A 1,153,433-nucleotide genomic window follows, 5' to 3' on the forward strand; every position below is an offset into this window, starting at 1 on the left:
TACACTAAGATCATTCTAACCCTTCCCATTTTTCTTTCATCCATTTGTCTATCTCAGAGTTTCTTAAATGCACCTAATGTACCTTCCTCTACCGGCAACACTGGCAGGGCCGTTCCACACACCCACTGCTCTCTATGTAAAAACATCTGACATTCACCCTATAGTTTCCTACAATCACCTTAAAATTATGTCCCCTCATGTTAGCCATTTCTGCCCTGGGAAAAAAGTCTCTCGTTGTCCAATTTATCTATGCCTCTCCTTATCTTATACAACTCTATCAAATCACGAGCGATTATATACGGCATATGAGATTGATAATCAACTCATATTCATACACATATGAATACCCATGCTCAGATGCAAGTGCACAATTCATCTGACACACAATCACATAACTACATTCAAAACCATATGAAATCATACAGAGATGTTGGTCTAAGGGCGGGTACTGTGTTGTGCTATTATTTCCATTGTCATAACAATATACACATGTTCATATACTGTAGCTACATAATCTCGTGGACTTGTACTTATGCACTCAATAATTCACGCATTCATATACTTATAAACATATGGTCACATAGATCTGACGCATCATTCAGATTTGGTTGGGATGCCTAAAGCCCTTAGCCAGAAAACATTTGTACTGTCTGTACACATCAGAATAGCCCTGAGTTTTTAATGAGCTTGCTGGGGCACAGCACATTCTCACAACATACTGGAGTTAGGAAGGGGTTAGTCCTCCTTGTTATCCAGGACGCAAGGACATAGATACTGGGTAGCAAGAAATAATTGCAATAACTGCCTGTGCAACAGCAAATCAGCTAGGAAGAATGTATCCATGGAATTTTATGAAGTGTTGGAGACAAATGTAGATATTAAAGAAAATTATCCCTATTTGTGGTACCTGTAATGGACAAACCATGGAATTAACCATCAAGTTGCTGTGGGAAAGAACACATCATTTACACATTCTATGGGCAAGATTTGGAGAAGGGTGAAATTAGGACCAAAATTCCTTGATGCAAATCACTTGCCACTATTGTAATTAGGAAAGAAATGTATATTCCTTTCAGGACTATGGCATGACTCTGCCTCGCTAGAAAACCGCTCAGAATAAAAAAAAACAAAATGCATGTTCAATTTTAATTAACCACTGGGAATTCAAGTTGAAACGACCCTTCTCTGGTTACAAATTGAGTCCAGATGGAACAAAATTCACCATCCACTGGGTTAATTATGCAATGTCTGGTTTGGCTTGTTAAATATTGCATTGCCATTTTCCTGACAACTGGACTCGAATTTATAAATATCTCTACATTTAGGATGTCCAACAGATTAGATAGGCTCAACTTCCACAGTATAAGGACTACAAATTTTAGGACTATAGTGTCACTTGCCAAAGCAAGGAATTTCAATATCGAAGTTCAAAGTTCAAAATTAGTTTATTATCAAAGTACATACTGCATATGTCACCATATACAATCCTGAGATTCATTTTCTGGCAGGTGTACGCAATCCACAATAGAATAATTACTGTAATAGAATCAATGAAAGACCACACCGACGTGTGAGTTGAACCAACGTGAAGAAAGGCAACAAATTTGCAAATACAAAGAGAAAGATATAATAAAAGTAAATAAATAAACAATAAATATTGAGAATATGAGATGAACATTTCAATGACAGGGCAAGTGAAGCTGGAGTGAAGTTAATCCCTTTGGTTCAAGAGCCTGATGTTTGAGGGATAATAACTGTTCCTGAACCTGGCGGTGTGAGTCCTGATGTCTCTGTACTTCTTCCTGATGGTGGAATTAAATGGTTATCAGAAGCCCTACAATCTAGTGTCCACAGTGTCCTTTCATCCTGTGCAAATCAGCTGGCAGGGGCACTTGCCAGACACTTTTATCCCCCTCTTCAGTTTGTGACACTCACCCCTTTAAGAAGACCATTATCATCCCAGTTCCTAAGAAAAACATATAATACACCTTACGACTACTGCCCAGTGGCTCTGATACCTACTATCAAGAAGTGCATTGAGAAGCAACCCCAGACAACCCCAACATACTGCAATTACAAGTTTCTTACGGCTGAAACAAGTCCTCAGTGGACAGGCAGCAATATCTCTGTTCTAAACACTGGTGCTCCACAAGGTTGCATCTTCAATCCCTTACTCCAGTCACTGTAGACTCGCGTGTGGCAGTTTCTCTTCTAGCTCCATCAACAAGTTGGCAAATGATACCAGTTTATATATCTCAAATAACAAGGAGTACAGGAAAGAGATAGAAAACCTGGTAACATGATGTCATGACAACAACTGTTCCCTCAATGTCAGCAAAAGAAAAGAGCTGGCCATTGCTTTCAGAAAGGCAAGTAGTGACATGCCCCTAACTACATCAATGACGTTAAGGTTGAGAGGGTTGAGAGCTTCAAATTTCTAGGTGTGAGCATCACCAATAGTCTGTCCTGGTCCAAGTACATTGATGCCACAGCCAAGAAAGCTCATCAATGTCTCTACCTTCTCAGTAGGCTTAAGAAATATGGTATATCCACATCGATCCTTATCACCTTTTATTGATGCAGCAGAAGAAGCATCTGCAGAGGATGTGTAATGACTTAGTATGGCAACTGTTCTGCACATGACTGCAAGACACTGCAGAGAGCTGTGGATGTAGTTCAGCACATCGTGGAAACCAGCCTCATCTCTATGGACTCTGTCTATACTTCTTGCTGCCTCACCGAAGTAGCCATCATTATCAAAGACCTGACCCACCATGGACATATTCTCCTCTACCCTCTTGAAACAGGCAAAAAATAAAAAAGCCTGAAAGTACATATCATCAGGATCTAGGTTATATTCTACCTTACTTTTATAAGGCTACTAAATGTTTCTCTATAGTACAATAAAATGGGCTTGTGACCTCACAATCTACCTTGTAATGATCCTGCACCATATTGGTTACCTGCACTGCACTTTCTCTGTAACTGTTACACTTTATTCTGTGTTCTGTGTCTGTTTCATCTTGTTTTATCTCAATGCACTGTAATGATTTGATCTGTATGAATAATATGCAAGGCAAGCCTTTCATTGTATCTTGGTGCACCGTTACAATAATTAACCAATTCCAATCAATTATGATGACCATGTGAGGCTGGTGTAATCATGTCACTGCTTTCCCCCCAAAAAGTGTTTACTGTATTGAGATGAACATGGGGAAAAAACAATTTAATATTTAAGCTTTTAACTGAAGGCTAAGTAAATTTAGATTTACATGTAACAGCCTACCTGGCCCAATGAACGTGTGATTAATTAGCTCACTACCCTGTACATCTTCGGAACATGGGAGGAAGCTGGAGCACCAGGAGGAAAGCCATGCAGTCATGGGGAGAACGTACAGACTCCTTACAGACAGCAGTGGAACTGATCTTCGGTTATTGGTGCTGTAGTAGAGTTCTGGTAACCATTATGCTGTCATATCTCCCTGGAAAATAAATTGATCATGTACGCTAACACTTATAAGTACATTATATTGCATAGATATGTTTATCTTTCATACTCTCAACCAAAAGTTAAGCCCACACAGGACTCCACGTTATGGTTTTAATCTGATTTCTTCTATCCTCAAACATGGGTCCCTTTCCACCATAGTTGAATAAGTCTCAATCTTTCCAATCCATTTCTGCTTTTCTGTTCTTAACCGACTCATCCCACCTGAACAAGGATTCTACTTGTCTTCATGTTTCACTTCACTACCCTCCACACACACTTTTGGCAATTTCTGACACTTCCAATGTGATCCCACATCTTCCCCTCACCTCTCCTTTCAGATTTCCAAAATGGTTGATCTCTCCAGGACACTCAGATTCCACCTCTACTAGAAGCCTGTGGCTTCTTCACAGCACCTTTCTAAGCAACAGTGGGAGATGATGGATGTGACTGTTTAACTCCTCTCGGCCCAGTGTCTAGGGATCCAAGCACCCTAATTTTGTGTTTAGTCAGTACTTATGATGTGATCCTGCAAAAAATCTTTACTTCTTCGTTATGTTTGCTTCATGAGTTGATGCTTGCAAGAATGCTAGAAAAAGATATGAAGGGGGACTCAAAATGCTGGGATGTTGAGAAAAATATTCAAGGAGAAGGACATTATGCTCACCAACATTCTTGTTTGTGCAACAGATGGAGCACCATCAATAACAGGACATCACTATGGGGTTATGACTTTCTTGAAGAAAGCTGTACCTAAAATATGTACCATTCACTGGGTAATTCACAGACAACATCTTGTCACAAAAAACATTAGTGATTGGCTGCAGAATTCATTAAGTACCGTTCTCACAGCGATAAATAAAATTAAGTCACATGCTCTTAATTTTCAATTATTTCAAGAGCTTTGTATTGAGAATAATGAACAGTCTGAATGCTTGCTGTTGCACATAGAAGTCAGATGGCTCTCAAAAGGAAACTATGCTTATATGCACATTTTGAAAGTGTGATAAACTTCTTTGAAGACTTGAATGCTTCATTCTCAGTAATTGACTCAAGAACATTAGGCACGACTTTGCTTATTTGTCAGAATTACCTACAAAGTTTAATTCAATTAATTTTCATTTGCAGGGAAATTATGTGAATCTTATCAAACTCAAATAAGTTTTCTCCATATTTCTGTCCTATTTAAGGGGGGAACACTTGAACATTATTTACATGGATTTCCAGAAGGTGTTTGACAAGGTGCTGTGTAAAATGACTTATCCATAAGATAAAGATGCATAGAGTTGGGGGTGATGTATTAGCATAGCTGGAGGTTTAACTAACTAATAGAAAGCAAGAGTTGGGATACATGGGTGATATTCAAATTGGTGATCAGCGGTGAGCGGTGTGCCACAGGTGTCGATGCTGGGTCCACATCTGTTCACTAAACACATTAACGATCTGGAAGAGGGGAACAAGTATAGTGCATCCAAGTTTGCTGATGATACTAAATTCAGTAGAAAAACGAATTGTGCAGAAGATATGGAGAATCTGCAGAGAGATATAGATAGGTTAAGTGAATGAGCAAGTGTCTGGCAGATGGAGTACAATGTTGGTAAATGCGAGTTCATCCACTTTGGAAGGAAAAATGAAACAGTGGATCATTACTTAAAACGTAAAAAAACTACAGCAAGCTGCTGTGCAGAGAGACTTGGGAGTGCTTGTGCATGAATTGCAAAAGGTTGGTTTGCAGGCGCAACAGGCTATCCAGAATTCAAATGGAATGTTATCCTTCATTGCAAGAGGGATTGAGCTTAAGATCAGGAAGGTTATGCTGCAACTGTACAGGGTACTGACGAGGCCTCACCTGGAATACTGTGTGCAGTATTCCTGTGCTGTATACTGCACAGTATACTGTGTGTCTCCTTACTTCAGAATACTGTCTTTGGAAGCAGTGCAGAGGAAGTTCACTGGGTTGATTCCAGAGATGAAGGGGCTAGACCATGAGGAGAGATTGAGTCGCCTGGAATTCAGAAGAATGAGAGGAGATCTTATAGAAACATATAAAATTATGAAAGGGATAGATAAGATAGAGGCAAGAAAGTTGTTTCTACTGGTAGGTGAAGCTAGAACTAGGGGACATAGCCTCAAGATTCGTGGGAGTAGACAGGATGGAGATGAGGAGGAACTGCTTTTCCCAGAGAATGGTGAATCTGTGGAATTCTCTGCCCAATGAAGCAGTGGAAGCTACCTCAGTAACAATAGCTAAGACAAGTTTGGATAGATTTTTGGATAGTAGGTTATGGGGAAAAGGCAGGATGGTGGAGATGAGTCCATGACCAGGTCAGCCATGATCTGACTGAATGGCGGAGCAGGCTCAATGGGCCAGATGGCCAACTCCTGCTCCTATTTCTTGTTTGGCTGTAATGAGCTTTTCCAATTTCTGAGATTCTCTAAGTTGGAAGAGAAAGAAAGAATACCAGATGATTATTTTCAGGTCCATGTGTACTGTGCTCACCTGGATGGGCTGCATATATAGACATGTCAGAGAAATATCAGGATCTTTTCTCAATCCAAATTCCAGATTCCACATTCCTGAACACTTGCAATGGAGAATTAACAGGAAGAATGGAGGAAAAACTTGCAGACAGAAGTCAGTATATCCTTTCTAAAATAAAGAGCCCAAAACTGCACACAACACTCCAAGTGTTGTCTCACAAGTGCCTTATAGAGCCTCAACATCACATCCCTGCTGTTATATTCTACACCTCTAAATGAATGCCAACATTGCATTCGCCTTCTTCACAACTGACTCACCCTGGAGGTTAACCTTTAGGGTATCCTGCACAAGGACTCCCAACTCTCTTTGTATCTCTGCATTTTGAATTGTCTCTCCATCTAAGTAATAGTCTGCCCATTTATTTCTTCTACTGAAGTGCATGACCATACAATTTCCAACATTGTATTTCACTTGCTATTTCTTTGCCCATTCCACTGAACTGTCTAAGTCTCTCTGCAGGTTCTCTGTTTCCTCAACACTACACACTCCTCCACCTATCTTTGTATCATTGGCAAATTTAGCCACTAACCCAATAATACCATAGTGCAAAGTAAAAAGCAGCAGTCCCAACTCCGACCCTTGTGGAACTCCACTGGTAACTGGCAGCCAGCCAGAATAGGATCCCTTTATTCCCACTCTCTGTTTTTGCCAATCAGCCAATGCTCCACCCATGCTAGTAATTTCCCTGTAATTCCATGGGCTCTTACCTTGCAAAGCAGCCTCTTGTGCAGAATTTTCTCAAAGGCCTTCTGAAAACCCAAGTACACCAAGTCTACTGCATCTCCTTTCTCTATCCTGCTTGTAATTTCCTCAAAGGATTACAGTAGGTTTGTCAGGCAGATTTTCCTTTTAGGAAACGATGTTGGCTTTGGCCTATCTGGTCATGTGCTTCCAGGTACTCCATAATCTCATTCTTAATGATTAATTCCAACAAATTCCCAACCACTGATGTCAAGCTAACAGGTCTATAGTTTCTTTTCTGCTGCCTCTCACCCTTCTGGGGATCTGAGACTCTGAGTGACTCCTTCGAGTGACATTCTGCATGATGTTAAGAAGCTGATATCACAGCACCATGCCCATCCTTCTCATTGAAAAGCAATTAAGGAGTGAATCGTTGGACTACAAACTGTTAATGAAAGTTGTTTTTACTGTAAATAAATAAATAAATAAATCAATCAGTAGCTTAAAATATACTTGAATATTTTTGTAATTATTTGTCACGGCTTTGAATTTGCAGTTTCCATTTTCTTTCAATGTACGTCATAAATCAAATTATCAATAGTTTTTATAAAATGGCCAGAAAGTGAGAGGGTTTGCTGGGGATATGGTTTGGGAGCCAAGGGGCCAGTAACACAAAAAAGTTTGGGAACCACTGGTGCATATGTTTTGAAATTTATAATGTAACCTGAATTAACATGAGTGCTGTGTCTGATGAATATTAATACAGAGCCTAGCATCGTACATTTTGAATGTTCATGTGAACCCTTAAAACAGCTCTCATAACCACGTAAATGATTCTGAAGATGTACGAAACAGATGGTGCACAGTTAAACAATGAAACATAAATTTGTCTTGCTCTCAGTTTTTATTGATGTTCTCGTAAGGGTTAAGTAACTGCAGAAATCTATACTTAGACATGTCATTCACTGTTCACCAAAAATGTCACACGTTGTCTTTAACTTATGCTAACTATATAATTTTCACAAATCGAACCTCCCCCATCTCAAAAATGCTCATTTAACATATTCCTTTTGTGCTTTCACCTGTGGCGAAATGCAAAAAATGGATGAGGGCATGTACAAGCATGTTTTTTGTGGTGGGAATGCTGAACGCAAACTGGATCGATTACATTTACTTGGTGTTTGAAGGCCCTGTATCTCTGTTGTCCTTCTTCCTGCAAACCCACCTAAACCAAGCAGAAGCAGGCATTCTTATGTGTCCTCCCCTTCCACCTTCCACTTCAATGTTAACAGTTTGCACTGTGGAGCTGCTCAAGAGCAAGCAATGAAATCAAAATTTATGCTGTTAATTTTAACCTAACCCGCCTACTGGGGAACAGGTAAATTGGATTACCAGCCAGTCTTGCATTTTATATTAGAGACAATATCTCATGCTATGGATCTCTCCAGTTGAGCAGATAGATCAAACTAACCCCAAATGAGTCCTAGGACTTGAAGGTATTTTTAAGGGAAGAGAACATTTTTGCTATATGATCCATTTCCACATACTTCCCAGCTCTCACTCCCCAAGTCTGTGCACATTTGTATTCCAAATGTCCCCTGCACCCTCCCTCTAACTGATTAGCCCTCACAGTCCAACAGCCCAGCAACCACTCTCTGCTGGTGAATCTCATTGCCAGCCCTGTGAATTTGTAACAGCTACTTTATAGAATTAAACACTTACGGAATTATTCAACAATTATAGAATTATACATAATTAGATACAATTAACATTCAATTCTTTTAAGATTTTAAATGAATGTTAGTCTTCTGTCAAGCAACAAGATACTCTACCATAACTAATTGTTTAAAGCACAAGCTCAACTTGCTACCTTCTCTCTTTTCAGCATGGAGCCTACTGTAGATTATTCTAAATTAATTGATAGGGTTAGAAAATAAGATATTCATTCCCTTGCTGATTTCCTCTGAATATTCAAGGGAAGAAGGTTTAAACAACATAAAACATTTCTAACCATTAGGTAGCTATTGAATTGCAGACTGTAACATGATCATCTGATACAAGAAAAACATAGGTTTGAGGATATTGAATAGGCATTTCTAAAGTACTATCTTAAATCAGAGCATTGTTACAGTAAAGGTGACAAGCTTTGACCCTGCAAACCCTTCCTAAAGAAATGACAATGAAATTACTTCCATCCCCAGTATCTGCTGTTCTGATTTCCTGTACTCCAATATGATCAAATCTAAATCTTGACTTAACCACCCTCAAGGGTGTAACTTAAAACCGGTGTTGAACGCCAGTATTTCTTGTAGCCATTTACTATCTCTGTTTCTCTCTTATGTGGTATGTTCCAAGTGTTTTAGGGCTTATTCCTGGGCTGCACCCGTGTAGCTCTACATCACTGGGAGCAGCATAAATTAGCTAACTCTAGTGTACATTATAATTCAGTCTGATTCGACTTTCATCGTGAAAAAGGTTCTTTAAGGATATGGTCACTGTAAAGCGATTTAGCAGGCGAATCCCAGATATACTCTCCCTCAGTAGCCCCAAGGCGAGGTGCAGCACATTTACTGTCATGATCAGATCAGGTTATTAAATCCAGAGAGTGATAGGCTTCCGGTGGTTTATACTGTATATTCTCTGCGCTCTTTTTGCCAGTTTGTTTCAAGAAGGCACCTCCTTGGAAATTCTCTCATTTTCTGGTGAGTTATTTAAAAAGTAATTTACTGGATATTGATTTGCTCCTAAGTTCAAATGTTTTACTGTTTATCATCTAAATGGACTTAACCATTATGTTAATTCATAGGTCCAGCGATTAAATTCTGACAGGAATTTAACTTCAGCTGAAATGAACTCCCACAAAGATGCCATACCTGTAGACCAGATTAACTCACCCACCAGTCATGTTCTCATGATCTTACAGAATTCTACATTCAATACAGAAACATAGCAAGGGTTGAAGTGCAGCTTTTCAATTATATATATGGTGCAAAAATAAATAATTTTTTAAAAGTCTTCCATTCCTCAGGTAAATTTGGACTCAGATTGAAGATGGTATACATTTCACTGAATTAAGCGCATGATACCAAACCACAGTTTTCTCTCAGAGGGGTCTTGCAAAATTAATAAACCAATAACAAAGACATCAAACAAGAAAAAATCTGCAGGTGCTGGAAATCCAAGCACCACACACAAAATGCTGGAAGAGCTCAGCAGGCCAGGCAGCATCTAGGAAAAGAGTGCAGTTGACACTTCAGGCCAAAACAATTCGGCAGGACTGACTAAGGTTTTCAGCCCAAAATATCAACTGTACTCTTTTCCTAGATGCTGCCTGGCCTGCTGAGTTCCTCCAGCATTTTGTGTGTGTAACAAAGACATCATTACCACCTTTGTAATGAATCTTAGACAATTTTAAAAGAGTGTCCACTTTGTGTAAATACTTCACTCTCCAGAGCTTCTACTAGAGTTTGCTAGATCCATATTCTATTATTTAGCTGACCAAAGTTTCTTTGGTTAGTTTATACAGACGGTGAATGTAAATTAGAGCATGATCGTCATTCCAGTGGAAGTCCTTCACATGTGCTTGTTTCTTTTGTTACAGGCTGTACAGAACAGCTTGGTCTGCTCCAGTTCATAGGACTTTCCAAGCAGTGGCTGATCACACTCCAAGCAGCAGAAGTGCTTCTTGTGCCACGTCAGTCCCTTGCATTCTACGAAGTCTTCTGAGAAAATTAGCTGCAACCAAAAAGAGATCACAATGAAACACAAGATATTATTACTACACGGTGATTGCTATCTCTTTCACCTTTGCTGCCACTCCTTGACAACAAAACCTTGGTGGCCATTTCAATCCAGTACTTACAGCAATAACACACATACTACAGAATTATGGTGAAGTTCTGCATTACGTGAAGCTGGGATAGGCAACTTATTTACTCTGAAGAAGGTGAATATTTAGCTCATCTTTTCTGTAGCCAGCTCCCAACAGGGCATTCTTATTGAACCTATTTCCTCCTCTTTGTTTCCCTATTGCTCTGCAAGTGTGTGGTCTTTTCCCACATGTCCAAGAACTCCCCTTTGACACTAAGGTGTGATTAGAGTAGCCAATTAATCTACATTGGCCATCTATCAAGGATTTATTTTTGGTGACGAAAGAACAGCTCAACACTGCTTTGAGATATGAAAGAGATCTTATTGAACTAGACAGTAGGCAGAGGGACTGAATAGCCCCCCTTTAAAAGAAAACTTTCAAACTAAAAACTCCTCCCACTTTTATTCACACAGGCCCAGCTCACTGAATTGTCAAACGTCTTTAATCTGCGTCACATCTTTGTTTTGTCATTCATAGCTACACCTTGTCCCTTAACTTCCTATCTTCATATGCTAAACTTCCACCCCGATTAACTGTACTCCAGCACTGAAATTCCAATATGGCTTTCTTGGGGCTGGAAATGTGAAAGCTATAAGTACTTCTTCCTTCAGTTGTAAACACCACTGATCTTCTCCACCAACTAAAAAGCTTGATTTTATAATTGCTGATTGAAAACCGCTATAATATTTATCATTCTCTCCAATAACCTCGATTGAGGCTACTTGATCTACAGTTTATAGCAGCTCTCAGAGCAATGGCAGTAATCTCATTCCTCGCTATTTTCTCCAATCAATCCCTCTCCTGCCCACCTATTCTCCTGCCATTAACCCATACATGGGGCATTTTTCAGCCACCAGTTAACCCATGATATGTTTTTGCAGCAGCACATCTTAAGCTTTATTGCTAACTAGTTTACAGAAAACACTTATAAAAGAAATTAACACAACGTAAACTATGAAATTTGCACTTTGTGCCCACTTTATTAGGTACCTCCTGCACCTAATAAAATGGCCAATGAGCACATGTTTGTGGTATTCTGCTGCTGTAGCCCATCTACTTCAAGGTTTGACATGTAGATTCAAAGATGCTCTTCTGCACACCATGGTTATAACATCTGGTTATTTGAGTTACTGTCGCCTTCCAATTTAGCTATTCTCCCCCGACCTTTCTCATTAACAAGGCATTTTCGACCACAGAGCTGCTGATCATTAGATGTTTTTTGTTTCTCGCACCATTCTCTGTAAACTCTAGGGACTGGTGTGCATGAATATCCCAGGAGAGCAAGAGTTTCTGGGATACTCAAACAGCCCCGCTTTGTAGCAACAGCCATTCTATGGTCAAAGCCACTTAAATCACAATTCTTCCCAATTCTGATGCTTGGTGGAGCAGCAACTGAGCCTCTTGACCATGTCTGCCTGCTTTTATGCATTGAGTTGCTGTGGTGTCCCTGTCTATGTTGGGTCTCACTAATGTGGAGGTTGCCACACTGGGAGTACCAGATATGATGTAGAAGATGACCCTAATAGATTCACAGGTGAAATATTGCCTTGGCTGGAAGGACTATTTGGGGCCTTGAGTGAGAAACGCTGCTTCTCATTTCTATGCTGTGAGACATTGATATAGAAATGATTATGGCACTTATGTAGGGTATAATGCACAGTTTGGAAGAGTTGTGATTTTATGTGGTAAAGTATCTCATTTGTAGCAAATAGATGTTGTCATATCCAAGACTTACTTGTTTTTATTTTATTAAATTGATTGTAACCAGCAGCTGACAGATTTTAAAACTTCTTCAATTTTATAACAGTAGTCAGATATCAAATGGTTGTTGATGATAATTGTCTCTGGAGCTTAAAAGAATCCCATGGAGGCAGTGCAATACAGTGTGCAAAGTGACTTATCATGTGCTCTTGGACTGTCACTGCCATAAATGGCAAAGGAGAGTTTAAAATCAGAAAGCATGCTTTGGTTTTGAATTTATATAAAGCATCATATATGAATCATAAAATCAAAACCAAATTATTTTCTTTAAGTTTTTATTGGTTGTGGAGGCTCAGACTGGATTATCAAGTGGAAGAGCAAAAGGAAGTTCTTTGTCAGTGTTTGCTGTAAGAGTGAATGACAGATCAAAATACTTGACAAGAAAAAAATGGAAAAAAGAACAAAACCGTTGTCATTAGTTTAAAACTAAGACTACAAATGAATTTGCACATGCCTCTAAATTTTCCTTTTACAACTCTCTGTAAATTACTGAATGCACTGCAAAGGCATTCCCGTTAACTTCAATGTCATGTCATTGCATTTCTAAACACAGTAAGCATTATTTTCAGATCATCTGCATGTATGTACGGGGTATTGAGATGATTTTTCACATCAAACTTTCAATAACAACTGAAAGCCAACTTTAATTTTCACAGCCATTGCCACTATTGTTCCACATTGAACCTTATGTTTTCATCACATTGGATGTGAACCAGCTTCCACTTAAGGCTCAGTGTATCTGACAACACCCCACTGTGAATGTCATATTCAGAATGTACTCAGATAAGACATAGGATATTGTTCCTGAACTATAGCCAGCAATTGTGTTTAAATCCAGGCATAAAACTAACAGAGAAGAACTCTGTATTTTACTATATTTTTCTCCTGGTTGTTCAGATTGACTATCTGAAGGGTTGGTTGTTTCTATAACTTTTTTATGATTTTGGAGCAAGTGGCTGAAATAAAGTCATTGAAGTAAAGTGAGTTTGGCACAAATGTGATTGTTACATGAACTTCCAGGATAGACAACGTTAACTTTGCTAAGATGACTTTACCACAGCAAGGGTAACCTAGATACCCAGTTGAATTATCATGCCTTGTCTTCGGTTGCAAGGGAATATATGATGCTGTGTGCTTAGATTGGTAATGCACTGAACACCATCCTCCCAACAACCCACCTCATCGCAGGCAATGCAGCGAGGTTTCTCACTCTCACAGTAATGGCGCCCACACATCAACCGGCCACTCTTCCAGAAGTAGATGAGATCCACCAGGGGTTCATTGCACCAGGTGCATAAAAAGCATGCTGGGTGCCAAAGGCGGGCATATCCAGCACGCTCACAATACACCACAGGGCTCTCATTGCTGACAGTCTGCTTGCAAAGTTCACAATGCTGCAAAACAAAATGCAAAAAAGAGTCAGGCCAACATAATAACATCAGATAAATGCTTCTACCAGGAAAACAGATCCAAAACTTGAGGTGTGCCTCACCCTCGAAACAATAGCCATTGACTTTCAAATGTGGCCAACCCATTTCCAGCACTTCCATTTTACATGCGCTGTGTCCGGAAGAATATTCAAGGAATACCTTTCTGTTAAATAGGGCTGCGGTCAGTTTGCACTTTTGGGCTAAGCTCCAAGGACTGTGCTACAACTAACCTCACAGTTTACTTGATTTGCCATCAGTTCAGTCCAAAGATAAAGAAAAAGAATCCATTACGATCACAGGGTAATTCCAACAATCCAAATGAAGCTGATCGACAGTTCAGAAATATAGTTTCTTCAGGCAGGGCATTCTGAATGATTTAAAAATGATCTTTAATGAAACTGATGGATTCCAACAGATCTAGGAATACTAGAGCAGCATCACAAACCTGCTGATATATGGAGATGTAACAAAGGCCTTTTCAAATTTACGTTTTCAGGTGGAATTTACCATCCAGTTTAAGTAGTTTTATCTTGCATTGCAGAGCATGTAATTCTTAATATTTCCTGCAAAAGCTCTGTACATGTCATCATTTAAAATATGACAACAGCTCATTGTTTGGGTAAATTGGCACCAGACACAACCCCATCTAAATGCTTATTTGTGTTTGTCTGGAGCATTAGATTTTGCACTTCAAGGATGAATACACCAGCTTCAGGACTGAATTTTTATTCCTTTTATTTTCCCCAAGGTGAAAATAGTATAAGTTTTCACTATCCAAGCGAATAAAATCTGAAAGCATTTCATTCAAAGTTTGTGTTGGTTCTGATTTTAATACTTCTAGTCAGTGATAGAAGATGTTAACCTCATAGTCAGGTTGATAATCAAGCTTTCTTGTTGACATTTTCTATCTAATCCTCACATACCACAATTAAAATCACTGCTGTACCTAATTATATAGACATTCAAGCTTTCACACAACCAACAATCAAAATGCCCACTTGTTCATGTAAAACAGAAACAAGGAAAACAAAAGGGAAAAAAAGCAATGGATTAGTAAATTTGTTTCCAAATGAAATTGGTAGAGAAAGAATATTGGCGAGGATTTTAAGAGCACTTCCCCTCTCAGTAAACAATAGCATAAGATTACACACTGAGCCAAACAGGTTTCAAGACTCATTGGAAAACAACAAAAACCCAAACAAGATTTCAGAAAATATAGAAGTAACTGGGCTCTGAAATCAGCTATGTGTGCACTTTGTGCTCATATTAGGTTTTGGGATCCAGTTCCTGTGTAATGAGGCAAACCGTGGGACTGCTTGAATGTGATAGTGGGGTAAGAACAATGTCTTGGAATGGGATGAGAGTATAAGTCATGGATTCTATTTAGTACTAACCAAATAAACCCCGATCCAACTGTTTATAATTGTCTGCCAACAAATACAACTAGATTCTGAGATAATTATTCTTAGCTCTATGCAAATAACACTAAATACTAATATATTCAGCTAAAATCTTTATTATTTACCAACATTTCCATGAATGTCCTTCAGGTGTAATCAGTCAGCTGATGTGTTCAATGCCTTAATGTCTAATGTGGTAATTCTTTAAACTGATAATAAAGCTTGCATGAAATACCAAAATTCTTTGACTCAAGTCTCTTGCCTCACCTTCACTCAGATGCCTTGTCTGCAGAGAAACTCATTAATCAAGTCAATGCATTTCATTTCCAAAGTTCAAAGTAAATTTAAAGTAATTCTCTAGCCCATCTTCCCTCTGTCTGGTTTGGCATTTACAGTTTTCTTTAAAAAAGGCATTCGCTTTTGAAATTGGCAAAACTTGGCATCAATTTAACAAGATCAAAGTGACAGAAATATCAAAGACTTCAGCATATCACAGAAAATCAACCCACAATGCAACTTATGAAGCTAAATAACTTTATGTAAGTGAATGGAGGTGAAATAAAAGGCTGTGTTTTCATTACCTGTGGTTAATCCATACTTTAGTCAATGAGCAGGACACATTTTCAGTACAGAATGTGTTTTGCACAACATCAGTGATCCTATGGATTCTGCCAAACATCATTAACCAGTTATCCGCCTTTCTCATATGCTTCATGAATTCTAGGGCGTTAGAGAGCATGCATAATGTTAATGTATGAGGGGCGTATGATGGCTCTGCTCTTATACTCAATGGAGTTTAGAAGAATAAGCGGAGATTTCATTGCAATCTACAGAATATTGAAAGGATAGATAGTCGGGATGTAGAAGGAATGTTTCCAATAGTGGGGAGTCCTGAACCAGAGGGCACAGCCTCAGAATAGAAGGACATCCCTTTAAAGCAGAGATGAGGAGGAATTCCTTTAACCAGAGGGTGGTGAATCTGTGGAATTCAATGGCACTGATAGATATGAAGGACAAGTCATTGGGTATATTTAAAGTGGAGGTTGATAGCTTTTTATTAGTAAGGGGATTAAAAGTTTCAGGGAGAAGAATGATGGAAGGATTTGAGAGAGAAAATAATCTAGCAATGATTGAATAGTGGGGCAGACTTGATGGGTCAAATTTCCTAATTTTTAAATTGTGTCTTATTGTCTAATGTCTCAATCAACTGGACATTGCTGCATTACTTGTCCCATATGGAAGTGTTTTCCCAAGTGAACACCTTTGACCACAAGTCCAGCAGTCAGTGGTCAGCATGCAACATCCTGCAGATACTGTGACACAGGGACTCTATCTGTACTGCAGGCTTATTCTCTGAGTAAACTGCCCAAGTCATTTCGCAGAAAGCCTCTTCACTGGAATTCACCAACAGGCACCAAGATCTTGCTTGGCTAGTGGCTTCTTGTACAGAGAAATATCTTCCCCAATGCCCATTTCCTCAAGGACGGCTGCAGTGGGGTGAGATGCTCGCCCACCTCTTTGAAAATTGTGTATTCGTTGAGAAGATGTGGAGAAAGATGCGAAGAGCTACATCACAGTTCATCCCAAGCAACTACATAATGGAGGATACTTTGTTCCTCAAGGCACACCCAGAAACAGACATTATGTTGCTGGAAGATCATCAGCTTCGTGAAGGGCAAGTATCAGATTTACCTGTCCAATGCAGTGCTGGGGAAGGCACCATCAAGAAGTAGTCTGTAAAATGAGCCTCCACATAAATTCTTCGGTGGAGTAAAATACTCCGCAAGTTTTGTTTATTTGATTCCTAGTATCCTGGTCAATTTAAAAAATAGATTATCTGGTCAATATTATTACAATGTTTGTGGGTTTCATTTGTTCTCCTTTTTTAAACGTAGATTAAGCTGATGTAGAGGAATTTAAAAAAAAATAATTATGGAGATGTGCAATACATGATATTAGGAGAATTCCAGAAGGAATCTCACTGATCTTCCCTCTTGTCTTGCATCTCCTCTTGATTCTGATGTTTACGTATAGTAATGAAAGTCAGAGATAAGAACCCAGGATCAAAGCAAAACAAGGTCCTTTTTAATACATCAGAACGCTGACTGAGAGCTCGTGAGATGTTGCTGGTCATTCACGTTAGCTTTACTCTAATCAGTTTGTATTTATTTTTATCATGCACAGGTAGGTTGAGCCTTTACTCACACATGCCAGGAAGTGTTGATGAGCATGTGTGCTTCTATGTGTACGTGACATCAGTGCTCTCAAACCAACTCCAAGGAAAAATCTAAAACTCACCAGGAAGACCAAACCTTAAATACATTTACAATTATTCTCATTCATCTGAAGAGATTTAGGAAAGAAAAATGATGGATATATCAATTTCATGCACTGTGCCCAATTAAATCCAGAAAAGTTAAGCACCCAGAAGCAAAAATGGATTGAATTTTATTTGGTCTGGACTGGGTTAGTGGCAAGAAGTATAACTACTCCTATCATTGTGATGTTTAATTGAAAACATCACTAAAGGATAATATGGAATTAAATATGATTATTTCTTAAATTTTGGGCTCAAATTGCCTAAAGAGACATAGCACATCACAGCAGCAACACTGAATGAGAAATAAATCAACTAAGTTTCAAAAATCTGGAATCTGAGAGTAGGGGAATGACAGACACGAGGAGTCGTATGGTTTTGAAGAAAGGAAATTATTGTTACAATATTTCTTGATTTTAGTGTACATTGGGTGAATGCACAGAATAATACATTTGGGTTTCAGTGAACATAACTGGAGAGGCCATAGCAGTACAGCTAAAATAAAGCTAGAGCCTTTGCGTGGAGATACGTGCATATTTAGAAATATTCAAGACAGATATTGTTGCTTTCACAATAAAGTCAACATAAACACAGTCAAAAAATAGTTTCATGTGTTTATCCAAATATTAAAATTGCTTTGCAGTTTAACTAATGCTGTATGCTTAAGTGTCAAAATGATTAAAAAGCCAACAGAAACTTTACAGAAGCCTCGTTAGGTTTCCCAATACATTGGACATGAGAATGCTGTTATTAGCACCAACATACTTATTGATACAATGCAATTGAACAGGTACAGTCCTTGTAAGGTGCTTTGAAGGGCTAAGCTACAGGGAATCATCAATTAGATGTTACAATGTGTTGTGCTGAGGAACCTGGATAGCCAGGTGAAGAACAAAGCTCTCATATCTCATGTACTTTGTACCTGGCCACTGCTAGATGTTCTGGCAAAAAGGTACATGGAAGGTCTCTGTGTGGTTACGCCACTGTTTCTAAATGCCTGTGCTTTGGAGAAGCCTGCACTGCAAGCAGATGTTTGTTCCTATTCTGCATGCTTCTGAATGTGGAGGAAATTGTTAATGAAGGCTCCTCTTTGGATATAGACCTCAATAAAATAACAGCAAGCAAGAAACAGTGAGATATGGCATCAGGAGCAACACCCTGGAATAACCTTGAGCTCGGAATCTGAGAGTGACAATGTCTCTGCACTACTGTGCAAAGCAGTCCAGACATTCATAAGACAGGAGAAAATCTGCAGACACTGGAACTCCAAGCACACACACAAAACGCTGGAGGAACTCAGCAGAACAGGTAGCATCTATGGAAAAAAGTGCAGTTGACATTTCAGCCCGAAACTTCCACTATACTTTTTTTCATAGATGCTGCCTGGTTTGCTGAGTTCCTCTGGCATTTCATGTGAATGCTCAGACATACGGATTATAATTGAGGTTTGGGAGAGCTCTTTTTCGAAATGGGGAGCAAATTCAGAAGTCAGAGTTATAAAGGGACTTGGGAGTTCTAGTGTAGGAATCCCTAAAGACTGATTTAGTACCAGGAAAGGTAAATGCAATTTTAGCATTTATTTTGAGAGGACTGGAATATAAGAGCAAGGATAAAATGAAGAATCTTTATAATTTGTTGTTCAGACTACATTGAGAATATTACAGGCAGTTTTGGGCCTCATATCTAAGGAAAGATGTGCTGGCATTGAAGAGGAGTCCAGAAGAGGTTTACTAAAATGATCCTGGTAGTGAAAAGGTTCATGTACGAGTGTTTGAGGGCTCTGGGACTATATTCTTTGAAATTTAGAACAACGAGGAGGGAATCTCAGTGAAACCTGTAAAATATTGAGAAATTTGGACAGAGTGGAAGTTGAGAGGATATTTCCAATAGAGTGGGAGTCTAAGACTGAAGCGAACAGCCTCAGAATAAAAGGATTTTTATTTATTTATTGAGATACAGCATGCAATAGATACTTCCGGTCGTCTGAGCAGTGCCGTCCAGCAAACCCCGTTTTAACCCTAGCCTAATCACAGGACAATTTATAATGACCAATTAACCCACCAACTGGAATGCCTTTGGACTGTGAAAGGAAACCAGAGTACCTGTGGTCACAGGGAGAATGTACAAACTCCTTACAAGCAACAGCAGAAAATTGAACTCCAGTCACCTGTACTGTAAAGCGTTGTGCAAACTACTATGCTACCATTCCATCTCATGGACGTCCTTTTAGAACAGAGATGAAGAGGAGTTCCTTTAGCCAGGTGGTGCTGATTCTGTGGAATTCATTGTCGCAGACAGCTGAGGCTGCCAAGCCATTTGGTATACTTAAAGCAGAGGTTGATAGGCTCTTGATTAGTAAGGGCATCAAAGGATATGGGGAAAAGCCATGATTAAATGGCAGAGCAGACTCATAGATCTGATGGACTAATTCGGCTCCACTGTCTTATGGGCTAAACTTCTAAAACCTTACTGAAAAGAATCCAGTTGCCCATCAGACATAAGCAGTCTGCTCTTTATCAGCACCGACAGAAGTAGGCAACAGGCCAATGGTATGGAGTGGAGCATCAAGCAAGTCAACAGGCAATTTGCACACTATCCTTTCATCCGCTCTATTGCAAATAACCTGTATGTTTGATTATTTCTATTGTTTATGGGAGACCACCAATTATGATGAATATTCACGTTCTCCTTTTTCTTGGTGCTCCTGTGATATGAGCTACAAAACACCCATTGCTTGTTGACGTGTATCAAATGTAAATAAATTCACACTCCAGGGGCCAAGTTCTGGGATATATCAACCCAGCCTGTAATTTGAACCAGTCCGTGTAGCTGATTTTAATCAGAATTTGGGCAACGGTGAACCCTGCTTATCACGGCTAGCTGTTTCACACATGGTAACAATTTTCAACACAGTAAGACCACTAATCAGATTAGAATCAGAACAGAAACTTGATGGGGAGCAGCAAAACCTGCAAAGGCTGAATTACTACAAATAGTCAGTACCTCTGAAAATGAAAGTTTTCACAAATATTAACTTTAGTTTATGCAACTGTATGGCTTTCCTAAGAGGTCAGGTTGGTGGCATTACTGTTTCCTTTTGCAGGCTTTACCCAAATGTTTGAGAAGAGTTGCCACTGAAAAAAAATGCACATGTTCACATCATTGACAAGTGATAGCAAAGGAGATTAATGGCTCCATTCCATCCGCAAGAAAAATCATTTCATAATTACTTCTAACTAAAGAGCAATACATTTAAATTCATGAGCTGAAGTTGGCAAGTCTATAAAATGTAATTTTATGTGAGCAGAGAGTTGCATTTTTCCTGTTTGAAGTAGAAATGCTTGCATATTTCAAAGGAAGACTTGGTGTTCTGGTAATTAATCTGGGTACTATGTAAAAACACAGATATCTGAGCTCAATTATTTTTGGCCCTGGCTGCTCCACTTTCGTAATTTGTGGTATAGAACAGGTGAGGGTCAGAGTTCACTGCTGTTTCAGCATTTAGTCAGGCTCCAAACTGCAGCTGGGCATTCTCATTTTTAATGCATTCCATTTATCATTTTAAGTGTTTCAAAGTAGCTGTTCCAAGTTACTACTATCCTTCCTCTGTGAAACTGTTAAGGTCAACTTCCATTGAGTGGAGCTACTATGCGGATCTGACATATGTTTGCTCTCCTAGGCGAGAAAATGTAATGAACTTACTAGCCTGGAGAGTTTATGAAACAAAAGCAAAGGCATTCTTAATGATACTCTCAGACCAAAACAAGCCTGATGAAGGGTGTTGGGGTATTAGGCTGTGGTAAATTCCCTTTTAGCTCTCTCATTTCATAAGATTACCAGAGAATGAATTTCATGAAAGACCCCCACCTCTGCGCAAAATACTGAAAGGCACATGTGACAACTGGTAATTTCATCATGGCAGTACCACTATAATTTCCTCACACACCTCTTTGCATTTCCCAAGGATCAACTCCAAAGTTTATAATGATAAACCTCACCAGTACTTTGGCAATTTTCTATAATAAAGAATCTGGGTGTGTTTCCTATCCTCATGAAATCCATCTGGAGAATTACAAGCAAGCTCTCCCTTTGTATTGGGTCACTGCATGAAGTGAACTCAATACATGTCTATAATTCCAGTTTGATCGTAGGTTTAGGTGTGCAAAGCTGGGTAAGAGAAAAGATCTGGAATTAAGCCTAGAAGGTATTGGAAGATCTGGAATAAGAAATAAGGCTGGAGGGTTTTGACAAGGTCCAAACCAAGCACAATCTTAATTGACTGAAACTTAACTGTGGTGTGTTGCAGGGTCCATTGTTATTTGTCATCTATATCAGCGGTCTGGATGAAAATGTAGCAAATTTACTGATGATGCCATGATTGGGGGTATAGCAGACAATGAGGAGGGCTATCAAAGCATACAGCAGGATTTGAACCAGCTGGAAAAATGGGATGAAACATGGCAGATGGAATTTACAGACATGTTGCACTTTGGCAGAATAAATCAGGGCAGGACTTTACACTGTAAGCAGTAGGCAGCGAGGAGTGCAGCAGAATGGAAGAATCTGGGAATACAGACCCCTGAGGCTAGGAGAGACTAGAACAAGAGTTCATGGGTTAAGGATGAAAGATGAAATAGTTAAGTGGGACATGAGAGGAAACTTCTTCACTCAGAGAGGGGTGAGAATGTGGAAAAAGCTGTCAGTGGAATTGGTGGATGCAGGATTGAAATCACCATTTAAGAGAAATTTGGATAGGTAGATGGCTGGAGAAGGGGAATGGAGGGCAATGGTCCCGGTGCAGGTTGATGGTACAGGCTGAATAATAGTTTGGCATGGACTAGATAGGCTGAAGGGGTTGTCTCTGTGCTGTTTATGACTATGACTTTAACTAGTAGAAGTGGCTCGAACAAAAGATAGATCAACCATGTCCTATATTCTTGATGCTGGGGGCATATAGGATAGGCACAAAGGTGTAAATTGAATGCTCCAGAACACATAAACATCAGACTTTTTATATCAAGGTATCTATTTCAAATCTTTCATTAAAGCAAATGGACACCATGGCTCTCCCAGCCCTTGATTCATCTGTATAATTGACCACTGAGAACCTCCCATGGAGATTGTCAAAGAAGCAGCACACAAATACGGTTGTAAACTTATAACATTAGGTTAGTAGTGGAAGATAAACTTTCGTTTCCTTGAAAAGGTTGTATTTTACAAATTAGAGGGAAAACTTACAATCAGAATGCTTTCAGAAAGTGAAAATAAAATCCCATTTGTCGACCCACAATTAGAGCCGGATTATTGAGAGAAAACCTTGAAGATCTCCACAGAGAAAGAAGTCTGCCAAACCTGAAAGGATATAGTATAAGGATTCCCAAGGTTGAAAAGAGAGATGTCTTGAGATTGGCAGATAATGGCCCATTTCTTTTCCTTCCTTAACCTGAAGAGGCTTTCTTCTAGCTAACATGCAATATTTTGAATGCTCATCCCAAGTTGTATATGGTCATTTGGTGGCAATTTAGATAGTGAGCATAGCAGCCTGGTTGACAATTTAGGACAACTGTTTGGGAACTGCCTGTTTTGGTTCTAAGGAGATAATTCCTGCAGGCAATCAGGCACAGAACAATTAAAAATACACTCATTGAGAGGGGTCCTCATTCACTTTATTAGGTGCAGGAGGTACTCCTAATAAAGTGGCCTCTGAGTGTATATATTGCTTTAGATGTTAATGTAATTCATCATGTTGCAGGTACAGAACATAAGGGTCAGCTTTCAACTCTCCCTATGCTAAAGTTGGCATTCAGTTAATTGGCTATGAAAAAGACATGAACTGGCCCGGGAGGCTTAGGCACTAGAAGGCTGTAGTGCTGATTGATGGATTTACAGTCCATTACCTTTGAGAGAATAGGGTGAAAGAATGAAGAGAAAATCTGTACAAGATACAATGCGAATACACAGCTTCTACAGTAAGCTTTCAAATACCTTGAGAATTCCTCAATCCACACCTAAGAGTGAACCTCTGCCTGGACAAATCCAAAGGGAAATCTTAGTCCATTGACTTCCCTGTTCTTTCTGATGCTTCCTTGATGTGCTATCAATAACTCAAGGAGACTGGAAGTAGAGTACAAAATGACAGGTTTTCATTAACAGCGAAAACGGGCACGACCATGTTGAAGACTGAGGGAGGAGCAGTGCCCCAATCGCCTTTATACAGGGGTCTGTGGGAGGAGCCACAGGAGCAGTCAGCAGGGGGGCGTGTCCAGACAGGTATACATAGTTTACCACTTTCCTTGAAAGAAATTATGTTTTCATGTTATGTCTGTAAAATAATTGGATGTGCGTGGCTGGGTTCCGGTCAACAGTCTTCGAAATGACTGAAGGAAAATAAATAAAATCACAAGTCAGTGACCCATGGCAGTACAAGATCCTTTGATCTTGAACATGATAGTTTATCATTAAAGAGCTAAGCCATGTTCCCCCTGTCATTACACTGCTCATTCTATTGAAAGATCAATTGAATGTAGGCCAGTTAAGTTATCGAGCTTGTCAGTCTCACAGCCCAATAGCCAAGGTGGTATCAGAAAATAAAGAAATAAAGAAGATAGTCCCTATTTATTTTTATTTATTGGCACAGAATAGGTCCTCCCGGCCGTGCCACCCAGCAATTTAATCCTAGCCTAATAACAGGACAATTCACAATGACCAATTAGCCTACCCACCAGTACAGATTTAGACTGTGGGAGAAAACCAGAGCAATGGAGGAAAGCCACGCAATCACAGGAAGAATGTACAAACTCCTTACAGGGACGGGAATTGAACCTGGTTTGCTGGTACTGTAAACCGCTGTGCTAATAACCACTACACTACCATGCCACCCTTCTAGCTTGGATGACTTTGATGACTTTGGCTTATGTCTCTTGTAAGCAAGTTGAATTCTCAATTATGTTGTTTATTGTATGCAGTGGCAAAGAGAGGAAAGAATGAAAAGGAAAAGGAAGAAGAGCTTATACACATGATAGGCAGAAAACTTGAAAGACATAGAAAAGATAAAAAAGACATTTTATATCTGTGGTTGCATTTTGTCTATGCGCAAAACTGAGATCTAAGTGATGAACTGTGTAATCATTCTTATAGCACAGCTATTGTCCCTTGCTTATACCTATGCCAAGATAAGTGCTTGTTTTAAGTTAGAGAATTTGAGATAGATTCACATGAGGGTGAACAGGATTCACAAATATTTTCTTTCAATTTTGCTGAGTAAGTTGTTAACAAAATAAAAACAACTAATAATGGTCACTCACATATTTGTCTTTCTGATGGAATTCAACCAGTGTCCGATTGGATGCAGCTGGGGTGGCCTGTGGTATCTCCTTTGCTATTTTGCCATTGGCAAATTGTTCCTTAGCTTCTGTCTTCTGCTGCTGGTTGGCATCTTCTTTGGCACTAGCTGCCTGGCCAGGCAGTGCCACTTCTCCAACTCCCAGCACGTCACTCTTGTACTTTCTGACAAACTCCTGCATGCTCTTCACTTCACTCTCTGACAAGGCGTGACACTGAAAGGGGTCCTGGTCATAGGCAGGCAGCTGCCTCATTAGTTGCTTACGGCGATAATAGGCCCCTTCGGTTCCAGCAATTGGCTGCATTTCCTTTGGAATGAAATCCATATAATGAATAGCCTGATGAAGGGAGAGACAGAAAAAATGACCTCTGATTTATAACAGCAAACATATGGAGTTAATTGCTCAAAATTTAACTGCATTGTACATAAGTATAAAACAGCTATTTCATTCACCCGTCTTCAAGTTTTAGAATTATTTTTGTTAAATTGTGATATTTTACTATAAATGGTCATAAATTATTGCCAGTGGTAGTGCTTGCTTATTACTCATTCTGATGTATTCGTGGAATTCTACAAATATTGTGTTGTTTGGAACAGTTTGTGCCGATTACACTGTACATTTATATTAAATGAGAAATCACTTTCTCTTAATACATTCTTAGTCCCTGAGCCATATTTTCTAAGTAAATCCGTGCTGATTATTCTTGTGTGTCCTACTGAAGATAATGTTATGTTACAACAGATCAATTACAAATAAATGATTTTATATGGTAATTCTTATCATTATAGCCAGACAGTTTTTTGGCTCTAAGATAATCATTAGAGACTGAAAATGAACTGCCCAAGGTTTCACAGATTTGGAGTGGAGTTAGTGGATGTGATTTTGCAAATATATTATCAGGAAATATCCTTATTGGCTGCTGTCCAGGCATTTTAAAAAGAATAAGTAACTCTGTACCATAATTCCCAATCCCATGTTGACACATGGGTTTTGCTGGAAAAGGGGATATTGAACTAGCAGCTTTCTCTTCTTCATGCAGTCTCTCTGCTTCCTGTCTTTTCTAAGTGCCACCTGACCTCTTTCAGAATTCCTGACTGCATCTTGGACTAGAGTTTGCCAGGATTGGGATGGTAACTCCTCCATGATGAGAGGGTGCAAACTGAGAGTTGCCTCCAGGGCAATCCTACGTTCTCCTTATTGCTGGTTACTCAACAGGTAGGGAACAAATGGAAATTTTTTAAAAAAACAGCAGTTTTCTTTATATCTGTCTAATGCTGGGCAACAGTCAAGTCATTTGGGAAGCTTGTGGATTGCACTTAGATTGGGAGGAGGAAAGCAAGTACCTCAGTGACCATCTCTGAACCTGGTCCGCGAGAGAGCCCTCTATGAAGTACAGTCTGCTGCTGGTCGCCCTTTGGGAGTTATTGGATAGCAGCTACACACCGAAATCAGGTTGTGATTTCCCCATCACTACCACAGAACTGGAGAATTTCAAGTTCTGCTTAAAATGTCATTTCAGGCTCCAAGGGAACTCTGAACATCTGCATGGCAATGAGTCTTAAATAACCATTCTTTTACTTGGGCAGATTTCCCATCTGGAGGTCAATATGATTGGATGGCTTCCCCTCCCCATAACGTCTTTGTAGATAATGCTTGATATATTAGATATATCCTTACATTGAACCACGGCATAATAGAGTGGGATATTTAAAGCAAACTTTGACATAGAAGGAGGTCATTCATCCTATCAGGTCTCTGCGTGCTCTCAGAATAATCCAAATGTCCTACTTACCACCTTGTTCTGCATCACAGGCCTATCAACTTCCAATTCTCCTAACATCCTACCACTCTGGAGGTTGATCACAGTAGCCAATGAACCTACTAACCAGAATGTCTAGGGTGTGAGAAGAAACCACAGCACTCAGTGGGAAGCCTATTTAGCCACAGTGAGGACATCCAACCTCCACACTGAAAGTACCAGAGGTCGGGACCGTACATGGGTGGCTGGAGTTGAGACACTGAACTTACTGTACACATTACTACGCAACATTCTGATGTAGCAGTGACATGCTAAAGATCTTACACTGACAATAACAGGAACTATTTACCTGGATTTCTCCACAGCCGGCCATAATTCCTCACACTAAAGTGCTGTGGTTTCGTGCAGAGGCTGGATTGACTTCAACTTGCTATGGTTGCCCAGCTACGTCACAATACACTTAATGCTAGTGAGAACTAAAAACGCAGAATGTATGGCAATGCCAGCAAGCTCTGCCCTTGAGGGAGTGTTTTCACAGCACATTCTCTGCCCAAACCCATGCAGCCTTCTCAGATTATCCTACCAAGACACTTCAAGTATTCTGCACTCTTCCCAAGTCACCATGGAGCTAAACAAAAAGAAGCAGCAGGCCCAATGGTGACATACACTGTCCAGATCAGCCACCATCTACTTGGACATTTAAACTTTCTTATAGCCCAAGGAATGAAAATAAATTATGCTAAAATACTGAAGGAAGATCAGTGCTGTACATCTGCTCTTCCAGCACATACACATGTGGTACAGACAAGTAGCAAACAGATCTTATGTGAAATGTTGCAGAATATAGTTCTGAGGGCCAAGAAAACATGATTTACAACCCCTGGTGACCTAAAGAAACAATTAAACCATGTGCAAATAATCTGCAAAGGCAAAAGGCAGGAATGAATATCTCTTCATGCTGGCTTATCACAGTATTTATTTTAATTTGTATAGCTGAAGGAAACTCAAATTTACTGTGAAAAATCAAAAGAATGAAGGATCCGTGACCTGGAATGTTGGCTATGTTTTACTTCCCACAGAGGCGGTGTAACCTGCTGAGAACTTCCAGCATTTTCTGTTTTTATTTCAAATTTACTGTGAATCTTTTAAACATGCACTTTTTTTTGCATCTGTTCTCTTGAAAAAAATGGATACCATTACTTGGAGTTTGGTAATTTATTAGACTCAATCACACTGATGGTTCCACAGAGAACCTGCAGCCAGCTGCAACGTGAATAGCAGCCTGCTCCGAACTTCTGCGCCCATGCACCAGAGCAAGCAAGTACAGAATGCGCTGGAGGCCAGATGTGAGCACCTCTGACCTTTTGCTTTTCACAGGGCTTCCACTGAGCGTAGGATCATCTGTAACTTAATGAGCCAAAGGGATGGAACTAAAACAGAAAACGCTAGTTAATCAGCAAGTCAGGCAGCTTGTTTGGAGAGAGAAAGAGTTAACATTTCAGTTGGCCAACCATACCTCAGAACCTTATTCCTGCCCTTTTTTTCTTATACCAGCCACCGATGACACAATGATCCTTACATTAAGAATAATTAGCCAAGTTCATTTTGGTCTCTGCTCTGAATCAGGTCTCAATATTGATGGTGTCCACAAAAGATTATGTTTCTTATAAATTGTAGAAGGTTTAGGCCCCAGCACTAGTCTCTGCGGCACCGCACTTATTGATGTCTTTTTAATCAGAAAAACTCATTAATACCTACACTCTGGCTGGCTAACCAGAAACAATCTTTGATCCACACCAATATATTACCTGCTATAACATGAACTTCCACTAGTTCCCTTATTTCTTAAAAGCACTTCAATGCTTATCAAACATGAGTTCTCCCGCAAAAAAAAATTGACATTGCTGGATTACCTTGATTTTTTTCTATCTGCCCAGCTATAATATCTTTAATAGCTTCTAACAGTTTTCTTGTAACTCTAAGGTAACAGGACAATTGCTTTATGCTTTGTTTTCATTTTGAATAATGGAACTGAATTCAATACTTTCCAATGTAATGGAATTTCCTTGAACGGAGAAAATTTTGGACAATTAAAACCAAGATTCCAGCCATTTCTTTCAAGAGACAGATGAAGTCCACCGTGACCCTAGAGCTGTCAGCCTGTGTCTACAATAATTTGTTCAGTCGACGCCCCTGGTGAGTGCATTTTTCCTGAGCTCCTCCCTCCCTACCAGTTCCTGATTACAGCTATTTTTGGAATGTCACTTTATCTTCAAGAGGGAAGAATGCTGCGAAGTACTTGTTCAGTTCAACTGCTATCTGTTTGTTTTCTATTATTAATTCCTCTAACTCTTCCATTCAGTCAACTTTTATAACTCTTAAAAGTACCTGCCATAACTATCACTATTTGCAATTTACTATTCTAGTTAGCTTTTTGTACTCTGTTTCCTTCCATTGTTATGAATGTACCACAGCTCTGAGGGGCCGAAGGGTGCGGGGTAGCCCCCTCCTTTGTGAGAATCGCAAGATCACTATTGAGTCCCTTCAGGAGACCCAGGAAATGAGAGAAAGATATGCAGAATTCACAAAGAGTGGAATGTGTCCTGGCCTCGGAGAGGAGGACCCATTGATACCGGCTATTGTCTCTTGGAGCTGGCCTTGTGTATTGCATCCTGTGCGATGCATCGAAGCCCCAGGCAATGAACCAAGGGGGAGGTTGGTGAAGAGATTGCATCATCCCAACCTGATTGACATCTGAGACACCGTGAGGAAGTATAAAAGAGGGTCGGGAACAACCCCATCAGACGCACCAGAAGAAACGTTAAGCGACCACGTAGCAGCAGGAAGTCATCTGAAGGCAGCCACGTGCGTTCGATTCCGTGGCTGGAACCACGGAAAACAGCTTTTAGCTAACAACGGGGAAGCCCGCACCCTGACTCAACGGATTGGCATCTTAAAAGACCTGGGGCAAGTTTAAACAGCATCACTTTTAAACCCAACAACGCTGCAGCTTGAACGAACTGATAGTGACTTATCTTTCCATCGGACAATACAGTAACCCCTAGACAACGATAGAGTTATTTCTTATCGGTTATTATCATACCCGCGCTTAGATTTAGTATTGACGACGTATATTATCTGTATGCATTAATCTTCTTTTTGTGCCCTTTATCAATAAATACTTTTAAAAATAGTACCATCAGACTTCAACGGACCTCTCTATCTTTGCTGGTAAGTGATGCAGTTACGGGAATTCGTAACACCATATTAATTCATCAGACAATCAATGCTGTTTATATTCTTCCCAATCTTCTAACCTACACCCTGTTTTTACATAACTATAGGCAAACACACCAAATGCCAGAGGAACTCAGCAGGTCAGGCATCACTTATGGAAAAGAGTAAACAGTTGACATTTCGGCCCAAGAGCCTTCATCAAGACTGGGGAAAAAAGAGAAATCAGAATGGTAGGGGCAGATTAGTTACAAATCTATTTCTCTCTGCCTCAGACTGATAGCAAATATTAATCATATTATGATTTGCAGGTTCCAAGAGGGAGCTTTTACTTTGAGATCAATAATTATTTTGATCTTTAACAGAATACCTAATATAGCATTCCTAATATGCTATCGCCTGGAGCATCAGAAATCAAACCTAGATAGAGACTCAACAAGTCAGGCAGCATCTGTGGAGCCAGAAGGATGGCTGATGCTTTGGGTCATGATCCTCCATCAAGAATGTAGAACTGTTGCATTGATGAATCTCAGGGTTGTATATGGTGACATATGATATTAAGTTTACTTTCAACTTTGGTTTGGCCTCTGGGTCTGGTTAGCTCCAGGATGGGTTGTTCCAATAAATTATATAATAAATGCTGTATGAATTCTTAATTCAGGCTTCTTGTGCTTATCTGATTATTTCCAGGCTATTTTTTTAGGCTAAGGCTATTGATGCATCTTTCTAACAAGCTCATTTATTTCCTTGTTTATACTCTGGCCTACCTTGAGATTATTGCTCAACAGCCTGAACACTTCCTGCATTTATTAATTCTCATCTCCACCCAACTTCCTTTTCCTGAACTTAGGCCATTGCTCTGTTTTGTGCCCCACCTCCACTTCATTCTTTCCTTTGCAAATGTCACATATCATCAATGTTCAGATCCCAATCTGTCAAACTGCAGGCATGGCTCTGTAACAACAATGAAATCACACTCATTACTGTGTTTCCCCCAGACATTGTGGCTACACCACTCCGGCCAGACATAGTCCTGTGGTCCACAACAGCCAAGCTGGCATATGTTGTGGAATTGACAGTACCATGGGAAGATGGCGTTGAAGAAGCTTATGAGAGGAAAAAGACCAAGTACTCTGAACTGACAACTGAAGTTGCTCAGAACGGCTGGAAGACCAAGATTTTCCCTGTACAAGTAGGATGCAGGGGATTCATTGCTACATCTACGACCAGTCTATTGAAGAAGGTGGGGGTGAGGGGTGTCTCCTTCCAAAAAGCAATCAAGTCCTTGTCAAATGCAGCAGAGGAGAGCAGCAATTGGATTTGGATTAAAAGGAAAAACAACTGGGCTGCAAGATGAAGACAGGAAGGTACGGAACTGAGGGGGGTGTATCTGGGACGCCAGGTAGCACCGTTGAGCCCTCTGGAGTTTTGGGCTTATCAACAAAACGTCAAAGAAGGAGGGTGCCAACCTGATGATCCCGATGACGTAGCTACCCTCCTCATCACCACTTCAAGCACACTGCCAACATCGAGAGTGCCAACGTTATCATTGGGATTGAAACATCAAGCTCTAGTAGCTCTACTACTATTTGTACTCTCAATTCATTTATCCATTTTTTATCAAACATTATGTGCACTTCAAAACTGAGGCTTTCATTTTTTTTTCTATTACTTTTATTAGTATTCTGTCCTGTCATTATTTCCTACATTTCTCTCCATCTTTGTCTCCACTCTTGGACTTACCATATCTTCCTAACTTTGATCTCACTACTTAGTCTAAATCAACTGTTTCCCCAACAGCCCCACACCATTATAGAGTTAGAGACCCCATTCAAATCCCATTGTTCCATTGGGTAAACTGAAATGCACCTGGACCACTTCAGTGCTCTACCAATTGACCCAATGGTGAGTCACATAATTGAGAAAAATGTACATAATTTACAACCACCAAAATTGAGTCAGGGTTTCACTTTGAGAGGCTGGTATGACAAGGAATTTTGCCGTGCTTTTGTGTTTAGGTTCTGGAGTTCAATAAAATGTGTTGCCGGTTTTGTTAAACAGAAGGCGTCTCTCTTTGTTTTATTTTTGAAAAGCAACACTGGTGGCCCCATGATCTGGGACAATTCCTGAATTATTGAATATGCTAGCCAAGGCAGTTGCTTTGAAACTGATGGAGTTTTGGGAGCGAAATGCTGTCCCTTGGCTCACACAAGCTGAGACCCGGTTCACTGTGAGTAATCACCGCTGATGCCAAATTCTACCATATGGTAGTGGCGCTCAGTAACTCCACGGCTGTGAGATGGGTAAGTCTGCTTGAACACCTGCCAGAGCATGATAAATATCAATCGCTGAAAACCCATCTTTTATGGACTTTTGAACTGTCGGAGTCTGAGCGTACATAACAGTTGCTCTCCTTGCCAGGTCTCAGCAATGCCTGAAACATTGCTGCTGTCTCTCCTGGGAAATCACCATCCTTGTTTTATTTTTAAAGAACTCTTCATGTAGCAGATGCCTGATCGAGTTTGCATTGCCCTCACTAATGTACCCATGGAGGACTATAGGGAACTTGCTAAAATGGCTGATAGTCTACACTTAGCCAGGCAGCAGTGCATCGTTCCTTCTCCTTTCTTTACTTCAATAAGCCCAGTCATCAAGGTCTTCAACATAACGATGTGCTCAGCTGCAATACAGATGATGCTGTGCTTGTGTTCCTAGCACATTTGCTTTGGTACAAACGCTAGGAAGTGCCAACCAGCTTGCAGCTTCGACAGTGCCAGCACTTCAGGACATCAGAGAACACTGTGAGTTCCAGCTGCCAGGGTTGTCTACTGTTCATTACAGACACCCTTTCAGGGCAACACTTCCTGTGTGACATTGCTGCTCAAGAGAGTGTGCTGCCAGCATTGTCTATTGACGAGAGGGCAAAGAGCACCAAACCCTCGCTGGAGGCCACCAACGGTAGCAGGATCCAGACTCATGGGACACAAAGGGTGAAACTTTGCTTCAGTGGGCGATGTTATACACGGGACTTCACCCTGGCTAAAGTAGCTAGACCTCTGCTCAGTGCTGATTCCCTGTGTGCCCAAGGACTATTAGTCAACCTGAAGAACCGTTGGCTTGTGGATATGAAGGACTTTGGGTCGTTACCCTGCTTCTCCAGCAAGTTCCCCACAATGACTCTGTCAAGCGCACGCACCACTGCATGTGAATTTACTCAACTGCTGGGAGAATTCCCAAACCTTACCAAGCTCACATTCTCTACTGTAGTCGCAAAGCATGGAATTAGGCACCACATTCTCACAACTGGCCCACCAGCCCATGCCCGCGCACATAGACTGGACCGAGATAAACTGGCAACCAAGGCTGAGTTTACCAATGTGGAAAGACTTGGCATTGTGCGCAGGTCAAATAGCACCTGGGCTTCACCTCTCCATATGGTCCCCAAGTCCGACGGTAGTTGCTGCCTTGTGTGTTGATTACCAACAATAGGGGGGCACCAACCCCAATCATTATCCAGTTCCACAAATCCACAAATTTGGCACATGTAGCTGAGAAGTTAACTTTCTCCAAAGTCGATCTAGTTAGGGGTTACAATCAGCTACCTATGTGCTCTGAGAGCATCCCTGATTGAGGAAGTATTGGCATGATCTTCTCCCATTGGTCCTGCTGGGGCTCAGAACATCTCCAAAAGAGAAGCTGCAGTTGTCCATGGCAGAGTAAGTATAGGGCAACCATTATGAGTGCCAGGTAATTTCATTCCTGACACCACAATCATCTGGTCGGCCTCTCAACTGATTTCTACCCTCCTCAGTAAATTCAATTTCTTTTCACCTATTCCTACCTCCCCTCATGGTGTACAGCACTCCTAGGTTCCTGTTGACCTACATTCTGCCTCATTTATTTTTACCTGCTATAATGCACAGCAGCATCCCCTTAGGCCCCCTTATGATGGCCTGTTCCACATTTTGGAACATGCAGACAAGTCTTTTATCATAAGTAAGAGGGATAAACCTGAATGTATTTCGGTAGATCAACTTAAACTGGCCCACCAAGATTTGGAGTATTCTGCTCCATGCTCCTAGCTAGCATCACAACATGACCATGAGCACATCAGCACACCTCTGGATGTGCCAGAGGCACCTACTGTTCTTCCACACGTGGAACACAGGACCAGAGCCAGGTGGCCTGTCAGACAGCCTGTCCAGACAGGCTCACAATGCCGGTCTCAGTGAATTCTGGGAGGCCTGTGCAGGGCAATGTAATTGGGAGAAATCTACATAATTCACAACCATGTTCTTGCTTAAAGATTCTTAGTGCGCTTTTGTGTTTAGGTTTTCTAGCTCAATAAAATGTGTTGTTTCATTAAACCTAAAATGCCTTAGGTTTTATTTGTGAAAACCTACAAGTCCTGCAATGGAGTTTACAGTTGGTATCTTAGCCTACAACCTTTCAACTGTGCATACATAGAAGTTTTTATCACACTGAAGCATAAAAATCTGATGGACAACATTTCCAGAGAAAAGTACTGGGTATTTGTAATTATGGATTCTAGCCTTGTTATTCCTAACAATGTGGGCAGTCTCCACTCATGTGTTGCCAGTTGGGAGTCATCTGGGACTAGGAGTGCAACCCTGATTTGCACCTAAGTGTCCGTGGGAAATTGCAACAACACCATAGCAATCTCTGCCAAGATCAAATAACTAGGAACAAATGACACTATTTATTTTTAATGTTTACTGAAGGGATCTCCAGCAGTATTATAGGATAGATGTATAATTTATCCTAGCTGCAGAAATATAAGAATATGTAATGTACACCATTGAACTCTGCTGTTAAACCAACAGAGGTGTTTATAAAGATAGCCACAAGGCTACCAGCTTAATTTCTGTAAATTTCAAAGGTCTCCTCGGGGTTAATTGGTTTGCAGACAGAAACATTTGAATATCCAGCTCCCCAAATGACTGGCTTTCTCTTTGTATTTTTTGATGAAGGGAGGTGACAGATTAGTGTATTTACATATGAATAGGTTGAGTATCTTTCTCCATTGCTAGCAGTTTTAAAAAATAGCTGCATTAATATTCAAAAAAATCACTAAATGAGCAAGACTGTTCAATTTATAGAATGAACTGCCAAAACAGAGAGAAAGGAAGGTTGAAGAGGAAATGTAGAAGTTCCTGCCAAACAAGAGATGCTGTTATATTTTATTAATGACATTTCTTTCAGGAAAAGACCAGATAAATTAGTTCGCTGGCTACTAACTTTTGTTGTGCCTGAAATTAGCTATACAGAACTGTGATAACTGCAGGTTTTATCTAGACGGAGAGAAAAGGAGGGTGGGAGACAGTGAGAGTGTGTCGGTGAGAGAATGTGTGGGTCAGAGTGCGACAGTGGAAGAAAGTGTGAATGACAGAGTGTGGGAGACAGAGTGAGAAAGACTGTGGGCGACAGAGAGACAAACGAGAGGGTTAGAGGGCAGGAGGGCACAAGGGAATATGACAATCTGATGGTCATATTCAATCAATTTTTCAATTTCCCAGTGATTGGCATTAATCTGCTAAACATACATAATATATATAACGTGGTGATCAGAGCATATGGGCCTCTTGGCACTTCGAACCAGATCAGGCGACTATACTCCAAGCTGTAAAAACACAAATTTATTCAAGAGAATCACTAACTAAAGTGCATTTAAAACTTCTGCAGCATTCCTTAGCTGGAATTTCATTTGAGAATGATTCATCTAATCTGAAATTTGGCAAAATGCCAGATCAGTCACAAAATATTCATACTGATAATGGCACAAGATCCATCACTTACAGCGATCATTTGATTCAATGACATCACTGATCCCTTTTAGAAATTCAAGGTAGCATTAGATGGCTATTAATCAAGGCGGATTTGATACGAGCACTGCTGCAGTGATCCTGATAATCTCCCAATAAGCAGAATGACCACCACAGAGACTCATAAAAACCAAAGGCAGATGGCAGCTGTTCAATTTATACTGCTTTGAACAAATCTAAAGAAGCTGCAGGCAGCGTTCCATCACACAGACTTCAAATGCAGCTCTCACACAGGACAAACTTCACACCCAGACACCGCTCCATAATCCAAACTTTCAAAAACTGAGTTCAAAGGTGCCTTCTCACTGAAGGACAATGTTAGTAATGATATTTTTTAAAGATTCTGCAATCATTGACATCAATGAGCCTCAACGGACACCTTGCTTGCCCTGGGACTTGGCATTGAATTCAACAATTTCCGACAACCAGCCTTTTCTGTTTGTGTCAGGGCTTGCCATCTCTCGTGCAAAGTCATCCATTTTGCGTTTTCCTTTATGTTGGGTATGTCCTTCTTTCAGATTCCCAGCAATGGCTGTATGTGCATTCAATGTGCCCCAGAATATTATTTTGTCTTCTTTGTTCTTGGCTCAGAGAGTCTGGACAACCTTGCCCTTTGCCTGTACACAAATATTTTCTTTGTTCTCCATCTTTGCACTCTCTACAAATTGTTGTCTCACTTCTCCATTTCTAATGAAGGGTCATTGACTCAAAGTGTTTATTCTATTTCTGTCTCCACAGATCCAATCTGAGCTGTTTAAGTATTTACATTAGTTTTTGGTTTTATTTCTGTTCCCTTTAAGTAAGCATTTCAAGCCTTAAGCTCAGCTGTACCTCACAGAGTTAAACTTCCAAAGCCAAGAGAAAAATGGATGAGAAGCCCTTAGGCATGGTTATGTATTTGACTTGTGGTGAACTGATTTGTTTAGTCTAGAGCACTAGAGATCAGAAGGCCCATATTTATCCCACTGTATGTACTGAGTTAACAGGTCACATCTTGGAAAAATCGTTGAGGTATTTCAGACCACCTTAAAATACCTAACTTAGGTAAACAAAATAAAGCCTGTGTCCCACTCCTCGCTGTTACTCATTAACACCATATTTGGCTGTGGGAATTTTTGCCTCCAGTTGAGAATAGGACCCATAATCACCACCCCATCTACACTTCTGTCCTCTGGCTGGAGAAGGTTAGGGGTGTGGCTTGAAGCCATGCTCTACCGGATGAAGCTCCTGTCGGGCATCTAGTGTAAAGTTAGGAAGGTGAATTGAGTGAGATATGTGTGAGATCTTCAGTTAAATGTAGTTTAAGTTTCCAAACCAAATCAGGGGAGAAACAATTTCTGAAGGACACTGGGCGATAATCAGGTTGAAGGCACAGAACCTCTCCCTCTCCTGCCTTACAGTCAGAACTTACAGTTTCTCTTTAAATCACTTTCCTTTGCAATATCAGGTTAGGTCACTTTTCTGTCTTTCTAAAACTGTTGTATTTTTCACATTGAGAGTGATTGTCAATGGCTGAGTGAATGGAACTAAGTAAAGCAAAGGAAATACCACACTGAGGACAAACATGAGCTTTGACTACACAATTAAATCAGATTATGCAGTGCCATGATCTGATTCATTTCAAAGTCCTGCACTGTTAATGTGCTTAGTGAGTAAGACAAATGAAGCAGTCAATTTATCACTGACATCCCGGGGAAAGGATTTCCTGCTAGATTCCAAATTTCTACCTCTATTCCAATCTGATGAGAGGATTAACAGACAAGTACATAATCACTTTTAATTGATATGCATGCTGCTTAACAGGAAGCAAGCAGAAGTCCAATGTTTGGTCACATGAATGCACGTTACTCATAGTCTAATTGCCAAGTGGAATTTGGTTTCTGGACTTTGAGCCATTAACCATTGAAATCAGTACAAGGTTCATCAACTGTTATCTTTACCTAAACCTTTATTATTCCAGTTTGCAGTTTTTTTTCCCCCCAGTGAATTATTATCTTAGTCTACTTAGCCTGTCATTTGTGTCAGTTTAAAAAAAGTAATCCAGTTTGAGGATGAGGCTTTGGAGTACTTGGAGGTTAATGATAAAATAAGTCAAAGTCAGCATGGTTTCTGTAAAGGGAAATCTTGCCTGACTAATCTGTTAGAGTTCTTCAAGGAAGTCACAAGCAGGGTGGACAAAGAAGAGGCAGTGGATGTAATTTATTTAAATTTTCAGAGGCATTTGATAAGGTGCTGCTTAACGAGATAAAATCACACAGCATTACAGGAAAGATACTGGTTTAGATAGCTGACAGACAGAAGGCAGCGAGTGGGAATAAAGGGGGTATTTTCTGGTTGGCTGCCAGTGACTAGTGGTGTTCCTCAGGGGTCAGTATTGGGACTGTTATTTTTCACATTGTTTGTCAATGATTTAGATAATGGAATTGATGGCTTTGTGGCAAAGTTCACAAATAATACAAAGATAGGTGGAGGGGTAGGTAGTACTGAGGTAGCAATGGGATTGCAGAAGGACTTCGACAAATGGAAGAATGGGCAAAAAAGTGGCAGATGGAATGCAGTACTGGGAAATGTATGATAATAGGTCTTGGTAAAAGGAACAAGAGTGCACACTATTATCTAAATGCGGAGAGAATTCAAACATCAGAGGTGCAAAGGGACTTAGGAGTCCTCATGCAAGATACCCAGAAGGTTAATTAGCAGGTCGAATCTCTGGTGAAGAAGGCAAATGCAATGTTGGCATTAACTTCAAGGGGAATAGAATGTAAAAACAAGGAGATAATGCTGAGGCTTTGTAAGACACTAGTCAGACCACACTTGGAGTATTGTCAACAGTGATGGGCCTCTTATTTCAAAATTGATGTGTAATCATTGGAGATAGTCCAGAGGAGGTTCATAAAGGTGATTTAGGAAATGAAGGGGTTAACATGATGAGAGTGTTTGACAGCTTTGAACCTGTACACACTAGAATTTAGAGAAAAGCAGTGGGATGTCATTGAAACCTACCAAACGTTGAAAGGACCAGATAAACTGGATGGGGAGGGATGTTTCATGTGATGGGAGTGTCCAGAACTAGAGAGCACAGCCTCAAAACAGAGGGATTACACTTTAGAACAGAGGTAAGGAGGATTTTTTTTAGCCAGGGAGTAGTGAATCTGTGGAATGCTCTGCCACAGACCGTGGTGGAGGCCAAGACAGTGGGTATATTTAAAGTGAAAATTGATAGTTTCTTAAATGGTCAAGGCATCAAAGGTTATGGAGAGCAGGCAGGTGTATGGGACTGAGTGGGATCCCAGATCAGCCATGATGGAATGTAGGAGCAGAATAAATGGGCTGAGTGGCCAAATTCTACTCCTACGTCTTGTGGTATTGACCTGATGTTTTCTCCAACACTTTTAGCCATTATCAAGCCTGCATCCACTGGCTCATTCATCATGAACTTGAAATCTTAATTATTCATTGTTCAGAAGAAAATCACCTCTGATTCTTTTTCAAATGCCATTAAATGTATGTTCTGTATTTATCAGCTCGTCAGCTCTTGGATATTGGCTTTTATTTAAATGCTTTATGCTTTAAATAATCATTTTAACCTCCATATATTCCTAATTGCGTGTTACACTTGCACCTTAACTTTTCAGAGATTCATGCAAATTTCTCCCAAGAGCCTCTCAAGACTAACATAATTTTCAATTTCACACCTGTTAAAATATACTCGGCCTTTATTTTTGCTGCAACATTTCAACTGTCACATCCTTAGCCATTGTCTTAACCTGCCAATCTAGTTCCATTCTCCTTCCCACACTCCATCTAGCACTGAATCACTAGCACATTTGATCAGCCCATTCATTATAAATGAGGTTGACCTGCTGGAGTCCCAGACCAAGTCCTGTAACAGTCCACTGCCTCTTAACCTAAAAGTACTTTATAGACAATAAGGAAGGCTGTATGAGTGTGTTCCCAGAAAATCCAGTTGAATGTGGCAGAAATTTCAAAAGGTAATCTGCTGAATGCAGAGACTGATGGGGTGGAACGTGAAAACCAGGGTGACTTTATCCTTGCTCCGTTTGGAAGAAGAGTCCGGAGATTGGAAAAGTGTGGGAAACAGATGAGATACTGTCAACAGGAACTCTTATTAAAGTCACTGCTCTAGCTCCAACCTTCACAGTTAAACTTCAAACATTTCAAAATCATATTTCAAATACATAACCTCACACCACTTCATTCAGGAATTCAAAAAAAATCTGCTGGTAATATTTTGGTCGCAATTGGGAAGTAACTCATCTCAAGAATGAAGCAGAAAATAATTTCTACTAGTTTTCCGAACGTGCCATGATTCATTTTGCACTGAGTTAAACTTGTTGTTTTAACTAAGCTATTTCTCAGCCACTGATTCTTCTGGGATGTGATATGCAGGGGTGGAGTTCCTACTTCATTTTCAATCCTCTGACTCATAGAGATGAAGATCAACTGTGGCTCTCTTCCCACCATTCCAATGAGATCAGCAGATTTTCCAACTATTGTACAAACATGGACTTCAATGCCCATTCTACGCTGGTAGGTCAGGACGGTCAATTGCAGGCTGTTCATCCATGCCAACCAACAATGTAAAACCATTTCTGAAGGTTGACCTTTCAGCAACCACTATTAATTGAGTCCGAGTCAAACCTCATAGTAAAAAACCCTCAGCCCACTGTATCTGTGCCAACCAGCAAGCACCCATTTACACTAATCCCATTTTATTCTCTTCATATTCCCATTGATTACCTCTAGATTATACCACACACTTACATATACAATCAACAGTGGACAGGTATCCATCCAACCTGCATTTCTTTGGGTTGTAGGAAAATACAGCAGCAGCCATTGGAAATCCACACAGTAGTGAGGAGAACAAGCAAACTCCAACAGAGAAGTCGGGTTTGATCCTGAGTAGGTGAAGGTGTGAAGCTGCAATATTCTGAACTGGCTCCTCCACCCAGAGCTAGCAACCATACAATCCCACTCTACCACCTCCCACTTTCACCACTGCATTTACGTTTACCAGACACTGAGAGATGACCAAGCACTTCAAGATGGTGCTGAGCTGCGGTCACTATTGAGATTGTAGCTCAGACATAGTAGTTTTTTTCATGTTTGTAGGGATGGTTTTGGGGATAGTGCGGGGGGGGGGAGTTAGGGGTCAGGTTAGGGTTTAAAGACAGGGATGTGTGGAGTTAGAGATCATATTTGGGTTTGGGATAGGGAGGTGAAGCTAGGAATGTGCTAAGTAACTAGACTCTGAATCAGCTGACCCTTAGCTCCTAATGTTCAGAAGGGATGAGTGACAAGTAGGGCTCAGGCAGCATTTCCTGAAAGCCCATAACCAGAACACCCGGACAGCTTTTGATATTTCATTGTTAATTATGCTGCAAAGACTTTCTAATTTCAGATTTAAACTGTCTTTGAAAGTCATATAACTTAAAAGATTAATCTAAAGTTTTAAATACAAGACATTAAATCATATAGCTGGTGATTCCAACCATTTGGTGTGGATCACTGTTTCTATGCCAGACCTTCTGATATAAGGCTGATGGAAGGATGCAAAGTGCATTTGGAGCTTTTTGCAGATTGTCACTGATGTACCACTGGACTCAGTGTGCCCAGAAATGGAACAAGTGTATACATATTAACCTCAAGACATCATAGATTTCTAAATTTTATCCATACAGTTATGAAAATTGAAGTTCTCCTGAGACAACAGTAGCTGGTAGCAATTTGTTAGGAACCACCATCTATCAGTTTGAATAATTGAGCCAAATAGCAATAATAAGTAGGAGCCAGGATACACTTCTCTCTCACTAGACCACTAAAACATTCGGCTGGGATCAATAAACAGCTGAGTCTAGGAATAAAGTCTAGTACTGATTGGACTGGACATTTCTGATGCTTGTATCTATTTGGAAGGCTTATTCCAGGGATATTGTAAAACGTTTAAAAATATGAAATATTGGACCCTTAAAATCCACAAGATGTTGCAAACTTAGTATGTAAACTACATATTTCCTGTTTTATATGCATATTTGGTTAAGCCATAGCCAACAGATTATAGTGAGCACAGAATGTCTTGAGTCAGATGTGAAAAAGAGAATCCAGTTGGCTGCCTAAAATTACATTACTTTAATAAAATAATCCTCAGTTACCATGTTGTAATTTCTGAATGTCTCCATGTGGCCAAAAGACTGCTGAAACTTCTAGTAAAACAAGTTTACAGAACAGCCTCTGTTCTGCTGAGCAGATCAGCTTACCAGCTTCTGGGTCAGACCTGGTGGGGCCCATTCATACGTGACTGTGTCAAAAGTTGGATCTTTTCTGGACACGATAGGGTTGGTTATAATCATCCTGTTCCTTTTATAAATGCGAACTCCGTCTCCTCCCTTCACCCGAGCTGTCAGATTGGAATATTTGGAGTCAGCCAAGAGCCGGCCAATTTTCCGATCATCCTCAGCATCAGAGTGCAGGCTGTGATCCTCTTGACTGCATCTGCATGACTTGCATATCTTTCTGTGTTAAAAGTAAGAGTGTAACATTAGATAGCTTGAATCTCTCTGTGAAGGAATGACCATCAGCTGGCAGATCAATAGAATTAGTCATGCCACAGGATTAGATCAAAGGATTTGAAGAGCTTGGACAACATCTGTTGGGAAAACTGCACTTAGAACAATAAAGTCTGCACTTAAGAATACAGACTATTCAGCCTCTCTACAGCAAGCCATTGCACTATTGGTCCTATTAGACAATGTCCAAAAACATTGCCTTAATAACATCTGGGATCATAGCTGGGATTCAGGCCAGACTGAAATAAGCAGCTTGGTTTCTGCTTCCTTCTTAGTGTCAAGAGTCACGAGAAATTGGCCAGTTCCACTTTGCAGGTGGAAGAGCCCATGAGCACAGAGTGTTTTTCTAAACCTGGCACAAAACAACATTTCTGATCTGTTCACACCTCTGAGCTCTCCAGGGTAAATAATTGAAGAACTGCAATGTCATAAAGGGAACTCTTCTGAAGTTGGAGTGAACTGCTGAAATATACTGAAATAGCTGAGCAACAATGCACATCCAACTGATTGCAAAATCCTTTTTGGAGACAAAGCTTAAAGTGACAGACCTTTCTATTGCTCAGCATTAGCTGTGCCCACACATGAGAAAGCTGCCAAGCTACAGTCCTGTGCAAATGTCCTAGGCAAATGTATATAGCTTGGGTATATATTGTTGCAAATACAGCCTGTATTTGTTCACTTAGAGGGAGAGCAAGTTTGTAAGAATGGCAAGAGTAAAGGAAGTTGTGAATGGCAAGGGTGGAGTGGTGTAGGAGGGGCGTGGGACAAGTGGCAGAGAAGGAGTGCCAGGGTGTGGGTACAGACACACCGAGCCCCGAAACATCAGGCAAGATCATTGGATTCCAACCAATCGGTTTATTGACTATTATAGAATGAGTCTCTATTGCTTCCTGCTCCCACCCCTGTCCCTTCACCTTTTCCCAACCATGATTCACCTTTCCCTGTCCCATTCGCACTCTCAGTCCATAATGGAGACCCAGATCAGAATCAGGTTTACCATCACTCACATATGCCATGATGTTACTTTTTGCGACATACTAAAAATAAAACCTCAGGTGGATCCCCAAAGTTCACATTCTTGCGGAATAACACACACAAAACACTGGAGGAGCCCAGCAAGTCAGGCAGCATTAATGGAAAGGAATAAAGTGTCAACATTTCGGACCGAGACCCTTCTTCAGGACTGGCATTTTGGATGAAGAAGCCAGAATAAGGAGTTGGGGAGAGGGGAAAGAGTACAAGCTGGAAGGTGATAGTGAAGTCTGGTGAGGGGGGAGATTTCATCCCTTGCCCCACATCCTTTCCTTTCCAATCCACTCTTCCCACTAATGAGATCTCGCCGGCACTTCTCTCTCCACTGCCTTCTCAGTCCCAGTTGGACAAAAAAATTAGCAGCATTACCAGCAATACTGTCTGTTTTATTTTCTCTGTCTCAAATCAAGGGGCAATAAGCTGTCCCTTCTCTTTCTGTCACTTTTCCCACCAGCCATAACACACACACCCCACCACTAAAACTTTCCAAGTTTTTTTCCATACTCAGCTTTCTTTTGTTGCAAATTTTGAATAAGAAATAACAAATTTCTAAGAAATTTCCCTACAGCACATCAGCTTCAGGAACACCTTAAACCAAGACCTGGAAAAACAGGAATCCACCATGTAAAAGGACCCGAGCTGGATTGTGCAAATGCATGTGAAAGTGAAAACTGCTTAATTCTAACCCCTGCAACAAATTAAGACTCCTTATCCTCATGGATCTTCCATGCCAAAAAATAGTGAACCATGTTTCCCGAATTAATATTAACACTGTAATCTGGACATTTTCCAGCCTGTATTTCATTGGCAAGACACAATCCCTAATAAAGCAAGTTTTAAGACAAATTTTGGCAGGAAAAGAAGAAAAGCAAGCCTCAATTCAGACCTAATTGAATTCTAGAAACAGACCATTGGGTAATGACAGATACAAGATCAAGCCTAAAGGTTTGGAGAATAATAGGACACTCCTATTAATCTCTTTCCCTATGACAACTTCCACACCCTGCAGTCTTCCGATGACCTACATGTTGATTCAAACAGGTTGGGAATAAAATGAATTACAAGTCAGCTACTAATTTCCATGCATTTCACACACAGTGAATTTTACCAGATGTGTAACATACTTTGGAAAATAAAATAGGGAAAGAAGTTTAAAGGGGATCTGAGGGGCAAGATTATTTTATACACAAGTGGTTGAGATCTGGCATTCATTGTCAGAGGAGATAGTGTAATGAAATATAACTATGATGCTTAAGGGCATTTAAATAGACACTTAAATAACCATAGAAGGATGTAGCCCAACAGGAGGAGCTAATGATGGCACCAGAGTGAGACATCTTTTGAGTTTATCTGCGCAACAATTTAAATTCTTCTCTTTACTGTCTCTTCTTTCCTTTTCAAGGTGGCTGGGGTCCTGTTGGAGTCCGTGATCTACAACTGCTGTTCCTCACGGCGGCGGGTTCCCGCTCTTGGGCCTCACCAAACGGCCTAGCGTTTTCAGTATCACCAGGAGCAGCCTGGAAGACGTGTACTTTCAGGGTGCGGCCCTGTGGATGACTCGGTTCCTCGCCAACTGAAGCATCGCAAGAGGTCAAACCATTGAGGCAGCAGGTGCTGCTGTCAGAGGCCTCTGCACTCGAGTGACCGCTCTCTCTCTCTCTTAACGGTGAGAGAGAATTTGCTGCTGATTCTTGAGACAAAGAAACTGGAAATAAAGCAATGCAGCAGACTGTAACACTGGAACAGCAAGCTGTTGGCCTGCCGTCCCACTGCGGCAGGAGTAAGTGCAAAGGAGAGAGCCGGTGGGATGTTGGGATGATCAGTGGTTTTTGATGGACTCTAGGTTATGGCTTTGCTTTTGCTTGCATGGTGGGTGGTGGGGCCTGATACTTCTGCTGAGGCAGGTCGGGGGTGGACTGACACTTTGCTGCTGCTTGTGAGTGGGAGAGGGGAGGGGGGTTTGGGGGTTCAAATGTTTTCCTACCATTCATTCTTTGGGGTTTTTCCTTCTGTTTCGTGGATACCTACAAAGACTGAGAATTTCAGGTTGTATCCATTCTCTGATATTAAATGGAGCCATTGAGCTATTGAAATTTACTAAGTACTCTAATAAATGTCTACCAATACACAATGGAAAGTATCCCAACTAGTCTCAAGTTTCAGGGTGAATTCGATCCCGTTATGATCTCTTTCCCCAAAGGGTTATTTTACCTTCAGCTCTCTAATCATTTCTGGTCCATTGCACAACACCTAATCCAGAATAGCTGATCCTCTAGTGGGCTGAATTACAAGCTGCTCTAGAAAGCCATCTTGTAGGCACTCTAGGAATTCATCTAGCACCAGCTTGATTTTGGGTCGTGCCCTCTTCTGACTGTTACCCATCAGGGAGGAGGAGCAGAAGTTTGAGAAATCACATCGCACCAAGTTCAGGTAGGCTACTTGGCTACAACCATCAGTTTCTTGAACCCACCTGTACAACCCTAATCATACTACAGCAGAGAAATACTGTAGACCTGCTCTTGCATTACCATGGATTTGATTTTAATTGTGTAAAAATAGTCTTTTTCACCATTGTCTTGTCTAATTTATGCACAGTTTAAGTACAAATTCAGTTCTGTGTGCTGTCTGAATCCTGTGATGCTGCTGCAAGCAAGGTTTTCATTGTACCTGTACCCTCAGTGTACCTTATACACTTAACAGTAAACTCAATTTAAGACTTCATGGGATTGGTAGTTAGGGGTTCCAAACCTTTTTATGCCATGAACCAATACCATTATGCAAGGTTGGGAACCTTGGTCTAGATGGACAGAAAGGGTCAGGTTGAACCTGGTTGGCCAAAAGGCCCACTTCTATGCTACATGACTCTATCTGAGCAAGGAACTCTCGCCTGATTGTAACATCCCTGCATTCAATCAATCTATAGAAGGATGGGCTAGGGTTTTGATTTTCTGCACATTCCTAACCACACAGATGTCAGCACTCATGGGATTGGGTGGAAATATTGCTGGACCGTTGCATTGGCCAGCCAGTGTTTACACTCTGCCAGCTCCACGGTCCCTTAAAATTTAAGAAAACACTTATGAAAGCTGCCTTATTTCCCATCTGGAAAAACTCAACCAAAAAAAAACACAGAAACTACCTTGAGAATCAAATTTAAGTAATGAATTTCAAATGAAGATTCATACTCAATCTGTCAGGGTCTCCCTCCTCATCAGCATCCACCACCCTCTGTCCCCAAGAGGAAAGACAACTTGAGCTGCAGAAAACTTAACTTGATCTTTAAGCATTTCAGATTGCTAGTTTAGAAAAAAATGTGGACAGATGTTGTTTACAGATATTGTAAAAGCCCCAGAGTAATTAAACCAATATTTTCGAGAAGCAACTCCTGTCTCTCCAGGCAATTAACCTTCAGCCTTTACTAAATAGCTGGTTTCCCCAAGAATAGGAGAGGCATGGTTTCCAAGTTCCAATGTCAATAAAATCTTGCAATTGCTATGGTGTGTGTGTGTGTGTGTGTGTGTGTGTGTGTGTGTGTGTGTGTGTGTGTGTGTGTGTGTGTGTGTGTGTGTGTGTGTGTGTGTGGGGTGTGTGTGTGTGTGTGTGTGTGTGTGTGGGGTGTGTGTGTGTGGGGTGTGTGTGTGTGTGTGTTATATTCACCATGTGTTTGTATTAGTTTGTGTTTGTTGGTGCTTTGCAGTTGAATCTAAGATTAGCCAACCATATGAAATTAAAATAAAGACAAAAAATTGATAATAATTTTGGAACAGGGCTCATCTCTTCAGTCCCTTGAGGTAGCTTTGCCTTTTAATTAAATTATAATTGATCAGCTTCTCCACATCTTTTAACCACCTTTGCTCCAAATTAATTAATGGTTTTAATAAGAACCTGAAAATTAGCAGGCCATTCAGTTCTTTTGTGTTTACTTCTATTCAATAAGATTATGGCTGATCAACCTTACCAGCAGTATCCTGATTTAGCTCATTATTCTTGTCTCCACCTCCCTCCCCCCCCCCACCATTCCCTCAATTTCAAAAAATGCATTGATTTTGCTATAATCCAGAGGAATTCTATGGACCACAAAGCTGTAATCTTTTAGGTGAAGAATTCCAAGTTCTCACATCCTTTGCTTACGGACATCACTCCTGAATGACCCAACTTCCAAGAGCAAGACTCAGTTTCATTACTCAGGATTCTCATAGGGCAAACGGACCCCAACCTGGGGTCCATGGACCCCTTGCTTAAATGGTATTGGTCCATGGTATAAAAAAGGTTGTGAGCCCCAGCCTTTGAGGAAATAGTTTTTCACTGTTGGTCAAATGTGAGGTGTGGCACTTACAGAAAGCAAATGCAAAGGGAAAGTACACATTTATTGGCAGGACCTTAACAGTATTGATGGACACAGAGATCCTGGGATCCAAGTCCACAGCTCCTTGAAAGTGGCTGCACAAGTTGTTAGGATAGTAAAGAACGAGAAAGGCATGCTTGAAGACTGAGCTAAGGAGTTGGGAAGCTTTGGTGCAACTTTATAAAACTCTAGTTTGGCCACATCTGGGATATTGAATTCAATTCTGATTGCTCCATTATAGGAAGGATGTGGAGGATTTAGAGAGAGTGCAGAAGAGGTTTATAAGAGTGGTGCTGCCTGGATTAGAGGACATGTGCCATGAGAAGAGATTGGACAAATTAGGGTTGTTTTCTTTGGAGTGGCAGAGGCTGAGGGAAACCTGACAGAAGTTTATAAACTTATGAGAGGCGTAGATAGAGTACACAGCTGATTTCTTTTGCCCTAGGGCAGGGGTTCCCAAACCGGGGTCCACCGACCCTTTGGTTAATGGTGGAGTCCATGGCAATAATAAGAGTTGGGAAACCCTGCCCTAGGGTTTAAGTGTCTAAATCTAGGGGGCCTGTGTTTAAGGTAAAAGGAGGGAAATTCATCTTTAAACACACAGAGAGGTGGGTGTGGGTGTGGAGTGGTGGCAGAGGCAGATACGATAGTGGGATTTAAGAGGATCTTAGATAAGCAATGAATATGCAGAAAATTTTGGGAAATGGATCATAGGTAGCCAGATGGAACTAGATCTCATTAGCTTAATTAGTTCAGGGGAAAATTGTGGTCTGAATGCCTATTCCTAGGCTGTGTTCAATGTTCTATGTACTATGTACAAATTTTCAAAACATACTGCAAGCCCTTTGATACACTTACACTTCTGCAACAGCCCTGTCATTAGATTACCATCATTTTTGGTGCATATTTATTTATTTCATGAACTGAATTTAGCACCTCCTGCTGCCTTGGTGTGATTGTAATTCACGTTGTTGCATTTGTCCAGTAATGTAACTGCCACATCACCAAACCCACAATACAGCTCTCTGCTTCAAAGACTAATGTGGGAAATTTTCTTTTGATCGTAACAAATCAGAAGCATTGAGATTGAAAGGTTTCACCGAAGTCCAATATCTTATTAAATTTATTTTTATTGTGTTTTAAACCAACCATTGTATTTTGTAGAAAAAAGAAAATTAAATTGCTTATTCAAACAATTTAAAAAGCAAGAGTAAAACAAGTTCACCCCCCCGAAAAAAACTTTTGACAGCTGAGCTAGTTTAACTGATGATTAATGTCCTGGGAAAATCTGCTATTAATCTCAAATCAAAACAGAAAATGCTGAAAATAGGCAGCAGATAGGCTTCTGTGGAAAGAGAAACAGATCTAATGTTTGAATGTTGGAGACCCTTTGTCAGAGTGAGGATTTATGATAAGTTAACCAGCTTTCAGTTACTTCTGTGAAGAAAGTCAAGTTCAAATGTGCAAACAACAGGATAAAATTGGTTTCTTTATCAATAAGTTTAGTTGCATGAGGTAGGTGAAGACAAGGTTTTTGCCTACTACCCAATGATTCCTACTTATACTCCACAGCAGGGAAAGTTTAGGAGGAAGACAATGCAAATCTTACCCATATCTCAATTAGTTTGACTCTTTTTGTTTGTGTTTGGACCGAGGTTGTGATAAGGTGATCCTGGTGAAACCTATACTGGACATCAATACACATAATTTAATAACACTACCACTGATGACTTCCTCACTTTGCTGATGATTGGGGATAGACTAATTGGGTAGTAATTTAGCTGGATAGGATTTCTGCTTTTGGTCAACAGGAAATAACTGGACAATTTTCCACATTGTCATCCTGGTACCAGTGTTGTACTTATAATGGTTTGACCATGGGCACTACTGGCTCTTTTATAATGTATCTTCAGTACTACTGTTGTGACGTTGCCTGGTCCCATAGCCTTTGTTCCTGGCTCTTTCTTGAGATCATATGAAATAAATTGAATTGGTTGGAATCGGGCTTCTGTTAAGGAAAGTGGAGGCACGGATTGCAGAATTGCAGGAGAAGTTGAGATGGATCATTTATTTAGCATTTTGTTAAGCAATTTTGCAAATACTTCAGCTTTTTCATTAGCGTCTTGGAATTATAGAGTATAGAAACAGACTCTTTAGCCCAACTCATCCATACTAACAGAGCAACACAGACAAAATGCTGGAGGAACTCAGCAGGTCAGGCAACATCTACGGAAATGAATAAACAGTTGATGTTTTGGGCTGAGACCCTTCACCAGGACACCCATACTGCAGAGATGCTTTCATGAGTAAGTCCTATCTGCTTGAATTTGGCCTATATCTCTTTAAATCATTTCTATCCAGGTCCATCAGTCGTGGGATTGAGTTTAAGAGCTGAGATGTAACGTTACAACTATATGGGACCCTGGCCAGACCCCACTTGGAGTATTGTGCACAATTCTGGTCGCCTCACAATAGGAAGGATGGGGAAACCATAGAAAGGGTACAGAGGAGATTTACAAGGATGTTGCCTGGATTGGGGAGCATGCCTTATGAAAACAGGTTGAGTAAACTCGGCCTTTTCTCTTTGGAGCGATGGAGGATGAGAGGTGACCTGATAGAGGGGTACAAAATAATGAGGGGCATTGATCATGCGGATAGTCAGAGGCTTTTCCCCAGTGCTGAATGGCTAGCATGAAGGGGCATAGTATTAAGGTGCTTGGAAGTAGGTACAGAGGAGATGTCAGGGGTATGTTTTTTACCAGAAAGTGGTGAGTGCATGGAATGGGCTGCCGGTGGCGGTGGTGCTGGCAGAAACGATAGGGTCTTTTAAGAGACTCCTGGATGGATACATGGAGCTTAGAAAAATAGAGAGCTATGGGTAAAGCCTAGGTAGTACTAAGGTAGGCACATGTTCGGCACAGCTTTGTGGTCAGAAGGGCCTGTATTGTGCTGTATGTTTTCTATGTTTCTACCTGTCCAAATTTATTCTAAGCATTGTAATTGTTCTTGCTTCTGTGACTTTTTCTTGCAGATCATTTTATATACCACCACCCCGTGTGATAAAATTGCCCCTCATATCCCCTTAAAATCTGTCGCCTCTCACTTTAAACCTTTTCAACAAACCTACATGTCACACTTCAGCCTCCTTCCCTCGAGGGAAACCAGCCCCAGCCTAACCAGTCTCTCCTTATAACTCAAGCCTTCCATTCCCAGCAACATGTTTGTGAATCTTTTCTTCACCCTCTCCAGCTTAATCGTACCCTTCCTATAGTATGGCAGGTAGAACTGCCCAGAATATACCAGGTGTAGTCTCACCAACAACTTGAACAATTGTTACACGCAGGCCCAACTCTCGTGTTTAGTGCCCCATGTAACAAAAGCCAGCAGGTGCCACACACCTTTTTTACCACCTCTTTTCTAGGGCTCTCTGTTCTACAACGTTCCCCGAGGGCCTGGCACTGACTGGTTTAACTTCCCAAACTGCATCATTTCCCATGTGTTGGAGTTGAATCATAGGCACAATCCTCCCCACCATGAAGGGCATCTTCAAAAGGGTGCTTCAAGAAGGCAGCATCCTGTACTAAGGAACTTCACACCATCTGGGACTTGCTCTCTTTTTGTTGCTACCATCGGGGGCAGGTACATGAGGCTGAACACCCATACTCAGTGATTTAGGGACAGCTTCTTCCTCCCTGCCATCTGATTTCCAAACAATATCCATGAACAGTAAGTCATTAATTTTTTTGCGCTTTTAATTGATCTGTTAATTTATAGCAATTTTATTTTTTTGCACTGCATTGCTGCTGCAAAGCAACAAATTTCATGGTATATAAGACAGTGGCAAAATACCTGCTTCTGATTTGGAATTCCATCTGCCATTCCCTTGCCCACTTTTCCAGTTGATCTAGATCCTGTTGTAACCTCAAACAACTTCTTCACTGCCCACCACGTCACCAATTTGGGGGTCATCTGCTAACTTACTAATTATAGCACCTGAATGATCATCCAAATTGAAGGTACAGAAGTCAGTTTAAAAAAAGTAAAAATGAGAACACAAGAACACTTCAGTCACTTGTAATTCAAATTAAAATTATTCAAGTCATCTGTACTTGCTTATCCTTCAAGTCAGGGTCTGGCACCCAGGCGGTGCTCTGAATTGCTTCTTTACAATCAAAAGGAAAGGCTTAAGTGTCCAAACCTTACCTCGTTAATAGGTTAGAAAACAGAACATGTTCAATTATACAGAGCAGCACACACAAAATGCTGGAGGAACTCAGCAGGTCAGGCAACATCTGTAGAAATGAAGTTAATGTTCCAGCCTGCGACTTTTCTTCAGGACTAGAGATGAGGGGGCAGATACAAGAATAGAAAGTTGGGGGGTGGGGGTAGGGGAAGGAGGATAGTGGGTAGGAAAAGTAAAGAAGTAAAGGGCTGGAGCGAAAGGAATCTGATTGGAGAGGAGAGTGGACCACACGAGAAAAAGAAGGAAGAGGCCCAGGAGGGGTGGGGGGAGAGATAGGCAGGTGAGAAGAGGTAGGAGGCGACAGTGGGGAATAGAAGAAGAGGATTTTTTTAAAACTGGAGAATGAAGAATCAATATTCCTGTCATCAAGTTGAAGGCTTCAGACGGAAAATAAGGTGTTGCTTCTCTTGTATATTATACTGTACATTATCAAGTAAAAGGCTTCTCATTTTAGGACACTGAAGTCAATAGAAGTTGCATTAACTTGCATTTATCCAGCAGCTACTAAATATGACAAATATTCATTTATTAGTAATGGACAGCTTCCTTTAAAAAATGTTTAAAAAGCATCCATGCATCCTCCTTGCAACTCACTGGCTGGATAGGTAAAGGAGGCAGATTCAATAGTAACTTTTGAAAGGAAACTGAATAAACAATAGAAAAGAGTAGCAAAATCCATCTAGAAAAAGAGTAGTAAGTAGGTTTTGCAAAAAGAAGAGGCACAGCACCATGAGTCAAATAGGCTCCGAATGGATCCAGATAGTTAATTTACCTCCAAGGATGAGGCTCAAACGATTTACACATCCCTCTGCACCCAAGACAGGGGGTTCCTTTTCCAGCCTGATGGAGAATGGACATCTGAAAAAAAAATTAAAAGAATTAATAAAAAAACAGTCAACCAAACGAGCACAGTTAACTAACCAACTATTCAGAATCTGTTCTGTCACAAGTCTGCCAAACCCATGCGATACCACATAAGGAGATGGTTCTTCGGCCCATTGTGTTTCTGAAAATGCTTTCCTATTAACTCGATTCTTCTGCTCCCACACTTAACCTCGACATAATATTCAGTCATCAGTGACTGATACTTACATCTGACCTCTCTGTTGAACAGAAATGTAGACAGTATAGTTTGTTAAGAGTTTGCTTGAAAAGCCTGGGATATATGTCTGGGTCCGACCAAATGCCGAATATTATCCTTTGCCTCTCTTCTGGCTAGACGCTTGATCCTCCTCAGATGGAGAGATGTTGCCCCGCCCACTCATGCTCACTGGCTTAACGACATCATGGCCTGTTTGGACCTCGAAAAAATTCATTATTCAGTTCTCAATTCGAATCTAAAGTTCCATAAGGTTTGGGGACCTTTTATCGAGTACTTTCATAACCTTCCTCTTGACTAGGGTTTTTTTTTCTTTTCGGTCCCTTGCTTTCAGCTCCTTTTTTTTTCTGGTAGAAGGCATTATTACCCTCTGTTGCTGAGTGTATTCACAGTCTGGGAGTTTGGCTGTCCTGACTTATACTCTCTATATTGTGTTGTGGTTGGTCTGGAGTTGCTGTTGTTTTTTCTTGTGTTCTGGGGCTTGGGGAGGACACTAAGCTTATTTGTCTTTAATTCAGGTGCTTTTTTTTTGCTAAATTCTCTTCCTTTGTAGCATATTGTTATTGTATGCTTAATTTTGCACTGTTTTAATGTTCCTCATTGGGATTTGGGGTTTTTAATTTGTAAAATGTTTTGAAAAACTAATAAAAAAAATTTAAAAAAAAGAAAAGAAAAGAAAAGCCTGGGATATTAAAGTGAAATAGTGTTGGTGCAAAACATATTAAATTAATAATATGGCTAGAAATGTTACTGCATTCAAAAGTGATTTCTACAAATTCTTAGATGAAAACGATGAAGAGATCCAATTCCTCAAAGTTTAACAAAGTATACCTGTAATCAACTATTAATATGAAAAAGCTAATGTCAACACCTAATATGTAAATACTTTGCTCTAACTTGAGTATACTTCCTTTAATATGCTATCATTGCCCATATATTTAATTACTCAACATATTGTTCACTGAAATATTGCTGCATTCTGGAAGTTGTGATGCAGACAGTTTTTACAAAAGGTAAAACCAAATGCAAGCAAGATTGGCAAGTTAAAAGAGATATTGTCAAGGACGAAGTTTCATGATCCATACATGTTAAAAATTTCCAGCTATATTCAAGCCCCAGCTATAAACCTGTGAAGGTTTATATCCAACAAATCTTAAACTTCTGATATCTAAATAATAGGAGGTTGAAAAATTCTACCACATAAAGGCTGTGGTAGAATGGCATGGATATGGTGTGTAGTGTGATATGATATTCAATCCACTGCCATAAAATTCAGCTATGACCAACTAAGTGATGCATATTTTCATATTTGAATACATATCTCTTAGTCATCCTCCCAAGGCTCAGGAGGAGAATGTAGATGGAACAGAGATTGAGGCCCGACTGTCCCTACATATATGGAGTTGGAAAGAAAATCACACCAGCAATGCTGTGCGAGGTTGAGGATGGTGAATAGATGGCGGGCAATACTCAAGGTAATGTGGTCCTCCAAATGGAGCACTGAATATTGCATAACAATTCACCATGCCATACCACACAAAGAAAAAACAGATCACTTTTCTGAGTGTTGCTAAGCGATCCAGAAAGGACTGTAACAATGCTTACGGAATGAAATATAAATGTTATGCAATTATAGTTGACAATATGATTGAGCTGGCTCCAATCGCCTCTCACTTTATCTAGATAGACTTGAAGATTATCTGAGCTGAGAACACAATGGTTGCACTTCAATGCCTAGACTGCAGCCTTTCTGGAAAATGACTTACCATCAAATTCCCTAGTACAGGAATAGTAGCCTTGTCAGCAATGTTCACATCACAAAAATAAAGGGAGTAGAATTTAATAACAGGCCAGATACTTATTCTTACAAATATTAGGTTCAGAGAACTAAACACGAGAAAGCTTGCTATGAACTGCAAATATATTTGATAATAAGTGATGAATAATAAATTTGATAACAGCCAACAACCCACACTGGAATGCTCAATCTTGGCTTAACTCCCTCAACTTTAGGCAAGCTTCCAAGGAACTGGCAGAATGAAGCAGGAGTCATAGAATCATAAAGCAGTACAGCCCAGGAACAGGCCCTTGGGCCCATTATACCTATGCTGACCATCATGCATGTCTATCCCATACTATTCTCTCTTTCCTGCATTAACTAGATGTCCCTCTATGCCCTGTTTATTCAAGTATCTGTCAAGATGCCTCTTAAATGTTGTTACTGCTCCTGTCTCCACCATTACATCTGGTAGCTCATTCCAGATACCAACTATTTTTCATGTGAAAGGTTTACCCCACAGAACCTTTCTAAAACTCTTCCCTCTTATCTTAAACCTACGCCCTCTAGATTTAGATACCTCTACCCTGAGAGACAGGTACTAGCTTTCTACACTAAGTCTCTCATGAATCTCCATCTTGTCACCAGTAAGCCTCTTTCACTTAAGAGAAAACAGACACAATCTTTTCTATCCCTCCTGATGACTTAAGCCCTTCAATCCTTGCAGGATCCTTGTTACATTTACATTTCTGTGTTCTTTCTAGCTTAATCACATCCTTGCCTTTTTTATGGTGACCAGAACTGCACACAATACTCCAAATGCTACTGAACCAATGTTCTGGCAATAGTAAAATGGCATCTCTACACTTACACTCAATATTTTGACTAAAGAAGGCAATCATGCCAGTTTCTTTCTTCATCAACTTGCTTACTTGTTTTCTGAGGGAGCCATGTATTTGTGTCACTAGTTCGTCTCAGTCCAGCAACACTTCTAAGAGCCATGGTCATGTATGGCCTGTCCTGGTTCAAATTCCCAGAATACACCACCCTATACATGTGGGGGTTAAATCCCATCAGCCATTGTCTTGCCCATTTTCCCAGTTTATCTAGATCTGATTGTAAGCTTTGACATCTTTTTCCATTATTCTATCAATTTTGGTGTCATCTGCAAGTCTGTTAACCTCACTAGCTATATTTGCATCCAAATTAATATACATGACAGATAGCAGGAGTCCTATTGCACCCTACTGGTCACAGGTCTCCAATCTAAAAAGCAACTCTCGGCCAACACTCCCTGACTCCTGCCACTAAACTAATTTTATATCCACTTGGCTAGCACACCCTGGATTCCATGTGATCTTAAATTCTTAACCAGCTTGTAACATTTGACCTTGTCAAAGGCCTTGCTAGAGGCTTCTGTCTCTAAACTTCCACACTGCTTGTCAGACATCCAGCAATGAATGAACTAAAATCTTACCAAACAAAATACTGAAGAACAAGTCCAAAGGAAACTTTCCTCATCAGTTTCTAGTCCACTAATTCCATCATTCTCTCTTACAACTAGATATGAAATGCTCAGTTAGGATTCAACCCCTCCTTCACCATTCCCCGTTCCCATTCCCCTCTCTCACCTTATCTCTTTACCTGCCCAACACCTCCCTCCGGTGCTCCTCACCATTCATTTACTTCCATGGCCTTCTGTCCTCTCCTATCAGATTCCCCTTCTTCAATCCTTTACCTCGTTCACCAATCAACATCTCAGCTCTTTACTTCACCCCTCCCCTTCACCCAGTTTCATCTATCAACTCCCCTTCTCCCCCAACCTCCTTACTCTGACTTCTCACCTCTTTTTTTCCAGTCCTGATGAAGGGTCACGGCCCAAAACGTTCACTATTTCCTCTTTTCCATAGATGCTGTCTGGTGTGCTGAATTCCTCCAGCATTTTGTGTGTATTACTTTGATAGCCAACATCTGCAGTTTTTCCTCTTGTTTGCCTTCCCATAGTTGAGGTAAACATCCTTTTGACTGATACTTGACAGAGTCAGCCTCCAATGTTAGGGTTATAAGGCAAATCCAGCATAGGTACTTAAGTCAAACTATTTCTGTTTCAAATGTATTTCTGTTTGTTTAGCAGAGCATGTTAGTGAAAGTTAAAAGGTTGGTACAACGTCCTGTAGGCCTGTAGTGTGCTGCAGTGTTCTATGAAATTGAACCAGCCTATCTGTTTCATAATTGCTGGTAATGAGTTTCAGGTCACAACCCCATCCCTACAGTATCATTAAGCTCAGCTACTAATTCTAAATCTTTGACCATGCTTCAGCTCATGTGCTGCTGAAATTTTCATCCTCATCATTGTTTTGTCCTGTCTTGAGTATTGCAATGGTATCCTGACTGGTCTCTCACTATGAAAACTGATAAACAACCTGCTCTGATTTATGAGTGTCTGGGCCATTCTTCCATCTCCAATAATCATTCCCCTCTTTGTGGTAGTTTCTCATACAACCACTATCAATCACTGTTCTTTTACCCCTTTCTTTCCCACCATCCAGTGACCAAAAGGGTCCTTGGTCAGAAGCAATTTAGTTGCACTTCCAATGCAATGCTCTGCTTTTGGAGAACCTAAACACTAACAACTTCACAGAATACCTGCCTTTACTTTGCAGGAACAACCACAAGCTTTTGGTTGCATTTTAATTCTCTATCCCACTTGGGTCTGAGCAAATTTACATAGAGCATCAAATTAGTCTAGCTACATACTTCTATTGTCTCTAATTAACATTGCTGGAATTCCTGAAAGCAATGTTGTACAAAAATTCAACTGTAAAATGTAATAAGCTGAACAGCATTCATAATTGCAGTAATATTAGTTTTGGCTTCAGAAAATCCTGAAAGTTTGTAACATTACACAATATTTTGTTTGAGATTACGTGAAGCATGCTCTGCTAAACAAACAGAAACACATTTGAAACATTGAAAGGATAGCGACATCTCAGGAGGCTGGATTTGCCTTATGACCGTAACATTGGGGCCTGACTCTCTCAAGTATCAGCCAAAAGGATGTTTACCTCAACTACGGGAAGGCAAACAAGAGGAAAACTGCAGGCGGTAGGAGTCAAAGTAATACACACAAAATGCTGGAGAAATTCAGAAGGTCAGACAGCATCTGTGGAGAAGAGGAAATAGTCAATGTTTTGGGTTGAGGCCCTTCTTCAGGACTGGAAAAAAGAGATGAGAAGTCAGAGTAAGGTGGTCGGAGAAGGTGAACATGTAGTACAAGGTAGTAGTTGATAGGTGAACTGGGAAAGGAGGAGGGTTGAAGTAAAGAGCTGATATGCTGAAAGAGATAAAGGATTGGAGAAGGGGAAGCTGATAGGAAAGGATAGCCTATGGAAGAAAAGTAATGGGGAGGAGCACCAGAGGTACGTGTTGGGACAGGTAAGGAGATAAGCTGAGAGAGGGAAATGGGGATGGTGAATGGTGAAGGAGGGGGGTTCAGTTACAGGAAGTTTGAGAATTCAATGTTCTTGCCATCAGGTTGGAGGCTAACCAGACAGAATATAAGGTGTTGCTCCTGCTCATCGCAGCAGTAGAGGAGGCCATGGCTGACATGTCAGAATGGCAATGGCTAGTAGAATTGAGATCCTGAATTTTCTGGCAGATGGAGATGTAAGTGCTCAGTGAAGCAGCCTCACAATCTATGTCAGGTCTCACTGATGCACAGGAAACCTCATCGGGAGCACTAGATACAGCAGGTAACCACAACAGACTCACAGGTTGTTGTTGTTGCCTCACCCGAAAGGACTATTTGGGGCCCTGAGTGGTCATGAGCAAATTGGTGTAGGGGCAGGTGTGGTACTTGTTCCACTTGCAAGGATAAGTACCAGGAGGAAGATCAGTGGGGGGGCGGGGGGGGAATGGACAAAGAGGTCATGTAGGGAGCAATCCCTGTAGAAATTGGGAGGGAGGGAAAGTTATATTTGGTGGTGGGATCCCGCTTGAGATGGTGCAAGGTATGAAGAATTATGTGCTGGACATAGAGACTGGTGGGGTGGTAGGTGAGGACAAGAGGACCCCTATCCCTAATGGGATGGCAGGTAGATGGAGTGAGGGCAGATGTGTGCAAGATGGAAGAGATGCGGGTGAGGGCAACGTCGATAGCAGTGGAAAGAAAGCCCCTTGCTTTGAAGAAGGAGGACATCTCATTAGTTCTGGAAAGTTCTATAGGAAGGCAAAGAGGTTACTGTTATGAATGTGCTTTCTTTTTTTGAAATTAGAAGAGAAAGGTTGAGATAAATGCATTCAATAATAAAAGGAGGCAATTAATAAATAACTACTTTTCCACTAGCATTTTTTTCATATTTTCAGATTGAGTTATTATGTTCTTCAATTTGGAAACATTGGGATCCAAAGCTTAGTTCTTCGCTTTCTGCCTTTCCAACAAGCACAGTTACTCTGTTTTTGAAATTTCTATTCAGCCTTGTATTTGCTTATGTTAGAGAAAACAATTATTTTAAACTATACTTAAAAAAAAATCGCTTGGCATCTATCCTGCAAATCCCAGAATCTTGGATGTTTCAAAGAGGCCACCCATCAGATGAATAGTGTGTCTATTGGCTATGAAACGGTAACCCTTTGGTTCAGTGGTTATAGTGAGACATGATTATCTAGGTGCAGGTGCAGGAGACTTAGGTCCCATACCACCAGGTTCAGGAGCAGCTGGTGCCTGCAACCATTAGACTTCTGGATGGGCTCGCCTCAGGCGGAATATGCTCCACAGTTGTGCACTCACTCTGAGGACTCTGCGGTTCATGTTCCCAGTGTTTTTTGTTTACTTCCTTTTTCACCACGTGTGAGATTTGATTGGTGCATGTCTGGGCTGGACTATCTCTGCACCGTGGTCTGCGGCCATCAGAGTAGTGCTGAGGATGACCATCAGAACAGCTCTGAGGACTCATTTTTGAGGATTCGGTGATTAATGTTATTGGTTTACTTCTCATTGTTTGCACGATTTGTCCTTTCTTCCCCACACATCTGGTGTTTGATGGTCTTATATGGGGGCTTTTCTTTGAACAGGTTTATTGTGTTTCTAAGTTTTGTGGCTCCCTGCAAGAAGAAAAATATCAACGTTGTACATTGTATGTATACTTTAATAATAAATTAATTTCGATCTTAAAGTATAATCAGTGGTTAATGATCAGCATGGGTGTGATGGGCTGAATAGCCTTTCTATGTAGACAACTAATTCTCATTGGCACCAAATCAGGCAGCAGGATGCTGTGATTTGAACCTAATTTTGAAACAATTATTAATGCATTTGTGCTATTAAGGTAGGTTCCAGCATATCATCAAAAGGCATTTCAAAGTCAATAGACAAAAACAGAAAATACTGGAATAACTCTGTGTGTCAGGCAACATTGGTGGAAAAGGAAACTGCTAACATTTCATGTCACATTATTTGGTTTTTACATTTCTGTGGTGAAATCTGCATTTTTTTCTTTTGAAAAAGAAGATGAATAGATTAAACTGAATATTTTTCTGAAAAAACAAGTATATCATAAAATTTGATTTTTATGACTATAATGGCTGTTCAAGCAATAATAATGATTTAGTCTGTCATTAAAAGCTCATTCCTGCTTACCCAGTAAAATATAATATTCTTAGGAATTTGACAGGAATATTTAGTAAGCACCTGATTTCTGACTGATTCCCTGGAATTGCCCACATTGGGGTGTTGCTGAGGCCAAGGTGACAATTAGGAAAGGAAACATCCCCAATGATTATCTAAAAGATATATGCTTCTGTAAATCAATTCACTGCCATTTATATTTAGTATTGGTAGCTTCCAGGAAGCTCCAGACCCAATCATAGGGGCAATTGTTTATCTTGGAAGTCTTTTTTGAGAATCACAAGTCAGTGATGGACACTATGAACATCAAGTACTGCAGGACTATACCATCAGTGAGTTGCTCAATAGAAACTGAGCTGGACATATTGTGTATCATTGTGTTGTCACCTGGGCTTGTTGTGTACCACTGTGTCAAGACAGTGCATGATCCAACAAGTGGAGCGAGTGATTGTCTTAGACTTTTTATTGGGATTGCAAGACCCTGTTGGACATTGGTAATGCAGACTGCTGCAAGTTCAGTTCATTGGTTTATTGCCGAGATCGATGGCAGGGGAGTTCTATTAATTCAGTTGTGGTGAGGGCTATGCCTCATCCATGGAGCCACCTTGGGTGCAGCAGCCTGTTGCAGCCACCCATGGGAGAGAGCAGGCGACTCTGCTGGGCGCACTGGAATCCATGCTGGGTTGCTGGTGGGGGGGGGGGGAGTTGCTAAGCCCCTCTCAAAGGCACTGCCTCTGATGTTTGCTCAGTGGAAAAACAAGTTGCACCATGAAAATCTACAGTCCTGCCACTCAGGGACTTGAGCTTTATTTGTTTTTCTTTGTGACAGTATACATTTTTGAAATCAGAAACCTATGTGCTATCTGCCGTTGATAACGTGTCCACCCTGGCTCTGGAGGAATGCTGCTTCATTTGTTTATATTCATGTATGAATTTGAACTTAATTCGAATTTGATCTAGAAACTGTAGAAAACATATTTTATCAAACTTAGTTATAAATATGTAGGTATTTTAGTGCCTAGTGTAAACAATTATATTCGTGTCCCTTTCCAATTGCAGACTCAATAGTTGGTCAAATTAATAGTAGATCAAAATGCAGTTTGCATTTTGGAAAATCACAGCACTGCGTAGTTAAGCTGATTTCAGAACTCGTGTATTTAATCTTATAAATTATCAATTCAATTAATCTAGTTATGTCCCATTTGTACTTCATTAAATATTTATATTGTATTAAAAATCCGGTGGCAGACTTTTGAAAAGCAAAAATCAAAATAATGTAAAAATGCATAATTGCTTTGGAATTCCATTGAGGTTGGGAGGAGACACATGTTTTCATCTTTCTCTGATCAGGCAGCGGAATTTGCCTGTGGTCATTGGACTAGTCCCATGGACGTTTGGATTGTTTTAGTCTGGTATTTTCAAAGGAATGTTGAAAGCATAGCTCCCATTTTGTTTCATAAGAAGTTTTTTGATCAGTGGTTGCTGGTGATGCGTTGCCAATGGAAGAAGTCCAGTTCACTATAGGTGTTGAAACTTGTGACTGATATACATCATGTTAGTGGATCAAAATTAGTAATCACAGCCTATGAAATGTCAGACTTTCATGATAAGTCTCCTTAAGGCACTGTAAATATGTTAATATTGGCTTTCAGCACTGGAGTCAGCACTGTCCTTTAACAATCTGCTTTGAGAGGTCATTTCACTAAGTACACAGGTTCATTATCTAATCAGCCAATCATGTGGCAGCAACCAAATGCGTAAAGGCATGCAGACATAGTCAAGAAGTTCAGTTGTTGTTTAGACCAAATATCAGAATTGGGAAGAAATGTGACTCCGACGATGGAATGATTGCTGGTACCAATCAGGGTGGATGGAGCACCTCAGAAATTGCTAATCTCCTGGGATTTTCATGTGCACCAGTCTCCAGAGTTTACAGAGTTGTGAAAAATAAATAAAGCATCGTCCAGTAAGCAGCAGCTGTGGGCAGAAATGCCTTGTTAGTGAGAGAAGTCAGAATGGTTCAAGCTGACAGGAAGGTGACAGTAACTCAAATAACTTCACATTGCAACAGTGATGTTCAGAAAACCCCCTCTGAGCGCCCAGCACGTTGAACCTTACAGTAGATGGGCTTCAGCAGCAGAAGACCACAAACACAGACTCAGTGGCAACTTTATTAGATACAGGAAGTTCCTAATAAAGTGGCCACTAAGTGTATAATCATGGATTATATGTAGTTCTGCTGGGGGAAAAAGAAGGCATTTTTCATCCTTTCTAGAGAATGCAGATTAAACTGAAACTCAGTTGTGCTTTTGCCAAAGTGCTGTCATGTGTGAAATGTTAGATACTCTCATCTCTAAGCTTGCTAATTTTCAATATTTTTCACTCAGGCTATTCTCTCTTCATAAACACATTTGGCGATGTTTCCCAGTCAATTGCATATTAAGAATGAACATTACCAAGAGCAATGTGCTGAGCAAAAAAAAAAGAGATGACTGCATTGAAATAGCCAGGTGATCCCTGGAACGTGCGCAGCTGTATTTGGTTACAGGCTTAGAAATGATGGGTGCCTGTTCTCCTAGCTGTGGGGCAGGTTATTCCCATTAGCTGTCAGCTTGTGCTGGCCTGGTAGAGTGTGGAATTTTTTCTGCTCCCCTTAGTACACTGACAGCTGCACCATTTACTCCACTCCAACTATGGCAAATCTAGAAAATTCTGTGGATTCAATTATTCTTTTGGCTTCATAATACATGTATTCATGTTGAAATGGTGAACATATGGCTGCTTATTTCAAGCTGATGTTTTGACATGGCTAAATGTGTACAATATGATCAATGAGTCCTGTCAAAAATGGTCAGTTTGACATTCCTGTACATGCTCTTGAGATTTCAGAAGATTAAACTCTCGAAGGCTGTGGAGGGGAAAGGAATTATTAACAGCAAACTCTGGATTGACCAGGTTAACATGTAATGATAGCCAATGCTGAGTTTTCCTGTGATTATAACCACCAGCTGCAGGCCAATATATCAGCAAGAGTATTCGACATTGATTACGCAGAAATAGATATCCTGATCACAACTGGAGTAAATGGGCAGTATGAGGAAAAAGCAGAACACTTGAGAAATTAGTGTAGCCCTTCCAGATTTATGTGATATTGGTGAAGTCTAGGCTAAAATATCTCAGTAACACACACAAATGCTGGAGGAACTCAGCAGGCCAGGCAGCATCTGAGGAAAAAAGCACAGTTGATGTTTGGGCTGGCCCAAACGTTGACTGTACTCTTTTCCACAGATGCTTCCTGGCCTGCTGAGTTCCTCCTGCATTTTGTGAGTTACTTGGATTTCCAGCATCCGCAGATTTTCTCTTGTTTCTAACATATCTCAGCTGCCTTTACATATTGATATGTGCCAGTCAAACATGAGAAACATTCGTTCTAACAAGCTCTTTCCTTTTTGATGGATCCTCAGCACTCATTCCAATTTACCATAATCCTCATTCCCTCTTTCTTTGAGGAAACATTTAATACCTCTAGAACACATTCATACCTTGACTTCCCATCATAATTTACGGTACAGGGCTATTGAATTGGTGTAAACGTTTTGGCAGGTTTCCCACTTGGCTACTACTTTTCAACATGTTTGTCTTCTGCCATTAGATATTTCAGTCCTTCTCCAGAATGACATCATGTCAAAATCATCCTTCGCAATCCAAGGAAAATAAGCTTGCAAAAATGACAGAGTCAGGGGGAGGAAGTCCTCCACACCTAGGGCAGCCAAGGGCAGGATCGAACATGGGTTTGTGGAAGTGGGAGGCAGGGCACTAAGTGTCATAGCACTGGGCCACTCAATGTAGTTGTATCAATATCATTGTTGGAACAAAACAGCATTTCAGAGCATGCTTAATGCTAATATTTCAAACAGCAATTATTAACAACAAAGCATTATTAATGCAAATATATTAATATGAGAGAGAGAGAGAGAGAGAGAGAGAGAGAGAGAGAAAGAAAGAAACTGGGGAAAATGGACTTACAGTCTATAGGACGCAGGAGGGGAACATGGGACCACACACTGCACTCACTTGGGAGTGATTCTCTAGGGTTTCAATAAAACAGATTGTGAGTACTGTTCGGTTCAGTATTACTTCATTGTACATAATTTAAATTACCTAATAGATATACACCATTACAGCCAATATTCCCCTTTGTCTAGTGTTGTTTTATGGTCATGAATGTCTTGGATTAGTTTAAGCATATCTTGAAAGTAAAAGAGGCTTAACTCACTTTAATGCTGTTTTATTTTTATTTTAATTTTTATTTTAATGCTGTTGATTTTTTAGTGTTACACAACGAAAAAATATTAATTATTTTAGATTATTTAAATATACTTGGTGCTTTTCAAAGTGTCTCCGTCAGGCATGTGCAAAAATTTAACAAAGCTTTTTACAGCCAATGAGTTCAGAATCAGAATGAAGGTTATTATCGCTGACATATGCAATGAAATTTGTTGTTTTGTGGCAGCAGCATAGTGCAAAACATTTTAAAAAATCATTAAAAGACTCCCCAGTGAGGCCTAGCTTGCGTTCTTCCTGTCATTGTAATTGTACATTGGAGCAGTAACAGCTTTCAGTGTGGTCCAGAGAGTGGAGTCTCAGGATGTGGTGTCCAAGGTCCTCTTGTTTCTTGGAACCTTTTCCACTTCAACAAGTGTTTTCTGAGTGCTGTAGGTCAGCTTGTCCAGCCGTTCACATCTGGGAAAAAATATTAGTGGGGTTTGCAGCGGCCAGAGCAACCAAGTCCAACAGTAGGTGGGTCCAGGGTAATTCAGCAGATTGGTTGTTCATCCTGACTGTCAATAAAGTACGCACATGCCTCCTTCTAACTATCCAGTTTAACTACAAGTTCAATTCCCCTGATGCAGCCTGAGTAGTTAAATCTTGCTAAGTAACCACTGGAAACACTGCAGCAGGACTCCCTCTTAATTTTCCCCCTTCCATTTTTAATCAGGAGCATTATGATTGCAGTCAATTAGCTCAGTCTGGCATCCCAGTACTAAATGAAAAACAATGTTTTGCACATGTATGGAGTTAACTAGACTCCCATCAGGCATTGATCCAATAATTAGCGTAAACTCTTTGATATTAACTTTATAGGCATAATATAATTGTCACAAGTGCCATAAAAATAACTCATTTAACTACTTCAGGTAAACAACATTGATTTTCTCTTTCTGTTTTTAATGTTGATGCCAGCGAAATTTGTGAAGGTGTGTAAAGCAAATCAAAAACATTCAGATTAATTTCAGAGTCACTAAATGTGTTGTTGTGATTAGTGACCAGTCCACCCAACAAATACTTCAAAATCACCAAAAGGATCCTTTGTTAGTAAAGTAAGAATCATATAATCAATTCTTGACTACGAAACAAGTATTTCTTCTGGTTCCTAAAACGCTGAATTGCAAAGCAATAATGGTAAATAAGGGCAGGGTTACAAGAGACAGCTGCCAAGACAAAGAAGGTGCTGGTATGGTTCAGAAAGAGCCTGGAATCACCTGGTGAGCCAAGACTCTTGAAATGCATGTGTGCTCCATCATACATCACCATTACACATTTCTGCTGCTAACATTTTCACAGCCAGGAAGTGGTTAGAAACAGATGGTGTGAGAGAGACACATCACACTGTGATCTCTCTATCTCTTTAATGCACAGCTTTAATATTGCTAGCATTTCTATGGCAGCCTTTCCATTCATTCTGTCTCTCATATTCCTATACAGACAGCCAGAAAAGAAATTGTCTTCATCTAATAACCTTCTTTTGCCATTCATCCCCAATACATTTTACAATCCATTTCCACCGCCTTCACTGTCCTTCAGTTATTAATGGCTAGTGTGTGTCCAAAATCTCCCGCTCGCCTATCTTAAATGCATCAACTTCTCCTTCTCATTAGTTTGGAAGTGAAGAAATATTACATAGTTTTTTTTTGCTCAGATTGCTACCATCTTTTAGGGCTTTACTATCTAAAATTGTTCTATAAGGTCTTAACCTTTCTTTCCATAATCAATTTGACCTTTGAGATTGATGTATCTATGATTTAAGAAAAGTAAACTTCTGTCACGAGTACAAATAGGGAATGGTAACTAATAACAACAGCTGAAGTCAAAAGGTGCTGAAAAGGACAGGATAAGTCAAAAGCCCTTTCTCATACCAGACCGAAGTATCCCAAAATACCTACACATCAACACCATGGTAAAGAACTGCTGCATGATTGAAGCTTAGCATTACAGTTACACCACATCTCTGATTTAAAACGTTACTTTCCATCTCCTTTCTTAAGGAAGAATACCGGAGAAAACACTAAGGTGGCACTGTGGGACAACTGCTAAAGACCACCAAACAACGTGTTCTCTCCATGTGCCCTGGTTTCCTTCTCAAAAATGTGCACATTGCTAGGTTAGCCGACCACTATAAACTGCATCTGCATGTTGGCAAGTGATAAAATTGTGGACACAGTTAAAAGGAATGAAAGAGAGTAAAGTGAGCTCGGAAAGTATCAGCATTAATTAAGTGTTTAAGTGCAGACTCAGTGGGCTGAAGGGTTTGGTTCCATTCCATATCTCCCTAGAACTGCACAGAGTGTGTAATAACAGCAAATAATGAGGGATCTGGTTACTGTCTTGCCTACTGCAACTTTCAGCCATATTGTCCAGGCTGACAGCAGACACGTGTACATTTTCCATTCAGAAAATTACAGCTGCATTTCTCTCAATCATTCATTTCTTTGACCCAGCACCATATATCAAATGGTCACACGGTAAGGGGTGCCTTTAACCAATCAAAATGGGAGATGGAATAGATTGGCAGGAGGATGATGGTTTGAAGCTCTTCAACCATTTGCAGTGAATAAAAAGTTTGTGAAAGCACAAATGTAAATGTCTCCACAGCATTCCGCATAAGCTGTTGAACAATTGCAAAAGATTTGTAGAAATCAAATCTTCCAGAAAATTATTTGCTCCTGTGCTTACAGGCAGTATCTATATGGAAGCCATTCTTCCTTTCAAATATTCTGTTCTGTCGATCTTCTGATTGAAAAGGATGGGAAATTGTGCTGGTATCATCACTCTTGCCCTTGCCTCCTTTTCATGCTGTAATGTGTAAAATTTCCCTTCCGCCAGAAGTCACTTCTGCTGGCTGTCATTTCCTGACAACTTCCTTATGTCAACAACAAAACTATTTCTGCTTCAAGCCAAAAATGCAAATTAGTCAAATGCTTGAAGGTCCAACAGTGAGGAAAAGATGTGACTTTACCAGTGCTACTGAAGATAGTGGAGATAGCCAGGTCTGCTGACTAGTACTCTAAGTCGTAAAAGGAAATAGGACTAGCACAGTTTGACAGCTAGTCAGCATGTACATGGTGAACTCTATGTCTCTCTAAGTGGGTAATGTTTGATTCCTGCCATGAGGCTGGGGCCACTTACTGCCTTCTTATTATTAGAATGCACACCCGATTTTCATTGAAATTGATTTAATTTAAACAAAGTTCTAGTATCCACAATAATAAATATATTTTGATTAATTTCATATATTGTTTCAAAAAATATCATTGTCTGGTTCCCCTTTTACCCCCCACTCTTCTCCTCAGCAGCCTATCAGCTTCTCCCATGGTCCACTCTCATCTCCCAACAGATTACTTGTACTTCATTCCTTTATCTCTTCTATCTATCGCCTCCTGGCTTGTCACTTCAACCCCACCTACCTTCCCCCTTACCTGGCTTCACCTATCCCCTGCCCCCATCTTTTTTGACCCCCCCCCCCCCCCCCGTCCAAGTCCTAATGAAAGAACTGGGAGGGCCAAACCGTGGACTCCACTCCTTCCCATAGATGTTGTCTGGCCCGCTGAGCTCCTCCAGTATTTTGTGTATTTTACTCTGGATTTCCAGCAGTATCTCTTACGATTAAGTATTTTTAAGGCCATGGATTCGATCAATTGTTCCTTTACTTTCAGAGATTTTTTTTTAAATCTTGAAACTTCCAGTATCACAGATGGCCGGCACCTCTGTAGCAAGGGAAGGTCTTCATCTTGTGCTTCCGGTACAGTCAGCTGCATCAGTGCACAGAGGTTTGGCGTGGTTAAGGACAGTGGTTGCAGTGCAGCCCAGGATACTGAGAGAATGGACTGTTGTACTTCAACCACTAGCATGTTAGTCCCAAAAGCAGACAAGGATTCAATCCATTTCCTTAAGGAGACTAGCGTGTTCACCTGGTGATCTAAATCAGTTAAGTGTACATTGTGTTTTAGAGGATACGATTAAACATTTAAAGATTAGGTTTATTCGTCACGTGTAGTATTTGTCCGTGTTGACAGGAGATCTGTGCGGGAGTTTGTTTAAGTGGCAAAGCTCTGGGCAGTTCCACGCTCTCAGCCGGGTCCAGTGGTACGAACGGGTGTCACAGACTGGGGTCTTCCTTGGTGCAGTGGATGGCCATGTCGTCTTATGTGCCTTGTCATGCCCTTCGCTCTCCACGGAGCGTGGCACTACCGCCGTCCACTGTATCACTGTAGATCTCATCCGCCAATCCACCAGAGCCGGCTTCGCATGCTCAGTCAGGCATGCCCTATACCGTCGCCGGCTACCCTCGCTTGGAAGCGGTGGACAGGATGTGGCAACTGACGCATGCCAGCAGCTACTCGGAGCCGCTGGGGACCAATAGCGGGTGAACTGCCTTCACCAGAGGTGGTGCCCCTCCCTGGACACCCCACAGCACCCTTCTCACATGTATACCAAAACAAAAACATACAATGAAATACGTTGTTAGCGTCAATCAAATCAGCGATGATCGTGCTGGGCAGCCCGCAAGTATGGCATAGCATGCCTGTAACTCACTAAGCATCGCCCGTCCGCTTTGGACTATGGAAGGAAAACGGAGCACCCGCGGGAAACCCACGTGGTCACGGGGCGACCCCATACAGAGGGCGGCGGGAATGGAACCCCAGTCTTACAGCCGGCACTGTAATGCTGGTGTGTTAACCGATCCACTACCGTACCCCCCGTTCGCTTTTACATTTATGTTTATTGCGTTCTTGTTTCTTATCGTGTTTTTTAATGCTGTATCGGATCTGGAGTAGCAATCATTTCGATCTCCTTTACACTCGTGTGCTGAGGAATGAGAAATTGAATTGAATTGAATTAAAAACGTCTGCGGATGGGAAACAAAACTACAATCCCTGTATGAATCAGAAGCAAATCAGACATTCAGTGGTCTTCTACGAACGGTATTTTCTAAAGCGAACGAGTAGGAAAACTTTCCATGTCAGAGTAGAACTTTAGAAAGTGTACCTGCTAAACAAAAATCTGGATTTAGGATCTCCGGCTGTCTGTAAATGCCACTTGGTCACTTTCATGGACTCGTTCCGTCCCGCCAACGATAATACATATAACCTGAGGACCTTGCAACTCAGTATAAACACCCCATTCATTCCCCAGCCCATGGGCAGCAAACATAGCCTGGGGTTGACTAAATGAAACAAAATAGACATCGTGTGCGTGTACAGAAGAAGTGACCCTTAACTCCTAGTCGGCAGGTTTACTCATGGTATAACGATCTAAAGCAAACTTTTTTATCTGACCGATTCCGGGGGTTGGGGGGGCGGGGGGTTCTTGAGAGTAGTCCCTCTTTTTGGCAGCCTGCGAATCAGATCCCGAAGTTCCATTTACTCACTCCCCGCATAATATCATTTACACTGAGATTCCTCTGTTGCCCCGCCACACCGAGGGGTCTGGCTCCCCGTCCTCCCAATATCCCGCGCAAGTTGGGTAACGGTACATCAGGAAAGCTCCCAATGCCACCGACTCAAAGAGCAACACATAAAGATTGCTGGCGAGCGTGCTACTCCAAATTTCCAGCCTTGGCTCTCCCTCTAGTTGTCACCATCGACGCAAAGAACAGGTTAATGACGACCAAATAATTCACCTCTGTCAGTGCCCAGAGGGAGTTGATCGAGGAAAGAGTTAGGATGGGCATCAGTTTCAGTACCAAATCCACTTTCGCAGCTAGCGTTAAACAAAAGTGGAGAAGCCGAACAACCGGCCCGCTATCTAAAGTGATCAGACAACACTGGCAGTACATTTAGTGCAAATACCTTTCAGAGGTGGATCACATTGCGATTGTAACTCGACAGTTAAGTTAGGTGAACTCTCACCGCAAACGAATGCTGGAAAAATCCCCTTTAACCTAAGCAGTTTGTTTCAGATCGCCTCAGAGAGCGAGCTGAACAACTCCAGCTGCTGACTTCAAACCATTCCGGCTTACCTTCTGCACCCCCGTGCTCAGATCCATGTGGAACTTGTTACACAGCACCCTTGAATTTATCGTCGGGATCAGAATCTGTGCCTCCTTCCCCTCCTCTTGCTCTGTTCTAAGTACTCGGATGTTCCGATTGAGTTTATCAGTCTTCAGGAGCACGCTGGTTCCACAGGTCAGTTCAATTTTGCACCAGGAGTCCAGAGGTAGTTTTAATTTGAGTGGGAGGGCAGGGCTTGGATAGCTGCGGGAGCGAATCACAAGGTGCAGGGGAACGGGATTCCCCGCCTTCCACGAGAGAGATTGGAGGTCCAGCCCTGGGGAACGCCCGTTCCTCGCAGACCTGACGTCAACACGGGCTGTCAGCTCCCCATTGACCCACTGCAGAAAAAATGTTTGATTCATCTTTTTCAGCCCGGCGATGAGGGGTTGTTTCCCGCTTCTTATCATCGGCTTTTTTCCCATTCAAGGAAGCGGCTTCCGGTCATGCCGTCGAGACATAAACATCAACCCACAAAGTATTTGTTGAATCAATGGACAGGATTGAAAGGAAAACTATTAGTCAGATTTAAATGCCTCTTTTTTTCGTAGAATAACCCAATTGACTATTCATTTTTGCGCAGCTCTCGTGAGACAGCAGAGAGCTATGAATCTGCGCGTAAGTTGCGATCTTTCACCATTGATGGAATGATGATTTTTATCCCCCGTCGTTAACTCACTGTGCCGAAATGTTTGAGTGCCTTCCACAGTTTTCTCGCCCGTCACGGTTTGAAACTTGTGGCATTTCATCCCTGGCCCGGTATTTGCTCATGACTAGCGTTACCAACATTCACTCCCACAACACAACCTTTACTTAGCTACGTACCGCCCGTTACGCCGCTGGTGTTCAGGGCAGCAGTGAAGGTCCTCCAACTCCTGTGGTGTTCACTGCTTCTTTCATCATGCCAGGAGCTTCTTGGTTTTCACTACTGTCAGTCTTCAAAGTCCCGGGTGGAGACTTAAGAATACCGTCGCACTTAGGTGTGGAGGAATTCTTACTGCTGCTTCTGTGATAATTTTGTTTTATCAGTCAGGGTTGTTAGCCCTGAACTGAACTGAACCCCCAAACCTGGAGGACGGTGGACTACTGGCCTCTATCCTTTAAACTGTTTTGCATGGGTGACCCTACCAAGAGGCAAAGCCCTAATTCCAGCCAGCATAGCTCTCAGAATCAATGAGGCACCCGAGCCTCCAAAGCACATGGTCGTGGCCCTCTTGGAGGAACCTTAACCTTTGACACAACGTTTTTCACTCCAATTTCTCCTGGTTCCTTACATCCACCTGGATATTTTCCTCTCATTTTTATAGCCTTTGGTCTTATCTGTGAAGAGAATCAATACCACTCATTCTAGAGATACCTTCAGTTATATTTTACCATAGTTTAGTGTTTTGCCACTGTTGAGTATGTGATGGAGGCTTATTGCTAACCTCAGCTTTCCACCACAGCAGCATGACATTCCCAAAGGGTCATAGTTGTTTATGACAAAGTTAAACATCTAACCAATTAATGTTGCTCAGCTTCTTTGTAATTTATTTTTTATTGAAATTCATTATCAAACAAACATTTCCATAAGATGTATTTCAGACATTATGCATATATATCATATAATCATATATATCACAAATCTCCACAGAGTATTTATCTGAGGTATACACTTACAGAAAAGAGTGAAAAGAAAAAACAAGCAAAAGGAAAGAACTATGTACAAGTAGGGAGTGATCTTTTTTTTTACAAAAGATTCATTGATTTGTGAGAATAAAATCAGGCCTATGAGGCATTATGTAGTTAAACCATTTTTCCCAGTATGAATCAAATTGTTCCAGCTTATGGTTAACAGATGCTTTTATCTTCTCCATTTTGTAAATGTCCATTGTAATTTCCATCCATGTATTTAAATTTGGGCTCTCCTGTGATAACCATTTCCTAGTAAGAGTCTTTTTACCAGCCACCAACAGTATATTCATTAAATATTTATCTCTTTACAACCATTCTTGAAGTATATATCCAAAATATATGATCTTACTCTCTAAGGTTGGCGCGTGGCCTAATGGGCAAGGCATCAGACTAGTAACCTGAAGGTCACTGGTTCGAGCCTCAGCTGAGACAACGTGTTTGAGCAAGGCACCTAACAACACATTGCTCTGTCACTGGTGCCAAGCTGTGTGGGTCCTAGTGCCCTTCCCTTGGTCAACATCGGTGGTGTGGAGAGGGGAAGGCCTGCAGTGCAGCTTGGGCAACTGCCGGTCTCCCATACAACCCTGCCCAGGCCTGTGCCCTGGAAACTCCAGGTGCAGATCCATGGTCTCTTGAGACTGACAGATGCCACCACCATTCTCTAATGGTATTTCACATTTAAAGATGTCTAGCATTGTGTATCCCCCTCAATAGTTTTTGTTAACAGGGCAGTCCCAAAAAATATGATAATTTGCATTTTGATTTCCACAATTTCTCCAGCAAACAGAGAGGTTACTATCATAATGGGATTTCTGAGAGGGTGTAATAAAATATCTTACCAAGTTTTTCCATCCAAACTCCCTCCATTTCTGTGAACTGGTACACTTACATTGATATCTCCATATTGTTGTCTATTCTTCCTCAGACATTATCCCCCCCGCCTTCTCCCATTTTGTTTTAATGTATGAAGTCGAATGTGTTTTAAGATTTGACAACCCCTTATACATGCTTGAAATGATTCTACTACCATTATCTGAATTATATGCTTTTCTAAAGAGCTCTATCAAGTATGTATTTGCCTTGGTTACATTTTTAAGTGTCTTATTAACATATTGTCGCATCTGTAAATACTGACAAAAATCTTGTTTTTCTAATAAGTATTTCTCTTTAAACATTTCAAATCTGAACAGTGTTCCTTCTTTCATTATGTTGCAAAGAACTGTTATTCCTTTAGCTGTTCAGTCCTTCATTCTAGCATCCAATTTATTTGGTGTAAAATCCAAGTTATATGCACACCATTTAAGAATTGCAATATTTCCCTCTAGATTATATTCTTTTATAGTAGTTTTCCATATTTTAAGAGTCAATTTCACCCATGGGTTATCAATAGTATTTATGTACCTTGGCAGGTTGTTATCAGCTAAAATTGCTTGTATGGGGATGGGAAGTACCCACTCCTCAATGTTTTTCCATTGAGCGTCATATGATGGGCTACACCAACATATCACAGCTCTCAACTGTGCTGCAAAATAATAATCTCTAAGAGAAGGTAGGCCCCATTCCCCTTTTTCCTTTGCTAATTGCAAAGTTTTGAGATGAACTCTAGGCCTTTTACCCTGCCAAATATACCTTGATAACATCTTGTTCCATTCATTGAATTGATTTTGATTAATCTCTATTGGTAGGGTCTGAAAGAGATATAACAGTCTGGGCAGTATATTCATATTAATAGTCTCAATCCTTGAACTGAGACTGAAAAAAGGAATCAGGTTCCATCTTGCCGTATCTTCCTTAATTTTTTTTATATAAAGGCTGATAATTACATTCTGATAATTTTGCCAAATCTTTTGGCATAATGTTGCCCAAATATTTGAAAGACTCTGTGTGCCATGCCCGGGGTATCGACTTTCAATTTCTCTTGCTGGGCTATAGTAATATGAAAGTAATTGGGTTTTATCTATGTTGATTTTGTATCCTGATAATTGACCATATTGTTCAAAGGATTGCATCAACTTAGGTAAAGAGTATGTTGGTTGTCCTAGATAGATCAAAATGTCATCCGCATAACAAGCCAATTTATGCTCTGTCCCTTTAACTCCCCTGATATCTTCATTTTGTCTGATGTATTTAGCTAATGGTTTCAGATATAACGCGAAGAGTAGTGGTGACCATGCATAACCCTGTCTCGTGCCCCTTTCTAGGGTAAGGCTATTTGATATGTATCCATTGATTTTAATCCTAGCAGTAGGACTGTCATATAGTGTCCGTATTGTTTTAATAATTGTGTCTTGGAAACCAAATCTATGTAAAACTCTGTAAAGAAAATTCCAATTAACCAAATCAAATGCTTTTTCAGCATCCACGCTTATCACTATTGCTTCGATTTTATTTTTTTGTATATGATCCATAGTGTGAAGTGTCCTTCATATATTGTTGCTCAGCTTCTTGTTGTAAACAAGTAAATAGTGAGATCTTTTAGTCCCATGTTTAATGTTAATTGGCCTGCATCAAACCAGACAATACTGGCTAATTTATTTGCACCATTGCGACTGAATTAAAAGAAGATTTCAGACCGGGCTGATTTTATCATTTAGTACTTCAAATATAGTCGTAGGTATTGATAATCAATCAATAGTTAGAATATTTTTGTACTCAGAGAGTCAGCCAGCACAGCATTAATTTTGGGTATCTTGGATCTCTGTCCCAGAAGCTTTTAGACCATCTGTGTGAATTATGTTGTCCCTGCAAATATATCTGGAAAAGCATCATATGCAGATAATGTCAACTAGTAGCTAAACCATATAAATGTTAGAAAGCACTGGGGATTGTTAGGGATAAGAAGGAGAATGGCACAAAGACAGAGAGATAGAAAGAAAAACAAGAATTCATTGCTCAGTGTTTGATTTCTGTGAAAGACAACTTGTTCATCTGCAACTTGTTGACATTATTTCAGTTCATTAGGATTGTATCTACTGCATGGAAATCCATCGTAATTTATAATATTTTTAAATTTGGAAATCTTTTGTAAATCAGAAATCTGCTGTGAGTTTTAAATATGTGTTAAGGACTGTTTATCCAAAGTTAAATGCATATCATTAAAAATAAAATAAACTGTGTTTAACTGGATGTACCTCCTCCTTGGTAGGGAACAGGAACCCACCATTCAAGTAGTTGGTAATGCTCACTGCAGAGTCTAGACAGGGATGCAACACAATGTAGAACAAGTATTTGTCTGAATGGTATCATCAGTTTCAGAGCTTCCAGTGTCCATATTGATCTGTGAGCAAAATAAAAGGCCTGGGAGCTGAGTAAGCACAAAACTGAAATGTGATTCCATAACACAAGAGATTCTGTACATATTGGAAATTTAGATTAACTCAAAATGCTGGAAGAACACAATAGGTCAGGCAGCATCTATGGAAAGGAATGAACAGTCGATCATTCTGGCCAAGACAATTCATCAGGACTGGAATGGAAGGATGAAAAAGCCAGAATGAGAAGCTGGGGGCAGGGAAAGGTGTACAGGCTGTCTGGTAATAGGGGAATGTGGGTGGGAATGAAGTGAGAAGCTGGGAGGTGATAGGTGGAAAAGGCAAAGAGCCAAAGAAGGAATTTGATAGAGTGGACCATGGGAGAACGAGAAGGAGAAGGGACACCAAAGGGTTTTGATAGGCAAATGAGGGGAAAAGAAGCGGTAAGAGGGGAGTCAGAATAGGGAATTGAAAATAGAAGAAGGGGAGGGGGAGAACAAATACCCGTAGTTTGAAAAATTAATGTTCATGCCATGAAGGTGGAAGCTACCCAGATGGAATATGAGGTGTTGCTCTTCCAACCTTGTTACAGGGTCTTTTTTTTCTAGTTTCAAGGGTTGCAGAGTTCGTGTGGAGTATCACTAACACAAATTAATTTGCTGGTCAGTTATCTTTGAAACAGAGTGAAAAGTTCCTCATCAGCGTTTATGGACAGCATAGTGTATTACAGAGCCAAGCTGGTTAATGCTGATAGGAAGCAATATAGGATAAAGCACAGTGAAATAATTTCAGACAAATATTGGCATTTCAGATCTTTCGTTGTTTAGTGATGTGGGCAAAGTTTAGTTTATTATGAGGGTTCCTAGAACCAGAGTTTACATTAGAAATCTCTGGGCAAATCAATGAAAAAAAAAATAAAATTTTGAGAGCGATAGATAGAGTTGACGTGAACAGGCTGTTTCCATTGAGAGTAGGGGAGATTCAAACTAGAGGACATGATTTGAGAGTTAGGGGGCAGAAGTTTAAGGGAAACACGAGGGGGTATTTCTTTACTCAAAGAGTGATAGCTGTGTGGAATGAGCTTCCTGTAGAAGTAGTAGAGGCCAGTTCAGTTGTGTCATTTAAGGTAAAATTGGATAGGTATATGGACAGGAAAGGTGTGGAGGGTTATGGGCTGAGTGCGGGTAGGTGGGACTAGGTGAGATTAACGGTTCGGCATGGACTAGGAGGGCCAAGATGGCCTGTTTCCGTGCTGTGATTGTTATATGGTTATATGGTTATAGTATATTCTGTCCTCTGTAATAAGTTTGTGCAGTCACAAAGGAGTTCCCATTGAGTCCACAGCACAATGGGTAAGTTGATTCAGTCACCACAGGATGCAGTGGTGGGAAAGTATGGCAGGACCATCTACTTTTCTGGGATAGAGAAAAGGCAACAGTAATTTGTCTTTATGTTGGACCCTGGATTAAATGTTTTGTATCTGGCTGAGTGTTGATACTGGCTGATCAAAATGGAAGCAATCCTGGAATCAATTACTCCTCTAGAAGAAAAATAAGTAATGCAGACTTTAAAACAAAACTATAAATGAAAGCACAGTGAGACTAGCGATGTATCTCTGGGATAGGCAAGGCAAGAAATATCAGACTAGTGTAATAACATATTTATTGCTTATTTATTTACTATTATATATTTTTGTATTTACTTAATTTGTTTTCTTTTTCCCACTAGTTGAAAATCTAAGTTGGTCCTGTTTTTCATTCATCATATAATGGTTATTATCCTATTTTATTATGGATTTATTGAGTATGCCTGCAAGAAAATGTATTTCAGGGTTTTATATGGTGAGGTATATGTATTTTCCATAATAAATTTACTTAGAATTTTGGACTTTGAACATTTAACCTGGAATGTGTTGATGAAACACAACATATCCTATGAATGGGATATCCTATGAATTCTAATTTTGGTTAATTTGGCAATTTTTGCACCTTGTGATTTCACTCTGTTTACTTTTAAGATTTAGGTGAAACAGCTGAGAGACTTGGACAAAGAGAACCTTCATATGGAGAAAACCACATCCCCTACTTGTAGTCTGTGCCTTTTGCACAATATCCACATGTTAACATATTGCCACGGTAATGGACAGCAATTTGGCTGAGGTGCTTGACTGTGTCATGAGAGTTAAAGTCAAGACTTGCATTGTTTCTTTTCTTTCCGCCCTGTTCTTTTATCCTAATGGTTTAGGCAGATCTGCACTGGAATTCTCTTTGGGAGGATTTCTTGCATCATGCTGTCAGCTGCAGAGCTTCCTAACAAAGTGAGCTATTGAAAGATGGGTGTTCTCATTGAATTCAATCCATAGATTTGGATCCTATCATCTTTCCAGAAAAATTATAAAATTGTGCTTTTTGTTTTAACTGCTGCTGCCTAGACTGTAAGGGAATGTTGCCCTGAGAAACTAATAGATATTATATTTTACTTCGAATGGATTCAGCAACCCTATTTAGAAAACATCTTTCATATTCCACATAAATCTTTTCCTGTGGTCATCCTTCTGATAAGAAACTGTAGTAGAGGGTAGAAAGTATTTCTGCTTTCCTGACTCCAGTCTCTTAACTCAGGGAATTATTACAATGGGTATGTGACCCATATCAAATTCCTAACTCTCCTAATTTGGTAAGGAAATGTTCTTAACATTGTGCTGACATCATTCACCTCTTTGAATTTTAAATGATGATCCATGAAGGTATAGTTTCTATTATGTCAGCTCCAGAGAGGTTGCTATCTAAGGCTGTCTCCTAGCTTTAGGAAAGAACTCTTTATATTCACATACCTTGGACTTGATTTTCAAATTCTTCTTTGCAAATGTGCCCTATTTGACTGATTTGGTTTCTTTCATGATTGAATTCCATTCCTATTAAATGAACCAGAGGTGCAAACCAAAGATTTGCTGCTTTGTTTCCTTTAATACTGGGACACATAGGTCAATTTTAGTTGAAGATGAGCCCAAGTGCTTATGTCTTATTCTTTTCATTCGAAACCAAAACCAAAACCAAAATCAGAGCATTGGGCAAACATGTGGTTGAGAATATGCCTATTCTTCATACTTCTTGCTGACTTTTTTTAAAGGGAACGTATTAGTAATAAATTAGCAGTCTATGAAGGCATCGGGTGCCAAATTCTGGAGCATTAAAACTTAAACTGAACATCTTTGTTCCTCATGCCATAGATTGAAGAAATGTTTTGTTTTTAGAGATACAGCACATGAGTCCATGATGCCTAATTCCATCCTTGTGAACAAATAACCTACTAAATGAGGGAGGAAACCGGATCACCTATAGGAAATCATGCAGTCAGAGGAGAATATTACAAACTCCTTATAGATAGTGGTAGCATTAAACTTGGGTTTCAGTGGTTGTTCCTTTAACCCTTATGCTACCGTGCTGTCCTAACTTGGTGTCCAAGATTTATTTTTAGAATGACGGAACAGCTTGATGTTTCCAACTGAACATGTGCAATTTGGAGGAAAAGCTGTAAGTTATGGTGTTCATTTTCTCTTGCTACCCTTAACTATTTTGGTGATAGAGGTTGTGGATTTCAGAAGTGCTGTTGGAGTAAGTTTGATGAATCACTGCAGTGTATTCACATAGATTTTACATAGTGCAAGCTCTATGCACTTGTGGCAGGGAGGATGAATATTTTCGATGGATTGTTACCTACTGGATGGTGGAGAGCCTTCCTGAAGGTGATCCAAACTGCATTCACCTAGGCAAATAGATTAGATTCCATTACACCTGACTTGTACTTCATAAATGATAGAAAAGCCTCAGGGTATCAGGAGAAGAGTACCCAGCCCCTGACCTTCTCTTGTTGCCCTAGGTTTTATGTAGTTGGTCCTGTTGGATGTATGTATTCTGATTGATATTCACTCTTTGGTTGTTTGCTGATCTTGACTTTCTAAACAGCAGCTGCTGATTGTAAGATCGAACAGTTGTAAGTAATCTTAGAACTAACTTCTGGTCCTACATGTGAGTCAGTCTTCAGTTCTTAAAATGTAAATGTAAATCAGTAATCAGATTGAAGTTAAGAAAAAGCTTTGCAAACAAGCTCTATTTATAGCACAGATGCTCTGTTTGTGAGAAGTAAAATGCAACTCACTACACCTGCTTTACTGCTGCTCAAGATGCTGTATAAGTCAATGGATTGTTTAATGTAGGTTGTTTCAAAACAGACAACCTGACTCTTAAGTTATTATTTCAAAGAAGCTTGCAGACCAGATGGAAACAACTACTTAGCATTTCAAATAACTGATGTGTTAAAGTTAAGTTTTTTATGTACTCAGAGAATTTAGTTTTGCAGCATTAATTATGAACTGAATATTAAGCTGAAATCTGTGTCTCCAAGCTGCGTTTGTGTTGAAAGGACAGCCAAAGAAATATCATATGAATTCACTCAAGTGGTAGCCAGTAAAAGAATATGGGGATTGATTGTTGTACAGGGAGCCACTTCAGCTTCCCCAATACAAACTTTTCATCAAGTTTTTGTACTTTATTCAGAGTTTTCAGGCAGTATGCACCATGCCTCCAGCTGATGCCAAAGGAATTCTGAAGTGGCTACTGCAGAATGGCAGGCGGTCACAGGCTTTCTAGGCCAGTCATACTCCCCAACATATTGAGCAATTCTTATTAATGCGCTTTCCTATAGCTTTGGTACCACCTCCACATGAGTGTGGAAACCCATATCAGAGATATGCGTGGGTTTATGTACAAATAAATGGTGCTGGTGTTCTGGTGGACTTAGTACTGTATTGACTAAAATAATCAAAAGCCAGGGCTTAATAACAGCTTATAAGATCAGGGAACAAATGGCCAGGGCAGTTTGTGGCCCAATTCATTCTATAATGTTACCCCTTTATCCTAGTGAAAACCCCAGTACCATATGCAGAACTGCCCTTAATCAACACCTGATACTTGACCAATTTCAGGCTGTTGAAGAGATCCCGTGTAGCAGGATTACCACCCATTCCTGCACAAGGCTAACGATGTAACAGCGCAGAGTCTTCTGCTTTTCCTTTTCCCTCTAAAGGGAATGTAGGGTCGGTAAATAAAATCATCAAGCCAACCTTATTCCTCGGGCTGATCACACGTACAGCATTCTCCTACACCCGCCCCTCAGCAGGGAAGACGTAATCAACAAACCAAGCAAGTTCCCTGCCTTAGGAAAAGGTGTTCATCTGCAACCTCCGTGGCTAGTCATGAGACCTTTAGCTCCACTCCCTTTGTATGCAGAAGAAAGTCTTAGACCAAAACACTCCTTCCAGGACTGAGGGCATATTCAGAGGTCCTATCGATATTATGGAGAGGAGTATGAAAGTGAGCATACACCATGAGACCTGTCTCGTCCTTCACCCTCTACGTATATAATGGGACAAGGCCCATCCCAAATGTCCACTCCCTCCTCTGCAGCTCAGGGAAAATAAAGTATAAAGGGGAGGGCTAATATTGATATAATAAAAACTGCACAGGAGATTTTCAGCAACAACTCTACTCAAAATTTTCCATCTGGCCAACAGGTATACCTAGACTCGCCTTTCCATGTGCTAAGGCTTGTATTTTTGGTAAAAATTCAACCTCACCATTTTGAAACAACAGACATTACAACAAATGCCGCAAAGATTGACATGGACAAGTATAAACCTTGGCCAATGACCTCAGGTCAGACCCACTTCTTGAGAGTGACAGGAAGAGGCAATGTAATTAACATTAAAGAATCTCAACTCTCTTGTACAAAAGTAAATTTGCTAGGTGTGACAGTTACCCTGAAGTTAGACAAAAAAAATCACTCGAGTAAGATATCCAAATACCCTGAAAGCCATTCACTCATCTTTAGACCTATTGAATTATGCTATAGCTTTCATATCTGAATATGCTCAGTTTTTAAAAACATATTATGTCAGAGGTAAACCAAAAAGATTAAAAGCCTTTTGTTTTACCTCAGAAGATTATGAGATACTAGATAAATTGATGAATTGTAGCGGTGTGCTACATGCAGCGCTAAAATTACGACACGGAGTCGGTAACTGCAGTCGAAGGAAAAAACTTTATTCAAAATCCTCAGCCTCACTTTTAAGCCTCCCTCAACCTGCCCCCCGTGGCGCAGAGGCTCCAAAGCTCTGTGCTCGCAAACCCCCGTAGGCTATCTAATTGTGAGCCGGTTCGGATGTGCCAGGAAATGGGTCACCACAGAATACAGTTCAATAAGCAATAGAGATCCAGACAAGTGACTGAACAAAATCTCTTGTTCTGCAAATTCATGTTTCTCCAAAAACCACTGTAGCCATATTCTATAATGTGAGAGGAGAAATGCAATTCTCCATACCCTCTGCCTCACATAATTTCATCCCAATGGAGCAGAAACTTATTGACTTAAAGTAATATCTTACAATGCTTTTGTAGGCACTCATTTCATTTAGACCACTGCAAGGGGACAAATCAATTATTATACCAGCAGAGTTTGCAATTTTGAAAAATGAAAGCAAATTTCCAACAAATTAATAGAGAGCTACCATAACTGGATATGGGAAAAGGCAAATACTTTTACACGATGACACCTTAAAGTGGGAATACATTCCTGAGAGCTATGACTTATAAACCCTAACTTTCATGAAAGATACAGAACCATCTTCTCTATGGCATCCTTCAGAGCACAAATCTCAAATACGGATGGATCAGCGGATAAAATTCAGGAAGATGGATCCACTCAATTATAATCCCTGTTCCTGATGATATGAGGAAAGTTTTTTCTTGGAAACTGAATTGGAACTAGGAGTTGCAAGTGCATCTTTTAGGGAAACATATTTGCAGTCATCATACTCAATTTGCATAGGCCAAAGTCCTAGAATTACATCTAAAACAAGTAAATACAACAGAACAGTCCTGATATGTGCCGACTCTGATTATGTTAGGAATGCGGCAGGAAGAGATCTTCTCATCTGCTCAAATACTGGATAGAGAACATGCAGAGGTAAACTGCTCCTACATTTGCCCAAGTGGAAGTACATTTGTGAATTATTATTGAACGGACTATTAGTACAGGTGTTACACATCCCAGGACATACTGCAGGTCTCTTACAAAGCTATGTGTAATAGTTAGCCAATTAAAAAGTGAAACAAGCTGTTGGGATAGACCTTACTATGGTAAGGAAGGCAGGGTTTTCGTGGTAACTAAGCAACAAATAAGAAGTAACCTGGATGATGTTTTAAGCATTCTATTAGATACTACTAAACCCAATTCCATAGGATTTCCAACATGGTACAAATATGAAGCTGATGGTGAAAGTAAGGTTTGGGTATGACATCCTAAGAAAAGAAACACATACCTCCTGCCTGGAAGTAGGAAGCACTGATTCAAGAAGCCTGCCAAGGATTCAGACATAATCATGGTGATAGACAAACCACTCCAGGAGAATTCACCATGTGGCCTTACATATTTAGTGAATATAAGCAATTAATTTTCAAATTGCAAAGAATGTCTGGTCTATAATAAAGGAGAAGTCACAAGACTAACTCTGATAAGACAAACAAAACCAACAGCACTAAAGCAGGTGAGGCAAGTTGATATGTAGGCCTATTTCTGGCATCCCAAGGCAGCCCACCTTATCGGAAACCTCATAAATATATTCTTGTGATAATTGATCTTTGCACAGGATATACGTTGTTAGTCTCCATATATATAGTGTATAGTATATAGTGTATAGTATATAGTCTCCATATATATAGTGTACTGAGAACACAACTGTCACAGCACTCCAAAACTATATATTCCCATATTCTGGCACCCCTGCATACATGCCAACTGATGGTCTTCCTTCAGTGAGAAAGGCTTTCAAGCAATGAGTGAACATAGAGGCATACAAGTGGAGGACAGCTGCAACCAAGTGGCATGGCAGTGCAAAGAAATCAAGAGATTAAGGAGGCAAAGAAGAATTGTCCCTGAAGTGCAAATGTCTATAAACAAGGTGCTTATTGTGAAGATAGAAGTACATAAGAATTATGATTATAAGTTATATTATTAATATTCATATTGTATTGATGATTTATAATTTGATTTATATTAATAATTATTAATATAATTATATTGTTATCATAAGAACCTTATTTTTTAATATACAATGTCTACCTAAATACACTCCTGATCGCTAACTCAGGCTAACCATCGCCTACACCCAATATAACTCTTTGTATTATGGGAATTTAAGAAAAAAGTCAAAAGAACCTGACAGGAAAAGAACCTGATTTTGGAGACAGGAAAAGTGGACTGGGTCCAAAAAAAGAACTTACATAAAAATAATTCCAATCCTAGTTTCCATCCTAACTGGAAAACTCCTTGTCTCATTAACCAGGTTCTCAATGACAGAACTGTGCCAATGGAGACCAGGAGGGGGAAAAGACTATAGGTAAAACTGTCATCATAAGTAGCATCAAACCAGCCCCAGAAAGAGTGGAATCCTTATATTAGGTGCATGAGTCCACCACAAAACTCCAACATGCCAACGGGAATTGGGGGAGGTGTTCAGAAGTATTGAAAAGATAAAGCACACATTTAGACCTGAAAAGCATTGAAAAAATTCCTATTAATTTACGGAAGATCTTAAAGACATATTGCTCATAACACATGCAGATTGTGTTGTTGTTTTCAGAGTTAGAAAGAGTCAAACTCCAGGAATAAATATTGCACTTGTTACATTTTAATTTTAATGTATGTTCTAAAGTAATATTGTTCTGTGCTGAAATAATTACCATTTGCTTTTTTCGCAGATGAAGTCGCATTTTTTAAGGGAATTGTCTCATCTGCCCCAGACATCCCTAAAACTTAATGAATCAGATAATATTAGATTAAGGGGATCCAATCTACAGAACTGCTTTGAATTGGTGGACTGTATTCAGGGATTCATCTTTTGAGTCTGAATGAGTACACTACAGCTGACACTAACCATTAAAACCTGTGTGGATGATTGCCTGCCTATAAGAACTGACTGCACATAGGCAAATCAAAAGCTGTGGATGAAACAGGAGTTTCATAGTCGTCTGAGGGCCAGGTCTGAGGCATTCAAGTCTGGAGACCCAGGACTATACAAGAAAACCAGGTATGACTTACGAAGGGCTACCTCAAGAGCAAAGGAACAATTTTGTATGAATTTGGAGGCAGAATCGCATGCAGGGTTTGTCAAACATTACCTCCTATAAAGCAAAACTTAACATCATGAATGGCAGTGATGCCTCAGTCCCAGATCAGCACAACACCTTTTATGCATGCTTTGAAAGGGGGGAATAAAACTACGGCTATGAGGATCCCTGTAGCACCAGTGACCCTGTGTTCTCCGTCTCTGAGGATGAATCAGAATGTCTTTCAAGAGGGTGAACATTCGCAAGGTGTCAGGCTCCAACGAAGTACCTGGTAGAGCTCTGAAAACCTGTGCCAACCAACTGGCGGGTGCATTCAACAACATTTTCGATCTCTTATTACTATAGTCGTAATTTCCCAGCTGCTTCAAATGGGCAACCATAATACCAGTGTCCAAGAAGAGCAGAGTGAGCTGCTTTGATGACTATCATCCAGTAGCACTCATATCTACGGTGATAAAGTGCTTTGAGAGGTTGGTATTGGCTAAAGTTAACTCCTGTCTCAGTAAGGACCTGGACCCACTGCAATTTTCCCATTACCACAATAGGTCTATGGCAGGATGCGATCTCATTGACTCTTCATGCGTCCTTGGATCACCTGGACAGCACAAATACCTGCGTTAGGATGCTGCTTATTGACCACAACTCAGCTTTTAACACCATCATTCCTACAATTCTGATCAAAAAACTCTAGAAACTGGGCCTCTGTACCTCCTTCTGCAACTGGATTCTCGACTTCCTAACTAGAAGACCACAATCTATGTGGATTGGAAATAACATCTCCACCTCACTGACAATCAACACTGGCACATCTCAGGAATGTGTGTTTAACCTGCTGCCCTACTCTCTCTAAACATATGACTGTGTGACTAGGCACAGTGCAAATACCATCTATAAATTTGCTGATGATACAACTATTGTTGGCAGAATTTCAGACAGTGATGAGAGGGTGTACTGGAGCGAGGTATATCAGCTTGTTGAGTGTTATCACAGCAACAACTCAATGTCAGTAATACCAAAGAACTGATTGTGAACTTCAGAAAGAGTAAGTGAAGGGAACACACACCAGACCTCATAGAAGGATCAGAAGTGGAAAGTGTGAGCAATTTCAAGTTGTTGGGTGACAATATCGTTGAGGACTTATCCTAGGCCCAACATATCAGCACAGCTACAAAGAAGGCACAACAGCAGTTGTATTCCATTAGGGATTTAAGGAGAGTAGACATGTCACTCAAAAACATCTACAGATGTATCATGGAGTGCATTCTAACTGGCTGCATCACCATGAGGTATGGGGAGTGCCACTGCACAAGACTAGAATAAGTTGCAGAGGCTTTTAAACGCAGTCATCTCCATCATGGGCACTAGCTTCCAGGACATCTTCAAGGAGCAATGCCTCAAAAAGGCAGCACCTAGCATTAAGGACCCCAATCACCAAGAAGGAGGTACAGCAGCCTGAAGGCACACACTCAGCAACTCAGGAGCAGCTTCCTTCCCTCTGCCTTCTGATTTCTGAATGGACATTGAACCCATGGACACTACTTCACTACTTTTTAAAAATGTTTAACTTTTGCATTACCTATTTAATTTAACTAATTAACATATCTATATACTGTATATGCTTAATGTAATGCAGTTTTTCTCCTCTAATGTTATGTATTGCATTTTACTGCTGTCATGCACAAAGATAGCAAATTTCATGACAGTTGCCAGTGATATTAAACCTGATTATAATTCTGATTCTGAGAACAATGATGATTCTAATTTAAATATCACTAAACGGCCCTTACCTCTTGGCCATGTAAATAAACTAATACACTGGAACCCTTAATTGTTCCGGTACACTTAAACATTTACTCTTACCACATTACAGATGAAATGAGCGTAGATAGATGGGGAGGCAAAGAATCACTTGCAGAGATGATTAATAATGACACCCTAACAAAACTAAAAGAATCCACCCCAGATATTGAAGGTAAACTAATAGAGGAATTCCTTGACAGGTAAACTAATAGAGGAAGTCCCTCTACACTTAAAAAAAAGTATACGCACTGTTCTGTTATTGACTGGTCCCTCTCATGGGACAATGACATTGGAATTGTTAAACTAGAGCATTGTGAAAACTCCCATTTTTGTAATGAAGATTTCTCCATTAGACAGATATCTCATTGCACTTTCTCTTTATTGCCAATGAATATATGAACACACATAATACAAAGATTTTAGACATTTCCATTTCTCCAACTATGGACACTATTCCACTTCATCGTTAAATTTTGCGACATGACAAATTTCTGAATTTCTGGGTTATGTTCTAAATGGTTCACTGAAGCCCTTGATCTGTGGGAGGATAAGATGGAAAAATGAAAAAAAAAATGTTTACTTCCCTGGTCAATTGAAACTGATAAGTCCAATAAGTTTTTCAGTGATTTTAGTCCCATAGACGATTGTATCTACCCAGATTTCCTGTTAGCCCTTAACCAAACAGTCATGACTAATTCATGCTGTGGTGCGAAAAAATAACTTACCATGAAAATTAGTTCAGAACTATTGGTGTTCTTATGAATTCAATTATATCTCAGGTGGGCTTTGACTACAAGATGGAAAATGGTGAAACAAGCCTATAACAGATGTTACTGTTGGAGACCAATTGCTGAATTTTTGGGTTACCAGGAAAGCATTACTTCCCAAACAGACAATGTTACATACACAGACAAGCTTTCAATTACAAGGGTGTATGCTGCTGCATTGTGTTACCATCAACAGGCAGAGAGAAATAATGATTTGGTCCTAGACAATGTTCATGATTTAAATAAATATTTTAGTAAAGTTGTCTGCACAGCCATCCCCGGACAGTTATGCCTTTCATAATAGCACTGATGTGATCCTTCGGTTCACTTGGACGGTGAAAAATCTGATGATAGTTGTTCAGACATACTGAGGACCAGACAATTTTTAACATTTATAAAGGCAATAACCCTTGGAGCAATTTGATTATTTAATCTGTGTTGATACCTCACAATAGAAACACAACAAATCCAGTTGTAAGGAATGAGTTATGAGAGATACAACAATGAATATTCTATAAGAACTTGACATTCATCAACAATGGCTGGAAAAACTCAGATAAATTAAAAGAATATGTCTTGATACATGATGAGAGTAACTGAACTGACACAGTCAGATGGCTGAGGCACACAAGTTTGACAAGTTTCCTTTGCAGACTCATACTAAGCCTCATATCTGCTTTGCTATACACTGTCTTGTACTCGCCTCCTTATCTATTGCTCTGATTCATCCTCAACCCCAAAAGAGTGAAGAGCAGGGACTGACCTGATCATGTTATCATTGCTCCTCTCTTTTTCCTAGTCTGGATCACTAACGAGGTGTATGGGTAAGCATGTAGCATGTTTCTCGCCTCATCTTGGGGGGGTGGTGGGGGGTGTTAGGACATGTGTCATGAATAGTTGGTTTAATAGCACAATCCCACAGAAAGATGAGTCGACAAGCATAACTTTTTTCTTACCTATTTGAATATTATATTTTAACTTTCTAAACTGGGTAACTTCATATATATATGGTTTTTAAGTTTTTATATAATGTACTTTGCATCGGCTAGTGAACATAGAATAATGTTCATTGCTAATGAACAGTGCTCTGAATTATGGTTTACACCTTTGACTATAAAGCCATTTATTTTACTGTATTTTGTGTGTGTTATTCAACGGTAAAGAACTTACAAGGAGGAGAAAGGTAGCTATCCCTGAGGAATGCCATACTCTTGACAACATTTTACTTATTTTCCTGTTATTTCCTTGGAAAAAGCAATGCAATCCTCGAGCATCTGAGGTCTGCAAAGCATTATATTGGCACAAGGTCGAGCTGATTCAATGTCTTTTATTTACTATTTGGGTATAAGCATATAATGTGTACGTGTTACTACTACAATATAATTAGGATCACTGAGCCTACCAATATTGCTACTCGTGTTATACTTAATGTTATTAGAATTATTTGTATATTTGTTTGATAAAGTCACATGGTTTGACAGAACAGACTGAACTGTCTTGTTCAGTTAGTTTTCTGGGAAAACACAAAAATTGGGAAGATGTGTCAATTCTTCTCAGTCAGGGCAAATCCTTAACAAAGTAAAAGGGAGAAGACCTGAACAATTATATCCAGAGTTCAGAATCACAAAAATGTGAAGAAACTTATGCATATCATATGGTTGGTGTCAGAATGTTGAATTACAGCACACCAATCGGTGTTCACTCCCATAACAGGAACATAACCAACCCTTATGTTTATTTCTGGGAGCTTAGAATTAAAGGTAAATACTGAATCCTCAACATGAGAACTGTTTTCTTTCTTACTTTTGTAAATGTTTCATTTTATCTGTATATTATTATATTGTGAATTTATGTAGCTGATGGAAATAATTTTCTATATTTAAAATTTGAGATCACAGGCTAAAGAAGACAGCAAGGTCAGTAATTTGCTTACAAGACTCGTTTTCAGTAAAGTCGTGCACTGCATCACAAGCAACGTGAAAGAAACAAACTATCTTCAGCTTATTGAGGGATATTGCCAGCTGACCAGATGAATCAATAGTGACAGGGACGGTGATTCAAATTTGCATCAAGGAAGTGGCAAGAACTGCTAGTGGGGAAGAAAATTTTAAAGAGGTACCAATATGGACTTATTATATGGAAATTGATTCATTGTTGTCTTGTGTTTATGGACAATTACAATGGTGACATTCCTTTGAGGTTTGGGAAATATGTGCAGCTGAGATTGATGAGGTGAATACTCCAATGAGAGAATCACCCAAAGACATCAACATTGGGATGTATTCAATCAGTTATTTGAGCATCAGATTGAAGAGAGCCTTTCTAGCACTGGTAACCTGGAAAGGATAGACAAAGATTAGAAAGATCAAAGGGTTAAAAGTAAACTTCCAACTAGATGGTTCTAAATGGTAGTCACTCTTCAGTTCTAAAAATGTAAACGGAAAGCAGTAATCAGCTTTAAGTCAACACTGTGGCTGGACTTCAAATGTGACACTGTCATGCTAAAACTGATGTTGTAAGTTCTCTCACACAGTCCAAAGATGTACTGGTTGCCAGCTTAATTGGTTGTTCTAAATTGTCCTGTGATTAGGTTAGGATTAAATTGTGGTGTGGCTGGAAGGGCCAAGTCCATGCTGCACCTGAATAAATAAATAAGAGATTGCATAAATGTAAGTTTTCTATATATTATTCTTTGTCTCTCTCTCTCTTCTCCAGTGTTAAATTGTTGGAATGAGTCAGTGAATGTATGATCCAGTCACTTATGAGGAAGTGTTTTTTCTTGGTCTTGGAGCTTCTCAGCTGACATTAAATTAAGAGCCTTCCATTTGTCATGTGACTACTCATTATTGCTCCCTTGAGCCATGTATAGGTGGGCCATTTGTTGACTTACTCGCATTTATGGATAATTGGACAGACGATTAACTCCATCAGGGTACAGCTTCACAGCTAGAACACAACCTTATCCGTTGAGGTTCTCTCCAAGAGTCTGGCAGAAATGAAGGTAAGGGTAAGTTAAGAAAATTAAAACGGCAGGCTTATAGAAAAATACATGCATGTAGAAAACAGGATGGCAAAAGTGCACAACTATCGAGTGGGAGACAACAGAAAGTCATATAAGGTTACTGAAGTGAGAGAGAGGAATGGAGGGATATAGGATGATGTGGATCACTCGTAGTGGGAGATGGAGAGAAGACTCTGGGAGCTATAAGACCACAAAGGATATACAAGAATGACAAAATAGTCAGGGGCAATCAAAACAGCAGGCAGTTCAACACTTTGTCAGAGCTTCTTGGTAGTGATTTCAGCAATCACTACTGGCATACTTTGCCAGTATTGAGAGGAGGGTAAAAGAAAACTGGGCTTTATTGTGGTGTGTGTGTGTGTGTGTGTGTGTGTGTGAGAGACAAAGAGACAGATAAGAAAAAGAAGGAGAGAAAGTATGTTTCAAGAATATGCTTGATATGCTTGTTACACTGCAAGCTGTCTTTTTGGATTTTCTCCGCTGGCGTTCAATATGTGGCAGAAATTTTGTGAATGACAGCCTGTGTTCTGCCTGGTCCATAGCCACAAATTCCCAGTTCTCCAACTTTCTGATAATAATCAGTTTTCTTTTGAGAGAAAACAAACTCAAGTAATTTCCAATAGTCTATCAAGAATACCAAGTGTTGTAGTTACTTGTAAGGTTGAAGCACTACAGAAAACAATGCCAAAGCTGTTCCCTGGTGGAAATACAACAGCAATATTTATGACAATTGATTAATCCTGATCATTCAGGAAAACCAATGATTCTGACAAGGCATTTTGTTTTTATCCTGGGAGATTATTGTAAACCAGAAGAGTCATTACACAAATTAGATTTACTAAACCAAATTGATATATGATCTATTTAATGTTATATCAAATACAAAATCATTAACACATAGCTGAAGATGGTTCAAAAATGAAGCACGCTCTTAATTAAGTTGCCAGACAAGGGTATAAATTGACCTTGTGAAAAGTTGCACCACTCTGTGGCAGCCTGGCTATCTTATGGAGCTCGCTGCCTGTATGTGGTGCTGAAACCAGTGGATGTAACCAGAAACGAAGTCTACTTTGTTTTATGAGTCACCACTAAAGTATGCTCCTACATTTTACAAAACCTGGGACCTGGTACAGAACATTTCATTAAATCCTTAGCAGTTATATTCAGCACCCCAGAGGGATATTATAAATATATTGTCTGATAAGATCACCAAACTATGTTATTTTTGTCTTGCTACATAACATCTACAATAGGTCAGTGGCTCCATCCTCAGAACGATTGCATATTAGTTTACAAAGGAAGAACGAATACCAAAGCAGTTCATCAACATTGGCTGTTCTCACAATAAGTCATTATCAAGGTGTATCAAGAATTTGAGCTTGGATGCCAGATATTCTTAAATCATGAAAACAGTAGGTTTGTAACAGCCAAAAAAGGATAGTAAGTGAAACAGGATTCTGCCCCACATTTGCAGTATTTCACAGAACATTGTGTGTTCATAAAAATTGTATGTATCATAAAAAGTCTTAATAAAGATCATGAACAAATATATATTTTACAGAGTCAATAAAGTATGTAGAAAAACTTGGATGTTATTGTAAGCAGACAAAAATGCACAGAAATGATATTTTATTTCATCAGGAGTTTGATTCCAGTTGCTGTCTGTAAGGAGTTTGTATTTTCTCCTTGTGACGCATGGGTTTCCTCAGGCTAACTTTGAAAGTGGAATACTTTCAAGGAGATTTTTCACAGTGCTCAACAAAAGTATATTCCAGTCAAAAGTAAGGATAGTAAGTGTGGGGAGAGCCAGCCTTGGATAACTAAGGAAATAAAAGATAGTATCAAATTAAGAGCTCATGTGTACAAAGTCGCAAAGAGTAGTGGGAGACTGGAGGATTAGGAAAAAATTAAAAACCAATAAAGAACAACTAACAAGAAATAAGGAAAGGGAAGATAGAGCATGAAAGTAAGTTAGCACAAAATATAAAAAACAGATAGCAAAAGTGTTTATAAATATATAAAGCAGAAGAGCATGGTTACAGTCAACGTAGGTCCCTTGGAAGATGAGAAGGGGAAATTGATATTGAGTGATAAGGAAATGGCTGAGGCATTGAACAACTATTTTGTATCAGTATTCATGGTGTAGGACACGTCTAATATGCCAAAGGATGATGTTATGGATGAAATGGGAGGTGAGGACCTCAATAAAATCACTGTCACTCAAGAGATAGTGATGACCAAACTAGAGGGCCTTAAGGTAGATAAGTCCCCTGGTCCTGATGGGATGCATTCCAGGGTGCTGAGGGAATTGGCAGAGGTTATAGTAGATATGTTGGTAATCATTTACCAAAATTCTTTAGACTCTGATCAGGTCTACCACAATGTCACACCACTTTTTAAAAAAGGATTTAGGCAAAAGGTGAGCAACTATAGGCCAGTTAGCTTAATATCTGTCTTCTGGAAAATGCTTGAAGCTGTCATTAAGGAAGAAAAAGCGAAACATTTAGAAAGGAGTGGTTCCATTAGATAAATACTGCATAGATTCAGAAAGGGCAGGTCCTGTTTGACAAACACTGGAGTTCTTTGAGGACATAATGAGTGCAGTGGATAGAGGGGAACAGGTGGATGTCGTATACTTGGATTTCCAGAAGGCGTTCAATAAGGTGCTGCACAGGAGACTTTTAAATAAGATATGGATGCATGGATTCAGAAGAAGTGTTTTGGTGTGGATAGTGGATTGGTTAACCAATAGAAGGCAGAGAGTTGATATAAATGGGCATTCCTCCAGTTGGCAGTCAGTGGTGAGTGGAGTGCCATAGGGTTCAGTGCTGGGCCTGCAACTGTTTACCATTTACATTGATGATTTGTAAGAGGGGACTGAGTGCAGTGTAACAAAATTTGCTGATGATACTAAACTGAGTGGAAAAGCAAATTGCACAGAGGATGTGAAGAGTCTGCAGAGGGAAATAGATAGGTTAAGTGAGTGGGCCAAGGTCTGGCAGATGAAATACAATGTTGCTAAATGTGAGATCATCCACTTTGGCAGGAATAATAGAAGAGCAGATTATTATTTAAATGGTGAAAGATTGCAGCATGCTGTTGTGCAGAGGGACTTGGGAGTGCTTGTGCATAAATCGCAAAAAGTTGCCTTGCAGGTACAACAGGTTATTAAGAAGGCAAAAGGAATGTTGGCCTTCATTGCTAGAGGGATTGAATTCAAGAGCAGGGAGGTCATGCTGCAACTATACAGGGTACTGGTGAGGCCGCACCTGGAGTACTGTGTGCAGTTCTGGTCTCCATACTTGAGGAGGTTCACCAGGTTGATTCCAGAGATAAAGGGGTTAACCTATGAGGAGAGATTGAGTCGCCTGGGAATATACTGTCTGGAATTCAGAAGAATGAGAGGGAATCTTATAGAAACATACAAAATTTTGAAAGGGATAGATAAGATAGAAATAGGAAAGTTGTTTCCATTGGCAGGTGAGACTAGAACTAGGGGACATGCCTCAGGACTCAGGGGAGAAGTTTAGGATGGAGATGAGGATAAACTGTTTTTCCCAGAGAGTGGTGAATCTGTGGAACTCTCTGCCCAGGGAAGCAGTTGAGGCTTCCTCACTAAATATATTTAAGATACAATTAGATAGAATTTTTACATAGTAGGGGAATTAAGGGTTATGGGGAAAAGGCAGGTAGATGGAGCTGAGTTTACGGACAGATCAGCCACGATCTTATTGAATGGCAGGGCAGGCTCAATGGGCCGGATGGCCTACTCCTGCTCCTATTTCCTATGTTCTTATTTCAAAGACATACGGTTAGGGTTAATGAGTTGTGAGCATGTTATGCTGTGCCAGAAGTGTGGCAACTCTCGTGGGCTGCTCTGTACAATCCTTAGTGATTTGATTTGATGCAAATGACACATTTCACTGTATGTTCGATGTAGATATGACAAAAAAATCTCATCTTTAATCTTTTTTAATCTTTAATTACATATCTAATGAAGTCACTTCTCTCCCCTGTCATTTCCACAGCATGAACAGAATGGAATGCGTTGTGAAACTATGAAATGCAGTATTGAGATTATCTCTTTAGTAGGTTTTTGCTGCAGCCCCAGATGTGCCAATCCAGACTTTAAGAAAATTACCTAAATTATCAACTCTTTGCATTGATGCTGCTTGTCCACCAGTGTGCTCTTCACATTCTCTGTTTTGTTGTAGTGAAGATGACAGCAGGTTGCCTAAGTTGATGGTGGACACTCACATGAGGAGAATTTAAGGGTGAAAGAGGCACTGTGAAGCCCTTGAATATGTTTGGTACCAAGCCTGAGAACTGGGCCACAGTAGGCATGAAAGAGAGCAATATTAAAATATTAAAATAATGAATTAGACATTGAATAATGGAAGAAGCCAGAGAGTGGTAGTGGAGGATTGCTACTCTGAGTGGAAGCCTGTGACTAGTGGTGTGCCACCGGGATCAGTGCTGGGTCCATTGTTATTTGTCATCTATATCAATGATCTGGATGATAATGTAGCAAATTGGATCAGCAAATTTGCTGATGATACAAAGATTGGAGGTGTAGTGGACAGTGAGGAAGGTTTTCAAAGCTTGTAGATGGATTTGGACCAGTAGGAGGAATGGGCTGAAAAATAGCAGATGGAGTTTAATGCGGACAAGTGTGAGGTATTGAACGTTGGAAGGTCAAACCAAGGTAGAACATACAAGGTAAATGGTAGGACGCTGAGGAGTGCAATAGAACAGAGGGATCTGGGAATACAGAAACATAATTCCCTAAAAGTGGCTTCACAAGTAGACAGGGTTGTAAAGAAAGGTTTTGGTACATTGGCCTTTATAAATGAAAGTATTGAGTATAAGAGTTGAAATGTAATGGTGAGGTTGTATAAGACATTGGTGAGACCGAATTTAGAGTATTGTGTGCAGTTTTGGTCACCTAATTACAGGAAGGATGTTAATAAGGTTGGAAGAGTGCAGAGAAGGTTTACAAGGATGTTGCCGGGACTTGAGAAACTGAGTTACAGCGTAAGGTTGAATAGGTTAGGACTTCATTCCCTGGAGTGTAGGAGAATGAGGGGTGATTTGATAGAGGTGTATAAAATAATGATGGGTATAGATAGAGTGAATGCAAGCAGGCTTTTTCCACTGAGGCCAGGAGAGAAAAAAAACAGAGGTCATGGGTTAAGGGTGAAGGGGGAAAAGTTTAAAGGGAACATTAGGGGTGGCTTCTTTCACGCAGAGAGTGTTGGGAGTGTGGAATGAGCTGCCAGATGAAGTGGTGAATGTGGGCTCACTTTTGACATTTAAGAAAAACCTGGTATATGGATGAGAGGGGTTTGGAAGGATATGGCCCAGGTGCAGGTCAGTGGGACTAGGCAGAAAAATGGTACAGCACAGCCAAGAAGGGCCAAAAGGCCTGTTTCTGTGCTGTAATGTTCTATGGTTCTATGGAAAGAGAACCACTCACAATCATAAAATGTCCTAAATGTGTTTGCAGCTAATATAGCACTTCCTTTTACATCAGAAAATTTTATTCTTTAGATGCAGCCCTGCAATGGGGGAAGGGAAAATCTGTGGGATTTCATAGAGGGGAGAATAGAACTGGGATTACTGTAGGATTAGTGTGATGCACCATCAATAACTCTCGGAGATGGGAGGCGAACGATAGGCTTTTATTAGCAGCAAAACGGAGCACAGCATCTTGGAGACTGAGGGGGGAGCAGTGCCTCCAATTGCCTTTATACAGCGGTCTGTGGGAGGAGCCACAGGAGCAGTCAGCAGAGGGGTGTGTCCGGACAGGTATACATAGTTTACCACATTCACCCCCCCTTTGTTTTAAAAGAGAGTCCCCATGGGGCGAAGTTTCTTACAAGTATATTTACAGGTCAAGTCTATCAGGCAGTTGAGTCTGTCACTGCGACCTACATAGCATCGGTGGTGATTGCACCAGTGACAGTGGTTGTGCTGGCTCCCGCCTGACTTGAGGTGCCAGCCCGTTAGGCATCAGTAATCCCTCATGCGTGTACTAGGCACCCAGTATGGGAGTGTCGTGAGGAGTCTGTGTAGGGCTTGGTGTGCGCGGTGTCTTGTGGGTATATATATAAGTGGGTACGGGGTTCATAGTCACCGTGGAGTGTTTGGGGTAAGGGTCTGGTGCTCCTGCGGGTGCCAGATCGCGGACAGAGACCATGTCCTCCCGCCCATCAGGTAAGACCACATAGGCATACTGGGGGTTCGTATGAAGTAGGTGAACCCTCTCCTCATCAGGGAGTATTTATTGCTCCTCGCATGTTTCCGGAGCAGCACTGGCCCTGGGGACATCAGCCAAGCTGGTAGGGTGGTCCCAGTGGCAGACTTCCTGGGAAAAGAAAAGAGTCGCTCATGAGGGGTGGCATTGGTGGACGTACATAACAGGGAGCGGATGGAGTGGAGTGCCTCGGGGAGGACCTCCTGCCAGCAAGAGACCAGCAATCCCTTTGACCTGAGGGCTAAGAGTGTGGCCTTCCACACAGTGGCATTCTCCCTCTCCACCTGTCCATTCACCCAGGGATTATAACTCGTGGTCCTACTAGTAGCAATACCCCTAGCCAGCAGGTACTGGCGCAGCTCGTCACTCATAAACGAGGACCCTCTATCACTGTGGATATAGCAGGGATATCCAAACAGAGTGAAGAGCTGGCGCAGGGCTTTTATGAGGGACGTGGCAGTGGTATCAGGGCAGAGGATGGCAAAGGGGAACCGCGAGTATTCGTCGATTATGTTGAGAAAGTAGTTATTGCGGTCGGTGGAGGGAAGGGGGCCCTTAAAGTTGACACTCAGTCGCTCAAAGGGGCGGGTGGCCTTGATAAGTTGTGCCTTTTCAGGACGGTAGAAGTGCAGTTTGCACTCAGCGCAGACTTGACAGACCCTGGTCATTGTCATGATTTCCTCAAGGGAGTAAGGCAGGTTCCGGGCTTTCACGAAATGGTAAAGTCGGGTGACCCTAGGGTGGCAAAGATTTGCATGGAGGATGTATAGCCGGTCAAGCTGTGTGCTGGCACACGCTCCCCGGGATAGGGCATCAGGAGGTTCATTGAGCCTTCCAGGCCGGTACAGGATGTTGTAGTTGTAGGTGGAGAGTTCTATTCTCCACCTCAAAATTTTATCGTTTTTGATTTTGCCCCGCTGTTGGTTGCCAAACATGAATGTAACTGAGCGCTGGTCGGTCAGCAAGGTGAACCTTTTGCCGGTGAGATAGTGCCTCCAGTGCCTATTAGCTTCCTCTATGGCCTGGGCTTCTTTCTCCACCGTGGAGTGCCAAATTTCAGGGCCTTGAGGGGTACGAGGGAAGAATGCTACTGGCCTTCCTGCCTGATTGAGGGTAGCAGCCAGCATGAAGTCAGAGGTGTCACTCTCTACCTGGAAGGGAATGGTCTCATCCACCACATGCATTGTGGCTTTGGCAATGTCCCCTTTAATGCGGCTGAAGGCCAAGCGGGCCTCGGCTGAGAGGGGAAATGCAGTGGACTTGACCAGGAGGCGGGCCTTGTCTGCTTAGTCAGGGACCCATTGGGCGTAATAGGAAAAGAAGCCCAGGCACCATTTGAGGGCTCTGAGGGTGGTGGGAAGAGGGAGTTCCAACAGGGGGTGCATATGGTCAGGGTCTGGGCCAATGACCCCATTCTCCATGACATACCCAAGGATAGCAAGTCGGGTGGTTCCGAACACACACTTGTCCCTGTTATAGGTAAGGTTAAGAGCTTTGGCCGCTTGGAAAAATCTTTGGACGTTGGTGTCGTCATCCTGCCAGTCGTGACCACAAATGCTGATGTTATCCAGATATGGGAACGTGGCCTTCAGTTGGTACTGGTCCACCATCTGGTCCATTTCCCTCTGGAAGACAGAGACACCATTCGTGACACTGAAGGGGACGCGCAGGAAGTGATAGAGCCTGACGCCCGCCTCGAAGGCGGTGTAGGGGCAGTCCTCCGGGCGGATGGGGACCTGGTGAGAAGCGGATTGACCATATCCACGATGCGGGGTAGGGGGTACGCGTCAAGCTGTGAGAACCTATTGATGGTCTGGCTATAGTCCACGACCATCCTATTTTACTGCCTGGTCCAAACAACGACCACCTGGGCCCTCCTAGGACTTGTGCTTGGCTCGATGATCCCCTCCCTGAGCAGCCGCTGCACCTCTGACTTAATGAAGGTCCTATCCCCCGCGCTGTACCTCCTGCTTTTAGTTGCAGCCGCTGGCGCACGTACACTGACCTGATCCCCGTAACGAAGGCGTCTCTTACTAGCAGCTCCACATGCTGTTCTGCCGTCGGTCCCCTGCAGTCGCAGGCCCGCACGAGTGTCTGTAGGGCCCGGACAAACTCAGCGCTCGACTCTCCGGCCCGCTGCCGCCGTGTCGCTAAGCGATGTCTCGCATAGACGGTGTTCACCGGCCGCAGGTATTGTCTTTTGAGGGCATCCAGTGCCCCTTGGTAGGTCAGCAGGTCCCTGATCAGGGAGTAGACCCGCGGACTGACCTGGAGAGGAGTATTTTGAGCATCGTGGCAGGCTCGGTCACACAAATCTCTTCCAGGTACGATTGGAAGCATGCAGGCCAGAGTTCAAAAGTGAAGTCAGCTTCCGGAGATTGAGGGTCAATATCCAATCAAAATGCCTTCCATGGTTTAAAATTGCTGCTAATAAAATTGATGCACCATCAATAACTCTCGGAGATGGGAGGCGAACGATAGGCTTTTATTAGCAGCAAAACGGAGCGCAGCATCTTGGAGACTGAGTGGGGAGCAGTGCCTCCAATCGCCTTTATACAGGGGTCTGTGGGAGGAGCCACAGGAGCAGTCAGCAGAGCGGCGTGTCCAGACAGGTATACATAGTTTACCACATAGTGTAAATGGTTGGCATGAACATAGTGAAGTGAAAGATCTGTGTTCTTGCTCTCTGATTCAATGACATCTAATAGGATTAAATATTAAGGAAGAACATATTCCTTTCATTGATCTTCAGTTACAGATTCTAGGAATCTCACATCATGGAATCGCGCCCACTAAGACCATGATGACCATCCAACACCCATTCATTTTAATCCTTCATTACTCCCATTTTATTCTCCCACAATTCCATCAACTAACCCTCAGATCTGACCACTCACACATTAGGGGCAAGGTACAGTACAGTGGCCAATAAAACTACACAGCATGGGGATGTGGGAGGACATGGGAGTACTTGATGAAAGCCCATGCGGTCCCAGGAAGATGAAGTAAACTCCACACAGGTTAAACCAAGGCTGGAGCTGAAGTTTTGCAACCCCACTAGCTGTGCCAATGGGCCTCTGAATTGTTGAAGACCAGCATTAAACTCGTTATCCATCCTAAAGGATCAACCGTGATGCAGATGAAATTGAAACGTGCACCCTCTGTCTGAAAAGATCCAGAAGAACATTTTAATTAAATTTGAGGCTTCTTGCTCTCTTTGTCCCTATAAGCTTTCATTAAAATTTTGCATTATTTTCATTCCTTTTCATTTCCCTCAGAAACCCAACAGTTAGAAGAGAGGAAAGACATTGTCAATATTTCAGGTTGCAACCCTATATAAGTACAGTCATTAACTTGATTATTTGTTTCTATATTTTACATTAATTCTGTTGAGCCTTAAAAATAGCATTGGAGTGTAAAGTATTGTTATTTAAAAGAGTAAGGAGAAGGCTACAGTTTGGCAAGTCATTTAAAGATTTATACATTGAATACTGGTGTTTGGATTTGCAATGATGTTTTTTGAACAAGTTTTATGCAGCAGACACCTTTCCAATCCCCATGTCTTTTCATACCTATTTCGTATAAGAAAATAAATTTCATTGTCTGGGCTTATATACATAAAAAAAATTCTCGCTGGTTCCATGAGAGTTCTGGATGTACAAATAGATGAGCGTACACAGTAGTTGGACTATACCCTCCCTGCTCTGATATTTTGTGTCCCAATTATTGAAAGCCAGGGACTTGCATGCCTCATTAACTAAATTATTTTCCTGTCTTGCTGCCTTCAGTAATTTTGTGCATGTACACAATGCTCCTCAGCGATCCTACCTTTCACCTTTCATTATGTATAGTCTACCCTTATATGATCATCCCAAAATGCTTTGAGAAGAATGACTACAAGGCCTTTCAAACAAAAAGAAGTGTGTAAAACAAACTTTGTAATTACCAAGGCACTGAGACACATTGACTGTTAATTGTTACACTGCCTTGGCTGTCAAGGTCTACAGAAAAGAAACTGAGACTGTGAAAAATGTTACCTTGCTCCAGGACAAAAGAGTTAATTGGGCATTTTATTGAAAAACTGCTGTAGGCCAAAGTGCCTATTTCTGTGCTGTACTCTATGACTCTATAATTACAAACTGGCATTATAGTAAAGAAGTGTTGAATCTTATTAAGCCTCCTGTCTGATTTATTTCTCATGAATAAGAGGAAACTAGTCATCCCTTTGAGTTAATACCAAATCACAAAATCACCTCATTAATCCCATTCCCATTCATTCCCTGTAACCATTTCTTTCTCAATTCATTGCCAATTCTCATGTTTAACTGAAGTTGGGTAAGAGGAATTACCTTCAGATTATTTAAGGAAGAGTCATTCATCCAGTTGTCTCTACACTGGATCTGAGCATACTAGTTAATCATACTTCCCCACTTTTCTTCTCTGCGATCTAGTCAAGTTTGAGTTTATTGTCATCTGACTGTACATACTTACAAACAAATGAAGCAACATTCCTCCAGCCCATGGCGTACCCACAAAATGTATCTCACACACAGCACATAAAACAAACACTTCGATAAATAAGTTCATTAAAATATGATCAAAATGCATTAGTACACAGCATGGGTAAACAGTAAGCAGTACAGTAAACAACTTGATGTCCTCGTGAGAAGACCTTGGTGGTGGCAAGGTGCTCATTAGCCCCACAGTCTGGCAGTAGTCCTGATGGGTCAAAGAGATTATAGGACGGGTGGTAGGGATCCTCAAAAGTGCTTGGGGCCCTTTGTCTACAACACTTCTGGAAAATGTCACAAATAGTGCGGAGGGAGATGCCAGTGATACTCTGGGTGGTTTTAGGACACTGTCAACTGTGTTCCTATAGAAAGTTGTTAGAGTGAGGATGGGGAGCCTTGCATGCATGAATCTCCTTAGAATATGTAGACACTGTTGTAACACACACAAGATGCTGGAGGAACTTAGCAGGCCAGGCAGCATCTATGGAAAAAAGTAGACAGTTGATGTCTTGGGCCGAGAACCTTCGTGCATCTGCAGATTTTCTCACGTTAGACGTTGCTATACTTTCTTGACTAATGAGGTAGTGTTATGGGTCCAGGTCAAGTCATCTGTTAGGTGCATCCAAGGAACATCGTGTCTTCACTCTCTCCATGGCAGAGCCATTGTCATGCAGTGGAGAGTGGTTGATCTGTGTTTACCTGAAGTCCACAATCATTCCTTTTGACTTGTCCACTTTGAGACTTGGGTTGTTGCTCTCAGACCATTTGACAATCCTGTTTACTTCCCCTCTGTATGACAAATCATCAATGCTGCTGATAAGGCCAACCACGCTAGTATCAGCAGTGAACTTGATGATGCAGTTTGGGCAGGACCTGTCAGTGTAGTCATTGGTCAGCAGCATGGACAGCAGTGGACTGAGCACACAGCCCTGGGGGGCACCGGTACTCAGCTCAGTGAGATGGAGTTCGAGATGTTGCTGTCCACTCGGACTGACTGTGGTCTACCCATCAAGAAGTCCAAGATCCGGTCATAGATAGGAGTGTTGAGTCCCAACTAGCACAGTTTTTACCAGCCTCTAAGAGATGATTGAGTTAAATGTCAAGCTGAAGTTGATGAACAACATCCTGATGTATGAGGCATCATTTTCCATGGGGGGGGGGGAGAATGAAAGAGTGGAGGGCCGAGTTTATGGCACCTTCAGTGGACCAATTTGAACTGTAGACGAAATGGAAAGGGTCGAATGTAGCTTGAAGGTGGAATTTTCTACAATCCATTATCAGCCTCCCAAAATAGTTCATGATTGTTGAAGTCAGTGCCACAGGGCGGTAATCATTTGGGTCAGTTACCATCGCTTCCTTGGGCACCAGAATGATGGTGGCTGCCCTGAAGCCTGCAGAAACAGTGGGCTGTTTCAGAGGGGTATTAAAGATGTCAGTTATGACCTCTGTTAGCTGGGCCTCATAGTTCCTCAGCACCTGACCAGGTATATTGTCCAGCCCCACAGCTTTATGTGGGTTTACCCTGGTTAGAACTCTTCACTCCAGCTGTGGCCAGATGGGATGCCTGCTTCTCAGGGGGGAGAGGGGGCTTTCCTCAATGTCTCATCATTCCTTGTATCAAATTGTGCATAGAAGGCACTCAGCCAATCTGGAAGGGAGATGTTGTTGACGTGCAGAATAAACTTTTAATCTGTTATGGTTTGTATACCTTGCCACATATGCGTCCCTGCTGTCACAAAGTGCCTCTGGATTTTCTATGTGTACTCATGCTTGGCCTTCCTGATGGCATGAGAGAGCATGGCTCTTGCTGACCTTAGAGTCTTCCTATCCTCCAATCTGATGGCAGCATCCCAACCCCAAAGCAGTGCACGGACTTCTGCAGTCAGCCACGGTTTTTGCTTTCCCTGGCATCGTAATGTTTAATCACAGTAATCTAACTAATCACCTCCCCTACATATTCATTGATGTTGATGTGATGAACATAGGTAACCACCCCTTGAATGTGCTCAGTGTTTTCAAAACAGTCCTGAAGTGCTGAGGTGGCACCTTCTGGCCAGGTCGTGATTTCCCTGTGAAATGGTTTGACTTATTTAACCTGTAGCCCGTAAACAGAGATTGACAAAATGGCCATGCAGTCTGAGTATCTGAGGTGAGGGTGGGGAGAGGCCACAGTGCAGACAGCCTTGAAGCCTCCACAAACATTAGTATAAACCAGGTATAGTTTTTCTCCTCTGGTTGCAGTGTCGACTTGTTGGTAAAATGGTAGCAAGACTTTTTAAGTTGGCACGATTGAAGACACCAGCAACAATGAACTCACCACTGGAGTGAGTGGCTGTGGGGTTGCAGATCACGTCGCAGAGCTCCTGCAGCACTTCCCCAGCACGCTAACATTGGGGGGGGGGGGGGTTGTAAACAACAACAATCACAATGGCAGTGTACTCCCTTGGGAAGTAGAATGGTCTGCAGTTCACAGTTAAAAACTCCATCTGAGGTGAACAGTGGACCATTACTACCAAAATGTTCACACACCAATTCTTATTGACATCATCATAATCATAGTCACTCTCAATTCCACCAGGTCTCTTGCCACTGATGCACACTAGAGGACCTAGTTAAACTTCCAACTGGCAAATTTCTGGGATGTGGGAGGACATCAGGAGGGAAATGCAGTCACAAACTTTGCATGCAGGGAGAACATGCAAACTCCACAGAGGCAGCACTGGGCGGGGGGGGGGGGGGGTAGAATCAGGATTGAACCTTGATTACTAGAGCTATAGTACAAGGCAGCAGTGCTATCTGCTGTGTCAGAGTGCTTTCCAATGCAGGAATTTCAGTTTCAGAACCTCTGAGTTATTGGATGTTGGCGGACAGTGCTTATAAGCGATTAAAACAAGTCTGGGCTTGTAAAATTGATACCTGACTAGATTGTGACTCTCAGTAGCAAAAGGAGTCAAACACATGGTGAAACTAACACTATGGATTAAAGAGAATGAATTGATGTAATATATGCAGATTTTCAGAAGGAATTTGATAAGGTGCCACACAAACAGATGTTACACCGATTCAAGCTAATCTGGTGGGAAAATATTTTTGAAAGAAAGATGCACATACAGGGCATCTCATATGTTCCTTTCAAATGAGTCAAAAAGTGTTTTTGCTAACAAAATTCTTTACAAATATAGCTACTTGTGTATTAGAGAACAGAAGGCAATCAATTCACACACATCAAAACCTTTCTTATGTTCTTAAACTTTACAATAACCCTCATCATAACTGCATTAGATCAACAATTTGAGAAGTATTCTGTAGAGATCTAATATACTTTGGAACATTATTGTGAAGGATACCAAGCACATACAAGCTTTTCTCTTTTGTTTTAACCCAAGATCATATCTTTGTCAGTGAATTTAAATGAAAAATGTTCCTTATTGAAAAGTTATCTAAATTAATTTAATCAATTATCTTTCAAGTCATTTGCCATATTTAAGTATAACTCAAACCTCAAAATAGTTTGTATTTGAGCTGTCAAGATCATTTGTAGCTAAACTTTCATACACGCAAAGAGTTAACCAACATGTGCAAGTGAGTGTGTTGATGTAGAGGTGGGGATGATGAGGAGATTTGCAGAAAATGGAGCATTACTAAAGTCTGGATCATGTTACCATATAATGTTCCATAAATCCTTGCACTCCCAAATGGGATAAGCTGCTAAGCCCTCTTATTAAACAATGCCACTGTATTCTTTTGTTCTTTAAATTTCTGAGCCATACAGTCGATATTTATCTGTAAATAAACACGATGACCTTGAAATTAAGCTTTACAATGCTGGGATACAGTTGCTTATTTGTGGTCCATTTTTTTAGTCTGTTGTTTTAATGAAGATGCTTACTTACATAAAATAAATAACTTAAAGCATTGTCAAAATTACTTTATACAAGATTACAGACCTATGATATACAATATCATTTATGCCTAATAACTTTTTATAATTGCAGTAATATAACTATCTATCTATGAGAGCCAGACATTAAGTATGTATTTCAAAGTTTAAAGTTCAAAGGAAGTTTATTATCCAAGTATTTATATGTCATCATATACTACCCTAAGATTCATTATCTTGCAGGCATTCTCTGCAGTTAATATTCTATGTGTTATTCATTTACTTTTTTATTGTTTGTATGATTTGTTCTTTTTTTTGCACATTTGGTGTTTGATGGCTTTTATTGTGTGGGTTTTTTAATTGGGTTCTATTGTGTTTCTTTGTTCTGAGGCAGCCTACAAAAAGACCAATCTCAAGGGTATATACAGTATACATACTTTGATAATGAATGTACTTTCAACTTTAAATACAAAAATACACACGAGGATCAATTAAGAACTGCACAGATCAAAGATGGACAAAGATTTGCATAGGATGGTTCTGTGCAGAACTTGGTATTAGTTTGCCAAAATATCAAAGCTAAAAAACAGACACAGCTTTTTATGTGAAAATACCTGAAGCAGATTGTTTTTGATGGATGAATTGTTTAAAAAGATGTGTCTGTTTAAAATCTTAGACTCCAATTATATAACTGTGCTGAGATGTTTCAGACTGAGAATTGCACAGACTAGCACAAGATTAACTGCTTAGACATTTATATTTTAGTACCTCATCATTACACACTGACATTTCTATGTTTTATTTTGTTATTTATCTACAGGCAAGTTATTGTAGAATCGCCACATGCCCCTCTTAATATCTTCCCTTCTTACCTATACAGGTGTCAGTTACACTAGTTATCCCTTCTCCCCAGGCTATGAAAAAATTTTCAACAGTTAGTATCTGACAGACTCAAGTTAAAAACCACTTTAGTGACAACAAATGCCAATATACATTAAAATCCTCAAATGGTATATTGACCCAGATTTGTAAATGAAACAACGCTGAAACTGTTTCTAATTGTCATCCCAGGGCAGCTAATATCATACACATATACAGTTAAATATGGCGGCCCATAAGGTGGAAATGACTTTCAGTCTCTCTATATGCTCAATTATTTTGTGATTCTTTCCAGCATAACTTTCAGAAATCAATAATCTACCAAGAAAATCAGTTTCATTAAAAAGGAATGAAAATCTAGATCTTTTTGCTTGAGACAAATGAGAGCTTTCAATAGTATACTGAACATTTTATTGTTAACCAAATCCTCTGACAATATATAAGATTTATCTGAAGAAAATGTAAAATATATATTCTAATACAGGTGTCCCCCGTTCTTTGAACGTTCGCTTTACGACAGACCTACATTAGTTACCTGTTTTCACTAACGGAAGGTGTTTTCACTGTTACAAAAAAGGTCAGCACGCGCCACGAGCAGCCAAGCTCCTCCCCCGGAACTGCATCCTAGCCGCCATTACTTAAACATGTGTCTGTGAACATCCCTGCCTTATGTTGACTTATTTTGTGCATCCGTTAGCAAGTTGAGTTCTAAGGTATGGGAAAAGCCTAAAAGAGCACGCAACGGTGTTACACTTAGCGTAAAACTAGACGTAATAAAGCGTTTCGATCGTGGTGAACGAAGTAAGGATGTAGTGAGTGTGGCTAAGGGTTTGTGGAAGTTGACAAAGATGATGTTGAAGTGGTTTTGGCATCCCATGACCAAGAAGTGACAGATGAAGAGCTGATGAAGAGGAAAGGATAACAATTCGCAGTAGCGAACGGCCCGAAAGCGAAATCATCCAGGAACTGTACGTGAAGCAATTGCTTGAGATTTTTGCTGCGATTGACAATGCTGCAATGATTGCAGAAGCGTTTGACTTTCATTTTGAAAGGGTACGTAGGTTTAGGGCATATTTGCAGGATGGTTTGTGTGCTTACAAAGCACTGTATGATAGAAAAATGCGTGAGGCTAAGCAGTCAAGCATACTGACTTTTTTCAAGCCTTTCACATCAGCCACAGCAGACGATGAACCTCGACCTTCGACATCGAAGCAGGCAGACATAGAAGAAGGTGACCTGCCTGCCCTGATGAAAACAGATGACAATGAGATGATACCCCAGTGTCCCACCACCCCAACCTCCGACGACTCAGCCTAACACACCATCACCAGTGTCCTCACTATCTTCCCGATTCCAGTAAGTGAAACTACACTGGGTGTACATTATTTCTACTTTATAAATGTTGTGTATTTTTATGTGTTATTTGGTATGATTTGGCAGCTTCATAGCTTAAAGGTTACTGGAAAGAGTGCTGCTGCCAAAAGCACTTGCGCTGTGTGTTTCTGCCAAGAGCGCTTGCGTGAGATTTTCGCTACGGTGGACAGCGCTGCAATAATTGCAGAAAAGTATTCCTACTTTATATAGTCTGTGTATTTATCAGTTCATTCCTGCTTTTACTATATGTTACTGTTATTTTAGGTTTTATGTGTTATTTCACATGAATTAGTAGGTTATTTTTTGGGTCTGCGAACGCTCACAAATTTTTCCCATATAAATAAATGGTAATTGCTTCTTCACTTTACGACATTCAGGCTTACGAACAGTTTCATGCGAACTCTCTATCTTTGAATAGCGGGGGGAAACCTGTATGTAATTGGTTTTAAAATTTTTAAGGAAGTATTACTCTAGCTTAGTTACTTTGTTTCTGCATCTACCACAATCAGGATTAGTTTCTTGTGTTCTTTCTTCCTAATTTATTGCCTGCAAGAATTCCTCAGTTTGGATAGCTGTTTGGGCATCTTGCTGATGTCACACTTCAGAGATTAAACTGGTGTGTTGCCTGATAACAATCGATGTCAGAAAGGAAGTCCGTTTTACAATTTCCATGTGGCAAATTCTTGTGAGCAACCTTTAATAAGGAGAATATTTAGCCCCATCTTCGCTGATGAATGCCATTAAGCCATGGACCAGATCAAATAAACCGCATCTCAATAAAAACACAAAATTCTGGAAACATTTAAAAGGACAGGGAGTATCTGCAGAAAGATAAAGTCAATACTTCTGGCCAGGAATTCAGCAGCAGCTCTACAATATCTGGTACGTTATCCTCTCCACTTTTGTCTTTCTGATGCATTACAAATCAAGGGTCAAATTCCTTTTAAATTAAAATATATTGTGGTGCTCCTGGGGCGTGCTCGACAGCTTGTCCCAGCATTCCTAGTGGTCAGAGCTACGCAGCCAGCTATTGCGTTCTGTCTGTTATTGTGCTTGTCAGAATAAAGACATCAGTTGAGATGAACAAGCTTTTCGCGTCTGTCATCGTGGAACGACTGCTCGCCACATTGGTGTCAGTAATTGAGGGTGAGATTGAATAGTTACGACTTTGGATGGAGTGCCTTAAGACCCAGGGAAAATGTCGAGGGACCAACCAGTATGCCTCCCCGGCGCTCATGAAGACGGGCCCCCACTCCGGAGGGAGAACCTGGGAACCAAGCATCGTGACCTCCCCAGGGATGGGGCGAGTATACCCGGGGTACATGGCGGATAACGTCACCCGCTTCCCAAGCGGTCCGTGCCGGAGAACCCAAGACGCCGCAGCCATGGGAGGACGGAAGCATGGCAGGCACGACCAATGCTGCCGGAGAAAGACGAGGACGAATGGGCCCTAAGCGATTCACACCACAAGGTCCTCCCTGAAGCTTCCCAGATACAATGGGTGGTGCCTCACCGAGACAGTGGTGCACCTTGCCCTCTTCGACCCAGTGCCGGCTGAGGAGTGCAACCACGTGGCACCAGAGTAGCCTTTTGAGCCTTGGAGGAAGTAATGAGGGAGGAACTGGGCAGCAGGTGGCGCTGTGTGGGAGGAAGCCTGGAGGCATTCGCAACAGATCTCCACCACTGTGCCCAGCGTAGTTACCGCCCCCCTCCCCATTTCCCTCCCGCGGCCCAAGAAGAGTTTGCCCTCCACTCCTTTGTAAATGTGCTGGCACTGCAGTGCCTTCGGCAGCATTCTTGCCTGACATCACCAGCACCGCTGGCTGAGGCGGAGAGGGCAGAAGAAACTTCAGCCCCCCCCCGAGGCATTCCAATGTCACCGCGAGCCTGTCGCTGAGGCGGAGGAGTAAATTGACAGAGTGTGGCCCTTGAGACAGGTTCGACCAGCCCTGCTCCGGCCCCACTGGGTGCCATGGAGTTACCTCGGCTATCGGTGTGGCACAGAAAAGCCCAGTGTAGCCATCAGGAAACACCGAGTAGGCATCGCCATGAGGGAAACACAGCCCGAGACCACCAACCATTGTCACCTCCCCAGATGGGGCGTTTTGGTGAAGAGCAAGGGGTATACGTGCACTGCATGGTGGAGGACATCAGATGCTGTGTATTGGTGGCCATGGGGTCAACCATCACCATCATCCATCCCCGCTTGGGTGGACAATGATGGCGGTCCAGTTGGCTAAGGTCACCGGCGATTGCGAGGGAGAAGGCGGCTGCACGTTTCAGTGGGGAGAAAACACAGAGGCGCACGATGAGTGGTTAACTGACATCCGGGGCTCCTGCATCATTGGCCTGGACCCAGTGTCCCGCAGCAGGCCCATGTGGATGTACCAGAGGCAGCACTCTACCTTGGTGCTGAAACCGTGTCTCTCGGGCTGGGCATCTCCTGGGAGCAGACCAGGCGGACGCGGCAGTAATCACCACTGGTCACCCCAGCACAGCCCACCCTGCCCCTGTCATCAGCAGCAGCACTCCAGTGAGACCGTCCGGGCAGTGCAGGGCTATGGCAGCACAAATGGCGGTAAGGGCTTGGATCAGAACCGGAGGCAGTGGCTGAAAGACCTCCTGGACCAGCACCCTGACATCTTCGCAGCCAGGGACGAGGGCAACAGATGCACGGGGCTGGTCCAACTCCAGGGACGCACAGACCATCCACCTGTGGTCCCATGGCATAGCCCTCCCCAAACACCAGGCAGCAGAGCAGTAGGCCAAAGAGAAGGCAGTGACTGGGCAGCCCCAGTGGCACTGGTCAGGAAGGAAGACTGGTTAAAGTGGTTCTGTGTAGATTAATTCAATGCCGTGACCCAAAAGGACTCCTACCCGCTGCCCCAAATTGATGATAGCCTGGACTGTATTGTAGGTTCGACCTGGCTCAGCTCTCTCAGTCTCTGCAGTGGCTACAGGCTGGTCGAACTGGTCCCAGAGGCCCGGCCCAAGCCTGCCTTCACCATCAGTCAAGGCTGTGGCACTCCTGGGTAATGCCATTTGGCCTGTGGAACACCCTGGCCATAGTCGTGAGACTGAAGGAGAGGGTGCTGGCTCACAGTCCGCGGAGTCTGTCTCATCTATTTGGACATTCTCCTGGAGCACGCCTGTCGTTTTTGTTTATGCCCTGCGGAACTTGGAGAAAGTCTTCACCACCAGGCACTAGGCAACCCTGTGCCTCAACCCCATAAAATTCTGCCAGTTATGCCTCAAGATGAAGTTCCTGCGGCACATGGTGAGCACAGACGGAGTGGCAATGGAGCCTGAGAAGGTGGCGGCGGTCAGGGAATGGCACACCCATCGCGATGTCTCCGAGCTTCACAGCTTCCTGGGTCAGGCGTCATACTACCACTGGTTTATAAGGACTTCAACACCATTGCCAGTTCCCTGCACCAGCTCACCAAGAAAGGGAAGCCCTTCACCTGGACTGACAACTGCACTGCTGCCTTCGAGCGGTTCCAAGCTGCTGGCATACCCCAGTCCAGCACCCCCTTTGTACTGACACAGATGCAGCCACAGGGTCCTCGGTGCAGTGCTGTCACAGCAAGAGAATCATGGTGGTGTACTTCAGCCACACCCTGAGCTGCACAGCACGGAACCAGGAGCTCATGGCCTGGTCCAGGCCCTCCGCTACTTCCGCCACAACCTTTTCAGCCGATGGTTCCTGCTTTGCACGGACCATGTGTCACTGGCCTGGCTGTTGAGCGTCCGTGTTTCTGAGGGGTAGTTGGCAGGGTGGTTGGAGGCTCTCCAGGGCTACGATTTCAGGTACAGACCATGCCGGAGGACACCACGGCAATGCTGACGCACTCTCGCACCGTCCCTGTGAGGCCACCGAGTGTCACTACTGTCACTGCCTCGAGGAACAAACCCAGGGGCAAACGGCAGTGAGGGAGACCTCCCCTCCACTGACCTCCAGCAGTGAGCAGGAGGGTGATCCCACGCTGGCCCGGGTGAGGGGATGGCGGCTGGCGTCAGGGGAGGTCTAAGCCCTGGATCTAGAGATCGCAGTCCCGCACTCTCAGTGGGGCATGCTGGAGGCAATACTGCTCCAGCAGTGGTAGTTTTCTAACAGTGGCACCGTCTCCTGCAGCTGCTGGTCGCCTGGGAACTCCACTACAGGGTGCTGTGATCGACGCAAAGGCTGGTGGGAGCCGGCCGTATCTGGGTTGAAAAGACTTCGGGCAGGCTGTACGAATGTTTCTATTGCCTGGGTGCAGACAGGATGCGGAGCTGTTTGTGCACTTCTGCAATATTTGCACAGCCCAGAGTTGGTTGGGCTTCCAGTCTAGGGTGTCAGTGCAGCAGTACCCAGTGGAGGCCCGAGTGGAGCAGGTGGGCGTTGATGTCCTGGGCCCCTTACCCTGCTCTGATGCAGGAAACCACTACATCCTCATGGCCATAGATTACTTCACAAAATGGCTGGAGGAGTAGACTGGCCCGGACCAGAGCACCACCACCACTGCTGAGAGACTAGTGCAGGGGGTCTGCTGTGTCTTGGTGCCCCTGAGGAACTCCACGGTGACAGGGGGCACAACTTTGAGGTGCAGCTGGGAATCTCCAACATGTGGACCGCCCCCCCCCCCTCACCCGCAAAGTGATGGGCTGGTGGAACGATTTAACCACGCGCTGGCCACGCAGCTTACCATCCTTGACAGCCTGCACCAGTGCTACTGGGACCACCTGGTATTGTGGGCATACCGGGCAGCAGGTCAGGAGAGCCCCGGGTGTACGCCGGCTGTGCCCGTGTTCAGGAGGGAGCTGTGCACACGGGTGGATCCCCCTCCCCCCAAGTCAGAGATCCCCTAGGAGTCTAGGTTGGAGTATCTGCAGCCCCTCAGGGGGCAAGTGCGGTCTGTTCACAATGCAGTTTGGCAGAACCAAAGCAGAGCCAGAGGCCACCAAAAAACGGGCTTATGATGCCCGCAGCCGGGGACAGGACTTTACTGTGGGGAACAAATATGGGTCTTCTGCCCCTCCCGGAAGAAGGGACCACTCCCCAAGCTGGGAAGCCAGTGGAAGGGGCCAGGAGAGGTGTTCGACTGCACCTCTGCTGGGGTATATCGGGTGTGTTTGCCTCAACAGGAAAAGGCAGCCGTGCTGCGCTGGGACTGAGTGGCATCATATCGGCCTTTGGCCACCACCGACGCAGCGAGGCTGAGGGAAAGAGGTGACATACTGGGTGTCCTGCCATTTGCCTCACCATACGGTGCCTCCTGTGGGGGAGGCTCTAGACACCTCCAGTCACCCCAGGAAGCAGTGTCGACCACCACCAGGACTCTTGGACTTTGTTGTGGCCTCTGAGGTTGCTGGGGACAGCTGACCCCTCAGTTGGGACGGAGCGGGTAGTGTTGCCGACAGTTCGCTCCAACGTTCATTGCACCCTGTTCAAAAAGTGTGTTCTTTGGTGAGCATGTTCAAGTTCATTTATTGTTACATTTTAGCTCAGATTATACAGCTGCTTGCTTGTGTGTTTGTGTGCCTGAATGTAACCGAGGTGTGTAATAATCACCTCCCCTGTCTGTACGTCCAGAGGACGAAAAGAAGCTGCCAAAGGTGGTAAATTTAGTCAGCTCCACCCTGGGTACAAAGCACCCAGGACATCTTCGAGGAGAGATGTCTCAGAAAGGCAGGGTCCATTGTTAAGGACCCCAGCACCCAGGGCATGCACTTTCCTCACTTTTACCCTCAGGTAGGAGGTGCAGAAGCCTGAAGGCACACGCTCAGCGATTCAGGAACAGCCTCTTTCCCTCTACCATCTGCTTCCTAAATGGACATTGAACCCGTGAACACTACCTCACTTTTTAAATATATATTATTTCTGTTTTCGCACAATTTTTAATCTATTCCATTTTTAATCTAATTTATATTATATACTGCATTGAACTGCTGCTGCTAAGTTAACAAATTTCACTATACATGCCATTGATAATTAACCTGATTCTGTGTGTGACTGAGTTCGTTCTCACTATTGCCTCAGTCTGTTATTGTGCTTCTCACAATAATATTGTTAGTTGAGATACATGAGCTTTTCTTGTCTATCGTCATTGACCAAATGCTTGCCACAATATGAATCATTTCTTATTCACTTGCTGTTTTGGGCAGGAGAACAAGTTCAAAAATCTCCCAAAATCTGTTATTGCTATTGATGCTGTTATTGTTTGAGATACCAAAGCACTTGTTTTCTACTCATGCCAGCTCATCAGCAGCAGTGAAGATGAACTATGTAGTTTCAAACTGACTTCATTCAAATTGGTTGTTGTCAGGATGCCAAAGGGCATGCACCACCCCAAGGAAAATGGAGCCAGGATCAAGATCTGATCAGGTCACTCAGCGAATGGTGGAGCAGTCTCAAGGGGCCACAGGCGGTCCTAATTATTACATTTGTCTGCTCTCTTGCTGAAAGCAATACCTTTACTCAGTTATTGATAAAGCAATGAAGTAAAGTACCAGGTACGATGTATGGAGTGGAGAATTTAAAATGAAATTGGACGGCAGGTTGTCAAGAATATTAAGAACACCAGAGGGAGGACTTTAAAGGGGTTAATAGCTCCACAGAATCTTGCAAATTTGGCGAACAATTTTTGGATAAGACTGCACCTTTGCCTTGTTTTTTCTTTCCACTCTTTTCTATTGGTGTATAATGTGGAGATTTGTGACATATTTGATTATATGATATATATGTACAATGTCTGAAATACATCTCATGGACATGTTTGTATGATGATGAACTTAGATATAAAAAATAAAAAAGACTGCTAATTTTTCAATTTTTCACGAGTTCTAGTGCCACCTAGTGGCGGAATACGTACCACTATTTCTCTGTTGGAAAACAGACTGGAAAGTTCTGTTAAAATGAAAATCATTTAAACTGAAAACAAGCATGCTGATTTTCAGAAGATGGCACTGTACTAGAGGATTTATTTTAAGGTGTAATCTTGGCTAGAGGGAATGCTGTGCCCACTGGTGATGTAAAATATTAACCTTCTATGACTTTTATACCTTACTATTTTTATCGAAATCTTATCTCCAGGATGCCCTTGATAACCAGGAGATTGATGTCTTTGGCAGGATTATTGCACATAAACATTAATGCAGTATGTCTATAATTAAATTGAGAGGCAATTTGCTCTCCACTTGCACATCACAAAAACGTCCTCAAGGTATAGTTGCCAGTTTAGGGGATTATGAGCCCATAATTTTAGATATTCATGTTTTCACCCACAGACCTAATTCGTACTCGTTTGTAAGAAGCTTAATTTCTGAAGGTGAGCCAGAGCATGCACTGTTAATAATGACAAGTATCATATTTGGAACATGCAATAAATCTCCCATGGCAACACCTCAAGCCAAAGATGCTACATCTTTCTTCAGGTAACCGCTTGTCTCTTACCACTCAGTTATTGAATAGTCTCTCTAGCACATGTTGCCTTGCTTGCTTTTCTCAAAATAGTGGTGTGCATTGCTACAACTGATGGAATAATTGGCTTTGGAATACTGAGAAAGGAAAATAAATAAGTTAAAACTAAATTTACATTCAGTTCTTTCAAAAAACACTTTCAAAATAACAGTTCTTTCAAAAAAATCTTAAGAAGACCAAAACCCTCTCCTTGTCCTGTCCTGCCTACCTATTTTGTTTCATCCCACTTCCCGATGACTCCCTGAAATCGGTTTCAAATCTTAGTCTATTTTGATGCTGAGGTGAGGCCGGATCAAGCATGCACAAGATCAATAATACAGCTAATTTCCACCTTTACAACAGATGGAAACTTTACCCTTAACTATAAACACGAGGGATTCTGCAGATGCTGCAAATCCAGAGTAACGCACACAAAATGATGGAGGAACTCAGCAGTTAGCACCCCACCCCTGCTTCACTCTGCTGAAACTCTAATCTAGGTCATTGCTATCATTGGACTTGAATCCGCCAATACACCTGTACACAGGGCTTTGATCCGAAATGTCGACAGCTCCTTTCCTCCTATGGATGTTGCTTGGTCCTCTGAGTCCCTCCAGGAGATAGTTATTCCAATATCATTGGAATATTGTGCTTTAATCTGAACAGAGTTCTTCTCATCACTTCTGTGCATGTTCAACTTCTGAAGATTTGCCAGATCCTGGGTTCTTAATTAAAATAACATCTCAATCTTAAAACTCTCAAATTCATTTCCATTCCTTTCAAGATCCTTACATCTGCTGCCATGATAATATTCTCTAGGTCTAAGGCCCTCTGAATTCTCTGCACTGCTGTAAATTTGGATGTCTTAATCACTAGCTCTGGAATTTCTTGACTAAACCTCGCCACTTCTCTTTCATCTCAAGTCTTTAAATCCACTTCCTTTGATGAAGCTTTTGATCATTTGCCTTAATATCTATTTATGGGCCTTGGTATTGTTTTACATAGAAACATAGAAAACCTACAGCACAACACAGGCCCTTCGGCCCACAAGGTTGTGCCGAACAAGACCCTACCTTAAAAATCACTAGCCTTACCTATAGCCCTCTATTTTACTGAGCTCCATGTACCTATCCAAAAGTCTCTTAAAAGACCCTCCACCACTGTTGCTGGCAGTCCATTCCATGTACTCACCATTCTCTGAGTAAAAAAACTTACCCCTGACATCTCCTCTGTACCTACTCCCCAGCACCTTAAACCTGTGTCCTCTTGTGGCAACCATTTTAGCCCTGGGGGAAAGCCTCTGACTATCCACACAATCAATGCCTCTCATCATCTTATACACCTCTATCAGTTTTCTTTAATAATAGTCACGAAGAGACTTTGGATGATTTAAATCTTTAAAATAGACTATTTAAATCAAGTTTTTTTGTCATTGGACCATTGTGGGTGTAAATCTGAGGATTTGTGGGCAGTTGGGAGAAATATGGGAATGGAATCATTGGTAGGATTTAAAATAATTACTATTGGGGGGGCAGAACAGGAAGAGATAAACTTGAAAGGCAAATATGAGGAAACCTGCAGATGCTGGAAGTTCAAGCAACACACGCAAAATGCTGGTGGAATGCAGCAGGCCAGGCAGCATCTTTTGGGAGAAGCGCTGTCAACGTTTCAGGCCGAGACCCTTCGTCAGGCCTGAAACATCGACAGCGCTTCTACCTATAGATGCTGCCTGGCCTGCTGCGGTCCACCAGCATTTTGTGTGTATTGCAGGGATAATAAACTTCTAGCAGAAGTTGAAAGCAATAATGTTCCAACAAGATCAGGGAAAAATCATTGGAACTTTAATTTCGTGGCGCTGATTGAGCTGTTCTGCCAATGCATTTACTGAAAAATTCAACTAACGCCTTCTGTGACAACACTGACTGAGTTGAATTGATAAAGGCCAAATAACTGGCAGTTCCAATAAATTGCATAAGCTCGAATGTTCCTAAAATCATTGCACACATGCTTTGAAATGTGATGCCCACTCCTTGCTTAGATCACATGCACACACACTGGGGAATTGAGCCAAGCATTTCCAGGCAAGTGGGGTATTTTCCCCATTATGCGTGTACAATGATATCATCAACATGAAGAAACTGTCGCAGAATTTATGACCCAGAACTTATTTTCATTCAACGTACACAAGGAGCAAATCATTCAAAGACTTCAAGTGAATTTAAAGAAACTCCCCAAGATGTAGCTTTTAATAAGCATTGACTTCCCTACGTACATCTTTACCTGCTGATTTTTTCTTATAGGAATCATTAGCTCAGATTGCAGCATCTCTGCACACATGCTCTGATCTCCAGCCTTCCTTGCAGTGCCTTGGGGACACATGCTACACGGGATGTGGTCTAATTGCTGTGGAGAGTACACTGACTGAACTGTCTTGTTTCCGAGACCATTGTGCACTTTGCCATCAATAGCCACATGTTAACATTCAGGTTATACTTACTGCTTCGAACTGGGACAGTATGCCCCTTTTTCCAGATCTCTCCAAGGGTGTAAGATCCATTTTCTTGGTTTAGGAGTTCACTCAATGATCCAGCCCATATTCTCACTTCAAAACATGCCACCAAAAATAAATTGTGATCATATTAGTTTATTAATGTTGATAGTACGTTTACACTATGGATACTGGGTTTGTTACTTAACAATGACAGCGATTGAAAAGCCCTTAATTGCGGCTTTAAGATGTCTCCAAGACATAACGTTAAATAAGTGAAAATACGCACTTTGGCAGCAAGTCCATCCCTAATAGGGAAGATAGGTTGATTCAACATTTTTTTAAATGAGATTTTTTTGATGAATACCTTGGTTTGCCAAGTATTAAGTAGCTGATTCACTGTTGAAAAATATCAGATTCGTTATCATAGTGATTTGTGAATGGCTGTTTTTGTTTGCATTAATGGGAACATGAAAACATTTGCTCTGGACACACATGAATTCAGTGATACCAGTCACTCATGGAATTGAATCCCAAGGTCTACTGAGGTGAATAATAACTTTGCTGGCTGCTGGCTCAGTGTATGCTCAGGAATACAGTGGCTGGCAAGATTCATACGTACTAGATCCCTAATTAGAACTCAGTTGTTACTTGAAGCTATCGAAATATGTATTGCAGAGTCACACTTAATGGCCATTCACACAAAATGACAGAATCTGGCTTGGAACCAAGAACTGGAGAGGACAAGCAAATGTCCAAGGCATAGTGAAGTATAAATGTCAGCATTCTTTCTCTTCTTACATGGACTCCAATAAAAAAGCATTAAGTTGTGATAGATTCCTCAGACTGGGAAGATGAAAGCTTGATCTCTGCCATTCTGCAGAACTTAAAACCACAAAAGCACAGATCTTTTTTATGGTATGGGAAATACCAATCATAAGGAGGGATCATTTAGAAGTGATGGGAGCTCAGCGACATTCAGCTTTCTAGCTCTGATGATGGCCTCAGTTCTTTTCCCTCACTGGCTGTAGCTAGACAGGATAGGCACACACTACTACCAAAACTCTTTCATTTGCATGGAGGTGCATTTACTATTTGTCATCTTAATATTCTGTAGAGGAAGTCTCTGTAACACTTCAGTCTCCCTTTGAGACCATCAGGATCTGAATCCTCGCCCACTTGCATAGCCATACTGGACTCTGATACATGTTATTCACAATTAACTGGAATATCTTTTGTGATGCTATTACCTCCTCCAGTGTCTTGATAAAGTATAACACCCCTTGTGAGGGTTAACTTTCAAACAATGTTAATTTTCTTCACTTACATTTAGTTGAGAATAGGCATAAGTCAGTAGTAATTTAGTACAACACTTGATGCAGAGAGGATTTTATCTCTTTGTTATTGACTGATGGTTCTATCTACACTGGGTGTAGCTCTACTACTCCATGACTGACCAATACCCTTTCTCACCTGTTTAACTCCTCTTCCAATTGACCTTTCAGTATGTGTACTACTGATCTGGATTTACAATAGATCAATTTGGGATTCTTTTGGATATGTGTGGTAACTTAGGCTATGTCCGCACTACACCGGATAAATCTGTAACCGAAGCTTTTTCTCTTCGTTTTTACCCTCCGTCCACACTAAAACAATGTTTTCGTCCCCTGAAACTGGAGCTTTTCAGAAACGCTCTCCAAAGTGTGTATTTTTGAAAGTGCCAGATTGGCCAGATCAGTGCGGATGGGGTAACCGGAGAAATCTGAAAACGCTGTCAGACGGCAGCGCGCCATTTCATTGTTTTCTTGAACGCAACCTACAACAAAACTGACACCAGAAGAGTTAGAAATGTACTCACCAAATACTTTGACCCATAACTTACTGAATAAATAAGTATACTCACTTTGCCCTGTTTTCTGTCCTTGCTTGTATGAAGGTGGTTTACCTATTTATGCAAGTACTTCTCTGACAATAGATGTTTAACAGCCTAATGTAACATTGTATAGAAATACAAGATAACACTGATGCAGACATGTTTTATACATTTAATAAGGTGCTTTAATGCAACAGAGTTAGTCAGTATTTCAATGATCATCATCAGCCGGGTCAATCTGTCCGTGAACTCCGTCGGTTGCCTCCGTACACTCAAGTATTTGTTTTTTTTTTACTTTTAAGTTCTCCTGCACGAGAGCCAACAGCTGCCCCTCATTTAAGTTTTTCTAATCTGTGACTGTACGAACATGCACTTTCACGGCGAGATTCAACACCAAACATGTCGCTTGTTTTCAGTAGATGTGTCCTGCGCATACGCAATAGGAGGAGATTCCCCAAAATCTCTGTTTCAATGTGGACGGAGATATTTTTAAAAACGCATAGTGTGTACGCCTATTGTTTTTACGTGAAACTGGCGTTTTCAAAATTATCCGGTCCAGTGTGGTTGTAGCCTTAATGCTCTTTAACATGTGTATCAATCCTTAGACATGCACATCTTCATATCGGTCCAAAATCTGCAGCCCAAATTCATACCCTTCTGTTCACATTTCTCCATTTGGTTCTGCCACAATTAACAAGTATCCTTCATCCTTTTACTGATGACACCAACAACATTTGTATCACCTAAACAATTGTGGTTTCCACCCTGTCAAAGATATTCCATTTGTTCTACTTGCAACTAAAATAAATATTCATATGATAAAAAAAAGTAACATACTGCTGAAGGATCACAGAGGGTCAGGCAGTATCTGAAATCAATGATTTGGTCTAAATTTACAGCACCTGCAGTCTCCAGTGCCAAACGGAGTTGAGTGAAGTTATTTGTCATACGCTCAAGTATGTGTCATCACAGATGCAATGGAAAACTTACTTGCAGCAGCATTACAAGCATATAACATTAGATGCACAACATTCAGAAGTAAAACAAACACATTAGACAATCTATAATTTCAACAAAAGTTAACTGCCAGAAATTTTCCTCTTCACAGCTTTGGGATGTGCACCAGCAGGTTCAGGAACAGTTATTACCCCTCAGTCATCAGGCTATTGAACAAAAGCAGATAACTCCACTCACTTGTCCATCCATTGAGATGATCCCACAACCAATGATATCACTTTAAGAGCTCTTAATCCTGTAATTTAATGTTCTTGTTATTTACTTATATTTGGTTTTGCACAGTTCATTGGCTTCTGTTTGATCTTTCATTGATCCTGTTGTAGTTACAATTCTATATATTAGTTGAGTATGTCATCAGAAAAAATGAACCTCAGGGTTGTATGTGCTGACATATGTGTCCTCTGATTTGAACTTTGATGAATATTGCCAGTATTTTCTGTTTTTATGATCATTAGTAGTCTTGTTTTAGCATATTTTATCTTGAAAATTTCAGAGCTTGTCTTTGTGTACAGGAGTTGAGCTGAGATGTCATGTCACAACTGTTGTGAAAGGCATTGGTGAGACACCGAGTAATTACTGGAGTTCTGGTCGCCTAGCTGCAGGAAGGATATCATTAAGCAGGGATGGGTGTGGTGAAAATTCACAAGGAATGAAACCAGGACTGGAGAACTTGGGTTAGAAAGACATATTGGATAGGCTGGAGTTGCTTTCCCTGGAAAACAGGACGCAGACAGAGCGGTTATATAAAAGCACTTAAGATCATGAGCTGAATCAATAAGGTGAATAATTATGCTCTTTTTCCTGGTGTAGGAGGATCTGAAACTAGATGACATTTACTTAAGGTGAGAGGGGCAAGATTTAAAGGGGACCTGAAAGAGCAAGTTTCTCCACACAGAGAGTGATGAGTGTGTGCAATGATCTGGCTGGACAAGCTGTAAAGTCAGACACAATTACTATGTTTCAGAGCCATGTAGACAGGTACAAGGGGAGGAAAGTTTAGGTGACATGGGTCAAATGGGACTAACTCAGATAGGCATCGTGGGCGGCATTGATGAGTTAGGGCCAAAGGGCCTGTTTACATACTGTGCAACTTTATGACTTAATAAACACACATTATTGTAACTCCCCACCCTGCTCAAGTTTACCAACATTAATGGTCTGGGACTAGCCTGCCCGATTATTTTGGTTACCACTTCAACAAGTACGAGGTTTGATATTTTAAGGCAGCCACTCAACTTGGCATGTAAAACCTTAATGGTTTCTAGTTTGAGTTTACATCTCAGACAGACAATAGTTAATTGTGAAGTTCTGAGACATCCTACCAGTGTACTCATGAAGTCCCTTGAAGTCCTTTGTCACCTTTAATGGCTGCGATTCGTCACTATCCTCGTAATAATAACATTCTCACTAGGTTACCCTCTAACGAAGTCTACTATGTTATATATGTGGCATGAGAACCTCAAACAAAATCAATTTATTGAGGAGCTCCATGCATGCTGTCTCTAGAATTGTTCAAAACAATGTTAAATGAGTGAAAGCTTTGAAAAATAATAAACATTATTCAATCAGTACATTAATATTTTACTAGTTTTCTCCCAACCTACCTAATTTCATCCGCTTATCCCCTTGTGTACTTCCTATCTGTGTATTTAGTTTTCTTTCAGCAGTGGCTCAGTTGTTAGCACTTTTGTATCAGTCCCTGAATGTCGTGAGTTTGTTCCTCCCTGTAGGCTTGAGCATAAATCTAAGTTGACTGTTCAGTGCTATACTGAGCTGGTAATGCACTGTCATAGGTGACAGAAAAAATGTGTAGCCTTGTCTGCTCTTTTAACATGGCACCATTCAAAGACGATTGGGGGATCTAACCACAATATCCTGTCTCATTTAAACACTCATTATTTCTCAAATTAATCTCATGATTATTATATTATTGTTTGTGGAAATTTGCTGTGTTAATGCCCTATAGTTAATTCAGAATTTACCACTGTTGCAAAATAATTTGGGGAAATATAGAAGATGCAGTATTAACCCGAGCATCTTTGGTCGCCAGTAAATATGTCTACAACTTGTCTAGACCACTTAAGTTGATAATAAATTCCATATTCCATCTATTGTCTAGGTTTCCACTACATTCCTTATTGAATTGAACTATGAACAATGATATAATTTCTATCAGAATCAATACAAGATTTATTTTATGTGAATATGTGATGTTCATTATGTACATTATGACCAGGACTCAAATTTGTAATGTTTGAAATATTTTGCCTTGGAACTAACGTTAACTCTGGAGAGTTGTAATCAAATACCATGACACTGTAGAACACTATCCCCCTGGCCTCAGGCTCTGCTGCAGAGATCTATTGGGTGAGAGGGCTATTGACCCTCCAATGCCAAAATGATTCCTGTTTCAGTGCAATCAGATATGAAAGCCACCGTTCATTCAATTGGTAAGAGATGAACATTCTGAGAGTAATTCTCAGGCATTCCCATATGTTTATCTTTGCCCATTTAAAATGGCGCCATGAACCACAGTGATATTCTGTTATGTGCAGACAGTTCTTCTAAATATACTTTTAAATCTACCTCTTTTCAATTACTCTCACTGCAATCTGCATCAATTAATTTCCCTCTAAGCAATGTACTTTTAAACCATCTTAATGATCTACAGATTTCATGAGCATCTGACAGTCTCAGTGGACCAGACATGTACATCACGTTTAAGCGGATGGAAGATCATTGCTATGGCTGGAAGTGAGATGGTGGGGGGGGGGGGGAAATATGACTCCACACCAGGCTGAAACACAGAGGGATGAGGCCCCCTCTACCCAGCATCTTGTTGGCAAATGCATAATCATTGGAGAACAAGACTGAGGACCTGAGGGAAATGAAAGACTGTTGTATTCTATGTCTGAGCGAAAGTTGGATGTCTCCCTGCATGCCCAATAAGGCAGTCAAACCAGAAGCTTATAAAAACACAAAATGCTGACGGAACTCAGCAGGTCAGACAGCATCTATGTGAGGAGGTAGTGACGACGTTTCGGGCTGAATCCCTTCATCAGGAGTGAAGTAACATGGGATGGTCGGGGGGGGGGGGGAGATAAGAAGTGGGGGGAGGGATAAAGTGGAGAGCTAGGAAGTGATAGGTTGGAGGGAAATGGGCTGGGGGAAGGTGGAGAATTATGGGCAATAAAAGAGAAAGAAAGGTAGGCTGGGGGGAGAGATTATAGTGAGGGGGGAGAAAAGAGAGAGAAAGAGAACCAGACTGAAATAATAGATAGGGATGGGGGTAAGGGGGGCAGGGGTATCAATGGAGGTCTGTGAGTTGGAGGTTCATGCCGGCAGGTAGGAGGCTACCCAGGTGGGAGATAAGGTATTGCTCCATCAACCTGTGTGTGGCCTCATCTAGATGGTAGAGACATGTTGGAGTGGGAATGGTCTGTGGAATTGAAGTGTGTGGCCACAGGGAAATCCCGCCATTGCTGGAGGACTGAGCGCTGGTGTTCGGTGAAACGGTCTCCCAGTCTACACCAGGTCTCCCCAATGTAAAAAATGGCCACATCGGGAGCACCGGATACAGTATATCACTCCAGTTGACTCGCAGGTGAAGTGGTGCCTCACCTGAAAGGACTGTCGGGGGCCTGGGATGGCGGGATGGTAAATCAAGAAACCAGAAGCTTTCTTGATTTACCAAGTGGGCTGAACTGCTGATTCAGAAAACGCAAAAGATGACCTAGGGTGTCTGTTTCATGATTATCTCTTGGTGGTGCACCAATGTGGTGGTTTTATCAAACTCATGTTCCCCAGTCTTGAGCACCTCACGGTCAAATGCATTCATTCTATTTACCTATGGAGTTCTCCTCCATAATTCTGACCTCAGTTTACATTCCACCAGTGGCCGACTGTAATCAAGCGCTAGAGATACTGCATGATACTGTTTCCAGACAAGAAATAGTCTATCCCCAATCATTTCAAATCATAGTTTGGGATTCAACAATGCTTATGATGCACCATCAATAACTCACACTGAGACATAAGGTGAGATATCGGCTTTTATTGACTGGAAGAAGGAACCAGGAGTGAGTGTCTATCATACAATGTCTTGGAGACTGAGGCCGAGCATCAGGCCGCAGATCTCCTTTATACAGAGGCCTGTGGGAGGAGCCACAGGAGCAGTCAGCAGGGGGTGTGTCCCGACAGGCACATAGTTCACCACATTCACCCTCCCTTCGTTTGAAAAAGTCCTCATGTGGCGAAGTTTCTTACAAGTCAAGTCTATCAGGTGGTCGAATCTGTCGCTGCGATCTACGTAGCACCGGCTGTGATCGCATAGATGCCGGCAACATCGGTGATTGCACAGGGGACGGGGGTTGCGCGTGTTCTTGCCCACTAGGCGCCGGTGATCCCTCATGCATGTGTGAGGCGCCTGGTATAAATGCGTACGAAACGCCCGGTATACAAGTATCGTGAGGAGTCTGTGTAGGGCCTGGTGTGCGCGGTGTCACCTCTGGTGCAGGGTTCATAGTTACCGGAGAGCCTTCAGGGTAGTGGTCTGCTGCACCTGCGGGTGCCAGGTCGCGGATGGAGACCGTGTCCTCCCGCCCATCAGGTAAGACTACGTAAGCATACTGGGGGTTCGCATGTAGAAGGTGAACCCTCTCCACCAGCGGGGAGTATTTATTGCTCCTCACATGTTTCCGGAGCAGCACTGGCCCCGGGGACGTCAGCCAAACTGGTAGGGTGGTCCCAGTGACAGACTTCCTGGAAAAAGAGAATAGGCGTTCGTGAGGGGTGGCATTGGTGGACGTACATAACAGAGAGCGGATAGAGTGCAGTGCCTCAGGGAGGACCTCCTGCCATCGAGAGACCGGCAACCCTTTTGACTTGAGGGCTAAAAGTGTGGCCTTCCACACTGTGGCATTCTCCCGCTCCACCTGGCCATTACCCCGGGGATTATAACTCGTGGTCCGACTGGTAGCAATGCCCCTAGCTAGCAAGTACTGACGCAGCTCCTCACTCATAAAGGAGGACCCTCTATCACTGTGGATATAGCAGGGATACCCGAACAGAGTGAAGAGCTGGCGCAGGGCTTTTATGATGGACGTGGCAGTGGTGTCAGGGCAGGGGATGGCAAAGGGGAACCGTGAGAACTCGTCGATAACACTGAGAAAATAGACATTGCGGTCAGTGGAGGGAAGGGGGCCCTTAAAGTCAACACTCAGGCGTTCAAAAGGGCGGGTGACCTTGACAAGTTGTGCCGTGTCAGGACGGTAGAAGTGCGGTTTGCACTCGGCGCAAATTTGGCAGTCCCTGGTCATCGTCCTGATATCCTCCAGGGAGTATGGCAGGTTCCGAGCTTTCACAAAATGGTAAAATCGGGTGACCCCCGGATGGCAAAGTTGTGCATGAAGGGCGTACAGCTGGTCGAGCTGTGTGTTAGCACATGTTCCCCGGGATAGGGCATCAGGGGGCTCATTGAGTCTGCCAGGCCGGTACAGGATATCAAAATCTTATCATTTTTGATCTTGCCCCGCTGTTGGTTGCTGAACATGAACGCAACTGAGCGCTGGTCGGTCAGCAAGGTGAACCTTTTGCCAGCAAGATAGTGCCTCCAGTGCCTAACAGCCTCCACTATGGCCTGGGCTTCTTTCTCCACCGCGGAGTGCCGAATTTCGGAGCCTTGGAGGGTGCGAGAAAAGAATGCTACTGGTCTGCCTTCCTGATTGAGGGTAGCAGCCAGAGCGAAATCGGAGGCATCACACTCCACTTGGAAGGGAGCGGTCTCGTCCACTGCATGCATCGTAGCTTTGGCAATGTCCGCTTTAATGCAGTTGAAGGCCGCGCAGGCCTCAGCAGAGAGGGGAAACGAGGTAGACTTGACCAGGGGGCGAGCCTTGTCTGCGTAATGGGGGGCCCATTGGGCGTAATAGGAAAAAAAACCCAGGCACCGTCTGAGGGCCTTGAGAGTGGTGGGAAGAGGGAGCTCTAACAGGGGGCGCATACGTTCGGGATCAGGGCCAATAACCCCGTTTTCCACGACATACCCAAGTATAGCAAGGCGGGTGGTACCAAACACACACTTGTCCCTGTTATAAGTAAGGTTCAGAGCTGCGGCCACTTGGAGAAATCATTGGAGTTTGGCGTCGTGATCTGGCCTGTCGTGACCACAGATGGTGATGTTATCCAGATAGGGAAATGTGGCCTGCAGTTGGTACTGGTCCACCATCCGGTCCATTTCCCTCTGGAAGACAGAGACACCATTCGTGACACCGAAAGGGACGCGCAGGAAGTGATAGAGCCTGCCGCCTGCCTCGAAGGCGGTGTAGGGGCAGTCCTCTGGGCAGATGGGGAGCTGGTGATAAGCGGATTTCAGATCTATTGTCGAGTACACCTTATACTGAGCAATCTGGTTGACCATATCTGCGATGTGAGGTAGGGGGTACGCGTCAAGCTGCGTAAACCTATTGATGGTTTGACTATAGTCCACCACCATCCTATTTTTCTGCCCAGTCCGAACAACAACTACCTGGGCCCTCCAAGGGCTTGAGCTTGGCTCAATGATCCCCTCCCTGAGCAGCCGCTGCACCTCCGACTGAATGAAGGCCCTGTCCCCCGCGCCGTACCTCCTGCTTTTGGTTGCCACAGGTTTACAGTCGGGGGTCAGGTTGGCGAACAGCGGTGGGGGAGGGACCTTGAGAGTGGAGAGGCTGCAAGTGTCGGTAGCGCAGCTGTCGGCCTGGTGCTGGATGGGATGTCTGTGTGCGTGTGTGTGTGTGGTCAGTAGCGGGGTATGTGAAGAAGTCCCACAAAACTGAGGATTCCGGACAGTGAGTGGTGGGAGGGGCCCGTCATATACCATAGTCACACTTTCGAGATGGCTCTGGAAGTCCAGCCCCAATAGCACAGGTGCGCACAGATTAGGCATGACCAGCAGCTCAAAGTCCCGATATTCTGTGCCTTGCACCACCAATGTCGCTACACAACCCGCCCGGATGTCTGTGGACTGCGACCCAGAGGCCAAATGGAACCTCCGACTGACCGGCCGCGTTGCGAGTCCGCAGCGTTGCACTGTGTCCGGGTGAATAAAACTCCCAGTGCTGCCCGTGTCAAACAGGCATCCAGTCCAGTGCCCCTCCACCTGGATGTCCATCATGGACCTTGCAAGCTGGTGTGGGGCACTTTGATCGAGGGTTACGGTGGCCAGAGTTGAATCGCCGTCGGGGTACCCGGTAAGCATTGGAGGGTCGGGGGCGGGGCATGCTGACGCCGACAAAGATGGCCGCCCACATCCGGGCATGCAAGATGGCGGCCCCCACGTTTCACCCGCAGCGCTGCACCCCGCTCGAGGTTGAGACTTACAGACCTTGGCGAAGTGGCCCCGCTTTCCGCAGCTGGAGCAGGTCGCTTCTCGCGCTGGACAGCGTTGTCGAGGATGTTTCTTTTGGCCACAGAAATAACACACAGGCTTCTGATGGGCCACCGCCGTGGTCAGGGTCTGGGAGCTCGTGGAATCGCGACTGGCGGCAGCGTTGGCGAATTCGCTCCCGGGAGCCGGCGGTGGCGGGGTCTGAGGAGTCCACGGAACCGGCGGGGAATCGCGCAACTGGACAGTGTCGGCGTTATGCAGCGCAGCTTCTAGAGCATTGGCCGTCTCGATCGCCGAGCTTAAGGTAAGGTTTGAGTTTTCCAGCAGCCGCTGGTGCATGTACACTGACCTCAGTCCCGTCACAAAGGTGTCTCGCACCAGCAGCTCCGCATGCTGTTCTGCCGTGAGCGTCTTGCAGTCGCAAGGTCGGACGAGTGTCTGTAGTGCTCGGAGAAACTCAGCGCACGATTCGCCAGGCCGCTGTTGCCGGGTAGCTAAACGATGTCTTGCGTAGACGGTGTTCACCGGCCGCAGGTACTGTCTTTTGAGGGCGTCCAGTGCCCCATCGTAGGTCGGTAGGTCCCGGATAATGGAGTAAACTTTGGAGGAGACCCTCGAGAGTAGGATTCTGTGCATAACGGCGGGTTCAGTCGCACGAAGCTCCGCCAAGTACGATTGGAAGCATGCAAGCCAGTGTTCAAAAGCGAGAGCTGCGTCAGGGTCTTGAGGGTCCAAATCCAACCGGTCCGGACGCAAAACGGGTTCCATGTTTTAAAACTTCCAGTCAATAAAATTGATGCACCATCAATAACCCACTCTGAGACGTAAGCCGAGATATCGGCTTTTATTGACTGGAAGAAGGAACCAGGAGTGAGTGTCTATCATACAATGTCTTGGAGACTGAGGCCGAGCGTCAGGCCGCAGATCTCCTTTATACAGGGGCCTGTGGGAGGAGCCACAGGAGCAGTCAGCAGGGGCGTGTCCCGACAGGCACATAGTTCACCACAGCTTACTTGAGGGAAATCCTGCCAAATTACCAACAGCATATAACCTGTAGCTCCAGAGGTCCCAACCTACTAGATCACTGTTATATAAGATAAGGAATGCCTACCGTTCCAAGCCCAAAATGCATTTCAGTTAATCAGACCACTTGGCTGTCCTCCTACTGTTCCTGTATACAGGCAGAAGCCAAAGAGAAAAGCTCCATAGATTAGCACAACAAAGAGGTAGTCACGGGAGGCAGAGAAATGGCTATGAAATTGCTTTGAGTCAATGGACTGGGCCATGTTCATAGACTCATCTGGAGATCTAAATAAATACATCATGGTTGTAATGCATGTTATTAAAATAATTGTAGATGACTGTGTCCCCACAAAATCATTCCCAATTAGAAACCCTGGATGAACCATGATATCCGCAAACTGCTGAGGGCCAGATCAGAGGTATTCAAGTCTGGTGATGAAGAAAGTTACAAGAGGTTCAGGTACAATCTCACGTACCTGAAAGTCATCTCACAGGCAAAGTGGAAATTCCATATCAGACTCGAATCGATACATAACAGTTGTGGTGGGGCTTGAATGCTATCATCTCTTACAAAATTAATGCGAGCGGCTTCACTTCCAGATGAGCTCAATACCTCCTTTGCTCGCTTCGACTGTCAAAACATGGAGGAACCACCATGACGCTATGATGTCAGACTCTGAGGCCGACATGCGAGCAGATTTCAGGAGCGTGAACCCACAAAAAACAGCTGGCCCAGATGGGGTACCTGGCCAAATACTAAAAACCTGCGCTGATCAAGTGTTTACTGAGATCTTTAACCTCTCACTTTGGCAGTCTGAGATATCCACCTACTTCAAGCAGGCTTCAATTGTTCTGGTGCCCAAGAAGAGCACGGTGACCTACCTCAATGACTATCGACCAGCAGCACTTAAATCCACAGTGATGAAGTGTTTTGAGATGTTGGTGATGAAACATACCAATTCCTGCCTGAGAAGGAACTTAGATCTGCTCTAATTTGCCTACTGGGGCAACAGATTCACAGCAGATGCCATCTGTTTTGGAACTGTAGGCAGACATAACAACATGCTTCCGGAGGTCCTCACCACTTTCCGACTCTGGTAGGCTGGATCCAAGTTTATCTGGAGCAGCTGCCAGTTCTGGGCATGTTCAAGCTGGAGGCTCCGTCAATATTTTGCTGCACCTACGAGCTCCTGAGCGGTATGACGGTAACACCGAAATTATGCTAAGGATCTGTGATACAATGCTCCTTGGCCTTCAAGTTACAGCCATCCAATTTCCCGTTGGAACACAGTAAGGTCGCCTGTATCATCTCGGTCCTTACTGGAAGAGCCCTTGCCTGGGTCAACGCACGCCAGGAGAATGACTCACCCATCTGTGCCAGTGCAGACCTCTTTTCAGAAACTTTGAGGAGGGTGTTCTATCATCCCACTGGAGGATATGGGTCTGTGATATACCTCCTCAACTTGCACCAGGTGAATTGGTCTGTGGCTGATTATTGCAGAGAATTTCATACCATGGCAGCAGACAGTGATTGGAATCTGGCAGCACTAACTGCTCGATTCCATAAGGGATTGCATGACCAGTTAAAGGATGCCCTTGTGGCCTGAAACCCAGTGGAAGATCTTATGTACCTGTGGAAGATCTTATGTACCTGCCGATACAACTTGATAACTGATTAATGGAAAGGAGAAGGGACAGATGAAGGGGATTATTCCGAAGAGACTCTCCCCCTAACTATGCACCATCCCAGGACTCCTCCTCGACAGCGCCGATTCCAGCCTCCAAGGAGCCTATACACGTAGGCTGGATCAGGATCTCTTGAGCTGAAAGAGACAGAAAAGGAGGGGGAGGTGCAGCATTTACTGTGGAGAGGCCATCAATATCGGACCTCATTGCAAGCTGCTGGGGAACTCCTGGGACCATCCAGTGTAGGGAGGAGTGTGATAGTTGTAGGCCTCACTCATGGTTCAATTCCCTCCATAGTGGTGCTCCCATGTGGCTTTCAAGGGGAGACCAAAAACATTCCCTAGATGCTTTTATTGATTCCGGTGCAGTGGGGAATGTTTTTGGAGCTCGGACTAGCCAAAATTCCTCTCTCCGTGTCTCTCAACCAGCAGCTTGTTGCCATGGCTCTGAACGGGAGACCTTTGGGGTTGAGTTAGATCAACCGCCAAGCATCACTGCTCAAGCTCAGGGTTGGCAGGCAAGTGGAATCAATCCAGCTTCATCTAATTCACTCCCCGGAAATACCACTCAATCTGGGTCTTCCCTCACTCTCATCCCACAACCCGACAGTTAATTGGACTACTGGTGTTGTTCTGGGCTGCTTAAGCCAGTGTAAAAAGAAATGCCTCCACAAAGGACGTGAGACACCTCCTGAGACTACTTCTGACATGCCTCCCAAATCACTTGCTGAACCTTCCACCTCTAACCCCAGTACATCTGATTTGTCTAGAGTACCTCCAGAATATTCAGACTTGCTGGAGGTCCTCAGCAAGAAAAGGCCTGCTACTTTGCACCCCAAACTACCTTCAGCTTCAGAGAGTGCCAAGCTCATGTTACAGCATGTCTTCAGGATTCACGGTTTCCCCGAGGATATCATCTCCGATCGCGGCCCTGCAGTTTGCCTCTAGACTTTGGAAGCTCTTTTGTGAGCTCATTGGGGTTCCTGCCAGTCAGTCATCAGAAAGGATCAACCAGGACCTAGCGGGAACACTCAGATGTCTATTCTTGGGGAACCCTTCCACCTGGAGTGACAACCTGATTTAGTTGGTGATTGGGTACAACAGCTTCAGCATTCATTTATCTGGATGCCCAAGTCAAATGGCAATTTGGGAACCGTCATTCGCTGTTCCTAGTGTAGGGCAATGTGATACGTGGAAACATACACAATTCACAGTAACCACATTGAGTTGGTTTGCACTTTAAAAGCCTGGTCTTAAGCGATGACATATTAGGTGAGGTTCAGTGACCGTGCTCAGTGTTCAGGTTTTGAAGTACAATAGATGATTTGTTACAGCTTTTCCTAAGCACAAAATGCCTCACTTTGTTTTATTGGCAAAAACATACATTAGCGACCCCGAGACTCTGGGATAATTCCAGTGTTATTGGCCAACACAGTTGCTTCGAAACTGTCAGAGATTTGGGAGCAAAATGCCGTTGCCAGGCCGAGCCCCGATTCGCACCTCAAGTAATCTCTGACAACACCAAATATTTCAACGTGGTAGTGTCACTCAGCAACTCTACGGCTGTGAGAGTGGTGAGTCTAATTGAACACCTGCCTGAACACAATAAACACTAGTCGCTGAGTGCTCAACTTTAACAGACTTTTGGACTTGCCTAGCCTTGGCAATGCAAGGCCATTGGAGCTAATGGACCATATGCTATCTCTCCTGGGAAATCACCATCCTTGTTTTATTTTTAAGGAATGCTTCATGCAGCAAATGCCTGATCATGTTTGTATAGCCCTCAATAATACACCCATGAAGAACTATAGGGACCTTGCTAAAATGGCTGATAGTCCTCACTCTGCCAGGCAGCAGTGCATAATTCATCCTCTATTACTTGCCTCAATAATCCCGGTCAGCAAGGCTTCCAACATAAGGAAAGGAAACAGACAACTAACCAATACTGTGAAACAGACGACGCTGGGTCTGTGTTTTACCACGCTGGCTTTGGTATGAATGCTAGGAAGTGCTGGCCACCTTGCAGCTTAGACAGTGTCAATGCATTGGAACATCAGAGGTCTGTGAACGCCATGGGTTCCAGATGCGAGGGGTGTCTACTGTTAATTACAGATGCCCTTTCAGGGCAATGTTTCCTGTGTGGCATGGGTGCTCAAGTGAGTGTGCTGCCAACATTGCATACGGATGAGAAGGCAAAGAGCAACAAAACCTCACTGAATCCAAGATTCAGTGCTCCATTTCCCCGGATTATGGACAACTGCCACTATCCCCTTAAGACTTAAACTGCCATATTCCTTTGTGGAAAGTCTGTACTTAGTGACCTCATTTTGAACACTCAGTGCTCAATCGTAGGAGAACAATTTCTAGCACTATGGTTTGTGAGTTCACTTTTAGATTTTGTTTGTGCTGTGTTGTTTATTTCTAGTCTGAGTCTGAGTTTATTCTAGACCTTATTCTGCACTTGTGTTCGCTGCTATCCATAGCTCCCTCATTACACAGTCAGTAGTTTCAAGATATGCTGAAGACGCACAAAGAAATGGGCAAAGTTGAGGGCAAGAAGTGCAGTGGTTGGACTTGGAAAATGAGTGCAGCATACGAGAGAGACATCAAATAGGCATCCCTTCTAAATTGGATGAAATCCAGCATTGTTATCAGCTCTGAACTCACAGAAAACACTTCAAGTACATACCTCTACAGCTAGAGAAGTCTTGTATGAAGTGGCCTTCATGGGAGAGTTGTGCCAAAAAGTCTTCTGAAGTGGAAACAAAGTTAAGAGACTCACCTACAGCAAAAACATAGGGACTGGACTGCTGAACAATGGCAGAAAGTTTTCTGGACTGAGTCAAAATTTAAAATTTTTGGCTCAAACAGGAGGCAACTTGTCTGTAGAAGAGCTGGAGAGTACTAGATAAATGAATGTCTGCACCCAATAGTGAAGCACTGCGGAGGTTTGCGGCTGCATTTCTGCAAATGCTGTTGGTGATCTAGTCAGAATTAACGGAATCCTCAAATGCTGTGAAGTACAAGCAGATCTTCATCCATCAGGGAAGTATCTGATCAATCCCAACTACATTCTGCAGCAGGTCAATGACCCCAAACAGATCGCCAAGGTCATGAAGAATAATCTTCAGCAAAATGAACATCAAGGAGTTCTGGAACAAATGGTACAGCCTCCACAGAGCCCTGATCTCAACATCACCAAGTCTGTATGGGATTACCTAGAGAGACAAAAGCAAGGAAGACAGCCAAAGTCTGCAGAAGAACTGTGGCAGGTTCCTTCAAGATGCTTGGAGCAACCCACTTCATATAAAACTGCAGGACAGAATTGATGCAGTTTTAAAGGCAAAGAGTGGTCACATCAAATATTTGTCCTGACAAAGTGTCTCAGCCCAAAACGTCAACAGTGCTTCTTCCTATAGATGCTGCCTGTCCTGCTGCGTTCCACCAGCATTTTGTGTGTGTTACATCAGATATTTGATTTAGTATTTTACTGTATACTCTTCATAGTAATTTTTTGATATTTAGAAACTTTTCATTTCATTATTTTTGAAAGTATCTTCACTTTATGTATTTTTTTACATGTGCCTAAGACTTGTACAGTTCTGTACGTCATGACAATGGCTCATGACTCCCAACAGAAATTACCGATGTACTTAAGAAATTTAGCCAGGTGGACTTAAAAGAAAATAGATGATTGTGAATTACTGCTTAGCAACCCCCAGCAGAAAGGAAGTAAAATTCCATTGCACCATATACATTGGAATCAGCACATCAATTCAAGTAAAGGCTTTTGCATCAATTCTAACAGAACATATAATATTCACTAAACTGTAGAAATTAATGTGCTGTTATTCTACTACATTATTGTTACTGTCATGGATATGTATAATTCTAAAATCAACCACAGACAAGAAGTAAAATACTTAATTCACCAGACTTAAGCCTGGTCAGTGACATTCACAGAAAATAACCAATATTTTGCCCTTAAAAGATAAATTGAAGGTTAGTTTATTTTCCCCTGCATGAGTTTTCTCAATCTTCTCCTCTTTGGTATCAATCATCTCCTTAGTCTTAGGTCAAGAGTCCTCTTTTTCATATTCTAACCTCTGTGGATATGGGTTATTGGTTTTTCTAAAAGACAATGTGTCAAAAGTGCATCTCATGGATTCTCCAGATTGTCCTATGTCTCCAGCTTCCCAGAAGTGCGATCCACATTTTGTGTTTTCTGGTAGTCCAGCGTTCTAAAGAGTGACCAGACATCTAGAAAGGCAAGATCTTTTGAAAGTTTTATAAACTGGACATGAGCGATTTAACCTAGAAAACATTTCACAGAGTACAGTGTTAGATGGGTCAATCATAAAATATATGCCTGGACAGAAGAAAAGCAATGTGCTTCATTACAGAGGCAATTTCATTAGGAAATTTGCTAATGGATACTTACAACAAAATAACTTGCATAAGAGATTGAAGCATGATATTTACACTGAATGGACTGTTGCAGACAGATGAACATTTAGCATTTAGCAAAAGGAAGAGCAGGAGAGGCAGTGAAGAAAATATACCCTTCAACAACAGCTCTCATTTTTATGGTGTACCTATTAGAAGCAGGCTTCCACTGCAGTGAACACAAGAACACACTGGCTTATGACAAACTCTTCCACTAACAGCTGTACACATTGAATTGATGGTACAGTGGAGACGATTTTATCATGGTATCTTGCATTTATTTAATTCTGCTTCAAGTAAACAGTCCCTCAGAGAATACTCCATGGCTTTTCAAAGGTTATTATTGAAAAACACATTTGTTTTGAACACCTGCTTCTTCATAGTTGTTCTATTGCTAGATAGGGCCTATGTTCAGGTTTTAATATGTCGACATATTGATTATCATTGAGTCATAGAACATTCACAGCTTAGCACCAGGGAATTTGCCCTGTACTATATCTATGTCAACAGTGAATGATTTCCCCAATCATTTCACAAATGCAAAAGATACCGCAGATTCAGGAAATCCAGAGCAACACGTACAAAATGCTGGAGGAATTCAGAAGGTCAGAAAACGTCTATGGAGAGGAATAAATACTCAATATTTTGAGCCAAGACCCTTCATCAGAACTGGGAAGAAAGGGGTAGAAGCCAGAATAAGAAGGTGGGGGAGGAGAATAAGTACAAGATGGCAGTTGATAGGTGAAACTGGGTGAGGGAAAAGGTGGGTGGGTGATGAAGTGAGAAGCTGGGAGGTGATAGGCAGAAGAGGTAAGTGGCTGAAGAAGAAAGAATCTGATAGGAAAGGAAGGTGGACCGTGGGAGAAAGGGAAAGAGGAGGGGAACCAGAGGAGGTAATGGGCTGTTGTGGAGAAGAGAATGGGGAAATTCATGTTCATGCTATTAGGTCGAGGCTACAGAAATAAGGTATTGCTCCTCCAACCCAAGAGTGGTTTCATCGTGGCAGTAGAGGAGGCCATGGACTGATATGTCAGAATGGGAATGGGAAGTCAAAGGTAAGTGGTGGTCACTAGGAAATCCATCCTGTTGCAGTAGAGAAAACAAAGGTGTTCGATGAAACAATATCCTAATCAATGAGGGCTTTCACTAATGTAGAGGAGGTTGCACCAGGAGCACCAGATACATTAGATAACACCAACAACTTTGCAGGTGAAGTGTCACCCCAGCTGGAAGGTCTGTTTGGGGCACTGAATCCTTTGTTTTTAGTCAGTGGCACTGTAATTCTTTTTAATTCGGGTCCATCCCTTTTGAAATGCATGACTTTTTAATCCTTAGCCTTTGTGAATGTTCTTAAATCTGCATTTTGTATTACCAATATTCTAATAGTGGAAACAGTGTCATTAACCAATAATATGAAATTAAATTTTGTGTTAAATCTTCTCTTAATATTTTAATGAGAAATTAATCCAGGTCCCCAGCGTTTGCACATAACAGAAGACAATAATTTCATGGTTACTTGTGGAGGCACCCATGGGGTGGGTAATACTAAAGGGCTCTACTCTACAATGCTTCCATTTTGGCCTTTGACAGCTCACTGTTATGTAATGGCTCTAAGGATCAAGGACATTTAGAAGCAGTCAATTTATAAACATTAAAAGCAAAATTTCTTAAAGACTCATTATTCTATTATTAATTAAAGCCATACAATGAAATAAAGAAAAAGTTAAGCACTTAGCTGAATATGCCTATTCAATTCAGATCTGCAACCCCATTCCGAGAAATTTGTACACTCAGTCACGGCTGGCATACAGCAGGATAGCCAGATGCCTAGCACATCTAGACTGTCAGTTTGTTGCATTCCAGAGTTGTTGCTGGACTTAGCGATGAGTCTTTCAGCACTGCAGATTCAATGTCTTTATACATCTGAACTGCAGCGCCCAAACTCGGAGGTCAAAGACATGGTGAACAGAAACAAACAGATGATTCTCTTGGGAAATGTAACGGCTCAATATTCTAGCTGAGGCTAACTCATTGATTAATAAGGGGTGGTTTTGTACTCCATGGCTTTAATTGTAAAACTAAGGGCCCCAGCATACAGGGTAAACAATATCTAGTACAGTATTTTTTTATTTTATTTTAAAAGAAATTGAATTATTCCTTTCCTCCTTTGAAAGAGATGTTTTTTTTTTCTTGTTTTGGTGAATTGCTTCATGAACTACGTTTATTCAGTCTTTTATTTAATTTTACTGAACTTCAGTTAAGTTTACAGAATGTTATGTTTGCTTATGTGACTGTTGTGTGTGACTTCTTCCCATCAAGCACAAAAAAATTCTCTCCACATAATAGTCCACAGTTATTGTCATCCTTAGATATACAAGGCTTGTAGAAATTACTTTGAGATATATCAGGTTGTACTTAATGTTTCAATCTTACTGTTAAAAGAAATACACTTCTATGCAAAGATCAATGAAAGTTTGCATTACAGCTCCAAGATAGTAAATTTATCCATTAGGCATTGAGCATAGAGCATAGACATCAACAGTTGTGAATTGTTAAGACAGAAGGATTAGGTTGCTGCCTGCTTTGCCCGGTACTTTCACTCTCAATTAGATTCGAGCTTTCCTACAGTGAATAACCTTCAAACAGAAGGGAATATTTGGTTTCTGATAATTTCTATCAATTATTTTCAATAGCCCATTCTAAACCCCTTTAGGGAACCCGGTTTATTTTGCCATCTTCAATTAAGTTAGCCTTATTCATTAATTTTACTTGCACCCCAGTGGCAAAGACAGTAAAGGAAAATGGGCAGCTTGTCAGACCTGCTGGCTGCTTGGTGGGTTGAGGCAGTTCTCAAATTTAAGGCTGCTTTTACAAGGTTTGGTCTCCTTGTGTGGAAAACAAACAAGTCAAAGCTAAGCTGACAGTACATTATATATTTCAATAAATTCAATACCATCTACTTCTGTAGTTGCAAACCTATTATGCATGCAAGTCACAGCTGAGAGATCTGTTCACCTGTGTTAAATCCAGTACCCCATTTCTCTTCGCTTTCTTTTGATCTTAGTTGTAGAGCACATTAGCAGGTCTTTTGGCTCACTGAGTTTCTATTGACCATCAACTACACACTTACGGTAACCCTTTCTTTTCCGTTTCCTCCCCTCCCCATTCCCATCAGCTCCCTTCAGTTTCTGCCACTCACCTACAGACTAGAGAGAAAATTTACAGTGACAATCAACTTACAAAGTAAATTTACTATCAAGGTACTTTTATGTCACCATTACAACCTAGAGATTCATTTTCTTGCAGAGATAATCAATAAATCCATAATACAATAATAATAAAAAAAATCAATGAATGACCATACCAACTTGGGCGTTCAACTAGTGTGCAAAAAAACACACTGTTCAAGTATAAAAAGAAAGAAATAATAATAATAATTAAGCAATAAACATTGAGAATATGAAAAGAAGAGTCCTTGAAAGTAAGTCCATAGGTTATGGGAACATTTCAATGATGAGGCGAATGAAGTTGAGTGACGTTATCTCTTTTGGTTCAAGAGCATGATGGTTGAGGGGTAATGATTGTTCCTGAACCCGGTGGTGTGAGTCCTGAGGCTCCTGTACCTTCTTCCTGAGGGCAGCAGTGAGAATCGAGCTTAGCCTGGATGGTGGAGATCCTTGATGATGGATTCTGCTTTTCTGCGACAGCATTCTGTGTAAATGTGCTCAATAGCAGGAAGAGCTATACCCATGATGGACTGGGCTGTATCCACTACTTTTTGTAGAATTTTCTGCTCAAGGTCATTGGTGTTTCCATAACAGGCTGTGATGTAGCCAGTCAATATACTCTCCACCACACTTCTATAGAAGTCTGTCAAAGTTTTAGATGTCATGTTGAATCTTTACAAACTCCTAAGTAAGTAGAGTCACTGCTGTGTAATTGCACTTATATGCTGGGCACAGGAGAGGTCCTTCGAAATAACAACACAGAGGAACTTAACACGTACAAACAAGCTGGGTGAACTCAGCAGGTTGGGCAGCATCCGTTGAAAGGAGCAGTCAACGTTTCGGGCCGAGACACTTCATCAGGGCTAAAGAAGGAGGGGGTAGAGTCCCTATAAAAAGGTGGGGGGAGCGTGGAAGGTGCCAGGTGAGAAACCAATCAGAAGAAAGATCAAGGGGTGGGGGAGGGGATAGGCCAGAGAGGTGAAGAAGGAATGACAGGGGAAAGCACTATGGGTAGTAGAAGAAGGCAGAATCATGAGAGAGGTGATAGGCAGCTGGAAGAGGAGACAGAGTGAAAGTGGGATGGGGGAAGGGAGAGGAAGTTGGAGAATTCGATGTTGATGCCAAGGGGCTGGAGGCTACCCAGATGGTATTATGAGGTTTTGCTCCTCCAACCTGAGTTTGGCCTCATCATGGCAGTATAGGAGGCCATGTATGGACATATCCGAATGGGAACGTGAAGGAGAGTTGAAGTGGGTGGCAACCAGGAGATCCTGTCAGTTGTGACGGACTGAGTGGAGGTGCTCGACGAAGTGGTCCCCCAATCTGCGTTGGGTCTCGCCGATGTAGAGGAGGCCGCACCAGGAGCACCGGATGCAATAGATTACCCCAACAGACTCACAAGTGAAGTGTTACCTCACCTGGAAGGACTGTTTGGGGCCCTGAATGGTGGTAAGAGAGGAGGTGTAGGGACAGGTGTAGCACTTACGCTTGCAAGGTCATTAGTGTTTCCATAACAGGCTGTGATGTAGCCAGTCAATATACTCTCCAGTACACTTCTATAGAAGTCTGTCTTAGTTTTAGATGTCATGTTGAATCTTTACAAACTCCTAAGTAAGTAGAGTCACTGTAATTCTTTGTAATTGAATCTTTACAAACTCCTAAGTAAGTAGAGTCACTGTAATTCTTTGTAATTGCACTTACATACTTACACCTGTCCCTTAAATGTTGTTCCTTTGGAGCAGATCAAAGTTAATTTTCAGGCAAGAGATGGTATGTTTCATCACCAAACTCTCAAAACACTTCATCATTAAGGATGTAAGTTTTACTGAGGATGTAAGACATTGAGGTAGGTCGCCACGTTCTTCTTGGGTACCAGTATAAATGAAGTTTGCTTGAAGCAGATGGGTGCCTCAGACTGCTGAAGTGAGAGGTTAAAGATCTCAGTGAACACTCCAGCCTGTTGATCAGCACAGGCCTTTAGTACTTGGCCTGGTACCCTCTCTGGGCTGAATGCTTTTCATCCATTCATCCTCCTGAAGGATGCTCGCATATCAGCCTTAGTGACTGAAATCACAGGATCATCAGGGACTGTCGGAGTTCGTGATGGTTCCTCCATGTTCTGACAGTCAGAGTGAGCAGGGAAGGCATTGAGTGCATTTGAAAGTGAGGCCATGTCACTTGATTTAACTTTATAAGTTGAACAGTTGTGGCAGGGATTGAATGCTATCACTTCTTATAAATAGTACTTTGTAAGAGGTGATAGGTGATCCTTTGTCGATTCAAGTTTAGTCTGGAATTACCACTTGGCCCATGAGATGGCATACCTGGACCTCTTGTGACTTTCTTGGTCACTATGCTTGAATGCCTCTAATCTGGCCTCAGCGGATTGTGGATCTCACGGTTCATGGTTGGGGAAGAGTCTGAATGATTTTATGGGTTCACACTCCCCTACAACTGTTTTAATAAAGACCATGGTTACAACCATTCAGATCCACAGATGAGACCTTAAACACGGCCCATTCCACCAACTTGAAGCAATCCTGTAGCCACTCCTCTGCCTCTCCAAACACCTCTTTGTTGCTCTAATCTCTGAAGCTTTGCACTTTAGCCTCTGCTTCTTTGCAGATAGGAGAAGGACAGCCAAGTGAACAGTCTGAGAGTGGAAGGCTAGGCATTCCTTAACCTAGTAACACAGTGGTCTGTGTGCTGGGACCTCTGGTGCTACAAGTTAGATGCTGATAGTAATTGGGGAGGGTTTTCTTCAAACAGCCTGGTTGAAGTCCCTTGATTTGAAATTCTTTGGGATGGACTGTTTCTTGTTTGGAAACAGCGTCATGTAGTATCTCAAGCACTTGATTATAGTTGGTCGCTGGTGGTATGTAAACTATAGTCAGGATAATGGAGGAGAGCTCCCTAGGTAAATAGAATGGATGGCATTTGACCATTAGTTGTTCAAGGTCAGGGGAACACAAGCTCAACAAAACTACTTTATTGGAGCACTGACGGGAGTTTATCATTCATGGGGTACAAAGCCTTTCTTTGGGATGTACATGGAAATGAGAGCACCCAGAGGAAAGCCATGCATTCACAGGGAGTAAATGCAAATGCCACCTAGACAGCACTAGAGGTTAGGACTGCACATGGGTCACTGGAGTAGCTGCAGCAGTACTAGCTGCACTATTTCCCCATTCCTACACACGCAGAGTGGTCACTTAACCTCTGTCACGAATTTCCCTTATTTTAACCACGTGATCCGCTTGACCGACTGCAGTAACTCCACTTGTTCACTTAGTTTCATCGCCAACAACTGGCACAGAGCCGAATGACCCAGTTATCCAGAGCAGCTGGTTTGACAACCAAGATTCAAGGTAATGAACAGTAAACTGTTGTGGAGTTTGAAGTTACTGCTGAGCTTCTGGACTGATTCCAAAGTTGTTTTGGTCACAATTATTTGCAAAGGTTCAAAGTTCACAGTAAAATGTATTATCAGAGTACATACATGTCCCAACATACAAGCCTGAGGTTGTCATTGCACTCAAATTGTGATGGTGGATCTGTCACTTTGGCCACAGTACGGCAGGAGTGTTTGTAGTGATGCGGGCTGAGGTGAGATGGGAAAGGGGAGCAAGTTATGAATGCCCAGAGTTGCTTTGAGTCATTGGATATGGGGGAGAAAGTGGAATTGATTGTAGGTTGGAAACATGGTTGAATTCACAAATCAGATGAGGGGTGGTCAGGTCTGAGACTAGTAAAGCTGTGGAAGGGATGGCAGTTAGTTAGGGGTTGGAATTAAATGAGGGAGCCAAGTTGTAACCAGGGGTAAGCTTTCAACCCACCTATCACCAATTCCCAGCACAGGACTCTGGGGTAGGCAGCTTCTCTGTTTACAAAAATCCTCACTTTTATAGTGAAGCCTAGCTTCTGAAAAAAATGGCTGAAAAATTGATGGAACTCGCATCCAGATGTGCATGACACATCACTGAATGCATTATGTATGCCCTGCCACCTCTGGCTGGTAACATGTCACACCACAAAGCACACTCTCTTTTTTCAGATTGGGGAGAAGCTGTTTCTCGGTAGATTTTCTATCGTGAAGTGCATGGTGCTACAGAGGAGAACTTTCAGGCCCAGGAAAAGCACTGCTGGTGTAGTTTGCTTTCAATCAGATTTCATCTCTTTGGTGCCTGTATAAAACAACTGCACCACCGCTATGACTGATAAACCCCATCTACACACTGTGCTGACAATCAAGCACCAACTTTATCAGCAATATATATTTCCATGTATTATGAATCTGCTGTGATGTGCAAATCAGGATGTGACATGCAACAAAAAAACAGCAACCTTCAACAATTATAAGGAACAAAGAATCATATCAAATTGCAATTACATATAAATAAAAAGCTGATGAACAGAATTTTAAAGAATGGATGTGGAATAAAATGTGCTTAATAAATAAACACCAGCATGTATTTACAATGTAAACAGCATTATAAAAAGTGATTTAAAGTGTCTACACTGCAATGCAGAGATGGGAGTAATAGATAAAGAGGGTGGGGGTGGGGGGTAATCTAGAATTGCTGATCCAGCTAACTGCCTGGGTGAAGAAACATCTAAGGTGGCATGTTTTAATAACCCTAATGCACCTTCCAGAAGAGAGCTGCTGGAAAAGGCAGCTTGCAGGGTGGTTCGTGCCCACAATGATTTTTCTGCCCACTTCTTTGATCTGGACACATACATGTCCTGCAGTCATTATAGACCACAGCCAATCTGGGACTAGAGTATTAATGTAATTCCTTCTCTTCACAGTACTGTGGAACGTTATAGCATAGCTCTAATTCCAGACTCTGGCATCAGCAAGTCTGTATCAAAAACAAGATTGTTCATGTCACCTATTTGATTTCTAAATCATCTACAAGAGGTAAATTATTTATTTCATAGATCAGAGAATGTCTTGAGAATTGGTTTTGTTCATATCATTGCTAACCTCTCATTGCCTCTTTGGAATAATGAAGGAACATTGGAATTGTAAACAAACCACAATGAATTGTAAGTATTAAGATAGAATAATTAATCAAATTGGTGTTTCTCTTTTTCCATTAATGTTCACACAAAGGCAATTTTCATGTCAGTATAGAGCTCCAGTAGCTCAAATTACCCTCTCACTTGTAGGATCCGTGTGTCTGTAGACAAACTAAAAGTGCTGAGCACTTGACCCACAATCATTTCCTGATGGGGTGTTGTAAGTGTGCATGGTAGAGTGGGTTGGAGTGGGGAGTAACTTCTTGCAGGCTTCACTTTGTACTACACCGAAACCAGTTACACTGGGCTGCAACATAGATGACCTGAACCACCGTGCACACAATGCATTCACAGGTTGCACTGACCATGAAATGAGCCATGCTGGTGGCCTTCACATCCCAGCCATTCTGTAAGGAAGGAGTCCATGTTATGTAGGGCAGTGAAACCAGGGGTCCACCTTCAACAGCATCCTGATGTTTTTTGACAACTCACTACTCCTTTTATGAACAGCTTCACTGTTTTATATGTCTCAGGTAGCAAGATTTAAAAAGAAGAAGCAATGGATTTCAAATTCTACAAAAATAATCACATTTTAATAAAGTACCATTAAAAGTCCAAATGTACAGTGAAATGAGGAAAAATAAAAACAAAGGTTGACTAAATATATCCTTTTAATAAAAGTCTGTGCTCCCATTCTAATGAATGGGCCTGTTATTTGGTCCATCAGCTGTAGTTAGCTCTAAGCCAAAAGCCTGAATACTTTAGCATCTGCCCACTAGAGGGAACTGCCCATTTGCGTTAAGGTAGCAAGACTTTGAAGTTGAAGACAATGGGTGGTGGATGGGCAGAGGTTCTCAATAGAGCCTCTACTTAAAACAAATGTGGTAGGGCAAATGTCCCTGGAATTCTGCAGATTATATCTTTGTCGCAAATATGAGGAACAGTGTCAGAATTGAGGGAGGACATTCGCATCATTGGAGATGGTCAAGTGATTTAAAAGACAGTTCATGGCAATAACTGCTTTGGCATAAAGAAATGAACCCAGATGCACTCCAGAAACTGGGGATGGAGTAAGTATAGGATTAGCTTTATTTGTCACGTGCACATTGAAACGGTGTCAGAATCAGGATTAATATCACCGGTGCATGTCGTGAACTTTGTTAACTTTGAGGCGGCAGCAAAATGCAACATATAATAAAAGATAGAGAAAAATAACTAAATTACAATAAATATATAAAATAGTTAAATTTAGTAAGTAATTGAAAACAATAAAAATAAGTGGTGAGGTAGTGTTCATGGGTTCAATGTCCAGTCAGAAATCGGATGGCAGAGGGAAAGAAGCTGTTCCTGAGTCATTGAGTGTGTACCTTTAGGCCACTGCACCTCCTTCCTGATGGTAACAATCATCATAAGCCGGGTGATAGTCCTGGTTGATGGATGCTGCATTTTCGAGGCATCTCTCCTTGAAGATGTCCTAGATACTACAGAGGCTAATGCCCATTATAGAGCTGACTAAGTTTACAACTCTCTGCAGCTTCTTTCAATCCTGTGCAGTAGCCACCCCGCGCCGGCCATACCAGATGGTGATGCAGCCAGTCAGAATGCTCTCCATGGTACGTCTGTAGACAATTGGAAGAGTCTTTGGTGACATACCAAATCTCCTCAAACATGTAATGAAATATAGCCGCTGACTTGCCTTCTTTGTAGCTGCATCAATATGTTGTGCCCAGTATAGATCCTCAAATATACTGACACCTAAGATCTTGAAATTGCTCAACCTTTCCATTTCTGATCCCTCTATGAGGTTTGGTGTGGTTCCCTTGTCTTACCCTTCTGAAGTCCACCATCATTTTGTTGGTCTTACTGACATTGAGTGCAAGGTTGTTTCTGCAACACTACTCAACTAGCTGGTATATCTCACTCCTGTATGCCCTCATCCCACCATCTGAGATTCTACCAACAAAGGATGCATTATCAGCAAATTTATAGATGGCATTTGAGTTATGTCTAGCCAGACAGTCATGGGAGGGTAGAGAGGGTAGAGCTAAGCACACAACCCTGAGGTGCAGGTGTTATTTCTAACACACACAGATTGTGGTCTTCCAGTTAGGAAGTTGAGGATCCAGTTGCAGAGGGAGGTACAGAGGCCCAGGTACTGGAAACTTTTGATCAGAATTGTGTTAAATGCTGAACTGTAGACAATAAACAGCACCCTGACATGGGTATTTATATTGTCCAGGCAATCCAAGGCCTTGTGAAGAGCCAATGAAATTGAGGCTGCAGTTGAACTACTGTGGCAATTGACAAATTGCAGTGGATTCAGGTTCTTGCTGAGGCAGGAGATGATTCCAGCGATGGCCAACCTCTCAAAGCAGTTCATACTGTGGATGTGAGTGCTACTGGATGATAGTCGTTAAGGCAGCTCACCCAGCTCTTCTTGGGCACTGGTATATTTGTTGCTCCTTTGAAGCAGGTGGGAACTTTTGACTGTAGTAAGGAGGGATTGAAAATGTCTTTGAACACACCCTCCAGATGACTGGCACATTTTCAGAGCCCTACCAGGTACTCCAGCTGGGCTTATCTTTCACCCTCCTGAAAGACAGCCTGACATTGGCCTCTGAGACAGAGATCCCAGGGATCCTCATAGCTATAGTTTTATTCTCCATTTTGAAGTGAGCATAAAGGCACTGAGCTTGTCTGGGAGTGAAGCACTGCTGCCATTGGGTTTTGCTTTGTTGGAAGTGATGTCCTGCAGATCCTGCCATGGTTGACGTACATCTGATGTCACCTCCAACTTTGCTCAGAATTGTTTCTTTACTCTTGAAATAGCCGTCCGAAAGTCATAGCTGATTTTTTTGTGCAGACCTGGGTCGCCAAACCTGAATGCCACTGATCTAGCCCACAACTGACTGCAAACGTCCTGGATTTGAGCATGTACAGTAAGTTCTCGTATGCACACACTCATCCGCACAGGTTTTAATGAAGTCAGTGACAGATGTGGCATGCTCAGAATCAAAGATGAATCCCTGAATACAGTCCAATAAAGCAACTCAAAGCAGTCCTGTAAGCGCTCCTGTGAATTCTTTGTCCATACCTTCTCGGCCCTCACTATTGGTGCTGCGTCTTCAGACTCTGTCTAAACTCAAGGAGTAGAAGTACAGCCAGGCGATCAGACTTTCCGAAGTGTGGGCATGGGATAGCAGGGTAAGCTTACTTGATGGTATTGTAACAGCGGTCCAGTGTGTTGCTTCCTCTGGTACCACAAGTGATTTGTTGGAAACAATTATTGAGGAATTTTTTCAAGCTGGCCTGGTTAAAATCCCCCAGAGTGATGGGAAAGGCATCAGGATGTGCTGTTTCATGCCTGTTCCTTACATCGCTCAGTTCGTCTAGATCCTGTTTTACACTAGCCTTATGTTGAATGTACACCTCTGCCACTGAAATCTCCCACGGCAGGTAAAATGGATGACACTTCATTGCGAGGCATTCCAGGTCTAGTGAACAGGACTGGGACAGCACCACCGCATTTGTGCACCACAAGGAGCTGATCATGAAGCACACTCACATGCCTTTGAAATTCCTATCTTGATGATGCTTTGTGAAGGCATCAATCTGTATTGCTGTGTCTGGAATGTTTAACCGAGGTTGCATTAACAAAAGTCCTAATGTCCCTCTGGCAGAGCACCATAGCTTTGAGATCTTCAATTTTATTTACCAGCAATGTACGTTTGCCAGCAAGATGGTTGGTATTTGGAGTTGAAAGCCACCATTCTTTAAAAGCCTTTTATGTTAAATCAAATATGCAAGGATTGTGCTGGGCAGTCTGCAAATGTCTCCACATGTCTGGCACCATCATAGCATGCCCATAATTCACTAATCCTTACCATACGTCTTTGGAATGTGGGAGGAATCTGGATCACCCAGAGGAAACACATAGGGAGAATGCACAAACTCCTTACAGACAGTGGTAGCAGCACTAGTGAGCACCAGGAATGGAAAATACAGCTCAAATTAACCTGAGGCTCTAAAAATGCCCTTGATTTTCTACTAGTCATTAACATCGAAACCCTTTCATTAGGTTGCACTACCTTAGGTTGCTCTGTGTCTATTACTCCCTGTTTAACATGTGGCAATTAGTTCCTAACACCTGCTATCTCACTTTAAAAGAAACCTCTTTCTTAATTATTTGAACAATATTGTTATATTTTGTTCAGGAGGCAAAATAGCCATTTTTTCTTATCTGCACTCTCTGCCTCTATTACATCGGGAGCATTTCAAAGTCTCTCTCTGTAGATGCTAGAATAATTGGATCACCATAACCAGGTTAGGGAGGAGTATTGAGGACTTCCCTCCAAGAGGACCACAACTTTGTCGTAGGGTTTGGAAGCTGGTGTGCCTCAATGACCCAGAGAGCTATGTTGGCTGGAGTCCGGGCCTTGGGCTTTGGCACTTGGGTAGAGTCATCTATGCCACACAGGACAAAGGGTAGAGGCCATTTAAGAGTGGTTTGCCAGTCATCCAGGTTTGGGAATTCGTCTCGGGGCTAACAACCCTGACCGCTCAAAAAAAAAATTGTAATGGAAACAGCAGTGAAGAATCCTTCTATAACTGTGTTTAACTGAGGACCCTGAACCATATCTGGGGCACAATAGAGAAGATGGCCAAGGATAGACAGAGATAGGGGCATAATAGGCAGTAAGTATTGAAGACTTTCAAGCCAAGATGGATGAATGAGATTGAAATACAAATCAACCTTATTATAAAATATTGTGTTGGTTGTCCATCGTTTCTGATGATGTACCTGTACAGAAGGAGTTTTTAGTGAAAACCTGTTGCGCTGGGGCATTTTCTCTATACTGGCCTCAAAAATTTTGGTCCCATGGTAGGAAAAATCATCACGACTAGGGACTTCATTGGCTGCAGTGGATAGCCTTGACATGTCCTTCACTCTCCACGAGGTGTTGCAGCACCGTCTTCTTCGCCATTGGATCTTGTAGTTGATCTCATCCACCCGATCAGAACTGGCTTCGCAAGCATACTCCTATTTCACTGGGGTTGCAGGTTCCCGGCTACCTTCACCTGGTGGTGTACCAGGGTGTGGTCATAGATGCATGCAAACAGTTCCTTGGAGCCACAGGTGAGAGCTGTGTGGAGGGTGTGGACCAAAGATGCTCTTGGGCAGAGCACAACAAGCCTATCCTCAGAGGTACTACCCCTCCCTAGACACCCCATACACACCTATAAAATATTAATGAGGTGCCAAGAAGCTGAATGACTTAGACTTTAATATTTTCCAAGTAGCAACGAAACTTTTCTTGGCAGAAATCAGCAGCATTTCAATATTTGGATTTAAACTCCAATCCTGTGCAAACAGGATTATACCAAGTTTTCTCCAATGATGTTGAAATAGGATGAGTTGGCTTCAGTCCAAACCAAAGTTGGGACTCTTTCCTCTCTCCTTCATTAAAATAAACACAAGAGTGAAGTACAAGCAGAAAGCGCTGTGAATACTCAGCAGTCAAGCAGCAGCTGTAGAAGCTGAGGGGTTAACTCTTCAGTTCGATGATCTTCCACTGAATTGAAAGTCATCAACCTCAGATATTACAGTTTCCACCTGCACAGCTGCTGGTCGACTTACTGAGTGCTTCCAGCATTTTCAGCTTCAATTACCAGCATCCGCATGATTTTGCCCAAAAAAAAGGGTGTGGAGATTGCTTTTAAATATCACCTTTCACTTCCCTCACAGAATGTTCCCAAGAACTTTACAAAAGTTCTGCAAAAGTTCCTTAGTGGCTGTAGTGTGGACCATTGCAGACAAAATTTTCAGAGACAGCTCCCACAAGCTGCAGTATAATAATGATCTGAATCTCCTTTTATAGATATTGGATCATTAAAATATATTTGACATGATGCCTGGAAAAACTCCACTGCTCTTCTTTAAAATAAAATAAAATCACTCCACTACTTTAAAGGGTCAGATGAAGGCACATTTTTCTCACCATCTGAGAAGCTTCACCTCTGCCCGTACAACACCAGCCCAGCATCAGTATTACACTTTGTGTCTCAGCCTGGTCTCAGGAGTGGGACTTGAACTTAAAACCCACTGATTCAGAATCAAGAGTGCTGCCATCTGGAGCCATAGGTGACATTTCAGAGGTCAACCAGAATATTATATTGTATTTTAACAAAATAAAGCACTCATACGTATGCATTAACATGATGTTGAGAATTAAAAAGATATTTTGGTAACTTAACATTCAAATTTAGCACATTTAAATGCAAGGCTGTCTGTCTTCCTTTATGAAGAGGAATGTCACGGTATGCAATATGACCCAAATCAATTGGTTTATAGAATACTGTTACCATCTAACACTTCATGCAAAAACAAGAAAATTCTCAAGTAAATGAGGCACAGTGCATCCAGCAGGGAAAAATCCAGATATTACCATGTGAACAGCTGGCACATTGTGTTCTTACATTTGTTTTGGAAGTTGTTGATAATGATGAAACAGAAGTTAATTACCACAGATACTGGAACTAAAAGCTGAAATATTCAACATATCAAGCATAATCTGAGCAGGGGGCAGATTTATCATTTTCGACTGATAGGTTGGTATTATAAAAGGATACAGTATGCAGTGAGGGTGGAGGGAGGAAGGTAGAAACAGAACAAATGGGAGAGTCCTGTCATAGGCTGAAGGACTAAAGACATAAAGCATAACATGTAAGAGAAGACAACAATGTGACAGGGACAAGAAAATACAGTCACATGCAGGACTCTTCAAATAGATGTTCAACCTTAGTCTGTTCTTGCATCTTAGAACTCATTTCACCTCATTAAAACTGTATCTCAACTTCTTTTGTCCACTCTTCCAACCAATATAAGTCATTCTTCTACTCCCGTTTTCAAGCCCCTGTCATCTTTGCACGATTGATGACTAAATGATATGGACCTCTAACTTCCACCAGAAAAGGCTAACAGCATTCTGCTTTATTGGATGAAGGATTCAACTACACCTCCAGTCTGGTCCCAACACTCCCTTCAGCCCACACAAATAATTACCATCTGCTTCCTACCACACCCCCAAGTATTCTTCATTTGTAAGTCACCTTCATTCACTTCCACTGCATAAGAGTTGTACCATCAAAAAGACAAAAGGAACCTAGCTACACTATCTGTTTAGTGCAATTAATAAATCATGCTCTAGTTCAGTCCTACTCTCAACTCTTCCCGAATATTCTTTCTCTTTTCTGAGGCCTTTTCTTGCACTTGTTCTAAATCGGAAAGCTCAGCTCTCCATCCTTCACATAATCCACTTCCAGCTTGTTCCCTGAGTAACACATACAAAATGCTAGAGGAACTCAGCAGGTCAGGCAGAATCTATGGAAAGGAAGAAGCAGTTGACATTTCAGGCAGGCACCTTTCATCAGGGCTAGAAAGAAAGGGGGAAGAAGCCCGAATAAGAAGGTGGGGGTGGGGCGGGAAGGAGTACAAGTTTGAGGTGATAGGCGATGCCAGGAGGTTGGGGGTGTGGAACGAAGTGAGATGCTGGAAAGTGATAGGTGGGAAATGAAAAGGATTGAAGAAGAAGGAATCCGATAGGAGAGAAGAGTGGACCATGGGAGAAAGGAAAGGAGGAGGGGCACCAGGGGTGTCAATAGGCAGGTGAGGAGAAGACTAAGTGGTAAGAGGGGAGCCAGAGTGAGGAATGAAAGAGGGAAGGGGGAAATTACCAAAAGTTAGAGAAATTAATGTGCATACAATTAGGATGTAAGTTACTCTGGTAAAATAAGAGTTTTTTTCCTTCTCCAATCTGAGAGTGGCCTCATTGTTGCAATAGAGGAGGCCATGGATTGACACGTCGGAATGGGTGGAACGAAGGTACTCAAAAAAATGGTTCTCCAATCTATGTCAAGTTTCCCCAGTGCAGAGGAAGCCACAGGAGGAGCACTGGATACACTTCCTTTCCTCAAACATTGATGTTGCCCCCAGCCACATCTCTACTTCCAGGATAAACACCCCATTTTCCTGCCACCATAACAGAAATAGAGTTCCTCTTGTCCTTACCATGAGCATCCACATCAAGCTCATTATTCTGTGCTAATTCTCCCACCTTCAATAGGATCCAACAACGAAACACATCATTACATCTACCTCCACCCCTTGACTCTCTGCTTTCCACAGGGATCATTCACTCCGTGATTCAATTACCCATTAATCCCTCCCCACTAATCTCCCTCCTTACACTCACTGCTGTAATCAGAAGAAATGCTACACCTGCCAATTTACCTCCTCCCTCAACACCAATCAGGGCCCTAAACAGTCCCTCCATGTAAGGCAACAATTCGCCTGCCAACCTATTGGGGTTGTCTACCGTAGCTGGTGGTCCCAGTGCATTTGCACTTTTTTTGTGTTACACTAAATTTCAAACATCTGCAGAATCTCCTGTGTTTATGAACTGGTTTGTTCCTTCTGTACTCAACTTTTTTGTCTTGATTTGTCAACATCACCCAGAATACACAATAACTAACAAACTCCCAGAACAATCTGCCTAAATTTGCTCCATCTTTTTCCTGTCCCGTTCTCAGAAGATGAAGTTTAGTTCATCATTATGCATTGAAACAGCTGATATTGTTTCCTTCCTTCTCAACCAGATGGTTTTCCAAAGTAGTTAACCAGAATATTTTCTGAAGTTCTGTTTTTACTTGAACCTCAGCAAAGTCTGCTTGCTCTTACCTTCCAATCCACTAACTTCCATCCACAGCTAAGCTCCTCTGATTTAAAAACTGAGATTTGCTTGCCCACACTGATCTGTCCTTCTGTTCTCATTTGTTAGGTAGGATTCTGTAATCCTGCAGCAATGAAACACAAGGCTGTCTGGTGTGTATGGGACACAGAAACTCAACACTTATTCTTAAATATAAGCCCCTAACACACCAGATTTGATAAGGATCCATCATACCAACTGAGCTTTGATTACAGGAAGAGAAACCAATGGAACACAAAGCTGGCTGATGTTCACTGGACCCAACGCTTTTAAAGGACTATCCTATTAGTCATATTCACTAGGCCTTTGGACAAAACTCTGCAAGATATTCCACAATTTTCATTTGAAATGTTATTGAGTCTGCTTCCAACACCTTTCTTAGTCAGTCCACTCAAAGACATTAACACCATACATAGGAATTTTCCTTCTCATCGCTGGCTCTTTGGCCAACAAGCTTTATCATCTGCAGCATGCTATCAGTACTTAATTCATTGCCACTTTGATCCACTTTCCATCATTTTCAGATCATTCCCAACAGAAGGTCCCAGTTCATTCCTTAATTATGCCCAGCACTGAAAATGCCATACTTGTCATTTTATTTCTTACCCTTCCTGCTGCTCAAAATCCCAGTCATTCCTTCCAGAAGAATAACAACCTGCTTCTATTTTATTAATCTGCTATGATTCTTTTCTTTCTTTATTTGTTCCTTTTTTGTGTCAGATGCTACCTGGTCTGCCAAGCATTTCTAGATTGATTTCTTATTGGTATAGGCACACAATGAAACTCTTCTTAACTCTTTGTAAAGAAAACAAAAACTTTATTTCAACTTAAAATAGATTGTGATTTTGCACTTTATTTATGGGTCATAAGAAAATTTAAAGTTACCACTGGCCTTGTCACAAATATTGTTTTAACCTACTGAAGCACGTTACTTGTTTGCAAGTAACTATTTTCCCAAATGTAATTAAAATTCATTTGAATATGATGGAATAGGTTTCATCTAAGGTTTAAGAACACAAGATATAAGAGCAGAATTAGGCTATTTGGTCCATCAAGTCTGTTCTGGCATTTCATCATGGCTGATCCAATTTTCCTCTCGGCCCCACTCTCGCTCCTTCTCCCCGTATCCCTTCATGCCCTGACCAATCAAGACTCTATCAACCTCTGCCTTAAAGATACATGAAGACTTGGCCTCCACAGCTACCAGAGGCAAAGAATTCCATAGATTCAACACTCGCTGGCTAAAGAAATTCCTCCTCATCTCCGTTCTAAAAGGACACCCCTCTAGTGTGAGGCTGTGACCTCTGATCTTAGACTCTCCCATCACAGAGAATATCCACTCCACATCTACTCTATCAAGGACTTTCCCCATTCAATTAGTTTCAATGAGGTCACCCCTCATTCATCTGAATCTTAGTGAATACAGGCCCAGAGCTATCGAATGCTCTTCATATGACAAGCCATTCAGTCCTGGAATCATTTTTCATGAACCTCCTTCGAACCCTCTCCCATTTCAGCACATTTTTTCTAAGAAAAAGGGCTCACAATGCTTTAAATGAGGCCTCACCAGTCCTTTATAACATTACATCCTTGCTTTTATATTATGATCCCCTTAAAGTGAATGCTAACATTACACTTGCCTTCCTCAGTACAGACTCAACCTGTAAATTACCTTCTAGGGAATCTTGCACAAAGACTCCTAAGCCCCTTTGCACCTCAGTTATTTTGTGTTTTCTCTCCATCTAGAAAATAGTCTACCCTTTCATTTCTTCTACCAAAATGCATCAGTCTCTATATTTTTAAATAATTAAACAAAGGACTCCAGCTACCATGAAAGATTGACAACTGAACAAGCAAAAAACAAGATGTTGCTGCTTAAGGACACTTGTAATTTGTAGGAAGGCTTCAAATCCTACACACTTCGTGTCTAGACAACAATCAGCATATTACTCAAACTTGTATCTCCCCTGCCTTTAGAAACTGAGATTTGTTTACCCACATTGATCTGTCCTTCTATTCATTTTTGTTTTTAATGGAGGATTCTGTTATCCTATAGTGATGAAGCAGAGAGCTGCCCAATATATATGGGACACAGAAACTCAACACTTGTTCGTAAATACAAGTCCCCATCACAACAGATTTGATAGGGATTCACCATGCCAAATTGAACTTTGAGTTCTGAAATAGAGACTGATGGAGCACAATGTTGACAGATGTTCACTGTACCCAACCCTTTGAAAGAACTACCCTATTAGTCCTATTAACTAGCCCTTTGGACATAACTCTGCAAAGTATTCTTGACTTTCATTTGAAATAAGTTATTGAATCTGCTTCCAACACACTTTTTAGACAGTCCCTTCCAAGTCATAAACACCATTCAAGTAGAAATTTTCCAACTCACTGCCAGTTCTTTTGCCAACAAACTTAAATGTCTTTCCACTGGGTGCTGATCCTTCCATCACAGGACAGAGCATTTTAAAAACTCATCATAATTTTGAACATGACTATTTCATCTCCCTTTAGACATCTATCTTCCAAGGACAACTCTGCTTTATTATTCAACTGAAGTTTCACTTTAATTGTTTCATTCACTAAAACTTCAAGCTAAATCTTTTGGCATCCTGCCATGAATTATATTACTCCCACTCTACCTCTTTCTGCAATAGCTTCTGAACTAGTATGAACCAGATCTTAAACTCTGGGTAAACAACACATCAAAAATGCTGGAGGTCAGATTGCTGAATGTTCCTGAATGCGAATTGACCTCCACTATCACTGCTCCTCAGAAACCCTGTTGTCAGATCCAGAAGGGTGACCTCACTGATCCAGATCATCCTAAAGGGAAGTGGCACCAGGGTCTTGAATGGCACAATAGAATGACAATGCCCTCCAAATCTCCTACCTCTCACATTCAACACATGATTAGCAGCTTTACTGTGAACTTTCTTGAACTTATGTGTGCATACTGAAAAATCCTGTTCCTTGCCAAAATGCATTCAAAGACACTCATTTCTTGGTTATTGTTATTTTTTTGGTGTTTACAGCAGAGTAGACACAAATAATATCCTGTCATGAATTATTATACCCCCATAGTACAACAGGATTGTACACCCATAAAACTTCCCATGTCATAATGTTCCATAATGAGAACCCTTTTATCCCCTCATTGAATCCCATTCATTCCTATGGGAAATTTTACAGTCAATTATAATTCCCTTGTGAGTGTACAGTCTATATGCAAGGGAATTCTGATTGTATTGTTGCAGCAGATAAAGGACTGTATTTTTAATTAACTGGAAATACACGTTACATTGTTTGATAAAAATATTGTTGTATAAGTATCAATAGAGAGAAAAACAGCCACTTCAGTTTCCAAAGTAAATCACTTAAGTGCCCTTCCATTGTGAATTAAGCCCTGCATTTTTTTTCTTCGTAAACTAGTCAAGTTCTCTGCATACATTTTGTATTCATTTTTCCACTTAAATTCAGCAAGAGTGATTTTTTTATTCAACATCTCAAATTTCTTCATAGTGAATTTTTGAATTCTGTAAAGGCAAACAATCAGTACCTGAAACTATATAACACGTGGAGGGGGGAGGTACATCACTAATTGAAAATTCAGGGTTGAGAATAACATGCCTGGCTACTGGGCTGATTTTGTAATCATATTTCCAAAGTTGAGAGGCAAACAAAATTGAAGCTAGATAGATCCATTGCATTAAGAACATTGATGTAAGTGAAACAATGCATTCTCAGTAATGACAGGGACCTCAGTAAATGATCAAACATAAATGCTAAAATAATTATGCTTAGGATCTAAATCAGACTCTTACTCATGAAAGATGGAATTACCCAAGGTTCAAAGTTGATAGTTTTGCTTGTAAGATATTATGAAGGATCTTTGCTTTTATTGGGAAGAAACTGCAAAAAAGGTATCCATGGTTGTTGAATTTTTAAATGAAATGTTTAAAATGCTTAAATATTCCATGTGTTCTAAATAAAATATAGAATTTCACTGGAAGTGTATTGCGTGAACCATAGATATAAGGTCTGACCCAATGGGCTGAATATTTGATTTTTGAGCAGGAGATTTATTTCTAACCATTGAGCTATTATTAGTTTGACTTTGCCAAAGTTGATTCAGAGTTTCTAAACTCCTATCATTCAAATTGGTTATCGTCAGAGACAGCAGTTTTTCAGCTAGTCGTTCTGCTGGAATTATGTCTGGACCTCAGAAAGTGACTGAACCACCATAACTATGAATCAGTTCAGCCACAGGACTGGCCAAGCACTAAGTAATTAATTACATAGACATTCGTTTTCTCTGCCTGTGGGTGTACTTCACTAAAAAACTATTAACTTTTATGTGTATCATATGAAATGCATATCTTCAAGAGACCACTATTTATAAAATAGCTTTTTAAATAGATTTCAAATGGAGTGCAGATCCTAACTAATTCTGTGCTCAGAAATGAGTGAGCATGGGCAAACCCAGACAAAAGCTGATTAACACTTCCAGAAGTGCTAATCACTCACTGACAGTGTTGTATATTGGTTTCAAGGAGTTGAACTGAAAGTCCAGTGGGATAGTGAGCTTGTTGTAACCCCAGGTGATGAGAATATAATGAACTCTTAAAAATGTAATTATATTGCTTTTTCTGATTTCAAATAAAAGAGTTGAAGCCTTGCCTCTTCACTTTGTATCTAGCAGTCACTACAATTGCTCTTCAATCACCGTGACTGGTTGAGGGTTGAGAGGGCTGCTAGTTCTGCTGCTCAACAAATTTGATTTGTGTAATGGACTCCGATCCTGCTTTTTAACTTGGTTCACTGGGTTCATATTATTTCTTTAGGATTAATTGTGATGAAGACTAGTTTTCCTTTCAAGCACTAACAAAATGACACAAGATAGCTTGAAACTACTAAAAAACTGGCAGTTCATCGATTGGCAGGGAGATTGAAAATCTGTATGAGTGGTGCATTTTACTCAATGTGAGCAAGGCCAAGGAGCTGATTATTGACTTCAGAAGGAAACCAGAGGTCCACGAGCCAGTTCTCTTTGGAGGATCAGAGGTGGAGAGGGTCAGCAACTTTAAATTCCTCAGTGTTATTATTTCGAAGGACCTGTCCTGGGCCAAGCATGCAAGTACATTTGCGAAGAAAGCATGGCAGTGCCTCTACTTACTTAGGCATTTACAGAGATTCAGCAAGACATCTAAAACCTCTATAGATGTGTAGTGGAAATAATATGGACTGGTTGCATCGCAGCCTGGTATTAAAACGCCAATGCCTTTGAATGGAAAATCCTTCAAGAAAAATAGTCCATCACATGTAGAGCCCTCACTATCACTGAGCACATCTACATGAAACAATGTTGCAGGAAAGCAGCATACATCATCAGGGACCCCACCACCCAGGACTTGATCTCTTCTCATTGCTGCTGCTGTTGTGTGAATGAAGTCACCTGAGCAAAGTACTGGTAGATATGAAGCAACTTCTTTATTTGACAAAACAAGGTACAGCAGGCATCATATGGAGATGCTTTCAGTCTAAAGGTCTGGCTGGCCCAATGTAAGGCTTGATATTTTATCTGCTAAATATCAAAAGACAACTCCAGATTTGCAATGTATCTACAATACTTCCTTTGCAACTACACACAAACTTCTCACCTCCCGATTCGTACCAACGCTGATTAATTTTAAAATTTGATGAATTTTAATCAGCATTGTTTGTTAAGGGATTTATGGCTTTTAGGAACCCATTGTTCAGAGCAGCACTCTAAATTTAATCTAAAAGTTATACTCAGACCCAAAGACTGGTGGCCAAAATAATTTGCTAAATGTAAATGTGCTAAACCCCAAAATCACTCTAACACTTACCATCAGGAAGGTGGTACAGGAGTTTCAGGACTCACAGCACCAGGTTCCAGACAAGTTACTACCTCTCAACTATTAAGCCCTTGAACCAAGGTGATTAGCTTCACTCAACTTCACTAGCCCCATCACTGAAATGTTTCCCCCAACCAATGGACTCACTTTCAAGGACTCTTCAGCTTGTGCTCTTGATAGTTTTCGCTTACTTATTTATTATTATTCTTTCTTTCTTTTTGTACTTGCTCAGTTTGTTGTCTTCTGCATTCTGGTTGAACACCCAGGTTAGGCTGTCTTTCATTGATTATGCAATGGTTATTATTCTATAGATTTACTGAGTATGCCCTCAAGAAAGTGAGTCTCAGAGTTCACGAAAATGATCCCAGGATTGAATGGCGTGTCATATGAAAGTTGTTTGATGGCTTTGGGCCTGCATTCACTAGAATTCAGAAGAATGAAGGAGACCTCATTGAAACTTATCAAATGGTGAAAGGCCATGATAGAGTGGATATAGAAGAGATGTTTCCTATGGGAGAGTCCAGAGGACACAGCCTCAAAATTGAGGGACGTTGTTTTAGAAGGTAGATTAGGAGGAATTTCTTTAGCCAGAGAGTGGTGAATCTGTGGAGTTCTTTGTCACAGATAGCTGTGGAGGCCAAGTCTTTATGTATATTTAAGGAAGAAGTTGATAGATTCTTGATTGGTCAAGGCATGAAGAGATATGGTGAGAAGGCAGGAGAGCGAGGCTGAGAGAACAATTCAATCAGCCATGATGAAATGGCAGAGCAGATTCAATGGGCCAAATAGCCTAATTCTGCTCCTACTTTGATAATAAATTTACTTTGAACATTGCATTATGTAGCTCCAGATATTCCTGAAAGATGCAGAGATAATAATGGTATAAGTCACTGCCTCCACTTTAAATGTTAACATTAACTATTAGTTCTTATATCAAAATTTATGGAGCCAAGGAAGAAAAATTAGGTCCACGTACAGATGATCATGATCTCATTGGATGGTGGAATAGATCCCGAGGTCGAATAATCCTCTTCATTCTATAAGTAATATGACACAGAATATTGCTCTTGTAGAAAAATCAATGGGTTAAGTTCCTCGTGTTTTTCTTGTTTTTGGAAGAGTTCTGTTGCAAATTCAAACAAGCACTAGTGGCAATAGAAACTTGCCAAATATTGGAAGATTATGGGGGTTTTAGAACAGTAATAGGTCACTTGCAGAATTGCAACTTTGTACACTGTACAGAAGGAATCTCATAAAGGCATGTCATAGCCTAGCAAATCAACCATAAATACCACTCAACTCTGTTGGCTGTGGGTGCTTAATTGCCTTGAGACTCAATTTTTTTTATTTAACTGAAACTTGTAACATACCACATGCAGCATTAGTGCTGACATCATCCTCCCACTAGGTTTTATTTCAAACAGGGACTGTGAGTTCATAGAAAATAAACGTCTTCCTGCACTTATTGAAAAGCTTGTTGATTTATTTGTATACCAGACCATTCACAGATAAAGTGAGTTCATGTTCTTTCTCAGCTGAAGCACTGGGGAGCATTTTCATAGTTCTCATGGAAACAGCAAACAAAGAAAAGAATACACAACTGCACAGAGCATCTTATACAGACATCCTTAAGGCTTCACAGGCATTGCTGTGAGGAGGGTGAAAAATGGCCAGAGTCATATAGAAATCAAAAATCCTTGAAAATCAATCCAAACACAACAAATGGGACCATCATCTCACTGTACTCTATGCAAATACTAAAGAATAATTCAAGATATTTCTTGTCCCAAAGGACTTTATAGCTAATGAAGTTTGTTGAACTGGAGTCATGATCATGATGCAAGTATGTAACCTCAAACCATTTCACTGCATACATTTTAGGCTGCAACAGAATTCCCACAGTTCAGCAGAGATGGACAAACTTATTGAAAAAGGTCACAGCTTTAGTAAGATTAGATTATCCATTTCCCTAACTATTTACTATCTCCACTGTCAGGACACTATGCCTACAGGGCTACGCCCAAGACACCTCGTCAGCCTAAAAGGACCAAGGCAGAAGCCACCCTCCATATCACACACCAACTTAGAAGTATAACACATTGTCACTGGGAAAACCGCGGGTACTCCCCTCAACAATTCTTCTACCGTTCAAAGTGGCTCACTATCATCTTTCCACAGGCAATTTGTAATAAACACCAGCCTTGCTCGTGATACCCATATCCTGAAAGAAAGGAGGGAAATGGAAGTATTGTCCTGATACAAAGAGGAAAGTTTAATGCAAGGGACTGCTGTTGTTAACTGAATTCTGAAAGAGATCTGAAAGAATGTAAAATCTATACTTGATCTCAGTCTGCATTGAACAAAGTCAAAAGTAAAATTTCAATGTGGAGCAAATGAGTATTGGAATCGAAATGATTAGCAGTGCTTAGATGATGCACACAAATCCATAAGGCCAACACCACAAAAGTAAATTAAACCTTAGTTTGAAGTATTTTCTATAATGGAGTTATCCTTGATGTCCTGGCTCAGACTATGCCTCAGTCAACATCAGTAAGTATCAAAATTAATTATCTATCATGTCCAGAAAGCCTTTTGAGGGACGTTATGAGCAATTAGGCTACATTTCCAACATTGCAACAGATGGTAATTTCTAAAGTTGATTGGCAAAAGGGAAAGGGGCTTTCCTTCCTCCACTATCAACTCTGCCCTCAAACACCTCTCCCATTTCATGCACATCTGCTCTAACCCCATTCTCCCGCCACCCCTCTAGGGATAGGGTTCCTCTCCTAGCCTTGTGTCCCTTTTGCCAATCAACTTCCCAGTTCTTAGCTTCATCCCTCCCCTTCCTGTCTTCTCCTATCATTTCAGGTCTCCCCCTCCCCCTCCCCCTTTCAAATTTCTTACTATCTTTTTTTTCCCCGTTAGTCCTGTTGAAGGGTCTCGACCCGAAACGTCGACTGTACTTCTTCCTATAGATGTTGCCTGGCCTGCTGCATTCCACCAGCATTTTGTGGTGTTGCTTGAATTTCCAGCATCTGCAGATTTCCTCGTGTTTCCATTTTTAATTCCTTTAATGTCAGCTGCTTGTCAATGTTCTTGGTCTACTTGCTTTTTATCCCAAATATTTCCCTTTTGAATGGGAATATGTAGTAAACTTATTAGTTCATTAGGGTTTCATTAGGCATCATCAATATCACACAAGCAAATCTGAGGCAATGCCTTTGTCATAAAAATAAATACTGGGACTGGGGGAGGGAGTTTCTTTTTATTATTAGAGATTAATGTCCAAATATTCAGGCAAGCTGACATATTGCTGGAGCTTGTTGAGGAAATTAGTGTTATAACTATATTAACATTGTTAACAACATGAACTGTATCATCTCCCTAATGCAAATATATAATGTGCCAGATGTAGTTAGTTTGCTTTGTCATTATAATCATTTCATTGATTTCTGTATACAGCCTGGAAAATCCTTATAGTCCTGATGTACTAATGTACCATTATTAAACAATTCGATTAATTAGTATAATTAAATACACCATTTTTTGTTTATAATATGTTCAATTATGATACTATTACACAGTATGATGTAGCCTATCCAAAGCTCATGGAGGCACAAAGTTCATCTCAATGGAGTAACATGTTACAACATAGGCAAGCTATTCTCCATGGCTTGTTGATTAACTAAATAACCAATGAGATGCAAGCACACCAAGATTTCCACATATCCAGGCAGTCTGAGTCATATTATATCTCCAGTATAATCAATGACCTTTAGTTTCAAAAAACATTAAATCATAGAATGGCTGCACAGTGCAGTAGGAAACCATTTAGCCCATCAGATTTGCACCAGCTCACAAATATAGACAATTTCCTTAACATTTTTAAGCTTGCTTCGTGTTTTCTTAGTAATCCAAGATTACTCTTTTTGTTCTATAATGATGATATCCCCAGGTAAATTAAAGAGTGTTTCAGACTGCTGGGGACTACAGATGGATGTGAAAGACTTTGAGAATGTACACAAGGAGACAATCAGTCATAGGAGCAGTTTCAGGCCATTCCGCCCACAAGTCTGCTTAATGATTCAATCATGGCTGATTGAATTACCCACTCAACCACATTCTCCTGCCTCTTGCCCATAAATTTCAGTAGCTGGGTGCCTAGTCACTGGAGGGCACAGACTTTAGATACTTGGCAAAAGAACCTGATGCAGAAAAGGGGAGTTTTTTGTTCAAACAATATGATCTCAATGTGTATTGCCTAGATGTATAGTGAAAGCAGATTTATTAATTGTTTGCCAGAATGCTGAGTAAATACTTGAAGGGAATACATTTGGAGCCATGCAGGGCAAGATAAGATAACTGGACAGATACTTCAAGGAGCTGCAGAGACACAATGAATCTCTTGACCTGGTTTAAGAGCAAAAGAAGAAATAGGAAAAGAGGCAGGCAATTTTACCACTTGTTCTTGTTCCATGATTCAACAAGATTATGGGTCACCTTTTACCTCAATGCCACCTTCTTCTGCCAACTCCCAGTCAGTTTGGAATATGTTCAGTGACTGAACATCCAGAGTCCTGAGTGATAGAGAATTCCATTGGTGTGCTATTCCCTCAGTAAAGAAATTTCTCATTGTTTCAGTCTTAAACAGACTTACTCTTTAGAGTCATAGCACAGCTCAGCGAGTCTATTATTCTGACTATTATTCTGCCAGTCCCATCAACCTGCACCTGGGCAATAGTCCTCCTTACCCCTCCCAAGAATGTACTTATCTAAACTTCTCTTAAGTGTTCAATTTGAACCTGCATCCACCACCAGTGAAGAAATTCACCCTCAGGTTTCCACCTTTAACCTATGATCTTTAGTTCTAGTCTCAGTGGAAAAAGCCTGCTTGCATTTACTCTATCTGAACTACTCATAATTCATATACTTCTATCAAATCTCCCCTCATTCTCCTACACTCCAGGGAATAAAATCATAAACTATTCAACATCTATCTGTAACTCAAGTCCTGGCACATCCTTATAAATTGTCTTTGTAGTCTTTCAATTTTTACTTAAGACTGTACTCTTAGACTTCTTCAGGGAGGGAAACACTCTCCCTACATCTACCCACCTGAACCCTTTTAGAAGATTAAATTATTTGGTACTGCATTGAAACACACAGTAGTTCTCTACTGCACGCAAAATTGCAATTGTTTTTCATTTACTCCACTCAAACAAAAAGCAAAGACAATTGGAGGGCCAGCACTCTGAGAAAGAGTAAATAATACTTCAGGAAAGCTGACCATTAAGAGGAAGAACCTGAGGAACTTTGCTCATGAAAGTATGCATACACATCAGGATGCCACTGCAGAAATCTATTCTGGAAACACTCCATATAGGTAGAATAAAGAAATGCCATTTACCTCTGAGAAGTTATATAAATGAAAGCTCATTAGGATGCTAGTCACTATTTTTTTCATGGCTAATAATACTCTATTTCTATGCAAATGGTCCCACTGCCTTGATCTTTTATTACAGCCCTACAATTCCACACTAATACCATCAGTTTGCTTTTAAATATCACTGTCTAATCTGCTTTCTCCAGACATCCAAGCATCACATAATATGGGAGTTTTTCACAAATAAAATGGTAGAGGCATTTTATGTTTCAGAAAAGCCATAGTAACTCATTTATTGAACACCAAAAAACCGATCTCAAAGCACGCTAAAAGCACTTTCTGAAACAACGTCATCAGGTTAGACCAGCCTCTTAAAGAAAAATGTCGGTGATTGTGAATTATGTACATTTCTTCAAGTTTTGTTGCCCTACATATTCCTGTCCAGAGTTCACTAAAAGCTGCATTGTGAGCCTGCCTGGAGCTCTGAAGAGATGCGTGGCTTCCATCCTGTGTTCCATTCGTGAAGGAAACATGTGCATCTGGCTTATCCAGAGATGCATTGACACAAGTATGGTCACGTTGTCACATCAGAGGCATGGTAGCAGAATACTCCAAACCTTTGTGGGCTGGTTCAAGGTGATTTACCAAAATACATTCAGGTTTGCCTCTCCCATCTATGATAAAAGTCTTTCTCCCATTCCAAAATGAAGAACAAAATAAGAAAGCCTTAGGGGAAGGTGGTGTGTGACAAGGCAGACAAAATCATATGAGGTGGAATTTAGGTGCACAGGAAGCCAAGAGTGCTGTACAACATGATGGCAGGTAGGAATAGGTAAAAGGAATTGAATTTACTGAGGAGAGTGGAATGCTGTTGAGAGGCCTTGTGGCATCAAGAATGAAATCACCTGACAGTCATCATGGCCGCCTGTATCCCAACTCTGCCACAGGTGACTGCAGATTCTCTTTTGGAGCTCCTCTGAGGTCAAGTAAGCCCTCAGAGCAGCCCTTAAAACTGCTCATGTAGACTATTGGACTGTGGGTTATACGCCATGATGTGATGTAAACTAAAGCTGAGGTTCTGGGCCATCACAGCCCAGAGGTCTGAAATTAATTGGGGATCACCATCTCCAGTTTACAAACACAATGGGGTGAGGGCAAATAGTTGAGACATCGCACAGGAAAGAAACACCAGTTTTCCTGAACTTAATGTTAGCCAGTTGCAGGCCCATAACTGCTGTTCAGTAAGCCTGAACCTCTGGGTCAGTAACCTGGTCATAGTCAACCACTAAGTGTATGGCCTCAACAGCTGGCCATGAGAGGCAATCAGCCATGGCATTGTTTTCCTCTTGCTATATTGTAAATCAGTTGTGAACTCAGATATGTAGGCCAGATGGTGTTGCTGCCAGGCAGACCAAATGTCTGATATTTTGGCCATTGCATGCACTCAGATTTATACTCAATGAATGCTGTGAAATGGCAACTCTCCGGAAGAAAACAAAATGGCCGACAACCAGATCGAGACCAAGAAGCTCATGGTCAAACGTGCTGTACTTCCTTTCAGGGGCGGGAGGGTTTGTTGGAGCTGCTGGATGAAGGAAGTGAGCAGCTACCACATACCTCTGACCAGCCATTCATGAATAGTACCAGGAGCATAGTCTGAGGTGTCAGCAGTGTGACTATAGGTGCATTGAGGAAACGGGTGCACCAGCAGGGTCATGTTAGAAACTGCTCGTTTGGTAACATCAAATGCCCTAGTCATGTCAAGTCAAGTCAAGTTGCTTTTATTGTCATTTCAACCATAACTGCTGGTATAGTACACAGTAAAAATAAAGCAATGTTTCTCCAGGACCATGGTGCAACATGAAACAACACAAAACTACACTAAACTACGCAAAACTCCGTTTGACTTCAGACCTACACAGGACTACATAAAGTGCACAAAACAGTGTAAGACAGTACAATAGTGAATAAACAAGACAACAGGCACAGTAAAGGGCAAATTACAATATAATAATAAATGATGTAAAAGTAAACAATGTCTTAGCAGGAATTGAGAAAGAAATGAGCACAAATTGCAAAGAGAGTGGAGTGGTGTTCGGGAGAGAGGGAGAGAGAGGGGGGGGGGGAGAGAGAGAGAGAGAGAGAGAGAGAGAGAGAGAGAGAGAGAGAGAGAGAGAGAGAGAGACACACACACTTGGGCTAATGGCTTGGGAGAAGAAACTGTTACACAGTCTGATCATGAGAGCCCAATTGCTTCGGTACCTTTTGCCAGATAGCAGGAGGGAGAAGAGTTTGTGTGAGGGGTGTGTGGGGTCCTTCACAATGCTGTTAGCTTCGCGGATGCAGCATGTGGTGTAAGTGTCTGTAATGGCGGGAAGAGAGACCCCGATGATCTCAGCTGACCTCACTATCCACTGCAGGGTTTTGTGATCCGAGCCAGTGCAAGTTCTGAACCAGGCAGTAATGCAGCTGCTCAGGATACTCCTGACACATCCTCTATAGAATGCAGTGAGGATGGGGGGTGGGAAATGGACAGTCAAGCAGTTTATTAGGTGTATTGCCTTTAAGCTCATTGTACAGGATGAGCAGAAGATCAGCAGCTCAGGGAATAAAGTGGTAATAGAAATTCACCATAGATAAAAAGTCCTGTAGATTTTTAATAGTGTGAGGTGGTGAGAAATCCACAATAGCAGCTACATTTGATGGAGGGGTTCACATCTTCTGCAGGAATGTGATAGCTGGGAAAGTCAGTGGTTGACAACACAAACTGGCATTTAGCAGGGTTAGTAATCAATCCGTATTGGCTGAAATGTGGAGAAGAGATATGTGTCTGGATTTGGATGCACTAGTAACAAGTACATCATCTAGGTAAACAAGAAGAAAATCTGAGTCTTTTAATACTGAGTCCATCAGCTGTTGGAAAGTCTGTGCTGCATTTTTTGTTAGTACAAATGGCATACCCAGAAATGCAAAAAAGACCTAACAGTTTTGGAAATGCCTTCTGGGCACGGGGTCACCTGATGGTAGTCCCTAACTAGATCAACTTTGGAAGAAATTAACTTGGATGTGTGGAACTGGATAATAATTAGGGGTGGTAGCTTTGTTAAGGTATGGGTATTCAGTATATGGGCGGCAACCACCATCGGACTGAGGGACCATACAGTGTGGAGGGGTAAGCCAAAGAGCTAATCAACCTGCATACAGTGCCTAGTTTTTCCATGTTGGCAAACTCAGCCTTCAGTTTTTCAGGGTCCAGTTTTGGGAATTTGGTGCTCAACCCCATGATTTGTGATGGCAGTGGAAAATGTGGGCTTGGTGAGGTTTGGAAACTTAGCCAGCCATCGAATAAACTCACATGTGGTAGTGCATGCACTTGACAGAGTTGCTGTGTGCAAGCTGGCATTTCTTAATGTTGACTAACAGTCCTTGGGCACACAGGAATCTGCGCTAAGCAGAGGTCTAGCTTCCTTAGCCAGGGCAAAATCCCATGTGTAGCATTGTCCTCTGAAGCAGAACACTACCCATCATGTCCTGTGGGTCTGGGTCCTGCAGCCGTTGGTGGACACCAGTGAGGTTTCATCAATCTTTGCCTTCTCAGCCATTGGTGATGCTGGCACCACACTCACTTGAGCACCCGTGTCACCGAGGAAGCATCGCCCTGAATGGGTGTCTGTAATGAACAGTAGACGACCCTGGCAGCTGGAACCCACAGTGTTTACAGACCTCTGATGTCCTGAAGTGCTGGCACTGTTGAGGCTGCAAGGCTGTTATCACTTCCTAGCCTTCGTACCAAAGCGTTTGTGGTAAAAGCACAGACCCGGTGTTATCTTTTTCACAGCTACCAGCGTGCATGCATTGGATTCCCTGCTGACTTGGTTTATTGAGGCAGGGAAAAGAGGATGAAAGATGCATCGTTGTCTGATTGAGTGTAGACTATCAGCCATTTTATCTCCCTATAGTCCATCCCGAGTGCATTAGCGTGGGCTATACAAACTTAATCAGGCTTCGCTGCATGAAGAGTTTTTTAAAAATAAAACAAGGATGGTGTTTTCTCTGGAGAGACAGCATGTGGTCCATTAGTTTTGAAGGCTTACCATTGCTGAAGCCAGGCAAGACGAGCAACTTTTTGGCATGCTCAGACTCTGATAGTTCAAATGTCTTGAAAAGGTGAGTTTTTAACAATCAGTACATATTGTTTTCAGGTGGGTGTATGAACCAAACTACAGAATTTTGCTCCCAAAACACAAGCAGTTTCAAAGTGTCTACATTGGTCAACATATTCAACAACCCTGGAATCGTCCCGGTACATCAGAGGCACCAATTTCACAAATAAAATGGCAGAGGCATTTTGCGTTTCAGAAAAGCACTAGCAACTCATTTATTGAACACCAAAAAACTGAACTCAAAGCACACTACAAAACCTTTACGTAACGTCACCACATCAGACAGACCAGCCCCTTAATGCAAAACCCCAACTCAATGTTGGTGATTGTGAATTATGTACAGTTCTCCCAATTCTTTTACCCAAAAATCCTTCTAGGTGAGCCAACACTTTACTTATGAGTCTGTCATTTATTGCATCTGGTTTTTTCTGGTGTGGCCTCCTCTGTGTTGCTAAGACCTGGTGTGGATTGGCAGACAATTGTGTTGAACACCTTCTCTCTGTCCACCACGAGAGTCAGGATCTCGTTTGACCACACATTTCAATTGCACCCCACCATTGCCACACTGACATGACTATCCATAGCTCTTCAAGTGCAATGTTGAGGCCAGACACAGGTTGAGGAAACAAGTCATGTTCCAATTTAGTCATCTCCAAACTGATGACATCAATTTTAATTTCTCGAACTTCTGGTAACTACTCCCGTTTCCCTTTCCTCCCCTTCCATAATTTGTTTTCTCTCATTCATGTGCCCCTCACACCTTCTCTTCTCCTCCTGACCATCATGGCCTGACCATCATGTCCTTCTGGTTCGCCACCTACTTCCCATTATTCCTCTCCTCTCAGATTGCTTCTACTTCAGTTCTTTGCCTTGCTTATCTATCGTCTCATAACTTCTGAAAGCATTTCCTTTCATGCCCCCTTACCCACATAGATCCCACATAATACCTTCCTCCTGTCACCAAGACTTAACTATCACACACCAGGTTGTGCTATAGCCCTTTCCCGTACTCTTCTCTCATCCTTTCCAGTCTTATTGAAGGTTCTTAGCCCAAATGTCCCTCCATTCCATAGAGGTTTCCTGACCTGCTGAGTTCCTCCAGCATTGTGTGTGTATGTGCATGTGTTCAAGATTTCCCGCATCTGCAATATCTTGTATCTACATTATTCTTGCAATATTGCTTTTCCTTCAAAAAGTCCACATTTCCACCTAAGATTATTTAAAATGTGTACCCTTTGCTTACTGTTTCGCCTTCTAGGAGATTCAGTTTCTTCTCTATCTGTATAAGCAATAAAGAGAGAATATGCTGAATGTAAGCTAGCCAATAATATAAAAGAAGATACCAAAAGTTTGGTATCATGCAAAGTTCTCAGTCAGTTAGTCTGTCATTTCTTTGTTGCCTAATACTACTTTTGGACCGGTGGAAAATTACACTGGAAAAGTAGTATTAGGCAACAAAGAAATGACAGACTAACTGACTGAGAACTTTGCATCACTCTTCACTGTGCAACGCCTGCAACATGCCAGAAATTTGAGAGAGCCAGACCACATAAATTCCATTATTACATTAGAGAATGTGCTTGGGAAGCTGAGAGATCTGAAAGTAGATTGGTCACCTGGTTGAGATGGACTACATCTGGTAGCTGAAGAAATTGTGGAGACATTAGTAGTAATTTTTTCAAGAATCACTAGATTCTGGAATGGTTCTGATGGACTGGAAAATTCTGAATGTCACTCCACTGTTTAAGAAGGGAGGGTGGAAACAGGCAGGAAATGATAGGCCAGTTGACCCAAATTCAGGATAAGGTTTCGGGGTACTCGGAGGTACATGATATATTAAACTGATGTCAGTACAGTTTTGTTAAGGGGAACTCTTGCCTAACAGATCTGTTGGAACTCTTTGAAAAAATAACCAGTGGGATAAACAATGTGGAGTCAGTAATGTGGTTTTCTTGGATTTTCAGAAGTCCTTTAACAAGTTGACATACATGAGGCTGTTAAACAAGCTATTACAGGAATGATACTATCATGGGCAGAAGATTAGTTGACTGGTAGAATGCCAAAAGGGATAAAGCGGTTCTTTTTCTGGTTGGTTGCTAGTGTCCAGTGATTTTCTGCAGGGATGGGGTTTGGTCCCACTACTTTTATATTACCTGTTAATGATCTCGATGGCAGAATTGATGGTTTTGTGCCCTATTTTGTAAATGATACAAAGATAGGTGAAGAGGCAGGTAGTGTTGAGGGAGCAGGGAGACTACGGAGGGACTTGGACAGAGTAGGAGAATGGGCAAAGAAGCAGCATATGGAATACAGCATTGGGGAGTGTATGGTCATGCATGTTGGTAGAAGGAATAAAGGCATAGGCTATCTTGTAAATGGGGAGCGAATTCAAAAATGGAAAGTGCAAAGTAACTTGGGAATCTTAGTGCAGGAGTTGCTAAACATTAACTTGCAGGTTGAAATAGTTGGAAGGAAGCCAAATGCAATGTTAGCATTTATTTTTGGAGGATCAGATTATAAAAACAAGGACATAATCCGGAGGCTTTATAAGGCATTGATCAGATCACATTTGGAGTACTGTGAGCAGTTTTAGTCCCTATATCTAAGCAAGGATGTGCTAGCATTGGTCAGAGGTAGTTTACAAGAATGATCCTAAAAATGAAAGTGTTAATGTATGAGGAACCTTTTTTGGCCCTGGGCCTATACTCCCTGGAGGTTAGATGAATAAGGAGGGATCTTACTGAAACCTATAGGATATTGAAAGTTCTGGATAGAAAGTAATAGAGAAGGTGTTTCCATTAGTGGGGGAGTCCAGGGCCAAAGAACACAGCTTCAGGACAGAATAGACGGACAGTTCTTTAGAACAGAGATGAGAAGGAATTTCTTTATCCAGAGTATAATATATCTTCTGAATTCATTGCCACAGATGGCCAAGTCATTGGGTATGTTTAAAGCAGAGGTTAACATGGTCTTGATTAGAAAGGGCAAAGGTTAGAAGGGAAATAAATTGGGCAAAAGCAAATAGTGTTTCAAACTTGATGGGCTAAATGGCCTAATATGTTCCTATATATTGTTGCCTTATTTCAGACTCATCAATTATCTATAATTTTTTTATGTGTAATGATAAAATATCATTAGCCCAATATGTTAACTCTGCTTCTCTCTCACAGATACCACTTGACCTCCTGAGTGACTTCAACATCTCCTTTCAAAAGGCAGACCTCTGTAAATTCTGTGCTAACCTTCTCTGTTCCTCTTCTGAGACAGATATATTGTTATTTGAAGAGAATTGAATGTCCTTCAGTGCTGCACTATACTATGATTCTACTGAAAGGCAGCCAAGGTGGACACAGTTTGAGTTTCCCATTATTGTGCCTGTGTGTCTGAATATGTGTCTACATTGGGAGATTTGTGATAAACTTGAAGGCCACTGAGTTTGGAAAGTGTCACTTTCCTTGCCCAATGGGCATGATTTATTTATGTCATTGTACTAATAACATTGAGGAATGTGTTTGGGCTAACCATTATTTAATACATATTTACTCAAAATTTAGTCACACTTGTCAAGATATTTTGACTGGAAACTGTCTGTTAGAATCCACTTGAGATTATGTCAGCACAATTAAAGTTTTCTGGTAAAATCTCCAAAAAACTACTGGAAATAGTCAAGATGATTGCATACAAATGTCCATCATCTCCCCTGCATTGAAAATTTTGAGTTATGTTTTTAGTATTCAATGTTTGAAGAAACATTTCATGTTTCTGGAATTAGCCCATAAATCAAAGTAATTACAATCATTCATTAACAGACAGCACATGGTTCATGAATTGTGCACTAAAACAATTCCATCAGTCTGATGTTGACTGATCATAAAAATAATCAGACCAAGATTCCTGAATCTTCTCAGACAGAACTGGTCTCAAATCATTATTTTCCCTATTCCCCTGAGCTAAAATCCACAGCTAAAATCAAAAATAGACTGGTCATTATATCACCTTGGTGGTATTTTGGTATGTTTCTATTATTATGTACTCCTAGAGTTCATTTTTTCTGTGGACTGTCACTTTAAATTGCCGGGGACTGACTTTGGAACACTGTTTGAGCTGCTCCACAGAGAGAGGGAGAGAGAGAGGTGGAGTTATTTGATGGGCAATCGATGTTATGGTTTCTCTGCAGCTTGTTTACTTTTTACAAGGACAGTCACAGTCACACAGCTCAGAGTCTAGATGGATTTGGTCAATGGAAGACACTAGTGAGTCGGTCGTTGGTTTAAACTTTCAGTAGCCTAAAAGGGGTGAGTTAAGATCGATTCTGAGTATTGATAAATGACTCTCTTTAAGTAGCCCGTGAGAGCGAGTCTGTTTCCATTTGAACACGGAAGTGTGATTGTCACTTAGTTAATCCACAGGAGTGGGTTCTCTGGTGAGGAGAAAACCTTTGTGAATACCATGTGGGTGTTTACCCTTTGTCTGGGTGTGCTAAAGAAGGCACCCCTGTGGCAAATTACTGTTGAAGTTATTTTGTATGTCATGGAACTGGATAAGTGGCTATCACGTTGTGTGTGATTGGGGTAACCTTGTGAAATCTATTGGTGTGTTGGCCCTTGCCTGGGTGGTTGTTCCCTTTAAGATGGTCCCCTTTGTGATAAGCTACTGTTGGTGATAATCCATACATGGATTCTGTTTGAGTATCCTGCCTGCCACTTTGGGATGTCCCGTAGCTGAATTTGGGTGTGGTACCACTTGTGTTGAAAGGATATTCATTGAAGATCACTGATGGTGATATTTTGTGTGTGGAGTGGAGCAACTTCGTAGATAAAACCTACTGCTTTTGTTATTTTGTATTGCTGTTGTGGGATCTGTGGAATATCGATGTAATTGCCTTCTCACAACATTTGCCTTTGGATTACAAATATCTCGTGTTAATTACCTGTGCATTTGAACTGAACTTTTCTTACATACCATTGTAAGACTGTATCACTTACCACCTAATCTTGAAGTACATATTTACATCTATATATTCATAGCACTGCTAACCCTTGGATTATCTGGTTTTAAGTTTACTATAATAGTAGTTCCTAATAAAATAGTGTTTGTTAACTGCAGAACCAGACTCCAGGTGTATTCAATTGTTGCTGATACTTTTACAGGATTGTGCGTACGTGACACTATGTTTACTACATTATAAAAGTGACTACACTCATTTTCATCTTCATGAGCTGTGAAAACAACTTCTGGACATTCTAAAGTTATGAAATTAGTAATAGAAATGCAGATCTGTTCTTTTATTGATTCGTATTCCAGGGAAGAGCCATGCATTATCTATGGTTTAATATGGTGTAGTCATCTATTTTTCCATGTCGTTACAAAAGTGTAACTAACTTGGTAGGTACTCTTGTTGATTTATTTCCCCTTTTTGAATTTTGTTGATATTAGAAGTTTGGACACAAAGTGTTTTTGCCTCACTGATTGTCAAACATTGCACTTGCTGGTCAGATTAATCAAAATCAGTATTCTGTAATTCACACAAATTAATGGGAATATATAAACAAACATGTAGACCTCAAGTTCTGCAGGACAGCTAAAGGAGATCCCGAGTATTGAGAACAATAGATTTGAGATCTCGCGTATCAACCCGCTCTCATTTTCCTACTGGATTTCAAGCAAACATTATAATAATCAGAAAAAAAAATCAGGATGCATCAATATCAATTAATTTAAAGCCTTGAAACAAGGTAAACAAATTCCTAGCTTTTCCATTCAATGTGGTGCCTCTGTATACTCCCACACATCAATTTAAGACTCTCCAAACAATTTCAAATGCATCCTTTTCACTTTGAGCAATGTGGGCCTGAAGTTAACAACAGTCATGGAGGATGTGTGATCACAGGACCATCGCAGCAGGAGGAGGAGCGAGGGGCTTGGAGAGCGCTGAGTGCTGGGAAGCAGCTGAGGAGCTGAGGTGAGTGTGCTTTAAAAGGAGCATGGAGGGCAACTGAAGGGTTAAACAGAGTGTTGATTAGTTGATTAGAGGGTGTGAGTGCTTGAAATAATTGGCAGGGACAAATTAAAGGCGGAGTAACTGAAGAGGAGGGGCCAGTGTGTGAGTGGCTCAGGATAGGAGTGGAGCTTTGAGGCTTTGGTGAACAGACGCTGAGGATGAGCTTGCTCCTAGTGAGGTAAGGTTGGGTAAGTTCCTTTAATTAATTTAATTAATGTAGGAGTGGGTAAAGGAGGCAGCAGATAGGGCAGTTGAGTGCTCTGTATGCAGTATATGGGAAGTCAAGGACAGCACAATTGTCCCCAATGACTACACCTGTAAAAGATGCATTCAGCTGCAGCTCCTGACAAACTGAGTTACAGAACTGGAGCTGGAGCTGGAGATGGAGCTGGATGAACTTTGGATAATTTGTGAAGCAGAGTCAGAAATAGACAGGAGTTTTAGGGAGACAGGCACCCCTAACAGTCAGGAGACAGGTAGCTGGGTGACTGACAGGAGAGAGAAGGGGAATAGACAGAAAGAGCAGAGCACCCCTGTGGCTGTTCACATCAACAATAAGTATACTGTTTTGGATACTGTTGGTGGGGATGACCTACTAGGGACAAGTTGTAGTGGTTGCATCTCTGGCACTGAGACTGGACCCTCAGCTCAGATAGGAAGGAGGGAAAAGAGGAGAGCAGTAGTGATAGGGGATTCAATAGTTAGGGGGCCAGATAAGAGGTTCTATAGAGAGATCAAGAATCCCAGATGGTCTGTTGCCTCCCTGGTGCTAGGGTCTGCGATATCTTGGATCGAGTTCTTGGTATTCTCAGGAGGGAGGGTGAGCAGCCAGATGTCGTGGTCCATGTGAGGACTGATGATGTGGATAGGAAGGAGGAGGAGGTCCTCCAAAGAGTTTAGGGAGTTAGGTGCAAAGCTGAAGGACAGGGTTGCAATCTCAGGATTGCTGTGTGCCACATGCTAGTGAGGCTAGAAATAGGAAGATAATGCAGCTAAATATGTGGCTAAGGAGATGGTGCAGGAGGGAGGGCTTCATGTTTCTGGACAATTGAGTTTTGTTCCAGGGAAGGTGAGGCCTGTTCTGACGGGATGGTTTGCATCTGAACTGGAGGGGGACTAACATCCTTGTGGGTAGATTTGCTAGTGCTGCTCTGGGGGTGGGGGGGGGGTTTAAACTAAATCAGTATATAGAGGTAATTACGAGACCGGGTGCAATACTTGATCTCCTAATAAGGAACCATACAGGTCAGGTGACAGAAGTATGTGGAGGTGAGCATTTTGGGCCCAGTGACCATAATGTCATTAGTTTCAAGTTAATTATGGATAAGGATAGGTCTGGTCCTTGAGTTGAGGTTCTAAGTTGGAGAAGGGCCAATTTTGTGGAAACAAGAAAGGATCTAGGAGGAATGGATTGGGATAAGTTGTTTTCTGGTAAGGATGTGTTCAGTAAGTGGAAGGGCTTCAAAGTTGAAATTTTGAGAGTGCAGAGTTTGTATGATCCTGCCAGGATTAAAGGCAAATTTACCAGGCATAGGGTACCTTGGTTTTCAAGGGATATTGGCAATCTGGTTAAGAAAGAGGTGTATAGCAGGTCTTGGCAACAAGGAACAAATGAAGTACTTAAAGAGTACAGAAAATGTAAGAAGATACTAAAGAAGGAAATCAGGAAGGCAAAAAGAAGACAAGGTCGCTTTGGCAGATAATGTGAAGTTAAACCCGAAGAATTGGTCCTAGTGGATCAGAGTGATCATCTATGTGTGGAACCTCAGGAGATGGGGGAGATCTTAAACAGTTTTTTTTTGCATCAGTATTTACTCAGGAAACTGGCATAGCATATATGGAAGGAAGGAAAACGAGCAGTAGTGTCATGGATCATGTAGAGATTGAAGAGGAGGAGGTGCTTGTTGCCTTGCAGCAAATATAGGTAAATAAATCCCCTGGGCCTGACATGATATTTCCTTGGACATTGAGAGAGACAAGTGTAGAAATTGCAGGGGCCCTGGCAGAAATATTTAAAATGTCCTTAGCCATGGGTGTGGTGCCAGAGGATTGGAGGGTAGCTCATGTTGCTCCATTGTTTAAAAAAAGCTCCAAAAGTAAACCAGTGAACCAGGCTGGTGAGCCTGACATCAGTAGTAGGTAAATTATTGGAAGGTGTTCTGAGAGATTGGATATACAAGTACTTGGACAGCCAAGGACTGATTAAGGATAGTCAGCATAGCTTTGTGTGTGGTAGATCATGTTTAACAAATCTTGTAGAGTTTTTTTTAGGAGGTTACCAAGAAAGTAGATGAAGGAAAGGCTGTGGATGTTGTAAACATGGACTTTAGTAAGGCTTTTGACAAGGTCCCACATTAGATGTTAGTTCAGAAGGTTCAGCCACTAGGTATCCATGGAGAGGTTTCTAAACTGGATTTGAAATTGGCTGTGTGGGAAAAGACAGTGGTAGTGGATGATTGCTTCTCAGACTGGAGGCCTGTGACTAGTGGGTGTGCCTCAGGGATCTGTGCTGGGACCATTGTTTGTTGTCCATATCAAAGATCTAGATGATGATGTGGTAAATTGGATCCACAAGTTTGCTGATTATACTAAGACTGGAGGCGTTATGGACTGCAAGGAAGGCTTTCAAAGCTTGCAGAGGTATCTGGACCAACTGGAAAAATGGGCCAGAAAATGGCAGATGGAATTTAATGCAGACAAGTGTGAGGTGTTGCATTTTGGAAGGACAAATCAAGGTAGGACAGATACAGTAAATGGTAGGGCACTGAGGAGTGTGGAGGAACAAAAGGATCTGGGAGTTCAGATACATAATTCCCTGAAAGTGGCATCACCAGCAGATGGGGTTGTAAAGAAGGCTTTTCGCATCCTGGCATTCATAAATCAAAGTACTGAGCAGAGGAGTTGGGATGTTATGGTGAGGTTGTATAAGACATTGGTGAGGCCAAATTTGCAGTATTGTGTGCAGTTCTGGTCACCTAACTATAGGAAGGATATCAGTAAGATTGAAAGAGTACAGAGAAGATTTACTAGGATGTTGCCGGGTCTTCAGGAGTTGAGTTACAGGGAAAGATTTAACAGGTTAGGACTTTATTCCTTAGAGCGTAGAAGAATGAGGGGGGATTTGATAGAGGTTTACAAAATTGAGGGATATAGACAGTAAATGCCAGTGGGCTCTTTCCACTTAGATTAGGAGAGATAAATACAGGAGGATGTGGCTTTAGGGTGAAAGGGGAAAGGTTTAGGGGGAACGTTAGGGGAAACTTCTTCACTCAGAGTTGTGGGAGTGTGGAATGAGCTGCCATCTGATGTGGTAAATGTGGGCTCACTCTTAAGAATAAATTGGATAGATACACAGATAGGAGAGGCCTGGAGGGTTATGGACTGGGTGCAGGTCAATGAGACTAGCAGAATAAAGTTTCAACACAGACTAGAAGGGCTGAATGGCCTGTTTTGTGTTGTAGTGTTCTATAGTTCTATGCTGCTTCAAACACATTTTTTCACTGTCTGTTTGATAATCTCTTCAAATGACAGAAATCAGCATGGAGTACCTTATCATCTCTTTAGTATCAGAATCAGGTTTATTATCATCGGCATGTGTCATGGAATTTGTTAACTTTGCAGTACAATGCAATACATGAAATAGAAGAATAAATAATTAATATAGTATACATGCAAAAATCATGCAAAAACAGAATATTAAAAAAGTGAGGTAGTGTTCACGGGTTCAATGTCCATTTAGGAATCAGATGGCAGAGGGGAAGAAGCTGTTCTTGAATCACTGAGTGTCTGCCTTCAGGCTTCTGTACCTCCTACCTGATAACAGTGGAAAAAAGGGCATGCACTGGGTGCTGGAGGCCCTTAATAATGGAAACTGCCTTTTTGAGACACCAAGGAGCGGTGTCCTGGGTACTTTATAGGCTAGTATCCAAGATGGAGCCCACTAAACTTACAACCTTCTGCAGCTTCTATAAGTCCTGTGCAGTAGCCACCCCCCACCCTCATATGACACAGTAATGCAGCCTGTCAGAACGCTGTCCATGGTAATCTATAGAAGCTTGAGTGTTTTTGTTGACATACCAAATCTCTTCAAACCCTAATGAAGTATGTTGCTGCCTTGCCTTCTTTATAGCTGTATTGTAAGTTTGGACCAGGTTAGGTCCTCAGATTTTGACACCCAGGATCTTGAAACTGCTCACTCGCTCCACTTCTGATCCCTCTATGAGAATTGGTATGTGTTCCTTCATCTTGCCCTTCCTGAAGTCCACAATCAGCTCTTTTGTCTTACTGACATTGAGTGCAAGGTTGTTGCTGAAACACCGCTCCACTAGTTGGCATATCTTGCTCCTCTACGCCCTCTCGTCTCCATTGAGGATTCTACCAACAATGGTTGTATCAGCATCAGATTTATAGATGGAATTTGAGCTACGCCTAGCCACACAGACATAGGTATGGAGAATGTAGAGCAGCGGGCGAAGCACCCACCCCTGAGGTGCAACAGTGTTGATTGTCAGCAAGGAGATCTTGTCACCAATCTGCACAGATTGTGGTCTTCCTGTTAGTAAGTCATGGATCCAATTGCAGAGGGAGGTACAGAGTCTCAGCTTCTACAACTTCTCAATCAGGATTGTGGAAATGATGGTATTAAATTTGGAGCTATAGTCGATGAACAGCATCCTGACATAGGTGTTTGTGTTGTCCAGGTAGTCAAAGGCAGTGTGAGGATCCATTGAGATTGTATCTGCCATTGACCTATTGAGGCGATAGGCAAATTGTAGTGGGTCCAGGTACTTGCTAAGGCAGGAGTTCAGTCTAGTCATGACCAACCTCTTAAAGCATTTCATCACTGTAGATATGAGTACTATTGGGTGATAGTCATTAAGTCAGCCCACATTATTCTTAGGCACTGGTATAAATATCAAATCTATTGACAATACCCATATTTATGATGTTAAAGGTAATATTAATAAAACCTACTCTTGGGTTTGTTGGTAATCATTGTACAATTTTATCAATAACATACTGTACAGAAGTTCCAGACCTAAATCTTCATGATGACTAAGTATATAATTAAAGCTCAATACCTTATTAAAATCAACTCACTTCTAGCTTATATCTGAGTAGCAATACTGAAGTGATTTTTACTAAGATACTGACTTTGAGCTTGTTAGCAATGATGTCATTCAACAAAAACTACCACGTGATGCCCCAATTTATTTTAATAGATGACAGAGATAAGCAGTCTCACATCTGTAGAATACAAGATAATCATTGCTACTGTGCAAAACTATAATCTCATTTTGGGATTTATACTGTCAGTTTGAAACCACCGCAGTTTCAGAACATGATCTAAACCCTCAATTAGATCAAAGCCTTGTAATCACATCCCCATATTTAAAACACTTACAATACACACCTACAGTAAGAATTCTAAAACAAAGGAAGGCCGTTCAGTTCATTTGACCTGTTCACACAATTACAAAATGGCCAATTTGCAACTCCCTTGAAAGTCACATCTAATAAAAACTAAAAGGTCCAGCATAAGCAGTTCAAAAGTTTGCAGCAATGACTTTTTAGTAACAGAATTCCAGAGTTAAAATATTTTCTAGTAAAAACTCCTGAGTAAGCTAACTGTTCTCAAATAGTCCCATTAGGGGAAAAAAAACTGAAATCTTACAACACTTCATTTTGATCATTCACCAAAGAGCTTTTTAACCCTTTTAGCCCCCATTTAATCTGGTGATATGTGATGTACTTGCCTCAAGATTAATACATCCCAATAAAAATACAACTTTCGGAATGCTTTCTGGGGTCTGCCCAAAACTTTCTACCATATCAGAGATGAAGGCTTTTGGTAAATTATTTATTATTTTGGCAAAATTGCAGCCCAGTTTTCACAGCTATTCCTTTGTTGGACAACAGAACAATCTATGCAAAATCTAAACATATGGGATCCATTGCCAATATTCACCACCCATAGTTTCCTCCATACACTCACAAGCATGCTTTCTTCAGATATTTATCTAAGGAAGCTTTGCACCCTGACAAAGTTTTTCAATTAAACCTTTTAAAATGAAGTAAAATGTTAATTTAACATTTAGTACTGTTTACAAAAAATAAACTAAACTACAAACTTAAAACAAAAATCAAGGATACACGATTAACATACGACGTATTCTATTCTTCCCTTTCTACTCCACAGCCTGACAATCCGATTCAAATAAATGGACCCCCGGATTCCGCACCAGAATTAAGACAATAGAACCCCTAAACGCAGGAGAATAAAAGCAAGCTCCTGTTCCGTTTTCGTAATCCATGGTCACTGGCAGCACTTGGAGAGCAACTTTATGACATCTGTTATCTCGAAATTTACTTAGGCCTAGTGTTTCAATGCAAAAAAAAATAGGGCGGCACAGTAGCGCTTTACAGCGCGAGCTGTAAAAATGAGGCGCAATTCCTGCCCTTGTCTATAAGGAGTTTCCTTCAGGTGCCCCACATTTCCTCCCACACTGTAAAGGCGTTAGCAAATGATGGCGCTGGAAACATGGCGACAATCGCGGGCAGCCCCCAAGCACATCCCCGGCCGGGCAGTATTAGTTCCGACGCAAATGACGCACTTCACTGTGTTTCGATGTACACGACAGATAAAGCCGATCTATCTTGTACCAAAATCAAGAGTTTCACTATGTTGGGTTTCAGACTGTCGGTGTGGTTGAGTTGAGCTGGTTGTTTTATGCCACATGATGGCATCCTGGTATCATTATTGAGCTGCTGAATAAAATATGCCCGCTTTTACTTCATGAATTCGCTGGCTTTTGTGTTATTTTCTCCGGTCAGATAAGTATAAAAAGACATCAAAAAGACTGGCCAAAAAAAAGGATCATTTCCTTAGTTTATTAAGAAACCACGGAGTATTGTTTTAAAGTCATATTTTGTATCATAGAGAAAAAAAGAAATTATTTCTACCGAAGGGTTAGCCGTCGATAATTTAAGATGAGTTATAAATGATTTGACTTACACTAACTTTTGTCCGCCTAGGAGTAGTCGCCACACTCTTTCTCTGAAACTAATGAAAATATGTTACATGTTAAGTTTGTGGTGTTTACAGTGAAAACACTAGAGGAAATTGGCGGGCGGAAAGCACTCTCGCCTCATCAGATAGCACAACGTTGTTTATGGTTACTGAAGTAAAGTGCTTTCAAATCCCGCTGATTGAACATTAAAAAGAGTCAGGAGAGAAAATGAAATCAGATCCATTGAAAATCGATGTTAAGTGGCCCTTAGATAAATTGATAAAACGACCTGCTCTGATGGGTAATTAAAACCGCCTCCCGGGTTGGCGATGCCTCTGAGAAGGCATGGCTTGTTTCTGTTTAATTATTGTTTGATCGGACGAGACAGCAGTTCAGCATCTGAACACTTAGAAATTTGATTTCTGATTTTATTTTCAATTCAGAGCAAATCAGTTCAGCTGTGAGCTGCATCCCAGATTAGACCCGGGAATCTTCAGATGCTGCGCAAAATCTGAAACCCTTCAATCTCCCCCGATCCCAGCTCCTTGTTGGTGGTAAATTAGGGAAGGACATTTAAAATCTCTTTTGGAAAGATAAAACATGTAAAACCGGCTGTCTCCAATCTGGAATTCATTTCCACTGGCAGCATATTAAATATTATGATCAATGCAATCTGTTAAATAGCCAGTAGACAGTTTTGTGGGAGTCTTGGATTGGTGATGCGTCAGAAATCGTGGTATTATTCAATACCTTTTACTGTGAAATGCCATTTTGCGCAAATTTATATTTGCAGGTGGTGTGTACCTTCCTACAATTTAGGGGGCAGCTTTAATTTTAATTCCTCCCCAGTCCAATCTTATAATCCAAGCACCAATAAGATTAGAATAAGGTTTTAAGTTGCGTTGATGGTCGCAGCGTTTCCAAATCAGCTTTCTCTGCTCAGATACGATGCATTAACACCATTAGATCTGTCTGCTGCCATCGCTTAGCTAGCGGACGCGGCTCCAATTACATTTGCCATCTTTAGCCACGTGTCGGGGTCAGGTAATACCGGTGGTAGAGAGCGGTAAATGCAAATCTAAGCAGCTCTCCTTTCCTAATCGCGGTAAGTAACGGCGGGATTGAAAGGTTATTACCTTAATTACAGTCATGAAAATTGCTTCACTACTTTCAGGCTCGCTCACTGGGCAATGTATAAAGGGAATTAAAATAAAGCTTTATTTCACGTCACCACTCGTTTTAAACCGGTGGTATTTCACTCCCAGATTCCGAGTTTAATTAACCCCTTTAACAGCAATTCATTCCCCAATAACCTATCCGGCCCACTGGTAGGGTTGACTCTGCCATGTCCTAGGTGTCGTCGGTGAGCCCGAGGATACAGGGTTCCTTGCACAGTCTCACTTGTATATAAATCTGGATTCCCTGCTTCAACTCTTCCGATACACAGCAGTCGAGAGCAGTAGCAGCCCATGCGAATTGTTACATAAATCCCGTATTTCAAATTCTCCTCAGCACTTCAAAGCAAGGGGATACCTACCAGGCATACTACAACCTAAAGGCGGGAAATGCAAGTGCGCTAAGGGTAGAGTGGCTGCTGGTGATTGGGAAGGGCTAATGACTCTCGTTAGATTTGGGCACTGGTAGAGAAGAATAACGCCAAAAGAGCGGAGCGACAGAGAATTCAGAGGAAAATGCAGTTTGTAAAGCGTCGCGTTGTTTTTTGCAATTTGGGAGTTATTGCGAGTTCCCCCTTTTTAAAAAGGAGCCACAGAGTTCAACTATTCCTCATCGATGAATAGATCATCTGAATCGATTATTGGATGAGGGTGAGATCGGATAGTGGTGATCAATTGAGAAGACTGGTAAGACAGGTGCTGAACAGTTGGGGGGTGGGGAGTGTTATCCAATGACGTTGCACGGCTGAGAGATTACCAGTATCCAGCGGCACAAATTAGTGGCGACAGTCGGTTTAAACGGGTTCCACTTTTTATTTTGAATTCGCTCGGCCGCCGATTTAGGATGGCACCTGTTGCTTCTTGTTTACCGATTCCGTTTTAATAAAGTGTTTTTACAGTGAAGGCAGATGGTGCCAACCGAAGACAACCGCTTCCTACTTCCAAAATGATTAGATAACGATAGCTCGATGGATAGAGGACACATGCCGCAAGTTTAGAAAGAGAAAGTTAGCTTTTTTTTTATAGCCATTACTGTTCACGCTGAAGCAAGCGGCGGAAAAAAAAAAGATTTTTAGTAATAGACACAGTGTGTATAATGGAAATGAATCAATTGAAACCAATGCAATATTTCCACAGAGCCTAAACAAATTTCAGGCTAGCGATGAAGAATCGGGTGTCACTCTGGTATTTTGATGGGATTTTCTTACAGGACCAAATTTGTTCTGATGTACAAAATCCAGTTCATCGCATCAGATTTCCGAAAAGAAATAAAATGGGAATTCGCAGGCATTCCGCATGACATGCTCCCCTCAGCTGTAAGAAGCTGTTAAAGAATTCAGCAGTATGGCAATAAAGCCCTCCTCTACCGCCCACCCTATCTCCGACATTAACCCGAGGGACTCGAATCCAAGCGATCACCATCAGTTGCTACATGTCGGAGAGACTCTCACTTACCCTACCACGGATTGCAACGTAATGCACAGCCACAAGGTAGGAGCGTGAGCAACTAATGCATTTTATAATCATGCAGTATTTTAAATTAAACTTAACGATGCGCGTTCAACAATTCGGCGCGGGGCGGGCTATGTTTTGATGTCTTGAGAGTTTACTTGAGTATTATTTTTAGCTCCGTATGTGCATGGATATTAGTTTACCATGTCTGTTTTCCCCAGGAACAGGATTGCTAACCCTCAGCACCGAATCGATGGTTTGCTAACTGCAGTGATCCAGGGTGGAGTTGGGACATAGCGTCATTGCTCTCAGCTGAAGCCACTAAATCTTTTCCTTCCCCATCTCTTCCATCTATACACCCCCCCCCCCCCCCCACCAACAACTCCTTCCTCTGCTGTGCGAGTGCCTTTTCACTGGTCGAATCGAAGCGATCGGGGACTGGATGAAGGTCTGCTGCAGAGAACGGCTCATGCTCAGAATCATGTCGACACCACACGCTCCTTAAGCGGGAGAGAGATTTCCTATGGTCCCGCTGGGCGACGGGTGCCTTCACTGAAGGCGTTTTTTTAAAAATAATTATTTCCTCACTTCCCAATCTACGCATGGATTCCGCTTCGTGCAACTAGTCCAACTTCCCTTAGCTTCATTTTTTATTGGAGACAATAACGGAGATCGCGAGATTATTGAAAATTTTCGTGTACATATTTAAACATAGACGCGAAGGCGGGATAAGCTGTTCACCAAGATGTTGCCTTGTGTAGTATGACTGCCACCAGACTCCAAACAGAGGTGCCTTTTAACTTAGTTTGATTGCAACTCGAGAACAGCTGGGAGGTTTAACGATGTTCTGTACAGGGAGAGCGCTGCACACCTTGTGGAGGTTGCTTTGGTGGGCAGCAGTGGTGTGCGGAGTGAGTTTAGCCCAGGAACCGTTCGCGATTCATTCCATCAGGACAGACGGAGATCTCACCTTGGGTGGCCTTTTCCCAGTGCACGCCAGAGGACCGAAGGGGACACCCTGCGGGGACCTCAAGAAGGAAAAGGGGATCCATCGTTTGGAGGCGATGCTTTACGCCTTGGATCAGATTAACAGCGACCCCGATCTTTTGACCAATATCACTCTGGGAGCTCGCATCCTGGACACCTGTTCCAAGGACATCTACGCATTGGAGCAATCTCTTACTTTCGTTCAGACTCACATTCAGAAGGACTCTTCGGATGTGAGATGCACGAACGGGGAGCCCCCGATCTTTGTCAAACCTGAGAGAATAGTTGGAGTGATTGGGGCATCGTCTAGCTCTGTGTCCATCATGGTGGCCAAAATATTGAGACTCTTCAAGGTAGGGAGAAACTGCTTTTCTTTCCCCCCACAATGTTTTGAATGTATGACTGATCGTCCTGTCTCACCGCGCGACCCTGTCTGTATCTGGGCTGCAGACAACTGTGTGCTCCAGAACAAGTCAGCATCATGGAAGAAAAGTAATCAAGGGTAATATTGTGCCTTTTTGCGGGAGTGGACATTAGTCCCACGATTTGATTATAATATTTTTTCTCTCTCTGTGCGCGCTCCAACTGTTGTTACTCTGAGCGGATTTGTGATTTCCGCAAGCGGTATATGTGTTTGCGTGTGTTTGTGATTCCAGTATACAGTTCACATGATTGCCATTGTAGAACATGTCACTGAGCAGTTCAGTTACGTTCTCTTAATTTTGAACACAGGATGTATTTTACTTTGAAAGAATATGGTCCTCCACTTGTACTAATCCGCGGCAGCACTTCCTGCTTGTCAAATCCCCTCGGGGGAGCAACAAAGTAGATTTCTAATTTGTTGCAGGTCGCGCCGAAGTGTTTCGCCTCTCCCGCCACATTTACAGCAGGCTGGGTATTCGTGACGGTTCAGCTAGAATAGGCCAGCAATTAAATGGTCGGGGAGAGAGAAAGACCGATCGCGCGCTGCTAGCAGCAACTCAGACAGGAGCGAGCTTCAGCTAACTTTGAGTGGAATAATTATCAAGTGAGACTTGTGGACCATCGGTGTATAGAAGGGGGAGAGGTGACGATGGCCCGGAGTTGATGGAGATGAAAGCAATAAAAGGTACATTCTGTCAGATGTGGACCCGTAAAACGTGAAACATCACCTGATTTATCACAGCCCAGTGGTACAAGATGTGTTCAATCTAGTAACGATACACCTGGCTGCTGGTGTGGCTGCAACACAGGGAGAGGATTAGTGGCGCTCTGAGTCAACATCAGCTCGCTAAAGCAATTTCTACCGAAACTGAGCACCATCTTCCCCCATAACATCCTTGTTCGGCGATTTTCTTTTTTTTGCAAAGTGTTATAAGCAGCGACTTTAAGGAATGGAAGAAGTGTATGTTACGTTTTGCTGGCAACGTGCAGTAGATGATTATCTTTTATTAATTTATTACTGCTCTGAGGAACATCACAAACCCAAATCCGCTGAGTTACGGGGGGTGGGGGGCGGGGGTGGAGTCGAGAGGGGAGACACCTGTTCCGCCCATGACCACCAAGCCAGGATACAGTGAATGCAGGGGATCCTTTGAGAACCGCGAGGGTAAATTCTGAACCCGGAGCCCCTTTCCCACGTTAGTTGTGACTAAACCTCTCGCCACAACGGGAATTGGGTATGAGGTACCTTTCAGCACGGGGCTGTCTGGGGAGATGTGTGGTCGGGAATTACAGAGGCATAACAGATATCGCAACCCCGTTTAATCATACGGGGGCGGGATTTTAAGACTGCCTGCGTCAAAATAAATGACAATTCGGAATCCAATGAGTCATTTTTGCTCCCAGTTATGGCGGAGAGCTTTCATTAATGTTCCCCCCCCCCCTCCCGATTTGTTACATTCTAATGCCGAGAGCACCAGTGGGTCAATTCTTCGTCCTTGCTTTCAAATCAGTTTGCGTCAAATCCAATCAATTTCCATACAGATGACCTATTCACGACATCCCCACGGGTTTAGTGCATGCATATCACATCGTGGTTTGCCCGGTTAATGCAGTGATTAGCAAGAATCTCGATCATCTGAGCATCCAGATATGCACTGCTCTAAAGCCAATGCATATTCAGTATTGTGACGTTACACGGTGACAAGGATATCGATATCCAAGGGGTTAACCTTCCGCTGGATCGAAATTAAACGCTTGCTCTAACGGTAGCACTCATACTGCCGATTGAATTGGCGTAATGACGCCGATGGTGAGATTTGTATTAACTTTCAATCTGTCTAAACAAAGTATTCTAATTTAATTCGCCGTGAAACTTCTCAATGAAAAGGTTATTAATGAGTGGCCATGAATGATTTTATTTAAACAGTATATATTTGTATTTAATATGCTTTAAGCACACCGTTTCGCCATCTCTTCGACATACCCTACAAACCATCTGTCACCCAGCCCTCCTACGGGAGATACAATCTTTTGGAATTAACAACAATGCTTTCATAATTGACCTATTGATTTCTATTGTCATTTTATGTTGCTGGGATCCAAGTTGGTTTTGATACGGTTTTATTTGATATGCGAAGGAAGTAAAATATGGTATCTGGGAGAGAAGGTAATCTTGTGTATCTCTCAAGCCTGTCACAAGCGGTTACGGTGTATATTGTAACCGGAGCTTTCTCTGAATGTAACCGCCCATTCTTTCTGATTGGTCTATGACCGAGAGGTTTACAATAAATCAATCCCATTCATTTTTTAAGTTGAGCCTTCTTTAGTTCAGACTTTCATGTGTTGTAAAGGGTCTGATAGGTACATATAAGTTTAGTTTATGTGATTCCACCCCTTCCTATTTTAGTCGATATATTTGAATGTGGCAATTTGCCGTTAATCAGTCTCTTACACTTTTTGCGAGCGGCCTTTTTCTGAATTTAATGCGATAGCTACAAGTGTTTCGACTCTACTGGTAGCTTGTGGGTTAAGTGAACTGTCATCAACACAGCACTAATTAAGTTGAACAGTTCACTTCCTATCGCGGTAATGGAGTAGGATGGAGATAGATATTTTTAGCAGTCCGATTACATTTCGACAGAGATCGTATTTAAAGTATTTTTTTTACATTCAATAATCCATAAAGGACATCGGATGAATGCTTCATTTAGTTTTGCAGCTTTGAGATTTCCCCCCCCCCCCCAGCCCCAAAATGTGTAAGAATATTTAACTAGCGACTCCTACCTACCGAAGAAAGGATTGGTTGACTTTGAGGTGCATACTAATGAATATAGAGATGTGGAGATCAGTTTAGGACCTCCTTGTGAAATAAAACACACAAAATGTGTGAAATTTCGAAGCTGGATAACCCTGTCTGCCATTGTAGTCTGCAGTCCCAAGAAGATGCAATTGAATTTATTGCTCTGTTGATTTTCTGCTTACTAACTTTCCCAGGTCCTAAGGGCCAACAAATTCACTTTTCCTAAGGTCTAACTGCATTTTGACAAGAGTGCCAGAGTTGTCTTGGATACAACGTGTTTGTGGATATGATTCAAGATAAAACTGCAACCCCTGGATGAAAATATGTTTTGTTATATCCATTATTTTCTTTTTAGACAGGTTATTAAATAATGGAATTAACATGTGGATTGATTGTTGAAACAGGTTTGGGAGGCTGAATGTCCACCATTACTTCCTTTGTTTATTTGCATCATTGAACACAGAGAATAGAACATGGCATAGAAAATTTGGCCCACGATGTTGTGCTGACATTTTAACCTACTCTAAGATCAATCTAACCCTTCCTACTTACATAGCCCTTATCATCAATATGCCTAAGAGTTTCTTAAATTATCTTAATGTGTCTGCTTCTAACACTACCCCTTGGCAGGATATTCCACAGACCCTCGAATCTCTGTGTGAAGACCTTGCCTCTGACACCCCCACCTATTTTTTTTCTTCTATCAGCTTAAAACAATCCTTGTATTAGTCATTTCTAATCTGGGAAAAAATCCCTGGCTGTTCACTCAATCTATACCTCTTACCATCTTGTACACCTCTATCAAGTCACCTCTCCTCCCCCTTCACTTCTGGATATTGAATTGTGCATTATAACTAGGTTGTAGGAAAGGCATAATACGTGCATCATGTATCCCTTTCATTCTATCCCAGGTTACTGTGAATGTGCTTTCTTGTCAATGAACATTCACTGTTGAAACATCAAAGACTCTGCAGCCATTCTCTGCTTTAAGCAATAAATATTGGTCAGATTCAAAGGTAGAATTGCAAGAGGACACCTTTAACACTGTCAAATCACCCTGCATTTTGCCCTGGGATGGTAACCTGTGTTCAAGGCAGTGGAATAGACATGTAGTTCAAACAACATTGCTGTTCTAGAGGCATTGGAATCTATAAAATGGAAGTAACTGGTAGAACCAGTAACCAGCTGTTAGCTTTGTCAGATCCAATGTTTTCACAATTTGATTGTAGTATCAAGGATATGAGCACTTGTCCTGACTAAAATGCAACTTCCACATTGCCTGTTTGTGCAGAACATCTGTGAGCAAAGGCCTGCAGTAGTGGTCCTGTTACTTGATGATGTAAAAGCCAATCTGCACCACTGCAAGTTTCTCCCGAGGCTGTGTTGAGAATGAGAATGTTCTCCTGTCTGTTTGTACGGTGGTGTGGAGAGAGAATCCTGTTCTTATTCAACTCCATAACACAGAGCACTACTGTTCCCAGCAGGGTATCAGTTGCTTCTGGACATCCTGTGGTCCATATGAACTCCACTGCTGTTTTTAGAAGGAGAATCTATCCATGACTGATGAATGTTAAACAGTATCTGGCAATGAATCTGGGCTGCAGGGATGTCTATAGTGAAATGCAAGCTTCTGAGAGCCTGTAGGAGAATGTTATTGGGCCACATTCTACCTGTTAATGAACCATCCATAGGTATAAAGCAGATGATAGATACATATATAGTGTATTTTTATAAGACTATCTTTTATACTCTTAGATATATGTATACATACAGAAGAGTTAACTTCAGGGTAAGTATGATAGTTTGGTTTAGTTCACCTGCTGTTGAAAAACAGTAAATTTGTGGAATGAGAAATGGGTTTGTGAATGGAGCCAGAGTCTAGAAACAAACCTTTCACTCCAGTAAACCCATGCTGACCATCAAGCACATACTTACACTAATTCTGCACCAATTCCATTTTATTCTCCTCACACTCCTGTCAGCTTCTTCAGATTCCACCACTCAGCTATGCACTTGGGGTCATTTAGTGGTTGAACAACTTACCAACCTACAGTAGTTTGGGATGCGGGAAGTAGCAGCACCCAGAAGAAAGCCATGCAGAAAGGTGAATCACACAGACGGCACTGGGGGTTAGGACTAAACTTGGCTCACTAGAGCTGTGAACCAGCAGCTCTTCCTGCTGCTCCCCTGGGCTGCCCCAAAATGAATACTACACTTTGATCAAACTTGTGCCTGCAATGTGAAACTTGGGCAAGCTTCACAAATTTCGAGAAGTCACGACATGTCCAAGTTCTTTGTCTCCACTCACTTCTAAATGCCTAATGGGTTCCACAGTGGATATGCTGAGAGTACATGAACAAACAGGTATCCATGCTTCATATTACTTCTGGAACCTTATCCATACACAATGGAATCATGCTAGTCTGAGAGTATACATCAGTGCATCCTCTTACACAAGGTTGCCTGACAAGCATCCAACATGTGTTTTATTCAGAAGTTACCCTTGGTTGTGAAAGCCCTTCTTGGTACTGTCTGAGTATTAATCACTTGTGTCTGAACAGGGTGGGTGTACCTGCCCTGTTGAGGGACTGCCAGTATTCGTCTACCACCAGCCTCCAAGTTCCTACCTTGCTCCTTGGAACTGCACCAACCTAGTCAAATAACATGAGGGGGATGTGTGAGGAGAGGAAGTAGCAAAACTAGGTGATGCAAGGTGAAGCTGGAAGAATACTTGGCCAGGCAACCATTTGGAATCAGAGTGGGTGTGTGGGGGAAAGTGGGATGGTACTGTGGATGAGCCTTTATGTTCCAGCCTGCCAGAAGATGGAAGCACAAGGTAGAGTAAAGAACTTGAAAATCAATGGAAGCATTATGGTTGGATCTCCGACTAAGTCTTGCATCAAGCTATGCTGCTGTAGAGTTTTGAGGAAGTGATATTAAAATAAAATTAATTTTATTGTATTATTACAAGTATGAATGGGGCAATAAAAGACCTTGCAGCAACATCACAGGCACACAGCATCATACAAGTAGCATCCACTAAATAAACACACTTTTTATAAGGAAGAAGCAATTGGAACAAAATAAAGTTCATTTTACTGCAAAGTGATCAAAATGGTCATGACATTGTTAAACTGTAGTGATGATTAAGGACTTGTGAGGTAGCTCATGGTTGAAAGGAAGTAGCTGTTCTTGAATCTGATGTTATGGGACTTTACTTCTGTACTTCTTGCCTGGTGGTAGCTGCAAAATGATGGCATGACCTGGAAGGGGGAATGAAGATGGAGGTTGCCTTTTTGAGGCTGTGCCTCGGGCAGATACTACCAAAGACGGGGAAGGATGTGCTCTTGAAGTACTGGGCAGAGCCCACAATTCTCTGCAGATGATGTTCCCACACATTTCAATTTTCATACCAGGCTATGATGCAACTAGTTAGGATACTTTCAACAGTACATCCACAGGGGAAACAGATGTCATTGCTGCATTGTGTAAGCCCTGTGCCTCCATGTGCTTACGCTTCTGTGCACAGAATTATAAGCAACAATTTTAGCTCATCAGACGTCCTGATCTCTTTCATGGTAGATGGGATTAGCCTCCCATGATGTATGAGCTTTGTAGTGATTTGAACAGGAGACATTTTAATACCTTACAACTTTGAAATATTTCTTTAAAAAAAACATCTTTGCAGTAGTGGCTTTGAAATTAAGTTCGAATATTCTTAAAGCTATATCTGTTGGTTTAAAGACAGTTGAAACATTAGCCAGTGTATCAAGATGCATAGAAGATATAATGACTGATTATGTTCCTCAGTGGGTTGAATCACTTATCCTCAGGGCAGCAGCTGAGGAAGCTGTACTTGAGGCTTAGGTAGCTGGGGGTGAATGAAGTCAGCTGCTACCAAGTATGTGTAAGATTAAAACTGGTGCCTGTGCCTTTAAGTCGTCAAGCATTCTGTCAAATCTGACCTCTCAGAGTTGACTGCAGATTTTTCTGGTGATATTCAAAAGATTGTTTGTATCCAGCCAGTCAGAAATAGAGGAAATGTGGGGTCAGAGGAGAATGGCAAAGAATGACTTGTCAAATTTCTTAATTAAGCAGCTGCTACAATAAGCTATTGATCTGTTAAAAATTTAATTCTTGCTGTTAGGTGGGGTAGTGTAAGCCTTGTGTCTGAAAGAGTGATGCCTTATGGTGATCCCAATCCATTCATGTACAAAGCTAATCATTGCTTAGTCCCCAGGATATTTACTTGATTGCCAAAAGATGGGAAACATTTTCTAATACAGGCCTTCCCTGAGAAATGAACAGTGGACTTCCAAATACTCTGCATATGAACAAGTATTTGGGAGACTGCCAGGATGGAGGAGGAGGAGTTGCACACTGCTGTGGGGTTGCACACATCTTTTTGGTTTGTGGGAATGTGCCTTCTCTCTCAACCCGAGAGCTGCAACAACTGGCTAGGTTGAGCCAAGCAGAGCTGTGAGTGCAGATGAGACTCACTTGTTCACTTAGTGAGGCTGGTTGGTGCACCTGCACGCTCTCTCATCACAGTTGTTTCCGCAATCCTCTCCTACTCACAGTTCTACTTATTTCTGACTTATCAAAAATTCAGGTTACAAACAATTCTCATAAACAGAACCCTATCACAAGTTAGATGGAAAATTCATGTGGAAATTGGAATGGAAAGATATCCGTGGTATTTAAAAGCAGCATGGACCAATTCGGGAGAATGGGCCATTTTTTTGTGTGTCTGCTTTATGCAATAGTTTTTAATGTAATAGGCTTAAATTCTATTTTTGCCTTTCAGGTTTATAAGGGTAGATATCTGATATCCATCCAGCATTAGTTATGGTCAAGGATGAATAGAATCATGACCATGCCAATTCCATATTTCTTTTGAAACAGTTGTTAGCATGTAGATCAGTAGAGCTCCCTTAAAAATACAGGATTCTGAGTGAAATGAAACTGAAGACAAAGTTGAGCTTCATCCATTCAGTACTTTGTACTATTCCCCAAATTTTTTGGCAGTTCAAACAGTATCATAATTTGGTATAGTTTAAGCAAGTCCTGGCATTTACTCATGGTAATATAAATTATTTCCTCTGTATCTAGTGAAAGAGCCTAGATTGACTATTCAAGCTGAAATTGTTAATGCAATTTGTGTAAAAGTTGGCAGTTTAAATATTTAGAAGGAAAAAAATCTAAAAGATATACAGTAATGTGATTTCACACTGAAATATATCTGCTTTAACCCATTTCTACCAGAGGAATGGAATACTCAAAAGTATCCTTGATTTGTTTGAATGTAATAAACCATCTGTCTAACTGATTTGATGGTTGAAGTGAAATATGATTCCCAATATAACTGGTTCTGAATGGCAATAGCTCTCCAAAAAATGTGGAATGTTTTCAAACAACCATTTTAAGGGATCACTCACTTCTGTCAGAATGGTGCAAAAGCCACAACAGAACTCCAAGCTTCAGTCACTTGCTTGTATTGAGTTAGATGATGTTGGCCATGTCATTTAGTCTGTTGCTTCTGCTGACATCTATTTCCCAAGACTTTCTAGTTCTTTGAGGTTGTTAGAGCTGGGGATGGTAATGGGGACAAGCTCCCACTACCTATTAAATGCTCCCAATGGTGTGCACCTCAAATAGCCTGACAACCAAGTCCAGTTCTTGGTCTTCACATGTAGCTTAGCTACTATGCCCTGCAGGTCTGTTTCTACTGATAGCAGAAGGGGTAAAGGCAGATTAAAACCAGTCGCTTCAGATAGATGCAGATCACCAGCTATGGTTGGCAGCTTAACTAGGAGATGGAAAACTCTGATCTCAAACCTCTGCTGCCTTATGGCTATACCCACTCATGGGGAAGACTTCAGCAATAAACCCCAAGGGAAAAATCCAGAGCTGGATTCCCCAGGGCAGTCCTATATTGAATTCAATGCTGACTGGCAAACCTTGCAACACTGCTGTTACCAAACTGTTGCAGTCCCTGCCGTTCCTTTGGGTTTATCAGATGCGTGGAGAGGGGGAGGTTGCTACGTGGACAACAGCTTGCTCTCCATATCATACAACGCAGGTTTGCATATCTAGACAGCTAAGACACAATATCCATTGTCAACTCTGATTGAGAGAGGCTCTCACCTCACCTGGAATAAGAACTAAATTTGCCTGTTTCTATATACCTTATCTCTTTCCAGCATTTGGCTGCTCAAAAGTGTGTGCATGCTTGCAAGTTTATGCTCGTCTCTTCCTAGAATTTAGAACTGGCTGATGCACATCATTCAGAATGAACACCACAAAAGGATGGACTCATTGCTCTGGTTTGGACAAGACAAATCAACCAGGAAGGGAGAACTATTGACTCTCTGTATATTTGAAGGGAAGAGATGAAAATTGTACACCAACACAACAGGTGTGCTCTCTTTTAAAGTCTTATGTAAATTGAAATAAGATATTGTAGTTCCAAAGTTCAGGGTGCATTTTTTATCAAAGTATGTGTGCAGAATGCAACTCTGAATTTGTCTTCTTCAGACAACCATGAAATACAGAAAACTATGGAAGCTGTTCAATGAAAAAACATCAAGCCCCCCTCCACACAAAAAAGTAACAATCAGCCAGATGGCAAGAGGAACATCAACACCCCCCATGCACAAAAGAAACAAATCATGCATATGGCAACAAGTACATCAACCTGACCCCCAGAAGCAAAAGCAAACAAATTGTGCAACTGGTAACAAGAAAGAAGGGTGAAAACACAGAATATAAAAACATAAAACTGCAGGAGTCCAATTGAACTGTAGTTCAATCCATAAATTGCAAACCCAGATCTCCCTATCAACCTCTGACAGACTAAGGGAGGGAGAGATCATTCAAATGAAATAAAAACAAATGTATCACTTGAATTCCTAAACCATTCCAACACATATAACTCACCTTTCAATGACTTTTTTTTTTTTTTTTTTTGAACAAATGTAGCACGGTACCTTTGAAATTAACAGCATCTACTCTCACCGATTTTGTACATAAAACGTTTTGTTTTTTACACCAAAGTAGGTGACCTTGCATTTTTCGAAGTGTGCTCTATCTGCTGCAGTCATAGAATCATATCAGTGCTAGAATCATATCAGTGCATGCAAGGAAATGCATCCTTTGACCCACCTCATCCATGCCAATGGCCCCAATCTGTTTTAATTATACTTAACTGCAAACTTTTCCTATCTGGGTATCTAATCAAATGTCTTTTAAGCAAGAGATTCTGCAGAAGCTGATAATACAGAGTAAAACACACAAAATGCTGGAGAAACTCAGCACGTCAGGCAGCATCTATAGAGAGCAGAAAAAAGAATCAATATTTCAAACTAATTTTTGGGATGAAGCTTCGTGGCCAAAAATGTCGACTTCTTATTTCTCTCCACAGACGCTATCCAATCTGCATAATTCAACTATCATCTTGTGTCATTAAAACATTGTAATTGTGTCTTCCCTTATTACTATCTCTGGTAGTTTGTTCCAGGTAATCATCACCCTTCTGTATGTAAAAATTTAATCCTTGGGCCTCCTATAAATTCTCCCCTCAAATACAGCTTTGTGACCTCTAATGCCAAAGTCTGCTGCCCTGGAAAAATACTTTATGCCCCTTCAAGTTTATTGTGATTTACACTCAGTCTTAGCCAAAAGGCCGAGAAGCTTTTGTGTGCGTGTGATTTGCTAAATGTTCTCAACTACTTGATATCCTCCTTGTATCCTCCCTGCTTACAATCCCACCTATTTTAGTATCAAAGCCATCTTAGAAACAGACAATTCCTCCCCTCAGGCAAATTAGTGATGTAGTTGATGAATGCCTGGGGCCCCAGCAACAGTTCCTGCTGCTCCCAGCTCATCATAATCTTCCCTTACTCTGAGAGAGCTCTATTTATTCATATTTTCTGCTTTCTTCTGATAACTCTCAGTTCTATTTGCTGCATTTTTGTCCACATCAACAGTGGCATCATAATTTCTGTTCTTTAATGACACAGGAAGAGATTATTTGTACCATCAAGTTTCTGCTCGGTCTCTCCGCAACCCCATTCACCATCCTCTAAGAATCTAAGTACACCACATCTCTGTTTCACCCTTATTTATTCCACGCACATCTTTCATCTGCAGCAGATTAATCAAACATGATTTTTCCTTTCATTAATCCATATATGCTCGGTTTATTGCTATATTTTGTCTCAAAATGTTCAGTTATTTCATCCTTCAGTGTTATTGGAAATGTATGAAGTGCCCTCTTTTTCTCTTTGAAGGGTTTGGTTGATGAAGAAAATGAATGGGATTTTCTTTCCACTTCGGAAATGTACTTGAGCAATGTGTCCAAATCTCCGTTACTACACCATTTATAAACAAGCTGTAGAGGTGATAGGGCATCGCGAAAAGATGGCATATCAGATCAAAAGCAGTTTTAAATGGAGGAATGCACTGAAAAGCCTTCACTGACTTTTGACTTTTGATTCTATGTCCCTCATAGAGGACAGATTTGGAGAGGATAAGAGATTTACTAATTATCCAAAGATACTTGTATATTGTAATCTGTCAGTGAAAGATTAATATACCTGCTCTGAAATAGTGGTTTTGATAAAGATGATTTGCTACAGGACATGGGGAAATGAGAAGTTAATGCAAGGAATGATCTAGAAGGATGTGCAACAGCTTGAGGAGCAAAGTTCATAAAGGATTTAGGAATACACATGCACAGGAAGATTTTTCAGGATATTGTGAATGGGGCAATGGGACAAACTGAGTGCTGGTTTCAAAGGGCTAACATGAATGCCCTGTATGGTTGATTGAAAAGGAAAACAATCACTGACACAAAACCAAAGGGGTTATTTACCATTCTTTTTCTTGACGGATAAGAGGCTTATTTTATCAGAAATGAAGGTGTCAGCAACCAATTACCACAATGGATTCTGAGCTAGGATTTTTAGGTATGAACAGGGACACTGGCATCAGGAGGATGTGCTCCTTTATTCCATGACCTGATGTTTTGCCGCCTTCCAGACGATATCCTAAGCAGTGAAAAAGTGACTCCTCAGATATTCTCTTCCAACATTGACCCATGTCTCTTGTCACTTTTCACAAGTTGAAAACCAGCCTCCTTGCCACTGAGAACATCTTCAAAAGGCAGTGCTTCGAAAAGGTGACATCCATCATTAATGAAACATGATTTTCCCTTTCATAAATCCATGTATACTGTTTAGTGCTATATTTCCTCTCAAAATGTTCAGTTATTTCATCCTTCAATGTTACTGGAAATGTCTGAAATGCTCTTTTTTTTCCTTTTGAAGAGTTTGGTCGAAGAAAATAGACAGGATTTTCTTTACACTTTGGACACTTGAGCTTGTTTCCAAATCCCTGTCACTATGTCATTTATAAACAAAGTAACTGTCATTACTGATAATAAAATAACTAAATAACTGGGTCCAGAACACATGTACTCTGATGACTCGAGCATTCTTTTTATTTATTTGTGCCCAGAGAGAACAGCATGGCCACTGTCACCCACACTGTTCTGAAATCTGAACAGAAAATTCCTACTTTATACAGAATTAGCCTATCAGTTATGGATATTGATCATTGTTTGAATTCCTTACTTGCAAGATCAATTACCATTCACAGTAGAGGTGTTAAAGTCAATCAAAGCTTCAAGTGGACTGCTAATGATATATTGAAGTTAGTAAAGGAAATAGAGTCTTAGTTGTTGGGTATGTTTCACATTCATTTGTTATCTTGTCTATCTCTGGAACCCCCTAATGTATAAACGATTGCTATGTTGCAAGAAGACCTTTCTGGAAAAGTCTCACTGTAGAGGCCTCACTCATTTGGCTTGAGTACACACTTTTGTGTCCACCTTGACTATAATTAGCAGAGCTTTCTCTAATGATCTCACTTCAACGGTCTCATTTGACTACAACTGCTGCAGGTTATCCCTGCTTTATCATGACTTCCAAATCCCCACCACTCAGGACATGGCATTTTCCTTATTGCCATCATCAGAGAGGAGGTGCAGGAACAAGAACAGCTGTTTTATGAACAGCTTCTTCCCCTTCAGCATCAGACAATTAATCCATAAACGCTACCTCACTATTTTTTGCTCTTGTATTGCAATTCATATTTAATTATTAATATATATTTCTTATTTATAGTCTATTTTATGTATTACATTGTACTGCTGCCACGAAACAACAAATTTCACAACAGATGTCAGTGATAATAATTCTGATTCTAGTCTTCAGTATTGGCAAAGAGTAACTTGTATATTAGCCCAATTTGGATCAGAAGGTATGCACATTTGATGTTAGTGACTGCAGAATACAGCATGCAGGAGGAATAAAAGCAAAGATTTCTCAAGTGGTTCAGGAATCTCAGGGATTGTTTTAGTGTAGTGTAGACTTAATGGCAAGTGGCATTACCTTGAGAGATATCCTCTTTGCCACTTACTAATGGTGACATCCTGCTCAAAGCCTGAAGATTGAATGAACATTTCTTCAGCATTTTGATTACGAGTGCATAAAACTAGCCTGGTTCAGTTTAAGGGACTGGATCTGTGAAACAGTACTTTCCTTGTGAGTTTCTTAGTGGTTGTTACATTTTGTAATATACACTGTGAGAGTACCTTCACCAAAGTACAGAAAGTTTTGTGGCAAAGAGTTCTGTATTTCCTGTATACATGAGCATCGGTATTTGGAAATGCTGATGCGTGTCTTCTGAGCTACCGAGGAACATATTAACTTCTGCAGATCATCAGCATGTCGTGAAGGACAAACTGCAGTTTGTAATGGACAACATGAGGGTAGGGGAAGTGAGAAAGGCTCCAGAAAAAAGTTCTTAGTACAATTATAACAAAGAAGTTGAGAGGTTTTTAAATCGATTCAATCCCCTCTAATTTGCTGACTTTAGTGAGTTTTCATGGACCCAGAATGGCATATTTTGACTTTAAATATGCTATTAGTCTTTATTTGTCACTAATAATGTCATTGGAATAGTTTTGTTTCCATTAACTTTATTGTGAACTTACTTTGTTTTGAATTGTTTGTTTGACTCCAGCAGTGATTAAGCCCCAGGCAGACACCACCCTAATTTCCTGGATGATATTGTCATGATGCATGCTTCAGGTGATTGGAATGAACATCACGTTTAAAATGTTACGGTGAATTTTGTTCTGTACTTGGAATTCAAGGGATTTGAGGGATGCAATTGAACTGATCCCTCAACCAAATATTTTGGATAATTTGCTTCTTTGGGAAGTGGAACCCTGTAACTATCTTTTTAAAGTGGTGTTGGGAATAGTGAGGAGGGTGCCACAGGAGGGGTGAGGGGCAGGTGGCAGAACAGGAGTAGCAGGGTTTTGGGGGTGGTGCAGACATGCCCAGGCATGAGACACCGAGCAACACACATAGAATCCTGGAAGAACGTGGCAAGTCAGGCAGCATCTATGGATGTGTATGCAAGTCAGGCAGACATTTTTGGCTGAAACCCTTCGGCAGGACTGGAGATAAAAAAGCTGAGTAGATTTGAAAAGGGGGGAGGGGAGAGAGAAACACAAGGTGATGGGTGAAACCTGAAGGGGGAGGGATGAAGCAAAGAGCTGGAAAGTCTAGGTGAAAGAGATAGAAGGCCATAGAAGAAAGAAAAGGAGGGAGGAGCACCAGAGGGAGTTGATGGGAGGGCAAGGAGATGAAGTGAGAAAGGAAAAAGGGATGGGAAATGGTGAAGGAAAGGGGGGTGTGGGGGCATTACTGGAAATTCGAGAAATCAATATTCATGAAATCAGATTGGAGGCTCCCCAAAGGGAATTTAAGGAAAATGTGGCCTCATCCCGATAGTGGAGGAGGCCATGGATAGTCATATCAGAATGGGAAGTGGAATTAAAATGCGTGGCCCTGGGTAGATCACACTTCTTCTGGCAGACAGAGCGTAGATGCTCACCAAAGCAGTTTCCCAATCTACATCGGGTCTCACCGATATACAGGCCACACCGGCAGCACTGGACACAGTATTAGACCCCAACAAACTCACAGGTGAAACGTTGCTTCATCTGGAAGGACTGTTTAGGACCCTGAATGGTAGTGAGGGAGGAGGTCTAGGGGCAGGTGTAGCACTTGTCCTGCTTGCAAGGATACATGCCTGGGGGGGCGGGGGAGTTCAATGGGGAGGGAGCGATCCCTGTAGAAAGCAGAAAGTGGAGGGTGGGGTGAAAATGTGGGGATTCTGTTGGGGATGGTGGAAGTTTCAGAGAATTATATGCTGGATGCGGAGGTTGGTGGGGTGGTAGGTGAGGACAAAAGGAAACCAATCCCTGGTAGGGTGGAGGGAGGGAGGATGGGCTAAGAGCAGACATGCATGAAATGGAAGAGAGGTGGTTGAGGGCAGCGTTGATGGTGGAGGAAGGGAAGCCACTTTTTTGAAAAGGAGGACATCTCCCTCGTTCGAGAATGAAAAGCCTCATGCTGAGAGCATATGCGGCAGAGACGGGGGAATTGAGAGAAAGGGATGGCATTTTTACAAGTAACAGGGTGGGAAGAGGTATGGTCTAGGTAGCTGTGGGAGTCAGTGGGTTTATTATAGACATTGGTGGATAAGCTGTCTGCAGAGATAGTGGCAGTAAGATCAAGAAAGTGGAGCAAGGTTTCAGAAATGGCCCAGGTAAATTTGAGGGCAGGGTGGAAGCTGGAGACAAAGTGGATGAAATCAACAAGTTCAGCATGGGTGCAGGAAGCAGCGCCAATGCAGTCGTTGATGCAGCACAGGAAAAATGTGGGATGGTCACCAGTTTAGGCTTGGAACATAGATTGTTGTACGTAGCCGACAAATAGGCAGTCATAGTTGGGACCCATGCAAATGTCCATGGCTACTCTTCACAGACGTCTGCTCTTTCCCCATCCACTTGCCATTCTAGCAGGGATAGGGTTCCATCTGTCCTCACCTACCACCCACCAGCTATCCTCCTTCCCTTCCCCCCTACCTTTTCATTCTCTTGTCTACCCTCTTCCTTTCCTGACCTAAGAAAGGTCTCAGTCTGAAATGTCGACTGTTTATTCATTTCCATAGATGCTGCCTGACCTGCTGAATTCCTCCAACATTTTCTGTTTGAGCAACTTGTACTGTGGTCCTTAAGTGCAGTTTTACTGAATTTTAACTGTAACTTGGCCATTGTTACAGAATAATTTTTTCATTATATGTAGCTACATTGCATAAACATTGAAAGAATTGACTTTAAGTTCCTTTTCTTTCTCAGAAGCTTTTAGGTGTAAGTGTGAGCAGCAGACTCTCAGGAATTCAGGAGCCATTGAATATCTACTCTCACAGCACTTAGTTCTAAGAGATGTGCTTTGTGATTCCAAGCAGGCCTGATGAAAACAGCTTTGGCTTCACTCGATTAACTGCTCCAGACTCCTTTGCTGAAATTTTGGCTCCAGGTTTTGGCCTAACTTTCTTCATTTTTATCAAAGGAATATTGTTTTGAGAGCTCCCTGCCAAATTTTGCATGTTTTTGAGTGAAGACCTATTTCTGGTTATCTGATTCTATGTTTATCCAAGCCACTGAGTGCCTGCAAACAATGGATGCAGAGATGACCCTAGAGGAGCTCAGCAAGGCCATCAGCAGCTTGACCTCAGAGAAGGCATCAGGCAATGATGGGATTCCCTCAGACCTGATCAAGCACTGCATGACTATCCTATTGCACCCATTACATGAAGTCCTCTGTCAGTGCTGGCAGGAAGGAACTGTACCACAGGATATGATAGACGCCAAGATCATTTCCCTCTCCAAAAATCAATGGTGAGAGAATCAACCGTAACAACTACATGGCATTTCTCCATTGAATGTTGTTGGCAAAGTCTTAGCCTAAGTCTTCTTGATCTACCTACAGAAGTTGGCTGATTGTGTCTATCTGGAAACATAGAGTTGCTTCCGTGCTTTAAGGTTAACTGTAGGCATGATTTTTCTCTCTCTGCTAACTCCAGGAGAAGTGTAGAGAACAAAAAAGCCCCTTCATCTTGCATTTATTAATCTCACCAAGGCATTTTCAGATCCTTGATAAAGTGGGCTGCCCACCAAGACTACAGGGCATGATCAAACCCCTCCACAACAACATGAAGGGGACTGTACAGTGCATTGGCAGCTCTTTGGAGCCCTTTGACATATCAGCAGCATTTAACGTGACTGTGTTCTTGCCCTAACACTTGTCAGCATTCTCCTTGCCCTCCTCCTGAAGCACATATTTGGCATTGCAACAAAGAGGACTTACCCCCGCACTAGATCACATGGCAGGCTTTTTAACCTCATCTGCCTGAGAGCCAAAAGCAAAGTGCACAAGGCTTTGATCAGAGGCCTGCTGTTACTGATGATGCAGCAATCACAACCCACACTGTGCAGCATATACAGAGCTTGCTGGATTGCTTCCCACAGGCCTGCATCTCCTGGAGATACAGAATACCCAAAGCTGAGTTTCTCTCTCATGCAGGCCTCCCTAGCATATACTCCCTGCTAGAGCAGCACATGCTGAGCTGGCTGGGCCATGTTTACTGTCTGTAGGATGGCTGTATCCCAAAAGACATCCTTTGTAGTGAGCTGGCTTCAGGCAAATCAGCCACTGGCTGCCTGCAACAAAGTCTGCAAGTGGGAGGTGAAGGCGCTGGACATCAACGTTGAGTCCTGGGAAGAACTTGTAGCTGACTGCACCACATGGAGATGCACTCTGAAACAACACCATAAGTCAGCCGAGGAAAATTTGTTGAAAGTGGCAAAAGACAAACGGGCCCTTAGAAAGGAACGCTGCATCTTACAAGGATGTTGCCTGGATAGGAAGGCATACCTTATGAGAATAGGTTGAGTGAACTCGGCCTTTCTCCTCGGAACGACAGAGGATGAGAGGTGACCTGATAGAGGTGTATAAGATGATGAGGGGCATTGATCGTGTGGATAGCCAGAGGCTTTTTCCCAGGGCTGAAATGGCGAACATGAGAGGGCATAGTTTTACGGTGCTTAGAAATAGGTACTGAGGGGATGTCAGTGGTAAGTTTTTCACACAGAGACTGACGGGTGCGTGGAATGCACTACTGCTGGTGGTGGAGGAGGCGGATACAATATGGTCTCTTAAGAGCTTCTTAGATAGGTACGTGGAGCTTAGAAAAATAGAGGGCTATGCACTAGGAAAATTCTAGGAAGTTTCTAGAGTAGATTACATGTTCGGCACAACGTTGTGGGCTGAAGAGCCTGTAATGTGCTGTAGATTTCTATGTTCTGTCTCTGGCAGAGCTTAGACCATTTATAGATGCAACCTTTGCACCAGAGACTGCCCCTCTTGTATTGGTCCAGTCAGGCACAGATGGTGTTGCACCAAAACATGGATAGCTAGAATACAAAATCCATGGTCGAACATGACCAACAGAGGGTCACAATATGTCTGTCCAAGTAAAATTTTATCAAAATGAGGCTCTCCAGGCAAGCAGGTTGAAGAGTCCTCAGAGTCTCTCAGGCATTGTAGCAACATTATATAGGAGTTTGGTCTGAGGCTGTGGAGTGTTGATGCTTGGCATCTGTAATCCTGCACATAATTTGGATGCCTAGATGGATAGGAATGGTTTAGCGGCATATGGGGCAAATACAGGCAAATAGGGCTAGCTTAGATGGGCATCTTGGTTGACAGGGAGAAGCTGGGCCAAAGGGCTATATAAAGCCACGTCAAGATAGACAGTATGCCTCCAAATTGCACTCACAATGATGTGGGAGAGCAATGTGGTGGAAGAGGTCAGAGGGAGCTGAAATGTGAGAGAACTGAAACTGAATCTTTTATCGCTACGCTTGCTGACTGAATCCCTGTAAAGGAGAAGCAACAAACCCCTGGTTAGGACAAGCCTCTGCATTGAAGGCCTGTCATTCATGAGATCAATCAGGGTGTTTACATCATTTTGTTATCACTGGATTTGCCTTGTAGTCTCTATATGTCTGCAGCTCACAGTGCAACACATGATCATTGAGTGCTACTGTGCTCACAGTACTAAATTTGGTAATCAGATTGCCAATTAAAATTATAGTTATCCTACACAAAATTACTCAGCCACATGAAGAATAAAGGAGGAATTTAAAAACAAATTCAAATAGGTACTAAAATCTGAACAGAGTGGTAGAATTAATGTTTTTTTACTGTACATTCTCTGACAAGGAACGTGTAATAATACCAAAAAAAAACACATTTTATGATTTTCAGTACTAATTACATTCTGAAACAACGGGATAACAAATCTGAAAAACTAAGACTTTCAGCTTGAGATTGTTAGAACAATAATTTTGGAAAACTACGTCATTTAAGAACTCATGAGTACAAAATCACCTGCTCTATTTATTTTATTACCATGTGCGTCTAGTTGGCAAGTACATAAACTTCAGCCCTATCTGTCTGTTCTGTTGACCCTCACCCACCTTTTAGACTGATCTCAATACTGAACTTATAAGCTATTTTTATTGTATTGTTTGAAGAGGAACATAATAATTCAGATTTTTGAATTAGATTTACATTTGCAGTGTGTGCATGTGTGTGTGTATGTATGTATATACATATATCATACATAAAATCTGTAAATATTTGCCTTCTTACAATAATTTGTATAGTCTGTGCTTTACTGTTTCTCCAATGCAAGGTCTTTCTGTGTGTAGGTGATGTACAATAACGTAAATCCAGTGATATTTTAAGTTGAATCACTGTTCTCTTAATTGCCACTATACTAAAATCTGATGAGTTGTCTTAGTGCTTTATATATTAACAGGGCATTGTAAATGCGCTTTGTGATGGGAAGGTAGGTAGGGAGAGGGTGAGATAGTTGCTGACCTTGAATTTGGAGAGTGGCTACCCAGTAATTAGGAGAAATGAAAATTGGACAGTAATTCAGTACACTTACCTATTGTGCAATGAGAAAACCAGTCACGTCCTGCTAGCAGTTCCTGTGAAAAATGCTCCTCCTGCCAAAGACCAGACTGAGATTTTAAAAATAATATTCAATACCACTGGTGTTGATTTTTGGCTGTGTGGATTGGTGGGCTGGCAGTTAATGACTGGAATGAGCAATCCAGAAGCATGGGCTAATGGATCAGACAATAAGGGTTTGAATGCCATCATACACAACGTAGAAAAAGCCGCATTGGACCACTCTTCTGCCTTTGGCTAAAAATTAATTTAAAACTGTATATTACTAAATGTTTTTTAAACATTGTAATTGGACCCTTCTCTACCAGTTTCTCTTGTAGCTCATTTCATTTGTCTACCAGCTTACATCTGGAAAATTCAGCCTATTGGGTCACAATTATTTCGTTTCCCTTTCCTCTTAAACCTGCACCCTCTAGTTTTGGACTCCCCGACCCTTGGAAAAAGATTGTGACTGTTTTCTTAAATATTAGCTTTATTTGTCAAACATTACATTGAAACATGTTTTCAGTGTCCACTTCATTAGGTATCTTATCGACATAATAAAGTAACCACTAAATGTATGCTTGTGGTCTTCTGCTGCTGTAGCCCATCCACTTCAGGGATCTTCATGTGCATTCAGAGATGCCCTTCTGCACACTACTGTGGTAACACATAGTTACTTGAGTTACTGTTGCCTTCCTATCAGCTTGAACCAGTTTGGCCATTTTCTTCTGGGTGCTCTCATTAACAAGGCATTTTTGCCCTCAGAACTACTGCTCACTGGGTGTTTTTCCACTATTCTCTGTAAACTCGAGACTATTCCATGGTCAAATTCACAAAGATTATGTTTATTCTTCATTCTAATATTTGGTCTGAATAACAACTGAATCTTTTGACCATGTCCCTATGCTTTCATGGATTGAGTTGTTGCCACATGATTGGCTGATTAGATATTTAATTTAATGAGCATGTCAGGTGTACCTAATAAAGTGGCCACTGAGTGTATTAATACTTTGGAAATAACTTAACTTTGAACTTATTTAGAATCCAAGGAGATCAGCAGTTTCTCAGATACTCAAACCACCCTGCCTGGCACCAATTTTTATTTTTTATTTTGTTTTTTCTTATTTCAAAGAAATAGTGTGGACCAGGCTCTTCCAGGCCAGCCAACAACCCATTGATTTTACCCTAGTCTATTCATAGGACAGTTTATAATAAACAATTAATCTACTAACTGGTAGGTCTGTGGGAGGAAATCAGAGCACCCAAAGGAAACCCATGCATACACGTGACGGACATACAAACTTTCTTACAGAGGATACTGGGATTTAACTCCGAACTCCGCTGCGCTAAGCTGTAACGGTGTTGCACTAACCGCTGTACTACTGTGGTGCCCTAGGTGAAGTCATTTAGATCCCATTTTTCTTTCCCATTTTGATGTTTGGTCTGAACAACAACAGAACCATGTCTGCACAATTTAATGTATTGAGTTGCTGCCACGTCATTGGATGATTAGATATTTGCATTAATGAGCCAGTGTACCTAATAAAGTGGCCACTGAGTATACAGAGAAATGCATCACATTGTGCAAAGGATTGCTTGGAAATGTGGCAGAAAGCCAGAGCACCTATAGTTATCTCATATGGTCATGAGGAGAATGTACAGACTCTTCACAGACACTGGTGGGAATTGAACCCTGATCAGTGATTGTTGGTACAATAAAACAATTGCACTAACTGCTAAATTACCATGTTATCCTTATCTTTCTTTTTCAATCTTTTTATTGAATTTCATATATAAAAAAACATAACATAATAATGAATAGGTTATAAGTGCACTAGACTTGAAATTGAATTAATAATAAGATAACAATATCTTATTAAAATATCAACAAAAAATAGTACAGTAATCAATCAAGCCTATAATAATTATACATGAAAAAAAGTAAGAATAATCATCAAAAGAAAAAAAAATTAAAAATACAAGAAAAAAAATATATATTGATAAAAAACATTAAACTAAACTAACATGGGCAATAATAACAGTTTATATGTATATGATAGTGTCAAAAACTCCGGAACTCCATACCAGAACAAGAATAAACAGAGAGAAAGTCTAGAAGAGGCCAAATCAATTCATATGAAAGTGATGTTATCCTTATCCAGATCATATCTATGTACTTCATATTTCATCTACGTCTATAAGCATCCCTCAGCCTCTTCTGCTCCATGGAAAAATCCCCAGCTTGTTCAGTCTCTCCTTGTAATCAACAAGAGATTCAGATTCCAGCACATGTAGTTTCTTAATTCTCTATATTGCAAAGAGTGATTAGATTCCCCAGTGTCAAGAAAGGAAATAGACCTGCTGCTCTTGTGCAAAACCAGAGAAGTATGGTTTTTAACTGCCTCCTAAAATGTATTGGCGAGCCATTTGATGACAAAATGCCCACTTATGAACAAAATATAAATAAAAATGTCAAGATCACTTTTCTGGATCTCCCCAGTCATCAATGCTGAGTAGCTATACCTATTTGAAAGACAGCAGCAGTTCAAAAAAACAGTACGCTACTTTCACTTTGCAGCATAGATCCTGACTTTGAAAAATGCTGGTCATGTTCTGTAAATGGATAAATAAAAATACCTCTTGTGCTTGAGTTCAGGAGCTGCATCTTTGATGCTGTATTTTTTTAAACCATATCTCAATCTATGTTTCCTGTGGTGTGAAGATCAGAGGTGAAAAGGGAGGTAGGCAGTTGAATGTTTCTTGTCCTCCACAACTATATAGTGGGAATGAGCCGAGGACAACTTTATTTGGAATGAGTTGACTCCTTAAGGCCACTGAACTTCATTCCAAAATCTTATGATGAATGTCTGTGAGGCATTTTCCTGCACATCTCACGCTATGCTGTCATGTATCAGTACAAACAGTCCACTTTCATAAAGTCATGTGCTTAGCAAATGAGAGACTACGGAGAATAGACAAACAAAGCCACTTTTCCAAAGATGGAAACTAACTTGACCAAGCTCAATGGCAATGAGACAGGGAACATTCAAATAAATTTTGTGGTAATTAGAGCAATGAAAATTTAAGTGAGTTTTTTTTTAAAGAAAGGTTTGATCTTAAGCAAGATTTATCAATTGGTTATTAAACATAGTTGGCTTTTTCTAAAATATGTATAATGTTTATATTTTGTGGTAGTTTAACCAGCCCTGATGGAACACTGTACGATCAGTAGAGCCGGATAAAGAGGATCAGGATACTCTGCTTGAGATAACTTCATTAAGCAACAATAAACGTGCCTGTTAATACCGGGGAGTGTTGGCCCCTAGTAGATCAGGGCACATTCTCTTTGATCTATTGGAGAAGAAGGTAAAATGCTAGAGTGGGTGGGGTGGGGGACAGTTGTGTTATTAATCAGAAAATATCACAGTTGCATTCAAAGGGAACATAATGGAGGGCTCATTCACTGATGTATTCAGTCTGACGGCATTATACTACAGACCCTCCCCCTACCCCTCCCAGAATAACCTCCAGACCACTAAGGAACAGGTATGCAGGCAGATTATAGAAAGCTGAAAAAAACAACAAGGATGTCATAGTGGGTGATTTCATCTTCCCTAAGATAGACTGGGGCTTCCTTATTGCATGAAGTTTAGATGGGGCAGAATTTGTTAGGTGCATCCATGAATCTGCATGTGGTTAGTCTAGCAAGTGGAGGAACCATACTAGACCTTGTGATGGGTCATGAGCCTGAGCAGGTGACTGATCTGTCAGTAGGAGAACAGTTAGGCAAAAGTAACCACAACTTCTTAAGTTTTAAGATGACTATTGATGAGGGTAAATACGGATCCTGTGGTGGAGTATTAATTTGGAGGAGGGCGAATTACAAAATTATTAGGGAGGAACTTGAGTGAATTAATTGGGAACAGTTGTTTTTGGGTAAGTTCACATCTGACATGTAGAGGGTGTTTATGTTTCAGTAAGAAGGAAAGACAAGGATGGCAATGTAAGGGAGCCTTGAATGTTAATAGGCATGATGAATTTAGTCAGAAGAATATGAGAGATGGATGTAAGGTTTGGGTAGGTAAAATAAAACAGAGCCCTTGAGGATGATAAAGAGGCCAGCAAAGAAATTAAGAAGGGGACTGGGAAAGCCAGTAGGGGCCATGAAATCCTTGATAAGTAGGAATAAAGAGAATTCCAGTGCATCTATACATACATCAAGACCCAGAGAATACTTAAGTAGTGGTAAGACCAATCAAGCATAAAGGAGAGAACATTTGCTTAGAGGCAGAGGATATGAAAGAAGTTCTAATATGAACTTTGAATCTATATTGACAAAGGAGAAGGATGTGGTGAAAAGGGAGATCAGTCTGGAATGATCTTATGTGCAAAGGTATTTTGAGATGGGAGGTAGTTCTGGGTCTCTTAAAGGTGGGTAGGTTCCCTAAACCTAATAGGAAAAGCAGGTTATTAAGAGAGGCCAGAGATGAGCTTGCTGGGGCTTGACCAATGTCTTCCAGCTACTGATGAGGTCCCTGAAAATTGGTGTGTAGTTAATGTTCTATTATTTGAGAAGGGAAATAGGGATAATTCTGGAAATGATAGACTAGTGAATCTCACCTAAGTGGTAGGGAAGTTACTGGACTGGATTCTTATGGATGGGATTTATGAGCAATTGAAAAATCACTCTTTAATTAGGGACCATCAGCATAGCTTTGTGCAGGGTAAGTTGTGCCATAGTAACTTGACTGATGTTTTCGAGGTGGTAATGAAGGTTATTGACTAAAGTAGAGCTGTGATGTCAAGGGCAAATTGTTCCCAGCACTGGTAAAAATAGGGGATCTAGAATTTTGGATGTACATTGCAGCCATTTTGGGTTGTCATGTCGACCTGAGATAGCGTGGGGTCTTTTCTGATCTCCCTTTGATTCATCTTCTCTCTAATAGGGAGACTTTGGATTTATATTAGGGAGAATACATCAGGAGGACTGTCCTCATTTGTAAATTTTTCAGCTATTTCCTTTCCCAAGGGTAAACGGGAAATCCATAAGCACTTCCATGATTAGCTGTTCATTTGAATTTGATCTTTTAATTGTGTCTTCCAAGAAATGGAGCCCATCTCTGCTCTTATGTCTATGCTGTTAGTGGAACACCCTTCTTTGGATGAAAATGGACACCAGTGGTTGATGATCAGTAATGAGGGTAAACTCTCTCCCATGCAAATAGTGGTTGAAATATTTTACACCCCAAACCAGACTCAAGACCTCTCTGCCAATCTGTCCATAACTTTTCCCTGCAGTGTTAAGGAAACGTGATGCAAAGGCTGTGGAGCATTCACTTCCATCACTCATAACACGTGACATGACTGCATAAGGTGAGGTGTCACAGGCAAGCTTCACTGCATGGTGTGATTCATAATGTGTGAGTACAGTGTCTGTGTCACCATTTCCTTTACATTTTGATAAGTCTCTTAACACTCCTTTATCCATAGCTATTTCTTCCCAATTTGTAGTAATGAATTTAAGTGGTGGAGCACAGTAGCCAGGTTTGAAATGTTCCTGTTGTATTAATTGATAAATCCTAAAAAGGACCACGGCTGTTTCTCATCCTTTGGCATTGCAATATCCACCACTGCTAGAATTTTCTCTGCACACATGTGTAATCCTTATGTGTTGACAGTGTGACCACTGTAGGTGATGCTTGGTTTAAAGAATTCACACTTTTTGCATCAGCCCCAGAGCCCATAATCTTCTAATCTTTTTAAACACTGTCTTAAGATACTTAAGATGTTTCTTGTCATCCTTACCAGTAACAATGATGCCATCCAGATAATACTGAGTGCCTGGGTAGCCTTGTAGCATCTAATCCAAAGTTTTCTGCCAGAAAGCAGGTGCATGGGTGCAGATGTAACTCCAAAAATAAGCCTATTATAGCTACAAAGCTCTTTGTGAGTGTTGATAGTGAGACTCTTCTTTCATCTCCATCTGTAGGTAGGCTTCAGCTAAGTCCATTTTACTGAAGTGTTACCCTCCAGAAAGGTTTGCAAAAATATCCTCTATCCTGGACAGAGGATATTGATCTACTTTCAGTACTGGATTGATAGTGACCTCAAAATCTTCACAGATCCTGGGAGACCTATTCTTCTTAGTTACTGCGACTACTAGTGTTCCACATGTGCTCAATTCAACCGTGAGACTCCATGAGATCTAGTTCATTGGCTACTTTATCACAGATGCTATAAGGAACAAGATGGACTTTGTAAAACTTGGTTGTGGCACTTTCATGTAACATTATTTTACCCTTGATATGTTTGAGTTTTTCAGTGCCATTCTTTCACACTGCTGTGGCATTATCCAATACTGTTCTCAATTTTCTTTCAGTTGACTCTATGCAGGTGATGTGGCATGTAAATGGTGGATGGATCTCAAATCAAGTTGTAGTTGTCTCAGCCACTCATGTCCTCACAATGCTGGCCTTCCTGTTTTTACCAAATACGAGCCCAATGTCGCTTGTCAGTTGTTGGATTTCACTGTAATGAATGCCATTCCCACAGGAGTTATCTTTTTTCCAGTACAAGTTTTTAGTTGGATATCTTCAGGCTTCAGTTCAATATCTTTGAAATGCTATTCAAACTTTTTTTGTGGCATGACCGAAACAGCTGAGGTTGTGTCCAATTCTATTTTAATTAGTTTGCCACTCCCTTCTGGGGTAAACCATATTGTTTGTCTCCTGTCAGTTTCACATTGTAAATCTCAAGACACAGTACTGTGTCAGTCTCATCAGTATCAATCTTTTCACCAACAGCATGCAGATCAGAGCCCTTTCTGAAACTGCAATTCAACGTTTTATCTTTTTCTATACCCTATACAGTCTATTTATTTTTGTCTGCCTGACATGCTTTTGTATGTGTCTTACTTAGTTGCATTTTCTGCAAGTTTTGCTTTTAAATCTGCGTTGGTCTGATGTATGTGAGCTCCTGCCTCAAAGGTGGTGCAATTTGTTCAACCAGGCAGATTTCTGTACAGACGTTACAATTTTGTTCGCACTTACTTTCATTCCTGTCTGCAAATCAAATGCATCTTTATCTGCTTTTTCCATTGATACAGCAATTTCAACTGCTTCTTTAACCATGAGCTGTGCTTCAGTTAAGAACCATTTCCGAATGCTTTCTTGTAAGATTCCACAAACGAAACAACCTCTCAGTGCATCCTTAAGCGCGTCACTGAACTGACAATGCTCAGACAATCTATTCTGTTCAGTCACGTATGCTGAAATGGGGTCACCTTCATTTTGATTCTGCTTTTGAAACAACGGTTTCAATTCTAAAAGTTCCTGCATTACTTTCATGATATCAGCAAAGCTGATTTTGGATGGTTTGGTTAGACCATTCAAACTTCTAAACAAACTGAATGTTTTTCCACTCAATGCACTCAGCACAACTGGCACTTGCTTTTCATTGGCTATTTCATTGACATTGTTACGCCTGTAGCCCCCTCCTTTGTGAAAATCGCAAGATCACTGTTGATTTGGGTCAGGAGACCCAGGAAATGAGAGAGAGAGACGTGCGGAATGTCTCGTTCCCCGGCAATATAAAGCTACGGGACACGGCCATTGTCTCTTGAAGACAAACTTGTGTATTGCAATACTGTGCTACGTGGAAGCCCTCAGGCAAAGTGGGCTGGTTGAGGGAGGGATTGCATCACCCCCAACCTGACTGACATCTGAGACCCTGTGAGTCAGGATAAAAGAGGGTCTGTGGGAACAGTCCCTCAGACGCACCAGAAGAAATGCTAGCGATCCCGTAATAGGGGAAGCCGGTAGGGAGGAGGCCACGTGCATTCGATTCCATTTGCCCCGGAACCGGTGGCTTTTACCACGGGAGACTGGCTTTTAGCTAACAACGGGGAAACCAACTCCTAAAAGACTTGAAGGATTGGCATCATAAAAGAACTGGGCAAGTTGAACCCGTCTCTCTCTCTCTCTCTCAAAACCCAAAAATGCTGCAGCTTGAACGAAATAACAGTGACTTTTATATTTCCATTTTGCAGTACATTATCCCCTAGACAGAGCTATTTCTTATGGATTATTATTATACCCGCGCTTTTAGATTTAGTATTGACGACACATATTATCTGTATGTTTGCATTGATCTCATTTTTGTGCCCCTTTATCAATAGATACTGTTAAAAATAGTACCATCAGATTTCAACGGACCTCTCTATCTTTGCTGGTAAGTGACCCAGTTACGGGGTTCGTAACAACTTCAAAATAGTGCTCAGTTCACTCTGTACGATATCTAGATATCTTCTGTCAATTGAAGGTGTCTACCTTTCTGATGTAGTCAGCCATTTCTGCTCATTTATGAAGTTTATTTATGATTATTACCTCCCAGTTCTCACTGTTTATGAACCCATGGATTTGTCAATTTTCTGCCTTTTTTTTTGAACTCTTAACTTCTTGCTGAATTTCAATAGGTAGGTAGTCATCTCAGGTTCAGTTAAAACTTCCTTGTTGCCACTGTTATGTTTTGTAACTCCAAGGCATAACACTAATTGCAGGAAAACAATTAGAGCTGGGAGATGTGTGCTTAGTTTTGTTTAGTGGTTGTGTGATAATGTATGCCATTCACGCACTTTTAAAGAGAACCCATAACATTAAGCAAAGAATGTTCAATCAAACAATATATTTACAATATTACTCATATTTCACTGAAATATTGAATACACAATGTAACATGTCTTTTAAAACTCTTCCCTCAATTAAAATTAAATGGTTTGAGTGGTGTAGATGGCTGATGGAAGAGTCCTGGGCAATGAAAACAACAGGCATGTGGTGAACAGCCTATACAATAAATTAAATGCAATGCTTTAAGTAATTTACTGTTTCAGCTGGAACATGCAGTTGTGGCTTTTATGGTGTGAAGTTAGAAGGGCAAATATTGAGTGGATAGAAAAAGAAATGAAGGTGATACACAGGAGAATTAGAATGAAAACATAATTGCTTTAAGCTACCTTATTTCAGTTATGCACAACTGCAGGTCACAATATCATTCAGGTGCCAATTCAGAATAATTGCATACAAACATATTGATCTCTGACAAAGAGATTGGAGATGTTAGAGAATGTTAGATCCTTGCATTTAGAAGTACATTTCTGCAAGCACCACTGATGATCGGCAATTGAAGAAATCCATTCTTGTAGTGTTTGTACATATGATTTGAAAATCCTTGATGTGAATGATGGCAGGCCAAAGGAGAGTTTTTTTTTCAAATCTTCCATTTACAAATGTATAGTTGTCAACTTCAGTGATGTTCACTCCATAAATAAATTGTTGTCTTATTAGTCATCAGAGAATGTATTGGATGTTCATTAATGTGGTTCGAGTTGAGTTCTATGCATATTCCATCTTCCACTTTCTATTCCTCTCCCCTTGTCTCCCTCATTTGTGTTTCCCCCTTATTCCTTTGGTCTCTATGGCTACTACCCCGTAATAGTGTGAATTAGTGGAATCAATTGGAAACATGGTGCATTCCGTCTAGAAGTAGGGTCAGTAGCTGTATCTTCAAAGTTCCAGTCTATTTGATGAATCCTTTTATTAACAGAGCTACAAAGCTTTCTTGTCATTGAAGAATAAATATACTGAGAGGTTGTTTTCTTTTAACTTTCATCTTGGCTTAGCCACAAGAACACAATTGTAATCTCTTCATGCCTGTGTGATTTCTTTTCTTCAAAAAAAAATCCTTCTGATATCCTTGAATTTGATTAAGAACATGGTGATGTGCTTTTTGAAATGATTAAGACAGACACATGAGTCAGAACCATGCAACTCAATATGAGTGCAATGGAATTCCATTATATGTAAGGTTTGAGTTGGGTATGATAATATATATATAAAATATTTTATGTTATGGCTGAACAGATCTCAAACATATGTTGACTTTATTGCTTGCTTCACTTGAACTTTCTGGAGCTAGTACAGCTGTGAAATTTCCAAAGGACTTTGGGATGTTTTGAAGCTATCATTCCCTCGTTCTTATTGTGACCCCACCCTTGTTAATTTTTCCCTTCCCCATATCCTTTCATCTATGTTCCCCCTTTTCCCCTCATTCACCTTTGCCTGTATTCCTTCACATGTCCTTCACAAATATTTCTTCTCCATATTCCCCTCATCCGTGTCTCCTCTCTACCCACCCCCCATGCTTATTTTCGGTGCCTGTCTTGTCTATCTCTCATGTCCATTTCCTCTCTCTCTCTGTGCCCTTTGTCTGTGCCCACTTTCATTTGTACCCCTCATGTCTTTGGGAAATGGTGACTGTGATTCCCTTTTTTATAAGGAGAGGGAGACAGAAGGTGGGAATCTATAGGCCTGGTAGTTTAGCATCTTGCCATCAATAGAGTCAGAGTCATTCAAAGAAAAAATGACTAATCATTTAAGAAAGCTGAATATAATCAAACTTATCAACATGATCTTATAAAAGTAAATGTTTAAAAAAAGCTTGTTTTGAATTCTCTGAGGATGTGACATGGAGATTTGGCAGAGCGGAATCTATAAATGTGATGTATTTAGAATTACAAAAGACATTTGATAAGGCATCACATGGGAGGCTGATGCATAAATTAGGAGCCTAAGGTGTTGAAGGAAATGTGTTAGCATGTATGAAAACTGGCTGTCATATAGAAATTGAAGAATTGAATTAAATAGATGTTTTTCAAGCTGGAGGATGTAACCAGTGGCATGTCCTTGGGATCTTGGCCATCCATTATTTGTTATTTATATTAAATGACGGCAAGGAGGAACAAATTGTAAGGCTTCCAATTTTGCTGTTAATATAAAAGAATGTGAAAGGGGATATTGTGATGAGGATATTGATCGCTCTCTCTGAAATAACAGCAAAACTTTCCCATCAAATCCTATTTAAAACATCTTCCTCCCACATAAACCGTATCCCAGCCTGATCTCCCTTTTGATACCCTAACGTGATAAAAAAAAAACAAATTCTCATTGCCTACCCAATCATGCCCCTTCTCATTTCATGCAGTTCTGGGTATCAGGGCCAGAGATAAGGAACGGCCATTGTTTAGCTTGCTGTTTAGTGTGTTTTATTCATCTCTGCGCTGAACTGAGACTATGGCCTACAACTAGTGGGCTATTGGACTAGCTACAGTGCTGACTAGCTTCATGGCTATGAACTCACTTTCGCGAACTTTAGTTCTGAATGTTATTTCTTCTTTTTTGGTGTTTTTTGTTTCGTGGTCCCCTGTAAGATAAATCTTAAGGCTGTATATAGTATACACACTTTGATAATAAATATACTTTGAACATCTTAGCTTCTGTCTTTCCAGGGAAAATAACCCCAGCATATACATTCATTTCTTTTCACTGAAGTCCTCAAATCCATGCAAGAACCTAGTAAATCTCCTCTGCACTCTCTCCATCAGAAGCATATCCTCCCTCGTGTATTGTGACCAAAGCTGCACAATACTCCAAGTGTGGTGCAACCAGTGGTTTGTAAAGTTGCAACATAATGTCCCATTTCTTACATTCTATATCCTGAACTATGCAGGCAAGTATATTGCAAGTAAAGTAAATTCTTTGTCTGTTGTCACTTTAAATAAACTATGGACTTGAAACCCAAAGTCTTTTGGTTCACCAACGTTCCTTACTGCCCTACGGTTTGGACTTTCCAAAACACATCACGTTGCACTTGTCAGGATGAAATTTCATCTGTCAATGCTCTAACCAAACTTACATCCTGCTTTGGCCTTAGGCACTGTCCACAATACCAGAAATTCTGAGCCATCTGCAGACTTCCATCAAAATTTTTGATATATATCATAAACTACAGTGATACACTACTGGACATAAATGACCAATCTAAAAAAAACCCATCTTTTCACTCTTAATCTTAGCTTCTACCTCCAATCACCAACACAACTGTAGATCCAATTATCCAACTCAAATTGGATCAGCTCTATGAAGGATTGTGTAAAATGACTTGAAGTGTATATAGACAAGAGTTCCCACTCTTGTTATCATTTTTTTTAGCTATCTCCTGGAGTACACTGTGAAAATAGTGAGGTGGGATTTGCCCTTTACAAAACCATGCCGGTCCTATCTGATCAGCCCCTGCCTTCCCAAATGCACACAAATACTGTCTCTTGTGATGTTCTCCAATAACCCCCTTACCATTGGCCTATAATTACCTGACAAATCCTTAAGACTATAAAGAGCATAAAATATAGGAACAAATTAGGCCATTCAGCCCATCGAGTCCTTTCCGCCATTTCATCATGATCCATTCTCCCTTTCAACTCATTCTGCTGCTTTCTCCCCATAACCTTTCACATCCTGACTAATCAAGAATTTATCAAACCCTGACATAAATACACTCAATGAGTTGGCCTCCACAGCCGCCTGTGGTAATTAATTCTTCAGATTCACCACCCTTTGGCTAAAGATATTCCTCCTCAAATCCGTTCTAAATGGATGTTCCTCTGAGACTGTGCCCTGTGGCCATAAATTCCCCCAGTATAGGAAATATCCTCTCCACTTCCACTCTATCTGTGCCTTTCAACATTCTATCAGTTTCAATGAGATCCCACCCCCATTATTTTAAACTTCAGCGAGTACAGGCCCAGAGCTATCAAACATGCCTCACAGATAACCCTTTCACTGCTGGAATCATTCTTGTGAACCTGCTCTGAACCCTCTCCAATGTGAGCTCATCCTTAGGGTCCTAAATCTGCTCACAATAATCCAGGTGAGACCTCACTAGTGCCTTATAAAGCATCAATATTATATTCTTGCTTTTTTTATTCTAGTCCTCTCAAAATGATTGCTAATATTGCATTTGCCTTCCTCACTACTGACTCAACCTGCAAGTTATCCTTTAGGGAATCCTGTAGAAGGAGTCCCAGTCCTTTTGCACCTCAGAATATTGAATTTTTTGCCCTTTTAGAATATAGTCTATGCTTTTGTTCCTTCTATCAAAGCACGTGACCATATACTTCCCAATCTTCATAGTCCATCTGCCACGTCCTTGCTTAGTCTTTTTAAATGTTTCTGCAGACTCACTGCTTCCTCAACATTACCTGCCCCTCCACCTATCTTCATATCATCCACAAACTTGACCACAAAATCATCAATCCTATCATCCAAATCATTGATACATAACGTAAAAAGAAGTGGTCCGAACACGAGCTCTGTGGAACACCACTAGTTGCCAGCAGTCAACCAGAAAATTCTCCCTTTCATTCCCACTCTTTGCCTCCCACCAATCAGCCAATACTCTATTCATACTAGTATATTTCCTGAGATACCAGGAGCTCTTATTTTGTTGAGCAGCCTTATGTGTGGCATCTTGTCAAAGGTCTTCTGAAAATACAAATACACAATATTCACCGATTCTCCTTTGTCCATCCTGCTTGCTATTTTCTCAAAATAATTCTTACAGATTTGTCAGGCAAGATTTTCCCGTGAGGAAACCATGCTGATTTTGGCCTATTTTATCATTTGCCTCCAAGTACCCTGAGACCTCATCCTTGACAATTGACTCCAACATCTTCCCAACCACTGAGGTCAGGCTAACATAACTATAATTTTATTTCTTCTGCCTTGCTCTCTTTTTGAAGAGTGAAGTGACAATTGCAATTTTCCAGCCCTCTGGAATCATGCCAGAACCTAGTGATTCTTGAAAAATGCCTCCATAATCCACCCCAGCCACCATTCTTATCTCTGTGGTGTAGCCCATCTGGTCCAGGTGACTTATCTCCCTTCAGACCTTTCAGCTTTCCAAACACTTTCTTGCTAGTAATAGCATTTGCACTCTCTTCTGCCTCCCACATCCCTTGTACCTCTGTATTGCTAGTGTCTTCCACAGTGAAGATGGATGCAAAATACTTATTAAATTCATCCGCCATTTCCTTGTTCCCAATTACTAACCCTCTAGTGCCATTTTCTAGTGATCTGATATTTACTCTCATCTCTCTTTTTCTCTTTATATACTGTATCTCAAAACTTCTGGTGTCCTCTTTGACACTATTGGGTAGATTACCTCAATATTAGCTATGAAGAAGGCATGATAGCAGCTATATTTCATTAGCAGTTTGAGGAGATTTGGTATGTCACCAAACACACTCACAAATTTCTACAGATGTACCATGGATAGCTTTTCAGCTGGTTGTATCACCATCTGGTATGTTGGGGAGTTACTGCACTGGATAGACATAAGCTGCTGAGAGTTGTAAACTCAGTCAGCTCCATAAAGAGCACTGGCCTCCAGGACATTTTCAAGGAGCAATCCCTCAAAAGAGCGGCATCCATTATTAAGGACCCCCATCATCTGGGTCATGCCTTTTTCTCATTGCTGCTATCAGGAAGGAGGCACAGAAGCTTGAAGGCACACACTCAACAATTCACAAATAGCTTTTTCTCCTCTGCCATCCTATTTCTGAATCAACATAGAACCCATGGAAGCTACCTGATTCTTGCTACTTTTTTATTTCTATTTTAGCACTACTTATTCAATTTAACTATTTATGAAAATGTGAATACAGAAAATATATATACTTACTGTATTCACATTTTTGCTATTATTATGTATTGCATTGCAATACTGCTGCAAAGACAACAGATTTCATGACATATGCCAATGATATTAAATCTGATTCTTATTTTGATTCCCTTTTAGATTTTCTCCACAAGTTATACTTCAACTCATCTGACTTACAGCAGCTTGGCCCTATCATCCGCATATTCTTCCTGACAGTCTCACAGCACAATGCATCTAGTTGTATACCACAGCCCTATTATTCTGGTTCCTATCCCCCTCCCCCTCCCCAACAACTCTAAGACACCTGCCAGCAAGGATATTCATCCCCCTTGAGTTCAGGTGTAACCTGTCCCTTCTGTAAAGGTCATACACTCCCCAAAAGAAATCCCAATAATCCAGAAATATGAAGCCCTGCCCCCTACCCCAGTACCTCAGCCATTCATTCATCTGCCAATTCATCCTATTCTTGCCCTCATGGTGAAACAGGCAGCAATCCACTGATAACTACCCAATGGGTCCCACTTTCCAGCTTTCTATTTAACTCACTTCAGGACTTCCTCCCTTTTCCTATCTATGTAATTTGTGCCAATATGTAAAAACACTTCCAGCTGCCCATCGTCTCCCTATAGAATGCCACAGACTTGAACCGAGATGTCTCTAACACTGGCATCTGGGTGGCGACATACCATCTGCATGTCTCTTTCACGTCTACAGAATGTCATTTCTACTGCTCCAAATTTGGATCCCCTACTACTACTGCAGTCATTTCTCCCCACTTCCCTTCTGAGCCACACCACCAGACTCACTGCCAGTTAACCAGACTCTGCGATAGATCATCCCTCTCAATAGTACCCAAAGCAGTATGCATAGTATTGAGAGGAGCAGCCTTGATGCAACTTCTTTAATATTAGTGATCATTTAGTCTCTTGCTTGGCATTTCACCTGCAGCTTGCAAAGATGCAAAAAAAATTAGGAACCTGGCAGTGTCCTCCTTTTCTCATCCTCTATTTTGGATATTCCTTTGCTTTGAGTTTCGATATGACTAAAATATCACAAAAGATCAAGCACCTCTACCATGCAGGCTATGCTATCTTCTCACTGCTGCCATTGGAAAGGAGGTGCAGGAACCAGGTTCGGTAATAGTTACTTCCCTTCAACCATCAGGCTCGCAAGCCAGTGTGAAAACCTCAGATCTGAACTGCTTCCACCACCTATGGAATCCCTTTCAGGGACTTTGCAACTCATGTCCTTGGTTCTATCAATTTATATAATTTTTATTTTTTGTGTTTGCACCCTTTTTGTCGTCTTTTGCACACTAGTTGTTTATCAGTCTTTGTGTGTAGCCTTTTTTTGAATTTATTGTATTTCTTTGTTCTACTGTGAATGCCTGTGAGAAAATGAATCATCAGGTAGCATATGGTAACATATACCTACTTTGATAATAAATTTACTTTGAAGTGAACTGAAACATTTAAGGTAGCACCTTGGTGCAGCTAGTACTGTTGTTCATAAACTGCAGATGGTGGAAATCCAAAATGCTGGAGGAACTCAGCAGGTCATGCAGGTTCTATGGAAATGAATAAACAGTTATCGTTTCAGGCTGTAATCCTTCCTCAGTGCAGTTGTTGCCACACAGATTCAGTGACCTGCTTTTGATCCTTACCTCCAGTGCTTTCTGTGTGAAGTTTGCATGTTCTTCTGTAACTGCTTGATTTTCTTAAGGGTGCCCTGGTTTTCTCCACATCCTGGGCTGTGGGAGTAAACTTTCTACTGTAAATAGACTCTCGTGTATAGGTGAGTGATAGATTCTGGAGGGTTTGGTGGGAATCTGGAGAGAACAAAACAGGATTGTTGTAATTGCTGATTGGTAAATCTTGATGGGTTGAAGGTTGAATTTCCCATCTGAGTGACTTTGTATTTGGATACTGCAAATGTCTAAACGTACTGTGCCTGGTGCATAAGAAAGCTGGTTAAATGAGCTAATGAGTTGAAAATTATGTTTCAGATGTAAATAAGAAATTAAAGTGTGGTTTAGTGATTTGTGTTGATTGGTACAAATTTGGGATGTCTAATGAGCATCAGATGTTTCATGATCTGTTTCTAAATTTTACCCTGTGTTCAAATCTGAATATTCCAAGCCTGTGATTTTGACTTGCATGCAGTCGATTTGAGTGTGGTCCAAAATGTGATTCAATGCTAAATGCTCTTGGGGAAAATGGTCCATGTGCTATGTAGATTTGTCCTTGCATGGAACTTATTTTACATTTCCTTATGACTAGAGGCTCACAGAACAATCTCATTTCTCACCACTAATTTTTACCTCCAATTTCTTGACACAATTTACCCAGATTATGACACTTGAGTTAATTTATAGTACCCAGTTATTCTCCAACGCACATCTTTGAGATTTTGAAGGAAACTGGACCACCTAGTGGAAGCCCATGTGGACATGAAGTGAAGGAGCAAACTCCAGATAGTCTACACCAGAAGTCAGGGTTGAACTTGAATCACTGGAAATGTGATACAGAAGTTTAAGTGTTCGTATATTTGGAATTAAATTGTGTACAATTATATTATATTTAATTCACCCAACAAAAGAAGTAATTTGAGTTAAGATCTCCCAATACACATTTTTGTGAAGCCTGATTAAATTTTTGGAAGCTCTAATAGCTATATTACATCAATTGTATCTTGAAAACTATCAAAATTCTGGAATGAATATTCATTTACAGGACTAATGTTTGTATTTTTTAAAAATACATACTTAAAATTGGGTAAATATCTTTATTTTTGAGATTTTGTCTCAAGTATAAAGATAATATTATAATGCTTTAATATAATTCATGTTAATATAAGTTATTAAAACCACGTATTTTGTGTTAGTTGAAAGTGTAACATCATTGATAGTATATGGAAATTAAACCACCTGCCCTGGGCTTAATTTGGCCAATTGCAATATTGAGACATGATAAATCCATTCAATACAAGAATGAAAGATCACCATCTGTGCTCAGCTGAGGTGCAAGCACAGCATCGTAGAATCACGCTGAAAATGTAATTTGACTACATGTGTTGTCTATCTCAAATTTTCTTGATACGTCAAGCAATTGGAACAAAAACAACATGCTGAATCCAAAAGAGATACAGAAAATGTAGCAAATGTTCAGTAGGTCAGACAATATCTGTGGGACGAAACAGAAAGGCAAAGTTTTGAGTCGGGACCCTTCATCAGATTTAGTCACTGTTATTCTAGGGAAATCAAATGCAGATCTCCATCCTCCTCCTAGTCTGATTGCTCTATCTTAGGCCTCCTATTGTATTCCAGGGATAGCCATTATCATTTCAAGGAACAGCAACTCATATTCCATCTTTCCATGAAACTCCCTTCTCTACCTTTATTTCAATCTATTAGGTTTCAATTAATTTCTGTCTCACTATGTTCCATCTTTAAAGTTATTAGTTTGACAACTTTGCACATCAAATCACAGGCAGTCCCTTTGTTCTCCTCAGCCCATACTTACCTTCTCACTTGTCCAGTTTTGGTAATGGTCCAGGAACTGTGAGGTCAACTCTATTTCAGTCCCTTCTAAATTGCACGGCCTGTTAAACACTAACAAATTACAAACAGTCTGATGGAAGAACGCAGTGGGTTGAGCAGCACTTGTGGGAGGAAAGGAATTGTCAAAGGTTTGGTCAAAAGCCTGCATCAGGACTGGGATAATCTACACACATTTTTGCTAGTCACTGATCAATTTGCACTGCCAAAAAAAACTGAACCTGTGGACACAGTAATTCAATGTTATTAAATTATAGTAGTGTATTGGTTAGCACATTGCTTTATAGAATAGGTGACACAGGTTCAGTTCTGGCCGGTGCCTGTAAGGAGATTGTGTCTTCACCCTGTGACTGCATGGCTTTCCTCCAGGTGCTCCGGTTTACTCCCACAATCCAAAGACATATTGGTTGGTAGATTAGTTGGTCAATGTAGGATCATTGTAGATTAGTTGGTCTTGATTAGGCTAGGGTTAATTTGGGGGATTGCTGGGGAGCATGACTCAATGGGCTTGAAAGGCCTACTCAGCACTCTATCTTAATAAATAAATAAATAAATTGAATTTGGAAGAAGGAATTTCACCTACTTTCACACCTTAAGTAAACTTTGGTTTATAAAGAAAAATCTGAAAATGAGGCAAACTTGCAAATTAGGTATATCTGCAATCTGATGAACAGAAGTTCTTCACACCTCTATTTGGCAAATTGCACGATGAAAAATTTTCAGTCTTAAGAGTATGAGTAAAATTGAACAACTCAACTCATCTTTCTGTAACCTAGAATAAGCCCATTGTAACTTGATTATCCTGTCACCTGTCTTTTAAATCATCTTGAGAAGGGATGGTACTAAAAGTCTCATCCAATTATAATTGAAAGGAGTAACTCCCAACTAAGGGACAAGTGCAAGGAGTGGGACTAGTTGGAAGGTTCAGTCAAGAACTTACACGAACACTGAACTGAACGGCAGACTCCTCAACTGTTGAATTGTATCTTAGTGAAAAAACAAGCTCTCTGGCTGAAACTAAATATAGATTCAACTCATTGAGGCAGATGTGTGAAGCCATTTGCTCATTCCCACTACCAAACTTGCACTTGCAATAACAGATCATGGTGACAGATGGTATAGGATGAGAGGTGTGGAAGTTACATGGTTCTTTCACTAGTGCATTTGATACTGGGATACATCTGGAGCTACTTAGTGGTGTTACCCATTTTTGGATCTAGCTGTTGCAAATCACAGCGAGACTGGTGAATGCAAGCTAAGTTTTCAATCCTCTTACCTGCATAGTGTTGATTGGATAGGTATTAGCATGCTCTTTAAAAAATCAATATCAGCTTTAAAAATTACAGCAGTTTGGAAATGACTGCAGATGGATACAATTAAGTGTAATTGATTAGATTCTTTGGTGCAGTAAAGGAGTTTGTTCTATTTTATCATTATGCAGTCTTGCTTGGAAATTGTCTCTTGGACAGCTGTTCTAATATACTTTTCTACATTGTTTCTACTTTTTTTTTTAGATTGTCACTTGGCCAAAAATGTTTGTCCCTCGCACAGAAGGACCATCAGGGCTCCTCTGTTCACCTTTCCATTGCACCATGTTTTCTGAAGAGCTGCTCAGTTGCAATGTCCCACCCTTGTCTGTGCAAATAGTAAGGACATAAATACAAAACATCCACTTCTTTAGGGATAGTTCCATGTTTTTAAACTAGCTTTCTGTTTGGTATTTTGTTGGAATTGACAAGATGATAAATATTAAATGAAAATCAAAATGTTGAAAGGAAACAAATATTGAAAACAGAGCAGATTGTGCAGCATTTCTGGAAAGCAAATGCTAACACTGTTTGCCTTTGCACAGATTTTGCCAGACATGCTGAGCGTTTCCAATATTTTCTGTTAAATGTCAATACTCAGCATATGATCAATCCATAGAAACCCATGCACTCAGCTCCCAGTTGCACAGGTTTCTGTTCAGTCCCTTCATGTCCCCCAACATTCTTGGTGAAGTCCAAATTCAAATCTCCTGAGATGCAGAAATAACTAAGGGCAGAAGACTCGCTGTGATAAACCAGTTCCAAATTGGTTTAAAGTTTTCACTTGAATTAGCACTTTAAAATCCATTTAAAATGTTCCAAATGTTCGAAGTTCAACATATGTTCAAAGTAAATTTATTATCAAAGTATGTATACACTTAGTGGCCACTTTATAAGGTACACTCATAAAACTGCTTGTTAAAACAAGTATCTAGTCAGCCAATCATGTGGCAGCAATTCAATATATAAAACATACAGACATAGTCAAAAAGTTCAGTTGTTGTTCAGACCCAAAATCAGAATGAGGAAGAAATGTGGTCCAAGGGACTTTGATTGTGCAATGATTGTTGGTGTCAGACAGGGTGGTCTGAGTACCTCAGAAATTGCTGATCTCCTGGGATTTTCATGCACAACAATCTCTAGAGTTTACAGAGAACGGTGCAGAAACAAAACAAAATGAAAACAAAACACATCCAGTGCACAGCAATACTGTGGGCAAAAATACCTTGTTAATGAGAGCTGTCAGAGGAAAATGGCCAGAGTGGTTCAAGCTGTCCGGAAGGCAACATTCATGACATCAACGGTGTGCAGAAGAACATCGCTGAATGCACAACATGTGGAACCTTGCAGAGGATGAGCTAGAGCAGTAGAACGCACACTCAGTGGTCACGTTATTAGGTAAAGAAGGTACCTAACTAAGGGCCACTGAGTTGATGTCATTATATTCTACCTTGAGATTCTTTTTTTTGCAGGCATTCATAGGTCAACAAAGAAATACAATAGAGTTAATGAAAAACTGCACACAATGACTGACAAACTGCCAATGTGCAAAAGAAGACCCACTGCAAAGAAACCAATCATAATGAATACATAAGTAAATAAATAACTCAAGAGCATGAGTTGTAGAGTCCTTAAAAGTGAGTGCGCAAGTTATGGAATCAATTCATAATTGAGGTGAGTGAAGCTATTCATGCTGGTTGCCCATTCAGGAGCCTGATGGTGGACAGATAATAGCTGTTCCTGAACCTGATGATGTGGGACTGAAGGCTTCTGTACCTCCTTCCTGATGATGAGCAGCGAGGAGAGTGGGAGTGGGCAACCATCATGAAAGATGCTGCTTTCTTGTGGCACTTCCCCATGTAGATGTGCTCAGTGGTCAGGAGGGCTTTGCCTGTGAGGTATTGACGATGTAAGGTGTCTTAAATTGATCAGTCCTTTGGTTTTCAAATGCACCTTTGTGCATTGGGAATGGGAAAGAAGTTGGAAGCTAAGGGCCCAAAATCTACACTCCAGACAGCCAATTGTCTTGCCTAGAAATAACGGAAGTAATGCAAAGCATGGTTTTAAACAATAATGAGAAGTAAGCTTGGTGGCAAAGGTATATTTGTTATAGATAGTTTGTCCGGTGTGATGACTCACAAATGATCTAAGTACCTTGAAGTGGCAAATGGTTCAACTTTGCCAATCAACCAGGTGTCAAGGAAAGGTTATGTTAGCAGTTGTGACATGATTAACTCTCTTCAAATGTTTTTTTTTTCAGGTGGCAACAACTTAGTATTCACTATCAGCATCAATACATTATCTAGTTTGCCCACCTGTGCAATGACAGAGACTCTAATTCTTGTTAAATGAAAAATATCCTGACCCTGTAATGAATCCGGCAGTTTATACAATTTCATTCTGTCTTGACAGATTTGTATCAAAAGTTTCGAATGTAAAATATTTTCCTACATGATCAATTTATTGCTAGACAAGATCCAGCTTCAGCTCCTTAACTCAAGTGCTCCACTGACAATGTTTTAAAATAAATTCTGTTGCCGTTAGTTTGTGAGGCACCTTGCATTTCATCTCATGGTTAAGTTGAAATTTGCATTTTTGTCAATATTGTGCTTTATTATTAGGGTTGATTCAGATTACAAGAAGACCATTGAAAATTCTTTTCTCAAAATGAGTGTTCCATGCAATCAGGGGCATTTGATCAGATTGACAGCAGTTTCATGCATTCTTCCCTTGGGTTTAGGCCATATTGGGTCAGTATTTGTTGAATTTTTCTGTAAGTGTCTTTGGCTTAGTTGCATGTGCATGTTATCTATGAACTTAGAATAACGTTGCTATGGTAATTACAGATGATCAAGAATGAGTAATTATCATTTTTAGCTCACCTTCTTGCCCTCTGTCATCATGTTTCTGAATGATCAATGAACAAACCCATGAACACTACCTCACAATTTTTGCTCTCTGTTTACACTACTTATATATAAATATACCTGCATGTGTACATATATATGTTTACTGCATTTGTCAATGTGGAGTAGAGAGCAAGTTTGTAAATCTGGCAGGAGCAAAGGATGTTGGGAATGGTAAGGGTGGTGCACCGCAGGAGGGGTGTGGGGCAGATGGCAGAGAAAGAGTGCCAGGGATGGGGTGGTGGCCCGATGCAGTCATACAGGTCCTGAGACCACCAGGCTAGATAATTTGATTCCAAACAATTGGCTTATGGATCATTACAGAAAGTTGTCCCCTGATTCTTCCTGCTCCCACTCTCAGTCCACAAAAGAGACCCATGTCAGAATCGAGTTTATCATCACTCACATGTCATGAATTTTTTTTGCAGCAGCAATGTACTGCAAAACATAAAGTTACTGCATTACTGTGCAAAAATCTTAGGCACCCTAGCTATATGTAAGTGCCCAAGACTTTTGCACAGGACCATATAATTTAGGGATCCTAACTAATATTATTCTTTTGTAGTTTTGCTAATCTGGCCTTGTGTTAAAAAAGTGTTCTGCTGAACTGCAGGCTCTGTTTTTCCTCACTGATGTTTTAACGTTTAATGCTTGTAGTCTTTTCCATCCTCTCCAAATACATCTCCGTATTAAATTTCAATTGACACCTAATTGCCCAAATGTGACACCATCTTTAAGTATTTTAATGTACCCTTCATTTTATCTGCATTATTTTTGCGTTCTCTACAAATGTTGCTGTTTAACCCCGTATTTAGACAGATCAATAAATCTAATCCTGACCCATAAGACATCGTTATTAACCTCATTCCAACCTGAGAATCTTCCATAATGTACGTTCTCCAGTCCTTTTTCTCAAGCAATTTCTTATCAGTAGACCTCCTAAAACTAAATCTTTCGTTAAAGAGCTTTGTGAAAACTAGATGCATGGTATTCACCTCATTTCCTTTCTTAAGCGCCTCCATTTCCTCAAATATTCTTTCTACATCCATATAGATTTTGCAATATCCTCATGAGGACCTAGACCTCATGTTCCCAGTCAATGTTCTAGTTTTTCCAGTGCAGTCAGTAATGGTGGAAACAAACATTGCATCCAAAGCACACCATGCCATGTCCCACAGATAAGTGGCAATATCATTTATTTTTGAACAGCATTGTGGCAAGGATAATTATGTTGGAAATCAGTGGGAGACTTTTACCCATTGACAAATTGAATTACAGGATATTTTATGCCCATTTGCAATTCAACAGAATTCTGGCCCCTCCAATTATGCTGTTCTTCCCTTTAAGCATCAGCTGAGATTAATAAACTCAAGTCCTGGAGTGAGACTTGAACCTATTATCCATAAGTGATTAGATGCAAAGACGTTAAGTGTATGTATTAATATTTGCACAGTGTAATTTTACAGCCAATGGCTCTTAACCACTGACCTCTTATAATTGAAGCCTGAAATCATTTTCTAAATTAGGGAATTGATATTGTAATCCAGTAATAGAAAAAATATTTATATGCCAAAACATCACTTTGAAGCAATGCTGCTTTTAAATTAAGATGGAAAAAAAAGTTGAGAAGATTTCAGAACATATTATTCAGCAATGCAGAGTTCCAGTGTTGTACATCACTTGCACACGAATTCATCATTTTGGATTTTGCCATTGTCAAGGTTGATTATTTAAGTACTTCATATTGTTCTGGTTTGCTTTTAAGCGTGCAACTTAAAAATACCTTCATTTAGTAATATGTTTTTGCAGCAAGTTTCAATTTACTTTTTTAATATAAATTTCAGAAGTAGACTTGATTTATAATAAAAGATGTACACTAAGGAAGCAACAATGTAAAGCAAACTTCTGCATTGACGGCCAACACATTCAGTAATGGAAATTTCTAAAAAGAAATCCACAAACAGCACGATACCCATTTTCCCTTTTCATTGTTTAAGTAGCTTCCTCCCCCAAATCTGCCCTTCTGTGTGTGATAGTGGAATGACCCTGGACTGTGGTCCATGTTCACAGAGTCTTAGCATTGACTGTACTGAACTGCAGTGCATCCCTCACCATGTACTCCTGCAGACTGGACTTCCAGATGGAAGATCAGCACATTTTAGGCAGCCAAAATGTCCTTCTAATAGCATCTGATGTCTGTCTCACCGAGAACAGCTCATAGATCTGAGAGGATCAGGACATAAACACTTTCATCTTTCTGTACACCATCTAGGCAAATCCACAATCGTGGGTGACCATCTCTTCATCATCACAATTGTCCCAAAGGTAGGGTACTTTGTGGGTGATGTGTCATTTGCAGAGGAAAATGTACAGGGAGGACACCTCTCAATAGCAGCCAAGTGAGATCTTAGTGCTTGTTGGTCAGATCTGGTGTGGAGGCATTCTGCCAATAGTTTGGACTGTTTGTTCAGAAGGCACACCCAGAATCCATCATCTCCCTGTCCCGCAATATGTATTGAGCTGACCACTTTGTAGAAGAATGTTTCCAACTAAGCACTGCCCGTTTCATTGGAAGTATTCTTGCACAAAAGACAAGTAGCATGACAATATCCAGCTGACTGCCAGCCCTATCTTCTGCAACAGAAGGGAACAGGTGAAATCTTAATATGTGGAGCCCACATATGTTTGGTTCACACTTGCCTGATAAAGCTACACACAAAGATGGTCATCAGGATGAATGCAACATTGAGTGCACTTTTGCCCCCATACTCTGTGGACTTGTACAATGGGAACCAATCGATTTGCTCCATCTTGGACCCCAGTTAAACAGGAAGAAATTCCAGGAGATTACTGAGACAAAGGAATGGGGAACAGGCCACAGCCGCACTAGGTACAGCAGTCATTCACATCAGACTCAGTTTCATGCTCAAATGTCAAGATCAGTTAACATAAATGCCTGTTTTAAAAAGGTGATCCAAAGTTATAACATAATTGTAAATCCATCTCAATCCATTTCAGTGAATATTTGGTCTTCTTCCAAAAACTATTAAGTATCATTCTTCATGAAAGTTGTTGCAGAGTTTTATTCCTTCATGACCTCTATGCAACCTTTATCATGTAAATCACATGGTCCTCTTCTAATTCCTTTCCTATCTATTTCACCGTTGTTGATTTCACCACAACTAATGAAAAATATCACAATTACATCCAGTATAGATCCAGATCTCTACCACGAAATTATTTGATAATTTTTTGTGCCCATTGCTCCATAGCTATTTCTGTTTATTGCACACTCCTCACTTGCAGACTGTACACCATCACATCCCAAATGACACTGAACCCATTGTCTTCTCTATCTCAAAAACCTCAATCTTCCTCCCAGTTCTTCATTGCCATCCCTATGTAAACTAATTTGTTAATTAAGACCTCACCCATATCTTTGTCTCATCTTCAAACTCAACCCAAGGCCAAACTCCCATCTTCGATCTGCCAAAAAAATTTCAGCTCATATAAATCTCTTTTCTCTGTATTCTTTCTATCATCAATCTACCTCCAAATACACTCTGGTCTTTATTTGTATTGTCTCAGTCTCTGCAATCAAAACATTATGAGCCCTACTTTAATCTACTTTCATTTATGCTCTTCTCTTTTATTGTAGGATTTTCCGTCTAAACTCACCAATACTATCTTCTACACCAAAAGATCTTCTTATCTAATCCTCTTCTATCAATCCACCCCACTGTCCTTTCATAACAGTTACCAGAAATCTTTTTTTTGTATGCTATCTGCTAGCCACGATACTGATCACCCTTTACAACATTGATTTCTTTGGCTCCATGTTCACTTTTTTAATGTATTAAAGTCACTTCATTACAAATGAACTACTATAATTATTATCAGTAGCCACACCATTACACAAAGATTAAATCAGGAATCATTAGAAATCCATTATTTTGTAAGGGAAATTAGCAGAAAGTTTTAAAACTGATTCATTCTCATAGATTCATTAAAGAAGAGAATTCTGCTGTTGAATTTGTTAAGTCTATATAATCAGAATCTATATATCACTGACATATGTCATGAAATTTGTTTTGCAGCAACAGTACAATGCAATACATGTAAGTATATATGTGTATGTGTGCAAAAGTCTTACGCACATATAAAAATTCTATTAAGTGAAGATGCTTTTGAAACTAATGAAATTAAAAGTTTCTAAATATAAAAAAATAAAAAAGCAATATACAGTTTAAAAGCTAAATCATATCAATATTGGGTGTGACCTCCCTTTGCCTTTAAAACAGCATAAATTCTCTAGGTACACAATCATGCAGTTTTATAAGAAAATCAACTGGTAGGTTCATCCAACAATCTTGGGAACTTGCCTCAGTTCTTTTGCAGACGTTGGCTGCCTTACTTGCTTCAGGTAATCCCAGATAGCCTCGATGATGTTGAGTCCAAGCTCGGTGAAGGCCATGCCATCTGTTGATACATTGAGGATAGTTCTTTATGGTCTTGGCTGTGGTTTGGGGGTCATTGTCCTGCTGCAGAATGAAGTTGGAACTCTGATGGTATTGCATCATAGATGAGAATATATTTGTACTTCTCAGCACAGAGGAATCCATTAATTGTAACCAGATCACCAACTCCGTTTGCAGAAAGGCAGCCGCCTGCAGGGAGCCTATGTCATGCTTCACTGATATGGGTCTTTATTGTGGACTGAGAGTGAGAAGTTGCTCAGTATTCTAAGTGGCGAGAGAAGGACGAAGGAGTAATACTTTATCTACTTATGCCATTGAGGAAATCTGCTGATAAAACCTGCGTATTTTTGAGAGCATTAGTTTCATAAGCTATCCAGAGCAACAGAAACAGAACTGAAGAGATACAGTAACATGAAGCCAAGGGGGAAGACACACGAGACTGTCAATGCTGGAAATTGAAGCAAAAACAAGCAAAATGTTGGAGAACTCAATGGGTGAAGGGTTGATAGGAGAGATGAAATCATTGAGATTCAAGTTGTGAGAAGTAGAGAAACTGGAAACCTTTAGGACTGAAGGCTGCAAAGAACTTTGATGGAGATGTTCAGAACGGAAGAATTGTATTATAAATTTGGAAGGACAATTTTCACAAGTTGGTAGCAAAGAGATAAAATACCAGGATCATTAAAGCAATGGAAAAAGTGAATGGGATGTGTCAAAGACTGTATTCTCCAGTCTCATCGTTCCATAGATGTGCTACTGTTCTCTTTGTGCTGATAGTGCTCCCATTGTGGTATTCCAAGGTATTTTGTATGATCATAACCTAATGAGTACTGGGTGTCCTCAAGGGGGGCAGGGAATTGTCTATCAGATGAGCAATCAAAGTGAGGGGCCTTTCCGTTCTCAGATACCACTTTAAAGCAGAATTAAGGCTTGCCATTTATCTTTCAAACAAGATGATTTTACAACATAAAGTTATTATCACAACACTGTCTGTGGGCCTTGCTGTGTGAAATTTGGATGTTGCATTTCCTTCATTTCAGAAGTGACCAGACTTTAATAAAATGCCGCTGGATGCACAGCACCTGGTGGGCACGAAAAGGCTTGTTTCAAATGCACGTCTGCCTCCTGTTCAGTTGTTTCTCTAGACAATTGCGCATGTTGATGTTGGTTTTAGAGCTGGCTACGGATGATTTTTATAGCCAAATGACTGGAAGAGGTGTTGCCTCAAAGCTTGTGCAGTTAAAGCTCAACGCTGAGTACTGTTTGAATGGAGGTTGTACGTTCTTCTTCCCGTGACTGCTCCAATTACTCCCCAAGTCCAAAGATGTTTGGGTTGGTCATTTAATTGGCCGCTAAATTACTCCCAGTGTTCTTGGTACAGGAATAGGACAGGTGATGGGATAATTGAATGTAATTGGTACATAATTATTACAAATGAGTGCTTATTGGTTAATGTGGTACTGGTGGGCTAAAGGACCTGCATGTAAAGGTGATTGTATGATGATTTATACTGTAGCTAAAGCATAGAGTCATAGAGCACTACAACATAGAAACATTTCTTTGACACACTTATTTCATGTCAAACGGTTACACTGCCGAGTCCAATAGCTTTCTATACCTGCATCCACGACTTTAGCTGGCAACTTGATCCATGTTCACGTTAACCTCTGAAGGAAGAAATACCCCTCAGGATCCCCTAAAGTATTTCACCCTGACCCCTCACCATTAATGTATGACCTCTAGTTCCAGTTTCACTCAACCTCAGTGAAGAAGGCCCTGCTTGCATTAACCCTAGCTATACCCCTTATAGTTTTGTATACCTTTGTCAAATTTCCCCTCATTCTCCTATGCTTCAGAGAATGAGGTCCTAATCTATTCAACCTTTCCCTGTAACTCAGGTCCTCAAGTCCCAGCAACATCCTGTAAATTCCCTTTGTACAATTTCAATCTTATTGATATCTTTTCTATAGCTAGAGTGGGGTAGAAACATAGAAACATTTTTTTAAGATTTCTATAGGAAACATTAATTGATGGAAACTCTACAGTCAAAAATGCGCTTGCAAAATATTTAGTTCTTCAAAGGAACAGCACAAATGAGAAGCTCAATATTTGTGACATCCTCATTGTTTGAATGTTTTCTTTTGTGTCATAGTTACAGCATGGAATTGGTAAAAAAAAATGACTTCAAAACCAATCCACTGCTAATCCTCACAGCTGATCGATAATACTCCAATAACTTTTGAATTTGTTGATAATGAATCTTGAATCATAACTTTAAAGTTCTTGCTTAATATCCCATTTTTGAATACCAAAATGACCTACAAAACCAATTACATAATAATCAGCATCAAAACCTAAAAAAGAAAATCGATACAATATTTGATTGCTCCTAGTTATGGAGACACTTGCAAGTCTCAAAATAGGTAGCATTTGACAACCATTCACTGGAAACAAATGGTGTTTCAAAGAAAAGCTGTCATGGATAAATACAATCACATTGTGGCCTAGAAATCTATTCTCATTCAAAGTGCCAAACTCCCTCTAATGTAGCCATAGGACATTGCATTCTACCTTTAAATTAATTAGGAACTGGAGTGTAATGCATTGTTGTTGTACATACTGAGAGCTACTGACTGAATTTCTAGGGGAACTCAATTATTATAAAACACCCTGGGACGTTTTACAGGACCTTGTTCACTGAAACACATTAAGAGACAAGTAACAAATGGCTTGTGTTGAAGAACAGGAATTAAACTATAGTGGAAAGGGCTGTAGATGCTGGAGTCTGAATAAACAAAAAGTTGTAGGAACCTTGTGGGTCAGGGAGAGCATCAGAGAAGGAACATGGAGAGTCAAAATTTGGGTTGAGACCCTTCATCAGGACCACCCTTTATCCTCTAGTAAAATGCAAATTTCAAAATGAAAACGCATCATTAAACCACCTTCCACATGGATGAAGATCTCAGATAATCTGCAGAGACATAAATAAATAAAAATAAAGGAAGAGATGTTTGGAGATGTGAACAAAATATGTAAATTTTCAGTAGGGTTTTCAGCCCATCGAGTCTGCTCCATCATTCCATCCTGGCTGATTTATTATCTTATTAACCCTCTCAACCCCATTCTCCTACCTTCTCTCCATAATTTTTGACACCCTTACAAACCAAGCACTTTCTAACCTCTGCTTTAAACGTACCCAATATCTGTTGTAATGAATTGCACCGATTCACTACCGTCTAGTTAAAGAAATTCTTTGTTATCACTGTTCTAAAGACATGTCCTTCTATTCTAAGGTTGTGGCTTCTTCCCCCAGATGCACCCACAATAGGAACTGTCCTCTCCCACTCTTTCTAGGACTTTCAATATGATACAAGAGACACAATGACCCTCATCAAGGAGTCTAAAATGAGTAAAATTCAGTCATTAATTTTTGTGATTTATTAATTCCAGTACCTCATCAGTTTGAAATGACCTATGTCCTACACGTAATAAGATACAATAGTTACAAGTTATTATGCTTGAACATATGCCTATTGTTTAGGCAATGCTGGTGTGGTCAGGATCACTGAATGTGATTGAAGTTGCTCACTTTAGACAACAGAAGCAAAATGCCATTTTGGCCTGGGTCACACTACTTATTGTAAAATCATTAAAAAATTACAGAACAGGATTTGGCTTATTGTACCCATGGAAGGCAAAAAGCTGTTTTCGACTATTCCATTTCAGCTCTGTAGCCACGCCGTTCAAGTGTTCATCCAGGTACATTTTAAATGTCACAAGTGTCCAGCATACTTACAGGGAAATATGTAGATTTATAGGTTTTTCCTTAACTCCATCTTTTCTATTTTTGGCCAGGTAATTTGTATGTGGTATCTTCCAGCTTCACTTTCCCCACTTTCCTTCACTTTGGGTAGATGGAGCTCATCTGCCTGGGAAGGCAGTCCAGCTAAGAGAGGGAAAGCTCATATTTCAAACCTCTGCTGCCATACGCACTCATGGGAGAGGCTTTGGGAGTAAACCCTGAGGACAAATCCAAAGCTGGAGTCCCTCAGGCAGTCCGAAGTTGTCTTCAACCTCATTCTGGCAACGACACTGGTGCCAAGCTGTATCAACCCTTGCCCTTCCCTTGGACAACATCGATGTCATGGAGAGTGGAGACTTGCAGCATGGGCATTTGCTGGTCTTCCATACAACCTTGCCCAGGCCTGTGCCCTGGAGAGGACACTCCAGTAGGCTTTCCAGGCACAGATCCAATGGATGCCACCAACTTTCCCCAGCTCCCACCTTCACTTACTAATTCACTTTGCCAACAGAATTTTGTTTTCTTGTTCACCGTTTTATACTCTTTGATGAAATCTTGCTCCATATAAAACCTGCCCAAACATTACCGTCTCTCAGTGCATTAGACTTGTGGATACAATGTTGGCTTACACTTCAGTGAAAGCCACACTCTTGGGTATCTTTCAGAGTATGATGTATACAGAGTGTGAGTAGTTGCTTGGACTGATTTCAGAACCACAGGGACTCAGTGGTGTTTGTTGGCTGAGATTGTATTCATTAATTGGCTGTTTGTGGGACCCTGCTACATGTAAATTATCTGTCATGCTTTCTTCTGCAACCACAGATATTACACTTTAAATGTGAATCCTTGATTCTGATTGATTATTTTTGGATATGTAAGGTTGTGATGAAATACTTGAGTGCGTGGTTACAGTGGGGTGGGGGGGTGTATCTTGATATCCACTTAGTTAAGCAATTTAAGTGTTCAGCAACTGTTTTCTATTTTGGCACATCTAGAGAGTACAATGCTTGTACTTGACTCTTAAGTTGAATTTACTTCATAATTGATCATTGCAAGCCAACAGACAGCGAAAAAGGTTAATGAATTAGTTGTTTTTCTTCATTTTCACTTGCTATGATTTTGCATCCTTCCACCATTTTTCAGCCTACCCTCACACACAGCTGAGGCAACTACAAAATGTGACCTCTAATTATACTTGTGTTATGAGTTTCTGCATTACTTGAAACTCCATCTCCATTACAGAGATTTAATTGTACTTGTTCCTGTGGAGATCTTCAAAGCAATTTGCTTCAGTAGACATTTCAACAATGCTATTTACATTTTAAAGAATAGATTTAGCATCAATCAATTAATTTTAATATTTTCACAAAAATCATTCACAACTGAGTTGTTCATTTACTGATCTTAAGCTTTGATGTGAAGGGCATCTTTAGGCACAATCCCATGATCTATCTAAATGTGCCTTTGTGTAAATCAGCAGCATGTACTGGGCTAGTCCATACCAGGAAATCACTCAATATGTGTAAGTGCCTCATTGATTTTTCACTGTTCTGGAACAACTTATTTTCTTGTTTGTGTGTTGGGGTGAGGGTGGGAGTAAAACAAGCAGCTCCTCCTGTTTGAACAAGAGCGTTTCTACTGAAGTTGGAATGCCAAAGATTAATACAGTTAAAGTTATTCATTCTATTTCGTCTATGATGCTCTTGTAATATGACCCTTGAGATTTGCTTTGCAAAAATTGTTTTTAAATTTTGACTTGTCACTCACTTCCCAACTAATATAACTTAAAAAAAGCCTTGCATGTTTTAAAATCTTCTGAAAATCCTTTATCATCCACTTAAATGACAAGTTTTTCAGCATCTCATAACTCATTTTCCATCCATGACATCATCCCTGTGGAATTGTGCTGCACTTTCTTTGAATTTCCTTTCCCTATTGTGATTCTCAAGACTGCTTATACTCTGAATTATCTCTTATTGAAAGGTCTAACTTCCGATTTATCTGACTTGGACAGTTATTTCATCCGTAAAATGCACGTTAGTAGATACAAGCTTTTTGTTCTTGTTTTTAAAAAGTGCATTTTTCAAATTTACACTTTATACTGATAAGAAGGATACATTTCTGGTAGGATAGTTAGGGGGAGATACCATATCCTAAATATTACTTTTTAAAAAGGGGGTCCAGAAGCATCTGGACCTTAGTATAAATACAAAGGTACCTCCACATTACAACCTATTGGCTAAAGGAGATTCACCTCTACAAAAGTCCCATAAATCGCAAAGTAAAATTTTGAGAAACAGTATAAAATTTACTCTTGGGGATCTTATGCGGAGAAACTAAAGTAAATAAGCACAGTTTATCTTCTACTCTCATAATCTGAAGTGTGCTCAGATGATGCAGCTTCACGTTATGGGAAATTGTGATACAGACCATTTTCTTGAATGTAAACCCACTGGTCACCTCAAAACAAATCATTGAAAATAGTTAGTGAAGTTAGTTAACTCTTCAATAATCACATATAAGAAATTGTTATTCTCATGTCAAAAATTAACTTCGTTCATTAAGAATTCATGCACAGAATAATGGCTTACTTTACATTTACAGTTTTGTTAAGTCATTAATATTAATTAATATATTGATTAATTAATTAATAACCAAATTAATATATTTAATGTATGAAGTACCCATGTCATAAAATGTTCTCCAAATATTTTGGGAAGAGATGGAGTGCTGCAGAGGACACTGCTTCTCACTAATAGTAGGATCTTAGATTGCAATCCTTCCCTATAGACTTTGCATTGACTGCATCAAGTGTCTGTATATCCTGCAGACTGGAATATGCCAAGCTACAGCATTCACTAATGGGCATGTCAATGTAGTGGGAGATCAAAGCATGCCTATCATCAAGCTGATGATCCTCCAGCAGTAAGTGATGTCTGTCTTGGTATGCATCACTGTGAGAAAGCCCATATACACAGTGGCACGGGAAGGCTATGCTAAAATTTTAGGCAAGTCCAAATTCTGGATTTAATTTAGGACACCATATTTAAGGAAGGACGGCAACTCCCTGGGATCGGCTGTGTTACTCAATGAAGCTGTGATGATTCTGAGATGGGAAATCTGTGCATAATAGCAGGGCTGGTTGAATGCTGCATTTGGTTTTCTTTTATATCCTCATCAACTTCTTTCTTTTCTGGCAAGCTGAATTTGAGAGGATCTTAAGGGAGTGATTACGTATGTACTATATGTCCAGCTTAGTGAAGAAATGAGTAGGAGTAAATAGATTGTTGGAATGGTGTGCATGAAAGTGTATCTTCCTGGTGTCTATATACAGAATATGATATAAAAATATACTGCTCCTTTTTTACTTGTGCCCTCTTTTGATTATACCCAATGTCTGAAGAGGCACATTTGTGGCTTCAACATTGAGAATTTTAACAGCCAGTTGTATCAACGTGGGAAAAACGGATGTAAGTTGGGATGTGTTAGGTGATGAAGGATGGACAACATCACAATGAACAAATCATTCTGAATAACTTAAAGACTTTAGCATGTCTCAACTTGCACTTTCCTGCAGGTGGATTTTGTGAACAAATTGACATCTCGATTTCCAATATTTCTTTCCTCACAGGCACCATTAGCATTACAATGGATAATTACGTTAATAAGTTATCAGAGAGATCTGAAGTAATGCTCAATGTCTTTCTCATTTAGTCTTCAATAGAATATCTGAATGTTATAAATCAGTGAATGTTTCAGAGGTTTCATAATGATTTAAGGAGAAACTGTCAGCTGTAAGAGGTCATTTAGAAGAAAAATACTTTATTTGAGGTTGGTATATCATCAATAGTTTTTGGCACTCCCTTTGTGTTTAATGTACAGTGATTTTTTTCCCAATAACTGTCTCATCAATGTCAGGTCAATTTCACTTCAGATTCAATTCATTAGATAGATGTAAATGTTGCCTGGCAGAATTGTCTTACAAGCAAGAACAAAAATAAAATGATTAGGTCACAATCTTTGGTGGTATTGTTGTTATGGAACTGTTCATCCATTCTATAAAATGGATCTTTGTTTCAAAATTTAGAACCCAACGGCACAAAGCTGGAAGGTCAGTTTAAGAATGCGAGTGAGACTTCCTGATATGCTCAAGTTGGAAGTATATCTAACAATCTATATCAGGTAGTGGTAATCCCTTTGCTTTTGGTTAGGAAGATACCAAAAGGTTGATAAAAAAAACCATTACAAATTCCAGCTAATTTAGTGTGCATGACTAATAAAGAAGGAATCCCCAGGAATTTATTGTACAATTGCGTGGCTTTAATGAATTCGTTTATCTTGAACTTTCTTGATACAGTGCAAAAGGAAGCAGTAAAACATTTGATTGTTTTCACATTTTGAAAACTTGCAAATTCCTTTTATTATGTACATGTCAAGTTGATAATTAGCATATTGCAAGTGAATTGGATCATAAGACATATGAACAGAAGTAGGCCATTTGGCCCATTGCGTCTTCCTCACCATTAAATCATGGCTGATTTATTTTTCCCTCTCCAATACCATTCTCCTGCCTTCTGCCCATAACATTTGTCATTGTTACCAATCAAGAGCCTATCAACCTCTGCTTTAAGAATATGCAATGATTTGGCCTCAGCTGACTATAGCGGTGAATTCCACAGATTCACCACCCTCTGCCTAAATAAGGGTCTCGGCCCGAAACGTCGACAGCGCTTCTCCCTATAGATGCTGCCTGGCCTGCTGCGTTCCACCAGCATTTTGTGTGTGTTGCTTAAATTTCCAGCATCTGCAGATTTCCTCGTGTTTTTCTTTTCGTCTCTGTTCTAAAGGGATATCCTTTTATTCCAGAGGTCCCCAACCTTTTTTTATGCCACGGACCTGTGGACCCCAGGTTGGGTACCCCTGTTCTATTCCATTGCTGTGCACTCTGCTACTACACTTTCCCACCATTTGAAACATCCTCTCTACATACACTCTATGTGGACATTTTACTAATCAGTAGGCTTCAATAAGATTCCTCTAAACTTTATTCTTCTAAACTCCAACAAGTACAGGCCCGGAGCCATCAAACCCTCCTGATACATTAACTCTTTCATTGCTAGGGTCATGTCGTAAACTTCCTCTGGCCCTTCTCCAATGACCACAGATTCTCACTAAGATGTGAGGCCTGGTATAGCTGCCTCTAGTAGCAGACTGCCCTATTGACATCCAGATAGCTTTGTCCACAAATACCTGTTTATAACCTCCTGTCTCTTGCTGTTGTTTAGATGTTGAGGTAAGAGAGAATGCTAAGTACAGTCTGCTAAGTTCAAAGGATAAAGGAGCACTAGAGAAGGACGAAAATGATCCATACAAAAAATATTAGGCTGGAAATACTTCAATGGAAAAAAATAACCAAATGGTCCTGATTGAAGTCTTAATTGTGAAGAACAGGTTTGATTAGGTAAATCTGAAAGTATCCATTTACAAAGAGGGTTAAAACTGGGGAAACTGCTGAATATATAAAGAACTCAGAAGGATTTTTCTTTAGTATAATTAGAAAATAGAATTTGCATGAACTGGCATAGAGGAAAGAATCTGGTCACAGGCATGGGCAATAAAAATCAGTACAGGTCAGTTGAACCCAATGACTTGACTATCTGTTGCAAAATTCCACGCAATCCATAATGCCTGCTATTCTTTGGGTCAGTGCTTGAAAGTTGCTGCTTTGATGTGAAGCTCAGAACTGTTCTTTTGTGTTTTCAAATTTTATTGACAGATTTCTAGCATTCGCGTTATTTAGTTATATTTAAAGCCATATCTTTTTCCAAGAATGCTCCACCTGAAGAAGCTCTATTCCTATCTTTGATAAGGTTTCTCTTTCTGGTCTCTTTCTCTCTGTTACATGCTATGTGAACTAAATTAGTCAACAGAATCATTTCTCCTTTTACAAGAAATGATTCTGTTGACTAATTTAGTTCACATAGATCCGCATTAAATTATTCCCATTTGTAACAGCCATGTAGCACCAGTCTTATTGTGTGTGACTGTTTGCCAAACTCTTTGAGAAAATCAACTAATAGGCTATCAGAAAGTTCTAGGTATTCGATGGAGGCAGTGAGTAGAAGCCACACATTTCTAGAAATGAGGTTGGTTTATAAGGAAAAAGACAACATTCTGTTTAGGTTCCAAATCTTAGATATCAACAAAGCCAAATTCCTGTTTAGTTAGAATCAGTAATATTCATTAGAATAGCTTTTGTTACTCCAATTTCTCTAATTAACTAGATCTAGTGTTATTCCCTATTTAAAGGTTTACAGAATAAACTTTCCTTTTTACTTATCCCTGGTTAGAAAACCAAATATAATTACTGTTCTCAAGTATTATAGTTAACTTCAATTTCAGTTCAAGGCAGTATATCTACAAATTTAAATTCAAATTCAAAAATTATATATACACAGTTTAACTCTTTCATAACAATTCTCCAACATCACAATTCTTTTAAAAAAAACTAAATCTCATTCAGTAACTTACCAAAGTATTTGCAAAAGTAATCAGTTCTTGCAGAAAATCAAATTTGGATTCCTCGAATGAAAATAACTTGTACAGTACATCCAACCATATTAAATATTCTGCGTCATTATACATTTTGTTCCCACGCTGGTTCTTCAACGGGGCGGTTCACCATCTTACTTCTTGGTTGGTTGGATGAAGTAGTTGATCATCCATGGCAAGTCAATACACAAACTTGTACCAAAACATGACAAAATCCCTTGGTATAATTTTATAGAACTAATTCCCGACTACACGGTAAGGATTTCAAACTCTCACCTCTGCCGATGCTGACTCATTAAAGCTGCCACTTGTTATAGCCGTAGCTTCATTAAATCTTTTACCGCTGTTGTCTATCCACCAGGGGTTTCACCCTGAGGTTTTCAAGTTAGCCTGAGGTTTTCAAGTTAGCAGGGTAAAGATACTCACTATTAATTCCACTCTTAACAGTTCATGCCTTCAACTTCTTATCGTTGCTGCATTTCTCTCCTTGTCTGTACCTGTGTCTGTCACGCCTCTTATCGCATAGTGCTTTTTTTTTTCCAAATTCTCCTTTTTTTTTAAATTGATAGACCTCATTTTTATCCCTCCATAGGTGGAAACTTCTAGCATTACATCTTTGGTTTTAATTAACCTGGATTACACTTTCTTGCTTACATCTTTCCATCTGTGGCCATTTAGAAGACCAGCTTTTCTGCTTGGCATGTGCCACTATGCGCCTTTGAACTCCTCTTATAAATAGTGTCACCCTAGAGGTGTTCGAGAGCTCTTCATGCTCTGCTGTACTTCATTCTTTAGGACAATGTGGTCAGAGGGTTCTTAAGAGCAAACACGAGGAAATCTGCAGATGCTGGAAATTCAAACAACACGCACAAAATGCTGGTGGAACACAGCAGGCCAGGCAGCATCGACAGTGTCGACAGTGCTTCTCCCTATAGATGCTGACTGGCCTGCTGTGTTCCATCAGCATTTTGTGTGTGTTGTTGGAGGATTCCTAACCTCATTGGAAGTTCATCGCAAAAGCCATAAGGCATTGAATAGCTCAAACCAATTGTTCAGCGTTTTTCATTGATTGTCTTTCCAAAATATGCTACAAGAATTGTGACAATCTAGAAGAGCAGCAAGTCATGTTATATTCAACAACATTGTTGCTCTAAAATAGCAACCATTCTTTACAACCTGTATTGTATACAATGGTGGTTGTCTGTCATGTCTGATGATGACAGGAAATCTGTGTGGGAGTCTTTTTAAAAGTGGAAAAGCCATTGCACAGGGGCAGTTCCACTCTCTCAATCTCAAAGGTCTGGGTCCAGTGTACAAATAAATGTCACAAACTGGGGTGTTCCATGGTTCCAGTGGATGACCATGGCTACTACTGTTATGCCCTTCACCCTCCATAGAGCACTGCAGTACCACCTATCACTGTAGATCTCATCTGCCCAATCCACCAGAGCTGACTTCACATGCTAGGATAGGCATGTCCCTATCTCACCGTGGTAAGAAGCCAGCGGCTACCCTCACTTGGTTTCGGCTGTCTGTCAAAGCAACTGTACGGGGTGTGGCTGCTGCCACATGCGAACAGCTGCTTGGACCCACTGGTGAGAGCTGAGTGTCTAGTACAGACCAAAAGTGAGCGAGCTGGCCCAGAATGGAATGTCAAGCCCCTTCAACAGAAGTGCTACCCTTCCCTGGACACCCCATTATATATAATTGTGCTGGTATTAATCACTTTTGGATGGTGTTGGAGACCCATAAAATAGAAACATCCAATAAAATCCTGAACTAATTGGGCTGTAGTAAATTTGTGCACTGCAGAAATTTTGTTCTGCATGTTAAAAATAAAATTAATAGCAGACACTGTCATTTGATATGTGAGCTTTCATTACAGTAATTATCTACTTAATAGTATTAATTATAATTGAAGATACAAAACACCAAACCGGTGAATGTTGCAATTTGGAGCATTTTCTCAGGGAGAGATCTGCCATGTGCAGCACACCCTGAATTTTATTGAACCTACTGGCTGTTAGATACAACTTTCCAATCTTCAATTGAATGGGGACATTATTTTTCTGGAAGAAGAAAAGCCTGGATCTAAATATGTATCAATTCTTTCCTCAGTATTGGACTGGCATCCTTTGTGGAAACAAGCAGCTCAGTAATTACCTTGAATGCTCAGAACTGTATTGTTCCTAAAGTTTCATGTCATTTAGACTTGCTTCAGTTGTATCCTAAGCTCATTGTGGAAGATCAAGGACTTGCTGCTCATGACATAAAGAAATGTAGCTCTTATTAGTAAACTCAGAAACTGTCTTCATACTTGCAACTAAGTGACTTGCAGAATTGTCCATGTCATTATACTTTTCTTCGAGCTATAGTGAATTAACTCTTTTAATGAAGGCACTAGAAGTTAATATGACCATGCCTCCTTGAGCTACAACTGAATCTCTTCCTCCAAGGCCTCTGTATTATCTTTCAATAGATATGGAGCAAGGCATTTATTATGACAACATATGTGATCAAGACATCACTTTCAACTTCCAAGCTGCCCCAACCACTGCTTAAGCTGCTCCCATATCTCATCAGTATTTAAGCCTGTTATTTTTTTAAACAGAGTCATTTTTGGAACCTTTCTCCAATCTCTATTATATTATTTAGATATGTTTCCTTCTCTTGGAGTTTGTAAATTTTGTTTGTATTCCCAAGTTCTCTACCCTCACAAAACCCCCCTTTCTCCTAGTTATGCTCCTTTATAACAGAGGGTCCCAGACTTTTTTATGCCATGGATTCCTACCATTAGCTGAGGTGTCTGTGCACCCCAGGTTTGGAAACCCTGCTTTAGAATAATTCCTGGTTACTCCAAGCATTTGTTATGGATTTCCACAAATGTTGTCTGACAGATTTGAAATTTATTCTTGGGACGTGAACATTGCTGGCAGAACCAGTGTTTATCATTCATGTCCAGTGTTAGTGGTCATCTCCTCTAGTCATCTGATGGGAGCAATTCCTGTCTGATCTTGCAAGGTTCAAACAATGGCATAGATCAGTGGCAGTACAATGTGAGAAAGGGGATAAAAGTCCACACAGGATCTTGTATTTTATAAATAAAGACATAAAGAGAGAACTAGGGTGTCATAGTGAAACTTAAAAAAATTCTGGCACAGCCATATTTGGAGTGTTCTGAATGCCAGCATTTAGGATGAGTGTAAAGGCTTTAGCAGATTTGGGGTGGGTGCAGCTGATTTACTGAACTTATTTCAGGGATAAGGGGCTGCGGTTACGTGGACAGTCTGGAGAAGCTGGGGTTTGCATTTTCTTTCATAATATAAAGTTAATTTGTCTCATTGGGTTTATATTGATGATTAAATGGAGCCCATTCCCTGTTATGTATTCTCATATCCCTCAAAAACAGTTCCCTACATTTCTCCCAGTACCCACCCATGCCCGAAGAAATTAACCAAATAGCCACAACACGAGTGAATCTGCAGATGCTGGAAATAAATAAAAATACAAAATGCTTGCAGAACTCAGCAGGCCAGACAGCATCTATGGGAGGAGGTAAGAGTTTCGGCCTGAAATGTCGTCACTACCTCCTCCCATAGATGCTGTCTGGCCTGCTGAGTTCTGCCAGCATTTTGTGTTTTTATTTAACCAAATAGCCGCCATGTCTTTGGAACATGATAAAAAGTCAGAGCATCAGGGTGGAAACCTAGGTGATCCAAAGAGAACACATAAACTACACTGTATCAGATTACTCTACTGGCACCTCCTTGTAAGGTTGTGAGCAGGTTGGATAGAACAGACCGCATGGCTCAGTGCATGGGGAATTGTGTATCACAAATTTGGAGAAGCGTTGAGGAAGGTTGACTAGGGCAGGATAGTACATACTGTCTACATGAAACTTTTGATAAGAAATTTGACAAGGTCTTACATGGCAAACTGGACAGAAAATCAGATTCCATGGGTTCCAAGATGAGCTGGCCAATTGGATGCCAAAATTAGTTTGGTTTAAGGAGTTAGGTTATGGTAGTGAAGAGTGTTTTTCAGGGTGAAGGCCTGTGAACAGTAGTATGGTGGAAGGAGTGGTGTGGGCTCCACTGTTGTTTGTCATACTTTGATGAGAATATAGGCAGCATGAGTAGTAGGTCAGTGTACAACACCAAAATTAGCCGTGTGTGACAGAGAAGAAAGTTCATAGGTACCCATCACTTCTTGAGGCACTATCTGACACTGCATTTTCCTATCCATGGATAATGCTCTACTCAGCATATGCATGCTCTTGACCTCTTTGCAGCACACTATCTTAATCTATCTGAAAGCAACAATGCTGCATTGTTCACCATGATTGACACTGCATCAGAGCTCTTTCCTCATCTTTCTTATCTGGGCCCAGGAATGCAGGATGCAAATGTTTAGGGCTTGGAAATATGTAAAAGATCTGAAAAGAAACTGAAGCAAAAATGAAGATCAAAAACCTGCACTTGTTGGAAATCATTAAAAAATGGTGAGAAAATGCTGCAAACATTCACTGTCGGGCAGCTTCCGCTGAAAAAGAAATGCCTTTCTTTCCCAGTTCTAAAGAAAGATCTTTAATTTGAACTGTTTGTAGTTTCATAAACGAGATGCTGCCTAGAATTTCCTGTATTTTCCAATTTTACTATAGTAACAGTTTTTTCCACCAAAGTTACATTCACTAATTATCAGGGCAGGATGCTTTCTTGTAGTTTTAAATGTCTGCTGCCGATCTTTAAATTTGAAGGCAGTATTTTTTCTGTGTCCATGCATATCCATGTTGTGATTCTGATTTGATCGGAATTGTCGTGTGCCAATTTTGCTTTGCAGAAATGTAATACCGTCACCACCTTTTAGATGGTCATCTTAAAATCTCAACATACAAGTAGTTTAGATGTCCTGTCTTTCAAATTGGTAAACTTGCTGGATGCAGTGACTGTACAGAGATGACAGATCGAGAATATTGAAATACATTGACCTCTGGTTGGCAAGTTCATAGCATTTGGTTGCTCAAATCCAGCTGAGTTTATTGTTCTGTGGACAGATGTGAAGAAAATCTACCTGGAGGAATATCACAGGCATTTTGTGGTGTTCCTTTGCATCCAGTTGTATGCAACATCATTGCTCCATGCCCTCTGTGTGTATCAATGGACATGTGTAGCACAAAAGCCACAGTGGTATTGGGGCTGTCACCCAAATTTAGTGGTATTGCTACCTCATTTCCCTCTCTTAGGAACACCAGCACGATTGACATGATTGACATTTCAGCTCTGCTGTAAAACAAAACGATGTGCTCCTTAAAGTGTGCAATCTACTGGCCGTTGAAGAAAGTGATATTGTGATGGCTTAAAACACTGTGATATGTGAGCATGATTCAAAAAAATTGGGGAAAAAGTACACAAAGCACTGGCAAATCTCCTCATGCCATGCAGGCTGAAAGATGTCTTCTTTAAAGATACTGTATAGGAATTAGAAGATAAATCTGGAGCTATCAGAAGAAACTGAAAGTTGCTACACTTTTGGAATGAGGCACCCAGGAGGACAGAAACATTTACTCAGAATGTTGCTACTTAGCTGCACATGCACTTCTGGTGATTTTTAGATTGTGCCTTAACTGGTAATTGAACAAATTCAATCAAACCTGCTGAATACAGAATGCTGATATATGACAATATGATAGTTGCATATTTCTCAAAGCATTTGTAAAGTGTTACAAAGTTTTTCCTTATCTCCTACCCTATTCCTTCTATGGATGTGTTCCATTTTGGAAATTATTATTGTTGACACAGCATTCAAAACATAGTTTGAACCATTCACTGCATATCGATAGATTTTAAGGTGTTGAATTTACTGATGGGAAAAACTAGAGAGTCAGGTCAAGTCAAGTCACTTTTATTGTCATTTCAACCATAACTGCTATGTACAGTACATAGTAAAAATGAGACAACGTTTTCAGGACCATGGTGTTACACGACACAGTACAAAGACTAGACTGAACTACATAAAAAAAACAACACAGAGAGAGAAAAAAAACAACTACACTAGACTACAGACCTATCTAGGACTGCATAAAGTGCACAAAACAGTGCAGGCATTACAATAACTAATAAACAGGACAATAGGGCAATAGGGTCCAGGCTCTGGGTATTGAGGAGTCTGATGGCTTGGGGAAGAAACTGTTACACAGTCTGGTTGTGAGAGCCTGAATGCTTTGGTGCCTTTTCCCAGACGGCAGGAGGGAGAAGAGTTTGTTTGAGGGATGCTTCATAGTGCTGTTTGCTTTGCAGATGCAGCGTGTAGCGTAAATGTCCGTGATGGCGGGAAGAGAGACCCCAATGATATTCTCAGCTGACCTCACTATCTGCTGCAGAGCCTTACGATCCGAGATGGTGCAATTTCTGAACCAGGCAGTGATGCAGCTGCTCAGGATGCTCTCAATACAACCCCTGTAGAATGTGATGAGGATGGTGGGGGGTGGGAGATGGACTTTCCTCAGCCTTCACAGAAAGTAGAGACGCTGCTGGGCTTTCTTTGCTATGGAGCTGGTGCTGAGGGACCAGGTGAGATTCTCCGTCAGGTGAACACCAAGAAATTTGATGCTCTTAACGATCTCTACCGAGGAGCCATCAATGTTCAGCGGGGACTGGTCGCTCCGTGCCCTCCTGAAGTCAACAACCATCTCTTTTGTTTTGTGCACATTCAGAGACGGGTTGGTGGCTCTGCACCAGTCCATTAGCCGCTGCACCTCCTCTCTGTAAGCTGACTCGTCATTCTTGTTGATGAGACCCACCACAGTCATGTCATCGGCGAACTTGCTGATGTGGTTCGAGCTGTGTGTTGCAGCACAGTTGTGAGTCAGCAGAGTGAACAGCAGTGGACTGAGCCCACAGCCCTGGGGGCCCTCATGCTCAGTGTGATGGTGTTGGAGATGCTACTCCCAATCTGGACTGACTGAGGCCTCCCAGTCAGGAAGTCCAGAGAGGTTAGGCTATGAACAAAATAATATATTGTATTATAAAGATAGGGTTGAAGCTTGTATTAATTGTAAGATTTGAACATATTTGTACCTAAATTAATGGGTATCATGTGAGAAATATGGTGGTTTGAGTCACTCCTCAATCAAAGGGAGATTAATGTCATAGTTGGAAGTCAGTTATTAGGAGACATTACTGTAGGAATTTGAAGATCAAAGCCCAACGTTGATCAGATGAAGATTGAATTCTAAAGGTCGATCAGAAATCTGGAGGGTGTAATCCGATGGCCACACCCTGGAAACCCAAAGGAGTGTGTGGGTGGGTGGAAGGGTGGGAGAGAGGGAGGGGGCGTGTTTTGTTGTTGCTGTTTGTTGTGTTTCATTTTGTTGTCTTCTGTGTTGATCTTCTGAGCATTGCGGGCATTCTATGTTAGCACCATGCGATAAATAAATCTGAGATCATCTCATCCAGGGCAGGATCCTAGACCCAGCTGTATTCAGCTGCTTCATCATTGGCTATCCTTTTTTTCTGAGGTCAGACTTGGAGGAGTTTCTTGAAGGTTGTCCAATGTTAATTTTTATTCACACCAACAACCATCGGGACACTGAGGATTAAGGAAAGTTGTAAAAACAATGGGGTTGTTGTCACGGGGGCCTTCAACTTCCCTAATATAAACTGGAACATTCTTGGTGTATGAGGTTTAGATGGGACAGATTTTAAATATGCCCATCCAAGAGGGTTTTTTAAAATTAATATGTAGATACCCCAACAAGAAGAGGGGCTGTACTGATCTGCTGTTGGGGAATGAACCTGGCCAGGTGGTCGACCTTTCAGTGGATAAGCAGTTAGAGAACAGTGACCACGACTCGTACACAACAGGGACAGGATAGATGCATCCCAAAGAAGAAGTAGTATTCTAAAGGCAGGATGTAGCAAATGTGGATGACAATAGAAGTCAAAAACAGCATAAAAGTAGAGGAAAGAGCGTATAATAGAATAAACATTATTGGGAAGTTAGAAGATTGGGAAGCTTTTAAAATTCGAGGTGGTGTTGAGACTACCTCCTTTTACATTATATGTCAATGATTTGATGATAGAATTGATTGCTTTGTGGCCACGTTTGCAGATGATGCAAATATACTTGGAGGGACAGGTAGTGTTGTGGAAGTAGAGAGGTTGCAGAAGGACGTAGATAGATTAGGAAAATGTGCAAGATGGAATAGAGTGTCAGGAAGTATATGGTGATGCACTTTGGTGGAAGGAACAAGAGCATAGACTATTTTCTAAATGGGCAGAAAATTCAAAACACAAGGTGCAAAGAGATCTGGAAGCCCTCATGCAGAAATCTCTAAAGATTAACTTGCAGGTTGAGTCGATGGTGAGGAATGCAAATGCTATGTTAGCACTCTTTTCGAGAGGACTAGAATATAAAAGCAAGGATGTAATGCTTTATAAGGCACTAGTGAGGCTTCACTTGGCGTATTGTGAGCAGTTTGGGGCTCTTTATCTAAAAAGAGATGTGATTACATTGGAGAGGGTTCAGAGGAAGTTCACGAGAATGATTCTGGGAATGAAACTGTTTTCATACGAGGAGCATTTGATGGCTTTGTGCCTGCATTTGCTGAAATTTAGAGGGGTGCATCTCATTGAAACCTATCGAATGTTGAAAGGCCTAGATAGAGTGGATTTGTAGAGGATGTTTCCAGAAGTGGGGAAGTTTAAGACCAGATGCACAGCCTCTAAATAGAGGTATGTCCATTTAGAAAAGAGATGAGGAGAAATTACTTTAGCCAGAGCGTAGAGAATCTATGGGATTTGTTTGGAGGCCAGGTCATTAGGTATATTTAAGGTTGAATTTGATAGGAACTTGATTTGTCAGGGCATGAAAAGTTTTGGTGTGAAGGCAGGAACATGGCTTAGCCGTGATGAAGTGGCAGAGCAGAATTGATGGGCTGAATGGCCTAATTCTGTTCCTGTTACTAATGGTCGTATGTCAATGGTAGGCAAGTTACTGCAGAGAATTCTTAGGGATAGGATTTATCAGCATTTGAAAACCCACAGCCTAATTAGGGAGATCCAGCATGGCTTTGTGCAGGGCAAGTCATGTCTCACTAACTCAACTGAATATTTTGACAAGGTGATGTGGTTGATTGATGAAGGTAGTGCTGTGGATATTGTCTCGATAGATTTTGAGAAGGCATTTGACAAGCTTCCTCAGGAACGCTAATCCAAAAGCTTAAGATGCATGGATTAGTGTTGAATTGTCAGATTGGATTCAGAACTGTCTTGCCCTTAGAAGACAGAGGTTAGTGGTCGAAGGATTTATTCTAGCTGAAGGTCTATGATTAGTGGTGTTCTACAGGGTCTGTAATGGGCACCTTTTCTGTTTGTGTGTGTAAAAATGACCTGGCTGAGAATGCAGAGGTGTAGATGCAGATGTTTTGAAGATAGGCGGTGTTGTGGATAGCGTAAAAGACTAGCAAATAATACAATAGGATATCGATCAGTTTTGGATACGGTTTGAGAAATGGCAGATGGACTTTAACCCAGGCAAATGTGAGGTGTTTCACTTTGGTAGGAGAAATGTAAAGAGACAGATCCTTAACAGAGCAGAGGGATCTTGGTGTCGGAGTTCATAGCTTCCTGAAAGTGACTACACAGGTTGGTATGGAGGTAAAGAAGGCACATGGCATGCTTGCCTTTATTAGGTGAGGCACTGAGTTCAAAAGTCACAAAGTAATGTTGCAGCTTATAAACCTCTAGTCAGACTGCATCTGGAGTATTGCATATAATTCTGGCTGCCACATTTCAGGAAGGATGTCAAGGTTTGAAGAGGGTGTAGAGGAGGTTTACAAGCTTGCTACCTGGAATACAGGGCAGGTGCTATAATGAGAGATTGGGAAACTTGGGCTGTTTCCTCTGGAGTAGCAGAGGTTGAAGGGAGATCTCATAGAGGTTTATAAGATTATGAGAAGCATGGAAGGAGCAGACAGATCATATTTTCCCCCCATGGCTGAAATGTCTAATACCAGAGGGCATGCATTTAAGGTGAGAAGGGATAATTTCAAAGGAGAAGTTTTTTACTCTGAGAGTGGTGGATGCTTGGCCTGCACTGCCTGAGGTGGTGGTAGTGGCAGATATAATAGGGATGTTTAAGAGACATTTAGGTTGGCCCATGGATATGAGGAAAATGGAAGGATATTAACATTATGTAGGCAGAAGTACTGTAGCATTAGTTCAAGAGCTGCTAGGGTGGGAATCAACGTCTTCCCCCAGGCTGTAAGACTACTGACCTCCCTGCCACCACCCAGGTCTCATCACCAGTAGCATTATACTCTTTACTTTCTTTTAAACTTGCATTGTATATACAATGCCACTTTCTATTTGTGGTAATATCTATGGTGTTATGTGTATGAGTTATAAGTACTGTGCAGTACTTATAACCTTTGTCTGGAGGATGATTGTTTCATTTGTCGGCATACATGTGTGCAGTTGAATGACAATAAACTGAACTTGAATTTGGTATGAGATTAGTTTAGTTGGCCATCTGTTTGCTAATTTATTTGGTCCAGTACAACATTATGAGTCAAAGAGCCTCAAAGAGTCGAAGTGTGCAGCTTGAAGAACAATTGAAGCATGACACAATCCAGAATGTGGCAACATAAATGAATAGGAGTCAATATATCACCATTCTTTTTTTGCTGGGTCCTTATCTGGAACTCCCACTCAATTCTGTGTGTAACTGGATCTTCGATTTTCACATTTGCAGACCCTGGTTAATGGGGTTTACCAACAACATCTCCTCCACAATCACCATCAGCACAGGTAAACCACAGGCCTGCGTGCTTAACTCCCTGCTCTATTCACTTTAGACTTATGATTGAGTGGCTAAGTGCAGCTCCAATGTAATAGTTAAGTTTGCTAATGATACCATTGTTGTTGGTTAAATCAAAAGTGATGATTAATCAGCATATAGGAGAGAGATTGAAAACCTAGTTGAGTGTGCTTCAACACAATCTCTCACTCAACATCAGTAAACCAAAGAGCTGATTACAGGAGGAAGAAGCCAGAGGTCTATGAGCCAGTCCTTATTAGGGGAACAGAGGTGCAGGGAAAGTAGCTTTAAATTTCTTGCTGTTAATGTATCAGACAATCTGTCCTAGTTCTAGAATGTAAGTTCCATCACAAAGAAGGCATGGCAGTGCCTCTACATTTTTAGAAGTTTGTGTGGATTCACCATGTCACTAAAAACTTTGACAAGCTTCCATAGATGCGCTGTGGAGAGTAATCTAATTGGTTGCATCATGGCCTACTATGGAAATATGAGTATACAGGAATGGAACAGACTACAGAACATGGCTGAAACAGTCCAGTCTATCACTGGAAAAGCCCTCCCCACCAATGCATACACTTACCTGGAGCCCACCACAAGAAAGCATCCTCTATCATCAAAGACCTCCATCATCCAGCCATGCACTTCTCTCATTACTGCCATCAAGCAAGAGGTACAGGAACCTTAGGATCCACACCATGAGGTTCAGGAAGAGTTATTCTACAATCAGCAAACTCCTGAAGTAGCATGAATAGCTTTGTTCAGTGCTGCTGTGAACTGATAATGTGACCTATTGACTCATTTCCAAGGAACATTATAACTTGTGTAATCAGAATTAATTTTACTTGCATAGTGTGTCTTCTTCTGCACATTAGTTGTCAGTCTTTGCAATGTTTTCATAAAAGTGTATTGTATTTCTTTATTTTCCTGTAAATACCTGCAAGAAAGTGAATCTCAAGATTGTGCATGGTAACATATTTGTACTTAGATAATAAAATTATTTTGAACTTTGAGCAATTTGGTGGGAGTGCAATCACTGGAAAGACTGCAGAGGTTCAAGACAGTGGACCAACCAATAAACATTGGCCTCACCGGTGATTTTGATATCCAAGAAATGAGTAACTAACAAAAAAAAAACATTGTGGTAACATTGTTGATTAATGATTGAAAGCTTTTGGTGTGATCATCTGCTTAACCTGGCTATATATAGCCCAGGCTTGAGTAGGAAGTGTAAAATACTTGAGAACTTTGATTAGTACAATTGGTTCTAAATGTTTGATTTTGGAGGGTGGAGGATGTCATAGTGCTCCTTTGACTCTTGCAAGGAGTATAGCTGAATGGAAGATTTACTCTGTCATAATAAATCTTGTTTTGATACCAATTGTGCATGGGAGAGAGAGGGTTACAATCAATGGCGGTGGGTGGCTGATGAGGGATCTTTGCCCAAAATGTTAACTCTTTATTCCTTTCCATAGCTGATGCCTGACCTAGTGAGTTACTCCAGCACTGTTAATGGGCTCTATTGGGATGTCTAATGGTAGGATCAAATATTCTGAAATGGCTTCAATTAAATCCCATCGACCTCTCCCTTCACCTCACATATGTATTATTTTAATTTCTCCACACTCTCCAGTAAACACTGAAGTTCTGTGAACTGATGATGCAACGGAAGCAAATTGTGGTGAAATACCTATTGAGAAAATGATTTAATGCACCAATGCTTGAAAGGCTCTGCAAAACTGTTCAATAAAAGGAATAACATAAAAATAGTCTTTTGTGATTAAATTGCTAAAGTGGGCAATTTATTAAGACAGGCATTTTCCTTTAATAACATATCTAATTCAATTGAGCAGTATAGTTATTGTGAAATATTTTTCCCCATATAAATTCAGTGCATAGGATAATCTTTTGATTACAGGTCTCTTGTTGATAAGTAGTGGATTAGATCAACTAAAGTACACTTGCTGTGGGCTATTTTTACATCTTGCTGGAGTTATTGCGTATCTTCTTGCCAAGCATCTAGATTGATTTGGGATTTGTGAAATGTTGCTCTTTGGCTACACCTGCACTCTTACTCTGGGGTCAACTGATTTTGACTGTTTGCAGACTATGCAAATTCGATCATTCTTTATTTGACTTCAGAACAGATTGTGGAGTTTGACATTAATGTAAATAAATTCCTCCGTCTTGCAAAGGAGCAAGTCACAAATCCCTGTTAACCCTTAGGTGTCCTGTTAAACCTACCACGGATTATTTTACATTTTGATACTATTAGAAGCACATACCAATATGTTTTTAAGTTTCGCAAAGCAAATGCTTTAGGAACTCAGCAAGCCAGGCAGCTTCTCTGGAAAAGAGTAAACATTCAACATTTCAGGCCGAGACCATTCATCAGCATTCATGTTGCAATGTGACATGAAGCAGCCCGAAACATCGACTGTTTACTCTTTTTCATAGAAGCTGCCTGGCCTGCTGAGTTCCTCTAGCAGTTTGTGTGTGTTGCGTGGATTTCCAGGATCTGCAGATTTTCTTGTGTTTATATTCTTAAGCTTGGTCTTTATTTGAGGTCCAGGTATAATTTTTTACAGGGCAAGATTAAGCTTATCAGCCTCTTCCTTCATTCAATTAGTTCACTGCTGCTTTCAATGCCAACTCTATTTCCCTGTTCTGATTGCTATCTTGAAGATTTTTACTGATCCCGTAACTCAGCAGTGTTTTTTCTCTGGATGTCATTTTCAGTTGTTTCCTACTCTTTATGAGAAGATTAGCTATCTGACTTTGTTCCAAAGTAACTTAGCTCTCATGCTGTGCTCTATTTTCTATTGGGAACAAATAATTTTTATTCGTTTTATCTGGTTCCTCAATTATTTTAAATAGCTCGGTTATATCAGCTCCTGAATCTTTTGAAATCCTAGTGAAGTATATGCAACCTTTCTTAGTTATTTACCATTTCATTTTCAATAACTTTTGATTTGGGCAGGTGACTGCTCTTCATATGTTGACATGGAACTAATATATAGAAAAGGAATCAAATGAAATACAAACCAAAGCAATTGCCTGGCCTTACAATCTATGGGAGGAACCCAGTGGGTCAAGCAGTATCAGTGGAGAGAAGGAAATTGTAAATGTTTTGTGTTGAAATCCTGCATCAGGACCATCCTTGAGTGTCCATTGTTTCTGCCTGCTGAACTTATCTCCTTTATCTTGACTCTATCCTATCTCTCCCTGTCCAGTCCCTTCCCATTTACATCTGAGGGACCATGGATGCTCTCCAACATTTTGACAACTTTCGATAGTCCTGATGCAGGGTTTTGACCTGGTTTCTTTTTCCCTAAACATATACTGCTTGACTTACTGAGATTGTTTGTCACTCGAAATTCTTGTGTTTGTGTCTTCAATCACATGGCTTTGTTTGAGTTGTTCCTTGCTCTTCCCTCCACAGCTGAATAACTGGTTCTCAAATGCCCCCAAGTGATGCCACATCAATGATGTTCAATGCTCTAATTCAACGTAGGATAGCTCTGTGCTGTGCTTGACTTTGAATTGGAACTTCCCATTACTGTGAACCTAAACCTATCCTCCTTGCTCACTGACCCCACCCCAATCAATAGCTCATTAGATTAAAATAACTTATCTGGTCATAAGAACCATTGTGAAATCTACAGGAAGAAAATGTTTATGCAGTTAAACTGGAAACTCACTGCCAATCCTTGCAAATTCAGGATGCTGCTGTTTAATATATGTGTGCACATATAGACATATTTTCATGCAGATTAGAATTGCCATGTGTTAATAGTCACCATAGAAACAACATTTTTGCAGCAGCACATGCTGGTACTGATTATGCATGTATGTTTGATGAGATTTAGAGATTTTGTTTTCATCATGGATTAGTATGGTTTACAATTTCTTTTAGTCTTTCAGCAACAAATTAGATAAAGTACTATTCTATTAATTAACAGCAATTGCTTATGGGAGGTGGGGGACTTGCTAAGAAACATATTGCTTGAAGTCCACTTTTAAAAGGTTGGTAAACTAACAACAGTCCAATCCCCCAACAACCAGGGCAGTGTGGAACCACAGTTGGGGATTGTTATGACACCATGAGGGCCGAATCAAAATGAGTGCTGGTGCTACAGAATTTGTTAATAGATACAATAGAGGAATTTGATCAAGAGTGTCCGATCCTGGTGTTTGAGCTGTGTTGAAAGCTGTTATTTGGCTTAACCTGGGTAAATGGAAGTACGATCACAAGTTATCAATCTTTTCTACTCTGAAAAATATCACAGTAAAAGGTTTTTTTTGTCTTGTTAGTCTCCCCTTTTGCTGAGTGACACCTCTTTGCCCTTTTTTTTGGGGGGGGGGGAGAGAGAGACCGTGGTATGTTGAATAGTTGGGTGATTGATTATTTTTTGTTGTATTGCAGATCATGGTCTTTCTTGGGAACTTTCCTATTGCTTGCTTGGTGGGTGGTGGGTGCTGATGCTTTTGGCTGAAGAGATGAAGGGGGGGGTTGATGCTTTACTACCACTTGTATGTGTGAGGGGGGAGTAGGGGGAGCTTTGGGTTCTGATGTTTTACTGTTACTCATTCTTTGGGGTACCCTTCTATTTTCATAGATGTCTGCGCTGAGTAAGAACTTCAGGTTGTATACTGTCCATATTCTCTGATATTAAATGGAACTATTGAACTATTCCCTGTCTTACAGTAATTGCCTGGTTTACTGAGAATTTGTGTCTTTTTGGCATTTATCTTCCATTTCTGGCATCGATTGTGTTTTGGTTTATCTCCTTTAATAATCTCCAGTTAATACAGTGAAGTCTTGCTTTTTTATGACCATCCACCAGACATTTTGAAGCTTCTGGTGTCAGAAGCATTGTACTTCAAATGAATAAACAGCACTCTATCAAAGCTCTAGATAAAACTCCTGAGACTGGGAATTGATCAAATGCTATAGCCTGGATAGTGTTCAGCTGCTGTTGGAAACCTGACAGGATTTTACCCTTCATAAACAAGAGAAAAACTGCAGATGCTGGAAATCCAAGCAACGCATACAAAATGCTGGAGGAACTCAGCAGGCCAGGCAGCATCTATGGAAAACAGTATGGTCAACATTTCAGGCCGAGACCCTTTATCAGGACCCTTATGGTCGAAGAACTCTGTGTATCTCAGTTTTGTAATTTTTTTTGTAATCCTTTGCCTCCTCTCTATTCATCTGTCATGAGTTCAAGGAGCTTGGTGATTGAAGCACCTGAGAAATTTCTTTACCAGTGATTATTATGTTGCTCATTAATCTTGATGCATGTTGTTTTCTTTAGATGATTTTAATCAAGTTGCTTTTTGCCAACAGATGGACAATAAACACTAGTATTCCTTGCAACATCTGCTTTTTAGAGGAGAGAGGAAAGTGGCAAAGCCATTACTTGTTCTCAGTGATTTTAAGGGACCTGACAGGAACATGCTTGCCTTGTGCCCAGACCAAGGGTTAACATACTAACATCTGACCAGATGAAACAGGATGAGAAAAAGTGTTGGGAACTCTGTCAGTCTGCATTTAATTTGGTCACACATGGAAGGCTGGAAGTGTAGACTGTTACACCTTAGAGAGAACGGGACCTTGGTGATAAGAGGTGTACTGTTGAGCCTGTGCTCCCCAAGTTATTCCGACAGTCACTGATGGGACATACGTCCAGCTCAGAGCCTCTTGTTGGCTCATTGGGTCCTAATAACTCGAAAGATTTTGGAAAAAAAAACTGAGGTTGATTTAAATAATTGAATGTTTTTAGGGAAAGATTAAAAACACCGATGCACAAATATATAATGAAACATTGATTATGATGCTCATTTTCTCACCTCATCTCCAGTCAAATGAATAGGATCTCCAGTCCTTTTTGATGGTATTAGACTTGTTGACCATGAAGTTCAAAACTCAACCAAATTCCCCAGTCTTCAAAGGCTAGTTCGCTTCCAAGTTTATTCTCCACAGCAAATTTAGCTGCTAATACCCACTGTTTGAGTAGTGGGTCCCATCTCCCTACCAAGGAGAAGATACTCACAGCTAACAAAGTTGTTTAAAACACAGTTCATTTATTTACAGTGATACACATTTAAATCCAAACAATATTCTCAAAACACATTTAAAACTTACAGAGAATTTCTATTTAAAACATTTCCAAATTACTAACCATTTCTAAAACACAAAGTACAAAGGATTTCCAAAAACACAGGTACAATTCTTATACACTAAGAAGACATAATGATAATGCAGATAAACAGATCAACTGTTGCAGAAACTGAAGCCAGTAAAATGGATTCTACTTCACTCCATGTTTCTTTCATAGCCTCTTGTAGTTCTTTAGCTGAACCAGTACAGAGCCTCAACTGCTCTGTACAATTATACCCTTTTTTCTTTCTCTTTGTTGATGTGACACACATGATATTTCCTCAAATATCCTTTTCATCCAAAAAGTCTAAAACAAATTATCTTGGAGACATTGATCTTAGCTTAATGTTCATAGTTCATAATTAATGCTGCAAAGCTATCTTATTTAAGTACATAAAACTCCTAGCTATAAACACATTAATTATTTGATATGTAAATGATATAATCCATCTGGTCTACAAGCTTCCTTACACTAAGCAACCTAGTTTGCTTTACCTGTTTGAAACAAGCCAAATGAAAAATCCATTGTCTTATACTATACTGCTCGAGCAGCAAGACAGGCTGCTATAAACAGAGCTTGTTTGCAAAGATGTTCTATGGAGAGTACTTTTTAATTTCAAACTGATTACTGGTTTTCATTTACATCTTAAATACAGAAGATTGACTCACATAAATCCCCGGGGCCTTACAGAATATTCCCCAGGCTGCTCCATGAGGCATGGGAAGAGATTGCTGAACCTCTGGCTAGGATCTTTATGTCCTTGTTGTCCACGGGAATGGTACCGGAGGATTGGAGGGAGGCAAATATTGTCCCCTTGTTCAAAAAAGGTAGTAGGGATAGTCCAGGTAATTATAGACCAGTGAGCCTTACATCTGTGGTGGGAAAGCTGTTGGAAAAGATTCTTAGAGATAGGATCTATGGGCATTTAGAGAATCGTGGTCTGATCGGGGACAGTCAGCATGGCTTTGTGAAGGGCAGATCGTGCCTAACGAGCCTGATAGAGTTCTTTGAGGAGGTGACCAGGCATATAGATGAGGGTAGTGCAGTGGATGTGATCTACATGGATTTTAGTAAGGCATTTGACAAGGTTCCACATGGTAGGCTTATTCAGAAAGTCAGAAGGCATAGGATGCAGGGAAGTTTGGCCAGGTGGATTCAGAATTGGCTTGCCTGCAGAAGGCAGAGGGTCGTGATGGAGGGAGTACATTCAGATTGGAGGGTTGTGGCTAGTGGTGTCCCACAAGGATCTGTTCTGGGACCTCTACTTTTTGTGATTTTTATTAACGACCTGGATGTGGGGGTAGAAGGGTGGGTTGGCAAGTTTGCAGATGGCACAAAGGTTGGTGGTGTTTTAGATAATGTAGAGGTTTGTTGAAGATTGCAGAGAGACATTGATAGGATGCAGAAGTGGGCTGAGAAGTGGCAGATGGGGTTCAACCCGGAGAAGTGTGAGGTGGTACACTTTGGAAGGACAAACTCCAAGGCAGAGTACAAAGTAAATGGCAGGATTCTTGGTAGTGTGGAGGAGCAGAGAGATCTGGGGGTACATGTCCACAGATCGCTGAAAGTTGCCTCACAGGTAGATAGGGCAGTTAAGAAAGCTTATGGGGTGTTAGCTTTCATAAGTCGAGGGATAGAGTTTAAGAGACGCGATGTAATGATGCAGCTCTACAAAGCTCTAGTTAGGCCACACTTGGAGTACTGTGTCCAGTTCTGGTCTCCTCACTATAGGAAGGATGTGGAAGCATTGGAAAGGGTACAGAGGAGATTTACTGGGATAGAAAGATCCCAGTACCAAGCACATTTTTCCCTCCCCCCCCCCTTCTGCTTTTCACAGGGATTGCTCCCTATGCGACTCCCTTGTCCACTCGTCCCCACCATCCCTTCCTACCGATCTCCCTCCTGGCACTTATTCTTGTAAACGGAACAAGTACTGCACCTGCCCTTACACTTCCTCCCTCACCACCATTCAGGGCCCCAGACAGTCCTTCCAGGTGAGGCGACACTTCACCTGTGAGTCGGCTGGTGTGGTATACTGCGTCCGGTGCTCCCGGTGTGTTATATATTGGTGAGACCCAACGCAGACTGGGAGACCGTTTCGCTGAACACCTACGCTCGGTCCACTAGAGAAAGCAGGATCTCCCAGTGGCCACACATTTTAATGCCACGTTCCATTCCCATTCTGATATGTCTATCCATGGTCTCCTCTATTGTCAAAATTAATCCAAACTCAGGTTGGAGGAACAAAACCTTATATACCGGCTGGGTAGCCTCCAACCTGATGGCATGAACATTGCCTTCTCTAACTTATGTTAATGCCCTTCCTCCCCTTCTTACCCCATCCCTGACATATTTAGTTGTTTGCCTGTTCTCCATCTCCCTCTGTTCTGCCCCCCACCCCTTTCTTTCTCCCAAGGCCTCCCGTCCCATGATCCTTTTCATTCTCCAGCTCTGTATCACTTTTGCCAATCACCTTTCCAGTTCTTAGTTTCAGCCCACCCCTCCCCCCACTACTTTCAAATCTCTTACTATCTTTCCTTTCAGTTAGTCCTGACGAAGGGTCTCGGCCGGAAACGTCAACAGTGCTTCTCCCTATAGATGCTGCCTGGCCTGCTGTGTTCCACCAGCATTTTGTATGTGTCGTTGTTTGAATTTCCAGCATCTGCAGATTTCCTCGTGTTTGCCTTGGAGCGATGGTGGTCAGCTTGACGCTTGATCTTAGCAGAGACACAGAGAAGGGCAGAGCGAGTGTGCCTCTACGTCTGCTGACAATGGTGGATGAATGCCTCAGCAGATGGAACACCAACCTTTTCCTCCTGGGCAGTAAACAGTGGTGGCTGGTAACCAAGGCAGCACTCTAAGTGGGACAGACTGATGGATGAAAATTCATGGCGTACTCGGCCCAGGGTAGCTGTTGACTGGCCTGCTCAGTCTGGCCATTGGTCTGTGGGTGGAATTCTGAAGACAGACTCACAGAGGCACCCAGAATATTACAGAGTGCCCTCCAGCAGTTTGATGTGAATTGTGAGCCCCTGTCTGACACAACATCTACCGGTAAACCATGTAATTTCAAGTCAAGTCACTTTCATTTAGGTTTAATATTGTCATTTAAAGTAAAATTGGATAGGTATATGAACAGGAAAGAAATGGAGGGTTATGGGCTGAGTGCAGGTCAGTGGGACTAGGTGAGTAAGCGTTCGGCATGGACTAGAAGGGCCAAGATGGCCTGTTTCCATGCTGTAATTGTTATATGGTTATATTTATGACTAAACAAGCAATATTAGTTGTAAGTTTGCTCACATCTGTTTGTGGTCTTACAAATTGCAGATTCTGGGAAAGGTGAGAATTGCAAAAACCAATATCAAGGGAAGTGAATATGCATCACACCTTCACCAGCTGCATTTGATGTTGAATTGAAGAAGTTAATAGCCTAAAGTAATGCGAGAGAATCCCAAAACAATCCAACCCTCCTTTTGGGCCCCAGTTGGAATGTGCTGATGGAAAAGAATGGCAGATTCCTGAGCATCTGTCAGCCAGAATGTGCCACATTAACTTTCTAGGAGTAGCTAAACAATTGTGGTTCACAATCAATCACAGGCAAAGCTGAGCCAAATAATAAATTTGAACCAATAAGTTTTGTTAGAGGTAGAAAACATACAGAGGAGCCTGCTTCTCCTGCAGTAGATGTTGGTTGTTTTCACATGGAAACAACAAGTTATCCCTTACCACACACTAGGTATGACTGCTATCCCCACAACAATTTATTCCAATCCACTGCTTCTAACTAAAGCAGATGATCTTAAACTCTTCATGTATTTAGTTATCATGTAGACTTATTGAACTGGGTGGTCTCCCATGAGCAATCCCACCAGTGCCATTACTACACTTTGTAATCTTCTTCACTTGCCTGTTAATACTACACCCCTCTTGAACCTGCCCCATTTGTCCTGCCACCACCTATAGCGAGGGATAATTTACAGCAGGAAAGAAGCTTCCTCGTCAGCATCTTCAGGAAGTATGTGGAAACTGAAGGAAAGCCAGGCAGATATAGGAGAGCATGCTAACTCCACAGAGATGGTACCTGGTGTTAAGATCAAATCCTCATCACTGGTCACAACAGTGTCAACAGCATCTCAATTTTCATCTGTGGTCAAGTAAGTTGCACTTCAGTGTCACAGTCTTGAGCATTTGAATGAGACCCAATAATTGAAGTTTTGTTAGGTCCCTTGGTATATCTGTAGTTTGAGTTTTTAAAAAAGTTGACAGGGAAAACAGTGAATGATGAGCACCACAGTAACATAAAGGTTAGCAAAATTGCTTTATAGCACCACCAATCACTGAGCAGGGTTTGATTTCTGTCTCTGTCTATAAGGAGTTTGTATGTTCTCACTGTAACAGTGTGGGTTTCTTCTGGATGCTCTGGTTTCCTCCCATATCCCAAAGGCGTACAGGTGAGCGTTAGTAAATTGTGGGTATGCTACGTTGATGCCAGAAACACGGCAACACTTGCAGGCTGCCCCCAGCACAATCCTCGCTGACTTGATTTGACTGAAATGATTCATTTCACCGTATGCTTTGATGTTTCAGTGTGCATGTGATAAACAAAGCTCTTCTTTATCCTTGAACTGGCAAACTTTGAATATTCTGTACTAGTAACAACCAGAAGGACGGGATTGATCTCTGCTCATTATTATTGGCTAGGGACAATCAATGCTCTTAGCAATTGGTAGCTTTTGAAGTGAAAAGGTGGGAATATGTGAATATAATCAGCCAGAACCTCTGCTACCCACTAATGCTGAAATCCCTGCAAAGTCTTGGGAATGGGGCTTGACAGAAATGCCTCCCTGGAACAATAAACTAGAAGGTCTGTTTGTTGAGTATTTCATAGTGCAAGCTCTGCTTTCTCTTAGCTTTCCTTATTTGGTTTGCTCACTTGGATCAATAATCCTGAGGATTACATCTTTGCTTTTATCCACCTATTTCCACACGAAAAGATCGGGAACAGTACCTGCCAAACCCACAATAATAAAGAATCCATTCTGACTCAATCCCCCATCTCCATCCCAAATTCAACAGTGCACTATATCTCATTGAGTGTGTGTTCAATTGAGTGTAATTCCAATTGGAATCATAAGTTATTGATAGCTGCATTCTACTGAGTTACTTCAACACTTTCTTGCACACAACTCTTAATTGTTAGTTTCTCTGAGATATGTAGAATCAGAATTAGGTTTAACATCATGGGATATGTTATGAAAATTATGAGGGGAATGAGAGCGTTTGCCTCAGTACAATGACCTCATCTCATCCAAAGTATGATTTCTCACAATGCAATGTTGGCTTCGAGCCAAATATCTTACAAGCAAAGAAGGAATCTTAACCAGTTAATCTCTGGAGGTGAATGAGTGAGGAATTTGTTGGGGCACTACATAATTTGTTCATCCAATACGTCATCATGTTGCTTGTTCTTGGGTTAGAATCTCATTTGGAAGGCATTACTTCTCTATGCGCAGTGTTGTGTCAATACTACACTATAGTGGCAACCTGGGTAACAACACCAATTTTAGTGAGAGGGGCTCATCACATTGCTCAGGTTTCTTCATTACCCCACACATGCTTTGGGGGCAATGGAAAAATAAGAGCCCGGAAGTTGATTTGTTAGCCTGGAAACTGCTGCTCAAAAAACTCCAGGGTTCTCGCCATTAGGTGTATGGTGGGTGGCAAATGAAGCCCACCCACAACACTACTGAGGAAACTTCTGACAGGTGTCAAAGCCAGTTGCCCAGGTATGACATAAATTCAAGGTTACCAACTGTTTGAATGGCATTTGACAATATTGAGGAGATATGAAATTAAAGTTTAAAATAATTGAAATACAGAATTTGAAGATATTTAATTATTTAGAAGCTTCTACTAATGGATTCATTTACGTGGAATCATTTGGATTACAGTATATACATTTTTGGATGCGTATGTCTTGACTTTATTCTGTAGTCTGTTCCAGGATGAAAAAAAATGCACTCCATTGTGGAAGAGACTGCAATTGCCAACAGGACTTGGTCTAGTATTCTCAAGTATTTGAGTAGTACACAATTCATGACCATCTAACTTACGGGCGAGATGTCGCTCATTTGAGTCCAGCTTGATATTATAAGTTCCCTGTACTGTTCTAGTTGAGTTCTGGAGACTTATGTGTATGTTAGGCTTTTTCACATTCAGTATCAGATATTAATACAGAAGTCATCTTTTAAGAGAAGAAGTCAGCTTTTGCAAAATGCAATTCTTTTCACGTTATTTGAAGTTGAGCTCTGCACAAAATTGTGATAGTTTTCAGTTTAGCTCTGAAATAGAAAGAAAAACCACCAAGAAGATTATTGTAGAAACAGAGATGGGACAAAAAAAATAAAAAAAGCAAAACAGAAGGAAGTCATGAACTTCCATTGTGATAATTTAATCTTCACTTAAATTTCAGAGGAAGATGACTCAATAGATCAGGTTATTAACATTGCATTTGGAGGGGAATCAATCATAGTCATACTACAGAAGCATCTGTTAACTTAATAGGCCATAATTAATTCATTACAATTCAGTAAAATGATTAACATGGTCCCTTTTACAAATTATGACTCCACCCTATTTCTCTGCAATTATTTTATTTGAGAACTTCTTTGTTGGATTTACAGTGTGTAGTCTCTTTGTTTCTGCTTACTAAAGAAAAATAATAGAGGTGGAGTTTTCAATTAAACATTCTTTATTGAAGGCAGTCAGTTCTTAAAAGTGGTGTCTAGTTCACCAACATTTAAACTTAATACATTGCATCCTATTTTTACTTTCATGACAAGTAGTTAGCAGTTACAATACCAGCATTTAAAGTTGATACATATTTTTCCCTGGTCTATGGAGGCAGTGAGGAGTGAGATGGCATAGTATCTTGTAATTCATTCCAGAATTTGTCATGTTGCTCAGACCATTGCATCCTGCAGTGGAAAGTGTTGAGACAAAGTATGGAGGGAGAAGTAACAAAGTGCATATGAGGAAGGCAAGCAAAGATCAACAAGGGAAACTCCCATCCATATGTGTAAGGTGAAGTTGCCACAAGTTCAGTTATTATGTTAGTGACTTAAGGGCATAAGACATGGGAGCAGAATTAGGCCATTCAGCCCACAGTGTCCGCTCAATCAATCTATCATGGGTGATTTATTTTCCCTCTCAACCCCATACTCCTGCCTTCGCTCCATAATTTTTGATGCCCTTACTCACTGCTTTAAACCTCCGCTTTAAATACACCTAATGACTTGGCCTCCACAGTCTTCTGTGGCAATTTCCCTTCACCTGATGGGCAAGTGAAACTAATTGATTTTGCTTTATGGACTGTTGCGGGTGAGCACCAATATGAATGAAAAGGAAATGTTTGGAATTATACTTCCAAAGTTTTCAATCAGATGCTTCATCCTACTTAACAGATCACAACAGAGTACCAGTAGGTGTCAGATACAGAACAATGATATCATCAAGATGCAGAGATGGATAATCCTGTTGAGCACAAAATTACAAAGCAGAATGCCCTGCCATTTATTCTGTTGAGGGTACAGCACACAAGCTCTAACATTGGGTGAAAATGTTAATGTTGGCTGAAATGCTGGCATTGAGGGCTTGTCTGTAATTTCAGCTATAGCTATTGAGAAGACTCAGAAGGATTCATTGGAAAGTATCTATGAGCAGACATTGAATGTACTGGGGCACCTACACAGGTTCCAGCTATGCCTGCAATTTTGTTGGCTACATAGAACAGTCCATGTTCTAAAACTTTCCTGGTAATGCTCCTCAACTCTTCCTCTGCTACATTGATGACTGCATTGGTATTGTTTCATGCACACTTGCTAAGCTCATCAACTTCATCAACTTTGCCTCCAACTTCTACCCTGCCCTTAAGTTCTCTTGGTCCATTTCTGACACCTCCCTCCCCTTACTTGATTTCTCTGTCTCCATCTCTGTAGACAAACTCTCTACCAAAATCTTTTATATATATATATCAACTTCCTCAGTTATCTTTACTCTTCCCACCCTGTCTCCTGTAATAACACTATTCCATTTTCTCAGTTCCTTCAACTCCACCGAATCTGTTCCCAGGATGCAGCTTTTCTTTCCAGGACATCAGAAGTGTCCTCCTTCTTCAAAGCACAGGGTTTTCCTTCCTCCACCATTGATCCTGCCCTCACCCCCATCTCCTCATTTCCTGGATGTCTGTGCTCACTCCACCTTCCTGCCACTTTAACAGGGATACAGTTCCTCTTGTCCTTACCTACAACCCATTGAGCTTCCGTATCCAATGCATCATTGTCCGCAACGTCCACCACCTCCAAAGGAATCCTTGCACCAAGCATATCTTTACCTTCCCCCTCTCTTCGCTTTCCACAGGGATCACTCCCTTTGTGATTCCTTTGTCCATTTGTCCCTCCCAACTAATCTCCCTCCCAGAATTTATCCCCGAAAGTTGACAAGGTGTGACACCTTCCCATTTACCTCCTCCCTCACCTCCATTCAGGGCCCCAGACAGTCCTTCCAGGGGAGGTGACATTTCACCTGCAAATCTGCTGGAGTCATCTATTGTGTCCTGTGCTCCTGATGCGACTAATTCTACATTGGTGAAACATGTCATAAATTGGGGGCTGACCTCGTAGAGTATCCCTGTTCCATCCATCGAAAGCAAACTTCCCATTGGCCAGACAATTTAATTCCCATTCCCATTCCGACATGTCAGTCCATCATCTCCTCTTGTGCCATGGTGAAACCATCCATGGGGTAGCGAGGCAACACCTTTAATTTCCATCTGGGTAGCCTTCAACCTGATGGCATGAATACTGATTTCTCCTTCTGGAAAAATAAATTACACCCCCTCCATCCCTGCTTCTTCTATTCCCCACACTGGCCTCTTATCTCTTCTTACCTGCCTATCACTTCTTCCTGGGTCCCTTCCTCCTTCCCTTTCTCCAATGGCTACTCATCTCCTATCAGATTTATTTCTTTCCATTCATTAACTTTTCACCTGGTTTTACCTACTAGCTTCTAGCTATCCTTCTTCTCTTACCCTTTCTTTTCTGGCATTTTCCCCTTCCTTTCCAGTCCTGAAGAAGGGTCTTGGCCCGAAATAGCGACTGTTTATTCATTTCCGTAGAAACTGCCTGACCTGGCAAATTCCTCCAGCTTTTTGTGTGTGTTGCTTTGAAAGTATATAATTTGACCAGGGTACTGCCGATAAAATGAAGCCATTCCACCATTATGCCAGCCAGTTGTCATAGAGTAGGGAAGCAGCAATGGGGTCCGAGTAGTGATATGTAATAAATGGAGAGTTCAGTTTTGGCTAAAATTCACATTGAGCATGGAGAAGTACAGGTATTTGGTATGAGAACAAGTGCAAAAATGCTTTGTTTACCGGTCTTCTTTGTTCTCAGCAAATCGGGTCTCATCAACGAGCAAGTAGCAGTCAACACTTCATCAGAGCTGGGAAAGTGACTGTTAGAGATGGTGGGGGAATCATGTACTTAAACAATGAGACTGTTGTGATGGATATTCACTTTGCAGAGCTTGACAGTCTTGTTGGTAAACACTAGCACAGTGGCATGAACTTTCCAAAGGACCAGAGTTATTGGTGATAAAGTTAAACTTTTAACAAATATTTTTTACTCAGTTTTTTTTTAAAGAAGCAATTCTCAGTTCTTGATGCAAATTAAAGCTGCAATCAGTTTAAAGTTGGATCCATAGCTTTGCAAACAATGTTACAGAATACAGGGTGTTATCTACCTTTGGTAGGCCTGCCTGCTAAGTGTTCGAATTTTAAAGTGAATAGACCAAAAGACTTCTTGTCTGCATTAGTAAAACACAAAACGAAGGGGTCATGTCACTTAGTACATCAAGCATGGTTAACAGTTGGGATGTTGGTGCACTCAAAGGGTCAGCCCTCACAGCATTAATTGTGGATGTGTGGCGACCCATTTCCTGGCGCATCCGAACCGACTCACAATTAGATAGCCTACGGGGGTTTGCGAGCACAGAGCTTTGGAGCCTCTGCGCCATGGGGGGCGGCAGGTTGAGGGAGGCTTAAAAGTGAGGCTGAAGATTTCGAATAAAGTTTTTTCCTTCGACTGCAGTTACCGACTCCGTGTCGTAATTTTAGCGCTGCGTGTAGCGCACCGCTACAATTGGTGTCCCCGACGGTCCAAACGATTTTTGGACCAGAAATGACCGACGCCGCTTCTGTTCATGCGGTTTCGTTGAAACTGCCGGGTTTCTGGACACAGCGCCCGAACCTATGGTTCCAGCAAGCCGAAGCCCAATTCCACGTTCGCCAGATCACCTCAGAAGACACCCGCTACTACTACGTGGTGAGCTCCCTCGACCAGGACACAGCGGCCCAGGTCACGGAGTTCATACAGTCGCCCCCGGCAGACGGCAAGTACACAGAATTCAAAGCCCTGCTCCTCAGGACTTTCGGACTCTCACGGCGCGAGCGGGCTGCCCGTTTACTGCACCTGGATGGCTTGGGCGACAGACCTCCTTCGGCTTTAATGAATGAGATGTTGTCTCTCGCCGATGGACACACACCCTGCCTCATGTTTGAGCAGGCATTCCTGGAGCAGCTGCCCGAGGACATACGCCTGCTGCTGTCCGATGTGGATTTCAGTGACCCCCGGAAGGTGGCAGCCCGGGCGGACTTGCTGGAACGCCAAAAAGGTGAGCGGGGCGTCCATCGCACAGATCTCCCAGCCACGCTCCCAGCAGCAAACCAGTCCAGGCCCGGCCGCAGAGCCCGCCAACCCCCGGCCCAATGAACACTGGTGCTTCTACCACCAGCGGTGGGGCGCAGAAGCCCGCCGTTGTCGCCCGCCCTGCAAGTTCCCGGGAAACGCCAGGGCCAGCCGCTGCTGATGGCTACGGCGGCTGGCCATCGGGATAGCCTCCTGTATGTGTGGGATAGAAGGTCGCGACGCCGGTTTTTGGTCGATACTGGGGCTGAGATCAGCGTTTTACCTCCGACGAGTTACGACACCCGCAGCAGGGCACCGGGTCCCCCCCTGAGGGCCGTGAATGGCAGCACAGTAAGGACCTATGGCACCCGTCAGGTGCAGCTACAGTTCGGCTCCAGCCAGTTCACGTGGGACTTCACACTGGCCGCCGTAGCCCAACCGATTCTGGGTGCGGATTTTCTGCGGGCTCACAGCCTACTGGTCGACCTGCCCAGGAAGAGACTGGTACACGCCGAGACCTTTCAGACATTCTCTCTGGCTGCAGCCCAGTTGCCAGCCCCTCACCTCGGCTCCATCACGCTGTCCGACAACGACTTCACCAGGGTCCTGGCAGAGTTCCCATCAGTTCTGGCACCGCAGTTCACAGCGGCCATGCCCAGGCACGGCGTACAGCACCACATCCCGACCCAGGGACCACCCCTCCACGCCCGCGCTCGGCGGCTTCCCCCGGACAAGCTCCGACTGGCGAAGGAGGAGTTCCAGAGGATAGAGGAATTGGGGATCATCCGGCGGTCCGACAGCCCATGGGCCTCCCCCCTGCACATGGTGCCCAAAGCGACAGGGGGCTGGAGACCGTGCGGCGACTACCGCAGGCTGAACGAGGCTACCACACCGGACTGCTACCCTGTGCCGCACATTCTCCAAGGTAGACCTCGTCCGAGGGTACCATCAAATCCCGATGCATCCTGACGACGTCCCCAATACGGCTCTCATCACCCCGTTTGGCCTTTTCGAGTTCCTCCGCATGCCGTTCGGCCTGAAGAATGCCGCACAGACGTTCCAGCGGTTAATGGACGCGGTGGGACGGGACCTGGACTTCGCGTTCATCTATTTGGATGACATCCTCATAGCCAGCAGCAGTCATCAAGAGCATCTGTCCCACCTCCGTCAACTCTGCGCCCGACTGAGTGAGTACGGTCTTACAATCAACCCCGCCAAATGCCAGTTCGGACTCGATACCATTGACTTCTTGGGCCACAGGATTACTAAAGACGGGGCAACCCCTCTGCCCGCTAAGGTAGATGCGGTCCGCCTCTTTCCCCGACCCACCACGATCAAAGGCCTTCAGGAATTCGTAGGTATGGTCAATTTCTATCGCCGCTTCCTCCCTTCAGCTGCCCGGATCATGCGCCCCCTGTTCGCCCTGATGTCGGGTCCGAGCAAGGACATTACCTGGGACGAGGAGTCCGCCGCCGCTTTCGTTCAAACGAAGGAAGCTTTGGCGGATGCCGCAATGCTAGTACATCCCAGAATGGACGCCCCTACCGCCCTCACAGTGGACGCATCAAACACAGCAGTCAGTGGGGTGCTGGAGCAACTCATCGCAGGTCGCTGGCATCCCCTGGCGTTTTTCAGCAAACACCTGCGACCACCCGAGCTCAAATACAGTGCTTTCGACCGGGAACTGTTGGCGCTCTACCTGGCAATCCGGCATTTCAGGTACTTCCTAGAAGGTCGGCCCTTCACTGCGTTCACGGACCACAAACCGCTTACCTTTGCGTTTACGAAAGCGTCCGACCCCTGGTCGTCCCGCCAGCAACGCCACCTGTCCTACATCTCTGAATACACGACGGATGTCCGGCACGTCTCGTGTAAGGACAATGTCGTGGCGGATGCGCTCTCTCGCCCTACCGTTCATGCCCTTTTCCAAGGGGTAGACTTTGAGGCACTGACAGAGGCGCAGCAGGCAGATGAGGAGATTCCGAGTTACAGAACCGCAGTCTCCGGTTTACAGCTCCAGGACCTCCCCGTGGGCCCGGGTGAGCGGACCCTACTCTGTGACGTCGCCACCGGCCAGCCCCGTCCCGTCGTCCCGACAGCCTGGCGGCGCAGCGTTTTCGACTCCATTCATAACTTGGCGCATCCCTCCATCCGGACAACTGTCCGGATGGTTTCCAGCAGGTTCGTTTGGCACGGACTCCGCAAACAGGTCAGTGAATGGGCCAAAACGTGCATTCACTGCCAGACGGCCAAGGTGCAGCGGCACACCAAAGTCCCACCGCAGCAGTTCCATCCCGCCCACTGGCATTTCGACCACATTCATGTGGATATCGTGGGCCCCCTGCCAGTGTCGCGCGGAGCACGGCACCTCCTGACTATCGTGGACCGGTTCACAAGATGGCCAGAGGCGGTCCCGCTCACCGACACCACCTCCGAGTCTTGTGCCTGAGCCCTGATCGCCACCTGGATATCTCGCTTTGGTGTACCAGCCCACATTACCTCCGACAGAGGCGCCCAGTTCACCTCCAGCCTGTGGTCAGCTATGGCCAGCCTTTTGGGGACTCAGCTGCACCACACCACTGCCTACCACCCACAGTCGAACGGGCGTTTCCACCGTCACCTGAAGTCGGCCCTCATGGCCCACCTGCGAGGAGCCAACTGGGCGGACGAGCTTCCCTGGGTCCTACTCGGCATCCGCACAGTGCCCAAGGACGACCTGCACGCCTCATCGGCCGAGTTGGTATACGTCCCCGGGGAGTTCCTACCAGCCCCAAGGGGGCAAGAGGAAGATCCCGCAGCAGTCCTGGGCAGACTACGCAAGAAGCTCGGTAACCTGGCCCCCATACCCACTTCACAGCACGGGCGGCGCCCGACCTGCGTACCCAAAGACCTACAGAACTGTAAGTTTGTGTTTGTACAAAGGGGCGGGCATCGGCCACTGCTGCAGCGGCCATACGAGGGGCCGTTTATGGTGCTCTGGAACAACGGGTCCACGTTTGTGCTGGACGTTGGGGGGAAAGAGGAGGTTTTCACGGTGGGCCGCCTCAAACTGGCCCATGTGGACCTGGCGCAACCAGCCGAGTTTCCGGCGCCTCGGCGCAGAGGCCGACCTCCCAAGCAGGTTCTGGCACAGACTGTTGACATTGGGGGTGTATCGCCGGTTCTGGGGGGGGGTTATGTGGCGACCCATTTCCTGGCGCATCCGAACCGACTCACAATTAGATAGCCTACGGGGATTTGCGAGCACAGAGCTTTGGAGCCTCTGCGCCATGGGGGGCAGGTTGAGGGAGGCTTAAAAGTGAGGCTGAAGATTTCGAATAAAGTTTTTTCCTTCGACTGCAGTTACCGACTCCGTGTCGTAATTTTAGCGCTGCGTGTAGCACACCGCTACAGATGTTTTAGATTTCTGTCACCAGAAGCTTTTAAGGCCATCTGCCTGAGTTACTTAGTCCCAGCGGAAGAATCTGGAGGACAATACAAGCAGATGATGTCATCTTGTGGATTGTAGAATAATTATCTGAAGCATTGGGGATTGTTAGAAATGGCAAGGAAAATAACAGAAAGATGGGGTGATGGAAAGAAGAAATAGAATTCATTCCTCAACCTTCAGTTTCTACAATGGATGACTTGATCATCTGCAACTTGTTGGTATGTTCTTCTATTTCATAGGAGTTGTACCGGTGCTTGGAAATCCTTTGTAGTTTGTAAATACGAGGGGTAGTTAATAAGTTTGTGGCCTAAGGTAGAAGGAGTCAATTTCAGAAAACCTAGCACATTTATTTTTCAAAATAGTTCCCTCCTACATTTACACACTCAGTCCAGCGGTCATGGAGCATACGGATCTTGGAAACTGTCCACAGCTGCGTGATTGATAAATTCGTGGCCTAGGGTGGAAGGAGATGAGTTATACAGCTCTCGTTACATGCACATGCAGGTCAACTCTTTGAGTGATTATGCAGAACATTTGAAGTTAATAGCATCTCCTTCCACCTTAGGCCATGAACTTATCAATCACCCATGCTGTGGACACTTTCTGGAGGTCCAAGATCCATACGCTCTGTGACAGCTGGATTGAGTGTGTCAATGTAGGAGGGGACTGTGTTGAAAAATAAATGTCTTAGGTTTTCTAAAATTGATTCTTTCTACCTTCGGCCACAAACTTATCAATCACCCCTCGTATTTTGTCGAAAATCTTTTATAAATTAGAAATCCTCTGTGAGCATTAAATGTGTGTTAAGAAGTAATTGTCTAAATTTATGGCACAGCACATAATGATAATTATGTCTAAATTTAAATGTGTGTCGTTAAAAATAAAATAACTTTACTTAAACTACTTTGTTAGCTGGAAGTATCTCCTTCTTGGTAGGGACAGGAGACCCATCACTCAAGCAGTAGGTATTGGCAGCTAAACCTTGCCACAATGACTAAACAGGGCTGTAAGTTAGTCCCTGAAGAGTTGGTAGATTTAGTATAACCTCCCTATAGTAAGGGTCCCTATATGTTGGATTGAGAGTAAAATCTTTAGAGTTCAGGGTTTTGTTGTTAGTGAACCCAATGTTGTCACACTGTCAGTGTGGGATAATTGGAAATGTCACAGTAAGGAATACCATTAAGCATTCCTTACGGTATGGTGATGGAACCAGCCAATAGGCTTGACTGAACCAATAGGAGCTTGATCGAGATTGCTCGAGCAATTCATTGTGGAATTTAAGCACCAGATTTAAAAAGTAGGCAGGTCTTATCGGGACTTCATGTGGAGCTTGAGACCTTGCATGTAATTAGGCACCTAGCAAGTGCCAATAAAAAGGAGTAAGATTTAAGTGGAGTGGCCATTGTTGGAGAATGCCAAGATTAAAGTGGGGAGTTGAGGCTTTGGCTCAAGAAGCTTTGGTGACGAGAGACAGAGGCTAAGAGAAGTTTCTGATAAGTTTCTTTCTTATTGCATAGTTATAATGCAATAATGTGGCGGGGTGAAGATACATCTCTACCAAAGTAGGTGTAAGGTGTTTCTTCCATCAGCTAGCCAGCAGGTCATCCTTGCGCAAGGTGTAGCTCCTGCTCAGCCAACTGAACAAGGTCACCTGAAGCCATGAGAGCAGGTGGTGGTTGGTCGGAGAAGCAGCTGGTACAGAACACAAGTCCTGGTTATGCTACCGCTGATGCCAGGCAGACAATCTCTGAAGAGTATTGATAGTGGATGGGGTCACCCACCTTTTAAAGACACTGCCCAGAAGAAGTCAATGGCAAACCACTCCTGTAGAAAACTTTGCCAAATTTAATCATGGACGCCCACATCCCATGGCATATAATGATGATGAGTTATAACAGCGGGAATGATATTCAGAACAGTGTAGTGCTCCTCCTGCAGAATGTGGGAAGTTAGGGAGACCTCCAGACCACATTTGGGAACTGGAACTGGACGACCTTCCAATCAAATAGAGCCAGATTGACTTCTGCCAGAGGCAGGGAGGTAGTTAGGTTAAGGGTGAAACATGAAATATTTATGGAGAACCTGAGGGAAGCATCACTCAGCGGATGGTGTGGGAATGGGATGAGTGGAAGTTTAGTATATGGGTGGGACTGCAACACTTAAGATGAGTTTAGATAAGAAAGTGGATGGGGTGGGGTGGGGAATGGAGGTCCATGGCCCAGGTGCAATGGGACTAGGAAGAATAACAGATCAATATGCACTCAGCTGTTCATAAGGCCTGCTTCTCTGCTCTAGTGTCTATGACTCTTTGATAAGAAAAACTGATCCAATGTAATTATTAAAAAAAGGAAACAAGCAACAATGGGAGCCGTTAACACTAGTCATGTTGTTGCTCAAAATAGGGATGTGTGAATGAGGGCAGCATGTAGGTGGGGAAGTGCCACATGCAGTTTCCTAGCAATAGGAGGTATGTGAAAGGACTGGATATTCTTGGGTTGTTATTTTCCTCAAGATATTTAGAGGATTGAATTTGCATATAATCTGTGATATATGTGGTGGTAATGTGAGGACACAGTTACAGAACCCTATTGCGGAATGATTATGTATTTGAGCACCAAATCTCAAAGCAGAATGACATACCAGATATTCTATTGAGGATACTACACACAACCTTTGAGGTTGGGTGAAAATGTGAAATATGTCTTCAACGTGGGAAAACGTGGGAAAATTATTTGTCTTCACTTCAGTGTCCTGACTGAGTGGCATCTGTCATAGATGCTGCTGGATGTCTGAGCAGTGATTCATTTTGCCTCCGGATATCTGAGGGACAGTGCTGCACGTTGAGCAACTTGCTGGTTAAATTGGCTGATGGCTGTTAATGAGCCAGCACCATGGGGAAGTCCAGACAGCCTGCTTTTTTTTTCTTGGTGTGCGGTGGGGGTCAGTTCAATGTGTAATAGTCTCAATTAATGATACCTGTCTATTTAAAGCCCAGAGGATGCTTGAGCATGGAGCTGCAATAGATCAAAGTACAATTGAGTTCAAGCAATCTGAGCACTGAGCACCTCTGTCAATTACTCGATCAGCAAGAATATAGCTTTGTTCTCCATGTAAGATCTTGCTGTTAAAGTGATGCCCCTGATGACAGCATATTGTAACCAAAGTTCTTAGAATCTCAATTTACTGTGGCAGTGGGGAGGAATATTCTGTTCTAAACTTATAATCTCTTTCCTGCTCTATACAGCATAACAGACGTACAATCCATATATATTAGATTTGTAATTTCTAAAGATAATTAAAACTTTATTGATCTTTTAAGTATCAATTAGCCCTTGCTATGTTGAAAGGAGACTGTGCATGCTCCATGCTCTGCTGGTGTATTCTTCTGTAAGGTGAAAGGTAGGCTAGACACAGTCCTTACCAACATAAAGAGATTCTGCAGGTGCTGGGATTCCAGCAGGGGATCTCAGCAGGTCTATCAGCGTCTATGGTAAGGAATAAAAAGTTGATATTTTGGGCCAATACCCTTTATTGGGACTGGAAAGAAAGGGGAAAAGAAGCTAGAATAAGAAAATGGTGGGAGGATTTCAAGCTAGCAGGTACAATCATTACAAAGCACAGTCACAAAATGAAAGCACAATTTCATACTGCCCTAAATGACACCAAAGTCTAGACTGCCTTACATTGATGTAATTCTGAATTACACTTATTTCTATACAATAAAACAATGCAATATTCTTTAGTTGGGAATAAACAATGCATCATTTTTAAATAATATTAAATAGGTTCTTCAGCAGATTTCCTCTTCTGCCAGAAAATGTATGATATTCCTGACTTTAATATGAGGTAAGGAGAGAAGCCCAAAGATTTGGAGCACAAGGAACAGAAGTAAGCACGTCATTTCCTCTGTGACAAACAGACAATGTCCTATTTTGGTGCTTTTTCAGAAAGGTTGCCATGCATGGAGAATGCTGTAAGGTTAAATCCTTCAAAAGTGGTTGTTCAAATCAGGAGGCTTTGGAGTCCCATTCTTTAAAATGTCCTGACAACATATATAATGCATCAGTGGACTTCATTATGTATTGCTGGGTTTTTGCATATAATGCCATGGATTATTTGTCAGCCAATGTATGTGACTTGATAATATTAACATGCCTAGAATTTGGATCCCTTAGCATACATTTTTCATGAAGAAATTGTGCATAAAACAATTTAACTAGGGTTGAATCATAACAGTCATTTCCAAGTGAAAATGGTGCCCATTTGGGAAATTAGACCAGGTACTTTAGTGTGATCTGCATCTTCTAGTCATCTAGCGGATTTGAGGTGTTTCTCTTATCAGGCATGAGTTTGACTGTGACTTAAAATACATAGCAAACATCTTTTGATTTGCAACATACACTGGAGCTTTTAGATGCAACCTATGACCTTTGACACATGACCTATGACCTTTGAGCAGGCACAAAAATATGAGTACTTTTTAAAAATACCATGAAGATCCGAACTCATTGAACATCCTGCACCTGCAGAAGCATGGGACAATGCACAGCATGGGGATTCCTTCGCTCCCATTTATTTTCATTTACACTTGCCTCCATGGCAATACAGCTGTTGAGTTGCTTTTTCAAAAATATGACAACTGAAAATTTCTCTCAAATTTTTGTGAGGGATGAGAACTATCTGCAGCATATGTTTGCTTACACAGTAGAAAGGATGGCATCCATTATCCAGGCAACACTTTAGTTCCTGACTTCATCCATGGAAGCTAAATCTGGATGTCGCTGAATTTCTCAGTTCCACACGGTGGACAAAATTCTGGACCAGTTGTAGTTATAGGCTAGCAAAGACAACAAATTGGTGATGAGATGCTGTATTATATTTCAGCAGAAGGCTTATGCTCAATCCTACAACAGCAACAAGCTCAATGTGAAGTGGTGAAGTTGTGAAGTCAATTTTGAAGTTCTGATGCAAATGAAAGTGTTTGTTCCTTGTGTTTGAGAAATTGAAACCCCTTCAAAACTTTTCACGTGCTACAAATTTTGAATGAAATTTGACACAATAATTTTTATTGTGCTGAAATTTAGCATGGTTTCCCCAGTACTTTGAACTGCTTATAATGGAGAATTAATTTGCTAAAGCAGAATTTGAATTAACACGGTTGGTTATCATAGTATTTTCCATTGTAGAAAACAAGTATGGTGTCTAGAATATTGTCTCAAATTATTGAATGTGAGCTAATATTATAAACCATTTCTAAAATTGTTAGTTGATAGGATCCTCAGCCCATTAAACTGAAACTATCTGTGAGCTCTTGGGGAGGCTAGATCATGCATTGGGTGGCATGGTAGCATAGTAGTTAACACAACGCTTTACAGTACAAGTGACCCGGGTTCAATTCCTGATGCTGCCTGTAAGGAGTCTGTATGTTTAAATTGTCCCATGATCAGGCTGGCATTACATCCGTGGGCCGAAGGGTATACAATGTTAATCCTGATACGCTTATTCTTCATAAACATTCACAAAAACAGAGAAGTGCCCCAAAGAATGAACAACAGTTATACGTGAGAACCCCAAAGTCTTCCCCCCTGCTCCCCCTTCCCATGCATAAGTGGCAGCGAGCAACAATCTCCCCCCTCCACGGGCATAAAATAACAAACATCAGCACTGCCACCGAGCACTGCAATGTGAGCAAAGCAATTGCAAAGACACAAGCTTGCAGCTACCCCAAAGACTTCACGTTTCATCCGGTATTTGACATACCACAGGTTCTCTCTCTTCCCCTAAATAAATTGTGGAAAAAGTTAAATCAGTTCTGGACTCAAAATTCACCTACTTGATTACTACAAACATATTTGGCTTGAGAGGTAGGAATCAGAATCTGGAGAAGATACACAGAGGTCAGATAGTACTTCAGTTTTGTTTATTGTGTCAGGGAGCACAAATGAAGGGAAAGAAATTGTGCCGATTTCTCGTGAATGTACATGATGCCACTTTAAGATGCTGTTTTCAACCATTAGCTTCTGCTGTGTTTTAAAAGCTGGGTGGCATGGTGTGTAATGTTAACACTATCACAGTCCCAACTGGACGATCAGGGTTTAATTCTCACACTGTGTGCACGGAGTTTTTATGTTTTCCTCACGACCACTTGGGTTTCCTCCAGCTGCTCCAATTTCCTCCCACATTCCAAAGGCATAGAGTTTTGTGAGTTGTGGCCATGCTACACTGGCACTAGCAGTGTGGCAACACTCGGCTGCCCAGCACAATCCTCACTGATTTGATTTGACGGAAATGATGCATTTCACTGGATGTTTCATTTTATATATATATATGTATATAACAAATAAAGCTAATCTCAATCTATCCCAGCAACATTTCTTGTTATGTGAGTAGTACAGAGGCTGGTCTAGATTGTGCATTTCAGCTGCTGTTTGTTCTGAAGAGATCTGGGTGTTCTGTTCTTGAGGTTTCAGTTATGTGTGCTCATGGTCACAGCTCCAAGGCATTTTAGGGTGCAGTACTGGCTCAGCTGATTCATCGCTCCGCTGGTGATAGCAATGGAGTAGCAGCTTTCTGGAGGAAATAGGTGGATAGAATGCATCTGATTCCTGCCAGGGTTGGCATAGGAATACGATTACATTCCTACCCTGCACCCATTTTAACAGAGCTGCTGACTCTCTTTAAAAATGTTGATGTGTCATTATACTTGAAGATTTTAATTATTTCTTAAGGCTTCAAAGTTTTCACTGTATTTTATTTAAAATTTTTTAAATCTATGTAAACAGTTTTTAAGCAGAACTTGATTATGAGACATTAGAAGCAGTGACCATGGTGGGATTCTGGGCAATGCGGTAAGTTTAGGACAGTCCTAGCTTTAACTTCACAAGTGGAAAATGATTGTGATAGTTTGTCCTTTTCCTTTTTAGAAAATGAAATCAGATTTTGCGTAAAAAGACCTTGAATATTTCTAGACAAAATTAAATTCTTTTGTTATGTTTTGTATCTTCAAAGCAGTAAGCTATTTGAAAGGAAGACATAGGAGTCCAAAACATGTGTCTAACTTTGTTCTTGTTTTAAGAAAGATGGGCACATAGCATTATGATGTATGCAATTCATGTACTTTTACATATAAACTGGAGTGAATTACTTAACCAAACAAGAATGCTTAATGAACATATATATATGTATATATTAAATACACAATACTTTTTCCCTCAACACAATTTTAGATTTTTGTTTTCAAGAGCCATCTATTGCTACTTGAGATACAAATGTTATTTGATATAATCTGCTTCTTCCAAGCTTTAAAGCAATTTGGAATTGGATAGCTGCAGACAAGGACAGTTCTGCTGTGGCCTAGCGCATTGACTAGAAACAGGATTGCCTTGGTAGATTCATTGTTTCTGCCTGCTCTTGCCCCACCAAATTCATCCCTCATGCTTTGACCTCATCATGCCTCCCCTTCCAACCTCTATCCTCATCCATTAAATCTCTCATGCCCTCCCATCTTCACCATGGACATCCCCCAGTCTCTATGTCTTCCCAACACCAATCAAAAACTCTTAGGGCCTTTGCTTCTTTCTAGAACAAAAGCCTAAGCTTCTCCCCTCCAACAATATTTCCAACCACCGAGCAGAACTTGTTATTGCCCTCAACAACTTCTCTTCAATTCCTCCCTATTTTCAATGAATTAAAAGTCTAGACTCAGGCACTTGCCTGGACACTGATTATGTCTCTCCTTTTATTGGCCATGTGGGACATTCTTTGTTTCAAAATTCTTCAGCACCCCTTCCCAATTCAGTCGTTGACAACTACATTAGTGTTATTTTCAACACTCAGTCAGAACTTGTGAATTTTAGCACATTCACCACAAATTTCTACTTTGCCCTCAAGTTTGCTTAGAATATTTCTACACTTCATTTCCTTTTCTGGATTTTTCTGTCTTTATCTTACCAACTTCCACCAATATCAGCTATAATCCTGGGTAAACTCAACTGTACCTCCTCCTGCCCTGTCTCCTGTAAGTATCCATCCCCTCTTCTTAGTTTCTCCCTCTCCTCCATGTGTCTTAAAATGAGGACTTCTGAAATGTCCTTGTCCATTGGGAAGTGGGCTTTCTTTCTGCTAATGTTAATAGAACCATTTTTATTATTTCCTTCATTTCCCACTTATCTGATCTCAGTCCTTTCATTCAGATATCCTCACCTTTTGCCCAACTAGCTCATGTATTGAGCACATCATCCATAACGTTTTCTGCTGGCTCCAGTGGGTTTCCATCACCTTCCTCTCACTCCTCTTTCTTTTTTTCTGCAGGCACTACTCTCTCAGTGACTCTGTATCACGTATCACTTCCAACTTTCCCTTGCCTCTCCCCAGTACTTTCCCTAGCAACTGTAGGTGAGAAAAAATTTGTTCCTTCACCTTTCTTGTCAACATCCAGAGGGACTGAAACAGATCTCGTAGGTGAGGCAGAGATTCATGTGCACGCCCGTTAGGCTGCATATTGCATTCTGTGCTTGTGATGTGGCTTCCACCATGACAGTAAGACCACATGCAGAAGAGTGACCATCTTGTACAGCTTCTGTACTCCATCTGCATTAGCTGTCTTGAGATTTAGGTCGCATGTTACTTAGAATCCCCTTTCCTTTCCACACCTAAGGCTACCTTTCCTTAGCCTTATCCATTGGCATGGTGACGTGAAATGCAAACTAAAAGAACAACACCTTATATTCCATTGAGATAGCCTACAATTCAATTATAATTCATTTTCAAGTGCTGCATTCTTTTCTTATTCCTAGCTGTCCACCATAGTTCTCTTTCTGTTTGTTCACCTTTTCTGTTCCACCTCTATGTTACTGTTGTGTCTTTGCAGATATATAGTAATTAAATAAATGCACACACGTGAGAGATGGCTTCACATTGCAGCAAGAGAGGGAGATGCATAGACAACATATCAATACGTAATGCCCAGGGGAGTCATTCCTCCAAAGAAATAGATCCATACTTTACAAATCCAGCCCCTTTAGATTAATGCAACATAAAACTGTATGTGTGCAAAACACTTAATTTCCCTTTCACAAGCAACATTCAAATAAGCCATAGCTAACTTTACTTTTCTAAAGATTCATTGCTTTGTGTGGTGCCTCTGGATCTGTGGAGTGGCATCAGGTTTGGCAGATGTCTTTTCAGCGATAACATCCACATAGTGCTTCTAGACCTGTGGAGTGGCATCAGGTTTGGTAGGTGTCTTGTCTAAGACAACGTTCTCAGTTGCCGGTTACATTGATGTCAATAACATGATCATCACTCAGAGTTAGTTCAGGTGGCTTTAATGTGTCCGTCTTGATGGATGCAATCGACTCAGGTGTGTTCTTCTGTTGAGCATTCAGTATCTGGTCCACATGACATCTCCATGTCTGATCTCCAACATCCACTTCGTGCATCAGTGGTCTGGTTCTTGCAGCAATCTGCCTGTCTTTTTGGTAAGCATGTGCTAGGACCTCCTATTCAACCTCGAAGCTCCTTGTTGCTTCACTTTGCAACTGGTTGAACTGTTTATTCTGCACTTCCCTCCGGAGGTCTGTTTTCAGGAGGTCTATGCGAGTTCTCAGATTCCTGCACGTGAACAGCTTTGCAGGTGTTCAATTTGTTGTTGCATGAACAGAGCTCTGATATACAAAAAATAAATTGTCCTCCTTGTCAATCACTTTAAAGGACTTCCTGAATGTTTGGAATAACCTTGCAGCTAACCCACCCATTGCTGGGTAGTGAGGAGCTGATTTAAAATGTTTGATGTTCTTCATGAACAGTTATAATTCTTCTGGCATGTATTGTTGTCCATTGTCACACACAATTTGTTCTGATAAGCTATTTCTGGTGAAGATGGTGCTCAGGATAGAGACAGTTTCTGCTGAGGTGGTTGACATTATTGGTATAACCTCTGGCCACTTTGAATGACCATCCACAGCAATCAGAAACATGGAGTCCATGAATGGCCCAGCAAAGTCAATACGTACTCTTAGCAATGGTGACGACGACCACTCCCATGGGTATAACGATGATTGTGGGAGTGCATTTTGAACTTTTAGGCATCCCAAACAGCTTTTGGCTAAGTCTGCAATCTGTTTATCTATTCGCTTCTCAAACACCTTTTCATTAGCATTAAGCAGTTGTGATAGTCTCTGGTTAGTGCTACCATTTGGGCTGCAGATGCCTGTTGACACAGCATTGAGAGCTTTGATTGAGTGCCAGTCTAGGTGGATCTTTCTCACCCATTCACATCAAAAAACACTGACCCTCAACTTTTCAATACATAAAGCTCTAACTGCTGTTTCTGGCCTCCATTCACTTTCAGTTTTCCTTTAGGAGACACCTTTTTCTCCTGTGTATGTCCTTGGCATCACTGAGGTTGTCTCTGAAGGTATCTTAGAAAACAGTCTGTTGTAGTCAGCCTCTGAAATTATAGACAGAGCTGACCCTGTATCCAGCTCCATTTTCAGTTTTACACCAGACACATCTATTGTGATCCACATGATTTTGTGATCTGCTTCAGTAATACTATGCAATTCTAGGCATGACAGTCAGACTCTGTGTTGTCTGATTCTGTTTCACATTCAGTCACTTTATGCATTTGCATAGCTTTGTGTTTGAGACTTTTCACTTGGTTGTGCATTTTGTTTGCCTTTCACACTCTCTATGTGGCCTTGTCTGTGACTCTTTCTGCAGACTTTTTCTTTGAAGCAACAGTCAGTTGCATCATGGGAGGATTTGCTACATCATTAACAATTTTGGCATTTTGCATCATTTAGGGCCATCTTATGAAGTTTGCATTCTAACCTCCTTTTCTCTAGTTTGGTTGCATCCTTTGATTCAGTCTCTAATGATATTGCAATGGTCAATACCCATTCTAAAGTTAAGACTCTTTCTGACAGTAGCCCCTTCTGAGTGCTTTCACTTTTCATGCCACATACAAGCCTGCCCCATAATGCATCAGCAAATCCATCTCTAAAGTCACAGTACTGGGAAAGTTTGCACAGATTGGCAATGTTTTCAGAAATGCTTTCACCCTTTGGTTCCTTTAGTATAATCTAAATCTCTCAGCTATTACCAGTGGTTTAGGGCTCAAATGATTTTGTAGAATTATAACAATTTCATCAAACACCTTGCTTGCTGGCCTTTTAGGAGTTACTAAGTTATCAATAGATTAATGCACATGCACAGATAACAGATCAATACGTTGTGCCGAGGGGAGTCATTGCTCCAAAATAGATAGATCCATACATTACATTTACCAAGAGGCATTACTCTCCCCAGTCTGGTTCCATCAGCCTTTCACACACATCCCTATCCCTATCCATCTGGGTTTCTAGCTCCTTTGTTCACCTTTCCTATTCTCCCACTTACCTGGCTTCATCTATCATGATCTCTCCCTTATCTGATTCCATCTATTAACTGTCAGCCTTTGCCTCTCCTCTCTTTCACTTCCCTCACCAACTGTGTTTCATCTGCCCACTCTCCCCTCCCCCCCAACACCTCACTCCTTACCTATTCCACCTACCACTTACCAGCATGGGAATTACTCCTCCCTTTCTCTTCTATATACTGGTAATCTTCCTTTAGCACTCTCAGACCTGATACAGGATCTCAACCATCCAAAATTCCAGCCACCTGTTAATTTCAGAGAGCTGCCTGACCCATTGAGTTCTTCTAGCAGTGTTTTTTTTGCTCAGATTCCAGCATCTGCTGTCTCTTGAATCATTGAAATCTTCTATTAAGTCAAGTTTATTGCAGAAACTGAAGGTGGACGTGCACCATAAATGAAAACCATTATTTAACCAGGGTACAAATAGACTTTCTATAGTAGAGATTGCCATCTGTGTTAATATTTCTTATTTAATATGATGTGTTTGTGCTGAAACTAGGGAAGTGCAATATCCATAACAAGATTTAATGCTGCGGTATCAATCAGGAAAAAAAGTATAATGCGAGGCTGCCTTCTCTTTAGATGTCCAAGCATCACTGCTCTTTTGCTATTATAGGTCACAATTGATGGTTTTTGACATTTCTCGTATCAATTTCACAGTACTTATCATCTTCCTTAGCTGACAATCTTAGTTAACCCCTTTCTGCCTTGATCTTAATTACGTTCTTGAGCACCGGTGAAAAAGCTCAGATTTTTTTCCCCTCTTTGGAAGTTTCTGAATGAGTGTGACACCAATTCTCAGGGAATGTCTGTTTAAAATAAGTATACACATCTTATCTCCAGTTCCTGATGATGTTTAGCTGCAGCTCAGTTTCATTAACAAGCAGGTAAAGAAATGGACTACTTGTTGATACATTTTGTCTGTTCTGGTCAATTGCCTTGCCCTGCCCAACAGACATATCAAGGTAAATTTTATAGCTGTTATGTGGAAAGAGCCTCAGACGTGTGGTCAAGTACTTGCATGAACCATGCACAGAGGGATAAGGAATTAATGCAGCCAGGTGGGGTTATTATAGATAGGCACAATGATCAGCACAGATATGGTGGATCGAAGAACCAGTTTCTCTGCTGAACGTGGAACAGTATAGCACTGGACTGGCCATTTGGCCCACCATGTGCAGATCTTACTATCAATATACATTAAGTAATCTGCTCATCTTTATCATTCATATACTCCAATTCCCTTAAACTTCACCTGCCTGCCTGATTCCACCACTACCTCAGTAATAATATTCCAGGTGTGTACTATTCTCTGAATTTAAAAAAGAAACGATCCCCTCACATCACATTTAAACTGTGACACCCCCCACCCCACCCCAACATCTCTACCCTGGGTAAAGGATTCTGAATGGCTTCCCTAATGTATGCCTCTCCTAATTATAAAAAAAAACTTCCCTCAGTTCTTCCCTTAGACATTGAAGATCTATGGAGAACAACCCAAGTTTGTCCTTATTACTCATACTTCTAATCCAGGCTTCACCCTGGTAAACCTCTCCACAATCTCCACATCCTCTTTCTGGGGAAAACAGAACTATGGTCTAACTAAAGTGTTATATAGCTGCAACAAGACTTTTTTACTCTAGTACTCCTCACTCTGACAATGAAGGCCATTTGCCTTCTTCACCAGCATTATTCACTTGCGTAGCCACTTTCAGTGGACTATGGACTTCCGTATTTCTGTGCTCTTGAGGGGTCTACTGTCAGCTGTATGCTTTTTCCTTTCATTTAATCTTCCAATTTACAATACCTCACAGTTGCCAGCATTAAACACTAAATGATTTTTTTCTGCCCATGTCTATAACTGATCTATATCCTTCAGTATTTTTTCATAGCCCTATACACTGTCCATAACTCCATCCTTCTGGTGTCATCTGTAAACTTGGTAATCCACTCATTTACATTTTATTCAAATTCATTGATATATATCACAAACAACAAAAGTGCCTGCACCAATCCTTGTGGAATTCAACTAGTCACGTATGTCCAGTGAGAAAAACAGCCTTCCACCCCCAACCTATCTTTTGTGTGCAAGCCAGCATTGAATCCAAACTTGCAATATACCTGGATCCCTTGCACCTTTATCATGTGAATGAACCTACTATGATGGGCCTCATCAAATGCTTTAATCAAAAAGTCCATGTAGATAACATCCACTGCTTCATCAAAGTCCTTTGTCACTTCCTCAGAAAACTAGATCAAGTTTGAAATGCATGACCTGCCCTGAACAAAGTCATGCTGATTTTCCCAAGGCAAGCCATGATTTGAGTCACGATTCCATGCGCTATGAGTCTCAGTTCATCTCTTATTGAGTCTGTAGATGAGAGTTTTTCTAGTTGCTCACTAGGTTAAAGTTCAACCTAGTTGCAAAAGGAAAATATCACTGAGATTTGCCTGGAATTATTGAATAGCAAATGGAGTAGGAACCTTGATTGATATTCTCCTCATGTACTATGCTTATATACATGAAGATAAATTGTGTTACTTCATGTAGCTGTTGCTTCAAATTCTATTTAAGCTAGCTTAGGATAGGATTTAAATGTGATTTCTCTCTGGTTATTATGGCTTACTAATGCTAACCAAATGGAAAGTTCAGGGGACATCCTTGAACCAACTTGGTGTTGTTCAAATAACATAAAGTCTGTAAAATATATACTGCAAATGGACATACACACTTTCAGCAACTGATTTATCTTGTCCAATCACTGGTGTTGAGGAAATCAAACATATCTTAAACTGATGTACTTCTGTTTGTTAAGCAATTTGGCAGAGTCTTACCAAATTGTTCAAAGTCATTTGGGAGTGAATTTGGCTCACCAGGAGGTGTTCCTATTTTACTATTATGTTAAAATTGATGTGTGTGTTACATTTATCTAAATAATATGTTGCAGGATGGTTTTGTATTATTAGTTGCTCCATAGATTAATCTATATGCAAAATGGGCACTGTGTTTAAAAATAATATAAGAAAGCTATTTGGGGTTTGCATTCTGTGGAAGAAAAACCTATGTTATGTAAGGATCAAAAATGAAAATTTTGCCTGACCTTCTGTATTTTCTCAGCATTTTCTGTAATGTCTGATTTCCAGGGTCTGAAGTATTTTTAGAAAATTTGATTTATTTCAGGAATTATGAATAGAGCTTGGATAAATAATTCTGGTTTAAATCTTGTAGTGACAAAGCAACTGAAGAAGCTTTGCCCTTGCACTCTGATCTGAGGAACTCCTTGGCCACATCCTGCCGTTGAGAGATTGGCCTCAAATTATAAGAGCCACTGTATCATCCAGGGTCTGCTGTTTCGATTTTTATTCAGTGTTCCAGGTCTGCCTGCTGAATTTTCCTTCTGATCCCCAGCAGCTCCGATGGGTAGGTGTACTCTCCTCACCATGTGTTTGATTTTGGCAGATACAGAACTAAGTGTCAATGAGCAGCTTCCTGGCATATCTGGGACTATCAGACCATCAAGGTGGCTCTCCTCCATCAAGATGCGATTTCTGTCAAGATTGTAGCTCAAATGCAGTTTAATATTAAGTTCGTAGTGGACAGAGAGAGGAGTTACAGGGTCAAGTTATAGTCGGGTCAGGGATATGGAGGAGTTAGAGGTCAGGCTTGTGCTCCACATTTGAAGTCCAGTGGATGGGTGACAAAAGAAATATGGAGTCCAGGCCTCGAAGGCTAGTCAAGTGGACATGTAAAGAAAGGCATCAGGAGTCAAGGCCTCTGCTCTGTGCCCAAAGGCTAGCGAAGTGTCTGGGTGACAAAGATCATCCTTTGATGTTCCAGGTTGGTTTGTCCTAGGATCAGGTATCCATCCAAACAAGCCTGTCATTCAGACTTGGAGACTGGGGTCCCGTCATCAGTTTGTATGGGTGTCATTATTTAAGATCAAGACCTAAAGGTTGATTGGAATCCTGGGTCGATGCCCGATGGTTACAGCCTGGAAGCCTGTCCTGGAGTTGGATGACTGTTGATTATCCATGTGTGTGGATATCTGAGAGGAAGAGAGGGGCTTATTCTCTTATGGTTGTTTTGTTTCTCTTTGTGTTCTGTGTTGTTCAGCTGAGCATCGTGGGCATGCTATGCACCACTAGAATGTGTGGCCACACTTATGGGCTGCCCCCAGTATATCCTTAGCTGTGACGGTTGTTAGCACAAACAACACATTTCTCTGTATGTTTCCAAGTATATGTGAAAAATAAATCTGAATCTGTAAACTCTGAGTCATTGGGGAAGTGATAGAAAGGAAGCTGGTTTGGTGAGTTAGGATGAATGCTATGGAAAATGGTATGATTGCTCCACAATGGATCTTACAGATGGAGATTTCAGGTAGACTGCCACTTTGTTAGGTAAATGTTGGATATTGCTGCTGTGGCAGTCTGAGGTCAGCTTAGCTTTAGGAACAGCTAGTTCCAGAGCAGGTGTTCAGCACAGCAGCCAGGACATTGTCAGGACTCATCAATTTCTTAATGCTGTTGGAGTGAAACACATTTATTGCAGACCGCCTTCTGTAACTGGCAAGAATCTGGAAGGTGGAGGAGTTTGCAAATACATCAGCTTTCTTTTTCGCAATCACTGCCATCACTGAGGAAGGTTTCAGAGCAGTTTCACCTGTTAGTAGTTCACTTCTCCACCAGTCATGAATAAGTGTGTCAGGACTGCAGAACTCAATTTAATCTTTTGTTTATGGGATTATTTAGCTTTGTCTAGAATCAGGCTGCCTCAGCTGTTTAGTTCCTGTGTACACTTAAAATGCACTCGCCAAACCACATCACAGACTGATTCAATATATCCATTTCATTGAAAATGTATTCTGAATGCATGTGTATGCCTCTGCGAAATGTCTTAAAAAATCTTTCTAATTCAACATATTGTCAAGGGAATGGCAAAGTACTTAATCAGACCCGAGTCCATTTTTGCTTCCGAATGATTGAACGTACTTCAGGAAATCTACCAGCCTATCGTGGGAGTAATATCTCAAAGTACTGGATGTTTTTTTTCGATAACCATTCAACAAAGCTATCTGTAGCAATGAGAATAGCAATAAAGTTGTTGCAGATGGATATATGGGATAGTGTGCAAATTGTACATGTATGTCTTTGAAATGGCTTAAGGCAGAATTCAGTGGGAAAAATTAATCAAAGTTTTCTAGCTTGGTAACATGAGCTTAAATGGTTGGAGACTGAGGGAGTGCACTGTTCATCTTTCAGATGTATTCCTCCAATGTTCAAAATAGTTATTACATTCATATTTTTGAAGTGAACTGAGAACATAAATATACTCAGGAGAAGACAGTGGTCCCCAATTAATTGTCTATTTATGGTGATCTTCACCCTGAGTTATAATGGCCTGGCCTGAAACTACAAAGTGAGGATCCATGAATCTCACTGTCTTCCTCATTGTGTGTTTCTCTCCTTGCATTTATGGTGGGATCTTTGACTTTGAAATCTGAATGTAATGCATGTTAGATCATCACTGTTATAGTCGTAGAGTACTATAGCACAGCAGCAGGCTGTTCAGCCCATCTAGTCCATGCCAAACTATTATTCTGCCTAGTTCCACGGACCTGCACCCGGACCATAGTCCTCCATTACTCGCCCATCCGGTACTTACCTAAACTTCTCTCAAATGCTGAAATTGATCCTGCATCCACCACTTCTGCTGGGAGCTTGTCCCACACTCTCATCACCCTCTGAATGAAGATGTTTCCCCTCATGTTTTCCTTAAATATTTCACCTTTCAATCTTAGTGCATGACTCTAGTTTAAATCTCATCCAACCTCGATGAAAATAGCCTGTTTGAATTTATCCTGTCTATAATCCTCACAATTTAGTATACCTGTCTCAAATCTCCCCTTATTCTCCTATACTTCAGGGAATAAAGACCTAACCTATTCAAGCTTGCCCTATAACTTAGGTCCTCAACTCCCAGCAACATTCTTGAAAGTTGTCTCTATACTCTTTCAATGTTATTGATGTCTTTCCTGAAGGGAAGTAATCAGAACTGCACACAATACTCCAAATTAGGCCTCACCAACATCTTATACAACTTCAACATAACATCCCAACTCCCGTACTCAACACTTGATTTATGAAGATAAAAGTGAATCTGTATTAGTATTGGGGGAAGTCTTCAGAAAACCCAGTGTGGTTTCGGTTGTTCAATGGTTCAAAGGTTGACTAATGTTGCGATGTTAGTTGAGTTGTTCAATAAAAAGACAAGAAACTTGCCTGGAGATAAGTTTAAAAGGGTATTCAATAAGGATTTTAAAATAGCAAATGAATTTGACAGGGTAGATAGATAGACAGTAGTTATATAAATACATATGAGACACCATTAATTTCTTAACAGTTTTTAACAAAAACTAGAATCATAACTCCCATCGCTTAATAGTGATTTCTATTGAATAAAAACTATTTGTTTTCTTTTTCCTGTTTTTTTAGATGGCCACCACGGACTTGAAACATTGTTCCTGTTTCTCTTTCCACAAATGCTGTCCACCCTGCAGTCTTTTCAGCATCTTCTGTTTTTATTTCCAACTTCTATTAATTGCACTTTTTGATTTGATTTTCAATTCTGAATCTACAAAGTAGCATTGTTCACTCAAATGCTAATATCTGCCCGAGAATTTGCTGCAATATCGCACACGTGCAGTTTGCTACCATTTACCCATCATTCCTAGGTTGACTTTCAATGTCTCAATTTCATCCTTCCTTGGTCTTGCCCTTCATGAACTCTGTACCATCTTCTAGCCCCAGATAACAAGCAGAAATGCTGGGAGAGCACAGACGGTCAAAGTTCAAAGCAAATTTATTATCAAAATAGGTATATGTTACCATATATTATGCTGAGATTAATTTTCTTGTGGGTATTTACAGGAAAAAGAAATGCAATAGAATTCTCCAAAAAAATGGTACAGAAAAACAGAGACTGACAACAATCAATGTGCAGGATAAGACAAACTGTACAAGTAAATATTTAGAACATGAGCTGAAAAGAGATCTTGAAAATGAGTCTGTAGATCATAGAATCAGTTCAGAGTTGTGGTGGATGAAATTATCCATTCTGGTTCAGGAGCCTGATGGTTATGGGGTAGTAACTGTTCCTGAAACTTGTGGTGTGGGACCTAAGGTATCTGTACTTCCTGCCAAATAGTAATAATGAGAAGAGAGCATGGCATGGATGGTGTGGCCTTTGATGATGAATTTACCTATACAGAATAAGATTTACTTATTTATTTACTCTTATTACTATTGTTGTTTTCTTCTAGATTGTGCATTGAACTGCTGCTACTAAGTGAACAAATTTCATGTCACATGCCAATGATAATAAACCTGATTCTGAATCTGATTTTGAGCACAACTTTGAATTTTTCCCCCCTTTCACTGGCAGTCTGTTCCAATGATAGCTTGAAATAGAAAGTCTCCTTTAGGAGTCTGACATCGGGCATGCAATTTCCATTTCCTGTCTTGTGTAGCCAACAAAATGTAACTGAATTTTCAATACAAGGAACGTTGGCCTAGGAGAAGGCGTTGACAGTAGTTTGACTATCCTTCTGATGAATTTTTGGAGGATTTGACAAAAAAAAAACATTTTTTGGATTTTCCAGTGCATTGGGATCTTTTCTGGCATTCCTGTGATGTGTTGGAGTCAGTTGTAACATTAACATTTTTAACTTAATGTAAGTTGTTGCAGATCAGGATTTCTTTTGGCTTTGCAGGGTAACCTTGAGCGGATTTGATGACTTCAGCCTGTGGTTAGATCTGAAGTAACTAAGTTTATTGCTCCGGCTTGCTTATGTTGTTTATATTGCCAGTGGAATCATGAATTGGGAGAGATGTTTGCAGGCTAAAGCATGTGCAAACTAGAGACTTGGTACTGTCGTTGTTCTGTTCCTGGGAAATTGCTTCTAGTTATTTACACATGGTAGAAGAGATGTTGGAGTGCAATTGTTTCCCGTTGTTCCAATTTATTGTTTTCTAATTCAGAAGGAGTTTGATTATTTTTTTCCTCGGGTTGCCATTGGAAATGGTATGCCGGCAAGGCAGAAGTGATCTTTGAAGTTGAAATCATAACCCACCTTGATCTGTGTTCAGGATCACTGAGGTCATGCACAGAAGTAAAATATATTTCTGCTCATATTCTTCACTGAGCACTATTGCTGAATGGCAAATTAAGTAAAGGCTAAGAATAATGTGTAGACGATAAAGAGAGTTTGATCGTGGTATGACTACTGAAGAGAGACCAAGTCTTTGAAGATAGTTATTGTTTACTGAGCAGAAGAAGCATAAGCCTGTTGAGAAATAATCCAAGATTATTTTGGCTTTGAGAATTAAGCTACTCACATTAAGTAGAGTACATAACTCATTGATATATTGACATAATTTGCAAGCAGCAGGGAAATAACAAATCACACATGAAGGATCAATAAAGCTATGTCGTCGTCATCATGGCTGTCCCTCAAGGGCAAGGATGATGGTCTTTGTTCAGTTTCCACAGAGCGAAGACGCCTGTGGGTGCACTCCAAGAAGCACACAAAACTTCACAAATCAACCAACTGATTCCAATGGCAAGGAAACCACGATGATTGGAGCTGATGGATTTGTTGCAGCCTTCATCTGCCTTCGCAGCCATTGAGTTCGAAGTAACTTCGTCCACCTGTTCCACTGTTGAGGTCTTGGTTGGATTGTTCTTTGTTAGGGACCTCACCCTCGACCTTACCGCCATGGGTGACCCTACCAGGAGCATCGCTCCAGACGGCATCGCTCTCAGGATCTCAGGACCACACAAACTTCTCCATCATGACAAGGTGACAATCCACGGAGAAGAAATCTCTGTATGGCATATACTCAGTGCCCACTTTATTAGGTACAGGACTTGAACTCAGTGTAGTCTTCCACTGCTGGAGCCCATCCACTTCAAGGTGTGATGCTCTGTGCATTCAGAGATGCTCTTCTGCACACCACTACTGTAACATTGGTTATTTGAATTTCTGTTGCCTTTTTGTCAGCTTGAAACAATCTGGCCATTCCCCTCTAACCTCTGTCATTAACAAGGCATTTTCAACCACTCATTGGAAGTTTTTTTTTGACCTTCCACCATTCTCTGTAAACTCTAGTTACTGTTGTGCATGAAAATCCAAGGAGATCTGTAGTCTCTGAGATACTCAACCTTTCTGTCTGACATTAACGATCATTCCACAGTCAAAGTCAATTTTCTTCCCCATTCTGATGTTTGATCTAAACAACAACTGAACTTCTTGACCATGTGTCTGTGTGCTTTTGTGCATTGAGTTGCAAGTTTGCATCAGATATTTGCATTAGCAAGCAGATGTATCTAATAAAGTGAATTCTGAGTATAGATGCTGTGTGTGTACAATACAAAATCAATTTTTGTTGATATGTATGCCTGGAAAGTCATAATTTGGCTTGTAAGAATGTCAGAGAAATGTTAATCTAATAAAATTAAGAACACTGAAAGTGTACCAGTGGACCCATGTTTCATAGTTCAGACTGTTCACACATAGTTCACACATAGTGAGTGCTGGATTAATGAAAAGTATTCCATTTGCCAAGTCTCATATTCTTCCTTTGCAAAATATCATTACAAATGACACACAATGTAAAGTTGTAAATACCAAAAAGGAAAGGTGATATCTTGCCTTAAGAAGTTTGTGGACAGAATCAAGTAAGAATTAAATTCCTTTAGAGAAAAGGAAAGAAAAGATCATGATTAAGTTCTCACAGTTGCAGGCAAACAGAGAGAATGCTGTGGGCAAATAAGACTCACTATTTCTTGATTATATTTAGAAGAAATTATCAAATTTCCAAACTTCAAATTGCACAAGGATAATTTGAAATGGATATCAGTATTGCTATCACAAAAGAAATGAAGCCAACAGCAGCAACAAGAAGGATTAATGTATTTTTTTCAGTGTACATAAACAAGGTACATGGCAACCATCCTTCTATGGAGAAGCTGAGTGGGTGTGTTATGAGTAGCTAGGAAATGGCTTGTACGTTCAATCAAGTCTTTGAGAATTTTCATCAATGATTGTGGACAAAGTGACCCAGGATTTATAACCTACTTAGAAATCGAGCAAGTATGTTCAAAAGCAGTGATTTTTTGGCACATGTTCTATGAGGACAGGTGGTGAGGTGGTTTCCCAGGAGAGGGGATGTGAAGAGAAAGCCATCTCATTTGATGAGGATGTAGTGGCAAATTTACTATCACCGCCAAAAATAAAATAACTGGGCCCAGATCACACGTACTCTTGCGACTCAAGCATTCTTTTTATTTTGTGCACCAAGAGAACAGTGTGGGCCCCCATCACCCATGTTATTCTGAAGTCTGAACAGAAAACTGCTATTTTTATACACAATTGCTTATCATTTATGGATATTGATCATTGTAAATTTTATATGTTTGAATTCCTTATGCGCAAAATAAATCCCCATTCCCAACAGAGGTGTTAAAGTCAATTGTAACTTCAAGCAGTCAGCTGATGATATTTTGAAGTTAGTAAAGCCTTAGTTGTTAGGTGTTTTTAAAAATTTCTCTTATCTCGTTTCTGGAACCCCCTATTGAGTAAAGGGTTGCTATGTTTTAGAAAGCTTTCTGGAGAAATCTCACTACGGAGGACTCTCTCTTTTGGCTTGAGTACACACTGTTACAGTTTATCTCATCAAAAGTAAGCAGAAGTCTTACTTCAAAGGTCTCTCTTATATACAACAGCCCCAGACTATCTTTGCCTTTCTACAACTTCCACACTTCCTCCTCTTTGACCTGTAAAAGACAACATACGTTCATCTTACTGAATTTCAATAGCACAGAGTCTCTGAAACTCTGTGACAGTTCCATCAGAGGTGATTGGCTGTTGCATCATGATGGAGGTGGCTGTTCTGTGGGTTAACATTCCACAGTCTCATCTCAGGCAAACACTAAAATGAGCATGACAACTAACAAGAATATGGCACTCATTGCCCACAGTGGAGTTGCCCCAGCCCCCGAATAAAGAGTGAAGTCTGCTAAAGTGCTCTCAATGTGAAGATGGAGGCTTGTGGAGCTCTTTCTCAATCGTTCCAGCCTTGATGCAGTCATGTCACATATTATGAGTAATGGAACTGAACACCCTATAGTCTTTGCATCATCTTCCTTTACTGCTGCAGAGAAATATTACTCATAGACTGACAGAGAGTCCTTGAGTCTGGTTTGGGGTGTAAAACATTCAAAGTAATATCTGTATAGGAGAGAGTTTGATAATTAACCACTAGTGTCTATTTTCAATCATAGAAGGTGTTCCACTAACAGCAACAGCATGAGTGCAAAGATGGGCTCTGTTTCTTGGAGGACACAATCATAAGATCGAATACAGGAGGACAATTAATAATGAAAATGCTGATGGATTGTCCTGTTTACCCTTGGAGAAGGAAATATCCGAAAAATTTACAGAAGAGGACATATCCCTTGACACATTCACCCTAATGCAAATCAAAAGTCTACCAATTAGGTCAGAGGGGATCAAAAGGGAAATCAAAATAGACCCTACACTGTCTCATATCTGCATGGCAACCCAAAATGCCTGGAATGTGGAGCAAAAATTATAATTCCCCCATTTTTACTTACGCCAGGACGAACTTGCCCTCAACAGGAGTTGCCCTACATGGATTGAGAGTTGCTGTACAATCCAAGTGGAGAGCTAAAGTGTTGGAGGAGCTGCATGCTGGTCATCCAGGCATGGTCAAGATGACAGCGTAGGCTTGACACTTTGGTGGCCTTGGATAGGTCAGCAGATCGAGCAGATTGCCATGCAGTGTTCAGGATTCCAACATGTCCAGAAGATGCCAAGATCAGTGCCTCTCTATCCCTGGGAATGGCCGGCATTTCCCTGGCAGAAGATACATGTGGATTTTGCTGGATCATTCATGGGCACAAAGTTCTTTGTGGATGCATCTACAAAGTGACCAAAGGTGTTCCCAATAGCCTCCACTGCAGCCTCGCGTACTGCTGATGTATTGAGAAGCCTCTTCTCAAGGACTGATGTCCAGAACACTTTGTCAGTGACAATGGTCCACAGTTTGTTGTGGAATGGTTTCAGTCACTCCTAAATAAGAATAGAATAAGACGTATTATATCTGCACTGTAGCACCCAGCTACGAATGGCTTCTTGGAAAGGTTTGACCAGAGTCTAAATAACAGATTGCAAGCAGCATCAGCAGAACATGCTACATGGAATCAGAAGCTTGCTAATTTCTTTACCATATGGCGTTGTATATCATAATGCAGCACGCATCACAACCAATTACTCAGCAAGCATGGGTCATCCATTGTGCTCATGCTTGGATCTCCTCAAACCAATCTCAGATGGAATATGCAGAATGAACAGATGAGACAAACTGAAGGCTCCCCAAAAAAGGAGGTTCGATGTTTCACACTTCTTGTCCTGACGAGGGACTACAGAGGTGATCATATGTGAGTACTTGGCAAGATTAAGGACAGAACTGGACCACTCTCCTTCACAGCTGAGAGTGTGTCTGATGCCATCTGGAGATGACGCATCAATAAGTGGAGGACAGCAGAGTCAATTGTTAGAGAAAAAAGGTGTCCAGTGCTGTCAAAACGTCTTCCTGTAGTCTCAGGGCCAACTCCTACAATCGCCACAGAGGAGACCCCAACCCTGAGATCTCTTCATAGCTGCAAGTCTCACCTGATAAACAGAGTGATACCCCCCCCCCCCACCCACATCAGAAAAGACGTTATCCCAGGAGAATAAGAAATGTTCCACCATGATTGAATCTTCAGGCCTAAATATGACAATTGAAAATTTACTGTGCTGCGGATGTTTGTATAGTTGTTGTTTTATATCATATAATCTGTGTGTATTATATATTGGATATATATATATATATATATATATGTATACCAGAGAGCAGTACGTTACATACGTTACATACTTGTGTTGGGATACATTCCATAGTGCAACGAATACATGTGATATTGGATTATTTTTCTTAATAAATAAATGAACAAGTATAAAGTTTTTTCTGTTATTTATTTACTTGGGGTCTCTTTATCTAGTTTAGGCCATATTTTTGCAGAAATAAAGAAAATTCTACAGGGTTCACAAACTTACTAGTGCCACTGTATATTGAGTTGGAGATTATTGCTAAACAGGGAGGAGCATAGTATGGGTTATATGTAAGAAATAATGGGAATGACACGTCATTATGCTATCATGCTATATTTATATACCTGACTAACATAAAACTAAGTAGGCAAATATCCTGGCTTCTGTGTTTTTCTTTTGATTAGCTTCTGGAGTTACAAAACTTAACACCAATCTAAGTGCTTGGGAAACATTTTCTTAGAAGTCTTACTAGATCAGTTCAAGGTACATTTAAGTCAATGTTTTACTTATAGCCTCTGCAACCCTCCACTTCCCACCTTGTTGTTGAGAATTCCCGCCTGTGTCAAGGCACCAACTGATGCTGGCCACACCGAGTACTCAGGAGGCATCACTTGGCGTAGGCCTTTTTGAAACCGTGCCTGGAGAACGCAGTGGTACAGTTCATCTAGTTCATCCTCAGACTCCAGTGCTGATTGATTCTTCTCAAACACTAACGTAGACCCTATTAGGCAGAAGGCAAGTAGGAATTGTCATGCCTTTTGATCTTTGTGGCTCAATGTGGCAGGCGGGTAGGCCTCTCTGCCTCGTGTGGTGTTCCTTTCTTTTGATGAATGTTGATGGTATCGTAGGACGGTACTGAGATTCTGTGTTTATGGATTGGACTATTGCACTTACGGTTTTTATACTCTGTGTTTGTATTGCCTGTTCCTTTTCTGTTTGTTGTGCAAGGGGAGGGTTTTTGGTGGAGTTGATGGTCTGTTGGTGTTCTGTTAAAAGAACTTGAGGGTTGTATTTGGTGACATGTATGTACTTGGATGGTAAATTGTACTTTCAACTTTTGAACTTCTGAGTACACACTGCCACAGTCTATCTCATTTGTTGTAGGCAGGGATTTCTCTGGTGGTCTCTCTTAACTATAAGTGCCCCAGGCTATCTTTGTCTTACTGCAACTTCCCCACTAACTCAGAAATTTAAATTTGACTGGTTCCTATAATTTTGAATGAGTGGTAAGAAAGCCAAGGCCAGTGGACACCTAATGTACTGCATGCAAGGCTTCCCAATGGATAATGATTTTTATTATCAGTTTGATGGAATGGAATGCCAGAAATACTAGGGTAATAGGTACTTAGTTGATAAAATGTAGCCAACAAATATTCCTCAGATAAATACTCTGTGGAGATTTGTGATATGTATGATTATATGATATGTATGTACAATGTCTGAAATCCATCTTATGGAAATGTTTGTTTGATGATGAACTTCAATAAAAATAAATTACAAAAAAAAGGAATTAAGAAAGTAATTATGAATAATGGTGAAGTTCACAATTTATAAGTTGTTTTGCACTGAATACGACTGTTCCAGGTCTTCTGATCATTGTACTAAGACTGTCATGTTAACTTCCTGGTGGTGGAAGAGCAGCTTCTTGATCCTGATTGACTTTTGCTTTCCATTCTCCTGCTCTGCTACTCTTTCAGGTGCCTCACCCAAATCACTACCTTTCACACATAAGCACTGATACTGTATGTGGACAGGCTATTCAATTGAGCATTTCAGAATGGTTAGACCCAATCCAATAATCAAACATGTGTATGCATTATTGCTGATGTGAGCGCCATACTGTCTAGATGAGACAGGTAAAGCCATATAAATTGAGAGCCTGCGGCCATTGCAAGGCTTGGCTGAAAGATGAGCTGCTTTAAGGATCTGTGGTAAAATAATTCATATTATTTGTCAATTATCATGTCAAGTTGCAAAAGCTGGTATTCTATCAATAAAATCATTTATTTATTGACATTTGGTGTGGAATAGACCCTTCTGTCCCTTTGAGATGTGCTTCCCCGCAATCTCCCAGTTTAATCCAAGTCTAATCATGGGACAATTTACAATGACCAATTAACCTTCCAATTGATATGCCTTGTGTCTTTGGACTGTAGTATGAAACCAGAACACCCAGAGGAAACCCACGGAGTCACAGGCAGAATCTATAATCTCTTTACGAGCAGTGGAGGGAATTGAACGTGGGGCACCTGTGGTGTAAAACTTTGTGCAAGCCACAATGCTACCATATACTGATTCCTAAGGGTTCCTTTATTTTAAGCTCCTTTATCAAATCTAGTTCATTACACAGCACCCAATCCAGAATTGCCTTTCCCCTACTGGGCTCAACCACAAGCTTCTTTAAAAAGGAACACACTAGATAGAATGAGCAATGACTAAATTACAAAAATAGTTTCAAACTGAAAAAAAAAACTTTTTACTACTCCTTAACTTCTCTTTAAGTTTGACAGAAACTTTCAGATTCATTCACATAAATGAAGAAAATCAGCAGCGAAATAGTGCTTTCTGCTCATTGCAGCATCAAATGTGGCTTTTATCTCTTTTTGCCTATTGCTGGTGATAAAGTAGAGAACTTTTTAAAATTATTTATAGTGTGAAGAGGAAGTTATTTCTCAAACTGGTAAAATCTCAGTAAAAATAAAGTGCTGCAGTGCTCAGCAGATCATGTAGCATGTGATCACCAAGTCTCTGTTTAGTTGCCTGACATTCTCATTTCGATGTGTTGGTCCTTGGCTGTCTTTGCTGCCATGATTAGGCTTTCTCTCAGGTTGCAGACCAACATTTTTATATTCTGTCTAGATGGCCTCCAACCTGACAGCATGAACGTCAATTTTTCTAACTCTGCTAACTTATCCCTCCCTCCCCTTATCTCTTCTTCCATTCCCCATTCTGGCTCCCCTCTTACCCCTCTCTTCCCCTCACCCATCTATCGCCTCCCTCTGGTACCCCTCTTGTTACCCTCTCTCTCATGGTCCACTCTCCTCTCCTATCAAATTCTTCTTCAGCCCTGCACCTCTTCCACCTATTACCACCAAGCTTCTCTCTTCATCCTCTCCCCCACCTACCTACCTACCTTCCATATCACCTGGCTTCAGCTTTCATTGCCAGCTTATATTCCTTCCCCTCCCCCCACCTTCTTATTCTAGCTTCTTCCCCCTTCCTCTCCAGTTCTGATGAAGGGTCTCAGCCTGAAATGTTGACTGTTTATTCCTCTGCATAAATGCTGCCTGATCTGCTGAATCCCTTCAGCATTTTGTAAGTGCGATTTTGGATTTCTAGCATCCGCAGGCACTCTTGTGTTTTTGGTTTCTCTGATGTACATGAACCTTGATCATGAACATTGAATATAATGTGCTGCACTGGAAAAAATGCAAGTGAGTTGCTGCTTCACCCATCCAGGTCCTTGAACTATGGGGAAAGCTCTTTTTCCACAGATGCTGCCTGACCTATGAGTGTTTGCCAATGCTCAAGATCATCATTACATGCCGTGTCATATGACGTAGGCAATCATGGTGACCATGATAACTCTTGGCAATTTTTTCATTGTTTACCATTGTCTTCTTCTGAGCAGTGTCTTTACAGGAAAGGTGATCCCAGCCATTATCAATGCTCTTCAGAGATTGTCTGCTTAGTGTCAATGGTCACATAACCAGGACTGTGATGTGTACCGGCTGCTCATATGACCATCCACCTCCTGCTCCCATGGCTTCACATGACCCTGATCAGGGGGCTGAGCAGATGCTACGTCTTGCTCAAGGGTGACCTGCAGGTTAGTGGAGGGAAGAAGCGCCTTACATGTCATTTGGTAGAGCCATCTCTCCACCCTGCCAACCAAATAACAAAGCTACTATTTTTATTTCAGATTTCCAGCTTTTTCAGTTTTCTTGAATTTTGTCTCGTCGTAATTTTACTGTTCCCCATAGTGCAAGGATGACAATTCATTGCTTGTTTTTGAGGAATGGGCTAACTCCCATTGTAAACAGAATTCAGACTGAATGACTTTGTTTTGATTGAGCCTCCACTAACTTAAACTAGAAGGGGTGGTAGTGAGGCACTTAACAGTAATTAGCTTCACCGAGAGGTCTTCAGAATGTGTTTCACTTCACTGGTCGTTCATGAGTTCAGATCATGAATCCAAATGGAGCATTAAACCCAGGTGAGGTTGCACTCCCCAGTCAGTTCCCTCATCCACATGGTGGGACCCAAACCTGTGACCTGCCTTGTGCTTGGAACCATGGTCAGATAGTTTGCACGGTGTGAAGGGCTTTCAGCTTTCCCTTTGTTTTGACCCAAGATGAAAGAATTTTCTACACTGACGTCTCCAATGTCTTACGCATTTTCATGAAAAATCCCAGAGACAGCTGGCACATATCTAGCTCTTTTTAACTGTGCATAGGCTGTCTCTCCGTCAGATGATCTTGGAAATGAGATAAATCTGATCTTGTAATTAGATGTCTGATTTAGAAGCTCTTACTTGAGAATCAGTGGCTATTCAAGTGAAGATCTGAAATTGCATTTCAATTTACGCTTATGTTAATAGCTATCAACATTACTCTTAGAGAATGATGGAATCACTGCATTATGTTTATGTGTAAACATAGTAATGTAGAAATTAGGCCTATATATCAGAAGTGATTTTCTGTTACTTGGATTTAATCGTTGCCAGGTTATTCAGTACACTTTATGAAATTGGAATGGGTACTGTATTTGTAATTTGCCTTGGGGCGGCTGCCATTTGCACAATGTCAGCTGTGAAGCTGATGACTTCATGAGTGAAGTTGGAGTTGCTGGGCTAGCAGAAATAAACTGGTGCACTGAGGTCCAATCTATCACTTGTGTTTATGGGACAAAAATGAGGAGGAAACCCTGAAACAGATCAATAGGAACGCGAATGGAAGGATTGTGTATACAACATTATTGTTTAATCTGCAGGGTTTTTTTTTCAATTCACATGCTGAAGTATTGCTGGGTTTCAAGCATAGATTGTAACAGGACACATTCAGATCCTTTAGCCTAGAATGTCGGTGCCAAGCATGACATCAAATTAAGCTACACCTCTTCTGCCTGTATATGAACCATATCTCTCCATTCCCTGCATATTGATGTCTATCTAAAGGCTCTTAAATGCCACTATTGTATTTATATGTACCAGCACCCAGACAGCCCATTTCCAAGCACCTCCCATTTTCTAAGTGGAAAAGAAAACAACTTGTATGGCACATCTCCTTTAAACTTTCCCTTCCCATCTTAAATGCACTTTTTTAATGATCCCCGCATTCCCATGTTTTGGACCTTAGTGTGCTGGCTGACAAAGTGAGAAGTCCTTTCCTCTCATTGGCACTGGGAGTCTTTCAAGCACTGGATCACATTGTTGTAGGTGATGCCACATGGAGCAAGCTATTGCTTTCGTCATGACCGTAATCCTCCAAATCTTCACTCCCCTCCAACTGTTTGTATTTGCTCTTTGGCTACCACAGAGAAAGATTCTTTCAGGTCTGACTACCATTTATTTAAAGGGGAGTTGAAGGTGTTACTCGGAACTAAAAGGAGGATTGTTTTGATCAGATAGTTGATGGGCTGAACGGCCTCCCCGTGGTAATAAGTTCTGTCAGTACAGCAGCTGCGAGCTTTGGACATGGCTGCTATTGGAGGATGGCACAGTCCTACTGTAGCAGATGAATCACTTTGCAAGTCATCATTGTGTATGTTAGCATTTTGTGATAGAATCTGAGAATTATGCAGCATGAAATAGTCTATTCAGCTTACCAAGTCTAAATCGATTATCTTAAACAGATTAACCCTAATCCCATTTACATTAGTACCAAAGTATTTTAAATGATCCATGTGAATATTGATGCTCCAAAAGAAGATGATTTCCAGCGGACAATTTCTGAGTAAGCCTGATTTACAGAATGCTATCATTTGGCTCTGCAGTGATTCTCTGTCAGTTCTGGCACAGACTAGTCCACACTCGTTGTGAAGCAGACAGCGCACTATGGAAGAAACAGCACTGCCCAGTGATGTCAGTGCACAATCAGAGGCTTTTGTTTCAAGTTAACCACTTTATTGCTCTTATTGTTGTTATTTCTCAGCATAGCACTCTCACATCCCATAGATCGAGATAGTGGGCCCTCTTGCAAAAATATTCTGCAAAGCATTTGGAAATACTGTGATGGTATTGGGCTCCCCACCTGCAAAGCTCTAAACTCAAAAGAAGAATTTTAGCCCCATCTGATATAGATATCTACGAGTGCCCTCACTATAGGGAGATTATACTGTAGCCACCTTTGCTTCAAGGACTAGCTTACTTCGTCTCTGCAGTGAGGTCTAGCTGTCAATACCCACTCCTTGAGTGGTAGGTACCCTTTCCCTACCAAGGAAAAGACTCTTTCAGCTAATGAAGAAGTGAAGAGCATGTCAGTCAGAGAATACAGTACATGCTTCATCTTCTGAGAGCAGTATTAGCTGGGATTCTAACTATTGTCATCTGGTGTACTCAGTCACTTCAAATTTGATGATATACCACAGGAAATTATTTGTATAAACAGGAGTGCATTTATATATCATTTTTAAACTTTTTTTTAATCATCTAAAGGAAGAATACAGTTAATGGAGTATGTTTTTTATTATTGTATATTACTGATCGTATAGGATAACTTCAGATTGTGAACAGCAGTAACCCAAGAAATAACAATGGTTTGACATCACTTTGAACAGTTTGGTTGCTTGTATGAGGGATGATTATCGGCTAGGCACCATTGAACAGAAATCTTCTCAGAAAACAAATCACAAATTGCATTTGTAGTGTTTAATAGGAGAACCAAACATCTACTGTTTTTATGTTAAAATATGACTATGTTCCTTCATCTTGATAATTTGACATCTGGACAAATATGCTCCCATTATAAAATAATCAATTTGAAAAACATCTGGTCAAACTAAAATAATTCCTCATCAGTTACATCTTCCAACTCCAAAACATTAAAGCTTAATTCCGGACGTGCATCATGAAGGCATAAAAAGAATGGGAGTTTGACAATTCTTTACAATCTAGATTCACAATGAGCTGTATCGATATGTTAATTTTATATGTTACTGTGAAACACTAGATTTCATCTTGTATCAGACATGGAAATACAATGAAAAGATAGAAGTTTAAAACAAATGCACATTTGTTGCTACTGAGGTATGGAGGATGTGCAGAGTCTACATAATTTCATTTTCCAATACCTTAAGCTGGTGATAATTAAAACTCGAAATAAAAGCTTCAGATGTTCCACGAGACTTGCCTTTAATGACTTGGTATTGATAATTTCAGAATTACTACAAGCTACAGCTTCTGCCTCATCAAATACAGTTTTCTTTTGCTTTGAATGGGTTTGTGCTTTTCCTGAGTTGTCAGTTTTACCTAAGTTCCTCATTACTTAGTCATCGATGTTTTTCATGGGATTGGAGACTTCCATTCAGTATGTCTTTGACCTTTTCTACCAATTCCTCTAATAATATGAGAATCCTAATCTTTGAACGGGAGACGAAAGCTTATGATATTTGAGTGAAAGAGAAATGTATCTGTCACAAATTTTATCTTTTTTTTTCTGAGACTTATTTTATAGAATACACGTTGATCACTGCATAGACCATGGGCATCCTGTTTATAAACTTGGGCTATTCTTGAGTAAGGTTGCAAAAAAGGATCTCTGATTTCTATCCATGAGGCATGCCACTTAATTGATGATCACCAGATGCTTTTAACTAAAACCTAGAACAGAAATCTGGTTTTAGGATCCGGAGGAAGAACCTGGCATGGAGCCAATTTCTTCTTCTCTGGTTGACTACTGAATTTCATCTTAGAGCTCTCTGCCAAAAAGCACTGTGCACATGCCTTTACCAAAAGGACTACAATGCTTTAAGGTGGCAACTCAACAGTATTTTTTCAAGGGCAGTTAAGTGTGGGCAATATGATGTTACCCTTGCAGGTAACGCACGGATCCCAAATACGAATAACTAAAAAAAATCTCAACTATAGTAGATCTGGAACTACCACTTGCAGGTCGGTAGGAAATCCTTCCTATTCCTTTGTACATTTAGTAAGAGGACACGTCTTCAATTTGACCGGATTGCCTGGCCCTAACCAGGATGAATGATGTGAAGATTCGATATTTTTCTCCCAGAGAGCATGTGCCCTCTAGGACTTCTAGGTTTGAAGTTCATGTCCAATTCTCAGTCATGGAATAATCTTGAAGGCAGCTTTTGTGCTGAGCAGATGAACACATTAAAACAATGAGTGAGATAGAAAGCACAATGAGAGCTCCAATATATTAAACTGCATTCAGAGTTCACAGAGCATTGGAGAAATAAAACACTAATTAGTGATTGCTTTGTGAAGCACCAGCATTCAGTTTGCAAGACTGATGTGAGTTTCCAATTGCCTGTCACTTTAGTTTTTCAGCCCACTCTCTGTCTGACCTATCTGTTGCCTCCTGCAATACTGCAAAAGAAGGCCAAATACAAGCTCAAAAAACAATCTCATCTTTTATCTGGGTGCATTGCAAGATGAAGAACTCAATATTTAATTACTCAATTTCAAATTTCCATCATTTTTTTTTGTTTTCACAATGAAAAGATTTCTTCTCTAGGAAAGTCTGTTCCCCCTTCTCATTATGCTTGCAACTCTACATTGACTTCAAGTTCTCAAATCCACAGATTTAAAATGAACTTTCTGTTCTTTAAAGCCTTCAATAACTTCACTTCTTCCCTCCTATATAACCTTTTCTGGCAAACTAGATCCAATATAAACTCTGGCCCCTTGCAAGTCTGTTTTCTAATCTAGTGGTACCATCATCCAGATCTGACACATGTTCTACAGAATTTGCAATTCTACAGGAGTATCAAAAGTTGAGAGTCTGTTTATTGAACAGTTTTTTGATGACAGTCCCTGCCTTTATTCCTGAAACATGAGGAGGATGCAATAAAAATGCATCAGATGGATTGTACAGCAAAAAAAGCTGGCAACAATGAGATTTTATTCATGGAATGCTAGTAGCAGCAGATAACACGACAAAGGTGTATTAATTGATGGAATCAAAATCAAATGTGTTATCACTGACTAGTAGAATGCAAACTTTATTGTTTAGCAATAGTTGTAAAGTGCAAAGATAAAATTGCTGTAAAATACAAAGTATGACGGGTGATCGATAAGTTCATGGCCTAAGGTAGAAGGAGTCAATTTTAGAAAACCTGTCACATTTATTTTTCAACATAGTCTCCTCCTACGTTTACACACTTAGTCCAGCGGTCATGGAGCATATGGATCCCTTCTTTGTAGAAATCGTAATCTTGGACCTCCAGATAGTGGTCCACAGCAGGGGTGATTGATAAGTTTGTGGCCTAAGGTGGAAGAAGATGAGTTATACAGCTCTCGTTACATGCATGTGCAGTTCAACTCCTTGAGTGATTATGCAGAAAGTTTGAAGTTAATAACTCATCTCCTTCTACCTTAGGCCACAAACTTATCAATCTCCCCTGCTGTAGACCACTTTCTGCAGGTCCAAGACGCCAACTTCTACAAAGATGCTCCCAGACCACTGGACTAAGTGTGTAAATGTAGGAGGGGACTATGTTGAAAAATGAATGTGCTAGGTTTCCTAGAACTTCTACGTTAGGCCATGAACTTACCAATCACTCTGCGAAAATCATGCAAAAAGAACACAAGGTAGCTTTAATGGACCATTCAGAAATCTGATGATAGAGTGTAAGAACTTGTTGCTGAATCATTGAGCATGAGTCTTTAAACTCCTGTATCTTCTTCCCATTGGTAGTAATCAGAAGAAGGCTTACCCTAGATGGTGAAGGTCATTTGTGATGGATGCTGCTTTTTTGAGGCATCACTTCATGAAGGTGCCCTCAAAAGTGGGGGAGGTTGTGTCCATGATGGAGCCAGTTGAGTCTACACCCTCTTGTAATCCTTTGCACTTGTGTTTCATTACAAACCAAACGTAGACCATGAAACCAGAAAACATAGGAGCAGATATAGGCCATTTGGCCCATCAAGTATGCTTTGTCATTCAATCATGACTGATCCTTTTTGTCCATCCTCAGCCTTCTCCCTGTAACCTTTGACATGGTGGCCAATTAAGAACGGTTCAAAAGCACCCAAATGACCTGGCCCTTTCTTCGTATTTATATAAACAATTTCACAAAGAGAACAGTTTCTAAATTTGTGGGTTGTGCTGAATGAGTGGTGTGTATGGAAGGATTAGTAATCTTGAGGAGGGCTGTGTCAGATTATAAAATGGTATTTATTAAACTTTAGGAATAACCAAATAATTGGCAAATGAATTTTTCCTGGGTGTGAAATTTTATATTTTGGTACAAAAAATAAGGTCATTCACCACTTGGAAAGCAAAATCAAAATCTAGGAACAGAGCAAAGAGACCTGGAAGTACAAATATACAAATCACTAACAGAACAGTAGTAACATCAGTCTTATTTTATCTTATAGCTTGTAAACCATGTAAATCAAAAACAAATGGATAGAAATGAATAATAAGAAGTTGGGCTCAACTTGAAGCAAGATCTGGTTGGCCCCACCTGGTTTGTGTAGTTTTACTGGGAGTATTTTTAGTGCAATAATAAGGCACTGGAGAAAGCAAGTGGGATGGCAGAATAATGAAATTATACCTGGAAGGAATGAATCTATCTTTGGAAAACGTGGCCTATTTGTGTTGAAAATTGAGAGAAGCAGAGTGTGTTTTCATTTATTCCATGAGTTAACCCTCACAGAGAGTGAGTTGCATGAACACAAACTCATGTAAACTAAACTCTTCAAGCATAAGTAGGAGAAGTGAATAGATTGATAGAGTTGAAGTAAGTATGGGAAAGGTTTGAGAAGTGTATGGATTGGCTGCGCTAAATGATCCATTTCCCTGTCACAATTATACATATCTTTGCTCTTGAAGATGTTTCTATTCATATCTACTGATCCTTTTCCTCTTCCACACCTACAATATGCTGAACTGTAGTCAATAAAGAGAATCCTGATGAATGCATATTTGCACTCCAGATGATCCAGGTTTGAGTGCATGACAAATGAAATGGCATCTACAGTGGACCTGTTGTGCCAGTGGGCAAAATGGAGCAGATCCAAGTCACTTCTCAGTCAAGAGTTAATGTGTTTCATCACCTACCTCTCAGGGTGGCATGGTGGCGCAGTGGTTAGCTTTACAGCAACAGTGACCCTGGTTCAATTCCCACAGCTATCTGTAAGAGGTTTGTAAGTTCTCTCTGTGACTGTGTGAGTTTCTTCTGTGTGCTCCCACTGTCCGAAGATGGGGACAAAATTGGTAGGTTAATTGGTCTTGCAAATCGGCGCATGATTAGGATAGGGTTTAATCAGGGTTTGCTGGGTGGCATGGCTCGAAAGGGCCGTATCTCAATAGATTAAACATAAATACATTAGCACTTCATCACAGTGGATGGACATACTACTGGATAATAAACCTTTCTATAAAGTGATACTCTTCACCAAACCAGCATTCCATAATTTAAATAAGTGTGAACAATTAATTTAAACATTGGTCAGTGATGTTCTTTGAAGTCTTTCTGCACCTACTTAGAGCAAAAAAAATCAATGAAGTCTTTAGTCACTGATTAAAATTAGTCTTGGGAGAAAGAACACCGATTGTCTGCATTCTTTCCAAAGCACATCTGCTATTTTGCCAGTTAATGGAGCTGTCAAGTTTTTTGAAATGTTAGGAGCCAGAACATAGATTCATTTAAACAGATGGTGCTATGTTTATTTTTAGGAGTGTAATATATCAAAATACTCCATGCTTTTAAACATGGACAAATGAGTCTCTGAAAGAAAAGTACTTTGCAGGTTTGGCTGTCAGGTATGCAAGTTCTTTGAAGTATCAGGGATGAACGGATGACTGCATAGATAAGGGCAGGCAATTGGGTTATGAGTGTAGTCAGAAGAGACGGAGAAAAGGAGACACATGGAGTGATTGCTGGTAAAGCATTAAATTTAAAGCCTTCTCCATTACCTTCCCTATTACAAAATGCACTGTGTCAAAGCAGCAGAGTGGAATTTTTTCCCCCAGTTCTGATTAATATACTAGCAGATTATCTGCTCATAATCCCTCTGTTATGTTTTAAGGACTTCGCTAAATCCTAATTGGCCATATCAATTTTATTATAATAGTGCTGTACTTAAAACATATAAAGCATTACAGATTTGAGGAAAAAATGCTGCAGAAATGTAATTATATTGAGATGGAGAAACACTGAGCTGCTTTTTGCCCGTCTCTCTTGATCTCAATTGGGCGCATGCACACTAACTCCCATGTAGATTGCCCCTCTGCTCTGTACTTGCGTTTCTATAGGTTGGTTTGCATTTCATCTCTCCTACTTTCCATATTGGAAGACTTGGGCTGCTGAAGAAGCACAAATTAACGGAGAGAGTTAAATGGCTAAATAGGAGTGAGAGCCCTTAAATAGCTTTGTCTGTTTCCATCTCTCTATTCCATGTGACACACAGGGGAAAATAACTCATTTCAGAGTTCACTACAGTAAGGTAGAATCTCATTCTACACATTTTAGAAGCCACATCATTGAATGGCTTATCAGTCCAATGCTAAAGTGATAGAAAATTTATTTTGGTTAAAATGTGTTAATTGCCTTTATCAATATTCTGAGCAACACTTCACTGAGCAATTTTAACCAGTTTATTTCAAAATGTGATTAGTTATGTTGTGATTGTAATATTGATATTTGTAGGAAGCAAAATTACATTGAAAATATTGAGATGCATGTTTGTAAAGTGCAAGTATTTGTCAGCATGAAGATGATGCAATTTGCATTAAATAATAACATCTGGTTAGATTGTACCAGCTGTGCACGGCTTAACCATTGAGGATCACTCCAGTGCTCAGCAGCAAGATGACAAAGATCGATTTGCAAAAGTGTATACTTAAGTTGGCAAAAAGTTTGGATAGTTAACTGCTAAATGCAAGTTTGGGCTCATCTACCAACATATATTACATTTCATTTTAGAGTTTTATAACCTATTCCTCAAAGACAAAGTACTTGAACAATAAAAAAATAGTTTAACAGTTTAAAGCAATACATGTTTAATTTCTGCTCTCCCTCTGGGCAGATGGGGCTCATCAGCTTTGGCAGGCACTCATCTTGGAGAAGGAAAATTCTGATCTCAAACCTTCGCTGCCTTGTGGCTATACCCAGTCATGGGGACGGCTTCAGGAGTAAAATCTGGAGCAGTCTGGTCCCTAGGGCAGTCCTACGTTGAGCTTGACACTAACTGCAGCCTCTGTGATGCTGCTAGTACCCAACTATTTGTGTTTCTGCCATTCCTTTGGATTCATCAGCTGTGTGGAGAGGGGAAGCCTGCCTCACAGACAATTGCGTGCTCTCTCTATTACAGTACCCTGGCTTGGGTATTGACTATGTAGACAGCTAGGATGCAATATCCATGGCTGATCTCAACCAATGGAGGGCCTAACTATGCTCTTATCAGCCAGACATTTCCATGCATTGAAAAACAGTAACTCTAGCATATGTAGAGTCGTGCCATAACTTTGTACATATATTATAAGTTGTAGATAACATCCTCTGTCAACATTAGTTTGTTGGAAGTGAGACAAGATATTGTGATGATAAAGAGTGCAAAAAGAGTTGGTGTAGTGATGTAGCTTTGCTTGGCAATGGTCCTTCCTGAAATTGATTCTGTTGTAGCCCTGGTTAGACTCAGTTGGCGACACTGACCAGAGTATATTATTTACATTCCTGACACTAGTCTCCGAAAAGCAGATGCACTGTTCTGAGTTCCACCATCAGAAGGAATTAGCAGCTGACAGAGCAGAAGATTTAATGCTTACTTGAGGAAATGTAGTATCCTCACCAACTCCTGGAAACCTTTGGACCATCACTATCAAAATGAAGCAGAAGCTCATTGGAATGGTATTGAGGACCTTGAGTCCATGTGTGAGCAGCAGGCTACTTACAAACTACCCATTCGCCCAACCTGCCAGCCACTACCTCCTCCAGCTATGGAAGAGTCTGTATTGATCTCACCAGCTGCTGCAGAACCTAGGAAACCAAACTGGAAGCAAGTTATCCTTAATCCTAAGGATCAGAAGAAGTGAAAGGTACTCACTCTCGCTTGGAATCCATGACGGACTGGCATCAGAGCAATCAGCAAAATGATGGAAGGCTGCTGAAACACTCCTTTGCAACTTAAGTGCTCATGTTGAAACCCTGAAGTTGTTCTGAATTTTACAGACTATTGTCAGTCACCATTTGTCCATGAAAATAGGACAATAAAGCTGGAGTTTCTTTGTAAGAGTGGAATAAGCTCCAAGGACAGTTTTTACAAATGAAACGTTGTATGGTAATAACTCAGATTGTATGGAGCACTTAAAAATCTACATATGATCTTTTACAATGTTACGGCAAATATTGGGGAAAATGTTACCAGGAGAAAGTAATGCAAGACAAGTGTTTGGAAGCTCTTCATGTAGTCCTTTATTCATTCTCAGCTTCCCACCTCATTACACCCCTTCCCAGGCCTTTAGAAGATTTTTTTAAAAATGAGATCGGTAATTGTTTTAAGATGAGATTTGTCACTATTGTACAAATCATTCTATTAAATATGAAATAAATCATAATTCATTTCCTAACCTTACTTCATTAAATTAAATGAAAGGGCACTCAGACTTAATTGTGCATTACGTTTGATGCTTATTGAAAATTATTTATTCTTACTAAGCATCATTTGAAACTTTCTGTAATTACTTATTGTCAAGTAAATAGGGAAATGGAATCATGTAGAAGCGCTCATTTGGAATTGAATTTAAGGTATATCCTTGAGGTTCTCTGCCCAAGGATGACTTAAGCTTCTTGTCAGTGTAAAATCAAAATTCAATATTCTAGGTGTAGAGTAATGCATATACATAATTCACAGCCACCAATGTTGAATTGGGGTTCATTTTACGAGGCCGGTCTGACGTGAAGATGTAACGATGTGAAGTTTTTTTGTAATCACGCTTTATGTTCTGCATTTGTTTGACAATAAAGTGAGCTGTTATGGTTTCCCTTACACTTGACACGCCTCTGCCATTTTATTTGCGACTGACCCCGATGCTCTAGAATGTTTCCAGAGTTATTTGACATATCTGCCAATACAGACACTCTGAAACTGCTGGAGCTTTGGAAGCTAAATGGTGGCTTGGTTTGTACAAGCTGAGGCCCCATTCGTGCCGCGAGACATCTGCGGCAACAGCAGATTTTATTACATAGTAGCGTCACTCAGTAGTTCCTTGGTGGTGGGAGTGCTGAGTTTGCTTCGGTAGCCACCTAAACTTGATAAGTACGGTATGCTGAAGACTCGCCTATTGCAGACTTTTGGACTATCAGTGATTGAGTGTGCCAAACAGTTGCTCTCCTTGTCCAGCCTGGGAGATGCTAGGCCTTCAGAGCTAATGGACCTCATGCCATCTTTAATGAGAAATCACCATCCTTGTTTTATTTTAAAAGAACTCTTTATGTAGCAAATGCTTGAGCAAGTTCACATACCCCTCACTAATGCACTCGTGAAGGACTTGTTAAAGTGGCTGATAGTCTATACTCATTCAGGCAGAAGTGCATAATTCCTTCTCAGTTCGCTGCCTCAATAAACCCAGTCAGCTGATCCTCCAACTGCGGCTGAGAAGCAGACAATACTGGGTCTGTGCTTTAGTCGCGCCTGCTTTGGTGTAAATGCAAGGAAAATCTGACTGCCTTGTAGCTTCAACTGCGCCAGCACGTCAGGACATCAGAGGTCTGTGAACACGTTGGGTTCCAGCTGCCAGGGTGGTGTACTGCTTATTACGGGCACACTATCAGGGCGACGTTTCTTGTGTGGCACGGGTGCTCAACTGAGTGTGCTGCCAGCCTCAGAAGGTAAAGAGGGACAAAACCTCGCTGGAGGCTGCCAACAGCAGCAGGGTCCAGATCTACAGACTCGACAGGTGACGCTCTGCTTCAGTGCACAACGTTGCACTTAAGACTTTGTCCTGGCTAAAGCAACTAGACCTCTGTCACTGCAGTGCCCAAGGACTGCTGGTCAATCTTAAGAACTGCCGGCTTGTGGATTTCAAAGACTTTATATCATTACCCTGCTCCCCCAGTAAGTTCCTCAAAACGACCCTGTCAAGCGCATGTGAGTTTACTTGGCTGCTAAGCAAATTCCCAAGCCTTGTCAAACCCACATTCTCCACTAGTTTCAAAACATGGGTTTGAGCACCACATTTCCACAACTGGCCAGCTGGTTCGTGCCTTCATGCGTAGACTGGACCCAGAAAAGCTGGCAAACATGAAGGCTGAGTTTGCCAGCATGGGAAGGCTTGGCATTGTACGCCGGTTCAATAGCTCCTGGGCTTTACCCCTCCATATGGTCACTAAAACCAGTGGTGGTTGCTGCCCATGTGGTGATTATCAACACCTTAACTAGGTCACCACCCCTGATCATTACCCAGTCTCACACAAACAAGATTTTTAGGCATGGTTAGCCAGAAAGTTAATTTTTTTTAGTGTCCTCAACTTCAATAATTTCTCCTTTGGCTCCTCCCACTTCTTTTAAACAAAAGGGGTAGCCATGGGCACTTGCATGAGACCCAGCTATGACTGCCTGTTTGTTGGCTACATAGAATAGTCTATGTTTGAAGCCTACACTAGCGACCATCCAACACTTTTCCTATGCTACTTTGATGATTGTATTGGTGCTGTTTTCTCCACCCATGCTGATCTTGTTGACTTCATCCACTTTGCCTCCAACTTACACCCTGCCCTCAAATTTACTTGGTCCATTTCTGACATCTCCCTTCCCTTTCTCAATCTCACTGTCTCTATCTCTGGAAACAGCTTATCCACCGATGTCCATTCCAAACCCACAGACTCTCACAGCTACCCAGACTACACCTTGTCCCACTCTACTACTTGTAAAAATGTCATCTCCTTTTCTCAATTCCTCTGTCTCTGCCACCTCTGCTCTCAGGATGAGGCTTTTCATTCTAGAATGGAGATGTCACCCTTTTTCAAAGAAAGGGGCTTCCCTTCTTCCACAATCAATACTGTCCTCAACTGCATCTCTTCCATTTCATGCACGTCTGCTCTTATCCCATTCTCCTGCCTGCCTACCAGAGATAGGGTTCCTCTTGTCCTCACCTATCACCCCACCAGCCTCCGCGTCTAGAACATGATTCTCCGAAACTTCTACCACCTCCAACGGGATTCCCACCACCAAACACATCTTACCCTCCTCCCCACTTTCTGTTTTCCACAGAGATTGTTCCCTGCATGACTCCCTTGTCCATTCATCCCTCCCCACTGATCTCCCTCCTGGCACTTACCTTTGCAAGCGAAACAAGTGCTACACATGCCCCTACACTTCCTCCCTCACCACCAGCCAGGGCCCTAAACAGTCCTTCCAGGTGAGGCGACACTTTGCCTGTGAGCCTGTTGGGATCATGTATGTGTTTTGTGCTCCAGGTTTGGCCACCTGTATGTCAGTGAGACCCAGCATAGATTGAGAGAACGATTTGCCAGGCATCCACCCTCTGTCCACCAGAACAAGCGGATTCTCCCAGTGGCCACCCATTTTAATTTCACTTTCCATTCCCATTCCGATATGTCCATCCATGGCCTCTTCTACTGTTGTGATGAGGCCACACTTCGGTTGGAGGAACAACACCTTACATTCCATATTGGTAGTCTCCAATCTGATGACATGGACATTGATATCTCCAACTTCCGGTAATGCCTCCCCACCACCCCTTCCCTTCTCCATTTCCGATCCCCTTTTCCCTCTCATTGCCTGCCCATCACCACCCTCTGGTACTCCTCCCCCCTTTTTCTTTCTTCTGTGGTCTTCTGTCTCTTTCACCAATAAACTTCCAAGCTCTTTAGTTCATCCCTCTCCCTCCAGATTTCACCTACCACTTGGTGATTCTCTCTCCCCTCCCCCTCTGCATTTAAAATCTATTCTTCGGCTTTTTGTCTCCAATCCTGCTGAAGGATTTCAGCCCGACTTGTTGACTGTACATTTTCCATAGATGCTGCCTGGCCTGCTGAATTCCTCCCGCATTTTGTGTTTGTTTTTCTAAGGTTGACTTAGGAACTACCATCAGGTGCCTATCTGCCCAGGGGGCATTCCCAAAACAGCTGTGATAAGCCCATTTGGCTTCTTTAAGTTTCTGCACATGCTGTTTGAACCAAAAAATGCAGCAGAGGCTTTCCAACGGCTGATGGACTCTGTATTAAAAGAATTTGATTTTTTTTGTTTACCTGGATGACATACAGTACTTGTCACCAGTGCATGCAGGCCTGAATAAGTATCCCATCTCCGCATATTTTTCAAGCACTTAGGCCAATGGGGATTGATAATTAATCCTGCTGAATGCCAGTTTGTGTCATGAACCATTAACTCTCTTGGTCAATGCTTCTCACCAGAAGGTGCAAAAGCCCTCCTATCAAAAGTCACCAATACTATGGATTTCCCAGCACCCCACCCTACTATAAAAGCAACAGGAGTTTCTAGGTATGGTGAATTTCTATCACCGATTCATTCTGTGATTCACCGAGCGTATGCTGCCCTTGTATTGTATCATGCCCTTAAAGGCAATGGCCCTGACCCTGATCACATGCTTGACTGGTCAGTGGACATGGCCAGAGAATTTGATGGCACCAAATGAGCTCTTTCCAAATCAATCCTAGAGGTGCACCAGCTTCTCAACGCACCCATAGCCATTACTACTGTTGCATCAGACTATGCTATAGCTCCATGACCAGATGGTTAGAGGCCTGAGGCAGCCACTCACCACCTTCAACCAGCAGCTCCGTCCCCCCGACAGGAAGTACAGCACGTATGACCGCGAGCTTCTCAGTCTCTATCTGGCTGTCTGCCATTTTTGTTTTCTACTAGATGTTCGCCGCTTCACAGCATTCATTGACGACAAACTCCTCATTGCAGGTGATGGCCAAAATATCAGATGTTTGGTCTGCATGGCAGTAGCTCCAACTGGCCTACATAACAGTGTTCCCAACTGACATCAAAGGAAAAATCCTGCCTTGGCTGATTGCCTGTCACGGCCAGCTGTTGAGGCCATACACATTGATCCAGGGGCGCCGGCTTGCAGAACTGCAGTCAGGGCCTGCGGTTGGCAGCTTCAGTGAGACCTTCTGCCTCAGCTGTGAGAGGATTCATAAACAGTCTGTCTCCAGTTTGCGGACATGACGTGGTGACGGCGAAGTTGAGACATCACAGAGGAAAGAAAGCCCAGCTTTCCTAAACTTAACACCAAGCTTGTTTGCACTGCTTTAGAAAGGACGTGCATGATTGGACTTCAGTCGTTGTGGAGTGCCATCACGTCATCATGCCATCATTAACCATCACGTCCAGGCACCATTGGCTCCTTTTGAAGTCCCTGAGCAATGCTTTGGCCTGGTCAATGTGGACCTTGTTGGTCCTCTTCCCCCCCCCCCCCCCCCCCCCGTGGTTTCATGCACCTGGAATATTAACTCATTACTTCTTTTCTGCTCAATGGTTGTGGTGTGTATCTTTATCAAAATACATCCCTATTCTTCACCAAGGTCACTTTAACAATACTCTACCACCCAGAAGGAGAAGGACACAAATGCCATCTGTACATTTATAAAAGACCATCTATCAATTTGTTGATGGCATAGCTGGTGTTGGCAGAATCTCAAATGGTGAGGAGGAGGCATGCAGGAGTGAGATAAATCAACTGGTTGAGTGTTGTCACCACAATAACCTTACACTCAACATCAGTAAGACCAAGGAATTGATTTTGGAGTTCAGGAAGGGCAAATTGAGGGAATATACACTGGTCCTAATCAAGGGATCAGCAGTGGAAAGGGTGAGCAGTTTCAAGTTCCTGGGTGTCTACATCTTTGAAGATCTATCCTTGGCCCCGCATATTGATGCAATTACAAAGAAGGTACGTCAGTGGTTACATTTCATTTGGAGTTTGAGGACATTTCTACCGATGTACCATGCAGAGACTTCTAACTGGCTGCATCACCATCTGGTATGGACTGGCCACTACAAAGAATCAGAAAAACTCCAGTTGTTGTACATATGTACAGTCAGATAACTTGAGCTTGAACTTGGGTGCGGACTTAGCCAGCTCCATCACAATCACTTTGAAAAGGTGGCATCCATCATTAAGGACCTCCATCATACAGGACATGCTTTCTTCTCATTGCTACCGTGAGCAAGGAGGTATCGGAGCCTGAGCACACACACACAATGCACTCAGTGTTGTAGGAACAACTCCTTCCTTCCTGCCATCAGATTTCTGAATGGACAATGAACCAGCCCATGAACACTCCCTCACTATTGTAAATTATAGTTTTTTAATGTATCTCTCTGTACTGCTGCTGTAAAACAGATATTTCAACATCTCAGTGATATTATATTTGATTCTGATTCTGACTGCAAATGATAGCTTCCCCCAATGTTGTGCCTCCCAAATTTCACAGCATCCTTACTTGGACATAAATTGATGTTCCTTTCAGCATCACTGTTTCTCGTTGTTGGAGCATCTCATCCGGCAGCGTGGTGGAATGCCCTCAATAGAAAGACTGCAGCCACCATTTGAAGGTGGATTTGGAGAGGTGGTAAATAAATATATCAAGCTGAACAAGTCAATGGCTGTTCCACTTGGAAGTGATGTTTAGAAGCATGTGAAGGTGAGATCTCAGGGCAATGGGAAGGTGAGATCTCAGGGCCATGTGAAGGTGAGATCTCAGGGCCATGTGAAGGTGAGATCTCAGGGCCATGGGAAGGTGAGATCTCAGGGCCATGTGAAGGTGAGATCTCAGGGCCATGTGAAGGTGAGATCTCAGGGCCATGGGAAGGTGAGATCTCAGGGCCATGTGAAGGTGAGATCTCAGGGCCATGTGAAGGTGAGATCTCAGGGCCATGTGAAGGTGAGATCTCAGGGCCATGTGAAGGTGAGATCTCAGGGCCATGGGAAGGTGAGATCTCAGGGCCATGTGAAGGTGAGATCTCAGGGCCATGTGAAGGTGAGATCTCAGGGCCATGGGAAGGTGAGATCTCAGGGCCATGGGAAGGTGAGATCTCAGGGCCATGTGAAGGTGAGATCTCAGGGCCATGGGAAGGTGAGATCTCAGGGCCATGGGAAGGTGAGATCTCAGGGCCATGGGAAGGTGAGATCTCAGGGCCATGTGAAGGTGAGATCTCAGGGCCATGGGAAGGTGAGATCTCAGGGCCATGTGAAGGTGAGATCTCAGGGCCATGGGAAGGTGAGATCTCAGGGCCATGGGAAGGTGAGATCTCAGGGCCATGTGAAGGTGAGATCTCAGGGCCATGTGAAGGTGAGATCTCAGGGCCATGTGAAGGTGAGATCTCAGGGCCATGGGAAGGTGAGATCTCAGGGCCATGTGAAGGTGAGATCTCAGGGCCATGGGAAGGTGAGATCTCAGGGCCATGTGAAGGTGAGATCTCAGGGCCATGGGAAGGTGAGATCTCAGGGCCATGTGAAGGTGAGATCTCAGGGCCATGGGAAGGTGAGATCTCAGGGCCATGGGAAGGTGAGATCTCAGGGCCATGTGAAGGTGAGATCTCAGGGCCATGTGAAGGTGAGATCTCAGGGCCATGGGAAGGTGAGATCTCAGGGCCATGTGAAGGTGAGATCTCAGGGCCATGGGAAGGTGAGATCTCAGGGCCATGTGAAGGTGAGATCTCAGGGCCATGTGAAGGTGAGATCTCAGGGCCATGTGAAGGTGAGATCTCAGGGCCATGGGAAGGTGAGATCTCAGGGCCATGTGAAGGTGAGATCTCAGGGCCATGTGAAGGTGAGATCTCAGGGCCATGGGAAGGTGAGATCTCAGGGCCATGGGAAGGTGAGATCTTAGAGAAATGGATCGAGGTATTGTAGAGGTGCTGAATGTTATTCTTCAGTTTAATATAATATATTGTAAGGCGGAACTATTCCTCTAAACGTAGTCTTTTATTATGATTTTATTTCAATAAACTGTTTAGTAATTTTTTCACATATGCTGAAAGATAATCCTAATTGGAAGCATTGGCTCCTTCTGTGTATTTGAAGAACCTACTGGTGTTTAGAGTGCAATCAACACATCACATCCCATTGCCTCTTTTAGACTTCAGGAAGGGGACCAGTTATGCACGTACTCCCATGAGGTTGAAAAGATTAAGTGCTTTAAATTTTTGGGGGTGAACATCATGAACAGTCTATCCTGGTCCAATCTCAAAGACACTATGGCCACGAAAGTTCACCAATACCTCTACTTCTTCAGGGATCTAAAGAAATTTGGCATGTTGGCATTGATCTTTAATCATTTTTATTGGTATACCATGGAAAACATAATATCTGAATGCATCATGGCTTGTTAGAGCAACAGCTCTGCCCATGACCACAGGAAACTGTGAGAATTGTGCATGTACCTCAGCACATCACGGATACCAGCCTCCCCTCTGTCTTCACTACTTACTGCCTTAGTAAAGCAGCCAGCATAATCAAAGACTCAGCCACCCCAGATGTTCTCTCTCCTCCTCTCTCCCATTAGGCAGAAGATACAAAAGTCTGAAAGCACATGACAGCAGGTTCAAGGACAGCTTCTGCCAACTAATGTAAGAATATTGAATGGTTCTGTAGTGCAATATATGTACTCTTGACCTCACAATTTATCAGCTTATTGACTACCTGCACTGCATTTTTTCTATAGCTGTTACTCTTTATTCTGTGCTGTTATTGTTTTATCTTGCAGAACCTCAATGCACTGTGTATTGGATTGATCGTTGTGAATAGTTTGGAAGACAAGCTGTTCACTGTACCTCTGTACTTGTGACAATAATAAATCAATTCCAATTCAAAATTCAGTGGCTACAGTACTGGCATGAGTGAAATTGAATTTTGTTTTGCCCAGTTGCTCACTTGGACCCAGAAGTGTATAAGAGCATTCACCTCACTTTTGGTTTTGATTTGCTCATGGATTTCCAACCATGTACATGTAGTAATCTTTAGTTTTGCTCATGTCAGATGACCCAGTGCTCTTGCACATATCCAATCAACTAAACCTAATGCAGCTTATAAAAGAAGAAACTCATCTGTATCCTTGCAGATGGCATTGCATTTTCAGCCTTGCATTTTTGCAAGGCACTTTGACAATGCACCATCAAAAACAAAAATGTGATATTCCTGAGCAATTAGCACAAAGCACAAAGTGTTGGAGGAACTCAGCAGGTCAGGCAGCATCTAAAGAAAGGAATGAACAGTCAATGTTTCGGGTTGAGACCCTTCATCAAGATTGGAAAGGAAGGGGGAAGAAATCCAAAATAAGGTGGGGGAAGAGTACAAGTTGGCAACTGAAAGGTGAAACCACGTGGGGGGGGGGGTTAGTTGGGTGGGGGAGTGTGTATGAAGTTAGAAGCTGGGAGGTGAAAGGTGGAAGAGGTAAAGATCTAAAGAAGGAGTAGACAAGGGAGACGCATAGAGCATATCATTTGAATTTTCACTACATTCTGTCTATTTGGCATGGAAAGTACTGGAAAAGAGCATGTTTTTCAAATGATACAGAGTAGTATTTGTTTTGATGTAAAGTTTGCTTTAAATAATAATTTTGTTTTAAAAATTAATTCAAAATGTAACTACCAGTTCGTCCTCAAGCTGTTTCTTTTCCAGGGGTGTTTGCTCAATTTTCCATAGTACCTTTGCTTAGCACTAATCTGACCATCTCTGAGTTAGAACTGATAGTTGACCTGGCATCAACTGGTATTTTAAAGAATCACTCTGGCTTGAACTGTCAGGGTTGTGTTTCACAACTTTGCTGTCTGACAAATGTTAATAGTCCCTCTTTCTTCCTAAATCAAATCTCATATTCTGCACTGAATTAGGAAATGTCAGCCTACAGATTGAATTATGGAGTCTGTTTTAGCAGCATTATTGATCCATTTATTTTTCCACGAATACAGCAGGTTAAGCATTGATTCCAGGTTAAATTATTTCAATCATAAAGTTTGACTGGACACTACAAATGTTAGAGCTATACACAGAGAAATGTGCCTTTCAGAACATTCCTTGACAATGTCGACCCTCTTGCCCATCTACACTAGTCCCACTTGACTGAATTTAGATTGTATCTTTTTATGTTTTGTCTAAAGTCCATGTAAACACAGATTGTATCTGATTCTACCACATTCTTTGGCTACCCATTTGCCATATTGACCCTGCTTTGTGTTTAAAAAATAATTTACCCCCAAACCTCTTTTAAAATTCATAAATCTCACTGAAAACCTGTATCCTTCTGTATTGGATACCCCAACCATTCTGAAGTGCTTCACATTCTTATGGTGAGGATATACCTTATACCAGTTGATGGTAGGGGTCCATGGCATAAAAACGTTTGGGATCCCCTGCCTTGTGATATTGCTAGTCATACAATGCCCATTACAGATAACAGCAGCTGTAGAACAGACTCAGAACTAGAGCTCAATACATTAGTTAGTTATTAATCTTGCTAGACATGCTGATGACTTTGGAGATCTAATGGTCAATTTCATAACTGAGGGCATTCTTCCCAAACATCTTCCAGTATTAACAACGTGTGCTTCAATAGACACAGAACTTTATCAAGCATTTAATGTAAGCCTCAGTGGTGATGCTGTTGGCCACACTCCTTATCAACAGGCATCATGGCTGTGCTGCTGTAGGTAGGAGGGGCCTTGGGATAGGGAGCCCAGACATGCCTATTGGTATAAAGCCTACTGATATAAAGTTTCAAAGACAAAGTAACCTACTGTCAACTCTCCACTGAAAAATGTATTCACAGGCTCAGGTTTTCTGCAGCTTAATTATTAAAACATACGTTGTTCTGGAGAAAACTTTTGGCCATGCTTTCGTGCCTGGACTGCTCCCTCTGCCAAAGTCAAGGTCACTCTGACTCTGAGCAATCCTTAACAGCAAGTCCCTGATAATCAGCCTGGTGAATTGGAATGATGCATGAAATCCTCTCACATCTTGCTGCACAGGTCCATCCGCAATGACTATAATACTTCAATCAATGATACCCACTGCTGGAATGTAAATACTTCACGGCAAAATCTACGGCACTGTGGTTAAACAATGGACCTCTACAGAAAAAACACCTTCCCTCAGATCAACATACACAAAATGCTGGAGGAACTCAGCAGGTCAGACGGCATCTATGGAAATGATTAAACAGTTGACATTTTGGGTCGAGACCCTTCTTTAGGTTTAGAGAGGAAGGGGGAGGATGCCAGAATAAAATGTTGGGGGAGGGGAAGGAGGACAGCTAGAAGGTGATAGGTGAAGCCAGGTGGGTAGGGAAGGTAGAGGGCTGGAAGGAATCTGTTAGGACTGTGGCGAACTACATTACCTATCTGGTCACGCCCCCTGCTGACTGCTCCTGTGGCTCCTCCCACAGACCCTGGTATAAAGGCGATTGAGGTCTGAGCCCGGCCTCTGTCTCCAGGATGTAGCATGATGGTCAACCACTGCTTGTTCATTCTTCCAGTCAATAAAAGCTGATATCTTGCCTTTACGTCTCAGAGAGTTATTGATGGTGCATCAAGGACAAGGGAGTGGACCATAGGAGAAAGAGAAGAAGGAGGCAACCCAGGGGGAAGTGATAGGCAAGTGAGAGGAGGTAAGAGACCAGAGAGTGGAAAAGAAGAAGAAGGAAGGAGGAGAGAATTTTTTCGCCAGAAGGAGAAATCAATGTTCATGTCACCTGGTTGGAGGCTACCCAGTTGGAATATAAGGCATTGCTCCTCCACTCTGAGAGTGGTTTCATCATTGCATAAGAGGAGACCAGGGACAGACATGTGAAAACAAGAATGGGTATCATAATTACAATGTTTGGCTACTGGGAAATTCTGCTTTTGGCAGGTGGAGCGGAGGTGCTCGACAAAGTGATCCCCCAATTTACAATAAATCTCACCAATGTAGAGAAGACTACACTGGGAGCATTGAACTCAATAGCCAACCCAAACAGATTCACCTCACCTAGAAGGACTGTTTGGAGCCCCTGTTGGAACAGATGGAAGAGGTGAATGGGCAGTTGTAGCACTTCGGCTTCTTGCAGATTTAAGTGCCAGGAAGAAGGTTAGTGGGGAGGGATGAATGGACAAGGAAATCATGAAAGGAGCAATCCCTGCAGAAAACGGAAAGTGGGTGTCGGGTGTCGAGGGGGAGGTAAAGATGTTTGGTGGTAGGATCCCTTTGGAGGTGACAGAAGTTCTGGAGAATGATGTGTTGGATGTTGAGGCTCATGGGATTGCAGGACAACAGGAACCCTTTCACTGTTAAGCAGTAAGAGAATGGGGTGAGCATGGATGTCTAGAAATGGAGGAGATGCGGATGAAGGCACCATTAATGGTGGAGGAAGGGAAACCCATTCTCTGAAATAGAAGGACATCTCTGATGTCCTGGAAAGGAAATACTCTTCCTGGGAACAGATGTGGTAGAGATGCAGGAACTAAGAAAAGGGAACAGCATTTTTACAGGAGAAAGGGTGGGAAGAGGTATGTGAAGATAGCTGTGGGGATTGGTAGGTTCAGAGAAGATAAAGGCAAGGTGGAAGTTGGAGGCAAAGTTGATGAGCTCAGCATTTGTGCTTGAAGCAGCACCAATGCAGTTGCCAATGTAGTGAAGGATGAGTTACCAGGAAAAGCTTGGAACATGAACTGTTCTATATAGCCAAATAAAAGGCAGGCATAGCTGGGGCCCATGTAGCTGCCTTTGAGTCTAGAGAAAGCAGGAAGAGGTGAAGGAGAAATTGTTGAGGGTGAGGGTCAGTTCTGCAAGATGGAGGACGGTGGTACTCACCTGCCTATCACTTCCCCCTGGTGACCATCCAACTTCCCTTTCTCCTATGGGCCACTCTTCTCTTCTTTTAAATACCTTCATCTCTAGCCCTTTACCTTTCCCACACACCTGGTTTCACCTATCACATTCTGGCTATCCTCCTTTCCCTCCATCCACTTTTTAGTCTAACATTTCCCCCCTTCCTTTCCAGTCCTGAACAAGGGTCTCCACCCGTAATGTGAACTGTTTATTAAGTTCTGTAGATGCTGCCTGACCTGCAGAGTTCCTCCAGCATTGTGTGCGTGTGTTGATTTGTATTTTCAGCAGCTGTAGAATTTCTTGTGTTTCCTCAGAGTGGTTTTCATCTGCCTGTTTAAACATTAGTCAAGGTCTTGAACTTGCTGGATTGCTGCTCAGCATAGTCGATGGCTGCTCTGTGCTGCAAGAGCTGAGCGTGATGCATATATTGGCATACTGAACAGATTATCATTTGATGCATTGACAGATAACATTTCAGTAAAAAGATGCACAGTGATATGGTCTCCGATAAAGATTCGTCTTATGGCTAATTGGCAATTTGAAGGAACATGTTGGGGCTTAACTGGTGAAATATCCAGGCTAGAAAAACCTTTCCTGGCTTCTCCCCTTCCCTTCCAATGAAGGGTCTCAGCCCGAAACCTGACCTGCTGAGTTCCTCCAGAATTTTGTTTGTTTGTCGATATTTGGATCTGATCAATGCTCACAGACAAGGGATTACTTTTTAATTAATGCTCTCTTTCTTAATACTTCCAATATCTTATTTAAAGTGTGTGTGTGTTGGAGGGTGGAGATCTCTAAGGTGGTGGACAGTACAAAGCAAAGCTTCTTACCATGCTTCCCTTTCTTACTTTATTTTCTGCCTCTCAGGAATATTTCATAATCAGCTTGCCTGTTACATTAAAGCTATACATTTTTGAAGTTCAAAGTAAGTTTATTATGAAAGTACATAGATGCCACCATTTACAACCCTGAGATTCATTTTGTTGCAGGCATACTCAATAAATCCATAAAAAAATAATAGCCATAATAGAATCAATGAAAGACCACACCAACTTGGGCATTCAACCTGTGTGCAAAGGACAACAAATTGTGCAAATGCAAAAGGAAAGCAATAACAATAATAATAATAAGAAATAAATAAACAATAAATATCAAGAAAATGAGATGAAGAGTCCTTGAAATTGAGTTCATAGGTTGTGGGAACATTTTGACGATAGGCAAGTGATGTTGAGAGGTTATCCCCATTGGTTCAATAGAGTGATGGATGAGGGGTAATTGCTGTTCCTGAACTTAGAGGTATGAGTCCTGAGGCTCTCATACCTTCCTTCTGCTCGTAGAAGCGAGAAGAGAGCATGACCTGGATGGCGGGTGTCCCTGATAATGGATGCTGCTTTCCTGTGATGACACTTCAAGGAGATGTGCTCAATGGTGGGTAGCATTTTACTATTGATGGACTGGGCTGTATTCACTACTTCTTGTAGGATTTCCATTCAAGGGCATTGGTGTTTCTGTACTAGTCTGTGATGCAGCCAGTTAATATACTCTTAAGGACAATGCTTCAGACAACATCTACCTATGTTCATGGTTTATCTAAAGCCAGGAGACATTGCATATGCCATTTATGGACAGGGCATGTCAGGTATCACCTCTTCCTCCTTGGTAAAGAATCCTTTTGGTAAAGAATCAGTTGCATGCTTCAATATCATAGTTTCTGAGGTAACTGAACAGTCCTATGCAGGATCCTTTGCTCTGCCCTAGGTTTGATAGGTTAGTTATGTGGTTGTTTAATGTATCATGTGTTGCTTTTGCCATGCGTGGTTGACATACACATGCTCTTATTAGAGAGCCCTGGGGTGTTACTGCCCATTTTGGATCTGCCTTCCCCATTTTGATTGGTCATAGGCTAGGGTTTCCTACCCAAATACATTTTTCAAAAAGCCATTGAATGATTTTCTCTATCCTTCTGGAAGTATCTTTCAATTGTGGCATTCAGTGTTGAAAGCTTGTTGCTAGAGTCTGGGGCCATTTCAAAATAACAGATTGGGCAGGGTCAAAGGGAAATCACTTTTGACAAATCTATTTAGTGAAGTTGTAATTGGTTATTGATAGAGGCAGCCCAGTTGATGCTATGTATGGGGACTTTTATATAACCTTTTATAAGGCGTTCAACATGTTTACTGAATGAAAATGCACACACTTTTGAGCTGAATAATGTTACACCCTGGATTACCAATGGCCTTTGACTATTATGGATGATCAAAGTCACTTGTTCATTGTAAATTTGGGATTTTTTAAAATTAAGCCACACCACATGTATTGTAAATAACTGTTAATTGCATGGACTAGAGTAGCACTACAATCTTATCGCCTTGAGTAATGAAAATGTATTTCTACTCTATTCTACAGTATAGACTGTTATCAAGTTTTCCACAGATCTAAGGAAAGTCTTTCTCCTCTATAATTTGTGAAGCTGGTAACCGGGCTTGTTTAACAGAGCTGAGAAGCTAGTTTTGGAAATAGTAACAACAGAAGCCATTGAAGTCAGAGTAGCCCATTAGACACCTCAGTCTTGCTCCGACAATCAATAAGATCATGAATGATATTGTTAATGCTGAGAGTTATCCATTGGAAGGCGAAAACTTGATACACCATGTGCTGTACAAATTATGTTGCAAGAAGGAACAAGTGTGCTGTACTGATTGAATCAGACTGCCAACAATTTCAATATAAATTGACACTGCAGGAAAGAAGTCTATGAATAAATCTGCTCGTTAATAATTCTGGGTCAGAGTTGGCAGAAAAATAATAGCTACTTCTGCTAATGACAGGATGTAATTTCATTTATTACTTTTTATAAAACAATATATTAAATAACTAAGTTCAAACTGGATTTACTGATGCAAATTAGCCTTGAAATTCAACTCAAGCTGTTATGAAAATGTCTTCTTAGCTGCTTAGCAAGTGAGCTTAAGTATTTGCAACTTGCACTGTTAAATTTTGTTGGCGGAATTATGCAAGACAGCTTTTCCATCAATTAACAGCTCTGTACTTGATATAAGTGTCAGTAAGTTGCAAAAGTAATTGCAGATTCATAAGGATCTGTCAACAGAAGCATGGGTGAGATTTATAATTGACCTCTTCCTTGAAGTATAATTGAAGAACATATGACTAGATCCATGGGCTATTATAAGCCTTTGAGGCAAAATTGAAACATGTTGCATTTTCTGTCTGTTTTACAAACACTTAATAAGAAATGTTTTTAAAAAATAGTGGCAGGAGATGGGTTATTTAGCTCCTCATGCTTTTAGCACCATTTCCCTGCACTTTGCCTGTATCCATAGATTTTCTAAATACCCAAAGATCTATTGTTCTCTGTCATGATTATATTTAATGACTTATCAACCCATGCCCCTTTTGAATAGAGATTTCCAGAGATCAGGTTCACAGAGTTGGCCATTCAGGCCCAAGATAATCATTTTGCATTGGGGAATCTCAAGGCAAACTCTCCTTTCAAAATTTCTTAAGAGATAAGTTATAAATAGTACAAGAATGATTGTTATTGTTTGGGCATTCCTACAACAAATTTGGAAACTGAGTTTCATCAAAATGTCCAATGCATAAAGCACCTAAGAATGGAGGGCAATGTAGGAGAGAAGGATTAGATTAAGTGTGTTAAAAGGTGGGTACAACATGATGGGCCAAAAGGCCTGTACTGTGCTGTAGTATTCTATGTTCTAAATTACAAGTATTTAAATTTAATATAAACAATAACTGCATGGTTTTACTCTGGAAAACCAAACATTAATTGCCTTCTCTGATGATTATAATAAGCTATTCACCAGCTGATTTTGGTAATAAATAATCAAACTGCATTCATTGGGTTGCAAATTGTTTCAGACAATCATTACTTCATGGGCTGTCTTTTCTAATTTTGAAGTTGAGAGTCAGAAATTCTTGCAGTCAGGATCAAAAAAGACTGTGAAATTATTCAGCATTTAAGCAAAGTTGCTGAGAAAAGCTGTGATCGCACTTGGGCTTGAAAGACAGTTGGTGGTTATTTTGACTGAACAAAATAAAATGGCTTGCTAGATTGTTCAAAGGTGAAATGTATTCTTTGACTTGAGTCCTGTCATAACTCTTCCTCTGTGACTCAGTGTGTAATTAACATAGCTTAATTTGTATCGGCTATTTCTCACTCGATGTACCTGATACTCAGTGGCCACTTTATTAGGTACATTGTTAATGCAAATATCTAATCAGCCAATCATTGTGGCAGCAACTCAATGCATAAAGACATGCAAACATGCTCAGGAAGTTCAGTTGTTGTTCTGGCTTAACATCGGAATGGAGAAGTTTTATGAAGCTTTGACAGTGGAATGATTACTGGTGCCAGACGGGCTGCTTTGAGTATCTCAGAAACTATTAATGACATGGGATTTTCACATGCAACAGTCTCTAGAGTTTACAGAGAATGGTGTGAAAAACAAATTCAAAAATTCAGTGAGTGATAGTTCAATGGGCAAAATTGTCTTGATAGTGAGAGCAGTCAGAGGAGAATGGCCAGACTGGTTCAAGCAGACAAGAAGGCAACAGTAACTCAAATAACCAAGCATTTACAACAGTGCTGCTCAGAATGCATAACATGCTGAACATTAGCTGCTGCAGCAGAAGACCACACCAGTTCCTACCCCTGTACCAGGGGTACCTAATAGAGTGAGTATAGATTCAGAATCTGTGCACTTACTCTGACACTTGATGTATAGAGTGTCCACTTCAGCAAAGACGTGGGAGCTGTAAGCCACCAAAGGTGTCAAAGAAAGATCCTTGACGTGCAGCAATGATCCTTTAATCCTGAGTGAAAGGTATCAAGTGAAGAAGCTGTTACTATTTCAAAAGCCATGTATCTTGTTCAAATGGGAGTTGACTAAGAGTTAATTTTCTAAATTTTCAGCACCAGTGAATATTGCGATCTAATAAGCTCAAATGGCCAAGGAAAACCTACAATAAATGAGACAAAAGTGAAGTGGTATCACTGAAAAACCATTACTGACCATAATAAAGAAATGTAGCTTTGCCTTCTAGGTATTTGTGATGATGAGTAGATGAAATAGTAGAATACTTGCAGCCTATCTTTGTAGACACAGATTTGAAAAAGTAACATGAGTAAATGAGTTTTAACTTCAATCCATCAGTTAAAGCAGATTACAGAGTTTAATGCATCTGCAGATAATGGTCCTACTTGTCAGAAGAAGGCTTTTATAACACCCATTACAGAGGAAAATGTTCTAGTGCCATTTGACTGAATGGTAAATTCTTTTTAGGGTTGTTCACACTAAGCAGGGACCTTTTTAAGTGTCAGTAATTCAACAACATATTATGAAAGTGTCCTTGCTGGAGCACTAAAAGCCCAAATTGTTTCACTTCTGTCTGCCTGCTTTGGGGGTTTGAAATGTGACAGTTGCTGAAAGTGGGAATGCTACAAGCAGATTAGACACTGAGAAGCCAGAGAATTTATTTATCCCATAAAATTAAAGGCCTGATCTGCAGTAGAAGTACTTTATGATCTTGCTTATTCAAAATAGTACCTGATTCTGTCTCTGCCCTTGTTTCTCTGCTGTCAACACACAATGCCGCGTATCTTCTAATACCCCATTAACTTCATCTGAAAGCCAAATTCTAATCATGCTGGGACCAGAAACTACCTTGGCCCCTAGTTAAGCAACTTATTAAATTTTAAATTCTCATAATCATATAAAATCTTGTGAATTTCCTGCCCAAGAATGCTCTGGGTTTATCTGCTGCTCCAGTCACAATTTTTTTGCATGTCCCTTATTGTCTTTGCTCAGCAATAACACAAAGTTCAGCTGGCTCTTTCCAACCCACTCAGTCTTGTCAGGTCTCATGCAACCCCTTTGATATTCCTTGTGACCTGCCGCTTTGACACAGGCTTTGGGCATTTGCTGTTTTATTTTCTCAAGCGGCGTTGTGTCCACTTGTTCAGTGTCACGGTGCAATTGAGATAAATGTTGATGTTTGCTGTGTAAATGTGAGTTTCCATCAATGTAGTATTGAACTTAACTTATTGTGGAACATCAGGAACTCTGAGTTGGGAGGGTGATTTAAAAGATTGATTGAAGATTCTGTCCTTGGCTTTTAGTTACTGTTTATTTTGAGCTACAGCACGGTGATAGGCCCTCCTAGCCCAACAAGCCTGTACTGCCCAATTGGGCCTATGTGAATAATTAACATACTGACCTGTATGTCTTTGGAATGTAGGAGGAAACTGCACCATGAGGCCACCCATACAGTCATGGGGAGTATGAAGAAAGTCCTTAAAGATAGAGAGGGAACTGATCCTGGGTCGTAATAGTATTACAGCAAACACTATGCTACTGTGGCACCCCTGCAGAATGAACAAGGCTATTCTCCAACAGCTCATCAGTGGATAATACACACCAGTGCCAAAGTGATATCTTTGGGATGTGAGGCATATTGTCAAGGTGGGTCTCCTAGATTTCTGATGGCATTCTTATTAATTGACTTGCTTTTCAGCATGGGGGTTGGGTTTGATGTGCGATTTGAGAAGTTACAGCTGAAGCATTAGTGTGAAATTGAGTAAGTGAGAGGAAAGTACTGGCAAGAAGAGATGTGACAGCAGGGCAGCCTACAGTTTCTCTGCACCAATCTGTGGAGTGTCATTGGCAGAGATAAGGAGTGGCACTTTGGAATGGAAAGCTATACAGGAGCAGACTGTGACAGGGGAACGTGGCACAGGTAGTTGATGCATCTTCTCCAGGTTCAGAGTGGCTTAACCATCTTATTATTGTTAATATGAGCCAAATATCTGACATGTGCAGATGTATCCCATTTCCATTCCATTGAAATACATGTCAACCATGCTAGTAGAACTGTGCCTCTCTATTTGTTAGAACATAGAAGAGTGCAGCACAAAACAGGCTCTTTGGCTTTTGATGTTGTGCCAATCTTTTAACTGATTCTAATATCAATCTAACCTTTCCCTCCAGCATAGCTATCCAGTTTTCTTTCATCTATTTGACTACCTAAGAGCCTTTTAAATACCCTTAATGTATCAGCGTCTGTTACCATACATAACAGTACATTTCATGCTATTAACACTCTCTGTGTAAAAAAACCTCTCATGTTCCCCCTATACATTCCTCCAATCACCTTAAAAATATGTCCTATTAAGTCATATTAACCCTGGGGAAAAAGGCATCGATTATCTTCTCGATCTTCTCAGCATAGTTCTGCACTCTGTTATTGTCCTATTGTAACCAACAACAACCTTCTACAATATCCACAACATCAGCAAACTTCATGTCATCTGCAGCCTTACTCATCCATCCTTTCACTTTCTCATCTAAGTCATTTAAAAAAATCACACAGAGCAGGGGTCCCTGAACCGATCCTTGCAGAACACAACTAGTCATGGAACTCCAGGCAGAATACACTTCATCTGCTACCACCCTTTGCCTTCTGTAGTGGGCAATCTGATTCCCAATCCATGCAGCCACGTTTCTTGGGATCCCATGCCTCACATGGGCCTACCATGGGCAGCCTTGTCTAACATCTTACAAAAATCCATATACACCACGTCCAACACTCTTGCTTCATCAATTTGTTTTGTCTCTTCCTCATAAATGTCTATAAGGTTCATGAGGCATGAACTGTCCCCACAAAGCCATGCTGACTATCCCGAATCAGACAGTGCTTCTCTAAATGCTTGTAAATTCTGTCTCTAAGAATATTCTCCAATAGTTTGCTCACCACTTATCTAATACTCACAGGTTTATAGTTCCCGGGGTTATCCTTGTGGCCAATGAGGATGTGAAGATCATTGCCAAAAATGCATCAATCTCTTTGTAAAGAAGTGTCTTGGCCCAAAGCTTCGACTGTTTACTCTTTTCCATAGATGCTGCCTGGCCTGTTGAGTTCCTTCAGCATTTTGTTTTTTTGCATGGATTTCCAGCATTGCAGATTTTCTGTTTCAATCTCATTCCTTACCTTTTTTAGTAACCCGGGCTATATCTCATCTAGCCTCAGGCACTTATCTTTCAAAAGTTCCAGCACTGCCTCTTTCGTAACTTTGACAACTTCTAGCACATTAACCTGCTCTATGCTAAACTCATATTCATCAAGTTCCTCCCTTGTGAATACTGAAGAAAAATATTCTTTAAAGATCTCCCCTACCTCCTCCAACTACAGGCTCATGTATCCCTCACTCTTGTCATCCACCTGTTCTTCACTTACATGGAGAGACCCTTATGGCTTTCCCTAATCCTATATGAGGGAGTCGTGATCACTGTCTTTGAAATGCTAGCCCACTTGACCAGCCTCATTGCCTAGTACTAGTTCATAAATGGCCTGTCTCTAGTTGGCTTCTGTTCACATATTGCGTCAGAAATCCTTTCTGGACACACCTTACAAATTCTGTCCCATCAAAACTTTTACTCCAAGGAGCTGTCAATCATTATTAGTGAAATTGAAGTAATCCATGACACAAACACCGTTATTTTTACACTTCTTCAAAATTTGCTACCTATCTGCTCCTCAGTTTCCTTGTTGATATTGGAGTGTCTGTAGAATACTCCCAATAGAATGATTGCTCACTCCCCAATTCTGACTTCTGCCAACAGTAACTCAGGAGATGATCCTTCCATGATACCCTCCTTTTCTGCAGGTGTTGTGTCTGCATATTGAGTTTTGGTGATGCCTGTGTAAAAGGTTAGGTTTAGAATACCAAGGTTTCCCAGTCTCTCCAATTCCCGATTCTCTGTACAGTAGGAAGCTAAGAATGCAGTTGAAAATTTTCTTCTACCTTGAGCAGCTCCCTCATTCTTAGTGCAGTTTACTATGCATGCAAGTTACTGTTTCTGGAGTGACTTGATAGTAAAAATCTTAAATGTGATATTGATTTTAATGTACTGAGCATGCTGGTCATCTTGAAGTAGATTGGAACTGCAGCTAATTGATTTCCTGAATTAAATTACCGGAGGTATTTTTATAGACAGGCCATTACTGGTAAAGTTTACACATCACGTAGAAGCTAGTATTATAGATGTACTGTAGCTGCACCAGAGGCATAACTAGTTTATTGGTGCAGGCTTTGAATATTAGAGCTGAGATTTTTCCCATTGATGAGCCCATGAAGGTAATAAAATGGAATTACTGTAAAGGGTGTTTGATGTTGAACATGGGGTTTGCTGGGCCAACAAACCAGTTCCTGATTTTGCTGTGTTTAATGCTGTCAGCCATTTCTTGAGAGGGTGTGGAATGAATTGAATTGACTTGTGACTGGCTGCTGTAATGACTGGAACCTCAGGAAGAATCTGAGATCAATCATCTACTCGGCATTTCTGAGGTAGGTCATCTATGCAGCAATTTCGGCTGAGCAGAGTTGCAAATGCTTCTTCAGCTCTCTTCTCTTTATCTGTCATTGGGGATGGGGTTGCACTTCAAGCTGCCTTGTCCAATTATCTGCTTAATTGTTCACCCACCGTTCTTTGGAGTTTTGAACTGGATGTGAGATTGCTTGGTTGTCTATTGCACATGTTAAGCACTGTTTAGTTTGTATGTTGACGTTTTACTGCATTGACACTTAGTGCATGGCATTCTGCACTTCCCACTAAACCTAGTAATGGTGGAGTGAGAGAAAGTGCTGGACTATGAGGTTACATATTCTAGTGGTGCAGGTTGCTGCTGCTGATGATGGTCCAGGTCAGCTCATGGACACCCACTTTTGAACTGTTAGGTATGTTCTCTTGGTGCTTTAGTAGTCCCATACAAATGCATGAAGCTAATTCTTGGTATGAGGGTGAGACTTTCTCTCCACAGCTGCCGCAGGAATATTGGAAATAACAGACTCAAGTAGCTTTATCCCTTGTGTTGTTTCCTTCCTTGCAATGCTGCCTAATTTAGATGTACAACAAAGGGTGGCTGAGTTGTCAACTTAAAAAGTCTAGATTTTCCAGTTTTTGGAAGAAAACTCAGTGACCAAACGGAATTTCTCAAGTGAACTCCTTGTCCAATAAATACTGTAACTGTAATTAAGAATAATTAAGAATTGCTTTTCTATTTAGAACTGTTTCAATCTTTCATGCTCCATTATCTAATATTTACAGCACATACAATTACTGTTTACATCATCAGCAACCAACAGATGCTGCGTTAATTGCACTTTGTGCACTAATTTGTAGACAAAATGCTTACATGGAGCTTGTACACATTTTTCACTAGATTGTTGTATTTTTAAATTCCTCATATGCTTCTTAATGTTACAGATAAAATTCAACAGAAACCACTGCTTTTAATTGGTCTTTGGTAACATCATTGATGTTCTTCCATGTGTTGAGCTTCATTTCTAGTATTGATGACTTCAGCACTGAAGTTATGTTGTCCATATTTGTCTTTGGTGGCAGATGAGCAGCCAATGCATATCACAAGTTCTGGTTGTTTGACCACTGATGCCAGGCAGATAATGGTTGGGGTCACCCTTCTTGTAAAGACACTGCCCAGAAGAAGTCAATGACAAACAATTTGTGTAGAAAAAATTGCCAAGAACAATCAGGGTCAAAAAACCAAGTCTGCTCACATCATACATCATGGCACATAATGATGATAATGATAGTCTTTAACTTATGTCTGTATATTTTTTTTATATTTGTCTTCCTATACTGTACTAATGTTATATGTAGGCTGGATGGGTAGGGTGGTAGATTCCTTTCTTCAGACATAATGAGTTGTGTTTAAGAGTTTTAATCTAATAGTTCTTGTGCATAACAGCAAACTACCAAATTAATTGATTACTACATTATAAAAAATAATGAACTAAATATTGCTATTCAGTACCAGAACCAATAGGGCATGGAATGGCACAGTAGGCATTCTTGATAGTGGTGTAACAGTGCATTGTTTTGACTGGTGCTACAAGTGATTTGTTGATGGTATTTATTCAGTGACTTTTTCAAGCTGATCTGGTTAAAATCCCCCAAAATGATGATGAAGGCATCAGGGTGTGCTGTTTTATACATGTTGAACCCATTGTTTCATATCATCCAGAACCTGATTGACATTATCCTGAGGTGGAACATATATTGCTACCAAAATGATTGCAGAAATCTCCCTTGGCTGGTAAAATGGATGGCACTTAATTGTGAGATATTCCAGGCCTGGAAGGCAGAATTGGGATAATGCTGACACATTTGTGCACTGAGGAATTGAGGAATTGATCATGAGGCATTACATTGATCATCAGGTTTTACAGGCACAGATCAATGTGAAATTCATTCCCAATTATTTCCATGTGTTTTTATTGTTTCAGAAGACAGAAGGAGAAATACAGGAAAACAGATTGAACCTTATTGTAGTCATCCATCAATAAAACAGTGAACAGTTTTAGTCAAAAGAACTATAGAAGAACATTATTGGGGTACCAATACAGCCTGGATGTTGAAATTCAGAAGTTCAGGTCCAACACCATCTGTAAGGAGTTCGTACCTCTTTTCCGTGTCGGTGTGGGTTTCCTCTGGGTACTCCCAGTCAATAGACATACTGGTTAGTGGGTTAATTCTCTAGGGTTAAACAGTGGCTTTCGGGGTGGCACAGCTTGGATCAGAATGGTCTCTTTCATGCTGTTTCCCTAAATAAATAAATATTTCCTTCTGGCAGGTTTAGAGGAAGCGAATGTGGGCAATATAAGTTACTATAAAGGACTCATACAAGAAAACAGGATTTCTATATATTGATTCCCGGACGCCAGGCATGGGTATGGTAGGATTTTATGCTGTATGAAAGGCTGTGAGGGAAGGTTAAGTAAATGTAATCTTATTGCCTTAAAAAGATATTTCAAATGACCTGATGAATGTTTTCAATATCTTGAAAGGTATTGCTGCAGTTAATTCTGTCCATTTGTTCAGTTCAGTGAAGGGTTCAAGTACTTGGAGAGACATGTTTTTCAATGTTTTTCTTCCTTCACAGGTAAAGTGCTCCCATTGGCAAAGGACTTAAATATTAATTTGTCAATACAATTTTTTGAATTCAGGATTAGTACCTAGCTGCTCCAATACATACGAAACATATAGGTTTATTGAATATGGCTTTATAGCACTTGAACTCTCAACACCTTGGGGAGATTGTCCAATATTATGTCTTCAGTTTCATGGCATCAGGATATTTCAGAGGGGCAGTAATCCAATTAACTTCTGAAGTTTGAGATTGTGTACTTCCAGTATTATGTACCAATTGAAGTAAACCTGCCATACGTCTAATTATTGGTGAACATGGTTGCAGTTGTTTGGGATGGATGAGGGATTTTATCCCACAGTTTCACATCTTCAGTCGTGTGTGACTGAATGTTAGGGCTTACCCTAGAGCGCACAACAGAGATTCTGGAAAAGTTCCATTAATACCAAAGATTTTTATTTTTAAAATTCCAGTGAAAACTTGAGTAAAAATGTCATTCACAGTTGTTTTTTTCTTTAGTTGATTAGTTATTAATAGAATCATGAAGGTATCACAAAATGGAATCGAACCATAATAGGGAATTATCATTCTAGCTGAACCATATCAGTGCTTCAGTATTGCTCTATAGATTTCAACTGCCGGTCTTCCACAAAAAAAAAACCCTGCCCAGGCTTGCGGCCTGGAAACTTTCCAAGGTGCAAATCCATGGTTTATCGAGAATAACGGAAGCCTACTACTACTACAATAGATTATTGTATGTAAAGTTATGGAAGCCAAAATCAAACAGAGCCTTTGAGGTTTATAAAGAAGCCAGGAAAGAATGCAATAAGGAAATTAAGAAGGCTAGAAAGGACATTGAAAAGGTCCTTAGCAAGTGGGATTAAAGAGAATCGCAAGGTAAATGGTAGGGCACTGAGGAGTGCAGTAGATCAGAGGGATCTAGGAATATAGATACAAAATTCCCTATAAGTGGCATCACAGGTAGATAGGGTAGTAAAGGGAACTTTAGGTACATTGGCCTTTATAAATCAAAGTATTGAGTATAAGAGTTGGAATGTTATGGTGAGATTGTATAAGGCATTGGCGAGGCCAAATTTGGAGTATTGTGTGCAGTTTTGGTCACCGAATTACAGGAAGGATATTAATAAGATTGAAAGAGTGCAGAGAAGGGTAACAAGGATGTTGCTGGGGCTTGAGAAACTGAGTTACAGAGAAAGGTTGAATAGGTCAGGACTTTATTCCCTGGAGCATAGAAGAATGAGGGGAGATTTGATAGAGGTATATAAATTTATGATGGGTATAGATAGAGTGAATTCAAGCAGGCTTTTTCCAGTGAAGCTAGGGGAGAAAAAAAAACAGAGGACATGGGTTAAGGGTGAACGGGGAAAAGTTTAAAGAAAACGTAAGGGGGTCTTCTTCACATAGAGAGTTGTGGGAGTGTGGAATGAGCTGCCAAATGAAGTTGTAAATGCAGGCTCACTTTTAACATTTAAGAAAAACTTGGACAGGTGCATGGATGAGAGGTGTATGGAGGGATATGGGCCAGGTGCAGGTCAGTGGGACTAGGCAAAAAAATGGTTTGACACAGCCAAGAAGGGACAAAAGGCCTGTTTCTGTGCTGTAATGTTTTATGGTTCTGTGGTTCTAAGGCTTTCTGCACGTGCATCACAAGCAAGGGGATAAGTAGGGGTGAAGTAGGACGACTCAAGGATAAAGGAGGAAACCTGCTTGGAGGTGGAGGATGGAGGTGAGGCCCTAAATGCATCAGTATTTATGAAGGAGGAGGTGGAAGATGGGGAGATTAGTGTGGGCATACTAATTAGTCAGATATTTCAAGATAAATGAAGAGGTAGTGTCAAGTCTCTTCAAGAATATTAAGATAGATAAGTTTCCAGGGCTTAATGGGCTATACCAGAAGGTTATTGAGACATGAAATTGCTGGGCCCTTGACCAATACTTTTGTGTCCTCTCTAGCCTCAGGAAAGGACCCAAAAGACTGAGCTGCTGATGTAGTTACATTATTCAAGAAGGGAAACGTATAATCCTGGGAACTGTAGACCAGTGAGTCTCACATCATTGGTAGGGAAGTTACTGGAAAGGATTCTAAGTGACATGAATTAAGAGCAATTGGAAAACAATGCTCTAATTAAGGACTGTCAATATAGCTTTGTACAGGGTAAGTCACATTTTACTAATTTGAGTTTTTCAGGGTAATTGATGAAGCTAGTGCTGTGGATGTTGTCTACATGGATTTTAGTAAAGCATTTGACGATGTCCTTCATGGGAGGTTCATCCAGGAAACTAAGATGCCTGAGATGCACTGTGAATTGCTTCTTTGGTTTCAGAGTTGGCTTGCCCATAGAAGGCAAAGAGTGGTTGTCAATGGGGCTTATTTTGGCTGGAAGTCTGGACTAATGGTGCGCCACAAGGACTTATTTTAGCACCTCCGCTGTTGCTGATTATATATAAATGAGCTGGATAAAAATATAGCTGGGTAGGTTAGGGTAGGTTAGTATGTTTGCAGATAATACAAAAATTGGTGGTGTTGTGGATAGTGTAGAAGACTGAAAAAAAGATATGAATTAGGTACAGATATGGGTGGAGAAATGGCAGATAGAGTTTAACCCAACCAAAGGTGAAGTAATGCACTTTGGGAAATCAAACATAGGGAGAGCATACACTGTAATGAAGACCCTTGTCAGTATTGATGGGCAGAGCAATCATATGGTTCAAGCTCGTATTTCCCTGAAATTGTGAAAACACGTTGATAGAGTGGCTAAGAAGGCATATGGAATGCTTGAGTTCAAGAGTCAGGAAGTTACTTGCAGCTTTCAAATGCATCTGGCATATTATATTCAATTCTGGTCATAGGAATGATGTGGAGGATTTGGGGAGTTGGCAGAAGAGGTTTACCAAGATGCTGCCTGGATTAGAAGTCAGAAGCTATAAGAAGATGTTAGGCAAACTCAGATTGTTTACTTTGGAGTGGCGTGGGCTGAGGGAAGATTTGATAGAAATTTGTAAGATTGAGAGGCAGTATCTTTCCCCCAGGGTTGAAATGTATAATACCATATTGTAGTTGGTCCTCTTTATCTGCAGATTCCGCATGTGCAGATTCAACCAACCATGGAGCAGGAAAACCCAAAAGTTCTCTCTCCAGCACTCATTGTTTGAGCATGTACAGACTTTTTTCTTGTCCTTATTCCCTAAACAATACAGTATAACAACTATTTACACAGCATTTACATTGTATTAGGTATTATAAGTAATCTAGAAATGACTTAAAAGTACAGGCAGTCCCCGGGTCATGAATGAGTTCCATTCCTGAGTCCGTCTTTTAGTTGGATTTGAAGTCGGAACAGGTACATCCGGTATTATTTAGTGTCAGTTAGTCAGACGTTTTTCTTAGTATATAGTATATATTTTACCTTTCTATGCATATAATACACTTAAGAAACATACGTATTTCAATAATTAAACCATTGTGTTACTTAGTAATAATTGTAGCTTTCATTGGGACAGGGCTTTTCACATGCTCCATTAAAATTGTTCTGTTCATTGACCGACTGTAGTCTAACACTTTTCCAATGACCGATGGCATTTCACCTCTTTCCAATTATTTTATTACTTTCACCTTATTTTCAATCACAATTGTGATTATGTTCAAAAACAGAAACACCGCGGGTTCAGAGCTACACCACCAAGTCCTAATGCCCACCGCACTGAACATGTTAAATAAAGTCCGGGATTCTGCTGGGTCCTAAAGACCACTGTATTGATTCAGGTTAAATAAGGGAGTTGAGCATCTGCATTTTTTAGGTATCTGTGGGGGGGGTCTTGGAACCAATCCCCCGCGGATAAGGAGGGCCAACTGTACATGCATCTACAGTAAGAGGGTATAATTTCAATAAAGATTGCAATGAAGACCACTTAGAGTGGTGAGTGCCTGGAATGCACTGCCTGGGATAGTGGTGGAGGCAGATGTGATGGGAACATTCAAGAGTGTCTTAGATAGGTATATGAAAGTACAGGAAATGCAAGGATAGGCATTTTGTGTAGGCTCAAATAATTATTTTGGTATGAGATTACTGATTTGTTTGGCATAACCTTCTGGGCTTTAGGGCTTGTTCCTGTGCTATTCTGTTTTATGTTCTATGAATGGGTCCAAGACAAAAAAATAGTCAAGATATTTTAGTACATGATCATACTGATCGTTGAGCCATTATACTGTTGGCACATAATTAATATTTTATATCCTAATGGTGCTTATTATTCTAAATGAGAGAAGGAAGAGAACAGGTGGAAGATAATACATGAACTCATTTAAATTTTATGTTTAATAATCAGCTAACAAAGGTTCAGGAAGGAAGGATTCTTCATGGTGTAAAAAGGTAAAGTAGTATCTCATTCCATTATGCACCAAATGGCCTTAAAATCAATCTGATTTCCTGTCTCATTTAGCTGAATCAATAGATGTTGACTTGCAGCCAGAATGGTCAAAGTTAAGTAATGTTATTAAATACTTTTTCATTCATTTTCTCGCTTGGTTCAATGCCATTGTAATTGGTTCCAGTACAAATTGCTGTACTATTGCCTGTCCCAATGTATTACATAGTAGCATGAGATACCTGCTCACTCCAGAGGTCCCTGATTCCTCTCTCTCATTTTTCAGGGTGAATAGAAAAAAAATCCATCCTTTTTAATCAACAATGGGCAATGGGTGCCAGTGTACTGCAGGAATTCATACTTCAGTAAAAGTAGAGAATGGGACAATTTATGTAGATTGGAGGACATCAAATGTTTCTCCATTGTTTAAAACAAAACAAGTACATTAAATCCTAAAGTCTATTATAAAAGATGAGAAAAAAAACTTGAAAATGAGATTAGACAAAGTGTGAATGAAAAAACAGAATGTACCAGATATTCTGTTTTCCGTTAGCAAATTAAAGAGAAAGGACTGAAATATCAAAGGGCCATTGATTAAAGGGAAATTGTGTTTGGCTGGTGAGTTACATAGTGATGGAATGTTTGTGTCCAACCTATTTGTAATGATTTGGCTAAGGGAACCAAATGTAATTTTAAGTTTAATGGGGTTGTGAGGGGGATGGAAAAAGAATCTAATGTGATTTAGGGAGAATGAGTGAGTTGGCAAATGGATGGCAGGTGCAGTATAACATGAATAAATGTGAAGCTATCCACTTCAGTAGGAAAGCTAGAAAGGCAGATAATTATTTCAGTAACACAGAATAGGGAAATGATGTTGGGATTTGGATGTCATGTACACTGCTGAGTCATAAAGCACAATAGCACAAAACAGGCCCTTCAACCCATCTAACCCATGCCAAACTCCTGTTCTGCCTCATCCCATCATCCTGAACCTAGATCATAACCCTCCATACCCCTCCTATCCATGTACTTATCAAAAATTCCTCTTAAAATGCAAACAAACTGGATCTACCACTTTGGTGGCAGCTTGTTCCATGCTCATACTGGCTACTGAATGAAAATGTTTCACCTAAATTATTTTAGCTTTCCCACTGAAACTATGACCTCTACTTCAGATCTCAGTCAACTTTAGTGCATAACGTTTGCTTGCATTAGCCCTATCCATAATCCCTCAAAATTCTATATACCTTTACCAAATCTCCCTTCATTCTCCCACCAGTAAATGAAAGAAAATATGCAGTTACAACAGACAGTTAAAAAGGCTTTTATTGCCTTTGGCTACCAGAGCAAAAATATGTAACAACAATTAGTATATAGGGTCTTAATGGGATTATATCTGGAACTTTATACATAGTTTTCATCTCTCGCATCATAAGGAGAGAGATATGTTTGTCAGAGAGTGTAGCTAAATTTCACCAATCCAGTTCCTATTGAATGTGCAGATATTGAGTCAAATGGTCTTGTATTCATTTTGATTTAAATGAATGTGCAAAGATTTATTTGAGAAATACAAAATTTTGATAGGGCATAAAAGAATTGGTACTGGGCAACATTTCTCCCCCCCCCCCCCCCCCCACCCTGACGAAGGTATCTAAAACGAGGAATCACAATCACTGGATAGGGGGTAAGACATGTAGGACTGAGATGCCGATGATGAACTTGTGCAGTTCTTTATCACAGAAAGCTGTGGAGCCCAACTACTGATTACAGGCTATCCACTTGTGGTTAGTGGGTGGGATGGAGGTGTGATGGTGGCTCATTCCAAGAAACCAGCATATCATTTTGTGTAAAATTAATCCATGTTATCTGCACATGCACCATGAAATATGACTTGGAAACAAAGTAGATTATGTGTATATCTAGTTACTTCACATACCTTCTGCAAAGGTGAATTTTATTCTGTATCTCAGTTTTGGGTAGTGGTTTAGGAAGTTTGAAAGGATGCATTTCCATTTCCGAAATGGCAATGGCATGTGGTTCACCTGTATATTTAAGGAGTAGATCAGGAGATACCAAATACACGCAGGCACACACGTGTTGAGTATTAGAGGGCTAAGTGCCTGATAGCTTCTCCTTTTCTTTGTTTTTGAAGCTTCCATGCCTCTTTTGGAATCCTGGATATAAACTTTCAATTTCACAGATTTATCAGGTTTAAGTTTTCTGTAATTAAGAACACATGAAATAGCAGGAGTAGGCCCTCAGGCCCATTGAGCCTGCTCCACCATTCAATAAGATCATGGCTGATCTGTCCATAAACTCAGCTCCAGATACCTGCCTTTTCCTCATAACCCTTAATTCCCTTACTATGTAAAAACCTATCTGTGGTGAACTATGTGCCTGTCGGGACACGCCCCTGCTGACTGCTCCTGTGGCTCCTCTCACAGGCCCCTGTATAAAGGAGATCTGCGGCCTGACGCTCGGCCTCAGTCTCCAAGACATTGTATGATAGACACTCACTCCTGGTTCCTTCTTCCAGTCAATAAAAGCCGATATCTCGCCTTACGTCTCAGTGTGAGTTATTGATGGTGCATCACTATCCAACTGTATCTTAAAGATATTTAGTGAAGAAGCCTTAACTGCCTCCCTGGGCAGCAAATTCCACAGATTCACCACTCTCTAGGAAAACCAGTTTCTCCTCATCTCTGTCCTAAATCTTCTCCCCTGAATCTTGAGGCAATGTCCCCTAGTTCTAGTCTCACCTACCAACTGAACCAACTTTGCTACTTCTATCTTATCTATCCCTTTCAAAATTTTGCGTTTCTATAAGATCTCCTCTCATTCTTCTGAATTCCAGAGAGTATAGTCCCAGGCGATTCAATCTCTCCTCACAGGTTAACCCCTCCATTCCTGGAATCAAGCTGGTGAACCTCCTCTGCACTGCCTCCAAAGCCAGTATATCTTTCCTCAATTACAGAGACCAGAACTGCACACAGTACTCCAGGTGCGGCCTCACTGGTACCCTGTATAGTTGCAGCATGATCTCCCTGCTCTTGAATTCAATCCCTCTAGCAATAAAGGCCAACATTCTGTTTGTCTTCTTAATTACCTGTTGTACCTGCAAGGCAACTTTTTGCGATTCATGAACAAGCACTCCCAAGTCCCTCTGCACAACAGCATGCTGCAATCTTTCACCATTTAAATAATAATCTGCTCTTTTATTATTCCTTCCAAAGTGGATGATCTCACATTTACCAACATTGTATTTCATCTGCCAGACCTTGGCCCACTCACTTAACCTATCTATTTCCCTCTGCAGACTCTCCACATCCTCTGTACATTTTGCTTTTCCACTCAGTTTAGTATCACCAGCAAATTTTGCTATGCTACACTCAGTCCCCTCTTCCAAATCATCAATGTAAATGGTAAACAGCTGCAAGCCCAGCACCGACCCCTGCGGGACCCTAATCACCACCGACTGCCAACCGGAGAAACACCCATTTATAACAACTCTCTACCTTCTATTGGTTAACTAATCCACTATCCATGTCAATACACTTCCTCTGACTCCATGCATCCGTATCTTATTTATAAGTCTCTTATGCAGCACCTTACCGAATGCCTTCTGGAAATCCAAGTATACGACATCCACCTGTTCCCCTCTATCCACTGCATTCATTATGTCCTCACAGAACTCCAGTAAGTTTGTCAAACAGGACCTGCCCTTTCATAATCCATGCTACGTCTGTCTAATAGAACCACTCCTTTCTAAATGTTTTGCTATTTCTTCCTTAATGATAGCTTCAAGCATTACCCCAACTACAGATGTTAAGCTAACTGGCCTATAGTTGCCTATTATTTGCCGACATCCTTTTAAAAAAAGTGGCGTGAGATTTGCTGTCTTCCAATCCGCCAGGACTTGCCCATAGCCTAGAGAATTTTGATAAATGATTACCAACGCACCTCCTATAACCTCTGCCAATTCCTTCAGCACCCTGGGATGCATCCCATCAGGACCAGGGGACTTATCTACCTTCAGGTCCTCTAGTTTTCTCATCACTATCTTTTTAGTGACAGTGATTTTATCAAGGTTCTCACCTTCCATTTCGTCCATAACATCCTTCTTTGGCATATTAGACGTGTCCTCCACTGTGAAGACCAACACAAAATAGTCGTTCAATGCTTCAGCCATTTCCTTATCACCCAATATCAATTTCCCCTTCTCGTCTTCCAAGGGACCTACATTGAGTTTAGTCACCCTCTTCCGCTTTATATATTTATAACAACTTTTGCTATCTGTTTTTATATTTTGTGCTAATTTACTTTCATACTCTATCTCCCCTTTCCTTATTTCTTGTTTCGTTATTATTTGTTGCTTTTTAAAGTTTTCCCCATCCTCTAGTCTCCCACTACTCTTTGTGACTTTGTACACGTAAGTTTTTAATATGAACTATCTTTTATATCCTTAGTTATCTAAGACTGGCTCTCCCCACAATTACTGTCCATACTTTTGACTGGAATACACTTTTGTTGAGCACTGTGAAAAATCTCTTTGAAAGTATTCCACTGTTCCTCAACTGTCCTACCAAATAGCCTGTGCTCCCAATCCATATTAGCCAACTCCTCCCTCATCCCGTTGTAGTCACCCTTGTTCAAGCATAATACACTAGTTTTAGATCTAACTATTTCATCCTCCATCTGAATGCGAAATTCAATTATACTATGATCCCTCTTTCCAAGAGGATCCCTGACTACAAGGTCGTTACCTGTCTCATTGCACAGGACTAGATCGAAGATAGTATTTTCTTTTGTATGTTCACTACCATGCTGCTCAAGAAAGCCACCACAGATGCATTCTATGAAGTCCTCCTCAAGATTTCCTTGACCAACCTGATTTACCCAAACTATGTGCAATTTAAATTCCCCATGACAACTGCCATTCGGTTCTTACTAGCCTCAGTTATTTCTTGATTAATTGCCTCTGCCACTGCAATATTTTTATTAGATGGCCTATAGACAACACCCACCAGTGATATTTTTTCCCCTTTTACTATTCTTAATCTCTACATAGATAGACTCAACATTCTGCTCCATAGATCTTATATAGTTTCTCACAATCGCCCTGATCTCATCCCTATTCAAGAGCGCCTCCCCACCTCCTCTGTCTTCCTACCTATCTTTGCGTATTACCTGATAGCCTTGGAAATTTAATTCCCCGTCATCTCCACCTTGCAACCAGGTTTCTGTAATGACCACTAAATCATATGCCTTGGTACTAATCTGTGCCACAAGTTCACTAACCTTGTTTCTAATACTACGGGCATTTAAATAAAGTGCACTTATACTCATTGTCCTTTTAGAATCTAGTGACCTATGTGATTTTTGCTTTTTACTTTTATGCACTCTACTTACTTTTCTCTTCACTAACTCTAGCAATGGTCTCTACATTACTTCTCTCTTCTTTTCTGTGTGGGTTCCCATGCCTCTGCCATATTAGTTTAAAGCCTCCCCAATTCTGTATTTTCTTAAGTGATAATTACCTTAAAGTTCCACACTATCTTAAGACAGTTATTTCCCCAGCATTGCTGTTGGTTTTATTTCATGTCATATTGTGAGGAAAGGAGTGTTCTTACTGAAACGTCTGCATGATACTAAGTTAGGGCACATCATCAGTGATGTTACCTGGGGTCTTCAGGTGTTTCAGGTCTTTCAACATCATACATCCTTGCCCAAGCAACCTGACTGGGGTTGATCAGACCCCGGCCTGTGCCCTAGCAGCAACCCACGGATCTGCCCTCTTTATCCAGAGCCAACTTGACGCTTTCTCTGCTGCATCTGTGGTGATAGAAATGGCTCTCCTTCTTCTCACTCCTGTGATTCCAAGTGCAGTGTATACTTTGAAGAGTGACTGGCCTGCAAAGCCATGACACCTGACCTCCACGGGCTAACACTTTGCTCTCCAGCCTCTTCTTTGGCAGTTGCTCTTTAGATCTTCATACTTGGCTCTTATCCACTCGTAGGCCTCCTCCATGCGTTCTTCCCAAGGCACAGTATGCTCAAGCATAAGAAAGTGCTTCAATGAGTCAGATCACAAAACAGTGTTGGGCTGTAATGTAGTCTCTGTGATTGGGGTCACGCACATTAAACAGTGGTTTCCGACCTTGCCCTTTACGCACTGAGATGTCTCTGCATTCTCTGAATCTTTTTACAATATTATGTACTGTAGATGTTGAAAGACCTAAATTCTTTGCAATTTTGCGGTGGGAAATGTTCCTTTTGAACTGACTAACAATTCTCTCACGAATTTTGGCACAAAGGGGTGAGCCATGACCCATCCTTGCTTGCAAAGACTGAGCCTTTGATGGACGCTACTTTTATACCCAGTCATGATACCTCACCTGCTACCAATTAGCCTGCTTAATATGGAGTCTTACAAACCAGTGTTACTTGAATATTCTGTGCACTTTTCAATCTTATTTTAACTCTGTCCCAACTTTTGTTGAGTGTGTTGCAGCCATCAAATTCTAAATTTGTGTATGTTTACAAAATACAATTAAGTTGGTCAGTAAAACTATTGAAAATCTTTTCTTTGTACTTTTGTCAGTTAAATAAAGGTTCACGTGAATTAACATATCACAGGCTTTTGTTTTTTTTTCCATTTTGGAAAATACCCCAACTTTTTTGGAAATGGCGTTTGTATATCCAAATGGAAAAAAAAACAAGCCATTTCAAACAATAGGCATTTCATGGTGACTCTTAGAAGAATTCTAAAATATTAGATTTCCTTGGAATTGGACATAATCAGCTACTATAACTTTTGCTGGAAGATTAAGGAAAATCTGTCAAGATGTTTTAATTGGGCATTAGACAATAAGACCTATAAGTAGAAATAGGCCATTTGGCCCATCGTCTGCACTGCTTTTCTTCTCTTTTTAATTTTTTTTCTAATTAATTAGGAAACTAGATCATAGATAGTTTTCTGGTTATTGTATTCTTGGACAAACATTTTTCCTTGTGTTCTGCTAATTACCCCCTACTTAGACAAAGGGTCATCAACCTTAAATGTTTTTGTTTCCACAGATGCTGCCTGTCCTGACTAATATCTACATTTTCCATTTTATTCAGACCTTGGATAAGTCTGTATTGCATATTCCATTCTGTATTGAGAATGAATTGTTTGCTTTACAGTCTGTGACATGTTACATTTTCTAATTTTTTACACCTATATACTATTATAGATTGGAAATTGTTAAAATAATTCTTCACATATTATTGTATACCAAAGTTCTTCTTTTTACAAGAGCTGAATACACTTCAGTTTGTTTATTGTAATCTATTGTTGCCAAAAATTATAGACCAAACATCTGTAATGAACCAGTCCAGCTGTTAGTAATGATGCTGGTTGAGCATGAGTTTTGGTCAGAAAGTCAAGATAAACAAATAGCCTAAAGGATTGATATTTAAAATTGACCTGCTTTACCAAAATAAGCAATTGGTGACTATGCTTAACAATGAAATCAAAATTAATGAAAGCACAGGACTCTGTGGTATCTCTAGAGCATTACATAGACTGTTCACATTGAAACATTCTTTGAATCCATGATTTTCTGTTTCCTTTGAATGCTATCAACTGAAGCCAGTGGAGAAAAAAATGTCTTTTAGAAAGGTTCCAGAGAATGTGGAGATCCATAAGTATGGGAAAATATGCATAGTAACTTGAATTATACTGCTATGATGTACAGTAATATAGATGCAGATTATTTTAACTTCTAATGCTGCTGGCAGAGCTTTGCTCAAACTTCAGTCCACAGCACTTGCATTCTGCCACTTTATATTAATTGTTGCATACATCTTATAAATTTTATTGGGTATGAAAATTAAAAAAAAAATTATCCTTGTTAGATATTCGGCACTGCATCACTGAAGTAAGTTGTTTCTTAAGTGGTGAGATGTTCTTTTTTGCATTAATTATGCTATTAATGAATTAGCTACAGCCAATGAGCCTCAGTACTTTCTCCACTGAGAGTGCCCAAATTCAGTTTTACCCACTGAGATATTGGGACAATTTTTCTTGCACTGAGTTTCCCCCCTTAAGCGATCCAATGGGAAAGATGCAATTGGATTGCATTTAACAGCAGAAGTCATTAAAGCCAATGTATCAGAACCCATATCTCAGAAGCTTGACTGACCTGGATAGGTAAGTATTGAGTGCTGCTACTACAGAGATAAGTGTTGTGAAGTATTCATTGCAATTTAGATGGAAAATGGGAGACAAAGTAAAGAGGTGTTTTGGTTATATTGGAAGCATAGATCTATTTGTCATTCAGTGGCAAGATTTCTGCAACTACTGATATAACATGATAACAAATCAATACATGTAACGTGAACATCTGCACTTAAGTAAATTCAGCAATGATAGACACAATGGTTCATTAAAGTTCAGACAAGTTATTTTTTAAAAATCTCTCTCAACATACTGTACAGACTGACACTCGATAGAAAGATAGAATAGAGCAACAATGAAGCCCATTTAGTCTATTGTACCTACACTGGCTGTTTGGTCGAGTGATTCACTAGTCTGTTATACCATATAGCTCTTGTTTCCCCATTGAAGTAAATATCCAATTCCTTTTTGTAAGTCACTATGTTAAAAAAAAATGGTGTCATCATAGTTTCAGGCTATGTTTCTCAATCACAACTCTCCTTAAAAGCCTATCCTTAACGTCCAGTCTAGTTGCTAAGTGAATTGTCTTAAATTTGTATCATTCAAGAACCACCATTTGCTACTAGAAGATTCCTCTCTATTTTTCCAACAAAACTGCTCTTCATTTTGTAGACAGATTTTTTTTTTAAAGAACATAGCTTTTCCAGCCCAGCAGTTACTTTTATATGTTGCACTGGAGTTCTCAGGACTTTTCAGATTTGGTTTCATGAAGGGATTTACGGGAAAAAACAGAAAAGTGTTAGAATGTTTTGAAAAGCTCTACATAAACAAACATTGATAAAGAGCCAATATGCAAAAGAAGACAAACCATGCAAATGAAGATAATGCTGAGCACATGATGTGGGGAAAAATGTACCTGAAAATGAGTCTGTAGGTCATAGAATCATTTAAGAGTAGTGGTGAATGAAGTTATCTGGTTCAATAGCCTGATGGTTGTAGGGTAATAAATATTCCTGAACCTGGTGGTGTGAGTCTTAAGGCTTCTGTACCTCTTGCCCAATGGTAGTAATGAGAAGGGACCTTGGCCTGGGTGAGAGGGGTCTTCTGTTGCTTCTGGATAATTGGATAGTTAAATAGAGGATGTGGCTAGAAAGGAAGAATTTCTTACTTTTGTTTGTATGTCTCTATCCAAGAAGCCAAGAATCCCATATGGTTTTTCTAGCAGTCTTCGCAGTTTGTCCTGCCACCTTCAAATATTTATATACATACAACCCAGGCTCTTCTCTTCCTGTGTCTTTTACCAATTTTTCCATTTATTTGTTTTATATACACAGATATATCCCCATTGTTATTTTTGTTTTGAATTTAATCACTTCACACTTAGTTATACATTTCATGATGACCTGTACTTGCTGAATTCATTTAGCATAGCATCTTGTCTTTCCTGTCTTTCTCACGGGTGGATGGATACAGCCCAGTTCATCCTGGGTAAAGCCATGCTGTCTTCTTCCTGCTACCAGTAGCCAGAAGTTACAAGATCCTCAGGACTCACACCACCAGTTTATTACCCCTCAACCATCAGGCTATTGAACCAAAAGGGATAACTCCACTTAACTTCACTTATCTCATTATTGAAATGTTCCTGCAACCAATAGACTCACATTCATAGACTCTTCATCTCATGTTATTGATATTTATTACTTATTAATTATTATTATTTCTTTCATTTTTGTATTTCTGAGGCCTTTCTGAACTCTGGTTGAATGCAAAAGTTTGGTGGTCTTTCATCGATTCTGTTTATGGTTAATCTATTTATTCTACAGATTTATTGAGTATGTCCAGAACAAAATTAATTTCAAGATTGTATATGGTGGCATATGTACTTTGATAATTACATTGAACTTCTGTTTACTCCTTCAAAAATTCCTCTTCTTGGTATTAAACCACAGAAAACAAGGATAACTTAGTTACCTCAGTAGTTGATAATATGTCGCGTGCTATGCCATGTGGATGCTCATGTACCCCTGCAGCTTTTTGATCAGTGCTTTCTGTAGGTAAAAAGCTAACAATGAGGCATTGCCCCCGCTGGCAGTTTTCAACTCAGTACCGAGAAACCCACCATTCTCCAGCCTCGTATGTCCAGAGTATACACACTCTGATTCCTCCTTATCTGTAAGATTGGGATGTCTCTCCCAGCCAAGACCCCATTTGTATGAATGCTGTGTGATTTGCTGCCCTGTTACAGCTCTTCGGCAGGAAATAGCAGATCACACAATGCATACAATTAAAGGAAGTATTTTTATGAATATTAACTAACTAAAGAGTTAGTAAAAAAAAAAGAACAAAAAACAAAAAGGGTCCATTATAATTAAACAGTCAAATGTGCACAAGTTGGAGCTCAAATCTTCCAAGCATCATATTCACTGTTCTTTAGTCAACTCCCACACCTTGCTTCATTGAATCACAGTCCTCACCAGATCACATCCTATAACTGGTACTCTCCAGCATTATCTCCTACTGAACAAAAACGAAACTCACACTGGAATCAGACATAAAAAAACCCCACTTCCCCATCCTTCTCTCCTGGCTCATGTTCCTAAGCACCCATTATCTCTAACAATAACCCAAACACTACTTCTACAGAAGGACCATTACATGAAATACCCTACAACGTTAGCAGTGAAACCTTTACCAGAGTGTCACATTGATGCACCATCAATAACTCTCGGAGACGGGAGGCGAACGATAGGCTTTTATTAGCAGCAAAAGAGACCACAACATCCTGGAGATTGAGGGAGGAGCAGTGCCTCCAATCGCCTTTATACAGGGGTCTGTGCGAGGAGCCACAGGAGCAGTCAGCAGAGGGGCATATCCAGACAGGTATGCATAGTTCACCACGCACATAAACTAAAATAGAGGATAGCAAACATGAGCATCCATTTCTTGTTAGGATGAGAAATTCAGATTGTTTCATACATGGGTCCATTTCTATACTTGTATTCTCTCTGCCTTATTTTCTTTCTCTAAGAATTTGATCAATTGAAAATGTTTGTCCCACTTGAGGAGTTGCCCAGTGTTGAATGAATTTGGGAGAGATGACAATGATGCAGTGAGTAGATCTGCTAGCTCGAAGTTCCTGTGACATGGGTTTGAACCAGACTTCTGGCATTGCATGCTCTTCATATGTCTCAACATATGTGTTAATGTTAGTTGTTCAGCTGTAAATTTCCCCTGGCGTAGATAAGTGGCAAAAAGATCAAAAAGGGATAATTGATAGATGTGATTGAGACTGAGCTGCAGCATTACAGTGATACAAGGTGAATGGACTAATGGAATTGCTTTGTTGGCATCTAATGAGCTGAGAAGCCTACATTTATGCTGTAATGACTAAAGAATTCCCTGGCCCACAGATTGTTGCAGACTACTCTTTTGTTGATACAGCAGCCTCATGGGTCACTCTAATACTGTTTTTGAAAGTCACATAGGAATGAAAACTTGATTCTTGCAATCAACAGAAGAGTGGTGTTGGGTTTCCTTGTGCAACACTGTACTGAAACTAAAATAATCAGTGCCACTGAGATATTCCTGCTGCATACTAAGTTCTCACAGCAGTTATACCGTGACTCAGCAGCTGTGACTTTGCAGTCAATTTAGAATGAGGTTTATTATCACAATTTCAGGAAAGTTGTAGTTTTGCTGCATCAATACAGTGCAATACATTTAAAAAAAGCTACAATAAGTACTGTAAAAATGGTATTTCAAACAGAGAAGAAAAATAATGAGGTAGTATTCATGGACCCTTCAGAAACCTGAAGGCAAAGGGAAAGACGCTGTTCCTAAAACAATGTGTGTCTTCAGGCTTTTGTACCTCCTCCCTGTTGATAGTAATGAGAAGAGGGCTTGTCTGAGTGATAAGGGTCCTTATTGATGGATGCTGCCACCTTAAGAGATCACCTTTTGAAGATGTCCTTGACAGGGGTTTGGGGGGGGGGGGTAGGGCTAGTGCCCATGATGGAGATGATTGAGTTTGCATCCCTCTACACCTTTTTCTGATTTTGTACTTTAACTCCATACCAGGAGGTGATGCAACCAGTCAGAATGCTCTCCACTGTGTATTTGTACAAATTTGCTTAGGTCTTTGGTGACGTATCAAATCTCTCCAACTGCTTATGAAATATAGCTGCTGGCATATTTTCTTCAAAAATCCATCAATGTGCTAGGCCCAGGATACATCTTCATGAGATGTTGACTCCCAGGGAAATGAAACTGTTCACTCTTTCCACTGCTGACTCCTTGATAGACTGGTGAGTGTTCGACTGAATTCCCCTTCATGAAGTCTACAACCACTTCATTGGTATTACTGATGTTGAATGCAAGGATGTTGAAACACCACTCAACCAGCTCTTCTGTCTTGCCTTGTCACCATCTGAGAGTCTGTCAATAACAGTTGTGTCTTCACTGAATTTATATGTGGTGTTTGAGCTGTGTGTAGGCACAGAGTCATGAGTGTAGCCAGCAGAGCAATGGGCCAAGCATACATCCTTGAAGGTGCCTGTGTTGATTGTCGATGAGGTGGTGACTACAGCACAATATAGATCAGTTACCAATATGGGCAGAGAAATGGCAGATGGAGTTTAACCCTGATAACTGTGAGGTGTTGCACTTTGGTAGGGAAAAAGCAAGGAGACAGTACATTGTTAAGGACAAGACCCTTAACAGAGTTGCCGAGCAGAGAGACCTTGAAGTCTAAGTTCATAGCTCTTTAAAAGTGGATAAACAGGTCATTGGGGTGATTAAAAAGGCCTATGGAATGTTTGCTTTTATTAGTTAAGACATTCAGTTCAATAATCAGGAGGTTCTGTTGTAACAGTAGAAAAGCCTAGTTACGGCGCATCTGGATTATTGTGTATAATTCTGGTCCTGACACTAAAGGAAAGATGGTGAGGCTGTGGAGAGGGTGCAGAAGAGGTTTACCAGGATGCTGCCTGGTTTAGAGGGCATGTGCTATCATGAGAAACGGGAAAAACTTGGGTTGTTTTCTCAGGAGCAGCGGAGGTCAAGGGGAGATCTGATGGATGTTTATAAGATTGTGAGACGCATAGATAGAGAAGGCAGGGACTACTTTTCCCTCTGGTTAAAAATGTCTAGTACCAGAGGGCATGCTTTGAAGATGACAGCGGATGTGAGGGGTAAGTTTTTTATGAGGAGTGGTGGATGCCCAGAATGTGGTACAAGGGAATAGTTTTTGGGTTTTTTGATTTTTTTTAAACTAGTTCAGGACAGCATTGTGGGCTGAATGGCCTGTTCCTATGCTGTACTGTTCTATGTTTTGCTTGATATTATTTCTGATCCACATTGATTGTAGCCTCCCAATGAGGAAATCAAAGATTCAGATGCAAAGGGAGGTACAGAGGCCCAGATTTTGAAGTTTGCTGATTAGTACTGAAGGTATGATGGTGTTGAATGCAGATCTGTATTCAATGTACAGTAGCCTGTCATTCAGATGATCTAAGGCTGAGTGGAGAGCCAGTGAGACTGCATCCACTTTAGACATGTTGTGGTAGTAGGCAAATTGGAGTGGATCCATGTCCTCGCTCAGGCAGGAGTTAATTCTAACCATAATCTCTCAAAGCACTTCATCACTGTATATGCGAGTGCTACCAGATGGTAGTCATTGAGGCAGCTCTCCCTGCCCTCTTGGGCACTGGTATGCTTGACATCCTTTCAAGCAGGTGAGAATCTCCAACTGCAGCAGTGAGAGGTTAAAGACAGTCTTGAACACTTCAGCGAATTGGTTGGCACAGGTGTTCATTGCCCTGCTAGTATACCATCAGCGGCTTGATGCCTTATGAAGGTTCATCCTCCTGATACGTACTGAGATGTCATAGGGTTGCCAGATGCTATGGGAATTTTCACAGGTATAGTTTTAAAGATACGTTCACCATACAACAAACTCTTCCAGCTGTTACTAAAAAGAGGGGGATGTCTTCTAGTTTGAGTGACTTCCTTTATGCAGCTGATTAAGATCTGGCAGACATCAATAGCTGACTAAGGTGAGGGGTAGAAATATTCAGCAGGTGAAGCAGCATCAGTGGAGAAGAGGGACAATTTTTCCTTTAATATTCCCTCATTAGACAAAGTGAAAAAATGTGCATTTAAGTTGCAGAGAAGGGACAGAAGGATGAATTAGACAATATTAGTTTTTGTGATAAGCTGAGGCTATTGTTGCTAAGAGAATGGGATGCAGGAGATCTTCTGGTCAAATAGGACAGTTAAAGGGGGATAATACAAAAAACGTGTAAAGCAGAGCAGAGAACGAGCCAAGTGGGTCAGGCTACATACAGGGTAAAAGTAAAAAAAAACATATGGGTGATTAGTAGCAGAATAGGCCAGTTCCGATACAGAGCCGAATAACCATGAGTCCTTTCTCCACAGGCAAAGCAGCTAAATCATGTGAGTCTTGTAGGAGACAACAGGTCTCAGAGATGACAAGGAATGTAGTCTGAGTATTGGTCCTTCTAAATAGCAAAATGCAACTGGAGCTAAAATAACTGGGTTTCTTAGAGTAAGTGAAACCTCAGGGAGTAAATATGGGGGCTCACTCTAGATGAGTTTTGTGTCTTGCACTACTGTTGATATCATTTGAGCGAGTTTTTAGGCAGGAAACAGAAGTGCTAGGTGGAATGAAATCTCTTCCCAAAAGGTGGATCCTTTTCCAAGCTGGCTTTCCACACATAATTCATTGCAGTGGCTAGTTATCACTGGGGTTGCCTGCGCCCGTGTAATGTGATAAATACAACAGCTGGGTTTCAGAGTACAAACTTAACCTTGTTAGGTTGCTTTGACATAGAACGAGAGAGGGATTTGGCCTCTCAGAGTGCTGGCAGCATCCTAATTATGAGACCTTGCCAAACTGAGAAACTCCTTTCCAAGTTAACTTTGTGCTTTCATTTTAGTATTATGATCTTGTCCTCAGCCCGACTCTTGGGAAATCATAACTAATGGAGAATTACTTGCTGTAGCTAGATATCAGTTCATGGATTGGAATGCTTCTGAATGAAAGCCCTAATTAAAAAGTTATTTGAGATGTGTTTGATCCCAAATACCTTGTTGAGATGGACATGAACTTTGATGGGTGGTACAACTAGCAGAGCTGCTGCCTTGCTGCATCAGTGATGCAGATTAAATCCTGACGTTGGTTGTTGTCAGTGACAAATTTACATGTTTGCTCTTACTTTATTTTATTGTCACCAAACAATAGATACTAGAGCGTACAATCATCACATCATTCACTATTTCTGTGACTAGTTACAGGAGTTTTCTTCATGTATCAAAGATGTGCCGATTAGTATGTCAATTTATCACTGTCCTGACGAAGGGTCTCAGCCCAACACATCAACTGTACTTCTTCCTATAGATGCTGCCCGGCCTGCTGTGTTCCACCAGCATTTTGTGTGTGTTGCTTGAATTTCCAGCATCTGCAGATTTCCTCGTGTTTGTAGCAAGGAAAGATGTTTATGAGGTAGCACAGATTCAATGGGCCAAATGGTTTGATTTTGATGGTGTGGCAGTTCATTTTAATATAACCTTCCACTAGACTGTTTAAATGGAGTTCTCATGGGGACATCACCAGTCTGGCTAACCTGAATGCCACCTTGAGCAGGAGTTTATAAAGCTTCATTCTGTTACCAGCATCTGAATATGATGAAAGCAGACTGTTATAAGCATGGAAAATTGCTCGAGGTGCAATGTAATTTAAAAGAAATGTACATTTTTAATCTTAGATTTGGCCTGGGGTATTCACTTCATTTAACTTTGTGATTTTGCCAAAGATTTTTGAAGTACCACACAGCCTAGATATGTTTGCTGTAATAATTAGCTGGCTGTTCTGAGATGGATGTTGAACCAAGAGGGTAGATCAATCAATTCAAATATAAACATAGCCTGTTCTCTGTTCACGTACACTTGACTCTGAAACTTTTACTATCTGAGCAGCTCTTGATATTTCTTCAGTTCCAGTTGCTTTGTGAAGGCGTTTTGTATTTTCTGTCCTCTGCCTTCAAGTAATGAGCAGGGTGTTGACCAATAGGCACAAAAGAGAAATGGTGCCAAAGATATAATTTATATTACAGACAGCTGCAGCGATGAAAAGCTCATATATTACTTTCTGCAGTACAGGTTGGAAACTAAGTTTAATTACAATAAATAGAAACTTATTTTCAATTTGTTCTTTAGTTTGCTGCTTCTACTAGAATAACCAGCAACCTACTTCCTTCTGCCTTTGCACCTTCCTGTCACCACTACTTAAAGTTCAAGTTCAAACTTACTGTTATTCAACTCTACACATGTAAATAAACATCAATCCTCTGGGGCCAAGGTAGTACATGTAATCATACACAGCACATTGTAGTTACAATCCTGCACATATAATTCACACAAGTACCTGAGTGGTATGGCCTGAAGATTGACAGGTTGACAGAAAGTGTGAGGAGCAAGTTTATGTAGGATAGTGTAATGTTACTGGCGTATTTTAATAAAACAAGCAGTCATATGAATGTAAAACAGAAGCAATAAAAGATGAAGTGACCAATGCAGGACGAGATTGCCTGGGCTGGAGGGCTGTGGCCGCAGTGCTTTCGGACAGGTTAAAGTATGAATTCTCCCTTTATAAACTTCCAGCGCAAGTCCATGGTAGCTCATTCATGGTATCTCTTTTCATTAATGCCCAATCCTGAAGGACACTGGAAAATAGATTAACCATTTCTTCCCCTTGGAAGTTCCTACAGAAAACCCAGAAATCAGAGACACAATGTGGATTTATTCCTCGAAATTGGAACCTTATTTCCACCAAACCATGCAGAAACCAATTGTTTTTAAATGAGCATAAAAAGAAATTTGAAAAAAAAAGCAGCTGTTCATATGAAGCTTATTTCTGTGCCATGACATTTAAATGCATTCAGACATAGCATGGATAGGACAGGAAGATGGACAAAACACAGGTATATGGGACTAACTTTGGAAGAGTTGGGCCAAGAGTTGCCCTATGCAGCTGTTTGACTTTAACACCATGGTGTCTCTGTGACTCACATACCAACTTACTTTGATGCCAAACTAGTCTGCCAGAGAGCAAACGCAATGACTCGATGATAATCTCTTGTATAAATAATTGATCTAATCTGTGATGCTGTTTAAGGCACACTGAAGGAACTCCACTCTTTAAATGGTTTCATAGAATCACTCATCTCCAAGAGAAAATATTGATTTGAGACTTTGTATGTATCAAGGAGTTCAAACTCTTGAGATTATTGCAAAATATATTAGCAACCCTTATAGTAAAAAGTTGGAAGTTACTGTGGAATATTTTAAACTATTGCACTATTTTAGCAATAAGGTTGTGGAGATCAGCAATATTTTACTAGACAGTAAGTGATTTGATTTCTCTCAGTGATTCAGTTGATGTTCCTGTTGTAACTGAATATGGATATTGATTTATTGTTCTATCTATCCAGTATTTTGTGGAGTAATTCACATTTATAAATTTGTAGAGAAATATTCTATTTAAAGTAGTTTCAAACAACTTTGCAGGAAACAATCAAATTTTAGTGCCCAGCAACATTAGGTTTCATTTAAAATAAACATCTTTGGAAGCCATAGAAAAGTACCAGCAAAATGCAACCAACGAAGGTGAAAAAGGCATTTAGCATACTTGGCTTCATTGATCAGGCATTAGCTACAAGAAGGTGATGTTACAATTGGACAAGATGTTTGTGAGAGTTCTCTTGGCATATTATGTGCAACTCTGGATGCCTAGCTATGGGAAGGATGATGTCATTAGGCTCGAAAAGATGCAGAGTAGAATTATAAGGAAGTTGCCAGGACTGGATGGCACGAGTAATCAGGAGAGACTGGACTGGCTGTGGCTTTCTCCCCCTGGGGTGGAGGAAGCCCCAGGGGAGAAGATTTATAGGGAACCTGAGGAGAAGTTTTTCAATACAGAACATGGTGGGTATAGTTATTGACTTATTTGTTGTGATAAGTTGTGGAGAGGTTCTTCTGGTGTTTGGAGCCACACGACCCAGCAAACCCCAATTTAACCGTAGCCTAATCATAGGCAATTTACACTGACCAATCAACCTACTAACTGAAATGTCTTTGGACTGTGGGAGGAAACCCAAACCCCTGAGAAAGTCCACAGGAAGAATGTACAGAGTCCTTACAGGTGATGTTGGAATTGAACTCTGATCCAAACTGTAATAGTGTCACACTAGCTAATTTGTTACCTTGACGCCAATGAGCTGCCTGAGAAAGTGATGGCGGTAGATGCAATTACAATATTTAAAATATATTTGAATGGGTGCATTAACAAAGTTTAATGGAGATATGGCCAAATGCAAGTAGATAACTCTAGCTCAGGTAGAATTTGGTTGGCATAGACATGTTGAGCTGAAGGACCTCTTTTCATGCTCTATCTTTAAATAGTTGGGCATGTGTAAACTAAGACCCTAGAATAAACTGTCATCTTTAAAGATGTTTTCTCAGTTTATTGGTCTCATTTCAATGGCAACACCTGTGATGTTGCTTTCAGTGCTACACAATGGTGCTTATCTCTGGAGAAAGATGTAAATTTGTAAGGAAGATTGATGTCAGGGAAATGAGACCTTTATTTCTGTGGAGAATCCAGATCATCTGTGGAAAGTGGTATGGGAAGATTTATAAGAGAAGTTGAAGATTATAAAATAGAATATTTACAGATATGCAACACAAAATGCTGGAGATATTCTGTAGGTCAAACAATACCTATGGAGGGAATTAAACTGTCAATGTTTCCTGCCATAGATGCTGCCTACACCGGCTGAGTTCCTTCAGCATTTTGTGTGTTGCTCCAGATTTCCAGCATCTCCAGTCTCCCTTGTCTCCAATTAACATCAAGTTAAATAATTAAGAAAATTGTGAAAACAGTTAAATGCATTCTTTCAAAAAAAAATTAAAATACATAGGCCCTGTATGGTCCCCTCCTCTGACTGACTGTGAATGATACAAACATAACCCTTCAGTTGAAGAGTTCTTTACTGCAGACTGGTGGAGTCCTTGGGGTAAATAGCACCATCTGCTATTTTTAGCAGTTTGTATTAGAACCTGGGATTCTTCCTGTGAGCTGGCAGACTTGTGATGGAAGATTAGCAGAGCTACCGTGTAATTATGGAGTGGTATATTTCTGATAACTTATCATCAAGATTGCAAAAAGTGAATTGTGAAGCCTAACAGGAGTGACATCGAAAAGAACTTTCTCCTGTTTTTGGAATTTTCTTGTAGTAAAGTCTAGTGATGTTAAGCTAGAAAATAAGAATCATGTGCAGACTAATATTTGATACTGTGACCTGAATTGAAGGTTGTATTGTTGGCAAACCTGTCGGTGTTTACCATCAGGACACCAAACCACAATTTAAGGACTGCACACAAGTATACTTACAGTGCTGTGCAAAAGTCTCAGGTGTGTGTGTACATGTATGACAGGCATTGATCGTGTGGATAGTCAGAGGCTTTTTCCCAGGGCTGAAATGGTTGCCACAAGAGGACACATTGTTTCAGGTGCTGGGGAGTAGGTACAGAGGAGATGTCAGGGTTAAGTTTTTTACTCAGAGTGGTGAGAGCGAGGAATGGGCTGACAGCAACGGTGGTGGAGACGGATACAATAGGGTCTTCTAAGAGACTTTTGGATAGGTACATTGAGGGGTATGGGTAGCCCTAGTAATTTCCAAGGGGGAGACATGTTCGACACAACTTAGTGGGCCGAAAGGCCTGTATTGTGCTGTAGGTTTTCTATGTTTCTGTGTATATCTGTGCCAACCGCACACCTCAGGCTCTCCTTCTCTGCCACTTGCCCTACCTACATTCCTCCCGTGGCACTCCACCTTTGCTCTCTGCTCCACATTGACAAATACAGTACGTGCATAAGTCTTAGGCACCCTAGCTATATAAATATATATTTTTAAAGACTTATGCACAATACTGTATATTCAGAATGTGCTTTGAGTGATTCCCTGACCCTAAACATTATGCACAATTAATGTCACATTTTCCAGTGTAATTGTGAGATAGAGATGAAATAGAAAACTTTCAAGTTTGAATGAAATAAACACAGTGTAAAATATCCTGGATGTATATCAACTATAGCTTAGTTTTTAACTAAGCATAAGAATAGTTGCAGATTGTAGGATCTTCATTAATGTTTCATGATGTTGTGGCGACCCATTTCCTGGCACGTCGTAACCGACTCACAATTAGATAGCCTACGGGGGTTTGCGAGCACAGAGCTTTGGAGCCTCTGCGCCATGGGGGGTAGGTTGAGGGAGGCTTAAAAGTGAGGCTGAAGATTTCGAATAAAGTTTTTTCCTTCGACTGCAGTTACCGACTCCGTGTCGTAATTTTAGTGTTGCGTGTAGCACACCGCTACAATTGGTGACCCCGACGGTCCAAACAATTTTTGGACCAAGCGCTACAATTACGACACGGAGTCGGTAACTGCAGTCGAAGGAAAAAACTTTATTCGAAATCTTCAGCCTCACTTTTAAGCCTCCCTCAACCTGCCCCCCATGGCGCAGAGGCTCCAAAGCTCTATGCTCACAAACCCTCGTAGGCTATCTAATTGTGAGTCGGTTCGGAGGTGCCAGGAAATGGGTCGCCACAATGTAATGGATTCTAAGATAATTTGGTGCTCCCGATACAGCCTCCTCTACATTGATGAGACATGTTGTAAATTGGGGTCCACTTTGTCAAGCACCTCTGCTCCATCCACCAAAAGCCGAACTCCCAGTGGCCAAACATTTTGATTCTAGTATCTATTCCTGTTCTGACATGTTGGTCCGTGACCACCATGTGTGTCAAGATGAAACCTCCGCCAGGCTGGAGGGGCCTCACCTTGTATCCTGTCTGGGTCGCTTCCTAGCTGTTTACATGAATATCACTTTCTCCTTCCAGTTTTTTAAAAAAGAGTGCCTCCCCCTCCCCTCTTCTTCTTCTTTTCCCCTATCTGGTCTGCCTATCACCTCCTCCCAGGTCCAATTTCTTCCCTTTCTGCTATGGTCCAGCCACCTTTCCTATCAAGTTTTCTTCTTTTCCTACCTACCTGGCTACTCTATTATGTCCTACCTATCCTCATCTCCCTCCCCCTACCTTTTTATTCTAGTGTCTTCTCCCCCCCCCTCCCCCCCCGAAGTCCTGAAGAAGCGTCTCAGCCCAAAAACCCCTGTTTACTCATTTCTATAAATGCTGCCTGACCTGTTGAGTTCCTCCAGGATTTTGTGTTATTTTTATATTATTTATAAGCTCTGACCTCAACTTTAAGTTTAGTTTTTATCTTGTGACATGTGAAATGTTTACATGTTGTGTAATAATGGTGCTTTTTCATTCTTGATTGTTTACCCAAGAGCCACTTTGATGGTCATTAGGCTGCTTTGCCAGCCCGACAAGGTCACAGCTATTGGATGCTGGGGATTGCTTTGAATTTGGCTGATGGAGAAGAAATCCATGCCAGTGGCAAAAATCCTTCCAATGGCAAGTCATTGTGGACATTGTTTTTTTTTAAGGTCACTAGGAAGTGATGTTGCTTTGCAATTGACAGCAAAACTGAGATCGATGCACCTCAATATAAAAGCAGTAAAAATAAAGAAACTTTCCATAAATAGGATATACTGAATTTCAGATCTTTGGCAGCTCACATTGATCTGGGGCTTCCTCTTCGGAATATTTATGGTTAGATTGAATTATACTGCCTCTTTTGACATTTTTAAGATTGTTGCAATGACTGAAACAGTACTTACAATTTAGCATGAATTTCTTATAGAATCAACATTTTTTTTGTCTCCGTGGACTTCCCATTTTGGTTGTTCACTGAAAGATTTTCTACCTTTGTTAAACAGAAGCTCGCAATTATATTGCACATTTTAATATGGTAAAATATTCCTTGACTTTTGATAGCATTTTAAAATTAAAATATTTAACCAGTTTTTGATTGTATTCAATAAATATTTATTTATGACTTGAATTAGAAATAGCTATTTGCTATTTGATAGTGAATAATATAGAGAAAATTTCCTTGTAAACTTGTGAGATTTTTTAGGTTTCAGAAGATCCTACCTTTCCCCTTTTTCATAGGTCAACTCCTGTATATCTAAAAGTTGTACTTCAGGTAAAGGTAAAAGGAATATGTTCTGATTTCCTGCAGGATCCAAGAGCTCTTAGTAGTTACAGTGATTAGTCACCCCAATGCACTCTAGTCATACTTAATGCATTGCCATGTGTCATGTGATTATGTAGAAATTTTATAGAGGAACTTTACAAGGATATCGTGGGAATTCAGGACCCAAGTTGACTAGATCAGTACTTTATTCCTTGAAACATAGAAAAATAAAGTAAGATTTGACTGAGGTATACAAAATTGAGGGATACACTGTAAGCAGTAAGTAAATGCAAGCAGGCTTTTCCTCTTGAGGTTGGGTGAGATTAGAGATCATAGGTTAAGTGAGAAAGTTCAAAAATTTAAGGGGAACTACTTCACTCAGGATGGTGTGAATGTGGAACAAGCTTCCAGTGGAAGTGGTGAATGCGGACTCAATTGCGACATTTAAGAGAAATTTGGATAGGTACGTGGATGGGAGCAGTCTGGAAGGCAATGGCCTAGGTACAAGTTAATGGCACTAGGCAGAATAATAGTTTGACATAGATTAGGTGGACTGAATGGACTGTTTTTCATTGCAATGATTTATGACTCTAGAGCAAAACTGAATAACTGGAAATCTGAAATACTGAGCAGTTATAGACAATGGGCATTTTCAATTAATTTTATTGTTGTAGTAGTGTGCTCACTTAATATGATCTATTGCTGAGACACAATGGATAGCATTGATGCATTGTGTGCCTGTCTTTCATAGTTAGATTGTAGTATTTTATAACTACTACACCCACAGTTATACAACAGAATGCATTTCTAAAGTTATATTGAACCAAACTGTCATCCAATACATTTTGGAACTTACATTTCAGTTAGCTAAACATTGCATTCTTCTAAATCTAGCACTAAAAATATAATGGCCCAATTGGCTTTAGATAGATAAAGGTTGAAAGTATGATTGAGACAAATTAATAAAACAACAATCACTCTGAATTTTTTTGATAAATAAAAGATCAACCATCAAAATGCCACCTTTTACATCTATTACTGATACGTTCAGTGCCTCTTTACTCAAATTGGTTTGCAGTAATCATTTTTTTTTAACATTGTCATCAGCTTTTCCTAGCAAGTAATTATCACGACATCTGTGTCAGCACTGAGGTCACAATTACCATGAGAAAATCACAGCTCATAAAATATTTTCAATTTTCATCCTTCTACTATTCATTACATTGTTGCATAATTTATTGCTATTACATTGAAAGCAGTAGATGCAAGAAATTTAACATCTTCGATTATATCTTTGCAACATTCAAAAGCCCTCAATAAAACATATTGATCTATTAATTGGTATTTCTAAAACAATCAGAAGGTAATTTGAATTTATTTGCATCTATTATACCCTTAGGATCTGTCTAGGGAGTTACTGTTCTTAAGTGTAGATATTGTAGTTTAGTTGGTAAACATGACTCCCCACAGGCAGCTAATAAGATGAATGAAAGTTGTTCTGTTCCTTGTGCAGATGCTGGACTAGCTTCATGATCAGTGCAGTATTGAACACCCTCACCTTTTCTCTAGGTCTAGACTCGTACCACAATGCCTCCTCCTTCACCACATCAAGGTGTGTTTAAATTAAACTTCCTGTCACTTGTTTACATCACTTTACATCAATGAGCAATTTGCCAATGGAGCTGCATTCTACTCCTCAAATGTAGGCTTGTATTTAGCAAATCACTATTTCTCTTTTTATTATATTACTTCCCTCTTAAAGCCTCGGTAGGATGCAGCACTCTAGATCATTGCTTTCCAATAATCAACACAGCATGCTCATCATTAATGAGTGAAATCTGCAATCCATATGGTGATTTTGTATCCATTCAAATATTAGTTCATACAACCATATTGTATGGTAAAATAATTGGGAGTAAGATCGTTTGAGATTCCAAATAGATATGTTGTAGATACAGTGTTTGTCCATGATAGCTCCTTTGAGTCCAGAATTGAAAACTAATTAAAAATAAATGACATGAGTATGAAACACTACTTTAACCATCAGCTCCTGTGTATGAGCACCATTAAATAAGAATATATTTTTTTGTGACTTCCAAGAATGCTGGGACTTGGGATGAATTGGGAGGGATGAAGGAGGAATTGGAGAGAAGTAAGCAATTTAGAGAGAGGCTGTGGACACAGGAACAAATTGGGGGGGGAGGTGAGACTAGAAGAACTGAGGTGTAGAGGAAGCTAAGGTAGTGTGATGGGTATTAATTTATTGAGATGGTGTTGTCTGAATGAGAGGAATTGTAGTGCTTCATGAGATTCAAGGAAAGTGAAGGTCACAAATGATTAGATTCTGAGCAAGAATGTTTTTAGTTTGAGACCATGGAGGAAATGAAAGTATACGATGAGAAGATGAGTGATGAGGATTTTCTGCAGGAGTCCATGAATGATGCGCAGCTTGGATTGAAGTTTACAAAGAATGGAGATCAAAATGAAGAAGAGCAAAAGCTGTAAGAAATCAGGTCAGGCAGCATGTGTGGAGTGTGAAACATTTGACATTTCTAATTCCGTCAGAATTAGAAAAGGACCAAGTTAAAGAAGTTGGAGGGTTGAAAAGTACAAAATGGAGTATCTCAGATAGGATAATAACTCAATCTGTGAAAGGTAGCAGTGGTACTGGCAGGCAAGAGTAATAAGGATGTTGTTAAATGGCAGTAGAATGCTGTGTGTTTCTGAGTGAGGGAAGCAGAAAGATTGAGATGATCATCCTGTCCAGTGACAGTGAACAATCAATAAATCATGGGGGTGGGGGCTTGTGGTAAGAGTCAGGAGAGGGGTCCAGGAGAATTCTGAGAAGCTTGCAGGAAAGAACCCAGAGGTTGATATGCTGTCTCATAGGGCCTTACAAGCAATGAGACAGCGAGAATGAGAGATGATTTACTTGAAACATTTAAGATCCTGAGGAGCTTGACAGGATGGATGTGGAGAAGATAGTTTCTATAACATCTGGAATTAGGATTCACCAATTAATTCAGATATGAAGTCAAAGGACAGTACTACACTGTCCTGGAATATTGATAGGCAAAGAGGTGAAAAGTTACAGGGGGAAGAAGAGTTGTGGTTCCAATACTGGAACATGATCAAGGGTTGAGGGATCTACACCTGCTCCTAATTATCAAATCAAGTTCAAGTTTAATTATCATTAAAACATACATGGATACAGCTGAATGAAACTGTGTTCCACAGCACATTCAAATTATTGAGAAAAAAATCAGCCACACAAAACACACATAGCCCAAGACCCTGAGTGATGTGTCCCACAAATTGATAGCACAGTTCCTGGCAGTGCGCAGATACATTCAATCCAGTCAGTCATTCCACTCCTTGAACACTGGAGGGCAGCACTGATGGGAGAGGCCAGCTCCTAACTGAGCACAGACCACCTCTGGTGTCTCCTCTCCTGGACAGCAGCAGCAGATAAGCCCACGGCTTGAGGCCAAGTTCTTGTTACAACCAAGTTCTCGCAACTGGCAGCACAACCCCTGCTGCCAGTTGTGCCATCCAACAAAGGAAATAAAGCTGTGGCATCTCACATTATCAATGTCTAGCAGGGTCATGTAATTGTGAGAGAGAAGGCCAAGACAATCTCCCACAGTTACATTGCATGCTGCCTTCGTGCACCAACTCCGATCCCTTTGACTGGCAGGCAGCAACATAGTCTGCACCCAGGCTATCTCTTCCAACATGCTGCCAGTATCTAGGTATGCATATTCCTAAGTGACAAATACATGGATGACTTTCTGCAGCAAGTAGGTTGAAGGCAAAGTAAGGGGGTGACAAATGGGAGAGTGTCTTTTTGCTGTGGGAGACATGGCATTTGAATGTAAAAACTTCAGTGAAGGAGGTGACATTTCCATAGATAGACAATTGGTTGACTGACAATTGGTGTTAAGTGTGTGCTAAGATGGTGAGTGACATGGATTGGTGCCACTGCCTCAACATTTTATTGTTTATAAACCTGAAGTGGATGAAGGCACCAAAGAGATGATTAATGATAACATGAAAATTGGTAAGAAAGAAAATTATGAGGAAGACATAAGGGGATTCTAAAGGGCTTTTATCAAAGATCTGGCAAATAAATAGTAATATGCTATGATATGAAGTTGTCCATTTGGCAGAAAGAATTAGAACAAAGCAGATGATATAGATTGCCAGAGACTGTGATATTGAGGGATCTGAGTGTCTTAGCGCATGAAGAACTAAAGGTGTTGAGTAGGTACATCAAAAGTTAGGAAATCAAATACTATTTATCGTGGAGAGTATTGGATGTAACAAAAGAGCTGTACTCTGGCATGGGTGAGTTGCCTGATAGTGTGTAGAGGTAGGATATGCTGGAGCTGAGAAGGGTTAAAAGTAATAGGTAACTTGATTGAAACGCATGAAATCTTGAGCGGTCTTGACAAAGGAACATGGAGGGGATGTTTCTCTTTGTGGTAGAGCTGAGAACTCAGCGTCATTGTTTAAAAAAAATTAGGGGGTGCTTATTTAAATTAATGAAGTAAATTTCTTTCATAGAGTGTCATGAGTCCTTGGAAGTCTCCAATGAGGGGTAGATGTAGAATTTAGTTAAGACAGAAGTGGAAATGTCTGATTAGCAGAAGTGTGAAAGATTACCATAGATAAAACAAAATTGAGTTTATAGACAGATGCAATATTACCTTGAAGCATGAAGGGCCGAATAGCTCACCACTCCTAATTTGTATTCTTGAGAGTGCAAATAAAGACAGACATAGTTTCACACATAGGCAATTTTTAGTGAGAGGAATGGCATGGAATTTGATGCAGGTACTGTAGAGGATTGCAATGGTCTAACATACACTGCAGCTAAATGTATAAACTTCTAATGTTTGAAGAAACATCTTGATGGCATAGACACTTCGAAATGACAGAAAGCAGATTACATGATTTATTGATTTTTTAAAACTCTTATAGATGTCAATCAAAGTTATAGTAAATTATGATATAGACAATCCTGTAAAAAAAGATGTAAAAGTTATTGTCTCCAAAATAATAAATGAGGCAAATTGTCAGTGTTGTCTATAGTTACAAATTTGACAAATTGCTTGTTTTAACAATTGTAAGAATTTACTTCCCATATTCCCTGTTCAATTATGAAAATTATTTTCTAAATTGGTAAACGTTCTATGAAACCTGAATTTATGAATTAGGATTTCTAGCTGTAATTAAAGTTTGCTTCAATTTTTTTCATGCGTCTTGGTGTTTTTGAATTAAAATATTTTTGATCCAGACAAATTTTGAGACAAACAAGGATTCTTGATATCCGACAATATCTATTTAGACCTTGAGCCATTTTGTATTCTTTTCTGGAAAACATTTCTCTGTTTAGTGGGAGTGAATCAATAATTTATTCAATGGGAATCCCTAATCAAAGATTGCAAAACAAACATTTTATTCATTGTGCGTATCATCAAATTTACAATGATTTGGGCAAATATTATCATGAGCTGATGAAATTTAGTTTACAAAGAGAATACTTTTGCAATTAGCTGAACTTTAGGTTTTACAAAACTATTTCTCTACAACCTGACAATCAATTACAGACCTAGGTTAAGTGGCTTCTCAAGGTTAAATTTGAAAAAGACAGTTTTGTGGTCTCTAAGTAATTGAATTGTGTTAACAGAAAATCTCTTAAAGCCAAGGATAACAACAAAGCATTTATTTTGTACTGTAATGTGATAGACAGGCTCACAAATGTAAGGTTACTTATGACACCATGGTTGTTGGCAAAATTAAAGGTGGTGATGAGTCAGCATATAGGAGGGAGATTGAAAATCTGACTGAGTGAAGTCACAGCAACAACTCTCACTCAGTGCCAGCAGGACCAAGGAGCTGAGTACTAACTTCAGGAGGAGAAAACCAGAAGTTCAAAAGCCAGTCCTCATCAGGGGATCAGATGTAGAAAGGGTATGAAACTTTAAATCCCTTGGTGTTATTATTTCAGAAGATACGTCCAGGGCTCAGGACATCAGTGCAGTTATGAAGAAAGCATGGCAGTGCTTTGACTTCCTCAAAAAGGTGCAAATATTTGGCATGACATCCAATACTTTGCCAATAGCTGTGTAGTGGAGAGTATATTGACTGGCTGCTTCACAATGTGGAATGGGATCACCAATAACATTGAACAAAAAAAATCCTATAAAATATATTGGATAAAGCCCAGTCCATCATGGGGAAAGCACTCCTCACCATCGATCACATCCACACAGTGTTGTCGCAGGAAAGCAGCATCCATCATCATGGACCCCCACCACCAGGTCATGCTCTCTTCTCTCTGTTGCCATCAGGAAGAAAGTACAGGACCCCTAGGACTCACACCATCAGGATCAGGAACAGTTACTAACCGTCAACCATCAGGCTATTGAACTAGTGGGGATAACATCACTCAACTTTACTCATCCCATCACAGAACTTCCCAAAATCTATGGACTCGTTTTCAAGGACTCTATGTCATGTTCTCAATATTTATTAGAACCATAGAATCATAGAACATTACAGCACAGAAACAGGCCTTTTGGCCCTTCTTGGCTGTGCCAAAACATTTTTCTGCCTAGACCCACTGACCTGCACCTGGGCCATATCCCTCCATACACCTCTCATCCATGTACCTGTCCAAGTTTTTCTTAAATGCTAAAAGTGAGCCTGCATTTACCACTTCATCTGGCAGCTCATTCCACACTCCCACTACTCTCTGTGTGAAAAAGCCCCCCCAATGTTCCCTTTAAACTTTTCCCCCTTCACCCTTAACCCATGTCCTCCAGTTTTCTTCTCCCCTAACCTCAGTGGAAAAAGCCTGCTTGCATTCACTCTATCTATACCCTTCATAATTTTATATACCTCTATCAAATCTCCCCTCATTCTTCTACACTGCAGGGAATAAAGTCTTAACCTATTCAACCTTACTCTGTAACTCAGTTTCTTAAGTCCTGGAAACATCCGTGTTACCCTTCTCTGCACTCTTTCAATCTTATTAATATCCTTTCCTGTAATTTGGTGACCAAAACTGCACACAATACTCCAAATTTGGCCTCACCAATGCCTTTTACAACCTCACCATAACATTCCAACTCTTATACTAGATACTTTGATTTATAAAGGCAATATTTATAAATATTGCTTATTTATTTTTGTTATTTTCTATTTACACGATCTGTCTTTTGCACATTAGTTGTTTAACTGCCCTTTTGGGTGCAATTTCTCATTCTGATTCTATGATGTTTCTTGGATTTGTTGAGTATGCCTGCAAGAAAATTAATCTCAGTGTTGTATATGGTGACATATACAGTATGTACTTTGATAATAGATTTACTTTGAACATGGCTGCTGCTCTGAGGAATGCTTTTTGCTTACTGTTAGCATTGTCCTGTTGGAAGGCTGCATTGTGAAAGGTAACATGAGGTGTTAAATTGAAGTTTTGTTTGCTGCAGATTCCGAGCGTGATAGGAAGTTCACTGAGAAATGGAAACATTTTCTTAGTAATAATATTGACTGACCATTCATCTCATTGTGTTTTATTATGTTAGCATATTTCCCATGCAATAATAAGGCATTTCCTGTATGAAGTGCTCTAAAATTATAAACTGAAAAAGCATTATATGAATTCACCCATTAATATATGTTGAGGTTATATAGATTGCTGGAAATAATTTTCAATAAGCTTTTATACTCCACTCTGTGTATATGTTCCATTGATTAAAAACGTATCTATTCATTGCTTGCCAGTATTTTCGTATGTAGTGCTGCTGACTTTCCCTCTGTTTTGCTAATCATACTTTGTTACAATGAAACCATTTGGCCTATTGTATCAATGCCAGGTCTTAAAACATTTCCATCAGTCCCATTCCTTTTTTAAATTCGGTACAGCCTATCCTTTCTGTCACGCTTATCAACACCCATCCTTTGGATCCCCCCTCCCCCAACAACCACACCAGATTTTCCTGTTACCCACCTACACTAAGAGCAATTTACCAAAGCCAATTCAATTATCAACCAGCATGTCCAATTGTAGCACTCCTTTTGCTTGTGCAGTTGTGAGAAGTGAGGCAGCAATTTGCTTTGTTCCAGGGGATCTAATCTCCGTTTGTCTCAATATATCTTTTTTAGAGTCATACAGCACAGGAATGGATCCTTCACCCATTGGTTCAAGCCCATAAAGATTCACATCAAATCTAGTCCCATCTGACTGTATTTGGCCCATATAATCTCTAAGCCTTAACTATCCATGTACTTGTCCATTTTTAAAAGATTTTCCACATTATAAAGCTCAAACCTGACATTTCTTAGTCATCAATTTATGACTGTAATGCAAGCATAAAGATACAAGGCACAGAAGCTGGAGTAAGCCAATTTTCTTGGAATGGATAACTTTGCTAAAGGGAATGGTTTGGAGGTGCTGTGCTTGCTTTCCCTGGCTTGACAGAGGCTAAATGGTGACCTCTTTGAATTGTCTAAAAATGATGATCAGGATTATCTTCGCTGAGTAAGGATATCAAAGATAAGAGGACAATTGTTTCAGGAGAAAGGAAGGTGATTGAAAGGGGATCTGACGGGTAAGATTTTGCACAGAGGGTGGTTAGTGTAAGGTGCTCACTGTAAGGGGAAGTGGTAGAATCAAAATCAGTTATAATTCAAGATATATGGGCAGGCACATATAAAGAAAAGGGATAGAATGATATGATACTAATACAGAGAAATGGAATTAATGTTGTCAGCCATTTAAAATAAAAGATTGGCATAGTTGTTGAGGGCCAAAATGTAGTTTCTGTGCAGATCAATTTAGTAGCTAACACTAGGACCAAATTCATATCTTTGGCCTAATGGCAGAATGCTTGTTACTGATGTGGTGAGTTAAAAGGCTTGTTCCCATGTTATAACACAATGAAGCTTAGCAGAGCCAAAATGCAACCCAGTATCTCAGATTTCATCGTATCAGGTTACATTATGTAATTATTCATGGGAGGTCAGAGATTTTAATTTGTCTTGAGGCAATGTTTACTTTTAAAAGGAGATGAATCCAACATAAACAATTATGTACAACAATGGATAATTTTGATAAAATTTACATGTAACACAGGCCAATAATTTAATTGAGAAATTATCAAGAAAATTATTACCAGAAGTAATGTTGTTATCAATGTAGTGGTTTTGTATGTGTTGTATAGTCAATACTCTCCTAGGTTTCCTCTGGCCCTACTCAGAGAATAAAGATAAACATGCCTAGTACTAGTTAAGCAGAGAATTTAGGCTTGAGATCTCCCTTGGAATCCAAATGTCACACTTCACAGTGCCAAAAGAGTTAGTCGTCTGGTTTTTAATTCCTGAAGCTGACAGTTCATAAGTGAATTGCTACACGTAAACAAGCCTTACCAAACAGCAGACATTACTGATTAACCTTAGGCTGTGTTTACTTACATGAATTTTATTCTCTGGCTTGCAAAAGAGATTGGAAATATTTCCAACTTTAGCTTCAGTATCACAGTTGATGTGCTACACAGAAAAAGACGATCCTTTTGAACAATGCAGCATTCAAACTACCACCATTCTTTTCCATGAGAGGTTCAATAATAACTATTCTACCTGTAAAACATTACTGCACTTTATATAGTTCTACAAATGGGCCTTTATACTGTGAAGAATCTTTCTTTCTATACACTCTTGCCAGTGGTAAAACATTTGAATAAAAATTTTGGTGGTATAACACTTAAATATTCTCTAACTTTTGATGTTAACAACAAAATCTTAAAAGTGTTGGATGAACTTGATAAATCAGCCATTTACAAAAAAAGGGAAGAAATCTTCTTGACACCTTTTGATTCTTTTGCAGAAAGATTATAGTTGAGATTTTGAATAAATGAACTATGATAAAATAATCAGGATAAAGATATGATATTAATATGATTATGATAAAGATATTAATTAACAAAATAGGTAAAATGAGAACATTTCCTATTTTCTTTAAAACTGTTTGGATTTCTTTGCAAAAAAAAAAATGAGATAAAGGCCATTTTTCCCTATGGAATGTAATTGGTGCGGTCATACTTGATTGTTTCCATGGCAACCATCTCAGACTTCATTTGAATTACATAATTTGATATACCTCAAATGAGCATGCTTTCAAATTTTAGCACATTTTTGGGGTTGGATGGGGAGCAGGAAGGGAAAATGATCAAAGATATCAATGCCCCAGAATATCTCAGGTCCAAGATAAAGAAAATTCCTTCCTACTGCAAATCTGAGACTGGAATTACACCACATATTTCTGTCCAATAAGTTCAGCGACACAACATCTGCTTCGAAAGCATTGGAAAATCTTCATTATTAAATTTTGTAGTCAGCTTGTTTCATTTTTACTGTTTCTGCGCTTTACAACATCCCATTCAATAGCCATTGAAATATTCAGACGTCATATTTTAGGCTGGCAAATGCGTAACTATCAAAATATGGGCAGTATGTTGATCTATTTATGTTTTTAGACTCTTCACTGCTTCTTCAGTCTCTTGGGATGGAGACCGACTTGCATCTTCTCTAGCTTTTGTGGGTTCTGAGATGATGGCTTAGGTGAGAATCAGGTTTAATATCACTGACATTGTGGAAACAGCAGACCTCCAGAAATGGGTTGGGAGACGTTTTACAGGGAAGGCAAGTCCAAGGTCTGTGAGATGATTTGCTCCTTCCACTATTTACCCAGCACCCAAGAGTGCTCCTGATGCATGGGCTTGAGGTGCTCTGGAACTTTGAGCACATCCTTGTATCTTTTCCTCTGTTGCTTGGTTAATTTCTTCCTGTAACAGAGGTAACTAAATTCTATTGTTTCAAAGGTTTGCTTCTGCACGTGGTGTACTGCCCACTGGGGCTGAGTGACGATGGCTTCAATGCTGCTGTTAATGGAGCGGGAGGGAACACTGACACTGTTCTTCCTGTAAATTTGACAGATGGGTGTAGTTTCAGAGGCATTCTTTGGACCTAACTGCTGCAGCTTATCCATGTGTTAGAATCTCCATGTGTCAGATATTCGACTAGAGAACATGATTCGGCAGAAAGGGATTTAAATTCTACAAAGATAATCAGTAGTTGTACATTGAAACTTTTAGCTTCATTTTGATAATTATATGGAAGTCAAACCTTGAAACAAGACATAACGGCAGAATTGGGCCATTCAGCCTATCGAGTCTGCTCCATAGTTAAAAGCACTGGCTTTCATTCTTGAAACTAAATCAGTGAATTTATATTAATTTTCAATGAATCTTAGCCTGTTCATGTTCATCCACTGGCTTCCCTTTCTTGAAAATGCATTTTCTTTAAAGAAACTATTTCCCCGTTCAGTAACAATATTAACTTTGCCTGATTACATTGAATTTTTTCCAAGTATCTTCATTTAATAGCAGTTTCCAACATTTTCTCATTAAATTACCTAGCAACAATTTCTCCTTTTTTTTACAATAAAAGAGTGATATTTGCTTGTTTCCAGTTTAATAGAGCCTGGGTTCACAGGATATCATTCCAGTCATTGGGGATGTAATGTAACTCATATATACGATGAATAATTAAGATGATAATACTGGACTTGAGGATTCAAATAAGTAAATGAATGGCAGATCAAATTTAAAAGTGGGCTGTGGTCTGTTTGGAGGGTTAAAATTATATGTTCAAGGTGCAATTGAGTTTGGGAAGAAGAATGATAAGAGGTTATAAATATCTTATGATCCATGATTAAAGGGCCTTATAGCTTTATAAATCGTGGCGTGCATTTCTGAAGAATTTAGATAGATTATTCATGTAAATTTCAAATAAGGTATTGGACTAGCCCATATTTTAGAAGTTCAAACCTTAGACAGAGGAAAATTAATCTCCTTGAATTTCCCCCATGATATAAAATTGTGTGGCAATGTCACAGAAACTAGGGTGGCTCTCTGCCTCAGAAGATTAAAGGGAGATTTAAAGTGTTCTTCAAAATTGTCAAAGGTTTTGCTCAGAAAATCAGAAGAAATTGATTCCAGTGAAAGAAGGGAGTGTAAACAGAGGTCACAGACATAATGCAATTGGAAAAAAAAAATGAGGAAAACACATTTTGCATATGGAGATGTTATGTGCTGGAATGAACTGCCTTGAAGCTTGGTGAATGCATCTTTAATAACAACATTCAGAAAGGATATGAATGTGCATTTCAAAGGAAATGAAATAAAAAGACAGGAGTAAAACTAATTGGAGAACTCTTTCAAAGTATCAGCATGGTATCAACTGAATGGCCTCCTGGGTAGTATCATTATATGAACCTCTGATTCTGCACAGCAGGCAAGGTCACTGATGCAGAATGAGTCAGATCCTGGAGAACTGGCAATATCCTTCATCTTTGCTGGAGTGAATGACTTCCAGAAAGGGAGTAACATGACAAGTTTCCAGCCCACAAATCATTTCATATATAACAGCAACTGCCCTTGAATATGGCAAAACTTATCAAAGGGTTTTCGCAGAAACAAAATTGAATTGCATGTGACACTGTGCAAAATATGATGTTTTTAGGATAAATGATCAAATGCTTGACAACTTGGAAAGGACTAACATTCACGGTGAGGTTAAAACTGAGGCTGGTTGATGAGAACCCAAAAGTAAATTCACCCTGTGGGAGTGCTTAATGCTGACTATCATTTACCAGGCTATCCTTTATTGGAGCAATATTTAAATTCTCCTGTGAACCCCGTTCTCGAGGCGACATATTTCAAATATCAAAATAAATTTATTATCAACTTACAAATGTTATGTTATGACATGTTACCTTAGGATTTATTTTCTTGCAGACATTCACAGGAAAAAAAGAAATACAATTAAAAAAAATTATGAAAAACCATACATAAACAGACCTAGACCAAATACAAACAAAAATATTGAAAACATGATTTGTAAAGAGTCCTGTAAGGTGTGTCTATAGATTGTAGGATCAGTTCAAAGTTGTGGTGAGTGGAATTATCCACACTGGTTAGGTTCAGGAGCCTGATGTTTGCATGGTAGTATCTGTTCCTGATTCTGGTGGTGTGGGAGCTAAGATGTCTTTACCTCCTTCCTGATGGTAGTAACAAGAAGAGGGACTGGCCTGGATAGACCTGGTATTTAATGATGGATGCTGCTTTCAGGTAGCAACACTCCATGTTAATATACACATTGGTGGGGAGGGCTTTGCCTGTGAAGAACTGGGCTCTATCCTCTACTTTCTGTGCCTGGGCATTGGTGTTTCCACACAAGGCCATGATGTAATCATTCAGGAGACTCTCAATCCTACTGTGCATCTATGGAATTAAGTCAAAGCTTTAGGTGACATGCTGAATCCACACAAACTGTTAAGAAAGTTGAGGTGCTACTGTGCAGCCACTTGTATGCTGATCCAGGGACTGTTCATTGTATATGTTAATGCCAAAGAGTTTAAAGGCACTGACCCTCTCCAACTATGTTCCTTTAATGAGTACTGACTCATGGACCTCCAGCATTTTCCTCCTTCAGTGAATAATCAGCTCTTCGGTTTTGCTGGCGTTGGATTGAGAGGCTTTAGTTTTGGCACCTGTTATGTACCCCGTAACTGGGTCACTTATCAGCAAAGATAGAGAGGTCCGTTGAAGTCTGATGATACTATTTTTAACAGTACATATTGATAAAAATACACAAAAATAATATCAATGCAAACATACAGATAATATATGTCGCGGGTATAATAATAATCAATAAGGAATAGGTCTATCGTTGTCTAGGAGATAATGTATTGTCCAATGGAAATATAAAAGTCACCTTAGGTCATTCAAGCTGCAGCCTTTTGGTTTGAGAGAAAGACGGGTTAAAACTTGCCCATTCCTTTTAAGATGTCAATCCTTCGAGAGTCATTGGGAGTTGATTTCCCCGTTCTTAGCTAAAAACCGTTCTTCTGTGGTAAAGGACCACCGATTCCGGGGCAAATGGAAACAGACGCACGTGGCCTTCCCACTGGCTTTCGCTATTATGGGATTACTAGCGTTTCTTCTGGTGCATCTGAGGGGCTGTTCCCACAGACCCTCTTTTATCCTGACTCACAGGGTCTCAGATGTCAATCAGGTTGGGATGATGCAATCCCTCCACCAACCTTCCCCTCGGTTCATTGCCTGGGGCTTTGATGCATCATACCGGATTCAATACACAAGTCCGTCTCCAAGAGACAATAGCCGGTATCCATGGCTCCGCCGTTCGGAGGCCAGGACACATTCCAAACTCTTTGTGGATTCTGCATGTCTTTCTCTCATTTCCTGGGTCTCCTGAACAGACTCAATAGTGATCTTGCGATTCTCAAAAAGGAGGGGGCTACCCCGCACCCTTTGGCCCCTCAGAGCTGTGGCACATTCGTAACACACCAAACAAATAGATTTTCAATCTCACACCTATACTTTGATTTAAAAATTCAAAATACATCTATTATCACAGGATGTATGCAACATACAACCCTGAGATTTGTCTTCCCACAGACAGCCATGAAACAAAGAAAATTCTGGAACCCGTTCAAAGAAAAACATCAAACACTCAACGCACAGGGAAAAAAAGAACAAATTGTGCAAACGGTAAAAAAAAATGAGTGAAAAATGCAGAATGTTAAACATCACTCCACAAGTCATTTGAAACAGTCATGGAATGTACAATTTAGTTCAGTTTACTTTGATTGAGTGCTGTTTCATTCATTGGCTGCAGGCCGCAGAGCCAGTCCACTTGAATCAAAATTGCACAAAATAGTAATAAAAATGGAGTAACTAGAAACATCATAACTTGAACAACAGAGTCCAAAGCATAAACTGCAGCAATGAGCGAATGGGAACGAGGGTCCGGCTGCACCCAGGCACCTTCGTGCGTGTGATCATCATTGGTCAAATGTTAAGTGTGATACTTATCACAGGAAAAACAATAAGTAGATGACTAAAACATATAATAAAATCACAAGGCATAGGACTGGAATAAGCCCATTTGGCCCTTTGAATCTGCTTGCCAATTATCAAAATGGAATATGACTCACTGTGTTCAGGAGTGTTGGTGGAAATTCCCTGTCTATTAAGATTGTTTATTAAAATATAAATATATATATACATAAAACTTTAGTACTTGAGTGCTTTCTGTATATAAAACCAATACCTAGTATTGTTGTGCTGATCATCCTTAACGCATAAAACTGAAAATCTTTTTTATTATGCATTTGCTCAGTGAACGAATTTGCCCTTTCTAATTAAGTTTTGGATTGTTTCTGTTGGAGCCACATATTGTAGACCTGTATATTTCTCCAGTGAATTCCTGGTTATGCTTGATCAGTTCAAGAAATGGAAGAAGGCAGCTTTTGCATTATAAATACCTTGCACCAGGAATGCAGTCATGCATTGAATTTCTGGATCTAATTCCATCCTCTGAAACTGCTAACAATAGCAACAAATATGTCTGCTTCTATGTGTTCATTCACACCAACACAATGAAAATCACAACCACATATAGCCTGGTTTAAGGGAGATTTTATATCTTGGGTCTTAAGCTAATTAATCTCATACCATTGAGCTAACTTGAGCATTTCCTGATTTTAATCCATTTTGGATCCACTTGTTAATGTAGTATAAGCTTATTGTAACATATTTCTGACTCCCAGAAAAACATTAATCCCCACTTTTAAAAGTTTTCAGGGTTGTTTTAGTGGTAGGGCCTGATTACAGTGCTATCACCAATCTGTCACCTATCAGATCATGGTGTTGGGCTTGTAGATACAGGTCAAACAAGGCTGGCCCTCCACATGCAGTCCAAAGCACGTGAGGGTATGGGTAGATTACAATTCCTGGTGATGGATCTTAACCAGCATTATTCAGCTGTAAGTCTATTAATCACAGGACAAAAGGAAAATGGGCCATTCAGCTCTTTGAATCAATTCCAGTGTTCAGTAAGACCAAGACCTGAGCATACTTCTACTCCAAACAACATTGCCTAATAAAAGGCTACTGACCATTTTCATAATAAGTTCTTCAAACAAAATAGTTTCTCCATTACCAGTCCACTGGATCTTTGTTTTAATCATACACTTAGATTCTTAATCAATCTTCTAAAATCATAATTCAATAATTTTAAATCCTGAAATCACTTTTGTGACTTTGTGTTATAATGCATCTAAGGACAGTAACTTCTTCCTGTACTAACTAGAAAAAAATACTTTCAGATGAAGGCTCCACACTGCCAAAGCATTGCCTTCTACTGTTGCAGTTACCCGGAGGTAAATTAATGCATCAGCCGTCATTGCATGTGTGTACCAGATCTTAATTATTTACATAGTCTTGCAAAAGTATTCAGAACTCACAACTATTTTCCACATTTTGATGTCTTATTTTTTAACATTTAAAATATATTGAAGTAGGAATTTTTGAGCATAATCTACAAAACATTACACTTCATGTTAAATCAAAAGAAAAATTCTGAAACCTGTCAATAAATTACTAAAAATTAAAAACCCAGATTGTGAGGTTGAGAGAGTATTTCTTCCCTTTTAAATTACAATGCTAACTTTCTCAGGTGCAATATACTGTAATACCTTACCAATTCACCCAATTTGTTGATGTAGAAAATTGGAGGATCACTTGTTTTCTATGAATTCATAAGAAATTGAATGGTCTGTTCTCCCATGTCTTTTTGCTGTTCCCTTCTCTCTGTGACACCCAGCAGTGTGGTAGATTTTCAACAGACGATGCCAAAATGAAGAGAAAAGAACATACAACGTGGTAAATCAGGGAACTGATAATAGAAAAGCACCAATCTGGGGAAGAATACAAGACCATCTCAAAGGCACCGAACATTCCTTAGAGCTCAGTGCAGTCCATTGTGGAAAAAGTGAAAAAAATATGATAACACAGCCATAATGCCCAGGTCAGGATGCTCCTCTTAAACTTGTTCACTGGTGAAGAATGATACTTGTAAGAGAGGCTACTGTTATACCAACAGTCACTGTGAGTGAGCTGCTGAATTCAGTGGCTGCTACTGGAGATGAAGTTCATGGCTCCACACTCTCAAAGGCCTTGCCAAAAAAGGGTATTTGTGGAACAGTGGCAAGAAAGAAGTACTGACTTAAAAAAAAAGCATATCCTTGCCCATACAGAATTGGCAAAGAATCACTTAGATACTGTAAAGATGTGGAAGAAGGTCTTGTGATCGGATGAGATTAAAGTGGAATACTTCGGCCTCAACACCAAGTGGTACATGTGGCATAAATCTAATACTGTGCATCACATCAGCCTGTAACACCATCCCCACTGTAAATATAGTGGAGGACTAAGGGGATGTTTTTCAGCAGCAAGGACTAGAAATCTGGTCAAGATAGATGGGAAGATGAATGCTGCTAAATGCAGAGAGATCCTGGATGAAAGCCTGATAGCCTCTGTTAAAAAGCTTAAACTGGGGAAGAAGCTTGTCTTTCAGCAAGACAACAATGCAAGGCACTCTGCCAGAGCAACCATGGAGTGGCTTCAAATGAAGAAAATTGATGTCCTTTAGTAGCTGAGAATCCTGATATTAATCAGATTGAACATATTTGGCAAGACCTCAAGATTACTGTCCACTGCTGTTCCCCAAATAACCTAGCCCAACTTGAGCAATCTTGCAAGAAGGAATTGGCAAATCTTGCTCCATCACATTGTTCAAAGCTAATAGAAACTTATCCAAAAAGTCTGCTGGCTATAATAGCTATGAGACGTGGTTCAACTAAGTATTGAACAAAGGGGGATGAATACTTTAAAACTGCTGACATTTCAGCTTTTGAATTTTTAATTTTTCATGCTTTATAATCTTCTCTGTTTTCATTGGGCTCTACACTGAAAAAAGGAAGCATGTGATTCACTAATGAAAATTCTCAGTTAAATTGAGCAAAATCTCTGGTTGTAATACTCATTTATGTGAACAAAGGGTTGGGAGCTAAATACTTTTACACAGCACTGAATGGTCTGTTCTCCCATGTTTTTTTGCTGTTCCAGAATTCAAAATCCAAAGGTTTCAAAAGTACGGTTAATGTCAGAGGAGTTTATACAATATACAGCCTGAAATTCTTTTTCTTCGTAAACATCCATGAAAACAGAGGAGTGCCCCAAAGGATGAATGGCAATTAAAGGCTAGAACCACAAAGCCTTCCCCCAGATCCCCCTCCCACACACAAGCAGCAGCAAAATGACAATCCCCTCCTCCCCCGACAGCAAAAAAAAGCATCAGCTCCTTCCATCGAGCACTCAAGTGTGTAGCACTGCATCAATAAAGGCACAGACTTGCATTATCCATGTGCTGTCTTTACGACAGTTATTTAGTTTATAATATTTTCGCTTAGTAATTCATTCAATAGTATTTTCTAGTTAGAATTAGAAGTGTTTAAAGTATATTCATTGCATGTAAAATATATCGGCATGCGATGACGTCACATCCGGTTTCGCCGCGTCTTGTGGGAAAATACCGGTTTGAAATTAGCGTGAGGGTGGGTGCTTACCACGAGGCTCACCTGAGCAGAAGTAGTTTTGCAGGCATGAGAAATCACAGTGAGAGCAACGCTGTAAGTTAATAGATAATCGATATATTGAACTAAGATGTTAATGCCGATCCTGTTAGAAGTAACGACGGTAGATAATGTTTATGCTTTCGTTAGTTAAAGAGTCGCGGATAGTTTGCATGGAAGTGTATTTAAAGTAGTCAATGGAGCAGGTAAACTCTCCCTGTATACTGCACCTTAGTGTAATGTAGTTATAGTCACCTTTGCAAGTATTTACACTTGAAATGTGATATTAAGGAAGGAACAAATACTGTATCAATCTTGTATTGTTTTATCAACAGTCTTTACCATATGTTAATGTGAAGAGTGAACAGTAAATGGTTAATCTTACTGCGATCTGGTTTGCATTGGCTGTGGTTTATCCGGACGTTAAATTCGGCGTTCGTTACACCCGAAGGAGAACGTTACAATCCCAAAGACTATTCATTCACCTGGTAATTCGACATACCACAATCTTTCTCTCTCTCTCTCTCTCTAATAAGGGGAAAAAGGGATGACCTCATTTCACAGAAAGGGGGAAGACATAACAGCACTGATTTACATGTTAAAAGTCTGTGGCGTTGCTTTTTCCAAGTCCTGTGCCCAAAGAACTTGGGTCTCTGAGACGCAGACAGCAGCCAGCTCACTGCTTTCGATCTTCCTTCTCCCACGACAAACCAATTTCCTGCAGAGACACCGACCTTGCATCCACCCCCCTCCAGAGCCATGGAACCCTGGAACCCTGAAGGCGCACCAGTCTTCTAGGCCACGTCCTAGCTATATCGAAAAGTGGCCAATGGTGAGACCCTGAGAGTGGGTTCCATTCCAGCAAAGAACCAAAGTCAGCATGCAACTCCAAGTTGGGGTCTTCAAAAGAATCCTGAAAGGGGAAAGTAGAGATATTAAAGATAGAAATAGAGCTGTTTCTGAAGATGCAAGCAAAGTAGTCACCGATAGGTGCTGTTAACCCTCCTAAGCTCCACCCTTTCAAAGTAAATTTTTTATCCAAGTACATATGTCACCATATACTAGTCTGAAATTAATTTTCTTGCAGGTATTCACAGTAGAAAAAAATAAATAAGTTTGAATCAAACACACAAAGATTAACAAACACCAAGTGTGGAAAAGAAGACAAACTGTGCAAATACAAAAAACACATATTCCTCTTATTTATCATTTTTTGGATCCACAATGAATACTTAAGGGGAGTAACAAAAAGAGGTTAGCTGGGACTTCGCAAAACTAGACTTCCACAAAATAACTGCACTGCTTTACAATTTAATTCTTATTGGTGATTGTAAAAGAACAATTAAAAATTTATTTATCAGAATGTTAAAATTGTTTTGTGTTATTGTTATATCAGAAAACACCAAAATCTCTGTTAACTTAGTTTGCCTTCATAGACTAGTCTTGTGTTCCTTATTGCAATTGCTGCACCTGGTTGTCAGTATGATATAAAAGGGGGAGAGTTTGGGGTTTGTTTTGCCATTATGTGTATTTTCAGCTCTATTAGCCAAAATTCACAATCTGGTAAAGTAAAAGATGAGGGTGGAAGTTTCCTGCCTCTGAGGGTTGGTGCAAATGTACAGTTCAAAAGCCCAGAATCAGGCTCATAGTGTAATATTCACACAATGTAAATCTTCCCATCAGTTACCACTGTCACTAGTCTGATAACCTCTCCTTCCCAGCAGAGTAGATCTGGTGGGAAGCTGTAAAGTACTCTGGAATAGCAAAGGCTGTGAAAAGGTGGGAAGTTGTTGATGTCACATCCATTAGGTCTGTGCTATAAAATATCCTCTTGCTGTCAACACCTACGCAATATACGGTATTCTGTTATCTTTAATTGCGTAAAAATATCAGAAGAGCTAATGATTGCTTTTGTCTTCTGTCTCTTTTTTTTTTAGCTTTTTATGCCCTCAGATGTTTGGTGTTTTGTCCAAGCTTTTATGCTCCAAATTTGGGTGGCTGATATCATTGTCGTTATCTCACAGTTCTAAAATAATGGCAATTCACCAGAAAATAGCTGCACAGTTCTCATTAAAGAACTGCATTCCCAAGTGTTAACAAGCCTGTTCTCCTATAGTGACATACCAAATGCTGGAGACACTCAGCAGGTTAAGCAGCATCTATGGAGGGGAATAAACAATCAATGTTTCAGACTGACACCATTCATCAGGACTGGAAAGGAAAGGGGAAGAAGTCAGAATGAGGTGGTGGAGGTAGGGGAAGAAGTATAACTTAGCAGGCAACGTGAGGGATAAGGTGGGTGGGTAGGTGAAGTAAGAAGCCAAGAGGTGACAGGTGGAGGAGGTTAAAAAGTCTGAAAATAGAATCAGATAGGGGAGGAGAGTGGAACATGGAAGAAGGGGAAGGTGGAGGGAAACCAGAGGGAGGACAGATGAAAAAAAGAGTGAGAGGGGACCTAAAATGGGAAATGGAAAAAAAAGAGGAGGAGGGATAAATTACTGAAAGTTAATGAAATTGCTTCACCTAGTAGGATTGTTTAGAGCTCTGAGTGGCGCTGCAGTTGTAAGTGACGGGGCAAGAGTAGCACTTGTCATAACTGCAGGGATGTGCAGGGAGGAACGTGTGAACAAGGGAGTCACATAGAGAGTGATCTCAACAGAAAGCAGAGGGTTGTGGGACAGAAAGCTGTGTTTAGTGGTAGGAGATGGCAGTTTTTACAGTGAATGATCTGCTGGATCTGAAGGCTCATCGGGTGGTAGGCAAGTACAAGGGAAACCTAACTCTGTTATGATTGCGAGAGGGTGATGTGAGGGCAGCTGTCTGGGGAAATGGGGGAGATGCCAGTGAGGCAACATCGATGGTGGTGTCAGGTAAACCCCATTCATTGAAACAAGGACACATCAGATGTTCCAGAAAGAAAATCCTCATCTGAGAACAGATGAGATAGAGGAAATGAGAGAATGAAATAGCATATTTACAAATGATAGGGTGAGAAGAAATATAATGAAGTCTCCTATGGTGTCAACCCTGCAGAAACTGTTGCTGTAAATATTACCTAAATTAATTAGGAAAATAATGAATAATTAAAAACATACTTGATGCATAACAGGAAATATTTTCATTACTAACAGACATAGCAACTGACTCATGATAACTAAATGTTATTTCATGAACTGAATAGTTAGTAAATTCCTGATGTTGTTAGTTGACCTGGTGATTATGCTTTGGCTACAGTTACTGAACTTGATTTAAAAAAAAAACATTGGAATGTTGCCTTAATTTTGAGCTTTTTCAGTTTTCATGAAATCTTTGGTTATTGCAAGATGTAATCGGGGACCATATTACAATTACATTACTTTTGCTCTCAAAAATTTATTGAAAAGTATTTTAGCACATTTTTAAATAATGCTGAAACTAGGTAGACACCAATGTTTCCTTTTTAACAGTACTCTGATTTTGGGTAATTGAAAATATGTTTAGAAACAACAGCTATACAAATACGTTTTTTGTTTATATTGTAGAGTAGTCAAGTTTCAAAAGAGAATTAAAATCTGCTAAAAGTTGTCCGTTGAATTCCTGGTATCTAGTAAGGATGAAGCTCAAGATCCTAGACATGAGTGCAGTTGATGTAAGTTCATCATGATTATTTGATCCAGGAGCATGGTCACAGATCTTAAAATAACATGTACTTTTGGAACATGTAATTTGCTTTGTGCATGAAATACCATCTTCATTTATGTGGAGTTGTCCGATTGCAAGTCAATTATGCTGGCAATGCTAGAGTAAGACCCAAGGCTGTGTGTTTTTGTTGATTGAATTAAACCATATTGATCTAGCTGTATTGGAGCTAAATTCACCTGTTAGATCCCTGATCTCAACAGGTTAAACAGTTCAATAACATTATAATACTCTCTGATTTGAATCCAAACTTTCATCTTGATACTGTCTTCTGTTGTGTGGCAATGCTACTGGAGTGCATGCATAAAAAAAAGTGAGAGAGTTCAGATTCACCTACTTCAAATCTGAAGGGTCATTGACCTGAAACACTAATTCTGTTTCTCTCTTCATATATGCTGCCTATACCTGAACGTGTCTGGCATTATTTTGTTTTCAAAACTTTGGTAGGCAGTAAGTTGCAATTTTGGTTCAATTAACAATTGGAGTGTTGGAGCTGTTGAGGCTGGTGAGATTTGCAACTGCTGTCACACAATTGTATTTGCAGAACAGAAAAAATGGATCGGATGTTAAAGGTACATCTTGACACCTGCCTGCGGTTGCCAGCTATTTTCACTCCCTGCTTGAACCTCTCTCATTGAAAAAGAAATGAGAAGAAAAAGGAGCAGATGACAGAGGCTATGATGGATAGATAATATTACTCAGACAGTGTGTATGACCTTGGGGGATTTTAGAGAGGCAGTTTCCCATAAGAAGGCTTGGTGTGCAGTTGTCCATGTGGTCACAAAGAGTCGGACTCAACGACTGAACAACAGCAAATTCAGACACTTAACGGTTAAAGATATTACTAAAAATATCTTTATTTTTAAATGTAAATAATTACTGTAAATACTGTTTATTTAAAAAAAATCATAACCAAGAGCACAGAAAATTGCAACCAATAAACTAAATAGAAATTATTAAAACAAATGGAACTTGACCACTTTATTTTCTTTTCCGTAGCCCTGCAGAATCTTCTGTAATGAATCGGCCAGTAGATCTTGCAACATGTCTAACGTTATGCAGGATCTGATAGCTGATGCTCCAATGTAAATGCTAAGCAATCTTTGTGCTATCAAACTCTGCCACTGGGCTTCTTGAGGAGTCCTGCAATGAAGTACTGTGAAAGATGTGCCTGCCTAAACTATAAAGCAAATTAGTGTCTTCTGTCTTTGACTACGCATGTGGAAATATCACAATTTCGCTAGCATTTACCAGGATTGTTTGGAGGTGATTGTGTATGCAGTGTAGGTTAAACTTCAACTTTAACAAATTTGCCTTCAGTACATCCTCTGTGTCTCTCCTTCTGCCACCTTACTCTTTTCTCTTTGGATTATCCTAACTTAAGAACCTGACTCAAACAAGAGAAAATTTGCAGATGCTGGAAATCCAAGCAACACACACAAAATGCTAGAGGAACTCAGCAGGCCAGGTAGCATCTATGGAAAAGAGTACAGTCAATGCTTTGGGCCAAGACCCTTCAGCAGGACTCCTCCAGTATTTTGTGTGTGTTGTGAAGAACCTGACTACTTGCTTCAAGGTATGACATATTTTTGTTAAGGATGTGGAGCTACAAAGAGTCAATGAAGCAGAGTTATTAACCAAAAGGGTGACTGGCTTGTTCTTCTATTTCACTGAGTGGCTGTTCTGTGCTATCTTGTGTTATAGATACATCTGTGACTTCATTATAAAAGGCAGCATGTATAAAAGAGAAATTATCGTGGCCCTTCATTAAATACTGTTCTGATTTCTGTTAGAGTATTATCTTCAATTCTGAATATTACATTATCAGAAAAAAATATTAGAGGACCCAGAAAAGATTTATGGGACAGTTTCCTGTGTAAGGGACTACAGTTAGTAGGATAGATGATAAAGACCAGGGCTACTTTCAGCAGAGAAGATTGAGGGGAGATTTGACAGATGTATATAAAATGAACAGTCTACATAAAATGGATCGTAGAAAGCTGTTCATTTTGATGTTGAGAAGTAAAGGTCATAGTTATAAAATAAAGTGTAGAGAATTAAGAATGAATTAGGAAAGTATTTTCCATATTGGTTGGAAACTGCAATGCATTTCCTGGAGATGTGGAGGCAGGTGCTATTATGGCCTTCAAATGGCAGTTGGGTAAATGTATAGAATAAATTAAGTTGGAAGAAATGATTGGGGTATGAGATGAGTGAATTGCTCTGATAGAGTGTTTTGAGGGCATAATCTACTACTTTGCTATAACTGTGTATCATTGTCTAACTAAAAGGGAATTTACAGACTAGTTACTGTCCATCTCCCTTCTATTCATGGTCACTGATCATATTGTCTTTGAAATGGCAGACAGAAGCTTGGGTGTCTTCTTGGCTTTAACAACCCTAGGTTAAAGGGGGCAATTATTGCACATTTTGAGACATATACATCTGAATACATCAACATTGCTGAAGTCAGTGCAGACTGAAGATCAAATTTGAAATCTTATTTGTCTCTGGCGGGTGTTCTTGAAACTTCGTAAGTTTCTTCACTGCTCACTATCAAGTCTTTCAGCCAAATGTGAAGTGCGCTTTTTATGTGCTTAGTCATGTCTCAAAGAACTGTACATTCAAGTAGTGGAGATTATTGCCGATTTGTCCGCAACAAGGCCTCTAAACAGCAGGGATCAAATGGCTGGTATGTGTGAATTGGGAAAGAAACCTTGAATTTATAAAGGGTCATTTATATCCACTTAAGAATATAGAACAAGTATGGATCTCCTGGCTTTCTGTTTTATCCAACAAAAGATGAGCAAAACTTTGAACCGACCAACTCATCCAAAGAAAATTCAGAACTGATGAAGGGTCTGAGCCTGGAATGTCTACTATTTATCCCCCTACGTAGATGCTTGCTAACCTGCTGAATTCATCCAGCATTTTGTGTGTGTTGTTCAAGATTGCCAGCATCTTCAGAATCATTTGTGTCAAGGAAAGTCCACGTTTGGTTTACTAATTGGCTTGAGGGAGGAAATGTAATTTGATTTATATGTGACTCCAGAGCCACCAGTGTGGCTGACTCATTATTTCCTCATCATAGGGATATAGAATTCACCTGTCCTGTCTTGTCCATATTCTTTGAAGAAATCAAAAAAGTGCTTCACCCCCTCAGTAATATTACAAATTATGAAAAGCAAAATTTAGGTTTATTTCCTACTTCAATAGAATTATTTCTGAAAACATTGCATTTTTATTGTGAGATAGAACTACTAATTGCCATTCTTGTCATTGTCATGGTTTTTAATTAGCAATGTTACAATCCATGGCACAATGCCAGTACCTGCACTTACCTGCTTTCTGGTTTTGGGTCTGCGATTGGTGAAAATTCTTTTCCAGTCTTGCTGAGGGATGGATTTCTGGCCAGATGCAGAAACACTGCTGTTTCTTTACAGATGGCAGGTCTTCAAGCCAAAGTACTTTTTGGTATTGCAGTCATCCATTGCAGCTGACAATGCTGTTTATTCCAATACATCTCTCAAAGAAAACAGGGTCTTGTACTAATGTTCAAACCAATTTTCCATCAGTCACATCATTCCCACTGACTAAATACTGGCCTTCATATTTCTTCACTGTTAGTTGCCTCTGTTTGGGAATGACAAAAGTTCTAACAGTCTGTCTTTATGTTCAGTCAAGTAGAGAAATGAATTGCATCAATCATCATAACTTGATTATCACGACTGACTTCACTTCCTCCTTCAGTGCATACTTATCTTGCATGAAAGTGAAGTTTCTGAAAATTAAGATGCGAAGTAGCAATTGCACTTTCCATGCTGAATGAATGATTAGTTTTTTTCTTCTTCTTTCGTTTTCTTCAGATTCCGCAGATCAGTTATGCCTCCACAGCACCCGAGTTGAGTGATAACAGCAGCTATGCCTTCTTCTCACGCGTTGTTCCTCCGGATTCCTACCAGACTCAGGCCATGGTGGACATAGTGAAAGCTATGGGGTGGAATTACGTGTCTACTTTAGCTTCAGAAGGGAGCTACGGGGAGAGTGGAGTGGAGGCGTTTGTGCAGGTCTCCAGGGAAGCTGGTAAGAGCGTGCAAGTGCAGTTCAGCACATAATACTAATTCATCCGTGGAGTACCAGTCCAATTTCATTAAATGTTGCTTATGGCTATGGAATGATGCTCAATCTTAATCAAATTTCAGTGCCTTTTGTCACTTTAATTCATGGTAATAGCACAAAACTGAACTGAGTGGTGTTGTCAAATGGGTGCAGAAAAGTGAGTGCTGACATTATCAAACTATTGAATTCCTCAGTAGCGATTCATATGCTACTCTAACCCTAATCCAGTGAACAGGAACAGACAGACTCAGCTGCAAAGCTGCCTTTTAGACCCAACTCAATACCCCTGTCACTTGAGGTGACACTTCCAATCTCAGTGGAGCATAAGATTTTGATTGAGTGTGGGGGTGGTTAGAATTGTGTATGAAGTTAGGGAGTAGTATGGAGATGAGTATATAGGTGGTGCCTGGTGTACTTCCTGTCCATTTACTTTGAACTGAACACACAGCTACATAAGCACTGGGGGCAATATCTGTATCCCCACACCTTAATCTGGTGGTAGGTTTTGCCCATTTATCAAGACCCCAGTCCTGTCATTACCCTGTCACAACTTGTCTGTACTGCACGGTAGAGTGAGTGTCTCTGAGATTCAATATCATTAGCATTTCAGGTTGACAATTACAAACTGTACATTAAGCTGAACACTTCTGTTGAATCTCATTTGTGAATTGAGTATTGGTGTTGTGGTTTATTCAGACAACAATGCGTGATAACTTTGGAAAGTACAATTTGATATGTACAAGTGATAAATGGAGATAATATTGAATCTAATAAATCCATAGCAGAAAATGGTCAGAAAATACTGAAAATGTCTTTGAGAGCAGAGCATGACCGCAGAGTAAAATAGTGACCATGAAAATTCTGGTAGAAGTGTGTCAAATTCAGAACACAGTGCTACCAGTGGTGGGGTGAGTGAAAGGCAATATTAAGATGCACATTAGTTCAGACCTTGCTCAGAAATTCCTAGGAGTCAGAAGGCATGGGATTTGTTTTCAATATAAAGACTCACTACAATACTAGAAATAATTTATTTTGAGAGATTACATGCAGAATGGCCAAAATAATGTTTCTTCACTTCTTTTCAGGAGTATAGTTATTTTCCCATGAGATCAATTATTGCCATTGTGATTAGGGCAAATAATCTATTGTCATGTACAATTTGGTGCTCAGAATTTTGCCTGTGCCTCTTGAGAGTTTTTACCTAACAATGGAATAGTGAAGTAGCAATCAACACTATTTGTTACAGTAAGTTGCAACAAGCCAGTTTTGCCCTAGTCATGTCAAATCAGAAGCATCTGGTATAAAACTTAAAACTCTTTGAAAAGCATTGTATCACCTTAAGTACGTATAATTAACTAGGAGAATTGAGTGTGTTTAGATCAAATTGGAAATGATGAGTTGTGAATCCTTCCAGTGTCTGCTTTTTGAATCAATTGCTATTTCATTAAATTAGATATGAAATGTACCTGTAATCCGTAATGCAAAATTCCATATTGATTCTCAAATCTACTCTTTAATCAGTATGATATTTACAATGAATTTACTACACTTAATGATTTATTTAATGGAGACAAACTTTGAAAGGAATTTGTATTTGAAGAAATAATTGAAACTTAACACTTTCTTTTTTGCATAACAAGGAAAAAGAATGATTCCTTCTATCTAATAATTATATTCACAGTAAATGACAGTTGAAAAAATTGGTCAGCTAATTAATTTACATGACATTGCCGATGCTGTTGAGCGACTTAAATTACGAATAGAGACTAAAGAAATGTACATATTTTCCCAAGACTGTAAAGTTTTAAGAGGAGATGTGATAATGAAATTCAACATTTTTAAGAAAGAAATGTTAGAAGCATGACTAAGAAAATTGGCAGACAAAATAACAAGGTGAAGAAAGCTATTTGCTGGCACAATTTGAATCAATGTGTAAAACGTGGCCTGAAAATGTAGTGGAGCAGTTTCAATGATAAATTCCAGAAGGGAATTGAGTAAATGCTTGAAGCAGGCAGGAAAAATTAATGGGTCTTGAGGTTAGAACCAGGAAATGTGAATAAATGGATAATTCTTTCAATGAACCAGGTCAATAATAATGAACTTGTGTGAATAAGTGATTGATTCCCTTGAATTTCTGAATAGATGAGTCAAATAAAAGTAACTTATCCCACGACCGAAGAGGCCAGGAATGCTCAATAAGTTGGGTGGCATCAGTGGAGAGAAAAAAAGGTTTATGTTTCAGGTTGATGACTTTTTGACCAAACTTAGCCAGAGGTAAAAATTCATTGCTATAAATGAGGAAAGCAAAATGTCTTTCCTCTCCTCTATTCTTATTTATCTTCTTTTATTTGCATCCCTGAAGAGATAAACTGAAACTTAAGAAACCTTCCCACCCTCTCTCAGCCACCCTAGTTCAAGTTATCTTTATTGTCATATGCACAAGTACAAAGAGGTACAGTTACAAAGGAAACATGCTTTCAGCAGCATCACAGACACGTAGATCCCAATGACACACAGAATGTAAATTATTTACTAATTATAGAAAAGATTGTTGGGGGGTGTTGGAAAAACTTCAAACCAAGACACATGCAACACCACTTAAGCTCCTCAGTCTATTGTGATCTTCACCTTAGCACAAGTACATCCTTTACTCTCTCCTCTTCGTCCTGTTACTTCTTCCTAATTCTAGTGAAAGATCATTGACCTGTTTCGCTAGCCACAGATGCTGCCCGACTTGCTGAGTATTTCTTGCTCATTCTGTTTATATTTCAGATATCCTGAATCTGCAGATCTTTTGCTTTTTCCGTAACTTGTTTTGAATGGAATAATCTATTAAAGTACTTCTGCATGGTTTTGTATGGTGATCCCTCATATACAAGTCCCTTCAGCTAGTGATCCAGCATTTGGTGGGCACAATCATCACCCTTGAATGCGTTAACAGCCAGTGTAATCATGCAGCATTTGAAATTTAGGCATCCCACCCCAGCAAATATAGAGAAAAGTTAACGTCCTAACTGAGATCAACTAATTCATCGACTCAGACTTTATGGAGTGCTTTGTCTAGAAATGCCTTGACTTGCTGGGAGACAGTGGACAGGTTGAAAATATTAACACAATCACAGAATACTTAGTGCCCATCATAATCAGATTCCACTGCAATGCCTTTAAAGATGGCACTCTTGGAAAGCTTGCTCTTTTATCCGAATTTCTGAAGCATTCAGCAAAATCAGACCAATACCAACATTTTACTAGTGTTTGTCATTTGTAACACAGAGGGAGTTGCTTTAGGAGTCGAGAGGATTGTTTATGGTTTCATTTCATGTCAATTACATTTCTATCAATTTTCAGTTAAAATCACAGTTAAACTAAACTGGAATGTGGATATTGAGTAATTTAACAAGCTAACACAAACAGCATACGGTATGACTACTTAACGAACTAGTGACCTGCAATCTTGAACCATTGGAGTTCACATAAAAGTACTGACTGAGCATTATTTGATTGGGTGTAAAATTTTCATTTATGATACTGAAGTAATTATCTTTATTCAAGATTAAATGAATGATAGCCTGAAGATGGTGATTTTGCAATGTAGTAAACATACAATTTCATGTGATCTTGGGTCCAGTAATTTTGGTTAATACAACTTTAACAATTCTATGCTGCTCTCTGCTTTTTTGCAAAGTAGCTTTGTGTGCAAATTGCCAGGGTATGTATGTATCTGAGGAGAAAATCAGCAGAAGAATGCTTTTTACGTTGTTGCTTGACCTGCATTTACTGTTCTATTGGATTGCCAGCGCCTGCAGTTTCATAACATTTTCACAGTAGAAAGAAGGTTTCCTTGATACAAGACATTTCGATCATTTAACTGAGGTGCATCAATGGCCCTTTAATGTTTATTGGTCTAAATCCTGTAATGTCTTTCCCATCAGCACTATGGGTGTACCTTTATCAGAAGGATTGTAGTCATTAAAGAAGGAAACTCACCTTCTAAGGTGGCAATGAAGGAAAAGCAGTAAATGTTGGACTTGCTCATGACACCCAAAATCTGAAACATGAATAAATATTTTTTTAAAACTTATTAATTTGATTAACCAACATAATGGAGTCTAATACAAGTGTTGGTACTTTCTAGGAATGAGAGAAATTAATTTTGGTTATTTCCCTGTTGGTCAATAAATTTAGCATGAGATTTTAGTTCCTGTGAATGTGGTACAGGATTCCATAATATATGATGTGTGGAGGATCAGATATAGGTGTGATCCCCTGGCAATCTTGTTGCTATGTATAGATGCAAGTTACAATGAGATGGTTTTACCTACATAATGGAGTCTAATGCAAGTGTTGGTATTTCATATTGAAAAATCTGATCAACCAGTAATGGTGAGAGAACAGCCATCTACTCCTGAAATCCTTGATTACATTAACTGTTATTTAGGATAAAAGTTAATATACATTATGCTAATACATTAAAACATCTGCTAAGATATAAAAATAAAACTTAACTATGACTAATTCGTACCCAATATGGGCCTAACTTATTCTATAATTAGCCCCACGTTGCCATAGGTATTATAAGGGAAAACATGTCATTCAGCTGTATTTAAATGGAGTAATTTATGCTCATCTGGATTAAATGCTGATCTAGGCTCAAATGCTTTATCAGATCATTTAATCTAGCCAGGTGTAAATATGATACATATGATCTTGCCATTGCCCAGATAACCAAGCTCCGCACAGGTTGTTTAAAATGTGATTGTAGAAGTGTGGTGATAATGCTTTGATCAGTTTGTTGAACACTTATTGGTCAGTTTTCTAAATACTGTAAATATTGTGATGTTGCTATTAAGCTTGGGCATGTTGTGACAAGGGTTTGTAATGGTGGGATTTGTGAGTAATTTAAAAATAATTTCTCAGTTTAGTCACTCGGTGTGTTTAGTTTCTTGTAAATTTTGATCATTTCATTTGGCAAGAGTGTGCTGGTTCTCTTTGCCAAAATGAACAAAGCATTTCTAATATGTAGCTAGTATTCAGTTTGGTAGATGCAAATGTTCATTATAAATGTTTTTGAGTAGAGATGTTAGTGCGGCTGGTGGTGTTTAACTTAATGTTATTGATTTAGTAATACTGTGATCTGTAACACTATGGACAATACAGTGGTTGTTACTTGGACAACATCATGATTGATGGTTGAATTAATGCTAATTGATCCATATTGAAAAGAAAAAAATGAGAAAATATCAAACTGAAAACTTCCCATACGCTTGAGCTGTCACAAAGCATTTCACAGCCAGTGAATTTCACTTCAGTAATTTCAAACTGGTGTTGATCAAGTCTGCTGCACTACCCAGTTTTCCAGTTGCTGTTCACTATATGTTGACAAGTCACCATCCTTGTGCAAACAGGGTTATGTTCCCTACCGGCTCCTTCCTCCCTTCAGTTTCCTGCTGCAGATCAGATATAACCATGTGGACTTTCAATGTGTGATGGTAAAAAATCAATGCCATCAACTGTATGCTTTCTTTGTCAAATGAACTGCAGAGCGTGTTGCATTAATTCCACAGATACTTCTAGCAAAAAATCAAGGCGTCTAACTGCTTTTGAGATATCAAGCACCATTGACAACATTCTTTTCAAAAAACAGGAATGCAGTGTACTGATATTTTGTCCTCTCTGTTGCAGTAGAGAGGGAAAAAAATCAGCAAACTAAAAAAATAAATATATAAATAAATTGTTCTCTGCAGAGATCCATGTGATAGTAATCAGTTTAGTACAGTATGTGCTATGAGTTCAGGTAATTTGCCAATTGTTTGTACATTGTAAGACAGAGTTAGTGACTTGTATTAGAAATGATTTCATTTTTTGCAGACAGATCAAGATGCTTAACCCACTGAGGCCTCCCTCTGGGCAACTTGATTGCGGATGGAATTGTATCTGAGAAAGAAATTCCCATTACCTTTCAGACAGAAATGCCGACATTACTAAAAAAAAACTTCTCTCGCTTTTCGGTAGCCATTTTGAAGTTTTCACTATGCAGATTTTGCCTTGATATATATACCTCAAACTAAACAATAACGATACGTTGTGATCGACTTAGTTTTATTGCTCAGACCAGAGGCATTTCTTGAATGGTTTGCAGAGAGGGGTGATATGACATGTTAGGCTGGAGCCTGATCAAATTTTCTTCATTCAGCTCCTGGAGGGAAAACCAAATGCCCTGCCCATTGGCATCTTTTCCTCTACACCCATTCAGAGGTCCCTATCTTCATGGACCAAGCCATACTCAGGCAAAGAAGTCAAGAAATTTCTTTGCAGTGACTGTATACTGTATCTTCATTGATTTCAATATTTGCTTTTCATTTACATGCTTCAGGTTGCAAACCAGAGATGATCTGTGTCCACCACTGAAGAGTTCCTTACTTAAGTGCTCACCAACTTATTTCTGGCTGTAGCGTGGGGTATTTTCACCGCAATTAATATAACAACAGTAAATCTACAGTTACCCAAGTTCTCTTTCCCTGTTCCCTTAAGCATTTTCACTCCCTAGTGAAAACCCATTATTTCTAAACCCAGAGAATAACACTGGGAACTTACGGCTAAATCTGCTTGTCTGCAGTATTTTTCTGCACACAACATTTGGCCATAAATACTTGCACATTTTACTTCATCATTTCTCTGCAAGTAACTTTTTTATGTGTATAAACCCACAAAATGACATCTCTAAATAGATTTGGATTTACATATACTGTTAATATTTTTGCGTCTTCTGTGAAAGATATTTACTTCATCTGCCCTTTTCATGTTCTAGATTGTAGTCTTGCTTGCGTTCATCATAAAAGGGTTCACATTTCCTCTATCCCACAATTTTAACATAATCACAAAATATTTTTGTTGAAGATCCCTTGAAATTCTTTACATCTCTATTGGTTTCAGTATGCCTTCATTGATTTTTATTGTTGTCCTGCTACAGTTTCTGTATTTCAGTAATTTTATGTTTCTGCTTGATACTGCCCTGAGTTGGATTGCTGACAACACTGCTCTAAATGACATTACGTTCCAGAATTCCTTGGATATTTTCCACTTTGTAGCTTTATGTATTAATGAAGGAGCCAATTTTTTCTGGTCAATTTCCTTTACACTTTCTTTAGAAGTGACTTCAAAATTTATACTTTAGTTCTAACATTCTATTCTTCATCCAGCTGCTAATAAAGTCGAGTGGAGCTGGGCTTCTCTTTGTAAGATGATCTTCTTTGTAAGATGAACTAAATCTGGGTCATTACTTGTCATTCAAATCATTTTCATCTTCTCCCTCATCAGAGTATAGCTCCAGTGCAAGGCTTCAAATAGCCTTTAAAACTTAAACAATTGCTCATCCCTCAATCTTTATGGAAATTTCCATCTCTCATTATGATCCAATTGTTTTATAGTTAGAACTTTTTGAATTATTTCAGTGGCATGGGCATCCATTCGTCTCGAGAGACCATGGATTTGCGCCTTGGAAGGTTTCCAGGGCGCAGGCCTGGGCAGGGTTGTATGGGAGACCGGCCGTTGCCCATGCTGCAAGCCTTCCCCTCTCCAAGGGAAGGGCACTAGGACCCAAAGACCCGATGACTAGTGTCATCGCAGAGCAATGTGTTGTTAAGTACCTTGCTCAAGGACACAAACACGCTGCCTCATCTGAGGCTTGAACCAGTGACCTTCAGATTACTAGTCCGATGCCTTATCCACTAGGCCATGCTGTGGCATATGGCTTGTACTAAATAAGTGCAAAGGAAATGGGTTTCATGTTGATCCCAGCCTCACTAACTTATCCCTTTGTCAGAGTTTTCCAGGATGATCTCACATAATTTTTGTAAACACTAAGCAGCGTTTTTGTTCCCTATGATTTGGAGGGGTAATTTATAAGGTTGCCTCTTAACATTTAAAATACCCTTTGTTGATGATTGAACCTTAGTGTGATGTAGTGAGTTAGCTTAAAATGACTGTCAAAACACTTCTTAATTGATTTATCAATTGATAGACATTATCCTGCAAGAATGTTTAAATTCACATGACTTTAAATGACTTCCAGAATAACTTTGCTTTTGTGGTGGCATTCTGGGTAAGCATATTAAAAGTTTAAATCCTCTCTATGTGGCTTCACTTATTCAGGACTGGTAATTCAGAGCAATGCCAACAAATAGATATCAAGGTGAATTGTTTGCTTCCTGCAGCAGACAAGTGAAACATTTGGATGATGGAGGGAAATTTTGACAGCATACTGGTCTGTATTCATCTTTCAGACTGTATCATTAAAACAGATCATTTGTAGGTTTGTGTGTCTTGGTTGGTGCAAAATATCTCTTGCATTTCCTCCAATTCATCCATACCTACTCTTCAAAATCATTTCATTTATTGTAAATTGTTTGAGAATCACATAAGATTATGAACTATTATAAAAATAACCTATCTATCCCATCTATCAACTTTAAAAATTTGTTTGTGCTTCTCTATTTCTCCAGTTTGTTTTAATAGAGTAAAAGTGATATATCACTGTGCATTTCTGTCAAATGCCTGATGTCAATTTACTGTCCAAAAATGTCCTAAAATCACAGTTTAAATAAAATCCTTTGATTAATCTTGGATACTTCTGAGTGAAAGCCAAAATGCTTAATCAATGCTGAGTTTAAGTCTCTTGGAATTGCACTTTGCTACCTTTAAAAAAGTATCAGTTTTATCAAAATTATTGAGCTCTGTTATACTTAACATTTTCCTTAACTCTTCCAGTTTTCTATTCACCTCAAGAAAGTGTACATATACTACATTGATCATCATTATTTTGGGACCTAGTGTATTTAAAAATAAGAGCTGGATTGATGGGAAAAACCCCATGTTGGATATGGGATTGACTGCTGACAGAGGACTTCCATTAATGGAAGTGGTTTTGTGTGGATACTAGTTATAAAGGGAGTTCAACAGTGATCAGTCTTTGTGATGTACATCAGTAATTTAGGTAAAAAGATCAGTCTATTGGTTGTTATTTTGGCAATAAGACAACAATGGGGATGAGTTCTACTGTTTTGCCTTACTTTAGCCATTAAATGAAGAACTAATTTGTAATTTTACTTCAATGACCAAGAATGGAACACAAAGAACACATATAGAAATGAAACATCAGTGATAATTTAACATTTGGGTTTATTTTTTTTTTATCTGCTTTTACTTTCTTGATTAATGAGAAATCCTGCTTGTAACTGGACTCTGTGCAGTGTCTGCTTTTCATGACAATCCTCTCTTAACATGGCGTCAGAAGGGTTTGCAATCAAGTTTGACCGAGACTTAAATAGAATCTTTTCCAATTTATTTGGAGTAATACTGTACTTAACATTTAACATTTCATTTTAACATCTAATCAGATTGTTATGAACAGGAATTCAGTGACTGAAGAATTGTGAACATGGTTTAAATAGTGATATTTGAAAGAGTATTTGATTTGTGAGGGTTGATTGATAAGTTCATGGCCTAAGGTAGAAGGAGTTGAGTTATACAGCTCTCCTTACATGCACGTGCAGTTCAACTCTTTGAGTGATTATGCAGAAAGTTTGAAGTTAATGAATCATCGGGGTGATTGATAAGTTTGTGGCCTATGGTAGAAGGAGATGAGTTATTAACTTCCAACTTTCTGAGTAATCGCTCAAAGAGTTGAACTGCATGTGCATGTAAGGAGAGCTGTATAACTCATCTCCTTCTACTGTAGGCCATGAACTTATCAATCACCCTTGTGTACTTGAAAATGCAATGATTTAGATAATAAGGGTAAAAAGCAAGGGATTGGGATTAATTGTACAGATCATCTAAAAGCACAATGGGCCAAATGATGTCGTTCTCTCCTATATAATTTATATTATTCTGTGTTTTTATTCACTGATTTTAAAAAATGGAAAGCTAAATATACAATATCATACTTGGAGATGTTAAATCCTGTGCAAGACATGCTGTGCATCAAATAAGAGGCACCATAGGTGTGATGACGCAAATAGAATCTGTGTGCTATATCTCAATCTGGATATTTGCCATACTGTATTTGTGTTCAAACATATCAATTCTGACATCGTGGCATGGTAAATTGATGTTAAAATGCTGTCCTCCTTATTTTGTGGTACTCTTTCCTTGATAGTTAGTTCCTAACAGTGTTTGCATTGGCATACTATTTGCAATAAGATATGAGAAACAGAAGTTTCCTCAGATGAGCTGACTTTGCATTACCAAGTGAATGGAGCTTGCAATATTCCTGGTCTCACTGACCACTCCCCCCTCCATTGCGGCAAGACAGCTTCAAGGTCAACCTCAGGTATTTTTTTCTTGGTGCCCATTAATTATATGCCAACATGTGACAGTCTGCAGGCTGGTTGCTCACAGATGGCAGCACAACTTAATCACCTTGTTTCACTTGATGCACACATGACCACCTCTCTGGTAGAAGGGTCACGGGAAAACTGAAGTATTTGCTCTCAGAAATAAAATGTACAAATGCATTTATACTGCACAAAACAGGGCCTCTAACTTGTCTTTTAAAATGATGTCAGAAAGTCTTAAGTGTGAGGGAAAAATCCTCTGTACACCCACTCCATATAGCTTTCATTATTCAATAGAATTCATTGAAATCCCTACTCATTTTTCTTAACTCCAGCTAGTACAGGCCTAGAGTTATCAAATGTATTTGTACATTAATCCTTCTATTCTCAGAATCTTTCTTATGAACTTCCTCTTGAACCACTTCAAGATAAGATGCCCAATACTTAGATAAAAGGCCTAATACTTCAAGGATGGTCTGACCAATGCCTTATAAATCCTCAGCATTACCTCCTTGCTTCTATATTCTACTCCTCTCAAAAAGAATGTTGACATTACATGTGCCTTCCTTACTACAGATTCAACCTGCAAGGAGATTCTGCACAAGAACTCCCAAGTCCCTTTGCACCTCCAATTTTTGAATTTCCTCCTGATTTTGAAAATAGCCTGTCTTTATTCCTTCAATCAAAGTGCATGACCATACACTTCCCTACATTATATTATATCTGTTACTTCTTTGCCTATTCTCCCAATCTTACTATGTCCTTCTTTAGACTCTCTGCTTCCTCAACATTACCTGCCCCTCCACCTATCCTCATATCATCCACAAACTTAGGCACAAAACTAATGATTGCATCTTCGAAATCATTATCCTATCGCAGAGAAAGGTGCAGTTTCAACACCGACCCCTGCGGAACATCACTAGTCACAGGCAGCTAACCAGAAAAGGTCCCCTTTATTTTGCTTCCACCCAGTCAGCCATCTTCTTTCCATGCCAGTATCTTTCCTGTAATGCCATAGGCTCTTATCTTGTTAAGCAGCCTCATGTGTGGCACCTTGGCAAAGGCTTTCTGAAAATCTAGTAAGCAACATCCACTGACTCTCCTTGTCTATCCTGCTTGTTATTTCCTAAAGAATTCCAACAATTGTTTTTCAGGCAAAGTTTCCCCTTAAGGAAACCATGGTAAGTTTGGCCTACTTTATCATGTGCCTCCATTTACCCTGAAACCTCATCCCTAACAATGAACTCCAACATTTTCCCAACCACTGAAGTCTAATATATTGTGGTGAACGACATATACCTGTCTGGACACGTTCCCCCGCTGACTGCTCCTGTGGCTCCTCCCACAGACCCCGGTATAAAGGTGATTGGAGCCTGAGCCCTGCCCTCCGTCTCCAGGATGTAGTGTGGTGGTCAGTTGCTGCTTGTTCCTTCTTCCAGCCAATAAAATCCTATATCTCGCCTCACGTCTCAGAGAGTTATTGATGGTGCATCACATATAATTTCCTTCCTTCTGCCTCCCTCTCTTCTTGAACAGTGGACTGACATTTGCAATTCTTCAGTCCTCTTGAAGCATCCCAAAATCCAGTGATTCCTGAAAGATCATGACTAATGCCTTCATAATCTATAGATACCTCTTTCAGAATGTAAAGGTGTAGTTCTTCTGGTCCAGGTGACTTACCTACCTTCAGACCTTTCAGCTTCCTAAGCACCTTCACAGTAATAGTAACTACACTCACTTCTGTCCCGACACTCTAGAAAATTTGGCATAATGCTAATGTCTTCCACTGTGAATTCTGATGGAAAATACCTCTTAAGTTCATCCGCCATTTCTTTATCACCCACTTTTCCTCTCCAGTATCATTTTTCAGTGGTCTGGTCTCTACTCTCACCCGTCTTTTACTCTTCATATATATGAAAAATTAATGGTATTTGCTTCATATTTCATCATTTCTTTCCTTATAGCTTTTTTACTTGATTTCTACTGATTTTTTTAAAGCTTCTCAATCCTCCAACTTCCCACTAATTTTTGTTATATTATATGTCCCATCTTTCCCTTTTATGCTGTGTTTGACATCCCTTGTTATCCTCCCTTTAGAATACTTCAACTTTGGGATGTACAGTACTGTGCTAAAGTCTTAGACTAGGGTGCTCAATACTTTTACATAGTATTGTATTTGTCGACATGAAGCAGAGAATGAGTTTGCAAATCTGGTGGGAGCAAAGAATTTTGGGAGCAGTAAGGGTGGAGCACTGCAGGAGGTGTGTGGAACAGGCGGCAGTAAAGAAGTGCCAGGGACAGAGGTGGTGCGGGTGCAGACGTACCCAGCCCTGAGACATCAGGACGTCATGCAAGGTCATTTTGTTCAAAATAATTGGTTTATTGATCGTTGCAGAATGTCCCTCTCATGCTTCCTGCTCTGTGCCCCCTTCCCACTTACAGTCCACCACAGAGACCCATATCATAATCAGATTTATCATCACTCACATGTCATGAAATTCATTTTTTTTTAGCAGCAGCAGTACATAAAATCACTGCAGTACTGTACAAAAATGCTATATATTCTGAGTATGTGTGTGTGTATATATATATATATATATATATAAAATATGTGTGTGCTTAAGATTTTTGCACAGTACTGTGCCTAGCCTGTGCCTACAGAATTACCCTCAGAAGCTCCAGCCATTGCTGTTCTGATAGTGTCCTCAACAATCAATTTTTGCCACCTACTCTCTGATGTTTCTATAATTCCCTTTATCCTAGTCTAATACTATACATCTCATTTTAGCTTTTCCTTCTCAAATTGCAGGGTGAATTCTAACAGATTATGAGAAACTGTCTCCTAAGGGTACCTTTACCTTAAGTTCTTGATCAAATCTAGTTCATTACATAATATCCAAACCAGAACTGTCTTAACCTAGTGGGCTCAACCACAAGCTGATCTAAAACGTCATCTCATAAGCTTTCCATAAATCCGCTCTCTTAGGATGCAGCACCAACCTGATTTTCCCAATCTGCCTGCGTATTGAAATCCACTATGAGTGTCATAACATTGTCATTTTTAACTGCCTTTTCTATCTCCTGTGGTAACTTGTATCCCACATCCTGGCTACTGTTCAGAGACCTGTGTATAACTCCCATCAGGGTCTTTTTACACTTGCATTTTCTTTCCCATAAGCATTCTACATCATTTCATCCTATGTCACCTCTTTCTAAGGATTTGTTTCAATGTTTACCAACAGAGCCACCTCGCCCCCTCTGCCTACCTGCCTGTCCTTTCCATACAATACATATCCGTGGATATTAAGCTCCTAACTATGATCTTATTTCAGTGACGACTCAGTGATCCCTGCAATATCATAGCTGCCAATCTCTAACTGTGCTACAAAATCATCTACAATATTCATTATAATGTGTGCATTCAAATATAACACCTTCAGTCCTGTATTCATCACCTTGACTACAATTTTCCTCTTATCATCTGACTGTTTTCAGACCGTCTCACTACATACTGCTTCTACATGTACGCCAACTTCCCTATCCTCAGCCTTAAACCCTCTTCAGCAGCTCTAGCAAACATGCTGACAAGTATATTAGTCCCCCTCATGTTCAGTACTGACCCGTCCTTTTTGAGCAGGTCATATGTTCCCTAGAAGAAATCCCAATAACCCCGAATTCCCCCTGCACCAATTCCTCAGCCATGTATTCATCTGCCAAATCATCCTATTCTTACCCTCACTGGTGAGTCGCACAGACAGCAATCCAGAGATTACTAGCCTGGCATTCCTGATTTTTATCTTTCTGCCTCCTCCCTTTTCCTACCTATATCTCTGTACCATGACTTATGGCTGCTCCCCCTCCCCCTTTAGAATCCCTGAGCCTGATTCCTGGGAAACAGCATTACCACCTGGGTGTCTCTTTTACATTCCCAAAGTCTCATATCAGCTCCTCTAATTATGGAATCCCCTATAACTACTGCACTCCGCTGTCTCCACTTCCCTTCTGAGCCACAGAGCCAGACTCATTGTGGCTTCCCCTTAGCTGTCCACCCCCTACAATAGTATTGTGCTGAACTACGTGTGCCTGTCTGGACAATAAAAGCCGATATCTCGCCTTACGTCTCAGAGTGAGTTATTGATGGTGCATCAAGTATTCAAAGTGATAGGCATTTTATGAAGAGAAACAGCCACAGGGCCTCTCTGTTCTCGTGGCCTACTTCCTTTCCCACTTCTGAAAATTCACCAGGTACATGCTTTCTGCAATGCAGGGGTGACTGCCTCCTTGTAGCCTTTATCTATCACGTTCTCATTTTCCCTTACGAGATGCAGCTCCTCTTCCCTAACACGTGCAGCTTGAAGCACGTGTAATTATCAGGGAGAATGAAGGTCTCCAGAAGCTTGTGTAAAAAAACATACCACTAATTCTGGACTCATTCTCAGCACACTAGCTATGTGCTAATAGGTAAAGGAAGAGAAAGAAAGACTTAACAGAGCCTCTGCCTGTGTTTGCTTAAGCTGTTCTCGTGCAGTCATGTTCAGCAAAGGTTGAACACTCTAACACTGTCCACTCCTACGATGGCTGCCCCACTTACAGCTTGCTTCTTTTCATTGACATTTGCCAAGTGGCCAAGCATTCATTATGATTGCAGCCTGCCAAAAAGTTCCAAAAGACCCTGAATTCTTTTTAAATCTTGTAACATCTCAGCCAATCAACCAACTACTTGCGATGACTGCAGACTGTTGTTATGTTAGACAAATTGGAATTCTTTTCCTTGGACTAATGGACTAAACTCATTTAACAAAGGTGTAGAACAGGGGTGGCCAACCTTTTACATTCCATGCGTCAACATTTCCACTTACGAGTTCAGATACGCCATACAACCCTTGTACACCCATTCAATTCTTGTAAAAATATGTTAATGTAGAACTCATGCGTGAAAAACTTGCATCTGAACTTGGGCGTGAAAAAATTGACACATGGAATGTAAAAGGTTGGCCATCTCTGGTGTAGAATATTGTAAGAGGATTAGTTAAGTTAGATCTAAATGAAACACTTTCCCATTAACTAATCAGTCAAGTACATAGTATCACGCAAGAGGCCAAGGGGTGATATGAATGAAATCCTTCTTTATGCAGTAAGTGATAATGATCTGGAGCTTGCTGCCTGTGAGGCTGATGGAAAGGTAGATGATCATTGATTTGACAAGAGGTGGAGATGGCAAGTCTAGAGTTCAGATTTTGTTGATGCTCTACACAAGAGAAGCGGGAGATTTCAGGTTAACAGACGAGAAGAGCAGGCATGAGTGGCTGCTATTTTGCCTGTTTGTTGGGCTTCCAAGAGATTAAGATGCAGAAATCATTTAACTGGCTAACATTATCCATATCAGTGTCATTGAGGTCAAGGGTGTTCAACAGTCATAGTGCCATAAAGGGATGCAGCACAGAATTTGACCCACTACGTCTCCAGAGATCATCAACCATCCATTTACTCTAATTCTACGTTAATCCAATTTGATAACCTTCCCACGTTCTCCTCAACTCACCTGTACACTAAGGACAAGTTTCAGTGATCAATTGCTCCACTCACACGTGTTTGAGATGGGGAGGAAGTTCAAGTTCTACAGAAACAATACCCAAGGTCAGTATTGAACCCGGGTCTCAGATGCTGTGAATCAGCAGCTCTACCACCTGCACTATTCTGCTGCCATGGTGTTGAAGGTCTTTTTTCATCCTGTAGCATGGCCTTCAGGAAATTCTATGGAAATACTGTATGGAAATACAATTGCCCAGTTCAATATGTTTCTTATATTTCTCCTTTGCTCATTTACTTCCTGCAACATGGAAGCAGATTGACCACACAATCTCATTGCAGCAGTTGGCACCAGCCAACAGCACTGTAGTGCAGCCCTCAATTCATCCTTCATATGGGAAATATTTAAGCTAGGATCCATCCTGGGTAAGTATTCCAAAGTTGTGATGTGATTGCTTGAGTGAACACTATAGTAGCAGTCAGTAATACTGCACTTCTGCAGAGACACTTCACAGTTCTTGACTGATGAGCTTATTGATCTTGATCAGATCACTGTATCGGACACAAAATACTGGAGGAACTCATCAGGTCAGGCAGCATCTGGAAGTAATTAAACAGTCAACATTTCAGGCCACGACCCTTCTTCTGGACTGGAGAGGAAGAGGGAAGATGCCAGAGCTAAAAGGTTGGGGCAGTGAAAGAAGAATAGCTGGAAGCTGTTAGGTGAAGCCAGGTGAGTAGGAAAGATAACAGGCTGGAAAGGAAGGAATCTGATAGGAAAGGAGAGTGGACTATTGGAGAAAGGGAAGGAGGAGAATCACAGTTAGATGTGATAGGCAGGTGAGAAGAGGTAAGAGGCCAGAGTGGGGTATATAAGAAGAGGGGAGGGGAGGAAAGTATTTTTTTAGTGGAAGGAGAAGTCACTATTCATGCCATCGGATTGGATCCTACCCAGATGGAATATAAGGTGTTACTCCTCCACCCTGAGGGTGACCTTACCTTGGCATAAGAGGAGGTCATGACTGACCTGTCAAAATAGGAATAGGAATCAGAATTAAAATGTTTGGCCACTGGGTCGTTCCGCTTTTGATGGATGGACCAGAGATGCTCAATGAAGTGGTCCCTCAATTTATGACAGATCTCACCAGTATAGAGGAGGCCACATCAAGAGCACTGGACACAATAAACCACCCCAGTAGATTTTCAGGTGAAGTGTTGCTGCACCTGGAAGGACTGTTTGGGGTCCTGAATGAGGGAGGAACTGGAAGGGCACGTGTAGCGCTTTGGCCACTTGCAGGGATAAGTGCTGAGAGGGAGATTAGTGGGGAAAGACAAATGGAACCATTGCTTGGTTATTACTTTTAACCCTTACTTCTTTCCCCCTAGGCTCCCTACCAAAATATATGTTTTGGATTTTGAGGCCTCATTTGCTTCAGATTGATTTTGCAGCATCTTAGAATGTGCCACTGGAAATTCAGTTCCCATTCAGTGAATTATTAAAGCCACAGAAACCTAATTTGTATCTGAGCCAATTTGGACTTATGTAAATGTGTCAAAAGGAAATTCTTACGAGAACTGTGCTTGGCGTAAAGGGAAATTTAATTTCCTGAAGAGAAGGGCCATCGGAATCAGTGAACAGAACACCGTCCACTTCTGCAATGTTTTATTATCAGAATCAGACTTTAATCACCAAGTACCTGTACACATACAAGGAATTTACTTCCGGCAGAAGTTGTCTCTCTGCTCATAACAATAATAATGATAAATATAAATGAAAATATAGATTATACATACAAGTAGTGCTTTATTAGCACAACTTCTGTCAACAAAATGCTGTGTAACAAATTAAAGCACATTCTGTGTAAGTGCACTTCAACCCCAAAGCCATACTGCAATCGTGGTTATCTGTAAAACAGAAGGTGCTCCCTACAGCTTGGCAGAGGTGGAACCATCGGAAAAGTCTTATATAACATACAACGCACACAAAATGCTGGAGGAACTCAACAGGCCAGGGAGCATCTGTGAAGAAGTGTATAGTCAATGTTTCCGGATGAGATCCTTCAGGATTGGAGAAGAAAAGAAGAGGAGTCAGAGTTAGAAAGTGGGGTTAAAGCAGGATCTCCAGGTGGCCATCCATTTTAATTACACTTCCCATTCCCATTCCAGCGTGTCATTCCATGACTTCCTCTTCTGTTGTGATGAGACCACACTCGGGTTGGAGGAGCGACACCTTAGGTTCCGTCTGGGTAGCCTGCAACCTGATGACATGGAAATCTCCTTCTCAAACTTCTGGTAATGACCCTCTCCTTCAATATTCCCCATTCCCTTTTCCCATTTCCCTTTCTCACCTTATCTCATTACCTGCCCATCATTTCCCCAGGCCTTCTGTCCTCTTCTATTTGATTCCCCCTTCTCCAGCCCTTCCCCCTTTCACCAATCAATTTCCTAAGTCTATACTTCAGCTCTTCCCCCCCCCCCCCCACACACAAGTTTCATCTATCACCTGTGTTTCTTCCTCTCCTCTCCCCACCTTCTAACTCAGGCTCCTCATTTATTTTTCTCCAGTCCTGATGAAGCATCTCGGCCTGCAACGTTGACTATACACTTTTCCATAGATGATGCCTGGACTATCAGTTCCTCCAGCATTTTGTGTGTGCTGCTTGGCTTTCCAGAATCTGCAGATTTTCTCATTTGTTTCTTATATAACATGAAATTGAAGCTACTTACCCTTTCCACTGCTGACCCCCTGATGAGGGCTAGTGTATGTCCTTTCAACTTTCACTTCTTGAAATTCACAATCAATTCCTTGATCTTACTGATGCTGCATTCAAGATTGTTATTTTGACACCACTCAATCAGCTGGTCTATCTCACTCCTTTACGCCTCCTCATCACCATCTGAGATTCTGCCAATAACAGTTGTATCATTGGTGAATTTATAGATGGTGTCTGAGCTGTGCTCAGCTGCACAGTCATGAGTGTAGAGGGTGGATGATGTTATCCATCTGTACTGACAATGGTCTCCTGATGAGGAGACTTTCAGATGATGGAAAACTGAAATACAAATAGAAAAAACTGAGAACGCCCAGCAGGTGAGGCAAGAATGTGGAAAGAATCAATACTGCAGGTCAATGATATTTCAGTCGGTAATCAATTCCAATTTCAATACCTCAGCCAGGTAGTCTTAAGGAAGTGTAAGACACAACACAAGTCACTGCTTGGAATGAAGGAGGACTGGATCTGGGCATCTATTTATTTTGCAGTGTCTCATGATATCTAAAACTGTGATATATTTTTATAACTTTTCCATTGAATATTGTATGCTTTGAACAGTCTCCTGTCACATCGATTAAACAATGCTGTTTGCAGCTTTTCCTAAAGTACAATGATCTGAAAGTCTCCTCAATATTGGTGCAAATGCCTCGCTGGAATCTGACCAATAATATCTGGGGATGCTGGGGCCTTTGATTATGCTTTATTAAAGTAGCAAAGATTATAGACAAACCATGGAGTGGAGGTTGGTTCCTGTGATGTGGTTCACAGGAAACTGGAACAGCCTGTCCCTTATCTGTCCTGATTTGCTGCATTCTTTGAAGTTTGATTCTAACCCCATGCTGTCAACAGGCACCACAGTGTCTACTTCATGAAGGCTGTTCAATATTTTTGCTTGTTTCAGCAATTGCTGATGTGCAGAAAGTTGGAAACTAGAAATATTTCTGCAATAAAAACATGCTATAATACTTATTCACGCAAATTTCTATTAAATGTACTATGAAGGGCATTCTAACTGGTTGCATCACCAACTGGTATGAAGGGGATGCTCAACAAGATCATATAAAGAGTTGCAAACTCAGCCAGCTTCATCATGGGCACTGGCAGCCCCAGTATCTTCAAAAGGCAATGCCTCAAAAAGGCAGCATCCATCATTAAGGAACCCCATCACCCAGGACATGTTCTCTTCTCATTAGAGCAGAGGTACAGGAGCCTGAAGGCACATTCAATGCTTTGAGAACAGCTTCTTCCCCCTCCACCATTACATTTCTGAGCTGACAATGAGCCAGCCCATGTTTTTGCACTATTTATTTAATTTAATTTTTATGTTTTTATTTTTAATTGTAATTTGTTATACTTTTTATATATTACACCATACTGCTGCTACAGAACAACAAATTGTACGATGTACGCCAGTGATATTAAACCTAATTCTGATTCTGAATGCTTATCTACAGCCACTAATGTATTGCCATTTCCATTGCTCCCTCTGTGACCAACCCAAAGTCAGGCTTCCACACTCCCTTCTCCATAACTCTCTAATGTATTTTGTAGAAATTTGTTGCATTGCATACAAACACAAAAATCTATGAGTTACAAAAATAAATACTGCAAAACACATAATAAGGTAGTGTTCATGTGTTCATGGACTGTTCAGAAATTTAACAGCATAGAGAAAGAATCTGTTCCTAAATGGTTAGGTGTGGATGTTGCTGTTGTGACAATACTCAACCACCGGATCTACCTGACTCCTCTAACATTCCTCGTTGCCATCAGAGACTCTGCCACTGTCAATTGGTGTATGAGCTGTGCTTATCTACAGTCATGAGTGTAGAGAGAGTAGAGCAGTGGGCGAAACACACATCTGCCTGTGTTGACAGTCAGCAAGGAGGATATGTTATTGATCCGCACAGCTGGTTTCCCCAATAAGGAACTGAATGATCCGGTAGCAGAGGGAGGTAAGAAGCCCAGGTTTTGAAGCTTGGCTATTTGTGCTGAGGGATGATAATTTTGAATGGCAAGCTGCAATAGATAAACAGTAGTCTGATTTATTGCTAATTGCCGACGGGACATCAACCGTCTTGACTTCACCACACCCTGTTCCAATTCCAACCTCACTCCTTCTGAACGCTCTGCTCTCCGCTCCCTCCGCACCAATCCCAACCTCACTATAAAACCTGCTGATAAGGGGGGAGCTGTTGTTGTCTGGAGTACTGACCTCTACTTGGCCAAGGCACAGCGACAACTCTGATAGCTCCTCTTATTTACCCCTTGATCATGACCCCACTAAGGAGCACCAGGCCATTGTCTCCTATACCATCACCAAACTTATCAGCTTTGGGGATCTCCCATCCACTGCCACCAACCTCATAGTTCCCACACCCCGCACTTCCCGTTTCTACCTCCTACCCAAGATCCACAAACCTACCTGTCCAGATAGACCTATTGTCTCAGCTTGCTCCTGCCCCACTGAACTCATTTCTGCATACCTTGACACTGTCTTATCCCCCCCCCCATTCAATTTCTTCCCACCTATGTTCATGACACATCTCATGCTTTGAATTTTTTCAATGATTTTAAGTTCCCTGGCCCTCACCTTCTTATTTTCACCATGGACGTCCAGTCCCTATATACCTCCATCCCCCACATGGTCTCGAAGATCTTCGCTTTTTTTTGGATTCCAGACCTAACCAATTCCCCTCTACCACCACTCTCCTCCGTCTAGCGGAATTAGTTCTTACTCTCAACAATTTCTCCTTTGGCTTCTCCCACTTCATCCAAACCAAGGGTGTAACAATGGGCACCCGTATGGGTCCCAGTTATGCCTGCCTTTTTGTTGGCTTTGTGGAACAGTCCATGTTCCAAGTCTATACTGGTATCCATTCCCCTCTTTTCCTTTGCTACATCGCCGACTGCATTGGCGCTGCCTCCTGCACGCATGCTGAGCTCGTCGACTTCATTAACTTTGCCTCCAACTTTCACCCTGCCCTCAAATTTACCTGGTCCATTTCCAACACCTCCCTCTCCTTTCTTGATCTTTCTGTCTCCATCTCTGGAGACGGCTTATCTACTGATATCTACTATAAGCCTACAGACTCTCACAGCTACCTGGACTATTCCTCTTCCCACCCTGTCTCTTGCAAAAAGGCTATCCCCTTCTCACAATTCCTCTGTCTCCACCGCATCTGCTCTCAGGATGAGGCTTTACATTCCAGGACAAAGGAGATGTCTTCCTTTTTTAAACAAAGGGGCTTCCCTTCGTCCACCATTAACTCTGCTCTCAAACGCATCTCCCCCATTTCCTGCACATCTGCCCTCACCCTATCCACCTGCCACCCCACTCGGGATAGGGTTCCCCTTGTCCTTATCTACCACCCCACCAGCCTCCAGGTCCAACGTATAATTCTCCGTAACTTCCGCCACCTCCAACGGGATCCCACGACCAAACACATTTTTCGCTCCCCCCCCTTCTGCTTTTCGCAGGGATCGCTCCCTACGCGACTCCCTTGTCCACTCGTTTCCCCCCCCCATCCCTTCCCACTGATCTCCTTCCTACCGATCTCCTTCCTGGCACTTATCCTTGTAAATGGAACAAGTGCTACACCTGCTCTTACACTTCCTCCTTCACCACCATTCAAGGCCCCAGACAGTCCTTCCAGGTGAGGCGACACTTCACCTGTGAGTCGGCTGGTGTGGTGTACTGCATCCAGTGCTCCCGGTGTGGCCTTTTATATATTGGTGAGACCCAACACAGACTGGGAGACCGTTTCGTTGAGCACCAATGCTCGGTCCGCCAGAAAAAGCAGGATCTCCCAGTGGCCACGCATTTTAATTCCACATCCCATTCCCATTCTGATATGTCTATCCATGGCCTCCTCTATTGTCAAAATGAATCCAAACTCAGGTTGGAGGAACAACACCTTATATATCAGCTGGGTAGCCACCAACCTGATGGCATGAACATTGATTTCTCTATTTTCCATTAATGCACCTCCTCCTCTTCTTACCCCATCCCTGACATATTTAGTTGTTTGCCTGATCTCCATCTCCCTCTGGTGCTCCCCCCCACTCCTTTCTTTCTCTTGAGGCCTCCCGTCTCATGATCCTTTCCCTTCTTCAGCTCTGTATCACTTTTGCCAATTACCTTTCCAGCTCTTAGCTTCATCCCACCCCCTCCGGTCTTCTCCTGTCATTTCGCATTTCCCCCCTCCCCCCACTACTTTCAAATCTCTTACTATCTTTCCTTTTGGTTAGTCCTGACGAAGGGTCTTGGCCCGAAACATCGACATCGCTTCTCCCTATAGATGCTGCCTGGCCTGCTGTGTTCCATCAGCATTTTGTGTGTGTTGCAGTCTGATGTATGTTTTGTTTGAGTGTTCAAAAGCAGAATGGCTTTGAAATAACTGCTCTAATTTGACAAGCTATGGAGGAAGAGAGGAGATTCATAACTTCTCCTTGTATGCAGTTGTTCTTAACAATAAATGGAGGAAACATTGTGTTAATAGGGTGTGATAAGAAATTTAAAGGATGTAATAACTGGCAGATTTAACCATCCATGCATCCTGCAATCTTGTCATCAACTCATGATGTATATCCTCTTAATGCTCTTCCCATTACAATAACAAAGGAAAGGGAAGGACGAGACCAAGCTGCTGATGTTACTTGGAGCCTGTGATACAGATGTGAATGTTACATGTTTAAATTAATTCAAACACTAGGTATATTTAGAGGAATGTATGATCAATAGATGAAGGGCTGTGGTGATAAGAGGAGACGACATGAAGTGGGAGAATGCCATGTTGGAACATAAATATTACTATAGATCACTGTGGTTGAATCCATGCCTGCACTTGTGAATGTGTGCAGTTATTTATCATTCAGTTCAATGTATCAGTATCAAAATTTATGCTCAACTTGTGTCTCCCCCCATTTTATTTCCCCTTGCCTAACCTCCCATCCTCCCCTCCATCTCATTTCTTTATTAGATTTTTCCATAAATATATCATTCTAGCAATATCATGTGTCCATAGCATACTGTTTAGAAATCGTAATATCCGAATCGCATCAAAAGCCTTTAGGAGTCAAAGCATACCTTGTTAGGTTTCTCATAGTCTACCATAGAACCATAAAATACTACAGTACAGTACAGGCCCTTCAGCCCTCCATGTTGTGCTGACCCATATGGTCCTTAAAAAAAAGTACTAAACCCACACTACCCCATAACCCTCCATTTTTCTTGGGTCTACTTGGGTTGCCAAAACTTCAGAAGACATTGAGAGAATTGATTGGTCAGGAATTCCCTCTCTTCAAAATCCATGCTGATTGTTTTAATCAGAATACTGATGGATTGAGTACTTTTGAGTTTAAGTAATCAATTCCATTACTTTACGCGCCATTGAATTAAAATTAATAATGTCCATAATTGTTTCTGTCAGTTCTGATTTTCTATTTTATTATGTGCACCATATCTATATCTCAGATTCACAGTTGCCTTTTCAGCATCCATTGACTCCCTGAAAATGATAGCCAGCATGTCACAAATCTCATTCCTTGTCTCTTCATGCTCTCTGTAATGGATTTTAAATATCCTTGTGAATTTATTGGTTTCTGATTTTTTTTTAAGTCCACTCATGATACCCTTTTCAATTACAGCATTGATTTTACTGAGTGATGTGTGTTTTGAGAGGGTGCATACTGATTTCTTCCCTTGTGAAAGTATTCATGCAGAATATCTATTGTTGTGTGCACTAATCTTCCATTTCAATAGTTTGCTGTTTCTACTCTTCAGATGTGCATTTCCATAAGTCACTCTCTGCCCTTTGATGATACCTATATCTAGTTCGTATTTATCCAATTGAAACTTTCTCTTCTATTCTTGCATGGATTGCGTAGTCGCATTACCTACTGATCTCATTTTTAATTTGCTAATCCATGAAGTGCAGCATTCTGGACTGTACTTACTGATTTATCTTGCAAGCACAACATTACACTTTTAACACTTGCCCCGAACTATTGATGAATCAACGTTTTGCACTTTTGTTATCAGACTGCTCAGTTCATTTAATTGGTTCACGAGTGAATCTGCAGATGCTGGAAATAAATAAAAACACAAAATGCTGGCAGAACTCAGCAGGCCAGACAGCATCTATGGGAGGAGGAGGTGACAATGTTTCGGGCCGAAACCCTTCATCAGGAGTGAAGTAACATGGGATGGTGGAGAGGGGATAAGAAGTGAGGGGAGGGATGGAGTAGAGAGCTGGGAAGTGATAGGCTGGAGGGAAATGGGATAGGGGGAAGATGGTGAATTATGGGAAATAAAAGAGAAAGAAAGGTAGGGCTAGGAGGAGATTATAGTGAGGGGGGAAAAAGAGAGAGAAAGAGAACCAGACTAAAATAATAGATAGGGATGGGGGTAAGGGGGGCAGGGGTATCAACGGAGTTCTGTGAGTTGGATGTTCATTCCGGCAGGTAGGAGGCTACCTAGGCGGCAGATAAGGTATTGCATTTAATTGGTTCCCTGTTAAACTTTAGTTTTCAGTTCTTGCTGTTGCATTTTTCAAACTCTGAAAGAACCTTATGTATTTCTGGTCACTGGCTTCTGTTTATTTTGAATTTGTTAAAGAAAACCAGATGAAACTGAGAATTTCCTTTCAGAAATTGTTGGATGAATTGAAATACAAGGCATTATATCTGCTGTCTATCTCTTAGCCACTCGGGTTTTCCCAGTTTAAGTTAAATTAATTAATGTTTTCCACTAAAATAACATGCTTGTTCTCACATCCTTCCTATCCAGTCTTGGGATTGATTGCCCTGCTTATGTCGATGATCTACATGATGCATCTTGAACAAGTTTTCATCTTTTCCGGATGCATTTTATTTATTTAGAGGTGCAGCACAGTATCTCCTGGCCTAACAAGTCCACACTACCCAATTACTCCTACGGGACCAAGTAATTTATTAATCCATACGTCTTTAAAGTGTGGAAGGAAAATGAAGGACCCAGAGGAAGCCCATTTGATCACTGAAAGAACCTTACAGTGGTAGATTTGAACTGAAATCCTTGGTACTGTAAATAGCTTTACACTTGCCATTAAGCTACTGTGCTGTTCATTGTATTCTACCTTCCACAGGACCTCTTATTGTTCTACTGCCTCCTCTTGCTGTTGTTAATATTTTATAACATTGGCTGGCCTCAGTTCAAGTGTATTTTCTCAATCTATCATATCTCCTCTTGAAAGCATTGAACATATTTAAACCTATTCAACCTAGCCCTTTTTTTTTGCCCCTCTCTCCTATTTCTTTTCCCCAGGCCATTTGGCTGCCAAAAGGAAGCCCAGTACAATTGCCAATTACTTTGGCTCCTGACTATCAGCATTAAGGGTACTATCTTCTCCTATTTTTGTGTTTCTCCTTCTTCTACACATTTCTACAACATTAAATGACACATGATATTAATCTCACTACATCATCTCTTGTTCCTAGCCTCAAGTTCTAAGATGTTTTATCTGACTTTGCATATCTAAATCTATATGATATTTATATCCCTCTGTATATGTGTGTCTGTTACCTTCTCTCTAAACTCTAATATTTGAACTTTGGTCAGTGATATGTGTGCCAACCTTAACTATCTGGCCTAGGACCTATTTAATCTGGGATCCACTCTCCTCTCATTTCTTTTCTGTGCAGCCACACATCTGACCTCTATACCCAAAGACTTTCTTAAAAGGAAGAATCTGTACAGTTTACAATGTTTTGATTTTTAGAATGAGCTGAGCTGATTTGGATTCAGCACCTTGAGGGTTAACTTGAAATGACAGTGATTTGGTTCAGGGGCATGTGTTCAGCTGATATCCAGAGGAGAAGAAGATATGTTGTTTCTCCTGTCTTGTAGGGCATATCCTAGACTTAGGAATGACGTCCACTGTAAATCATTTAGGGATGTGTTGAGGGGGAAAGGGACAGAATGAGATCTCATTTGTGATCTCGATAAACTAATTAGAATATCCTGCTGTGATGTAGCTTTTGGCTTGCCTGGTTCCTGTAAGTTTGAATAGTTTAAATGTAATGGTTCTTGGCAGATGATAGACCATGTTGGACTGGTACACTCTCAGGAAATCAATAGTTCTGCAAACTCAGAATTTCAGTCCATTTATTCGGAAAAAGGAACATCTATGATTATATGTGCCAGTTTTTCCTGCCTGTGCTCACTGGGTGCAGCACACTCATTACAGTAATTGCCAGATCACTAATTGCATTTTGTACTTGATATTATTTAAAATGTATAATCTTCTTTTGCTGAATGTATAGCAAGTTCATGGCTGACCTTTCACTCTTCTCAAACTAGGTGGTCTCCACATATTATTGCTAAGAAAGAATGACTTGTTTTGATCCTATACCTTAAGGTCTCAAGACATCCCTAAATGTATGAAGTAACTTTAACAAGTAATCACCGTTGTAGGCAATGATAGTAGCCAATTATTGCTCCCACACATTTTTGTTTCAGTGATATTAAGTCAGAAATTAGACTAAACTCCTGAGTTTAAAAACTATGTATGGCACCTTTTATGGTAATTTGCAGACTGTAAACAGAATCCTGATTTAACTGCTCATCTGAAAAAATGTGCTTTTTTGTTAGAGGCACTCCTTACTACATTGAAACAGTTACCTGCTTTGAGCCCTGCTGAATTGTTAACAGCACAGCAAGATGAACCTTGTATAGTATTTTGTCAGCTGTTTTCAAGTTCAAATATGGAGAAGAAATCCCTTACTAATCAGAGAATGGAGTGAACTGGAGTTGAAGAACAAAGTCTTACACAGGGTTACTTCTCCTCCAAATAGAACTTGATATTCTCATTTGATTTTGCCTGAAAAGTACAGGAAGATAGTTCTGAAGTTACTTCATGATGTCTCAGGTCATCTGGAATTTGTCAAGGCTTATGAATTAGTCAGAGATTAGCCTGAAGTTGAAGATTACTGTAAGTCATGCATTTGTTGTACTCTTAGAAAGACACTAGGTTTCGACACCTTGCCAGTTTTTCATTTAAAACCAGAAGATGGAATTGGTCCTGTAAAAATTCTCTATTGGAATAATCTTTTACCTCTTGGGCAGGGAGTACACCTTATAAAAGACCACTGTAAAAGGAGAGAAACAAGCTGAAGATAAACCAGACATATAGTGTGGCTTCAGTGGAAGGACATAAAGAGAAACTTGATGAATCCTTTGAATACTGTGCAGACACAGAAGATGAGGAAATTGGAATGTGGTATGACTTGTCTTATGCAAACTTCCTAAGAGCAGTAGATGAAGAGATATTAGAACTGGTCAGTCTAGACCTGGATATAGTGGGGAAGAAAGACATCAAGTGATATTAAATAATGAAGGGGAACTGGACTCAAATATAATTGAAGATGAGCCTGAATTTAGTAAGGTGGCAGGAGGAATTGAGTTGCAGGAAGGTATGAATGATAGACAGGATGAGACATGAAATGTCACAGGGAAAGACTGGGACTGAAGCAACTGAAACTGAGGTAAGAAGATCTCAGAGAGCCAGGACAGCTCCAGATAGGCTGGTATATGACTCATCTGGAAATCAAAGTGTTGTATCAATCCCAAAGGTGAAATTAGTTACTTCAATTTACAAATGGGTTGGAGGCCATGTAATCACTTAATTTATTTGAATACTGTTAGCCATATGCCTGAATACTGTCAGAACATAAGTCACAACTGTTATTGTTACTATGTGATGTGTTATTGATAATGGATTTGAGAAGTTCCAAAGGCTTGCAAAGTTATGAAGACATGCCTATTTTGGTGGGGGAGAATGTAATACCATGGTTTAAGCCCATGCTTTATTATATTAATACAGTTATGCTGTTGAGTATTTTATTTTGTGCAGATTTTCTGAAAATGCAATGTGTTCTTTCAATTTACATTATACCATTGGGCATTTCATTTTTTGCCATTTAAATTAATAGTTCAATTGATTAAATTAGGCTTGTTGTAATAGCCAATAGGATTTGTCTTGTTAACATTTTGTTCAATGTCATGCCCTGGAACATTCTAGAGGGATTGGAGGGTAGCCATTTTCAGAAAAGAGTGCAGGAGTTTTGGGGGAAGATGGACAACAACCATAGCAGAAGAATATGAACTCATTTGGAAGGACAGGTGCTGCTATTGGAAAATCCTTATGTAGGCTTTGGTCTCACAGACAATGTGCAGATAACTTTTACTGAGGTAGTTATCACTCGACTTTGGAGAACATTCAACACATTGTACTTGCATGGATAATTATTTATGTTTCACTTGGACTGTGTTCTCAGGCAGAATTGTTCAGTACTGTGAATAAATGAAGTAAACTAAATCAGATTAACTATACAGCAATGAGCTTCAATGATTGTATGCACACTGTAGGGTAATATATATGTAAGGGCCCCTTTTTATTTTGTTTGTTATAATTTAAAATATTTTATCAATATAATTTCAATTTAAGTTTATATTGGTGTGAGTTAAACTCTTTGCTTTCTGGTGAACAGTAAATTTGCAGGGGTATGTCAGTATTCATACAAGGAACAGTTCTATTTACCCTTAAAGAACATACGAACTGTTATGTTCTGTGTTTACCTGAATTATATTTATCCTAAATGTGTTTATTTCTTGGAAGTGACCTTTTCATCATTTTTCAGCATGCATTGTAGAATTATTTTACTTTAGTTTGCATCACAGTGTTAGTTAACTCATTACAAGCTTATGGTGAGAGGATTACATCAACAGATCATAATTATTATATGTCGCCTTCTTTCAAACTGTATACTGAAGTTTACAAACAGCAGGTATTTGCAATGAGGCAACCCATTACAAAGAGCTGGAAGTATAGTGACTGCCAACAAAATGCTGCTCCATCAGCTCGTATACTGCAATTGCAGACAGTATTCCTTCAAATGGATTACTCTGTAGAATGCTGCCTGAACCCTGAAGGAACTGGCGGATCAATGATATCAGTGTCCGAATGAATGATTTATGTTCATTTGTTGTAATGCAGCAAATTCAAAGCAAGTGCCGGGTACATTATTGCCTGGCTTAAAGATCTCATAGTTAGGCTAAACAAAAATCTAATGGTCACTCTAGCAGGAGATGCATCAGGGAAATTATGGTATAATGAGCACTTCTAAGATCACATAAATTACCATGAAGAGTAATCCTGTAAAAATATTCTGCTTGCCATAGGCTCAATATAAACTATATGATTACATCATGATTCTTCATGGCACACATGGCTGCTATTTGAGCAAGACTTCTCTGAATACAGATAAGTTAGAGAGTAGTGTTTTTGTAGCTGCAGATCGGAATTACATAGTCCTGTGTAATGAGATGACATAGTACCTTAACCTTTCTTCTTTTGAAACATACTTTATATCCTCTGCTGTGTGAATGTTAGATTTTCTCTTCACCACTGAAACTACTATTATTTCTTAGGCAGTTATTTAGGGTTGAGGACATCTTCTGTTCCTTACTGTTGACTCTGAGGGGTCAGACATGTCCTATGAGTGAACTCCAGACTGTCATAGGCAGGGTGGGTAGATGTTAAGATGATTGGGTATTTGATTTGAATATTGTGTACTTTTTCCATTGATTTTTTGTTTTTGGAGAGATCAGAGATACCTTGTGCCTTCCTTTATGCTATTTTCCATTTTGAACAGTTACTTCTAGGAAGCCCTGTGAGTTGGTGAGGACATTTGGATTGTTTTTTCAAAGATAAAATTGCCCTTTGAGCATTTTCTCTGTCTTTCTGGAAATATCTTCTTGGGGTAAGGCTTGGAATGGAGTGTGATCTTTTGGAATCTGTTGTCAGGCTTGTACATACAGTAGATGATGCAGTCCAATGTAAGCAGTCTCTTTGCTGGACATGTTGGCTTTGGTAGGATGGTGGTATTCATTCCCTTATGCTGATGATGTAGTTTTCCATAGAGGCTATATTGCTGGTATATCTCCAACGTATTTAGATACTTAGTTTAATTTCACCCCAAATTTGTATATTAAAAGATGCAAATAGAATGCAGCATCAGCCAGATGTACCAGTTACTGTTTATAATGCTTAGGGGAAATAAGCCTGCCTTTAGTGTTGCTCCAATTCCAATAAAGATTCAGGTCTGAAATTAACTGATCTGACCAGTTTAAGTGCTGCACGTATCCTGGATTTTCCACCTTTCAGTTTGTGGATCTGAGTCTGTGCCTGGCTAAAAGCCAGTAAACAGATCCAAAGGTGTCTAATAATGAAAAGGATCAATGGCAGGTCTGTTATATCCAGTGATCGGAGAATGGCTTACTTTGTCAACACGTCTGACAATAGTTTCCTAAAACTCGAACCTCCATCAGGTAAGATATCTCCAGGAGCACACAGCACGTACTTAAAGAGCAGTTGTAAAGACCCTTAAAAAATATAACATCCTTACCAACTCAAAGTTCAGAGTAAATTTACTATCAAAGTACATAATGTATAGGTCATTATATACTACCTTGAGACTGCAGGAATTTACAGGAAAATAAAGCAATACAATATAATTTATTAAAAGCTCTCTATAAGAAAAGCTGATAAGCAATCAATGTGCAAATGAGGACAATCCGTGCATATAATGAATAAAAAAGTACATTAATAATAGTGAGAGTGTGAGTTGTGGGAGTGTTTGAAAGTGAGTTTATAGTTTGTGGAATCAGTTCAGCATTGAGGTGAGTGAAGTTATTCTTGCTGGTTCAGGAGCCTGATGGTTATCAAGCCCTTCCTGGCCCACTGCAACTTAAAATGGAGAAGTGAGATCAGAGAAGGCACTCGAGTCTTTCCGCTGAGGGCCTGCTGGCAATACCGAGTCAGCAAAAAGAACCCTGATCCCTCGGTACCACGTCCTCACCCACCCTGCCAAACTATATCTTGCCTATCCATGTAATCCAGAGACCTTGACTAAGACGCCAAAGACAGTACAAATTCCATAATGGAATTTACTTTAGTTATTTTATACCAGACTTTAATGTACTAATTTAAAAAGTAACAAAGAAGTCCATTTAATTCAGTAATGTCCTTGAAGGGAGGAAACCTGCCTCCTGCTCACATGGACTTCTGATCATTGGACACTCCGACTGGGACAGCCCAGCATCCATGGCTGAATTTCATCACCTGTCCACGTCGCTGGCCCTTGAACCCAGGCCTACCCTTCTGGTTAACTCTTGAGTGCTGTTTGACAATGGCCGAAGAAGCCATTCACTTCACGGGCATTGACAAAGATCATTCAATGGGTTGCTCTGCTGCTGGACAGTTGCGAATTTGTATCAGAGACTAGGCGTGTGCAAGCGCACAATGTATCTGGTCCTTCAACTATATGCCATCAAGGACATGTGTACGGAACACAGCGCCATTCACATGGATGGGTCACCAAGCTTGAATTTGCTTCCTATTTTACTTGATTTCTATCATTTAAATGTGATATAATTAAGTTTTTTTAAATTTCCTCTTTTTTAGAATCTTGTATACATCCATTTCATTGTTTCAAATGCTTAAGAATTGCTTTAGACCATCAAGGCTTCCTGAGGGGAGGGAATAGTGAGATCAGTGAATCTGGCTCCCAGACTATACTTGCTACTCATGGATTTGGAGGAAGTTTTCATCCAATGTTTATGCAGTCAAGGGTATAGCACAGATGATGAACCAGGCCAGGCACATTGTCACACACCTATAGCTTTTGTCATACTGTTTTTTTTTTGTATTCCTAACTTTGTATATTGCATGGGTCAGCGACAAATGGGCTTTGTTGGTGAACCTTAAACTTGGTCTTTGGTAGCTTGAGTTAATTCTAAAATCAGCAGCCACTTTGTGAAATTTTGTAAATGTTTATATATTTGGGAAACACATTGGAGTTTGACATCTGCATTGTAATACTCTTAGAATTAATTCCTGCTTTGATTTTTTTAAATTGTTTTCTTTTAATATCAGGACTGTAAAGCAAAATCTGACAATGTTCCTTCTAATTTGTAAAGACCAGTGTGCACAAAAATCTTGCGCTGTGCAACTTTTTGCCCAGTGACAACAATATGAGCGCACTGAATAATTCCATCAATAAAAACAATATAAGTAAGCTATTTCTAAAATCTGCAGTCTCCACATTGCAAGCTCCACATTGTCATCATAGTTCACATCAGAACCAGGAAAAGGAAATGTGATTGTGTACAATTGTGAATTATACCTAACGTGCCAGTGAGGTAGACAGTGACAACCTTTGTGCACCAGTAGCAAAATGTGTGTGTGCGTGCACACCTTAGAGGGAACATTGCTGACAAATCAATCCATCTGTGCCACTTCTGCCCCCTGCAATCCATTAGCTTGCTTTTTCTTTTGGGTGTCCTATTGTGGAAGGCAGTGATCCAGTGGTTCTGTTATTCTTGGGTCCCAAATGATTAGCTTTCATTTGTGTGTTTTTGAAGTGATTATTAGGCCATTCCTGCATTGTAACAGTGACCACACCTCAAAAGCAATTCTTTGGTTACAAAATGCTTTATTAGCACTGAAGCGTCGCAACTTTGCTATATAAATGCACCCCATTCTTCTGTGGGGGTTATTGTCCCCAGCATATCTTCACAAGGAAGTACCTTAAGAAGATGGTCTCAATCATTAAGGACACTCACCATCTGGGATATCTTCTCACTTGTAGTATCAGGGAGGAGAGCCCGAAGCCTGAAGACCCACACTCAATATTTTAGGATCAGCTTCTTTCCCTGCACCATCAGATTTCTGAACAGTCCATGAAAACCATTTCACTATTCCTCTTTTGCACTGTTTATTTATTTCTGATAGTAGTTTTTTTATGTATACTTGCTCTGTACTGCTGCCATAAAACAACAGATTTTATAACATATGTCAGCAATAATAAATATGATTTTGAGATTTACTTGCACAGTCTAGCTAGGATTCACCTGATTTTAAATGGGGGAAATATAAGTGTTTTTGTCTTCTCCCAGGATTACCGAGTTTATTTGAGGTAAACATGCTACTGCCTTGAGACTAAGATACACAAACCCAGGTCAGAACATTTATCCAATCAAGGACCTCCCAAATCTCTTTCAAGAAGGAGTTAGATAGATATCTGATGGATAGGGGAATCAAGGGATATGGGGACAAGGCAGGGACTGGGTATTGATAGTGAATGATCAGCCATGATCTCAGAATGGTGGTGCAGACTCGAGGGGCCGAATGGTCTACTTCTGCACCTATTGTCTATTGTCTATTATCACTGGACCTCTGCATTTACCATCAGAGCAATCAGTCAGTGATCACTAAACCCTGTTGGACGTTGTTAATATAGAATAGTGCAGCTCTGGTTCACTGGATCATTGGCGATACCGACAGCTGGGGAACTATGTAGCTTGGTAGCTGCATGGATCCGGACCTCATGTTACAGTGTCTCCTGCTGCAGCCACTTAGGAAGGATGCCTCTAGAAGTAGTGTGGCTCGGCAGGTCTCCATACAGGGTTGGGAACTAGTCCCTTCCGTCAGTGCTACCCTCCAGTGTTTGCTCGGTGGAAGAGAAGCTGGATTGCATTAATCTGTGGCTGCACCAGCCTGTAATGAATGAACTATTGCAGATTTGTTCTTGTCAACAATACCCCATGCACCATCACTCTTCAGAAAATAATATTCAGGGATTTTTTTTTTCCGATGGTGTTTACTGCGAACACAATTATATGTACCTTGTGCTGTGTATGACTTTTGGTACTGTGTTTTGTACCTTGGCCTCACAGGATTACTTTCATTTGGCTTTATTTATGTATGGTTGAATGACAACTAAACTCGAACTTCAACTTGAGTGAGGAGGGTCTGAAGCAGCAGTACTTCTGCTTACAATTTGCCAGATATTTAATTCAATCTTTATGTATAATTTGTTTAGTTGTTGGCTATTGTCTGCCCCAAGTTGCCTTGGAAGATTGGTTGACTATCACCCTCTTGGACCTTTACACCATTGCAGCTATTTGTCAGGCATGAGTGATATACACAGTGGCACAAAGATCTCCTTAGTCTATATGATCATTAAAGGCATGGAAAATCACGTTTGCATTAAACTTTCAAATTCTTGTCATGAGACATGAACCTTCATTCTCGATATATTATAGTCAACCCACTCGACCATTGGCCAAGCAATAAAACTAGTCATTCCAAAGGATCTGTATCTTCTGATATTTTACCATATGAAATCTTGTTTAGCCAGACCATGCCTCCTTCGGAAAGAATCTTGAAATGAACTTAGAACATTCCCAAATCAGTTTCTGCAAACTGGCCTAACTATTTAAATTAATAGTTTAATTAATTGTTGATTCATGATGTGGAATTGTCATACTAAACACTCCAGCTATAATGAAATTGAGTTAAGTTTAAATTGATGCCAGGACCCAAATACAGTCAATAGGGGCACATCAGGACTAATACATTTTGAGCCAATTAAGCTGTTGCCCCAATTTAGCTATAGTTGAATGGAAATAATTTAAAAGGTATATAAAAAAATATAAATTACTGTTTAACTTAGTAGCAAATTATGTATTTAAATTAAGCACAGAACAAATTGGAGCACTACCAATATTACTACAGCACTGTACTATAAACTGGTTCCTAATAGTTATTGATAAAGGAATTAATCTGGCGTATGCTGGCATGTTCTTTCGATTAATGGTAAAAGAGCAAAATCAACGCAGATACTGAGCATAGACTGCCTTCAAACATTTTGTTTTGATGATTGCATCCTCCAAATATTCATTTTCATTCTAACATTCAAGATGATTATCAATACCCTCAAATACTTTGTAGGTCCTAACTTGTTGAAGAAATGAATTTATTTCTTTTTCACTCCTGACTGTTTCTGGCAACTCCAAGCCTGAATGCACTGAAGCCGATTTTGTAACTATTCAGCAAGTTCTCCTGTCCCATTTAGGTGACATAGCACCCCAAATAAACAAAGGTAATCCCAGCTATTTTCTCCATTTAGTTTTATTCTTCAGGAATTGTCCCAAATTAATGGCTGTCCCTATTAACTGATGGCCCAATTAACCAGAATCCATGGTGCTTAGTTAAAAAAGAATGCAACCAAATTTATTTTTCTCACTGGTGCTTTTTGTCCTGTATTTTTGTCCTGTATTTTTTTTGTTCAATTGTGCTAACTGGAAATTCTCTCCATATTACATATTCTTGGGATGTGCTCTTGCACCATTTTGCAATTAGTGATATAACATTGATACCTGGAGATCTTTACATAATGATATTTAAATACAGTGGATTCCGATTAATTAGGACACATCGGGACCAATACATTTTGGCCCAATTAAGTGGCGCAATATCCCAAATAAACAAAGGGAATCCTGGCTATTTTCTTGATCAGTTTTTGTTCTTTAAGAGTTATCCCAAGAAAGCCGCTGCCCCAATTAACCAGAGTCCACTGTATTGATGCATTTTATGTTCCTTATTTGTACTGTAACCTCTAAGATTATTATATATTTCATTATTAATATAGTTGTTGAATGGTGTTATGTTGCATGTTGTGCCAATACATCAGAGAAAATTCCCAAATGTAAATGCATAAGGCAAATAAGGATGATCTTCGATCCCTCCTCTCCCTACCACTTCACCTGTAGCAAGAAGCAAAATATGTTGGATGTGGCTGGAATGAGGTTCTGTTAGATTAGTAAACAAGTAACTCAACCTCTATATTCTATTGCATGACACACAATATGCCTAATCGGAATACAGGCATCACATTAATCAGATTGTGTGTACAATTCTGCCTGAAGACACTGCAGCATTGAATATTGTATGTGTGAAATGCAGTTAATCAGACATTTTAGATGCCAAGATTTTGTGACAGCATGTATGTAACTAGGTTTGGGGATGGATAGTGCATATTGTTACAATTTTTGCCTCAGGACCTGGCTCAGACAGCGAGGATGAAATCTTTTTTCAGAGAGCACCTGTGAAATAAGTCTGAACCTTCTCAGCTTGATCTTTGACATGTTGACCTCACTGATTAAAATATAATGCATTTGGAACAGTGCTAAATTAATAGATGTGAGAGTTTCGTACGGATTTTCAAATGTTAGCATCACAGAAAAATATAATTATAACTGCTGTAAATCTGCATTGCAAAAGTACCCATAAGTTGGCTTGTAGTGCCTTATAGCTGCTAGAAAATGCCCCATGGTTAACTTAAATAAAATGTTGACATTCACCTTAGGTACTCTGCCTGTTTTATCATGCTGCTGCCGCAGGTAATTATGTTCCGGAGCATCAACAGTCTTTGGAAATTTTTGGAATATTAACATTGGAGCAGACTAATTTGTGTTCTCTTGCAACTTGCAAACTTCTTTGAAAATTCTATTTGCTGAAGATGCCCTGTTCCTGCTCGTAATTAGTAACCGTTGATCAGAAGAATCCCAGGGGTACAGCACAAGTGACAGTTGTCCAGTTAAACATTTTAAGCTGTATAAAGCTTTCAATTTATTTTTGTCCTAGAATTTCATTATTCATGTTCAACTTTCCTTGTAGACCAAAATGTTTAAGGGCAAGGAATCTCTTTATATTCTCTCCACGTTGCAGACTTTCTGCAGAGGGGAGTCATGCTGCCTGTTGAATTTCTGCACATGGTCATTTCTTCCTGGAATGAAAGACCGCAAGAGAACAAGTCTGTGATTTGTTCACAGGAGATTGTTGCTCGGATGTAATGTCCTGAGACGCTAATAACTTGTCTTCTGATTCCATTTCCATTATTTTGTGCTCATGATACCACATGTTTACTTCTGATCTCCACCACTTTTGGAGCAATGGAAGTAAAATTTCTGATCAGCTACCTATGTATTTCTAACCAATAACATTTATACTTCTATTGCCTGTTATCTGCAACAGACATTTTTCAAAATCTTTTTCCATTGAGCGTAATTGAAGGTCTTTTGATCTATCACTTTTCTCACGTAATAGCATTTTCATTGATCTCCCCTTTCTCACTTACTAAAAATGGAAAGATCATTGGAAAAAAATTCAAAAATGTTCAAAAGATAATCTTCAGCCCTTTATATTGAGCAGCAGCCTGCTGGCTTAGGGTTGTGGTCTGGAATCACTGCAGTTGCTAGTTTTTCAGTTCGAAGATTTGCCTTACAAGCCAAATAAGCTCCAGATTCTAGTGGCTTGGCCCTTTGGTTACCATCTATTGAGTATTGAGGTGGTCCTGTCTCTGCAATACTACTAAAAGCTTTGACATTGGTAAAGCTTCCACTCCCAACTTTTTTCAGTTGAGAACTATGTAGTTTTCGCTAGTTGCAGCAGAGGGGTGGAGCCAGCAGCTTTTCTTTAACTTGTGTCTAATTGACTGAGTGTGTAGTAATTCAGCCATTGAAAGGAAAATGGGGTAATGGAGAGTGATTATTATTGTGGGTGGTCCAGTATAGGAGTGGGGATGGGATGGGCTGGACTTACAAGCATTTGTAGCTCATGTTTTTGCTCAAGAAGTATCAGTGAGGAGACAGAGTTGAGTAACAGGAAAGAATAGGGTAAGAATTTTTTATAGTTAAATAGAACACCAAATTGCAACAAATTAAATAAAATGTGAATGCAGATCAAGTGCTGTGTTGTATCTGCAAGATGGGGACTTGGTGGATCCTATTTTAGTTACTTGTTGCCACCTGCAGCAAGTGTTGGTTGCTCGAGGAACTTGGGCTCAAAGTAGATGATTTGGAATTTGAGCTTCTAACAATGACACATCGGGAAAGAGTAAAGGGGAGGCAAGGGTGCAGACCAGATCACTGGAAAAGTAGTAAAAGTGAGCACAAAAATTAGTAATTATTTTCACTGTGGAAAATAACAGCAACATGCTGAAAAATCAAGAGAGTTGTGGGGCAGAAGTGAGTATATATGCTGTTATTAAGGCAAAGGTGAAAGGTCTGAAGGTTGATAAATCACCTAGACCAGATAGACTATACATCAAGGTACAGAGATGGCAGTGGAAGAGATTGTGGAGGTATTAGTTGTGATCTTTGAGGAACCACTAGAGTCAGGAATGTATCCAGAAGACTGGAAAATTGCAAATGTCACTTCACTCTGAAAGTCGGGAGGGAGGCAAAAGACAGGAAATTATAGGCTAATTAGCCTGACTTCAGTTGGTAAGATTTTAGAATGCATTCTTAGTGCATGGTTGGGGGTTTCAGGTTCTTGGAAACATATTCAAATACGTCGAAGTAAGCATGATATCCTTCAGGGGAAATCTTGACTGACAAAACCATTGGAAGTCTCTGAAGTAGTATCGGGCAGGATAGACAAAGGAGAGTCAATGGATATTGTTTACTTGGATTTTCGGAAGAACCTTGATAAAGTGCTGCACATGAGGCTGCTAAACAAGATAAGAGCCCATGGTATCAGGGGTTAGTACAAGAAAATCATAGATAGAAGACTGGTTGACTGGCAGGAAGCAAAGTGTGGGAATAAAGAAGGGCTTTTCCGGCTGACTGCCAGTAACTAATGGTCCTTCAAGGGTTGGTGCTGCGTTCACTACTTTTCATGTTGGATGTTAATATCGGGAATTCAGATTTGATGATTTTGTGCGGAGAGGCAGGGGATGGATGGGGTTTTGGGTCCTTGGAAACACATGATTAAATACATTGTAGTGCTGAGGAAGTATTAGGTCTGCAGAATGTCTTGGATAGTTGTGGTTGAAGTGCAGGATTCCTTGAAGATTAATTTGCAGGTTGTGCCAGGCATAAGGATAGCAATTATAATGCTAGCATCCATTCTGAGATCAACAGAATAAAATAGTAATGATGTAATGCTGAGACTTTATAAGGCATTTGTCAGATGACATTTGGAGTATTGTGTTCAGTTTTTGACTCTGTATCTCAAGATGGATGTGCTGTCATTGGAGAGGGTCCAGAAGAGATTTATGAGAATGAACCCTGGGTTGAAAGAATTAACGTATGAGAAGCATTTGTTGGAGCTTGTCCTCCATTCCCTGGAAGGGTGAGGTGGGGTTCTCATTGAAATCTATCCAATATTGAAAGCCAGGATAATGAGGATATTAAGAGGGTGTTTCCAATAGTGGATAGAGTCCAGGACCAGAGAATACAGCCTTAGAATAAAAGCCTGTCCCTTTATAACAGAGAAGAGGAGGAGGAACTTCTTTAGCAAGAGGATGCTGAATCTGTGGGATTTATTGCTGCAGATGGTCGTGGAGGCCAAGTCATTGAGTAGATTTAAAGCAGAGGTTGATATGTTCTTGATTAGTATGATTGTCAAAGGTTATGGGGTGAAGGCAGAAGAAATGGGTTGAGAGGGAAAATAAATCAACAATAATCGAATGGTGGGCTGATGGCTGAATAATGCTCCTATGTCTTATGGTCTAAATGGCAGGATTATTAATTAATAGATTTTAATGTGCTTCCCATTTTGAAACATTTTAAGATAGATCAATTATTAAATACATTTCTGTTTTATTTATTACTTTTATTTAACAGTAATTTTTATATATTATACCATACATTTGCTGCAAAATAATACATTTAATGACATACATTATTGATAGTAAACCTGATTCTGATACTTTAATACTTCAGAATGATGAAATATACATAATCAAACTCTTCAAACTGAACAAGCACTTTATTTTACAGAACACACCTTCAGATGTAATGCAGAAGGAAGCTAACCTTCTTTTCCTTGGTTTTGTATCTTCTTCCCCGCAATCCCATTAGTCTTGCACAGGCCAACCTTGCCGTAGGATGTGTGAGCCAGTTACTTGGTATAAGTAGTGTTAAATCTCAGAAAGCCTTGCTACTGGATGCCACGTCAAGTCTTGTGACAGAGTGAACTGGCGGATTGGCACAAAAGCAGAATTCGTACTCTGAAATTACACCTTAATTTATTAGCTTGAGTAAAAGCTCGCAAATTTTGATACCTTTGTCATTCACCAGAAAGATCTGGAGTTAAACTGAATTGCCCAATATTATGCAATCAGAAACATGGATAGAAATGTAATTCTGAGGCATAAAGTAACAAAATTTAGGATCTCTTCACTCATGATTAAGTGTTTTTACTGTCACTCAGCACATGCAATAGGTTACACTGCATGTATAAAATAATATTGACTGGAAAAACATGAAAACCTTGTAATGGATATTCGAGTTCTGGGCCAGTGGACCTCTTGGTTTATTTGCCAAGCTTGATTTTTGAAATATAACTGCTACCATTTGTAAGATCAAATGGTGTTAAGTTAAACTTCCAAATATATCCTTTGTTTAGCTTCTGGTCATAAATGGGAGACGGTCTTAAGTTCTTAAAATGAAAATAGCATGCACTTTGAAGTTACAATGAAGCACTCTATACATCAGTTTTGCAAACAAGCTCTGTGTATAACAGATGCATTGTCTGTAAAAAGTAGGATGTACTTCACTGCACTTAATTTATTGCTGTTCAAGAGGAACAGTATAAGAGAATGGGTTACTTAATTTGGCTTGTTTCTAACAGACAATGATTACTAGGTTATTTAATTCAAGGAAGTTCACAGACCAAAAAAAAACGAGCAGTTCGCATATTGATAACTGATTTATTAATAAATAGGGAATTTTATTTATTTGGAGATATTAGCTTTACTGCATTAATTGTGGGTATCTGGGAACTGTGGCTCCCAGGAGCTTTAAGACCTTGATTAAAAAGGGTATCTGAGGAAGTATATACATGTGAAGTCACCCAGGAGGCAAAGAAACTATGTATATAAATATAGAGAGCTGTTCAGGCTTACTAGAAGTGGGGTAATGATCATCAAGAAGCATGAAAGAAACATGGGGTGAACTAAAATCCAATCCTTCTGGCTTCAATTTCTGTTACGGATGATCTATTCATCTGTATCATTGGTATGTCTTTTTAGTTTATAGCAATTGTACCTGTGTTTTGGAAATTCTGATTAGAAATAGTTTGTAATTTGGAAATGATTGATAAGATAAAAATCCTCTGAGTTTTTAAAGTAGTTTAAGAATGTTCTTTGGATTTAAGTGTGTATCACTTAAAATGAACAAACTGTTTTAAACTGTTTTGTTAGCTGGAAGTATCTTCTCCTTGGTAGGGAGAGGGGACCCACCACTCAAATAGTAGGTATTGGCAGCTATACATGCTATAGAGAATAAACAGAAATGAACTAGTCTATGAGATTGGGTAGTTACAGAACAACTTCCCTTGAGTGAGGGTGCTTGCAGTTATATATCTGATGGGGTTTCAGGTCCTTGAGTTTAGAATGTCACGGTCAGCAAATTCATGACAACCATGACATTCAAAACCATGACAACCTATGGTACTGAGCTAAATTGTCCCTCTATTACTGATACCTTAGTCTCGGAGGTAGATCCAGACAATCTGCCAAGAAGAAATTGTGACAGTGCTGTAATATGAACATTGTTACCTTAAGAAGCTTGTGCATAGTTTGCAGATGAAACATTAAAGACTGGCTCTTAGATCTTCCAACAACACAATGAATGATCAACAACAGCATGATACCATGCCTTCCTGGCATAATGGTTGCTCACAGCAATCTAATTATATATTACACTTTAAAAATGTTGTATTATATTGAAAAGATGTGTAGCAAATGCACACTTTCATTTTGAGCCAATATTTCTCTGATTCAATGTTTTTCACTAGTCTCTGGTGATAACAGAGTTTCTGTAATGTTTAGATCCTGCTGGTTTTATTGGTCTCTAAATATTTGACACTAATGCCCTGCATTTTTTTTTGGTAAGGATGAATAGTACTTTGAAGACACCAGGCAGGCATGAGATCAAGCACTTGTTCTCAAGTGCTGGCAGTTGTACTGTAGTAGCTGTTTGCAGCCAAAGGGTTTTAAATGTGCCTTGTCATTCATCAAAGGATATTGCTGTTGTCAAAAGCTTCTGTATTTTGAGATGAGTATACAGTGATTAGATGTCAAACACTGGCAGAATTGGTCGGTGAGCAACCCTGATGTTCGAAAGAAGTAATGCAAAAAAAAAACATATTGCTTAAGTACTTGTACATTGGATTAAGTCATGGGGAGGAGGGAAGGGGAGGTTGTGTATCAATTTTATCACAAATGTACGTTTGCACCAAATCCTGACAGGCTCATCTCTTTAGAGGTCATTTCCCTTCATGCAGATTTTATGTGTGTGCACTTCTCTGTCTGACACCACTTTAAAATGTAATGGAGCCCAGGAAAGAAAAGAATTTAATGAAGGTGAGACAGCAACCCAGCCATCGGTGCAGATTGCCATTTGATCTTCAGTTCTAAATCCTGGTTCACTATCTTCATGAAACCAGTTTAAAAGGGGAAATGAATAAGTAAGTAAATAATTAAATTTATATATGTATATCCTCCTGCTTAAGATTTGTTGTAAAATTTACACATTGTATTTCATTGGTCAGTTTGTGCATTGAAGGACTTTATAGCTTCTTTTGTGGACTTGTGGATGGAAGCACTGTTGGTAAGGGCAGTGCTTCTTGCCTATCCCTAACTGTCCTTGAGGAAATAGCGGTGAGCGATCTTCCTGAACTGTGACAGAACATCTGATGAAAACACTCCCACAATGCCTCTGGGCAGAAAGATCTTAGGTTTAGGCACAATGACAATTTTGGACAGGCAATACATTTCCAAGTCAGGATGGTATGTATATTGTGAGGATAATGATGTTATATGGTTTGTTGTGACTGTGACTAAGCCACTGAAGACAGAAGCTAGTAAATATGAAAGGCCCTTATTCGAGACAAGCAAATCTTCTGAAAAGTATATTTTTCCTGTAAAGGTGTTCAACTGTACAGTAATGTTTTATACTTAAATATAAGGATAATAATAAGTGATTAGCTGTAATTTTAATTAATCTAATTGCATAAATTTATATATTGATTGTAGACAAGAAACTTTGAAAAATTATGTATTTATTGTGTGAGCATATCTCAACTGGCATAATTCCTTTGAAAATATTCAAGTACTAGAGGGTGCCTCAGGGGTATGAGCACAAAAGCCCAGATACCCAGAATATACTGCTTCTGTTACTATGTGGAGGGATGTCCCTTGGATGTACAAGCCACCTGAATGATAAAACAAATATGCCACAGATTTTGTTATCAATAGCCTGGACATGTCATAAACAATGAGCCTATGCCAGAGCTGGCTGCGTAGCACCTCCACTGATCTTACCATAGGGGCTTACAATGAGGGTGATAAACATGAACAATTACTTATTGTCTTGCCCTGCTTGGTTCCAATCATTCGTAATAGGAATGTCCCTGATCCTATCGCTAGCTCTGTTGGCTTTAAAGTATACATGGATGTTATACTGTGGGCTGGTTTTCCTTTAAATTATTTACCTGCCGTTGCCTATCCTATGGCTCTGAAAAATATCTCATACCTAATAATCCTTAACATTGGCCTCCTTGTTGGTAATGTTATGCAGTTAGACTGATCCAGGGAAGTAAGTGTAGATAACCTGTCTCTGCCATAAGCAAGAATGGAGGAGGGAATGCCAAAGCTTGGGAATGGAGTGCCAATCCAGGGTGTGGTGCTTTCTCTTCAATGGTAAGGAAGTTCATAGAGCTGCACTCATTTGGGCAAGTGTGGAACATTCCAAACTGCCTTGTACCTGTGTCTTCACACATAGCAGATAGACCTTGGGTTGCCAGTTGGTGATTCACTAGATGCACACTCCTAACCCCTGATGTCTCGCATCCACAGCACTTGACCTAAAGACATAGGAGTTGAATTAGGCATTTGGCCCATCGAGTCTGCTCCTCAGTTCCATCATGGCCTATTTATTATCCCTCTTCACTCCATCCTCCTGCCTTCCCCCATAGCCTTTGACACCCTATCAAACTCAGCTTTAAATGTGCCCATTGTCTTGACATCCACAGCCATCTGTGGCAATGAATTTCACCATCCGCTGGCTAAAGAAATTCTTTCTCATCTCTGTTCTAAAGGAATGTCCTTGTAATCTGAGGCCATACCCTCTAGTCTAAGATTCCCCCACTATAGGAAACATGCTAACCATGTCCACTCTATCCAGGCCTTTCAATATTTGAGAGGTTTCAATGTTCAAGTTTAAACTTAAAAGTAAATCAATTATCAAAGTACATATACGTCACCACATACAACCTTGAGTTCATTTTCTTGCGGGCATTCACAGTAAATACAAGCTACACAAAACAATCAATGAAGGACTGTACCCAAAAGGATGGACAAACAACCAGCATGCAAAAGACAAGAAACTGTGCAAATACAAAAGGAAAAATAATAATAAATTAATAAACAATAAATATCTAGAATGTGAGATGCAGAGTTATTGAAAGTAAGTCCATAGGTTGTGGGAGCAGTTCAGTAATGGAGCAAGTGAAATTGAATGAAGCTATTCCCACTGGTTCTACAGGCTGTTCCTGAACCTGGTGTGTGGGTCCTGAGGCTCCTGTACCACCTTTCTGATGGCAGCAACAAGAAGAAAGCATGGCCTGAATGGTGGAGGCCCTTGATAATGATTGCTGCTTTCCTGCATCAGTGCTCTGTGTACATATGATCAATGGTGGGGAGGGTTTCACCAGTGATGGACTGGACCTTATCCACTACCTTTTGTAAACCCGTCTGTTTCAGGGCATTGGTGCTTCCATACTTGGCCACAATGCAACCAGTCAATGTACTCTCCATCATACTTCTCTAGTTTGTCAAGGTTTTAGATGACATGCCAAATCTTCACAAACTTCTAAGGAAGTAGAGGTGCTGCTGTGCTTTCCTCATAATGGAACTTAACTGGGTTCAGGCCAAGGTCTTGGAAATGATGGTTAGTATTGTAACCAGTGGAAAGCATACCCTTACTCTTGGGGATTTCACTTTTAGCAAGTTATGTTGATGCTGCAATCAGTAAAATGAAACTATGAGATCATATGCAGTCAGTCTCACCTCACCTCTGTATCTTGGCTTTGGTCCACATTTGGACCAACGTGTTAATGAGGTGTGACGTTACATGGTTCTTGTGACGACAAATTGGATCTGGGTGAGCATACTTTTGGAGAATAACTAATCCTTGATAACACTGCCAATGCCCCATTCAATCCTTTGCAACTGAGAATTGAATCATTAGTCAGTAAGTAGCCAAGCTGTCTTTGCCCTTTTTATGGAGCCCTGGATTATATAGAGGAAAAGAAGTCATGGCATCGTGTTTGGTGCGGTGAAAGGGCTTGTTCCTGTGCTGTACTGTTCTATGTTCTATGGTCTATCCAAGGATCAGGAGGTTCTGTCAGAGCTGTCTTGATGAATAAGAACAGTGCACGTTGTGAAGGGAAAGCAAGGTGAGTGAGCAATAGAGGGAAGTTGAAATAACATCGGGAATGAATTAATTCAGCATATGACCAAGTGACTGTGCATTTCAAATTGAGGATGAGACCAATCCCTTAGCTTGCCTACGCCATGCTATTTTCCCTTCAGACATTTCAGCAATTTGTCATTTGGAGACAGACACAGTACAGGTATTACATCCAGAGTTAAGAAAACAGGGGATCTTGTATGCACAAGAGATTCTGTAGTTGCAGAAATCTGGAGTAACACACACAAAATGCTGGAGAAAACAGCACCTGTGGAAAGGAATAATCAGTCGATGTTTCAGGCCAAGACCCTTCATCCTAGTTTACACAGTCTAATTGAAGTATATTTGCCTCCAATTTCACCTTTGTGGAAAATTCAAACCCACATCCTTTGGTTTTGTTTAACATTGTACTTCATTAGACTGTTGGAGAATTTTCACTGCATATTTACTATTTTACTCTTCCAGAAATGGTTGGTCCAAACACATTTCTTCACAGGAAGATTGGGAAAACTTCAAGAAGTAAACAATTCGTAAGTGGCAGAGAGTTGGTCAAGCACCATTATTCCAACTGTTGCAAATGTGGGATTTCCCAGTGGCCACCCATTTCAATTTGAAATCTCATTCCTGTTCTGACTTGATTTTTCATCGCTTCCTCTTCTGGCACAATGATGCCACACTTATGCTGAAGGAGCAACACTTCATATTTGATCTTGGTAGCCTCCAACATTGATTTCTCTGTTTTCTGGTCATTTCTCCCCCTCCCCATTCTCTCTTTTTCTATTCCCCATTCTGGTTCTCCTCTCACCCCTTCTCACCTGCCCACCACCTTAACTCTCCTTCCCCTCCTTCTTCCCTTTCTTTCATGGTTCACTGCCCTCTCCTATCACACTTCTACTTTTGCCCTTTACCTCTTACATTTATTATCACCCAGCTTTGTACTTTATTGCCCCAGCCTCACCCACTGACCCCCCACCTGGTTGCACCCATCACCTGGCAGTTTGCCATCCTTCCCCACTCCTCCAACCCCCACATTCTCATTCTGCCCATTCCCCCTTGCTTCCCAGTCCTGATGAAGAGTCTCCACCCGAAACGTTGACTGTTTATTCCCCTCCATTGATGCTGCCTGGCCTGCTGAGTACCTCCAACATGTTGTATGTGTGGCAATAAGCAGAAATATTGATTATGAAAGTAAGCTGGCCCAAAGTTCAAGATATTTTTTATAATCATATAATGTGGTGGGGGGGGGGGGTGGGGAAGGAAGCCAAAGTGAATATATGTCCCCTGGAAATGAGAAGAGGGAATTAATATTGGGTAATGTAGAAAAGGCTGAAGTTTTGAATTACTATTTGTTGCCACTCTTTGTGGTGGAGGACACTTCTAACAGGCCAAGGAGATATGTTATGGATGTGATGGGAGGAGAGGACCTTGATGCAATCACTGTCACTAACATGGTAGCGTCAAGTAAACTAGTGGACCTAAAGGTTGATAAATCAGCTAGTCCTGATGGAATGCATCCCAGCGTACTGAAAGAAATAGGAATTACAGTAAACATAGAAACATAGTAGAGACATGTTGTGATAAGTTACTGAAATTCTCAGGACTCTGGACAGGTCCTGGCAGACGGGAAGACAGCAAATATCATGCGACTCTTTAAGAAAATGATGTAGACCTAAGGCATGTAACTCTAAGCCAGTTAGCCTAATATCTGTGCTTGGGGAAAATACATGACACAATCTTTAATGAAGGAATAGTTAGATATCTGAACAGAAATGGTGCTATCAAGTGACACAGCATGGATGCATGGAGGGCTGAGGATTCAAAATTAAGTGGAAGGGTGGATTGTTCAGAGGCTGTGGAAAGTCTCCAGAAAGATATAGATAGGTTAAATGAGTGGCCAAGGGTCTGTGATATGGAGTTGGTAAGTGTGAGGTAATCCACTTGGGAAGGAAACAGATTAGATTATTATTATTATTATTATTATTATTATTTAAATAGTGAAAAATTGCTGCAATCTCTTGTGCAGAGGGTCTTGGAAGTATTTCTGTATGAAGGTAGTGTACATCGGTCTCCTTCATTTTTCTGTGTTCTCTTTCTTGTTGATTGGCAGGTGGGTGATATGTTACTTTTTGTGTGAGGGAGGCATTGGGGATTTGGGGAATGATGTTCCTGGTGTTTTTACTGTGTGGGCGACCTTTTTAGTTTTTATGTGAGGTAGGGCTTGGGGGTTTGATGTCCCAGCTGCTGTTTTCTGTGTGGGCGATCTGTTAGATTTAGTGCGAGGGAGGGTTAATGACTTTTCTTTCAACAACTCCTATAGTTGTCCTGCATTTCATGGCAGACTGGAGAAGATGAATTTTAGAGTTGTACTACACATGCATACTTTGACAATAAAATTAATCTTTGAACCTTTGAATCACAAAAGGTTGGTTTGCAGGAACAATAGGTTATCAAGAAGGCAAATGGAATGTTGGTCTTCACTGCTAAAGGATTTAAGAGTAGGGAGGTTATACTGCTACTGTACAGGTTATTAGTAAAGGCACACCTGGAGAATTGTGAGCATTTTGTGCCTCCGTACTTAAGGAAAGATATAATGGTTTTGGAAGTTTTATAGAGGAGGTTCAAATCAACACGTACAAACAAGCTAAATGAACTCAGCAGGTCGGGCAGCATCCATTGACTGCTCATTTCAGCGGATGCTGCCTGACCTGCTGAGATCATCCAGCTTGTTTATATGTGTTGATTTGACCACAGCATCTGCTGACCATTTGACCACAGTTTCCAGAGGAGGTTCACAGGTTTAATTTTGGAGATGTGAGTTTAGCCTATGGGGAGAGACTGGGACTATACCTGCTGGAATTCAGAAGGATGAGAGGGGATCCTAGAAAAAGATAGAGGAAGGAAAGTGGTACCCACTTGCAGGTGAGATTAGAATTAAGGAACATGGTCTCAAGATTTGTAAAATGAGATTTAGAACAGAGATGAAGGGGAACTGTTTTTCCCTGACAGTGGTGAATCTGTGGAATTGCCTGCCCAGGGAAGCTGTAAAAGCTCCCTGATTAGATATTTTAAAACACGGTTTGATTTCTGCATTGTAGTGGAATTAAAGATTATTTGCAAAAGCCAGATAGGTGGAACTGAGTCCATTGCCAGATACATCATGAACTCATTGAATAGCAGAATAGGCTTAATAGGCTTGATAGGCTAGATATCCTATTCCTGCTCCTAGTTCTTATGTTCTGTGTCTATTTATTCATCTTCTTGTTTGAGAAGCAGATGCTTGCATTGGTGAAAATTCAGAGAGAGTACAGGAAATGATTCCATTGGAAAAAGAGTATCATCCTGTAAATAATGATCGTGTAGGTAAGCCAGTTTCCCACTGGAGTTTGGAAGAATAAGACTTCAATGATTCTGAGTGAATTTCATAAGGAAGCTGAGAGGATCTTTTTTGTGAGAGAAAATAGTAGGAAGGGGCATTGTTTCAGAATATAGACTTTGGAAATTTCTAATCATGGAGATGTAAGACCAAGTCATTGAATATGTTCAAGGCTGAGAGAAATGTTTGGATCATAAGGAAATACAAGTTAATGGCAATAAAGCAGTAAAATATAGTCTAGGCTGAGTTCAGGATTGAGCAGCCTAGCAGGATTGAGCAAGTTATGTGAACTCCTGTATCTTCTACAAATCTAAATATTTTGTTATATATTTCAGTCAACTTCACTGCTTTCAATATGTTGACTTTTTTGGTAAACTGTGGGGACCCACTTCCCAGTGCACTCGAACCGGCTCATAAAGCAGCGCACACCGGCATTGAGGCCGGTCCCAAAGAGGGCGCCAAGCCTGCTTCACCAGCAAGGGGGAAAGCCCACGCGCAGGACGGGACTGTGAATACACAGCATTCCCTATAGCATTCCCGCCCGGGGAGGGCTGGATCAGGAAGGCTTTAAAGCGAGGCCGCGAAGTTTGAATAAACCTCTTTTGTAACTGCAGCTCACTGACTACGTGTCGTTATTTCAGCGCTGCAGGTAGCACACCGCTACAATTGGTGACCCCGACAGCCCAAACAATATTTGGACTGGAGATGAACGACACCGCATCTGTTCATGCAGTTTCGTTAAAACTGCCAAGCTTCTGGATGCTGCGACCTCACCTATGGTTCCAGCAAGCAGAAGCCCAATCCAAATTCAGCAGATAACCTCGGATGCCACATGTTACTACTACGTGGTGAGCTCCCTCGACCAGAAGACAGCCGCCCAGGTTGAGGCATTCATACAATCTCCCCCAGCGGACGGCAAATACACAGAATTCAAAGGCTTGCTCATAAGGACTTTCGGACTCTCACGGCGTGAGCGAGCTGCCCACTTACTGCACCTGGATGGTTTGGGGGACAGGCCACTGTCAGCTTTGATGAACGAGATGCTGTCCCTGGCTGGAGGTCACAAGCCCTGCCTCATGTTTGAGCAGGCATTCCTGGAGCAGCTGCCCAAGGACATATGCCTGCTGCTGTCCGATGTGGATTTCAGCAACCGTCGGAAGGTGGCGGCCCGGGTGGACGTGCTGTGGAAAGCCAAGGAGAGTGGGGTGTCCATCGCACAGATCACCAGGCCACGCTCCCAGCAGCAAACCAGACCAGGCCTGGCCGCAGAGCCCACTAACCCTGGAGGGAGTGGTGAGGAGACCAACGAACAATGGTGCTTCTACCACCAGTGGTGGGGTGCAGAAACCCGCCGCTGTAGCCCGCCCTGCAAGTTCCCGGGAAACGCCAGGGCCAGCTGCCACTGATGGCCATGGCAGCTGGCCATCGGAATAGCCTCCTGTACGTCTGGGACAAGCAGTCGGGACGCAGTTTTTTGGTTGACCCCGGAGCCAAGATCAGCATTTTACCTCCGACGAGTTACGACACCCAAAACAGAGAACCAGGTCCCACCCTGAGGGCCGCGAACAGCAGCACAGTAAGGACCTATGGCACACGTACGGTGTGGCTACAGTTCAGCTTCAGCCAGTTCACGTGGAACTTCATGCTAGCCACCGTAGCCCAACCGCTCCTGGGAGCGGATTTTTTGCAAGCTCATAGCCTACTGGTCGACCTGCCCAGGAAGAGACTGGTCCATGCTGAGACCTTTCAAATGTTCTCCCTGGGTGAGGCCCAGTTGCCAGCCCCACACCTAGACTCCATTACGCTGTCCAACAATAAGTTCACCAGAGTCCTGGCAGATTTCCCATTGGTTCTGGCACTGCAGTTCATGGCAGCCATGCCCAGACACGGCGTACAGCACCACATCCCGACACAAGGACCACTCCTCCACGCCTGTGCTCGAAGGCTTCCCCCAGACAAGCTCCGGCTGGCGAAGGAAGAGTTCAAGAGGATGGAGGAATTGGGGATCATACGGCGGTCCGACAGCCTATGGGCCTCCCCCCTGCACATGGTGCCCAAAGCAACAGGGGGCAGGAGAGCATGCGGCGACTACTGCAGGCTGAATGAGGCTACAACACCGGACTGCTACCCTGTGCCGCACATTCAGGACTTTGCAGCAAACCTGCATGGTGCACGGATCTTCTCCAAGGTAGGTCTCATCCAGGGATACCATCAAATCCCGATGCATCCGGACAACGTCCCCAAAACTGCACTCATCACCCCTTTCGGCCTTTTCGAGTTCCTCTGCATGCTGTTCAGCCTAAAGAATGCTGCACAGACATTTCAGCGGTTAATGGATGCGGTGGGACATGACCTGGACTTCGCTTTCATCTCTTTGGATGACATCCTCATAGCCAGCAGCAGTCGTCAGGAGGATCTGTCCCACCTCCGTCAACTCTACGTCCGACTGAGTGAAATACAGCCTGACAATCAACCCGGCCAAATGCCAGTTCGGGCTCGACACCATCGACTTCCTGGGTTGCAAAATGACTAAAGATGGAGCAACCCCTCTGCCCGCTAAGGTAGGTGCAGTCCGCCATTTCCCCCAATTCAATACAATCAAAGGCCTTCAGGAATTCGTGGGTATGGTGAATTTCTACCACCGCTTCCTCCCTTCAGCTGCCCGAATCATGCACCCCCGGTTTGCCCTGATGTCGGGTAAGGACAAGGACATTACCTGGGACGAGGAGTCCACCGCCGCTTTCATTAAAACCAAAGAAGCCTTGGCAAATGCCACAATGCTAGTGCACCCCAGAACGGATGTCCCTACTGCCCTCACAGTGGACGCATCCAACACGGCAGTCGGTGGGATGCTGGAACAACTCATCGAGGGTTGCTGACAACCTCTGGCGTTTTTCAGCAAACACCTACGACCACCCAAGCTCAAATACAGTGCTTTCAACTGGGAACTGTTGGCGCTATACCTGGCAATCCGACATTTCAGGTACTTCTTGGAAGGTAGGCCCTTCACCGAGTTCATGGACCACAAACCGTTTACCTTTGCGTTCACGAAAGCATCCGACCCCTGGTCGTCTCACCAGCAGCGACATCTGTCCTACATCTCCGAATACAAGACGGATGTCCGACATGTCTCGGGAAAGGACAATGTCGTGGCGGAAGCCCTCTCCCGCTCTAACATCCAAGCCCTGTCCCAGGGGGTAGACTTTGAAGCACTGGTGGAGGCGCAGCAGGCTGACGAGGAGATCCCGAGTTACAGAACCGCAATCTCTGGTTTGCAGCTCCAGGACCTCCCCGTAGGCCCAGGTGAGAGGACCCTATTCTGTGACGTCACCACCGCCCAACCCCATCCCGTCGTTCCAGCAGCCTGGCGGCGGCACGTTTTCAACTCCATTCATAACAGCGCACCCCTCCATCAGGACAACGGTCCAGATGGTAGCCAACAGGTTCGTTTGGCACGGTCTCCGTAAGCAGGTCAGCGAATGGGCCAGAACATGCTTGCACTGCCAGATGGCCAAGGTGCAGTGGCACACCAAAGCCCTGCTGCAGCAGTTCCACCCCACCCTCAGGAGTTTCGACCACATTCATGTGGATATTGTGGGCCCCCTGTCAGTGTCGTGAGGAGCGCGGCACCTCCTGACTATCGTGGACCGGTTCACAAGATGGCCAGAGCCGGTCCCGCTCACCAACACCACCTCCGAATCTTGCACCCGAGCATTGATTGCCACCTGGGTATCTCGCTTTGGTGTACCGGCCCACATTACCTCTGACAGAGGAGCCCAGTTCACCTCCAGCCTGTGGTCAGCTATGGCCAGCCTTTTAGGGACACAGCTGCACCACTCCACTGCCTACCACCCACAGTTGAACGGCCTAGTGGAGCGTTTCCACCGTCACCTGAAGTTGGCTCTCGTGGCCCACCTCAAAGGGCCTAACTGGGTGGATGAGCTTCCCTGGGTCCTGCTCGAATCCGCACGGTGCCCAAAGAGGATCTGCACACCTCGTCGGCCGAGTTGGTGTACGGCGCACCCCTGGTCATCCCAAGGGAGTTCATACCAGCTCCAAGGGGGCAAGAGGAAGAACCCACAGCAGTCCTGGGCAGACTACGCGAGAGGCTCGGTAACCTGGCCCCCATACCTACTTTGCAGCATGGGCAGAGCCCGACCTGCGTACCCAAAGACCTGCAAAACTGTAATTTCTTTTTGTATGATGGGCGGATATCGGGCACCGCTACAGTGGCCCTATGAGGGGCCATTTACGGTGATCAGAAACAACGGGTCCACATTCGTGCTGGACATTGGGGGGGAAGAGGAAGTTTTCATGGTGGACCGACTCAAACCGGCCCATGTGGCCGGTCAAGATTCAGGCACCGCGGCGCAGAGGCAGACCTCCCAAACAGAGTCTGACCCAGACTGTGGATACTGGGGGGTGTATCAACAGTTCTGGTGGGGGGGGGGTTATGTGGCGACCCACTTCCCAGTGCACTCGAACCGGCTCACAAAGCGGCGCGCGCCGGCATTGAGGCCGGTCCCAAAGAGGGTGCCAAGCCTGCTTCAGCAAGGGGAAAAGCCCGCGCGCGGGACAGGACTGTGAATACACGCCCCCTACAGCATTCCCGCCAGGGGAGGGCGGGATGGAAGGCTTTAAAGCGAGGCCGCGAAGTTTGAATAAACCTCTTTTGTAACTGCACCTCACCAACTCTGTGGCGTTATTGCAGCGCTGTGTGTAGCACACTGCTGTAATACCATTTTTTTTACCAATTACCATGTATTTTTAATGTCCCTCTTAAATTGTGCACAGTTTACTGACGTTGTCTATTGCAACCAGTTTAACTATGCATCAGTTGCAGTCGACCCCCCTTATTCGCGAATTCCGTATGCGCGAATTCAACCAACCGTGAATCGCGAAAACCCAGAAGTGCTCTTCCAGCACTTGTTGTTCGAGCATGTACAGACTTTTTTCCCTGTCATTATTCCCTAAGCAATGCAGTATAACAACTATTTTACGTAACATTTACATTGTATTATAAGTAATCTAGAGATGATTTAATGTATACGGGAGGATGTGCGTGGGTTATCGTGGATCGGGATCAAATAAAATCAGAAGTTCTCTTACTAAGTATGTCAGAATAGGTATATCCGGCATTATTTAATGTCAGTTAGTCAAACATTTGTCTTCGTATATACTTCACCTTTGAATGCATATAAAACACATGTGCCGGGAGCACTCCCAAGTGGGTTGATGTGGAGGATCAAAAACACCAAACCCCCAAAACCCAATAATTAAACCACGGCGTTGCTTAGTAATAATTGTAGCTTCAATCGGGGCAGTGCCTTTCTCACTTTATCAAATTTTGAAAATCTCAATTTTCAAAATTGTTCTGATCGTTGACCAACGTAGCCTAACACCTTTCCAACATCCGATGGTGTTTCGCCTCTTTTCGATTGCTTTATTATTTCCACTTTATTTTCAATTGTGATCATGATTATTTTCGTGAACAGAAACACTGCGGATTCAGAGTTCTGCCGCCAGGTCCTAATATCCGCCACACAGGTTAAAAAAGGTCTGGGATTCCGCTGGGTCCTAAGATCCACCACATTGAGACAGGTTGAATAAAGAAATTGAGCATCCGCGAATTTTGGTATCTGCGAGGGGTTCCGGAACCAATCCCTCACGGATAAGGAGGGCCGACTGTACCATGAACCAACACAATGCACAATATTGTTTTATTACGCTAATTGCAAATCTTGTTTTAGAGGTTCACTTAGTACTTTTTAACAGCACTATTAAGGATTGCTGATCTAAATTCTGCAGCATCCTTCTTGTTGTACTTACAGTATGTTGGAAATAGGTAGAACATTAAACGTTGCTGGAAGGATGTGTTATTGACTCAGGTTCACCAAACTAATTACACAGCATGACTTCGTAATTGTTGCCTGACTATACAATTTATTCTAATTTACAAGTATGAGAACTGAGTCCAGGAAAGATAAAAAATTAACAGTAAATTGACCCAGGAGGGAATTGATGGGCTTTGATTTAGATAATATGTAATCAGTAGGTGGTACATCATGCTTTCCATCTCTAATGTATGCTATTTTGTCTTCAACTGGTTCTGAGAGAAATAAGTGTTTCCTTACACTTTTAACTGGCAGCATAAGTGAACAGTCCCAGAAGTTTACATGATTGTATTCAATAGATTATCTTAAAGCAACAGTGTTAAGTAGGGCATGTTGTGTACAGAACCTTAAGCACACGATGCATGTGCAGTTTCTCATGAAGAATACGGGCCCAGAGTCATCGTCTCAGTTTTGCTATGACGTACCCAGAGCCGCCAAACCACACATAAATGAATAGGCAATCAGACTAATGGATTGCTTGACCAACAACATAAAACCAATAAATATTTATGTGTTAATAAACTTAACTGTTATTCCTTGTACATGTTTGTGCATGTTGCTTCGAGGTTGCAAAAGTTCTTGCAGTGCTGACCAAGGTCAGTGTCATGTTATCACCCTCCTCTCTAGAACTGCTCAGCAATCTGGACAGCTGAAAGGTTCTGTCTTCCCATTTTGTGGCGAGTGTTGAATTGGAGGGGCTGCAGAGCCAGATACAGTCGGGTCACTCTGGCATTGAGGCCTTTCATCATCTGGATCCATGTAAATGCCCAAAGGTCAGTATCCAGGTCAAACGCTTGCCCAAGTAGATAGTATTGTAGGCTGTGAAGTGCCCACTTGATGGTAAGACACTCCTTTTCTATAGTTGAGTGTCTCTCCTCCCTAGACAGAAGTTTACAATTGATAGAGGATAGACTGTTTTTCTCCTGCCTCTCCTTGTGCCAGCACAGCTCTGGCACCCAAAGCTGAGGCATGCATCTGCAACAGGAATCACTTGTTAAAATTTGGGATTTACAGGATGGAAGATGAGCAAAGGTGGGCCCTGAGGGTGGAGAAAACCTTTTCAGTCTTTACTCCAATCCACCAGATTTTTTGCAGTCCCGGTGGTCGGGTTTATAGGGGTACTGCAATGATGGCAAACTGGAGAATGAACTACCCAGCAAGCTCCAAGAATGATCACTCTTGTTTCTTTTTTACATGGTTTCAGACAGTTTTGTACAGCCTTGACCTTGCCATCTGTGGCTGCATTTTCCTGTTACCCAGTTGTTCACGTAGGCAGGACGTCTCTTGCTTTTCCCTGTCTTATTTTTGCAGGAGTAGTGTTAAGCACATTTCATGGACCCGGCTTAGATGCTGGCGATGGTCACTTCAGGTGTTAATGTAGATGAGCACATCATTTAAAAATCCCACACAACCGTCTTCACGGCCCTGCAGCACCTGGATCATCAGTTGCCGAAATGTTGCAGGTGCTCCACTGACAGCCCAGAAAGCATGGCAGTGAACTGGCATGAGCCTATCGGTGTTTCAAAACTCATGGACATCCTGGCCTTTTCTTCCAAGGGAACATGCTCGCAGAGATCTCATGTTGTAAAGTGCCTGGCTCTTCTGATTCTCTCCAACAAGCTGTCAGTACGAGGTGTAGAGTAGGCATCAATCTGGGAGGCTGCATTGAGTTTCCTGAAATCTAGGCAGACTTGTAGTGAGTTATCCTTTCTGGGAACAATAGTTATTGGGCTGCTTCACTCACTTTTAGAAGGTTCGATTACCCCATTTCCCTCATAGTTGTAATCTTCCTCTTTAATGGGTCAAATAGTTATTCAGGCACCCGGTATGGTCTTTGACAGATTGGAGTGGGATCTTTCAAATGGATGACGTGCCATAATACCTGAGCTCTTCCAGGCCTCTGCTGGAATAGGGCTGGATACTCCTGGAACATGCCTTGCAACTCAACAATTTGATCTTCCTTCAGGATGTTACTCTAAATTCAAGGATGTTGCCATGCCTCCATGTCACACCCCACTTATTCATCTTCCTCCACCTTCCCAACCATCAGTGCCATCTCTGTAGTGGTTGCCTCTCTCTTTCCATTCTTTGATGAGGTTCACATGGTAGGTCTGCTTGTCCTTTCCCTTGTCTGAATGATGAATTTCATAAGTGACAGGGTCCATATTGTGGATGATGATGTTGGGTTTTTGACACTTAGCCTGGAGTTGGATGTTAGCAGCAGCAGGATCTTGTGACCAGACTGGTAGTCTCTATGGCGGGTGTGATAGTCATATTATCTCTTTTGTTTCTGTTGCATTTTCTAGAGGTTTCTCTGCACTGCTCCAGGTGTTTTTGCATCTGTACGACATACTACACAACCTCCTCCTCAGGATGTTGAGGTTGGTGCCTCTCAGCTCTTCAGCAGGTCCAGTGGACCCTGGACATGCAATCCATACAACAGTTCAAAAGGTAAAAATCCTGTTGATACTTGTGGCACCTCCCAGTAGGCAAATAATAAAAATGATGGCCAATTGTCTCCATCCTTGCCAGTATCTACTACAAACTTCCTCTGCAGATTCTTGAGGGTTTAGTTAAAGCACTCAGAAAGTCCATCTGTTTGTGGACGATAATGGCTGGTATTTGTGGTACTAATGCCCAGCTGCTGATTTAGCTGCTTCACCAGCTGGGTGGTGAAACTGATGCTTTGTCCATGAGTATCTCCTCTGTGATGCTGGCTCTGAGGAACAGCTGACCCAGTGTGCAGATCACCTTGGATGTTGTGATGGCTTCCAGTAGGAACGCTGAAGGATATTCTGTAGCATAGTCACAGGTGACCAAGATATACTGGTCCCCTATACTGCTCTACTCCAAAGGTCCCATGATGTCGACGGCGATGCTCTAGATGGGGTGTTGATAGCCAGCAATGGATGCAGAGGGGCTCTATCAGACCTGCAGACAGTAGTCATTTTCTGACAGGTATGGCATGTGGGACAATATGATTGAACATCAGTGTTAAGGCACAGAAGCACATGTATGGTTTCTGGTGTGCTAGGTGGCCTACCTATGAGCCATGTGTAACACTAATGGTCTGCTTTGTGTTGGGACAACCAAGTGCTTATTGGTTCCATCAGTCCCTCCTTTTCACATACAGAATGCCATTCTCTACAATGTGTTCCTCTCCGCAATGATCAGACTTGTCCTCTCCCACTTGACTTGACTTATCAAATAATGGTTTCAGAGATGTAGCGATAGCTTGCAAGGCAGCAGTGTTATCGGGCACCTTCGATTCACTGACATCTAAACCTGATACCTTAATATCAGGAACAGGAGAACCCAAAAACCTCATTGTCTGTGTGATTTTTCAAGGCCTCTCTGTTCCGGCCTCACACAGACTACTATACAAGTCTGGCAGTGGCTGCAATCCAGCTTTCACTTGGGCTTGAGTGACCACCGGACATGGCACATTGATTCAAAGCATTTTGTAACTATTAAAAGTTCATTCAGCACAGACAGATTCCTCCCCAAAATAATCTACCTGTCCTTGCTGTGCAATTGCAGTCATTTCGCTGCCAACTCCTCATCCCTACCCAGGATAATCACCTTCCCATGGCACATAGCAAAACCCTGTCAACTTTGGCTTCCTTACTGGACACATTGGCACTTTATTAGCTGGCAGCAAAAAACACACCAGTACCTTGCTAACTGCTGTCACTCCCTCCCCGCCTCCCCCCAGCCCAACAGGATTACCTCAGTGTCCTGTCTGTCATCCTGGTCGCTGGTATCCCTGTGGGCTGATGAGTGGGCCATTGTGGGCCCCTGTGGCAGGCGCTGATGCAGTGCAGGGTCAGTTTCATCACTGTCAGCCCATTTTCTTGTTCAAATTCTCTGACCCAAGTCCAGCTGTCATAAAGTAGATGTGCCAAGATGGTCACCTCTGCAATCTGCTCCTCCACCAGTCTATTTCACAGTGGTGTAGGCTTTTAAGTGGATGTCTCTTCTGGTGGAGTTGTGGTTGCTCTGAAGCATTGTGACAGGACTCTGGTGAGATATCAAACATAGTGTCTCCTTCAAGGCATCGCTGGTAATAGACTGGTCCTCATCCATTGCGCTGTAAGCCTCCAGTGCTTTGTCTGTGAGCAGAGTCACAAGTCAGCATGCCAAATTTGACAATTTCCATGTTCTTGCCATGTGCTCAAACCACACAGGCAGTTCTATTGTCTTCCCTATGCTGGTAAACGGGAGTCTATAGTTTGGTTCTCCAATGTGGTGATTAGATGTTGCCTTGAAACTGGAGCCGGATCGGAGGATAGTCAAAATCCTGCCCTCAACTGGAAGTGCGAGGCTAGTTTGCTGGAGTGAAGGGTTGCCTTTAGGACACTGATGTGGGCAGCAAGCTCTCCTCATCTGAGGTACTGGAGCACCTTGCTGCACACTGGTCCTCAGCTACCTCTAGCTAACTGGCTGAAATGGAGTTCCACAGACCTTGAAGCTCCTTTCTCAGGGTCTTGTCCTGCTTCACTTGGATGGAAAGAAAGTTTTTGCATAGTGTAAGATGGACTATCAATAACTCCAAAAGACTGGAAGTAGAGTAAATACTGAAAGGCTTTTATTAGCAGTAAAATGGAGCACATCCATACTGGATGACTATGGGAGGAGCAGTGAGACAATCACCTTTATCCAGGGGTCTGTGGGAGGTGCCACAGGAGCAATCAGCAGAGGGGCGTGTCCAGGCAGATATACATGGTTTACCAGTGTACCTCGGTCCAGTTCAGTAGCTGGAGTTTTTGAGAAAGGGTCTCCTCTTCTGGCACTGGTCGTAGGATGTGTCCTCTGTTGCATGAGGCTTTTTCCAACACCTCTGATGCCTCTGAATAATGCATTCTCTTTCTCTTTTACTCCCAGTTTACTGCCCTGAGATTGAAGGCTGGTACTCTTCTGCAAAAAAATGGGTGCACTTTCTTGCAGTGGGCCATCCCACTTCTGACATCAAATCCTTGTAGAGATATTTTCTGGGCTTTCTGCACACTGCATACATGTAGTTTCTCACAAGTCATACTAGTTCAGAAGCAGTGCCTCAGTTTTTCTGAGATTTACTTGGAACTAGCAAACCATAAATAAGTGAACAGAAAGACAGACCAGCGTGGGGCTCAACGAACATAAAACAAATTAAAATTTATTTATTAATAAACTTAACAGATATTCCCTGTATATGTTTGTGTGTGTTACTTTGAGGTTGTAAAATTTTTGCAGTGCTGCCCAAGGCCAGTGACAGCCTTCTGTCAGAAGCATACTTGTAAGTGATGGAGCAAAAAGAAACACGAAAGATTTGACTTTTCACTTTTTGTTTGGGCCTGTCATTTATCAGCACTTTCTGCTGTAGCCTTAATATTGATGAATGGGTGTACAATTTGCAATGGTTCACTGCTGTAATTTTGTTTCTTCTTTTCCTCTCTAATGATCCAAAGATAAATGGTGTATGCTCAAAATGTTTAGCATAAACCAGTTACTAAAAGCTCCTTTGAAATTTTTGAATGTTTCTTGTTTAAATCTCAATCAAATCTGAATAGAGGGCAAAGTTTACTGAGGACTGCTATTGTCACACTCTGCAGAGCTCCCAAGAAGTCCTGAAGAAGGGTCTCTGTCTGAAATGTTAAGTGTTTATTCATTTCCATCATTGCTGTCTGCCCAACTGAGTTCCTCTATTATTTTGCATTTGTTCCCAAGATGCCCTTTTGGTATTCAGTGACTAGAGGAACCACATGCTATTCAGAACTACAGCCATCCCATGTTATTCAGGAGGTCATAACCAGATAGTTTAACTATTGTTTCGGAGAGTGGATAATATTTTTCTGGATGTTGACTTTGTTCCTGTCTATATCAGATAATAAATATTGCTGAGATCCAATGCACTACCTAATAAGAGACCAACACTTTTCAAAACCTTCTTTAAAAGCTATTTATGAGTCACACCTTCTGATGGAGAGTTGCCCAAGTATTTCCAATATAAATTCAGTGAGAAATCTTCAGCACAATTCGTATTTCTTCTCCACAGATCTTTCTTAAAATGTCAAGAATTTCCAATGTTTCTGTTTTTATAACAATATTAATTCAACTCTGTTATTGGTCTTAGTCAAGTTTGCTTTACTAAATGATGTAGAGAAGAGTTAGGTATGTGGTCCCTTAACTCTGGTCAAGTACATAAAACTGGTTAATTGACCTTAAACTGGATTTACAACTGGTATTTTGAGTCCAAGAAAAAGAAACCACGAGTAAATAATTCAGTGTTTCATTGCAGACCTACCTTTCAATAAGATCATGGCCAATTTTGTTTTATTCAGTTAAAGTTCTCTCCATGGTGTATCTGTAGAAATTTGTGAGAATCTTTGATGACTTATCAAGTCTTCTCGAACTCCTAATGAACTGTAGTTGCTGTAATTGCATCAACATGTTGGGCCCAGAATAGATCTTCAGAGATGCTGACACCCAACAACTTAAAACTGTTCACCCTTTTCACTGCTGATCCCTCGATGAGGACTGGTATGTGTTTCCTCAACTTTCCTTTCCTGGTCCACAATCAATTCTTATGTCTTACTGATGTTGTGTCAAGGGTGTTGTTGCAACCCCACTCAATCAGCTGATCTATCTTGGTGCTGTAAACTTCCTCGTCACCATCTGAAATTCCTCTAATAATAGTTGTGTCATTGGCAAATTTATAGATGGTGTTTGAGCTGTGCCTAGCCACGCAGGCGTAGAGAGAATAGAGCAGTGAGCTAAGCACACATTCTTGAGGCATGCCAGTGTTGATTGTCAGTGAGGAAGAGATTGTTATTTCCAATCTGCACTGACTGTAGTCTCCCAATGAGGAAGTCAAGGATCCAGGTGCAGGGGGAAGTGGTGAGGCCCGAGTTTTCGAGCTTGCTAATGAGTACTGAGGGTATGATGGTGTTAAACGCTGATCTGCAATCAATAAAAAAAGCCTAGCATAGATATTGCAATTTTCCGGGTGATTCAAGGCTGAGTGGAAAGCTAGTGAGATTGCATCTGTTGACCTATGCATTGCAGTGGGTCCAGGTCCTTGCTTAGACAGGAGTTGACTCTGGCCGTGACTACTTCTTCACAGTAGATGTGAGTGCAAATGGACAATAGTTATTGAAGCAGCTGATTCTGTTCTTGGACAGAATGATGACTTCTCTTTCTTGAGTTTTTGGAAAGAGGTATGATACCTCTTTCTTGAATTAACCTTGTATTTCTTCAAGACCTAAAAAGGTATTGATCTTTGTCTTTGGAATTCTCCAGGTAGGCAGGTCATGGAGGCCCAGTTGCTTCTCATTCCTGTCCCTTATTTTGAGCTGGTCACCTTGATAATGAACTCATCAGCCAGGGGAAACATTGGCTCTGCCACCTATCCTTTCAAGCCTTGTAGGTCTAACATATAAAGTATATGTAGAATACTTCAGAGAGAAAATATATTGAATTACCTTTCCTTAAATCCATTGGAATATGTGTGACATTCCTCCTCTCCCAGTCTTCCTTCTCAGCCTCCCACTCCCTAAAGTTTTACGACTGAAGTTTGCATTCTTTACTGTACTTCAACTGGTAGCCAGTATCTGTCTGTGGATAGTTGTTAACAACCTGTTGTGCCACAAAAGGCATTGGCAGCTTGGACTGGTTCCTGACTCCCCTGAATATCAGTGAGGTCTGGTAAATCTTAGCTATGTTTCATAACTTATGACACTGAAGCAAAATCCTGAATGTATAACCTTCATGAGTCAGTTATTTGCGAAGGGATGTATACACCTTCAGTGTGATTTATTGAAAATTCTGGCTATATCAGGAAATCACATGCAGATAATTAAGCAGCTGCCCTACTGATGAACGGCTGCAAGGCGATTTCAAGAATCTGCCTTGAAGCCTTCTAGCAAAGTGAAGCTGCATTCATGAGGATGAAATTAAAGTAATTTTCCAGAACAAATGGTATTCTGCTTTTGTCAAAAGGAAACATTTTAAAGCAAATAGTTAAGCCAACACTCAAGTTTGCTTCTTCCCTTTTTGAAGATGGCTTGTAAAAATATTTCTGAAAATTCACCCTGTAAAATAAGCATCTCAGCTCAGAACAAGTAAGCACAGGATTGTACTGCAATCTTAGTGATATTAATGCTATGTATACCAATAATGCTCAGTAAATTTCAGAAAACAGTGAGCTGAATCTATATGGGAGACAGCTGCAATTAGAATAACATCTGAAAATACCTTTTCTGTATTTCCATTTGTCCTTCTGACAACAGCGGTCATTTTGGCCCATCACATCTGTACTAGAATCTTATTCACCACTGATTTACCCTGCAACCTGTTCTCTCCATATTTCTATCAAAAGCTGTTTCTCCTCCCACCACAGACTGTATCACTCACCCATACATTAGCGTAATTTACAATCGCCAAATTACCTACCAACCAGAATGTCTTTGGGATATGGAAGGAAATCCAGATGGTTGCAATGAGAGTGTGCAAATTCCTTGCTGAAATCACTCAATATCAGGATTGATCCAGTGTCACTTGAGCAGTGAGCAACAACTCTATAACCTTTCTCTTCTGAAAGATCTGACTATATGGAAAGTTTAGCCATTATAGTACAGCTCCAAAGACACTGTCCAGAAGAAAAGCAATGGCAAACCACTTCAGTAGCAAAATTTGCCAAGTACAATCATGGTCATGGAAAGGCCATGATTATTCACGACATATGGCATGGCACATAATGAATGGATAGTACAGCCCAGGAACATGTCCTTTTGCCCTCAATGTCCATGCTGAATATGACGCCACATGAAACTAATCTAATCTACCTGCACGTGAACCATATCCACTCATTCCCTGCATGTTCCTGTATCGGCGGACATTTCTCTTAAACACCACTGTATCTGCTTTCTTCACCATCCTTAGCAGCACATTCTAGTGACCTGCCATAATCTGAATGCAAAAAATAGTAAACCTGCTCCTCAGGTTTCCTTAAATTTTCACCCCTCCATCTTGAACATTTCTACCATGGCAAGAGTTTCTGACTATCTATCTATGCATCTCACGATTTTAGAAACATTGATGAAGACTTCCTTTAGCCTCGCCTTCCAGAGAAAGCAATCCAAGTCTCTCCTAACTCTCCTAATAGCTAATCCTCTCTAATCCATGCAGCATCCCGGTGAACCTCCTCTTCACTTTTCCAAAGCCTCCACATCCTCCTTATAATGATGCAAACAAAATTGTACACACAACTTCAAATACTGCCTAACAAAACCTTTTAGACGGCTGCAACATGACATTCTGATTCACATGCAATGGCCTAACTGGAGACGCAAGCACTCCAAATGCCACCTTAATGACCCTATCTGCTTTGATGCCATTTTTAGGGAGCTTTAGTTTTGGGCACCAAAATTCCTCTGTAGATCGATGGTTGTAAGGGTCCTACCATTTATAATATATGTTCCCATTACATTTGACCTCTTTCGCTGAGGCCGACATCAGGTGGTCTTTCAGGAGGATGAAGCTTTGCAAGATGGCAGGTCCTAATGGAGTACCTGGTAAGGCTCCGAAAATTTGTGCGGACCAACTGGTAGGTATACTTAAAGACATTTTCAATCTCCCACTGCTACGGTCAGAAGTTCCCACCTGCTTCAAAAGGCTAATAATTATACCAGTACCCAAGAAAAGTAGTGTGATCTGCCTTATAATGATCATCCAGTAGCATTCACATCTACAGTGATGAAATGCTTTTGGAGGTTGGTTATGGCTAAAATTAACTCCTGTCTCAGCAAGGACCTGGACCCACAGCAATTTGCCCATTACCACAATAGGTCTATGGAAGATGCAATCTCAGCCTTAGATCACCTGGAAAATACAAACACCTATGCTAGGATGCTGTTCATTGACTATAGCTCAATGCTTAACACCATCATTCCCACAGCCCTCATCAAAAGGCTACAGAACCTGGGCTTCTGTACCACCCTCTGCAATTGGATCCTCGATTTCCTGACCAGAAGACCATAGTCTGTGCAGATTGGTAATACATCTCCTTCTCACTGACAATCAACACTGGCGCAACTCAGGGGCGTGTGCAGCCCACTGATCTACTCTCTGTATGCTCTTGACTGTGTAGCTAGGCACAGCTCAGTGCCAGCTATAAATCTGCTGGTGATACAACCATTGCTGGCAGAATCTCAGATGGAATCAAGAGGGCATTCAGGAGTGAGATATACAAGCTAACTGAGTAGTATTACAGCAACAACCTTGTCAGTAAGACCAAAGAGATGATTGTGGACTTCAGAAAGTGTAAGACAAGGGAACATGAACCAAACCTCATAGAGAGATCAGAAGCGCAGAAAGTGAATGATTTTAAGTTCCTGGGTGTCAAGAACTCTGAGGATAATCTAAGCTGATCCCTTCATATCAATGTAGCTGTAACAAAGGCAAGACAGCAGCCTTTGAGAAGATGACCAAATCAACTCAGTATCACCTAAAACTCTCAAACTTCTACATTTGCATTTTGGAGAGTATTCCGACAGACTGCATCACCATCTGGTATGGGGCGGTGTGGCTACTGCACGGGATTGAAAGAAGCTACAGAAAATTGTAAAACTAGTCATCTCCATCATGAGCACTAGTATCCAAGACATCTTCAAGGAGCCGTTTCTCAGGAAGGTGACAGAAAGACGGACATACTTTATTGATCCCAAGGGAAATTGGGTTTCGTTACAGTCACACAAACCAAGAATAGTGTAGAAATATAGCAATATAAAACCATAAATAATTAAATAATAATAATAAGTAAATTATGCCAAGTGGAAATAAGTCCAGGACCAGCCTATTGGCTCAGGGAGTCAGACACTCCGAGGGAGGAGTTGTAAAGTTTGATGGCCACAGGCAGAAATGACTTCCTATGATGCTCAGTGTTACATCTCGGTGGATTGAGCCTCTGGCTGAATGTACTCCTGTGCCTAACCAGTACATTATGGAGTGGATGGGAGACATTGTTCAAAATGGCATGCAACTTGGACAGCATCCTCTTTTCAGACACCACCGTCAGTGAGTCCAGTTCCACCCCCACAACATCACTGGCCTTACGAATGAGTTTGTTGATTCTGTTGGTGTCTGCTACCCTCAGCCTGCTGCCACAGCATACAACAGCAAACATGATAGCACTGGCCACCACAGACTTGTAGAACATCCTCAGCATCGTCCGGCAGATGTTAATGGACCTCAGTCTCCTCAGGAAGTAGAGACGGCTCTGACCCTTCTTGTAGACAGCCTCAGTGTTCTTCGACCAGTCCAGTTTATCGTCAATTCATATCCCCAGGTATTTGTAATCCCCCACCATGTCCACACTGACTCCTTTGATGGAAACAAGGGCCACGGGTGCCTTAGTTCTCCTTAAGTCCACCACCAGCCCCTTAGTCTTTTTCACATTAAGCTGGAGATGATTCTGCTCAAACTATGTGACAAAGTTTTCCACCATAGCCAGGTACTCTGCCTCATCTCCCTTGCTAATGCATCCAACTCTGGCAGAGTCATCAAAAAACTTCTGAAAGTGGCAAGACTCTGTGCAGTAGTTGAAGTCTAAGGTGTAGATGGTGAAGAGAAAGGGAGACAGGACAGTCCCCTGTGGAGCCCCAGTGCTGCGGACCACTCTGTCTGACACACAGTCAGACTGTGGCATTCATTATTAAGGACCCCCATCACCCGGGACATGTGCTCTTCTCATCCTTACCATCAGGAAGGAGGTGCAGAAACCTGAAGGCACAAACTCAGGAACAACTTCTTCTCCTCTGTCATCCAATTTCCAAATTGACATTGAACCCATGAACACTACTACACTTTTTAAAAAAAAATAATTATTTCTGTTTTTGCACTACTATTCTTAATTTAACTATTTAATATATAAGCAGGGGTCACCGACCTTTTTTGCACCGCGGACCGGTTTAATATTGACAATATTCTTGCGGACCAGCTGGGGGGATGGGGGAGGGGGGCTGTGTGTGTGTGTTAATATCAACCGGAATATAGGTGATAAGTCAATTATGTCACTTATGAATGGCTAACACGCTCAATATCGTTTCTAACAGGGTTTATCTAATGAACTTAATATTAAACATACAGCACATATTTTCCTCGCATGAACATAGTGATATGTCAATTATAAGTCAATAGCATCATAGCATTTTAAGTAACATTTTAATATTAACCACACAGCGCATATTTTTCTAGTATGAACATAAAATCATTGCCACACACCAGTGAGAGGACAATGTAATGGCTGGGATTCCCCTACCGGGGCTGTGGCGGTCACAGTCCAGAGAGAGTGACCGACCAAGCGAGGAGTGCAACAGGGCGCATGCCCGCCCTGCTTGTAGGTAGGTAGGATCTATCGGCCGACAAAAGTTTGGCTTGAGAGATGACATTCAGTAGATCGCAGCGAGGTAGCTGCTCTGCTACTTGTGAAACCCTGAGCACGAATTAGGTCGTCTGCGAATATTTTAGCACTGGGTTCCCCATGAACATTCGCTATGCTAAACCAGTTTAGAGGCGGTGCTCCAGGCCAGTAGCAATGGCACTTCTTGTCAGCCGCGTGAGGCGGCCGGTTACCCGAGGCCAACCAGTAATCCCTGGCGCTAGGGTATCACTGTGTTTAAGTGACTAATGACGTCACGGGGGTAATGATTTTGTGTGCATAATGACCTTGCGTGCATTCAAGTTCAACAGCGGGCATGACAGGGAATGAGGAAAGGTGCAGCTGATTCATATTGTTTCATATCGTCAAATATCATTTCCTCACGGCCCAATGACACATGCTTTACAGCCCGGTACCGGTCCGCGGCCTGGTGCTTGGGGACCACTGTATAAGTACATAGTCACTCTTATTTATTTATTTATCTATCTATTTATTTAGTTATTTATTTTCCATGTATTGCATTGTATTACTGCCACATTTCACGATATATGCTGATGATATCATTGTTTTTTTTCTCTCTGCTAGATTATGCATTCCTTTGAACTGCTGCTAAGTTAACAAAATTCATGTCACATCCCAGTGATAATTAAACCTGATTCTGATTCTGCCCTCCCAAAATGCATAGCTCATACTTGCCCAGATTAAACTCCATCTGCCAATTCTCCACCATATTTGTAACTGATCTATATCCTGCTGTATCTTTTGACAAGCTCTACTCTGCAACTCCCCCAATTTTTGTGTCATCTGCAAACCTACAAATCAGCCCATCTGCATTTTCATTCAAGCCAACAATAATCACAAATAGCAGAGTTCACTGCACCGCCTCCTGTGGAACTTTACTGGTTACAAACCTTCAGTCATAATAACACCCTTCCAATTGCAACCCTTTGATTTCTATGGACAAGGCAATTTTGAATTCAATTGACTAAGTCATTGTTGATCCCACGCATCTTAATCTTCTGGATCAGCCTACCATGAGGCATCTTGTCGAATCTCTTACTGAAGAATGGATAAGAAATATTAACTTATTAAAGACCTTCTTACAAATATGTAGGATAAAAATGTATGAGGTACATACTGTGTTCTGTTTTTGGTTTATGATAGCCCCTGAATTTTAGACCAGCAAAACTATGGAATGAATTCAAGAGGTATTCAATTAAACTTAATTTTGTTGTTTCAGGGAAGTTAGGGTAAGGTAAGTATGAGGGTGTGGATATGAAAGTCCGATTGCAGGTGTGAAACTGGATGAATATTAAGTTCTGTTAACTGAAGATCAAATGATGTTTAGTTGGAACTGTTCTGCAGGGATCTGACTGGTTAAGGTGGATCTTGTAATGGCACAGACTGATCATTTGAACCTTTAATCTAGGATTAATAGGGTTGTAGCTCCTGCACTGGTGTAGGATCAGTGGAACCATTGCTATGCTTGATTAACAACATCAGAAAGAAATTTGGTTTCCCAAATCTGACAGAAAATCTCAGGTGTATCTACCTTTGATGGTGCCTGCAGGAGTGTCCAGGATTCAATAGCACTTCAATGCCTGGACATCACCAGGTTTGCTAGGAACCACAGTTAGTAGTGAGATACACTTCTAGCACAAGCCATATAAAATCAGAAAGGAGCCAATTCTATTATGTGTATGAGAAGATTAGGGGAAGAAGAAGAAATGCAAGACCCACATCCAATATCTCATGCTCTGAAGTTCTTTATAAGAGCAGAGAAATCCTGGAGTGTATCAGAATTAGCATTAATACGCCACCAAGGGCATTTCCGTGGATCAGCCGGGCCTCTTCAAAACAACTCAATAAGATGCCCATGTGGATCCAAGGCATTTCATCAGCAAATATAAATGAAAACCATGCATCTTGATCTGTAGGCATATTGAAATAGTGTATTGTACACCTTAGCAGCAAGCTAGACTATGCAAGCTGACAGTGTTCTAACATGACCTGTTCATTTGTGATTGTGTTATTCCATTTCATATCTTTTTCTCTGCCAACAGCGTAGCTTGCATCGGGATCTCGCAATAGCATTGATTGGTTTTACCAATATATTTTGGATATTCTTTTCTCACAATACATCAGGGAAAATCCTCAGCAATGCCATCTTCCACCATTCTCCCTGTGATGTTCCAGTTAGCTTGCCATGGAGCTCAATGTTACGATAAGAATCTTCTGCAGATTTCAGAGGTCCAAGAGTAGGAAAGCTCTCATCAGCTTGGCAGCCTCAGCTCAAAATTGATGCTGAGTGAAATCCATTATTGTTATTTATAAAAATTAGTGTTAATAACAGTAATTTATTTTTATTGTGTGACTGCATTTAGCTGTACAAACATTAAACATAAATTGTGCATATTGTTTTTTCTTGTGAATGCTGCATATGCGATACTATTTGCCTGCAATACTGTTGCAAGAGTTTCATTGCATCTGTACATATATGTGTAACGCCCTGGGGAAGGTTTCACTGAGAATGTTTTTTTTTTAATTGATTTTTTTAATGCATTTTCTACAACACTACAAATAAAAAAAACCCAAAACAAAGTAGAAAATTAGTGCAGTGAAAGATAAACATACAATAGTAATGTAATACAAAATAAGATAATTGAGAAAGCACCCAAATTGAAGTCATGTAAAATTAGTGTCCTCCCCAAGCCCCAAAACAAAAAAATCTCCAGACCAACCAAAACAAAATGTACAAAATATAAATCAGAACATTCAAACCCCCAAAACTGTAAATACACTTGAAAACAGAAGATAATAATGCCTACTACCAAAAAAAAAGAGCTGAAAGCAAGGGACTGAAAAAAAAACTTAATTAAGAGGAAAATTATGAAAATACTCAATAAAACGTCTCCAGACCTTATGAAACTTTATATCCAAATTAAGATTGAATAATGGATTTTTTCAAAGTCTGAACAGGACATGATGTCGTTAAGCCATTGAGCATGCGTGGGCGGGGCAACATCTCTCCATCTAAGGAGGATTAGACATCTAGCCAGGAGAGAAGCCAAAGATAATATTTGACATTTAGTCGAACTCAAGCGTATATCTGTCTCACCCAAGAAACCAAACAGAGCAATTCAAGGGTTAGGTTCTAAGCAGTGATTCAGAATACAGGATAAAGTTATAAAAAACATTTTTCCAAAATTTCTCTACGCTAGGAAAGGTCCAGTACATATGAATAAGAGAAGCCTCGCCACTTTTGCATTTATCACAAAGAGGACTAATATTAGGGTAAAATCGAGATAATTTAGATTTGGACATATGGGCTCTATGAACAATCTTAAACTGTAAAAGGCAGTGGTTGAGCACAAAGAGGTTGAATTAACCGATTTGAGAATCGAGTTCCAAATCTCATCAGATAAAGGGATACTTAAGTCATGCTCCCAAGCCATTCTAATTTTATCCACAGGGGCACGCCATAAGGATACTAATTTATCATGGATAAAGGATATTAAGCCTTTACCCAGTGGATTAATAGAAAGAAAGAAATCCATAGCATTTTTCTCAGGCATTTCAAGGAAGTTGGGAATTAAAGGATTGATAAAGTGTCTGATTTGGAGATATCTAAAGAAATGGGCATTAGGCAGATTGAACTTACCAGAGAGCTGTTGAAAGGATGCAAAGCGATTATCGATAAAAAGATCTTCAAAATGTCTAATGCCCTTCCTATACCAATCATAGAATGTTGAATCATACATAGTAGGTAGAAAAAGATGATTATGTAAGATAGGACTAGAAAGGGAAAAACCAAAAAAAACATAAAATTTCCTAAACTGGGCCCATATTCACAAAGTATGTCTAACAAGAGGATTAACAATTAGTCTAGACAAACTACTAGGGAGTGCAGAACCAAGAAGTGCAGAAATAGATAGATCTTTAGTGGAATTCAGCTCCATCGCTATCCAATTTAGGGCACTCAGATTGGCTATGAAAAAAAGACAAAAAGATAGTGCAATGAATGTTAGCTGCCCAGCAGTATAAACAACAATTAGGTAAGGCCATGCCAGCCTCTTTTTTAGATTTTTGAAGATGAACTTTATTAATTCTAGAATGCTTATTCTTCCACAGATAGGACAAAACAATAGAGTCTAAGGAATCAAAAAAGGTTTTAGAAATAAAAATTGGGATAGATTGAAATAAATATAAAAATTTAGGGAAAACGTACATTTTAACAACATTAATACGACCTACCAAGGACCTAGATAGAAATGACCATTGTGACAGACTCTGTTTTGTAGTGTATAAAAGATTGGCAAAATTTCCACGAAAAAGATCTTTAAACTTCCTTGTAACTGTAATACCAATGTAAGTAAAGTGATTATGAACTACTTTAAAGGGGAGGTCATGAAATGCTAATACTTGTGCTTCTTTATTAATTGGGAAAAGTTCACTCTTATGTAAATTAAGTTTATAGCCAGAAAACTGGCTAAATTGATCAAGGAGTGAAAACATTGGAGGTAAAGATGTGGATGGGTTTGAAAGAAAAAGTAATAGATCATCAACATAAAGAGAAACTTTATGCTCAACAACCCCCTCCAAATCCCGATCAGTTCAGGACAACTTCGGAATGCTGTCGCCAGAGGTTCTACAGCCATATAAAAAAGAAAGGGACTTAAAGGGCATCCTTGACGGGTGCCACGTTTGAGCTTAAATAACTGGGATTGCTGAGAATTAGTCAAAACAGAGGCGGTAGAACATAGATACAGCAATTTTATCCAAGAGATAAAACTTTGACCGAAGTCAAATTTTTCTAAAACCGCAAAGTAGTTGTTCCACTCTATATGATTAAATGTTTTCTCCACATCGAGAGAAATAATGCATTCAGGAATCCCAGTTGAAGGTGAATATAAAATATTAAATAAATGCCGTATGTTAAAAAAAGGAAGACAGTTTTTAATAAAACCAGTTTGATCATCAGAAATAATAGAGGGTATAATAGTTTCTAATCTATGAGCCAAGACTTTGGCCAAGATTTTAACATCAACATTAAGCAAAGAGATTGGCCTGTACAAGGAACACTCTGTTGAGTCTTTAACCTTTTTCAATAAATGAATAATAAATGCCTCATTAAATGAGGGTGGCAATTTACCATAGTTAAATGAGTCAGATAGTACTGAGAGTAACTGAGGAGAAAGGACTGAAGACAATGATTTATAAAATTCTACAGGGAACCCATCAGGTCCAGGAGATTTGCCTGAAGACAGTGCAGAAATTGCAAAAGATATTTCTTCTAATGATATAGGCTCATTAAGTTTTGCTTTAAAATCAGATGAAAGCAAAGGAATATTCAGAGTATTTAAGAAAAGATCAACAGAAATATTCTTATTCAGAGATTCAGAGGAATAAAGCCGAGAGTAAATTTTTAAAAATATGCCATTGATTTCTGAGTGATCTGATGTAAAATCCCCATTCTCCTTCCAGATCTTTGAGATATGTTGTTTAGCTTTAGAACGCCTCAACTGATTAACTAGAAATTTACCAGATTTGTCACCGTGAATATAAAAGCGACTCTTACTTTCAAGAAGTTGACTTTCCAACAGGATGAGTGGAAAGAAGGTCAAATTTAGTTTGAAGTTCTACACGCTTCTTATATAATTCAGGGTTATTAGTTTGAGCATACAATTGATCTAATTCTTTAATCTGATTAATTAGGTCTAATCAATCTATATGGGACTTTCTATTAAGATTTGCTGTATATGAGATTATTTGATCCCTCAAATATGCTTTCATGGCATCCCAGACAATCTGGGATGACATTTCAGATGACGTATTAGTGTTTAAATAAAAAGTTATCTGATCCTTAATAAATTTTAGAAAATCATCGTCTGATAATAAAGTCGGGTTAAAACGCCAGTGTTTATTCCTCTGAGGGAGACCAGGAAAATTTAGAGACAAAGTAATTGGAGCATGATCAGAAATCAGTATACTCTGATAGTCACAAGAATGAACAAATGAAATAAGTTGATTATCAATTAAAAAAATAGTCAATTCTAGTAAAGGTATGGTGAACATGTGAAAAAAAGGAATAGTCTCTCTCAGTAGGATGAAGCCATATATCAGAGATACCATAATTAGAAAGAAAAGAGTGAATAGCTAAAGCAGATTTAGTAGGTGATCTAGTAGCAGGGGATGATCGATCCAAATTGGGATCTAACCAGCAATTAAAGTCGCCAACCAGTATAAGAGAATATGAATATAAATCTGGTAGTGAGGAGAAAAAGCGTTCAAAAAAAATTAACATCATCAAAATTGGGAGCATACAGGTTTGCTAGTACAATTTTAGTATTATATAATTTACCAGAAATGATAATAAAATGGCCATTTGTGTCAGATATCTTATTATGTTCAAAGGAATATTTGAATGAATAAGGATGGAAACCCCTCTAGCTTTGGCAGGGAAGGATGAATGAAAATGCTGACCCACCCACTTTGACAAAAGCCGAGAATTATCAAAACTACGAATATGAGTTTCTTGAAGGAAAGCAATGTCAGCTTCGAGTTGCTTAATATGGGAGAAGACCTTCCTTCTTTTAACAGGATGATTGAATCCTTTTACATTCCAGCTCACAAAATTCACTGTATTAACCATTATCAATTGTTAGTACATAAAAGGTAGTAGGCATATATAAAATCAAACTTTGCAATAACAGTCTGCGAGCAGAAATATAAACATAAATCCGTAAAATCCGGGCAGAAACATGTCCTGAATAACAAGAGAAAACAGAAAAAACTGTAAATAATGTTGGAACTGGAGAACCCACCCCACCCTCACAACCCAAAACTAGATGGCTACCCAAAAAAGCAACTAGCTCTGCAAAAAAAAATGTTACCCCAAAAATAACTTCCAGTTCCGTATCATTGACATAGGCTCCATGTAGATAATATAGCAAATACTAGCGAATTTATGCACTAGAGAGCAAAATTACAAATAGGAACAACTTCGTCAGAAAAGGTATAAAACTTAATACAAAAAAAAATCAAAAAAAAACTAACCTACCCGCGAGAAACTATGAAAAACTTAAAAAATTAAAAGGGGGGGAAAGGGCGAAATTATAAATTTAAAGAGAATACATATCAGCCGTTTTTTAAAAAAAAGCAAATCTTATACCATAAGTCAACAGGGAGGCCTTCAATAAGAAACTCCAAGCCTCCAAAACAAATTAAGACCAATTGTAGTTCTCTATAGTTAAAGTTATTCAGAAGTAGAATAAATTACACAAGTAAAATCTAAAGTCCGCAGGGAAACATTAAATTTAAATCATCTATTTAAGAGAATCGCACCAAGTCCAGGGACAGACTGACTAGAAGCCTTAGAATCTCAATAGTTAATGTCTGAATTATTCAAGTAGAGTCCGAGTTTGCGAAAAAAAACTTTAATTCAAGAAGCACTTATCAGCCATTTTAGAAAATCAAACCGGGTCCGAAGAAGTCAAGATGGCTGGAAGATTTCCAACAAACAACTCAGCCTCCTTCACTGATTTAAACCACTTATATTCTCCTGTAGTAAGCATAATTCAAAGATCGGCTGGGTTACGAAGAGAAGGTTTGAATGCACGATCAAAAAGCACTTTCATTATGCCTTTGAACTCAGCACGCATCTTCAGAACCTGGGGGGCATAATCTTCCACGAAACGAATAGTAGTATTTTGTAAAGTCAGAGTACCTCTTCGGCGTGCCTCCATAATCAAACGGTTTTTCACCTGATATCGATGAAAACATAAAATAATTAGCTGTGTTCTAGAACCCAAAATGGTACGAGAAACATAAATCCTGTGAGCCCTTTCTAGCTCAGGTGGAGTCGGGAGAAATTCTTTCCCAAAAATCTCACAGAGAAAAGAAGAGAAAAATTCAACGGAAGAGCCCTTTTCGGTGGCCTCCGGCAAATCGAGAATTCGCAGATTGCAGCGTCTGCTCTGATTTTCGAGATCCGCCATTTTGGAAGTAAATTTACTGTTTTTTTCCCATTAGGTTGGAGCAGAGAGTTTCTAGATGTTGAACACGGCATTCTAAACCTTCAGAGGTTAGGTCGATGCGAGATAGATGTTCAGCATGGTCATCCACTCTGGCATTAATCTGATCCAATTTTGACTCCTGCTGACTGATGGAAGCTCTAAATTCAGTCTTGATATCCGTTAGAGTATCTTGTCAATGCTGTTCCAGGATAGAGAGAATCTCAGTCGACAGAGCCGTGGAAGTTTCTTTTTTCCTGAGTTTAGTACATTTTGTAGTCATTATAAGACAGACGTATTCGCAGGCAGATAAAAGAAAACAAACAAAATAACGAACTAAGGTTTACAAAGGGGGACACATAGTGCAAAAATAGGAAGTATAACAGAGCAAAAGTTTGAAGCGACTAAACAATCGCCATCTTACCGGAAGTCTCCGGTTTCACTGAGAATGTAATGGTCCTTCTGTTGAAGCAGTGTTTGGATTATAATTAGAGATTACAGGTACTTTGGAATATGAGCCATCCAATAAGGCAAGTGTGTTTTTGTGTTGTGAACACCGGTGAAAACTGGGTCTCTTTGTTCGGTGAGAGATGAAGAAAGAAGATATTGGGGAGAACTGGTCGTAGGATGTGACGCAGTGGGAAACCTGTCTGTGTGAGATGGATTGGCGAGCAATGTCTCGTAGGTGTTGTGTGCTTTTGCACTGACCGAGGGCTCAGTATCTGAGTGACAGGCAAGTTCAAGATGAGCTTCAACTTGTGCACATTTGACTGTTTAATTATAATGGACCCCTTTTTTGAAAATTCTTTTTCATTACTAACCCTTTGGTTAAGTAAGATTCATAAATATAATTCCTTTAATCGTATGGATTGTGCTGTCTATTATTTCTTGGCACTGAGTTGTAACAGTAGCAAATTACACAGCATCCACACAATCTGGGGTTTGGGTTGGGAGAGCCTTCTCAATCTCATGGGTTTGGTGGGACCAAAGTGTGTATTCCCTACTACAAAGCCAAGAAAACCAGATGGTTTCATGTGTACTTGACCAAATTGCAATAAACTAAACTTTGACTTTACATGAAAATTATGTTTATAGCTTTATTTTTTTATTTGCATTTTTTGCATGTTACTAAATGTTTCAGAGTTTTTGAGTGTGACAAGCATTCAATGAACTGCTCACATGACATTGTTGATGGTTTTCAAGTCTCAGAAAAGGTTGTACCCGCTGTCAAGTCAGTTCTGTGAGAGCAGCCAGCAATCTTCATAGAGACTGCTTGGGGACACACTGAAGTGATGGGAGCCAACAGCCGTAGTATACTGCAACGGAAGACAATTTGGAACTAACATTGTGACCCAGGTGCTACAGCCACCACCTTCTGAATCAACAACTGATCTGTCTCACAGAACACTTCAGTAATTCCACAGTATAGCCTTGGAGCTCAGTTTCACGTCTCCTAGGTATCACTGTGAGATGCCAGCTCAGTCTACCTCACCACATCAATAAACAAATCTCACTGAGCCAAAATAAAAAGTTATTCAATACCAAGTCTGACAATTGCTTTTTGTTCCTCACAGTATGAATACCAAAATGGTCAGGAATACAAAAATGAAAAACATCATCTCCGATAATAACATTTACACATTGAAAACACGCAGTCTTAATACATTTCATTCATTTCTATAATATGCTGAAGGTACTTTCCCAAATAGCTAAGTACTTAAGGAGCATCACAAAACTTGATAGATTGAAAGTGTTTTTTTTAAACTCCTGCTTTCACAGTCACACATGATTAAACAAATGTGTAACTCCTATATATACATTTGTAGCAGAACAAAAGCAGAGTAAAAGAGACTTTAATGGATCACTTCTCCAGAGCATGATCAGCCTGTGCCTTTAAAAGATCCACCTAGTCGAGTTAGTTCCCTGCCGAACAGTTCCAACTAAACATCATTTGATTTTCAATTAACAAAACCTGATAATATCCATCCAGATTCACACCTGCAACCAGACTTCTATATTCACACCCTCATATCTCCCTGTCACCGGACCCTACTCAATCATGGTGAAACAAAATGAAGTTTCCCAGAATACCTAATAAATTCAGTCCTTAGCTTTGCTTGTCTGAAACTGAGGGGCTATCATATACACCAAGAACAGCACAACTCAGTATGTATCTCTCTCATACATTTTTATCCAATATGGTTGGACCAAAGTCTTTAATAACTTAACATTTCTTATCCATTCTTCAGTAAGAGATTCGACAGGGTACCTCATGGCAGACTAATCCAGAAGATTAAGATGTGTGGGATCAACAATGACTTAGTAGATTGGACTCAAAATTGTCTTGGCCATAGGAAGCCAAGGGTAGTGTTGGAAAGGTGTTCGTCTGACTGAAGGTTTGCCTTTTATGTTTGTTTCTCATCTTGAATGTAATTCTAGAACTGTTGGAGCCTAAGTTTTGCTGTTTGCAGATCGTTTGGGTGCTTCAGTGTTTGGCTGTCTCTGAGAGGATTCTGGGAGGCAGAGGCAGTGTGAATGAACCTTGTGGCGAGTAGGCTGCAGGATGGCGTGTGAGCCGATGGCTGACCCCATTTCATTGATTATAGCTTCCATTGTTATCTGATTAAAGTGATGAGGGAGGTTGAAGCATTGAAGCAAATGCAGAGGGTGAGTGCCAGCTGCTTGCCTTTTGATCGGTTGCTCTGTACTGGAGAAGGAGGAGCCTGCCGCAGAACCCGGAGAATGTTGCTCATGCTTTGTCCGTGTTTTGGATGTGGTCTTTGCACCATAGACTGTTTCTTTCAGTCTTAGAGTTTTTTTACCTAATGCCCTTCCCTTGGACAACATCAATGGCGTGGAGAGGGGAGACTTGCAGCTTGGGCAACTGCCGGTCTTCCATGAATAAAAAAACCTTGCCCAGGCTTGCACCCTGGAAACTTTCCAAGGTGCAAATCCCTGGTCTGTCAAGACTATCAGGTTCAGATTCAGTTTATTGTCATTTAGACACCACAAATGCAATGCAGTTAAAAAATGAGACAACGTTGCTCCAGAATGATATCACAAAAGCACATGACATAACAAACGACACCAGAAAATCCCCATAATGTTTGGCAATCCCTAATCCAGAGTCCAGAGAGGCTGCTGCGTATTAATATCGTGTTACCATCTTAGTGCGTTCTCCAGAAAGGAGCTCCAATTCCACCAGACAGAACAAGACCAAAAACTAAAGCTACAAGACCTGCACAAAACCACATAGTTACAACAGTGCAAACAATAGCATAATTGATAAACAAACAGTCCATGGGCACAGTAAAAATAGTCCAAAGATGTTAAAAGACTATAAGTTCAAAAGAAACCACTACATAGTTTCCACAAGTCCTCAGGGTCCCGATAGACTCATCATCCCACATAGGCGGCAGAAGGGAATACTCCGGGTATGGAATTCCATGGCACCGCCCGACTCAGCCTCACAGATGCAGCACACGATGAAAGCTCTGTCGAACCCAGCCTCACAGACACAGCACACACTGTAAGTGCTCCGACCACAGCGGACTCCGAGTCCCTCGAACCTCCGAGCCTCCGACCATCCCCTCCTGCACAGCTTCTCCGAGCACCATCCTCTGCCAATCATGTTAAGGTGCCCCTGCCAACGGCCATCAGCAACGTGACCCCAAGGACTGGAGGCTTATTCTTCCCAGCAGAGACCCAGACCTCACAGCAGCAGCAGCAACGAAGAAGGTCTTCCTGGAGACTTCCAGATGTTCCTCTGTACTCCCACGTCCGTTTTTCATCCAATTATGATTGTGCATGGCAGCCGGCTTCACAAATAACAGATAATCAGCTCCTGAGTGGCCGCTGCAAGCTGCGTCGTGCCGCCATCTTGGAATAACAGAGGCCTACTATAGTACTCTTTTCCATAGTTGCTGCCTAGCCTGCTGAGTTCGTCTAGTATTTTGTGTATGTTATTTGGATTTCCAGCATCTGTAGATTTGCTCTTGTTTGTGCCTGATCTGTCCTGTTTGTTGTTTTTTTTTGTGTGGGAGGAGGGTTTTTTGGGGTTGATGATTGTGCTGTCTTTCTTTTCTTTCTTGGTTTCATGGCTACCCAGAGAAATGAAGAATTTCAGAGTTGTATACTTTGATAATAAGTGAACCTTTGATCCTTAAAACTCACATCCAACAGCAGATTTGTAACAGAGAGCAACCTAATATGCTGCATCACTGAATGTTATGGAAACTGCACTGTGGTGGACAATAAGGCTCCTCAAAAGATAATTAAAACTCTCCAAAGCAATACCGGCCATCGAGGACATACAGAAAGGTGCCAGGAAAAGGCCAGTATCATCAAAAAAGGATCCCCTCTGTTTATCGATTGTTTCTCCCACTCCCCATCAGGGAGGAGGCTCCAGGACCACCAGACTCAAAAACAGTTACTTTCTCCAAGCAGTAAGGCTGATCAACTCCTCCACCAACTAGCCTACTGCAACAGACCCCTCGCCACCACAACATTTTCATCTCTTGTCAGAGTTACCTTGTGTACAGGCACTCCTGCGCCTAATGTCACTTTATGTCACTTGTGTATTTATATTTATTGTGTTTTTATTATTAAGCTTTTTATATTATTGCTTTGTTTTGTTCTGCAAAAAATCCAGAGCCACTATTGCTTGTTCTCCTTTACACTTGTGTACTGGAAATGCCATTCACCATCTTGAATTGAAGAAATTTTACATGCCTTATTGCCAAAGGTATTACATGGTTGTAGATTCAATGCATAATAAACTCTACCTATTCAAAGATCATTTGAGATGGGGAATAAATGTTGTCTTTACTAGTTAATGCTCGGATCCTGGTAAAATAATTTTACAAATGTCTTCGTATATACTATTCCAATGGGTTTTAACTTCCACACATGCTGCTATTTGTGATCTGCAGGTTATGTAGATAGGCTCAGGTCAAGTGCAATGTACATGAAGAACTTTGGAAACAGAGGCAGAAAACGGCCATTCATTTCTTTGTGCCTGCTCCAACATTCAGTGAGGACAGGTCAGATCTATTACCTCAGCACTAGTTTTCTGTACTAATTTGATTCCATTGGTTGAGCTGTGCCATGATAGCCTGTCTCGATTTTCAGGTCCGGCTTAATTGTTTACTATTATAGTTTGTGTTGTATGATTGATGATATACGTGCAACATTTCAAGCCTTTCTCCCTTTTATTTTCTGCAAATTCCTCCTGGTCCAATCAAGTTGGGTTTTGATTAGCCATGGCTTGATCAGATATGAGCTGTATCTCAGCAAATCTTTCTGCTCTGATAGTGTCCAGTGTCCTGAAGCTGTTTCCAAATTGACAAGATCACATTGTTATTCTTCAACACCCATGAGAAACTAAGCCCACAGCAGCCTACTATTATAGAAGGTAACTGAGCTAGTATTTTGTTACAATTGGGCAAGCTTCCTCCTTCGCATGCTTTAAAGGGTTTGAGTTGAGGCTCATCTGTACTTCTGTAAAGCCTCAATCTGAATGGAATTGAATTTCCATGCAGAGGACAGTTAATGTTTTTAGAGAAGCAAATAGAATTTGGGTCATCATACAAAGTTCAGAATAATTTAGCACAATAAAAATGTTTATACTTCAACAAACTTGCTGTACTACTGCTACTGGAATTGAAGAAAGTGCTATTTTACTCCCATGGAAATGGAATCATTCAGAACATATGATCATAAGAAATAGGAGCAGAATTAGGCTAATTGGCTCTTTGAATCTGTTCTGGCATTGCATCATAGCTGATCCATTTCACTCTCAAACCCATTCTCCTGCCTTCTCCCTGTACCCTTTCATGCCCTAACTAATCAAAAACCTATCAACCACCGCTTTAACTACACCCAAAGACCTGGCCCCTACAGCCACCTGTGGCAGCAAATTCTACAACTTAACCACCCTCTGGCTAAAGAAATTTCCTCATCATCTCCTTTATAAAGCAACATCCCTCAATTCTGAGGCTGTGCCCTCTGGTCCTAAACTCATTCTTCATAGGAAACAAACTCTTCAAATCCACTTCATCTAGGCCTTTCAGCACTTGATAAGTTTCAATGAGTTCCTAGCTCATTCTTCTAAATTTCAGGAAGAACTGGCTCAGAGCCATCAAACGCTCCAGTCATTCCCAGAGTCATTTCATGAACATCTTTTGAACCCTCTCCAACATCCGCATTTTCTTTCTGAAATAAGGGACCAAAACTCTCCTCAAAACTTCAAGTGAGGCCTCACCAGTGCCTTATAAAGTCTCAGTATTCTATCCCTGCTGCTATATTCTAGTGTTACGAAACCCCGTAACTGGGTCACTTACCAGCAAAGATAGAGAGGTCCGTTGAAGTCTGATGGTACAATTTTTAAAAGTATTTATTGATAAAGGGGCACAAAAATAAGATTAATGCAAACATACAGATAATATACATCATCAATACTAAATCTAAAGCACAGGTATAATAATAACCAATAAGAAATAGCTCTATCGTTGTCTAGGGGATAATGTATTGTCCGATGGAAATATAACAGTCGCTGTTAGTTCGTTCAAGCTGCAGCATTTTTGGGTTTAAGAGCGAGGCGGTTTAAACTTGCCCAGGTCTTTTATGATGCCAATCCATTGAGTCAGGGGAGTGAGTTTCCCCGTTGTTTAGCTAAAAGCCTTTGTCTGTGGTTCCAGCCACCAGTTCCAGCAACGGAACTGAATGCACGTGGCCTCCTTCAGATGACTTCCTGCTGTTACGTGGTCGCTTAATGTTTCTTCTGGTGTGTCTGAAGGGGTTGTTCCTACAGACCCTCTTTTATCCTGACTCACAGGGTTGTAGATGTCAATCAGGTTGAGGGTGTGCAATCTCTCCCTCAACCAGCCCACTTTGCCTGAGGGCGTCCATGTAGCAAAGTCTCCAATCCACACTTTGCCTTCCGGAGACGATGGCCATGTCCCGTAGCTTTACATCGCCAGGAAAACGAGACATTCTGCACATCTCTCTCTCATTTCCTTGGCCCCTTGACCCAACCCAACAGTGATCTTGCGATTCCCACAAAGGAGGGGGCTACGGACGTAACACCCCCTTTCTCCAATGCGTTTTTTACCATCGGAAAAAAACGAAGTAATACAGAGTTTTACAGGATTCTAGAATCTAACACAACACCAAAGTATTTTTCTATGGAGTAATACAGTTATACATTCAATTCAGTATCTAGATGGTTAAAGATTACAGTGTCACTTTCTTTAATATCCTAACATCTTGGACTGTACTAAAGTCTTGTAGCATCAGACTCCAATTTAATAACCACCTATTTTTATTTCTTTCCTTCAGCAACAAAACTAAGGAGGTGTGATCTTAGCTTACGTGCATCTATAAAAGTTTATGTAAATACTAATCTTTCGGTTGTTTTCAAACTTAACAGGCAGGCTTCCAGGGGGTTTTCTTTATTATTCACATGCTTTGTCGAAATCCCGTACAACCGGCTTTGCTATTTAAAAATGGCATCCCCATTAACCGTTGCCTCTTTTCCGGTGAGTTCCCACGTGGGGAGCTTGGGTAATGTGGCGAGATAAACCCTCGCCCGCCTTTTCCATGGGAATTATTTTATCAACACCGAGTCCCAAACTTAGACCATCTTCTGAATTTCCACCCCACTCTTTAATTTTACACAGGTGGCTAGCCCTCTCATCAGGACCCTTCAGGCTATGTGTTTTCAGTTCGACCTCTTTGCTCAAGCAGCATTTCAAATTCTGCCTTTTCACAACACACTCTGGAATAACAATAGCATGGGTCCCCTGTCATCTCCTGGCTTAATCTGTAAGCGATCTGCAGGGTTTAAAATTTCTTCATTCGATTTGGGAACTACAGATTTCCCGTTTCCTTCAATGATAATATTTATCTCCCCAATTTTGAACTCCATATTAACTTTGAACACACCTTCGAGCACAAGCACCTGGGAACTCTCACTTCCCACTATTACCAAGGTTAACCTTTTCTTCACTGAACCAAGTCTATCTGACCCACAAGGACGGCCGTCTCGTTCCACTGAATCAAATACCTCAGAATTTTTCTGAGCTCCGTTACTAGGTTCAGTACCACGTGATTCCCCATCTTGGACACACTCAAACAGGACATTGGCCTCTTCCAGGCTTTCAATACCCATACCCTTTTCAAATTCTAAGTTCCCCCGATCTTCCCAGGTACTCTCTGGGCAACTCCCTTCCGGAGTAAACTCAACCCCGCAGGCTGAAACAACCTCATCTGCCAACCCAGCAGACTTCTTCAAGGCAAGGGCACCCTTTTCATCTAGGGCTGCCCTCATTTCATTATCGGCAACACCTTTAGAATTTTCAACCTCTTCAAACAGTTCTGCCAAACCAGACAAATCATCCCTGTCCAACTCTGGACCTCTTAACCGCACTATCGGTTCCTCATCTTTATTTTCTGCCTCTAGGACCTTTCTCCTCGCTCAGGGCAGATCTACCTCCGCTTCCTTACCCTCTTTCACTTTACTACTCTTCGTTTTACCACCCCCTAAACCCTCGTGGTACAGGGTCGGTAGAAACTTCTCGGCCAAATCGAAACTGGCCGGACTTAAACTGCTCTCGTTCTCGGCTGCCTTTCTTGACATGCTGTGAGTGATCGCGCATGCGGGATAGATCTTGGAATCTAGGGGCGGGGCCACAACACTCACCGGCCGGCTGGTCATTGTCATTGCTGCCCAAACCTGACCACCTGCTAAATCGTTACCGAGAAGGACGTCCGCGTCCGTTCTCGGGAATTCTGATCGCACCCCTATTTCAACTGGTCCAGATACCAGCTCACAATCCATAATGACCTTATATAAGGGCACCATTTCTGTCCCTTTACTTATTCCCTTCACATCTACCATTCTCGTCTTGCGACCAAACTCTAGTACCTTACTACTGATCAATGACAGCTCAGCCCCGTGTCTCTCCAGATCCGTATGGGAACTGGTGTGTCTCCCTCCCTCACAGACACCGTTCTGTGTGACAGACAAGTCTCAGACCCTTCTCGTTCTCTGTCTACCCTGGTTTACCCTGATTTACTGATTACCATGGCACATCCGTTAGGGACTGCTGCTTTCCCTTTTCCTGTCTCTTTCCTCGGAGCAAAGCACCGAGATGCAATATGCCCCCCCTTTCCACAATTAAAACAGGTCAAGCCCAGAAATCTCTGGCCGTCTGGCCTTTCCCCCTCAACCTTACCACTAGCTCCCTGCGGGACCTCTGCCTCAGCTGGCGGACTTTCTTGATCATTCCCACGGTCTCTCTGGGAACTTTTATTCAAGGAAAACTTTGTCTTGTGGGTTAGGGCATATTCATCTGTGAACCTATCGAATTCAGAGATGGACTTATTCGGCTTCTCATTCAAATACGTCCGGATATCCTCCGAAACACAACCTTTAAATTCCTCGATCAGAATTAACTCCCTGAGATGACCATAATCCTCTTCTACTCTCTCTGCGGTGCACCACCAGTCCAAGAGCACACCCTTCTCATAGGCAAACTCAGTATACATCTGATTCCACGCTTTCTTTAAATTTCTAAACTTTTGTCTATACGCCTCAGGTACTAGTTCATAACTCTGGAGAATGGCTGCCTTTACTTTGTCATAACTCTCCTCCTCTCCCTCCTCCATGGTCAACGCCGTAAATGCCAGCTGTGCCTTCCCCTTTAGCACACTTTGTAACAGCGCCACCCACTGACCTCTGGGCCACTTCTGATTCACTGCCACCTTTTCAAAAAGCAAGAAATAACTATCTACATCCGTCTCCTCGAACGGAGGTACTAACCTCAACTCTCGACTAACATTGAACCGCTCCTCTCGGTCTGACCCCAGAACTCGTGGCTCCTGCCGTAACTTCTCCATCTCCAAGTCATGTTTCCTCTGTTTCTCTTTCTCAGCTGCTTCCAGCTGTTTTAACCTCATTTCATGCTCTCGTTTCACCTCTAACTCCTTCAGCTGGAGCGCATGCTCCCTCTCTCTCTTTGCCTTTTCCCTCTCTCTCTCAGCTCTTTCCCTCTCTTTCCCTCTCTCAGCCCTTTCCCTCTCTTTCTCTCTCTCATATGCCACCAGCTGCTTTAACTGAATTGCATGTTCCAACTTTAATTTCTCCAACTCTAACTGAGCCATCCCACTAGCTGGTACCTCTTCAGGGATATTTTCCAATACCTCAGCTGTAAACACATTCTTCCCAATATTATACTGAGTTATTGCCCTTCGCACCTCCCGCTTTTTCATTGATAACCTCACCCCTTCACCAAACATATTAAGTCTGATTTGGTGGCCACCTCTAGCGCCTGCAGAGTCGGGTTTCCTATAAATTCACCCACATCCATCTTTGCTGGTTTCCCGTCTGGCTACCCGCGTAACCAGATCCAAGTTTTGGACTTACAAGCCTGATTCACTGGCCTCCCAATTTGATGTCAAATCCCGGATGAGCCCTCAATATTGTTACAAAACCCCGTAACTGGGTCACTTACCAGCAAAGATAGAGAGGTCCGTTGAAGTCTGATGGTACTATTTTTAAAAAAGTATTTATTGATAAAGGGGCACAAAAATAATATCAATGCAAACATACAGAAAATATATGTCGTCAGTACTAAATCTAAACCGCGGGTATAATAATAACCAATAAGAAATAGCTCTATCGTTGTCTAGGGGATAATGTATTGTCCGATGGAAATATAACAGTCACTGTTAGTTCGTTCAAGCTGCAGCGTTTTTGGGTTTAAGAGCGAGGCGGTTTAAACCTGCCCAGGTCTTTTATGATGCCAATCCGTTGAGTCAGGGGAGTGGGTTTTCCCATTGTTAGCTAAAAGCTGTTTTCCGTGGTTCCAGCCACCAGTTCCAGCAATGGAACTGAATGCACATGGCCTCCTGCAGATGACTTTGTGCTGTTACGTGGTCGCTTAACGTTTCTTCTGATACGTCTGAGGGGCTGTTCCTACAGACCCTCTTTTATCCTGACTTGCAGGGTCATAGATGTCAATCAGGTTGTGGGTGTGCCATCTCTCCCTCAACCAGCCCACTTTGCCTGAGGCCACTCACATAGCATAGTCTCCAATCCACACTTCGCCTTCTGGAGACAATGGCCATGTCCCGTAGCTTTACATCGCCGGGGAACGAGACATTCTGCACGTCTCTCTCTCATTTCCTGGGCCCCTTGACCCAACCCAACAGTGATCTTGCGATTCTCACAAAGGAGGGGGCTACGGATGTAACACTAGTATGCCCAAAATGAATACTAATGTCACATTTACCTTTCTCACCTCTGACTCAGCGTGTAAATTAACCTTTTTGCTCCCAAGTCCCTTTGCACCCGGGATTTTTGAATTTTCTCTCTATTTACAAAATAGACTATGCATTTATTCCTTCTACCAAAGTGCATGACCATACAATTCCCGACATTGCCCTGGCTGCTGTGCTTCTTGCCCACTAATAAGATGAACTGGTATCAAGGCTTTGGGCCTACCCCAGGCTGCTCCAGGACTTGGATAGAAGGACTCATTTTGGTTTGGAATGTTCTTGCTCACTTCTATTGTTTGCATGTTTTTTTTTCTTTGCAGATTGGGCGCAAATTTATTTTTTAAATTGGGTTCATTCAAGTTTCTTACTTGACTGCCTTTAAGCAAACAAATCTGTGTTTTTAATACATTTTTTAATAATAAATGCACTTCGATACTTTGAATTTGAAACTCTATTCCATTTGCCACTTCTTTGCCCATTTTCCTGAGCTGGTGAAGTCCTTCTGTAGCCTCCCTGCTTTCTCAACAGCACATGCTCTTCCATTTATTTATGTATCATCTACAAACTTGGCCACAAAGCCATCAATTGCATCATCCAAATCACCGATATACAATGTAAAGAGAAGTGGTCCCAACACTGACTCTTGTGGAACACCTCTCGTCGCAGACAGCCACTCAGAAGAGTCTCCCTTTATTCACACTCTTTGCCTTCTGCCAATCAGCCAATGATCCATCCATGCTTGTATCTTTCATGTAGCTCAAGCTGTAAATTAACCTTTTTGCACGAGGACTTTTATCTTGTTAAGCAGCTTCATGTGCGACACTTCTTCAAAGGCCTTCTGATACTTCAAGTATATAACATCCACTAATTCTCCTGTGTTTATCCTGCTTGATGCTTCCTCAAAGAATTTTAATAGATTTCTCAGGCAAGATTTTCGCTTAATGAAACCATGCTGACTGGTCTATTTTACCATGTGCCTCCAAGTACCCTGAAATCACATTCTGAATAATCTACTTCAACATCTTGCCAATCACTGAGGCCAGGCTAACTGGCCTATAATTGTCTTTCTTCTGCCTTCCTCCCTTCTTGAGAAGTGGAGTGTTGTTTTCAATTTTCCAGTCCTCTGGAATCAATCCGGAATCTAGTGATTCTTGAAAGTTCTAATACCTCAACAATCTCTTCAGCAATCTCTTTTAAAGTCCTGGTGTATAGTCTATTTGGTGCAGTTGATTATCTACCTTCAGATCTTTCAGCTTCACAAGCACCTTCTCTCTAGTAATAGCAACCACAGTCAGTTCTGTACCTAAGACTCTCAAGATATTTCTACAGTCTCCCACATATGAATACTGATGCAAAATAATTACTCAGTTCATCCATGGTTTCCTTGTCCCCCACAACTACCTTTCCAGTGTCCCTTTCCTGTAGTCTAATATCTATGCTTGTTTCTCTTTTACTCTTTATATATCTGAAAAATATTTAGTATCCTCTCTGATATTGTTGGCGAACTTACCTTTGTATTTCATCTTTTCCCCTGCATATGGCTTTTTATCTGCCTTCTGTTGTTTTTTAAAAGTTTCCTACTCCTCTAATTTTCCACAATTTTTGCTCAATTATATGCCCTCTCTTTTGCTTTAATGTTGGCTTTGACATCCCTTTCAGGCCACTTACTGCACTTGATCCTTGTTAAGTCAATAGACGGAAGCTTCTGAAGAGCAAAATACTTCAGAAACCTGGAAACGTGGAAAGAAACCCAGAACATGACAATATTCTGCAGGTTAGGTAGTGTTCATTGAGAGAGAAATAAAGTAGTGTTCATCGATGATATCTTTTTACCTGACTGAAGCTTCTGCATGATAAATGCCATGAATTGTTGAAGGTTGCGTTGCAGCATATGCAGTCACCTGAAGCACCTCAGCTTCCCTGCCAATATTGACAACACAGCTTATATGTGTGGAATGTTTGTTCCTTCCATGAAGTTTACTATTGCATCTTCGAGAAACAACAGTTTATGGAGGCCAGAAAGCAGACTAGTGGAAGTACTCAGCAGGCCAGGCAGCTCCTGTGGAGATGAGGCTACTTGGGTCATGATATTCCATCAAGTTTGGATAAAGATAGAAACGAGAAAATATTAACTAACTATTTGATGACATTTTAAAGACTATGTGTTACATTTGGGTTGTTTAAGTCCAATATGATTAAGATATTCCTATGAGTGATTCATCGAACAACATTATGGGGTTTCCCTGCATAATGCTGTGCTGTAACACTTTATTAGCATGACATGTTCTGTAAATGTATAGATCTGTCACAAGTTCTTTCAGCTGTTGGCGTTTCACCTTGCAGCTACAATTTGAGCAGTCAGCTAGGAAACCCATTACTGTTGTACTGTGAACCTCACAGTTGGAGATCTTGATCTTTTTGGGATTGAACAAACAATCTGAGGGCAGCACATGTAACATACCAGCTATTAAACAGTTATTAAATGGCCAAGTCACAATGCAAGCAACAGTCTTCCAGCTGAAGGCTGTGCCATTACTGTAAATAAATAAATGCCACAATAACAGGAGAGAGATTGAGTTCTTCCAGTGTTTTAGAAGAATCTGAATGGCAAGTGGAGAAATATGTCCATTGATAAGAGTGTTTTTATACACATAGCTAAATACAAGTACCCTATAGCAAAATGTTTGTGGTAGGAAGAAAACTACTGAGGAGGTTTCTGTAAAGCTGTTACTATGTGATTGATGTATTTAAATTTCTGTGATAAAGACAGTTACCCCTGCACACTCAGCTGCTTCCTGGAAAATGAAGGAGGAGCATATAAAATCTTTTCACCTTGAGTATATTGTAAGGATGGTTTTGGTGTTTGTACAGTAACTGCAAACTGTGGTGTAGCAGAGATCGTAGATGGCCTGGAAAGTTCCTGGGGTTAGGAAATCACGTGCAACTTTAAGGCTGATTTTGGCCATTGCAGTTGAAACATGTGTCATGATGTTGGAGATCGAAGGAAGTTGCAAATCTTAGTAAGAGCAGAGGATATACTTAACCATTGTCTCAGCTCCACGGACCTGGGTTCAATCCCTACAATCTGGTGCTGTCTGTGCGGAGCTGACACTTTCTTCCGGTGAACATGTTGGTTTCTTCCTGGTGATGTGGTTTTCTCCCAAATCATTCCCACTACTGTAAATTGCTCCCTAGTTTGCAAGTGAGTAGTAGAATATAGGGCCTGCAGTGGTTGAGGAAAATTTAATGAGTAAATCTACGAGTAGAATAAAAATGAGTGTTTGATGGTTGCTGCCCTTAATGTCAGTTCCAGTGTTGTATTTCTCTGTAACTTTAATCAATTTTTCTTGCAATAACTTGGATCCGGGAGAAGCAGAGTTGACGAGGGTTTGTTTTTCTGTGAGGAAATGAGAAATTTTTCGGACCAGTGGGGGAGAAATTCACACTGTAGTGAATGAATTTTGGGTGTTACATTATTGTTAATGCCATTTTGTTGTACTCAAAAGCAAAAAAAGGTATAAGGAAAAGACTTTCTTGAAAGTATGGGCTTAACTTTGCAAAAACATGCTAAAATGTGCATGAGTAGTATGGGTTAAGAATTGCCTAGTTCTGAATTTTCTTGTCCAATGTATTTTAAAATGCCGGGAAAGGAAGGAATCCTGCCAGAACTGCTGAGTGTTTCCACAATTTTCTCTTCTATGTTGGATACTTATTGTGAAGCCTGGCTTTTAATTATGAAGGTACATCTCTACCAAAGGAGTGTATGGCACTCTTCCCCTGCACTAGCCTGCAGGGCACCCTTGGGTGAGCAGCAGTGCTTGTGTAAACCCTGGTCAGAATCACGTGAAGCCCTGGCTGCAGGAGGTGGATAGTTGAATGAGAAGCCAGTGCATTATCACATGTCCTGGTTATGCGACCACTGAAAGCAGGCAGATAATCTCAAAAGAAATAATGTTTAGGGTCGTCTGTCTTGTAAAGACAACACCCAGAGGAAGAGAATGGCAAAGCACTGCTATAGAAAATGCTACCAAGAACAACCATGGGCATGGAGACCATGATCACTTGCATTTTGATTACACAAAGGTTGGGATGTGGTGGATAGTGTGGAGAGCCGTCAGAGGTTACAGCCAGACATTGATAGGATGCAGAACTGGGCTGAGAAGTGGCAGATGGAATTCAACCCAGATAAGTGTGAGGTGGCTCAATTTGGTAGGTCAAATATGATGGCAGAGTATAGCATTAATGGATTCTTGACAGTGTGGAAGATCAGCAGGATCTTGGGGTCCAAGTCCATAGGACACTCAAAGTTGCTACACAGGTTGACTGTGTGGTTAAGAAGGCATATGGTGTATTGACCTTCAACTGAATTCAAGAGCCAAGAGGTAATGTTACAGCTATATAAGACCCTGGTCAGACCCCAGTTGGAGTACTGTGCTCACTTCTGGTTGCCTCAGTACAGGAAGGATGTGGAAACTATAGAAAGGGTGCAGAGGAGATTTACAAGGATGTTGCCTGGTTTGGCGAGCATGCCTTATGAGAATAGGTTGAGTGAGCTTGGCCTTTTCTCCTTGGAGTGATGGAGGATGAGAGGTGAACTGATAGAGGTATATAAGATGATGAGAGGCATTGATTGTGTGGATAGTCAGAGGCTTTTTCCCAGGGCTGAAATGGCTAACATGAGAGGGCACAGTTTTAAGGTGCTTGGAAGTAGGTACAGAGGAGATGTCAGGGGTAAGTTTTTTACGCAGAGAGTAGTGAGTGTGTGGAACAGGCTTCTGGCAGTGGTGGTGGAGGTGGATACGACAGTGTTTTTTAAGAGACTCTTGTATAGGTACATGGAGCTTAGAAAAACAGAGGGCCATGGGTAACCCTAGGCAATTTCTAAAGTAAGTACGTGTAGGGCACAGCATTGTGGGCCGAAGGGCCTGTATTGTGCTGTAGGTTTTCTATGTTTCTATCATATGACATGGTACATAACAATGACGAGCAGGGAGGATATTCAGGATAGAGATTGGCTGTGCCAATTTATTACAGTAACAGTTAGAGTCACGGAGTAAAACAGCACAGAAATAGGCTATTCAGCCCAACTTACCTGTGCCCAAGTAAGGTAGTCCTATTTGCCCACATTTGGCCCAAATGCCTCTAAAATTTTCTATAATGTGCCTGTTCATATGCCTTTTAAAGCTGTTATTGTACCTGCCTCATCACAAGCACCGATAAGGCACTCACTTTGTGGAAGCTGCATAAAGGTCAGGAATTTCCATTGCATGATTTGTAGGAGAGAACTGTTGCCCTATTCTATCCAGTGATATGCCAAAACTGACATCATTTGTTTCAGCATGGAGTTCACAGCTAATGATAAGAACACGCATTTTGTGCGTGTGTGTGTGTTGCTCTGGATTTTGAGAATCTGTCAAATCTCTTGTGTTTATGACTTGCTGTTGAAGTAGCCTCCTTTCCCAAATTCAAAATCAAAGCTTTGCTGTCAAATTCAGTGTCTCTCAGGTAAAAAACCTTTTATAGCCATTTCTTTCCTCACTCTCGCTTTAAATGATTAATGTACCTGCTTTTTCTAGTTCTCCCTGCCCATTCATTTGTTAACGCTGTTTTGCTACATCACTGTAGGTCAAGCATGTTATAAGCATGTAGTCATATATTTTAGATTTAAGCCATTAGACTAGTATGTAAAAATGTTTGACAAGTCTTTTGAGAACACAATAACCCATTTCTTTGTAACGAATACATGTTTTTCAAATTAAAGTAATTCTGTTTTAACTTAGCTGAAGACAGTTTTATAATGGAATCCAATGTGAAATGGTAATGTAATGTGTTTAAAATTCATTATGTGGCTTTGGTTTTACTGAGTAACAGAATGTTTTCTTCAATAAGTTATGATATCTTGTTAGTGAGTGACCCATATGTAAACCAATGGTATTGCCATAGCTATAAATACTGCTTCCATTGGCTCTTGGCAATTGTTGTCTTACAATTTGCCAAATCCTTTGCTCCAGTGACTTTGATTATGCCTAACACCCTCCTATTCTCTGGAGAAAACCATTGCTTTTCTTAAATTTCACTGGGAGGACACTCCTCCTGCTTTAATTCTTCAATATTTGTGTTTAGAAGTGTATAGTTTATGACTTTGAAATGAAAATTGAGCATGTTTTTCAAAGGTTCAAAAGTCAAATTTAATGTCAGAGAAATGTATACAATATACATCCTAAAATTCTTTTCAATTCACAAACATCCACGAAAACAGAGAAGTGCCCCAAAGAATGAGCGACAGTTAAACGTTAATTCTGTCCCCAGTTCCCCACCTCCTGTGCATCAGTGGCAGAAAGCAACGATCCTCCCTCCCCCACCAGCAAAAAACTGTGCATCGGTACCATCACTGAGCCCAAGCGGGCGCTAAGCAATAGCAAAGACACAGACCAAAGTTACCCGAAAGGCTTCGCATTTCATCCGACATTCAAGAAACCACAGGTTCTCTCTCTCCTTGGCAAGGGAGAGGGAGGTGTCCCCCATCTTAATAGCAAGCTGGAGACATAACAACAACCTGCTGGTTTCCAAAGTTAAAAGTCCATTTCATCACTTTTTTCGAGCTGTGTCTGTAGATTGCAAAAACCTCGAGTCTTCAAGCCCACAGCGAAAGATTTTCCAGCCTCCTTGATGACACACAAGTCACCTATCCTAACACCAACCCTCGATCTGCCTGACTCCAGAGCCCGGAGATCTTAGGGTTCCGAACACGAGCCAGACTCTCAGGCCAAACCCCTTGGCATGTCGAATAACAGCCAGTTGTGGAACCCCGAAAACTGGTTCCATTCCTGCAAAGAACCAAAGCCTTCATGTAACTCCAGGTCAGGATCTTCAAAAGAACCCTGAAAGTGAAAAATAAAGATATTAAAGGTGGAAATAGAGGTGTTTCTGAAGATGCAAGCAAAGGAGTCGCCATTAGGTACCATTACCCTCCTAAGCTCCACCTTTGTTTTTGTTTTATTATTAAAATTCTTCATTCCATTCATACAGTATATCCTATAACTTCATGTGTAGTGGCTCATGTCCTTCCTTTATTTACATTTTTTACCAAGTCATAAATATTCTTGAATCAATTTTTCTACGTCCTTGATCTGATTAATGTCTTTTGTTGCCCTCATTAATGTTTGGCCAGAATCTGCCTGTCTTAATTGGGGGCTACTCTGCTTCTTCACAAAGCTTAGTAAATTTTACAAATGCATAGGTTTTACAAATGAAGTTGTGGAGCTCATTAAAGCCATAATAATAAAATGTCTGCCTTATAAGTAACACCTATGTAGTTCCCATCTTATCATGTGTGGCTAGTCGCTGCACTCTTTGAGTAAGTCAGATTACATAGTACTACACTAGATGTTAGTAGGCCATCAGTAGATTCTAGGTATCGGAAGGAGGCAGTGAAAAGAAATCACACACTTCTGGAGATGTTCTGTTTATAAGAAAAAACAATATGTACAATATATTTACATGAATAAGAACGATTCAAAATTTCAACATTCTGTTTAGGTTCCACATCTTAGATATCAAACTACAACAACTCCTTTTTAATTAGAATCAGTGAGATTCCTTTATTACTCTAATCTTTCCAACTAATTAGATCTAGTGTTATTCCCTATTTAAAAATTTACAGACTAAACTTTCCTTTTTACTTATCCCTGGTTAGTTAGAAACCCAAATGTAATTCCTATTCTTAAGTATTGTAGTTAACTTCAGGTCCAGTTCCAGGCAGTATATCTACAAGTTTAAATTCAAATTCAGAAATTATATATACACAGTTTATCTCCATTCATGACAATTCTCCAACATCACAACTTTTAAACAAAGTAAATCTCATTCAGTAACTTATCAAAGTCTTTACAAAAATAATCAGTTCCTGCAGAAAATTAAATACGGATTCTTCAAATAAAAATAAACCTATACATCCAACCATATTAAATCCTTAATTTCACATTTCGTTCCCGCGTTGGTTCATCATCTTGGTGGCTCACCATCTTGTTTTTTGGTTCATTGGATGAAGTAGTTTATCACCCATGGCAAGTCAATTCACAGACTTGAACAAAAACTCAACCAAACCCCTTGTTATGATTTTACACAACTAATTCCTGACTATATTCTAGGGATTTTAGACACTGGTCTCTGCCAATTATTGTCTCATTCAAGCTGCTGCATGCTATAGCTATGGCTTCAATAAATCTTTTATCGCTATTGCCTCTCCTCCAGGGGTTCACCCTGAGGTTTTCAAGTTAGTAAGGTAAAGATACTACTAATTCCACTCTTAACAGTTCATGTCTTCAGTTTCTAATCATTGCTGCATCTCTCTCCTTGTCCGTACCTGTGTCAGTCATGCCCCTACTTGCACAGTGTTTTTTCTTCAAATTCTCTTTATTTTAAATCAGTAAACCTTGTTTTTATCCCTCAGCAGGTAGAACTTTCTAACATTACATCTTTGGATTTAATTAACCTAGGTTACATATAAATAAATAATCCCTTACTTTTTTCAGAATCAGAATCAGGTTTATCATCACCGGCATGTGTTGTGAAATTTGTTAACTTAGCAGTAGCAGTAAAATACAATACTTGATATAGAAGAAGAAAAAAAAGAATAATAATAATAAATAAATCGATTACAGTATATGTATATTGAATTGATTAAAAACTGTACAAAGCAGAAATAATATATATTTAAAAAGTGAGGTAATGTTCATGGATTCAATGTCCATTTAGGAATTGGATGGTAGAGGGGAAGAAGCCGTTCCTGAATCACTGAGTGTGTGCCTTCAGGCTTCTGTACCTCCTACCTGATGGTAACAGTGAGAAAAGGGCATGCTCTGGGTTCTGCTGGTCCTTTATAATGGATGCTGCCTTTCTGAGACGCTGCTCCTTGCAAATGTCCTGGATGCTTTGTAGGCTAGTACCCAAGATGGAGCTGACTAACTTTACAACCCTCTGCAGTTTCTTTTCATCCTGTGCAGTAGCCCCTCCACCCCTCATACCAGACAGTGATGCAGCCTGTCAGAATGCTCTCCACATCTATAGGAGTTTTGAGTGCATTTGTTGATATACCAAATCTCTTCAAACTCCTATTGACCTCTTGCCTTCTTTATAACTGTATCAATACGTTGGGAGCTGGTTAAGTCCTCAGAGATCTTGACACCCAGGAGCTTGAAACTGCTCACTCTCTCCACTTCTGATCCCTCTATGAGGATTGGTATGTGTTACTTTGTCTTACCATTCCTGAAGTCCACAATTGGCTCATTTGTCTTACTGACATTGAGTGCAAGGTTGTTCCTACGACACCACTCCATTAGTTGGCATATCTCACTCCTGTACGCCCTCTCATCTCCAACAGATTTATAAATGGTATTTAAGCTATGCCTAGCCACACAGTCATAGGTATAGAGAGAGTAGAACAGTGGGCTAAACACACACACCCCTGAGGTGCACCAGTGTTGATAGTAAGCGAGGAGGAGATATTATCACGGATCTGCACAAATTATGGTCTTCCTGTTAGGAAGTTGAGGATCCAATTACAGAGGGAGATGCAGAGGCCTTTGGGGAGTGTAAACCTGGAAAGTTTGATTGACCAACTTCCAAGCACCAATTTTGAAACGTAATGTGTGCATAAAATTAGCTTCGGCAAACGTGCTGTGACCAACCATTTTGATTGGCAGCCATTAAAATCTAAAGCTGTTACAACTATCAATGTAAGTAGAGACACTGTGGCTCTGAATGACTTACAGACTGGAGAAGAATGTATTTTGTCCATGTATAGTTCTGAGTAAGTCCTTGTATCTTCATATGTTATACAAATTTGAAGTTTGCATTCTCTCTTTAATCTCATGTTTGAATTTGTGCAGAATATCAATTTTTATGCACTTCTCCGAGACAGAGTATAATTGATTTCTGTTTTCATGTATGTCTTCAGTATTCATGTCTGCTTGTGTATTTCTGGTATTTCTTCAACCATCCTTTAAGGTTTTGTTTGATATTTGTGCTCTCTATATTCTAAAAATATATAAAAGATGTGCATACATCTTATGCACACCCACTTAAACATTTGTATTTGCCCATCTTCAGATTTGACTATTCTAATATAAAAACAAAAAATGTTGAATAGCAGGCAGCACTTATGGAAAGAAACAGATTTATATCTTTTCAGACATTTCTAATGGTTATCTCATTAGTCTTCCATGCTTCGCTCTCTGAGAATTTCCAGGGGGAATAAAGAACTGCAGTAGACAGAAATCCTTGTGTGGGGGGTGGTGGTGGGTGTGGGTACATAGTTGTTGGGGGTTTGGAGGTTGGCGGGGAGAATAATAAATACTGTAAATAATTGGCATGTTGGGTAGCAACTTTGTGGAGATACAAGTTGATTTTCTTTGATCAGAATTGGCCAAACTGGAAAAGCTGCTTATCTGAAATAGTTAAATTCAGGGGAAAGTACCGAGGGCTCTCATTTGTCATGGTAGACAATAAGATGCTGCTGCTTAAATTTAAGGTAGATTCTTGAAGTGTTTGAGAGGCTAAAGACAGAGGTGAAAGTTTATTTGAGAGTTTACGTAAGAGTCACTGCTGTGAATTCAATGGAAGTGTTCTGTAAAGTATTCTTCTAATGCACAAATTAGCAACAATAATTTTTTTTGCCATCAGTTCTTTTGGATGAAGAGGAAAAACTCTTCAAATCTCTGCAAACTGAAATAGATTGAATCATTAAGCATTGCCCAAATCTTGTCAAAGTATAATTGTAAAACAAGTTAGCAGATTCGTGCTATTAACCTGTCTACCATAATGTAATTTGTACTTTCACCATAATGGGTGGTAATGAGAGAGAGAATACTGGAGGGGAAAGCTGCATAAAAATTTTAAATTTCTCATTTTCTGTGAATAGTGTATATGTTTAGCAGTATTTAATATCATTGGTCATTCATTAAAATGTGTAAACAGAGCAACCCATGCAGAGTATTAAATAGTTTTCTTTGACTTGATCAGAAAATGACATATTAAGGAAATTAACTTTAAGGAAGTGCCAGAATGGCATTCATTTTATTGTGTAGAAATTAGATTCCGATAGCATTGAGACTAAAAATGTTGGAGAAATGGCAAGAATGGTTCTATTACTGACACCAATACAGCTCTGCCCATTTTGAATCTTCAAATCCAATAAAAAAAAATCTTGCTTTAAAGAGAATGAATTTGATAAAGTGTAAGTTGGAAAAGGGAGAGGCCATTAATTCTTAGACACCCATCTTTGAAGAGATTTGAAATGCAAGCTGTGTGATCTTCCATTTTAAATTTATCTCTCTCCTTCTCTTTGCTGCCCTAAACCAGAATGAATTCAAATAGTTTATATTATTATTATTATTATTATATTATTCTGATCACTGAATTATAGGAAAGATGTCAACAAAGTAGAGAGAGTACAGAGATTTACTAGAATGTTACCTGGGTTTCAGCACCTAAGTTACAGAGAAAGGTTGAACAAGTTAAGTCTTTATACTTTGGAGTGTAGAAGGTTGAGGGGGAACTTGATCGAGGTATTTAAAATTATGAGGGGGATAGATAGAGTTGACGTACATAGGTTTTTTTCCATTGAGAGTAGGGGAGATTCAAACAAGAGGACATAAGTTGAGAGTTAAGGGGCAAAAGTTTAGGGGTAACACGAGGGGGAACTTCTTTACTCAGAGAGTGATAGCTGTGTGGAACGAGCTTCCAGTAGAAGTGGTAGAGGCAGATTCGATATTGTCATTTAAAAAAAATGGATAGGTTTATGGACAGGAAAGGAATGGAGGATTATGGGCTGAGTGCAGGTAGGTGGGGCTAAGTGAGAGTAAGCGTTCGGCACGGACTAGAAGGGCCGAGATGGCCTGTTTCCGTGTTGTAATTGTTATATGGTTATATTGGTATATTATATTATGGTCTTTATGACCCTCAGATTTTGCAGAGCACTTCTGAGCCAGTTATAAAAATTAGCTTTGTTTGTCACATGCATATCAAAACCTACAGTGAAATGCATCATTTTTGCATCAAATCATATCAGTGAGAATTGTGCTGGGCAGCCCACAAATGCCACCACACCTCTGACGCCAACACTGAATGCATACCATTTGCTAACTCTAACCGCATATCTTTGGAATGTGAGCAGAATCGGGAGGACCGAGAGCAAACACATTTGGTGACAGGGAGAATGTACAAACTGTTTACAAACATCTGCTGAACTTCAACCCCAATCTTACAGCTGGCACTGTAAAGTTACTGCACCTAATGCTATGTCAGCACCTACTTTAGAAATTTTGCTGCCTTAAACTAGTGTGCTAATGTATTTGTGCACAATTATCAGGAGTATGGGTGAGAAACCCTTAGTCTTGGAGGTAAGAGTTGTATCATTTAACTATGGCTGACTTGGGGAGGAAATAATTAAAGGGTCACAACATGTCCCTCACAATCAATGAAGAAGAATATAATTGATAGGACTGTTATTCGTGTAAAAGCTGTGAACAGTTGAAGGGTTGATCCTTGTTTCACCACCATGCCAGCACGTTGCAGCTCATTGCTGGTGACTGATCCCTGTCACATGCTGAGACAATTACAGACAGTAAATTACCTTCCATCCAGCACTTGCATTTTCCAATTCGGCTAGTTAGAGTTGCAGTTCAACAGCAGAAGTTAATGCTGCAATATTTTTCTTCTCTTTTTCATTCTCTTCAAAGCTGTAGCTTGAAACATAGGTTTAGTGACACATGGGAAAGCTGGAAACCTACTTTATATGTATGACAGAGAAAAATACAAATTAGATTGAAATAAAAACAAATTGACTATGAAGTGACATGACAGCACTTTGAGCTCGTTAATGTGATATATCCAACTCATCCCACCTTTTGCCAAACATCAGTATCAAAAACATTCCATACTAGCATTCTATAACAAAACAGAGAGGGAAGAATAAAGGAAGAGGAGTGTAGTAGAAGTGGGCTGTAGCATTAATATTGTGGCATTTCTTATACCTCAAGTTCATTCTTCAGCTCCACTTCCCTTGTGCCCAAAACTCCATCAACTACAGGGCTCTGAGCCAAAGTACCTTATTGAGATCCAATCCCTAAAGCTCCTCCAAGATACTAGCAAAGCTTTAAGTATAGTTTCATATTTGAGGTAGCACTTTCATTTTTCTCAAAATCCATTTTGTTGCTTCCTTGAAAATGTAATTTAATAGTAAAGAAAGGGGACTTTGAAATAAAAAGCAAATCAAAAGAAACACATTAAGAATATTCAGTCTGTCAGGGTCTGTGGTGGGGGGGAGGGAGGAGAGAAGAGATACAGCTAGCATTTCAGGTTTATGATCTTGCATCAGAACTGTAACAAGTTAATGTTAAAACTGACTTTAAGAACATAGAAAGAGGTTGGGGGTGCTTATGTGGTAGGATATGTACTATAATACTTGCAAGGAAACTTTGTTCTTGGTATATTGTTGGGTGCTGGGATCTATATGCTATCATTCTGTTCAGTTGCTTTTTAAGGCAGCCATCTTTGCACATCTATTTATTCTCTTTTTTGCATCTTGAATCCACTTGCACCCCTATGGATGATATACTTTTCATTTTTCCTGCTGACCCTTTTGAAGTCATGTATTAATCTCCTTTGATGCCCACTTTTGGAATCCACTCCAAAGCTTTCAACTGCGCTTTGATTGTGTTTGACCTGCCGTGCCATACTTTGTTTACACCGTACTGATACACTCTGGAAACTAGTTGCAATTATCCACTTCAGATACTCAGAGTTTTGGAACTGCCTCTGCAATTTGCAATTTAGTCCTCTCTTAAATCATCCAACTCAATCTGTATTGGTTTCCGGTTACTCACCAATTCTATAAGTGGCGGGAGTCCTCTGAGCATTGAACTGTCTTTCAGAATTTGCCTTGTCTCATCTCTATTAGTAGTCTATGATGCAGTTGATCAGTTTTATCTCAATGCAGTACCTCATGATTCAACTTTTGTATCTCATCATGTGTGTTGACTCTTCTAATAATTTGCCTGTTGCCCTGAAGCTTCTGTGAGTTGGCTCTCTCTGACTATTGGATTTTGGTTCTTCCTCTGAACTCTTTTATATCTGAAAGTTCCTGTTAGTAGCTGAACGTGCAGATGGTCCTTCGACTTAGTCCACTTGTTCTAGAGAAACCTTTACTGGCCGAAACTTTTGGAACACCCCTGATATTTTTGGTCTATTTTTCAGGTCAGTTCCTTGCCTTCATTATGGCCTCCATAGTTTCCACAGTGCTTCTTTAATTAAATCTTTCTTATAAGATAAGATATTGGAGCAGAATAAGGCTATTCTGACCATCAAGTCTGCTATGCAGCCATTCTGCCCCATTACCTCATTGCAATCTTTATGTGGTATCTACTTCACTTGTTGGCCCATAGTGAAATAGAGACTGTCCAGCCCTAAATGGCAAACACACCTGGAAGAAAGTGGGGCAAATTCATGTTTCATGAAGAAATCATGCAAAATTCCCGTTTGGTCCCTTAAAGTATATTTATTGTTAATCTGATCCAGTTTCATTGGAAGCACATTTCCGGAGATAACTCATTTGCTATCATGCTGTTTAACACAGCCCTTGGCTCTAAATTAGAAAGCATTCCATCTATTCCTTTGAAATGCAACATCTACTCTGTTATCTCTTCTCAGGATCCTAATGTCTCACTGCTTGGATCTCTCGATAACCCTAACTTCTAATTCCTAAAACAACAGGTTGTCATCAAATTTCATCTGCATTCCATCAATGCATTGCATTGACACATTGCTACCCGTGGTATAATCAAAGCACATCCTTTTGTAATGAACTGCCTGAATTTGGCTCAGGCTCCTTCAGCGCTGTCTTTATCCCCTGTTCTAGATAACTTTACATTGGCCACTGGACTACCATCTTAATACTAATCATCGAATTGTTGATGCCTCCTAAACCCTTCTGATTCAAGTTGTGCATGGTACCTGGAGCTATTCACTGCACAATATGCAGACCTTGTCAAATGCACCACCCTTCAGCTTGAGAGGCTTTCTGAAATATATGGCACACACTAATGCACACTCAAGACCTGGCACCATAATAGGCAACTGGACAGCACAGTTCAAACCCCACCCCCACCATATAATATACTCTTTCTTTTATGTAGGTAACCAACATTATTTTGTTGCTGTTTAACATATTTCAGACAAATATGCATAAGGTTGTTATGTTATGCAAGGTGTTTTGTGTGTGCAATAAAAGAAGGAAATGAGCATTTGTGTGGCTTGTGTTCTTTTGTCAAAGAATCTCTTTATAGAATTGCCCTTATTGATGTCAATCACAGAAAAGCTAAAAGTGCAGGTGTCAGAACCAATCTTTTTTTTTGCTTCAGACGTTTGTAGTTTATCCAGACCTGACTTTATTTCAAAGGCTGATCTTCACATTTAATGCCTGTTTACGTATTGCCTGGTGTCAGATTGCTTTTCTTTCCTGTTCACCTCTCCGTGAAATGTAATTGCAAGCTAATTGTTCATATGACCCAACTGGGTAATATGAAGACAGGTTATAGCAAGGCTCTGGGCTTATCAATGGGCAATATACTTGAAAGCTGAATCACCTTAATGAATCAAATTAAGTGTATGTTGGGATTTAAATCAGCATAAGTTCAGTTGTATACTTAAGAGAATCGATTGTAGTCTTCTGTCAAAAATTAAGCTGCATCATGTCCTGGTATGGGAACACCAATGCCTTTGAGTGGAAAATAATATAAAAGGTAGTAGATTCAGTCCAATATATCATGGATAAAGCCCTCCCCAACCACTGAGCACATCTACATGAAAACGCTGTCTTATCTAAGCAGCAGCCATCATTAAAGATCCTCACCACCCAGGCCATGTTCTTTTCTCACTGCTGTCATCAGATAGAAAGTAAAAAGGCCTCAACTTCAAGCTCGTGAATAAAAGGGGATAACTGTACTCACCCGCCCAGCTGTTGAGATTTACCCACATTGAATGATCTCACTTTAAGGACTCTTTATCTTGTTATCTCATTTTCTCGTTATGTGTTGCTATTTATTTATATATTTGCATCTACACAGTTTGTTGTTTTCTGCACTCTACTTGATCTTTCATTGAATCTTGTTAGATTTACTATTTAAAGATTTGCTGAGTTTGCCACAGGAAAAGAATATCAGGGTTGTATGTGGTGACATATATGACCTCTCATAATAAAATTCACTTTCAACATTGACCTTTGAACTTTAGACTTAAAAAGTGCAGGTCAGTAAAAGTAATTGCACAGCAATCATTCTGGTAGAATGCAAGTCAGTGCAATGATTTTGTTGCTGCCATTTTAATAGCTACTGTCCAATTATTAATATCATTTGGCACCTGGTTATCATAACTAAACACTGAAGGGAACTACATGTGTCCAGTTATCTTCTCAGCAAATTTAATGAGACTCCATTAAATTTAGCAAGCATCAAGGAGGATAAAATTATTCTCCCCATGACGATGTGGGTTTCCTCCTGCAGTCAAAAAACGTAGCAGTTGGTAGGTTAACTGGTCATTGGAAATTGTCCCATAATTAGGCTTATGTTAAATAGTTAGATTGTTAGGCTAAAATGGCCTATTCTATGCTGTATCTTGAAATAAAATAAAATAAAATTATATTAACATAAAAGATTCTTCCTACCTTTTTGTATCCACATTTTGTGCTCCACTTAAGGGACACAAGTCCATGACTATAAGATGAGATTTTTTTTTATATAACAGTTGGCAACTTTAAAAATTGAGTAGCATTATAAAAGGGATATTACTTAACATTCCTAATGTAAAGGAATGTTGATATAGACCATAGCTCACTGGAAATGGGATTGTATATCAGTTTAAATTGGAGTTTAATTTAATGAACATTACCTTTCTACTCTCCAGCTCCCTTTGCCCTCAATATCTTTCTCCTCTGCTACCTCAAACTGTAACAGTTTGAGTAGTGTCCACTACTCCTCCTTCCCCTCTCCTCTTCCTCTACCTGATCAAACTTAATCGTCACTGCCTCTACCCTCTCAGTTCCCATTCCTAACCTACTGCAATCTAAATCTTCCCCAAGTCTTCATTTCCCCATGACTTTCCTAATCCACCTCCCACTTAATTTTTCTGCTCTTCCTTCATTTCTGAGGTCCCAACATTCTATTCCACTGTGGTATTGCAAAAGTTAAGAAATTCTGCTGCTACTGACAGGTTTGCATTTAACTTTAGTTGTGGTCTAGTGATAATTAGATACTGAGCTTGGACTCCAGTGATCACTTAACACACACAAGATGCAGGACAAGTCAGCAAGCCTGGTAGCATCTATAGAAATGTCCTGGTATGAAACGTCAACTGTAAGTCCTGCCGAAGGGTCTCGGCTGGAAACATTGACTGTACTTTTTTCTATAGATGCTGCCTGATCTGCTGATTTCCTCCAGCATTTTGTGGGTGTTGCTTGGATTTCCAGCATCTGCATATTTTCACTGTTTGTGCTTTTCACTCTCCTTGCAAGTATAGTTTTGGGAGATCAGGGGTTAACTAGATGAACATTCTCAACAGGAAGTTCCACTCTTTTAGCATGACAGTGAAAGTAGAAAGGAGCCTATTAAAATATTTAATTGCATACTGCATCCTGGCTATTCCTCTGGGTTCCAAACTTCGTAAATGCATGCATCAATGCACAGAGTAATGGACTTGCTTTTTGTTAGGTTATGTGTCTCTTCTACACAAAAAAAAATACCCACTGTAGAGAAAGGTAGCTATGGTTGTTTACCGGTACCGGAAACAAATGGAACCTTTCTTATATGAATTCTTAATCCAGATCATAAAACCAGACTCTATAAATAAATATTTAGGATTCTTAACTCATTGTGAAATAAATTAATGTCTGCTGGTTAACAAATTGTGGCAATAGGGCAATTATTTTATATGCATAATATAGTGCATTACTGGACATGGAAAACTACTATATTGTATTTGAATAATTTATTGAACCCACAGTGATACATAATTAACATTAGATAGTTTATATTACTGAAATATTATTATATTATATATACTGAAATATTATTGAATAAGTTGTAGAGCTTTTTTTTGTAAAATATGAGCAATCAGAAATGTTTGCTTTAATGAACTATGTGAGATGTGAAGTGTCATCTCATTAGTAGCCTTATATATATTGTAGTTAGATAGACATCAATCCTTGTATGTCCATGTGATTTGGTTCTACTGGGTCAGGATGAAAAGCCCTTCAAATATGTATTGGCTGCTTTATTCCCTTTTTACTTCAGGCATTGATTCGTCAATGTTTTTCTTTTTTAGCTTTGATTTCAACATAATGATTTCTAAACCAATTAGCTAATGAATAAGCAAATGGTGTCTCTATCATTTCCAGTGATAGATTTACATAAAATCCTGCAATTTTGTTAAGTTTTTGTGAATAGTGATCACCAGATACCAGGATGAACAGAAAATCCCATGAACCTTGGAAAGGGAAAATTTTCTTCAAAACAAGATTTTCCCTTGACCAATATCTCAAAAGTGGATCAGCTATTTATAGCATAACTGTCTTCAAATAGACGGCTTTCTTCCAACATGTTATAGCAGTAATTATATCTCAAAGGTAATGGCTGCTAAGTGCTTTGATGCAAAGTAGGGCAGTAAGAAATGTTATATAGTGAGAAATATTATATAACGAGTTCTTCCTTTTATAATTATAGATACTATTGCTGGGTAATTAACATCACATCTCTGAAAAAAGAAAACAATAGTTTGATTACTGAAGAATTAGCTGCAGTGGCCTTATTAATCCAAATGATTAAGTTTAATACATTAGAACAACGACAAATTGGATGCAACTTTAGCAACATTATGGTATCAATTGCAGTTTAGCACTCAGCTTACAAAAATATATTAGATTGGATGGCCAAAACCTTGGTAAAAATAAAGTAAGTTTTAATAGAAAATCATAGATGTGAGGAAGTCTTTAGATGCTAGAATCCCAAAGCAACCCATATAAAATACTGGAGGAACTCAGCAAGTCAGGCAGCATCAGTGGAAATGAATAAAGATTAGATGTTTCAGGCTGAGACCTGTTATCTTCTAGCTATCCTCCTTCCTCTTCCCCCACCATTTTATTATGATGTCTTCCCCCTTCCTTTTCAGTCCTAGAGAATGGTCTTGGCCAGAAACGTTGACAGTTTATTATTTTACATTGACTCTGCCCGACTTGCTGAGTTCCTCTGAGTTTTGTGTGTGAAGTTTTAAAAGAAATTGTTAAAGTGAGATCGAGAGAAGAAAATCTTGGCCTTTAGGACCCACTCAGGAACCCAAGACTAAATGATGACAGATAAAATCCAAATAAATCCCCAGGAATTGATGAGATGTATCCCAGGTCCAAGGTCACTATGGGAATCAAGAAAAGAGATTTCTGGGATAACGATAGATTTGTTTAAAATCCTGGCAGGTGTGAGGTTCTAGCTGACAGAAGGATAATAAATGTGGCATCTTTATTCAAGAAGGATAACAGGGATAAACTGGGTAATTACAGGCCAGCGAATCTAACATCAGTATGGGAATTGTTAGCAAAGAAGTACTGAGTGACAAGGTTAATATACCCTTGGAAAGACGGATTAATCAGATGTAGTGAGCTTCGAATTTATTGAGGAGATCATGCCATCATGCCTGACGATTTTGGTGCAATTTTTCAAAAAGTTAACAAAGTATATTAATGAGTTTAGAGAGATCGATGCAGTCTGCATACACTGTTTTTTAGAATCCTATATGGGAGACAGATCCAAGAAGTTACAACTTATGGAATCAAGGACAAGTTAAGAAATAGGATTCAATTTTGGCTTGGTAATAGGCAGAAGAGGTCGGATGCATCTCTTACTATCTTTCCTTTCAGTTAGTCCTGATGAAGGGTCTCAGCCCGAAACTTCGACAGTGCCTCTCCCTATAGCTGCTGCCTGGCCTGCTGTGTTCCACCAGCATTTTGTGTGTGTTGCTCGAGTTCCCAGCATCTGCAGATTTCCTCGTGGACGTACTTGTGATTGGTTACCTGTGACCAATGGCGTACCACTGGGTTTGTTCTGGGACTCTGACTGTTTGTCATTTGCATTTGAATTTGTGAAATTTAATTGGAAAATTTGCAGTTAGTGGTCTTAGGTTACGAGATGATATTGAGTAGAGATGAACAGAGCAATGGTAAATGGAACTGACCCTGAGAAGTGAGAGATAATATATTTTGGGAGGACTAATGAGGCAAGGAAAAACATAATGAATGGCAGAGCTCTTAGGCACATTGAAGAGCAGTGGGATTTTGGTGTTGAGTCCAAGTATCCCTGAAGTTGACAGTACAGATAAATAACCTGGCTAAGAAGGTAGACAAAATACTGCCCTCATTAACTGGACTATGACATATGAAGGTAGCAAGATTATGATACAGCTGCATAAAATCTTGGTTAAGCTGGGGCTGGAATATGATGTACAGTTTCAGAGTATTGAAAGCAATTCACATTATGGGAGGTATGTGCTTGCACTGTGGAGGATGTAAAAGAGATTCACATTTTGTTAATTGGGATGGGGTGTTTTGGTTATGAGGAGAGACGACCTAAACTAGGCTTGTTTTTCTTGGAGTGGAGAAAACTGGAGGATAAATATGATTGAGGTAAAAAATCATGATGAAAATAGGATAAATAATAAGAAACCTGTCCCCTTAGCAAAGCTGTCTGTAACTGGAGACCACACAATCAGTTGCTACTTTATTAGGTACTTCCTGGTAACTAATATAGTGACCACTGAGAGTATATTCATGGTTTTCTGCTACTGGCCAACCACTTCAAGAATTGATGATTTAGAGATGCTCTTCTGCACAGCACTGTTACAATGCCTGTTTATTTGAATTACTGTCACTGTCCTCTCAGCTTGAACCAGTCTGGCCATTCTCCTCTGATCTCTCTTATTAGCACACTTTTTTTGCCCACAGAGCTGCCACTCACTGGATGCATTTTGACCTTTTCACCATTCTCTGTGAGATTGTTGTGCGTGAAAATCCCAGAAGATGAGCCGTTTCTGACATACTGAATCCACCCCATATGGCACCAACAATCATTCCATGGTCAAAGTCACTTAGGTCACTTTTCCTCCCATTCTGATGTTTGGTCTAAACAACAACTGAATCCTTTCACCATATCTACATGCTTTTATTGCCTTAGTAACAGTGACAGCAGTAATCATTTGCTTTTGTTTCCCTAAATCTGTGGAATGACTTCCTGTCACAACATTAATACACCTCTTGCCTGTAGTTTTCCTGATCGCCATTTCTTCAAACACGTATTTAGGAACTTATCCAAGTGAAGGAATATCAATGTCCTTTAACTCAATGTTCTTTGATTTGATCTCTGATTATTTGGGAAAAACGCTCCTATTTGCTGTATTGGTTTGGGGATTCTCTGCATTCAGTGCCCAGCAGATGTAATGAAGTCATCATTGCGAGCTGCTTACTGTACAAGCTTGCCAACTGAGGAAAGCGACAATGCTGAAGGAAGCTGGTCAAAGAGTCACAGCACTTGGGCACCCAGAAGTGAAAATGGATGAAGTTGAAAAGGCTGCTGCTCATTCACATCACACTGCTGAGTGCAGCAGGGAGGACTGATTGAGAGGGAATCATTTCTGACCGTTAGACCTTAAGTTTTATACAAAGTTTGTTTTTTAAATAGCCATTTTCCTATCGGCCAAAGCCATTGAAGAACTGGATGAATGTTGTCATTGCACTCTGATTCTGCTGAAAAGTGGCTAGTTCCAAGAATTGCTCCATGTTTTACAGGCACTCATCATCGGAGGGCAGTGTTGCACAATCGGCGGGGGAGGGGTGGGTGTCGCAGCTTGGTCAAGGATCTTTGTCTTGTAGTCATTATGAATAAAGCCTGTCTTCTTACATCCATGAATGAGTTGATGATGGCTTGGAGTTTGGTCTTCGAACAAATAGACACCCAAATGTCTTAGTAGGCTTGTAGTTGAGACTTAAACAAGGTTAGTATCAATATAGTATTTAAATAAAAATCTACCAAATTACAACTAATTAAATGAAGTTGAAATGCTTGATCAGGTGATGTGGAACTGTTGCATGATCTGGGAGCTGGTAGACCCCATTGTAGTTCCTGATGACCACATCTATGGCAAGTGTTAGTTGCTCATGGAACTTAGGCTCAAAGTTGTTGACCTGGAATCTAAGTTTCAAACATTGAGACACATTGGGGTGGGGGAGAGTTACCTAGTTGTTGTTTCGAAAGGCTGTCACATCAATTAGACTAATTGCTACGGATTTGGTCTGTAGTCAGGGACAAGAAGATATAACTGTGAGGTAGGGGTTTCCAAGATGTAGTACTGCAGGGACATTGGCTCTTGAGCTTGTCCAAGAGGTCTGACATCCTTGCTTTCTGTGTTGTAGGAATGATAAGCAACTGTGGTTCTGGGACCCATTCAAGACAGGGGTGGGGAAGAGAAAACTAGTTGTATTTGGGAATATTACAGCTAGGGGAATAGAATCTGTCCTCTGTTACATGGATTGAGACTCCCCAAGGCTGTCTTGCCTGACTTGTTCCCGAATTCAGAACATCTCATCTGACCTGCAGAGGAAATTTGAAGGGAGGGGAAGATCCAGTGCTTGTGATCTAAGATCATAGGTAAAAAAATAAGTGACTTTCTGCTGAGGGAACATGAATAGCTAGGGACTAAATTAAAAGGCAGAACCAAAAAAGAGCTAAAAATATCTGAATTGCTACTTAAATCACATGCAACTTGGCACAAGGTCAATAAGATTAGCGAGTTAAATATGCAAAAAAAATGGGAGAAGTGGGTTTGAATTTGTCAGAAATTGGCACTAGAGTTATGGAATTTGGTAGCTGTTTTGATAGGATGGGCTCCACCTGAAACATGCTGGTATCAAGGTATATGAAACAAGGAATGCTGTGTCTGTGCACAACTACATATTGATTAAATAAAAGCATGGATGCTGGAGATGGCCTTAACTGGTGTATTCACATTGCAGTGAGAGAAGGAGAGAACAAGTTCATCTGTAGACAACAGCACATATGCACACAACAGATCAATATGTAGTGCTAAGGGGGTCACCACTCTAAAAAAAGAATAGATCCATACATTAAACTTCCTCCCCCTTCAGATTAATGTAACATAAAACTGTATATGTACAAAACAGTCAATTACCTTTCATAAGCCCATATTCCAAAAAAAAAACATGCTTTCACAATTACAGTCTATAACAAACTTTACAGTTCTAAAAGTTCAGTCTTTTGGGTGGTGCTCTGTTTCTTTCCGGAAAGTGCTTCTAGACCTGTGGAGTGCAATTAAGTTTGGCAGGTGTCTTGTCAAGGATAACATTCTCATCGTGCTTCTGGACCTGTGGAGTAGCATTGGGTTTGATAGGTGTCCTGTCAAAGACAATATTCTTGGTTTCCAAAGTCGCGTTGCTTTCAATAACATGATCATCACTGAGAGGTAAGTCCAGTGACTGTAATGTGTCCATCTTGTTGGATGCAATTGACTCAGGTGTGTTCTTCGGTTGAGCATCCAGTATCTAGTCCACATGATGTTTCCATGTCCACTTTATACATCAGTGGTCCAGTTCTTGTAACTATCCTACCAGGAGTCCATGCCTTCTCAGTAATGAGGTGCTAGACTTTCAGTCCAATCTTGTTGCTGCTCCACTTGGCAAATGGCTGAAATATTTATTCTGTACTTCTCTCCAGGGGTCTGGTTTCAGGAGGTCTATGCAAGATCTCAGATCCCTGCACATGAACAGCATTGTAGGTGTTTGATTTGTCATCACATGAATAGAGTTCAGATACACAAAAAGCAATTTGTCTACCTTATGCTGTAGATATGTGTCCTGCTTGTCCGTTGTTTCAATTGACTTTTTGAAGGTTTGGATAAGCCTTTCAGCTCACCCATTCATTGCTGGGTGGTGGGGAGTTGACTTGAAATGTCTGATGACATCTTTCTTCATGAGCAGCCAGATTTCTTCTGACATGTAGTCTGGTCCGTTGTCACTCACAATTTGTTTGGTAAGACATTTATGGCAAAGATAGTCCTCAGAGGAGGGAGAATCTTTGCTAAGGTGGTTGGATTCATTGGTATAATCTCTGGGCACTTCAAATTAGCATTCACAGCAATCAGAAACATGGAGTCCATGAATGGCCCACAAAGTCAGTATGTGCTCTTTGCTGTGGTGACAACAGTCACTCTCACAGCTATAATCATGCCTGTGGGGTTGCAGTTTGAACTTTGTGGCATCCCAAACAGATTTTGGCCAAGTGTTCCATCTGTTTATCTATTCCTGCCAACCACACATAGCTCCGGGAGAAATTCTTCATCTTGCCTCTACTATGCAGATTTTCTAACACTCTGAAGGGCAGTTTATAGGGACCTACGACACGAGAACCACACATCAGCGTTTTTTGACATGTCTACAGTCTCGTCTTGCTGAGAACTCTGGAAACGTTGTGTTAGTATGAGCTGGCCATCCTGGCATGGTGATTTCATAGACTTTTGACGATGTCAGGTCAGTCTGTGTGCCCTTTTGTATTTCAGAATTTGTTACTGGTGACTGGTCCACCAGTGTGGTGTGGAACACCTCTTCTGGGTCACAGTATGATGATTTTTCTCCTTCCGTTGCCAGTTGTAGAAGGCATGAGAAGCCATCAGCATTGCTGTGTTGTTTGGCACCCTTGAACTTTGACATAAGAGCAGTTTCTAGAAATAGTGCCCAATGTTGTAACTGGTAGTGGTCGTCACGCGAGTTGCTTTCCTGGGACTGAAAATGGACGCAATGGGCTGGTGATCTGTCATTAGGGTAAACTTTTGTCAACAGGGGTAGCAGTGGAACCTCTTTATTCCCCATGCTAGACTAAGGGCCTCTCGATCAATTTGTGCATAGTTGTGTTCTGCACTCGTCAGTGATCTTGAAGCAAGCACAATCAGGTGGTCAGATCCATGTTTCATAATGTTTCACAAAATGACTCCTATGTCATGAGATGACACTTTGCACGCCTGTCTGATGGACAGGGATGGGTCATAATGGGTGAGCAGTTTGTTGGATCTTCTTGGTCTCTTTGTTTCCTTGAATGTTTTTCCACATCTTTCTGACCATTTCCACTTTGCTCCTGTCTGTAACAGTGCATTCAATGGGTGCAGCACTGTACCAATGTTTGAGAGATACTGGTGGTAGTAGTTTACAAGATACAAGTATGACCTGAGCTGTGACACATTTTCCAGTTTGGGTGCCTGTAGCATTAATTCAATCTCCTCTTGTGACTTATCTAAGCCAGGCTTGTCAATGACTTGTCCACAATATAAGATTTTGTTCTTGGGAAAACTCATATTTTTCTCTCTTTGCACACAGGCCATTCTCACTCAGCTTGGCAAGCACTTTACCAAGGTTCTGGAGGTGCTCTTAATTATTTTTGCCAGTCACAATGATGTCAACAAGGTTACATTGTGTTCCTAGGATATCTTGGAGCATTGCCTTTGCCAAATTTCTGGAGCTGATGCGGCACCAAAGATGAGATGGTTATACTGGAACAGTCCCTTGATTGTGAGAAACTTCCTGCTTTACTCCTCAATCTCCACTTGCAAACAAGGAAAACCTCTCCCCATCTGCCAAAGGTGCAGGGGATACTGCACAGCACTCAACTGGGTTGATGCTCACCTTGAAATCCCCACATATTCAAATGACTCTGGCTTTCCCTTTCTTAATCACTGGGACAATGGGCATGGCCCAATTGTTCCACTCAACCTTGGAGAGAATTCCAAATGCCTTCAAGCTCTGCAGTTCAGTATCCACTTTAGGGCATAGTGTATAAGGCATTGGACCAGGTTTATGGAATCTTAGTGTTGCTGTTTACTCCAGTTCAATTCAGGCCTTCCTGCCTTTGAGTTTACCAATCCCCTTCTCAAACATCTTCTCATTAGCATTAAGCAGTTGGGCCTGTCGCTGGTTAATGTTACCATTTGGGCTGCCATTGCTTCTTGTTGTCACACTGAGAGCTTTGATAAAGTGCCAGTCAAGTTGCATTTTTCTCCTCCATTCATATCCAAAATGTGCTGTCCCTTCACTTTTCAATTAAGGTCTAATGCTCTAACTATTGTGTTTGGCCTCTATACATCACATTTACTTTCAGTTTGCCTTCAAGAGACACTCTTTTCCCTCTTAGCATCACTGAGGTCTCCTCTAATGATATCTTAGAAAATCGTCTGCTGTAGTCAGCCTCTGGAATTATGGACAAAGCTGACCCTATATCCAGCTCTATTTTCTGTTTTACACCAGACACATCTACAGTATTGTGATCCAGATCATTTGTGATCTGCTTCAGTTATATTATGCAGTTCTAGGCATGACCGTTCACCTTTGTCAGACTCTATGTTGTTTGATTCTGTTTTACATTCAGTAACTTTTTGCATTCGCTTGAGACTTTTCACTCAGTTGAGCTTTTGGTCTGCCTTGCACATTCTCTCTGTGAGATTGTCAGTAACTCTTTCGACAGACTTTTTTCTTTGAACCAAGTTATTTGCATCATGGGAGGATTTGCCACATCAATAGCGTCTTTGGCTTTTTGCACAATTCGGAAACATTTTGTGCATTTTCCATTCTATCCTCCTTTTCTGTAATTCTGCTGCAGCCTTTGCTGCAGTCCCTTATGATATTGCAATGGTCAATGCCTTTTCTAAGTTTGGGTCTCTTTTTTGAATGTTTTGACTATGCATGCCACCTACAAGCCTGACCCTTAGTGCATAAGGAAGTCCATCTCTAAATTCACAGTACTGGTAAAGTTTGTGCATTTCTGCAATGTATACAGAAATGCTTTCATCCTATGGTTCCTTTTGTGAAATTTAATCCTCTCAGCTATTACCAACAGCTTAGGGTTCGAATGAATTAGTAAAATTGTAACAATTTTTTGGAACATCTTGTTTGTTGGCTTTGCAGGGGCTACCAAGTTACATAAGAGACTATATGCACTTGCACCCATTATGTCAGAAGTGCTGGAGCTTTCTTTTGCTCTTCCACATTGTTCACATTACAATACAGTTCATTCCTCTTGATATACGACTGCCAGCCTTCATTAGCACTGTCAAATTCATCAGCTTTCCCTACTGAAGCCATTACCACGTTATTTTCAATTTAAATTCAGTGTGTCTTTCATTGTGAACTATGCTATATCCACGCCTCTGTTAGTGTCCGTGATGCCTTTCTCATGCTGTTTAATACTCTTCGTTTCATCCCATAACTGTCAGTGCCATTTGCATTATTTTCTGATATTCAGGCTCGTACTTGTTGCTGATTTATTATCTCTGTGCACAACTATGTATCCATTAAATGAAAGCATAGATACTGGGTGTAGCTCTAACTGGTGTAATCACATTGCAGTGAGAGAGAGAGAGAGAGAGAGAGAATAATGTGCATGTGTAGACAACAGCACTTTGCAGAAAACAGATCAATAAGTAGTGCCGGGGGGGGGGGGGGAGGTGGGAGGGTCATTGCTCTAAAAGAAATAGATCCATACATTTCAAGATAGATGGACTTCTAGTGCAGTTAAAAATTGGAAGACGTCACTCTGTGCCCATAGTCATGACTGAATGATAATAACAGTTTGGAGCCAAAGGTATGCATCTTATCAAAAAGGCAGGATGTTTGAGAGGGGCTGGGGTAAAAAAAAATGAAAATAAGTTCTCAGCATGAAGTGACATTGGATTATAAAATGGAGAACTATTGTGAGTAGAATTAAGAAACAGCAAAAATAAAAAAAAAGTTTCTGATGGGAGTTGTATGCAGCCTCTGAATAGTATCCATAATTTGGGATCCAAATTGTAACAGGAGGTAGAAAAGGCATGTAAGAAAGACATTATCCTGATGGTCATGAGCTCTTCAGCATACAGGTGGACCAAGAAAGTTAGGTTGACAGCGAATCCCAAGAGAAGGACAATGTAGTATGTCTGCGAGTTAGCATTTTCAAGTATCCCGTGGTCAAGCTCATGAGGGAAAAGACAATTCTGTACTTGGTGTTGTGCAATGAAAATAGGGTGATTCAGGTAAGGGTACTGTTAGGAGATAGAGGTCATGAAGTGATAGAATTCGCCCTGCAGCTTGAAATGGAGAAGCTAAAATTGGATGTATTGGTATGGCAGCTAAGTAAATGTAACACCAGAGGCATGAGAGAGGAACTGCTCAAAGTTGTTTGGAAAGGAATATTAGGATGGATGATGGTGTAGCAGCAATGGTGGAGTTTCTGGGAGTACTTCAGAAAATTCAGAACCATTTAATCCCAAAGAAGCAGTGTTCTAAAGGGAGGATGAGGTAACTGTGGCTAACAAAAAATGTTAAGGGCAACGTAAAACAAATCGGAGCAAAACCAAAGGAGAGAAATATTGTAAAAATTAGCAAGAAGCTAGAGCATTTGGGAATTTTTAAATATGAACAGAAAGCAAGTAAAGCGCATTAATTTGAGAAAAGATGAAATATAAAAGTAAGGTTTCTAATCATATAAAAGAGGATACAGAAGTTTTTATTTGATATATATAAAGAGTAAAAGAGAATTAAGTGTGGATATTGGACTGCTGAGGAAGTATTGTGGCCTCCGTCGGTTGTGGTTGACCATGGGTACTGTGTCTCTGGTAGTCACTGAGAGTGGCTTCTCCAGGGCACAAGCCAGGGCAAAGTTGATATGGAGATCCGTCTGTTGCCCGTTCAGTGGGACCCCCCCCCCCCCCCATGCTGATGACAGGTCCAAAGGAACGACGAGTCGATACAGTTTGGTGTCAGCAGCATCGCAGGAGTTGCCGTGTCGGTGCTGGGTACAGCAGTCAGCAGCCTTTGGGACCCCGACTCTGGATTTTCCGTCGGGAGTTACTCCCAAAGCCTTTCACATGAGCAGGTATAGCCACAAGGCAGCGGAGGTTTGAAATCGGAGTTTTCCCTCTCCTAGATGAGCTACAATCAGTGGTTAATAAGCCCCATCTGCCTGGAGCAACTGGCTTTAAGGAGCCAGTGGCAGGCTGACTGGCTTGTGTATTAAATATACTTGCCTCTTCTCCCATAGCAATCCGTTTTCTTTCATCTCTCTTTCTCTCTCTCCGGCTCCTAAATGTTTTCCACTAACTCATCCTTGCAAAGTTAATTTTGTCCATGAAGCAAAATAACCTGAACTCATTGTTTGACTTGAAATAGATGTATCTGCTTTGAAATGGCCTGTTTCAACGAAAAGCAAAGGAATGATAGTTTCACATTTTTGCTCTCCTAATCTCCTCACATAGATGGTAGTTCAATTCCATCCCACCCTGCATTTTTGAAGCCACCCAGGGATGTCAATTATGTTGATTCTAAACTTGGTCAAGTAACTTGGGTTCAGTAAACATCCCACAAATCCCAATTTATTCTCACTACACACAGACAATGATGGAGGAATTCAGCAGGCCAGGCAGCATCTATAGAAAAGAGTACAGTCAATGTTTCAAGCCGAGACCCTTCAGCAGGATTTCCAGCATCTGCAAATTCTCTCTTGTTTTTTTATTCTAGCTAACAACCTTATTATATCAACTTTATTATATCAAAGCAAGTATTTTAACCCTGGGTTAAAGCTTTTTAAAAGCTTTTATCCCTTTAGGACCAATATGCGCTCTAACTACTTCTCCCACTTACAACACTGAAATAGGGGATCTCCCACTGGCCAAATGACTGATTTTCCTTCTCCCTGCCTCAGGTGTGGATGTCTTCCTTGCAATTATTAGTGTCCTTAGAACCTACATTACAGTACCTCTTTTTTTTGTTAATTTTTTTATGAGTTTCTACAGTACAACTACAGAAAAAAACCATCAACAAAATGGAGATTAATACAGTGCCAAACAAACGTATCTAGTATATAATTCATAACAATAAGGAAAAAGCACCCAAAATAAAATCATATGAAGTTAGTATCCTCCCCACCCTCCCACTACAAAACTACTGGCCAACCATTACAATATGTAAAAGAAAAATTAATTGGAGCATTCAACCCCACAGAGCTGTAAATATATATAAAAAATATAATACCTACAATCAAAATTATAATGTAATTCCCATCAAAAAAGGTAAAACTTACAGGGAAAAAAAGCTGAAAGTAAGGGATTATGGTACAGAAAAAAAACTAAATCTAAAGAGGAGTTATGAAATTGTTTTACCTCTGACACCTTCATTTTAATGGAATTTCTTTATTAGTTCTGCATAATTATACTTCATTTCCACAAAATTTGACTTGTTTTGTCAGCCTGTATCCACTTCTCATCAGCTCTGGTCCAAGGCTACAGGTGGCATTGCCCCATTGCTCTTATCCAGTGTAATAATATGGTGTCTTTCCTTAGCTTTTTGCCGAATCAGGCCATTTAAAACCAGTTACATCCATTTCAAATCAGGAAATGAGCTCAGGATATTTTGGTTTATGGACAATGACTATTCCCTTTATAGGCCCATGTTGATTCTTCTGCCTTATCAAAGAGCTTCCCACAAATTATTTCTTATCTGGAAATGATATCTAATTTAGCAGATTATCGATAGGGCCCTCAACACCAGCTTCATAGCATAGAAAGCCCAGCAGCCTCTCTACTTTCTGCAAAGGCTGAGGAAAGACCATCTCCCACCCCCCATCGTCACCACATTCTACAGAGGTTGTACTGAGAGCATCCTGAGCAGCTGCATCACTGTCTCATTCGGAAATTGCACTATCTCGGATCGCAAGACTCCTGCAGCGGATAGTGAGGTCAGCTGTGAAGATCATCACGGTCTCTCTTCCCACCATTACGGACATTTACACTACACGCTGCATCCGCGAAGCAAACAGCATTATGAATGACCACTCGCACCCTTCATACAAACTCTTCTCCCTCCTGCCATCTGGGAAAAGGCACCAAATCATTCGGCCTCTCACAACCAGATTATGTAACAGTTTCTTCCCTCAAGCTATCAGACTCCTCAATACCCAAAGCCTGGACTGACACCTTACTGCCCTATTGTCCTGTTTATTATTTATTGTAATGCCTGCACTGTTTTGTGCACTTTATGCAGTCCTGGGTAGGTCTGTAGTCTAGTGTAGTTTTTTCCTCTGTGTTGTTTTTTATGTAGTTCAGTCTAGTTTTTTTTTTACTATGTCATGTAGCACCATGGTCCTGAAAAAACGTTGTCTCATTTTTACTATGTACTGTACCAGCAGTTATGGTCGAAGTGATAATAAAGGTGACTTGACTTGATGTCCAGTTTTGATTACTTTAATCCAGCAAGAGATAATCCAGAAAACAACAACCTCCAGTTATTGAACGACCTAGTGAGAACTAAGACGTGCTTTTTGTCTGTTCATCCACTATCCTTGACTTGTTCCACAGGATTTTAATTTCTTCAGGCCAATTAGCGATTCTAGATGATATATTGTAAGTCTGCCGTGCAAGTCTGCCAGCATTGATCAATGGACATCAGTAAATCCTGATGCAAAAGTCTTGCTTCGGATTCTGTGTTTTCTTGCTAAATTGTTTAAAAAACACCAAAGTAAATTCTCATTGCATCTTCCTTGAATTGGCTCCTCTCAGCTTATCTAACCCTTGGGCTGAATCCTAAGCATATTGGGCTGCTATTCAGGATTGACAGTGATTGGTCAGCAATGCAGAATAATGCCTATAATGTCATTTTGTGGGGGAAAGGGATATTGGAGGGATATGCATATCCTCCAATGTATTAAAGGGGTAATTTTTTTTGCCATCAACTTCATGAATATTTATCAAAGAGCTATACTTCCAAGAGACTTCAGTAATTCAGTAACTGTTTCTGTTAAGGTTTTGCATGAACTGACTATTTGAAGTGAGCAAGTGTTGAGGTTATAATCTTGTGGGAGAAAAGCCTTGCTTTATGTAATATAAAGATTGAGCATGTTCATATGACATTCACATAATTAGCATCCTTCTCAGGTGAGACACAATGTGACAGCCATGCCAGCAGTTGCCTCACTAGTGTGACTACTCTATGTAAATCTAAAAAACATTACTTGAATGAACTGAAATCATCTTTTAATAGAGTTGGTGCACTTATAAAGTGTTATAACAATAGGAAATGATATTGAATATAAATGGAAAGTAAATTCTCTAAAATGTAAATATTCTAGTTCACCTCACACTTGCAAAATTATGAATAGGTGTAGAAGTTGTAGAGCAGGCATTCCCAATTTTTGTTTACGCCATGAGCTCCTACCATGAACCAAGGGATCGGTGGACCCCAGATTGGGAAACCCTGTTCTGGAATTATGTCAAAGTTGCCTCCTGTGTAACAGCAGACTGGATGCCGGGCAGCTGCCCTCCCTTTCATTTCTGCACAGCTGTACTTATGACACATCAGGGGGCAGGTCCGCTGCCATTTGAGAAAATGGTCCGGAATAGCTGGCTTTAGATGTTTGTACCTGTGCTACCTGAGTGATAGGTGACTTTGCGACATTATGAGTGGGGACATCAGCATCAGCTCATCAAGCAACGTTCCAGGCAACCAGGTGAATAATTGTGGCAGTCAGTCAGCTCCAGTTGGTCTCAATGTCCAGACCTGGAGTTAAGGTGGCTGATGGACCTGTGGCCCAGTGTTTTGTCCCGACTGCTTTATCCTCCATGGAGTCGGCTCACTTGCAATTGGACCGGAACCCTGTACCTAAAGAGAAGGGCTATGAATTCATCAGTGGTGGTTGTGATGATAGGGTCCTGCTCCTGCAGAACATTGAATTCCCATGTACCATATCCTTTCTTTGCTAGAAAGAACATGGCATCTCTGTTCATCCCTTTCCACAGAGAGTAATGAACTGCTGATGGATGGTGTCCAACTGCCTATCAGGAGCTGTGAGCAATGGTCTGCTCATGCATGGCATTTCTTTATTATCCAAAGTCATTGAGCTGCTCCCTCCCGGGATGTCATTATCCTGTACAGGGTTTAACAGTTCCAAAATTACTTCCATATGGTGGGGAGCAGACATCCAGATGGATCAGTATGAAACTGCAGAGAAGTAGAATATCGATGTGCAACTTCTGACTGTACCTCCTACTCCAGTGGGCTCTGCGTGATAGGTTTGCTATCTAGCTTTTGTGCAGTAGTGCAAGTATTATCCAGAGTGGAAGTGATGGTCTCCTGTCACTATAAATCTCTTCCATGACTTGATGTTGGTGTCTCCATGCTTCTTGTCAGCTATTGATTTCATTGCAACAGCTACAAAATGCTGGAGGAACTCAGCAGGTCAGGTAGCATCCATAGAAAGGAGTAAGCAGTCAGATTTCAGGCTGAGACTCTTCTTCAGGACTGGAATAGAAGGGGGAAGATAAAGGAGTAAAGAGGTGGGGTAAGGAGGATAGCTAGAAGGCTATAGGTACAGCCGGGCGGGTAGGAAAGGTAAAGCAAGGAATCTGATAGGGGAGGAGAGTGGACTATAAGAGAAAGGGAAGGAAGAGGTGATCAAAGGTGTCAAGAAGTAAGAGACCGGAGTAAGGAATAGAAAAGCGGAGGGGGAGGGAATTATTTTTACCAAAAGGGGAAATTGATATTCATACCATCATGTTGGAGGCTACCCAGATGGAATATATTTCATTCATGTCTCATATCTTTGACACATTTTGCAAGTTTCAACTGAATGCTGATTTCTACTATTAAACCTATACTTTTGAAGTATGGGGCAGGGGTAGGACATGTTAGGACAAGTACAAGCAACAATGTGTGGTGACCCACTTCCTAGCGCACTCGAACCAGCTCACAAATAGTCAGCGCCAGCATAAAGGCCAGTCATAAAAAGGCGCCAGGTCTGCTTCATAAACAAAGGGAAAAGCTCATGCGGGACTGTGAATACGTACCCCCTACAGCATCCACGCCCGGGGAGGACGGGATCAGGGAGGCTTTAAAGTGAAGCCGCGAAGTTCGAATAAAAATCCTCTTTAACTACAGTTTACCAACTCTGTGTCGTTATTTTAGCGCTGCGTGTAGCACACCACTAGAATTTGTGACCCCAAGCGTCCAAATGATATTTGGACCGGAGATGAACGACGCTGCACCAGTTCATGCAGTTTCGTTGAAACTGCCAGGCTTCTGGATGCTGCGACCTCACCTATGGTTCCAGCGAGCAGAAGCCCAATTCCATGTTCGGCAGATAACCTCAGAGGACACACGTTACTACTATGTGGTGAGCTCCCTCGACCAGGAAACAGCAACTGTTCAGGAGTTCATACAGTTGCCCCCGGAGGATGGCAAATACACGGACTTCAAAGTTCCGGGGAAATGCCAGGGCCAGCCGCCGCTGATGGTTATGGCAGCTGGCCATCAGGATAGCCTCCTGTATGTGTGGGACAAGCAGTCGGGACGCTGTTTTTTGGTCGATACTGGTGCCGAGATCAGCGTCTTACCTCCGACGAGTTACGACACCCGCAACAGGGCACCGGGTCCCCCCCTGAGGGCCATGATCAGCAGCACAGTAAGGAACTATAGCACTCGTACGGTGCAGCTACAGTTCGGCTCCAGCCAGTTCACATGGGACTTCACACTGGCCACCGTAGCCCAACTGCTTCCGGGTGCGGATTTTTTGTGGGCTCACAGCCTACTGGTCGACCTGCCCAGGAAGAGACTGGTACACCCCGAGACCTTTCAGATGTTCTCCCTGGGTGCAGCCCAGTTGCCAGCCCCTCACCTCGGCTCCATCATGCTGTCCGACAACGACTTCACCAGGGTCCTGGTGGATTTCCCATCGGTTCTGGCACCGCAGTTCACAGTAGCCATGCCCCGACACGGCGTACAGCACCACATCCCGACCCAGGGACCACCCCTCCACGCCCGCGCTCGGCGGCTTCCCCCGGACAAGCTCCGACTGGCGAAGGAGGAGTTCAAGAGGATGGAGGAATTGGGGATCATACGTAGGTCCGCCAGCCCATGGGCCCAAAGCGACAGGGGGCTGGAGACCATGCAGCAACTACCGCAGGCTGAGCGAGGCTACAACACCGGACCACTACCCTGTGCCGCACATTCAGGATTTTGCAGCAAACCTGCATGGCGCACGGATCTTCTCCAAGGTAGACCTCATCCGGGGATACCATCAAATCCCGATGCATCCAGACGACGTCCCCAAAACGGCACTCGTCACCCCGTTCGGCCTTTTTGAGTTCCTCCACATGCCGTTCAGCCTGAGGAATGCTGCACAGACGTTCCAGCAGTTAATGGACGTGGTGGGACGCGACCTGGACTTTGCGTTCATCTATTTGAACGACATCCTCATAGCCAGCAGCAGTCGTCAGGAGCATCTGTCCCACCTCCGTCAACTCTACGCCCGTCTGAGTGAATACGGTCTAACAATCAACCCGGCCAAATGCCAGTTCGGACTCGATACCATTGACTTCCTGGGCCACAGGATTACTAAAGATGGGGCAACCCTCTGCCCACTAAGGTGGATGCGGTCCGCCACTTTCCCCGACCCACCACAATCAAAGGCCTTCAGGAATTCGTGGGTATGGTAAATTTCTACCACCGCTTCCTCCCTTCAGCTGCCTGAATCATGCACCCCCTGTTTGCCCTGATGTCGGGTCCGGGCAAGGACGTTACCTGGGACGAGGAGTCTGCCACCGCTTTCAGTAAAACCAAAGAAGCCTTGGCGAATGCCGCGATGCTAGTGCACCCCAGAATGGATGTCCCTACTGCCCTCACAGTGGACGCATCCAACACGGCAGTCGGTGGGGTGCTGGAACAACTCATTGCAGGTCGCTGGCAACCCCTGGCGTTTTCAGCAAACACCTGCGACCACCCGAGCTCAAATACAGTGCTTTCGACCGGGAACTGTTGGCGCTATACCTGGCAATCCGGCATTTCAGGCACTTCTTAGAAAGTAGGCCCTTCACCGCGTTCACGGACCACAAGCTGCTTACCTTTACGTTCATGAAGGTGTCCGACCCCTGGTCGTCCCACCAGCAGCGCCATCTGGCCTACATCTCTGAATACACGAAGGATGTCTGGCATGTCTCGGGTAAGGACAATGTCGTGGTGGACGCTGTCTCTCACCCTAACATTCATGCCCTTTCCCAAGGGGTAGACTTTGAGGCGCTGGCCGAGGCGCAGCAGGCAGATGAGGAGATCCCTAGTTACAGAACCGCAGTCTCCAGTTTGCAGCTCCAGGACCTCCCCGTGGGCCCGGGTGAGAGGACCCTAATCTGTGACATCACCACCAGCCGACCCCATCCCGTTGTTCCGGCAAACTGGCGGCGCCGTGTCTTGGACTCCATTCATAACTTAGCACACCCCTCCATCAGGACAACTGTCTGGATGGTTTCCAGCAGCTTGGTTTGGCACGGTCTCCGTAAGCAGGTCAGTGGCTGGGCCAAAACATGCATGCACTGCCAGACGGCCAAGGTGCAGCGGCGGCACACCAAAGCCCCACCGCAGCAGTTCCACCCCACCCACCAACGTTTCGACCACATTCATGTGGATAGCCTGGGCCCCCTGCCAATGTCGCGAGGAGCGCGGCACCTCCACTATCGTGGACCGGTTCACAAGATGGCCAGAGGCGATCCCGCTCATTGACACCACCTCCGAATCTTGCGCCCGGGCACTAATCACCACCTGGGTGTCCTGCTTTGGTGTACCGGCCCACATTACCTCCGACACAGGTGCCCAGTTCACCTCCAGCCTGTGGTCAGCTATGGCCAGCCTTTTGGGGACTCAGCTGCACCACACCACTGCCTACCAGCCACAGTCGAATGGCCTGGTGGAGCATTTCCACCGTCACCTAAAGTCGGCTCTCATGGCCTGCCTGTGAGGAGCTAACTGGGTGGACGAGCTTCCCTGGGTCCTACTCGGCATCCGCACGGCACCCAAAGACGATCTGCACACCTTGTCAGCTGAGTTGTTATACGGCGCACCCCTGGTCGTCCCCGGGGAGTTCATACCAGCCCCAAGGGGGCACGACAAAGAACCCGCAGCAGTCCTGGGCAGACTACGTGAGCCGCTCGGCAACCTGGCCCCCGTACCCACTTCACAGCATGGGCAGAGCCCAACCTGTGTATCCAAAGACCTACAGAACTGTAAGTTTGTGTTTGTACGAAGGGGCGGGCATCGGCCACCGCTGCTATGGCCCTACGAGGGGCCGTTTCCAGTGCTCAGGAACAACGGGTCCACATTCGTGCTGGACTTTTGGGGGATGAGAGGAGGTTTTCATGGTGGACCGACTCAAACCGGCCCATGTGGACGTGGCGCAACCGGTCGAGTTCCCGGCATCGCGGCACAGGGGCCGACCTCCCAAACAGGGTCTGGCCTAGACTGTGGACATTGGGGGGTGTATCGCTGGTTCTGGGGGGGGGGGGGTTATGTGGCGACCCACTCCCTAGCGCACTCAAACCGGCTCACAAATAGCCAGCGCGCCGGCATTAAGGCCAGTCCCAAAAGGGCGCCAGGTCTGCTTCACTAACAAAGGGAAAAGCTCACACAGGACTGTGAATACGTGCCCCCTACAGCATCCGTGCCTGGGGAGGGCGGGATCAGGGAGGCTTTAAAGCGAAGCCGCGAAGTTCGAATAAAAATCTTCTTTAACTGCAGTTTACCAACTCCGTGTTGTTATTTTAGCGCTGCGTGTAGCACACCGCTACAAATGCATCAATAGGATTAAAAATTTTTACTGAGGCATGTTAGCCAGTGTGTACTTCGGGCAACTGAGAGTGGGGGAACTATAAATCGGGCCTGCTGAGATGAATGCATGTGCACATGAAAGCCCAGCTAAAACGAGAGTGCTCACTGCATGTAGGACGCCCAATTGATTCTCCATGCTGTCAATAGACTGGATACGTACTTGCCAAATTCTCAAAATTGATCTGATATGGTTCAACGTGCATATGCTGTTCAATAATTTTAACACTTTCCTTAGAAGGATGCAAAACATAAATGTTTAAGTCAGGTTTATAATGTATTGAAGAGCATGATCAACCTCTGCAGTTTTGGAATGCCACTTGAGGGGAAAAGATCTGTGTTCTCTCTGTCCGTGGTTGCTCACATCATTAGAGGCAATTGTGCTGATTTCTAGCTCACACTTTGACTGTTGGATGTTTCTAGCTGAGAGTTTCACTTGTACCTGCAATACCTTAGAGTTCAAAGTAAATTTATTATCAAAGTATGTAGCTGTCGCCATACACTGTGGGTCATTGAACCCATGAATACTACCTCATTATTTTTATTTCTATTTTTTGCACTACTTATTTAATTTAACTATCTTATACCCAAATACTTGCTGAAAAAACTGAAATACCGGTTTTTTTCTCTTTGTTATCACATATCTCAATATTATCATATATCTCAGTGCACAGAGTATAAGAAATAAGGTGGATGATCTTGTTGCACTAATGTAGATTTTCAGCTATGATGTTGTGGCCATCACTGAATCGTGGCTGAAGGATGGTTGTAGTTGGGAGCTGAATGTCCAAGGTTACACGTTGTATCAGAGGGATAGGAAGGTAGACAGAGAGGGTGGTGTGGCTCTGCTAGTAAAGAATGGCATCAAATTAGTAGAAAGAATTTAACATTGGAAGACGTTGCTACTTCGTGGGTTGAGTTAAGAAATTGCAAGGGTAAAAGGACCCTGTTGGCAGTTATATACACGCCTCCCAACAGAAGGAGGGATGTGGACAACAGATTACAACAGGAAATAGAAAAGGTACATCAAAAGGCTAATGTTATTTGAATTTAATTTTGAATTTGAATATATCTAAATCTTACATCCATCCTACAATGTGAGGGGGTAAAAATCTTTGCATTATGATTCCATCACAATGTACAGACATGTGAATATGTAAGCTTAATGGCTCATAGAGAGAAGCTGTCCTGTAGCCTGTTGGTCCTGGCTTTAATGCTGTGGTACCATTTAACAGATGGAAGCAGCTGAAACAGTTTATGGTTGGGGTGACTAGTGTCCACGATGATCTTCCAGGCTTTCTTTCCGCATCTGCTGCTATAAATGACCTCAATGGAGGGCGGTTCATGTCCACAGATGCACTGGTCTGTCCGTACTAGTCTGCAGTGTCCAGCAATCAATGTCCATGCAGTTCCCTTAACAGGATAGTCATGTGAGAGGAGAGTCAAGTTGATTGGGAATATCAGGCTGGAAATGGATCTCAAGAGAGTGAGTTTGTTGAATGTCTACAAGATGGGATTTTAAAGCAGTTTGTCATTGAGCGTACAAGTGGATCGGCTATACTGGATTGATTGTTATCTAATGGCCGGAGGTGATTAGGCAGCTTAAGGTAAAATAACCCTTAGGAGGCAGTGAACTAAATATGATTGAGTTCAACTTGAAATTTGATAGGGAGAAAGCAGTATTTCAGTGGAGTCAAGGAAATTATAGTGTTATGAGAGAGGAGCTGTCCAATGTAAACTGGAAGAGATACTAGCAAGGATGACATCAGAGCAGCAAAGGGTGTGTTTCTGGGAGAAATGAGGAAGGCGCAGGATAGGTATATTCCAAAAACATAGAAATACTCAAATGACAAAACAGTACAATCATGACTGACAAGGGAAGTCAAAGCTAATGTAAAAGCATAAGAGAGCCCACAAAACAAAGCAAAAATTAGCTGAAAGATTGAAGATTGGGAAGCTTTTAAAACACACACAGAGCAACTAAAAAAAATAATTAGGAGGGAAATGATGAAATATGAAAGCAAGCTAGCAAACAATATCAAAGTGGATAGTAAAAGCTTTTACAAGTACAGGTATGTAAAGAATAAAAGGGAGATGAGAGTGGATATGGGACCACTAGAAAATGAGGCCAGAGAAATAATAAGTGGAACTGGACTCTCGGGTTCTGAAAGAGCTAGCTGTAGAGATTGTGGAGGCATTAGTAATGATCTTTCAAAAATCTTTGGACTCTGGCTTGGTGCCAGGGGACTAGAAAATTGCAAATGTCCCTCCACTCTTTAAGAAAAGAGGAAGGAAGCAGACAGGAAATTATAAACCACTTAGCCTGACCTTAGTGGTAGGTAAGATTTTGGAGTCAATTGTTAAAGATGAGGTTACGGAGTATTTGGTGACACAGGGCAAGATAGAAGAAAGTCAGCATGGTTTCCTTTAGGGAAAATCTTGCCTAAGAAGCCTTTTGGAATTCTTTAAGGAGATTACAAGTAGGAGAGATAGAGCTGTAGTGGATGTTGTATATTTAGACTTTCAGAAGGCCTTTGACAGGGTGCCACACATGAGCCTGCTTACCAAGTTTTGATGCCATGGTATTACTGCAAAGTTGCTGACATAGTTCGAGCACTAGCTAATTGGTAGGAGGCAGCCAGTGGGAATAAAAGGATTCTTTTCTGGTTGGCAGCTAGTGACTAGTGGTGTTCCACAGCACTGGGTGTTGGGACTGCTTCTTTTATGCTGTATATCAAAGACTATAGATGTTGGAATAGATGTTTTTGTTGTGAAGTTTGGAGTTGATATGAAGATTGGTGGAGGGGCAGGTATTGTTGAGGAAAGGGGTGGGTTTTAGAAAGACAGATTAGGAACATTGACAAGAAAGTGGCAAATGAAATACAATGTTGGAAAATGTGTGGTCCTGCACTTTGGTAGCAGAAATAAGTGTGCAGACTATTTTCTAAGCAGGGAGGAAATCCAAAAATTTGAGATGCAAAGGGACTCAGGAGTCCTTGTGCAGGACACTCTAAAGGTTAACTTGCAGGTTAAGTTGGTAGTGAGGAAGACAAGTGCAATATTAGCATTTATTTCAAGAGGTATAGATCACAAGAGCAGTGATATGATGCTTTATAAGGCACTGGTGAGACCTCACCTTGAAAATTGTGAACAGTTTTGGGCTCTTCATCTAAGAAACAATGTGCTGGCATTGGAGAAGGTTCAGAAGAGGTTCTCAAGAATGATTCCTGGAATGAAAGAGCTATCATAAGAGGAACATTTGATAGTTCTGAGTCTGTACTCACTGGAATTTAGAAGGATGAGGGGGATATAATTGAAACATTTTGAATGTTGAAAGGCCTACACAGAGCAGATGTTGAAAGGATGCTTCCAATATTGAGGGAGTTCAGGACAAAAGGGCTCATCTTCAGGATACAGAGCATCCATTTAAAACAGATGCAGAGAAATTTCTTCAGTCAGGGAGTGCACCATTTGAGGAATTTGTAACCGCCAAGCAGCTGTGGAGGCCCGGTGTTGGGTGTATTTAAGGCAGAGGTTGACATATTCTTGATTGGACATGGCATCAAAGGTTACAGGGAGAAAGCCAGTGAGTGAGGCTGAGGAAGAGAGAAAAGGATTCAGCCATGATTGATTGGCAGAGGAGACTCGATGGGGCAAATGACTAATTCTGCTCCTCTGTCTTCTGATCTTATGGTACAATTTATTACATTGTACTGCTGCTGCAAAGTTAAAAAAGTTACAAAGCATATGCTTGTGATATTAATTCTGATTCTGATACTACCTTGAGGTTTATTTTCTTTCAGGAGTTCACTGCAGAACAGAGAAATGCAGCAGAGTCAATGAAAAACTACACACAAAGAAAGACTGAAAAATAACCAAAGTGTGTACTTTGACTCAGGCTCAGCTTTATTGGCAACTGTGCTTGGGCCGCAAGCTGCACTTCATGAAACCTATTCTTGAGAGGAATATCTGGCTTTGTCCTAGTCATCTGTTGTCAAATTAGCACTGTACAATGATGATATACTAAATCTTGATTCACTGTGAGGTGGATCATCATGAACAAACTATGTGACTAACCATCCTTTTAGTCCTGCTGTTGAATAACCCCATGCCCACTTGATATGGCTCACTAAATATAATGGTCTAATCAGCGTCAGTGCAATGGTACACATCGAGACCTAATGCACTGAGTTTATCATGGATGTCATGACATGTTTTGCCTGAAAAGTGAATTACCTGTACTTTGTTAACAACAATAGTTTAACTCTGGGATCAGGCGCCCAATATCCTTCAGAAAGATAAACACAAGAAATTCTGTGGTTGCTGGAAATCCAGAGCAACACGCACAAAATGCTGGAGGAACTCAGCATCTATGGAGAGGTATAAACTGTCAAGGTTTTGGGCATCAGGAATGGAAAGGAAAGGAAAGGGGAAAGCAGCCAGAATGAGAAGGTGGTGCAGGGAGTGTGTCTTTGGGATCAGGTGGAAAGAGTACAAATTGGCAGGTGATGCATGCGACCAGGTGAGGGGGAAGGTGGTTAAGTGGGGGAGTGAGGTGAAGTGAGAAGCTGGTAGGTTAGAGGTGGAAGAGTTAAATGACTGAAGAAGAAGGAACCTTTTTAAAACAGTTTCAGGCCTGTTTTGAGTGCAAATCTTAGAATTACACTATACCATGCAAGACATTGAGATGTAAGTTGTTTTTACACGATAGATGTGGGATTGATGTTTCACCTGTCTGGAATACTTTAAAATAAAATGTTATTCATGAGAAGAAATTTGTTCTGCTGGAGATTTTAATTGTTTACAATCTTAACCTACAGGAGGATGTATTAAATCCAAAACATCAACAGTTATTTAGGGGGTGAAGGAAAGCAGCATCGAGTAGCAAAGATCTACCATGATCTTACTGAATGAGATAACAATCATGAACAGCTGACTGGCTTACTCTTGCTTTGGTTTCTTATATTATGGAATTTCACTGAGTGACAACTGTAACATGGGGGGAGTGTGAGTGTGGAATGCAGTAGCATTCCAGCACTCAGGAACATACATCCTGAACACACATCCAAAGGGAAAAATGGTGCCAAGAAACTAAACGGCAGCCTTTCTGTTACTGTGAATGTTGGCCTTTTCACTGAGTTGGTACGTGGACATCGGGAGATGGTGTGGGATCAGCAGGTGGTCAAGAATTGTTGGATTGGTAAGTGTGGCAAGTGGTGTGAGTCTGGAGGTCAGGGGGGGTTTTTGAGATGGCCATCAGGAACGACCAGTTGCTACTGTTTTGGTGAATGCATGTCAAGAGGTGTTGAATTAATGGGTTGTCATGTAAGGGCTGTTGGGAGGCAGAATTAGAATAAGTTCTTCGAATAAATTCCATTGCAGTTTAAGCACTTGATATGAAATGAAAAAGGATGTTGGCTATGTACCTTTAAGTGCATTTGTAATTACCTGGATAATAAGTTATGCATGATGTCACTGACTAGTAATATGAGACATAATTTGATCAATCTGAGTATTAAGGTATAATTGAGATAATTAATTCCAGTAGAATAATCAGTGCAATAATTGGCCACTGAGGTCAATTGTAGTCGTTAATTTAAGTCATTAATAATTGTGGTCATTAATTGGGCATTTTGCGGTTTATTTGAGGTATTAATCGGGTACAAGTCATTGGATGCTGAATCGTAATCAGGTTTTTGTCTCAGTATCTGCTGTATTATATCTGTAGCATATATGGGTCATTAGTGAGATGTGAGGCATAATTGTGTTATTAATCTGGGGACTAAAGTCTAATTGGATTCAATAGCTGGTTGTTATGAACAATTTTGAGTTCAAGTTCAAATTTATTGTCATCTGACTACATTTATACAAAAAAATGAAGCAACTTTCCTCTGGACTTCAGTGCACTCACAAAACATATATTACACACAGCACAAAAAGACAAAATATTACCATAATAATAAGTTAATTCAAAAATGCCTCTAGTGCACAGCACAGATAAATGGTAAACAGTAAAGTAAACAGTAAAAACCTCACTGTCCTATTGACAAGACCTCGGTGGTAGCAGGGTATTTATTGGTATTTATTAGTCTCACACCCTGAGGGGATAAAACTGTTAGCCAGTCTGGCAGTCCTTGCTCTGATGCTCATGAAACTCCTTCCTGACAGTAGTGGATCAAAGAGATTGTGGGGTAGGTAGTAGGGATCCTCAACAATATGATTCAAAATGTATTTGATGAAAACCAGGATACTTCAGCTTTATTTTCAATATTGGGTATTTGCCAATGGTTACATCTGCATTGCTTAGCAAATTACTGTAGGTAGAGGATTTCATCTAGAAATTCTCAGTTTTTTTACATTATGTACATAAGTGTTATGCAATTAGTTTATAAAACTGGATATTAGAGGGTTACCTAACACTGAACTGCAAAGTGAAATGTGAATATGCCAATTTATGATCATAGATGAATATTGTCCATTTTACTAAAGTAACTGGGGCAGTACCAGGAATACGCATCTATGAATACCACAGGCTTCTACTAACAGACATAAATTTTCCTGTAAATCATAAAAGACCTCTGTGTGTGATGCCTGATACTGTATTCTTTCTGTGCATAACTTCTGTAATTGTCCAGTCTGATGCATTTGATTAAATGAATCGAAACCACATGCACTGAATGGAAGGATCCATCTTTGAAATGTTTTTTTATTTAATGTCACTTCCAAGTCTTTGTAAAACCTCAGAGTCATGGGGAAAAATGTGGAGAATTTCCAAGGCCAACTAACTACTGTTATACATTATAAAAGGTTTGTATGAAAAGAGCTATTGAGACCCAGGGAATTATAACGCTGTCAATTTCACAATCCTCCATACAAGGAAGAGATACATTATTATGAAGCTGCTTTCATAGCTCCTGGGCATCCCAAAGCATTTTAAGTTGATGAAGTAATTTTGAAGTGTAGCCACTGTTGCAATGTAGGAAATGTAGCAGGGAATTTGCCCATAGCTAGCTCTCACAAATAACAATATAACAACGTCAAGATGGCATATTGTTTAGGGCAGTTGTTTGAGGGAGAAATAATGGTAAGAATAGCAGGGATACCTTTCCTGCTGTTTGAACTTGTGCTATGGGATACTTTCCATACTCCTCTGAGAGCAGTGAAAGACTCCATTTATTGTGTAATTTAAAAATGGCACATTCTTTTCATACTGCATAGAAAGGCTAGACTAGAGATTTGCATCCATGATTGAAGGGAGAGAGCTTGACAACTTCTGTCCGTCCTATTGTGGGCAAATACTGTGATGGCTTGAAAGCCTTTGTGTTAATTGGTATAAAATGCTTCTTTGGAGATTAAATAAAAATTCATTTTAAAAAGCAAATTGTCACCATAATGCATTTGAAACTCATAGTCTGATTTAAAAAAATAGAATTACAGATCATTCAGACAGAATATGAACCTGCATTAACTGTTACATAGACCTGCACCAATAATAATTAAAATGATCAGTGAAGTAACTTTGCAAAGGTGAATCACTAAATTCAGTGTTCGGGTATTTGACCACAGAGAAATTTATTCTTTTTTATTTAGCGAGAAAGCATGGTAACAGGTCCAATTACACGCACGTGGCCAATTAACCTACCTACCCGTACGAGAGGAAACTGGAGCCCTTGGAGGAAACCCACATGGTCACAGGAAGAACATACAAACTCCTTACAGACAATGACAGGAATTGAACCTGGCTCGCTGGTGCTATAAACTGATGCACAACCTTGTGTTTGGAAAAAAAAAATGACTGCAAAAGCTGCAGCTTGTCATATGAAGATTCAATGGGTTCACCCCCGCCCTTCAGTGATGGGATGTGGTCTGATTGTAGATCTCTTGTCTCTCAGTCCCAAGGTTCTAGGTTTAATATGAATAACTTGTGCACATAATACAGTATTTCTAAAAGAACAGTAAGGATATCTCTGATGTCCATGTGAAAATGTATCATTTAATCAACATTCAGCATCAAAAAAGAGTGAGAGCAAATCTCAATATCCAATTATTCAGAAGTTCAAGTTGCTTAGTAACAGGCTCATTCATTAGTATCATTAATGTGCAGTCACTTATTTTCTGTGCTGCTAAGTGTGAAAATCATTGTTAATTTTGTTTTTTGAAACTATCTTCACTCACCAGATCACTGGCTACATTCTCCACTTGTTTTAAAGACATCATCTTCTGTTTCCCACTTGTTCTCGCATTCACTGAGAAATTCTGCTCTTCTGTAATAAGACTTTAAAACGGGCAAATTAAAAGTGGGATAGAATTAGGAATAACTTACACCAGTTCATAAAGCCCGCCAGTCTGGTACCACCAAAGTCGTGAGGATGAGAGATAACTGGAGTTTTCCTGTATCTGATTGCTATTGCACTGTTGTTTATGGGAACTTGCTGTGTTCAGATTGGTTGCTACATCTTCAGTCTAACTATCCAGTGGTACTTCATTAGCTCTAAAGCAGTATGACATATCTTGAGATCCTGAGAAGAGTTAAATAAACAGGAGAAAATCTGCAGATGCTGGCTCGATGTGGCCACGCTCCAGCTTTCCATCAGGGTTGCCTCCAACTTGATGGCATGAACATTAATTTCTCGAACTTCTGCTAATAGCCCCCCCTCCACCATTCCCCTTTCCCACTTACCTCTCATAATTACCACGTTAACTGACCATCATTTTTTTCCATAGTCTTCTATCCCCACCTATCAGATTCCCCCTGCTCCAGCCCTTTATCTCCTTCACCAATCAAAACCCCAGCTCTTCACTTCACCTCTTACCCCCCTCCCAGTTTCACCTATCACCTGCCACCTTGAACAACTTCTTCCCCTTCTCCCACCTTCTTACTCTGACTTTTTAACTCCTTTCTTTCTAGTCCTGATAGTCTCAGCTCAAAACATCGACTGTTTACTCATTTCCATAGATGCTGCCTGACCTGCTGAGCTCCCCCAGCATTTTGTGTGTGTTGCTAAGAGTTAACTAAAAGCAGATCCTTTTCTGTCACTCTCTACTTCCTCTAGTCAACATGATTCCAGACTCAAATTTCCTCCATATAGAATATGGATAACTTCTCTCACCCCAACACTACGCTGATCACTGCACACAACCTGCTGACTGACTTTCAAGGACTCTACAATCATGTTCTCAGTATTATTCATTTACTTTTTTGTTTATTATTATTATTTTGTAGAGTTTGTCTTTTGCTAGCAGTCTTGTTGTGTAGTTTTTTTATTGATTCTAAAGCATTTCCTTGTTCTACTGTGAATATCTACAAGATAATGAATCTCAGTTGTATATGGTGACATACACATATTTTGATAATAAATTTACTTTGTAGTATTGACAGAGAAATTAGCAATTGAAGCTCAAGAATCAAGACCAAATTAAATAAAAATTCACTACTAGAATTATAGATAAGTACAGCACAGAAACAGGCCTTCAGCCCATCTAGTCCCTGCTAAGCAGTTTAAACAACCTATTCCAATCAACTTACACTGGGTTATAACTGATGGTTACAATGTTGCTGCTTCTGTAGCAAATCTGAACTAAATTTGTATGCAAAGTGCCTAATTTGTTTACCGCTCCTTGTGCTCTCCATGATGTAATGGTTAACTTGTGCCTGCAAAGTTCTTCACTGTGAGACTCCAAGCTACCAAAGACAGAAGAGCAATTAAGTCTAATGAATTTCCCAAAATAATGTGTCCCAGGATCATTAAGTGTGCAGTCTTTCAGGTTATTACATCATCCGTAGTGTGAATGAAAGACAGCAATGCAAATTGCTGTTCAGCTCCTTAAAGTTATAAACTGAGACCTAGTTTATGTACAACCCATTAAAGATTTTAGTGCACTTTTTCATCAGATGCAAATGAATGTGAACTTGCAGGTAAAATGAAGAACTTGGGAAAACAAATGGTCTTTACTTCAAATAGGCTGGAGAGCAAAAGTAAAAATATATTTCCTGAAGTTGCACAGTGCTTTGGCAACATCCTTTTTTTTTGAGTTTTATGTGTTCTCTGTACCTGAAGGAGGAGCAAAATTGCCTTGAATTGTTTTGATTGAATGCTCGGATGAGAGGATTATCCTGTGAGGAAAGATAGTGTAAGATTGGACTATACTCAATCGAGTTTAGGAGAATGAGAAGTGATCTCATAAAAGCTAATAAGATTCTATGATGGGTTCACAGAGAGGACATTAGATTCTATTTTCTCTGCATGGAGAATCCAGAATTTGGAGAACTACAGTCTTGTATGAACAGCCTGCAATGTGATGGCAACTAATTTCTTTATGCAGTGGGTCAGAATGGGGAAGAAATTCGATTTAGGTGACACTGCAGAATGATTGTTGGTGCCAGACCGGGTGGTTTGAGCAACTCAAACTGTTGACCTACAGGGAATTTCAGGCACAGCAGTCTGAAATGTTGAAAGAAAATGGTGTGATAACCAAAAAAAACATCCAGTGAGTGCAAGTTCTGGGGATGAAAATCTCTTGCTAATGAGTAAGGTCACAGGAGCATGGCCAGACTGGTTCAAGCTAACAGGAAGGTGATAGTAATTTCAAGTAAACATGTGTTATAACAGTGGTGTGCAGAAGAGCATCTCTGAATGCACAATGCATTGAACCTTGAAGTGGATGGTTTACACAGCAGAAGACACAAGCATACACTCCGTGGCCATTTTATTAGGTACAGGAGGTAAAGTGGCCATCGAGTGTATTTATAAGTAAGGTAGATAGGTTTTTAGAAAATAAAGGATATGGGGACAGGTGGTAAAGTAGCTTGAGACATGGTTACAATCATGATATTGTACGGCTTAATGATTTATTCTTGCGAATCATCATGCTTTTAACATTCAGCTTAGAATGAGGCATTCCTGCTTGTTCATGGGTGAACAAATCAAGTTTATGAGGGAAAGAAAAGGGTAAAAAAAAACTAAACAGAGTAGCAAGGGAAGGTTGTATTCCAGATTACCTTTTGAACTTCTTGGGCGATTTCTAGGCAATTCCTTCCATTCTATTGGAAATAAACTTACACAGGACTGGTTTCGTTTTACATGACTACATGATATAAATGCCAGTCTTCAGTACTGTATAGCATACATGATGTTACAGGTTGTTCTGATTACTTGTGCTATATATAGCCTATTAGCCAGTGATGATTAACATACATTCATTGACTATCCAATGTAGGGCTAGCTGATGCTTTCATTGCTTTGGCCACTAGGTAGGCCCTAGGAGAAGCTCACCAGTCAACATCAATGGAACCCCAAAATAATATCAGGTTGGGGAATCAGGTAGCATGCAAAAAGCTTTTTTGCGTTTGGAAATCTGAACAGTTGCGTATCTTTTTTTGGAGTGAGTGGATATCCTTGTGTTTCCCTTTACCAAGTTACAATGACATAGCAAATTTCATCCAGCACTTTATAGGTGAGAATTTATTTACTTGCTTTTTAATGCAATTAAAAAAAATAAAAGATCTGATAACTCCAAAATGCACATTATACTTTAGAGAGCCAGTGGGCTGGTTAATTATAATTTACAAAAGTTTACCCTTTATCACAATTCTTTGTACTTAATGACAAAGAATAGGGGTTACTGGATCCCCAGTGGGAGATTGCATGAACAAGGTTAAGAGAATGAAGCCAAATCTGATTAGACCTATGACGCCGCTGATAATGTTTGTTGGATTTTTTTTTAACTGATGGCAATGGAATCAATAGATTCTGCAGTGGTAGTAGTAAACATTGTGTTGTAGGATCTCACTGAATATAGAACTCTGAAAACTATAAGTGATAAGATTAAGTGATATTAACAGCCCTCTAAATAAAATAACTGATGGCTAATACAACATTGAGAGGAGAAAAAATATCTGAAGCTCAGAAATCTTGCCGGAAGTATGCGACTGTAACTTAAAATCAACACATGCACAAAGTTTATTTCTCTCAAATTATTAACATAGAAACAAGTATAGAAACATAGAAAACCTAAAGCACAATACAGGCCCTTCGGCCCACAAAGTTGTGCTGAACATGTCCCTACATTAGAAATTACTGGAATTACCCATAGCCCTCTATTTTTGGAAGTTCCATGAACTTATCCAAAAGTTTCTTAAAAGACCCTATCATATCCGCTTCCACTGCCATTGCCAGCAGCCCATTCCACACACTCACTATTCTCTGCGTAAAATACCTACCCCTGACATCTCTTCTGTACCTATTCCCCAGCACCTTAAACCTGTTCCCTCTTGTAGCAGCCATTTCAGCCCTGGGAAAAAGCCTCTGACTATCCACATGATCAATGCCTCTCATCATCTTATACACCTCTATCAGGTCACCTCTCATCCTCTGTCACTCCAAGGAGAAAAGGCCGAGTTCACTCAACCTGTTTTCATAAGGCATGCTCCCCAATTTAGGCAACCTCCTTGTAAATCTCCTCTGCACGCTTTCTATGGTTTCTACGTCCTTCCTGTAGTGAGGTGAACAAAACTGAGCACAGTACTCCAAGTGGGATCTGACCAGGGTCCTATATAGCTGTAATGTTACATCTCAGCTCCTAAACTCAGACCCACAATTGATGAAGGCCAATGCACTGTATGCCTTCTTAACCACACAGTCAACCTGAGCAGCAGCTTTAAGTGTCCTATGGACTCAGACCCCAAGATCCCTCTGATCCTCCACACTGCCTAGAGTCTTTCCATTAATACTATATTCTGCCATCATATTTGACCTACCAAGATAAACAACTTCACATTTATCTGGGTTAAACTCCATCTGCACTTCTCAGCGTAGTTTTGTATCCTATCAATGTCCCACTGTAACTTCTGACAGCCCACCACACTATCTACAACACCTCCAACCTTTGTGTCATCAGCAAACTTACTAACCCATCCCTCCAATTCCTCATCCAAGTCATTTATAAAAATCGTGAAGAGTAAGGGTCCCAGAATAGATACCTGAGGCACACCACTGGTCACCAACCTCCATGTAGAATATGACCAATCTACAACCACTCTTTGCCTTCTGTGAGAAAGCCAATTCTGGATCCACAATGCCATGTCCCCTTGTATTCCATGCCTCTTTACTTTCTCAATCAGCCTTGCATGGGGTACCTTATCAAATGCCTTGCTGAAATCCATATACACTACATCTACTGCTCTTCCTTCATCAATGTGTTTAGTCACATCCTCAAAAAGTTCAATCCGGCTTGTAAGGCATAACCTGCCCATGACAAAGCCATGCTGACTATTCCTAATCATATTATTACTTCTCCAAATGTTCATAAATCCTGCCTCTCAAGATCTTCTCCATCAACTTACCAACCACTGAAGTAAGACTCACTGGTGCTGTCTCCATTAATGATGCAAAGACCATCGCCAGAATCTCAGCAATCTCCTCCATCACCTCCCACAATAGCCTCGGGTACATCTCATCTGGTCCCAGTGACTTACCCAACTTGATGCTTTCCAAAAGCTCCAGCACATTTTCTTTCTTAATATCTACAAGCTTTTCAGTCTGCTGCAAGTCATCAGTACAATCACCAAGATCCTTTTCCATAGTGAATACTGAAGTAAAGTATTCATTAAGTACCTCTGCTATTTCCTTCGGTTCCATACACACTTTCCCACTGTCACACTTGATTGGTCCTATTCTTTCACATCTGATCCTCTTGCTCTTCACATACTTGTAGAATGTCTTGTGGTTTTCCTTAATCCTGCCTGCTAAGGCCTTCTCATGGCCCCTTCTGGCTCTCCTAATTTCCTTCCTAAGCTCCTTCATATTAGGTTTATAATCTTCTAGATCTCTAATATTACCTAGCTCTCTGAACCTCTTGTAAGCTTTTCTTTTCTTCTTGACTAGATATACTACAGCCTTTGTACACCACGGTTCCTGTACACTACCATAACTTCCCTGTCTCATTGGAATGTACCTACGCAGAACTCCTCACAAATATCCCCTGAACAGATGCCACATTTCTTCTGTACTTTTCCCTGAGAACATCTGTTCCCAATTTGTTTCCCGGTTCCTGCCTGATAACCTCATAATTCCCATTGCTCCATTTAAACACTTTTCTAACTTGTCTGTTGCTATCTCTCTCCAATGGTATTTTAAAGGAGATAGAATTATGATCATTGTCTCCAAAATGCTCTTCCACTGAGAGTTCTAACACCTGACCAGGTTCATTTCCCCATACCAAATCAAGTGTAGTCTCTCCTCTTGTAGGCTTATCTACATATTGTGTCAAGAAACCTTCCTGAACTCACCTAACAAACTCCACCCCATCTAAGCCCCTTGCTCTGGGGCGATGCCAATCGATTTGGGAAATTAAAATCTTCCATCACAACAACTCTGTTATTATTACTCCTTTGCAGGATCCGTTTCCCTATCTGCTCCTCGATATCCCTGTTACTATTGGGCGGCCTATAAGAAACACCCAGTAGAGTTACTGACCCCTTCCTGTTCCTAACCGCCACTCACAGAGACTCCGTAGACAATCCCTCTATGACTTCCACCTTTTCTGCAGCCGTGACATGATCTCTGATCAACAGTGCCACGCCCCCACCTCTGCCTGTCCTTTCTGAAACATCCAAAATCTGGCACTTGAAGTAATCATCTCTGTCCCTGAGCCATCCAAGTCTCTGTAATGGCCACTACATCACAGCTCCAAGTACTGATCCACGCTTTAAGCTCATCCGCTTTGTTCACAATACTCGTTGCGTTAAAAGAGACACATCTTAAACCGTATTCTTAAGTAACATCAGGAATGCTAAATGCATTAGGAATACATTTTAATGATACAATGCATGGTATTTTTATTATTGCATATTTTCAAGTGTTTTCGAATATAAACAGAACATAGGCATTCCTGTTCTTGATTATATCTAATAGGAGAGTGACTCAATTTATTTCTATTGGAAACTCTGTTTGTCAAGTGGAAACAAGTTACTTCACTTAGGATTTTAAAACACAATTCTTCCAATAGCAGTAACATATCAATAACTGGTGGGAGTGTTTTTTTGGCAAATTGCCACACAGTTCATTTGGGATTGACCATTTTTTGTCATGGCATTGGATGCTGTACTCAGTTACAACAATTGCTGACATTTGTGATCTGTTATTCCCTTTTTTTTATAGTTGTACACATGCCCAGAAAGAGACCAGGTTCCTACTTCTGTAATTGTACAGTAAAATCAATGTTTTCAAGACAATCTAAACTCTTTGCTTTCTGATGATGTGCATTCCTGAAATGAAGTGTACATTTGTGGTTGGCATATTTTCATATGTAGAAAACTGGCCAAAGGGTTCCCTGAATAGACTAATCAATTGCCTATCCTTTACTAAACATTTCACACCTACCTCCACTCTCATTACAAACCTTGCCATCATTTAACAGCTATTGGTCATTTGCAAAGAATCCATTTGTAGACTCAGCTCTCATGTACCTTGCCATGTTTGGTTGTTCCTGAGTATCACAGACTTGATGAGGTATCTGGCCTTTTCAGTTACACACGCAATTGCTCTTCAGTCACTGAAGCAAAAGCAAAGGATTCCTAGTGTTGGAAATCTGAAATAAAATAAAAATATAACAGAAAATAGTTTGAAATGACAAGCAAGGTAGCATTAGACCGTTTAAGCTAGTGGCACTTTATCCAACAGCAAGTCCTTTAATTTATCTATAGCCACAGAATATTATGATGTTTGTTGTGCAAAGGACAACACAGTTGGGTAAATTGTTTACTGTTGTTGCACGTACTGAAGTATAGTTAAAAAAGTTGTCTTGTATGCCGTACATACAGATCAACTCATTGTAACAGTGCCTTGAGGTGGTGCAAGGGAAAGCAATGATACTGTTCAGAATAAGCACTGTCACAGTGTTTACAGCACAGAGAAAGTGCTGTGCGGGTAGAAAGTGAGAGACAAGGTCATAATGGCCTCGATTATTATTTAGCATACTAGGGAACGATTCAATAGTCTTTTAACAGTAGAATAGAAGCTTGGTGGTACTTGCGTTCAGCTATTTGTTCTTCTGCTCAGTGGGAGGGAGGAGGGGAGAGAATGTCCAAGTTTGATGAGATCTTTAATTATGCTGGTTGGTCTAACGCGGCAGTGATATGCATAGACAATCAAAGAGGGAAGGCTGGTTTTTGTGCTGTGCTGAAATGTGTCCATTGGTAAAAACTGATGAGTGTTAATGGGAACATGCCAAAATTCTTTTAGACTCCTGAGGAAGTAGAGCCACTGGTGAGTTTTCTTAGCCATGGCATCTCACTGGCTGGACCAGGACAAGCTACTGGTGATGTTCACTCCTACTGAAGCTCTCAACCTCAGCACTCTTCATGTAAGCAGGAGCATTTGCACCAAATCTCTTCCTGAAGTCACTGACTAGCTTTTTTTAAATTTTGCTGACATTGAGGAAAAGATGATATCATGACACCATTAGGCTCCCTATCTCCTTCCTGTGCTCTAACTCATCATTATTTGAGATACTGCTCACTATAGTGGTACTGTCTGCAAACTACCATGCAGTCATGAGTGTACAAGACATAGAGTAGGGGACTGAGGACGCAGATTTCTGGGGCAACTGTGTTTAGATTAATTGTGTCAGAGGTGTCCCTGCCTATCCTTACTGATTATTTATTTACTTACTCATTTAAAGATACGGCACAGAATCGGCATTTTGACCTGCACTGCCAGAAACCCCCTGACTTAACCCTAGCCAAATCACCGGACAATTTACAATGACCAGTTAACCCACCAACCGGCATGTGTTCAGACTGTGGGAGGAGACAAGAGCAGCTGAAGAGAACCCACACATTCCACAGGGAGGACATACAGATTCCTTACTGAGGATGATGAGATTCAGCTCAATTACTGACACCCCGAGCTATAATAGTCACTCACTAACTGCTACACTATCATGGTGTAGCACTACCATGCCTTGTGTTTGTGGTCAGTTGGTCAGGAAATCAAGAATCCATTTGCAAAGGGCCAAGTCCCAGATTTTTAGAGTTTGGTGGTCAGTTTGCTTGGAATAATAGCTGAAGGCAGAACTGTAGTCAATACATGATAGTCTAATATAGGCACCTTTGTTGTCTAGATGCTCCATAGGTGAGTGTAGAACAGGGAAGGGATGTATTGTCAGCGATGCAGCCTAGCTTCATTTTGTAGTCTGTTATAGCACATAAGCCCTGCTACAACTGCGGGCTGGCCTGGTACTCGGTACTGGACGGGTATTGTCTTTTGGCGTTGCTGTTAGCTTTATGGAGATTGTATCTCGATTTCTTGTAAAAGTCAGGGTCACCTAATTTGAAGGCCAGAGACCTAGACTTCAGTAGTGAATGGATCTTCAAGTTCATCTACAGATTCTGATAATATACTTGCTGATAAGTCTGTGACAGTGGCAACATATTCATCAGGTTCTGAGTCTCTGAATATAGACTAGTGTACTTAAACAAAGCCACTCCCTGCATTACACAGGATGTATAATGCCTGTATTCTAAATTACTCCTTGGGCTTGGGCATGGGCCCAGATTAGAAAACGAGAATTATTTCACCATATGGTTTCTTGATGACCTGAAAGCAGTAAGTTCCCATGGTAACAGAGGCATCAGTTGATCTATGTAGATGTTTAATTGGCAGAGATGTGTTAAAGCTTGTAAGTTCCGATGCTGCTATGGCCTTGAGGCTGAAAAACAATCCAAGTATCTTTGTCGCTCCCTGAAAATCTCAGGCTGGCCTGCCAACTGTAGTCAAGCTTGGCTCTCTATCAATATTTTTGTTTGTGAAATGACATTTTCTTTTGAAAATCAGTTTAATTGTACTATCAATATCTAAGCACAAGCTGTTTATTAAATTCTCAAGAGCATTTAGTGGGTGAATTTGGGCAAGAGGGCATCTTGGATGATACTATGATTTTACAGTGAAAATGAATTTCAGTGAATATTTCATCCTGTGTGAAGGAGATGATTTGACACAACAGTGGTTCTAGGGACAGAAGTGACTGATGAGACCAAGTTAACAGTTCCTTCTCAATTTTAAACCCAATATATCCCAAATCAAGGAAGGTTAGGATAGATAATGATTTTGGGTTTGACAGCCTTTTAAACAAATATCCTGGTGTAATTTTCTCTCAAGTTTGTTAATCCTGGTGCTCTGACTTTGGACTTGTATGTTGGATAAGTTCAGGATGTTTTCTCTGGATCATTGATCTGTGGGAAGTTTATAATATCTGAGAAATAGATGGTGATAATCTATTTTTTCTAAGGTGGAAATATGAAATACCAGAGGGGATCCATTTCTAGTGGGATTGGGAAAAATTAAAGGAAATGAGCAGGGCAAGTTTTTTCATTTACACAGAGTGGTAGGTGTCTAGCATGGGCTGCTTGGGGGAATGGTGGAAGCAGATACAACATTGGCATTTAATAGGCTGTTAGAACACATGCATAGGCAGGGTATAGACAGATATCGATTACAGGCAGAAGGGTTTAATTTGGTACCATGTTTGATTTAGATATTGGAATCATCAGGGCTTATTCCTATGCTTGACTGTTCTATATTGAATATTCATTTGCTTCCCTCAGTGGCATATGTGACTTCCTTCCTCTAGACTTCAGTGAATAGATTTTCTTCATTACTGCCACCTTTCTAGACTTCTTCGAGACTGATACCTCCACAATCTAAAATATAAAGTGATTGTTCTGTGAGTCACAAAAGCAAAATTAATCAGGGTAGGATTACATCCCTAAATCAATGCCAGAATAATGCATGGCATGCTGTGGCTGGGGAAAGAGATTGCACATTTGAATTGTGGAAGAAGAGAGGAATTTTCTGAATCTGGAGAGAGTTGGGAGAAAGGACTGCCTTAGAAATAGGAATGCATTAAGTTGATGTGATGATGTGTGGCAACAGGGATGTGTATTACAAAATGCTGAATGGCAAAGATTGTCCCCTTGACAAAGCTTTCTTGTAGCTTGTCTCCATTGATTTCTGATTATAGCCACTGTGATGTTGTTATAATATTTTAGAGCTGATGTCTAAATGCCCTTATAAAGACTCTTGTTATTTAATTTTCTGTCAAGCTTACTTCTTCAGTATTTCTTTGCTGTCTGTCAAGGAAATGTGCTGGAAAATGGTTTGAGCATGAAAACAGACGCTGGCAACAAAGTTTTGTTTGTTAGGATTGTAGTACTTTGGAGGTTAATATTTGAATTAATGTTTATGTTTATGATATTCTAGTTACCATCACAATTATTAATGCACAGTGACACCCATAGCTATCTGTAATATATGGGTGTCACTGTGTATTAGTAACTGTGATGTTCACTCTAATATTTTGCATTCAAGAAAGCTGCTGTGTGAGTTTAAGTTAATTTTTTGATTTTTATAAATTATGTTCTGGTGGCCAGGGACTTGATTAGAATTTCTATTTTGCAATGTTTTGAAACAGGAACTACAAATTGGTAAGAGTTAAGAAGACAAGAATACTGAGTTTCTGAAGCAGTCTATTGGTCTGACTTTACCTATATTATTATTGAAATCTAGGTGTCAAATTTGCAGAAAGTCTTCAAGTCAAAGGTTACAGAGCTAGTAGCTGGGAATAAATATATATTTAATATCTCTTTTTTTTGCAAGGAAAATAAATGTACATGAAAACAAGAATTGTTTAGGACTATGCAGAAAGAGCAGCAGACAGGGATTAATACTAGAGTTCTTTCAAAGCCTTGTCTAGTTGGGTTGAATGGCTTGTTCTTGTTCTTCATGTTTCTAATGTCCTTAAGCCTATCTCTGTGTCAGTATTGGCCAAGATTCTTTGCTACTCAACGTTTGCTTTCATCTACTGTATGGTATATTATGACAGTTTTCTTTACATGCACAAAACTGTTCTTGTTAACTTTACATGCTTCAGTTTGAAGGGAATATCAAAGGATAATGCAAAACCAATTTTAGACTCCATGCTGCAAAAGCACTATGGGATCTATAGAGTCTGCCAGAACAGACATCTGCCTCAAACAGAGTAGCTGGTTTCTCTTGTAACTAAAGTTATTAAAAGTTTTTTTTCTCATTCATCCCATCAGGAATTTGTGAAATGCCTTCCTGAAGGTAGCTCTTGTTTGTGAGATCCTCTTTAAAAAGGACATTGAATTGAAACGAGATCCTATACTAAGGAGCTCCAGTATATAATTTTGGAGTAAAAAGAAAACAAAGAATTCAACTGAACAGAAGTGGTCCCTTGATAATCTATAATACAGCAAGTAGTTTAAACCTGTTAGAATTAAATTAGGACAATTTCTTTCCAGCTGCATAATTTTATTGTATTCACATGAATTGCTTTCTCACATCTCTTAGGTGGGATTTGCATTGCTCAGTCTCTGAAAATACCAATGGAGTCAAGAAGAGCAGACTATGATAAAGTCATCAGACGCCTTTTGGATACACCCGATGTTCGTGGCATAATCACTTTTGCCAATGAGGATGATATCAGGTGAGAAGGACATACCTTTGATCTGAATGTAAGCATCACCACCAGGTTCCGGTAGAACAATTGATGAGACATTAATAAAAATCTTCATATCAAAATGTTTCATATGGCATTAAAATAAAGCTCACTCCATACTTATTCAGAAAATAAAGATAGAGATCTTCAGGAAATTTAAAGGAGGTTTTGAGTTATTTATCATTAGAGGAAGTGAATAGGAGAGTCATTGCACATATGTTCTCCTATGTTGTACTAGGCTTTGGCTGGGGTCATTGTAGGTGTGTTGAAATCAACAAGAGGGATTAAAGGGTAGGCCATAAGTTATAACTTCTGCCCAAGTTATTGAGCAGCAATATATTGAATAAGTTGGTGGATGGAAATAGGGGAGTAAGGAGAGAATTAGAGTAGTGGATCATTGAAGTGAAGGAATCATGTTTGGAGAGTTTGTAATAATCTACAATGTATAGTTTACTGTAAAATATATATATTTCAATTCATCTGTATGTGCCATAAAATTGCAATGGCGTGCTGTTTTAATGGGGTGATTATGGAGTGGAGATGAAAGATGGAGAAAATGGAGCTGGAGATGTTATGAAGGTGGAAATGGTGGCAGAGTGGTCATTTAATTGGGCAAACAATCCAAAACTTCGGATTAATTATCTGCAGTTCAGTTTCTCCTGTGACTGAGCTGTGGCAGGGGGCCAGTTGCTTCTTTTTGGCTTGGAATAGCCTTGAAAGTCTTCAACAGTGACTTGAAGCCCACAGAGTACTCAGATATCAAAAGCCTCCAGCTGATCACAACTTCTGCCCACTGATGAGTCAGTATGGCTCTACATTAATATGGAAAAAGCAGTGAGGATTGTAGAGACATGAAATGTATTGTGTGTATGCGATTAGTGACCTTCAATGGGAGGCTCAGTAACATCATTACTAATTGAGATGGATGAGTTCTGAAGGACACTAGGTCTCTGGTAGATGAGAAAAATAAAGCCACAAACCTGTTTGATCTGATGTATATCAATTTTCTTGTTCAAGAACAATTAGTTGGAAAGCCTTTTCCACATACTTTGTACAGAAGGTATATTGCATCATTGTAGTGAGGACACCTTCCTTTCCTTAGTGTGGCACTGTATTTGTGCTAAGTGGTTTAGTTTAGAACCGGTTTAGCAGCCCACATGTCCTTGAGGTGCTGAAAACCATCAGCAATACCTGCTTTCTTTTGACCATGACATTAACATCATGGCATAGCATATTCTGCTCTGTGCTGTTTTTCTTAGGTGAGAGAGGAATCCTGGTTTAAGGGAAAAGTACAAGAGCTTGTCAAGAGCATCCGCAGAAGTACCTGAAGATGTCCCGATATGGAAGCTAAAAATATAGGATTGCATGGGTGTTGACTCATAAAAGTCAGGGCTAATGGTCCCACAACCAACAGATCAAATCTGATCATAAACAAGGGAAAACCTGCAAATGTTGGATATCCAAGCAACACACACAAAATGCTGGAGGAATTTCCTCCAGCATTTTGTATGTGTTGCAGAGATAAGATCTGATGAAATATTGATGTTAAACGTACTGCATAATGGCAATTAACCCATGACTAAGCGTGGGAAGCTCCATTAACAGATCCTCCAGACATAATGAATTCTCAGAGCCTAGAATATTGGTATGACAAAGCTGAAACATTTGCAACCATCAATTAGAAATGTAAAGTCAATGATTCAACATTCTTCAACTCATGAAGTGTCTTCCATCACAATTACTATATTCAGTACATTCAGTTCAAGAAATGATGTCAAGAAATGATTGGGAGCATTGGGTACAATGAGACGCTGGGCCTCAATGTAGTAGTGAAGGATTATGATGCAGAATTAATTCTGCTAGCTGAGGATATCAGTGTAGAAGCAGCTCTGACAGCTGTCCAACTATGTGGAAATTGCCTACAGAAACACAATTATGTCTGGTCTGCTCTGTTATCATTATTACACCAGCTCTCTGCACTCTTCAATGTAGAGGTAGAAGGTGTCATTGATAATTGTGCCCTAATACTGCAATTACCAATTGTCAATGTTCAACCCTTGTTTGTCCTGCACACTTGGCTCTGAACACCCTAACGTTCTTGGTGCAAAGTATGAACACATGAGCTGAATTCAAGTGTCGAGGTGGGAGTGACTGCCTCTGTCACCGAGGGGGGAACTTAACTAAGTGTGGCATCAAGAAATGCTTTGAAATATTTAAGTCAACAGGAATCAGTGAAAAAGAAAATATTTGTCTTTTCTTTCATCAGTGAAAAAGAGAATGAAAAATGAGAGGTGACTTAATAGAGGTTTACAAGATGATAAGAGGCATAGATTGAGTAGATAGCCAGATGCTTTTTCATGGGCCAGAAATGGCTAACACCAGAGACATAATTTTAATGTCCTTGGAGGATTGTATCAGGGGTACGTCAGAGGTAGTTTTTTATACAGAGAGTGCTGATAGAGGCAAATAGATTAGGGATAGTTAAGAAACTCTTAGATAGAGATATCACTACAAGAATACATTCTGGTTGTTTAGTAGAGCCAGTCATCTATTGTTTTCTTAATGTTTTTCCCTTCAGAATGTCATAGACAATGGTATTCAGTTTTCTGGTCCATTTGTATCCTCAAAGATTTTTTTAAAAAGACCGTATCAGTATGTAGCAAGACCTCATAAACATTTCGGGTTGAGCTATTGTGGCAAGTAATATTTGAGCCATGCGAATGCTTATTATCTCCATCTTGATGAGAAATACCATGAACGTTTCGCTTATAAACTCATGTTGAGAGTAGCCAAGGCGTATCTGTAAATCTGAAAGTGCTATATCTCAGAGACCTGGATCCTGAGATTCAGGGTTGAGCCTCCTGTGCAGTGCCCAGGATTCTACAAAACCAGATGTCTACATTTCAGGTGAAGCATTCTGTGCTGGTATGGAATATAAAAGATCTTGTAAGGCAAAGGAGAACAATAATTATGAGTAGTGTACAATCATTCAAGCAGTAGCAGGGAATACAATTATTTGCTCATTGTCACATTGTTCAAAGGAGCTTACTGTTTACAAATTGGTTGCCAATTTTCCTAATTCCACAAAACCTTTCAATTTTTTTTTACAAATCACACAAGCAGTATAATGGAATATTCTCAATGTCCATGAATAAATGCTTTTCAAGTTGTTCGTTTCATCATTGATGGGCTGAAACACTGAATATTCCTATAACCGCATCCTGGAGGTATATTCACCACATAGATGTCACAGTTTGAGAAGACTACCTTCCTAAGAGAAGTTGGGGGTGGATAAGATCTGCTGGCCATGCCAACATTGGTCCACAATGAATGGGTGAAAATGTAAATGAAAAGTGTGGTCTTGATAATGGAGTGAATGCATAGGCAGATGGAGCAATGCGCTAAATTAGGCATGATGCTCTCAACCTGCTTAAGCTAATAAATGCCTCCCATGTAGTTACTGCTTAAAATAGTCACATCTGAAGATATTATACGTACATATGACACCTTCCAGTAGTATAATTCTAGAGTCATTCATTAACTTTATTTTGGGAGGTGCCTGAGTGTGAATATGTAAATCATAGATCTGCACTTATTTCTAAGAGCCTCAAGCTTTACATTCTTAAACATGTTGGAATGCTAGAAGCCAATGATTTTATTGCATGCTATATGCATTCGAGTTTCTTATTTGGATTGGGTTAAGCTTTGAAACCCAATTTTTATTTTGATGGCAAGCTGAAACCTTTTGATCAATTATGTCCATGCCAGCTCTCACGGAAGCAATCCTATCAATTCCATTCCCTCTCCCCTTATTTTCTCTCACACATGCCCATCAACTTCCCATTGTATCTATCCCATTAGCCTGCAGTAAGGGATCATTTAGAGTGACAAAATAATTACCGTCATGTCCTTGGGAAATGTGAGAAAACTAAAGCGCTCAGGATAAACCCTCCTCATCACAGGGGAAACGTGAACTTTGTATAGTCAGCACTGGAGGCCAAGATCAAACTGGGTTCCTGGAGTGGGGAGGTAGCGGCTCCACTGGCTGTTTTACTGTGCAATATTAAAACCAGTTTTACAGAGTCACAAATCAACGCATCACAGATACATTCCCTTCGACCCAACCAACCTATGTGGAACACGGTGTCCATCCAGCTAGTCCCAATTTTCCATCTGCAGAAAGTATCCCTCTAAGCTCTTCCCACAATTATCTGTAAAGTTGCTTCTTAGATGCTACTTTAGTACCTGCCTCAAATGCTTCCTCTGACAGTTCCTTCCATATATTCACCACCCTCTCTGTGGAAAAAAAATTGCCCTCAGGTCCAATTTAAATCTTTCACTTCTCACTTAAAGTCTAGTTTTGGTTTCCTCTACCTTGGGGATAATGCTGTTGCCATGCACCTTATCCATGCCTCTCATAATTTTAAACATTTATATCAGGTTGTTCTTCTTTCTCCTAAGTTCCAAGGAATAGAGACCTGCCCTGGTCAACCTCTTCACATAACTCAGATGGTCTAGTCCTGGTAAAATTCTCATATCTCTCTGCACTCTTTCCAGTTTAACTACATCTTTCCAATACCAGGGTGACCAAAATTGCACTTAGCACTCCAAATGTGGCCTCACCAACGATTTATACATCTGCACACTCAGTGTTATGGCTGATGAAGGCTGTCTTCTGAACACCTTTTTCACCACACTGTCTCTGTGATATGCTGTACAGGTTGTAAATTTTCAAAACCATAATTCTACAAGCAATAAATTTCACAATCTGCTCTCTTTTCATCCTCTTTTTTTCACCCAAGTGTGTTCCTCTGGGTTCTCTAGGATCCTGCAATGTTACAATGAGTTAATGAGAGATTAATGAGTAACTGTGAATTGCCCTTTCCTGTTGATAATGACAAAAAGAATCAAAAGGGACTTGATGGACTTGTGTGAGAGAGAATATGTTGAAGGGTTAAGATGCAGTAATCGGGTCGGCCCGAAACGTTGACTGCTTCTTTCAACGGATGCTGCCCGACCTGCTGAGTTCATCCAGCTTTTTTGTATGTCTTGATTTGACCACAGCATCTGCAGTGCACTTTGTGTTTACTATATGTTGAAGGGTACAAGGAAGTTAAGGAGAGTGAAACTAATAGAATTTCTGTCTTTCCCTCCATCCCCCGGGATAGAAGCAAACATAAAGTGGTCTTTCCAACAATAACATAACCTGAAATTTTACCTCTGAGGAGAATAGACCTTCAGTTCTGACGACTAAGAATCAGATGCCAGAAAAGTTATTTCATATTAGACCACTGAACAACTTCCATTAACAGTTGCCTCACCATTAACGAACCATCAAAAAACATTTCACATGAGTTGAAACTTAGGATTTTAACAATACAGTTATCAATTCTTGGTTATCTACCAAGAACCCAAGGTGGAGAAGAGAATTGATAGTTCATGACTCATGTACCTAGAGGACAATGTTTCTGTATTGAATAGATTTTTTAAAGAGAAAAATGGTTAACTCAGTGCTTATAATGGATGATTCTGGTTGGTCCAGATCAGGCCAATTTCATTAAGGCCAGGTCACCGAGTGGAGCAGCTGGTAGAGCATCTGCCTCCGGTGTCAGAGACCAAAGTGAGTTCCTGACCTTGGGTGCCATCTGTGTAGGGTTTACACTTTCTCCCTGTGACTGTATGGATTTCCTCCTGGTGCTCAGGTTTCCTCCCACATGCCAGAGATGTGCAGGTTAATTGGCCACTGTAAACTGTCTCTAGTATGCAGGTAGGTGATAGAATTTGGATCAAATTGATAAGAATGTGGGGTAATATTTTTTAAAAAAGGATTTATTTAAGATCAGTATAAATGGGTGGCTGATTAGCAGCACAGACTCATTCTGTACTGCATCTCTCCACAACTGTAAGAATTTCAATTAATTATTCATTCCAATTGCTGGTGTCATTTGTCCCCATTACTGACCAAGGTGTTGCAGGTAACTGGTGAATTCATTTTGGCATCATTTGGGAAAGAACAGAAGTGCTATCAAATTAGCCCATTAGAACACCATCGTTGTAGTTCATTAATCTTCACATCCATTTAAGCGTTTCATTTGATGTGTCCAACCCAAGCTCGCCTGACTAAGGAACTATTGGTTATTTTATGCAGGCAGGTACTTGCAGCTGCCAAAAGAGCAAACAGAGCAGGCCATTTTGTCTGGGTCGGCTCCGACAGCTGGGGCTCGAAGACTTCTCCAGTAAAACAGCACGGGGAAGTGGCTGAGGGGGCAGTGACCATTCTGCCCAAAAGAGCCTCTGTAGAAGGTAAGAACTTGGTAACTCGCAAACCAATCTCCTGTGTTTGCAATTTTGTTTTGGACAAATGGGGTGAGGCTACTCAATCTGTTGTGTGTTCCAATTGGTTGCTTGGCATATCTGTGATCGAAATCATTCATACTATAGTGGTAATATTGTCATGAAGACTCCCAGCTGTGATCAGACTATATTTGTGTACATCAAGCTTAAACACTGGTTCAATTGTGTTAAATGGGTACTTTGGTAGATTTTGAATTGGCCTATCCTCCTGAGCAGTAAATGCAGATGTGGTATATGTCGTGTTCATATCTAAAGGCTGCAGGTGTACCATTCTGAAATTCAAATTGGTGGTCAGTTTGTCATTAGTTCTACATCATAACTTTAATCTCTAATGGAATCCTATTAATGTAATTATGATAAATGCTCTAATTTTATATGATTACTCTGGTGATTGCAAATTATTTTCACGGTCTGTTAGGCTGTTTGCCTTTCATGCGACTGTAAATACAATTTCATGAATGAATCTGAGCTGTATTGCTGGTGTTTCAAGTAATAGAAAAATATACTTTGAAGGTTCCCTGGCATCAGGCTCTGCAACAGCAGTTGAAAGGGAATTGGATAATGGCTTAAAGGCAAAGCTGTAGACAATGGACAAGGAGCAGTGGATCTGAAATTATGGAATTAATCCTTTAAATAGCTGCCAGTCATGTGATCAGCCAAATATCCTGCAAATGTGCTGTAAAATACCACAGTACTCAAAAATCGCCACGGCTTGAGCGTGCATAATGTGCATACACACCTGAACTTGACGGAGGCCTTATTCTTAAAAGAAAAGCTGTGGCAATTCATAATTCTATTGCGTGATTGTTTAAGGTGCTTATAAAATATGTCAAGCTTAACAATAACGCTCCCCATTCTTGCCCATGTTTCACTGACATGTCTCCCCGTGTATCATATTATGACTTCTCATTTGAGCATTGATAGTTTTTCATGCCTTATGTCCTTGTACAATTTTTACGTGCCACAAGAACTTCATTGCCTTAGATTCAGTTTCAGATTTATTGATTACATATATATCAAAATGTACAATGAAAGCAAAAACACTCCTCTTTAATAGCACGCCCCCCCCCCCCCAATCTCATACTAAGGCTGGCCTCCAACCCCAGGACAGGCTACTTCTGGGCCTCTAGTCCTTGTCCCCAAAATCCAACAAGAGGCTCGTTCTGCCTCTTCCCCCATCCTATGAGCTGCTTGTTTTTTGCTCCTTTTGTCCAGGCCCAGAGCTGACAACAACCGCCATACTGATTTGGCTGGGAAACCTCTGCAGCCAGTCTCCACAAGGAATAACCATGCCTGCCATCCCTTGTCTTTCCACTCCTGCACTAAGGGCTGGTACTATTGATTTGCTCCCCAGAGTTACTGAGTTTGACTTTTGGGCCTCTACTTTGGAACTCGCATGGATTTTTGACCTCGATGACCTGAGTTGGGGGAGTTCACTGGCCATCATGACTTTAAACCGTACCTGAGATTCACCACCGATACAGGCGTTCAACCCAGGGCCAATCTCTGACCTAGGGATCGCTGGTCTCCTCAGTGAGGTGACAAGATTTCTGGGATCACTGACACTTGACCATGGAGCACTTCAACCTGGCCTCTGAACCCTACCCAGACATTGCATTTACTATCCCTGACCTTGATGATGATGATGGTTGGTTTTTCACTTTCGAAGATCAGGAGGGAACTTTATCGCTATAGGACTTTCCTTCCCACCTGCGCTGTGTAGTTTTATAGTAAGGATCGGTGCGCGCAGACCAATTCCATTCTTTAGGCTAGGGGATGTTCCGTAATGGTGCAGTGAGCTGTTGCAACCACAAGGCTGCAGGTTGAGTATCAGAATCTTCCTTCTCCTCGACAGACTGGCTGGCAAGGCTAACGAGTCCCATATACCTGGCTTTGGAATCAGAGTTGTCCTTCTCCTCGGCTGGCTGTCAGCCAAAGCTGATGAGACCAGCCTGCTCGCCCAGTTGTACCACTGGACACTTGGTCATGCTATGACATAGCAAACTCAGTAAGAACAGGGACACCTCATGAAGGTGTTGGGATGGGCACCGTAGTGTAGGAAATTTACACGAGTGACCTCTTGCATGACAAGGCAAGCAGTGGTCATGCGGCAATCATTACATCTAGAAAGGAGAGGATACCGGAGACGCTTCACCTTACTTTAGTAAGTGGGATGTCCAGCCTGGGACTCACCTGTCCCCAATTCCCCCTCATCCCTGTCTCTAAACCCCAATCTGACCCCTGACTCTCCTGTCTCTCCCCAAAACCATCTTTATGAACTGAAAAACACAATTAAATCTGAGCCATGACATTGGAGGCTGCAGCTCAGTGTCATCCTGACCCTTCACGCAACCGTTATGCCACCCCTCTGATAATCTTAACTTCTGCCCAGACACTTTTTTCCTGCTCCAGGGCACTTCCAAGGACTCATCTTTGCCTGGTATCCTTGACCCTTGTTGCAAAGAGTTCTGGGAATTATTCTCTTAATAGTAATTTTGGCTTACATGTTGTACTGAACTTGCCTGAATCATGTCACACAGATTCAAAATGATTTTATTTGAAGCATTGTCAGTGTACAAAATACTTTAACACACTATTTGATTAGTCATTTCTCAATAGCTCAGCAGTTTAATCCAGTTCTCCCCCAACCATGCTTGATGCCTCCTTTTTATCCAGATCCCTTTCAATGCTACTATTCGGGAAGTGCATTTTGATCATAATAATTCACTTTCTTTAAAAAACAAGTCCTTTTCCTCCTGCTGCCAATGACCATATAACTGTGTCCTTTGGTTACTGGCCTCCTTGAGCTGAAAATGTTTTTGATTTTATTGGTGTTTTGTTTCTGTAGATTGAATGAGGCTGAAGGAGGGGAAGTGTGTTCCGTTTTATTGCAAACTATATCCTTATACATGGAAGTAAATTGCATTTGTCCCAATTTTAAAGCTCCTTTCGGCTTGGAGCTGAAGATAAGATGTTACTGGGAGAAAAAATAATTCTTCACGGCAGCTTTGAAATTTACACTTAGCTGAAAAATCAAGACTCTACTAAAATAATATTGTTTTATCTTTAATAATGTTATCGGTGGAACTGATTGCTGCAAAATCTCTCGGACTCAATGAGTAATACCACAGCCCCACATCTCCAGTGACTCAGGTGCTATCCTGACTACCAGTGCTGTCTGTGTGGAGTTTTCACACTCTCCCCGTCTTTGCATTGGATTCACTTGGGTGCTGCAGATTCTTCCCCTCCTAAAGGTGATGGATCCCAAAGGAAATTGCAGTGTCACAGTAGCATTACAAGTGCACGGATATATAGTATTAGAAGAAAAATGGAAATAAGAAAACATAAGTTACATCAGACAGTCTAACAGGAGGGGGGTAATCACTTCCCCAGCTATAGGTTGACTCATTATAGAGCCTAATGGTCAAGGGTGAGAATGACCTCATATAGCGCTCTTTGGAGCAGCACAGTTGTCTTAGATCATCCCTTGTGTGTAGGCGAGAAGTGGACTTAGGGCAAGTGCTTGGTTCATGGGATTGCAGAGGAAATGAACTGGGATTAGTGTTGCTTTGGTGTAAATGGGCACATATTGGTCAGCAGTTGATTGACTGAGAGCTGATTCTGTTTGTATGACTCTGACTTTAAATTCAAGTCCTGTTCTCAACAATTTCAGCAAGGTTGCAGGGAGGGCATTTTATAATAGGCCCATCCTATTATATGGTTACCCTTTGATTAAGTGTTTGATGCATTAATCTGATTGGGACTACAGCCCTGCAGATCTATTTTCATGGTAGAGCATTCTAATTCATTTTCAACAGCCTGATGCAAGTTTATAAGATTATTAAAGGCATCAATAAGGTTGGCAATCAAAATCTTTTTTGACGTGGCAGGGTTATCAAAAACAAGGGTGCCTAGCTTTAAGGTGAGTGGAAGGAATTTTAAAGGGGATCTTTGAGGAGAAATTTTTAGAGTGCAGTTGTTTTTTGAAACTTGCTGTCAAAGGAGATGGTGGAACCAGATATAATCACTATGCTTAAGTAACATTTTAAGAGACACATAAATAGTAAAGGACAAGAAAGACAAAAATCTAATATGTAAAAGTGGATTGAGTGTAGGTTAGCAAGGGGGTCATCATGGGGATGGTGAGTCAAAGGGACTGGTTCCACACTATACAACTAATTTCTGTTCTTCACAATTGATATGTTAATATGCAAACTGGCCTCCAAGCTACTGACAGCAACCAGATGTGAAGCAGTTTATAATAAATCTAAATATGCAAATCATTCTCCAAACATGAACAACTTGAGATATGTTTTCTCTTGCACAATACTCTCTTGGCTCAGATCCCCATTATTGTCTTGAATTTGTTTTGTTTATATAATGCAACTATGTGAGTAACCAGCAGGGGGATCCTAGATCTGTGTTTACCTTTCAAGTTATTGGCTGAACTTCACCAGAACTGATTGCAATTGAATGATGGTTGCTGACAGGGAAAGAGGCAGAAGTGCTGATTGACTCTTCATTTTACAATCTTAGCTGAACATTCATGAGTGCTCACGTACACATATTTATGTTTTACTGATGCTAGCTTCACCACCACTGAGAGGCCCAGTTCCTTTTCAATTATAATGTTGCCATGTCTACATCTTGTGTTGATGGCCAGCATACTGTGGAATGGGGGCTGGGTCAGCTTGTAACCTACAGAGCTCAGAACCAATAGAACTGACCCAAAGGTACTTATCCTATTAGACTGGAGAAACACTGTTCCTCCTGCTAGCACGATCTTAATACCAGACCATAACATAATCATTTGTGTTTTATTTCACATTACGGTTTTTATTAAGGTTGCCTGGTCTTCCGGACTGTAAGTCCTTTTGAAGCTGCTGACCCAGCTTTAGTTCGTATTCTGGGTCAGCATGTCTAACGTTGTAGAGCAGATGTAATGCAGAAGGAGATACAGATGGCATTCTGTCCTGGTGACTGGACTTTAAGAAGTTTATGAAGATCTTGTAGAGGATACAAATAGATTTGTTGTAGGGTTTAGAGGTTTCAGCTGTAGAGTTTATCTGGTGAAGCTGGAGTTATTCTTCTTGAAAAATAACAGGAGTTGGGCTAGAATTGAGCAATGTCATGACAGATTCAAATAGAGTAAAAATATCCTCATTGGAGGATGATTCAATGACCCAGACATGAACTTAAAGTTTAGAAAGCCTCAGAAGAATGTGAGGGAAAAGTCGGGGATATTTAAGTTCTGGATCTCACCATCTGTAAGATTAACAGAAGCAGAAGCAATCAGAATTTTTAAGAGGAGTAGGTAGGCGCTTGAGATAAAATGTTTTGCAATGCTTGAGAGGATGGGAACTATCAGCATTTCTTTACTGAAAATTGACATCGACTTGATGTGACAACTGGAAGCCTTCTGTATTGGGAAAAACTCTAACTATCTCTGAAATGCTGAGAGTAAGGCTGACCTATTTCTGTTAGTGTCGACTGTCCACAGCACCTGATTCAATAGTAATTCAAAATCTAATTTACAATGGATGTGTTACTAATAGTGAGAATGTATGAGACTTCTTCAGCTTATTGAAAAGACATCAGCACTTTGCACTGTCTGAAAAGAATAATCAGTTGCATCTTAGATGTAGTTCGACGTTGCATTGTATTTCTTACGTTATCCATTATTCTTTACTCTCTGCTTGTCCGAGTATAGATTCATCATTTCAGCCTGAGTTTTGCTGGCAAGTTGCACATTGGGTTTGATTTAAATGGAGGGTGCAGTTTACAGAGTTGCTGCCTCATAGCACATGACACCAGGTTCAGACCTGACCTCTGTTTGTCTCAGTATGGAGTTTGCATGGACTAGGTGTGACTGTTTGTGTTTCCTCTGTCTACTTACTTTTCCTCACACTTCACAAAATCATGCAGAATGGAAGGCTAGTTGGTAACAGCAAATTGGTCCTATTGTGCAGTATACTGTAATTGGGGTGGGGTGCCGGAGCCAGGTGGTCCCATAATAAAATGGGATTAACATAGGTTTAGTGTAAATGGGTGTTTAATATTTGGGTAGAATTAGTTGGCTGAAGGAGCCACTCTTTCCTCTCAGTCCTTCCACTGGTGGCAAACATGAGCTCCCCTCCTCATGTTTTGACTGAGAATCCCATAATGTAAAAGGACTAGATGGGATTGAGTTTGTCATATGTGGTCAGGAAACTTTTCTTAATCAGAGCATAGAAGTCCCAATGAGGAAGCGTGCATTACTGGATCTGCTGTTAGGGAATGAGTCAGGACAGGTGCCAGAATGACAGAAGATTGTGAAGGGGCACACTTTGCATCTAGTAACTACAATGCCATTAGTCTCAAAGTAAGTGTGCAAAAAGATAGGTCAGATCCATGGATTGAGATCCTAAATCGAGGGAAGGCCAGTTTTGTTGGTATCAGAAATGACCTGGCAAGTGTGGAATGGGACAGACTGTTTTCTGGTAAAGGTGTACTTGGAAAGTGAGAGGCTTTCATAAATATTGAGGACCTGGCTAAGAGAAAAAAGGAAGTGCAAAACAGGAAAAGGCATTTAGGAACAAATGAGCTGCGTGTGGAGTAGAAGAAGTGCAAGAGAGCACTTGAGAATGAAATAAGGAAGACTAAAACAAAACATGGCATTGCTCTAGCAGAAAAGAAAATAAGAATCCTAAGGGATTCTACAGATATGCTAAGAGCAAAAGGATTGCAAGGGGCAAAATTAGTCCTCTGGAAGACCAGAATGGTAATCCATGTGTGGAGCCAAAACAGATGGGGGAGATCTTAAATAAATTTATTGCAGCTGTATTTTCTCAGGGGATGGATAGGGAGCCTACAGAAGTGAGGCAAAGTGGGGTCAATTTCATGGGCCCTGTTCAGATTACAGAGAAAGAGGTGTTTACTATTCTGAGGCAAATCAGGGTGGATAAATCCCCAGGGCTTGACTAGGTGTTTCCTTGGCCCCTAAAAAAGACAAGTGCAAAAATAGCTGGTGCCCTAGCTGAGATAGTTAAATCATCCTTGGTGACAGAAGAGTTAACAGGGAATTGGAGGATAGCCAATGTTCTGCTGTTTAAAAAAGTCTCTAAACATAGACCAGGATGTTATAGGCCGGTGAGTTTGACATCAGTTGTGGGAAAGTTATTGGAAGATATTCTTAGGGACTGGATATATAAGTATTTGACTATAAGACATAGAAGCAGAATTAGGCCATTGGGTCCATTGAGGCTACTGCACCATTCAATCATGGCTGATCCTTTTTCTTTTTCCCTCCTCAATCCCACTCTTTGGCTCCCAAGGATGGACATGGACTGATTTAAGGATAGTCAGCATGGCTTCTTGCATCGTCGGTCATGTCTAACTAATCTTAGAGTTTTTTGATGAAGCTACAAGGAAAATGGATCAAAACAAGGCAATGGATGTTGTCAACATGGACTTTAGCAAGGCACTTGATAAGGTTCCACATGGAAGATTACTCAAGAAGATTTAGTTGCTCAGCATTCAATTTGAGGTAGTAAATAAGATTAGGCACTGGCTTTGTGGGAGAAGCCAGGGAATGGTAGTAGAAGGTTGCCTCTCTGACTGGAGGCCCGTGACTAGTGGTGTGCCACAGGGATTGGTGCTGGGTCCTTTGTGTTTGTCATCCATATCAGTGATCTGGATGATAATGTGTTTAATCGCATCAGCAAATTTGCAGATGACTCCAAGACTGGGGGTGTAGTGGACAGTGAGGTGGGCTATCATGGGTTGCAGGGGGATTGTATCAGCTGGAAAAATGAGCTATAAAATGGCAGATGGAATTTACTGCAGACAAGTGTAAGGTTTTGCACTTCGATAGGACCAACCAGGTAGGTCTTACACAGTGAACAGTAAGATACTGAGGAGTGTGACAGAACAAAGGTATCTGGGAAAAGAGGTTCATTATTCATTGGAAGTGGCATTGCAGGTAGATTTTGTCATAACAAAAGCTTTAGGCACATTTGCCTTCATACATCAATGCATTGAGTACAGAAGATGGGATGATATTTTGAAGATGTATAACATGTTGGTGAGGCCTAATTTAGAATATTGTGTACAGTTTTGGTCACCTTCCTACAGGAAAGATGTAAACAAGTTTGAAAGAGTACAGAGAACATTTACAAGGATGTTGCTGGGTCTGGAGGACCTGTGTTATAAGGAAAGATTGAATAGGTTAGGACTAGATTCCTTAGAATGTAGAAGATTGAGAAGAGATTTGGTAGAGGTATACAAAACTATGAGGGGTATAGATAGAGTGAATGGAAACAGGCTTTTTCCACTGAGGATGGGTGAGACTACAACTAGAGGTTATGGGTTAAAGGTAAAAGGTCAAAAGTTTAAGGGGACTGAACACGAACTAAACTTCTTCACTCAGAGGTTCATGAGAGGATGCAACGAGCTGCCTGCACAAGTTGTGGATGCAAGCTTGATTTCATTGTTTAAGAGAAGCTTGGATAGGTACATGGATGGTAGGGATATGGATGGCTATAGTCTGGGTGCAGATCGATGGGTGTAGGCAGTTTAAATAGTTTTGGCATGGACTAGATGGGCCAATGGCCCTTTTCTCTGTGTTGTATTTCTCTAGGACTCTACGATTCTAAAGAACTTCAGATATTGCATGTTTGTCAATATGAGTTGAGAACTGATTCCTAGAGCTGAAGTTATCTGTTTGAAATTTATTAATGATTGTAGATATATAAATGTGGCTTGGTTTATTCTGTCCTTTGAACATGATTGAGTGCCCAGGTGCTGCCAATTATCACGTCAACCCAACTGCCTTGGGTTTCGATGTTTTTGCTGCTCTTTTGTGTACTCCTAATTCAATCTCAATTTCTCAGTAGTAAAAGGTGCAAACATGGTTTACTCCCGGAATTTTTCTACTTTTCTTCCTTAGTTTAAGATACTGTCCCCACTGTGGATCTATCATATTGTGCTGTTTAATGCATTGGTGAAGCATGTTGGGAAAAATACTAGAGGTTATGGGTTAAGGGTGAAAGGTGAGATATTTAAAGGGAACATGGGGATGTGCACTCAGTGCGCAGCACATGTGGAAAGAGTTGCCGGTGGGAGAGGTGGATGCGGGTTCAATTTCACCACATAAGTGGAACTTGGATAGCTGCATGGATGGAGGGGTATGGAAGGCTTTGCCTGGGTGCAGGTTGATGAAACTAGACAGCATGGAGCAGATGGGCAGAATGTTCTGTTCCTATGCTGTAGTGCTCTATGACTCTAAATGATTTCAGGGCTGAGTTCAGTGTTGCTTTGAATGAAATGAACTCCGTTGTAGGATTTTCAGAGCTGGCATCTGTAATATATTGCACAGGGTGCAGATTGTTTTATATTCAGGAGATGTTGTCATAGTGTCTGGTGTGCTCTAGGAAACAGGATATAAAAACTGAAGTGATATCCCCCAGGTCTGCTCTGAATTGACTCAAATATTTGCATCCCTCTTTATTCTATCAATGAAATCTCTTGTGTGTCATTTCACTCACCAGTGATTCTGCCTGTTAGGTCTGTTCTGTTCTGTGACCACCTTTTCACCTTGACTGTGCAGACGTCTAACTGAAGAGACAGTGTCACTTCACTTACTTTATCAAATGTTTGAGCGTTTACCCTGATATTATTCAGATATCTCACATAATCAGTGTCACACAGAGAAGCCAAGTTTTCTGATGTTCTGTCAAGTGACACCCAATATTTCATGCCTGGGTCGGTCCTGTCTTCTGTAGTTGTCTGCTTGTGGTAGGCACTGGAGTGGAAGCTGGACTGATACTAGTGATGTCTCCTTGGGTCAATGGTGTCATCACAGAACTTGAGTCTGCTGCTGTTACAATGAATAATTCACTGCAGAGTAGACGGGGATCACAAGGAAAAATGAGGAACATAAGAAATCAAAGCACTAATTCACCTGATCCCCAAAATGAGGTTATGGCTGTTAATTTAAAGTTGACACTTCTTTCTGCTTCCTGTAACTCTCAGTTGCCTTGGTTTTTTAAAATCTATCTCCAACCTTGAAACTATTGAATGACTGAGTATCATAGTCATCTGGAGAAGTGTATTCTGAAGTTCAGAATCTCTGAGAAAAACATTACTTCCTCATCCAAGACCTAAAGGCAAACACTATTATCCAAAGGATAATGATATGGGCCCCAGTTGTATATACTCCAGTCAGAGGACACAATGCCTCAGCACTTATTCTATCCAAGCTTTTCAGATTCTTGTAACCTCCATTAATTTAACTTTCCATTCAACAAAACTCTACTGAGTTCAGTCACTCATTCAGTCACATTTATCTCATGAATCAGCCTTTTGAATCTACATTTAAATGGCTTCAGGGCAATTACATATTTCTTTTGGCTTAAAGATCAAATGGAATGTTTTTTTGATCTACTACCTCAGACCAATGTTAACAACTTCAAAATTAAGCTGAAAAAATATAGTTCATGGATTGAAAAACCTAAGCCTCTCATTTTGACTATTTCAATGCATTGGCATGACTCCTATTTTCCCACATATGTAATTTGATCTTATTCAAAACTGTAGCCCATATGTAAAGTTTGAATTTCAAAGTAAATTTATTATCAAAGTACATATAAGTCAGCATATATTACCTTGAGATTCATTTCCTTTCGAGCATTCACATAAAGATGGACAAACAACCAAAATGCACAAAGTCCTGTTCCAAATCTATTGACCAGAAGGGGCTCCAATATGTTAAACTTTACTTTTAATATCCACTAAATTGCCTCAAATCTCTCTGTGACCTCACTGATTCATGAGGTTGCCTCCACCAGTCCTACTTTCCTTCAAAACCTCTGTGCATCTCCAATTCTGCTCCTCTGATTTCAGTAAACTCAGTTATGTGTAACTGTCCTAGAGTTGACTGAAGGCTAATCACTAGAATTTTCTCTCTTATCCTTGCTGCATCTCAGCTTCTCTTTACTTTTCAAACCTAGAAATCTACAGCACGTTACAGGCAGTTGCAGCCACTTCTTAAGCTCTTTCAGAGTGACTGTTAGGGTCACAGTAGCTTCCCGTACAAGCACCATTCTTCACCATACACCAATGCATTTCGGCCCACAACATTGTGCCAACCATGTAACCTACTCTAGAAGCTGCCTAGAATTTCCCTACCACATAGCCCTCTAGTTTTCTATGCTCCATGTACCTATCTAAAAGTCTCTTAAAACATCATTGACAAAATGTTCGGGGGGGGTGGAGTTTCAAGATGGCGACGTAAGCATCTGCCTTTTAGGCGCTCTTTATTTTTTTAACTATAATCACCCTTTAATTAGATCTTTTCGAACTTAATCATATGAGTTGCTACCTTTGATTGACCCTTTTTTCCTAAAATAATAGTTGATCTAATCTTGTCAAACCTAAAATGGCTACAAGTAAGAAATCGGCTAAGGATCCTGTATCCATCGACGCAATTTCTGGTCTTTTGGACATTAAACTGGATGTTAAATTTGCGGGTATGGAAGGTAAATTGGACAATAAACTGGATGCTAAATTTGCGGGTCTGGAAGGCAGACTAGAAGGTAAATTGGACAGTAAACTGTTAAATTTGGAAAGGAGGATTACTTCGAAAATATCCGATCTTGAAGGAGTTGTTAAATCGCTTGAAACTAAGTTTCAGTCGCAGGCGTTAGAGGTTCAACAGCATGGAAATAAGATCACGACTCTTGAACAATCAATTTGTGAAAAAGCACGTACAATTGAAGTGTTAGAGAAGAAGATAGAGTCGACTGCTAAAACTTTAGATCAGTATAAGTTTAAAATTACTGATCTTGAAAATCGTTCTCGCAGACAGAATTTGTGCATCATCGGAATTCCCGAAAAAGTTGAGTCCGGTGATTTAACTGAATTTTTCTCTAAATTACTGTGGGAAATTTTCGGTGGTGAAGGTTTGAAAAATGAACCTGTTATCGACCGTGCTCATAGAGTTGCGAGGCTTTCGTCTGTGCCTGATAAACCACGAGCGGTGATTGTTCGCCTTCATTATCCTCGTGAGAAAGAGCTTCTAATTCGATTAGCTCGTAAAAAAGGTATGATCTCCTTCAAAAATTACTCATTTCGAATAGTTGAGGATTATTCTTATGAAGTAATGAAAGCCAGGATCGCTTTTAAACCAGTGATGGCAGAGATTCATTCGATTGGATTTAAACAAGCTTTAATGTATCCAGCGAAGCTTAGAATGGTGCTGCCCGACAACAGTCTACACTTTTTTAACACTCCTGAAGAAGCGAAGAAATTTGTTGAAGAATATCGATCCTCTAGTGCAACTTGAACTATGAGTTACATTGAAGATTTTTTTTGGAGAGAGGATGTCATTTCATTTTAAGTTTTAACCCTGGAAGTTGGGTTATAACTTTTTATTTTGAACTATGGGTCTGGGTCTTTTTTTTTTACTACTATTATTATTGCTTATAGATGCTGTTTTAATTTTTATAATATCCTTTTTTATACACGTTTGTATTTTGTAATAATGAATTATTTTTTCAAAATGTCGTTTCTTCTTCCCATAAGTCTTTACTTTTTATAAGCGTTTATTTGCTTGCCTGTATTTAGAAATGGAACAAAGGTTTTGAATTCTTTTTTTTTAGTTTTTTTTTATATATATGTTGTAGTGTCTATTAAATCTTTTTTTAAAAAAAATTCTATTTTGATAACTTTTTTTTAATTAAATTTTCTTATTAGATTGCTGAATTTATATTCATATTTTGTAATATGGCTTTCTCAAAATGTTGTTTCTTCTTCCCATAAGTCTTGGCTTGTGAAACGTCATCTTTGTATCTGAATATGGAATTTCTTTTTTAAAGGTGTATTACATTTTTAAACTTTAATGTTCATTTTTTTTTATTAATGATTTTTCTGGTTTTACTATTTTAGTTTTTTTTTGATTTGTCTGATATGTGTGTGTATGTGTATGTATATATATATATGTAGGTATATATATATATATATATATTTTTTTTTTTGCAACTCTATATTTTAATTAGGGTGTTATATAGTTTTTTCTTAAAAAATTTTCTTATGGAGCTGCCATCTTGAAATGGGGGTAATATTAGTATTAGTTTATGCGCCTGCCGCTTGGCTTTCTTTCAAAGGGTGGGGGGAGGGGGGAGGGATCTTTTTTCATGCTTTTGCTTTTTATTTTTTTGCTTTTAGTTTATGGGCTGACTTTAAATTGTTAATATTGTTGAGGTGTCAGGATCTCCGTTTGCTCCTGAATCAATTTTCCTTCTTCCTAAATTGTGGGTTATGTGTCTTTTTAACCTTTTATGATACACACAATTAATATTGGTATGATGGATAAATCTATTAACTTTATCTCGTGGAATACTAATGGTTTAAATCATCCGATTAAACGTAAAAAAATATTTAAAGTATTCCATAGATTGAACGCTAATATTATTTTTGCACAGGAGACCCATATTAGGAGGGAGGATAATCAACGTTTTTTTAGGTTCTGGAAAGGACAACAATTTCACTCAAATTGTACCGCTAAAATTAGGGGTGTGTCTATTTTTATAGACGCCTCAATTTCGTTTACACATTATGAAATTATTTCTGATCCACAGGGTAGATTTTTGTTGATAACTGGTTCACTTTTTAATCGGAAAGTTGTTTTAGTTAATATTTATGCTCCAAACTTTGATTGTCCTGAATTTTTTAAACGTTTATTTACTTCTCTTCCTAATTTGAATGAATATATGTTGATTATGGGTGGAGACTTTAATTGTTGTTTGAATCCTTCGATGGATAGATCTAAACCTATTCGAACTCTTCCGAATAGATCAGCTTTACTTATTAATTCTTTTATGGTTGATTCTGGAATTACTGAAATATGGCGGTTTTTGAACCCTAAAGATAAAGAATTTTCATTTTTTTCACATGTATATCATAGTTATTCTAGAATTGATTATTTTCTTATTGATCATCGTTTATTAACAGATGTTATTGATTGTAAATACGATTCTATTGCTATTTCGGATCATGCGCCTTTGAAGTTATCTATCAAGATTCCGGACTCTTCTATCAATACTAGATCTTGGAGACTTAATGTTACTTTACTTCAAGATCCAGAATTTATTACCTTCATAAAACAACAAATTGACTTATTTTTTTCAACAAACTATAATGAAGAGATTGATAAAGGAATACTTTGGGACTCTTTCAAGGCTTTTATTCGTGGACAAATTATTTCATATTCCGCTGGTAAAAGAAAACAAAGATATTCAGATATAGCTTTATTGGTGGATAAAATTAAAGAAATTGATAAGATTTATTCCGTTACTCCTACCAAAGAACTTTATAAGAAGAGAGTTGAGCTTCAAATGGAACATAGTTTATTATTATCTTCTTCAATTGAGAATCAATTAATTAAGACTAGGGCTCAATTTTATATTCATAGTGATCGAACTGGTAAATTGTTAGCTAATCAATTAAAGGCTATTTCGACTAAGCGACAAATTATTAAAATTCGTAAACAAGACGGTAATTTAACTACTGATTATAAAGAAATCAATAACACTTTTCAAGATTTTTATAAATCTTTATATCAATCAGAATTTGACGGTGACCGGTTTACGATGGATAATTTTTTTAATAACTTGAATATTCCTAAACTGATAGATGAAGATTGTAGCTTGTTTGATGCTCCTATTTCTATGGATGAAATAAGAGAGGCTATTTCATCAATGAACTCAGGGAAAGCTCCTGGTCCTGATGGTTTTATTGTAGAATTTTTTAAAACTTTTTCTTTATTGCTTTCTCCTTGGCTATGTGAAATCTTTAATGATGCGTTTGTTAAGAAGAGACTACCTCAATCGTTTTATGAAGCTACTATCTCTCTAATTCTTAAAAAAGATAAAGATCCTACTTTATGTGCATCTTATCGCCCTATATCATTATTAAATGTAGACTCTAAGATTCTTACAAAAATTTTAGCCATTAGATTAGAAAAGGTATTACCACAGATTATTTCAGAAGATCAAACTGGTTTTATTAGGAATTGGTATTCCTTTTTTAATATTAGAAAATTGATTAACATAATTTATACTTCATCACCTACAACCCCAGAATGTGTTATCTCATTAGATGCTGAAAAAGCCTTTGATAGAGTTGAATGGACATATTTATTTAATGCATTGAGAAACTTTAATTTTAGTCCTAATTTTATATCATGGATTAAATTAATATATTATAAACCTGTTGCTTCTGTTCTTACAAATAATTATAGATCCTCTTTTTTTCAATTATTTCGTGGTACGAGACAAGGTTGTCCTTTAAGTCCTTTATTATTTAATATTGCATTAGAACCTTTAGCTATTGCTATTCGTGAGTCTCCTAATATTTTTGGTATTACCCGTAATGAGAAGTTATACAAATTATCGCTTTATGCTGATGATTTGTTGTTATATATTTCTAATCCTAGTAGGTCTATTCCTGCTATTTTATCCTTGTTGGCTCAATTTGGTAGCTTTTCTGGTTATAAGTTAAACTTAGATAAGAGTGAGTTATTCCCTTTAAACGCGCAAACCTTATTGAGTGATAGGATGCCATTTAAAGTTGTTACTGATAACTTTATCTATTTAGGTATAAAAATCACCAAGAAATATAAAGATTTATTCGGACTGAATTTTTTACCTATGCTTCATCAAATTCAGCAACTTACTACTATCATTAGTTGGTTGGATTAACGCTATTAAAATGATGATTTTACCGAAATTTTTATATTTATTCCAAGCTTTACCAATTTTTATTCCTAAATCTTTTTTTGATAATATTGATTCAAAAATTTCCTCATTTGTGTGGCAAAATAAAAATCCTAGGTTAAGCAAAAGGCAATTACAAAAGTCTAAAAAAGATGGTGGTCTAGCTTTACCTAACTTTAGATTTTATTATTGGGCGAATAATATTCGTAACCTAATGTACTGGAAACTAGATTTGGATTCACCTGTGTGCCCACAGTGGGTAAATTTGGAATGTAGTGAGGTTAAGGGATATTCTATATTTTCCGTTCTTGGTTCTTTTCTTCCTATTGATTTAGCCAAATTCAATAAACAGATATCTAACCCTGTTGTTAAACATACACTACGAATTTGGTTTCAATTTCGCAAATTCTTTAATCTGAAAAACTTTGCTCTGGACAGCCCTATTTTATGTAATTTTTTTTTTAAACCTTCATTGACAGATCAAGCTTTTAGTATATGGGAAAGGAAAGGTATAAAATGTTTTCGTGATCTTTTTTTTGAAGGTACTTTGATGTCTTTTGATCAACTATCCAACAAATTTGAATTACCTAAATCTAATTTTTTTAGATACTTACAAATTAGAAATTTCTTACATAAAATTCTTCCATCTTTTCCTAACTCAACTCCATCGGATTTTTCAGATTTGATTTTTACTTTTAATCCTTGTCAGAAGGGATTAGTAGCTTTTATTTATAACATGATTATGAAGATACAGCCAGAAATATCGGATAGAATTAGACAAGAATGGGAAAAAGAACTTCGATGTAATATATCAACAGATAAATGGGAAAAAATTTTACAAATGGTTAATTCCTCCTCTATTTGTGCTAAACATGCTTTAATACAATTTAAAATTGTACATAGAGCTTATATGTCTAAAGATAAGCTTGCCCGATTTTATTCGCATATTAATCCTCAATGTGACAGATGTCACTTAGAAGTGGCTTCATTGACTCACATGTTTTGGACATGTCCCACTTTACATAACTATTGGAAGGACATTTTTGATGTCATTTCCTCAGTATGGAATATCGATTTACAACCCCATTTTATTACTGCAATTTTCGGTATACCAAATGAAGATGGCAATCAGCTTTCCCCTTCAATCAGACGAATGATTGCCTTTGTAACATTAATTGCCAGAAGGTCTATATTACAAAATTGGAAAGAAGTAAATCCTCCTACTACATTTCAGTGGTTCTCCCAAACTATTTCTTATCTGAGTTTGGAAAAAATCAGAAGCACTATCTTTGATTCTTCAATTAAATTTGAAGAAACCTGGGGACCATTTATTCGACACTTTCATATGAATTAATTTGGCCTATTTCAGATCCTTTTCTCTACTTATACTTGTTCAGGTATGGAGTTCCGGAGTTCTTTTCTTGACACCTTTATATATTTATAAAGTGCTATTATTGCCCATGTTAGTTTTAGTTTAGTATTTTTTTTTCAATATATATTTTTTCTCATATATAATTTCAATTTTTTTTTCTTTTTTCGACGATTATTTTTGTTTTTTTTTCATATATATTTATATAGACTTGATTGATTTATGTACCTTTTGTTGATGGATGTTTTAATAGGATATTATTATCCTATTACTAATGTAATCTCAAGTTTATTGAATCTGTAATCTATTCATTATTATGTGTTGTTTTTTTTTTATATATGAAATTTAATAAAAAGATTGAAAAAGAAAAGACAAAATGTTCGGGTCTCTGTTACCTTTCTGTGTCAGATGTTGTTTGCGGTGTCAACAGGTGGTCATGTTATTGGTTTCATGTCAATACCGTGGGTTAGCTGTGATAGTCGGGTGTAGAGCAGATGGAGCACTAATGAATCAGGTCAGTCCCTTATGCTAACTCGCCTTGCTGGGATTTGAACTCCAGACGTCTGGGCTCCTGGCCAAAGGACCATAAACATCAGATGGTCAGTCACTTCCAGAGGATAGTGGTATTACAAGCATTGTGTACAAATGAGAAGCTCTGTTGAGACTGAGGAAACGGTGGGCTCATGCACGCTTTGTCTGACCACTCCGTGCCAGAATGGTCAGGATGCCAACCCTTCCCATTCTGCCCATTTTTCTTTGTGTGACAGAATTAAGATCCTGCATCACTGTGACATATTCAGGAATCATGAATGTGGCCAGAGAGTACACTCACAATTCACATTTTTAATCGGTGTGCAACATTCCAATAAATAGCATGTGATTGTGAGGGAGAAATAGAGTAGATGATGGCTTACTGAAGAGAAAAGAATGAGTTAAGTTCAATACTGTGGAGCAGACTTCTGCAGTTCCACTGTACAGATGTGAAGATGCTCAAAAGTTATTGTTCCCTTGATTCCACATTAGGAAGTAAGTGAACAAATGTGTCTGTTCCCCAGGGTCACCAACTCTCTGACAGTAAATGAATTCTGCTCCAAATATTGAGGTTTTCCCATTGTACTATAATCAGATTTTTTTCTATACAATCTAAAGGCAACACACTTAGTGACAGGGTTCTCCAGTGATTTCTATAGAAGTGAGGAAAATGAACTGAAAATGGCTACTAAATAGTGAAACATGTCAGCTAGCAGACAGCACAAATCAAAAGACATGGGTTGTGACACTGCAAATATTATCTTGATGATCTCAAGGGGCTCTTATTCTTGCAGCTGCAAAATGTTGCCGTCTGTGTATGGGATCTCCACGTTGTAGTTTGACATCCATTATACTTGCTCGCAAGGGCAAACACCGAGAGGTGCTGACATGGGTGCAGATCTGTGATATTAAGCATGCTGGATCTGGCTAGCAGCGCACACAGCCAATTCAAGAGAGATGATTAAATCAGGTGTGAAGTCACAACTTGTCAAACACATACAATATCAACTGGTTGAAGAGATGATGCCTGTTTGTATATAAATTACCTCTGCATCCTGATGATTGGCTTCTGACCTTGCTGAGGACACGTCTGATATTATTTATTGTGATAAATTTCCTGCTTGCTGGCACATAACTCTGAGAATTATCATGATGTATTTTGTACATTCAACCTGCCCTATTTGGGCATGCTGCAGGTGACCTTGACATCACAGCTTTAGGAAAGTATTTTGTATATGAGAATTGACTGAAGGCAAGGTCTGCCTTAGCTGTGCTACCTAAAGAAACAGGTCCCTGTTTTGAGCTAACCTTATTTTTTTTTATTATTAGAGTTAACCCAAAGCAGAACTATTGGTACAACTGGCAGTGTCAACAGTAGAAGGGAGCAAGAAGGCAACATAAACTAAAAGTTAAAGCAGGAATCTCTCAGAGCTAACTGGAAGCTGTTTTGTCCAGGGTTTGATTGCTGTGACAATATGCAGGTTCTTTCTCAGTTTGCTCGAAAAAAATACAATCATAATAACATCATTGTGTGATGATGATTTGTTGTCATAAATGTCATTGCATTTATCTTGCCAGTGTGGGTTAGATGCCTTTGTAAATAAGGCTATGTTCAAAGGTTTCATCTGGGAAAGAAAAGCTGAATAGTCAATCAGCTCAATGAGAAAAATAAAAGTGACAAGCTTTGAATCTTGTCATTTACAAAGACAGTGTTTTGATTTCCACTGTTATAAATCATCATCCAGCTTTGAGGGAATAGAGGTATTTCCCCAATTTAATATGTCACCAAAGACACTCACAAATTTCTAAAGAGAACGTTCTAACTGGCTGCATCACCATCTGGTATTGTGGGGTGAGGGACTACTACACAGGATTGAAAGAAGCTGCAGATAGTTGTGAACTCAGTCCGTTCCATCATGGCCACCAGCCTACCCAGCATACAGGACATCTTCAAGGAGAAATGCCTCAGAAAGGTGACAACCATCATTAAAGAACCCCTGCATCAGCCAGCACATTCCTTGTTCTCATAGCTGCCATCAGCGAGGAGGTACACGAGTCTGAGGACACACACTCAATGATTCAGGAACAACTTCTTCCCCTCTGCCATCTGATTTTTGAATGGACATCGAACCCAGGAACACTACCTCACTACTTTTTTTTTACACTACTTATTTAATTTAACTTTTTAATATATATACTTATTTCAATTCACAGTTCTTTTCTATTATTATGTATTACATTTTACTGCTGCTGCAAAGAAAACAACGTTCACAAACTATGCTGGTGATGTTAAATCTGATTCTGGTTCTGATTTCTCTGATACAATATTTAGAGGTGGATAGAAGGACACTTAAGTCAAGTTATAGAAGAATGCATTACAGGAACATATCCTTCAGCCACCATGACCCAATAAAGCCCAAAGGTCTCATTGGAAGTTGAGGCCCGATACTGGAGACCAAAGGCAACCTGTTCTGTGGTTGGAGGAGTGAGGGAGGGAGGGAGGGAGGGAGGGAGGGAGGGAGAGAGAGAGAGAGAGAGAGAGAGAGAGAGAGAGAGAGAGAGAGAGAGAGAGAGAGAGAGAGAGAGAGAGAGAGAGAGAGAGAGAGAGAGAGTGTGTCAGTGGTAGGAGGAAGGAACATGCTGTTTTGTTTAGTTGCTGTTCTGTTGTTGTTGTGTTACTTTGTGAACATGATGGGTATGCTATGTTGGTGCTGTAGTTTGGCGACACTTGCAGACTGCCTGACTACATCCTCGGGCTGTGTTGATTGTTAATGCAAATAGCACATTTCACTGTATGTTTTGGTGTCATGTATTGGATGAATAAGTAAATAAATCTGAATCTGACTAAATTTTTTTAATCAAAAGTGGTATGGAGTAAAAATAAAAAAATATTTTTCAGCTGTTCACTCCTGTGCAAAGGTTTCATTTGTTGGGAAACTCACAGATACTGAAGGGGCAGAAGAGATCCTCAAAGATTAGACCTGAAGATTTACAAAGAGGCCTTTGTAAAGAGGAAAGTGTATCCAGAGCAAAAGGTAATGAGGAAGTGAATAGGTCCCATAAAGGACCAGTGTTTGTTGGCTCTGAGCCTGTTTTCACTGGAATTCAAAAGAATGAGGGGTGACCTTATTGAATCTTATTGAATGGTGAAAGGCCTTGATAGAGTGGATGTGGAAAGAATGTTTCCAATGGTGGAGAGTCTACGATGAGAAGACAGCCTCAGGATAGCGGGATATCATTTTAGAACAAAGATGAAGAATAATTTCATTAGTCATAGAGTGGTGAATCTGTGGAATTCTTTTCCACAGGCAGCTGTGAAGGCCAAGTCTCTATGTATATTTAGGCAGAGGTTGATAGATTCTTGATTGGTCAGGGCATGAACGGATATGGGGAGAAGGCAAGAGGCTGGGGCTGAGAGGAAAATTGGATCAGACATGATGAAATGGCAGAGCAAACTTGATTAGCCAAATGGCCTAATTCTGCTCCTATTTCTTATGGTCTTATGGTATGCACCCATATAAGTTGTCACAGGAGACAGAGATGGTCTTAAATTAATACTCCTTGAATTCTATTTGCCATGAATCAAATCATGGAAGCTAGCAAGATCAGGGAAGAGAGTAGTGATCTCCTGAGACATACTGGCATTATGAAAATGGGGATGTCCGTGGAATTGAAGCACATAAATGTGGTTAACACCCTGGCACCTGGTCAGGTGTATCAAAGGATGATTTGGGAATTAAGGAAAGAACCTGCTGGGGCCTGGCAGAAATATTCCATCTTTGTTAGCAGCAGATGACATACCAGATGACCATTATTTGAGAAGGGCTACAGGACAAGGCAGGTAATTTACAAGTAGGTGTATCTAACATAGTGGTCAGAAATTTACTAGCAAGAATGCTGAGAGATAGGGTCTATAGTAGTGTGCAAAAGTCCTGGGTACGTATACACTAAATTGCGGGGGGTGCCTAAGACTCTTGCACAGTATTGTAGTAAGCTTATGCATTGCACTGTACTGTTGGTACAAAACAAAACAAATTTCATGATATACTGTGTGTGAGTGATGATAAACTGATTCTGATATGGGTCTCTATTGTGGACTGGGATTGGAAAGGGAGCAAGGAGAGGGGAGGCAGCAGAGAGCATCAGAGAGACATTCTGGAATTATATAATTGATAATGCTTATTTTGCACTGTATTAATCTTCACTTTGTTGTTGGGTTTTTGTAGTTGGTTTGTAGAAATGCATACAAAATTAATTAAATAAAAAGAGAGACATTTTGTAATAATCAATAAACCAATTATTTGGCATCAAGTGATCATGTCTCAGGACTGGGTGTGTTTGCATCCAAGCCACCTGCCGCCCTTGGCAATCCTTCTCTGCCACCTGTCCCACACCCCTCCGGTGGCGCTCCACCCTCACCATTCCCAAAATTCGTTGCTCCCACAGATTTACAAACTGTCTCTTAGCTCCACATTGACAAATACAGTACTGTGTAAAACTCCTATGCACCCTTGCTGTGTACAGTGGCATGTAAAAGTCTGGGCACTACTGGTCAAAGTTTCTGTTGCTGTGAATAGTTAAGTGAGTAGAAGATGAGCTGATCTCCAAAAGTCATAAAGCTAAAGATGAAACATTCTTTTCAACATTTTAAGCAAGATTAAGCAAGATTCCTTTTTTGTTATTTTGAAACTGTAAAAGATGGAAATAAAGAAGTAATCTTGCTTAAAATATTAAAGAAATGAGTCATCTTTAAATTTATGTTTTTGGGAATCAGGTCATCTTGTAATTGCTTAGCTATTCACAGCAACAGAAATTTGACCAGGGGTGCCCAAACTTCTACATGCCACTGTTTATGTGTTTAAGACTTTTTCACAATACATTATCTGTTTCTAGAAATGAGAGTGCCCTGGATACTATTGTAAAATGGAGGCCTAGATGGTGCAGGCACATAGTTTTCTGAATGTGGTGACAAAGGTAAAAAGGGTTGTGGAGAAGGAATAGGGCACACGTGCTTTTTCAGTCAGGTTGCTGAGTACAAAACTTGGGCTGTCATAGCTATGGTACTTGTACTACTGTGTGGAGCTCCAGTTGCCATGCTAAGGTGGGAGTGGCTGTGGAAACGAGTCACAAGGATGTTGTCTGGATTGAGTTATAAGGAGAAACTGGAAAGACTGGGGCTGTTTTTCCCTGGTGTAAAGTAGACAAAGTAGTAATATAAAGTCATGAGGCGTATAGGTATGATAAAAGATCACGGCCATTTTCCCAGGGGAGGGAAGTCTGAAACCAAAGGACAGAGGTTTAAGATGAAAGGGGAACAATGGGACCTGTGGATAGATGGGAGCGAGCTGTCAAAGGAGGTGTTAGTGGTGGGAACAATTACAAAACATAAAACACATTTGAACGGGTGCATGGATAAAAACAGTTTTAGAGGGTTGTAGATTCAATGGTAAATAGATTATGTCCTATATATCTAAGATTAAAAATACAAAATAGGAGAGTTGGAGAATTTTCTTTTCTCAGGATGTGTACTGGTGAACCACATACAACAAAGCAAGCAGAATAGATAGCAGGAAGAGGAGAAAATTTGGAAAACAATTGAATGAAGAGAACAATTTTCTGGAGAGAATAGACCAGCTGATAGATTTTTTGGAGGGAATGTAACAGAACTTAGAGATTTGCCTCTGTTAGTTTTTTCCAACAAGTAAGGACAAGATAACTGCTTAAATTGGATCAGCATGTCCAGTGTAGTTGAAGAAAATAATTAGACCCATTAAAGAAGGCAAAAATTGCCTCATGTATTTTCATTGTGGTGAAAAAGAAATGACATGCAGCATTAACATTACTCTGGACTTCTGTTATTTCAGAAACACACGTAAAGCTAATTGCCAAAGTCACTAGCAGGTAGCAACAAAAGCTTTGTGCTTTGAAGAATAAAGTCTTCAGAGCCTCAGAAAACAATTTCAACAGCAAATGCACCTTCAATCATATTTTCCCATGCCTTGACAGTGAAGTGAGATGCTCAGGTGTTGAGTTTCCAAGCTACTAAAGCTCGTACAATTAAAACTGAAACATGTTGGAAGTCATTTGGATCTAGCCTTGTCACTTCTGTTTGGAAAAGAAGGCTAGTCAATACCATCATTAATCAAACTATCATTGATATTGTTTTTAATTGAAACTGTACTCTTTATTTTAAACCCTTTCCATTCTCAAGTTTTTAGCATAGTGCTTAAACACTTTTTTTTAGAGAATACATTACAATTCAGAGATTATTTGCTCATTGCTCCCTACATTTGTTTCGTTCCAACTCATAATGTCATAGTTCCATTCCACAATGAAGAAGTGACCTGTTAATCAACTGGCACATAATGCCATATGAGAGTATTTGATGGCAGTCATGGATTTTGCCTAGTCCATCATAGATAAAGCCCTCCCCATCACTGAGCACATCTACATGGAGCACTGGCACCATCAAAGACCCTTACCGCCCCAGGCTGTTTTCTTTTCTCACTACCGCCATCAGGAGGAAGGTACAGGAGTCTCAGGACCCACACCACCAGGTACAGGAACAGTTCTTAGCCCTCAACCATCAGGCTCTTGAAACAGAGACATTAAATTCACTCAGCTTCACTCGACCCATTACTGAACTGTTCTCACAACCTATGGACTCTCTTTCAAGGGCTCTTCAGCTCATGTTCTTGATATTTATTTTTCATTTGTTATTATTACTATTAGTTCTTTTTTTCTTTTTGTACTTGCACAGCTTGTTCTCTTTTGCACATTGAGTTGTCTTTTGCACATCGATCCTTTTTCTGTCTGTTGGGGACAGTTTTTTCAATGTTTCTACTCCGCAGGACTTTTAACTCTACTCCTGCCGAAGGGACTTGGCCTGAAACATTGACTGTACACTTTTCCATAGATGCTGCCTGGTCTGCTGAGTTCCTCCAGCACTTTGTGTGTGTTGCTTGGATTTCCAGCAACTGCAAACTTTCTCTCGTTTGGGAGCAGTCTTTTGTTGATTCCGCTATGTTACTTATATTTACTGTGAATGCCCATGAGAAAATGAATCTCAGGGTTTCATATGGTGACATATAATAAATTTAACTTGAACTCTGATATAGAGCCTTGGCTCCATGCAGTAATAGAAAAAGTTTTAAACTGGCATTTTCATACAGGAGGCTAATCAAATTAGTTTGTAGTTTTAGCAGGAATGCACCAAATTGGTATTTCTTCCTCTTATTTTCCAACTCAAGAAAAATATTGATCAAAATCCCTACTCTCTTTGTGGTATTGTTGGTTTATATCTGTATAAGTAATATTTTACCAAACCAGTCTTTCAGTCGTATATTGATGTTTTCTTAATAAAGTCCCTCCATGAAATTATTTCATGGCAACTTACGTTCCTTTATACACAATATTAATGACTTTTTATCCCTCCATCTCTGAGTTGTGGCTCATCTACTTCCCTTCTCAGTTAGTTGTACATTGGTGCAGTTTCATTGTAAACTTGACTCTTCCCATTTTCTTGTATCCTGCTAGAAAATCCCACCAGTTTCACTGATAGCAATATTTGTGATTAATTCATTTCTTGTTCTTTCCTTAACCACTTACCACACCACCCCACCCCCCCAACAATCTGACTTCATTTCTTGAGTTGTGTCCTCAATATACAGTGCCTTGAAAAACTATTCAGCCCCCACAACTATTTTCACATTTTGCTGTCTCATTTTCAAAATTTAAAATATATTGAAGTCAAATTTTTGAGCTAATCTGCAAAGCATTGTGCCTCATGTCAAATCAAAAGAAAATTTCCAAACCTGCCAACAATTTACTAAGAAATTAGTAACCAAAATTGTGAAGCTGAAGAAGTATTCATCCACTTTGTAATCATTACATTAACTTTGGTTAACTTTGGTCTATACTGTATAGCAACTCAGCAACTCATCCAATTTGTTGATGTAGAAAGTTAGAGGATCAACTGTTTTTAATGAATTCATATGAAGGAATAACTTCCCTGTCTGTAAGTTCCAACAGTATGGTAGATTTTCAACAGATCAAAATGAAGAGAAAAGAGCATTCAAGACAAGTCAAGGAAATGATGATGGAGAAGCACAATCTGGGGAGGGTATAAGTTCATCTCAAAGGCATTGAACATACCCCTCAGTGCTGTTGACTGTGAAAAAGTGGAAAAAATATGAAACCCCAGCCAACTGACTAGGTCCTCTCACTTAGCTGCCAGAGAAGAATGGTGCTTGTAAGGGAAGCTACTGTGACCCTAACAGTCACTCTGAGAGAGCTTAAGAAGTGGCAGCAACTAGAGATGAAGTTCATGACTCCACAATCTGTAAGGCCCTGCACAAATTGGGTATTTGTGAAAGTGTGACAGGGAAGAGGCCCTGGCATAACAAAAAAAAAGACCATTGCCCATAAAGACTTTGGAAAGCATCACCTAGAAAGATACTCTAAAGGTGTGGAAGTAGGATTTGCAGTCAGATGAGACTAAAGTGGAACTTTTTGGCCTCAATGCTCAGCAGTAAATCTAATACCGTGCATTAACCAGGTAATTCCATCCCTACTGTTAATTATGGTGGAGGTAACATCATGCTGTGGAACTGCTTTTCAGCAGCAGGGACTAGAAGTATGGTCAGGATTGATGGGAAATGAATGCTCACCATATACAAGTTTGTCGATGACACCACTGCTGTGGGCTGTATCAAAGGTGGTGATGAATTAGCATACAGGAGGTAAAATGAAAATTTGGCTGAGTGGTGTAATAACAAGAGCCTCTCACTCAATGTCAATAAGATCAAGAAACTGATAGTAGACTTCAAGAGAGAAAAACCACAGGTCTATGAGCCAATAATCATCAGAGCTGGAGAGGGTCAGCAACTTTAAATTCCGGGATGTCACTATCTCAGGGACTTGTCCTGAAGCCAGCATATAAATATAATTACAAAGAAAGCACTAAAGTGCCTCTACTTCCTCAAGAGTCTGCAAAGAATTGGCATGTCACCAAAAACTTTGGGGAGTGTCTTTAAACGTGTGGCAGTAAGTGTGCTGACTGGTTGCATTACAGCCTGGTATGGGAACGCCAATGCCTTTGGGCAGAAAATCCTACAGAAGGTAGTGGATTCGGCCCAGTACGTCACGGGTAAAACTCTCCCAACCATTGAGCACATCTACATGAAGTGTTGCCATAGACAAACAGCGTCCATCATCAAAGATCCTCACCACCCTGGCCATGCTCTTTTCTCACTGCTGCCATCAGGCAGAAGGTTCAGGTGCCTCAGGACTTGCACCACCAGATTGAAGAACAGTAACTACCCCTCAACCATCAGGCTCTTTAATAAAAGGAGATAATGACAGTCATTTAAGGACTATTATCTTATTATTTTATACTCATTATTCATTGCTAATTATTATCTGCATTTGTGCAGTATACAGTTCTTGGTGTTTACAGGTGCTGCTCTATAGATTTGCTAAGTATGCTCACAGAAAAAGAATCTCAGGGTTGTGTGTGCTGACGTGTATGTATTCTGATAATAAACTTTACCTTGAACTTTGATACCTGCTAACCTCTGCCAGAAAGCTTATACTGGGAAAGATTTTCATCTTTCAGAAGGATAAGAACCAAAACCACACTGCCAGAGCAACCATCAAGTGGCTTCAGATGAAGAAAATTGATGTCCTTGAGAGGACACTCAGATTCTTGACCTTAACCCAAATGAACATAACCAGCAAGGTCTCAAGATTGCTGTCCACTTCTGCTCTCCAACACATGGCACAGCTGGACCAACTTTGCAAGGAGGAATGGGCCTTTTCTTGCTCCATCATGTTGCACAAAGCTAACAGAGAGTTATCCATAAAGAGTACTGGTTGTAATAGCTGCGGGAGGCGGTTCAACAAAGTACTGAGCAAAGGCGGATGAATACTTTTGAACTGCTGACATTTTAGTTTTTGAAGTTTTAGTTTCTCATGCTTTACAATTTTCCCTGTTTTATGGGGTTCTATAATTCCCAAATAGAAATTCCCAGTTAAATTGATCAAAATCCCTTGTTGTAATACTCATTTGTGTGAACAGGGGCATTGCAGGGCTGAATACTTTTACAAGGCACTGTATGTCCACATTACTTGATTTAATCCTCCACAGTACTCTACACATTCTCCCACCCAGTGTCCCATGAAGTATTCCAATCAACCACTCTTTATGAATCTATATTTTCTTGACAATGCTCTATTTCATCCCAGGGATCATGAGGATTTCTCCTTCAATGCCACTGGGTACTTTACTATTTCACACGGTATTACACACTTTGCTTACCACTTCACAGTGCATTAATAGGATTCCTGTTATTGTTATTTGCATTGCCCAGCTTCCAGACTCAATTAACTTCTAATTGTCCTCTGCCTTTTCAGGCACTTTCAGTTTGATGTTTTTTTTTAATGTCCCCATTCTCCTGTCCATTGCCATTTCCAGAGAAATGCTTGTGAGTCCCCACCCCCCTTTTATTTTGAAGCAGTGAATGTATTGATTGTGTATTCTGACTTGGATCTCTTCTACCTTAAATTTCTTCACTAGGTCCTGAATTTCCAAAATATTCATTTTTTTAACCAAAACATTTTGGTTGATCAGGTGTTGTGATGGATCACGTATCAACAAATGTTGATTCTTTCAACTACATCTGGTGTTATTACCATTGGGCTAACTTTACCAAATATTTTCCAGTATTCTGCATAATCTTTATCTTCAAGTTTGCATTCATCGGTGAGGTGGACTTCTCTTTGTGGGCAGCTCTTTTAGAGAACCTTGCAGAGGTTCTGAGCTACTGGTTAAATGACTACAGAGCTGGTATGTGAAGGATAGTTATTCTTCTCTTTCATCTTCAGCACTCAAGTGACTTTCAGTGCTATAATTTATCCATAAGTAATAGTGCAGTAGCAAAGTGTCCTTTGCTATATTACTTGTCACATGGCGCTATCACCTGATGCACGCCAAATTCCTGAGTTTCAGTATGACCTTTATTTGTTATTGATTCTATCTTTTTTTCAGAGGTGGAGTATATTTTCTTGAAATTAATGGTCCTAACTGCTTAATCCTAACTGTCTGGGAGTTCTTGGAAGGAATAAGCACACAGAATAAACTTACTGTAGTTATAAAGGGGAAATTTACTGATTCAGTTACTAAACAGTGTCAAGATGAGAAAATCATTGCCAACGGAACAACAGAAATATGATAATTTTAATTTTTGTTGCAAAACATGTATTCCGTGATATCAGATGAACAAAATGCTTTAAATGTTTTTAATATGAACAAAACAATAAAAAAAAACCTCAAAATCTTAGACATATTTAATCCACAGCACAGAAGTTGCATATTTAAATGTAAGAATGTGCGCTAACCAAACTTAGGTAAACAGTTCAAAAGAAAATCTTGACATCAAGGCAGTGTTTGGCTGATTGTGAAGTCAAGGAAGTGAAAATAAAAAGAAAAAGCCAACAGATACGAGGAAATCTGCAGAATCTGTGAATTCAAGCAACACACACAAAATGCTGGTGGAACGCAGCAGGCCAGGCAGCATCTATAGGAAATATAGTCAACTGTATTTCTTCCTATAGATGCTGCCTGGCCTGTTGTGTTCCACCAGCATTTTGTATGAAAAGCCAACAGATGCTGGAATCCTGAAATAAAAACAAAAAAAATAGGAAACACTCAGAAGCAATTGTGGAGAACGAAACAGACTAAATGCATTGAAATTCGGAAAGCAAAATAACATGTAATACCCATTTCAATTCATTAGAAAGTATCTGTAAGAAGTTTTCATTGTGTTCTCATGATTCCTTTTGTATCAACAAGTCAAATAGGATGGAACATGACACGTTGGTTCGTAGTGCTGCTCAGAGTTCCATAGGCCCAAGTTTGGGCAGGACCTTGCATGCAGTCTGTGTGGAATTTACATTTTCTATAGGTACTTTGGTTTTCCCTCATAAGCCAAATAATTGTTTTAGCTACAGTAAACTGTCCTGGTGTAGATGGGTGGCCCATGAGAGTCCTGGAAAAGTGGGTCCTGATGGGAAAGCAAGAGGAAAACTGGGATGAAATTAGGACTGGAGCAGATATGTGCTTGCTGCTTGGCGTGGACTCAGTGGAGTAAAAGTTTTGTTTCCAGGATGCACGATGCTGATTCCATAGGACCATAAGACAGCGAAGCAGAATTAGGCCACACTTGCCATTGAGTCTGTCCCTCCATTCCATCATGACTAATTCATCATTCCTCTTCGTCACCCCTTCTCCTGCCTTCTCATAACATTTGATGCCCTTACTAATCAAGAATCTATCAAGCTTCACTTTAAATATATCCAATGACTTGGCCTCCACAGCTGTCTGTGTCAATAAATTCCAAAGGTTCACCATCTTCTGGGTAAAGAAATTCCTCCTCATCTCTGTTCTAAATGGATGACCTTCTAATCCAGGGGTTCAAGGACCCTTGCTTAATCATATTGGTCTATGGCATTTAAAAAAAGGTTGGGAACCCCTACTTCTGAGGCTTTCCCCTCTGCCCCTAGACTCACCCACTATAGGAAACATCCTCTCCACATCCATTCTATTTTGGCATTTCGATATTTGATAGATTTCAATGTGATCTCTGTTCATTCTTCTGAACTCCAGTGAGTAGAAGCCTAGAGCCATCAAATGCTCCTCATATGTTAATCCCTTTCATTCCCAGAGTCATCGTCATGAACCTCTTCCTGACCCTCTCCAATGCTAGTAGATATGTTCTTAGGTAAAGGGCCCCAAACTTCTCTCAATACTCCGAATGTGGCTTGACTGATGACTTATTACATCCTTGCTTTTATATCCTAGTCCTCTCGAAATGAATGCTAACATTGCATTTACCTCTCTTACCACCAACTCAACCTACAAGTTAACCTTTAGGGAATCCTCGCACTTTTGATTTTAAAGCTTCTTCCTGTTTACAAAATAGCCTAAGCCTTCATTCCTACTGTCAATGTGCATAGCCTAACACTATACTTGATCTGCCACTTCTATGCCCATTCTCCTAACCTTACTAATTCCTTTTTGAGTTTCTCTGTTTCCTCAACACTACCTACCTCTCCAGCTATCTTCGTATTGAAGGCAAATCTATCAATTCCATTACGCAAATCATTCACGTATAACATGAAACACTAATCACTAGTCACCAGCAGTCAATCAGAAAAAGGTCCTCTTTATTCCCATTCTTTGCCTCCTCACAGTTAACCAATCTTCTATCCATACTAGTATTTTCTTCTGTAATACCATTGATCTCTTGTTAAGCAGCCCCATGTGTGGCACCTTGTCAAAGGCCTTATGAAAATTCAAGTAAACAACATCCATTGACTCTCCTTTATCTATCCTGCCTGTTATTTCCAACAGATTTATCAGGCAAGATCCCCTTAAAGAAACCATGCTGGTATTGACCTATTTTAACTGGTTTCACGTACCCAGAAACCTCATCTTTAGTAATAGTCAGATTAGGGGAAAGGGCAAAGAAGTGGCAGATGGAATATAGAATAGGGAATTGTATGCTCATACACTTTGATAGAAGGAATAAAGGCACAGAATATTTTTCTAAACAGGGAGGAAATTCAAAAATCATTGGTGCATACAGGTGCCAACTGGCCTGTAATTTCCTTTTTTCCCCCTGTCTCCCTCCCTTCTTAAAGAGTGGAGTGTCATTTCAACTTTTGCAGTCCTTTGGAACCATTCCAGAATCTAGTCATTCTTGAAGTATCACTCCCAATGCCTCCACAATCTTATTAGATACCTCTTTCAGAACCCTAGGGTGTTGTCCATCTGATCCAAGTGACTTATCTACCTTCAGAGTTTTCAGCTTTCCAAGCACGTTCTCCTTAGTAATAGCAATGACACCGACTCCTGTCCCCCAATCTCAACTTTGAATGTCTTCAAAAACTGAGCAATGCACAGCCTTTTGGAAGGGAATTTAAATATTTAATAAACTGGTCCTCATAAGAGTCCAAAATGCCTGCGGTCTGATATTGCTTTCTGAGGAGGAAGTAATGTCTTGGCAAATAGTTATCCTCCAACCCATGCACATCCTTGCTTGGACATTATCAGTGTCTGATCACTGTAGTGGGTCAAAGTTCTGGAGCTCCCTCTCTAGCAGCATTGTGCATATACCCACTCAAGAAAGATGGCAACAGTAGAGGAAGCAGTTCACCATTACATATTTGAGGGCAATTAAAGATGGGAATTTAAATACTGTCTTAGCCTATTAAGTCCAAATCACTTGAACAAATATATATATGTACATATATAAAATCCTGTATGATCTTCTCAGAATCTCATATTCTCTTTTGAGTTCCAATTTATTCTTTTAGCTCCCTTGCTTGTTAATTTAAATAATCACCTTAGTAATATTTTATCTCATTATTAGAGCATTTTCAGGTGTTTCAATTAGTCTAGTTAAGTAACAAAATAAATTTTTCATAAGGACTTCCTAGTGGTTTATCACACGTATGCATTGAGCAGAGTGTCATGGATGGAAAGTAATGTGCTATCCTTGTGTGATGCCCCTAGTTCAAGGTGATGCTGCGGAATGCACTTTTCAACTTGCAGGAAGGTTTCCAGTTGATTAGAGAGACCCATTATCATGTTGTACAGAGCAGAAAAATGTGACCTTGCTGTTGAAGTTGTCACTGAAATTGAATGTTTGCACACACTTTTAACTTGGTAGCGACTGTCGGTGGGCTGATTTCCAAGTTCAAGACTGGGAGATAGTGGAAGTCTGCACAGCCTTTAAGGACATCCACTGGTGCAATGCAGGTATCACAGGGGCTGGAGTTGGAGGTTACACTTCGGCCAAACCTCCTGCTGTTTTGAGTGCACTGTCTCCATTCTGGACCCTAAAATGAGAGGCTCGTAAGATAGCTGGTGGTTTAGTTGTGTTTACTTTTCCAGAGCTCTCTGCATTTGGGAAAGGTTCTTTAAAGATCAAAATAAATTGTCAAGGAATGTATACACTATCTTATACAACCCTGCGATTCATTCTCTTGAAGGTGTTTGCAGGAAAAAAGAAATACAGTAGAATTAAATTAAAAAAAAACATACATAAACAGACAAACATGAGAAAATCTGCAAATGTTGGAAATCCAAAGCAACACACACAAAATGCTGGAGGAACTCAATAGGCCGGGCAGCACCCTAATGAAGGGTCTCAGCCAAAATGTCGACTGTTTACTCTTTTCTATTAGTGCTGCCTGGCTTGCTAAGTTTCTCCAGCATTTTGTATGGGTTGCCATAAATAGGTGAATACTGACAAACAACCAATGAGCAAATAAAAATGATGTTGAGAACATGATTTGTAAAGTATCTTTGAAAGTGAGTCTGTACATCATAGAGTCAGTTTGCGGTGAAAGAAGTTATCTGTGCTAGTTCAGGAGTCCGATGGCTGTAGAATATTAACTGTTCTTGAGCATGGTGATGTTACCTCAGGCTTCAGTACCTCCTCCCCAATGGAAGTGCTGAGAAGGGAGCAAGACCAGCATGGTGCAGCTCTTTTACAATGGATATTGCTTTCTTGTGGATGCATGTGAACATACTCCATGATGGGAAGGGCTTTTCCTGTGATGGGCTGGACTGTATTCATCACTTTTCATAACCTTTTCTATTCCTGGATATTGGTATTTCCATACCAGTCTGTGAGGCAAACAGATAAACTATTCTCAACTGTGTTTCTATAGAAGGCTTCAGGTTTTAGTGACTATTTCAATTAGAAAATAGCAAAAGAAAATCCTTTAATTAAAAAGGACTGAGGCAGAAGCATTCAACTTAACAAATGTTATTTGGAAAATATTAGAAGCTGTAATTAAAGTGTTTGGCGAAAACCTAGGTAATCAGACTAAATCAACATGGTTTTGAGAGAGAAATCATCCTCCACTAAATTATTAGAATTGTTTGAAAAATTAATGTGGTGCAGATAAAGAATAACCAGTGAATTCAAAGGTTGTTATAAAAATAGAAGAACATGGTGTAGGAGGTATCAGTGCGGAGAGAAGATTAGCTGACTAGAAGGAAAAGAAATAATAGGTAAAAGTGTCTTTTTCTGGGTGGCAAGATTTAAATACTGATGTGGCAGGTTATAAGAAATTCACTGGACTAGTTCGTGATATAAGCAGAATTTTGAGTTCCTTAAGAAATTGGATTGGTACTCCTTGACACTTTGAAGAATGTGGTGTGATTTTATTAAAGTACCTAAGATCCGAAGGGGACGTGACGGACCCATAAACAAGGCATAATAGTTCTAAGACAGGGAGGCAATGTGTTGGTATTTCCTCCCATAGAATGTGAGGAATCTCTGAAATTGCCTGCTCTGTAGGGATGTGGAGGCTAGATTGTGAAAGATTTTGAAAGAAAATGTTGATAAATATTTGAATGATTTCAAAAATGAGGCCATTGGGATCTGGCATAGAAAAGGAGTTGAGCCAAGTGTAGATCAGCTATGATTATGTTGGGTAGCAGGGCAGACTTGTGGGTTTTTATGGCTTACTTCAGAGCTTCTTTTGTGTCCTTATGTGCCGCAGGCACCAGTTCTGAGAATTCAACTCTTTACCATTTATTTAAATGTCCTTAATGATAAGACCAGTGGAATGGTTTGTAAATTTGCTGCTGGCACAAATACAGTTAGGAAAGTAAAGCATGAAGAGGACATATGCAGGTTACAGGAGGATAAACATATGATAAGTGACTGGGCAATGATCTGCTAAATGGGATTATAAGGTTGTAATATGTGAAATTGTCTACTTTGGCAAGAAAAATAAAAAGGAAATGTCAGTAGGGAGAGATTGGAGAGTTATGACATACAAAGGAATCAGAGTTTTCCAGTGCTTGATTCACAACCATCCTGCATACAAGAAGAGGAGGTAACAAATAAATTCAATAATATTACTCTTTCTTGCAAAGGAAGTTAATACACAAATATATATATCATGATACAAAGCATTGGTGAGAACACCTGCAGGGTGGTGGATGCAATGCAAGACTCAAACACAAAAAACATTCTTCTATTAAGTATGAAAAAAGTTTTACAAGATTAATATTTGGAATGGCCAGTTGTCCGAGGAAAGGTTGGGCAGTGTTTATTGGAGTGAAAGAAAAGCTGACATGTGAGATTATATTGTGTCTTGACAGGGTGGATGTTAACAAAGTGCCAATTTAAGGTACAGCTGAGGCAAAATGTTTTCCCTCAGGGTTGTGAGCTTTTGTAACTCTCTTCCTGATTGGAAGCAGGATTTCTGGTGACTATTTTTATGATTAAAGATAAAGAAAATGAGCTTTATTTATCACATGACTTTGAAACATACAGTGAAATGTGTCATTGCGTGTAAACAACAAACACAGCTCGAAGATACGCTGGAAGCAGCAGCAAGTGTCTTCGTGCTTCTGGTACCAACATAGCATGCTCTGAACTTACTACCCCTTACCCATGCTGCTTCTGGAATGTGGAGGTGATAGTTTACTTGGGGGGGGGGGGTGGAAGTTCAGAGCTGAGGATCCAATCAGATTTAACACAATGTTCTCAATGAACAAGCATGCCCTTTGAGTGGTCTTCTCCTACTCAAAGTCATATGTCCACATGGTCTTGCATTACAGCTATGACTGCACATTAAAAAGAATGTGGATGACTGTAAAGTGGTTTGAGGCATACTAAAGTTGGGAAAGATCATATCTAAATGAAACAACAGGAAACCATCCAGCCCCTCATACCTGCTTCGCTTTTCATGAAGAATATGGTATTGAGATAGCAGGTCAGCTAAGACCATGTTCAATGGCAGCGACAGCTTGAAGAGTTGTGCTTACCTTTTAACCTACTCCTGGGATCAATTTAACCCTTCTCTCCTACATAGCTCTCTATTTTTACTCTTGTATCGTTTTACCTGCGTTAACCAATCCTCAGAACATGCCAATATATTTATTTATTTATTTAGTGATGCAGAGCGGTATAGGCCCTTCATGCCACATAGCCCCAGCAACCTCTAACAAACCTGATTGACACTAACCTAATCTCGGGACATGCTACAATGATCGATTAACCCAACTGGTACATCTTTGGGCTGTGGGAGGAAACCGGAGGACCCAAAGAAAACCCATGCATTTCACAGGGAAGATGTACAGAGAGTCCTTACAGATTTGTGCTGGAATTGAACTCCAAACTCCAGAATACCCTGAGCTGTAATAGTATCACGCCAACTGCTATGCTACCTGGTTTCCCTGGTAATGCTGTTCATTCTAATTTTATTTTTTAATCTTTTATGCAGAAAATTGTCAAAGGTATTAGAAAAGTCCAAATAAACTACATCACCTGGTTTTCTTTATCTTTTCTGCAGGTTTAAAACTGCCAAAACAAATTCTAGCTCATTTGCCAAATATGATTTCTCTTCCATAATTTCAAGATGATCCTGGCTAATCCAATTACAGGTATTATTTTCTAAGCCCACAATACTGTTTCCTTAATAATAGGTTCCAGCAATTTTACTAGTATAGCTATAACAACAGAGGATTTCCCCCTTTTCCCCTTTTTACTAAGAACAGATACTCAAACAGTTAATAGCCATCATCATTTGGTAAAGTTTACTTCAAGCAAAACATAAATTAACAATGTATAAGCATATGAAGAGAAAAAGGTTAAGGGAATATTTAAGAGAATATGAGAAGGAAGCCCAGAGGGCCTCCCAATCATATTTTGCAAAGCTCACTTTCTAACCATAGCAGCTGTCACTTTTGAGATCAAACAAGTTAAAGTAAACTTCTAACTAGTATCCTTTGATTAACTTGTGATCATAAAGAGAAGCTAGTCTTGTTCTTAAAATATATGTGGAAATTAGTAATCAGCTTTTAGTTAAAAACAGAACTTTGCAGACAAGCATTGCTTATAGCTCTTACCTTGTTGCCCAGAGGTGTAGTTTAAGACAAAAGGTTGTTTAATTTGGCTTGTTTCAAAACAGACGAGAGGGCTAAGTTGCTTAATTCAAGGATGTTCGCAGAGTAGATGGATAACAATGGGTGCATGTCAAATAACTGATCTGTTAAAGTTCGGAGTTGTATTTACTCAAGGTTTCCAGCACTAATTTTGGAAATGTGTTTCCCAAAAAAATTTAGACTGTGTAAAAAGGGTACCTGAGGAAACATCATACATGTGTGAAGTCAACCAAGTGTCTAAGATATAGTATAAATGTAGAAAGCAATTCAGCTTTACAGTGATGTAAAATGAATTACAGAGGCAAGAGAGAGGAATTGGCTATAATTCATAGAACCATAGAACATTACAGAACAGGAACCGGCCTTTTGGCCCTTTGTAGCTGTGCCAAACATCTTTCAGCCTAGTTCCACTGACCTGCACCTGGGCCATATCCCTCCAAACCCCTCTCATCCATATTCCTGTCCAAGTTTTTCTTAAATGTCAAAAATTCATGGAAAAAAACACTGGCAGTGGTGACAATAGAGCAGCAATGGCTGGAATTTGTGGATACAATTGGGAAGGCACAAGAAATGTACATTCCAAAGAGGAAAAAGTATTGTAAAGGAAAAATGCCAGAAATGTGGCTAACAAGAGAAGTAAAAGCCAAAGAGAAGGAAGGCATATAATAGAGCAAAAATGAGTGAGAAGTTAGAGGATTTGGGAAGCTTGTAAGCAACAGAAGGCAACTAAAAAGTCATTAAGAAGTTACAGATGGAATCAAAAGTAAGCTAGCCAATAATATTAAAGAAGATACCAAAAGTATCTTCAGATACTTAATATGTAAAAGAGAGGTAAGAGTGGATGTCAGGGTTCTGGAAAATGATGCTGGAGAGGTAGTAATGGGGGGCAAGGAAATGGAAGACGAACTGAACCAGTGTTTTGCAATACACAAAATGCTAGAGAAACTCTGCTGGTCAGGTAGCACCTATGGAAAAGAGTACAATCAACATTTTGGGCCAAGACCCTTCATCAGGATAGAGAGAAAAAAAAGATGAGACAGAGTAAGAGAGTATGGGGAGCGGAGTAAGAACCACAAGGTGATAAGTGAAACTGAGAGGGCGAGGGAAGAGTGAAGTAAAGAGCTGAAAAGTTGATTAGTGAAAGAGGTACAGGGCTTAGGAAGGGGGAATCTAATAGGAGAGGACAGAAGGCCATGGAAGAAAGAAAAGGGGAGGCACACTAGAGGGAGGTGATAAACAGGTAAGGAGATAAGGTGAGAGAGGGAATGGGAATGGGAAATGCTGAAGGAGTGGAACGGGGCTTTACCAGAAGTTCGAGAAATTGATGTTTATATCATGTTTGGAGACTACCCAGAGGAAGACAAGGTGTTTGCATCAGCATTCATGGTGGAAGACACTAGCAGTATGATGGAAGTTCCAGGCGTCGGATACAATAAAGTGTATGAAGTTACCATAACCAGAGAGAATGTTCTTGAGAAACTGAAAGTTTTGAAAGTAGGTAAGTCACCTGGACCAGATGGTGTACTCCCTGGAGGAGTGACTGAAGAGATACATTAGTGAGGCATTAGTAATGTAAAAAGAATTACTAGGTTCTGGAATGTCTTCAGAAGACTGGAAATTTGTAAATGTCACTCCACTCTCCAAGAATGGATAGAATGAGAAGAAAGAAACCTATAGGCAAGGTAGTCTGACCTCAGTGGTTGGGAAGGTGTTGGAGTCAATTGTTAAGGATAAGGTCTTAGGGTGCAGGGATGCACATGATAAAATAGGCCATTGTCAGCATAGTTTCCTCAAAGGGAAAATCTTTCCTGACAGATCTGTTGGAATTCTTTGAAGAAATAAGAAGCAAAGTAGTCAAAGGAGAATTGGTTGATGTTGTGTACTTGGACTTTCAGAAGGCTTTTGACAAGGTGCCTCACATGAGTCTCCTTAACAACCTGCAGGCCAATGGTATTACAGGAAATACAGTATGGATAAAGCAGTGGGTGATTGGCAGGAGGCAAAGAGTAGGAATACAGGGAGCCTTTTCTGACTGGCTTCTGGTGACTAGTGGTGTTCTACACTGGTCTATATTGAGACTAATTTTTTTTACAATATTTGTCAATGATTTGGATGATGGAATTGATGGCTTTGTTGTGAAGTTTGTAGATGATATCAAGACAGGTGGAGGGGCAAATAGTTTTGAGGAAGTAGAGAGGCTACAGAAGGACTTAGACATATTAGGAGAATGGGCAAAAAACTGACAGATGGAATATAGTTTAGGAAAGAGTATGGTCATGCACTTCGGTAGAAGAAATGAAAAGTTTGACTCTATTTTCAAAATGGAGTCAAAAAACAAAAAAAAAGGTACAAAGGGACCTGGGAGTCCTTGTGCAGGATTCTCTAAAGGTTAACATGTAGTTTGAGTCTATGGTGAGGAAGGCAAATGCAATATTAGCATTCATTTAATATAAAAGCAAGGATGTAATGTTGATAATTTTTAAAGCACTGGGAAGGTCTCACTTAGAGTACTGTGAGCAGATTTTGGCCCCTTATCTCAGAAAGGATGTCCTGAAACTGGAAGGGGTTCAAAGGAAGTTCACGAAAATGATTCCAGGATTGAATAGCTTGTTATATGAAGAGCGTTTGATGGCTCCGGGCCTGGATTCACTAGAATTCAGCAGAATGAGGGTGAACTCATTGAAGCCTATTGAATAGTGAAACACCTTGATAGACTGGCTACGAAGAGGATGTTTCCTATGGTGGGGGAGTCTAGGACTAGAGGACACAGCTTCAGAACAGAGGACATCCTTTTAGAACAGAGATAAGGAAGTATTTCTTTAGCCACAGAGTGTTGAATCTGTGGAATTCTTAGTCAGCTATGGAGGCCAAGTCTTTATGCATATTTAAGGCAGAAGTTGATAGATTCTTGATTGGTCAGGGGATGAAGGGATTCGGGGAGAAGGCAGGAGACTGGGGCTAAGAGGAAAATTAGATCAGCGATGATGAGATGTCACAGCATACTCAATGGGTCAAATGGCTTAATTCTGCTCCTATATCTTATGGCTTTAATTCAAGCTTATTAGGAGGGATGAGTTAAGGAACATCAAGGAACTTGGAAGAAAGGCATGGTGAACTAGAATCCATTCTTTAGCTTTGATTTCTGTGATAGATGGTTTGTTTGTCAGCATCGGTGGTATGTCTTTTTACTTTATAGGAGTTATACCTGTGTTTTAGAAATCCTTTGTGATTTAGAAAGGCTTTGTTCTGTGCTTTAGAAATGGATTTCAATTTGGAAATGTTTGAGATGGAAATCCTCTGAGTTTTAAGTGTGCTTTAAAATGTTTAGATTTAACTATGCATCACTGAAAACAAATGAACTGTGTATTAAATTACTTTGTTAGCTGGAAGTATCTTTTCCTTAGTGTTGAGTGAGGGACCACCACTCGAACAGTGGGCATTGGCAGATAAACTCACAATGGAGAATAAACAGGGAATTAGTCTTTGAAGATTGGGTAGTTACAGTATAATTTCTCTCATGAGAATTCTTGAGGCTATTTATATCTGATATGTCTTAAGGTCTTAATTGAGGTTAGAACATCACCTTCTGCAAACCCAATTCCATTGTAAAGCAAGCCAGATTGAAGAGCGTTTTTAATATGTTATCAAAATATGAAATGCCAAAAGACCTGCAGTGTCAGAATATAGAACATAAAATATAGAACACTACAGCACAGGTGCATTGTCTCCCTCCCCCAAATCTGTGCTGACCATGATGCAAATTTAAACCAATCCTGCTGGCTCATCGATCCATATTGCTCCATTCTTTGCTTGTTCATGTGCCTATCTGAAGGCTTCGTAAATGCTACTGTCATATTTTCTTGTACCTCTACCCCTAGCAACCAGTTCCAGGCCTATAAAATTCTCTGAATACAAATAAACCTCTCATTTAAACTCCTGTTATGGCAAATCTTCCTCAAACTCTCATAGTTCCAGAACACAATCAGGAAAGCTCACCAACGTTGAACAGAGCTGGACTATGCACATCTACTGCATACTCAGTCATTCTAAAGATGTACAGTGAAGATCATCCTGACACGTTGCATTACCCACAGTATGGAAACTGCACTATGGTGGACAGGAGCGCTCTACAAGGGCAGTCAAAACTGCCCAACACAAAACTGACACCAGCCTTCCCACAATCAAAGACATAGGTACAGAAATATGCTGGAAAAAAGGCCAGTAACATCATGAAGGATCCCACCCACCATAATCCTGGCCTGTTGGTCTCCCATCAGGGAGGAGGTTATGTAACATCTGCAGCCAGACCACCAGGCTCAAAAGCAGTCACTTTCCCCAAGCAGTAAGGCTCAATCGACTCCTCCACCCACTAACCCACACCTCCAGCCCCACCACCACTACTTAATCATTTCCTGTCAGTGTCACCTTACGTATAAACACTCCTGTGCTTCCTGTCACTTTATGGACATACGATCAACCTACGTATATAAACTATCTTATGTATTAATATTCATTGTTCTTTTTTATTATTGTGCTCTTTATCTTACCATTTTACTTTATTGCTGCATTGGATTACACCTGTATACTGTAAATGCCATTAAACAATCATAAATTTCTCTCACCTTAAAGCTATTTTCTCTCATGTTTGCCATTTATGTCCTGGGGATATGATTCTGCATATCTACCCTATTTATCCTCTCATTACTCTATGCATTTCTATCAGGTTTCCCCTTAGCCTGTGACACTCCAAAGAAACAAATCCAAGTTTATCCAGCTTTTCCTTACAGCTAGTACTTTCCAATCCAGGTAGCATTATGGTGAACATCTTCTGTACCCTCTCCAACTCTTCCAAAACCTTCCTGTAATTAGCAACTAGTATACACACAATACTCAAAATGTGGCTTAACCAAAGTTTTATACAGCTGCTACCCGACTTCCTGACTTCTATACTTAATTCCCCAACCAATGAAGGAAAGTGTGCCACATCCCTTATCTGTCATCCTATCTACTGGTGTTGTTACTTTCAAGGAGCTATGGATCTCGGCCCCAAGTTGCCTCCATGCATCAATGCCACAAAGTGCCCTCCCATTTACTGTATTTTTCTGTCTTACCTTTGCCCTCCTAAGTGTGACCACCTCACACATGAGCAGGTTAAATTCCATCTGTTATTTCTCTACCCAATTGTTCTATATCCTGCTGAATCCTTTAACATCTTTCTCACTGTCCATAATTCCCTCAATTTTTCAAAGGCACCTAGGTGTCCTTGTACATGTGTCACTGAAAAATGCAGATGCGCAGAGGCCATTCCACCCAAATGAGGTGTCACTGTTTCAGAATAAGAAGTTAGGATAGAGATGAGGACAAATTTCTTCACTTAGAGACTGGTAAATGTGTGAAATTCTGTATCTTGGAGAATCATGGGGAGTTAATCATTGAGTTCATTCAGAAAGGATATAACTTTGTAATTTATTTTTAAATGTAGTTAAGTGATTGACATTTTTTGAAATGTTGGCAACTTTTTTTTTACAAAGGCCGATGGTCGTTGGAGCTGACTAAGTCAAAAGGTGTGTGTCTGATAGCAGACCTTAATTCGGCGTAACAATATAGAGCAGCAATGCCTTGCTAGTTTTGCTGAATGAATGTAAAAGCTGTCCTTCATCAGCATCACAAGAATAATGTTTTCTCATCAGGCAATGAATCCAATAATGCGTCAAAAAGTTGTGCAGTGCACAATGTACATCATGAATATTAATAATCTGAAACGAATACAAACAGCAGCAAAATATTTTGAAAAGTACCATAAATATCCAGACCTTTGGATAAGGAGGGATTACTGTAATACCAGTTTTCAGCAGGATAGACAGATTTCTAAATAAAATAAAAATGACTCTCACGTCACATTACCCACAGTTTGCTGTTAAGTGCTGAATGGAACTCCTAGCATTTACCTTGTGAACAGCAAATACAGAATGTGCAAACACTCAGGGGCAAAAGTGACGGTCATGAACATACTAAACTATACCCATCACTGTGTCTATTAAAGGTTTTTCTCTTCCCTCTCCACTGAAAGCTGTTGGCTGAGAGTTATGTTGGCGAAATTGCTGTGGGTTCCAAGGTTCAAGATGAGCTTCAAGTTATGACCTACAGAATAGGAACTGTAGGACAGTGTGGATTGAAAAGGGAAAATTATGTTTCTTCTATTTTGTAGTCTGTTGTTGACTTTGAAATAACTTAATAGGAACTGATACTTTCTATTGGTGTTGGGGAGTTGACTACTAAGAAGGTAATTAGAGGGGTTGGATTTTGTTGAGAAGATGTGCATGGGAATTGTCAGTTATCATCATTATGATAGACTAGCTCAGCTGCAGATGTGACTGCTGTTTTAACACATTATCCTCAGTGTCTCAGCTTGGTTGCAGTCAGTCTTTAGCGTATTCTTTGCAATCAGACAGTTCCTGAACCCACTGCAATGGTTGTGGTGATAGTAGTACCACAAGAGCTGGCCAAGATGGGTTGCCATCTGTGACTTCTGGTGGAAGATATTGGCCAACAATTCCATACCAGTGGTAGATAATGTAAGTTATTGGAACTGGCAAAACTGCAAAATGCTGATCTCATCATTGGTTAAGGCATCTCACATCTGCATTGAGCATGCTCCTTCCATTAGTTAGTGCATTTTTCTGATTCGGCTTTGCCTAGCGAGCAATCCATTTTTGGCTTGGTGCTGCCCTTCAATAGCTATTATTAAACTTGGGTTAATCCACTGGCTTTATTGAAAGGATAGAGTGAGGAATACAAGTCATCATAGGCTTATCGATAATGATAGAATACAACTCTGCTGCTGATGGTGCACAATAAATTGTGAATGTCCAGTTTTGAAATATCAGTTCTGTCCCTGAATTGCCCACATTTACCAACATGGTAGTGCTACAGAATGCAATGGGGGGTATTGTTGGATTCCACTGCTTTTATGATCCAAGGGTTCTTTGGAAGTCAAAAATGAGGCATAAGTCTTGTTACTTACAATCATTTTATTAAGCATTACAAGAGCAGAAAATGAATAAGAAAGAAGCTGAGAGAGCAAAGAAAATGCCAAGGGGAAAAAAGTGATTGTGGTCTTCTCATACTCAAACCAGAGATAAACAAAATTTCACTGATAACAACTACCTATAAAATAACCAATTTCAAGTTGTGTGACACCTGCTACTGAAAACTAAGAAGCTTCTGGAAAAATACAGGAGCAACTCTAGTGCAATTACTTGAAAATTCACTGAACAATCACACGTATATGTGATAATAGAAAATACAAGCAAGCAAAGGAAAATTAAAAGAAAAATGCAATTCTTCATTCTAATCTAACATTATCCTCAATGTGATATTGGAAGCTCATCCATCAAAAGACTGCTTACAAGTCACTCATACCAATGTTACATTGGTTAAATTCTCCTTTGACTAGACTGTTGGTGAAACAAGTTCAGATAATTTTTCTCATGTCACTCTCAGGGCTTGTGCCAATTGTATCTTTAGGGCTCTATGAATGTGATCTGTAGTGGTATCACTGAGCCACTTTAAACGCCATCACCACCATCCCTTCTTATGTGTGTTCATTTTGTGCCCTAGCTACTCTGTGCTTGCAAAAGCAGTACTGAAAGTTGCTGATGTCTTGCCCATGTTTGACAGTCCTGCCATATGATGTCATTGTTCTGGAGTCAGTATTAAATACTTTGCAAAGCTGCTCCTTCCTGACTATATTACCTCAAATGGGTCTATCCTATTCGTAAAGGTATATATACCCAGCAAAAGGGACACATGGATCCAGGACATTGCCGCAAGACGTGTCCCTCTGAATGTGAGCGAGTTAAACAGTTTTTATTTTGACCTTTCCATAGCACAAATCTCCAAATTAAGGACATCCACAGATATTTGTGGTGTGAATCTAGTGACTTTTTATGTTTGAATATGGTGATGCCATATGTTGATGCTAGATCACTCTGGTTTTACTGCCATGGAAGTTTGCTACTGATTGACCTTCCGGACTACATCAAATGTAGATCAGTGTAGGACAGTTCCTTCAACACATGATGTCTGTTTTGAGCATGATGCAGAAATGAACTAAACCCTCTTACCTTTACATGAACCATATCCCTCCATACTCTGGGTATTCATGTTTATCCAAACCATATCTTCTTCCATCACTATCCCTGGCAGCACATTCCAGACACCTACTGCTCGCTGTCTAACAAAAAAATCTTTATGTGCTAATTCTCATTAAATGTTCTCCCTCAAACCTTAAAGCTATGCCCTCTAGTGTTTAACATTTCTACCCTGGAAAAAGTTTTTGATTGTCTAACATATCAAATGCCTCTCATGAATCTTTAAACTTCTATTAGGTCTTTCCACAGCCTCCAATGAATCCAAAGGTGGTTAACAGTCAATGATGACTGGTTACATTTGGGACAGAGGGGTTAAGGACAACACACTTGCGTTCCTGACACAAATGGGAGTTCACAACCATCCAGTTATTTCATGATCACTGCTAACATTGATTGATATGTATTAATTCCAGGTTATTTAGACAACTAAACTTGAATTGCTCACTTGTGAGGAGAATTGGTTATAAGGTTAATTAGTAGGGGAATATGATTAATCTATGAGGTTCCATGTACTCAGATTGGCCAAAATGTATCTTTTGTCATGTGGATATAGAGGCAATATGTTAGTTCAGATATGCCCCATTATTTGGCTACTTACAATAGCCTTCCCATCTATAAAATACCATGGTCTCATAGTGCTCTTTTTCATTAAGAAATTAAATAACCATTATTTCAGTCCTAATTTTGCCTTCCCTGCTACTTCATTTATGAAAACATTAGTCATGCTTATGGAAAGGCTAGAACAGTTTTACCATGAGCCAGTCCACAGGAAATTTAATGGAGTTTTTATTGAGCTGTGAGAAAGAACATGAAAAACACAGAAGGCTACAAACATAAAAAATATCAAGAGGGACTTCATTGAGGCACATAAAATATTAAATGGTGCAGATAGTTAAGAGAATATCTGGATTAATAGTTTAGGTGAAGCCTGGAAGGCAGCAGCCAAGTACTTCAAGGACAGGCGTGGCTTCAAGTAACTATTGTTTCAAATCACCTGAACCAGAAATGGAAACAATAGCACTGAGCAGTGTAGGTCAATGAGATGAAAGCTTGACAGTGAGCTGTGAATGGAAGTATTATAGCCCCCTTCTTGGAATTATTTTTTTTGTTGTCAAACAGATCTGGAGTACCTGGTATTTGTTTTCTTTTGTTAAATCCTCAGTTACAATTTCTTCCCCCAACCCTTGTCACATTTCAGAAAAATGGAATTCTGATGTTCCTGGGGATGTTAAAGAATCTCAGAGTCAGTTTGAGCAGGATTTAAAGCCAAGTGCTCAGTTAAGCAGAATTTATGTGGTGTCTAAATGGGAAAGCTCCCCAAAATATAGATGTGATTCATGATTAATGCCCCTTTAATGGTTTTCAACTCTATGCTGCTCGCTCATTTAGAATTCAGCAGAAGGCCTCCAGTGCTAACAGTGATGTTGGGTGAATCTGTGGCACAGCCTGCTCAAAGCCATCCTGTACTCCTTGCAGGAGGAGGCTCATTGTGTCTGTTGCTGGTGCAGAGAGACACTGAGGGCATCTTTGCAAAGAAAAGGAGCAACACAATGAAGAATACATTCCAGGATATTCCAAATTTGCCCTATGGGCTTGAAGGAAAGAGGTATTTATGGTGATTAAGGACGGAGTGTTAGCATCTGATGCAGAGCCACAAGCATGTTTCAGTGGTCCCACACTCATTATGAAGGCCAGCTATGTACTTGGTCCCTCTATTCCACATGTACCCTTAGGCCTAGTTATTCACTTTACAGCTCCAATCCTGGTGTGAGTTCCCAAAATGCGACACAATACTTAAAGATAAATATTAGCTTTATTTGTCACATGTTCATTAAAAGATGGAGGGAAATGTGTCATTGGCATTAAATTAAATCGTGGGATTGTGTTGCCAAGCTTCAGGCGCCAGCATAGTATGCCCACAACTCACTAACCCTAACCATACAGGTTTGGAATGTGGAGGGAAACATTCAGAGGATACCCACCACAGCACAGGGGGAAGGGGCAAACTCCTTACAGACAGCAAACCCCAATCTTAAGCTGGCATTGTAAAGCATCGCATTAGTCGCTATACCACAGTACCTCTTTTATCCAAATAGAAAGCCATTTGCCAATTTTCAACCTCTTATCTAACTGATTAAGGCCCCCCGTCACTTTTGGTAGCCTTCTGTATGTCTTATCCCAGCAACTGCTCTACCAGCCTGGGGTAAACCCATACTATCATTTAGCTACTCACTGTCTCCATCAATTACCACATGTGCCCAATCTCTCCTTCACAAACAGCACAATGGTAGTCTCCCTTTCTGCCACCTGTTCAAGTATGATGACTATATCACCCTATCATAGGTCAAAGTGGCACAGGACTGGAAATTGCAGGAGCCAATAACCAGAGACAGGTGAAGGGACCTCCATTTCTATGGAAGCATTTTAAACCAAACCATTCAATACATTCAAGAAGCCATTAAATATTTTTTCTAAGGATTGGAGGGATTAATGGAGTTGGGATAAATTTGAAACAAGAGTTCAATTTGAATAATCAGTCATGATCGTATTGATTGCTTGAGCAGGGTCATCATATCAAATGGTCTACAGCTCCTATTTTCTATATTTATATTTCAGAGGCTTTTATCAGTAACAGAGTTAAACTATTAGGCTATGATGATATTCTCCCACTTGTGTTCCTTCCCATATTCCCAGTTTATCTAAACCCACACTGTTTTCTCATTTAAAATCTGTACGTTGTCAAATATGTACCTTCCTCACCGCAATCCTCCTCTGATATCTTTAAAATGGCCAGGTGAAAGGCAGAAGTTGAAGAGCAAGGACAAGTAACAAAATGAACACTCCAGAGTGAATTCACGTTTACCGGCCCCAGTCTAGTCAACCCAATTTAGCTTTGAGGTGGGATATGATCGTGGTGAGACTCTGGAGAAGTTGAGCTGCAGGCAGTGCAGGGGAATGAGCTACCCAGATGCTATCAGATCAGATTTGAGTTCAATTACAGAGAACTCACACGTAGATTTGAGGGAAATGCAGTGAATCCGTCTAATGTGAATCAGTCTAATGGAGATCCATCATAAAAAGCTTGGTGCATCAGGAGAGCTGCCAAGAAGCTTGCATCAGTATCAAGATGTATGAAGGAATCTGGCGTTGACTTTGAAGCACACACTGCCCAATATAGAAGTGATGGGAATGCAATATTCCACCAATGGAGCTCTCCATGATTAGCTCTAATCTTCATTGATGATGGTCCACCTTCCATTCAGCAGGACCAGAAACCATCCAATGCATGAGCACTGCTTTGCAAGCTCACATGTAACTTCAACCAACATGCATTTCTGCTACTCGTATGAGCACAAAATAACCTGAAGCTAGAGCTTCTGAAGATCATCTTCTAAGCCCAAACCAAGCATCCTACAATATATGAATCATTCTTACTCGGCTGCAATCTATAGGTTAACACTGCCTGGGAGGACTGTGATAGATAAAGAAAATGCTCAAATAACTGGCATTAGCAGAATGCACAAGACAATTAGATAATGTAACCTCCCTTGCAATACAAGCTGAGTTCTCTGACAAAGTCACTTGCAAATTTTCATTCTGTGTAGATTTCTATTTTCCATTATGCCTAAGCATTATGCTTAGCAGAGGAACTTGGAGGTTTGTGAATGAGGGATTGATGTGGGCTAGCTGGTAGCACACTTAGATAAGCTATTGACTGATAGCCAAGGCAAAACAGCTGAGTGGGATGTTTTCTTTCTTCCTCTTACACTACTTGTCCTCCTATCGCTTCCCTTCATTTTAGTATCTTACTGTGCTATTGGTAATGAAGGATGAGCACTCAGGATGGAAGCATACAACAGTGTTTCTTGACTCCTGTTCTGCTGAGTCCCTCATTATACTTCTAAAGCTGCAAGATGGATATTTTGTTTGGATGCTTTGACTGTTGTCTTTCAACGGCAACATGATCTTCACTGTTCATTCATGGCCTTGTATGCGTGGGTTGCACAGCTTAATTATAGGTAAATTCATCAGCTAAAAGCACTTTCCATCCAATGGCTGCCCTTCAGTTTGTGTAGTTTCTCAAATGCATATAGCACAGTAAATTGCTTTAGATCAGGATGCAGCTGCGAAAGTGGCCAGGATGATTTCTCAACCAATGGTCACCACTGGCTGACTATTGACAGAATAGCATTCCTCAGTGACGTGAAGAGTCCAATGAAGGGATAGCCACTATCAAGTTGTACATGGGGCTTCCTGCAGTCTTTGTTACATTGTCGCAATATTGGCTGCTACCTTGCAAGAGAGGTGTCAATGAATGATGGCTGCTGAGTGGACCACGTGCCTTTTGGTGAGAGACGTTTTCAACTTCCTCCTTACCCCTCTTCCAGAAACCTTTTGTGCTCTAAGTTGCTTCTGCCTGTTCTGTCAGTCACGAGGACATTAATTACCAAAGCACCAATATCAGGGAGCAACTAGTTTGCACAGAGTGTAGAGGTCAAGAACAAGATCCACAAGGAAAGAGACAATCATGTGCACCCTATGGAGGAGCATGCACACTACCTCTTGCACTTCCCTTCTTGGTCTTCTGTAGTAGATAGCAACATGGTATACAATAAACCCAGCCCAACCACGATCAAGCAACTCACTAATGGGGTAGACCTGTGCAGTACTTCATGTTCTTCATATCCAGCAGTGTCCTGCAATGGTAAAAAAGATGTAAAGTTACATCTTTGCTTGGACCCAGAGCACATCGCCATTTTACTTGGTCAATCCTTCCTTGATTGGCATATGAGTGATAACCATATCATAGAAGAACTGATTATTTTCAATGTTTATAGCAAGTACCCAGTGAAAATAGATCCTTCGACCTTTTCCCCTAGGATGAGGACAGAGTTGGCAAAATAGACTTTAGGATGCTACTTTCTCTCTTACTGTCTCTCCTTCTTCTACATTTTTTTCTTTGCTTTCAGGTGACAGGTGTGGAAGATATTGCTGAGAGTAGTGGGCTATCTACACTGAGGTATTCTAGGGAAATTATAGTTCTCAGCTCTTTTCCTATCTCTTTCTATAACATGCTCACTCCCATTGGAGGTCATTCTCAACTCCATCTCCTTCATCAAGATAACCACACAGTTTTTGTATTCAATATGAATCCCCCTTGCCCTACCTCCTTGTGATTAGATGGAGCATTCTCACTTCAGCTTCAAACTGCAAAGTGTCATGCTGCTTTATCTTAACAATGTGATGCATCTGATGTCTTTCATTGCGTCTGTGCATTCATATACTTGTGTACAGTAAATAACAGTAAAATAGACTTTGGCATTGTCTTGCTTGCTCTCATTCACTGTACTATCTGAACAAGTGCATTAGTGTGGTGTTTTATATGACTTCCTATGATGAACATCAGGTTTGTAATGGATGCTCTTGAATGGTAAGATTAGAAGCTTACCCTGCTTTGCCAAAACATGTGTGAGCTCAAAAGCTGGATAAAGACATGGCTACCTCTGCGTATACTTGGACTGGGCCAATGCCAACTAACTGTTGCTGAATCTAGATAAGAATGAATGTGCACAAAACTGAGGTAATATTGGAGTTTATAATGGAGCTATGTTCAATACATTCACCCAGATGGAAAGTAATCAATACAATAAGAAAGTGCTATGGCAGAAGTATTTGGAGCTAAGAAGTTGTTCTAATCCTGTTAACTATACTTCGTGGTCGGGGTGGTGAAAATAATCAGTTTATCAAGGCACAAATGGTATCTTATTTCATAAAGTTGTTACAAAGTGAAACTGACAGGCCTGAGTCAGATATCCTGCACGTTCAGCAGAAGCTGTTTAACAGTCAGTGTTGTACACTAACAAAGTTAACCTTCATCCATTTTAAGATTGAAGAACATTAACTGTTTAATCACTCATTGCTTGTCTTATTTCTTAAACACTTTAATCAATGAAGCAACCCATACCAGCATACAACAATACCTAGACAACATGGAATTGGAAATAAGAAATTCCCTCCGCTTCTCTTTTCTTCTATTCCCCAGTCTGGCCTCTTACTTCTTAACACCTGCCTATCACTTCCCCTGGGTCCCCTCCTCGTTCCCTTTCTCCTATGGTTCAATCTCCTCTCATATCAAATTCCTTCCTCTCCAGTCTTTTGCCTTTCCTACCCACCTGGCTTCACCTATCACCTGGCTATCCTCCTTCCCCTCCCCCATCTTTTTATTCTGCCATCTTCTCCCTTCCTTCTCAGTCCCAAAGAAGGGTCTCGGCCTGAAACATTGACTGTTTATTAATTTCCACAGATGCTGCCTGACCTGCTGAGTTCCTCTGGCATTTTGAGTGTATTGCTATGGAATTGGAATTTTTTTTATTGTCACAAGTGGCGAGGAGCAGTACACTTGCCTTGAATATTGTTCATACTGTGCATTGAAGTAGTACAAGCAAAACAATAACAGAATGCTGAATAAAGTGTTACAGCTACAGAGAAGTGCAGTAAAGAGGGACGATAAGGTGCAGGATCATAATGAGGTAGAGCATGATGTCAACAGTCTATTTTACTACTCATTCAATAACTGTGGGGTAGAAGCTGTTCTTAAGCCTGATGGTACATGTTTTCAGGCCTTTGTATCTTCTGCCCAATGGGAGGGGGGTGAAGAGAGGATGACTGGGGTGGGTGGGGTCTTGGCTGGCTGCTTTACTGAGGAAGCAAGAAGTAACTAAAATTGGTCACACTAGAAAAATCATCAACAAACCTAACCATTTACACTTGATGTTCAATCACGTGGCCTTTGCCACACATTCTCCATTCATCACCAGAGGGACCAGGAACTCAGCTGGATCAGTCACAGGACTGTAAGTGTAGAGAAATAGTCAGGTATTACACATCAAACAACCCAGTCCTTGATACACAATGTCATTCCACTATCTACATAGAATGGTGTCACCAGTGTCATAAAATCATCCAAATTTTTGTGAATGAGTGCATCTCTAACAATATTCAATGCTGAATACTATCCAGAACATAAGCACCTATTCAATTAGCACATGGTTCACCACCCAAATAATCACTCCCCTTACCTCTGGTATTTGTAGTGTGTGACATCTAAAATTATAATGCATTTATTTGCCTTGACCACTCCAACCTTGCAACATTTAACCTCTGGGCCCAGGAAGGGCAAGGACAGCAGATGCACAGGAACTCTGGCTGTTGGTACCCCACCCATGCACACTCTATCTGGACTTGGGAAAGATATTGCTTTTTTCATCATTTCTGTATCTGTACTCTAAAAACCTACTCGAAGCACCATCACCTTCCCCATAAGTAATACGGTGATTGAAGAGCTGGTTGACCTCTGGGAAGATTTTGTTCAGCTCTCTTACCAGAACGCTTAAACCCAGAGGAGTTAGTTTCAGTGTGGAAATGTGAACCTGTCTTCAGTTTCCTTGTCAGTTACAAAATGTATACCATTCTTTCTTACAAAACAATTGTCACTACTTGATTGACACTAACAACTTCCTGTTGATGGTGCCACCTATGTCCAAAAAGAAGACATAAGGAATTGCCCTCCACCACTGCCCTCTTCCATCTGATGGAACTGAACCTTAACCCTCATCAATTTCTCTCTTGATTCCTCCCACTTTCACCAAACCACCAGTGTAGCCATGCGCACCCACATGAGCCCTAGCATTGCCTGCCTATTCATCGACTAAATGGACAATCCACATTCCAAGCTATACTGGTAATACTCCCCAACTCTTTCTCCAGTACATTGGGTGCTTCCTGCCCCCATGCTGAGCTCGTCAATTTGAACATTTTGGCTCCAACTTTCACCCTGCCCTCAAATTTCCTTGGTCTAAATCTGACACTTCTCTCCTCTTTCTCAATTTCTCTTTCCCTCTTTGGAGGTAGATTTTCCACTGATATCTTTACAAACTTACTGAGTCTCTGAGTTATCTTGAGTATACCAGCATCACTTGACTCAGTTCCCCAGTCTCTGCCACATCTGTTCTCAAAACAAAGCTGTTCATTCTAGCATATCTGTGATGTCCTCCTTTTTCAAAGAAATGGAGATCTCTTCCACCACTATCGATGCTGCCCTCACCCACATCTCTTCCACCACGCCAGCTTGCCCTTGGCCCATAACAAGGATAGGGTTGTACTAGTCCTTACCTACCACCCCACAAGCCTCTTATCGGGTACATCATTCTCTGTAACTTCCAGCATCTCCTACCATTAAACACATCTTTTCTTCCCCACTACTCCCTGCTCTCTGTGGGAATGTTCTCTTGTTCACTCATTCCTTCCCATTGATCTCCCTCCTGGCATTTATCCCTGCAAATGTTACACAAGCTACATCTGTCCCTATAACTCCTCTATCACCGCCACTCAGGGCCCCAAACAGATTGTATGATACTTCTCTCACGAGCCTGTTCAGGTTATCTATTGTATTTTGTGCTTCTGGTGTGTCCTCCTCTACATCGGTGAAATTCAATGCAGACTGGGGGACCAATCTGTCAAGCATCCTATCTTTGTCCACCACGAAAGGCAGGGCCTCCCAGAGGCTACCCATTTTAATTTGGCTTCCCATTCCCATTTTGACATGTCTGTCCATGATGAGGTTAAACTCAGGCTGGAGGAGGAACACTTCATATTTCATCCGGGTAGCCTCCAACCTGATAGCATGAGCATCAATATTTCTAACTTCTGATAATTACTCTCCCCTCTCTTTTTCCATTCCCCATCCTGGTTCTCCTCTCAGTATTTCTCTTTTCCTCATCTGCTCATCATCTTCCTCTGATTCCTCTTCTTTCCTTTCTTGCATGGCCCACTTTCCTCTCCTATCATATTCCTCCTACTTCAGCTCTTTATCTTTTCCATCCATCCCCTACCCATTGACACACCTATCCCCTCAGCTGGCCTCTTCTATTGCCTACCACTTTGTACTCCTTCTCCTCCACAAACTTATTCTGGCTTCTTCTCCCTTCGTTTTCAGTCCAGATGAATAGTCTCATCCTCTAAGGAGGGAAATACACCAAGACTGTTTATTCCCCTCCCTAGATTGTTCAGTTCCTCCAGCATTTTTCTGTGTTGCCTAATGACTTGTACAACTATAAAAAAAAAACTCCCTAATTTCAAAGTCTATCCCCTTCACAATAAAAGCTAAGGCATTATTTTCTGCTTGAACTACTTGTTGGACCTGCCTGCTAACTCTTTATGATTCTCACGCTAAAACACTTGGATCCCCCTGAACTTTACTTGTTTGCCTTCTCTCTCCATTTGGAAAATAATCCAACTTTTGGCTCCACTTATCAAATTGCAAGTCCTCACACCTCCCAGCGTTAACCTTCATTTGCCAGGTTTGCGCTCAATCATTCTATTTCTGTCTGGTTAGAATCACAACATCCTCATCACAACACCTGTGATCATTGGCAAACATTGAAACTTTAAATTTTTATTGCCCACCTTACATTCACAAGAAAGGCTAAGCTTCTGATCTAGCCAGCTATATTTTTTCCTAAATGAAGATTAAAAAAATATGGTAGTATGTAATTGACTTTCTTGGTTTCTTATGTGCACACTCAAACCTGGCCTGATGTTGATCTACTTTTTGATAATGGTCACTCATATTTATGGTCCTGTATATGTACACCAATTCCTCATTATCTGCTGATTTACTGCTCACACAAGTTGAGTATTGTTTGGAGTAAGCATCATGTTCTCTCCAGTTGTACATAGTCAATCCTGTCTGCCGTGTGATTTATTGTATTTGATGTCTTAAAGTTCAAGTTCATATTTAATTGTCATTCAGCCATGTATATGAACGCAGCCAAACAAAACACTGTTCCTTCTGGGCCAAGGTGCAAAACACAGTACCAATGGCACACAACACATATAGCTCCTGTAATTATGATAGCAGAAAAACATACACTTACAAAAAATATATTTTAAAAGCATCGATCAAGTCTGTGAGTATCATTGGCCTGTGGACTGAAGGTGCATGGATGTTGTCTAGATCCATGTTTTTGCAAGAACAAGCCTGCAGCAGTTTGCCATCTCGTGCAAATGAAGCTGCAGAGAAATGCAATTCAGATTGTCTTCTACTAAGCGAACACTTGTGCTGATCGAAAGGGAAATATCTATAGTTAATTTTTAGCTAGGCCTAAGGTTGGGATTACTGGGATCTTGTCTGCAGACTAAATGGCATCCAGAATCAGAACCGGGTTCAAGAAAACCAGAGGCCAGAAATGTGCATAGGGTTATGGCTGGAGTCATGGTGTGGGGTAGTGAGTCAAATGTGTGACTGGAGCTGAGCTCAAGATAGGGAGCACTGAGTCAGGAAAATGGGAAGATTTGCAACAGGAATCAAGATCCAATGTTTAACCAAGCAGAATCACACAAACTAACCTTCCATCGAAGTTGCATCTATGGAAGGGTTAATCATAGTACATCATTCGAACTTTAGTTTCATTGCTAGTGACTTATCCACATGTTTTGCTCTCCAGTGTAGTCCTTGACAGAATCCCTCATAATTAATTTGGGCTTAGAGTACACACTTGCACTGTCCCTGCCTGACATTCCCTCCGTCCCTGCAGTTGGACTGATTATTATTAACTATAGACACCTGCTACCTTGCAGTTTAAAGACCTGCAAATTCTGAATTTTAACATACGCAGCAGAAATTGAGTCACATTCTATTAGATATCCCTCGTTCTTTTTGCATCAGAAAATTTTAGACTCTTTAGCCAAAGATGATAAATCTAATTTTATGTAAACAGCCATATAAAGCATAGGAAGATGTGAGAGCAAGAGAAGAAAACCTAACAATGAAATCAGTTAGATAAAAGTTCCTTCTTCCACATGGTAATTTTGGTGTTGACAAGAACTCTGTATACATTTTGAAATGTATGAATAATGTCGACTAAATGTTCTGTTTTGTTTCCATTGGTTTATCTTATTCCCCACATGCCCCCAGGCATGCTGATGTTTGTTGACAATTGCTTTCCCTTTGGGAATTAAGGCAACACTACTGCCAATGAGAGTCATACATGCAACATGCCGCATGCACCCTCCCTTTGTCACTCTCAGTAAAGCTGCCTGATTCATCTCCTCAAAGCTGTCATTAAACCATATCAAACATGACCTGAATTGTAATAACATTACATAGGGAAGTCCCAGCTGACGAGCCCGAGGTGTGATTTCAAGCTACTGCAGAGAGATGACAATTTTTTTTCCTGAACTGAATAGCAGATAACTCTTGCAAAGTATCAAATTGTCAAAAGGACTGATCCAAAAAGGAAGTGCTGATATATGACCTGGATCACTCTCTGATTTATGGTTGTTTCTGTTATCCAGGAATAATTGGGTTATTTCATCCTCAATTTATGTGTCGTAATTTTTGCATGTTTCTTATGCAGTAGCCCATTGCAATTGTGAAACAGAACTGTTGGAGAGTAGGCCAACATGCCTACTGAAGGAGTCAACTACTTCAGATAAACAGTGATTTTGATTAAAATATTATTCAATTACAACATGAGAAATAAAATAAATGAAGAAAATAAGTTGTGTATGGGAAAATTAAAAAATAATATGACTATGAATAGTGATGGTGGATCCTGGTGAGAAACTGCTATGATGTACTGTTATCTTGAAATAAATATTACGATCACTATTGCGGGAATAGTTCATCGTATTACACAGAAATAGTCTCTAAAGTAGACCTCTGTTCTCAACCATGTTACTGCTAACTTGGCGTAAAATCTTCTAAGACTAGTAGAATGAGAGGTCACCTCATTAAGACATGCACAATCCCTCCAGGCTACTTCCTATCCTCCTTCGGGTTTCCTGTTTGCAGTGTTGGTTTGGAACATAGTTCACTGAAAGAAAACTGTCCTTGGAATGGTCTCAGCCAGAAATGACGACTGTACTTTTTCCCCTGATGCTGCCTGGCCTGCTGAGTTCCTTCATCATTTTGTGTGTGTCACTTGGATTTCCAGCATCTGCAGATTTTCTCTGGTTTGGGACAAGATTACCCTGTTTTTTGGAAGAACTAATTCTGAATATTGATTTGAATGCATAGATAAGTCATTTTTTGGGATGAAAGTAGTGTCTGAAAGGGAACAGCTGTATTTAGCTGCTAGATATGTAATTGAAAATACATTGTATTAATTTATTATTGTCATGTACTATATACTAAGATACAGTAAAAAGCTCTTGATTTGCATGCCTTTCAGACAAATTGTGCCAGACATAGTTACATTGTGCTAATGAAAACAATGTAGAATATAATGTTTCTATTGCAGAGAAAGCAGATTACAGGTAGACAAGTAATATCCAAGAGCTACAATGAGGTAGATTGGGAGACTGTGTTCATCTTATGGTATGAGAAGTCCATTCAAGCATTGTTGGGATAGAAGCTGTCCATAAGTCTATTTTACATTATGTGCACTGTTGTGAAAGAGGTTTGAGTTTCTGACCCTTTGCAAAGCAAGATAGAGATAGATCCTGAAAGTCAAGCCAATTATTCATTTCATGGAGCTCAATGGTTCTAAATGTTAGACAAAGTTAGTACCCTTCCCCATATTGGCTTAATCATTAGATTAATATTTGTCTTCACAGCAAATGTTGCAGAGTTAGTAAAGACAGACTTTGCTTCAGGGTTTGACTTTACTCTGGCTTCATGGATGCAATGCACAAACCACATTGTGCTAAGCAGAGTTTACCATTGTAATAAACTGTCCCATTGTCTTTTTGGAAGTGGTTCTCTCCTAAATAAAAACAAATTTTAAAAAGTTGCACAGTTGATTATAGAGTGGATCGATTGAGAAAACTTTGAGGTATTTTAAGCACATACCTTTGCCTGAATTCTTGGGTGCAGATATGAAACAAAATAAGCATTAACAGTGTTTGGATTGAAGTAGAAATGCTTGCACCAAAGTGTAATCTAGCAACAAACTAAACAGCTAAAGTGTATTTAAATGGACAAATTCCTGCTTGTGAGAACATGGATGATGTTGCCTTGATATATCACATCTATGTAGGCAATCTGAAAGCAAAAAAAGAAAGAGAACTCACAAACAATGGCCTTGCAACGAGATACTGATCTAGCTCTATGTTACAAAGATCATGCTTCACTGACCTCTAGTTGAGGCCCACAAATATTTTAATTCTGAAGCAAGACTATTGAATTATTTGCAGTGATTCTATTGGTACCTTTCAGCTAAAGTCTTAGAAAGGTATATCTGAATCCATTTAAGCAACACACAGAAAATGCTGGTGGAACACAGCAGGCCAGGCAGCATCTATAGGAAGAAATACAGTCCACATTTTGGGCTGAGACCCTTTGTCAGGACTAACTGAAAGAAGAGATTGTAAGAGATTTGAAAGTGGGAGGAGGTGGAGGAGATCCGGACTGATAGAAGAAGACAGAAGGGGGAGGGATAAAGCTAAGATTTGTAAAGTTGATTAGCAAACGCGATGCAGAGCTGGAGAAGGGAAAGGATCATGGGATGGGAGGCCTCAGGAGAAAGAAAGGGAGAGGGGAGCACCAGAGGAAGATGGAGAGCAGGCAACCAGTGATTATGAGAGGGACAGAGAGAGAAATGGGGGGGGGGGGGGAAGAGAGAATAATAAATAAATAAGGGGTGGGGTAAGAAGGGGAGGAGGGGCATTAGCAGAAGTTGGGCCTCCTGTCCCATGATCCTCCCCCTTCTCCAGTTGTGTATCCCTTTTGCCAATCGACTTTCCAGCTCTTAGCTTCATCCCTCCCCCTCCTGTCTTCTCCTATTATTTTGGATCATCCCCTCCCACTTTCAAATCTCTTACTATATTTCTTTCAGTTAGTCCTGATGAAGGGTCATGGCCTGAAACGTCAACTGTACTTCTTCCTATAGATGCTGCCTGATCTGCTGCGTTCCACCAGCATTTTGTGTGTGTTGCTTGAATTTACAGCACCTGCAGATTTTCTCGTGTTTCTGAATCCATTTTTCACTTTGAATGAAGTTATTCCCTCTTCGAACAACTCAATCATGCCCCACAAATCTTTACCAAAATTCATGAAGGCTTGGAGAGTTGGTCCTTTATCTAATTATTGAAGGTCAGGGGATGTGGCCAGTTCACGCACCCAAAGCCTATGAGATAGCCTACCATATTCCATAGGGGCAATCATTATGTCTCCTATTCGGTTAAAAAAAAGCTTGATTAGAGGCAATCCCATTATCCATAGTACCATACAGATGTGGAGACAAATGGGGAAGCATCTGAAACTCAGAGCACTATCTTTTCTTGTACCTGTAAGAGCAAACCCCTCTTTTATCCCCCTGTGTATAGATGGGGCCTTTGATGTATGCCAAGAATTAGGGATATGCAGCGTTGAAGACTTATACATACAAGGGATTTTTGCTTTGTTTCAACAGGACAAATTTGGATTGGAAAAGAGTCATTTTTTCAGGTATCTCCAGCTAAGACACTATATAAGATCACATCTTTCTGGTTTTGAGACAGCAGAACCTGATAAGTTAGATAATCATTCAAGATCATGTTCAGGTACAGAACAAATCATCGCCTATTTGTATAATGCCTTACAAAACAATTACCATACAACAATGGATTATATTAAAAGAGTGGAAAAAGGAGTTTGGTACAGAGATAGAGGAGGTTCTATGTAATGAGGCTTTCGAGTATGTTAACTTTCGTTCCATCAATGCCAGGCATTGTTTATTACAATTTAAAATCCCACATAGACTACATTACTCAGAAGTAAGGATTCATAAAATATTCCCAAAGGTGTCCCCAATGTGTGAGAAATGCAAGTGTTCAGAGGAAATTTTGTTACATAGTTATGCTTTATGTCCCAGGATACAAGAGTATTGGAAGCAAATATTTGAGGTCCTATTGAAGGCACTAAAGGTTCAGATAATACCGGACTCCATTTTAATAATTTTTGGAACCTCTGCGAGGTCAAATAAATTCCAGGCTACCCAGCAACAACTCCTGACCTATGGCATAGTTAATGGAAAGAAACTCATACTGATGTTCAGGAAGAAGGAGGAAACTCCATCATTGGCTGCATTAATGGTTACTCTGCATCTAGAGAGGATAAGATACGTTATCAAGGACAGACTCGAGGAACTTGAAAAACCTGGCACCCATTACTGTTGTGTTTAGAAGAGACCGACAGCTGAACCAAGCGTTGGGGGTTGCAGTAGGACCTAACCAGCACATAAGGGAGGGGCAAGGGGAGGGAAGGACTGGGAAGGGGAAAGGAGATGGGGTGGTATGTTGTTATAAGAAAGAAAAGAAAAAAGAAGCATTGTACTCTAGGACATTGTTTGTTGTGGTTAAGCTGATGTTGCTTCACAATAAAAACATTTGGAACAAGCCCATGAGATGGGTATTTACCTAAACATTTTGTGTTGCCCAAAGTAATATATTTTGGTTGAATAGGGCTATTTCTTTAGGTGGGGCTAGGAGAATCACCTAGTATGTGATTGGAAGAGATATTTAAAGGTAGCTTATCTTCCAATTACATGTGCCTCGACTGCAGTTTATTCCCACAGAAGGGAATCACAAAAAAATTAAATACTTAAAGTAATATTTGTCTTCATTTTCCAAGGCATGTTATCTTCTATTAATAAAGCATTGATGCGATGTAATATCTCATGTCCAAAGGCATTATGATGCTATTTACTTGGGGCAATATTGTTGTTCTTAAAATATAGAATTGTTTACCCCCTCCCCCCTCCACCAGTAAAAATAAATTACCCTCCTTGATACAGTCACTTAGGTGACCAGCTCAAATGCAACTTAAATATCTAGTTATAAATGTGAAGCTGTCAGTAATAGGTTCTCAGGGAAGAAAACATTTTGAAAATATATGCATTCCTTTATGGAAACCTTGACATAGCTCATGCATGCTGCATATTTGAAAATGAAAAGGCTGCAATGTGATAGGAGAAGAGGTGACCTCGAATTATGATTAATTCCTATCATGCTGGGTTTCTTGGATGCAAATAGAATAAATTACTTGGCAAGCCTGTTCTTGAGTTTAGCAGAATAGGGGGTGATCTTATTGAAACATATGGAAATCTTACAGGGTCTGGTAACGTAGCTGCATGGACATTGTTTCCACTGGATAGTGTGTCCTGAAACAGATGTCACAGTCCCAAAATAATTCAGGACAGAGATGAGAAGAAATTTCTTCTTGCAGTAGTTAGAAAATCTTTGGAGTTCTCTACTCAAGCATATTGTGCATGCTCAGTTGCTGAGTATATTCAGGACAGATATAAATGAATTCTTAAGGGAGTTGTGAAATGTTTTCAGTGCAGAAAACTGGTGCTGAAGTAAAAGATCACCCATTATCATGATGAGTGAAGGAAAGGCACAATGGGACAAAAGGTCAGCTCGTGTTTCTATTTCTTATGTGTTTATTATACGGTATAACTACATAAAAACCATCAATTTTATTGCTGAATATTGCCTACATGTTACATTGGGTTAGGTTTCTTCTTGTTCATTCTATCATCAATGCTGCATCTAAACCTACTGTGGGTCCTCTTTCAGCCATATTTCCACTTGCAGGACATTACATCCCTTTTAATAGATACAGAGACAGAATCGGACACAAGGATATGCTCACAGTTGTCACAATCTTCAGACTTTAAATGCAGAATTGCAGGGCAAATATTCAACATTATTGGCTTGATGTTTGTCCTTCCTGTTATGATTGTGGCAATATGTTCTACATTACTTGTAAAGTTATGGGATAGATCAAAAATTTCAAGATCATTTATCATGTTCTTTGTATATGTTTTGTTTGACCCCTGCTTCAGAAGAGAGAGTCAAAGATTCATAGTGCACCACGACACAGAAATAGGCTTTTCAGTCCATCTACTCCATACTAAATTTTAATCTGCCTAGTTACATCAACCAGCACCCAGTCATAAAACAAAATTAAAGTTTACAAAATTTAATTTTGTTTCAAAATTAAAACAAAAATTTATGTTTGTTTTGTTTTCTATATTTTCTACTTCATTTTTCTCTTGCCACCATTTCTTCCCCTCCTCCCTTTCTCATTTTGACTTTCTTCCTCAATTTTCCTTTTCTTCCCCTGCCATGGGAGAAAAGTTAACAATGACTAAAGGTGTCATACCAGGATACTTAGAAAAATTTAGAACTTATTAAGCAAAGTCAACATTGTTTCTGAAAGGAAAATCATGTTTAGTCAACTTATTATGGCTAGAAGAAGTGCTGTGGAATGGGAATATATACACTTTTCCTATGTTGTTTACTCATGTTAAACATAAAAGGTTTTTGGAGAAATGGAAGTTCACAGTGTAGGAGGAAAGATATTGAAGAACATAAAAGATTGGGGAACAGGAGACAAGTAATAAGCATAATTGGGTCTTGTTTCTGGTTGGCTGGTTTGTACATGTTTATGTAAATGGAAGAAGACACCAAAAGATACATAGATAGGATAATAACTTGCTGATGAGACAAAGATAGGATAATAACTTGTGAAGAGGATATAAGAAAGACATTGAGTGAGTGGGCAGAGATGTGGTGAATAGAGTATGATATTTAAACATCCATTTCAGTAGGAGTAATGAAAAGCATTTTATCTAAATGCTGAGAGATGAAATGCAGAGCAATATGACTAACCATAATTCACAAAAAAACCTACGAGTATACAGCAAGTAAGGGAGAAAGCTAACAGAATTTTTGCTAGATAAATTGAATACAAAAGTAAGGAAGTTATGCTTCAGTATTATAGGGCATTGGTGAGACTTTAGGAGCACTGTATACAACATTGGTCTTACTTAAAGAAGGATGTAAAGCTGTGAGACTTTAATATTTTCCAGGAATGAGCAGGTTGTCTTAGGAGTGGATTGATCAATTTGGACCTGTATCTACTAGGGTTTAGAAGTGTGACTGAATACTTGATTCAATATATAAAATCTTGAGGGCCTTGGCAGATTGGATTGGAAGAGGTTCTTCCCTCTTATGGAAGAAACTAAAACTTTGTTCAGAAATAAGGTATTATCCATTTAAGGCACAGCTAAGTGTGTTAGGGATTATTCAGGAGTTTGAATTTATGTGAATTTAGCAGATATTAATTCAAGTAAGATCCCAAACAAGAGAAAACCTGCAGATGCTGGAAATCCAAATAACACACAAAAATGCTGGAGGAACTCAAAAGGCCAGGCAGCATCTATGGAAAAAAGTACAGTAGACATTTTGGGCCAAGACCCTTCAGCAGGACCAATTCAATTGAGAAAGACTTTTCTGTTTTTACTGTAAGTTACAAGTAGTAATCAGTTTGAAGTTAAAAGGACAGTTTTGCAGACAAACATCACTGTCTATGGAGCACAGCTGCTGGACGACAGCAGGAGTCTGGTTGCTAAGAGATTTTCTCATATGCATCAGCCAAACGTTAGACGATTGGATTATGTTAGCTAATCTATCAATACTTGGGATGTTTTTGTCCTCAGAGAGTCAGCCCCCACAATACTAAATCTTGGATGTCCAGGTTTTCAGTCCTCAAAAGATTTTTTGACCATTTGTGTGAATTAATTTGACAAGAAAATATGTTTGAACCTTCAGACATGTCTTAGCAAGTATAATGTTCTTCCACTGTGAATATGTACTTCTTAGTAACTGTTTGTCAGACACAAAATATTGAATTAAGCAATGACATTGTAGCTTTTGAAATTAGATTCAATCACCTACTGTTACAGTTGTCCTCAAGAGTATAAAATGTTGATGTACTTTGACTTTGAGAAACTCTATCAAGAGGGTCACCAAGAGAATGTCTGTTCATTGTGATGAATAAAGACTTTCATACCCACCGTTTTATCCAGTGACTTAGCTGAAGTCAAAATAGGTTATTATTTCTCTCAGAGTGATGTGTCTTTGGAACATTCTTCACTCAAGGGCAGAATCTCTGGACATTTATTTCAGTAGATTCTTGATAAACAAAGAGATAACCAGTTACAGAGGAGAAAACTATAATGTGGAATTGAGGTTGCAGTCAAATTAACCATGATCAAGTTAAATGACAGCAGATTCAAGGGCTGTCTGGCTGCCTTCTACCCTATATATTTGGATGATTCTCTCACTGGTCATGTTTCATTATCCAAGTGTTTGGATTTGCTGCAAACAGTGTGTATTCTCTTTCCTTGCCAGGTTTTGATACCTACTTCACAAGCCGGACTTTGGAGAATAATCGAAGAAATGTCTGGTTTGCAGAGTTCTGGGAAGAGAACTTTGACTGTCAAGTGACACGAACTGGTTCAAAAAAAGACACAGCCAAAAAGTGTACAGGTTATCAATCTTTCTTTCTATTTTCACTGTCGATTTTCAGAAATGAGACTCATGAATGCAACAGTTTAGAGTCAATTTTTTTAATGAAATTTGATTAAGTTATGCAGACGAAAGAATGTATGGCGTAATGTAACCGCCACACTGACATTATTCTTTCATATTTTATGAGATGACATATTCCATTTTGTATTTCACATATCAATAATGTAAGCATACTGCAGATTTGAGTTTAACATATTTTAACAAAAGGGGAAAAGTGCTTTTCATTCTGACTTTTAATACAATAGGTACATCATTATCACTGATATGTAATAAATTGGTTGCATAGCTGAATTCATTATTCTGGAACTGACGTGAGAGTAGTCATTTGTCTTAGCTGACTCAGATGATTAGGTATCAGGTGTTCTTTCTGGGTTTGATAAAAAAAACAATCACAATGTGCACATTAATGGGTCTGGCTGATCTTCATACCAGAAGCTATTTGGTTTAAGGTATTTTTTTCATTCGTTTTCTTTTATTCTCTTCCTGAAGTGCTAGCTTACCAGGGGTTATGTTTCCACTGGCTATATTTCTGAGCGTAGAAAGTGGGTAGATCATTTGTTCAGGGATGGCGCTGAAACTCAGTCTGAATCTATCATTTTATTTCTAATATATATCGTCATTTAACAACAGGATCAGGAACACCCCTGTTTATTTTCCCTCCTCAAGGCTAAAGGATTCTCTTGTGATGGAATACTCATAGAACTGTTATGTTCACATGAGCTAGCAGCATATTATTAATAGTATGATATTCCTGATCGTGGGTCAAAATGTCAACTCTATTCCTCTCCGTAGATGCTACCTTACCTGATGAGTTCCTTCAGCATTTTGTAGGTGTTATCTGTGCTGAGCTGGGTATTCTGGGCTTCCAGGGTGGAAACACACACAAAATAGTACACAATATGAATAATGCAGGAGTGTTTATTTCCTGAAATAAGTGTGAATGAACACCTGCATGTATAGTCATTGCAGCCTGGGAACATTACTTATGTGCAGATTAGCTGGCCCCCACTGAATTAGCTGTCATCAAAAAAAAAGGAAAACCTTCAATTCATGAGGGAGGCAGAGCAAATTTAGACGTAGAACTTGTAAAAGCAACTGAAACAAATAATATTATTACAACGCTGATTAGTATTCTTCTCCCTTCTCCCCTCACCCCAAGAAGAAGTAAATGAGGATAATTAAAGCTTTATATAGAAAGCATACATCTTTCTGTTAACAAAGTTATACTTCCTGAACAAAATTTGCAAGGCTTGGGTAAAAAGATATAAGATTAATTGGATTGTTCCTTCAAAGAGTTCACACAAGAATAGCAAGCAAAATTACTTCTTTAATTCCCATGATTCCATTCAGAAATCACAAACTATGAATGAAATTTCACATAACTTCACTTGGGACCAGGATTTAGCACATGGGAGGAAGGAGTTATGTTTGTGGAGATAAACATATGGAATACCTCTGAGATGAAGAATGAGGTTCCCATAATCCAGTTTGGTAATGAATGCTGGATTGAGTTATTAGATTATGTGATTTCTCATATAATAAGCCAGAAGGTAAGTGTATGGTTTATTGCTGAGATGAAGCATGAATGTTCATGTAATCCATTTTAGTAATGAATACTAATCTGAGTTATTGAACGTGTGTTCTCTTATACTGGTGCTAAACTGAAACCATATTTGCCCCATTAAAGCACAGATAGATAAAAGGAATCCAATGTCAATATAATGATAACATTCCTCACTCAACCATCAATTAGTTAGTTCTATAATGTTACGTTTGGATTTTCTCTGCACTCATTTCTGAAGCCTTTTTCTAAGTACTGATGACGTGGTGTGTGGATAATAGATGAAGATGCAATCGATATTTGAATTCAGAGCTTGCTTTTTTAAATCAGTTTGGTTAGCACATGGAAGCAATGTTGTTTGTATAGAATCATAGAGCATTTACAATACAGTAGCAGGTCAAGAGATTCATCATATTCATGTCACTGTTCAATTTAACCCTACCATAAAACTTGAGCCTTAGCCCTAGAGAACAATTAAAAAAAAAATAAACATACAAGCACATTTTACATGCAATGAGGGTTTCTGCCTCTAGCATCCTTTCAGGCAGAAAATTCCATAATCCCACTCATGGAAAAAATATCATCATCACCATCAGGTCTCTGGCTCTATGGCTCAGAAGTGAAGGGGGTAAGGGAGTAGAGGGGAGCAGTAATGATAAGAGGTTTGTTGGTTAGGGGATCAGAAAGGAAGTTCTTTGGACGAGAACCAGATTCCCAGATGCTGTGTTGCATGCTGGGTGCCAAGGTCAGGGATATCTTTGAATGAGTCTGCAGCACTCTTAAGTGGGAGAGTGAGCAGCCAGAGGTCATGGTCCAAGTAGGTTCCATTAACATGGGTAAGAGGTGTGACAAGGTCCTGCAAAGTGAGTTCAGGGAGTTAGGTGCTAAGTTAAAGGACAAGAACTGCAGGGTTGTGATCATGACCAGTAATATATTAAAATTGTGCACTTGGAACATTAAGGGGAGTCATTCACCAATCAGGAGAAAGAAAATCCTACTAAACCTGAAAAAGGAAAGGGTGGATATAGCTTTATTGCAGGAGACACATTTAAATGATAAAGAACATCTAAAACTGCAACAGAGTGGATTTGATCAAGTCTATTTTTCATCCTTTAACACCAGGAGTGGCGGGGGAGGGGGGGTGGCCATTTTAATTAAGAAGAACTTACCTTTTAAGTTATTAGACAGCATTAAAGATAAGTATGGGAGATTTGTGATTGCTAAGGCTTCAATATATGGAGCGGATTATGGTATTCTCAATATTTACTGTCCTCCAGCTCATCCTCTTAAATTCCTAACAGATGCTTTTTTCCAAACTTACAAGCTTTTCAATACAAAACATTATTGTCGGTGGGGATTTTTTTCTCTCATGGACCCATTGATGAACAGAGTGCCTAGTGGTCCCCCATTCCCTTCCTCACAGTCCATAACAATCATGGGCTTATGTGGAGAACTAGGACTTGTGGATATCTGGAGGTAGTTACATCCCTCAGACAAAAACTTCACAATTTTTTCTAATCTACACAAGTGTTATACCAGAATAGACTTTTTTCTAACCCCCCAAAATGCTCCTAGATTTAGTTGTATCCTACACAATTGGAAATATCACTATTTCTGACCATGTAACAGTATATTTAAATATTAAGCCCAAAGATAATTCAGCACAATCTAGACATTGGAGGCTGAATCCTTTTATTCTAAAAGATAATAAATTTATAGACTACTTCCGAATTCAAAACTTTCCTATCTATTAATTCCAAATCAGCTAGTAGTCCATCGATGCTCTGGGAAACCGCTAAGGCCTATGCAAGGGGATTAATTATCTCCTACTCCGCTAGTAAGAAGTGACAAGCTGCGGAACAGCAGCGCCTAGTGGAACAAGGCTTACGGCAGCTGAAAAGGATTATACTAATAAGCCTTCTGCAGCCAAGTTACAGATTATCACAGCCCTATGCTATACACTAAACTCTTTACTTACACAAGCAGCCAAAAGAAAATTGATATTTGCTAAACAGTGATTGAACATGGTGAAAAACAAGGTAGGTATTTGGCTTACTTAGCTAGAAAGAAAAGCGCCTCTCAGACTTCAATTAGGGATAGGACTGGGGCCCTCACTAGTAATTCTAAAATGATTAAAGTTGTGTTTAAGAATTTTTATTCTAAACTGTATCAATCTGAGTAATGTAATGATGGACAATCTAGGATGGAGTCTTTTATCAGGAATTTAGATCTCCTAGGCATTTCTTCTGAACAAGAGTCCCTCTTCAATGCTCCATTACCTTTTCAGGAGTTACTGCACTCATTCCCTGACATGCCCCACTGTTGAACTTGAACACACACGAGGTCACCAGTCGGTTACTAACCTGCAACTACTCGATGAGTCAAACACAAATGTCATTTGAGAGTTTCTTTGGAAGAGGTGGTAGGGGACATAAAAGACCTAACAATGATGATAACACAAAGACAGCTGAGGCTGAGACTGCAAAAAAAAAGAAAGCTTCCCTTCAACAGAAAATATAATGAGTCGTACATAAAATATGGCTTTAATGCAACCGGTGACTCTCACGCTCCAAGCCCCTGTGTGTGATATGTGGAGACAAGCTGCCTAATGAGGCAATGAAGCCCTCAAAACTGCTTCGGCACCTTGAGTCCAAGCACTCTGCACTTAAAGACAAACCCGTTGAGTTTTTTGAGCGGAGAAAATGTGAGCAAGCGGGACAGAAGCAAGTGCTGAGATTCACCACCTCCACAAATGCTGCTGCTCTGAGAGCATTGTACTTAGTGGCTAACCGTATTGCTAAGGCTAAGAAGCCTTTCACTGTTGGTGAAGAATTGATTCTGCCTGCTGCCAAGGACATTTGCTGTATACTATTGGGAGAAGCTGCAGCTAACAAGATGGCACAGGGTTCTCTTTCAGCTACCACAGTTTAAAGGAGAATTGATGACATAGTGGAGGACATCAAAGCACAGCACACAGTTGGAACCGCAGTATGCTATCCAGGTCGACGAGTCTACCGATGTCAACAACAAGGCAATACTGCTGGTTTATGTGCGAATATATTTCAAGATGATGTGCACGAGGATAGGTTGTGTGCACTGCAGCTGCCAACTAACACAACTGGGCCAGAACTATTCAAGTCTTTAAATGACTACATGTCAGGCAAACTGGACTGGTCATTCTGTGTTGGAATATGCACAGACGGGGCTGCAGCAATGATTGGACGGCTGTCTGGTTTCACTACCCAAGTCAAAGAGGTTGCTCCTGAATGCCAGTCTACACATTGTGTCATACATAGGGAAATGCTGGCTAGCCGAAAAGTGTCATCTGATCTTAACAGAGTGACATTGTTGAAGTTATCAATCACATCAAAACAAGAGACCTTAACTCACGTCTGTTTGAGCAGCTTTGCGAGGAAATGGATGCAGAGCACAAACCCCTTCTCTTAAACACTGTCGTCAGGTGGCTATCAAGGGGAAGAGCCCGGCCAGAGTTTTTGAGTTAAGAGAGCTGCTACAGAGATTTCTTTCAGGAAAAAAGTCAAAACTGGCAGTACACTTCGGTGACGAGGAGTGGATAGTAAAACACACTTATCTGTCTGACTTCTTCAACCTGCTCAATGAACTCAATTTGTCACTTCAGGGGAGAATGACAACTGTCTTTAAGTTGGCAGATAAAGTGTCTGCTTTCAAAGTCAAACTGGAACTGTAGCGATGGCGAGTGGGCAGGGGCATATTTGACATGTTCCCAACATTAGCTGGGATTTTGGGAGAGACTGAGGCTGCACCATCCATCTCACAGCTGGTGCGCGATAACCTATCTTCGCTTGACCCAAGACATGCAAAGGAATGGGTCCGTGACCCATTTGTGAATGTCCCCGGTGAATCATCCATGTCAGCACGGGAAGAAGATCAACTCCTTGAGCTTGCAAATGATGGTGGACTGAAAAATATGTTTGTCTACCAGCATTCTGGATCAAAGTCAAGGCTGAATATCCTGAGATAGCCTCGGAAACACTGAAAACGTTCCTTCCATTTCCAACATCATATCTTTGTGAAGCGGAGTTTTCTACGATGAATGCAACAAAAACTAAATTGCAGAATAGACTGGACATAAGAAACCCCCTTCAAGTATCACCCCTCGATGGGGATTGCCTTGTTGCAGGGAAACAAGCCCAGGGCTCCCACTGATTCTGCGATATTGGTGTGTTGCATTGATTTTATATGTTCACACGAGGAAAAGATGTGTTTAATATTAAATTCTTTTAGAATTGATATTATAATAAATTAATAATAACACAATAATAACTAATATAATAATATCAATAATATAACAATAAATCAATATAATTAATATAATTAATTTAATATAAACCCTTTTAAAACTAAATTGAGTGTATTAGCCACTTATAAGTGACTTATAGTTGACTTATCACCTATATTCCAGTCACGATTAACACCCCCTCCCCCCCCCCCCACCGGCGGCCGGTCCACAAGAATATTGTCAATATTAATCCGGTCCGCGGTGCAAAGAAGGTTGGTGACCCCTGCCGTGGACAGCTTGGTGGTTTCCTTATATGCAGAAAAGTCCTTTGATCATGTCGAATGGCTGTATCTTTTTTTTCACTTTAGAATGATTTGGTTTGGGCAATAATTTTATTAAGTGGTTGAAGGTTCTTTATAACGACCCTTTGGCTGCAATTCTCATTAATGGTATTAGGTCGGATAATTTTAATATTCTGAGGGGCAGCCGGCAGGGCTGCCCTTTATCACCACTACTTTTCACACTAGTGATGGAGCCATTGGCTGAGGCTATTCGGCGAGACCCCAAAATATCTCCTCCAGACACAGGTAAAGTCACGTAAAATTACATTGTACACAGATGATGTTCTCATTTTCTTATCAAACCCTGCTATATCAGTGCACGACCTTATACAATGCATCGATTCATTTAGCGCCTTTTCGGGTTATAAAATCATCTTTACTAAATGAGAGGCTATGCCTCTGGGGAACCTGCAGCAGGTACCTGACACTTAGTGTGTTTTCCCCTTTAAATGATCGCAGACAGGTTTTGTTTACTTGGGCATCGTTGTCACACCTACATTTGATAAATTGTTCATAGCTAACTTTACACAGTTATTTGACAAAATCAAACAGGATCTTGAGCGATGTAGCACTCTTGGCTTGGCCTAATATCCTTGCTCAAAATGAACATTCTTCCTCATCTGCTCTACCCAGTATGAATGATTCCAGTCATTTTTACCCAACAAATACTTAAAAAATAAATGGCTGATTTGTTTCTTTCATCTGGAACAAAAAAAAAGACCCTGTATTAAAATGTCTTAAGTTACAGTCTAGGAGGTCTGGATTTTCCAGGCATCAACAAATATCAATTAAGTTCCTTTTTATCTTACATGGTTGATGGGTTTGCAGGGACCCCTCCTCAAGTTGGCTAGCCATTGAAGTTTCACAAGCAAAATGCCCTCTTATTAGTTTGCTTTTCCTCAATAAGATGAAACTAGTTAAGGAATATTGTCGCAATCCAATAGCAGTTAATACATTCAGGGCTTGAAGGGCAGTGCGACAAATTGAGGGCAACAGCGAAAGTATCACCCTTCACTCCAATAACCGGCAGCCCAGATTTTCAGCCTGGCATAATCGATTCTGGATTTAAACTTTGTATTTCTAAGGGTACTTTATAACTAAGGGATTTGTTTGATGAAGGAACAATAATGTCTTTTAGTCAAATAGTGCAGAAATTTAGCACAGACAAGAATCTTTTTTGTTTCTTTCTGCATAGAAAAGAGGGTGTTTTGTTCTAAGGGTGAAGTCTCCATTAGTACTTTTTACAGCATCCTGAGGGAATGTTCTTGTGGAGAGGCTGAGCAGCTGGGAAGGGTCTGGGAGGAAGAGCTGGGAGTAGAAATTACAGCTGAAACATGGGAAGACATCTGTGATAATGCAACGAAGATGGAGCTTGAACTGGACCCAGTGTCTTTGCTCTTAGGCTTACCCAGCGGTTGTCTTATTAAAGCACATCAGAATCAGGATTTTTAACATCCTGACTTTTTGTGTGAGGAAGAACATTTTACTTTGGATATCCGATAAGGCCCCTGGACTTTTTGGTTGGCATAAATTAATCATGGAATATATTCCTTTGGACATTTTGACATGTATAGTGCACTCACAAAACAAATAGTTTTCATAAAACATGGCAACCTTTTCTGCAGTATATAGATGTAAACCTGTCTGCTATACTAATAAGGGCTTTGTATAGGATGTTGTGGTGATGTCTATATTTTGATGGAACTGTTCTGATAGCTGATATCTGTGAGGAGAAGAAATGAAAATATATCTGGAAATTGAAAGTTTTGTTATGCTGAGCAAAAAATAAATTAAATTAAAAAAAATTAAATCAAGATTTGAACAGAAGTTTTGCAAAGGGTCAAACATGGGTTTCAACATTTAGCAGTGAAATTAACATAGTGTACTTCCGCAGTTTGCAGAGTTTCTGTCTGTTGAGTGTTGGAATACTAGCCACTCATTGGGACAACACACACAAAATGCTGAAGGACCTCGGCAAGCCAGGCTGTACTTATGGAAAAAAAGTAGAATGGATGTTTTAGGGCATGACGCTTCGGCAGGACTGGAGAAAAAGATGAGGAGTAGATTTAAGAGCTGGAGGGAGGACAGAGAGAAACACAAGGTGATAGATGAAATCAGGAGGGGAAGGCATGCAGAAGGGTAGTTAAGAATATCAGTACAGTGATGAGAAGGAATCCAGGCTCAGAAAAAACATAAGAGAATTAGTGTGAGAAAGCATGAAAATTAACTTGAAAAAGCAAACAATGATGGGAGTTGTCTGAAGGGCGCCTAATCATTTGACCCCCTAATTGCCTGTAAGAAATAGCAGCAGGTTACAATAAGCATAATGCAAAACATGTGGATGACATTTATTTTCATGTTGATTGGACAAATCAAATATGCAAAAGTAGTCTTGAAGATGAGTTTTAATAAAAGCAATTGAAATATGAATAATGTAGGGTAATACTCTTCCTGAAATAAGTATGAATAAAGACCAACATGTAGAGGATAAGAACATGTGAAGACTGTGGGCCAGAGGTCCTGTTCCTGTGCTATACTGTTCTATGTGTACAGTTTAGCTGGCCCACACTGAAATGGCCAAAGTTATCCAAGTAATGACAAAGCCCCAACCCTTGATGGTGTCAGAGGTGGAAATCACAATGACAGCTGAAACATACATAATTATTTCAAAACTAATAACTTTGTCTCTTCCCACCACAAGAAATATGAAATTGGGAGATAAAGACAATTAAATACAAAAAAGGTGTGAACTGATTAAGGCATTTTAAATGCCCATCATTGCTTACCTACTTCCATATCTTTTAAATAAGTATTTCATATATTCACTGAAATAATATTCACTAAGAAGTGAAGCTTGCAAATTTCTACAGATGTCCCGTGGAGAGCATTCTAACTGGCTGCATCACCATCTGGTATTGGGGGGGAGGTACAGCACATGATTGAAATAAGCTGCAGGAACTTAGGCAGATCCATCATTGACACTAGCCTCCATAGTATCCAAGTCATCTTCAAGGAGCAATGCCTCAAAAAGGTGACATCCATCATTAAGAACCCCATTACCCGGTGATGCCTTGTTTTCATTGCTAGCATCAAGAAGGAGGTATAGAAGCCTGAAGGCACACACTCAATGATTCGGGAACAGCTTCTTTCCCTATGCCATAATTAAAAGAGTTACTAAATTGAAAAATGTAGGTCTGAATTTAAGTGAATTGTAAGAAACAGTAAAAGAAGGGGAAATAAATGAACTAGGATGAAACTTTGAAGCAATAAGATGTTTTAGAATGAATTAAAGGAAGAAATTGTGAAAATAAATATAGATGCTAAGACATGGAACTTAAAAATGGGGGATAGAGAAAAGACAAAAACATCAAGTGAGTATTTTAAGTCTGTTTTTACCAAACGTCAGAAGAAAATGAGGAACTTACTATAATTGGTATTACTAGATGCACAATGAGAGAAAATCCTGACAAATCTCCCTCTGTCTGAGTCATCACGTATATTCAAAAATGACATGGATAGTGTGATGAACTACATTATACCTGTCTGGACACGCACCCCACCCCCCACTGACTGGTCCTGTGGCTCATCCCACAGACCCCTGTATAAAGGCAATTGGAAGCACTGCCCCTCCAGGATGTCGTATTGTGATCACTTACTGCTCTCTTCCAGTGAATAAAAGCCTATATCTTGCCTCACATCTCCGAGAGTTATTGATGGTGCATCAGATAGGAGAAAAAGGAGATTGTAGATACCAAACAGGAAGGTGAAACTGAGGCCTGAAGTTTACACAAGCCACAATCTTTTCAAATTGAGTGACTGAATGGCTTTCTAGCATTCTGTTTTTTTTAATATATTCATGAATCAGTTCAGCATTATTGGGGAAAATAACTAGAGGGATTTTTGGTGTGTATTTAAGGCTTTGGCAAACTTCCTTTACTTGAATCACTGATAGCTATTTGTCTTGTTAATGATAGCAATTAGGAAGTTTGATAAATACCATCTGATGTTGTACCCTTCTCTTCAGTTTCTACTGGTGCATGGGAAGGAGTTAAATCTCATGATTTTGTTCTGTCTTGCCTCTTGGTTTATCTTTCTGCCCAGAAAAGTAAGTGGACATTTATCTCATTTGATGTGCTTGAGACCTTACTCTGTACAAATTGACTACCATTCTTCATTGATATAACAAAAGGGAGTGCACTCAGCTACAATTTGGTGACAGTGAAAGTTCTTTGATTGGTCTGTAGAAATAAACAGTATTCTGTACAATGCATAAGCCATATTGATTTTCAAATTTTTGGTTCTTATGATGAATTAGATAAGATCATTTGCTGGGCTTTTACTTATGGCAATATTGAGTCAAATATTCAGATGGAAAACCAAAAAACCATTTGATCAGTGGAATTAAAATTAATGTTAGCAGCCATGATTAGGTTAACAGCTAGAATCGATCCTGAAGACGATCGATCGTGTTTCACTCAGGATTGGTCAAAATAAACTCCAGTTGGATAGATTCTGAAAGAGATCCAAATGGAACTCTGCCTAAACTAATCAGGATATCACTTTACACTTGCTTAATATACTAAGTGAGAGTCTCAATTTCCATGATTACACACACCTAGATTACGTTCAGTGGCCACTCTATTAAGTACACCTATATACATTTAGTCATTAATGCACATCTCTAATCAGCCAGTCATGTGGCAGAAACTCAAGGCAAAAAAAAACATGCAGACATGGTCAAGAGGTTCAGTTGTTCAGACCAAGCAGCAGAATGAGGAAGAAATGTGATCTATGTGACTTTGACTGTGGAATGATTGTTGGTGCCAGATGGGGTGTTTTGAGTATCTTAGAAACTGCTGACCTCCTCGGATTTTCACGCACAACAGTGTTACAAGGATCACTGTCCTTAGTAATAGTGATAAAGGAGGCACAGAGAGAATCTTTATTTACCATCAAGTACCTATATTGTCTAAACGAACAACCACGTGAATTCATACACTAAGTACCCACGTGCACACCCACTAGGTTTCCCTGACTCTCCCAAAAAGTCAAAAAATAGTAAAGGTAATACCTGGGCAAAGGATTCTATGCTGACCAGACGTTCCTCGTAGACCTGATTCCTGCTTCATGTGTCCCACATAGGGTTGCTCACACTTGTATCCGCATTGGTTGTTCTCTGGAGTTGTAGCTCAAAGCCTCTGCTTTTACATACGTTCCCTACCAGTTCAAATATTGCATTTCACAGTCATTGGCTATGGGTCATCTGACTGACCTGAAGCGCTTTCCCATTGGATGTGTTCCAAGGACTACACAACTTTATGCCTTAGGTGACTTCTTTTGCTCACTTTGATTCTGGTTCAAACCAGGTCGCTCAGGCACTGGGCAAAAATAACAAGATTACTTCTGCAAACCTGCCATTGTACATGATACACAGCTTATCTGAGAATGATTTCAGGTTTAGCAGGTCAATAACAGAAACTCCTTGAGTCCACATTCAATTGCTCTGACTAGGTTGTTACAGAGCAAGAATTAGTTCCCAAACAGTTCACAAAATGAAGGTTACAGAGAGCCTTCACAAAATGCCAGCCTCTGTTCCTTCAGACACGTGGCAAGAGTAATGACAATTGGTTTGCTTACTTCTATTGCCGTTGATTATTTTGAATTCACTGATTTATGGACTGTAGTTCTTTCTGGCCAACAACAGTCTCTGGAGTTTGCAAAGATTGGTTAAATAAACACAACATTCTTGGAGCAGCATTTCCATTGATGAAAATGTTTTGTTGATGAGAGGGTTCAAAGGAGAATGGCTAAATTGGTTCAAGCTGACAGGTGACAATAATTCAAATAGTCACATGTTACAACAGTGGTGTGCAGAAGAGCATATCTGAATGCACGACTTGTCAAACCTTGAACTGGATGGGCTACAGCACCAGATGACCATCGACATACGCACAATGGCCACTTCATTAGGTACTGGACATACTTAATAAAGTGGCCAGTGAGTGTTGGTTGCATTTTCACAACTGTTTGAAAATACATCGGAAACACTCAGGAATTGTCTCTCTCAATAGGTAAATTTCATGGTATCTGTTAAGATTTTGAGGAGATGAACTAATAATTGTGGAAGTTTCTTTGATGAAGATTGTCTTGATAAATCATAGTTGATGCATTTCCTTCATTTTGATTGAAGATCTTGGCATTTCATGTTTCACATATTTTTCTGACACTGGGTTTCTTAAGATGCAGCCACAGCTCTTGAAATATTTTCATTCCTGTCTCACTTCCCCTCACCATGTCTCTGCGGAGACCCTCCACTTTCATGGTCCACTGGTCACCTCAAAAGCACAGGCAGCAAAAGTAGTTCCTCAATGAATAAGAAGTCCATTCTTCTGGCCACTTTTCTGTGAAATCCACGGGTTAACCAAGAGATGTAAAACCAGTTTTCACTGGGTACAATTCATTAGGAGCATCCACCCAGAACAGGCAAAGGAAGTCAAACAATGACAAAACTTCTGCCTTGCTTGTACTGTGGCAAGCTACATGCACTTACCATTGTGCAACACTTTTTTGGTGACTACCGTATTACTGATGGCTTCTTGTTTTCTTCCTTGTCAGAGATCATCTATGTTGAGATGATCAAATGTTTCCACAGTCTTAAAGACCTCATGCCTTAAGCTGTGTTTATCTGTCAGCACTGTTCTTTGCACCTTGGCCCCAGAGTAATATTGTTGTGTTTGGCTGTATACATGGCTATTCGAGTACTGTATGATTGAATGACAATTAAATTTGAATTAAATTGAATTGATCTTCAATTGGATAATCCTTAGCATTTGGCTTTTAAGAGAGAAATCACTAGCATACAGACCGTATCCATTATTGACAGATATAATCTCACAACCTTAGCATTATTCTTGCCAATATTGTTCATCTCCTTCCATGTGACTCATTATCTTGTTTCAGTATGGGCTACCAGAACTAGTATGATCTCAACTAAAACCTAGCAAAAACTTCCATTTTATAATTTTATTCCTTGAGAATGAACACTTGGCCTTGGTTTATGGCATTATGATCTTACTTTCTTACTTCTAGTGGTTAGCTTTCTCTTGAAAAATAATTTATGACCTCCTTATATATATATATATTTAGCAAAACATACCTCAGAATTATCTGTGGTGATATTCATCTGCCAATTTTGTAAATATTGTGAAAATTTATTAATGCCAAACTGAAAATTGTGTACAGTCTTCCTCATGTAATAAATCCCTTCACTATCTGATCTGAATTATATATTTAGAAAAGTATAATAGTGATTTTGTTTCCAAAGTCTAAACTCTTAATACAGATTGCAATCACTTCACTGTTCATTCTGATTATATCTTTGTACCTTAAGCCATTCTGAAAAATTATTATTTGCCTCTGCTTTCTGACTTTTATCCTTTTAATTATTCTGTTCTTTGTTCCCTGATTTTGCATGCTCTGAAGTTGTTCATTCTATTGAGGAACTTTTTCAGGAAATCTGCACTTGCTACATCCTCTGATAAGTCTTCAAAGAATTCAATACAGCTAGTGAAGCAAGACTGTCCTTTTTGAAGTCCCTGCTGACTGTTCAATACTCTATCTTTGCTTCCTGGGTATTTTCAATTTTTCCAGGGAGGATTAATTCCTTTATTCTTCCACCTCTAAAATTGATGTTGCTGTTTATTCCGCATAGTAGAATTCCTGTAAGCTTGATATTCTCTAAATAGATTGCTGTAATCACCATTCTAACAGGCTCGAATTGCAATTTTTTCTTTAAATTAACCATCCTACTTGAACAGAAACACAACAAGTTATCCACTGATTGCCGGTTTGTGAGGGCAAAACTCAGTATTAATCCCAACCTCACTATAAAACCTGCTGATAAGGGGGGAGCTGTTGTTGTCTGGCGTACTGACCTCCACCTGGCAGGCACAGCGACAACTCTCTGATACCTCCTCTTATTTACCCCTTGATCATGACCCCACCAAGGAGCACCAGGCCATTGTCTCCTATACCATCACCAACCTTATCAACTCTGGGGATCTCCCATCCACTTCCACCAACCTCATAGTTCCCACACCCCGCACTTCCCGTTTCTACCTCCTATCCAAGATCCACAAACCTACCTGTCCACATAGACCTATTGTCTCAGCTTGCTCCTTCCCCACTGAACTCATTTCTGCATACCTTGACACTGTCTTATACCCCCTTGTTCAGTCTCTTTCCACGTATGTTCGTGACACTTCTCATGCTTTGAATTTTTTCAATGATTTAAAGTTCCCTGGCCCCCACTATCTTATTTTCACCATGGACGTTCAGTCCCTATATACCTCCATCCCCCACCGAGATGGTCTCGAAGCTCTTCGCTTTTTTTTGGATTCCAGACCTAACCAATTCCCCTCTATCATCACTCTCCTCCGTCTAGTGGAATTAGTTTTTACTCTCAATAATTTCTCCTTTGGCTCCTCCCACTTCCTCCAAACCAAGGGTGTAGCCACGGGCACCCGTATGGGTCCCAGTTATGCCTGCCTTCTTGTTGGCTTTGTGGAACAGTCCATGTTCCAAGTCTATACCGGTATCCATCCCCCTCTTTTCCTTCGCTACATCGCCGACTGCATTGGCGCTGTCTCCTGCACGCATGCTGAGCTCATCGACTTCATTTACTTTGCCTCCAACTTTCACCCTGCTCTCAAATTTACCTGGTCTATTTCTGACACCTCCCTCCCCTTTCTAGATCTTTCTGTCTCCATCTCTGGAGACGGCCTATCTACTGATATCTACTATAAGCCTACAGACTCTTACAGCTACCTGGACTATTCCTCTTCCCACCCTGTCTTTTGCAAAAAGGCTATCCCCTTCTCACAATTCCTCCATTTCTGCCGCATCTGCTCTCAGGATGAAGCTTTTCATTCCAGGATGAAGGAGATGTCTTCCTTTTTTAAACAAAGGGGCTTCCCTTCATCCACCATCAACTCTGCTCTCAAACGCATCTCTCCTATTTCCTGCACATCTGCCCTCACCCCATCCACCCGCCACCCCACTTGGGATAGGGGTTCCCTTGTCCTCACCTACCACCCCACCAGCCTCCGGTTCCAATTCCGGGTATAATTCTCTTTAACTTCCCCCAACTCCAACAGGATGTCACTATAAAGCACATCTTTCCCTCCCCCACCTTTCTGCTTTCTGCAGAGATCGCTCCCTACGCGACTCCCTTCTCCATTCGTCCCCTCCATCCTTTCCCACCAATTTCCCTCCTGACACTTGTCCTTATAAGTGTAACAAGTGCTGCACCTGCCCTTACACTTCCTCTCTCACCACCATTCAGGGCCCCAAACAGTCCGTCCAGGTGAGGCGACACTTCATCTGTGAGTCAGCTGGTGTGGTACACTGGGTCTGGTACTCCCGGTGTAGCCTTTTATATATTGGTGAGACCCGACGCAGACTGGGGACAGTTTCGCTGAACACCTACGCTCTGTCCGCCAGTGAAAGCAGGATCTCCCAGTGGCCACACATTTTAATTCCATGTCCCATTCCCATTCTGATATGTTAATCTATGGCCTCCTGTACTGTCAAGATGAAGCCACACTCAGATTGGAGGTACAACACCTTGTATACCGTCTGGGTAGCCTCCAACCTGACGGCATGAACATTGACTTCTCTAACTTCTGTTAATGCCTCTCCTCCCCTTCTTACCCCATCCCTGACATATTTAGTTTATTCCCCCTCCCCTTTTTTTTCTCTCTCTCTGCCCCTCACTCTGCCTGTTGTCCATCTCCCTCTGGTGCTCCCCTCCCCCTTTCTTTCTCCCTAGGCCTCAAGTCCCATGATCCTTTCCCTTCTCCAGCTCTGTATCCCTTTTGCCAATCACCTTTCTAGCTTTCAGCTTCACCCCACCCCTCCGGTCTTCTCCTGTCATTTCGCATTTTCCCCTCCCCCCACTACTTTCAAATCTCTTACTATCTTTCCTTTCAGTTAGTCCTGATGAAGGGTCTCGGACCGAAACGTCGACAGTGCTTCTTCCTATAGATGCTGCCTGGCCTGCTGTGTTCCACCAGCATTGCTTTACTTTTGACAGTTTAAGAATATTGTAAATGTACTCATTGCCAACAAGACTATTTGGCAAAATGTCTTTGTTGTTTCACTCCATCTTGAAGACTGCGAAATCTGATATAATGTTCAGTACGATTGCTTTAAATTTATTACACTTTGAATATTTATGATCTTTTATTTTATGGGAACCTACAAAATGGGTAGCTGCTTTTGATTAATGACATAGTTACCATTCTCAGCAATGTAAAGTAACCTGAAATGTGGCTAAAGATGCACTAGAACATAGCAACCAATTCTGTGATGAATTTCTCTGAATGTTTTTTTAATGTATGTTACCTAAAGCATTAGAGATGAAAGAAATAGAGTATTTTAAAATTTCAAAAATAAGAATTAAACATGGCGCGGGAAGGCCTTGCATTGAAGTATGTCATCCAGTTATCACATCTATATTTGTGCATAATTATTTCAGATCAGCATCATGCTGGATCCAAAACTGTCACAATGTAGGGACATATTGTGATAGATTATTCACTAGTAAGGGGGCTAATGGTTATGGGAAGAAGACAGGAGAATGGGGTTGAGAGAGATAATAAATCAACCATGATCAAAGGACAAAGCAGACCTGCTAGGCCAAATGAATTAATTCTGCTCCTATAGCATAACGTCTATATTTAGAATTTGTGATCTAAAAGAATTTGGAATCTAATGCAAGTTATAGTAAGTTGCTTCCCACATGTGTTATTATTGAATTACAATATCAAAGCACTTATCTTTATGTTTAAGAGGATTGTATGATGGATACCAGCCGCAGGCCCAAGTGTTTCTTCTACATTTACACTCTGATGTGACAGAGGGCTATTCCACATTGGTCAGCTGCTGGACTCACTGTGCAGCTGACAAAATCCCGTGCCCAAACCAAAGCTCCCATTTCCAAAGCGGTAAATGTCCATAGCAGAGTAGAGTATGGGAACAGGCCTTTTGTCTCATAACATTTGTAGCAAACGTGACACCAACTTAAAATCTTTCTGCCTGTACATGACCTGTATCCCTCCATTCCCTACATATGATATAAGTATGTTCATTTAACAGCCTCTTAAACACCTTTGTTATATCTGCTTTCATCACAACACATGACAGTCCGTTATAGGCACCCATCTTATTCTATGTAAATAAAAAAGACTTGGCCTGCACATCTCCTTTACACTACACCCATCTTAAATATATGTTCTCCAGTACTTGAGGCAAAAAAAAAGAATCTGTCTACCCTATTCATACCTTGCATCAATTTATAAACTCCCTGTCAGGTCTTCTCTCAGCCTCTGACATTTTCCAGAGATAACAGCCCAAGTTTGCCCAACCTGTTCAATAAAATTTAATAAAACTTGCAATTTGATAAAAAATAAAACTTTGAAACAACCCTGGTTTGTTGGCATAGACTCAGTGTGTTTACATTTCTGTTTCTGTGTCATTCAACTCTGTGATTTCTTTGTCACTCTCTGCTGAAGTGTTGAGTTCAACAGTCAGGAAGTTATAGTGCAGCTTTAGAAAAAAACAACTCTAGTTAGGCTGTATCTGGAGTATTGGCTATAGTTCTGGTCACCCCAGTATAGGCAGCATGTTGAGACCCTGGAGAGGCTGCAGAAAAGGTTTACCAGGATTAGAACAAGGGTTCTATAACAAGAAGTGGTCAAAGTAGGGTTGTTTTCTCTGGAGGTGCGGAGGCATTGACAGAGTATACAGTATCTTTTTCTTAGGGTTGAAACATTTAATGTCAGAGGATATGCATTTAAGGTAAGAGGAGGTAACTTTTAAGGAGATGTGAGGGTAAGATTTTTTACACAGAAAGTGATTGGTACCTGATGGTTATGCTGGTAGAGGCAGACACATTAGGGACTTTTAAGAGATGTTTAGATAGGCACAAAAATGTGGGGGAAATGGAAGGATATGGACATTGTGAGGCAGAAGGAATCAGTTTAGTTAGCCATTTGATTACTAATTTAATTGTTTCAGCACAACATTGTGGGCTGAAGGACCTGTTCCAATGCTGTTCCCTGCTTACTCACCCTCAGTCATAACTCCACAAGGAATCCAGCGGTGTGTCACTTGTGGTAGGTAGAAAATGCTGCCTCTGGCACAGGTCCTTGCCAGTGCTGTAAATTTGGACTTCCATACAGAAACATGAGCAAATGCCAACATGGCAAAAGGAGATCCTTGGGTGAGACCGCTCAATGGAGAATATTGCTCAAGTCTAGAAATGCAATACTGGTGCAAGTGTGGCACCCTACTCTGACCCTACAACGAAAATTTTGTGCCTCCCACAACAACCACCTTATGACTTCATTCACTGTGTCAATTAGTTTAAAATTACTGTAAATTCAGTAATGTGAAATGGTGCACATGAACTGGTTCTGGACTAACAATGACCAACATCAATTCATATAAAGTCGTAGAATCTACTTGACGCAGGAGATGTTTCATCTCTTAACAAGTCTGATCTGAATTTGGCTTTTGAGGAATGCAAGATTAGTGCATGGTTCTTTGAAGTTAGGTACAATTGCTGTGTGTGTAAGCAATTGAAGTATTTTGTAATTGACAGGGCTTTATCTTGGGATCTCATGAGTCCTCTGAAGAGAAAGTGAAACCCAACATGATGTGTTGAGAAGCACTAGAAACATATGGATAAATCCCTGCAGGTGGCAAAGGTGCAGAAATTCCACGTAGTGGGTGACTTCAATGATATCTGCAATGGAGCTTGGTCATCCTGCTACTGATCTAGCTGGCTGAGTCCTGAAGGTCACAGCAGACAGTCCTGGGTCTACAGTCGGTAGTGAGTGAATGTATTTGGGGTACGAATCTACAGCATCGCCATATTTTGTGGCATATTGATCTACTCAGAAAAGCTTTGGTTAAAGTGACCATTGCACATTCCTTCTGAGGACCATTTCCAGCTTCCTATTGATGGCATTCGTAAGTTAATTCGGGTTACCGGCAGCAACAGAAATGTACACCAGCACAGTCTATAACCTCATGGCCTAGCGCATTACTTACTATACAATTACTGTCAAATAGGGTTTTCAACCCTAGTTCAGTGAGGGGAAAAGGAAGGGCAGCATCAGCCATACCTAAAATATAAAATACCTGGGTGGTACAATACAGTACCACATGCATGTTAAGCAGCAAAAATAGCATGCAATAGATAAGCTAAGTAATCTCACAACCAATAGATCATTTCAAAAGCGCTACAGTGCTTCTGCATTTATTTGTAAACATTGTTGGATTATTAAACAACTATTAATATGAGTAGGAGGCTCCAAAAGCAGTCCCATCTTGAATGATGACTGGCCACAGTATGTGAATGCTAAAGTTAAGTTCAAAGCATTTGCAGCCATGTTCAGCTAGAACTGCAAAAGGATAAACCATCTTAGTTTCCTTTGCAGAATCCAGTCACTCACCCAGGGGTTCCCAACCTGGGGTCCATGGTCCCCTTACTTAGTGGTATCGGTCCTTGGCATAAAAAAAGTTTGGGGACCCCTGCTCTAGCCTGTGGCCAGAAGTGGATACAGCAAAGTCTTTTAAGGCCTGACAACTTCCCAGATGAAGCACGGCACTCTAGAACTGGGTGCACCTTTGACGAAGTTGCTCTGCCATATGAGCAATACAGTAAAAAGGGCACATCCAATTCAGGTCTGATAGGGAAGGAAGTTATTATAATGTGGGCCTGATCACGGATAGTCAACATGGTTCGGTGCATGGCGCGTCATGTCGAACCAATCTTAGTCTTTCTGAGGAGGTTGCCACGAAGGTTGTTGAAGGAAAAGTTTGTCGACATTCTTTACATACAATTTAGCAAGGTCTTTATTAAAGTACGACATGGGAGGTTAGCCCAGTATGTTAAGTTGCTTAACATCAGGATGGAGTAGGCAATTGCATCGGACTTTGACTTAGTGGAAACAACTATTGATAGTAGGTAGATGCCTCTCTGATTGGAGACCTATGGCTAGCAGTATGCCACTAGGTTCTGTTCTAGGTCTGTTGTTGTTTATCATCTATATTAATGAATTATATGATAATGTGGTAAATTGGGTCAGCAAATTTGTGGTTGACATCGTGTTATTGATCCAGACGTCTTCAGCTGCTTCATCAAAGACTCTCACAGAATGAGAAATGAGAATGTTCAGTACCATTTGCCTTCAGCAAACAAAGTAAGCCCATGCCTGCCTGCGGTTAGACCGCATCACCAGTCAATCACGGATTGTCAGATGGCATGAAATATTTGTGCAATAAAATGACTATATCTGACAAGAGGGAATCAAGCCACCTACCCTTGGCATTTAATGAGTTCCCCAACAATGATATTCTAGGCACCATCATTAACTAGAAACTCAACCGGACCAGTCCTTTGTAGCATGGCTACATACACAGGTCAGTGGCTAATAAACTTCCTCAAATTCTGAAGCTTTTCTCAGCATTTGAAATTGAATACTCTTGTCTTGATGGGTACAGTTGCAACAACACTTAAGAGGTTCAACACCATTGAGGAATAAAAAAGCCTGCTTGATTGACAGCCTATCAATCATTCTAAATGTTCATTCTATTCACCAAGGGCAGGCAGTGGCTGTGGTGTATACTGTCTATAAAATGCAGCTACTCATCCAACCTATTCCAACAGTACCATCCAACCTTGTGATCCCTACAGCTTCCAAGGGGATACGTGGGAGTACTTTCAGGTGGTACATCATCCTGCCTTGGTAATGTATCACTGTTCCTTCATCATTGCTCTGTCTAGACCGTGGGACTCCCTGCTTAATGGAATTGTTGGAGAATCTTCAGCAGAGTGACGACAGTGCCTGAGGTCCAGGGCTCCCCAGTGTTGTCTCAAGGGAAAATCGGGATATGCAATAAATGCCAAACACATCAGTGATACACAAATTGAGGAAAATGAGTAGATAAATTCGCAAAAAAAAAGAAACTGTTTATGCCATTATTTTCTGGATTTTTAAGGCAACAACTCTTGTTATTATCAGGTAGACTTTCTAGAGTGGTTCACAATCTCATTCAGTAAAAATGAAAATCCTGTGGGTCAATAGAATATGATCTCCTAACTCTGAATGGATATTTGTTGGACAAACCAAGCAAACAAACCACATTCTTAAAGAATGGAGAGCTTCCCTGCTACCCACTTGCCAAAGCTACGTGCTTGATGTAAAGTGGCCTATCCAAATCTGTCCAATGTTCAGTATGCATGGCTTACAGATGCCTGACATCCATGTAAATCAGAGTGCCAGCATGTTTAATGTGGCTGCAATCACTGAATAGTTATTTCAATTGTGAAGCAGGCTATTTTAACTTAGCAGACTCCATGTAGTAAATATTCCACACAATTTTTTTTTTCAATTGAGAATCAATATCTGGAGCCATGCCAAATGAAGACTGGCAATGTAACAACATATGGTATTTCACTATATACTTACTCCAGAGATATGTTTTGAATATTAAATTATCAGCATAACAAAGGATTTGCTTCAGTCAATTCACACTGTGCTGTACCATGATTTTTTTCTCCATTTGCACATTAAATTGAATATGGATATTATATTGGGTGTAATTGCCGTGAGAATGGTCTGGACTGCCTACATGATGTCACTGATATAGGAGTACTTTCCCACGGAATTTGTGAAAATGCTTTTGATATCACCAAAGCTAAAGCAACAGTAGTCAATTTTCAAGAAGTGTTTAACCTGCTTATCAACCTTTCATATCCTACTCCGTATGTTGTTGAGCAGTGTCAGAAAGAATTGGGATGCTTGGACCTCTCTGTACATTGCCATTTCTACTTTTCAAATTCAGACTATTGATGCTTAAGTGCAGGAGAATAAAATATTCACAGTTAGGAAAATACCACAGCTGTGCCAAATTTGACCTGATGAATCATTTTAATGCCTGAGTGATCAGCACAGAATTCCGGTAATGGTTAAGAACATAATGAACAGCAATAAACTTGGATGTGTCACACATCTATGTCATTAATATGAATGGGAAGTGGCCAAGAGGCCAATGCTTATCCATTTGGCACTATATTTGTAACAGCCTGCCAACTTTAAATATATATTTATTTCTATTCTATGTTTACTGTTCAATTGTTGGAACTGAATTAATGCAAATGCTAGAAATCTGAAATAAGAATATAAAATGTGGAAGGAAAATCAGTAAGTCAGTTAACATTTTAGGTTGACAACACTTCTGGTGAGCCTTGACCTGAAATCTTTACCTTTTCTTCAGATGCTGAATGGTTTGCTAAGTTGTCCCGGTATATTCTACTTTGGTGTCAATGAATGGTCTTCTAATTCGAGAAACGTTATTTCATTTGCTTGTGAGAAGAAAGATGGAAGTTTCTAACAAGTAGTTGATTGAGGTGAGAAATTAGTAAAAAGACTATAAAATGAGGTTGTTTGGTAGGACAAACTCACTGGTGAGGCAGCATCAATGGGAAGTAATCAACATTCGATGTTTTGGGCTATGACTCCTCAACAGGACCTGAATGCAGGGACTCAGCCAGAAATGTTGACAGATGATTCCTGTCCATTGATGCTGCCTAACCTGCTGATTTCCTCCAGCATTTGTGTCTGTTAATCTGAGCTTCAGCATCTGCAGAAATTCTTATGTTTGGTAGATGATAAGACATAGGGGCAGAATTAGACCATTCAGTCTGTCAAGTCTTCTCTGCCATTCCATCATGACAGATTTATTATCCCTTTCAACTTCTTTCGACCGCCTTCACACAATAACCTTTCACATCCCTATTAATCAAAAATGTATCAAGCTCCGCTTTAAATATACTGAAAGATTTGGCTTCCGCAGATAGCTCTGGAAATGATTCTCACAGGTTTACCACACTCTGGCTCAAGAAATTCCTTCTCATCTCCCCTCTAAATGGATGTCCAGTCAAGTTAAATCAAGTGACACGGGACTTCCTTCCAGATGAACTCCATGCCTTCCAAGCTTGCTTTGACTGTCAGAACATGGGGGAAACATCATGAACCCCATATCACCCAATAATTCTCTGATCTCTGTCTCTGAAGCTGACAAGTGGGCTTCCTTCCATGGAAAACATCCAGACCTGACAGGGTACCTGGCCACATACTAAAGACCTGTGCTGACCAACTGCCTGGTGTGTTCACTGAGGTCTTTTACCTCTCACTTCAGCAGGGTGTGGTGCACATCCAATTCAAGCAGATTTCAATTATGCTGGTGCCCAAGAATAGTGTGGTGATCTGCGTCAATGCCTAGCACTCTTTTGCACTTATAGCCACAGTGATAAAGTGTTTTGAGAGGTTGGTGATAAAACATATCAGTTCCTGCCTGAAAGGCCACTTCAATCTGCTCCAATTTGCCTACTGGAGCAACAGATCCACAACAGATGCCATTTCATTAGCTCTTCATTCAATCCTGGAACATCTGGGCAACAAAGAAAGATACATCACGATGCTGTTTATCAATTGCAGCTCAGCATTCATTACCATCATCCCCTTAAAAGTAATCAATAAGTTCCAAGACCTTGGCCTCAATACCTCCCTGTGCAATTGGAACCTGGATTTCCTCACTTGCAGACTCACATGTTGCCATATTCAGGTTTGGTAGATGACACAGCTGTGTGGGAGAAAAAATGTGATTAATTAGTATTCAGCTGGAAGTTTGGCTGAGAGGTATAATGACAGCAATCTGTCATTCAATGTCAGCAAGTCTAAATAATTGATAATAGACTTCAGGAGAGGGAAACGAGAGGTCCATGAGCCAGCCTTCATCAGATGATCAAAGGTGGAGAGTGTTAGCAGCTTTAAGTTCCTTAGTGTTACTATTTCAGTGGACCTGTCCCGCAGTCAGCACATAGGTGAATTGTGAAGGAAGCACAGCAGTACCTCTACTTCCTGAGAAGTTTGCAGAGATTTGGCACGATATCTAAAACTTATGACAAACTTCTACAGATGTGTAGTGGACAGTGTACTGACTGGCTGAATCACAGCCTGGTATGGAAATACCAATCCCTTTGAATGGAAAATCCTACAAAAGGTAGTGGATTCGGCCCAGTACATCATGGGTAAAGTACATTTACATGAAGCTTTGTTGTAGGAAAACAGCGTCCATCATCAGAGATCCTCCCCAACCAGGCCATACTCTTTTCTCACTGTTGCCATCAGGTAGAAGGTACACAAGCTTCAGAACTCACTCCACCATGTTCAAGAATAGTTACTATCCCTCAGTCAGACTGATTAATTCATATACTGATACAATTTTATTTCTATGTTTTATTGACTGTCCTGTTGTACATACTCCTTATTATAAATAGCACATTGCACATTTAAACGGAGATGTGATGTAAACATTTTTACTCCTCATGAAGGATGTAAGTAATAGTCAATTCAATTCAAATCATCAAGTTCTTGAATAAAAAGGGATAACTGCACTCAATTGCCCCATTATTAAAATATTCCCACAACCAATGATCTCACTTGAAGGACTCGTTATCTCATTATCTCATGTTCTCATTATATTTTGCTATTAACTTATATATGCATTTGCATAGTATACTGTCTCCTGGTCTCTGATCTTTCATTGATACTGTTTAAGGTACTGTTCTATAGATTTGCTGAGCATGCCCACAGGAAAATTAATCTCAGGATTGTATGTGGTGACGTATATGTACTTTGATAATAAAATTAACTTTAAACTTTGAACTTCGTCCTATACTGAGACTATACCGTACAGTGCTAAACTCCTCCACTATAGGAAACATACTCACCACATCCACTCTATCTAGGCTTTTGAACATTTGATGGCTTGAATGAGATCCCACCTCATTCTTCTGAGCGCCAATGAATACAGGCCCAGAACTGTCATATGTTAACACTTCAATTCCCGGAATCATTCTTGTGAACCCTTCCAATATCAGCACATCATCTTCTTTTAGATAAGGGGCAGAAAATTGTTAACAGTGTTTTAAGTGTGGTCTGACAAATGTCTTACGAAGCCTCTACATTACACCGTTCCTTTACATTCTAGTCCTCTTCAAATTAATTCTAACATTGTATTTTCCCTCCTTACGACTGACTTAACCTGAAAGTTAATCTTTAGAGAATCCTGCACAATGACTCCCAAGACCCTTTGTATCTCTGATTTTTGAATTTTCTCCCCATTTAGAAAATAGTCTATGCCTTTATTCCTTCTACCAAAGTACATGACCATACACTTCCCTACAATATATTTCATCTGCTGCTTCTTTGCTTATTCTCCCAATCTAAGTCTTTCTTCAGACTCCCAGCTTCCTCAATACAACCAGCCCCTCCACCTATCTTTGTATCATCCACAAACCTGTCCTCAAAGTCATCTATTCTGTCATCGAAATTATTGAAATATTGTATAACATCAAAAAAGAGATCCCAACACTGACCTTTGTGGAACATCACTGCTGCCAACCAGAAAAGACCCTGTTTATTCCCACTCTTGACCAGTCAACTGATCATCAACCCATGTGAGTATCTCTCCTGTAATACCATGGGCACTGAATTTGTTAAGCAGCCTTATGTGCAGCACTTTGTCAAAGGACATCTGAAAATTCAGGTAAATAATATCCACTGACTCTCCTTTGTCTATCCAGCCTGTTCTTTACTGTAAGAATCCCATCAGATTTGTCAAGCATGATGACTTTGGCTTATTTTATCAAGTCCCTCCAAGTACTCCAAAAACTCATCTTTAATAATGGACTCCAACAAATTCCCAAACACTGAAGTAAGGCTAACTGGACTATAATTTCCTTGCTTCTGCCCCCCCCCCCTTCTCGAAGAGTGGAATGACATTTGCAATTTTCCAGTCTTCCAGACCCACTCTAGAACCTAGACATTTTTGAAAGATCATTACCGATGCCTCCACAATCTCTTCAGCTACCTTTTTTAGAACCCTAGGGTGTAGTCCATCTGGTCCAGGTGAATTATCTACCTTCAGACCTTTCCAATTTCCAAGCATCTTCTCTTTAGTAATATCAACTGCACACACTTAAGCCCCCTGACATTCTTGAAAAATTGTCATAATGCGTGTGTCTTCCACAATAAAGGCTGATACAAAATGCCTATAAAGTTAGTCCTGTTTCTTTGTCATCCAATTACTACCTCTGCAGCATAATTTTTCAGCAGTCCAATATCCACTCTTGCCTCTCTTTTACTCTTTATACATCTGGAAAAAAATCATATCCACTTTTGTATTATTAGCTAGCTTTCCTTCATATCTCATCTTTTTTTTCATCACAGCTTTTTTTTAAACTTCTGAATCCTCTAACTTCCCATTAATTTTTGCTATGTTATATGACCCCCCCTTTTCCTTTTATGCCGTCCTTGACTTCCATATTGTCCTTTTAGAGTGCTTTATCTTTAGGATGTATCTATCCTGCACCTTCTGAATTTCTCTTAGAAATTTCAGCCACTGCTGTTCTGCCATCAATTCCTGCTCGTGTCTCCTTCCAATCAACTTTGGCCAGATCCTCTTTTGTGTCTCTATAATTCCTTTTACTCCACTGTAAAACTGATACATTTGACTTTAACTCCACCCTCTCAAACTGCGGGGTGAATTCTTATTATGACCCCTGCATCCTGAGGCTTAGAGCATCTGACATAAGAGTAGAAATAGGCCATTTGGCCCATTGAGTTAATTCCTTTCCCATAAGCTCACTAATCAAATCTGGTTCATCACATAATACCCAATCCAGAACTATATTGCTCCTAGTGGGTTCAACCACAAGCTGTTTAAAATGCCATCTCAAAGGTATTCTACAAATTGCTTCTCTTGGTATCCAAGATTTTCCCAATCTACCTGCATAACCCTAACCCGCATCACAATTGTGCATTGCCCTTTCTACATGCCTTTTCTATTTTCTACTGTAATTTGTATTTGACATCCCGACTGCTATTTGGAGGTCTATATATAACTGCAATCAGTGTCTTTTTACCCTTAACTCTACCCAAAATGATTCTACACCTTCCAGTCTTTCTGAGGATTTGATTTCATTTTTTAAGAATAGCGCCACCCCAGCCCCTCTGCCTACTTGCCTGTCCTTTCAAATCGCCTATCAGTACAGCATCTTCATTTCCCCCTTCCCCTCTGAAATCAGAGCAAGATTTAGTGCCAGAGACCTTGTTGCTGCATCTTCTCCCAGGAGGTGATCCCTTCCTACAGTATCCAATGGAAGGGCCACTGGGGTACTGTACTATCTGCCTGTTCACTTTACCACTGCTAACAATCATCTAGATACCTGCTCCCTGAAACTTAGGAGTGACTACCTCCTTGAAACTCTTATCTATCACATCCTCGTTCTCCCATATGCGCTGAAGGTCATCCAGCAGCAACTCCAGCTCCCTAACACAGTCTCTAAGGAGCTGTGTCTCAATGTACTTCATGCAGATGTAGTTATCAGGGAGACTGCAGGCCTTCCAGAGTTTACACATCTCTTAAAGATAATACCACTAACCCTGGACCCATTCTTACTGCACTAGCTTTGCACTAATAGACAAAGAAAGAAGGGGGAAAAAACTTACTCGAAACTTATTAATAGAGACTGCACCTCTGCTTGTGCTCACTGAAGCTGGTTGGTAAGACAAATCAGTGTTTTAATAAATAAGAAAGTAGTTAAAAATCTGTAGACAAAGGAAATTGGAAAAAAAAAGGAAACAACAGAAAATGCTTAGAATACTCAAGAGATCAGTTAGAGAGAGAAATACGGAGTTAATATTTCTAAACAAATTCCCATGTATGGGATCTTCAGGAGTTGGTTAATAAAATGCAAATGGCTAACCTGAAGGGACAAGCAGTTAAGAAGGCAATTGATACATATGACTTCATCAAGAAAGAAGTTTGGAGTATAGAGAAAGAAGAAGCACTGTGTAGTTGTAGCAAGCCTTGGTGAAAGCACATCCAGAACATTTGTGCAGTTTTGATTTGTGTACACAAGGAAAGGTAAACTTGCAGTGTACTTTCATTAGAATGATTCTTGGGGTTAGAAGATCATTTTATAAGATATTGAGAAAGGTAGGCTATGTTTTATGGAACTTAAAAAAAAATGCATGGTCAAGTCAAACAGGGTTTTGTGAGGTAATAATATAAGCGGATTCTGAGAAGCTGTCTACTCTGATGATGAGTCCCGATGCACTGGAGCTTTTTCAGGATAAGCAATCATTTCCCTCTGGCCAAATTGTAGAAAAAATTGTATATTCTGAGAATTACAATTTTTTGAAATTAGCTACTTGTGAGAGCTGCAGTTTGAGAGCTAGCTTTTGAGTCCATTCAACTGTGAGATTAATAACTATGTGAGCATGAAGTGTTTGATGAGATCTGGGAAAGTGGGTTGAGGTAGCAGGTCAGCATTAGAGTCATAGAGTTGTACAGTGTAGAAATTAGGCCTTCAGCCCACCGTGTTCATGCCAATATTTTGTGATTCCTCTTTATCCGCATTATGTCTCTATCCATAGCCTGTCTATCTGAATGACTCTGGGGGGAAAAAAATTGATTGTATCCTCGGAAAGTAATTGATTGTATATTCCAGTTCTGCTCTCAGTGTGTTCTAGATATCAACCATTTCCCCTCAGTAACTATCCCCTCGGATGCCTTTTAAAACTCCTTCCCTTTACTTAAACCTATTCCTTCTTGTTTTTGATAACCCCTACCATTAGTTAAAACAAATAATTTTATTCATCTTTATTAGTCTATCCCTCAGCCTCCATTACTTCAGGGAAACCTAACCCAGTCTATCCAATCTCGCTTTAACACTGAAGGCTTCCATTTCAGGCAACATCCCGATGAATGCCCCCTTCATCATTTCCAGTGTAATCACATCCTTCCTATGGCGTTACAACAACCTGCGCATGGTGCTCTGTGGGGTCTAACGGGTAGTTTGTAAAGTTGCAATGTTATGTCACAACTCTTATATTTTATGCACTGATCCATAACAAAAACATGCCATGTGCCTTTATAACCCCATCTATCAGTTACCTCTTTCAGAAAACTATGGACTTGAACCCTTAATGTGTTTCTGCAATAAACAATGTTCTTTAATGTCTACTTCTGTATGACTCCCAAAATATACCACGTTGCACCTGTCAGGATTAAATTCCATCTGCCTTTCCTCTGACTATCTTTTCATATGATCCATATTCTTCCATAGCTGTAGGCACCTTTCTTGGCTATCCATAATGCTATCAATTTCTGTGTCATCTGCAAACCAACAGTATTTATCATGGCTCCAAATTCACACCTATAATATTAATGTAATGTACAAATATCTACAGTCCCGATGCACACCGTTGTAGCACACTGAGTCAGAATCAGAAAAGGCTCCCTCCTCTATTACCCTCTGCCTCCTATCATCGAGTCAATTCTGATTGCAATAAAACAGCTTGCATAGGATCCCAACTTAACCTGTCAGACCTGTCGGTCATGCGGTACCTTGATAAATGCCTCACTAACAACCATAGACACAATGCTTAGTGTTGTGCTTTCATCAGTCTTCTTAGTCATCTCTTCAATACCGTATATATAAAAAAAACATAACACAGGACTATCCCTGCACAAATTCCTGCTGACTATCTCTGATCAACCTCTGCCTTTCCAAATGTACGTAAGTCCTGTCCCCAGATTTTCCTATTAAAGATATAGTTTACCGGCCTGTAGCTACCTGGCTTTTCCCTGATGTTCTTCTTAAATCAACAACCAGCATTAACAATCCATGATATTAAGTGGTGGAAGAGGCTATGGTACAATATGGCTTATTCCTTTCCCTTCTGAACAGCAAAAAATGATGTGATAAATATGTCAAACTACCTCTCTGAAGCAGCTTTCAAGCAGCCTTTCTGAAAGATCCGGCTGAATTTTAATGTGGAAGAATGTTTTCATTTGGGAACAGCTGGGACGTGAAGACCAAAGAAATTGACAGCATGTCAGGAAACTAGTACCCAAACCTCTGATCGCAGTACTTAACCGGAGTAGGTCAGACTGTATACAAACGGCTGCTTGTTTAAAGGCAGCTTGTCAATTGCCATCTGTTAATCACCCAACTGTGGTGACATTAATAAGGCTTTCGTAATTTACCTGAGAGACCATGGATTTCCTTTGCTTCCTGGATCTCTCCAGTCAAAACAAGTCAAGAACACAAGCCAACTGAAGAACTGAAGAAACAGCAGGCAATGATGTCAGTAACTACTGACACCTCAGTTGTTTCCTTTGCCACTTTTGTTCATAGTCATTGAGTTACCACACACAAAACAGGTAGCTCAGACCACCAAATCCATACCCAACAAATCTACCAACACGCATGCCTTCAGGGTGTGGGCAGAAACAGGAGCACCCAGAGGAAACATGCAGTGCTGCAGGGAGAAATTCCGCACGGACAGCACCAGAGGTCCAGATTGATTCTGCATTACCGGAGATGTGAGGCAAAATCTGTGACTAGTGGGGTTGCTGTTTCATAACTCCAATGATCATGGCCTGCTGAAATGTTATTTCATTATGGGGGCAGCAAAGAAAAAGAGCAACCAGGGCCATCAAAGAGACTTCTGAGCAGGCCTTCAGATGCCTATGGATCAAAAGGAGTGACCTGCGGAGGAATGCTGCTGGATTACAAGCCAGGGCCCGATCAGCTCTGGCTGGGTTGCTTGGGCAAGAGTGTCTGATGTTGAAAGGCACAGGACGCCTGATGACCGCAGGTTACATCACTGATGATGTTTCCCAGTGCATCCTGGGATGTATCTCAGCATCATAATCTCTGGAAATGTGTGCACCCAAGATGCAGTCTGTTAGGCCCATTAGCCTGCTTTGCATCATGAATTACGTTGGGCCTCACATCTCCTCTTCAGCCCTTTAGTTTTGAGGATGATTTACTTCCAGTACAGAAGCCTTTGTTGCAAATGTCATGTTATCTCTCTTTGTGACACAGAACAAATCTATTTTTATCAAAGCTCAAAGTAAGTGTATTATCAACTTACCTACGTATATGTCACCAAGTACAACCCTGAGCTTCATTTTCTTACCGACATTCACAGTAAATACAAGAAACACAATAGAATCAATGAAAGGCTGCACCCAGCAAGATGGACAAACAACCAATATCCAAAAGGTAACAAACTGTGCAAATACAAAAATAAATAATAATAATAATGATGATGATAATAATAATAATAATTTTATAAAGAATAATAAGAACTGAAATGACAAATTTTAGAAAACCATATACATTCGAATACACTTAGATTAACACTCTCTAGGACAGGAAGAGGAATAACATAAAAACATATTTACACAAGTCAGATAAAACTTCCATGGATATATTTTCATTAATGAAATTAATGATTCAGCACTCTGTGCCATTCTGATAAGTATCCACCACTAAACTTAATGAAAGTATAACCCAGAAAAATGAATATATTATTACGACAGAAGAAAAAAAAGATAACCAATGGAAGATCCGGACCCTCCATGGAAGACATCCCCAAGATCTGAGCAGACCAGATATGGAAAAGGAAGCAATCAGCCGGCTCAGAGTTGAAGGCCTTTTCCCAGAAACAGAGGGGTTCCTTGTGGCAATACAAGACCAGGTGATGAACAGAAAAAGTGGTCAAGAATACATAGTAAAAGACAAACAAATTAATGATGAAAAATGCAGAAAATACAAAGGGAAACCAAAAGCAATCCAACACATTAAGGCATCCTACAGCAGCTTAACTCAGTCTGATTACTTACACCGGCACAATCAAGTGGCAAATTTCATTAACCAAAATCTTGCTTCAAAAAGAAACACAAAAAGACATCATACCTTACTATAACTTAAAGCATAATTGAGTTTTAGAGTCAGAATTCCACAATTTATATTACAACCAATCCATTATTACATATAGAGCAATCCAATTAACTGTCCATAAATAATATTACAGGATAAACAAGCAAAACAACTTACTTAATAGATATAGCCATTCCAGACATACATAACATATGGAAGTCAATAAATGAAAAACATCAAAATTATTCTGAATAAACAAAGGGGGACAGAAAGACTTTGGAACATGGACAGCATATACATTGTCCCAGTAGTAATATCTACAACTGGCATCACCCAAAGTCACTAAACAATAGCCTCAAACAGTTATGCCTATACAGCAATATTTATGTAAATCTCCAGAAAGCCACAATTACTAAACACCACTAAATTAGTCTGAAAGTTTCTAGCAATTGAGAAATCAGTGTCCTTGGCTTTGCCCGAACCTCGGGTTTTGCCAGCTTGAGCTGAGAAAAAAATACAATATTAATAATAAATAAATAAGCAATAAATATCAAGAACATGAGATGAAGTGATGAGATGGGATGGCTGGATTATGTCCTCCTCAGCCTCCTCCATTACCTCCAGGATTTTGGTGCATGTGTTGAGAAGCTTAGCATCTAATTCCACACTCAAGTGAATTAAGGGATTATGAGACTTTATCTGATAGCATAAAGTTACTGATAAATCAGCCCTGATGGTTTTTGATGGCAAAACACACCCTGTAAAAACAGTATTTGTTTTCCATTTGCTTTTCCTGCAAATATACCCACCTCAGGTGGTGATAATTCATCAGTGTCAGAAGCTGTTGAAGCTCCTTGCTTCTCAGAGACCTGGGGCTCTACAGGAAATAAAGACAATCAGAAAAGAATTGTAGCAGTCAGCAGGTGAATGGCACAGCTAGTAGAGCAACTTTCTCACAGCTGCAGTGACCCAGGTTCAATCCTGACCTTGGGAGTTGTCTGTATGCAGTTTGTACATTTTCCTTGTAATTGCCTGGGTTTCCTCTCATGTCACAAAGACCTGCAGGTTGGTAGGCCAATTGGAGAGAAAGTTGCCCCCAGTGGGTGGGTTAAATACAGAATTTAGGGGAAGGTGTTAGGAATGCGTGCAGAACAGGTTACAGAGAAATTGACTCACGGATGGAATTTTCTATAAACTGGTATAGACTTCATGGGCTAAAATGTTCTCACTGTGTCATAAAGAGATATTAAAATAACTAACATGGACAATGACTCTAGTGTTTCAGTCGGCTTGAGAATGCTGCCAAGTGTTTGAAGCTGCTTGCGGACTGGTTGACTCAACGTCTGCCATCTATTAGTAGTCATTCACCAGCAGGGCATGGGAATATCATCACTATGCTCACCTTCACCTGTTCTTTCAGAGCCGTGATTAAAGGCATGCTGAGGGTCTAGGTTACCAGCCCACATGATGGATAAGCTACAGTCTTTTTTGCCAGAGATGGCAGTCATGTGCATTTTGCTGTGACATTGAGAGATAGAATGACAGTGCATGGGTTGGCAGCTCAGTTTAGTGCTTGTGCCATGGCTCCCACTGGCTGTACAAGCAAGTCGAACTTTGGAGAATTCATAGGCATTTTCCTGCACTCCCTCCTGTAGGAAGTATGACTACTCTGTGGGTGTGTAACTACAACTAAGAAGTTGAGAATATTTTTAGTAATCATTACGTACATTTCATTCATTGTTAATGTCATGTTTGCTTTATATAATTTTCTACCCCACATTCCTTTAGACTTTTACTTCTGTTGCTGATCTAATGTCCAAGCTTGCCTTGACTCCCGAATATCCAGCCCATGAAGAAGCTGCTGGCATGCCAGCTTTGGTTCTCTTTTCCTCTCCTGTGCTCTGTTAAATAGTGGAAGCTAACATTTATTGAATGCAATAGAGAATATAAGAGACATGACCTCATGCACTACTAAGTACTGTCAATGGTGGATGGACAAATGGGGATGTGAGGAAGTACCTGGTCCAGGGCAGATGTGTACACCACATCAATGATAGAGCTGTCCTGAGCTTAGCAACAAAGCTGAAAATGGTGGGGATCCTGTTATGACGGTGATAGGTGGTAATTCCTATGTAACTAATTGGTGACAATTCCCACAACACTATGATTGTTGGCAATGCCAATATGATTGTGACTGATAGCAATTCCCACTGGACTGATTGTTGGAGGGTTTATGATATGTGTGTTACTAGTCTTCCAATAACTTGAAACTTACATGAAAAATGGCTCTTTTACATATGAGCATAACATTGGAATATGCCTATTACACTCATAGGTAAAAGCTGAGTTGGAATTGTAATTGTGTGATTCAAAACACAATTTCTAGCTGATTAATGTGTCATTAAAGTTAACTCATTTCAATCTCTTCAATTGTGACTGTATCTGTCTCTTTCAAATCTGACGGTAATGACCTCCACCTGAATGAATTGCATTCTATTAGGATAAGTCATTTTCTACCACTCTCAGACTAAGTAGGAATTTATTTATTATTTACTGTTTGTTCAGTTTCAAAAACTCAAATATTATAAAGACATGGATTGCATAGATATTAGATTAATAAACTTACCAATGTTACATAAATAGATACTGATCCTACATACAATAGGTCAAGGACTTATATTTGCTCTGCATTGAATTGCTGCAAATATAAGTACAAATCAGAATCCATTTAATCCACTTGATCCTTCTGCCCATTTTAAAGATACTTATCATCCCTCCTCTTCAAATCATCTGGTGCTTTGTGAGTGATTCCAGTTTTTCTCCATCAATGCACTTGGGAAAACTTTTCCAAATAACAAAGTCATTAAGTGGAGCATGTTTTGTAATAACATGAATTGCATTATCACTTACAGAGTCTTTGGGACTGAGGTTTCTTTTTCTATATTTTCTAGTTGGCTTATGTAAAGGAATAGCTTTCTTCAATAGAATAGTTTGTGTGGCAGCAGTCCTGACTTGTGAAGGACGGTGTGACAGTTAATCAGGAAGCTAACATTTGCTTCATGGATTGCAATACGCTTTCGGTTCTACACTTCAACACATAGAGTAAGGACACAAGAACATGAAAGCATCATTAAATTTGCAGATATATCTTGCTTAGAGAGGAGTAAAAGTAGATTTAGATTTATTACAGGGAAAACATACAGTGAAATGTACTATTTACGTTAGCAACCAACATACCTAGGGATGTGCTGGAGCCAGCCTGCAAGTGCACGCACATTCCGGCATCTGAAATAGCATGCTCTCAATACTTGGCAGAAAAACACGGAATGGAACACAACAGGCAACAAAACAATAACTGCATTCCTCCGTCATACCCATCATCCACATCAATGGCATTTTCTAACTCATTTTTTTCACACATGGATGCTGGAGGTCTTGCCTTGGTTTCTTTTCTCAGTTAATGTGAAATATTCTGTTCTTTATTGGCAATAGTTGGTAATGGAATAATATCCTTTCTAAGGGATACCTTTTTTTTCCAACAGCATGGGAGAACTAATTGTTTAATAAAGTGGATTCCAATTAATTGGGTGTTGGTTAATCATGGGAGCTCTTTATTTGGGACAACTCTTAAAGAACAAAAGCTAAATCAAGAAAAGATTCCCTTCATTTAGTTGGGTCACTATGCTACTTAATTAGAACAGGAGACAATTGCCAAATAGGTCCGTAACTAGTGTCGGACACATGCAGTTGTTTGGCTATTAGACACTGCACTGTGCTTAGACTGATCAGTTTTTTTATAACATCAGTTTTGTGTGTGTTCAAAAAGCAATGATCTTGTCACTGATAGTTGGTGAGAAAAAAGCAGTAAGGATATTCACTGCAGTTTCAAGCATTCAGGCTTGTGGATGCCACAAATGGCCAGAATTGAAAATGAAATGATTTCACTACTTAGGAATTATTAATTGGGTCAAAATGTACTGGTCCCGATGTGTCCCAATTAACTGGAATCCACTGAAGATTAACATGAAAATCAGCAAGACCAAGGAATTTATGGTGGACTTCAAGGAGGGAAGTCAGGAGAATACACTGTGGTCCTCATCAAGAGGTCAACAGTGGAAAGAGTGAGCAGCTTCAAGTTCCTGGGCATCAACATGTCAGAAGACCTATGGACACAAGACACAAAGACGGCATGCCGGTGGCTCTACTTCATTAGGAGTTTGAGAAGATTTGGTATGTCACCAAAGACACTTCCAAATTTCTACATTTATATAGTGGAGAGCACCCTGACAAGTTGCATCACCACTTGATAAGGATGTTCCAAAGGGACTGCTGAGGGTTGTAGACTCGGCCAGCTCCATCATGGGCTCGGTCTTGCCCATCATCGAGGACACCTTCAATAGGTGTTGCCTTAAGGAGTTAGCATCTTTCATTAAGGGTGCTCACCATCTAAAAAATGCCTTCTTTACTTGCAGAGCAGAGTCGATAGACCTAATGGCCTAATTATGCCCTATGTCTGATAGTCTTCTTAAAGCATGTGTGAATATGAAGATACATACACACTACTACATACAGGGACAGCTCCTTCCCCCCAACTATCAGATTTCTGAATAGTCTGTGAACCCATGAACGGTATCTTTTAATTCATATAATACTATCCATTTATTTTTGTAACTTGCTGTAGTTGCACTTTACTGAAAACAACAAATGTCGGTGATAATATACCTGATTCTGATAGATAATTGTTTATAAAGTTGTCACCTTACCTCTTAATTCCTTTCTGCTACCCACCCCACCTGGTGCACCCTGTCAATCATCTGACACTGCTCCAAAATCCACCAATCATTTTAGAATCTGTTCTCACCACTCCCCTTATTCTGTTTATACTGGCTGCTCGGCTCTCCACCCTCAATCCTGTTGCAGAATTTGGACCTGAAATGTTGTTAGTTCCTTCCTCTCACAGGTGCTTCTTGAATCCTCAGTAGATTTTTTGTTTCAGATTCCAGCATTTACATGCTTGTGTCAAAAAATTGGTGGGTTCTGTATTATCAAATATATAGGATGGACATAAAAGTTCTCAAGACACTTCTCTGAACAAACTCACTGGCTTACAATGGAATCCCTGATGCTTATAAACTAGGCAATTATCTTGCAAACGTTCTTGTTCCTTGATCAGGTTATCCCATGATTGGAGTATGCTCCTGTCTTGTAAAGAACATCGGAAAATAGCTCACTGTTCAATAAGCACTGGAGTCCATTGGAGGCTCAAAGTGTGTGTGTGTGTGTGTGTGTGTGTGTGTGTGTGTGTGTGTGTGTGTGTGTGTGTGTGTATGTGTCATAACATTGACATTTTTTTTCATAAGGCTGGGCTTGAAATTTTTAACACATTAGCTATTGTTATTTGGATACAGCATCCAACAAAAAAAGAAATTGCTGAGAGGTTTCAGACATTAATCTCTGTGGAATGTTGAACTGCTGGAGAATAAAGAAGCTGAGTTCAGCTGTTGTCAACAGCATATTAGTTGACAGAAGACAAGACATCAAATCAGCATCTCTCATCGTGCTACTTCCATCTGTGTCTTGCTCAGAATTGCTTTCATAATTTATATCACAAACAGCTCAGTTGGTTCTATTCTCATACAATATCAAGGTGATCTACAGGAAGGAAGTCATCTCTCTGACACAGTGGTGTCAAGAAACCAACCTCTCCCTCAATGTCACAAAAACAAAGGAGCTGGTTGTGAATTACAGAAGGAATCGAGATGGGCTAACCCCTATTGACATCGATAGATCTGGGGTTGAGAGGGTGAACAGCTTCAAGTTCCTCGGCATCCACGTCACCGAGGACCTCATGTCTGTACACACCAGCTGTGTGGTGAAAAGGTGTCTATTTCACCTCAGACGGTTGAGGAAGTTTGGTATGGGCCTCCAAATCCCAAGAACTTTCTACGGGGGCACAACTGAGAGCATCCTGACTGGCTGCATCACTGCCTGGTATGGGAACTGTACCTTCCTTAATTGCAGGTCTCTGCAAAGAGTGGTGTGGACAGCCCAGCACATCTGTAGTTGTGAACTTCCCATGATTCAGGACATTTACAAAGACATCTGTGTAAATGCGTAAATGATCCCATAGGATCATTGAAGACTCAAATCACCCCAACCACAAACTATTCCAGCTGCTACTATCTGGGAAACAGTGTTGTGTAGGCCCCCCGTTAGTCTCAATAGACCATGGACTTGTGCCTTGGAAAGTTTGCAGGGGGCAAGCCTGGGCAAGGTTTTTTTTTATTTTTATGGAAGACCGGCAGTTGCCCAAGCTGCAAGTCTCCCCTCTCCACACCACCAATGTTGTCCAAGGGAAGGGCAAGGGCCGATACAGCTTGGCACCGGTGTCATTGCAGAGCAATGTGTGGTTAAGTGCCTTGCTCAAGGACATACACGCAGCCTCAGCCAAGGCTTGAACTAGCGACCTTCAGATAAGTAGATGAATGCCTTAACCACTTGGCCGTGCGCCAACACTGTATCACAGCATAAAAGCCAGGACCAACAGGCTCCGGAACAGCTTTTTCCACCAGGCCACCAGACTGATTAACTCATGCTGATTTGAGTGTATACTATGTTAAATTGACTTCTATTTATTATAAATTACCATGAATGCACGTTGCACATTTAGACAGAGAAGTAACATAAATATTTTTATGCCTTAGGTATGTGAAGGATATAAGAAATAAAGACAATTCAATTCAATTCTTTAGGTTGAAGGTTTGAGCCTTTTCCCAAGGTAAAGATGAAACTTCAATGTAGTTACAAAGGCATTGCAATATCAGTTTTATAGGATAGATATAAAAGATTCCATGATACTACCTTGAATAAGATGGATTGTTCAAGCTCACTGATTTTCCAACATTTTTGATGGAACCTTATTTGTTTGTGCTGGGCAATTTATCATTTATTTCTACTTTTTTTTTGAGTATCTTCCAGCTAAGTTATCTCAATATTATCAAAGCCTTTTGTGTCTGCTGTCTACTCTGTTTCCAGTCCACCTCTATTGAATGTACAGTTATAGAACTACTGTTTGACCAAATCTCTAACCCTGAAATAACATTATTAGAATCAGTTTTATGGCTTATCAGTTATGGACAATAAATTTCCTGACATATGCCTGTGATATTAAAGCTGATTCTCACAGCCATTTTATTTTGTTGTCTAAGGGAGCTTCCTATATCTTCTACATTATAACAATTACATTTTCATCGGCTGGACAGTTGCTAGAAATCTGAAATAAAATCAAAGTAATGGAAATACTCAAATTGGAGGAAAAGAAAAGAAAGTAACTCCTTTAGTACTTTTCAAAATTAGGTGAAGTTAGTGATGAAGTGAGTTTATAGAGAAAGGTGATTCAATATTCAAAATTATTTATCACTTGTGCACTGAAACGTACAGGGAGAAGGGGTGGCCATCAGCTCTTGTTCAGGCAGATCTGCTGGCCTCACATCCAACTACGATGTCCCTTGTCTGCATGTTGGACTTTGAAAGTGGATCGGAGGCTGCCTCCAGTATGGCCTTTAATTCCCCTCCATATCCTTGTCCTGACCACTAACTCCCCTCTCTGTCCCAAACAACATCCCAAGGAATCTACAAAAAAAAAGAAAACAACATTAAATCTGAGCCATGACCTTGATGGATATTGAAACTCAGTGCCATCTTAGAAACAAAATGAGGAAGGTGAGGCTGAAGGGATGACCTGTTATAGGTTGAATGGCTAGAGAGAATAATGGACTAAAGAGGTGACATGGCAAGACAAAAGTAGATGGTAATAAGAAATAAAATAGCTGGAAATGTTGATGTTGTTGATCTCCATATTGAGTTGGGAAGGATGTAATGTGCCTGGTCATATGATGAGGCGCTGTAACTCAAGCTTACATTGTGCTTCATTAGAACAGTGAAGGAAGTTAAGGAATGAAAGAGGCATTACGCAAGCTGCCAGTCTGCAATTGGTTTCCTCGGTTTACCTGTGAACAACTACATGAACAGTACATGCAGCACCCCATTTTGAGGAATGCACATGTAACTCACAGCAAGACCTTGAGATGGCGATGAACCATGTGAAGTCAAAACCAGAGGGGTAACTTTTTCGAGTTCAGGGAAAAGAGAAGTAAATAGCACCTCCAACACGATCACTTTATCTGTAAATGGAGGGAATTGGAGTTAGACTGAAATATGTTTGTAAAGGATCAGCAGCACTTGGGGCCATATGGATTTCTATGGCAACGCATGGTATTTGCAGATCTTGTAAATGTTAAAGGCATAATACAAATGGGCCATTTTTAATCAACATACACTGAATGCTTAAATTAACTGAAATAGAAAGATGAACCATTCTTCAGTCACAGTTGGTTAAAGAGCCACTTTCCTTAAAGCAGTTCATAAATATTTGATATAAATACATAATTCTGAATAGAAACTTAATACCAGCCACACTTCACAAGCTCTGGAAGCTGATGAATTGAGTAATCTTGTGATTTAAATTTTATGAACTTGGGTTTATAAGGGTCATTAGATTGTATATTAGATTGTATTTTCAATCCATTGTTACCAAGAACTTTCTTTCCAAATTATTATCTTCAGAATTTGCAGCAGTTAATTATTTAGAATCCATTCCATAAAGATCAATTGTGAAAAGCAACAGACATCAAGTAGAAAACAAATAATACTGCAGATTCTGGAACCTGAAATAAAAACAGAAATGCTGGGAGCACTTGGCCAGCCAAGCGATACCTGTGGAAGGAAAAAACAATCAATGTTTTGGATCAGTAACTGTACCTCAGAACTACACTGATTTTAAGGATGGAAGTCAGATTCTTAAATTACCCTCATGGTGGCAGCTAGCTGCAGGACTGCCTACACATGTGAAAAATGCATGGAGGAGCTAAAGAGGTGGAGGCAGAAAGGCAGAAGAAATGGAACTTCGTAATGTTTATAAAATTCAAACTGCAAAGGCTACATTAAATCTCCATGCGGTGATTTGCCCCATCATGCTTCAGTGCGGTTTCTGATTCATTTATTTATCGTGTATATTGAAGCACGCTGTGAAGTTCATCATTTGCACTAACAACCAAAACAACCTAACAATGTGATGGGCCAGCCTGCAAGTATCGACACACATTCAGGTGGCAACATAGATTGCCCACAATGCTCGGTAGAGCATAGAGCACAACAAGCAACAAAACACAAAAGCAAAACAAGCCCTATTACTCCCTTGCACGTACACAATACTCCAAACACAGGACAGCCCGACTTTTCTCTCCAGCAGACTCATGGATTTGAGGACATTAGTCTTTGACTTCACTCGCAGACTCGTAAGGATTCGCTGACCCAGACTTCTGGACTTTGAATTAACTTTATTATTTATATTCTTCATATACATGAGGAACAAAAATCTTTACGTTACATCTCCGTCTAAATGTGCAATGTACAATTATAGTAATTTATAATAAATATTATGTATTATCTACAACACGATAGTCAATAAAACATAGAAATACAGTTGCATCAGCATGAATACCATCTCCTGGATGGTAGCAGCTGGAAAGGGTTGTGGTTGGGGTGACTCAGGTCTCCAACGATCCTTCAGACCCTTTTTACACACCTGCCTTTGTAAATGTCCGGAATAGTGGAAAGTTCACATCTACAGATGAGCTGAGTTGTCCGCACCACCCTCTGCAGAGTCCACTGATTGAGGGAAGTACAGTTGCCATACCAGGCAGTGATGCAGCCAGTTAGGATGTTCTCAATTGTGCCCCTAAAGAAAGAATTTGGGGGGCCATTCGCAACTTCTTCGACTATCTGAGGTGGAAGAGTTGTTGTTGTGCCTTTTTCACCACACCATACAGATCATGTGAGATCCTCAGTGATGTTAATGCCAAGGAACTTAAAGCTATTCACCCTCTCAACCCCAGATTCATTAATGTCAATAGGAGTTAGCCTGTCTCCATTCCTCCTGTATGCCACAGCCAGCTCCTTCGTTTTTGTAATGTTGAGGGAGAGGTTGTTTTCTTGACACCACTGTGTCAGGGTGATGACCTCCTCTCTGTTGGCTGCCTCATTGTTATTTGAGATTAGACCAATCAGTGTAATATTGTCAACAAATTTAATTAGCAGATTGGAGCTGTGGGTGGTGACACAGTCATGGGTATACAGAGCATAAAGGAGGGGGCTTAGCATACAGCCCGGAGGGCAACCTGTGTTGAGGGTCAGCGGGGCAGAGGTAAGGGAGCCCACTCTTACCACCTGCTGGCGATCTGACAGGAAGTCCAGGATTCAGCTACACAAGGCAGGGTGAAGGCCAAGGTCTCTGAGCTTCTTGTCAAGCCTGGAAGGAATTATGGTGTTGAGTGCTGAAATGTAGTCCAAGAACATTATTCTTACATAAGCATCCCTCTTCTCCAGCTGCGTAAAGACGGTGTGTAGAGCTGTGGCTATTGCATCATCTTTTGATAAGTTGTGTCGGTAGGTGAATTGTAGGGGGTCCGCTGTGGCTGGCAGCATGCTACAGATGTGGTCCTTAACCAGCCTCTCAAAGCTGATCGACCTTCAGACTCAGTCTTCACTATCGACCTCAGGACCCACTAATGAGGACCGTGAACACTAGGCCTTGGACTCTGGACATGCCAACTCCATGTTCCTAGGAGGTCACCAGCCCTTGTGCCTCCTACCTCCATGATACTGGAATGTGATGATAACTCGCTTACTGGGCGTGGTCCACCAGCTCTCGTCCTCACTGTTTGGCCAATCCAACATCTGACCACGGATGTCCCATGTCTAAATCACATGAACCCGAGGCTTATATTCCAGCCTGACCTCTAATGTTCCCACATCACTGTTCCTAAACCCCAACTTGACTACTAAATCCCTTGCTGTCTCCAAATTGATCCTCACAAACCTAAAAAAAACTAAAAAGACAACTAAAGCTGAACCTCAATGAAGATTACAATTTTGTGCTATCTTACGCAGAATCATTAAGAATCATTTAGAGCCAGTGATCTTTACCTTAAACTTCCATATTCTGAACAGAAATTATGCCACCTTTGTCAATGATGCCTCAAGATGAAAGTGCAACAAATAACTCGTATGATGGCAACATCTGTTGCCAAAATATCAATGTCTTGATGAGTTTGAAAGCACTCACTAATGATAAATTCATTGTGGTATGTGTCCAGTTTCATGAATGGGGTCTGCTACAATGTTTCCAAAACATGCATAGAAGGTTTCAGACTTGCCAATTATATCAAACACACTTACTGCTAACAATCCTGCGATGTTCGAGCTGGTTACACTTATACCGAGGATATTAAACTGTCAGAGCTGAGAAAGCAGAGTTTTTGTGAATGGTTGCTTCTCAGACATCGTGAAGTAACATTTTATATGTTTGAAAAAAATATGACCCAATGTTCACCCTGAATACTGAATAATGTTGGACGGTTTGGCAAGAGTCTATTCAGAATACGAGAAAGGTCTGATAAGAGTGTTTGGTAGAGTTTTATAGTCAAAGCATGGGAGAAATAATGAAGGTAAACTGGTAGGAGTGTTTTTGTTCGTTTAGTATCAGGGAGGAGTGATGGCTAGAGTTTGGTTTGAATGATAATATATTGGTAATATTATATGGCTTTTCCCAGGACGTACTAGCAGAAGACTGGAATGACCAAGAAAAAATTACACTCTTGATAATCCAGAATACTACATATGCTCTAAATCTGAAAGATGCACAAAAATGCTGCATCTGTGGTGAGTGAAACCAAATTAGCATTTCCAGTCAATGAACTTTCATCAGAATGGGAAAACTATGGAAAGAAATGTGTTTTAATTTGCACAAAGGGGCAAGGCTGGCCAGATCTGGGCAGAGACAAAGACACCTAGGGTAGTAGAAGTGCTATTGGTCCTGTTTAAGAGTCTTGATGATCACAGGAGGAGAGTAAATAGTCTGATGTGAACAAAGCCTGTAGAGCTAATGTTATGAATGTACCACAGCTCTGAGAGGCTGAAGGGTGCGGGGTAGCCCCCTCCTTTGTGAGAATCGCAAGATCACTATTGAGTCCGTTCAGGAGATGCAGGAAATGAGAGAAAGACATGCAGAATTCACAAAGATTGGAATGTGACCTGGCCTCCGAGAAGGCGGACCCATTGATACCGGCTATTGTCTCTTGGAGACGGACTTGTGTATTGCATCCTGTACGATGCATCGAAGCCCCAGGCAATGAACCGAGTGGGAGGTCGGTGGAAAGATTGCATCATCCCAACCTGATTGACATCTGAGACCCTGTGAGTCAGGATAAAAGAGGGTCTGTGGGAACAGCCCCTCTGACGCACCAGAAGAAACGCTAGCGATCCCGTAATAGCGGAAGCTGGTGGGAGGAGGCCACATGCGTTTGGTTCCATTTGCCCCGGAACCGGTGGCTTTTACCACGGGAGAATGGCTTTCAGCAAACAACGGGGAAACCAACTTCCAACGACTCTCGAAGGAGTGACATCATAAAAGGACTGGGCAAGTTTTAAACCATCTTTCTCTCAAACCAAAACGCTGCAGCTTGAACGAACTAACAGTGACTTTTATATTTCCATCAGACAATACATTATCCCCAGACAATGATAGAGCTATTTCTTACTGATTATTATTATACCCACGCTTTTAGATTTAGTATTGACGACGTATATTATCTGTATGTTTGCATTGATATTATTTTGTGTATTTTTATCAATAAATACTGTTAAAATAGTACCATCAGACTTCAATGGACCTCTCTATCTTTGCTGGTAAGTGACCCAGTTACGGGGTTCATAACACTAACAAGAACTGTGCTAGGTTCTGAAATGCCAAACTGACGAGGAAATCTGAAATGAAAGGGAATGCTGGAAATAGGAAATCCAGTCATCACCTGTAAAGAAAGAAAATCTATATTAAAGCTGCAGGTAAATGATTGGAAGAGACTGGAGTTAACAACTCTGAAGAAGTTCAACATCATCTGGGTTTAAAAAGTTCACTTGATCAGTGCCTTCAGTCACTGGCTGCGTATCTGCAGGAGACCTTGCAACATCACAAAATTTCAATTTTTTGGAACAAAGAGGGATAAAGGTGAAGGCACATGGGCATGTTTCCACCTTTTAGAATCTTCACCGCATAGATAGCAACATTTTAAGCTGACTTTTAACCTTCTCATGGGTAGCTACAATGGGCCAATTAATTCTGGTCCTTCCTTGGATGTCTGAAACAAAAGGATGACTATCAGGAAAGAAGACATGGTGACAGTTACATTGCTGGATGCTTTATTTTGTGTTTCAATAGACTAACTGATCTGACACCATCCAGTGATGGATATTCATTGTTTAAACCCCAGGGGTCTTTTTGCCAAGCTCAACTTTCTAACACAGCAGCTGACACTTTGAGAGATCAAAAGAGTTATTTTTGAGTAATTTAGACTCCCAAACAATATTCACTGCTCAGCTTCTTGTCATAAACAAGAATCAGTCTTCAGTTCTTAATGTAAATTGCAAGCAATAGTGAATCTGAAGTTAAAAGGACAGCTTTGCAAAAAAACAGTGCTGCCTACAGAGCACAGTCTGCTGTCCCACAAAACCAGGATACCTATTCAAAGGTACAGTGTAAGAAAAACTGGCTACGTTCAAGGAAGTTTGCAGACCAGACTGACACTCTCACTTAGCATCAAACACTGTAGTTGATCTATCAATAGCTGGGAGATTTGTACACTCAGAGAATCAGTCCTGACAGCATTAACTTTGGGTGTCTGGGATCTCTGCCCCATCTGTTTGTATCTCCCAGTAAAATATCTGAAGAAATGTGTATGAAGTCACCAAGTAGCAAACAAATAGTATAAATGTTAGGAAATGTCAGACTTGTTAGGAATGCTTAAGGAACGACAAGAAGAATGACAGAAAAATGGGGCGACTAGAAGCCATTACTCTGCCTTTGATTTCTGCGATGGATGATTCATTAGCCTACAACTTCTTGGTATGTCTTTTTAGTTTATAGGAAATGTACCTTTGTTTTAGAAATAGTTTGTAATTTGGATATTTTTTATAAGATAGAAATCCTCTGTGAGTTCTAAAAGCGTTTAAAGAATTTTATTTAAGTTTAAATATGCAATACAAAAAAATAATTGTACTGTGTTTAAACTACTTTGCTAGCTGGAAGTACCTGCTGATTCATAGGGAGGGATGACCCATCACTAATTAGAGAGTTTGACAGCTAAATTAGCAATGGAGAATAAACAGAGAGGTGGTCTAGACATTGAAGTACAGGTGGCTAGAGTATAACCTCACTTTAGTGAGGATAGCCATCACAATCAATATTGGATAGAGGTTAAGACACCCACTTGAGTTCAGAACTTCATGGATAGCTAGATAGCATACCCAATACCATCCCAATTCTTAAATGTTATATCTTTCTGTTCAGTTTAAGGACCCAACTGCTTTTTAATTCTGCTGTTTTTGTCAAGTTAATATAACACTATACACTTCATTAATCATGTGAACAGTACACTCAAAATAAATTTCAATAATGTTTCTTTAAGTTACCACTTAATCTATTAACAATTTATTATTTGATATTTTATGAGAAATTAATTAGAGACAAATGAACAGCCTATAAACATTTTTAATGACTAATCCTTCTATCCATGAATTAAATTAATTTATTAAGCAAACAGTTAACACAAACATTGATTACTTGCAGGCAGAAGGTACTCTTTCCAGTACGTTAACTAATTCCAATGCCAAAAAATAGTATTAAAAATTACTTAGGGTAAGAAGTCATTAAATGCATTGTATATTAATTTGACAAATTAAGTGTAGTCGGACTTGCAAAATTATACAAGATAACCAATTTATCTGATGTATTTAATCTGAGTTGCAATCATTTATAACTGCAAAATAAAGATAGTTAATGCAAACAATTTCTTAAATCCTGAATTGTGCGTGGTATCATAAAGCCAATCTGATGCAAATTTGTACCTTTAGAATTTGACCAGTATCTTTTTTCAAGATTCAGTTCAAGATACAAAAACTTTATTGTCATTCTAACTGTACATCAGCTCTGCAGGGCAGAATGAGACAGTGTTTAGAGGAGCAGAGCAATCACAACATAACAAACACAACACTAAATAATAAACATAACAATAAATAGTAAAACACAACAGCCACATGTCAGTTAAAATCAAGTTATAAGTGTCCAGTGCAAGTTAAAAGTGTCCAAAGCAGAGTCTGGTAGAGCAGCTATTTAGCAGTCTGACTGCCTGTGGGAGGAAGCTGTTTAGTAGCCTTGTGGTTTTTAGTTTTGATGCTCCTGTAACATTTGCCTGATGGCAGAAGAACAAACAGTTCATGGAGAGGGTGTGAGGGGTCTTTAATGATGTATCGTGTCTTCTGGAGGCATCAACTCTGAAAGGGGTCTTGGACAGAAGGTAGGGAGACTCCAATAACCATCTCTGCTCCCCTAACCACCGTCTGCAAGGCTTTGTTGTTGGCAGCACTGCAGCTGGAGTACCAGGTTGCGATGCAAAATGTCAGCACACTCTCAACCACTCCTCTGTAGAATGTAGTTAAGATGTTAATGGGGAGTGATACTTGTTTAAACCACCTCAGAAAGTGCAATCTCTGCTGGGCTTGTATCACAATCCCAGTGGTGTTCCTAGACCAGGTGAGATTGTCTGAGATCTGCACCCCAAGGAACTTAATGCTTTCCACTCTTTCCACTGTGGAGCCGCTGATGCTGAGGGGTGTGTGCCCAGGCTGAGACCATCTGAAATCGACGATCATCTCCTTGGTTTTGGTGACATTTTTTATTGAACACGCCATGATAAGGTTTGAATCTTATGAGGTTCTAGAATTATTTTGTGTTTGTGAGGAGGTTTGACTGAGATCATTTTTCTTCTTATTGTGGGGTTTATCATTTATATTTTTCTATATTAAAAAGGCATTACTGCAAGAAGTTGTTGATAAAAGCATAGCAGCCACCTTCTGGGGGTAAACTGTTTTCCTCCGGATGAGAGTATTAAATGGTTCCAATATGAATACTGAAAGTTGACTGCTGGAGTTCCACCAAACAGGTTTTGGAAGAGGTGACTGAAAGTTGTTTAATATTCCCTGTTCACTTCAAAGAAAGGGATAGCTCAAGCTTTCTAAAAAAAAAGGGCAAAATAAAATGGAAATTTAAATAATACAGCATGCAGACTATTATTAAGGACCTCTACCACCCAGGACATGCCTTTTTCTCATTACTACCATCAGAGAGGAGGTACAGGAGCCTGAAGACACACACACTCAACTTCTTAGGAACATCTTCTTACCCTCCACCATTAGATTTCTGAATAGACAATGAACCCATGAAAGCTATTTTTGCTTTCTTTTTGCACTACCCATTTAATTTAAACTGTTTTATGGATTTTTAAATTATAATCTGTAGCATTTTTATGCATTCCACTGTACTGCTGCCACAAAACAATAAATTTAACAGCACATGTCAGTGATAATAAACCTGATTCTGATCCATTGGCTCCAACGCCTGCTTAACATGGCAAATACCTCAGAATTATTATTTTTTTACTTTCAGCACAATCAATTCAGGAAAGTAATTTCACAATATTAGAAAAGGCAAGAAAACTTTTCCAAGTGTCAGATATGCAGTGCAATCAATGGTGGACTTGAAAGATCTAATTATTGATACCACACTGAAATACTGTTTGGTAAGGAAAATGTTGTGCTCAGAGCAATAAGTAGAAAAGGCAACCTTAGCTCAGGCAGCCTCCCTGAACCACGATGACTTACTTCCACTTTGGTTCTGTGTCTTCCAAGGTAAGTAATGAAGCCAGTAGAGAAATTGAAGATTTGACTATGGAGACAAATCAGAATTGGTATCACAGGTATATGTCATGTAATTTGTTGAACTAACGGTGAAATTTGTTAACTTTACAGCAGCAGTACATGAAATACATAATAAGTAAATATAGAAAAAGACTGAGTAACATTAAGTGTAAATAGTTCTATTAAATAGTTAAATTAAAATAAGTGCTGCAAATAAAAAAAACAGAAATGAAAAAGTAGTGAGGTTGTGTTCACGGGTTCAATGCCCATTTAGACATCAGATGGCAGAGGGGAAGAAGCTGTTCCTGAATTACTGAGTGTGTGCCTTCCAGCTTTTGTACCTTCTTCCTGAGAGTTACAGAGGGCATGCCGTGGGTGGTGGAGATCCATAATAATGGATGCCACCTTCCTGTGGCACTGCTCCTTGAAGGTCTCTTGAATATGACAGAGGCTAGTACCCATGATGGAGCTGACTAATTTTACAAGTTTCTGCAATTTACTTTAATCTCTGCAGTAGCCTCCCATCCCCATGCTAAATGGTGATGCAGCCAGTCAGATTGTTCTTCAGGGTACATTTGTAGAAGTTTGAGTGTTCTCAATTGACAAACCAAGTCTCCTCAACCTTCTAACGAAATATCACTGCTGTCTTGCCTTCTTTATAGATGTGTCTACATATTGTGTTCAGGATGGGTTCTCGGAGAAATTGACACCCAGGGACTTGAAATTGCTCACTCTCTGCACTGCTGATCACTCTATGAAAATCGGTTTGTGTTTCCTCAACTTACCCTTTCTAAAGACCACAATCAATAGACAATAGACAATAGGTGCAGAAGTAGACCATTCGGCCCCTCGAGTCTGCACCACCATTCTGAGATCATGGCTGATCATTCACTATCAATACCCAGTCCCTGCCTTGTCCCCATATCCCTTGATTCCCCTATCCATCAGATATCTATCTAGCTCCTTCTTGAAAGCATCCAGAGAATTGGCCACCACCGTCTTCCGAGGCAGTGCATTCCACACCTGCACAACTCTCTGGGAGAAGAAGCTCTTCCTCAACTCTGTTTTAAATAACTGACCTCTTATTCTCAATCCATGCCCTCTGGTACTGGACTCTCCCAACATCTGGAACATATTTCCTGCCTCAATCCTATCAAATCCTTTAATTATCTTAAACGTTTCAATCAGATCCCCTCTCAATCTCCTCAATTCCAGCGGGTACAAGCCCAATCTCTCCAATCTCTCTGCGTAAGACAGCCCTGCCATCCCAGGAATCAACCTAGTGAATCTACGCTGCACTTCCTCAACTGCCAGAATGTCCTTCCTTAAACCTGGAGACCAAAACTGTACACAATATTCCAGGTGTGGTCTCACCAGGGCCCTGTACAAATGCAAAAGGACATCCTTGCTCTTGTATTCAATTCCCCTTGTAACAAAGGCCAACATTCCATTTGCCCTCTTCACTGCCTGTTGCACTTGCTCATTCACTTTCATTGACTGGTGAACTAGGACTCCTAGGTCTCTTTGCATTTCTCCCTTACCTAACTCTACACCGTTCAGACAATACTCTGCCCTCTTGTTCCTGCTTCCAAAGTGGATAACTTCACATTTATTCACATTGAATGACATCTGCCAAGTATCTGCCCACTCACCCAGCCTATCCAAGTCTCCCTGTATTCTCCTAACGTCCTCTTCACATGTCACACTGCCACCCAGTTTAGTATCGTCAACAAACTTGCTGATATAGTTTTCAATGCCCTCATCTAAATCATTGACATAAATCGTAAAGAGCTGTGGTCCCAATACAGAGCCCTGTGGTACCCCACAAGTCACCTCCAGCCAGTCCGAGAAATACCCATTCACTGCTACCCTTTGCTTTCTATCTGCCAAACAGTTTTCTATCCATGTTGAAACCCTGCCCCCAATGCCATGAGCTCTGATTTTACTCACCAATCTCCTAAGTGGCACCTTATCGAATGCCTTCTGAAAATCTAGGTATATAACATCCACTGGCTTACCCTCGTCTAAAATCCTTGTTACACCCTCAAAAAAACTCCAACAGATTAGTCAAGCATGATTTGCCCTTGGTAAATCCATGCTGGCTCGGCCTAATCCTATTTCTGCCATCTAGATGTGCCACTATTTCGTTCTTAATAATGGACTCAAGCATCTTCCCCACGACTGACGTTAGGCTAACAGGGCGATAGTTCTCCGTTTTCTCCTTCCCTCCCTTCTTGAAAAGTGGGATAACATTAGCCACTCTCCAACCTTCAGGAACTGATCCTGAATCTAAGGAACATTGGAAAATGATTACCAATGCATCCGCAATTTCCTGAGGCACCTCTTTTAGAACCCTTGGATGCAGACCATCTGGACCCGGGGATTTATTAGCCTTCAGTCCTACCAGTCTACTCATCACAGTTTCTTTCCTAATGTCAATCTGTCTCAATTCCTCTGATATCTTATGACCCTGGCCCATCCATACATCTGGGAGATTGCTTATGTCCTCCCTGGTGAAGACAGATCTAAAGTACGCATTAAATTCTGTTGCCATTTCCCTGTTTCCCATAACAATTTCTCCCAATTCATTCTTCAAGGGGCCAACATTGTTCTGAACTATCTTCTTTCTCTTCACATAGCTAAAAAAGGCTTTTGCTATCCCCTTTTATATTCCTGGCTAGACTCTTTGGACTTGCTGATGTTGACTGCAAGGTTTATGCTGTGACACCAGTCAACTAACTTTTATATCTTGCTCTTTCATCACCATCTGAAATTCTGCCAATAGTGGTTGCATCATCAAAAAATTTATATATGGCATTTGAATTATATCTAACCACAGTCATAGGTGTAGAGAGGGTAAGGCAGTGGGCTAAGCACATGTCCCTGTGGTGTGCCAATGTTGTGTTATGAAATCCCGTAACGGGATCACTTACCAGCAAAGATAGAGAGGTCCATTGAAGTCTGATGGTACTATTTTTAAAAGTCTTTATTTATGAAACGGGCACAAACGTAAGATTAATATAAACACTCAAATATACATAGTCACTACTTAATCTAAAAGCGCGGGTCTAATAATAACCATCAATAAGAAACAGCTCGATCGTTTGTCTAGGGGATAATATAGTGTCCGATGGAAATATAAAAGTCACTCAAATTCCTGCAGGCTTCCTGCTTTCGGTGGGGGGGGGGGCACTGGGTTTTCACTTGTTGGAGAGAGAGAGAGATTGGTGAGAAAAGAAAAACTTGCCCAGGTCTTTATGAAGCAAATCCGTTGAATCAGGAGAGCGGGCTCCCCCCGATGTTAGTTAAAAGCAGTTTTCCGTGATTCCAGCCACAGATTCCAGGCCCGGAATCTAACGCATGTGGCTTCCTTCAAAATGGCTTCCCGCTAAGACGGGATCGCTCTCGTGTCTTCTTGGTGTGTCTCAAGGGGTTGTCCCCCCTTGACCCTCCTTTATACTTCCTCACGGGGTCTCCAATATCAATCAGGTTGGGATGATGCAATCTCTCTCTCAACCAGCCCACTTTGCCCGAGGGCTTTACACGTGGTCTCCATGAGACAATAGTCAGTGTTGCCTTATTTTGCATCCCGGTGGAACGCGGTATTTGGCACGTCTCTCTCTCTCCCGCTTCCTGTGTCTATTCGGCACATCTCTCTCTCTCCCACTTCCTGGGTCTACTGACCCCCCCCCCCCCCAACTAGTGCTCTTGTGATTCTCACAAAGGAGGGGGCTGCGGACATGACAGTTGATTGTCAGTGAGACGAAGATGTTATTTCCAATCCGTACAGGTTGCCGTCTTCTGGTTAGGAAATCAAGAATCCAGTTGTACCACGAGGTACAGAGGCTCAGGTTCTGTAGCTTTTTAATCACGACTGGAGAAGTGATGTGTTAAATGTTGAGCTATAGTCAATAAACAGCATCCCGACATAGAAATTTGCACATGATTCTTGACAGGGTAGATGTGGTAGTGTCTTCTTCCTCCAGTTGTAATAGGATTCTGTTTGCTGCTGATGCATGGATTCAACTTTCTCAGTGCCAGTCTGAATGCTCCTTCTCCACTTTAAGCAGAATGGGCTAAAATTCCCAAGAGTCAACAGGGATGTTACTGTTTCGAGAGGAGGTTCTCAGCATATAATTAAATCCTTCTCTCTGTCTCCGTGCTACCTCTTCCCATGATAGAACTTGGAATAGAGCTTCAGTCACATTAATCTGGTTTTGAGACATCAAAGCTATGTTGTCTGCCCCTTAGTGCAGGTTGAATGTAATCAGAGCCTTTGTGTTAGGGATGTTGGCCTGGAATAGGACATTGACATTGATTCATTTATCCGTGTAGTGGATAGCTGCCAGTTTCTTTGGTACATTGCCAATGATATTTTGTGACTCCTCTGGCATACAGTGTTGTCTGTGTTGAGGTTTTTGAACTATGCTGTCTCTGTTTGAGTAATCTTTTTAAGAATTATCATATAATCCCCATAAGTCAATGGTGATTTAGTATTTATTGCTATGTTCTGTTCACAGTACTATTGGAATCATCTGGATTCTAAAACATTATTGCATCAGTTACTGCATCAAAAATCACTTAAATTATCTATAATACCAAATATAAGTACTGTAAACACGGAAAGCCTATTGCATCTATCTCTTGAATGGGCCAAACAGCACATTGTTTGTCTCCTGTATCATTCTTTACAATGTTTCCTGTATCATTCCTCATAATGATTCCTTATATCTCTAAATCTGCAGATGACACAACTATTATTGGCAGAATTTCAGATGGTGATGAGGAGGCGTACAAAAGAGAGATAGCTCAGCTGGTTGAGTGGTGTACCAGCAACAACCTTGCACTCAGTGTCAGTATGACCAAGGAATTGATTGTGGACTTCAGAAAGGAGATATTGAGGAGACACACTCCAGTCCTCTTAGAGGGACCAGAAGTAGAAAGGATGAGCAGTTACAAGTTCCCAGGTGTCAGCATCTATGAGGATCTATCCAGGGCCTAACATATTGATGTAATTACAAAAAAGGCACCGCAGTAGCTATATTTCATTAGGATTTTGAGGAACGCTGTCTCATTTAGCTATATCCAAATATGATTTAAATGACAATTAAGCCTGATTTAATTTGAATTGGTATGTCACCAAAGTTTCTAACGATGTACCATGCAGACTATTCTAACTGGTTACATCGCAATCTGGTATGGAGGGGCCACTGCATAAGATCATAAAAAGCTGCAGAAAGTTGTAAACTCTGCCAGCTCTATCATGGAAACTAGCCTTCCCAGCATCCAGGGTACCTTAGAAAGGTAATGCCTCAAGAAGGATCCCTATCGCCCAGGATATAGCATCTTCTCATTTCTACCAACAAGGAGGAGGTATAGGATCTGCAAGACACACATTCAATGTTTCAAGAAAGCCCTCCTCTCTCCCCCTCTCTCCCCCTCTCTCCCCCTCTCTCCCCCTCTCTCCCCCTCTCTCCCCCTCTCTCCCCCTCTCTCCCCCTCTCTCCCCCTCTCTCCCCCTCTCTCCCCCTCTCTCTCTCTCGTCAGATGTTTGAATAGTTAATGACCTTATGAGCACTACTTAAGTATATTTTCTCCCTTTTTACAATACATATTTTATTTGAATTTCCTTTTTATATGTACTTATTATAATTTAGTTTTCATTAATATGTATTTGAATGTACTGCTGCCGCAAAGCAACAGATTTCATGACAAACATGTGCCAGTGATTTTAAACCTGATTCTGATTCTGAAAGTGGCCATTCATTCCATTGTTTATGCCAGATCTCATAGCATTGCCGTTGATTATAGTTCGATATTTACTTCCCTGTAACCTATTCTCAAACGCCCACTAACTTCCCTCTGATTCTCTTATTATGCACATGCACTTTGCTAACTTACACTTACCAATTAATCTAACAATTGCTATGGACTTGGGAAGTGGGAGCACCAAAGGGTCCCCAAACAGTCACAGAGCAAGTCCACACAGGAACCACTAAAGGTCACAATTCAAGATCAGTGATTCGAGTTGTGAGGCAGCATTACAAACCTTTGCATCACTGTGATATCATGAGCAGAACTGCTAAAAACTGTGTTGAGAGTCTCAATGATTGACAATTAATGGGTTAAAATCATGGCTCTAAATGAGGCCAGACTCTTTAAGACTGATTTGGTATCAAAGTTGTTGGAGCTGCATGTACAGCAGATTTGCAAGGTCAGTTAAGGATAAATACTGAGTAAGATAACAGTACCCTTGTCAAATCTGAATACCTTGATTATCCATGTGGGCACTGCTTAGTCTGAGATGAGTCCAGGAATGCTCAGCCTTTGACGTCGCCATACACTGTATCAAGGAATTCAAGCATTCCAAGTCAGCATGCAGTAAATGATCACAGATGCAGGAATTAAACTGTATAGGGTCATTCATTTCAAATGCCCCATGCACCACCAATTTTGGCATAGCTGTTTAATCTACACTCAGGAGTAGTCATGGGCCTTGAGATAAATCCATGTCAGCCTAGAAGAGCTGCTCAGCACAATAGGCTTATGGAGCCTATAAAATCTACAGGCCTTGTTGCTTTGCTTTGCTTTGGCCTGTGATGATTATTTCAATTTGTCTGCACTCTTAGTTTTCTATATTGTTTGTGAAGTTGAAAGTCAAAGGATGCTTGTATTCATCAACATATTTGACTTTACTAGTTTGCTGAAACCAGTATATTTTATTGTTTTTCTTTTTCCTTTGTTAAATAATTAAAGTGCCAGGTGTGACTTTCAGACTTATCTTTCCAATTCATTGTGTCAAATCAATAATCATTGAACTATATGAGTTACTGCCCATAAATTAGTTATTCACTGCCTACACTCAATAATCACAGTGCACAGTAATACCTTGGAGACCATTTATCTTGACGGGTGGGGGAGGGGCAAGATATTTGTGGTAAATGGCCACTGAGCCACTGATTTAAGGACTTAAGATATTCTGGCACAACTGCTCCATGTTATACTTCAACTGCAGGAAATCAATTGTTAGAAATGATTAGGCTTTTTAATGGATGGGATGGTATCCATGTTATACAGATATGGCTTAACATCCAATATTGATCTTCATCATCACATGATATAGAGTTAATGTTGCTACTGCAACATTTTATTGCAGAAGAAACTTCAAAAGCAGAACATTATAGATGGATGAAGGCCTATTCTAATCTAAGTTAATGGATCTATCCTTGCCTGAGAGGCCATCAAGGAGCCTGTCAGTATCACTGCAAAACAATCCTATCAGTCTGATGTCACAGCTAAGACCAAGTTCCATCTCCAATGGCATTATGTCCTGCTGTCTCTCAGTGATGCATAGTAGCCGTTTCCCATTTCCGGTCTGCCACTTAAAGTCAGCCCATATTAAGATCACAATTTCATCCAGCATTGAGTTTTCTTTCTGCTGGGGTTTAGAATGATTTAAAATGTAGGTGATAATACAACTAGAGCATTGATTATGCTTAGAAGACTTGGAACTTCCAATATCTCTGGGTGAGAAAGTAATTCCACCATAGTATGATGGTCTAATGCCACTTCAAGTTTTTTCAAACTCAAGAAATGTTCACACTTGAAGAAGGAGGACTTGCCTTCCATTTTCCTGATGGTATTTCCTAATTCCCAAGGAAAGGACTAAATGACGGAGAAATCTTCCTGGTTCAGAGGAATCAGTCAGATCTTCCTTTGTGGATGAATCTCTAAGAATTTAGGAATCTTGTATAAGAGTGAATATATGTTATTCAAATGAATGCTCGAACATGGATTCAAATGAATTTTGTTAGAATGATTTACACATTGAGACTGGAATAAATATACTTGATCTTTTCTAACCAGAAAAAAGTCAAAGTGGAGGTATTTAATACCATGAAATGTTTCAAAACGGGATATCATCTTCATTCCTAAATCTTTTTTTGTCTCTAGATAACATCTGAGGGCAAAAGAAAGGTCTGCAACAAACATGCTATTGCACTAATAGGCTGTCAGCCGTATTAGACCAATATGCATTCAGTGGCAATTTTATTAGGTATCGCCTTAACAAGGCATTTTTTCTCACAGAACTGCTGCTCGCTGGATTTTGTTTTTTGGGTGTTGTTTGCACATTTTCCTGTAAGCTCTAGAGATGGATATGTGTGAAAATCCCAGGAGATGAGCAGTTTCTGAGAAATTCAAAACTCCCTGTCTGGCACCAACAATCATTCCATGATCAGAGTCCCTTAGATCACGGTTCTCCCCCATTCTGATGTTTGATCTGAACAACAACTGAGCCATTTAACCATGTCTACAGACTATGATGCATTGAGTTGCTACCACATGTTTGACTGATTAGATATTTGCATTAATCAGCAGGTGTACAGATCTACCTAATAATGTGGGCAGTGAGTGTATATTGCATACTTCATCTGTCACCTCCTATACTCTTCCAAAATGTACTGAATTATCAACCATGTCAGGATGCACATTATATCCAAACATGTCACCTTTTCACCATAATATAGCTTATAATCTTCAACGACTGGACACAATTTTAGACAGGTATTTCCACAAATATTTCATCTGTTTTACCTTCAATGGAGATAATACATTGGAATCATTCATCCTTGAATTTAGCAAACAGTGCTAAATGCCATTCATGCCCCGAGCTGAATTTCAGCAGAAATTCTCAGTTATCACAATAGTTCAATATTTCTGTAGTTCCATTTAATATCAGAGAAATGTATGAAATACACATTCTGACATTCATGTTCTTCGCAGACATCCACAGAAACAAAAGATTGCTCCAAAGAATGTGTGACAGTTACCTGTAAAACATTAGAACCCCAAACCCCCTACTCCCCACCTCCACCTGCTGCCACAAAAAAAATCAGTACCCACCACCCACCTAGCATGCAACAGCAAAGGCTCCCCATAAAGATCATGATCTGCAGTACAACAAAAACTGATTGTTGACCTGACAGTTCGACATGGCACAGGCTTTCTCTCTCTCTCTCCCCTTTCACAGTGAGAGGAGACATAACAGAACAACTTGCTGATTTATGTTGTTATCCATTACCTTTCTTATTAAAATCATGTGGTAGAAGACATTTTTACATCAATTATATCCTAGAACAAATATTGTAAACATTTTCTCCATGATAGAATGTAGCCTTAATAGAGCTCTATATCATAGTGTCAATAACAATAGTCTTATGTTTAATAGTTTCATTCAACAGTGAAATATCCATTGTGTTTTAATTTTTAAAAATCGTATACTAAGCTATCCAACTGAAGAATGCAATCCTATTAACTATTTATCAAGTTATGTCTTTGATCTTCTAGCTTACAAAATGAGTTCTCTTCGGATGAGCATTTTGTGACAATTATTTTTCACTGTTGATTTTCCCTTCCCACAGGAGAAGAAAGGATTGGATTGCACTCCCAATACCAACAGGAAGGTAAAGTTCAGTTTGTGATTGATGCTGTATATGCCATGGCCCACGCACTGCAGAACATGCACAAAAATTTGTGCCCTGGCTACATTGGCATCTGTCCTGCGATGGACCCAATTAGTGGAGAAGACCTCCTGCGGTACATCCGCAATATACATTTTAATGGTAAGTGTGTTGATTTAACATTGTCAGAGAAGTCAAGGAAAATACGACCTCATTTGTATTCATTGTGTATTTGCCGTTATTCAGTTACATTGGCATTTCACATATGATAAAATCAAATGTTCTGATTTTCTTTAATTTTAACAATCTAATAAGTAAATACTCTGCAACATATGTCATTTTAAACTTGGTCACATTAAGTACGTCTTAAGTAAACTGTAGTCATTGTCCAAATGGTCAACAAATGTGAGATTGTGTTACCATCTTCTCTTTCTTAAGTTTTTAATAAATTGCACCAGAGAAAAGATAACTTTAAATAATAAATACAGCTGGTGCAAATCTGGACTTCGTTATTGTAAATGAAGTTAATAGCAATAATGAAGTTAATAATGAAGTAAATAAAAGTTAAAAGACATGTCAATACTGGGTACAGTGAGGTAGCAGTAACTGCAAGGTTTTCCATGATTATTTTGGTATTGAATAGGGAATGGCAAGAATTGGTGCAAACATGATAGAGACTTCAATGCAGATAAGGAATTGTTAATACCACAGTGGTAAGAAATCCAATTTTAGAAAATGGAAGGTTCTATTCAAATGAATTGTAAACCTGAAGGCTGAATTCTCAAATAAACTCTCTTGCTTTTATGTCTTTTTCTTCTAAGCATTTGGGTCTCTCTAATCATCTCTTTGACATTTTCCTGACTTTGTTCTCATTTTTTACTTCTGTGTGCCACCTGTTGTGAAGTAGATGGTGATATGGTGCCATGTAACCTTTTCATTATTGTTAAGAGAAAAATGAGGATAACAGCATGGGGTTAGGAGATCTGCTATATAAATACTGTCACTGCCATGGAAACTGCTGAAAGTAAACACCTGCAACCAAGCAAGCTGCTGTGACCATAGGGGATGAGGTCACCTTGAAAAGACACTATCAAATATTTATTAAAAGGAAGGGTGATAATCCTATGTATAGAAAAGGCACATAAAAAGGACAATTTTGTGATAAGAAAATCAGGTTGGTATTGGATCTCAAGAGAGAGAATTTTAGAATGCCTATGAGATGACTTTTTAAAAGCAGGTTGTGGTTGAGCCCACCTGGGGAAAGGCAATTCTGGATTGGGTATTCAGTAATGAAACAGATTTGATTAAGGAGCTTGAGGTAAAGGAACCCTCAGGAGTCAGTGATAATAACATGATAGAAATCACCCCTGCAGTTTGAGAGGCAGAAACTAAAGTCAGACATATCATTGTTACTGTGGAGTAAATAGAATTACAGTTGTATGAGAGGGGAGCTGGCCGAAGGTGATTGGAATGGAAGACTTGCAGGGATCACAGCAGAACTGAAATGGCTGGAGTTTCTTGGTCCAATTTGGAAGGCACAGGATAGATAAAACACAAAGATTAAGAATTAATTTAAAGGGACGATGAAACAACCATGGCTGACAAGGGAAGTCAAAGACAGCCTAAAAAGCAAAAGAGAGGACATACAATGTACCAAATTTAATGGGAAATTAGATCATTTGGAAATTTTAAAAAAACAGCAGAAGACAATAAAAAGCCATAAGGAAAGTAAAGATGAAACATGAAAGCTAGCCAATAATATCAAATCGGATGCCAAAAATTTTGCTCAGGTATATAAAGAGTGAAAGTGAGGTGAGAATGGATATCAGACCACAGGAAAACAATGCTGGAGAGGTAGTAACGCGGGACAAACAAATGGCAGACAAACTTAATAAGTATTTTTTAACAGTCTTCTCTGTGGAATACACTAATAGTATGCCAGAAATTCAAGCTTGTCAGGGTGCAGAATTGAGTGCAGTTGCTATTACTAAGGAGAAGGTGCTTGGGAAGCTGAAAGGTCTGAAGATATATCAGTCGCTGAACCATTATGCACAGTGTTCTGAAAGAGGTAGCAGAGGAACCGGTGGATACATAAGTAATGATCTTTCCAGAATCATTAGATTCTGGAATGAGTCGAGGGGACTGGAAAATTGCAAATCTCATTGTATTACAAAAAAAAGATACTAGCATGGATAGAGCTTTCGCTTTTTGCAGGAAGCAAAGAGTGGGAATAAAGAGGGCCTTTTTTGGTTGGCTGACAGTAACTAATGGTGTTCCGCAGGGATCTATATTGGGACTGCTTCAGTTCATATTATATGTCAATGATTTGGATGATAGAATTGATGGCTTTGTGGCCAAGTTTGTAGATGATACAAAAATAGGTGTATTGGTGGGTAGTGTTGAGCACGCACCAAGTCTACAGAAGGGACTTAGTTAGATTAGAAGAATGAGCAGAGAAATGGCAGATGGAATATAATGTATGGAAGTGTATGGTCATTCCCATTTGTAGAAGGAATAAAGGCATATGCTATTTTCAAAACGGGAAGAAAATTCAAAATTCAGAGGTGCAGAGTGACTTGGGAGTTCTTGTGCAGGATTCACTAAAGGTTAACTTAAAGGGTTGAGTCGATGATAGGTAAGGTAAATGCAATGTTAGCATTCATTTTGAGAAGACTAGAGCACATGAGCAAGGATGTAATGCTGTGGCTTTAAAAGACATTGGTCAGACTGCATGGAGCATTGTGACCAGCTTTGGGCCCCTTATCTAAGAAAAGGATCACAAGGTTCAATAGGTACAGTTAATGTCAGAGAAATTTATAAAATATACATCCTGAAATGCTTTTTCTTCATTGCTGGCATTGGAGAGGTCCCAGTGGATGTTCATGAGAATGATTCTCGGAATGAAATGATTAAAATATGAGGAGCAGTTGATGGCTCACGGATTGTACTTGCTGGAGTTTAGAACAATGAAGATGGTACCTCATTGAATCCTATCGAATATTAAAAGGCCTAGATAAAGTGAATGTGGGAAGATGTTTCCTATAGTGAAGGAGTCTATGACGCGAGGGCATAGCCTCAGAATAGGGGCATATCTATGTAGAACAGAGATGAGGAGGAATTTCTTTAGACGAGGGTTGTTAAACAGTGGAATTCATTACCACATATAGATGTAGAGGAAGGTTAATAGGTTCTTGCTTTGTTGTGGCATCAAAAATTAAGGGGATAAGACAGGAGATGAGATTAAGAGATATAATACATCAGCCTTGATGGATTGATGGAGCAAATTCAATGGGACAAATGGCCCAATACTGCTCCTATGTCTTATGGTCTGGTGTTCTTATGGTCTAAGAGTTAGAGTACATACTTCTGCTGAAAGACACCAGAAATCTTTCAGTCCACACACCTCATCGATGGATCAGCAGTGGAAATGGTAAGCAGTTTCAAGATCCTGGGTGTCAACATTTTTGAAGGTCTATCCTGGGCTCAAGGTTATTGATGTAATTAGGAAGCAGGTATGTAAGTGGCTATATTTCATTAGGAGTTTGAGGAGATTTGGTGTAATGCCAAAAGTTCTGTAACAAATTTCTATAGATGTACTGTGGAGAGGTGCTAATGCATACAATCACAAAAAGTTGCAGAGGATTGTATTCCTAGCCAACTCCATCATGGGCACTAGCCACCCACCATAAAGGACACCTTCAAATGCTAATATTTCAAAAAAGGCGGCATCCATCATTAAGGACCCTCACTGCCGAGGACATGCCCTCTTCTCATTACTGCTACCATGTAGAAGATACAGCAACTTAATGGCACACATTCAATGTTTTAGGAACAACTTATTCACCTCACCCATCAGATTTCTGAATGTTCTATGAATACTACTTCTCTATTTTGTTCTCTTTTTTGCACTATTTTCTTATTTTTTTATATAAATTGCAGTATGTTGCTGCCACAAAACAAATTTCACAACATATGTCAATGATAATAAACCTGATTCTGATTCTGACATGCATTTGAGAGTAAAAACAAAAGAAACAAAGACAAAGAATTCTGGTTAGGAGGCAGAACTGGACTGTGGTAGCTGATTTCTTTCCAAAATTCTAGTAAACTGTTGTGAAGGGAGGGAACAGGCCAGCTGCATTCCATTTGCTAAGCATACTTGACTACAGTAATTGACTGTTTCCATACGTATTGTCAGTTAAGGAACCATTAGGATATGCATCCAGTTTCAAAAATAAAGATGGTTACTTTAATCCTAGCAATTCTCACTAAACACTGGTTCTCTCATTCATTCAACTTTCATCCATGCAGTTAATACCTTGATGAGATAAAAATGGATTAGAGGAGTGACATCTGGTGGACTTGCAGAATGAACCATTTGTTTTGCTTTCTGCTGATCCATGAGGATTTGTTGTTGTGTAAACAATGAGGCAAGGGAATCTTCATCTAATTTACTACAATAATTTGAATTTTCTATCATTATAAAGTAATTTGAGGAACAAAAAGTCAACTCTTATTAGAACAAGACTTCCCCTGGTGAATTCAGGAAATTGGACATTCTCCTGCATATTTTGAGTTTACGGTTTCTGTTTCAGCGCTGCTGGGTACAGAAGTTGATAACATTATGGCAAGGACAATATAAAGTATGCTTCTACTACAATTTGTATATGAAGCAGAAGTACAGGAATGGTTGGAAGTGTAAATCAACAACAGATGATGCTGAACCTCAGGCAGCAACACAGCTCTGGTATAGAGGGAAAATAATTTTAATATTTTAACTTAATGACGTACAATAAAAATGCTAAGTATTTAGAGTATTTTCTGTTCCACATGGAATTGATCACATTAGTTAGAAATGAAGAGGCCAGTGGCCCATCTCGTTATGGCTGAGATTTAATGGCTGACGGAAAAGCCAGAGTGTGTATGCATGTTTTTATCCTCTTGTGCCCATTCTTCCATTGGCCACTGTAGAGGTGAATAGTGATGAGAGGGTCAACAGTTACATAGACTCCCAATGCCGTGACATTCTTGCTGTGGCCACTCTGTAAGGAGTGGAGAGTAAAGTCAAATCAGTGCAGGGAAATAAAGGGTAGGAAAGCCACAGAGAGAAGTAAAGATGACACAAATATTAAAAATAAATGAAAATTATAAATTTTGAAATTTTTGCTGCTTAAAATAACAAGTGTTCAAATGTTTTGATTTTGGATCAGAAAGTTTAATTTGGCAATGTGCTTAATTATTATGGTATTTTAAGGGCATATACATTTTTTAATGACCATAATAATACTAAATGACAATTGATGAAAAAAAGACAGACTATTCTTCAATGTGACAGGGATTCTGAATCTGAATCAGGTTTATAATCTCTGACATGAAATTTGTTGTTTTGCAGAAGCAGCACAGTGCAAGACATAAATATTACTATAAGTTACAAAATATAAATAAATGAATGGTGCAATGACGGAATAGTGATGTACTGCTTACGGACCACTTGGAAATCTGATAACAGCGGGGAACAAGCTGGTCCTAAAATATTGCATGTTATTCTTCAACTCTCATATCTCCTCAGTAGTGGTAGACCGAAGAGGGCATGATCTGGATACTGAGGGATCTTAATGGTGACACCACCTTTTGAAGATGTCCTAAACAATGTACCTGAGTCTAGGCCATCTGCAGACTCTTTTGATTCCGCACACTGGAGCCTTCATAACTGGCTATTACACACCAGACACAATTCTGTCTACCATACATAGACATAAATTTGCAAGTCTTTGGTGTCAAAGCAAATTCCTTCAAAATCCTAATGAAGTAGAATTACTGATGTGCCTTCTTCATAATTGTTGACCATTGCATCAAGTTGTTCATGCAGCAGGGGCAGCATGGTAGCATAGTTCTTAACACAATGCGTTACACTACTGATGACTCAGGTTCAGTTCCTGCCACTGCCTGTAAGGAGTTAGTATTCTGCCCATGACCATGTGGGTTTCCTGTGGGTACTTTTGTTTACTCCCACAGTCCAAAGACTTGTTTGGAAGTTGGAAGTTTAATTGGTTATTGTTAATTGTAAATTGTCTGCGATTAGGCTAAGATTAAATTGGGGTTTACTGAGCGGTGTGGCTCGGAGGGTGTATTTTGCACTGTATCAAAATGAATAAATGGCCACTATGTTACTGAGGTTCATTGCACATCTCGGAATCCCCTCAATATGGAGACTGATTTTTCACATTCATAGTGCCATGCTGCCACTAACATGCCATTGTTTATTCCATTGTGATATAGGCTAGAAAACTCTGAGAGATATCTCAAAACAACAGAAAAATCTTTCAAAGAGAGTTGGCATTCCAATTTGATCAATACTGGGCACAGCTGGAAACAAAAAGAAAAATATAGGGAACTAGAAATGTTAGAATTTGAAGAAGGATTGATCTGTCACACTCCCCCCTTCAAAAAGCCACCATTTTGGTGAGAATTAAAGCTTGTTGCTTCCATCTTACTTGGCGGATTTGTTTCTGCTTCTGTGTTATGGATTGAGCTAGGATAAATAATTATTGATACTTTAGTTTCAGCATGAAATGAAAACTTGGTAGTGTAAGGAAGCACTTATTATCTTTGCTGCAGGAATAACACAACACAAAACCAGGCTTTGTTGTTTTGCAGAAGCAGCACAGGGCAAGATGAAAAATTACTAGGTTTACTAAAATAAACAAACAAGCAAACAAACAAATAAATAAATAAATAGTGCGATAACGGAATAGTGATGAAGTGCTTCCTGTACAGCACTGTAGTGAAGCCAGTACAGCTGCTGTCTCATGGCTTCAGGGACCTGGGTTCAAGCATGATTTTCAGTGTTGACTGGGTGGGATCTACCGGTTCTCCCATTCACTGTGTAGCTCCTGTGCTCCAAATTCATCCCACATCTTAATAACATATCTATATAACCATATAACCATATTATATTTACAGCACAGAAACAGACCATCTTGGCCCTTCTAGTCAGTGCCAAACGCTTACTCTCACCTAGTACCACTGACCTGCACTCAGCCCATAACCCTCCATTCCTTTCCTGTCCATATACCTATCCAATTTTACTTTAAATGACAATACTGAACCTGCCTCTACCACTTCTACTGGAAGCTCATTCCACACAGCTACCACTCTCTGAGTAAAGAAATTCCCCCTAACTTTTTGTCCCCTAACTCTCAACGCATGTCCTCTTGTTTGAATCTCCCCTACTCTCAATGGAAAAAAACCTATCCACGTCAACTCTATCTATCCCCCTCATAATTTGAAATACCTCTATCAAATCCCCCCTCAACCTTCTACACTCCAAAGAATAAAGACCCAACTTGTTCAACCTTTCCCTGTAACTTAGGTGCTGAAACACAGGTAACATTCTAGTAAATCTTCTCTGTACTCTCTCTAATTTGTTGACATCTTTGCTATAATTTGAAGACTAGAACTATACACAATACTCCAAATTCACCAATGCTGTGTACAATTTTAACATTACATCCAAACTCCTATATTCAATGCTCTGATTTATAAAGGCCAGCATACAAACAGCTTTCTTCACCGCCCTATCCACATGTGATTCCACCTTCAGGGAACTATGCACCATTATTCCTAGATCACTCTGTTCTACTGCATTCTTCAATGCCCTACCATTTACCATGTATGTCCTATTTGGATTATTCCTACCAAAATGTAGCACCTCACACTTATCAGTATTAAACTCCGTCTGCCATCATTCAGCCCACTCTTCTAACTGGCCTAAATCTCTCTGCAAGCTCTGAAAACCTACTTCATTATCCACAACATCACCCATCTTCGTATCATCTGCATAATTACTAATCCAATTTACCGCCCCATTATCCAGATCATTAATGTATATGACAAATAACATTAGACCCAGTACAGATCCCTGAGGCACAACACTAGTCACCAGCCTCCAACCTGAAAAACAGTTATCCACCTCTACACTCTGGCATCTCCCATCCAACCATTGTTGAATCCATTTTACTACTTCAATATTAATACACAATGATTGAACCTTCTTAACTAACCTTCCATGTGGAACCTTGTCAAAGGCCTTACTGAAGTCCATATAGACAACATCCACTGCTTTACCCTCGTTAATTCTCCTAGTAGCCTCTTCATAAAATTCAATAGGATTTGTCAAACATGACCTTCCATGCACAAATCCACGTTGACTGTTCCTGAACACCTACGCTCGGTCCACCAGAGAAAGCAGAACCTCCCAGTGGCCACACATTTTAATTCCACGTCCCATACTCATTCTGATATGTCTATCCATGGCCTCCTCTAATGTCAAAATGAATCCAAACTCAGGTTGGAGGAACAACACCTTATATACCAGCTGGGTAGCCTCCAACCTGATGGTATGAACATTGACTTCTTTAATTTCAGTTAATGGCCCTCCTCCCCTTCTCACCCCATCCCTGACATATTTAGCAGTTTTTTTTCTCTCTCTCTCTGTCTCTGCCAATCACTCTGCCTGTTCTCCATCTCCCTATGATGCTCCCCTCCCCCTTTCTTTCTCCCGTGGCCTCCCGTCCAATGATCCTTTCCCTTCTCCAGCTCTGTATCACTTTCGCCAATCACCTTTCCAGCTCTTAGCTTCATCCCACCCCCTTTCAAATCTCTTAGTATCTCTCCTTTCAGTTAGTCCTGATGAAGGGTCTCGGCCTGAAACGTCGACAGTGCTTCTCCTTATAGATGCTGCCTGGCCTGTTGTGTTCCACCACCATTTTGTGTGTGTTGTTTGAATTTCCAGCATCTGCAGATTTCCTGGTGTTAGAACTCAGGAATTCTTTTGGAAAAGCAAAAGGATTTCAGAGTCTAGTGAAAGCCAGAGCATAGTTACAGAACATAATAAAGCTCTTTATCTCAAGGGGTTTAAAATACAAAAAGAGTAGAAAGAATGCTTCATTTATGAGAAACTTTAATTAGAGTACCCCTGGCTTTCTGTAATGCAGGAAAGAAACCTCTGTTAAGCATTTCACGGATCCACTGTCATAATCACATTCTAACCACATTAGATGATGAGAACAGTTTGGATAACCTTGTCCTTTACTTATATGAGTTTAGATAATGGACAATGGATGTAACATATAACATTTTAAAAAGGATTTGTTAGGCTAGGTCCAAAAACACTATAGTGGATTATGGAAAAACTAGTGGAGATAATCTGAAACAGCACACACAAAATTCTGGAGGAACTCAGCCGGCCAGGCAGCATTATGGAAAACAGTGTAGTCGATGTTTTGGCCCAAGACTCTTCATCAGGACTGGAGAAAAAGATGAGGAGTCAGACTAAGAAAGTGGGAGGAGGGGAGGAAGAACCACAAGGTGATAGGTGAAATAGAGGAGGCGTGAAGTATTGGTGAAAGTGGTACAGGGCTGAAAAAGGAGGAATCCAATAGGAAAAGACAAAAAGCCATGGACGAAAGAAATGGGATGAGCACCAGAGGGAGAAAGGTGATAGGCTAGAAAGGAGATAAGGTAAGAGTGAAATGGGAATGGGTAATGGTGTATAGGGTGGCATTACCAGAAGTTCGAGAAATTAATGTTCATGCCATCAGTTTGGAGGCTACCCAGACATCCAAACTGAATATGGCCTCATCATGACAATAGAGGAGGCCATGGACTGAAATGTTGGAATGTGAATGGGAAGAGGAATTAAAGTGGATCTCAAAGAACGGGTCTTCGCTTCCTCCACCATCAACACTGTCCTCAGCAGCATCTCTTCTATTTATTGCATGTCTGCCCTCGCCCTCCACTGCAACAGGGACAGGGTTCCTCTTATCCCCACCTATCACCCCATCAGCCTCCACACCCAGCACATAATTTTCCATAACTTCCACCATCTCCAGTGGAATCCCACTACCATACTCATCTTTCCCTCCCCCCCCCCCCCGCACTTTCTGCTTTTCATAGGGATCACTCCCTACGTAACTCCATTGTCCATTTGTCCCTCCCCACTGATCACCCTCCTGGCACTTAACTTTGCAAGCAGAACAAGTGCTACACCTGCCCCTATGCCTCCTGCCTCTCTACCGTTCAGGGCCCCAAAAAGTCCTTCCAGGTGAGGTTGGGGTCTTCTACTGTATCTGGTGCTCTGGGTGTGGCCTCCTGTATATTGGTGAGATTGGCGTAGATTGGGAGACCGCTTCACTGAGCACCTATGCTCAGTCTGCCAGAAAAGGTGAGATCTCCCAGTAGCCACTTGTTTTAATTCCATTTCCCATTCCCATTCCAACATGTCAGTCCATAGCCTACTCTACTGTTGCAATGAGGTCACACTCAGGTTAGAAGAACAACGCCTTATATTCAGTCTGGGTAGCTTCCAACCCGATGGCATGAACATCAATTTCTTGAACTTCCATCAAAGGACCCCTTTGCCATTGCCCATTCCCATTTCCTTTCTCAGCTTACCTCCTTACCAGCCTATCACCTCCCTCTGGTACTCCTGCCCATTTTCTTTCTTCAATGGTATTCTGTCTTCTCCTGTTAGATTCCCCCTTCTCCAGCCCTGTATCTCTTTCATCAATCAACTTCCCAGCTCCTTTCTTCACCCCTCCCCTCCCTCCTGGTTTCACCTATCACCCTGTGGTTCTTCCTCCTCCACCCCTCCCCCAATTTCTTACTCTGATTTCTTATCTTTTTTTTCCAGTCCTGATGAAGGGTCTCGGTCTGGAACATTGACTGTTTATTCTTTTCTCTCAACGCAGCCTGGTCTGCTGAGTTTGTCCAGCATTTTGTGTGTGTTGGCTTTGATTTGTCTGCAGATTTTATCTCATCTGAGGTAATCTTAAGATCAGGATTACAACATATTTTCTTGTCTATAGCTTAGGGCAAATATGGATGGCACCATCTGATGCTATCAATGAAATATTTCAGAGCTGATATTAATAGAGGTTTCTCAGGGAACTCCAGTTAGACAGACTACAGTGATCATGCCAGCTCCCAGAAGATTAATTCAATTTCTCTTCTTATTCACACGATGAAGATACTTATCTTTTCATTAACCACTCTTAATTATTTCAAAATAGTCTGAAATCAAGAGACAATTTAATAAGTAAGCAAGCAATAAATCAGCATACCTTTTGGGATGTGGGAGGAAACCAGAGCTCCTGAGAAAATCCATGCTAGAACATGCACAACCTGAACAGGCAGCAGTGGATCGACACACACAAAATGCTGGAAGAATTCAGCAAGCCAGGCAGCATCTATGGAATGGAATAAACTGTTGACGTTTCTGGCCATTACCCTTCATCAGGACTGGAAAGGAAGGGGGAAGAAGCTGGGGGAAGAGAAAGTGTACAGGCTGGTAGGTGATATGTGAAACCAGATGAGGAAGAAGGTGGGTGGGTTGGGGAGGTGGGGGGTGGGGAATGAACTAGGAAGCTTAGAGGTGATGGGTGGAAAAGGTAGAGGACTGGATAAGAAGGAATCTGGTAGGAGAGGAGTGTAGACCATGGGAGAAAGGGAAGGAAGAGATGCCCCAGGGAGAGGTGATGAGCAGATGAGAAGAGAGGGAGTAAGAAGGGAGCAGAATGTGGAATGGAAAAGGAGAGAAGAGGAGGGGGAAAATGTCCAAAAGTTAGAGAAATTGATGTTCATGCTATCAGACTGGATGGAATATGAAGTGTTGCTCCTCCAACTGGAGAGTGGCCTCTTCGTGGCAGTAGAGGAGACCATGGACTGGCATGTCCAAATGGGACATAAAATTAAAATAGGTCGTTACTGGGAAAACCTGTCCTTTGTGGTGGACAGAGTGAAGGTGCTTGATGGAGCAGTTGACAAACTATGTCAGGTCTCACTGATGTGGAGGATGCTGTACTGGGAGCACCACAACTATGGATGAGCCCCAACAGACTTGCAGGTGAAGTGTCATCTTAACTGGAAGGACAGTGTGGGGCTCTGAGTGGTGATACGGGTGGAGGTATAGAGGCAGGTGTAGCATTTGTCCTGCTTACAGGAGTAAGAGCCCAGAGGGAGATCAGTGGGAAGGTATGAGTGACCGGTGAGTCATGTTGAGAGCAATCCTTGTGGAAAACAGAAAGCGGGAGTAGAGAAAGAAATTTTTAGTGGTATGATCACGTGAAGATGGTGGGAGTTGTGGAGAATAATGTGCTGGATGTAGAGGCTCATGGGGTTATAGATAAGGTCAAGGGGAACTCTATTCAGGCAATGCCAGATTTCAGGACTGAACCTGGCTCCCAGGAGCTGTGGGACAACAGAATTATCCATTGTGATGGACCCTCATTCTGCTATTTGCTGTATAATACATGCAAATAATCCTTTAACGTAATCGTAGAATCACTGGAGCAACACACAAAATGCTGGAGGAACTCGGCAGGTCAGGTGGAATTTCAGGTTGAGCCTCATCAATTGACCACATCCACTTCCCTCAGCATAAGCTGCCTAAATTCCTTCAGTACGTCGAGTGCTGTTCCAGATTCCACCATCTGCAGTCCCTTGTGTCAACAAGATCGCTGATTTGTTTTAGAAGGTTCACCATCCGCTTAGAGATTTATTATCATTCCTGAGGAACATGAGATGGCAGTGCTGCTTCATTCAGTGCAAACCAGCATACTGGCAATTCATCATCTAAGTTTATAATCTTAACAATACATTTCTAAGTTTCAAAAAGCTAATCTAATATTTCATCGTTTCCCAAATTTCATATTTGCAACAATACCCCTCCCCACCAAGATCGACAACTATCAAACTTTGTATTTTGGTCTGGATGAACGGTTTTGGCCCAAATGTCAACTGTTTATTCCCTTTCATAGATACTGCCTGATCTGCTGAGTTCCTTCAGCATTTTGTGGTTGTTGCTCTGGATTTCCAGCATGTGCTGAATCTCTTGCACTTACTAAATTTGGATAATTCTGCTTTGTTAGTTTTGAATAATTCATTAAAGATGTTCTCCTCTCTGAGACCTGTGCAATTAAGTGGAAGTGGTATCATGATGCAGCAGTGAATACACAAATGCAGGGACTCAAGTTTAAACTTAACCCTGGATTGTATCTGTGCAATATGCACATTCTCCATTTGACAAGCAGGTTTCTATCAGCCTCTCTGATTTCCTCCCACAATCTATAGATGAATTGGCTTCTCTATATGAGCTCCTTATTTAAGTGAAGTGGGATAGAATTAGTTGCAGTTTAGAAGAGATAAGGAGAAGGGGAATATGACTGATGGCTCAATCGACCAAATCATTGCACTCTGTGTTATTAAGAAGTGACTATAACAATTTGTATTTATATAACTGTATTAACTTGGCAAAATATTCATTAGCGACAGTGAACCACAGATAGATATTAGCACAAGTAAAAGGAAGGGTTTAGGGAGTATCTTTGAGGGAGGTAGAGATTTTCAGGAAAGTTTGATCTTTAAGTGATATCCAGGTCTTAACTCGTGTACCTGCATATTCTCATGGGGTCCTATAACATCACTCCCTCGACAAGAAAAGCCTTAAATAATGGTCATTATTCAGTGTTCTTTTTGGCTGTCATATTTACTACTACTCAACAAAAAATAATTTGCTATCACTTCTTGAGAACAATAATGGAGTTGTAGAAGTGCACACACTGATTTATTTCATTGTAACTGTTTTTGATATAATTTTGATATAATTTGTACAAACAATTTTGGCCACAATAGGAGTTACTTCTGAACAAAAATGCAATATATTTCAGGGCATGTTTAGATGAAAGAAATTGCAAACTGAATCAAAGGCAAACAGTTCTTATCATTTTCTCATACAACATTCCCTTTTGCTGAAAGAGAAGAAAGTGAAGGGAAGCTGTTTTTGGGTGCAAGTTAAGATTTTCCAGTTGAGTCTGGCCTCTAGTGAAACTATCTCTCACAGGAAGATGGAGCACAATTGCAATAAGAAGAAGAATATTTACTGCCTTCATTCTCTGTCCTGATTCCCCCTAAAGAACTCTCCTGGGGCTTAATTCTACTAATCTATGCCATGCAACATTTTTTCTCCTTTCGTTTGGCTCAATCACTCCCTTAAAGCCGTTCATTTTAAATTTTGTTAATGAATCTGATTCAATTATTGTAATTAATTTGTGACCCTTCCAGAATTTCTCTCTCTGAGAGCCTGTGATGTCAAATCTCCACTCAGTTTAATTGGTTCTTTTCCCTTCTCTCTTCAGGTAGTGCTGGAAATCCCGTGATGTTCAATGATAAAGGTGATGCTCCAGGCCGTTATGATATCTTCCAATACCAACTCATTGCCAACAATACCTGGGACTACCGCATCATTGGGCAGTGGACAGACCAACTATATCTTAATGTAAGTCACAACCTGCTAGACTGTTAGTACCACGTATGTCAAGTCAGCAACTAGTAAAACCAAGAGGCCACCTTATTTGACATGGGGCTGGAGAACCGTTCCTTTAATTTTCTGGCCAATGTTTCATCCCTCTATAAATCACTAACTACACTAGACTTACCTTATTGCTGGTTGCCTAAGTGTTTCATTGCAGCCTTCAGGCAGTTGTAGATATCAAATAAACTATTGGAATAGTTGAGGCTGTTTCTAATAGCAACACATCATTTGAGACAGCGCATATACTGCTTCTTGGTTGATTAATTTACTGCTGTGAATTGCTCTTGTGCGCGGCTGATTGCTAGAATCAGCAGGAAATCAATGGGATTGTGGGGAAAAATTAAATGAATTAATGTAAAGGTTAGTTGGCACAGGCTTGGTGGGCCAAAGGGCCTGTTTCCACCTTGTATGACTCTAGGAGGGAAACTTGGGACTTCTTCATGTTTATGCATATGCTTATACAGATTTATCACATGGACATTGAAACATACAGTGAAATGAGTTGGCCACGCCCGTGTTACCCGCGCCTACATAGCATGCTGCAAATGTTCAACTAAACAACACAAGCAGCAATATCAACAGCAGAACAATAGCTAAACAAGGCCACCCACTCACATACATAGACAGTCCTTCAACCCCAGCATCGTTCGCCTCTGAGCCTCCAGGCTCCCATGGAATGGCAGACTTGCAACATCAGACCTCCAATTTCCAAAGTGGGCTCACAGATTGAGGGCTTCTGGCTTCTGGATTCGCCTTTGGCCTTCAGTATGAACCCCAGTACATGCCTATGTCAGGACCCTGAAGTCCAGGTCTCCAATTCCAGAACAGCCAACTTGTTGACTGTGGAGTGGGGGGTGGTCACCATAGTGCTTCGCATTATTTATATTTACATATTATTTGAGCATATTTTCCCCAATACAAATAGGAATTGATATAACTGCAAAATGATATCCCTTTGAAGTACCTATCTGATCTAAATAGCAGAGGAAATAACAGAATACAGAATAGAGAGGCAGCAGGTGAAGAGACTGACACTGACATATGTACTTCGCTCCACTTTAAGGCACCTAATCCAAGGGAGGATTGCAGAGACATTGTGCTTTGATCACATCCACAATACTTGTTTCCTGCTAGCAATCATTAATATGTTGCAAGTGAAGTAAAACAGTAAATCTCTGCTGTGTTTATGGTTTCCTTAGTGAGTATCAACACTTATTGGGCAAATGATGTTGGTAACTTTGTTTTTGTGATTTTGAATTGGAACTTAAAATCTGTGTGATGTTACAAAGTCTTGCTGCTGACTGTGTTTCATAAGCACATACAGCTGCTGACAGGATCCTCCTGGATTAAAAGTCTTTAGAATAAAGATCACATAGAAAATTAAAGTAACATCCTCAAAAAGAAAGTATAGGAACATTTGACAGTCAACTAAGCTGAGCCAGGTGACAAATATGGAAAGCAGGCAGTGCTTTTCAGATCACCCAAAATGCTCAAAAACCGAAGAAAGTGATGAAAGTTTTCCTTTATAAAATAAATCAAGTAATATCAAGAAACTTAAATGGTGACATATTCTAAAGCACACAAAACATAGTACAGAAAGCTAAAATAATAAACACTCAATATCATTCCCTTGGAAATATTCCCTTCTTTCAAGTCCATGCAAGTCCCATCTGCTTCCTGTCTCCGACTTGAGAAGGACCTTTGGTCTTAATTTCCTCCATTAAAAATGGCCATAACCTTCTATATGCACATTGAGTTTCCTCCATGGGACTGCAGTCAATAATTCACTGACCAACGCTTCTGGATTCATGAATGGGAAAGCAGAAGTTTCTGTCAGTTATGGACACTGATAGATGATTCTGACTCATTTTCCAACACAATTCAAACAAGGCTAACAGATTTCTACTAAGTGCCAAAAAAGAACTTGAAAAAGTAAAGCAAATTAAAGCCTAAATAAACACCCTCGAGTTACATTGTCTGCAGCTTTCGCTAAAGTTCTTGTGCAAAGGTGTGTGCTGTGGGAGGGTGGAGGGTGGTTCTTTATATACTTTGATTATTGGAATTTCTTCTAAGGTAGCAGAGATTCCATGAATGAAGAATTCAACCTGAACTGGAGGGGGACTACAGAATTACAGGGATATTTGCTGAGTCTATTTGGGGTGGGGTCTTAAACTAATTTGGCATGGGAAAAGAAACACAAAGTACCAATGCAGCAGGTGGTGATGATAACTCAATCATAGGGGATAAATCAAACAAGCCTTGTGGGAAGAAAACAGCAGCAGTTAGGAAGCGTAGACATATTGACAGACTTAACTGTCTTCACTTTAATGCAAGGGGCTTCACAGTAATACTACAGAGCTTAGTGTGTGGAGTAGTACATAGCTTTATGATATTTGTGGAAGCACAGAAACATGGTCACAGAAGGGCAGGACTGGTAACTCAGTGTTCCAGATTATAGAACAGAGGTTCTAAACCTGGGGTCCACAGATCACTTGGGGTCAATTAACTGGATGGGGAAAAAAATTACATCTTTATTTTCACTAACCTTTAACTGTAATTTAGCATTTTCTTCAACTATGAATGTTGGCAATAACCCACAGTAGTATTAGCAGTATCTGTGACTTTGCCACCAATAGAAATCACAGATGTTTTCATATCATATTACAGTTGTTAGAAATATCTCAAAATACTGTATACTGCACACTCATCACTACTTTGAAATTATGTTAGTTATTGGACGCACTGCTAGATCAACCGTGATCACAGTCTTCCTGACTGCAGACGCTCATGCAACATAACTGGCCAACTCTTGGTCAGCCCTGCGATTGGATGGCCAATGTGACATGGATGTTGCTTTGTCAAAGACCACCCCACAGTTTAATGTTCTTATTCAAGCTGAGCAACAATAGCCTTCTCACTGATATGTATTTAAAAAATAAAATTTAATTTTAACTTATCTAGATTTTAAATATATAGTCTTGTTATTAAATGCATTAATAAAGAAGTACATATATTACTAAACCACATTTGAAAAACTGTTTGATAAGTGTATTTCAATATAACTGGTTTCTTTTGCAATCCTATATATTTTTATACAGTATTTAAATACATGATTCTGAGAAGGGGTCCATAGGCTTCACTGGACTGATGAAGGAGTCTAGGGGATAAAAAGAGGTATAGAAAGTTCAGAGGTGATAGAGATTGATTTAAAGGAGAAGAGAAAATTGCCTTATTAATCAAAGAGAATGTAATGACAGTATTAAAGGGAGGGATCCTTCAATGAGTCCATAATGGTAGAACTTAGGATAAAATTGGGTCTTTTGAATGCATTACAACATTTTTAACTACATCCCAAAAAAATTAGTTATTTTCTTTTATAGCTATAGAAATAACATAAAATGAAACAGAATGAAAATCATTCTTTTTAGGTAGAGACAAGTCTTTATCTTTTTTACAACGTTGAATTTCAGAATTTTTCATTAAGTTCTATTACAAGCGAAATAATTGGCTTCACAACATTCAACAATTTCAATACTCCAATTTTCCTTATTGTGGTGGTAATTGGATTCTATTTTAATCTGCAAGCTGCCTTTGTGCCAATGATAGGATATATCAATGCAACAGTTATTATAGGTCTCACTTGTAAAGACCACAAAACTGTTTTCCAAAAGGAAAGCATATGTTTTGCCAAGCAATCAACTAAGCCATCACTAGTGGTTTGAGAAGGAGGCAGTGGAGGCAGGAGTCGAAATAACACCAATAATAAAGCAGGCAATGTATCAAGTGCCTGGATTTAAAACAATAATTTATTTTGAAATATTTGGGAGAAATTCCAAGCTCTTCTGGCTTTAATAAAACAATGAAGCAGAAGTAACTGAATTTGATAGTAACATCGAAAAGTACCAACCAGGCTTATAGAAAGTGCAGTTGCCTGTGTGGGAGACTGCTCATGACAGCTGATGTGATTTATGACTTGTATTTGAATTTCTGGCCAGCACAAGCAAAAGGAAGATTGCACTTAATGTCAGTATATAATTGCTAGTGTAGTTTCAGAAAATAAAAGAGGTTGTCAGGGAAAACGATAAACTTTTGCCATCAGGATATACTTGGAAATTTATGGCAGTACTATTTCTGATATTTATTAAGCTAGTTTTTTTTCACAGTTTTGATCCTTGCAATTAAACAGAGAAATCCATGAAGATGTCTATTGATTTGGGTGCAATTTTCATTCTAATGTGATGGAATTGAAGGGTTTTTTCGTAGGAAAAATTGAATCATAGCAAAAGAGCAAAGTGTGTGGCTGTTTCTTCCTATAAATTAGCTCAAATATTTCAGGGAGCAAAATATAAAACATTTTTCAGTGCCGTCCATGCAAGAAAAATAGTTTAATAATGTTCTTCAGCTAAATACTCATCTAAAAATGGTCATCATTAAAATATATAAATTATCACATTAGTTAACTACAGGTGTCATTTAATTACAACAAGAAACAAATTGCTGGAGGAGCTCAGTGGGTGTGTCCACCTGACTATATAGAACTCGATCTGTATTAATGACGTACTTCTGAACACTGCAATTGTAGCTAGAGTTTATTTTTTATCAGCCTTTATTAACTCTAGCCAATAATATAGTAAAATAGTAACAACAGAGAATTAAAAAAAAAACTGCAAGATCGATAGCATGCTGTATTTTACTTAAGCATTTGCAGCAGTCAAGTTGAAATTTAATTGTCACTCAACTATACATGAATACTCATAGAAACAGCCAAACCAAGCATGATTATTCCAGGGCCAATGTGCAAAACACAGTAGCAATAGTCACACACAGTATAAGGCACATGTAAGATAGCAGACACATATTCAGTTCCCTGACTTTGAGTAGAGTTACAGTATGGGGTCATTGCCTCTTGCACTCCTGATAATCATCTCTATGATTCTCTGCTCTGGCTGCCTGTTCAGTGTGTTTCCAGAGAGTCCACTGACAGCCCCTTCTGAAGGGAGGAGATTTCTCCCACTCACCATTTCACAGGCTAAAATTATATTCATAAAAAGATACATGCAGAAGGTAAAATACAATCAGTACATGCCGATCTTTATGTTCATTACCAACAATGCACCAATGTTACTCATATTGCTTCTTTAGTGCACCAACAGGAAGAGTTACTAAACCAAGCCATGATGCATGCAGTTAAGATGTTTCAATGGCACAAAAAAAATTGGTGGTGGTCAATGGGGACATATGGATTTCTACAGCCTCTCAAGGAAGCAGAAGCACTGGTGCACTTTCTTGATGATGCCATCTGTCTGTATGGACCAGGAGAGGTTTTTGGTGATGTTCACACCTAAGAACTTGAAACTCTCAGCCCTCTTAACCTCAGTACATTGATGAAAAAGAGATTGTGTGCAACACCCCACTTCCTGAAATCAATGAACAACTCTTTTATCACAATGGAAAAACAAGGTATAGGCATGTATCAACTGGCTCAAGATAGCTTCTGTACCTCGGTTATCAGACTCTTGAACGGATCTCTCATCCACTAAAGATGGTCTCTTGATCTCCCAGTCTACCTTATTTTGGCCTGTGCACTTTATATTGTCTACCAGCTCTGCAATTTCTCTGTAGCTTCAACACTATATTCAGTGACACAAGAGATCGTGGAGATGATGGAAACCTTGAGCAACACACAACAGCTGGAGGAACTCAGCAGGTTAGGCAGCATCTACAGAAGGATATAAACAGCTAATATTTCAGCTATTGATTATGTTTTGTATTCTGTTTCTTTTTTATTATTTCCTGGTAATTACTGTATGTATGGCATGATCTTCCTGGCTGTATCTCAGTACAGATCAGTAGCAATACAACGTACAAAGAGGTAGGCAGTCATTTCCTCTGCATTCTCACAAGCCAAAATCATTAATCTCTCTTATGTTTTGCCATTTCATGTCACAGGTTACAATCAGCTTGTCAATGAATGCCATCAGGGTGACACTTCCTTTTAAAAGGTGAATGTTTGCTGCTCACCAATCATAAAACTGGATTAAGTAATCTTGATAGACAGCCATATAGCTATTACTCGTTAAATGTTAAAATCAGCACGCTGGATGAATTTCATGCATAGACTACATTGGATGAAAGAGAGTGGCTTTTTCACTGTGAGCCTAGCTTCAGTTTCTGACTATTCCCAAGGACTGTAAAGGCAAGGACCTTATGCTAATCATTTTGTAAAATAACATTTGAATCTCAGCTGGAAAATTGTATACGTTTGGAGACAACCACAACTTATGAGGTAAGACTTCATGGTGCAGAGGAGATTTGTTATAACAGCACTCAAATTCCTTGTAGATACCAAAGAAACTAGGATTGTTCTTATCACTCTTTGATCAAGGTTATGGAATGATTTTGACAGACATATTTCAAAAATGTAAAGAATTTGATATATTAATTAGCGGCTATTTTCGCTGACAAGAAGGTCAGTGCCAAGGTCACAGATCTGAAGTTAGCCAGAAAAGCAGAATGAAGAAAGGGAAGATTGCAATTCCTTTCCTAGCAAGTTATTATAATTTGGAATGTGGTATCTGAAAGGCTAGTGAAAGTAGACCAAAAAATGATTTTGAAGAAAAAAATAGATAAATAGTTGAAGGGTAAAATAATTCGAAGCCTATAGAGAAAGAGCAAAGAAGTGGAACTAAGTTGATTGTCTTTTCAAAATTGGCATAACACAATGGGCTGTATGCCCACCACCTGTGGTACAGGATCTTATGAGTTCCATGTTCAATTTCCAATCTTAGGCATGAACTAATCTCAGCTGAAATGATAGCAAGTATACTACAACTGACTTGGAATCTCCAGGACAGAAAAGAGATATTTGATATTTTACCTACTCTCTACTCTCAACGTTTCTCTCTATGCATGGCAGTTCAAAGTATATTCATTATCAAAGTTCATATATGTGTTACCATATTTAACCTGAGATTAATTTTCTTGAAGGCATACACAGGAGATCAAAGAAATATAATAGAATTAATGAAAAACTATGCACAAAGACTGATCAACAATGTGCATACAAAGACAAATTGTTCAAATACAAAAAAAATAAGTAAATAAATAATGTTCTGAACATGAATTGTAGAGTCCTTGAAAGTGAATCCATAGATTGTGGAATCATTTCAGTGTTGAGATGAGTAAAGTTATTCACATTCAGGAGACTGTTACTGAACCTGGTAGTCTGAGATCTAAGGCTCCTGTACCTCTTTCCTGATGGCAGTAGTGAGATAAGAGCATGGTCTGGATGGAGAGGGTCCTTGACGATGGATGGGGCTTTCTTGTGGATGAGTTCCTTGTCAATGTTCTCAATGTGAGGAGGGCTTTTCATTTGATGGACCTGGGTATACCCATACCAGGCCAAGATGCAACCAGTCAAGATATTCCACACTGTACATCCACAGAAGTTCGTCAAAGTTTTAAATGACATGCTGAATCTGCATAAACTTATAAGAAAATAAAGGTGATGCCATGCCTTATTTGTAATGACACTTAATAGCTGGTCCCAGGACAGATCTTCTGAAATGATAACACCAAGTTATTTAAAGCTACTGACCCTCATTACTTCTGCTCCTCTGACAAGGTCTGGCTCATAGATAGCCTGTTTCCTCCTCCTGTAGACAATAATCAGCACTTTGGTTTTGCTGACACAGAGAGGTTGTTGTAGCACCATTTGAACAGATTTTCAGTCTCCCTCCTACATCCTTATTCATCACCACCTTTGATTCGTCCATCAACAGTGGTGTCATCAGCAAACCTAAGTATTCCGTTGGAGCATAATAGCAGTCATAAATATAATGTGAGTAGAGGAGGGAGCTGAGCACACAGACTTGTGATGCACTTGTGCTGATGGTGAATATGGCAGAAATGTTGTTGCCAATCCAAACTGATTGGAGTATGCATGTGAAGAAATCTTGTATCCTGGTGCACAAGGAGGTATTACGGTCTAGGTCTTGAAGTTTATTGACTTATTTCCAAGGTCATGAGAACATTCAATGCTCAGTGATAATCAACAAGGGTATCCCGAATTGTCTTCACTGTCAAGATGTTTCAGAGGACGATTGTCATTGAGACAGGTTGCCATGTTCTACCTGGGCACTGGTATGACTGAAGCTTGCTGAAAGCAGCTCAATACCTCAGACTGCTAAAGCAATTACTCCAGCCAGTTGATTAGCACAGGTGTTCAGTGTTTGGCCAAATCCATCGTCTGGGCCAGATGCAGATGGGCAGTTGAAGATGGATTAGTTATAAGACCTTCTGTAGTTGTTAAGTCTGCTATCACTTGCTGCTAACGTTTATCAAAGGACAAATGACTCCTCTTGGGCTTCCAGCCTGGTACAAGTTTTGATTATAACCAATGTTCCAATGACAAACTCTGCCATCTTCATCAGGGATGATGCCCGGGCATGTCTAATTCGATAATATTTATATCCCTGTAGTTGGTCCTTCCTGACGGTTAGTCCTCATCCAATCAGATTTTTGTTCTCACACCTTCTTTACAATCAGATTTAAGTTCTTATTTAGAGTGAGACCATTGAATTTGTTAAAATTCTTTTTTTCTAGTTTTATTTCAATGGCTTACTTTACCAGGTGATCCCAAAAGCCATTTGCACAGCACAGTAGTTTTGTGCCATCAAAGTCAATCCTATGACCATTGTGAATGCAGTGTTCTGCTATCACCAATTTCCCCAGGTAACCCAAATGAATACACCTCTTGTGCTCCTTGATTGGAGTTTCCACCATGCATCCCGTCTGGCCGACACGCTGCTCCTCATTCACAGGGAGTCCTGAGAATTTGACTGTTGATTAAATACCACTGGATTAGATATGCTGAAGCTTCATCCCTGCTGAACACAGCAAAGTTTGTCTTTGAAACATCGGTTGTAATCAATACCTGTATCCGGCTGGAAGCCTGAGAACAGGTTATTTTTCATACATGCTGGGAAGGCATTAAATCCATTTATCAAAGTAATTATTGAACATTGCATCCTGGGCACCCTTCAATTCCTATCCTTTGGAAGAAAATAAACTTAATTAAAATGCAATATTAATTAACTTCAGGCTTTGAACAGGCTATGCTTAATCTCCTAACCATCTGTTTACCATTTGACATTGAACTTATGAGAAATTAGTCTAAAGAATATAAATTTAACATGAACAAAAAAGTATAGATATTTGTAGGTATAATTTCAGACTGCAATTGTTGGAAATGACAAAAGTAATCAGGATAGACAAATGGAATCATGGAGTAATACAATACAGAAAGTTTCCCTCAAACCATTGACCCATACTCAACTAAGTTTCAATCTGGCCTAGACCTGTTTGGTCTATATCCTTCTAAATATTTCCAATCCATATCTATATCAGGGTGCTGTTTATTGATTACAACTCAGAATTCAATAACATCATCCCCTCATTGTGCGTCACCAAGCTTCTAAATATGGGCCTCAGTAGCTTCCTCTGTAAGTGAATCCTTAACTTGCTCAACAGGAGACCACAGACAGTTTGAATTAGTGATGACAGCTGCGGCTCAGGGATGTATTCTAGCCCATTGCTCTACTATCTTTATAGTCAATGGCATCTTTTTTATAGTAGGGTGATCAAAACTAAACGCAATATTCAAAATGAGGCCACACCAAAATTTTGTACAGTTGCATCCAAACACCTCAATGTCCCTTGCTGATGAAGACCAGTATGCCAGAAGTCGCCTTTGCCATCTTGTCAACCTGTGGTATCACTTTCAGTGAACTATATGCATGATCTTCTAGGTTTGTCCCTAATTCAAAATAAACTAAAACTCAGGTGCGGTTCTTTTGTAAAAACTGAAGTCTATTTTGAATTAATTGATTTAAAGAATAGGCTCAGCAAACATTAAAAAATCCATGCAACCATGCAGGAATATAGATGCCCTGACTAGTTGTGGCTTTAATGGTAGAGATATTGACTCTCTTGGTAGCTGTTTCAAGGTGTTGAACTTTACAGCAGAGAGCAGGACAGTGATAGAGAGCGTTCTTAAGTAATCAGTCTTAAGTGTCATCACTTTGCAACAGATTTGAACCAGGTAGAGAAAAATAGTAATGATTTGAAAGTACTGATGAGACTAAGGCTATATAATTTTAAAAAAAGGATAATGAAATTACTTTTTTGAGGGTATAAATCCCTGGCTTAAATTTGCTTTTTCATTGCTATTGCCTTGTTCAGTAGTTTTCATGTATCAATCTATTAAAATTTCCCGTCCACTATTGTGAGTTTCTGCTTCTGACTTCCATGCAAATATACCCATTTTCTGAAATTCACCACTCTCTCACTATCGAGGGCTGTCAGCAGAGCTCTCTGGACTAGGATAGCTCAGATAGCAACATCGGCATTCCCAAGTCAATTGCATGTTTGGATGTCAGATATTGCTGTTGTTTTTAACTCTATTACCCAGCAGTAATGACGGGCATTGACAACTTTCACTGTTACTATTGCAATAAAATCCTGTTGTCTGACTCTCATCCGGACCCATTCACCAGGGATATTTGTTTCTTTTTCATTTTGGGTGCATTCTGAGCAGACAGACCGCAACAATTCAAAAAATTGGCTAACTTCCACTTTCTTGTGGAGAAGAAAGTGTTTAGAGAAAGGTAATGTATGATAAACTTTGAGCAATGAAGGATGGAGGGGAATTCTGCCCTAAATTGAATGAAAACATCTACTCTCTTGATATATTTTTAACACATTAAGTATTTTGTTCAGACCATTCATCCTTAGGTATTCATGGGAACATAAAGTGAATACATAAACTCATAATTCTTAACACGCTAAACCATTTACTATTAATCAGGCTATTTGATAATATAGATTATCACATGACAGCAAATTCTAAAAATTATATACAGACTTATTCCTAAACAAGAATGGACCATGCATATGGTTGAAAAGGTGCTTTGGGAGGTAATTATGAAATGTTTATAATCACAAGATGAGGCAGTATTTAAAGGTGGAATTTTCAACACAAAACAATAAATCACTAGGACCTAGTAGAAAACAAGACCTTTGCTTAAAAGCAACATAGTGTGAATCAAAGGGTTAATTTGTTTGTACCTATAAAGATCATCCAAGATCTTTAAATGGTTCATTGAATTTACTAAAAAATAGATTTTTTTATGTTAATGCATCTTAAGAATCAGATATGATTTTAGAAAACATTATTATGCATGAGATTGCTTCAGTTGTAATGAAACATTCATCATTTCTTTCTGATGACATTGTGTGATTATTCGAACAGTTCTCCTGACATCCATCAGGACACAGCTTCGGTGCTCTTCTCTTTAAGCAGTATTGTTTTGATGAAGGGCACCATTATACCTTTAGCAATTGGTTTACCAGAATGTAAGGTGTAGTGCAAATGTTTGTTCTCCGCTGTGTTGGCTCTCTGCTGTAGGCAGTGGACCAAAACTAGTTAACCCTTTGTATATCTGAAAATCAGAAGGAGCTATGGCTATAGATTGGTAAGACAAGGAGGGAATACACAAGAACAAGAGATTCTGCATGTGCTGGAACACCGCCAAGTGGTGGAGGAACTCTACAAGTCAGGCAGCATCTGAGCCCAGGGTGCTCTTCCCTGGAGTTGTGATTACTTCCATTAATTTCAAGTTCAAGTTTAATTGTCATTCAATCTTACAGATGTATAGAGTTTAAATAAAATGGCTTTCCTCCAGGGCCAAGGTGCAAAATACAGTACTTTCACTCAAGCAATGCATACAACACATAGTTACGATATAATCTTAAATCACAGTTTCAAAAGGATTACAAATTCATTAACCAAACTTGTTGCCCTGTTAACTTCTTCACAGGGTAAATGAAAATTAATACTTCATTTCCGTGTGGAATTATGTGTGGCAAACTGCAGATATTGTCAACTTTATAGTACTGATAAACTCTACCCTTTCTCAACACTAGATTGTTAATGCAGTTCAAAAACTCATGAATTTTCTTCTGAGTCAGGAAGGTGTGAATCCCTAGCAACACCTCTTCTAGATGGATGACATTATTTGACCTGACTGTCCAACAATTAATGTTTCCACACAATACATAATTCAGTCCTTGTGAGAAACTTTACAACATATGATTAAATATTGGCCTCATGTCTCCTGTGCATTAAAAAATAGAATTCTACCAAAACACAGATACAAATTCATTGTGAGTGTGTACATGTGATAACAATAGGCACAAGGGTTGCTCAGCATTTGCCGTAACATTATATGAGAACATACACGATGTATTGATATGCAGACAAGGCCAGAATATATGCTGAGGAAGGACTTAATTGGAAAGTTTTTTTTCTTTGTTTAGAAATCTGGCCATACCTGAGCTGCTGATACAGGATTCACCTACAGGATTCTTTATTCTTTATTTTTATCTGCTACTCGTCCAAGGGTTACCATCCCCCCCCCGAGTTTTTTTTTTGGTTATCTACTCTAGTCTCTGAATTTGCCCCCACCACATCTTCATCTTATTAATCATCTCTCTAACACCCTTATCATCTCACTCACAGTTTTCTGTTTTAGCCATTTCATTCGCCTCTCACTGACACATAAGATGATAAGACATAGGAAGCAGAACTAGGCTATTTGACCCTTTGAATCTGTTTAGCCAATCCATGATTGCTGATCCATCATCCCTCTCAACCCCATTCACGAGCTTTCTTGCAAAACCGTTCATGCCTTGATTAATCAAGAGCCTATCAACTTCCCCCTAAAATACACCCAATGACTACGACTGCACAGCTCTCAGTGGCAAAGGATTCCATCTATTCACCACTCTCTGCCTAAAGAAATCAAGCTCTCCCCCTGAGAGGGGAGGGGGACATTTAATGAAGATTTATGAGGTAGGTTTTTTACCTAGGATTGGGAGCTGCCAAGATCGGTAGCAAATGCAATATTAACTTACAAGTGGCTTTTGAACAAGGACATGAACTGGCAGGGAATAGAGGGATACAGGATTTTTGCAGTCAGATGGGATTAGTGAGATTGGTATGATCAGCACAGATATTGTGGCTAAAGTGCTGTTCCTATGCTGCACAGAAGCATTATGTCACATTCATTGGATTAAAGTCCATCTATCTTTTCTTTGCACTTTTGAATGCAAGGTCTGTTCTAATGTACACAATGCCTTAGTGCTCACATTTGATAGTATCGCTACTAGGATCCTCCCACAAAATTGCCTCTTGTTGGGACTATGCCGACCAATTTATTCCATCTTTTCAGGTGTATTACAATTTCTTCTTTCAGTACTTTAATAGTACATTGCAACCTTTGCTAACAGAACTATTCTTTATACAAAGAAGGTTCTTCTACTTCCTCTACTGAATCCACAGTGCCAGGAGTAAACCCTTTTCAAAAAGGTTACATACCCCATTGATAATAATTGCAAAAATTTTATTAACTGATTATTGGAGTAATTTGAATGTTTCTCTAGTTCCTCAATAAAGCAGGACAGATTCTCAGTGTAATTCCCAACCATACATGACCAAGTCTATACTCTAGCGTTGTAGATCTCAGCTCTTCAGAAAGCTTTCCAGGTTCTTTTTAAGTGTGAACTAGGTTTTTGCATCCATCACAACTTCAGTTATGGAGATCCATTCTTCTTTCACTTAATACATGAACAAATCTTTCATCATTCCTCCTGTGACTTTCTTACATTATCTTTATTAATGGCAGGTGAGAGCAGCTGAATGGTCTACAATAGCTATCATTTCCTGGAGGATTACATCAGAATTAGAATGTCATGTAAATATGTTCTTGAGAATGAAGGTGATGCAATCGTGGCTAAGTTGCTTGTCCATGCCTAGTTGTTTTGAAGATATTAGGAGCCAGCTACAAAATGCAAACTAGAACCAACATAGCATAAATGAACCTGTTGTATTTTTATGGTAAGAAGTTTGCAGTGATCAGGAATATTTTCCTATAGAGTTCCATTTTCCAAATTATTAAGCTGATACTTGAAATCATTACCCAAGAATTCTCACTAACAAGCAAAAAAAAAGTATTGAAACATACAAGGCTTTCTAGTTTATATTGTGCAGATTTTTTTGCATGACATCCCTGTCCACAAATCATTCAAAAGAAATCGACATCAATCTATCTACATTGTCTGTTGGAAAAATATCTGAGCTCCTCCAGTCAGTCCTTGCTCTCCTGCGTGCTTCTTAGAAAATGTTCAAGGTGTTTTTAAAGCCTCCCTGAAATAATACAAACACACCATTAGATATAGGAGCAGAATTAGGACATTGCCCTATCAAGTTTGTTCATGACTGATTTATTTTCCCTCTCAACCACATTTTCTTGCTTTCTCCCCATAACCTTTGGTGCTATCCAAGAAGCTATCAACCTCTGCTTTAAGTATACTCAATGACATGGCTTCCACGGCTATCTGTGGTAATGGCTTCACAGATTCACCACCCTCTGGCTAAAGAAATTCCTCCTCTTCATCCCTATTCTAAAGGGACATCCTTGTATTCTGAAGCTGTGTTCTCTGGTTCTAGTCTTACCCACTGTAGGAAAGATCCTCTCCAGGATCACTCTATTTTGGCCTTTCAGTATTCAATAGGTTTCAATGAGATCTGCCCTCACTCTTTCAAACTCCAGCAAGTACTGGTACAGATCCATCAAGTGCCCCTTTTATGTTAACACTTTCATTCCATGATCATTCTCGTAATCAAAATCATCACTGACTTTTAGGATACCATGGTCAGTGACTATTCAAGATCGAGAATTAGAATCAGAATATGAACCACAAGACCATATATTGGATAAGCCTCAGAAGTAGTTCACCACCTCCCAAACTGCCCTCTTGCCAAGCAACACCATTGTGATGTATCTGTGGTTGCAATGATCACCTTGTTATCCAGTTTAGTGAAAGCAAGCATTCTCAACCCTGTGGGACAGCCCAAAGTGAACAGGATCCAAGATATGAAAGTGATTGGTGGATTAGTATGATTAATGTATTAACAAGAAAGAACTCATGTCATCACAAAACTAATTCTTCACTGCTTGTCAGCTCATTATTACTTTGAATAACAGTGTGATTCATGCAAAGAACAGTTGTTAGATAACCACAAAAGCTATGGAGAAAGTGACATTTGTCTTCCATCAGTGGGACAGTTTTCAACTTCAGGTCATCTATTCAAAAGTGGTTATTGATCATTCTGTGCACAATCTGACTGCTCACAGAGTCTGCGTCGAATTCAAATGCTGAAGTTACCCCTAATGTTATCTATTTAATTAGCCCTTTGTGATGCTGTCATGCAATTGTCTTGTTTTTTTTAAAGAAATTCTTATCCAGCTTGCTCACAATAGATTGTGTGATTCATGAGGATAGTTTGGCCATTTCTTTGTGAATTCCAAATCAAATAAAACAATTGAGACAACAGTCATCACTAGATTAGCATGGGTTAACATGTATTTTAAGCTTCTTCAGAAGAAATGGTCGAACTGCAAAAGTTTATCTATTATTTCAGGCGGGGAGAAATTAGGTAACCACAGAAATGTCAGTTTAACCTCAGTTGTTAAGACTGTTCTGTAATCTGTGCTTGATAATAGTTACTTATTTAGATAATATTGTATCAATATATTATGGAGAATCAATTTGATTTTGTGAAGAGAAGGTCATGTTCAACTAATCCAGCTTGTTGTCTTTGGAAAAGTTATTGGTGTAATGGAAAATGTAACTTCTTCTGGCATTGTTCACATTAAGTTATGAGGAATTTGCACAAAAATGAGTTGGAGAAAGACTTTTGAATTTGTTTGGAATTTAGTTTAGAGAAAAAGTGAGGAATATAGGAATAAAAAAAATTGTTCTGATTTACTAGATGTGATTATATTTCTCGTAGCTCTGGACAGCACTGTAATATCCACGGTGTGATTGTAACTGGAAAAAAACTGTGGCAGATGTGATGAATATGCAATCATTCCTTCAAAGTTCAACAGTCAAAATAAATTCATCATTTTAGTTTGTTATGTTTCCATTTATTAGCATGAAATTCATTTTCTTGCAGGCATTTACGGGTACAAAGAAATGCAAATGGAATTTATGAAAAGGCAAAGGCTGACAAAAAAACAATGTGCAAAAGACAGGATGTAAAAATAAAAATAATGCTGAGAACAGGTGTTGTAAAGAATCCTTGAAATGAGCCTGCATGTAGTAGAATCAGTTGAAAATAGTGGTGATCGAAGTTATCCAGGACCTTGATGTCTGTAGGATAATAACATATTAAATCTATATATTCAAGCAGGGACAATATTGAATGTGCTCCTAATGCTGAGGAATCAGGAATAGTAGAGGAGGAAAGAATTTTATTAGTTTATAAGAATCAGATAACTACAAACAAGTATGAGATGACTGATCCATGTTAATAGAAGTTATAATAATACATAACAATCTTAAATACTTAAAGGAAAGACAGCTCTAATCTACTGGGTTCCACTTTGGGCTTTTTGAAAGTATGCATAGCCCTTGCGGAAGCATCAGTGTAAAGTTACAGAAATAATTATAGCAGTTAGTGATGCTGTCTCAGCTTCAGTTTCAATCCAAGGCTCAGTGCCACTTGTACAGAGTTTACTCATTCTCCCCACCCTTGTGTGCTGCCTCCTGGAGCTGTTGGTTTTCTTCCATATCCCAAAGATGAGCTGGCATGTTAAGTGGCCACTTTAAATTACTACGTTGTGTAGGTTAATGACAAGAAGAATCAAAAGAATTAGTGTTAGCAAAAGAAAATATGTTGATGGAATACAAGGGCATATGGCATATAGTCCTAATAGAATTTATCCCTGGAAGCTGGCATAGATCTGTTCGGTTGAATAATCTCCTGTGCTGTTATAAATGCAACATAAAATTCCATGGAGTTCATTGATTTAATTAAATCAGTTCAAATCGCAAACAAATTTGATGGGTTGATTTAAGTAAAAGATTCTTATTGGTGTAGGAAATTTCAATTGAAGAGATGAAATCTTACAGTAACAGCAGAGCCATAAAAAACTGAAATTGAGAATCACTTTTTCACAAAAAGATGCTGCAAATCTCAAGCAACCCCCTCGTCCAACAATCCAAAATCGGTTTGGGGCAATAGAAGTTTTCAATACTGAGAGTGGGACATTTAAAACATCAGGTGATACAGATGAAGGTACATTAAACTGTAATCCAACTGAATAGTACTACAGCTTCAAGGGATTATATGGCTTCCTCTCCTTCTATAAGGTGAAGGCAGATTGGAGAGGATATATCCAGTTCTGCAGCACGATTGATTGGTAAATCATCTGCAATGCTCATTATCAACCATGCAATCATATTTCTGTTCAAGAAGAATCAGATTAGCTTACAGATCACATTTGTTGGATACATAGAAAAATATTGATCAATTTAAATTTGAGTCCTTTTCAGTTCCCGTGAAAAGTCATTGATCTGAAATATTAAACTCTGTGTCTTTTCCTCACATTTGCCAGAATCAGATTTTTTCATTATATGATGTGTAATTTGTTGTTTTGTGGCAGCAGAACAATACAAAATCATAAAATTGCTATAAATGACAAACTAAACACATTGTGCAAAAAATGGATTTTGAGATACTGATTATGGACCATGCAGAAATCTGATAGATGAGGACAAGAAGCTATTTCTGAATCATTGAGCATGTAGATTCAAGCTCCTGTGCTGATGGTAGTAACAAGAAGAGGGCACGTCCCGGATGGTAGATGCTGTCCTGATGGTGCAATGCCTCTTGAAGACATCCTCAATGATGGAGAGGCTTGTGTCCATGATAAATATAAGAGCATTGAAAAAGAATTACAAAGATGTTGAGACTTCAGGGCTTGAATTATAGGGAAAGGTTGAACAGGTTAGCATTTTATTCCCTGAAGATAGGAGAATTAGGGGAGATTTGTAGAGACATTTAGACCAGTCCATGGACGGGAGGGGTACAGAGGGTTGTGGTCTAGCTGTGGGTCGATGGGACTAGGCAGAATAACAGTTCAGTTCAAAAGGCCTATTTCTGTACTGTAGTGCTCTGTGGCTCTATGACTCCATTAAAGAGTTACACATCTTTCTATTGAAATGTATCCAGTAGAATGTATCAAGTGTCATATTTAAAATTGTGCTACCAGATATTTTCTTCAGCAAAATTCAGCTGCTGAATTTTCCCACAGGTTCATTGAGCTTACAATATCCAACTCTCCATGTTACAGATGGCGGGCTGGCATCTCAGAGAAACAGGCTGGCTGAGGAGATAATGTAATGTAAAGTTTACTGTAACCTAGGGTCAAAGAAATGGTTATCATCCATGATAATTGCACCAATACAAAATAACCCTGGAGGTTTTCTTTTAATCAGATTTGTCAGTACACACTTACGAAATACTCAAGGCATGGACTACCATAACTAATTAATTGAATGTCCATCTTTTCACAGCAGTGAGTGTTATTACATTGGTGTTTCATACTGGCAGTTTTAAATTTGTTTTAGTCAAGTTTTTCTCCAACTTTTCTGAATGCTCTCTTCGTCTTTGTAACATCTATTCATGGAATGAGGATCTCCATGTTTCCTCAATCACATAGTAATTCTTTGACCTTATGCAGAGGTCATAAATAACCCAGGACAGGTAACAAGAGAGGGCAACCACTTCCACAAGCAGAACAAATGAAGGAGATATTTAAGGTCTGAGTAAAGCCACAGAAGGATGTAACCAAGGAGAAGTTTACCCAGAGCATTTTCACTCAAAAAAAAGTTGTATTTTGTCCTACAGATGTCCGCAGGACAGATGATTTTACGCTTCTCAAAACAATTTTAGCCCTTCCTCAAAAGTACTTTCCTTGTGAACTTTGGGATGTTCATGGAGATTATTGTGAAGAGAAGCAGGTAAACCAGAAATAAACCAACTGCAATATATATGGATTGAAAGCTACAAAGAAGTTTAAATACAAGCTCTTAAAGTTGAGGTTAGCATGCTGATTTAAGTTCCTTCAATTACTTCATGATTAACCATTTCACCCCTATTGACATAAAACAAAACACAATTAGCAAGCATAGGGACTGCACCAGTGATTAGTGTTGGTCCTATTTTCTGTTGGTGTGAGTCCACATTGACTGATGATTCATTCATCTTGTGAAGCAAATAATTGTCTCAGTGACCATGCCTCCTGTGGAAAAGGATCTCAACAGCTGTGCTTCTGGAGTGGGTCTCAGCATGAAACCTTCTAAAGTGATTACATCTTGGAGGAAGGGAATTAAATTGATGAGCGTGATTATAAAATAGAGAGCATCAAGATCATGTGCATATTTGAAACAGCATGAGGGTTATAAGAATCTGGTATAATTGTTTAATTCATCTTTGCCGGGTTTGGAATCATTCCAGCTGACACTTTGCTCATCATAATCTTCACATAGGTGATTCAAATATTATTCAAAGAAAGTTAGCAGAAAGATGTACACAGATATTAATGTCAGTGAATGGGTTTTAATATTGACCAATGATCATCTCATTCCTCTCAAATATCAATAAGTATAAATTACCAGAATTGAACTGTGCTAGTTTGAACAGATGATGTTACAATATGCAGCTTCAGGGAGCTGATGAATCAATAGCAGTACACGTAATACCCATTTACAATGGCAAAGAGGCCATAGGCTGAGCTAGAAGCATTAAATAGAGTTGAAATATTCCTCAATTATTCACTGATGCAGAATATTTCAGCTTTAGTGAATTTTTAAAGAACCTCATCAGTTTAGAAATAAAACCAGTATTTCCTATTTATATGTAATGCCTTTCTACTGCGGGTCTCTAGGGAGGTGGCCCGTTGGCCCCTCACTAACAGCCATTGGGCTCAGCGGTGAGAAAACCACCTTTTTCAAACTTCATATGTCTAGGGTTGACAGGACTTGGGTCCCACCAAAACCGAGATGTCTCAACAATCCGAACCCTGGTCTGTGCGAATACTGTGTAAATACTACCCCCGTGCAATTAGCCATTGTTAAGAAATAACAGCTCGTACACTGCATACAATTATAAAGAAAGTATATTTACAAATTTCAGCTTTACTGAACAGATAGTAGGAAAAAAGAAAGGAAGCAAATAACAAATAACAAAAAAATCACAGTTAACCCAGTCCAAATGTGCACTTCAGTTGGAGCTCATCTTGAAGTCTTTAACTCACACGTTGGACCCACGAACTGCGTGAAAGCCCCTACCACCTTCTGAATGCTGCACGAAATCCATCTCAAACAAACAGGTTCCCCCACGGCAATATTGGTCCATCCCCCTTGAAGCTATTCATCTACACAAAGCACCATAGCACCCTCACCCATCATCTCTCCTACCTTCTCCCATCTCCTGCCAAAAAGACCTCGAGCCACACCAGCATGCATCACAAAATCCGTTCCATCCTGCGTTCTGTAGAACCTTCTCCCAATCCCACCATCCTGATAGGCTGACACAACATTCCTAATTTGAACAAAGTAGCCCCTTATCTTTTGCTCAAACCTGAACATGCTAAAAGCAGAACAGACTGCTCTTACAGAACTGCTAAAATTAAATACTTATAGCATAGTTGTAAAAATCTTAACCAGGGTATTAAATATATTTCACACCCATTGGGAAACTTTTGGGAGACACAGGCAATCATCTCTGTATTTCTTAGACAGCAGTGGGTGGGTGGGGTTCAATTATTGTGTACCTATATTGCACGGTATTGTATAGTAAACATCCTTTTTAAATTGGAAAAGCAAGTGGTTGAAGCAGAATCATGACTACAATTTAATTGCAATCTGCGTTAATCGCAATATTTGCCAACTCTATCTGTGTTATCTAAGTGTCTTTATGAAGCGGGAAATGCATTATCTGCCCTGACTCCTTACACTAACTGTAGAAAAACATGGCCTTCAGTGACTTGCTGCATTAACAATGGGATTCTGTGGATAGACTAAGTCTCTGATAGATTAGGGAAGAGAGATTTGTTCAGTTAACATAAATGAACCTAAAGACTTGAGAAAACAGCCAGAAACTGATCCGTTGTTATACCTAGTGTATTATGTTGTTACACTATTTTATGCACTCTTCTATGAACTCTGATTACAGTTCTCACTGTTTTGGTAAAGCAGACAATAATATCAAAACCCCCCCACTCAACCCAGAAATTCTCTCTTCTTCCTCCCTCCCATTGGGCAGAAGATACAAAAGCCTGAAAGCATGTACCACCAAGCTAAAGGACCACTTATATCTTCTGCTATAAGAATATAACATCCTAGGACAATAAGATGGACTCTCAATCTCAATCTATCTACATCATTATGCCCTTGACCTTGCACTTTCTCGGCAACTCTAACACTTTATTCTGCATTCATTTGTTGTTTTACCTTGCACTAAATGAATGCACTGTTGTGCATGTGACAATTATAAAACTCAGTTAGTGATTGCAGATATTGAATACTTTGCTAGTGGGTTCATTCTTTGATAGGTGCAGGGTTATATTAAAGAACTGACTTTCATAAGGACCATTTATTTCTCCCTAGCAATTGGAATTTTGGAAAATACAGTTCTGCCTTCCTATGTACCCAAGAAAAGGGAAAAAGTTTGTAAAAAGATTTTATGGAGCAGGAAAGAGGGAGACTGGGGAGAAAAGCTTTGATAGTGCCCTGTTATTTGTGTATATTAACATTGTATAAAAATTTCAGATTGTCTCAGAAAGTGAGGACAAATCAAGACCTTCACCTTAGCAATAGTAATTTAAAGAATCTCAGTTTTGTAATAGAGTCTATTAACCATCTACTGTTAATTTCCTTCTAGGGGATTGCTCACCAGCAACACACGAAATACTGGAGAAGCTCAGCAGGTCAGGCAGGATCTATGGATAGGAATAAATAGTTGATAATTTGGGCCAAGACATTGTCCTGATGAAGGGGTCAGCCCAAAGCGTTGCCTGTTTTATTTTCCCTTCCACGGATTCTGTCTAACCTGCTGAGATCCTCCAGTATTTTATGTGTTGGTCTGAATTTCTATCTGCTGCAGAATCTCTTGTGTTTATGATTGCTCATGATTTTAACTTATCTGTTAACATGCAATGTTAAATTAAGGGCAATCTATTGCAATTATTCCTTGACATTCTGTACTCTTTCCAGTTAGGAAGGCAAGCAAGATGTTACTTTTATTGTAAATATTTTAGTATGTTTTGCTCCAGTTATTAAGACCTTTGGTAGGTTCGTACCTGGAATACTGTGGGCATATTTGATATTCCTACCAAAAAAGTGATACATTTCTGGTTAATAGAGTCCAGCGATGGCTGAGTTTGGTTTTGACCTGAAGTATTGACTGTACTGTTTTTCATAGATGCTGCCTGTCCTGCTGATTTCCACCAACATTGTGGGTGTGTAGTTATGAAAACACTGCTTGCTAGTTTGTGATGGTGGTAGAGCAAGAATGTTCACAAACTTTATGAAATATTTCAATTAGCATTAGATGCATGATATAGACAGGGATATGCCAAGCACTGGGTTCTTGGTATGGCCTGTACTTTGCCTAGTTCAGGTAGAAATCTTGGTTTTCCTTGAACTTATTACCCTTACCCACACTAACATAGGCCGTCTTTTGGATACAGTTCTGTAAGCTCTAATTCTTCACAGATTAAAGATTCAAGATTGTATAATGTTATTTCCAATACACGTTAAAAGGAGAACAAAACAATTGTTACTCCAGATATGACGCAGCACAAAAAAACAAATAAGACAAAGAACACATTAATAAAAAATATATAAAAACTTAGTAGATTTTATGCATAGAAAACGTCACAAGGTACCGGAGTGTTTGTGTGTAAGGTGACTTTGACAAGAAATGATAAAGTGGTTGGGGGGGGGGGGGAATGTGGAGGGTATCGATTAGTGGGTAGAGGTGTTGATCAGTCTTACTTGGGGAAAGTAACTGTTTTTGAGGCTGGTAGTTCTGGTGTGACTGCTACCACTGACTGGTGCCATTGATGCATTGGGCAATTTTGACTAACCCTTGTACAGCCTTCCTGTCTATCCCAGTGCAATTTCCAAATACATTCAGCAGTATGTTCCCAAATGACCATGAGTCATGTGTGAGTCTCAGTAATGAGTACCACTAAGCTGTTTGTGCACAGAAGGAAGACCATTATGTTTACCCTTGTCCTTGCCTCATGTGTACTATTCATATTGGACAAAGGTGGTTGATAAGGAATTGGAAACCAAGCAAAATCTTTAGCTGTATTTGACAGCATTAATACTAGGGAGGGAAGTGTAATTGTGAAGGAACATGAGGCATTGAAACTGTCAATGTGGTGGCAGAGAAAGATGAGGAGAACTTAAATATGTTTCTCAAGGCAATGGATTCTCATTAAAGGAATATGGACATATAGTTTGATTGTTGAAAGAATTGATGATGAGGAAAGAGCAAATTAAAGTCTCTGAGAGAATTTTGAGAGAAAAATGAAATTTGTTAAAGTAGTCATTTATAGCATGGAAATCTTCAGTACAGAATGGTTTAAGGTCAAGAGATTTTCCATTTTAGAACAAAGTGTCACAATTACTAAGGCTCCTGCTTCACAGTTCTAGAGACTGCATACATTTCTGACCTCCAATACTGTCTACATGAATTTAGACATTTTCCTTGTGATTGGGTGAATTTCTGCTAGGTGATCTGGTTTTCTCCCACATCTCAAAAAAGTGCAATTTGGTAGGTTAATTAGTACTGCAATTTTTTCTCTGCTGTGAAGGTGAACAATAATCTGAGGGAGTTGATGGCAGGGAATAGTGTTACTGTCACATTATGTTTGAAGTGAACTCTTGTTGGCTAATGGGCTTGTTTCCATGCTGTTTGGATCTGTGATTATAAAACTGAATAAAGGCAAGTCATGGAACTATGAGGAGGAGGTGAAGCAGATAAAAACTCAAAGCTGAAAGCCATTTCCCTGAATGTATAATTATCATTGTGACAATAAAGATGAAATTGAAAAAATGGGTATGAGTGAATACATTTTACAGAGGTATGCTTACAAAGTGACTAAGGCAGGGATTTAAATAGTCCAAGAATGTTCCAAGAATAGAAATGGGCAAAGTAGCCGCATTGCTAATGAATGGAATGAAGTTAATAGAGAGGAAAGACCATAGCTCAGAATATAAAAACAATCCTTCTCTTTCACATACCCCATTCCCATTTTCTTTATCTACTTATCTGCCCATCACCTCTCTCTGGTGCTCCTCCCCCTTCCCTTTCTTCCATGGAGTTCTCCCTCCCCTATCAGATTCCCCCTTCCCCAGCACTCTATCACTTTCATCACTTGACTTCCCAGCTCTTTTCTTCACCCCCTCTCTCCCATTTTCACCTATCACCTACTACCTTGTACTTGCTTCTCTCCTCCCCCATTTCTTACTCTGACTTCTCATCCCTTTTTCCAGTCGTGATGAAGGGTCTCAGCCAAAATGTTGACTGTTTACTCTCCCTCATAGATGCTGCCTTGCCTGCTGAGTTTCTCCAGTATTTCATGTGTAATACGTAAAGCAGAATTAGTTTGGGTGGAGCAAAGAAACAGCAATGAACGTAAAACATTAATGGAGCTGTCAGAAGATTCCCCCAATCAGATATGCTAATTAGTAAAACAAAATGAGTAAATTAGATGGAAAAGTAACATGGTTAACACAGTAATTATGGTGGAGTTACATGCAGACAAACAAGATTAGCTGTGCAGAGAATCTCCTATAATTTTACACACTAGGGATTTTTATCATTGGGTTACAGCTAAACCCAAAGGGGACCAATATGCTTGTAGGTAGGTTTGCTAGGACTTTTGGGAAGGCTTTAAGCTAATTTGACAGGGGAATAGGAACCAGAATGATAGAGCTGAGGATGGGGCAGTTGGTGTACAACTAGGTACAATGTGTAGTAAGACTGTGAGGAAGGACAGGAAGATGATAGGGTGAAATTTCAGTCAGTGGAATGAATTACAGAGTACCATGGGAACAAAATTATAAAAGGTGATGAATACAGGACCAAAGGTGTTATATTTGAATGTATGTAGTATATGGAATAAAACAGATGATCTTGTAGCATAGTTAGAAATTGGCAGGAATGATGTTGTGGACATTACTGAGTCATGGCTGAAACAAGATCATAATTGGGAGCTTAACATCCAAGGATACACATTATATCAAAAGGACAAGTAGGTGGCAAGAAGGGGTGCAGTGGCTCTGTTGGTAAAAACATTGAAATCAAATCCTTAGAAAGAGGTGACATAGGATCAGAAGATGTTGAATCCTTGTGCATAGAGTTAAGAAATTGCAAGGAAAGAACATCCTGATGTGGCATTATATACAGACTTCCGAACAGTAGCCAGAATGCCGACTACAACTTAAACAAGAAATAGAAATGGCATGTATAAAGGACAATGTTGCGATGATCATAGGGGATTTCAATATGCAGACTGGGAAAGTCTGGTTTGTGCTGAATCACAAAAGATGGAACTTGTAGAATGTCTATGAGATGGCTTTTAGAGCAGCTTGTAGTTGAGTCCACTAGTGGGAAGGCAAGTATGAATAGGATGTTGTGTAACAAACCAGTCTTGATTCTTGAGCTAAGTCTTGAGCTAAGGCTGAAGACACCCTTCAGCGGTAGTGATCATAGAATGATAGAATTCACATTACAGTTTGACAGGGAAAAGCTAAAGTCAGATATATCAGTATGATAGTGGAGTAAAATGGATTACAGATGCATGATAGAGGAGCTGGCTGAAGTTGATTGGAAGGGGAAACGAGAAGGGATGATGGCAGAACAGCAAAGTCCAGACTTTCTGAGAGCAATTTGGAATTTGCAGGATAGATACATCACAAATATGAACAAGTATTCTAAAGGGAGGATGACACAAATGTTACTGACAAGGAAAGTCAAAGGCAACATAAAAGCAAAACAGAGAGCATATAATATTGCAAAAAATAGTAGGAAATTTGAGGATTGGGAAGCTTTTAAAAATCAACAGAAAGCAACTAAAACACCTCAAGAAGAGAAAAGATGAAATGTTAAGTTAGTCAATAATATAAAAGAGGAACCAAAAGTAAAAAAAAATGAAGTGACAGAATATTGGGCCACTGGAAAATGATGAATAATGAAGAATAAATAAATTGTGGATGAACTTAATAATTATGTTGTATCAATATTCATGATGGAAGATGCTAGCAGTATGCAGAAATTTGAAGGGTCTCGGCCAAAAACATCGACAATGCTTCTCCCTATAGATGCTGCCTGGCCTGCTGTGTTCCACCAGCATTTTGTGTGTGTTGCAGAAATTTGAGAGTGTTGGGGGCAGAAGTGAATGTAGTTGCTATTACAAAGGAGAAGTTGGTTGGAAAGCTAAAAGATATGAAGTTAGATAAGTCACCTGGACCAGATGAGCTATGCACCAGGTACCCATAAGGGAAAATCTTTCCTGACAGATCTGTTGGAATTATTTTGAGGAACTATCAGGTAAGATAGACAATCAGTGGATGTTGGATTATTGGATTTTCAGAGGACCTTTAACAATATTCTGCACATGAGGCCGTGTAGCAAGAAAAGAGCCCATGATATTAGAGGGATGTTGCTAAATGGACAGAAGATTGGCTGACTGGCTGGAGGCAAAAAGTGGGAATTAAGGGAACCCTTTCTGGTTGGTTGCCAGTGACTAGTAGAGTTCTGCAGGGGTTGTTGTTGGAATCACTTATTTTCATGCTATATGTCAATGATCTGGATGGTGGAATTTATTGCTTTGTGGAAAGTTTGTGGCAGGTAGTGTCGAAGATACAAGAAGTCTTTAAGAAAGAATTAGACAGATTGGGAGAATTAGCAAAGAAGTGGTAGATGGAATATAGTGTAGGGAATTGCATGACTATGTACATTGGTAGAAGGAATAAATGCATAGACTATTTTCTAAGTGGGGAGAAAATTCTAAAATCAGTGGTTCTGAGTAATTGGGAGTCCTTGTGCAGGATTCCCTCAAGGTTAACTTGCAGGTTGAACCAGCAGTAAGGAAGGCCAATGCAATATTAGCATTCATTTGAAGAGAACTAGTACATAAAACAAGATGTTATGCTGAGGTTGTATAAAGCATTGGTCAGACTGCATTTGAAGTATTGTGACCTGTTCTGGGCTCCTTATTAAATATGTGCTTCTGTTGTAGAGGGTTTAGAGGAGGTTCATGATAATGATTCCAGGAATAAAGGGGTTAACTGTTGAGGAGCATTTGATGGCTCTGGGCCTGTACGTACTGGAACTTAGAAGAATGGCGGGGGGCGGGTGGTGGATCTCATTACAAATATTGAATATTGAAAAGCTGAGATAAACTGGACATGGAGAGGATGTTTTCTATAGTGGGGAGTCTAGGACCAGAGGGCATGGCCTTAGAATAAACCATAGAACCATAGAACACTACAACATAGTACAGGCCGTTCAGCCCTCCATGTTGTGCGGACCCATATAATCCTTTAAAAAAGTACTAAACACACGCTACCCCATAACCCTCCTTTTTTCTTTCATCCATGTGCCTGTCCAAGAGGTTCTTAAGTATCCCAAATGTTTTAGCTTCCACCACCATCCCTGGCAAGACATTCCAGGCACTCACAACCCTTTGTGTAAAAAACTTACCCCTGATGTCTCCCCTAAACTTCCTTCCCTTAATTTTGTACATATGCCCTCTGGTGTTTGCTATTGATGCCCTGGGAAACAGGTACTGACTATCCACCCTATCTATGCCTCTCATAATCTTGTAGACCTCTATCAAGTCCCCTGTCATTCTTCTACACTCCAAAGAGAAAAGTCCCAGCTCTGCTAACCTTGCTTCATATGACTTGTTCTCTAAACCAGGCAACATCCTGGTAAATCTCCTCTCCACCCTCTCCATAGCTTCCACATCCTTCTTATAATGAGGTGACCAGAATTGAACACAATACTCTAAGTGTGTTCTCACCAGAGATTTGTAGAGTTGCAACATAACCTCTCTACTCTTGAACTCAATCCCCCTGTTAATGAAGCCTAGCATCCCATAGGCCTTCCTATCCACCCGTGCAGCGACCTTGAGGGATGTGAACACCAAGGTCGCTTTGTTCATCCACACTCTTAAGTAACTGACCATTAATCCTGTACTCAGTCTTCTGGTTTGTCCTTCCAAAATGCATCACTTCACACCTGTCCGGATTGAACTCCATCTGCCATTTTTCTGCCCAACTCTGCAGCCTGTCTATATCCTCTTGTAACCTTTGACAACCTACAGCTCCATCCACAACTCCTCCAATCTTTATGTCATCCACAAACTTACCCACCCATCCTTCCGCCTCTACATCCAGGTCATTTATAAGAATCACATATAGCAGGGGTCCCAGGACAGATCCCTGCAGCACTCCACTAGTCAACAACCTCCAGGCAGAATACTTTCCTTTCAAAACTACCCTCTGCTTTCTTCCTTTAAGCCATTTTTTTTTATCCAAACAGCCAAGGTTTCATGTATCCCATGCCCCATGACTTTCTGGATGAGTCTCTAATGAGGGACCTTGTCAAATGCTTTGCTAAAGTCCATGTAGACCACATCCACTGCCCTACCCTCATCAATTTCTTTTGTTACCTCTTCAAAAAACTCAATCAGGCTCATGAGGCACGAACTTCCCTTCACAAAGCCATGTTGACTATCCATGAGAAGAATGTACTTCTCCAAGTGCTTGTAGATCCTATCCTTAAGAATCCTTTCCAGTAGTTTGCATACAACCAATGTAAGACTCACCGGTCTACAGTTCCCAGGTTTCTCCCTATTACCTTTTTTAAACAAGGGAACTATTTTTGCCATTCTCCAGTCCTCCGGCACTTCCCCTGCAGCCAAAGAGGATTCAAAGATCATAGCTAATGCTCCTGCGATCTCCTCTCTCAATTCCCAATACAACCTGGGTATCATATCCGGCCCTGGGGATTTATCAATCTTAATATTTTTAAGAAGATCCAGCACTTCCTCTTCCTTAATCTCCACATTGTCCAGCATACAGGCCCGCTCTGCTTTGACCTCATCCTGATCAAGATCCTTTTCACTTGTGAATACTGAAGCAAAGTATTCATTTAGGACCTCCCCAATCTCCTCCGTTTCCAGGCACATGTTGCCCTCTTTATCCTTTAGTGGTCCCACCTTCGTTCTCATCATCTTCATCATTGTCAAAAAGGGACATCCATTTAGAAAAACAAAAGTTTCATTGGAAAAGGAGAGAGAGGATTGACTTGATTGTAGAACACTTTAGATTTCATAAGCGGAATCAAAAGGAAGGGGAGTTCATTTCATAGCACATGGCAGAATTGATGGAATTGTCTGACCATTGTCAGTTCTTTAATGGGCTTAATTATGTACTGAGAAGTACTTTTGTTTCCGGAACCTTAGAAGAAAGCATTCAAATACAACTCCTAACTGAATCACAACTGGCATTTAAAAGAATAATTGAAATTTTTGTATCGGGGAAGCAGCAGATAAAGACACAATTGAGTTGCACTCAGGAATGAAATTGAGTGTGGATAAAATTCAGTCTAAATAGAAACCTGCCGAGATGAATAAATAGCGTTACTGTTGTGGGAGTGGCTCACATACACCAAACTATTGCAGGTTTAAAGGTGAAACTTGCAGAAAATGCGACTAAGTAGGGTACATACAAAAAGCATGTCAAGCAGACAGAAATAAATAGACTACAGAGGAAAAAGATAAAGATATTAAGTCAATTTGCAGTTTCAAAAATAGCTCTAAACTGCATACAGTGACAGAAAAATCTAATACTGATGAGAGTGACACAGGACTAAGTGGCCTTGGGATTTAAAATATGAAACTAACGGACTGGTGCAGAGCCAACAACATGTCTCTGAATGTGAACATAGCAAAAGAGATGGTTGTTGACTTCGGGAGGGCACGGAGCGACTACTCCCCGCAGAACATTGACGGCTCCTCGGTAGAGATTGTTAAGAGCACCAAATTTCTTGGTGTTCACCTGGCAGAGAATCTCATCTGGTCCCTCAACACCAGCTCCATAACAAAGAAAGCCCAGTAGCGTCTCTACCTTCTGCGAAGGCTGAGGGAAGTCCATCTCCTACCCCACCCCCCCCCCCCCATCCTCATCACATTCTACAGGGGTTGTATTGAGAGCATCCTGAGCAGCAGCATCACTGCCTGGTTTGGAAATTGCACCATCTCAGATTGCAAAACCCTGCAGCAGATAGTGAGGTCAGCTGAGAAGATCATCGGGGTCTCTCTTCCCACCATTACGGACATTTATACTACATGCTGTATCCGCAAAGCAAACAGCATTATGAAGGATTCCATACACCTCTCATACAAACTCTTCTGCCATTTGGGAAAAGGCACCGAAGCATTTGGGCTGTCACGACCAGACTATGTAACAGATTCTTCCCCCAAGTTGTAAGAGTCCTCAATACCCAGAGCCTGGACTGACACCAACCTACTGCCCTGTGCCTATTGTCTTGTTTATTATTTATTGTAATGCCTTCACTGTTTTGTGCACTTTATGCAGTCCTGGGTAGGTCTGTAGTCTAGTGTAGTTTTTTCTGTGCTGTTTTCACATAGTTCAGTGTGGTTTTTGTACTGTTTCATGTAGCACCATGGTCCTGAGAAATGTTGTCTCGTTTTTTACTGTGTACTATACCAGCAGTTATGATTGAAGTGACAATAGAAAGTGACTTGACTTGACTTGAGACAAGAGATATGGCTTACACCAGAAGTGAATAGCAAATTAATTAAAGTGGAATTGGACACTGACTTGGCTGTTTCAGTCATTACACAAAATGAGTTTGAATGGCATTTCAAAGATGTTGAACTGAAGTCTGCAGATATCCAACTTATACTAGAGAAGAGATTACTCATGTGGGAATGACATTCATAACAGCGAAATACAACAACCAACAAGCCACATTGGACCAGAATTGTGGGGCTGTGTTTGGCAGAGACAACTACAACTTGACTAAAGATCCATCCACCATTTACATGCCACATCCCCTGCAATAGTTAACTGAAAGTGAATTAAGACAGGTACTAGACGTCGCCATGGCAGTGCTCAAGGATGGCATTGGGAAACTCAACGGTATCTAGGGTAAAATAGCACTAAATGAAAACGACACACTGAAGTTTTACAAAGCCCATCCTGTTCTTTTTACCATCCTTGATAAAGTAGGCAATGAGCTGTATCATGTGGAGGAGCAGACTGTATAGCAGTGGGCTCTGCACCTACCCTGGGGCATTTGTGTTGAGGATAATGAGGAGATGTTAGAATCCTTTGTCCATAGCAACTTAATTGTGTTCTTCAAATATTTGTCAGTTTCTTTTGGATAATCAGAGCTGGATTTCCTTCCATGTAACTTTAAGGGAGCATAGTGCAGGTCTACAGCAGCTTGTTTTTTAAACACGTTGTTCATATTCCTGATTATTTTGTTGGTTGTCTAAAATTCATGCTTCTCATTTACTGACTCCTCCAGTACTGGAAACTGTTTGTATGTTCTTGTTGTAAATCCCTCTTAAATTCAGGCTTCCTTTATCCCATTGCCACTCCTAAGTTATAAATTTTATTTGACTTGACAAGTATTAATCAAGAATAGTATAGGAAGCCTTTTCTGTATTGAACCAAAAACTGCCTGCAGCATCAACAGAATGTGCTTTAATTTCCTTCTGGTACATCGTGGACTATTATCAAATAACAGCAAGATGTATTCTGAACCTTATCTCAATATATAAATCACCTTTGTTTTCCTGCACGGAGTACTGGATGCTCAGTGAATAACAATAAAATGTTCAAAGATGAAGCCTGCAATATATTATCAAAGCCTTTACATACAGATGAAAATTGGCATGGCAATGGATATTGTTATACCAAGGAGTGTGTTGATGTGACCAGTTAGACTGAATTCAGAACAATGAATCACCAATTTTGGCACTAAAGTAAGGCTAGGGAGAGGTGCATTATGAAGCCCAATTGTCTTTGTGAGCAAGCCTTGGCTATGGTTTATAGAAGAAAACTGGCTGAACAAGCATGGTTATTCATACAGTACATTTTCCATATATTGCTATGAACATAGGAGGCCATTTCACTCATCAAGTCTCTGCTAGATAAGAAGACAATCCCATTCCCTGACTAACTTTCCCTGAACCCCATTCTTCCCACATTTCCAATAATTCTACTGTTCACCTTCAGATTAGAGACAATTTACAGTGACCAACTGCAAATGGACGGAATTCACATAGATTCCAAAGTTTACCTTAAGAACAAATGCTCTTTACTTGAAACTAATATCAACAGGAGAGCCACTTATCTTGGAATGAATGCTGCCAATCCAAAATTATATAAAGATAAATATTAGCTTGGAAAAAGTACAGTCAACGTTTTGGGCCAAAACTCTTCAGCAGAATTCAATCCTGCGTCTTGCGTAAGGGCTTCAGCCTGAAACGTCCACTGCACATTTTTCCATAGATGCTGCCTGACCCACTGAGTTCCTGTAGCATTTTGTGTGTGTTGCTTGGATTTACAGCATCTGCAGATTTTCTCTTTTTTGTGATTAACTTTACTTGTCACTTATTCATTGAGACATGCAGTAAAATCCATTGTCCTACATCAAATGGAGTCAAGTTGTGAAGTTACACCACACTTCCAGTGCCACCATAATCTGTCCACAACTTACTAGCCATAACCGTACAACTTTGGAAAGTGCAAGGAAACCCACCTGGTCATGGAGAAAATGTACAAACAATTTACAGGCAGCAGAATGAATTGAACCTTGATCTGACAGCTGTCAGTGGGAAGCGATGTGCTAACTATTTTCAATTATTCTCTTCAATATTCTTTCCATTATTCTTTCTTATCCATCTTTATCTCTACTCCTCATGCCTTGCATATGCACAGTGGGGTTAGCCATTTGTTGTGTCAAGCTTCAGTACCTATCTGCTATGTGAGTCATTAACCTTCAGTGCCCACTGTGCTACATGAGATGTATGCAGATCTCCCTTCCTCTTCAATACACAATTGCAAGCTTCCATTCTGGAGTTTTATAGGACATTTTCTCAGCTGTCAACCTGGCATTGGTTTGCTATAGTTCATATCAGCTTGTAACTTGTGGTTTAGGTCGCTTTGAAGTGGTTCCAGCTATCCTTGACTGACACCAACCTTGTAGAGTGCTCCGTAATCTCTCTGTAACAAGACCCTGTTCACTGCAGAGCTCCAGAGCCATTTCACTATTCTCCACTGCACCAATTAACCTACCAGCCATTATGTTTTGGGCTGTCTGAGGAAATCAGTGTACTCAGAGAAAATTGTAATCATAAGGGGAGCGTGCAAACTGTGGACAGACAGCTCCAAAACCTGGATCATCGAAGGTGTGAGGCAGAACTTTGCTAATTGTGCGATCTAATTCCAGGGATGCATTAATTAATTAAAAAAATCACTGAAGTGTGCTTAGATTGGAAGTGTCCTCAAAAGGCCTGTGGTGAAAGAGTACAATTAAAGTTCCATGGGTGAACTTTCAAATCAAAGGTAAATCTTGGATCTCACCCAGAAGTTCACAGATGGAGATCCATTATTAAAATAACAAAGATCAAAATAACAAAGTACAAATAGAAGAGACCTGCAAGCCGCTCCTGACCATGAAGTTGTGCTGTCTTCATCTGGTACTAAGGATAAATTGTAGGAAGTATCACAGCTATAGATACAGTGTCTATGACTTTGTTATTTAAATGCAACCCAAAATATTGTACCGAAACTGTACAGATACTGTAACTTTGGGGAAACTTTCTGTAATGTGGTAGCTTTTGAGGAACATTAAAATTAAATGAATTAATCGACAGGGCAAATTATATTGTTGGGGGCAACTATTTCCTACAATGCCTGAGAGTGAGGGAGGTGTTATGTGTAGAGGAAGGTAAGGGTTGCCAATTTCCAAAAAATATAATGTTCTTTTAGTGAATTAGCAGCACATCATCTTCAGGGCACAATGTAGACTCTGACCTGAAGGATTAATTTATGAAAGTCAATCCTGGACCCCAAAAATTTATCCCAGGTCGATACAGGGCATGCTCCATATAGTGGTAGTAGTACATTATACTTTATTGACAAGAGCTGGTTCTATTGACTTTAATATAGAGTTTTCTGGACTGTTTGAAAGGATCAAATCCTATGGTAGATTTATGGTAATCATTATTGGAAAAGATGTGCTAACTTTCATTTTGTATAATTTTTTTCACCTTGATCACAGGAGAAATAATAAAGGAACTGCAGGTTAATGTATGAACAATCAGGCTTATAAACATTCAATTGACTAATTTTCACTTAAAAAACATTGATGCTTTGAGGATATATGCATCCAATTTACAAATCAATTTCTTGTTATAACAAATAGTATGCCACCCACTGCTCTTAAAAATACGCTGTATGAAAATATTCACAACACGTTTCAATCAGACTCAAGTTACAAAATTTAACTTACCACTCACTATATAGGAATACATCAGTTTTGTGAGCTCAGGATAGTGATTCATTCTTTTCCTTTAATTCCAGTTATGACTTTGTTAAAATATGCAATGCAGACAAATTCAGGCTCACTCCTGGAGATGATTTGTGTTACTAAGAGAGGCTAGAGAATTTGGACCTATATTCCTTGGGCTTTAGAAGAATGAGGAGTGACTTTATTGAAACATAAGAACATAAGGAGGCTTGACGAGATAGAAGTTGAGATATTTTCACCAGTAAAGGAGCCACAAATAGGGGGATATAGCAATAAAATAAATACTTCATTTAATACTGAAGTACATAAAAATTTAATCTTTCACAGAATGGAAAATCCTTGGAATTCTCTGTCCCCAAGAGTGGTGAAGGCCAGACCATCCGAACTATTTAAAGTCTTGAAGGAGTTCTTGGTCAGAAATGTCGACTGTTTATTCATGTCCATAGGTGCTGCCTGACGTTGAGTTCCTTCAGGACTTTGTGTACATTGCTTTGGATTTTCAGCATCTGCAAAATTCCTCATGTTTATACTTAAAGCAGTGATTGATAAATATATGGAAGATTGAGGAATTGTATGATGGGAAACTGGTACAGAAGAAGTGTTGAGGCCAGCATAGTGGGGCAGGCCTGAGTGATTTGCATCCTTTTGTCATTTTGAGGATGAAGTGTGGAGTCTCACAAGTCTCGTTGTGATCCAACAAGTTAATGGCAGTTACATCTGGGATAAGGGAATTCATAAGTTATAATCTCAAATTGTTCTTTCAAAGTAGTAGCTAGTCCTTACAAGCACTGAATAACTAGGCATTTTAACACATAACGGATGACAGTTCTCATGCCACATACAGATGAGTCATTTAATGATTTTTAGCAACACCACCACTGAGGTACTAATGACAATTCATTATTAACAAACCCAATTATTATCCTTTAGTAAATGCTGAGTTCAATGCTGTTGTTGGCTGATGGTTAAAAAGCTCAGGCAGGCTGCAAAAATTAGGTCAACCTGCTCTTAACATTTCTGTGCAATCTCCCAGGATTAGTTAGTGTGCTTATATGTAAAAAGAAATTCAAACCAGTTACGCTCAATTCTGAAAAGTACAAAATGATTGCAGTGTTGTAATATTGGGTGGTGATTTAACTAGATAGCTTCAGAATCACTGTTTTCACAAAATAAATTATCCTAAAGTCAATTAAAAAATAATTCTACTGGTCTTTAATTTCTCTGTTTTGGAGTCAGTTTTATTTCAAGATGCAAGATTCAAGCTTGTTGAATATCATTTCCAGCACACGAGTGCAAAAGAGAACAAAATAATTGTTACTGCAGATCTGGTGCAGCACAAAAAACATGATAAGATAAAGAACACAATAATAAATAAAACACAATAAATAGAAATACAGATAGCTTATATACATTGATTAATTGTATTGGAAGACAGTGGAACAACAATGGCAGGTATTTCTGGGAATAATACAGAAGGTGCAGGATCGGTTCATTCCAAAGAGGAAGAAAGATCCTAAGGGGGGTAAGAGGGAGCCATGGCTGACGAGGGAAGTAAAGGGTAGTATAAAAATAAAAGAGAAGAAGTATAAAATAGCAAAGATGAGTGGGAAACCGGAGGACTGGGAAACTTTTAAAGAGCAAAAGAAGATAACAAAAAGGGCAATACATCAAAAAAATGGGGTACGAAGATAAACTAGCCAAGAATATAAAGGAGGATAGTAAAAGCTTCTTTAGGTATGTGAATAGCAAAAATATAGTTAAGACCAAAATTGGGCCATTGAAGACAGAAACGGGTGAATTTATTAAGGGGAACAAGAAAATGGCAGATGAGTTGAACAGGTACTTTGGATCTGTCTTCACTAGGAAAGACACAAACAATCTCCCAGATGTAATAGGGGCCAAAGGAACTAGGGTAAAGGATGAACTGAAGGAAATTTATATTAGGCAAGAAACGGTGTTGGATAGACTGTTGAGTCTGAAGGCTGATAAGTCCCTGGGACCTGATAGTCTGCATCCCAGGGTACTTAAAGAGGTGGCTTTAGAAATCGTGGACACATTGGTAATCATTTTCCAATGTTCTATAGATTCAGGAACAGTTCCTGCTGATTGGAGGGTGGCTAATGTTGTCCCACTTTTCAAAAAAGGAGGAAGAGAGAAAACACGGAATTATAGACTGGTTAGCCTGATGTCAGTGGTGGGAAAGATGCTGGAAACAATTATAAAGAGGAAATTATGACACATTTGGATAGCAGTAGAAGGAACAGTCTGAGTCAGCATGGATTTATGAAGGGAAAATTATGCTTGACAAATCTGGAGTTTTTTGAGGATGTAACTATGAAAATGGACAAGGGAGAGCCAGTGGATGTAGTGTACCTGGACTTACAGAAAGCTTTTGAAAAAGTCCCACATAGGAGATTAGTGGGCAAAATTAGGGCACATGGTATTGGGGGCAGAGTACTGACATGGATTGAAAATTGTCTGGCTGACAGGAAGCAAAGAGTAGTGATTAACGGGTCCCTTTCGGAATAGTGGGCTGTGACCAGTGGGGTACTGCAAGGGTTGGTGCTGGGACCGCAGCTGTTTACAATATACATTAGTGATTTAGATGAAGGGATTAAAAGTAACATTACCAAATTTGCCGATGACACAAAGCTGGGTGGCAGTGTGAAATGTCAGGAGGATGTTATGAGAATGCAGGGTGACTTGGACAGGTTGGGTGAGTGGGCAAATGTATGGCAGATGCAGTTTAATGTGGATAAATGTGAGATTATCCACTTTGGTGGCAAGAACAGGAAGGCAGATTACGATCTAAATGGAGTCAAATTAGAAAAAGGGGAAGTACAACGAGAACTAAGTGTTCTTGTACATCAGTCAATGAAAGCAAGCATGCAGGTACAGCAGGCAGTGAAGAAGGCTAATGGCATGCTGGCCTTTATAACAAGAGGAATTGAGTATAGGAGTAAAGAGGTCCTTCTGCAGCTGTACAGGACCCTGGTGAGACCCCACCTGGAGTATTGTGTGCAACTTTGGTCTCCAAATTTGAAGAAGGGCATTCTTGCTATTCAGGGAGTGCAGCGTAGGTTCACAAGGTTAATTCCCGGAATGGCAGGACAGTCATAAATTGAAAGATTGGAGCGACTGGGCTTGTGTACACTGGAATTTAGAAGGATGAGAGGGGATCTGATTGAAACATATAAGATTATTAAGGGATTGGACACGCTGGAGGCAGGAGGCATGTTCCCTCTGATGGGTGAGTCCACAACTAGAGGCCACAGTTTAGGAATAAGGGGTAGGCCATTTAGAACAGAGATGCGGAAAAACTTTTTCACCCAGAGAGAGGTGGATATGTGGAATGCTCTGCCCCAGAAGGCAGTGGAAGCCAAGTCTCTGGATGCATTCAAGAGAGAGTTAGATAGAGCTCTTACAGATAACAGGGTCAAGGGATATGGGGAGAGGGCAGGAACGGGGTACTGATTGTGTATGATCAGCCATGATCACAGTGAATGGCAGTGCTGGCTAGAAGGGCCAAATGGCCTACTCCTGCACCTACTGTCTATTGTCTATTGTATGCCCATAAAGTGATGTTAGGCACAGGATTGGCTGTACATGAGGTGACTCAAATAGGAAATGATAAGGTAGTGGTGGTGAGGGGTGTGGAGGGGTGGGTTAGTCGGAGAAGGTATTCATCAACCTTACTACCTGGGGAAAGTAACTGTTTTTGATTTTGGTAATCCTTGTTTGCATGCCCTAGACACTCCACCCTGATGAGAGTAGGTCAGACAGTCTATAAGGAGGGTGGGTGGGATCCTTCATGATCTTATTTGCCCTTTTGTTTGGCACCTTTCTGTGTATATGTCCTTGGTGGCAGATAGACTGATGCCAGAGATGCATTGGGCAGTTTTGACTTACTGTTGTAGAACCTCCTATCCTCCACAGTTTCCATACCATGCGGAGATGCAACATGTTAGGATGCTCTCTACTATCCATCTACAAAAGGACATGAGTATAGACGTGCATAGATGAGCTCTCTTCAGCCTCCTTGGAAAACAGAGGTGTTATTGAGCTTTCAGAATTGTGTAGGATGTGTTCTAGGACCATGAGATGTTGTACGAGGTATGGTACACTCCCAGGTATGGTTGAGTGAGGTGTACTCGAAGTTTTCTCTGCTATGCCACCAAAGCAAAGAGGGGTGTGAGTTCTCTTGAAGTTGAGATCCATCTCCTTTGTCGTGTTGGCATTGAAGAAGAGCCTGCCATAGACCTCGAGCTCTTCCACCTCCTCTCTCTAGCCCATCTCATTATTTCATAAATTAGAAATAGAATAATAAATGTATTAAATTTTATTTTATCATTGCACAATGTTTAATACATGTCATCAGGCCTTTTTATTGATTACATATACAAGAGATAGTACAGTGAAGATACTCTGCCCTGTCTTATTGTTGTTGTTTCTTGGTGAAAATATAATGCTTCTGGTCTCTGTTTGGAATGGATTTAGGCTGCATTTAGACAGTTTCATGGGTTCTCTCAGAATAATTAAATCACTGGGCTACAGTGTGACAAGCTTATCATGACTGCTTGATATAAAATCCAGTTTTCTCATTATATTTATTCAGGTACTTTTGTTTCTTTTTAAAAGAACACATTTCAATCTACCTTGATATTTCATGTGATCAGTAAAACAGAATTGCTTCATGCTTTTCAAGTGTTGCTTTAAATCCCTGTAGGAGAGATAGCAATAATTCTTGTTTCAGGGCACATACATTTATAACAGCAGTCTCTTAATAATTTTCATCTAATTTGCTTATAGAACTGGACCGATTTGATTACTGTGGACTTTTCCAGTAATCTGAAAATCAGTAATCAGTAATGATAGAATGCAGGTTACAAAAGAAGCACCATTTACTTTGGAACCATTGCAAATGAATAGATCTGACAGATCTGTGTTTTATTTTTATTTCTTGTATAACCATAATTACATCAAATAGATCATCTGGGAACTTTCAGTTTTGAGCATTTTATAATGAAGAGTTTGCTCTTGGTCAAACATAGTCATTAAAAAAATCACAACCTTTTACTCAATGTGCGATTATTGTGCAAGACAACTTCTTTATATTTTGACCTTCTTTCTCACGGTCAATACATAAATGTGTTTTTCTGATGGGTAGCCATTTTCACTAGCCATTTAATTCCACTTCCTTGCTTCATAACTGTCTCTCATATTATCATTCAGTTACATTGCACATCTCAATCTGTCCCTTACGAGTTTTCAGTCCAGTGATAGTGCATGAACGTAATACAGGCAAACTGCTGTCAGTCTTGTAACTGAGATTGGGTAAAATATGATGTCACATAAATTTGGTTTATATTTGATCACTGGGACATTAAAATTCATTGTCTTTTTAGAGGTAATTAGAATTTTAAATTAGCAGTGTCTATGAATCATTTAATAACTCAAAGCAAGTTCTATTTTTACTTAGATTGAGCTGTCGTTTGTGATGGCATATATTGATGGTTGACATCAGGGAAGTAAGAGGCTGTAGGGACTAGCAAAGAAGAGGAAATGAGGCCAACACAGGTCAGCCATGATCATACTGATGGGTCTGGCTGGAGAGTGCAGCTGGACTATATCTGCTCCAAATAACAGATTGGCGATGCATATTGAGCATATTGAAACTAAAAAGAAGACCGATACAAAATAGAGACTCATTGCAAGCTGCTCCCTGCAGATCGATTCACTGCTATTATAATCATTCTTTGCCATGCCCTATGTAATGATTTGATCTGTGTGACCTGTATGTAAGACAAATATTTCACTCCATCTGGGTACACGTGACAATAATAAACCAATTCCAATTCCGATTTCCTTTTAAACCACTGTATTTTTGTGTCTTTCAAAACTATGAGGGCAAGTACTACAAGACAGGCAGACTGAAGGGTTACTAACTTAAAACATTAACATCTGTTAACCACTGGGGTTGAAAAAATGCAAGAGAGGCAAAGTGAAGCATCTCTGACTTCAAACGTTAACTATGTTCCTCTTTCTATAGATGTTATCTGACTGTTGACTGCTTCTGGTATTTTCTGATTTTAACTCCAGTTTATGATATTAATTTCAACATAAATTTAGGTCATTGGGTGAATTCCTCCATTGCCCAAGTGCCCTGAAATTCTTAACAACCACCTCTGAGAGATGTGGAAAATTCCAGAGATTCACCGACATCTCTGAAAAGAAGTTTCTGCGTACGATTGGCTTTCAACGGCCCTTTCATTCAAAATGTTAACCTTGTTTCTCATTCCACAGATGCTACCTGACATGTTCATTGTTTCCAAGATTTTGGTTTGTACTTCAGTTTTCCAGCCTCTACAGTCTCTTCTAGATGTTCACACATTGGATTATGTGGTTATTTACACTTCGCTGATTGTAGGCACCTGCTTTACAGACTATTTTCCATGATTCCCCATGAGTATATTTTACTGGCTGTTAAGGAATTTAATTCTGAGGTGCATTGCATGTCTGGTAGTTAAAATCAAGTATAAATTTCTTACCACTGTTCCTACCCTCCCTTTGTTTTGCATCATTAGGGTTCATATAGAAAATACTAACCACTTCAGGGTAAGTATCTTTACTCAGCTAGCTTTAATGTTCCCAATGCACTACTGATAGTGGGCAAAATCAGCAGAGTGGAATTTAAATATTTGCACCTCCACAAAACCTTAGAAAAGTTCTTCATTTATAGTGTTTAGCCAAGATCAAAGAATCCAAAATAAAGTGTAACACTGCATGGATAATCAGTTTAAAAACAGCAAATGGAGCTGCTATGACTTTTCTGCCCAGTCAGTGCTTTTAGGCTGGCTGTGATGCCATTGAAATTTTTAATCTAGTCCATTGTTGGACATGGACAATTACACTAAAATATCTATGAACAAGGGCAATATTTTAATAAGAACAAAGATGATTTATGCAGCTGTGGCATTTACATTGACTGGTGCCAATGCAGGACAAGATGCTTGATGTTCTAGGGTCTGGATGTTTCAAAAGGGATAGGGAGGAAGGTAAAAGGCAAGAGTGGAGTGGTATTGTCACTGAGGGATAGTATTCTGCTGCAGAAAAAAATCACCTGCTGAGTCAATGTAGGTTGAATTCAGAAAAAGGAAGGGAGCAATTACTCTCTTAGACCACCCAAATGCCATCAGGAGACTGAGGAACAGATCAGGAGGTAGATTTTGGAAAGATGCAAAAAGTAGCAGTGTTGTTATCATGGCTGATTTTGACTTCCTACTATTCCTACTACCTTCTTATTGCAAAAAAGGGTAGATGGGTCAGAATTTGTTAGGTATCTCCAGGAAGGATACTTGACAAAACATATGGACTAGAAGAGAAGATGTTCTGGGTCTAGTACTGGACAATGAACTGGTCAAGTAATATACCTCTTGATGTGATATATTTCACAGATAGGGACTATAACTCCCTGATCTTTGGCATAGCTGTAGAAAATGAATGTAGCCGATGTTATGGGAAAGTATTTAATTGAGGGAGGGCTAACTGTGATGGCATGAGGCAGGAACCAGTGAGTGTAAATTGGAAACATGTTCCCAGGGAAATGCAGAGCAGAAATGCAAAGATTGTTTCAGGAGAACTTACATGGGGTTCTGGATAGGTTGTCTCACTGAGACAGGAAAAGGATTCTAGGGTAAAGGTCCCATGATTGACAGAAGATGGAACATGTTGTTGAGAGGACAAAAGAGGAAGAAGGAAGCATGGAAGCTTGGGAATGAAAAATCAGACTGGGCTCTTGAGAATTATAGGTACCAAGGAAAGAGCATAATAAAAGACTTAGGAAATCTAGAAGGCAACATGAGAAGGCATTGACAAGTAGGAGAGTAAGGAAAACCCCCAAGGTGTTCTGCACAGTCCTTTATGAATACTTTAGTGTTCACCAGGGAGAGGGACTTTGATGAATGTGAGATCAATGCAGAACAAGGTAACTGCAGGAGCATGTTGAGGTTAAGAAAGCATGTTGAAGCTTCTGAAAAATATTAAGATATATAAATCCCAGAGCCAGACAGAATAAGCTCAGTGTTAATACAGAAATTGAGGGAAGAAGTTGTTGGGGGTTTAAATTTGGACTTTGCAATCACTAGAGTGGTACCAGAAGACAAGAGGATGGCAAAAGTTGTTTTGTTGTTCAAGAAAAGTAACAGGATTTTACCAGGAATTATAAACCAGTGAGTCTTACATTAGAGGTGGGAAAACTATTGGAGAGAATTCTTTGGAACAGGATTTATGAACATTTGGCAAAGCATAGTCAGGAATAGCCAGCATGCCTTTGTGAGAGACAGGTCAATCCTCATGAGCCTAATAGAGTTTTGTTGAGGAGCTGGCAAAACAAATCGATGATGGTAGAGTGGCATATGTGGTGGATTTTAGTAAGCCACTTGGTAAGGTTCTTTCAAAATGCCATAAGGCTTGGGATCCATGGAAACCTGGCAGCATTGATTTGGAATTGGCTTGCCCACAGAAAGCAGAGGATGGAAGTAGATAGACCGTATTCTGCCTAACAGTCACTAATGGTGTTCAGCAATTATCTGTCTGGGACCCCCTGCTGTCTATGATTTTCATAAATGGCCAGGATGAAAGAGTGGAGGAATGGATTAGAAAGTTTGCAGATGATACATAGGCATTGTAAAAAGTTGTCATAGGTTACAACAGAATAGAGAAAAGATGCCAGTTGGGCAGAAAAGTGGTAGGTGGAATTCAACCCAAAAAAAGTGTGGTGACACACTTTAGAAGATTGAATATGAAGGCAGAGTAGAGAGTTAGTGACATGTTTCTTAGCAGTGCGGAGGAAGAGAGGGATCCTGGGCTCTAAGTCCATTGATACTTCTAAGTTGTCTTGCAAGTTGATAGCATTGTTAAGAAGTCATGTGGGATGCTGGCCGTCATAAGTCAGCGAATTCAGTTCATGAGCTGCGGGTAATGCTGCTGCTCTATAAAACTATTGTCAGACTCCATTTATTGAGTTCATTTCTGGTTGCCTCATTATAGCAAGGATGTAAATGTTTTGGAGATTGTGCAGAGGAGATTTACCAGGTTGCTGCCTGGATTAGCCAAGATGTTTGTTGAGGAAACATTGGGTGAGTAAGGACTTCTCTCTTTGGAGTAACAGAGAATGAGAGGTGACTTGATAGAAGTACAGTATATAACACTATAAAGGACATAGAGTGGACAGCACCTTTTTCCCAGGATGGCAATGGCCAATAGACATCCAATTATGGTAAGCAGTAAAAAGTTTAAGGGAAATGTCCAAGGCAGTTTTTCTTAGAGAATGGGTGACTGGAAAACGCTGCTACATTGGTATTTGAGGGTGATACATTAGGGACATTTAAAAGACTCTTAGGTAGGCACATCAATGCAAGAAAAATGGAAGGTTATGGACTGTGTAGGAGAGAAATGTTAGATTGGTCATGAAACAAGTTTATATTGGTCGGCACAATATTTCGAGCCAAAGTGTCCAAATTGTACTAAACATTCTACGACTCTTTTACTGAAACATTTCACAGAGTTTCATCATCCCTGAGTCTTACCCAATTCAGATCTGGAGTTAGGTGTAAGCCTGCCCCCCTAAGGGTAGCAGGATTTCATCTTGGAAAGATATGTTGGTGATAGTCAGCATCATTGCTGTAGTAAATCTGGTTGGCGAAATATTGAGCAATGAAATAGCTTGGGTATTGCTACTGAAGGAAGACAAGGACTTACAAATTGCATTGTTATTGTAATATTATAAAATAACAGAGAAAAACTTTGTTTTGCATGCCATTCATACAATTCATCTAGTCACACTAGTACATTGAGAATAAAGTGTTACAGATACAGAAAAAAATGCAGTACAGGCAGACAAGATGCAATGCCATAACAAGATAGATCGCAAGGGCAAGAGTCCATCTTATTCTACCAGAGGGCCCTTCAATGTTCTTATAACCATAGGATAGAATCTGTTCTTGAACTTGATTTTATGTCCTTTCAGGCTTTTGTATCTTCTGCCAGATTGGAAAAAGGAGGAGAGAGTGTATCTGGGGTAGGTGAGGTCTTTGATAATGTTGTCTATTTTACCAAGACAATAAGAAGCATATAAAAATGGTTAAAGAGAAGGCAAACTATTCAACAATGAGACGGACAGGTTATTGCTACTGATAGAAGACAAAACTTGAGATGAATGATGAAGAATTTTTTTATTGTTCTCTTTCAGAGAATGTTGTTTGAAAGAGAGCCAATGTCTTTGAAAGAGTCGAGGCTAACTGATCCAGAATAATTGCACACAATATAAAACAGAAAATATTTGAAATGATTGGCAGGTTTGAGAGCATCATAGGAAAGAAGAACAATTTCAAGCTGTAGAACCTTCATTAGAACTGGGAACAGAAACTTAAAAAAACATTTTAACAAATACAGGGGAAGAGGGAAAAAAGGAAGGTTTTAATAGAGTGGAAGATGAGAGAGATGATATGATGAAAAAAGGATGGTGGTGTGGGAAATCGGACAGTGAGGTTTGAGGCATACTGACAGAAACACTTGATTGAGGAAGTAAAAATTTGAGCAACAATTAGAAGCAGGGAATAGTTCTAACCATCTTTTGTGGGCTAGAAGAAGGTGTATAGTTGTGTTTTCCAGAAGGTCAGTCCATCTTAGGTTCACTGATTTTCTCTTTGATCTTTGCTTTACAAGGCATAATGGCCAGGTAATGTGACTAAAAAGCTTGGAAATGTAGTTAATGAACTTCAGGAGGAAGAAGCCAATGGATGGAATTGTAGATGTAATGGACATTTAACAGAAGAATGTGAATATTATGGAGAAGGAGGCTGAATTCTAAAAACAATGTACTTAGAAAGTCTGAGCCCAAAACGTTGACTATTTTTCCCCCTCTGTAGATGCATCCCAACCTGCTCATTCCCTCCAGAACCTCCAAAATTTTGTGTGTGTTGAAGATTTCTTTCATCCGCAGAATCTCTTGTGTCTATATTTGGGATTATATTTTCATATATACAAGTTGGTAAAGTAAATGAAAAAGTATGCAAGGTTCTGTCTTTTACAGAAGAGGCATAGGTCTAGAAGTTGGATCCCTATGTACCTGGTTTAATGCACTAAAATAATTAAACCTGTACTATAGGACATTTCTGATGAAAACTCTGTCTGTTCATTTCCAGATGTGGTTCACCTAACTGCTTTTGTAATTGTTTCAGGTTCAGTCTTGCATGAAATGATGTCCTGGTTGCACAAACCATATTTTCTTCTTCAACATAAGTAGGAGTTCTTGGGTCTAATTTGTAATGTTTGTTAAATAATCAAAGAAATTCAAGGTACATTGCAGTAAAATTGAAACGTGAATATAAAAAAATCCACTTTGACTTTGCTGTCTGCCTCAGATTTCAAACCTCAGGGGACTGGAAGTCAGATCACAGATTGATCTGTTGTTGATTTCTGCCTTCTGAAATTATGTGCATCAGTGCTACATGGTGTGGTCTCTGCTTCCCTATTCACTTTGTTTCTGTCAGTGGCGTGGAACCGCTCAGTATAGAGTTTTATCAAGCTGTCAATCACTAGGGTGTTATTCACACAGAGTTCATCTCTATCACCTCTAATTTGCCTCACCTCTATGCAGCTTTGTACTCATTTGCTTTGTGGCTGCCTTATGTGGAACATTAAACAGTACAGCCTAGGAACAGACATTTGGTCTATAATGTCCATGGTGAACATGATGTCAAATTAAATTAAATCTCAGCTGCCTACACATGATTCACATCCGTCTATCTGGACCTCTCATGATTTTATAAACTGCCATCAGGTCTTCCATTAGCATCTAATGCTGCAGACAAGTCTATAAAAATGTCTTTGTGGTCATTCAGAAACAGTGTCACAGGCTGTTCAGAAAGGAACTAACCTTATTTTCTGAGCAGCTCATGAATACTACTTTGTTATTCCTTTGTTTATGCTCTATTTATCTTTGTAAGTTGTAGACTTTCATGTCTTTGCATTGTACTGCTGCTGCAGAGCAACAGCTTTCTCATCCTTACTCTGTTACAACAGTGGTCTTGTGACTGTAACAACTGCTAGCATGCCACAACAGGGAGCATTCAGTACCTTCTACAGTATCACTGCCCTGCAGTAAAACAATTGTGGTTGAAAGACGAACAGGAAGCTGAGTAAGATTATTTATTATGGAGATAGCTGAAGGGATTAGGCTCACTATGGGTACTACTGTCTCCAAGAATGGAGGCATCCTTAGGGAAGGATCTGCATTGAAATGTAAGGTTAGCTATCTAACATAATACTGCATGTTAGCCATTTCAGGAACAGCTTCTTCCCCTCCACCATCAGATTTCTGCATGGGCAATGAACCCATGAACACTTCTTCAATATTTCCCCCTCTTTTTGCACGACTTAGTTAATTATTTTTAATACCTAATTTTAATTGTTATTTATAGTTTTTATTATTATGTATTGCACTGTATTGTTGCTGCAAAACAACACATTTCATGACATACCATATGCCAGCGGTATTAAACCTGATTCTGATTCTCGGGTGAATTACAAAGGTATGCTAGGGCTCTTACGTTACTCTGGAGATCTCTGTTTCTGTATGCCACAGATTTCAGATTGGATTATCGACAAAACGTGGAAATAAATTTAAATGTGGCATTTAACCAATTGGCTAAGTATGGTAAAGAGAGCTTTATTTCATTATACAGTATATCAATTCCATGACACCGCAAACACTATTGTTTAATGGCCATAGTTCAATAAATATAATATAAGACCATAGCTTGCTGGGCTCCAAGTGGCTATCAGAAATTCCAGTAGAGTCAGAGTCATAGAGAAATCCAGCACAGAAACAGACCCTTCTGCCTACTGATATACTGGCATCATAGGAAGAGGCCTCCCCACCATAGAGTTCATCTCCAATGAGCACTGTTACAAGAACACAACATCCATCATCAAGGACATTGATCGTGTGGATAGTCAGAGGCTTTTTCCCAGGGCTGAAATGGTTGCCACAAGAGGACTCGGGTTTAAGGTGCTGGGGAGTAGGTACAGAGGAGATGTCAGGGGTAAGTTTTTTAATCAGAGGGTGTGTGGAATGGGCTACCAGCAATGGTGGTGGAGGTGGATATGATAGGGTCTTTTAAGAGACTTTTAGAAAGGTACATGGAGCTTAGAAAAATAGAGGGCTATGGGGAAGTCTGGTAATTTCTAAGGCAGGGACATGTTCGGCACAACTTTGTGGGCCAAAGGGCCTGTATTGTGCTGTAGGTGTTCTATGTTTCTATGACCCCACCACCTAGGTCATACTGTCTCCTTGCTGCTACCATCAGGAAGGAGATATAGGATCCTTAGTTCCCACAGCAACAAGTTCAGGGATTGTTATTACCCCTTCAACCATCAGGCTCCTGAACCAGCATGAATAATGTTACTCACCCCAACACTGAACTGATTCCACAACCTTTCACGGACTCTGCAACTCAAGGTTTCAGTATTATTTATTTACTTATATTATTATTATTATTATTATTATATTTTGTATTTCCACAGTCTGTCTTCTTTTGCACATTGGTTGTTTGTCAGTCTTTGTGTGTAGTTTTTCATTGGCTCTATTATATTTCTTTCCTCTACTGTGAATGCATGCAAGAAAATGAATCTTTGGATAGTATATAGAGACATATACCTACTTTGATAATGAATTTACTTTGAACTTTGACTCTGTATGAGCCATAAACAACTCACTGATGCTAATCCTACATAAATCCTATACTCTGTTCTGTCTACCTGGTTATCAACTCTTCCCAGGTTCAACCACTCACCTGCAAACACCCTGTGTAGTTCACAGTGATCAAGTAACCTCCCAATTGATGTGCCTTTGGGGCGTGGGATAAAACCAGAGCACCTAGAGGAAATACACTCACTCAGGCAGAATGTACCAACTCCTCATACAGAGCACCAGAGGTCAGGATTGAAGATGGATCCCCGGCATTATGAATAGTACTAGACCTATTGCATTGCGTGTTAAAGTATGAATTAAAACAAGGATCATATATGTGATACTCCTAGCAGGCAACTGGATACTATTTAAACTGACATTTGGCAGTGACTCTAAAAGTGAGGCTTTTAATAATATATCATTTGCTTTTAAGTTAACAACTGCAGTAGCAGTTCAGCATCATTTATGCAATGAAAAATATATTGCTGGCTCTACATTCTGAGTTTATCCTCCAAGACAAACATTACTGCGTCAAGGAAATGAAATTAGTTGTGAAATTAATGTCAAAAAGGAGATAGCATGAGGCTATGCAGTTTTATCAGAAAATTGGGAGATGTGGCAATAATTTATATTTAATACTGAACACATATTTTTGAATACTGAATACACACCGAGTCATTACTATATTAATTCTGAATTGAGATGCTACTGGTTGTCTTTCAAGAACTAAATATTGTCAAAGATTGATTTTGAAATTTAGAAAGGTAGAAATTTCCACACTGGTATATTTTAATGGACAAAGGACGTGCATGATAGACTTGCCACTGAATTGATACAAAATGTTCCATTTTCATAAAATTGTCCCAGGTTCTGGCATCAGTTTGAGTTCACTTGATGTTCTGATTAAAGAGGAAGGATATCAGAATTAACTTGTGTTTTTTTAGTAATCATTTAAAGCAGTCAAATTAAAGCTTTTTACAAATTAAAGCTTTCAAAGCTATATCTGATACTGAAGGAACTTTGCGAAGATGACTCATGCTGTGACGTGGAAAGTTGTTAAAGAGTTGTACTGCACAGAAGTGAGCTATGCAAACTATCATGGTCATGTTCAAAGTTCAAAGTAAATATATTATCAAATTTGTATGTATCACCATACATGATCTTGAGATTCATTTTGTTGTGGACATATCCAGCAGAGCTAAAAAAAACACAACGGAATCAACAAAAAACTACACACAGACAGGCAAACAGCTAATGTGTAAAAGAAGGCAAACTGTGCAAATGCTAATAATAAATAAATATTACTGAGGACATGAGTTGTAGAGCCATTGAAAATTAGTCCAGAAGTTGTGGAATCAGTTCAGTGTTGAGATGAGTGAATGTTAGTCATGGTGGTTCAGAAACCTGATGGTTGCACTGTTCCTGAACCTGCTGGTGTGGGATGTAGGGCTCCTGCATCTCCTTCCCTAAATATCGCTTAAACGTAGTAATTTTATCTAACTCCCCTACCACCTCTGGTAGCAATTCCAGATATTGACCACTCTGTATGGGGAATAGAACTTAATACCTGGGTTCCCTTTAAAACTCATCTTGCTCATTTTCAATCTCTGTCTTCTTATTTCTGCTACCTTCACCCTGGGGTGTATAGAGACTTGGTCTCTAAACTCTAGCTGTTACAAATTCATATTCACCTGGATTGCATCTCCAGTGATTTTCCGAAGCGATAAAAAGCCAGAGGAGCATAACATGTCAAAGAGCATCTATGGAGGAAAGTAGACAGTTGAGACCTTTTGTCAGGACTGAAAAGAAAGAAGGGTGGTAGTGAGTGAGAGAGAGAGAGAGAGAATGGATGCCGGTGCTTATACTGGCAAAAAGACATACAGACATTCATGTTCTCTGAATCATCAGTTTTGGACTGTCTGAATCAAAGCAATTGTAGAAATTGTCGTGCATCACAGGTGGCTTAGGTCCAGCTGAAGGGCAATGACACTGCTTTGCGGATGACTGGAAATGGGTCTGTAAGCAATCTTAGTGTTTCTGTGAAAATTTAAGAATCTCTTGCCAAATGAAACTGAATTTTCCTCCCAACTTCAGAATAGGAGCACAAGTGGCAGAAAAGAGTTGTTGAAAGAAAAGAGATAGATATCACTTCATTGTAATTGTGTATAAAATTGATTTATGTATCATTAGTTTCTTTGATTTATTCAATTGGATACTGAAGTCAATAGAGAGAGTAGGATCATGAGTCACAATTTAATTGTTGAGGTCAGGTATGAGTTGCCTCTTTTCTAGGAAGCAAACTTTGAAGTTGTTGCAATGAAATAAGAACTATAAAGAAAGCCAGATCATGAAGCCAGTTAACATCTTCTGGGTGGATCAGAAACATAATATCCACAGTGAAAAGTGTGATGGCAACAGATTCATCACTCTTTTAAATAGATTGATGCGCCATATCAGCGCATCAGCAAAAAATCCTTCAAGTTGAAGGTGGTTAAGTCCTTAAGATATTATGAAATTGACATATGTTGAAAGAACATATCCATTCTCTTTTTTATTAGCCAGATATTGCTGGAGATGTGCATTCATTGCACTGGGCTTTACTCAGTTATGGTTCATTAACACTTGAAATGCCAACCCACTTTTATGATTCAAAACCTAATGATCCAGTTTTATCCCAGCCGTTGATAAATGTCTATGAAGCTGTTCACCTATGAAGTGATGCTAGTTCCACTGGGCCTATGTGAACTTCAAAGACTTATTCATCACAAGTCATGTCTGAGAACTCAACATGAGTTTTTTTTTCCCTTATACCTCAGCTGGTATAAAATGCCATTTCTCAAATCTCACTCATGGCATAGAATGATACAAAATTGATTCTTGCAAATATCAGAACTTCAATATGACACAAGCTTTCTTGTGCTATTTAAATGCAGCGTTTCACAAGTGTCTATCTGCAAAAGCTTGAATTATCTCAGGAAATAAAGATGCAGTTTAGAAGCTCCCTACCATGAGCATTCTTTAATCTGTCATTACCTTAAGGGTTATGTTGATGAATCAAGCATGAAGCAATTTGACTAGTAATCCAGAACAATACAAGATGCTAGAGCAGGGGTCAGCAACCTTTACCACTGAAAGAGCCACTTGGACCCGTTTCCCACAGAAAAGAAAACACTGGGAGCCGCAAAACCCGTTTGACATTTAAAATGAAATAACACTGCATACAACGTTTTTTTTTGCCTTTATGCTATGTATAAACAAACTATAATGTGTTGCATTTATGAAATTGATGAACTCCTGCAGAGAAAATGAAATTACATTTCTGCATGCAACAAAAACATTTTGAACTCCGAAAAAAAGACGTTGGGTTGAAAGTTACTTTTAAGTAAAATATTCAATGTCTATTTGAGTCCTTCTTGTATTTATGAAAAACGCCGAACTTAAATTTTCCGCCAGCAGCAAACCAAAAATAACGTCAGCCGGCTGTCATCCTGAAAAATGAAAGGACTATTTCACTGAACTATGAAAAAATATGAATATAAGTAAAATAATAGGCAATTAAAATATTTATCATACTTGGTTAATGGGATTTCTGCTCCTGGACCTCAGCACACAGCGTCTGCACATCAGGGCTGTATGATGTCACCTTCATCTTTACACAGGATCGCAAGCTGTCATCTGTGAGGTTTTCAATATCACTCCATTTGTGTTTCTGAGCAAGAACGGCCTTCTGACGGGCAACATCTTCAAGGTCTGCTGTCAAGCGTCTAAACTTGGACACCCATATGTCTTTGTCGGCTATGTCGGCCAGTTCCATCTCAAGACCAGGTTGACTCACACCTGCCAATGCAGTCGTATTCAGTAGGGAAGGATCGATGCTTAAGGGAGTGACCGGGAAGGATAATGTGTTTTTTTCCTCTCTGAACTCACAGAAGCGTTTCCCAAACGATGTTTGCATTGCGATGATTGCAGAATGTAAATACTCCGAAATTATCATGTCGTGACCTTGTTTGAACTCTCTCAAATTGGGGAAGTGAGACAAAGTGCCTTTCTGTAAATCTCTGGCAAGCACTGTCAACTTGCGCTCGAATGCCAAAACATCCTCCAACATGTGCAGGGCTGTACGTCCTTTCCCCTGAAGAGCTGTGTTCAGCGTGTTCAGGTGCGCTGTCATGTCTACCATGAAGTGTAGCTTTTCCAGCCACTCTGGCTGTTCCAGCTCAGGAAAGGTGAGCCCTTTGCTGCCCAGGAAAATTTTCACTTCTTCCAGACACGCGACAAAGCGTTTCAGCACCTTCCGTCTGGACAGCCAGCGATAAAAACACGTTGTAGCGGTGTCAGTAAACTGCAGTCAAAGATAGCTTTATTCGAACTAAACAGCCTTGCTTTTAAGCCTCCCTCAACCCAGCCCCCATGGACGCAGATGCTGCAAAAGACGCGTACTCACAAACCCCCGTAGGCTATCTCCCTTAGCCGGAATGCCGGCTAATTGTGAGCCGTTTCGGATTTGGCAGGAAATGTACAAGATCACCATAATTACATTTCAAAAGCTAACAAACTAACATAAAATACATTTTAATTAAATACTGACCAATTATTTCCCAAAGCCACAGGGAGCCGCAGCACAGAGGTGAAAGAGCCACAAATGGCTCGGGAGCCGCAGGTTGCCGACCCCCGTGCTAGAGGGATTCATTGGGTTAGGCAGCATTTATGAGGGAAATGGACATTTCTCACCATAGACGCTGTCTGACCTGACTTCCTCTAGCATCTTGAGTGTTGCTCCAGATTCCAGCACCTGTAGTCTCTTGTATCTCCAGCAATCCAGAGCTCTAGGCTGACAATCCAGAAGTTGAATTTAAATTGTACTATTACAATTTTCAATCATGTTAATAACCTGCTATTTGACCGGTGCAATTGATAGTCAGCAGATGTGATGTTGGATCTCAGAGATCCATTGAGAAAACATATCATAAGATAGAAGTGGTGTACTAATGACCCTTTAACCAATGTAAATGATATGCTCACCTCTGGATAGACATGTCTCATTCTTACTAGACCCATTCATATTGGACTAACATACCTGAGAACAGAATGTTGCATGTTAACTATTGTGATGTGTAACAAACTGATAACTCAAATTATTGTTGCTACTGTTTGAAACATTTGGAAGCAAAGTTCAATTATATGAAGGCAGATAGACTTATGACTAGAGAGTGAGATCAATATGTTTTCTGTTTCATATAAAACTGCTACAGTTTTTTTTAAGGTTGCACTGTATACTCTGAATCAAATTTCAAAAGATACGTAACAGAACGTCTAACAATAACCATTGATCAAACTGTTCCTCAAGTAATCAACCTTGCCATACTTTGCATCCCATTTGCAGCTCTGCTCAATGTGAAAGCAGTTTCTACAACTGCTGCCCCTCAAAGAAGATTTTCTTTTTCTCAAGAAAGTTAGAATACACAGTATTGCAGAGGTTTTCCTAAATCAAATCTCTGGATATCCCTGAAAAATAAGAGGAACTGTTACAAACACTTCAACAGTTTTGACAGATGGCAAAACATATGGTGGTTTAGGGTATATCAGAGCCTTGGGAAAACATAAAATTGAAGTCTCCTTGAATTTTTTTAGTGAGGAAGGTGCTAGCATTGGCACATGTTAAGGGGGCAAACTGTCCTCTGTTCCTATGGATGTGTGGTAAAACCAATATTGAGAGAAAAGAAGTGGAAATTATAATACAGAATTTGCTAATTGCCCATTCCTGAAGTACAGTCCCTATAAAAAGTATTCCTCCCCTTTGGAAGTTTTCATGTTTTTATTGTTTTACAACATTGAATCACAGTGGAGTTAATTTGGCTTTTTTGACACTGATCAACAGAAAAGTTTCTTTCATGTCAAAGTGAAAACAAATTTCTACAAATTAGTTTAACCTTATTACAATTATTAAATACAAATTAATTGATTGCATAATTATTCACCCCCTTCAAGTCAGTATTTAGTAACTACATTTTTGGCAGTAATTACAGCCTTGAGCCTGTGTGGATAGGTCTCTATGAGCTTTGTACAGTTGGACACTTCAATTGTTCCTCATTCTTCTTTACAAAACTCCTCAAGCTCTGTCAGATTGCATGGGGATTGTGAGTGAACAGTCCTTTCAAGTGCAGCCACAAATATTCAATTGGGTTGAGGTATTCACTCTGTCTTGGCCATTCTCATGTTGCAATTCTCTTTCAGACTGCATCAGGTTTCTTCCAGGAGTTCTCTGTATTTCACTGCATTCATTTTACCCTCTACCTTCACAAGCCTTCCAGGACCAGCTGCATTGAAGTATCCTCACGGCATGATGCAGCCACCACCAAGCTTCACGATAGGGATAGTGTGTTTTTGTTGATGTGCAGTGTTTGGCTTACACCAATCATAGCATTTAATCTAATGGATAAAAAAGCTCAATTTTGGTTTCATCGGACCACAGAACCTTCTTCCAGTTGACTTCAGAGTCTCCCACATACCTTCTGGCAAACTCTAGCTGGGATTTCATCTGTGTTTTTTTCAACAGTGGCTTTCTCTTTGCCACTCTCCCATAAAATTGCAACAGGTGATGACCCAAGACAACAGTTGTTTTATGTGCAGTCTCTCCCATCTCAGCCACTGAAGCTTGTAACTCCTCCTGAATTGTCTTTGTTCTCTTGGTGGCCTCCCTCACCCTTCTTGCATGGTTACTATGTTTTGAGGATGGCCTGCTGTAAGTGGACTTACAGCTGTTACATATTCTTTCCATTTCTTGATGATTGACTTAACAGTACTCCATGGAATTTTCAGTGACTTGGAAATTTTCTTGTATCCATCTCCTGACTTGTGCTTTTCAATCACTTTTTCACGGAGTTGCTAAGAGTGTTCTTTTATCTTCATAGTGTAGTTTTTGCCAGGATACTGACTCACCAGCAATTGGACCTTCCTGACAAGTGTATTTTTACTACAATCAATTGAAAAGCCTTGACTGCACACAGTTTTGTATATAGCTAGTCCACCTTAACTAAAACACATTGGGTGCTGCAGTGCTAATTTGGTGTGCCATATTAAAGGGGTGAATACTTATGCAATCAATAATTTAGTTTTTTAAAATTTGTAATTAACTTAGATCACATTGTTTTCACTTTGACATGAAAGAGTCTTTTCTGCTGATCAGTGTAAAAAAAGCCAAATTAAATCCTTGTGATTCAGTGTTGTAAAACAATAAAACATGAAAACTTCCAAGGGGGGGGTGAATATATTTTATGGGCACTTTATTACCTATTGTTAGCAGCTCCGCTGTTCTCTTAGTATGGGTCTTAATTCAATTTTAATTTAGTGAACAATAAGGACAATATTATTCAGAAAGAAGTACAAAAAACTTCAATGTTTTAGAAAGTTGTTCATGCCTGCCTCTTAGAAAACAAACATTTCTCACACCCCCAAGCCCTCACTGTCCAAGTCAGATTATATCCTCCCTGCCCAATTCCAATGACCACAGGAAATCAAATAAAACCAAGTTGCTAGATTATGAAACAAGAACAGAAATGTTGGTAAAATTAAGCCAATCCAGCAGTATCTGTGGAAAAAAGAGATCTGTTGACATTTCAAGTAAAAAAACTCTTCATCAGAACCAATCACCACTGCATTTCACATCAAATTCAAATTTGCATGCCAGCCTCTGACAAGTGGAAACTCTGAGGTGAAGGCTAAGGGCAGAGTTGGTAATTCTAAGAAACTTATAGCACTCTGTGCTTGAACCAGCTCCTTGAAATAGCTCTTAAAAATTGTAGTTAATGACGCTGATAGATCTGTGCCCACTAACACTGTGATCCGTGCCAAGCAAAACTGTGATGCAGTGTTAAGCACTGACAGACCCATGCCAACCCACACTGTGACCGAGCCCTAAAAATTGGCAGACCTATGCCCATTTGTACTACACCCAGCATATCATGATGGCAGAGTTTTATACACCAATTTCGAATCATCACTAATTTTTGCAGCATTACTCAACCAAGTGTCCTATCTTACTTGAGTAGACTGACTCATCACCACCTCTGATTTGTCCAGCAATTGTAGTGTCATCAGCGAAATTGAAGGCCATATCAGAGCTGTGCTTAGCCACACAGTCATGTGAGTGTAGAGAGTAGAGCATGGGGCTAAACACATGGGCTTGAAGTGCATCTGTGTTGGTACTAAATCTATGTGTTTAAGGTCTGCGAATGAGGAAATCAAATACCAGTAGTAGAGGAAGGTACAGTAGCTCCAGTTCTAGAAGTTTGATACTAAATTTGGACCTGAAAATAGTATTGAATGGCAAGGTCCAATCAATGAATGATAGCCTAACCTATAAGTTGCTGTTGTCCGGATCATGCAGAGCACAATGCAGACCAAGAAAAATAGCACCTGCTGTTGGCTTGTTCTAGCAGTAGGCAAATTAGAACATAAGCAGGTCATCTCTGAGGAAGGAGTTGATTTGTGCCATAACCAACTTCTCATAGCACTTCATTATGGTTGATGTAGGTGTCACCACACACTCTTCAAAGCGACAGATCACTACTATGCTCTTGGGCATCAGAATCAAAATCAAGTTCAATATCACCAATATATGTCATGAAATTTGTTGATGTACGGCAGCACAACAGTGCATGATACATTAAAGAAATTACCATAAATTACAGCAAAAAATAAATAGAGTGAAACAGGAAAGTGAGGTAGTGTTCATGTGTTTATGGATATTTCAGAAATCTGATGGTGGAGGAGAAAAAGTTATTCCTAAAATGTTGGACAGTTCCTAAAACCTTCAGGCTCTTGTAGCTCCTCACTAATTATAGTAATGAGAAGAGGGCTTAACTACCTTTTGATGATATTGTTGATGGCCAGGAGGCTTGTGCCTGTGATGGAGCTCGCTAAGTCTACAACTCTCTGCAGCCTCTTTTAATCTTGTGCTTTGAAGTCTCCACACCATGTTGTGATGCAGCCAGTCAGAATGCTCTCCATGGTACATCTATAGACATTTAGGAGAGTCTTCAATTTTGTACCAAATCTCCTCAGACTCCTAATGAAATATAGCCACTGACATGCCTTCTTAGTAATTGCATCAATATGTTGGGCCCAGGATATGCGCTCTGAGGTGTTGACACCCAGGAACTTGAAGCTGCTTTCCCTTTCTACCTCTGACCCCTTGATGAGGACTGGTCTGTGCTCTCTCGACTTCCCCTTCCTGAAGTCCATGATCAAATCCTTGGCCTTGATGATGTTGAGTGCAACATTGTTATTGGGACTACACTCAACCAGCCAATCTATTTCTCTGCTGCACAGCTCCTCATTGCCATCTAATATTCTATCAACAACAGAGGTTTAATTGATTACAGCAGTGTACAATAGGCAGTTAGTCCAATAGATGCCTTTTTAATGAAGGTGGGATCTTTACACCACAGAAGCAAGAATTTCAATATGACCTGAAATTCTCCAGCCTATTGATCCACACAGACCTTTAACACTTGGCCATCTACAATGTCTATTATAGAGGCTTTGCATTGGTTCATCCTCTTGAAGAATGCTTGGATATCAGTCTCAGTAGAAGCCTTTGGATAAGCATGTGAAGATGCAGCCTTTAGAGAGTTATTGTCCAGCAGCAAGAAACTGGGACTAACTGGGTGGACACTGTGGTTGACATGGACTGAATGCACTAAGGAATCTGTGTCCATGCTGTGTTGCTCTAAGACTTAGTATCATTTTGGATACACAAGACATCATAAATTCATAATCTGGGTTGGATTAGCTGTAGCTGGAATATTACTCATGAATTCAAAGGAATAATGTTCAACACTTTTGATAGCTAGGTATTATCAATCTTGCTTCTTCAAGGTGCAGTTGCTAGTACTCTAAAAGTAATTGTATAATAAATAATTATCATCTATGTATAATAATTGCAGGATAGAAAGGAGGAATGCTGTATTTCTCTTTTACTTCACTTTTCTTTTCATTTTTTCTCACCTTATCATCAAGTGGCAGAAGTAGTTTATACTTTGAATGCCAGGTTATTGGGAAAAACCTGTTCTGATTTTCAAATAAAGCTTCCTCTGTGCCATAATTGGATTGAGTCGAGTGTATCCTACATGATGCAACATATCAGCCTGGTCCTTTGAACTGTTTGACAAAAACTCATTTTGAAATAAATGTGTCTTCTAATTATCACTAAGCATTTGGCCATCTGTCCAAATATTTCCAGTCATGTCTCGGTATGAAATTTTGTTTAATATCTTGAAACACATTGCAATAAATGAGATATTATTGTGTAATCATCTTACAAATCAAATTGACAAGTTAACCTGAACATTATGGTCTTCTGATTTAATACATGCGTTATTTTTTTTTGATTGGAGGGAACTTGGTACACAGCCTACATTACCTTTAATGCATAAATGCATATAGATCCTACGCTACATTGTCCAGTCAAACATATTGATGGAATTTCCATTTCTTAATGATTCTGATCTGCTTTTACAAATTATTTGTTTTGCATTAGACAGGTGGCTGCCCAAACTCTGGAGGGAGTCTTACAGGAAAAAAATATCAGTGGACAACATTCAATTTTTAACATTGACATTAAATAGCCTTTGGGAGCTCTAAACCTAAACTAAGTATTGACACACCTTTCTGAAGAAATAATAAAATTGATCAAGATTTGTACAGCACACATGCTGGACAAAATGTTATATTTGAAATCAATTTTATAGAACCTATTAGTTTTATCTCCTGATTAATGCTAAAGCTTCTGCCAATTGGAAGAACTTTCCACAAAGCAATTCCTATAAAGAGTATAACCTGCCTACTTTGTGTGTAAAATTAAATTTATTCCAATGAAGTTGGTTATTTCACCATCACTCTTTCACTGTCTGTCTATAGTCACATTAAGGATTGTCTCTTCACGTATTCTGTTTTTAGTTCTTGCATTACAACTAAGATTTGCATTTATGTAAGTTATTTCATTGAAGGATTATCAAATACACTTTGAAACCAAGTCATGTAGGAGTCTTGAGGGAGGCAGTGAAGGTAAAATAGTAGTTAGATTTGTGAAAGAAATTTCAAAGTTTAATACTGAAACACAAGCATTCTCCCAGTAACCATTCCGGTCAATTTATTGTGCTATATTAACTCAAAAAGCAAAGTAAACATTAAACAGAATTAATAAAATTAATAATGTTGTTTTCCTCCAACTCATCCTTTCTCTCCCATTCTTTATGACATTAATTTCACAACATTATTAATTTTATTAAAGCTACTTGAAACCTTTGCATATTTGAGATATTAATTACAACATTTTCACACTTTCTGTACATTCAGAATGACATTTAGAAGATGTTTGTAACTGCAAAAGGTTTGCATTCTAAAATTCACTTAGCACATTAAAAGTTACCAAAATGGTGACTGACAGGAGAAAGAGTTGATGAGGATTAAATATAATGTGGATAAACCAAGAGATTCAAAATCTGCTGAGGGTTAGATCAATGGCTTTCAGACCTGGTGATCCAGGAAAGTATAAGGGGTCCAGTTATGACCTCCAGAAGACCATCTCACAAACAAGCTGCAATTCTGGACTAAAACTTGAATCACCTAGCAATGCTCGATAACTGTGCCAGGGCTTGAGTGCTATCACCTCCTACAAAGAAAAACCAGGCAACAAGAATGATGAAGTGGTTTAGCTCCCAGATGAGCTCAATACCTTTTATTCTCACTTTGACTGACAGAACATAGAGTCACCTTTATGAACTGCCACAGTCCCTGATGACCCTGGGAACTCAGTTTCAGAGGTTCACGTGAAAGAATTATTCAGGAGGGTGAATCCCCAGAAAGCATCTGGCCCAGACGCAGTACATGGCCAAGCATGAAGATCTGTGTGACTTAATGGCTGGAGTGCTTACAAACATCTTCAAACTCCTGCTTCGACAGTTTAAAACACCAATCTGTTTCAAGGAAGTTTCAATGTCCAAGAAGAACATAGTAACCTGCTTCAATAATCATCATCTTGTGGCATTTAAATCCACCATGACCAAATCCTTCGAGAGCTTGGGCCCAAAACCTGTCACTTCTTATCTGAGGATTGAGCTGGTCAATTCCAATTTGCCGAACATTTCAACAGGTCAACAGCAGGTGCTATTTCTTTTGCTTTTCACTCAGCCCTGGAACATCCAGATAAATAAAAATGCTTACATCAGGTTGCTTTTCATTGACTACAGCTTTGCATTCAGCTCTATAATCCCCTCAAAACTCATCCCTAAGCACCAAGATTTGTGCCTCAATATCTCTCTGAGCAACTGAATCCTTGATTTCCTCACTGGCAGACAGACCCCAGTCAACACAGATGGCAACAGAATCTCCTCCACCCTCACCAATAGCACAGATGCACCATCAGGCTGTATGAACTGTTCCTTACTTTACTCACTTAATACCTATTATTGTGTGGCGAAATAGAGCTCCAACAGATATTTTAGTTTGCTGACAGTAACACTGTTGTTGACTGAATCAAAGGTGGTGACAACTTGGCATATTGAAAATTTAGTTGAATGGTGCAACAACACCTCACTCAATATCAGTAAAACCAAAAAGCTGATTATTGACTACAGGGGGAAGAAGCTGGAGGTCCATGAGCCAGTCCTCATTATGGGAATAGAGATGGAGAGGCTCAGTAGTTTGAAATTCCTTGGCATTAACATATCAGAGGATCTGTCCTGAGCCCAGCACGTAAGTGCCATCATGAAGAAAGTGCATCAGCGCCTCTACTTTTTTAGGAATTTGTGTAGATTGACTTGCGACCAAAATCTATCTACTACTAAAACTCTCCTGCTCTGTTTGTGACCTCCAATTAGCTCAAATGGTGCATTACAGCGGTACTTTTTTGATTAAATCAACTTAAGATGTGCTAACTTACAGAATGCATTCAAAGTTCAGGGTTAGATATTCATATAAAACTGCTCACTCATCAATCAAAAGGCCCCGCTTTCTACGACCGAGCTGATTCCAGCTTTAATGGAAACTGCGATGTGACACCACGATGCTTGTGCACAGCCAGCCTCAGCAGCGCCTCACGGTGCTCACAGCAGTGACACCAAGCAGAGCAAAAGGGCAGGGCAGCTCTATTTTGAGTGGTCACATTCTGCTAATCAACATCAGTATGTGCAGGATTGGCACAAATCAAACTGCAACCCATCAATAAGAGACAATTAAATCTAATTGTAATGACGTACTTCCAAACACCCATCAAACCCTTTGCTGCTGTCAAAGGACAGCGATGACTATATCACATCCATTTAGGAGAGCACCAACCACATCATCAAGAATAATCAGCATCCTGGAGGCTTTCTTGTTACTGGTTCGTATCCTCTATCCAGCATTAAGGTAAAAGAATATGGTCAGTCTATTTATGCCACATGGAAAGAGAAGGAGGACAAAATGGTCAAGAGATGATGCCAAACTTCGTCGGGAAGCATTAAGGAGAGGGAGAGAACAGGAATCGGATGAGGCCAGGGCCACACGTCTCCAGGATCAGAGACAAAGAACAAACAGCAGAAGAGATGAAGAGACTGGGGATGAAAGGGCTGCACATCTCCAGATTGACAAAAACAGGCACAGAAGGAGGAGAGAGGAAGAGAAAAGGAGAAGAGTAATGCATGTCACCAGGATCAGAGACAAAGAACAGACAGCAGAAGAGATGAAGAGACGGGGGATGAAAGGTCTGCATGTCTCCAGAATGACAACGAGAGGCATAAGGGTGGCAGATCAACCAGAAATGTTGCCATCAAAAGTGTCCTTTGTTAAACAAGGAGGAGCTATATTTCCCTTGCTACGTGTCCTTCTTCTTTAATAAGCTGACATTTTCTTCTTTGATTTCCAAAGCACATCACATCAGACTGCTCTACCTTTCTCTCAAGGGGTGCCTCAATGGGTCACCCGTTAGTCTAGTCTTTGACAAACTTCTATAAGTGCACATTGAAGAGTATCCTAACTGGTTGTATCATGGACTGGTTTGGAAACACCAATGCCCAAGAATAGAAGAGTCTAAAGAAAATGATGGATACAGCCCAGTCCATCACAGGCAAAGTCCTCTCCACCACTGAGCACATTTACATGGAGTGCTGCTACAAGAAAGCCACAGCTACCCTCACTATCCAAACCATATACTCTCCTTGGGATTATCATCAGGCAGCAGGCGTAGAAGCCTTAAGTTCCACACCATCAGGTTCAGGAACATTTATTATTCTACAAAGAGGATGGATAACTTCACTCACCACAACTCTGAACTATTTTATGACATACACTGACATTTCTGGCAGTACACACAAAACAACTTAGCAGGTCAGGAATTATCTATGGGAATGAGTAAACGGGCAATATTTCAGGCCGAGACCCTTCATGAGCCCTGATGAAGGATCTCTGCCTGAAACATCGACTGTTTGCTCATTTCCATAGATGCTGCCTAACCTGCTGAGTTTCTCCAGCATTTTCTATGTGTTGCTCTGGATTTCCAGCATTCACAGAATCTCTTGTGTTTATGACTCTTTCTCATGGGCTCTTTACAACTCATGCCCTTAGTCCTACTTTTATTCTTTTTATTTGCACAATTCATCTTCTTTTGCACTCTGGTTCCTTGTTGGTCATAGTTTATGTTTAATTTTCTGTAAATTCTATTATTTCTTTATTTTCCAGTAATTGCCTACAGGAAAATGAATCTCAAGATAGTATAAGGAGATATATATGTACTTTGATAACAAATTTACTTTTAACTTTAATGCCAGTGGGATTTCAAGAAACTTATCAGCCTGCACCATTCTTCAACATTGTGGAAGAAACGTTAAATCAATACATAATATCACAAACAATTCTAATGATGGCAGTAAAACTATATTATTTCAGACAGGTGAAAACTATGGCTCAGAGTATTGATATATTATTCCTTCAATAATTAAATTAACATAGGAGGCTTACAGTAAAAAGAAGTCAATTAATTGATTAAATCAATTATCTTTTCACAGGTATGAGAAGGGTATATTCTTAATAATTTAGTTAAATATTCTTGATACTTTATTTTTTATGATATTCCTTAATGGAAATGAGGTGTAAGATGAATCAGATTAAACAGTTATGCCAAATGGCAGCAGATTAAGTGGACAATTTGGGTTGAATTGTTCAGAATTTGAAGATAGTAGACATTATGATCAGATTAGTCCCTGGAGGTGTTTGAGCTCTACACAAACCTTATCCTGTCAAATAACTATATTATTCCTTTATCCCTTCTGCACTACTGCACCAATGCTCTTAGCCTCCTCTGCTCTACAGTGTAACAGGCTTCCTTTCCTAACCATAATTAGGAGATGGAATAGGCTCAGCGGCTATGTTTCTGTAAAGAATGAAGTCAGTTGGGTTAGCGGGATTGCCTGTAGATAAAATGAGCTTGCAGGGTCCTGCTAGTAGGAGCTTCTTGGAAGCAGGATCATTGTGCAAAGAAACATTTGAGAAGTATACCAAAGATGAGTTCTTTGTATACACTGCATTTCTCATCTGTCACAATAATAGGATTGCTGGATGTTTTCCAGAGAGTCCAGATGCATCAAATTCTCATGTTCAGTACTGGAAAAGATGGTTGGAAACAGATTTGAGCATATGTTGAAAATGCAGAGTTAATGAAGAAATGCACTTGAAAACCCAAATTAATATAACTGACACATGACTCTCTCTACTTTTGTGGGCTGTAACTGATGTAACAGGAAAATTCATACAGTTTCTCTTCAACATAAATCTCTTTCAGCAAAACACAGCTATTATGGTCTCATCAACTAGGCTCCTTCACTAGTGATATGAAGGTAGCATGGATCCACATTCATTATAATGTGCTAAGTGTTCTGTCTCTCTCTCCACAGGTGGAGGACATGCGGTGGGCTGGAGGCAGCCGTCAGCCCCCTACATCTGTCTGCAGTTTACCTTGCAAAGCTGGAGAGCGCAAAAAAATGGTGAAAGGCGTGTCTTGCTGCTGGCATTGTGAGCTTTGTGATGGATATCAGTATCAAAGAGATGAATTCACCTGCTCCCTGTGTAGCTATGACATGAGGCCCAATGCAAACCGGACTGGCTGCAGCCAGATCCCAATTGTGAAGCTCGAGTGGCATTCACCATGGGCCATTATCCCTGTCTTTCTCGCTATGCTTGGAATTATCGCCACTATTTTTGTGATTGCCACCTTTATACGGTACAACGACACGCCCATCGTGAGGGCCACCGGCCGGGAGCTCAGTTACGTCCTCCTCACTGGGATATTCCTTTGTTACATCATCACCTTCCTGATGATAGCCAAACCGAATACAGGAATCTGCTCCTTCCGTCGTATCTTCTTGGGCCTTGGCATGTGCATCAGCTACGCAGCATTATTGACTAAGACGAACCGGATTTTTCGCATCTTTGAGCAGGGCAAGAAGGCCGTGACAGCACCCAGGCTCATTAGCCCAACCTCTCAGCTGGCAATCACATCCAGTCTCATTTCAGTCCAGCTCCTTGGAGTTTTCATCTGGTTTGGGGTTGACCCACCAAACACAATTATAGACTACGATGAACAGAAGACCTTAGATCCTGAACTTGCCAGAGGTGTCCTCAAATGTGATATTACAGATTTACAAATCATATGCTCCCTGGGATACAGTATTCTTCTAATGGTGACATGTACTGTTTATGCCATCAAAACAAGGGGCGTCCCAGAGAACTTCAATGAAGCTAAGCCTATTGGATTCACTATGTACACTACCTGTATAGTTTGGCTTGCCTTTATTCCAATATTTTTTGGCACTGCAAAATCAGCAGAAAAGGTAAGTGGACTTTTTTTATATTGTTGTTACAATACTTTGGTCTTGGTTTGAACATATATAAATATTAAGTTTGATATGTTTCTTTGTTGTATCAGTTGGCATTTGGTGCATTAGGTATTGCTGAACTTGATAAACACAGGTACCAATTGCGATACAATAGAGATGAACTTGGTAATGAACAACCTGGAAAATCAATATAGTCTGGCCTGATTTCTGTTCCTCAGTGTGAATAACTGTTATTACTAACTTGTCCTTCATTCTATCCCTGTTTTTGTTTTAACTTGCTTATTGCCTCACATCTGCTTGGAGTTAAGAATTTGCAGACTCTCATTGCAAAATGGGAAATAAAAATTTTGATTTCTGGCCCTTGCTGTCTGTGAGAATTCAATCATTGCCTCTGACCCTGAACTGAGAGTTAACTGTCAGACACAGGCCAGAAGTCTCAATTTTTCAGCTCAGAAATATGAGTACAATCAGAGCTTGAATAAAGATATTAAAGGGAAGTTGAGCTAAGACGGTAAAATTGAAGTGAAGTATGATAAGACATGATCTAATCGATTGGTGTATGGAGATACTAAATTTTGCCTGTTGTTCCTATGTTCTTAAACATTCACAGTGCAACCTTGATTAACTATATAATTAGACCATAAGACAATCTAACATAGGAGCTGAATTGGGCCATTTAGCCCATCGAGTCTGCTCTACCATTCAATCATAACTGATCCTTTTTTCCCCCTCCTCAGCCCCACTCCCCGGCCTCTCCCTGGAACCTCTGATGCCATGTCCAATCAAGAACCTATCAATCCTTGCCTTAAATACACCCAACCACCTGGCCTCCACAGTTGCCTGTGGTAACAAATTCCATAAATTCACCACCCTCTGGCTAAAGAAATTACTCTGCAGCTGTTTTAAATCCTGGAGCTGTACCCTCTTCTCCAAGACTCCCCCATGAATGGAAACATCCTTTCCACATCTACTCTGTCTAAGACTTTCCATGTTTGAAAGGTTTCAATGAGATTCCCCTCATTCATCTAAGTTCCTGGGAGTGCAGAGCCAGAGCTATCAAATGTATCTTGTTTGATAACCTTTTCATTCCCAGAATCATCCTTGTGAACCTCCTCTGAATTCTCTCCAATACTCCTTTCTTAGATGAATAGCCCAGATCCGTTCACAATGCTCAAAGTGAGTCCTCACCAGTGTCTTACAGAATCTTTGTATCACATCCCTGCTCTTGTATCCTAAACTTCTTAAAATGAATGCTGGCATTGTATTTGCCTTCCTCACCACTGACTTTATCTGCAAGTTAACCTTTAGTGTGTCTTGCACAAGGATTTCCAATTCTATTTTGCACTTCAGATTTTTGGATTTTCTCACCATTTAGAAAATAGTCTGCACATTTATTTTTTATACCAAAATGCATGACAATGTATTTTCCAAATTGTATTTCATTTGCCACTTTCTTGCCCATACTTCTAAGCTGTCCGTCTTTCTGCAGCTTACCTGTTTCCTCAATATGATCTGCCCTTCACCAATCTTTGCATCACCTGCAAACTTGGCAACAAAGCCATGTATGCCACCATCCAAATCATTGATATACAGCATAAAAAGTAGCGGACCCAACACTGACCCCTATGGAACACCCCTAGTCACTGGCAGCCAACCTGAAAAGGATCCTTTTATTCCCACCCACTGCCTCCTACCAATCACCCAATGTTCTAACCATGACAGTAACTTACTTGTAATACCAAGGGCTCTTAACTTAGTAAGCAGCCTCATGAGTGGCACCTTGCCAAAGTTCTTCTGAAAGTCCAACTGTACAACATCCATGGCATCCTCTTTCTCAATCCTACTTGTAATCTTCTCAAAGAATTCCAACAGGTTTGTTAGGCAAGATTTCCCCTTAAGGAAACAATGCTGACTTTGTCCTATTTTGTCCTGTGTCAGCAAGTACTCCATAACCTCATCATTAACAATTAACTTCAACATCTTCCCAACCACTGAGGTCAGGCTAAGTAGTCTATAATGTTTTTTTTCCTCTGGTGCCTTCCTCCTTTCTTAAAGAGTGGAGTAATATTTGCTATTTCCCAGTCCTCTGGCACCATGCTAGAGTCCAATGATTTTTTGAAGATCATTACCAATAACTCCACAATCTCCACCATAATCTCTTTCAGAACCCTAGGGTGCAGCTCATCTGGTCCAGCTGACTTATGTACCCTTAGGTCTTTGAGGTTTTGAGCACCTTCTCCCATGTAATAGTACCTGAAGTCACTTCTATTCCTTTACACCCTTCAACATCTGGCACACTGTTACTGTCTTCCACAGTGAAGACTGATGCAAAATACTTACTTATTTCATCTGTCATCTGCTTCTCCACCTTGATTATTTCTCCAGCCTCATGTTGTGGTCCTATATCTACTCTCATCTTTCTTCAATTTTTTACATAGTTGAAAAAGCTTTTACTATCTAATTTGATATTTTACTAGCTTGCTTTCAGAATTGATCTTTTCCCTCCTGATGATTTTTCTAAGGTGCTCTCTGTAGGTTTTTAAAACCTTCCCAATCCTCGATCTTCCAGCTATCTTTTGCTTTGTTGCGTGCCCTCTCTTTTGTTTTTACATTAGATTTGACTTCCTTTGCTAGCCACAGTTGTACTATTTTGCCATTTGAGTATTTCTTCATTTTTGGAATACATCTATCCTGCACCTTCCATATTTTTCCCAACAACTCAAGCCATTGCTGCTCTTCTGTCATTCCTGCTAGCATCTCTTTCCAATTTACTTTGGCCATCTCGTCTCTCATACCACTGTAATTTACTTTACTCCACTGAAATATTGTTTTGTCAGACTTTGCTTTCTCCCTATGAAAATTCAAGTTGAACTCAATCATATTGTGACGACTGCTTCCTAAGGGCTCCCTAAATCACCTCAGGTTCATTACATAGCACCCTATCCAATATAGCTGATTCCCTAGTAGGTTTAACAACATTCTGCTCTAAAAATATATCTTGTAGGCATCCAACAAACTTGAGATCCATTACCAACCCGATTCTCCCAATCGACCTCATGTTGGAATCTCCCATGATATCATGACAATTCCCTTTTGACACGCCTTTTATATTTCACATTATAATCTGTGATCCATATCTCAACTACTGTTGAGAGCCCTGAATATAATTGCTATCGGGGTCCTTTGATTTTTGAGTTGAAATTAGCTTGCTTCTGTTTACATTGTTTCAGGAGATTCTGACAGACTTGCCAACAAAAAATGAAAAGCAACATCAAGATATACACCTTTAGTGAAAAAAGGAAATATTGAGATATATAGTTTTAAATAACTTACAATGTATTTCACTGTTCAAATTTCCTAAAGATTAATCAAGTACACTTCAACTACTTCATCTTGAAATTAGTCTTTGTATGAATTCGCTATATTTTTAAGGATTCTACTTCACTCTCCTGAAAGATAGACCTGAAAGTATCTTATGAGACTTTTTCTACTGCATGTATTGCGCTCGGTAAATAGCATCTTGAAATCATGAATTTACACTCTCCTTGTGGTGCTGCTAGTGAATGAATGAACAACTCGATTGGAAGTTCCTAGATTTACCTCATGTATATATATAAATTGCAATATTCTGCATTTGAAAAAAAACTAAGAGAAAATGTCAATTCTTTTGAATTAGCTTAGAAAGTGTATATAGTAACTAATACTTTTGCCAGTTTACCACACAGAGAGGCTCTAGTATGTATGTGCGTATTAACGTGTGGGATCATGCAATAAATATATCATTTTTGCATATGTACATGTCATTGGCTATCAAGGCTTATGCTCTGGAGATCCCTCCTCAAACTTTTCCATTTCTTCCTTTAGTATATACCTTAAGTCTGCTCTTGAATTTTTCTGAAGGCAATGATTTTGCCAGTTGATCCTATTTTCGTGTTTTCTGTATTCTTTCAACTTTTGAACTGAGAGCTTAAGGTGCAACATTTGAGACACCTATAGAAAAGCTGTTTGTGATCCACATAATAAGACCAATGTCTATATGAACTCAGTGGCCACATTATTAGGAATCTCCTGTGCTTAATAAAGTGGTCTCTGAGCGTACGTTTGTGTTCTTCCGCTATTGTAGCCCTTCCACTTCAAGGTTCAGAGTTGCTTTTCTACACACCACTGTTGTAACACATGGTTATCTGAGTTATTATCAACTTTGTGTCAGCTTGAGCCTGTCAGGCCATTCTCCTCTGACTGCTCACATTGTAAGGCATTTTTTGCCCATAGAACTGTTGCTCATAGAATGTGTTTTCTTTTATTTTTGTTTTTCACACCATTCTCTGTAAACTGTAGAGACCATTGTGTGTGAAAATCCCAGGTGTTCAGCAGTTTCTGAAATATTCGACTGACCTCACCTGGCACCAAAAATCATTTCATGATCGAAGTCAAAAAGATCACATTTCTTTTCCACTCTAATGTTTATTCTGAATGACAACTGAACCTCTTGACCATGTTTGTATGCTTTAATACATTGAGTTGCTGGCACATGATTGGTTAATTCGATTTTTGCATTAATGAGCGGGGATATAGGGTCCCTTGAGTGTACGTCTTGCCTCCTGCTTACACTCAGCTATCATTATGGTGAAAGGAGAGAGATAACTGTAACATCTGGCATGTCCCAAAAGTATTGGACTGGGATAGACAAGCATCATGGCTCCAGGAGACATTCTGCCCTTTCCCCAATATGGACGCAAGGCTGAATTCCAAAGGCAACAACACTGTAGGATATATTTTCATGAGCATTCTTACCCTTTCTTCTCACTATGACTCAGTTTGCCCCCGTTGCTGGGAAATTATGAATAACATGCCCTTGTCCATCTGCCTGGTGAAATGTTGGACCTTTCCCTGCAGGAAAGATCAGTGGACAGGCAAGAATTTGACTCTTGGGTTGTATACTGGGCTCCATTGATTTAGAAGAACAATGTGGCACAAACAAGGGACCCAGAATTCTACTGCTGTTTCTTCATTGTCATCAGCTCCAAATCTTGGATCACGCTTACTGACAGCAAAGGGGATACAATTACTGTAAGGATCCTAGGGATCAAAATCAGCTCCTTGAAGAACAGTGTTACCAACACGCCTAATTTTCAGGAGTGAAAAATATAATTTTAACATGTCAAAAGTGAAATTCTATACAGACTGCTTGCCAATATTGCATAAACCACATCAAACACATCCTTGATCCCAATCTCCTCCACTTTGTAAAACATAATGACTGAATTGTAAAAATCAAGCAAGAATCCTTTAGATTTGTGGCATTTGACTTGACAATCAGTAATCATTTGGTGATCATTACATTTATAATTGCCACATCAATAATAATTTCCCTAGACTTTTAATGAGCTTCTAATTTACAGTATATAGTGTTCACATTGATTCAGATTTTTGGCTTTGTAAATAATGTATCCTTCTTCATAAATTCCATCAGTGAGGAATATTTTGCTTGAAAGACAGTCTCGCACTTCTACATGCATACCTTCACACCATCTCTTTTAAATTTTATATGTAGAGAAGTGAGAAAAGTGTTTTATTTTCAAGAACTTAAAGAAGCTGAAAATGGATAGTCTTAGGATTGTTGTGACTATGTTCTGCTATTGCCAAGAATATGTTTGTTAATGATTCAAACAAAAAAGAGACAGCAGAATTTTGTTTTTGTGACTGTGTTGTATATCTGGATGATATAAACATATTCCTATAGTTTTGATTCTTAATTTGCAACTGTGCTTAGTGTGACTTGAAAGGGTTAGCCTGCATACCCCTATATTTATGGAGAGCTGAGAATATAAAAAAATCCTTGTGTGTTTAGCTTCCAAGTTTTGTTGGATAAATTTAAAATGTCTTGGTGAAGGAGGAGAAGGAAAGACTAAGAATGAATCTCAAGGTTGGTCATGGTGATATTTACATATATTGACTGTGAACTTTGAACTCAAGTGCTGAGGAAATAACTTGGGGACACCAGATGATACTGAGGGGCAATACCAGGGAGCATCATTTTAAGGTGATTTGAGGAAAGTATGGGGGGTAATATTAGAGATTAAGTTCTTTTCACAGAATGGTGGGTGTGTGGAGCGTCCTTCCATGGGTGATGATAGAGGCAGATATATTAAAGACATTTAACAAGCTCTTAAATAGGAACATGGATGATAGAACAGTGGAGGACTATGTAGGAGAGAAGGCTTAGATTAGGGTATAAGGTTGGTTCAATACTGTGGGCTGAAAGTCCAGTACTTTGCTGTAATGTTTTATGTTCTTGAGAGAGAGAGAGCGAGAGCGAGGGGGGGAAGGGAGAGAGAGAGGGGGAAGAGAGAGAGGGAGGGGGAAGAGAGAGGGGAGGGAGAGAGAGAGAGAGGGAGAGAGCGAGGGGGGAAGAGAGAGGGGGGAGAGAGAGAGCAAGGGGGGAAGAGAGAGGAAGAGAGAGAGAGTGTGTGTGTGTGTGAGAGAGAGAGAGCGAGATTTGTTAGGGAAGAAAAAATAAACAAAGTTCCAACTTTTACAAATCTTACTTCTAATACTTTGCAGCAGATAAAACACTAACAACATCATAGTTATTGGAAATAATAGGGTTATTTACGTGAGGAAGCATCATTAACATATGCAAGGTGGAAAATATATCTGAATGGTATGATTATAGCATATCAATTGCTAGCAAAGATTTAAAATGCCAGGAGTTGTTATTTCTAGTTGTTATTTTAACATTAAAGTATCATCACTATATTTTTCTGTTAGTATTCTCTTCTGACCAGGAATTAGACTTATTTGCATTAAAACAGCATTAATTTTCAGTTTCTCTATGATTTCACAGTTTGATAATGGTTGTAGGAAAGAACTCTTGAAACTTCCTGTGAAATACTTGAATTTATCCACATCCCTCCCTAACGATCCTCCTCAGCTGCCAGCATGAGAGATTTACTGAGAGATGCTGATGATAGCTGAAATTATTGATCTGATTTTCTTTTGATCTTGAATTTGCAGATTTGTGGCCAAAATCCCTTTGAGATGGAAAATTCTCCTAACTCAGTGTAACACTTAACCAACAGGCTGGTATATGTCTAGGGGAATTGGAGATCCAGCCACACACCAATCCCACCTCCCGTACACACAGGTGCTGTGAGAATCAAGTTTATGCCTCGCGCCCGCACACAGTATCAAATTCACACCAGATACCGTTATGAAATACACTTCAAAGAGTTTACTGAAACTAAAAGAGTACTAGGCAATACAATATATATGAAAGAAAAGAAAATGCAAAAGGTGCCAACTTATCAAAGTTCAGTCAGTTTAGTGCACATCGTTGGAGCTCAACCATCGAACCATTCGACCCCTCGTCGCTTGCCTCCGACCTCCACGTCTTCGCACCTGGGACCACCCCAAGTGGTCAACCAAGTAGTGCAGCGCACGTCCACCTTCCTCAGCATCTGCCTCCCGACTCTCGCGAAACCACCCCCTCCCCGCCCCAAGTTCCCAGCCTCACAAGACAAAATAACATTCCCCATTGGTTAACAAATGAATAAAATCCCAATATCAGCAAGTTTAAAGCTAAACAACTGTGAGAGAAACACTTATCAGACAAAGAAGCATTCCTACTCTTAACAAACCAAAGAAGCCATTTTGAGTCACATACACAAGACATTGTACATCAGTTTTCTTGCATAATTAATAGTTAGGTGCTGTATCTGCCATATATCTGGAAATGTTTTGCAGTTTACCTCTGATCTTAATCTGCAAGGGGCAGGGTAATGGATTACAGTTATGTATCTTACAGCCCCACTGAGCTTTGAAATCCTTAGAAATCTCAGGGAGAGGTAAGTGGGCGAAGGGCGGTTTAGAGAGTGAAACCTTCTCTGTAAATGTACCAAAGTGCAACTTCTAGAAGTAATCAGCAAGTCAGGCAAAGAGCTTAAAGCATGTGAAAGGAAATCCTGCAAAGAATTTCAACATGTAAAAGTAACAGCCTGTGCCTTTGGTGAACTAGCAGCTCTATACTCTATGATCACTGTATTACGTACTTACTGTACTGAGTAATGTTGCAACTGAGTGTTTGTTAATGGACTTCTGCTCTTGTACCCCATCCACTTCAATGATCTTCTGCACACTGCTGATGTAATCCATGATTATCTGATTTACCTTCCTGTCAGCTTGAACCAGCCTGGCTATTCTCCTCTGACCTCACTCAGTAACAAGGCATTTTATCCACAGAACTGCCTCTCGCTGGATGTATCTATAAGGCTGTCATATCTATTTTATCTATATCTATATCTTTATCTATAAGGCTGTCATATTCTGGGGGAATAGTGGGGATAAGCTCTCACAATCTATTAAATGTTCCCAGTGGTGCGTATCTCAAATAGCCTCTGACAACCAATCCAGCTCATGACCTTCACGTGTGGCTTAATTGGTAAGCCTGGTGGAACTGTTTCTGCTGACCAGGGAAGATACAAAGGTCAGTTACAGGCGCCCTAAAACTAGTCGCATCATGCAAACGGGCCTCATCAGCCATCTTTAGCAGCTCATCTGTGAGGAGGAAAATTCAAATTTCAAACCTCTATTGCTTAGCGGCTATACCCACTCATGGGGGAAGCTTCGGGAGTAAACCTTCAGGAAGAATCTGGAGATGGAGTCCCTGAGGCAGTTCTACAAAGAGTTCAACACTGACTGACAACTCCTACAGCACTGCTGATATCTGCTGTTTCAGCTGTATGCAGAGGGGGAGCCTGCTGCATGGGAATCAGCTTGTTCTGCATATTGTACTGCCCTAGTATGCATAGACAACTAGGATGCAATATCCCTCGTCAACCCTGATCAATGAAGGGCCTGCTAACTGCAATTTCTGAGATCTCAAACCACCCCATCTACAGTCAAAGTCACTTCAATTACATTTCTTCCCCATTCTGATGTTTGGACTGAACAACAACTAAACCTCTTGACCATGCCTGCGTGCTTTTATTCATTGAGTTGCTGCCACATGATTGGCTGATTAGATATTTGCACTTATGAATTGGTGTACAGTTTTAGCTAATAAAGTAGCCACTGAGTATAAGGTAAAGATTCTACATTAGTTGAACTTCTGTCTTTAAGATGCACTTTCAAGATTTGTTGTAAAAATAATTTGTTATTGTTTAGGTCAAGTTAAAGTTAAGGTTAGGTTACTTTAGATTTTGCCATGCTCCCTTATTTAAACAATATTTAAGTAATTTCAATGTAATGGCAGTAGTAAAGCCAAACCCCACCTGACTGTCCATTTCACTATATAAGTAAATGTGCAAAGGCAGCTGTCCAGGACACAGCAGTGATTTATTAGTTGTGAAGTTGGAGGTAAGTAATGATCCAATTATAAATTAAGACCTTTTTAGAGGATTGTGATTTTCTACATGAAAAGCACTATAAATATGCAAATTGACCTAAATGTTATTTTTCCTCTGATTCTGTTGTCTTCTTCAAAAATAGTGCTTCATGTGTAACAGTTCTCTGATAACATTTAAGAACTAAACACTTGTATAACTTATGTATAGGTCAGTTTGCGTCCTTGGTCCCCTACTGTACTCCCTGCTACACTCAAGTCTACAAGGTGAAATTTAGCTCTAACTCCTTCTACAAGTTTGCTGATGATACACCTTAGTGGGCTGAATATCAAATAACAATCAGTCAAAGTTCAGGAAGGAGATAGGGAGCTTAGTAACATGAGGTCATGACAAGAGCTTTTCCTTCAGTGGCAGCTGAACAAAACAGCTGGTCACTATCTTCAGGAAATGAGAAGGTACACATGCTCCTGTCTACATCAACAATGTTGATACTTCAAGGGTGTCACGCTCATTTCCTAGGATTGAACAAAACCAATATCTTGTACTGGTCTAACCTCAGCCGAGAGAGTTTAGTGATGCTTCTACTTCTTCAGAAGGCTAAAAAAAAAATTGGCATGACCCCATCAATCCTTACTAGTTTTTATCAATGCACCATAGATACAATCCTAACTGGATGCATCATAGCTTGATAACAATAATATCATGTGGCTACAAGAAACTGCAGAGTTTTGTACTCAGCTCAATACATTATTGAAGCTAGTCTTCTCTCCAAAAATTGTCTGTACTTCTCAAGGATTAAGGATCAGATTTACACATGTATTAAGGAATTTGCTGTGGTGTATTACAGCGACATACAACAAAATCTACATTCAATAATTATAAAGAATAAAGAATTATATAAAAATAAAGTTAGTTGTATAGACATGGAATAAAATATGCATAAATTGTTTGCTCAGTAATGTAGATAGCATGATCAAAGACCCCACTCATATCAGACATTCTCTCTTCTCCCCTCTTCTAACAGAGGGAAGATACAAAAGCCTGAAAGTACCTACCACCAGGCTCAAGGACAGCTTCTACACCACTATTATAGGTCTATATATAAGTTTCCCTAGTACAATATGATGGACTCTTTACTTCATTATGATCTTGTACCTGACTGTTTACCTGCAAGGCTCCTTCTCCGTAGCCAATATATTTTCTCCTGCATCATTATTGTTTTACCTTGTTCTACCTCAACACACTATATAATGATTTGATCTGCATGAACAGTATGCAAGGCAATCTTTTCACTGCATCTCTTTTTTCTTTTCTTTTTCAATCTATTTATTGAATTTCATATATATAAAGAGAAACATAACATAATATAAATAGGTTATAAATGCATTAGATTTAAAGTTAAATTTATAATAGGATAACAATATCTTATTAAATATCAACCAAAAAAAACTTATAATAAACAATCAAACCGATTTTGATTGAACATGAAAAAGAATAAAAATAGTCATCAAAAGAAAAAAAAGTAAAAATGCATGAAGAAATGTATATTAAAAAAAAACCTAAACTAACATGGGCAATAATACCAGTTTATATGAGTATGTTAGTGTCAAAAACTCCGGAACTCCATACCAGAACAAGAATAAAAAGAGAAAAGGTCTGGAAGAGGCCAAATTAATTCATATGAAAGTGTCGAATGAACGGTCCCCAAGTTTCTTCAAATTTAATTGATGAATCGAAAATAGTACTTCTAATTTTTTCTAAACTCAGACAAGAGATAGTTTGAGAAAACCACTGAAATGTGGTAGGAGGGTTTACTTCTTTCCATTTTTGTAATGTAGACCTTCTGGCCATTAATGTTACAAAGGCAATCATTCGTCTAATTGAAGGGGAAAGTCGACTACCATCCGCATTTGGTAAACCAAAAATTGCAGTGATAAAATGAGGTTGTAAATCAGTATTCCAAATTGAGGAAATGGTAGCAAATATGCCCTTCCAATAGTTATGTAAAGTGGGACATGACCAAAGCATATGGGTCAATGAGGCCACATCTGAATGACATCTGTCACATTGAGGGTTTATTTGAGAATAGAATCGAGCAAGCTTATCTTTAGACATATGAGCTCTATGTACGACCTTAAATTGTATTAAAGCATGTTTAGCACATATAGAAGAAGAATTAACCATTTGTAAATTTTTTTCCCATTTTTCTGTTGATATATTATATTGAAGTTCTTTTTCCCACTCTTGTTTAATTCTACCTGATATTTCTGGTTGTATCTTCATAATCCTATTATAAATAAAAGCCACTAATCCTTTCTGACAAGGATTCAGGGTAAAAATCATGTCTGAAAAGTCTATCAAAGTTGAATTGGGAAAGGATGGTAAAACTTTGTATAAACAAATTCTAATTTGTAAATATCTAAAAAAATTAGATTTAGGTAAATTAAATTTGTTGGAAAGTTGGTCAAAAGACATCAAACTACCTTCAAAAAAGAGATCACGAAAACATATTATACCTTTCCTTTTCCATATGCTAAAAGCTTGATCTGTTAAAGAAGGTTTAAAAAAGAAGTTAAGTAAGATAGGGCTATCAAGAACAAAGTTTTTCAGAGTAAAAAACTTATGAAACTGAAACCAAATTCGTATTCTGTGTTTGACAATAGGATTGGATATCTGTTTATTGCGTTTAACTAAATCAACCGGAAGAGAAGAACCAAGAATGGAGAATAAAGAATATCCTTGTGCAACATTACATTCTAAATTTATCCACTGTGGGCATAATGGTGAATCCAAATCTAGTTTCCAATATATTAAGTTTCGAATATTATTCGCCCAATAATAAAATCTAAAGTTAGGTAAAGCTAAACCACCATCTTTTTTAGATTTCTGTAACTGTCTTTTACTTAACCTGGGATTTTTATTTTGCCACACAAATGAGGACATTTTTGAATCAATGTTATCAAAGAAAGATTTAGGAATAAAAGTTGGTAAGGCTTGAAATAAATATAAAAATTTCGGTAAAATCATCATTTTAATAGCATTAATCCGACCAACTAATGATAAGGATAAAGGAGACCATCTAGTAGTAAGTTGTTGAATTTGATGAAACATGGGTAAAAAATTCGATCTGAATAAATCTTTATACTTCTTAGTACTTTTTATACCTAAATAAATAAAGTTATCAGTAACAACTTTAAATGGTGTCCTGTCATTCAATAAAGTTTGCTCATTTAAAGGAAATATTTCACTCTTATCCAAATTTGATTTATAACCAGAAAAACTACCAAATTGAACCAACAAAGATAGGATAGCGGGAATAGACCTATCAGGATCAGAAATATATAACAACAAGTTATCAGCATAAAGTGATAACTTGTATAACTTTTCATTACGAGTAATACCAAAAATATTAGGAGATTCACGAATAGCAATGGCTAAAGGTTCTAATGCGTTAGTAAATAATAAAGGACTTAAAGGACAACCTTGTCTCGTACCACAAGATAATTGAAAAAAAGAGGATCTATAATTATTGTAAGAACAGAAGCAACAGGTTTATAATATATTAATTTAATCCATGATATAAAATTAGAACTAAAATTAAAATTTTTCAAGGCATTAAATAAGTATATCCATTCAACTCTATCAAAAGCATTTTCAGCATCTAATGAGATAACACATTCTGAGGTTGTGGGTGAAGAAGTATAAATTATATTAATCAATTTTCTAACATTAAAAAAGGAATACCGATTCCTAATAAAACCAGTTTGGTCTTCTGAAATAATCTGTGATAATACTTTTTCTAACCTAATAGCTAAAATTTTTGTAAGAATCTTAGAGTCTACATTTAATAGCGATATAGGGCGATAAGATGCACATAAAGTAGGATCTTTATCTTTTTTAAGAATTAGAGAGATAGTAGCTTCATAAAAAGACTGAGATAATCTTTTCTTAGTAAATGCATCATTAAAGATTTCACATTACCAAGGGGAAAGCAAAGAAGAAAAAGTTTTAAAAAATTCTATAATATAACCATCAGGACCAGGAGCTTTCCCTGAATTCATTGATGAGATAGCCTCTCCTACTTCGGCCATAGAAATAGGAACATCAAACACACTTCGATCTTCATCTGTCAGTTTGGGAATATTTAAATTGTTAAAAAAATTATCCATCATGGACAGATCGCCATCAAATTCTGATTGATATAAAGATTTATAAAAATCTTGAAAAGTATTATTAATTTCTTTATGATCAGTAGTCAGATTACCATCTTGTTTACGAATTTTAATAATTTGTCGCCTAGTCGAAATAGCTTTTAATTGGTTAGCTAACAATTTACCAGTTCGATCACTATGAATATAAAATTGAGCCCTGGTCTTAATTAGTTGATTCTCAATTGAAGAAGATAATAATAAGCTATGTTCCATTTGAAGCTCAACCCTCTTCTTATAAAGTTCTTTGGTAGGAGTAACGGAATAAATCTTATCAATTTCTTTAATTTTATCCACCAATAAAGCTATATCTAAATATCTTCGTTTTCTTTTACCAACAGAATATGAGATAATTTGTCCACGGATAAAAGCCTTGAAAGAGTCCCAAAGTATTCCTCTGTCAATCTCTTCGGTATAGTTTGTTGAAAAAAAAATAAGTCAATTTGTTGTTTTATGAAGGTAATAAATTCTGGATCTTGAAGCAAAGTAGCGTTGAGTCTCCAAGATCTAGTATTAATGGAAGAGTCCGAAATCTTGACAGATAACTTCAAAGGTGCATGATCCGAAATGGCAATAGAATCATATTTACAATCAGTAACATCTGTTAATAAATGATGATCAATAAGGAAATAATCAATTCTAGAATAACTATGATATACATGTGAAAAAAATGAAAATTCTTTATCTTTAGGGTTCAAAAACCGCCATATTTCAGTAATTCCCGAATCAACCATAAAAGAATTAATAAGTAAGGCTGATCTATTCGGAGGAGTTCGAATAGGTTTAGATCTATCCATCAAAGGATTCAGACAACAATTAAAATCTCCACCCATTATCAACATATATTAATTTAGATTAGGAAGGGAAGTAAATAAACGTTTACAAAATTCAGGGCAGTTAAAGTTTGGAGCATAAATATTAACTAGAACCACTTTTCGATTAAAAAGTGAACTAGTAATTAACAAAAATCTGCCCTGTGGGTCAGAAATAATTTCATGATGTGTAAACAAAATTGAGGGGTCTATAAAAATAGACACACCCCTAATTTTGGCGGTGAAATTTTTCGAGTGAAATTGTTGACCCTTCCAGAACCTAAAAAAGCATTGTTTATCCTCCCTCCTAATATGGGTCTCCTGTGCAAAGATAATATTAGCATTCAGTCTATGGAATACTTTAAATATTTTTTTACGTTTAATTGGATGATTTAAACCATTAGTATTCCAAGAGATAAAATTAATAGACTTATCCATCATGCCAATATTGATTGTGTATATCATAAAAGGTTAAGAAGACACATAACCCATAATTCAGGAAGAAGAAAAAATGATTCAGGAGCAACCGGAGAACATGACACCTCAACAATATTAATAATTTAAAGTTGGCCCATAAACTAAAAGCAAAAAAATAAAAAGCAAAAGCGTGAAAAAAGATCCCTACCCCCTCCCCCAAGCCCTCGAAAAAGAGCCAAGCAGCAGGCGCACAAACTAATACTAATATTACCCCAATTTCAAGATGGCAACTCCATGAAAAGATAAAAAGAGGTTATAAAACACCCAGATTTAAGTACAGGGTTGCAAAAATATATATATATATATATCAATCAAAATGAAAAAAAAAGTAATATAATAAAGTAAAAGATCATTAATTAAAAAAGGATAGATGTTAAAGGTTGAAACAGTGTAATATGCCTTTAAAAAAACGATTCCATATTCAAATACAAAAAAATGACGTTTCAAAAGCAAAGATTATGGGAAGAAGAAACAACATTTTGAAAAAGCCATATTACAAAATATAAATGTAAATTCTCCAATCTATTAAAAAAAGTTTAAAAAAAAGGTTATCAAAATAGAATTAAAAAAGGATTCAATAATCACTACAATATTAAAAAAGGGTCCAAAAATCCAAAACATTCGTCCCATTCTCAAATACAAGCAAACAAATGAATGCTTACGGAAAGCAAAGTATTATGGGAAGAAGAAACGACATCTTAAAAAAAGAAATCATTATTACAAAATATAAACATGTATATCCAATTCAGAAAAAAAATAAGAAAAAAGACATTATAGTAAAATTAAAAGAGCATCTATAAACTATAATAGTAAAAACAAAACGGGTCTACAGACCAAAGTAAAAAGCTATAACACAGCTTCATAAGTTAAAGCCCAAAACGAAATGGCATCTTCTCTCCAAAAATTCTTCAACATAACACATAGTTCAGCTTATGCTGGAAGATCGATGTTCTTCAACGAATTTCTTCGCATCTTCCGGAGTATTAAAAAAGCGCTGAGTGTTGTCACTCAACGTAACTCTGAGATTCGCTGGGTATCTTAAAGCTTGTTTAAATCCAATCGAATGAATCTCTGCCATCACTGGTTTAAAAGCGATTCTTGCTTTCATTACTTCAAATGAATAATCTTCAACAATACGAAATGTGTTGCTTCTGTAAGAAATCATACCTTTCTGACGAGCTAGTCGGATTAAAAGTTCTTTCTCTCGAGGATAATGGAGGCGAACAATCACAGCTCGTGGCTTGTCTCTCGAGATCGAAAATCTCGAAACTCTGTGGGCACGATCAATAGTAGGTTTAGCTTTCAAAACATCAGCGCCATAAACTTCCCATAATAAGTTAGAGAAAAATTCAGTTAAGTCACCAGATTCAATATTTTCGGGAAGCCCGATGATTCGCAAATTCTGTCTGCGAGATCGGTTTTCAAGATCGGTGATTTTAAACTTATAATGCTCTACTGTTTTAGCAGTCGACAGTACTTTCTTCTCCAGTGTTTCGATTCTACATATTTTTTCACAAATTAACTTATCAAGAGCTGCGAACTTTTCTTCATGTTGTTCAATATCTGCTGCCTGCGATTGTAACTTGGTATCAAACGATCTAACGGCTTCTTCGAGCCCAGACATTTTCGCAGTAAGCTTATTTTCCAGACTTGTCATTTTACTTTCCAAACTTGCAAGTTTAGTATCCAGTTTAGTATCCAGAAGATTAGAAATTGCGTCAATTGATAGAGGCTCTTTAGACGATTTCTTAGGTGCAGACATTTTAAGTTTGGAAAGATTAAATCAAGTATTATTTTAGAAAAGAAATAAATCGGAAGTATCAACCCATGTAATAAAGATGAAAAGATTTGATTAAAGGGTGATTATAGTTTAAAAAATGAAGAGCGCCTAAAAGGCAGATGTTTACGTCGCCATCTTGAAACTCCGCCCCTCGCATCTCAGTACATGGACAATAATAAACCACTAACAATTCCCATTCCATTCCAGAAGATTGTAGACTAAGTGCTAGGCAATGAGATTATTATGAAAGGGTGCACATTGGTTTCAATGGCCTTTTTTGATTCAATGACTGTAATACAAGAATGAAATGAACACTAAAACATTGAGGAACTATCATTTACTTTCACATCTATTTCTCTTGCAGATTCATTTCTTTATTAATGAATTGCCATTGAATTTCAATGCGTTTAATGCAGTAACCACATTTTGAAATTTTGCACTGGTTTTGGTAGGGTAGTGCCTTGTTTTCCTTGGTCGGATCTATTTGCTGTTGTCATAAGTGAATGAAAAATTGAGATCCCTCACAGCCTCCCACTTCCCATTAACCAGGTCTCATTCTGAGGCACAAATGAGCTGCTTGCTGGGTTCTCACTCATTCTGAGGCCTTTCATCTAGAGTAGACGTGCTGGGGTTCCGCCAAACCCATGAGGTTGGGATGTCTCATCGTTTGGTAGTGCAGGATTACTGGAACAGTAGAGTAAGTATATGCATAGGCTTGGAGGTTCACTGGCCAGCAATTTTGGAGAGGTCAGCACCTTGGCAATTAGTATAGACTTTATTTGTTGGAGCATAGGAGACTAAGAGGTAAGTGTCTGGACATTTAAATTCATGAGGGGAATAGATAGGGTGAATGCACCCAGTCTTTTTCATAAGAACATAAGAAATAGGAGCTGGAATCAGCCATCTGGCCCAACAAGCGTGCTCTGCATTCAATAAAATCCTGGCTGAGATGCCTGTGGGGTCAGTTCCACCCACATGTCTTTTCCTCATAACCTTTAATTCCCCTTTTCAACAGAAAGGGAATGAAAAGCTAGGAGGCATAGATTTAAAGTCAGATGGGAAGATTTAAAAACTATTTGAGAATTAACTTCTTTACCCGCAGGGTTGTACATATATGGAACAAACTGTCAGCAGCAGGAGCTGAGGCAGATCAGTAGTAATTTTTCATAGACCCTAAGAAATGTATAAGGGGAGGCAAGGGCCAAACATGGGAAAATGAGGTTAGTTTATGAAACCCCTTTTTACTGGGCATCTCTAGAGATGTGGCTCGTTAGCAGTAAGAAAACCATCTTTTTCCAGACTCTGTATTTCTATGGTAGATATGACATGAGATTGGGATGTCTCTCCCAGCTGAACCCAGATTTTGTGTGTAACTTACTGCTCCCATTCAGTCACCCGTTGGCAAGAAATAACAGACCGTACACTGCATACAATTATAAAGATAGTATATCTAAGAATGTTAGCTTAGCCACACAGTCATTAAAGAAAGAAAGAAAAGACAGAAGGGCCCATAATAATTAAATTGTCAGATGTGCACAGGTTGGAGCTCAAACCGTCCAAAAGCCATTGTGTCCGATCTTCTTGAGGTGCCAACTCCTATTCACCGCTTCCTGGTAGATTTCCCCCTCTTGGGCTCCATCAAACGTATCAGAATTCCAGCCAGATTCCTACCACCAGTTCTCTTGAATTTCTTCTCTTTCCATCTCCCACCAAAAAAAACCTCGAACCACCTCAGTGTCCATCAAAACACCTCTCCTCCAGCGTTCTTTAGAACCATCTCCCAGTTCCACCAGCATGATTGGATGACGCAATGTTCCTGAGCATCACTTATCCTTAACAGTAAACCAAACACTACCAGCAGAACACACTGCGTCTACAGAAAACCATTACATGAAATACCCTACAACATTAGCAAAATCTTTACCAGGGAAACTTAAATGGGAAACTTGTTTGGATACACGTGTTGGGCCAAAGGACTGTTTTTGCATTGCATTACTCTACAAATCCATCATGTCTTTGACTAGTAATGCCAATAAATGCAGGTAAGGCAGACAGCAAATAAGTCAGGGAGTTTGTCATATTATCCACCATTTGGTCTCTGCTCCTTAACAACGTAGATGTTTAAGACTGGAGTGGCTCTCATTGAAGGAATCTTGATGTCTTGTGCAGTCAGTAGTTTTCTACTAACATCTTCTAGGAGATGAGCCTGGTTGTGTTCCACAGAGAATTTTACCCTTCCCCCTCATTGGCCTTACTCAGTGTCTGCGTTGGTATTTTTTCTGCCTCTTTTCCCTCAAACTTTTTATAAAGATTAGCTTTATTTGTCACATATATATTGAAACATACAGTGAAATGCATTACTTTTGTCAAATCAAATCTGTGAGTATTGTTCTGGACAGCCCTACAAGTGTTATAAACATAAGCCATAGAAGCAAAATTATGACATTCAGCCCATCAAGTCTGTTTCACCATTCCATCATTCTATCATGCTAATTTATTATCTCTCTCAATCTCATCCTCCTGCATTCTTCCTGTAACCTTTTACATGATGATTAATCAAGAAACTAAAAACCACTTTAACCTCTGCAATGAATTCCACAGATTCAGTACATCTAGCTAAAGAAATTCCTGCTCATCTCTGTTCTCTCTATTCTGATGCTCTGCCCTCTGGTCCTATACTCACTCACTATAGGAAACATATTTTCCACATTCACTCTAACTAGGCCTTTCAGTATTGGATAAGTTTCAGTGAGGTACTGTCCTCATTTTCCAAAACTCCAGTGAGTATAGGCCCTAAGCCTTCAAATGCTCTTCATACATTAAACACTCATTCCCAGAATCCTTTTCATGAACCTCCTCTGGACCCTCTCCAATGCCAGCAGATCTTTTTAAATAAGAGGTCCTTATCTACTCAACATACTGTAAGGGCCGTCTAACCAATGCCTTATAAAGCTTCAGCCACATCCTTGCTTGTATATTCTAGTCCTCTCAAAATGAATGCTAACTTTGCATTTGCCTTTGTTATCATTGATTCAACATACACGTTACCTTTAGGAAACTGCACACGGACTCCTAAGTCCTTTCACATTTGGTTTTCTCCATGTTTAGAAAAAAGTTCTACATGCACATTTCTTCTACCAAAGTGCATGACCATACACTTCTCTACACCATATTCTACTTGTTACTACTTTGCTCATTCTCTCTACCTGTCTAGTTCCTCCTGCAGCCTCCATGCTTTGTTAACTTGGCCACAAAGCCAACAATTCAGTCATTAAAATCATTGATATATAACATGAACACTGTCTCAACACTGACCCCTCCAGAACACCACTAGCCACTGGCAGCGAACAAGAAAAGGTTCCTTTAATTCCAACTCTGCCTCCTGTCTGCCAGTCAGCCAGTCTTCTATCCATGCTAGACTCCTTCCTGTAATATCATTGGCTCTTAGTTTGTTAAGCAGCCTCGTGTGTGGCACCTTATATCAAATACTTTCTGAAAATCCAAGTAAGTAACATCCAGTGACTCTCCTTTGTCTATCCTGCCCATTATGACCTCAAATAATTCCAACAGATTTATCAGGCCAGATTTCCCCTTAAAGGAACCATGCTGACTTTGGCCTATTATATCATATGACTCTGAGTACTCTGAAACCTCATCCTTAATCATGGAATTCAGCATCTAGCTAACCACTGATTCAGTATATTCAATATAGCTAACCACTATACCACATGTTAGTAGGGAAGTGGTGTTAGGTAAATTGAAGGGATTAAAGGCAGATAAATCCCCAGGGCCAGATGGTCTGCATCCCAGAGTGCTTAAGGAAGTAGCCCAAGAAATAGTGGATGTATTAGTGTTAATTTTTCAAAACTCCTTAGATTCTGGATTAGTTCCTGAGGATTGGAGGGTGGCTAATGTAACCCCACTTTTTAAAGAAGGAGGGAGAGAGAAACCGGGGAACTATAAACTGGTTAGTCTGACATCGGTGTTGGGGAAAATGCTAGAGTCTGTTATCAAAGATGTGATAACAGCACATTTGGAAAGAGGTGAAATCATCGGACAAAGTCAGCATGGTTTTGTGAAAGGAAAATTATGTCTGACGAATCTTACAGAATTTTTTGAAGGTGTCACTAGTAGAGTGGATAGGGGAGAGCCAGTGGATGTGATATATTTAGATTTTCAAAAGGCTTTTGACGAGGTCCCACACCGGAGATTAGTGTGCAAACTTAAAGCACACGGTATTAGGGGTATGGTATTGATGTGGATAGAGAATTTGTTGGCAGACAGGAAGCAGAGTGGGAGTAGATGGGACCTTTTCAGAATGGCAGGCAGTGACTAGTGGGGTACCGCAAGGCTCAGTGCTGGGACCCCAGTTGTTTACAATATATATTAATGATTTAGACAATGGAATTAAATGCAGCATCTCCAAGTTTGTGGATGACATGAAGCTGGGCGGCAGTGTTAGCTGTGAGGAGGGTGCTAAGAGGATGCTGGGTGACTTGGATAGGTTAAGTGAATGGGCAAATTCATGGCAGATGCAATTTAATGTGGATAAATGTGAGGTTATCTACTTTGGTTGCAAGAACAGGAAAACAGATTATTATCTGAATGGTGGCCGATTAGGAAAAAGGGAGATGCAACGAGACCTGGGTGTCATTGGACACCAGTCATTGAAGGTGGTCATGCAGGTACAGCAGGCGGTGACAAAGGCAAATGGTATGTTGGCATTCATAGCAAAAGGATTTGAATGCAGGAGCAGGGAGGTTCTACTGCAGTTGTACAAGACCTTGGTGAGACGGCACCTAGAATATTGTGAGCAGTTTTGGTCCCCTAATCTGAGGAAAGACATTCTTGCCACAGAGGGAATACAAAGAAGGTTCACCAGATTGATTCCTGGGATGGCAGGACTTTCATAAGAAGAAGGACTGGATCGACTAGGCTTATACTCACTGGAATTTAGAAGATTGAGGGGGGATCATATTGAAATGTATAAAATTCTAAAGGGATTGGACAGGCTAGATGCAGGAAGATTGTTTCCGATGTTGGGGAAGTCCAGAACGAGGGGTCACAGTTTAAGGATAAAGGGGAAGCCTTTTTGGACCGAGATGAGGAAAAACTTCTTCAAACAGAGAGTGGTGAATCTGTGGAATTCTCTACCACAGGAAACAGTTGAGGCCGGTTCATTGGCTATATTTAAGAGTAAGTTAGATATGGCCCTTGTGGCTAAAGGGATCAGGGGGTATGGAGAGAAAGCAGGTACAGGGTTCTGAGTTGGATGATCTGCTATGGTCATACTGAATGGCGGTGCAGGCTCAAAGGGCCGAATGGCCTAGTCCTGCACCTATTTTTCTATGATTCAAGTTTACTACCTATAATTTCCTTTCTTTTGCCCTCTACCTTCTTGAAGAGTTGATTAGCATTTGTAATTTTACAGTCCTCTGGAAACATTCCAGAAATTAGTGATTCTTAAAGATCATTAATGATGCCTCCACAAACTCTTTAGCCATCTTGTACAGAATCTTGGGGTGTAATCTATCTAATCCAAGTGATTTGTCTATCTGCAGACCTTTCAGCTTCTCAAGCACCTTCTTCTTAGTAATAGCGATAACACTTACTTCCACCATCTGACGCTCTTAGAGTTATTACATTCTGATAGTGTCTTCCAAGGTGAAGACTGATACAAAATACATTAAGTTCAATTTCTGCCACTTCTTTGTTCCCCACTACTACTTCTCCAGCATCATTTTCCTGTATTTCCTGTATTCACTCCTCTTTTACTCTTTATATATCTGAAAAGGCTTTTGGTATCCTCTTTTATATTATTGGCTAGCTGTCCTTCATATTTCATTTTTTTCTCTCTTTATGATTTTTAGTTGCTTTTTATTGCTTTTTTAAAGCTTTCCAATCCTCTAACTTCCAACAGATTTTTGCTATATTATATGCCCTCTCATTTCTTTTATGTTGTCTTCGACTTCCTTCGTCAGCAACAATTTCCTCATTTTCTCTTTGGAATATTTCTTCCTTTGGGATATATCTAGCCTATACTTTCTGAATTTCCCCTGAAATTCCGGTCATTGCTGTTCTGCCATTATTCTTGTTAGTGTTATGCACCTCTGCTAGTGCCATTATCCCCCTTCTGGCTCCAACATAACACACCCCCAACTCACCAACTCAAACCGTACATCTTTTGGAATATGGGAGGAAGTGGAATCATCAGGAGGAAACCTCCATGGTCATGGGGTAACTGTGCAGACTCTTCATAGGCAGGAATTGAACCCTGATCGGTGAACACTAGTAATGTACTAAGCATTGCATTAATATGCCATTCCTCTCGAGTCTCTTTGCTTTGCCTCTGGTATTTGCTATTGTCTGGGCAATATATTACTGTCCTACTGTGTGAAAAGCTCATATTAAGAGTTTGGAAAGCAATGATTCTCAGAATCAGAATCAAAATTAGATTTATTATCACTGGCATGTGACATGAAATTTGTTTTCTAGCAGCAGCAGTTCAATGCAATACATAATCTAGCAGAGAATAAATAAATAAATAAAGTAAAAAGTAATAATAATAAAGAAGTCAATTATGTATATTGAATAGATTTTTTTAAATGTGCAAACAGAAATACTATAATTTTAAAAAAGTGAGGTGGTGTGCAAAGATTCAATGTCCATTTAGGAATTGGATGATAGAGAGGAAGAAGCTGTTCCTGAATCGCTGAGTGTGTGCCTTCAGGCTTCTGTACCTCCTACCTAATGGTAACAGTGAGGAAAGGGCATGCCCTGGGTGCTGAAGGTCCTTAATTATGGATGCTGTCCCAAATTCTATCCCATATATTGAGAGGAACTTCTCAGCCACAGCAGACATTGTTGAATTTTGCCAATGCCTACACTCAGCCAGCGTGACCTTTGATTGATTGAGTACATGGATGTACGATGTACCAACAGTAAGCCACTGGGCAACAGTGATACCTGTGCTGTTGTACAATAACTGGACTACCCATAGCTGCCTTTGGAAGATATCACAAATTCTGTCTCCACAAGTTCCTCCAAATTCATTGGAAAGACAAGTGAACCAATGTAAGTTTCCTGTTGCAGGCCAGCATCCCCATTAGTGAGATCCTAGTTAGCTATGTTGGACAGATCTTGTCACTCACAAATCCAACACCAGACTCCCAAGACAGGCACTGTATTTCCACACTGCTTCAGGTACTTGCATGGCATTCAATGAAATAGCACTCTAGAGCTGCTGACAGCTGAAATGAAGAACTGGGGAAGGAGGAGGTCGCCCTCATCCATTAGATTGTACTCCACTGGCTGTGGAGAATATCCAGCCATAAAGTCTCCCTGAGCATCAATGCTTTGTGTTTGCTTCCCAACATGTGTTGATAGCCTGTAACAAGTTGCTCAGAGAAGCTATGGAAATCTTTATCAGAAGGTCCAGGTCAGCAAAGGAAGCCTGTGTAGCATGAGAATAGCCAACTTCTATCTGTACTTGTTGGAATCCAGTAACAGTAGCACATCCCAGTGCCCTGGAAGCCACCTGTTCCTCAGTGAAAGCAAAAGAGATGGAACCATCTTTCCTCACGTTGAATGCCTGGCTGAGGTCCCTGCTGAAACTGTGAACAGAAATTCATGAGAAATGGTGGAGGTTACTGTGGCCATTTGTCAACAGCTTGCAGGTAGGAAGATGAGAGTCGGGTGACCGCACAGATAAATATCTCAGATGCTATTGTAGATTTCACAAAATATTCATGGATCACCCCTATTCCCCCAAAATAAGGCATGAATTCCATTCTCTTATCATGATTATCTTAAAAAGCACGGACTTCAGTTTTCCTTCACGCATATTCTTGATCTTGACGAACAATAACAAAATTAGATTAATGGAAGAGTATAGCACTGATTTTGGAACAAGCATTGGTTATTCTGCAACTAAGAATGGTTCACCAATTAATGTAATAACAGATCTGTGGCATAACTGCACACTCGCATTTTCCTTGTAGTCCTTTGCTTTATGCTGTCTCTTTGAAAGAGCTTTCCGAATATTGCACCCCAAGTATAGAGCTCATTCCTTTTCGATTATTGTTGAAAGTATTCTTTAGATAGTTATTTTTGCCATGCTTTCAGATACAAGAAGCTGTGGATACTGGAATCTGGGAAAAAATACAAACTACTGGAAGAACTCAATGGGTGAAGCAGCATCTGTGGAGGCAAAGGGCATGATGAGCATGTGTTGAGATCTTACACAAGTGTGTAGAGGGAAAGAAGCCAGTATGTTATAGTAAGAGAATGCTTTCAGGCTGACTTTCTGGATATTAACAACTCACTGTTGTAAAATAAAGCTTTTGTTTACAGTCCAGGGACTAATTTCATTAGCACTTACAGATTTATTTGAAGTTATTTCTATCTGAAGCCTGCTGTGTTGTAGACAGAAATAGCCTGAAGAGAATAAAGATATGAATTCAGAAAGAGCCATCCAATCCTTCAATCCAGTTCCATCATTCAAAAGCATTATGCATACTGTTCCCTGTTCACTATATTGTCTTTTCCCATGCCAATCATCTGTCAAACTCAAATGTACTCACTGCCTGAACATCTGTACCCCTCTGATGAAGGGAATGTCTCTGTCATCTCAGTCCTAAATGGCTGGCTCTTTTTCCTGAGACCTTGCTTATGTCGTCTAGAGTTTCCAGCCAAGGAATACAGTGTCTCATCATCTGTTGACCCCTTTTACAATGAATTCTGATTAATTGGGAACATTGGGACCAGTACATTTCGGCTCAATTAAGTGGCTGCCCCAATTAGCTGAAGTTTCACGGAAATAGTTCAAAAGGATTAAAAAAGACATACTACCATTTAACTGAGTAACAATTTATGGGCCAGAAGGGCTATTTTGTTGAAATGGAAAGATGCTACCCCTACTTTGATACAATGGTTTTCTCGGGCGATGCTATGTCTTAATTTGGAGAAAATCAGGAGTCAAACTTTTGATCCTCGATTTGATTTTGAGAAAAGGTGGGGTTCATTCGCCCGCTACTATCATCTGATTTGAGTTAATTAATATGGTTTCCTTCCAATTTTTCTTTAAATGGATTTGAGTTGGCGGATTGATGTTTTTTTTTAAGGAAGCTTGTATGACGTCCAGCTCCGGGGTTGAGCTCCCAATGGCCTTTTTTTTCTGTTTTTTTTTTCAGTTAGTAGGGTTTTTTTTAGTTAGTAAGTAGGGGTTCTTTTTTTTCCTTCATTTTTCTTTCAAAAATATTCTTAACACTTTATTTTTTCTTATTATTATTGATATATTGCTTAGCTTTGTTCATCAGTTATTTGCTAATTTAATTCTTGTACATAATGACATATTGACTTAATGTATCTTTTTTGTTAATCTAAAATAATAATTAATAAAAAAAGATTTTAAAATGAAAATGAACAATTTATGCATTTAAATGAAATAAAGAACAAATTAGAGCACTACCAATACCACTACAGTACTATAAAGCAACATATTATTTCAGTTATTGATAGAGGAATTTATCCAGTGTACGCTGCTGTTCCTATGATTAACTGTAAATGAACCAAATCAGACACCTGGTATAGAAAATGAACTGCCTTCATACAATGCAATCGACATTCTCCAACTTACCCCAGATTCTACTGCTCAACTAAACCAAGGACAATTTACAGAGGCCAATTAACCTACCAATCGACTGGTCATTGGGATTGGGAAGAGATCAGAATATCCTTGGGAACCACATGCAGTCATAGGGAAACTGTCCAAACTCTGCACAGACAGGACCTGAATCAGCATTGAACCTGGACCTCTGGCATGGTGAGACTACAGCTTCTCTAACCACACCACTGCACTGCCCTTCATTTTAAAGAATTTAATCCGGTAAATGTACATTTCACTGACTTCTGGCCAAGTATAAAACCTGCAAATGTTTCTCCTAGTCCTGGGTGAGTGGAATTAACTAATTGAACTAAACTAAATGAAAACATTACTTTGATACAGTACTGTTTGACATCTGAAAGCGCTTGACATAATAAATTGTTTGCAGTCTTTTTGTTGGCATCTGTGCTCTGGTACCCTGCAGTCTTGCGAACAACAGCATTGAAAGCCTAAAATAAATTGATAGATGCTTGCAGAAAATCTGAAGCCTGGGCAAAGTTTAAATAGAGCTTCTCTACATTGTGTATTAGCAGGGTCCTGACTTTCATTATTTTCTGTGGAAGATATCCTCCTGAACGTCCCCAACAGTGAAATTGTCTCAGTGGGGGACCATTCTATTGCGACTTTGAGGGGAAGATCTAGAAATAATTTGTTCTTGTTCGGAGAAATGTAGGTCATTTCTTTCTAGCAAAACAGCAAAGCAAATGGCGTGAACCAGTGGTGGCTGCCAGCTGTGTTGGAAGATCAGTTATAAAAACTCAAATCAATGACTCCCTGGAGTATGTTGCAATTAAAATAAAAGTATGTCCCCCATGGGTACTGTACCGCGATTAGAGAATAATTCAGGAGCTGCAGCTTCTGGTTAATTATTATTCATATCTTGTGAGTGTGATGCATCCTGAAGAAGATTTTGTATCTGCATTATAACTATACATGTAATGACACATCTGTTGTACTGTGTGTCAGGGATGATGAAATGTTTTTAAAAACCTGTTAAATGGGTGATTTGTATTCTCAATTAAAACAAATGCTTAGAGTGAACAAAAGATAAATGGTAATCTTCAAGTGGATCCAGGATTTATCCCCAGGTGAGCCAAGGCTTTATTTTTCAGTAAAACAATTAGAGTACATTATTAATATATTGCAGTTGCTGTGGTGAGTGGATACTGACTGATGTAGAATTTGTTTAAAATCATGTAACTTTGTTTCATATGTTATTCCGGAAACTGAATGATTTGACAAAGACAGCATTTTCTGGCCTTCCTTAATTTGTGGAGCCAGCAGCGAGCTACCCCTCTGAAGTGCTGCGTTCATTCAGCTGAAAGTGATGCCACAGTATTGGGTCCAGAGCTCCAGTGTTCGGGACAAGAGATAATGAAGGACCAGAGACTGGGCCTGGTGGTATTCTCATGTGCCTGTTGCCTTGACCTTTTAGAGTGGCATATGTCATGGGTTTAGGATGAACTGCCAGAAAAGCACCTCAAGTAACTATTGCGTTTTTTGTAGATGGTGCACATTGCAGACACTGTGGCTAGTGGGGCAGGAAATGCATGTTTAAGGTGGATGATAAAGTGCCAGTTTGGCAGGCTCTTTGTCCTGAATGATGCTGAGCTTCTTGGGAGCTCTTGGTGCAATATTTTTTTTTTCAGTTATATAAAGAGTTAAAGGGAGATGAGAGTTAATATTGGATTACTGGAAAATGATGCTGGTGAGGTGGTAATGGGGGAAAAGGAAATGGCAGGTGAGCTTAATGGGCACTCTGCATCTGCCTTCACAATGGAAGACACTAGCAGTGTGCCAGAGGTCCGTGAGTGTCAAAAAGCAGGAGAGAGTGCCATTGCTTTTACAGAGGAAAAGGTGCTAGGCAAACTCAAAGGTATTAAGGTGGATAAGTCACCTGGGCCAGATGGACTACATCCCAGAGTCCTGAGAGAGGTTGCTGAAGAGATAGTAGAAGCATTGGTCCTGATCTTTCAAGAATCACTTGTGTCTGGCATGGTCCCAGAGGACTGGAAGATTGCAAATGTCTTTCCACTCTTTAAGAAGGGAGGTAAGAAAAAAAAGGAAATTATAGGCCAGTGAGCATAACCTCAGTGGTTGGGAAAGTGTTGGAGTCTACTATTAAGGATGAGGTTTTGAGGTACTTGGAAACTAATAATAGAATAGGTCAAAATCAATATGATTTCTGTAAAGAGAAACCTTGCCTGACAAATCTGCTAGAGTTCTTCAAAGAAACAGCAAGCAGGGTGGAGAAAGGTGAGGTAGGGGGTATCATTTACATGGATTTTAGGAGGCGCTTGATAAAGTGCCACACATGAGGCTGCTTAAGAAGATAAAATCCTATGACATTAAAGGAAAGATACTGGCATGGGTAGTGGAATGGGTGACAGGCAGGAGACAGTGAGTGGGAATAAAAGGCACCTTTTCTGGTTGGCTGCTGGTGACTAGTGGTGTTCCTCAGAGGTCAGTATTGGGACTGTTACTTTTCACTGTTTGTCAGTGATTTAGATAATGGAATTGATGGCTTTGTGGTAAAGTTTGCAGATGATACGTAGTTGGAGGATAGGTAGTGCTGAGGAAGCAATAAGATTGGAGCAGGACTGAGGCAAATTAGAAGACTGGGCAAAAATGTGGCACATTGAATATGTTGTTGAGAAATGTATGATAATGCATTTTGGTAAAAGGAACAATAGTGCAGACTGTTATCTAAATGGGGAGAAGCTTCAAACATCAAAGGTGCAGAGAGATTTAGGAGTCCTTGTGCAGGACTCCCAGAAGGTTAATTTACAGGTTGAGTCTGTGGTAAAGAAGGCAAATGCAATGTTGGCATTAATTTCAAGGGGAATAGAATATAAAGGCAAAGAGATAATGCTGAGGCTTTATAAGACACTAGTCAGTCTGCATTTGGAGTATTGTCAACAGTTTTGGGCCCTTATCTCAGAAAAGATGTGTTGTCATTGGAGAGAATCCAGAGGAGTTTCAGGACTAACAGAAAGAAAGGATAGTAAGAAATTTGAAAGTGGGAAGAGGAGGGGGAAATCCAAAATGATAGAAGACTGGAGGGGATGGGGTGAAGCTAAGAGCTGGAAAGTTGATTGGTAAAAATGATACACAGCTGGAGAAGGGAAAGGATCATGGGACAGGAGGCCAAGGGAGAAAGAAAGGGGGAGGGGATCAGAGAGGGAAATGGAGAACAGGCAAGGAGTGATTGTGAGAGGGGCAGAGAGAGAAAAAAAGAGAGGGAAAAGGGGAGGAATATTAAATAGATAGATAGATAGATAAATAAATAAATAAAGGATAAGGTAAGAAGGGAAGAAGGAGCATTAACAGAAGTTAGAGAAATCAATATTCATGCCATCAGGTTGGAGGCTACCCAGACAAAATATAAGGTGTTGTTCCTCCATCCCGAGTGCGGCTTCATCTTGACAGTAGAGGAGGCCATGGATAGACATATCGGAATGGGAATGGGACATAGAATTAAAAATGTGTGGCCTCTGGGAGATCCTGCTTTCTCTGGCAGGCATATGGTGTTCATATGGGTGCCCATGGCGACACCTTCATTTTGGAGGAAGTGGGAGGAGCCAAAGGAGAAATTATTGAGAGTAAGGACTAATTCCGATAGATGGAGGAGAGTGGTGGGAGAGGGGCACTGTTAGGTCTGGAATCCAAAAAGAAGTGGAGAGCTTTGAGACCTTCCTGGTGGCTGATGGAGGTATACAGGGTCTGGACGTCCTTGATGAAAATAAGGCGGTGGGGACCAGGGAACTTAAAATAATTGAAAAAATACGTAGTGTGAGAGGTGTCACGAACATAGGTGGGAAGGGATTGAACAAGGGGGGGATAAAACAGTGTCAAGGTATGCAGAAATGAGTTTGGTGGGGCAGGAGCAAGCTGAGACAATGGGTCTACCTGGACAGGCATGTTTGTGGGTCTTGGGTAGAAGGTAGAAATGGGAAGTGCGGGGTGTGGGAACTATGAGATTGGTGGCCGTTAACGGCAGATCTCCAGAGCTGATAAGGTTGGTGATGGTGTGGGAGACAGTGGCCTGGTGCTCCTTAGTGTGGTCATGATTGAGGGGTAAATAAAAAGACGTATCAGCGAGTTGTCACTGTGGCTCGGCAAGGTAGAGGTCAGTACGCCAGACTACAAAAGTGCCTCCCTTATCAGCGGGTTTTATAGTAAGATTGAGATTGGTGCAGAGGAAGCGGAGAGTGGAGTGTTCGGAAGGAGTGAGGTTGGAATTGGAACAGGGTGTAGTGAAGTCAAGATGGTTGATGTCCTGTCGGCAGTTAGCAATAAAGAGATCCAGAGCAGGCAGAAGACCAGCGCCGGGGTGTCCATGAAGAGGAGGAGGGTTGAAGACGGGAGAAGTGGTCATCGTTAAGGGTGGGAGAGTCCTTGCCGAAGAAGTAGTGTCGAAGATGGAGCCAGCGGAAAAAGAGGTCGGCTTTATGGCATACACAGAACTCGCTGAGGTGTGGGTGCAGGGGGACAAAGGTAAGGCCCTTACTTTCCAATTTATTTATTTATTTATTAGTATTTTTAAATTCTTTTATACTATGTATTGCATTGAATTACTGCTGCTAAGTTAACGACACATGCCAGTGATAATAAACCTGATTCTGATTCAGATGAAGGCATCCAGTTCATGTCCACAAAATATCCTATCAGTTCCCCTAACTATTGAGTCCCCTATCACTACCGCTCCCCTCTTCTCCCTCTTTCCTTTCTGCAGCACGGACGTATGCTCAGTGGCAGTAACCAGGTCTCTGTGAGGTTCCCCGGGAGGTCATCCCTCACAACAGTATCCAAAATGGTATACTTATTATTGAGGGTAATGGCCACAAGGCTACTCTGTGCTAACTGCCTATTCATATTTCCCTTTCTCCTGACAGTCACCCAACTGCTCACCTCCTGAAACTTTGGGATGACTACTTCCCTGTAACTCTGATCAGTTATCTCCTTGCTCTCCCGTAAAAGCCAAAGGTTATCCAGCTGCTGATCCAGATCTAGGAGCTACAGCTGGATGCACTTCACATAGATGTAGTTCCCTGGGAGACCCTGGGTCTCCCGGGACTCCAACATCCAAAGTGAAGAACACTCAACAGCCATTTCGTACACTAGGTCCAGTAAGAGAGAGATAAAAAGGAACCTGAACAGAACCTTACCCAGATCCAACAGTTATTTCGAGCCAAGGCTTTCTTTGAGCCAAAGCCGGACACTCCTACTTCCAAAAATGGCCCATCTGTACTTTCAAACAAGCATTGCCAACCTGTGAGAAACATCATTGTTGTGGCCTGGTCCGGCTGCTGATTGGGCCACCTGCAAAGCTCTTCCTTTAAACAATCATCACTGACCTGCAAGAAACCTCATCAGTGTAGCCCGCTCCTGCCGCTAATTGGGCCATTGGAATGAGCCTGAATGTCTGCAAGCTCTCCTTTCAAACAAGTGTCCGACCTGCGAGAAACCTCGTCGCTGTGGCCTGCAGATGATGAAACACAAATCTATTTAAAATGAGAGATGTTTGTTACTATTAACTCCAGAATGTCCTCAATGAATCACCACTTTTCATAAGTTGCTAGCAAAAATCCATCCTTTGATCTAGCCTCTGTGACCTAACTTAATGTATCCTCCTCTTCTTGGACTCACGTTAAAGTCTTTTGCTGTGACATTTGTTACATTATGGGTGCTATATAGTCATAAATTGTTTTCGCTGTTTTACACAGTACATTGGAAATCTGCTTCTTCAATGCACCAACGAGGCAGTGATTTACAGCTGGGTCTAAATATATACTTTTAATTTCATGCCTGGAAGCTGCATGCTCCACTACTTGTCTGTTACTCCTAAATTTCTAAAGTCATGGAGTTGTGTTAATATTCCATGTCAATATGAAGTAGCAGGTAACAAAACTGAAACACATAAATAAAAAGTAATTACTAAAGTATGTTTTTATTGTTGTACTTACTGCAGTAACAATTGCTTCAGGCCACTATTTATTCTTTGGCTATAGTAAGGAGATTTGTCTCTTAATAGAATAGATTCGTCCTTATATCGTATCTATGCATATCAGAAATCGTGAGATATCAAACCCCTTAAATTTATTGTTTTGGACACGTTCAATTAGTCAGAAGTTTTATGTATTAAAATATTATGCATTTTCTTGCATTATTTTAAATCATATCACTGAACCAATTTAAAGCAAATTAAATCCGTTGTTGGGACTGAGTGTAATCCAATTGTAAAGATGCAAACTTGGGGAATCCAGATTGTGGATGTTTTTCCACTTCTACAAACAGTCTCTGTCTGCCATATTATATCTTTAAACAGTTTATGAATATTCTCCCAGTCCATGTTAAATATTAATCAAAACCACTGGAGGGACAAAAACTTCATCATACTTAATTGCCCTTGTAACAACAATGGCAATTAAACAAAATCATGGAAATTACTTCTAAAATAGAAAAAAATACACATTCTTTCAAATAATATAGAACCTTTTAGGACACCCAATATCTCTTCAAGGATGCTGTTGGGGTTACATTAAGTGAATTATTTGGAAATTTGAACTTGGCAGCTATGACTGGATCTTGTTAGCCAAGCCTCCACTTTATGGTAATTCCACTTTACTGGTAATTGTGAAACAGAGGACATCTGTTTTGAAAGGTGTTTTACCTCACAAATAGTTGCTATAACTTATTGCATATTGCCAAGTTTTTTTTTCTGGCTAAATGCCCATCCATTGAAAAAATCAACCAATGGGGATTATGGACTGAAATTCGTCTGCCAATCTAATTTGAACTGAAGCCTCTTCAATCAATGAACAATAACACCCCACAAGCCTACTAATTCACGCTACTTCTTGGCTCCAGTTGTAGCTTAAAGCACCTTGTCCATTCTGCAATTATTAAGTCTATCCCACAACCAATAGTGGGCCATCACCCTGATAAGTACCCCAACTCTGGTCCTGCATGCAGGTAGTTTAGCCTGCTGTAAGTCATTTGACTACTGTGCCTTTAAAATTTGGACCATAATATCAGGGATTCTTGACCCTGCCTGCTGTCAGATTGAACTCTAAATCCCAAGCACAAATGACAGAGCGCATTCTACTTGTAAATATGGATCAACAACATGAAATAGAATAATACATGAAAATGCAAAATGCATTCTTTTTCCTCATGCATAGCATTTCTGAATAGACACAAGCTTTCAAAGGAGAACAAAACACTTTGAGTCACATTGTCAGTCCACGACCCGTAGTGACCCAATTTAAAATGACAGATATTTTTTTTGAAAAAATATGAAAACTATCTTCAAGTTATGTTGGCATATAGAATTATGCTTCTCCATAAATTTATAATAGAAATCATTGAAATCTTTTTTATTATTCTTCCCAAAATTTCTATCTGAATATTTACATTGGTCCTTGAAGATCCCCAGTTAGTAGAAACTCTCAATAATTGATCAAGATGGCCTCATTTTAAAATTTTAAAATACCTCAGAAAAGGAATTTTGCATTACATAATTGTAAAGAAAAGTTTCATTGGTCTGCCTCATGCTCTCAATTTAATCCATCTTTTCAAGCAGCATTGAATTGTAGACAATGATATTAAGAAGCTCTTCAGAATTATCCTTTACCTTCTCTATAAGTGTATTGCCTTCATCTTTCCTACTAGCAAATCTTTATCATTCCATCTCACATTGGAATCCCACAGCCTTTTTTCAGTGGTATGTGTAAAACATGTCTCATGTATTGTTGCCATTTTTCAAAATGCCAATGGTATTTGAGTCAACACAGTGACACAACTGGTGAAGATGCTGTATCACAGATCCTGTTTAATCTTCTTGTGGAGTTGGCACGTTTTCCCTGTGACAGCATCGGTTTCTACTGGCTGCTCTGTTGGAGTCTCATTGCATTCTGGCACTGAAAGCTTCACAGCAAGTCTTCTGTCCCCAGTCCCAGAACAAGTGGTAGCCCAGTTCTGTAGTCAAATGACCAAGATGTGTTGAAGGATGTTTGGTTAAATTCTCAGAAAGAAACTCTTTCCATTGCCAGGAAGAAAGAGTCTACAGGAAACATCTTGATAAGAAGACTTTTCTTTCTTTAGGCATTTGCTCATATCAATTGGAAAGATAAACTGAAATAAATGTAATAGTAGCCTTCAAAAGGTAACTGAATAAAGTTGGCAGAGACTGCACCTTGCATCATTTTACACTTGATTATATTGATATTCCTTTGTCTACCGTCTTAAGTGTTCCTCTGCTACACCTTTATTTAATGCCTTTTAGCATTTAGTTTTCTCACAGGAGAAAAATTTGGCATGGTTCCTGTCACGATACTTGGATTTTATTTGTTTAATAAATATCACCATTTCTTTTCAGGCAGTTCAGTCTGGCTTATTCCCCATCACTCTTACTATATTCCATGATGGATTTGTCACTGGCTGAGTGTCTGACTCAAACTTTGCACACACCTACCCACTTAGCATTTTAAATCTTTTAACTAATGTTATCTGTCAGCTCTTACTTAGCTCATTGGTGATGGCATCAGTACTTTTCAGCAGTTTAACAGCTGATATACTTCAAGTCAATGGACTGAATATTCTCTTTTGAGGAATGGAAAAGTTTTAGCTTTTTTGCTCAGACAGCAGTACAACTTTCAGTTAGCCTGATGATGTGGGTTGCATTACATAAGAAACCTTGGCCTAGCCTGTATAATCTGCTAAGAGTGAGCATCTTCACTCTGCTTTCGACCAAATGTTACTTGGTTTACTGCAGGTGACTTCATTCAGCATCACATCCACACAACTCTTCTCACTCTAGATCTCTCACAGTCTAACAATGAAAGTTTACTTTAGTTTAGCATACTTAAATAAAGGTTTTTCATTTTCAATCATTTGTATTTCTTAGGAAAATGAATATAATAGGCAACCTATTAATGTTATAATTTTGTTCTTTTTTTCTTTGCTGGAAGTAAACCTCTCTGTTGAACATAGTAAAAACTATATATGAAGTATTGTCCTTATTGTTGGGCTTCTATTACACCATAAACAGCAATTGTTTTTTGTAGATCCAGATTACTTTACCCCTGCCTTGGTTATCCATTACGTTACATAAAGTTCATTACAAGAGACCTATAAATACATAAAAACATAAGAAGTATGAATAGGAATCAGCCAAAGGAACACTCTAGGGTGCTTTTCCATTCAATAACATCAGAAATGATCTGATCTTACCCATTTTTCTGCCTTAACCCATGATTCCCTGATAGGCCAAAAATCTATGAGGATTTTAAATATATTTAGTGACCAGCTCCACAGCTGTTTGATGGAGAAGTATTCCAATGATCATCAGTGTCCGAGGGAAAAAAGTCTTGCAGCTTAAATGGAAGACTTTACATTCTGAATCTATGTGTCTTGCTTTTAGATTCACCAGGAACAAGAAAAATCCTTTCTTTCACCCATCCCCCTCAGAATCATATTTTTCAGTAAAATCACTATTGATTCTTCAAAACTTCAGTGAGTATAAAGCCAGCCAATTCAGAAATTCCACATGTGCTTTCCCTCTCTCTAAAGCAGGATTCAACCCCATGAACTTTCTTGTAGCTGTCTCAACTGTATGTGTATCACACCTTATTGACAAATACAAAAAATATGACCAATATCACAGATGTGGTCTCAAAAATACTTTGGACAGTTGTAATAAGAGTTTATTTTCTTTAAACTAAATCCCCAACTAAATCATTTTATTTGCCTTTTTAATTAGTTGATATCCCTACATTCTATTTTTCTGTACATTGTAAGTACATATGGCTCCCACATAAAGTAGAATTCAGTAATCTAGCTACATTTAACTCATATTTTGCTTTCCTATTCTTCCCACCAAGGTAAGTAGCCTCACATTTTCTCATGTTATATTCCTTCTACCAATATTTTGCTATTTCGTATACTCGTCTTTATTCCCATGAAGGCATTTTGCATTTTTCTTCTACCTTGCTTTCCCATCTGCTCTCAAAGCATTGGCAAATATGTTTGCAATTATGATAGATATTCACTGTCCAGGGCCTGGGAGGCCTTCTTGCCAAGTCTGACCTTCTAACACAGTAGCTGACACTTCTAGAGGTCAAAGAGATGTTTTTGAGTGAGTTAAGCTCCCGACCTTTGGTCAGCTTCTTGTTGTAAGCAAAAAACAATCTTCAGTTGTCAATGAAAATTGAAATCAATAATCAATCTAAAGTTAAAGTGACTGCTTTTCAAATAAACAGCACAGTCCATAAGAGCACAGATTGCTGGGCTTGATTGCTTGAGCTGTCTGTTCAAGAGATGCAGTGTAAGACAATTGGGTTGTGTTAATTAAGCTTGCATCAAACCTGCCAACATTACCTAAATTATTTAGTTCAAGGAAGCTTGCAGACATGACAGATACTATCACTTAGCACATCAAATAGCTGATCAGTAGTTGGGAGATTTGCGTACTCATTGAGTCAGCCCATACAGCATTAATTTTGAGTGTCTGGGATCTCTGACCCACAGTTTTTACATCATCTGTGTGAATTTCCCAGCAAATGTACCTGAAAAAAAATAGCATGGGTGTTAAGCCACCAGGTAGCAAAAAAAATGTAAGAAAGCAATCTGGCATGCTGTGAATGGTCAACAAACAATAAGAAGAATGACAGAAAGATGGAGTGGTGAAGATCCTTTCCTCTACCTTTGTTTTTTTTGTGATGGACAGCTTCTTCATCTGCAGCTCATTGGTATGTCTTTTTAGATCGCAAGATTGTTCTTGTGTTTTAGAAATCAACTGTAATTTGGAAATCTTTTATAATAAGATGTTTCTAGGTCATTAATATACACTCTAAGTAGTTCAGATCACTGATCACCGAAGCATTTATTGGGTTACAACTTGCTAATCAAAAAATAGTTCATTCGTCCCATTCTCTCTCTCATTTTATTCTTGCCCATTCCCATTGGTTCTGCCTGGCTCTACCATTCACCTACACACTAGGGACAATTTTATAGAAGCCAGTTGCCCTATGTCTTTGGGATATGGAAGGAAATTGGAATACATAGGGGAAACCCATGCAGTCATGGAGGTAAACTCTGAACAGACTTCACAAGCCAATGGAACAGCAACTGTTCAGGTCCATGATTGGCTGACATACCTGCATTTACTGGTAAAGCAGTGTTGTTTTGGGAATACTCAACAACACTGTCACTGAAAAAAAAAACATGAGCCACGTTCCCAGAAAGGCTAAAAATAATTGTGTGGAGAAATGTTGCTCCAAAGTCCATTATATTGAAATTATGTTCACTTTCCACATCTGACTGATGACTGGAAATTCCTACTAAATATTCCAGTGTGATGTTGAATGACCCAGAAATTGTCAATATTGTTTTTAACACTAGAAAAGAAAGTCAATTTTTAGCAGACTAACAATGAGAAAAAGCTTTCATAATATGTTTTGGGTAACAACTACTTATCTGGGTTGCCCTTAAATATTTATACATTATTGACTTCTGCTAATTCAGGTGAAGTATGTCTAAATGTTTTCAAAGCAAGGAATAACAAGCTGTTAATGAAAAAAAGTTTCCTTATAGAATAGTACAGCATAGGAACAGTCATACCACAGTCCAACTGTGCACAGATGAAAGCAACGTTAGCCAGTGTAGTAATGATGTCAGCTGGAACATTTAGTCAGGGAAGGGAAAACCTGGTTTGGCAACTGCTCTGCTCAAGAGCATGAGAAATTAAAGAGTTGTGGACACAGTTCAATTCCATTATGAAAATCAGCCTTCCCTCTATGGATTACACTTCTACCTAGCTAAGGAAAGCAACCAATTTAATCAATAATCCATCAAGCCCTTTATCCTTTCCCTTCACTCCCCTTCCATTAGAAGATACAAAAACTTGAATATGCAGCACCAGGCTCAAGGTCAGCTTCTATCCTGCTCTTGGCTGGATGTCTTGTATGATAAAGATTAACTCGTGCCCTCACAATCTACCATTTCATGGCCCTTGCACCTAATTGCTTGCCTGCATTACTTTCTCTGTTACTGTAACACTGTATATTGCACTTGATTACTTCTGTATCCCTTGTAATGGAGTTATAACATGGTCTATTAGGATTGCATGCAAATCAAGACCTTTTCCCTGTATCTAGGTATATGTGGCAATTAAAGATCAATTACCAGTTACCCAGTTGGGTATGTTGAAGGTGGCAGAGAGCAGCTGCATGGGATAGGGAGGGAAAGTCTGGGGTTCAGAATAGAGTGCAGCAAGGCAGAGAGAGTGTAGAAGGGGAGGCAGAGGCAGGAACAGGGAAAGGTTGGATGGGATTGGGCTGAATAACATAATGGAAGGTCAGATGTTGATTGGTTGCAGTAAGGTGTGGAAGAGAGGTGGAGTAGGGCTTAGCAGTGTCAAACTTAGAGAGGGAGAGGTTGGGTAGAAGGAAGAAAGACTGGGTGCATGAGTAAAGGAAGAAGGTGTTGCACTGGACAGTCTCAAAATGGACATTTGAAGATTATTCTTTCCACTTGAGGCATTCTCCAGAATTCCTATCCTCAATCCCAACAGGATTTTGGCTTGTAGCCCAGATTTAATGTGGAGAGTGCTCAGAGTACTTAATCAAACTTTCCTTAGGTGAAGACTGGCCCAACAGAAGTGTTTAGGCTTTGATTATGTGATTGATCAGGCACCTCAAGTTTCCTACTCTGGTCACTAACACTCCGATAATGATGTGCATCAGGGATGCAGACAGTATCCACATCTGTCTTCTCTCTGCTTGCCTTGGCTTAACCACATGGTCAAAGATCTTTCCCCAATCATTCATATTCTTTTACATCATCCACATACCACTCCCTCTCCATCTCTTCTCCTAACCACTTTTTTAAAAAAGCCCTCATACCATTAATTTCTTTTCATTATTTAATCTCTTTTTCACTTAGGAGCTTACTGTTTTCTCTCTTCAGCCATAACCTCCATCATGAATTTCCACAGTTATTTGCCTCCAGGTCAAAGACAAAGAAGCAGTAGACAGTTGGAACTGTCTCTCATCTTCTTTTTCTCTAAAAGGATGTATTTTTCTTGAAAGTTTGGTGATTAAAACATAGAATGAGGAAGAAAATTATTTTTTTTTGGCGCTCATGGAAGGATAATTTCGGGATTCAATAGAGAACCTACTCGCAAACAGAAAGACACTGATATATTAACAGAAAGCAAGCTCCACACACCAACCACCTGGGATGATTGACATGGACTATTGAATTTTTGATGTTCTATCTTAATTATAATTTAATATACTGTGTAATAGACACTCAGCAATTGAGGTTAAGATGTGGTGTCCAGGCATGTAAATTCTGTGCATTTATCTGAAAGAAATATTGCACAAAGGCACATAAAGTATCATAAATTACGACACTTTAGACAATCCAGCAACTGGTTGCTTAGCAACTGAACTTGCTTCTGGAAACCATTGTATTCAACTCTAGCAAAAGAGCTAGAAGCTACCCAGTCTTTTACCTCTTTAGCATTGATTCTATCACAAATTGTGATGATAATTGCAAACTACATGCCAATAGTTCACCTATTTAAAGAAAACCTACAATGAAACCTATCTGTAGTATTTGCTGTGTTCCATTTGTTTCTCAGTTTTTTGTCACTGTCTCTGCTTCTCTCATGCCCTCACTTTCCTTATCTCCTCCTTCTCTGCTTTTGCTCTTCCTTTCATTTTTGCCTTTTCTTACACTGTCGTCCATCCTTTTTCCTTTTTACTTTCACTCTTCTTCCCTACCAATCCTGTTCATCTTCTTAGTGAAGGAATTAAGTTTTGTAGTGTCAGTTTTTTTTCTTTGGAAACCCACCCCCACCTCTAATCTTTGATTTCTAGGTTCACTTGAGGAGTATTTTGAGGTTCCAATGTAAGTTAAGGGTCCTGTCAGTATTCATCTTTTGCCACACCAGGGGGTCTATTATTTGTTCAACTTGCCCTCTAGTCTTCAGCTTTTTACTCTAATAATTCATTGAAATCACAAGTAAATAATTGTGTGTATAGGGAGCAGATGATTGAAGACCTAAAAGACTAGGCTCATCTTTTTCTTTATCAATCATGTTGAAGGCTGAACAATAAACAGCAGAGGAACTGTAAAATAAAGTATTATTTAAATCAATTAATCTAGTAGCAAATCAGGTCTAAAAAGAAGAAAAAAAATACTACATTAAGGGAAAAACGCAAAAAGAAATTTCCTTTTCATTTTTAAATCAAAGATATAAGCTTATGATTATACCGGAGTGAATGATAATGTGGTATTTTTCAATAAGAGTCACAAGCTTAAAGTACAATTACCCTTCTTATCTTTCAGACAAATACAGAAAATAAAGTACTTTAGACCTATTTGAATGCTGAGGCAAATAATAAAATATTGTTCTCATAAGGGCTTTGCTTAGAACTTGGATCTTAATTGAACTTAGAAAGGATTTGAATATAACCACTTTATCTGAGGATCCTTTGAAGTTGCTGAACGTTGTGTGTACTATAGTGAGTGCCATTAACAATCAATTTGATGTCAAAATCTGGAAGTTGCCTCTCACTTCTTCAGTGAGTTGAGGCATTTCTATCTTTTCTCTTGATACATACAAATTGGCATCTGCAAGACAATCCTGAGGTGTTTCTAAGTATCAAACCTTATGCTGATAAAATTCATTTCCCCATTTATAAGGTGCTCTATTGTTGCTATATGTAGTGCTAAAGACAAAGTGAAAATAACCAAAAATATTTGAGCAATCGAGGCCTTCTTTGAGAAGACCTTGTGTGTTTTCTTCCAGTAAGAAAAACTACAATTGGATCTTCACAATTCAGTCACAGAATTTACATGTTGGCCCATGGAAAACGGGTCAGTGCTATTAAATGGATTTCGCTGTGCTTGCAGTTGAGGTCAGATGGGATAAGAAGGGAAATCATAGAGGTGGGAGGAATATGGGGGGAGGGGTAACCAGTTTAAGGATCTACCAAGGGTGACCTTTCCCTGAGCTCCCCTGATCAGAAGCATCACTGGATTACAGTTCATAGTTATCAGTTTACAGAAGACATGGTCTGAACTGGATTATGTTAAAACATAGTTTTATAGAAGTGAATTTAGAAGTGATGATTTTAATACACAAAACACATCTCTTTGGATACTCTTCAAAGTCAAGCAAGGTTTCTGATTTTCAACATATAATTCTTCTTGTTCAACTGGGTTAACATTAAACCTCAGTCAAATTTGGTAATTAATGGGGTCCATAGCATGTAATGTGAGTGGAAAACACAGTTGGTGTGTGAATTACACCAGGAATTTGCTATACAGGGAGTTTTAAAATGATCGGAACTATTAGAATAAATTGCAGGAACATTTCAAAGCGTGCCCTATATCAACTCTAGTGGACCATCTATGGTTCAATAATGGCTCATGTGCTCTCTTTAGTACTATTCCTAGTCTATCATATTCAAGAATTCTTTAAGTGCTGCATTTAAGTTAAAATTGGGAGATTGTGGTCAATGTTCTTTTCTATTCCAGGCAATTAACAATTGCATAGTAGTACTCATTGTTTACTCCTAATAAAGGGTTTTCAGGACAGTTAATCAGGCCAGCCACTTATTTGGGACCATTCTCAAAAAACAAAAGCTAATCAAGAAAATAACTGGGATTTCCTTTGTTTATTTGTGACATTATGCCACTTAATTGGGACAGGAGACAGTGTCAGTTTGTAAATGACGTCAGTTGTGTGCACTTGTGTCTCTACTTCCTGAGGAGATTGAGGTCCTTTAACATCTGTCTGACAATGCTGAGGATGTTGTACAATGTTCAACGAGCCTGTAGTGGCCGGTGCTATCATGTTTGCTGTTGTGTGCTGGGGTAGCAGGCTGAAAGTAGCAGACACCAACAGAATCAACAAACTAATTCGTAAGGCCAGTGATGTTCTGGGGGTGGAACTGGACTCTCTGATGGTGTCTGAAAAGAGGATGCCTTCCAAGTTGGATGCCATCTTGGACAATATCTCTCATCCACTCCATAATGTACTGGTTAGGCACAGGAGTTCATTCAGCCCGAGTCTCATTCCACCGAGATGTAACACTGAGCGTCATAGGAAGTCATTCCTGCCTGTGGCCATCAAACTTTACAACTCCTCCCTCGGAGTGTCAGACACCCTGAGCCAATAGGCTGGTCCTGGACTTATTTCCACTTGGCATAAATAACTTGTTATTATTTAATTATTTATGGTTTTATATTGCTATATTTCTACACTATTCTTGGTTGGTGCAACTGTAACAAAACCCAGTTTCCCTCGGGATCAATAAAGTACGCCTGTCTGTCTATTTTGTTAGACACTGTTAGAGTGAACAGTTTTTAAAAAGTGTCATTTACTTGTGTTCATGTTCAAAAGCAGTGACTTTTGTCACTGATAGTCGGTAAGACAATTCAGAATTGTTTTGCTCACTGTGGTTCAAGCATTCAGGCTGAAGTGGCCAGGAATTAAGATGAAATGATTTCCCTACTTCAACAAGTTCAGAACTATGAAAAATTTGAAGGTATCAACAATAATTTTGAATGTTACTATGAAGATGAATATTTGGAGGATGCAATTGTTGAAAGCATTGCATGAAGGCAGTAAGTTATCTGCACTAGATGTCTGCACTGATTTTGTTCATTTACAGTCAATCAAAAGAACACAGCAGCATACCATAAGATATAGGAGCAGAATTAGGCCATTTGGTCCATTGAGTCTGGGGAAATAACTTCCCTGTATTCCCCCCATCCAGACTGGCCTGTCTCGAAACACCAATGCCCTTGAATAAAAATCATACAAAAAAAAGTTACTCCAGTCCAGCAGGGGTAAAGCTGTCCCCAGCACTGAGCGCATCTACATGAAGCATTTCTGCAGGAAAGCTGCATCTGTTGTCAGAGACGGCCACCATCCAGGTCATACTTTCTTCTAGCAGCTGCCATCAGGAATGTGGTAAAGGAGCCTCAGGACTCACACCACAAGATTCAGGAACAGTAATTACCCTCCAAAGGAGATAACTTCACTCGATTTCCTTTGCTGCATCACTCAAATGTTCCCATAACCTATGGACTCACTTTCTAGGACTCTTTGTCTCATGATATTTATTGCATTATTATTATTATTATTATTATTATTATTATTATTATTATCATCATCATCATCATCATCATCATCATCATCATCATCATCATCATCATCATCATCATCATCATCATCATCATTTATTTTTGCAATTGCACTGTTATTTGTCCTTTGCACACTGGTTGAACACCAGTTGGTGTGGTCTTTCATTGATTCTATTATGGTTATGATTCTATTATGGATTTATTGAGTATGCCCACAAGAGAATGAATCTCAAGGTTGTATACAGTGACTTATATGTACTTTACTAAAATTACTTTGAACTTTGAATCAGCAGACACAGTCTCAAATAAGGGTGGACAAATCTGGACTGAGATAACAAAATGTCTTCACCAACTCAATGCTCATTCTGTGTAATTCTCTATCCAAGATGTCTGTGAAGATGCAGTCACTGAATTTATTTAGTAGATATTGATGGATTTTTGGATGTTAAAGGGAATCAAGGGAGGAATCTAGTTGTACAGGAAAACAGCACTGAGGTAAACGATTAGTTATGATTCCTAGTGGACAGTCAAGCAGTTGTGAATAGGTTAAATAGTCTGTTCCTGTCTCTATTCTAAACATAACATTACCATATTGATCACAATTATTGGGATTTTAATCCCTTTCTAAATGCTGATATTGTGCACAGAGAGTTCACTGCAATTACCTGTTCACACAGTCCATATTTATTAAGTGGTTCAGATCAAATAGAATTTGGTGCAGACTATTCTTTGCATCTTCTCATGCCCTTAAATATTAGCTTTTCCTGATTGCCATTGCTTAATAGTGTCATATGCATCAAAAACCAGATCTAATTTCATAAAGTATATAACGTCTTGGATTGTCCTAGAGCAATATAAACTATACACAAGGATGAAGGAATGCAGGTGCTTTCTACATTGCAAATACTGTAAATATCTTTTCAATATAAACAAAGCTGTTAATGGATCAGCAGAGCACTAAAAAATCACAAAGGAGTCTTGTCAGAAAATCGCTTTCTCATGTTGTATTCTTTCTAGCTCTAATTCCCCTTGGCATTGTTATCTATATCTACATCTTCAAACAAGTCACCATTCAGTAACTACAAAAACATCCTTTCTGGCAAAGGTTCATTGACAAATGGGCCAATTTTGTACAAGTTTGAGAATGCAATAATCTCGTAAAATTAGTGGTTTTCTTCTTTTAACTCAATTAATGAAATGTTGTGCTATCATTTGAACCTCCAGCTGGATGAATGCTATTAACATACGGAGAACTGAATGGTATTTTCCTTCCCTTGATGCTCAGATACTCATAACTCTCTCAGATTATATGAAATTAAGTGAGCAAGTCTAGAGACATGTATATACTAATTGGCCATTTTATTGGATACACCTGCACAGCTGCTTTTTAATGCAAATATGTAATTGGTCAATCACATGACAACAAAGCCTGCAGATACAGTTAAGAGGTTCAGTTATTGTTTGGATCAGATATCTGAATGGGGAAGAAATGTAATCTAAGTGACTTTGACCGTGGAATGATTGTTGCTGCTAACTGGGGTGGTTTAAGTATCTTAGAGACTCTCTATCTCCTCATATTTTCATGCACTACAAGTGTCTAGAGTTTACGGAGAATAGTGCAGGAAACTAAAAGTACAACTACTACTGAGTGGAAGTTCTGTGGGTGAAAATACCTTTTAATGAGAAGGGTCAGAGGAGAATGGCTAGGCTGGTACAAGCTGACAGGAAGGCAGAGGTAACTCAAATAACCACACATTTCAACAGTGGTGTGGAAAAGAGCGTCTCTGAATGCTGGACTACAGCAGCAGAAGACCACAAACACACACTCAATGGCGACTTTATTAAGAAGAGGAGGTACTTAATAAAATAGCCACTGAATGTGTATTGCCCATTGACAACCCATAGTTAGCAGTTTGTAGCTCACACTATTCAGGTGCTTGGAGTTTATTAGGCTCATTTCCTTTATGAAGCATCTTCTAACAACTTCACTGTTGTAGGCAAAATCAAAGTTGGTGATGAATCAGCGTATAGGAGGGAAATTGAAAATCTAGCTGGGACTTGCCACAATAGCAACCTCCCACTCAATGTTAGCAAGATGAAGGGACTGATTATAGACTTAAGGAGAGGAAAACCAGAGACCAATGAGGCAGTCCTCATAGGAGGATCAGAGGTAGAGAGTGTAAATTTGTAGGTATTACTGTTTCAGAGGACCTGTTCTGGGCCCTGTACATAAGTGCAATTATGAAGAAAGCATCTACTTCTAAGGAGTTTAGGAAGATTCGGCATGATGTCTAAAACTCTGACAGGCTTCTGAAGATTTGTAGCGGAGAGTATATTGGCTGCCTGCAACACAGCCTGGTATGGAAACACTAATGCCTTTGAACAGAAAATCCTACAAAAAGTAACAGATTCTGACCAGTCCATCAGGGTAAAGCCTCCCAACCACTGGGCACATCTACATGAAACATTACCGTAGGAAAGCAGCATGCATCATCAGGGATCTCCACCACCCAGGTCACACTCTCTTTTTCACTGCTGCCATTGGGTAGAAAGTACAAGAGCCATAGGACTCACTCCACCAGGTTCAAGAACAGTTACTACCCCTCAACCATCAGACTCTTGAACAAAAGGGGATTAGCTTCACATGCTCCATTGTTGGAATTTTCCCACAACCCATTAAGTCACTTTCAAGGACTCTATATCTCATGTACTCATTATCTATTGCAATTTATTTATATTTGCATTTGCACAGTTTGTTGCCTTCTGCACTCTGGTCAAACTTTCACTGTTTCTGTATATTACTACTTTATAGATTCATTCAATATGCCCACAAGAAAACATACCTCACGGTTGTATATGGTGACATATATATCTATTTGATAATAAAATCTGCTTTGAACTTTGAATTTTTAAAGGGGAGTAGGGTGGAGATATGTCTCTACTAAAGGTAGTGTAATGTGCTCTTTCCCTCTACTAGCCTGCGTATTATCTTTGGGCAATGAGTAGCACCTGCTTAGTAGCCCCCCCCACCCCCCACTTGATCAGGGTCACGGGAAGCCGTGGGAGTAGGTGCTGGATGGTTATATGAGCAGCAGGTGCATATCTTAAGTCCTGGTTATGCAGCCACTGATGCCAGAAGGAGTATCTCTAAAGAATATTGACGATGGCTGGGGTCACTCATCTTGTAAAGACACTCCCCAGCAGAAGGCAATGGCAAACCTCTTCTGTAGATAAATTTTGCCTGGAACAATCAAGGTCATAGATAGAGAGGGAGACCATAATCGTTCATATCATCTGACATGGCACACAATGATGATGATGGTGATGATACTCATTAATTCCATAATATAATAACATTAATATAATCAATGAAAGACCACACCAATGTGGGCATTCAACACTGTGCAGTTACAAAATTAATGAAAGAATAATAATGAGTCCACAGGTCATGGGAGCATTTCAATAATGGGGCGAGTGAAGTTAAGTGAAGTTATCCTCCTTGGTTTAAGAGCCTGATGATTGAGGTGAATCTGGTGGTGTGAGTCCTTAAGGACACTATACTTTCTTCCTGATGACACCAACGAGAAGATAGCAAGTCCATGGAGGTGCAGGTCCCTGATGATGGATGATGCTTTCCTGCAATAACAAATAGTGTGGATGTGCTCAATGGTAGGGAGGGCTTTACCCAGGCTGGACTGGGTGTTATCTATTACTATTTGTAGCATGTTTCATAAGGTCAGACAGTTCAACACCATTTTACAATAAATATGATACTTTTTGAGGTATATAAAGTGCTGCAATCTAAGAAAATTGCTACAGTCAATTTACATCCTGAAATATCAGTTCAATACTGATTAAGAAATCCAGCCAGAGAACCATGATTAAGTTATAGTAGCCAGAACACCAGGGATGACTCTCCTCATTTCTTCAATATTGTATCAGGAAAATTTAAATGTCCAACACAGAGAGTGGTCAGAATTGTACGGGTTATGTTGTCATATTGCTGCTTCCACGGTATAACCTAATAGTTTTGTAGTCTGGTATCTGAAATGCATCTTGAATAGGCAGGTTTCTGACATGGAAGCTCTGTGTGTAGTAGTAGTAAAGTGTACAATGCCATTAAGTGCAGTGGTAACAAAGTGTGGACTTGAATAATGAGGTGATTTCATTTAAAATATTTGTTTAATTTGCATTTTTGTCAGATTTACTTAACCTTTCAGAGTTTCGGTTGCGGTAGTAAACAGGTGGCACACAATGTCAAAATGTAGCCTGCCAGCAAGTCAATATGTGCGAGACCGGCAAACATAAAGCACCATGCTAAGGCACCATGTGCAGTGCTCACTAAATTCAGCTAGATTACACTAAAAACACAACATGATATTTTTAAAAACATGATCAATTAAATTGATCCCATTAATTAAACTAAGATAGGGAAAGCAGGGAAGATATTGTAGCTGAAGTATGTGAGATGTAACTATTGCAATTATGTTGACAGTGTGTGTCTGCATTTTGGGGTGGGTGGGGGGTTTGCTCAGAGCTGGTGAACTGAACTTTTAGATTTTGGCACTGAGATGCACTGGAGAAGGGGAATGCTGCATTGACACTACATTCCAGGAGCAGTCACAAACATAAGATTTGGTACTGCATATTCGGTCAGTCAAGAGAAACTGGAGGTGAAACCATGTTTCTGATCCAGATTCAGATTCATTTATTTAAAACACGTACATCAAAATGTGTCATTTGCATTAACAACCAGCAGAGCATAAGGATGTGGTGGGGACAGTCTGCAAGTCTTTCACACATTTCAGCGCCAATATAACATGCCCACAATACTTGGCAGAACAATACAGAACACAACTAAAGAGAAGCAAAAAAAAAACAACAGCAAATTAAGCCCCTGAAAAAAGCAAACACACACACACACACACACACACTCTGAGCCTCCAGTGGACTTTGTGGTGAACTATGTGCCTTTCTGGACACGCCCCCTTCTGACTGCTCCTGTGGCTCCTCCCACAGGCCCTGTATAAAGGCGATTCAGGTCTAATCCTCTGCCTCATTCTCCAGGATGTAATATGATGGTCACTCACTGCTGGTTCCTTCTTCAGTCAATAAAAGCCGATATCTTGCCTTACGTCTCAGTGTGAGTTATTGATGGTGCATCAGACTTTCAGACAATGGGCTTCCAACTTCACCAGTGAACTTCAAGCTCATAACCCAGGCTTCAGCCAGTGGGCTTTGACTTCCGGACTTCCAATTTATCTTCAGGCTTCAGTCCCCAGGGCTTGCTGATGATGGGACCCCAAACTCTCGGCCACAAACTATGGACTTGGTGTCTCATATACCTAGGAGGTCACCAGCTCTCAGACTCCTGCTGACATGGACATCTGATCCTGGCGCTCACCAACCTATGGGTATTTTCTGACATGACCAGCCTTCGTCTTTGCTGGGATCCTCAACTGCAGCATTTACTAGCCAACTATCAACCTTCTTTGTGACACTGAACATCACTGGCTTTCGAGTGCTGCCGCATTTGTGGATTCAGAAAGTAGCACTGGATGCTTCTTACCTCATACACTTGTTCAATAATTACAAGGTCCCAGTTGCCTGTGTAGATGAGGGAGAGTCAACGGACAAGATAAATGAAAGAACAGTTAGATGAAAGAACAATATCTCTGTAACCACATGTATCAATCCTGAGGGGTGTATTCCTTGTTCCCGGCTTGAGTCATCTTGCCTGTAACGGGGAAAGACCTAGATTTTGTGACCTATGTCTGAACCAGTATTGATATGGCTAAGGAAGGATGTTCTTTCAAAATGGTGGGGAGGAAAGGAATCTATGTTTTTCTCTGTAAGAACCCAACTTAACAGCAGAAGAATAAAGCCTTCAACTTCTGGATTACTATCTGAGATGCGCACGTACTGAAAAAGTGTCAATAAAGTTAGAGAGTTGATCATACAAATAAGTGATTGTTATGGGAGAAATGGATTCTATTTCATGGAGTACTGGCACCAGTACTGATGAAATAGAAATCTATTATTTCCGCATGGGGTAGTTACAGTGACCAAAGTTGAGAGATAAAGCTTCCAAGATACTATTAGAAGAGAGAGGAAAAAAGAGGAGGGATAAGTGGGTCTGGTAGCATGAGTAGGATAGCTAAGTCCATAAGGCATAGGAGCAGAATTAGACTATTTGGCCTATCTAGACTGCTCTGCCATTCCATCATGGCTGATTTGTAATCCCCCTCATACCCCATTCTCCTGCCTTTTCCCTGGAATTTTTTGACACCCTCACTAATTAAAACCCTATGGACCTCCACTCTAATATATCCAATGCCTTGAGCTCCACAGCCATCTGTGCAAATGAATGCCACAGATTCACTACCCAGTGGCTTAAGAGATTCTTAGTCAACTCTGTCATCTCTGTTCTGAAGGAATTTACTTTTAATTCTGAGGTTGTGTCCTCTGGTCCAAGACTCCCCTACAATAGGACATATCCTCTGCATATCCACTCCAATTAGGCCTTTCAATAGTTGATAGGGTTCAACGAGATCCCCCACATTCATCTAAACTCCAGCAAGTGCAGGCCCAGAGACAACAAATACACTAACTACATTAACGCTGTCATTCCTGGGGTCATTCTAGGTCTCCTCTAGATCCTCTCCAAGTCCCCATATTCTTTCTTAAATCTGGGGTCTTAAACTTTGCACAATACTCCAAGTGCAGTCTGACTAACACCTTATAAAGCCTCAGCATTATATCTTGCTTTTATACTCTAGTCCTCTCAAAATGAATGCTAACATTGCATTTGTCATTCTTACCACTGACTTAGCCTGCAAGTTAACCTTTAGGGAATCCTGCACAATGAATCCCAGGAACTTTGCCACTCTGATTTCTGAATTTTCTCCATGTTTAGAAAAAGTCAATGCCTTTATTCTTTCTACCAAAGTGCATGACTGTACACTTTAACCCACCTGCCTTTTTTTTGTTGCCCATTCTCCTAATCTGACCAGGTCCTTCTGCAAACTCCCTACACCCTCAACACGATGTACCCTATCCACCTATTTCCATATCATCCGGAAACATGGCCACAAAGTCATCAATTCTGTCATCAAAATAATTGATATATAATGTGAAAAGAACTGATCCCAATACTGACCCCTGTGAAATATCACTAATCCCCGACAGTCAACCAGAAAGGGTCCTCTCATCCTTAATACAGACACCAATACCTTAGCAACCACTGAAATTGGGCTAACTGACCTATATAGTAGTAAAGGAAAAGGATCTTGGCTCACAATCAAGAAATAGAATTAGTTTGGCTGGAGTTAAGGCATGCAAAGAACAGAAAATGTTTGTATATAAAGTGCAATAACAATTATGTAAGGTTTGTATATCAATTGATTTTGAAATAGTGTGTAGAAAATTTTGCTGAGGTAAAATATTGGTTATGAATTGACTGAATGTCAGACCAGGTGCTAGAGGCCAAATGACCACCTCCTATGCTGATTTTCCCATGCTATCTAAATTGAGGCTCTGGGGTGTCAATGTAGCATAATAGCTAGTGCAATACCTTACAGCATCTGCAATCGTGGCTCAATTCCAACTGCTGAGTGTAAGGACTTTGTATGTTTTCCCCATGACTGAACATGTATTCTAAAGACATACATGTTAGTAAGGGTTGGTATGTTGTGAGCATGCTATGTTGACATCAGGAGCATTGCAACACCTGTGAGCCATCCTAGAACATCCCAGAACATCCCAGAACACCCCAGCACATCCCAGAACATCCCAGCATGTCATTGACACAAACAACACATTTCATTATATATTTCAATTTACATGTGACAAATAAAGTTATTTTTTAACCTTTAATCCCTAATGATCTCTAGCTCTTGCAGGTACCTCCTTTGTTTAGTGCATTGCTGCAAGAATGGTTTTGGCTGCCTACTAAACTTCTTTATAATTCAAAGTAGGGTGGCTATTACACCTCCTACATTAGCATCCGCCAAACGATGAGCTCCCCATTTTTAATATACTGTTCAGAAAAATATATGGCATAAGCAAGAGCATAACAGATGACCTCAAAATCTCATCTCCCAATAAGAAACAAGAAGCATTCTTAGCACAATGCCTCAAAGACTTATGCAGCTCATTAGAATTGTAAACATCTTTGGAAGGCCATTAATAATGTAAGCCCTTGAAGGCATAATTATCCAAATGAAACTTTTTTTATGTCACAGTTCAATCAAATTCATTGGCCTGCTGAATGCTTAAATAATATAAGTATTGGGATTTTATCTGTGTAATGTGAATATGGTTTTCACATTGTTGTTTCTGAATTTCTTTTCATCGGCAAAGCATAATTTTGGCAAGGTATTTTAATTGCCATGGTATCATTTGGTACTGCCAAGTAATTGAGAGAGTCTCCAGTTGTACTGTTGTACTTTTCCAAATGGGCAGGAAGTACTCTTGATTGAAGTGCTGAAAGCAATCCAGGTTTTCCCCAGTATAAATGTGCAAATTGTGTGTAATCCCAGCACCTGAAGCATAAACTATAATTGTTTTATCACTGTAAATTGCTGATGATTACATTCTGAAGATAATTGAAATTCCTATGGAGTAGCTATTGGTTCTTATGACTTTAATTAAGGAAAATAATCTTCAGTTTAAAATGTTTCTGAAATGTAGATTTGCAAAGAATTTGAATCTAGGTTAATGCCACCTGGAATTCAATTCATTAAATATACAGTAGCATTATTTTAACTTGAAACCACAGTTAGCTCTATGATTCTTTAGACCTATTCCTGACAGTACAATAAGGCAGCAATTAGATCCAGAAACCTTGATTCAGTCCTAAACACATGATTGTTGTGTGGAGTTTGTATGTTTATTCAATGTGTGGGTTTCCTTCTATACCTCAAAGATTGTATATGACTGGGTTAATTAGGCACTGTTATTTGCCCTTGGTGCATAAGTGAGTGGTAGAAATGAGTGGGAAGTAAATGGTTATGTAGGCAGATTAAAATGTGATTAGTATAGGATAGGGTGCTTGATGGTTGGAGTAAACTCAAAGGACTGAAGGGCCAGTTTCTGTGCTATGTGTTTCTATGACTCCATATTTAATTTTATCTAGAGACTCAATATTTCCCATATTATTGAATTTTACCCAAGATTATCTTACTTGAAAATCCATAAAAATCCATTGTGATTGTAGTGTCTGGAAAGCTGTAGTTTAGATTTATGATTTTGAAAATCCAGTGGATCTGATTTCTGGTGTGTGGAGAACTGCTCGCAGTATGTAACCTGTGCAGAACTGTTAACTTTGTTTGCTTCCTCATTGAATTTTTGTAGTTGTCTCTCAATGGCATTTTGGTTTTAATTATTGAGATACCTGGCGAGGCATGGCTTGAAAATTTGGATAAATAATGGAATTCTGAAATAATCTGGCATTCCTCCAGTCTTAGTACTCACATCATCAGAAGGCATCAGAAATATCACCAACTGCTTGGGACTGAATTGAGCCATGATCATAGAAAAAGAGAAATAAGTACTACCTTCAACAAGAAATATATGTAAACATTCAACAGAATTGCAGGTGGTAGAATCATGCTTAACAATGTTAAAATATTGAGATGAACTCAGTCATTGATAAATATTAAACTATAAAGATTATCTTTATTTGTCAAATGCACATCAAAACATAACAAAATACATTGTGTGTGTTAAATCAAATCAGCAAGGACGTGCTAGGAAGTCCACAGGGATGACAAGAGTGGAAGGTGAGCGGGTGTTCACTGCTGTCTGCCTGCATTTGAACTGAATTAAACTAAACATTCCCAGACTGCTTCAAGTCTTTGCGGTTTGATATTTAATATTCTGTGTGTTTTTTTTGCGTGTTTTTTGCTGCTTGCGTGATTTGCTTTTTTTTGTGCATTGGGTGTTTGATGTTTTCTCTGGGCGGGCTGCATTGTGTACCTTTATTTTCTGGTTGTCTGTGGGAAAATGAACCTCATGGTTGTATATTGCATTCATACTTTGATAACAAATGTACTTTGAATCTTTGCATCTTTGTAGTGTCACTGTCCTTCTAGTGACAAAATAGCATGCCCAAAACTCACTAACCCTAACCTATACATCTTTGGAATGTGGGTGAAACTAGAGCTCCCAGAGGAGACCAGAGCTGCTGCAGAAAACCCATGCAGTCACAGGGGAGAACCTACAAGCTCTTAATAGAGAGAAGCCGGAATTGAACCCTGAACTTACAGCTGGCACTGCTATATCAACATGCTAACAGCTATATTTCCATGCCACCATTTGTAATTTTTATTGAATGCTAATGGAAATACATAATTATCTCATTCCTTGCTATGTTCACAATTGTCCAACAATGGTTGTTTGTTGATGTTGACTAATATTCAGTTTTGATAATTTGCTATAGAATGCTTTTGAGTCTTCATCATGCAGGATAATAAGTAGAAATTTCATTGAACAGAATAGATTGACTTATTTTGATTTAAAAGCTTTGAAATCTGTTAATAAGCATAAATAAGTGAGAAAGATAAATAGATTTTTGTAAAATTATTTAATGAACTTATGTCATTATGGCTGGTGGCGTAGTGACATCAGCGCTGGACTTCGGGGCGAGAGGTCCTGAGTTCGAATCCGGCCGGCTCCCTTGCATGCTCTCTATCCATGCTTGGGTTGTGTGTCAAGCTAGCAACTCGACCTCGTTAAAAAAAACCTAGAGAGAGATGGGTTCTGCCAGGTTTCAGATGCCCAAGACATGCCATAGGATGAGCAATCACCAAAAAGATCGATGCGAAAAGCTTGTCATGACTGCACCCCGACGACTCCACCAGGAGTTATGGGTGCACACACACGTTATTCATCTAGTTCATCATCACTTAGTAGATCAATCCTTTAATTTTGATCATCTCAGCAAATTCCTACCTTTTGATTCAGTTCTCTACCCAATTTCTACCCTGACCTCTCTGCCTTTGGTCTCTTACACTATTCAAATAAAACCTAACGTAGCTTGAGGAAAAACAACTTTTCACCAAAAGTGGGTACCTTAATGCCCAGTAAGCTCAACATTGAAATCAATAACTAAAGGAAATTCTACTTTCCTCATTGTGTCTGAACTGATGGAAGGTCATCAATCTATAGTGTTAACTTTGTTTAAAAAGGATCTAGTGCTTCCCTGGCATATATGACAAGTATACACTATCAGGTATCAATTATAACCAATGTTTTGATGACAAACACTGCCATATTCATCAGGGATAATGCAAGTCTAGTCTGGTGGTATTTATAATTCCATTGTCCATCTCCCCTGACTATTAGTCCTCATCCAATCAGGTTTCCACTCTATCATTTTGTTTACAGTCAAGTTAACTTTGTTTCCTGCCATTTGCTGGATATTTCTGTTTTACATCAGTTTTCTAGCAACTGCACTGTTCTGCAACCCACACTATTTTCCAGTATTTTTCTCTTACTGTTCTCATTCATCCTCCTTCCTCTACACTTCCTCCAGATAGATCAGCACTAATTAGCGAACATTCATCAGTCTTTCTCAGCTACATCAGCATAACTTCTGTTATCCAGATTCTTCTGCACTTCACCCTATCAAAGAAAGTCCCTTTATTCACTCAAACCTTCTCGTTTTCTTTATCTATAAAAAAGAGATTCTGTAGATGCTGGAAATCCAGAGCAACACAACAAATTGTTGGAAGAACTCAGCAGGTCAGGTTGCATTTGTGGAGAGGGATAGATAGTTAATGTTTCAGGACAAGACTCTTCATCAGACTGACCTGCTGAGCTCCACCTGCATTTTATGTGTGTTTTCTAAATCTTCCTACTCCTGATATAACTCAGTAACCCCAGATACTAGCACCATTCCCACTGCCAGTATTTCTGGTATTTCCTGGCTTTCTTCTTTGATTTGAATTTTGAATTCTGAAGAAATTGATTATTATGGGTAATAATTAATTTGGATGTGGTAGGAAATGTTTGGAACATCATAGACTGAACAAAATACATTACCCCTTAACAGAATTGCAATTCATTTTGGGAAGTGCTTTCTTCATAGATTGATTTGTAAATTTGGCTGATGAATGTTGCTAGGCTCTTTTCTGCATTGTTAGCATTTTGCAGGGAGCTACTTCAATGCAAGCCATTTGATTAACTTATTCATGAAATATTTTTCTTGTTAAATATCTATGCACTCAGAGATATAATCAGAAAGCAAATTAATTCATTTGAGCAAATTAAGATGAATTAGATAAAAATAGGGTGCCATTTTCATTTTAAGTTTTTCAGCCAAAGCGAAATTTTCATTTGTACAACCTTGTTAAACAAATGCCTTTGCCAACATTATGACAGTATAATTCGTTCATTTTACTCAATTTATTTTAGGTTGCTAATGAACATTTAAGATCAATTTGGCACTCAGCCGCTCGTAGATTTATTCCTTCAGATTATACTTAAGTAGGATCTCATGGGAACATGGGAAAGATAACAGGCTAAGTCTCTCTTGCTGTCTACAATCCTGATTGTCAAATGATACAGCAGTAATAGTTGACAATCACAGTTATCACACTTTCTATCAATTAGCTTGCAAGAAACCTGGAAACAATATGATGAAATCCCCAAATTCATAAATCTTAGATTCAACATAGTTGTTTTACTTCCATTCATGTGATGTTTGCCACACTTAATGTCTTAAAGTGTACACCTATGCCTGGATGTTGTTCATTAACAATAGCTCAGCATTTAACACCACAATTCCAGCAATCCTGATCGATAAGCTACAGAACTTGAGCCTCTGTACTTCATTCTGCAGTTGGATCCTTGACTTCCTAACCAGAAGACCACAGTCTGTGCAGATTGGTGATAACATCTCCTTCTCGCTGATGATCAACTCTGGTGCACCTCAGGGGCATGTGCTTAGCTTTGCTCCCTCTGCACCCATGACTGTATAGCTAGGTGTAGCTCGAATACCATCTATAAATTTACAAATGATACAACCATTGTTGGCAGAATCTCAGATGAAGATGAGAGGGTGTACAGGAGCGAGATATACCAGAGGGGTTGTTGCAGCAACAACCTTGCACTCGATGTCGGTATGGCAACAGAGCTGATTGTGAACTTCAGGAAGGATAATTCGAGGGAACATGATCCATTGCTCATAGAGGGATAAGAAGTGGAGAGAATGAGAAATCTCAATTTCCTGGTTGGCAAGATCTCTAAGGATCTAAACTGGTCCCAACATATCGATACAGCTATATAGAAGGCAAGGCAGCTGTTGTCTTTCATTTGGAGATTGAAGAGATTTAGATTGTCAACTAAAATGCTCAGAGACTTCTATAGGAGAAGCATTATGACAGGCTGCATCACTATCTAGTATGCAGGGGGCTACTGCAAATGACCGAAAGAAGCTACAGAAAGTTGTAAAATTAGTCAGCTGTATCTTGGGTAACAGCCTCTGTAGTACCCAAGACATTCTTCAAGGAGTGGTGCCTCAGAAAGACGATGTTCATTATTAAGGATCCCAATCACCCAGGGCATGCTTTCTTCTCATTGTTATCAACAGGGAGGAGGTACAGAAGCCTGAAGGCACACACTCAGTGATTCAGGAACAGCTTCTTCCCCACTACTAAACAATTCCTAAATAGACTTTGAACCTATGAACACTACCTCTCTTTTTAATATATTTCTTCTGTTTTTGCACTACTTTAAGCAATTTAGTATACAAACATATATATACTTAATGTAATTTATTTATTTTCTTCCTATATTATCATGTATTATATTGTACTGCTTATGGTCAGTTAACAAATTTCACCACACATGCCGTTGATAAAAAACCTGATGCTGATTCTGAAAAAAAAAGTGAAACTCAAAAGCCAAAGTCAAGTTTATTGTCACACGCAAGAATACTTGTATGCAAGGGCAGGGACAATGAAAACCCTACTTGCAGCAGCATCATTGGAACATACAATAGTATCAGAGAAATATATAGCTCACATGAAAAACATAAATTATTGCACATTATTTACAAGAAAGAATGCAATTAGATTGATAGATGGATACTTTATTGATCCCAAAGGAAATTACAGTGTCACAGTAGCATTACAAGTGCACAGATTTACAAATATAATAAGAGAAGTAAGAAAGACTAAAAGTAAGCTAACTTACAATAAGATGTAGAATACTTACAAGTCAAAGATGACAAAATCACTTCCCCAGCTATAGGTTGACTCATTATAGAGCCTGACGGCAAAAGGTAAGAATCTCCTCATATATCACTCTTCGGAGCTGCATGGTTGTCTTTGTCTATTACTGAAGATGCTCCTCTGTTCAGTCAAGGAGGCATGCAGGGGGTGAGAAGCATTGTCCAGGATCACCAAGATTTTCTGGAGTGTCCTTTGTTCTACCACAGTCTCCATTATGTCCAGTTTGACTCCTATAACAGAGCCAGCCTTTCTAATCAGTTTTTGAAGCCTGTTGGCATTACCCATGTTAATGCTATTGCCCCAGCACACCACCACACAGATGACTGTATTGGTGACAACAGTCTGGTAAAATGTGTGAAGGAGAGGTCTGCTATACTCCAAAGGACCTCAGTCTCCTCAGGAAGTAGAGGCGACTCTGGCCCTTCTTGTACACAGCCTCTGTGTTAGTGCTCCACTCAAGTCTGTCATCCAGTTGCACCCCCAGGTACTGGTAGGTCTTCACCACATCCACATACTCACCATCAATAGTAACAGGGAGCAGTGCAGGTATGGTCTTCCTTAAATCCATCACCATCTCCTTTCTCTTACTGATGTTGAGCTGCGGATGATTCAGCTTGCACCATTTGACAAAGTCCTCCACCAGGACCTATATTCATCCTTCTGCCCTCCCTTTATACTCTGAACTAGTTCTGAGTCATCAGAGAATTTCTGCAGATGACATGGCTCAGTGCTGTATCTAAAGTCCAAGGTGTACAGAGTAAACAGAAAGAGAACCAATACAGTCCCCTGTGGGGCTCCAGTGCTGTTTATAGCCACATTTGGCACACAGCTCTGAAGCTGCACAAACTATGGTCTGCCAGACACATAGTCCATTATCCAGGATACAATGGAATTTCCATCCTGCACTGAACAGAGCTTTCCCCCAGCGTTAAGGGCAGTATGGCTTTGACGCACTAGAAAAACCAAAATAACATAATCCTCACAGAACAAAAGAAGCAAGGAAAGTCCATTTTGTACAAAGTGATCATGGTTTTGCTCTGTTGGCAGCAATTGGGTTTCAGTTTGTGCTGTTGTTTGTAAGATTAATACTTCCTCGCTTTGACCATGTGTGCTTCCTATAGGTGCTCCAGTTTTCTCACACATTAGAAGAACTATGACATGGCCTGGCTGGTGAGGAATTTCGATGATAAACGTTGCCTTTTGAGGCAACAGCTCATGTAAATACTACCAATGTAATTGTCGTGTATTGGATACATAATTACTATCAATGCCCACCTTTTCCTCCTACTAATAAAACCAAAATATTTCAAAAAGTTAAGAGCACCCTTTTCCATTAATGCAAATCTTAAAATGTACAGCTACCTACCAGAAAGAAGGTGGTTCAACAATCTGCCTTTTGCGACACCACTGATAATTGAGCTGGTGGGTGGTAGACAAGATGTTATTGATGTGGGTCAACTTCTGAGATTGTGGCATTGTCAGGCAATGGGCATAAGTAGCAATGTTTATTAGTATGATTAGTGGACTTAAAAGAAATGCATCAGCTCCTTCTAGGCAATGGGTTGTGTTTTAAAGACAATAACTTCTCGCAACTTATCCACCTTGCTGCCGTGTAGGGTGGGAGTTTCCTGAGACCACTGTTACTTTGCCCTTTGTCCTTAAAGCTGGTGATAGCTGAAATAAAGTCAGGCAATCTCATCAAATTTAAACAAAGAAACTGTGATTAATCAGATGGCCTGTCTGCAAGTTGATGGTAATTGCATTTTCATCCTCTCTCTTTTAAAACTGGAAGTGGATGGATTTAAGCCGTTGTTCCAGATATTTTTTCAATATAACCTCTGATATGATCCAGACATTGCTGGGACTTAAGGCCTAGGTTATGGCCTTTCCTGTCCTCAGTTGCCTTTCAAAAGCAGCATGTCAGTTTAGATATCAGTACAAACGTGGACTCTAAATCCTATGTTAAGCTGGCCAAGCAGCAAGGTGGTGGGCTTAATTATTTTTATTGTAATTTGATATTGGGATTATTCTTTAAGCATAGTCACAGAGAGATGTAGCACAAAACAGTTCCTTCAGGCTATTGAGCTCACGTTTGTCATCTATCACCCATTTATATTAATCCTACATTAATCCATCTATTATTCTCACCATGCTCTCATCAGTCTCTACAGATTCTACCTCTCACTCACACACATTTGCTGCAATTTATAGAAACAAATTAACTCACTGACCTGCACATCCTTGGGAGAGAAACATAGAAAACCTACAGCACAATACAGGCACTTCGGCCCACAAGTCTGTGCCGAACATGTCCCTACCTTAGACATTACCTAGGGTTACCCATAACCGTCTATCTTTCTAAGCTCCATGTACCTTTCCAGGAATCTCCACCACCGTCGCTGGCAACCCATTCCACGCACTCACCACTCTCTGCAAAAAACCTTGTGGTCACAGAGGGTGTGAGCAAACTCCACATAGACAGCACCAGGTGTCCTTGGCACCATGAGGCAGCAGCTCTGGAAGCCTCTTCACTGTGCCAGCCAATGAATGAACATTTTATAGCATCTTGTGATTATTGATTAACAGTTCATGACACCATTAAATTTTTCTTAATTAATGCTGCAAAAACTATATATTAATTTTGCTGATTTCACTTTATTTCCTTATATTGTACGATAAGAAAGACTACATTCCAATTCAAGCATCTTTCTGCAGTTTGATTCAGTAACAAATCATGGTCAGGACTTGAAAAATCATCGTGGATTTAAGTGCATAATCTCAGTTGATATTTAGGCTCAGTTATAAGAGATGCCTACATTTTGGGGGTGCAATCTTTTAGAGAAAATGTTAAAACTTCTGTGACAGGGTAAGTGACTCGATAGGCTTAACAGCACTTTTCAGAGATGAGTAAAGAGTAATTTTGCTGCTGTGGTAATACTTCTCCCTCGACAGGCTCTCTTCTCATTCATTCATTGCTTCTGGGAGCTGATTGGCTGTTACTTCTATCAACAAAGCATTAGTAGTTGCTTCTCAAAATAGAACATATTTCTTGTAAAATGGCAATAAGAACTCTGAAAGTTGTTATATAAATGAAAATGTTTATCTGTGATTGGGCTCCAAACAAACAGAACAAAATTAGCATTTATAAAGAGCTATTAATAGGGAATAACATCCAACGGCATCTTACTGAATTGATTCTTTGCATAGCATAGGAACTAAATCTACTAATATCCTTTCTTATTGTTTGCCTGTGATCAATTATCTATTAAAAGTGTCTGGAAGTAATCAGAGTTTTGAATCTTGTTTTGAACTAAGTGTTCTGGTTACATGAAATCTTTCCACTAAATACATTAATACATTCCTTCAACAAAATATTGTTCAGACGATTAACCCCCTTCTGCGATCTGGCTCTAAGGCCCATCATGCTTCTATCTATTAATAGTATAGATGACAAAATTAATCGGATAGTGTAATATCAGTATGATCTTTATATTCTGGAAGGTATGGCTTGTTCTTTTTGCTTCTTTCTTCACTGTGATTGCTAATGGAGTTGCCCAAGGCAGATTTAATTATTCAGTAATGCCTTGTTCAAGCACTTTCACTTGAGCTTTTAAGTCAGCCTGCTTTGATATAGAGGGATGAGTAGTGGTATCTTCATCACTCATTCTCCATGTTCATGACTTAATGTACTGGTATTTCATAATAAATGTTAGAGAAAGCAATTAATTTATACAATTATTTACAGGTTTTAATGCTTCATTCCCCATCTGAGCTTTGTTGGGTCCAAAGTGAACCCATTATTTGTTTTCTTTTTGAAGCAGTGCATTCATGTAATGATATTTCATTCAATTTTGGTGCAAGTTAAATGATTTCAACATTAATTTTATAGTGTATGTTCTGTGGAGGGGAATAAATCCCTACCCCAAATGTGCTGTAGGATCGTAGTATCTTACTTAGACAGTAAAAGAACTGACTGGCATCTCTGAAAGATGTTTCCATGATTTGGAATGTAATCTAAGCAGCATTGGTGCATTTCTAGTACAGGTAGATGTAATGGTGCTATCATAAGTAATTTTTGTTTAAATTTTATTTGCCATATTACTCTGAAATGAAAGATTGTTTAATTGTTATCAGTGTATTTTCAACAAGTCTGTATGCAGCCTTTTATTTCTGAGGACAGTTAGCATGTGGATGTTTCAGTGCACTTCCTGAGACCAGCTAAGAGGAAATGCATCAGGCTTGAGCCAGTCCTCATGAGAATCGGATGTGGGAAGAGCTCAGGAGGCATATCAGAGGATCTGCCCTGGAACCAGAAGGTAAATGCCATCACAAAACAGTCAGAACAGCGCCTCTACTTTCTTAGAACCTTGCGTAGATTTAGAATCTCATCTAAATCTGTGACAAAATCCTTCTGATGCCACAGTGTAGATTATCCTGAGCAGGTACACCACTGCCTGGTATGGAAACACCAATGCCCAGAAATGGAATATTCTACAAAAATTCATGGACACAGCCCAGTTCATCACAAGTAAAGTCCTCCCCACCACTGAGCACACCTGAAAGCAGTGCTGTACAAGAAAGCAGCAACTATCATCAAGGACCCCTATCATCCAGGCCATACCCTACCATTGGGCAGCAGGTAGCAGAGCTTTAGGTCCCACACCACCAGATTCAGGAACAGCTAATACCTTACACCCATCCTGAACCCATGGATAAATTCACTTACCTCAACACTAAACGGAGTCTATAACGAACAACACACACAAAATGTTGGTGGAACACAGCAGGCCAGGCAGCATCTATAGGGAGAAGCGCTGTTGATATTTCGGGCCGAGACCCTTCGTCAGGACTAACCGAAAGAAAGCATAGTCCTGATGAAGGGTCTCAACCCGAAACGTCGACAGCGCTTCTCCCTATAGATGCTGCCTGGCCTGCTGTGTTCCACCAGCATTTTGTGTGTGTTGTTGTTTGAATTTCCAGCATCTGCAGATTCCTCGTGTTTGCTCTATAACGAATAGACTTGCTTTCAAGGACTCTACAACTCGTTCTCAGAATTACTTTTTTAAATTAGGTGTACGATTTGTCTTCTTTTGCAGATTGGTTGTTTGTCAGTCTTTGTTTAGTTATAGTTTTTTCATAAATTTTATTGTAAATGCCTGCAAGGAAATTAATCTCAAGGTAGTACAGTATACGGTGACATATACATACTTCGATAATAAGTTTACTGGGAACTTTTGAACTTTGAGTCAGTGAACACAGAGTATCTTGTGAGATGATATGCAGCTGTGACAACTGCCAGTAATAAAGCTCTTATGGCAATCACCCGTGGCAAATTTGAGCAGAAAATAATAATGAGCTTTGCTGCATAGATGCTCTATTTTAAAACAAGCGCACATACAGTTCATGCAAGTGGTCATCACTATATAGGGATTTATGATCATCTCTTAAACTCGCATGACGGTAACTGAATGCTTTTTAGTGCGTTGTTAAGTCACCTCAGTGAAAAGCAGAATCAGGACCTTAATGAGTATTATTAGTGTTAAAACATTGAAGGTCACTGACAGGCTATATCATCCCATGTTGACATTTTACATTCACAAATGTCACTTGAAAGTAGCAAAGCAGTTAATTAGAATCAATTATAAAAAGGGAGAAAGTTTAGAAAAAGTTGAATGAGCAACGATGCTAATAGATGAGAGAAAATGATTCCATGACATATAGCCAGCTGTCTCCACAGTCAGTAACCATTCTAAATGTAATGCATTAGGAGGAACAATAATTGGTTAGCAAAAGTCATTTATTCAATTAGATGAAAATCTGGACTGTGCCAAGGAATAATAGGCAAAATTAGTTTCTAATGGAAGGCAGCTGTAAAATATAATATGTGTTATCATCATCAATAACCTGTTGACTGTTTGTATATTCCTTGCACATCCCTCTTAAACATTCATATTCAGAATCATTACTGAATATATTTAATCATGTGTGAATCCTTTTAATCTTTCTGCGATGACCTAGAAAAGCTTACATGATGGAATCTGCTAGAACCTCTATACTTATGAGCACTCACAGGCATTGCTACAGATTCTGGGCACACGTACTTTAAAACTACCTTTCATACTGGATCAGACAAAATTGCCTTCTCCACGTTATGTACTATATTGACATTAGTTATTCAAGTATTTATAATTAGGCTACATCCAGATCTACTGATATTGGTGTTTTAGTACTCAGTGTAAGAAATGAATGAGCTTTGCAGCAATAAAATACTTTAATCAAAATTAAATAGCGCTGTAGTATGAATGCTTTGAGACCAGCCAGATCTAATTAAATACTTTCAATTAATGTTAAGCAGTCAGAACAATTAAACAACGCTAGTAATAATGATGCTGGAAATACTATTTTCTGTTTTTTTTTCAAATGTCTCATTTTCAGCATTTGCTTTTTGATTACAGTAAGTAAAACTGATGACTGTCATTGGTGTCAGTTTTGGCTCAGTGAGTATCACTCTCATTGAGTCTGGAGACTGTGGTTAAAAACTAATCTAAATACTTACTGCATGTTGCTTCTCTTCAGACTGAAGAGCAGTATTAAGGAAGGTACTTACTTATGTACTGCTGTTATGCCGCTGGCGTTTAGGGCAACAATGAAGCTCCTCCATCTCTGTCTGTCCATACCATTGCACACAGATATAGGAATCTTCATTGCAGTTTCTGTTAGTATTTCTTTTGAACAGTCAGAGTTGTTAGTACCGAGCTGAAGCCCTGAACCTGGAGGAGTGGTGAACCATTCTTAGTCTGGCCTCTACCATTTGACTTGTTTGGCATGGGTGATACCACCAAAAACCAAAGCATAAGGTCCTGACTCCGACCAACACAGCTCCCCGGTAATCGAGGCACAGAAGCCTTCAACCCCCATGTCAGGTTAATCCACTTGGAGGATTAAGGAAGGTAGTACACTTGTAATTATATCCTTTGGGTAAGATTTTAAACTCTGACTGTGTTGTCTGAAGATGTCATGATACTCTGCATGGAGGATGCTGGGTTTTTTTGACTTCATGGCCACCATTTGGCTGTTAACAATCATCACTCAGGCAGCCTAACTAGTTATTTATTTATATTTCCTGGTCTTTATGAATTTCCCGGCATTGCAACATCATGTGCATTTCAACTGTATGTCATGAAGTGAGACATTCATGTGGTATGATTTGGACACTCTGAAGTTGTGAATGGCATTGCATAAATGGTTCATCATTGTTCATCATTAATCATTGCAACTTCAAAGACTCCTCCATCTTGAAAATTGCTTTCTGTGTTCCGATTGTTGGTCAGAAAAGACAGTGCTTTAAATAATCTATGTATTAGCTCTTACAAAATGATTTTATTTTCCTCCTGATAGAATGATTTGCTACCGTATTTGGTAGATGTGGCTGCCTGCATGTTCATGATCCACATCTATGTACCTTGCAGCAAAGCAATTCACCTCATTCTTTCACTCTCTCCAAGGCACTAGTTATAAATCTGACTGGCTCATCTGGGTCACCATAGCTGTAGCAAACCATTGAAACCATTGCACCATCCAGATTTACATATTCACTTCCAGAAACCATGGCTTCAGTATGAACAAATTATACAACGCACTGTAGCATCTTATCTATATTTAGAGTCATAGAGTTGTACCGCATGAAAATAGGCCCTTCATTGCAACTGACCATGGCAACCTAGGTTTCCATTTGCCTGGGTTTGGACCATATCCCTCTAAACTTTTCCAATCTATGTACCTATTCAGTAAATTTTTTAAAGTGCCTCAATCACTTCCTCTGGGACCTCATTCTATGTACAGACTACCCTCTGAGTGAAAATGTTGCTCATAGGTTTCTATTAAATTCTCCCTCTCCCTCTCCCTTTCCCTCTCACCCTCCCTATCCCACCCCCTTCCCCTCCCTCAGAAAAATGTGTGTGCATTCATTATAACTACTCTAATTAGCTGGCATGAGAATGGTTAGTGTAACACTTCAAAATCCCAGCAATCATGAGATCAGAGTTCAATTCCTATCGCTGCCTGTAAAGAATTTATTTTGTTCTCACTGTGACTACATGGGTTGGATTTTCTGCTTTCCTCCCATAATCCAAAGATTAGTAGTTTATGGTTAGTAAGTTGTGGGCATGCTAAGTTGGCACCGGAAATGCGCTGCCCCCCCCCCCCCCCCCCCGGAACACCGACGGACTGTGCTGGTCATTGACAGAAATCATGCATTTCACTATATGTTTCAATGTACATGAGACAAATAAAGCTAATTGTGTCTCAATTGTGGTTCTTTGCACCACCAGAAGATCACCTTTCTCCATAACTTAGTTGTTTGAATCCCAGCACTCGTACGAGCTAAATAACATCTTTCCTATAGCAAAGTGACCAAAACTGAAATTGATGTTTCAAATCTGGATTTGCCAACATCTGGTACAAAAAGCTTTCCAAGGATTTATGCCTCTAAAACTGATATAGTCAACAGGAATATAGGAATACCACCCTCTGCAATTTATCTTCCAAGTTACACATTGCCTTTACTTGAAAATATGTCATCTTTCTTTCATTGTCAATGGGTCAAATTCCTTGAATTCTTCAGCCAGCAACACTCAGGAACTGCTGCACACAGCTTGAAGGAAGTGGCTCACCATTACCATTGCAGCGGTAATTAATGATGGGCAGCAAATGCTGATCTTGATGCTAAAGCCCACTTCCTATGACTGAAGAAACTAAAAATCTCAACTGAAGATTAATTACAGATGCAGGCTTTTTTTTCAGGAAGGAGTGTTCATTGCTAGAAGATTTCCAAATTAGGTCGATTTCCATGCGATTTCTCATGAGTAGAACCGAGAGGTCTTTGAAATGGCTCCTGACACAGCAACTCGAAGTTCACTTGTTTATTTATTGACATACAGCCTGGAGTAGGCCTTCTGGCCTTTCGAAGTCATGCTGCCCAACAATCGCCCAATTTAGTCCTAACGAAGGGTCTCGGCCCGAAACGTTGACTGCTCATTTCCACAGATGCTGCCCAACCTGCTGAGTTCCTCTAGCATGTTGTACGTGTTGCTTTAACCACAGCATCTGCAGTGTACTTTGTGTGTGCCCAATTTAATCCTGGCCTAATCACAGGACTGGTTACAATGATTAATGAACCAACCAACTGGTATATATTTGGACTGTGGGAGGAAACTGGAACACCTGGAAGAAACCCACATGGTTATGGTGAGAACGTATAACCACCTTTCAGGCGGAGGTGGGAATTGAACCCATGTCACTGCTACTGTAAAGTGTTGTGCTAACCACTATGCTACCATGCTGCCCCACTTAGTTCTTATCAGAACTCTATTCTAAATTCTTACAGTTCTACCTCCAAGCATCAACACAATGCCATCAACTTTCATAGGATGTAGTGTGTTGGATTTCATACCGCAGCTCTGTGAATGCAGCGCAAGTTTTGAACATCTCTTATTTTACATCCTTAGAAACAAACGGCATGTATCTTAAATTATCCACAGAATTTCCAGGCTCTGGGTTTGTGTCTGAACATGAACTTCCCAAGCTGGCCAATTGTATGCCTTCTATTTTAGAGAATTAGGTCAGTTATATAGGCAGTAAGAAAACCTATAAGAGCTTTAAGACAAGTACAGGAGGAGACTTATCTTTCTGTCCCAGTGGAACTTCAAAGTAATTCTATGAAATTCCCAAAATTGGATGGAGTTAGTTTCAAAAGAATTCAGTCAAGTATTGAGTTGAGAGTGGGTGGTGAATGGGGAAAAGGAAAGAACTGCTTTCTATTTCCTTAGGAGAATAGAAAATGCAGTAAAATTTAAACTATTATTTCTAGATTTGCGTTTTGACCAAGAAAAATGCTTTCATATTCCTTTGTTGATGTGTTCCCTAGTGTAAGGAGCCTGGAAGGCAACCACAACGTCAAAATTGTTGTCGGCAGCATTTTCTGGGGAAAAAAAAATGCATCGGTGTCAAGTAGATAAATGAGAATGAAATGAGATAGATCTATCCTTTCAGCATCTGCCATTGGCAGCTGTATCCTCCACAGCTCAGTAAGGTTTATATGGATGTTGTCAAACCACTCTTAGTTATAAAATTCCCATACAAAACATATTCTTTTTCCCTTGATACATTCAGTAGTTCCAATAAGTATTCAACAGGGAACAATACTGATACATCATTTGAGGAAGAACAGAATACTGATATATCATCACACAACTTCATGAGGTTTGGAATTGGTTTTGAAGTTTTTCATGGTCACTCTGCTGACTATTTAATGATCACTTTGCTGCCTCAGCAACTGGGCACATTCTACCAGAAGCCCTAGAGAAGTCCTGGGTGCTTATTGAAATGTGTGGCTTTGTTTGTATGACAGTCAGGTTGTTGCTTGATTGATCTGTGTGAGCAGCCTTGAGACATTAATCAGAAAAACTCTGCTGGATTCAGAACCTCTGTGGCATTTTGCACTGTGATCGATGCCAGACTGTCTAGCTGGTTTAATTATTATTTACACTTTATTTAGCAATTTGATGCAACTGGTGACTTGCTTGACTATATTAGATGTCAGGTAACAAAATTGGCAGTATATGTAGTTTTAGCATTACCTAAGAAGATTTCCTTCCCTTGAAAATACTATCAGCCAGATATATTTCTGTGGCAATCCAGCAGTTTCAGAATCACTATTAATGTTATTAACGTTCCAGTCTAAAATTGTTTATATTCTTGAACTGAGTAGTAGAATGTGATAACTTATCATCTCCTATAAATTACAATTGGAATCATAAGTTTGTTTTGAATTTTAGTGGATCTACCAGCCGGTGGGTGGGGTGGGTGTCTGTTGTATGTCTTCTAAGTATGATATAGTGGAAAAAGAAATAGGACAAGGAAGAATAGTTAACAAGCCGTGACGCTGCTGTAGCTCCCAGCCACTATCACATGTTTGATTATATCAACCTTTTATTATTCAGTTCCAAAGATGGCCTATTGCCAGAACATACCTCTATCTAAACTCCTCCGCTGCTGCGATGTTGATTAGGTCTTCAACCGACAGGTTTAGCTTTTCCAACACTGACCTGGTTATCGTCTCCTCTCTGCAAACTTGCTACACCTATTCTGGTAACAAATTCCACTTGTTCATCATCATTCTCATTGCAGTATTGAACCTCCATTGCCCAACACCTTAACTTTAAGATGTTTTTCAGTTGGTTTTAGTCTCTTTATTACTGGTATGTCCTTATGCACAATGTGTGAATTCACTTGATTTGACTGTTAAAGTGCTTCAAAATATGCTATATTTTTGAACCTAGCTTTGATGTAGTCAACATGTAGCTAACCATGAGGTAAGTATAGATTTCAAGATTCTGTCCATAACCTTTTAATAATTGTGCTTGTATTTTATTAATGCCAATAGCAAAACTCAGTTGATAGGGATCTAAATTTGCTTGAATTGAAACTAGATCAGATAAGGTATCTGAGTGATGTGGACTTTTCCCCAACAACATTACTTGTCATCACTGAAGACTCAATTATATATTGTAGAGATTTTTGAACTGATAATCTAGTGACATGTGATAGTATTGGCGGATCTAAATTTCTGAATAGCATGATTGGAATCCTCACTTTTAGTTAAAGATTATGTGATGGCAAACCAGTTAACAGAGAGCATAAAAATTCAAAAAGAAAATATATATTTTCTTGAATGCCTGTCACATTGCCTGTAGAACTATGTTGTATTTATTGTCCAGGAATCTTTGAATGAAGGTCTTCAATATCATATCTTGCACTCTCCTTCACTTTTACTGTATCCATACTTTTCCAAGTTGTTGAACATATGCCTTGACTATTTAGTTTAAAGTTCTATCCATAGCGCTAGTTATCCAATTCACCAGGACCCTGGCCTCAATGTATTTCAGATGGAGCCAATCCCATTGGAACAGCTTCTTCCTTCCCTACAACTGCTACCAATGTTCCACAAATTCAAACTTATTTGTCCCACCAGACCAATCGTCGAGGCACATTAACTCTCTGATCTTGAGAGACTGTGTAGCAATGTGTTATTTACAGGTTGCTTGTAAAGAATGGGTAGAGACATTTAATTTTAGTCCTAGCTGGGCTGCAGTTGGGTTGGAATGCATCTAAAACATTTTCTAGAGGTCTCATCCCAAGGCTTTTTTAGCAAGCTACAATCTAAACTTATAATATCTAAACTTCTGGCAAGTCATAGAGAATGCTATCTCTTCTCTACTGTCTCCATTCTCCAGACAGGTAATTTATTTAGAAAGCCAACAGCTTGCCTGTCTTTATTTGTTCCAGTGTGTCCTTGCTCAACTGAATCACATAGCTTCCTCTCAGGTGCTATGTCGATTGGGAAGGGTCACACACAATATTTGACACATCACTTAACATCTAGGATTTCTGACATGATGCCTTAGTTGCTCTGTCTTTTGCCTTCTCTTTTTTGTAATTTATTTTTTATTGAAATTCAGCATCATACAAACATTTCCATAAGATGTACGGTATTTCAGATACTGTATGTATATATCATATATTCATGTTTGCCACAAATCTCCACATAGTATTTATCTGAGATATACACTTATGGAAAAGAAAGAACAAACAAAAGGGAAACTATGTATGAGTAGGAAGTGATCTTTTTTTTACAATATAATCATTGATTTGTGAGAATAAAATCAGGCCTATGGGGTGTTATGTAGTTAAACCATTTTTCCAAGTATGAATCAGGTTGTTCCAATTTATGATTGATAGATGCTGTTATCTTCTCCATTTTGTAAATCCCATTGTAATTTCCATCCATACGTTTAAAGTTGGGCTCTCCTGTGATAACCTTTTCCTGGTAAGAGTCCTTTTACCAGCCACCAGCAGTATATTAATGAAATATTTATCTCTTTTCAACCATTCTTGAGGTATATACCCAAAATATATGGTCTTACTTTCTAAGAGTATTTCACATTTAAAAATATCTTGTAGGGCATTGTGTATCCCACTCCAATAGTCTTTGATAACGGGGCAATCCCAGAAAATATGGCAATAGTTTGCATTCTGATTTCCGCAATTTCTCCAGCAAACAGGGAGGTAGGCCGTCTTTTGCTTTCTCACTCTCTCTCACTGTATTCTCTCACTTGCTTTGTCACTGCGATGATGCAGCTGTTTCAGAATTCTATCAACCCAGATTCAAGCCTGATTTCTGATGATACTTTGATTCTGTGGGTTTCACTCCCAATTCTCTGGTTTCTCCAACATCCCAAAAATGTACAATCAGTAGGTTAATTTTCCCATTCTGAATTGCTCCTTGTGCACTAAGAAGTAGTGTAAGCTGTGGGGAATAGATATGAATATGAGGAAAATAAAATGGTTTAGTGTGGATTTAGTGTAAAAATAGGTGGTTGATGATTAGTGCTGACTCCATGAGTTGAAGGGAGAGTTTCATTGCTGTCTGTCTTTCTGATTTTATGACCAAGATGCCAGCAAATAGCTGGTGATTGTATGCACAATGTAGAATAGAAATTTGCTTATATAAATAGTGCACCATGAAGAAGTCATCAAATATACATGGAAGGGAATTGCTGAAAGAGTTTAAAATCATTAAAATTGCTCCTGTTTGATCATCATGGACAAGCACAACACCACCAACTCAAGGGATGATGAGCAGACCTACTGAGGGACATGTGGGCAGAGAAACTAGAACCCGACTGTTGATAACATGCAAAATGCTAGAATCAGAGATGCAAAATAGTGTAGGAGGACAACTGGAGGAAGTGAAAAGAAAATAGACACACTATTCCAACAAAGATGCCAAAGACCTGGTGTGACTGAGACTTACAAGTGTCATGAAGATGTAGCCCACATTGGACGGATGTTAGACTTGGCAGAGGTAGTAACAGGTTGGTGTAGGGCAAAACCCAATGGGTGAAGGCTTCCCAAGATGGTGGAATAGGCACTACATCATTGTAGAGAGAAACCTGTTGGGAACACATGCAGCGATACCAAAAAAACATTCTTCTAGTTCTGCAGAACTTGAACATTGCGTCCCAGCAGAGTCATAATCAATTAGGAATGGATCTGGAAAGACAATCTGTTGACCAAGATACCTTGGTGACATTGTTCTGAAGTAAAACACACACGATTGTTGCACACCTGTGAAAAGAATACTGTTTTGATGCTGTAAGTTTTCCTTTTATTTATTGTAGGTTTGAATTTCTTAGTATCTTTGATGAAAAGAGTAGTATTCGATACAAAGCTTACCTCCTAAATCCATCTCAATTAATAGCCTTTCTTATTTGATTTGGCATCCATTTTGTCTCTTGAAGATTCTTAATTTGGAATGTTTTCCAACAAATGGCTTTACATTTGCTTGGGATTGAACAGCATTGGACTTGCCAGCACAATCAGTTTTAAGCTGCTAGAAGTAAAAATATTGCATAACTACATGCTTAACTGCTGTCATAAATCATAGCTGAAGGAAGCTCTGCACTGTTGGATCTGGAGATGATATTGTTCAGATGGTTCTATGTAAGTCAAGGATGAGGCGCATATCTTGTGGTTAAGCTGTTTTATATGATGTTCCTAACAAAGAAATTAGAGTTACTTGACATTGCTGGCAAGTAACATAGAAGCAGGTAACTGACTAACTGTAACCAATTCATTTTAACAAAGATTCTGCCTCATGGTAACAAACATAAAATGGTGCATTAAATCAGCAGGTCAAGTAGGATCTACAGAGAGGAATAAACAATCAGCATTTATGGCCAAGACCCTTCATCAGGACTGGCAAGGAATGAAGAAACAGCCAGGAAAAGTAGGTGGGGGATAGGAAGGGATAGGAAGGAGTACAAGCTGGCAAGTGATAGCTGAAACCAAGTGAGGGGGAAGGTAGGTAGGTGGTGGGGGGGGGGAAGGGAGAGTGAGAAGCAAGGAGATAATAGTTGGAAAAAGCTAAAGATGAAGGAATCTGATAGAAGAGGAGAGTGAACCATGGGAGAAAGGGAAGGAGGAAGGGCACCATTGGGAGTTGGTGGGCAGTTAAGGAGAAGCAAGAAGGAAACCAGAATGGTGAATAGAAAAAAGAGAGAGGGGGAAAGGGGAGAAATAACTGGAACTTAGAGAAATTGATTCTCATGCAACAGGGTGAAGACTACTCTGAAGGAATGTGATACAGATCATTATGCTGAAAATGGGTTCAAACTGGACAGATAAGGTAGTTTTTTTCTGATCCGAACAGCCTGTGAGACAACAAGAACAGGCTTGATTTATGCTGCCATGACATCCTAGATTACAGACAAAGAAGCTACAAAAGTACAGAAACAGTTATACTACAAATTGCTGAACATTTACAGATAAACAAGTGATTATACAAACATATAATGAAGCCATAAAGAAAGTTAAACTATAAGAAAAATAACAAATTATTTTCAAATCCAGCATTACATAAAAATGTCAGTATTATTCAAAATTGGATGGTCATGCCTCCTGCAGATCTGTGTTCACTGATTCAATCAGTGTCTTTCGTGTTCACCCTCGAACAATCAGTAGTTCATTTTGTTGAGTGTCAGGCTCGTGGATCTTGTATTCTTGCTGGATAGCCACAAACATTCACCTTTGCAGAACGAGTGAAAGGAGTGCCAAATGATAGGAGGAAGCATGATGGTAGTATTTAGTGAACGGTTATCAGCTTATTTTCTTTGTTTTTCCCCTAGAACATGACTGTCAAAAAGAATCTTCCTCTGTGCTTTAACATGTTCCTGTTCTTTTCTGCTTATATTTTCCTCACTATTTTCTCCTGCTTCCTCATTTGCCCCCTCTTTCTGATGGATATAGTGTTGACAGTACATAAAACAGTAAGGCACAAGAACAGGTCATTTGAAAATGTTGTACCAAACCAATTAAATTGGTAATCAAATGGCTTTCTAAACTAATCTCTCTGGTTACACAATGCCCATATCATTCCATTTTCTTTACACTAATGTCCCTGTCTAATCATTTCTTAAAAATCTCTATTTTCTGTCTCTAATGCCACGTCAGACAGCACATTCCAATCACCCACCACTCTCTGTGTAAAAAACTTGCCCCTCACATCTCCTTTTAAATTATCCCCTCACACCTTAAGTGCATGCCATCTAGTATTAAACATTTCAACCCTTGAAAAATATATTGTCTGTCTACTCGATCATTCCTTTCATAATCTAATGAACTTCAACATAACAAATAGAGGACAGGGAAAAGTCACTCACCTGTATGTGTCTGCTCCACCATTCAATAAGATCATGGCTAATCTTTTACCTCAGTGTCAGCTTTATGCAATTATTCCTTGAACATTGATGTGTGTTGTGTCTAAAATCCATCAACTTTTAACTTGAATGTGCTTAGTAACTGAACCTCCATAATCTTCTTGGGCAGTGAATTTCAAAGAGTTCATTGTCATCTGGAGAAGCTCCTTCTCATCTCAGTTGTGGACAGTTGACCCTAAATTTTGAGACTGTACCCCTACGAGGGGAAATGCAAACTTCCTGTCCACCCCATCAAGGCCTGTATTAATTTGTATTTTTATTTGAAATGACTGTCATGCTGCTAAACTCTAAGGGTTTCCCGGTCCGCAGAGTTTCGTTTTGTCAATCAAGCCTTTTCAAAATCATCTGGTGAACCTTTATTGCATTCCGTTTATTCCAAATATTTCTTTTCTCCTGTACACGGAATTCCAGATTTATTTCAGCAGGGCTCTGATTAGTTGGTGAAAAATCTCTGCACCCTTGTTCTGAAATTCTGTTACAAGAATCAGAATCAGGTTTATTATCACCGATGTGTCACAAAATTTGTTGCATTATGGCAGTACTACAGTACAAGATATAAACATTACTGTTATAAAATAAACAAACAGAGCAAAAGACTAATAATGAGGTAATGTTCACCGGTTTATGGACCATTCAGAAATCTGATGGCAGGGGGAAGAAGCTGCCTTTAAAAAAATTGAGTATGGGCCTTCAGGCTTCTTGATGGTAGTAATGAGAAAAGGGCATATCTTGGATGAGGCCATCTACCTGAGGCACCAGCATTTGAAGATGTCCTCATTGATTGGGAAGATTGTGCCCGTGATGGAACTGGCTGTGACTACAACTCTATGCAACCCCTTGTGATCCTGTGCATTGAAGGCTGCATATTAGGTGGTGATGCAACCAATTAGAATGCTCTCCACTGTACACCTGAGGAAATTTGCAAAGGGCTTAGGTGACATTCCTCAAATCATAATGAAGTAGAGCCACTCGCACGCTTTCTTTATGATTGCATCAATGAGTTGGGCCTAGATGCTGACACCCGGGAACTTGAAGCTGTTCACCTCTTCAAGCTGCTGACCCCTCAATGAGGACTGGTGTGTTATCCCTACTTCCCTTTCCTGAGTGGCTAACATGCCATTTACCTTTTGAATTGCTTTTTGAAACTGGACATTAATGTTTAGTAATTTGTGTTCAAGGCCTCCAGTAACATTGAACACCACTGCCTTGTAATTTAAAAACAGTATATCTTTCTACTTATGTTGATGTTTATGTTACCTCCTTAAAATAACTGTGTCATCCATTTTCATTCTGGACACTACCCCTTTTGTGGGTACTTTGTTTTATTATGCTTACCACAAAATTCGGCGTTAGTATTGTTAGCAAAGTTTTTGAATATGTATAAAAAAATTATAAGAATTAGATTTTTTTGCCACAGGTGCATCAAAACATACAGTGAGATGCATTATTTATGCCAAATGAAATCAATGAGAATTTTGCTGGGCAGTCCTCAAGGGCCGTCACACTGCTAAAGCTAACATGGCAGACCCCCAGCTCTCTAATCCTAACGGTACATGTGGGAGGAGACTGGAGCACAGCAAGGAAACCCACATGGCCGCTGAGAGAACATACAAACAACTTACAGTGTTGAGAATTAAACCCCAGCAGGGGTTGCTGGCTAACATGCCACCCATTCCATTCTCTTTTCTCCTGGCTCCTCCGTCACATCTTAGGCTTGAGTTAAGGATCTCACTACTCAGCAAGTTTGAGTGCAGCTTCAAGGAAGTTACAGACCCATGAAGATCCCAAAAGAAAATCAACTTCTAGCCAATTCCTTATGACAGGATATATATGCACTAAATTTATGGAAGTGGAATCTTCCTTTTAGATTATTGATACAATCTGTTGAAAACATTGCAAATCTGTAACCACACAGTATTCACTAGGAATTGAACATTTATTTTTCTTTCCCCTTTTCCCAGTGTTGTATGATTAATGGTCACTTCAGTCCTGATTCATCATTTGAAAACAAAAATGAACAGTTGAAGTATATAACGAGCGCAGATGGAAGGTTACCCATTTGTCAGAGCGTCCATCTGTCATTCTGATAGATGGGTATACTTCCATCTGTGATACTACATGTGGCTACAATAACTGGTATACAATTTCTGATCATTGAGGAGATGACTGAAAATTGTTGAAGGGGTAATTATAAAACACTTCAGCCTCAATAGATCTGGAGACTCAGTGGGTTAGGCTTACAGGGTCTGGAGTTGAATCACATCTAAATTAATGGTTATATTTCTTCTGAGACTACAACTGTTGCCTTAAAGGAGTCTGTGCACTCACAAACCCATCCCAAGAAACTGTGATTCATAGTTTACAGCAAATCAAAAGAACACTAAGTTACTACTCTTAACAAGGGATCATTAGGTCATTCATTGATGATGCAGCTCCAGGAGCTTGGGAGCATTCAGCTTTCTTTCGTCAGGCTGTAATCAGTGGAGGAGGTCATTCGATAGTGACGCAGTGCCAAGTTTAACAGGAGCTCTAGATCTTCCAGCTTTCTTTCAGTGGGTTATTAGTGTGGGGCCAATAAAAAGAAAGGAGGTGTAAGTGGAGCAGCCATTGTGTGAGTGGGCCGGAGTTAGAGTGGTCTTGCACTGGCTTGCAGGCTTGGGCAGGCACAGGCAGCGGTTCTAAGTAGGTAAGTAAGAAAGTTACTATTAATTTTCTCTGTTAATAGATAGCTAGTGTGCTGAGAATGAGTCCAGAGGAAGTGGAATGTTCCTTGTGTGAGATGTGGAATATTTGGGAGACCTCCAGTCTCCCTTCTAACTACATCTGCATGAAGTACTTCGAACTGCAGTTCCTTAGAAACCGTGTTAAGAAACTGGAGCTGCAGCTCCATGACCTTCAGCTCATATGGGAAACTGAGGAGGTGATAGGTAGGAGCTACAGGGAGGTAGTCACACCTAAGTTGCAGGAGGCAGGTACCTGGGTGGCTGTCAGGAGAGGGAAAGTGCAGGGTGTGCAGAATACACCTGTGACAGATCCCCTCAATAACAAGTATGTATCTTTGGATTCTGTTGGTGGGGATAACCTTCCGAGAGTAGCCTCAGTAACTGGGTCTCTGGCATTGAGTCCTGCTCTGTGGCTCAGCAGGGAAAATGGGGGAGGGGGTGTAAGAGAAGTGCAATAGTGAAATGGGATACCATAATTAGAGGAGTGAAAAGCAGATTCTGTGGACAATTAAGAGACACCTATATGATGTGTTCCCTCCCAGGTGCCAGGGTCAGGGATGTCTCAGATCTGATCCATGCCATTCTGAATACAGAAGGTGAACAGCCAGAAGTCATGCTATATATTGGCTCCAGTGACATAGGTAGGAAAAGGGAGGGGGTCCTGAAGGAAGAGCATAGGGATTTGGGCAGAAAGCTGAAAAACATGATCTCCAGGGTCGTAATCTCTGTGTTGTTGCCTGATTTCTAAAGGGGAATTCTTGCCTAACAAATCTGTTGGAATTCTTTGAGGAAATAACAGCCAGGATAGACAAAAGAGAGTCAAGGGATGCTGTTTATCTGTTTATTTGGATTTTCTGTAGGCCTTTGACAAGCTGACGCACATGAGGCTGCTTAACAAGATAAGAGCCCATGGTATTACAGGAAAGTTAATAGCATGGATAGAAGGCAAACATGAGAAAATCTGCAGATGCTGGAAAATCAAGCAACGTACGCAAAATGCTGGTGGAACACAGCAGACCAGGCAGCATCTATAGGGAGAAGCAATGTCGAAATTTCGGGCCGAGACCCTTCGTCAGGGCATTGCTTCTCCCTATAGATGCTGCCTGGCCTGCTGCGTTCCACCAGCATTTTGTGTGTGTAGCATGGATAGAAGATTGGCTGACTGGTAGGAGGCAAAGAGTAGGTATAAAGGGAGCCTTTTCTGGTTGGCTGCCGATGAGTAGTTGTATTCTGCAGGGGTGGGCATTGGGGCGACTTCTTTTCACTTTATATGTCAATAATCTATATGACGGAAGTGATGGTATTATGGCCAGGTTTGTGGATGATACAAAGATTGGTAGAGGGGCAGATGGTACTGAGGAAGCAGAGATTCTGCAGGATTGCTTGACAGATTGGTGTAATGGGCAAGGAACTGGCAAATGGAATATAATATAGGAAATTGTATGGTCATACACTTTGGCAGAAGGAATAAAGTTGTAGGTGCAGAGGGACTTGGGAATCCTCTTTCAGGATTCCCTCAAGATTAACTTGCAGGTTGAGTCAGTGGTAAGCAAGGCAAATGCAATGTCAGCATTCATTTCAATACAAAAGCAAGGATGTAATGTTGAAGCTTTATAAGGCATTGGTCTGACTACATTTGAAGTATTGTGAGCAGTTTTGGGCCCCTTATATATGAAAAGATGTACTGGTATTGGAGAGAGTCCATACAAGAATGATCCCAGGAATGAAAGGGTTAACATGATGTGAGTTTTAATGGTTCTAGGTCTGCACTCACTGCAGTTTAGAAGAATGAGGGGGGATCTCATTGCAATTTATTGAATATTTAAAGGTCTGGTTAAAGTGGCTGTGGAAATGACATATCCTACAGTAGGGAGTCTAGGACCACAGGGCACAGGCTCAGAATTGAGGAACATCCATTTAGAACAGAAATAAGGAAAAAATTCTTTAGCCAGAGGGTGTTGAATCTGTGGAATTTGTTGTCATAGGCGGCTGTGCAGGCCAGGTTATTGGGTATGTGCAAAAGCTGAATGAACTCAGCAGGTCGGGCAGCATCCGTTGAAATGAGCAGTCAATGGATGCTGCCCGACCTGCTGAGTTCACCTAGCTTTCATACATGTTGATTTGACCAAGCATCTGCAGTGTGCTTTGTGTTTACTACAAGTTATTGGGTATATTTAAGGCAGAGGCTGATAAGTTCTTGATTAAACAGGGTGTTAAATTAGAAGGAGAAGGCAGCAAAATGGGGTTGAGAGGGATAATAAATCAGCCATGATAGAATGACGGGGAGGATTTGATAGGCTGAATAACCTAATTCTGCTCCCATGTCTTATGTCTTATACTCACAGAAAAAGAAACAAAGTCAACTAGAAATAATTGAGGATCACATATCTAGATTAAATGAGGAACAGACAGAATTACCTACTGCAAATCTAAAAATGTAATAGGGGATAAATCTCCAGGATACAATGGCCTGCATCTTAGGGTTTTGAAGGATGATGCTATGGAGCAGTGGATGGACTAGTTGGTATAGTCCAAAGCTTTGGCAGTTTCTGGAAAATTATCATTCATTGAAAAAAGCAAATGCAATGACACTAGCTTGCAAAGACGATAACACAGTAGCATAACTAATAAAGTTGCTACCTTACCTCACAGCCCCGGTGACTTCAATCCTTATCTCCAGTGCTCCTGGTATGAAGATGGCACATTCTCACTGTCATCATGTTGGCTTCTTCTGTACTTACATTCCACAATGTCCCTGACATGGTGGACCTGTTCTGTTATGAAATATTATTAAGCAGATTAGACTCGATGTTCTGGAGTACAGAACAACTAGAAGTGATCACATTGAACTCTGTAGAATTATCATGGGTCTTGACAAGGTTAACACTTGAGTGTCTAGGACCAGAGTTCACAGTCTCAAGAAAGGTGCCAACTATTCAGAACAAAGGGGAAATGGATCTTCACAAAAATATCTGTGATTCTTTAACATTATCTCTCCAAGAGAGCTGTGGAGGCTCAGTAGCTGAGTATATTCAAATCTGCGACCTGCAACTGCTTAGGTATTATTGGAATTAAGTTGTAAGTGTTCCTACTGGAAAAAAGGTAAAAAAGGTACTGAGGTAAAAGATCAGCCATGATTATATTAAACATCAGCAAGGGCCAAAATACCTGTTCATTCTCTTCTTATGTTTCTATATTTTTGTAAGGTTATTAGTGAAAAGACTATCTTAGTTGATGGCACTTGTTACTAATATCAGAGGCTGAAATAGAGATGAATTCCCAATTCCAATGACCACCCTCATTCCTTACCAGATCACAAAACCAAATGGGACATGCTCAGGTACAATAATCAGCAACTGTTCGATTTAGAGTTTGCTTCCTCCCACTCAGTCTCTATATGGATCATAGAGCCATAGAGAGATACAGCACTGAAGGAAGTCCTTTGTTCCATGGAATTTGTGTTAACCATCAACAGACAGACAGGCAGATATACTTCATTAATCCCGAGGGAAATTGGGAAATCACTCATTTTTACACTAATCTTACCCAAATCCAAGCTGTTTGCATCAACTTCCCTCCCACAAAAACTGAATCTTCACACTCACCTACACATTAAGCACAATTTACAGTGGCTAATTAACTTTTTTATCTACCCAGATTTGGGACATGATTTTCAGTTGTGTTTCCACTAATTAGCAGCACCAATTCTGAACCTGGCAGTCATTTTGCTCTAGTGTAAAGCAATTGTGTTACAATATTAATATTAATCTCTATATCCTCATTGTCATTCATTGCCCATCATCAAATATGTGGACTATTAAGGAAGAGTGACCTATCTCAATTAAAAAAAACTTTTAAGAATGGTAAATGAATTGGAAATTAAAATGAGTGCATTGGTTATTCATATTCTGCTCATTAACTATGGGGAAAAATGGCTCTAAAGGTATCTCAAAGAGAGGGCTTCAGATACTTAATAATAAAATTACTGTAAATGAAAGAGATAGAGCTGAATATATCCTATCTGAAAGCAGGTAGTAACCAGCATAAAATAAGTTTTGGCAGAATGATTTGGTTCTCATGGGGATCGTTCAATGACTGAAAGCTGTCCTTTCTTTTGCATAGATGAATAGAGATTAAATTATTGAGATACTGGTTAGAAAGAAAGGGAGTTGCAATGTGGCAGTTCATTGCACCTCTGCTGGGTACCTCCTCACGGCCTGTGGAACTCACATGGAACTGATGCATATCTTAAGGAACCTGTAAACTTTTGCACAATATTTTTGAATGATCAATGGAAGCTCATTGAAACACAAAATTATTTTAGATTTGGATCCTTCAACACCATGTATTATTCACATGTCAGTCTTCAGAAGGATAAATTAAATATCATTTAACAGAATCAGACTTTTCAAGGGATAACCAATTTTGTAACATTGCTTTTATCTAGCTCAGCAAGGGTGGTTACATTAGATCCTTGACCTGATGTTGAATATCTATTAAATTGTCCTTGCCAGTTCTTTCAAAGCTGTTTGTTCATAAAGTGTAGCCCCAGGGCAAAGTACAAAGATAAATTTTTAAAGAATATTAACATGTGATATTGAGAATTTATTGATGGCTTCCAGGAATAACAAACCACAAGAGATCAAAAAAATTACACCTCGTAGATTACAAAACCAAGAAATAACATTCTAAACTCATTCTATAGTTGTACCTCAGGGAGAGAGTGGATTGCGTTTAGAGCCACATTGTTCCTTCCAGACCTGACAGACTACAACATGTCATTGCTAGTATTTCATTCTTGTTTTATCAGCAGATGCATCTTAACATTATTGATGAGGTGGAAGATTAATGACAGAAAGTTAATTAGAAATTTCCCATTAATCATATATGCATCGAGTGCAAAGTCTCTTAAGCCTTCTCCCTATTCTTTTTCACTTCATATCTCATAGTTCAACACTTCTTCCCAAGAACCAATTTTATTGAAAATTGGCATGTTCTCTCAAAATGAAGTTAATGTTCCCCAGAGCAACTTTACATGTCTGTCAATCAAAATAAAGCAGTGTTGCCTTTTTATCTGTAGTTAAAAAGAAAGTGATATAACACACTGTAACATAAGGTGAATAAAGAATCTCACTGCATTTATGTCAAAAATCCAGATTTTACATTCATTAGATGCATATAATCTTTCTATTTTTATGTTAATATGGCACATTAATCAGCAATAGTTGCAAAGAGCTTTCAGGTAGTGGAAAAAACTGTTTTCAAATACTGCAATTGTAAAATGAAGAAACAAGCTTACATTTAGTTATTGCCTTTCACATCCTTGGGTTCCACCCAATATACCACTCACTAAGTTTACTTAATCAAAATAAGTAAAGATTATTCTCATGATTAAAGTTAAGAGAAACATAATCCATGTCTGCTGATGTTGACTGCTGAACAAACCCAGATGAGAAGCAATGACTGTCCAGTCTCAGGTTTGATTTCAAACATGCTTTTTGATTTTGATTTTGATAGTTTGTGTGTATTTGCTTCATCAGACTATAAACTCCAAACCCTTTTTGAATAAATTAAAGAACAGGCAAACTATTAAAGGTTAATGTGACATTTTGTCTTGTGATATAAAGACATTTGAGAAGACTGGTTCAAAGTTATTAGTTGAGGGAGGTCAAATTTCACTTTTGACTTGAGCATTTGTGCCTATATAACAGCTGGGATATCTTCAAGTTTCGTGATTAAAAACAAGCCATGTAAATACACTTTTTGGAGACATAGAGTCACAGAAAATTACAGCAGAGAAACAGGCCCTTTGGCCCATCTAGTTTGAACTGAACCATTTAAACTGCCTACTCCTATTGATCTGCACCGGGACCATAGCCCTCTGTAACCCTACTATCCAAGTACTTATCCAAACTTCTCTTAAACTTTGACCCTTTCACCCTTAACGTATAATGCAATCTCAATGGAAAAAGCTTGCTTGTATTTACCCTATCTATACTGCTCATAATTGTGTACACCTCTATCAAATCTCCCCTCAATCTTCTATCTGTATTCCCAGATCCCTTTGTTCTACTGCCATCCTCTGTGTCCCATCGTTCACTGTGTAAGACCTATCCTGGATGGTCCTACTGAAGTGCAATGCCTTACACATGTCTGCATTGAATCCCATCTGCCATTTTTCAACCCATTTTCCCAGCTGGTCCAGATCTTGCTGCAGGCTCTAATAATCTTACTAATGATTCACTACACCCTAAATCTTGGTGTCACCCACAAATTTGCTGATCCAGTTAACCACATTATATGATTGATATAGATGATAAACAACAACAGACTCAGCACTGATCCCTACAGCACTCCACAAGTCACAGACTTCCTGTCAGAGAGTCAATCATTTGCTACCACTTTTTGGCTTCTCCCATAAAGCCAACGTCTAATCCAATTTATTACCTCACCCTGAACAGCAAGCAGCTGAATCTTCTTGACCAACCTCTCACTTGGGGCCTAGTCAAATACCTTCCTAAAGTTCTTGTAGACAACTTCCACTGCCTTGCCTTCATCAACTTTCTGGGTAATTTCCTTGAAAAACTCTTTAAGTTTGGGGAGACATGTTCTTGCATGCACAAAGCCATGCTGACTAACCATAATCAGTCCCTCTCTATCCAATTAGTTATCTATCCAATCCCTTGGAATACCTCCCAATAACTTTCCAACTACTGGCATCAGGCTTACTGGCCTATAATTTCTTGGTTTATTTTTAGTGTCTTTCTTAAATAGCGGAACAACATTAGCTATCCTCCAATTCTCCTGTACCTCACCTGTCACTAAGGATGATTTAACTATCTCTGCTAGGGCTCCTGCAATTTCTGCACTTGGGTCACGCAGGGTCCAAGGAAACACCCTGTCAGTCCTTGGAGACTTATCCACTCTGACTTGCCTCAAGACCACAAACACCTCATCTCTGTAATCTCTATAGGGTCCCTGACCTTACTGCTGCTTTGCCTCACTTCTATAGTTTATGTGTCCATCACCCGAGTAAATACAGATGCAAAAATTCCTTTTAAGATCTCTCCTATCTCTTTTGGCTCCACACATAGATTACCACTCTGTTCTTCCAGTGGACCAATTTTTTTCCTTGCAATCCTTTTGCTCTTAATCCTTTTAGTTGCTTGCACACAGATTGGGGGAAAAAAGATGAAAATCTGCCACAGCAAATGAAGATTTTAATTATGCTGATTGTTGGATATTTATTGATATAGTTCTCTTGTTTTTCAGAATGCTATTTTGTGATCTTTAGCAGCTCCCTGAGAGGGGCCTTGATTTATTATATCTATATGATAATACCACAACATTGTTCACCAGCTGCACAAAATTGTGCAGTTGTGTTCACATCTCTGAAGTAATGCTGAAACCTTCAATATTCTCACTCAACATCAACAAATGAGCTCTAGTCTTGCACTGTGCCTAGAAACGGACATACACCTATTAAGTTCTGGAATACTTTACCATTTAGTAAGACCATGACTGAACTTTGACTCAACTTAATTTACTTAAGATCCCAGCATCCCTTTGTTATAACCTGCAATGAACTATATAGAGACTGGAGTTGCAGATGTAACAAGTCATTTTTCAATACAAACTGGCATTTAACTACAACACCTCTTCTGAAATGCTTTTTCATTAGAATGCTCCTGAATTTAAACTTCATTAATTTTTTAAAATTTTAAGCACAAAGATAACAGTGGATGATTGAATACAAGTTATTATTACATAGTTTACTTCAATATTTTTAGTGCAGATAAAGAAACTGTATAATTGCAATGGAAGCTCATCATTTTCCACAAGCCAAGCAATTTTTTTTGCAGGAGGAAAACATCCATGTTAATGGTTCAAAAACTACTGAAGGCAGAAACTCCAGATACTCAGAATCATTGTTGTAAGTGTTGACACTCTGGGTACACAGATCTCCCAATGATTGATTGATGACCAAGTGTAAATGCTTCTGATGTGTTAAGTGACAAATTACCAGAGAGAAACCTTCCTTAATCTCAGTCACAATGGAGTAAACTGCAGATATCCTATGATTGGCTTAATGTGGGCCATTTAATACTCCCCCCATTGTCTGTACATTTGGCCAAAGCAAATCCTGACTGATTGCATCACAGCCTAGTATGTCAACACCAGTGCCCAAGAACGGAAAAGCTGACAAAAAGAGATGAATACAGCCCAGCCCATCTCAGAGAGCACATCAATAAGGAGTGCTGGCACAAGAAATCATCATGGACTCCCCACCATCAAAACCATGATGACGTTTCATTGCTCCCATCAGGAAACAGGTCCCACACACACCACCAGGTTCAGGAACAGTTATTACCCTTCAGCCATCAGGTTCTTGAACCAGTGTAGATAACTTGATTCACCTCAACACTGAACTGATCACTGAACACAACCTTTCAAGAATTTAACAAATCATATTCTCATTCTTATTTATTTATTTATTTGTTATTCTTATGTAGTTTGCATTTGCACTGTTTGCCATCTTTTGCATATTGGTTGCTTATCAGTCTTCCTGTTGGTGCATAGTTTGGCATTGATTCTATAGGATTTTGTTTAGCTGTGAATGTCTGCAAGAAAATGAATCTCAGCTAATATATTGTGACATATACATATATGCTTTGATAATAAATTTACTTTGTATTTTGAAACCACATGAAAATATCTGATGGTCATGTTAGTATTTCTAGAGCATCCTGTAGCCTGTACCTTGCAGAGGGTACAGTTTGCTTACCCAGTGTACCTTTTGATGTTTGGTTATTGTTTGTAGTTTACATTTTGAAATAGATTTCAATTTCAAAGTTCAAAGTACATTTACTTTCAAAGTATGTATGCAGTATACAATCCTAAGATACCCAATATGCAAAAGAGAACACATCGCATAAATGGCAAATAAACAAGCAAATAGCACTCCAAATATTAGACATCAAACCACAGAGTCCTTGAAACAATCTAAGAAGGTTCAGTTTAGTTCAGTTCAGTTCCATTTGGTGCTGTGTTGCTCATTCACTGCAGGCTGCAGAGCCTGTCTGCTCTGATCAAAATCACAATAAACAAGGAGCAGCCAGAAACATATATAACATGAACTGCAGATCCTCTAAAATGAGTCCAAGCCACAAACCATGCCAATCAGACCTTGGTCAAAACCCAACACTCCTGCATCTTCCTCTAGCTGCAGCCATCATGAAGACTGGATCTTGATTATATTAGTAACTGTTACCTCTTCAACTCCAGAAGGATGTCTCATGCCTATTTATCCCTATCACCCTTCATTAAGCCCATCCAGATTGTCCTTTAAATTAGATACCCCTGTCATAACCAGAATTGCAAAGTTTAATCAAGATTTGCCCTGCTTACTCAACATGATATTTTACTGCACCTTTCAAAGAGCTCTTTTGGCTATCCTCATTGCCATTCTTTTCTCAAGCAGGAAAGGCCGTCTTTCATTTTCTGCTTTGGAGAATGTGAACTGCATCTCTAGATCAACACAAAATGCTACCTAACAACACTGACTATACACGAAGAGTAATTTCTCAACTCTAACTTTTTCAGGATTAGAAAAAAGCTATCTAAATGTACATTTTTCTTTAATTGCCTGCAACCAAGTTGGTTGAAAAAAGATAAAAAGCACGCACAAATTACCACAGCAGGATCCTTCATTTGATTTTGCCTGAACATGAAACATCGACACAGTTTCTCCTTTCATTGATGCTAACTGAAGTGCAGAGTATTTCCAATACTTTTTGATTCATCGAGTCATAGAGCAAAAGCTCATGATTACAGGCCTTTCAGCCTAACCAATTCATGCCAATGATGGCGTTGACCTAGCTAGTCCTAATATTCTTAATTTGGCTCTGAGCCCCACCACTGCATGTAACTATCCAACTGCTCCTTCAGTGATACTATTATATTTGCCTCAGCAACTTCCTTAGGCAGCTCATTCCAAGTTCTCAGCAGTCTATAATGCTTTCAAAGTTCAAAAAATTCAAAGTAATATGTATTATCAGAGTACATATATACATGTCTCCACATAAAACCCCGAGATTCTTTTTCATGCGGGCATTCTTGGTAAATCTGTAGAACAGCAACTGTAAACAGAGTTAATGAACAACAAACTGTGCAAATGCGAAATAAATAAATAGAAATAAATATTGAGCATGAAATAACAGATAATGAGTCCTTAATGTGAGACCATCAGTCATGGGAACACCAGAAATATAACCAATTATCCCCTTTTGTTCATGTGCCTGATAATTGAGGGGTAGTAACTGTTCTTGAACCCGGTGGTGCGAGTCCTGAGGCACTTGTACCTTCTACTTGAAGGCAGCAGTGAGAAAAGAGCAAGACCTAGTTGTTTAGCAAGACGATTCATTCACATATAATCACACACGATGCGGGAGCCAAACAATCGATACAAGGCCAAGTGACAAAAGATTGTCAAATCGGTAGTTTTCAGTCACATCTTAAATCAGAGCGAGGTGGAGAAGATTAGAGAGCGCTTGGGGAATAAATGGTTTAAAGCTCAGAACCAATGCTAAGAGAAGAAGCAAGTTCTGGAGAAGAAGCACTGCATTCTCCTAGAGTTGTGACATTAGCAGCAGCTACAAAGGTAAAGGTGGGGGTGGGAGGCACAGAAGGGCTTGAATTTGAGTGTGAATGTTCTCAGAAAATGTGAGATAATATAGGGCAGTCCATAGCATGTTATTAAGCAAATGATATGACAAGACACAGGCAGCAACATGTTGGTCAATGCTTTTAGAGGGCAGGAGCTTTGAGGCTGTTCTGGAAGAGATTGGAAGGGTCAGGTTTTTGGCAACAAATGCATGGAGAGAAGTTTCAGCAGCAGGTGAGCCAAGGCAAATGCAGCAGTGGCTAATGATATATAGGTACAGCTTTGATATTTAAGAGAACATGAGCATGAAGGTAATTTGAAAATAAAGTTAGAAAATTGCTCATCAGAAATGTCAAATGCCAACTTACACACTGGAGTTCAGGCAGCTTATGACTGAGAGCTGCAGGAACACTTCAGAGGCATGCGGAAGGGGCAAGGAAACAGCTCGGGCGGAGGAGTGGTTTAGGAGCTCGAGTTGTTACAGAAACATCAGCCTTTTAAAAGAGGCAATAAATATGTACACTGAGGGAATTAATGGGTTACAGTCTAAAGGATGTTTAGACATGTCTTCCAGGTCTCTGAATGTCCAGTCATAAAGCATTACATTGGTGTTTACTAAGCAACAAACACACAAAAGTGCTCTCCGTTCTGCAGTCGCTTCACAGTCTGAATTAATTGTTTTTCCACACTCTTACTGGAATGCTATTTTGTATCTACAATTTAGAGTTTTCAGATTTAAAAAACTGCCTCACTGAGCTAAATGAATGTCCTGAGTGACATGTTAACATTGTCCAAACACCAACAGCCTGACCTCTCCAAAAAGTTATTTCCAAACAGTTCACCACTGTTCAAGATGGAGAAGCAGGCCTTTGGGAGGTATGATCTACAGGAAGGCAAACAAAAAGTAAAATGCAAAACTTGGCAATCTAGTTCAAGGATGAGATTTGAAAGGGCTTTTTAATGAAACAGAATACTGCAGTGGAATGAGATAGGAATGAGAGGGGTGAGTAGACTGCTACTTTATATAAAGTCAATTAATCTACTGTTTACATAACTAATGGGAGTGTTTATTTGAAGTAGTTAATATTGCAGTATTAAGCAAGAAAACAGCTTTGTAAAGGTTTCCTGCCCACACCTAGTCAATATGTTAAAGGTCAGAACGGTGCTTGAATTGACAGGCATAATGAGGTTCCAATTGTTTATTCCTCTGAGACACTTGAACTGACTCAAACTCCTCAACAATAAGACTAGGTGTGTGGGTGGCGATATCAGCTTGTTCCTGTGAAATGTATATTTTTGGAGCGATTGTAAAACCTTGAATTTGATTCAACCTGAATGGAGTGTTTTGTGGTATTCTTCATGCTGTCATCCAGTGGAAAGGGAAAGAAAAACTTAATTTGCTTTTGCTGTATTTCAGAGAAATAGACTTCTGCTTCTCCAAAAGCAAAATAGCTAGCTGGTGTACAAAGGAGTCACAGTTCAAATTAATTGCATTGAAAGGAGGTGATTTACTGAACTCATCTGATGTGTGGTGTAAGATACAGAAGAAGCCTTTAGTCATCAAACAACCAACACCCCACATTCTTCCCCAAGCAGATTAGTAGTTCAAGATTGAGTCAGTTCAAAGTTCAAAGTAAAATTTATTATTACATGTCACACATACAACCCTGAGATTCTTTTTGCCTGCAAACATACTTAGCAAATCTATAGAACGGTATCTGTAAGCAGGATTATTGAACAACAAGCTGTGCAAAAAATAATGAGAACATGAAATAACAAGATAAGGAGTCCTTAAAGTGGGAGTTACTTGTGGGAATGCCAGAAATGCAATGAGTATAGTTATCATCTTTTGTTCAAGAGCCTGACAGTTGAGGGGTGGTAACCGTTCTTGAACTTGGTGGTGCGAATCCTGAGGCATTGTATCTTCTACCTGATGGTGGCAGCGAGGAAAGAGACTGGCCGAGATGGCAGGGGTCCGAGATGATGGATGTTGCTTTCTGGTGGCAATGCTCCTGTAGATATGCTCAATAATGAGTAGGGATTTGCTTTTATGTACTAGGCTTTATCTACTACATGGTGTAGGCTTTTCCCTACTTGGTCATTGATGTTTAATAGTGGATATTTATACCTCTTATACACCTACATTAGGATGCTGTTCATCGACTATAGCTCAGCATTTCATACTATCGTTCCCACAATCTTGATTGAGAAGTTTCAGAACCTGGGCCTCTGTACTTCTCTCTGCAATTGGATCCGTGACTTCCTAAATGGAAGACCACAATCTTTGCGGATTGATGATAACACATCCTCTTCGCTGATGATCAACACTGGTGCACCTCTGGGGTGTGTGCTTAGCCCACTGCTCTACTCTCTATATACACATGACAGTATGGCTAGGCATAGCTCAAATACCATCTATAAGTTTGCTGATGATACAACCATTGTTGGTAGAATCTCAGGTAGTGATGAGAGGGTGTACAGGAGTGAGATATACCAACTAATGGAGTGGTGCCACAGTTAAACCTGGCACTCAATGTCAGTAAGACAAAAGAGCTGATGGTGGACTTCAGGATGGATAAGACGAAGGAACACATACCAATCCTCATAGAGGAATAAGAAGGGGAGAGAGTGAGCAACTTGAAGTTTGTGGGTGTCAAGATCTCAGAGGATCTAACCTGGTCCCAGCATATCAATGTAGTTTTAAAGAAGGCAAGACAGTGGCTATACTTTATTAGGAGTCTGAAGAGTTTTGGCGTGTCAACAAATGCACTCAAAAACTATTATAGTTGTACCGTGGAGAGCATTCTGACAGGCTGCATCACTGTCTGGTATGGAAAGGGTATTGCATAGGACTGAAAGAAGCTGCAGAAGGTTGTAAATTTAGTCAGCTTCATCTTGGATACAGCCTACAAAGTACCCAGGACATTTTCAGGGAGCAGTGTCTCAGAAAGGCAGCATCTATTGTTAAGGACCTCAGCATCCAGGGCATGCCTTTTTCTCACTGTTACCATCAGGTAGAAGATACAGAAGCCTGAAGGCCCACACTCAGTGATTCAGGGACAGCTTCTTCCCCTCTGTCATCCGATTCCTAAATGAACATTGAAACTTTGGACACTACCTCACCTTTTTTAAACATATAGTATTTCTGTTTTTGCACATTTTTATATCTATTCAATATATGTATACTGTAATTGATTTACTTGTTTATTTATTAATATTTTTATTTTTTTCTCTCTGCTGGATTACGTATTGCATTGAACAGCTGCTGCTAAGTTAACAAATTTCATGTCACATGCCGGTGATAATAAACCTGATTCTGATCCCGATTGTGATTCTCATTATCATTCAGTGCCAGTACTGAGGCATCATGCTTACAAAATGTCTAGATATGTGAGACTTTTACTGATCTGCATTCTCGCCTGCCACGTCAATCTCCCCAACATCATGTATAGTTTCTCATACATTAAAATAGAAGATAAAATTAACTCTATCGATGAATAAAAATGCACATAATTATATGCATTGGTGCTTGGCTTCTCCTGGATCTTAAGATCACTGAAATAGTTCTGAGCCAACAATCCAGTAAAGAAAATACTTTACTGGGAGTAAACAAACAAGCAAGCAACTCACCCTTTATAAATAAACTCTTCTTAGACTTCTGACTGTTTGCAGGTATTGATTATAACTGATATTTTGATGACAACTCAGCCTTCATCTTCAGGAATGATGCGTGGGTAAGTCTAGTGCAGTGGTATTTATACTCCCATGGTCCATCCCTCCCAAATGATTACCTGGAGAAACCGGTGGTAGCAAAACATTGCATTCACAATGGCCATAGGATTAACTTATATGGCACAAAACTGCTGTCCCATGCCAATGGATTTTACGAACCCCTGGTAAAGGAAGCCACCAAAATGAAACTAGAAGAAATGAATTTTAACAAAGATGAAAGTCTCGCTTGAAGTAAGAACTAGAATTTGATTGTAAACAAGGTAGGAGAGCAGAAATTGATTAGAGAGGATTAACCAATACCACTGCACTGAATTTAACCAGGCATCATCCCTGAGAAAGATGGCAGAGTTTGCCATCTAAACGTCGGTTATAATTGATGTTATAATCTACCAGACGAAGTTGTTCAAGCAGTCACGTTGATCAAGGTCACAGGAGAAGCACAGAGGCTAGTGATATAGAAGTCTTTATTCAGCATAACAAGCATGCCTTCTTATGGACGCACTCTTGGTAAACACTCATAAGCCCAGAGTATATCACATTTTTATAACAGTACGTGATTCAATACGGTTTCAATAGTTACAATGACATAGTTTACTTTAATACTTTGGGTTGACAATGCTTCCTTTGAATTGCACATCTACAGAGAGAGACACCTCTCAATGTTTAAATACCTTGCCTGGGACACTTCCCTGTACTTATTTACAATGTAATTGAACCCATAATTGAAAGGATTGCAGGCCACTTAACACAACCCCATTCATAAGCTGATGTTACACTTTATTCATGGCTTGTTGACACAGGCTTTCTGTGTCTTCTCATTGGTGTTCCATTCATCCATGGGTCTACTTTCATCAGATGTGAAGCAGCATGTTGGTGTTCACAATGAAGGTTCTCTGTAATGACACTATTATTGGGTGGATTTAATCCATTGTTCTGTTTGTGAAGGCAACAAGAAGGTGAGTCATACAGGTTAACCTGACTCCACTGTTTCTACTGACTGCCTCACCAGGTCTGCACACAAATACTGCTGTCATTTCTCAGAAGCAACACCTGTGATCCTATCCACCTGGGAGCAAACCAGAAAACAGTCTTTTTGGACAGCTCCCTTACCATGACTTGGTCACCTAGCTGAGGGAGGATTATCTTGCCTCAGTCTCTGACTTTCTACAACCAGCTATGTTTGTTTGCTCTGTCCTTCAATGTTTTAAGCCAGTTACAATGGTCCTTCACATCTCTATATAATCTTATTAAATTGGCCCTAGTTGTTTCCTACTGTATACTTTCAAGTTCAGTTGATTTATGTACCTTTTCTCTCTTTGCCCCATGATTGGCATAATCATTCCCTTCCTTCACCTTACTCTCCTGCAGTGCTTCTAAAAGTTCTTGACTGTGTTTAACCTTTGGGACCCCTGACATGATTCACAAACATTGTGCCTTGTCCTGCCCTTGTTTGGAGCTGCTCTTTTTCACTGGGCCATTTTGTCTATTCTGTGGATCACTGTCCCAGAATTGTCCATGTTATTTCTCCTTTTCCTGGGACTATGATGGCACCTCCACTCCCTCTAGCTCAAGTTCCTGAGGTTCACTTCTCTCTGCTCTGCACAGGTAATGTGAATTGCCTATCTTGTCATGGTCAAGGGTAGATCAGTTATCAATCCTGATGACCTTGTGTTCACTAACACATCACGTTGCTGTTCCCCTAATAAACCTTTTGAGTACATCTGTCGGTGAGCACCACTGGAAGCAAATGCTGTGGCCAGCCACTTGTCTGACCTAAATGCTGTCCTAACCAGCTCTGTAATCTGGTTGGACAGAGAAGGCACTGTTCTCATTTCTACATGTTTTGGTGGGTGACTCTCACACCTTTCTCTCGTTTTAGGACAGTGTCTCCAACTATAGCCCGATAGACCACAGCTGTAACATATTGTCTCCTTTATCCTTCTACATCTATTCTGCCATGTTATTTGATACTCTGTGATCCCATGGACATTGACCTGAACAAATCTAATCAATGATGAAAGGCATTGATCGTGTGGATAGTCAGAGGCTTCTTCCCAGGGCTGAAATGGCTGTCACAAGAGGGCACAGGTTTAAGGTGCTTGGGAGTAGGTACAGAGGAGATTCAGAGATAAGTTTTTTACGTAGAGAGTGGTGAGTGCATGGAATGGGCTGCCGGCAATGGTGGTGGAGGTGGATACGATAGGGGCTTTTAAGAGACTTTTGGATAGGTACATGGAGCTTAGGAAAATAGAGGGCTATGGGGAAGTCTGGTAATTTATAAGGTAGGGACATGTTTGGCACAACTTCGTCGACTGAAGGGCCTGTATTTTGCTGTAGGTTTTCTATTTTTCTATGGGTGCTTCTCTTAAAAAAACTCACTCTTTAGACTGTTTAAATTGCTAGCAACAAAGTGGATCATCAACATATCCCAGATGAGCCCTAAAATGGTGTGACTACAATCGAAGTTACTGGGGAAGCACTGAAGTTGATGATATAAAAATCTTTATTTAGCAGAACAAGCAAGCATCATTCTGGAGACACTCTCTGTAGAAGATCACAAATCCAAAGAATATCACAATGTTATGGCTTTATGATCATGGGTACATGATTCAATGCAGTTTCAATAGTTACAATAACAATGTTTATTTCAATTCTTTGAGTTGACAATGTTTCTTTTGAATTGCATATCTACAGTGGGAGACACCTCTGAATGTTCATATACTTTGGCTGGGATACTTCCATGGACTAATTTACAATGGGACTAATTACATAAACCCACAGTTACAAGCCAGTTAACACAACCCTATTATCTTAATGTTTTGTTGATGCATATGCAGTCATTTAGTCTGTGGGCCAGCCTGTGCATTTAAATTCAATTTACTGCTTGAAATTTACAATGAAAACCGAAGACTGCTTTTTGCTTGAATTAATATCTGTTATATTCACACAACTCCAGAATAGTCTATAACAGGCACATCAACAACATTTCAAAGGCATGTGAACGGGTACATAGGTGAAGAGGAAAGGTTCTAGCCAAATGCTAGAAAATGGGATTAGCTTAAATTGGAATCTGATCAACATGGAACCGATGGTCTGAAGAGTTGTTTCCATGTTTTATTTGCCTCTTCCACCACCTCTGCAATTTTATCCTTCTAATGCTCCACAAGGGTAAGGAGCGAGACATGAAAATGTTGCAGTTAAGTTATTTCCTGATACATGGTCTGAAAGTAACACGGAGCTTTTTCAGAGTGGGTTCAAGAACATTTTTCTTTACTTGTAGATTGTAGATTATTGGAATCTCTTCCTGGGAAGATGTGGCCTGTAGAAAAGGGATAGGTCACATCAGAACTTCAGGAGGATCAATACCTATGTGAGAATGTTTGTTGGAGCTGTTGTGGATGAGTTTAAATTCATTTGGGAGGTGCATGGAAATGAGAGTGATAGAATAAGGGATGGGGCAGTTAGCATCCAGGGAGATGTAGCACGTAGAAACTATGAAGAATACTGGGCAGTGGATAGAGCAACATTTCAGTTAGTTCAATATGTTGAATTGTATATATTTTAATGCAAGTATCAGAAATAAGGGTGATGAACTTAGAGCTTGAGTCAATACATGAAACTACATGAAACTATGATGTTTATGAATTTAAGTAATGCATCTGACAAAGCCCCCCATGGGCAGACACTCAGTGATTCAGGAATAGCTTCTTTCCATCTGCCATCTGATTCATAAATGGACATTGAATCCATGAATACTGCCTCATTTTTTAAATATATACTATTTCTGTTTTTGCATGATTTATACATATACTATAATTGATTTACTTACTTATTTTTCCTTTTTTCCTTCTATATTATATATTGCATTTTACTGCTGCTGCTAAGTTAACAAATCTCGCAAAACATGCTGGTGATAATAAACCTGATTCTGATTCTGATTCTAAAGAGATGGAAAGGTATTGTGTTCAGTTCTGGTTGTTTCATTATAGGAAATCTGTGGAAGCTTTAGAGATGATGCAGAGGAGATTTATTAGGATGGTTCCTAAATTGGAGAGTATGTGTTTTGAGGATAGGCTGAGCAAGCTAAGGCTTTTCTCTTTGGAGTGATGGAGATGAGAGATGATTGTTGAGAGGTGTACAAGATGATAAGAGGCTTAGATAAAGTGGACATCTAGAGGCATTTTTCCCAGCTGAAAATGACTAATACCAGGGAGCTTAATTTTAGGGTGATTGGAGAAAGGTTTAGGTGTGATGTTAGAGGAAGGTGTTTTTTACTTGGAGAATGGTAGGTATATTGAATGGCAGGGGTGCTGGTAGAGATTAGGGACACTTAAGAGACTTAATAGGTACATGGATGATAGTAAAATGGAGTACTACGTGGGAGGGAGGGGTTAGGTTGATTTTGGAGTAGGTTAAAAGGGTCTCTACTTTGTTGTACTGTTCTATCTTCTTGTCTGTTTTTAGCAAACCAGAGCTCTGTTTTATCCCTCCTACATAGAGGCATCTCCAAGTTGCCTGCTGGGGTCCCCAAAGTGAAATGGATAACTCACTAGCTGTGGGCATGCCTGCAGTTATTTTGCAAAGCCGAATATTTGCATCATATGCTATTCTTTGATCAACAAAAATTGAAATATTGTCAGGGCTAAAAGAATAAAGCATCAGCAAACTTCTAACCAGAGCAGACGGCAAAGTGTATGATGTTGCATATGTCTTCATCCCAGCTAGAAGCTGCCTAGTTGCATACTAGATGCACTAAGTCCTAGACATCATTAACAATGCAGTTTCTGCTTGGAGTTGCAGGTGAAGTGGACACCAGATTATCCTTGCTGAAACACAGTAGCCTTGCACACTGTTCATCACTGAGGTTCAGTAAGATGGGCATGGCCTTCTGCTGAGAGTTCTCCAAATCTTCTCTGTCCTCACACTTCACACAGTTTGTCCTGTACTCTGTTCCCTGTGTTTATTCTCCCACTTAAGCTCTGCTCCAAGATGTATGTGACCAAAGGATTTGTGCCTGAAGGCAACTGGTTTGCTTGAAGAATGAAATCAAGTCAAAAGTTATTTAGAACCTGTGCAGATTACTTAGTGAATTTTTGGACCTTTCAATCATTTAAAATCAAATAGCAGCTAGCTTGCAGAAGTTAACATTAATTTTAAACAATATTGGTAGGGAGATGTTCATCAAGGGAGGTTAAAGAGGACATTGACTGTAATATTGAGCTGCAGTTTATACTGCTGGCATTTACTCAGCATGACACATTAAAAGAAATCATGATTTTCCCACTTGGCATACTTCTGGTATATTTATTGTGTAACATATCTATAGTCTTTACAATATGGTGCTCAGTAAATCTCACAATAAACACATTGTGATAACCAAATAGGAGCTAATTTGTAACATTGGCATGTGGCCAAGTGGTTCAGGCATTCATCTAATGACCTGAAGGTCGCTAGTTCGAGCCTTGACTGAGGCTGTTTGTATGTCCTTCAGCAAGGCATTTTGCTTTGCAACAACGCTGGTGCCAAGCTGTATGTGTCCTAATGCCCTTCTCTTGGACAAGATCGGTGGCGTGAGAAGGGAGACTTGCAGCTTCGGCAACTGCTGGTCTTCCATTAAAAAAAATCCTTTCCCAGGCTTGCGCCCTGGAAACTTTCCAAGGCACAAATCCATGGTCTATTGAGACTAATGGAGGCCTATAATTTGTAACGTTCAAAAACAGAAGCAACAGAGGCATGTTGTGTGACCTAGAATCAAGACAAAGCCATTACAAAAAAAGGATGGAAAATAACATTTTCTCAAAGTAGTTCTGGTGTTCTTTTCAATAAAATGCAGTTTATAGAAGAAATGATTTAAGTTAACAACTATCCTAAAAGAATCTGGAAACTGAAGTTGTTAGAATTAAGGATATATTCTATCTATTTAGTAGCTCTAAAGCTCATTTAAAGTTTTGCTGTTGCAAATCAAGTAACTCATGTGGTTGCACTGGCAAGGTGCTTTACTGTAATATCTGAGCCCACAAGCAGGTATGATAGGTTTGATGAGCCAGCTGTTCTTTTCTTTGTTATTTATAATATATTCTGCATTCAGCTTTTGTTTTACCCTTTGTGCTACCTTTATGTATTTGCATCTGTATGGATGGCGTGGAAAACAAATATATGTGACAATTATAGACTGAATTATTAGTCCATAAATTCTTCCTCACTCACAGATATTAAACTACAAAGTTGGGCAGGCAGCATGGGCTGGAGACAAGATTGCAAAAGGGGATCAGATTGTGGCAGAAAAGGTGGATTAAAAGCTAATAAAGATGATGTGTGACATAGATACAAGCAGGGAAGGCACAATATCATAGCTAGTACAGTGGCTGCCTCATAGTTCCGTCGACCTGGCTCCGTCATGGTCTTAGGTATTGTCTATATGCAGTTTGCCCTTTCTCAAGCTTCAGACTTTTTTTCAGGTTCCTCACACATCCCACAGATGAGTGGATTAGTAAGTAGCCTCTATAACTTTCCCCTGCTCTGTAGAGTGGTAGAAACTAGGGGAAGAATAAAAAGAGATTAGTGTCAATGGATGGTCAGCATGGTCTTATTGGGAGGATGGACTTGTTTATGCGCTGCATGCACATATGAATGAGGTAAACTTTGTACCCCAGTAACAATGCAGAGGGATGGAATTGGGCAAAACATTATCTCTGAATCTTTTGCTGTTGGTTTGGGAAATAAAGGCTGGCAAGATACTCTATTGGTATCAGTGTGTTCCGTGCTTCAATAGCTGAACAGTGCAGCCTAGAAATTCTTCTATCTCTATTAGCTGTGACACTGCACCATCCCTCAAGAGGTGTCTCATCCGCAGGAAATTCTGTGGGGTGCCAGTGATTCAGCCCTGATTTCTGCCAATATTCCAAACCCACCACCTGCACCTTTCCCTGACACACATTCATCGTGCTGATCATTGGCTGCAAGCCAAGAATGTGGGACAAATGAATCTTTTCTCACTGTTGCTGAGGCAATAAAATCCAGCCAATTACAAAATCATTCCACCTTTGTTAGTTTGAAACTTAGTGCACAAGTTTAGCACTGAGGATTTATAATTTTTTGTCTATTTATCATTTTTGTCTGTGCTGTAGATGAATTGTTTGTCAGTGTTCTGATTGCAGGAAGTAACTTTATTAATGCTTAATCACATTTTCATTTTTTTCAGGGCATTAAACATTTAAGTGGATTTGAAAGCAAATGGACAGCTGATTTCTAATTGCATTATACTTTAATTGGTTTTAAATTATATACTCAGAAGACTATTTTCGCCCATCGTTGCTGGGCTTGCTATTCTAGTCACACACTCTTGCAGCAGTTAAAGTGGCATTACCCAATGTGGTGCCCTAAATTTGTACAAAACAATCAATAGACACATTCATCTTATAGAATAGTATGATAATTCATTTGACTATGATATATGGGGATAATATTTGTGACACTAATATCCTACATATCACCAAGAAGATCTTGTAATGGGTTGACTGGTCTCCACCAGGAAGTTGAGCAGATTTGTTTCAGGATCCTGAATGTTTACTATCTATAGAAACAATTTCTCCAAAAATACCTGAGTGAATCATGTCGGACCAAGCCTGGGGTTCATAGTAAGCATCTGTTCTAACTATTATGCACTCTAAGAGCCTGTGGGTGTCACTGCTGTTACATATGCGCAGAGTAAGAATGACAACAGAGTAGCAGGATTAAACTTTTTTACTGAGTCACGTTAGCCACAATACTCTCTGGACAACTTGTAGTGCAGGAGCATTGAACTAGACACACTGAGACAAAAAATGTGCATACTAGTAAGCCCAAACAAGAGGGAGGGCCTTCCCATACAGGAGGCCCAATCAATTCACTGCACTTGATTGGCTGTATGTGCACTTCCCACATTCAAGCAGTCAATCCAATACGATTTAATTGCGTCAGCCATTCAGTGAGACAGAATAGAGATAGTGAACAAAGCAAAGCAGAAAGGGCAGAAACTGGATGCTTGTCTATGGACTGACCTATGGCTCATCTGATAGCTCACACTATCAACATCCTTTTCACTGTCTCTTAATTTTTCTCATGATCATAGATGCTTAGAAACAAAATTAAAATTTCCATAGAAAGTTGAAAAAAATATTAAAATATGGCATTTAATATCTGATGCATGCAAATGGGATTAGATGAAGACAAATGGCAGTAGTATAGATATGCAAAAAATGCAGCATGAATATGTTGGGCCAAAGGCCCCATGTCTACGTATGCAACTCTGATTCCATGAATTCACATACAGGTGCCCCCTCCCCCACCCCTTTACAAAGGTAGAGCGTTCCTATGAAACCTTTCTTAAGGCAAAATGGCGTAAAGCAAAGATCCATTAACTTATTTGGGAAACATTTTCTTAAAAGCGAAAATTCTCTTTGTAATGTGAAAACTGGTTACTAATGTAGGTCTTTTGTAAAAGCGAAGTGGCATAAAGCGAACATTTGTAAAGCAGGGGACACTTGTATTGACCTGATGTGAAATATAATTATGAAGCAAAGTACCTCAGTTCCTCACTTTGAACTCTGTTACATTCCCATGTGTGAGACAACCAAGGGAATTAGCAAAGAGTTGAACTGCACGTGCATGTAACGAGAGCTGTATAACTCATCTCCTTCTACCTTAGGTCACAAACTTATCAATCACCACCTGGAGGTCCAAGACGCTCTCGTTACATGCACATGCAGTTCAACTCTTTGAGTGATGATGCAGAAAGTTTGAAGTTAATAACTCATCTACTACCTTAGGCTACAAACTTATCAATCACCCATGCTGTGGACCAGTTCTAGAAAGAAGGGATGCATATGCTGCACGCCTACTGGACTAAGTGTGTAAATGTAGGAGGGGACTATGTTAAAAAATAAATGTGCTAGGTTTCCTAAAATAGACTCCATCTACCTTAGGCCATGAACTTCTCAATCATCCCTGTATTAACCGCACTCTATGAAAAAAAAATCTTTCTCCTTGGGTTTCATTTAAATCTGGCCTTTCTCATCTGAAGCCTATGCTGTTCAGTTTCAGACTCTCCTGTTCTGGGAAAAATACCTTGTTTTTTTTTTACTTTCTAATCCAATAATAGGTCACCTCTCAGCCTCCTTTATTCCAGGGAAAGAAGTTCCAGGCTATCCAGCCTCTCCTTATAACTCAAGGCCTCCATCATCCTTGTGAAGCTTTCTGTATCCTCTTTATCTTAATTACTTTCTTCCTGCAGCGTGGCAAGCAGAACTCACATAATATTCCCAGTGTGTCACCAACTTTGGTGGCATCTAATCACTTAATAATCATGCCCATCTGCATTCTAACCCATTCTTGATTCTGCGACATGAATAAATAATATCACTAGAATTTGTGTGAAATTATGATGGCAAAAGAGCAAGCCACGCACAGTTCTCTAATTCCAGGACCGGCAGGCTTCTTTAGCCTCCGGCCTGTAGTGGACTCATGGATTCACAGGAACTGCACCTTCAGCTTCCCCAGCAGATTCACAGGCTCAGGGTTTTGGCCATCAGACCAGACTTCTGCACTTCCGATCGCCCTTCTGTCTTTGCCTGCACTTCGGATCAGCTTTTAGTCTTCAATATTCCAAGTCTATTCAGGAGTCACTGATGATGATGAATAAGGCCCTGAAATCCAGGCCTTGAACTCCAGGCATGCTGATGATGGGACCCCGAGCATTTGCCTTGTACCCTGCGTACTAACTCGTGTACCCAGAACGTCACTGGCTCTCATTCCTCCAGCCCACAAATATTGCTTAACTTGAGTTAGGTTGTATTATAAAACTTCTGACAATATTCCTATAAACACACTGCCAGGGGTTTTTACTTCATCCCTGAGGTTATGACAATGTTATGACACTGTGAATGTTATATGCTGCCATTGTGACAACTCTATTTGAATAGACCAAACTGGTGTCCTGGATTACATAAAGAAATGCTGAATTTAATGAACATTAAACATGACAGGATAGAAATCTAGTAAATACTGGCCAAAGAATCTTGAAATGCTTTAAAGCTTAAAATTACAGACTCATTACGAGCCCAACGTCAACTATTTGTTCAAGCTCCAGCTCAGTTTATTGTTGTTCAATCATACACGTGTATACCTCCAAACAAAACAATGTTCCTCCAGATCAAAGTGCACAACATGGTACATATAACTCACACACACACATACAAAATAATATTACCACAAATAAATAAACATATCATAAATTTATGACAGAAGTTAAAAATACAGTACTGTAGAAAGCTATTGACACTTTATATGCGATGAGACCTTGGTGGTGGCAGGGAGTTCAGTAGTTCAAGGCCTGGGGGAAGAAGCTGTTTCCCATCCTCACAGTTCATGTAACAATACCAAACCGCCTTTAGTATGAGGATAGGGTGACAAAGTGATTGTTGGATGGACGGGAGGGATTATTGACAATGCTAAAGGCTCTGCATATGCAGCACTTTGGATTAGTATCTCTGATGGGTGGAAGTGAGACTCGAATAATTTCCTCAGCAGTGCACACATTCTTTTGTAGGGACCTGTGGTCAGATGCCTTTCAATTTCCATGCTAGATGGGACGTAGCTGCTCAGGACATTCTCAATGATGCTGCTATAAAAATTAAATGGAACTGGAACCTCACTCACCTCAATCGCCTCAGGAAGTGGAGATACTGTTGTGTATCCTTGACCAAAAAGGTGGTGTTCAGGTGACCAAGTGAGATTATCCATTACATACACTCCCAAGAACTTGGTGCTCCTAACTCTCTCCATTTATGTGCAGTGAGGAATGGTTAGCCTTCACATTCCTAAAGTCCACAATAATCTCTTTGGTCTTGTCCATGTCGAAACTCAAGTTAATCCTGAAAAAGGGTCTCGGCTCAAAACGTTGACAGTCCTTCTCCTCATGGATGCTGCCTGGCCTGCTGTGTTCCACCAGCATTTTGTGTGTGTTGTTTGAAACTCAAGATGTTGTGTTTGTACCATTCTAACAGTCATTTGACCTCCTCTCTGTATAATGGCTCATCATCATTGTTGATGAGGCCAACCACTGTTGTGTATTCAGTGAACCTGATGTTTTGGTTTGAAGTAATGATTCCTTTCCATAGATGTTGCCTGACTTGCTGAATTCCTCCAACATCTTGTATCTGTTACTCTGCTTAAAGCTCTAACTTTACAGATGATATATCTTTAACCAATGACAATTTTTATCAAATAGCAGACATATCTTTACTATTTACCAAAAATCTTTGATTAATTATCATTTCAGAATGGGTGGATTGAGCTGTAATTTTCAGTAACTTTGCTGAGAATTTCTATTATTCCCCGCAGTCCCAATTAAACAGCTTAGAAAATTAAGTTCATTGTCTTTATATTTAAAGTAAATAAGCTTCATCGTGGATTATAGTTGATGGTGCCAGCCAGTGGGGTAGTAGAATCAGCACTGAACTTTGAGGCAAGTGGACCCGAGTTCGAATCGGACCGGCTCCTTGTACGCTTTCCATCTGTGTTGAGCTAGCTTGAGCATCTGAGCATTTCCATCTGAGCATTGAGCTAGCTTGTACTCGGCTTTGTGAACAAGCAGTCAAGTGCTGTGGAAATGGCAAAAATGACGCCGGATGTGTCACAAGGCACAAGAAGGAACAGCAATAGTTGATGGTATCAAAAGGTGAATGATTATTATGTATCATTTTGCTTTCATTTTTGCAAAGGTAACCAATTTATCATAAATACGTTAATGCTTTTATTAAAATAGCAATGAGGTATTACACTTCTCATTCTCACTACCACTTGCAATTGTTAGACTGCAATCCATAAATATCAGTCATACTTCATGACCTGTTAAACTCAAACAGTGGGAGGAGAATGACACAATAATTTGGAATTAAGTTTGACCAGAAGCATAATACTGATGCATGATTCATTGTGTCAACTAAAATAGTTAGGTTATTGAATAGATTAGTCTTCTGTATTACTATTAAAGGTTAGCCATGAAGAAAGATAGGATCAGTTATTCAGAACATTCTAAAGTATTCTGCTCTTCTACCGTTACGTAGGGAAATATGGCAACTGGCTTGTTCATGACAAGGTCCCGCAAATAACAACTAAGGTTTATTTCTTTTTTTATTTAGAGCCAGCATGGTTACAGGCCCTTTTGGTTTAAGTGTGTCCATGCCACCCAATCACACACATGTGACCAATTCACTTACTAACCCAGGCATCTTTGGATCGCGGCAGGGAACCAGAACACCCAGAGAAAACCTAAGCAATCATGCGGAGAACATACAAGTTCCTTATAGACAGCAGTGGAATTGAATCTGGGTCACAGGCACTGTAATCGGGTCACTTGCTTCTCTACTGAGCTGCCCCTAATACTACCATGCCACCCCTTAATAAAAGTCCTGTCAAATTGATTTTTATGGTATTGGTTAATTATGGAGTGGGTGTGATTCTGTATACTTATCAGAAAATAGGAGTATTACTATGAAAGGCAAATGGAGCTTTAGATTTGTATCTCACTTGTAAAATGCTGAGGGGAAACTCAATACCATTGAGATGAGGTAGTTGGAGCCTACATTATTCTGAAAATCCATACCACATGCCCAGTCTCACACCAACACAGTGCTAGATAATGATTGTGGTCAGTATGCGCCCCAGTACAAATTCCTTTACGTCAAGGGTTGGACATAAGTACAGAAGAATTCGTAAGAAGGAAATAACCTCTGACCCTGTGAATGTCACCGCATGAGGTTTTTGATTTTTCATCTGTATAAATCCCTGCAACTTTCTTCTGTGTTCCTTTGTCATCTTCTCATTATTAATGTACACCAACTGCAGAGTAGATGACAGATAATCCAATACCGTGCATGTAGAAATCTGAAGCATGAGCTGAAAAAATACACAGTAAGTCACCAAACCCAGAGAGGTCCTCAGAGTATGGATGAAGGCACTGACAATGCGTGAGGTATAACTCATGACTTGGGGGAATGATTCCCCTTTTAGAAAATGCCTGGGCTGGCAAATTCAGATTCCTAAGAGCTACCAAGATTCTTTGCCCGTGAGCCCTATTTTTCACACTTCGCTCCTCTCCACTCTACTGCTTCAATGATTTAACTCTCCACAGGACATATCCTTGTAGTTGTAATGATTGATTTGAAATGTTAATTCTGTTTCTCTCCCTGAGGACCCACCAAGTATTTTCAATCATTTTCTCTTTTATTAAAACTAAAGTGTTGGTCATTGGCAGTGCATCCCCACTGACTGCAAACTAGAACAGCTTCGTCAGTAGCAGAACTGGCTCTTAAGTCCCAGAGCTTCTGCAGGCTGAGTTTTAGTTTATGGCCTGTCTGGTGCTTTTAAAGAAATGGGCTCTTAGTAGAGCTTTTGGTCGTTGTTTATCAGAATATTGGAGCTGCCAGTCCCGAGGGATCATTATATATGTGTTATTTAGTAATATTACCTCTTCACCCAGTGATATACAGCAGGAGAATTGCCAGTTGTGGCTGTGCATCCTTACTGAATGAAAGAAATGCACATCAAAGTCCCTAAGTAAACAGATTCAGCAAAGGGCAAGCCATTTCACCCGGTCTATTGTAAATTGGGATGGTTTATATGATTCTGTGAGTGACAAATCTCTTTCCCTATGTAGTTCTAATGTTCCTAGTATTATTTAGTTTTATTTCCACAATTATTCTTCCTTTGCACATTGGTTGTTTGTCAGTTTTTTGTTTATCATAAGTTCTATTGCATTTCTTTATTTTCCTATAAATGCTGCAAAGAAATTGATCTCAAAGTAATACTCTGACTCCTGTCCCTCAGTATGTTTATCCAATAAATAAGCCTCAGCTATGACCTTGGTACATGTGGATTTGCCAAGCAATGGGTAATAAAGTTTCTGTGATGACTGTTGTTTGGTGTTCTAACAGCAACAGTCTGTATTTAGGAGGTGAGTTTAATAAAAAAATGTTTTTTATTTCCTGGAGAAAATTACATTGGCTAAATATCAGTTTAGGACGATTTTAAGGAACTCTTTAAAGAGTAGATGGATGGAAAAGTTTAGGGAGAAAATCCAAGAGTGTGGGAACATTAATATCTACCCATAGTTTGAAACAATTTTCCGCAGTGAGTGGGATGTTGTAGAGCAGCACACTTTAAAACTAAAGTCCAAAGAAATGAAGTAGTGAGAAAATTGATAAAATTGAATAAATTTAAACTAAATTAAATTTAAGTAAAGGCACAATGTCAGAGAGACCTGGGAAAATGGATTAGAAAAAGCAGTTGATAGGCAGTGGTGGACATTTAGAGATATATTTCATAATGCTTGAGAAATTATATACCGTTGAGAAATAAAAACTTGAGAAGAAAAATGACCCATCACTGGCTAACTAAGAAAGTTAAAGATACTATCAAATTGAAAGAATGCAGCACACCGTGTTGTATAGATTAGTGATAATCCAGGATTTGGGGAAGTTTTAGAAATCAGCAAAGGTTGCTATAAAGAAATTAACAAGGATCAAATAGATTTGAAGAGCTTGCTTTGCAAGAATATAAAACAGGGAGACAAATATCTTCCACAAATATATAAAATAACAGCTAATGTAAATGCTGGTCTTTCACAGCATGAGACTGGGCAGTAAAGAAATGGGAGCGACTTTGACTGTGCTAGAAGATGCAAGAAACAATCCAATGCCAATATAAAACCAAGGGAATCTTAAAATAATCAGAACCAGGAAAGAAGCAGCACTGCTAAATGAATGGGAATATTCAAGAAAACTCAAATTGGGCATCACATTAGTGTAGCAGTTATTGCCACTCTATTACAGCTTGGGCTATTCTGGAGTCCGGAGTTCATTAAGGAATCTATATGTTCTCCCTATGGAATGCTTGGATTTTCTCTGGGGCTTCCAGTTTCCTCCCACTGTCCAAAGACATACAGAGTAGGTTAATTGGTCATTGTAAATTGCCCTGCGATTAGGTTAGGGTTAATTGGCTTTGTCAAGGGTTGCTAGGGAGGTGTGGCTTGAAGGGTAGAAGGGTCTTCTCTGTGGTATATCACTATTTAAAAATAAAAATAAAAGCTCTAGACCAGAAAGACTTCATTTTGAGGTGCTTACAGTAGTATTCGTAGAGGAATGGATTCACTGGTTGAGATAGTGATCATTCTTGCAAAGCCACAAAGCATCAGAAAAGAACAGAAGTGACCCATCACTTTCAGAAGGGAGGGCTGAGGAATGGCAAATGGAGAATAATTCAGATATGCGTGAGATGTTGCATTTTGGTAATTTAAATCTAGGAAGGAGGGAATGGCAGGACTCTGGGAAGTGTTATAGATTGATATTGATTTACAAATACACAGCTTTATTAAAAGTAGAGTCTTAGGTAGACAGGATGGTAAAGGAGGCTTTTGCCATACCGATTCTTGTAAGTCAAGGCATTAGGTATAAAAGTTGAGATGTCATGGCGTAATTATAAAGGCAATTGTGAAGCTGTGGTTGAAGTATTGAGTTCAGTATTCTCACCACAGGAAAATGATATTAAACTGTAAAGAGTGTAGAAAACCATTGCAAGGACACTGCCAGGACTTGAGGCACTGAGTTATAGGGAAAGGTTGGACAAGCCAGGATGGTATTCCTTTGAGTGTACAAGTCTAAAAGCTGATCTTGTAGAGGTGTTTAAACTCTTGAAGGGCATAGATGGCATGAGTGCACACAGTGTTTTCTCCCCAGAGTTGAGGAAACAAAATCGAGAGGGCACATGTTAAAGGTAAAAAGAGAAAGGTTTAAGACTATGTCATGGGCCAACATTTTTACACAAAGGGTGGTAGCTATGGGAATCAGCTGCCAAAGGAAGTTGTTGATACAGGTATGATGCACCATCAATAACTCACACTGAGACGTAAGGCGAGATATCGGTTTTTATTGACTGGAAGAAGGAACCAGGAGTGAGTGTCCATCATACTATGTCCTGGAGACTGAGGCCGAGCGTCAGGCCTCAGATCGCCTTTATACAGGGGCCTGGGGGAGGAGCCACAGGAGCAGTCAGCAGGGGGCGTGTCCAGACAGGCACATAGTTCACCATAAGCTACAAAGCAGCTTTTAAAAGACAGTCAGACAGGTACATGGATTGGAAACATTTAGTTAGGTTCTGGGGCAAACTGCCAAATAGGATTAGCTTGGATCCGGCATCTTGTTGATCATGGACCAGTACGAAGGGTACCAGGAGGAAGGGTCCATGTTGTATATCTCTGCGGCTCTAGTGAAAGAAAATCATAACACCATCAACACAATCAATGTTGTTTCATGAAAGGAAAATGTTCTTTGATGAATTTATTACTATTTGTTAATAATCTAATGGGCAAGTGGATAAAGAGGAATTAGCTGATTTTAAGAAAGGCATTTGGAAAAATATCACTTTTTTCCTTTTCAAATTGAGGATACTATATTCATGGTTCTACAAAGATTCAATTGTGTATGAACAATATTAAGCATATAGTTGAAGGGACTGAGAATATTGTAACCAATTTTGTTGTAAGCACAAAGAAAGGTAGGAAAACAATAGTGCAGAGGACACTGGGGCTGAAATATATAAATATGGGTGAAGTGATTGGCAAAAAATATGACTGTGGAATGTACTCTGGGGAAATGTTATCCATGAAGAAGAACAGAAAGGCAGATCATGGAGAATGTTAACAGAATGCTGCAGACTAAAGAAATCTCCACTCACTCGAAAATCACAGGAAGTTAGTCTGAAGTACAGGGCCTTGGAAAGCATATAGAATGTTGGACTTTATTGCAAAGGAGGTAGTATCCAACAGGAGGGAAGCTTTCCTACAATTGTACAAGTTGCTTCTGAGACCAACGTAGAATGTAGCCATGCAATTTTGGACTCCTTATTAGAGGAGAGCTCAATGTTTATTGGAGAGTGTCTAGAGAAATTTGCTAGGTTGATTCATAAGATAAATGGGATGGCATATGAAGACAAATTGATCTTTACACTTGAGAGTTCAAATGAATGAGAGGTGATCTTATTGAGTCAAATTCAGGTGCAGCTTAGATGTAGAGAAGATGTTCTCTCTAGAGCAAATCATGACCTAGAAGGAATAAAAGTTCAGTTCTAGTGCTATGTGGCTGTGATGCTGATGCAGGTAAGATTTTTATTGTACCTGAACATGCATATGCTTGTACCTGTGACAATAAGCTTGACTTTGATTTTGATTTTGAAATCTAAAATTAAAAAAATAGAAAATACTATTAAACACTCTAAATAATTCAGGAAACATCTGTGAATAGAAAAGTTAAAGATCTATCAAAACTTAAAAGCATTAACAACCATCCTGCAGTTCACTTGAGAAAGATTGATTGTGAATGATTGAGAAAATAATTTTAGTTCTGTTGAACAGGAAATCCATACTGATACCATTTGTCTGCTTGGGCCTTGGTATCCCAGAATTCCTCAAAACCAAGCGCTGATTGGAAATAAACATGATGGAAGCTAGTATGACTCTCCACATAATAAACAGGAGAGTGAAACTTGTGCTCATGATATTCTGCTAGCTGGCACAATAGAATATCTTATAAAGGTAAAGCAGCATTGGTTGTGAGGATACCTAGGTGTCTGAAAGTTGCCAAAATATCATTACAATAGACAGAGACTGAATGGAGCTTTATAAAATAAAGTTCAGTCTGACCATGCAGGTTTTAGATATGTAGACTTCAAAGGAAATTTAGATCATGTTCTGTTTAGTTTTGGCCTAGTGGAGTTAATGGTTTTAAGATGTATTCATTCTGTAAAACTCTCATTAGTTGAAGTGTTAAAATCATGTTTAAAGGAAGTGTGTGTGTGTGTTTTTAATCATTGGAAGCTATATTAAACCACACTGAACATAACTCCAGACCATCTGTGCAAAGAGTGTTCAACATTCTTTCCCTTGCTGAACTGTAAATTCTTTATTCAGTTTTTGGGGCATTTGGACAATCATGCCACTTAGGCCTTTGTAGCATTAGAACAAACAGATGCTTCAGTGAGCAGATTGTTTACTTGCTAGTAACTAAACCCAGTAGCATATCTGGCCCAATATTATCCCACTGCCATATTTTTCTTTCACACAGCCCAGTATTGCCCTATCAAGCTCATGCAATACGTTTAGAATAAGTCCTTTTTTATAGTTCAAAATCTCAATTTCATTCCACTCACAACCATTGACAGGAAAGAGCTTATGATCACTGATGATAACAAATTGGGAATATGCTTAAAACCAAAAGCTTGTCTATGAGCCCCCATTCCAAGCTGATAAATATGTTAGGATATTGGAATAAGTGACTTCAATTCAGGCAGAGTACGAGGTTAGTGGCAGGATTCTAAACAGTGTGGAAAAAGAGAAGGACCTTGGTGTCAAGGTCCATAGATTCCTCTACGTGGCCGTGCTAGTTGGTTAAGTAATGTTGGAGGACTGAATTCAAGAGTCACGAGGTAATGCTGCAGTTCCATGAAACTTGTTAGGCCGTGCTTGGAATATTGTGTTCAGTTCTGGTTGTCTGATTATAGAAAGGATCTGAAAGCTTCAGGGAAAGTGCAAAGGAGATTTACTAGGACGATAGCTGGATTAGAGAATATGGATGAAGGAACAATGGAGGGTTATGGGCAATATAAGATTGAAAGATTAGGTTGAAACTGTAAAGCTTTCATTAGGTGTTGAATGAATTAGCCTACATCTACATCAACATAAAAAGCAGCTAGCCATTACCTTCAATTATACAAATCTGAGATGCTGGAGTGACTACCATGTCATTTCCACAGAAGTTTAAATAGGCTGCTTATTCTCACATGCCTTTCTGTTTTGCATTTTGTCAAAATGTGGACTGAAAATGCAACACGATTTTGCAGTTTGCACTTCATATCAAGTGACAGCTTCAAGCTCTCCACATCAGATATAATTCCCGCAACGTTTTGATAGATTGTCTCAACTCCTTGTTCAGATTCCTTCTTACATTTACGCCTCACACTCCCAAGTGCGGCTATGGCCTCTCCAAAGCAGACGTCTGAGTTTATGTCAATCCAACTTCTTTTTAGTGAGTCACTCACTGTCAAGGAGGGCTTGCTCTCACTTCTGCTTGGAGAAGTGGAAGAGGTCTGTGCACAAATTCTTTTAACCTGTGGTAATTATGGGGTTAACTATTGTATGTTAATGGCCATACACTCTCACTCACTCAAAGCTGGAGCAACTGAGCAGGACAGGCAGCATCTATGGAGGAAAATAAATAGGAAGTGTTTTGGGTTAAGACTAGGCCTGAAATGTGGACTTTTATTTCCTTCCGTGGATGTTGCCTGAGCTGCTGATTTACTCCAGCATTATGTGTGTCACACAAAATCCTGCTCTCATCTTCTTATTGGCCTTTCTCCTTTGACATCCCATAATTCTAATCTCCTCCATGCTCTATTACTCCTCCTCAGCCCCCACCATTCCTTCCAAATCCTTCTTTCAATTCTACTCTTTCCCACCCCCACCACTCAATCCTGACCACATCCATTATCCAGTTACCAGGTACTCATGCTCTCGAGTGGAAGACTGTTCCTGGCTGCCACTGGTCACTCACTCCTTGATTGATGATCACCCAGTCTCAGCCACTACACTGCCTACCTGGCTGCTCTTTTGCCCAGAATTCCTGACCATCATCCAAAGGAAATCTTCAGCATCCACCCAAGCTGCTCAATATCAGTTTTGTGTTGCTTTATGCATGGATTGTTATGTGATTTCACATGTCAGGAAGGTGTATGCAATTTGTGGGAGCAGGAAGATTCACTCATCCACCATCATCACTTAGCACACACATTGATCTAAACACTTGGCACCTTCATTCCAATGCCTAATTCTGCAGAGCTTATGTCTGTCAAATGCCTTCGAAGAAAAGGCCAACTTTGCACTACAGGCATTAACTCAACAGGGACTGATCTGGAACTGAACTGAACATAATAGAGCATGGAGGAGATTAGAATTAGGGGAGGTTAAAGGAGAAAGGCCAAGGAAGAAAATGAGAGCACGATTCTGTGTAACACACATTATGCTGGAGTAATTCAGCAGCTCAGGCAACATCCACGGAAGGAAATAAACAGTCAGCATCTCAGGCCTAGTTTTAATCCAAAACACTCTCTATGTATTTTCCTCCACAGATGCTGCCTGACCTGCTCAGTTCCTCCAGTATTGTGTGTGTGTGTGTGTGTGTGTGTGTATACACACTCTATCTTCACCTGGTCTCCAAATACTTTTGATTGTATGACCACTAATGTATAATAGTTAACCCCATAATTACCACAGGTTAAAAGAATTTGTGCACAGACCTCTTCCACTTCTCCAAGCAGAAGTGAGAGCAAGCCCTCCTTGACAGTGAGTGACTCACTAAAAAGAAGCTGGATTGACATAAACTCAGACGTCTGCTTTGGAGACGCACATAGCCGCACTTGGGAGTGTGAGGCGTAAATGTAAGAAGGAATCTGAACAAGGAGTTGAGACAATCTATCAAAACATTGCGGGAATTGTATCTGATGTGGAGAGTTTGAAGCTGTCACTTGATATGAAGTACAAACTGCAAAATTGTGTTCCTTTTTCAGTCCATATTTTGACAAAATGCAAAACAGAAAGGCATGTGAGGATAAGCAGTCTATTTAAACTTCTGTGGAAATGACATGGTAGTCACTCCAGCATCTCAGATTTGTATAATTGAAGGTAATGGCTAGTTACCTTGTATGTTGATGTGGATGTAGACCAATTAGTTGAACAGCTAATGAATGTTTTACAATCAGTTTAACCTCCTCACAGATACTGCTACCATCAAAGCCTGTCAGCTCTCCTATACTGACCAAGTAGTATTTTCAAAATCCCGTGACTTAAAACAAATAATTTTAATTGGTTGACAAAAATGAGCTCAATTGTAAGGTGGAATAAAATCAAAAAGTGTGCGAAGTTTAAACTGCAGATAATGGAATTCTGGAATAAAAGCAGAGAAGGCTGACTCTTTAAAATTTGCCAAGTTTTTCCAGTATTTTCTGCTTTTATTTCCTATTTGTTTCATTTTCCTGAATACTATGGTGTGAAAATGAAAGTTAGATTAAAAGATCACCTCGCCATGTTCCTTTACAATGTAAATATTCTTTTACAAAACTAAGTCCAAACGTTAGATATGAAATTAAGCTGACAAAATAGATTCATTCTTTATACAGGAGTAGCAGTGAAGTATTCCTTAGGTAGTTTTAAGTGAAGTAGCCATATTACGTAGAACTTCAGAAACTTGTGTTTCTGTGTAAGTATAGTCATCTTCTGTCAAGAGTTTGAAAGTGGAGAAGGGCTTTTGTTCTATAATGTATATGCCAGCTATTTTAAACAAGCTTCCTAATTAGTCCTGCTGTTCTGCTCTTTTCCAACAGTTCTACCATTCTTTTTCCTTTATATCTGATTCTGATCTTAAGTTATGTTGTGAAAGTTCCAATTGAATCTATTTCTTTCTTCAGTACATTGCATTCCAAATCACAAAAGAAACATAGAAACCCTACAGCACAATACAGGCCCTTCGGCCCACAAAATTGTGCCAATCATGTCCCTACCTTAGAAATTTAGGCTTATCATAGCCCTCTATTTTTCTAACCTCTATGTACCTATCCAAAAGTCTCTTAAAAGACCCTATTGTATCTGCTTCCACCACCATTGCCGGCAGCCCATTCCACATACTCACCAGTCTCTGAGTAAAAAATTTACCCCTGACATCTCCAATGTACCTACTCCTCAGCACCTTAAACCTGTGTCTTCTTGTGGCAACCATTTCAGCCCTGTGAAGAAGCCTTTGACTATCCACATGATCAATGTCTCTCATCATCTTATACATCTCTATCAGGTCACCTCTCATCCTCTGTCACTCCAAGGAGAAAAGGCAGTGTTCACTCAACCTATTCTAATAAGGCATGCTCCCCAATCCAGGCAACATCCTTGTAAATCTCCTCTGCACTCTTTCTATGGCTTCCATATCCTTCCTGTAGTGAGGCGACCAGAACTGAGCACAGTACTCCAAGTGGGGTCTGAACAGGGTCCTATACAGCTGCAACATTACCTCTCAGCTCCTAAATTCAATTCCACAATTAATGAAGGCCAATACACCATATGCCTTCTTAACCACAGAGTCAACCTGCGTAGCAGCTTTGAGCATCCTATGGATTCAGACCCCAAAATCCATCTGAACCTCCACACTGCCAAGAGTCTTACCATTAATACTATATTCTGCCATCATATTTGACCTACCGAAATGAACGACTTCACACTTATCTGGGTTGAACTCCATCTGCCACTTCTTAGCCCAGTTTTGCATCCTATCAATGTCCCTCTGTAACCTCTGACAGCCCTCCACACACTGTCCACAACACCTCCAACCTTTGTGTCATCAGCAAACTTACTAACCCATTCCTCCATTTCCTCATCCAGGTCATTTATAAAAATCACAAAGAGTAGGGGTCCCAGAACAGATCCCTGAGGCACTCCACTGGTGACCGACCTCCATGCAGAATATGATCTGTCTATAACCACTCTTTGCCTTCTGGATCCACAAAGCAATATCTCCTTGGATCCCATGCCTCCTTACTTTCTCAATAAGCCTTGCATAGGGTACCTTCAAATGCCTTGCTGAAATCCATATACACTACATCTACTGCACTTCTTTCATCAATGTGTTTAGTCACATCCTCAAAAAAATTCAATCAGGCTCATAAGGTATGACCTGCCTTTGACAAAGCCATACTGACTATTCCTAATCATATTATAACTAGTAGCATTGCAAAAATATTTCTCATTTGATCTTTGTCTCTTGAAATTTGTCACGATTGTGTCCTCAAGTTGCCAATTCTTCCACCAATTGAAACATTTTCTCTCTATTTACTCACGTGAAAGCCATTAATAAAAAATCATTGATCATATTCAGTCATCCCTGAATATAATCCTGCTGGAAAGAGAACAATCCTAGCTGATCAGATTTCTTCACTTAACTAAGGACTCCCAATCCTGGCACAATACCAGCATATCTCTTCTGGACTCCCTGTAAGACTTTTAACAGCCTTAAGTGTAGTTTTTGGATCAAGAATCTGAGGATTAGCAAGTGATTTACAGACTTTTAAGAAACTTCTCTTGTTTCTGTGTGTAATGTCTCAACTAGTAAAAAAATTCTCTTTTTTCCACAAACTTCTTAATTTGCCTCATTAGTTTCAAAATCTTATCTCACGACTCAAGCTATCTTTAAAAATTGGCTCATCCTTTAATTTTTAAGCAGTTCTGGTGTAAGTTTGAGTTTTTTAATGAGATGTGGATTTCTTGATGCAAATCATATTGATTGGAGAATTGTTTTTCATTTTTCTTTCTCAAAATTCCTGTGGAACAACAACTACAATTTTATATTCTGCCCATTAAGCCAGATAACTCTGTATCAGGCCAATGTATCACTGTGAAATTTTAGTGTAGCAGATAAAATATCTTGTTTTGTATTGATAATCACATTCATCCACTGAGAATTTTTAATCTAGTACTTATTAGCCAGTGTCAGCATTTTCAATTGGTATTGCATATGATGAAAGTTATGGTGATAAAAAGAAGTTATAGAAGATCAAAGGCAGGAATCTTCTGAGTCAAGTCTTTTGTTCAATCTTTGTAGCTTCTGAAGAACTCATATCAATTTTTCAGATTTCATTAAGGTTAGAGGTAGGTTGTTGTGAAGTTAAAATCTAAAATTTTTGGCTAGGCTTGGGTAGAGATCTTCAAAGGAAGAGAAAATCCGATACATTGAAGATAAACACATCTCTCACCTCCACAGGGGCACCATCAGCAAAGTTTGTCAATTAAGAAGTATTTACTTCAGCATTCAACAACCAAAAAGAAAGTGCACACAAAGGTGAGAGAATGGAACATTCTTCATCAGGACAAATCTCGGCCTGAAATGTTGACTATACTCTCTTCCATAGATGATGCCTGGACTGCTGAGTTCCTCCAGCATTTTGTGGGTGTTCCTTGGATTTCCAGCATCTGCAGATTTTCTCTTGTGAACAGAACATTTGAAATTGAGGAACTGAATCATAGAGGCAGAACATATGAAAGGGTAGAGCTTCGTTCTTTAAGATTCTGTATTGTTTTCTAGCCCCCAAACCACCATGAAACTAATAAGAGTTGGGGAACAAATGATGTTGGTTTCATGTGGGCTGGGTCTGAACAATGACCAACAAAGGCAAAACCCAAGACTTGATGCTATAAATGAGTGATTACCAGTCAGTTGAATCATTAAAGTAACATTTTGTGTCTTTTTATATTAATACCACTTTGTGTTGTGTTCCTTTGGGAATTAAAGCACTGAACTTTGTTAGTAGAATGTATTCTGGCATGCAGTTTACCTTGGGATCATGGAAGTTGGGGGAAATAGAACAATTGAGGACAGAAATTTTTGATATGGAAACTGATTTAAAATAACTTGAGTAGATCTCAGCCATAAATCAACTATTGGTGGGCTGCTTTCTATTTTGATTGCACCATAGGTAGTAAAGTGAGCTTCAATAGTTTGGCCAAATAGAACCACAACTAAATAAGATTGACCACCACCTTAAATACACAAATTAATAGAATAAAATAGTTTATTCAGGTTGTCTGCTTAATGGTTAAATGTTGCAAAAGCTTGGAAAAGTGACAAGATACGGTATAAATGATACTGCTGCTTTAAAAATATTGTGTTGTGGTCGGTTCATCCTTGCTGTGTAAATAGCAATGGTTTTAATTTTCAAATAGGCGATTTGAAAGCCAACAACTAGAAGCTAGAAAGATGTTTATGCAATTTTAACAGAGATGATGTGAGAATGCATGGTAATTACTATAATTATCATGATTACCTCAATTTGATTGTCAGGTTGATGAATTTATGCTGCAATTTTTTTTGTTCGACTTTTTTAATCCTGATCCACATCTAACCTTTAATTGATAAAAGATTGTTCAGTTACTATTGGAATAAAGGTTATTCAATTTAATGTGAAAAGATATTTTTCAAATACTCCTTCTATGGATTAAGAACTGTAGGCATAGAGATAAAATGTGTGGGCTGCTGCATTTTTGAAGTTGTCACTACTATTTTAACTCGATAATTACCTCTGCCATAAATGATATAATGTTCTTTCTCTCTCTCTCTCTCTCTCTCTCTCTCTCTCTCTCTTCCCCCTCCCTCTCTCTCTCTCTCTCTCTCTCCCCCTCCCTCTCTCTCTCTCTTCCCCCTCCCTCTCTCTCTCTCTTCCCCTCCCTCTCTCTCTCTCTTCCCCCTCCCTCTCTCTCTCTCTCTTCCCCCTCCCTCTCTCTCTCTCTCTCTCTCTTCCCCCTCTCTCTCTCTCTCTTCCCCCTCCCTCTCTCTCTCTCTCTTCCCCCTCCCCCTCTCTCTCTCTCTCTTCCCCCTCCCTCTCTCTCTCTCTCTTCCCCCTCCCTCTCTCTCTCCCTCTCCCTCTCCCTAGATAGGCAGGACTAGGCTTGTTCACAACTCTCTGCAGGTTCTTGCAGTCTTGGGCAGAGCAGTTGCCATGTCAAGTTGTGACATATCCAGATGGGATGTAGTAAATATTGGTGAGGGTCATTGGGAACATTTCCCTATTTGTTTAGCGTTCTGAGAAAATAGAGGCCCTGGTGCACTTTTTTGGCCATTTCATCTACGTGGATAATGAGTAAAGATGGACATGGACGGAGTTTGCTGAAGAATTTATATCCATGGTGCATAATTTTCCTGACTTTATGTTCCCATTGTATATTTATCTTTCGAAACCGCAAGATGTGAATTAGATTTATGGGTGCTTTTAAATAATTTTTATTTCTGTAGGATGAAGGGGAATTAAAATTATTCTGGAAATCATAACTAAGCATTTTATCATTAATTATGATCGTGGAATTGTATTATGGAAACAAAAGAGATTTGTATTCTGCTACAACGCAATAATATAAACAACAAGTTCTGCAGTTTTAAGCAACCCTTCCGCTGGGAGTTCTCTCCCTCAATCATACCCACACCTCCCTACTATTTGCCTCATTTTTTCTGATCTTGTCAACCTCTCATTTTTGCTCACTTTCCCTCAATATCCCCCCCATCACCTCCAGAATCCCGATTACCCATCCCTCCCCCCATTCACCCAGCACACATACAATTCACCTATAGGTTTTCTGCCCCCAAATTAATTAGCTGTAGTTCCATCTGTCATCCACTTTCCCCTCAGGGCTCTAATTATCACCTCCTGTACTTATCAGAGCCCAGCACTGATAAAGCTTTCAGGTCCTATTTTTCTCCCTCCGTCACCTTGCTCAAAACTTACACTCCCCTCCCACGTTTTCCTTGGTCTGCCTCTCATTTATTTTCCTCTCTCTCTTTGTCTACTGTCATTCACTTGCCACTGTCTACGAATTCTACTTCCCTCCCCTCTTGACACAACTTACTTTTCATCTTATATAAGGGAGATACTGAGTGAGGTAGTCCTCTTTTGGAAGAGGACAGCGAGGCTTGAGAGGAAGTGCGGCGGCGGCCATTTTCAAATTGTCCAATTGCTTCTCAGATCGGAGTTCTGAGAGGCGGGACTGCGCAGGCGCGTGAAGGAGGCCCGGGAAGGAGGGAAGATATAAAAAGAACGCAGCCTTAAGAAGTGGGCAGCTTCGTTTGTGGGCAGCGGAGTGAGCCGGGCGCAGAGTGTAGGGCTTGGGCTCAGAGGGCTTAGGCGGAAGAGGGCACAGTAGGCTTATCTTTTAGTTCTTGTATTTTCAGTTATTTGGGAGGTATGAGTGTGAGGGCAGCTTGTTGTTCTCGGTGTCGGATGTGGGAGATCCTGGAGTCTCCGAGCCTCCCGGACGTCCACATCTGCGCCAGGTGCGCCGAACTGCAGCTCCTGAGGGACCGAGTTAGGGAACTGGAGCTGCAGCTCGATGACCTTCGCCTGGTCAGGAAGAGTGAGGAGGTGATAGAGAGGAGTTACAGGCAGGTGGTCACTCCGGGACCACGGGAGGCAGATGGGTGGGTTACAGTCAGGAAGGGGAAGAGGCAGGTACTAGAGAGTACCCCAGTGGCTGTACCCCTTGACAATAAGTACTCATGTTTGAGTACTGTTGGGGGGGACAGCCTACCTGGTGGGAGTGACAGTGGCCGAGCCTCCGGCACAGAGGACGGCCCTGTAGCTCAGAAGGGTAGGGTTAGAAGAAAGAGGTCCATAGTAATAGGGGACTCAATAGTCAGGGGCTCAGACGGGCGTTTCTGTGGAGGTGACCGGGAGTCCCGGATGTTAATTTGCCTCCCTGGTGCCAGGGTTCGGGACGTTTCTGATCGCGTCCAAGATATCCTGAAGTGGGAGGGTGAAGAGCCAGAGGTCATGGTACATGTAGGTACCAATGACATAGGAAGGAAAGGGGAAGAGGTCCTGAAACGAGAGTATAGGGAGTTAGGAAGGCAGTTAAGAAGAAGGACCGCAAAGGTAGTAATCTCGGGATTACTGCCTGTGCCACGCGACAGTGAGAGTAGGAATAGAATTAGGTGGAGGATGAATGCGTGGCTGTGGGATTGGAGCAGGGGGCAGGGATTCAAGTTTCTGGATCATTGGGACCTCTTCTGGGGCAGGAGTGACCTGTTCAAGAAGGACGGGTTACACTTGAATCGTGGGGGGACCAATATCCTAGCGGGGAGGTTTGCTAGGGCTACAGGGCGGACTTTAAACTAGTAAGATGGGGGGTCGGGAGACTATTTGAGGAGACTATGGGAGAGGAGGTTAGTTCACCAGTGGAGCAAGTAAATAGACAGTGTGTGAGGGAGGAAAGGCAGCTGATGGAGAAGGGATGCGCTCAGCCCGAAGATGTAGGGGAGAAGAAAGAAAAGGATAATAAATTTGAATGCATTTTTAGGGATGGAAAGAGAGGAGGAGATGGAGAGTATCGTAAATGTATCTATTTTAATGCTAGGAGCATTGTAAGAAAGGTGGATGAGCTTAGAGCGTGGATTGATACCTGGAATTATGATGTTGTAGCTATTAGTGAAACATGGTTGCAGGAAGGGTGTGATTGGCAACTAAATATTCCTGGATTTAGTTGCTTCAGGTGTGATAGAGTAGGAGGGGCCAGAGGAGGAGGTGTTGCATTGCTTGTCCGAGAAAATCTTATGGCGGTGCTTTGGAAGGATAGATTAGAGAGCTCCTCTAGGGAGACCATTTGGGTGGAATTGAAGAATGGGAAAGGTGCAGTAACACTGATAGGAGTGTATTATAGGCCACCTAATGGGGCGCGTGAGTTGGAAGAGCAAATGTGTAAGGAGATAACAGATATTTGTAGTAAACACAAGGTGGTGATTGTGGGAGATTTTAATTTTCCACACGTAGACTGGGAAGCTCATTCTGTAAAAGGGCTGGATGGTTTAGAGTTTGTGAAATGTGTGCAGGATAGTTTTTTGCAACAATACATAGAAGTACCGACTAGAGATGGGGCAGTGTTGGATCTTCTGTTAGAGAATGCGATAGGTCAGCTGACAGATGTATGTGTTGGGGAGCACTTCGGGTCCAGTGATCGCAATAGCATTAACTTCAATATAATTATGGAGAAGGACAGGACTGGACCTAGAGTTGAGATTTTTGATTGGAGAAAGGCTAACTTTGAGGGGATGCGAAGGGATTTAGAGAGAGTGGATTGGGTCAAGTTGTTTTATGGGAAGGATGTAATAGAGAAATGGAGGTCATTTAAGGGTGAAATTATGAGGGTACAGAATCTTTATGTTCCTCTTAGGGTGAAAGGAAAGGTTAAAGGTTTGAGAGCACCATGGTTTTCAAGGGATATTAGAAATTTGGTTCAGAAAAAGAGGGATGTCTACAATAGATATAGGCAGCATGGAGTAAAGGAATTGCTCAAGGAATATAAAGAATGTAAAAGGAATCTTAAGAAAGAGATTAGAAAAGCTAAAAGAAGATACGAGGTTGGTTTGGCAAATAAGGTGAAAGTAAATCCGAAAGGTTTCTACAGTTATATTAAAAGCAAGAGGATAGTGAGGGATAAAATTGGCCCCTTAGAGAATCAGAGTGGTCAGCCATGTGTGGAACCGAAGGAGATGGGAGAGATTTTGAATGATTTCTTCTCTTCAGTATTCACTAAGGAGAAGGATATTGAATTGTCTAAGGTGTGGGAAACAAGTAAGGAAGTTATGGAACCTATGACAATTAAAGAGATGGAGGTACTGGCGCTTTTAAGAAATTTAAAAGTGGATAAATCTCCGGGTCCTGACAGGATATTCCCCAGGACCTTGAGGGAAGTTTGTGTAGAAATAGCAGGAGCTCTGACGGAGATCTTTAATATGTCATTAGAAACGGGGATTGTGCCGGAGGATTGGCGTATTGCTCATGTGGTTCCATTGTTTAAAAAGGGTTCTAGAAGGAAGCCTAGCAATTATAGACCTGTCAGTTTGACATCAGTGGTGGGTAAATTAATGGAAAGTATTCTTAGAGATAGAATTTATAATTATCTGGATAGACGGGATCTGATTAGAAGTAGCCAGCATGGATTTGTGTGTGGAAGGTCATGTTTGACAAACCTTATTGAATTTTTTGAAGAAGTTACGAGGAATGTTGACGAGGGTAAGGCAGTGGATGTAGTCTATATGGACTTCAGCAAAGCCTTTGACAAAGTTCCACATGGAAGGTTGGTTAAGAAGGTTCAGTCGTTAGGTATTAATGCTGGAGTAATAAAATGGATTCAACAGTGGCTAGATGGGAGATGCCAGAGAGTAGTGGTGGATAATTGTTTATCGGGATGGAGGCCGGTGACTAGCGGGGTGCCTCAGGGATCTGTTTTGGGCCCAATGTTGTTTGTAATATACATAAATGATCTGGATGATGGGGTGGTAAATTGGATTAGTAAGTATGCCGATGATACTAAGGTAGGTGTTGTGGATAATGAGGTGGATTTTGAAAGCTTGCAGGGAGATTTATGCCGGTTAGAAGAATGGGCTGAACGTTGGCAGATGGAGTTTAATGCTGAGAAGTGTGAGGTTCTACATTTTGGCAGGAATAATCCAAATAGAACATACAGAGTAAATGGTAGGGCATTGAGGAATGCAGAGGAACAGAGAGATCTAGGAATAACTGTGCATAGTTCCCTGAAAGTGGAGTCTCATGTAGATAGGGTAGTGAAGAGGGCTTTTGGAACGCTGGCCTTTATAAATCAAAGCATTGAGAACAGAAGTTGGGATGTAATGCTAAAGTTGTACAAGGCATTGGTAAGGCCAAATTTGGAATATTGTGTGCAGTTCTGGTCACCGAATTATAGGAAAGATATCAATAAATTAGAGAGAGTGCAGAGACGATTTACTAGGATGTTACCTGGGTTTCAGCAATTAAGTTACAGAGAAAGGTTGAACAAGTTAGGTCTCTATTCATTGGAGCGTAGAAGGTTGAGGGGGGATTTGATCAAGGTATTTAAAATTTTGAGAGGGATAGATAGAGTTGACGTGAACAGGCTGTTCCCATTGAGAGTAGGGGAGATTCAAACTAGAGGACATGATTTGAGAGTTAGGGGGCAGAAGTTTAAGGGAAACATGAGGGGGTATTTCTTTACTCAAAGAGTGATAGCTGTGTGGAATGAGCTTCCTGTAGAAGTAGTAGAGGCCAGTTCAGTTGTGTCATTTAAGGTAAAATTGGATAGGTATATGGACAAGAAAGGAGTGGAGGGTTATGGGCTGAGTGCGGGTAGGTGGGACTAGGTGAGATTAAGGGTTCGGCACGGACTAGGAGGGCCAAGATGGCCTGTTTCCGTGCTGTGATTGTTATATGGTTATATGGTTATCTTACAACCACCCCTCCCCTCAGTATTGCCTCTGACTCTGGTCTCACCACTCCTCTTCTCTTCCTTATACTGGCCATCTCACCTCTCCTCTCTCAGTCCTGATGCAGGGTTTCAACCGAAACATTGACTGTACCTTTCCTCCCACGGATGCTGCTCAACCCAAGCAGATAGATTGCAGCCAATGTATTAATTCTAGAGGTCAAAGTTGACTAGCTACCACTCTTGTTCTGTACTACTGATGGGGCCAATGAAGAACAGGAAGCATTGGAGATGCCTGGCAGTGTGGTTGGGATGTGTTTGGCAGGTAGTATCTTCTTCCCACTGTTCATGCTGGGCTCTTAAAAAATGTTACTGAGTTTCACAAAGGTCATTCCAAATGTTCATTTCTTAGGAACAGCTTCTTCCCTTCCACGATCAGATTTCTGAATGGTCCACTACTTTACTCTCTTTTTGCACAATTTATTTGTATTTGTTTTATTTGTAACTTGTATTGTATTTTTTAATGTATTGCACTGTACTGCTACTGCAAAACAACAAAATTCTTCATAAATGTCAGTGAAAATAAATCTGATTCTGATTCCATTTTGACCAGTAATAGACTATGGATTCCCAGGAGCCATTTGGGATATTACACTTTTTCAAGTATGCTTTGAAATATCTTTGAATATTTCCATCATCCACCTGTAACTTGTTGCTATGGGGTTATGTGCCAGGATTCCTGAATGCATTTGATGTGGCCAGTTTATTGGAACTAATTGCAACAGAAGAATACTAACATTACTTCTCTTAAAAGTTGCTGTCAGAAGTTCTGGAGACAGCATTTTCGGTATCTTCCAGTACTCTAGTGGGTAATGTAAGTACTCTATGATCTGGAAGTATTTAGGAGGACTAAATCACTGCTGCCTCGTGGAACACAAGCACTGTGTAAGGCTTGGGGTCTAGATCTGTGTAACATCTTCCTTGGGCAAACAAAGACTTTGCTGGTATAATGAAGTCAATGGTAAATTTCTTTTATCAACATCTACCTTCATTGAGAGTGGCTCCATAGGTATCCCAAGAGGTCTGTAGTTTCTAGGGCAGATTGCTCGAGGTCCATTGTATGGATCTGTGATAACAATTTTCTCAGGTGATTTGATGAAGGGACTGATAATGATTTGAAGTCAAGTCTCCTAATAGGCACTGACAATACCACAGTTGCAACATTTAAAAAATGTGTATTAAAATTGAAACCTGGCAAAAGCATTGACTGGTATGATAGTTTATAATATGGTTCTTTTGATCATATATGCTTGATATTTGAAACAGTAATTAGAAGCAGAGATAATGTGTGGAACAACTTCCAAAATGTATTGAAGTATTCAAGCTTAGGAGAGCAAGATGATTGTAGACTATTTAGTGATTGACTGAACTGTTTGAGCTGAGAGTTTGCACAGTTGCATAGTGGTTAGTGGAATATTTTACATGACACCACCTGTAAGACCATGGTTCAATTCCCGTTGCTGTCTGTATGGAGTTTGTATGTTCTCCAGTGACTGTATAGGTTTCTGCTGGTTTTCCCCCACATTCCAAAGATGTATGGTTAGGGTTAATACGTTGTAGGCATGATGTGCTGGTGCCAGATACTTGTAGGCTGTCCGAGCACATCCTAATGCAAGCAATGCATTTCATTGTATTGTAAAAGTCATCTTATCTTTAACTTAAGAAACAAAAATCAAGCTAACTTATTGAAATGAAAGGAAGAGAGGTTGGAATTTATGTGCAGTACTACATGACCTCAGAAAATCCCACAGACTGGCTACAGCTAATGAAGCCCCATGGAAATTAAGTCACTTTGTCTAGTGGGAAGCTCAATCATTAGGACATTCGAGAACTGCATAGGGAATGACTAACCCATGCATCCCAGGTGCACAAATTGAAATTGCAGGAATGACTAACAACAAAGACTGCCTAGTGATATAAATGGCCAAGATGTGACTGCTACCTTCATGGAAATAATCAAATACTGAAAAGTATTAAGCTTCTTGGGCAGTTTCTTTATTCCCCTTACTATTCTTGTGATCTTAAATTTGTGTTTTCTGATTAAAATATTGCTACTGTTGCAATGTAGGAGACTCAGCACCTTACATTGTGCACCATAATGTCCTATAAACAACTTAAATGCAGGAAAAACAATGTGAATAGAATAAGAAATATTAGTTAGGGCATTAAGAGATACTAACACCCCCTCTCTCATTCCCCATGAAAGCAATGGTTTGGTTGTAGGCTAACATAATTGGGAGAAATGTATATAATTCACAACCTTTGACATTGAGTTATGGTTCTGCTTTAAGAGGCTGTCCTGATATGATGACATGGTTACATAAGGACTTGAAGAACACTTCTGTGTTTAGGTTTTGGAGTTTAATAAAATCTGATATGGGTTTCATTATATAAAGCAACTCACATCATTTTATTTACAAAAACTTTTATTGGTGATCCCAATGTTCCAGGACATTTCCAGAGTAATTGAATATGTTGGCCAATGCAGTCACTTTGAAACTTAGGAAGCAAAATGCAGTCGCTTGGTTTAGACAAGCTGAGGCCCAGTTCTCAACGCAAGAGATCACTGCCGATGACACCAAATTATACGGTTGTTGCGTCGCTCAGCAACTCTACGACTGCGAGAGTGGTGAGTCTGCTTGAACACCCGTCTGAACACGATAAACAGCGATGGCTGAAAACACAGCTTTTACAGGCTTTTGGACTATTGGAGTCTGAGCTCACCAACAGTTGTTCTCTTTACCCAGTCTTGGTGATGCTAGGCATTTGGACCACATGCCGTCTCTCCTGGGAAATCTCCATCCTTGTTTTATTTTTAAAGGACTCGTCATGTAGCAAATGCCTGATCAAGTTTGCATAGTCCTCGCTAATGCACCCATGAAAGACTAAAGGGAGCGTGCTAAAATGGTCTGGACTCATCATTTCTCTTCCTTTTGGTACTTCAAAAAGCCTGGCCAGCAAGGTTCCCAACATAAGGATGTTCGCCGCTGCGAAACAGAAATGCCAGACCTGTGTTCTTACCATGCTTGCTTTGGTATGGACACTAGGAAGTGCTGACCAGCTCACAACTTTGACAGTGCAGCACATCGGGACATCAGAGATCTGTAAACACCATGGGCTGCAGCTGTCAGGGTTGTCTACTGTTCATTACAGACACCCTTTCAGGGCAACGCCTCTTATGTAACATAGGTGCTGAAGTGAGTGTTCTGCCAACAGAGCCTATTGATGAGAAGGCAAAGAGCGAGAAGACGTCACTGGAGGCCACCAAAGGCAGCAGGATTCTGACTTACAGGACAAAATGGGTGACCCTGTACTTCAGTGGGTCACGTTACACATGGGACTTTGTCCTGGCTTAAGTGGCTAGACCCCTGCTCGGTCTAGATTTCCTGTCTATTAGTCAATCTTAAGAACTGCCAGCTTGTGAATGTCAAAGACTTTGGATCAATACCCTGCTTCCCCGGTAAATTCCCCACAACTCTGTCAAGCACATTCACCACAATATACGGGTTTACTCAACTGATGGGCAAATTCCCAAACCTCACTAAGCCCAAATTCCTCACAACAGTTACAAAACATGGGGTTGAGCAGCACATTTCCATAACTGGCCCTTCAGTCCATGCCTGTGTGTGCAGACTGGACCCAGAAAAGCTGGCAACTGCGAAGGCTAAGTTTGCCAACACAGAAAGACTCAGCATTGTGCACCAACTGAATAGCCCCTGGGCTTTGCCCTCCATATGGTCCCTAAGTCTGATGGAGGTCGCTGCCACGTGGTGATTAATGACACCCAAACGAGGCCGATGCCCCCGATTATTACCTGGTCCCACACATCCAAGACTTTTTGGCATATTTCCCAGAAAGTTAAATTTTTCCAAAGCCGATTCTGTTAGGGGCTACCATCAGGCACCAGTGTGCTCAGAGGGCATTCCAAAAGCAGCCGTTATAACCCCATTTGGCCTTTTTGAGCTCCTGTGCATGCCAGTTGGACACACTTTCTAATGGTTGACAGACTCTGTATTAAAAGACTTAGATTTGCTTCTTGTTTACCTAGATGACATACTTGTCACCAGTGTTCAAATCCAAACAAATATCTCATCTTCGCACACGTTTCGAGCGTGTAAGCCAACATGGGTTGATTATTAACCCTGTTAGATGCCAGTTTGAGTTGTTACAATGAATGCTACTATGGATTTCCCAACTCTCCGCACTACTGAGAAACTGCAGGAATTTTTAGGTATGGTAAACTTCTATCACCGCTTCATTCTGCAAGCTGCTGAACTTACACTGTATATTGCGCTTAAAGGCAGTACCCCTAATCACATGCTTGACTGGTCAGGGCATTAGATGATACCAAATGAGCTCTTTATATCACAACCCTAATACTTCACCCACTCCTCAACACATTTATAGCCATTACTACTAATGCCTCAGACTATGCTATGGATGCTGTGCATGAACAGTTGGTCACCTTCTTTAGCCGGCAGCTCTGTCCCCCTGAAAGAAAGTACAGCATGCTGTCTGCCATTTTTGTTTTTTTCTAGAGGGTTGCCTTTTCACGGTATTTGTTGACCACAAACTCATCATGCACACAATGGCCAAAATATCAGACCCTTGGTCTGCACGGCAACAATGCTAGCTGGCTGACATATCCAAGCTCCTAAATGATATACAGCATACCAAGGGGAAAAATAATTCCATGGCCAATTGCCTCTCAGAGCCAGCTATAGGGGCTGTCTATGTTGGCATGGCAGCTGACCAAGTTACTAACCCGGAGGTCCATACTTGCCCAAAAGCAGTCATGGGCCTACATTTGGCTGACATTAAGTTCACGGGAGCTTGGTATTCTCTTCTGTGAGGTGTCTAATCAGGTTGCCATATCGTGACCGCAAAATGGAATCGGACTGTTTTTGTCTCCATACGCGGCCTCTTGCATCTGGGCTGGAGTGTCTCACTGAAACTGGTTTCACTCAAGTTTGTTTGGCACAGCCTCAGAAGTGATGTGCATGATTGGCCTGCAGCTTCTGTAGAGTGCAAGCAAGCAAAAGTTAACAGAAGTCTTCAGGCACCATTGGCAACTTTTTAGGTCCCTGAGTGATGGTTTGACGATGCCAATGTGGACATTGTTGGTCCACTTCCTCCCTTTCCACCGGTTCATGCACCTTCTTACTATGGTGGATCTTACCACCAGCTGGCTAGAGGTAATTCCTTTAGCATCAACGATGGCTGTAGACATGGCTCAGGTGTTCATCAGCACCTGGGTTGATCGGTTTGGTGCCCCACCTGATATTTCCTCTGACCGCGGTCCTCAATTCACTTCAGATCTCTGGGCTGCAGTGGCCCAGAACCTTGGTGTTAGGCTACATCACACCAATGGCCTATGTGAGGGGATTCACAGCTTCTTAAAGACTGCTCTGAGGGCACCTCTGACTAATGAGTGTTGGCATGATTGTCTCACATGGGTCCTGCTGGGGCTGAGCGAGCTCCAAAAGATGACCTGCTGTCGTCTGTAGCAGAGTTGGTATATGGACAGCCGTTATGAGTCCCAGGTGATTTCATTCCCAATGCCATGACTGCCTGGTTGGCCTCTCAACAGCATTCCACCCTTCTCAGTAAATTCAGTTTCTTTTCAACTACTCCTATCTTCCATCATGGCAAACAGCACTCTGGGGTTCCTGTTGACCTACATTCCCCCTCGTTTGTTTTCATCCACCATGATGCACACTGTCATCCCTTTAGGCACCCCCCCCCCCCCCACTTACAATGTCCCGTTCTGTGTCTTGGAAAAAGGAGTAAAGACTTTCATCACAGATAAGAGAGGTAAATCTGAACATATTTCAGTAGATTGCCTTAAACTGGCCCACAAAGATTTGGAATATTCTGCTGCCTTGCCTCTGGCATCACACAATGACCATGAACATGTCAACGCACCTCTGGATGAGCCAGAAGCATCTGCCATTCCTCCACCCATAGAACACAGGACCCAAGTCAGGCAGCTCCTCTGAGCTGCAGGTAGGCTCACAATGCCAGTTTTAGTGAATTCTGGGTGGCCTGTGTATGATAACGTAATTGGGAGAAATGTATATAATTCACAACCACTGACATTGAGTTGGGGTTTTGCTTCAAGAGGCTGGTCTGATGAGGGTACATAACGATTTGGAGCACGCTTTTGTGTTTGGGCTTTGGAGTTCAATAAAATGTATTACAAGTTTCATTAAACTAAAACGCCTCACTTTGTTTAATTTGCGGAAACCTACACGGTGAATGAACAAAGACTCGGTTCAGTGCTTCACATGATAGTAAAGCAACCCTCAGTGCAGCTTTAGGGATCTTAATCTAGGTTTCCTCTTAAATTTGGAGTTGGAACAAAACTCGCAAGCATCTGAACCAAGGACTTGAAATATTTTAAGAGAAAACAACTGTTTAGTGGTGGCATTGTGGTGTGGATGATACAGTTGATATCTCAGAGTTCCTCTGCTGTGGGTTCAGTTCTGACCTCTGGTGCTCCTATGTATGCAGTTGCAAATAATCCTCGTGACTATGTGGGTTTCCTCTCGGTGCTCATTTCATCCCACATCTCAAAGGCATGTGGACTGTTTGTCTAATTAGCCACTGTAAATTGCCTTCGTTCTGTAGGTAATATCTAGTACGGAGTTATCAAGAACATGGGGAAAATGAAATGGGATTCGTGCAGATGGGTGCTTCATACTTTGTCTATGCTCAGTTGGCCTTATGACTCAATGTTTTATCAGATTCTGATTCCCAAACTCCAGTAAAGCAGTCAGAAATATGAGTGGTTGGGCTGTGAGAAAACTATATAAATTGGCAGTGACTTGAAAAAACTTAGAGGCGTTTGTACAAAGCAATCCTCAGGCAAGACTTGCAAACACAACACCCTCCTCCAGATCAGCTGATACAAGAACTCCCAGCAAAGCAAACTGGCTCATCAAGAAAGGGTGTCTTTGTTCATTTATGCCACATAATGCTAACTGAGAGAAGTAAAAGGTATAAAAACTCTAGGTCTTGCTGCACCATGTGGTGGGTGACTTTTGGAATATTATACTCCAAAAGAAAAATAAAAGTCCATGTCTAAACATTGTCAATCATATGCAGGGACTGCTTGGAAATTGGTTACCTGACTCCAAAAGACAAATGGTTTAAACTTAGGATGAATAAGTAATTCTGTTGTGGAGATAGAGAATTTTTTCTTTCCACTTGTTGCACTTAGCTGTCAAAGCTATGGAATGGAACGTTTGCAATGAAGCTTCAGCTTTACGTTAAGTCAGCTCGTTGATGCTTCAGTGCAATGGTTGGAAGCTGATGGGTGCTACACACGTTAGACCAAGCTCCAACACTTTCAGCAGTCTTAGCACACAAACATAGTGAAGTTGTTGACTACTCATGACAATCAATGTATATCATTTAGTCTCCACAGAACCAGAAATGAGGCAAGAAGACCTGGTAGGAAAGCATTGAGTTATTGAGTTTAAAGGATCCCCTCAATCACACCCCAGAGCTCACTGCCACCAGTTAGTATTCATGCACTAACTTTGGTTTTAGGTAATATTTTACTGTACAAATTTTGTAAACATTCCCAGAGTAAAGGATTAAGTCATCACGCATGATTTTTAGAAACAGAGCCACCTCTTGACTCACAGTTAAAAGTGAAGAGTGAGTATAGCAATTTGAATCTTAATCACTCAGACGCTTTAGAAAGGTGGGGCTATAAACTGTTCCTTGCAGGAGCATTTAACCTGCAGATTTTTGCCTTTCTAGAAATACTAATTCAAATTATTAAAGCAACAAAAACTTTTGGTGTTTATTATTCTCCCAATTCATAATGTTAAAGCTGTTTCAATATTCTTTTTAAACGCTAGTGAGTCAACTTAATAACTGGTCATTTAAATGAACATAAAGCATAACAGACTGTTCCTTTGATGTTCAGAAGTATGTTGTAATTTTCTAAAAACAGCAGTGTTCACCATTTGTATTCAATCCAAGCAAATGGCATACTGGGGAAGCAGAAGTAAAATTCCTGCTCTTGAGACAATTATTGCATTTCACTGTAGGAATTGATTGCAGCAATAAATAAATGGCAGAAATTAATTGTCCACATGAATACTTATGTACATGGGCCTTCTGAGCAGCTGGGTGATATTTACCTTGTAGATTCATAGCACAAAACATTCCATGAATCCTAACTCAATTGACAGCCACTCATTCACATGGTGTGGCATATTGTAAAGCTGCCCCATATTTGCATAAACTGCTGCAGTATGCGATGTGGCAGGTTGAAGAATGTTCTATCAATAGTATCATCAAAAGTGTAATTTATCATGAAAGAGGGAAGCAATAAACTTTTGATAGTTATGTTGAAGTTTCCCATTCACAATGTAAGACATCTTTCGATTGACAAAGCAACAGAGGTTTAATGCTGGAACTTAAATTATTATTCATGTAGGGTATACCTATTACTCTGTAGTGGCACATATACTGCTTGGGTTTGATAATTGTCCAACTTTGGGACAGCATTTGACATGAAGTAATATGGAGTTTTGACTTATTTATGCCCTTACAAAAGCCAAATACATAAATATACTTCCTTGGTGCTTGATTTCATTATTTATACATCATAAATCATTGTGCAAGCAATAAATTTACATTGAACTGATGTGAGTTTGCTAAACAATGCATAACTGATACTATTATAACGTCTATAATGTCTTCAATGGCATCGACACAAACTTCAGTTTGATTGACAGTCATATATGCTCTCTCCAATGGACCTTCACATTTCAAATAGCTACAAAATAATAGTGCCAGAAAAACCTAACCCAGATGAAAGTGAAATGTAAGTACACTTACTTCTCCCCTTTCTTCAATGAACATCAGAAAGAATTCTGAAATTAATATATTTTTTTAAATCCAAAACTTAAAGATGTTACTCCGGCACTATAAAATTTGCAGCTGCCTTCACTTGGGCTGTCAAAGTATCAACATTTTATATTGACGTTTACAAAATAGCTTTCATACCCCAGCTCAGCTGAAAAAATGGTCTCATTCTGGATCTCCACGTGGAAAGAAATTCAAGTTCAAACCATCATTTGTGAGGTGGAAAATTGGACCTCTGCTTTAGAGTCCAGAGGTTAGAATCCCAAGAGGGAGGGTTAGGAACTAATACCTTTTCATATTGCATTGCTTTTCACTGCATAAAAGGATTCCAAATGATTTATCAGGCCTCTGCCAGATCTAAGTACATTCCTATCAATGAAACTAACTTGCCCACAACACTCGTTATGAAACAAATATGACCAAATGTCCTTGAGATCACTATGTATGCTGTAGCTTTCTCACAGAGAAACCAATACATTTCTCTGAACCAGTGAGGAATATCTCAGTGAACACATATACTTCTGCAAGAGAAAGATGAACTGTTGGGCAGAGACTAATTGGAAGAAGTGACCAAAAGGCCAGTCAAAAATATAGTGATCTTTCTTAATCCTGATATAGGGTTTCGATTTGAAATATTGTCAATTTCTTTCCCACTACAGATGCTACCTGACCCATTCATTTCCTCGAGCAGTTTTGCTTTCTTGTTTCAGATTACAGCATCTTCAGCCTTTTTGCCTTAACTGTAACTTGTTAAAGTTGATCCTAGTTACTTTGAGTGCATCATTCCTTCTGAGACAGTAATTCAAATGTAGGGCACACCTTACCAAGGAATGTAACGTCCATTTGAAGGTCACTGATAAGTTTGTTATATCTGTAGGATGGGCATAGCTGTACAGCTGGCAGAGCTGTTGTCTCAAAGTTCCAGGGACCCCAGGTTGAGTCCTGGCCTCTGGTGCTGTCTGTGTGGAACTTGCACATCCTTCCTGTGAATGTGTGGGTTCCTTTGGCTGCGGAGGTTTCCCACTGCATCCCAAAAATACGCGATTCAGTAGATTAATTTGCAAATGGAAAGTTGCCCAAGTGTGTAGGTGACTGGTAGAACCTGGAGAGAGGGGAGGTGGATTGATGGAATGTGGGGAGAATTAAATAAAATGGTATAAGGGAGAGTTAGTGTAAAAATGGGTGCTTGATGGTCAGCACAGACTCAATGGCTCAAGCTGTATCTCTCAAATGATTATACAATTATAATTTTTAAGATGTATTGAAGAAATGTAAGCCTAAGATATTGGAGCAGAACTGGCATATTTGGCCTATTGAGTCTGCTCTGCCATACCATCAAGGCTGATTTATTACTCCTCTCAATCCCATTCTCTTGTTGTCTCCCCATTATCTTTGCTGCCCTACTAATCAAGAACTTATCAGCCTCCACGTTAAATATACCCAAATGACTTTGCCTTCACAGCTGTCTGTGGCAATTAATTCCATAGATTCACCAACCTCTGGCTAAATAAATTCCTCCTCATCTCTGTCCTAAAGCGATTTCCTTTTATTCTGATGCTGTGCCCTCTGGTCCAAAGCTCCCCCATTATAGCAAACATCTTCTCCGCATTCACTCTATCTGGATGTTTCAATATTCAATAGGGTTCAGTGAGATCTCCCTCATTCTTCTGAATACAGGCACAGAGCCACCTAATGTGCCTCATGCATTAACCCTTTTGTTCCCAGGGTCATTCTCATAAAATTCCATTGTACCCTCTCCAATGCCAGCACATCTTTTCTTAGATAAGGAGCCAATACTGTTCACGATACTCAAATGCAGTCTGACTAATGCCTTATAAAACATTAGCATTATGTCCTTGCTTTTATACCTCGTTAGATTACTTATCTGCAAGTTAACATTTAAGGAATCCTGCACAAGGATTCTTAATTCCCTTTTTATCTCTGATTTTAAATTGTCTCCCCATTTAGAAAATCGTCTATGTACAGCATTTATTCCTTATCCTTTAACATGTAATTAAAAGATAACTACAGAGGAAGGAGATGAATATTTTTCTCTAGCATTTACATTTAGGTGATGAAAGGCTTTGCCATTGATATTGGAGCATAGGTTGTGAAACATTAAAGGACCTGACCTGGAGGTTAGGAAGTAAATTTATAGATGACTACAGAGGCAGGAGCCTTTACAGGACTGGGAAGTGAATTTAGGGTGTAATACTGGAAATCAATGGATCAAAGAAGATAAATGATCAGAACAAGGAATGGGCAACTGGTCCGTTGTGATTTGTGAGGGGTGCCAGCAAGGAGTGCAGTAGGACAATCAAACTTAGAAATTTCAGCAGCGGAAGAAATGCAGTGGTGTTGGTTGTGGGTGGTGTTGCAAAGATAGAAATAAATGGTGTGGATAACATCAGCAACATCTTGAGTTTACATAACACCTTTAATGTTGAGGGAAATCTCCCTGACCACTGTAAAGAGGTAATCAGATAAAATTGGATGAGTGCCAAAGAAGGCTGGTTTTACTGTAAGATTGCTGAAGAGGACAGGGGTGAATTAGTGGAAAACTTTAAGGAGGAAACTGCAATTTGAGACAAAGACAACATTAATGAGTTAAGCTAGATGCACCTGTGCCTAAGAGGAGAAGACATTTTTATTGGTGAGTCATAGGAATGCGGACAGGAGGGAGAGAGATAGAAATTTTAAATAAAAATTTCACTGGACTGGAACCTGTTGTAGGTCAGTTGGCTGAGGAGACAGTGGAGAAGTAGGAAGGAGTGGAAGATAATAGGTGAGCAGGACTTTGACTGTAGATTAAAATCCTCTCACCAGACAAGCATTGGAACAACAGGTGATGAAAGATTGCATGTATAAGTGATGGCTTGATGAAGTCTGAGACGTAAGTGATCACTGTGATGGAAATAATTTAAAAATTGGCAATCCACCTGGGGTTCAAAAAGAACGTCAAGGTTACTAACAATGTGGTCAGCTTGTAGAGTGGTTGAATTGGGATGGAATTGGTGATACTTAATAGGGTTTAAAGTGACTATTGGAGAAAAGGATGATATTTCATCTCCTCCAGGGCTGGATGCTGGCCATGTGGTAGGCCAACACATTCTGCAGGGGCACTTCGACAGAGATGGGCAACATTTGGGGGCAGAATGTGGAAGCAGAAGTAGAGTGATCCAAGAAAGATATTCAGAGAACAGTTTTAAGATGAAAAATGTGTTTGTCACATCTATATTGCAACATCGAAACATATATTGAAATGTGTCGTTTCCATCAATGACGAGTGCAGTCCAAGTATGTGCTGGGAACAGCCTGCAGGTGTCGATATGCTTCCAGCATCAAGGTAGCAAGCCCAAACCACATTAACCCTATCCCGAATGTCTTTGAAATGTGGGAGGAAACTGGAGCACCCAGAGGAAACCTGCATGGTCATGGGGAGAATGTATAAACTCCCTACAGGCAGTGGTAGCAATTAAACACTCAATGCTGTTTTCAGACAAATTTCCATTCTCCCTCCTGTAAGCTGATTCATCACCTCCTTTGATATGGCAGCAGTGCTATCAGCAAACTTGTTTTCATGTACGTACCCACATAGCCATTGGTGTAAAGTTAGTAGAGCTGGAGGCTAACATCCCTCTGGAGCTCCTGTACTAATGGAAAATGTGGAGGACATGCTTTTGTCAATTTGAGCTGTCTAAAATCTGCAACAGAAGAAATTCAGAACTCAATAACACAAGGATGTATTGAAGCCCAGATCTTGGAGTTTACTAATTAGTTTTGAGGGAACAATGGTATTAAGTAATGAGTTGTAATTGATAAAAAGCATCCTGACATATGCACCTTTGCTGTCCAGATGTTCCAGGGTTGTGTGAAGCGTCAATAAGATGGCATCTGTTGTGGTCGTGTTGCTTCGGTAGCAAATTGGAGCAAATCTAAGTCACCACTCAAACAGGATCTGATATATTTCAACACCAGCCTCTTAAAACACATCAATGATTGCCACTGGGTGACAGTCATTGATGCCGATTGCCACGCTCTTCTTGGGCACCGGTACGATTGAAGCCTACTTGAGGCAGGTGGGTACCGCACACAGCTGGAGCGAGACAATGAAAATATCCGTGGACACACCAGCCAGCTGGTCAGCACAGATCTTCCATACTCAGCCAGATACTCCATCTGGGCATGTTGCTTTCCTCGGATTCACTCTCTTGAAGGCAGCTGGCCTGTCATCTTCAGATACTGAGACCTAAGGATCATTGGTAGACATGGGGGTGTGTGATGGTTTATCCCCATTCTAGTGGTCAATGTGAGCTCATCTGGAAGCAAAGCTTTGTTGTCCCCTATGTCATAAGATTTAACTTTGTAGGAGATTATGTCACTCAAACTCTGCCACAACTGTTAAGCATCCTTGTTGGTTCCAGTCTAGTCCAGAATCTCCACTTCACCTGTGAGATGGCTTTCCAGAGTTCATACCTGCACTGTTTGTAGCACTCTTGATTTCCAGACTTGAATACCTCTGATCTGACCCTCAGCAAATTCAAGATTTCATGGTTCCTCCAGGGCTTCTGATTGGCATAAACCCTAAACAATTTAGTGGGGTTACACTCAACTTCAGCTGTTTTAATGAAGTCTGTTATGACCCTGGTGTGGTCATTCAGATCCTCAGATGTGTGCTTGAACATGAGCCAGTCCAGCAACTCAAGGCAATCTGTAACCATTCCTCCATCTCCCATGACCATCTCTTCATTGTCTTCATCTCTGGAGCCTTGCTGTCTGTGTATGCAGGTAGTAGGAGTACAGCCAAATGGTCCAATTTGCCAAAATGTGCTCTTGAAAAGGAACAATAAGCATTTCTTATCATAGTGTAGCAGTGGTCTAGTGTGTTGGGACCATCAGTGCAGCAAGTTATGTGCTGGTGATAATTGGGCAGGGTTTTCTTCAAACAGTCCTGGTTAAAGTCACAGGCTATAATTTGAAATGTGTCAGGATGGGCTGTAGATGACATTGTACAGTTTTGCAAATGCTTGCTTATAATCAGCTGCTTACTTATTGGTTTCCAGTCAAAATGGTGCCTAAATATAATATTCCTTGACATCTTTTGGATAGATTCTGAAACCATATATTTGACTTATTTTATGTGTTTTATGCTTGTTTTTCATATTGAATGTAATTCTGGATCCGTTGGCATCTGTGATTTGCAGTTTGGAAATCATTTGGATGTTTCACTGCTCTGCAATCTCTGAGGGGATTTCCACATTTTCAGGTTTTCTGCATTTTGGATGTGGGCTTGGACTGAGGACCATTTTTTACATTTTTTTTTATATTCTGTGTTTTATACCTGATCTTTCTTGCTTTTCATTGTGTGCAGGGTAGGGGGATTTGGGGGTCAACGTGCCAGTTTTTTTGGTTCATTTTTGGTGGAGGAAGGAGGGATTTTGGGGTTGATGATCATGTTGCCTTCTTTTCTTTCTTGGTTTCATGGTTGGCTGGAGAAGTAGAATGAAGAATTTTGAAGTTGTATACTTTCATAGTAAATGAACCTTTGAACCTTTGAATCTTTGGTGGTATATAAACTGCTGTCAGGATCACGGACGAGAACTCCTGAGGCAAGTAGAATGGTCCACATTTAATAGCTAGGTGCTCTAAGTTTGGAGAACAAGAGGTCGACATAACTCCCAAATCCAAGCACCAAAGGGACTTAACTAAAAAGTACATGCTGCCACCTTTTTCCTTATTGGAGTTGGTGGTTTGATGCATTCTGAAATCTGGTTGAATAGCCGCATCTGGTGTGTTCTGTTATCAAGGCTCAAGGCGCTCATCAGCCAAGGGAAACTTTTGAACCCTGTAAGAATTTTGCAAGTTTCAGCAAAGTTACTCATTCCTTAAACCACAGCTCAATCTTTTCCATCTCTCGGCATTACCATTATCCTATAATCAAACAGGAGGGTGGAAGGGGGAATCTTTGTTGTATTTCCCTAATCGAGGTATTTTCTGCTTTAAGTGAGACCAAAACTGAGCAGTCCAGATGCAGTCCCATATAACCAAAATAAGAAATTTCTGTATTCAAATCCTTTCACAACAGCAGCTAATATATCATCTACTTTCCTCATCACTAGTCAGTCCTTCACATTAGTTTTCAGTGATTTGTATACCACAACATCTGGGTCCCTTTGAACACCTGCCTTTCCTAATCTGTCTTAAATTATTCCACATTTGTTTCCTGTACTGAAGTACATGCCTTCAAAATTTCTCCACATATATTCCATATGGCATGTTCCCATAACTCAGTTAGCTTGTCCATTATCTCCTTGAACTTATTTCATCTTCCTCCCTAGTCACAATCCTATCTGATTTGGTTTCATCGCAAACTTGGTCATTTTGGATCATCAGCTAAATTGTTGATAAAACTGGTGAACAGCAGTGGCCAGATACCCGCCCCTGAGTTAACCCATGGGTCACAGTGTGTCACATGAGGGAGACCCACTTCCTGTCTGTTAATCACAGAAGACTCCTTTTGTGATCTTGATCAGATTTATTTCAAAGATTTCAAAGGTATATTTAGTATCAGAGAAATGTATAAAATACACATCCTGAAATGCTTTTTCTTTACAACCAACCACGAAAACAGAAGAGCGCCCCCCCCCAAGAATGAATGACAGTTAAATGTTAGACCTCTAAAGTACCCACCAGCTTTCCTCCCTCCTGCGTGGAAGCAGCAGCAAGCAATGATGCTCCTCTCCCACCAGCAAAAAAAAAAGCACTGGCTCACAAGCATTCAAGCGTGCAGCAAAGACACAGACTTGCAATACCCCAAAGACTATTTGTTCACCCGGTGTTTGACATACCACAGGTTCTCTCTCTCTCACTAATATGGGAGAAAGAGGTGTCTCCGTTTCACAGCAAGGGGGGGGAGACATAACAGACAACTTGCTGGTTTACGATGTTAAAACTCCATTGGGTCACTTTTCCCGAGCTCTGTACCCAAAGATCTCAGGTTTCCGAGCACACAGCCAAGGACCTTCTACCTCTCATGACACCCCAATCTGCTGCTGTGACACTGACCTTTAATCTGCCTGTATCCAGAGCCATAAAATCTTGGACCTCCAAAGGCAAGTGAAGCTCTTAGGCCGCACTCTTAGCACATCAAATAATGACTAATTGTGAAACCCCGAGAGCAGGGCCCATTCCCACAAAGAACTGTCGTCAGTGAGTAACTCCAGGTCAGGGTCTTCAAAAGAACCCTGAAAGGGAAAAACAGAGATATTAAAGATAATACTGAGAACATGATTTATAGACTCCTTGAACGTGAGTCCATAGACACAAGATATTTTGCAGAAGTTGGAAGTCCAGAGCAACATACACAAAATGGTGGAGGAACTCAGCAGGTCAGGTAACATCTATGGGAATTAATAAACAGGTGAAGTTTTGCGCTGTGACCTCTCATCAGGACTGGAAATGAAGGGGGGAAATGCCAAATTTACATGATGAAGGATAGGAGGGAGGACAAAATAGAAGCTCATAGAAAGTAAGTGGGTGGGGGACAGGGGGTATGAAGTAAGAAACTGAGAAGTGATGTGGAAAAGGCAAAGGCCAGAGAGGAAGGAATCTGATAAGAGAGGAGAGTGGATCATGGGAGAAAGGTAACAAGGTACAACAGGCGAAGATGATAGACAGTTGAGGAGAAGAGGTAAGAGGCCAGAGTAGTGAAACGAAGAAGAGGGAAAGGGAGGGAAAGAATTACCAGAAGTTGGAGAAATTGTTGTTCCTACCATCAAATTGGAGGTTGCCTTGATGGAATTTGAGATCTTGCTCCTCCAACCTGAGACTGGCCTTATCGTGATAGAAAATGAGGTTATGGACTAATTGGAATGGGGATAGGAATTGAAATGTTTGGCCACTGGGAAATTTTGCTTTTTCCATTTGGAGCTGAAGTACTGAGAAAGCGGTCCCCAATCTACATCAGGTCTCACTAATGTAAAGGAGGCTTCATTGGGAGCACTGGATACAGTAGTCAACCCCAACAGATTAATACATGAAGTGTTATTTCTCCTAGAAGAACTGTTTCAGGCACTGAATGGAGGTGAGGGAGGAGGAAAATGTGCAGGTGTAACACTTTTGCCATTTGTAGGGATAAGTACCAGGAGGGACATTAGTAAAGAGGGATGAATAGACAAGGGAATCACAGAGGGAGTGATCCTTGCAGAAAGTGGTGAGTTGGTGGGGTGGGGGGGGGGGGTAAGTAAAGATGTAGTTGGTGGTAGGATCCCTTTGAAGATGGCTGAAGTTGCAGAAAATAATGTGCTGGATATAGATGCTCATGGGGTGCTAGGTGAGGACAGGAGGAACTCTATCCCTGCTAAGGGAAAGAGAAGATAGCATGATAGTGGATGTCCGGAAAATGGAGGAGATGCAGTTGAAGGCAGCATCAATGGTGGAGGAAAGAAACCCTGTTCTTTGAAGAAGGAGGACATCTCTGATTTGCTGGAAAGGAAAGCCTCATCCTGGGTACAGATGCAGCGAAGAAAAAGGAACTGAGAATGGCATTGTTAAAAGATACAGGGTTGGATGAGTTTATAGGTTGTGAAATTAGTTCAGAGTTGCGGAGAATAAAATTATCCAAGCTGGTTCATGATGGTTGTAGGGTATTGACTGTTCCTGACCTGGTGGTGTGTGATCTAGGCACCTGTACCTTCTGATCAATGGTCCTAGTGAGAATAGAACATGGCCTGGGTGTGGACTTACTGTCATCTCCAAGGGATTCACAGGAAGCTTGTTTTGGTAACTGTTTCCCAGGAGGGTGTAGATCAGCTGAGACTGTGGAAAAAGAGACAATGCAGCTGTCAGGAAAGTATTCACTCCTTCCGTTTGATTGATATTCATGAGGTTGAGTTTGGCCAACCTTCATGTTGAATTTATTGTAAAGGATGTATATACCAAAAGTAAAAATACCATTAAAATAAACTTTTTGCAGCAGCAGAGCAGTATATTACAGACATAAATTACTATAATTTAGACATAACTTGCATGACAAAATAAACCAAAACATACATAGCAACATTTGTGCAAAGTAAATATAGTCTGAGCTAGAATCTGAGTTTTTCAAATTGGTCCAAGAATCTAATGGTAGTGGGGAAGAAATTATTGAACATTAAGATGAAGGACGTTAGGCTTTTTAACTTTCTGTCTGAAGGCAGCAATGAGAAGAAGGCATGACCAGACTGTAGGGATCCTTAACTAAGAGATTACATTTTATCCATATCCTCAATGGTAGGGAGTCCAGTACCCATGCAGGAATCTGATGCATTTTCAGCCTTTTCTATGGGGAATCCAGTCAGTGATACAGGGTTAACTGCTAATTATGTTGTTGGTATCGCAGTACTTATCGCAGTCAAGTCTTCACCTTGTGCTCCCACATTGACTCAGCTGTTACAATGTGTTTGCATCCAGAAATTAATGAGCAAATCAAATGTGTGTGTGTGTGTGTGTGTGTGTGTATTCATATATATGTATATATATATATATATATATATTCAATTCAAATGTCACAAAAACTCTCTGATGTATGTCTTTTTCTGAAATAGTTTACTTCCCTTGCCATATCTGCGTTCATCCAGGTTAATCATTACTGTAATGTGCTTGTTGAATAAAAATTCTGCTCTATTTAAAACAATATCACTCATATCACAATGGAATGAAATTTTGTCATCTGGAAATCTTTCCAAGTATTAGCTTTAACAAAAGCATTTGAGTGTACAAGTAAAATAATCTCACTGGATTTACTTGGCCAGTGATCAATTCTAACATGGCCAAAATTCTTCTGTCAAATTGTTGCATCTTTAGTCTAATTGTTTTGTGTTTCCTGGACCGTTCTTCTTAACAAAATGGAAATGCATTTTGTTTGTGATTATCTTTGTCTAATATTCCTTCAAACCCCCTACCTTCCCATTTTAATGTACAGTGTGTCATTTTGTTCTTGAAACAAGTTACTTTCGTTTTGGGGAGTTACTCTATGTTATATGCTGATTTGCTGTTGGGTTCTCCATCAAAAAGCAAACAGTTTTACGTAAAGGTCTGTCAGCTCTGTGTCTCATTGAGAGTGTGTGCAACCAATGATATGTTAAGGATGTTACCCAATTCCAGGAATATACGTGGTGTTGAGATTAGCTTCAGGATGATGACCCTGTAATGGGGCGGAACTCCATTTCATCACACCACATCTCATCTATCGAAGGATGATTGAGTTCATGTTTCCTTTCTTTATTAAACTGCAATCCTTCAGGTCACACATTCCCTCGATTGGCTTGTGCAGTTTGCAATATCCAGCAGAAAAATGTCTAGAAATTGGATTACATAGCATCATCTTTATTCAGCAAAACATAATTGAAAATTGATCTTACATAAAGTAAATTCATGTATCAAGTCATGCCAAATGAGGAATTGGACTAGAAAATTGAAGCCACATTGTATCTGGGGTGTAATTACATGGTCTCAGAGGTAATTACTGAGAAGCTTCTGCATAGGTAAAATACTTTATCCTTAAGTCTCCTTGACTGCATAGTCTGCCATGCTGTTGCCCTCCTCCTCTGCAACTAGGCATAGAACAAGGTTTTAGTAGTGGTAAAGTGAATATTGATTGAACGTATACTGGAAAGGGATAAATGTGATTTAAAATGAATCCGCTTATAGAAAATCTCTGTAAATCTGATGTTTCATTTCTTCCCCAATGACCGAAATTCCAAGGCTGCACCTGCAACAGACACAACTCTGAACGGACCTCTGGTTATTCTCCCTATCAAATCAAATCTTAGGACAAAGAACTGGACAAAACATATTTGTCCAAGGCAATTGCGTGATTTGTTGCAAATAAAGTTTTCAGTCACAAATGTAAGTGAATTTTGATGCAGAACAGCAGAACAGGATGGATGTTAGAATTTCCAACAGTAGGGGAAGGATGGTTGATTTTTTTTTAAGTAAGCTTATTTGTCACATGTACATCAAAACATTGAAACACACAATAAAATGTGTTCTTTGCATCAGTGACCAACATGAAGTCTGAGATGTGCTGGGTGTAGCCCACAGATGTTGCCAACATAGACAGCATGCTCTTTACTAACCTTAGCTCATACGTCTGGAATGTGGGAGGAAAATGGAGCACTCCAAGAAAACCCACACTGTCATGGGGAGAACATATGGTCTCCTTACAGGTAGTGGCAGAATTGAACCCTGATCTTACAGATGACACTGCTATAGTGTTATGCTAGCTAGCTGTGATACTACCACACTGCCCCCAATTTGATAAATAAACAACTGAAAGGCTTGTAAGATATTAAACAGCAGAATTACAGAGAGCTTGTAAGAACAGTCCATTTCAAATCACATTTGTCCATTCATTGCATATAGTCAGTGAGTATTAATTACTTGTTCCATTTACCACTACTGTTAGTTACCATTAATAAAAAAGATATTTGTTTAGAAGCTCTGTGCTATTCGGTTGCAATATACCTGAAGTCACTGCATTCTGTGTGTTATATCATTATTCATTCTGAATTCTCTATGTAAGATTTTGTTTTTGTCTTAGTATTAAAATTAAACCATTTGTCACTTCATCCACACCCAACAGAACTGTTTGTTTCCACTTCAGAGCTTCTGTTATCTTACAGAGCTTGTTGATTAAGTCACTGAAGAAAACATACTTTTGTTCAACTCATGGTCACTGTTCTATCCACCATTCCAAAAATCTGTCAACTGTGCCCTGCATCTATGCTTACTCCCAAATCACCTACATAAATTTCCTATGAGTTAAGATGACCTATTTTCGACTCTTTCCTTCTGGAGATTAGGGCAACTTAATGTGGTATTCAGGCAGTCCTGAGTATTGGGAAGTGATAACTGCTGGATATGGGATTAAAATCAAGATTTGCAGAAATAGATGTAAAATATCCCACACCACTAATTAAAAAGAAATCTCACTCTCATTCTCTGTCTGCTTCACAAGCAAGAGAAAGTCTGCAGATGCTGGAAATCCAAGCAATGCACACAAAATGCTGGAGGAACTCAGATGGCCAGGTCTCATCTATGGAAAAAAGTACAGTCAACATTTTGGGCCGAGGCCCTTCATCAGGACTGGGAAAAAAAGATGAGGATACAACCACTTTCATGTGTATTGTTCTCTCTGCTTGTTATGGCCCCAACATCTCTTGTTCAAACAATGTAGATTATCTATTATAAACACAGGAGATTCTGCAGATGCTGAAAACCCAGAGTAACACACATAAAAAGCTGGAGGAACTCAGCAGGTCAAGCAGAGTCTGTGGAGATGAATAAAGAGTTGATACTTTGAGTGGAGACCCTTAATTGGGTTTATCTGTTAGAGTGCTACTTGTGTGACAATACTGTGGACAGTTTGCTAGGGTGTGATAGGTCATAAAACACTTGAGAACATCTGGAGATGCTGCATCAATTTAAGTATATTCTATTGTATTGATTTTAATTATGGCACTGAGTTTCCAAACTTTCAGTTCTATTGTTACACTATACTTGCAGTGAAAAATTAACATTGTGCAATTTCTGTAATTACCTGACGGGAAACTGTCAGTCTAATAGAAACATATTTATCTCTTGCTCAGTAATTATATTCCCTCTGTTGTTATTATAATCAGTGATGAGAGGCAAATTAATGTGGATCTCAGGTGCTGGATATCAAAGGTAGTGACCTCATTTCCTATAAATCAGGAGGTGTTCAGCTTCAGGAACATTGATGAGGTCCAATTACTATCGATTAAAGTCAGATTACTTAGAAATGCATTACAGATAGCTTACAGACAGATCTGTTGTGGTATCATTTTTCACTTAAAGGTAATACTCACTTGGGGGTAGCACTGAATACTGACTGTGATATTATTTTAGAGGTTAACCAGCCAATATGGGAAATCCAATTTAAATGAATTGTTTATTTCTTGGTGCTGTCACCTGGTGGTTTGGAACCAGCTGGGGAAATACTTAGAGATTTTGTTACTGAAACTTGCAGCTTCCTTTAACATTTCAGCTTTTTATTCTAGTCAACAATGAATATTTACAAGGTTTGCCAGTTTTCTATGTATTTTACAATAAAAGAAAATGCCAAATAATTGTCCCAAAGATCAAAGTTAGGTTTTCAATAATATCATCAACAACACTAAATAGTGTCTGAAATATAGTTACATGCAGTAGTGTGTAAAGGTCTTTGGTCCATGTAAAAAATTTTGTAAATTGAAGACGCTTTCAAAAATAATGAAATGAACAGATTATAAATAGCAAAAGAAATCTATAAAGAGCAGTAAACAGTAAAAAAAAAGTAAATTGATTCAATATTAGGTGTGACCACCCTTTGCCTATAAAACTGCATCAGTCCTCTTAGGTTTATTGTTGTGCAGTTTTATGAGACAATCAGCTCGTAGGTTGTTCCAAGCATCTTGGAGATCTTGCCACAGTTCTTCTCCAAACTTTGGCTATCTCATCTGCCTCTGTCTGTCCAGATAATCCCAGATAACCTCAATGATGTTGAGACCAGGGCTCGATGGTGGCCATACCATCTGAAACCATTGGGTGCCTAAGACTTTTGCACAGTACTGTATGCCAAGGCACAGGGCAGGAGAAAGCTTACATTCTTTGGTTCCAATTTTAGAGAAAATGTATTTCAAAAGGCTAGGAAGCAAGTGTCACTTCCTTTATTTCTGAAACTTGGCTGTGTAACCCATCAGTCATTGGTTTGACATGCACACACTGAAAGTGATGATTGATACAGAGCTTTTTCCTGACAGCATAAAGTGAAATGAGCTTCCTACTATATCCACAATGTTAATTCACGTATAGATAGATCAGAGAAGCCCTGCTTAGCCACTCACTTATCATAGCAGGCGGAACTAAACCCATGGAAGTGTGTATCTGTATTCTTTTACTCTCCATGTTCATCAAAATATTTCAACATAATTTAATTTCAAAAATGTACACAGAGTCATTAAGTAGAAGACAATATAAAAATATTTTCCCACATACATTATTTGACTTTTTCTTCTGTGCTCCTTTTCACTTATTAGTGTGTTAAGGATTAAGTATCAGCACAATATATGTTTACAGTTCTCTGTTTATCGCTCTTTCCCTCTTTTCTTTCTCCATATCGCTTGCTTTCTCATTACCTCCACATCATCTGCAATGTGATATTTCCAGCAGCATTTGGTGGGCATGCTAACACAAAACATAACCAAAGGCTGAAATGAGTTGGGATTTGTTGCTGACTTTCCAACTCTGAAGTAACCTAAAGTTAGTCTTACAGTCATTTCAAATGTTAAGTATTAATGTTGTTGTGAATCATAGTTTTTCTTTCTGATTAAGCTTTTCTTGGTAATATAAATGTTAAGGAATTACAAATGGTAAGCACACCTGTTGGCTAATGACATCAGATGTACCATATGTGATGAACTAAAATATTCACTGTTCATTAGAAATGAACTTGCTAATAAACTTCCTCTGGGCCAGATTGTGCTGTATTGCGGATGGAAGTTCCATCACAAACCGCCCACCCACTGCCATTTATCGCATACTTGACACCTCAGTGCACTTTAGCCCGGAAGCATGTAACTTGCTGGCAATCAGAAGTATTAGCATCTAGACTCTTACTCCATTTTGCTGGGCTCATGGTTAACTTCACAATTAAAAGACACTTGGGCAGTTCTGGAACAATAATAGGAGTTGTTCAGAGGGATAAAGGACAGATGTAGACAAAAGCCTAGATGACATTTTGATTGGCATGGAGAAGTTGGGCTGGGGTGCCTGTTTCTGTGCCGTATTTCTCTATGACTTTAACTCTTGGTGCAGCTTTGAAATACACTGAGCTGAGGGCACTGCCACAAGTTGTGTTCCGTACCTTAGCAAGTGGTGATCCCATTCATCTGAAGGAGGTCTCTGACTTACACAAAAAATGTCTGGGATTTTTTTCTTTATTTCACTTTACATTTATTTGTTAAGATAATGTACAGTCATAGCATACCTTTAGCTAACTTCACAATTTAATAATATTGAATAGGGTTTTCTTTTGCATCCATAGGTTTTGAGATGTTCCAAGTGAGAAGTGCTTTGGCAGCAGCGATGTATTGGAAATAATTGGGTGTGCTGGGGTCAGGGCCCAATATAATGTGACATGGGTGCCACATGTGTTCTGATAATCATATTGGCACTTGATAGTGGACTGTGCAGGTCTGGACTGGAATTATCAATTAGACTGGTGAATTTAGTGAAAAGTGGAGACATGAAATGACATCGTATAAAGCTTATCTGCAGTGCTTGGGAGGTTGTAAAGCATTAATTAATACTTGGGTATTGTTAAAAATGTACTTTGTAATAATGATATAAATGGGATGATTGCTGACAGCCACACTGTTATTTTCATAGCCAAATCTAGGCCAATGTATATTAAACAGTGAGGATGTGGTTAGTTACATAATTTTTAAAAAATATTCATGTGTTCAGAAAGTCTCACAGGTGGTTGCATATTTCCCTTGACAATTAAATAATTTGAATACCAGTATAATGAAGAAGGTACATGTGATTTAAAAATATCCATTGCTCCAGTGTGCTGCTCAAAACTTAAGGGAAAATTACACATTGCTGATAACACTACATTTTAAATACATTGCTCTATTGTCACCTTGTTATATTTCTGAACGTTTTCTTATGGGAATTGTTTCTGGCATCTTAATTCCTAATGTAAGATAATTACTAGATTACACATAATTGTGATCGCACATCTCCTCAGACTAACACGCTTGCACTGAGAGAATAGCTTGGATGTGTGACCAATGCATTGGACATGTTCTCACCCTCAGGATATATAGTTGCCAAAGTTTTATACTATAGCTTTCTTACATGACAATTACAGACATATTAAATGAAGTATTGTTGTGCTCTATGGAGATTTATGGAAAATTATGCTAGCCCCTAAAGCAAAATTCTGATTAGATGTAACATCTGAGCACAAGGCATAAACAGCTGAGGATTCTTATCAACATGTGTCTATTGACAGGATTAAATGAGGGAAACCACAGTTTTTTTTACTAGTCAAAGTAAGTACTTAATGGTATGACATGATCTGCCTCAATGCATACAAAACAAAATCTTCCACTCTATCTTGACACGTGACAGTAATATACCAATACCTAGTAATCTTGACTTGAGCTTTTAGATTTCCATGCTGATTTTTGAACTTTAGTGTCATCTAGTAGATTGAAAGCATTTGGAGTTAAACTCAATCATTTCACAATCAGATTTCTGGTTCATTTGGAGAGAAAAACACATGCAATATGGTTTTACCGACCAATTGAAGCAAGGTGTTACTATAAATATTAGGTTATTTAAGGATAATGGTCATTTAGCAAATTATGGTCACAGCTGCTGTATTGTTCTCAAGTTAGGCATTGAGAAGTAAGTCAACTGTTAAAGTGCATTTGCTTTGAGTACTTCAGCATTAAAGGCTTCCCTGAAGTTGAAGAGGGATGGGTGAGAACGTTTTCCTTTATGGTCACCAATTTCTCCCCTTCCACACAAAGTTATTTTCTGATCCACCTCTGTGCCACTTGTGACCCCAGACAAGTTACAGACTCAACACTGGCACCATCTTGCTCTGAGGTGTTTAAGATAGAGATGCTACAAATATTGGTAGTGGGCTTAAGACCTTACCTCAGCGGACTTCCGGTAAGATGGCGATTGTTTAGCTGCTCCGAATTTTTGCTCCGTCATTCTTCCTAACTTTGCACTATATGTCTCCCTTCTTAAACCTTAGTTAGGTATTTTATCAGGTCTCTGTTACCTGCCTGCGAACACATCTATCTTATAATGGCTACCAAAAGTACTAAAACCAGGAAAAAGGAAACTTCTACAACTTTGCCGGCTGACATTCTCGCTGTTTTGGAACAACATCGACGAGATATTTTAAAGGAATTAGAACTTCTTTCAACCAGCTGGATGTCAAATTGGATTGGATCAACGCTAGAGTAGATGAACATGCTGAACATTTATCTCACATTGACTCAAGTTCTGAAGATTTAAAATGCCGTGTTCAATATCTTGAAACTCTCTGCTCCAACCTAGAGGAGAAGAATAGTAAACTTTTTTCCAAAATGGTGGATCTTGAAAACCGGAGCAGACGTTGCAATCTACGAATTCTTGGTTTGCCAGAGGCCACCGAACAGGGCTCTCCTGTGAAATTTTTTTCCAATTTTCTCTGTGAGATTCTTGGGAAAGAATTTCTTCCGACTCCACTTGGCTCACAGGATGTATGTTCCCTGTGCAACTCTGGGTTCCCGTCCACGACCGGTAATTTTGTGCTTTCATCAATACCAGGTGAAAAACTGTTTGATTATGGAGGCACACCGCAGAGGTACTTCTGCTTTTCAAAATACAGTCATTCGTTTTGTGGAGGATTTTGCCCCCCAGGTTCTGAAGATGCGTGCTGAGTTTAAAGGTGTAATGAAAGTGCTTTATGATCGCGGATTCAGACCCTCCCTTCGAAATCAAGCCGATCTTCGAATTACACTTACTACTGGAGATTATAAGTGGTTTAAATCAGTGAAGGAGGCTGAGGCATTTGTTGGAAGTCTCCCGGCCACCCCGTCTTCTTCGGAACCGGTCTGACCTTCTAAAATGGTTGATAAGTACCTCTTGAAGTAAAACTATTTTTTCCCGACTCAGACTTTACTTGAATAATTCAGACATTATCTATTGAAACTCTAAGGGCTGTAGTCAATCTCTCCCTGGACTTGGTGCGTTTTTTCTAAATAGATAATCTGAGTTTAATGTTTCCCTGTGGACGTTTAGATCGTACATGTGTAATCTATTTTATTTTTGTATAACTTTATCTATAGAGATTTGACTTTAACTTGTTTTGGAGGTTTGGAGTTTTTATTAAAGGCCTCCCTGTTGGTTGATTCATAGTTTAAGTTTTGCTTTTTTTTTCTGTAAATGGTTGATAAGTACTCTCTTCGAATCTATAATTTCCCCCTTTTCTCCCTCCCTTTTCTTTTAATCTTTTATAATTTTTCACGGGTAGGTTAGTTTTGGTTTTCTTCTGATTTTCTTTGTATTAAGTTTTATACTTCTGTTGAAGTTGTTCCTATTTGTAATTATGTTTTCTAGTGCATAAACTAGTTACTATTTGCTATAGTATTTATACAGAACTGTTGTTAACGACACAGAACTGGAAGTCATACTTGGGTTAATTTTTTTGGTAGAGCTAGCTGGTTTTTTAGGTAGCCGTCTAGTTTTGGGTTGCGAGGGTGGGGTGGGTTCTTCAGTTCCAACACTACTCACTGTTTCTTTTGCTTTCCTTTGTTATTCAAGACATGTCTCTGCTTTGATTCTATGGATCTATGTTTACATTTTTGCTCCCAGACTGTTATTGTACTGCTTGATTTTTTTTATATGCCTGTTGCCTTCTATGCACTAACAATTGATAATGGTTAATACACTTAAACTTGTGAGCTGGAATGTAAAGGGATTGAATCACCCTGTTAAAAGAAAGCAGGTCTTCTCACATATTAAACAACTCAAAGTTGATATTTCTTTCCTTCAAGAAACTCATATTCGTAGTTTTGATAATTCTCGGCTTTTGTCAAAGTGGGCGGGTCAGCATTTTCATTCATCCTTTGCCGCCAAAGCTAGGGGGGGTCTCCATCCTTATTAACTCAAAATATTCCTTTTGAACTCCATAATAAGATATCTGATACAAATGGCCATTTTATTATTGTTTCTTGTAAATTATATAATACTAAAGTTGTACTAGCAAACCTGTATGCCCCCAATTTTGATGATGTTAATTTTTTTTAACGTTTTTTCTCCTCACTACAAGACTTAAACTCATACTCTCTTATACTGGGTGGTGATTTCAATTGTTGGTTAGATCCTAATTTGAATCGATCGTCCTCTGTTACTAGACTACCTACTAAATCTGCCTTAGCTATTCAATCGTTTCTCTCTAATTATGGTATCTCTGATATATGGCGTTTCCTTCATCCTACTGAGAGAGATTATTCTTTTTTTCACATGTTCACCATACCTTTACTAGAATTGACTACTTCTTACTCGATAATCAACTTATTCCATTTGTCTATTCTTGTGATTATCAAAGTATACTGATTTCTGACCATGTCCCAATTACTCCGTCTTTAAATTTTCCTGGTCTCCCTCAGAGGAATAAACACTGGCTGTTTGATTCGACTTTATTATCGGATGATGATTTTCTAAAATTTATTAAGGATCAGATAACCTTTTATTTTAACACCAATACATCATCTGAAGTGTCATCCCAGATTGTCTGGGATGCCATGAAAGCATATTTGAGGGGTCAAATAATCTCCTATACAGCAAATCTTAATAGAAAGTCCTGTTCAGATCGATTAGACCTCATTAATCAGATTAAAGAATTGGATCAACTGTATGCTCAAACTAAGAATCCTGAATTATACAAGAAGCGTGTAGAACTTCAAACTAAATTTAATCTTCTGTCTACTCAACCTGTCGAACGCCAACTTCTTGAAAGTAAGAGTCGCTTTCATATTCATGGTGATAAATCTGGTAAATTTCTAGCCAATCAGCTGAGGCATTCCAAAGCCAAACAACATATTACAAAGATCCGGAAGGAGAATGGAGACTTTACATTGGATCACTTAGAAATCAATGACGCATTTAAAAATTTTTATTCTGGACTTTATTCCTCTGAATCTCTGAATGAGAATATCTCTGAATGAGAATGAGAATATCTCTATTATTTTTAAAATAATCTGAATATTCCTTTGCTTTCATCTGATTTTAAAACTAAACTTAATGCGCCTATATCATCAGAAGAAATATCTTTTACAATTTCTGCATTGTCTTCAGGGAAATCTCCTGGACCTGATGGGTTCCCCGTAGTATTCTATAAATCATTCTCTTCACTTCTTTCTCCTCAGTTATTCTCAGTATTATCTGACTTGTTTAATTACGGTAAATTGCCACCCTCTTTTAATGAGATATCTATTATTCTTTTATTAAAAAAGGGTAAAGAGCCAACAGAGTGTTCCTCGTATAGGCTGATTTCTTTGCTTAATGTTGATGTTAAAATCTTGGCCAACGTTTTGGCTTATAGATTAGAAACTGTTATTCCCTCTATTATTTCTGAGGATCAAACTGGTTTTATTAAAAACCGTCTTCCTTTTTTTAACATTCGGCGTTTATTTAACATTTTATATTCACCTCCAACTGGGATTTCTGAATGTGTTATTTCCCTCGATGCGGAGAAAGCATTCGATCGTTTAGAGTGGAACTAACTTTTTGCAGTTTTAGAAAAATTTGACCTCGGTCAAAGTTTTATCTCTTGGATCAAATTGCTGTATCTGTGTCCCACTGCCTCTGTTTTGACTAATTTTCAGAAATCCCAGTTATTTAACCTCAAATGTGACACCTGTCAGGGATGCCCTTTAAGTCCCTTTCTCTTTGATTTGGCTATGGAACCTTTGGCGATAGCATTTCGAAATTATCCTGAATTGACCGGGATTTGGAGAGGGGGTGTTGAGCATAAAGTTTCTCTTTAGGCTGATGACTTATTACTTTTTCTTTCAAATCTGTCTACATCCTTACCTCCAATGTTTTCACTTCTTGATCAGTTTAGCCAAATCTCTGGCTATAAACTTTTCCCAATTAATAAAGAAGCACAAGAATTAACATTCCGTGATCTCCCTTTTAAAATAGTTCATGATCAATTTACTTATCTTGGGATTACAGTCACAAGGAAGTTTAAAGATCTTTTTCGTGAAAACTTTGCCAATCTTTCATATACTATAAAACAGAGTCTGTTACAATGGTCACCTCTATCTATGTCTTTGGTAGGTCGTATTAATGTTGTTAAAATGTTTGTTCTCCCTAAACTTTTATACTTATTTCAACCTATCCCAATTTTTATTCCTAAATCTTTTTTTGATTCCTGAGACTCTATTATTTTTTCACATCTGTGGAAGAATAAGCGCTCTAGAATTAATAAAGTCTATCTCCAAAAACCTAAAAAAGAGGGTGGCATGGCTTTACCTAACTTTCGTTTATATTATTGGGCAGCCAATATACATTGTGCTACCTTTTGGTCTTTTTTCCATGGCCAACCCGAGTGCCCTAATTGGGTGGCAATGGATTTGAGCTCCACTAAAGATTTATCTATCTCTGCACTTCTTGGCTCTGTACTCCCTAGTAGTTTGTCCAGATTAATAGTTAATCCTCTTGTTAGACACACTTTGCTTATATGGGCTCAGTTTAGGAAATTTTATGGTTTCCATGGTTTTTCCTTTTCTAGCCCTATCTTACATAATCACCTTTTTTTGTCTACTACATATGATTCAGCGTTCCATGATTGGTATAGGAAGGGCATTAGACATTTTGAAGATCTTTTTATTGATAATCACCGCTTCTTTTCAACAGCTCTCTGCTAAATTCAATCTGCCCAATGCTCATTTTTTTAGTTATCTCCAAATTAGACACTTTATTAATCCTTTAATTCCTAACTTCCCTGAAATGCCTGAGAAAAATGTTATGGATTTCTTTCTTTCTATTCATCCACTAGGTAAAAGTTTAATATCATTTATTCGTGATAAATTAGCAGCCTTACAACGTGCCCCTGTGGATAAAATTAAAATGGCATAGGAGCATGATTTAAATACCTCCTTATCTGATGAGACTTGGGATTTGATTCTCAAATCGGTTAATTCAACCTCTCTTTGTGCTCGCCATTGCCTTTTACAGTTTAAGATTGTACATAGAGCCCATATGTCTAAATCTAAATTATCTCGATTTTACCCTAACATTAGTCCGCTTTGTGATAAATGCAAAAGGGGCAAGGCCTCTCTCATTCATATGTACTGGTTTTGTCCGAGCTTGGAGAAATTTTGGAAGGATGTCTTCATAACGTTATCACATATTCTGAATCACCACTTAGAACCTAAACCTTTAATTTCTTTGTTCGGTTTTTTGGGTGAGACAGATTTGCGTCTGAGTTCGACTAAGTGTTGAATATTATCTTTTGCTTCTCTCCTGGCTAGAAGTTTAATCCTCCTTAGATGGAGAGATGTTGCCCCGCCCATGCATGCTCAATGGCTTAATGATATTATGGCCTGCTTAGACCTTGAAAAAATTCATTATTCAGTTCTTAATTTGGATATAAAGTTCCATAAGGTCTGGGGACCTTTTATTGAGTACTTTCATAACCTTCCTCTTAACTAAGGTTTTTTTCCCGGTCCCTTGCTTTCAGCTCCTTTCTTTTTGGTAGTAGGCATTAATATCTTCTCTTGCTAAGTGTATTTACAGTTTTGGGGGTTTGATTGTCCTGATTTGTATTCTCTGTGGTTGGTTTGGAGTTCTTTTTTTTTGTTGCGGGGCTTGGGGAGGATACTAATTTTACATGTCTTCAATTTTGGTGCTTTCTCAATTATCTTTTTTTGTACCATATTATTATTTTATGTTTATTTTTGCACTGAATCAATGTTCTTCATTTTGATCTGGGTTTTTTTTTATCTGTAGCAATGTAGAAAATATATAAAAAAAAAACTAATTAAAAAAAAGACCTTACCTCAGCTAATTAACTTGGGTTAAGTAAATGAGTACTCAAATCTTGATAAATTCAAACTCGCACTTTATTGTATCAATGCAAATGTTCTATGTAAACTTGTTATGATTGACACAGGGTCAATACTTTAGGTCCTTGAATGCTATTGCTCCTTCCAGTATTAATATTCACCGAGACTCTTGCTCCAACTTCTCCAACTTGTAAGACTGAAATGGGGGATTTCCTGTCGGCCAAACAATGATCCTTCTTCTCTCTAGCCCTGGCATGGTAGTCTTTCTCGTAATAGGTGCTCATTCACTGCACATACAAAATCCTTCAATACTACTCTTTTTATTCTACCAGTTTTGAACCATTATACCTTGATTCCATTGATTCGGACTTAACTGGTCAGCCTATGTCTGTTTTTCATTGGTTCTGGCCCAAGGCTGCAGATAAGTTAACTCATTATTCTTAGCCCAAGTAAGAATTCACCAGTGATGTCATTTCCTTGCTTTTTCCAGATTCCAACCAGTTCAAACCAGTTATGGCCAGTTCAACTCACATACTGGCCTCAGCTTACTTCAGTTCACGGGTACAAACTATTCTTCTTTTCAGCCTTCATTGACTCTTCTACCTTATCAAAGGCAATCCTACTACTAACTACTTAATTGGAAATTATCTCTGATTTAGCAGATTATTTTGATTAGCTTGATCCAGCAATGATTAGTTTAAAAAAAGTTGGCAAAATGGTGGTCACAACAACAATGTCATAAAATGACAGCCTCCATCTCTTCCATCCCGTGCTGACAAGAACGACATTATTTTGTTGCTTACTTGTCCACTGTCCTTGACTTATTCCAGCTAGCTGTTCCACAGATTTTAAATTTCTTCAGGCAAACAGGGACAATAAATGTTCGTAAGTGGTCATTCAGGAGAAATTAATTAACCATTTCAAAGAACGCATCAGGCAAATGAATACTTTTTAAAGGGACACAGGATGAAAAAAAGCACAAAGAAAGAATAAATGATATTCTGGTTTAGGTAGAAAGAGAGTGGTGGGAGGGGACTGTGATGCAGGAAACTAAAGACCAATTGTGTAAGCAATGTATTATTAATCCTATATATGTGGTGAAACCACCTTCCCTTCTAATTTTGAGTGGAGATAGATTGACGAAGAAACTCAATCACATAGAAACATTGAAAACCTACAGCACAATACTGGCCCATGGGCCCACAAAGTTGTGCCAAACATGTCCCTACCTTAGAAATTATGAGGCTTATCATAGCCCTCTATTTTACTAAGCTCCATGTACCTATCCAAAAGTCTCTATATAGACCCTATCGTATCCACCTCCACCACCATTGCCGGCAGCCCAATCCACGCACTCACCACTCTCTGTGTAAAAAAAAAACTGACCCCTGACATCTCCTCTGTACCTACTCCACAGCACCCTAAACCTGTGTCCTCTTGTGACAACCATTTCAGGCCTTGGAAAAAATCTCTGACTATCCACATGCCTCTCATCATCTTATACACCTCTGTCAGGTCACCTCTCATCCTCCATCGCTCCAAGGATAAAAGGCTGAGTTCACTCAACCTATTCTCATAAGGCATGCTCCCCAATCCAGGCAACATCCTTGTAAATCTCCTCTGCACTCTTTTGATGGCTTCCACATCCTTCCTATAGTGAGGCAACCAGAACTGAGCACAGTACTCCGTGGGGTCTGACCAGGGTCCTATATCGCTGCAACATTACCTCTCGCCTCCTAAATTCAATTCTACAATTAATGAAGGCCAATGCACTGCATGCCTTCTTAACCACAGAGTCAACCTGCGCAGCTGCTTTAAGTGTACTATGGACTCGGACCCCAAGATCCCTCTGATCCTCCGCACTGTCAAGAGTCTTACCATTAATACTATATTCTGCCATCATATTTCACATGGAACAGCTCTTGTCTATACATGGACAGAGCAAAATGTGATCATGATTGTTTCCTTGACTTTTTGTCCAGCTCTTAAATTTGACTGGCTAATCACTGGTGTGAATCGTAAATAAGAATGTGACACATTATCATGTAACCGTATCAAGTGACATTATTCCCTGTGTGCAAGGAAGGGGATGCACTATGTGTTAGGTCATGGCCGTGGTTGAAGTTTACATCAGTGGGACCAAAATCAAAAACAATCTTTGGTGCACTACACCAGTCATACAGGGTGCTTGAAATGATGAGTTACAATTTCCTGAGTCATTGTGTATTAATGTTCCATTTTAATCTAAGGGCTCCTATTGCAACGATACAATAAACAAAAAATACAAAAATTGTGATTTGGAAAGTAATGTGCTGTTTTTTGTTCCTTCAGCGCACACTGCCACAATCGGCCTTGATATGCATTTTAACAGTAAAAGTGGCACTGTTGCTATGGTCACCATCATGATATGGAAAAACCTTAAATTATTTTAATTTGCCAGCATGATATATTGCTGATGTTTATCTGAGAACTCTATTTAATTTTATAAAAGTCTTCCTAGCACCCACTCTAGTCATCCAAAGTTGCTAAATGTTGAATCAGACAGTGGCTGATTGGAATTCACAGCTGGGACTTTATTTTTTTTACACAGCAGCTGGATGCTGTTGGGAAATTGAGTGGTGTCTGTCCTTAATTGTCCTCTGGCTGAGTGACAGGCTCAACCTTTCTGGAGGGCAATTGGAAGCCAACCACATTGTTGCAGGTTAGGAGTCATTAGGCCTGGTAATAATGAAAGATTCCCTTCCCTGAAGGATGCTGATGAACCAGATGCCTTTTTACAACAATTGAGTGACTTTGTGATCATTATTATTTATGCTACACTTTTATTGCAGTTTCATGAAACTAGCCAAACCAAAGTCAACAGTTCAGCTCTTGTCAGAATCTCTATAATCTGTTTGATGATCCCATTTCTCCTTCCCAGCTCCAATTCTGTTATTCGTTTGCAGCTGCCTGTCATCAAGCCTAATGACAATGATTACATAATAAGTAGAAATGCAAGCTGAACTGGGCTTTCAGGTGATCTGATTCTGAGGTATTAAATGACAGATTTACTTTGTGCTGCACTGTGGTCCTTACTAAACATTTGAACAAGTGCAGTGCTTGATTTTAGAATATACGAGCAATTCAAGTTTATGAAGTTTATGTCAAGTGCACAGGTACAGTGAAAAACTTGCAGCAACATCACATGCATGCATATATCACACTCAGAGCATGTAAATTGTACAAGGCAGTGAAGAAAAAAATGTGTGAAATAGGTGCAATCACTCGAGTCAGGTATGATGTTCTCCTGAGGGGTTGTTCTTCAAATGGTTGTCGATGCCAATCGGGGATTGATAGATTTTGGTGCAGTGTGGGAAAGAAAGTGGTGGCTATGGTGATATTAGTACAGAAAAAGACAGATACACATTGATCGTGGTTCAGGATTTGGACTATTGAGCACCTTTGCTGAGATTGGAGGTTAGTTCAAGAACATGATGGCAGTAGGAATGTAATTCTTTCTGAATACCATGTTACATATTAACTCTCCCAGCACTACCTTGGTTTAAAAAGCAGTATGCAGAAGTCAGTCAAAAGGTACTCCACAGCCTTCTAACTGAGGACCGTCAGTTATACTGATGACAGTGCTAATACAGACTTTTTCATTTGCGTACTATTCACCTGAATGCAGCAAACAAAGATTTGGAAGAGCTCAACAGGTCAGATTGTATCTGTGGAGGAAAATGGACAGTCGATGGTTCAGGACAAGACACTGTAACTGGACTGCTGAAAGGATCTGATGGAGTGCCTCAGCCTGAAACGTTAAGTGTCTGTTTCCTTCCCACACACTACCTGTCCATTTCCTTTCATAGATGCTGCCTGACTAACATTTTGTTTGTTGTACACACTAGCTGTGTGGTGAAAATAGCAAAACAACACCTCTTTTACCACAAATAGTTGAGGAGGTTTGGTATGGGCCCCCAGCTCCTAAGAACTTTCTACAGGGGCACAATTGAGAGCATCCTGAATGGCTGCATCACTGTCTGGTATGGGAACTGTACTCCCCTCAATCGCAGGACTCTGCCGAGACTGGTGCGGACAGCCCAGCACATCTGCAGTTGTGAACTTCCCATGATTCAGGACACTTGCAGAGATAGGTGTGAGAAAAGGATCACCCCAGCCACAATCTGTTCCAGCTGCTACCATCCAGGAAAAAGGCAGGACCAACAGGAACTGGAACAGCTTCTTCCACCAGGCCATCAGACTGATTAACTGGTGCTGATTTGAGTGTATTTCTATGTTACATTGACTGTTCTATTTATTATTAACTACTATGATTGCACATTGCACAATTAGATGGAGATGTAATGTAAAGATTTTTACTCTTCATGTATGTGAAGGATGTCAAGTCAATTTAATTAAATTCCATCACCTGCAGTTCCATTAGAATCCAGAAGAACTTAGAATTCAGAATCAGGTTCAATATCACTGACATACAGAATGTCACAAGATTTGTTGTTTTGTGGTAGCATTACAGTGCAATACATATAAATACTATAAATCACAATCAGAAAAATACAGTATACAGAAAATTGAATTAGATAAGTAGTGCAAAAAGAGATTTAAAATAGTGAGGTGTTAATGGGTTGGTTTGTTCAGGAATTTGATGATAGAGGGGAAAAAGCTGATCATAAGAAGTTGAATGTGTGTCCTCAGGCCCCTGTACTTTCCCCTTGCAGTAAAAAGAAGACAGCACATCCTGGGTGATGGGGTTACTTAATGACAGGTGCTGCCTTTTGCAGGTGATGCTGGGGAGGCTAGAATCCATGATGAAGCTGGGTGTGCAACCATCTGCAGCCTTTTCTGATCCTGCACAGAGAACCCTCTACTCAAGACAGTGAAATGTCTCCATTAACCTGACTGCCTCATATTTTTTATGGAGGTTTGAGCAGGTGTTTGTATTTTGACTTAAACTGCATTCTACAAGAATAGAAGCAGCAATGGTCATGAGGGTAGTGTGCTCCATTCCTTCTGCATCTTTCAGCTGGGCTAAAACTTATCAGTTACAACTGGTGCTGGTCCATTGGCATGGTCAGGTAGGATGTAGCTGGATTACAGACAGGCAATGGTCAACAAATACTTATTATTCCTCTGCACCATCGATATTGAACAAAAGTGTTCAGTTGGACATTATCCCACTACAGTCCTTAAAGTGCAATATATCTTCTCAACAAATGTCCCTTCATCAACCAATAGCATCAAAAGCCGATTAACTAGTCATTCATCCAAAGCTGGACCTCATTAAATGAGATTTGGAGTGAATAATAATCAGAAAAGATTGTGCAGTTGGCATTCAAAAAACGCAATGAGCTGCAATCTCTAAATGAAAAACTCCTTGCTCGTCTGTTATTATTAGGCATGCATTTTTAAAAAATGATGTATTAACAGTTCAGAACAGACTTTATCTAGGCACAGATTTGATCAGGAAGTAATAAAAGAGTTAAGTTGGTTACCTTAGATATTCAAGCAAACTAAAATGTAAAATATTCATGGTGAATATTCAGAGTTGATCAAAATCTATTTGGTACATAAAATATTACATAGAACATAGAAAACCTACATCATAATACAGGCCCTTTGGCCCACAAAGTTGTGCCAAACATGTCCCTACCTTAGAAATTACTTGGCTTACCCATAGCCCTCTATTTTTCTAAGTTCCATGTACCTATCCAAAAGTCTCTTAAAAGACCCTATCGTATCTGCAGCTTGATTCACTTTGATCCATTAAATGGTATTCCTACTCTTGCATTAAATGTATTGACCAGTGATCTTTACATCTGCCAATGTCAGTCAGGAAACTGGTAAAAGATGCTATAGACTTTGGCAAGGTCCAATTGAATTAGACACAGGCTCCAATATTGGTAATTATCCCATGCGTATATATATCTGAACTCTTCATATTGATGGAAATCACAAATTGAAATTGACTTAGTTATTTTCAAGTTTTGAACTCATTCCCAGTACCTGTCAGCAGTAAAGTTAATAAGATCACTGGGAAACCGTTACTCGAGTTACCCAGAAGATAATGGAAGGTTGTGTATGATTGCTGGTTGCTATTGAGCTCAGCCCCAGCACACTACTGCAGGTTTTTTTCCACGCAGTACTATGCCCCAAACACTGTCTCTTTCCTCAGCAAACTTTCCTCCATTGTAACACCACATGCGAGGCTATTCAGTGATTTTTTGCCTTGATAAGCTCAATTTAAAATTCCTCAGAAGATTTTTTATTTGGTGATACATAAAAGCCTTCAATAAGGCAGAATCAAAAACTTATATTTGTCTTCAATTGCATCATGATTACCAAATCCCCCACTACTGATATCTGCAATACCAATATTGACCAAGAAATCAGTAGCTACTGTACCCAATGAGAATGATTCTTTACGAAAATGATTCTAGGAATGAAAGGGTTACTCTGTGAGGAACATCTGGCAGCTCTTGGGCAGTATTCCCTGGAGCTCAAGAGAATGAGAGGGGTTCTTGTAGAAACATTCAGAATATTAAGAGGCCTGAACAGATTAGATAGGGCAAAGTTATTTCCCATGGTAGGGGATTCTAGGACAAGAGGGCATGACTTCAGGATTGAAGCACATCCTTTTAGATCTGAATTGTGGAGAAATTACTTTAGTCAGAGGGTGGAATTTGTTGCAACGAGTGGCTATGGAGAACAGTCATTTGGTGTATTTAAGGCAGAGATATATAGGTTCTTGATTAGCTAGGGCATATATGGGTATGGGGTGAAAGCAGGGGAGTGGGGATGATGGGAAGAATTGGATCAACACATGATTGAATGGCAGAGCAGTCTCAATGGGCTGAATGGCCTACTTCTGCTCCTATATCCTATAGTCTTATGATCTTATAAACAGAATCTAATGGTTCTGGTCAGTAGCTGAATATATAGTGGCATGATCCTCATGTTCTATTTTTTCCATTTCTTCCAAGCAGAATTTTAAAGGAATAGTATCCTCTTTTCCAGATGAAGGAAGTGACACCAACATTCAACCATCCACCCAGTGTTGAGTTTCAATTTATCAACAGGTCAAAAGTCATTGCAACCAATCACAAAAGGGCAAAGGTATCAAATGTATAGGAGCACCTTTGCTGACACTTTGCTGAGGTTTTGTAAGGCATTGGTTAGACTGCACAGTAGTTTTTGGACCCTTTTTGAGGAAAGGATGTGCTGGCATTGGAGAGTCGCCAGAGGAGGTTCATGAGAATGATCCTGGGAATGAAAGTGTTAACATATGAGGAGCCTACACTCACTGGAGATTAGAGAAAAAGCCTGTTGGATATTGATAAGGCTAGGCAGAGTGAATGTGGAAAGGATGTTTCTTATAGAATAGAGAGTTGTCCATTTAGAACCGAGGTGAAGAAGAATTTCTTCAGTGAGGATGGTGAATCTGTGGAATTAGTTGCCACAAATAACTGTGGAAGTCAGGTCATTGAATATATTTAAAGTGGAGGTTGATAGATTCTGGATTAGTAAGGACTTCAGATGTTATGGGGAGAAGGCAGAGGAAAGGGGTTGAGAGAAATGATAAATCGGCCGTGATGAAATGGCAGGACTCAATGGACTGAACAGCTAAATTCCGCTCCTGGTCTTATTCTCTTATGGTCTTACCTTGCTGAGTTGGCCTTACGGTTATTGCCTAGTTGATGGAGAGCTGATACCATGAAATATCCTACTCAACTGTATTACAAAAGTACATTCAGCACAACTTCTGTAGCAAATTAACATCAAATATCATCAATGTCTTTTTAAGAGAAACCAGGGAGGGCAATTAATATTGCTGTCATCAGTGACACCCATTTCCCATGATGAGCACCTACTGGGCAATGCTTAAGCTTGCACCCAACTGCCGGTAGATAACCACCCTTCGTGTCCTTGCCACTCACACAAACGTGGAACTCCTGAGATTTCTATGCAGACTCTGCTGCACTCCAACACTGGACCCCATGTGGAGTCCAAGAGCAGGTTTGGTAATGCCAATTAACCCCTACTTGCTAAGTTGATTGGATAAGTTCAGTTACTTTAAAATGCAAAGAGTAGGAATTAATAGGTAGGAATAAACTGGTAATTGCTGCTCAACTTAAGTAGTATCCATTTGGGAAGACATTGAAGGGAACAGGTAATACATGAATATACTATTAAAGCAAAAGTATTGAAGAATCATTAAACTCGGTAAGTAGCAGCAGAATGTAAGTACTAATGAGGACCTCTGAGTAATGGTATTAGAGCAAGTTTAAGAATGTTTAGAGCAATGAAGAAGAATTTCCTCAACCAGAGGGTGACGAGTCTGGAATATGTTGCCACCGGCTCTGAGGAGGCCAAGTCATTGGGTGTACTTTTGGTAGTGGTAAATAAGTTTTTGATTGGCAAGAGTGATTATTGCTACACAGGTAGAGCCAGGAGAATAGGGAAAAAGCATCATCCACATTTGAATGGCAGAACAGAGGGCCAAATAGCTTAACTCTGGTTTTATATCTTACGGTGATTCACAATTTTTTAATTATTTCAATTTGCATTGATCTTCTGAACTATTTTGTAAGTGATCAAGTTTTTTCAATGTTTATTTTAGAAATAATGGTTTCGTTCAGTTTTGCTGGTTGTTAAAGTTTCCTTCTGTTGTTAGTTGTTGGGGTGTGGATAGGCTCAATGGCATGGCATCATTACATTATGTAAAACCATTTTCTTTGGCCTGAGGTGCCACCTACCACAAAGTAACTCGTGCTACACAGCTCCAGTGACCAAGTTTGATCCTGTCCTCTGGTGCATGTTTTTTTTGCAGTATTTATGTGAGTTTCCTCTGTGTGCTCCAATTTCCAAAGGTATACTGGTTGATAAGTTAATTGGCCACTGCAAATTCCTTCTACAATATGTAAGCGACAAGAAAACCATAGGGAGTAAACAGACATGTAAAAGAAAAGGTTAAAAGGAATTGAATATGTGAACAAGACTAAAGTAAATCCTCTAGGGGGGGCTGATATTAACTTGATTGCTAAATGATCTCCATGTATGCTTATAAGAAATATTATGAGAAGGCTTGCAAAAATCCATTTTCTCATTGTAGAGTAATAGTAAGTGCTGTCAAACTTAGTGCAAGTAGTATTTCTTGTTCCACACGTTACTTTAATATTCAGGTGCATTTCCCATTAAGTGTTTTCTAGGGGAATACATAGAGAGAAATAGGAGCAATAGGAACGATGAGTAGTTAAAGATGTCAGAAGAGGAAGAAAGCTTCTACTGAGAGTTCAATAAGATAGAAAACCCAAGAAGGAAAGAGTAAGAATGATAGAAAATGAGCATTAGCAACACACACAAAATGCTTTAGGAACTTAGCAGGTCAGGCAGCATATATGGAAATAAATAAACAGTCACAACATCTCAGGCCAAAATAAGTGGAATGACTTTAAGCAGAATTTTGTTTTATTTGAATTATCTCACAGTGAGCAGCTATAAAGTAATTCAACATATGTTGGGTTAATACTTATAGCCAACATTTAACAGATTAATGTATTTATTCTAAAAAATAACCCATTTGGAAAAAATGAATCAAATATCTTGATCTTAATTAGAAATTAACGATATTTTCTCATGTAAAAGTGATAGTTCAAAAACTAGTTTAGAAAGCACGAACATTTTCAGCATGAGTTCGCTTTGAAACAAAAAAGTTAATATAATTAATTGGCTGTAATGTAAAAATAGGACATTGCACACAAGCATTCCTCCACCACATTGCTCGTTGAGTACTTTGCTTCTTCTTTCTGTCCTTTCAAGATATTACAACCTTCTGTACGCACTGATCTCATGGTTGGTATGTAAATTCCTCACATTGGGGAATGCAAATTTTTGTCCCACCAATTGTTAATGCCTTTTTCTGTGGTAATTAGAAATTGACTTTGAGGGTATTGTGTTAGACCTTTGGAAAGTAAGTCCATCTCATAAAGATGCCATTAGCTTAGTATCAAAGTGATTTTGATGACTTTCTGAAGATGTGTTGATTGGATTGGTTAATTAGCTGCTCTCAGTGATCCCTATGTAAGTGGGTCACAGGTGAATTGGGAGCAGTGGATAGGCATGTGTTGGAGAATAGATGGGAATAGGGAAACAAGTATGGGATTAAAATTATATTTATAGTCTGATGTTGGCATACACTCAATGGGCTGCATGTTGTTTTTTCTATGACTCTAGAGGAAAAAAATAGGAAAACAAGTTTAAAAATTAAGCAGCAATCTTCATCCAACCCTTTGTTTGTTTTCCAGATGTATATACAGACCACCACCCTCACCATCTCCATGAACCTAAGTGCTTCGGTAGCTTTAGGAATGCTCTACATGCCGAAGGTTTACATCATTATCTTCCACCCAGAGCAGAACATTCAGAAGAGAAAGCGTAGCTTTAAAGCAGTGGTTACTGCGGCAACGATGTCTTCACGACTATCTCACAAATCCTCAGACAGGCCGAATGGTGAAGCCAAAACAGAGTTGTGTGAAAATGTAGATCCAAACAGTAAGTAAACGAGACATGTGGGCAACCTTAGTATTTAGTTTGTCTCTAAAGTCTAGACCAACTATCATCTTCATTTTCAAAGCTATTGAATTCATTATGAGGAATTCCATCTTAATTAGCAGTTGCATTTTTAATGAACCATAATGTCTAACAATCAGCACTAACCTGTATCGATGACACAAATTGAGTTTTGTTCAATATAATTAAGCCAAAAATCATTATATTTACTGAGTATTAGTTGCTCAGAGTACAATCGAGAATTAAAACGTAGGAAAACGAGAATGAAAACAAAAAAAAAATTGCTGGAGACGTTCAGCAAGCAGACATCTGTGGAAAGTGAAAGAGAGTTTCCAGCATCTTCTGTTTCAACTTGAGTTCCAGCTTCAAGTTCAACATTCCAGGTCTCATCACGCATGAAGTGACAGTAGTGTTATTCACTTTTTAACGTGAATAAGTGCACCTTACGATTTGTTAATATACTCATGGCAATATTACTTTATGTGTTTATGCATGTGAGTTATATGTACTGTGCTGAGTACCTTGGTCAAAAGGAATAGTGTTTTGTTTGATGGTATACCAAACAAATTGACGATAAATTGAACTTGAACTTGAATGCACCGAATGCATTGTAAGTATTTGTACCTTACTCAAGGATTTGACTAAAGAAAGTTGTCAGTTCTCCATTTGATGTCAGCTGTTGAATGGGTTTGTTAAAACTTGGATCCACCTTAGAATGGTCTGTGATTCAGTAATGTCAGTCATTTCAGTAAACAATCAGTGCTTTGTTTTTATAGGAGTGCTTCACAATCCCTTTTATCTTCATGGTCTTAGTTAATATCTAACATTGTATCTTCAGATAAGTGTGAGGTAGCATTTTGGAAAGTTAAATCAATATTGGATTTTCACAGTAACTGGTAGGGTCAAGTGGAGTGTTGTTGAAAAGAGGGACCTAGGTCTACATGTACAGAACATGATTCCCTGATACTGGAGTCACAGGTTGACAGAATGATGAAGAAGGTTTTTGGCATGCTGGCTTTCACCAGTCAGGGCGTTCGTCATAGAAACCGGGAATTTATTTTGCAGCTGCACAAAATACTGATGAGGCTGTATTTGGAGAAATGGGTTCAGCTTTGATTGTTCTGCTATGGGAAAGATATTACTAAAATGGAAAGAGTGCAGAAAAGATTTACATTGATGTTACCAGGGCTTGTGGAACTGAGTCATAGGAAGAAGTTGGATAGGTTAGGCTGTTTTTACCTTGGAGTGCAGGAGACTGGAAGGTGATCTTATAAAGTTATATAAAATCATGAAGGGCATTGATAAGGTGAATCTACTCAGTCTTTTTCCTAATGTTGCAGAATTAAGAATAAGAGGATATAGGTTCAATATGAGATGGGAAGGACTTAATAAGAACTGGAGGAGCAACTTTTTTTTATACCAAGGGTGGTATGTAAATTGAATAAACTATTAGAGGAACTTGTTGAGGCAGGTACAAAAACAAAATTTTGTAACATGGTGGTATAAATACACGGATAGAAAAGATTTAGAAGGATATAGGCCAAACAAAAACAAATGGTACTAGTTGGGATATGCATCTTGGTGACCATGGACAAGCTGGGCTGAGGGGCCTGTTTCTGCATTGAATTCCTCATTATACAAAACTCTGGCATACAAGAAAGCAGTTTATTCTGTGACAGAATCATAGAGCACTACAGCACATGAAAAGGGCCTTTGGCCCATCTAGTCTATGCCGATGGAGTTTTCTGCCTCATCCCATCCACCTACACCCATACCATAGTCCTGCATAGTTCTCTCATCTATGTAACTATCTAAACTTCTCTTAAATATTGCATTTGAGCTCATACGTACCACTTCGATTGGCAGCTCATTCCCTACTCACACCACCTTCTAAATGAAATACCACCCTTTCAGATTCCCTTTAAATGTATCGCTTTTCACCCTAAACCTTTGAGCTCTAGAGTTGTTCCCACCCAATCAATCTTAACTGGAGGATTAGACCTATCCTTCTCCACAATTATATTGTAACTAAAGGAATTATAATTATCAGATCCGTAGCGTTCCCCTCTACTCACTTCAGTCACCTGCTCTATCTCATTCCCTACAGGAGATGCAATATTGCACTCTCTCTGGTTAGGACCTCTATATATTAATTCAGGAAGCTTTCCTGAACACATTTGACAATCTCTATCCCATTCAGCCCTTTTACAGTATGGGAGTCCCAATAAATATGTGGTAAGTTAACATCAACTGCTATCTCAACTTTATATTTCTTGCAACTGTCTGAAATTCTCTAAAAATTCACTCTTCTAAATCCTGATGAATATTGTGAGGTCTATTATATATTCTCTTTAATATAGTTATTCCTTTTTTTTATTCCTCAGTTCCCAAATTGCTTCAGTTGATGAGCCCTCCAATATATCTTCTCTGAGCACTGTATGACATTTTCCCTAATGGATAATGCCATCACTCCTGTTTTAATCCCTCACTCTTTAGTCGCTCTCCCTCTATCATGTCTTAAACAAAGGAACCCTAGAACATTGGGTTGTCTGTCCTGCTCTTCCTGCAATCAAATCTCACTAATGGCTTAAAAACATCATAATCCTATGTTTGGACCCATACTTTAAACTCATTTGCCTTACCTCTAAAACTCTTTGCATTGAAATAAACACCACCCCGAGCATCAGTCCCTCCATGTGCAACCTTTTGGTTTCCACCTCTGCTGATAGTCCCAACATGTACATTCCCTGCAGATATTCAGCCACTTTACTTGCTGTCCTCTCCATTCTGGCTCCCTCTCTCCCTGCATCTCTGGTTTAAACCATCAGCAAACCTCCCACAAGGATATTGATCTCTCTCTAGTTCAGGTGCAAACCATCCCATTTGTACAGATTGCACCTGTTCTGAGCTCAATGATCCCAAAATATGAAGCCCTCCCTCCTGCACCATCTGCTTAGGCATGTGTTAAACCATGTTATTATCCTATTTCTTGCCTCGTTAGCCTATGGCATGGGGAGAAGTCCTGAGGTCCTACTCTGGACTCCTGCTCCTGTCTTTAACTTAGCACCTTAATCCTTAAACTCACTTTCAGGGACATTGTCACTTTTACTACATATTACTCTATTGGTATCAATGTGTACCATGACCTCTGGCTGCTTCACTCCCCCTTGATCCAATGTATATTCACCATGGTTTTTGTTGTACCTGAACTTCTCTGATTGCATTAGAAGTAAACTGTTTAACCGTTCAGTAAGATCAAAGACAGTCCTAGACCTTGCCAACCTCCCTGACCTTTCACTGTAAACCCTTGATCTTCTGAATGTCCAAAACTTGTTAATACACTGACTATCCATGATCATCTGGCTGAAGAAAAAAAATTTTATTGGTTCAGTCTGAAGTGGCTAATCTTTATCCTGAAACTATTCCCTCTAATTCTGTGGTCTCTAGCCAGAATTTTGTAAGTCTCATGTAAATGTGTAGATAAAAACAAACAGTAGTCCACGTTACATAAAGCCTTCTAATTGAAAAACAGAAAATATTGATTCTGTTTATTAACTAGATGCCTATAAAAATTGCTAATGACCAGTATCAGTTACTTCCATCAAATTAAAATTGATTTTTCATAATATGAAAATAACGAATGTTAAATCATTTCATTTTCTTTCTTCAATTTAAGTTCATTTTCAAATCATCCCATATTTCAGCTTATGAACTACATAATTTGCTGCAAATCTCACAGAATGTTCTTTATAAGGCATGGGTTGACTTCTGTTTTAATCAAACCACCTCTCTGTTAAATTGCTAAGCCCATCAGCTTGGTTTGCAAGTGAGTGATGCTGGGTATGGATTAAGTGTATACATGATGCCAACTATCTTTCACTGTTACTTAATTGTAACAGTGATTTAAATGCCACGTCTTAGAAAAACTTAAATCTGTCATTATGTAAGCAAAACGATTTAGAGGGTTACATTCAATTTAATATTAATACTTCCAAGATATATCTGAAACTGAGGCCAACAAGAAAAAAGGAGGTGTGAGCAGAGCAGCCATTGTGAGAGTGGTCTGGCTTTGACTCAACAGGCTTGGGCAAGCACAGGTAGTGTTTCTAAGTAAGTAAGAAAGATTTTAGTAAGTTTTTTTTTCTCTTTTAGTAGATAGCTAGTGTTCTGAGAATGGGTCTAGAGATTGCGGTATGTTGCTTGTGTGAGATGTGAGAAATTGGGACACCTTCAGTCTCGCTGATAACTACGTCTGCACAAAGTTCATTGAGCTGTAGCTCCTCAGAGACCATGTTAAAGAACTGCAGTCACAGCTGGTTGACTTCTTGCTCATATGGGAAATGAGAATGTAATAGACCTACAGAGAGGTAGTCACCTCAAAGTTGCAGGAGAGCGTACCTGGATGACTGGCAGGAGAGGGAAAAGGAATGGGCAGCCAGATGAGAGTTCCCCTATGACCATTGTCCTCAATAATAAGTATATAACTTTGGAGACTGTTGTGGGGTACGACCTACCAGGGGAAGCCACAGTGTCCAAGTCTCTGATATTGAGTCTGGCTCTGTGGCTCAGAAGGGAAGGGGGGAAAAGCGGAATGCACAAGTGATAACTAGAGCAGCAGAAAGCAGATTCTCTGCATGTTTATGTTGCCTCCCAGGTGCCAGCGTCAGGGAGGTTTCCTTTTGGGTCCACGACACTTTAAAGTAGGGGCGTGAACAGTCAGAAGTTACAGTACATATTGATGCCAATGACATAGAGAGGAAAAGGGAAGAGGTCCTGCAGTGAAAATGTATGGAAATGACTTGGCAGATGAATGCATGGCTGAGGAATTGGTGCAGCAGGCAGGATTTCAGATTTCTAATTCATTGAGACCTCTTCTGGAGAAGGCATGCTCTGCACAAAAATGACAGGTTACACCTGAACCCAAGGGTAACCACTATCAGGCAAGCTTGACAGAGCTGTTGGGGAGGGAATAAATTAATTTAGCAGGGAGATGTGAAACAGTGATGTGGCAGCTGACATACAAGTAGATGCAATGTTAGTGACACTATGAGAAAGCATTGGCAGATTATAGTGCAAAATTGCAGTCAATGAGATGGGTTAAAGTGATGCAATAGGGGACCAAAATCAAAAAAGGGTGACGAATACTGGACTGATGGTGTTATATTTGAATTGAGACAATATACGGAATAAGGTAGATGATTTTGTGGCACAGTTAGAAATTGGCACGTATGATGTTGTAAGCATCTCTGAATCATGACTGAAAGAATACAAGGGGGGTAGGGTGGTTCTCTTTGTAAACAATGAAATCAAACCCTGAGAAAGAGGTGACATAGGATCAGAAGACGTAGAATCCTTGTGGGTAGAGTTAAGAAACTGCAAAGGTTAAAAAGTCCCTGATGGGAGTTGTACACAGGCCTCTGAACAGTAGTCAAGATGTGGGCTGCAAATTATAATGTGAGATTAAAAAACACGTGTCAAAAGGGCAATATTGCAATAATCATGGGTGATTTTGATATACACTTAAATGGGAGAATCTGGTTGGTGCCAGATCCCAAGACAGACAATGTGTAGAGCAGCTTGTGGTTGAGTCTGCCAAGGGAATGGCAATATCTGGATTAGGTATTAGGTAATGACAGAGATTTGCTTAGAAAATATAAGGTAATGGAACCTTTAAGAGACAGTATTCATAATATTCACCCTGCAGTTGGAGAAGGAGAAGATAAATTCAAGTGTATCAGTATTATAGTGGAATAAAGGGAAGTAAGATGCATGAAAGAGGAGATGGCCAGAGTTGATTGGAAGGGACATTAGCAGGGAAGACGGCAGAACAGAAGTGGCTAAATTCAAAAAGCACAGGAAAGATACAGTACATCCCAAAGATGAAGAAATATTCTAAAGGGAGTATGAGGCAATCCTGAGCACATGGGTGACAAGGGAAGTCAAAGGCAGCATACATGCAAAGAGAGGATGCGTAATATAGCAAAATTTAGTGGGATGGTAGAGGATTGGGAAACTTTTAAAAACCAAAAGAAGACAACAAAAAAAACCATAATGAGAGAAAAGATGGAATAGGAAGGGAAGCTAGCCAATAATTTAAGAGGTTGCAAAAAGTATTTTCAGATATAAAAAGAATAAAAGAGATGAAAGGGTATTGGACCACTGGAAAATGATGCTGGAGAGGTAATAATTGGGGGAAAAGAAGTGGCAGAGGAAGTTAATAAGTATTTTGCATCAGTCTTAATTAAGTAAGATACTAGCAGAATGCCAGAAATGCAGGGGCAGATGTAAATGTCCTTGCTATTACTAAGAGGAGGGTGCTTGGGAAGCTGAAATAGCTGAGGGTAGAAAAGTCACCTGGAACAGATGGACTAAAACTCACGGATCTGAAAGAGATATCTGAAAAGTTCATGGCGACATTAGTAATTATCTTTCAAGAATTACTAAATTCTGGAATAGATCCTGAGGACTGGAAATCTACAATTATCATTCCACTCTTTTAGAAGGGAGGGAGGGAGAAGAAAGGAAATGATAAACTTGTTAGCCTGGCTTCAGTGGTTGGAAAGATGTTGGAGTCTATTATTAAGGATGAGGTTTCAGGGTATCTGGATGCACACAATAAACAAAGTCAGCATGGTTTTTTAAAGGGGAAACCTTGCCTAACAAACTTGTTGGAATACTTTGAGAAATAACAGACAGGCTAGATAAAGGAGAAACAACATCAGTGGATGGTGTTTATTTGGATTTTCAACAGGCCTTTGACAAGGTACTGCACTATGGCTGCTTAACAAGATATACCCTGGTATTACAGGAACTGTACTAGCATGAATAGAGGGTTGGCTGGCTGACTGACAGGAGGCAACAAGTGGGAATAAAGAGGGACTTTTCTGGTTGGCTGCCAGTGACATGGTTGGGACTGCCTCTTCTCATGTTGTATATCAATGATTTAGATGAAGAGAACTGATGGCTTTGTGGCCAAGTCTGAGGATGATACAAGTTGGAGGGCCAGGTAGTGTTGAGGAAGCAGGGCTGTCCGCAGAAGAACCTAGACAGATTAGGGGAATGGGCAAAAAAGTGATGAATGGAATATAGTATAGGGTTGTGCATGGTCATGCACTTTGGCAGAAGGAGTAAAGGTATGGACTACTTTCAATGTGGGGATAAAGCTCAAAACTCAGAGGTGCAGAGGGAGTTGGGAGTTGTTGTGAAGGATTCCTAAAGTTTAACTTGCAAGTTGAGTTGCTGGTAAGGAAAGCAGTTGCAATGTTAGCATTCATTTTGAGAGGATTAGAATATAGAATCAAGGATGTAATGCTAAGGTTTTTATAAGGTATTGGTCAGATTGTACTTAGAGTATTGTAACCAGTTTTTGGTCCCTTATCTAAGAAAAGAAGTGCTGGCATTTCAGAGAAAGTTCCCAAGTTTGATCTCAGGAATGAAAAGGCTAAAATATGAGGAGCAGTTGATAGCTTTAAGTCTGTTCTCACTGGAGTTCAGAAGAAGGGTGGGAGGGGGGGGCGCATCTCATTGCAACCTATCAAATACTGAAAGGTCTGGAGGAAGTGGATGTGGAGAGAATGTTACCTATAGTGGGGGTGGGGTCTAGAGCCAGAGGACACAGCCTCAGCATTGAGGACATCCACTTAGAACAGAGATGAGCAAATATTTATTGAGCCAGAGGGTAGCGCATTTGCAGAATTCATCGACACAGATGGCTGTGCAGGACGGGTCATTGGGTATAATTAATGTGGAGTTCGATGGGTTCTTGATTAACCAGGGAGTCAAAGGTTATGGGGAGAAGGAAGGAAAATAAGGTTGAGAAGGATAATAAATCAGCCATGATGGATAGCAGGGCAGACTTGATGGGCTGAATGGCTTAATTCTGCTGTTACATTGTATGCTGATATGGTCTAATATAATTTCAACTGTAAAAGGACTATGAAAAACAGTGATTGCTTTTAAAATGTTAAAATGCATCTGCTTTTGATGGCTTAATTTTATTATAATTAATCAAGCAATGCAACTGAATGAAAGGCTTAGGACCAAAAGTTTAAGAAACGATCACAGGGTAAAAAATGCAGCATAGTGCAGGTCCAAATTCTGGAACAGTTAACAGTCTTAAAGGATCATTTATACTGGTTAATACAAAATCCTGGTCACGCTGTGCATAGTGCAGGTGTAAGCATCATTAAGATATTAAAGAAAGTTGATTTTCTTTCCTTTTTATTTAAACTGTTCCACTTATTGTAAAATACATTGAAAGACTGAATTAAAAGGCAGTTTAACTGGGTGGAAGGCCACATGATTAAAAGCTCTAGGAATTGCTCCAAACAGTGTAGGCATTAAAAATCTCATTATAAAACATAGGTATTCAGATTTTAAAAGGATTATTTGAAGTTCCTTATCTCTTAGTTTAGCAGATAACAAATGGTTCAATGCCTCTGCTAAAATATGAGAGAGTGATAATCTCCGAGAAGCAAATTCCTATTTACATGCTGGCATACCATAATATCAAGGCAATATAATTTCCATTGAATAACTACAAAATTAAATTTGGAAACCATAATCACAAGAAGTTGGTAATTATAATTTACTGCTTGGGAGCAAAGTTTTTGTATCACATCACAGGTGTATTTTTTTTATTATTTGGTAATACCATGTAATTTTAAGATCAGAAATAAATTTGGCAGATTGTTAGCATGATGATAAAATGAGAACAGAGAATTCTTTCTCAATCTATTATTCATGATATATGGGAATCTTATTAATTGTCTCCGATAAAAACTAATTAGTCCTGTATTTATTTACCTCATATAAAGTACATGAGTATTTTGAGAATTAGTCATAAATCCAAATATGACTCACTTGTGACTTTGTAACTTACAGAAAACAAACTTTTAGGTGTTGTATAGTTATCCTCATTTTTTAGCTATAGATTTAGGTCCACAATACTGTGTCAAATTTAACCCATTCTTTAGACAGTCCCTTGGAGTAATGGCCGTGTGATGTTACTCCACTATTGTGGGCTCTGCAGTGGCTGATGGAGCCAAAATGGGGCCTGCAGTCTCTGTCATAGATGGGGCCAAATGTGTTCAGTGGCTGAGTGGGCGTGGTTGATTGGCTGAGATGAGAAGTTGTGCTCTCCTTTCACCACTTTTTGCTGAGCTGCCGTCTATTGCCAACAAAGAGACTCCAGGATTCAGAGTACCATTTTGATCAGTGACAGGCCAATGATTTTAGCATTGGATAGCTCAGGAGGTATACATATTCAAACACAATTACAGCAGTTTGAGGACCCCAGTCATTCTCTACATCACAGAGGTAGGTACTCATGTTGCAGGTTTACGGCCAAGGTTTGTCACTCTCACGTTTTCAACTAAATCATTGGACTAAGTTGGTTATGAGCTGACAGCTAGCCTTTGCATAAAACCATAAGACATACGAGCAGCGTAAGGCCCATCGAGTCTGCACCACCATTCCATCATGGCTGATTTATTATCCCTTTCAATCTCATTCTTCTATCTTCTTTCCGTAACCTTTGATTCCCTGAATAATCAAGAACCTGTCAACTTCTGCCTTAAATATAAGCAATGACTTGGCCTGCACAGCCATCTGTGGCAATGAATTCCACAGACTTATCCCCTTCCAGCTATAGCATTTTCTTTCCTCATCCCTGTTCTGAATGGATGTCCCTCAATTCTGAGGCCCAACCCTCGGGTCCTAGACTTCCCCACTATAGGAAACGTGTTTCAGCTTCTTTCCCAGAAGTAACAGTGACCTGGTTTGACTGGGATGGTATCAAAAACATGCATGCCAAAGGCAATGTAGCAATTAATGAGATCTTCAAAATGTTCATTCGAGCACATGATAGCTGCTGTTTGCTCTTTATAAGCTGACATCTATTCTTGGCACCAGGTGGAGTGAATCCTTGGGTGTTTGGGACACGGATGGTTTTGCTGGAGAGTCCACACGGATCATCACTGTCAACAATCTGCTAGAACCCTTGCTTTTTTTTTTGGCTACCAGTCATTCTTTATATCACCAATTTTCTACTGGACCTCTGACTTTGAGAGAGTCAGCCCGTTGAAGATCAATCAGATATCTGCACAATCCCTACACAAACATCCACACTTTATTTACTTCAATAGATGCTGCCTGATCTTCACCTTACAATGATGCTGTGTTTCTATGATGCTGCTGGAAGTAAGTTTCTCATCACACCTGTACATGCATGTACATTCCCATATTACAATAAACTCCACTTTGACAATGTTGCTTCTCTAATATAACTGAACATGTTTTAAAGTGTTGCTTCATCAATATTTTTATGATATTTTTTGTTTATGACAGACCACTTGAAGTTGAACAGAAATATAATTTCAGACTACTTGCATCATGTAGGAATTTGGAGAAACAAGAAATTAACTTTTATTAATTATACTGTATTTAATGGCATCACAGTGCAGATGCTATGCAATAGTTCAACTAAGCCAAAAATGTTTAGTTGATGATTTTCATTTGTACTCCATCTCTGAGGCTTCTTGTTTAATTGTCCAACAATGATCAACCAACATTGATGAATCCCAGTTGCCCTGATATTGTTTCTCCATGACTGCAAACTCCTGGTGAAGCATTTCACCATGCTTATCACTGACAGCACCAAGATTTGCAGGGAAGAATTCTAAATTGGAATGCAGAATATTAATCTGCAGTGACATGTTCCACTTCATGGTTTTGTATGCTTGAAGCATGTTGTCAACCAGCTGCACATAGTTTGATGCTCTGTAGTTGCCAAGAAACTTTTCAACAACATCCTTGAATGCCTTCCATGCAGCTGTCTCCTGTCTCACTAGAAGTTCTTTGAATTGCCTGTTATTGATGACCCGTTTGACTTGTGGACCAACAAAACTGCCTTCCTTAATCTTGGCATCAGTTCTTCTGACTTGAATTATGAATGGAAATAACAGATATAGGTGATTGTTAAAACATGGTGCATGATAGGGAAATATCATGGTGCTTTTCACGATCAGCAGCCCAAAGCACAGATACACACAAAAGTATTCATGAAGCAAAATCTTTGTTGTCCAGTGTAATCCAAAGAGTCACAATGAAATAATTGAAAATGGGGACTGTTTGCCATACACATAGAAGTCAGCTTTTGGTGAGGGTTGCCACCAATAATGAACTCCTTTCAAAGCAGCAGCAGACTTTTTGGAAATCTGGAGATACTACAAAAAAACAGAAGTGCCTGTAGAACTCAGCTGATCAAGCAGCATCTGTGGAAATAGAAATCATTTAATACGTCAGATTGAAGATATTTAAGTGCAGCTTCAGATGAAGGGTCTTTGACTCAAAGCTGGACAACATAGTCTGCTGGGCAGCAGCAACCTTAGCCTTCCTGTGTGCTTACCTACAGCCGATATCTCAGAGTACTGAAGAAATACGGCAAACACTGTCTAGGCAAAATCCTCCATATCTGCTTGCAAAGTAATTGAATGTAAATCTGTGTTCTCTCCCAACCTAAACAAATCAAAACCTGTTAGGTAGCCCTGGATTCCAAATGCAGACATAATGCTCTAAGCACTCTTACAGCAACAGACACAGGAAAAAAAAATCAAGGATGGTCCCAATGATGAAGGAACATTCCATAGAATACTGAAAGGCTTGAGTATATGCCCACATCAAAGTCTTGTAAACATTTGGTGAAGTGTGGCGCCACACAAGTTATCTGAGCAAGACATACAAAATGCTGCAAGAACTCAGTACATCAGGTAACAATGGTGTAGGGGAGTAAAATGTCAGTGTTTTGAGCCAAAACCCTTCATTGGGACCAAAACAAAAGGCGAAGTAGCCAGAGTAAGAAGGAAGCATGAGGGCAAGGAGAGCGAGCAGGCAGGTGATAGGTAAGACTAGGTGAGGGGGTAGATGAGTGAGTGAGGGAGGGTGGATGAAGTATGAGAGGAGTCATGAGAACATGTTTGAAGAAATCAGCAAGGGCAGCAGTTAGAGAGGGTCTCACTGAATTCCCATTGAATACAGGATTTACCCTACTTCAGGGTAGGGATACCTCAAGGAGACTTTGCAAAGGAGCAGCAAATCATTGGCATGAGGGACTACTTATCTATTCTGCTTTATACCTCCTGCTCTACACATTGCAAAGTCTGTAGGTGCCACATTATCCTTGTCAGACAGTTCAAAACCCATAGAACTAGAGTAGGAACAAACCATCCTCAATGTTGAGGAACAGCTGAACAAGGACAATGTGCAAAATATAGCAATGGGAACTGCTCTGAAAAATTATCTTAATGCATTAACTATAGATGAGACTAAGCTGAGGTAATGTCTTCCCCTTCAGGTGGCAGTAAAAGTTCTTAAGGCATCCTTTTGAAAGAGCAGCTGTGGAAATATCCTTGAGATCTGGTCAATAATTATCCCTCAGCAAATGTTACTGAAAGATTAGTTCATGGGCTCATTAACACTGAGTCATTTTACAGATGCTGGAAATCCAGATCGACACACAAAATGCTGGAGGAAATCAGCAGGCCAGATAACCTCTATGGAAGGGAATAAACAGTCAATAATCTCGGCTGGAATCCTACCTAATGTCTTGATGAAATGTCTAAGGCCCAAAATATTGACTGCATATTTCACTCCGTAGATGCTGCATTACCTGCTGATTTCCTCCAGCATATCATATGTTTTTATGTAGTCCTTATTACAGGCCTTTTTCTGGATGTCACAATTTGCTGCCAGACATTTCTTGCAAGAGGAAAGATACTTGGAGATTCTGAAAGAGACATAAAAGGTGTAATATTCATGGAATCTGTTTTACTTTTAAACCCATGAAAATAATTGCTTAAGTCCAACCCTCTGATTCTATCTAATAAACGTTTCTTTCTCCACAGTACCACTTTAGTGATGTTGGAAGTACCTTATGAAATAGTTGTATCATATAGGATGGCAAGGTGCGGATGCGCCTCTATCAAAGGAAGTGCAAGGTGTTCCTTCCCTCTGCTAGCCTGTGTGTCACCCTTGTGCAAGGTGTAGCTTGATCAGGGTCATGTGAAGCCACAGGCAGCAGGTTGTGGATGGTCGCATGAGCAGTTGGTGCATATCGCAAGCCCTGGGTAAGCAACCACTGATGCCAGGCAGACAATCTCTGAAGGCAATGGTTGGGGTCACCCATCTTGTAAAGACACTGCTCAGAAGGAGGCAATAGCAAACCACTTCTGTACAAAAAATTGCTAAGAACAATCATGACCATGATCATCCACGTCATACGACATGGCACTTAATGATGATGGTATCATGTAATTGGACATTGAGTTTGTGTTTCGTTTCACACCATTGCATTATAATGCAATGTTCTGTTAGTGAATCTTTCCCCACTCGCTAGTGGAACTTGCAATTTACCTTCCTTGACTTCTGCAATGCTACATCACAACTGCAATTTATTTCATGACTCAAGTGAATCTCTGTAGGTTCTGCTTATTAATTTGGGCCCTGAGTTTTTGTTTTACTATGCCATTTAAAGTATTTAGAACATAGAACGTAACAGCACAATACAGACCCTTTGGCTCTCTATATTGTTTTGACCTTTTAATCTATTCTAAGATCAATCTAACCATTCCCTCCATGGTAGCACAGTGGTTAGTGCAAAACTATTACAGCTCAGAGGATCAGAGTTCAATTCCCAGGCCACCTGTAAGGAGTTTGCACATCCTTCCCATTAATGTGTGGGGTTAATAGGTTAACTGGTCATTGTAAATTGTCCTGTGATTAGGCTAGGGTAAAATAAGTGAATTGCTGGGCAATGTGGCTCATTGGTCTGGAAGGGGCAGTATCTCTAAATAAATAACCATCCAGTTTTCTATTATCCACATACTGATGTATGAGTTTCTTAAATGCTCCTAATCTATCTGCTTCTACTACCACACCTGGCAGGGCACTCCATGAATCCAGCACTCTCTGTGTAAAGAACTTGCCTGTCACGTTCCTTATACTTTCCGACAATTGCCTTAAAATTATGCCTACCTGTACAGTATTAGCCAAAATTTCTGGCTTTTCACTCCATCTGTACTTCTTATCATCTTGTACACTGCTTTCCAGTCACCTCCCAATGACACAAAGTGCTGGAGGAGCCCAGCAGGTCAGGCAGCATTAATAGAAATGAAGTCACTATTTCTGGCTGAAACCCTTCATCAGGGCTGGAAAGAAAGGTGAGGTGGGTGGGGTGGTTGGGGAAGATGCCTGAATAAAAAAGTTAGGGGAAAGGAGCACCAGCTAGAAGGTGTTAGGTGAAGCCAGATGGGTGATGAAGGAGGGATGAAGAAAAAAGCTGGGAGGTGATAAGTGAAAAGGCAAAGGGCTGGAGAAGAAGGAATCTGTTAGGAGAGGAGAGTGGATCATGGGAGAAAGGAAAGGAGAAGGGGCACCAGGGGAGGTGACATGCAGTTGAAGAAAAAAGATAAGAGGCTGGAATGGAGAAATGACTAAGAGGGAAAGGGGGAAGGGGGAAATTACCAGAAGGAGAAATTGATGTTCACACCATCAGGTCAGAGGCTACCTAGATGGAATATGAGGTGTTCTTCCTTCACTCTGAGAGTAGTCTTAACTGTGGCAAAAAAGGAGGTGATAGGCCGGCATGTTGGAATGGGAATTGGAATTGAAGTGGTTGGCCACTGAGAGATTCCGCTTTTTGAGTATCATGTGGAGATGCTTGACAAAGCAGTCCCCCAATTTATGTTGAGTCTCACCGATGTGGAGGAGGCCACAGTGGTAGTACCAAATGCAGTAGACGACCCCAATAGATCCGCAGGTGAAGTGTTACCTCACCTGGAAGGACAGTTTGGGTCCCTGAATGGAAGTGAGGGTGGAGATGAATGGGTTGGTCTAGCACCTCTGCTGCTTGCAGTGATAAGTGCTAGCAAGGCAATTAATGCAGAAGGATGAATGGACAAGGGAATCATGGAGGAGTCATCCCTGTTGAAAGCAGTGAGTGCGGTGGGAGGGGGACATAAAGGTGGGTTTGGTGGAAGGAGACTGTTGAAGATAGTGAAGGTTGGAAAGAATGATGTGATAGGTGGAGGCTTATGGGCTGGTAGGTATGAACATGAGGAACTCTAGAACTGTTAAGGTGGCAGGGCAATGGGGTGAGTGTGGATGTCCAGGAAATGGAGGAGAAGCGGGTGAGGGCAGCATCAATGGTGGAGGGAGGAAAACACTGTTCTTTGAAGGAGGACATTTCTGATGTTCCAGAAAGAAAAGCCTTATTCTGGGAACAGATGTGGTGGAGATGAAGGAACTGAGAAAAGGGAATGGCATTTTTACAGGAGACAGGATGAAAAGAGATCAAAATAGAGGCAGTAATCTATAGGTTTATAAAAGTTATTTGTAGAAAATCTGTCTCCAGAGATGGAGACAAAGAGATCAAGAAAGGGAAATGAGATGTCAGAAATGGACCAAGTGAATTTAAGGGCAGGGTGGAAGTTGGATGCAAAGTTGATGAAATTGATGAACTCAGTATGGGTGCATGAAGCAGCACCAATGCAGTAATCCACATAGGGCAGAAATAGTTGGAGAGCAATACCAAGGAATACTTGAAATATGGACTGTTCCCTGTAGCTAATGAAAAGGCAGGCACAAATGGAGTTTGGAGAAAGTGAGAGGAGCTGAAGGAGAAATTGTTCATGGTAAGGACCAATTCCACCAGACACAGGGTGATCATGGAAATGAATGGGTCAGGTCAGTTGTCAAGATGGAAGCAGAGAACGTTAAGGCCTTCTCATTGGAGGATAGAAATCAGAATCAGGTTTATTATCACTGGCATGTAATGTGAAGTTTGTTAACTGAGCAGCAGCAGTTCAATGCAATACATAATCTAGCAGAAAAAATAATAAACAAGTAACTCAATTATGTATATTGATAAATTTTTAAAAAGTGCAAAAAACAGAAATAATATATTTTTTAAAAAGTGAGGTAGTGTTCAAGGGTTCAATGTCCATTTAGGAATTGGATGGCAGAGGGGAAGAACCTGTTCCTGAATCACTGAGTGTGTACCTTCATGCTTCTGTACCTCCTACCTGATGGTAACAGTGAGAAAGGAGTATGCCCTGGGTGATGGAGGTCCTTAATAATGGACGCTCCCTTTCTGAGATATCGCTCCTTGAAGATGCCCTGGGTACTTTGTCGGCTCGTACCCAAGATGATGCTGACGAGATCTACAACCTTCTGCAGATTCTTTCGGTCCTGTGCTCCATAGACTATAGACATTTTTGAGTGTAATTGTTGACATGGCAAATCCCTTCAAACACCTAATAAAGTATAGCCACTGTCTTGAATTCTTTATAACTACATCGATATGTTGGGACGAGGTTAGATCCTCAGAGATCTTGACACTGAAACTTGAAGCTGCTCACTCTCCCCATTTTTGATCCCTCTGTGAGGATTGATATGTGTTCCTTCATCTTACCCTTCCTGAAGTCCTCAACTAGCTCCTTCATCTTACTGATCCTTTATTCTGCCTTTGAATTTGACCTTCTAAAATGTATCACTTCATATTTTTCCCAAGTTAAACTCAGCCTGCCACTCCTCAGCCCAGCTCTGCATCCTGTCAATATTCTTTTTCACTGTGACTTGTTTATTGGATTTATAAGAGCAAGCTATCTCACCATAGGTAACTATCCTTGAAATGCCATCTCTTTATTCAAATTGATTCTTGTTCTTTGCAAAGAGTTTCATTTGGTTTAAGAGAAGGGAATAAATGATTTTATCGAAAGCCTGATAAACCAAGGTGTAGTTTGTCACTTGCAGAACTTTCAATCTCTAACAAGCATATCATCATAAAATCCCAAACTCTTTGGCTCATGTCTTTCCTTTAATAAATCCACACTATCTTTCATTTATCATCAGAAGTTGGCTGTATTGCTGTTTCTTTGCTGACAGTAAGTGATGAGCTATCAAATATGTCACTGTAAACCTGGTATATTTTTAATGGTAATTGTTTAATTTCAGAAACATTACATATTGCCATAATAGCTCTGATCCATGGAAAAATAATGACCAATGATATTATGCAAATTATCTCCTGATATAAAAATCTGTGTGTTCAGATAACTTAAATATGGGAGATTGTTTCTGTCATCCATGCAAATCAAATCAGATATAATTAATAGAAAATTATACTTTGCTATTTTTGTAGAACTTCTGACAAATCAAGACTAATTTAATGTTTCTTAATCCAGTAGTAGTTTTTAGCTGAGTAAAGTATGCCTACTTGTAACTCACACAAAATGCTGGAAGAATTTAGCAGATCAGGCAGCATCTGTGGAAGGGAATAAAGATTTGATGTTTCAGCTTGGACCCTTCATCAGGACTCATGATGAAGGGTCTTGGCCCAAAATGTCAACTCTATTCTTTCCTATAGTTGGTGCCTGACCTGCTGAGTTCAATCTTGTTGCACATTTCCTGTTCCTCTTTCACATTATTGCCAAATTAAACTCGCTAAAGGAAGGACATGAGTAAAACATGATGTGCTTTGTTTCTGAAGGCATACTGTATTGCATATCTTCTCCCCACAATGTGACAGCAAGCAAGAATGTCCTTGTTCTTTTGCTAACCTATTGGTGATAAGAATTAAATCATTCAGGCACATAATTTGATTCGGTTCATGTAGAACAGGGGTGGGCAAACTTTTTGAGTTGAGGGCCACAAAGGGTTCTAAAATTTGACAGGGGGGCCGGACCAGGAGCAGATGGACGGAGTGTTTTGGTAATACACCTCATAAGAGAAAATAAAATATCATGGGATATGTAGAAAACATGTGCTTTAATTTCAATTGAAAATGAACAAATGCATTACAACCAAATATCTGTCTTTGAAGTCCCATGGTATTTAGCTATTTATTGAAATGCCTTTTAAAACACTGAAAATTAAATGAATAAAATACAGCTTTTTTTTAATAGTAACAGTTATTATTTTAAAGCACTGAAAATTCTGTTATCCTTCAAGACATTATCACCATCACTCTCCTCCTGACTGTCTTTATTTCAAAAACGGTAGGAGATACAGGTCTACTTGTCCTGCTCCTTCTTATTCAATTGTCCCCTGTGCCAAAACTCAACAACGACCCGCACAATGACAGAACAGTGAGAGCGCGCCAATATGCGGACCTCTGTGCTCGCAAATCCCCGCAGGCTATCTCCCTTAGCCGGAACGTTGGCTAATTGTGAGCCGGTTCGGATGTGCCAGGAAATGGGTCGCCACAAGGTTACAAAGTAAAGCGCAAATGTGGAGTAATACGCTGCACCTCAACAAAGGTCAATGTATATAGAGTGCGTCATCTATTGGGAAGACGCCAGAATTGTGGGGAAAAAACGTTAACAAGGTTTATTAATATAATTTCATCAAGTTCTGCAGGCCGGATTAAAAAGCTTAACGGGCCGCATATGGCCCGCGGGCCGTAGTTTGCCCATGCCTGATGTAGAATGTAATGTTTCATTACAGCTTAGATTCTGTGCAGTTTGTTTCTTTTGCGATTACTCTACAACATGAATAAGAAGATACGTTTACTCACTTGAATTTCCTCAGAATGCCCTCATTCATGCCGTCTTCACATTTCTTTTCATTCATTTATGATCCTTGTAAACGAGTCCCACATTTAAGGCCTGTCCCTTTAGGATCCATCTCAAAGTGGCAGACAGCAACCCCTGTGAGTGACAAGCAAATAACACATTCTTTAAAAATTTTATTAGAATAATTGCAAAATATTCATGCATTGGGATCCAAGGTGAGTTGGCTATTCATGGTGTACTGCATGGATTGGTGATGGGACCATTGATATTTGTTAATGAGTCGGATGTGACTGCAGGAGGTATAATAAATAAGTTTGATGCCAATAAAATTGATGTTGTAGACATAGAAAGATTGTCTAAGACTACAACAGGATATAGATCAGATGAAGTACTGGGCAGAACAGTGGCAGTTGGAACTTTAACCCAACAAGTTGGGAAGTAAATTAGAGGTATGACATGAACAGTAAATTCTAGCACACCAACGAATATTGATGAACAGAGAGACCTAGGGGTCCAATACATCAGACTAGGTTAGATCCAAAAGAGTAGTGTAGAAAGAATATTGCATGCTTATGCCTTCCCCACTACTCTGGTGAACTGAGCACCGGCACTTAAGCAAAGTGAAGCTTTTTTGTTGTATTTATACGGTTTGCCTTCTTTTGCACACTGGTTGTTTGTCAGTCTTTGTGTAGCGTTTTTCACTGGTTCCATTGCATTTCTTTGTTCTGCTGTGGATGCCTGCAAGAAAACAAGTCTCAGGGTTGCATATTGATACTTTGATAATAAATTTACTTTAAACTTGCATGGCTTAATTAATTAAAGCATAAAATGTAAGAGTGGACATTATATTGTGGATTTACAAAACACTGGCTATACCACACATGGAGTATTTTGTGCATTTCAAGTTCCCACAGGATAGGAAGGGTGTGGTTTTGCCGTAGAAAATGCAGAGGTGATTTGTTAATGGAGCAAGTTAGTTGTGGGGTTTGTTTTCTCCAGAGTGATGAAAGCTGAGGGGTGACCGATTGAACTATACTTTTGCAGTGCAGAAGCCAGATTCAAGCTGTGAGTTAAATGTCAGGTCCACAAATTTGTAGTCGGCAGCTCCAAAGGAAGACAAACTGCTTGTTCCATCCCTTTCAATCTCCAGTCACAACCCTCAAGTGGTACTTTTTCAAGTGCCCATCCTGCCCCCTTTTGAAAGCAATGATTGCCATCATCCTCGCTGGCAGTGATTTCCAGATCATGATAGTTTTTAAGGAAGTATTTTCTTATGCCTGCTTTTTTATCTTCTAGTCAAATTATTTAAATTGCCCTTGAAAAATGTGATTAGAAGTACCTTCTCTCTAAATAGTCATGATTTCATGTACCTCAATCCTGTGGTTGTTGCTAGCAAGGTGTGTAAATTTTGCCTATCCTTTTTTGAATTATTTTTAGCTTGGAGAACAACCCTAGTTTTTCTCCAGGCTAATTTTATAGCTAAAATCCCTCATCTATGCAAGCATGACATTACACTTTACCTGCACAGTTTTGGGGATCACAACATTCTTGCTAAAATGTAACGACGTGAACTGGATGGAGCTCTTAAATAGTGGCCGAGCCAGCAACTTATACAAGTCAGAATTACTTTCTTGCTTTCATATCTTGTATCTCTTTTTGAGTCCCAAGATCAGTTATACTTGACCTCCCCCCCCCCCCCCCCCAATCTGCCATACTGCCTTCTAAGTGTTATATGCATACAAGATCTGTCCAGGTCCTACTGTTTCTACACATATCCCTGAATTATATTTGGACTGCCATCTCAGCTTTTTCCAGTAGCTTCTATGTGATTTTTTTTTTGATGTCTAGTTCTAACTTCTGCATTATTTAAACCTTCAAGTTTCATGCATCAGCAGATCTGGAAATTTTATCCTGGCTGTATTTGAGTGTATGTTAGATTCTTTGTATAGAGCAATGTTTCGAGCACAAATTCTCAGGGAGCACTCCTGCCAAGATCCTCTGGATTTAAAAACAATCATTTACTTCTTCTCCCTGCTTTCTGCCTCTAAATAAATTTGCAATCTATGCGCTATTGATCCTTTAATTCTGTGAATTTCAATTCTGCTGACTCAGGGCTTGTGTGGGATTTTGTCTAATACTTGAAAATCCACACTGACAACATCTCATCCATTCCTTCATCAACCTTCTCTATTTCCTCATCAAGAAATTCAACCACATGAATCAAGTACTATTTGCTTTTATCAGATTCATGCTGGTCCTCTTTTACCTACTCAAGCTTCTCCAATTGCATATTGATCCTTTGTTGATTAGAGTTTCCAAGAGGTTCAGCACAAATGAAATTAAACTGACTGGCTTGTAGTTACCCTGGCATTGAACAGGGATATTGCAGTTGCCATTTTCCAGTTTTCCAGCACTTCCTCTGTGTGTAGGGTTGGCAGATAATGGAAATCCCTTCTGCAAAGTGCAATTATTTTATCAAAAGTGAGGTTAGCACCATTAACGAGTAACTTAAGCCACTTGTCCCAAATGGCTGTGTGTAGAGTAATTGCAATACATGGAACATAAAAAGTAAAAAACAGTCTTCTTCCTCTTCTTGCACCCTTAACTCCTGGTGGAGTCGTTGGGGCGCCATCATGACAAGCACTTTGGTGATTGCTCATCATGCAGCATGTCTTGGGCATCTGAAACCTGGCGGTGCCCATCCCTCTCCAGGTTTGAGCACGGCCGATTTCCTCCAACTAGGTGGCTCATCTTGGTCGTGAACACGTGGCCATTATAGTTCATCTGAGAACCTTTCTGCACCAGCCAGTGACTTCATCATGGAAGTCATTTGCCCAGTGGTGTCAAGTTAAAACCACCCCCTCACGTGGTGTAGCCTGCCAGCTGAAGCAGTTTACCAGGGCATGGTGCTTGGAGCCAACACTTGAGAGATTTAGGAGATGGATGAGGACTAGTGATGCCCATCCACCCTGTCTGGTGGGGAGCCACATGCCAGACATCAAGGGTACTACCTCTATTCAGAGCCCCCTATACAACACAGTACAAGTCATTTAACCCATGATAATGCACTGATATTTTAACCTGCTCTAAGATAAAATAAAAGTTTACTTCTGCCATTGCTCACCATTTCCCCCCCTCCCCCGCCCACACTCCATGTGCCTAACTAGGAGTCTGTTAAACGTTTCTAAAGTAGCTGCATTTACTACCACACCTGGGAGCACAATTTATGGAATGACTGCTCACTGAGTAAAATTCCTAGCTTTTATACTATCTTCTAATAGCCTAAAATTATGCCCAATCATATCAGCTATTTCCACCTTAGGGAAAAGAGGTGCTAGCTGTCCACTCTTTCAAAACCTTCCATCACCTTACACAACTATCAAATAGAATTTCATCTTCCTTCGCTCCATACAGAAAAGCCTTAGCTTGCTCAGACATTCCTCATAAAACATGCTATCTAATTTAGGCAACATCCTGGTAAATATCCTCTGTTTATATATTTTCTGAACCTCCCACTTTCTTCCACTACTGAGGCAACTAGAACTGAATCCAAGTAGCTAGGTTTCCCTGGATCCTATGCCCACTAACTTCTCTGTATGAGGATATCATGGGAAGCATTACCAAATTCCTTATTCAAATCTATATAAACTCCATGCACAGGTCAACACTCATCACTTTATTTTGTCACTTCCTTTAGGAACTCAATCAGACTTGTTCAAGTTCAGGTTTAATTATGATTCAACCATATACGAATATCTGTGAATACAGCTACGCAAAATAGAGTTCCTCTGGGGACAAGATGCAAAACACAGTACAAACAATGAAACACGGCAAGGTACATATCGCACATATGTAACAATTAAACATATTGTCACACAAAAAATATAGAAAAACATAGAAATCCTATAGCACAACACAGGACCTTCGGCCCACAAGGCTGTGCCAAACATGTCCTTACCTAAGAAATTACCTAGGGTTACCCATAGCCCTCTTTTTCTGAGCTCCATTTACCTGTCCAGGAGTCTCTTAAAAGACTATCGTATCCACCTCCAGCACTGTCACCAGCAGCTCATTCCGCGTACTCACTATTCTCTGTTTTTAAAAATAAACTTACTCCTGACAAACAGTGACCTCTCGTGCTAGCCATTTCAGCCCTGGGGAGAAAGCCTCTGACTATCCACATAATCAATGCCTCTCATCATCTTGTACACATCTGTCAGGTCACTTCTCATCCTCCATCGCTTCAAAGTAAAAAGGCCAAGTTCACGCAACCTATTCTCATAAGGCATGCTCCCCAATCGAGGCAACATTCTTGTAAATCTCCTCTGCACTCTTTCTATAGTATCTACATCCTTCCTGTAGTGAGGCGACCAGAAATGAGCACAGTACTCCAAGTGGGGTCTGACCAGGGTCCTATATAGCTGCAACATTACCTCTTGGTTCCTAAACACAATCCCATGATTAATGAAGGTCAATGCATCGTATGCTTTCTTAACCGCAGAGTCAACCTGCACAGCTGCTTTGAGTGTCCTATGGACTCGGACCCCAAGACCCCTCTGATCCTCCACACTGCCATGAGTCTTACCATTAGTACTATATTATGTCATCATATTTGACCTACCAAAATGAACCATCTCACACTTATCTGGGTTGAACTCCATCTGCCACTTCTCAGCCCAGTTTTGCATCCTATCAATGTCCTGCTATAACCACTGACAGCCCTCTGCACTATCCACAACACCCTCAATCTTTGTGACATCAGCAAATTTTATTAACCCATCCCTCCACTTCCTCATCCAGGTCATTTATAAAAATCACGAAGAGTAGGGGTCCTAGAACAGATCCCTGAGGCACACCAATGGTGATCAACCACCATTGAAAATATGACCCATTTACAACCATTCTTTGCCTTCCGTGGGCAAGCCAGTTCTGGATCCATAAAGCAATATCCCCTTGGATCCCATGCCTCCTTACTTTCTCAATAAGCCTTGAATATATATAGCCCAAAACCGAGTGAGGTGTCCTATAAATTGATGGTGAATGGGTGTTATGAACAAGAAAAATTGATTCTCATCAATTCACAGCCAAATGTCTACCCACATGCAATCCAGCTTGTCATTCCACCGATTGAACACTGGAGGGCGGCATTGATGGGCGGGGCCAACCCCCAACCCAGCACGGACACTGCACTACACTGCCTCTGGCATCTCCTTTCCGGGACTACAACAACAGGCAGGGTCACAGCTTGAGGCCTAGTCCTTGCTACAACTGAGGCCATGCAGATCACCCACCATCTGTCCCGCCAATAACCAAGGGCAACAGACTTGCTGCAATTTACCTTATCGATGTCTAACAGGGTCTCATGAACACAAGAGAAACATCTAAGACAGTCATCCATTGTTAAATTGCAGATCGCCTTCACACGTCAAATGCAATGCCTTCCTGCAGCAGACAGTAACACAGTGCACACAAAGTCCAGCTCCTCCAGTTCCTCCACCTGTGAGCAGCTTGCTGATGGGGTGGACCTGCAGTACCTGAAGGTCTTTATGTCCACCACAGTCTTTCAATCATAGAAAAAAAATACTTAAAAAAAAGACAAAATCACCTCTCGTTGGCTCTCAAGAGGACTCTGTGTCTGAACATGCCACCATTTTACCAAAAAATTGTAAGGCATGGCCTGCCCCTCACAAAGCCTTGCTGTCATAAGCTAATCCACCAGTGCTTCTCCAAGTGCTTCTAAATCCTGTCCTTAAGAATCCTTTTCAATAGTTTGCTCAGCCCTGACATAAACCTAGTCTATAATTCCCAGGATTATCTCTATTGTCTTTCTTGAACAAAGGAATAACATTTGCCATGCTCCTAACTCCTGGTACTACTCCTGTCACCAGTAAGGATGTAAAGGTCATCGCTAAATGCACAGCAATTTCTTCCCTCATTTCCCATAGTAACCTGGGGAATGTTTCATCTTGTCCTGGGGAATTATCTATCCTAGTGGTTTCCAAATGCTCCAGCACATCTTCTTTCTTAGTGTCAACATATTACAACATTTATAGCCTGTTCCATGCTGTCCTCACTCATACCAAGGTCCCTCTCACTAGTGAAAACTGAATCGTTGTATGAGGTCACATGACTATAAGACACAGGAGGAGAATGAGGCTGTTCAGCTCATCACACCTGTTCCACCATTCCATCATGTGAGCTTTATTATCCCTCCCAACGCCTTTCTTCTTGTAACCTTAAACACCCTGATTAATCAGGAGCCTATCAAGTACTGCCTCAAATATGCCCAATGCTTTGAACTCCACAGACGTCTGTGACAATATAGTCCAAAGTTTACCACTCTTCAGCTAAAGATATTTTTGCTCATAGTCATAGAGAAGTACATCACAGAAAGAGGCTTTCGGCCTATCCAGTCAATACCAAAACCGATTAAGCCGCCTGCTCCCATTGACCTGCACTGGGACCATAGCCCCCATATTCCTCCCATTCATGTACCTATCCAAACTTCATTTAAATATTGAAATTTACTACTTTACCTTTTAATGCCGAGCGATTAAACTTTTTTGGCCAACCGCCTATACAGGACCTTTGTCAAATGCCATGTTAGATTCCATGTGGACAGCATCCATACTATCTTGCCTTCATCCACTTTCCTGGTTATTTCCTCAAAAAATTTAAGATTAGTTGGACATGATCTACCACGCATGGAAACATGCTGACTATCCTTAATCATCTCTGTTCTAAATGGACATTCCTCAAGTCTGAGGCTTTGCTGTCAGATCCTAGATGCCCCCACTACAGAAAAGATCCTCTTCACATCCACTGCCTCTAGGCCTTTTAATGTTCAATAGGTTTAAATGAAATCCCCATTCATTCTTCTAAACTCCAGCAAGTACACACTCAGAGCCATCAAACATTCCACATGTATGAATCCTTTCATTCCTGGGATCATTCTCGTGAACCTCATCTGGACACTCTCCAATGCCAGCACATCCTTTAGATACCAACTGCAGTCTGACCAATTCCTTCTAAAGCCTCAGCATTACATGCTTGCTTTTGTATTCTAGTCCTTTTGAGATGAATGCTAACATTGTATTTGCCTTCCTTACCCCTGACTCAACCTGTAATCTTAGAGAAGCCTGCACAAGGACCCTCAAGTTTCTTTGTACCTTGGATTTTGAATTTTCTCCCCATTTAGAAAATAGTCCTCGCCTTTTCCTTCCACCAAAGTGCATGACCATGCACTTTCCTACATAATATTCTATCTCCCATTTATTAGCCCATTGCTCCAATCTTTCTAAGGGTGTCCTGCAGACACCCTGCTTCCTCAACACAACCTACCCCTCCACCTATCTTCATATTGTCTGCAATATTGACATACAATGTGTAAAGAAGCAGTCCTGACGCTGACCCATGTGGCACACCACTCGTCACTGGCAGATAACCAGAAAAGGCTACGTTTATCCCCATACATTGCTTCCTGCCAATCAGAAAATGTTCTATCCATGCTAGTATCTTCCCTGCAATATCATGGGCTCTTATCATCTTAAACAGCCTGATGTGAGTCACATTGTCAAAGGCCTCCAGAAAATCCAAATAAACAACAGCCACCAACTCTCCTTTTGTCTATCCTGCTTATTATTTCCTCAAAGGATTCCAACAAATATGTCAGGAAAGATCTTCCGTTTAGAAAACCATGCTGACTTTGTCCTATTTTATCATGTACCTTCAAGTACCCTGAAACTGCATGTTTAATAATAGAATCCAACATATTTCCAACCACTGTAATTCAATAAACTGGCCAATAATTTTCCTTTTTCTGCCTCTGTGAAGAAATATTGTGATCACTGCCTCCAAAGGGTTCCTTTACCTTAAGCTCCCCAATCAAATATGTGACAGTTCATAAAACCGAATGCAGAATTGCTGTTGCTCCAGTGGGCTTATCAACAAGCTACTCCAGAAATCCATCTCGTAGACATTCTACAAATTCCCCCTCTTGGGACCCAGTACCGGCCAGATTTTCTTAATCTACCCACATGTTGAAATCTCCCATGATTATTGAATCATTGTCCATTAAGAAGGAAAAGATGGTATATGAAAGTAAGTTGGCCAATAATATTAAAGAGGATACCAAAGGTTTCTTCAGATACGTAAAGTGTAAAAGAGAAGCGATTGTAGATATCACATTGCTGGAAAATGACGCTGGCGAGGTAGTAATGGGGGACAAGGAAATGGTGGAAGAACTGAATAAGTACTTTGAATCATTCTTCACTCTGGAAGACACTAGCAGTATGTTGGAAATTCAAGAGTGTCGGGGCTCGAAAGTAGGTGAAGTTGCCATAACTATAGAGAAGGTTCTTGGGAAACTGAAAGGGCTGCCAGTAGGTAAGTCACCTGAACCAGGGTTCTGAAAGAGGTGGCTGGTTGTGGAGGCATTAGAAATGACCTTACAAGAATCACTAGATTCTGGAATACTGTAAAATTACAAATGTCACTCCACTCTTCAAGAAGGGAGAGAGGCAGAAGAAAGGAAATTATAGGCCAATTAGTCTGTCTCAGTGGGTTGGGAAGATGTTGGAATTAGTTGCTATTGATGTGGTTTTGGAGTACTTGGAGGCAGATGATAAAATAGGCCGCTGTCAGCATGGTTTCCTTAATGGATAATTTTGTCTGATAAATTGGTTGAAATTCTATGAAGAAATAATGAACAGGGTAAATGAAGGAGAATTGTTGAATGTTGTGTACTTGGATTTTCAGAAGCTTTTGACAAGGTGCCACACATGGGGCTCCTTACAAAGTCAATAGCAAATGGTATTACAGGAAGATACTGGCATGGATAAAGCAGTAGCTGATTGCAAGAGGCAAAGGGTGGGAACAAACGAGGCCTTTTCTGGTTGGCATGTGACTAGTGGTGTTCCACAGGGGTCTATGTTGGTACCACTTCTTTTTATGTTCTATGTTAAGGATTTGGCTGATGGAATTGATGAATTTGTTGCAAAATTTGTGGACTATATGAAGATATGTGTAAGGGCAGTTAGTTTGGATGAAGTAGAGAGGCTGCAGAAGGACTTATAGAGATTAAGAGAATGGTCAAAGAAGTGGCAGATGGAATACAGTGTCAGGAAGTGTATGGTCATGCATGTTGGTAGAAGAGATGTGAAAGAGTTATCTATTTTCTAAATGGAGAGACTTGGGAGTCCTTGTGCAGGAATGCCTAAAAGTTAATTTGAGGGTTGAGTTGATGGTGTGGAAGGCAAATTCGATGTTAGCATTAATTTCAAGAGAACTATAATATAAAAGCAAGGATATAATGTTGAGTGATCATAAAGCACTGGTGAGGTCTCATTTGGGGTATTGTGATCAGTTTGGGCTGCTTATCTTAGAAAGGATGTGCTAACACTGGAGAGGGTTCAAAGGAGGTTCATGAAAATGATTCCAGGATAGAAAGTCTTGTCATTTGAAGAGCATTTTATGGCCTATGCCTGTACTCACTAAAATTCAGAAGAATGGGGGGTGGGATGACCTAAATAAAACCTACTGAATGATGAAAGGCCTTAATGGGGTGAATGTGGGAAGGATGATTCCTGTTGTGGGTGAGTCTAGAACCAGAGAACACAGCCTCAGAATAGAGGGGCATTCTTTTCTAATGGAGATGAGGAGGAATTTCTTTAGCTCGAGAGTGGTGAATCTGTGGAATTTGTTGCATACATTCTGTGGAGTCCAAGTCTTTAAGTAGATTTAAGGTGGAGGTTGATAGATTCTTTATTGGTCGGGGCATGAAGGGATATGGGGAGAACGCAGGAGATTGGGGATGAGAGGGAAATAGATCAGTCATAATGAAATGGCAGAGTGCTCTCAATGGGCCAAATAGTCCAATTCTGCTCCTATATCTTATGGTCTTAATTCTTTCTTCTTTTATACTTGATCTGTCCTACCCTCACTATAGCCATCCTCCTATTCTTTATGTATGTGTAGAATGCCTTGGTCTTTTCCTGAATCCTACTCACTAGGACCTTATCAAGTCCCTTATGGCTCTCTTAAGTCCATTCTTAAGCTATTTCTGGATAACATATTGCTTCCTAAACCTTGAGTAAGATTATTTTTTCCTCCTGACTAGATGTTCCAGAGCTTTTGTTAAATATGGTCCCTTCACCCTACCATCATTTCCTGTCCAAGCAGGACTAACACATCCAGAACCTCATTCAAGTGCTTCCTAAACAACTTTCTCATGACAATTGTGCATTTCCTTGAGGAAATCTGTTCCCAATTTACACTCTCAAGTTCCTGCCTAAGAATGGTATAATTTGTTCTCCCTCAATTAAATACTTCTTCATACTGCCTATCCCTATGTCTGTCCATGGCTATAGCAAAAGTCATAGAATTGTTGTCCCTATTTTAGAGCAAGAGATCTGTCACTTGACCAGGTTTTTACATATTGTGCCAGGATTTTTTCTGGACACACCTAACAAGTTCCACCCTACAATTTTTATTTATTTTTGCGGTAAGCAGGTGCCAATATTCAGGAAATTGAAGTCACCCACAGAAACAACATTGCTTATTTGCACCTTTCCAAAATTTCCCTTCCAATCTAGTCCTCATTGTTTCTGTTGCTATTGCAGGGTCTGTTGAACAGAGTGATCCCCCCCCCCTTCCTGTTTCTGACTTCTATCTACGCTGACTTATTAGACAAGCATTTCACAATGTCCTCCCTTTCTGCAGCTGTGATACTAACCACAGTTAGGACTTCCACTTCCCCATCTCTTTTACCTCCCTCCCTGTCCATTTTGAAACATTTAAACCCCAGAGCATCCTGCTTGCATGCAGGATGCTTTGCAACAGAAAAGTCTCTTTAATGGCCATAACATTGTAATTCAATATTTTAATCCATGCTCTAAATTCATTACCCTTATTCCTGGTAATTCTTGTATTAAGATGGACATATTTCAACATCCAAATAATTACAATTATGCTCTATCTGCTGCTGATCCTTCCTCATTCTCCATATTGCATCTATCTTTACACCAACTGCCCTATCCTCTGACCTTTCGTTCTGGTCCCCATCCTCCTGCCAAGTTGGTTTAAACCTTCTCCAACAGCTCTAGCAAACCTACCCACAGGAATATTGATCCCTCCCAAGTCCTGGTTATACTTTTGCCAGAAAAGATCCCAATGATTCACAACTCCAAAACTCTGCACCAATCTTTCACCCACACATTCATCTGTCATATCATCATATTCGTTAACTCACTGGCACATGGCACAGGCAACAATCCAGTGATTAGTTCCCATGATGTCCTTCTTTTCAGCTTCCTACCTTACTCACTGCATTCTCTCTTCAGAACTTCATCCCTTTTTCTACCTATGTTGTCGGTACAGATTTGTACCACAATGTCTGGCCATGGACATCATCTGAAATGCCTCTGACGTGGAAGGTATCATTCCACTTAGGTGTCTTTTTCATATCCATATCCTCTCCAATCTGCTTCTCTAACGTTTGAATCCCCTATCACCACCAATCTCCTCTTCTCCACTCTTACCTTCTTAGTCACTGAGCAAGACTCAGTGCCCGAGATCTGGTCGTTGCTGATGTTCCCTGGTATGTTGACCCCCTTTATTCCACCCCACCAGTATCTATAGTGATTAACTGCTCATTGAAGGGAACAGACAAAGAGATACTATCTGCCCATTCTTTTTCTTTCTCCTGATTGTCACCAAGCTATCTGCCTCTTGCAGCTTAGGTGTGACTACATTCCTGTCGTTCTTATTTATCACCTGCTCATTATCTAAATGAGCTAATGGTGATCAAGCTCCAGCTCCCTAACACTATCTGCAAGGAACTGAGCCCAGAAGCACTTCTCACAGATGCAGTAATCAAGGAGACTGAAAACGTCTCATTTTCTCACACATCTTGCAGGAGGTATACGCTTCGCTGGGATAGTGTTGCCAAATCCTCCTGAGCCAAAACCTTAGTTCCCCACTCTAACTCTGTTCACTGCAACAATAGTGTCTCCCACAATGGCTGTTCCACTAAAACCTTGCCAACTGCCTCATATTCCAAGTGATCTCGAGCGCTGCAGAAATTCCCAATAGGCTCTGCTCACTTTTTAAAACCTGGTGTTTTCTGACCATGAGCAAAGGCTCCCGAGATCTCAAGCTCTGTAAATGCTCTACTTCACTGGTATTCACCTATGTCTCTACAACTTTACACCTATATAAGTGATATACACCTATATCATTGTTAGATTTGCTTTGGTGAATCTATATGACACATCCTTTCTAGCATTGATATGGACGTATTATCATGGTCAATATGAAAATACTGCACTATTGAGTAAAACGGTTTTGTTTAATTATTATGTGATATGGGTGTTACTAGCAAGGCTGGCATTTATTGTTCAAACCAAAGTGCCCTTGAGAGCACAATATCAGCTAGCTTCTTAACCACTGTGGTATCTATGGTGGAGGCACTCTTGTGATGCTGTTTGTTGAGGAGTCTCAGTGCTTAGGTGACTGATTGATTGTCCGTTGTGTCCAACAGGGACAGTGAAACCTATTTGGGAAGTTTATAAAAGGGGAAAAGATGTTGCACTAGGGCAGTTCCACTCTCTCTACATTAGAGGTCCAGGGCCAGTTTTACCAGTCGTTGTCACAACTTGTCTCTTCCTTAGTTGCAGTGGGTGACCTTGAATATTTCTATGCCTAGACATGCCCCTCACTATCCAGGAAGCATTACAGAGCCACCTTCCTGGCTATTGAACCTCGCCGTTGATCTCATCCAACCAGTCCACCAGCATTGATTTCACATGCGATGGCAGGTATTTCCCAATCTCACTGGGGTAGGAGGCCTGTCGGCTGCTCTCACCTGGTTCAGCTTGTCTGCTGAAGTGGGGTACTAGGTTGTAGCCACTTTTACATGCAAACAGATATTTGGAGCTACAGGTGAGTCCAGTGGGGACTAAAGGTAAGTGAGCTTCCCCAGTATGGACACGACATGCCCTTCACCTCCCTGGACACCTGTACACCGATACAGCATAAACAAAGGGATGTTGATAAGTTTCCAATTGGAATGCCATGTGACTTTTTGTAAGGAAGTTTGTAGGTGCTAGTGTTTCCTTTCTTACTAGTACAGGTTGTAGGTTTGGGAGGCCAGGATGATCAACTCTTTATAGTTTCCTTTTCTGATTTTGTCTATTGTAAAGTGCAATGATGGTTAATGTGAAATGCATCAAGTGTAGCAAGGCAAGTAATATATTAGCACAACCAAGTGTTAACTATATATCACATTCAATAATGAAGAAAATAATTGATGCAAACATTTTACTGCATTTTTTCTTCCATTCCATTCCCTACCTTTCTTTTAAAAGTTTAAAATAATATACATCTGCCTAACATGGTAGCACCAAGATGTATGTTGTAACCACTAGGGTGATCTTGTTGATAATAGCTTGTGACGTCCATCATATGTCAGAATCATACGTCATTCTCCAATGACAGAAAAATTCATCAACTCAGGCCACACAGATTACATGTTCTGCATTACATAAAAGTGAAAAAGTATGGTCTTCTTATAATACTTAATACCTGTACACAAAAGCTACAGGAAATCAGTTCACTAATTGGTCATTCTTCAGTCATTAACATGACAATATTTGTTACCCTTCTTCAATTACACTGAACTGAATTTGCTGAAGCGTTGTATACTGGGAGTCTTACAAAAACCCCTACTGGCCAAAGATACCAGCTTCTCTTTCCTAAAGGATATTTAGCAAAAGGAATTGATTTGTGAGCTTGATAGATTTAGAGTGGTAGCTGGTGTGCCTTGGTGTCATTTAATAACACTAACTTTTTTGATAATATCAGATTTATTAAATTAGATGAAAATTTCCATGGTGAGAATTGAACTTGAATGTGGGAATTTTGATGTGAAAGTTTCTTAGTAAAGGTTTATGGTATCAAACTGATTTTGCTGAAAGTTCAAGTGACCCTGCTCAGCCCAAAGATCTGATGTGTTTTGTTACAGTAATCACATCAACAGCAAGTGTTTGTGGAGTGAAACAATCTGTTTTATGATTTTTATTTCATGATCTGTCAGAGAAGCAAAATTCCATCAAAAATCAGTTTTTCAATTGATCACAATTGATGCAGTTATGTCTAATATATTTTTTCTGTACTTTGCAGATTTTTCTCTGTTACAACACACTTCTGATCTATGTTGAACCTTTGGTCTATGTTCCCCAGCATCTTAGATTTATCTTCACACAAGCTCATCGACTGAACCTTTTTCCTCCTCCCAGCTGTTGACTTTTTCTAGTTAATTGCTGTTAACTTGTCAAAATTTCATACCTTTGCCTTTTGTTGTACAGTCTTTTTGAAAGACTTGTATTTAAAATCTTTATTACTTGGTTTGATATTGTTCCAAGGCCTTTGTTTGCCGGCTCTGTAAAGTCTTAACCTTATGAAATACTCTATTCCCTAACTTTCTCTTTTGCTCCTTACTGGCCAAGCTTCTGGCCATCTATGGTCCACGTTCTGAAATGAACTTAATAAATCTATTTGCCATTTGATCTCTACCTTCACCTGCAGATGACCTCAATACCCACCCCTTTTTGATGTCAACTTTCTACAATCCAGCAACTATTTGAAGCACTTAGCTGGGTTAATGCATATTATACTTTAATGCTTGCTAGTTTAAGAATATATATATTTAACAAGAAGCACCTATATCTGGTAGAAAAACAGAACATTTATTGCCCTTAGGTGTATAAGAAATAAGGTTACAAATCATAGATTATGAACAACAAGCTTACAGCAAGTCAATTAAGTAAATGCAAATGGGTTGATGTTTACCCTCCTTTAACAGGCAAGAAATAGCCAGGTTAGGGCAGTTACAGAGTTTAATATGAGTAACTACAATCCAATTTGCCATGTAATAGACTGCTCCAGTGCTTGAATATCAGAGTATCAAGTGTCCTGAAGCAAGATGGATCTTGTTGGCTAATTGTGGGTTTGTTGTAAATGGGCTATCACTGTACAGTGTGAGGAAATCCAGCAGGAAAAGAGAGCTAATGGCACTACATATAATAAGCCCATTGGAGGCATGAGTGTAGTATGAGCCCTGCCACATCCCTAAGCTCCAGATGCCCACTTCCCTCTATCCCCTTGCCCATCTGTCTAACCCACCCAACCACCTCCCCAATGATGGCCCTCCTATCTATCAACTATGATGGGCCTTCCTTGTGTACTGCCCATTTAATAGGCAAGCTGTCCAATTCTCCAGATGCTTCATGGGATATGGAGTTAAAAGGTGACTGTCGTTAGGTTTAGCCTAGCTGGGGTCTTTAATCTTTGGAACTATATCCCGATAAAGAAGGACACTAAAGGACTCACTCAAGGAAAGCAGAAAAGATGAACTGGAAGAGATATCACTTATCTTCAGCAGTCATTCATCATACTTTGCCCTGTGAATATTGAGCTTTTTCCCGGGTTTAATATATCTATATTTAGATATAAGATAACAATTGTAACAGGGCAGGGAGGACCATTGTTCAGCATTCCCAAAAGTATGCACTAAGCCTCACATTTATCTACCAGTGATGTCAATACAGTTTACCTTCTCTGCTACAATATTATTCAGTGGATATCATTATAATAAGGTGGATGGGGACAGAATTCTGCAGAAGGCACTCCATCAATGCTTAGCTCATTTCCAGCAATTCTAGCTTTAGTGCAAGAAGCAAATGGGATTAAGGGTGTCCAAGTCATTCAATTATTGTGAAAAAGTAAATGATAAAATTTCCCATCTTTGAAAGCCCTCATGATCTGAGCAAGATACAGAATTTGATAATGTGTAGAGTCATTGATGCACCATCAATAACTCACTCTGAGACGTAAAGGCGAGATATCGGCTTTTATTGACTGGAAGAAGGAACAAGCAGTGGTTGACCACCATACTACATCCTGGAGACTGAGAGGCCGGGCTCAGGCCTCGATCGCCTTTATACAGGGGTCTGTGGGAGGAGCCCCAGGAGCAGTGAGCAGGGTGCGTGTCCAGACAGGTATATGTAGTTCACCACAGTCATCAGCTCCCTTTCTTTGGCGGATTGTTAGTTTTAAGTTAACTATGGGAAAGGACAGAACTGGTCTACAAATTAACTTTCTGAATTGCAGCAAGGCAAATTTTGATGTTATCACCCTGGAACTTGAAAAGGTTGATTTGATTAGTTTGCTTGCAAGCAAGTGGGAAGATTTTTAAAAGGTTTTCAAGGTTTTTATATTCCTTTTAGAGTGAAGGGCAGACTAGCAGGAATAAGGAGTCCTGGATGACAAGGATATTGAGGCCTAGGTCAAGCAGAGGCAGCTGGGGTCACAAAAGTCTCAGGAAGAGTGTAGAAGGTGCAGGAGTTTGCTTAAGAAGTGAATCTGTAAGGCAAGACAAAACCATGAAATACCTTTGGCAAGGAAAATGTTTGGGTATGTTAAGGGAAAAGGAGTAACTAGGGAGAGAATAAAGTCTTTCATGACCAAATGAGGGTAGAAAAATCTCCAGTGCCTCACAGAAATGTTCAAATTCAATGCGTAAAACTAGAGAAGAACATGCAGTAGCAGTTGCTGAGATATTTGCATCATTGTTAATGATGGGTGTGGTGCCAGAAGTCTGGATGGTGGCTAATGTTATGCCTTATGTATTCAAGTAGGAATGCAAAGAAAAACCTGGGGACTATCGATATTAAGCACAGTATCTGTGATTGCAAAGTTACTGGAAGGAATTCCTGTGTATAAGGTGTATAGTACGTCCATGCATTTGGAATGCCAGGAGCTGATTAGGCAGAGTCAGTATGGCTTCGTTCATGGGAGATAATGTTTTGCAAATATATTTGAGGTTTTTTTTAAGTGTTCTAGTGACCAAATCAAAATGTACCTTAGAGTAAGCTAAGTATAATTGAGCTTTATTGAGTTTTAGCAAAAGATAGGAAATCCACCGGTCCCCAGCTACTACAAACTGCAATGAACAAAGCATGAAGATGTAATTTATTCTCTTCACTTTTACCACACCCCTTTCATGTGACTAGCTATCATAATAAACACAGAATACAATGCAGATAGGGAACAGATGTATAGCTCCTACAAGGGTCCCAGAAGATTAATGCCGGCAAGGTGGTAGATGCGTTCCATAAGGACCTTATCAAGGTCTTTCTTAAGGTTCTGCACCTTAGGATGTTCGGGAGGGCTAGATTGCATGGAATCCAGGGGTAACAGACTAAATGGATAAAGAATTAACATCATTGTAGGAGGCAAAATGTGATAGTGGAAGGCTGTTTCTAAGATGAGAAGCCAGTGATGAGTACTGTGCCTTAGTTGATGCTGGGTCCATTATTTTCTCTAATCTACATCAACAGGCTGCACAAGAATGTGTAGGGTGTTGTGATGGATATTCACTCTCCAGAGCCTTTGAACCAAGCTCAGCTTTCTAATACAGTGTCTGATATTTCTAGAGATCAAAAGGCTGTTTTTAGGTTAAATGTCCAACCAATATTCTTTTTTCAGCTTCTTGTCATAAGCAAAAAAGTCTTCAGTTCTTAATGTAAATTGTAAGCAATAATCAGTCTGAGGTTACAAGGCCAGCTTTGCCAACATACAGAACAGTCTATAGAGCTTAGGCCGCTGGCCTACAGTGTGGGGCTTACATCTCAAGAGATGCAGTGTAGGACAATGGGGTTATGTTAATTTGCCTGTATCAACATTTGCAGCCCAGATTGATACTATCACTTAGTACATCAAATAGCTGATCTATCAATATTTGGAAGAGTTGTGCACTCAAAGTCAGCCTTCACAGTATTATTTTTGGGTGTGTGAGATTGTTGTTGCCAGAAGCTTCCAGACAATCTGTGTGAAAAGGTATCTGGAAAGAATGTGTGCAGTCACTAAGTGGCAAAAAAATACATAAAAATGTAAGAGAGTAGTACATTTGTCAAGGAAAGGTAACAAGAATGACAGAAAAATGGGGTGATTAGAATCCTTTCCTCTGCTTTATATTTCTGTTATGGGCAACTTGTCAATTTGTAATTCATTTTAGCTTATAGGGATTGTACCAATGTTTTGGAAATCCTTTATGGTTTAAAAATCATTTGTAATTCAGAAGTCTTTTAAGAGATATAAAACCTCTGAGTTTTAAATGAGTTTTAAGAATCTTTTGTAAACTTAAATGTGTATATCATTAAAATTAAATGAACTGTGTTTAAACTACTTTATTAGCTGGTAGTATCTCCTCCTCGGTAGGGAGGAGGAACCCACTATTCAAATAGTGGGTTTTGGCAGCTAAGCTCATCATGAAGGTTAAACATTGATGTCATTTAGCCTTTGTAGAGTAGGTGGCTACGGTGTTGCCTGCAGCCATCTATATCAGATAGGGCATAAGATCTTCGAGTGAGTTCTGAACTTCATGGACAGCAAGCCCAATACCATCACAGTATGGTTAGTAGGTCTGCAGATGACACTAAAATAACTGGTATCATTGACAGTTATAAAAGGTCACCCGGAATTGTAGTGGAATATTGTTCATCTGGGAGAGTGGTGGAGGAATGGCAAATGATGTTTAGTTCAAATGAATGTGAAGTGTTGCATTTTGGGAAGTCAAACCAAGGATGGACATTCACAGTGAATGGTAAGGCCTTGAGGAGTGTTGCAGAACCTACAAATTCAGGTTCCCGGAAAGCACTGTTTGAGGTAAATAGAATGGTGAAGAATGATTTTGACATGCTCGATCAACCTTCAGTCTCCTATGCTCCAAGGAATAGAGGTCCATATAGTCATGAGGGCACTCCATCTTTTTTCACAGGACTGTGGAATCAACGACAAGAAGGCATACAATGAGAACAGAGAGTTTTAATAGGACCCCAAGGGGCAGCTTCTTCCACACACAGAGTAGTTAGTATATGGAAAAAGCTGTCAGTTTAAGTTGTTAAGGTAGATGGCAACATTTAAAGGACATTTGGAGAGTTATATGAATAGGAAAAGTTTAGAGCAATATGGGTCAAAAGTGAGAAAGTGGGGCTAGCCTCAACAGGTATATTGGTCAGCCTGGCTGATTTGGGACAAGAGGCCCGTTTTTGTGCACAAAGCATGTATTCATCTTGGTGTCAAAGAGTACTTTAAGCACAGAGTCCAGGCATTTTAAAAATCCTTTGCATTTTGCCATGACTTTGGTAGACAGTCCAGGGCTTGGGTAGCATTCAAGCCATTTTCCCACACTATTCCAGGTATGGAATGGGTCATGAGGGTAAACACTATGGAAATAAGCTCCATGGCCCAATATCTTTTGTTGTTAACCTGCCTGATGATGCATGTTGTTGTAGTATCTCAAGTGAAAAGAGCAGAAATAGGAAAACAACTGAACATGAAGCCTTTCAATATCTCAGAGCCATGAACGTCCATGCCACCAACACTGTCAACACAAACACAGCCCATTGGTCTACTGCCCTGACCCAAAACAGTGTCTCACAGCTTCAAAACAATTCTTTCAGCCCACCATTGCTGCACTAACCATCGAGGTGTTGTATATAGATGATGCCATTGATAAGAAACAAACAAAATGCTTAGAGAGAAAGAAATAAATGTTAATTGTGAAACAAGGAGATGAAATCAGACTAGGTGGATCTTGCAACGAATAGAGATGTTGGCAGTAATGATTTTCCTGGTCAATTTCTGTGCCACGCATCCAATGTAAATTATCCTGGGATTAATAGGCCATAAATTCCTGGCCCATCCCTATTCACACTTTGCCCTTGATGAATAGCAGTCAGTGTAATGAAGATCTTATTTGGAGTAGCCTCAGTACTTTCAAGATGAGGACGAAATCCTTGTGAAGAATTGCATTCAGATATTCAAAGTACATTTTTATCAAAGTATGTATACAGAATACAGCTCTGTGATACGTCCTCCCACAGGCAGCCACAAAACAAAAAAACACCACCAAACCCATTCAAAGTAAACATCAAACACCCAACGTATGAAAAAAAAACAAATTGAGCAAATGGTATAAAGCGAGCGAACAACACATAGGGTATCAACATCAAACCAGGAGTACAGGAACATTCAGTTCAGCTGCACACTACCACTTGACTACAGGCCACAGAGCCTGCCTAAGACAAGACACCCCAATCTTCACTAATCACCCTGATCAAACCACTCTGAAACAGCAAAAAAGGGTAACCAGAATCCAGAAATACATATAACATGAGCCTCAAGTCCCCCAAAATGAGTCCACAGCCACAAGCCTTGCCTTTCAATCCGTGCAATATGGAACACAAGGCACCTGTACTTTACTCTGACAGCAACCAGTCAGATGGAGAGGGAGACTAGTCAGACACTGACAGTGGCGCCAAACACCTGACTCTACTCCGCCCTCCCAATTGGAGAGAAGCAATGGAGTCGATTATGGGCTTGAACACTGCTTCCAGGCTTCCAGACCAACAGGCCATGCCTTCCGCTTTCAACCTCATCAAAATCCCTTGGAGACAACAAAGCACCAGATCACTCAATTGGCCGAAGAACACACCATCAAAATGGAAATCCAGGTTCCAATCGTATGCAACTTAATAATAGAATCATATATAAAAGACTAAGTGAAAGAAACAAAAGTTTCATGAACTGCCTACAGGACATTGCCATAGATCATGATTTTGCTCACACCATCTTGAACTTATATTCTCCCTAGTTCACCAAATTCTCATCCCAGTGAATATCTCAAAAAGATAATCAAATCTATCATAGTGTTCCGTCACCATCATCTCCTGTGGTATTCATGAGTTGGTTTCCAGTTTCTGGTTTGACAGTGATTATTGACAGGAGTAGTTCTATTTGCCCTACCATTTGTCCCTGGCAGATTTAGTCAGTGGTCAAGAGCATATGTAACACCTAATGTGTTAAGTGAGGTCCATTTTCTTTTTTCTCTCTTTTAACATCAAGTTAACTAAAAGTTTGTCTCAGGATTTAGTTTATGAAGCAAGTCATAAACAGGTTCATTTATACAACTGAATTATTGAAGAAATTGCATTTAGTAATACAATATGTTCTCTGATGTTCACAATATTCATCCTAACTCAATAAACATTACAAAAATATTTTGGTGATGATTGTAGGATGAGTGTGGGATGCCAGCTCGTGTGTTGTATGGATAGAAATTTTGACCTGACATTTTCAAAATCTTTTCAGCTCATCGAAAGATGGAACTAGATTCGATTAATTTATAATGAGTGCTTTTTTTCTGAACATACAACTAAAATAGCCCCCAGCTCTAAGCCTGGAGTATCTGGGGTGTAAGCCCTGCTGCCTTACAGAACTTCTATTAATTTTTAATGTTGGAGTATAATATCCACTTCATGTGACTGGATTTTCATTTGGCAAACAACCAGCCAGATATTTTTATGTTGCACTGTGATAGCACCAGGGCTGCAGGGCTAGGATGTTATTTGACTGTTTAGCTGCCTTTTGAAGCTCAGCTCAGTTGGATTTCATGGATGTTATTCAGGGTGAAGATGGTGAATTGGAACAAATGCAAGAAAAGAGGATAAAGGCTGCATTCTGCTTGCATTCCAGATTTTAGTTTGTTTTTCATCTCTAACAATTTAAGTTCTGTTGTACTCAAGGAGATCTTATCAGACAGCAGATCCTTGTCCACACAGTCACTCCTTGTCTTGCCAGCTGCAATCATTAGTCACAGACTTGCAATGCCTAGTGGTTTTCTGGAACCATACAGCTCATTCACAGATAACAACAGAAAATGGCATGAAATTGGGTCCAATTAGTGACAATACTTCACTTTAATACATTTCTAGATGTGAAGTATTCTGGGAATTTATATGGGAAATGAAATTAAGCAGTCATGTCAATGGTCTTTGAAATGGATGCTGCTACAGAGACAATAACTGTTCCCACACTAACGCTGGAGGGACCAGAGAGTGGGGGAATGTGGCTCCTATGGTCCAAAAAATCCTTAGTACCCACCACTGGCGAGAAGAGCACCCAGCGAGGTACTACACCGCAAAACATGATGAAAGCTTCTAAAATCTGTCCTTTTTCTTGACTCTAATGAGAATAAACATGATTATTTAATGTTTACTTATAGGGTCCTCCAAAAATAATTCAAAGACTAGCCTATCTCTCCTAGATCCATCTTGTGATTGCTATTTAAAGGATCAAATTTTAATTTCCAGTTACATTCTTGAATTTATGGAACACAGCTCAATTTATTTTGCACTTGTTTCTCTTTGAAATAATATTGCACTAAACCATTCATACACAAATGCTAAAATGCTGTGATAAATCCATTATCATTTTGTCAAATCTGATGTTGAAATGAAGTGGATCCTCATGGAAAGAAGGTGTTTGGTAAAGACATTCACTGATATCGTACTGGTAATCTTGTCATTTAGCTCAGCTCTCAGCAGTGAATGTTGAAGCAGGTTTTTGTTTACATATTATCAGGAGATTGTATGGCAAAAGAGAGTCCTAAAGATAACAGTCAATAATAAGGTCACAATAAATGGATCAGCACAGCAGATGGTGTTGGCGCCTCACACCTCCAGCTGCTTGGCTTTGATCCTGACCTCGGGTAGACTTTGTGTTTTCTCTGAGACAGCAGAAGTTTCTTCTCACATCTCAAAGATCTGCTTGTACGTAATTCAGTGACCATAAATTACTCCTTTGAGTTGGTGAGTGGCAAAAGAATTAAAGGCATCAGAGAGAGAAGTTACAGTGGTATGGTGGAATGGGATGGATAGGATTGCTGTACCAGACAGACAGAGACAGGGACATACTTTATTGATCCCGAGGGGAAATTGGGTTTTGTTACAGCCACACCAACCAAGAATAGTGTAGAAATATAACAATATAAAACCATAAATAAATAATAGTGAGTTAATCATGCCAAGTGGAAATAAGTCCAGGACCAGCCCATTGGCTCAGGGTGTCTGACACTCCGAGGGTGGAGTTGTAAAGTTTGATGGCCACAGGCAAGAATAACTTCCTATGACGCTCAGTGTTACATCTCGGTGGAATGAGTGTGGTACCAGTATCAGAATAAGAGTGAGATTCAGGATCAGGATTAATATCACTTGCATATGTCATAACATTTGTTAACTTAGTGGCAGCAGTACAATGCAATACATGATAAATATAGAGAAAATGAATTACAGCATATATGTGTATATTAAAGAGCTAAATTAAGAATAGTAGTACAAAAACAAAAATAATAAAAGTGAGGTAGTGTTCATGAGTTCAATGCTCATTTAGAAATCAGATTGCAGAGCGGAAGAAGCTGTTCCTGAATCACTGAGTGAGTGCCTTCTGGCTTCTGTACCTCCTTCCTGACAGTAACAATGAGAAGGGACCATGTCCTGGGTGGTGGGGGTCCTTAATAATAGATACCACCTTTTTGAGGCACCACTCCTTGAAGATGCCATGGATACTAAGGAGACTAGTATCCTTGATGGAGCTGACTGATTTTACAACTGTCTGCAGCTGATTTTGATCCTGTGCAGAAGCTCCCCCATGCCAAACAGTGCTGCAGCCTGCCAGAATGCTCTCCATGGTACACCTATAAAAGTTTTCGAGAATGAACCTAAAGGACCGAATAGATATTGTCATAATAGTTAAGCAAAATCTGCACATTGTGGACTAGTTCTCAACACCTTTGGGTCTGAGAAATAAATGATTTCTTGCTCTCAAATTTGCAGCTGGTGTGTAGCCAAGTACAATATTTTCCATGGAATTCTCCCTGTATTCGAATGGCCAATAGACCATTCTTGCTGACTGTGCAACCTCACCTAGGGTGTAAACTGGAAGAGAACTTTGCAGATTGGTGGCAGCGCAGGAGTTGGTGCTTTCAGGGGAAGGAAGAAGAAAGCTGGTTAGGAAGGGAAGAGTAACTAATGTTTTACTGTTGGTGCACTTGAGAGACTGGAAACATTAAACAGAAAGAATGGAAGTTGTAAACATCAACTAAACAGAAATTGAATGAGCCTCAAAAATTTGATTTTTGTTTCTACTTGTCAACTTACATCTTACTCATGCCTCAGTGAATTCCACACAGATAAATTAAACTGGCATGTATAAAATGGTCACCTCTTCATATCAGCCATCCATCAATACCTGGATCTATCAGTCATTCACTGCATCGTTCAGTGACCAGGAACCTTTCTGCCATCAACATTTATTAAAGATTCAAAGCAGACAAGTATTTATTCTTTTCTGTTGTAGACCATATGTCATTTTTTTCCTCTGGTAGTTGTAGAAAAACATGACCAAAACACAAAATATATTGAGCACCTTATTTAAATTCATTTGCTATGATTTCTTTTCAAAGCCTAGTCAGTAGTTCAAGAATGGAACAGGCAGCAGATTCAACAGCAACATTCAGATGAATTCAGGGTATGTGTCTAAAAGTGATGAGAAAAATAATCCAGAGGTCTGTGGAGAGTACAGATGGAGTGGGACCAACTGGGACACTCTTACATGAAACCTCCATTCAGGTTGTAACTATTTTGTGATTTGGTGACTAATATTTTATTTACCTCTCTTATTACTGTAAAGAAAGGGGTAATTCTACTTCTGTACTGTTACAAAAATAATATAAACAGAAACACTAAGAGAATTTACAAGTAAATACATAAATTTTGCCTGAAATGGTAATTGAGGTCAATAATTCCAAGGGACCGAGTGAGTTGTTAGTATGGTGAAGCCATAGCAACAGATTGATTGCTTGACCGTTGAGATTCCCACACTATAGGTGCAGACATTTATCTTACAAAATGCAGATCATGCCAAAGCTCTGCATTCATGATATATTCATTCAAGGCAGGTGGTGGACAGAACAAATGGCTAATGGACAGCAATGACTCAATGAGCATGTCCCACAGTGATAATAGAATCTTACACAGTCATGGCTAACAACAATATTGAAGCACTTGTAACCATCTTCAACCAAAACAACAAAGTGGTTCGTCTACTTTGGCATCTTCTTGAGATCCCTGCTATCATGAATCACTTTGTGATATCAAGAAACAACTGAGTTTACTGGATTCTTCCCAAAGTTATATCAGCACTTACATCAGACAGCCTATAGGATTGCAAATTTGTGCTTTAGAGCTGACTGTGTTCCTAACTCTGCTGTTCTTACAAAAGTATCAACTCAATGTAGTGTGAAAGAAATCTAACAATAATGTAACTCAAGTGCAGCAGATACCACTGATCAGTCAAAGTCACGATAGCATTGCCAAGCAACACCTATACATTGACAGTCAGTTTTGGTTCAGTAGTGACCACTGGGTTCAAGACCACATTACAGCCTTGGTCTATAAAGTCATAAAACACAGGAGCAGAATTAGGCCATTGGCTTATGGAATGTTCCACCATTCCATCGTAGCTGATTTATTATTATCTCTCTTAACCCCATTCTCCTGCCTTTTTCCCATAACCTTTCATGATCCTGCTAATCAAAAACCTATCAAACTTCACTTTAAATATACCCAGTAGCTTGGCCTCTACATCTGGCTGTGGCAAAAATTCTGCAGATTCACCGTCTTAATTTCTATTTTAAAGTGACATCTCTGGTCCTGGACTCCCCTACTTAGGAAGCATCCACATGCACTCTACCTAACCCTTTCAATATTTGAAAGGTTTCACTGAGATCCCCATTATTCTTCTAAACTCTAGCACTTACTGGCCCACAGCCATCAAGCAATTCTCATTTGTTAACCCCTTCATTCCTGGAATAATTCTTGTGAATATCCTCTGGATCCTCTCCAATGCCAGCACATCCTTTCTTTGATAAGGGGCATAAACTACTCATAGTATTCCAATCACAATCAAGACAAAACTTGCAGATGCTGGAAATCCAAGCAACACACACAGAATGCTAAAGGAACTCAACAGACCGGGCAGCATCTATAGAAAAGAGTACAATCGATGTTTTGGGCCAAGCCCTTTCAGCAGGACCCAACTAGGGTCTGACCAATACTTTATAGAGCCTCAACAGTACAGCCTTGTTTTTATATCCTAGTCCTTTCAAAGTGAGTGCTTACAGAAGCACCAGGACTGCTCTCCAAAGCGGAGTAGACTTCCTTGATAGGCAGAAAGCTTTTCACGGAGTGCAGTTTCAAACATCCTGAGTAAATCTGAATTCATGGTAAATGAGAGGGAGAAAACTGCACAGTTTAAAGCCATACCTGATAATAGTTGTAGATTATTATGGTGGTTGACTGCCAATCATCTCAATCCCAGGTCTCCTCAGGGCTGTGTCCTTAGCTCAATCTTCTTCAGCTACTTCATCCCTTCAAGCAGAGCTGGGAATGTTCAGTGTTGTCAGGATGATTTCAATTGCATCATAACTCTGTTAATTAAGCAGTCCATCCATGCCAACAATCACATTCAGGCATGATATATTACAAGTTACATAAAACAAATGACAGGGAATGACCAAGCCAAGCATAGCAACAGGAAATAGAACCATCACTTCCCTTACGTTGTCAATGGTATCAACATTGTCAATTCCACTATCAGTAATATCCTGAAATCACAATTGAATGGAAACTTAGCAACAATTCTTATTATGGCTTTAAGAACTAGTGGTTGTGAAGACAATCTGCACTGCACTCTTTCAGTAGCTTCTAAACTGTATTCTGCATTGCAATCGCAACACGAGTGAATCTGCAGGTGCTGGAAATAAATTTTTAAAAATGCTGGCGGAACTCAGCAGGCCAGACAGCATAATTCATAACCTTATCTCCCGCCTAGGTAGCCTCCTTCCTGCTGGCATGAACATCCAACTCACTGACCTCCATTGATACCCCTTCCTCCCACCCTTACCCCCATCCCTATCTATTATTTTAGTCTGGTTATAGTCTGGCTCTCTTTCTCTCTCTTCCCCCCTCACTATAATCTCCCCCCAGCCCTACCTTTCTTTCTCTTTTATTTCCAATAATTCTTCACCTTCCCCCAGCCCATTTCCCTCCAGCCTATCACTTCCCAGCTCTCTACTTCATCCCTCCCCCCACTTCTTATCCCCCCTCGACCATCCCATGTTACTTCACTCCTGATGAAGGGTTTCGGCCCAAAACGTCGTCACTACCTCCTCGCATAGATGCTGTCTGGCCTGCTGTGTTCTGCCAGCATTTTGTGTTTTTTTTTATTTCTGCACTGCAATAGTTTTTTTTATCTTATTCTAACTCAGTTCACTGTGTAATGATTTGATATGTAGAAACATGCTTGACAAGCTTTTCACTGTATCTTGATACATGTCACAAATATAAACCAATAAGAATACTTGCTTGCCACAGCATCACAGGCACTTAGCACTTTATAAGCTGTTTTTACAAGACCTAAGTTAAACAAAACCTAAGTTAAACCCAATTTTTACAAGAAAGGATGCAAATAGAATAAAAACAATTTCTGTGTATGGTCATCAAATTGGTCATAGTGTTGCTAGACTGCAGTCATTAGGGTTTTACTGGTGGTTCAAGAACTAAATGGTTAAAGGGAAGTAGCCTTTCTTGAACCTGGTGGTGTAGTACTTAAGGTATCTCCAGCCTTATTGTAGCTGCAAAGAGATGCATTCCCGGATGGTATGTACTTCTGATGATGGACGTTGCCTTCTAGAGGTGGACCTCTTGTAGATCCTACCAGTGGTGGGGAGGGATGAGCCCATGATGTAATAGGCAGAGTCCACAATTCTCTGCAGCTTCTTACTTTCATGTACATTTGAACTGCCATAGCAACCAAAATCCAGAAGCCTTACATAATCCAGAACTAATCGGCCTGCTTGATTGGCCCCCTGTCCACTACTCCAAACTGCCACAAACAATAAATTAGGATTGTTGTGCAAGATGCCAGCACTAAACCTCTGACACCTAGGAAATCATAAGCAGGTCTTTGGTTTACTCTCTATATTGGACAGCATTGTATCTTGGAAATATATCATTATTCCTTCATCACCAACAGGTTAAAAGTACTGGAAACTAATAGAATCTGAATCAAGTTTATTCTCAGTCTTACAAGAGATGAAATTTGTTGATTTTTGCAAGCAGTATAGGGCAAACACACAAATAAATTGAAAAGTAAAGAAGTAGTGTAAAAAAAGGGGTAGTGTTTCTGGACCATTCAAAAACCTGATGGTGGAGTGGAAGAAGCAGTTCTTGAAATGTTGAATGTGGGTCTTCAGGCTCCTCCACCTCCTCCCTAATGGTAATAGTCTGAGGAGGGGGCATCCTGGATGGACAGCATAATAAGAGCATCTTCACTCCACACAATGTGCTTGTTTAAAAAGGCAATTTACTTTCTCAAGGACAAACAGGAATGGGCAATAAATGCTTAGCCTGTCAGAGAGACCCATGTCCCATGAATGAATAAACAAGATTAAAGGTTGTGATGCAGTGAATAACCTACTGCTCTGAATAGTTTTATTATGATGGCAAGGGAAATATTCTCAACAATATTTCAGTGACAGATCCTTGAGTAAGGAGTTTATTCTATTTAACGAGGTAATAAAAACAAATAGTCAATGCCGCCAACAATTTGTTTTAGAGCACTACAGCGCAGTCCAAGATCCTCAGGCCATGATGCTGTACTAATATGTTAACCTGTCCCAAACCCACTGCAAGTGCTCCCCATTTGCATTGTGCATTTCTCAGAGTATATCTATCCTCAATTTATGCTTCCAAGTTCCTGACTAATAACATCATAATTTGCCCACAATCATTTAAATACCTCCCTGTACCATTAGCTCCTATTCCCTTCCAAGATTGCCATAAAGATCAAGAAGTTGTAGTTACTCTCTCCCAAATGCTCATCCACCGAAAGATCTGTCACCTGACTAGGTTCATTGCCTAGTACTAGATCCAGTTGCCAGTCTACATACTGTGTCAGGAATCCTTCCTGGGCACATCTAATAAATTCTGCCACATCTAAACCTTTTGCACTATGGAGGTGCCTTTCAACATAAGAGAGTCTGAAGTCATCCATGACAAATACCCTGTTCTTTTTCTACTTTTCCAAATTCTGTCATTCAATCTGGTCTCTCTGTTGCTATTGAGGTTTCCATAAAATTCTTCTTCTTCATGTACCTTGCGTGTTACACACTTGAGCGATCATGGTTCTCCAGATCGAACGATCCCTGGTAGCATCAATGATATCTCACAAATTTAGATTTGTTAGTTCTTTCACAGTATCCATATATTTTCTTCTTTGCCTTCCTCTTCCACATTTCACAGGCATACGGCCTTGTAATGTAAGACATTCTATCTCTCCCTTTCTGATGACATGGCCCAGGAAATTAAGTTTCCTCTCATTTAATGTTCTCATTAAAGATCTGTTTGTTTGGGCACGTTGGGGTACCCTACCTCTATAAGATATTTTCAGCATTCTTCTAAGAAACCACATTTCTGTTGCTTCTAAGTTTCTTTGGAGTTCTGGTGTTATAGTCCATGTTTCGGAAGCATACAGCAAGACTGACCAGTTGTAACATTTTAGTATCCTAAGCCTTGCTGTCATAGAAATGTGACTAGTGGTGAAAATGGGTTTCAGTTTTTGGAAGCTTGTTTTGGCAATGGCGCTTCTTCTTTTGATTTCTATTTGACTTATAGCATTGTGTGATATAAAGCTACCAAGGTAACTAAAGTTGGTCTTTTGTCCATTCTCTTGGTTACTGATGTACAATTGGCAGTTGGGAGTATCCTGGTGTTTTGATATTACCATACATTTGTTTTTTTTACAGTTGATACTCCCAACAGAGTGATTGCTCTTTTCATTTTTCTGACTTCCACCCACACCAACTCAGTAGAACATCACCCCATGATGTCCTTCCTTTCTGTTGCTGTGATACCTCCCTGATTAGCAATGCCACTTCTCCACCTCTCTTACCTCCCCTGTCCCTTTCTAGGTAAGGTATCTAAACCCCAAAATATACAGCAGCCATTCCTGCCCTTTCAACAGCCAAATCTCTATAATGGCCTCTAAAGTGTAGTTCCATTTAATGACCCATCCTCTAAGTTCATTACCCTTGATCTTGATTATTTATTAGATCAAAATAGACACAAAAACCTCCCAACTGATTGCAATTATGCCTAATCCACTACCTATTCTTCCTCACTGTCTGTCTACATATCCAGAAGATATTCTGATAATCCATGAATTTGCATCCCTGCCCTCTACACTAATTCCTCAACTATATATTCCTCTCCCAAATCATCTTAATCTTGCTCTCTCTGGCACAGTCACTCAGCTACCTACTTCCTACAACTTAAGCGTGTCTACTTCCTTGTAGCTTTTATCTGTCACTTCCTCATTCTCCCGAATGAGCTGAAGGTCATCCAGCTCCTGCTCCAACTCACTAATGTGAGTTGCAAGATGCTGCACCAGATGCACCTAGCAATCGGGCAGTCTTTAGGTCTCCCATCCCAGATCTCCAACATGAAGATCTCACCACTGGCCTGGGTTCCATTCACAATACTCTAACTGGGCACCAATAAAGAAAGAAAGATACTTGACAGAACCCTCAACCTTGTCTCAGCTTCAACTCACTGACACCTTTTGAGCCAAAGACTCAGTTCCCCACTCTAACTCTGTCCCCCTTACACTATTTTCAGATTCTATGTGAAGAAATTTTGTAATTACTAGTTAAACATTGTATTTTGGTACATGCATAAAAGACATTGTTTGATATAATTTTATATCTTTAGCCAAGGTGTTGTGGCTAAAACAAAGGATGTCGTTACTGAGATAACTGGTGTTACTACTGAATTTCATATTTCAACTGTTCTCAAAAACATCTAAACATCTCCAGCCCATATCCGTGGCAAATTTGAGTAACCCTGATCACATACTCAACCCTGCTCCACAAAGGACTATCAGGTCTGATTAACAGGATAAGTAACTACCATCTCATCAAGTCTGGCCCAACATGGACGCTTGTTTCATTTACAGAACATATGAAAGATATCAGAATAACTTACATTTATATACAACCTTTAATGATTTCATGAACTTCTAAATTCTTTATAGCAATTCAAACATTGTTAAAATGCTTTTAATATACGGAGCAATGCAGTCAATTTGCCTGTGGCAGTGTCTCACAATAGTATTGCATTTGTAGAAAAACAAAAATCATTCGGAGAAAATAATGGGACTGAAAGCCATTAAATTCTCATGACCCTCATCAGAAGGGTTGGAAAGAGATGAATAGAAAAATTGTGAATATACTGATCATCTTCAAAAAAATCTATACACTCTAATATGATTCCAACAGAAATGCAGTCCCAATATAAACTGTGAAGTGGGAGAGAGATAGAGATCAAGAGTCTGTTGCTCAGCTTGACATCAGTAATAGAAAATATGTTATAATATTCAGGGAGTGGCTACAGAGAACGTTGAACATAATAATAGGCAATGTCAAATAGGTTTGTGAAGGGGGAAATCAAGTTTGATGAATTTTCAGAAGAGATATGGGTAAACCAGTTGATGTTTGGGATTTTTGGATGGACCAATAAAGTACCTTAAGACATTATTAGGCAAGATTAGAGCACACATGATTGCATATGATATACTGCTGTGGACTGAGGATTGACTAATCAATAAGAAAAAGTTGAAACAAATGGATGATCTTCAAGATAAGAACTGTGACCAGTGCACTAGTGGACTGAGGATCAACATAAAGGACCCCCACTAATCAAAATCTATTTTGAAAGGACCCTGTATAAGAGGATTGCTGATAATACTGAGCAGTGTGAATTATATGAGGACACAAAAGGATTCAAGAAGATTTAGAGAGTCAATGTGAATGGATGCCAACATGGCAAATGGAATATATTGCACAAAAATGTGAGATAATCCTCTTTGGAGGAAGAATGGTCAGCTGAATATATCTTTGAAATGGTGAGAGACTGTGTAGTATTAGATTTTATTTATTTTATTTAGAGATTCACTATAATAACAGGCCATTCCAATCCAATGAGCCAGCGCAGCCTGATTACACCCATGTAGACAAATTGACCAACTAACTCATATGTCTTTGGAATGTGGGAGGAAACCTGAGCAACCAATAGAAGCCTAGCAGATATGGGGTGAACATGCAGCCTCTTTACAAACAGCAGCAGAATTGAACCTGGGTTGCTGGCACTGTAATCATGTTATACTACATGCTATGATACCATGGCACTACTTGTATTTACAGGCATCTAACAGCCCTTTGCATACAAGTCATTAGTAGTTTATGTGCAAACCATCATCCAAATCATTAACACGCAATGTGAAAAGAAGTGGTCCCAATAATGATTCCTGCAGAATACCACTGGTCACCATCAGCCAACCAGAACAGGTCCCCTTTATTCTGACATTTTTCTTCCTACCAGTCAGTCAATCTTCTACTCCTGCTAGAATCTTTCCTGTAATACCATAGGCTCCTACCACCTTAAGCAGCTTCATGTGCAGCACTGTGTCAAAGGACTTCTGAAAATCCAAGTAAAACAACATCCACTGCCTCTTCTTTGTGAAGCCTGCATCAAAGAGTAATCTGCCTACTTTATCATATTGCTCCAAGTACCCCTAAATATCATCCATAACAATGGATCCAACAGTTTCTCCAATCAATGGAGTTAAGCTTAATGCCTTATAATTTCCTTTCTTCTGCTTTCCTCCCTTCTTGAAGAGTTCAGTGACATTTGCAATTTTCCAGTCCTCCAGAACCATTTCAGAATCTAGTAATCCTTGAAAGATCATAATTAATTCCTCCATAATCCCTTAAGCTACCTCTTTCAGAACCCTGGAGTTTAGTCCATCTGGTCCAGGTGACATTTACCATCAGACCTTTCAGCTTCCCAAGCCCCCGCTCCTTGTTAATAGCAACTACACTCAGCTCTGTCACCTGACTCTCAAATTTCTGGCATTCTGCTGGTGTCTTCCGCATGAGATAAATCAGCTGATTACATGAGTCCAAGAGTGATTACACGTGAGTCCACATGATGAAGTAGCCCCTTGAGTTGAATGCGATTTTGGTCCTGCCCAAGACCACCATGATGGCCTTTGACAGCAAGCCATTATGAATGACTGTGCAGAATTTTTAAATGCTTCTAAGTCTGGCATTTAAAAACTACTGACTGGAAAAGAAAACAAGAATTGAAATAGTTAACACATTAAAATACTAAAATATTGGGAGTCGCTGCCTGTGAACTACTGTGACTGGGGTGAAACTAAGTTTCCATTTGCAAAATGGTTGAAGACCCTCTCTTAAGCATGCAGGACCCTGCTGCTGGATTCACTGAAGCATACCAGCAGTGGAGTAGAAGGTAAGATCTTCTAGAGAACTTCTGCATATCAAGGCATTCACGGAGGTCTGAGATGCGGTGATCATAAAGACTCTGAGCTAGTGAGATGTCCTTTGGAATGTGCAGGCAAGACCTGGCAGTGGCTTAACATACTGTAAATAATGTTAGTTCTGCTGAGAGATAGATACAAGTCAGGACACAAGGAGAAAATACCTGTGCAGCTGTTTGAAATACTGTCACCGGAGAGTGGACTCACTTTAACATAACATCTTAAAGACTTGGAGGAGATGTTGCATATTTGATATCTAAATTGTACTTGGCAAGGGGAATAATGCTTATATTCTTCTATCCACATTGGCATCTCTCCCTGGTAGCCAAGCAGGCTGATGGGATCTGTTTACTTTCAGGAACAGTTGAATGATGTTTTTGTTTAAATTAAAAAAATAGAAAATTTATGCGATAAGAGGGACTTCAGATGTTTGATCAACAGACACAAAATGCTGAAGGAACTCTGCGGGTCAGGCAGCATCTATGGAGGAAAATGAACAGTCAATATTTTGGCCTGAGTCCCGATGGAGGGTCTCATCTAAATTATTCACAGTGCATTTTTCTCTATGAATGCTGCCCAACCTGCTGAGATCCCCCATAATTTTTTGTGTTGCCAACAAATCAGAGAGAACATTTTGAGTGGTTGCAAACCCAAACCATTGATGTGTTCTCTCTCCACTGATGCGGTCTGATGTGTAATGTATTTCTAGCACTGTCTATTTGAATTTCAGAATGTTTTCTTGATCTCCATTGGCTTTTCTCACCTTCATTTTAATTACTGTGTGTAATTAGTGCAGATAAAAATTGCAAAATCGTAGCTGATGACTGAATGAAGAAAATTTTCTTTTCCATTGAGTAACTGAAAATATTTGTGAAAGCCAAAGCTATTTTCTGATTTTTCTAATTTGTTACTCAGTACCTTACATGCATCATTATTTGTAACTTTACCTCTTCCGTTTCAAGTGGAATAAATTCCAAGAATTCAGTGTGTCTGTGAATTTACAGTGAAAGTACCTTCACCAAATGCACACCAAGCATAGGAAATAGAGTAAATCTCCAATAATCTACTATACATTTATACAAAAATTGCAGTGGCTGCCATCTTGCTCATTATGTGTTCTTTCCTGTGCTCTTTCAAAGGAGGTAGAGAAACTGGACCCTGGTTTCTGCACTCCCTTTAAGTTTATCAGGTTCACTGGAAAATTTACTATCCTACTGCATTTTTTAAAGTAAATTAAGACTGTGCTTGGATGTCAATAATATGACAAATCTGCCATTCCAGTATCATTGAATTCCTTATCACATAGGATTAAAGGAGTTTTACTGTATCATTGTTCTTCTCTGACATATATCATGGACAGTAATACAATGAAAAAGAAACATACCTTTTGGCCCACTATGTATATAAGAGGAAGTGATATGGTCTATTATATTTGAGAATATCTCTTGTAACCTTTGAAGATGTTGCAACATCGCTTGACAAATATGACTGTTCAGGTTATAAGGAAAGTCTTATAGAGAGAGTGCAAAGGACATTTACAAGGATGTTGCCTGGATTGGAGGGTGTACCTTATGAGAATAGGTTGAGTGAACTTAGCCTTTTCTCCTTGGTGCGATGGAGGATTAGAGGTGACCTGATAGAGGTGTACAAGATGATGAGGGACATTGATTTTGTGGACAGCCAGAGGCCTTTTCTCTGGCTAAAATGGCTAACACGAGGGGGCATATTTTTAAGGTGCTTAGAAATAGGAACCGAGGGGATATCAGGGGTATGTTTCTCACACAGAGAGTGGTGGGTATGTGGAATGCACTGGCTGAAGTGGGTACAATATGGTCTTTTAAGAACCTCTTAGAGAGGTACATGGAGCTTGGAAAAATAGAAGGGACTCTGGTAGGAAAATTCTAGGCAGTTACATGGTTTACACAACATTGTGGGTCGAAGGGCCTGTAATGTGCTGTAGATTTCTATGTTCTAACCAAATATTTTGCATCTACACTAATGCCATCTGCCTGTATCAATGCCTTGTCTATTCAATGCCCTCTCTGAACGTGGGTGTATCAAATTCCACTATCTCCTCTGGCAGTGAGTTCCAGATATCAACCACACTGTGTAAAATAACTTTTCTTTCAAATCCCCTTAATCTCAAAACTCTTCAAATTTAGACCATAGTTTTGCAATTGCTCACAAATCCTATCCCAAAAATCCTCTCCAGTAACTTTACGACTACTGAACAGTCTGTGGTTTCCAGGATTATCCCTATTTCCCTTCCTGAATAAAGGAACAATAATAGCTACTCACCAGTTCTGCAGGACCTTGCCCGTGGATGGAGAAGACATGAAGAAATTGTCAGCAATCTCGTCTCTTACCTGTCTCAATAACCTGAGTTATATCCCATCAGACCCAGGGGACGAATCCACCTTACTATTCTTTAAGAACCCAAACACTACCTCTTCCTTTATCTCAAAATGCCCTAATAAATTAGCATGCACCGCAATGATCTCCATATCCTTTATATCCTTCTCCTAACATTCTGAAGCAAGGTACTAATTTTGGACCTCATCCGCACTCTCTGCCTGCTTTATTGTTTAATGGAACTCTTCCATTGAGTGGTCCTACCCATTGTCTAGTTACACCTCTTGCACTTAATTTATGAATAGAATGCCTTGGGATTTTCTTCAATCCTAATTGTCAAAGACTTTCCATGGCCCTATATATAGCTGTCATAAAACTTAGAGGTTGTGGTAACTGCTTCCAAACTGTTCTCCCATGGAAAGGTCAGTGACTTGACCAGACTCATTATCAAACACCAGCTCCTCTTGGTGGTCTATCTACATCATATGAATTTAAGAAACCCTGATCTAATGATCTAATATCTTCCTCAATATTAATTATTGAGCACATAATCAATTATGTCCTATCTAAACCCCTTTCATTAATGAGGTCCCAGTCTATACAAGGGAAGTTGAAGTTACTCACTATTTCAACAGCATTGTTTTAACACCTTTCTCTATTCCTCAACATCCCAAAAGCAGCTCCAACATGGCTACTCTGCTTGACTTCAACTACTTTTCATTGGTTTCTGTAAATAGATTTATTAGCCAAGCAAATATTAATTAACAACCAGGAAATGTATTCCAAGTCCTGACTCCTATTGGGTAAAGTTCACCAGAATGTCCTAAGAACGGCCTCTTTTAAACCCACACAACTCTCATTTTAAGTTCCATCTCCTGTTCTTTGCACTCATTCCAGCTTAATGACACCCTCTCTATAAAAGGGTGACCAAAACTGTGCACAATACTCAAAGTGTGGTCTCACCAACTTGTATAACCCATAACCCATTCAACAAAACCCATAACCCATAAAACAACATAACCCTTTCAAAAAGGTTGCCTCTTGGTGCTAGTCTGTAAATTTCTGATCCCATCTTATCTCAGAAGTTAAACCTCTTGACCTAGCTGGGGAGGGGGTGTGCAGGTTACAATGTCAGAGCTTTCTACATGCCACAATAGTTAGTGAACTTGTCAGCTTGATTGTCTGAGTTCAGCCTTTGCCTAAAAAAAACTGTGCTTCACCCATCCTTTGCATCCTAAATAGATGCCACATTTTGCTCTCAAGCCGCATCAAGATCATAAAGGATACAGAAATTGGAACACTCTTTTAAGTCGGAGAATCGCATACGATTAGTACTTAAGTAGGACCTTAATACATATCCTTTGAAAAGTTTTAATTGCAAATTAGCAAAGAATGTGTAAATTATCTCAGACCCACAGAATAAATACAGTCAGTGAAATTGTAATGTATATAGCTGTTCAGAAATCTCTATTTGAAGCTATTTGAAAGAATGTTAAAAGGCCAGATGGGATATATAAAATATATTTGCATGGTGCTGATAGCATCTTCACAGTCTGTGCACCAGCACTGATATTGTGTCCCAAGCCACTTCGTAGGCTGGTCACGAAACAAATTGATCTTCACATGAAATGCCCATGTTTTCTGACTGTTCTTTCATGTGTGAAAAAATAATGCCGTTTCATTTTGTCTGCTCCTGTGTTAGTTGTGAATTTTATTCAAAAGTGGGTGTGGGGGACAGACTTGTGAAGCAGTGCAGGCAGAGGGGAGAAGCAATGAAGAATTCAAATCCTCATAAATCCTTAGAACACCATTAGCCTTTGTTATATTAGAACAAAAACCTTCAAACGGTGCATTAGCTTATTATCCAGGAAGCTGTTTGGTATAGAAGATATTTTAAATCAGAAGAATGTGGTTAAGTTCTATGAAGCATTGATTAACAGTCTAATTAAATTTAGACAGAGCCAGGAACATTCTTAAAATTAATGCTAAATGGAAGTGGCTTTCCAATAAACTGGACTCTACCCTCTTAGTTGCTGACACAGTGTGAGGACATGCCTTTGAACCCATCAGCACTGGAACAATAGACTTGATTTTATGGACTCTGTTTAATATAAAGTACAATGTCAGTTTGAATGTTCTCTTCTAACTAAAAGTGCCTTCAGTCTGCACTGTGAGAACTGAACAGCAGGAAATATAAATGAGTATAATTTACACTAACAAAAAATGTGATATTCCTCAACACGAGAGACTCTGCAGATGCTGGAAATCCAGAACAAGACACAAAAATACTGGAGGAACTCAGCAGGTCAGGCAGCATCTACAGAGTGGAATAAACAGTTGACATTTCAAGCTGAGACCCTTCATCAGGACTCATGAATGACGAAAGGTCCTGGTGAAAGGCCTCAGCCTGATACTTAAGTGTTTGTTTATTCCTCTCCACAGATGCTGCCTGATCTAATATGTTCCTCCAACATTTTGTGTGTGTTACTCTGATATTCCCCTTTAGTTTAATGGAACTGTACATCTTGTGAATTGTTCAATTTAGTGAAAATATTTACAAGGTGTTCATACAGTGAAGAACAACATTAAACAAAGCACAAGGGTATGCATGAATTATGCTCTAGAAATAGATATAATTATTTTGAGTATGCATCACAAAATTATCTGCTATGGATATATTGTGTCACTGCTTTTAGTAGAATATGGGTCACACTTTGATGGGATCAGTTTGTCAGCCTGGGTGGAAATTATGCAAATGTATAAGGAACTGGGGCCAGTAAAATAGTCTGATCCTAGATTACTCACCATTGATTCATACTGTAATGAACACGAGTTAGGGACAAGAGCAGGACAATAGTGTCATCAACACTTTGTATTTATTTTACACCTATAATATTAAAAGATGCTTCAAGACATTCAGGATTAGTGGGGCAACCAATTAAGAAGAACTTTAAAAAGAATCTTTGAGGAACAGGAGGAGGAGAGTTAGGGGTTTATGCAAATAGATTTCAGAAACGAAATGGAGTTTTTGGAAATGGCGGTAAGCAGCCTTTTAAGATCACACATTTATGGGGTTGGAAGGACATTCAAGTAAGATGTCAGCCTTGTGATCAGGATGATGCCATGGATGAATTTTATTTTTAATCAAGTCCACAGGTGAACTGTCTGCCAACTCTCATTGGCTGGTATGCATGTGAATGTACAGTACCTGAATGTTCTTCCCTTTGATTGAATTTTGTTTTGTCAAGATGTTCTTCTGACTTGCAGTAGACATGCTGTCTCTGCACTAAGCAATGACATGATAGAAGTGCCTCTAATTTCTCTGCATTCAGAGCACGCATCTGGCCTAAAACCTAAGATCTAAGCCCAGCGATGAAATTACATTGAAAATATTATTCACAGCGCAATAAAGCAAGAGATCATTTTGGTAAATATTTGCTTAAAAGATGAATGGGATTTCTGAACATGAAATCTCAGCATTCAATTTTTTTTAAATACTTTGATAAACATAGGTTTTTATCTACACTGATCTCTTGATCGCTGATGCTGAGATTCCGTCATCTGCAAAATTTCAACAAGCTCTTTGAAGTAATTAATCAGAGACACTGCTATTCAGTATGAATGCTACCTAATTAGCATACATTTCCCAGCTCTAACTTTTTTTTTCATTTGCTTTCTTGTAGGCCCAGCAGCCAAAAAGAAATATGTGAGCTACAATGACCTTGTAATTTAACTGCACTGACCTGAAGAGGAGGTCAAGTTCTTCAGGCATATGGTCATTCATCTGGCACAGGCCTCCACATGCCCTACTGCCTGCTGGTGGAGGGGCCTGTAAGCCAGGCTTTACCTCAGAGATTGAACACAGAAGATCCAAGTGTTTGATAAGCTCCTTGACAAACAACTCCTTCAAACAACCATCGGACTTGCAACCCACTGTTGTATTGTTACTTGCGTGACCTGACGCATCAGTCAGAGCTGAGACCAATGTATCTTTTCTTGTGGACAAACTGCAATGAACAAGTGAGATCTCACAGGGCCTATTAAGTCTTTGAGTGTACTTCCAGACTGCAGTTTTTGACAAAGAGAAAAAAAATCCCATCTAATATAGTTTGTGAAGTTTTGCGTGGTGCATCTTTGTTGCTTCTGTTTCACTGTTGCTTCCTGAATGCAGTCACACTTATTAATTGGTCTTGGAATTTCCTGTTTAGTCAACAGTTCATGTCTTGTTATGTCCCCTATGGAGCTGTGTGATAAAGGACTATGAAAGCATGTTCATTTTCTACAATTTGTTTGTATCAAGTATTGACAATAATCTTGCTGCTTATGTGCCAATATTGTGGAATATTCCTTCATTCAAACATTTTTTTTTCATATGGTCACTTGTTAATTGGGACAATGATGTGTTATTGTCAAAGAATGTATCAGCACAAGAAATAAAACCATTTGGATTAATTTTCTATTCATGCAAAAGGTGTTTTCTGGTATTATTCTATTGTGATGAACTCTACAAATAAAAGGATGATGCACCAACAAATGATTTTAGAAGCAAGAGCAGGCCAGCTAAGCATGTTCTATCATTCAATGATTTCATAGCTGATCTGGCTGTATTGCTGTCTAGTTATGGTAACCTTTCACCCCCACAATCCTTGCTTACCTATACATATCTATACATTTCTACCTTTTAAATATTCACAGATTCTGCTTCCACTACTCTGAGAGGAGGAGGATGCTATAGACTCATCATCACCAAAAAGAGAGAAAAAATGGCTCCTGAAGTCTCCTGGAAATGGGAAAACATTTACTTTTTGGAAGTGACTTCCTAGTTCTAGGTTTTCCCATCAAGGGAAACATCCTCCCCATATTCCTCTACTCAAAGTATAATGTTATAATCAAATTCTCCCTTGTCCTTCAAAATTCTAACAAACAAGCAGAGTATAATCTAACCTTTCCTTGTCTAGTCTAGGTAATAGTTTCAGCACTGCTGCCAACACATTAAAAGCATTGATATTAGCGAATGTTTAAGTATCTGCACTCTAATGCATACAGGCATTGTTTATACATTTGCTGCTTTGCGAGAAGCTATTTGCCAGAAAGATTATATGACCTGAACATCTGGGCAGTTAATATTTGGGAGTAGGATGAGCCAGCGGTGATGAAGGTACAGTAAAAATTGTGTTTGAACTTTGACAGACATAGCTGTCACAGGAACAGTGACATTTCTCATCCAGTCAGAATCTAGCCCCAAGGACTGCATGTGAGAAACACCTACATCTGCAGAGTACATCAAGTGCAGAACAGTTGGGATCATGTATAGCAGGTTAAAAAGACCTACTGAAACTAGGGAGAATGATAAAAGCAGAGTAAGTAAAGATAAAATTGCTAAAGTAAAAAGAAGTATTGGAGTTCAGAGAATGTAACAAATGGAAATTGCTAAGAGGAATTAAGAAATAGAAAAGAATTTAGAGTTGTAAGAGTTGTGTATAGATATGACAATAAAAGTTGCAGCAAAAAGCAGCTGTAACAAATAGAATGTATAAAACATGCATTACATAAGCATGAAGCAAAGACAAGATTGGCTTTAAAGGAGGAATTAAGTTCAAAAATTATAAGGATTGAGATAATCAGATTAGCCCAAGGCATAAAAATACTGGATTTGCTTAGTGTGTTCAGTTTTTTTGACAATATTACCTCAATACAAAATGAGCAGATGAAGTTAGAATTCTGAAAGTAACACTGCAACTGCAGATAGCAAAATTGTGAAATGATCAAATAAATATGTTGCATCATTACCAAAAATCAATTAGATTTCCATTTCTTCTTTCACACCCTCAGTATGTCCCAACAAACATTACAATCTATTAAACATTTATGAAGTCTTTTGTGGAAACGCTTAATCAGCAAGGCAATCAGACAGTTAAAGACAATTGTTCACTTCTCAAATAAATTTGACCAGATTTCCTATATTAGCATATCATGAGCAACAAAGAAACTTGAAAAACATGTTGATTTGAAGAATCTATAAAAAGTCATTCATGCAGTGATTCCTACATGATTAATCCAAGGACACAACTCTTTTAACTGCTTTCTCCAAAAGATTAGTCAACAGACAAATGCTCACTAGAGTAGGAACTTTACTTCACCATAACAAAGCTTTTCTGTGACAAGGACTTATTAAATAAAAGGAATTTTTGGTACTATGTTACAGCAGAAAGGACGAGGTTTGCATTGAAACCAGATTGCCATGGGTATGATGTGTGTTTTAAAATAAAGGTCCTTGGGCAACTTGCAAAGAAACTGCAGATAGGGATGATCACCTGTATGACTGGGGACAAGCTCTTTCAAATGATTTCCAGAGAGAGTCATGTTCAGAGTCATAATTAGACTGAAATACATGTGAGTTGAAGTTAATTTTCAGTCAAATGAGTTAAAGGTGTGTGATGTTGCTAAAACACAAAGGTCACATTTAGTGCACGATATTTTGTAGTGTTTTATATCAAATAATCTTTTGTAGTTTGTTGTAAGATTTTATGTTATATTATTTGTGGTGCTTGCATTTATATTATTTTATTTGTATTGTTTAATTAATTTAATAAACTTTTAAATGAATTCTGGGTTGTGCTGATCTGAGACCTTTAATTAGCTTTAACATATCCCAAACAAGTTTAGGAGAAAAAAATAGCCATGCAAATTTCAAAGTAAATTTATTATCAAAGTCATCATTGTCGTCATGGCAATCCCTCGAGGTCGAGGATGATGGTCTTTGTTCCATTTCCACAGAGTGAAGACACCTGTGCCTGTATTTATTTAACATGTACTTGACGTTGCACTCCAAGAAGCACATGACATTTCACAAATCAACCAACTGATTCCAATGGCATGGAAACCACGACGATTGGAGCTGATGGATTTGTTGCAGCCTTCATCCACCTTCATAGCCGTTGAGTTCGGAGTAACTTTGTCCGCCTGTTCCACCGTTGAGGTCTTGGTTGGATTGTTCTTTGTCAGGGACCTCACCCTCAACTTTACCACCATGGGTGACCTTACCAGGAGCACAGCTTCAGATGGCATCGTTCTCGAGATCTTCTCCACCACAACAAGGTGACAATCCACAGAGAAGATTATCAAAGTACATACTGTATGTGTCACCATATACAACCCTGAGATCCATTTACTTGTAGGCATACTCAATAAACCCAATAGCGGTAACAGAATCATTGGAGGATTGTGCCAACAGGGAGGACAGCCAGTATGCAAAAGACAACAAGTTGTGCAAATACCATACCATAAAACCATAAAATACAGGAGCTGAATTTGGTAATTTGGCCCATCAAGTCTGCTCCACCATTTCATTATGGCTGAACTACTTTTTCTCCCAGTCCGAAAACAAAAGAACAAAAATAAAATAATAATAATAAAGAGACAATAAATATGAAGAGCACGAGATGAAGAGTCCCCTTCAATTGACAAAAACTGTAAGATTGAGGAATCCTCTGTTGGCTTTGAGATCAGAAGTTCACCCTTTTGCTTCTGATGCAGGGTTTTCGTTTGGGAAGTGTCTATTTGTTTTTTAAGGCTAACATTCAATAGTTTGATGATTACTGCTTTTGAAATTAACACTGGAAAGAAATTTTGAGGTCGTGAAGAAACTAATACTGTAGCATGTATTCCCCAATGGTTAAGGGTAGTTGTGAATTTAACATTAGATCAGGAAAACATGCTAAATTCAGTAAAGGTCCCTACTGCCTTAACAATGCTCAGAGATTATTCTCCAGATGGAAGTTACTGATAACCACAAAATCTGATCATTGAAGTAATTTTACTAAACAGTTAAAAGATCAGGACCTCAAAGCCTGCAGTTTCTAGATTGCTTCAGGTGACAAGCAGCTAAGCATAGGTCAAATTAATGTGTAGTTGTAGCGATGGTGAAGTGAGGTGAGCTCTGAATTCTTGGGTCATAGGAACTATTTCAGGGGAAAGTGGTGACTGTGTAAAAGGGATGGGTTGCAACTAAAATCAGAATGGGACCAATATCCCAGCTGCAGGATTTGCTAGTACTACAGGGAAGGGTTTAAACAGAATTGTCTTGGGAAAACAACTCAGAGTAGATATTCAGATGGGGAGGTACAGTCACCCAGAGGAGAAAAGTTATCAAATCCCATCAGCAGAACAATGAGTAAAATGATGTGATTCAAAGCTAACTTGCATCTATTTAAATGCAAGGAATCTGATTATATGTGTTAAGTACAAGCAGCAGTAGACACAAATTGAGTCAGGTTTTAATGTTAAAACCACTATCTTTATTAGTATTTACTCAAAATATAGAGAATTAAACAAAATAAACTGAAGTTAACGGTGTATTGCGTGTATATGTGTGTTGGCTCCCAGACAGTCAAGCTTAGGAACAATTATTAAGGTCTTCAGATTCAGATGGCAAAGTAGAGAGATTCAATAATCCACGGAATAAATGACAGGAGAGATTTTTAAATCCACGTTAAAATGTAGAGAGAAGGCAATTACAAATGATTCCATGGGTTCCACTGGGTAACCAAAATAACAGTCACCATAGTTCTTATCCATCGAGTCATTCTGAAATCCACGTTGAAATAAGGTGACAGTCATGAAATATCCTTTCTTGCAAGTGTTTACCACATAACACCCCGGAATCCAGGTAAGGGTCAGCAACAGTGGTCCCACCGGATATTCCAACAAAGTCCACGTATGGATTATACGAAGTGTGAATCACACATTCAATCCATTAAACAACCCAATCTTTTGGACATGGGAAAGTAGCAGACTTTACCCATTTCTTTACACACAAGACAATCTCCTGGTGGCAGCTTACATTGCAAAGTTCTTCTCTCTCTCCCCACACTACTGAAAAGCCCAGCAGTCCATCGCAGCTTATTATACTGGTATCATAGTCCTGCCTTATTCAGGTGTCTCTTAAAGTGACACTCACAGTAAACAAAACCCGTGGACACATAACACCTCCCCCCAAAAAGGAAAATCTTGATCTGGAACAACAAAATTTGTAACTGCAAACTACAATATGTGAAACAATACATGTATGGTTATCAAATAGCATACTACAGAATAACGTAAAATATTGTAGAAGTGCATTCAAATAATAAATTCCACTCCATTATTAATATTACATTGCAAGCTTAACATCTGGAAAGACAATCGGCAATTATATTATCCTTGCCTTTAATATGAGATATCATGAGATCATACTCCTCAAAATCAAACTCCAATTTAACAACCGTCTATTTTCGTTTTTCACCTTGCAGAACACCAATGGATTATGATCTGTATAAATCACGTAGTTTCTGAGCTGTGCAAACTTACACATCAAAATGCTGCAAATCCAAAATAGGTGATAATAATTCTTCCTCTATGCTGGAGTAACTTCTTTGATGTTCATTGAATTTCTTTGAAAAATAAGGCACAGGATGTTCAACGTCATCATAGTCAGCCCTTTGTAGTAACACCGCTCCTGCAGTTTCATCACTGGCATCCACAGCTGTGGAAAATGGCTTTGCAAAGTCAGGTGACCTGAGCACAAGTTGGTGACATAAGATGGATTTCAATTGATCAAATGCCTCCTGACAAGGCACTGTCCAAACAAACTTTTCACCCTTCTTCAGGATGTTAGTCAATGGGAGGGCAACATCAGCAAGATTCTTACAGAACTTGTGATAATATCCAACCATTCCCAAAAATCTTCTAAGCGCTTTTTTACCGGTTGGAATGGGAACCTCAGAAATTGCCTGAACTTTTGCCTGAACAGGAGCCAACCTGCCCTGACCTATAACATAACCAAGAGAGCTCACAATGGCATGGCCAAATTCACTCTTAGCTAAGTTAACTGTAAGATTAGCCTTTGAAAGCCTGTCCAGCAGCATTTTCACTGCAGAGATATGGGCTTATCATGTGTCATTTCCTGTGACCAAATCATCAATATCGGCATCTGTATGTTCTAACCGTTGAATTACAGAATGAATCATTCTCTTTAATGTTCCTGGAGCATTCTTCATTCCAAATGGCAAAGCATTGTATTCATACAACCCAGAAGGAGTTACAAATGCAGAAATTTCTCCACCTCTATCTGTTAATGTAACACACCAATACCCTTGTAACAGATCAATCTTTGTAAGAAACTTAGCCTTTCCAAGCTTGTCTACACAATATTCCACTCTGGGGGTGGGATCAGCATCTGTTTTTGATATAGCATTCACCTTTCTGTAATCAGTGCAAAATCAGTGCAAAACTACCATCTGGTTTAGGTACCATAACAAAAGATGAATCCAATCTGAAGGATAATGCCTAATAATATCATTTTCTAGCATAAACTCAATTTCTTCTTCAGCAAGCCTACATTTTTCAACATTCATGCAATATGAATGTTGTTTTATGGGTTTAGCTTTGTCGACATCTACATCATGTGGAGCTACTGTGGTTCTTTTTGGGACATCAGGGAATGAATCCTTAAATTTTGTGATTAACTGTTTCATCTGCTGCCACTGCTGTGGCTGTAAATGAGTCAATTTCTCATCAAGGTTTTCCAAAATAGTTGAATTGGTCAATCTGGCTGAAATAATGTTTGATTTAAAATAAGCCTCAGATGGATCAGCTAGTACATTCCCAGAAAGGTCAAAATTATCATTTTTGAGAACAACAGTTACAACTGCTGTTTGTTTCTCATTGTAAAATTTAAGCATGTTTATGTGACAAAGCTCTATTGCCCTTCGTCTATCTGGTATTTTGCCTACATAATCCACATTATTGATTTTAGACACAATCTCATAAGGACCATGAAATTTTGCTTGCAAAGGGTTGGTCTGGACCAAGAACAAAACAAGCACCTTATCTCACACCTGAAATGACCTCCTTCTAGCTTGTTTATCATACCAAATTTTCATTCCTTCCTGAGCTGTTTTTAATTTTTCCCTTGCTAAATCATAAGCCCTTTTCAATCTGTCCTTGAATTTTAAAACATAGTCTACCAAATTAATATGCAGGTCATTGTTAACCCACTGTTCCTTTAATAATACCAAAGGTCCTCGGACCTGGTGTCCAAACATGAGTTCTAAAGGGCTAAAGCCTAGGGACTCTTGCACTGACTCCCTTATAGCACATAAAAACAAGTGAACTCCCTCATCCTAATCCTTATCAGGATGTCTTAATCATGGTCTTGAGAGTAGTATGGAATCTTTCTAATACTCTTTGTGATTCTGGATTGTACGCAGATGTCATAATTTGCTTGGTTTGTAAGCTGCCTGCTGGAATAATCCTGAGATGAAATTACTTCCTTGATGAGACTGGATCTCTTTGGGCAAACCAAATAGAGTGAAGAACTTTATGAGAACCCTCAACACAGTTTTAGCTTTTATAATCCTGAGAGGTATTGCTTCAGGAAATCGAGATGCTGTGCACATGATGGTTAGCAAATACTGGTGGCCAGCTTTAGTCTTTGGCAATGGACCAACACAATAACTTTAGAAAATGGTTCAGAAAATGCAGGAATAGGCTGCAGTGGGGCCACTGGACTGACCTGATTAAATTTACCCACAACCTGACAAGTCTGGCAAAATGTTGCAATATCTTTCCTCAAACCAGGCCAGAAGAATTGTTTCAAAACTTTGTTCGCAGTTTTATTCACACCTATCCACCCAAGGACATACTATGGGCCAAGGTTAAAATCTCATTCCTATAGACATTAGGAACCACAATCTGGTGAACATTGGCCCATTCCTCACTTGCAGGAATATCAGGTGATCTCCACTTCCTCATTAACACTCCATCCTTGAAATAATACCCTATTGGCACTTTCTCAATCTCATCACCTGGGAGAGTTTTTTCTCTGAAAGCTGCAATCTCAGGGTCTCTGCTCTGTTCTGCTATAAACTCCTTTCTGGACAAAGACAAATCTTTAGAGTCAGACTTAATACAAGGATCCTGTTCCAACAATGAAGGAAGGAAGGTCGCTGACAAGTCATCAAAATCTGAATCCAGATTTGGCTATCATAGGTAGCAGAACAATTCTCCACAGAACCATCCGCATTGGCAAGTTTCCTCGCCATAACTCGAGTTATTGCATAGGAGGGATAAATGTTAGAATCCATCTTTGGATCATCAGTGATTTATTTAGTCATCAGCTGCACTGCAGAAACAACTTTGCCACCTGCTAGGTCATTCCCTAACAACAAAGAAACATCTTTCACCAGTAAACTGGGTCATAGTCCTATCTTAACCGGTCCTGAAACTAACTGACTTCAAAATCACCTTATGCAGAGGCACAGAAACAATGTCACCTCCAACACCTTGAATAAGGTTTACCTCACCAGTGGGAGTCTCATCACTAAACTATAGAACATTGTCTAACAAGAGTGACTGAGAAGCCCCGGTATCTCAAAGAATTTTCACTAGTACCGGAGGTGACCCCTCATTCGCTGAGACAAATCCATCTGACATAAAAGGGAGGAATTCTTTTCTAACCCGGCCAGACATCTGAGCCTTTGACAGAGCTTCATCAGAATGTCCATAACCCCGTGGGTTCACAGGAGTTTCACAGTGTTGAACATAAGCATCTGGAACTGCCTCCTTTTTCTTCTTCTTCAAGAGGAAACAGTTAACCATAACATGACTGGGTTTCCTACAATAGTGACAAGTTGGACCAGAGTGTTTCTCCTTTAATTGCTTCCCTTCATCCTTACCTTTGTCACTAGTTCCTGGCTTACCCTGATTATCTATGCTACTCTTTTGAAAGGTCTTACTCGGGGTAAACTTAAACTTGTGGGTTAAGGCAAACTCATCTGCTAATTTAGCAGATTCTTGCAAAGTGGTGGCATCCTTCTCTTCTAAATATGTCTTTATATCGTTATGGACACACCTTTTAAATTCTTCAATTAAAACCAACTCCTTCAGTTTGTCAAAATCACTATCCACATTTTTAGATTTGCACCATCATTCAAAACACACAGACTTCTAATAAGCAAATTAGTCTGGTTCACAGATTTCTTCAAATTCCTAAACTGTTGCCTGTAGGTTTCTGGAAACAGTTCATAAGCTTTAAGCACAGCCTGTTTCACAATTTCATAATTAGCTGCATTGTCAACTGATAGGGCAGAATAATCCTGCTGAGCCTTACCGTTAATTACACTCTGTAACAAGAGAGGCCAGACAACTTTTGGCCACTTTAGGCTCTGAGCGACTTTCTGAAAATGCTGAAATTATTTATCAACCTTAGTTTCATCAAATGGAAGGACCAATTTAACTTCCCACCTGGCAACAAACATCACCAGAGTCCAATGCTAGACCTCCTTGCTGTAGTTTCTCAAACTTCTCTAGCTCAAACCTCCTTTGTTTGTCTTTTTCTGCAGCTTCAAACTGCCTTTGTCTTTCATTTTCTCTTTCAGAAGTCTCCAGCTCTAATCTAAGTTTCTCTAACTTGATTTGTTCCAGCTTCAACTGGATCTCAGGGTTAACTGGTTTACTTTCAGGAAACCTTCCTAACACCTCTTCAAACATATGCATAGCTATATAGTGCTCAGCTATTCTGCTCTGAATCTCTGCCTTTTTCATATACGATTTTACTGCAGTAAGTTCCAGCTTCTTAGCGATGGCCAACAAGTTGTCCTTTCTGGCATCTCCTAATGCCTCAGGGTCTGGTGATGCCAGAAATTCCCAAATATCCATTTCTGCTCATTTCCACACAGAAGTCAATCAAAAAGAAAGTAACCAATCAGATTGATAATCGATCAATCAATAAGCTCCAATTTTGTTCATGTCACGGACAAGCGTCCAACATTTTCATTACGTACCAGCAGCAATAGATCACAAATTGAGTCAGGTGTTAATGTTAAAACCGCTAACTTATTAGAATCTCCTCAAAATATAGAGAATTAAACAAAATAAACAGAAGTTAATGGTGTATTGTGAGTTTATGTGTGCGTGTGGCTCCCAGACAGTCAAGCTTAGGTACAATTATTAAGGTCTTCAGATTCAGATGCCAAGGTAGAAAGGTTCAATAATCCACTGAATAATTGACAGGAGAGATTTGTAAATCCACGTTAAAATGTAGAGAGAAGGCAATTATGAATGATTCCACGGGTTCCACGCTAGGTAAACAAAATAACAGTCCACAGGATATTCCAACAAAATATTCAAGTATGGATTATACGAAGTGACAGTCACACATTTAATCCTTTAAACAACCCAATCTTTTGGACATGGGAAAGTAGCAGACTTTACCCATTTCTTTTCAGCAAGCCCCCACTGGCAGCTTGCAGTCCAAAACTTCTCTCTCTCTCTCCACACTACTGATAATCCCAGCGGTTACACTGATATCATAGTCCCGCCTCATTCAGGCGTCTTTTAAAGTGACACTCACAGCAAATGAAATCTGTGGGCACATAACAGATGAAATTAAAGCTTTAGTTAACACATGGGACTGCAATATAGTTGTCACAACTGAGAGATGGCTGAAGGACGGATAGGATGGCAATATATGGTATCCTATGAAATTGAATTTACGGTCCAGACTGAAGGGGATGTAAAAGAAAGTGCCATTGCACTGTTTGTCAAGTAATGCATGTTCAGTATTGAGAGAGGATATTCTAGAACAGCCCTCAAATGAAGTTATATGGGCCGAGATTAAGAATAGAATATGAAGATCAACAGGAGGTAGAGGAACAGATGCTAGAGCATAAATCATAGAAGCAGAATTCGGCTCATTAAATCTGCTCTGCCATTCCATCATGGCTGATTATCCTTCTCAACCCCATGAGTCTGTCTTCTCCCCATGACCTTCAATGCCCTTACTTATCAAGGACCTATTAACCTTCTCTTTAAATATACCCAATGACTCATCCTCCACAACGTTCTGTGGCAATGAATTCCATAGATTCACCACACTCTGGCTAAAAAAAGTTTCTCCTCATCTGTGCTCTAAAGGGACATCCTTGTTGTTTGACGCTGAGCCCTCTAGTCCTGGATTCCCCCACCATGTCCTCTCTACATCAACTCTATCTCAGACTTCAATATTCAATAGGTTTCAATGGGATCACACCCTCATTTTTCTTAACTCCGTGTATGTAGGCACAGAGACATCAAATGCTCCTCATATATTAACCCTTTCAATCCTGGGATCATTCTCACGGGCTACCTCGGGAACCTCTCCAATGCCCATGCATGCTTTGTAAGACATGAGGCACAAAACTGCTCACAATACACAGATCCTTTCCGACCAATACCTAATAAAGCCTCAGATTTATGTGAACAAATACCAGAAAGATGTGATTAAAATATATTTATAGTACTAGGGTACTAGATGACTTCAATCTCCCAAATAATAACTACAAAAGCCTAAGTGTAAAAGGCTCAAACTGATCAACATCTTTCAGGTGCCCATGAGAACTTGTGAACATAGTCTGTAAGTAGACTAATAAATGAAGAAACACTACTGGATTTTATCTTGAGGAATAAACCCAGGATCAGGTGGATGGAGTATCTGTGGGGAAGCATTTTGGAGAAAGTGGACAAAATAATACATGATTCAAAGTGAATATGGCAAAGATGGAAATGACAGAATAGAAATAAATAAAGTCCAATTGCACTAAAAAAAAACAAGACCTGGCAGTGGATAAATTGGGGCATCTTCTTGCAGTAAATCAACATCTGCACTCTTTGAAGTATCAAGAGATGAAATAATAAGAGTTCAGGACTGCCATGCTCCTGAAAACCAACTGATACAAGGATAGGAAACATTGGGTCTTAAGGGCATAGATGGCAGATAATTACTTAGAGAGGGATGAAATTTATAGGGGGATTGGGTGGAATTCAAGAGAAGGGACTACTGGGCTGAGATTTTCCCATTTTTGAAGACCGTAAGTGAGGAACCAAATGACTATGGTACAACAAATCTGTTACTAAACATGACCAACAGTTACTTGGAAAAGCAGAGACTAGCCCATGATAAGCAGCAAGGTCTTGCCCATGGTATATCTTGACTGACCAATTTTGTGAAGAAGAAACAAAGTGTATTGACAAAAGCAGTGCAGTGGATGTGGTGTCCATGGACTTCAGTGAAGCTTTCGGCAGGGTCCCACATGAGAGTCTGGTCCAAAATGTTAGGACCCATGGACAAGTTGGAAAACAAATGCAGAACAGACTTGGCAATAGGAGACAGAGGGTACAGGTAGAGGGTTGTTTTTGTGTTTGGATGCCTGTGACAAACAGTGTTCCAATCTCAAGTTTATCATTACAGTCATACATAGGGTAGAAATGCCTTGAAATTCAGCTTTTTGCAGCAACAACAGAGGAGTTCATGTTGTTTTTTGCATTACTGCTTGAAATAGAAGCAAATGATTTGAATATAGATGTCAAGATCAGTAAGTGTGCAGATGATGTTAAGATTAGACCATAAGACCATATGACATGGGAGCAGAATAAGGCCACTTGGCTCATCAATTCTGCTCTGCCATCCAAACATGCCTGATTTATTATCCCTCTCAACTCCATTCTTCTGTCTTCTCCCCATAGCCTTTGACCCCCTTACTAATCAAGGAAGGTCAAACTCCACTTTAAGTATACCCAACGACTTGCTTTCCACTGGCGTCTATGGTAAGGAATTCCACTAACTGAATTGAATTTGAATTGAATTGAATTGACTTTGTTTCGTAGATCCTTCACATACCGAGGAGTAAAAATCTTTATATTGCGTCTCTGTCTAAGTGTGTAATATGCAATCATAATAATTTACAGTAAATAGAACAGTCAATGTAACAGTCACTCAAATCAGCGTGAGTTAATCATTCTGGTGAACTGGTGGAAGAAGCTGTCACGGAGCCTGTTGGTCCTGGCTTTTATGCTTTCACAGATGGTAGCAGCTGGAATAGATTGTGCTTGGAGTGACTCGGGTCCCCAATGATCCTACGGGCCCTTTTTACATACCTATCTTTATAAATGTCCTGAATCATGGTAAGTCCACAACTATAGATGTACTGGGCTGTCCGCACCACTCTCTACAGAGTCCTGCCATTAAGGGAAGTACGGTTCCCATGTGATGCAGTGATGCAGCCAGTCAGGATGCTCTCAACTGTGCAAATGTAGAAAGTTCTTAGGATTTGGGGGCCCATTCCAAACTTCCTCAACCGTCTGAGGTGAAAAAGGCGTTGTTGTGCCTTCTTCAGCCCACAGCTGTTGTGTACAGAACAACTTGGTGAAGTTGTTGACAGTGTGGAGGGACATCGGACTAGAGAGTAATATTGATATGTTGGTGAAATGGGCTGAGGAAAGATCAGCCAAGTTTAGTTCTGATAAATGCCAAGTAATGTGTTTTGGGAGTACAAAAGAGACCAAGACATACATTGTGAAAATTAAAGTCCTAGGGAGTACGGAAGAACAGAAAGGGTTGTTTTTCATTTCCAAAAATACTTGAAGGAGGGAACACATAAATAATGCAGTTAAGAATGTATATAGGGCACACTCAATATTAGTTAGTCACAGAATACATGAGTAGGGAAGTTATGCTCCAACTTTGTCAAATATTGATCAGAATTCAACTGAAGAATTGCAAGCAATTCCAGTCAATACATTGTAGGACAGATATGATAATGTTTGAAAGGATGTTTCTCTAAATTGGAGCATTTAATAGACAATAGACAATAGGTGAGAAGTAGACCATTCGGCTCTTTGAGCCTGCACCGCCATTTTGAGATCATGGCTGATCATCTATTATCAATACCTGGTTCCTGCCTTGTCCCCATATCCCTTGATTCCCCTATCCATAAGATACCTACCTAGCTCCTTCTTGAAAGCATCCAGAGAATTGGCCTCCACTACCTTCCAAGGCAATGCATTCCAGACCCCACAACTCTCTGGGAAAAGAAGTTTTTCCTTAACTCTGTCCTAAATGACCAACCCCTTATTCTCAAACCATGCCCTCTGGTACTGGACTCTCCCAGCATCTGGAACATATTTCCTGCCTCTATCTTGTCCAATCCCTTAATAATCTTATATGTTTCAATCAGATCCCCTCTCAATCTCCTTAATTCCAGCGTGTACAAGCCCAGACTCTCTAACTTCTCTGCGTAAGACAGTCCAGACATCCCAGAAATTAACCTTGTGAATCTACGCTGCACTTCCTCTACAGCCAGAATGTCCTTCCTTAACCCTGGTGACCAAAACTGTACACAATACTCCAGGCGTGGTCTCACCAGGACTCTGTACAAATGCAAGAAGATTTCCTTGCTCTTGTACTCAATTCCCTTTGTAATAAAGGCCAACATTCCATTAGCCTTCTTCACTGCCTGCTGCACTCGCTCATTCACCTTCAGTGACTGATGAACAAGGACTCCTAGATCTCTTTGTATTTCTCCCTTACCTATCTCTACACCATTCAGATAATAATCTGCCTTCCTGTTCTTGCTCCCAAAGTGGATAACCTCACACTTATTCACATTCAACGTCATCTGCCAAGTATCTGCCCACTCACCCAGCCTATCCAAGTCACCCTGAATTCTCCTAACATCCTCATCACATGTCACACTGCCAACCAGCTTAGTATCATCAGCAAACTTGCTGATGTTATTCTCAATGCTTTCATCTAAATCGTTGATGTAAATTGTAAACAACTGTGGTCCCAATACTGAGCTCTGTGGCACCCCACTAGTCTCCACCTGCCATTCTGAGAAACACCCATTCACTGCTACCCTTTGCTTTCTATCTGCCAACCAGTTTTCTATCCATGTCAATGTCTCCCCCCGATGCCCTGAGCTTTGATTTTACCCACCAATCTCCCATGTGAGACCTTATCAAATGCCTTCTGAAAATTGAGGTACACTACATCCACTGGATCTCCCCCGTCTAACTTCCTGGTTACATCCTCGAAAAACTCCAACAGATTAGTCAAGCATGATTTGCCCTTGGTAAATCCATGCTGACTCAGCCCAATCCTATCACAGCTATTTAGATATGCCACTATTTCATTCTTAATAAAGGACTCTAGCATCTTCCCCACCACCAACGTCCGGCTGACAGGTCGATAGTGTTCTGTTTTCTCCCTCCCTCCTTTGGATGGGATAACATTAGTATGGGATAACATTAGCCGTTCTCCAATCCTCAGGAACTGATCCTGAATCTAAGGAACATTGGAAAATGATTACCAATGCATCCACAATTTCCAGGGCCACCTCCTTTAGTACCCTAGGATGCAGACCATCTGGACCTGGGGATTTGTCAGCCTTCAGTCCCATCAGTCTACTCATCATCGTTTCCTTCCTAATGTCAATCTGTTTCATTTCCTCTGTTACCCTATGTCCTTGGCCCATCCATACATCTGGGAGATTGCTTGTGTCTTCCTTAGTGAAGACAGATCTAAAGTACTCATTAAATTCTTCTGCCATTTCTCTGTTTCCCATAACAATTTCACCCAATTCATTCTTCAAGGGCCCAACATTGTTCTTAACTATCTTCTTTCTCTTCATATACCTAAAAAAGCTTTTGCTATCTTCCTTTATATTCCTGGCTAGGCTGCGTTCGTACCTCATTTTTTCTCCATGTATTGCCTTCGTAGTTAAGTTCTGTTGTTCCTTAAAATCTTCCCAATCATCTGTCCTCCCACTCACCTTAGCTCTGTCATACTTCCTTTTTTTTAATGCTATGCAATCTCTGACTTCCTTTGTCAACCACTGTGGCCTCTTTCCCCCCTTTGAATCCTTCCTTTTCTGGGGGATGAACTGATTTTGCACCTTGTGCATTATTCCCAAGAATACCTGCCATTGCTGTTCCACTGTCTTTTCTGCTAGGCTATCTGTCCAGTCAACTTTGGCCAGCTCCTCCCTCATGGCTCCATAGTTTACCCTGTTTAACTGCAACACTGACACCTCCGAGTTGCCCTTATCCTTCTCAAATTGCAGATAAAAACATCATATTATGACCACTACCTCCTAATGGCTCCTTTACCACAAAATCGCTTATCAAATCCTGTTCATTACATAACACCAAATCCAGAATAGTCATGTCCCTGGTCAGCTCTTGTACAAGCTGTTCCAAGAATGCATCCCGTAGGCACTCTACAAGCTCCCTATCCTGTGGTCCCGCACCAACCTGATTCTCCCAGTTCACTTGCATGTAGAAATCCCCCATAACTACTGCGACATTACCTTTGCCACCTGCCAAAGTTAACTCCCTCTTCAACTTGCACCCAATATCCATGCTACTGTTTGGTGGCCTGTAGCCAACACCGATTTGGGTCCTTTTGCCCTTACTGTTCCTCAGTTCTATGCACACAGACTCTACTTCTCCTGACCCTATGTCCCCCCTTGCAAAGGACTGAATCTCATTCCTCACCAACAGGGCCAGCCCACCCCCTCTGCCCACATTTCTGTCTCTATGATAGCACGTATACCCTTGTACATTCATTTCCCAGGTCTGATCTCCCTGCAGCCATGTCTCTGTTATCCCAACAACATCATAGTTACCCATTCGCACCTGGGCTTCAAGCTCATCTGCCTTATTTCTGATATAGAATTCGTGCATTCAGATATAGAATTTTTAGCCCATTTCTCCTCTCTCTGTTTGAATCGCTGCCTATTGTGCTTAACCCAGCTCCCCGAACTCCCATCGGGCTATATGCCCCTAGAATTTTGCTGTCCTTCCTAAATTTACTTATTCTTTCAACACATTTAACTCCGTGTTCCGTCAGACCATCCCTCTGTACATCTGTCCTCCTTATCACTTGTTCCACCTCACCTTTCTCTACTACACACTTAATATTCTGGACCCGTGTAGTCCCCACCTGTCCTTTATTCTTCCTCTTGCTATCCTCTCTCACATTCTGGATCCCCGTCCCCTGCAAATTTTGTTTAAATCCCCCTCCCCCCAATGTATGAGGACACACTGGAGAGACTAAAGCTGTTTCCCTGAAGCAGATGTGGTTAAGTTAAGTCATGATTGTGGTATAAAATTATGAAATATATGGTAAAAGGGCTGCAGAAATCTTTCCCATAATCAGTGGTGTCCAGGAATTGTCACCCTGCGTAGTATCTAAATTACAAAAGGCTACCGACAGAATACTATCCATTACACTGCAGTATGTGCTTGGAGAACTACATGAGGAAAAGTTAAGTATAGAATATACAAGGTTAAATTCAACCAACTGTTCTATCAGAACAGTATAGTGCAGCAAAGAAAGGTCTCAGCCTGAAAGATTGACTGCTTGCTCATTTCCATAGATGCTGCCTGACCTGTGGAGTTCCTCCATCATTTTGAGTGTGTTGGCTTGGATTTCCAACAGCTGCAGACTTCCCTGTGTTTATAGTATAGTGTACTGTTAGCCAGACTAAAATAGCCAGCTGAGGGTTGAGTACGGACCAGTGTTCAGCTGAGAGCTCTGAGAGGATTTACTTGCCTCCGCACTGAATTTACTCTACGGCTGTACCTGCGGTCATCAGCACTCTCCTCAGCATGGCACCTGGCTCTGTGGCTGTGGACTGCAACTGTATCTGGACTGGCTGCAGCACTGAACTTGCTCTGTGGCTGTGAATTAGTTTTGGGACTCTGTGGCTCTGGATCCGAATATTGTTTGTTTGTATTTTTTATTTTTTGTATGACTTATTCTTCCTTTTCCTGACTTTGTGATTTTTCAGGAACTCCATTGTATTTCTATTGGCTACCTGCAAGAAGATGGATCTCATGGTTGTATATAGTACTGGTAATGAATCCACTTTGAACTTTGATTAAACTGGCTAAAATAGGGATAAACGTACCCCTGAGACTTACAGGCAATCAGTAACTACTTTTTGCCAAATTTTAATTGGAAAATGCTGGAGATTCATGTGGAAAGATGGCACACCTCATCTACCATGGTGCTTATGACATGAAGTCAGTTAGGAAAGAGGAGGAATTTGATTAATAGCATAATGACTGGAATTAATAAGGCAGGAAAGACTTACAGTAGAATAGATGCAATAACGACTAAGCGTGAATTCAAGAAAACACGGCAAATTAAGACTTTTGTAAAAACCAAACCAATAGTTTAATACAGCATGAGCTATATAAGACATAGGAGTAGAATTTGGCCATTCAGCCCATTGAGTCTGTTCCACCATTTTATCATGGCTAATTTACTATCCCTCTTAAATCCATGCTCCCCGTAGCCTTTGATACCCTTACTAATCAAGAATCTATCAACTTCTACTTGAAATATACTTCATGATTTAGCTGCCAAAACCAATGAGTTCAATAGTTTCACCACTCTCTAACTAAATAAATCCCTACTCATCATTGTTCTAAATAGACATTCCTTGATTCTGATGCTGTAGCCTCTGGTTCTAAATTCCTCCACTATAGGAAATATCATCTCCACATCCGGTCTATCTAGGCCTTTCAATATTCAATAAGATTCCCTCCTCATTCTTCTGAACTCCAGTGATGACAGGCCAGAGTCATCAAACACTCCTCATATGTTAACCCATTCTTTCCAAGAATTGTTCTTGTGAACCTCTTCTGGATCCTCTCCAATATCAGTGCGTCTTTTTCTTAGATAGGGTTACAATAAGGTTATAAATTGCTTACAATACTCCAAGTCCGATCTGACTAATGCCTTATCAAGGTTCAGCATTACACCTTTGCTTTTGTATTCTGATCCTCTCAAAATTAATGCTAACATTGCATTTGCCTTCCTTACTGCCAACTCAACTTGCAAATTAACCTTTTGGTTATCCTGCACAAGGGCTCACCAGCTCCTTTGTACCTTTGATTTTTGAATTTTCTCCCTATTCAGAAAACATTCTATGCCAGGCCTTCCCAATCTGGGGTCCTCAGACCTCTTGCTTAATGGTATTGGTCCATGGCATTAAAAAGGTTGGGAACCCCTGACATATGCCTACATGAAGACTTAATAATTGTTGTTTATTTGTGAAATATATTGGGAATATTTTTTATACTGTCAGACAAATGGATCTACTCATTTGGGTCAAAAAATCAGCGTCTATGCAGCCCAGTTTGATCCATGTATGGTGCACAGATACTGGCTGATAGAGCAAACCAACCACAATGTGAAGCAACTGAAAAATTGATATCAATTTGATTATAATAGAAGTGAACATAAATTTTTGCCCCAAAACTTCAACTGTTTATTCTCCTTCATAGATGCTCCTTGACATACTGAGTTTTTCCATTATTTTGTGTGCTGTCCAAGTTTTCCTTCATCTGTAGAATCTCTTGTGGCAGGTTATGCAATCTCACCTGTTACAAATTAAGGATAAGCATTATTGTCATGTGTATGAAATGCTGAAACATACAGTGAACTGTGTTATTTGCACTACCAAGGATGTGCTGGGGGCAGCCAAATTGTTTCTATGCTTCTGGTACCATAGTAACAAGCCTGTAACTTACTAATTCCTGTACCTTTGCAATATGGGAGGATAACATAGAGGAAACCCAAATGATTACACCAAACTCTTTTTTCCAGAGGAGACAACCTGTACATGTTAGTATAAACCAGATGAATTCGTCCATCGATAACTATTAGCATATACTACACAGAATTATAGTACTGTAATAGCATTGGTGGTGTTCTGATTTATACTGTATTTCATTTTACATTATTTGCTGCTCAGTTAAGTGGTGTTTTGTCTTTTTTATACCTTTTTAACTATTGCCATGAAAGTTTGGCTATTTGGAGGAGGCACTTAATTCAGCCAAAATGTACTGGTCCTAATTAACTGTAATCCACATTAGCAAATTTGACACTACCTTAGATATAGGAGCAATATTAGGTTTTTCAGTCCACTGAGTCTGCTCCATCATTTGATCACGACTAACTTATTTTCTCACTCAACTCTTTTCTCCTTCGCTTTCCCCATAACTTTGACACCCTAACTAATCAAGAAACTATCAAGCTCCATTTTAAATATTCCTTATGACTTGGCCGCTGCAGTTGACACAGGAAATGAATTCCATCTATCCATCGCTTTCTGGCTAAAGAAATTCCTCCTCATCTCTGTTCTAAAGGGATGTTCTTGTATTCTGAGGCTTTGCCCTCTGGTCCTAGACTCTCCTATAACTTGAAGCATCCTCTTCATATCCAGTCTATCTAGGCCTTTCAATATTCAATAGGTTTTATTGAGACTTTCCCCACCCACCCCATTCATTCTTCTAAACTCCTACGAGTACAGGCTCAATGAATTATTGTGATCCTAAATTCAAAATGAGGATAACTGAGCATCATATTGCGCAGCCTGCATTGTGGGGATTAAAAACAAGATGAGAAAAGGGGAAAGGCAGATATAAATATCACCTTTATTCCACACTGGCAATAATTAATGAATTGGGAGATTACAGGCAAATATAAATTCTTGAAAAATAATCATCCCCTCCATTGATTTTCATTCAATTGATTATTGATATCTGGTAGTGCCAGAGAAATTATGACAAAATCATCAGCAGTGGTGGAAGTAAATTGTGCAAGGTCTTAGTTTACCGTAGGCAGGAGGTGGTGTTTTAGAAATGACTCATTCACTTGATCCAACTGGGAGCAAATTCTTATTGCCAACTGGAATACATTTCACTCAAGGTGAACCAATATCAATAAGCTCATTCAAGTGAAATTTAAAGGCAATTGGCACATTTAGACATAAAATGGACCAAATATTCAATACCAGCATGTCTTTTGGAATATTAAGATCATCATTTGTTTTAAATAAAACTGGCTGCAGCCTGAAGGACACAATTGCTTCCTTCAAGACTTCCCGTAGTGTGATAGGCCACAGAATTTTTACGTCAAATGTAAGTATTTCCGGAAGCAGGAGCTTTTGAGACTACTGATAAGCTCAGAGTTATTCCCCACCAAAATATTTCATGGGAAAATTGAAGAGGACCTATTGAATCAATTCATTCATAAAGTCATGAGGATCATTGGCCACAGATAACACATTCAAAATGAACATAAAACATTACAGCACAACACAGGCCTTTTGGCCATTATGTTGTGCCAACCTTTAAGACCTAATATAATGGAGTGTATCAGTCAAATTCAACTGTCATAAAAGGGATTCTTGGGGGCAAGTTAGGCAACTTGCTTGTTTTTTTTCCAGAAACACTTGCAAGAAAATGAATCTCAAGGTTGTACTTGGCAACAAGTACCTGCATGTACTTTGTTAGTAAACTTATTTTGAACTTGCAAGTGAGCTGTAGAGTGGGATCGTCGCCTCTATAGATGGAAATAAGAAACACCAGTACTACAGTAAGCCAGCTTTTACGTCAAAGTTCGAGACTAGAACAATTTAAGTTACAATAAAAAGCTAAAGCTACAAGAGAAATTTCAAATGCAATGGTCACATTAGTGTATTGTATACTGCGGTAACTTATATCATTTAACCTTCTGTACTTTTTTGCAATATTGCATGTTATTTATGATGCTTGCATCTACTGTATGCTATGTTGTTTGAATTTACTTAATTTGAATAAATTTGTGAGTTGTTGTAATGTCACTCTACAATTGTTCATTAGTGTTACACCTGACCCAGCAAGTAAGTTGAGAGAAATAGTATACCTAGAGCTTAGCAAGAAATACTGATGGCGACAGATGTTGTCCAAGACCACTGCTCTTCTTTGAAACAGCACTATGAAATGTTCCACATTTGACTGCAGCAGATAAAGCCACCCTCAGAATCTCATCCTAATGTGTCAATACAACATGGAAACCACCTATCAGCCTATATTTTTACCAATCTACACAAACACCATTCTCCCATATTAAGACTGTATCCTTAAATACTTTATCTAATTTTGTGCCTGTTTAAAAGTCTCTTAAACATAGCTTATCTGATTTCAACAGCTTCTCTGATAGGGAATTCTAGGTATCAACCACAGTTAGTGCAAAAAAAGAAAATCCCTCAAATCCCAAAATGCCATTACTATGCCAAAAATCTCACAGAAAATATTTTGAATCAGTCTGTCTTAAAATTAATCAGTCTGTCAAAAAATTAATGCAAGAAATAAACAGAGAGATAATAATGGAGATAATAATGGTGCTGGTGCAGTATTTGATGAAAGACAGAGAGCTCTGCAGATATTCTAACTTTAATCCTAATTTGGAAACCACTCTTTTAGAATGAAAAGTTGTGCTTGCCACTTCACGTTTACAGAAGAAAATGAAGAAGCATTGTATATGTGTTGGGTCTTCGACTGTTCATTACATTTATAAATATAGAGGTTGGATTAGAAGTTTCCATATATGTTTTACAGATGAGACAGAAACAGAGAGCTATGTAAACAATGTAAGTAGAAGCTCACCATTATAGGGTCACTAACAGATTATCCAAATGAGTATAACTGTGCCCAAAAAACTTCAATGTTGGTAAATGCATGGTCACCCAAACTGGAACAAAAGTATTTCCAAGCCAGAACCCGGGTATCCATTTACAAAGTTCTTTGCTTAAAGTCTGATAGATTGCACACAAATTAATTGAACGGCCTTTGCTAAATGTGGAAGACTGGATTTCAAAGGGTTAGAAATGATGTTATAATGATACCAAAGCCTGGTTACATTGCAGCTGGAGTGTTGTGAGCACTTTATCTTAGAAAGAATGTACAGATGTTGGGGTCCAGTTATAGATCTACTGGAGCACACCTGGTTTTCAGGAGGTTAAATTATGCAAAGGGCTGAGGGTTTTTTTTTAAATTCTGGGAAATAATAGTGATATAAAGTACCATTAGCAAATAGAAAAATAATTATTTCCATTAGAGTCATGAGTTAAGGACACAATAGAAATACAGTATGTAGTCAGGAAACACTTCTTTCCACAAAGGACAGCAGAATTCCACAACACTCTTCCACAAATGGTACTTGATGCTTAGTGAATTATTAATTGTAAATCTGAGATCAATACACTCCTGTGAACCAAAGTTCATTTCCTATTCCTATTTCCCACTCTTAACTTATCTCCCTGTTTACCTGCTCATTACCTCCTTTTGGTGCTCTTCCACCTTTCTTATCTTTCCTGGCTTTCTGTTCTCTCCTTTTTGATTCCCCCTTCTCCAGCCCTGTATCTCTTTCACCAATCAACTTCCCAGCTCTTTCCTCACCCCTATCCCCCTCCCAGTTTCACCTATGTACTTGTGTTTCTTCCTTCCTACCCCCTCCAAACTTCTTAATCTGACTCCTCATCTTTTTTTCTCCAGCCTTGATGAAGGATCTTGGCCTGAAATGTCGACTGTACTTTTTTCCAGAAATGCAGCTTGGCTTGCTGAGTTACTCCAACTATTTGTGTGTGTTGCTATAGAAGAATGTGGAATTCAGTCATAATAACCCAGGATCATAATGAAGGGCAAGTAACCTTGAGGGATCAAGTGGAGTGATGATATCCTCCTGAATAATATCAGGTTTTTTTTCTAATTCTCTTGGTTTTAAAGAAAATGTTTGCAAGGTTGTTATGACTAAAGCCTATTAAATTGAATGGCTATGGTCTACTTAAGACGGCTGTGAAAATGACCATTGAAAAATCTTGTCCAACACTTTCTTTGATTTGAAATATTTTGTTATTCCTTCCTTGTCAATTGATCTAACTTACTAACAAACAACAATATGAAAGCTGATTCTTTTTGAGCAGGGTTACGGATTATTTATTTCCACTCCTGTTCTCTGCTTTCTAAGGTGGTTGACAAGGCCTATGTGGAATCTACAAATTTTGCCATAGACATACCTTTCCGGGAAGAAGCCTAATAGTTTCTGAGGTGATGCACTCTGTACATAGTTTATGCTTCTGTGTAGTTTCAAGGCTACCAAAGCTATTCCAATTACCCTCTGAGCATCTGTTGAACTGTGGCCCCACACAGCTCTCAGTCAACTGTCATAGTCACACTAAGTGATAACTTCTAGTTCAATGTGGAGTGCAGAAGACTGCAGAATGGTGTGAAACATCCAAATCACATCTAGTAATCAATGGTGATGGACAATTAAACAGTATATGGGAAAAGGGAATGCCATAAGGACATTAGGGCCCAAAATGAGCTTGCTAACAAGACTGGGATATTATACTTGCAACAAACTTTCACCAGAAGTATTAAGTTGATCATCTGCTCCTGAGATTCCAAACATCAGTGAAAAGGGCCCTAGATTTACTCCATTTCATGTATAGATATGGCAGAGTGCACTGGAAATAAAGACATGAGGACCAGTCAAAATCTCTGTTATAGTAATGAAGACTCCAGAATTAGAAAATCATCTAGCCAAGTATTTCAAAATACATCTACAATACTGGCATCCATCAAACAATATGGAAAATTGCCTAAGTGTATCTTGTCCAAGAAACAAGTCACTCCATTTCAGCTAGACACTGCCGCATCAGTCTAATCTGAATCATCAATAAAATAATGGAAGGTCTAATGTAGTAACTCCCAAAGGGGGGGAGCGGAACCATTCCCCAAGGAGGTGATTACATGTCTTAAGAGGGTGTTAGAGGAACTGGAAGTCCTGGGGGGGTGTGGGCTTTCAAGATTCTTTGGGTGGGTGGGGGGTAAGCAGCACAATAACGAGGCATGAGATCTGATTGACTGTGTCAACTCATTGCTGTCATCAATATCCAATAAGCATTCTCAGTTTGCCTTAATATTGTATTTTAATTTAGCTACATTAATGATGGATAAATACGTAAGATGCAGTCTCTATAATTCTGGACAGTGAAGCCTTGAATTCTAATCTTGTGAAGAAACTGAAACTACAGAATGTGTGTCAATACAATGTTACATACTTGGAGTATGGCTTTATATTGTTCCCTTTAGATCAGCAATGCCCCATGTGTCTTACACATAATACTGTGCTGTCTAAAGAAACCATCATGATTACAGTAACACTCCCATAAAAGACAGCCTGAAAAAGCAACGTATGATGTTACTCAGTTCCAGAAGATGAAAGAAGCATTTGAAGTATGTTACACACTTGAGTCGTTTACCAAGAAAGCTAAAAATGACCTTGATAATGGTCTCATTGCTTCTTATAAAATTTCCAAAATGATAGCAAAATGTTGAAAATATCATACAATTGGTTAAAGATTAATAATAAACACTACATCAGAAGTGCTCACCACTGTTCTCAAAATGGATATCAGTATTTTAAAATCAATTCCTCTGAGTAATATCTCTGTAGCTCATCGTATTGAGGAAATAAGTGAAGACATTGGTTATCAACTATGCACAGAGCTACAGAAGACAGAATTTGGGATTCAGTTGGATGAGTCAGTTGTGTGAGACTATGAGGCATTACTAATGGAATATGTATAGTTTTTCAAAAATGCAGAAGTTTATGAAGAGATTCTCTTTTGTACAGATATCAATGATCAAGATGGTGGCGCGATGCAGCAGCTTGCAGCAGCCACTCCAGAGCTGGTATCTCTATTTGTTAAGCAGAGTGCTGTGCTCAATCCTAATCTGATGAAAAACAGACATGAGAGCACGGAGGAACATCTGGAAATCTCCAGGAAGGCCCTCTTCATTGCTGCTGCTGCTGCTATGAGGTCTGAGCCTCTGCTGAGAAGAACAGGCCCCCAGTCCTCGGGGTCACATTGCCAGTGGGTGTCGGCGGGGGCGTCTTAATATGCTCTGCAGAGGATGGTGCTCGGAGGAGATGGTCAGAGGCTTGGAGGTTCAACGGACTCGGAATCCACTGCCGTTGGAGCGTTTTCATTGAGTGCTGTGTCTGAGAGACTGGGTTCGATGGAATTTTCATTGTCTGCTGCGTCTGCAAGGCTGAGAGCGGCGGTGTCGTGGAAGTCCATAGCGGGGGTATTCCCTTCTGCTACCGGCGTGGAATGACAAGTCTACCGGGACCCTGAGGACTTGTGGAAACTGTGTGGTGGTTTCTTTCGAACTTATAGTCTTTTAACATTTTTGGACTATTTTTACTGTGCCCATGGTCTGTTTTTTATTAATCAATTAGGCTATTGTTTGCACTGTTGTAACTATATGTTGTAACTATATGGTTTTGTGTAGGTCTTGTAGCTTTAGTTTTTGGTCTTGTTTTGTTTGGTGGTTTTGGAGCTCCTTTCCGGGGACGCGCCAAGATGTTAGCACGATATTAACACACAGCAGCCTCTCTGGACTCTGGATTGGGGATTGCCAAATGTTATGTGGATTTTCTGGTGTAGTCTGTTTTGTCATGTGCTTTTGCGATATCGTTCTGGAGGAACATTGTCTCATTTTTCAACTGCATTGCATTTGTGGTTTCTAAATGACAATAAACTGAATCTGAATCTGAATGGAGAATCACTCTGCAATGAGCTCAAAATGCATATTGAGGATAAAGGTATTCTGATGAGGAAAGTGATTTCCTGTGCAACAAACAACAACACACATAAAATGCTGGTAGAACACAGCAGGCTAGGCAGCATCTATAGGGAGAAGCGATGTTGACGTTTTGGGCTGAGACCCTTCATCAGGAGTAACCGAAAGGAAAGATAGCAAGAGATTTGAAAGTAGAGGGGGAAGGGGGAAATGGGAAATGATAGGAGAAGACCGGAGGGGTGGGATGAAGCTAAGAGCAGGAAAGGTGATTGGCAAAAGTGATACAGAGCTGGAGACGGGAAAGGATCATGGGATGGGAGGCCTCAGGAGAAAGAAAGGGGGGGGGGGGGGAGCACCAGAGGGAGATGGAGAACAGGCAAACAACTAAATATGTCAGGGATGGGTTAAGAAGGGGAGGAGGGACATTAACGGAAGTTAGAGAAGGGTTTTAGTTCCACGTCCCATTCCCATTCTGATATGTCTATCCATGGCTTCCTCTATTGTCAAAATGAATCCAAACTCAGGTTGGAGGAACAACGCCTTATATACCGGCTGGGTAGCCTCCAACTTGATGGCATGAACATTGACTTCTCTAACTTCCTCTGGTGTTCCCCCCCCCCCCCACTTTCTTTCTCCTGAGGCCTCCTGTCCCATGATCCTTTCCCTTCTCCAGCTCTGCATCACTTTCGCCTTTCCAGCTCTTAGTTTCATCCCACCCCCTCCGGTCTTCTCCTATCATTTCGCATTTACCCCTCCCCCCTCTACTTTCAAATCTCTTACTATCTTTCCTTTCGGTTAGTCCTGACGAAGGGTATCGGCCTGAAACGTTGACAGTGCTTCTCCCTATAGATGCTGCCTGGCCTGCTGTGTTCCACCAGCATTCTGTGTGTGTTGGTTGAATTTCCAGCATCTGCAGATTTCCTCGTGTTTGTTCCTGTGCAACAGATGGAGTAACATACATGACAGGTCACCATGCTGGTTTATTGACAAATATGGAAAAATAAATTCTAGGTCACTTTGCAATCTATTATGTAATTCATCAACAACATCTCACTGCCAAAATCCTCAGCCAGTGACTTTCTTCAAGCATGACTCTTGTAATATCTGTTATCAACAAAATTAAACCTCATCCATCAAACAGCAGAATATTTCACCTGTTATACCAAAATAATGATGAAGAGTTTGAATGCTTATTTCTTCACACTGAAGAGTGTTGGCTGTCAAAAGGCTGCCGCTTAAAACATTTCTTTGATCTTTTTGACACTGTTTTGATTTTTACTGAAATTCAACAAAAGCTTACGAAACAAGACTGAACTACTAGGTGGACATATGGCATATCTAACCAATCTGTATTAAAAAATGAACAGTCTAAATATGAAGCAGCAGGTTGAGAAATTAATGTTAATCCAGGCAAAAAGTGGACTGTCCACTTTTATCAGTAAACTGGAAATATAGAAGCAAAACATTGTGCGAAGAATATTTTCACAGCTTCCTTGCATGGCAAGTATGACACTCTGTTTCACAGTTGGTGATTTGCAAGAGTACTGCTTACACCTGCAGTTACTGAAAAAGGATTTTCAGAATCAATTTATGGATTTGAAAAACTTGGAAATTCTGTATTGGGTTATTGTGTCTGTGCAACTACAGATCAATTAAATAAAAGTACATATGCTGGAGATGGCTTTAACTGGTGTATTCACATTGCAGTGTGCAAGACAGGGAGAGAGATCAATACACATGTGTAGACAACAGATCAATGCACATAAGTAAGTTATCAGTCCCTACATCATGCTAAGAGGTGTCATTGCCCTAAAAGAATTAGATTCATACATTGCACTTCCTCCTCCTTTAGATTAATGCAACATAAAACTGTTTATGTACAAAACATTCAACTTCCCTTTCATAAACTATGTTCGAAACAAACATGCATTCAAATAACGGTCCATAACTGACTTCATTATACTAAAGATTTAGTATTTTGGATGGCACTTCAGGATAGCGCCTTTGTACCCGTGGTGTAGCTTCAGGTTTGGCAGGTATCATACCAAAGACAACATCCTCAGTTGTGGTGCCACATTGCTGTTCATGACATGATCATAACTGATATGTACATCTGGTGGTTGTTAATGGGTCCTTCTTGTTGAATGCAGTCAATTCAGGTGTGTTCTTTGGTTGAGTTTCCAGTATCTGATCTACATGACGTCTCCATGTATGATCTCCAACATCTCTGGCATACATCAGCAGTACAGTACTTCTCAATGCTACCCTAAATCACCTTCATACTTAAGACACCCATCTAAGGCACAATATACTTTCTGGTGCCCCCATAGTGTAAAAACATGTCTACCATATGGTAATATGAGAAATTGATTCTGTTTAAAATGTTTATTTGTCTTTAAACCTAGCATACACAGTACTTCTGCACTGTACAGCAGCTTCAATATCAACATGATACTTGAGCTTGATGGTTTTTAGTAAGAGTTGAAATACCTGGTTCAATTTGTGAAATCAAAAGCCATAAGCCCCTATGAATAACAATATTCAAGTGGTTTCTGGTTTTTGTGGGTATGTGGTTCACTGCACTGAAGCCTCTTTCAACAAGGTAGGAGAATAGAAATACAATGAAGAGCAGTTTGGCGCCTCTCCATTGAGCACAAAACTTTGTATTACGGTGTAGCCACATACCTAAATAGCCAATATTTTTGAAAAGCATTTTTGCTTCTTCATCATTCTGAATTTTGATAATGACTTCTTGAAAGCTCATTTCCTGTTCTTCCACTTTGGAAATAAATGGGTTAATTACCCATATAATATATGGATCTATTTCTTTTCGACTAATGACTCCCCTTAGCACTACATAAGGACTGTTAGCTTACCTATGCACATTCAAAGGTTTCAAAGGTACACTTAATGTCAGAGAAATGTATACAATATACATCCTGAAATGCTTTTCCTTTGCAACCATCCACAAAAACAGAGAAGTGCCCCCAAGGAATAAATAACAGCTAAATGTTAGAACCCCAAAGTCTCCCCAGCTCCCCTCCCTCCCACGTGTAAGCAGCTGCAAAGCAACGATCCCCCACCTCCCACCAGCAAAAAAAGCGTCAACACCCACCACTGAGCACTCAATGTTAAATTCCATGGCGTTGCATTTTCCAAGCTCTGTGCCCAAAGATTTCAGGTCTCTGGCACACAGCCAGAGATTTTTCGACTTCCACGACACATTGATTTCCTGCTGGGACACTAACATCCAATCTACCCATCTCCAGAGCCACGAGGTCCCAGGCCTCCGAAAGCAAGCTAAGCTCTTAGGCTGCATCCTTATCACGTTGAATAATGGCCAGCTGTGAAACCCTGAGAACAGGTCCCATTCCTGCAAAGAACCAACATCAACATGTAACTCCAGATCAGGGTCTTCAAAAGAACCCTGAAAGGGAACAATAGAGACATTAAAGAAGGAAATAGAGCTGTTTCCGAAGACGCAAGCAAAGGAGTCACCATTTAGCGCCATCATAACTCTACCCTCTTTAACTATTGATCTGTTGTCCAAGCATGCACATTGATCTCTCTCTCTCTCTCTCTCTCTCTCTCTCTCTCTCTCATGCTGCAATGTGAATACACCAGTTAAAGCCTTCTCCCACGTGTGCTTTTACTTAACTGATATGTAGTTGCATAGACACAACAAATTGGTGATGAGTACGAACCTGAATGTCAGAGAATATCACCAGCTGCACTGATAGTTATGGGATGATTGCGGGACATGAAAGTGAGAGGAAGTACTAAAATAGTATGGAGAAAACTGTTAGACACTAACAAAGGGAAGCATGAGTAACTACATATTACACAGTGAAAGACACACAACTAGCAAAGTTAAAGTGAAAGTAACATTACGATGGCTTTAATCAGGAAAGTTGACAAATGTGATAGTGCTAATAAGGCTGGGAGTCATATATTGAGTATTGAACTGTATTGTAAGACGAACGACATGGATGAAGAATAGAATGTGTCCACACTTCTTAGCTTAATCGATGTTAGAATGTAATCCCTTATGCAACTTAATAACTCCTGAAGAGCAAGCAAGCAAGACGTTCACTGAATTTGTTACAAATTTACAAGATCACTTGAGCCTTAAACCATTGGTAATAGCTGAGAGAATTAGATTTCAGGAAAGGAACCAGACAAAGGATGAAAGCATTTCTGAATACAATGTAGAACTGTGAAAACTTTCCCAATACTGTGACTTTAGAGATGGACTTTCTGATGTTTTAAAGGTCAGGCTTGTAAGTGGCATGTATAGTTAATGCACACAAAAGAGGCTACTGTCAGAAGGAGACCTACCGTTAGAATAGGCATTGGCCATTGCAATATCATTAGAGACGCCAACAAAGGATACAGCAGAACTACAGAAAAAGTGTCTAGAAGGTGAAATGCACAAAATGTCCCTGAATGGTGCAAAAAGCAAAAACGTTATTGATGTGGCAATCTTCCCATGATGCAAATGAATGTTGCTTCAAAGAAAAAGTTTACAGAAAGTGTCACAGACAAGGTCATATAGAGAGAGTGTGCAAGGCAGAGAAAAAATACAACAGAAGAGAGAAAGCACACCAAGTGAAAAGTTTGAAACACAAAACTATGCAAGTGCATAGAGTGACTGAATGTGAAACAGAATCAAACAACACAGAGTCTGGCAAAGGTGAGCTGTCATGCCTAGAACTCCATAAAATAACTGAAGCAGATCACAAAAGCAATAGATGTGTTTGGTATAAAACTGAAAATGGAGCTGGATACAGGGTCAGCTTTGTCTATAATTTCAGTGGCTGCTACAACAGACTGTTTTCTAAGTTGCCATAGAAAAGATCTCAGTGATGCTAAAGACTTACACAGGTGGTAACATTTCTCCTTAAGTCAAACTGAAAATGAATGTGATGTAAGGAGGCCAAACACAGCAATTAGAGCTCTATCTGTTGAAAAGTGAAAGGCCAGCTCTCTTTGGACATGAATGGTTGAGAGAACTCCAACTAGACTGTCACAGAATCAAAGCTGTCAATGTGTCAACAACAAATAACTGCAGCTCAAATGGTCACACTAACCGGAGACTGTCACAGCTACTTAATGTTAATGAGAAGGTGTTTGAGAAGAATATTGGTAAACTCAAAGGAATGAAGGCCAGAACTGAATTGAATGTAGCTGCAACACCAAGATTCTATAAAGCGTGTCCAGTGCCTTATGCACTACATCCTAAATTGCATTCTGAACTTCAGAGCTTGGAGGTCTCTGGAATTTGTTCCAAGTCTGAGTGGAGCGATTGGATGATGCCTATTACCCAGTGATTAAGAAAGGGAAGGCCAGGTCTATTTGTATATGTGGAGATTTCAAAGTGAGCATCATCATGGTGCAGCATACTGTGTATTGTCCCCTGCCATGAATTGAAGACATTTTTGCGTCTTTGGCAAGTGGGAGAGGTTTTCAAAGGTTGACTTGTCACAAGCCTATGTGCAAATACAGACTGAGGAGCCAAGCAGGAAGTTCCTCACAATCAACACCCACAAGGGACTGTTCCAGTATAATCATCTTATCTTTGGCATTGCATCAGCTCCAGCAACTTGACAAAGGCTAATGAACCAAGTGTTCAAAGATATCCCAGGAACACAATGTTACCTTGATGATATTATTGTGACTGGCAAGAATGATGAAGAGCACCTCCTGAACATTGGTAAAGTACTTACCAGGCTGAGTGAATATGGTCTGCATGCAAGGAGAGAGAAATGTGAGTTTTTACAGAATGAAATCTCATATAGTGGACATGTTGAGAAGTATGGTTTAGTTAAGTCACAAGAGAAGATTAAACCAGTGTTGCAGGCACACAAACCCAAAAATGCATCATAACTTGGATCATACTTGGGCTTTGTAAACTACTACCACTGCTTTCTTCCAAACATTAATAGGGTGCTGCACCCATTGAACACATTGTTACAGACAGAATCAAAGTGGAAATGGTCAGAAAGATGTCAAAGAGCTTTCAAAGAAACAACATCAGATCAATGCTCACCCATTATGACCCATCTCTACCCATCGGACTGACATTCAATACATTGGAGGTATTTTGTCACATATTATGAAAGATGGATCTGATATCTGATGGCATTTGTTTCACGATCGCTGATGAGTGCAGAACACAACTATACACAGATTGACTGAAATGCCCTTAGTCAAGTATGGGGAATAGAGAAGCTCCACCACTACCTCTATGGACAAAAGCTAATGCTAACAACAGATTGCCAGCCACTTCTGTCCATTTTCAATTCCTGTGATGTCTGCTACCCAGTTACAATGTTGGGCACTTTTCCTAGGAGCCCACTCTTATGGCATCAGACAGACAGAGAGACAGACAGACACACTTTATTGATCCCGAGGGAAATCGGGTTTCGTTACAGCCGCACCAACCAAGAATAGTGAAGAAATATAGCAATATAAAACCATAAATAATTAAATAGTAGTAAGTTAATCATGCCAAGTGGAAATAAATCCAGAACCAGCCTATTGGCCCAGGGTATCTGACGATCCAAGGGAGGAGTTGTAAAGTTTGATGGCCACAAGTAGGAATGACTTCCTGTGATGCTCAGTGTTACATCTCGGTGGAATGAGTCTCTGGCTGAATGCACTCCTGTTCCTAACCAGTACATTATGGAGTGAATGGGAGTCATTGTCCAAGATGGCATGCAATTTGGACAGCATCCTCTTTTCAGACACCACTGTCAGAGAGTCCAGTTCCAGCCCCACAACATCACTGGCCTTACGAATGAGTTTGTTGATTCTGTTGGTGTCTGCTACCCTCAGCCTGCTGACCCTGCACACAACAGCAAACATGATAGCACTGGCCACCACAGACTCGTAGAACATCCTCAGCATCGTCCGGCAGATGTTGAAGGAGCTCAGTCTCCTCAGGAAATAGAGACAGCTCTGACCCTTCTTGTAGACAGTCTCAGTGTTCTTTGACCAGTCCAGTTTATTGTCAATTCATATCCGCAGATATTTGTAATCCTCCACTATGTCCACACTGACCCCTTGGATGGAAACAGAGGTCACTGGTGCCTTAGCCCTCCTCAGGTCCACCACCAGCTCCTTAGTCTTTTTCACATTAAGCTGCAGATGATTCTGCTTGCACCATGTGACAAAGTTTCCCACCGTAGCCCTGTACTCAGCCTCATCTCCCTTGCTGATACAGCCAACTACGGCAGAGTCATCAGAAAACTTCTGAAGATGGCAAGACTCTGTGCAGTAGTTGAAGTCTAAGGTGTAGATGGTGAAGAGAAAGGGAGACAGGACAGTCCCCTGTGGAGCCCCAGTGCTGCTGACCACTCTGTCTGACACACAGTTTTGCAAGTACTGTGATCTGCCAGTCAGGTAATCAATAATCCTTGACAACAGGGAAGCATCCACCTGCATCACTGTCAGCTTCTCACCCAGCAGAGCAGGGTGGATGGTGTTGAGTGCACAGGAGAAGTCAAAAAACATGACTCTCACAGTGCTCGCTGGTTTGACCAGGTGGGCGTAGACAGAATTCAGCAGGTAGACGATGGCATCCTCAACTCCTAGTTGGGGCTAATAGGCGAACTGGAGGGGGTCTAAGTGTGGCCTAATCATAGGCCAGAGCTGCTCTAGGACAAGTCTCTTCAGGGTCTTCATGATGTGGGAGGTCAATGCCACTGGTCTATAGCCATTGTAGCTACGGGGTGCAGCGTCTTCCGTACAGGAACGAGGCAGGACGTCTTCCACAGCACAGGAACCCTCTGGAGACTCAGGCTCAGGTTGAAGACATAGCTGGGGGCACAGGCTCTGAGCACCTTAGGGTTGACACCATCCAGGCCTGCAGCCTTGCTTGGGTGGAGACGTTTCAGCTGTCTTCTCAGGTGTTCAGCTGTGAAGCCCACCGTGGTGGTTTCAGGTGAGGGAGAGGTGTAGTCAAGAGAGCATGGTGGGGGGCTGTGAGGAGGGGTAGGAGGGGAGGGTGGAGTATGAGTTGGTTGGGGGCCGACAACAGATGAATCATGTGGGGGATGGGCAGAGGCCACAGTGTTATATCTATTGAAAAGCAGGTTAAGTTCGTTGGCCCTGTCCACACTGCCTTCAGCTCCTCTATTGCTAGTTTGCCGGAACCCAGTGATGGTCCTCATCCCACTCCAGACCTCTCTCATGTTGTTCTGCTGGAGTTTCCACTCAAGTTTCCTCCTATACCTGTCTTTAGCCTCCCTGATCTTGGCTTTCAGGTCCCTCTGTATTGTCCTCAGCTCCTCCCTATTTCCATCTCTAAACGCCTTCTTTTTAGCATTCAGGATGTCCTTAATGTCCTTTGTTACCTGTGGCTTGTTATTTGAATAACAAAGGACAGTTCTTGCCGGAACATTGCAGTCTACACAGAAGTTGATGTAACCAGTGATGCACTCTGTGAACCCATCAATGTCCTCTCCATGTGGCTCCCAGAGGGCCTGCCAGTCTGTCACCTCAAAACAACCCTGGAGTGCCTCATAATCCTCCCCCGACCATTTCCTCACTGACCTCGAGGTTGCAGGTTTACTCTTCACCAGAGGCACGTAGCAGAGTTTGAGATGCACCAGACTGTGATCTGACCTTCCCAGTGGGGGGAGGGGAGAGCAGCTGTAAGCATCCTTAACGTTAGCATACATCAAGTCCAAGGTCCTCTCCCCTCTGGTTGTACAGCTCACAGACTGCGTGAAGTTGGGCAGTGTTCTAGCCACGGTAACATGGTTGAAGTCACCCGAGATGTTATGACTACACTCGGGTGCTGGGTTTGTAGTCTGGCTATGACGGTGTGAATGATGTTACACGTTGATGTTGGATTGGCAGAGGGAGGGGTGTACACAACAACCACAATTACATGTGAGATTTCCCTTGGCAAATAATATGGCCAGAGTCCAACAGCAAAAAGTTCAATATCCGAGCTACAAACACGTTCTTTGATCGTAATATGACCAGGATTGTACCATCTGTTGTTAACCAGAACAGCAAGCCCCCCTCCTTTACGCTTACTGCTCTCAGTGCAATTCCGATCGGCCCGAACGGTCTGGAAGCCCTCTATGGAAACGTCAACTCGTCCATTTTATTACCCAGTGATCTCACATTGCCAATAATGAGAGAGGGGAGACACGGCTAATAGCTCCTCTTCTCCATAAGTCTCTGTTGTCTCGACCTGGTCCTCCTCCCTCGCCTCTTTGATCCCCCTCTGCATCCTCTGTGTGTTTTTCTCTGGATTTCAGCAGGGGTATCCTCCGCTCTGTTCGCTAAACCGGCCAGCTTAAGCATGATCAGCTGGTCCCCGGAATATACTATGCGACCATGTCACAGCGCCGCAAATGAGAAATGTCCGAATGTAAATATTTCCAGTGCTAAAGAGCAGAATAAAGCTCTCTCCACCAGCATGTTAGAGAGGGTGCAGCTTCGACGTGTTACCGTGAAAGAAAAAAAATACAACAAATAACGTAAGTTAGAAAAGCAAGAAAACTAGTCGGAGCGGCTGTAACAGGCTGCGTGCACAGCCTGCGCATGCGCACAAAGTACCGAACTCAAAGGTACCGAACACCACAGTGATGCTGGCTGCTTGTCACATGCTTCTCTGTTAACAACTAAAGACAAAATGTCTTTACTGTGACCAGCAGAATTGTTCCACTTAGTACTGGTGGACCAGTTGCTAGTAACAAATTCTGAAATACAAATGAAAACAAGGAACGACCCAATGTCATCAAATGTCTATGAAATCGCCGTATAATGATAGCTAGCTCATGGTAACCCTATGTTTCCAGAGTTCTCAGTGAGGCAAGACCAACTGCCAGTATATCAAAGAATGCTGATGTGTGGATCTTGTGTTGTGGTTCCCTCAAAAATGTGCAGGAGAGCGTAGAGAATCTGCAATCAGGACATTTGGGTACAATCAAGATGAAAAGTCATGGTCACGTGTGGTGGCTAGAAATAGATAGGCAGATTGAAGACTTGACCAAAAGCTGTTCAGGATGCAAAGAAGTTCAAAATGCACCCCACAGGCGCCATTACAACCATGGAAGTAGCCACCATCACCATGGCAACAAATACATATTGACTTTGCCAGGTGATTGATGGATTCATGTTGTTGTGGATGCTCATTTGGCCAGAGATTATACCAATGAAATCAACCACATCAGAAAAGACTGCATTCTGAAGACTATCATCATTAGAAACGTCTTACCAGACCAAATTGTGAGTGACAATGGACCACAATGCATATCAGAAGAATTCAGACCATTCGCTCAGAAAAATGGCATTAGACATTTCAAATCAGCTGCTCAGAATTCAGCATTGAATGGATTAGCTGAAAGATTTATCCAAACATTCATTAAGTCTATTAAAGTGATGACAAGGATGACATTTCTCCACATCACAAGTTGGACAACTTCTGTGTATGGTAACTCTGTTCATGCTAAGACAAATCAAATACCTGCAATGCTGTTCATGAGCAGGAATCTGAGATCTTGCTGGACCTCCTGAAACCAGACCTACAGAGGGAAGTGCAGAATAAACAGTTCAACCAATTGCCAAGTGAATCAGCAAGGAGGTTCGAGATTGGACAAGAAGACCTAGCATGTGATTACCAAGAAGGTAAGTGGACATTTGATAGAAAAGCTACAAAAACTGGACCACTGATGTACACGGTGGTTGTTGGAGATCACAATGGAGACGTCATGTGGACTAGATACTGGATGCTCAATGGAAGAACACACTTGATTTGACTGCATTGAACTGCACGGACCCCTTTACAGGCATCGGACTTACCTCTCAGTGATGATTATGTCACTGGTAGTAACGTGACACTGCAACTGAGGATGTTGTCTTTGACAAGACACCTGCTAAACCTGATGCCACTCCACAGGACAAGAGGGGCTATCCTGAAAGAAGTGGAGCTCATCCAAAAGACTGAATCTTTAGTATAATGAAGTCAGTTTTGGACTGTTATTATGAAAGCATGTTTATTCGGAACATGGGTTGTGAAATGGAAATTGAATGATTTGTACACAAACAGCATTATTCTAACAGGGGAGGAAGTATAATGTATGGATCTAATTTTTTTAGAGCAATGACTCTCCTTAGCACTACTTATTGGCCAATAACTTACCTTTGTGCATTGATCTGTTGTCTATGCATGTGCATTGATCTCTCTCCCCCTTGCTGCAATGTGAATACACCAGTTAAAGCCATCTACTGTGTGCATGCTTTTATTTAATTGATATGTAGCTGCACAGAAACAACAACCCAGTCCAAAATTTCCAGATTGCTCAAATCCCTGATTCAATTCTGAAAATCCTTTTACATTGAATGCAGGTATAATTGATACTCTTGTAAATCATCTATGAAAGAGAGTACCATACTTTCCATGCAGGGAAACTATGAAAATGTTCTTCTCCTAATGTTTTGCTTATATATTTCCAATTTTCTGATAAAAGCGGACACTGCACTTTTTGTCTGGTTTAAATTGAAATTCTTATCCTACGGTTTTGTATTTAGAATGCTCGTTACGTCATACAAACTGGCCAGGTCTGCCATATCTCCACCTAAAAGTTCAATCTTGTTGCCCAAACTCTTGTAAACTTTGAGCAAGAATTCAACCACAATGACAAAAAGACCAAAGAAATGTTTTAAGCAGCAGCCTTTTGAAAGCCAATGCACATCAATATGAAGAAGTAAGTATTCAAATTCTTTATCATTATCTTGGCATAACAGGCAAAATATTTTGCTATTTGATGGATGAGCTTTAATTTTGTTGATAGCAGACATTACAAGAGTCATGCTTGAGAAAAGTCAGTGCTCTGGTGTTTGGCTGTGAGATGTTGATGAATTACACAATGGATTGCAAAGAGACTTGGAATTTCTTTTTCATAAATGTCACTAAACCAGCATGGTGACCTGTCATAAATGGTGCTCCATCTGTTGCACAGGAAATCATGTTCCTGATCAGAATACTTTTATCCTCAATATATATTTTGAGCTCATTGTAGAATGAATTTCCTTTGATACTTGCTTTTAACTTTGTACAAAAGAGAATCTCTTCATAAACTTTTCCATTTTTGAAAACTACATATGCCATTAGCAATGCCTTATTGTCTCGCACAATTGACTCATCCAGTTGTATCCCAAATTCTGTTTTCGTAGCTTTGTGCACAGCTGATGCTCAATGTCTTTGCTCATATTGACAATACAATAAGCTTCAGAGTTATTAGTCAGGGGAATTGAATTTAAAATACTGGTATCCATTTTGAGAACATTGGTAAGTGCTTCTGGTACAGCAGGTATTATTAATATTTCGCCAATTGTATGAGACTTTCCTCACTTCGCTATCAGTTTGGAAATGCTATAAGAAACAATGAGACGACTATCAAAGTCATTTTTAGCTTTCTTGGCAAATTACTTGAGTGTGCAACATTTTTTCAAATGTTTCTTTCATCTTCAGGAACAGAGTAATACCATAAATAGCCTTTTCCGGGTATCTTCTACGGAAGTGTTCCTGCAATCATGATGTTCTTATGGCTTCATTAGACAGTATAGTATTACAAATGAGACTCATTGGGTGCCGTTGAACTGACAGGATCAGAATAAAACCATACTCCAGGTATGTAGCATTGTATTGACACACTTTCTGTAGTTTTTGTTTCTTAGCAGGATTTAATTCAAGGCTTCACTGCCTTCAGATTCATAGAGATCATGCACACATATTTATCCATCATTAATGGGGCTAAATTAAGATAAAAAATTAACACAAACTGAGAATGTTGGCAACTGCAGTGAGTTGACATGGTTGGTTATGTCTCATGCCTCAAGTTAGGGTGCCGCTTACCGCAATCCATTCAACATCCCATCACAACTTCTATTTCCACTAACGCTCCCTTCAGGATACTTAACCATCCCCATGGGGGGAAGGGGGTGCAGTAAAACCCATATTAGAATCACTGGTTTAACTCTTGGAAAAAAATTCTGTCAACCTACTTTCTCAATGCCTCACCTACTCAGAAACTTACAAACCTTTATCAAATCTCCCCTCAGCCTGCACTGCTCCAGAGAAAATAGTATAAGTTTGTCCAGCCTCTCATTATAACACACATCCTATAATCCAGACAACATCCTGTTATACCTCTTCTGCAACCTCTCCTTCTTATAATGGTGGCAACCAGAACTGTTTGCAATCCTTCAGGTGCAACCTAACTAGAGTTTTATAAAGATGCAACATAACTTCCTGACTTTTGAGCTCAGTGCCTTGATTGATAAAGGCTAACCTACCATATGCCTTATCAACTATCATGTCAAACTGAGCAACCACTTTGAGGAAGCTATGAACTTGGACTCTGCTTATCAACACTGTTGACGATCTTCCCCTTAATAGCTTTGCATTTGACCTACCAAGGTGTATTTGGCTGGGTTAAACTCCATCTGCCATTTCTCTGCTCATGTATGTAACTGATCTATATCTCATTGAATTCTTTACCAGTCTTCTATGCTATCCACAACACCACTAATCCTCATGTGATCTGCAAATTTACTAACCCACCCATTTACATTTTAATCCAAGTCATTTATATACATCACAAGCATCAAAGGTCCCATTACAGTTCCCTGCGGAATACCACTTATCACAGACTTTCCTCCAGAGTGAGTCCCTTCTACCACTGTCCTCTGTTTTCTATGAACGAGCAAGTTCTGAATCCAATTGGCCTATTCATAGATCCCATGCATCAATCTGCCTGCTGAAGCAACAAGTCTACAGCAGATGCCTTCTCATTGGCTCTTCACACAACCCTGGAGCATCTGGACAGCAAAGATGCATACATCAAAATGCTCTTTATCAATTACAGCTCAGCTTTTCATACCATCATCCCCTCAGAACTAGTCAGTAAACTTGAAGTCCCGGACCTCTATATCACCTTGTGCAATTGGATCCTGGATTTCCTCACTTGCAAAGCCCCATTCAGTTTGGATTGGCAAAAACACCTTCTCCACAATCTCCATCAGCAAAGGATTACCACAGGGATGTGCTTAACTCCCTGCTTTACACATAATACTGAGTGGGTAAGTAGAGCTCCAACACCATATACATTTCTGCTGATGATACCACTGTTGTGGGCCATAACAAATGTGATGATAAATCAGCATTCAGGAGGGAGTTTGAAAATATGGCTGAGTGCTGTAGTAACAGCAATCTCTCACTTAATGTCAATATGACCAAGAAGCTAATTGTAGACTTCAGGCGACGTCCATGAGCCAGTAATCATCGGAGGATCAGAGATGGAGAGAGTCAGTAACCTTAAATTCCTGAGAATCACTATCTCTGCGATCCTGTCCTGGACCCATCATATAAATGTAATTGCAAAGAAAGCACAACAGCATTTTCACTTCCTCAGGAATCTGCGGAGTTTCGGCATGTCATATTGTCAACCTGTAACTGTTACCTGCTCAGTTGAGGGAAAACACCAGAGACACAAAATTACCTCTGAAATGGTTTTTATTCAGAGAGGAGTTCGCAGCCCCACTCACTTTGGGCGTAAGGTAGCCAACTCCCAATTTGTCGGTTTACAAAGGTTATACTTATACCCAAAAGCAGGGTACTACATTCGCAAATATGGTTACCGATTTGAATTCATCAATTGATTGGCTGTTGCATAGCTAAGCATGCGAACTACTCAGAATTTAGCAAAGGTTAAAGTGTAATACCTAGAATTAATACTGACATACTTCAGGACACTTGAAATAGGTATCCTTAAAATATTTTGCCAAGCACATTGTCTTGTGGTTGTAGGTTCCCCTTTCCTTGTGGTCTCCATGTCTGGCCTGGCACCTTATTTTAGCTACCTCTCCTTACTTCCAGTTAGATGTTGGGACCAGACCTTAATCAAATTAGATATGTATTGCTCCGGAGCTTCCAACCCCAACCCCATGCAGGGACTCTAACCCTGCTTCCTATACCAGGGGACTCAAACCCCAAACTATTTAACCAGGGGACTCAAACCCCAAACTATTTTACCAGGGGACTCAAACCCCAAACTGTTTAACCAGGGGACTCGAACTTCAAACTATTTTACCAGGGGACTTGAACCCCAAACTATTTAACCAGGGGACTCGAACCCCAAACTATTTATGTAGTTCTCACCTGTTTTCCGTGTCTCCCAACGGAGGTTCTCCTTTTGGTCCGTAGAGGCCTTAGGATGGTCAGCCAGAGCCGAAGGAGTCAGAACGGGGAGTCAGAGAGGGAGAGAGAGACCGAGAAAAATCTCTTGGAGGGCCCTTCCATCTCAACCCACTCGTACCTGCCCGCCGATCGCTTACGCCGGATCTTGGACTGCCAACCGTTCAGCTCCTGGCTGGCTCGCCAAATTGTCAACCTGTAACTGTTACCTGCTCATTTGAGGAAAAGCACCAAAGACACTAAATTACCTCTGAAATGGTTTTTATTCAGAGAGGAGTTTGCAGCCCCACGCACTTTGGGCGTAAGGTAGCCAACTCCCAATTTGTCGCTTTACAAAGGTCATACTTATACCCAAAAACAGGGTACTACATTCACAAATATGGTTACTGATTCAAATTCATCAATTGATTGGCTGTTGCATAGCTAAGCATGCAAACTACTCAGAATTTAGCAAAGGTTGAAGTGTAATACCTAGAATTAATACTGACATACTTCAGGACACTTGAAATAGGTATCCTTAAAATATTTTGCCAAGCACATTGTCTTGTGGTTGTAGGTTCCCTTTTCCTTGTCTCCACGTCTGGCCTGGCACCTTATTTTAGCTACCTCTCCTTACTTCCCCAATGACATACCTCTCTCTTGTCCTGTCTACATATCTTGCTACACTTAGCCCTCGCCCACCCCCTCGACGTGTACCCCTTATCCTCTTCACATTCTCAATATAAACCTTGATGGACTTCTATAGATGTGTGTTGGAAGGTGCACCTGTTGGCTGGATTATGACCTGGTATGGGAACAACATTGCCTTTGAGCAGAAAATCCTACAAAAGGTAATGAATTTGGCCCAGTACATCAGGGATAAAGCCCTCCCAACCACTGAACACATCTACATGAATCGGTGTCATAGAAAAGCAGCAGCCATCATCAACATCCTCACCACTTGGGCCATTTTCTTTTCTTGCTGCTGCCAACAGGTAGAAGGTACAAGTGCCGCAGGACTTGCACCACCATGTTCAAGAACAATTACTACCCCTCAACCACCAATCTCTTGAACAAAAGGAGATAACGACACTCATTCTATTTTTGATGTTCCCACAACCGATGGTCTCACTTTAAGGATTCTTTATCTTGTTATTTCATATTCGTTATTATTTTTTTAATATTTGTATTAGCACAGCTTGTTATTCATCGATCCTGTTTACAGTTACTATAGATTTGCTAAGTATGTCCTCAAGAAAAATAATCTCAAGGTTTTATGTGATGGCATGCATGTTCTCTGATAATAAATTCTATTTGAACTTTGAAATTTGAATTTAATATTCTGGCTAAGCCTCTCATGAAGGATTCCGTCAGATGCCTTACTAAAATCCATCACAGACAACATTCACAGCTCTGCATTCATCAATCACCCTCGTCAGCTCATCAAGATACTCAAATCATTAGTAAGACATGAGTTTCCTGCACAAAGCCTTGCTGTCTTGCCCTAATCTGGCCTTGGATTTCCAAATGCTCATAAATCCTATCTTTAAGAATCTCCTCTACCACTGATATGAGACTCACTGGTCCATAGTTTCCAAGATTATCACTGGTTCCCTTCTTGAATATAGAACAACATGAGCTACTGGACAATTCTCTGGGACCTCTCCTGTGGCTAGAGAGTATTGGTGGTGGCCCCAGCAAACTCATCTCTTACCTCTTTCAATAACCCGAGGTATATCCTATTATCCACCTTAATGCTGCTTAAGAGACCCAATACTACCTCCTCCTTTACCTCAAAGTGTTCTAGCATATGAATACACTCAGAAATTATCTCCATTTCCTCCATGTCCTTCCCTTTGGTAAGTACTGATGTAAGCATTGATTAAGGACCTCATCTACATCCCCCACATTCAAACAAATGTTTCCACCTTGCATCCTTGCGAGTTCCTAACCCCTCTTTAGTTATTCTCTTCTTGACTAAATTCATCATTTATCTCGACACTCAAGATTCTCTGACCTTGCCATCCTACCACAAGATACCTGACCCGTACTCTGTGCAATTGGTTTTTAAACACCCTCCACATCTCAGATGTGGACTTGCCCAAAAAAAAACTGTTCCCAATTAACTCTCTTTTGTTCCTGCCTAAGGCTCTTGTAATTTGTTCTTAATGTGAACAAAACAAAAGAGATGGTTGTTGACTTCAGGAGGGCATGGAGCGACCACTCCCTGCTGAACATTGACGGCTCCTTGGTAGAGATCATAAAGAGCACCAAATTTCTTGGTGTTCACCTGATGGAGAATCTCACCTGGTCCCTCAACACCAGCTCCATAGCAAAGAAAGCCCAGCAGCATCTCTACTTTTTGCGAAGACTGAGGAAAGTCCATCTCCCACCCACCATCCTCATCACATTCTACAGAGGTTGTATTGAGAGCATCCTGAGCAGCTGCATCACTGCCTGGTTCCAAAATTGTACCATCTTGGATCGTAAGACCCTGCAGTGGATAGTGAAGTCAGCTGAGAAGATCATCGGGGTTTCTCTTCCTGCCATCATGGACATTTACACTACACGCTGCATCCGCAAAGGAAACAGCATTACGAAGGACCCCATGCACCCCTCATACAATCTCTTCTCCCTCCTGCTGTCTGGGAAAAGGCACCAAAGCATTCGGGCTCTCACGACCAGACTATGTAACAGTTTCTTCCCCCAAGCTATCAGACTCCTCAATACCCGAAGCCTGGACTGACACCTTGCCCTATTGTCCTGTTTATTATTTATTGTAATGCCTGCACTGTTTTTGTGCACTTTATGCAGTCCAGTGTAGGTCTGTAGTCTAGTTTCTGTAGTCTATTCTAGTTTTTTGTACTGTGTCATGTAACACCATGGTCCTGAAAAACGTTGTCTCATTTTTACTATGCACTGTACCAGCAGTTATGGTCAAAATGACAATAAAAATTGACTTGACTTGAATTTGCCCTGCTCCAATTTAATAGTCTCTCGCAAGATCTAGACTTATCAATAGTGATCTTAAAACTTAAGGAGCTGTAGTCACTGTTCTTAACTGTTCATCCACTGAAAGGTCAGTCACCCAGCCAGATTTATAACCCACATCAGATCCAGTATAATCCCTGCTCCTGTTGGACTATGTACATACTGATTTAAGAAACCCTCCTAGATGTAACTAACAAATTCTGCCCCATCTAAGTATCTTGCATTCAGAAGGTCTCAGTTTACATTAGGGAAGTTGAAGTCCTCCATTGCAACACTATTGTTTTTATACCTCTCTGTAATCGACCTGTTTGTCTGTTCCTCAGTGTCCCAGTGGCAGGCAAGATTTGGAGCCCATTATTAAGGAAGAGGTTTCAGGTTACATGAGGGACATGATAAAATAGGCCAAAGACAGCATGGCTTCTTTAAGGGGAAATCATGCCCGACAAATCTGTTGGAATTCTTTGAAGAAATTACAGACAGGATAGACAAAGGAGAGTCTGTAGATGCCGTATACTTAGACTTTGAGAACTTTGACAAGGTGCTGCACATGATGCTGATAACAAGATAACATGATGTTACAGAAAAGATACTAGCATGATTGATAGGAGGGAAAGGGTGGGAATAAATGGGCCCTTTTCTGGTAGGTTGTCAGAGACTAGTGGTATTCTGCAGGGGTCAGTGGTCAGACCGCCTCTTTTCACTCTATCCAATGTTAAACTTTGGATAAACAGAATTGATGGTCAATATGAAGATAGGTGGTGGGACAGGTAGTATTGAGAAAGTAGGAAGTCTGCCTAAGGGCCTAGACAGATTTGGAAATGGGCAAATAAGTGGCAGATGGAATATAGTGTAGGAAAGTGTATGGTCATGCACTTTGGTTGAAAGAATAAAGGTGAAGACCATTTTCTAAATGCGGAGAGATTTCAAAAATCTGAGATGCAAAGGGACCGAGTAGTCCTTGTCCATGATTCCCTAAAGGTTAACTTGCAGATTGAGTTGGTGGTACGCAAATATAATGTTAGCATTCATTTAAAGAGAACAAAAATAGGGAAGCAACGATGTAACGTAAGGCTTTATAAGGCATTGACCAGATTATACTTGGATTATTGTAAGCCGTTTTGGGTCTTTTATCTAAGAGAAGAGGAGCTGGCATTGGATAGAGACCAGAGAAGGTTCATGAGAGTGGTTCCAGGAATGAACAGGTTAATATATGAGGAGAGTTTGATTGCTCTGGCCTCTCATTGCTGGAATTTTGAAGAATGAGGGCAGGATCTCATTGAAATGTATTGAATATTGAAAGGTCTAGATAGAGTGGATGTGGAGAGAATGTTTCCTATAGTGGAGGAATTTCGGGTTAGGATCAGAGGGTACAGCCTTAGAATCAAGGGATACCTTCTTAGCACAGAGATAAGGAGAAATTTCTTTAGCCAGAGACTGGTGAATCTGTGGAATTTATTGCAAAAGATGGCTGTGGAGCCTAAGCCATTGGGTATACTTAAAGTAGAGGTTGATAAGTTCTTGGTTAGTCAGATGTTACAGGGAGAGGGCAGGAGAATGAGGTTAAGAGGGATAATGAATCAGCCATGATGGAATGGTGGAACAGATTCGATGGGCTGAATGACCTAATTCTGTTCCCATCTCTTATGATGTTATGGAAGGAAGGACACTTAAGCTTTGGGAAGCAAAGATCAGACAGAACTCTTGAGAGCTACCAGGCAGGAAGAAAGGAGCTTAAGAAATGATTTAGGGGAGCTGGAAGGGAACATGAAAAGTACTTGGTGAGTGGGTGTAAGTAAAAGCACAAGGCGTTCCTTACATATGTAAAGAACAGGGGCATGATTAGAATGAGTGTTGGACTGCTGATGAAAGTGGGGGATACATGTTGCTGGAGTTGGTGGAGGTAATTTGCTTCAGTGTTCACAAGTGAACGGAACCAAGTTGAGTTTCAGCGTAGACAGACTAGTGTGCCATTATGTGTTGAAGTTAAGGAAGGGCAATGTTGGAGTTTTAGAAGAATATTAGGATAGGCAAGTTCCCAGAGGTTGAAAGGATATACCCCGACTTGCATAGTATCAAGGGAAGAGAACGTTGGGGTGTTGAAGATGATGGTTGCATCCTTGCTCGCCACAAGATTGGTACCAGAGGAATGGAGGATGGCAGAAGTTTATTCAACAGGGGTATTAGAGATAATCTTGGTAATTACAGACTTTTCGATGTAGAGAATTTTAGGGACAGAATTTATAACCATTTGGAGAAGCATAGACTTATTAGGGATAGTCAGTGTGGCTTTGTGTTGGACAGATCGTGCCACACAAGACTTACTGACTATGTCAAAAAAAGTGGCCATAAAAATAGCCAAAGGTATATGCAGTGTATATAGGTTTTAGTAAGGCATTTGATAAGGTTCCCTATTGAAGCCTTATCTAGAAAGTCATGAGGCAAAGGATCCACGTAAAGTTGGTGGTGAGGATTTGGAACTGGTTGCACTAGTGTTGGTAATGGATGGAACAGATTGGGGAACAGGTTGGGGGAACAAGCAGAGGAACTTAGTATATTACAATGTGGCATAATTCTGAAACAGTCGCTTTATTTGTCATATGTACATTGTAACATACCATGCAATTCATAATTTTCATCTAAGACCAACACAGCCTGAGGATGTGCTGGAGGCCAACTGCATGCATTACTATGCATCCTGCCCAACATAGCATGTCCATAACTTACTATCCTGTACGTCGTTGGAACGTGAGAGAAAACTAGATTATCCAAGGGAAATCCAAACTGTCAGGGTAGAACAGAGAGACGTCAGAATTGAACTCTGAACCCCATCTACAATCACATCATGCAAACCCTTATGCTACCATGGTTCTTTGAACACTTACCCAAGCACCTCACAGCCATTTCCCTTTTGCTGAAGTGAATGGTGAAACACTCACCATGAAAGGATGGACTAAGTGTCAGGAGGAGAAAACAGAAATTTGTCACTCTCTCACTTATATAAGCACATTGAATAAAGTGTCAATGAATAGCTAATTGCAACACTGGGATTTGCAAATAATATGTAAATCTTGTAGCTAATCACTGTTTCATGAGAAATATAAAGTTACACCTACTATTGTCAATATTTAGACATCTAAGCCATTTAGGGATCTCATGCCCACATGCAGTTAAACTGGGACAATATTTCAAAGTTTAGTTTACTCTCCCCTCTCTGTGAGAATAATAGTGAATTTTTATCTTGAGTGTTTATCCTCCCCTCACCCATCAGTGATTCACCATCTCTGCAATAATTATAACAACTCACTAAGTCTATTCCAAAATATTCGCAAAGAACACAACCTGCACCATCTAGAGGGCATGAGAACACCACCATCCACAATCCTCTTCCATGTCACACAGCATCGTAATGTGGGTACATGTCGCTCCAACTGAAATATTGATACAAAACATATAAAATACAACAACCTTAGCAAGGAACAACTCTGGCAGGAATGCCATCCCTAGTGTGGAACTCTGAGAAGACAATAACCGAAGAAAGTGAAGGGGCTGGTAGTGTTGAGGAAGCAGGGAGTCTGCAGATGGACAGGCAGATTCAGAGATCAGGCAAGGAACTGGCAGAATGAATATATAGTGAGCAATTTTGGACCCCTTATCTAAGAAAGGATGTGCTGGCACTGGAGAAGATCCTGAGGTAGTTCATGAGAATGAAAGGGTTAATAGATGAGGAGCACTTGAAGGCATCCAATAGGCATGTACTTTTGGAGTTTAGAAAAATGAGGGAGAATATCTCTGAAACCTATTGAATGTTGAACAGCATAGACAGAGTGGATGTGGAGAGCATGTATATATACACCAGCCCATGTCCCTTGTATGAATTTAAAAGTGTCGCCACTCTATAACTACCAGCTAAACCTTGACACAGCACAATAGGGAAAGGAAGACAACTTTAATGAACAACAGGTTAAGATGAGAGAGAAAACGAACAACAGAAGATGGCTTGCAATGGGTTAAGAGTAATAGAAGGCTGGAAGCGTTTTCAGTTTGAAGAAGTCACATCGAAGGATAGTTGTTGTCCCTGATGTTTAATCAGAATGCCAAGAGAATACAGACAAAAACAGTAATGCAAACCTAATTGGAAGAGTATTCTCTGATATTGATTGACCGATCACAGAATGATGAGTCAGGAAATGCTTAGAGAAGACATCTGTGCCAATTAAGTTGTGAAAAATGGACGGAAGCTTGACCTCTATGAGACAAAGGAATAAAGCTGCAAAGTAACATATTTTCAGACTTATTATCTTCACTGAGAAGCTGGTGAATTCAAGGTCTTAGTCTAAAAATTAAAAATAGGGGTGCAACCATCTAGGTATAGGGAAATAAATAATGGGCTTACTCTAAAATATTTCCCATAGTATCCAAAGCCTCAATAGTGGGTAGAAGGGCTAGCTTTTGTCATAGTAATAAGAGATAACTAGAAGACTAGAATAAATTATTGACATAATTATGTGAAATGAGTTGCACATGAGTTCCACACAGAGAACTGTCAGGAGCAATGAATTCCATGCTCCTGTGTCTGCTTGGTTCAGTTGGAATTTGAGCTCCAACTGAAAAGTTGGTACAAAAACATAAAAAATACAATTACTTTGGCAAGGAACAACTCCAGCAGGAGGACCAACCCTAGTTTGGAACTCAGAGAAGGCAAACCCAAGAAAGTGAAGGGGCTGGTAGTGTTGAGGAAGCAAGGAGTCTGCAGAAGGTCAGACAGATTAAAAGAATTGTCAAAGAACTGGCAGAATGAAGACGTAATGCCCATCTTTACCATTCTGCTGTAGGTATTTTATATAGCAGCTCTGTAAGAGCAGTTGGTTCTGCTTTCAGCCTTTTTGAGTTATTGTTGAAGATAAGGGAAGATGAGGAATGTGTGCCATCCAATTAGCGGGAGGTTTTCTTGGTGAGGGGTAACAAGGTTGGGCTTGGGGCTTTTGTTCGAGAGGAGATGAAGAGAGAACCGGTTGCAGCATACAATCGGTGGGAGACCTGTTGGTTGGCGATGGATTGCGTGCGACGTTCGGAAGGTGGTGTCTGCTTTCACGTTGACCAAGGGCCCAGCGCGTGAGTGACAGAAGTTCAAGAAGAGCTCCAACTTGTGCGCATTTGACTGTTTAATTAGAATGGGCTCTATTCCTTTAGTTATTCTTTACTAAACCTTCAGTTAAGTAACCTTCAGCATACTGTCTGCTATTTTGTGGCATTAATTTGTAACAGGTTAGCAAATGACACAGCAAAACCAAGGTTTGGGGTGGGATCAAGTGTACCTCAATCTCAGGAGTTTGGTGGGGCTGGAGATTGTCTTCACTCGACTTCCGCAGCCAAGGAAACCGGGGTGTTTCAAATACACAGTGAGCAGTTTTGGACCCTTTATCTAAGAAAGGATGTGCTGACATTGGAGGAGATCCAGAGGTAATTCATGAGAATGAAAGGGCTAATGTATGAGGAACGCCTGAAGGTTCTGGGCCAGTACTTGCTGGGGTTTAGAAGCAAGAGGGAGAATTTCTTTGAAACCTATTGAATGTTGAAAGGTGTAGATGGAGTGGATGTGGAGAGGAGGTTTTCTGTAGTGTGAGTGTCTAGGAACAGAGGGCACAGCCTCAGAATACAAGGACATCCCTTTAGAATAGAGAGGAAAAGGAATTTCTTTAACCAGAGAGTGGTCAATATGTGGAATTGATTGCCACAGATGGTTGTGGAGGCCAAGTCATTGGGTATATTTAAAGTGGAAGTTGATATGTTCTTGATTAGTAAGGGTCTCAAAGCTTATGGGAGAACACAGGAGAATGCAGCTGAGAGGGATAACAAAACAGACATGATTAAAAGGTGGTGCTGACTCGATGGGCCAAATAGCCTAACTCTGCTTCCATGTCTTATGGTCTGATCAGTTCTTTTCACATGGATAGGATCTGAGTACAAGATGAGAGTTACTGGTTTTAAAATACCAAGTAGCAAACCAGAATAGCATGTGAAATGTGGAATCATTGTGAGTCATAAGACTTAATTGAATGCTCGTATTCTTTAAATGATCTAAGTATTAATAAAGAGGAGTTAAATTATAGTTTGAATGTGTTATTTTTCCATTATGTTAGTTGACCCCTTAGAGAATCAGAAGAACAACAAAAGGGTCAGGTTAACATTCCTGTTTGAGTATTTTAAGTTGTAGATCACAGAAACAAACCTCCCCACTATGAAGAACCTCTTCAAAAGCTGGTGACTCAAGACTGTATCTGTCATCATGGACACCATCTGGGATCTGCCCTCTTCTCATTGCTACCATCAGGGAGAGCTACAGGAGCGTGAAGACTCAAACTCAACATTTTCAGAAAAGCTTCCATTAGATTTTTCAATGATCTATGAATGCTACTTCATTGTACCTCTTTTGCATTATTTATTTGTGCAGCATATAGTAACCTTTATGTCTTGTACTGTACTGTTGCTGCAAAGCAACACATTTCACAGCATAGCACCTGATTCTGATTCTAATATTACTGTAAGTTATAACATCAAGGTTTTTAAGAGAAACTATTTGTTTGATAATGGAATTTAATCGCCAACTATTTCATTCTACTTATTTTACTCTGCCATCACAAAACAATGTAACTCAGTGGCCACTTTAATAGGTGCATCTGATGAATGTGGTGTGGTCACCTGCTGCCATAGTCCATCTACTTCAAGGTTAAATGTGTGAGTCAGTTCGGAGATGTTCCTCTGCACACTGCTTTTGTAGCGTGTGGTTATTTGAGTTACTGACAGCTTGAAACAGTCTGGCCATTCACCTCTGATCTCTCTTATTAACAAGGTGTTTTCGCCAATAGAATTGCTGCTCACTGGATATTTTTTTTTTGTTTCTTGTACCATTCTCTGTAAACTCTGAAGACTTTTGTGTATGAAAAACCCAGGAGATTAGTTGTTTTGGAGTTACTCAAACCACCCCATCTGGCATTAACAATCATTTCATAATCAAGGTCACTTAGATCACATTTCTTCTCCATTCTGCTGTTTAGTCTGAACAACAACTGAATCTCTTGACCATGCCTGCATGCTTTTATTCATAAAGTTGCAGCCACAAGATTGGCTGATTAGATATTTGCATTAATAAGAAGGTGTATAAGTGTACCTAATATAAAATGTCCATTGTGTGTATATATCCATTACATTTCTTCGGCTGTTTGAACAGGGCATGAATGCACAAGCACATGGACATCAGCCGGTGAGAACAGCGCGAAGAGTTACAGATTTACAGAGCGGGCGTCAGAGTAGCGGGAGACAGAGTAGGAAGGCTTTGACTCAATGGGGCTTGGGTGATAAAGGGTCAAGGTCAAGAAGGTTATTTGTTTAGAATACAGTCAAGATACGTGTGTGAGGCCGGTTTTCTGTGCTCGATGACAGATGTGGGAGGTCCTGGAGACTCCTGGCTTCCCGGACGGCCACATCTGCAACAGATGTGTCGAGCTGCACCTTCTTAGGGACCGTGTTAGGGAACTGGAGCTGCAGTTCGATGACCTTCGTTTGGTCAGGGACAGTGAGGAGGTGATCGAGAGGAGCTATAGGGAGGTAGTTACCACCGCACCACAGGAGGCAGAGAAGTGGGTAACAGAAAGGAGAGGGAAGGGCAAGAAGGAGGTGCTAGAGAGTACCCCAGTGGCTGTCCTCCTTAAAAATAAGTACTCCTGTTTGAGTACTGTTGTGGGGGGACGGCCTATCTGGGGGAAGCAACAGTGATCGCACCTCTGGCATAGAGAATGCCCTGTGGCTCAGAAAGGTAGGGAAAGGAAGAGGATGGCAGCAGTGATAGGGAGTCAGATTAGCAATTCTGTGGATGCAGGAAAGAAACGTGGATGGTAGTTAGCCTACCAGGTACCAGGGTCCGGGATGTTTCTGATTGCCTCCACGATATCTTGAAATGGAAGGGAGAACAGTCAGAGGTCATGGTACATATTGGTACCAATGACATAGGTAGTAAAAGGGAGGAAGTTCTGAAAACAGACCACAGGGAGTTAGGAAAGAAGTTGAGAAGCAGGACCTCAAAGTTAGTAATCTTGGGATTACTGCCTGTACCACATGACAGTGAGTATAGGAATGGAATGAGGTGGAGGTTAAATGTGTGGCTGAGTGGTCTCCAATGCAGGGGGCAGGGATTCAGATTTCTGGATCATTGGGACCTCCTCTAGGGCAGGTGTGACCTGTACAAAAAGGACGAGTTGCACTTGAATCCCAGGCGTCCAATATCTTGACGGGAAGGTTTGCTAAGGCTACTGGAGAGAGCTTAAACCAGAATTGTTGGTGGGGGGTGGGAACCAAACTGAATAGATGGAGGAAGGGGATGTTGGCGCAGAAATAGAGAAAACTTGGAATGAGTGCAAAAGGGAGGATAGGCTGGTGACAGAGAAGGGATGGACTCAGACTGATAGTTTGAGATATGTCTATTTTAATGCGAGGAGTATTATGAATAAAGCAGATGAACAGAGCGTGGATCAGTACTTGGAGATATGATGCGGTGGCCATTACAGAGACTTGGATGGCTCGGGGACGGGAATGGTTACTTCAAGTGCTGGGTTTTAGATGTTTCAGAAAGGACAGGGAGGGAGGCAAAGGAGGTGGTGGAATGGCACTGTTGATCAGAGATAGTGTCATGGCTGCAGAAAATGAGGAAGTCATGGAAAGGTTGTATACAGAGTCTCTGTAGTTGGAAGATAGGAATAGGAAGGGGTCAATAACTCTGCTGGGTGTTTTTTATAGACCACCCAATAGTAACAGGGATATCGGGGAGCGGATAGGGAGACAGATTCTGGAAAGGAGTAATAATAACAGGGTTGTTGTGGTGGGAGATTTTAATTTCCCAAATATTGATTGGCATTTCCCAAGAGTCAGGGGCTTAGATGGGGTAGAATTTATTAGGCGTATTCAGGACGGTTTCTTGGCACAATATGTAGATTCAGGTTCAGGTATCAGGTCTCTCAGTGGGAGAGCATTTTGGAGATAGTGATCACAATTCTATCTCCTTTACCATAGCATTGGAGAGGGATAGGAACAGACAAGTTAGGGAAATGTTTATTTGGAATAAGGGGAAATATGAGGCTATCAGGCAGGAACTTGGAAGCATAAATTGGAAACAGATGTTCTCGTGAAAATGTACGGAAGAAATGTGGCAAATGTTCAGGGGATATTTCTGTGGAGTTCTGCGTAGGTACATTCCAAAGAGACAGGGAAGTTATGGTAGAGTACAGGAACAATGGTGTACAAAGGCTGTATAAATCTAGTCACGAAGAAAAGAAAAGCTAACAAAAGGTTCAAAAAACTAGGTAAATATAGGAAATTAGAAGATTACAAGGGTAGCAGGAAGGAACTTAAAAATGAAATTAGGAGAGCCAGAAGGGGCCATGAGAAGGTGTTGGCAGACAGGATTAAGGATGACCCCAAGGCATTCTATAAGTATGTAAAGAGCAAGAGGATAAGACATAAGAGAATAGGACCAATCAAATGTGATAGTGGAAAAGTGTGTATGGAACCGGAGGAAATAGCGGAGGTACTTAATAAATACTTTGCTTCAGTATTCACTACAAAAAACAATCTTGGTAATTATAGGGATGGCTTGCAGCAGACTGAAAAGCTTGAGCATGTAAATATTAAAGAAGAAGATGTGCTGTAGCTTTAGGAAATCATCAAGTTGGATGAGTAACCGGGACCAGTCGGGATGTACCCCAGGCTACTGTGGGAGGTGAGGGAGGAGATTGCTGAGCCTCGGGAAATGATCTTTGCATCATCAATGAGGACGGGAGAGGTTCTGGAGGATTGGAGGGTTGTGGATGTTCTTCCCTTATTCATGAAAGGGTGTAGGGATAGCCCAGGGAATTATAGGCCCGTGAGTCTTACTTCAGTGATTGGTAAGCTGATGGAGAAGATCCCAATAGGTAGGATTTATGTACATTTGGAGAGGCATAATATGATTATGAATAGTCAGCATGACATTTTCAAAGTCAGGTTGTGCCTTACAAGTCTGATTGAATTTTTTGAGGATGTAGCTAAACATTGACAAAGGTAGAGCAGTAGATATAGTGTATATGGACTTTAGCAAGGCATTGGATAAGGTAACCCATGCAAGGCTTATTGAGAAAATAAGGAGACATGGAATCCAAAGGGACATTGCTTTGTGGATCCAGAACTGGCTTACCCACAGAAGGCAAAGAATGGTTGTAGACAGGTCATATTCTGCAAGGAGGCCGATGACCAATGATCTGCCTCAGGGATTTGTCCTGGGACCCCTATTCTTTGTGATTTTTATAAATGATCTGGATGAGGAAATGGAGGGATGAGTTAGTAAATTTGCTGATGACACAAAGGTTGGGGGTATTGTAGATAGTGTGGAGGGCTGTCAGGACATTGATAGGATGCAAAACTGGGCTGAGAAGTGGCAGATGGAGTTTAACCTAGATAAGTATGAGTTGGTTCATTTTGGTACGCCAAATATGATGTCAGAATATAGCATTAATGGTAAGACCCTTGGCAGTGTGTAGGATCAGATGGATCTTGGGGTCCGAATCCATAGGACACTCAAAGCTGCTGCAGGTTGACTCTGTGGTTAAGAAGACATATAGTGCATTGACCTTCGTCAATCGTGGGACAGAGTTTAAGAGCCACAAGTTAATGTTGCAGCTATATAGGACCCTGGGCAGACCCCACCTGGAGTATTGTGCTCAATTCTGGTCGCCTCACTACAGGAAGAATGTGGAAGCCACAGAAAGGGTGCAGAGGAGATTTACAAGGATGTTGCCTAGATTGGGGAGCATGCCTTATGAGAACAGGTTGAGTGAACTCAGCCTTTTCTCCTTGGTGCAACGGAGGTTGAGAGGTGAGCTGATAGAGGTGTTCAGGATAATGAGAGGCATTGATCATGTGGATAATCAGAGGCTTTTCCCCAGGGCTGAAGTGGCTAGCATGAGAGGGCATAGTATTAAGTAGGTACAGAGGAGAAGTCAGGGGTAAGTTTTTTTTTATGCAGAGTGATGAATGCATAGAATGCGGCGGTAGTGGAGGCAGAACCGATAGGGTCCTTTAAGAGACTCCTGGATGGCTACATGAAGCTTAGTAAAACAAAGGTCTATGGGTAAAGCCTAAGTAGTTCTAAGGTAGGGATATGTTCAGCACAGCTTTGTGGGCCAAAGGGCCTGTATTGTGCTGTAGGTTTACTATGTTTCTATATTTGTCAGGCTGCTAAATAGCTACAACTTAGTTTATTTGAATATTAATAGTTGAAAATAAAGCAAGATTTTAATTTGATGACTTCGAGACTTTCCAAAATGCCATAGAAGGCAAAATATATTTTTGAGCCTCCTTAAAATGATTTGTTGATCAATTTTGATAGATTTGTTAAGTGGGACAGGGTTATTGTTGTGGAGAGGTGAGATGGAAAGAGGTGTGTTGGTACTGAACACAACCCCAGTACAGGGTCAGGGCATTCAATTCAAACAAGGGGATTTGGAGATAGCACAGAGGGCTTTAAATGCAAAAAAAAATTAACGAGGCTAACTGATTGTGAAGATTTATCGAAGCTAGCAATTATCTTTCTGGCCCAGTAACATTGCTTATATTTTGGATCTTGGATTCTTCTTTGCCAAGTTGCCTTGGAATACCAAACAAAGCATGTTAAAAATAAAAATAAAACTTGTTAAAAATGACAGTAAAGAGCCTTCTCAAATTGGTTCAATGCCAGTTCTGTTTCCACAGAGAAGACTGATTACTCTGCCTTTGTTGAGGAGTCACACAGCACTGAAATGCATCGGGACACTATGACCACACCAGTCATTAAATACCTATCTGTACTAATAGAATTTTCCTGCACACATTTCATAGCCTATGTCATGATGCTTGAAGTATTTATTCAAACAGCTTTTTTTTAAATTGTACTTGCCTCCGTTACTGCCACAGTGAAAGGGGTTGAGGTGCATTAGGTTACCGTTTCAAAATGCCAGCATTTTTACCCCTCAGCCAAATTTGGTCTTTCCGTGTGGTTGGTTAAGGCTAAGATTCTCCTATTAAAGTGCCAATAAACTCATGCAACACACAAAGTACGGAGGAACTCTGCAGGTCAGGCAGGCGTCTATGGAGGGAATAAACAGTTGACATTTCGGACTAAGACACCTGACCAGAACTGGAAAGGAAGGGAGAATGAATCAAAGTAAGAAGGTGGGGGCAGGAGTAGGTGTACAGGCTGGCAGGTGATAGATGAAACCAGGTGAGAAGGATGGTGTTTGGATGGAAAGGGAGAATGAAGAGAAGAGCTGGAAGGTGATAGGTGGAAAAGGTAAAGGATTGAAGAAAAAAAGAATCTAATAGGTAAGGGAAGTAGATTATAGGAGAAAGGGAGGGGGTGGGGAAACAGAGAGAGGTGATGGGCAAGAGAGAAAGGAAGGAATAAGAGGGGAGCTGGAATGGGGAACTGGAAAAGAGAGAAAGGAGAAAAGTTGGAGAAATCAATGTTCCTGCCGCCAGTCTGGAAGCTACCCAGATGGAATATGAGGTATTGCTCCTCCAACCTGAGTGGCCTCTTCTTGGCAGCAGAGGAGGCCATGGACTGACGTGTTGGAATGAGAATGGGAAGTAAAGTTAAAATGGGTGGCCACTGGGAAATCCCGATTGCTGTGGCAGATGGAGTGAAGGTGCTCGATGAAGTCATCCGTCAATCTATGTCGGGTCATATTGATATAGAGGAGGCCGCATTAGGAGCAGCAGATATAGCAGATGACCCCCAACAGACACACAAGTGATGTGTTGCCTCATCTGGAAGGACAGTTTGTGGTCCTGAATGGTGGTGAGGGAGGCAATGAAGGGACAGTTGTACTCTTGTCTCACTTGCAGGGAGGGACATCAGTGGAGAGGGGTGAGTGACAAAGAAGTCATAAGAAAGAAATTCCTGCAGAAATTGGAGAGAAGAGAGGAGGGAAAGATGTGCTTAGTGTGTTTGTAAGGGTCTTGGCCTGAACTTTAAATGCTTATTCCCCTCCACAGATGCTGCCTGACTTGCTGAGCATTATGTATGTTGCTCTGAATTTCCAGCATCTCCAGAATCTCTTGTGTCAAGGTTCTCAAATCTTCTGCAGTTCAAAACTAGTCTGTCACTGACCAAATCATTCCACGTTACGATCTTACTTGCCAGATTTCAATGTAATTAATCAGGCTGGGTCCTAAAAAGAGGGTACCCACAACACCACTAATTGTCCCTAAACTGTAATTTACAATTCATGTGGAAGTGCCTTTACTTGTGTTTGACAAAACAATATGTGAAATTCATATATTGGAAGATTATGGGCAGTGATACAAGTCCTTGTTATAAAGTGAAACAGATACTTCAACAAAACATTGTTACAATAATTAGATTTCATACTTCTCCTTTTGCACTGCAGAGCTCAGAAGGCATTATGGAAAGGTTTTGTATCAGACTTGAGATGTCAAAGTTGTACAAGATGATGATTAATAATTGAAAACTGCAAAAACCATGAGTATAGATCCAAGGATACAATATTAATTCAAATTAATGTGCCTGCAAGACTTATTGCCATTGATAGAAATGGAATAGAGGAGTAGAGCTAAGAGGTTTCTTGGATTGCAATCAAATTTCTCTGAATATGGCTAAAAGTAAACAAAAATTGTCACAGAGGGCAATCGGTGGAGATAAAATCTACAATTTCTAGATGATAGAAGTAGTCAAAATAAAAACTAATACCTTTTCTTTGAATTTATAATGAACAAAATAGATGGGATACAGTTTCAGAATTTTGTCATTCCATTTTTTGTGGACCAATACAGATTTTCATGCTTTCAGAGTCTCTGTCAGGAGGATTGCATTAAAATCATTGATCAGCCATGCCAGAAGTGCTGATCTTAAAACAAACACTTTTAACTCTACCCCTCATCTTTTTTTCTCCAGTCCTGCTAAAGGGTCTCAGTCCAAAGTGTTGGCTGAACTCTTTTCCATAGATGCTGCCTGGCCAGCTGAGTTCCTCCAGCATTTTGTGTGTGTTTCTTGGATTTCCAGCATCTGCAGATTTTCCCTTGTTTTGTGAAATGTTTCAATTGTGAGCTTTGTGTTTTCACTGGCATCTCTGTAAGTAAATTAATTCTATCACAACAGCAACAAAAAGCATCATGGGTTAAAATAGGACAGGTGTAATATTATTTATTGAGACACAGCACGGAATTGGCCCTTCTGGTCCTTTGAGCCATGCTGCACAGCAATCCACCAATTTACCCCTAGCCTAATCACTAAACAATTTAAAATTAACATTTAACCTACGAACTGGTACATCTTTGGCATGTGGGAGGAAACCAGAGCACCAGGAAAATACCCACACATTCCAAGGGGAGGATGTACAGTCTCCTTACAGATGATGTCAGAGTTGAACTCTGAACTCTAAAAGCCCCAGCTCTAATAGAATCATGTTATCTGCAATGCCACTGTGGCACCCACACCCAAGGTTGATAGAGCTGGATACAAAAGGCTGGGCTGTGGCTAATGTGCAGCATGAACACAAGCTCCAATCAGTTGGTCCAAGCGACTTGTTTGTTCTAATCACTGAAATAACCTTACTGAAGAGCCCTATATTATCCCAAATACAAAGTGTGCACTTTTTAAAGTTTTTTCAAAACAACTGGAGTGCCACCACTCCAGTAGTGTATGGCAGCTATTAGCTTAAATCAGTTAGCTACCAGATGGAAGTCAGACCCAATGAAGGCTTTACCTGATGTCTCGCAAATAACAACACAAGTCTTATTCCTTATTAAATTTCCTTCCTACATAATCCAATGATATCTGGTATAGATAGGATTAGCAAGTTTAGTGCTGACCAATGATGAAATCTGGAGGGATTTCAACAATGAGATATGTTGTAGACTGAGCAATACACTAAAAATTCTGGAGAAACTCAACAGGTCAGGCAGCAGCTATGGAGGAGAATAAATAGTTGATGTTTCAGGACAAGACCCTTCATCAAGATAAACGTCAACAGGAAAGCTGACTGCTTATTCACCTCTATAGATGCTGCCCAACTTACTGAGATAGCATTTTGTGTGTGTTGCTCAAAGTTTCCAGCATCTGCAAAATCTCATGTGTTTATGGTATTAGCCTGGCTGTTTCTATGAGCCACGAGGTTATGGAAATCATTGTCTCTTGATATAAGTCCAAGTGCACAAATTGGCCCATATTTTAATGTAGCCAGCTGGCTTGTGAGATTGCAACAGCATGGTAAGCAGTATTATCATTAAGTTCAGGTATATTTTGGGACAGAATAACACAACCAATGCACTAAATCTGTCAGGATGAGAGATCTGACTCAACTAGATGATACATTCGAGAGAAAGTAGGAGCAGTAGTAGATAACCAGCCCTAAATCCTGTCCCATTACCATGATCATTCATGTCTACACCTCTGTTTTAAAAGACTGCTCACTTATCTTATAATTATGTTCTTTTAGGAGCTCTGTGGAGAGGGTGAGCCTGCTGCATGAGCAACATCTCATAGTGTCCTGCCTATGGACTGGCTTGTATATACATTGACAGCTAGGACACAACCTCCTTGGCCAACCACCACCAACGGAGAGTCTCCATGTGTTTCACATCTTCCACCATCATTGACTGACCTTCCCTTTAGTATATCATCCAATCCACTGCATCATATCACTGCAATTGCATTAATTTAAACTGACAACCCTGTCTTTGGTCCAATGTGTTTGGCCTGAAACTGTACCCAGTATTCTATATTGTGGTGTTAGTCCCTAGAGGATCCTTCACTTAAAATAAATTCAAGAGATGTGGGCTTTGCAGCATTTAATTGCCCATCCCTAACTGCTCTACTACAGTCTGTGTGGAATGGGTATGCTCATGACATTGGCAGGGAAAGACCCAGCAATGGTGAAAGAAGTGTGATATATTAACAAGTCAAGATGTTGTGAGGCTCTGAGGGCAGCCTCTAGGTGATGGTGCTCCCATGCTTTTGCTGACAGTCCATAGGTGTGGAACTTGCTGCCTATGGAGACCTGGTAAGCTGATGTAGTACATTCTTCAGGTGGTACAGACTGCTTCTGCTGTGCTTCATTGGTGGAGTTTTTGGAAGTGGCGCCTAACAGGTTAGCTGCTATGTTCTGTTATTGTTGAAATTCTTCACTATTGCTGAACCCTTTCTCATCTAGTTGAGTAAGAGTATTCTATCATGAGTACAAGATTTCTCATTTATTCTGCCTCATTACATACACCAAATCTAAACTAGCCAGTTCTCTAATTCTAAGAAACCATCCTTACTGCACTCTAGAATTCTTCTTCCATGGTATTCTTAAACTGTTTGATGAGTATGATTCAATATATAGATTCAAATCAATCAGATAAAAGTATTCTCTTCTTACACTTGTTCAATATTTCTCCATTTATGCTTTGTCTTATCAAGAGGCAGCAAAAGAGACCTAGGGATCACTAACCGTGACTCCTTTACCTTGGTATTCCTTCATTCTGCCCAAACTAATCAGAAGATAGGACTTTCAAAACTCAAATTCATTTATCCTGATGACCCAAAGTATCTAATAAAAGTTTTTAGAAGGTTAGGTATACAGACGTTGGCAAACTGCAAATGAAGCCAATCATAATAAAGCATCTCTCTGATCACTCAAACCTGGAGCTGATTAATCAGTCCATAGGCAATGTAAATAGGGAATAGACCCAAACTCAACATTCTGTGCAGCAGGAAATTTCAAGAGATAGACAATGATATCTTTTCTTGGAGTTGAACCAATACTCTGGAGAAGCCCCATTGTGCACATATACTACTTCATGCACAGTAACAAGATGGAAGCAGAGATGAAAAAGGTGATGAATGTGCACCTATGAGCAAGAAGCCTGATCTATGAGCAGCAAAACTTGCCCAAAGGCCTAGCTCCATTCATGAGATGGAGACTGAAGCATATCTGGCAAGCCAGCTGGCCTCCCTCAGCCCAGGTTTTCTGGACTGCATCCTTCTTGGCAGCACCAGGGACTGACCCATCATTCTGTTTGAGTGATTGAGCAGAGTCCTCTCAACTGTAGTTAATTCCTGGCCATGTCACTGCTTAGATCTTCTCCCATATCTCAGGCTGTAACTGAGTTGATTATAGAGTACAATCTTTGACAAATGGTTTTCCTAGAGTCCTAGACCATGTGTTTACACAAGTGTGGACTGTTCCCTTAATGACCATTGATCACTTTGTCCCAAATATCTTCAAGTTCATTGATTTCTGAGAGTAAATTACTCAGTCTCCGAACCCAACTTCCACAGTGTTCAGAACGGATTAATAAGGTCAATTCATGTAAATCTCTCAGTTGACAATTAGCAGCTTATTCCAGACAAATGAACATCCTTTCCAAAAATGACAAAGGTTTTGCTTTGTTTTATATGAAGCTCAAGTAAAGCCAAGATAACAGGAGTGATTAACTATGCCTTGAGCTTCATTACTGATGTGGATCTTGAGAGTTTGCCATAACAACTTTTTCCTTACCGCTGTTCGCTATGGACTAACAGCATATGTATCAAATAACTTGTCTAACATGATGTGCAACTAATCCAGAGAGTCCAAAAAAAATGTGACTTTATCTGTGAAGAACAGATCCTAAATTGTGAGCTGATTGACAGGTCTTCCCCTCTGAAATCATCTCATGCTGTACATGCTGCCATCGATTCTAGACTTAGTTAATGCACCAGTCTGAGTCTTTTGAAAAGTTTTCTTGAGCAGAATAGAGAACATGCCAAAACTTGTATACATGAAGACACAGCCATGCTTCACACCAATATCAATGCTAGTTTCAGATGATGTGTTCTGATCATACAGGATGGTGAAGTTCTTTCCCTCATGGAAAGGACCTGATTTCCATGTAGATGTTGTTTCTATCAACTATTCTTAATCAGTGAATGCCACATGGAGAAGTGTGCTTTCTTTACTGTTTAATTCTTAAAAAAAGAACAATTTGAAGGATATGGTTATTGAGAAGCTGAAATCCAGTCCCTGGCTCCACGGATAGACTTTTTCACCAAGAATTCTCAGCAAGAGCCATGGTAAGGTTGGCATGGTAGTACAGCAGTAGCACAGTTGCTTCACAGCACCAGTTATTACTGATTGTGGTTCAATACGCACCACTGACAGTAAAAAATTCTGCTTGTTCTCACTGTGACCCCATGGTGCTCGGCTTTCCTCCCACATTCCAAAGATGTACAGTCATGGTTAGTGAGTTAGTGGGCATGCTCTGTTGATGCCAGAAGCACGGTAACACTGCAGACTGCCCACAGCACAATGCTTGCTGTGATTGTGATTGATTTGATGCAAACAGATCAATTCACTGTCTGATTCCATGTACAGTACATGTGACAAATGTAACTAATCTATAATCTTCAAAGAATCACACATGGAGTTTAATGATGATACCAAGTGAAGATATCCCTTGTTAAAGCATTAGAGTCAGGACTTTCCAATTTATCTTTGCATGTGATAATTAACTTTGCATTTTTCAAATCCTGGAGCAAATGGTCTTCCTCTCTGTAGATACAGAGAAATACTTGAATGCCCACTGCAAGTTTTCTTCAGGAGCTCCTTAATTACTGTACCTGGCTACAGTTGGCTGCTTTCCCCAAGCATGATTTATTGAAAGTCTGTCACTTATGAGAGTTTGTGCTTGGTCTAGATTTGACACCACTGGAAACTGACAGAAGAGTGCACATTTTGGGGGACATCACATGATGACGGAGGATCGAGACATGGAAATCCAGCTCTCCCGTAAAAACCAGTAAAATAATGTTTAAGTGAAGAAAAGTTAGTAAATATATTTTAAAAATTACTTATAAACTATTCAGGATTGTCTTAAGATATGTCTCCTAAACAGAAGCAGAAGAAAACTACTACTTTGAAGACAACACAAGTTGGAAAAGAATCAAGGCCGGCCGACATCAAAGAGCCTTGGGCTCAAGTGCATTTTACCTCTGACAATACAGAACAGGAAACTGCGGCAACATCAATTGTCTCCAAAAAAAAAGAGCAACGGGAATTGTGCATGCATGAAGGAAGGGGCATGCACAAACATGAGCAACTCAAACTACAAATTCCAGCGATGACCGGATCTGAAAGTGTAAGTGAATATGAGGGGGAATCAGATTCTCTGGATAAATCAGATGAAGGTGAAGAGACAAATAAAGAAGAGCAATAGGAAGTTGGAGGTGATATTGGAGACATAAAAAATCTTTGGTGCAAATAATGTATGAATTAAAAGCATTAAAAGTAATAAAAATATATTAAAAATTTGAAGATTATGTTTGATAAAATGATGAACAGACAGGACAAAATGGACAAGAAAATTAAAAACTTGGAAGAAACAATAGGAGACACCATTGATAGAGTGAATAAATTGGAAGATACTATTTCTGCCTGGACATCAGAAAGAAAATGGTTGTTGGAAAAAGTGGATCTTGTGTTGCTTTATGGCAGTTGTTTAGTTTATAATTTTTGCACTTAGTAATTCGTTTGTTAGCATTCTAGTTAAGGTTAGGATTGTTTAAAGTTGTCTGTGAGATATCACAGCATGCGATGACGTCACATCCGGTTTTGCCGGATCCTGTGGGAAAATACCGGTTTGGAAATACAGAAAGGTGGGGGTCGAGACATGTGCGAGCGCGAGCAGTGCCAGCAAAGTTTTCTCTCTACGCACCAGGAACATTGTGAAAGCAACGCTGTGAGTTATGAGATAATTGATATGTTGAATTAAAATGTTAACGCCAATCCCGTTAAAAGTAACGATGGCCGATAATGTTTATGTTTTTGTTAGTTGAAGAGTTGCGGATAGTTTACATTGAAGTGTATTTAAAGCAGTCAATGGCGTAGGTAGATTCTGACTGTATGCTGCATTTTAATGTAATGTAGTTGTTGTAGTTTTACTTCTGCAAGTATTTACGATGCAATTGTAATATCAAGAAGGAAACAAATGCTGTACAAATCTTGTATTGTTTTGTCAACAGTTTTCACCATACGTCAATGTGGAAGAGTGAACAGTAAACGGTTAATCTTACTGTGATCCTGTCATTATTGACAAAGGTTTAACTCGGTGTTTAGCTCGTCGCTCCGTTACACCCGAGCGAGAACACTACAGTGAAAAAGCGGCATTATCAGGTGTTTCAAGTGCTGCAATGACAACTCGATCCAGCATCAAGTCATTGCCACCCAGCGAGGGGGGCAGTAGGACATCATCAAGTAAGTCCACCTATCCAAGAGCTAAGGCAGAAGCCGCCAGGGTGCGACTGCGCTACGCCAGACAAGAAGCAGATTTGAAAATGGAAGCGGCTGCCAGAGAAGCTGAAAACCAGAAGGAAGCGGCTGCCAGAGAAATGGAAAAGGCTGCCAGAGAAGCCCAAAACCAGTTGGAAAGGGCAAGGATAGCGGCAGAGTTAGAAGTGCTGATGCTGGAACGAGAAGAAGAAGCTGCCATGGTGGAAGCAGAGTTAATAGAAGATGCTGAAGAAATGCATGATCTGGTTGACGTAAAATCTACTTCAGAAAAGACCAGATTGGAACGCACAAGCGACTATGTCCAATCTCAAACATTCTGGAAGACGCCCCACGTCCTGAGGAGTCTCAGAGAGACCCAATTGCACCACATCCATCTGAGGAAGACAATTTACCCTCGCAACTCCGCGATGAAGTCAAGAATGAAAGAGCTGATGACAAATACTTCTCGATACCAAACTTACAAGATTTGGTGAGAAGAGAGGCAAAGGCTGAATTCAGAACAGCAAAGTCCATAACAGAGGTACGCCCTTGGTCATATACCCACCGACATACTTCCCCAGGCTGCAGGCCACTTGCAATTGAACCCCTGGCACAGTATTTAGCACCATGAGATCTTGCCACTTCAGGACTGTACCAGTTCGACGACAAACCTGAAAATTACCATGCATGGTACTGCACATTCACCAATGCTATCAACGGAATCCAGCTCAGAGCAACCCAAGAGTTGGATCTTATGGTGAAATGGTTGGGAAAAGAATCATGTGAACAGGTGAGACGCATACGTTCGGTGTACATCAACAACCCCGAGCTAGCCTTAAGCAAAGAATGGGAGAGATTTCGGGAGGGCTATGCGGCCCCTGAAATTATTGAAGCGGCGCTATACCAGCGTCTGGAAAATCTTCCCAAGGCGTCAGCCAAGGACCACATTAAGTTAAGGGAGCTCGGAGATTTACTCATGGAGATTCAAGGCGCCAAAGAAGATGGCTACTCAACTGGGCTAGTATACCTAGATACTCCATTCGGGATTAGACAAATCGTGGACAAACTTCCATTAGGGCTGCAGGACAGGTGGGTGTCTGTTGCCTCAGAGTACAAAGAAGACCACAATAGTTGATTTCCTCCCTTTGAGTATTTCACTAGGTTTGTGTGCAAGGAGGTGAAGAAGCGAAATGACCCAAGACTCATGGGTCAAGGAAGCAGTACAGTTTACACCAAGCCAGATAAATCCTCTTCGAATAATTTCAACATTGATAAACCCGTCTCAGTGCTTAAGACTGAAGTCTGTACAACTAACCACGACCCTAGCAAGAATTGCCCATTGCATAACAAACCCCACCCCCTCAGAAAATGCAGAACGTTTAGGGAAAAATCCTTTGAAGAGCGGATGGCCCTTCTCAAGGAGAAAAGAATATGTTTTAAATGCTGTTCCGCGACCTCTCACTTTGCTAGAGAGTGTACGATCGCCGTGAAGTGTCCGGAATGTGATAGCACTAATCACGATGGGGCCATGCATCCCGGCCCGTCACCGCAAACCGACAATGCTCCTTCACCCCCACAACAGGGTGGCGGGGAGGGAGAGGCTCACTCCAGGACAACTGTTGTCAGCTTGAGCTGTACAGAAGTTTGCGGTCAAGCTCAGTCAAGCTGTTCTTGTTCAAAGATCTGCCTCACTAAGGTGTACCCTAAAGGAGCCAAAGACAAGGCCATCAAAGCCTATGTAATTCTGGATGATCAGAGCAATTGCTCACTAGTCAGTCCAGACTTCTTTAAATTGTTCAACTTTGAGAGTGAGCAGTTCCCATACTACCTTAGCACTTGCTCAGGCAACGTAGAAATTCATGGAAGGAAGACAGAAGGCTTCCAGCTCGAGTCCCTGGATGGTAAAGTCATCATCTGTCTCCCTGCAATGAAATTTTGAATAACCGCACTGAGATCCCGACGCTAAGGGTGGTGCTATGCCAGCCACATCTCTGCCACATCACCAAACACATCCCAGAACTGGATCCAAAAGCAGAAATACTTCTGCTATTAGGAAGAGATGTTCTTTGGGTGCACAAGGTTAGGCAGCAGGTCAATGGACCACACGATGCCCCCTTTGCGCAACGCCTGGATCTGGGCTGGGTGGTGATAGGAGAGGTGTGCCCTGGCAATGTACATAAAAACCAACGGTTAGCGCACTCAAGACCAATGTGCTAGAGAGTGGCCGCCATTCAATTTTCCAACCCCGCACAAGTGTCACGTGTATTAAGGAAGCACGACAAGGCTTTAACAAACGTAAAGTAACTGACGAGACGCTGAGTCAGTCAGTCTTCGCTCAAACTGAGCGTGATAATAAACTTGCTCAATCAGCTCAAGATGCCATTTTCTTAAAAACAAAGGACAGCAAGGTCTTCAGAGATGAAGCAAATAATTGGATCGCCCCACTACTTTTCAGAGAACCACGCCAGTGCTTGCCAAACAGCAAAGAGCAGGCAGTCAAGCGGTTCACGCCCTTGCAAAAAACCCCAAAAAAGGAAACCTGAGATGCAGCAACGCACCCGATTGACCCACGAGGTACTGCGCACACTAATGGCAGAGGTTACAGCCATTATAAATGCACGACCACTTCTACCTGTGTCTTCCGACCTGGAAAACCCCTTCATACTCTCGCCATCAATGCTCCTTACGCAGAAGGCAGGAGCTCCCCCTCCATCAGGGGACTTCTCTGATAAGGATTTGTACTTAAAGCAGTGGAGACAGGTCCAGGCTCTGCCAATTTGGCCCTGGTCTCACTACATTCCCTAGCAGGGACGGACATGTCAGGAAGGTTGAGCTGAAAACTACCGACCAAGGTGATGTGAAAATTTACCAAAGGCCAGTTACAGAAGTCATTCTACTTCTACCTAAGGACTGATTAGAGACTAAAGTTTTGTATTATGTTCATTGTGACCTTACGAAGGTCAAGCGGGGAGTGTGTTGCCTTTATGGCAGTTGTTTAGTTTATAATATTTTCGCTTAGTAATTCATTTGTTAGCATTCTAGTTAAAGTTAGGATTGTTTAAAGTTGTCTGTGAGATATTGTGGCATGCGATGACGTCACATCCGATTTCACCGTGTCCTGTGGGAAAATACCGGTTTGGAAATACAGAAAGGTGAGGGTCGAGACATGTGCGAGCGCGAGCAGTGCCAGCAAAGTTTTCTCTCTACGCACCAGAAACATTGTGAAAGCAACGCTGTGAGTTATGAGATAATTGATATGTTGAATTAAAATGTTAACGCCGATCCTGTTAAAAGTAACGATGGCCTATAATGTTTACGTTTTCGTTAGTTAAAGATTTGCGGATAGTTTGCGTTGAAGTGTATTTAAAGCAGTCAATGGCGTAGGTAGATTCTGACTGTATGCTGCATTTTAATGTAATGTAGTTATTGTAGTTTTACTTTTGCAAGTATTTATGATGTAATTGTAATATCAAGAAGGAAACAAATGCTGTACAAATCTTGTATTGTTTTGTCAACAGTTTTCACCATACATCAATGTGGAAGAGTGAACAGTAAACGGTTAATCTTACTGTGATCCTGTCATTATTGACAAAGGTTTAGCTCGGTGTTTAGCTCGTCGTTCCGTTACACCCGAGCGAGAACACTACAGATGTACTTGAAAATTTTAGCAGACAAAATAATATTAAGATTGTTGGATTTAAAGAAGGTATAGAGAGAGAGGATCCAATAATTTTTTTTCAAAAATTGATTCCGGAAATTTTGGAAATGGAAGAAGGAACCCAGTTAATGGAAATTGAAAGGGCTCACAGACCTTTAAGATCAAGACCTCAAGTTGATCAAAAACCATGATCAATCTTGATAAAATGCTTAAGATATCAAGATAAAGAAAAGATCCTGAAGGCGGCTGCCCAACGTGCCAGAAAGAGAAACGGGCCATTGATGATAGAAGGGAAAACAGCTCTTTTCTATCCTGATATAAGATATGACCTTTTGAAGAGAAAGAAGGAATTTAACCCAGCGAAAAAAGTTTTATGGGAAAAGGGTTATAAATTTATATTGCACCACCTGGCAATCCTGATCATTTTTTGGATGATGGAAAAAGAAGATTTTTTACTGATTATCGGGATGCGGAAGAATTTGCACAAGAACTCCCAAATATTTGCTAATCACAGTCAAAGATTTTAAAGTGAAAAGGATTAAAGATGAAGACAGGGACAATGAATGGAGTTGATGTATGTTTAAAGACAGAAGAATATTTAAATATTTTCTTAATTATATGATACAGGGGGAGAAAGGAAAAAATTTGAGAACTATTAATCGAGTGTAGTGATATTATTTTTTCTTCTCTTATATATACTTTTTTCTGTTACAGGGGAGCTGGGGGAACTTTGGATTGATTGCTATGGGATTCACGTATGTAATCATGGCGATTGCTATGACCCGTACATGTTGTGTTTTTTTTATTCACAACATTAGTAGGGGGGTATTATTTTATTTTTTTATAATCTATTTTTCTTTATCTTTCTTTCTTTGCCTGGACAATCGGTGGGGGGGGGGGGGAGACACATAGCAACACGGAGAATTTTAAAAAGATTCCCCAAGGTACAACGAAAGTTGAAAAGTTAGGTATTACTATAGACTGGAGTAACCCTTTTAAAAATAATGACTAATTTACTGAATTTTTTAAAGTTTTAATGTTAATGGGCTTAATGGACCGGTGAAAAGAAAAAAGAATTTTAACATACATTAAGAAAATGAAAATAGATATAGCTTTTTTACAAGAAACACACTTAACAGAGACAGAACATCAGAAATTAAAGAGAGATTGGGTCGGAAATGTTATTGCAGTTTCATTTAATTCAAAGGCGAGGGAAGTTGCAATTTTGGTTAATAAAACTTTACCAATTAAAATACAAAATGTATTAATTGATTCTGCAGGGAGATATGTAATTATACATTGTCAATTTTTTTCAGAACTATGGATTCTTATGAATATTATTGCATCAAATGAAAATGATGTAAAATTTATACTAGAGGCCTTTTTGAATTTGGCTGATGCACATGACAAAATATTAATATGTGGAGATTTTAATTTTTGTCTAGACCCATTTTTAGATAGATCAACAAAGGTTGTTACAAAATCAAAAGTAGCAAAATTAACTTTATCATTGATGAAAGATTTAAATTTGATTGATATATGGAGAAGAATTAATCCAAAAGAAAGAGATTACTCATTTTATTCAAATAGACATAAAACTGATACAAGGATAGATTTGTTCCTATTATCAACGAATATTCAAGACAGAGTGAAAAATATGGAATATAATGCGAGAATATTGTCAGATCATTCCCCCTTGACAATGACAATGATAATGATGGATAAAGAGGAATTGATTTACAGTTGGAGATTTAATTCAATATTATTAAAACGTCAAGATTTTTGTGATTTCATGAAAAAGCAGATTTAGGTTTTTTAGATACAAATTTACATTCAGTTGATGATAAATTTATAGTATGGGAAGCAATTAAGGCATATTTGAGAGGCCAGATAATGTTATACTTCTAAAATTCAGAAGGAATATATGGTAGAAATAGATCAATTGGAAAAAGAGATTACAAAATTGGAAAAAGAATCTCAAAGAAGAAAAAAGAAGACAACTTGATAACATGAAGTTACAATATAATACATTTCAGACATACCGAACAGAAAAAGCAATTATGAGAACTAAACAGAGATATTACAAACTAGGTGAAAGAGCTAAAGATCTAGGTGGACAAAATTCTTGCTTGGTAGTTAAAAACAGACCAGATTTCCAAAACGATAAATGCAATTAGAACAAGTGTAAATAAAATTACTTATAAACCTTTAGAAATTAATGAAACTTTTAAGAATTTTTATTCTGAATTGTATCAATCAGAATCAGAAAATAATAATGTTGAGATAGAAAGGTTTTTATCACAAATAACTCTTCCAAAATTGAATTCGGAAGTACAGAAGGGATTAGATATGCCTTTTACATTAAAAGAGGTCGAAGAAGCTTTAGGATAATAACTTCAGAATAATAAATCCCCAGGAGAGGATGGTTTTCCACCCGAATTTTATAAAAAGTTTACAGATTTATTAATTCCTCCTTTTATGGAGTTAATATACCAAGTGGAAAGAACGCATAAACTTTCAGAATCTTTCTCGACAGCTATTTTAATAGTATTGCCAAGCGATCTTTTAAAGTCAACATCATATAGACCTATTTCTTTGTTGAATATTGACTATAAAATAATAGCAGAAATTTTATCTAATAGATTATCTAAATACTTACCAAAATTAATACATATGGATCAAACAGGATTTATCAAAAATAGACAATTGGCAAATAATGTATCTTGGTTACTTAGCATAATTCATTTGGCACAAAAAAGGGAGGAAATGAGTGTGGCAGTTGCCTTAGATGCAGAAAAAGTATTTGATGGATAGGAATGGGCTTTTTTATTTAAGGTACTGGAAAAATATGGATTAGGAGTATCTTTTATAAAATGGATTAAAACCTTAAATATTAATCCCAAAGCTAAATTAGTGACAAATGGTCAAATTTCAACATCATTTCAGTTAACAAGGTTGTCCATTACCACCTGCTTTATTTCCGTTGGCGATAGAAACATTAGCTGAATTAATTAGAACGGACCCAGATATTATGGGTTTCAGAGTTAACCAGGAGGAATATAAGATTAATTTATTTGCTGACAATGTTTTGCTTTATTTAACAAACCCATTGCATTCACTGCATAGATTATCTTCTAGTTTGGAAGAATATGGGAAAATATCAGGCTACAAAATAAATTGGGATAAAAGTGAAATTCTACCTCTTACTGAAGGAGATTATATTCAATGTTGACTAATAACTCAATTTAGATGGCCAATAAATGTTATAAAATATTTAGGTATAAGAGTTGATAATGATATAAAGAATTTATATAAATTATTTACCATTATTGAAAAAAATTCAAGAAGATCTTGATAAATGGATTACATTATGAATAACATTAGTAGGCAGAGTAAATGCTGTAAAGTTAATATATTCCCTAGATTACAATATTTATTCCAAACACTACCAATACAATTACCGCAGAAGTTTTTTCAAGAGTTAAATAAATGTATGAGGAAGTTCCTTTGGAAAGGTAAGATGTCAAGAATATCGTTGGAAAAATTGACATGGAAATTTGACCTAGGAGGGTTACAACTTCCGAACTTTAAGAATTATTATAAAGCAAATCAACTTAGATTTATTGCATCTTTTTTTGATGAAGAAAAACCAACATGGATTAGAATAGAATTAGATAAAATAGGAGAAAATATACCAGAAGTTTTAAAATATAAGTGGGAATCTAAGTGGATACGGGAAAAGAAATAATCTCCAATATTAAAACATTTGATTGATTTATGGTATAAGATAAATGTTGATGATGAGATAAAGAAATCTTTATTAGCAAAGAGACCTTTAATTCAAAACAAACTTATTCCTTTAAAATGGATAACCAACTTTTATACAATTGGTTTCAAAAAGGGATTAGATATATAGGAGATTATTTTGAAGGAGGTATATTAATGTCAATTAAAGAATAAATACAAAATATCAAACAGGTGGGGATTACACGGTTCCATAATATTAAGTGTGTAGTAGAGAAAGGTGAGGCAGAACAAGTGATAAGGAGGACAGATGTACAGAGGGATGGTCTGACGGAACATGGAGTTAAATGTGTTGAAAGAATAAGTAAATTTAGGAAGGACAGCAAAATTCTAGGGGCATATAGCCCGATGGGGGTTCGGGGAGCTGGGTTAAGCACAATAGGCAGCGATTCAGAAAGAGAGAGGAGAAATGGGCTAAAAATTCTATATCTGAATGCACGAAGTGTCAGAAATAAGGCGGATGAGCTTGAAGCTCAGGTGCGAATGGGTAACTATGATGTTGTTGGGATAATGGAGACATGGCTGCAGGGAGATCAGACCTGGGAAATGAATGTACAAGGGTATATGTGCTATCGTAGGGACAGAAATGTGGGCAGAGGGGGTGGGGTGGCCCTGTTGGTGAGGAATGAGATTCAGTCCTTTGCAAGGGGGGGACATAGGTTCAGGAGAAGTAGAGTCTGTGTGGATAGAACTGAGGAACAGTAAGGGCAAAATGACCCAAATTGGTGTTGTATACAGGTCACCAAACAGTAGCATGGATATTGGGTGCAAGTTGAATAGGGAGTTAACATTGGCATGTGGCAAAGGTAATATCGCAGTAGTTATGGGGGATTTCAACATGCAAGTGAACTGGGAGAATCAGGTTGGTGCAGGACCACAGGATAGGGAGCTTGTAGAGTGCCTACGGGATGCATTCTTGGAACAGCTTGTACAAGAGCTGACCAGGGACAAGACTATTCTGGATTTAGTGTTACGTAATGAACAGGATTTGATAAGCGATCTTGCAGTAAAGGAGCCATTAGGAGGTAGTGATCATAATAAGATAAGTTTTTATTTGCAATTTGAGAATGATAAGGGCAACTCGGAGGTGTCAGTGTTGCAGTTAAACGGGAAACTATGGAGCCATGAGTTGCTGGCCAAAGTTGACTGGATGGATAGCCTAGCAGAAAAGACAGTGGAACAGCAATGGCAAGTATTCTTCGGAATAATGCACAAGGTGCAAAATCAGTTCATCCCCAAGAGAAGGAAGGATTCAAAGGGGGGGAAAGGGGCCACAGTGGTTGACAAAGGAAGTCAGAGATTGCATAGCATTAAAAAAAAGGAAGTATGACAGAGCTAAGCTGAGTGGGAGGACAGATGATTGGGAAATTTTTAAGGAACAACAGAACTTAACTAAAAAGGAAATACGAGGAGAAAAAATGAGGTACGAACACAAGCCAGCCAGGAATATAAAGAAAGCTAGCAAAAGCTTTTTTAGGTATGTGTAGAGAAAGAAGATAGTTAAGAACAATGTTGGGCCCTTGAAGAATGAATTGGGTGAAATTGTTATGGGAAACAGAGAAATGGCAGAAGAATTTAATGAGTACTTTAGATCTGTTTTCACTAAGGAAGACACAAGCAATCTCCCAGATGTATGGATGGGCCAAGGACATAGGGTAACAGAGGAAATGAAACAGATTGACATTAGGAAGGAAACGATGATGAGTAGACTGATGGGACTGAAGGCTGACAAATCCCCAGGTCCAGATGGTCTGCATCCTAGGGTAAATTGCGGATGCATTGGTAATCATTTTCCAATGTTCCTCAGATTCAGGATCAGTTCCTGAGGATTGGAGAATGGCTAATGTTATCCCACTTTTTAAGAAAGGGGGGATGGAGAAAACAGAGAACTGTCAGCCTGACATCGGTGGTGGGGAAGATGCTAGAGTCCATTATTAATGATGAAATAGTGGCATATTTAGATAGCAGTGATAGGATTGGGCCAAGCCAGCATTGATTTACCAAGGGTAAATCATGCTTGACTAATCTGTCAGAGTTTTTTGAGGATGTAACCAGGAAGTTAGATGGGGGAGAACCAGTGGATGTAGTGTACCTTGATTTTCAGAAGGCATTTGATAGGGTCCCACATAGGAGATTGGTGGGTAAAATCAAAGCTCAGGGCATCGGGGGGAAGACATTGACATGGACAGAAAACTGGTTGGCAGATAGAAAGCAAAGGGTAGCAGTGAATGGGTGTTTCTCGGAATGGCAGGTGGTGACTAGTGGGGTGCCACAGGGCTCGGTATTGGGACCACAGCTGTTTACAATTTACATCAACGATTTAGATGAAGGCATTGAGAATAACATCAGCAAATTTGCTGATGATATTAAGCTGGGTGGCAGTGTGACATGTGATGAGGATGTTAGGAGAATTCAGGGTGACTTGGATAGGCTGGGTGAGTGGGCATATACTTGGCAGATGACGTTTAATGTGAATAAGTGTGAGGTTATCCACTTTGGGAGTAAGAACAGGAAGGCAGATTATTATCTGAATGGTGTAGAGTTAGGTAAGGGAGAAATACAAAGAGATCTAGGAGTCCTTGTTCATCAGTCACTGAAGGTGAATGAGCAAGTGCAGCAGGCAGTGAAGAAGGCTAATGGAATGTTGGCCTTTATTACAAGGGGAATTGAGTACAAGAGCAAGGAAATCCTCTTGCATTTGTACAGAGCCCTGGTGAGACCACACCTGGAGTATTGTGTACAGTTTTGGTCTCCAGGGTTAAGGAAGGACATCCTGGCTGTAGAGGAAGTGCAGCATAGATTCACGAGGTTAATTCCTGGGATGTCTGGACTGTCTTACGCAGAGAAGTTAGAGAGACTGGGCTTGTACACGCTGGAATTAAGGAGATTGAGAAGGGATCTGATTGAAACATATAAGATTATTAAGGGATTGGACAAGATAGAGGCAGGAAATATGTAGCAGATGCTGGGAGAGTCCAGTACCAGAGGGCATGGTTTAAGAATAAGGGTAGGTCATTTAGGACAGAGTTAAGGAAAAAACTTCTTCTCCCAGAGAGTTGTGGGGGTCTGGAATGCACTGCCTGAGATGGTAGTGGAGGCCAATTTGCTGGATGTTTTCAAGAAGGAGCTAGATAGGTATCTTATGGATAGGGGAATCAAGGGATATGGGGACAAGGCAGGAACTGGGTATTGATAGTAGATGATCAGCCATGATCTCAAAATGGCAGTGCAGGCTCAAAGGGCCAAATGGTCTACTTCTGCACCTATTGTCTATTGTCTATAACTCTCTTTTTTGTTATTTCCAATTAAGGGCTTATTTAAGAGATAAATTGGGTCAAACAATGTTATTGCCGAAACCTAATGAAATAGAAACTTTAATTCAAAAAGGAAAAATTAAAAAAATATTTCTTGTATGTATAGTTTGATTCAAAAACAGGCAATTAAACAAGGAATTCATAAGTCAAGACAAAAATGGGAAAATGATTTGAATATTAAAATTGAAGAAACAAGTTGGTCAAGACTATGTCTTGACAGTATGACAAATACAACAAATGTCCGGTTAAGATTAGTGCAATATAATTTTTTACATCAATTATATATTACACCACAAGAAATAAATAAATTAAACCCTTTTATCTGATCAATGTTTCCAATGTAATCAAGAAATTGGTACTTTTTTACACTCTACTTGGTCTTGTTTTAAAATTCAACCTTTTTGGACATATTTAAGAGTTTTATTGGAACAAATCCAACATTATTTTTACTAGGCGATATTGAAGGGATAAAACCGAAATCCAGACTGAATAAATATCAGAAAGAATTAATAAAAATTGCATTGGCAGTAGCCAAAAAGGCTATTGCAGTTACTTGGAAATCGGATTCATACTTAAGTATAGATCGTTGGAAGAATGAAATTTTCAGCTGCATTCCACTTGAAAAAATTGCTTATAATTTAAGAGATAAATATGAAATATTTCTGAAAATTTGGCACCCTTATTTACAAAAGATATAGGTGCTCCGAAGATAAAATTGTTGGTTATTTGGGGAAAGAAATAAATATATATACGTAATAAAAGTTATTACGAACTCCATGGAGCACGTGGGGATCTCCCGGTATCCAGGCATTCTTTCTTTCTTTCTTTTTTCTTCTCTCTTTTTTTCTCTCTTTCTACAGGGATATTTTAAGGGGGAGGGGTTAAGGGGAGGGGAGAAGGGTTGATATTTTTTTTTCCTATTATAACTATTTGAAAATTCAATAAAAAAAATATTTAAAAAAGTGCACTTTTTATAATGCTCAGTGCATAGGGAAGACCAGTGTGTTCATTAGAATGCTTTTACATCAGCAAATACTTATAATAAATCCAATCAGAGTCTCCTCGATTCCTCTTACACATCACTAAGGAAAGCATAGTAGTGTAGTGGTTAGCATAATCCTACTACAGTGCCAACCACTCAGGTTCAATGCTCTTTGCTGTCTGTAAGGAATCTGTATGTTCTCCCTGTTACTGCGTGGGTTTCTTCCCACACTCCAAACATTCTTGAGTTAGTATGTTAATGATCATGTGTTGTAACTGAGCAGAGTGTACTTGTTGGACTAGAAGGGCCTGTACTATTGTTGGCGCGTTGCCAAGTGGTTAAAGTGTTCGTCTAGTGATCTGAAGGTCGCTAGTTCGAGCCTTGACTGAGGCTGCGTGTGTGCGTGTGAGTAAGGCACCTAACCACACATTGCTCTGCGACGACACCAGTGACAAGCTGTATGGGTCGTCTAATGCCCATCTCTTGGACAACATCGGTGGCGTGGAGAGGGAACACTTACAGCAAGGGCAACTGCTGGTCTTCCATACAACCTTGCCCAGGCTTGTGCCCTGGAAACTTTCCAACAGCACAAATCCATGGTCTCATGAGACTAACAGAGGCCTACACTATACCAAATAATGAAAACATTTTTTAAAACTCTCACTTTCAAGATAGGTCAGAATCCTCAACACAGATCTGTACCTTGGGACAAATTCTCTAAAAATTCCCTACAGCACAGCCGTGGCTTCTGAAATTTTGAGTACAGGAACATATTGGCTAGTTAAGTATTTTTTTTAAAATTGTCTTGGAGTAGCAGATGTTTGGCTGATCAGGTTATTTACTCTATTTTGCTACTCCGAAGAAAATGCTGACAGGAGCCAGTACCTGGTTCCACATAATTTCCCACAAGAGAAAATAAGAATCAGATAAGACGAACCAAGAACAAAAAGCAATGGAACCATCTACAACCTGTGCCAAGAGATACTGATGGCCAGCGTGATTGGAAACGTCCTTGCAAAGGCATGACTGAAAAGTCTCTGTCCTTGGGGAACAGGCTACACCGTGACAGCATATGCTAACTGATACTTAAAAGTTTTAATTGATAATTAATAAATGATTATTATTATCACAAGTACAGAGATGCAATGAAAAAGAATTTACTTGCATGCCATCCATACAGATCATTCTGAAACATATGTAGAGTGAGGTAGTACAAAGGGAAGCACAATAACAGTATATAATGTTACAGTTACATTACAGAGAAAGGGCTGCAGAAAGTGAGAAATTTATTTGTGTGGTCTAGGAAACAGAAAGTCAATATTGCTAATGGTTCAAGAGTATAGATAGGACAGTGGCAAATGTTATTCCTTTGCTCAAAAAAGGTAATAGGGATAACCCTCAGAATTATAGAGCAGTGAGGCTTATGTCAGTAGTGGACAAACTATTGGAGAGGATGCCTTGATACAGAATGTACAAGAATTTAGAGAAGCATAGGCTAAATGAGTATTTTCAACATGGCTGTGAAGGGCAGGTCTAGCCTCATGAGCCTTGTTTAATTCTTTTGAGGAAGTGATGAAATAAATTGATTAAGGCAGAGCAGTAGTTGTGGCGATACGGATTTCAGTAAGGCATTTGGCAGTGTTTCCCATGTAGGCTCACTCAGAAAGTCAGGAGGCATGAGACCCAGGGAAACGTGGCTGCATGGACTCAAGGGTTTCGGCCCGAAATGTCGACTGTACTTTTTTCCATAGATGCTGCCAGGCCTGCTGAGTTCCTCCAGCATTTTGTGTGTGTTGCATGGATTCAGAATTGGTTTGCCTGTTGAAGACACAGAGTGTTAGTAGATGGAGTGTATTCTGCCTGGAGGTCAGTGCCTAGTTGCGCTTCACAGGGATCTGATCTTGGACCCATGCTGTTTGTGATTTTTATAAATGACTTGCATGAGGAAGTGGAAGTGTATGTTCCTAATCATTGTGGACTTCAGGCATGCTAGGAGCCACACTCATGTCCCCATCTACATTAACGGAGCTGTAGTGGAGCATGTATCAAGCTTCAAATTCCTTGGTGGCCACATTTCCGAGGATCTCACCTGGTCCCTGAACACCTCCTTCCTGATCGAAAAGGTGCAACAGCGCCTTTATTTCCTGAGGAGCATCAAGAAAGCTCACCTCTGTCCCAGGGTATTGATAGACTTTTGCTGCTGTACCATTGAGAGCATACTCACCAACTGCATCTCAGTGTGCTATGGCAATTGTCCCATATTGGACCGCAGAGCACTCCAGTGGGTGGTGAAATCTACCAGCAGATTATCAGCACCCAATTCCCCACCATTGAGAACATCTACTCTGCCTCTATGCTGAGAACATAAATACTGCCTGGGCAGGGCGAAAAGCATTATCAAGAATGCATCTCTCTCTAACCATGGACTTTTCATTCTCCTCCCATCCGGTAGGCACTTCAGGAGCCTCCGCCCCCGCACCAGCAGGCTCAGGAAGAGGTCCTTCCCTGAGGCTGTGACCCTGCTGAACCTCACATCACAGCACTAAGCAGTATTGCACCCATATTGGACTGTCTCAGTACTTTTACATCTGTGTGCTGTAGCACTTACTTTTTATTCACAGTTATTTTGTGAATAACACTATTCTTTTGCACTTCTGGTTAGATGCTAATTGCATTTCATTGGCTTTATATCTGTACTCGGCACAATAACAATAAAGTTGTATCTAATCTAATCTAAATAAATCTGAGAATAACATGAAGGCTGGTTATGTTGTGGCTAGTGTAGAGGTTGTCGCAGATTACAACAGACATTGATTGGATGCAGATCCGGGCTGAGAAATGGCAGATGGAGTGAAGTGATATGGACTGAAAAGTCAAAATTGAAGGCAGAATACAGAATTAATGGCAGGATTCTTAATAGTGTGGAGGCACCATACGGTCATGGGATCCACACCCATAGATCCCCTAATGTTGCCATGAAAATGATAGGTTTCTTAAAAAGGAATATCTTAAGAAGGCCTTTTATATATTGGTGAGACCCACGCAGACTGGGAGACCGATTCGCTGAACACCTATGCTCTGTCCGCCAGAGAAAGCAGGATCTCCCAGTGGCCACACATTTTAATTCCACGTCCCATTCCCATTCTGATATGTTTATCCATGTCCTCCTCTACTGCCAAGATGAAGCCACACTCAGGTTGGAGGAACAACACCTTATATTCCGTCAGGCTAGTCTCCACCCTGATGGCATGAACATTGATTTCTCTAACTTTTGTTACGCCCCTCCTCCCCTTCTTTCCCCATCCCTTATTTATTTATCTATCTATTTATTTATTTAGTTCCCCCCCCCTTTTTATTTCTCTTTGCCCATCACTCTTTGCCTGTTCTCCATCTCCCTCTGGTGCTCTCTTCCCCTTTTCTTTTTCCCCAGGCCTCCCCTCCCAAGATCCTTTCCCTTCTTCAGCTCTGTATCCCTTTTGCCAATCACATTTCCAGCTCTTAGCTTCATCCCGCCCTCTCCTGTCTTCTCCTATCATTTTAGAATTCCCCCTCCCCCTCCTACTTTCAAATTCCTTAAGATCTTTTCTTTCAGATAGTCCCAAAGGGTCTCTGCCCAAAACGTCGACAGTACTTCTTCCTATAGAAGCTTCTGGCCTGCTGCATTCCACCACCATTTTGTGTGTGTTGCTTGAATTTCCAGCATCTGCAGATTTCCTCGAGTTTTAGGAGGAATATGATGTGTTGGCCGCCGTAAGTCAGTGAATTGGGTTCAAGAGCCACAGGGGAAGTCTGCAGCTCTTTAAAACCCTAGTTAGGCCACATTTGGAGTATGGTGTTCAGTTCTGGTTGCCTCAGTAGAGAAGGGATGTGGAAGCTTTAGAGAGGGTGCAAAGGAGATTTACCAGGATGCTCCCTGGATTAGAGAGCATCCCTTATGATGATAGGTTGTGTACACCATGGCTATTCTCTTTAGGGTGAAGGAAGATGAAGGGTAACTTGATTCACTATTCAAAGTACATTTATTTTCAAAGTGTGTACATCATATAATCTTCCTGAGATGCACCTTCTTGCAGGCAGCTTAAAAACAAATGTTAGAATTCACAAAGAAAACAAAGTGATACATCCAATGTATGAAAAAAAAGAACAAATTATGCAAACAATAATAAAAAAAAACAAATAAATAATCCACAGAACATGAACTGTCGAATCCCTGAAATTAAATTCATGAAGTAGTGAGCTGAACAGTGGTTTATCCTCCACCCTTGGCCTCGATGCCTTGATCTTTTTAATCTGACTAAATCGGCCTAACTTCAGTTCATTATTTGTGCTTGAAACCGGGCTCCACCTCTTCAGCAATGACAGCCATGGCCGTACCTGGATACTGAAGAGTCCACTTCTCTGAATATTTCATGATAACACAAAAAAGCCAGGTTATACAGGTGGCTCAAAAGCTCACCTCCCAGCAGAAAATTACGAGCTGCAGATTGCAGTGATCAGAGTCCCGAGAGAGTAGATTTAGTAGAATTGTTAATCATTTTGTTAGCTGCCTATAAAGTATTGCCATGTCTTGCTAGTGCCACCTTTGAAAGACAGAGGTGTACCAGATGATAAGAAGCACAGGTAGATTGGACAGCCAGAGATTATTTGCTCGGACTGAAATATTAATATGAGGGGACATAATTCTAAGATGACTGGAGGAATTTATCAGGAGGGATGTCAGAAATCTTTTTTTGTTTCTTCAGAGAGTGAGGAGTGCACGGATGAGCAGCCAGGAAGGTGGTGGATCCAGAAACATGAGGGACATTTTTAGTTAGGCACATGGATGAGTGACAAACAGAGAGCAATGGGGTGGCAACATTGTGGGATAAAGGGCCTGTTCTATTCTGTGCTGATGCTCTATGTTCTATGTGATCAAGGCACGGAAAGCTTGTAGATATATGCAACCAACTCTTACTTGAAATATTTGTCGATACTAATTGCACCTTAATACACATCACTTGCTTATTAAAGGGCACCTTTCTGATAGAATTGCTACTCTCCTCATATGTAATTTCACAAATCTTTGCCAACATTCTGCTGACATTATAGCAAAGGGTCAGAAGGACTGTGAGAGGAAACTCAATTCCAAAAACTTAAGAAAATTTATATAAACCTGGCAGATGGAGCATTGGCAGAAGAAATTACCAGAACACTTGTACTGGGTCTGGCTTATGTGAACATGAGGGAAGTGAAGTTCAGGTCTGGTGGGAAATCCAGCTCCCATCTCTATGGGTATTAATAAGTCCAGTATATCAGTTCAGAAATGGAAGGTGTTTTAGGTATTAGCAGCAAGGGCACGTAACTGCTATATATAAAACTGAACAGATGCAGCAAGACTATATATTGATTGCTCAGCAATGCTGCAATAAAAGGAGAAAAAAATTCTGGAAAAGAAACAGCAGAATGAAGGTTTTCACAACACTGAGATAAATCAACTTTGCAAGGAATGCACATGACACAGGATATACCCCATAGGAGTGACAAAGACAGAAATAGTAAAAGTTAAGAAAAATCCATTAGTCTAATGTAAGTTAAAATCAAAAATATGCTCTAACAAGAACTTGAAAATTTTTGGTCATCTTTTCATTTCTGATTTGATAGGCCAACATTGTCAATATACCAAATTTGGGATGAAGTCCTTGTGAGATTTGAGAATGGATTGAAAAAACATTTTCAGCACAAATAAATTCAAGAACTCTCTGAAACAATAGTACATAGAAGAGTACCGCACAGGGACAGACGCTTCGGGACTTGATGTGGTGCCAAATTAATTAAACTAGTAGTGAAATGACTGACTAAACTGATCCCTTCTGTCTGCACAATGAGCATATTGCATAATCCCTGTACATCAATATATGACTATCGAAGAGCCTTTTAAAACCCTCTATAGTATTTGACACCCCCACCAACTACCCCTGGCAGCACAAACCAGCAATGTACCAGTCTGTGTTATAAAGAATCGTGCCCTGCACATCTCCATTGAACTTACACCATCTCACCTCTAATTCATGCCCTTTAGTATTAGGTATTTCAACTCCAGGGAGAAAGATACAAGCTGTGTGCCTTTGCCACTTATAATGTTAAAAAAAAAATACATCTATCAGATTTCCCCTCTGCCCCTCTACTACAGACAAAAGAACCCAGGTTTGTTTAATCTCTCCTCAAAGCACATGTCTTCTGTACTGTTTCCAAATCCTCCACATCCTTCTTATAATGTGAAACTGAAATGAATGCAACACTCCAGATGTGGCCTAACTAGAGTTTTATAAAACTACAATATAACTTCCCTGCTCTTGAACTTGTTGCCTTGAATAATAAAAGCAAGCATGTCATATGCCTTCTTTACTGCCTAATCCAACCTGTATAGCTTTGTTCAGGGAGCCATGGACGTGGGGTCCAAATCCCTCTGCACATTAACAGTTAATGATCATGCCAGAAACAGTGTATTCTCTTTCATATATAATCTGCTCTAGTGCAACATTTTTCAGATGGCCGGGCAAAATTCCATTTCCCATTTATCTGTCCATATCAGCAAATGATCTTAATTCCCTGTATCCTTTGGCAATCCTCTGTACCAGATATTCCAAACTTTTTTATGCCATGGAGCCTTGCCATTAACTGAGGGGTCTGTGGACCCCAGGTTAGGATTCCTTGCTCCATACTGTCCACAGTGGATGGGATAAACTTTTTGCTGTTTGGGAATTTATCAATCTGCTCACCCATAATTATATTAACATTATATATATAAAATATCATATATGTGTATGTGTGTGTGTGTATATATATAATGATTTGAAAATGCACATGGACTAAGGTGTTAACTGTCTTGCGCTATCATCAGTTGGTCTGCCACCTGTCTTCAGTTTCGGCCCACTTATGATCAAGACTCCCTCGAGGTGGTGGACCAGCAGTGCTAAAGCACCACCTCCCACTGATGAGCTTAACAACTTGGCACCTGCCTCTATCAGAGTTGTTGGTTGCTTCCATCCAACAGGTAGTCTACTCTTCAGGTATCTACGCAGCTACTGAAGAGTTTACAAAAGATGGATACACTGTCCGACTATCTGCCCCTCTGGACGTACTTGGTCCACACCCATGATGATCCTGCCTCTGCTGCCTCAGCTACTGGTGGTTGACTTGATCTCTCTTCTAGTAAAGCCAAGGTCACACAGTCACTTCTGGAAAGTGAATGTAATAATGCCACGGCAACCTACTTCAAATGGATAGCATGAGACCTTCCACCCTCTGTCTTTGCACTCTGATCTTAATTCTGCATACTTGGTTAACGTGTGCTCATGGGCCTCATCGATGTTGTCTTCCCAGGGGACTGAGAGTTCATCAATAACCACTTCTCTACTGGTGTCAGACCAGATGATTATATCTGGACGCAATGTGGTGAAAACTATTTGTTCTGGGAAACGGCCTTTCCCATCCAGGTCGGCCTTGACACACTAATTATTGGCTGAAGAAAGTATGCTCAATCATGGGCTTGCGCTGTACACTTTTGACTTGGAACCTTCTTTTACAAATGATATGCAATGTTCTGTGCAGCATGGGGCATGAGATAAGTTGTGCTGCAGTACTCTCTGCTCAACCGCTTCTGTTACAACTTTGAGAACGTTGTTATGTCTCCAAGTATACATGCTGCTGGGAAGATTGACTCTGCATGCACCCAAAATATGTTGAAGTGTTCCCTTCTTGCCACAAGCAGCACACCTGTCCGTCTTATCTTCATACCAGGTGCTGAGGTTGGCAGGTGTTGGGAACAGGTCATACATTGTTCTATATAGAAAAGAAAAGTGGAGCAGTTCCATCTGCCACAGAACATTCCAAGATAGATGTCATTGTTCAACACTTTCCCACCAGGTCCAAGCCTCTTGTTTGGTCAGGCCAGCTGTTTCAGCTAACCTCTTCTCCTCTTTTACCTCTCGTATTTCTTGCGTTACAAGTTCACGATGCTCCTTACCTGTAGAAGATGACCACCACTTGTGGGTTGTCTATCCAAGTCCCTGGCAGCCTAGCTGGGTAGCCCCAACCGTCTCCTTGTGCTTCAATCTAGACTCAGCCTCATCAACTGTTGCCCAGACTGACCACTTCCTGCCTGATCTCAAATCCGGCTGGATGTTCTTGATGACAGGATCTTTTGAGTTTCGAAGCATCAAGAATGATCCTACCTTGGCTACCTTGACCTCTTCAACAAGGGATTGCACTGGGATGGTAAGCTTTGTCTGGCTACTGTGGATTACAATATTGGCGAGGCTGCTCGGTACTCTAAGCCACTTCTTCACATATATATATATATATATATATATATATATATATAAAGCAGGAATCGCTTTGGAACACCATCAGTCATGTTCCACCATACCACCTATCTCTATGGGCAAGCTAGTTCTTAATCCAAATGGCCGAGTTACTATGGATCCCGTACACCATAATCTTCCTGATGAACCTCCTGTGAGGGACCTTGTCAAACACTTGTTAAAATTCATGTAGGCAACATCCACAGCTCCACCTACAACACTTCCTCATAAAACTTAAGTTATTAAGATGTCTTATCCTCCACAAGGTCATGATGACTGTCTCTAATTAAGCCACTCTTTTCCAAGTGATCATATAGCCTATCCGTACCACTAACATGAGATTCACCAGGATATAGTTTCCAAGATTATCCCCATTTCTCTTCTCAAATAATAGAACATTAGCAATTCACCATTCCTCAGGGACCTCACCTATAGTTATAAAGGATACAAAGATCTTGGTCAATTTATTTCTTGCCTTGCTCAATAACCTGAGGTATATTACATAAGGCCCTGAGGACTTATCCACCTAATGTTCTTTAAGACACTCAGCATATTAGGATTTTCCAGGTTAATTTTGCCATCCTTCATACCCTTGTCCTTCGTAAATACTGATGCAAAATACTTATTTAGGTTCTCACCCACATACTCCCTTCCCAAATTCATGTTCTCTCCTTTATACTTGAGTGGCCCTATTCTCTCTCTAGTTATGATTTTTCTCTTGATTCTGTATAGGATTTCTTGGGATTGCCTTTAATCCTACTTTTCAAGAACACTTTATGGTCCCTCCTGGCTCTCTTAATTCCACTCGAGTTCTTTTCTAGTTTGTTGTTAATCCTCAAGAGCTCCATTTCATTTTAGCTTCCCAAGGCTTACATACATCCTTTTCTTTTCTTGACTAAATTCACCATCTCTCTAAACATCTAAGATTCCCATACCTTGTCATGGTGATCCTTCCTTATTACTGAAATACTCCTGCCTTGTACTCTGTAAGTTGTCTTTGAAACATGTAAAGTGTGGACTTGCCCAGAAAAAGCTGTACTCAAATAAAACTCCACTCAAGGTGTGGAAGTGCCTGACACAATCATTCCTGTGTATGCACATTTATTATGGTGCAAGAAGAAAAAAATCCATCTTAGTATTTATTTATTTACTTATTTAGAGATCTAGTATGGAGCAGACCCTTCCAGCCTGGTGAGTCACGCTGCCCATCTGCTTACTTATTTAACCCTAGCCTAACCACAGGATAGCCGGCCGGTGGTCTGGTGGCATCCTCACTGGACTTCGAAGTGAGCGGCTCCGGGTTTGAATCTGGCCGGCTCCTTGCATGCTTTCCATCCATGCTGGGTGGAATGTCAATCTAGCAACGTGGCCTCATAGAAAGCAGACAAATGCTAAAAACACGGCTAGGTTGCTGCCCAGTGCACCACAGACTACGGAAAGGAACACCGATCAATAATCACAAGAGAACTTACATGACTAATTAACCCACTAACCTGTACATCTTTAGACCATGGGAGGAAATCTGAGCACCTGGAAGAAATCCACAGATGGTGAGGACATATAAACTCTTTATAGACGATGCTGTAATTGAACTCTGAACTCTGACACCCCAAGCTTTAATAGCATGGCACTAACTACTAAGCTCCCATGCCATTCTGTTGATTAACAGATCTATGATGTGTTAGCGATGAAGCATACAAGGCTGTGTCATACCATGGAACAAACAATAAGGGAGGCAAAATATATTTCTGCTATACAAAGATTCCCTGAAGAAGATCGCATCAGATAATGGTTCATGATTTAGCCTGTTTCAGTTTGAATGATTCATGAACAACTGTGAAATAAAATACCACTTTACTTCTCCTCACGATCCAGCTTTAAATGGGAAAGCTGAAACCCCAGGTCACTTTGTGAGAGGTATTGAAGAAACAGACTACACAACGTCAATTGAGCTTCACCATTAAACACTGACAGGTACTATTCCTTCGGCAACTGCAGAAATATTACTTGATTTATAATGAAGAACACAATTGTACAACCCATTTTAGATTGATGAATAAAGGAAAAATGATTAAAACATGGGAAAGCATCACAACTTAAGTGACAAAGTGAAGAGGTTCAACCTATATTGGTGCTTTCCAGCAAGCCAGAATTAATTAGTTGAATTTGCAGAGAAATTTCTTCATGCTCATGTTGACCGTGTAATCCTAGCAAATGATTGCAAGACTGAAGATGCTTCTAAAGGCAGTGCAAATATTATTCAAGAGTCATTATGTAATGCATATAATAAGTGAAAAGATAAGAAGATATTAACATCAGGAGTTTAAAAATAATGCAAAAATAAGACCTGTGACTTCAAATATCTTGCACATTAGAACCTTCCAATGGGCAAGTTGGTCAGCATTGCTGAGTTGGGCCAAAAGGCATGTGTCCATGCTGTGCCTCCAGTAATGACTCAGGAGAGATACTCTAAATTGGACAGTATTGACTCACCATGAGTGTGGTGATTTTTTTTCCTGTCCTGAATTATAGGTTTACTGCAAATTACCTTTTGAAAGTAGTAAAATTAAGATAAATAGCCAAAATATTACATTAAGTGGAGATGATAATTAGACATATAAATTACTTATAAATTAATTACCCTAATAAATAAATTGAAGAATTGTAGATAAACAGCATGAAGGATAAAGAGACTGAAGGAGCATGAAAAGTTGAAATTTTACTGTGAAACACAGGTGATGAAACAAGGACAATTATTTCTCTTCTGAGTGACAGCTCAATTATATAAAGGTCCACAGACATCAATTAAAGTTAATTGATCAACCAAAAGGACAGATTAGAGGTTTGCTTTAGATCATGGATGAGCAGCCAAAACCTGTTGCTTACAACTCTAGTGCTAAGTGCAAACTTCAGAATAATTTTTCTGTCCCGGAGCATGACCTACATAGGAAGTGTACCCAGCTGTTTGATCTCAACCTCAGGATATTTGAACTTGAGGAGGTCATAGGATTCACTGCAGGTCATCTGGGAGAGTGAGAGCTTCCTGGATTGTACGTTCCAAGAAATATTCACTCCACGGGCAGAGAGAGTTCAAGACAATAAATAAATGACCCTTGGTAAAAGAGAAGGCAGGAAGGAGTGCATCCTTTGGACATGTGCTGGTACTACGCATTGTAAGGTACAAGGAATATCTATTTAGAAGGGCATCAATGAAAAAAAAGGTAGAGGAAAGAAGAACATACAGAACTAGCAGTAGTATCAGAAATTCCATAGCGGGGAATCATATAGGCTTTTCCACAATCTCGTTTCGAATTTCAAATGATGTGTTGCATTCTGAGTGCTAAGGTGAAGGACATCATGGACAGGTGTAAAATATTTCACTTGGGAAAGAGTCAGAACTTATGGTACACCTGAGTACCCTCAATGCAGTCAGGGAATAGAGATTTTACAGTCAGCTAAGAAGGATGCCAGCAAAGTACGCTATCCAATGTTGCAATCCTGGCTTATTCCCAAGTAATGGGTCAGTCAGAGTGGAAGTAAAGAAGGATGGAGGATCAGTGCCTTTGATTTGGTACAGGAAAGAGGCCATTAGATTTTTCAGAACACTAGGAATAGCTTTGGGACAAAAGGCACGTATTCAAAAGTGTAGATTATCCTTCAGGAGGACTAATAACTGAAATGTTTAGAAAGAGCCTAAATTAATCTAATGGGAAATAGGGACCAGTATATATTGTTTTAAACTTGTGTTTCTTAGTACAGATGATATGGCTTTGTAATACAGAAAATTATGATACAGACCATTTTCTAGTATTACAATCTTGCCATTCCCAACACCCCAACAGAAAGGTTGCCCATACTATTTTAGAGACTAAAAACTCCAAGTAGACAAAAAACTACAAATAAAGCAAAGAAAGGCTTAGATACTGAAAGCAATGGCTGAATTAACTTGGTGAGCTACAAATACAAATAGCCATAAGGGAAACTGATGCAGGTACCCAGAGGATTGGGTACCTAATGCTGACAATTACTGTGTCCAAGAAAGATAAAGGGGGATCAATAAAGGTAACTGGGTTGGAGCACTTATCAGAGGAGACATCATCATGTTAGACAAAGAGCATGACCTTCACAGGACAAGGACAGAATTACATCAGTTATAATTGAGAAACATAAAGGAAGTGAAGATGGGTATAGAGAGACAGTGAGAAAAGGGACTAGCTAAACTGTTGTAACACGGAGATGGTTCAGAATGAACATACTTGATCTTTGCTATTTATAGTCATGCAGAAATTCTATTCTATAAGCTCCTGAACACTGAGCAGCACTTGGAAGTACAAACCTTTTGAGAAATTATAATGATATTCAATACCAGAGTAGTGTTAACAGGGTACTTGTGTTTGGGTAAAGGCAGACAGCAACAGTTTTCAAAAACGTTGCTTCCTCAGAGATTTTTCTGTTATGATAGACCATGTGAAACTGAACACAAATATAATTGCAGACTACTTGTATCACATAGGAATATGGAGAATCAAGAAATTAACTTTAATTGAATATAATGTGTTTAATTTCATGATGATACTGATGCTTTGCAATAGTTCAACTAAAATAAAAATGTTTAGTTGATGATTTTTGCTCATACTCAGTGTCTGAGGCTTCTTGCTTAAGTATTCCAATGATAATTAGCAACACTGATGGAATCCAGTTGTCCTGATACCTTTACTCCATGACTGCAATGTCTTGGTGAAATCTTTCACCAGGCTCAGCATTCACAGCACCAAGATTTGCATAGAAGAACTCTAAATGGGAATGCAGAAAATGAATCTTTAGTGACATGTTGTATTTCATGGTTTTGTATGGTTAAAGTATGTTTTCAAACAGCTACACCTAGCTTGGTGCTTTGTAGTTGCCAACAAATTTTTCAATAACATTCGTCTTCCATGTAATTTTCTCCAGTCCAACTAAAAGTTCTTCAAATTGCCTGTCATCAATGATCTGGTTGATTTGTGGACCAACAAAAATTCCTTCCTTAACTTTGGCATTGGTTATTCTGTCTCAAATATCAAAATCCTTCATGGGAATTTATAGCCTTTCTAAAGCCTGTCCTGCTATGCAGCATCTGCCATGCCTAAGCATTCCCAAGCCTGCCAGGACAAGTTAGAAAACTTTTCAGCTTATATTGTGGGCACATTTTAATTGACTTGAATTAGGAATTGAAATAACAAATTGAGGTGATTTTTTTTAAATGGTGCAATAGCGGAATTTCATGATGATTTTCATGATTTGCAGTCCAAAAACCATAAGACCATAAGAAGTATTCAGAAATCAAATCTCTGTTGTGTTGTATAGAGTGAAGGAAAAGGAAGGAATTTCTGAAATAAAAAACACAAAATGCTGGCAGAACTCTGCAGGCAGACAGCAGCTATCGGAGGAGGTAATAATGACGTTTCGGGTCAAAACCCTTCATCAGGAGTGAAGTAACATGGAATGGTCGGGGGGGGGATAAGAAATGGGGGGGAGGGATAAAGTACAGAGCTAGGAAGTGATAGGTTGGAGGGAAATGGGCTGGGGGAAGGTGGAGAATTATAGGAAATAAAAGAGAAAGAAAGGTAGGCTGGGGGGAGATTATAGTGAGGGGGAAAAAGAGAGAGAAAGAGAACCAGACTAAAATAATAGATAGGGATGGGGGTAAGGGTGGGGGGCAGGGATATCAATGGAGGTCAGTGAGTTGGATGTTCATGCTGGCAGGAAGGAGGCTACCTAGGCGGGAGATAAGGTATTGCCCCATTGACCTGCATGTGGCCTCATCTTGATGGTAGAGGAGGCCATGGATAGACATGTCGGAGTGGGAGTGGTCTGTGGAATTGAAGTGTGTGGCCACAGGGAAATCCAGCCACTGCTGGAGGACCGAGAGCCGGTGTTCAGCGAAATGGTCTCCCAGTTTGCAGCGGGTCTACCCAAAGTATAAATAGCCTCATCGGGAGCACCGGATACAGTATATCACCCCAGTTGACTCGCAGGTGAAGTGGTGCCTTACCTGAAAGGACTGTCAGGGGCCTAGGATGGTGGTGAGGGAAGAAGTGTGGGGGCAGGTGTAGCACTTCTTCCGTTTGCAGGGGTGAGTGCCCGGAGGGAGGTCCGTGGGGAGGGATGGGGGGGATGAATGGACAAGGGACAAGTTCTGCCAGCATTTTGTGTTTTTTATTTATTTCCAGCATCTGCAGATTCACTTGTGTTGCCTTTGAACTTCTGAACTATTTCCAGGATTCAAACTTAAAGATTGTTATATGTCATTTCCAGTAAATAAATGTAAAGGAGAACAAAATAATTAATAAAATGTAACATCAAAGCACAATCAGATAATGAACAGAATAATGAAAACACACAATAAATATAAATATACAAGATAGCTTATATACACAGATTAATTGGAGGCCCATAAAGTGAGTCTAGGCACAGGACTGTCCATACATCAGGTGACTGACAGGAAATGATAAAGTAGTGGGGAGATGTTCATTAGCCTTACTGATGAAAGTAACTGGTTTTCTGGTAGTCCTGGTGTAGACACTATGCAGCCTCCCCTCTGATGTGAATAGGACAAACAGTCCATGAGCAGAGTGGATGGGATCAGGAGGTCAGCTAAGCAGAGCAGGCATCAGTGGGGGAACATCTGGGCAAGTGTTATCATCCTGACATAAGATTTGGATATATAGTTAAGAAAGGAAAAGAGAAATTTAAAGCACAACTGCAAATCTAAGAGAGTTAATTGCGATTCGGTTAGCAAAATTGAACCACATCAATGAGTAATCTCTGAGGAGGACATTTTCCATAAATAGACCAAGTACATTTCAGCAAGAAGGAAATGTGGAGAAAAGACTGTTGCTTCAGTATTAGTGATGATGAAAGTGGGATAAAGGTGTGTGATGCAATCCTAGGGAATTATCATGTGAGAACTGGGCTAAATACAACAAATTGCAAGAAGAACCTAAGCAAGTGTATATCTGACAAAATTAAAAGAGAAGATCAATGTGGAAGCAAACAGAAATGTGGCCAAAAAGTCACCCAATGAGTACTGAAATCTATCAGAGGCATAGAAAGTGATATAGGCTAAAAACACAGTGCAAAACCAGAATAAGAAATGAATACTCTAATCATGGTGTAAGTGTACACTGGTGAATCTCTGTGGGCTGCAGGAATTTGTACCAGTTTTCCTCTTAAGTATGCTCCTTTTGAACTCCTTTTGCTGCAGTCTGTAGCATGTAAATTTCCTCTTAATAATGGACTATGAAATTACATCAATGATCTTGAGATTACATGTTCGATGGTTAAATGCGGAGCAGTTAGGTGCCTTTAAAGGTCAACACAGACAGACAGACATACTTTATTGATCCCGAGAGAAATTGGGCTTTGTTACAGCCGCACCAACCAAGAATAGTGAAGAAATATAGCAATATAAAACCATAAATAATTAAATAATAATAAGTTAATCATGACAAGCGGAAATAAGAACCAGGACCAGCCTATTGGCTCAGGGTGTCTGACACTCTGACGGAGAAGTTGTAAAGTTTGATGGCCACAGTTAGGAATGGCTTCCTATGACACTCAGTGTTACATCTCAGTGGAAGGAGTCTCTGGTTGAATGTACTCCTGTGCCTAACCAGTACATTATGGAGTGGATGGGAGTCATTGTCCAAGATGGCATGCAACTTGGACAGCATCCTCTTTTCAGAGACCACTGTCAGAGAGTCCAGTTCCACCCCCACAACATCACTGGCCTTACAAACGAGTTTGTTGATTCTGTTGGTGTCTGCTACCCTCAGCCTGCTGCTCCAGCACACAACAGCAAACATGATAGCACTGGCCACCACAGACTCGTAGAACATCCTCAGCATAATCCAGCAGATGTTAAAGGACCTCAGTCTCCTCAGGAACACGATGGCTGAAAATGCAGCAGGAGAGGCGAAATTCAAAACAGGGTGGAGGGATAAAGTCTCCCTTACTCAGCATCTTGTTAGTGAATGTACAAGCAGTGGAAAATAAGATTGATGATCTCAATGCAAGGTTGCTGAACCAGAAATAGATGAGGCCAGTCTCAATTGTTTTTTGCATTGAATCTTGGTTAATTGTGAATACACCAGATGCAGTGTTATGACTGGAATGGTGAACAATTTTCAATATGCATTGAACTGTGAGTTCTGGTAAGGAAAGTGGTAATGGTGGATGCTTCTTAGTCTGTGCATGGATGTTGAGTTTATGTCGGCTTCTTGTTACACTGACTTAAAATAACTGATGATTTACTGTAGACCATTCTACTTGCTTCAGGAATTCTCATTCGTAATCCTGTCTGCAGTTTACATAGCAACAGTGACCGATTATAAGCAAGCACTTGCTAGATTGCACAATGTTGTATGTAAGCAAGAAACAGCTCAGCCCAACACATTTAAAATTATAGTTGGCTACTTTAACCATGCTTGCTTGAAGAAAACTCTGCCCAATTACCACTAGCATGTAACCTGTTGCATCAGAGGTCGCAACACGCTAGATTATTACTACACTACAATAAGGAATGCCCATTGTTCTCTCCCAAAACCGCATTTTGGCAAGTTGGATCATTTGCCTGTACTCCCAGTGCCTGCATACAACCAGAGCCAAAAGAGAAGGCTCCAGAGATCAAGACAACTAAGAGGGGTCGTGTGAGGCAGAGGAATGGCTGTAGATTACCAGGACTCGGAGGAATGAGTTGTGTTCAAGTACCCATCTGAGGACCCGAATGACTACACCAAGGACATTACAGACTTTATTAAAACAGCATTTGATAACCGTGTCCTCAGTTTTCTCTAATCAGAAAGCCTCGATGAACAGTGCAATCTGGAATCTGCTGAGAGCCAGATCAGATGCATTCAAGTCTGGAGATCAAGAATGCTACAAGCACTGCAGGTCTGACCTTCGTGGAACCCTCAGGTTCGGCCAGCCGTGTTAATCTAGGGCAAGACAGCCTTGCCAACTTGAGAAATCTTGTTTGGGTGGATGTTACGTGATTTGCTCCCGTTACAAATCAGTACCACAAAATAACAAACAGTACACAATATGACATAAGCGATTGAGCTTTATCATTCTTAATTTGACTATAGGGTTAGTAAAGAAAACAAAAAGTAAAAAGGTCCATTTTAATGAAACAGTCTAATGCACACACTGGAGCTCACTGTTTCCCTGTCTGTTCATTCTTCATCAACTCCCGACCCCATTCCAAGACCGCTCAGTCCTGCAGTCTACGACTTCCCCGTTCTGGCATCTTCTCTCTCCATCTTCTCCCAAACCAAAGCCCACAAAATCTCTTCTCTTGGGCACATAAGAAAGAAAAACACCTCTCCTCATTGGCCAGTGCACATTCCAAAGCCCCTGTTATCTCTAGTCATAACCCAAACACAGCAGCTACAGAGAAACCATTACACTAGCACTGAACCCTTTCCCAGATCATTATACTCTCTCCCCACCAAATTCAGTCATGTCTTCATGACTTTGAGATAATTTTCCAACCCTTCCTGCAAAACACAAAGTTCAACCCAGCTGTAAAAGGCCGTAACATAGCTCACCAAAGCAGTAGGGGCCACATTCTTTTTCCCCTGTGCTACATAGGCCAGCCTATCCAGTGGTTTCCTGATTGTGTGAGACCTCTGTACCCCTCATCTACCTCTTCATGTTCCGACACAACTGGGGATACTTCTGGCCTACCTGGTGAGGTCTCTCCCTAATATGCCCACTTGCAACTTGGACCCCTCTACTGAGTCCCACTGCAACCCAGACTGTCCACCGATAGCACCCCTATCCCCCGATTTCTCCTGACTCAGCATGAGAAGGGCTGGGAGTATTTTCCTCAATCAGTGGGGAGTTAGAAAAAGGCATCAAATTACACACCTTCAGGTCCTCAACCTCTGAATCAGGGGTGGGAGCCGGCCTAACCTCTCCAGCTGCTGGTCTTGCAGTCTCCGCAGAGTCTTTTTACTAGGTGTAGGATCCCAGACGGGCTCTGGGTCAACCTGCACCTCTTGTCCCACAGGCAGAAGGTGATTCTGATGGATAATCTTGACAGGTCCATTCCCAGCTTCTGGTTTCTGCTGGAAAACTGGTAGGTTTGTTATCTGACTCTCCACCACATAGGGCATAGCCGCCCAGTGGTCAGCCAGCTTGTGCTTCCCAGGTAGTCCCAAATTCCTTATGATGACTCAATTTTCTGGCAAGAGTTGGAAGAATCTCACTTTTTGATCATACCTCCTCTTATTTCCTTGATTCTGTTTGTCAGTTGCAACCCCAGCTAATTCATAAGCCCTTTTCAGCTCCCTTCTCATATCAGACACATACTTCAGATAAATATTTGGTGGTAAGTCCCCTTGTCAGTCCCAAACCAAAGGTCAATGGACAGCCTTGCCTTATGCCCAAACATCAGATAGTATGGAAAGTACCCGGTAGATTCATTTCAGGTACAGTTGTAACTGTGAACCAGATGCCCAATATGTTGACTCTACCTGCTCTTCTTACTGATTTCCAAGGTCCTGAGCTTGTCCAGCAAGGTTCCTTTAAACCTCTTGCCTGGGGACCACCCTACGGATGATGGGGAGTGGTTCTCAACTTTTCGATCCAAGCATGCCCAATAACTCACGGATGAGCCTACAGTTGAAATCCCGTCCCTGATCACTATGTATCTGCCTGGGGAGGCCATAATAAATCAGAATCAGACTTTAATCGCCAAGTACCTGTGCACATACAAGGAATTTACTTCCGGCAGATGTTGTCTCTCTGCTCATAACAGATGATAAATATAAATGAAAATATAGATTATACATACAAGTAGTGCAATCTGGAAGTGTACAGGTCCACAATAGAGGGCAGGGAGGCTCCAATGATGCGCTCGGCAGTCCTCACTGTGCGCTGTAGTCTGGTTCTATCCTGCTTGGTGGCAGCTCCAAACCACACAGTGATGGTAAATGAAGTACTTCTCTCATAACACTTTGGCCAACGTGGATGCCCTCTGGTCCTTGGTACGGAAAGCCTGCGCATATCTGGTGCAGTGATCCGTGATGACTGAGACATTTGCCATGTTGCTGGCAGCTGTCTTTATTGACAGGAAATCCATACACAACAGGTCCAGAGGCCCTGCACTCTGCAAGTGGGACAAGGGAGCTGCCCACAAAGGCAGCATCTTCCATTATATGCAATGAATGCATGACTTGCAAGTATTCTTCAACTTCCAATTTCATTCAGGGCCAGTAAAACTGGTCTCTGAACAATCCATAGGTCTTTTCAACCCCCAAATGTCCAGAATCTTCATGAAGTGACTTCGACACAATCCTCCAATATACTTTTGGCCGAACCAGCTGGGAATGCTGAGGTCAGTCCAGAGGTGCTGTGACCCGATATAGGATCTTGTTCCATAACTCCACCTGGGCATATTGGGACAAAGCATCAGCATCAATGTTCCTGCTTCCCAGCTGGTACTTCAGGCTAAAATCATAGGCAGACAATTCCACTAACCGCCAATGGCCTGTGACATCCAATTTCACTGAAGTCAGGATGTACGTTAGGGGATTGTTGTCAATTTGCATCTCAAACTTGGCACAATAGAGGTAGTCACTCAGCTCATCCACTATAGCCCATTTCAATGCCAGAATCTCCAACTTGTGCATAGGATAGATTTTCTTGGAGGACGACAGACTTCGGTTGACATAAGCAATTTGTTTCAAACCATTGCCCTGATCCTGATACAGGATGCCCCCTAACCCTCTTGGCTGGAATCTGCATGCAGTATATATGGCAAGCGGGGGTCCGCAAAAGCCAGCACAGGTGTTTGAGTCAGAAGCTCTTTCAGAAACATTTGTACCCTCCTCTCCTTTCTCCCCCTACCTTTCTTCCCCAAGGGAGAGTAACAACACAGGAACTGATTCAATGGGTGACTCACTCACGTAGCCCTTCACAAACCTTCAACAGTAACCACAGAACTCAAGGAACAAGCACAATGTGCTCACCGTCTGGGCCTTGGCCAGGTGGTTACTGACTCTATCTTAGCCGGATCCATATCATGAGACTATGTGCCCAACATAGCTAACTGACATCTTGCAGAGTTGGCACTTGTCCAGGGAAAGTTTTAACCCACCAGCTCTCAGAAGGCCCAGCATCTTCAGTGGCCTCGCTTCATGTTCCTCCAAGGCGGACCCAAACACTGTGAAGTCATCCAGAAACACCAATACCTCAAGCAAGTTCATATCCCCCACTGTTTTCTCCATGACCCACTGGGAGGTTGCTGGGGCATCCTTTCGAACTGGAAGAATCCCAGGGGATGTATAATTGCCGTCTTCTCTTTGTCAGCCTCACTCATCGGGATCTGATAATATTCACTTCTCAAGTCCTGCACACTGAACCACTTTGCACCACTCTGACAGGCCAGCGCGTCTTCGATCCTTGGGACCCTGTACTGGTTAGGGACAGTATGCCTGTTTAGAGTCCTACAGAACACACACATCTGTACCTTCCTTTTCTTCTTTCTGCTCACTACTATTGGGGATGCATAGCGACTTTGGGACTCGATGATGATCCCCAGCTTCCTTCAATACAAGTGCTGCTGAATGTCCTCCATGTTTGCAAGGGCAGTCGCTGTGACTTCTCCCTCAAAGGGGGTGTCCTTGGTCACCCGGATAGTGTGACGAGTGCTCTTGCAACAACCCACATCAAACTTGTCAGTCAAAAAGACACCTTCAAGCTTCAACAGCTTCTCTACCAACCTCCTCTTCCAACCCACAGGAACCAGGGAGTCAAGAACAACATAAGAACATAAGAAATAGGAGCAGGAGTAGGCCATCCGACCCATCGAGACTGCCCTGCCATTCAATAAGATCTTGGCTGATCTGTTCGTAAACTCAGTTTCATCTACCTGCCTTTTCCCCATAACCCTTAATTCCCCTACTATGTAAAAAACTATCTAACTTTATCTTAAATATACAGTATTTATGGAAGAAGCCTCAACTACTTCCCTGGGAAGAGAATGCCACAGATTCTCCACTCTCTGGGAAAAACAGTTTCTCCTCATCTCCGTCCTAAGTCTTCTCCCCTGAATCTTGAGGTGATGTGCCCTAGTTCTAGTCTCACCTAACAATGGAAACAACTTCACTACTTCTATCTTATCTATCCCTTTCAGAATTATGTATGTTTCTATAAGATCCCCTCTCATTCTTTTTGAATTCCAGAGAGTATAGTCCCAGGCAACTCAATCTCTCCTCATAGGTTAACCCCTTCATCTCTGCAATCAACCTGGTGAACCTCCTCTGCAAACCAGTATATCCTTCCTCAAGTATGGAGACCAGAACTGCACACAGTACTCCAGGTGCGGCCTCACCAGTACCCTGTATAGTTGCAGCATGACCTCCCTGCTCTTGAATTCAATCCCTCTAGCAATGAAGGCCAACATTCTGTTTACCTTCTTAATAACCTATTGTACCTGCAAGCCAACTTTTTGCGATTCATGAACAAGCACTCCCAAGCCCCTCTGCACAACAATATGCTGCAATCTTTCACCATTTAAATAATAATCTGTCCTTTTATTATTCCTTCCAAACTGGATGATCTTGCATTTACAATTTGCTTTTCCACTCAGTTTACTGTCATCAGCAAATTTGGCTACACTACACTCAGTCCCCTCTTCCAAATCATCAGTGTAAATGGTAAACAGCACCAAACAGCACCCCACTCGCAACCGACTGCCAACCAGAGAAACACCCATTTATACCAACTCTCTGCCTTCCATTGGTTAACTGATCCACTATCCATGCCAATACACTTCCTCCGACTCCATGCATCCGTATCTTATTTATAAGTCTCTTGTGCGGCACCTTATCGAATGCCTTCTGGAAATCCAAGTATATGACATCCATCTGTTCCCTTCTATCCACTGCACTCATTATGTCCTCAAAGAACTCCAGTAAGTTTCTCAGACAGGATCTGCCCTTTCTGAATCCATGCTGCGTCTGTCTAATGAAACCGCTCCCTTCTAAATATTTCGCTAATTTTTCCTTAATGACACCTTCAAGCATTTTCCTGACTACAGATGTTAAGCTAACTGGCCTATAGTTGCCACACAGCTGTCTAGCCTGCTGTGTTCTACCAGCATTTTGTGAGTGTTGTTGTTTGAATTTCCAGCATCTGCAGATTTCCTCATGTTTGGCCTGTAGTTACCTGTATTTTGCTTATATCCTTTTCTAAAAGGTGGCGTGACATTTGCAGTCTTCCAGTCTGCCGGAACCTGCCCAGGGCCTAGAGAATTTTGGTAAATGATTACCAATGTGTCTACTATAACCTCTGCCAATTTCCTCAGCACTCTGGGATGCATCCTATCTGGATCAGGGGACTTATCTACCTTCCGGCCCCCAAGTTTGCTCATCACTATCTCTTTCGTGACAGTGATTTTATCTTGGTCCTCAACTCTCATTTCATTCATAATATTCTTCTTTGGCACATTAAGTGTGTCCTCCACCATGAAGACCAACACAAAATAGTCATTCAATGCCTCAGTCATTTCCTTATCATCCAATATCAATTTCCCTTTCTCATCTTCCTTATTTCTTGTTTAGTTGTTCTCTGCTGATTTTTCAAAGTTTTCCCAATCCTCTAGTCTCCCATTATTCCTTATGACTTTGTACAATGAGTTTTTAACTTGATACTATCTTTTATTTCCTTAGTTATCTAAGGCTGGCTCTCCCCACATTTACTGTCCTTACTTTTGACTGGAATACACTTTTGTTGAGCACTGTGAAAAATCTCTTTGAAAGTATTCCACTGTTCCCGAACTGTCCTTCAAATAGTCTGTGCTTCCAATCCACATTAGCCAACTCCTCCTGCATCCCATTGCAGTCCCCCTTGTTCAAGCATAATACACTAGTTTTAGATCTAACTATTTCGTCCTCCATCTGAATGCGAAATTCAATCATACTATGATCACTCTTTCCAAGAGGATCCCTGACTACAAGATCATTAATCTTACCTGTCTCATTGCACAGGACTAGATCTAAGATAGTATTTTCCCTTGTAGGTTCACTAACTTGCTGCTCAAGAAAGCCAAGACAGATGCATTCTATGAAGTCCTCCTCAAGACTTCCTTGACCAATCTGATTCACCCAATCTATCACTAAATCCCCCATGAAATCTGCCATTAGAGTCTTGCAAGCCTCAGTTATTTCTTGGTTAATCGCCTCTGCCACTGCAATATTTTTATTACGTGGTCTATAGATAACTCCCACCAGTGATTTTTTTCCGTTTACTATTCTTAATCTCTACCCAGATGGACTCAACCTTCTGCTCCATAGATCTTATCTCTTACAATCACCCTGATCTCATCCTTAATTAAGAGCGTCACCCCACCTCCTTTGCCTTCCTGCCTATCTTCCTGTATTACCTGATACCCTTGGACATTTAATTCCCAGTCATCTCCACCTTGCAACCAGGTTTCTGTAATGGCCACTAAATCATATGCCTTGTTACTGATCTATGCCACAAGTTCACTGACCTTGTTTCTAATACTACAGGCATTTAGATAAAGTGCCCTTATACTCATTTTCCTTTTAGAATCTGGTGACCTATGTGATTTTTGCTTTGTACTTTTATGCACTCTACTCTTACGTTTTTCTTCACTAACTCTAGCTTTGGTCTCTGCACCACTTCCCTCTTCTTTTCTGTCTGGGTTCCCATCCCCCTGCCATATTAGTTTAAAACCTCCCCAACAGCACTAGCAAACCATCTCCCTAGGACATTGATCCTAGCTCTGCGCAGATGTAGACTGTCTGGATAGTACTGGTCCCACTTCCCTCAAAAGTGGTTCCAATGCCCCAAGAATCTGAAACCCTCCCTCCTGCACCACCACTCAAGCCACATATTCATTCTGGCTATTCTTTCAACTCTGGTTAGTACATGGCACAGGTAATATTCCTGAGATCATTGACTTTGATGTCCAACACTTTAATTTATCTTTTAGCTCCCTAAATTCAGCTTGTAGGACCTCATCCTGCCCCACTTTCTTCCTATATCGTTAGTACCTACATGCACCATGACAGCTGGCTGCTCACCCGCCCCTTTCTGAATGCCCTGCAGCCTCTCTGAGACATCTCTGACCCTTGCACCCGGAAGCAATACAGCAGACGGGGGATCCGTGTGCAGCCACAGAATCTCCTCTCTATTCCCCTTACCATGGAGTCCCCTACCACAACAGCTCTGCCACTCTTTTTCTTGCTCTCATGCACAGCAGAGCCACCCACGGTGCCATGATAAATAGACAATAGACAATAGGTGCAGAAGTAGACCATTTGGCCCCTCAAGCCTGCACTGCCATTTTGAGATCATGGCTGATCAACTACTATCAATACCCAGTTCCTGCCTTGTCCCCATATCCCTTGATTCCCCTATCCATAAGATACCTATCTCGCTCCTTCTTGAAAGCATCCAGAGAATTGGCCTCCACTACCTTCCGAGGCAGTGCATTCCAGACCCCCACAACTCTCTGGGAGAAGAAGTTTTTCCTTATCTCTGTCCTAAATGACCTACCCCTTATTCTCAAACCATGCCCTCTGGTACTGGACTCTCCCTGCATCTGGAATATATTTCCTGCCTCTATCTTGTCCAATCCCTTAATAATCTTATATGTTTCAATCAGATCCCTTCTCAATCTCCTTAATTCCAGCGTGTACAAGCCCAGTCTCTCTAATCTCTTTGCGTAAGACAGTCCAGACATCCCAGGAATTAACCTCGTGAATCTACACTGCACTTCCTCTACAGCCAGGATGTCCTTCCTTAACCCTGGAGACCAAAACTGTACACAATACTCCAGGTGTGGTCTCACCAGGGCTCTGTACAAATGCAAAAGGATTTCCTTGCTCTTGTACTCAATTCCCTTTGTAATAAAGGCCAAAATTCCATTAGCCTTCTTCACTGCCTGCTGCACTTGTTCATTCACCTTCAGTGACTGATGAACAAGGACTCCTAGATCTCCTTGTATTTTTCCCTTACCTAACTCTACACCATTCAAATAATAATCTGCCTTCCTGTTCTTACTCCCAAAGTGGATAACCTCACACTTATTCACATTAAGCGTCATCTGCCAAGTATATGCCCACTCACCCAGCCTATCCAAGTCACCCTGAATTCTCCTAAAATCCTCATCACATGTCCTGGGTCCTGTTGCCTTCACCTGATGAGCCATCTCCCCCAACAGACTCCAAAGCGGTATATCTGTTTTTGAGGGAGATGGCAGCAAGAGACCTCTGTACTATCTTCCTGCGACTACTCTTTCTGTTGGTCACCCATTCCCTCTTTCCTTAGATCCTTACACTGCGGAGTGACCAACTCACTAAATGTGCTATCCACAACATTCTCAGCATCTCGGATGCTCCAAAGTGAGTCCGTGCACGGCTGCCGTGCCGTTATGCGGTCTATCAGGAGCTGCAGCTGGACACACTTCCTGCACATGTAGTCTTCACCTCCCTGAGGTGTCAGCCTCCCTGAGTTCCCACATGTCACAGAAGGAGCATGACACGGGTCTGAGCTCCTTCCGATGTGGATGATCTCGCATCTACCGACATTGTATTCCATCTGCCACTCCTTGGCCCACTCATTTAACCTACCTATATCCCTCTGCAGACTCTCCACATCCTCTATACAATTTGCTTTTCCCCGAAGTTGGAAGACTCAGCAGTCAACTTCCCCCCACCCTTCCAATAGTTACTCCCCAGCGTGTCTCACAGGGACACTAGATGTTACCATCACTCGGAATAGATGCACCAGGGGCATCCCTCACTTGAAGGTGACCTCCCTCTTCATAGTGTTCCTGACAGTCACTACCATCCTGCTTGCCTGTACAACTGAGGGCTTCTGCAGTTCGGGCCTCACCAGTACCCCAGCAGGAAATCCCAACTCCACCTCGTGGTCTTCCGTAGCATCCACTAAGAGGGCCTCACCCTCAGGCATTCCGGGAAATTTAGTGGTCCCCATCACTCTCGCTACTTCCCCGGGCTGTAACACTATTGGCTTCGACTGGGTAAACCACACAGTTCCTCGTCCAAATTCGGTTTCCTGTCCAATGAAGCCATGCACTTCCACAAAAGCAGCTTGAAACACCGGGTGCAGGGATAATGTTCCCAGAAGGCTCTCCACAGCCTTCTCTTTGCAGGCCACAATGAGCCTCCTCACCGGAGGAGTGTTGGTCCCAACCAGGATTGAAACATTGTTCTTCTCAGTGGGGTCCAGGCAAACCAGCACTAATGTATCAAGGACCTCAGCCACTCCCACTTTGGCCTCTGAAAACTCCAGTTTCACTGAAAAATAACCATGGATAATCAACCACACTGAGACCCCAGAGCTCCAGTGCACTGATTGGGATCAATTGTAAGTGTGTCAGATTCCAGATTGTAGAACGAATGGTACAGCAGTGTTATTGAGTATGGCTTTGGTGTAAATACACTATCCATAGCAATACACTGGAGCATGGCCCTACTAAGCCTTCAGAGGGTAGGGTCTTTTGCTTTTGGGAGTTCCTTGGTGTATTGCTGGAAATGTGTTCCCCCAGAGATGCCAGACCTTTCCCTCACTGGGTCTGCCCTATATTTTCCCAACGACCCTCTGCTTAGGTACCCAGGGGTTCACTCTCCTTCTCGCATCACACCGACTGCAAACACCTGCTGATAACAACTAGGACATCTCAGTTCTCAACTCTGCCACTCCTTTACCACTTCCTGAGGCAGGCTATCCATGGTCACCTCACTGCAGGGGACCACTACTGAGGACTGTACCCTGCTGACGGAGGCCTCCCGCACCTTCGACGCATTCTCCTCTTCTTGCTCTTCTCTGATCAGTTCAACAAATGACGGAGGGGGCGCATCTTACGAGACAGTTGGTGTTCCCAAGCCATCAGGTCCCGGGACTGGGCGCTCTTTGCTATCTGCTCCATTCCTAACTGATCCACCTCAGCCACTTGAATGACCCCTCTGCGCTGCAAGCAATTCAGCTGCCTCTCTAGCTGAAAGATGTAGGCAGAAAGCTTTTCCCCCTTCTCCTGACGCATGTTCTGAAACCCCACCATGAGCTCCATTGGGCTTCCTGTCGGACCAAAGGCATTTTCTAGTGCACACATGTCATCACCCATAGTTTTAGGGGTACCATGACCTGACGGCTCTCATGTCAGCAGCCCGCCCACTCAAACTCTTAACCACTGTCGCTTTACTCATCCAATAGCAGAGAGGTTTGCTCTGCCTAAGTCTCTTACTCCTCTTCACTTTTAAGAAGAGAAAAGAAGAAAGCTCTTAACTCCAAGTGGAGTCATTGGGATGCCATCATAATGGTGGTCTTTTCAGCAGGTTTCCTTGTTTTTATGTGGCCAAGTTGCTAGCTCAGCACTCAACCAAGCAAGGATGGAAAGCGTGCAAAGGAGTCGGCTGGATTCGAACTTGGTTGCGAAGTCCGGCGCTGATGCCACTACAGCACCAGCCAACATTCTTCCCCTTTAAGGGTGGCCATTATTCTACAGAATAGGTGGAGCCTACCATAGCTGTAACTTTGAATCTGGGTATCTTTCCATTTATTCACAGAGCGGTAAGGGAGAATATGACCTCAGAATTCTCACTCTTCCCTGGGCATTCCAAAACCAACCACTCCTTCCCCTCACTCCTCAGAAATCACAGAACCCTGCCTTTGAAGTCTCCGCCCCCAGCTACAGGATAGTCGACGTGATTCAGCCCGCTTTGCTACCATTACATCAGCATTTGTTTGCAGTAAACCGAGGTCTGTTCCCGCCATTTTATCAAACATCTGCCCTGTGATTTTAACAGTACCTAACAGGTGAATTAGTGATTCATCTGGAGTACGAATATCTACCCCACTCAACACGCACGCATTAGTTCCGGTAACCCCAATGGAAGGACAGCCCTGCTCCAGCCCAGCAGCATCCATACTAGCACAGACTTAAAACACACAACTCGCTGGTTTGATGCTCAGGGCAATCACACAGTATCTAATTAATTCAATCCTGAATGATGCCCCGATAATTGTAACCCTCAGATTCGGCAAGCCACATTAATCTAGGGAGAGACAGCCGTGAAAGCTTGTTTGGGTGGATGCGGCATTATGTGTCCCCCTGTTACAAATCAGTACCATGGAATAACAAACAGTACACAATGCACAATTAAACGATTGAGCTTTATAATTATTAATTTCACTATAGGGTTAGTAAAGAAAACAAAAAGAAAAAAGGCCCATTTTAAGGAAACCGTCTAATGCGCACACTGGTGCTCACTGTTTTCCTGTCTGTTCTCAATCAACTTCCCCTGGGTATTGTCGACTCCCAATCCTGTTCCAAGTCCGCCCAGTCCTGCAGTCTATGACTTCCCCGTTCTGGCATCATCTTATCCCAAACCAAAGCCCGCAAAATCCCTTCTCTCAGGCACATAAGAAAGAAAACCACTTCCCCTCATTGGTCAGTGCACATTTCAAAGCACCCATTATCTCTAGTCATAATCCAAACACTGCGGCTACAGAGAAACCATTGCATTAGCAGTACAACCATTCCCATGGCGTTACATTCAGAAAGTCCTTTTTCAAGCAAAGCGAATATTCCGGACTACAACTGGAATCAATGAGATATGCTTGACAGCTGTGGCAGATTTGAATGCCATAACCTCCTACAAAGTTAAACCTTGTGGCATAGGAGATAGTAGAATTTTGCTTCCAATTGAGCTCAATGCTTTCTATGTTTACTTTGATCATCAGAACAGGGAAGAACCATCACTCCCCCATGTCTCCTGATGATCCTTTGTTCTGAAAATGACATGCTGGCTGCCTTCAAGAGAGTGGATCCAAGGAAAGCATTTGTTTCAGCTGGAGTACGTGGCTGTGTATTGAAAACACGTGCTGACCAGCTGGCTGGGGTATTCAAGGATATCTTCAGCCTCTTGTTCCAGTAGTGCATGGTACCCAACTGCATTAAGCAGGATTCAATCATACCAGTGTCCAAGAAGAACATGATGACCTGTCTAAATGACTATCACCCCGTGGCACTCACATCCACAGTGATGAAGTGTTTTTAGAGGCTGGTGTTGAAGCACAGCAGCTTCTGTATGAGTGACAACTTGAATCCACTCCAACTCACTTTCCAAAGCACTTTCCACAGCAAGTGCTATCTCATTGACTCTTGACACAACCCTGGAGCATCTGGACAGCAAAAATGCATGCATCAGGATGCACATTATCAGTTACAGCAGGGCATTTAACACTATCATCCCCTCAAAACTAATCAGTAAATTTCAAGACCAGGACCTCAATACCCTCTTGTGCAATTTGATGCTGGATTTCCTCACTTGTAGATCCCATTCATCTTGGATTGGCAAAAACTTCTCTTCCACAATCTCCATCAACACCGTAGGGATGTGGACTTAGCCCCATCTCTACTGACTTTACGCCTGTGACTGTGTGGCTAAGTACAGCTCCAACACCTATACAAGTTTGCTGATGACACCACTGTTGTGGGCCATATCAAATGGTGGTGATGAATCAGCATACAGGAAGGAGATTGAAAATTTGGCTAAGTGATGTAATAACAGCAACCTCACTCAATGTCAATAAGAGAAATTAACTGATGTAGAATTCAAGAGAGGGAAACCAGAGATCCATGAGCCAGTAATCATTGGAGAATCAGAGATGGAGAGGGTCGGTAACTTTAAATTTCTGGGTTTCACTATCTCAGAGGACCTGTCCTGGACCATCAAATAAACATAATTGCAAAGAAAGCACAACAGCATCTCTACATCCTTGGGAGTCTATGGAGATTCGGCATGATATGAAAAGCCTTGGCAAACGTCTATAGATGCGTGGCAGGAAGTGAGCTGACTGGCTGCATTACGGCCTGGTATAAGAATACTAATGTCTTCTAGCAGAAAATCCTACAAAAGGTCTTGGATTTGGCCCAGTAAATCACAGAAAACCCTCCCAACCATTGAGCACATCTTCATGAAACATTGCCATAGAAAAGCAGCATCCATCAGAGATCCTCGTCACCTTGGCCATGCACTTTTCTCACTGCTGCCATCAGGTAGAAGGCACAGGTGCTTCAGGACTCACACCACCAGGTTTAAGAAGAGTTACTACCCCTCAACTATCAGGCTCTTGAACATAAGGAGATAACTACATATTTAAGGACACTTGTTATTTATTGTTATTTATTTATTATCTGCATTTGCAGTTTGTTTACTGTTTACAGTTCTTGACGTTTACAGTTTATAGATCCCATTTGCAGTTACTCTTCCATAGATTTACTAAGTATGCCTGCACAATAAGAATCCTGGGGTTGTATGTGGTGACATGTATGTGCTCTGATAATAGATTTTACTTTGAACTTTGAACTTTGAATATTCCATCCAAATAATTACTAAAATAGTAAATATGTGGCAAGTATCATTCATACCACACAAGTGGCAGGTAATGATGTATCCAACAGGAAAACATCTAACTATCATCCCCTGATATTAGCATTACTGAAACTCCCTTCTGTCAATATCTTGAGGGTTACCATTACTGTAAGCCCTCTGTTAATATCCTGACATAATGATTTCTGAGTCCCCTCTGTCAATATCCTGACGTAATCATTACTGAATTCCTCTGTCAATATCCTGAAGGTTAACATTACTGAATCCACCCTTCTTAATATCCTGAGGATTACCATAGACGAGAGCAGAACTGGACTAATCATAAATGCAATATGGCTACAAGAAGTATGTCTAAAGCTAGGAACACTGTGCAAGTAACTTGCTCCTAATATCCCAAAGTTTTCCACCACCCATAAAGTTCAGTTTAGAGGTGTGATCGAATACTCTCCGCTTGCCTGAATTAGCAGTTTCAACAACACTCAAGTACCCTGGCAGCATGCAGAAAATGGCAGTCCTCATCCACAAGGATTCACTTACTCCACCACCAATACTCATTAGCAGCAGTTTGTACCATTTGCATGATGTGAGGGAACACCATCACCTGGACCACGTACAACACGCTGGAGGAACACAGAAGGTCAAGCAGCATCCATTGAAATGAGCAGTCAACATTTTGGGCTGAGACCCTTCATCAGGACTGAAGAGAGAGGGGACAGGGGCCCTATAAAGAAGGTGGGGGGAGGGTGGGAAGGAGAAGGCTGATGAGTGTCAGGTAAAAAACCAATTAGAGGAAAGATCAATGGGTGGGGGAGGGAATGCAGGGGGGGATAGGCAAGAAAGGTGAAGAAGGAATGTAAGGTGAAAGCACTGTGTAGTAGAAGAAGGCAGAATCATGAGAGAGGTGATAAGCAGCTGGAGGAGGAGGCAGAGTGAAACTGGGTTGGGGGAAGGGAGACAGAGGGAATTACCAGAAGTTGGAGAATTCGATGTTCATACTAAGGAGCTGGAGACTACCCAGACAGTATATGAGGTGTTGCTCCTCCAACCTGAGTTTGCCCTCATCATGGCAGTAGAGGAGGCCACGTACAGACATATCCAAATGGGAATGGGAAGTAGAGTTGAAGTGGGTGGCAACTGGGAGATCCTGTCTGTTGTGGCAGACAGAGTGGAGGTGCTCAACGAAGCGGTCCCCCAATCTGTGTCGGGTCTTGCCAATGTAGCAGAGGCCACACCCCAACAGACTCACAAGTGAAGTGTTGCCTCACCTGGAAGGACTGTTTGGGGCCCTGAATGGTGGTAAGAGAGGAGGTGTAGGGACAGGTGTAGCAATTACACTTGCAGGGAATAAGTGTACTTAATGTTTACCATCATCTGGAAGTTGTCCTGCATGCTACAAACCATCCTAACCTGAAAGTATACAACTCTTCCTTCACCATTGCTTTCAAAATCCTGGAATCACTCTCTCTAACAGCATTTGGATGGCATGGTAGCATAGTGGTTAGCATTGTTCTACTACAAAGCCAGCAACCCAGGTTCAATTCTGCTACTGCCTCTAAGGAGTTTGGACGTTCTTCCTGGGACCATATGGGCTTCCTCCAGAAGCTCTGGTTTCCTCCCACATTCCAAAGATGTGCGGATTAGCAGGGTAATTGGTCACATGCAATTAGGCAGTGTGGGCTCATTAGACCAGAAAGGCCTGTTACTGTTATTCCTACACCTGAAGGACTGCAGCAGATCTCGAAGGCACCACCTTTTCAGTGGTAACTGGGTGCTGGTTGATAAACTTCTAAGTCAGACTGTAAAAGCCTACATCCCTTGAATGAATATTACAAATGGGATGTTGATCAAATATTAGGAGAGGCAATGATAGTAGACATAATGGATAGTGGAAAACACACACAGATTTCAGGAAAGGATAACTTTGCAATCATTATTTTAACTGTAGTTCAGCAAGAGCTTCATAGAGGCTCATTAAGTAGTGTAAGTAAAAATGGTTAATAATGATTGGTACTTCAAGGTTATTATTAATTCAAGGATTGTGTCCTTTAACCAAATGCTCTCTCGATTGTGACAAAGTTGGAAGAATTTTAGAGATAGGCAGTCTATTAAGACTGTTTAGATAAAACAGAAAAAATACATTTGAGGCTCTGCATATATTACACCAGTACATTCTGCAATAAGTATTGGTAACAGGCACATTTATATTTTCAAACTGTGTCTCTTATACTAAGATTTTCAGATTTATTTAAGAGGCTCTTCATAGTAAATAAACAGCAGAATAATATCTGATGTTAAAATTAAGATTTTATTAGTATATCTGAGTTATGCAAAGCAGACTTAAGATAAACATTTGTGATTGGATTAAGGAAAATGGTGTGGCTGTGACTAATAAAATTCTTCAAATTACTGGCACAAACATTACTAATTGTAGTTTTTCTATTAATGTTTTCAGAAAACAGTATCACTTAGTATTTGCCTAAATGTCTGCAATCAGCAGAAGAACAAGCACGTACATTATTAAGCTCATGTTCATAACTCCTGCTTGAAATTAAATCTACAAAATTATAAAGTACAATAGAAATTGAATCAATCACTGCATGGTTCTCCCTTATGATTAATAAGACTTTTAATATCCCATTTTAATATGGCATTTATTAGCTCTGGACTAAAATGACGTTTTGCTTTGTGAAAATTACCCTGACACCCAAGGATTATGTCTGCAAGATTGGCACTACTGCCAATGCAAAATAAATTTATTAAATGGCAATCTCAATGTATATTATCACTGTGGAGCTGGGTACAACTGAACAAAATGTAATAAAACTTTTTCCTAGGAGCTGGTCCCAGTGGCTTAAAATGTCTTCTGTATTATGTTGGATGACGTTCTTTGGTAAGTTTTGTATTTAAATGGCAGCAGCAGGGAAATGAACCGAACCCATGAGAGGTCTGAGGTTTGCTTTTTGATCGATGAAAATTCATAACTCCTTAATGAAATGCTGGTCGCTAGACACAGAAACGAAAGGAAAAGAATACCTTGCGTTAAAAACTGTCAGTATGCAGAGATAATGGTTGTGGTGGAGGGAAATTGCCCTCCATTACAAGCAGACAAGTTACCAAAACAAGAGGCTGTGAGATCAGGGCTCGGGTGGGGCCATTTTCCTTTACACATAATCCTGAACTGTGGCCTCCCCGGCTCAGCTGTCCCAGGTCTCCATCTCCTTCTCCCTCTACCCTCACCTCCAACTCTCCTTCATCCTCCTCCTCACAATCTGAATCGGGGTCTCCATCCATCTCCAAGCCTGGGTTCGATTCCAGTTCTCCCTCCTGTACTGGGTCTCCTTACTTCTTGATGACCCTCATTCTCCCTTCTTTTCCTTCGTCACCCCTTTTTCCTTCTTCCTTCCCCCTTCTACAAGGCTCTCCCTCCTCCTTCTCTACCACTTCACTGAGTCCAGGCTGTGGGGTTACATGCAATTTGTGTTTGACTCTTGCACTACCCACCGGTACAGACCTAGTTCCAAAAGATAAATTAAGTCATGGTAATTAAATGTCCTTACTTTGAACCAATTAAATTAATTTAAATGCTTGTATTTTGTTATTTTTATAATAATATTTTTCAACCTTATCTTAAGTGCCTGCAAGCATTGGAGACATTTAGAATACCTTTGGCTGCAACAAGATGTGGCAGAGATAGGGACTCTGGGATCTGCCACTTGAGGCCTATATGCTGCTTGCAGACTACTTTGCTTCAAGGAACAGATTATTATGAGGAATTCTCATGCTTGTTTTGACCAACAGGGATGCAAGAAGTTAAAACAATATTAGGGCTATAAGCACAAGGTTAGATTGAGTATGTTTACATTCATTGTTTGATAAAAGTGTGTGGCAATCAGAAGGTCTTCAACATCTGGACCAATGAGAATAATGCTATTAGTTTGTTCCAGAAGTATCCAATATAACTTCCTGAAAAACTGAGGTCTTTATTTTTTTCTCTGTCTATTAAAATATATAAATAACTGGTGTGAAGTGTGCTGAAAGTAATAACCATTTGGTAGCAGCAACTCATAATTATCCACTGCTATATTTGGATCACTCACTCCTTCTCCCTTCTTTTTCTTTAAGTCATCCATTTTTCCTTCTTCCTTCCCCCTTCTGCAAACCTCTCCCTCCTCTTCCTTCGCCACCACTTCAGATAACAGCAGCTGTTGCACTAAATGATTATGCTTGCTTGAAAAATATTATCCATAAGTTAGATCATTATTCAGGGAGGTGCATTTTAGCCAGTACCTTCATAAGCCTTAAGTTAACACATATTAAAGTATGTTAGGATTATGCCTCATCTGTTAACGAATAGAACTAATAATAGGATTGATTAACTGACTGTAGTGCAGCTTGTGCTACTAAAGCTAAGATTTTACTTTGCTAAAGCATAAAGTCATTAGTCTACACTGCAACTGAAAGCAAATCATTCCACTTAGCTTGCCCCAGGAATGACAAAAAGAATGATGGCGAATAATTTCATCTCTTCCACTTAATTTGTTAACATATTTATTTAACTAAGTCCATGCCTGGAGCTTTTCAGCAATGCGCTAAACCTATACCATCTCTAGAAAATGAACATAGTGAAAAACTTGCAGTATATGTTTTTCACTGTGTCCATTTGCCAGATGTTGCCAGGTTCTCATCTTCCTTTGCAAAACACTTCTGGTTATTCACTCCTGACTGAGGACAAGTCAGATCTTTGGGGAGAAATCTCCAATAGTGAATGCTCATTCACATTAGTATTAATATAATTAGTTTTATTTGCATTCACAGGCTGCATTCAAGCCTACAGATTTTGGATTTTATTATTCATTCAAACTTAGCAGTGACTCAAATCAGACTTGTAATTTACCAAAATTAATGTAGTTATACAGCATAGAAACTTTGTTATTCAGCCTGCTAAGTCCATACCAAGTACTAAGCATCCCTCTACGTCAAACCCACACTAGCCTAGTTAATCCTTTATATTCCTCCCACTTTATCTTTCATTGTACCTCACCATACTTGTGCATATGACAATCAACAATTCACATTTTGCTCCAGATTCCACCACTCAGTGCACACATAGGGTAATTTATGGTAAAAAGAAAAAAATTAAAAATGTAGATACTGCAAATCTGAAACAAAACTAGAGAATGCTGGAAACACTCAGCAGATCAGGTAGCATCTGTGGAAAGAGCAACAGTGCAGGTTTGGAAGCCATTATCAGATGTTCAAACAAAGATTCTGGATTTATTTCTGATGAATGTTCTGTGACCGTAAACATTAACTGTTCTTCTATATTTGTTACTTGCCCTGCTGTTTGATTCCAGCATTTTCCATTACATTTTTGGATAACATATGTGCTGGTTATTCATTTCCTGAGCCAGAAGGCCTCATGTATTTGCTAAACTCGGCATCTTAACTGCAGCACCTGCCACTTGTAAGATCAAACGGATGGTATAAGGAACTGGATGGGCCCTTTTATTAACTCTATTTTACCCTTGATATGTTTGAGTTTTCCAAAGCCATCCTTGAACACTTCTATGACATCATCCAATAACTTTCTTAATTCTCTTTCAGTTGACTCTTCTACAGGGTAATGTGGCAAGCATATGGTGGATGGATCTCCAATTAAGTTGTACTTGTCTCAGCCACTCCTGTCCCCACAATGGTGATCCTCCTGTTTTTAACACATACAACCTCAATATAGCTAATTGGTTACTGTATTCCACTGTTATGAATGTCATTCCCTTGCATTATCTTTTCTCCAGTATAAGTTCTTAGCAGAATATATGTAGAGATCAGTTCAGTATCTTTGAAATGCAATTCAAACTTATTTTGTGGAACGAATGAGACAGTTGAGCCAGTATCAATTTTCATTTTAATTTATTTGCCATTCTTTTCTGGTGTTAACCATATTACTTTGTCTCTTGTTAGTTTCCACATTATAAATATCAAGGTTAGTCTCAGTCCAGTGTCACTCTCATCATTATCAGATTTTTCTTCAAAAGCCTGCAGAATAGTAACCTTTTTGAAACGGCAGTTACTTTTAATTTGTTTCTCTTTCCTGTGCAGTCCATTTATTTTTGTCTTCCTCACATGCTCTTTGAATGCATCCTATTTTCTACTAGTTTCACCTTTAAACCTACATCAGTCTGGTGTATGTGAGCACTGCCACAATGGTGGCACAAGTTGATCAGATTTCTTACAAGTGTTGCAATTTGAAGTCACTTTCATTCCTGACTGCAACTTACTTACATCTCTGTCTGTTGTTTCCATTGATACAGTGACTTCAACTGCTCCTTTAAATATGAGTAGTGCTTCAGTTAGGAGATGTTTTGAATGATTACTTGTAAGATTCCACAAAATAAACCATCTCTCAGTGCCTCACTAATCTCAGTAATGTGCAGGTAAAGTCAATTCAGCCTTGTAAACTGAAATGGACTCCCCTTCTTTATGATTCTGCTTATGAAAACTAAAGCATTCTGCAGTCAACAATGGCTTCAGTTCGACATGTTCCTGCATTATTTTCATATCAGCAAAGCTCATTTCAGCTGGTTTGGTTGGAGTTTGGTCAAACCTCAAAGCAAACTGTATGCTCTTCCACCAATTACACTCAGTAACACTGGCACTTGTTTTGCATTGGCTATGTCATTTGCTGCAAAATATTGCTCAATTAGCTCAGTATACTGTATATATTCAGGTTATGAATGGTGCAATCAATGGCATCGATGTTTACAATGGAGCCAGCCATTTCTGCTTTTGCTTCATTTGCTTATTATTATTATTATTATTATCATCACATGGTCATCACATGGTACTCACTAATTATAACCCATAAATGTCATCCATTTTCTGCCTTTTTGTAACTCAAATGTCTAACTGTGAAAAAATAAGGACATAAGTCATAGGAGCAGAATTAGACCATCTGACCCATCGAGTCTGCTCCACCATTCAATCTCCTCAGCTCCACCCACCACCTTGTCCCTGTAACCTCTGATGCAGTGTCCAGTCAATCTCTGCCTTAAGTACATCCAATGACCTGACCTTTACAAGTACCTGTGGTAACAAATTCCACAGATTCACCATCCTCTGGCAAAAGAACTTTCTCTGCAGTTTTGTTGTAAATGGGTGCTGCTCTATCCTGAGGCTGTGCCCTCTTGGCCTATACTCCCCCATGCTTGGGAAACATCCTTTCAACAACTACTCTGTCCGTGCCTTTCAATATTTGATTCCACCCCACCCCATCCTTCGAAATTCCAGTGAGTACAGACCCAGAGCCATCAAATATTCCTTGTATGATACTGATAACCATTTCATTTCTGGAATCATCCTTGTGAACCTCCTCTAAACCCTCTCCAATGTCAACCTACCTTTTCTTAGATGGGGAGCCCAAAACTGTTCACAATACTTAAGGTGAGCCCTCACCAGTGCCTTATAAATCTTCAGCATCACATCCCTGCTCTTGTATTCTAGACCTCTTGAAATGAATGCTAACATTGCATTTGCCTTCCTCACCACTGAGTCTATCCGCAAGTTGTCCTGCGCATGGACTCGCAAGCTCCTTTCCATCTCAGATGCGTTGTGCTTTTTTTAAAATTCAAAGGTCTCCCTTTCCACCTTGTGAAGAAAGAACGTGTTGCACTTTCACAGGCAGATAGTCATGTCTGAATCAATTCAAAACTTACTTGTTGCCACTGTTACGTTTTGTAACTCCAAAACTAATTTAAAGAGAAACATGAGAGAGCTGGGGATAATGCATGTAGGTTTAGCTTTGTTTTACTTTAGTGTGGAGTGTACACATGATCTGGTGGTGTAATGATGTATGCCATTTACATACTATTACATACAATCCATAATGAATTATACAAACAAAGAAGTATGCTTAATCAAACACAAACACGAGGAAATCTGTAGATGCTGGAAATTCAAGCAACACACACAAAATGCTAGTGAAATGCAGCAGGCCAGGCAGCATCTATAGGAAGAAGTACAGTCGATGTCCTGACGAAGGGTCTCGGCCCGGAACTTCGACTGTACTTCTTCCTATAGATGCTGCTTGGCCAGCTGTGTTCCACCAACATTGTGTGTGTGTTGCTTAATCACATGATATGATTACAAAATTACTTTAAACAACACTGTTAAACCCAAAGGATTTCTGACATGGTACAAATATGAAGCTGATGGTAAAGGTAAGGTTTGGCTATGTGTAATGTGAAGGGTTAATTTACTTGCTGGGCAAAAGCCACTTCTACCATGCCAGTTATTGATTGGCCCATTTGAGGGATGCAGCAACTCTTTCCCATTAGTTGATTTAGGGCAACAGCATCAATTTCCTATCCCGGGTGCCTTAGGGTTATAAAACTAGCACATGTGAGAGACCCACACTCTTTCCTTTGTCTCCTGGGGCTCAGCTTCACACTGAGGTCACAATCAGTGCTGAGGAACCATTGGGAAGTGCTGCAGATATAGGAGGGCCCATGCACAAAATTAACTAAGTACTTGTTTAGTTTTGTGGTTTTGTAACTTGGGGAGACTTAATGAAGTACCTGCTGAGTTTGAAGTGGTACCGAATGTCTTGTATAACTTAGGGTGGGTTAGATACATATTTGTTTGACTCAGATGTTTAGCCAAATGTTTTACTGTTTGTTTGTATCAGAAGACACTGGGCAATCTGTGCTGCCTTACTTACCATTTGCTTTTTCTCTGACAAAGTTGCATTTACTACGGAAATAGTCTCGTCTGACTCGGACTCAGATAATCTTAGATTAAAGGGATCTGCAAGCAATGAATATTCTAATTTAAATATCACTAACTGGCCCTAATCTCTTGGTTATATATAAGCTAATACACTGGAACCCTTAATACTTGCCTCTGACAAAGTGATTGTTCCCGTCCACTTAAACATTTATTCTGATTGCATTACAGGTTAAATGACCATGGATAGATGGAATGGCAAAAAAAAATCACTTACAGAAATGATTAATAACACCTAAACAAAACTGAAAGATTTCAGCCCAGATACTGTCGTGGGAACATGACATTGAAATTGTTAGACTAGAACATTGTGAAAGATCCTATTTGCTATTGAAGACTTCTCCATTAGACAGATATCTGATTACACTTTCAGTTTGTGGCCAACAAGTATATGAACATATATAATACAAAGATGTTTCTATTTCTCCAATTATGGCCGCTCTTCCATTCCATTGTAAAATGTCATGGTAACATGACAATTTTCTGCATTTCAGGTTTATGTTCTAAATGGTTCAGCGAAGCCCTTGATCCAGGTTTTTGTTTGGAATGACAAGATGGAAAGATACACTGAAGCAGAAGCTAAGATAAAATGACAATGTTTTCCTCCCTGGTCAAGTGAAACTGATAATGCCAATAAGCTTTTTAGAGATTTTAGTCCCACAGACTATTGTATCTACCCAAATTTCCTGTTAACTCTTAATTAAACAGTTATGAGTAGTTTATGATATGGTGCATATAATACCTTACTATGAAAATAAGTTCAGAACCATTGATGTATTTATGAATTCAATTATATTTCAGATAGACTTCAACCACAAGCTGGAAAATGGGGAAACAAACCTACAACAAATCTAAATAAACGTTGTTACGTACACAGATAAGCCTTTAGTTATTTCTGTGTAACAGCATGGTATTCTCAACAGCAGGAAGAAAATAAATGATTGGACCTAAGACATTAATGGTTTAAGAATATACAGTATTAGAGTAAAATATTTAAAATAGTATAATATTAGAGTAAAGCTGTCTTTACTGTCATGCCTACACAATGCTCACTCTCAGTAGCACAGATGTGATTCTTTGGTTCACTCGAAATGTGAACATTTCTGATGACAGAAGTTATTCAGACACGCTGCTATCTGAGGTTCGCACACTTCTGGAAATGACTCTTGGAGTAATTTAATTATTTAATCTAAGTTGCGTAATCTCAAGACAGAAACACAAGTCCAGTTTTAAAGAATGATTTATAATGGATGCCACAAAGAACGTTCTAAAAGGACTTGATATTCACCAACAAGGGCTAGAATAAACTCAATCAAATTGAAAGAATATTTCCCTATACATTATGAGAGTAGCTGAACTGACTCAATCAGACAAGTGAGGCACCTTCTTCTATAAGTTTCCTTTGCAATCCAATACTAAGCCCCTGACTGGTTTAATGCTTTAGGTGAACTTATAGCTAAGTCCTTTCCAGCTGTTGCACATTTGGTTTCCGCAGCAATGAGTAGAACTTCCAGGAGGACTGCCACAACTTTAAATTGGGTTACAGATATTTTTATCCAGTCTTCCCCTAGCCATTGGAATTATTGATTTTGAAGAGCTCTTTTTGCTGAAATGTGAAGTCTGCAAGGATGAATATTTGGTGAGTTCTGTGCTTTGTGTTTTGTATTATGGTTCCACCCCTAAGACTCCGTTAACGCCAAGAGCTGCCCTACACTAAGTTAGGTTATCTCTTGTATGTCTGCTTTGTTATACACTCCCTGAAACTCATCTCTTTACCTATTCCTCTGGTTCGTCCTTAACCCCAGAAAAGTGAAGAGCAGGGACTGCCTTGATCATGTTTTCATTGCTCCTCTCCTTTTCCTAGTATTGATCACTTCCATTGCATACAGGTATGCAAGTTTCTCGTCTCACATTGAGGGTGATTTGGATGTGGCTTTTATGAATAATTCACCTACTATCACAATCCCACTGAAAGATGAGTCGAAAAACAGTATTCTTCACTTACTGACTTGGATATTGCAATTCTGCTTTTTAACATAGGTAACACTTTATCTATATGGTTCTTAAGGTTTTATATATCATACATTGTAAGTATATAATTTATGGCTAATGTTGGGATTATACTATCATGGTTTACACATTTGATATATAAAACCATCTATCTGACTACATTGTATGTGTACAGTTGTTCAATGGTAAAGGTCTTACCAGGAGGAGAAAGATAGCTACCCCTGATGAATGCTATACTCCTGATAACCTATTTACCTATTCTATTGTAATTTAGCTGGAAAGAGCAATGTAATCCTAGGGCCTCTGATGTCTACAAAACATTATATTGTCACAAAGTAGAACTATTTGAATGAGTTTTACTTACTACATGGGTGTTAATATATATATTGCTTATGTGGTACACTTACAATGCAAAAAGTAGAACCATTGTGCCTATTAATGCTGCTATTTAATGTTACTAGAACAATCCACAGTATATATTTGGCTTGATGAAATCCTGTGGTCTGACAGAACAGATTGAGTAGCCTTGCTCAGTTAAAGTTTTCTGGGAAATCACAAATTTTGGGAAGATGTGTCAATTCTTCTCAGTCAGGCCCAATCCTTAACAAAATTCAAGAGAGAAGACCTGAACAATTATACCCTGACTCTGGGACTCTAGGAAGAAATTTATGCAGACAGTATGGTTGGTATCAGAATGTTAAGTTACAGCACACCAGTGGGTGTTTACTCCCATGGGAAGGACCTAACCAACACTTATGTTTTGACATCATATTTTTCTAGGAGCCTAGAATTAAACATATAACCAGAAACCTCAAGAGAAGAACCGTACTCTTCTACAACTGTTTACTTTTTATGTATATTACTATATTGCAAAATGTAGCTGATGGATACATGCTGAGCCATTAGGAACAAGTGATCATAACATTGCTACTCATGAAGTTTTTTGGGAGAGTTAATCATCAGAAAAACAAAACTATTAAATTGAGTTTCAGAAAAGCAAAGTTTGTGCAGATGAGGAAAAGACTTCAGGAGGTAAATTGGAAGGAATTGCTTGATGTTGAGTCAGTTGAGGAACAATGGGGTTGATTTAAAGAGGTAATATGCACAGTATAGGAAATGATCATAAAGGTTGGGAGAAGCAACAAAAACAATAGGTCAACTACAAGGATAAATAAAGATATATTTTAAAATTATTGAAGAACAGACAGCTGTATAAGGAATACAGAAAAAATAGTAATGATGTAAACTGTAAGCTATATGAAAATATGAGAGCTATGGACAAGAAGGAAATTTAGATTGCCAAAAGGCAATTTGAGAAGGATATTACTGATAATGCTATGATTGACCCTAAAAGATTTCTTTTCAATACTTTAGTAGTAAAAGAAAAGTCAAGGGAGAAGTTCAGTGTATCAGGAATAATACTGGAGTGTTAGGTTATGTAAAGAACATAACCGATACTCTTAACTCTTATTCTGTTGAAGTATTCACCTGTGAAGATGTGAGCAATATTCCAGTAGTTGTGGAGAATAATAACGCTGTTTTAAGTTACTTAGAGATCTTAGAATGTGAGGTCCTGCTTCACGTTTATTTGGTAAAAGGCTGAAAGTTAATAAATTTTCAGGACCAGACAATACAAATCCAAGGGTACTTAAAGATGTCTGTGATTATATATACAAACTCCTAACATGTATTTTTCCAAAAGCCATTGAAGACTGGTGAAATCCTTAAGAACTGGAAATAGGCTAATGTTGTCCTAGCATATAAGAAAGGTGACCACACTGACCCACATAATTATGGACCTGTAAGCTTAACATGCATCACAGGCAAGATAATGGAAACAATGATAAAGATTGAGAGTGAAAAGCAACTGATAAGAACAGGCAGGTTAGCAGAAGACCAGTATAGGTTCAGAAAGGGGAAATCATATTTTATTAATATGCTGGAGTTCTATGAAGAGGCATCTAAAATTTATGATAACGAAAGAGAAGTTGATATAATTTACTTGGACTTTCACAAGGTACACATGAGAGGTTAATAATCACATACTTAGAGGTATGAATTCAGGGTAAGGTTTGCAAATGGGTGCAGAATTGACTTAAAAACAGAAAACCACAAGTCACGGTGAGAGGATCATTTTCGCACTTAGATGTTAAAAGTGGGGTTCTGCAGGAACTGGTTTTGGAGCCACTGTATTTATATTCATGATTTGGATAAGTACATAACAAATAGCTAGTAAAATTTTTTGAAGACACAATACCAGCTCCATAGCCAAGAAATCCCAGCAGTGTCTCTACTTCCTATGAAGGCTGAAAAAAGTCCATCTACCACCCCCACCCCCATTCTCATCACATTCTACAGAGAATGTTTGAAGAGCATTCTTCAATCACCGCCTGGTTTGGGAGTTGCACCATCTCGGATCGCAAGACCCTGCAGCAGATAATGAAGTCAGCTGAGAAGATCTTCATGGTCTCTCTTCCCATTATTGCAGACGTATACACCACACGCTACACCCGCAAAGCTAACAGTATTGTGAAGGCCCCCATGCACCCCTCATACAAACTCTTCTCCCTCCTGCCATCTGGCAAAAGGTACTGAAGCTTTGGGGCTCACATGGCCAGACTGTGCAACAGTTTCTTCCCTCAAGCCATCAGACTCCTCAACACTCAGAGTCTAGAGTAACATCTACATCATTTATTATTACATTGTAATTTGTCCTTTACTGTGCCTATTGTCTTGTTTATATAATTATTGTACTACCCTGCACTGTTTTGTGCACTTTAAGTAGGCCTGTGCAGGTCTGTAGTCTAGTGCAGTTTTTATGTTTTACATAGTCTAGTGTAGCCTCGTGCTGTCTCACATAGTCTAGTATAGTTCTGTGTTTCATGTAGAACCAGGATCCTGAAGGAACGTTGTTTTGTTTTTACTGTATACTGTACCAGTAGTTTATGGTCGAAATGACAATAAACTTGACTTGACTTGAAAATTAGTGGGATGGGCTGATAAGCAGCAGCAGAATCAATACAGTTAGATCTAAACAAAATCCAGAAATGGGCAGATAAATGGCAGATGAAATTTAATGTAAATAAATGTAAAGTATTACATATAGGAAGTAGAAATATTAGATATAAGTATACAGTGGGGCAGCCTTAAGTTAGAAATCAAACTGCATGAGAAGGATTTGGGCATCCTGGTAGACTCATCACTATCAGCATCTAGACAATGAACAGAAGTGATAAGGAAGACTAATAGAATGTTGGGCTATATTATGCACTCAGTGGAGTTCAAGTCACGCGAAATTCTCCTTAAGCTGTATCATCCACTTGTGAGGCCAGAAGGCACCTTGAATACTGTGTACAATTTTGGTCTCCATATTGTGTGAGGGATGTGAAGGCATTGGAGAGAGTCCAGAAAAGGGTAGCTAGTCTCATTCCAGGTCTGTGGAGTATGAGCTTCTCACAGTCCCGACCATTAATTCCCCATTTTCTCTCTAATTTCATTTGATTGTGCCATGGTTCCAACCATTAATTCCCCATTTTCTCCTAATTTCTTTTGATGACAGAACACCAGGTTTTCATCAAGACCTGCAGCATAAGAACCCTGGCTTTGCACCCACTAGTTGCCAGATCATTGGTTTTGCCAGTGTGGTAATTAACTCTTCCCAGCCAATTAGGATTGTGTGTCCTAAGTTTTGCTTCAGTACTGAGATTTATCTGTGAAACTCAGTCTCTTCATGTCAAGATCAGTTTTTTAAGTTCTATTTCAGTTCCGAGGTTTACCTTTGAAACCCAGTCTCTCCATGTCAAGATTAATTCTGCTTGTCTCCTACCTTCCTGCTCTCCCTCCTGTTTGCTGTTCAACGTTCACGGCCGCGTCTGCATCCTAACTAAATCTCTGTGCCTGTGTCCTGTGGTTGGGTTCGCCTCGTTCATTGCAACAGAATGATCTGGCCACCATGGACCCAGCAGAAACAAATACCCTTCAACAAGCCCTTGCCAGCCAGGGTTTCCTACTGGGTCTGCATGAGCAGCTCCTTTGAGAGGTCATGGAGAACCTCCGTTCCCTGTCTGCGGATGTAACGAAGATTGGTGACCAGGTGGACTGTACATCCACTCATTTTACCCCATCCACTCCTGGAACCTTGTCGAACCAGCCCAGACGGCCTGTAGTAGTAATACCCCAACAAAGGGAGCCTCATGTTCCTGAACTGGAGCACTACACTGGGGATTTGGGGAAGTGCTGGCCTTCTTTCTTCAGTCCTTCTTGGTGTTCGAAAAACATTTGTCCACAAACTCCACAGATAAATCAAAGATTGTTTACATCATAGGGTTGTTGCGAGGAAGTGCCTTAGCATGGGCCACAGCTGTACGGGATAATCAACCTGATATCTGCTCTTCTTTCGCTACCTTTATCGCGGAATGAGAACGATCTTTGAACACTCTGTCCATGGTAAAGACGCTACCAGGAATCTACTTGCTCTCCGTCAGGGCTCATGCAGTGTTGTCAAATACTCTATGGAGTTCTGGACATTAGTGGCCAACTCAGTGTGAAACGATGAGGCACTCCAAGGGGTATTTCAGAATGGTTTCAACGACATGGTAAAAGACAATTTGGTGGCAAGAGATGACACAGACATCCTGAATTCCTTGATCATAGAGAAAGAACTGGTTGTCCACCACCTTTGGCCACACCACGGCACTCATTTCTGCCTCCCGCAAGAAGAAGCCTCTCTCTTCATCCTGCTCCTAGAGTAGCTTCCAGCCCAACCGTTTCCACTGCCCCGGGAGAGGAACCCATGTAGCTGGGACGGAACTGCCTTTCCCCCACAGAACGACTACGGAGATTGAGAGTGGGTGAGTGCCTATATTGTAGCCATTCTGGCCACTTCCATGTTACCTGTCCCCTTTGGCCAAAGAGGGAAGGCTCACCAGTAGAAAGGGGGACCCTGGTGAGCCAGACAACATTACCTTCCATTCACTGAACCCAGATCGAGCTCCAAGCTAATTTACATTACAACCAACAGCCTGCCTCTGTCAGCACTAGTAGACTCCGGCACTGAAGGAAACCTTTTTGGTTAAGACTTAGCTTTCCCGGCCGGAATTCCTCGTGAGCCGTTGAGTACCCCTCTGGAAGCCCAGGCACTGGACGCTAGACTATTGGCCCGAGTCACACCACCCCTGTCTCTCCTTCTCTCCAGGAACCATTTGGAACAGGTACAATTCAATTTAATTTCCTCTCCTCAAGCTCCTATAGTAATTGGTACCACTGGTTAATCTGACATAACGCCCACATTGATTGGTCCATTGGGAGGATAGTCAGCTAGTCAGCTGTTCATTCTGTCACTCCACTTGTCTACAATCAGCCCTTTCCCCAGGGGCATTCACCGCGACCTCGTCTGCCTCTGAACCACCCGCCCCCCCCCCCCCACCCCGCCTGACTTATCCAAGGTTCCAGCAGAGTATCACGATCTGGGGGAAGTGTTTACCTAACAATGGGCTCTTTCCCTGCCTTCGCACCACCCTTACAATTGCGCAAATGACCTTCTCCCCGGAGCCACTCTACCCATCATTCAGATGTATAACCTTTCCCGGCCAGAAAGGGAAGCAATGGAGGATTACCTAAATGACTCTCTTGTGGCTAGCATTATCTGACCCTCATCTTCTCCTGTAGGTGCAGATTTCTTCTTTGTGGGGAAGAAAGATGGCTCACTGCACCCCTGCATTGACTACCGGGGCCTGAATAGCATCACCATAAAGAGTAAGTGTCCTCTGCCTCTTATCAACTCTGCTTTCAAGCCCCCTCATGGAGCCACAGTTTTTCTAAGTTGGACCTGCAGAGTGCTTATCACCTGGTCAGGATAAGGGAGGGAGAAGAGTGGGAAACAGCTTTAAACACCACTCTTGGTTATTTCAAATATCTGGTCATGCCATTCGGTGTTGCCAATGCCCCTGCCATCTTCCAAGCCCTGGTAAACAATGTCCTGAGGGACTTTATTAACCATTTCATTTTTGTTTATTTGGACGACATCTTAATCTTCTCCTGCAGTCTTCAGGAACACACCCACCATGTCCGTCAGGTTCTTCAGAGGCTTTTGGAGATCAAGCTATTCATTAAGGCAGATAATTGCGAGTTCTATCTCCCTTCTGTCAAGTGAGCAAGTGAGGGCAAATCCCAGAAAGATCCGGGCAGTGGCGGAGTGTCCAAAACCCACGACACTCAAGCAACTCCAGTGATTTCTGTGGTTTGCTAACTTCTACTGTCACTTCATCAGGGATTACAGCCGGGTGGTAGCGCCCCTTACTCGATTCACCTCTCCTGCGACCCCTTTTCACTGGACCCCTGAAGCGGACTCAGCATTCTCGGAGCTGAAGAGGCGTCCCACTTCCACTCCCATCCTGGCCCAACCTGACCCCTCTCATCAATTCATTGTGAAAGTTCATGCCTCTGACTCTGGGGTGGGAGCAGTCCTCTCCCAACGCTCTGGCCCAGACTAAAAGCTCCATCCCTGCACCTTCTTCTCTCGTCGTCTTTCCCCCACCGAACGGAACTATGACGTTGGGAACTGGGAGTTACTGGCCATCAAACATGCTTTGGAGGAGTGGAGGCATTGGCTGAAGGGAGCTAGCATCCATTCATCGTCTGGATGGACCACAAGAACCTCACGTGCATCCAAACCACAAACGCCTAAATTCCCGCCAAGTCCGTTTTGCATTTTTTTTGGCCGCTTCAAATTCACACTCACCTATCGTCCTGGCTCCAAAAGCAGGAAGCCCGATGCTTTCTCTCATCAATATGTCTCCGAGGAGGGCCGCCCGATCCCCGAGACCATCCTTCCACCATCTTGTGTGGTGGCTGCCCTCACGTGGGAGATCAAATCCATAGACTAAGAGGCCCAATGGATTCAACTAGACGCAGGCAATGGACCCCCTCCTCAATCACCTCTTCATGCCTAAATCTGTTGGGTCTCAGGTTCTTCAGTGGGGGCATACTTCTCGTTTCACCTGCCATCCCAGACTCAATTGAACTCTGTCCCTTCTGAACCAACATTTCTGGTGGCCCTCCATGGATGCTGACATTTGGTCTTTCGTCTCTGCCTGTTCAGTTTGTGCCCACGTAAAAGCCTCCCACCGACCACCTGCTGGATTGCTTCATCCTCTACCTGCCCCTAGTCACTCTTGGTCTCACATTGCGCTGGATTTTGTTACTGGACTACCCCCTTCACATGGGAACACTGCTGTACTCACCGTGGTGGATCGCTTCTCCAAAGCCGCACACTTCATGGCCCTTCCCAAACTCCCTACAACCCGCGAAACATCTGACCTCCTTGTTCATCATGTCTTCCGCCTTCATGGAATTCCCTCTGACAGTCATTTCTGATCAGGGCCCCCAAGTCATCTCTCAAGTCTGGAGATGCTTTTGTCAGCCTTAGCAAGCCTGTCTTCCAGCTTCCAATCGCAGATTAATGGTCAAATGGAACAAGCAAACCAGGATTTGGAAGCAGCACTGCACTGCATAATTGCCAACAACATTCATCTTGTTTGGGTCGAGTATGCCCATAACTCCCTGGTCAGTACTGCCACCTGCCCGTCTCCCTCCGAATGCTGCCCCGGTTACCAACTCCCTCTATTTCCTGCACTTGAAGATGACATTGCTGTGCCTTCAGTCAGGCCCATCTCCGCTGGTGCCGCAAGGTTTGCAAGAATACACACGTGGCCCTGCTCCGCTCAGCCGACTGCAACCAGAGGATTGCTGATCACCATCGAATTCCTGCACCTGATTCTTGGTCTAGTCAGAAGGTTTGGCTCTCTTCTAAAGACATCCCCCAAAGGAAAGAATCCAAGAAACTTGCCCCTCGCAAAATCATGCCATTCAAGATTGAGAGCATTATCAACCCCTCGGTGGTCTGACTCAAACTGCCCAGGTGCATGCACATTCATCCCACGTTCCACGTCTCCCAATTGAAACCTGTGTCTGTCAGCCCTTTGTGCCCAGCTGCTGAACCTCCTCCACCTGTCTGGCGAATACTAGATGTGAGCCGCGGAGGCAGGGGTCTCTAGTACCTGGCTGATTGGGAGGGGTACAGTTCTGAGGAGCACACCTGGATTCCCCGCTCCTTCATCCTGGACCCTTCTCTCATCTGTGATCTGTCATTGAGACAATCCAGACAAGCCTGGTAGTTCGCCTGGAGGCTCCCACTGGGTTTGGGGGGGGGTACTATCATGGTCCCAACTGTTAATTCCCCATTTTCTCCTAATTTCTTTTGATGTCCGCACACCAGGTTTTCATCAAGACCTGGAGCATAAGAACCCCGGCTTTGTACCCACTAGTTGCCAGACCATTGGTTCTTCCATTGTGGTAATTAACTCTTCCGAGCCACTTAGGATTGTGTGTCCTAAGTTTTGCTTCAGTACCGAGATTTATCTGTGAAACAGTCTCTCCATGTCAAGATTAATTCTGCCTGTCTCCTGCCTTCCTGTTCTCCCTCCTGTTTGCTGTTCAATGTTCACGGCCGCGTTTGCATCCTGACTAAACCTCTGTGTCTGTGTCCTGCGCTTGGGTTCGCCTCATTTGTTGCAACAGAGCTATGAAGAAAGGTCATAGAATTAAATCTTTTTAGCCAAGTCATGAATGAGAGGAGACATAAAAGAGATGTTCAAAATTGTCAAGAATATAAGAAAGGTGGATGCCAGCTGCCACTTCAAAATTAATCCATCATCAAGAACATGGGACCATAAGTGGAGATTAGTTAAGAGGAGATTTCAGACTAAAATCAGGAAGGATTTCTTTACACAACGAGTTAAGGACACATGGAAGGAACTACCTAGTTGTGTAGTTCAGAGACTTAGAGACTTCCAAATATAAACTCAATAGTTATTTCAACACACTATGTGAATAGGAATTTGGCATGTTTCGTTGGGCTGAATGGCCAGTTGTTCTCAAAACTTTCTAATGCTGTACTGTTCTAAAATGTGAGATTACCTATCCTTAAGCAAAGGAAGACAGCAATACTCAATCAGTAACTTATTTGCAAGACATAGTTTCAGAAAATTTGAGTAAAATTATGCATTACAACAAAAGCAATGCAGACACTCTGTGAAAGAAATGAACAGTCTTCAGATTATTGAAAGTCATTGCTAGCTGACCTGATGAAGTATGGAAACAGAAACAATGATTCAAACTTGTATCAAGGAAATGGGAAAGAAGTTATGAAAGATGGACCAGTATGGACTCATTATACAGATACTGATGCTTCGTTGTCAGCCATTCATGGAAAATTATAATGGTGACACTCCTTTGAGGCTTGGGATGTGTGTGCAGCTGAGATTGAGGAAGTAAGTACTCTAATGAGAAAATCACATAGAAGCCCCTACATTGGGACATTCTCAATGAGTTCTTTTAGCATCAGATTGAAGAAAGCCTTTCTAGTATTGCTGACCTACAGCAACAGTTGGTGGAGTGATAGCTATGTTCCCAAGAGGAGTCTTGGTTAGAGTCTTGATCTTGAAGCTGATATCCTTAGGAAGAAACTGGTTTAAAAATCTTTGCATAGTGAGAGTGGAATGCAATAGATATTTGCTTCCTGGGCCAGGAGACCTTATGTTTTTGGCAAGCTCAACTTTCTAAACATAGCAGCTGCCTCTTGTAAGATCAAACAGTATATGTTAAACTTCCAATTATATGCTCTGTTTAGCTCCTGATTGTAAACGGGAGCCAGTGTTCAGTCCATAAAATATACAAGGTAAGCAGTAATCAGTTTGAAGTTAAAATGAAGCACAGTCTATTGAGCAGTTTTGCAATAAGCTCTGTATATAGCATATGCATTGTCTTTTAAACCATTTGTGTAAAAAGAGTATATGAGAAAATACCATATATGTGTGAAGTCCCCCAAGTGGAAAAGAAAGTGTATAAAAGTAGAGAGCAGTCCAGGCTTTTTAAGAAATATTTAAAGAACATCATGAAGAATGATAAAAAGATGAGGGCACTACAATCCATTCCTCTGACTTTGATTCCTGCAATGGCTGATTCGTTCATCTGCATCTTTTTTGTTTAGAGGAATAATACCTGTGTTTTGGAAAGCCTTTGGGAATTAGACATGGTTTGTAATTCAGTAATATTTTATAAGCTGTAAATCCTCTGTGAGTTTTGAATGTGTTTGAAGAATGTTGTTTTGGATTTAAATATGAATCAGTGAAAATAATTCAACTGTGTTTTAAACTACTTAGTTAGCTGGAAGTCTCTTTGATAGTTACCAAACACTGTCACATTTTTAGCAGGAGTTCCAAACAGAACAAGCAAACTCCACACAGAGAGTGCTGGAGATCTGAATTGAACCCATTCACAGAGGCTGTGAGGCATTCTCTCTACTAGTAACATCACTATGCTGGCTTTAAAACATGTAGTAAGTTTGAATTATGCATCACCAAAATTGACAGTTTACATAGAAATTAATAAAAATAATCATACAAGCAGGGCATTAGTCCAAATAGGTCAAAAAACAGTCTCAATCATACCTTACCTATCTCAGTTTAACATTTATTGCTTATTTATTATCTCCTCTTTATAAAGAAACACTATGTGATTCAGAATCAGATTTAAAACCATTGGCAGATGTCATGAAATTTGTTATTTAGTTGCAGCTGTACATTACAATACATAATAATAAAATCTATAAATTACATTAAGATATGTATATAAGAAAGGAGATTAAATAAATAAGTAGAGAAAAAAACAGGAAAATACTGAGGTAGTTTTTTAGCGTTCATTGTCCATTCAAGAATCTGATGGTGGAGGGGAAGAAGCTGTTCCTGAAATGTTGAGTGTGTATCTTTGGGCTCCTGTACTTTCTCCTTGATGGTAGCAATGAGACAAAGGCATGTGCTGGGTGATGAGGGTCCTTAATGATGGATGCTGCCTTTATGAGGCATCGTGTTTTGAAGGTGTCCTGGATGCTGGGGAGGCTCGTGCCCATGATGGAGCTGGCAGAGTTTACAACTTGTTCTGCTCCTGTGCAGTGGACACTGCATTCCAGGTGGTGATGCAATCACAGTTAGAATGCGCTCCATTGGTAGAATTCTGCGAGTGTCTTTGGTGATCTACCAGTTCCCCTCAAACTGCTAATGAAGTATAGCCGCTGCCATGCTTTCTTTGTAACTGTATCAATATGATATATCCTCAGTGATGTTGACACCAAGCAGCTTGAAACTGCTCACCCTTTCCACTTCTGATCCCTCGATGAGGACTGGAGTGTGCTTCATTGACTTCCCCATCCTGAAGTCCACAATTAATTTCAGTGCAAACACGAGGAAATCTGCAGATGCTGGAAATTCAAACAACACACACAAAATGCTGGTGGAACACAGTAGGCCAGGCAGCATCTATAAGGAGAAGCACTGTTGATGTTTTGGGCCGAGACCCTTCGTCAGGACTAACTGAAAGGAAAGATACTAAGAGATTTGAAAGTAGTGAGGGGAGGGGGAATGCAAAATGATTGGAGAAGACCAGAGGGGGTGGGATGAAGCTAAGAGCTGGAAAGGTGATTGGTGAAAGTGATACAGAGCTGGATAAAGGAAAGGATCATGGGACAGGAGGCCTCAGGAGAAAGGGGGAGGGGGAGCACCAGAGGGAGATGGAGAACAGGCAGAGTGATGGGCAGAGAGAGAGAAAAAAACAAACAACTAAATATGTCAGGGATGGGGTAAGCAGGGAAGGAGGGGCATTAATGGAAGTTAGAAGTCAATGTTCATGCCATCAGGTTGGAGGCTACCCAGCCGGTATATAAGGTGTTGTTCCTCCAACCTGAGTGTGTCTTCATCTTGACAGTAGAGGAGGCCATGGATAGACATATCAGAATTGGAATGGGACGTGGAATTAAAATTAAAGTTAAAACTCTGCCTGTTCTCCATCTCCCTCTGGTGATCCCCTCCCCCTCCCCTTTCTTTCTCCTGAGGCCTCTCGGCCCTAGACCTTAACTCAGTGACCTTATAAAGATGTATCATTAACTAACAATAGCAGGTCTATCTTTTTTCAAGTCATTCTCTTTATTTCATTCTCTTGATCACATTAAGTCGAATCCAGGGCTGCTTATCATTAGTCTAAAGCTTGAGTAAACTTCTAGGGTGAGCAACGGAATGAAAAATTACTAGAGCATCGTATTTCAAACCCAGCCTTCTTGTCAACTTCCACATGTGCTGTGTTGCACCTTTTCATGCTTTGTGGTACATCAGACAGCATTTTTAGTTTTAGTTTCATCTGTCTGTTCTTTAAGAGGTCAAGTTGCTAGCACCATACTCAACCCAGCATGGAAGGAAAGCATACGAGAAGCTGGCCAGATTCAGACACGGGATGATTCACCTCGAAGTCTGATGCTGATGCCATTGGCTGGCACATGTGCTGCAGGACTGCCATTTATAATTTATTTTTTTCTTTCCTATCCCTTGCTGCCCATCCCAAATTTAGCCAAGGTTCTGGTTTGATAGTTTGATAGCTTGTAATTTTACCTTGTAAGATTTTAAAGAAAACTATGCTATAATCATCATACTATAGCAAAAAAAAAATCACAATACTGGAAAAACCTCCAGTCTAATAATACGTATGGTGACTGAACCATGTTTTGTTTGATTGCACCTAGCTTTATTACATCCAGATGAACTGCAAATGACTTAGTCCCTCGCTCTGTATTATTAAAATAGAGCTTATTACAGCTACGTTATCTCTCCATTTCTACCTTCACCAGCTGTTCCTGTGTTCATTGAGTTGACATGTTTGCCCCTCAATGCTGATAATACATACACAAATCTTTGTTACACTTCCTTCATAATTTCAACATTGCACCCCCCCCCCCATAATATTGAGTCCACAACTGCGTGTGCTGCTCCAAATACAACACAAGCAGTGTTCTGCATGAATTCAATGTTGGTGCCCTGTCTTTATGTTCTTTTCATTCAGAATAAAAAAGCAATATTTTTTACCGACCGGATCATCATATCAACTTGCATTTGCATCCTTAGTAAATCATGTATCTGCATTGCTAGATTTCTTTTGCTTCACTGCCAAATTTAGTGTCTCGCCTTCCACATAATAACCAACTTCTATATCAGTCCTAATGAAATGAATTATCTCCCACTTTTTTACTTTGAAAGTAATTTATAGTTTATCTGTCCACAATGCAAACCTATGATAGAGCTATGGCATTGAAATCAAGGAAAGTGATAGAGTTCTATGATGAAATTTTCTTATTTATCCCAACAGGGTTTCAATTTCAGTTTAGTTTTAGGAAAATAAGTCATAGAATAAATATTTTATGTTGAAAGCTCATATTTTTCTCCAATTGCATGAGTAGCAGTCAAAGCTGTTAACTATTGAGATACCCTCAAACACTGGTTGGGGCTGGTATCTCAAGAGAGAAGCAATGTGAAGCAGATGTTCTGCTCCTTCAAATGAGGGTTGGACTTGTTTTGGTTCTGACACAGATCAACCCATAAAAAAGGTGGCAATGAACACACTAATCAGGATCAGAGTGACCTGCCACATTAGCTTTATATGTCTAAAGGAGCTGGAGAGGTATTAGAAACATAGAAAGATAGCACAGAAATGGATCCTTTCAGTCAACCTCATCCATGCCAACTGTGATATTTTTCCATGTTAATCCCATTTATGTATGTTAGCCCATATTCATCTATTCATTGCATAAGCATTTCTTTTTGCATTCAAGGTTTATTTCATTATTTTAATTTAAATTGCCCAAACAGCCATGGTGGGATTTGGTGAGAGTTAAGGTAAGAAGGTGAGCTGGACCACAGGCTGGTGCAAAGTGAAAGATATCAGTTTGGCTAGAAGCATTTAGAGATTACAAAACATTGGAAGAACCTTCTCTAAGAGGTGAGGTGAAATGCATCGATCTGAAATGATGTTGCAATGTATGGAATTGTAATATCTTCACAGTCAGACACACTGACTAGATTTCATACAATCTTAATCAACGTGTGAGTATTGAGAACTTCACTTCAACAACTCTGCAGAAATGTCCACAGATAACAAAACCTGAGATCCTAGTTCCTAATTGGCCTGTGAATAAAAATGTGAGGAAAATTTTGTACACCAAGAATGGGTTTTCTCCTTAAATTGTGACCCATTTCTTGAAGCCAGCATTGTCACATCAAATCAGAGTGGATATGGAAGTGCTGCATCCATCTTGGAGTTGCAATGAAGACTGTGAACTTGAAAATAAGTTGATGGTACTATAAAGTGGAAAAATGTGTTTGTTGATCATCTTTATTCCCAGAGCATTTAGTTAATGTGGATTTTGCAGCAATAGGCACTGGACAGCTTTGCTACTATTGTCAATGGAATTGGCATGAATTGCAGTGATAGATTCCCACAATGAGAACCAAAATTCTCAATTTTACTCCAAAGCCTTCCCTGTCCACTAGTTATCCCTCCAACATCAACAGTAAAACAGATTATGTGATCATCATCACAAATCAGATAACAGGAATTTGCTACATGCAACTGGCTCCTTTGTTTCCTGAACTAGAGCAATGACTGATTGGAAGGTACTTTGTTGGTGGAGAAGCATATGACTAATAATGAGATGTGTCATATTTAGATGCAAGTCTTTTTCTCTATTATTTTGTAATCTTTATTGAGACTCTCAGCATATTTCGATCACACACTATGAAGTTGACTACTGGTGTCTATTACATGTAAATATTTATATATAACTTCATTGATAAGAAGCTTTTAAAATATACATCTATTTGTTTCCCTTACTAATATTTGATGACTAGCTATTATCAGTTTCTAACACAGCCTTATTTCTTTTTGTACTATATATGTTGTTATCCATAAAATGACATGAATATAATATCGTATAATTTTCTCTTCCTACTAGACTGCTATTTGCTTCGACTTTCCAACCTTCACATCCCAAATAAGAATTACATCATTTGGGCTATTTACTTCTAGTGGATTATTCCAATTCATCAAATTTCTAGTGGAGTTAGTATACTACAACAGAAAATGGAATATATACAGTATAAGTCTCATCTTCAAGGTTTGCCCAGAGGTACTGAAGTTGTTTCTCAAGGAGCAAAAACATTTGAGAAGGGATTTGATAGTAGTGTATTGATTACAACCAGATTAGGGCAAGATGAGTAAAGGTATTCTTAGAGGAAGGATTAAAGGCCATGAATCCTTGATTTAAAGTTGTGCATAATATATCTGAAGGATATGGAAATGTTTTATTTTACATGAAACATTGTTGTGATATGCAGATCAGGGTGATGATGGAATTAGAGTCAATCACAATATTCAAAAGGAAATTAGAAAGGTGCAGAGGAGGACAATTTGCAAAGGTGTTGGAAAATATTGTAGGAAATTACTGGTAGTATTGCTTTGCTAGATAACAGCATAGACTTTCTCTTTTTCTCTTTCTAATATGTATTTGATTCTATAATGATAGGTTGAGTGATTTCCTACCACACTTTGGTGCTGCTAACACTTACAATTCTTTAACACAATCTGATACCAGTACTGACTTATGCTTTCTGCAATTTTACCTATAATAACTGAAACTCCCATCAAATTGAGGAGTAATAGTAAAGAGAAATGAAACATCTTCTTGCTTTGCCAAAAATATCTCAATACAACATTTAAAAAGAATCCCAAACTCTGAAGAATGTTTCTTTCACCAAATGTTGCACTTAATTCTAAAGAATATTTGTTGTGTCCTTTATAGTTTAAAGTAATCAGTAAAATTATTAATTATGACATATCTTCATGGAGTAGTACACAGTTAACTACATAGAGTACATATTATGATTTCTTTTAAATTTCCCAGTTCTGTAAATAAAAAGTACTAGATTTAGACAATAAGAGAAAAGGATTGAGAGATTTGATAAAGGATTATAAAGTTATGAGGGGTATAGACAGTGTAAATGCAAGCTGGCTTTTTCCACTGATGTTGGGTAAGATTAGAACCATTAGAGGTCATGGGTTAAGGGTGAAAGGTGAAATGTTTAAGAGAAACATGAGTGGGAACTTCTTCACAGTGGGTTGTTAGAGTGTGGAATAAGCTACTATTGGAAGTGTGGATGCGGGTTTAGATTCAACACAAGATAAATTTGGATAGGTACATGAATGGGAGGGGTATGGAGGGCAATGGTTGAGGTGCAAAGCAATGGGACTTTGCAGAATAATAGCTTGGCATTGACTAACAGACCCAAAGGAGCTGTTTCTGTACGGCAATGCTCTATGACTCTCTGATCACACCTCAATAATATATTGTTGAATGAGGGGGAATTTAAGGAAATAGTAGTTATGAAATATGTGCTATGCAGTGGCTAGCTGTTTTCCAAAGCTGAAACTGAACCATATCTAATTTATCCCTAGCCTAATCACAGGACAATTTACAATGACTGATTAACCTACTAACCGGTATGTGCTTGGATTGTGGGAGGAAACCGGAGCACCCAGAGGAAACACACGCATTCCACAGGGAGGACATACAAACTCCTGTAAGAGGACGCTGGGAGTGAACGACCTCTGATGCCCCGGGCTGTGTTAGCATCAAGCTAGCCACTGCGCTACCATTTCCAGGAAACAAGTGCCAAGATAGTGAAGACTTTGATATTTATGTAATGAAGCTTACCATTTGCAATCAAAGTGAATAATAAATAAAACTGACTGAAGTGCCACTATATTAAGCATTTTGCTGCTTAAAAATTCTTGCTGAGCCTGTCGGTGAACATCCTACATTATTTATTGATCAGATAATATTTTTTCGAATGCCATCTCTTTGATAATCATCTGACAAGTCCCAGTTTTGTGGGTACTTTGTGTGGAATCTCTGTGATAACCTACTATTTCTGTCTATCCATCACAATCCTACCAAGCTCCTTTTGAAGCAGCTGTGAAATATTACAGTGAAGTTCTAAAACAATGTGTGAATTATCTGAGCACAATTTACTGATATGGTGATTTACATTCATCACACTGTTAATGGAAAAGCTTTCTACCGCATCATAACCAGAGGAATAGTAGGTGGTTTAAATTCAAACTGGTCCCATGACAGACATGTAAGTTGCCTCAGTATAAATCATGATACAGTTTATAGCAAGAGATAGAAGGACACATTTCCATTTGCTTCTTGGGGAGCAGAAATTTGGATTGATTGCACATTACATAATGTTCCCAAAATTTATTTCCAACTTCAGTCCAGGTGGGGCAAAATAGAAATCTACCTAACATTTTACACTAGCATGAATAACTTTCCTCTTACCTAGCCTTTTCTCTGCTATGCTGTGCTTTGTGCAGTCAAACTACCTGTATATTGACTCTGAGAATCCCTTTGATTTTACCAACTATGGTTTCCCTGAGTATCTCTACAAACCTGTAAGGAATTACTTCATATGGTTCCCGTTACAGGAAATTTTGAATTACAGGGCACAAGGAATAAGGGAATATATTCTTACATCTCAACTATCACTGAATCTTTAACACAGATCATTGCCTCATCAATAATCCAAATCCTAGGATTGATCCTGATTTACCTCACACTTGGTTCTCATTTGAATGAAAGCATTGTTAAAATTTGAAGAACTTATGCCAGATGTCTCTTTATTAAAATTTTCTATTGATGAATCATTTCACTCGAGTGAATACAAGGCAAATCTCTTAATAAAGGTTTCTTGTCAATTTTAAGTTTCTTAGTGTTGCATGGAATATGTGGAGGATATATTGAAAAGGGTCATATTAGGAATCCACAGGCTCTCTTACTGCTATAACTCTAATTATGCAGTTAAAAAAATAAGAAGACTCCAAGAGGAAATGGCCAATATAAACCAATTTCTTTGATCAGAATTACATGTCTTCTACCTGGAACACATAAATCTCAATTAGAGTATTATTTTACTTCAGCATTGGAGAAAAGAAAGAGAAAACATTGCTTTACTAATCACATGTACATTGAAACATCAAAACATTCAGTAAAATGAATTGTTTGTACCAGCATGGATTGTCTTTGGAAACTGGAGCACCTGGAGAAAACCCATATGGTCATGGGGAGAAAATACAAAGTGGTTACAGGCCACGGTGGAAATTGAACCCCAGTTGGTGATTGCTGGTGTTGTAAAGCAATGTGCTAGCCTTTACATAACTCTGCGGTCCAACAGTGAAGTATAAGCTATATCAAAGACCCTAAAAAGAACCATACTCAACCATGAAGATCATTGGAGTTAAGTTACATTGAGCAACAAATCCTATAAAAGGTTCTCAGGCAGTTTTCAAGCCAGGGCTAAGTATAACCAAGACTCCCTTTGGGAAGTTGAAAAAAATCTGGAAGACCTTGATAAATCAAACATCTGTAAATCTGTAAATCAAATATCTGTAAAAAGAAACAGTATTGAAGCAAACATTTCAGAAATTCAGGGAAGAGGAGCTTTAAGGTGTGGAACAAAGGCAAAGTTTGGGTTTATGCTAGACTACAGGCATAAATAAATTAAAAGTAAAAATAATGATACAAAACCAAGAAAACAAAAATGGTCTAGAGGAGAAATCTTAGCCGTATCTGCTCTCCCAAAAGGGAGAGGAATGTTGGATGTATTTACTATTGACATAGATTTGTATGCCACCAATCAAGTGCATATTGACTCTAAAATGACACATCCCATTTCAATCCTCCACCTTTCTGTCAACTTCCTCCAGATTCTTCAAATTGTTTACAGATGAAAGGCAATTTATAGAGGCCAATTAACCAAATGAGCAGCATATATCCCTCTAAGTACTTGAGTACCTCCTTGATTCACTTTTTTACAGGCTGGTAGAATGTCTACAGTTAGTTATTCCAGCTGTAGGTAGATGTGAAGAGAATCTGAGTACAGGGGTGGGAGTTGTTAGATATTTGGGGGTAAAATGCAGTTAGTGTAGTGGGTATTTAATGGTCAGCATGAACGTTATTTTGGAACATCACAGAGTACAGCACAGGAACAAGCCCTTTGGCAGATAAAGTCAGTGCTGAACACGATGCCAAATTGAAATAAGTATCTGGTTTCCCTCCATTTCCTACGTACTTATGTGTCTATATAAAAGTTTTTTAAATGCCACTCTCATATCTACTTCCACCAGCACTCCCCCTGGCAGTCTGTTCCAGGCACCTATCGCTCTCTGTGCAAGTAACTTGACTCACATGTCTTTAAACTTTCTCCCTCTCACCATAAACGCATATCCTCGAGTATGTGACATTTATGCCCTGGGATAAAAAGACTCTGTCTAACTTATCAATGACTATCATTATTTTACAAATAATCTTCCGTCAGCTCTCCCCTCAGACTCCGATGCTCCACAGAAAACAACAGAAGTTTGTCTAACCTTTCCTCAGAGCTTACACCTTCTAATCCAGGCAACGGCCTGATAAACCTCACCTAGCGTCCATTAGTAAGGATCTCCAGCACCCAGGACATGCCCTTTTCTCACTGTTACCATCAGGTAGAAGGTACAGGAGCCTGAAGGCACACACTCAGCGATTCAGGAACAGCTTCTTCCCTTCTGCCATCTATTGCCTAAATGGACATTGAAGCTTTGGACGCTATCTCACTTTTTGTAATATACAGCTTTTCTGCTTTTGCACATTTAAAAAAATCCATTCAATACACGTAATTGATTTACTTGTTTATGTATTATTATGTTTTATTTTATTTATTATTATTATTTGTCTCTCTCTGCCAGATCATGTATTAAACTGCTGCTGCTATGTTAACAAATTTCAAATCACATGATAATAAACCTGATTCTGATTTTGAGAAATACATACGTTTCTTGTGTTCAATCAATCAGTGACATGAATAAAGACCTTCCATCTCACAATTATGGTCTTGCATTTTTTCAGTCTGGAGTTTTACAATCTTGCCTAGACAGACAGTTAACATGCCACAACACAGGTCATGCGACTAAGCATTACCATGCTGCTTTGGTGATCAATTGATTCCCAGTATGGCTAGACATTGCTCTCTCTGGTATTAAAGGAGAAGCATCCAACAGGTCTTTAGTTAATTGTACCTTTACAAGCCTAGTATGAAGAAATGAACTTGACTCTTCAGGTTTTTATAAGCAGCTCCACAAATTTGGAACCAAAGAATTCTTAACATATTAGTGCAGTGTATAGTATGCAATTTTATCATTTTTTGAGAATCAGACTGGCAGTTTTTATGAAGGCAATTGGTTTAAAGTAGAAGCCCTAAATGGTATTTCTTTATAATTAATAAAACCGACAAAATGAGGATCTCTGAACATTTTCCCATTGCTAAAACTGCATGAATTTCTAAACACGTCACAATTATGCAATTTCACTATGTATTAAAATTAAATGAAAAAATAATTTTATTGAAGAATACCTCAACCATTTGCAAAACTGATTATCTTTTTAAAAAAAATTACGTATACTACCATTAAAAAGATATAATTGGGAATACTTTAGTTTTTTTTATCATTTATTTAATTCCACCTGAATTGTATCAGTATGTTCCAGAAGCATATCCTCCTCAGTTTATGAATATCCTACTTTTGCGCAGTCTGTACGAATGATCGAGCATTTGGGAGAGTGGTGAGATGGGTTTGCCAGCTGCTGCAGGGCTGGGAGCATCTTCTGAAGTGTGGAAAGTCAGTTCACAACTGTATTTCCAATTTGCAAACTATCTGAGTAACAAACTATTCACGGGAATAAGGGTTTCAACTCCTGAGCACATTTACACAAAGAGCTGACTCAAGAATCCATCATCAAGCACTCTCACCATCCAGGCCACAATGTTTTCTCACAGCTTTCTTTGGGAAGATGGTACAGGAGCCTTATGTCGCACACCACCAGGTGTAGGAATAGTTATTATCCTACAGCCATCAGAGTCCCGAACCAGTATGGATAACGTCATACATCTCAACCTGAACTGATTCCATAAGCTATGGATTCACTTTTCAAGGGCTCTATAACTCATCTTCCCAGAGACCAATCTGGCATCAGAAGTTTTCAGAGGAGAGGATTTCAATCAGGTCCACTGCCAGAGTAGAAAAGGCAGCAGTGGGTCACTACAGTGAAAATGAGCTTTGACCAGTGACCAATTGGCATTTGGGATTGATTAGCCATAAGTAAATTAAAGGAAGGCAGGGGCAAATGCAGTGGCTGTTGTCTGACTAAACAGAGTTAGAGTGGTGATCATGAGGATTTAGCTCTTCGAGGCTTCTGTGAAGGGAGGTTTCAGTCAGAGAAAACAAAGAAAAGAAAAGCTCAAGGTTAGGTTTTTTTCCTTCTCTACTTTATATCTGTTCAGCTAGGGCAGTAGAGATGCCAGTCAGGATAGTTGAATGCCTCCAGTATCCCTGACAACTACAAATGCAAAAAGTGCATCAAGCTGCAGCGACTAACAATCTATGTTAAAGGAGTTGGAGCTGGAAATGGAAATGGAAATGGATCATTTGGAAGGTTAAGGGGGAGATAGCTAGGACACATTGAGATGTACTTACACCCAAGGTGCAGGACACAGGAAACCGGGAAGCAGTCAGGAAGGAGAAAAGCCTTAAGGGGATAGTGCAGAGTACCACTGATCCCATCCCGTTCAACAACAGGTATATCACTATGGATACTTTTGGAGGAGGGGAGGGGGTTGTCCAAACAAGTTTCAGTGGTCGGATCTCTGGCACTGAGTCTGCCTCTGCCATTCCGAAGAGAAGGTGTGGGGGGGGGGTGTGAGAAGAGGCACACTGTGGTGATAGGAGATTTGTTAGTTAGAGGAATGGACAGGAGGTTCTGTGGGTAAGAATGAGATTCCCGGATGGTATGTTGCATCCCGGGTGCCAAGGCCCGGGATATTTTGAATTGCGTCCTCAGCATTTTTAAGTGGGAAGGTGAATAGCCAGAAGTCATGGTCCATGTAGATACCTACGATATGGGTATGACGAGTGACAAGGTTCTGTATAGGGAGTTCAGGGAGTTATATGCTAGGTTTAAGGGCAAGACCCACAGGGCTGTGATCTCAGGATTGCTACCCATGCCATGGGGTAGTGAAGCCAGAGCTAGGAAGATCATACAGTTTAACACATAGCTAAGGAGTTGGTGTGGGGCACAGGGCATAAGATTCGTGTATCATTGGGCTCTCTTCCAGAGAAGATAGGACCTGTACAGAAGGGACAGTTTGCATCTGAACTGGATGGGGACTAATATCCTAGTGGGAAGGTTTGCTAAACTGCATGGTGGGGTTTAAAATAGACTTGCAGGGGGATGGGAAGCAGAATGTCAAAAAAAGCTAGTTGAAAGGTTGTGGAGGCAAATGTTGGTAAGGTCTCAGACAAAGTTGAGCATGGTGTGATTATTGTCCTGAGCTGCTTATATTTCAATGCAAGAAGTATCGTAGAAAAAGCAGACGAGAGCGCTGTAAATGAGGCAGATGGTTTACAAGCAGACGCAATGAGAGGAGAGGCTGCTGATAGGGCAAAATTGCAGACAACAGGATGAGTCACAATGTAAAAGGTGGACAAAATCGAAAAAGGGGAATACAGGACTGAAGGTGGTATATCTGAATGTATGCAGTATATGGAATAAGGTAAATTAACTTGCAGCACTGTTGCAGATTGGTAGGTACAGTTGTAAGCATCACTGATCATGACTGAAAGAAGGTTATAGTTATGAACTTAATGTCCAAGTAGGAGGCAGCGCACAGGTCCAGGAGCGAAGCTTTAAAGGGAAAACTTCACGGGAACTCAGCTATAGCTGGCACACCAATCGAGTGTTGGTGAACAGGGAAGTTTCAGGCATAAAAGGAAAACACTGCCTAGCGGAGCGGTCATTAAAGCAGTGGTCTGAGTCAGAGTGGTAGGGCTTTGGTTCATTTGGGCTTTGGTGAGGTAAGTGGGTAAGTGGACTTTATTTTTTACCTTGCATTTTTTGAGGAATAGAGGGCATGTCTGTAGGGTTAATACTTTGCTCTGGGTGTCAGATGTGGGAGTCCTGGGAATCTTCCAGTCTCTCAGATGGCCATATCTGTGCCAGGTGCACCGAGATGCAGCTCCTGAGAGAGCATGTTAGGGATCTGGAGCTGCAGCTTGATGACCTGCAGCATATTAGGGAAAGTGAGCAGGAGATAAATAGGAGCTACAGGGAGTTAGTCACCCTGAGGTTACAGGAGATAAACAAGTGGGAGATTGTCAGGAAAGAGAAGGGTAAAACTCAGATAGTACAGAGTACACTGTGGCCATTCCCCTCAGTAATCGTTATCTTGTTTTGGATGCTACTGGGGGGAGTGGTGACCTGACCAAGGATGACCACAGCGATTGGGCCTCTGACACTGAGCCTGGTTTCTGTCAGCCTTATAGAGATACCCGCATGGTGTGTTGCCTCCCAGGTGCCAGGATATGGGATGCTTCGGATCGGGTGCAAGAGTATTCTGAAGAGAGAGGGTGAACAGCCAGAAGTCTTGTTACACATTGGTATCAGTGACATTGGTAGAAAAAGGGAGGAGATCCTGAAGATAGAATTCAGGGAGTTGGGTAGGAAGCTAAAAAGCAGGACTTCCAGGGCAGTAATCTCAGGATTGCTGCCTATGCCACGTGCTAACGAGCGCAAGAATAGTGTGATCAGTCATATTCATGTGTGGCTGAGAGACTGGTGTAGGGGACAGGGCTTTGGCTTCCTGGATCATTGGGACACCTTCTGGGGGAGGTATGACCTGTAGCCCGGAGGGCCTCCCACTTATTCTACACCTCTCATTTCTCTTCACAGTGCCAGACTAGAGTCAAGCTCAACAGGGTCTTCTTTCCCCGCTGATTCTGCCAAGCCCGTTCCCTTGGCTGTGGTTTCACTAGATAGTAGGTAGGGACAGTGGGAATCTCGTTCATCCATTCATGCGCGTCACTAATTAGATGACGAGACATTTGGCTATTAGAAACACTGACTGGTCAAAAACCAGCTACGTGCACTTTTCGTGGTTTTACGTGTCACGTCCACAGAATGAATGGATTGTCCCTACCCCTATCGGGGAACGGGTCGTGCCGATGTCATGGGCACGTGGCGGTGTAGTGGGCAAATCGTCTTACTCACTTAGGACTCTAACAGGTCTCCTGATTTAGTCGGCAGGAAGGTGACAAAGGAGGAAATGAAGCAGATTTTTTTTTAATAGGGTTGGGGTTAGTGTTTTGTCAGATATTACCCATAATTGAGAACGTGAGCTATGATTAGACCATTGACATTTATTGTGACTAAGAACACGGGAATGTACCATTGTTGTGCATTTTAATCTGTGTGCCTAACTTCTCTAGACATACCCGGACGTATCGGATAAGCCAGGAAGCTGTGGCACTCACTTAATGGTAAGCAGTCATCGTCCATCTTATTTGCTCACCTGACTGTTATCTTTCACCAGCTAGCCATCCATGAACGTCTGCAGGACGGATTACACCTGAACCCAAAGGGGTCCAATATTCTAGCAGGCAAGTTTAATAGAGCTGTTAGGGAGGTTTTAAACTAATTTGGCGGGGGATGAGAACCGAAGTGATAGGGCTGAGGAAGGGGGTGATAGAAATAAATCAAAGATAACGTGCAACAGAGATAATAGAAAGGAGCGGCAGGAGATGTGGCTTAATCACAACCAGTGGAATGATTTGCAGGGCAATAGGGACATGGTGCAGTTAAAACAGAAAGCAACATGTATTGGACTGGAAGTGCTATATTTGAATCCACGCAGCATAAGAGATAAAATGGACGATCTTGGAACTCAGCTAAAGATTGGCAAGTATGACATTGTGGCCATGTCATGAGGTGGGGACAAGGATGCTGGGAGAGGACCCACAAGCAGGACACAAACACGTTTTTCTTAGGTACAATAAAATAGTGTTTATTACTCGCTACACAGAAGATCAGGAAATCAAGGAGGACAGATAGGAACACAAACTCTGACTAGGGGACTACGGATTAGGATCACTGCGGACCTGGGACTTGAAAACAGGGAACTGGGATCGCTGCGGCCATGACTTGGACAGGGAGAACATGGACTGCCGCGGACCTTGGACTCGGACGGGGGAACGTGGACAGCTGCGGCCATGACTGGGACCCTGGGGACTGGGACCGCCACGGCCCTTGGACTTGGAGACTGGGACCTTGATTCACCGCTGCCAGACACTTGGACACCATGGATCGCTGCAGCCAGAAACGTGGACACCAAAACAGAGGACGAGGAATCTTGAACCAGGACTCCTCCTCCAGATCAGGCATCGAGCCGGGACTCTTTGAAGGGTAGACACGGACAAGGGGCACGAACGTCGAGTCAGGACTCCGCCTTCCACTCAGACACTGAGCCGAGACTCTTTGAAGGGTAGACACGGACAAGGGGCACGAACGTCGAGTCAGGACTCCGCCTTCCACTCAGACACTGAGCCGGGACTCTTTGAAGGGTAAACATGGACAAGGGGCATGAACGTCGAGTCAGGACTCCGCCTTCCACTCAGACACTGAGCCGAGACTCTTTGAAGGGTAAACATGGACAAGGGGCATGAACGTCGAGTCAGGACTCCGCCTTCAGCTCAGGCACCGAGCCAGGACTCTTTGAAGGGTAAACATGGACAAGGGGCATGAACGTCGAGTCAGGACTCCACCTTCAGTTCAGGCACCGAGCCAGGACTCTTTGAAGGGTAAACATGGACAAGGGGCATGAACGTCGAGTCAGGACTCCGCCTTCCACTCAGACACTGAGCCGAGACTCTTTGAAGGGTAAACATGGACAAGGGGCATGAACGTCGAGTCAGGACTCCGCCTTCAGCTCAGGCACCGAGCCAGGACTCTTTGAAGGGTAAACATGGACAAGGGGCATGAACGTCGAGTCAGGACTCCACCTTCAGCTCAGGCACCGAGCCAGGACTCTTTGAAGGGTAGACATGGACAAGGGGCATGAACGTCGAGTCAGGACTCCACCTTCAGCTCAGGCACCGAGCCGGGACTCTTCAAGGGGTAGACATGGACAAGGGGCATAAATGTCGAGTCAGGACTCTGCCTTCAACTCACCTCTGGTAGATTGACCTTGCCTGGACCCACTCTGGCGACGGAAGGCGAATTGCTGGTACTCCGATGCGGGCTGGATCACCCTGGCTTGTTGTAGCCGTGGCGGCGACTTGCGAAGGCTTCTTAACACTCTCACCCTGAACAGCTAAAACCAAGGGCTTATAAACTGCCGGTTCAGGTCGAGCGTAGATTACCTTTATTGCCAAGCTCAAGGGACACGTGAAACAGAATTAGAAGGGAAGAAGGCGTCAATTGTCCGGATCGCAACCTAACTAAATTTAAAGGGGAACTGATCTGGACCATGACAGGCCACCTCTGAAACTAGGCTGAAGGATGGCTGGCATTGGGAGCTGAACATCCAAGGATATATGGTGTATTGGAGAGCTATTAGGCAGTGGGGGTGGTGTGGCTCTGTGTATAAGAAATAGTATTAAATCATTAGAAAGATGTGATATAGGATCAAAAGGTGTAGAGCCTTTATGGATTGAGTTAAGAAATGGCTATGGTAAAAGGGCCCTAATGGTATTGTATACAGGCCTACAAAACAGCAGCTCTGATGTGGATTACAAATTACAGCAGGAGATAGAAAAGGGAAATGTCATGATAATCATTTTAAGGTATTTTTATTAATTATTATTGAAGATCAACAAAAAAGATACATTAAGTTAATATGCCATTATGTGAATAAAGAATTCAGCAAATAACTGATTAACAAAGCTAAGCAATATATCATTAATAATATGAAAAAAATGAAGTGTTAAGAATATTTTTTGAAAGAAAAAAGAAAAAAAGAACCCCTACTAACTAACTAACTAAAAAACCACTGGAAGCACAACCGCGGAGCTATACATCATACAAACTTCCACAAAAAAAATCAATCTGCCAACTCCAATCCTTTTAAAGAAAAATCAGAAGGAAAGCATATTAAGTAACTCAAATCAGATGATAGTAGCAGGTGAATGAACCCCACCTTTTCAAATCGAGGATCAAAAGTTCGACTTCTGATTTTCTCTAAACTAAGACATAGCAACACCTGAGAGAACCATTGTATCAAAGTAGGATCAGAAGCATCTTTCCATTTCAACAAAATAGCCCTTCTGGCCAATAATGTAACACATGCAATTACATGTTGGTCTGATGGAGAAATACCATGAATATATTGAGGGATTATACCAAATAAAACTGTCAATTTATTAGGTTGCAAATTAATTTTTAAAACTTTAGATATTATAGAGAAAATAGACTTCCGAAAATGATTCAATACAGAACATGACCAAAACATTATGTGTCAAAGTGGCTGTCTCAGTTTTACATCTGTCACACTGACTATCAACATTAGGAAACATTTTAGACAGTCTCTCCTTTGTCAAATAGTAACGAGGTACAATTTTAAATTGAATTAAAGAGTGACTGGCATAGATCGAAGAAGAGTTAATCAACTTCTAAATCCGCAACCAATCTTTGGTTATCAAGGTAATGTTAAGATCTCTCTCCCATTCTTGCTTAATATTAAGTGAAGGGTAATTGTGCTGTTGTAACAATGAATTATACATTTTCCCAATAAAACCCTTCACTAAAGGATTCATTTTTAAAATAATATCTAACAGGTCAGAATCCTGTATATATGGAAAATTACTTAAGTATTTTTGTAAGAAGTGTTTAACCTGAAGATATTGCAAGAAATGTGAATACGAGAAAGGGTATTTAGTTACTAATTTCTCAAAAGACATCAATTGACCATCTTGGAACAGATCCGTGAAGGAATAAACTCCTTTATTCCTCCAAAGAAGAAAGGTAGGATCACTTAATGAAGGTTTAAATCTGAAAAACTAAACTAAAAAGTTTAAATTTTCTGTGATTAAAAAAATCACAAAACTGGAACCAAATTCATAATGACTGCTTAATCACAGGGTATACATTTAAATTAGTAATTTCGGCCAGTTGTACAGGTAGAGAAACTCCTAATAATGAGGTTAATTGAAACTACTTCAAAGCATTCAATTCCAAATCAGCCCTTTCATTTCTATCAGCCCAATATAACCAAAAATACATATAACGTATATCAACAGCCTAATAATACATTTTTAAATTAGGCAAAGCAAGACCTCCATCTTTTTTTAATTTTTGTAAATGATATTTACCAATTCTTGGTCTTTAATTATTCCAAACAGAAGATGAAATAATAGAATCAACCTGATCGAAAAACGTCTTAGTTAAAAAAAGGAGGAAAGGAGTGGCGGGTTATGGGCTGAGTGCGGGTAGGTGGGACTAGGTGAGATTAAGGGTTCGGCACGGACTAGGAGGGCCAAGATGGCCTGTTTCCGTGCTGTGATTGTTATATGGTTATATATGGTTAAAAAAAGGGTTATTTTGAAATACATATAAAAATTTTGGTAAAATTATCATTTTAACTGCATGAATTCTGCCGGCTAATGGAAGTGTAAGTGGATTCTATCCACAAAATAATTGCTTCATAAAATCCACTAAAGGAAGCAAATTAGCCTAATGAAGGTCTTTATGATTTTTAATAATAATAATACCTAAACATTTAAATGAGTCCGTAACTCTAAAAGGAATGTCATCATATATAGAAGCAGAATCATTTGGGTGAAATAATTCACTTTTATGAAGGTTTAGTTTTTATCCTGAAAACTTTCCAAGATCGTTTAATAGTTTCAATAAACTAGGAATGGATTCTTCAGGATTCGAAATATAAACTAAGAGATCGTCAGCATAAAAAGAGCTCTTATGAACAGTCCCAGTTACAAGAATTCCATGAATATCTTTAGCTTGACGAAGTGCAATAGCCAAGGGTTCCAGCACCAAATTAAATAACAAAGGACTTAATGGACATCCTTGTCTCATACCCTGCAAAAAGGAGATCTGCAACTATTAGTAATAACAATAGCAATAGGGCTTTTATATATCATTCTGATCCACTTATTAAAATTAATACCAAAGCCGAATGTCTCTAAGACATTAAATAGGTATTTCCATTCAACTCTGTCAAATGCCCTTTCAGCATCAAGAGAGGCAACACATTGGGGAGTCTTAGTAAAGGATGAATATATAACATTTAACCATCTCTGAACATTAGAGAAGGAATAATGGTCCTTTACGAAACCTGTTTTGTCTTGAGAGATAATTTTAGCTAGAAAATTCTCCTGCTGTTAACCATTATTTTTTGAAAGAATTTTAGCATCCACATTTAATAATGAAATAGGTCTATATGAAGCACAGTCAGTAGGGTCTTTATCTTTCTAAGAATTAAAGAAATAGAAGCTTCATAAAATGTAGTAGGTAATGTCACGGTAATCACTAGAGATTTTAACAAAGAAGTGAATTGGGATAACCAAGCCCGTTCTGGATTTTAAGAGAGGATTTGTAGAATGTCTAAGGGATGGCTTGTTAGAACAGCTTGTTATTGAGCCCACTAGAGGATCGGCTGTGCTGGACTGGGTGTTGTGCAATGATCTGGAGGTGGTAAGAGAGCTTAATGTTAAGGAACCTTTAGGGAACCATATAACAATTACAGCACGGAAACAGGCCATCTTGGCCCTTCTAGTCTGTGCTGACGCTTACACTCACCTAGTCCCACCGGCCCGCACTTAGCACATAACCCTCCATTCTTTTCCTGTCCATATACCTATCCAATTTTACTTTAAATGACAATACCGAACAGTGATCACTATATGATTGAGTTCACTTTGAAATTTGAGAAGGAGAAACTAAATTCCAATGTGTCAGTATTTCAGTGGAATAAAGGAAATTACAGTGGCATGAGACGGGAACTGGCCAAAGTTGACTGGAAAGGGACACTAGCAAGAAGGACAGCAGAGCAGTAATGGCTAGAGTTTCTGCAAAAAAATGAGGGAAGTGCTGTCATGGTTCTGGTTGGCTGTTTCCCTTTAATACTCCTTTCTCCCTGATTGTGCCCTAATTTCAGTCATTGGATCTCCAGTTGCTGCTAGTTTACTCAATTACAGTACACCTGGTTTTCATCAGAAACTGAAATAAATACGATGGTGTCACTATCAACAGGTTGCCAGTTTGTTGGTCTATTCCCATGTGATAACTTCATTTCTCGGCTGCTTAGAACCGTTTGTTCCAAGTTCAGCTCCAGTTTCAAGATATTCCATGGAGACCCTGTCTCCATGTCAAGACTCCATATCAGAGCTCCGTGTCAAGATTCCTCTGGTTTGCTGTTCAACGTTCATGTCTGCGCCAGCATCCCCAACTCAATCTTCATGCATGCGTCCTGCACTTGTGTTCTCCTCATTCTCTCTATGCAACAGAACAAACTGGTCATAATGAACCCACTGGACACGAATCCCCGAATCCCCTGCAACAAGCCCTCTCCAGCCAGGGCTCCCTTCTGGGCTTGCATGATCAGCTGCTCTGAGATGTCATGGAGAACCTCCGTTCTCTGTCAGTGAAAGTAAGAAAGGTCAGTGAACAGGCCGACCGAGTATCCACCCATCTTACCGTGTCAACTCCGGGAACTCTGTCTGACCAGCCCAGACAGCCTGTAGTGGCGGCACCCGATGTGTCAACAACACATCCGCTAAGAGAGCCTCACCTACCTGAACCAGAACCCTACACTGGAGAGCTGGGGAAGTGTTGTGCTTTTCTACTGCTTTTCGAGCAGCAGCCATCCATGAACACCATGGACAGATTGAAAATAGCTTACATTGTGGGGTTGTTGTGAGGCAATGTCTTAGCATGGGCCACTGCGATTTGGGAGAATCAGCCAGAGACCTGCTCTTCCTTCCTCAGTTTCAGCTCAGAAATAAGGAAGATTTTTGACCATCCAGTCCACAGTAAAGATGCCACTAAGCGTCTACTCCCCTTCTGTCAAGGCTCATGCAGTGTTGCTAAATACTCCGTGTAGTTCCGGATGCTAGCGGCTCACTCGGGCTGGAATGATGAGGCGCTCCAGGAGGTATTCTGGTGAGGCTTCAGTGATAAGGTAAAGGACAAGTTGGCAGCTAGGAATGACACTAACAGCCTGGATTCAGTGATCTCCCTAGCCCAAGCAGGCTGGACAACCGACTCCAAGAAAGTCAGAGAGAGAGAACCAGTCATCCTACTACTTTGGCTACCCCACAGCATGCTTTACCATCTACTCCCAGCCATAACCTCTCTCCTCCTCCCGTTCCTAGAATAGCTGCCACTCCGGCCATTTCCACCACCTTCGAAGAGGAACCAATGCAGCTGGGACGGAGCTGTCTTTCTCTCCCAGAGCGACTCTGGAGATTCAGAGCAGGAGATTGTTCCTATTGTGGCCATTTTCATGCTACCTGTTCCCTTCTGCCAAAAACGGAGGGCTCACCAGTAGAATGGGGGAACCTGGTAAGTCAAATAACATTCCCTTCTGTTTCCCAATCCCGGATGCAGATCCAATCTACTCTAAGCTATAACCAACAGACCCTGTCCTTATCTGTCTTGATAGACTCCGGTGCTGAGGGGAATCTATTGGATGAAAACATAACTTCCCAGACCAGAATTCCTTGTGAGCCACTGAGTACCCCTGTGGAAACACGGACACTGGATGGACGACTTCTGGCCCGAGTCACTCACTGTACACCAGCACTGTCTTTGATCCTCTCTGGGAGCCATTGGGAACAGGTACAATTTAACCTAATTTCTCCTCCTCAAGCTCCAATAGTCCTTGGGTACCCCTGGGTAAGCCGCCATAATCCTTACATTGATTGGTCCACCGGGAAGATAGCCAGCTGGAGTCCATTTTGCCACTCCACTTGTCTACAGTAAGAACCTGTAAGAACCACCAGGACCTCATCTGCAGTTTAACCCCCCCGACTTGTCCAGGGTTCCAGCGGAGTACCACGACCTGGGGTAAGTTCTTAGTAAACAACGCGCCCTTTCCTGCCTCCACACCGACCACACAATTGTGCTCTCGACCTCCCCAGAGCTCTTCTACCCACCAGCCGGCTGTATAACTTGTCCCGGACAGAGAGGGAAGCAATGGAAGGTTACATCAGTGAATCTCTTGCAGCGGGTATTATCCGACCCTCATTCTCCCCGGTGGGCACAGGGTTCTTCTTTGTGGGGAAGAAGGATGGCTCTCTCCATCCCTGCATCAACTGCTGAGGCCTAAATCATATAACCATAAAGGACAAATACTCACTGCCTTTTATAAGTTCACCACTTCACGGAGCCACCATCTTCTTGAAGTTGGACCATCGAAGCGCTTACCATTTGGTCCAAATAAGGGAGGGGGATGAGTGGGAGACGGCATTCAATACCCCTTTAGGCCACTTCGAGTACTTGGTCATGGCTTTTGGCCTCACCAATGCCCCCACAGTTTTTCGAGCCTTGATTGACGATGTACTAAGAGACTTTATTAACTGCTTTGCGTTTGTCTACCTGGATGATATCCTAATCTTTTCCAGCAGTCCCCAGCAACACATGCACCATGTGCATCAAGTTCTGCAGAGGCTGGGGAAGAATAAGTAATTCATAAAGGTGGAGAAATGCAAATTCCATGTCCCCTCGGTCAGATTCCTAAGTTATATAATCAAGAGCAGACAGGTGAGAGCCGATCCCAAGAAGATCTGGGCTGTGGTGGACTTGCCCAAATGCAATGTACCACAAGCAACTCCAACGGTTCCTGGAATTTGCGAACTTCTATTGCCAGTTCAACGGAAACTATAGTCAGGTGGTAGCTCCCCTTACCCGACTTACCTCCCCTGTCATACCTTTCCTTTGGAACTCCGAGGTGGACTCAGCATTCGCGGAACTGAAGAGGCATTTCACGTCTGCTCCCGTTCTGATTCAACCGGACCCCTCCTATTAGTTCATTGTGGAGGCTGACACCTCTGACTCTGGGGTGGGAGCAGTACTGTCCCAACGTTTGGGCCTGAATCAGAAACAACATCCCTGTGCCTTCTTCTCTAGCCAACTGTCTCCCGCTGAATGGAACTATGACGTGAGGAAACGGGAGCTACTGGCAGTCAAACTGGCGTTGGAAGAATGGAGGCACTGGTTGGAGGGGGCGGAACATCCATTCATCGTTTGGACAGACCATTAGAACCTTGAATATATCCAGACCGCCAAACGCCTGATTTCCCACCAGGTCCGTTGGGCATTATTTTTTGGCCGGTTCAGATTCACCCTCACCTATTGTCCAGGGTCCAAGAACGAGAAGCCCGATGGTCTCTCCCATCAATACGTTTCTGAGGAGGACCTTCCAAACCCCGAGACCATCCTGTGTAGTGGCTGCCCTCACCTGGGAGATCGAGTCCAGAGTCAAAGAGGCCCAACGGACTCAACCTGACCTGGGCAACGGACCTCCCAATCACCTCTTTGTACCTGATTCTGTTCGATTGCAGGATCTCCAGTGGGGGCACACTTCTCGTTTCGCATGACATCCCGGAATCGATCAGACCCTGACCCTTCTGAAGAGACATTTCTGGTGGCCCTCCATGGACACTAACACCCATTTCTATGTCTCTGCTTGCTCCGTCTACGCCCGTGGAAAAGCCTCCCATCGGCCACCTGTAGGATTACTTCATCCACTACCTGTCCCTGGTCCCACATTGCTCTAGATTTTGTCACCGGTCTACCCCTTCCACATGGAAACAGTGCCATACTCACTGTAGTGGATCATTTCTCCAAGTCGGTACATTTTGTAGCCCTCCCTAAACTACCTTCTGTGCAGGAGACTGCAGACCTTCTCGTCACCCATATTTGCCGACTTCACTGAATCCCTTTTGATATTGTCTCCGACTGGAGACCTCAATTCATTTCATAAGTTTGGGCAAATGGAGTGCGTCAACCAGGAGTTGGAGGCAGCGTTACGTTGTATAACAGCCAACAACCTGTCTACCTGGAGCAACCATCTTGCATGGTAGAATATGCCCACAACTCTCTTGTCTGCACTGCTACTGTAAAATCTCCATTTGAATGCTCTCTTGGGTATCAACACCCGCTGTTTCCCGCCCAGGAAGAGGTGATTGCAGGGCCCTCAGTCCAGGCCCATATACACAGGTGCCAGAAGATCTTGGAAGACACATGCATGACCCTGCTTCGCTCAGCCAACTGTAACTGAAAGATTGCCGACTGCCATCATACCCCTGCTCCTGAGTATCAACTTGGGCAGATGGTGTGGCTCTCATCTAAATACATTCCTCTCAAAAACAACCCCAAGAAGCTCGCCCCCCCACTTTCTGGGACCCTTCCAGATTGAGAGCATTATCAATCCCATGGCAATCTGGCTTGAACTACCTACGTCTATGCAGATCCATCCTATATTTCCCGTCTCCCAGTTAAAACCGGTTTCTGTTAGCCGCTTGTGCCCTCCGACCAAACCCCCTCTACCCACCCCCCCCCCCGGATCATTGACAACCATCCGACGTACACCGTCTGGCAGTTATTGGATGTATGCCGTCGGGGCAGGGGTCTCCAGTTGACTGGAAGGGGTACGGCCCGGAAGAACATTCCTGGATTCCCCGCTCCTTTATCCTGAACCCTTCTGTCATCCAGGATTTCCACTGGGACCATCCAGATAAACCTGTGAGGTCGCCTGGAGGATCCCATTGAGGGAGGGGTATGGTCATGGTTCTGGTTGGCTGTTACCCTTTAGCACTCATTTCTCCCTGATTATGCCCTAATTTTAGTCATTAGATTGCCAGTTGCTGCTAGTTTACTCAATTACAGTGCATGAAGGTGTCACTATCACACGTTGCCAGTTTGTTGGTCTATTCCCATTTGATAATGGTGTTTCTTGACTGCTTAGAACCATTTGTTCCAAGTTCAGCTCCAGTTTCAAGACATTCCATGGAGACCCTGTCTCCGTGTCAAGACTTCATATCAGAGCTCTGTGTCAAGATTCCTCTGGTTTGCTGTTCAACGTTCATATCTGCACCAGCATCCCCAAATCAATCTCTGTGCCTGTGCCTGTGAGCACTTGGGTTCTTCTCATTCACTCTGTGCAACAAGTGCAAGACAGATATATTCCAAATAAGAAGAAATTTTTGAATAGAAGAAGGACACTACCATGGCTGACAAGTGAAGTCATAGCCAAACTAAAAGCAAAAGAGAGGGCATACAAGGAAACCAAAGCTAGTGGGAGGATAGAGAATTGAGAAGCTTTTAAAAACTTGCAGAAGGAAACTAAGAAGGTCCTTAGGAGGGAAAAGATGAATTATGACAGGAAGCTGGCAACTAATATCAAAGAAGATACTAAAAGATTTTTTAAGTATATAAAGGGTAAAAAAGAGTTGTGTGTAGATATAGGACCAATAGAAAATGATACTGAAGATATTGTAATGAGAGACGCAGAGATGACAGAGGAACTGGATGTGTATTTTGCATCAGTCTTCTCAGTGGAAGACATCTGCAGTATACCAAACATTCTAGAGTGTCAGGGAAGTGAAAATTATGACTGAGAAGGTGCTTGGGAAGCTTAATGGTCTGTGGGTGAATAGATCTCCTGGACCTGATGGAATGCACCCTTGTGTTCTGAAGGAAGTAGCTGGAGAGATTGCAGATGTATTAACAATTTTCTTTCAAGAATCGATAGATACTGGCATTGTACTGGATGACTAGAAAACTGCAAATGTTACTTCACTATTTAAGAAGGGTGGGAGGCAACAGAAAGGAAACTATAGACCTGTTAGCCTGACATCAGTGGTTGGAAAGCTGTTGGAATTGACTGTTAGGGACAAGATTACAGAGTACATGGAGACTCATGACAAGATAGGCCAAAGGCAGCATGGTTTCCTGAAAGGCTACTGCAATTTTTGAGTAAATTACAACCAGGGTAGACAAAGGAGATGCAGTACATATGGTATACTTGGATTTTCAGAAGGCCTTTGACAAGGTTCCGCATGTCAGGCTGCTTAGCAAGATACAAGCCCATGGAATTACAGGGAAGTTACTAGCATGGGTGGAGCATTGGCTGATCAACAGAAAACAGAGTGAGAATAAAGGGATCCTATTCAGGCTGGCTGCCAGTTAGCAGTGGAGTTCCACAGGGGTTGGTGTTGAGACTGCTGCTTTTTATGAAGTATTTCAATGATTTGGACTATGGGATTAATGGATTTGTGGCTAAATTTGCTGATGATACAAAGATAGGTGGAGTAGTGGGTAGTGTTGAGGAAACAACGAGCCTACAGAGAAACTTAGATAGCTTAGGGGAATGGGCAAGGAAGTGGCAAATGAAATACAATGTTGAAAATTGCATGGTCATGCACTTTGGTGGAAGAAATAAACTGGTAGAATATTATTTAGATGGGGAGAGAATTCAAAATGCAGAGATGCATAGGGACTTGGGTGTCCTCGTGCAGAATACCCTAAAGATTAACCTCCAGGTTGAGTCAGTGGTGCAGAAGGTGAATGCAACGTTAGCATTCATTTTTAGGGATATAGGATATAAGAGCAGTGAAGTGATGTTGAGGCTCTATAAGGCACTGGTAAGACCACATTTGAGGTATTGTATGCAATTTCGGGCTCCTTATTTTAGAAAGGATATACTAACGTTGGAGAGGGGTCAGAGAAGATTCAGAAGAATGATTCCAGGAATGAAAGGGTTACCATATGAGGAATGTCTGGCAGCTCTTGGGTTGTATTCTGGAGAATGTGGGGGAATCTCATAGAAATGTTCTGAATGTTAAAATGCCTGAACAGATTAAATATGTCAAAGTTATTTCCCGTGGTAGGGGTGTCTAGGACAAGAAGGCACGACTTCAGGATTGAAGGACGTCCATTTAGAACAGAGATTAGGAGAAATTACTTTATTCAGAAGGTGGCAGATCTGTGGAATTTGTTGCCATGACCATCTGTAGAGGCCAAGTCATTGGGTGCATTTAAGGCAGAGATAGATAGGTTTTTGATTAGCTAAGGGTAAGGGGAAAAGGCAGGGCAGTGGGTGACTGGAAGAACTGGATCAGCCCATGATGGAGCAGACTCAATGGGCTGAATGGCCTACTTCTGCTCCTATATCTTATGCTGTTCTGGTCTTATGGATACACATTGTATCAAAAGGATAGGCAGGAAGGCAGAGGGGGTGGTGTTGCTCTGTTGATATAAACGTAAATCTAATCACTAGAAAGAGGTGACATAGGGTCGGAAGGTGTTGAATCATTGGCACTGCAAGGGTTAAAAGACCCTGATGGGAATTGTATGTGGACACTCCCCCCCCCACCCCCAAAGTAGCATGGATGCGGCTTACAATTTACAATGGAAGATAGGAAATGCCGGACAAAGGGGAAATGTTAGGATAGTCATGGAGGATTTCAGTCTGCTGGTAGATTAGGAAAATCAGGCTGATACTAGATTCCATGAGTGGGGATTTCTAGATTGCGTATGAGATAGTGTTTTATAGCAGCTCATGGTTGAATCTACTAGGGGATCAGCTATTCTGGATTGCAGTGAACCAGATTGATTAGAGATCTTAAGTATAAGAACCCTGAGGAGAAAGTGATCATAATATGATTCAATTTAACCTGAAATTTGAGAAGGTGAAGGTAAGGTCAGATGTATCAGTATTTCTGTGGAGTAAGGGGAATTACAGAGGCATAAGAGAGGAGTTGGCCAGAATAGATTTGATAAGAACACTGGCAGGGATGACGGCGGAGCAGCAATGGCTAGAATTTCTGGAAGCAATTCAGAAATGTATACATTCCAAAGAAGAAGAAATATTTTAAAAGAAAGATGACACAATCGTGGCTAACAAGAGAAGTCAAAGTCAACATAAAAGCCAAAGAGAGGGCATATAATAGAGCAAAAAAGTAATGGGAAGTTCAAGGATTGGGAAGCTTTTAAAATCCAATAGAAAGCAGCTAAAATTTTTATTAAGAAGGTAAAACTAAGCTATCCGATAATGTTAAAGAGGATACCAGAAGTTTTTTTTTTAGATACATAAAGTGTAAAAGAAAGAAGAGATTGGATATCAGAGTGCTGGAAAATGATGCTGGAGAGTTAGTAATGGGGACAAGGAAATGGCAGATGAAAGATAAGTATTTTACAACTATCTTCACTGTGGAAGATACTAGTGGTATGGTGGAAGCTCCAGGTGTCAGGGATCATGAAGATTGTAAAGTTATCATTACTAGAGATACATTTCTTGACAAATTGAAATGTCTGAGTCACCTAGACCAGATGGTGTCCAACCCAGGGTTCTGAAAGTGGTGAATGAAGAGATTGTGGAGGCAGTAATAATGATCTTCCAAAAATCAATAGATGCTGGAATGGTTCCGGAAGACTGGAAAATTGCAAATGACACTCTACCCTTCAAGAAAGAAGAGAAGCAGATGAAAGGAAAATATAGGCCAGTTAGTCTGAACTCAGTGGTTGCAAGGATGTTGGAGTTGATTATTAAGGATGAGGTCTCAGCACACTTGGAAGCACATGATAATATAAGCTGTATTCAACATGTTTCCATAGGGGAAAATCTTGCCTGACAAGGAAATGGCAGACAAAGTGAACAAGTATTTTGCATATGTCTTCACTGTGGAACATACCAGTAGTATACTGGAAGTTCAAGAGTGTCTATGGGCGGAAGTAGTGCAGTTGTGAATATCAGTGAATAGAGCTTAGCGAACAGAAAGGTCTGAAGGTATGTAAAGCATCTGGTGCTGATGGACTACCGAGATAGCCGAAGAGGTAACTGAAGAGATTGTGGAGGCATTAGTAATGATCTTTCAAGAATAAATAGATTCTGGCATGGTTCTGGAGGACTGAAAAATTGCAAACGTCACTCCACTCTTCAAGAAGTGAGGGAGGTAGAATGAAGGAAACTAAAGGCCAGATAGGCTGAACTCAGTGGTTGGGAAGATGTTGGAGTTAAGGATGTGATTTCAGGGCATTAGGGGGCACATCAACATTTAGGCCAAAGTCATCATGGTTTCCTTAAGGGAAAACCTTGCCTGACAAATTGTTGAAATTCTTTGAAGAAATAACAGGCAGGATAGGCAAAGGAGAATTGGTGGATGTCATGTACTTGGATTTTCAGAAGGCCTTTGACAAGGTGTTACACATGAGGCTGCTTAAGAAGCTACAAGTCTATGGTATTACAGGAAAGATTCTAGGATCAATAAGGCAATGGCTGATTGGCAGGGGGCAAGCAGAGCGAATAAAGGGATCCTTTTCTGGTTGGCTGCCAGTGTCTAGAAGTATTCCACAGGGGTTTGTGATGGGACCAGTTGTTTTTACATTACATGTCAATGACTTGGAAGATGGAGTTTTTGGATCTGATGAAATATTTTTGGATAATATGAAGACAGGTGGAGGGGTAAGTAGTTCTGGGGATTAGAGAAGCTACAGAAGGATTTAGATAGATTAGGAGAATGGACAAAGAGATGGCAGATGGAATACAGTACCAAAAAGTGTGTGGTCAAAGAAATGAAAGGGTTAACTGTTTTATAAATAGAGGGAAAATACAAAAAAAGACTGAGGTGCAAAGGGACTTGGGAGTCCTTGTGCAGGATTCCCTAAATGTTAACTTGCAGGTTGAGTCTGTGGTGAGGAAGATAAATATAATCTTAGCAGTCATTTCAAGAGGACTAGAATATAAAAGCAAGGATGTAATATTGAAACTTTATAAAGCGTTGGTGAGGCCTCACTTGGAGTATTGAGAGTGAATATTTAAAAACATGTACTGAAACTGGAGAGTGTTCAATGAAATTTACAAAAATGATTCCAGGCTTGAATGGCTTGACATATGAAGAGCATTTATCGACTCTGAGTCTGTATTCAGAAGAAAGAGGTATGACCTCATAGAAACCTATTGAATAGTGAAAGGTCTTGACAGATGTGAAGAGGCTATTTCCTATGGTGAGAGAGCATAAGATCATAAGACACAGTCTCAGAATGGAGGGTTGTCCTTTTAGAACAGAGATGAGGAGGAATTTCTTTAGCCAGAGAGTGGTGAATCTGTGGAATTCTTTGCCACAGACAGCTGTGGAGGCCAAACATTTATGTATATTTAAGGCAGAGGTTGATGGATTCTTGATTGGTCAGGGCATGAAGGGAAATGGGGAGAAAGAAAATTTGATCAGCCATAATGAAATGTCAGAGCAGACTCACTGGGCCAAATGTCCTAATTCTGCTCTTTTTATGGTATTAGGTTTTTATTTATTTAGTATAATTTTGTTTTGAACATTGGTTGTTTGTCAGTCTTTGTTTATGCAGTTTTTCATAAGTTCTACTGTATTGCTTTGTTTTTCTGTAAACTGCCTGCAGGAAAATTAATCACAAGGTAATATATGTTAACATATGGTACTTGGTTAATACATTTACTTTTAACTTTAAGCTTCAACTGAGGAGGGCCTGTATATTTCTAATTATTGCACTCATCATGAAAACTTTCAATAGTGGTTGAAGTTCTACTTCAGAATTGTCATCACAGCTTCCTACTAACTCCATCCACAACACTAGCAAACATGAGATTCTAAAATCCAAGCAAATCAACCACTTATTTTTATTTCTTGAATTCTCTGTACTCCTTGTCTGACTGAAGTCACCTCATTGTTTGAATATTTTTTGTTTGGGAAATGTTAACAGATCAATGTTCTATTTAAACCGTTTAGAAAAACACCACTTGAAAACTTCTGTAACACACACAAATGCTAGAGGAACTCAGCAGGCCAGGCAGTATCTATGGAAAAAAGTACAGTTGACATTTGGAAAAGCTAAGTAGATAAGGAATAAAACCACTTTCCCCACAAATGGGCAATTACAGAGGCATGAGAGAGGAGCTGGTCAAAGTTGATTTGAAGGGGACACTAGCAGGGATGATGGCAGAGCAGCAAAAGCTGAGGTTTCTGGGAGAAATTTGAAAGGTTCAGGATAGATACATCCCAAAGAAGAGGAGGTATTCTAAAGGCAGGATGATGCAACAATGGCTAATAAAGGAAGTTTAGGCCAACATAAAAGCAAAAGTGAGGGCATATAAAAGAGAAAAAATTAGTGGGAAATTAGATCGGAAAATTTTTAAAAGCTGAGGGCAACTAAAAAACCCATAAGGAGGAAAATGATGAAAAATGAAGGTAGTCTAGACAATAATATCAAAAATGATACCAAAGGTTTTTTCAAACATATATAAAAAGAGAGGTGACAGTAGGTCCTTTCAGAGGTCCTTACAAATGCTTGGCTCTCCACTCCCTCTGCACTAATCCTAACCTCACCGTCAGACCCACAGATAAGTAGGGTGCTGTAGTAGTCTGGCAGACTGACCTCTACCTTGCTGAGGCCCAGCATCAGCTCTCAGACACCTCCTCTTACTTACCCCTCAACAGGTCTCTATTAAGAAACACCAGGCCATTGTCTCCCACAGCACCACCAAATTTAATGATTTTGGGGATCTTCCATCCACCACCACCTACCTCATAGTTCCTGCACGTCCATTTCTACATCCTACCCAAAATCCAGAAACCCGCTTATGCAGGTAGAACAATTGTTTCAGCTTGTTTCTGCCCACTGAACTCATATCAGCATACCTCAACTCTGTTTTATCTCCCCTGGTACAGCCCTTTCCTACCTATGTCCTTGACACCTCACACACTCTTGATCTTTTCAACGATTTCAGGCTCCCTGGCCCCCATCATCTTATTTTTACTATGGATGTCCAGTCCCTATACACCTCTGTCCCCCAGCAGGAAGGACTCAAAGCTTTTCATTTTTTTCTGGACACCAGACTTAACCAGTTTCCCTCCACCTAGCGAGTTTGTTCTCACTATAAATAATTTCTCCTTTAGCTCCTCCCACTTCCTTCAAACAAAAGGTATAGCCATGGGCACTTGCATGGGTCCCAGCTATGCCTACCTGTTTGTCGACTACGTGGAACAGTTTATGCTCCAAGCCTACACTGGTGACGGTCCCGCACTTTTCCTACGCTACGTCGACGACTGCATTGGTGCTGCTTCCTGCACCCATGCTGAACTCGTCAATTTCATCCACTTGCCTGCAACTTCCACTCTGCTCAAATTCACCTGGTCCATTTGCAACACCTCCCTTCCCTTTCTTGATTTCACAGTCTTTTATCTCCAGAGACAGCTTTACCACCAATGTCTATTACAAACCCATGGACTCTCCCAGCTACCTGGACTATACCTCGTCCCACCCTGCTACTTGTAAAAACTCCATCCCCTTCTTTCAATTCCTTCATCTCTGCCACATCTTTTCTCAGGATGAGGCTTTTCATTCCAGAACAAAGGAGATGACCTCCTTCTTCAAAGAAAGTGGACTCCCTTCCTCCATCATCAGTGCTACCCTCAATTGAATCTCTTCCAATTCACGCAGGTCCGCTTATACACCATACTCCTGCCATCCTATTCGGGATAGGGTTCCTCTTGTCCTCACCTACCACCCCAGCAGCCTCTGCAGCCAGCACATAATTCTCCGAAACTTCCACTGCCTCCAATGAGATCCCACACCAAGCACATCTTTCCTCCCATGCCCCACACTTTCTGGTTTCCGCAGGGATCACTGCCTATGCAACTCCCCACTGATCTCCCTCCTGGCACTTATCCTTGCAGGTGGAACAAATGCTACATCTGCCCCTACACCTCCTCCCTCACTACCATCCAGGGCCCTAAACAGTCCTTCCAAGTGAGGTGACACTTTACCTGTGAGACTGTCTGTCATTGACTCCCAGTGCACCCAGTGTAGCCTCCTGTATATCGGTGAGCCCTGACGTAGATGGGAGACCGTTTTGCTAAGCATCTATGCTCTGTCCACCAGGAACAAGTGGGATCTCCCAGCGCCCACCTGTTTTAATTCCACTTCCCATTCCCATTCCAGGAAGGATAACACAGGGGAATGTGACATAGAGGAATCGGAAGTGGAGAGAGTGAGCAATTTCAGGTTCCTGGGTGTCAAGATCTCTGAGGATCTAACCTGGTTCCAACATATTAATGCAGCGATGAAGAAGGCAGGGCAGTGGCTACATTTCATTGGAAGTTTGAGGAGATTTGGTTATCAGCTAAAACACCTGAGAACTTCCACAGTTGTACTGTGGGAAGCATTCTGATAGACTGTATCAGTGTCTGTTACAAGTGGGGTGAAAGATGGAGGGCTACTGCACAGGACCGAAAGAAGCTACCAAAAGTTGTTATATTAGTCAGTTCTGACTTGGGTACTAGTCTCAATAGTATCCAAGACATCTTCAAGGAGTGGTGCCTCAGAAAGGTGGAATCCATTATTAAGGATCCTCATCACCCAGGCCATGCCCTCTTCTCATTGGGAAGGAGGTACAGGAGCCTGAAGACACATACTCTGCAATTCAGGAAGATCTTCTTCCCTCTGTCATCCAATTCCTAAATGGACATTGAAACCATGAACATGACTTCACCTTTTTATATAGTATTTCTACTTTTGTACTATTTTTAATTTAGCCATTTAATATACATATGGATACTTACTGTAATTGACTTATTTATTTTATTTTTTCTACATTATCATGTTTCGCATTGTACTACTGCCACTAAGTTAACAAATTTCATGACATTGGCAGGTGATGGTAAACCTGATTCTGATTTGGAATGGGGTTAAGAAAGAAATGGTATTTACTGTGAACATCCTCAAGAAAATCATTCTCAAAATGACCCAGGATGATACCCGTACCTCCGTCCTGATGGCAGCAGCGAGAAGGGAGCACGGCTTGGATGGTGAGGTCCTTGATGATGGATGCTGCTTTCCTGCGACAGTCCTGCTTGTGATGTGTTTAATGATGGGGAGGGCTTTAACTATGATGGACTGGGGTGTGTCCATCATTTTTGTAGGCTTTGCTGCTCAACAACATTGGTGTTTCCACACCAGACCATGATCCAACCAGTCAGTTTGCACTCCACCACTCATCAGTAGAAGTTTGTCAAAGTTTTAGATGGCAATTCAAATCTTCGCAATTTTCTTAGGAGAGCAATATTCATACCTTCTTTGTAATGGCAATTATGTGCTGGACCCAGTACAGATCCACTGGAATGACAATGCTGAGGAATTTAAAGTTGCTGACCATCTCCATCTCTAATCTCCTGATAAGGACTGGCTCATGGATCTGATTTCTTCCTCCTTTGGTCAATAATCAGCTGATTTGTTTTACTGACATTGCATGAGATGTTGTTGTGGCACCACTCAGACAGGTCTTCAGTCTTTCTCCTACTTGCTGATTTGTCACCACCTTTGATTCAGCCAAACATAGTGGTGTCATTGGCAAACTTAAATATGGCATTGAAGCTGTACATAGCCTCACAGTCGTAATATAAAGTGAGTAAAGCATGCAGCTATGTACACAGCCTAATACTGCACCTGTGTTGATAGTGATTCTGGAGGAGATTTTGTCTCTTGCTTGTATGAAGTTCACTGAATAAAGAGTATTACTGGTAATAATAAATAAAATATTAAATACCAGGTTAAGTGCAATGCAGAACAATGATGCAAAGAGCTCATGCAATTTGATGTTGTGCAAAAAGAAATTTTAAAGTGACAGTGGAATAACCAAGAGAGGCAGAGTTTAGAGTCCAGGAATGTGGCAGCACCACCAGGTGGGGGTGTGAAAGAGGTGATTAATTCACAAGTCTGATAGCAGTTGGGAGGAAGCTGTTCTTAAACCTATTAAACTCAATGATTAGGAAGATTCATTACCCCCTGGGTGGATAAAGAAATCCAATTAAATCCACAGGAACCAAGGTGAGAAGATACCCAGTGTAACATATAGAAAATGCTGGAGGTACTCTGCAAGTCAGATCACATCCATGGAGGAAAATAAACAGTCGATATTTTGGGCTGAGACCTGATGAAGGATCTTGGCCTGAAACATCAACTATTTAATTCCGTTCATAGATACAGTCTGACCTACTGAGTTCCTGCAGCATTTTTTTGTGTGTTGCTCAAGTTTTCCAGCATCTGTAGTCTCTCTTGTATTTATGGAGGAGATACCCAGAGCTTTTTGAATCCATGTGCTATTTTCTGGACATGTGATTGATTTATCATTCTGCAGAAACTTCACAATGTCCATATCAAAATTTAAAAATGATAGCAGGTTTCTTAGGATGGGCAGGGGGCTAGTAGTGTGGGATATATAGTTAATGCTGGTAACAGTGGTTGAAATGATATGTACATAGGAAAAAAACAGCAATGTAGGTTAATATACTATGATGCATCTTGATAGAGGAATATAATCAATGGGAGAGAAGATATATTAAACTGCATTTAGGATGTTGGTTGGACTACATTATAGAACTGCTCAGCTCTGATCATCATGTTACAAAGACAACACATACTGTAGGTGCACTGGAGAAGGTGGAAAAAAGAATGGCAAGTTTATACAGAGTATAAATCATATATGAATGAAGAAATAAGAAATATTGAACAAAGAAAAGAGGTAACTGAGATGTAATCTGATAGATAGGTTTCAATGTCCAATGCTAGCAATTAGAATGAACAAAGAAAAAATGTTTGGGTGGATATTACTATCATTTCTAAAGCAAACAGTAATGATATACAGTATTTTAGGGAAAATTACAGGAAGGAGTCAAGGATGGATTCCGGTTCACTGGAACATTGAAACACTGAAAAGGACTAGTCCATTTTGGTCCAATTAAGTGGCTGTCCCAATTAGCCAAGATTTCATGGAAATATTTTAAAAGGTTTAAAAAAGACAAACTACTGTTTAACTGGTTAAAAATGTATTTAAATGAAATACATAAATTAGAACACTACCAACATTGTTACTGTTGTGTCTTTGCTTATCAATTAAAAAGCACACACATGGGAGATGGCTTTAACTGGCTTGTTTACGTTGCAGTGAGAGAGAGAGAAAATAATGTGCATGCATAGACAATAGATCAATACACATACGTAGACAAGATCAATTTGTAATGCTAAGGGGAGTCATTGTTGCAAAAGAAAAAGATCCATATATCACACTTGCTCCCATTATAGATTAATGCAACATAAAACTGTATCTGTACAAATCATTCAATTTTCCTTTCTTAAACCATATTCAAATAAATATGCTTTCACAATAATAGTCCATAACTAACTTCACAGTTGTAATGATGCAGTCTTTTGGGTGGCTCTGTTTCTTTCAGGATAACGTCTCTGGACATGTGGAGTGGCATCACGTTGGGCAGATGCCTTGTCTAAGACAACATTCTTGGCTTCCAGTATCACGTTGCTGTTAGTGACATGACCATCACTGAGAGGCAAGTACGGTGGCTATAATGTGTCCGTCTTTTTGGATGCAATTGAATCAGGTGTGTTTTTGAGTTGAACATCCAGCATCTGGTCCACATGATGTCTCCATGTATGACCTCCAACATCCACTGTGTACAGCAGTGGTCTTGTTCTAGTACCTGTCCTAAAGGGTGTCCACTGGTTTCTCAGTAATCACATGCTTGGACTTCCAGTCCAATCTTGAAGCTCCTTGCTGCTTCACTTGGCAACTGATTGAACTGTTCTTCGCTTCCCCCCATAGATCTGGTTTCAGGAAGTCTATGTGAGGTCTCAGATTCCTGTTCATGTACAGCATTGCAGGTGTTTGATTTGTCGTTGCATGAACAGAGTTCTGATCTACAAAAAGGACATTCTTCACCTTGTGCTGTAGAGAAATGCTCTCCTTGACCATCACTTTAATGGACTTCCTGAATGTTTGGTTAAACCTTTCAGCTAACCCATTCATTGCTGGGTGGTGAGGAAATGACTTTGAAATGTCTGATGTCATTTTTCTTCATGAAGATTCAGAATTCTTCTGACGTGTATTGTGGTCCATTGTCATTTATCATATCTGGTAAGCCATTTCTGACAACATAGTACTGAGGGTAGACACAGTCTTTGTTGAGGTGGTTGACTTCATTGGTATATCCTCTGGCCACTTTGAATAAGCATCCACAGTAATCAGAAATATGGAGTCCATGAATGGCCCAGCAATGTCAATATGTACTCTTTGCCATGGTGAAGATGGCCACTCCCACAAGTATAACAGTGCCTGTGGGAGTGTATTTCAAATTTTTTGGCATCCTAAACAGCTTTTGGCTTCAATCTGTTTATCTATTCCCTTCTCAGACACCTTCTGATTAGCATTAAGCAGCTGTGTCTCTGGTTAGTGCTACCATTTGGGCTTGCATAGCCTGTTAATGCCACACTGAGAGTTTTGATTGAGTGACAGTCTAGTTGGATTTTCCTCAACCATTCACATCTGAAAAGTGCTGGCCCTCAACTTTGAATACATAAAGCTCTAACTGTTGTGTTTGATCTTCGTACGTCACATTCTCCTTCAGTTAGCCTTTGGGAGACCCTTTTTCACCTGTGTAGGTCTTTAGCATCACTGAGGTCTTCTGTAATGGTATCTTAAAAAACAGTCTGTTGTAGCCTCTGGAATTATAGACAAAACTGACCCTGTCTCCAGCTCCATTTTCAGTTTTACACCAGACTCATTTATTGTGATCTGCTTTGGTAATGCTATGCAGTTCTAGGCATGACCATTCCCCTTTGCCAGACTCTGTGTTGTCTGTTTCACCTTCGGTCACTTCATGTATTTGCTAATTTTTGCTTTTGAAACATTTCACTCGGTTTGTGTTTTCTCTTTGTTTGTGCTTTTAGTCCAACTAGCACACACTCTCCATGTGACCTTGCCTGTGACAGTTCTTGCAAGTTCTCTTTGAAACAACAGTCATTTGCATCATTGTAGGATTTGCCACATCAATAATATTTTTGGCTTTTTGTACCACTCAGGAACATGTTGTGCAGTTCACATTCTGAACCTTTTTTCTGTAGTTCTGCATTCCTTGCTGCTGTCTCTAACAATATTGCAATGGTCAATGCTCAATCTAAGGTTAGGTCTCTTTCTGACAGAAACCTCTTTTGAGCCACACACAAGTCTATCCCTTAATGCATCAGAAAGCCCACCTCTAAAGTCACAGCAATGGAAAAAGTTTTCATATTTCTGTAACGTATTCAGAAATGTATTCATCCTTTGACTGGTTCTTTTTGTAAAATCTAAATCTCTCAGCTATTGCCTGTGTTTTAGGACTGAAGTGATTTTGTAAAATTGTAAGAATTTCATCAAATGTCTTACTTTCTGACTTTTCAGGGGTTAGCAGGTTGCATAAGAGACCCTTTGTCCTAGCACCCACTGAGCTAAGAAGCGTGGGGGCTTTCATTTGGTCCTCCACATTGTTCGCATTACAATGCAATTCCACCCTTTCAAAACACAACACCCGGCCTTCATTAGCACTATCAAATTCATCAACCTTCCTGACTGAAGCCATCATTACATTTTTTTTCACTGTGTACTATGTCATACTCACGAATTCCTTTGTTAGCGTCCGTGACAGCTTCTATACTGTTTACCTCTTTCCTCTCACTGCTTCATCCCATATCTGTCAGTGCAGACTGTGATATATTTTGACATTCAGGTTCATACTCATCACCAATTTGTTGTGTCATTGCAACTACATATCAATTAATGTAAATGTGTGCATGCAGGAGATGACTTTAACTGGAGTATTCACATGGCAATGAGAAAGAGAGAGCAATGTGCATGCATAGATAACAGATCAATACGTAGTGCTAAGGCGTGTCGTTGCACTGAAAGAAATAGATCAATACATTACAACTACAGAACTATAAAACTGTGTGTTAGTTAGTAATAATTATTGTGGGAGGAATTCATCCAGTGTAAACTACCATGTTCTTTTGTTTGACTATATATGAACAATGTTAGTACATAATGCAGATAATGGACTGCCTTCATGCAATGCTTCCAATACTTGCATCCTCTAAATCTTCATTTTCATTGTAACATTCAAGATGATTGTCAATACCTTCAAATTCTTCATAGTGCTTAACTTGTTGAAGTAGTGAAATTGTATCTGTTTCATGACTGGTGTTTTCTGGCATTTCCAGTCCTGAATGCTTGAAACTGTGGTGATCAAAATGGTTTTGAGTTGACTTCCAGCTTATTTCTTGCAAACTATCAGTGACAAAAATCACTGCTTTTTGAACATAAACAAATGCAACTGATGTTACTTAAAAACTGTTCACTAATGGCTGCACAACTGCAAACAACTGACTTTAACGAGAAACTGTTCAGCAGTTGTTTCCTGCCCCAATCAAATGGCAGAGAGCCCCAAATAAACAAGGAAATCTCAGGTATTTTTCCAATTAGGTTTTTGTTCTTCAAGAGTTGTTGCAAATATGTGGCTGCCCCGATTAACCAATGGCACAATTTGCCAGCATCCACTATATTAATAAATTTTAATTTGATCTCTCTTTCTCCCCTCACTACAATCTCCCCCCAGCCCTACCTTTCTTTCTCTTTTATTTCCCATAATTCTCCACCTTCCCCCTAGCCCATTTCCCTTCAGCCTATCACTTCCCAGCTCTCTACTTCATCCCTCCCCCCACTTCTTATCCCCCTCAACGATCCCATGTTACTTCACTCCTGATGAAGAGTTTCACTCCGAAACGTAAACACTTCCTTCTCCCATAGATGCTGTCTGGCCTGCTGAGTTCTGCCAGCATTTTGTGTTTTTATTAATAAAATAGAGAATTAGATTAAATAGTCTCTTTCTCTACTGTTAATACTAAGCATTATTCAAGTCAGGTTAAAATCATGTTTTCAAAACTACATGTGTTTGTACAGATATTAAAGCAGTGTCTGTGAAACTCAAATAATTAAAAACTTAACTTGAAATCAATGCAACGAGAAGTCACAATATACTACAGTAATGGCCAAACAAAATAACTAATTCAGAAACAAGAGAAAAACAGTCAATGCTGGAAATCCAAGCAACACACTTAAACTGCTGGATGAACTCAGCAGGCCAGGCAACATCAGTCAGATGAAGGGTCTAGGCCAGAAAAGTCCAGTCTTGATGAAGGGTCTCAGCCCGAAACATCTACTGTCAACTCTTCTCCATAGATGCTGCCTGGCCGGTTGGGTTCCTCCAGCATTTTGTATGTGTTAACTGATACAGAAAGCCTGGGTTATCCAATGTAAATTGAATATCTTGCTCATTAACGGAAAGGTCATGTCTCCAACAGTGTATTGACTTAGGAGTGTAATTTTTTTAAAATCAATTAACTATTAATTATATCTGTGATTAAGATGTGATGGCTGATTACTTGATTAAATAATTGCTGCTGGAGGCTACTAACTCTGTGATCATCTATTCACGTGTCTGTGGCTTGGTCAAGTACTGTGATGAGATTCTTCTCTTTCCAGCTGAACTGCAATGTGACCCTTAATAGATAAAGGGCCAGTGTTACATCTGCTTTATCTCATTGCTAATAAAGACCATAGCAATCAGACCAGAACATAGTTATTCTGAGATCACAAAGAGTCTGTCATGCATCAAACATTTACAAAATTCAGATGAAATCCATTCATTGATATAAACATCTGCATGGGAGGGTGAAACATTTAGAAAAAAAGTCCTGGAGCAAGAAACCTGATATCCTTTTTGATGCTTTACCCAAAATAATTTTTATTTCCTCAAGCAATTGTTTTATTTTATTAAATCTTTTCATTATGGCTCCATCTTCATTTAATTAACCCACTTATAGATGTCTCTGTAGATAATAACCCATGTGTGTAGCTGACGTGGTTAACCTGGCATTGAACTGGGATGATAGTGATCACTCTACCGTCTGGAGACTGGGAGCTCTACAGTGTTCCATTCATTTATTTGTGCAGACAGATTTCATTCAGGGACATCCTATTTATGAATGGCACTGCTCTTTTCTCCCACCATTATAAGGAAAAATTGAACACTCTTTTTATATGATTCTTTGTATTCTGAGAAAAGTGTATACCATAAATTGACTTTTAGTTAATAAAAAGAAATTGTCTGCACCGTCCTATATTTCCAGTCTGGCTATGTAATTATGTAAATGAATGTTTCTAGATTCATATGCATAATTAATACAACATATTTATGAGATCTGTAATGTTTTTTCTTATTTCCTTTACTAAAAGAGGTTTGTTTAATAATTACAACTTTATAGCATTACAATACTACAGCATTCTATGATGCACAATGCAATGGATTTTGGTTAATTGGTCCATCGGTTAATCAGAGCACCGTGCCCTGATAAGATGGCGGCATTTCAGAAAGCAGTGGCCTCTTGGGGGGCCAATCAAGGTGCACTTTTCTTTATAAAATGTATTTTTATGATTATAAGACTACACTGTACAACAGGTCTACTGCATTAGTCATCTGTTCGTGGTTTGGAGCTGCTGGCCAGGCTGTCAAATGAACAGGCGGACGAGTTGGAGAAGTAGAAGCCGGTGGGGTGGGAGAAGGAGAAGCTGGTGGAAGGCTGAATGAAGAAGAAGCTATCAGCTGAGTCAGAAAAGGAGAACTGGCGGGTGACTGGGTGAAGGAGAAGCTGGTGGATGAATCAGAGAAGAAGTCGGCAGTCGACCAGAAGAAGGTGAAGCTGGCAGATGAGCTGGAGAAGGGGAAGCCAGCAGGCAGTCGGCAGAAGGTGAAGCCAGCGCTTAGGCTGAGAGAAGGAGTAGCCAGGAGTCAACCAAGAGAAGGTGAAGCCGATGGGCAGTCAGGTGAAGATGCTGGTACATGAGTCGGAGAAGGAGATGCTGGTGGTCAGCGAGGAGAAGAAGCCAGCAGATGGGCTGGAGAGTGTTTTGAGGAGGTGATCTGGCTGCAGACCATGCTGCTTCTTGCTGTTCAAAAACTTTGGAGTTGGTGCGTGAAATCAGCAGGCAGTGTAACCCTGAGTGACTGTCTTGGATGTTTCTCTTGCAATCATAAGACCTCATTGGACATTGATAGTGTGAGATGCCACAGGCTTGTTTCCCTACTTTGGTAGTGAGACAGGAGACAAAGCAGCAGCGTGGCTTTGGTTGTAATGAGGGCAAGACCTCAAAGCAGGCTTTCATGTTGCTGAAGTCCAGGCAAGATGATGCTGGAAGCGGTGTAGTGTGGAGTCTGTGTTCAGTTCCAGACTGTCCTCTCCTGTCAGTGCTGCCCTCCAGTGTTCGACCAGTGGAAGATCAAGCTGGGTTGCCAGGAGCTGTATCATCAAGTTGCATGTCTCTTAGGGACTTGGACGATATATGTGTTTTCTTGCGTAAAGATGTGTGTGCTTTTTTTTTGTCTTTTGCTATTTTGAAAGTATGCTATGCACCTGGCCCCCAGAGGAATGCTGGCTCATTTGACTGTATCATGTATGGTTTGATAATTAAACTTGATTTGACTTGATGCCACTTAAAGGGACAAGAGCCTGTTGCCAAACATTTTTTTAACTTTGGCAGCACTGATCTCTTTTCTCTCACAATTGACTCTGTTCTCTTCAACTGATTAATGTGACTTTTCCAGATGACATTGGATGCAATCTCCGCTGTGTGGGACAGTGGACTAGTTCTGTCCTTATTCTTTGTGAGTACTCACTTCTGATCACCTCCTGCTTGTTCAGGAGTGGAACATCGAACCTCCTTGCTTGAGGAGACCTCAGTTTGTCTCAGCTGTTTGTCCTGCATACTCTTTCTGAGATTTGGTTTGAGGAGATCTAAGTTTGAGCATGAGGAACAACACAGGAAAAGCATAGCTGATGAGTTGCTGGTTGTGCAGGGTGCTGCATTGTGATATGCAAGAGGAAATTGGTGAGGTTCTGATTCAATGCTTGGCGTAGTGTACTCTGGTGATGTTGCGCACAGTGTGTTCATTAGATTCTGGTCAAACCTTTCTGCCAAACCATTTGTAGCTGAGTGCTACAATGAAGATGTAATATGTATTATTCTATTCATTTTCACGAATGACTGAAACTGTTCCCCAACAAACTGTGGTCCATTGTCAGTGACTCAGTCTCCTGGAACACCAGAAGAAACATCTCAACACATCAACAGTGCATGAGGCTGTAATGGAGGCTACCGGAAATGCTTCTGGCTGCTTTGTAGCTGCATCCATGAAAAATTACCAGAAAAAAATTGTGCCCATGAATGTGCCCCGCAAAATCCATATGAATTCTGGGCCAAGGGCAATGCAGGCAGTACCCAGGGTTTGAGAGGTGCTGCTCCGGGCATCTTCTGGATGGGTTGGCAACCTGAACAGTGCAGGGCAAGCTGCTCAATCTGCAGATCTACCCCAGGCCACCTAAAAGCTTTGAACCAATGCTTTCATTTTTAACCATGCCTAGATGGCTGGCATGTAGCTCCTCAAACATGTTTGCTCTCAGCTTGGATGGTATAACAGTTCTCAATCCCCACTCAAGGCAACCTCCATCATTGGCAAGTTCATCCCGATGCTTGTGAAAATGGAGCAATTGGCGTTTCCGCTGTACATTCCAGCCACTTTGGATGGCCATGTAGACCTGAGATAGTGTGGGGTCTTTTCTGGTTTCTGTTTACATCATCTCTGCTGTAATAGAGAGAACTTTAATTTGCACTAGGGAGAATGCATCAAAAGGAGTGTTCTCGTTTGTAAGGCACTTTCTTTTCCAGTGGTAAATGGGACAGTCCATCAGCGTTTGAATGATAAGTTGTTGTCTTGAATTCAATCTTGTAATTGTCCCCTTCAAGGAACAGAGTCTATCTCTGCATTTGTGTCACTGCTGTTAATGGAACGCACTTCTGTGGGTTGAAAATGGACACCAACGGTTGATGATCAGTAATGGAGGTAAAGTCTCTCCCATACAAGCTCTGATTGAATTATTATACACCCCAAACCAAACTCAAGGCTTCTCTGACAATCTGTACATATTTTTTCTCTGCAGCTGTAAAGCAACATGATAAAAAGGCTACGGGGCATCCACTGTTACCGCTCATAACATGTGACATGACTAACATGAGAAAATCTCCAAATGCTGGAAATCCAATGCAACACACACAGAATGCTAGGGGAACTCAGCAGGCCAGGCAGCATCTATAGAAAAGAACAATCAGTCAACATTTCAGGTCGAGACCCTTCATCAGGATCCTTCTCCTGTCCTGATGAAGGGTCTCAGTACGAAAGGTCAACTGTTTGCTCTTTTCCACGGATGCTTCCTGGCCTATTCAGTTCTTCCAGCATTTTGTGTGTGTTGCATGTGACATGATTGCAGCTATGCCATAAGATGAGGCGTCACAGGCAAGCTTCACTGGATATGTCGTTCAAAATGCATCTGTACAACGTCTGACATCACAATTTCCCTTACTCGTCTGAAAGCCATTTCATATTTCTTTGTATGTTGCCATTTCTTCCTGATCTGTAGCCAAGAGCCTGTTAGAGCAATTGACAGAAAAAGAACTGCAGTTGTGACATGCCCTTTGGGATTGGGATCCACCACTGCTTCGATTTTCTCAGCACTGCTCTATCATCCTTCTGTATCAATGGTGTGACCACAGTCAGCAAAGTTTGATTTAAAAATTTTATGTCATGCTCTGAGCCCATAATCCTCTAATCTTTTTAATACTGTCTTGAGATTTTGGAAGTTCTCCTTGTCATCTTGTCATCCTTACTAATAACAATGATGTCATCCTGGTAACACTGAGTCTCCGGGCAGCCTTGCAACACCTGGTCCATGGCTTTCTGCCAGAGTGCAAGTGCAGATTCTAGTCCAAAAATAAGCCTGTTGTAGCAGTAAAGCCTTTTGTGAGTTATTAATGTTGAGAAACACTTTGGACTCTTCTTCTATCTCCATTTGTAAGTGGGCCTTAGCTAATTCCAATTGGCTGAAGTGCTTCCTGCAGAAAGGTTTGCATTGATATCTTCCAACCTGGGCAGAATGTATTGATCTACTATCAGTATTGGGTTGATGATGACTTTAAAATCACCACAGATCCTGTTAGAGCAGTTCTTCTTTGCTACTGGGACCAGTGGTGCTTCCCATGGGCTCCTCTCAAACTCGGAAATAATTCCTTCAGTCTCTGTGTGATTTTAGTTGCAAACTGGATACTTTATTACAGATGGTATAAGGAATCAGACAAGCTTTGTAAAACCTGGACGTGGCATTTTCATTTAACATTACTTTGCCTTTGATATGTTTGAGTTTTCCAAAGGCATCCTTGAACACTTCTGTGGCATCATCTGGTACCTTTCTTAATTTGCATCCCGTTGATGCTTTTGCAGGGGATATGGCATGCAAATGGTAGATAGATCTCAAATCAAGTTGTAGTTGCCTCAACCAATCATGGCCCTACAATGCAGCCTTCCTGCTATTACCACACTCAACCTCAATGTGGCTTGTTGTTGTTGTACTTCACTGTTACAAGTGTCAATCCCATAGGAATGACATTTTCTCCACTATAAGTTCTTAGTTGGGTATATGCAGGCTTCAGCTCAGTATCTTTGAAACACCATTCAAACTCACTTTGTGGATGACTGAATCAACAGAGCCAGTGTCCAATTACATTTTAATAAATTTTCCATTTACTTCTGGTGCCAGGCATATTGCTTGTCTCTTGTTGGTTTTCACATTTTAATTCTCAAAGCTACTCAGTCCTGTGTCTCTCTCGTCACTATCAGAATTTTCATCAATGGCATGCAGGTTAGTGCTCTGTTTCAAACTGCCACTTGACTTTTTATCTTGTCTCTTTCCCATGCAGACCATTTGTTTTGTCTTCCCAACATGATCTTTGCACATGTCCTACTTTGTTGCAACTTCTGCAAGTTTTGCCTTTAAACTTGCATTGGTCTGGTGTATGTGAACTGCTGCCTCAATAATAACATGATTTGTTCAACCAGGATATTTTTTGTGTAGATGTTACAAATTTGTTCATGCTCATTTTCATTCCTGACTTCAACTCAGTTGAAACTCTGGCAACAGTTTCTATTGATACAGCAATTTCAACTGTTCTTTTTAATAAGACTTCACAGACTAAACAATCTCTCAGTGTATCATTAAATCTATCACTGAACTGATGATGCTTGGACAATCTTCAATTCAGCCATGTAAGCTGAAATGGACTCCCCTTCCTTTTGATTCCACTGATGAAACCTAAAGCATTCTGCAATCAACAATAGTTTCTGTACTAAATGTTCCCACATTACTTTCACAATATCAGCAAAGCTTATTACAACTGGTTTGGTTGGGGCAGACCAATTTTTGAGTAACTCAATTCTCTTCCATAAATTACACTCAGTAACACTGGCACTTGTTTTGCATTAGCTATTTCATTTGCTTCAAAATATTGCTCAATTCACTCAGTGTATGTATTTCCATTATGTGTTGCAATGTAGCTACTTTTTCTTTATTTATTTATCAGCATTCTTATCACCTGGTACTCACTGTTTATGAACCCATGAATTTCAAACATTTTCTGACTTTTTAAAAAATTTGAATGTCTCACTGTACTTCCAAAGATGAAAACATATCCTGTTTTATACTTCTAAGTTCAAACGTCTTTCTCTCTCCTTCTTGGATTAATTTTAAAGCTATGTTTGTAACTCTAAAACATAAAACCAATTGTAAGTTAAACACAGAGCTGGTAGTACTTGTGTACGCTTAATTTTGTTTTAATTTAGTGATGTATGCATTCACATACTTTTACATAATGAATTTAAATTTTTTAAACAAACAAGGAATGTTTCATCAAACAATATATTTACAATATTACTCAAATATTAATGAAATCTTAAAATCACAACATCATCCACTATAGGAAACATCCATTCTGTCTGGGCTGTTCAAAATTTTACAGGTTTCAATGTGAGCCCCCCTTGTTCTTCTGAAATCCAATGAGCACAAACCCATAACCATAAATGCTCCTCATACATTAATCCTTTCATTCTCATAATCATTCTCGTGAACCTCCTCTGGACTCTCTCCAATGCCTGCAAAACTTTTCTTAGATATGGGGCCCAAAACTGCTCACAATACGCAAGTCTGTTTTGACTAATGCCTTATAAAACGTTAGCAATACATCCTTGTTTTTGTATTCTTGTCTTCTCAAAATGAATGCTAACATTGTATTTGCCTTCCTTATCACTGATTTAGCTTGCAAATTAACATTCAAGGAATTTTGCACAATGACTCCCAAGTCCCTTTGTACCTTGGAATCTTGAATTTTCTCCCCAATTAGAACATATTCTATGTCTTTACACTTTCCTCCCTCCATTATATTCAATCTTCCAGTTCTTTGCCAATTCTCCCGATCTGTCCAAGTCCTTCTGCAAGCACCCTGCTGCCTCACTACCTGCCCTTTCACCTGTCTGTGTATCACCTGCACACGGCCATAAAGCCATCAATTCTGACATCCAAATCATTGACAGATAATATGAGAAGATGTGGTACCAATATCAACCTTTGCAGAACACTACTTGTCCCTGGCAGCCAACCATTATAGGCACCCTTTTTTCCGACTCTTTGCCTTCTGCCTGTCAGATAATCTTCTATCCATACTAGTATCTCTACAGTTATATTATGGGCTCTTATCTTGTTCAGCAACCTCATGTATGGCACCCTGTCAAAGGCATTCTGAAACTTCAAGTAAACAACACCCAATGAGTCTCCTTTGCCTATCCTGCCTGTTCCTCCTTCAAAGAATTCCAACAGATTTTTCAGACAAGATTTCCCCTTAATGAAACCATGTTGACTTTGGCCTTTATCATGCACCTCCAAGTACTCTGACACCTCATTCTATATACTGTATATTTTTTTATGTGACTATGTTTTATTGCTGTCTTATATGTGCTAAGTGTGCCTTGTGCTCTGTGTGACTGTTGGCATCTGTTTTGCATCTTGGCTCCAGAGTAATGCTGTTTCATTTGGCTGTATTCATATTTGAATGAGAAACCAGAACTTAATAATGAATTCCAACTGCTTCCCAAACACTGAAGTTAGACTAGCTGGTCTATACTTTCCTTTATTCCATCTCGATTGTTTCTTAAAGTATTGAGTGGCTTTTGCAATTTTCTAGAACTATCGCATGATCTATTGATTCTTGAAAGATCAGTACTAATGCATCCACAATCTCATCAGCCACCTCTTTCTGAACCTTCAGATGTAGTTCATCTGGTCCAACTGACCTTTCTACCTTCAGACCTTTCAACTTCCCAAGCATCTTCTCCTTAGTAACTCACTACACTCACATCTGCCTGACAATCTCAAATTTCAGGCATACTGCCAGTGTCTTCCACAATAAAGTCTGATACAAAATATTTATTAAGCTTTCTGCCATTTCTGTGTCCCCTATCACAACTTCTCCAGCGTCATTTTCTAGTAGTATAATATCCACTCTCATATCTCTTATACTCTTTATATATCTGAAAACACTCTTCGTATCCTCTTTGATGTTGTTGGCTAGCTTACAGCTTACTCCTTTGGCTTTTTTTTGTTTACCTTCTGTTGGTTTTTAAAAGCTGCAAAATCCTCTAATTCCCACCAATTTTTGCTGTATCATATGCCCTCTCTTTGCTTGTATGCTGTCTTTGACTTCCCTTGTCATTCGCAGATGCCTCGACTCCCTTTTGAATACTACTTCACCTCTGGGATGTATATTTCTTGCACTTTATGAATCGCCTCCAGAAACTCCAGCCATTACTGTTCTGCCAACATTGCTGCTGGTCTCCCCTTGCAATTAACATTGTCCAACTCCTCTCTCATGCCTCTGTAATTCCCTTTACTGCACTGTAAAGCTGATACATCTGACTTCTCCCTCTCAAACTGCAAGGTGAATTCTGTGTTATTATGATCATTGCCTCCTAAAATTCCTTTTCCTTTTGTTCCATAATCAAATCTGGTTTTAGCACAACACCCAACCCAGAATTGTTTTTCTCTTAGTGGGTTCAGCCATAGCCACCTTATAGGAATTCTACAAATTCCCTCACTTGACACTCAGCATTAACCTGGTTTTCTCAATCTACCTGCGTATTGAAAATCCCTGTGACTATTGTAATATTGCTTTTCTTGTGAAATTTATAGCCCACATCCTGGCTACTGTTAATAGTCCAGTATTTAACTTCCATCAAAGTCTTTTTACCCTTGAAATTTTTTAACTCTACCCACAAAGATTCTGCATCTTGTGATCCTATGTTTCCTCATTCTCAGGATTTAATTTCACCAACAAAGCCATCCCACCCTCTCTGTCTATATGACTGTCCTTTCAATGCAATGAGTATCTTTGGATGTTAAGCTGCCAACTACAATCTTCTTTCAGCCACAACTCAGAGTTGCCCACTGCCAATTTCTAACTGTGCCACAAGATTGTCTAAATTATTCTGTATATGACATGCATTCCGTATACTGTTCAGTATCATTTGATTTCATCATTTGATTTTGCTCACGTTACACGTCAACTCATCCCACTGAGAGCAATTTTGCCCTATAATCTGCCTGTCCATCCTTGCAGTCTCAATATACACTGCATCGACTTGTTTAGCAACCGCTCCATCCTTGGTCCTATCAGTTTGGTTTCCCTCCCTTTGCCAACTTAATATAAGCCCTCCCCAACAACTCTAGCAAACTTGCTTACAAGGATATTAGTTGCCCTTGGGATAAGTTTTTGTACAAGTCATACCTTCCCCAGAAGAGATCCCAATAATTCAGAAATCTAAAAAACTGCCCCCTTTTCAAATTATTTTTGTATATAAAAGTTTCTAGAGCAGTGATTATGCAAAACATTCTATTTTCGCTTTGGGCAGATTTAATCACTCCTTTGGTCCTTGCTGCAGATGGCAGGTACAATTTATCCTCTCTCCAAAGAACACATATGCAGATCCTTCACAGTCATACAGCCTGTTAGGATAAATTATTCTTTTCCTTCATTGCTTCTGCTACTTGCAGTCCTGTTCTTGGTGTATAGCCACTTACAAATAATCCCTATCTGCTGATTTGAATTCCTGCTTTTACTTAATTGCTATTAGCTTTCTCAATAAATTGCAACAACAAGCAGGATATAGTGAGACTCAAATAAATGTTATAAATGCAATCAGCTGTAATGTTACTTGTATATCCATGCAGAGGATTCAATGATGTCATTATCTCATTATTTATCTGAATTTCCCATTCCATCTGCACTTCTCCTTTTCCACTATGCCTACATCCATCTTCAAAGTTGTCCTTTGCCTGTAGATGATTAGAGTCGTTGGATCCTCTTTATGCTTCCCACACACCTCATGTTTGATGCAAGTGTCAGGCGATACAATGATTTCATTTTGGACCACATGACCCAATGACATCTATCACCTACTGATAGAGTGCTTGATACTATTCCTTCTTTTACTCTCCCATCTAGAATTATTTAACCTCTTGTATTCATTGAATAAGTAACATCCCCAAATCACATATTAGCTTATGCAATTATGCAATCATAGTACATATTATACTGAGTCCTAATTTCTATATCTTTAACCATAGTATTTGCTAAAGATTGATTATGTTCTTAATATTTATACTACTGACTTGCTACAGAATCTACTCATAAATGATTTTTAATTTGTTGTTTTCTTCAGCTACTCAGACTTGCCACATAATGATCTCTTTGTGATTTCTTACCTGCAAAATACAAAACACTGCCATCACTTAACTTCTCCTACTCTGGTGTAAACTTATAGGTTACATCAACTGACATTATTTCTTTTTGTTAGATGAATATCTTCCTAACCAAAATTTATATGTTTGATTCTTTCAAATGTATTTTGAGGTTTGATCTTTGAAGCAGAGGTGAGTTTAAGTAGCTGTCTATAAAGCCAATGGCACAGTTAAAAAAATAAGCAATGATTCTAATTGCAATCAATCAGAACTATTTGCATTATTTCAGACAATATTATTCTTGGTTAAAACTAAATCTTAATATGTATAAGGATTTTTTTTTTAGATCTGTTATTTTAGACCAGTTGCTAATCATCAAATGTATTTTTTAAATTATCTAATGATGTGAAAATGAACTGAATATGCTGGAAATTGAAAATAAAAATGGACTTTTTTTGCATGATTTGTTTTCTTTTGCATACTACTTTTTGTTAGCCCGTATCTTTGTTAGTTTTGCATAAATTCAATTGAATTTCTTCACTTTCTTGTAAATGCCTGGAAGAAACTGAATCTTGGGGTACTAATAACCAAACACTTAAAACACTTTTCACATTCATTCTGTCTCATGTAACTCAAAAACAAAATGTTGCCATCTCTCATGCATCGTTTTAAAGCTCAGAAAATATTTGCACACTTTCAGTATGGTGCAGTGGCCCTGCTGGTAGAACAGTAGCCTCCCAGCTCCTTTCTCAGTGCCATCCACTCAGATTTCACTCATCCTGACTCTGCCTGCATCTGATCGCCTGGGTGTCCAGGTTTCTTTCCAAGTGCTTAAGTCTTACAGATTGGGGGGGGATTAATTAGTTAATTGCCAATTGTAAATTGCTTCTACTGCAGGACAGTAGTGGATTAGGTGAGAAGGTGGGGAGAATATATTGCAGAAAAAATTAGAGAATTGGAAAGTGGGATAGACGTGATGGGACAAATTACCTCCTTTGCTGTTGTAGGGAAATAAAAAACACTCTTTAAACTTAATTTATCACTGTCAAAGCTCAAGCATCAAAATTCCAATGACCATTATGGTAATAAAATAAACTTATACAGCCTGGGTTCCTGCTGTCCCTTAGTGCTCAATGTGTACTGTTTCTAACTCCCCTGCGAACTGCACCTGAGACAGCTGTTATGTGCTTTATGAAGCCTAACTTTCCCTCATATCAAAGTCTAAAGCTTTCCCTTCTGATGTTGAATTATATCACATGATGCTCAGCAGGTGGTGAATTATCACTTCTTCTGGACAAACCTCTTGACTTGATATGATGCTATTTTTGAAAGTCTAACTCTTAATATATTAATACAATATTTTCTGCCTCATATTAAATTGACGTCCTGGAATTGGCACTGAGGTCGGTGTGATTACTGATGGTCCTATCAAAAGTGACATGTATTCTGAACTGACAATGTCTTAAGATGTGAAGACGTGGAACATAGGATTAAAGCCATGCATAAGTTGAAGGGGAATTTGAAACAAAACAGATTCTAAAAGCCCTCTCTAGTCCTGTGACACAAGAACAAAACCAGACTGCTGAGCTTAACTCTCTCAAAACGGGCAGTGAGTCTGCAAGCATGTTTTTCAGAGCTCTCAGCTGTCTTGGCTGTTCCTTGAATTTCTGCTGTAGATCTGCTCTTAATACCTAGTCCAACATTAAGGAGAAAAAAGCCTCTCAAATCTGAGCAAGCATTCATTGATTTTTTTTTCTGTGTTTAGAGATAATATATTTGCTTAAGGTATAAATCTGCTACAAATTACAATTGATAAGGGACATTTGAAAGTGCTTGAAGTGGTAAAACATTCAGTGGAAACAGTATTACCTGGTTTCTACCTGGACATGCACGTGTAATTTGGGAAAAGTCTGTGGATGGATTAATCAGCATCTTGGTCCTAAATTGATCCAGTTAATCCTTTGAAAAATCAAAATCTTAATTCTATCACATTTGTATTGTTTATAAAATGCATTTGTCCTGTTACAAACCTGCTGACCAGAATGTCTACAAAGGGGATTACTCAACATTACAGAAAGAGAAACAGGAGTGTATGCCCATGAGGCTGGTTCTTTGTGCAGAGTCATTTGTTCTATTCAGGGGAGGCTAGAGAGTTTGAGACTGTATCCCTCACAGTTTCAAAGAAGGAGGGGTGATCTTATTTAAACATAAAAGATCCCAAGTCAGTTTGACAGTGTAAATATTGAGATGTTTTCACTAATGGGAAAACCATGACAAACAGGACATAATTACAAATTAAGCGGGTGGTCAATAAAATTGAGGTGCACAGAACTATCTTCTCCAGAAGATAGTGAATCTCTGGAATTTCTATTTTATTGTTGGATGCATTTAAGGTGGAGACAGATAAATATTTAAAAGATCAAGCAATTGAGGATGGTAGGGAACTGGCAGAGATGGTGAGTTAAAGCCACCATGGATCTGCCATGTTATATTGAATGCAGTCCAATCCCCTGTACAGTGGATAAAATGGATTACAGCAATGTTGATGAACTCCAACCATACCATCGATATTGACAGAAGAGGCTCGTCATCAAATGAGCAGGTGTCGCAGCTCAGGGTAAGTCATCGAGATCTTGCACAGCCAACAGCTCTTTTGTCACCAAATTCCATATTTACCTTGGGTATCTGGAACCTGAGAACCATTTATCAGATCCCAAAATCCACCATCACAGCGAATGAGATGAAACTGTCAATCCGTGGACACGGAGGAGAGACGTTGAGGCCGAGATTAGACGATGGGGACTCTCTTGGTCCACCCTCAAGAAACTGGCTCGGAACAAAGGGTGATGGAGATGGGAGATCATCAATGCCCCAAGCTCCACTGGGAGCTAAGAGATCAAGAAGAAAATATTGAATCCTGAGCAGACATGGGGGCCTCATAATTTACTCCTCCTAATTTCAAGTGTTCTTGCACTTGAATGCTAGATATGTGAGCAATTAATGCAGGTGATGCACTTATGGAAAGAACCACCTTTTGCATTGCAATTTTTCAGCTTTGCAGACTGCTCTGGTAATTTTCATTGTTGCTTTTATCCAAGGTCAGTAAAAAGAAGCACTTTTCCATATTCACACTTTTGGTCCAACTGGTTAAATAAGGCATTTGCGTCATTAACATATGATCTGATGCGTATATTCCCCCAGGTTGGTAACAGCTTTGTTAAAACTGAAGAATGCTGTAAATAGACAAAGTCTGTGTTGCATTTCTTAAACTGCTTTCATGCTCCCTGCTCCAGTTAGGCCCCTATTTTTAACACATCAGCTCCCCATGCTGTGCTGATTTCCAGTTAAAATCTTTATACATCCATCTGTCATCTTAATATCTGTGATGTGTCTATTCATCCATTTATCTGATCTTAACGCACATTTCAAATCCTCTCTCATACTTAAAGGTTGTTCCTGATTTTAATGAGCAGGCTTCCCACTGGCAGCAACTATAATTAAATATAGCACATATAAATAGTGAGGCAGTCACTGTGTTACTTTAGTAGCAACTTCATGCTTGCATAAAATACTCTTGTGATTACATTAACAAAGCTGTAACCTAAAAGACATATTGAACATAATCTTCTAGGTATTTTTTATATTTCAGCAGTGACTATATTTCAGAAGGACTTCAGCAACAATTCAGTTTTTGCGGTGGTGAAGGATTTCATATATATATATATACATACACACCTCTTCCTTAAATTTGAAAAATTTCCTATCATTTATGTCCCTGAGTGAATTCTATAGAAGTATATACTATTCAAAGTGCAGGTAAGGGGAGCTAAGCAGATAGTTATGCTATGCACATGCTTTCTCTTTCATTATTAAGTTAATTGCATCAATGTATTATATTTCCAAGTTCAAAGTAGATTTATTATGAAAGTGTCATATACAGCTTTGAGATTCTTCTTCTTGCAGACACTCATAAAAACAAAGAACACAATTGAATTCACTAAAAAACACAAAGAACAGGATGGCCACATAGCCAATTTTGTAAAACAGGGCAAAATGCACAAATAGTTAAAAAAAAAGTAAATGGAAACACATGGACATAAACGGCAGAGTCCCTGAAAATGAGTCCACAGCTGCTGTGCCCGCTTAGCACTGAGGCAAGTGAAGCCTGTCCAGGAGCCCGAGGGCTGCAAGTTAACAATTACTCCTAAACCTGGCGGTGTGACTCAAGACTCCTGCACCTTGCAACCAACAGTAGTAGTGTGAAGGGAAGGATACTGGTCAAATGCAGGCAGACATCACTGAACATCTGTTAGGTTTCCACTCTTGACCTCGATGATCTTAATCTTGCTCTATGCTTTAATTGGCGTGGAGCAATGGAGCCAACCATGGGTTCATCTTCTGCTGTCAGGCCTCGATGCAGCTTCCAACCCCAGTGATGGCCGCCCCTGCTGTACCTGCATCCTCAACAATTCGCCGAACTTTCCAGGAGACAGCAAAAGCACCAGATCACTTAGTCAGTTCATAAGTGATCCCTTAAAAGATAAACTACAGTCTGTGGATTGCAGTGATCACAGTTCAGAAGAAGAAGCATATCTACTGGAGTATCTAGTAGTTTGTAAGCTGTCTGCAAAATGTTGTTGTTGGTCCCTGGTGCCATTTTACTATCTGACAAAGAAACAAAGAAATACACCAGAATCAATGAAAAACTACACACAAAGACAGACAAACAACCAATATGCAAAATAAGCCACACTGCATAACTATGAAATTTAATGCGAGCTGCACTTTTTTTTTCCATAGATGCTACTTGGCCTACTGAGCTCCTCCAGCGTTTTGTGTGTGTTGCGCAGCGTTGAGGTAGGCAAAGTTATCCATGCTGCTTTGGAAGCCTGACGGTTAAAGTGCCATTTAGAGTAATCCCAAACCTCTCTTTAACTCACTCCTTATAATCTTTCCTTTCCTAGCTCAGCGTGAATTGCCTAAGTGGTAGCTTGAGACTTTTATCATGATTAAACAACCTACATCAATGCAAACTTTTTTGGAGAACAATCACAATGCTCACTAAAGCATCCATAAAGGTTTACACTTTCTTACTCCTGGGAGAATCAAAACATATTTTTAATGTAATGTGTAGAACAAGAATTCAAACCACTGAATGAGAAAACAGACAAATTGTTAGTCTAGGCTTCGTCTTGGGTAAGATTGTTAATCTTGCTGCAAATTGAAACCCAAATGTAGTTTCCAATTCATACTGTGCTGATTGATTACAGGTGATATTCTTGAGATCTGCAGTTTGAAACATTAATACATCTGATATGATAGAATATGAAATGCAGAAAATGGCAAAAAAATTCTGAGAATGAACAAATAAATAGTCTATGGAAATTAATGTGAAACATATATGCTGATGAGGCTGAGCATGTCACATACAGTCTCAAGAGCAATGTGTGTACTCCGCCAGGGAAATCCAATACCACTGCTTTCTGGATCTCAAAAGCAGAGTACAACATATTCTTGCTGCAAATTCAATTCCTTTCTTCTCTCCAACATAGAAAACCATTATCATTACAGAAGTAAACTGGTTCTTGAGAGTGGGCCATGGGAGAAGGGGAGGTTGGGGCAGGGGGGTGGCACCAGCGAGAGATGATAGGCGTGTGAGAAGAAGAAAAGGCGTAAGAGTGGCCAATGGGAAAAAATAAGTGGGAGAGGTGGGGAAAATTGTTGGAAGTTATAGAAATTAATACTCATGCTGTCAGACTGGAGGCTACCCAGATGGAATATGTGAAGTTGCTCCTCCAAGCTGATAGTGGTATCTATGTGGCACTAAAGCAGGCCATTTACTGATATGTTGGAATGGGAATGGGCAGTGGAATTAAAATAGTTGGCTAATTGGAAATCCTGCTCATTTCAGACGGAGTGAAGGTGCTCAACGAAGCGGTCCCCCAATCTACCAATAGGTGCTGACTCCTCTACATCGGGTCTCACTGGTACAGAGAAGGTAGCAACGGGAGCACATGATGCAATAGATGACCACAGCAGACCCACAGGTTAAGTGTTGCCTCACCTAGAAGAACTGTTTGGGGCCCTGAATGACGGTGAAGGAAGATATGAATAGGCAGGTGCAACACTTCTGCTTGCAGGAATAAATGCCAGGAGGAAGATCAGTGGGGAGGAATGAATGGACAAAGGGATCATGGAAAGTGTGATTCCTGCAGAAATCAGAGATTGAGGGGAGGTGAAGATGTGTTTGGTGGTAGGATCCCGGTGAAGGTGGCAGAAGTTGTGTTAGATGCAGAGGCTCATGCAGTCGTAGATGGGGACAAAATGAACTATCTTTGTTAAGAAGTTGTAGGGGATGATGTGCTGGTTGTTAAGGCTTATTGTGTGGTTGTTAACTGTTAAGGTCAAGAGGAACCCTATCCCTGTTAAGGCAGTGGAAAGATGGATGGAGGAGATACAGGTGATGGTAGCATCAAAGGTGGAGGAAGAGAAACCGTGACTTTGAAGAAGAAGGTCATCTCTAATGTTTTGGAAAGGGAAGTATCAACCTGGAAATCTTAGATGCTTTTAAAATGGGAGTGCAAATCATACCATTTTTAACTCAAGGAGTCCAATATAGATAATCAATACAATAATGATCTGTGTTGATTTTGATTACATTTTGGTGTGACATTTCACTGTGCTAATCTTCTTCGGTCTGTTGAATGGACTTCTAGTTGTCTGGTAAAAAGATTATTACCAAAGAAATAAATGATGTTTCAAGTAGGAAGTCTTGTTTTTAATTTTTTTAGCTCTGCAGATCTGAAACAAATAATCAAATAAATATCAATATGGCAATTGATGGAGTAAAATCTTTCCTTGTGCTTGAATCCCATTGAATCATCCCATTAGCAGCTTGAATCTCCATCGCTGGCATTGCTCACGTAATGTTACACAGAATGGAACAGAAATGGAATTCAATCGTGAATTGAAACTACAGTGTATGAATAGCCCAAAGTTACATTAGGCTTGGTGATTGGAGCTAGCTTAATGCATTTGTCTGCAATATTGATAATCTTCCACTAATGATCTTCTTTCAACGTGATATTAACATTCATTAACCAAATAGATATTTATGAAGAAGGTAATTAATTTGTAATATAATGCCTGCACCTACATATTGTTTGGCTAAGTGCTAATGATAGCATTGTTCAATGCCACTCAGCCATGATAAGTACTATTTATAAACAGCAGTAAACAGGTAAGCAGAATATCAAAGCTTCCTTTGTAAACAACTAATCATTACAAATCATCATGATAAACCAACACAGGCATAACTCTAAGGGAAGATTCAGATATATTTATCATGTGTACTCGAAATATACGGTGAAATGTATTGCTTGTGTTAACAACCAACACTTCCAAGGAAGTGCTAGAGCAGCTAGTAAGTGTTGCCACACGTTCTGACGCCAACATAGCATGCCCATCATGCTCAGCAGAACACCCCAAAACACAACAAAACTAAATATACCAAGTGACAAAGCAACAACAGCAAAACAAGCACCATTTCTCCTCCCAGCAAGGATGTATTAATGTACAGTGTATTACAGAATATGTATTCCTCAGTAATTTCTTGAAATACAGTATATCATGTCATTTCTTTGATAAATTTATATTCATTATATTCCACTTTTAGCACCTGTTCAGTCTTAATAAACTTTTAAATCAGTTCAAGATATGAGGCTTGACTGGTTTGAGTCCATCTGGACTCAGAGAACAGGTGTGAGAGATACTCTCTACAATACTGTAGCAGACTGAAGAGATTCAGTCTAAAGTGCATCCTCTGCAACACACTATTCTGGTTTGGGAACCCCAGGAAAACTATGGGAAGGAAATAATCAGCAGTGGTAGATAGTTAGCCCTTTTGTGATACATGCTACAGTACAAAGCCAAGATGAACTATCCACAAAGCTGAAAGGGAGCGTACTTTTAGTAGTTTATATGTCACTTGCTTAGTAAAAGAAAAAATAAGTTGCTTGGAGCAAATTCACATGAAATTTGGCTTAGAAGTTACATCCCAATCTGATGGCTTTACAGTAAAAATCTCATGTTAATCAAAACGAAGTCATAGCTGGTTGCAATTAAAGTGCAAAACTGACAGAAAGGCACCTATAAAGAAAAAAAAGATAGGCATTGAAAGTATAGTCTTCATAGTCCTATGCTTCCAAAAAAGGAATCATTTATTCTGTATGGTATATGCACATTTGGAATTTGAACCTATCATTCTTACCTACAATTGGAATGAGTTCCAACAAATTGAGCTGTTGTGACTGTGATGAAAGTCACCTGCGAGACACTGAAGCTGATGATATAGCAGTCTTTCTTCATCACAACAAGCAGGCATCATTCTGGAGACGTTCTCGGCAGAGGTTCGCAACCCAAAGGCGCATCACATTTTAATATCTTTAATTTTAATAAGATCCAAGAAAACAGTAGGCGATTTTCTTATCTTTTGTAACTCCAAAACATAACATTATTAGAAAGAAAAACATGGGTAGACTGGGAGGATATGTATGATTAGTTTTTTTTACTATTGTGTGGCAAGCACATCTAATGTGGTGGCGTGATGACATATGCCATTTACGTAATTTTATATATAAGCTGTAATTAATTATTTAAATGAATAAAAATGCTGTATCAAACAATATATTTATGATACTGTACAAATATTACTGAAATATTAAATACACAGCCCTCTTCACTGCTCTTACTCTTGTTGGATAACATCTTTCCTGACAAGAGGAGTCACTCTGCTTGGCAGATGAAACTTGTGATGGTGAAGTAATCTTCGGTTCTGGGGGCCTCCTCTGTGGTGGTTTTAGGAGTTGACTCTGGCAACACATCAAGTGCTACTGGTGGCTCTGGTCTCCTTTCTTCTTTGACAGTTGACTCAGCTTTCCTCAACTGATCGATGTGTCATCTCCTGATAACATCAGACGCATGTCTGATGTAATCAAGTTTGTGACTTATTGGTTGTGGAGTGTGCTGCATTATGCCATGCAAGGAGGAAATTGGCAAGCTTCTGATTCAGTATCACTGTAGCTTGCATCTCTTTCCACCAAGCCCTTTGGTGGTATGGTGCAGATGTAATATGCCTTATTCCCTTCATGCAGTGTGGAGAAACTGAGAGTTCTTGGGGTCCATGTTGTTAGGACACTCAGAGCTGCTGCGTGGGTTGACAGTGTTGTTAAGAAGTTGCATGGTATGTTGACATTCATCAACAGTGGGACTGAGTTCAAGAGCTGTGAGGTAGTGTTCCAGCTATATAAGACCTTGGTCAGACCCCTTGGCATACTGTGTTCAGTTCTTGTCACCTCACTTTAGGAAAGATGTGGCTACTACAGAGAGAGTGCAGAGGAGATTTACAAGGATATTCCCTGGATTGGAGGGAGTACCTTATGAGAATAGTTTGAGTGTACTCGGCCTTTTCTGCTTGGAGCAACGGAGGATGAGAGGTGACCTGATAGAGGTGTATAAGATGATGAGGGGCATGGATCATGTGGATAGCCAGAGGCTGTTTCCCAGGGCTGAAGTGGCTAACACGAGGGAGCATAGATTTAATGTGCTTAGAAATACTACCAAGGGGATGTCAGGGGTACGTTTTTCACACAGAGTGTGGTAGGTGCATGGGATGCACTGCCAGCAGTGGTAGTGGAAGTGGATATGCTAGGGTCTTTTAAGAGCCTTTTAGATAGGTACATGGAGCTTAGAAAAATAGTGGGCTATGTGTTAGGGAAATTCTAGGCAGTTTCTAGGGTTACATGGTTGGCACAACATTGTGGGCTGAAGGCCCTGTAATGTGCTGTAAATTTCTATGTTCTATGTTCTATTTTCAGGAATAACAGAAACTGTTCCACCACAAACCATGGTCTATTGTTACTGACTTTGTGTTCTGTGACCACAGTGCTTGTGAAGAGGCTTCTCATCACATCAACAGTGTGCGCAGCTGTAGTGGAGGCTATCGGGAGCACTTCTGACTACTTTGTAGCTGCATCCACTATTACCAAGAAATTTGTGCCCATGAATGGTCTGGCAAAATCCACATGAATCTTCTGCCAGGGCAATTTCCAAGAATGGAGAGGTGCTGCTCTTGGCATCTTCTGGATGTGTTGGCATCCTGAACAGTGTATGGCAAGCACTTGATCTG

The 1,153,433-nt window shown here is 40.3% G+C and overlaps 2 protein-coding genes across 3 annotated transcripts; one reads left to right on the forward strand and one right to left on the reverse strand.

The window, feature by feature from the left end:
• Window positions 1–7,577: 7,577 nt before the first annotated feature.
• On the reverse strand, window positions 7,578–71,136 carry lmcd1 (LIM and cysteine-rich domains 1). Of its 2 annotated transcripts, none has more exons than XM_059944372.1 (6): window positions 70,681–71,136; window positions 52,651–52,736; window positions 41,950–42,205; window positions 24,794–25,168; window positions 13,521–13,736; window positions 7,578–10,445 (listed from the first exon to the last, which is right to left on the reverse strand). In XM_059944372.1, exons 1-6 carry the CDS (start codon window positions 71,134–71,136, stop codon window positions 10,284–10,286), a joined length of 1,551 nt encoding a protein of 516 aa, XP_059800355.1. In that variant the 3' UTR covers window positions 7,578–10,283. The 2 variants fall into 2 exon arrangements, with proteins under 2 accessions (XP_059800355.1, XP_059800356.1); XM_059944373.1 differs by lacking the exon at window positions 70,681–71,136 and adding an exon at window positions 64,407–64,425.
• A 112,444-nt stretch (window positions 71,137–183,580) lies between these two features.
• On the forward strand, window positions 183,581–964,828 carry LOC132377906 (metabotropic glutamate receptor 7-like). The gene is made up of 10 exons (XM_059944374.1): window positions 183,581–184,078; window positions 388,385–388,601; window positions 533,747–533,882; window positions 540,043–540,197; window positions 604,209–604,346; window positions 662,719–662,919; window positions 676,953–677,092; window positions 741,378–742,313; window positions 906,194–906,440; window positions 964,420–964,828. The coding sequence occupies exons 1-10, from the start codon at window positions 183,581–183,583 to the stop codon at window positions 964,467–964,469; spliced, it is 2,718 nt and encodes a 905-aa protein (XP_059800357.1). The 3' UTR covers window positions 964,470–964,828.
• The last annotated feature ends 188,605 nt before the right edge of the window (window positions 964,829–1,153,433 follow it).

Source organism: Hypanus sabinus, chromosome 19 (genome assembly GCF_030144855.1).
Source record: "Hypanus sabinus isolate sHypSab1 chromosome 19, sHypSab1.hap1, whole genome shotgun sequence".
Lineage (NCBI taxonomy): Eukaryota > Metazoa > Chordata > Chondrichthyes > Myliobatiformes > Dasyatidae > Hypanus > Hypanus sabinus.

Bases quoted from the DNA above. Each gene is read 5' to 3' on its own strand.
- LOC132377906 (XM_059944374.1), top strand. From the start codon at position 183,581: ATGTTCTGTACAGGGAGAGCGCTGCACACCTTGTGGAGGTTGCTTTGG. The intron at 604,347-662,718 runs GTTATCAATCTT...CCCTTCCCACAG, and splicing joins CACAGCCAAAAAGTGTACAG to GAGAAGAAAGGATTGGATTG. The intron at 906,441-964,419 runs GTAAGTAAACGA...GCTTTCTTGTAG, and splicing joins TGAAAATGTAGATCCAAACA to GCCCAGCAGCCAAAAAGAAA.
- lmcd1 (XM_059944372.1), bottom strand. From the start codon at position 71,136: ATGGGAAAAAAGCCGATGATAAGAAGCGGGAAACAACCCCTCATCGCC. The intron at 52,737-70,680 runs GTAAGCCGGAAT...TTTTTTTTTCAG, and splicing joins TGAGCACGGGGGTGCAGAAG to ATGTCCATTCTCCATCAGGC. The intron at 13,737-24,793 runs GTGAGTGACCAT...TTTGTTTTGCAG, and splicing joins TCCATCAGAAAGACAAATAT to CATTGTGAACTTTGCAAGCA.